At 44.1% G+C, this 1153433-nt stretch overlaps 1 protein-coding gene across 4 annotated transcripts; it reads right to left on the reverse strand.

The window, feature by feature from the left end:
• Positions 1-148345: 148345 nt before the first annotated feature.
• SLIT2 (slit guidance ligand 2) lies at positions 148346-887466 on the reverse strand. 4 transcript variants are annotated; one of them, XM_078678409.1, is made up of 38 exons: positions 887040-887440; positions 881318-881389; positions 879330-879401; positions 837775-837846; positions 487977-488048; positions 454799-454870; positions 430690-430761; positions 428990-429153; positions 401866-402004; positions 389334-389405; positions 387889-387960; positions 380354-380425; positions 377000-377143; positions 376640-376803; positions 375874-375897; positions 369713-369863; positions 366389-366463; positions 364188-364331; positions 354887-355030; positions 339171-339337; positions 338444-338576; positions 303978-304046; positions 303225-303296; positions 302760-302831; positions 301920-301991; positions 301667-301830; positions 289101-289225; positions 260492-260589; positions 238867-239006; positions 235644-235670; positions 208090-208183; positions 199493-199630; positions 192293-192533; positions 189322-189452; positions 184211-184365; positions 171363-171651; positions 152954-153165; positions 148346-150296 (listed from the first exon to the last, which is right to left on the reverse strand). In XM_078678409.1, exons 1-38 carry the CDS (start codon positions 887243-887245, stop codon positions 150055-150057), a joined length of 4644 nt encoding a protein of 1547 aa, XP_078534535.1. In that variant the 5' UTR covers positions 887246-887440; the 3' UTR covers positions 148346-150054. The 4 variants fall into 4 exon arrangements, with proteins under 4 accessions (XP_078534535.1, XP_078534536.1, XP_078534537.1 ...); XM_078678410.1 differs by lacking the exon at positions 375874-375897 and having other exon boundaries at positions 887040-887466; XM_078678411.1 differs by lacking the exon at positions 235644-235670.
• Positions 887467-1153433: the final 265967 nt, after the last annotated feature.

Consider the following 1153433-nt stretch of genomic DNA (forward strand, 5'->3'; position numbering starts at 1 on the left):
ACCTGGGCACATGGGTATCAGAGAGGGCCACTGCATTCAAACATCTGAAGACGCTTAAACCTAAAATTTATAAAATAATTACATCTCTAAGACGTCTAAGCCATGGCCTGGTCAGTCCCTCTGCAGACCCGATGCTGACAGTACTTAGGGCTAAATTGATCCCCGCTATCACGTACGGCCATATAGCCTATCCAGGGGCTTTTGAGAAAGTGGTCCAAGCAGGTGAAAGCTTATAAGATGGTGCTACGAGCCCCCAAACAGGTGCGGAACAACAGGGTGAGACTGGAAATAGGCCTGAAACATCCTGAACTGGTACTACTGGGGGAACTGCTAAAATACTATATCAGAGTTCTGAAGTCGCCCGAAAACACCTTGAAGCACTCGCTAAAACCATCTTTGGGGAAGAGGGCTCCCCATGGCAAGCCAAGGTGGAAACTAGCCATTGATCTTCTGAAGATCGAGGGGCGGAATCTGTACTTACACGAAATCCCATATTCCGCCTGGGCAAAAGCCGTCAAGCGCCAAGTCCAGTCTATTTCCTTTGAGCTAGACCTTTCCTCGCTCCGGCCCAACCCGCTAACGTTGGTCTTGGACAATTCCTACATTCCTGGTAAACCTCAACCATACTTACAATACTCACTAACAATCGAAGCAAGACAAAAAATTCTGTTTATGCGCCTCTTGGCCCTCAGGATAATGGACTTTAACCCACGTTAGGCACGCTCGGACGGAGCCACTGCTTGCCGACTTTGCAAATATCGCAGAGAATCCTGGCTACACTTGTTATGTTGCTGCCCTAAGCTGGCCAGTGACCGACAGCGACTGCTTCATCTGGCATTACGTATCTTGGGTCTCAGAACTTGCAGAGAGGCCTCGGATTGGTGTTTCTCTGAAACCACAACATGTTTATTAGCCAGGATAGGCAAGTTCATCCATCAAGTTAAAATGGCACTCGAAAACCAACTAAAGGACACCATCCCGAAGAGCCCTGTGACCCGCCGCCCTAAAGTTGGTAATTCACAGATAACACAGGGAGTCGCCGAAAAGCTGGGGCCGACTCAGGGGCCGATAAAGCCCATGGTGCAACTGAGGATGTCGAACTTTTTCACGCCTTTCAGACTCTAGTAGGCGAGGTCTCATGATGACTCTAAAAACTTTAATTCTTTTTAATATTAATAATGTATAGTACCAGTGAACACAGTCAGTATCGAGACCACATAGCTGCACCAATGGTCCCTGACCGGTGTAGGTCGAGCAGGGGGGGGGGGCGTACTTTACTGTATTTTATTGTATTTTATTTTAACCAAACTGCATTTTTATACACTGTAATGATTTTAAGTAATCGCACAGTTTATCAATAAAAAAAAAGATTTGAAATTTTGAAGCACCAAAAAATGGAAGTTATGCAGCACATAAATGGTAGCTTTGTGGCATTATTGTGGCACTTTATTTTACTCGTAATCATTCCTTTTCTACCTTAATTCAATGGAAACAGTGTTAGCAGAGAATTCAACTTTGAAATAGGCATGTTTAAAGTGTCTGAGAATGTTTGTTTTCTCTATTCTCCTTTGTGGTAACATTACAGAGCATAAGTTAAGCCAAGCACAATAGCACAGGGCTGCTAGTCATCCTGTTTTCTGTGGCATTGTGCTGACTTGGGGCTAGCGGTTTCAAGTCCCAGAGCCATCTGCTGTAGGACACCATGTTTTGAAATGTAACCTTATTGGTTGAGGAAAATTGCAATTGCTTAGCAAAACAGTCTTGGAATGGGGACTGGTGTAAGCCCTTTCACAATCCAGCTCCCATCTCAAGGTGAATTACAAGTGCTGTGTGTGCAGCCTACATCCCAAATATGAGACTATTCCCACCACAGCCCCAATGCTAGTAACCCCTCTACCTAGGCTGTTCATAACGGTAAAATCCCTTAGCAATATGGTACAAGAATGTCATTACCTAAATATCTCAGACTGAAAAATTCTGTCCTAAATTTTGTTTACAAATATATCATCTCATTAGAGTTCATAATAGAGAATGTATGCCCTTTGGGACAATATTTCTGCAAATAATATGTAGGACACTATAATTCCATCAGGCAATATGTTTGAAAACAGTATTTTAACACACAACCGTCCTAAGCATGTTGGTTACATACCTTATATAATCAGTGGACATTCATTTCATATTGTGGGCATTGCTTCATGCATTCTTACCGCATTCCTTTGCCCCCTCCATCCCCCCCCCGATCTCTATTCCTGTACACCCTTCCATTCTGTTGCACATCTGGCTTCCTTCATGCTCACTTTTCCCGGCTGCATCTCTGTTTCCCCCTTCTGCTTTTATCTCCTCTTTCTCTATTTGACTCATTGTAACCTCTCTCTCTTTCCTGTCTCTATTCTACTCTAACCTTTCTTTTCCTTTCACTACTCCCCATCACAACTGTCTCCTCCCTTCCTCTTTCCCTTTTACATTACAAGGTGCAATTGTCCAGAGCTCCTAATTAGTTTCTAATCAGTGGTATACCAACTTTTATAAGTGAGAACACATGACATATACTGAACACATTTTACTCTGAAGCCAAGACCAAAGTACCTACCAAATGGCTGACTTCGATTGCATGATAACTTACTTTTTTATTCAACCCTTACATGTTTATTGCCTGGACTGGAGTTGCTGGACAGGGGACCCATTGGAAAAACAGATTTGAAGCACAAAGGTTTGCATGAAAAGCTCGGTCATTAAAGCTTTAAATGACATGACGTATAGTCGAGAGTCGTAGCCTCTAGCAACTAAAGAGAAACTTGTGCTAAGAACTGACACAGTATGGTATTCGGCTGACCAACTTCAAAACAACTCTCTTGAAAAACACAACTATGCCCTTCAAAGAGAACAAAGTTTAAGAAACAGAACAGACCGGTCTGGGTGTCAGTAGCACTAGGCTTTGGAAGCAGGCCTTAAATCCCGGCTTCCCCTCTGGGCCGCAGTGGATGACAGTAGGAAGGTAAACTTTCCTCCCTGTGCCTCAGATCTCTATTTTGATCAACATTGTGTGAGACAAGAAGCAACTATGTTTGCAATATGGTACGCATACAATTTCAGTCATCTTCAGGGCTAAATGAAGCATGAAATTTACAATAGGCCAATATTTGTTTTTTCACGATCATTGCTCTGAGGCTCCTTACCTTTTGCAAATTATATTATTGTTGTTGGACACAAGAAATTGAACTTTCCACTAGCAAAACACACAAACTGTCATACTGAGCAGGAAATTCCATCCAAATGTGCTGCTGAATTATATTGTTGTCAATACTGCATTTTTCAGAAATCCCCCCTCTAAGAACTATAAGGGCCCGATGTAGGTCGGTCGGTAACGGCCGAAAATCGGTATTTTCGGCCGTTACCGATCGGTATCGAGCCATCGGGATGTAGCAGTCCGAAAACCGCCCAAATCGGTGATAATACCGAATCGGAAAAGTTACCGATTCGGTAGAATACCGAATCGGAAAATAACCAGATTCGGTAAGTATACCGAATCGTTAACGAACCGAATCGGTAAAAATAGGTATTCGGAAAAATCACCGATTCGGTAGAATACCGAATCGGAAAAACCACAGAATCGGAAAAAAATACCAATTCGTTAACAAACCGATTCGTTAAAAATACCGATTCGGTAAAGCTGAAGATTGAGATGTAGAAAGCTCTGAAATACCGAATTAGCTTCAAATTCGGTATTTAAGAGTCGGTAGTTACCATAGATTGGAATCAGGTGGTAACCAGGTGCAACCTATAAAAATGGACCCAAAATGCATTTCTTCTTGCACCATGGCTGCATTTTATGTCATAGCAAGACGGCTACGGCTACAGCAGGAAGGAGAGAGGGAATGGCAGAGACAGGAGCAGGTGTATAGACAGCGGATCACCCTGTCCATGCTGACAGATGCAGAGATCCTACAGAGGTACAGGCTGGACCCAGAGACCATCTTAGAGCTCATTAGGGACCTCCAACCCCTGTTGCAGCACACCACCCCAAGGGCACACGCAATCCCAGTGCACGTGCAGGTGCTATGCAGCCTACACCTGCTTGCGTCTGGCAGCTATCAAAGTGTAGTTGCTGTGGCAGGAGGAGTGACCCAGAGCTGCCTGTCAAGGTTCTTCCACAAGTTCCTTGACGCCATGATACAAAGGATGGACCAATACATTTCCTTCCCTGCAACCCATGCAGAACTGGTACAGACAAAAGCAGACTTCTACCAGATGGCAGGATTCCCCCACATCATTGGCTGCATAGATGGCACACACATTCCGATTTGCCCCCCTGCTGACACGGAATACGTATACCGCAATCGGAAGTCACGGCACACCATAAATGTGCAGGTGATTTGTAATGCGAAGTGTGTCATCACTGACGTGGTAGCAAAATTTCCAGGGCGTACCCACGACTCCTACATTTTCCAAAATAGCGGAATTTATGCACGGCTGACGGCAGGGGAATTCGGTGAAGGATACCTCCTAGGTAAGACACAGTGTCAGACCCCCATAACCTAAATAGCAGTGTGAAGTACATGTATGCATGTGAGTAATGTTACCCCTTTTCCTTCTAGGCGACAGTGCATATGCCCTCCGCTCATTCATTCTCACCCCCTACCTCAACCCCTCAACACCCAGCCAAAGGAGGTATAACCGTGCGCACAAAAGCACAAGAAATGTAGTAGAACGGACCTTCGGCATCTGGAAAAGCAGGTTCAGATGCTTGCACAAGAGCGGAGGTGCAAGGCAATATACCCTCATCACCTGCTGCAAGATAATTGCTGTCTGTGCAATGTTGCACAACCTTGCGGTCAAGAAGGGCACAGAGGTAGAGTTGTCTGACTACGAGGACCCTGACGATGACATTGCTGTGCCACAAACACAACCTGCTGGAGTGTCTACACCAAGTGATGGCAGGGTCAGATGTGAGGAGATAACAGACAACTATTTCTGAGTGAGTACAGATGCACAGACACGTTATGGATATGAAGAAATGAAACTTTTTTAATTGTGGTACAACGTCACAGCACTGATGTGCAACAAATGAAATGATTAACTACAATGTGGGGACAGGAAATGGGCCGGGTTGCCTCACCCACACTGGCAGTGTCATTTCCTGCTGCGCTTTGCAGACCCACTGGGATGCGGCTCCCCCCCTTCTGCATGTCCGGCTGCCTCTGCGGAGCGCCTGGAGCTCCGGCGCGGCTCGGACACTGCGCTGGCCGGACTGCTGCGGCTGCTGCTGTCCCCAGGCTCGGCCACGTCCAGGGCAGGATTCACCACTGCGTTGGAAATGATGAGTGTCTCCATGGCACTGGTGATGCGGGCCATGCCCCTGGTCACCTCCGCAGTGTTTTGAGTGAGGCACTCCCCCATATTTGCCCCTCGGCGGCATAACAGGGCTGTTGCTGCGGCAAGCCGGGTAATTGCCCGGTTTTGTACTCGTGCATCCCTGCGCCTTATGTGCTCATGCTGGTCCATCTTGGCACACAGCTGTGTTATGGCAGTTGTAATGCACCCCATTCCTGTAGCAATTTCCCGGTTACTTGCCACAAACTCAGTAAATCCCTTTGTCATTTGCACCATCTGCAGGTTATGCTCACGCAATTGCCGGTGGCAAGCGAGGATGGACTTGGCCTGCATCCGCTGGATTCGGACCATGCTCCCCTCAAGCCCTTGGAAGACGGTGCCCTCCCGTGATGGATTTGCACTGCTGGAAGTGCGTGGGTGGCGGCGATTGGTGCTGGTCTGCTGGGTGTCCGGCTGTGCCACAGGTGTCACAGGTGTGGGTGCTGGTGCCTGACCCGCAGCTCCCTCCATGATGGACAATGGGGCCACAATACTCCTCCTGGCTGGAGCAGTGGCAGGTGCTGGCTGGGACCGTGTGGGTGAGTTCTCTGGTGAGAACTGGAATGGTGGGGATTGTGACAATTGGGGGGAGTGGGGAGATAAGAGGGCATGTCCTGAGTCATCCTCATTGGCCATGGCACTGCTGTCCTCCACCTCCTGCGAGGAATCCATGCTGCTTGGCCCTGCCACCGCACTGTCTGCTGTTGCTGGAGCTGAGACTTGTGCAGCTGCTGCTCCACTACCTGATGGCACCCCTAGGAATAAAGTAGCATTTGTCAACTGAGCGGAAATGTCTTACTGTCACTATAATAAATGCATTGCACATGTCATTTTCATTACTCTGCTTCTTTCTTAAAGTGCATTGCAGTTAAATGTGCACTGTAAATTGTTCCTACATTTGCTGTCTACATTTTCCGTCATGCATTGCTCATGTATTTTGCTAGCAGTGCTGGACTGGGGTTTGGCTGTACATTGGGGCCAATGGGGAGGTGTCTGGTAGGGTGTGTCATGCTGTGCATGTTTCTTACCTTTTGCTTTGGCTCTGGCTGAGCTGTCCATGTCCCCAACTCCAACCACACTCGCAGTCTCTATCGTTGTGGACACCAGTTCCTCCAGTTCAGTGAGGGGGGGCGCGGGGTTCCTGCCTCCACCGGTCAGTCCTACCTGCTTGTGCAGCTCCGCCAATTTCCTCTTGGTGAGGCTCCGGATATCATAAAACCTCTTCTTGAGGTCATCCATGCTCCTGGGGGTCACACCAACAGCATTGACCCTCTCACTGATGGCACTCCACAGTTTCCTCTTTGTTGACTCAGGGACTGTGAGGGACAGCCTCCCATACAGCTGCCTGTGGACCCTTACCACCTCCTCCACCAATACTTGCAGCTCCATGCTGCTGAACTTCACCTTGCGCTTTCTCTCAGCCTTCTGGCTCTCAGAGCTACTTGCCATTTCCACTGTGTTCACAGTTCTCCAAACACTCGCTCTGCTGCTCACTCTCACTGCTCAGCTCTGGCTGCCTCTCCAGAAGGTTCTGATGAGTTGCACCTGCCTGGGTTGCCACTCCCTGCTAGGGTGGGGGAGGGTGCTTTCACCTCATTGGCTGATTTCATTAGTTTCACTTTCTTGCTTGCCGATTCCGTTTTTGCCGATTCGGTATTTACCGAATCTGTATTTATACCGAATCGGTATTGACCGATTCGGTAAATACCGATTCGGTTTTGCCAATGCATTCCTATGGGACTTTTGGTCCATACGGTTGTATTGCCATTACCGAATCGGTATCTACCGAATCGGTCAATACCGATTCGGTAAGTCTCGAAACACGATACCGAATATTACCGATTCGGTATTCCAGCACATCTGGAATACCTACATATCCACCCCTTAGATTTACCCATTCGGTAAAATTCTGTATTTTTCGGTAATTAAGAATCGGTAAATCGATTCTACCTACATCGGGCCCTAAATGCCTTAATTTGATTTTAAACTCGTACTTGTATTCACGGTTAAAAGTAAAATAAACAATACAATACTTTCCACGCTACCTGTATCCATCTATCTAGTTTTGAACTTGTGCTGCAGTTTTCTGTCAAGGAACTTTACTGTAAACAGTTCTTTCAACTAGTAATGGCTCTGTTTTCTTTGATCTCCACAGTGTGTGCCCAACATTAGTCTGAGCATAGGGCAATCTGGGACTCTAAGGCATGTCCACAGCACAATTTCACAAGTGGCAGGCACATAATGGACAGACCACCTTGCTTGAAAGCAGATATGTGCAGGCGATTGCTTGACTCTGTGTCCCAAGCAGCGGTCGAAAGTATGGAAAGCAACGGGCCCAGATTTTGTGGTCACTTTTTTACAAAGTGTGGGCTTTTTACAAAACAGCTGATTTCACTATTTTTTTTGCAAATCACAAAATCCTGGATAGTCTAATTATGGGGCACCAAGTTAGGCTTCTAATTGCTTCAATATCTTGGTCAGACCCCTCTTTTTTAGTCCACCATGAGACCTATACCTAGAGTGTGTAATGTAAAGTCCTGCCTGATGAGCAATTCTGTTGAGCCTAGATTAGCTTCAAGAAACAAATTGATTCTGTCTCTCAAAGTGCTCTTGAAACCTGCACAACCTCCTCAGCTCTGTCTTGCTGTAGCTCTCAATGTTGTTGAAATCCAACATCATGTGTGTCAGGCCCCTGGTATATACACTGCACCCTCCCCTCAGCTCAGGGTTTTCATCCTCTGTTGTTGCCTTCAGCCTCCTGACTTCCTCATAGGCTCTGAGGGATATCTGCAGGTATGCTGTGGAAGCTTTCCTGCCCACATTCAGCCTCCTCACCTTGCAGAACTCCCTCAGCTCACTCCCAGTGCAGTCTTCTAGGCAGTTGAGCTCCATGGACATCCTGCAAAGGCACCATAAGTGCAACAATGAAGGTTCCCAAATTGGTGAAGGTGAAACTGAAGTACATTTAGTAAAATGACCAATTGAGAGAACAGGAGAAAAATGATAAATTCCTAATGATCTTTGTATAGAGTTGTAAGAAACACTAAAATACTATATGGTATTGCACAAACACAAGTCTTATCCTCACCACTGATCACCAATGTTAGAAATGGGTTATCTGGTTGGCAGAGGTATGCACCCACGTCAAGCAGAACCCACCACTTTAGTCAAAGTAAACTCGATACACTACTGAGATGTCCTGTCCTTAGCCTCTGGTTGCTTGGCGCAGAGCAGGCAGGCTTATCAAAAGAATCAATGTGTAAAGTATTTGTGCAACTCACACAGTAACACAATGAATATTCCACAGAAAACCTCCACACAGGTTTATAATAATAGCTTAGTATTTTATGAACACATTATGGCGAAAGCTACAATGTATACTTTTCAGCATATGCATTTTTTAACAATAGTACTATTTGCACTGAAGAAAGCAAGATTCCAAAAATAACAATCAAATCAGTGGTTCTCAAGTTAGGCACACTCACCTTGTGCAGACAATACCAGTGTTGGGAGAACCCTGGTATTCACTCCAGTGATAGTGGTCAGGCCAGACAAAGTTATTCTGGCCCAGATCCCAGCAGGGGATCAAGGGTTGAACAGCATTGAGCCAGAGAGTCACCTCTGTGTGAGGTTGGAGCTAGTCACTAGGGACCGCTCTGTTCGAGCCACCCACAATGCCATGGATGGCACTGCACGGGCCTTGATAGTCCTGGGGAGAAGCACAGCACCTTGTCTGTGGACCGTGTTGCTTTGTCGGAGCCTACCTCGTAGGGCAGATGGTGGGGTGAAAAGCCATTAGTTGGACGGGCAAGTCAATTGAGGAGTTCCGCAATAGACTCTCTTCGTCAGAAGCACTGAGTCATGTTAGGCTTCTTTTTTGGGGGCCTGTGGATGTCGCAGCAGTTTGGCGGGGCACAGAGTAGTCTGGCACGGCGATCAGGAAAATAGCTGTTCCCCCATTTTACAGCGAAGAAAGGAACGCACCACTTCCTGGTGCTGTGAGTCTCAGAGTGCTAGGATCCCTGGCCACTCGGTCAGTTCCGGCCTCTGTAGTGAAGCTTTCAAGATTATGGGAGTAAGAGCACTCGCACCTTTTGTCAAGTAGAGGTCTCTGTGTTACTGCTCAGCTCCCGGACTCAGGAGTCTCGGAGACCCATGGCAGCAGTCATAAAGTGAAGTCTTTGATAGCCATGAGACTTAAGGAACAGGGGGCAAGCCAATAAGTTCTTGGAGAGCACTTTTGAAGGTAGCAAAGCAACAAGGTAACAGGCCAGCACTGCAATACAGGTCGGAAAGTGTCAGTCCCTCCTGTAGCTCACCAAATAGCAGGCCAGCAGAGCAGAGTAGTTAGCAGAGTGGCAGTCCCTCATGGCAGCAAGCAGTTCCTGCTTCACACCAACAAACAAAGGAAAGAGAGGTCTATACATTCCCTAGTCCTCCCTAATATTATATTTACCCACACAAAAAAGAGAAAGTATGTAATATGTGCTACTTGTAATTCTTCAATAGAAGCCACAAGTTGAAAGCCATAAGGGTTTTTAGTACTGCCCTCACCCACTAAATAGTGGCTTGCTTCATCATAGGGCTGCTGACTCACCCTGATGCAGACAAACATACAGGGTAGCACATACTTATTTTTTGATAATGCTAGGGATCTACTTTGCAAAAGAGAAAGGTAAATCTATCTTGGAGGGTACCTTCAGAATTTTATTACTGGTCCTCCTGACAGGATTAAAAATCCTAGGGGTGTTCTCAGGCATTTAAGTCCCTGTCACCCTCTATGCTTTTATCGACATGTTTCAGCCAATAGATTTGCCCACCAAGGGTCACTGACCTTCCTCAGGATATATATCCCCTATAAGTACCTCCCAATACTTATTTAAATGGTGGTTATAAGTTACTATACTTGCCAGTTGTAGTAACACATCAGGGAGTTCATGAGTTTCATAATTTCTGCTCTTCACTAGGGGTCAGAGTGGGACGTCGTCCTATTGTCACACTTTCATCAAGGTACAAGCGTCTCACAATCAGTCCACTTCTCACCCTCCAGCAGTTCCTTCTGGTAATGTGCAGATGTAGAGCCAGCGGTTTCTGGTTACAGGTCCTAAAGGTGTCTGATTTTATGGGGTCAGGTGCCCAGTACTTATTCTCAAAAGTGCCGTTGATGTAGGAGGTGACTTCAAAGCAGCTCTCTGAAGTGCACAAGGACCCTTTCAACACAGTCCTGACTTCCAGGCTAACCTTCAGAGGTTAATCAGTGCTTTGTGTGTGGTCATGATACTACCTTATGAAGTGTAAATGGCAGTTCTTCCCATTCCACACTGCCCAAGAAGACCCATCAGACTGCTAATGGGTGCTCAGAATGTAGATAAGTTGCACCGTCCTGTGTTTGTGGCTGTCTAGAGAGAATTAACAAAGTTTAGCTGTTACCCAAACCATATGTGTATCGGAGACCGGCTATCAAGTAAAAAGAGCAGTAAGTACAGAGAAATGCGCGCTTTCTAAAAGTGAAGAAAGTTGTGGAATGCACTCTTGGTTGATACTTGATTTAAACAGTGTGGACAAATCTTCAATGATGCATTTTTTTGCGTGCAAGCCAGAAGTGTTCTATGTCCCAATAGCACATGAATATATCACAACTGTGGTGCGTTGTCACACACCAGCTTCATGTTGCACTGCCATTTTGTTCCAGTCTGCAGGAGGAGAAGAAACTTGAAACCAGTATTCATCCAGATAATCCCTATTAATTAAAAATGTTTCCAAAATCATTTATATCCATTTTGAAAAGAGAGGCACAGTGAATCTGAGCTTCAAATGCCTGAGAAATGCCCATCCATGCCTTTATCCCACAGCACAACAGAAATCACTTTTCATCCTGGGCGACTATGAGGTCACTAAAACCCAATGCATTTTGGGCTGATAGCCCTTCCTCAGGGGTAACTGTAACATAAAAACAACCCATAAAACATGTAGGGAATCTAATCCATGAAAGGACAAGCCTACAACATCCATCATGCACTGTGCCAGATAACAAAAGTAAGAAACGTACTTAATAGGAAAAACGTGCTTAATGAAAAAAAACATGCTTGCAGAAAAAAAAGATGTGCGCTGTATGTAAATGAAATACGATATCAAAGGAACACAAAATCATGTGTCCCATACCAAAGTAAACCATGTGCACATCTTCAAATTCACTACAATCATTGTGCAATATATCTAACCCCCCATGCTGTGCTTTATAAAAGAAAACTCCTACCAGCGGACCAAACAAGAGAAAGATCTCAGAATAAAGTGTCATATAATACGAGCAAGCCTGAACTAAAAAAGTGCTAAACTGACTTAAATACATACACTTAATAAAGAACTCATGTGGTCCCCAACGTAACACTTCAAAACACAGTAGCCCAATGCTGTGCTCCACCACATTATCTACGTGAAGACAACAAAATCGTATGTGAAGTGGCATTGTTAAATCCAACTTCCCCAGAAAGAAGGAGTTATCATTACCATTCAATATCAAACATGAAAAAGCTACTCCTCTCTGATAAGGAATTACAGCTCTAAAGTATATCCTGGACTTTCCAATGCTAGCCTATGAGAGGGGTAGGCCTCACTGTAGTAAAAAACAAAACAGGCTGCTTGTTGCTAAAAGGACATGCAAAACATAAAGGTACATGTACTACCTTTTACTTACAAAGCACCCTTCCCTTAGGGTTACTTAGGGCCTATCTTAGCGGTGACTTATATATAATAAAAGGGGAGTTTAAGGATTGACAAGGAGTTTTAAATGGCAAGTTGAAGTGGCAGTAAACTGCACACACAGGCACTGCAGTAGCAGGCCTGAGACAGGTTTTAAAGGCTACTTATGTGGGTGGCACTATGAGTGCTGAAGCACACTAGTATCATTTGAAGTTGAAGCCCTGGGTATATATTTGTATTTATTTTAAAGGTTTTATATAGCGCTGGCTAGACCCGGAGGTATCAGAGCGCTTTACATGAGTATAGCAATAGTTGCAGGTTACATTGTTACAAAGATTACACAGTTATTAGACAGAGAATGGAGGAGGGAAAGAGGAGAGGAGGGTTAGAGACACAGCATGGAAAAAGGAGGGGGAGGGTGGTGGGGACACAAACCGGTAGACGAGTCAAAGCTGCATCCAAAGTCCAGTAAGCTGTGATCCCAGGGGAAGTGGTATCCTTTCCCCATCTATGTTGTGAGAGGCTCCCTAAGCGCAGTGGACTCTCTCAGCGGATTCTCTGAGACTCCAAGGCCTACATACTGGATCCTTCCCCAAAAAGGGGAGAGGAAGTGCTTTGGCAAGGGGTGGCATACCATACCTCAACTGGGAATGGCTCCCTTGGCGCTGTGGACTCTCTCAGTGGGTATGCTGAGACTCCAGAGTATATATATTGGATCTTTCCCCAACAAGTGGAGAAGGAGTGCTTCGTCAAAGGGCAGAAAAGGACAGGGGGCTAGGCAGTGTAGCGGGCAAGGGGAAAGATTCAGGTGAGAGGGGATAGGAGCAAAGGAAGTAGACACAGAACGAAAGCGCGCTAAATGGGAACAGATAGATAGATAGGAGACAAGAAAAAAGCAGAGTTACAGAAATACGATGGGGGGGTGGATGAGACAGGGAGACGGGAAGAAAAAATGTGCCCAAAGTCCGGCTGGGTAGGTGACGTGCCACTTTACAAGGGACTTACCAGTACAACAAATATACCAATCAGGTATACACCAATGACATCATGTTTAGGGGAGAACACATGCACTTTAGCGCTGGTATGCAGTGGAAAGTGCTAAGTACTAAGGCCAACAAAAACGAGGTCAGAAAAATAAGAAAGGGAAGGTAAAAGGTTTGGGGTGACCCTTCAAGAGGGCCACTTTCCAACACTATTGCCCACCAGACCATTTTGCTTTGGTCACCGCATATACAAGCACAATTTATCATCTGAGCTCTTGATAGTATAAACTTAAGAGAATGATACAACAATGCCTATGTCCCATATTGACACTCAAAAAAATATAAAAATTCACCACCTCTTGTCAAGAGATGATCTGTCCTGGTGCATGATTCAATTATGGGCCACTAGGAATGAGTATTTCCTTATTTGTTCAGGTGCACATTCCTTGCTATCTAATTCTGAAAGTCCTGCATATATCCTGTAAACATCTGGTGGGCACTGAGTTTAATTTGGGCTTGTCTTAGAATATGAGCAACATCCTGTTAGGAGGGCAATTTAAACTGCTACCTCAATCTGGCAGGCTGTCTTTCTCCAGCTGATTTCCAGATCAGCTGTGAACTATCTGTATTGGATCTATTCCTATTCACTAGACTAGCAAGATGATTTATTGTAGTACAATTCACGATCACCCACCTCTTCTGGATTTTGGTTCATTGTCGAGAAACCCTCATTGGAGCATTTCTGCCCAGTAAAAACACACATACTCATGTAGTTGGATGAGAAACATACTTTGCCCCCCCCCCCCCGCCACGTCTGTCTAGTTTAAGATGTATAGGTCTGATAAGATGCACTCTTCCAAAATGGGTTGCTCTGCGTTCTTTTGTTTTGAGAATAAATACCAAGCAATTATGAAATACAATATAATTGTTTGGTATTCCTACCTTATTATGAACCTACTAGGGGTTAAAAGCCCACATGCCAACGTTTGTTCCTAGGATTTATGCATGGTTTGCCTAAGTTGAGGCCTATTTCTCCTCACAAATCCTCTGTAAAGAGAATACGACCCTGCAATCAAGATTTACATCTCTAATGCATGAAATCTACACAATGGAAGTCCACCCTCTGCAGTTTTCTGAGACAACTCGGTAACTAACACCGTACCAATCATACAACTTCCAACAAGGGTAACCAAGCTCTCTAACGCCATTTAGGATTGAAAACTTGGCTAATACACGACCACTCTTATTTGCAGTTGATAAATAAACTTCATTTTGGAGATCACGTTTACTGAACCGTATTTCAACTTGCCAATGAAGTGTATTATGCTTTTTATTTGACAAGAGTGAGGAAGAGGGAGGAATAACACAAAACCCTTAGTCATTCTTGCATGACTGCACCTTTGCATCTTTTTACAGAGAACTCCTTCCATGTAGTGATGCCAAAATCCTGACCCTCTGAAACATTGGAGTCACTCTGAGGGACAGTTTGTGCTTTGTCTGGTCATAGAAGTCATATTTACTGTTCTTCTGACTTAAACCATGACTTTTCAGATTTCAACTGTGGTGGATTCAGGTTTTTCTGCATTCCCTGTCTTGTTTTAAGAATATAAATACTTGTGTGATTAAGAATTATTTTCCCATTTCAATTATTGGTGAGATGATTGTAGTCCTCAGAGAAGTTAGTATTTTTGTGACACAACACTTGATTATAGCTCATTATCTGGCCAAATAGGTTTCTAAGTAGATATGTTTATCAGTAATGTGGCATGACCTTTATTATATGTTTATGCATTGGTTTCACACAGCACAGCTGTGAGAAATTGGGTTGCTGGTGGAGGGGGGGTTTAGCCCTTCTTAAGCAACTGCAACAATCCATCAGGGTGAACCACAAAAGTCTCTAAATGAACCTGGTAGCTTCGCATTAAAGGAGTCAGGCATAACTTAGAGGCAATGTGTAAAGTATTTATACTGCTCTTAAAAAGGAATAAAGTGAAAACAAAACACATGAAAAATCTCACACCACTTAAATAATTTATTACATTTGTCTCTATTTTTTTTATTTGATTTGATTTGATTTGTTAACTTGTGGAGCGCGCGAATGCCCATGGGCGTCTTGGCGCTATGGTGAATCCTTCCATCCCTTGAGTGGTGTCTAAAGTTATGCAGAGAATAGCCATGTTTTTACTTCCTTTCTAAAGGATTCCAAAGATGGACAGATTTTTATGGCAAGAGGCAGCTGATTCCAGGTACGTGCTGCATGCACAAGGAAACTTCTACCGCCCCAGCTAGCTCGTCTAAATCTGGGAACGGTAATTAGTTTCAATTGGCCGGATCTCAGAGGTCTCGTTGGTTCATATTGTTTCAAATGATACCTCAAAAATTGTGATCCTTTTCCCTGAAATGCCTTGTAGGTCAGGCAGAGTGATTTAAATTTCACCCTTTTTGCAATTTGCAGCCAGTGCAGAGTTTTTAGTTTGTGACTGATTGGCTCAAACCTAGGTATGCCCAGAACCAGTCTGGCTGCTGCATTTTGCAGATGTTGTAATTTGTCTATAATTTTTGTCCTAGCTCTGGCATATAGACCATTTCCGTAATCCAGTCTCGCCAAGGCTAGTGCTGTTACTACTGTTTTGCGTGAATCCTGTGGTAGATAGGGAAGTAGCTTTTTTATCATTTTTAGAATATACCAGAGTGTTGATGACAGCTTGCTGGCTTGGGCTTCAAATGATAATTCATGTCAAGAGTGAAGCCCAGATTCTTCACTTTTTCTGATGATCCTGGGCATCTACCCAAATCCTTGGGCCACCAGGCGTTTTTAACACCAAAACTATAACAGTCCAATCAGTGAACCGAATATATCCAATCTTAAATATTTTATTAAGAATAGTACCTAAAAGCACAAAGCACCACTCACAGCTATCTGCGAGTGTGACACTGAATGAAAGTTGCAAGTTCAGGCTGACTGCGATGGAGCATGTGCTCCATACAGGGCCCAGGTGAGTCCCTCTGAAAATGTAACCTTCTAAAGTCCAGTTCGTAGAGTTCCATTTGTGGTGGGGGAGGCCGCAAAGAGCAGGGAGAGTGATGGAGCGAGGCTGTATACCCCTCGTGAAGTCATTTTCTCATAACTATAATATGTCAATCAATCAATCAATCATAACATTTATATAGCGCACTACTCACCCGGAGGGTCTCAAGGCGCTTGGGGAGGGGGGGGTCCGCTACTGCTCGAACAGCCAGGTCTTGAGCTGCTTCCTGAAGGCGAGGTGGTCTTGGGTCAGGCGGAGGTGGGTCGCGAGAGAGTTCCAAGTCTTGGCGGCCAGGTGGGAGAAGGATCTTCCTCCTGTTGTGGCTCTTCGGATGCGGGGGACGGCGGCGAGGGCGTGGCTGGTCGATCGAAGGTGGCGTGTGGGAGCGTAGAAGTTGAGGCGGCTGTTGAGGTAACTCGGGCCTTGGTTGTGCAGGGCTTTTTGTGCGTGGGTGAGGAGGCGGAAGGTGATTCTCTTGTTGACCGGGAGCCAGTGCAGGTCTCTCAGGTGTCTGGAGATGTGGCTTCGTCTGGGGATGTCGAGGATGAGTCTTGCTGAGGCGTTCTGGATTCGCTGGAGTCTCTTCTGGAGCTTGGCGGTGGTTCCGGCGTAGAGGGCGTTGCCGTAGTCCAGACGGCTGGTGACGAGGGCCTGGGTGACCGTCTTCCTGGTCTCAGTGGGGATCCACCGGAAGATCTTACGTAGCATGCGCAGGATGTTGAAACAAGACGATGAGACGGCGTTGACTTGTCTGGTCATGGAGAGGGAGGAGTCCAGGATGAAGCCCAGGTTGCGTGCGTGGTCTGTTGGTTTGGGTGCGGAGCCCAGGGCGGGTGGCCACCAGGAGTCGTCCCAGGCGGAGGGCGAGGAGCCCAGGATGAGAACTTCCGTCTTGTCTGAGTTCAGTTTCAGGCGGCTAGTCATCATCCATTCGGCTACGTGTTTCATCCCTTCGTGTAGGTCGGCTCTGGCGGTGGTGGGGTCGTTGGTCAGGGAGAGGATCAGCTGTGTGTCGTCGGCGTAGGAGATGAAGTTGAGGTTGTGTTGGCGTGCGATGGCTGCAAGGGGGCTCATGTAGACATTGAAGAGGGTGGGGCTGAGCGAGGAGCCTTGAGGAACGCCGCAGATGACTTCGGTGGCCTCTGACCTGAACGGGGGTAGGCGGACTCTCTGTGTTCTTCCAGCGAGGAAGGAGATGATCCATTCCAGTGCCTTCTCCTGGATTCCGACGTTCCTGAGGCGTTGCACTAGGGTGCGGTGGCAGACAGTGTCGAATGCCGCGGAGAGGTCTAGGAGGATGAGGGCCGCTGGTTCTCCGTTGTCAAGCAGGGCATGGATGTCATCGGTGGCAGCGATGAGGGCGGTCTCGGTGCTGTGGTTGGCCCTGAAGCCCGACTCTGAGGGGTCGAGGGATCCATTTGTCTCGAGGAAGGCGGCCAGCTGCTTGTTGACTGTCTTCTCAATGACTTTGGCTGGAAACGGGAGGAGCGAGATGGGGCGGTAGTTCTTGAGTTCGGTGGGGTCTGCTGTTGGTTTCTTTAGTAGAGCGCTGAGTTCGGCGTGCTTCCAGCTCTCAGGGAAGGTTGCGGTGTCGAAGGAGGCGTTGATGATGTCCCGTAGCTGGGGTGCGATGGCGGCGTCGGCTTTGTTGAAGACGTGGTGAGGGCAGGGGTCGGTTGGAGATCCGGAGTGGATGGAGTTCATTGTGCGGATGGTGTCTTCGGTGTTGATAGGGGTCCAGGCGCTGAGGGTGGTGGTGGGGGGCGTTGGTGCGGTCGTGGGGAGCGTTGGTTGTGTGCTGAAGCTGTTGTGTATGTCAGCGATCTTGTTGTGGAAGTAGGAGGCGAGGGAGTTGCAGAGGTCTTGTGATGGGGTGATGTCGTTGATTCCGGCGTTGGGGTTGGAGAGCTCTTTCACGATGTTGAAGAGTTCCTTGCTGTTGTGTGCGTTGTTGTCCAGTCTTTCCTTAAATGCTGTTTTCTTGGTGGCGCGAATCAGTTGATGGTGTTTTCGAGGGGCGAGCTTGAGGGTGGTCATGTTGTCCGGTGTTGGGTCTCTTCTCCATGCTTTCTCGAGAGCTCGGCAGTTCTTCTTGGAGCTCTTGAGTTCGTCGGTGAACCAGGATGCTTTCTTGCTGCCGGGTCTGCTGGGCGGGGTCCTCAGTGGGGCGAGGTCGTCTGCGCAGTTGCTGATCCACTTCGTGAGGTTGTCGGCGGCCTGGCTGGGGTTCGCGGAGCTGGCGGGAGGGTGATGGTTCAGGGCTGCGGTGAGCTGGTCGGCCGTGATCTTGTTCCAGCTTCTTCGTGCAACCTGTTGCTGGTGGATCGTGGTCCTTCTGAAGCTGAAGTGGACACAGCTGTGGTCCGTCCAGTGGAGTCCGGTGGCGTGGCTGAAGGCGATGTCTTTGCTGGATGAGAAGACGGCATCGAGTGTGTGTCCGGCGAGGTGGGTGGGGGTGGTCACCAGCTGCTTGAGTCCGAATATGTGCTAATCGAGTGAAGTTAACTAATCAACAGAAAGAAAAAACACACATAGAAAAGTACACGCGGGATACTAATTTGCTTGCGTTGCAGTTCGTAATACATTAATCCTGTGAATTTGTCGTACTAATATAATGCAATAATGCTCTTAATTAACCAAGCTATGCATGTAGGCTTATTGTAAGTATTAATTGTGGGAAAAACGAAGGAGAAATGGTAAGAAACAACGCCTATGTATAGCTTAAAAGCTAGGTTATTACTAACAGTTTAGACTTAGAATGGGGGAGGTAAACAGAAGGGCTTTACTTTGAAATCTAACGTTTAATTGTGTTTGTTTGTCTAATAGTTCCCGTTATGGCCTATGCGGCCTAAATTAAAATGGAAGTTTTGCGAGACTCCAAGAAAGTATATTCCTATGCACGCGCCACTGCACTCGAGAGATGTATGAGCAGCTTGTGCCTGGGCTTCTGATGTCAAGGCCAGTGTGACCTGAAAGCAGAATTGTGCGAAAATGGAATGTCCGAGTTGTGAGCCTGGGAAAGTTGACCAAGGTGTCGATATAAGGACAAAAATGAAATTTTTCAACATGGACAGCTATGACCTTATGAGAACTATGGAAGTGACTTTGCAAAAAAATTGGACAATGAGGAGATGAGGTGATCTTCATCCACCCCTCGAATGGACCAATGAGAATTGAGTGTGGACCCCAAAGTTTAAAAATGTAGTTAGATAGTTAAGGGAAAAGGGTATAAAAGAGGCTGTTTGGAAGAGAGAAAAAACGCTTGATATGAATTTCTTTCGCACCACGAAATGCTGTCCGACTGATTGATTTTCTGGGTGCAAAGACTTTGAAATTTTGCCTGAGTTTAACTTTTGATGGGGACGGAGTCTTGATGGGAGGTGAACATCGAGGAAGATAGAGAGGCTGTCTTTGGGAACTCTGCTGTTTAATCCTGTTTCCTTTTAACTAAGAAGACGGGTAATATGTCTTTGAATGTTATAATTTCTGAGCTATTCTGCTAATAAATGTAAACTAATTGAATTATTGTTATCCTTGAAGTGATTTAGAAATGCTTAAATAGATTTTTCTGAATAAAGATTAAAACTCCAAGCATAAGGTCATTCTAGAAGACTTAAAAGAGAAATAACAAATAAATACATGGAGAATTAAGCTGGTCTTGTTGTCCATCAACTAACTTTTACTAGCTGATCCATTGGCCAAACAGTGGGGTGCCTTAAAAATGTTGTTTTATGAAATCTAAATACCATGGTGACATTAATAAAATGCATATGTATAAAATGTATAGAATTTAACTTTTAAATGAATTAGGGTACTCTGCTATCCAGCAGCTCGTCCTCTGATTTTCACAGATCTCAGGAGCAGTGTGATTTGTGTGAATGAGTGACTCGCGGTGCTATGGTCCCCGACGAGTGAAGTGTGATAGCTCTTGAATATTCCGTGATGGTTTGAGGGTTGTTTTTAGAGCAGCGCTGGATCAAGAGTATGATCGTTGATGGTCGTTGCTTGAAGCACCAAGAGCAGGCTAGGCATTATGTCAGCCATTACTGAAGTGCAAAGATCCTGTCGGGCATCGCAGTCTGTCATTTCTGGAGATGTGCATTGGCAGTCACTGTGAGCTGTCGATACTCCAAAGGGAAGTGCAGATCTTGCGTTGTCGATCGGCACTGGCAGTGGCTGTAGTGCAAAGGTTCTGGCTCACTGGAGTTTTGCATTAGCAGTCAGTGCACAATGATGTCATAGAAGATGTAAGGACTGATGCACTATGGGTGGTAACTAGCAGTGCATGGTGAGTGCGCGAGTTACAGTTACCTTAGGGCAGGAGTTATTTATTTCTTGAGATAACTGTATCTATAACTGCTGAATTCCGAATGGTTTTATGAGTGTAAAATCTGAACCTAACTATAATGTCCCTTTAACCTTTCTTTTTTTAGTAAAATTCTAATTAAAAAAAAAAATTCTATTTCCTCACTATAATGTCCCTGTAACCTAATGTTTTTCCCAAGGAATTTTTGTGGTTTTTAATGCTATTTTCTGATTATAATGTCCCTGTAAAGACCTACACCCCATTTCTACCATGCCTTCATACTCTATACACTGCCTCCAACTTTTTTTAGACAGGGCAAGGTACAAACAACACCCTTTCAATCGTACACACAAAGGGCACCAAGGAACCCAATGAAAATCAGAAACAAAGCATGACCTCATTAGGCTACGAAGTGCTACCTAAATAAAATAGTAGCTACAGTAGCTACTTACACAGTAATCCAGAAATCACGTAAGACCTTTTTGCCTGCGCAAAAATGTTTAAGAAATTTCTAAATAATTAATGCAAAAAGAGAACGAAAATGTTTGCAGGTATTGCTCAGTGGATTTCTTTCTTCTAACAAGTGCATATTGTTCATAGAAACATACTTGAAAAGAGGCACCCATGTAAATTGCATATATGTGTTCATGCACCTGCAATTTACAACGACGTCTAAATGGACATAAAAAGGTGTCATGAATCAGAGTTATACATGCTTAAAGTCTCTTTAGTGTTTCGATTGGAAGCCACTTTTTATGGGATTCTCATTTACAGAATCCTATTTCTTCTTATGAAGCGATGTTAGCTTTTGGCCACAGCCCTTACATGTCACTCCTGTGACTACTTCACTTACGTAAACACCACCAGTACCAAAGCACCTCTTCTCAAATAAGATTTGTACGAATTTCGTTTATGTTTTTGATCTAAGGCATACACTTTGTGCAAACAGCAATTTGTGCAAATGTCTGTGCCAATCTTTTTGTGTACATTGTAATATTTGTTTGACTTTATGTGTGCCCTGTAAGTGCTTAGGCAAAACAAGAGCAACTGTATAGTTCCTTGCCCTTAATTGGTGCACGTGCTAAAACAAATAGATGCCACTGAATTTCTCATTTTCTACAACTAAGCATGTGCCAGGGATGTCAACTAAACATGGGATATCTGGCAACTAGGCCAATACCATGACCTTCAAAAGCTGGGATCTTCACCCAACAGCAGTAAGAATGTTCAAATGGGTAGACTCCCAGTTATAAAACAAAAGTGAAACAATAAAACTCAGCATGATTAGGGTGGTTGGGTGGAAAAACAAGACTGGCTGATAGTCACGCCGTGACGAGGGGCTAGTTGGCAGCTAAATAGTGGAGTAAAATTCACAAGTTTCACCCACTTATTTTGAGTTCCGCATCTTATGATGGCACTAGTTGTATCGCAGGGGAACTTATTGTTCACCTGGCTTATAGTACCCTACTTTTACTTGGTAAACTCCAGGGAATATAGGCCTGCTGGTTGTAAAATGACTACTGGTTGTCACGTTTAGCCATACTCAGTGACCCCTCTGGACCTTCCCTAATCTCATGACGCCTTTCACTAGTACAAGAGATTTATCCAGTGCAGGCTGGGATTTACAAGTCTGCTGTACCTGTATTGTATGTGGCATTCCCAACCATTTTCGGGGCACCAAAATGCTATGCAGTGGTAATGAGCTAACAGAAAGGGCAGATCCTAAAACTGAGGGGCAGTTGGTTGACAAAAATTCCAGGAATGGTGGGGCCAGTTGGTAGATTTGCTGATTTGGGTATGCATACCTGGTAAGCTCGCATTTCCATAAAAGTCCTGAAATCTCACACTTTGTACATAACTCCAGGCGACAGAGGGGTGATTTTGCCCAGCTAGTCATGGTTCCTCACAAACAAAACTAGCAATCAGGAGGAGGTGTGCATCTTTACTATTAGAGAAACAAGCATTTGCAATCCAATAGGTCTCGCATTCAAGGGAGTTTGAGCTATAGGTATTGTAAATGACAATGCCTTTTATTTATATTTTGGGTTTTAAAACATAAATAAACGGCATTGTAATTTATAATATTGAGAGCTTAAACTCTCAAAAATGCAAGACCTATTGCATTGCAATAAAGGGCCTTCTCGACCACTTGTTAGATTGTAAATATCAGAGGAAGAGACCGGCCTGTGACATCTTTAAAGTAGTGATAAATAGTGCAGTGAAGAAGTGTAAGTGTTGTAAATTACACCGACACAAAGTGTGAAGGGAGAGTTACATATGATCCCAGCTATAAACACTAACAAAGTGCTCCAACACCTTTTGATCTGTGAATACACTGTTGCGGCTCAGGAGGAAGAGCGATAGAGGGGGGCTATTTACTGTCCTCTCCATGATTTGAGTGTGCAGTGTGGCATTGTGTAATGCCATTGCTATCTTTGGCCTAATAAAAAACACTCCAGCTGTAGTAGGGCACTGGCTTCACCTCCTGGTGCAGGGCGGGCTGTGCTTTATGGCAGGCATGGAGGAAGGTAGGGTCTTGGCTGCAGCTCCGGCTTCATACAGTGCCCCTGCTATTACTAGTGAGCGAAGGGCAATAAGGTTGTGGTATTGGTATTGCTGGTGGTGGTATTGGTACTGGTGTTATTGGTGGTAGTAGTGTTGGTGGAATTGGTGGTGCTGGTATTGGTGGTGGTGGTATTGGTGGATTTGGTTAAGCATGGGCTTAAAATCCATTCCGCTCGCGGATTTTCGACAAATTCGCGATCCGCGAATTCTCGCGAACTTGCCTAAAAATTTGCAAATTCGCACGCAGTGGATTTTTTTGCTTGGTCGCGCTTGACAAATACAATATTGCGGCGCGCAGCGTTCACTTACCGCCATTCAGCGTTTGAAGAGTTGTTTTTCTCCATGTTTGCGTGTGCTGCGCCATTTTGGATCTTGCTGCGTGATCCCGCGGGAGTTTGTCGACCGCGATTACGTCATCGCGCCCGCCACCTTGCACAGCGAGAGTTTGTCAACGCGAGTACGTCATAAAGGCTCGTGATCACGCATCGCGGGAGTAAACAATTGCGAACACGTAGATGCGGCGGGCAGCAACAATCTCGCACTCGCGAAATTGCAAAATTTGCAATTCCGCACAAGAAATCCACCAGCAAGCTGCATAAACCTTCTGAAAATGATGGTTTTTATCAGAATAACTCCTAAGGTTGACATTTGCCTGCACTTTTTTTTGCAAGGAGTCCATTTTTGGGGGGGGAGGAAGGAAGTGCCCCACAGTCTCCAACTTCCTGTTCCTGTCCAGCAGGTTCCTCCCAGTGCTTTCTTCATGTGCTGGTCACTTTCATTTGGATCTTGACCTGGAAGGATTACTTTTTGTGGATGCTGCTGGATATTTGGATTTGAGGCCTTTTTGACTTTCTTTGGATCACTTTTGGATTAGAAATCAACTTTCTCAAGTAAGTTTGTTTGGGGCATTACAGTTGCTGCAACTACAATTTTGGAACTTTTTCAGAACATTAAATAAAATATATTGTGGGTAGCCACAGTATCCAGTAGGACCAGGGTTAGTTATGGGTGCATGATACAACTGTTTTGTTGAATTTAAACATCATTGAGGGCATGGATGGCATGGGATTGTGCTGATTTGTGTGTGTTTTTCGATTTTTGGGGCTGCTGTTGGGGCCTTTTGCCCAGGGGTAGTGAGTGGTGCATGGACTGAGTCTGTCTGTGGGGTCTCTTTAATGTAAACATCATGGAAGGCATGGATGGCATTGGATTGTGGTGATTTTTGTGTGTTTTTCGTTTTTATGGGGTGTACTGTTGATGGGGACTGGCCATGTGGGTGGGGGCCATTTTGAGTGCTGGTACAGGCAGGCCCTGGCCATGTGCTTGGGGTGCAAGGGGCCATTTTTAAGGCAGGCAGTGTTCTCAGGCCTGCACCCATTTTGCCTAGCTTTCATCCATTATGCCCAGGTATAGTGAGTGGTGCATGGGCCTGGTCTTTCTGTGGGGTGTCTTGAATTTAAACATCATTGAGGGCATGGATGGCATGGGATTGTGCTGATTTTTTATGTGTTTTTCGACTTTTTGGGGTGTATAACTGATGTTCCTCTGTCTTCCATTGCTTTTAGGTGCACAAGAGAACCACCAGTGCCAGGAAGAAGTCCTGCAGCGGTGTGTGTGCAGCATAACGTCACGCGACGTCACGTGTGGCCACAGACAAGACAACTCTGCAACTCGTGCAACTGCGGCCTGCTGTTCTGACCTCTGAAGAAGATGGCCCCCAAAAAAGTTCCCTGTAGCTCCTATAGCAAGAAAGTTGCCAGTAAGGAGCAGAAGAAGCAAGTGGCGCCACTTACCTACCGCCACATTTTTGGGGAAAAAAATAAGTACGCCTGCAGCAGCAGCGGGGTCTGCTGGGGACCAAGCTGCCGGGAGCAGCACCCCCGCTCCATTGGGCTCAGTGCCACCACCACCACGCCAACTTAGGTCCAAGCCCTTGAGTGCTTTAGAGGCCGCCAGTATAGTTGTTCAATCACCATCGACCAGTGATGTTGGCTCATCGCAAGAAAGTAGCAGCAATGTCCCTCAATCAACACAGGTTGTTGTAACTCATCTGACGAGTGTTCAACAACCACAGCCGCAACAACAACCACATGTGCATGTACAAGCCCAAGTACATGTGGAAGGAGAGGCAGCGCAAGGAGATGCGCAAGCAGAGGTGCATGGAGCGGCACAAGTGCCCACAATAGTTGTTCCTCCCGAAGTAGGGGCACATCAGTAAATCGACATTCAAGCCGAGGTATCATTTGAGGAAGCCACTCCTCCTGATCATTCATTGTCTTCCACATCCCTAGCAAGGAAAAGATCAAGGATGGTGTCTACATCTTCTTCAAGCCCCCTGCCTTCTGATGATATGGATCCAACTTTGGAACCACCACTGCCGTCTGAGAGTGAGGCACACCATGATCTGACAAAGGTAGATAAGCATAAAAGGAAGGTCCCCGAAACTCTCGTACTTATGGAGTGTGGTGCTGAAGAAGAAGTGGCGTATACTACTCCTGCTGATGAAGACTCTCACGACGACGACGCAGTCATCATGCACGTCACTCCAGCCTCAGCGGGCATGCAGCAAACAGACATTTTGACCCTAGCCCGAAAAGCTGCTGAGCGTCATGTTGTCAATGAGGAGGCAATGGGAACACCATCATTGGAGTTAACTAGTACACCACCACCTACCGCTTCTATATTTTTTTCTCGCCAGAAGGGACCTCCATCCACCTCCACCTCAATTAGTGTGGTGCAAGTGCACAACGTAGTAAAGTTCGGCAACACACATCCTCCACTTCATCTGCCATTAGCAGCATGACCAGCAGTATCGCCTCCTCCGCCCCCCACAGACATTTGAAGTCCGCAGTTTGGGACTTCTTTAGTGTTTGCAAAAAAAGGGAAAACATAGCCATTTGTAGCATTTGTAAGCTTGCAGTTAGTTGTGGTAAGCTTGGTACCAACTATGGTACCGGAGGCCAGAGAGGTCATCTTAAGAGACAACACACTGTCCAATGACTTGCACACCTAAAGGAGATCAAGGAAGCCCGAATTGCAAGGCAACAAACTGTATCCGTTGATGTTTCATCTGATGATGAGGAGGAGGAAGAAGCATCAAACATTTCTTCACCTACACCCAGTACCCCTGTCAGCAGCACACCCCCTGTGCGCCACACTAAGAGTGTGGGAGAGAGTGAGACACCAATGCGAAAAAGTTCATCATCACCGAGCGTAACTGGGTCGAAGAAGTCATCATCTTCCCATAAAAAAATGGTCCAGCCCACCATTAGAAGCATGTTTTTTCAGATGCGCCATTTGAACGCAACCACCTAATGGTGCGTCTGTATAACACTAAGCTGGCTAAAATGCTAGCGCTGGACCTTCTCCCTTTTTCTTTTGTGGAAGGGGTTGGTTTTCTTGAATTAGTGGCAACGCTCTGCCCTAAATGGAAGGTTCCTAGCCGGTTCTATTTTGCCAGAGTTGCGGTTCCAGCACTACATGCAGATGTGCTGGAGGCGATTGGGGCAGCTTTGAAGAAGAGTGCTGTTCACACTATACATCTGACAACCGACATGTGGACCAGTGGCGCAGGCACTGATTACATGTGCATCACTGCACACTGGGTCTCTTTTTCAGTAGCTACAGCAAAGCTAAGGGCAGGTGTTGACACGGACAACGTTTTTTAAGTTGCTCGGAAACATGCAACACTAGCCATGTTTGGCATGGAGTCAAGTCATACAGCAGAAAACATTTTGCAGGAGTTTAACACAAAGGTCTTTCAATGGCTGTCCCCCAAAAGACGCATGATTGGTTATGTTTCCACGGATAATGGCGCCAATGTAGTTAAGGCCATGGATAAGGGTAACTATTTCGGAGTGCCGTGTTTGGCGCACTGTATAAACCTGGTTGTTAAAAAATTCTTGAGTGAAGAAAGTCCAGCATGCGAGTTACTGACCACCTGCCGAAGAATGTGCACACATTTCAGCCATTATTTTAAGGCCCGGAAACATCTGGGGGGCCTGCTACATGAACGTCGACTGCCAGTGAAAGCACTCATCCAGGAGGTGGCAACACGTTGGAACTCAACCTTCTACATGCTTGAGCGTCTGTATGAGCAGTTTACGGTACTCGATCAGTATTTCCTTACACTGGGTACAGCTGTGAAGGACCTGAGGTTACATGCGGAGCAATGGGAGCTAGTTAAAAGCCTGACAGACATGCTTCGTCCTTTTGAGGTCTTCACGCGTGCAGTCAGCAGGGAGGACTGTAGTTTGGGAAAAGCTATCCCATTGTTGCGCATGCTAGAGCACCAACTGTAGGCGGTGTCTTCTACGTTTCAAAAAGATGTAGAAAAGCAAGAAGATTTTGATTTGGCGGAGAAATTATTACAGCACCTACTTTGCGATGAACGTCTTCAAAAGATCCACACAGAACAGCATTACATTTGTGCTACTATTCTGTATCCACGCTACAAAAAGGCACTGGCAGGCAGAGCATTGTTTGCTTTTGGTGACGCAGAAGTTTCAAAGTACAAACGTTGGCTAGCTCTGTCAGCCATGAGGTTTGAAAGAGAACGGCAGGAAATTGAAGGAAAAGGCAGTACATCAGCATCAGCAGGCCATCCGGAGTCCAAAGAATCCACTTCTGCACCTGTGGCTGTGACAGAAGTGACCTCTCAGCCGTTAAAGACACCAGCAACCAGATCATCTGCACCAGACACAACAGTAACATTGTGTGTAGAAGACGATTGGCTAACTCAGCTTGGGTTTGCTTCTGAAAAGGTCCCAGCAAAAAGTAAGCAAAGTGGAGGAACCCTGCAGAACCTTCAGTCGATGGTGCAGGACTATCTGAATGACTCAACAGAGGTCTATATTCATGATGACCCATTGGTGTATTGGCATGGGAAAAGAGAATTGTGGCCAGAGATCACCAACCTGGCTATAAATTACTTGTCTTGCCCACTCGCAAGGGTGTCTTCTGAACGTGTTTTCAGTGCTGCTGGTGGGATTGTAACTTGCAAAAGGACCCGCGTCTCGCCCAAAAATGTGGAGAGGTTAACAATGATCAATATGAATCAGCACCTCATACCACCTGATTACAAAGTATGAGAATACACGCCAGAAGAAGACGAGGAGGACACCAACTTAGATGAGGGAATTTCTTCTCTGTTAGGTGACCTACATCCGCCTGAATTCGCAGAGTATGAGGACGAACCCTGCTTCCCTGACACCGAGCCCTGAAAATGAGCCAATGAATCAATAACTTTCTTTTTCGTCCTTATTCACTTTTATTCCTGTGTGTATGTCTTTCTTTGTTTTGCAAAGTCAATATAAATAAAAAATGTAATCACCTAATCACAAAAACAAGCCCATCAGCAGAACTGTCTTCACTTATTTGCTTATTGATTTGAAGGTGCCGCAGTCTGCATTCCTCAGGTTCACAAGTTCACAAGAACATGCTCCTCTATCCTCCTCCTCCAGACTCCTATTTCCCTCAAAGCAGAGGGCTGGATTACGCCCAATGAAGAAAGACTCTGCACTTGTGGGGGAGTTCTTCTTCTTTGCGGGTGAGTTGACGGCTCTGGGGCCATTGCTGGGAAGGTCTAATACCGGATAAAAGTGGTTTGGACAAAATCGGAGGCGAAATTTTATTTGCGTTTTTGCTGACTTGCTTGTCTTTGAGGTGCTGTTGGGGGGTTCTGGGTGTTTGTGGGTGGGTTTTGGGGTCTGGGAGCACTGCTGGCACAGTCTAATTTTGATTGCATTTGTTTTTCAGGAAATCCATGGTGGAAAACGGGAGTTATGGCCTAGCTGCACAGCACGTTTGGACAGAATTGAAAGAAGGCCGAAAAATATTGTAAGTATGAGATTTTCCATTTTTGCTTTTTGCCTGTTTGGGGGTGTTGTGCTTTTTTGCGGGTGGTTTGGCGGGTCTTGGGGCATTGCTGGGAAGGTCTAATATCGGATAAAAGTGGTTTGGACAAAACCCATGCTGAAAAGTCTTTTAGCATTTTTTGTAACTTAGGGTTCGTTAGGGTTAGCACTAGCAACAGTATTCCATGTGTTTTGGGGTGTTCTAGATTATTGCAACTGGGTTCTGGGGTCTTAAAGCACTCGTGGGAATGTGTAATCTTGGTTTCAAGTTGTTTGAAGAAAATCCATGGTGGCATTTTTTGTAACTTAGGGTTTGTTAGGGTTAGCACTAGCAGCAGTATTCCATGTGTTTGCGGGTGTTCTAGATTTTTGTAACTGGGTTCTGGGGTCTTACAGCACTCGTGGGAATGTGTAATGTTGGTTGCAACTAGTGGTTTGAAGAAAATCCATGGTGGGAAAGGGTGGATTTTGCCTAGTTAAAGAAAGCGTTTGCCACTATTCTTAACTTAGGGCTCGTTAGGGTTAGCAGTATTGTATTGCATGTGTTTGGGCGGGGGTTATAGATTTTTACGACTGGGTGGGGTCTTGGAAAACTTGTTGTAATGTCTAATTTTGATTGCAAGTCGTTTGAACATAATCCATGGTGGGAAAGGGGGGTTTTGGGCATACTTTCTGAGTGCGTTTTGACACTATTTGAAATTAGGCCTCTGTGAGGTAGCAGCAGTATTCTGCACGTTTTTGGGAGGGTAATGTGGGGTGTTCTAGATTTTGGGGATGGTCATCTCTGAAAGTGACAGTATAATTTTTGCACTACACAGCATGCCTTACATATTTTTTTCTCCGAGGTGTCTTTAACACTTACTGTTGTATTTTTCCATCATCAATTACAGGCAGGCTTTTACCCTGTGCCATCGATGTACTACTCAGGCGTACAATTAGCGATCCGCAAATCCGCATCACGCAGGCAGTGGGCAGTGGGTCTGGTCACCAAGATTGATCAACGGAGCATCCGATGGAATGAAGGAGTACCGCGAGTAAGAGGAATGGCTGGATGCATCGACTTCACAAATTCAACGGGACAACTACAAAAAACAGTAACAGTATCCAAAATTCACCTTATCTTTTCAATGATATTCTTGTGAACTTGAACTTACTTCTATGAGTGTGACTCTGTGCGTTTATTTGATCTCTGCTTCAAATTCATCCCTCCAGCTATTTGATACGTCTTTGCTATGTTTAACACTAATTTAATGTTCTAAGTGTTTATTGTCTGAGGGCAGAGAGGCAAGTGAAATTGCGTAATGACTGCAGCCCTGTACTGCCAAGTTTGCCAACTTGTTCCTTCGTAGTTACTAGTAAGTTGCTGTAAGTAGTAGTACTACTTTTCAGTAAGCTAACCATCCATTTACCAAACAACTTCTCGCATGCAGTAGTGCACTTTCTTTATGTCCCTTTAAAGGTTTATCGATATCTTCAAATCCAAAGATTTGTTTCTCTTCATTTGTTGTTTTACTGACCATGTTGTGTTTTTTTTCCTCTCTACCAAAACTTTTCCCAAAAAAAACCCCATTCTCATCCAATTTTCAAACCCTAACCCCGGGCTGTGTGGTATTTCATTGATGTGTGACTGACAACAACAATAAATTCCACACACTTGCTGGGGAGGATAAGGTCAAAGCAACCAGAAGTTCATGTGCGCCATCGTGGATTAATAATAAGAACATCCTCCTCCTACACGACGTGAACAATCTAATGCTTAATGCTTACCTTACGTTGGCACTGCTTAGGCTACAATTTAGGGCACTGTTCTGTACCGTACTATCTATTGTACTGTTTCTAATGCTACGCTCAGGCCACTCAATGTTTAATTTCCTCTTTTTTTCATATGGTGATACTGCCAGTGTGTACCACTACTGCTACCAGCACAACAATGATATTGCATACGTCGAGGATTCAAGTCAACAACCAACCTTATTCACCAACCGTGATTCGCAAATCACAGGTAAGATAAGCATATTGGGGAGGTAGTAGCATAATGGGCTAGGACTAAGTTTGGAGGAGAGCAGAGACTAACAGTACTACTAGTAAAGTACAGTAGTAGGGCTACTGAATTGACTAACTCGGTTACTTCCATTTTGGTACATTTAGGACAAGATGTTTCATTCATGCTGGTAAGTTTGAAAAGCCAAACGTCCAGTAACCACCGCCAACCCCCACACAAAATAATATGAGCACGTATACTGTGTTTTTGAATGAAAAATATAATTATTGAGAAATATAAATTATGGATGTTTTTGTCGTCACAAAAAAAGAATTACCCCAACTCACCCCCCTCCCTAACCAAACCAATGTCCAAAAATCAAAAATTACCCTTTCCCAAAAACCCAATTCCCACCCCCCCAACAGTCTTTAAAAAAGGGACAAGGGACAGTCACTTCCTCCGGTGGCGTTTAGAGAGCTGGTGCTGCACGTCCCGCAGCTCTTTGCGGAGGTCCCGGACCTGGCGCTCCAGGTAATCCACTCGCTTTGGGAGGCGGCGCTGGCGTGCCATCCAGGCTCTGGGGGGGCAGCTGTTGTTTTTGCTGCTGTGCGGCAGCGGCGGGAGGCTGTCGGGCCACGGCTCCGTTTGGCTGGAGGCTTGTGGCTGGTGGACCCGGGGGCAGTGGAGGAGGATGTGGAGGTTGTTGTAGTTTCCTCCTCATGCTCCCGAGCCCACAACCGTCGATACTCGACACAAATAGCCTCCAGCTTACGGGCCCTGGCCCGGACAGCCATCTCCTTACGGGTGAGCTTTTTGGGAGTAGCATCTATGAAAAAAGAAAGAAAAATACTGTAGCCAATAGTCTTTAACCTAAAGTCAAAATAATTCAACAGAAAGTTGACACTTAGTAACACCAGCATCAGTAACACCAGCAAGTAGCAAACACAGTATAACATTTTTAAGATAACGGACCAGGTTTTTTTTGATTGTCGATCCACAACTGGCGCCTCCCGTATGAGACGTTATTTATAATTTCTAACCACTATTTTGAAGGGTGCCCCAGATAGGAGGAAGAACCTAAACCTCCAATTAGGACCAAGATCCAAACATAATTGATACAGCAGGTATCTGTGCACACGTCGCCTTTTACAGAGTAAATGCTGTTGGTAATCAAACAACACAACCAGACAAACAATGTGGAAGTAGTCTTGATAGAAGTTTTTCTTCAATTCAGATTTTATCCACCACGCCCAGTCAACACGTGTTTCGTCAGGGCTAGTACTGTCCGGGTACTGTCGAGGTTCTAGCTGATTAGTCTCAGCCGTCCGTGTGATGGTTAATACCAAAGATGCGACACACCATAGGAGTATCCGTGTGAGCGGCAGGTTAAGACGTACTGTTTTCCAGTGTCTCCGCGTGTAAATGCGGAAATCATTTACAGTTTACACGCGGAGACGCTGTAAAGCTGAGACGGCTGAGACCAATCAGCGAGAACCTCCACAGTACCCGGTAGCCGGGTCGGAATTGGAAGCGGTTGAGAGCACCTAGCCATTGTGGCAATAGCTTTGGAACCGCTGCCCGCGGGAGTCCTGATGAAGTCGCGGGCTACTAGCCCTGACGAAACACCTGTTGGCTGGGCGTGGTGGATAAAATCTGAAATGAAGAAAAACTTCTATCAAGACTACTTCCACATTGTCCGTGCGTGTGATGGTTAATACCAAAGATGCGACACACCATAGGAGTATCCGTGTGAGCGGCAGGTTAAGACGTACTGTTTTCCAGTGTCTCCGCGTGTAAATGCGGAAATCATTTACAGTTTACACGCGGAGACGCTGTAAAGCTGAGACGGCTGAGACCAATCAGCGAGAACCTCCACAGTACCCGGTAGCCGGGTCGGAATTGGAAGCGGTTGAGAGCACCTAGCCATTGTAGCAATAGCTTTGGAACCGCTGCCCGCGGGAGCCCTGATGAAGTCGCGGGCTACTAGCCCTGACGAAACACCTGTTGGCTGGGTGTGGTGGATAAAATCTGAATTGAAGACAAACTTCTATCAAGACTACTTCCACATTGTTTGTCTATTGGTTGTGTTGTTTGATTACCTACAGCATTTACTCTGTAAAAGGCGACGTGTGCACAGATACCTGTTGTAAGAGTATAACATTTTGGCATGTATCTTTCCGCCGTCTTTGTAAGCTTGTGACATTACTGGGAGTTTCAGGAATTCCACTAGCAGCATTATGGGTGGACTCACTACTACATACATAGTCAGAGAGTACTAAAAAAAGGCCTTTTTTTCTCTTGGGTTGCAAAAGAAATCACTGGTACGTGAACTTGTGCTCACCGCCATAATGGCAGCTCACTCTGCTTTCACCCAAGAAATACAGACACAGGCCATGATGATGCAGACTCACAGTACTTTAAGCAGTACATGCAAGTGGGGATCTGAATGTCTTTCTTTTCTATAGGGGTTGCACTGCCACTGGCCATACTTCTTCCACTCAGCGTCTGCTCTACTACATCATACACCTCTGCTATCGATGAGGAGGATAAAGAAGATAACATCCAGTCTTCGAAAGTACGTCTATGATTCTTCTTGATGTCTCAAATGGACCAAAATTTATTTTTGTCAAAAACCAACTAACACCCTTTTCATTATATTTTGGAAAGCGCTGTCTTCTTATGTTGAATTGCATTCAACAAAACCATTCTTTACAGTCAAAAAATATTAAGACTCGCTCGTCCTCCGTTTTACCCTTCTTTAACTTTTCGTTCTTCACATCCCTAAAATTCATCTGATATGACTTGCCAGCTGAGTTGAAGTGAAATAGATGGGGCCATTGGTTACCAGGGAAGTACCGCAGCTAATGCTATTAAAAGTCAAGGTTGAATGTCTTCTACGTGATAGTCCAAAAAGTAGTTCTAAATTAGTAAATGTTCTTGACAGTACAGTGTACTTATACTAGTGTACTGTGTACTACTGTATCATACACTCCTTTGCGAGGCTACTCAAAAAAAATTCAATAAGTAAGGAGTATATTAACTTACCACCGTCCGCCGCCACTGAGTCTTCCCCCCCAGCTCCTCCTGTTGGCGCCGCCCCATCCTGAGTGGACCCCTCCGCACTGCTGGCCCCGGCACTGGTTGTCATCTGTGCCGCGTCAGATGTTGTGACGTCTAGGAAAAACATGTCATATTTTCAGATGCCATACACAACCCCCTATTTAGTCTCGTAACGGAATAAAATGTTACATAACACATTTTTTTTATTACTGGGATTGAAAAAAAGTAACTGTTTTGGGGAGGGTGTTAACCTTTTATATGCTTATTTCATTAAATGCTACACTTGTTCTTATGACAACTGATGAATGCTTGCTTAACGGGCACCATTTTTCTCATTACAGAAAGAAGATTCCATTGCCCTACTGCCAGACAATTCTCCAACTACTAGTAAGTCATCACCAGCAGTACTGTGTTTTCGTTTCTTAATTGAAAATAAAACTTTAAAACTAACAAACACTGTGTGGTTTTTATTTACGAGTGAGTGAGCGGAAAGGGTTGAACTACTGCACTTGGCAGTCATGTGTCAGTGACTCAGATAGGCCGGGACTCGGAGGTAGTCTTCTTCTGTTCTTCTGGGTCGTAAAAATCATTGGTCAGACATTCTAGATAGTCGGTCAGGGGATTGGGGGTTCAACTTCTGTTCGGACTGAGGTATGTCGACAGACGAACTGCACCTATCATCTTGTCCATACTTCTTTGTGTGCAGAATAGTCCCTGAAACACTAGCGGTATGGGATGTGCTCCTCTCAAATCAAAAAGGACACTGCTACCTTTTACTTGGTGTAAACAATTACATTTTGTTGTTGCAAATTGTCAAAGCACTTACATTAAGAAGACTGGAATAGACAGCAGGGGCAACCCAAAGGACTACACTCAGTGCCTAGAGCTATTGCTGTATCAGAGTTTTGTTTCACACCGCTTGCCGAATGGGCAAGCTTAGCTACCTACACAGACCGACTCATAATTGTAAATAGTAGTAGCACAGAGAGTGATGGTAGAGGCAGGATAAGAATGTAGAAAGTAGTCTACATTAGAAGAAGATCCAAGACTATTTTGTAAAACATAGAATTATTAGGAACCAGTTTATAATAAATAGGGGCTGTAAAAGTTAGGGAAGTATAAGTATTAAGATAACAATAAGACAACTTACTGGGGCCAGCAGAAGAGCCTGGAAGGGACTGCTCCTGTCCAACTTCTGCCACCGGAGTCTCTGTCGCCGCCGTCGCCTTGCCCCTGGGAGTTGCTGCTGGTGATCATGAAATAAAGAAACACAACATGGATGATTGTTTTTTGGGAAATATTTGGTTTCTTTGTACTCAATCTAAAATTATGTCAGGGAAACAAATTAACATCAATTGCATCTGATCTGGTCAACTAAGAGGATAGTAGTACAGTATTGCAGGATTCGCAGACCGTCTAATAGGAAGGTGGGTCAAGCAGGTGGTGGCAGCTCCTGTTCCTCACTGGGGGCATTGTAACAGCGAGAGGGTGCAGTGATTATAACTGTACTTTTAACTGGATAACAAGCGGTGTCCCTGCATGATTTAGTTGCAGGCGCCGATATTTTATTTTAAATCATTGTAATTGGGCTCATTTAAAGCTGTGTTTTTAAAAACACATATTGTGCATTTCTCACCTCTCGGGTGGCCTCCTCAGCCCCGGTCCATCACGGCTGCTCGTGCCGATTGTGTGGAGGGCGGGCGCCATTTTGGGTGTAGCCTGAAGGCTGCTTAGACCACAGTTAGCGGTCCAGCTGCTCGGGGGTGCACGCTATATAGCGGCAGGTCTCTCAGGGCTCGCTGTGGGTCAAGCAGGTGGTGGCAGCTCCTGTTCCTCACTGAGGGCATTGTAACAGCGAGAGGCTGCAGTGATTATAACTGTACTTTTAACTGGATAACAAGCTGTGTCCCTGCATGATTTAGATGCAGGCGCCGATATTTTATTTTAAATCATTGTAATTGGGCTCATTTAAAGCTGTGTTTTTAAAAACATATATTGTGCATTTCTCACCTCTCGGGTGGCCTCCCCAGCCCCGGTCCATCACGGCTGCTCGTGCCGATTGTGTGGAGGGCGGGCGCCATTTTGGGTGTAGCCTGAAGGCTGCTTAGACCACAGTTAGCGGTCCAGCTGCTCGGGGGTGCACGCTATATAGCGGCAGGTCTCTCAGGGCTCGCTGTGGGTCAAGCAGGTGGTGGCAGCTCCTGTTCCTCACTGGGGGCATTGTAACAGCGAGAGGCTGCAGTGATTATAACTGTACTTTTAACTGGATAACAAGCGGTGTCCCTGCATGATTTAGATGCAGGCGCCGATATTTTATTTTAAATCATTGTAATTGGGCTCATTTAAAGCTGTGTTTTTAAAAACATATATTGTGCCTTTCTCACCTCTCGGGTGGCCTCCCCAGCCCCGGTCCATCACGGCTGCTCGTGCCGATTGTGTGGAGGGCGGGCGCCATTTTGGGTGTAGCCTGAAGGCTGCTTAGACCACAGTTAGCGGTCAGGCTGCTCGGGGGTGCACGCTATATAGCGGCAGGTCTCTCAGGGCCCGCTGTGGGTCAAGCAGGTGGTGGCAGCTCCTGTTCCTCACTGGGGGCATTGTAACAGCGAGAGGCTGCAGTGATTATAACTGTACTTTTAACTGGATAACAAGCGGTGTCCCTGCATGATTTAGATGCAGGCGCCGATATTTTTTTTAAATCATTGTAATTGGGCTCATTTAAAGCTGTGTTTTTAAAAACATATATTGTGCATTTCTCACCTCTCGGGTGGCCTCCCCAGCCCCGGTCCATCACGGCTGCTCGTGTCGATTGTGTGGAGGGCGGGCGCCATTTTGGGTGTAGCCTGAAGGCTGCTTAGACCACAGTTAGCGGTCCAGCTGCTCGGGGGTGCACGCTATATAACGCGATGTGTCCTCGTGCGCGCAGCGGACGAGCGCAGCTGGCGCAACGAATGCGCGCCGAAGTCGCGCCTAAGTCCAGCCCGTCTGCGCCCGTCCGCGGCTGGTTGGGGCTACGGGCTCGGCCCCATGCCCTTTCCATCCCTTATTCCTCTAAGGCCTTAAAAACAATGCAAGGCAACTGGCCCCTGCCCGCCTCCACTATTCGTTGTATCTCCTTGCTTGGACTTGCTCCTTCAGTCCCTCAGTCTTCTCCCTCATTGCCGACACCCTTGAAGCAACCTTCCTCGCGCACCGGTCCCTCCTCTCCCCATCCTCCTTTATCTATTATTCTGCTCAACACCAGGTCAGCGGTCAAACACCATCAGGAACTGTTTGTCCTACTTGACTCCCACAGGCCTGACATACTGTTCCTAACCGAAACCTGGTTCTGTGAGTCGTCCTTACCTTCCCTTTGGCTGTTCTTCCCCCTTCTTATGTTGCCCTTCGGGCTGACCGCCCGGCGAGTAAGATAGGGGGTGGCGTGGTGCTTATTGCCCGTTCTGATTTTGATTTTCAACTTCTCCCTTCCCCTCCCATTGCCCCCACCGAGTATCTGGTGGTTCGTTGATCTATTTTTTCACCTCCGCTCACCTGCATGCTAATGTACCGCCCGCCTCAGCCTTCCCCCCTATTTATACAAGCATTTCAGGATCTTTTGGCTACATTGGCGGTCAACTACGCCTCAGTCCTAGTGCTAGGCGATTTTAATTATTGACCCATGGACCCCCTTGAATGCACCTCCTCTAAACAATTTACAGAGTCACTCCAATCTCTGAATTTCGTTCCCCACATTCAAGTTCCGACACATACACATGGACACATGCTAGACCAAGTTTGGTCCCTTAACAGCGCTGTCTCGTCCATGTCTGTGTCCCCATGCCCATGGTCTGACCATGCCCTTATTTCTTTTTCCCTCCACCTCAACCCTGTAATTAAGGCCCCGCTTGAAAAAAATACCTGGGCGCGGAACTGGAACCGTGTTGATCTCCCTTCGTTTTCCTCTTCTCTCCTTGACTCCTCACCCAACTTGGCGGGTCTATCCTCTTCACTGCAAGCCACTGCCATTGACACCTGGCTTGCCGGAGGCTGCGACCATGTAGCCCCCCTGCGCAGGATTTCTATTAGAAGACCTAAGGAGTCAAACCGGTAGTTCAGTGATGACCTGAAGGAGAAAAAGTTGACCCTCCGGCGAGCTGAGAGGCAATGGAGAAGGGACTATTGCCCCTTATTGAAAACCCATTATCTTACACTATTAAGTGACTACAAAAAAACTATTATTGAAGCCAAAACCGCCTACTTTTCAGCTAAAATTCTGGTGGCAGAGAACAAAGCAAGGGAGATTTTCACAATTGTTCATGATTTAGCTTTTTCCGAGCGGGCTATACCTAAACCCCTCCCCACCCAGTCCTTATGTGATTCATTGAATTATTATTTTCTGGACAAAATTATTAAAATCAAGACCAATATCCCACTCCCCCCTCCTACTTATGTTGCCCCTCTCCCCCCACGGTTCAGTGCTGTCTTTTTTCAATCCCCCCTCTTACTGAAGAAGTATTTTTGGAAACACTTCCTAAAGTAAAGTCAGGTTCTCCGGCAGACATTTGCCCGGCCCGCATTCTTCAACAGATTTATTCTGTTTGCACCCAGCCCCCGATCACTCTTCTCAATAGTTCCCTTGCGCAGGGGGTTGTGATCTCAGCTTTCAAAACTGCTACAATAGTGCCTATCCTAAAGAAACCTGGAGCAGATCCTTCCGCCCCAGTCAATTATTGCCCCATCTCCCTGCTGCCCTTTTTGGCCAAGGTGCTTGAGCGCCATGTTACATCGGCGCTCAGTGCCCACGTAGAAGCAACTGGGGGCCTGGCGTCTCGTCAGGCGGGTTTTCGACCCAGGCACTCTACTGAGTCTGTCGTGGTGTCGGTCCTGGATAACCTCAGGGAGGGCATGGACCAAAACAAACATCAGGCCCTGGTGCTCCTCGATCTCTCCGCCGCTTTTGATACGGTGGACCATTCCATCTTGCTTTCACGTATCAGAGCGGCGGGAATCGGGGGCTCAGCCTTGGTCTGGCTGTCGTCCTTCCTGAGGGACCGCACCCAGGCTGTCCGGCTGGGGGATTTCACGACAAGTCCACTCAACATCACTTGTGGTGTCCCTCAAGGCTCTTCCCTTTCCCCTCTTTTGTTTAATCTCTACATCTATCCTTTAATTTTTGTTCTTCAGCAGATGGAGGTCACCGTATATAATTATGCGGATGACCTCTAGCTCATCCTTGACCTTTCTCCTTTGTCCCAGTCTCTCTCTAATTTTCAGTCTATTATGATTTTTATCCGGGACTGGATGAGCCACAACCATTTGAAACTGAACCCCGATAAAACCGAGTTGGTTCTCACTGGTGGCTCTTCCAGTCCCTGGAATTCTTTATTCTGGCCCTCGTCTTTAGGTCTCCCTCCCACCCCCTCTCCTATAGTTAAGACTTTAGGCATTAAAATGAATAATCACCTTACCCTTCACTCACAAATTAGTTATGTCGTCTCTTCTTGTTTTCTCATTCTTCGTACTATTCGCACTGTCTCCCGATTTTTTTCCCCCCATGCACTCAAACTGATTATGTCTGCTCTAGTGATCTCCCGGCTGGACTATGCCAACGCCCTGTATAACGGCAACCCCAGCCTACAGTTTAAGAAAGCTCCAACTGGTGCAAAATCAGGCGGCCCGGCTTGTGTACGGCCTGTCCCGATCCCATCACTCCACCCCGTTAATGAAGGCGCTCCACTGGCTGCCTGTCAGGGAACGTTTCCTCTTTAAAACCGGTTGCATGGTTTTCCAGGCCCGTCAGGGCTCAGCTCCGGCTTTTATTGTTTCCCTGATAAAGGAATACGCCCCTGCCAGAGAGCTCCGGTCTTCCTCTCAGTCCCTGCTGCAGGTTCCCCGTTACAAGCGGAAAAAATGGGGAGGGGCCAATTTTTCTTTCTTGGCACCCACCTTTTGGAACTCCCTTCCCGCCCACCTGCGGTCGGCCAAACACTACTCGCTTTTCCGCAAAGGCCTAAAAACCTTCTTGTTCAATCAGGCATTTCCGCAGTAATATATCCTCTGTTCCCCTTCTGTTTACTTTGCTTCCACAGCGCCAAGAAACCGTCTAGGTGAACGCTGCGCTTTATAAGTATTTTACATTCAAATTCAAATTCAAAGTTATGTAATTCACTAACTACATCAACAACAAAAAGGTTCTACTACGACTGCCATCACTCAGCAGCACGAGACGTCGCGTGACAGACACAGTCCGTCATCATGATTGCAGACCACTAACAAATGTCCTAGAACAAGTAATAAATAGTATACTCAACGTATCAATCCACCACTATCTCTTCAAAGTGGCAGCAGCAGGAGTACAAAGAAGGACTAGTCTTGAGTCTACTGTCTCTAGCATTACGTAGTAATGCTCTCAAATGACTAAAAAGTTGCAAACAAGTAAGCATAGTAGCAACGCCAATAACCAGGCGAGCACCTGCAATAACAGAAGCTATTTAAACATTAATTTACATGCAATGTAATCTAATCAGCAGCATTCGTACTCTTCAGGAAAAAAATAGATTAGCAATATAACAGAGCAGAAGGAAAAAAAGTAGTTATTAAATAGCTACTTACCAAGCCCAGGGATCTCCACACCAAGCAGGTCGAGCATGTCATGCTCCCGGTCCAAGATGTCACTCCACCGGTGCGTCACTTGGTGGTAGGTGCGCCGGACCCCAGACTCCTTATGCATGCGCCGGCACACCTTGTCCCACAGCTGGCGATGCTCCCGGAGGCCGTAACCGGAAGCAATCCGCCCACCTGCTGCCACGGTCTTAGGGAGGTGGACCTGGACAAAAACCAGCAAGGCGGCCACCTCCACCGCAGAAAAGATCTCCCTGGGCTGCAATTCCACCCCCCTCCAACGCCCGCAAGGGAGCCGGGTACGTGGGGCTGGGCCCTTCCCCTTGCCCTTGTCGCCTCCCTTAGCCATGGTCCTGGGCACAAGAAGAAGGAAAGAAGAATAGGTGTGAAAAAAAATAAGAGAGAGAGCAAAAGAAATAAAGTAGGTAATAAAGTAACAAAAAGTTTTTAAAAAACACAAAATATAGATGTAGGAAATTGAAGAGAGAGATAATAAGCAAAAAAAAAAAAAAGAAAAAGTTCAGAAAAACATAGGATTGCAAAGATGTAAGGTGGATAGAAAGGTAGCATGCCCAAAACCATAGCAGTGAATGAAAAACAAGATGGCCGCGCCCATAGAGGACCGCGTGGGTAAGTTTGCGTGATATTTCCCCCGCGAGCACGCAAAAACGCCCACGAATACGTAATCGCACGCCGCATACGACGAAAACTTGCAACGAGCGGCCGGAAACGGAAACACGTCACGCAAACAAGATGGCCACGCCCGTACATGACCTCATGGGCAACCTCGGAGTCGGTGCGCTGCAAGCGGCCCGCGAAAAAGCAAAAAAACGCCCGAACACCCAAAAAAAAAAGAAAAACCGCCCGAACATGCAAAAAAAAGAGAAATCAGCAAATTCGCACGAATCTGCGGATTGCAGGTTCGATTTCGTGTCCCGCAAATCTCGCGAAATGGAAGAAAAACTAATTTTGGAAAACTGAAAGCACTTAGCAGGTGCAAAAGTTCAAACTAATTTGTAACCATTCCCTGTAGTGCTTCCTGAGGGGCCCCTCCAGAGTTCAGTTGCCTACTTTCAACTATTCTCTGACCCTGCTCTGACCCTCAAAGGAGGGTCAGAGAATAGTTACAAGTATGGCACATTGCTCCTGTAAAAAAAATAACTGCAACAGGAAGGTCTTACAGCTAAGGAAGCAGGTGCCAGACTTGAAGCACAAATTCAGTGACACATTAACCAGTCCCAAATTAATTCATCTCAGTTGAGGCTGGGAAGGTGTGCTTTGCTTTCCTCCCATAATCTACAGTGGTGAACAAGAGGGTGGCAGTGGTGAACCAGAGGGTGCTGTGATAAACCAGAGGGGGACAGTGATGATCCAGAGGGTGGCATTGGAGAACCAGTGGGTGGCAGTGATGAACCGGAGGGTGGCCGTGATGAACCACAGGGTCGCTAACAGGCTGGACACGTAGAAACAACATGGTCGCGACCGTTGCGACCACACAAGTAAGTTCGCATTCCCGAACTTGTACAAAACCCTCGCGAACTGGCAAAAACAGCAAATTCGCAAATTTGCACGAATTCGCAAATTTTACGAATCGAGAGTTCGCAAATCCGCAAATTCGAGAAACCCCGAATTCGCAAAATTCACCCATGCTTAGATTTGGAGGTGGTGGTATTGGTGGTGATAGTGGTATTAGTGGTGATATTGGTGGTATGGTTGGTATATTTGGAATTGGTGGTATTGGTAGTTGTATTGGTGGTAGTGGTGATATTGGTGGTGGTGATATTGGTGGGGGTGGTGATATTGGTGGTGGTATTGGTGGAGGTATTGGTGGAGGTATTGGTATTGCTGGTGGTGGTATTGATGGTGGTATTGGTGGTGGTATTGATATTGGTGGTGGTATTGGTGGTGGGGTATTGGTGTTGGGTGATATTGATGCCATTGGTGGTGGTATTGGTGGTGATGGTTGTATTGCTCATGGTGGTGTTATTGGTGGTGTTTGTGGTGGTATTGGTGGTGGTGGTACTGGTGGTGGTGGTATTGGTGGTGCTAGTGGTATTGGTGGTGGTATTGGTGGTGGTATTGGAGGTGGTGGTATTAGTGGTGGCATTGGTGGTTGTGGTATTGGTGGTGATGGTGGCATTGGTGGTGGTATTAGTGATGGTATTGGTGGTGGTATTGCTGGTGGTGGTATTGGTGGTGATATTGTTATTAGTGGTATTGGTGGTGGTAGTATTTGTATTGGTGGTAGTGGTAATGGTATTGGATTGGTGGTGGTGGTCTTGGGGTGGTGGTATTGGTGGTGGTGGTATTGGTGGTGTTGGTTTTGGTGGTATTGGTGGTGGTGATGGTTTTGGTGGTGGTATTGGTGGTGGTGGAGGTGGTGGTATTGATGGTGTTGGTGGTATTAGTGGTGGTGGTATTGGTGATGGTGGTATTGGTGGTGGAGTTGTTGTTAATAAAACAGGCTTTTGAAAACAACCTGCCAGGTGGCTTAGTGCAGATGACATGTAACACAGATGTGCTGTTGTCAACTTCAGCCCATTAGCACATGATTATGTGCTACCTGGAATTCACATGACGTAATTCGCGAATCATTTCTATAATCATTTCACTTGGGGAGAGGGGTTTGAAACAGACACGAGATAATGTCGGGTTAAAGTGTTTGAAAGCAGGCCCCGTGTTACGGGGCGGCCCTGCTGCTTAAAAAAACACAAGCAGTTTCAGCTGAAGCAGCGCATGTCCGGTCTGCAGTAAGAGAAACTCAATAAAGTAAATAGTGCTTACAGACTAAATCCGAAGTAAAGGTTTAGTCATATATTTGACATATTTTATGTATGGCCCGTTGTTCTAAGTGTTCTATTTGAAATGTGTATCTGGTATATGTCAGCAGTGTTTTCCCTTTTGTAAGCCTTTTGTATGGGCATACATCTATATTATTTAATTTGTAAAAAATAATTTTTGCATTGTATGTAGAGATTTAATTTGAGAGTTTATTAACTGTTAGATTCCATGTATTAACTTCTTTTCGGATTATAATTTTGTTAATAATAGTCAACAGAGTGCCTCAAGGTCTTTGTATGCTTTCCAATGTTTTTGGAAGTTGGTGATGGAATCCAAGACAGGAAGAGCATAAAAACAGTATGTTGAGCTAATATTGTTTTAAATTATTTTAAAATAATTCATTAAGATTCTGTTTTCCTTAATGTTATTTCTTAAGTACACTTATGTGTGTTTTGTACATCAGTTTAATTATTGAGCTAGCAAATTGTGGGTGTCCTTTACTTCGAAATATGTCTTTTGAAATGAAAAGTGTGTTACCTGTTCTCATTGTATAGGTTCTGGTTATTATTTGCTTTTTTATTTTTAATTGTTAGTTGTGTGGTGCTTGTTCAGTAAATTTTTTATTTTACTGATGTAAATTTTGTAGACAATTCTTTTGAAGGTTTCTGTAATGGTGCCTATTTTTAGGTCTCGGACTAGGCAACGCATGCGCTGTCTCGTCAGAGAGATGCTGTATACAGTATAGTGGGGGAAGCTCCGCCCACTTTCCAGGCTTATTTGTGATTGGCTTGCATCATCTTTTCTGCATTGTGATTGGTGCTTGGCTTGGTAATCCCGCCTCCTGACGGGCATGTCGTCATTTTTTCCCTTCCTCGGCTATCAGCCTTTTTACTTCCTAAACAGTTTGGCTCCCCTGCCTCTCCCCGTTCCCTCTCATACTCCGTGACTTCTTCCACCAACAACACCTTCCCATTCCCTCCTGTTCGTTCTTTGTTTTACATCTGCACTTTTGTTAAAAATGCAATCGGACTCCCGGAAATACGCGTCCTATTGCATTTTCATTGCTTGTTTGCTTTTTGATTGGTGTGGGCATTCACACTATTTGTCTCGCATTGCACGCGATGCTGTACATCATACGCATGCACAACAAAACACCACACATTGCCGTAGACCCGGGAGTATTATTAGCATTGGAAGAAGGAGGCACTTTTCGCTGTATGCGGAGCTTGTTTTATTAGTTTGCTCGCTGTTTTAGGCAATCTGTAGAGCGATGTTCCCCACAGCATCGAGTGGTTCGTGTATTTAGAAGTTTGATGTCAAATGAAACAACGCGTTCAGCCGGAAGTGTTATTGTCTTCACCTGTGACGCGTTCCTTCGCAACTTGACTCTCTGTGGGGCTGATACGTGGACATGTATAAACATCAGAGCTGAATGGGAGTTTCTCGGCGGAGTCAGGTGGGTCTGTTGAATTATATAAAGTGTGGTTTAGAGGGTTGTACAGGTGATTAGGTCAAGCGGCAAGGGACTGTAAATGTGCTTTAGTTCAGCACGGCAGCTGTAGAAGTGTTTTGGTTGTGCAAGTGAAGTTCTGGAGTGCTTGTTTTAAAATGCTCAAATTTACATTAGCGCGGCGCCGATTTTAAAAGCCCCGTGCTTTAATTTTATTTGTAGCTTCATCTGCTCCCCCTCCAGCCACCAAAAACAGGCTGCCCATTTGACGCTCCTCCCACGTCTTCACCAGCAGCAAAAACCTCTTCCAGCCATAATGATCAGCCGCTGTGCCAAGCTCCGACCTGCCCTCCTCCCCTCCTTTTAAAATGTGCACGCAGCTTGTTAGTAAAAGAAAGAACATGTTTTGTGTCATGAAGTGTGTACTGTGAGAGTAGTTTCTATTGTTTCCTGTAATGTTTGTAAATATGAAAATGGTGGTGTGAACAAACGCGCATGCACCTAAAGTTGTGCTGCTGGTGACTTTAGCACTTTTTTCGTAACAGTGGTAAAAATAGTGAGAACTCTGTAAGTGCCACACAGCAGGGTGATAAAAGCAAAAAGAACAGCTGTTTCTTGTTTACGAATGAGGTTACTTAACCAACAGTGCCATTGTGTAGTTAATGTAGAGAGTTTGTTTCTAGTTAAAATAAATATGGGTGATTTTGTGCAACATATAACCCAGTTGCGTATACTTTAAAATGTTTACGTTGTTAAGTGTGAAGGTGTGGCGTAATGCGAAAGCTGGTGCTTTTGGAGCAGAAAAGGTAGGTTGGAGCTTAACTGGGCTCAACATCATGTTATTGTGTAATTTAGTAAAGCGCTTGAAGTTTGCACACTATAACATTTGTTTGTTTTTACTGGTGTCTGAAAAACAAAGTAATTGACCCTGGAGAAATAGTTAACAAATCATGGCAGTCAATGTTTCAAACTTGAGAAAAAAAAGGTGGCAAATGCTATGCAAATGAAAACAAAAGGGGAGAGAACATATTATTTTTCTTTATGTAAGGTGGATACTCCTTGTCCCCTTGATCAATGATAAACAACAAATGGAGGAGTACCCCCAGGAGGCGTCTCAGTGCCTCCGTCTAGGAAATATAGAGGTGCACACGATGCCATAAAGGACAAACTTAATCCTTTATTAGAAGACCCCTCACTCACCACTACAGAGTGATCAGATCAATGTCCTCCTATTATTTTGCCTTTTTATTGTGCCCCCGCTACACGTGAGAACGTGTGGCCTTTATTGTCATCTTTCATGAAGCAAAGCATAAAGCTTTATTGATACCTTTAAGGGTAGACATCACATCTCCTTGATGACGGAAATGCGGTTACTTCTCGTGCCATTACCCCTGACCTCACGTTGGTCACATGAGTTGGTGCAGCCACGCCCCCGCAAAACGAGGAAGTGCGGCTTCCTTTTTAAACCTTGTCGGAAAACGCATTTCATATCCACCGGGCTCTGAGGAGGTTGCACTTTAGGCGAAGCTGCCGTTTGAAGAATCCCCACAAGTAAGTCGTTCACCATTCATCTCATGATAGTGGCCATTCCCCACGTAGACTACATTTGCAGTCCTAACCCTTTCCTCTCTTTCTGTTCCAGATTGTGGCAGGATCTAATCTCAGCAACCCGGACGCCCATGAAGTTTGCCTATTAAGCGCTTCGAGTAAGCGCCTCACTTTCCTCACTGTTTGTATAATTGTGTTTGGCTGGTAGCGCGTTGGATGTTTTGTCTGCCAGAATACCAGTTTGCGAATTTTTTATCACGCACGTCTGCTAGTTGGCCAACTTGCGTTTCTAATTATGCTTGCTTTTTCTGTGAGCATTTGACACCCAGTAGCGAATTAATGCTTTGTGTGAATCTGGGAGCGATCGACTTCCCTATTAATTGCACTCTATCTTCACTCACGTTCCAATCCTGTAAGTGTGCTATGAGTGCACAAACACACTATATCTAGTGGGTTGTAAAATACATTCACAGGCTCATTTAAAAGCCTAACAGTGCCAATCTTATATTTATAGCACCTTGATATGACTAATGAATGAGTCATTCAGCATCATCAACTTTATTTCATCAATACGTTGGATGTCACGTATGAGGAGCACCTCAAGCACACTTTGTGTTTAATGTCTCTGTATTGTGTGTTTGTCTATCTTTTCCCCACAGGTTTCTATTTCTAGGAGTACAGGAGAAGAACAACTGCTTTTTAAACCACTACGAATTTTTAGTGGTTTTGCACGTAGTCAAGGGCAGGGTACACCTTGGCGAGTGTACACCACCCGGGCTACCATCACTGGTCCCGACGAAAACCCTACATTAGCATCAGTGGTTGAAACATGTAGACCATTCTTAATTCACAACACGACTCGTGACACCAATAGCCCACCTAACCAGGCAAATGTGTCCCATTAATAATTTTTTATCTGTTGCCCAATCACTCCAGAATAAAGTCCTACTAGTGAGTTTTTTATTGGACAACTTTTAATAATCACTTTCAACCTTTCACTTTCACATATAAAAATTCAAAAAACAAAACCCGCTCCACTGTAGTCAGGTGTCACAGCACACCCGGATGGCACTCGGCTATCCGGGTGGGACCCCGATGATGAAGCATGTCACCAACTAGGTTGGTGAGTGAGGGGTCTTCTAACAAAGGATAAAATGTGTCCTTTTTGGCTTCGTGTGTACCTCTATATTTCCCAGACGGAGGCACTGAGCCGCCTCCTGGGGGTACTCCTCCAAATGCTATGGAAAGCCACGTTTTTACAAGTCTAAATCTAATCACAGAATAAGCACTAAACCCCCCAAAATAGCCATCAATATTGAGGGTACGATAAGGTTTGGCACGTTCTGTAACCTGACGCTGTGGTGCCGAGCAGAGAAAAAGTGCATGGTCTGCAGACCCCAGGGCAGGTGGCGGTGTGGTTTAAAACCACGGCAACAAACGCTGCTAATAATGCAACTAAAACTCTAAAGAGAACTGCATTGATGTGTGAAAGCAGAATAACAACATATCCCAGCCATGCCCTATTCCCCACGTGATGCCCAATGACGGTGATACTTGTGTGAAGATCTCCAGATGGCCCTTAGCACTGGGCACAGGAGGGCACAGTGTGAAAGAAGGACAAAGAGGCTGGCACACAAGAGCTTTACAAATAAAGAAAGCCATGAGATGTGCAGTAATCAGGCCCTCACATATTACTCCACTTGGCATCGTGTGTCTATTCATTCAACAGTTTGCAGAATTACTCTGTTGAACGGAATGTGCAAACAGTACCATTGCAGAAACATTGGAAGGCCCAGTGGGTTTTACCTTAAAATATCCCCGATCCATCATTTCCTTCAGCCATGCACAATTACAAAATGCTACAGAGGGAAACTGTTAAAATTATCTGACTCCAATATTTTTAACTTTGTCATTCAAACTTTAAGAAATAGTATTGTTTTACAGTAATATGTCTCCCACCTATTCCTGTAACTGGAATACAGTCTGCTAGGCACACACCATTTTATTGCAATCTCCCTCCCAGCGCTGCCATCAATGGTACCAACAGAACTACTAATCAGCACACTCCTGTAAGTGTGACATTTCAGACTATTCCAGGCACCCAAAGCTTCAAGAATGGCTTGAGCGGTAGGCATTAATCGTTTTTATTCTTAATAAACAGCTGATGTTCCCATCTCTAAATTATACAGACAGCATCACCATATGGCAGTCTGTCATCAGTGCCAGTGTTTGAGGTCACAATTAAGTGCCAGGGCCGAGACCCGGAAACCACTGGCTCAAATTAAGCCCTACCTATAAACAACGTTTGTGTAGGACTCACATTTGTAATCATCATCTTCATTAAATCATCGCTGTACAGGAGGACCCCACTTTATTGCCGGTGGACTTGCCTATAAGTGGCATCCCATACCCTGCGGTACCTATTACTGCTCACAGTGAAGAAATTCACAGGCCTCATTTTCATTGTGCGCTTCTCTTTTACAATACAAACACATCATTGCACCCTTGCTGCTAGGCTTGGTGTTAAAGCCGCACCCAAGTACTTGACAGGTCTTCTTCACATTGTGTGTCATAGAATCACAGGAATGCATTTAGGTTGTTTTGGAGACTCCTATTTATGGTTAGGACATATGTAGATAGGTTTAGTTATATAATACAGGCCTAGTGAGGAATCATTAGAGGTCAAGTGTAATGTGGTGATACTGCTGGTGTAGTTATGTTTATTTTAAATTCAGTCCACCTCAGAAAGGCTGGTGGTCAGAAAGAAGAGCAGATACGGCACCAGTGGGTAGGTGTTTACTGAGACCTAATAACTTCCTTTCAGGCTTCCTATACAATACCAATGAGACAGCCTGATCATGATCAGGATCTTTATTCATCTTTCCGTAACTGGATTCAGGTAAGTGTGTGCAATTCTACAGTGATGTTTGTATTGCAATTCTGACTAGTTGGGCTTGGTAGAATAATGTTACTAGTCTGTGAACAGCCATACAAGCTTTTTTTGTGAATCCTAGGGAGGTCTGATAGGCACTAAGGTTAAATATATGGTATTTGTTTCTTTTTGCATTATGCTAGGAGAAGTCAAATATGTCTTTAGTGTTGACAGATTAATATATTTAGCCTCCCTTTTTATCTGCCGATTAGAAATAATTTCCATTTTTTGGTCTTTTTTTGAGATTGAACAACAAGTAGTAGGGTCCAAAAAAAGGCGATGTAGCCCAATCGCTTTCAATGTGGACTCAACATAGGTTAACCAAGTGATGTTACCCACCCCATCTAATCTCAGAACATCCTTTATAATGTCTCTTGTTTAAACAAGGGTCTCTTTTCGCTATACTGAATGCCACATAAGAATCGGCGCCACTGCAATGGTGTCAGTAATGTAAGGTGCTCCCAGTTCCATATGGCACTTATAGTTGACACATGAGTTTGGTAAAGATAGAACCCTTTTAAAGAAATTATCTTCAATTATCTGCAGTTTTACACAATCCCTTATTCTCCAAAGAGATCTTTATTCATCTTTCCGTACCTGGATTCAGATAAGTGTGTGGAATTGCATAGTGATGTTTGTGCTGAAATTACTACTAGTTGGGCATGGTAGAAGAATGTTACTAGTCGGTGAGAAGCCACAAAAGCTATTATTCAACTGTTTTCTTATTAGTTGTTCTACTGCTGTAGCATTTGGTTTAGTGATATATTTGACATATTTCATGTATGGGCTGTTGTTCTAAGTGTTCTGTTTGAAAGATGGGCATCTTTTATATGTCAGCAGTGGTTTTCCCTTCTATGAGCCTTTTGTACGGGCATAAATCTATAATATTTGATTTGTAAAAAATATTTTTTTACATTGTATGTAGAGATTTAATGTGAGAGTTTACTAACTGTTAAATTCCATTTATTAACGTCTTTTTGGATTATAATTTTGTTAATTATAGCCAACAGAGTGTTTTTTCCCACAAGGTCTTTGTATGCTTTCCAATATTTTTGGAAGTTGGTGACGGAATCCAAGACAGGAAGAGCATAAAAACAGTATGTTGAGCTATTATTGTTTTACATTATTTTAAAATCATTTATTAAGATACTACATTCTGTTTTTCTTAATATTATTTTTTAAGTACACTTGTGTGTGTTTTGCACATCAGTTTAATTGTTGAGGTAGCAAATTGTGTGTCCTTTATTTCGAAATATGTCTTTTGGAATGAAAAGAGTATGTCCTGGTCTCACTGTATAGGTCCTGGTTATTATTTGCTTTTTTATTTTTAATTGTGAGTTGTGTGGTGTTTGTTAAGTTAAAAATTTTGTTTACTGATTTATACTATTGTAGGCAATTCTTTTGAAGGTTTTTTATTTTTAATTGTTAGTTGTGTGGTGTTTGTTAAGTTAAATATTTTGTTTACTGATTTATACTATTGTAGGCAATTCTTTTGAAGGTTTTTTTATTTTTTATTTTTATTTATTTTATTTATTTGCTTATAAAGCACCTGATTCAATTCCCGAAGGGATATCTCTGCGCTTTTTGCTTCCTCTGTATAGTCACTATTAACTTTCAGCTGTAAGTAAGGAGGTTAGTTTAGTGCAGTGTGAAGAGATATGTTTTGAGTTTTTTCCTGAAAGATTCAAGGCTGGGGATCAATTTCAGTACAGTAGGGAAGGAATTCCAAAGGATAGGTCCTTTGTATGATAGAGCTTGACCACCTTGTCTAGCTCTTCTAATTTTTGGGACCTGTAGCAGTTGATGGTTGCTGGAGCGCAGTGTGCGTCCGGGGGTATATGGAACAAATATTTTCTTAAGATATTTGGGGCCTGTACCGAATAAACATCTATGTATCATGCAGCATATTTTAAATTTGATACGCTGCTTTACTGGCAGCCAATGAAGTTGGTGTAAAAGGGGACGGGAGAGAGTTCTGGGGGGAGCATTGAGAGCCAGTCTTGCTGCCGTGTTTTGGACTACTTGTAATTTGTCCAGTTGTTCCTCATTTGCCGATATATATAGGCCATTACAATAGTCCATTCTGCTTATTATTAGGGTCTGAATGAGTGTTTTCCTGTGGTTGTCCGGCAGGAAAGGGAAGACGCGTCGAAGCAACCCCACCACATGGAAGCAGGAACCTGTCACTTGGGTAGTGTGTTCCTTAAGTAGGAGTGCCTGATCTAATTTAATGCCAAGGTTTTTTACTGTCAGTTTAGGGCTTGGGACCGGACCCAGCTCCAGGGGCCACCAATCTGGGGACCACAAAAGAGTTGCCCCCCCAAATAGCATGACTTCGGTTTTAGTCACGTTACATTGGAGGGGGGAACAACCTATACAACGCAACTTTTACAACGCACTACCATTACAACGAAACTTTTACAACGCAAAAACTTTTACAACGCATACCATTACAACGCATGTTTTTACAACGCAAGTACTTTTACAACGCATGCCATTACAACGTAAGTATTGGTAAGTATATAATTATATTTAATATTTTATATGTTTTTTTTTTTAAGTTTTCAGTTTTTGGGTAAAGGGGTATTTTTAGGGTTCAGGGTCAGTTTTCAGTTTTTGGGTAAAGGGGTATTTTTAGGGTTCAGGGTCCGTTTTCAGTTTTTGGGTAAAGGGGTATTTTTAGGGTTCAGGGTCAGTTTTCAGTTTTTGGGTAAAGGGGTATTTTTAGGGTTCAGGGTCAGTTTTCAGTTTTTGGGTAAAGGGGTATTTTTAGGGTTCAGGGTCAATTTTGGGTTTTTGGGGTACAGGGGTATTTTTAGGGTTCAGGGACAGTTTTGGGTTTTTGGGGTACAGGGGTATTTTTAGGGTTCAGGGACAGTTTTGGGTTTTTGGGGTACAGGGGTATTTTTAGGGTTCTGGGTTAATTTGGTTTTTTTTTGGGGTACAGGGTAAAAAAAAATTAAATTAATTAAATTTAATTAAATTAAATTATATTAATTACAATTAATTTAAAATAAAAAAATATTATATACTTACCAATACTTACGTTGTAATGGTATGCGTTGTAAAGGTATTTGCGTTGTAAAAACATGCGTTGTAATGGTATGCGTTGTAAAAGTTTTTGCGTTGTAAAAAATTCGTTGTAATGGTATGCGTTGTAAAAGTATGCGTTGTAACGTCATACATCCCATTGGAGGTAGTTCTGTGCCATCCAATGTGCCACTGCTCTTATTCCTTCCGCAAAAGTTGTTTGAATTGCGGGTGTGAGGGTTTGGAAAGGGAACAGAAGTTGGATGTCATCGGCGTATGACACCGGGGTCAATCCATAAGATCTTATAATGTTTGCTAGGGGGGCCACATACACGTTAAAAAGCGTGGGGCTTAGGCATGAGCCCTGTGGCACTCCCTTAGTGAGCTCCCTTGAGATTGAAGAATGGGAGCCCAGTTTAACACCTTGTGCACGGCCCGAGAGAAAGCTTTGCAACCATGACAAAGCCGTTCCTTCTACACCCACATCGCTCAGTCTGTCGAGAAGAAGTTCATGTGACACCGTGTCGAAGGCAGCGGACAGATCTAACAGCACCAGAATCGCTGAGCCCCCTCTATCCAGTGACATCCTGATGTTATCGGTCACTGAGAGGAGGGCTGATTCGGTGCTGTGATCGGGCCTGAACCCAGATTGAGAAAGGTCCAGGCCTTCCGCTGCCTCGATGTATTTCGACAAATGAGTGTTCACATGCTTCTCGTGAGTTTACTGAGATAGGGTAGAAGGGAAATGGGTCTTAGGTTGGAAAGGTCCGTCCAAGGAAGAGTAGCGTTTTTTCGAATGGGATTGACCACTGCTTGTTTCCATTCTACCGGTACATGTCCTTCTCTGAGGGAGTGATTTATTATTGTTTGGATGTAGGGACCTAAAAGGGAGCATAGGGGGGGGTCATCATTTTGGCTGGTACGAGATCATTAGGGGAGCCTGATTTAATGTGGCTAATAAGGATGGGAAGATCTGTGTCCGTGACTGGTGGAAAGGTTAATAAGGACGCCTTCTTTTGTTTAGGTGTGATGGGGATAGGAGTACCACGGTTGGAGCTTGTAGCTTTCAAGATTTTCTCATAGATTGTATTTATTTTGCTCTCAAAAAATAGTGATATCTCATTACATAAAGGCAGTGAGAAGTCATTTGAGCTAACACAGGCTGTGGGTTTGACAAATGCTTCCAGTATTTTGTATAACTCCTTCGAGGAGTTTCCTGCCTCTACCAGTTGCTGGGCCAGACTATTCTTGCGGGCCTTTCTGATATTTTTATAATATTTTGATTGTGCTTCAAGGTATGCTTTTCTATCCTCTTCTAAATGTGTCTTCCTCCATTTTTTCTCTAACCTTCTACATCCTTGCTTCTCAGTTCTCAATGCCTCTGTGTACCATTTCTCCTGTTTGTTTATGGGGAATTGTTTATGCAGTTTAAGTGGAGCCAGCTTGTCTATTGCCTCGATAAGGGAATTATTGAATTTGCTTAATGTGTCTTCCACATCATCTGTTTCCAAAAATTTGGGATTTTCCCAAACCCTCTGCAGCTCTTCTACTGTAATTCTGTGCCACTGACGGCGCCATATTGGGGGGAGGATTTTTTTGTGGGGATGCTTATTAATAATAGGTAAGTGGAATTCTACCAGATAGTGGTCTGTCCAATCCAGCTGGATGGCAGTGTTGCAAGGATTTGTAATGCAATTTGAGAAGAGCAAATCTAGGAAGTGTCCACCTTCATGAGTGGGTCCACTGTTCTGTAATTCTAGACCTAAGGTGGACAAATCTGCATGCAGAGATTTTGTTTCAGCAAGTTCTGGAATATCTGCATGTATATTGAAGTCGCCCAAGAGAACAAAGTCTTCTTTGGCTTTAATATAGGGGGCTAGCAGTTCCATGAGGGAGAGAGAAAACCCTGAACATGGTCCTGGTGGGCGATAGATAAGTGCTCCTTTCTTGGATATTTTGGTAGATAAGTTAATTCTGAAAATTATAATTTCTAGTGTAGAGCTGCATTTTTTCTCCAGTATGGTAACTTTCATGTGTTCTTTATAAACTATGGCCAGACCGCCTCCTATTTTAATGGGTCGATCTATATTTAGGAACTTATATCCTGTGCGAACCCCTAATGTAATAGCGGGGGTTGTATGGGGCTTAAGCCACGTTTCTGTGAGGAAACATAGATCGGGCTGTAATGTGTGGAGTAGATCCCATATTTGTACTTGATGTTTGGGCATAGAGCGTACATTCAATAGTATGCATTTTAGTCCTTCTTTTGGTTTACCTGCGCCTGTGACCGATGGTTCTGAGGAATTTAGGTAGGTAGCTTGAAAATGGCAGGTGTTACAAGAGAATGGACCCTCTGGATATGGCCATTTGTCATTAATACAGTTAGGCAAGGTGGCGGGTTTCAGGGACAACAGTTCTTGAGCGGAATACCTGGATGTTCTCTGTGGGGTGTTTGCGCAGAGCATGACCCCTGGCTCCTGGCCCTGTCCTGGCACGGACGGGCGCAGACGGGCAGCTCTTTTGCGGGTCTTCGGCGGGTATTCAACTGCGCGCGATCGCTGCGCGCTCCTGAGGGGGCGAGGGCTAAATAGCCCCTGAAATTAACCACTAGAGCGCTACCCGCTCCAGTGAATACAGGAAGTGCCTGAAGTGTATGGCTCTCACCTGTCCGCCCTCCGCACAACGGTACTAATTACCCTGTCGGAACGAGGCGGACAGGAAGTAGAGTTGAACCACCACTACTCGCTGTCTCCTGGATGTGTAACTGGCTGAGGCTGCTTCCCTACTATTCAATCAGGTGAGGGAGAGTCGGTGCGATGACTTCTAGCGCATAGTAATCAGCACATGAAATACAGGTTTAAGTAAAAGATTAAGGTGCGCGTTCGTATTCAACACACACGCTAATTACACATTTAAAATTGCACAAATGTGCGCAAATCTATAGTGAGGTTAAAAATCCTGTTTGTTTTCCAGCATAAGTCGCTAGTAGCGCTGTACCAGTAACAGCAAAGCGGGTCGGAGACACTGCCACAGTCTCCTACCGCGGACGCGCTGTGTCTGGTGCTCAGCCTACATAGCCCCTGAAATTAACCACTAGAGCGCTACCCGCTCCAGTGAATACAGGAAGTGCCTGAAGTGTATGGCTCTCACCTGTCCGCCCTCCGCACAACGGTACTAATTACCCTGTCGGAACGAGGCGGACAGGAAGTAGAGTTGAACCACCACTACTCGCTGTCTCCTGGATGTGTAACTGGTTGAGGCTGCTTCCCTACTATTCAATCAGGTGAGGGAGAGTCGGCGCGATGACTTCTAGTGCATAGTAATCAGCACATGAAATACAGGTTTAAGTAAAAGATTAAGGTGCGCGTTCGTATTCAACACACACGCTAATTACACATTTAAAATTGCACAAATGTGCGCAAAGCTATAGTGAGGTTAAAAATCCTGTTTGTTTTCCAGCATAAGTCGCTAGTAGCGCTGTACCAGTATCAGCAAAGCGGGTCGGAGACACTGCCACCGTCTCCTACCGCAGACGCGCTGTGTCTGGTGCTCAGCCTAAATAGCCCCTGAAATTAACCACTAGAGCGCTACCCGCTCCAGTGAATACAGGAAGTACCTGAAGTGTATGGCTCTCACCTGTCCGCCCTCCGCACAACGGTACTAATTACCCTGTCGGAACGAGGCGGACAGGAAGTAGAGTTGAACCACCACTACTCGCTGTCTCCTGGATGTGTAACTGGCTGAGGCTGCTTCCCTACTATTCAATCAGGTGAGGGAGAGTCGGCGCAATGACTTCTAGCGCATAGTAATCAGCACATGAAATACAGGTTTAAGTAAAAGATTAAGGTGCGCGTTCGTATTCAACACACACGCTAATTACACATTTAAAATTGCACAAATGTGCGCAAAGCTATAGTGAGGTTAAAAATCCTGTTTCTTTTCCAGCATAAGTCGCTAGTAGCGCTGTACCAGTATCAGCAAATTAGGTCGGAGACACTGCCACCGTCTCCTACCGGTTAAATATTTTGTTTACTGATTTATACTTTTGTAGACAATTCTTTTGAAGGTTTCTGTAATGGTGACTTTTTTATTTGTTTGTATATATTTGTTTGAGGGATGGTATCTTAGTTAGTACAGTCGTGAAAGAAGATATTGTTATGTAGGACAGAACGTTTTTAAAGTTATGTAACCATTTTGTGAATGATATATTGGTTTAATATTTTACTTTAGATATGACTTAAAAAAAGAATGTACTCAATGCTTTGGTTACAAAGCAATACTATGACTACATTGTGATTTTCAATATTGTGTCAGAATCAAGAGAATGCACTTAGGTTGTATTGGACGCTCCCATTTATGGGTAGGGTGTATGTACATAGGTTTAGTTATATAGTACAGGCCTAGTGAGGAATCATCAGAGGCCAAGTGCAATGTGGTGGTACAGCTAGGGTAGTTATGTTTATTTTCATTTCAGTCCACCTCAGAAAGGCTGGTGGTCAGAAAGAAGAGCAGATAGGGCACCAGTGGTAGATCTTTATTGAGACCTAATAACTTCTTTCCAATCTTCCTATACAATACCAACGAGACAGCCTTATCATGAGCAGGATCATTATTCATCTTTCCGTAACTGGATTCAGGTAAGTGTGTGCAATTCTACAGTGATGTTTCTGCTGCAATTCCGACTACTTGAGCTTGGTAGAATAATGTTACTAGTCTGTGAACAGCCATACAAGCTTTTTTTGTGAATCCTAGGGAGGTCTGATAGGCACTAAGTGACTGAGAAGTAACCTGTACCCTGGTTGTTTTTATTATTGAAGCTTATAATTTAACCTATTCCTCCTGCAAGCCCCATTATGAATGTCTTGCCATAGTCTCTCTGACATTGTTATGTTATGTTATGCTATGTTATGTTAAGCACATTTATATAGCGCATGGCTGCCCCAGCAAAGGTGCGTCCCAGCGCTAGCAGACAGGTGACCAGAGAAAAAAGGGCTAAATGGAAGAAAAAAGCCAGGTTCTAATCAATTTCCTAAATGCCCAATGACCTTGTCTGCTCCGGGCAGCAAGTGGAACGGAGTTCCATAGGGCAGGGACCAGAGCTTTGAAGGAGCACCCCCCTGCCTACACCTGCGCACATGAAGAGTGCAAACCAGATGCAAGTCACTGGAGAGCAGAACTCTCAATGGAACATTTGAAGTGCAGTGCCCCTGCAGAATTAGGGGACTCTGGCCATGTAAGATCTTATGTGCGGTGCAGAGAGTTTTATACTGGACTCTCTGTTCAATTGGTAGCCAAAGAAGATGGCAGAGAATATTGGAGGTGTGACGGTACTTTGGTAGAGCAAAAAGGATGCGTGCCGCCGCATTCTGTGCCCGCTGGAGTCTTTTAATGACAGTTTTTTCACGCCAAGTAGGAGCCAATTACAGTAGTATAGGCGCGCCAGAACTACAGATTGAACTTTCATTTGTTGGATAGATGCATCAAAGCCCAGACTGGGTATCAGACCGTGTGAGAGGCCAAAACATATACCTGCCACTTTTGTAGCGTGAAGCTCAAATGAGAGGGCATTATTAATCAGGACCCCTAAGTTCTTGATTGCAATTTTCGGTTGGGGAGGGGTACCCGGAGCCTTGGGCCACCATTGGTAGTCCCATTTATGGGTGTTGCGGCCTACCATGAGCGCCTCAGTCTTGGAGGAGTTAAATTGTAAATAGTTGTCCGCCATCACATCCGAAATGGGCAGGACATCTTCACGGAATTTCAGTTGGTCTTGACCAGGATTGCTGGAAAAGGTAAATACCAGCTGGGTATCATCAGCGTAAGATACCATATTAATGTTCCGTGCTTTGGCCAGGAGGCTCAGTGGACGGACATACACATTGAACAGCGTGGGGCTCAAGGCAGAGCCCTAGGGGACATCACAGCTGAGGGGGTAGATGTTGGACAAGTAGGGAGGGGCATAGACCTGAAAGGAGCACTTGGATAGTAAAGCGCAAACCAGTCCAGGGCCTTGCCTTTGACCCCGATCTCCCTTAGCCGTTGAAGCAGAAACTTATGGAAGACCGTGTCAAAGGCCGCACTGAGATCAAGTAAAATTAGTGCGAAGTGTTTCCCTCGTCCAGCGTGGCCCGCAGCTGCTCTGAGACCTCCAAAAAAGCAGATTCCATACTATGTCTGGGCCGGAAACCATATTGTGATCTGTCTAAAATATCATTAGCTTCTAAATATTTGGTCAGAGTAATGTTAACATGGGACTCCATAATCTCAGCCAAATATGGGAGCAGAGAGATTGGCCGAAAATTCTCCGGCAGGGACGTATCTAATGTGGGCTTTTTCAGCAATGGAATGACCTTAGCATACTTTCATGATTTAGGGATCTCTACCGCCAGGAGTGATCTATTAATCAATTTCCTGCCCTCAATCCTAAAACAGTCATGACATTTACTAAAGATGTCTGGTTTTATAGGATCGTCAGGAGTACCTGATTTGACCTTAGCAGCCAGGACATCCAAGTCTTATAGAGACATGGGTGGCAGATCTTGTAGAGAGTGAGGGAGTACTGTTGAAGCAGAGATCGCTAAAGATTTAGAGGCTCCCGGCCTCGTGTTGAGTGCACTGTAGATGCATTCTACCCTATTGATGAAATGCCTTGCCCATTATTCGCATTGCGTGTTAGTGGATATGGTATTGTTAGTACCTGCTGGGGATTTTATAATACCTTTCATAGGAGAAAAGATAGTTTTACAGGGGTTGAGGCTCGACAAGAACAAGTTGGCTTAGAACAAGGCTTCAGTCTTTTGAACTAGTTTGTGGTTGGCTTTAATTGCATTCCTATAGGTATTTTTTGCAGTGGTGTCATAAGTATGCCTCCAAGCTCGTTCCAGAATTTTACAGTTTTTCTTTTCCGACATCAAGGTCTCGTTGTACCAAGCGTGAGTTTGCGTGCGCTTTGCACCAACCAGTTTCTTCGGAATACAATGGTCAAGCGTGTTGTTAATCCAGCGCCTGAAGGCTCTGTCAGTTGCCTCCAAATCAGTGGGCCATTCTGGGTGGGACAAGTTTAAGGTAGATGCAAAGGTTGACGCGTCCAATGTGTGCCAAGGACGCTTCATGGAGGACTGGCAGGGGGTCTGCATGGGAGAGTCTACAATACCGAGGTGCATGGAAATAAGAAAGAGATCCGCCCAGGTCAGAGGGAGGGGCCTTTTAACTTTCAGAGACTGGAGATTCGAGAATATTGGTTCAAGTAAGTGGCCTGCAAGGTGTGATGGTCCCTCCACTAACTGAGTTAGTTGGTAGGCATCCATGTCTCCCAGGAAGTTGGAAATCTCCTGGGAGTCAGGGAGTTCTAGGTGTAGATTAAGGTCGCCTATAATGTTCAGATTGGCTGCCTCTAGGACAAGAACAGATATGTTAAATGTTTTGCTGTCTGTCAGCCAATGAAAAAACCCTTACAATGAATACAAGGGACCATGGACCAGCCTACTTTAGTCATTGCTCTGATCCAGCGGGCTATAGAAAATATATCATAAACTACGCTACCCAACTTCATAACCTATAAACAAAATTCTATACTAAATATGGACCCATTTATGAACCTGATATATTTTAGGCCTACTGAATCAGGTGGTCAGAATAAATCTATATACACATTATCTACACACTATATACATATTTATACATTTGCAGAAAGAATATTGTCATTAGAATAAAACCCAACCATTTAAACGACCACCATAGGCGACGTGATCTAGCTAAAGGTAACCTATACTTCTAAATAACCAAGACCAGCTTGTTTGTCAAAAGTAAGATTTTATTTTCTAATTTATGGTATATATGTTGTAAGTTTTATAAATGAATTTTATTAGCAATAAAGCAAGCATGATAGTAAGAAATATGGAAAAACACAATTTAAGTAATTGAATAAAATTTAAAGAAATTATATAAAGTTTAGCATTTCTAAAACCTATTTCCCTAACTGAGCTAAATAAACAGAAATTAAAGTAAAGATCATTGAGGATTCTTACGTGCTCCACGCAAAGTCCAACAGCACATCACCCTCATCGGAAAGTCAGAAAGCAGCAGCCAGCCCAACCCTAAGGGCATGACTTTTTATACCTTTCTACGCTAACTAAACTAGCAAAGGAAAGTTTTCAGAAATACTCGACGTCCCATTGGCTGAGAGTGACAAGTGACATGTCACCCGATTCTTAAAAAGTTCCACAAAATCATGTCTTACAAAGACCATTGTCTCTTCCACGTGAAGCCAGAGGCTTCCTGCGATTGCAACTTTGTAATAAGTCATCCTCGCAGCTTCCATAGTCTTTCAGGCAACTTCCGCGGATGCCAAGTTAAGGACTGACAAAAAGTTCACTTTCGACCTTGGCCATGTCCGACAGAATGATGTCAGCTCATCAGTTTTTGCTTTGTGAATGCAGCTTCAATAAACGTTTTAATTCAGAATGGGCGTCTCATGACTTTCTGTAGAAATATGGATCAGCTCTTTTTCTGCGGCTCAAATAGCTAGGCCTCAAAAGCAGGCAACTTATGATTTCTAGTATAAATCAAACACAAGAAAAGTATTAATGTAAGAAATAAAGTATATTCTGTATCCACCCCATGATTTACTAATTAATTAACCCACCCTATTAATCAAAATGTTACCTAGCTAATGCAAACAAATAAAGCAGCGTTTATATTTACCAGTCTCCGTTTTTCTATGAGACCCATATGCACCTAGAATAGTAGAAATGACATCACACAGACAAGGAAAAGCAAAACAAGCACATGCTTATTTAAGTTTGCAGCAGTTAGTAATGACAAAAACGAAAACAATAAATTATTTTATTATTTAGCACGAACAAAAAGATGCAACAATTATGCACGTTTATGAGCACACATGTTAGTCCCCCCACGTGTAAAGTTTAATCTAAGTTGTATTAGCACGACATATCACAAATCATTAATAATTTTATTCATGTTATGGAAATGTGACTTTGCGAGTTTAAACAAAATTTTGTTTTCTATCTCGCTCCATCAACTCCCTCATCTGGTGATTAACAAATCACCACACCAGCACTCAAAATTTTGGTAAACTAAATTTATAAGAAATCGATTCAAATTCAATTGTATTAGTAAACCTAAAAGTCTGTTTCAGCATAATCTTTACAATTAACATGACGCTCTCTATGTAACTCCTGCAACTCAATCTCCCTTTCCTCTTCTTTTCTGAGTTTATAGATTCTCTTCTTTTCCTTCAAATGTTTCTTTCTTTTATGTAACAAACAACCTACTTTAGTCAAAATAAAAATGAATATTATTATAATCAAAGGTGCCAGAATCTTGCCAAGAATTGAACTTCCGATATTGTGAAACCAGTTTTTAATTGCTTGAAACCTTTTTGAAAGTTTCCCAGTAAAATCTTCTTCTTCTAAAGGAATTATCTCTGAATGCATTTGTGTGATATTCTTAATATACATTTCAATATTCTTACTTTCATCCGGTATATATGTACAGCAATGTTGGACATGTAAAATGCCACAGACTCCTCCCTCCTTTGCTAGGAGTATGTCTAAAGCAAGGCGATCTTGAATTACCATGGATCTAATTGCAATAACTTCAACATTCACTAATTGAAATCCATCAGCAGTGTCAGTTGATAATCTATCAACTATAGTGGACAATTTTCTGATTCTCCCTGCATTTAGGGTTATACCAACAAAAGGTATTACAGCTTGAAAAATATCTCCCAGAACTTCAGTAAAAGTTTCTCTTTTAGCTCTATTTACATAATTATGAATTTTAAATAATCCTTCCGAATCTCTGTCAACATGAAACACTTTAGGAAAAACAATTCCCACATAACAAGTTCCATACCAATGGTCTGGAAGGTTGTAGTAGGCTTTGTCACCACAAACAAAATAAATTCCAGGAAAGATAGGATCTTTTCCACCTTTAAATCCCCAACCTCCCATTATCAGATAAGTATCTTCACAGTTGCTTGCACCTACAAAATAATTATCAAAAAGTGTGTTATCTCTTCTAATGCAAAGCTTTCCACTAATAGGCTTGTCTATGTGAATTGCAATATTTTCAAGCATTTTGCCATTTAATTTCTCATCCTCTTTTTGCCAGAAGGATGACTTAGTCTGCTTGACTAATTCATTTCTCTTATAAATTGCTCTTCTCTCCTCAACCATATTCAAAAATTTCTTTCCTTCAGCACTTAATTTACATGTTAGATTATTCTTATAAGCATACTCATAAGTGAGTTCGTTAGTAACAAGGAAATACTCTCTCAATTGTTTAGCTTTCTTATGCTTATTTAAAACATTATCAATCTTGACATTAGCAAAAATCTCATCATAATTTGAATAGTAATATTCCAAACGACCAGTTTGATAAAATAAACTAGTTAATACACTACATGTAACAGCATAAGTGAGAGGAAGCATATTATATGTTACTCCCTCAGAAACAGAAGCGGGTAACTTAACACATACATAACAATCCTTTGCATCCATTACCTTTACATATTCACTCAAAAGCTTTGTGAATGTATTGCTTGAAAAATCACCTATTGATTTATCTTGATGAATGTTAGGCTGATGATCAATTACTTTTGCAGATGCACTATGTTTAGTTTGGCTAACCAGAGCTTTGCTTGTTATGTTAACTTTGTGTAATTCTCTATCCATTTCTAAAGGTATAATCACAGCTAGTACCAACCAGAGCAGAACTAAAATGAGCAGACATACCAGAGTCATCTTACAGCATCTTTTAAAAACAGAACATTTTGAAGTGCTCTCCTTAACGTAAGGCATTTTTAGGTTAGTTTTAGCCTCAAAAATAAAAATAAATTTTAAAATTTATATACACCCCCCTTTTAAAATATATTTTTCTTTTATAACCCTAAACAAGATTTCTTCGACCTTATGTCATACATAAGTTTTCTTCTACTAAACAGTTTTTCTTCGACCTTGTGTCAACTAACAGGATTTCTTCAGCCTTTTGCCAATTTAATAATTCTGTACTTTAATCATTGTCACTAATTTCTTGGATTTCGTTTTCTTCTTCACTACTATCATATATGTCAATAACAGGTGGAATTACCAAGTAAGTCCACTCAGGAGACTTGTATTTCTGGTTTGGTTTAATTATTCTCTTCCCTTTTCTCGATATTACTTCTATTTTTCTTCCAACTCCGATTTCTTTTCCAGGACTCTTTTGACTACTTATTTCTTCAACTTGTTCTATTGGCTTTTTGATCAATCTGACTCTCAATCTTCCACCAGGCCAGAAGTCTGCTTTTCTCACGTACTTTTTCTTTGGTTCAGAATTATTTGATTCTGACTTCCAAGTCCTTTTCTTTCCGTTTTCACTTCCACCTTCCTCTTCACTTTCTTCAGTTTCGTAGTCTGAAATTTCAATTGACTCAGGAATTTCTCTATTCGGCAATTTCACTCCTTCAGGAACTTCACTTTGTCTTCCATCACTGGTACTCGGTAATTCGTTCTCCTCCTCTTCTTCGATTACCTCTAGCTTCCCAGATTTCGGATTTTTGTTCCTTACTTCAGAGCTTGTTCTCTGCCTTTCGATACTCTCCTGGTTTGAAACTTCTTTTGGTTCAGCTTCTTTGTCTTCAATATAGACAACCGAATCCTCAGTTATCTTTCCTTTTAACAGATTCTCTTCACCCTCAGAATCTATTTCAATTATTTCTAAGTCGTTTCTTGTCAGATTTCCATTTACTGGCACAGTTTCCAGATGTCGACTTTCTTGTCGATCTTCAGAATCTGGAATTATTTCACTTTCTGTACTGTCTTCTGCTTCAGAATCAGAGTCATCTGTGGTATCACTTTCAACATCAGAATTCTCAGGTGTTGGTATTGGAATAGTATGACTTGGATGAATCCAACGCTTCAATCCTCTGCACTTTACAGCATTAGTAGTGACCAAGATTACCTGCCTAGGTTTCTGCCATCTAGGAGATAGACAATTCCTCCTCCGATGTACTTTCGTTCTGACCCAGTCTCCAGGTCTCAGATCATGTGTCAAAACTTTGTCATTTGATTGAGCTTCAGTTCCCACCTGATTAGACACAGAAGTTACCATATCAGATAACCTTTTACAGTAATCCAAAATTGCACTGTCATTTATGCTCAACAGTTTACCTACAGGTATAAAAGCTTGCCTCATAACTCTTCCCATTAAAATTTCATGAGGACTCAGACCTGTCTTTTTATCTGGTGTACTTCTCAATGACATTAAAACAAGTGGAAGAGCATCGGTCCACTTAACTCCTGTCTCTAGACACATTTTTCCAATTCTGTTTTTGATAGTTCCATTTATTTGTTCAACTGCACCTGATGCCTCTGGTCTGTATGCACAGTGTATTTTCTGCTCAATGCTCATAGCTTCACAAATTAACTTCAACAGTTTGTTATCAAAATGGCTTCCTCCATCACTCTCAATAGTGACTGGAAAACCGTACCTTGGGATGATTTCTCTGAGCATTAGTTTTGCTACTGTAATTGAATCACAATGTCGTGTAGGGAAAGCCTCTACCCATCTTGAGAATAAGCATACAATTACAAGTACATATTTCAAACAGTTGTGTAAGGGCATTTCAATGAAATCTATTTGTAACCTGGTAAAGGGACCACCCTCTCGACCAATTATTCCTGTCCCCACCACTGATTTTCTGTTTGGATTCATTTGTTGGCATGACAAACACCTTTGACAAAAAGATTCTGCAATGGTTCTGAATTTGGTATTGAACCATGTTTCTCTAAAAAGTCTGACCATTGAATCTCTCCCTAAATGTGCAGGACCATGATATAATCTGGCCATGTCAGAAATCATGCAATTTGGTAAAACTATTCTGCCATCTTTGTAAACCCACACTCCATCTTCATCACGTGGTCTACAATCTGATCTTAACCATAGGTCTTTTTCTTCATCTTCTGCTTCGTTTTGTAAATCTCTAATCTCATTCCAAGTTTCTACAACAGTTGTTAGCATTAATGAATTTGAATCAGTTTCTGTACTTCTATTCCGATTGTAAGAATAATTTTTCCTTGCGCAGTACTTTGCTGTTTCGTCTGCGAAGGCATTTCCTTTGGAAATATAATCAGTTCCTCTAGTGTGTGCTGCACACTTGACTATAGCAATTTCTTTTGGCAATTGTATTGCTTCAATTAATCTTCTAATGAAAACTGCATTTTTAATTGGGGATCCTGTTGATGTCATGTATCCTCTCTGTGACCAGAGTTGTCCATAATCATGCACAACTCCGTACCCATACTGACTATCAGTAATGATGGTAACTCTAATATCTTTTGATATTTCACATGCACGAATTAAAGCAATCAATTCAGCCACTTGTGCTGAACGAACTCCTTCAAGACATGATGCTTCTTCAACATCTTCGACTGTACAAACTGAGTATGAAGCTTTCAAGACACCTCCTTCGGATCTTAAGCATGAGCCATCTACAAAGTAGACAAAATCCGATTCAGGCAAAGGTCTGTCTTTGATGTCTTTTCTGGGTTTAGTGCAGAATTCCATGACATCTAAACATTCATGTTCTGTCTCGATGTCATCAACAATTTCAGAATCAGGCAGTAATGTAGAAGGATTCAGATTCAAACATCTTGAAATCGAAACATTATCTGCTCCAAGTATGATTTTCTCATACTTTGTCAATCTGCTACTTGTTAAATGTTGAGTCTTACCTCTTGTCAGTAATATTTCAACCGAATGAGGCACAAAAACTTTCACAGGAAATCCCATAATGATTCCTTCACTTTGTTCAAGGCTGATACTTGTAGCTGCGACTGCTTTCAAACAACCTGGTAATGCTTTTGCAATTGGATCAAGAACTGCAGAGAAGTAGGCAATAGGTTTCTTTAAATTTCCATGTCTCTGAATTAACACAGATAATGCACATCCTTCTCTCTCACTGCAATACAGTTCAAAATCTTTCTCATAATTTGGCATACCCAAAGCAGGAGCTTGGCATAAGCTCTTTTTCAGGTTCTCAAAAGATTCCATCTCAATATCATTGAGAATAATTGGATCCTTTATATCTGATTTGGTCAGTCTTTGTAGTGGTTTTGCAATTACTGAAAATCCACTTATCCATTGTCGACAGTAACCTACCATTCCTAGGAACATTCTGACTTGTCTTTGTGTTCTTGGCGGTAACATTGCTTGAATCATTTTTATTCTCTCTATTGTTACTTGTCTTTTTCCCTTTGCAATTCTGTGACCAAGATATTTTACTTCTTGTTTGCAAAACTGTAGTTTTGCTGGGGACACTTTATGTCCTTCTTCTGCAAGGCGATTTAACAGAATTATTGTGTCTGTTACACAATTTTCTCTTGTCTTTGCAGCTATTAACAAATCATCAATATACTGCACCAGTGTAGACCTACCTGGTAAGTCTAAATCTTCTAATGATCTTTTTAACAGTTCGTTAAAGATTGAAGGACTTTCTGTATAGCCCTGAGGGATTCTTGTCCATCCAAGGGTTTTACCTTGGAATCTGAAAGCAAAGATTTCATAACTGTCTGGGTGTAAAGGAACAGTAAAGAATGCATTGCAAAGGTCAATGACTGTGTACCATTCAGCATCATATGGAATCTGAAATAGAATTACTGCTGGATTTGGAACCACAGGACAACATGGAATGACAATTTGATTAACCTTTCTCAAATCTTGTACGATCCTAAATGTTCCGTTAGCCTTTTTAACTCCCATAATTGGTGAATTACAAGAACTACTCTTCATTTCCTTTAATACACCTTGCTTTATTAATTTTTCAATTACAGGTGTAATACCTTCAATTGTCTCTGTCTTCATTTTATACTGTGGAGTGTTTGGAAATTCTATTCCCTGCTTCAATGCAATTTTAACAGGATCTACGTTTTTCATCAGACCCATCTCGTTCCCAGTAAAATCCCATATTTCAGATTTCACTGTTTCCTTTAGCTCTTCAGGTAAATCCTTTTCTTCAAATGCAGGAAACAATTTTGTTTCTTCTGCTTCCATCATCATCATTGTCATTCTGTACAAACCATCTTCCTCCATTGTTTGTAACTCAACTCCTTCAGGAGAACAATATATTCTACAATTCATTTTACATAGGATGTCTCTGCCTAATAGATTTACTGGACTACTGTTACAAACCACAAATCTGTGTTTGTCTCTGTAATTTCCAATTTCAACTGGTACTGGATCAGTTAAGTCTGTTTTAATTTGCTGATTACTTACTCCCACGACTTGGATGGTATCCCCAGAGAGAGGTAGGTTTTCAATTTCCACTGATCTAACAGTAGAACGGGTAGCACCAGTGTCCACTAGAAAAGTGATGTCTACATCATTAACTTTCCCGTTTACATAAGGACCGGACTGGTCAACCTCAAGAGTGGCTCCAACAACACACTCTTCCTCCTCTCTCGGGCACCGTCAGCAATAATCATCAGAATCACCGTCTTGGCTTTCTGCTAATAAAAATTGTTGTGAAGCATTTTGCATTTGAACCCTTTGCTGCTTTTGCTGTTTTTGTGGTTTTATTACCTGTTCACATCCCTGAAATCCCACGTTTGGATTATATTTTTGAACTCCCCCACAATTCGGAAAAGGTGGTTGTGGCAATTGGTCTTGACGATTATTCACCTGCTGTTGTTGCTGTTGTTGTAACTGTCGCTGAATATTAAATTCATTTAACCCCTGTTGCATCTGTTGCTGTTGCTGCAGGTTAACACCATTCTGCATCTGTGGATTCAATAAGGGATTCTTTAAGTTTCTAGGAGGATGAGGACACTCGTCCCTCCAATGTCCAATTTCGCCACAATTAAAACAAGGTAATCTTTGTTTCAGCTCTTCTATCTTTGGGCTAAATTTCTTTTGGAAATTATTACCTTTAAACTTTCCTTGTATCTGGTTCGTATTTCCAGTTTGAACAAAATTAGTGTTCTTATTTCCCATGCTGGCATTCTGTTGCTCAGCTACCTTTACCTGTGCCCACATGGCTTTCTCCTTCAGCTTCTTCTGTTTTACTTCTAATTCATCGCTACAATATTTTGCTTTTCTCAGAATATCATCTATAGATAGTGCTTGCCATCCGACAATACTAGTTCTGATCATTTCTCCAATTTCAGGTTTTAATCCATAAACAAATCTATAGATAAAATGACTCATGTCTTTTTCATCTAATTTTTCATAACCACTGTATTGTTTAAAGATTAACAGTAGTCTTTCATAAAAAGAATGAACTGATTCTTTTGTTTCCTGCTCTGTTCTTTCTATTTTAACCCAATCAACTTCTTTGGGTGGAATTTTGTTTTTCATCCAAACAATTACTTTCTCGTAAAAATCCATTACAAGTGGATTTGGGGCACCTGTTTCTTTGATTCGTTCAGGTTCTGTTTTTGGCCAACTAATAGATATTTTGCATTCTGTCCAAAGATCAGATGGAACAACAATGTCAAAAAATCCATCTAAATCAATCCACAAAACTTTTGACACTTTGATAAATCTATCGACTTGCCTGTACCACTCAACAGGTTTCTCTCTTAATTTAGGAAAATCATTTGTGAATAACAGAATGTCTTGTCTTGACCATGGGACATGAACATATCCTCCACCTGCAACTTCCCTCATTGGAAATTGTTTTGACAATTTTTCTAATCTTTCATCTTCCTTTCTTTTGGTCCATTTCACTCTCCATTTGTTCAGTTCTCCTAGCTTTTTGATATAGACAATCAAATCTTTAATGTGAACTATTCTTCCCATCGAGTTCAAACTCTCAATGTCACTTTCTGAAAAATCTAATCTGTAATGCTTTGCAAAATTCTTTTGTTTACTTACATCGATTTCAAGTTCTGCAGCTAAATCCTCTAATTGATCATATTTATTTTTCGTTTTCCACTGAATACTTTTGCAAATGAATAATAATTCATCATCCCGATAGTAATTTAAACTATCTGGGCCAATTGTTCCAATTATTAATTCTTCTATATTCGCTTTTAATTTGGCCACATCAAGTTTTGGTGTGGTTACTCTAACTTCAGGACTTCCTACATCTGACATAGCACCCATTGGTGTTTTTGTAGATAAATCCTCATTAAAGGTTAAATCAGGCATTCTCGATCTAGAAGTGTTTAATTCAGTCAAGTCTGAATAAAATTTTTCAGCAGTCTTTTGAATTTCTGTATTTAAAGGAATAGTTAATCCAGTTTTGTTTGTATTTCTTTGATCAAATACAGGCTGAACAGGACCTATTGTTACTGGAACTGTGACAGCTTCCATGCTTTTTGTCATTCTTTTAATTAATTCTTCTTTAGACCTTAAATATTCATTATAATCATCATCCTCAACATTTCTTGTCTCTCTTGCATAATCTTTTGGAGGTTCCCTTGCTCTTGGTGTCATTGAAAAATGTCTACCCTCATTTCGAGCATTCTCGAATTCTGGTCTTCTAGGAGTTTCAGTGATTTCACAATTATTTGGATAAAGTTTAGGAGCTTCACTAATTGGAGGTGCACTCGGTGAAGTTTCAGTAGAAACCACCGGAGTAGACCATGATCTAGGAGGTCTTAAAGGCTGATTAGGCTGTTTATTTCTAGCAGTTGTATATATTTCTTCCATAATTGCATCTTCAGATTCACTTTCCATAGATTTTCCTGTAGGAGAACCCATTACCATTTCATGAATTAAATACAATCCTTCACTCATGTTTCCCTGTCTCCACATTCGCAATCTATCTTCATGAGTTTCTCTTTTCCATGATGGATTTTTAGAAGGTCTTTTAATTCCACTAGCTTCTCTTTGTAACTGATACATCTCATCTTCCCACTCAACTAAAGCTTCAAATTGAGTTGGTCTCGGTTTTGGAACAAGAGCATTCATTTTCTCTCGTAAGTTTCTTAAAACTCTTACATTAAATGAACCATCATCAGGCCAAGCCAAAACACCATCGTTTTTAGTATAGCGTTTCCAACTGTCGAACCATAAGACAGTATGATATCCGTATTCACCTTCCATGTACGCTGCAGGTGTTTTATACTTATGAAGTAATTTACCACCTCGCGTTTCGATTTTCTTGTCGGGTGAAAATAAATTCTTAAATTTCTGAAATAATGTTGTCTTTTTCTCAACATGTTTAAAATGATAACTCATTTTTAAGAGTTAAATTTAATTCACAAATTTGTTCGTAAAATATTTCCGGGATGTTCCGCAAAACAACCAATCCGTGCGCGAAACACACCAACAAGCCAATGGCAGTTGAGCTGCGTCACTTTTCAGCTCGACCAATAAGTTTGGAGAATTTTCCGAAGGACCAATCAGCTCACAGGTCGTCAGAGACTCAGGAGCCAATCAGAATACAGCTTGTGACGTAGGTCACCCAATCCCAGCGCGGCTCTGTGACGTACACAGCAGCTGCGGTTTCTCGCTTCTCACTCCTGGCGCTTACCCCTCCTTCACAAAATCTTTTCACAGCGCCATTTTAAGAACACTTTTCAGTGTAAATTAATTCTTAACAATGACTTATAAAGACAACATCTGTTCGTTTCACTATTTAGGATAGTTTACATACATTCAAGTATCCACACTTCGGAATAGACGGCGCTATTCACACTAAGGATAATATTCAATTGTCAGTAGAGTAACCTTACCCCACCCTTCTAACACGTATAATTATGAACTCGCTTTGCTCTGAACCCACCGCGAAGTGAAAGTTCTAAGAGTTCCACTTGAACATAAAATACAATTCAAACTCGCACTTTTACACGGAAAATTCCCTAAATTCAAACACACATGAAATCCGTACAGGACTCTCACCTGTTTATAGAATTCATGCACCGTTAGCAAAATAACGACGTTATCCGTACAGGGCTCTCACCTGTTTATAGATATGAAACATGTACCCGTACAGGACTCTAACCTGTTTATAGATAATCATGTACCGACGTTAATTTTACCCTTCACTCAAGCTCGGATATAACTAATACTCTCATCACAGTGAGTTTTATGGAAGGCGCTTTGTCCCTATTCTCATGCTGCTTTGATTTCTTAGAAAATCCTCACTATACAAGATTCAGACCTAGCCCTAAAACTGTGCTGCTCGGCGACAACACTATGGTACACGGCGATACCTCTTGTGATACTCGGCGATATCACTACAAACTGAACAGATGGCTTGCGTGACTAATTTCTCGCCACACAATCTATACCGGTATAGCTTACAGATAGGCACGAAAAACGAACTTAACAAGTGTTAAAACATCGATCCTATTTCCATACCATGACGCAACCCTTAGCAACCAACATGTTACCTTGGTTACCCCTTAGCAACCATCAATTTCTGCTACCAGATAATTGATCCAGCGGGCTATAGAAAATATATCATAAACTACGCTACCCAACTTCATAACCTATAAACAAAATTCTATACTAAATATGGACCCATTTATGAACCTGATATATTTTAGGCCTACTGAATCAGGTGGTCAGAATAAATCTATATACACATTATCTACACACTATATACATATTTATACATTTGCAGAAAGAATATTGTCATTAGAATAAAACCCAACCATTTAAACGACCACCATAGGCGACGTGATCTAGCTAAAGGTAACCTATACTTCTAAATAACCAAGACCAGCTTGTTTGTCAAAAGTAAGATTTTATTTTCTAATTTATGGTATATATGTTGTAAGTTTTATAAATGAATTTTATTAGCAATAAAGCAAGCATGATAGTAAGAAATATGGAAAAACACAATTTAAGTAATTGAATAAAATTTAAAGAAATTATATAAAGTTTAGCATTTCTAAAACCTATTTCCCTAACTGAGCTAAATAAACAGAAATTAAAGTAAAGATCATTGAGGATTCTTACGTGCTCCACGCAAAGTCCAACAGCACATCACCCTCATCGGAAAGTCAGAAAGCAGCAGCCAGCCCAACCCTAAGGGCATGACTTTTTATACCTTTCTACGCTAACTAAACTAGCAAAGGAAAGTTTTCAGAAATACTCGACGTCCCATTGGCTGAGAGTGACAAGTGACATGTCACCCGATTCTTAAAAAGTTCCACAAAATCATGTCTTACAAAGACCATTGTCTCTTCCACGTGAAGCCAGAGGCTTCCTGCGATTGCAACTTTGTAATAAGTCATCCTCGCAGCTTCCATAGTCTTTCAGGCAACTTCCGCGGATGCCAAGTTAAGGACTGACAAAAAGTTCACTTTCGACCTTGGCCATGTCCGACAGAATGATGTCAGCTCATCAGTTTTTGCTTTGTGAATGCAGCTTCAATAAACGTTTTAATTCAGAATGGGCGTCTCATGACTTTCTGTAGAAATATGGATCAGCTCTTTTTCTGCGGCTCAAATAGCTAGGCCTCAAAAGCAGGCAACTTATGATTTCTAGTATAAATCAAACACAAGAAAAGTATTAATGTAAGAAATAAAGTATATTCTGTATCCACCCCATGATTTACTAATTAATTAACCCACCCTATTAATCAAAATGTTACCTAGCTAATGCAAACAAATAAAGCAGCGTTTATATTTACCAGTCTCCGTTTTTCTATGAGACCCATATGCACCTAGAATAGTAGAAATGACATCACACAGACAAGGAAAAGCAAAACAAGCACATGCTTATTTAAGTTTGCAGCAGTTAGTAATGACAAAAACGAAAACAATAAATTATTTTATTATTTAGCACGAACAAAAAGATGCAACAATTATGCACGTTTATGAGCACACATGTTAGTCCCCCCACGTGTAAAGTTTAATCTAAGTTGTATTAGCACGACATATCACAAATCATTAATAATTTTATTCATGTTATGGAAATGTGACTTTGCGAGTTTAAACAAAATTTTGTTTTCTATCTCGCTCCATCAGCTCTCTTGAAGTGTCATTCATATATTGGATAAGCCACTAGATATGTCAACAGGACAGTATACAGAATGGGGAAAGTGGTTAGCCCTTTTCAGCCAGCAGAGTTTGCATTGGAGAGCCATTCAGATTTGATTTCCACCCAAAGGACAATGATTGGGTAACTGGAACCCAATTGTGTTGAATGAAGTCATTTTACTTGTTTACTGTTGCAGTAAACATCCGGAATTAGTAGAGCCCCAAAGACAAAAAGAAGTCACTGTGGGGGACTGATGTGGGGCCAGTCACCATAAAGTCTCCTGCTGCTGTTACTTCCCTCACCCCAGGCATCATTGCATTTGACCTTCAAAACAGGAGGAGCAGCACAGCTCAGCAACCACCAGGGAAATTGGTATATTTGCTCTTACCATCTCATGGCCTCCTTCCTTTCCTCTGCTGGCAAATGATGTGATGGCCACAACAGTCTCTTTGAAGTCACAGCACTGGAAGTAGCCCATCCCCTGCATTGCAGCCGGAATGTCTCTTGTCTACAGTCTCCAGTCACAGATGTGGCTTCTCAAGAGGGGTTTCTGCACTGTGCTATCCCACCTGCTTCTACTGCTTGTGGTTTTGCTCTAGTTGATGCCGCTGAACTGAGGAGCTACTTGCTCTGCAGCAAGTGTAGCACAGCAAGGCACCGGAAGAATAAACATTCTGCACAGCTTTGAAAAGGGCCTGCCAATGTACCTCAATGGGTTAAAATAGGAAGCCTCTCATCTAAAATGACTACAATTGTGACATTCCCATCCATTGTTATTGTCTTCAATGGCTGAGTGTTAGCTTAAAAGTGCTTGTTTAGTTGATTTTTTTAAATGATGTACAGTTTTGTAGACAGTTGTTTTGCAACTTGTGTGCGATGATGCGTTTTTTACATTTATTTATATGTATTTCTTGGCACGGTTTCTTAATTAATATAGCTGTGAAAGAAGGATTTTGTTGTTCAGTTTATGAATACCCACATATCATCAGTCCACAAAGTTGGAGGGCAGAATGAGCCATGGCATCTTCAACTGCCAGGAATCACAGATGCCGCTCTTGCCTTCTCTATTATGGCTCTGTGGAATACCCATGACCAGTACTTAATTTGAGACGGTGGTTGCGGGTGGAGGCAACCAGTACTCATTCTTGGGGAACTGCACAAAGAGAGAGAGCAGGAACGTGCAAGAGTGGACTAAAGGAGCAGGGAATGTCGGTAGTGAATTAAAAAGGCATGAGGTGGTTTTAAGACTATGCAGCTTTGGCATCTGGTGCACTGACATTTAGTAGTGCCAGCCGTGGCCTTCTGAGCAGAGCTTTGGGCAGGGCACTCATGCTTTCACAAATTAAGCACTCCCCAAAATCCTTTGTGTACTAGCTGCAATCTAGCTTTACATTGTGTATACATACCCACAAGCCTCAGCATAAGAATACGTTTGCATTTTACTATACATAATATGCAATAGATTTACTCTTTGAAATTGTAACTAATTAGCAAAACGTATTTTTCTTTTTAGTGTTGCATTTTGTTTCACTATTGTGGAAGGATTCTTATATTGGAGCTACTAAGTAATATTTTGAAGGAGTTTTATTTTATATCAGAAATAATATTTAACCTCAATGATGTGCCAGGTAAAAAAATGAGAAAAATCTGCCTTAATAACTACAATGCCTGAGGAAGTCATATTTTCAGTTACACTGTGATTAGATAGTTTGTGATGTTATTCTGAAATCTTTTCAAGGAAACTGTAAAATGTGAGTCCATGTGGAATTTTCATCTCCAGTCCACACCTACTTAAGGTTTGATTGTAGAGTAGAATAAAAATATGAATCTGCTTGTCGGCACACAGAATGCACGCGAAAAGGCATGCTTGCTAGTGGTGAAGTAAATAGAAACAAATTGCAAAAATTAATTCGTTAAAACAATATTTAATTTTTCTGACACAAGAAAAAATGTGATTCTGATGCAGTTTCAAATTTGTAGTTCCAAAGATTTCCAAATAAAAAGACCTTGCATCAGTATAAGCAGAGGGAGCAGGGTCGTAGCACAGGCCCCTGAAGCCCCTTCCGGGCAGGGGCGATGAGCACCCTTCAGAGAGCTCATTCTCCACAAAACACCATTTGAATGTGCTCAACATTGGAATCTTGGGCCCCTTCGCCACTGTCTGCAGGGCAGGAGGCCTCCATTGTGGGTTAGCCACTGAGAGTCAGCTTGTAGGCTGGGGCCTGTCCGAGCTCACTGTCCCAGAGTGTGTTGGAGTCTCAGAGTGATGAATTGGCAGTAAAACGAGGTATTTCAGACAAGTCCTGGGATGTAAACAGTGAAGCAGGGAAGGTCAGCGCCACCTGTTGTGGGAGAGAGCATTTGTCACTACTTAACCTCTAATTTCCCGAGGTTAGAGATTGTATTTTATTTGGAACTGGAGGGTGATGAAATGAATGATTGAGTGTGGATTGCCAGAGCGACCTTCAACCTCGGAGCCCCAAATGGACTGCATGGAGGGAAATCTTTAGTGGAAACAGCAAGAAAAACATTTCCAAGAGGACTTCTGCATTTATAAGCTGGACAGAAAATATGGTGCCTTGTGTAGCTCGCTGAGTTCAATAAAATGAAAGGGGTGTTTCCTGTACAACAGAAACAGATAAATCACATTTCATTTCGGCAGAAGGTCTAAATGCGTGAAGCTTGCTGCATTCCATGTTTGGGCACTGCTGAACTTGAGCACAGACACTGAGGGGCACATGTACAAGGGGATGCCCTGCTCCATAATTACAAAGTGGTGTTAAGCCACTTTTTGTGGCTTAACACTGCTTTGTAAATATGGTACCTTTTCAGCAGGTATCTGCATGAAAGGGGAGTGCAATGGGTGTTGCTCTGGGCTTTCCACCGCAACAACCATTGTTTTTTTATACTGCCCCAGATTTACAAGGATCTGTAAATCTGAGGCAGCACCAAAAACTAACACCATACAAAAGCAGGCGTTAGATTGATGCAAAGAGGAGAAATACTTTTATTTCTCCTTGTTTGTGCTTTTTTATGCGTGCTGCATTCTACAGCACACCTAGAAAAAGCAAAACACCATTAGTAATTGTTTTTGTGCATGAATATGTCCCTTCATGCACAAAAACTATTATTAAATAATGCCATTATTGAAGGGAACCTTCTTGCACATAAACATTCATCCCTGCAAAGCAAGCACCCTTGCACTACAGCAAAAGCGTGTCCGAGGTGTAGCTATGCAACTATTTTAGCACCAGCACTAGGCAAAATACAAGGGTGCCCAGTTTTCTTCTAAATACAACACATCCCTGCATTTTGGAAGTGGCGCAGCACAGCACTGCAAAATTTGCTGCAGTGCCATTCTGCGCCATCCTTGTATATATGCCCCCAAAAGCTGAAAGCTAGAGGGACATTTTAAGTTGGAAGTTTTTCATATTCGTAGGCTGTTTAGAGCTTGGGCAAAACACACACAGGCCCAAAAGCGATGTTGCCTACAAAATGGCAATATTGCCATGGTGGCAGCCAGGCATTTCTGTCTTATTTTGCAGGCAGCTAGTGTTATTTGAGTATAACAGATAGTAACATTGGAACTGAAGTTAATTTCCACTTCCTCACTAAGGTGGCAAAATGTTCCTCAGTAACACTTACAACAAGCATTGGTGAAACCACTAGGTCTCACCAATGCAAGAGCTACTGGCTTTGCCAATATGTTTTAGCAATGTTGAATACCAGAGTACCTGATGTTCAGCATGGCTATAAGTCAGTAGGGCAAAGGAGAGTGGTATGGAGTGCCGTAAAGTGGAGTAGAATGGAGTGTTATGAGGTGTTGTGCAGTAGAGTTGAGTGGCATGGAGAGGAGTGGAGTGAAGTGGAGTGTCATGAGTAGCGTACTGTGTTGTGGAGGAAGTAGAGTGTCATAGAGTGGAAGGGCCTAGAGTTGAGTGGCATGGAGTGGAGCATATTATCAGAGTTGAGTAGAGTCTCGTAGAGCAGAGGCATAGAGTGCCAGTGAGTGGTGTAGAGTGGAGCGACATATAGGCTGTTGCGTAGAGTGCAGTAGAGTGTTGAAGAGTATAGTGGCGTATAGCAGAGTAGATTGTCAGTGTGGAGTGGAGTAGAGTGAGTAGAATGTCATAGAATAGAGTGGAGTAAAGTGGCATATAGGGAATTGTGCAGAGCGCATTGAGTGGAGTAGCATCGTAGAATGACATAGAGCGGAGTAGAGTGCTATACAGTGGAGTAGCATAGAGTTGTGTAGAGTGTCAGTGGAGTAAAGTTTAATGGAGTACAGCATCATAGAGTGGAGTATCATGGATTGGAGTGTCGTAGAGTGTAGTGTAGTAGAGTGGAGTGGCCTATAGTGAAATGGTGTAAAGAAGAGTGATGCAGAGAAGATTGATGTAGAGATGGTTTTGAGTAAAGTGTTGTAAAGTGTTTTGGCATTGAGTGCAGTGACATAAAGTAGCATAAAGAGCAGTGACATAGAGTCGAGCGGTGCACAGTAGATTGCAGTGGCGTAGAGTGCAATGGCGTGGAGTAGAGTGGCATAGACTGAAGTGGCATAGAGGGGAGTGGTGCAGGGCTGAGTGCAGAGGTGTAGAGTAGAGTAGTGTAGACTCGTTGCATAGAGTGGAATGGTTTAGAGTGTAGTGGCATGGTGTGCAGTGGTATATAATGCAGTCAGGCAGAGTAGAGTGCAAGAGTGCAGGGTCATACAGTGCAGGGTCGTAGCATGCAGTGTAATAGGGTATTGCAGTGTAGAGTAAAGTGGTTTATAGTGAAGTGGTGCAGGGTTGATTGGAGTGGTATAGAAGAGTCAGTAGAATGCAGTGTCCTAGAGTGCAGAGGTGCACAGTAGATTAGAGTGGAATGGAGTGCAATGGAGTAAAGTGCAGTAGAGTGGCATAGAGTAGTTCAGAGTAGAGTGCAGTGTCATAGAATAACGTGGCACACAGTAGAGTGGCACATAGTTCAGTGACAGAGAATGCAGTGCTGTAGAGTAGAGTGTCATAGAGTGAAGTGTTGTAGAGCAGAGTGGCGTAGAGTGCATTAGTGTAGAGTGCAGTGGTGCAGACTAAAGTGACAGAGTGCAATGGTGTAGAGTGGCGTAGACTGCAGTGTTGTTGAGTATAGTGGCAAACAGTGTAGTGGACACTGATTTGGAGTCAATTACGCCAGTCCCTTTCATCATGGCCCTAGCGAGAATTGCCATGAAAGAGAATTTCTTTAAGTATGAGAACACCATTTACTTGCAGGTATCAGGGACCAGCATGGGAAGCATTTTCGCTCCCATCTTGGCGAATCTCTATGTTCACACGTTTGAACAGGAACATGTTCTTACCATCACAAACCCGTTCTATCCACACATACAATGGTGGAAGCGGTATATAGATGATATCCTTGTGGTGTGGCGAGGGGACATGGAATCTATTGTATCGTTTCACCAGTGGCTGAACACTCGCAACTAGTTCTTGAGATTCACCTTAGAGAGCAGTAAAGAGAGAATATCCTTTCTGGACCTATCTATTTATGTGACTCCGACAGGGCTGCAAACAGAGCTATATAAAAAACCGATGGCCAGAAACTTACTCCTGCTATACGAGAGTCAGCACCCTAAAGCCCTGAGGGATAACCTGCCATACGGGCAGTTTTTACGAGTACGGCGGAATTGTTCCACACTTGAAACCTTTGACAAACATGCTGAGAATCTCTCTAGCCAATTACAAGCCAGGCATTATCCTAAACGACTGATTAACCGCTCTTGGAAGAGAGCAGCTAACAATCATCGTGAGGCACTTTTGGAGGTGGCCAGTGCACAGGCCCCCCTTGAACGCCTAACTTTCGTAAGCACGTTCAATACTAAATCAAACCAAGTCCCGCGCATTGTACATTATCACTGGCGAGTTCTAAACTGTGGGAATGATAAAATTGAACAACCACTGTTGGCTTTCAAAAGATCCAGTAGTCTGAGGGACCGTTTAATACATACCCGACCGAGAGAAACCCCCAAAAGAGCTGTAGGGACTTTATGGGATTTAGCGGCAGTGACCGGACACCATCCGTGTGGTAATGCTCCGTTTGTCCCCAGACATCAAAGGTTACCCAGATCGACATAGGAACGGATCGCCCATGGGTTTTGAAAGAGTTCTCAAACTGCAACAGTTCTAATGTAATTTATTTACTCACATGTCCTTGCCTAGAGAAATACATAGGCATGACCACCAGAAAGGTACAAACCAGGATGCTAGAGCACAAAAGTGTGTTCAGATGTAAGAGAAGTGTTTCTAAGCTCACCAAACACTTCCTGGAACGGAACCACAGCGCAACTGACTTCAAATGGACGGTTTTAGAAAAACCCTATATACCGTCTTACATTGGTGATGTATCTAAGGACCTTTTTGTAAAGGAACAGAAATGGATATATAAATTATCCACAGACACTCGTGGCCTGAACGACGAAATTCCCTGGACCACGCTCTGAGGGGGTTATCTTTCAACAGCCAGGGAGGTTCCAATTAACTATGCATAATAATACAGTGAAACATTCCTGGCCAAGAGAATAGATTGTGGCTTGTTTGTATTTCCATAGACATTCTACAAGTGGGGAGGAGTCCTAGAGTATCAAGATTCTTCTTCTTTTCTTCTTGTTTCCAACAAGAAGTTACATTTCATACTTCACACCTAGATTCATTGTTAACCGATAGTCCCCAGAACCACAGTTTTGTCAGATATGATGTCATTCTGTAGTTCTGATCATCTCGCGGGTTGTTAAGCTAGTCCCAGATCACAATGCTAGATGACGCGATGTTTCACAGTTTTATTATGTTGCAGCTAGCACTTTCCGGTGATACGTGAGAGAACTATACTTAGCATGCATCCACTTTTCATTAAAAAGCTATGATGGTAAAATGATGGACACAAACAGACTAGTTCGACAGCACAGAACTACAATTCCAACCATAATGATGTCATCCTGTAGTTCTTAACGTCTCGCTGAACCATCGCGAGAGGACGCGAGGTGGCCACATTTCCCAATGATGCAGGGAGCGTCTTTTTCCCTTACTACTATGAAGATACTACATTTGGAAGCGAGTAATCCTTATGACGATTCGAACCCCTGGATACACTAGGGGTTCGAGATTGAACTCAGTAAAATGCTCGGTTAATCGAACTACGAGCGTCCGATAGTACAGAACTACAATTTCAACTAGGATGATGTCATCCTGTAGTTCTTAACGTCTCGCTGACCCATCGCGAGAGGACGCTAGGTGGTCACATTTCCCAATGATGCAGGTAGCGTCTTTTTTTTTTTTTCTTTTCCTTTGCTATTATGAGGATACAACATTTGGAAGTGAGTAATCCCTATGACGATTCAAACCCCGGATACGCTAGGGGTTCGAGATTGAACTCAGTAACATGCTCGGATTAATCGAACTACGAGCGTCTGGATTGGAGGACACCATCAGGTGTCTGTGAGGGTTGCGCTGATAGGAGTAACAACCCTTTAGTTTCTTCGTTAAATGAGACCCACCTCCTCTGCCGCGTTGCCTCCCCCTCACTCAGGTTTAGTCTGAGGCAATGACGGAGAGGTAAGGAGCAGTTGGGTCTTATACACACTGACAGTTGGGAGGCAAAAGAGGGAGGAAGGTAGCTTTTTCTACTTGCTCTCTCTTTTTACTTGGTTTTATTAAAAGTACTGCAATAAGTGTACGCTTAGTCAGTTGGCTTGTGGGTGAGCCAGTTAGTGAGCTGTATAACGGGAGAGGTGGGAGTTAAGCAAATAGAAGGGTGATTTATTGGGGTGGAAAGGAGTAGAATCTTTAATCCTTCCCCTTTACTAAGCACCCTACCTTATTTCCACAGTGCATGGCCTCCTTCAACTTGAGACAGGTCCAGGCGAGGTGATGTTATGTCCCCTGTCACTATGGGTGAGTAAGGAACTGTGGATGTCCACTGAAAATTCTATTTTTTTTTTTTTTGATTAATGGAATATCCAATGCATTTATACCATCTTGTATTTTGTTTATTGTAGGTGAGCAATACACCATATGAAATGGAGGAATAATAACGTATATCCTTTATGGTTTGATTTATTCACGTTTTATATATGGATTATTGTTTAGTAGCACGCACATGCAGTGGCAAAAATTTATTAGAACAGAGGCCCTGAAGAAAGCCTTGGGAGGTTGCCCCCCCGTTTTTGGCAGAAACATGTCGGCCCATAGGCAGCTATTTGATGAAACTGCTTTTTTGCGCTGTTCTTGCTTTTAATCAGAAAGAGACCTACAGCCATTAAAGTAGCTTCGCTGTTTGTCTTCTATTCTACTTTTAATCACAGTCACGAAATTCACCTCACTTTTTGCACTGCACATATTCCCAATTAGTGGTCACACGCATGGTCTATGAGTAACTGTGGGTTGTAACCCAGTCTTTCACGGTGGGAATGGAAAAGTCTCGATGATCTAGAGATGGCCCATCCCAACCTATCGATGACCAGATGATACAATTAGATCACTAACAAGACTTTGATGGGAATCCATCTCTGGACATTGGGTCTCACCTACTTTTTATGGTGGTTATATGCGTTGGGTTACCAATCTTTTTGTTAAGACTCCAAGGTCTCTTACCTCGCACCTAGTGTGGCTCCGAGTCTTAGTGTTTTAAAGTACCTCCGGACCCCCAGGTTTAATTAGTTGTGCATACAGTGTAGTGGTGCAGTGGCGACTGGTATAAATTGGAGTGGCGAAGAGCGTATTGGTTTTGTGTAAAGTGGTGTAGAGAACATTGGTGTAGAGTGCAGTGGCATGGAGTGTAGAAGTATAAAAGTATAAAAGTATAAAAGTATAAAAGTGAGTGGCCTAGTGCAAGGTGGCATAGAGTGGATTGGCGCAGAGTTGAATAGAGTGGCATAGACTGTAGTCGCTTAGAGAAGATTGTCTCAGAGTAAAGTGAAGTGGCTTAGAGTGCAGTGGTATAGAGTAGAGTGTTGTACAATGCAGTAGTGCAAAGTAGATTAGAGTGGATTGGCACAGAGTACTGTGGTGTGGAGTGCGTAGTGCAGAGTGCAGTGGCGCAGGGTGGCACAGTGTAGAGTACAGTGGCGTAGAGTGGAGTGGTGCTGAGTGGCGTAGAGTGCAGTGGCATAGAGTAAATTGTTTCAAAGTAGAGCTAAATGGAGTGGAATGTTGAAGGGGAGAAAGGTAGATTGCAGTGGCATAGAGTAGTGGAGAAGATGCAGTGGCGTAGACACAGTGGCATACAGTAGATTGGTGTCGAGCAGAGTGGTGCAGCATTCATTGCAGTGGTACAGAGTGGAGTGGCGCAGAATGGAGTGAAGTGGTGTAAAGCGCAGTGGCATAGAGTGCAGTGGCGTAGAGTAGATGTTTTCAGAGTAGAATGAAGTAGAGGGGAGTGGTGCATGGTAAAGTGGGGTGGTATAGAGTAGTGCAGTAGAGTGCAGTGTTGCAAATTAGTGTGGCGTGGAGTGGTGTAGAGTGCAGTGGTGAAGATTGCAGTGGTGCATAGTAGGTGGGGAAGAGTGCACTGGCATAGAGTGGAGTGGTACAGGGTTGAGTAGAGAGACGTTGAGTTAAGTGGTATAGAGTGCATTGGTGCACAGTAGATTAGAGTGGCATAGACTGCATTGGTGTAGAGTGCAGAAGAGTGGCATAGAGTGGTGCATAGTAGAGTGCAGTGGCGCAGAGTAGAATGGTGCAGAGTAGAGTGGCACAGAGTAGAGTGGCATAGAGTTCAGTAGCAGAGAGTGCAGTACTGCAGAGTAGAGTGGCATAGAGTGCAGTGGCATAGAGTGGAGTATAGTGATGTAGAGTGCAGTGGTGCAGAGAAGATTGCCATAGAATGGAGTGGCCTAGAGTTCATTGGTTTTGAGTGAAGTGGCACAGAGTGCAGTGGTGTGGTGTGAGGTGGCAAGGTGTGTAGTGGCTTTCAATGCAATAGAGTGGCATAGATTGCAGTGGCAAAGTAGATTGTTTCAGATTAGACTAAAGTGGCGTAGAATGCAGTGGTATGAAGCAGAGTGTCGTAGAGTGCTGCGATGTAGAGTCGAGAAGAGTGGCGTAGAATTCAGTGGCATGGAGTTTAGTGGCGTAGATTTCAGTGGCATGGAGGTTAGTGTCATAGTGTGGCATAAAGCAGAGTGCCAGAGAGTATAATGTTGCAGAATACACTGTCGTAGAGTGCAGTGGTGTATAGTACAGTGGTGTGGAGTGCTTTGATTAGAGTACAGTGGCACAGAGTAGAGTGACGTAGAGTTCAGTGGCATAGAGTGGAGTGGCTTAGAGAGCAGTGGCATAAAGTACGGTGGTGCAAAGTAGAATGGAGTAGTGTAGAGTGCAGTGATGCAGAGTAGAATAGGGTTCTGTGTTATTCATCATTACATCACTGTAATTCATTGGAGAGCGCCGTATCTTCATTCAATATCTCCACAGTGCATTTCTGTCAACTAATGCTCTTTGTGGATAAAAAACAGTGACTTGTATTTTCGATCATCCTATGTCATCTGTCGAGAGTGATTAAATGATGAATAGAAACTTTAAACACTATTCATTTTAAGTATCGTGCACCATTAATGTATGGATTGCGTATTTATTGCTGAAATAACATGGGTGATATGTGTGGACGAAAGTGTGTATGTTGTGATAAATACAGGATGAATATGCATCTTTAACCATATTTTTATATTAATGACTGATGCACAGTAGTAAAATGATGACACTTGATTTGTATGTTTTTATAAATGTTGGTTGTTGATTAAAATTTGCATTCACCCTAGACTCACATTCTCATGAGCGCATAATTTAGATAGGAAACCAGTTAGAAAGTTATTAGTTGCCGGTTTTGTTGTACTTTATTGCAATTATAGTTATATTCTGGTGTGCAATAGTTGGAGGTGCTTCAGCTGTACTTTACTTGTTTCTTAAAGTGGAATGTGGTATGGCCTTTGAAGATTTCAGAAATCACTGGTTATGTCTCATGATATACACCTCTTTTTAGGTTTGGCTTCATAAATGTTTCCTACATCACTCATGTAGCCAAAGATTTTGGGTACTTAGCAAGAGTAAGTGACTCTTGAATTTCAGGATTTGCAATTAACTCAACTAGTTAGCAATGCAATCGTCATGCTCCAGGAATGACCTTTAGCATCTCTACATAAAAATTTCGCCTAACAATTGTGCAGCACTTATTCAATGAAAAAGAACTGCAAGAGAGAATATATATAACAAGATGCAATCCTATGCCTAAATTAAGCACTGTACAATTTAGTGCCGTGAGCCTGGGATGTGCAGAGGGGACTGGCGAGCAGATAATGCAAAAGAGCAAAGACAACAGAGTATAAGTGAGTGCCAGTAACGAAAAGGATAGTGAGACAGAACAGGAGAGAGAAGAATAGTACTTTAATTATCATAATGTATTCAAAAGTAAATTACATCTGTCGCCTGAAGCGGGTAGATGAGATAGAAAACAGAACCCTGAGGCCCCTCTTTCTGTGGAGTGAAAAGGAGGGAGGGACCATTCTTTGAGAAACAACAGTCAAGGGCTCGCCCCATTAGTCCAATGCCTCCAAGAAGGTCTATCAAGATGGAATGGTCTACCATACTGTTAGAGATTGGGTTACTTGTTAACTGGGGAGTGAGCCACCAACAACCACAATCCCAGTCAGGGTAAGGCACCAGCAAACCCAAAATTAACCTGTGGTCATGCCCTGGTAGCTTGGCACAGAGCAGTGAGGCTTAACTTAGAGGCAACATGTAAAGTATTTGTGTAACACTTAAAACAGTAAAACACTGAAAACATCACAAACAATTACCACACTAGGTTAGAAAACTAGAGCAAAATGTAATAAATAACACAAGACCAAAAACTATAAAAATCCAATCAGTAGAACTGGAGTTATACATTTTTAAAGAATAAACTGCAATATAGTGCCTAAAAGCATAAAGTGCCACCCGGGGATATCTGGTCATGCTGGACCAAATCAAGTTCAAACGTTCAAGCTGATCACGATGGAGTGTGAGTTGAATACAGTACCTGATTAGTCCTGCTGAAGGGTTAACATCTCAAGTTTTGTGCCAAGAGTCCAGTTCGCTTAGAAGAAGATCGCCAGCAGCAAGGGAAACGTAACTGGCAGTGGTTGCTGTGGCATGAGGAGCAGGTTGGCTGTTGAAACGGACGGGCTGGAGCTTCACATTGGTGGTCCACCCAGGCGATCGATGCTTGCTGTGCGGAGAGATGAACTTGGGGCCACTCGTGCTGATTTAGTCAGGGCCCGCCTCGCAGGATTCGGCTGATGAATATATGGCTCCACCTCCAGATGTTACCAACACCCCGAATATAAACACAGGGTGTTCGAACCATCAGGTGAGGGAAAAAATGGAAAAGAAAAGACCGAGGAAGGGGAAGGGTCAGCAGGGACAAGGGACCTGAAATGACAAAGCACAGAACATGTATAAATACTAGGCAATCCAACGCTACACTCAATGTTTCTCGCTAGAACTCCAATACCTTATCAAGCTGTAATCACTCGTCCAGCAATAATAAGAAAGTCCTAGTCCAGCCTCCTGTAATCAAACACACTGGTTAGCATCACATTTAAGATTCTGTATACAACACCCAAAGACCATGACCCTTGTATCTACACACCATATTATGTGGAAGTGAACTTCGTAACGACCCTTTGTAATGACTTCGATTTTTGATCAGACCCCTGAATGTTCGCTCCCCCATATGAACACAAAACCTTGGTAGAGTTAGAGAGAATAGTCTCTTGAAGCACTCCAATTAGGTACCATAAACTATACAATCCCAGACTGAAAAGGAATCGATTTCATAACGTGTAAAGGCAACTTGAAGTTGCGACCACCTCTAAGCTCCTTATATCGTGGTTTCCTTTTAAATATCATAAACGGTAACATGTGGTTGTGACCACCACTATGCTCCGCTTCTCCATGTAGAAAAAGAGTTAATGAACAAACAATCCGGCAGCGGGAAGTTTCGACCACCACTCCGCTCCAGACTTACAATCACCGCTAGCACACGGTAACGTGTAGAACCCCACTACGCTCCGCTGCTGAGGAATCTCAGAAAACTCTTTCTCAAAGCAAACACCATTCACGGCAGCGCTCAGCAGTTAGCCACAACGTTCCGCGGACAGATCAAAGACTAGTCTCGTTAACAGAACCGGCACGCATCAGCCGATGCACCACCTCCGGTTAGATTAAAGCAACAAACGAGCAGGAATAAACGCGAGCAACGGCTCCCAGCGTTTACATGAAACAGTACCTTTAGATGAACACTGGCTCCGCAACCGCAACGCTCTGAACCAAGAGCAGCCGCTCCTGATGCAAACGACGGCTGGAAGCTCTCCAACACAACTGACAACGGACTCAGAATTACGCGCACCGTCCCCCGGTAGCCTCCAGCAATTATACTTCCTGTAGCAAAGGCTCTTGGAAGTTGTAGTTTTAACAGTTTAGGCAGGCGCGGTAAGGTGAAACCTGACAGATTTTCCATGCGAGCGATGCGGTTCCGGTGTGAACTGGCCTGTTTGCTGTCCTGAAGAGCCGCAAATATTGAATGTAAGAGATCGAGAGCCACGCCAAGGGCCCAGGACCTGAGAGGCTTCTCTTGAGGGTCAGGAATTCGCTGAAGATGAGTGCAGGAGCTGTTGGGGAGCCTCTTATGTGCCCGAGGCTCAGATCAGGAGGCCAGCAGACTAGCCCTTTGAGTCACTCTGGGGTCCTAGGTTCAAGATGGAGTTGCAGGTCCAGTTCTTCTTCCCTGGGCAAGGGGGCAGCAGGTCAGCACAGCATGGCAGCAGTTCCTGTAGAACAGCAGTCCAGTAGAACGGCAGTGCTAATAGCAGTACAGCAGTTCTTCTTCCTGGTAGAGTATATACAGGTCCAGAATCGTACTTTAGTGTTGGTATCTGAGGTTCTTCTTTTATATACAGTTGTGCCTTTGAAGTGGGGAGAAACTTTTAGAGGCATGCCCTTGAAGAGCACATGAGCTCTGCCTTCCTTGCCCTGCCCTGGCTCCAAGCTGACTGAGGTGACAATGCTGGTTTGTTAAGCCGTTTGTGTGGAGACAGGACACAGTCTGTTCAGGTTTAAGTGAGGCTGGGCCCAGCTCCTCCTTCCCATCTTGCCAGTGATGGCCCATCTAGAAACACCTAAGCTCCCATTGTGTCTGGCTGTCTAGGTAGAATACACAAAGCCCAACTACCTGCTACATCCAGTCATGTAACCAGAGACAGGCGGCAGGCACCAAATGGCTAAAGCATGGAAATGCCAACTTTCTAACTTTCAAGCTAGTCTGGCTGATGAGGGGTGAAATCCCAAAACCGGTTCCAGGATGCTTGCTTCCAGTCCAGGGAGGACCTGGCCTGGTAGTTTGGGCTGGATTGTTCCCATGGGGAGCAGGGTAAAGAGTGATATGCATATGGCTGGGTTTAAACTGGAACGGTATGGTCAGCAAAAAAATGATGGTATTAGGGCCAGATCGCTGTACTTGGGTGAATGTTTGACATTTTTCAACATTCTGTCCATCAATTCTATTTTTTGCATTTGTCACCCCAAGTGGGATGGGTGTACCCAGATGTGGGCCCCATGCTCTCCATGCCACTAGAGTCAAACTAGCCTGGCTGATGAGGGTTGATACGCTGAAACCAGTCCCAGGATGCTTGTTTCCAGTCCAGTTCGGGCTGGACTGTTCCCATAGGGAGCAGGGTTGAGACTGATTTGTATATGGCTAGGTTTAACTAGAATGGCATTGGGAGCAAAACAATTCAATTCTTATTTTTTAAACTTTCTAAAAGTGGCATTTTCAGAATTGTAATTTAAAATCCGACTTCACCCAAGTTAGGATTTAAAATTAGAATTCTAGAGACACCAAACATTTAAGGGGATATCTCTACCCATTTGGAGTTACCTATGAGAGAGAGAGGCTTTGCAATAGTGAAAAACTAATTTTATGGTTTTTCACAACCAGGACATGTAAAACTAAAAAATACATGTCCAACTTATTTAATACAATGAAGCCTGCCCTTGGGGCTATCCAGGCCCTGCCTTAGGGGTGACTTATGTGTATTAAAATAGGAAGGTTTGGGCCTTGAAAATGTTTTTTGTTTGTCAGATTGACATGGCAGGTTAAAACTGCAGACTCGGGCCCTGCATTGGAGGTCCTGAGACACGTTTGAAGGGCTACTTAAGTGGGTGGCACAATCAGTGCTGCAGACCCACTAGTAGCATTTAATCTACAGCCCCAATGCAGATATAGTGCCATTTTACTAGGGACTTACAGCTTAATTAAATGAACCATTTGGGTATAAGTCAATGGTACCATGTTTTAAGGAGAAAGCACATGCACTTAGCACTTCTTAGTAGTGGTAAGGTTCCCAGAGTCCTAAGGCTAGCAAAAACGAAGTCAGCTAAAACAGGAGGTCTAAAGGCAAACAGTTAGAGGGAAGCCATGGCAAGGATGGCAGGTTTAACACATTCCAAGTGATGTAGGTATGTCCAGCAGTAGGAGGCCTGATTTGGTGTGTAATGGTGGGGCTAAGCTGGGCATGCAGGCCCCGAGGCGCGGTTATATAACAGAGACACATAAACTCTTTACTCATTACGGGCCTAAGACCCTGAGATGTCTTGGGCCCTTTTATTTATACCCGTCTCCGAGGATTGCGTGCGCACTTTTATCAGTGTCAGGGTTTCAGCTGTATGGCCCAAGTGGCTCACTATATCCCCCTTTACTGGTTAAGTCACAGTGGAGGCCAACCACAGCCATGCATACAAAGCCCTTCAACCACTGGCTGGATGTAGGGTTTATCTCAGGTTCTACTGCTGAGGTCTGACTCGACTGCAGCGTACCTCGGGTTCAGTTGGGGCCGCTGGATCATTCCTGCCTGCTGGGCACCTTCTGTCCCCTAGGCCACATTTCTTCTGTATGTCATTGTGGTTGGGCATCCAAGTTCACTTGTCATGGGTGTATCGGCCTCCAGTTCGTTGTCCTCTTCACTGGGCTCTGTCGCAGCATTATGGTTAACTTGCTTAAACCAGCAAATGTTCCTCATCCGAATCTCTCCACTTTAACAAGCTGTTACTATGGTCCTGTGGACTTCTGCCACTATCCACACACCCAGATTGTAAGGTGAGCGGAACTTCCACCCTGGCCAATGATCGCATGCAAGTACCTGATCCCCTGGCTGTATGCAGTGATTATCGGCCCTCCACCTACAGCTTGCTTTTACATTGTTTTGCCTTCTCCGTCTTTGTGCACTGTTGGCGTGAGTGGAGATAAGTTCGGGCTGGACTCTTCCCATAGGGAGCAGGGTTGAGACTGATTTGTATATGGCTGGGATCTCTATGGCCCGTTCAAGTCTGGGGCAAAACACATTCTCCAAGAGGTGGTGTTTTGCCTTTGCGGTACCTTGAGGGTCCCTTTTGGCCAGCTCGGAAATCCGATGAGTCAGGGCAGCTGGTACTTTTAGCCGCAGTCCTCTCAGCACCAGGCCATCATGCATAGTACTTAGCTCATGGCGGACACTTCACAGTTGTGATAGCCTCTCTCTCTCAGGGCCGGACTACTGATTGGCATTCTTCAGGAACACCTTCCAAGTGGTTGGTGGTCAGTGATGACGCAGAATGGTAGTCCACACAGGTACAAACAGAAGTGATCACAGCCCCATTTGATGGTGAGGGCTCCCTACTCAATTTGAGAGTATCTTGCCTCTGGTGGGGTGCGGGCTCGGTTGGTGATTGCGTGGTGTGCCCACTTCTTGAACTCAGTTTCTTGGGTCAATAAAGCACCTAGCCCCAGGGGACTGGTACCTACAATTAGCTCTGTCACTTTTTTGGGGACCAGATAGGACATTGTGGTGTTGTCTAGTAGCGTGGTCTTGACTCTTTCAAAAGAATCTGCTTCCTTGGGGCCCCAGGTCCAATTTGTGTCCACCTTGGTCAGCATGCAGAAGGGTGCAGCAATTGTCGCTAAGTTTGGAATGAAAGGGTCTCAATAGGTTGCCATTCATAGGAATCTGTGCACCTTTGTGGAATTTGTTGGAGCAGGAGCTTTTTGGATCACCTGAGACTTGAAATGGTGAACTTGGATGCCATCCTTCTTGAACATGTATCAAAAGAATTCAAATCGTATTTTGAAGAATTAACACTTTTCGCAGTGAAGGGTCAGCCCATAGTTGCTAAGATATTTCAGTGTTGTCCTGAGCTGAAGATGATGTTCTTCTATGGTCGTGGAGTAGATGAGGATGTCATTGCTTATGTTCATTACTCCTTGTAAACCAGACAGAGTTTGTAATATGGTGCTCGGGAACAAGTTGGCCATGGAGGAAATCCAAAAGTTCAAATGCTTGTACCAACCTCAGGCCGAAGTGAGCGAAAAATATGGTGATTTACCTGCTGTCTTCAGCTAGGTGTAGTTGGTGGTACCTTGCATTTAGGTCGAGTTTGGAGGACTATCGTGCTCCGTTGAGGTCCATTATATCGTCCATTGTGCACATGATATGCCTCTCCCTCCTGATGCCTTATTGGGCAAGAGCTTGTCTATGCACAGTTGGATCTTGTCTGGTTGCTTTGTTTTTTTGGGCAATGACCATCAGGAATACCAACAGGGTGGGTCCTCACACCTTCTCAATGACATTGAGTCACTCCAGCTTGTTCACTTCTGCCTCAACCAGAGGTCGTAGGTGAAATGGTATTCTCTGATGATGTAGTTCCACTGTTGTGCCAATATGTAGCTGTACAGGGCCTCTTTAAGGCTACAAAACCCTGAAATAGATGGGAGAACCCATGCAGTATGTAATCCACTTGATATGCTTCGACGTTTCTGGCGAAAAACATACATTCAAGAACTTCAACTGAGTGACATCCCACAAGGGTTCCTGCTTCCCCTTGAATAAATTGGAATACTGCTGATGTCTCTTTTTTGTAGCTTTTCAGTGGCACGTTAATGGTGCCTAGTAGTGGGAGCAGGGCCTGGCCTCCATAAGCATATATCTTTGTGGATGAGGGCAACAGAGTTGACTTGGATCACAGGAGGGCATATTAGTGGCTGCTTGTCACATTTACAGACGCTCCTGTGTCATTGATGGTCCTTAACCACTGTTCCTGCCACTGTTATTTCACAGTTTGGCTGTGGTGTGCAGCTCTTCTTCATGTGCTCTGTGAGGGACAACAGGAAAATGTCCCTGTCACCATCGGACTAAGGGGCATATTTACAAGCCTCATTACTTTTCACGACGTTGTGGTGATGATAGGGGCTTTGCCTTATTTACAAGGCAGCATTTAGCCACTTAACGTGGCTTAACTCTGCCTTGTAAATAAGGCACCCATTCCCATTATACTTAGAGTGAAAGGGAAGGGCAATGGGTGTTGTGGTGGGCGTTCCACTGCAACTCCCATTGATTTTGGTGCTGCCCCATATTTCCAAGGGTGGCATAAATATGGGCCAGCGCCAAAATAAAGACCAGGGAAAACCTGGTCTTACCCTGGTGCAACGAGGAGAAATATTTAATTTCTCCTTGTTTTTGCTTCATTGTGCAGCACACATAGAAACAGCAAAACACCATTGATTGTTTACGTTCAGAATGGTGTCCCTTCCTGCACATAAACAATCATTAAAAAAAATGACGTTTTGCAACTTCTATGTGTGTTGCATTCAGCAGCACACAAGTTACAAAACGCCATTTAAAGATTGCTTATGTGTAGGAAGGTACAGCTCCTACACATAAACAATCTTTCCCTGCAATGCAGATACCCTTGTACTATAGTGCTAGAGTGCCTGCATTGGCGCTAGGCAGCAAAATTTAGTGCCAGTGCAGGGGGAAATGCAGTGTTGCACCATATTGTTGTAAATATGGTGCAGCCCTGTGTTTCAGAAGTGGTGGAGCACAGGGTTAAACCAAGAAGACTAACACCATGCTCCATCACTTCTATTGTAAATATGCCTACATTTTTCTTCTTGGTGGCTCATTGCCAATTACTGCCATGAGGTTTGGTTCTGCTGTTGGGTCTCATCCAGCGTGAGGCACATGACTGCTTTCGTGGGTGGTGTTCTTCCCCTGGTCCCACAGTTCTGTGACCCACTCCTACAGACCTTGGCAAAGTGGTTGGGATTTCCACAAGTGGAGCTCATGCTTCCACAGTTACAGCAGAGGGTGCTGGATGTCTGGTCAGCTGGTCAGTCTCCCACTTTTCCGCCATGTCTTAATGTCATCCACTGTTCCTGTTTGTATGGTCCCCGGTGGTAGAGTTTTGGGCTGCTGTCGGTGTAGGAAAGTTTCAAGTCTATTTTGGCTGCTCGTGCTGCAGGGAGTTCATGAGAGCGGGCAAGGTTGAGAATGTACTCCAAGCTGGTACCTGCCTGTAGGATCAGGCCTCTGTGCTTCTTCAATTGGCACCCCTAGATGAGCTGCATGCGTGCTTCCTTTGATTGATTCTCAGCAGAAGTGCTGACCAACTTGTGGAGGCGTGCATAGAAGTTCATGAAGGACTCTGGCTCCTGTTGACTTGATTGCCATAGCTTTAATCATCCAAAGTCAGGCTTAAGATGGGGCTGAAAATGGGCGTTAAAAGCTATCACTGCCAGTTCGAAATCGTCGTTGCTGGAAGGTAGTCAAGCAATTTATAAATTTCCTCCCACTCATATTGGAGCAACAGGGATCTCTACACTGTCTCACAAATGGCCCTGAAATAGTGATTCAGGCGGGCCACCCATGTTTTCTGTCAGGGTGCTGTTACATGGCTAGGTTAGGCCCGGGAAAAACACTGCCATTTTACATGTTCAAATTTCTTAAGTTGCCTTCATTTCTACACAATGACATTTGATACACATTTGCTTGCATGACAGTGCAGGATTAGTTTTTCTGAAACCACATTGCTTACAATTCCACTTTGTAAGTATACTATCACAACACCTTGAACATCTAGTGCAAGGCCTGAACATACATTGTGAAAATGTTGTTGTTTGTTATTCGTCCATGAGGCGACAGTGCTGGGTCAAAGGCAATAAACAATGTTGGCCCAGCTGAAGCCTCAAGACAGAAGCATGGATTATGTTATTATAAATCCACAGTCATATCCATGCTCAAATTGGAGGAGCACTTTGCTGTCTTTGCGAGTTCATCGCTGTGTCAGAGTCTCATTCCAACTGATTTCTGTTTACCCTCTGCGAGGAGGGATGTCAAACTGTGACCAAGATGGAGACATACATACTTTATATTAATAAAAAGAGAGAGGAACCCTTGGTTACCCAAAGGACTCGGGTTCAAACAAGAACTATTTCAAAATGGCATCCTCTGGGAGATCTCTAATCAATAATCTCAATTACTAATTACACTTCCACTCTCAGTGCTTCTTCTGTATACTTATTCACACAAATCCCAAACGACATATATACTTTGCCTTTACGTAAAGGGGAGTTAGATCATCCAGTAGGGGCATCTTGGCAGAAAACGATCCCAAGACAACTAGGTTAGAGAACGCATAATAGGAGTACACTATACCTGGTACTTATATGCCAGCATATATACACTGTTTTAGTACCATTAATAGAGCGCGCAGGTCACCCGACAATAATTCTACCATATACGTATTGGGCCCATACATTTTCAATACACCGGGGTAACCTTGCACTCTTCTATCAGTAATCCCTGATTCCTTCCTATTTTATTTCCAGTGTACCCGACTTACCAATCCACCGCTACGGGTACCTATGACCACAATGGATCAGGGAGCTAGCTGTAAAAGAAAGGCAGATACCAAAATACCATATACTTTTTATATTTGCACTTATATAATAACCACAAACTCGAGAAGTTTTGAAAACCTTTATCTAAAGTTAGTCAGTTTCATCAAGCATTAGATTTACAACCAATAAGCTGTCAATAACTAAAATGATAAAGAGCACGTATCCATATAGGAAATAAATCAGCCTAACCATTTAGATTTCTAAAGGAAGGTAAGAACAGGGAACATGCTATTAAAACTTGTCAGGAATTTGAACTAGTCATGGAGTGACTAAAGGATGGGGAAGATAAGGAACATACTAGAATAAACGCCTTCAAAAAAAGATGAGCACAGTACGAAAAATGTGTCAGTCTATGTAGACTTGGAAATAACACGTGACTATAGGGAAGGTGAAAAAGTGGAACACGCTAATATTTCGAAGCAAACCTTGCATTTAACTAAGGGAAGGTAAAGAAAAAGGAGCAACTATGTTTCATAAACTGAAAACAGAAATGTATTTAAAGGATGGGTAAAAATGGAACATGCTAATATAACAACTATAAGGTATGACTTTTTCATTTGTCGTTGCAAAGAAAGCATGGAAAATCAATATGCAAGAGTACGTCTTTATTAAAGCAAGGGAAAGAATGAAGAATGCAGAGTAGATTTCCCAGCACTATATTTACCTAGAACGGTGTGAAGACCAACCCTGGCCACGGGTCAGTTAAGGACAGGAGAAACCCCAAGGATAGGACAGTCGCCAGTAGGCCAGCAGGTGCGGTATGGACACCTCAGGACAGGACAGGAAAACCAGATTAGGATCAGGACAGGACCTCCAAGGAAAGACCAGCACCCGCAGTTCGGTAGCAACGCCTGCGCTACACCCTCTCTGCAGCTATCAGTCAGAACCCCGATTGGGTTATTGAATTTTCCAGCAAAGTGCTCCGCCAGCACTTAAGGTTCTCAAAATTCCCCGCTTGGGTCTGGGGATATTACGGACAGAGTGCTCCGCAGCCCTCTGTATCAGTCACCTATTGAGTGCGTTTGGTCAGTGACAGGTCAACTATTCAGACAAGTCGGACAATTTCTCTAGCTAAACCTAGGCTAGTTATACTGTTTTCGGGTCAGTGTACCAACCCCCAAATGTTGCAAGTGTAAGAATCCCCAATTTCGATTGGTCCTCAAGTAGGACAGGTCAACACACCAACCAGATTCCACTTCCACAAGTCCTAATTTACATCTTTTTGGGACCGCCTATTAAATTTGGGGTTCCCATGACTTAAGCCTCAATATTACAATAGCGCATCTATGAATTATGATACATTTAGTACATGTCAGCTTCTTCTGCTAGGCGAAGGTGCATCTTCCCAGGCACATCTTGGCTGGGACCTCGGGTTGGCAAGGGTTCAATGTCATAGAATTCATCCACTGGCAGAAGACTGTCATTCGCAGAAGGGCTGTTCAATATGGAATATTTCCCATCCCTCATGCCCACGGATTTCGATACATGAAAAGTAAGCGAAAACAAATTATAACACAAAAAATAAATGAATACACTGTATACCAGGAATCCCTATGTGACTCCCCTTACTTTATACTAACTTATAGCATTAATATTAGTGCAAACGAACAAGATTTGCAGAAAGCGACAGTGCAAGCTTCAGCATGTGAGAACACAAAGCGGCCATCTTAAGTCAAGTGCGCACGCGCAAAGATTCCCACCAGAACTGCGAGTACGTCACGTCACGTGATTGTGACCAACGCATGCGCAGAAGAAAACCCCGCCAAGCAGCGGCCATTTTAGTGGCAAATGTATTACGGTTAATAAACACATAGGCAAGCATCACTAGGATACCCAAAATGTCAGAATAAAATGGAAATTAGTAAGACAAACATGTTGGTTATATTCTATTAGGGTTATGCGAGGTTCTTGAATACGAGCAAGACGCTTTACGTGCAAATTCTTGCTCCATCACCATGATGGAATATTTTATCCTTTTCACTGTCCTTATATTGCTAATCGCTTTTATTTGCTTCTATTAATCATTGCAGCGCATATATTTTATACAAGAATCACAATGGTTCAATAAATATTGAAAACACATCTTCGAGTATTTTTTGTGTACCTCTCAGAGAGAACACGAGTGACTGAGTAAAAAGGTACTAGATCTGTTACCACAATTCCCTGGGGAGTCAAGGTTGTCATGTTCTTTGTTTGCCCAATATCTTTTCAGTTTTAGGGGTACTTATGGTGGTACTGTGAGCTAGCAGGCCTACAGGCCATCATATCCTGTGGGGGTGTATAGAATCAGTCTGGCAGGCACCATCCCAATGTGTATGTTGTCCAACAAACAAACAGTTCCTACTGAGAAAGTGGAACCCATGCGGCAGTAGCAGAGTCAGCAAGCTCAACAAATGGTTGCAGAGCTGTGACTGGGGCATGAGGGTGGGCCTTAGGCTCCTGGGTCAATGGTGGGTGCAGCACACTGTGCCTGGTTGGCATCATCAGCCATGGTGGATGTGTGTAGAAATACTCAAAGATGGGTCCAGAGGAGTGTAGTATTCAATGCCCAGAGGGGAGGCAATGCAAGGTGTGGTTGGTTCGAAGTGCAGCACAGCAGGTGCTGAAGTGCCCCAAATGACAAGAGGAGTTTTGGGCTGTCCACTCTTATTTGAGGTGAGGCCGTTCCAGATGTGAGGCTCTCTCAGAGAATGGTTGGGCTATGACTCTGGGGGCCAGCCTGAGCAAGGTGCTGGTAGCTGAAGCCTGGAGAAACATCACCCGCAGCCCCGGTGTGTTAGACTGGATTGCCAGTTGGAGATTGAGGGTGCTGCAGGCATGGAGGTCGTAGTCATTCACTGGGTGAGTTGGGCTGTTGCGTAGGGCCACTGAGGCAGTGTAAGCCAGAGCAGGAACCGTCCATGGTTAGGGGTCCGATCTACGGTCTGTGCTGAGTGGGGGTCACACAGTGGGTCGCCACCTTCGTCACCAGTGTAGCGCTGGGGCTTAGCGGGGTGTGTAGGCCATGTGGTGCGAGTAAATGAGGAGACGCATATACTCTTTACTCGTTACTGACCGAAGACCCCGAGTGGTCTTGTGCTCCTTTATTTACACCCTTGGGCCGCACCTGGCTCCAAGGGTTGTGTGCACACTCTTGACTGAGTCAGATTTTCAGGCGTAGGGGCTGGGTGACTCACTATAGGGAGGTTAAGGTCTATGACAAATGTGAAGCTTTTGGAAATACAACTATTTATGAGTTTGATTGTGTGTTTCTGTTGAGTGAGGTTGGTTTCAGATATGCCTAATCATCATACTATACTGCCACATACATTTTGCAAAAATGTTATGCATGTTTGTGTATTTTGTTACCTGACATTCCGCTTGACCCCATATTTTTATTTTGCCAATATTACAAACAAATAGAATTTCGTGCGGAAATGATCATATTGTAACATTGTGAATATCTTTCCAGATGTACCATAGCCCACCTACGACTTACATATGCAAATAGGGAGTTACACTGCAGGGCTTCACATGTGCAATACTTACACACGTAGCTTTTCTACATTTGTGAAAGCCAAAAAATGCATGTTTTTCTGATGTCTTAAACCTCTGCATCTATATATCTCTTATTTATGTAAATGTGGAGCAATTTGTTAGAAATCAACTGCGTAATATGTCGTGAATAACGGGGATTTATTTTTAAAAAATCTTACATTTAGGCATGTATAATCCTTTGAGAAACATAATGCAAGCTTGTTTTATTTGAAACAAGGGCATTCTAAAACATGTACTGGGCCAGACTATGAATTATAATTGTTCGTGAAAAATATGAATTTAGCCAGGTGTTATTTGCTAAAAGGGTTACTGGTTTAAATAATTGCTTAATAATTTCAGTAATGAACGTTTATGCAGATATAACGAGTCCCCAGTGAGGTGTGAGGTTGTGGTGTTATTTCAGCATTTCATAAAACTTTGAGTAAGGCAGTTGAGAGTTATGGAACTACACTAGCAACGAAAAACAAAGCGTCAAACGATTTTACACAAGGACTGGGCAATCACTCTTTTAGGTCTGTGTACATTAAAGAATGTCCTGCTAAAGCGGATTGACATTTTTGCTGCTTTACAGATCACCAAGCAATTTTAACTGCTTAGATATGAACGAGGAATCAAATAAACTGAGAAACCTTTTAGATGGTAAACTATACGTTTTCCAAAGCAATTTTTGCACAAGGGCATAGAGGTTACCTTGAAATACGGACGAATTAATAAGTAATAAATGTTCACATCCTACATTGCTTTAAGAATGAACGCGTTTGGTATATTGGAAGTGGGTTGTGAGTAGAGGGCACGAGGCCCACTACGGGATACGTCGATGTTAGTTTGAACAATCGAAACTTTACATGTCTCATGATGTTTTCAAAGAGGAGGTTAAGATTTATACTGTGGTGCCTCTGCTGGAAGGTCAACAGATGTCCCAGTAAAAGACCCTTGAGGGTTTTAAATATGTGGTAACTGAGAACTTTGGAATGTCGGTTTTCGTATGTGCAGGTAAATATCCATTATGGACTATATCACAAAAAAACTTGCACAGTGATAGAGAACCTGTGTATACGCCTGTTATGTTTGCTACATATGGGTAGTAAGTAGTGCAAACTTGGGGGCATATTATCAAGACAGGCGATAAAATTATTGCCGCTCTAACATGGGCTTCAATTGGAATTCAATAGAGCATATTATCAAGCCCATTATCTCCGTTTTAGCGGCAGTTTTCTGCCGCTAAAGCGGCGATAATTTTATCGCCTGTCTTGATAATATGCCCCATAGACTCTACATCCTAACCACATAAACTTCGAAGAAGCCTTCACTAATGTGCTTCTTTGTATTGTAAATAGGCACTATGCAATATATACACATTTTCCGATCTAAACCTGTGCATTTCTGGAAGAGGTCAATGGTAGAGCTGGGGGTCCTTAAGAGACGCATGGAGAAATGAAGTAAAGTTATGCGCTGTGGGACAAACTTATCAACACTTTGCTCCCAGTTCATCAACATAAACTCTTGATTTTAGGGTTTATTTTCCAGCAGAAAACATATATTGCACTGGAAAGTAGTCCAAACTAGCACAAAATAAAGCTTTCTGCTACTTCCGTCAAGAGGTATTCCATGGGTGGTACGTGGATGTTTCTACGTAGCCCCCATTCAGTTTTGATGCAAATCCTTATCTACTAACATTGGTAGACACAAACGTGCACCAAACATGTATACCACTCAAGGCAAATGTATCTTTAGAGTAAGGTTTTATTTCCTCCAAAAAATTCTACATTTGCATGTGTGCTGTAATGAACAGCACACACCCAAAGTTATAAAAGTACTAAAGTGTGTCAAATCATGGAATTGTATTTTGGAAGCGTTGCCTTCCAATACAAAATGTATGCTTGACATCAAGTGCACACCATTCCATTATGGTGCAAGGGTGTGTGCATTGGCCTAAAGCAGTCCACAGTGCTCCAGCACTGGAAGAAAGAGAAAGAGACATATATCTTAGTAGAAATGGCGCTATTCTGCTCTTCCTCCTTTCACACAGGGCATGGCTTCAATGTTGCCTGCGGCCTTGAGTGAATTATTTTCAAATGTGCCCCTCTTGTGTACCTAGATTTCCCCCTTTCTAATACTCAACCAAATCTCATTATGGTTTTGCGGAGGAAATGTGCTCTGCTTTGAAGGACTGTTCGATTGCATAGTGGAATCTCCGAAAATGCCACCCAGGAATAAGACTTTGCAGCTCCAACAATCCAGTGTGCTTTACCCAAGTAAACATCAATACATTGAGATGTGGTGCAGTAAATTTGCCAGTGCAACAAAAGTTTGAGTTGCTTCATTTAGTTAAAATGGAACAAGGAAACCCTAAAAGTCTGAGGGAACCAAGGGTGGACGTATGCTAAAGCGAACAGTGGTCCCACACAAGTTAAATAAGTACAATATCACAATTTAGTAATCAAAAATTGGAATTACAATTTTATCAATGCAAAATACGGTTTTAATTAACAGATGAGTTCAACGCAAGGATAATATACAAAAAAGGTGAGTGAGCAGGGCGTGACAGGGTAAAGGAAATCAGCTGATTTCCTTACCACAGGCAAGTGACTTAAAATTTGACTTTTCAATTTGTGAAAATGTAGGTAAGCAGAAAGCCACAGTCAGAGTTACATCTCATACTCCACAGTAGGATGCAACTAGAGTATAGAGTTGAAGATGTATGTGTCGACAATGTTTCAATTCCAATTAAGGTGTCATATAGATAGGCTTTACCTTCACACTGTGTTAAGTTAGCGCAGTTTATTAGAAGGTTAAACGCCATTTTTCCTTTCTGCTGCTTCTGCACACTGCACATATTGTTATTAAAGCTTTGAGCCAGTAGAATATTTTGCTTCACACAAGAATAATATGTTTTCCTATTGTATCAGCTTTGCTTGGTAAGCTATGTCTGAACAGTGAGTGCCGAGGCCTTCAAGGTTATTTCAACACAGTGGTTGTTGTGAGGTCTGATCAGCGCCCGTCCTAGACATAACACATATGCAGCTGTGGCCAATTCTGGCTTTTGCCGCGTTTAATAATGCACTGCGCAGAGAATGCACACACACTTAATGAATATTTGCATGCAGAGAGCTGGTGGAAGATGATGTGATCCCTTTCCACTAAGATCAAAGGTATGGGGCCGCCCTTCTAAAACCCAAAGAGACCTTCTTTAGATATTATATAATATACTAGCAAGGGAGGGTAAGACTTAGATGCCATTTAGCCTTCTTCCCTTTAGCATTTTAACATGCTTTCTCCCTTTGTATTTTATGGACTAGTAACTTTGCTGATAACCTTATTGCTTCTAATATGTTTGCTTGTATTAGCTAAGATACTGCGCTTGAGAACACGGCATTAGAAATAACCATTTCAAACTTGCACCTGTCTTCATTTACTCCTCGTTTTGGATTGGTATGTTAGTATAACAAAAGAGTGTTCATGTGTTCCACGTTACCTGAGGTGTTCTAAGTCCATGTTCTGGGTTGTCTAATCATTGGGGGTATGGAAGAACCAATGAGACACTGATTGCTAGTCAGGTAGGGGATTTTGGATACTGAGGTGAGTTTTGGTATACCCTAATTCACTAAGGTTCTAAGTCTCTATGCACAGTTCTGTGTAGGAGCAGAATCCCTGCGACAAAGCTATAGAAATTTCATCAGGACTAAGCGGTAAAAGAAGTGCCTGGGAAGTTGCTGGTAAGCGTCAAGGGCCTTGGTAACCCTGAATGATAATAGTGGGCAGCGGTAGGGCGGGCAACCGGAGATAATTAATTCCAATTCCACAGTGGGTGAGGAATATGGGACGTTCCCAGCTGGGAATAACCGCAATGGAGCAATAGCGAGTGCGGGCCTTATGTATGTATGTATGTATGTCTTGTACACTTATATAGCGGGGCTGCCACCCATAGAGTATCCTGGCGCTTTGACATTACTGAACCAGCTACATAGACACGTTATTATGTTGTTCTAGGGAAAAGATAGGTTTTTAGATTTTTCTTGAAGGATGGCAGGTCCTTCAAGCTCCTCAAAGACAGGGGGAGGGAGTTCCACAGCTTAGCGTGTGTCCGAAGGACCGACCCCCCATCCGTAGCCTATGAATCCTCTGGACCACCACAAGATATGCTGAGGAGGAACGCAAAGGTCTCACTGCGTGGTACCAAGAGAAGAGGTTATGAAGCATGACTGGGTCTTGGTCATGTAGAGCTTTAAAGACCAGGCAGGATGATTTAAAAAGGATACGCTGCTGGACTGGCAGCCAATGGAGGTCTTTAAGTGCAAGGGAGGAGGCAGCAGCGCGCGGCCTGGAGAGAGCTAGCTTCGCAGCCATATTTTGAATGCGCTGCAGCTTGTAGATCAGAGTGCCAGGTGCCCCTAAAAGCAGTGCATTGCAATAATCTATCCTACTAAGGATAATGCCACGCACCACCTCTGGCCTAGCCTGGATCGGGAGCAGGGGGAGGATTTTCCGCAAAGTACGGAGTAGCAGCATACATGTGGAGATAGTTTTATTAACGAAGCCGTCCGACTGAAGGTTAGAGTCAAACATGACTCCGAGGTTACGGACAGAATCCACCGCCACCACATTCCCCAAGGAGGAAGAAGGCCAAAGGTCAGTCGGTAAAGGACGCGGAACGCGGTCCGAGGAACAGTAGAGTACCTCAGTCTTGGAGCTGTTAAACTGGAGGGAGTTGTTTTTCAACCAGTCGGCAGTGGCAGTCATACAGCGATGAAAAGTCTCTGTAGACACCGCATCTTCTCCTTCAAGGGAGAAAATGAGCTGGGTGTCATCGGCATAGTTAACCACTGAAATGCCGAAAGATTTGATCAAACTGATCAAGGGGCAAAGATACAGGTTGAACAAAATGGGACTGATCACAGACCCCTGGGGTACACCCTGTCCCACTCTCCTAATACCAGATCGAAAGAGAGGTAAAGCCACCACCTGGTGTCTATTCTGAAGGTAGGACATCAGCCAATCTCGTGCCAATCCTGATACCCCGGCCTCCTCCAGCCTGTTGACAAGAATTGAGTGGCTGACCGTGTAGAACGTGGCCGACATGTCGAGCAGCACTAGGAAGGCTGCTCGACCCTTGTCGACCCGTGATCGAAGTGTGTCCAACACGACCACCAGTGCCGACTCCGTACCGTGAGCCGGCCGGAATCCGAACTGGGCCACATCCAGGCAGATGTTACTTTCCAGGAAGCTGGATAGAGACCGGGTCACAAGCTTTTCCATGATTTTAAATGGGAAGGGAAGTAACGAGATTGGCCGGTAGTTAGACAGACAGGTGGGTAGAGAGTGGATTTTTTTAGGAGAGGGGAGACCACTGCTAACTTCCAGCAATCTGGGAACGTGGCAGTGCTAAAGGACTGGTGGCATATGGAATATAAAGGCTGGAAGAGTTCCTCATGAAAGGATTTCCAGAATTTATGGGGAAGAGGATCAAGAGGGGAGCCAGAAGACACCCCATTTGCTAATGAGCAGAACTCCTCGAACGAGGGGAGAGTAAAACTCTCCAGCCGCCGATGAACTGCCTGTTCTCCTGACTCAACCAGCGTAGAGGAAAATACAGGGACAGCCTAGAGTAGAAAGACCACTCAAGATATTAGCAATTTTGTCCTCAAATGCTTTTGCTAGGGAGTCACAAAGAAATTGTGAGGCCGGGATGTTATTAGCCGCACAGGCCGGTCTAGAGAGATCGTTCACTATTTTGAACAGAGTCTGCGATTTGTTACTTGCCTGCGTTAGCGTGTCCTCAAAATACTTAGCTTTGGCGCATCTAATCTGGGTTTTATAGTCCAACAGTGCTAGTCTGTATAGTGATTTAGCAGCCTCAGAGTAGGACTTCCTCCAAACCCTCTCTGCCTGTTTACACCGGTGTTTCAGTTGGAGGAGATTGTACGAGTACCATGGCATGGCAGGCCTACGCCTGGCGCTAGATTTTGGTAGAGGGACCAGAGTGTCCAGCGAGTTAGTAATTTGCTGGTACAGGCTAGAATAGCTCGCCTCGACACTCTCCTTCAAATTGAAACCTCCGGGAAGCAAAGAAGGAAGATCAGGGTTGTTCAAAAGTTTAGACCACTGCCTATTAACTTTGGTGGAATCCAGTCTATTCCCTCTAAGAGATTCGGCGGGAAGATAGAGCGAAAAATGGATTAATGCATGGTCTGTCCAACATTGAAAGGTAATTTCCCTGATCACCACCTGGGAGGCTTCGGCGAAAACCAAGTCCAGGACATGACCCTTCGTATGGGTCTGAGATAAAACCAGCTGTTGCAACTGAAGGTTGCTACAGGCCTGGCACAGTTCTCTAAAGGCTGTATCTGTAGGCCCATTAGGCCACAGATTAAAGTCCCCCAGGATAAGTAGTCTGGAGTGTGAATTTGAGAGATCGTAAATTAAATCCACCAGATCTGATACCTTGGATATAGCACAGCCCGGAGGTCTATAGCAGAGCAGTCCGGATTGCAAGACACCTTTGTGTCCTTTGAGCGAAAAACCCATCAGTTCGAATCCTTGGACCGCTTTGACCTTAAATTGGGAGAAGGCCAAGGAATCTCTAAAAAAAAGTCCTATACCTCCACCTCTATTCCCAAGCCTCGGGCAATGCATGATTTTATAGCACTGTGTTAAGAAAGGGAGGCAGCAAGCCGGGTAATCAAGGTTGTAGCGCTGCAGTAGAGGAACGAGTAATGCCTGCAATCAAAGCACCTCTGAGGTGCTGGCTGGGAACGTCCCTTATTCCTCAACCAATGTGGAATTGGAATTAATTATCTCTGGTTGCCCGCCCTACCCCTGCCCACTATTATCATTCGGGGTTACCAAGGCTTTGGTAAGGTCTCAGTAAAGGATGAGCAGGGGGTTCACTGTTGTCTGTCAAGGATCTAATGGTGGGGGCATCAGACAGTGTTCTGTGCCAAACGCATTATCTCTCTAGCCATATGGGACAGCACCCCAAGGTGCGATAACCATTTACAAATAGTTGATTGAGTCTTCTCTCCGAACGACATTAGTAGGCTGAAAATCTTGCTCACTACGTTTGTGAAATGGAAGAGTCCTCTCCACCCAAATCCAAATCCCTCCTCTTGTTTATAGAAACAACTCCCCGTTTCATGTTTCATCCTTGCAGGCTGTACACTTACCTTGTAAAATTACAAGTGTATTTAACAACTTGAAGAGACAATTGTGAATTGGTAACTGATGCACTAAAGACATAGTACATTTGCCTCTAGATGGAAGAAGTACCCTCATCCACGCTGCAGCATTTTTGTGTTGGTGGTAACTGAATGCAAACACATTTCTTTGGATGCGATCAACCTACCCTGATCACCTTAACTTCAGATCAAAGCAAGAGTTAAATTTATATTCTGCTATATCATATATAGTTTATTTAGAGAAATATTGTTACTTATAACATGATAGAGGGTCGAACACATCTCTTAACTTCTGATCAATCTGCAGCGTCTTCTACTGTCCACTTTCACATTTCTAGTTATACAAATATACTGTCTGTAGAGGACATCAAACAAAATGGTTGTATGTCACATATGGGCCACAACAATATAGGTCTGCACAAACATCTACTGCGCAATATAAGCTACCATTATATCTTCAAGGAGACATATATAGGAAAGTCCAGATTTACTAGCCTAACTCCACATCTACTCACGTTGACACAATAGTGAATGTCGCTACTGTCGCAAGTTGATATTAAACATCAGTCAGAAAGCAGAATTGCGCTTTAACGGCCATAGATAGAAAAATGGTTTTAAAATCCCCTAGATTCAATTCTTTTGTATTTGCCAGCGTCCAAGATATGGCTTCAGGGGTACAAAAATGCAAGGCTAGGCGTGTACATTAGAAAAAACACCAAATAATTAAGCTAAAAATGCCAGATAAAAGCCTAATTCTTTGCTCGGGCTTAGAAAAAGAAACCATTTTGATAATAAAGTTATCCATAATACAAATTAGAAAAATTTAGGATGGAATTCAATCAATACGAAAAGTATCAGGAACATTAATAAGTGCTGATTTGCAACTTCTAGAAAATGTAACGTGGTAGGTTTCCGAATACCAAGGTTGCCTGGTCCTTATTCCATCTACTTCCTCTTTAATTGACCACCCTACCCTTCCTGTCTCACTTACTTTTGCCGGTTTCATTTCATCCCTCTCTTTGACACTGTTCAACAAGTTATTTACCTTTATTGATGCTCTCTTTGGTGGATACTCTCTAAGGCCAATACTCTTCATCTTTTGAACATCCTGTATTTGCCAGACTGGATCTGAATTTGTAAACAGAAACTGCTCACCATCTATAGGTGGTGGCTTTGGACTCCATGTTGGTCTCGCATCACCTAAGAATCTGGGTATAGGCGTGACCTCTCCGCAATGATGTCAGTTTTGTCTTTCACTTTTCCATGCCCTCAGACACAAATCAATCCTGGCAGATTGCAAATGACCATTAATCTAACTTGGGTCCTTTTTAACAGATACCTTTCACTCCACAGAATGGGGGTGAGCAATGTCAGGTAAAATAAAGTAGCCACCAGAAAGAGCATTTGGAAAGGTAAGCAACTTCTGATGAATATGTCTAACTGCATATTCTTCACCATGTGAAAAGATACCCAATCCATACCACCCAAAAGGTGGGGGGTCTGCAGAGTGGACTCGCACAGAGCACTGCAGAATGGAGAAGGTAAAATTGCCATCTCTGAGGACCGGATTCTCAAGGCAGTAGTGTTTGGTGAACCTAGAGGAACAGGAATTGCCAATATTGACAAAGCTTTATCTGTAATGGAAATTGTTTACCTCTTGGACTCCTTGTTGGCGGGCCTAGCATGTCTTTATGACAATCCACTTAGTGTGCCTATTTTTGCACCGCTTTTCCCATCTTACCACTGACAAAATCTATGAAAAGCTGGTTACAAACTTTGTATTTTTTGTGCATTTGATGTAGAAGCTCAGGGATATTTTTTAATCAAGCAGGTGAAGCCTCTCCCCCTGTTGCCAGGGGTGTAACCAAGAGAAAAAAGTAAGAAAATGACTGAACTGGCACACATTGAAGGGAGATACAACATTTGACAGAAAAGAAGCTAGTAATTTGTCAGGAATTAAAGTGCTTACAGAGGTTGCAATGACAATATCTGCTGCTCATCAGAATAGTGAGTTGTAGTGACTGCAGTAAGAAAATGCCTAATTTTGGCATAATTCCCCACATTACTTGGACTGATGCTACTGTATTTATGACCCTGTGCACTGGCCCTCTGCTAATCAGGCCTCAGTGCTGGTGCTCTGACCTCAAACTTTAAACTGGCTATACTCCAAATTGGTGTATTTAATGTACCTATAAATGCCTTTGATATGATACAAAGTGTGCCCCGGCGGGACTGTAGCACATATTGTGCCACCACTTAAGTAACAATACTAAAAATTACTGCTGTCCTGACACTAGCCGCCTGGCTTTGAAAGTTTAAATGAAAATTCAACCCGTCAAAATAACCCCTTTTGACAGCATTAACCCTCCTTTTATTAAATATTAAAAAGTCATCCCTAAGTTAGCCTTAAGTGTCTATAAAGCAGTGTGCATGGTATTTAAGAGTAGGACATGAGAAAGTTTAAAGTAAAATATGTTCTTACATAGAAAAGGTTTAAAAGGCTATTTTAGTGTAGCAGGTTTACCAGTTCCATAAAAACGCACTGGGATTTGAAGTTAAAATTAAATAATGTTATCTACCATGGGAACCACATAAAAAGTAACTTTTTACACTTTTTAAAATATGTATTACAAATCCAATTCATTGGTAAAGTCGGATTTCTATCAAGTACTTTATAAACACGACTTTGAAAAAGCTAACTTTTGCCTACCCAAATCCTCTAGAAGCCTATTTGCATGAGCTTCCAACTGTCACCCATAAGCTGAATCTCTTCTTGGTGAAAAGTGAATTGGCTACTAGACCTGAAACAATGGCCTTCGGTGTCGGGAGAGGTGCTATCAAGAAGATATAAACTTGTCCTGGTCGTCCTTAAAACAGGAGGCACAAGAGGCAGCGGTGAAAAGACATACAGGATTCCTGCGCCCCACCTGAGGTGGAATTCATCCCCAGGTAATCCTACTGACGGATACTCCAGTGTACAGTAGTCATGGCACTGCACATGCTTGCTGCTGGGGAGAAGGACCAGCTCAGGCATGCACCACTGGGCAAAGATGTCCTGAGCCACCCTGGGTTGACGACATTCATGGTCTGCCAGTTGACACCTGCTAAGCTTGTCCGCCCTGGTGTTGAGCTAGATGATTAACAACCAGGCATATGTAAATGTGTAAATGTGGGTGTACTTGTAAAGCGCACTACGACTCCAAGGAGTATCTAGGCGCTGAAGACCGCAGGGGAACCCGTCCTGGTTTTCCCTGTGAGATGGTCCCTTTCTGGGTGTCTCCAAGGTGAAACCAGGCATCCCCGGCGTCTGTGGGGGGCCGTTGTAGAGATGAGGCAAGCTTAATGCCCAGAGTTGCCGAGTGGGTTCCCTGGTTAGAGTAGGCACCGAGGCAAGAATTATCGAGTCAGTTTTTGACCCTGGTCTACGACCCTGCCGCGTCGGGAATTGAACCCTGGTCCCGGGCTATTCTCTGCCTACGGGTCTGCTGCCTCTAACCAGTGAGCTACACCACTCCACTTGATGGCCCTTGATGGCTCACCCTTCTCCAAAGGTGAAGTGCCTCATTACACAAGATCCGGACCTCACCCAGCCCTGGGTATTGCATACCACATGGCTGTTGTGTTGTATCACCGGCCCTGGTCACCAGCCTCACTGGAGAAAGGCATTCAGAGCTTGCTGAATGGCAGGAATCTCCGGATTGATGAGGAGCTTTTGTTCCAGTGGAAACCAAGGACCCCTGATCTCTACCTCTCAAAAGTGACTGCCCTAACCCAGAAACAATGCATCATTTACTACTGAACGCTCTTTTAGGGTAAAGAGAATGGGCTGTCACATGACAAGTTGGTATCCCCCTGCCACCACTGAAAGTCCAGGGCTGTTTCCCTTGAGTTGCAGATGTTGCCCATTAGAGACTGAGGTTCCACTGTAAGGCCCATATGGGCTAGTGTGAGCACATGATCAGACAAATGCTCAAAGTCAGGAGTCCAAGAAGCCTCAGAGCTATCTTTACTATGATCCAGGATTGAGTCTGAAACATTGGGATCACACACTGAATGTCCCAGACTAATTTCTGGGCATAAAAGATGTTGAATGCCACCGTGAACCAGATGTCTCCGTCCCTATGAAGGGACTCATTTGTGCAGGCATCAACTGTAACTTCGGCTCACTGCTGGACAATTCCTGGAATGAAGCAAGTGTGACTATCATCCAGACGTGATCTGCAACGTACTGTGATGAACCCACCTTGAGCAGCCACTCTTCGAGGTACTGGAAAAGGTATGCATGTACCCCCAACCTGTAAGGTTAGGTCACAACCACAGACTTAAATTTCTTGACTAACAGAGGAGCCAAGGTGAGGTTGAAGGGAAGAACAAAAACTTGGAAATTCTTTGATCCAACAACAAACCAAAGCCTGAATCAGTGGGACAGCAGGCCTGGGACATGAAAGTATGTGTCCTGCAAGCCCAAGAGTATAACACAATTCTCATGATCTAAGAGGGAAAGAATCTAACCTATGGTGATAATCTTTAATTTGTCCTTCTCCAGGAAGGTATTCAGGTGGTAAAAGTTAAAGTCAGTCTGAGCTCTTTATCTTTCTTGGGAACAAAGAAGTAGCAGGAATAACACCCCTTGCCAATCTCTGTTTTTGGAACCATATCTATGTCCTCTTTGTCCAAGAGTAATTGGACTTCCTGCAGAAGGAAGGTGGCAGGATCTGATGAAAACTGTATAAGGAAACATTTAAACATGTTCCCTACCAGCTGCTCGTATTCCTGGAAGTGGAAGTCAAAGTGCCTTGGAAGTCATCGCAGCAGGTCGAGAAGAGGTTGAAGACTGCAGTTCTTGGTAGTGTCTCTAACCTTGGCCACCACCACAGCATCTGGAGCTTTATTAACTTTTATTAAGTTTTTAGAAAGTGATTGGATAGTATATAGAGATACGGGAGGGTAGTGTATTGATTTTTGGGATAGTGTTTCTGGGTACAGGGTGTACTGGTAGGTTTTTGAGGGTGTTTTTTTTTTAGTTTATTAACTTCCTGGTTTTTTGGGGATGAATTTTAGGGTTTGTAGCAGAAATGGCTGGGCAGTGTTTTTATTTTTGGGATCGTTTTTTGGGGTGGGGTTAGGGTAAATAAAATATTAAAGGTTGTTTGATGTACTTTTACAACATGTCAATTCTAAAATAGTTAATACAACATTAGTACAAAATAATGTGATCGACTTGTTTATACAATACTTGCTATATTAGTTTTTGAAAATGCTAGTTGTATAAATAAAATACCTTTACTAGTTTTATAAATTGATGAACTAAAATAATATGTTTATTCTTTTATTTAAAAACAATAACATTCAATTTGAAAGTGTGCATAGACATTTATTTATCCTGTCATACAAAATAAATAAGGAAAACAACAAATGTAGCTGTTTTTTTAGCACTATCATACCTGTTGGAATCACGTTGTAGTTTCCAGTTGAAATTTCACTGTGGGGATGGGAGCGGGAAGGAAAGTGTTGTTTTTTTTAAAAACTATTCCAGAACCAATAATTATTTTATACTCACCATTAACATTTAATGGTATGTTTAAAGTAATACAGATTTCAATATAAAGAAGTAACATATTGTTTTAAAAAAAAAATTAAGTTTGACTTTTTTTTAGTTTTAAAACATGTTTACAATACTTTAATGTTCTTTTACAAGCGTTTTTATTTCCATTATTCAGCCATTTTATTAGTATCAAGTAAGCATACTGAAGCTTTAGCATTAGGTATCTTGGCTGTTGAAGAGGATGAACCTGCTGAAGTCAGCTCTGGTGAGTATAATTCTCTGGTAAGTATAATTTTATTTCCTTTTTAACTATACTTAAATTAACAATGTATATTTTTGGAGCGATATAAATTTAAGCCCTTGATTTTAAAGATGGCACCACGGCTAGTCTTCATTGTTGTAGACTTTCCATTTATTTTACACTTCCCCTTGGCAGTTCTTTTTTATATCACTTTTTTGAGCTTTTTTTTAAAATAACGGTATTGCCAATGGATTTCATGTGGTTAATCCTCTATATTGTTTTCAAAATAATGCATTCTCAGGTTTGTATGGGCTTTCTAGCAGTTTTTTACTTTATTTTGGAAGGCATTTTTAATGGATTCTAGATTATTGAAAAACAATTGCAACTTTGGATCTGTGACTGATCAGGATAAATAAGAAGGCACCAGCCAAAAATAGTAAACATAATATTACAATGTAGTGTGTTTTAGTATTCTAAAGTGAATACTATGTGTTATAATGAAAAGATAGCCTCTTGGTAAGCAGGAGAGAGGTAGCCAGTTCACATAGGATGACGAGGTTTATTGAAGACGTTATAGGTTAGGTTACATAGTAATACCCCACCAGGAGCAGCATTGTAACTGCTCAGCCCACTCTCTCTGAAGCTCTTCCAGGCACTCATCATAATTCCATGAAATCACACACTGGCCGTGCAGCAAGGAACAGATAAACTAGGGAGAGAATGTACTACAACTAAACAGCAGGTTATAAAAGATCTCTTTCCCCAATAAAAAATACAGCAGAACGTAAGATAGAAAATAATACAATAGATAAGTCCTATAAATTATTCAAAACCTATAAATTTTAGAGATAGGGACAATAGTAAAACCTTCCTCATTATTCCCCCTGCCGTGCCCAATCACCGGACCAGTAACATACAGTTAACACACCTTCAACTGCACACTTTCGCATATTGGCAGGACTAGCTAAATACATGGGTGGACCAGGGCAATACACAAGCCCTCTACTACATACACCTTTTGGAAACATACTATACACTCCCCTCTGCTGCATGCTCTTGCAGGACCAGAGACTAGCACTACACATTCACCCCCTACTGCATACTCTTGCAGGACCAGGGAACTCAACATTCACCTTATACTACATACTCTTGCAGGTTTAGGGACTAGCACTAGATGTTCACCCAATTCCTGCATACTCTTGCAGGACCAGGGAACTCAGCACTCACCTTCTACTGCATACTCTTGCAGGACAAGGGATAACTACACTATAATGTGCCTTCTCTGCGACCCCTTGCAGAATCAAGGTCACTTTTCATACACTTACCCTCTACTGTATACACTTGCAGGACCAGGGATACTTACACTACATTGCGCCTGCTACTACACCCCCCGCAAGGCCAAGGTCACATTTCATACACTCGCCCTCTACTGCGTAATCATCCACAGAACTCGGGACACAAAATTACAAGAGCACAAATGCAAAACGAACAAAATACTTTTGACGACTGACAATAATCAGTAAAAGGTCAGCATTACATTGCACAAAATTGTCACAATACGACAAGATATCACCATTATCCATTCAGCATTACATTGCATACAACCCATATTTCAAGCATTCTAATGACAACTTCACTCATACTGGACCAAAAGAAAACATATACTGTGGTAGCAAAATCAACATGACATTTAGAAAAAAAAGGCAAGCCCAAAGTGCTCCATTACGTTGAGCGACATTTCACCCGAATATGCCACACAGAATCCATGTCAGTACATGTGGCAGCAAACCAAGCATGACAATAAAAAACAAAACAAGACATGTAACCAAACGTCCCCCACTATGGTGAGCGATATCTCACTCGATTATGCTACACAGAGCCCATGACAGTACATGTGGTAGCTCACTCAACATGGCAAAAAAAAACAATAACCATGGCAGGTAACAAAGTTTTCCACCCCAGTGTGCGACCTCTAATCCGAGTTTACACAAAGAGCTCTGATACTTAGAGAAACTTCACAGTTCTACTATATACACCACAAATAAATGCAAAAACATGCTAAAATCAGTGAGACCCTGATGAACAAGTTACTTACCTTCGGTAACGCTTTTTCTGGTAGATACAATATCTGCCTGTGGATTCCTCACCGAATGTTGCTGACGCAAGGGGGATATTCACAAGGTGAGGAATCCACACGGCAGATGTATCCATCAGAAGCATATATACAATTGAACTCATCTTGATACTGATGCTGCATCCTTATTCAATGTGACAGTGTTGTCTGACTTAAAATAGCAACGTTGTGAACTGCTTTGACAGGTTTCCAAAAACAGTGATGCTGACGCCACTGATTCCTGCATCACGTTGACTCGCGGTTGATATGCAGTCTAGTTTTTAGCTGCCATTGCTTTGACATGTTCCCTGGCAAAAGAGATTACAACGTGGGCTTGCTCAGGATTCTGTTGCCTCATGCCTAGGAGCTCGTGCTTGAAATCTCAAGCCTCCATTATGAGAACATGAGGAAATTCTTGCTTCCTAGCTGAGCATGCACCCCTGATGACACACACTGCTTTCAACAGATGGCACGTGCTGATCTCTCTCTATTCCTATGAGTGAGCACTCCCCTTCCCATGGCAACGTATTAAATTAGGCATTTAGGGGCATATTATCAAGAACGGCATAAAAATTATCGCCAGTTTAGCAGCAGAAAACTGCCGCTAAAGCGGCGATAATGGGCTTAATAATATGCCCTGGAGAATTCCAATAAAAGCCCAGGAACATGGACTTCTATTGGAATTCTCAAGGGAATATTATCAAGCCCATTATCGCCGCTTTAGCTGCAGTTTTCTGCCACTAAACCAGCGACAATTTTTAACGCTGTTCTTGATAATATGCCCCTTCATGAGGAAACGGTCTGTGCATCATAATAATGGTAAATCAAGTCACCCGTGCGCCGGGACTCACAGTAAATGAATTATACACCTTCAGTCTTGGTTCTAACGACAACACGTTGCATGGGCCAGCCTCCCAAATTAGCTGCCACACACTGCCCTCCTCAGTTATACTGATAAACTCACTGCCAGTACACTCACCACCAAGAATGCAGATTGCAAAGTTCACCAGGACACTTCTTCGGTATTCATAGTCCATTTAACAGCAGGTCTGGCTCGAAACAACACTTACTGCTTGACAGAATCTTTGTTCATCTGTTTACCATTAATTTGACCACCCTCTCAGTCTGCAAACTGATGGGGAAGACCCTGTTGGGGTTTGGGGCATATACTTGTCCTTTTCTTGCATCTCTATTCCTCTCCTCCTCCTTCAGTGCTCCTTCACTTATTTTGTTTCATGAGTTTCCTTACGTGTAGGTTAATTTCCTTTGGTACTGGTGTGAAGGTGTGGCCCAGTTCGACCCAGAAGTAGGCCCATCAAGGTCAATTTGCCTTGGGAATGGCCCACCATCAGAAGTGCAATGTTAGCCCTTATTGCTCTAGAGGGCCCGAAGGTACTGCAGAGAAAGCCAGAATCACTTTGAAAATGACAGCATGGCCTCTTTAAAGGCATCTGTCCCCTGAAGGTTTGACAATTGCCTGGAAGAACTTGGGGCAGGCCCAGATCAGGCTCAGAATATGCTTGAATTCGGCATATACCAGTGGAGTCATGCCCTTTCCATGTTGACTGTATAGCTTCTCCCCTGCATTGGAATGGCAAAAGGGAGACAAATACTGCTTATTTTTTATGTTTATTGTTTGATTTGGATGTGCACTAATTCCAGGACTTAGAGCAAGACCACACTTGTCATTGAAACAGCACTATGATTAGGAGTGAGTGTGGCACTGCAACTTGGAACAGGACTGTGGTTTCAATGGTGACCGTTCCTTGTGTTCTTCGATGTACAGTTTTACTTCTTGATCATCTTTGGGTCGTTAGGGAGAATTTGCTACACAACTTTGACTCTTGCACAAGCCGTGCTACCACAGGCAAATATTGAGTGGGTTTCTGCATCATTTTGATGCAGTCATGGCACTGTTTAAAGCCAATTGTGTTGGGGGGGAAACATTTCTCTTGGTACACTAGCAAATTCTTTGGAAATCCAACCAACAAAGTTCTTAGTGTAGCACCAAATCAAAGGCCGCAGAAAAAAAAAACCTGACATTAGACAGGGGAGGTGTGACTCCGGATCACCGACCGACCCCTGCCCACACCACGTCTTCAACAAGGCCGACTCCACCATCGCACCCCAACTCCGGAACATCATCAACGCCTCCTTCAACACCGCCACCTTCCCGGAGAGCTGGAAGCACGCCGAGGTCAGCGCCCTTCTGAAGAAACCTACAGCGGACCCCACCGATCTCAAAAACTTCCGCCCCATCTCGCTCCTCCCTTTTCCTGCTAAAGTCCTCGAGAAGATCGTCAACAGACAGCTGACCGCCTTCCTCGAGACGAACGGATACCTCGACCCCTCGCAGTCCGGCTTCAGAGCCAACCACATCACCGACACCGCCCTCATCACAGCCACCGACGATATCCGGACCCTGCTCGACAAGGGGAAAACAGTGGCCCTCATCCTCCTGGACCTCTCCGCTGCGTTCGACACGGTCTGCCACCGCACCCTAGTCCAGCGCCTCAGCAACATCGGTATCCAAGAGAAGGCACTGGAGTGGATCATCTCGTTCCTCGCCAGAAGAACACAAAGAGTCCGCCTCCCCCCGTTTCGCTCCGAGGCCACCGAAGTCATCTGCGGCGTCCCGCAAGGATCTTCACTCAGCCCCACCCTCTTCAACATCTACATGAAACCTCTCGCAGCCATCGCATGCCAGCACAACCTCAACATCATCTCTTACGCCGACGACACCCAGCTGATCCTCTCCCTCACCAGAGACCCCGACACCGCCAGAACCTGCCTACACGAAGGGATGAAAGACGTCGCCGAGTGGATGAAGGACAGCCGCCTGAAACTGAACTCGGACAAGACGGAAGTCCTCTTCCTGGGATCTTCGCCCTCCGCCTGGGACAACTCCTGGTGGCCCCCAGCCCTGGGCACCGCACCCAAGCCAACCGACCACGCACGCAACCTGGGCTTCATCCTGGACCCCTCCCTCTCGATGACCAGACAAGTCAACGCCGTCTCCTCATCGTGCTTCAACACCCTGCGTATGCTTCGCAAGATCTTCCGCTGGATCCCGGCCGAGACCAGGAAGACTGTCACCCAGGCACTCGTCACCAGCCGACTGGACTACGGAAACGCCCTCTACACCGGAACCACAGCCAAGCTACAGAAAAGACTCCAGCGCATCCAGAACGCCTCCGCCGGACTCATCCTGGATGTTCCCCGACGCAGCCACATCTCCAGCCACCTGAGGAACCTGCACTGGCTCCCCGTCGACAAGAGGATCGCGTTCCGGCTCCTCACCCACGCACACAAGTCTCTCCACGACCTGGGCCCCAAGTACCTCAACGACCGCCTGACCTTCTACACGCCCACCCGCCAGCTACTGTCCACCAGCCTCGCCCTCGCAGCCGTACCACGCATCCGAAGAGCCACCGCTGGAGGAAGATCCTTCTCTTACCTGGCTGCCAAGACTTGGAACTCCCTCCCCATCCACCTTCGGCTGACCCAAGACCATCTCGCCTTCAGGAAACAACTCAAGACCTGGCTGTTCGAGCAGTAGCATACCCCTCCCCCCAAGCGCCTTGAGACCCTCCCGGGTGAGTAGTGCGCTATACAAATGGCATGATTGATTGATTGATTGATTGAATCCATCACAAAGTCCAGTGGTGCCACAAGCAGGTGTGTGGGAGCAAATGTTGTAGTCTGGCACCTGGGGGATATTCAAAGGGTGCAATTTCTTCCTTTCTCTTTTTGATCTAAGCCAAAGTCTGAGATGAAATAATTTATGGATCCGAATAATGAGTGCTGGTGCCTGATAGGTATAACCTTCTTAGGCAATTAAGCAATGAGCAGGACTAAAGCCTGTGGTCATCTGACACAAACCAGTACTGAGTTGAATGGCTGCACAAATATTTAGACAATGGTGGAAATGAAAAACAACTGATTGAAAGAATGTTCTGAATCAGGCTATTAATGGGCTAATACCAGTACAGTCTAGGAGAAATTTGTTGTTGTGATGGTATATTTTTCATAGCAGGTGATTAGGTGTTGATAGCCTGTGGGTCTTTTAAACTTGGGATATTTACAAGGTAGAGGCGTTAGCCTTCCTGGCCTAATGCCTCTGTCCACCGCTTCTGAAACGCACGGCTGCACCATATTTACAATGATATAGTGCAACCTTGCATTTCCCCCTGCGATCGTGAACGCAGGCACCCTTGCACCATAGTGCAAGTGTGTCTGCTTGCAGGGGAGGATTGTTTATGTATAGGAAGGTGTCCATTCCTGCACATAAGCAGTCCTGACATGCCATTTTGTCACTTGCATGTGTGCTGCTTAATGCAGCACACATGAAAGTCACAAAATGGTATTCTTTTTTAAGATTATTTATGTACAGGAAGGGGGACCTTCCTGCACATAAACAATCCATGGTATTTTGCTTTTTTCATGTGTGCTGCTTGTGGAAAAAGCAAAAACGTGGAGAAATAATGCATTTCACATTGTTTTGCCAACTTGAGACCAGGTTTTCCCTGGTCTTAATTTTGGTGCTGCCTCCTATGTACGCCACCCTTGTTCATGGGGGGCAGCGTCAAAAACAATGAGTGTTGCGGTGGAACTCCCACCGTAACACCCACTGCCCATCCCTTTCACGCTAACCATCAGAATTGCCATATTTGTTATTTAATGCTCTCCTACATGAAAAGCACACATGCCGGTATTCCTCACAAGGCCCTGTCTAAGCTTCAGTGTGCTCTTATCAACGCACGCTCGCTTGTCAAACATAAGTTTGAATTTGTGAACTTTGTTGAAGAGCAGAACCTCGACATTTTGCTTATCGTAGAAACCTGGGCAGATGAGACTTCAGTGCCCGACCTGGTGGTGGCCATCCCGCCAGGCTTCTCCATTACTAGGAAAGATTGCAGAGGAAAAAAAGGGAGTAAGCTAGCGATTGTTTATAGGAACCATATGAAAAGCCTCCTTCAATGAGATTTACACCAGAGCTAACTGTGAAGTGCTTTCCTTTCAAATAGCTATCAATCATACATACTACTTTAATGTACTGTTGATCTATCGTCCCCCTGGACCCAGGGTTAACTTTCTTCAAACCCTGGGGCAGTTACTCGAACACAAAGTCAGTTTCCAGGACTATGCCATTCCCTGGGACTTTAACTTTCATTTAGATAACCAACAGGATAAAGACTTGATTGCCCTTAAGGACCTTCTAACCAGTGTAGGTTTGGCACAGCTGATTGAAGGTCTCACCAATTGAGCTGGACACCTACTGGTGCCGTTTTTTTCAGACTGTCCGTTCCTGAAATTTAACGGTACCCTGCAATTACTGTGGTCAGACCATACAGCAGTTATGCTAACTCTCACACTGCCTCCTACTGTTGATAATAGGCCGCAAATTATTAGAAGCCACCGGCGCTACCTATGACATCGCCTGGACAAAATTGAGTTTAATACTCAACTTAGCCTGAGCAGACCACTCTTACCCCTAGATCTAGAGAGAGAGGCCTTAGAATAACAAAATTGGATTGGGTCATCAGTTCTATCAGCAATTCCTCAAAAAGCTGGGAAAATCACTTGGTAGTCACGCACTGAACCCTGTTTTTTAGAAGAGCTTATACTTCTTAAAAGGCATTGTCGCAGGCAAGAAAGGCGCTGGAGACATAAGTATGATATAAAGGAAAAAGAGTGCTACAGGGAATTAACTAACCCAGTATAAAGGAACGATCCACACTGCAAAAATTAAGTACTTTACAGAAAAAATGAAAAAGCTAAGAATAATTCTAAAGAACTGTTTGTTACAGTACAAAAACTCATCCACGTGCAAGTTCACAAAGATAATACCTTAATAATCACACATGAGAATGGACACTTGTTTCTACAATAACCAATGGTTATTTCTTGACAACCCTCATAGACGCTGTGATTTTATTGTTGCGTGTATCTTTTATCCGCCCCTTCTCTAGCGTCATGGCATAGTCATTGGGTTGTCAAGTAACGTGCTATATGCCTGCCTCACCCGAGGCAACCTCTGGTAAGTGTAGAAGTGTCCAGAGATACTTAGGACTGGTCCAGAGGGATTAATGTACAGTGCCAGATGAGTGGGTATAAAAACTGTGTTGCATCAAAAACCAAAATTTATTATAAGAAGATGCACACTGTAATTTAAAACAAGGGGGAATAGTGATATATTCGGTAATCGAGTTACAGGATTACCATATAACTCTATCAGTAGGTCAACATGTTTCAGCTCTATTGGGCCCGCAGGGGTCTGTAGAGCTTTCGTCAGGACAAAAACAGAAACTTGATACTCACACACTTAGTGTTGTTTTCAATGGGAGGTATGAGATTCTCATACCAAGATTCCTGTGTGTTGGAAACAAAATACAGTTAGCATTAGAATTTAAAATGTCACATTGATTAGCAGCATATAGCATATACACAGAAAATCTCTGTGGTTAGATCCAGAAATAAATGAATATGTTGTCATTTATTCATATAAGCTTATCCTCAATACTGCCTTGTACCAAGACCTGAACAACCGCTTGGTACTTTGGCTCATTTTTACAAACAGTCTAACTAGCCATTCTTTTGTTCTCCTACTCTCCCTCCTCTTAGCTCTTATTTCGTTTCAGTGCCCAGAGTGTGGTGCACATAATATAGATATAAATAAATGACAACATATTCATTTATTTCTGGACACAGGAATCTTAGTATGAGAATCTCATACCCCCCATTGAAAACTACACTAAGTGTGTGAGTATCAAGTTTCTGTTTTTGTCCTGACGAAAGCTCTACAGACCCCTGCGGGCACAATAGAGCTGAAACATGTTAACCTACTGATAGAGTTATATGGTAATCCAGTAACTCGATTACCGAATATATCACTATTCCCCCTTGTTTTAAATTACAGTGTGCATCTTCTTATAATAAATTTTGGTTTTTGATGCAACACTGTTTTTATACCCACTCATCTGGCACTGTACATTAATCCCTCTGGACCAGTCCTAAGTATCTCTGGACACTTCTACACTTACCAGAGGTTGCCTCGGGTGAGGCAGGCATATAGCACGTTACTTGACAACCCAATGACTATGCCATGACGCTAGAGAAGGGGCGGATAAAAGATACAGCGCAACAATAAAATCACAGCGTCTATGAGGGTTGTCAAGAAATAACCATTGGTTATTGTAGAAACAAGTGTCCATTCTCATGTGTGATTATTAAGGTACCTATTCAGGGGAACTGAATGGATGTGAATTCCTCTTCCCTCCTATGATAAGAGCACAAAGATAATACACCTGGTCAAGCCTTCTGCGATACCTTGGCAGTAAGGTTCGTTTTATTTATTAGAAGTTTACAGCGCAATCTGGAGCTGATAATATCACACAGTCTACACTCTGTGATGTGGGCATAGGAGAGGTACAGGACGCTAGTGTTTCTTCTATCTCTCACCCTCTGATTCCAACTTCTGATGCAGAAAGTTTTGATCTCTTTGTTCCCAATACCTCCAGCAACCCTGACTCCACCTATAATGCACGAGCAGATCAGCACACCTCTTTCTGCTGCCAAATCCAGCTCACCATTGGACCCATGCCCTCCTAAGATAATACTCTCTGTGATTGAGCCAGTAGCCTGCCATCTTAGAGACATATTTAATCTTGTTCTTAAAACCAGTATTTTCCCAACAATATGGAAAAAGACCTCAATTCTACCACTTTAAAAAAAAAACTTGGATAAAACAGACCCAGGCAACTATTGTCCTATTGCTCTTGATATTAACCCTGGGCTTAGTAGGCGTAGTGGGGCTACGCGAAGCTACGGGAAGTGGGCAAGAAACTACGTCCACCTATGCACTTCGCGTAGCCCCACTACGCGCCACCCGCCTCCCTCCCGCCCTCCCTAAATACTACCCGCCTCCCTCCCGCCCTCCCTAAATACTTAAATAACCCTTTTAAAAAGAATAAAAACCACTTACCTTGTCCGCTGCGTCTCCAGGGCTCCCTCTCGTAATCGCGCCGCCAACTTGGATACTAATGCGCATGCGCGGCCGCCCGCGCATGCGCAATTCTCGTGAGAAATGCGCATGCACGGGCGGCCGCGCATGCGCATTAGTGTCCGAGACGGCAGCGCGATTACGAGAGGGAGCCCCGGGGACGCAGCCGACAAGGTAAGTGGTCTTTATTCTTTTTAAAAAGGTTATTTAAGTATTTAGGGAGGGCGGGAGGGAGGCGGGCAACTTCGCTATGCCCACGGAGTGGGCGTAGTGTTGCCTGCTACGCCTACTTTGCAAATGGCGAAGTAGGCAAAACTACGCCCAATCCGTGGGCGTAGCAAAGTACTACGCCCAGGGTTAGAAAATATATAAACCAAGAATTTACTTCATTTATTTAATCATAGCAATGACAATCTGGATTTATCTCAATATGGTTTCTGAAATGGACATAGCACCGAGTTTGCACTGAACACGGCGTCAGAAGAAATCAGGCACTCTGTAGATAAGGGAGGCATGGCGGCACTAATCCTACTGGATCTTTTGGCAGCATTCTATATGGTGGATCATAGCCTCCTAATTCATCGGCTCCAAGAAATAGGCATTGCTGATGCTGCCTTATCGCTGTTGAAATCTCTTGGAACCGGAACAATTTGTGGAAATGGATGGCCTTAGCTCCCGGAGTTGTAATCTTCCGTGTGGGGTTCCACAGGACTCGTCCCTGAGCCCCACTCTTTTTAATCTGTATGGGTTCCCCCTGGCCAGGATTATCAAATTATATGGATTTGCTATGGTGTCATATGCTGATGACACCCAGATTATAGTGTCCATTTCAGATGAGTCCCGAAACACAGTACATAACTTTCACGCCTGTATGGACAGGTGAGTAGATGGATGTCAGAGAATTGTCTTAAGTTGAACTCGAATAAGTCAGAGGTTCAACGTTTTGGCAAAGATGTTTGGACTGGTGACCTACAGAATTACGCCCTCTCGCCATTCCAGTCTCCAAGGCAAAACATCTGGGGGTCATCTTTGACACCACCCTGTCCTTCTCCCCCCACGTGAATGCGATTACCTCAGCTACCTGCTATTCTCTGAAGGTCCTGAGGAAAGTTTTTAGGGCGAGCAAAGCGAAAAGCCCTTTTACTAGAGTTTCAAAAATGGACCTGGAAATTCCACACAGCTCGTGCGTGTGATTTCCTAGGTCCATTTTGATTGGGCTTTGAGTGCGTCCTGTTTTTTAACAGAACACGCAATAGGCCATAGGGGGTCGCGTAGCTCCGCCTATGGCCTATTGGTGTCTGTTAGGCGCACTACATCCCATATATATTCGACTGCCGCGATAATTGAAGACACATGCTCGCAGTGGCGCGCTCACCACTCTCAAGCTTTTTTTTTTGGGATCCATTTCACGGCAAAGCTTTCCCTTTCGTCGCCTCTTCTGTGTCTCCGCTTTCTCTGCCCGTCTTGTTTATTTTTACTTTTGGGCAACTGTTATATTGGAGGCAGGTATGATTGTCCGTGCACCACTTACGCTTAAAAAAGCCTGGAAAAAACACATACATTCTTATCTGCTAATTTATTTAAAAACACACAAATGTATATCTTGAGCAATTTTTTGCCAATACTAAATGTCTGTTTTTGTTTTGCTTGCATTTTTTAAATGGGATGCTGTGGGCGTGGAGAACATCCAGCCAGAGTTGGAAATGCTAGTTCTCAGACATAATGTGTTCAAGTTCTGAATCCAGAATTTAAACCAGACATTTTGGATATGTCTCATCAGACACAACTCGCCCCAAGAACAACTGAAGTTTTACGCCCTCCTTGCTTGACACTAAAACCACAGGCCGGGCTGTCAAGAGTTGTGAACAAGCCTGGGGACAGGAACTATTTCTGTAATAATATTTTCATTGAATGCAGAAAAAGTTTATTTAGCAGGGTTGGCAGGACTCCAGGACGGTCTCCTCCCCTCCCGCCTTTCTGTGTTTCCCTTTATGATTGAACAGTACATCAAGGCTGTTTTGGATTATCCTAAAATAATTTGAAGTCTATTCCATCCCTCCTGCGCCTTGTGTGATTTTAGCTAAATGGATCGTGAAATGCTTTTGGACACAAATGATTACTTGCTCGTCCCCCACTACTCTAGACTATTCTCTACGCAGCTACCTTCTCTGTAGTTGATTTTCACTCCCCTCATATGCCCATTTCAAGCTGCCTTTGCCAAAAAAGGCTTTTTGCTTATACCTTTAAATGAATCGTATAAATGTTTTTTTAAGGGAAATGCACTTGCTCTCATTCTTCACTTTCTGTTTGGTATTTCGGACAATAACTCATGTTCTCAGTGCTCTGGAAACGGTTAGTGGGTGATATTTGTATTTTGCAAACGGTGCTGAAAGGCAGTGCACCCATGAACGACAAGTCACCAAAAGGCCAGGATTAGCGGAAGTGACATGACACGCCGTTAGACCTGTATGTTCACTCGCACACGCTTACACATACACAGTCAATCACACATGCACACACTCACATAAACACGCTGTCATCTGCACACAGCATATCTTTTAAACCATTTTGTATCTACCTATGCTTCCAGTGAGGGTCCATATTCCAGCTAATTGTACTCCATTTTTTATTACACTAATAGTGATCAATATATTGCTATTCACAATTAGTGTAATGATACAAATGTCACAAAACAAGGCGTTTGCAGCCCCAACTGATGTCCAAAAGGATGAGCTGCCCTTGAGTTTGCTCCCTCTGAGTCGAGGAGTCGCAAGGGACAAGCCAGGGGTTACAGCTGCGACCTCTAAATGACGTGCATGTGCGGACCCTGTACAGGGTCATGCACAAGTGCTTACACGTCCAAGTACATATCAGCGTCCTTCAGATCGTACTGCAGGACAGAGTCTGCAATCACCCCATCAAGCCCTGTATCTGGTGCTTCTTGAACTATCAGCAGTCTTGGACAGCATGGGCCAACACCTACTAAAATATCCTGTATGGGGCTTGCTGACGCCCTACTACACTGTTTCACCACCTCCAGCTCCAAACAGCAACAGCACTTCCTAATGAATACCTCCAGGGCCCATCAGATCACCCTTAGACACCCTCACTCGCCCTCACACGCTCACCCACCCTCACTCACTGTCACTCACCCTCACTCACCCACACACCCTCACCTTCACCCCCTCACCCTCACAACCCTCTCACCCTCACCCCCTCTCACCCTCACACACCCTCACTCACCCTCATACCCTCACCCACCCTCACACACCCTCACACACCCTCACTTACCCTCACTCACCCTCACCCCCACAACCCTCCCACCCTCACTCACCCTCACCCCCTCACACCCCCACACCCTCACACACACCCTTTCACCCTCACACACTCTCTCCCTCACACACACTCTCACCCACCCTCACCCTCACACCCCCTCACCCTCACACCCCTCACACCCTCAGAACCCACACACCCTCACACCCTCACACACCCTCACTCTCACACCTCCTCACCCTCATACCCCCTGACCCTCACACTCCCACACCCTCACTCACCCTCTCAACCTCACACACCCTCTCACCCTCACACCACCACACCTTCAACCTCACACCCCCACACACTCACCCTCACACCCCCTGACCCTCACACTCCCACACCCTCACTCACCCTCTCAACCTCACACCTCCACACCCTCAACCTCACACCCCCACACACTCCCCCTCACACCCCCCCACACACATCCTCACTCACCCTCACACACCCTCACTCACCCTCACACACCCTCACTCACCCTCACTCACCCACCCTCTCACCCTCACACCCTCAAACCCCCTCGCCCTCTCACCCTCACACCTTCTCACACTGCTGCACGCCACACACTGCTGCACGCCACACGCTGCTGCACACTGCTGCATTACTCATACTACTGCATGCTGCACACTGCTGCACGCCCACACTGCTGCATGCTGCACACTACCACACTGCTGCACGCCTCACACTGCTGCACGCCACACACTGCTGCATGCCTCACACTGCTGCATGCCCCACACTGCTGCACGCCAGACACTGATGCACGCCAGACACTGCTGCACACCAGACACTGCTGCACGCCACACACTGCTGCACGCCAAACACTGCTGCACGCTAAACACTGCTGCACGCTAAACACTGCTGCATTACGCATACTACTGCATGCTGCACACTGCCACACGCCTCACACTGCTGCCCGCCTCACACTGCTGCACGCCTCACACTGCTGCACGCCTAACACTGTTGCACGCCTAACACTGCTGCACACCTCACACTGCTGCACGACACACTGCTGCATGCCACACACTGCTGCACGCCACACACTGCTGCACGCCACACAGTGCTGCATGCCACACACTACTGCATGCCTCACACTGCTTCATTACTCACACTGCTGCATGCTGCACACTGCTGCCTGCTGCACACTGCTGCACACCTCACACTGTTGCACGCCTCACACTGCTGCACGCTGCTGCATTACTCACACTGCTGCACACCACACACTGCTGCACGCCACACACTGCTGCACACCAGACACTGCTGCATGCCTCACACTGCTGCACGCCACACACTGCTGCACGCCACACACTGCTGCAGACCTCACACTGTTGCACGCCGCACACTGTTGCATGCCGCACAATGCTGCATGCTGCACACTGCTGCACGCTTCACACTGCTGTATGCTCCACACTGCTGCATGCCTCACACTGCTGCATGCCACACACTGCTGCACGCCTCACACTGCTGCACGCCTCACGCTGCTGCACGCCTCACACTGCTGCACGCCTCACACTGCTTAATTACTCACACTGCTGCATGCTGTACACTGCTGCATACTGCTGCACACCTCACACTGCTGCACGCCTCACACTGCTGCACGCTGCTGGATGACTCACACTGCTGCACGCCACACACTGCTGCATGCAACACACTGCTGCACACCACACACTGCTGCATGCCACACACTGCTGAACGCCACACACTGCTGCACGCCACACACTGCTGCACGCCTCACACTGCTGCACGCCTCACACTGCTGCACACCACACACTGCTGCACGACACACACTGCTGCATGCCACACACTGCTGCACGCCTCACACTGCTGCACACCTCACACTGTTGCACGCCGCACACTGTTGCACGCCGCACACTGCTGCATGTTGCACACTGCTGCACACCTTACACTGCTGCATGCTGCACACTGCTGCACGCACCACACTGCTGCACGCCTCACACTGCATCACGCCTCACACTGCTGCACGCCTCACACTGCTGCACGCCTCACACTGCTGCATGCCTCACACATCTGCATGCTGCACACTGCTGCATGCCGCACACTGCTGCACGCCTCACACTGCTGCACGCCTCACACTGCTGCACGCCTCACACTGCTGCACGCCTCACACTGCTGCACGTCTCTCACAGCTGCACACCTCACAACACCACCACATCACTCAGGGACACCACCATATCACTCAGGGACACCACCACATACACCACCACATCACTCTGGGACACCACCACATCACTCTGGCACACCACCACATCACTCAGGGACACCACCACATCACTCAGGGACACCACCACATACACCACCACATCACTCTGGGACACCACCACATCACTCTGGCACACCACCACATCACTCTGGGACACCACCACATCACTCAGGGACACCATCACATCACTCAGGAACACCACCACATCACTCTGGGACACCTCCACATCACTCTGGGACACTACCACATCACTCAGGGACACCACCAAATCACTCTGGGACACCACCACATCACTCTGGGACACCACCACATCACTCTGGGACACCACCACATCACTCTGGGACACCACCACATCACTCAGGGGCACCACCACATCACTCAGTGGCATCATTCAGGGGCACCACCACATCACTCACAGACACCACCACATCACTCTGGGACACAACCACATCACTCTGGGACACCACCACATCGATTTGGGACTCCACCACATCATTCTGGGACACCACCACATCACTCTGGGACACCACCACATCACTCTGGGACACCACCACATCACTCTAATACACCACCACATCACTCAGCCCAACCACATCATCACTCAGCACCACAACAGCATCACTCAGCACCACAACAGCACTGTCCTTGCTTGCTACCAACAAGCATTGCCATAGCCAATAGGACTCACATTAGGAAAGTGTAAGCTATTGGCTTTGTAAATAACAATGCTATTAATTTATATATTTTCACAGCCAACACATCATCATTTACAATACCAATAGCTCACACTTTCCTAATGCGAGACCTATTGCATTGCAAATGCTTGTTCTTTCATACAACAGGACCTGCATAAAACAGTGGCTTCAGCACTAGTCCTATTGAGGTTGGACTACTGCCACGGCCTTCTGATTGGAATTAACAAAGCTCTTCTTGTCAAACTGCAGGTTATAATGAAGTCGGCCGCCCATTTGCTCTTTAGATTACCAAAATACTCTTACGCAAAGGCGACCCTCAATGCTTTACATTGGCTTCCAGTGGAAAAACAGATCAATTTTAAGGCACTTTGCATTGCCTTTAGGGCACTGCACAACCAGGGCCCGGCATATCTAGTTGACTACTTTTGTTGGTACACACCAACCAGAATGCTGCTGTCCTCTTCACATTTGTTGGTGGAGGTCCCCAAATCACGACTTTCTAACTGGAGTGGCAAAAGTTTTTTAAACATCATGCCAGACTGTGTAATCAGGGTATTAGCTACGCTATACAAATAAAGAAAGAAAGAAAATAACCAGAGTGTGAAAGGGGTTCTTATTTGCAAGACAGCGTTAAGCCACTCTAAGTGGCTTAACGCTGCCTTGTAAATAAGGCTCAGCCCCTATCTCCACCACAAAGTCGCTAAAAGTGACATTATTGTGGCGATAGGGGCTTGTACATATGCCCCTTGGTTGCTTCTCCCTTCAAGACCCTCCAAGTTTGGAAACTTTGGGCTAAGACTTTTCAGACATTCAATTGTGTACTGAGATACCAAAACCCGAATTTTCCCTATGGGCGATAATTTGTGCATGATCTTGTCAGATATTGCGGACAGTCCTGTAAATCCTGCCACCGACTATACAGTTTTCCACAACCTGTCATCTCAAATGCTGCCACATAATGATTTAGGTTTGGAACTAAACCCTGGCATTTCTTGTTTCAGCAGACCACAGCATGAGCTCGGTGACAAGTTACCAGCCCAATCCATCCAGAATGGAACAGTATTTGACTTGTCACTCGAAGTCACAATTGATTTATCCCACTACTAAATCACCTGATAGGGGAGCCAATTAGTGATGTAGGATGGGCCTCATAAATGTTTACTAGGTTGTGTAGGGAATAAAGACAAGGACCAAAGGTTCTAAATACCTCAATTTGCAATCTATGGCCATTAAGCCCTACGTAGGGTCAGCGGGCAGTAGATGATGACTGATACTTTAGGTCTGAAGAAGCTGTATAGTAAACTTAAATATTCCAAATGGGTCTGTCCAGGGATAGACCCACTCTTTCATGGAAAGCACCAGAAAGAAGTGACAAAGTCTTCTGCAGTCTTCATGACTGTTAAACTCTTATACAGAGATGGGGTTGCCTGTCAAATCCTCCAGTAAGTTCAATTTGTCCTTCCCAGCGCAAACATTGCATGGAAATTCTTTATGTTGGTTGATGCATAACTCGGGTCTCCTTAAGATACTATCAAGAATATTTGTGCAATGAACCATATAACCTAACAGAGTCAGAAAAGGGGTTCTTACTCAGAAAGAGCTTCCCAGGACATTTCCCAGCTTCAATATCTCATTCCAACCCGAACAAAAAGGATTCATTTTAAAATACAAGGTCATTAATCTGAACCAGCGCAATTTTATGAACAACTGAAGCAAAAAAGACAGTGTGTATTATTTACTTTGGACCAAAATGTGGTAGTATTTACCACTTTAATTCAAAGCTCCTCACAGTCTTGTGCAGCTCAGCCCTACAGTGTGAAAGAGAAGTCTTTCTCATAGAGAGACAGAGACATAAGGGATATCGAGTCTTCGAAAGTGCCTGTTGACTGGAATTTGGAGAGGATCTCACTTAAGCATTCTGAAGCCAAACAATTCCTTGATAAGAAAGGTCATCGAGTCGCACGAACGCATACATCAAGTTGGCTGCCTCCTGCTCATGCTCTAAATATACCTATTTGCCAACGACGTATTTAAGACGACGAGGACATTTTTTACTTAGCTATTGTCCAGAATTCTGCTTGCTCACCACAGTGCTTCCCTTTGGCAGTTTGGGAAGACTTTTCCAACAGGTTTGGTGCATTTTCCTCGTCTGCTGTTTCCACCAGCTCCTCTGCTCCTGCTCTGCTGAGATTTCCTGTCAGGAGGTGTAGCGTCGTCCCGCCTGACTTCCTGTCTGGGACGGGACAGGCGAGCAGGAAGAGGAAGTGAGGACACAGGAAACGCTTAGTCTGTAAGCCAGTGTGAGGCTGGCAGGGAATAAAGTAAGACGTGCAATCCTTACCCCTGTGTCGGTGTATCTTTGTGATGGGCGCCAGCGCTGCGACAATGGCGACGAGGGTGGGATGCTTATAAAACCCACAAGCAGCATTGCCCAGCCACCCAACGTGGCCGACCACCGAACCCTGCAGCGGAGAAAACCGCCGAAGCCAAGAACACCTGACTGCTGCCGGCGCGAGGCGCTACTGCCCAGGGAAGAGAGGTGCGAAAGAACCAGAGCGCGGGTGCGCGAACGACACCCCAAGCACCCGACTGCTGCACCGGGAGGTAGGCGCGTATGCCAGAGCGCGGCCCCCACGTGTCCAGAAGAAGCAGCCGAGTGTGCAGCGCCGGAAACCAGCACCCGACCCCAGGCGCGAGCAAGGAGAGAAGAGCCAGAACAGAATACAGCGCGAGGAGCAAGGGTGAGTCCAAACCCTGCCGCTTCCCTCACGCGCGCTGTCTAACTGGTCCCAGAGACAGAGACACGAGGCATACTGTCCCGCGCGGCGGCCATTTTGAAGTCAGGCGCCCGCCCTCAAACAAACCTGCACTCTCTCCATGGCGGCCATCTTAAAGTCAGGCGCCACTCGCTAAATAAGGACATTGCCAGTATAAAAAGTCAACCAAGATACACGAAGGCTCAAGGAGCTGAATGTTGACAAATAAACACTGTATGCTGCCAATAATACGCAAATAAGCACTAGATAACGCTCTATACAGCTTTTCAGAGCCAGCTAAGTGCAGATGTCCAATCCGGGCCCTGATAGCTCCTCAGGCACTGCCACCACAGCGTCAAGTGCATCAAGCACAGCGAGTTCAGGAAGCCCAGCTCCTAGTACAGGAAGCCCAGCTCCCAGCACAAGAGGCCCTGCTCCTCCAGCCACCGTACCTGCAATGGCGAACAACCCAGTTGGAGCCTCATTCATGCGCCAACCTCAGCCTTTACCACTGACGCCGCACAACAGCATGGGCCCATCGTGGAAAACATGGAGTGAAGATTTCGAGGACTACATGGTCGGATCCCTGGTACAAGATAACAAGCAAAAACTTGTGGCCTTGAGAAACCTGATTGGTCCAGACATTGCACAAATCATCAAAGAATTACCTAACGCTGCAACAGCCACCTATGATGAAACCAAAGCTGCACTTGACAGACGCTTTCTCCACAAACGCAACGTAGATTATGAGCGCCATACGTTCAACCTTGCCACGCAGGAGAAAGATGAATGCATGAGTGACTTCATCATGCGCATACGTAGACTTGCACGATACTGCGACTTCGACAACTTCAAAACGGAAGACGCCCTGAGACTCCGCATCATTGACGGCTGCTCATCTGAAACCTTGCGCCGGAGACTTCTAAAAAAAACATACACACTAGACGAAATTGAGGAACTGACAAGAATTAATGACCAGGCGGAGGACTACGCGAAGCGGATGGGGACACAGAAATCATCGGATCACAAAGACCATGCTTTGCACATTCAGGCACACAGGTCCTCCAAGACTACCAAGTCCACCTCCAAATCCCACAGGTCTCAACCATCACGTCGAAGCTCGCGACACACAAGGTCCGCAAAAGCCACGCCCACCTGTTATAGATGCGGGCAGGACTACCCACACTCAGGACAGTGCCCAGCCATCGGGCAACGATGCCACCGCTGTGGAAGAGACAATCACTTTGAGATTGCATGTCAAGCCAAGCAACCAAGTCACAGATCATCGACCAAAGGGCATGAGTCACGCCACCACGCCCGAGCCATAAAAGACAAGGGAAGCAGGTCCTCCAGCTCGTCCAACTCCAGCGTTCAGTCAGCCTACTCGCATCAGTCAAGAGGTCGCTCCGGAAGTGGCCATCGCTCAAGGCGTCATGTGACGGACTCCTATCGGTCACGCAGAGACACATCCAGTGAGTCACCATCGCGCACCCCCACATCACAAGACAGTGATGAATACATATGCATGGTAACAACCCCGGATCGTGATGAGTACATATGCATGGTTGCTGACCCGGATCGACTGAAGCGATATCCAAAACTCGACATCCTGATAGGCGACCACCCAGCTAAATTTGTTCTGGACTCTGGAGCATCCTTGAACTATATCTGTGCTTTAGAACATCAAAACATGAAACACAAGCCCAAACTGGAACCAGCTGCTGTCCGTGTGTTCACGTGGATGTCACGCAAGCCACTGCCTTGTTTAGGCCGCTTCCGCACCACTCTCACGTTCAAGGACCGGACAATTGATGCCTACATCCATGTAGTGGAGGGACCAGATCTGGCAGACTGTCTCCTCAGTCTCCCCACAGCAGAAAGACTCAAACTCGTAGAACTCCTCTACATGACGGAGGACACTCCTGACATTGTTGCGAAATTTCCCAACTTATTCAAAGGACTCGGGAAGCTCAACCACTTCAAAGTGAAACTTCACATCAATGAAAATGTGACACCAGTTGCCCAACATCACAGGAAGGTGCCATTCCATCTACAAAAAGCCGTTGATGACGAGCTCCAAGATCTCCTTCGAACAGACATCATAGAACGCACGACGGGTCCCACCCCGTGGGTATCACCAGTCGTGGTAGTTCCGAAAAGAGGGGAGGACAACAAAGTCAGGCTATGTGTTGACATGCGCGCGCCCAACACCGCCATCGAGCGGGAACGCCAACCTGGGCCGCATATCAGTGACATGATTACCAAATTAAATGGCGCCACAGTATTCTCCAAGCTTGACCTTAATAAAGGTTACCACCAACTGGAGCTCCACGACAAATCGAGATACATCACGACTTTTACCACGCACCAAGGCCTCTTCTGCTACAAACGCCTGAACTTTGGCATATCCTCGGCTGCCGAGATCTTCCAGGAGGCCATCAGGCGAGTCATCCAAGGCATCCCAAATGCCTTCAACTACAGTGACGATCTGCTGGTATTTGGGAAGGACCGAACAGAACACGACACAGCCCTGGACAGGGTCTGTCATGCACTGATGACGGCAAACCTAACACTTAATGCCAGCAAGTGTGAATTCCACAAAGACACCTTAAAATTTTATGGACACATCTTCTCGAAGGAGGGCATGAGACCGGACCCTGAGAAGGTAGAAGCCCTGGCCGACACTCAGAAACCCCGAGATGTCACTGACCTACGTTCCTTCCTTGGCATGGCAAGCTATTGCGCGAGGTACATCCGCGACTACGCCACAATCAGCTACCCACTGCGGGAACTTACTCGCCAAGGTCAGCCATTCGAATGGACGGAAGCGTGCCAACATGCGTTCTCCGTCATCAAACATGCCGTGGGGTCGGCTATCAATTTGGCGTACTTCGACACGAAGAAGAAAACTGAAATCACAGTGGACGCCAGTCCAGTGGGCCTGGGTGCCATTCTGGCCCAATACCGCGAAGACTCAGACCAGCGACACATCATTGCCTACGCAAGCCGCAGTCTGACGGATACGGAAAAAGCATACTCCCAGCCGGAGAAGGAAAGCCTAGCTGTGGTGTGGGCGTGCGAACACTTTCACCTGTTTGTTTATGGCAAAAATTTTACGATCATTACAGATCATCAGGCGCTCATTACAATTTTTGGCAACCCCAATGCGAAAATGCCACCACGCATTGAGCGGTGGGGTTTGCGCCTCCAAGACTACGTCTTTTCCATCATCCACAAACCTGGGAAAGCTGAAAACCCAGCTGATTTCATGTCACGACACCCGCTGGCAGGTGCCCGTTCTGCACTCTCTGTGGCTGACGAATATCTCCATTTCGTTGTCGACGCTGCGTGTCCTCCCACTGTTCCTGTCGAGGCCATCCAGGAGGCGTCCGCACTTGACCCCCTCGTCCAAGCAGTAATGACCCGCATTCGCTCCAACTCCTGGAGGGACGTGAAGCAGTCCTCCTCCGAGTCAGCTCAACTTCGACAAGACCTAGCCGCGTTCCAACGAGTGCGTGAAGAACTCTCTATCAGTGACAATGGTCTCCTTTTAAGAGGGGGGAGAATTGTGATTCCTCTCAAACTGCGCCAAGGGGTCATCAACCTGGCACATGAAGGACACAGAGGCATCAATGCAACCAAGAAAGCTCTGAGAGAACGAGTCTGGTTCCCCACCCTTGACTACATGGTCGAGACAACTCTGAAAGACTGCATCACATGCCAAGTAGTCAGCCGGGAAGAACCACCAGCACCGTTACAAATGTCAGAACTGCCGGACGGAGTATGGCAACAGATTGCGGTCGACTTCTTCGGCCCACTACAATCAGGACAGTATATCATTGTAGCTATGGACGAATACTCCCGCTTTCCATTCGCACAACTGATATCATCGACTCGAGCAACGACCGTGATCCCAGTGCTTGATGAGATATTTGCAGCCTGGGGCATCCCGCTGCGAGTAAAGACAGACAATGGACCTCCCTTCAACGGTCATGAGTTCACAAACTTTGCAACCCATCTAAACTTCAAACACCAGAAAATCACTCCGCTGTGGCCACAGGCAAATGGCATGGTGGAGCGATTTATGGGGACACTAAAGAGGGCAATCCAGCAAGCCGAACTGACTCACCGAGATGTCCAGCAGACATTAAATGAAGTACTCAGGGCGTATCGGAATACGCCGCACAACACCACCGATCAGTGCCCAGCAACTGTAATGCTAGGAAGGACACCTAGGACAAGACTGCCCATGCTAAATGAAAATCCCCGACAACGGAAAGTCACAGTTGATCACAACACCCTCGTGGAAATTGATCACACCAAGAAGCATGGAATGAAGACATATGCTGATCAACGCAGACATGCCAAAGACTCCAACATACACGAAGGAGACTGGGTGATAGTGCGAAGTGATCGGCGATCCAAAGCAGACAGTCGATACCTCGACATTCCCATGCAAGTCACCAAGAGGAAAGGAACCATGGTCACAGCCAAAGCTGACCACAAACAAATAACAAGAAACATCTCACACTTCAGAAAATGCAACCGGCGCGGCTGCCACGAGACCGTGTCAAACTTACCCTCAAGTGACTCTTCCAATCAGAGTGACAACAGTGACCCAAGCCACCATAGCCCCACGCGAATGGTGGATATCACAAGTCACCACAGTCCAGTGCTAAGACACAGAGAACGGCCACAACGTCAGAGAAGAAAACCTCGACGTCTGGTCGAAGAGATATAGAGGAAGTGAGACTTTGCAAAACAGGGGAGATGTAGCGTCGTCCCGCCTGACTTCCTGTCTGGGACGGGACAGGCGAGCAGGAAGAGGAAGTGAGGACACAGGAAACGCTTAGTCTGTAAGCCAGTGTGAGGCTGGCAGGGAATAAAGTAAGACGTGCAATCCCTGTGTCGGTGTATCTTTGCGATGGGCGCCAGCGCTGCGACAGGAGGGTGGAGTTCTACTTCATTAAAGGGAGAGGCTGAGGCCTGGATCCACTCCCATAGACAGTTTTAACTGCTCCACTCTGCATTCCTTGGTGAATATCTCTTAGTTTTGATTCTATATTTCAACATTTGGTGAAAATTATCTTTTACATATTTAATTATTCTAATTCAGTAAAAGGGAAGGAAAAAACATCTCCACAGAGAATAACAAACGTAAACAAACTATTACTCCACCAACTTTAAAATCTAAGATTATGGACTCAAACGAACCTTCTCTGTCCACTTTGTTGGAAGAATTGAAATCTGTACGGTTAAATACTGTGTCTATTACATCAGAAATCAAAAATATTCATAAAGACATGGCTAGTCTTGCGATGAAAGTTTTGGCTAACTCAATTAAAATCCAAGATAATAAAGCTAAAATTGATAGCTTCACACCTTCATTAGCAAAACATTCATCAATGAGTCAGTTACTGTTGGATTTAGAAAATCTTAACCGTCAATACAATTTACATATTTTTAATCTACCAGAAGACGTGGAGGGAAATGATTGTAGGCAGTACTTAGAAAAATTGCTGCAGAGTATATAAAAGCTACAATTTTCGGACAAATTCAAAATAGACAAAAGTGCATAGAATTCCTTCTCACCAAAACCCTCATCAGAGCAAACCACGACAAACGAGATTTAAAGTTCAATGCCATAATCATTTAGTGATGATCAGGAATGCAGATAGAGAAATTCCATGTTTAATGGTAAATGGAAATAAAATCTACATACACCGAGACTTTGCCAAAGAAACTGTTCAACTACGTAAAGAATGTACTGTGCTGAGACCACAACTACGCTCCTCTGGTTTCAAATATGGTCTCTGTGATCTTCCTACTATGAGAATTTGGAAAGATGGCATCTCAAAATCCTTTCAGCTACCAGAATAACTATGTACGTTCTTGGGTCTTCAATGTCCATGTAAACAAATGCGATGAATACTTGACTTTGTTTATTTATTCATTTTTATGGGTCATTTTTCTAGGTCATGCTTTTCAATTTAACTTGCCCTTTTTTCAGATTAGCTATATGGGCAATTTTTTGGAGTGGATTATTCTTGGTCATGTGTTTACATGATTCTACAATTGTATTTGTTTTTATGTTGTCTTATGTACATTTGTCCTTGTCTTTCTTTTTCTCCCTATTTATCTTATCTAGAGCTACTTTTAATATGTTATATTTATTTGTTCTGTCCTTTTCTTGTGACATTCCTATTACCATATGGCTAATTTCAATAATATTAAAATTGTTTCTTTGAATGGTAAACTTGAAGACACTTGAACATTTAAATTTGTAAAAATTTTAGAAAATTTTGCAAGTCACAAAACTGATATTTGTTTTTTACTGGAGACACATAATTGACGATAAAATGTTATCATATATGCAGAAAAATGGGTTTGTACTATAGTTTCTTCGCCTGCAGTTAATAAGAAAAATGGAGCGGCTACTCTTTCTGCAAAAAAATTACCTTTTCAAATACTAAGTACATTTTCAGATACAGAAGGTCGGTGAATTATTGTTACTAAAATTCAGTTGGGTACTATGCCTATTTCTTTAATTAATGTTTATAGGCCAACAAATGATGATCTCAAATGTTGGTCCTTATTTACGACAGAGGTGCTAAAACTAGGTAATGTTCCACTCATTATTGGAGGAGATTTTGATTTACTAGGTGATCCTATGTTAGATAGATCGTCACAATCTAAATGTTGTCCACCTAGAGCTTTTTTGAGCTTATAATCTGTTTTTAAAACAACTAAATTGGTTCATATTCGGCGATTATACTACCCAGCTGAATTTCTTTTTACTCAAATCCTCATAATTCTCATTAACAACTTGATTATTTGTTAGTATCCCAACAATTAATTCAGTCAATTTCTACTCCATTCATGTATATTATAGAGATGTCTGATCATGCTCTTATTTCAGCTATTTTTCAATTCACCCCTACTCTCTCTACTCAATTCGGATGGCGTATGAACACGTATACTGTTCCCAATGAAGATAATACACCAAAAAATGTATCTGTACTTCAGGATTATTTTACTTTTAATCCTGAAGATTCTGTGTCCTTGCTAGCACAATGTGACACATTTAAGGCATATATAAGAGGTGTAACCATTTCCATTATGACTCATGAAAACAAATTTTAATACTAAAATTAAAGATTTGGACAAACAAATTGCAATATTGGAGAGACTATTAATCTCATCTAATGACCTTAAATATCAAGTGCAACTACAAAAACTCAGTTATGAATTGAACTCCATATTTAGTAGACTGCGGGTATACAGCTTTCCAATAATAAGGCCACATTTTCTTTTATTTCTAATAGATCAGGTAGATTTTTTGTAAATTACTTGCATATAAAAAAGATAAGACTCATATCATGTTGCCTTATCCCATAAAGAGATTGTTAATACATTTTTAACTAATTACAAAAGTTTACATAATTAAATGTTAATACATTTTTAACGAATTACAAAGTTTACATAATAAAACCTTCCTCTGTTGATTCTTCATTGATTGACAATGTTTTGCGCAATTGTGGTTTACCGAAAATATCACAATCAGCCAAATATAATTTAGTCACCAATTACTTTAGAAGAGACTGATATGACTATTAAATCGCTTAAACTTAATAATTCACCTGGATCTGATGGAATTCCAGCTGAGTTTTACAGGGTTTTTGCCCCACATGTCCTACCTTACCTGCTTTAGCTTTTCTCCTCTTTCAGCGCATTAGGAACAACTTCTGGTTCCTTTACTGAAGAATTAATTGTCGCTCTTCCAAAACCCACAAAAGATTCCACTATTGTTTCTAATTATTGGCCAATGTCCTTAATAAATCAAGACTATACACTTTATTCCAAAATACGTGCAACTAGATTTACCTCTGTGCTTGATTCCATCATACATCCGGATCAATCTGGTTTTTATTAAATTTAGATATTCTGAAAATAATACCAGATTGTTGGTTCATGCTATTGAGCATGGACCTAAATTATCAGCACCTTCTGGAGTTTTGGCATTAGATGCTGAAAAAGCTTTTAATGAAGTTCATTGGCAATTTTTATTTCATTCACTTGCTGTGTTTAATTTTGGTGATTCATTTATTCGCATGATGTCTGCTCTTTATACTATGCCTTCTGCTAGACTTCTTATAAATAGTCATATTTCTAATCATTTTCTGTTTAGGAGTACAAGACAAGGCTGTCCTTTGTCTCCTTTACTTTTTTTCTAGTTGTAGAATCTCTACTTACCGCTATTAGAAAATGTACAGAAATTACTGGTGTTAATATTAATGATATTATAAAAACATTAGCTCTTGCGGATTATGTTCTTTTGTTTATTAGTAATCCTGAGTCATCCCTTCCTACCTTATTTAACGTAATATTGTTGTATTCTCAAATTTCTGGATATAAGTTAAATGCAAACAAAACAGATTTTTTTTTCTTTAAATGTGTATTGCACTCCTAATATGCTACCTATTCAAGATATAATTTGGCAAAGGAAGACATTTAAATATCTTGTTATTTTGTCCCATAATATTAAAACATTAATCGCATTAAACTGTGATGACATTATGAATTATATCAAAGAAACATTGTCCAAAAGGTCTTCTTTACATCTCTCATGGTGGGGGAAAATAGATTCAATTAAAATGATAATTGCTCCCAAAATATTTTCTTTTCTTGCTATGTTTCCGACAAAATTCCCTAGGTCATTTTATAAAACTATTGATAACTTTTTTTCTAAATTCATTTGGAACAATAGAAATCCTCGTATCAGTTATAATAAATTGAAAATTGTAAAATGTAATGGGGGGTTTGGGTTACCTGATATTTTTAATTATCACAAAGCTTTTATATTAAAGTAAAGTTATCTTTGGTTTGCTCATTCTCTCCTCACCTTACTAATACTTTCAAATGACTTCTTATAGAAAAAGGGTTGGTAGTACCCTTCCCTTTGCCTGCTTTAATAACTATGTGTAATAAATCAACATTACTTAATAAATCTGTTATTTTAAAATCCACTAAACTGATCTTACCCGATTTAGATTTGTTATTTCAATATCCTGTCTCCAATACCTTGAAAATATTGAAAGGTATAATCCACAGTTAAAACTTTCCAGAACTGTACAATTTTGGTAGGCTTGGATAATGAATGGTATTTTCTTTCATATACCCATAATAATGCCTTTTTCCCATTCAAAGAATTGGAACAAAAGTTTGGTATACCTTCTAGTTTTTTCAAATATGAGCTCTTATGTAATTCTATTTTAGATTCCTTTTCTAGTAATATTCCCTCAAATAATACTTCTGATTTAGAAGTTTATATTCAAACAGTGACTACCTCACCTCATGCTCTATCTTTAATTTATAAGATGTTTAATTGTCAAGGGAGAAATATTGGCATGATTTCTAACTTCTAGAATAAAGAATTATCTTTATATCAAGATATTTGGCAGAAAATGCGGGTTGAGGGGTTGGGGTTTGAGGATGGCTTCCTGTGTCCTTATATCAAACTTGCCTGCTCCTATTTCCTGGCACTGTAAATTTCATACAGGTTTGTTAAAACATATGCTTTATGAATGTTATATTGTCTTTCAATTTTGGAAGGAGGTTTGGGATGTTATCAAACGTATAGTACATTTTTCTGAACCAATTTCATATATTCCTTTGATTTGTAAATCTGCTGTTCTGTCTACGAATATGTCAGATCTAGAATCTAAACTTTTTGGTTTAACATTTTTAGCAGCCTTAAAATCTATTACGGCTAGTTGGAAAGATTCTCCCTCATTATCAGTGCACACATGGTGGTCATGGATAGTTTTTACTAGAAGAGGAGCTAGCCTATCTTTATCTGTTGTTATTCATAATAGTTCTGTATATCATATATTTTGAAAACCAATTGATCACTATATAACTATCCATTTTTAATTTGTTCCTTTTTACTGCTTTATTTATTTCCATATTTATAAGGTTTTTTATGGTTATTAATAGTAGCTCTGTTCTCAGTTTTTACAATGATGATAATCGATATTCCTTCCTTTTTTTAATTTTTCAGTACAATTTTTGTTTCCTATATACTACAGACATTTTAAATCTTTGTATATAGGTACTGTTATTCCATTGTTACTATTATTAATAATCTGGTATAAGTGCCTAGTTCCGTGCTATTTTTTTGTGTTGTCGATCTCCTATTACAATAAACTATTTTGAACAGATAAGAAAGGTCATCAAGTGTTTCCGAAACTTACAGTTGTGACCTCTTAAAAATGGGTCCAGGTCATTCCAGCAGCATGGACCCAAAGCCTTAAGGGGTCTTCCTCTGTATTTTAATAATATGAAATACTTTGGGAAAAGAGTGAGATTTCCTGAACCTTGGTTTCTCATGAATAGTAGTCAGAGGCTAGATTATGCCTCATGTGTGGGCCTCTCTTCCAAAAGGGTGTGAAAATATCAGAATTCTTTGCTGTACTGAAAGTCAGTAGTGGGATTTCAGAGCACGCCTAGCAAGGTAATACTTTTTGAGGTTCACTACATTCTAGTAATGGATTCTTTGCAATTTTTAGTGATTTTGGTTGACCAGCATTGTGTTGCCGCATTAGCCCAGCCTTAAAAAGATCTAGGGGTCTATTATGATGGTGGGCGGACTTTGTCCACCTGCCATCACCCCGGGAAATGGGACCGCCCGCTAAGGGTGCGGCGGTCCCGCATGGGCAATTAGGATGCGCCTGCAACACTTGCCAGAGCATACCAAATTTTTTGCATTGCGACGTGCGGAGCTGTCAACAGCACCCACCTCAATACAAAAAAGGCATGTGCACATTTGCATGCACAACGTGGCAGGCACCGCGCAGTGCCTGCCACGTCGTCCATGCACATGCAGGGGGGTATCATAGGTACCCCCCATGTGCACCCTCCACCACCCCCAACATCCTGGGGTCCAGCAATGGGCCCCCAACTGAGGAAACCGCATGCCTTTACGTGGCGGCAATGCCGCCATGGAAAGGCTGCTTCCCGCTGCCATCATAATATGGATGGCGGTGTCTAGCAGACACCGCCACCATGTCAGGCCCCTTTTCCGCCTGGTCACCTGTGTGACTGGCGCAAACCGGCGGATGGTCTTTCCGTCCGCCGGGGTCCCCCCGCCATACTAATATGGCGGGGGAAATGGCATGCGGGCTGAAGTGAATGGCGGTGGCGTATCACCACCGGCATGCAGGTGGTTGCGACACGCCTGACATTCTAATAGACCCCCAAGGCTCTTTTTAATTTAAGAAGATGGTTGGGCTGCAGAATAGGGCTAAGAGTATGCAAGACCTATAAACCATACTCCACACGAATGGCAAAAGGTCATTATGTATAATCACAAATGAAAGGACATGCAATTAATAGTTATTCAGATGATTAATACAACATTATTAATAGCTGTCACTGCAGACGTCACCAAACAAAGATACGTATGTATTCAAAGGACACATTTTCACGAAGAGTGAGGGCGTATGCTCTTGAAGATCCAAAAGGAATTATCTGATCAAAAGGATGGCTTAAAATTCTGAAAATAATGAGTTCTGTAGGAGAAGCTACTGATATGCTGTTGAACTAGCAATGTGAAGAACTTGATCATAATTTCAAATTTGGATACAGAAAATGGGAACACTGTCGAATTTGTATTGCACAAAACTCTGGAGGCAATTCCCCAAATTTCAAAAATCTCAGGAAATGTCAAAAAGTTTCAAAATCAACAAAAAAGCTGCGCCAGATTTGCCTTGTCTTTACCAATGAGTTCCTTACAACACTAAGGGTCTCAGACTTGTGGGTAGATTGCTAAGTAAGCAGTGGGTCAGAAGAAGCACCTCAATAACATCAGCAGGCATTGTGCCCTATTCTCTTTTTCAAACATTGGGGGTAGGCTTTTCCCCATCAATATATTCAGAGTGACCTAGCAGGGAAAAAATAGTGGGGTGTGCTGCTACTTGCTCACTACTTCGACTATGTCCTGCACAACCTATCCCCTGTGCTGCACATCTTATGATTAGTCCTATGCCTTCAACAGCACATGTTGGCACACGTTTTTGCCCCATTACTTCACACAATGAATATGAACCAAGTATGCCACCTCTCATTTGCAGCTTCTCAGTCTGATATCTATAGGAGTACTAAAATGTAGAGACACATTACCATTGCAATGCCTTTCAAATTAGTTTGCCATAGGCCATATTACAGAAAGTGCCCAGAGGGTGCAATGGACATGTGGGCCTGCTTTGTGACCTCCAATCACTTTTTTTACTACAGGAGGGGCTGCAGACCCTTTGTATCCCCATCTGTGATACTGAGGGGGCTGGTGCATATGTAGCACCATGCAAATAATGGAATTAATTTCTCTGCAAAAAGATGGCTGTCAGTGAGCTGCACCTGTCTCCAAGGGGATCTCTCACCCCTCTTCATAGAGCTGGTGGGTTGCCGCCTGCAAAGTCAAACGCAGGAAGGATTTGAGGCAGCCGCTCCACATTTCACTGAATGAGTCTGCAACCTATAATGTAGAATGTTCTGCTCTCTAGTCACTGTCCCTGTTTGCTCTCGGCGCAACGTTTAAAGGTTCACATGTTTAAACGCACGTGTGTATGTTCCAAATTAATGTATTCCCATTGTGCTATCTTAAATAAACATTTGGCCCAGGTGTCTCCAATTGAAATTGACCTATGGAGGTAACTGTATTATAATTGTTTAATTCAATTCTTGGGCTTATTTCCTTTCCTGTTTCTGCCATACATTCCTGTTAGAATACTCAGTTGAGTGGCCGCTATTAGAACCTTGCATTTGTTAACTAACAAAGATGTGTCAAGTAAGCCATTGCGGAATATATCTGCAGCGTGCCTGTGGGTTGCTTCTCTGTTACACCTTTTACCATGGTTGTCAGTATGAAATGCATGTATGGGGATTACCTTCTCTTGACTTTGTGTGGTCTCAAAATAGCATTTGCTGTGGCATGCCCGTAGATTACTTCTATGAAACGTCTGAGTGGGCTACATACATAATCTGCAATAGCTGCCTGTATCCAGTACATGCATGTGGGTTGCTCATCTGTCGGGCCCGAGTTGTCACGTCATATAATTTGCCACAACTGCTTGAATCAATATCTTGCTTGTGGGTTACTCTATTGTCACTCCTGAAATGAATCCTCAGATCAACTACCATGGCTTGTTACCCACTGCATGCCTAAGGACTGCTCACTTCTCGCTGTGTAGATCATCTGTAATGGCTAGTTGCATCCAGTTCATGTCTATGTGCTGATTCTCTAATAGTCCTGAGTGTAGATCATTTGCTAGGACTGTTAGTATTCAGTGTATTCTTGTTGGTTGCTCCTCTGTCACTTCTTGATGGACTCACACGGTCATTCACCAAGACTGCCTGTAATCTAGTGCCATCCTAAGGTTTGCTTCTCTGCATTTCAAATCCAACCACCTTTCCCCAGCTTAGGTGATAGGCAAATCCACATACCTGTGTGTCTTAAATGCTGTTTTGTTTCCCTTTTTTCATATGTGCAGCTACAAGACTGCGGTAACACCAGGAGGAAATTCCATTCCCTCTACATTCCAATTAATGTGAATAATGTAAATCTCATGTATTCAATCACTCACTCATCATCCCTCCAAAACATGTTTATGCACTGGGACCTATGAATAAGAGCAACACATCATTTACGTACAACAAAATGGTTTGGCATGGGTCACACTGCAATTCAACCAAGCATTCTACCATCAGCTACTGAATTATGGGACCTATTAGAAGAAAGAAGAGCTACATATCCAGAGAAATGGAGCTATCTACATGTTACCACAGTACAATACAGTATTAATTACACCAGTGTTCACAGGGTTTCATGTTAAGGGCATAATATAGAAGCTAATGTAAACTGGTGATTCTCTTACTGCTAAACTGATCACCCTTCTCTCCCTTTGATTTAAGTTCTTGAAAGTGCCAGCCTTTTATTGTGATCTGCTAAGTCAGTGGCTATGCTAGTTGAGAATATCTGTCATGAAACCATTGTTTTGCCTCTTTTTCATCCAAGGGCATGCACATTTCATGTTATCACCAAGTATCTTACTTTGTCATGTTTACAACAGTCTTGGACATGACACTTGGATGGTCTTATCTTCAGAGACTTGGGGGCCTTATTTATCAATGCAACACAGCAAGCCACCTTGCTGTGCTGTGCTGTTTGAAAGGGTAGGAATGCGCTGTATTTGCCTCACTTTTGGCAGTCTAGCATCAACACAGGCACCCTTGCATCAACCTGCAGGCATGATTGTTTTTGTGCAAAGACACCTTCCTTCACAAAAACATTTCTCATAGGCATAATCCTCAGAGACATTTTCCTCTTTCTAAGTTTGCTACAGATGGCTGCACTCTTAGAAAGAGGAAACAACTAGCAGAAATAAAGATATTTCTCCTCGTTGCACCTCTGGTAGGGAGGCATACAATTCTGACGCATTCCCAGGTCTGCCAATGTTAGTAAATGTGAGAATATGTCAGAATCCATTGGTGGATGTGTGGGAACACCCACGCTCCACCCATGGTACTACTCCCTGCCGCAGAGTACATTGCAAGGTATCGATTTGCTCTGCCTTGCATTACTCTAGACCTATCATGCCACTCAGGGCCACAAAAGGTGGCCTTGTGTGGCTAGATAAATCTCAATTGATGCTTTGCGTTGGCCTTGCATGGTGCAAGGGCGATTCAAAACCTTGATAAGCATGCCCCTTAGTCTGCCTTCTATTAGCCAAGGTCCACTGATAGCAAGTAGCATCTAGCAGGTAGTGCCTTTCAGTAGGAGCTCCAGGGAGGAAAACGCCAACAGGCAAAAACACCTCTAGGGGATGGCCTGCAAGGGCTCTAGAAAAGTTGGTGCAGGAGGAGTGTGAGACCTTGAAGCAGAGGCAAACCAGGAAGTAGAAGAAGACTAGAACCACCTTAAAGGTGGGTGGCTCAACCAGTAACCGGAGTGGATCTGAGGAAGTTGCCTAGAGCGAAGAACCTAACGAAAGAATTTCCTTAAGTATTGTGACGCAAGGAAGAATAGAAGTACTCTATCTTCTGTAGGAAAGAAACAGGAAGTAATCCCAACATTCACAGACTTCTATCTTAGATAGGGAAAATTCCTTGGAAAACTACAAAAGTACAGTCATCTTGGATTGGGATACATAACTCTTTCTCATGTAACTCCTTCTCAGAGGCACTTCCTGTGGCACCCTGGGAAGAAGGCTGACCGGACTTGAGATGCAGGGGCTTTGACAAGGAGAGATTCCCCCCACCCCCAGGTGGAAGAAGACCAGGCGGGACCCCACACTAGCAGGCCAGCAGTCAGCTTGTAAGTGGCATTCTCATGTGTGCAGCTCGCTCAGCCAATGCTGCTGTGTTTCTCTGCTGCGGCCTGCTACACAGGATGACATAAGCATCCTTGTTGGACTCCATACAAGATGGCGGATGGGACAAAAGTGGCAGTCATAGGAGATACCGCTGTATTATTATTTTGCAAGTTTACAACTACGCCTATACTATTAGCAAAGCATCTTCTTTTTATTGTTCCTTCAGCCTTTCACCTGCCTCCCATACTCCTATACATATTGGTCTTACCCCATGTCTTCTACTATACAGTGCGTTATAAGACATTTCACCTGTTGTTTCCTACAACATTACCAACATTCAGTAGTCTTGGCAACCAACTAAATAATCTAGAGACAAAGGTAATACTAGAGTAGCTATCATACTTTCTACTCATCTTGGTTCCTTTTATGCACTGAGGTGCACCAACATAAATCTTTGAGTTTTAAACATATCCCAAATGTGGAACTACATTTTGACAGTGACCCCAGATTTTTAATATGTTCTGGGAATTTACTGATCCCCTACTACCTTCACTCTTTAGTTTTACAGATTTTAGACCTAGATATAACATTATAAACCCCTCCTTAGACGTTTTGTGTGATTAGTAACAATAGGTTGAATTGACATTTCTTCTCAGTTTTTCGTTATAATGACCAAGTGTGCTGCCACTAAATCTACCCCTTCTTCATTAGGAGTATAGTATGCATCAAAGGTCTTATTATAATGTCAGTCATTTCAACATTTGTCTTTGCCCCTTCTGGAATTATAATAAAATGGATAGTAATTTTGATCTAATTCAATGGTTTCCTTTCTGGTAGGAAATTGTCCTCTTCAATTACTCTTGTTCCAACTGCACTGTTGATAATTCTAGTTTATTAGTTCACCAACTTTAAATCTCCTTTTTGGTAGTGTATATATTCTCCATCCACATATTTAACATAAGCAACATACTCTTATCTAGGATAAATGTATGTTCAAAAGTGGAAATTTGACCGGGTCAACGCAATCTGCAAATTTGCTAATACCATAACAAAACATAGGTGCACGTGCTTTGCATCTGCTAGGCCTTTCTTTGCAAGAGGAGGAAGCTTCTCAAACCTACCTACTGTGAACACAATATAAGGTCTTGTCAGTACACCATATCTCACTGCTTGCAGGGAACCGACTGCAGGCTAACAGTCAGATTTGTCAAATATATGTCCAAAGTACACAACACCTTGACCAACTTGTAGGACAACCAAACTGTGGCCAATATAGACTTATTTTTCACATAACTTCATGGGGTAACAGGGTTACCTAAAGAGAGTATTACATCACCCATTATATCAGATGCTTGTAATGTCTACAAGTGTCAGTTAATTATAGGCGAAGGCTATGATGTATTAACCCCATTGACATGGTATGATCAATGACGACTTTACTTTAAAGACACTGGTATTACTAATTTTGTCACCTTCGACATGTCACTAACCAATTTTAATCATAGACTGGCACACCTATCAAGACCTTAAGAACAATGTTGTATATATGGTTCTGGTGCTTTTTATGATATATTGATCGATTTTATTACTGTATTATATTTCTAGTAATATTTGTTTCTAAGATTGCTATATGTACTTGATCACTTAATTTGGAATTATTTTAATTAACTACTGTACAATTTATCTAATTTTCTTTGTAATCCAAGCGGTCTTCTCTAATCTTGAGCAAACTAAACATTTGATGAAAGAAGAAAGGATCTGGATTTCCTGAGCTAAAAAATATTATATTCCCTCACTTTTTCTAATGAGAAATAGTTTTACCAACTACAGAAGAAGCAACAAATAATTGGTTTTACGTTGAGAAACAAGCAATGAAGAAAGTACTGTTTAGATAATAAATGCAAACTGCAAATTCTGTGACTGAATTATAGATTTTGTTTAATATGAATCTAGGAAATGCAAAATCAGATCCAATCGTGTCTTCTAAAGTGACATTACTTTGTCAGTCAAGGGGCAACAAATAAATGCACTTTCAAGGACGTATTCTGGTGATGAAAAGAATGATTCTCTAAAACTAAAATGTCTTACAAACGATACAGGGCTAATTAGAATGGCAAAATTTGCACAAATTAGGGAAGGATCATATAATTATTAACCATTACATTCCTGTATGAGAATTATAGATCTAAATTGGTTTTTAAGTCTTACCTATACCTCTACTTAGATGTTAAGACTCTCATTATGATGTGGGGCGAACCGCCATCCACTGGCCGTCTGTAGCAGTCCACCCGAGATACAAGGCATTGGTCTGACTGCCGCATTACGATGCAAGTGGTAAGAGCGATAATGTTGGTGGGAAAGACCGCAGCCTCCTACAGGATCCAAGATCCCGTCAAGATTTCAGTCAGACTTCTATTCCAACAATGGAGGCTGTACCTGTGCGGGCACCGCTGTAGGGATTAGGATGTCTCTTTCTGACAGTCTTTTCATTGCAGTCCCACCACAATAAAAAGGCAGACGGAAACGGACTTTGGGGGCCCCAAGCAGGGCCTCCGTGGGCCACTGCTAAGTGGCCTGGGGGGCATATGTAGTCCCCCCCCCCACCACATCCATGCACCATGTGCCGGGCACATCATGGGCCTTGCACACAGTGCATGGATGTTTACAAAGTGCCTTTTTCTACTGGGGCTTGTGCTGCTGCCTTTTTTCTGGGGCACAGCACAAGCCGCAGTAGAAAAAAGCATGTTATGACCTCCTGCATGGTGGTCATATCCTAATAGGGCAGGCAGGTGCGCTGACTCATTGTCAGACGGTTCCTGCTCGAAACAGTGGCGGTTGGCAGTCTGACCGACTGCCGTCGTATTAAGGCCCTAAGTTCAGTTTATTAGACAACTTCTAAATTGATTAAAATGTTCCTATATTATTATTCATTTGATTATTCAGTCTTCTTTGTCATTTGTGCAACTTTCTTTTTTGTATGATTGGAGGCGGAATGTGATACGACTAGATTTGATTACTGTCAACCTCACAAACATCCAAAGTAACCCAAGACTTTGCTTATTATTGTGCAGATGGGCTGACAGAGTGTGCCGTACACTTGAAGAAACTATTAAAAGAAAGAGGTCTTTCCAGTTGTGAGGGAGCCTTATTTGGCACAGGAGGGTTAATGGGATATGCCAGGCCCTCCTGAATTTCTTGATGGAACTCGGCTGTTACGGGACCTGTCTGTTTTTTGTGATGTCAAGATATATGAAGCGCTGCGAGGCCTCAGGGCAGTTATGCGCTATACAAATGCAATTTTTCATTTCATTTAATTTCATTTCATATCAAATAAACAATTCTGCTGATTGAATTTCTTTACTTGTATTGAGTCTCAATTTTTGTTTGTACCCATCGTAACATCTATTTCCAAATTAGTTAACATTTGGACACAAATATTGAACAACATACAACAAACACATTTTCTAAAGGAGAAAATGTCTTGAGAATGTTTTCTTTAATACTGTGGACATATCTGCCAAACATGTAATCACAACAGATTTAACTTTACATCTCAATGAATTATAATAGAATCGCCTAAAAAGAGAAATTCAGAAAGGAGTATGAAGTCAATACCTGTTTAATTTACAAACATCAGTAGCATCACTGACATCAGTCCAAATAAGACAAAGCACATTGCAATATACATGTACATCTATATTTTTCTGTAAAAAACGCTGATCAAAACATCTGTACTTCTTTATGGGGTGTCCTGGATTTAGAGAACAGAAGAGTACAGTCTACTACAAATCCTTACCAAATCTACACTGTAATTTAGCAGCAACATCTCACCATAGGGACTAAAAGGGTCATAGAAAACTTTTATAAGTCACTGTTCTTGACAGGATAGTCTTCTCTAAAAAAGGTAAAGGGCCTCAAGTGGAATATTAATTTGCAAAATGCCTACTCTTCTAGTGTAATTTTCTACACACCATTAAAATTTCTGCAAATATATATTTGTATTATATATAGTAGGGGAAAATACTTCTATACAATTATCAAACAAAGGACCTTTTTGTGTGCCCTTCACAAACTCTTGGGTTGCATCCTTAATGTTTGTGAACTCGGCGACTGCTTCAAACTTCAGAAACTGGCAGATGCCATTGCTCACAACTGAAGGAAATACAACAAAATTAAAAAATATTTACTCCAAGACAGCAGGCTATGTTAGTTCTATTGCCAAACAAATCCTGATCTGTACTCCTTACTTCTTAAACAAAAATACAAAAATATCAGGACAAATATAAATTAATATATATTAAAGCATTGAAAACAGTAAGAGGGAGATCTAGAAATGTTAAGTACAGTGTACTTTGATACAATAAATATTTCTCAATGAAAGTGAATACTGTATAGAGCTGAGCAGGACTCTGCCAAATACAAGTCCATATTATGGCCAATTTAACCATCAAAGTTCTGCCTTCTTGTTCATTCTCAGCAGCCCTTTAAGTGTTTATATGGCAAACTATTAATACTGGAATCTTGTAATCTTCTTTGCTAACATGCTGCATTTACCCTATGCTACATCTGAAGAATGAATTTAAAGGTATCTTCTATGCCTACAGTCTTTCCGTAGAGTAAATCATGCCCAATTTCCACAAATAGCCGTTTGCCAGAGTTCTCCAAGAAGGATGACGGACAAGATCCACAGCATAAGCCAGTAAAGTCAGATTTCACTTTTTTTGCCAAGAGTTCCTTGTACATTTGCCATGCACTTTAAGTCAGTCAGGTCCAAAGGAAATATGGACTGATATGCAGGGGATAGTTAAGAGCAGACCTCATGATAGAGTCAAAGTTTCAGTGGTGATTTGCTGGTTGAAAGTTTAGCGACCATCAGTTTTTCCAGAGTTTCACATATCAACAAAAATAGTCCATGATAAAAGCATTCTTTTTGCTTCCACTGCGGTAATAGTTTCGAGGAATTTTTATGTTCCTTTAAGCTCCTCTTGGTTTAGAGGGGCTTTCAGTCTCAGCTCAACCCTTCATTCTTTTTGTGAATGAAGAAAAAGTCTTTTTTCTGATAATAAAAATAAGTTGGTTCTGTATTTTACAATATATTTCAAATATTTTCACTATGGAGCATTAATTAGTCCAACAACAGGATCATTCAGTATACAACATTTTCAAGAGACGTGTAACAGGAACAAGTTTAGGAGGGGCACAATGTACAGCCACACTTGACTACTTTTTCAACCTCGTCCACAAACGAAGATCCATCGGTGCATTCAAAGGAGTATTTCCGCCGTTTGCTCCGCAGGGGTCCACAGCATTGGTCATTTGAACATCCTCCTTTGCATTCTAGTCGCGATACCTTCTTGGTCGTCTGGCAAGCAGCATAACCTTGCTGCTTTTGGTAATAATCTCTGATCCATTCCCCTCGACAAGAGATTTCTGCAAGAAAACAAGATGCATTTACTTTCACTATGCACATCTATATAATTAACATTATTTGCAAGAGAATTATGACTCAAGTTTGGAAACTGTTGCTACACTAGGGTACGAGAAAGACTTTTTTTTGCATACTACTACAAATTACCTCTGCGGGCTGCATATAGTTACTGCTGGTAGAGCAATGAATGGCTCCTAATAAGCCATGGGTATTGAAAATGCGCCTGTTAGTTTTCAGTGTCCCCTCTCCATTGGTGGTGCATACTGAGGTGGTAAGCTCACTGATTTGGAGCAAGCATCATGAAAGTGTGGTCTGTGTTGGCTACTCTGAGATTAAGACCTTCTGCTGGGTCTCTCATATTGTAAATGGAGGCTGGGCAGTTAACTGGTCTTATTTTGGAGCTGCCAGAGGAAGCCACAGACTGCTTGCCACCTGACGTTCTGCACACGTTACCATGCCATATGTCTGCCACTGGACGCTTGTAGTACTAAAGGCACCACAGGGGATTCTCCCCTTGTGGGTCTCGCAACCAATGAAGGAAGAGGAGACCTCTGGAAATAGATCACATTGACTTTGGATTCTTAATAGAATATTGAGGATCAGCAAAGTTTCTATGCCAATTCCAAAGTTGCTATGCAGTATTCGAAACGGGATTCAGTGTTTAGAAGGTACTGGGATTAAGTGAACAATCGTATAGACAACCTGGAGTCATGATCTATACAAGGGGTCAGTATATACGTCCTAGTAAATGTAGGCAGCTGCTCCATTCAACAGTCTGGTAGTGTCATTCATGACACACAGTTATAAAGATGCCCCTCTTTCTTACAGACTGACCGTGCTTAATTCGTAAATGAAATGGTGCTGGGGCTCAAAGCTCTGCTCTGAAATACCACATTCGTCTTTATTTCAGTTGTGCATGTCCCTGCTTTTCTCCCTGTGCGACAGTGTTTATGTCTTTCTCTTCCTCTGTCTTTTCGCTGTTTAAATGTTTTACTCTATTGCTCTCGGTAAACGTCTAATGCAGATAAATAAGGGCCGGCCCCCAAAAATAAGTGCTGGTGCCCCCCACCAGAAATCACTGGCACAAATTAAGCACTGGAAACGGATAAGGTGCTACCTCACTCATACACTAGGCCTATTCCGGTGCATGAACTAGATCATTTCTAGGGTCAGATGAGCTGCTTCAAATGCAGGACAATGTCAGCGTCTTTGCCTTTACTTAATATCACAGGTACAATACTGAGGAGGTCTTTCTTTGAATGGGTTGAATCACATTCTTGCAATAAGTATATTTTCATATAGTACGTTGAGCCTCAGTGCTGCAGTATTGTAGCGCTGTATATAAAATGAATTTTCATTCCCATCTATCAGGCATACAAACAAAGGCATTTTGGATTACATACATTAGTACACCTGCAAAGCTTTTTTTTCAATAACTTTGTACACAGTTCCCAAAATGTATAAAATGGAAATTTTCAGGGATCATTCACATACACTTACACAGTACAAATAGAAAAGAGCATGCTCTGCACTTTTTTGAAGTTTTGGGGTGGATTCAAAAAGGCATGTAAAAGTACTTCTTCCTGTACTCATAAATGGTTTTGTAAAACTGTTTCAGTGTGCTGAATTACAACACTGAATTCAACGCACTTGTTTGGGGGCAGTGTGATTGGATGGGCAGCTACGATATAGGTAACTGGGAATTGATTTTGGAAAATTTGACAGGTATTGTCAATCAAACGCTAAGAAGAAAGCTAAAAATCAATTCCATAAATCCTCAGATTCACTTCTTGATGCTGCTTATTTTTAGGAGAGCCTGCCCTGTAGACACATCATAAATAAATAGCTATTACGGTGACAGGAAAATTGGATGCTTAAATCTTTTCCTTTGTTCCAAAAATACTGATCTTCTGTCCATGAGCTGCTAGCAGCTGGTTCTGTTTACCATAGGGAATCCTTTTCGAGAGCATGCAATTTAATTTATAAGAGTTCCAACTCCATATTATAAAACTTGTTGCCCAATACAAGTTACAGTCCACTAACTTCATAAATTACTAGAGTATTAAACAGCAAAAACGGAGTCATATGTTAATGGCTTTGAAGGCCTGTATTTATTCCAGTCACATTTACAAAAAAAAGTAAATAAATGTCAGCGAGGGAGGAAAAAAAGGATGGTGGATTTAATGGAGATGATAGGGTAAAAAACTAAAAAATGTGTATAAAAATATATATAAAAATAGGGTATTTCTTTATTTTTAATCTCACCTGCGTAAATCGCTGGGATAAATCATTGGAAGCTGAGGGGTCAAAAGGAGAGATTGTGATAAAGCTAAGTAGAGATTCACATCAACTGGCTGTTCAAGATTTAAAAGGAAGAGAAACAAGTAAAGTAGAATAGTACTTCAAGCAGTTGACTAAAAGCTATTTTTGCACATGTCTTGCAAGCTAAAGAAAAAAAAGACTTTTTGCACAAAGCAATACAAGCTGATATGATAAAAAGGGGTCTTCGAGATTGGGTTTATATGGACTGGAAATCATTTGAATGGTGGCCAGTGGTGGTTCTGTAAATTGTTTTTTGTCTTACATACATCTCTGTTAATATTCCCGCCCCTTATCTGCAAGTTGTTCTCATCCTTGCTCCCAGATGAGGCAGTTTTACCTTTATCACAGTTGTCCCCGGTGTATCCGCTGCTGCACTCACAATATGCTTTTCCTAACCCGGAAAGCCTACATTTGCCATGTTTGCACTTGATGGTTTGGCACGGGTTCAGCACACCTTCCTCTTCATCGCACAGGACTCCACTGAAACCCTGCGTACACCTGCAGCTGTACGAGAAGGCATTGATTGGCAGACAAGTGCCATGGATGCACCTGAAAGGTAAAACCACACTGTGTCAGCTGAGAACCAATAAGACCTTGAAGCAAAAACAATCCGTGCTGTTTAACTCCCTAGCCTGCAAAAAAATATTTACTTCGAATTCAGCAAGAACTTGCAGACAGCTTCAAAAGAAAAATAAAATACATATTTTTGTTCGGAGAGCTCCCCATGATTTGCTCGTAAGAACTCCAATCTGCCAAGTATTATACCTATACTTTTGCATTCTGGATTTTTGACATCTGCAGGGGTTTAAGTCCTGCTGAACAGAAATCTGCTTCAAAATGTTCACTTTTAAATTGTATTTCCTTCACTGTCCATGTAGCAACTTTTACAGCCAACACTAAATTAACCTCTGCTCAACCCTCTGGTTAAAGGCAATGTGTAAAGTATTTGTGCAACACTTCAAACAGTAATAAGATGAAACAAAATCACACAAAAATGATACCACACCAAATTAGAAATATAGATTTTTCTTCAATAAATAAAATAGACTAAAACAATAAAAAATCCAATCAGTAGAATTGGTGCTGTGCAATTTATAGATTTTAATTAAAATAGCACTGAAAAGCACAAAGTGGCAAATATGGATACCTGTATGCGCTGGACCGGTACAAAGCCACAAGTTAAGGGTGACTGCAATGGAGTGCAGGCTGGCTACAGGGACCCATGTATGCTTCCTGAACAAAGGACCTTAAATTCTTGTTTCAGGAATGTTGCGAAGATCCGCATCGAAGATGTGTTGTGCAGCTGAAGCGGTTCATCTGTTCAGAAATGCGGCAAAGCTACGGTGCGAGGTACTGTGTTGTCGTCAAGGATCCCTTCAAGGAGGGATTAGGATGCAAAGGTCGGCATCAAGGATGTGTCATGCATTCGAGGTGATGCATCGGTTCTGAGGAGCTGTGAGGCTGTGATGTGGAATCCAGAGTCATTGTCTAGACTGCCATTGACGAGGGATGCAAGGGTCTGTGCCAGGATTCGTCGTGCAGTGGTGGTTCTGACGAGACTCCGATGCAATGTGGGTCTTTGCAACAGTGTGATCCGCACAGCTGGCTCTGCTCAGGGTTGAGTCGCACAGCAGATGAGTTGTATTGGTTCCGCTGGATCCATATAGCACCTTAGGCCCACTTCCAAGGGTTTAGCATTAGGGTGGCACACCTAGGCAGGGTAGAGTGCCATATGGCAAGGTCCAGGTGCAGGTACAGGTACAAGCTTTTTGGAACCATGTTAGGTCCCTGAAGCTTCAGATCAGCAGGCCAGCCAATTAGCATTTAGAGTGAGTCTGGGGTTCTTAGTTCAAGAGATGCAGGTCCAGTCTTTCTCACCCAGGCAAGTGGGCAGCAGGACAGCAGTTCTTTGTGGGCAGCAGGACAGCAGTTCTTTCAGGGCAGCAGTCCATCAGAGTGGCAGTCCTTTCATCAGCACATCAGTCTATCTTCCTGGTAGAGTATCCACAGGTCTAGAAGCGTACTGAAGAGTTAGTGTCTGGGATTTAGTATTTATACCCAGTTGTGCCTATGAACTGGGGAGAAGCTTCTAGAGCCAGGCCTTTGAAATGCAAAGGTGCCCTGCCTTCCTTGCCCTAGCTGTGGGGTAACTACAGGGTTATGCAGACCTTTGTGTGGAGGCAGAACACAGCCTATTCAAGTATAAGTGGGGCTGTGCCCTGCTCTTTCCTCCTACCCTGCAAGTGATGGCCCATCCAGGCACACCAAAGCTCCCTATTGTGAGTGGCAGCCAAGGAGTAATACACAAAGCCTAACTGTCAACTACACACAGTCATGTGACCTAGAGACTAGCTGCAGGCACTAAATGGCTAAGTCAGGAAAATGCTAACTTTAGCATTATCAAAAGTGTACTTTAAATCTGACTTTATCATAAGACAGACAATTTCATTACAATTCCAAAGACACCAAACATGAACTAGTTGCCTGCTCCCATTTGGAAATTACAGCTTATTAAATGTAATAAGGTAACTCCAATGTCATCCTATAAGAGAGGTATGTCTGCAGTAGTAAAAAATGAATGTAAGAGTTTTTCACTGCCAGGACATGTGAACCTCAAAAGTACAAGTCCCATTTTCTAAATACATTACACCCTGCCTTCTGGGCTGTACAGGTCCTACCCCATGGGCAGGGCCACTGGAATTATTAATTTGTGCGACGATTTTTCCTTAACTATAGATTTGCTGCATTTGCCACATAATCCATCATCTGCAGATTGTAACAAAAAAGTTTAGTTTCTGGCTCAAAGGCTTAAAAGTTACTAAAAATGCAGCATTATGTGTTACTGCGCAGTGGAAGGCGCTTTGCCTAGCTGAACTGGTCACTTTTTTGTTATTTATTGCTATATTTGAATGTTAAACTGGTACTAATGAGGGGCAACCAATGCCCATACAGTGTTACAAAGTTTAAAAATAACGAAACAATGAAGTAATAGTAGTACAAAATGTGCCGCATTATGCTGCATAATTTGCCTTTTCTTGCTGCATTATTTACTCAACTCTGCCACATAATTCCAGTGGCCCTGCCTAGGGGTAATTTATATGTATTAAAAAGGAAGGTGTGGGCTTGGCAAAAGGTTTAATTTGCCTTTTGAAATGGCAGTTTAGAACTACACGCACAGGCTGCAATGGCAGGCCTGAACCCTGTTTAAAGGGCGAATAAGGTGGACAGCACAATCAGTGTTGTAGGCCCACTAGTAGCATTTAGGCTACAGGCCTTTGGCAGAGCTAGTACATGGGAGGTACAAGTAATTTAAATATGCCAACTCAGTATAAACCAATCTTACCATGTTTTAAGGAAAGAGTACAAAGACTTTAGCACTGGTTAGCTGTAGTAAAGAATGCCGAGTCCGAAGCAGCAAAACAGAAGGTTTGAAGGCAAAATGTTAGGAGGAAATTCACATCAAGGATGCCAGGTCTTACACGTGTGTTTCCCAGCTAAAAGTGGGGAGAACTACCCAACCCCTTGGGAGTTCTCTTCAATAAGGCAGAAAAACCTGGAGAGGCCATCACCATTGGAGTTGTCTGTGCCAAGACGGTTATCCACCATAAAGCCCACTCTCTGTAGGGTGACAGGCCACTTCAACACTTTGGGTATAAACTATTTTACAGTGACAGGTAAATTGGATGCTTGTCTGTTGTCGGAGAGGTCTTTTGTCTGCCTGAACCCGTAAGTGCGCACAAAACAGGCATGGTGTCAAGTTATTTAGTGCACAGACCACTGCAAAGGCTTCCCTTTCTATTGAACTTCACCTCCATTCCTGGGGAAGTAACCTCCTACTGATAAAGGCTATAGGTTGATCTAGGCCTCTTAATTCAGTTGTGTGAGCACAGGCCCTATGCCATGTTCTGAGGCGTCCATCTGGTGAATGAGTTCTTTGAAGAAATCAGGGACCTTGAGCACGGGTGCTCTGCACATGGCCTCTTTCAGAGTATCAAAAGCATTCTGACATGCCTCTGTCCAGATCACCTGTCTGGGCTGCTTCTTGGAAGTCAGCTCTGTCAAGGGTGCAACAATGGTGCCACGTCCCATGACAAATCTCCTGTAATAACCATTGAGGCCTAAGAAGGCTCTCACCTTGGTCTGGGTCTTGGGAGAGATTTCCATGCCGGAATGGTCTCAATCTTGTCCTGCAGGGGCTGCACCTTGCCTCCTTCCTACTTGGTGTCCAAAGTAGACCACCGAACCCTACCTTATCTGGCACTTACTGGCCTTGATAGTCTGGCCTGCTCTCTGCAGAACCTGACACACTTCCCCAAAGCGGCACAGGTGGTCCTCCTAGCTAGAACTGAAGACCACAATGACGTCTAGATAGGTGGCGCTGAAGTTCTTCAATAAAGCCAGGACCTAGCTGACCAACCTCTGGAAGGTGGCAGGAGTGTTCTTCAATCGAAAGGGAGTCACCAGGAACTGCCTTTCTGTGGTAGGGAATGTGGACCTCTCTTTGCCCCCTTGGTTAAGGCAATCTGCAAGTACCTAGATGTTAAGTCAAACATGCTAAGGAACTTGGCAGCTCCCAACTGATCTATTAGCTCATCACTCTGGGGATGGGGTGTGCATCAGTATTGATGATTGCATTGAGCCCCAAGTAATTCACACAGAACCTAAGTTCTGGGGTGGTAGCTGGAGGAGCAGCCTTGGAGACTAGCACCACTAGGCTGGACCTATGGCTGTCTGAGGGCTCGATAAACCCTAACTCCGGCATCTTGGAAACCACCTCCTTAATTCTGGCTCTCCCCTTTTCATACAACCTATAGATTTAATGCTTTATACAGATACTGTCTCTAGTATCAATATCATGGGTGCACCATGTAGTGAGTCCTGCAGTAAGGGAGAAGAGAGATGCAAACTGCCCCAACAACTAATGACAGTCTCTCTGCTGTTCTAGGGATAGTGTAGGGGAGAGGCGGACACACTCCACTAACCCATCCTGTTCCTTGGAAGGACGAACATCAAGGAGAGGTTCACTCTCCTTCTCCACCCAATCATCCATGACCAGGAGCATGGTTACCTATGAACTTTTGAAGTGATTGATGTGCAAAACCCTTAAACGGTTCCTGGGAGTCTTGAGGCTACCAGATAGGTAACCTCGCTCATGATCTGTTTGACCTTATACCAGTGAACTTGCAGGGCCCTGGGCTCCACAGGCTTTATTACCCACACTTTTTAGCCAGGATGGCACTGGACCAGAGTGGCCTTAAGAACATACCAGCATTCCATGACCTGGCTGCCTTCTAGATTCTCTTGAGCTTTTCTTCCAAAAGAGATTCATCTGGGTATGGAGTGCCAGAATGTAGCTGACCACATCCTGGGCAGCTTTCACCACACTGAGAGGTCCTCTCACAAAGTGCCCATATAGAGGTTTAATGGGGATGAAGCCAGCCCCCGTCTGCAGTAATCCCTGTGGCAAATAAAAAGAATGGCACGAGGGCGTTCCCACTTCTGCCTCAAGGGCTCTGACAGGCCCATTATCATGCCTTTTAGGGTCTGGTTGAATCTCTCACCAAACTTATTAGTTTGGGGGTGGTAGGGATAGGAGAACTTGTAAGTTACCCCACACTCCTTCCACATGGACTTCATAAATGCTGACATGAAGTTGGTAGCATGGTCAGATACCAACTACTTAAGGAACGCCATGCAGGTAGAGATCCCCATCAGTGCCTTGGCCTCTGGGTACAAAGTGACATGGTTTACCAATACCAGGATGCACTTGTTGCCAAGGGCTGTCTTGGGGTCCAGAGGCCCAACAATGTAAATGCATATCCATTCAAAGGGAGTGCCAATGACAGGGAATGGCTGGAGAGGAGCCTTGCGCTTCCCTCCTGACTTGGCACTGCTCTGGCAGGTAGGATATGACTTGCAGAACACATCTGAGGTCGTCCTCATCCGGAGTTCGTAAAAGTGTGTGACAAGCCTTTAAAAATCCTTCTCCTGCCCTAGACGACCTGTCAGGGGTACATCATGAGCCAGCTCCTGTAGGAAAGCCCTATAGCACCAGGAGACCACCAACACACAGATTGCACCAGGTTCAGGAACCTTAGGCTCACTATACAGAAGACCATTCTCCCAGTAAATGAAGGTGATCACTAAAGATATGTTGCCAGCTGCCTGGGCATTAGCCTGCAGCCATGAGCCCTCAGGAGTATGGCATTCCATATGTGCCTCGCAGTACCCCTCACTGGTGGGACCCCCTTGCTTCTGCCAACTGGTCAGCTCAGGTAGGTTCCAGAGGGCAACAACATCCTCCCCTGTAGACTCCAGGGCATACCCCCCAGGGTCAGCCTCCTCCTGGACCGTGGGAGTTTCAGGAACAGGTTTACTGCACCCCTTGCCCTTCCTGTTTTTGGCAGGCAACTGGGCCACTCTTCCAGGTCCTCCTGATTACCCTCTCAGACGGCAATTGACTGTGTGGTCAGGCACACACACTCAAGCACTCCTAACATCTCTGAGTTCAACCTAAACTCCACCTCGTTCCAGATGGTGTGCTCTAGGTCATTGCGAAGCAGACAATTTACTTGTGCAGATGGACTCACTGCTACCCTCAAGGAACCTGAGTTCTCAAAAGGAACCAGAGACACTGAGTAGGGACTCACATGGTTGTCGACTGCAATAACCTGGTATAATGCATTAGGGACTACCTGCTCTGAGATCACAAGGTGACATCTGATAGTTGTCATGCTAGCTCCAGTGTCTTTAAGAGCCTCCACCCTCTGCCCATTTATGGTGACCCACTACCTGTAATACCTAGTGTCACTAGGCATGTGAGTTCTCCGCACCATCTCTCCGTCACCCAGAGACACTATGGTAACCTCTATGCTATCCCCTACACTATCGGGGGCAATCTCATCCCAAAGCGCTACACTAACCAACCCTGGTGTCTACCCACCAGTGGGGGCTGTGCCCACTTGGGACACTTGGCATCCCCCTTGTAATGCTCAACCTGTTGGCACTCAGCATTTAGGGAGTACCTTTCCTAATTCTACAACCCCCGATAATCCTTTACTTCACTGTCCTTCATCCAACCAACCAGTACTATGCAAAAGGGGCGCACACAATCCACCCAGGACTGCTGGGGCAGCTTCTGTCTGTCCCTAAATGTCTACCTGTATTTCTCAGATGTAAGACCATACTTCTCCAGTATTAGGGGTGTCTTTCATAGATTCACATGCTTGAATATTCCCCGTCGTCGAAGTGGGAGTCCCACGGTATATAAAAAATAGCAATAATGCTAATATAACATAAATGATAATATCATATAATAATAAAATAGAGATAATACACTGTAAAAACCTCTACAATGGTAACTTCCATAGGAAGACAGTATAAGAGAAAAAACTCATTTGTAACATATCAGTGTCATTATGTTGGTCCAAACTGCAGCCAATCAGGCTCACGCACCCTCTAGAACCTTCTCCTCAGAAGCTCAAGCCCTCAGATTTTCTACCGCACGTCGTGTGAAGGGAGTCTCCCTGAGCTCTGCTCAGTTTTCTTCAAAGTTTGTCTCTTCAACTTATTTTTCCAAGAATGTCAAGTAAGAAGTCCTTGTTTAGAGCTTGCTCTTCATGTGGGAAACTACGTTTGTTTGAGAAGGACCCCCACCAAAAGTGTATTTACTGCCTGTACCCTGACCACAAGGTGGATGAATGTAAAATCTGTAGAGCTCTTCCTTCTAAGACTCTCAGAGACAGGGAAGGTCGCCTTCTTATATGGTTGAAGCGCCTCCAAGATAAAGAAGATGTTCTGTCAGACGCAGTAAGTCTTCAGTCAGGCTGTTCCACTGTTCCTTCCAAGCGTGGGAGTGTTCAAGACTTGCCTTCGCCTTTTCTTCAGAAAAAGAAAAAGCTGGCCTTGCCTGTGGCACAATCTTCACATTCTATGCCTTCAGTGTCAACGCCCACGAGACCTGGCTCTCAGGCGTCTTGCCCAGGCTCTATCAGTATTCTGACAGTCCTGACACCCAGGTCGTCGACGGGCTCGTCGACGACCGTTCCGTCCACAAGATTGGCTTTGCTGTCTTCGTCGACGACCTCTGTGACGACGACGTCTGCTTCCTCGTCGTCGACGACGGTGATGTCGACATCCTCGACGTCGACGAGAACTACGATCCCGTCGACGATCCCTATTGTCTCGTCGGCGACGAAGTTGCCGTCGACGAAGAAAACCTCTTCGACGTCGAAGAATTCATCGTCGACGAAGGTCCCGTCGACGTCGGCCTCTCCGTCGACCACCTCGTCGACGTCGGCATCGTCGGCGAAGAAGGCAACGATGGTTCCGACGACGAGAGCCCCGTCGACGTCGAGTGCTCCGTCGACCAGCTCCATGACGACGGCGTCGTCGTCGAAAAAGGCGACGCCGGTTCCGTCGACGAAGGTACCGTCGACGACGATACCGTCGACGAAAGTATCGTCGACGAAGATACCGTCGACGAAGACACCGTCGACGAGGCTTCCGTCTCCTCAGATTCCAGCAAAGACGGCTCCGTCGACGCACGTTCCGTCGACGACGATACCGTCGACGACGAATCCCTCAGTGGGCCCTATCTCGTCGACGATGGCGATTTCTTCAGCGGCATGTTCAGGATCCTCGTCAGGATCGGGTTCTTTTGCCACCATGCCTCTGGTACCACTGCCTTCCTTGACCTCTGGCAGGGATTCTTCTATGCAGCTGCCGCCTCCTGATCTTCAATTACCCTCGCCTTTGATGGCAACTGATCACGAGACTGGATCTATGGGGGAAGATGATGACGATGAAGCTCACAGTCCATCAGAATTGATTATAAAATGTCAAGACTCCAGTTCTGACCAGGAGGACGTGGAGGAAGTGGTCCAACCGGATGACCAAATTGTCCAGTTGCCTATGGCATCTTTTCCAGTTTCTTTGTTTTCAAACCTCCAGCATATGCTGGATGACTACAACAGAAGGTTTCCGCCTACCCCTCAGGGTACTCCAAGCCACGCTCCGGCGGAGGACTCCGGCCCTGCCACCCATCCACAGTCTTTGGAGCAGCCTGTTTTGACAGAGCTTCCCCGCCCTCACCCCCCTCTTCTTCCGCAACCTGGTGCGCACGGGGTGGATGAGTCGGACAGTGAAGAAGGGGAATTACACCAGGATACTGACGATGATCAGGATCCAGATATGGCGGATTACGACGACTATCGGATACAGACACCTTCTCCGCAACAGCCAGAGGCGGGTGATGCGCCTACCATTGATACAGCAAGCTTCCATGTGCTAATGAATAAAGCGGCAGACCGTTTTAAATTGCCGAGAGAACAACGGCAAGAAGATTGCTTTCTCTACGATTTCAAAAACAAACCATACAAACAAATTCACACCATACCAATCATAGAATTTGTATGGAAAGAAGGGATAAGAATTATGCATTCTCCTAACTCCTTGCCGGCACAAGTCCCTCGCCTGGAAAAGAAGTACAAGGCTCCTGCGGGTTCACCTGCTTGTTTGCTGTCGCATCCCAAACCGGACTCGGTTGTCACACAGGCGGCACAGCGACGATCCCGTAATCCGGCGACTCCTCTCACTACTCCACCTGATAGAGAGGGTCGACGTTTGGACGCCATTGGGAAGAAATTTTCCACCATGTCCTCTACATCGGTACGCGCTGCAAATGCGTTGGCCATTCTAGGTCGCTTCGACAGGCAAATGTGGTCGGACATTTCCGCATTCGTTTCTCTAATTCCAGAAGCGTCCAGAGCGGAAGCCCAGCAAGTTCTCCAGGATGGCATGAGGGCGTCAGAGGAAATGATTGACTGCGCGATTGATGTGGCGAGTACGGGATTTCGCATCCTCGCCAGTGCTGCGGCTCTCCGCCGCCAGGGCTGGCTTAAATCCACTTCTTTCCGGCAAGAAGTCCAGTCGAAGATACTCGACATGCCCTATGACGGTGAATCTCTTTTTGGCGCTCACATTGACGAGGCGCTTGAGTCAATTAAAAAGGACACCGATACAGCAAAATCGCTAGTCTCCTTACAATTTAAGAAGCAGCCCTTTCGTGGCGCCCGTGGAAGAGGTTCATCTTCCACGAATTTTCGAGGAGGACACACTCAGTACCGCCAATTCAACCAAGGCAATCAACGTTACTCCTCTCAACAGTCTAATCGCCAAAATCAGTCACGACCCTATAAAGGAAAACCTACTTATAGGGGTGCCAACAACAAACGCCAGTGACTCTCATGTCACGCAAGGAGTTGGAGGGAGAATCTCGCAGTTTTATTCCCAATGGTCTCTGATAACATCGGACCAATGGGTATTGGACATTGTTCGCAAGGGTCATGCCTTGGAGTTCACAGAGATTCCTCCTCATTCTCCGCCATCAGGCCCGCCACCTCCCCATTTTCTAGAATTGCAACATCAAGTTCGTCTTCTCATTCTAAAAGGTGCAGTCGAAGTGGTTCCTATATCACAACAAGGGACAGGTTTCTACTCACGTTTTTTCCTCATTGCCAAGAAGACGGGAGAGTGGCGGCCTATACTGGATTTGAGGGCGCTCAATTTCTTTCTGAAACAGCAGTCTTTCCGCATGCTCACATTGTCAGAAGTCTTGCGGCTTCTCTGCAGCGGAGATTTCCTGTCCACGATAGATCTGCAAGACGCCTATTTTCATGTGCCGATTCTGCAACAACATCGCCAATTTCTGAGGTTCAAGGTGGGCACTGTCCATTACCAATTCAAGGTGCTGCCTTTCGGCCTGCGTTCGGCACCTCGTGTTTTCACGAAGGTCCTGGCCCCAGTCATGGCTTATCTACGTCTTCAAGGAGTGCAGATTTTTCCTTATCTGGACGATTGCCTTCTGAAATCTCCGTCTCCTCTTCAGCTGGCTCACGACACAAGTCTCTGCCTGCGGACTTTCGAGTCACTGGGGTTGACCATCAACGTGGACAAGTCACACTTAACACCATCACAAAGAAGGAACTTCCTGGGTGCCATTCTCGACACGGAATTATCAAAAGCCTTCGTTTCCCAAGAACGACAGGTGAAGATAGTACGTCTGGTCACCCTCATCCGTTCAAAACAGTCAGTTTCTGTGCGCATGTTGAAGTCCTTTCTGGGGATGGCGTCGTCCTGCATCGCTCTGCTTCCGAACTGCAGGCTCCGCACTCGCCCTATTCAGGAGGACCTAGACCTGCAATGGCGCCAAGTATCAGGATCCTTCAACGATCTAGTGAGAGTCTCGTCTCGCATGAAAGACAGTCTCCTTTGGTGGAGAGAACCATCCAACCTAAACGAAGGAGTTTCCTTTCTGGCCCTTCCTCCGGATCTGACGCTGACCACAGATGCATCCATGGAGGGTTGGGGAGCTCATCTCCTAGACCTTTCAATCAAAGGGAAGTGGACACCGTCACAACGAACATGGCATATCAACAGATTGGAGCTGCTGGCGATCTTCCTTGCTCTCAGATCTTTTCTGCCAGTAGTGCAAGGAGAGTCCGTGCTGGTTCAAACGGACAACACAACCAGCATGCACTACATGAACAAACAGGGCGGCACAAGATCTCAGCCCTTGTCTCGGCTAGCTCAGAAGATCTGGAACTGGGCTCTTCATCATCGAATCTCCCTGACGGCGGTCCATCTGCCGGGGGTTTCAAACATCCTAGCGGATTCGTTGAGCAGGTCCACATCGTCTACCCACGAGTGGGAGCTTCATCAACAAACTCTGGACATGGTGTTCCGCCGTTGGGGTCGTCCCCTGATGGACCTTTTTGCCACTCCACTGAATCGGAAGTGCCCCGCCTTTGCGAGCTGGCATCCTCATCCGGGGTCCAGCGGCAACGCCCTTCTCATGGACTGGAGCGGCCTGTTCGCCTATGCGTTTCCTCCCATACCATTGGTGCCGAGGACGTTGTGGAAGATGCGCAGGCAACCCTGCCACTTGATACTGATCGCACCTCGTTGGCCCAGACAGGCTTGGTTCTCAGAACTTCTTCTGTTGTCCCAATGCACGCCCATTCGTCTGCATCCACGTCCAGATCTTCTGTCCATGGACGAGGGCCAAGTCTGCCATCCAGACCCGACCACTCTTCAGTTATGGGCATGGAACCTGAATTCCTCGAATTCGCGAATTTAGAGATGCCCCAGGAATGCAGAGAGATTCTGGCTTCTGCTAGAGCTTCCTCAACGGTTCAAACGTACAAACTAAAGTGGAAACGGTTTTGCCATTGGTGCGCAGAAGCAAATGTCCACCCACTCACTTCTGCCCCAGAACAGCTGTTGCCCTTCTTTCTAAGCCTTGCTCAGTCTGGCCTCTCTCATGCCACCTTGAGGGTCTTTCTGGCAGCTATTTCACGTTTCAGGCATGATGGCTCAACCTCTCTCTGCTCATCCAGAATTATCAGACAATTCTTTAAAGGTCTCTTCAGGAAGTTTCCTCCTATCAGACGCCCGCCTCCGGCATGGCAGCTCAACGTGGTATTGTCACAGCTCATGAAGCCTCCTTTTGAGCCAATCCACAGAGCAGACAACAAGTTTCTTACCTGGAAGGTCGTTTTGCTTTTGGCCCTAACGTCTTCTCGCCGTGTCAGCGATCTTCATGCTTTCACAATCAAGCCTCCTTATTTGCAATTCAAGCCAGATGGGGTGTCTCTTCGGACCAATCCCTCTTTTTTGCCAAAAGTGCCTACAGATTTCCATCTGAACGAACCTGTCTTCTTGAAGACTTTCTTTCCGAATCCACAGTCTCCGGCAGAACAACGCCTTCATTCCTTAGACATCAGCCGTTGTCTAAAGTTTTACATTTCAAGAACTGCCCCCTTCCGCAAATCAGATCAGCTTTTTGTAGCATATGGAAGAATGCGAAGGGGACATTCAGTGACAAAACAGACACTTGCAAGATGGCTCTCAGCAGCCATATCCTACTGTCACCAACAAGCTGGCAAGCCTTTACAGGGTCCTGTGAAGGCACATTCGACGAGAGCGATGGCGTCCTCCACCGCCTTGTTTGCCGGAGTGCCTCTGCACCAGATTTGCCGGGCGGCAACGTGGTCGAATAGGCACACCTTTACCAGACATTACTGTTTGGATTCCATCAACGAGGCGGATACCGCAGTGGGGCAAGCAGTGCTTCGCCATCTCTTTAAATAAGGTGAGCCTCTGTTCCCTCCTCCTTTCTCTTCTGTGATTGCTATATGCTTTTAAGCTATGTGTTTACTTCTTGTGAAGATGCTTGCAATCCCAGTGCTAAGGAGTTACTGCTATCTATTCTATTCAAGCATGTGAATCTATGAAAGACACCCCTAATACTGGAGAAGAACTATTGTTACTTACCTGTAAACAGGTGGTTCTCCAGTATTGGTGTCTTTCATAGATTCACATGCGACCCACCCTTCCTCCCCTCAGAGGCTCTCTTCTCCTCATACGCTATTGTTACTAGTGCTACGAAAATCTGAGGGCTTGAGCTTCTGAGGAGAAGGTTCTAGAGGGTGCGTGAGCCTGATTGGCTGCAGTTTGGACCAACATAATGACACTGATATGTTACAAATGAGTTTTTTCTCTTATACTGTCTTCCTATGGAAGTTACCATTGTAGAGGTTTTTACAGTGTATTATCTCTATTTTATTATTATATGATATTATCATTTATGTTATATTAGCATTATTGCTATTTTTTATATACCGTGGGACTCCCACTTCGACGACGGGGAATATTCAAGCATGTGAATCTATGAAAGACACCAATACTGGAGAACCACCTGTTTACAGGTAAGTAACAATAGTTCTTTCTGACTAGGGTTTCCTTCATGGAAAGATACTTTGTCCTGTCTCTTATCTAGGGCCAGCAGGGCATCCCTCCCCTTGCTAGGGATATGCTTCCAGGGGATAGCCCCTCCCCCCAATCCTCAGGGATCCTGTGGCTCTGCAAAGCCAACTTATATGCTTAAAACCACTTATCTGTTGTTCCCCACAACAAAGTCATGCACCAGACCTTTAGGAATATGGACCCTCTTGTTTCCAGAGGGCACTGTAGGATTGCTGCCACCATCACTGCTGGACCCTGCCTGGCCTTGAGGTCTAGCTCCTTCAGACTAATGGCCTGATTTAAATCTTGCGACAATAGTGGCGGATATCCCGTCTGCCGAAATATAAATCCCATTATATCCTACGAGATTTATATTTAGGCAAACGCAATATCTGTCACCATTGTAATGGAGTAACCCACCCACCGAGATCTAAATCAAGCCATAAGTTCTTGAGACAACAAGATTTTTCTCTCATCCGACAACACGATTTTGCTCTCCTCCAAGGGTCCCTCAGCCTAAGCCTTTTTCTGTTCTGCCTCCATGGCCAGTTTCTTCTTCTCTATGCTAAGTTTGGCCATCTCCAGCTGAGCTCCCTTTCCTCCTTCCTGTCTGCAGCTCCTCTGGGGACAGACTTTAGGAAGATACTCTGCTTTTTGCTCTGGAAGGGATTTCCAACTCAGGAGGCAGGTCCTCCCTCTCAGAAAACTGCTGCCTCTCAGAACTGGCATCCTGATCCTCTCCTTGCAATTCCAAATCATCCTCTCCTTCTGTGGCTATACCCAGTGACTGGTGGACTTCCAGCTAGGACCTTAGCACCTTTTGGAGCTCCACCTTCCTGTTTTGGTATTTGCTGGCAGTCCCCTCTCTTTACAGATCTCCTTCAGCTGGTCCACAGTGTAGGCCCCATGTTAGCCAGCTCAAACTCCATACTTGTAGAGGTTGGTAGAGGCACAAAAGACAATAGAATGAGAGGGAATTTAGAAAAACAAAAAGGCTAATCAAAGGGAATTTTAACTTGAATTGGTCTTAGATATCGGATGGTATTGAACACAAAATCACGGTATGGCACTGCACAAACAAGTCATAATCCTCACCGCTGATCACCAGTGTAAAGAAATTGGGCTGTTGGTTGACCTGGGTGTGAGCCCTGGTTAAGCAGCAACCACATTCCTGGTCTGGGTGAGGCACAAGCCAACCCTAAATGTGTACCTGTGCTCAACCTTCTAGTAGCTTGGCACGCAGCAGTTAGGCTTAACTTAAAGACAATGTGTAAAGTATTTGTGCAAGACTTTAAACAGTAACAATGTGAAAACAGCGCACAAAAAGGATCCCACACCAGATTAGGAGAATAGAGGTTTCTTTAATAAATAATATAAGACCAAAATGACAAAAATCCAATCAGTAGAACAGGAGATATGCAATTTAATTTTTTGTGTGAAAATAGCATCAAAAAGGACCAACAGTGGATATCTGGTTGGGGCGGACCGAGACAAAATCACAATTTAATGCTGAGCACTATGGAGCATGGGCCAGCTACAGGGATCCAGTTCGCCTGCTGAACAAAGTCCCTTAAATCCGGGTTTGCGGAGAGTTGCAAGGATCTCCGTCAAAGATGCGATATGCAGCCAAAGCAGTTCATCAGTTCCGGGGACGCCTTTGAAGAATGTGACGGCCTGTGCCAAGGATGTGTCGTGCATCAGAGGAGGTGCCGATGAGACTGCGATGAGATGTGGGTCTTTGCGACAGGGTGATCCATTGAGCAGCGGCAGGTCTCTGCTCTAGCTGGCACAGAGCAGCAGATGAGAGGCTTCAGTTCCGACTGGATCTACAGAGGCTAGCAGAGCACCTTAGGCCTACTTCCAAGGGTCCAGGACTTGGGTGGCGCCACTTGGCAGGGTGACTCACAGATGGCAGAGTCCATGTGCAGAGTTGTTGGAAGCCTGTTATGTCTGTAAGGATTCTGATAAGGAGGCCAGCCATCTTGCCCTTGGAGTCACTCTGGGGTTCTTGGTTTAAGAGATGTGGGTCTAGTCCTTCTCAAAAAGGCAGGAGGGCAGCAGGCCAGTACAACAGGGCAGCAGTTCCTTCAGTCCAGCAGAGTAGCTGTCCTTTCAGCAGCACAACAGTCCTTCTTCCTGGCAGAGTATCTATAGGTCCAGAAGTGTACTGAAGAGTTGGTGTCTGAGGTCCAGTGTACCTTTGAAACGGGGATAAGGTTCTAGAGGCATAATATACACAAAACAGAAGCAGAGCTGCACCACATACATAATGAAGAGACAATGTGTTACAATAGAATATCAAACAGTTTGACAAAATCAACTTCTGGCTAGATCCAGTTGTAGTTCTTCACTTTATTGTAGATTCATAAAAACATCAGCCAATTCGTTTCGTCCAGTAAAAACTTGGACTTCTTCAGGGTGCGGTAATTAGATGCATTAATGGTCGATGACATTAAAGCACCAGGCAAATAGTCCTTGGAAAAGTTACTTCAAGGATCATATCTGTATGTAAATAACAAGGGTCGTAAATAATTTCACAATGACCAGGTCGGCGGAAGCCTCTAATATTTCAAAGATATATGAGTCCCTGCAGATAATATGGTCCTATGGGATGCGCAAGTCGTGTTCCATAACCTTTCTTCTCAGTTTGCTCCTTCTACCCTAAACCATTAAGTGGGGTATTGACAAGAGCTTGATTGAAAGCTTGTCACGTTTTTGGTTCATTTCATTTCGGGCCGTGCCCTCTGCTTTGTGCACCAGAATTTTCCTCTTTTTTATGAACCACAGTATCGCTTCATCCCTGGAGGACACTTTGTCCAACATAGATTTGACTATTCAACTACGAGGAATCTATCTATCTTCTGTTCCATATCCAGCAAGATTTTCCACAAGGTTTTATTCTAATACACATGGCTTCCTGATGAAGGCACCCAGCCGAAACGTGCGTAGGACACAGATTCCCATTAGCCATGTTGAATTATGACAGCCATTTGTATTTATAACATGATCATTTTATCTTTTGATAATTTGAATCTTTTGAACATAATGATGCCAAATAGCAGCAATGTGATTGTCAGAACCAATGACTGATATCAAAAGATGTAATTGTTTTATTCAACTGTTTTGTATTTACTGTTTTCAATATATATTTATGAATCTAAAACAAATAATAACAATATTTTTGATATTACTGTACTGGATTGCATGTAAAAGGTTTTTCTTACCAGGTCAAATGGCAGTTTAAAACTGCACACACAGGCTGCAATGGCAGGCCTGAGACAAGTTCAAAAGGGTTACTTAAGTGGGTGGCACAGTGCTGCATGCCCAGTAGTGGTATTTAATTTACTGGCCTTGGGAATATGCAGTGCCATCTTACAAGAGACTTATAAGTAAATGAAATATGGTATTTGGTTATAACCCAATTTACCATGTTTTAAGGAAAGAGCACAAGCACTTTAGCAATAGTTAGCAGTGGTAAAGTGTGCAGAGTCCTAAGGCCAGCAAAAACAAAGTCAGCAAAACCGAAGTTCTGAAGGTAAAATGTTAGGTGGAAACCCATGCCAAGGATGCCAGGTCAAACAGTGGTGTTGTGCTAACCTAGTCAGGTCAGCTTTCCAGACTAATTTCAATTTTTAAAATCCAATGATTGGCGGTATGTAGTATGATTACATTCAAAAGCATTACAGATTTGGCCCTTAAACTCACAAACAAGCAAACCTGGATCATCTTCTTTCAAATTAGTTATGAGAAGATAATGTTGTACACTTTCACGAGCCCATTGGTCATTAAAGTGCATTACCAATGAGGCATAAGGAGAAACTTAATTAAAGAATACAAATGTATTCCTTGGAAGCGAATTGTTTGCCTACCTCTAAAAGAATTCGGGAGAAAGACAGGTGATGAGAAGTGGAGAGTCTGAGCACGTGGCAGGACATTCGAAGAAGATGTTAAGTGCCTACTCATACCTCTCCAATTGTCCACTGAGCTCATTCCCACACGCTGACTTCAAGTTCCGTCTAATTCCTTCCAAGTTGTTTTCTAGTGGGTTAGAAATATTGTCCTGTGAGTCGTCTGAGATTTCACAGATGAAACCTTGATTCTCACAGGCTCTGAACTATGCTATGGCTGTAGGAAAAAATGGATTGAGACATTGGTACAAGGTTATCCTACAGTGACGTCCTACACAATATTCTTTATAATATCCTTTATATCATATAGAACCTAATCACACATCTAAAAGCTTGGATCAGAGAAGTGATTAAAATTGGCACTAAAAGTGGTTTGTTTGTATTTTGTGTGCAAATGTCTGTTTATGGCAAATCACAAGTAAAAAACACGTCTTGTGTGATACTGGCAGGAGTCTGTCTGAAGCAGAAAATAGCTCTCAGCAAGACATTTCCTGCTCATATCTTCTTACGTGTAGACCTATAAGGGGGCCTTTGAGTTGCTGGGTTTGCGTAGCTAGAACTGGCCAGGACAGTTTTGCATAAAGAGCTCCACCCTTTGCCTCAAGCACGAGACATCACAAGGTGGAAGGATGGTGTTGTACATTGAAGAATGACATATGGGATTATCCTATAAAGTGTTACACTGGGACTTCTAAATGAAGGCAATATAATTTGGCATCTATAACACCCAAAAGTTCCTGAATATAAAAAGTTACTCATTGACCAATAATTCAGAACCATTATCTCATTATAAAAGAGGGGTATGACATTTTTGTGCTCTACACCTAAAACAACAGGATTTGCTTTCTAAAATACATCAATGGGTATCAATAAAGTCAGCTACAATACATTGGAAACTAAATGAACAAGAAAATTAGGTAAAAAGGTAAAACAATGCGGCCACTGATAAAAAAAAGTAGTGTGCAAATGTAATATAGCAATGGTTCAACAGACCCAAAAGAACAGTAAAGTAAATAAAATGGTCAGACATACTTATTTCCAAGACAAGGATCGTTGGTTTGCTGATCACACAGGGGTCCTGTCCAGCCTCCTTCACATTCACAGGAGAAGCCTGACTGGCTTGTGGCGTGACACGAACCATGCACACAAACCCTTTTGTGGCATGGCTCACATCCTGGAATAATGCCTGCTTGAAGGGACAATCTCCTGAAGTCCTGAAGCTCAGTGTTAATGTAGAGGTTGCGGATGCAGCCATGAAAGCTGGTGCCATTCTGGCCTGGAGACTGACGCAGAGCTGCAACGTTATTCTTAACAGGCATGCCTGGAAGAAAGGTATGTTTCTTAGATTGTGTTTACAAGTGAAGAGAACAGCACAGGGCTACAACACTTGCAATAAGGTAGTACAACAGACTCGAGAGCTACTGCTGCTGATGAACAGGTCATGTGTTGCCACTCAATCGCTTGCGGAGAGTGGCCCTACGGTAGCCCAGAAGGGTCTTGTAAGGCATCCTTGAACTGAAAAGGCTGGAAACAAATTAGGCACTAAACCCCGCTTTGTGCTGAAATCCTAGTGTTTTTATGGAATATATGACGAAATTCCGCAAACTTTTATCCCGCACACCATGACTCCGCATTTATTACAACGCATGAGTCATTAGTCCGCAGTACCATCACTCCGCAATCTATTACCCCGCATATAACTTTACCACGCATGCCTTTACAACGCAAAAGCATGTGTGGTGAAGTTATAAACTTAGTAAATGTACTTACCATATATATATATATATATATATATATATATATATATACACACTTAATAATGCATATTTATATAAATATATATATATATCTTTTAAATTTAAATTTGTTTATACATATTTTTATATATATATATATATATATATATATATATATATATATATATATATATATATAATATATTAATTTAGATAACTTTTTTCACCCTAAAATCTAATCCCACCCAAGTCCCTTAAAACACCACAGCACCCCAAAATACAAAGCCACCCTTACTCCTTAAAATACCCCAGCACCCTTAAACACTAACCCATCCTGACCCTAGAAATACCCCTGTACCCCAAACCTATCCCTGAACCCTAAATTACCCCTGTACCCTAAAAATACCTCTGTACCCCAAAACCTAAACCTACCCCTGAACCCTAAAATACCCCTGTACCCCAAAACCCAAACCTACCCCTGAACCCTAAAATACCCCTGTACCCCAAAACCCAAACCTCTCCCTCAACCATAAAAATACCCTTGTACCCCAAAACTCAAACCTATCCCTCAACCCTAAAAATACCCCTGTACCCCAAAACCCAAACCTACCCCTGAACCCTAAAATACCCCTGTACCCCAAAACCCAAACCTACCCCTGAACCCTAAAATACCCCTGTACCCCAAAACCCAAACCTACCCCTCAACCCTAAAAATACCCCTGTACCCCAAAACCAAACCTACCCCTGACCCCTAAAATACCCCTGTACCCCAAAACCCAAACCTACCCCTCAACCCTAAAAATACCCCTGTACCCCAAAACCCAAACCTACCCCTGAACCCTAAAATACCCCTGTACCCCAAAACCCAAACCTACCCCTGAACCCTAAAATACCCCTGTACCCCAAAACCCAAACCTACCCCTGAACCCTAAAATACCCCTGTACCCCAAATCCCATACCTACCCCTGAACCCTAAAATACCCCTGTACCCCATAACCCAAAACCCACCCTGAACCCTAATAAAACCCCCTACATCCCAAAACCTAAACCTACCCCCTTAACCCTAAAAATAACCAAGCACCCCAAAACCAACCTTATAATCTAAAAATACCATACTCTAAAAATACAATGTGCACCCCATAAACCAAAACCACCCTTACAATACCCCTGAACCCCTAAAACATATACCCTGAACCCCTAAAACATATACCCCAACACCCCCAAACTAAAACCATGTACTTACCTTAAACTTAAATATTAAAAACATATACTTTTACCATTCATGCTTTTACAACGAATTTCGTTGTAAAAGCATGCTTGATAAAAGCATATTAGATATAATGGTATGCGTTTTAAAAGTATTGCGGAGTAATGGTACTATCGTTGTGATGGTATGCGGAGTGAAGGTATGCGGAAAGAAAGTTTCGTTGTAAAGGTGTTTTACCGTCTTTATGCAGTGTTGTTGCTGGAAATTTGCTTTTCTTTGTTCTCTAATGGAGAACGTTTTCTCACGTGCTCAATTTTTGTAGGATCTGTATCCCAAAGCATTGCTGGTTTCAGTGTCACATCCAGATGAGGGCATCTACTCACACCTGAGGCACGAACAGAACACTTGGAGGAAAACAACTTTCAATTTGTCAGACCCATTAATGGATGGCAGGATTACTGGTGGCATGCAAATCTACAATAGACTCTTGCAAAAATCATACAAGTCTTTGGCTGAATATAATTGTCTGTCTTTTGGTTGATTTAAGCACATGGTGAAATCCTTATAACTTATACCTCCCAGCTCTTGCACATAACATGTATACAAATTACTTTGCCAGCCTAAAACTCAATAATTAAAACCTAGCCACATTGTCCTTTCTGCTTCTCCTAAAAGATGATGCCAGTGTTTCCATTACACCCAGGATTGCTTTCGTGCAACAACAATCCGCTAAGGATTTTTCCTCTTTATATGTGTGCTACAGCAGACGCAGAGCAACGCAAGGCAGCGACCTGCGCTGCATTGCTTTACTCCAGATTTACCATGAACCGCAGGACCACACAAGGTGGCCTTGTGTTACTTGGTACATTTCAGTATAGGTTTTGCATTGCACTGTGAAGATTACAGTAAGTAATTGGGCCATAATCACCTTATTTTTCTTCCTTGTCATGGTCCTTACTACATGAGGATATCTCAAGCAGTAGCAGAATCTTTAAACAATGTGAGACATCACTTAGTTTAATGGCATAATGTGGACTGTCAGCAAAGCAATTAAATCAACGCAAAAACTGCAGGAACAATCCACCTGGTAATATAGTACTTAGAGAGCTAATGGAAATGTCTGAAAAACCACTGCGTTAAAGATGTGCCCTGTAAGTAGCTATACCATGAGTTGCAGGGCTCTGCGTTGGATCCAACAAAAATACCACTTAAGAAAAAACATAAGCAGCTAATATGCTTTATAAATACCCAGCTTCAAATGAACATGGTGAAAAAGGACTGATTAAAAAGCGACATCTTTTTTACTGCGTGTTCACAGACCCTTAAAGCTGCCACTTGAAATAGCTTTACTCAAGAAATCAAGAATGGGACATGAAATACAGTCCAATACATTATTTGGATTGTACTGCCAGGAGAATTTAGAGGTCCCTATAGCTGTCACTGAACTAAAAACACATATTCACCTACTGTTAGTCACAGGAACTAGGGTTAGATCCATATGAAGTACCAGACAAAAAAGTTACCAAATATCTATGATTCACCATTATTATGATTGCATCATTCCCTTTTAAAATACAAATGGACATTTTCTTTGAACACAGACCAGCATCAAGGGCAAATAAAAGACTACAAAATAATACTCCAGGAGGAAATAACAAATTCTCCAAAGCTCACTGTGGCCGCCAGCATGATAGGTATCTTTTTCTAAACCATTAGCAGAAACTTACAGGGAACAGCAATGGTAGTGTAAGAAATGCGTTACTTACCTGTAACTGCAGTTATGCAGTATTAGTGTCTTTCATAGATTCACATGCCTGAATCATTCCCCGTCGTCGAGACGGGAGCCTCCGGTATATAAAAAAGTAATGTCCTAGAGACATACATAGAAAAAAATAGGCCTAAGGATCCCACCTTAGTGCCCTATCCGTGTCCTTTTGTAAAAAAGGACGTAAATAGAGTAGGCCCAAGGGTCCCACCTTAGTGGCCTATCTGTGTCCTTTTGTGAAAAGGACCAAAGTAAAGAAGCCAACCAATCAGCTACCACCTCCTTCTAGAACCTTCCTGTCAGGAGCCCAAGTCTCTCAGATTTTCTACCGCACGTTGTGCTAGGGAGTCTCCACCTGAGTTCTCCTCAGGATTTCTACTTCTTTCTCTTTAAAAACAAATTTTCAAACTTTATTAGATTTTCGTACGCACCAAGCTAGGTAGGCGTAAACTTGTTAGAGAGATAGGCGAGTCCTTCCAGGGGAGGCGGGAGGGTGCATGTGAATCTATGAAAGACACTAATACTGGATAACTACAGTTACAGGTAAGTAACGCATTTCTTATCCAGTATTTGGGTGTCTTTCATAGATTCACATGCCTGAATCAGAGTAGCAAGCAATATATTATGCACATTTTTGATGGAACATCATATATGAGTCTGTAGATAATACATATCATGCGACTGTAAACCACCAAAATGCATTGTCATGTAAATACAGTAAAAGAATGTGCATACCAGTAAAGGATGGAGGGATGTGGGAAGGCTCACCTCACTGGAATAGATGGCGAAGCACTGCTCGGCCCACTGCTGCATCCTTCATCAGCTCAGTATCCAGGCAGTAGTGCCCGGTGAAGGTATGCGGGGACTTCCAGGTCGCCGCTCTGCAGATGTCCAATACCGGCACTCCAGCAAACAGTGCCGCAGACGTGGACATGGCTCTTGTCGAATGAGCTTTGACTCTTGAGTCCAAGGGCCGTCCGGCCATGTCATGCCAAAAGGTGATCGCAGAGGAAATCCACCTTGAAATGCTTTGTTTTGATAAGGGCATGCCTTTCCATGGTCTACTAAAGGCAATAAAGAGTTGAGATGATTTTCGGAAGTGTTTTGTCTTGTCAATGTAGAACTTAAGACATCTCTTTAGATCCAAGGAATGTAGAGTTTTCTCGGCTACAGTGGTAGGATTTGGAAAAAATGACCTGAGTACCACTGGCTCGTTGAGGTGAAAGTCCGAGGGGACTTTCGGAATAAACCGAGGATTAGTTCGTAAAATGACTCTGTCCTCCCTGAACTGCATAAAAGGATCTTGAATTGGGAGAGCCTGCAGCTCACTGACCCTTCTGGCAGAAGTCAAAGCCAGGAGGAGGACCGTTTTCCATGAGAGAAATTTGATGTCCGCCCTATGGATGGGTTCAAAGGGGTGCTTCATTAATTGGTGAAGGACCACGTTGAGGTGCCACGACGGAGGGATCGGTCTTGGACGTGGGAAGGACCTGAAGAGACCTTTAAGGAACTGTTTTATAAGTCTGTTTGCCCACAAGGATGGTCCTGTAGAAGTCCTGGTGAGTGTCGAGATCGCCGCCAGATGCACTTTGACTGATGCGTGGGCAAGGCCAGATTGCGCCAGATGTAATAAGTATGGTAGCAGCTGCTGTGGAGTGATGTGGAAGGGATGTAAGCCTTCGGACGCACACCAAGAGCAAAACCGTTTCCATTTTAGTGAGTACGTTTTATTAGTGCTCTCCGCTCTAGCCTTTGCAAGGACATCTCTGCACTCCTGAGTGATGTTTAGGTGTCTGAATTCCCGGTATTCAGGAGCCAAGCTGACAATTTTAGAGAGTTCAGATTCGGGTGATGTACCTGTCCTTGAGACATTGTGAGCAGAGCTGGATGTTGGCGCAGGCGAATAGGTGGCTGGGCAGAGAGGCGGTGAAGGTCCGTGAACCAGTGCTGCCTCGGCCAGAATGGAGCGATCAGAATCAGAGTGCAGGGCTCCGACTTCATCTTCCTGAGAACCCTGGGTATTAGTGGAAATGGCGGAAAGGCGTACGCAAAGACGTTGCGCCATGCGATGGAAAATGCATTTCCGAGGGTTCCTGAGTGGTGATGCCTGCTTGCGAAGCTTGGGCATTTGGCGTTCTGTCTCGTGGCAAAAAGGTCGTTTTGCGGCGTCCCCCATTCCGCGAAGATGTGTTCCAGCACTTCCGTATCTAGCTCCCATTCGTGGGATGGAGACCCCTCTCTGCTCAGAGCGTCCGCCAAGACATTGTCCTTGCCCGGGACGTATTCCGCTTTCAGCGTTATCCCATGTTGCAGCAGCCAGTTCCAGACTCTTTGTGATTCTCGAGATAGTGAGAGCGATCGCGTCCCCCCCTGCTTGTTCAGGTAGTGCATCGTTGTGGTGTTGTCTGTCCGGACGAGCACTGGGGAGTTTCGAATGCGTGGTAGGAAAGCTTGTAGAGCTAGGAAGACCGCTCTTAACTCCAATAGGTTGATGTGGAGTTGGGTTTCCTGTTTTGTCCCCTTGCCATTGATCTGGAGTTCTTGGAGGACCGCTCCCCAGCCTGCTAGGGATGCGTCCGTTGTTATTACATGTGGCTCTGCGGGAAGCAGAAACGGTAGTCCCTGTACAGGTGTTTGAGCGATCTCCACCACTGTAAATGGTTGACCATAGTTCGAGAGACTCGAATGTGGTCCTCGAATGATCCTGTACTTTGTGTCCACTGGTTCGTTAGTTCCTCCTGGAGTGGGCGCATCTTGAGGCGGCAGTGGGGAATGAGCATGATACATGAGGACATCATGCCGAGGAGGGACTTGAAGGTGCGGACCGGTAAAGTCTTCCTTGAAGCCACTGATGTGGCCAGGGAGATGAGTTTTACTTTCCTTTCCTGAGAGGGGAAAGCCTTGACGCGTTCCGTATCTAGAGTTGCCCCAAGAAACGTAATGACTTTGTTGGGTTTCAGTGTCGACTTCTCGTGGTTGAGGGTCAAACCTAGACGTTGGAAAATATCCAGACAGGCGCTGGAGGATTTGGCTGCGTCGGTCGCAGATGGTGCCTTTACCAGCCAGTCGTCCAGGTATGGGAAGACCTGGTGTCCTTGTTGATGAAGGAAGGCTGCCACAGGGGAGAGGCATTTGGTAAATATCCGTGGAGCAGATTTGAGGCCAAACGGGAGAACACAGAATTGGTAGTGCTGCCCCGCTACAGCAAACCTGAGGTATTTCCTGTGACCTTTGAGGATAGGAATATGGTAGTAGGCGTCCTGCAGGTCCAGGGACGTCATGTAGTCCCCTTCCTCCAACAGTCCCAGGATCTCCTGGAGTGTCACCATACGAAACAATTGTTTCTTTAGGAACACGTTGAGTGCCCTTAGATCCAGGATTGGCCTCCACTTTTTCCCTTTTTTGTGGATCAGGAAGAAGTGGGAGTAAAAACCTTTCCCCTTGTGGGCAGGTGGAACCTTCTCTATCGCTCCCTTCCGCATCATGGAAGCGATTTCCTGAAGAACCAATCGTAGGTGCCTGTGGGACCTACTGGGAGGTGGCGTTGTCGGGGGAATTGTGACAAATTCCAGAGAATGTCCGAAATGAATGAGCTGTAACACCCACCGATCTGATGTTATCAATCTCCAATTTCAAGGAAGTGCGTGAGTTTTCCTCCAATTTTGAATAAGTTCGATGGTGGATGGATGGGCCATTGACACAAGTCATTGGCGGCCGCCAGCTGGTTTTTTCTGGTTCTTCCCTCTATAGTTAGACTTGCCGTAGGAAGTCTGACGTCCTTGTTGTTGTTGTCGCTGTTGGTATTGCGTTCTGTTCTGACTGTATGAATAGGAGGACCTGTTCTGATATGTGCCCCTATAAGAAGATTGTCCTCTGTTTTTGTTTCCACGAAAGGACTGGTTCCGGAATTGGAGTGTTCCAAGGGCTTTGGCAGTGTCCGTGTCCTTCTTGATAGTATTTAAGGCCTCATCTATCTTCTCCCCGAAGAGATGTTGGCCATCGTACGGCATATCAATAATTTTCGTCTGGACCTCCTGGCGAAAAGAGGTGGCCTTGAGCCAGCCTTGTCTTCTGAGTACAGCGGCACCTGCCAGTTGCCTGAACCCGGTTAGTGCGACATCCATTGCGCAGTCAATGAGTTCAGAGGCAGACGTCTGGCCTTCAAAGAGGAGTGATTGGGCTTCCTCTTTTACATCTCCTGGCAGGTGAGATAGGTAGGGCGCAATATCTGCCCAAAGCTGTCGGTTGTAGCGGCCCAGGAGCGCGCTGGAATTTGCCACCTTTACCGTCATGGCCGACGTAGTGGAAAAACGCTTGCCAATCGTGTCCAGTTTTCTTCCTTCCTTGTCAGGTGGTGCTAACAAAGGTGATGCTGGGTTACGAGAATTTTTCTGCGCCGTCTGGGTTACCACAGAATCTGCCTTGGGGTGACCTGTGAGGCATGCAGGCGCTGATGAGGTCGCCTTGTATTTCTTTTCAAGCCTGGGAACCACTACTGGGATTGAGGCTGGTGTTGGCATCAATAATTTTCCCTGCTTCCATATAAAGTCAATGATGGGAATTGACTTGGTTGTCTTTTTGGCTGGTTCCTTGAAGTCGTACAGGAAGCACTCAGTTTCCTGAGTTTCCATAGACATATGGAATCGCTTGGCTGCACGCTCTACAAGATTATGGAATCCACCAATGTCTGCGGGTGGTGATTCCGAAGACTGTGGTTCTGGGGAGGCCGGGGAAGAAGCGATATAGTCTTGATCTGCATCTGAGTCAGACTCATCTCCACGGACCTCGCCCTCTTCCTGGTCCCCTTCTTCGTCAGCAGACGAGTAAATTTCCTGCACTGGCTCTTGTTCTCTACTGAGCGCCAGTGGTGGCGGCTTGCGTCAGGCCAAAGGAGCGGGTGCTTGTACAGTAGTAGCAGGTAAAGGCGTAGATGACTGTTCCGGGAACCGCTGCTTATAATCTTGGATCAGAAATTGTAGGTCTGATACAATAGCTGCTGGTAAGCACACCATCGGTGTAACCTCTGTGCGGCCTTGAGTGTGAACTGAATGTTCCACATGTTCCACCTCCTCTATTTCTTCATCAGTGCTTTGGCACTTAACCACCAGGTCTGATGGACTTGTGGCTTGTGTGTACAGCTCCTCCTCCGACTCCTCGCCTTGTAATAGACAGGTTGGAGGCAGCTCTTGCACCTTACTGGGTGACGTCAGGTCTGGCGTAATTGGTTTCTTCGTAACCTGAATGATGACACGGGATGTCTGTGGCGGCAGGGTATCCATGGCATGAGAGAGTAACGCAGACTCTTTCCATTTTCCTGCAGTCGTTGTCGGAAGCGGCGCCGATGACGACGATGCTTTTCCAGAAACGTCGTCGACGGTGTCGTCGTCGAGATCACCTTCGTCGACGGCATTTTCCCCGTCGTCGACGTGTTCTTCGTCGACGGGACCATCGTCGTCGGCTTTGACTTCGACGTCGTCTTCTCCGTCGACGTCGACGATAAGATCTTCGTCGTCGATGGAGTAAATGGAATGGTCGACGACACTGGCATATTCGCCGTCGATGAAGACGTCGTCTTCGTCGTCGAGGAAGAGGTCGACGATGCTGTCGTCGTCGACACTGTCGTCGTCGACGTTGACGCAGTTTTTTGCGCTGAGGAGATACTCGACGTTGTCGTCATCAAGATCAGCGGCTGCTTCCTGACGATAGGAAGATCCTTGCCAGACACTGAGGTTTTGCCCTCTGAGGACTTCTTGAGAGTCTTCTTAGGAGGGGTGTCTGAGGGGCTAGGGGAAGTAACCCTTGGCCTCTTCAAGGAAAATTGTGAGGTACCAGACACACTCTCACCGTCTTCTGATACCAAGTCGTCTGTTCTGTCCTTCAGTCTGTTCAGCCACAGTAGCAGGCGTCCTTCTCTGTCTTTGAGGGTCTTGTTTGAGAAGGTCCTACATATTTTGCAGTCCTTGGCTAGATGGTGAGGGTAGAGGCAATACAGGCAGGTTTCATGTTTGTCCTCCACATGGAGCCTTTTCTTTCCACACGAGGAACAGGCTCTGAAGAGACCCTTTTTCTGGGTATCAGCCATAATGTAATAAAGTTTGAACATTTGTTTTCAAAGAGAAAGAAGTAGAAATCCTGAGGAGAACTCAGGTGGAGACTCCCTAGCACAACGTGTGGTAGAAAGTCTGAGAGACTTGGGCTCCTAACAGGAAGGTTCTAGAAGGAGGTGGTAGCTGATTGGTTGGCTTCTTTACTTTGGTCCTTTTCACAAAAGGACACAGATAGGCCACTAAGGTGGGACCCTTGGGCCTACTCTATTTAGGTCCTTTTTTACAAAAGGACGTGGATAGGACACTAAGGTGGGATCCTTAGGCCTATTTTTTTCTATGTATGTCTCTAGGACATTACTTTTTTATATACCGGAGGCTCCCGTCTCGACGACGGGGAATGATTCAGGCATGTGAATCTATGAAAGACACCCAAATACTGGATAAGTTGAACCTATTGAACAACACTTAAGGACCTCAGTCTTTCTAGATAATGTTAAAGTACAATCTAGTTCAGAAGATGACCTTAACAAATGATCAATTTGCCAAAATACAAAATTATAGAAGCTAATGACCAGTCAGAGGCCAGTGCTGTAAGTTGGTAGGTCAGTTTTTACCAGAGCACGGAAATACACGTGTCCTGGCAGCATGAGGATGTGCATACAAAAAACCTGGAGTTCATGTTCTACAAGAATGCCTACCAAATGGCAAGTGATCTGGTGACTGGTAGAATTACTCTCTTGACAACTGATATAGGACCACTGTGTCTAAATCACAAAACCCATGCCTGCAATGGTAAACCATCGACAGTCTACATATTACTAACAGGATGTGCCTCAGAGCAAATATGATCACGCAAAGAGTCAACCATACCCAAAATTTCTGCAAAAAACACAGGAGATTGGGCAACCAGCCATAGAGGCTGACCAAACCTCGATTTTGGCAGACAATCAATTGCAGTCACGGATGTGCTAAGGACCAAAAGCTGGATATTGGTACAACCTATTGTTCTATCAGGGATCATAAGGAGACACCCCATCGCAGAGAATCTAATGCTCAATTTCTAATCACTTTTCCATAACTCAAAAGGAGGAGGAGGGAAACGATTTGGAACCTGGATTCAGGAATAAAAGACACCTGATGAAGATTTGTCAATAAAAGAATTGCCTTCATCGAAATGGTTACACTGTCTGATACAGGATAGGACATTACTCTGATGCCCAGGTAGCATTACACACCTTACCCCCCTCTGTTGAAATACTGACAACCTGTTTTTGTTAAAATATATGTTGCTTACTGAAAACAGAACAACTTCTGGTCATTACAAAATGCAAGCCAACCCCCCTGCAACCATCCACTGACCCCCACAACCACAACTACAGTTGTATGTTATCACCAAGGCACAGTCTTAGGCTAGCAGAAGGCCACAGGAAAAAACATTTGGCAGCAAATGTCAGCAACAAGCCCAAATCTAAAGTGCAACCAGGGACCCGAAAACTGGGACACTGCCACATAGTCCATTGCACATGTTAATAAAAATGAAATTGATTTGCTGCTGTGTCATCTGAAACAGAAATGCGTGCGTATTTTCATTTTCTTTTTTAAAAAGAAACAATCTATTACAAATGCCTGCTAGCAAAGATCTTCCTTCGATGGGGAATTCTATCAGATGCAAAACCTTAATTCGTACCATCCACTTGGCTCTCAGTGGCCACATGATGGAGGTCATGAACAATTCAGCCAGGAGCTTGTAGGGGCTTTAAGTCAATTGCTGTATGGTATTGGAAACTCTGTGGGACACAGGGGCTGGGCTGAGAATATGGCTTGCAGAACTACACACCCTTGTGAAAAACCAAGGAAGTGGAAGGTTCTCTGACGTCTGGAGGCTGTGCCTGACAGAGAGGTCATTGACAGCATTGTTGCCCTGGTCTTAGGCAATAGCATAATCAAGTGCACTATGATGCAAAGAACATCTCATGAAAAAGGAGGCTGATATGGTACTAAAAGGGCATGGCAAGACTCGACCTGTTCTTAGGAAGACACCAGCTGGGATAACTACGTACAGCAGTTAATTACTGACTTGTACCACATCTGGCAAGAGCAGGAATGTTGCTTGAACCCGTTTAGCTGCTGTCAAATGTATACTCTTGAGCTAGGTAATGATTGCACCCATTACTTTAGCAATAAAGAACAATTTAGTTAAGCACTAAGCCCCTGAGGCAATGTGAATGACACACATCGTCCTTTGGAATATTTGCATCCCTCCCTGTGGTCTCCATTTTTTGTCTTCTGCTGGTAGAGTTTATTACTAATGGGAAGCTGTGGTGTTCTCAGTAGGGATTTCCACCTTTGCATGTCTGTCTTATAACAGCTTACAGCACTCGGTATAATAAAAGTACCTTTGTTGTCTTTTCTGTATCTCCCAGGCACAAAACACTGCGCCATTTAAACAACTGGCACACATGCAAAAGTAAAACATGTAAAACATGCACAAATGCTTGATAACATAACCACTATTAGATTTAACATTTCTGTTACAAGAATCATACACACCCCAATGTTATCAAGTCATAGCATTGCTCTACATTCAACCTGGTGGACCTGCAAACATTATTCCATACAATTATATCAAATGGCAATTCACTGATAGAGCAAACATGAGAATTAAAGAAAGGGCTCGCTGACATTGGGAAATACTCTTTTTACCTTGGTTGGATGGTATATACTTACATATTACACGCATGCCCAAGGGTGCAGAGTGCTTGGGATAATGCACAAAAATTGTAGGGCGACAACAATGCAATTGAAGGGGAAAGCCTTTTTATCATACTGAAGATAAACCCTGTTTTTAGTCATGAAGAAATAACAGGTTCTTCAGCTTCTTTACACTTAGGACTGATTTTGATCATTGGAGTTCACATCCTACTTGAAAAATGCTCTCTTCCTTAACAGCTCCTGCTACATGAAAGAGGAATTCCTGCATGGTGATCTGCCTTGAGCTTTACTTTGTGTCCGCTGACCCAAACACTGCCCACTTACTACTTGCATCCTTGCGTAGACCTTCCAGACCATTCACAGCCAGAAAGAGAAAATCAAGAAGGCATGCTTTGATAGCAAAGATTTCTTACCCCCTATGTAGAGTGGTGAATCCACATTCAGCGTAGACTGCTTTGACAAGTTAGAGATTGTTTTGAGGCTCCCTCCATCAACCGACAGCGAAAGAGTCTGATCCAAGCTTAATAGCTCAACTATGTGGAAATTTCCATCATTTATGGTCTCAACACTGCAACATAGAAGAGCAAGAATTTTCATCTTTAGTCTCTGGAAAGTGGTTACGCAAGATTTTGCCTTAAACATGGTATTGAGACGTAATCACCCCAAATTATTTATTGCTCAAAAAACACCCTTTTTACAGCACCTGCACCTGAATGAACAAGGTACCTTGTTCTGCAGGCTGCTGCAGAAACTGGAGTGCAAAGAGGAAAAACAAATGTGCTTCGGCAGCAATGGAGGCGACTGTGTGCCACTTCTCATACAAGTAATGCACAGAGGATTACAGGACTACAACCCCACCCATGCATTATGGCAGGAGAGACTAGTATGCTGGGGGAGCGGGGTGTATGGGGGGATGGGCACTAGGGGTCGCAGGGAGGATAAAAAAATAAAAAACAAATAAAACCTTACCTGCAGCCGTCCCCGTCGCACTTTTCTGCTCCTCTTCAGGACGGCAGAGGCTCCCAGAATGCCCTGCAGCCAATCCTGAAGCTGCTCTCGTGCATGAGATCAGCTTCAGGATTGGCCTGAGTGTCGTCAATTCATGCTCCAGGACAGACTGTGAGTCTGTGCCTGCTCTGTCAAACCCAGCTGCGTTGCTGGATTGGAGAGAGCTTTCACTGCGCATGATGGTTTGATCAGCCAGAGACGCCCAGACAAACCATCATGCACAGTGATGGAAATGCAAAACCACTCCCCTCAGTGCCTGTCACTAGCAGACCCGAGCCCCAAGACTTGGCAGGAAAGGAAAAATAAAACAAGTGTCATTTTTTTCCTTTTCTGACAGTTTTGGGGGGCGACACCCCACCACAGCGGAGGAGCCACACATGCATTATGGTAAGGAATGTGTTTCCTTACATTCTCTCATGTGCCACATAGGTTCAGTGTTGTGATGTCATAAGTACCCCTATGTGACTTATGGTAGCTGATGCTCATTAAATTACGTGCATACGTCCACTGCTCGATGACAGGTCAGCCTAAATAAATAATAATAAATAAATAGAAGTGGAGAAGCTAAGCTGATGGCTTGGCCCTTTCCCCAAGAGATGAGGAAGTGGAATTCCTCGGCAAGGAAAATGCAGAACCACATTTGCAAAGAGGGATTGTCCCTCAAATAATCATCATAATTACTTGAATTTTTATAGCTCTTCATACCACACAGCTGTCATTTCCGAGCCTGAAAAATAACGTGCTACTATTACCCAATACAATGGTACTTGAATTACTAATCTAGGAAGGACGGAAGGTTTATTTGGGGGTTGTGGAATCCAACTTGCCGATTGGATCAGTGGTCACCAGCCGCGGCCCGTGGAGGGAGTTCCGTGGGGCAGGCAGGCAGGGCGGGGAGGGGCAGAGTGGGGGTTGGTAAACACCCGAATATGGATGATTGCAGGTAAGTAAACAATTAAATTAAAAAAACGAATTTTGTTGCGCGCCCTGCATCGCAAAATGCGATGCACGGCGCGCTACGAAATTCGTTTTATCCATATTCCGGTGTTTACCACCCCCCACCCTGCCCCTCCCCCGCCTACCTGCCCCACGGAACTCTCTCCACGGGCCGCGGCTGGTGGTCACATCACATAAAGTGAGAAGGGAAGTGCTTTCTTTTTTACAGCATGTTCTACGACATGCGTTCAGATTAACTATTATCCTATAAGGTGGAAGAGCTATAGTTCCCATAGCAAACTTTTAAAACAACACAGCAATGCAGCAGCACACAGTGCACCACAAAATGCACAACAATGCACCAGCACGCTAAAATACAACACATCACAATTTGCACACTCCACAAGACAACGAAATGGAACAATATTAAAACCTCTAGACAATACCACGAAACAACAATGCAACTAAACTACAATCAGATTCAAGTACCTCTTGCACAAAGTTCAGTTAGGACATTTGGTAGGAAATGTTGTCAAGAGTTCTGGTTCCATGGTTATATGACAGGAACAGTATCATATCACCTGGCCTTGTGGATTAAGCTCACACAACCCTTCGGATAATCAAGAACTTGGCGCTGGACTTGAGCCATCGTGTGCCATAGCTGACCACAGGGAGGAGCGTGGGCTCGCAGTATACCTTTACTGTTTAAGGGTTTAAGACTGAAATGCCCATACTGGTCTGAATCACTGAGGTCAGTCAGCATAGAGGATTCTTTCCTGACTCACTGAGAGTTTCATGAATTAAAAAACCAGGCTCACAGCAATCTGAATACCGCACTCTTTGCAATAAAGGGGATGATCAGGATTGATCAGTGCCATACAAGGGCAAGGTGGGAGAGCTACCTCAGTACTTATAGAGCGTATCATGGCAACCACCTTCTTGAGCTACAGATAAACTGGGGTGCCCAAAGCATAGTGCATCTCGTCCTCTGACAGAAATGAGGGGTTCCAGTCACAACACACTACATTAGGCAACGTCCTTAAAGTGGGGTGCAGGTAGAAAGACCTGTACCCCACAACTATATAATCAGCTTCCAACAACCACACCATCTCCTGCTCAGGGGACAGGTATCCACCATGTTAGGAGCATCACATTATTGAACTCTTTCTCTAACAATGTCAAACACTCTGCTTTTGAGACACTCACTAGACCATGCAGAGCATTTGCTTGTATGGGGACTCAGGAGGGAAGGCTGCTCTTCGTGAAACATACCTATCTCAGCAATGATTAAATTAGAACCAGGGTATAAGCGTGCCACTGCACGGTGGACGTTTTTTGCGATAAATGCATTTTACAGTGCAGTCATAATCTGAGGTTGGGATCCATCCATTTTGAGGAAACATCTCGGTACAGTCATGCATGAAAATATTCTATGTTTCCTGCATTCAACACCATCCATACGTAAATTATGAAAGTTGAGGGGAGAAGAACAGGGAGTGATACCTTTTAAGAGCTTAAAGACTATTTGAAGGAGGTGGCCACTGATGTGCACATCCCTCATATGACTAGTGACACAGCTGTGTTTATTTCAGATAACAATATAGCATGGTCCTCAAAACTTTGCCATTTACAACCCTCCTCTTTCCTTAAAGGAACATTATTCACAATCAGCTCACACAAATTAATAACGATAAATACCATCTTATATTGCTGTTCTAGAGAGTCAAAGATTTCTGATTTTGCAGGTTACAATATTCTAAATGATGTGTTGTGACTGTAAATTAAGGCTGTGTAATAGTGGTCTGAACGCAGCCCATCACTATACCCGTCCTCATAGCTCTGGCAGGGAAGGGCTGCTAAAGGGCAGGAACTGCATTTCATCGAGATCTGAAGTCATCAGGCTTTCTATACCAAAGTAAATACTCATGATGGTTGTCTAAATACTAAATCTGGAGCTTGTTCCCTGGTGCGGGGAAGGCAAATAGTTCTAAAACTGTTTTTCTTTTTTAATCTTGGTGCTCTAGATACAAAAGTCAAAGCTGTAGCCAGGATGGAGAACCTATAGCAGACAAGTAAACATAGTGGCAACGAGTTCATCTACGATACAACTTTTGTGCTACAGCTTATTTAAATATTTATGTGCCAACCATCGACAAAAGATGGTAAGGCACAAGGTGTATGCAACCACGGCAAATTATATAATATTACTAGATCTTCCTCTATGAGCTCTCATCAACCTATCTCTTTCCTACATTACTCGCACGGGGCAGCACATATGCTCATCAAAAACAGTTCCCCATCTGCTACATATAGGTTAGTAATTTTTATGTTAACACAAGGTGTATCCCTCCAAATCTACTGTTCATTTCCTCCGTTCCATAAATATTTCATGGTCATTGACCAAACTCTTCACCCATTCCTCCATGACTGGGTCCTAACAAAGGCAAGAGGAAGCCAGGCTAGAGGTGTATGTAAAAAGTATTATGTGCTTCTATATATGTTACCTCTTAGAGCACTAAACTGAAAGGAACTGCTCTCCTTGTTACATTGAGAAAGATGTAAAGAGTGACCCAGGAAATGGCTTTAGAGTAAGCATGCCTACAACAGACACAAGAGCCTTTTCCAGTAAAAAAAAAGACAAAGTAATAAAAGCAACCAACAAGTACTCTTTTAACATGTATTTAAAGGAAAAATATTGGAACAATGTTAATAAAAAACTAAATTTAACACAAAAGGTTATTAAAAGTATTATTTATGACTTTTGGCTATCATGGCTACTAGACTTACACTGCTTTCAAAGATGCTGTTATTGAGAACTTCATGAGAGTCGATCTCGCTAAAAATTGAGAAGAGACACTAAAACACTTATTTCATTACATTCAAGTGTTCTGAAGCTTATTACCCCATCAGTTCCTTGATCAGTAGCAAATTTGTGCTTTTTGTGGATGTGCTGAAGTTTACACATTTCAGTGTAAAACATTTACGAATTATCTCGTAACAATGAACTCAGACAGCGAATACCCTTTATTACCATTAAGGTTAATGTTGTAGGTTAATGTTGGGGTAGAGGATTAAAAAGTTTAAGAATGTGGGTGGGTTTAGGAAATTTTTAAAGGTTAATATTAGGTTTAGCATTGATGTACGGGTCATGGAAATGGATGGAAAGGTTGATGAATAGGGGCTAGGAAAAAAGAGAAAATATGGGTTACGGAGAGGTACAAGGTAACAAGCAAGAAAGGGGAAGGGTCAAGAGCTAGTGGCTTGGAAACCCATTACAATAGGAGTTGAGGTTAGGTTAAGGATTTGTTTTCATGTGAGTTAGGAAGAGGATGACAAAACACCATTTTTGTTGCAGAGGAGGTCGTCGGCGATGTCTTATATTTCATATTGGATATCATCAATTATGCTATTTAAACATTCAAATTCGACATATTTCTCTGTGAATTTAATTTGTAATTGTGCAGGGACTTATAGATGTATAGCCTATAAATGGGAGCTGATAGTGCTAGCTAAACAGCAATTCATTTCATATTCTTTTATTGGAATGAAAACAAGTCAATACAGCTTTTAAGGTCCTCACCTGTAAATGGCAGATGCTGGATACACTCCAGTGTCATAGCTGACACGCACACGCCCACGATACAGCTCAACTGCGATGTGATCCTTGTCCCCTTTGTAAAGAAGAACTCCACTATCTTCATCAGTGGCAACCTAAAGAGAAGAAAATCACAATAGAGAATGGTAGCAAATGAAGCAATCCCAAAATTATTAAATTTATAAAATACCAAGCAACTTGAAGGACCCAGGCAGCACATTGCATGAAATGGAACTACATGTTGACACAGCCAATGTCTGACTAAGGCCTTGTAAGTGGCACCGTTGTACCTGAAATGTAGATCCAGTTAATATATCACAGCATGAAAGCTTGGCTTATCGTGGTAGAAATTATAGCTAGATCTAAGAGAAGTTGTTCACTAGGGACTTGTTCCAAAATTAATTTTAAGGCATCACATGTTGCACACAAAAAGCTAATGTTTGGCCATAAATAATGGTAGAAGCCTCTCAATCATCACAGTTTTTTAAAATAAGGCTTTATATTGCGCACGTACAATGACAGACACATGCTCATATAAAACAAATAATAATAACAATGACTAAAAATATGTATATACAAAGAGACAAACAACCAAACACAAAACAATGAGAGTTGGGTATCACTTGAAATCTGTGCCCACAGCATCTTGGTAATTTAATCTAAAAGGGTCTCAGTCTGTTTGCTGCGGTGTTGATAACATTTCCAACTTGTGTACAAGTTTAAGGTCATCATCTGGACTGGTATAATGATAGGATAACTAGTATTGAAAAGTTAGTATTTGAATAAAAAACTCTGGGGCTACTACCAAAGGCTTGCTTTGAGTACACGTATGATAGGACGAGAATTGCCCCTCAAATTATAAACCCTATCAAAAAGTTGAAAGTGGTACAAAGGTGCCATACACCTGTGTAAGCAGACAGGCTACACACTATTTCACTTGAGGAGTAAGCCAAGTCGTAAAAGGATTAAGCTGGCTTATTAATGTTTTTCCATGGAAGTGCAAATTGTAAACCTTAGTGAGAAAAATACGGAGATATTACTTATAGTAATACCTATCAAATAGGTAGTTTCATGGTTAGAGCTATATCATGGACAGACGTATTAAAGTTGGTAGACACTCTTGTGTTAAAAATATTTTTTGGTGTGCACAAGAGGGAGTGAAAGCACCTAACTGCTCAATGTTATATGATAAAAGGATTTCGTTTTAAAAACCTATTGCTGCTTGAGATGCTAGTACCACTATTTATGACCAGAAAGTGACTTATGTGATATCTTGAAAGTGATTATGAATTTTGAAGTAAGTCCCTAGTGAGCAACTATTCTTAATTACTGTATTTACCCAGGTTCGTCCTGGGCATATTGAGTAGCTCCTGTACTGTTTATATCATTTTCCTGAATATCTGAAGCTTAAAGTGGCTTGGAATAAAGTTCATGTGTCTAACTCCTTGAGGTTTTCAAATACTTGAGTGAGAGGAGTTATCTCCCCGAACTATATTGAATTTTTGGTAGGCCATATCCATAAGTGATAGTTAATTGGAATACAGTGAGGTGGTTGTCATTCAACATGTGCTTGTTTCTTGGAAGGATTGGAAGACTTACATATGGACCTTGTTTTGAGGATGTTAAACAGCTTTCAATCTTAATGGCCTCTTCTGTGTAATTGTTTTTCTTTTGTGCTGATACTACATTCTAGTATACTTCAAAGTGAGCACCAATGATGGGATTGTCTTCAATGTTTCCAGAATTACTCCAGCATGCTGGTAGTGAGCAGACTCGTTCTTAGCAATGCCAATTTAGGTGGAACCACTTGCAGCCTACATGTTTATTGGGTAACAGTGTGCCAATCAACAGGGTTTTTAAATCTAAGGTAGACTTTATGATAAGCGCTCAATTATATATCAGCTGAGTTAGAAGCTGGAGGTTTGGCTACTTCCTACTCATTATTCCCAAAATGTATGTAGTCTAACGTCTTGAAATTATGTAACCGTTAGGTGCTTAATGTTTAAGATGGTGTAGGGCATATACACAGATGTATCAAATGAGTTGGTGGACACGTCCATGTATGATAAATGGTTATGAGAGGATTCTATGGTATGTTATGATAGAAAACTGCATTGGATATTTATTCCTTGCTACGCATTGGTGCAGGATTGATCAGAGAAATCCAAGAAGGCCATAACAACCAAGAATAACTTCTGTGTGAGGGGTTCTTACATGAAGAGGTTGACATGCCATATGAGGATGTTTTTGTTTTATGCAAACCAAATTTCAATGGATTTCCAGGAGAAAGAAAATAATGAACATCCCTGATGCACAATGGGCTTAATGTGGTTTTTGTAGAGTGAAAACAGATATATATATATATTCCATTGCTACTAATGCATAAGTGTTAGACAATGCTGGTGGGAACTGAATACATATCACAAAGGTGATATTTTTGGTTTGAGTACTAGACTTAGTAGCCATGAGGAACGACTCCAACAGGGCCGGGCTGAGAATGCAAACGAGCCCTGGCAATTAAGTAGGACTGGCAGGGAGGAGGGTCTGGTGGTAAACACTGCTTCTGCTTTTGTTACAGGGGGCCAATATTGCAGCACTGCTGCAAAACCGACCTCGCAGAAACGAAAATGTCCCCCACCATTCCAAAATCCGCCCCGCCCTTCCGGCCCACCGGGCAAAAAACACGGTGCCCGTTATGGCAAACAGGACTCCACGCAGGTGAGCCGAACAAAGCTGAGAACCCAAATAGACGGGAATATTACACATGGGCGGAGGGGGTGTTAGTTCTTCACTACTATTTCTTACCAACTGTATACAAATGTTTCATGCATGGGTCGAATCAAAGAATCTTTTGTGTGACTAGTCCATGACCCAAGTCCCCAAGAATTAAATCAGACTCTTCCTATCGCTAGGACTAGACATGAAAACATGACGATTTTTAAATGCAAGTCATTACCTGGAGGGTGATATTTGTCTGAGGCCGTAGCTTGGCGGAAGGAATTTGCAAATACGATTCTTTGTTCACAAAATTCACACTGACGAGTTTTTCACATTTTCCTCCCTGGAAGCCCGATAAGCACTGGCAAACGGGCTCATTTCCTTTCACAATACACTGGGCTCCATTCTGGCATTCATAATTGTCACAGGGGCTGGTACGTGGAAGGACCATTGGTGGAGATAACTCACAAAACAGTCCGCTATAAGAAAACAAAAGAGAAAACATTTAATTAAAAAAATATACCCAGAAAATAAGTTTAATTGGGAGAAAAAGATATTGCCAGGTAATGGGCTGCAATTGTTTGGAAAGGGTCAAAACATAAATGCAACACTTAAGCAATAGTAAGAATTGTAGTATTGCCTGAAATCTGGAGAATAAGTTTTCTAACTGCTCGTTTTTGTTTTATTTATTACAATATGTAAGTAACCTGCCTGAATTATCAAATACACAGTTTTCTTCAAATAACTCCTTTATCTGCAGACTTCTGAATTCTTGAGATAATTATAAATTGCACCTGCGGATTTCAAAGTAAACATTCACATATGAACAACCAGACAATGGGGACCCAATTTACAAAGGTAAACTTAGACTTTAGTGTAAATTTGCTATTTTTGCAATTCCCAAAGGAATTTTACAAATAGTGTCTTTACGACTGCCTGTCTTTTTATGTGCGAAGTCTCCTCAAAAGTAAAAAGATACTACTCGTAAAACATTTGTGAATTGCAAAAAATTGTTAACTTACACGAAAGTGTACGTTTAACTTTGCGAATCAGGCCGTAGGGTTGAAAATGATCTCAAAATATATAGTCTGCAAACATTTTACAGGCTATACTTATATCACCTAATGAGGAAGAAGTAGTACAGTCTTCTAATGCCTTCTTGCTGATTTTGGTGGCACTTATGAACAAATCAGCTGCTGCTACCTTTATTACATCATCATAATCCCTTTTTGGCATTACATGACTGTCATATACCAGAAAGTGAAGTGTAGAGCCATTTTTAGGGTCGAGCCTGTGACAGCATGTGCTCTGTTGGACTGCAAATGTGTCTAGCCGACTCCTTCTAGCATTGTGCGAGTTAAGTTAGCATTTGCGGTGCCATTTTATCTTTAGCCACCATATTGTACTATGACAGAAAATAAGCTTCTGTTTCATTATCTGTCTGCCTCGGCAAAAAGATGTTGCCCAGTTACTTCTTCTTATCGTATTCAAGGTTGAATCTTAATGCACTAATGAATAGCTTATTCTGTCTTCGCATGCCTTTCCTCTCTCTGAGCCTTACTACCACACTAGAGAGCGTTGAGCTTGAACAAGATAACCTTGAAAATGTGATGCCATGTACCCGATCTGCAGGTGGTAGCTCCTCCTTCTGTGCCTTGTTTGTTCATCAGTGCCCGAGCTAGAAAATTCCAGTCTGGATGGGTCTTTAGGGGTGTTGGAAATGCATATTATGTTTTACCAAGTATTCTGAAGTCGGTCCCCTCTGTATCATCTACGGAGGCTAGTCTGACTGGACTCCGCTCGAGAGCACTTACTAATAAATAACTTGGTTTGTATTCTCTACTGTTTCGCCAACTCTTCATTTCTTGTGGAAGGCTGAGAGGTGGTCGCGAGTGACCCGGGTGGCCCAATTTGGGTCACTTCTTTCAGTTTGGTTGCGAGCACTGTTGTTTTCAGTGAAGGGTTTGAAGCCTGCTCGTTGCTTTCCATTTGTTGGATTCAATTTCACTCTTCTTTGCTGTCTCATAACTGGCCAGCCCGGGTCAAACGTCACTTCCATTTGTCTTTGTAGAGCAGGGACCAAGCACAGATTAATTCAATCTAATCAGTGCATGTCTGCTGCTCCAACGGGATTGTGGTACTTTTTCTTCCTACACTGTTCAAGCCCCCTGCCCTGTCTGACAGTGGGTGGGAACTTTCGCCTCCAAGTCAATGGACAGGATCCACCAGTCAATGCGTAGCACCTCTGGGCATCCGCCGCATTTTCAGCTCAGTAGGTTGGTGATTTTGCCTGCGTCAGCAGAGGCCAGAACTGCCAAGTCAAACAGCAGAAGATTGGTGGCACCCAAGCTTGCCAGCACCCGCGTCCCTCACCAGCTCCAGTTGCAAAGGTCACCTCAGCCCAACTAATGGCCTTTGTTTATGACTGCAAAATATCCAGCCTTTCTAATAGATATTTAATTTTATTAATCTGCCACGTGCTTTTGATGAGATGTCTGACCCAGTGAAGTGAAAGGGCCACTGCCATAATCCCTCCTTTCTCCCCCACGCCTCCCTCTTGAAATTTCCCCTACACCTCCCTCCTCCCGCTGTCCATAATTGTTTCGCTTTTTTTACCTGTCAGCGCTCAAGTGCAACATTACCTGGTTGGCTTTTTTTTACTAAAAATGCTAGGCTCTTTGCAAAGGTTAACTGGTCACTTTTCAGTTTCTGATTGCCCAATTTATTTAAACAGATACTAAAGGGATTAAGCCTTATATTAGCAAAGCCAGTAGCTCGCGCATATACGAGACCCTTTGGCTTTGCCAATGCTCGTGTTCAGATCGAAGCAGGGTAACACGCAGGTCTGCTTAGTCGTTCTATGGATTTCACTTAAAAGTGTATTTTAAGCTCTACTTTAAAACGAACTGTGACTCGCACCCGTTGAAGTGGTTATTTGGTTTTATGGCTACTGAACAAGCTGCATGCAGCCAATCCGATATGTAATGCAGCGATGTACAGATTGCTCAGCCATACTTCAGTTGTACACGCAAAATTGAACATCAACTTCTTCTTGATACAGTAATTTAGATCCATAAAATAAGCCTTCATTTCAGTGCTTAATTTGTAAAAACCGTAGTGCCAGGGCCCTCGTTAGGAGGCCAAAGCTGCTTCCATTGCCCATTTACCCCTGCCAGGACTGCTAATGACTGCGCCAGCACAAGAACTAACCATCTCACTCCTGAAAGTATGACAGTACAAACTATTCCAGGCCAGTAAAAGCTACAGGAATGGGTCAGGCAGCAAGTATTTGTCATTTTTAATACATATTTAATAACTGTTGTAGTGCTCCTTTCAAAAGTATCAAACAACGCCCCAAGTGGCCAACTGCCAAAAAGAGCAGGTGTTGAATATTAAGTGCCGGTGTTCAGCACCGGAAACCACCTGCACAAATTAAGAACTGCTTCATTTTGGTCTATCTACATGGTCCTCGAATGAGACGTGCAGCTGCGCTATTAGTTTTGAACACATTTCACAGTACCACAACATCTCATAATATGCAATTTGTGAGCTTTCCCTGAGTACTGAACAGGAAATGTCACCACGATGTTATTAGCAGGTGAATCGCCTCACAGAAAAATTTCCCCGCAGAGTATTATGGAGGTCGTCAACCCGGATTCTTATGTAAATATGTTGAGGAGTATATATGATATATATAATTATGATCTGGTTTTTAATAATGGTTTTCTTCAGTAACTCAGTGTCGCCCTGACACCATCCATCTGTCCTGGCTTCACTTTCCTAAACTTGTGTGATCAGTTACTTCTGCCCCGCTCTTTCACCAGAGGCTGTGGTAGTATGGTTGCAGAAATCAAAACCATCTTTGCCACGGGGAGGTGGTGAGGTGTCACGCTACCAATCCTTGAATGCATAAAGATAACTGAAGCCCAGTAGTAGAGCAATGTAGGTCCCTTGGCATGGACCAACTGGTTGCTCAACTGTATGTTGGTTTGTTACCACCCTCATCTACTCATCTATAGGCGCTGGTGTCAGTGTGTCCCCATCGTAAAAGACAAACAAGAAAACAAGCACTGGCAAAGCTAATAGATCGCACCAATGTTAGATCTATTGACTTTGTCAATTGTTGTTTTGTCACAGGGAGATTACAGGATTTGTCCAGAATCACACGATGTTGAGCTAATGCCAAGACGTGAACCAGGTTCCCCAGTCCAAAGTCGGCACCCTACATAAAATGATAAAATGGAAAGCCATGTCAGGGAGTCTTTTTATGAGTGTTCGCCCAGTGAAGTTTCCCATATGCAGGGTCGAACCTGACAGTAAACAATGGCGTTGGCCTGCTCTGGAAGGGCTGTTAATCGTGTTTTCTTTTCCAAATGACATGTCAGGTCACTTACCTACAATGTTCAGGGTCTCTAGCCCACTTTGAATACATATATAATAAGGAATGTGCAACGTGTTATCTGTCGCCCTGGAATAAGGGAAACTCTTGCAACGTGTAATTTTAGGACCTCTTCCATTCCTAGGTTCTTTTGATCTTGTGTTTAGCTCTTTACAAACGCTCTAATCCTGTTCCATCATTCTGGCACTTTGTTTGCCACTCTTGCCAGTCTCGGGGAATGGCAGTTTGTCCAGCAAAGACAGCATTGTTTTGCTCCTTCCAAGTTATTTATTGGACCTTGGCGGCACTGTCAGCTACAATACACAATTCGTAATTGGCAGATGATCACAGCTGTGTCAAGAACCCAACTCAAAAGCTGTCAAGAAGGGTATGAATATAGGGGTGTAACACAAGCCCGTGTGGTAGCAGTGGGGGGGCCCACCCCTTCAGGGGACCCACGGCCTTCCCAAGTTTCCCCAGGTCCATGCGTAATCTGCTGCGCCAGTCCAGTACATTTCTTTGAATTCTAGGAATTGACTTTTGTTTATTCCATTATAAAACAGGTCTACAAGTCCCAGAATTCAAAGATTAAAACCTGGACTGGAGCAGCACATCACCCATGTAGCGGGCAGCTATGCCTTCATTCAGGCCAAGGCCGATGAATATCCACGAGATACGGGTGATTCAGGTGGAGAGTCCCCCTCATCACATTCTGCAGGGGGGGGGGGCTCATCATTTAATGTCCACCATTGTCTGAATCTGCAGGTTGGCATACAGCACACACCCCTCCACTGGCTTGGGAGCGGCGAGTGAGGCAAGATATACTCCTCTATAACTGTGTCTAAAATCTTTCTTGATACTTCGATAATACACAAGATCGTTTTTGTGATATCCCTACCACAAGAGGCAGTTCAGAATCACTTCAACAATGACACAGACATTTCCAGTTCTTAGGGCTGGTGCTAGATGAGACCTTTTTTGATTTTGCTGAAATTATTTGTATAATTAACTTACAGGGGCTTTTAGTCAGCCTACATCATTCATTGTTCTATTATTGAGTCATTCACATGTTTACGTCTTGCCTGAGGAAGCGCGCATGCACTGTCTCTTTGAGATCTAGCGTATCTTAAACCTGAAAATTACTTGGGATCCACCCATGCCTGTCATTTTTTAGCGTCATCACTCTCACTTCTTTTTGTATGCATTGCACAGCGGCAGCTGGGATGGTTTCAATTTGCCTGCTGCTCTTGCTTCAGACAGCCTTGGAAGGATTGCGGTCTCACTTATATTACACACACACACACACACACTTGCACTCACACTTTCTCACACATTCTGTCTCTCTCTCTCTCATTTTAGTAGGTCTCGCCTGCATGAGCATGTGCTCTCATTTGTGAGACTATTGTGTTCTATACAGGGCTTGGAACCAGCCCATTGCTTACCATTCGTGTGCAGCATTGCCCCTTTTCTTTGCTGCCTTCTAATTGGGCAGTGCTACCTTTTCTTTCAGCGGTGCTCAGATTAATATCTATCTATCTATCTATCTATATATGACGCAGTCAATGCTGGCTGCTTTATAGTGCTTTCTTTTTACATGCCCCACCTGTTTCTTTAACATCCGGTGTCTTCTATTCCCGACCCATTGCATCCATTTCTTCCTTTCCCAGCCCATTCTATTTCTTCTACCCTCTGCCCCATCCTTTCTTCGCCACCAGCCCACCCCATCCTGCTTTTTCCCCATGCCCCATCCAGCTTCTTCTCCCCCTACCCGCCCCATTCTGTTTCATCTCCCCCTCCCCAGCCTGTTCATTCTCCTCTTGCCAGACCCATCCTGTTTCTTCTCCCACCCCACTCTGTTTCTTCTCATCCCGCCCACTTCATCTTGTTTCTCATCCCTCACCTGCCCCATCCTGTTTCTTCTCTCCCACCCGCCTCTTTGTTTTCTTCTCCCCTCGCCTGCCCCATGCTGTTTCTTCTCCCCTAACCCACCCCATCCTGTTTCGTCTCCCCCACCTGCCCCATCCTGTTTCTTCCCCCACCTGCCCCATCCTGTTTCTTCCCCCCTAACCCCACCATTCTGTTTCTTCACGCCAAGCCACTCAACTCTGTGCCACTCCACCTTATGCCACACTGTTCCACTCTATGCCACTTTACTCCACACCACTTTATGCCATGTCACCTGTGTTCCTCCACTGTATGCGACTCTACATCACTCCACACTACACCAATCCATGATACTCCACTCCATGACACTCAACTTTAATCCTCGACACTCCACTTTGCAGCACTCTATGCCACTCTACAACACTGCACTCCACTCTCAGCCATTCTGCTCCATCACACTCTAAGTCACTCCATTCTACACCACTCCACTCTATGCCACACACCTCGCCACTCTCCTCTATGCTACAAACTTTTAGCCATACTGAAAATCAGCCACACTGGTGTACAACATGGCTTAAAGATATTGACAAAGCCAAATGCTCCTGCATAGGCGAGACCTTTTGGCTTTGCCAATGCTTGTTACTTTATGTGACCAATGACTCACAAAAGGAAGACTTTGGTGGTGACATGGAGTTCTAAGTTTCACTTGCACGTGCTGCATATTTTAGCACTCAAGTATATATTGTGGTTCAACTACATATCGTGAAATATAGCATATACCAAACCTCTCCTCTTAGCTCCGACAATGTTCTTTAGGAACTAAAAATAGCAAAGATTTATCAAAGGCCAGCAAGCAAAGTTAAATACATATCGTGAAGCGAAATCTACTACCACAATGACACTTGGAAGACTGACAGTGGAACGTGCAAATGAGTGTTAGGGGAAAGATCCTTGTACACAAGCATTTCACGAAGAAGCCTCAATGTTGGTACAGTAAAAAACAGAAGGAAAAATGCAAGCACTTGCAATGGCTTTTCTGAAGCATCAGTACCAAGTGCTTGTCTAACGGGAATGACTCTAAGAGGCTGTAGAACGTCCCGGCCAGGATACACGGTGCAAGGCCTCGAGGGTCCCTTAGGATGCCACATGGCACTTTGTTGGTGGGATGACTCTTACCTGTATCCTTCAGGACATGTGCACGTGTAACCGTTCACGGCATCAGTGCACTGAGCGCCGTTCCTGCACTTGTTGTCCTGGCAGTCGTCGTAGTCTATGTCGCAGTGCTCGCCGACGTACCCGGGCGTGCAGTCACATCTGTGGAGCACAAAAGCACACTGTTAATCTTCACAACACATGACCGATTCGAGCGTGCACTCACTTTTACTTATTTCTAATAGAGCCCCAGAGTCTGTCAACAAACATCTCGAAAAAACTTTTACTAGCATTTAAAAATATATATAAATAGCACACTATTTGTCAGAGATGTAATCACCAAGTAAAGACTGAAGAAAGCATCACTAAGGAGGGTGGATATTCCTTTCCATTTTGTGGCAATGAAATCTGCACTTATACTCAGGTCTTTTTAACTAAGATATATGACATTTTATTTCAGACCACAAAAAAGCTGGTAAAAAGTATTCATCAGCGCTACCCTCACACCAACAACAATTTACCAGTGTGGTAAAATAAAGCTCTCTTGCTCCACATTTCAGAGTGCAGCATTTCGCTGCCCATGTTCCATCGGCTCATTATTCAGGGTATCATGCTGAGGAGACAGTTCCTTTTGTACAATATCGTGGCTAGATTATAATGCGTATTCTTTGAAGGAAGAGAAGAAAAATGACTGCAGACACCCAGGCACGGCCGTCGGGGCATATTTACAGATGGAAGCCTGTCGGTTTAATTAATTCAATCATTTATTCTTCATTTGTGGCTGCTGATTGTTTGACATCACATCAAATATCTGCGGAGGGAGCCTTGATAGTCCTCATTAGTCACTCAGACACGTCTCATTTGTATTTTACCAGCAATGCGGGCATCACAAAATAAGCAATGAAAGCAGTTTACACCCCTAGGCAAAAGGGTCCAGAAATAGCAGGCTTATGAGGATATTTATAGGAATGAAAAACCCGAGTGGCAGTTCATTAACAAAACATTCAAGTCACCGTCTACACGTCACTGATCATTCATTTCGACTGATTAGATTAAACACATATTTAATCGACACATGGAAATAGTTCAGAAAATTGTTCCTTTAAAGAAAAAATAAATGAAAGTTCAAATCTGTAATGACCTGCCGAGGTTGTGAATGCACAAAGACTCTGCTGCAGGCAGCATTGACCCACACCTTCATGTGACAGTGTCACCTGTCCTCTGTACAGGTGAGTGTGGCATGGGTGTGATCATGAGGGAGGGTGCAGTTCCACACTGCTTCAGTTCTCGTGTCAGCTCTACAGAGCTGCTGGGCATACAGGCTGGCGGAGGCCATATGACTAGTGCCTAGCTCTGCATCAGCGACCCACTGGCATGACTCAGGGGACCCTCATCCTACAAGTAGGCAGGATCCCATAGGAATCTAGTATCTCTTCGTGGTCCATCAAAGGAAAATGTATGCAAAACGTAGTGCAGCTTTTGTCGTTCTAAGTTTCCAACATCCATTGATTGGAGGCTTGGAATGGCTAACGTGGGAATATGAAGTGGGCCAAGTGTGAACAAACACCTTTTTGTGAAGGGGACACCAAGAAAACGAGGTTGTGTATTCATCGTTATAGAAGGGGCATTAAGGTCCTACAGAAGGGTCATCAAAGACCCTTCTGTAGTAATACAAAGGGGCCCTTACCATGCAAACTAAATTATTGAGGTTTTTGCAGGTGCCACATTGTAAATCCCAAGACCTTCTGCTGTCTGGGACCTGTAAACAAATGACTTGCATCGCTGCATGGAAACAAGTACGTTGCTGTTGTTGCCGATTCTCACTCTTTGTCTAGGCCCTCTGACCATCTGGTTTGTTGATGAGATTAAATTAGCCGGACACCTTCTGTCTAAAAACCATGGAAGACATCTTGAGCTCTCCACTAAAGAGCAGAGGTCAGAAGTCAAAATATATTTCTTTATCTTCCTCAGGAGGTAGACCTTGTATTGACCATATTTATTGCCATGTGGTCCTGGTCGCTCTTCTTTGGTGGAATGCATTGAGCTTTATGAACCTTCTTGTGCAATACAGTGACTTTGCGCATCAAGATAGGCAATGTGATCTCATTCGTATCTGAGAAAGATCTGATTTTCTTCAAATTTGTGACTTTCTTTTTGAATTTCTTCCCTATCAAGTGACGTGATTAGGACATTATATCTCAATTGTTGATTGGCTAGTTACAACACATAGATTTCTCTGAGGAAGTCCTTCTTGCTTGTGCCGAGCTCCCAAGGGTGCACCAAGAATGCCTCGGAGAAACCAATGTACCGTTACATGTTGGATTGTGTAAGTCTTACAGGAGCTCGTATAGTCTAACAGTCTGATTTGATACAATGTCATACGTTGCTATACTACTGTTATCTCCTCAACACTTTCATGATCTCCACCAAGACCTTTAGTGTAGGCACTCATTTCTGAAAGTAAGGGAAGATAATGCACGATAACCTAAGGTTAATAAATATATTTTCAATAATGTTTCTTGTGAATCTGCAGTAAGCATGATGTGTTTTGGAGCACACTCATGGTACCTGACCATACAACTTTTGAGATAAATTAAAAACACATAATCATATTTTGAACTGCAGCTCCAACTGGAGCCTGCCAGTGGAGCTTCATAGGGCATCAATAGCATTTTCGCCACCGCTGTCATCCAGCTGCGGTAAACTGTAACTGGCTATGTGTGCCACTTTTTAGAGGCCTCATTTGAAGTGTGCCACAGCAGTAGGCCTGTCCTGCGAGCACAAGCAGCATACAAAAGGTATATTCCACGTTTGCATGCCCGTGTCTTAGCCATTCATAGCATGGTGGCGCTGAAAGTACCTCATAATTCACAACATAATAAAAAGAAACAGAGGAAACAGAGAAGTAAGAGCGAATTGACTTAAAGAGATAAAATCGTATAACAATGAAATCAACGATGAAAACGGAAAACACTCACAACATGCATTCCATAAATACTAAACCTTATTTGTAGAGCCCGAGCAACTTTGTGTATTATAACAGAAATGAATACAAATAGATTGCTATTTTTGGACCCTAACTCTAAGAGAATAAACTGGCGCATCATCCCAAGTTGACAATTATGAATCATTTTAAGAATGTAGACTAATTAATGCCACCAGAGGTGATCGTCAATGAAATATTAGTCTTGCTTGAGAGGCATCTGCAGATATTTTTTATGTGTTTCTCTGGCAAGAAGTCGTATAATTAAGAAGCCATAAAAGAAAAGTCCCATGAGATACCCACAACATGGCATGTCTTGCTTACAAAGGAACCTCAGAGGACTGGCCCTCCTGTTCAATCCTCACACACTAGAATAATATGCCTACCACAGTTAGATGCTATAAACATTCAGGGGCGTAATGGAAAATGTTGGCCCCCTGCATAATGCGATGAGGGGCCAATCAGTCGGCCATATTTCGCAGATATTCATTGGCTTTGGGTTCAATGTGGGCCCGTTAAAGGGTTCGGGTCGATTTGAGCCGCAAGGGCTGCAGGGACCTTTGTTATGGCCCTGTGTACATTAGGAAACGCCATATTGTGTCAGCAATAAAACATCAGTAGGCATTCCAGAGTGTTTTACTCACAAGTGAACTTTGCGATTTGGGACGAAGGGACAATGACTTTTTGTTAGATTTGTATAATAAGGTATAATATTCTTACCTCCAGGTTACGTGATAACAATACTTTGTATCCTGTGGGGCCAGCACAGGTAAGAGCAGTGGGGTAGGGGTGGGGAGGGGGAAGTCGATAGACGACGGGATAGGTAAAGCTATATATATAATAAAAAAACACCTTGCGCTTGCCCCATCGCCGACTCGGCGTGGGAAAGGTAAGCAGTATTATTTAATTTTACATATCACATCGTCTGTCGATTCCCCCATCCCATACCATCTCGCCTCACCGCTAGCCGCCACTGATGGTATCAAGTTACTTTTGCACCTTAAACAAATCATGTCCCTTTGCACTTGAATTGAATCGACAAATTACTTTCATGCAAAATTCATCGATAATATTTCCTGAATGTGTTGCTTATTAGGGCCATTATATCAATTTTCTTTTCAATGTGGGGAACAATTTAAATAAAAGAGATTTCCCCCTGAGATAAGAAAATGAGGCAGATCCCATTTATTGCTTTAATCTTCGCTAGGCATTGTGGTCCGTTGCATTCCTACTTCCCTTCTAGCAAACTGACTGTCCTGGTGAGGCACCCACATGACGCCTCCAAATCCCATATGAATCAGTGTCATGCCTGCCCTGGATCCTCTGGTACCCGAGGATAGGCCAGTTGGAGGGGCACAGTAGGAAAATCAATAGAATGCAGAGGAACGTTGAAGCCTAAACACCTACTGCAGTTCTATCGTTTCCTATATACTTTCCCATAAAGAGGCGCATCCTTCTCCTCTTCTTCTTCCTCCTAAGACATCTTTGCACCTGTTGCTTGTCATGCCCTGATCGTTAACAGGAACCGGGTGGGTCACTGTCAAAGGGATTGGCAGGAGGCAAACCTGGATTGTTAATGACCGGTTACTCACTGGTAATATTCATTACTCCGAGTCGTAGCCCTCCCCGTCCCAGTCCTAACTGATGAGCATAACTCCTCCCACCAGACACTCCCAAGCAACTAAAAACCCATTCCTTCCCTCCAGGCCACACCCACACCCGGAGGCATATAACCCTGAGACACGCCCATCCACATCCTGTACCACCAAGCACAAGAAGCCGAACAGGGAGGGAGGGATGGGAACCTGGACTTGGACGGGGAGGGCTACGACTCGGAGTAATGAATATTACCAGTGAGTAATCGGTCATTACCTCCTCGTCAGCCCTCCCCGTCCCAGTCCTACTAATGAGCAGATACCAAAGTAAGAATCGGCTTCACTCAGTATCAAAACAGACTTAAGCAGCACAAGCAGAAAGTCACACAACCCGAGCAGAACGCAACACTGCGTCCCCAACCCAGGAGACACAGTCCCACACATCACCCAACGGCCACGGGACAGAAAAAGCGTGTGGAAAACACCAAGCAGCATCCACGCAGAACACGGCCAGGGAAGCCACCCGGAAGAAAGACCATTACGCAGCCACCCGTGAAGGACAAATCTGCCAAGAAACGCAACTGCAGCCCCAAGTCGGAGAGATCCACATCCAGCAAACCTGCACAAACATAACCGGACAGTCCCATGAAGCGACCAAACACGAAAGCCGTGGCAAGACGCAGCCCGGACTGCAAGACCAGAGGCAGCTAAAGCCCGCCTCAAGGCCCCCAATCCCGCATGACCACTGGAGAAGAAAGAACCGCAACCACGGACACCACCAGGCACCGAGATGCTACACCAGCCAGCAGGGAACCACCACCACCACAACCAGGATACCCCAGCGAACTACTGTAAAGGAAACCCCACCGCCAGAAACCGGGGCACAGAGATTTAGGAAAAGGGAGGCCTACCAGCCCCAACAACCGGCGAATGGTGAAAAAGCCTACCCACCAAGGGCCCATGGAACCCAAAAGTGTCCCGAACACGGAGCCGAACACCATGAAGGGCGGCCTCCTGGTCTCAACTGAAACCAAGACCGGATCCCTGTGGTGGTTTAAATTAAATACACTGTTTGAAAATGTACCACCTGGGGATACTTTTACAGCCTTGGCAGGATTCGAACCCTGGACTGTGAGGGCAGGTACCACCAAAGGTACAAGACTAACCTTTGAGCCATAGCTCATAGGTCAGAGGCATCCCACCCATGCACTAGGGAAGGAGCAGCGGAAGACCCAGCGACCACCACCTCCCATTTACAGCGGAGCCCACTCACGCCCAAACCACCCATCTTCATGAGGTGAACAGAGCAGAGAAATCAGCGCCCAGACCAAGCAATGCAAGATCCACAAGGGCCAATCAGGGAAAGCCAAACCCCAATAGGTCAGGTTTTAAAGAAAGAGTGCCTACTAATGACAGTGATGCACCAGAAACCGAACCTATAAACTGTGGAGGAAGAGTCAGGGACCACAACCACAAGGCCCCAGAGACACAACGCCCAGGAGGGACACATCAGCGAAACGAATCCAAAGACCGGAAAAAACCCCAGCCAGGGCACCACCAATCGCAAGGACAAACGGAACGCTCCTTCGAAAGAACAGGCAGTCCCCAATATGAGATAAATAGAGAGCAGTCTTAGTATAAGAACATGCCACTATACTGAGACGGGGACACGAACTCCCGGACTTTCCATTGGTAGGAGACATGCACAGTAACTCGTGCTACCACCACGGGCCACTGCTAAAGACAAAAACAATGCCCCTTAAAGGGGCAGGGAGTGACCCGTGGCAGGAAAAAGAGGCCAGAGGAAAAACCAAGGCCACGCAGCCTCGGCCTACAGAGTCCGATCCCCCCAAAACACCGGCACCAGGAATGTGTCACGAGGCGCAGCCCAACACTTTCAGAAGGCCAAAGAAACCACAAGACATGAAAGCATGAACAAAACTAAAAGGGAAACACGGGTCCGAGACGAGCACCAAGCCTCCAAACACCCCCCCAAGGAGGAGCCAAACTGCCTCGCCCTCGGCGCGCAGAGAAGCCAGCCGCGCCCAACACACCTCCCCTCCCTCCCCGGGTGTTCCAGGTAGGGCAGGGAACATAACCGGAAGACGTGAGGCCGCAGCAGGGAGTCACCACCCCACACCAGGCAGTCTGGACCCCTTAACCCCACGGTCCCGCTAAAGCAGGGACTCAAACACACATGTAACTACAGGTACTTCAGGGGATTAAACGGCCGCCTAGCAGACCGTTTCACACTCACCCGAAAGGAGGCACAGCACCCCCCAGGACGAAGTTGCTAGGAATGATTTCCACAGAAAAAACAAACAGGATGTGGATGGGCGTGTCGCAGGGTTATATGCCTCCGGGTGTGGGTGTGGCCTGGAGGGAAGGTATGGGTTTTTAGTTGCTTGGGAGTGTCTGGTGGGAGGAGCTATGCTCATTAGTTAGGACTGGGACGGGGAGGGCTGACGAGGAGGTAATGATAAGAGGGCTGGGGTTGAACAGAAGTGTAAATCTGTTGGGGTAACCTTTTTTTCTTGCTATAAATCAACGGACAACTAACACTTGCTGCCACTCTACTATCCCTCCTTCCAAGATCCTTTGTAGTTCTCGCATGCCCTCCTCTGTTCTATCCTGATCGAAGTGTCAAAGAATGTTCAACACATTCTTCCAGAGGGCAGACCGAGGTACGTACATATGTAAGCCCCTAAATAAAATGTATTTAAAGTTTTGACCTCATACCGATGAGGTATCATCTAAAAAGCAAATAGTTATACCAAGCGGACTGAGATCAGTAACTTCATGCAAAGGATGAAGAAGACGGATAAACCATCAGTTGTAATTAATGTTCCTCTGGGACTGAGGAGCAGAGAAGTTGTTTCATACAATTTTAAGAGGGAACAGGAGGTAACATATCTAACCTGACTGCAGACTCGAAAACGTGGTGGAGTTTAAGAGAATTGAAGAGCTGTGGTGTTAAGGCTGTCAAGACTGAGTGGGCAACATTCTTCTAAAGAACAAAGAAAAAACTGTCACTGAACAGTCCTTCCCCTGTTTCTTCCACGGAGAGGCATTTCTGTGCAGATGGTAAGCCTCTCGTAGCGTTCAGGCAGGAAAGAAAAGGCACTGCTATTCTACCGCAAACATCACAACAATGATTGAAGGTGGGATGAAAGGGATTCGAAACAGATGTGTACCAATGTAGAGCTGGCATCACCCGAAGCACAATGGAATGTAATCCACTGCTCAAACATTATCAGACTATAAAATGATCGAAAATAGTATTATTGATATTTGGTTGATGTTAGACAATATGGTGTATGTTTTTACAGGATTGACTTATCTGAGTGAAAAGGCAAAGGAGTGGGAAGAGATTAGATCAAGCTGTGCGAGTAGTGAAATGGTAGAGCCACAAACTGCATACAGTTGTGGTTTCTAAACTCATGAAGAAGTGCATTGATAACACTGCTAAAAATCTACGACTTGACGAATCTGGAGATAGTCTGTTCTGAAAGGTCCTCGATGTGGCACCCTTTGGCTTTGGGTCAGTATTCTGTGTCCAGAATCTAGATCCATAAGGGCCAGCACTAGGCTTCTAATTTACTATCTAGAAATTACTGAGACGTGTCGCAGTTCAACAATTACCTCACTCAACAATAAGCATCAGAACGAGCAGAGATCTTAATTACCCTAGCATGGCGGACATACTGGAGAAGAAAGGAGTATAGGTAGGAATCATTTTGGTGGGGAGGAGAATTAATTAAAGCACAACTGATCTATCATGGATGCATCCACCCTTTAGAGAAGACACACGAGCATATGACATGTTATCTAAATCAAATATCCCTGCTTTCAGTAAGTGCAGAAAACCGCTCTTACGTCCCTCATTAAACTGCACGAGACAAGTACCTCGCCTCGGACAACACTGCAAGAAGTGAGTGAAGCTGACACAGCCCTTACCCTAGTTCTGTGGCAGTGTCTACATCCAAAAAGAAAGAAATAAACACATGACAAATGTTTTGAGCTTTTTCTTTCGTTAGTCTTACTTGTATCCTTTGGGTGTTACAATGCATTTCGAGTCATGCTGGCAAGTGTTTAGTTCCTGTGCACAAAAATCTAGTTTCTCTTCACACAGCTCACCTGAAACACAAGAGAATACATTTACTTGGAGGTGGATAGACAAAGGAAAGAAAGATGGCACACAAGATCATTTAATTTCATAGTCCACATAGATTGCCCCCAGCATTGAATACCATCATTCCAGATAAAGTGGAATTTGGGGTTTAAATATATACAACAATTATTTATATTGTCACCTTTTAAGCCATTTACAATTTCAAGTGCCTAAGATGAATTATCTGTGGAACAGATGCAGGCCACATCCAAACAATCATTTTTTGTTACACGCGTCTTCATCAGTTTGTAATAGACACAGCACACTAAATAGGTTGCACAACATACCAAGACAAACAATTCAAGATACCCTGTTCTTCGGCCTCTACCACTACACGTATGAAGATATTCAGTGCAAGGTCGAAAAATGATCCTAAAGCTGAGGTACTTCCAACCAATAACTTCTTCAGAGACAAACTACTGAGTGACAAAGCAAGTGGCAATCCGAAGATTGAAAACCGAGGTATTCTTAACATCGGCAGTCATCAAAAAGATTTACTATAAATTATGTATCTGTGCCTGTAAGAAATCTGGCTATTGGTTGGCGGTAATTAGGGGGGTGGAAGCCCCACTTAGACAACAACCACAATCCTGGTCAGAGTGAACTACAAAAGTCACTAATTAACTTGTGCTTAACCCTCTGCAGATCCCTCAGACAGTAAGAAAGTTAAAACATAACACAGGAAAAATCCCACACCAATTTAGGAAAATGGAGTAACTTTTAATAAATAGAATGAGACCAAACTGACAAAAGTCCAATCAGTAGAACCGGAGAGTTTGAATTTCAAGGTTTTCAGAACATATAGAGCCTGAAAGCAAAAAGCGCCCCTCTTGGTCATTTGGTCATGGTAGACCAGGGAAGTCACATGTTCAGGCCAACCACGATGGAGTACAGGCCTGATACAGGGACCATGCTAGTTCCTTTGAAAAAGTTACCTTTTCAAAGTCTGGCTTGATAAGTCCAGACCTGGTTGCATGGATGGTCATTGCTGTTGCGCAAAGATACGCCACCCATCGCAGACGGTTGTTGCTGGAGCTTCGACTTGACGATCACTCGGGGTGTTGTTGCTGTAGAGCGAAGTGCAGATTTCGCATTGCTGATCATCGCTGGCAGTCACTGTAGCTCAAAGAGTCAGGTTCACTGGAGCTTCGCATTGGCAGTCATTGCAAGTGGCAGAGTCTCAGCGCGAACGGGCTAATTCATGATCACAAAGAACCCAAAACTTTCGGATTGCCACTTTTCTTGAAGAGGAGTGCACTCTGATGTCAGGCAATGGTCCAGGACCTGGGGAGGCATCTCAAGGATAAGGGACTAACAGCCTGATTCATCATTCTCCCGTTTTGCGAGCCCCTAATAGCGATTCATAACGAATCGCTATTAAGGACTTGCAAAACGGGATTCATGTAGGAATTGCAATAAATATTGCGATTCCTACATGTTCCTTATTTGCGAGTAGAAAATTGCTAATCGCAAATAAGGAATACTCCCCATTCATTCCTATGGGCCAAAAGGCCCATAGGAATGAATGGGGAGTATTCCTTATTTGCGATTAGCAATTAGCTAATCGCAAATAAGATAGCGATTTAAAGGGTGCCAGGGGTGTCCAAAGGACACCCTGTAGCACCCCTTAAATGCAAATTGAAACAGGTGTCGCGCACACACATGTCCAAAGGACATGTGTGTGTGCAACATGCAACATGCAACTTAGAAAAATGCTTTTAAAAGCATTTTTCTAAGTTTTTGCTATTTACCACTAGGTTTGACCTCGCGGTAAATAGCGGGCCGAAATTGCGAATTCGCAATTTTTAAATGGATGATGAATTGCATTTAAGGAATCTCAAATAGAGATTCCTTAAATGTAATTCCTCGCAAAATAGCGAAATCGCTATTACCGATTTTTGCATTTGGGATGATGAATCCCAAATGCAAAAATAGCGCTCGCAAAGGGCCAGATTCTCAGAATCTGGCCCTTTGCGAGCCGATTTCGGCTTGATGAATCAGGCTGATTGCTCTTCCCACAATTACGTGGGAAAAGATTAGATCAAGCTCTATAAATAGTGTAATGGTAGAACCACAAACTACTTATAGAGGTGGTTTCTTGGCTCAAGAAGTAGTACAGGGCTCAGACAGGCCCAGTTGCAGGTACAGGCAGGTCTATTGCAGCAGGTCAGCTGGGCTTGCTGGGAGGCTTCTGGAGCTTGTTGTGTACCTGTAGCTCAGACTAGGAGGTCACTCAGGTTAGCCTGAGATGAAGAGAGCAGGCCCAGTCATCCTTCTCAGAGACCAATGACGGCCTCAAGCAGCAGGGCAGTCCTCTGGAGAACAAGACAGGCCTCAAGCAACAGGGCAGTCCTCTGAGGAACAAGACAGGCCTCAAGCAGCAGGTCAGTTCTCTGGCAGCAGCGTGTCAGTCCTCTGGTGAACAAGGCAGGCCTCAAGCAGCAGGCCATTACTCTAGGGAACAGTGCAGTTCACTTGTAGTATCCACAGGTCCAGAAGGGTACTGAAGTCATTTTCTGAGGGTCCAATATGTATACGTGGTGCCCTGTTTTGAACTATGGTGGACAGCCTGGGATACCCCCTCATCTGGTTCAGGAAAGTCCCTGAAAAGGCTCCATGATGTCTGGAATGACAAAAGGCTAGTGTCAGGTTCCTTTGTGTGTGCTGGAGGCAAGCCCTTTGAAGTGTAAATGGGTCAGGAAACAGGTCCGTCCAACCAGTTCCCTTTGTCTCACTGCCTGGAAGGAATACACACACCCCAACAGCAGAGCACTTCACAGTCATGTAACACAGGACACTGGAAGCAGGCACCAAATAGATAGGGCAAGAAAATGCCATGTTTTTAAAAAGTAGCATTTTCAGAATTGTGGATTAAAATCTGACTTTACCATTAACGAGGATATTAAATTACAATTCATATGAGTGCAAACATGATATTCCTATAAGCTCCCAATCAAAAGTTAGCACTTATCAAATCTTATAAGGTTATCCAATGGGAGGGTACGCCTTACAGTAGTGAAAATGTGTTTAGGAGTTTTTCACTACCAGGACATGTAACACTTAAACCCACATGTCCTACTTTTACATGAAATGCACCCTGCCCTATGAGTTCTCAAGGCCTAACTTTGGGGTGACATATGTATTAAAAAACACAGTTTAGGCTTAGCAGAAGCTTTATTTTAAAACTGCATTAAAAGCTGCAGTGGCAGACATGAATCACTTTCTAAAGTGCTACTGTAGCGAGTGGCATAATCAGGGCTGCACACCCACTAGTTACATTTAATTAACAGGCTCTGAGTTCTATAAAGTACTGTATACTAGGGACTTAAAAGTAAATCAAATGTGCCACTCAGGTGAGGCCAATTTTACCATGTTTTAAGAAGAGCGCACAAGTACTTTGATACTTGTTGGCAGTGGTAAAGTGCATAGTCTTAATACCAATAAAAACAAAGACAGGAGGGATGAGGACAAAATGGAAACCTGGTTATCATGCCTGACATCCCTTATTACGGTGGCCCATTTTATCTTTATTTAACCATTTGACAAATATTAACTTTACCATCATTCATCTGCCCAGCAAGCCTTCTTACAGTCTAAGTAAGCATTACTTTGAATCTAGGTTCAGGTCCCATTCCAATGTGTTTTTCAGGTGTGGTATTCCATAAATCTTAAATCAGAGTCTCAGGCACAAAGGAGTGTAGACCTGACACAAGTTTTTAACTTGTCTATTTCAAGCATACCCTTATCAACACCATTTTGTTCAACCAGAAAACTAGATTTCCCATCATTCTCTTACATCCAAGCATTCTATAGCTCCATACTCTTTCTGCCACTACCCCGACTACCTTTTCTTGTTACAGATTTCTCATGTTGTGAGGTCTACCAGAGAATCTCAGCCATACCTTCCTAATTATGATTGGAGTGGCTGTGCATTTGAGGAAGCCTAAAGTTACCTTTTTATACCAAGTTGGAACAGATGTCCTTTGTTTACTATATCCTATACACTGATTCCCCGGCACTCCAACGTCCCATTAGTGGCATCATGAAACAAGATGTATACAGTCATGTCTGTAGGACTTGATGTCCAATCCTGCCACCATGCTCTGTGGGACTTGGTGTACAATACTGCTGCCATGTTCTTCCTCAATGTGACCTACCACCATTAAGATAGATCATAACAGCACAAAAGCATAACAAAATACTGGGAACCATCTTAGAGCATGGGCATCATTCTCACTCTAACCATTACCCTCCTTAGTGCCGAGTTGAGCACTAGGAGATAAACTGGCTGTTGAGGGTTCTGGCATGAACCTGTTTGACCTACCTAAAGGTTTAAGGAATGCTTTTTTGGGATGAAAATGTGGTGGTAGGTTCTCTAAAAAGTGCATGGTCAAAGAAGCATAACTTGGGAGTCTTCCCGGAAATGTATGGCTGTTGTAATTAAAGGTGTGGCTTAAAATCGGTGAGCTAGAATCTAGTGAATCATACAGAGTGCCACCCAGTGCGGGATCGCCGCAGGAGTGCTGCGGGTGGGGTGGGGGAGGCGCAGGGTCAGGGTGGGGGGTAGTGTAATCCGACATACAACGGACAGGAGTAAGGTAAGTAAATAAATAAATAAAACAATTTACCTTGCACACGCTGCATCGCCAACTCGGCGATGCAGCGCACGTAAGAGAAATTGTTTTATGCATTTAATTACTTACATTATTCCTGTCCGTCTGTTTGTCGAACTCCACAACCCCCCCACCCTGGCCCTTCCCCGCCCCACTGCCCCACAGCACTCCCACGGCGAGCCACCACTGGTGCCACCTGAACAGTGTTTGGGAGTGTCTCAGTTGGTCTATCGATACACCTACAGCAAGCTAGATGTATTGGCTGTGCAAATGCTTGTGACCGCTATCAAATAAATGAGTAATAGCAATGGCATTGTTCTGAACAGTTAGAATTGAAAACGGTTCAGCCAATTCTGAAAATAGAAGGCTGAGAATTAATATAACAAAGGGGTAGCGGTTGGTTGGAGTCTCTCAATCACTTCTATTCTCCCATTCACACCACTTCCCTCTACAATCTCTCCGTCAGTTAGAAACATGCGCCCTTTTTCTACCTATGCGAAATACTTCATCTACATATCTTGCACGTCATTTCCTTCCTTGCCATCACTGCCTGTTCACTGTCCATATATTAACAAATGTATACCTCTTTCACATACTTTAACTTAAATTGGCAATTACAGTGGCCACATAGGTTACCCCTGCTCTGTGCATTCTGCAAAGAGGCCAACGACTGGATAAGCATGTAGGGGCAGATTTACAAGCCCCATGCGCCGCCGGTGCATCAGGTTGCGTGACGCACCGGTGGCGCAGCCTGCTAAGGGATATTTACAAGCAAAGGTAAAGTCACTCTGCTTGACTTAACCTGTGCTTGTAAATATCGCCCCTGTTCACGCAACTCTTTGCGTGTTAGGGGCGGGACATGGGTGTTGCTGTGGGTGTTCCCACGCAACACCCATGTCTACTGATGCATTTCCAGATTTACAAGAAATCATAAACCTGGAAATGTGTCAGTATGCTGCGCCACCATAGGGGTGGCGTAGCCAAAAGAAACGAGGAGAAATGTTTTAATTTCTCCTCCTTTTTTCCTCTTTCAATGCGTGCTGCATTCTACAGCATGCATTGAAAGAGGAAAATGCCTGCAGTGATTGCTTTTGTGCAGGAAGGGGCCCCTTCCTTCACAAAAGCAATCTCCCCATGGCGCAGGCATCCTTGCACCATGGTGCAAGGGTGCCTGCGCCGGCTCATGGCAGCTGTTTCTGCGCCAGCGCAGTGGAGAGCACAGGAATGCGACATATCATTGTAGATATGTCGCATTCCTGTGCTCTGAAAGTGCCGCAGCGTGGCGCAGCCAAAGGGCTTGTGGTGCCGCGCTGCAGCACTTTCTTGTAGATCTGCCCCGTAGTCTTTATGACCCACTTAAATGCACTCTGAGAAACTTGCACTGTCTTCAGCCTCAACTCCAGAGCTCTTGATCACGCCACGCCATTGGGGGCCGGTCTCTGATAAAGTGCCAGTTAAACAGTTTTTAAGCACTGCCTGCTTTGGGCATTAGGAAGACCCACCCCACTTAAAGCTCTGTATGGAAGATCACCATAGCCTTACGGATGCTGCAAGGGCTCTCCTGTTGGGTGGAGTTTGGAATGCTCTATGTGGTAAAGGGAATGTTTAACAACAAAGGACTGTTTTGTGTTTGTGTTTCCTGTCAGACACATTTGGGGATCCTTACTGCCAGAACTCACCGGCAGGGGTCACAGGACAGTACATCAAACACAGTTCATGGTTGTTACTGTTCGGGAGTGCTGACCTGAGGCCTTCAGTGGCTGTAACTAAAGGCTTCTGTGCCATCAGGCTGAAGACCTGTCATTTGCAGGAATTGTGCAGATGCCCCAGGGCTTCTGGACCTGAGCAATGATGTAGCCTCTGAAGAGTCCATGCACCCTAGTAAAAGCATCCTATCCCGGAACAAAATGGATTGTGCACAAGCCTTGCGGCTACATAGCAAACAACCACAACACAAACATGACATTCAAAATGACCTTGAGTTATACATATTTTGTTAAACAATTAAATGTAGGTTCTATACCGTGGATTCAGAGTGCTGGAGAGCTCCGAAACGAAAAAAAGGAGGTCAGACTCAAAATATACAAATGCGTTGTATGATTATGAATTTTCTATATTAAAACATGTGTCCATGGTGGTTAAAGTAGGAATTGTGTATATCAAGGGTACTGTTGGGTGAATGGGGATTTGGGGGGGCAGCCGACCACCGGGAGGCTTGCCCACCCGGGGAAATTTGGGGCAGCAGGGGGGGGGGGGGACAGGAGCGCTGTGGGGCTTCCATAGTTGGGCTGGCTTTGGGAGGTTTTGGGCTGGTTGGGCGCCTTGGGCTTCTTTTGGGCGCCTTGGGCTTGTCTGGTTTAAAACCGGACATTTTGTGTGACTAAGCACCATTTGAGGTGCAGTGACACGGCAGCCGGGGGTCCAGTGAATTTTTGTGAATTAGGCCTGGGAGTGCGTGATAGGGGCGTCGACGGTTGGTGTCTGGCGGTGTGGTCGGCGGCTGTGGCAGGGCGTGGTGCGGCGGTACCGTGTGTGCAGGGAGACGGCGCTGATCGACATGGCGGCGATACACAACCCCAGGGTGGCCGAAGCGCTGCGGCTACTGGAGGAGGCGGGCCGCATAGACATCGTCCGGCCCGACTTGACGGAGCTGTTTGCGAGGCGCTCGGGTGAGCAGCTTGCGGCTCCACACCACCGAGAGGATGTCCCGGCTCTGTCTGGTGCGGGCGGCCGAGCTCCAGCGAGGGACCTGGCAAATGAGCGCGGCAACTGGCGGCGGGAGTCCTCCCCGCCGCCCCCCCCCCCCGAAGGGTTGTCACGGCCGCCGGGGGCAGGGGAATGAGGATGGATGCACATGATTCAGAGTTTGATGCAGGTGTGACTGAACGGCGTGGGAGTGTGGATTTGGGTGACTTGATGCGGGTGTGTCGGGAGAGAGCGGGTTTGAGCCGGCTGGACCCCCCAGGGGGGTCCGGGAAGGTGTGGAGGTGGCGGATGGTGAGTCCACAGAGGAAGGGGAGATTCGGGAGGAAGGGGGGGCGAGTAATGTTGTTGGCAGTATATTACAGGTGCCGGCGAGGCGGGAAGTGCCCAGAGTGACGGCCCCCTCAGCTCCACTGGTTAGGCGGCGGGATCCGGCAAGGACGCCGACCTTGACGCCAGGTAAGGCGGGAGACGGAGCGGGGAGTGGCAAGCGGCGCTGCGTGCAGGTCTCAGTGGGGACTGGGGGCGAGGGGGAGGATGGCTGGCGGCTGGTGCGGGGGCGGTACGTGCTGGATGCGGGGGTAGGCACGGACAGCGCGAGTGAAGGCGGGGTAGGCGCGGGGAGCGGGTCAGCGGCGGTCGCAGGCACGGACACGGCCGGTGGGGGGAAGGAGAGCTGCATGGTGCCGGTGCGTAAGTTGCCGTACATGGGGCTAACGAAGCCGCTAGGGGCACACCTGTCGTTGGCGACAAAAGAAAAGATATGGAAGGGGGAGTACATTGACATCTTGAAGCTTCTCCACAGGGAGTTGACGTCGAAGGAAGGGTCAAAGGAGGAAGAGCAGGAGTTGGCCAGGCGCCCGAAGGTGCCGCTGACGTTGGACAATTGGTCGGCGGCTTTCCTCATATACGCGAGCGTATATTGCGAGAAGTTTCCGGACCGTTCAGTGGCGCTTTTCAAATACATGGATGTGGTGCGGAGAGCGCAGGTGACATACGGCGGTTTCGCGTGGTTGCACTATGACGAGGAGTTCCGGGCGCGCATGGCGGCTGACCCGGAGGCGCTATGGGGGAGCTGGACGCGGACTTATATCAGCAGACGATGGGCGGGGCCAAGTTCGGCCGCACCATCTACACGGCCAGCAGTTTGCCGCTTGGGCCGCCCCCCTTTGCCGCGTGCCCCACCCGGGGAGGGGTGGGGCGGGGAGAGACCAGCGGCCAGGCCACGGTCAGGGCCTGTTGGGACTTCAACAGAGGAGTGTGCGGGCGGGCGGCATGCCGTTTTAGGCATGAGTGCTCGACATGCAGAAGGCGGCACCCAGCGCTGCGGTGCTGGGGGATCGGGGGCCCACCGGGCCAGCAGCCCGTGCAAGGAGGCCCCCAAAGCAGGGGGGCAGGGTGGTGGGAGGGGTGGGGTCAGAGGGGGAGGAGCCGGAGCTTTGGGCAAAGGCTCGTACGCCGGTTAGGATAGAGCAGATGGAGCCCTGGTTGGCGGCGTATCCGCGGGCGGAGGATGCTGCGGTGCTGCGTCGAGGTTTTCGGGAGGGGTTTTGGCTGGGCTACGAGGGCCCCCGGATTGCCCGCTAGGCGGACAATCTGAAGTCGGTGAACGCGCACAAAGGTATAGTGCGGGAGAAGTTGTTCAAGGAGGTCAGAGAAGGGAGAATGGCGGGCTCATTCACGGAGCCGCCGATGCCTGGCTTGATCATCTCCCCTATTGGGGTGGTGCCCAAGAAGGAGGAGGGGCAGTTCCGTTTGATACAGCATCTGTCGTGGTCAGAAGGGGAGTCCGTTAATGCCTACATCTCGGCGGATCTGGCGTCTGTGACATACTCGTCGGTGGACGTGGCGCGGAGGCTTGTTACGGCGGCGGGGAGGGGCGCACTGATGGCGAAATGCGATGTCAAGTCGGCGTTCCGGCTCCTTCCGGTCCACCCGGCGGATCACCAGCTGCTGGGGATTCAGTTCGAGGGCCTCATATTCGTGGATAAGGCGCTGCCGATGGGGTGTTCCATCTCGTGCTCACTGTTTGAGCATTTCAGTTCATTCCTGCAGTGGGTTTTTTCCAGGCGCACAGGCTCGGAGTCAGTGACGCACTACCTGGATGACTTTTTCCTGGTGGGACGGCCCGCGACGGCGGACTGCCAGCGGCAGCTGGACGGTTTGGCCGGGTTGATGGGGGAATTTGGGGTTCCCCTGGCGCCAGAGAAGACATACAGTCCCAGTACGGTGTTGTCCTTTCTCGGTATTGAGCTCGACTCGGTCGCCATGGAAGCACGCCTACCGGACGACAGAAGTCGGCGATGCTGGCGCTGGTGGATGGAATGCTGGCGAAACGGAAGGTGATGGTGCGGGAGGTACAAGTGCTGTTGGGGCACTTGAACTTTGCATGTCGCGTGGTGCGGGCGGGTCGAACTTTCTGCCGGCGTTTGGGGTTGGCATTGTCCGGGTTGTCTTTGCCTCATCACCATGTGCGATTGTCGGTGGGAATGAAGGAGGATCTGTGCATGTGGCGGGCGTTCTTGGAACGGTTCAACGGAGTGCCTATGGCGCTGGCGGAGGATTGGGAGTGGGACGTCACCATGTATTCTGATGCGGCGGGCGGCGGCGGCTTCGGTCTGTACTGGGATGGAAGGTGGTGCGCGGAGCAGTGGCCGGAGCATTGGCAGGCAGGGGGGCGGAGCATTGCGTTTTTGGAATTGTTCCCGTTGGTGGTGGCGGTCACGGTTTGGGCCGGGGAGCTGGCGCACAAGCGGGTGTTGTTTCGGGTGGACAACATGGCGGTCGTGCAGGTGGTAAACAGGCAGTCGGCCAGAGATCCGCAGGTGTTGAAGTTGATGAGGATTTTTGTGCTGCGCTGCTTAGAGAATGACATCCTGTTTCAGGCGCGCCACGTTCCAGGTGTGGACAATGACATTGCGGATGCTTTGTCTCGTTCACAGTGGGAGAGGTTCCATGGGCTAGCCACGGCGGCGGCGGAAGTCAAGACGCCGGTTCCGGGAGAGATGTGGTCAGTGGGCGAGCCCGGGTCCTTCAGCTGGTGAAGACATCGGTAGCGGTGTCCACGTGGAAATCGTACGAGCAGGCCTGGGAGGAATTCATGCTGTCTGGCGCGGTAACGCGGGGGGACCGGTGGCAACGCGAGGAGCAGGTGGTGCGCTTTATGTTGGCACTCATGGACAAGGGGTTGTCGCGGGTGACGATCGCGGGCAAGTTGTCGGCAGTGGCGTTCATGGGGAAGTTGTGGTGGGGTTACTCCCCGTCGGCGGGGGAGCTGGGGTCCTGGCTGCTGGAGGGGTGGGGGAGAGAGCGGGGCTCTGCGGTGCGGTTGCGGCGTCCCATCACGGTGGTTGTGTTGGAAGGCATCATCGGCGCGCTGCCAGCGGTGTGCAGGGATGGGGGCGAGGCGGTGCGGTTTTCGGCCCTGATGTCTTGGCTGTTTTATGGTGCGTTCCGGGTGTCGGAGCTGCTGGGCACGAAGGGGGTGCCAGGGGTGGTGTGGGAGGATGTGGATTTGCGAGCACAGGAAGTGGCGGTGCGGCTGCGTCGCTCGAAAACTGACCAGAGGGGGGTCGGGATGTGGGTGGTCCTGGGCCCGAGTGTGAGGGAGGGGGTGTGTCCTGCGACGTGGGGTAGAAGGCTGATGGTGGCCCGGCGCGAGGAGGCGGCGGAGGTGTTTGGCCGGGGTGGGGGTGCCGGAGTAACGGCGGCACAGGCGTTGTGGGTTCTGCGGCGCGCCCTGCGGTGCATGGGGGAGGACCCTCTAGCTTTCGGGACGCATTCCTTCCGGATCGGGGTGGCAACGGAGGCAGCGCGGAGAGGGTGGGGGAAGGAGGAGATACAGAGGCTGGGAAGGTGGAAGTCGGATTGCTACCGGACGTACGTGAGGCTGCGGGAGGTGGATGGGGTGTCGTTACTTTGAGTCCGAATTCTGATATGTGTTTCTTTGCAGGTGCTGTGGCGGGGCCTGAGGTGGCGTTGTTGAATGTGTATATGGTGGGACACTCATTTGGAAAGGCATTGTGCACTCAATTTGGGATTGGATACAGGATTATATCGTTGTCACTGGAGGGGCAAAGGGGGTATGCGTTGGCATGAACTGTTGCCTTTGTTGAATACGGTGGTCAGGGGGGTGTGTGCCCGGATGTAGTGGTGATTCACCTGGGTGAAAACGACTTGGTGCAGTGCAAGGGCCTGGCATTGGTCAAGCAAATGAAGAGGGATCTGAGAGAAATCAAACGGCAATGGGCGGGCTGTCACGTGATCTGGTCTGAGTTTATCCCCAGGCGGGTGTGGAGGGGGGCGGAGCGCCCAGGAGCTATAGACAGGGCCCGGAGGAAGATTAACCGGGAGATGAGGGATTTCTGTGCCAGAGAAGGGGTAGGGAGAATGGAACATCCGGAATTGTGCTATGGGGCGGTGTATTTTTTCAGGGAGGATGGGGTACACCTCTCAAGGTATGGCATGGAACTGTACATAGTGCAGTTGAAGGAGGCGCTGTATGGAGCTTTGGGGGCGCTCAGGTATCCCAGGAGGCAGGAGTCCTAGTGGGGGGTCGTAAGTCGTTAGCGGCTTCCGAGTGGCGTTTTCCTAAGAGAAAAGGGGGGTATTCGCAGGAGGCCTGGGGCTGTATGGGCAGAGGGGGAGCGGAGGTCAGGAAGGTCAATGAGGTCATGACAGCGGGGTAGGTTGCTGAACGGATGTGGATACTTTGTTGCATTGTTAGGAACGGATGTGGATAGGTTGTTGCATTGTTGGGGATACATTTAGGGGTGGGGGTGGGGGGGTTGTCAGGCAGTTGCTATTTAGCGAGCATTAGTTTTGCTCAGCACAGGCCAGGTGGGTGTTGTGTAGGTGCACCTGATTCCAATAAAGCGGCCTTTATCACACTAGTTTGGTGTCTGTGTCAGTGCTTCCCCCCCCACCCACTGGTGTGCCCCAAAGTGCGCCTTCGGCAATTTAGACACACTTGAGCGAAGGTGAAATACGCAGAACGGAAATATGTTTTCCAGTTTTGCTCCGTACCTCAGCGCAGCTCCGTTTAGGCACTTTTATCACGCCTTTGGTATGTCATACAAGCAAGGCCGGAGCTGATCAGTCATTTCAGATTTTTGTTATGCACCTTCTGCTCGCTTGGGGCTTGTACTGCACACAAAGCGTGTCCCCTAGCTCCTTTTATCCAAGTGTTATATGCCTGATAAATCCGCAGCCGCCTCGTAAAACACAGCTCTGATGTGACGAGCAATGCTGAATAAATCTCTAACTGAGCAGCTACACAGCAAGAGGTTAGCAAGCTGGTGCTGAGCTGAGAAACATAAGCAGTAAAAACAGAGCAGTGGCGAGCCGGAAAACACCAATCTCATTAAAATGCATTTAACAAGGAAATCATCTGGCACAGGAACTAAGTATGCAAACTGTAAGGAAATCTAGATTTGTGTTTGCTGTACGCTTGACTGTGAGCTTTCAGCTGCATTTTCCAAATGGATATAAACTTTTTAAGTAACAAAGATGTAATGTTGACAGCAGTGAAAAATAAGGGTGGTGCAAATGTCTAGCTTTGCCATCAGTTCGTTGTAAACAAACGGCCTTCTGTTATACCTGCTGCTCAGCCAGTATGATTGGGTTTGTGGAATGTTGGTGTGGTGATGCTGTGGAATGTTCATTAGTTACATTTGAGCAGACGCTCCTGGAATGCAAAACTGTTTAGTTCCACCAAAGTGGGCCTTTACAACGGTACCTAAATCAATGCTATCTTTTACATTAAGGTGCGAAGCATGAGCACCCGCGCAAACCTTTAGTAAACAAGGGCCAAAATGGCTGTAGCCGCCAACCTGTGAATTCACCCTTCTCCCTTTTGCTCACTTCTCCACACATGATAAGTGTGATATCTTAATATCAAGTTATCCACGTAGCCCTTTGGGTTTTTTGGCTATTTGGGCCAGTCAGCATATTTGTTCCTTTTTATGGGGGGGGGTTTGGAGGGGAGTGGTGGGGAGAGGGGGAAGGGTGGAGGAGGGCTATGCCATGATTATATGCGATGCATTACCTCATTGAAGGGTAAATGTATGGGATAAGTAGCCTTCGGCATGATATAAGGTTAATGTAAGTCCCCCCATTTTTTCTCTATTATTTTAGTCAAAGACAGTCTCAACGCGGGGATTAAGTAATAAAGAGCCTCTGAGTAAAGTGCAGTGTGTTGGAAAGGCATGGGAAAAATAATGAGTTTGGCACAGAAAGTTAGGAAACGAAACAAATCAAGTAATTGTGGTGCCCATGTGTTTGCTCAGAAGGTGGCCTTTCAAAGAACTCTTGAAAGGAGGCAGAGATGGCGTTGTCTGGGTAATCCTTATTTTAGGGTCAGTTCCTGAGAAAGCTCTGGTATTATTTTTCGATTTTTTTTCCAGAACTACGGGATGTGATTGCCTGCAGTGTGCTTTGCTTGAGTGTTTCCGTGCACGGCCAGAGGTCTTTCGTTCTTCCTAAGGCATGGACATGAGTTGAAGTGGACTGTCCTGTTTGGCAGGCATGCTTTTTTGGACGACACTTCCAGCTTCCCATGATATCCATTTGAGAGAAGTAAACAGAGTAGTAATATGGTCAAGTTTATGCTTTTGGTGACTATACATTCTGCAAGTTGTCGATCTACTGTCTGTGCCCCAGTCACTTTTTGAAGCGGCCAGTTATGGTCCATATGTGAGAATACAAAGGATTGGAATGTGTTCTTAATGTCATCATTGGCAACTAGTGGCTTAAACTGACTGGTTAGTGTTCCTAAGTAACACGCTTTTTGATACGTTTTTTTACCTGGGATATCAGGTTAAGATTCTACATTATATAAAGATGAAGGATTTGCCTAAATGAACTGCTTTGGAATTCATCTATAGCACCAACAAGAAGGTCATGGGGAAACCAGAGATCCTTTACTCCAAGATGACATGAAAAATCTTGTTTACATACAGCAGACAAAGTGGTAAACAGCGGCGGTCCGGGCAGATAAATGCGGCAAGCGGGAGGGTGTTAGTCTACAGAAGAGGGAATATGGAAAATAAAGTAAATAAATAGTTCCTATTCCGTCATCTGTCGACATAGTTAAGCAAATATGACAAACGTCATCAGATTACATAAATAAGCGTAAGGCCCTTAGCTTAGGCAGAGCAAAATGTTGATCGTTTTCTCTATAGAGGTAATGTATAGTAGACACCATGTGGCGGGAAATTTCTTCTCGGTGTAGTTCAACTCATGAGATCATTTTACAGGCATTTTCTTTATAAAATTTCAAAGCACCACGTTGCAGTAGTGGGCATCATGGCCAATGTCTAACATAACTACACTTTGCTGCTCTATGTTGCCTTCTTGGAATACAAGATGGAAATACTGCACTACAGTACAAAACACAGTAGCATGGTGTGCATTCGAACAAAAAATGGGGGTACGATCTGCAAAGGCTGCCTGAACGGGCCATAATCTAATGCACAAAAAACGTCTTTGCCTAACGTATGAATGGTTAGCCAGCACTGCCCTTTACCTTTTTTACTAACTCAAGTAAACATTTTAAATGAGCCGCCCTTATTATGAATAAACCTGGCCTCTAGAGGAAGAGTAGATCCCTGCGAGCCCCATCTCCATCACTAAAATACATTTGCTCTTCCTGTTCAGTAAATATAGGACTAAAACATCTATGATAACTCGAACATGGATCATTTTCAAGTTATGTGTATGGGGGAATCCAATGTTAGCTGTTTGGAAATTATGATTCTAATTTAGTGGCAGCACAGGTGTGTGAGTTTAAAACCAACATAAATACACTCATTTATGAGATATAGAATACATCTGACAGCTAGGTGTTATTTTCAATCGTCTATACCTCTTGTCATACCTGCACCTGTCACCCACCCCAGGGAACCCATGCTTCGTAGTTTATTTTTATGTTGATGCATATATGGCCAACATCATTGCCAGATTTATTTGTGCTGGTCAGTTATTCTTTCCCCTTGAGGGACACATATGTTATTGGCACATTCATCTCAGCTATAAGAGGTGCAAGCCTACAAAGTGTCATCATTTAGAAACAATACAGGTTCTCTTTCCAAATACTAAACCTTCATTTCATACATGCAGCCACCCTGCATGAATTGTAAATTCAATGACGACCAGAGATGCTGAACTCTGGTGTCTCTCTGGTGATTATGGTCAAAAACATACTCTGCTATCCACACTCATTGTTTCTGATGAAAGACTGCTCTCGAATACCATGAGACCAAGCTTTCTTGTCATTAAGAGACGCTAAATGGGTTTTCGTGTTAGTCTCGACAGTGAAATAACTCAACACATACATCAAAGTCTTGTACATCTACCTCGTTCTGACCTCTCCAACCTGCGAGGCCCTTTCAGGAGGCTCAGATAATTGGCTAATGTACCATTTGTAATGTTTAAATGAGTAATTAAATACACAGTTCTTATAATTGCCACGCATTTCCAATATTTTCCGTCTGGGACAGGCGTTTTGTCATTAGCCGGGTCAGTCTGCCAAGTTCCAAATTTAAAAATGATCATTTTGAATTAATGATTGTGTTCTAGTTTGACATTGGCGCGTTCGTATCCCCGGGGGCCATGCAGTGACTTACAACGAAAACTACATTTTAAGACCTCTATTATTGTAGCACAGACTCTGCAGTGACTAAAATGGTGGATTCTCACCGTCAGCAGTGCTTAAAAACGTATATGTTTTTCACTAGTGTGAGCGCACGCCCTCTGATGTGATTACAGCAGATTCGCATATTACAATTTTCAGAGGTTAGTGCACATTTTATAACGCTGTTTCGAAATGAAAATATGGTTAAAAAAACTAATTCGGCACTAATTTAAAGCACTGCTTTTCAATCAAATAAAATCATGAATGTTGTAGTGCTCTGAAATATTTTACCACCACCGTAGTGTTTGACGTATTCAAAATTAGCCAGAATGGAGAAGTTCATAATTTGACCACTGAAAAGCACTCCGTTCAATTAGTGCAAAGCCTGTTTTGCTACTTTTTTTATATTTACGAACAACTTAATAAAACATATGCTAACTGACAAAAAAAAATTACAATGTGTATCTGCACTAATCACAACAGACCTTAAGAGCACAAACTGATGACACACCTTTACACAAAGGCAAATTTACAGCCACCCTATAGTAACTTTACAATTTTTTGCTATTGACCATTTCAGAGTCGTAACTTTATTTTGTATTTGTTTTTGCTATTCACCAGTACGAAGCTGTTACTCGTAACTTTTCACAGATAGGCGGAGATCCCCGCCACCGGTGTGTAGATCAGCCAAGGTAACGTTTAGGGATACTTAATAAAGTATAATAAGTATTATGAAATATTAAAAATACTTTAATGTAAAATACACAAGAAATTTATTAAAAATCATTATTCTTAAACTAAAAGCAAAATATAAAAATGTTACACCACATTAACTAAAATCAAACATTTCAAAAATTAAAAAATATATTAGTTTCATTTATAATGAGCATTTAAACCTTTTTTTTAAATTCACACTCCATATCATTTTGATATGAAAATATTACGGTGTAAAATGTATTAAAGCATATTCAATTAATTTTATAATAAATTAATTAGTTTTTTGTTAATAAAATTATTTATTTTAAGACAAATTAATCAAATCGAATAGGACTTTAATCTCAGAATATATATATATATATATATATGTATGTGCGTGTATATATATATATATATATATATTACCTACTGGCGGTCGCCAGTAGGTAGTTATAGTTAGGATTGGCTACCATAGGAAATCCGCAACATTCTATTGGGAATAACTCTGGCGCCGATTGAGGAATGTGTGTGTAATTTTCGAAAATTTTGGCCAGCTCCGCTGCGCTCCTTCCCTGAAAGTTTCGGGGGGATTCGTGAAGTGGGGGCTGAGAAAAAAGGGGGGTCCCAAAACGTGTTTTCCCCATGTTAATTTCCATAGGACGGTCTGACAAGTCTACAGCCCGAACCGCTGAACGGAATTACGCCAAACTTGGCAAAATTGTAGGGACTGGTACACAGATGTGCCTTTGCTATATCTGCTGAAAATTGCTCCAGTGTTTTTTTTGAAAATTAACTTCAAAAACACATATATATCTATAGGCGCGCTCCGAGCGCTCTCCGGTACGCGTACCGGGGAGCGCACCCGGCGTGCTACGGGAGTGCGCGAGCGGAAAGGTGATTGGCTGTCGGGTGTCTGTCAACATTCTAAACAGTCCGGAGAGTCCGCCATCTTGTGTCTCGGTAGAATCGAGACACAAGAGGTGAAAAAGAAAGGGGGAAATAATTAAAAGGGGGCAGAGTAGACACCCCCTGACCCCCTAGGTTTTCTGAGGGGGGCCTAGAAGGATTCTTAAGGGCAAAAAAACGTTTTTTTTAAAAAAAATATTCGTGGGGTAAGCGCTGGGTGCGCTCCCAGGTGCGCTCTCCGGTACGCGCACCCTGAGCGCACCACGGGGAAAAACAGTGTAAAAAAACAAAGTAAAAAAATAATTTCCAGCAATGCATCCTTTCACATGGGGCAAGCCCCATGTGAAAGGGCCTGCGTCAGTCTCACGCCTGCTGTGAGGCAGGCGCAAGATTTTGATGCAACGGTGTCCTAAAAGTGACGCAGTGAAATCTCATAGATTTCACTGCGTCACTTATACGACCCTTCCTTGCGTCAATACGCCCCCTTTGCATACATTACACCTGGCGCAGGTATAATGTGGCACAGGGGTTTACAAAGTGACGCATCTACCTAGATGCGTTACTTTGTAAATATGACTCAACAAGGTGCAATTTTTACACCACTGATGCGTCACAAAAAGTGACGCACCGGCGGCGTAAAAGTGACGCATGGCCTCATAAATGAGGCCCTGAAGCGCACCACAGGGAAAAACAGTGTAAAAAATTGTAGTAAAAAAATATTTCCAGCAATGCATCCTTTCACATGGGGCTAGCCCCATGTAAAAGGGCCTGCGTCAGTCTTACGCCTGCTGTGAGACAGGCGCAAGATTTTGATGCAATGGTGTCCTAAAAGTGACGCAGTGAAATCTCATAGATTTCACTGCGTCACTTCTACGACCCTTCCTTGCGTCAATACGCCCCCTTTGCATACATTACACCTGGCGCAGGTATAATGTGGCACAGGGGTTTACAAAGTGACGCATCTACCTAGATGCGTTACTTTGTAAATATGACTCAACAAGGTGCAATTTTTACACCACTGGTGCGTCACAAAAAGTGACGCACCTGCGGCGTAAAAGTGACGCATGGCCTCATAAATGAGGCCCTCAAGCGCATCACAGGGCAAAACAGTGTAAAAAATTATAGTAAAAAAATAATTTCCAGCAAAGCATTCTTTCACATGGGGCAAGCCCCATGTAAAAGGGCCTGCGTCAGTCTTGCGCAAGATTTTGACGCAACGGCATCCTAAAAGTGGCGCAGTGAAATCTCATAGATTTCACTGCGTCACTTCTACGACTCTTCCTTGCGTCAATACGCCCCTTTTGCATACATTATACCTGGCGCAGGTATAATATGGCGCAGGGATTTAAAAAGTGACACATCTACCTAGATGCGTCACTTTGTAAATATGGCTCAACAAGGCCCTTTTTTAACACCACTGGTGCGTCACAAAAAGTGACGCACCGGTGGCGTAAAAGTGACGCATGGCCTCATAAATGAAGCCCTCAGTCTTCTACTCTCACTTTTTCTTTCACTTTCTCTGTCTCTTTACTCCCTTACTCACCTTGTCTCACACTCACTTGCCTTTATCCAGTCTGTATCTCCACTCTTTCCTAAACATCACTGCTCTTTTCTTACCCTTCCACACCCCCGTTCCTTTACTACATTTTCTTCACTTATCCTCATTCCCCATGTTCACTCTCCTTCTCCTCACTCACCTCCCACACTCACCTTCTTTCAGTCCCCCTACTTCACTTCCCTTCCCCTCTCGTCCCTTTCTTTGCTTTCTCACTTATTTCCCTCTCCTCTCTCACTGCACTCCACTTCAGTTACTCTTTTTCATTTTTTTTAAGAACACAGCTCTTTTTTGAGAATTGGAGGTAGTTCTAAAAAGAACTTTTTTTTTTCTTCTTTTTTTTCAACAAAAACAAAAATAGGGAATGGCAAACTGCTTAACAGGAGCAAAAAAAATAATCAAAATTAGGGCTGGGGACGTCAGCGGTGGTTCTCCAATGCTCGAGCAATGATCAAAATACTTTGTTCCCCGTAACAAATTACGGCATCACAATGTTTGCATTTATTTATTTATTTATTTATTTTGAAAGTTTTATATAGCGCGAACAAGATCTTTGCAGATATCAGAGCGCTTTACAAGGGCATGGGGATAAAAATACAAAGTAATAAAGCGTATATACAAAGTAATATATGAGGTAGTTAGGTACAAGGTGCTAGTTACATAGGTAGGTCAAAGGACATGAGGTAGGTCACAGGTGAGGTAGTGTCGGTACACTGTGTATAGACAAACAATTGCGTCAATAGTATAAAGTACAATAATAAGGAGCATATACTTGCTTAAGCGTGTTTAGAATATTTAGAGTTTAAAGGTGGGCATTTGATGGATGCCTCATTAAAAATAGGTTGAATGTTTGGGATCAGCTCCTGTGGTCGCCCCCTCACCGATGCAGTTGCTCCTCCGGTTGAAGTAGAGACACCATCTCTTGGAGCCTCTCGTGCCAGAGCCCTGACACTCTCCCGGGCATAGTTCTGGGGATGCCTTCTCTGTACGTGGCGAATCATGGTAGAATTACCAAAACTGTACTTCCTTCGGGGGTCTCCTCTGGAAAGTACAGTATGGCAGATCTTACATTCCATCTTTGCAGCATTTACTTTTTTAAATCCCTCAGGAACATCAAAAAATTTCCAGATGAAATGTTCTTTGACCTTCGGCTGAGGAGGCTCTTCATCTATGAATCCATCAGAGTCATCACTGCTGCTGGATGCTCTGGCAGCCATTGTATCCACAGATTATAAGCAGAGAAAAAAAGATTCTTGCTCTCACCAAAGTGAAAGAAGAAGTGAAGGAAAAGGGTGGGGTTTTCATTCTTTGGAAAAAAAATCTGTTAGCAACCAATGAAAATTGTTATTTTAAGTTCACATGACTTGACGCGCTTACCTAAGCGCACCGGAGCGCTTCCGGGGGCGCTCACGCGGCGCGAACGTAGGTGCTTCCGGGGGTGCTTAAGCGGCGCGCCTGAGTGACGTTTTGGTAGCTTTACGGAAATGCAAAATAATTTTCATTCGGAAAATCAAAAATACTGCTTTATAAGTATGGTACAGAATGTCTTGCATTATTATTTAGTTTTCATACGTATTTTTTTTTACGGACGCAGAAATAGCGCTCTCTCTGCGCTCTGGGGCGAGCTTACCAGTGCACGCACCCTGAGCGCTCCAAGTCAAAATGATACGGGTAAACTTACCGGTGCGCGCACCCTGAGCGCACCAGGAAAAAATGATAAAAAAAAATATATATACATTGAACAAATAATTTTTTTTTTTTAATATAATTATTATTTGTAAAAAACAGTTAATAAAAAAAAAAGAAGCGTAGGTTAAAAAGTCGATATACAAAGGAATTAGCTTTTTAAAAAACTATGAAATTCACTGAAAAAACCATAGGTTGCACAAACGGTATAGTTAGGAATTAGCATTTAAAAAACCTTTGAAATTCACTGAAAAAACCATAGGTTTAACACTCATTATAGTTAGGAATTAGCATTTAAAAAACCTTTGAAATTCACTGAAAAAACCATAGGTTTCACACTCGTTATAGTTAGAAATTAGCATTTAAAAAACCTTTGAAATTCATTGAAAAAAACAGGTTTCACACCAGTTATAGTTAGCTGAACATTTTACTCATACAAAACCATTGAAATTCCCACGTTATAGTTAGTTGGACTCACTATAACTCGCGCGCTCGCAATCCACTGCTGATGATGTCACATATTACATCATTCATGACATGGTCAGTGACATCACTGATGACATCACTGATGACATCTCAAATGACATCACTGATGACATCACTGATGACATCTCAAATGACATCACTGATGACATCATCCAGTGAATGTGTGTTTCTGAAAAATAAAAATATGTTTTCTATATTGAAGAATGAGTGGAACTATGAGTGTCTGGATGAAGGATTTAGTAGGTGCGTGACTGACTGTATGAGTGAGTGATTAAATGTGTCTTACTGAATGCATTGGTTAGTGACTAAACTGTCTGAATGTCTGCATTAGTATGTCTGTTGTTGTGTAAGCTGCTGCATGTGTTGATCAGTAGCTATATGAGTGGTTATATGGGTTATTGATTGGTTGCCCAAATATTTGTATGTGAGGGTGAGTGTGTGTGTGGGTGGCTGGGAGGTGTGTGACTCTGTGCATATATGTGTGAGCAGTTGATTCACTTGGTATATGGGTTCAAGAGTGCATGTGGAAAGAGCTGTATGGGTGGTTGACTGTGTGCATGGGTGTGTTGGTGAGTAAATGGCTATCTCAGTGCTCAATGTCCAAGTAAGTACATATGTAAAACACAGTGTATGTGAGAGTTGGCATATATAAATGACTATACATGAGAGCCTGTGATTGCGTAAGTGACTGTATGGATCAATGTGTACTTGTATCAGTGATTGTAAAAGAGAGTAAGTATGTGTTAGTATATGTTTGATTAAGTAAGGTCTAGTGAGTAAAACTGTGTAGTTGAGGAAATGGGAGTGTGATTGATTCTTTACATAACTGACTAGGTGTGTGAGTAACTCTGTGGATGAGTGTAAGCGTGTGAGTGTCTGTATACGTGTATGAGTGGATATGATAGTGTTCTATTAAAGAGTGACTGTATGTATGAGTGATTGTATGGGTGAATGAGTGGATGTGTGTGTAGACCTAGAAATCAGTGAGTGTGTATGTAGTTACTGGTATTGGTGTGTCAATAATTTCAGGAATGGTAGTTTGTATTTAACACTGGGTGTATCAAAGGATAGATTAGAGTGAGGAGGTGTATCGTATTATCACATGGATGATGTCATCAATGATGTCATCAGTGATGTCATTTGAGATGTCATCAGTGATGTCATCAGTGATGTCATTTGAGATGTCATCATTGATGTCATCAGTGATGTCACTGACCATGTCATGAATGATGTAATATGTGACATCAGCAGTGGATTGCGGGCGCGCGAGTTATAGTGAGTCCAACTAACTATAACGTGGGAATTTCAATGGTTTTGTATGAGTAAAATGTTCAGCTAACTATAACTGGTGTGAAACCTATGTTTTTTTCAGTGAATTTCAAAGGTTTTTTAAATGCTAATTCCTAACTATAATGAGTGTAAAACCTATGGTTTTTTCAGTGAATTTCAAAGGTTTTTTAAATGCTAATTCCTAACTATAACGAGTGTTAAACCTATGGTTTTTTCAGTGAATATATATATATATATATATATATATATATATATATATATATATATATATATTATATATATATATATATATATATATATATATATATATATATATATATATATATATATATCATGCTCCAAACTGCCCCTCTGGCAGAAACGCACACGGACACTGAGCTGGAACAAGTCCTTTTATTAGGTCAAATGCCACCCATATGCAGAAAGCTTCTGCAGCTTCGTCGATACCTCCTGATGCGTTTCGAAGCAATGGTGCTTCTTTCTCAAAGGCTCGACGTCATCGTGTTTACACAGGCACACCCCCTTTAAGGATTCGAAAATAGTGTCACGCCCTCTGATGGACAAGGAATTCTGGATCTCGTAGTGTGTCAATATTCACCCTGAATGGGTGCATTCTGTTCTTGCTGCTTCTGCACATTTAAAGCCCTCAAATGGGCCTCCACACATCGGTACATTAAGATCCATAGTCAGTGTCTCACAAAAGAAGCCGGGTAGGATACCGCGCACCGTGACACCCAGTCTTCTCGGGTTGGTGCGTTTCTCGCGGCAAGGGCTGCCGCGTATACATCATGCTCCAAACTGCCCCTCTGGCAGAAACGCACACGGACACTGAGCTGGAACAAGTCCTTTTATTAGGTCAAATGCCACCCATATGCAGAAAGCTTCCGCAGCTTCGTCGATAACTCCTGACGCGTTTCGAAGCAATGGTGCTTCTTTCTCAAAGGCTCGACGTCATCGTGTTTACACAGGCACACCCCCTTTAAGGATTTGAGAATAGTGTCACGCCCTCTGATGGACAGGGAATTCTGGATCTCGTAGTGTGTCAATATTCACCCTGAATGGGTGCATTTTGTTCTTGCTGCTTCTGCACATTTAAACCGCAATCATGGACCAACAGCTTTGAGGATATTAGACAGAACGGCATCAGGAGGCCCATCTGAGGGCTTGGAAGTTTACACGCAGAACATTGATGTGCATCCATTGGGAGTTTCATGCATGACACACGGACTACAATGCCCAGAAATCTAAACGGCCCATCTAAGGGTGGGTAATTGAACAATATAAAATAAAGGGGTGTGTCATAACGTGCACAAGAACATTGTTGAGCCTCTGAGGAAAGCGCGCTTAGCGCTGAAACGCGTCAGGTTATATCGACTTTGGGACTGCTAAATGGATTGTGATGCCTGTTTCTGTCTTTACCAATTAAAGGAACTGGTTGCCAGCTGTTGTCGGAGTGCGTTCTTGTCGAGGGGCAAATCTGGAGCTTTTATGTTTACACGGTGGTCCCAGCCGTGAAGGACGCACCTCCTGGTAATGTGTGGACCATGTGGTTTGAATCTGCAAAACCGCAATCATGGACCAACAGCTTTGAGGATATTAGACAGAATGGCATCACGAGGCCCATCTGAGGGCTTGGAAGCTTACACGCAGAACATTGATGTGCATCCATTGGGAGTTTCATGAATGACACACAGACTACAATGCCCAGAAATCTAAGCAGCCCATCTAAGGGCGGGTAATTGAACAATATAAAATAAAGGGGTGTGTCATAACATGCACAAGAACATTGTTGAGCCTCTGAGGAAAGCGCACTTAGCGCTGAAACGCGCCAGGCTATATCGACTTTGGGACTGCAAAATGGATTGTGATGCCTGTTTCTGTCTTTACCAATTAAAGGTACTGGTTGCCAGCTGTTGTCGGAGTGTGTTCTTGTCGAGGGGCAAATCTGGAGCTTTTATATATAAATAAATATATATATATATATATATATATATATATATATATATATATATTATATATACATATATACTCACTCAAAAAACTATAAGTTTTAGTGGTGTTATAGTTAGCTGGACATTTTACTCATACAAAACCATTGAAATTGCTCCTATATAGTTAGTTGTACTAACTATATTTCGCGCACCCGTAATCCACTGCTGATGATGTCACATATTAGATCATTCATGACATGGTCAGTGACATCACTGATGACATCTCAAATGACATCACTGGTGTGAAACTCGCAAAGGGGCCAGAGTAGAAGCACCCTGACCTCCTAGGCCTGCTCAGGGGGTCCCACAAGGACCCCAAACGCAAAAAAAAAATGTATTTTTTAAAAAAAAAGTCGGGGTACGCGTACCGTGCGCGTACGGTACGCGTACCCCGCTACTTTAAAAAAAAATACATATATTAGCGATGTAATATGTGACGTCATCAGCAGTGCATTGCAGACGTGCAAGTTATAGTAAGTCCAACTAACTATAACGTGGGAATTTCAATGGTTTTATGCGAGGAAAATTTTGCAGCTAACTATAACTGGTGTGAAACCTATGGTTTTTTCAGTGAATTTCAAAGGTTTTTTAAATGCTAATTCCTAACTATAACTGGTGTGTAACCTATGGTTTTTTCAGTGAATATATATATATATATATATATATATAAAATTTCTATGGCAAAATGAAACCGCTCATTTTGTTCCTTTTCAAATTAAATGTATTAAGTGTTACCACTTTATTCCAATCAAGATGACTTCAGGTGTGCCATACGTTTGTCATAAGTAAGACTGTTAGCGTTCTAGTTGTTCTTTAGAACACTCTGGGACATTCTGTCATTGGGCTATAGTTGGGCTACATCTGGCTGATATTTGGGCTACATTTGGGCTCTTTTGTCTCTGGTGGCCATCTTGGGAGACTGCATATCAGAATTGTTTTCATGAAATATAAGAGGATTTGAGAAGTCACTCAAAATGTGCCCTCATTTTTCTTTCTTCAGCACTAATCATAATTTCTATGGCAAAATGAACCCCCTAATTTTGTTCCTTTGCAAATTAAATGTTTTAAGTGTTAACACTTTATTCCAATCAAGATGACTTCAGGTGTGCCATACTTTTGTCATAAGTAAGACTGTAAGCGCTCTATTTGTTCTTTAGAACACTCTGGGACATTCTGTCATTGGGCTATAGTTGGGCTACATCTGGCTGATATTTGGGCTACATTTGTTTTTTTTGTCTCTGGTGGCCATCTTTGGGCTACATTGGGCTACATTGGGCTACATTGGGCTACATTTGGGCTCTAACATATATATAGCCCAATGTAGCCCAATATATATTTTTTCAAAGTTAATTTTCGTAAAAACCACTGGAGCATATATCTTGAGACATAGCAAAGGCACATCGGGGTACCAGTTCCTACAATTTTGCCAAGTTTGGTGGAAATCCATTCAGCCGTTCGGGCTAAAAGTGAGTCCAACCGCCCTATGGAAATTAACATGGGGAAAACACGTTTTGGGACCCCCCTTTTATCTCGGCCCCCGCTTGACGGATCCCCCCAAAACTTTCAGGGAAGGAGCGGAGCGCAGCGAGGCAAAGTTAAGAAAAATTACAGGCAGATCCCTCATTCGGCGCCAAAGTTATTCCCAATAGAATGTTGGATTATTGCTGTCAAACGTCAAGGTAAAATGTTCCTTATTTAAATTAAATCAAACTTCCATTGTTTGTTCCTACTAGACAAGTGTCAGAGTTGAATGCACCAGTCATTTACCCATGTCAAATAAAACTTCAAAGATTTACAGGCAAGTTCCCATTTGATCAAAGCATCTTAATTCACCTCCCACAACTATCTACGGCAAGTGCCTTATAGTGTCGGTTGCTGTTCTAACCCCTGGAAGCGGGCCATTTTTACAAGGAGTCAGTCTTAATTTCATCTTGGATTCAACACAATTAATACAATTAATTAATGCTTGTGGACTACAACAATTAACATACCAAAGAACTTGAATTAAAGACATGAATAAAATTCTTCATCATAGTTAAGCCCATAAGGTGTTCTACTGTCGAGCGTGAGGATATACTTCTTTTCAAGCTCAAGCAATTTTTAACTAGATCACCACCACTCTTGTTGGCCGGGACTGCGTCTATCACAAAGTATTTAACTTGTGTGGGATCTTTCTGGTGTGTGGTTTTGCAGTGTCGGGCTACAGGGTATGATCTGTCAGCGTTGGTGATCGCCCTCATGTGCTGCAGGATTATTTTATGTACTTGCAGTGTGCAATACTGCAAATTACAGGTGCAAGTTAGGACGTATACTGAAAAGTCAGTCTTGCAGTTATTGGCCCCCTGATCGTCACCTCCCTACCACCAAAGGGGGTATAGTAAACTGAGGTATTCTTGCCTATACTGCACGCTCTGCACCTGCTACATTTCTGAAAGCCAGGAGCAGGCCTTAGCCATCCTGGATCATGTTCCATTATGGGGCTTGCTTTAACAACAGCATCTCTCAAAGATGGAGCTCTACGATATGTGAGGGGAGGGGGCTGCTTAGGCAGCATCTTCCCAATGACTGGATCAGTTTTAAGAATATGCCAATTTTTATTGACCAGATCCCTGAATTCCTTATTTTGGGGGTTGAATGTGGTGAGAAAACGCATCTGAGGTTCTATTTTCTCCTTTCTAGATTCCTTTTTGGAAAATAAGATCACCTCAATTTTCTTCCTATTCACTGCAAACCTTGCTGCCTCAACCGTTGCTCCACTGAAACCTCTATCACGCAATCTCTGGATGAAAATGGAAAGCTACACAACCTTCCAAGAAATAACAGATAAAAAGACTTAAGAAAAAAAGAAAAGAATAGACAGCTACTGACCTTTTTCCACCTCATTTTGATTAGCAGCTTGTAGAGACAAAGACAGAAGAGACAGACTTTTTGACATTGCTTCATCAATAAAGAGAACATTCAGCCAATACGAAGCAAGAATGACAGGAGGTATACTACATTCATTGATGTCAGAAAAGTGAATATAATTTAATGATGAATGGTATATGGGTGCATTATTCTACACTGTGCTTAGACTGCATATAGCCCACAACCGTAATTTTGCTTCAGTGTATTTTTCTAATTTGTAGCACCCACTGAGCCTGGAACGACCTACACCGCACATCAGAGCTGCCATTTTAGTGCCACAATTCCACAGAATATTGAAAACCTAGCTATTCTAATTGGCCCAGTCATGGCAGCACATACCCTCTCAGGTGACATGTACACCATACAAATACACATAACTTAACACAACATGTTAAACAAAATGTAATGTTTTTTGTATAATATTATGCTTTCTTTTATTTTATTGCGTTAGTAAATTCTCTTCTATAGACTATTTCTGATTACGTTTCCTTGTGTAATGTGCCGCATTATAACCTGTATCCTGACCCCACTGCTTTTAATAAATAAATTATCTAATATTAAGTATGAGGATAAGCGCTATGTCATCAGCAAACATCTAATGCCAGGAAATAACCTAAATAATAACTCACTATATACAGCCTGATGATTCTTAAAACTTTGAGGTAAGAAGGATGTGCAGTTTCTTAAGGGAAGACAACAAGAAAGGGGTAATTGATTGAGCTCGCTCACCCAATTAAAAAGATGGGCGCTTTCAATTAGGTGAGCAAGCTCAATCATTAAATAGTCTGGCTGATTATCTCTTAACCTATTTTAATCCACTTGTTCACCGCTCTACACACACCACTCGAGCCCACTCACCCTCACTTCATCAAACAGCTAAGGGAAATATCTCTGTGAAAGAACCCCATAGTGGGTGCCCGTCGTGTATTGCAACGTCGGCCTGACGAGGAGCTAGCCCAATGATAAAGCATGACACCCAACGGGGTATGTGAGGGCCCTTGCTCCAACTGGAGCTCACCCCTTCCTCTGGAACTTTAACCCCTTTTTTTGTTGTCTCCCCTTAAGGAACTGCACACCCTTCTTACCTCACTGATTACTGTCACATGGCACGGCTGCACAAAATAAGGGATGTGCGCCCAAAGTTGATTGAGCACATGAGCATTGTCACAAGCCAGGCTCTGAGTCCAACCCATTCTGCACATGGTCACATTAAAAAAAACTACTAGGATTATGCATAAATTGGACCAAATTATGCATTAATGTTATCTAAATTATACAGACTTAAATTCAAAGTATGGAGAACAATCTGTGGCAATATTAATTTCATCCTTCTGATATTGAAACAATTTTTTTGTGCAGTCTGCAAGTTATGTGGCAAAGTTGGTAAACTCCTTAGTATGCAATAAATGCCACTGCCACAAAATCAAACAAATCCACTGGCCCTCACTCACCATTGCCCATCGTTTATCAAAAAAATATTTATGAAAGGTAAGAAAAGATAAAACTAAATATGTTCGAATTTGAGTCAGTGGAGATCATTATGTGCACTTTGAAGAAAACAACTTTTTCAAACTAACTACCCCAAAATAAAAATGTAATATAAAACTACATATTGGGTAATGATTCATATGGTGCTATATTGACACCTCATGGTTACGGTGATATTTACACACACACTATCTGAGGTAGGAACATCTGAAGCAAAGAAAGATAAATATTTTAATCGAGGAGCTGTTCATACTTAATGATAAAATAAATTTTTCCAGAAAGTTGGTGATTAACTCACATCTGTTGCGAGTTGTAGGCTAACTTGACCTCAAAGGTGCCTGGGTGAGTGTGACAGCTCAGCGCAGGCCGCAGGTGATGGATGCACCAGGGCAATATAAAACTGTGTAAAATGTTAAAGGTGTGAGAGGGAGGCAGCGCCTCTTTTCACTCTGCACTGCTTGATTGGGTTCGTGTGTCAGGGGATTCCTAAGAGAAGGTCAATCGTGCAGTTAATGTCACACTAATGTTTTCCTAGATGCCATGTAAGCGGAAGAGTAAGAAAAAGTGCTTCTGAGGACGGCAAATTGAGAAATATTACATTGGGGAAAATTAATACTAGTTATTTATTGTGTTGAGAAACTGCATGGGCGGTTTAAGGAATTTTTTTCAAAAAGTTATAATTTATTAAATATTTATGGAAACACCTCCATTACAACAATTGGGGTAGAGAAACGGGGTGCCTGTTTGCAGCAGGTAGTTGACCAGGCAGCATCCCAAAGGGGAACCACGATGTCTACAAACTCTTCTTTCTTTAAGCATGTAATAAATAAGCCGGGAACATCCATTTTGAAAAGACACATATCAGACATCACATTCGGAGAAAAGGTTGTGCAATCAAAAACAGTGTAGCAATATTCAAAAGTTTCAGATAAAAAAACTGACAGACTGGAAGAAACTTTTGGGCAACTCATTCATGGAACACGCTTGTTTTTAAGGGATCCATTCTATATATATATTGGCATTTAGAGTATATATGCACATGTAAAAATGCAAAACAAATATTAAGTGATGATAACTGTAGAGCCACCCAGACATATTAGAACATCCAAATGTGAATAAAAAGACAAGCTCGAGTAGACCTCGCGCGTTTATGACAACAATGATTCTGTTTCATTGGTTCTAAAGTTTGTTAGTGATATTGGATGTATCACATACTTCGGTTTATATCTGCACCAGGGGGATTTGTGCCATTAACATCTATCAGAAGTACTGGAATTTGCACAGTGCGTGACACTGCATGTTAAACTGCATTTTTAAATTGTTAAAGTGGTATTTTAATAAATTACATTTTACAAAGCAATTTGAATTACCGCCACCACTTAACCGCAACAAATACAGGTACCCTGGACACAGATATATTAACATGATGCAGTGAGTACTGCTAGCAAATTTTAAGAATACAGACACAAGACATTTTGTTTGATGCTCGGTATGGGAGTACCGCATTTTTGGGTCGGAGCCAAGGGCCCCTAGCAAAATACCCATTTTCAAGGCATTATCCATATATTTAGACCGATGGTAGAGAAGAGGCTGAATCTACATATCCTACTCAAACATATGGTTATTGGGACTCAGCTGAAATTATCCTCATGTGGGAGCCATGCTGAAATAACTCTGACCTTTGGTGCATGCGTACCTGTGTATTCAGGTGGACATAGACAGGTGTAGTTGTTGATTCCATCTACACAGGTAGAATTGTTTTCACAGTCGTTGTCTTCGCAGTCGTCGACATTCACTTCACAGTGTTCGCCTTCGAATCCATCTGCACACGTGCACCTTTGAAGAGAAAATACAACCGTAGTCACCTTGAATCACAGTCAAGAAACACTTCTTCTCCAGCATTAGGAAATACACCACAGTGCAGAGCTTATCCCTGATGAGAAGTCGTTTGCGTAGGAGTCGTTTATTACCATGTATCCTTGCAACAAGACTTTCAGTGCATAAAGTCTGAGTGAATATTGCAACCAAATGAAAGCCATCAAAGAAGAAACTGCCAAACATCTGTCTAAACAGTATCTAAGAGCTCGTGGTATTAGATTTGAAAATTGACAACACCACCTCAGCACTGGGCAAACTGCACAATCATCTTGAATTTCTTGCACAAAGAGTTTTGTCTTTGAGTTCGTTGAAGAAGCACTTTATGTCTGGGGTTAGATACTAAGAAAGTATTTGTTGAATTTTGAATTCCGAGATAAGCAAGAAGTAAATGATGAAGGGCCACCTAAGTGCTGGCCTTGGATGCTGGATACCTGAGGTCTACTCCTGCCTTTGACCAAAAAGTATGTGTGATTCTGGGAAAATTGTTACCACTACTTTTGACAAAAATGTAAATGTATGCACTGTACAAATGTGCACTTCAAACAGGAAAAACAAGCAGTTTAGTGAGTTGTCTAGTACTGTCCCCATTACAAATCCCATCTTTGCTATACTTCCTATTTATTTAATCTGGTCATAGAGCTCTAAGCCCTCAAACCTCGGTGTCTACCAAAGCTAACTGTGAGGTCCTATCTGACATGTTGCAAGCTGCAGGTTTGAACCTAAGTGAACTGGTCACCTTGAACAGGAACTAGAAACCATGAAATTACTGGAGGTTTTTCTTACTGAATCAATGTTTTCAAGTTGAAAACCTTTATTTATCGACCTATTCTGTATTATTTATAAGTGATGAGCTACCTGCAAGCATGCATAGAAAAATCTGTCTTTATCTTCAGTGTACCACAAGTAATGGAGGACTCTTGCAGGTTGTGACGACTTCCGTTTTTAAAAGATAGACAAGAAGCCCACTGTAGTTTATTTGTCGTTTATAACATAATACTACATTGTGAGCAATAATCCATGACTTTATTGTTTTTGAGGCAATTCTGTCAAAGGAAAGTCTTCAATCACATATAATTCTAGTGCCTCGGAAAGTCTATCATGCAAACTTATGTAGCTGCAGGCTTAACATAGTAGAAAGACTGGAGACAGAATGTTGATCAATTACTGCAAAATGTAAAAGGAAAAAGCTTCACAACCAACTTGAAGAGATTTGGGCTCATGCAAAAAAAAACATGAACGAGAACTTGAAATCTGGATGAGAAGGGATAAGGTATGGATCGCCTGCAGGAGTAATACTGTTAAGTGTCAGCTCTAACAAGCTTGACGAGTAGATTAGCATTCTGGTGTGAAATTATTAGAGTCGTTTAATAAAGAACTCCATTACATAATTCATGGAGTACATCTGGGGTAATTGTAGTGTGTGATTAAATAACTCCAGATTAAAAACGCTCACAGCGTGTTTATCTACTGCTGCGGTGGTTCGGAAATTAATCTTTAATTTTCTTTTTCTCTGGGAGGTACATCTCCTAATTTATGCGCCTTCTGTGAAAGTATTACACAGCCGAACAGCTGAATGAGTGGCTCGCTCAACAGGGGGTAATTCGCTATTAATTACCATAATGCAGCCAGCAGTGTGATGTCTTACCCTGCTTTGTATAATCATAATATGTTGTTTTAATAACCCTGAAAGGACAGGGAGCTGGAGTGCGAACTCTCTGAAAGGCGTTCATTCTTCTCTTCTACTCACAAACACAGAGGGCTAATCCTTCGGCTCTTTTCACTCCTCTCTAAGCAACCGCAATCCTTTTTGTGTTTGTTAAATATCACTCCCTTGCTTCCATCAGGTCATGCAGGCAGCTGAGCAGCTCTCCCAGGCTCAAAGCAAAAAGGTTCTGAGGTAAAGCATCACGACATTACTTGTTTAAATTCAAGTTTTCATCACTGCCACCTTTTCAGTTTGCACGAGGGACATTTCTGTGTTTGTAGTGTGCTGGTGTGACATTTTCATGACACCTGGAGTGACACTTTCTCTTGAGCTGAATAAATTACATTTGCCTGTGTAGTGTGGTCAGTTTAAGAAATAACCATCCGTTTTACAACGTAGGGGTACGATTTTGCTCCATCACGATTGTCGAGAAGTTACACCTAGGTGTGAAAAAGCAGCAGTCCATATCTTGATGCACAACTCTAAGAACTCACCAACATGAACCACATCCTGTAAGGCTATCAATCTGGCCTCAGATCACGCTGCAGCAGGTAGCCTGCAACTTTTCCCCAAGCTTACATTTTTTGCCTTATCATCTTCAACCTCTACATGGAACCCGTGGGACTCTACTCACAGGTAATAATGCTCGTCATTATTATTAACTCCCAAAAAATGTTTGGAAGGTAATCTTTAACTGATTCATTTAATTTGTCCTTGGTAAAAATACTAAATTTGGAAGTAATAAATGAATTTCTTTCACAACATAGCCAGAGATCGAAATATAGTCTACTTTTGCATAATAACAAGTCTCCTTTCTACAGACATCCAACAACTCAAAAGCTGCACACAACACATACAGACGTAGCTGTCCAGTACATAACAAAAGCTTAACCTGAGCAAAGCAGAACTCCTGATGTTCATCAAGAACAACAAGCAACAACTAGTCCAAAGTCTGCTCGACAATATAAATTTGGACGGATTTTAACCCCAACTGTCACCAAATGACAAGTACCCTAGATTCAATGTAAACACCAATCTCACCCGCAAGGACATATTGTCAAGTAACCGGCTCTTTCGACTGAAGAAAGTGAAACCCTTCCTCCCGGAAAGTGACTTAAGAACGGCTGTTCAAGCCCTTGTACTCTTGTCTTGATCCAAAGTCTTCCAGGCTCTACACCTGCCCCCAAAAGGGTATCCTACATGCAGGAGCACACTTCATCAGGGCATGAAAAAATAAGACCACTTTACCCGCACCCTGAGGTAACTTCACTGGCTGCTCATCAGCATTAAGTATCTTCAAAACCAGCAGCATCACCTACACTTACATCAAGACCAGCATCCCTGCCTATCTGTCTGACAGGCTCACCACCTCTAATGGCTCTTAGAACACCCGCATCTAGGACATGATCACACTGGAAAAAAGAAAAGCCAGAAACAAAAACAAAGCAACTGGCCTTCTCCCATTTATGCACTGAGCATTTGGAATGAAATCCCCACATCCACGAGGACTGCTCCAATTTAGGAAAGAGCGGAACAGACAACTGTTTAAAGAGCACTACAACCAGGTGCAGTAAAAGTTGTCCTTCATTCTTAGAAAACAGCTACCTTTCCAGTCACCCACTGATTGTGTCTTTTACATGGACCCTGTAGAGTGCTCCACTACTTTCCACTAGGTCCAATCTATATGTACCACATACATACATGCACACAGAATACAGGTATAGTTTCACTTTCACAAAGAGACATTTTCATTAGTTTGACATTGGAATTGTACACATCAGAGGGTTGCTGCAAAATGAACTTGAGTCTTCGATTTTTAGGGTGTTCACGATCAATCAACAGACGGCCTCCTATCATAGAAAGGGAAACAAATATACTCATGGTAGCAACATCTAGTAGTGAGGTTTTGGGAAAGGGTTTCTCTACAGGAATAACTATTTAACCTTATGAGGAAAACAAGAGTCCATCGTGTAAATGCACATTTTGGCATATACTTGCAAACATATGGGGATTGAGAATAGGGAACTTTGTAGATTACCTTGTAGTGACACTGAGGATATGGTGTACGCAAAATCCTTCTATGAGTGGCTTGCAAAGAAGGGGTTTTTATTAAATATGTGATGATGTTGAGAAGTACAATCAATGAGTTCAGCACTTGGGGGCAGAAAACCAGACCCATTTGTTATTTAAGGTGTATAGACTTTCAAGTTCTATGTAGCTAAGCTACTACCTGTTGACTCACTCTTGGTTCACATAGTAGCCTCAGGATCACTATTTCCACTACAAAATCTGATCTTTAAATATAACTTTGACGGTGAAGCACAAAGGCATTATCATCTGCATGTGAATACCTTGTATATAGGGGCTTTTGCTGGACCAGTTTCTGAATGAAACATATTTGTGATGGAGCAGAAAGAAACAAGCACTGTTTGGCTTGAAAGGAAAGAGTTTCCTGATTTGATGGATCACATTTGAGCCCATAGCTAATGGTAAAAAAAGTAAAATCAAGAAATCCTTGAAATACAGCTATGAATTTCATCTCACCACAATCTTATAATCTGAGTATTTGTCTGAGTGAAGGGTGATCAATTTGTGAAAGAGGTCCTGGTGAATGGAAGCTTGAGACGGTGATGCTGAAGAACATGGAGGTATATGCATTATCTGGTTCTCCACAGCGCAGGAAGGAGGAGACTCATGTGAAAGAAGGTGATGGCTTATAAGGCAGTCTTTACCTAAATGAATCGTGGAGGAAAATGTTAACTCCTCCATGTTCATCTTCTAGATTCTCTGTGAAAATGGGGAATATTATATGCTCTCCTGAGGTAAGCTCCCATAGTTTCACTGAGCAAACATCATTCCAAAAACCGAAATCATGAAAAAAGATATACATACATTGATGGTTTACTTTTTTAGGAAGTAGAATTAAAAAAACGTAGAAATTCAATAAAAAAAAACCTAAGGCTATATAAGTACGTTATAGCGAAGTTCAGATTTTACACACACAAAACCATAGAAATGTGGCTGTTATAGTTATCTCAAGTAACTATAACACAAGTCCTAACTCTCACCCTCACCATGCACTAATTATCCCACATATTACATCACTAATGACATCTTCTATGACATCATTGATATCACTGCAAGCAGGCGCGAGTTATAGTTACTTGAGATAAATATAACCATAACTGCCGAATTTCTATGGTTTTGTGTGTGTTAAATCTGAATCTAACTATAATGTACCCGTAACCTTTGATTTTTTAGTGAAAAAAATAAATAAATATATATATATATATATATATATATATATATATATATATATATATATATATATATATTACCTACTGGCGGTCGCCAGTAGGTATATATAGTTAGGATTTTTTCTCTATGGGTTTTTTGAAAATTCTATGTCTAATAACTTTGGCGTTTGTGGACGGAATTGGCTGAAATTTTCAGGAAAATGGCACATTTTGTTTCTGAGCAGCCCTTGAAAATTTGGGGGGGTTCGTCCAGTGGGGGCCGAGAAAAAAGGGGGGTCCCAAAACGTGTTTTTAACATTGAGTTTTCCATAGGGCGGTTGGCCTCACTTTTAGCCCGAACGGCTGAATGGATTTGCACGAAACTTGGCAAAATTGTAGGGACTGGTAGCCCGATGTGCCTTTTGTAGGTCTCAATATATGTGCTCCAGTGGATTTTGAGAAATTAACGTTTAAAAAAAGATATATATCTGTAACAGCGGACCGGGCAGCGGCCCAGGACGCGTACTTTTCGCGCAACGGAGCTTTGTGAAGCGAAGCTGATTGGTTCTCTGGCGTCTGTCAACATTCCAAACAGTCCGTAGCGGCCGCCATCTTGTCTCTCGGTAGGATCGAGAGACAAGAGGAGGCCAAAGCGAAGGGGCAAATGACCATAAGGGGGAATAGTAGATCCTCGCTGACCCCCTAGGTTTGATGTGGAGGTTTTAAAAGGGCCCCGCGGGGCAAAAAAAAAAAATAATAATAATAATCGAACGGCTGAATGGATTTGCACGAAACTTGGCAAAATTGTAGGGACTGGTAGCCCGATGTGCCTTTGCTAGGTCTCAATATATGTGCTCCAGTGGATTTTGAGAAATTAACGTTCAAAAAAAGATATATATCTGTAACAGCGCTCCGCTTCGCGTAACGGAGGTTTGCGAAGCTGATTGGTCATTCTGTCACTGGGCTATAGTTGGGCTACATCTGGCTGATATTTGGGCTACATTTGTTTTTTTGTGTGTCTGGCGGCCATCTTTGGGCTACATTGGGCTACATTGGGCTTCATTGGGCTACATTCGGCTAATTAGCAAATAGCTCATCGCAAACTAGGAATGGTAAAGAATCGCTATTTATTCCTTAAAGTTCGCTATTTAGGAAATGCAAAAAACTTTGATGATATATATGGCGGTTCATCTCTAACAAGATAAGAAGCATAGGGATACATTTATGATGACTGGCGCATCACCAGGGATGTGTTAGTCATTCTGTGCCGCTGTTCCGTCACCTATGGTGTGCTGCATTTACAATGCGGCGCATCATGGGGCAAAAACAGCACAGATGCGTGATGTATCTGTGCCGTAAAGGTGGCGCATTGCTGGAGTTGTATCGCAAGTGTGATGAAGCTCCAGCAAGGGTCGGGGGTGCCCCTGTCGCAGGGTTTCTGTTCTCACACAGAACTGTGGACAGAGGATTGGAACCTCGGCGAATGCATTGCTGGAGTTGTATCGCAAGTGTGATGAAGCTCCAGCAAGGGTCGGGGGTGCCCCTGTCGCAGGGTTTCTGTTCTCACACAGAACTGTGGACAGAGGATTGGAACCTCGGCGAATTAGGGTGTCCCAAAACTCACGTTAGTAATCAAAAACTCCTTAGCAAGCTAGGTACAGTGTCACATTGGATATAACAAACTCTCAATGTTTAGACAATCCAGAATATGAACTTATAGTACCTCAGGATACGTGGAACTCATGAACAGTCGGTCGTTATAGATTTCTTAGAAACCAGAAAATGGAGTTAAGAAGAACAGATGTGTATTTGAAATGTTTATTTACTAATGCCGTCTTCTCAGGCGTAGTACCTTAGATAATAAAAGTACACATATTATCAGTAGCAAAATTACCAGCATAGTTACTAGTACATAAAAAGTGAATGGTGATAGTATGTTAACATGCTGTAAATGAATAAGAGTTAGCAACACTTATAAGCAGCCGCGGGCCGTGGAGGGAGTTACGGTGAGGCAGGGAGGCGGGGAGGGGGAGAAGCAGGGTGGAGAATACAAGTACACATATTATCAGTAGCAAAATTACCAGCATAGTTACTAGTACATAAAAAGCGAATGGTGACAGTATGTTAACATGCTGTAAATGAATAAGAGTTAGCAACACTTATAAGCAGCCGCGGGCCGTGGAGGGAGTTACGGTGGGGCAGGGAGGCGGGGAGGGGGAGGGGCAAGGTAGAGAGGGCTCCACCCTGCTTCTCCCCCTCCCCGCCTCCCTGCCTCACCGTAACTCCCTCCACGGCCCGCGGCTGCTTATATCTCACCCTCCCTAATACACATATTATATTATTTGCTAAGAAGGTCTCTTTGTGTTGGTTTAGGGCGTGCCCATACTTTAGTGTCTTAGATTTGAAGGAATCACATCAGCATACACCAGCTCTCTCTTCATGTGAACCGCATCAACTGTTGTGTATGTGTGTTCGGCAAAGCAATATAAAACCCGCCTCATGCCCAGAATTGGCAGAAGTTGCACTTATGTTATGAGTATGAAGTCGTGGAGATCAGACCTCATAACAATTCTGTATCGTGTTGTTCTTGAAACTTTAGCACTCGCTGTACAGATATAGTTTAACAAGTAAAGCAGATAGTAGACCAATAACATATTATTCTCATGTAAACCACGATGAACTACTAGGTGGAAAGCTAAAGCAACAACTAAGTGTCGTGTGCAGAAGTTGCAAAAAAGGAAAAATGGCGTTTAAACCGGTAATGAGCCCATGCTAACTTAACACGGTGTAAAGATATCCAGGACCTAGATGACACCTCCTCATGATCCGGAAACGAACTGAATAAGATAATAGAAGTGCCATCTCATGAGAGCAGATTGCAAGTTTATATGTGGACGGTCCGCAAGGTAAAGCATTAAAAACTAGGAAAATTTAATGCTAAAGAAAAATAAAACAGCCAAGTACTTTATCGAGTCTTAAGCCAATAGGCAAGGTAAATAATAAAAACTTGACAAATAAGTTAATGAATTGTCAATGAAATGCTAGTACTCAGCATATCAAACATGAAAAAGGTCTATGACATAACTGTGTATGCAAAATAAGCTGCAACAGCCTCCAATAGGAAGTCACCGTCTTCATCCGAAAACAGTTCAGCCATCCAATTTAAAAGCGGAAAAGAACATACGTGCTCTCCCAGCACCGGATCCTCTATCACCATCAGAGGACAGCTCGGTGGGTTTTCAAGAAAGCTCTGTTCCAAGAAAGACTGTGCTGCCGCCAGTAAATTCCAGGGACCAAGTAGTCCATGCATCAATGCCACAGCCATAATCCTTTCGCCAGGACAAACCAACTCGTGAGTAATGATAGGAGTCATCAGCTGATTAAAGTCGACGTCAGGAGAAACCGGTCCGCAGAGACACAAATCAATGGCCCAATCGAAATCACAGGTCAGGCAGTGAAATACAGGCTGGATACAGGTGAAGTAGGAGAACCGAAAAGATAATCCATATGCCGTGCTTAATATCGCCAACGGCATTGTGCCATAATATTCTAGCATGCGATTGCGGAACAGTGTCAGCAGCTGCAGGGTCGGAGGTTGCATAGGAGGGACATCCATATTTAAAAATGTAAAAAAGCACAAGAGCGTCCGCTGGTAATGCAAGTAAAAATGCCAATCCACGAACCAGAGTGCAGAAAATACAATGAAAGGAAGCAGGGATGACTCCAAAGATTTTCTCAAATGAAGTCACGAGGCCACTGGTAACAACTTTAAAAAAGTGTGTCAGGGACTTTGTGGAGGATGCGTTAAAGATAGTCGGAAACATGTTGCTGAAATTGAAAGGCAAATCTTAATTGAAAAGGGTGTGCACCTCTGTACGGGTGTTCGCTATGTGAAGTACGAAAGTTTCACGGGCCGAACTCAAGGCCACCTCTCTCTGAGACAAAAGAGCTCTTATTCTTGCCATGCCGTTGAAACGTGTCCCAAGGTTGGTATTTGTGGCCAGATTGAAAACTCCCTATGTTCATGTGTGGGAGGAAATAGAACATTTCTGCAGCAAATAACCCGTTCACTTACTGTTACGATAAAAGGAATACTTTTAATTAACTCAGAACAATCTTCATTATTGAGCATCAAATAACTACCATTTTCCAACAACTTGAACGTGGGGATGATAGCAGGAACTGGCGTGCCTTGCAACACGCAAGCCATATTTGGTCGGTGTTTGTTGCATGAACCGTGTAACTGTATGTGCCTACACATTAGTGAATGATCTGGCGTCTCAGTGCATTCCTCTCCATTCAGATAAACTTCTTGATCATCTTTGAAACATCTGTATGTGTATGGAAGCGACCAGACCTCATGAAGAAAAGCACTACCTAAAGGTTCATAACGACCTATTGGTATATATTTCATACAATTTGAAAACTTATATAAAGCAAAAGGCAGCGTTATTAAACCGTGGATAAGGCATGTTGTCAAAAAACCCGCAATCCTCTGCTGATGATGTCACTGAGCATGTCATGAATGATGTAATATGTGACATCATCAGCAGTGGATTACGGGTAATAGTATCTCTAGTTTACTCCCCTATAGCTGTCTTTATTTTAACATAAGTGTGTGTTTCCCTCCCTTATACTTACTGTTTTTGGTTCGCTTCCAGTTCGCGTACCGGCGAGCGAACTAGGAAGCGAACTAAGAGAAATAGAGGTTGGCACAGTTCCAAATATTGTACCAATTTTTTAATAACGGGGAGGTAGTTCTGAAAAGAACTTTTATTTTTATTTTTCTGAACATTTTTTTACTGTTTTTGAATTTTTCGGAACAGTTTTATATTTTTTTGGGTTTTTCTTGGAGGGGGCAATGAAAACGATTCATTGTAAAGGGCTCAACAGGAGCAACAAAACAAAAAAAAGAAGTATTTATTATTTTGGGCGTTTCGGACAAACTTGCATATGATAGTCAATAGCTCTGTTGATCAGAGTGATGCTTCTTTCTCCGTAGGAAATGAATCCATCGCAAAATACGCAGGTGTGTTTTACTTCACCAAATCTCATTTGTATATTTGGCACCATCTCCCTGCCCTCTGGTCCCGTTACTTCCGGTACAACAGATCTTCTGGCCATAATAGGGAGATTATCTAGGTCGTTCCGAAACTGTGCAGCACTGTAGTTGTTAGGATGCCACCTAGTCATATGGCGATGCATTGTGTAGTTTCCGAAACTGTATTTTTTGTCGGTCCCTCTGGACAGTCTATCTTGACATATAAGGCAAGTTACGTATCTTGCATTTACTTTTTTCTGACCTTTGGGAATTTTTAAAAATTGCCAAATGAAGTTTTCTTTCCGGTGAGACATCCTGGGCTGCTCAGGCAAAAACTGCCTCTCTTCGTGCTCGTCCTCCTGTTCCTCTTCTTCTTCTTCTTGTTGAATTATAACTTGAGCAGGTGGTCCACTCTTCCTTGGATGTGGTGGAGGTGGTGGGGAAGCACCAGCTGAAGCTACTAAAGAAGCCATTGCTCAGTGATCACAAAGGGTCTTTCTCTCACAATGATGAAAGTCAGAGTGAGGAAAGAAGGAGGGATTTTCATCATTTGGGAAAAACAAGAGTTCTCAACCAATCAAAAGTGTTCATTTTAGATTATATGACCTAGTCTTACATCATTAGGAAACCAAAAGTGAAATGAACCAATGAAAAGTGTTATTACCAAGTCACATGACTTGCTGTGTTTACGTTAAGCGCTTTGCAGGGCCTCCCGGTTTGCTTCCAGAAACCTGCGCTTTGCGACTCGCTTCGCGTACCAGTTCGCTAACGTAGTACGTCATATGACGTATCACGCGACAACGTGAAACGTCATGCGGACGGGAGGCGTCACGATGTTGTTTTGTAACGCGGCACTTGCGGTAAAGAAACGTTTACCGGCTCGCGGTCTATTTCGCGGCATCAAGGTCAGCTAACGGGAAGCTTCCCGATTTGCGAAGCGGGAACGAAGAAAAAAAAATATTTAAAAAAAAAATTATTCATAAACATATAAAATATATTTTTGGATTTAAAGAAGAATACATTTTACAGCTACAGATATTAGCTGTTAAAAAACCAATGAAATTCACAGAAAAAACCATAGGTTATGGACCATATATAGTTAGGAATTAGCATTTACAAAACCTTGAAAATTCACTGAAAAAACCATAGGTTATAGACCATATATAGTTAGGAATTAGCATTTACAAAACCTTGAAAATTCACTGAAAAAACCATAGGTTATAGACCATATATAGTTAGGAATTAGCATTTAAAAAACCTTATTTTACTCACACAAAACCATTGAAATTCCATATATAGTTAGTTGCACTAACTATATATCGTGCACCCGCAATCCACTGCTGATCATGTCACATATTACATCATTCATGACATGGTCAGTGACATCACTGATGACATCACTGATGACATCTCAAATGACATCACTGATGACATCACTGATGACATCTCATTTGACATCATTCTTGTGCTAATACGATAAACCTCTTCAGACTCTAATATAACCTTAGATACACTCAGTGTATACAGACACTCACACACTGCCACTCATCCATGGAGTTACTCACACACCCAGTCAGTCATGCAAAGAAACAATCTCACCTCCATTTCTTCAACTATACAGTTAAACACACCTTACTTATTGAAACATATACTAACACATATTTACTCTCTTATACAATCCCTGATACAAGTTCACAATGATCGATACAACCACTCACTCATTCAGTGGCTCTCATGCACAGTTATTTATATATGCCAACTCTCACATGTACTGTGTTTTACATATGTACTTACTATGACATGTAGCATTGAGATATCCATTCACTCATCAATACACTCATGCACACAGTCAACTGCCCATGTAGCTGTTTCCACATGCACTCTTGAACTCATACACCTAGTGAATAAACTGCTCACACATCTATGCATAGAGTCTCACACCTTCCAGCCACCCCCACACAAACTCAATCTCCCATAGAAATACTTGGGCAACCAATTAATAACACATATAGCCTCTCGTATAGCTAATGATCAACACATGCAGCAGTTTACAGAACAACAGACATAATGATGCACAAATTAAGACAGTTTAGTCACTAACCCATGCATTCAGTGAGACACATTTAATCACTCACTCATACAGTCAGTCATGCACCTACTAAATCCTTCATCCAGACACTTATACATCCACTCAAGACATATTTTAACTTTACAGAAAAATACAGTCACTGGATGTTGTCATCAGTGATGTCATTTGAGATGTCATCAGTGATGTCACTGACCATGTCATGAATGATGTAATATGTGACATGATCAGCAGTGGATTGCGGGTGCACGATATATAGTTAGTGCAACTAACTATATATGGAATTTCAATGGTTTTGTGTGAGTAAAATAAGGTTTTTTAAATGCTAATTCCTAACTATATATGGTCTATAACCTATGGTTTTTTCAGTGAATATATATATATATATATATATATATATATATATATATATATATATATCCGGTAAACATCCCTCCAAAAAGAAAAGATCAGTGGCCGACAGGGGGAAACAGTGCAGGAATCCTTTATTTCAGACCTCTCAGCAGCGGCAGATGCATTTCGGCACACTTGCCTTCTTCAGTGCCTTATGCTGTTAGGAAACACCCCCATAGTACTTGTCCTGTGTAAAATACCCGCTGGTCACTGTGTCCCCTCCCCCTAATGACATCATCACACCAATAGGAGTTCGTCTTAAGTATATATATATTCACTGAAAAAACCATAGGTTATAGACCATATATAGTTAGGAATTAGCATTTAAAAAACCTTATTTTACTCACACAAAACCATTGAAATTCCATATATAGTTAGTTGCACTAACTATATATCGCGCACCCGCAATCCACTGCTGATCATGTCACATATTACATCATTCATGACATGGTCAGTGACATCACTGATGACATCACTGATGACATCTCAAATGACATCACTGATGACATCACTGATGACAACATCCAGTGACTGTATGTTTCTGTAAAGTTAAAATATGTCTTACATATTGAAGAATGAGTGGATGTATAAGTGTCTGGATGAAGGATTTAGTAGGTGCGTGACTGACTGTATGAGTGAGTGATTAAATGTGTCTCACTGAATGCATGGGTTAGTGACTAAACTGTCTTAATTTGTGCATCATTATGTCTGTTGTTCTGTAAACTGCTGCATGTGTTGATCATTAGCTATACGAGAGGCTATATGTGTTATTAATTGGTTGCCCAAGTATTTATATGGGAGATTGAGTTTGTGTGGGGGTGGCTGGAAGGTGTGTGACTCTATGCATAGATGTGTGAGCAGTTTATTCACTAGGTGTATGAGTTCAAGAGTGCATGTGGAAACAGCTACATAGGCAGTTGACTGTGCATGAGTGAATGGATATCTCAATGCTACATGTCATAGTAAGTACATATGTAAAACACAGTACATGTGAGAGTTGGCATATATAAATAACTGTGCATGAGAGCCACTGAATGAGTGAGTGGTTGTATCGATCATTGTGAACTTGTATCAGGGATTGTATAAGAGAGTAAATATGTGTTAGTATATGTTTCAATAAGTAAGGTGTGTTTAACTGTATAGTTGAAGAAATGGAGGTGAGGTTGTTTCTTTGCATGACTGACTGGGTGTGTGAGTAACTCCATGGATGAGTGGCAGTGTGTGAGTGTCTGTATACACTGAGTGTATCTAAGGTTATATTAGAGTCTGAAGAGGTTTATCGTATTAGCACAAGAATGATGTCATTTGAGATGTCATCAGTGATGTCACTGACCATGTCATGAATGATGTAATATGTGACATGATCAGCAGTGGATTGCGGGTGCGCGATATATAGTTAGTGCAACTAACTATATATGGAATTTCAATGGTTTTGTGTGAGTAAAATAAGGTTTTTTAAATGCTAATTCCTAACTATATATGGTCTATAACCTATGGTTTTTTCAGTGAATTTTCAAGGTTTTGTAAATGCTAATTCCTAACTATATATGGTCTATAACCTATGGTTTTTTCAGTGAATTTCAATGGTTTTTTAATAGCAAATATCATAAGCTGTCGAATGTCAAGTACGTGGTAAGTGAAAACATTTTCGCGTTTATGCACACTGATCTGCTTTGAATGGTGCCCCCCCCCCTCATTTCTATTAGGAGTACTCTCTCTTTGCAGATAGTGAAAGGTAGTTAACGCAGGCCTTTGCCCCCGTTGTAATCCGTCGTGCCTGCTTCTCTCTCCATTTGATTGATTGTTATCCAAGTATTTACTGTTTTAGAATTAGTTCTCTTTGGTTCATTCTCTATTTACAAACAAACACATAGTCGCAATACTCTGTTTAGTCTTTGCAGATAACGAAAAATCGTGTAAAAAAAAAGAAAAGGAATCGAGCAAAATCAGTAGGCCACTAATGGGATCTCTTTTTGACCTCGCTAAAATAGAAACATTAGGAACAACCCCTCATGACAAATACAAAACTAGTGAGATGAACTGAACTCCACACAATGATGGCTGCAAAACAGCTCGGCTCCGCCACCCACCCCGCCCAAAATAACGATAAAGAACGGCTGCCATGATTGGTTGCGGAATGACCACGACGGAGCTACAAAATGGTGCTGCTCTCATGCTAACCCCAGCTTCAGTCTGAAACATCCAGAAACACTGTAGACTACCAATTCGATCAGTTCCGGTAGCGCCCCAATGTAACCCGGTAGAGAAGAACTAGCCCTCCCCTCTTTGACTGATGGTTCTTGTTGCCTGTCCCTTCTGTTGTCATTTAACAGAACTATTTAGCCTGCTGAAAGGGGTTGTGTTCCGACCGCTGGTTGGTGGAGACATTTTGACTATATTCTGTACCTGCGTTGTCGCGTAATGCGTCATATGACGCGCCGCGTTAGCGCATCCGGAAGTCATCCGGGGCGCGCAGCGCGTAACGTAAGCATAACAAGTCATGTGACTTGTTAATAAAACTTTTCATTGGTTCATTTTACTTTTCTTATTGTAATGATGAAAGGCTTGGTCATATGACCTAAAAATTACGCTTTTCATTACTTCCGAACATTATTTTTTCTTAAATATATGTTATAATGTTCCAGGCTAATGTACTTTCCCGGAAATTTTACAACTGTCCTGCAAGTAAAATATATTCTTTTTTCGAGAAAAAGAGCGTTTCTTCGTCCCATGACGGAGCCGTTGAGCAAAAGAGGGTCGACCTGCTGTCTTAGTCGCCGATACGCCTGAATATGAGATTCTTATCGATCACTTTATGTTGCAGGAATAGAAAACACAACAGCCCTTGACCATTTATCTTTACTGCGTTCCTTCGTATTATACCTTTTACCCTTCATGTAATTGGTCTGCTTTATTTCACTTGCCTTTTAATGATTCTAAAACAGTCACTATTATTAAAAACTTTACCAATGTATATACTACTACCATGTTTTCTTTTAAAAACCTTTATTGTGAAAATTTCATTATACAAATACTTGCCTATAACCACGTGGGCCTGCCACAGAGCAAACTGTAATCGTATATGATGAATAGACATTTACACTGTAGAGGAACGTAACGGGCGGGCCATTAGGTTGCAAGAACTAAGGTGTCTAACAGTTACGGAATCGGTGGACTTACATTTTATAATTAAAATACGACAGGGCCAGTTACAATAAAATTATCTAGATATACATTTGCGGGCAAGTACCATGGGTGACGTTAATTCGAACTTTCAACAGTACAGTAATCAATAACACATCAGAACTTAATATCAATAGGGATGTCGAAATATTCAATCAATTCTCGTCCCCGCCCGCCATGTGCTTCAAAACTGCATACGTATCTCGTGATTTCAAGGTTCTGCAACCAGTACACAACAAGGAGTTACGAGTCCCATTTATTCCGGCGCCATTTTGGGCGAGGACGGGCAGGTCCAGGATATAGTCAAAATGTCTCTACCAACCATCGACTATGATGATGTTCATATGCTGTATTTATTAGAGTAACACTCATCTGTCCACATGAAATTAATTTGCCACAATCTAAACATGTCATTTTAATCTTTCCAAAGTTCTTCTAAATATTTGGGACTGTTTCCCTTGCCTCTGAAGCTCTCAGTGCCACTTCTTTGATGAATGTACTAGCAGGTCAGGGGTTCTCCTCCAAACCTCTCTTTTATGCAGCACTATAATTAATTGGTGCCACCTCTCCATATGACGATGCATGTTATAGTTACCACAACTATATTTTTTTTCGGTTCCTCTGGAGAGTTCATCGTGGCAGATGAAGCGTGTAACGTACCGGGCATTTACCTTTTTTTGCATGTACAGGAAAGGAAAAAAAAATCGAGCGTCCGAGTTCTAAGGTGTCCCAGGGCCATTTTAGTGGACCAGGCCCAAATCCACAGAACAGGCCGCCATTTTGAGAGTCCTCTTGCAGCCGCCTGTCGCTGTAGCATCAAGAGCAGCCAAAACTCAGCTGAATGGCAACTGAAACGGTAAAGGGGCGCCCCACTACAGCAGACGAGCCTCCACCTAGGAAGGCCCATTCACGCCGGCTCCCCCCCCCTTCGGGCACCCCACGCCGTTATTCGGAGCAGTATTGTAGGATGGCCACACCAGTGCGGCAACTTGCTAGACATCACCTCGGTGGTAACCGAATCTCAACGCCTTGTGGTGTCTTCTATTCAGAAAACATTGTTATGCTGCCTTCGACCTATTCTCCGCAAGTGCGCACACAACTCAACTGCATAGCTTGCTAGACACCACCTCGGTGCCATCCGGATCTTGGAATGTCAGCACCTTTTGGTGTCTTCTCTTCAGAAAATATTGTTGCGCTGCCTTTGGCCCCATTCGCACATCAGTCCGCTACTGACGCCATCTCACAGGCTAATGGGGCGCCCCACGCCGACTTTCAGCATTGTAGAATGACCACACCAGTACAGCAACTTGCTAGACATCACCTCGGTGCCATCCGGATCTCGGCGCCCCACTGCAGATGAAGTGCCTCTCAACTATGAAACCACCACGGTGACATCCGGATCTTGGCGCGTTGTGCTGCCTTCGGCCTATTCGCACATCGGTCCGCTACTGACGCCATCTCACAGGCTAATGGGGCGACCCACGCCGAGTTTCAGCATTGTAGGATGACCACACCAGTACAGCAACTTGCTAGACATCACCTCGGTGCCATCCGAATCTTGGCATCTCAACGCCTAGTGGTATCTTCCATACAAAAAATATTGTTACGCTGCCTTTGGCCCCATTCGCACATCAGTCCGCAACTTAGACATCACCTCGGTGCCATCCGGATCTTGGCATCTCAGCGCCTTGTGGTGTCTTCTACTCCGAAAATATTGTAGAAAATATTGTTGCGCTGCCTTTGGCCCCATTCGCACATCAGTCCGCTACTGACACCATCTCACAGGCCAACAGGGCGCCCCACGCCGACTTTTACCATTGTAGGATGGCCACACCAGTGCCACAACTTGCTAGACACCACCTCGGTGCCATCCGGATCTTGGCATCTCAGCGCCTTGTGGTGTCAGTCAGAAAATATTGTTGCGCTGCCTTTGGCCCCATTCGCACATCGGTCCGCTACTGACGCCATCTCACAGGCCAACGGGGCGCCCCACGCCGACTTTCAACATTGTAGGATGGCCACACCAGTGCGGCAACTTACTAGACACCACCTCGGTGCCATCCGGATCTTGGCGCGTTGTGCTGCCTTCGGCCTATTCGCACATCGGTCCGCTACTGACGCAAACTCACAGGCCAACGGGGCGCCCCACGCCGACTTTCAGCATTGTAGGATGGCCACACCAGTGCTGCAACTTGCTGGACACCACCTCGGTGCCATCCGGATCTTGACGCGTTGTATTGCCTTCGGCCTATTCGCACATCGGTCCGCTACTGACGCCGCCTGACGTGCCAACGTATTTTCTCCGCATTTTATACCCTATGCCGCATAACAGGTCATGTGACTTGTTTATAAAACTTTTCATTGGTTCATTTTACTTTTGGTTTCCTAATGATGGAAGGCTTGATCATATGACCTAAAAACAACACTTTTCATTGGATGAAAACTTTTTTTTTTCCATAAACGATGAAAGCCCCACCTTGTTTCTGGATGTTTCAGACTAAACTGGCGTCAGCATGAGAGCACCACCATCTCGTAGCTCCGTCGTGGTCATTCCGCGAGCAATCATGGCAGCCGCTCCCCACCAGAAGCCTGCAGGAGTCGGGGCCCCAAAACTTTTGATGAATTCTCAAGGCGGAGGGGACGCTTTCGAGAATGGGGTCCAAGACCTAGCAGACAAGCGTCCGATTTCCAAGGTGTCCCAGGGCCATTTCAGTGCACCAGGCCCAAAAAGGAAAGAGCCTGCCGCCATTTTGAGAGTCCTGTGACAGCCGCCTATCGCTGCACCGCAAGAGTGGGCGCAACTCAGCTGAATTGCGGCTTTTGACACAGTGGACCAAAAACGGACGGAATGGCAACTGAAACGGTAAAGGGGCGCCCCACTACAACAGATGAGACTCCACCTGGAGAGGCCCGTTCACGCCGCCTCCCCCGGGGCGCCCCACGCCGTTATTCGGAGCAGCATTGTAGGATACCAAAACCAGTGCGGCAACTTACTGGACATCACCTTGGTGCCATCGTTCTGCTGCCTTGGAACTATTCGCACAACAGTTTGCTACTGATGACCCACCCCCCGCGACGCCCCACGCCGTTATTTGCTGGGTGGCAACTTACTAGACATCACTTTCGTGTCATCTAGATTTCGGCGCGTTCTGCTGCCTTGGAACTATTCGCACAACAGTTTGCTACTGATGACCCACCCCCCGCGACGCCCCACGCCGGAAATCTGGACGTTGTGCTGCGTTGGGACTATTCGCACAGCCGACCGCTACTTCGTTGTTTTTCCCTAAAAATGTTTATATGTTATTACTATTTTTGTTTTCTTGTATATATTTATAAATTATTAAAGTTTTATAATCTTACTACTTTGTCGGAGTGCTATATATTTTTAATGTGACACATAATTGTAAAAACTTTGATGTACAAAGAGCCATCCCTGGAATCTTCCGCTTCACGCTCGGTCCCCTCCCCAATCACAATACAGGATGGTTTTCAGATAATAGCAACGCTTCTGCTGTGACGGATCTCATCGAGTGTGGACCTTGATCTACTATAACTCCTTTGAAGAGGGGTGATTCTTTACAGCTGTGGCCATAAACTACATCTGCAGGGCTAGCTGATAGCCTAGGACCGGCCTGGACAATCGGACACAGAGGAAAAGGAGTGTCAGAGGGTGCGGTAGTGAATAGGGCGAAAAGGGAGGTGTCGGGCGGGCACAGGGTGTGATTCTCAGGGAAGAGCAGCGCAGATGGGGGGAGGTTTATTACCCATGCATAACACAGACAGCGGGGGTGACCACTGCCTGGGTGAGATGCTTGCGAGGGTGGGGAGCCATGCTAAGGATCGACAGCGTGCACAGAGTGGGTCTGGTCAAGGCATCTAAAATGGCTGCCGTGCACGACAAAAGTGTGGCATTTGAAAAAAGACAAGATGGCGCAGACAATGTTTTTCAACACTTCCTGATTTCCTTCGAATCGAACGTTAACAGACGTTGGGGCATATTACCAAAGTTAAACGATATTTATCCCTAACGATGCATTGCAAAGATTTTTTTACCGTCAGAAATTATCGCAGATAAACCTTGCTATTATCAAGGTTTATCGCAAATACGATAAAAAACGACCGCAATGCATTAATATCGCTGAAAACTCCGCGATATTCATGCATTACCGAGCTAATGCTCTTAGCCATGTTATCCACCTCCCATTGGATAACATGGCTAAGAACTGCTCAGGGCAGCTGTTACTTTTTGAGATATTCGCGCTTATCTCGAATATTTCCAAAAGTTGATAATAGGAGATAGCGATGTTAGCGACTGTTTCCAGTCGCTAACATCTTGGCATGCCCACTTTGCATGTCATTAGTGATAAACATCACTCACATGCAAAGTGGGGCCCAAGATGGTCGCTATCTCCTACTAGCCGTCGCTAACTGGTGTTAGCAACAGCTAGGTAATACAGATATAATTTTATCTCCGCGAAGCGGAGCGCTGTTACAGATATATATCTTGTTTTTGAACGTTAATTTCTCAAAATGCACTGAAGCACATATATTGAGACCTAGCAAAGGCACATCGGGCTACCAGTCCCTAATATTTTACCAAGTTTCGTGCAAATCCATTCAGCCGTTCGATTATTATTATTATTTTTTTTTTTGCCCCGCGGGGCCCTTTTAAAACCTCCACATCAAACTTAGGAGGTCAGCCAGGATCTACTATGCTCCCTTATGGTCATTTGCCCCTTCGCTTTGGCCTCCTCTTGTCTCTCGATCCTACCGAGAGACAAGATGGCGGCCGCTACGTACTGTTTGGAATGTTTACAGACACCGGAGAGCCAATCAGCTTTGCTTCGCAAAGCTCCGTAACGCGAAAAGTACGCGAAGCGGTGCGCTGTTACAGATAAATATCTTTTTTTGAACGTTAATTTCTCAAAATCCACTGAAGCACATATATTGAGACCTAGCAAAGGCACATCGGGCTACCAGTCCCTACAATTTTGCCAAGTTTCGTGCAAATCCATTCAGCCGTTCGATTATTATTATTATATTTTTTTTTTGCCCCGCGGGGCACTTTTAAAACCTCCACATCAAACCTACGGGGTCAGCGAGGATCTACTATTCCCCCTTATGGTCATTTGCCCCTTCGCTTTGGCCTCCTCTTGTCTCTCGATCCTACCGAGAGACAAGATGGCGGCCGCTACGGACTGTTTGGAATGTTGACAGACGCCGGAGAACCAATCAGCTTCGCTTCACAAAGCTCCGTTGCGCGAAAAGTACGCGTCCTGGAGCGCTGCCCGGTCCGCTGTTACAGATATATATCTTTTTTTAAACGTTAATTTCTCAAAATCCACTGTAGCACATATATTGAGACCTACAAAAGGCACATCGGGCTACCAGTCCCTACAATTTTGCCAAGTTTCATGCAAATCCATTCAGCCATTCGGGCTAAAAGTGAGGCCAACCGCCCTATGGAAAACTCAATGTTAAAAACACGTTTTGGGACCCCCCTTTTTTCTCAGCCCCCCCTTGACGAACACCCCCCAAATTTTCAAGGGCTGCTCAGAAACAAAATGTTCCATTTTCCTGAAAATTTCAGCCAATTCCGTCCACAAACGCCAAAGTTATTAGACATAGAATTTTCAAAAATCCCATAGAGAAAAAATCCTAACTATATATACCTACTGGCGACCGCCAGAAGGTAATATATATATATATATATATATATATATATATATATATATAAAAATCCCCAATTATTAAGTCATTAAGCCATATTAGTGTTTGCTGATTATGAAATTTGCATACCAGAAACCATCTTTCTCTCCTTCTTTCAAGTGACAAGTTCCACCGTGTTCACACGGATTGCTGATGCAGGCATGAATTGGGATATCACAATCTTGGCCCTGCCAAGAAAATGGAGAAATATTTGATTCAATGCATGTATAATCTATTGGCACCAAAGAAAGCATTAGGCAATTCTAAACAAGGAAATGTAAAAACATCAACCTTTCAGCTAGAAATTAAAATAAATCTAGAAACATTAGAAGAATTATACACAAACACAGTTTCGATAGCACACCATTTATTTAGGGAGTGGGCACTTCAGTGTTGGACACCATACTTTGGTAGGAACATAATTTTCGAGCCTACGAATAAGCCTATTGTTAATCACTTACTATTTGAAAGCTTCATCTGTATTGGTTTTTTGTTCACTTTCGAAATACAAGTTAGAACTTGCAGATCCGATCCTACATTAGACTTAAAATCGGAAATCTGGTTTCTCATGAAAAGAACAATAGTTACTTACCTGTAATCTGTGGTTCTCCAGTATTGGTGTCTTTCATAGATTCACATGCCTGAATCATTCCCCGTCGTCGGAGTGGGAGTCCCACGGTACATAAAAAAGCAATAAAATGCCATAATAACATAGGAAAAAACCAGTAATTCCCAACCAGGAAGTAAAGTAGCCAAAGCTGCAGGAGAAAAAAACTTCCACACTCATGACTATCCTAGTCATTTTGTATAGTCCAATCAGGCGACAGCACCCACCAGAATGTTCTCCCCAGAGGCTCAGGCTCTCAAATGGTGATGGTAAACCAATGTAGCCCAAGAGCCTCTGAGGGGAGGGGAGCGGGTTGCATGTGAATCTATGAAAGACACCAATACTGGAGAACCACAGATTACAGGTAAGTAACTATTGTTCTTCTCCAGTATTAGGGGTGTCTTTCATAGATTCACATGCCTGAATCAGAGTAGATAGCAGTACATATTTGTGCTTGTCAGACGCTACAGGTAGCTTAAGCTTGTCAACATTAACAGCACATAGCAATTCAAAATGTAAATAAACATATCATTAAAAAGCATACGCAATACAGAGACATAATAAGCGTCTGATAGCAGTAATAGGAGGTGGGAAACAGAGGCTCACCTTATTTGAAAAGAATTCGTAGAACTGCTCGACCCACTGAAGCATTGGCTTCGCTGGCTGCATCCAAACAATAGTGTTTGGTGAAAGTATGGCGACTGGCCCAGGTTGCCGCTCTGCAGATGTGCTGAAGAGGAACTCCAGCAAATGATGGTGTGGACACTGCTCTTGTAGAATGCGCTCTAGGAGCTGCTTGCAACGGTCTTCCTGCTTGAGCGTGACAGAATGCAATAGCTGCAGATATCCATCTTGCAATTGTTTGTTTAGAAACTGCTTGTCCCTTACGAATTGTCCCATAAGTGACAAATAGTTGATCAGACCTGCGCAATGTAGATGTTCTTTGCAAATAGAATTTTAGACATCTTTTAATGTCCAGAGTATGCAATGCCTTTTGCGCAGGTGTCGGAGGATTAGGAAAAAATGTTTTTAAAACCACCGGTTCATTCAGATGGAAATCCGAAGGTACTTTTGGAATGAATTTAGGATTGGTTCACAGAGTCATTTGTGAACTGTAAGAAAGGATGAAGAACAGTAAAAACCTGGATATCGCTGACTCTCCTAGAGGAGGTTAGGGCCAGTAGAAGTGACACCTTCCACGTACGAAATGTCAGATCTGCTCTGTGGATAGGTTCGAATGGGTGTCGCATGAGTTGTGCCAACACTACATTGAGATGCCACGATGGAGGTGGACGACGTCCCGGAGGAAACATTCTAAAAAGGCCTTTAAAGAATTGATGTATAATTCTCCCAGAGTAAAGAGAATTAGTCCCATCTTGTCGATACCATGAAATCGCTGCCAGGAAAACTGTTAGGGTAGCATGAGATAATCCTGAGCGAGCCAGATGAAGGAATAAAGGCAGAATCTCCTCTGGTTTAGCTGAAAAGGGGTGAATTCCAGCTGAACGACACCAGACAGAAAAACGTTTCCATTTAAGACTGTACGCCTTTATGGTAGCAGGTGCCCTTGCCTTGGCCAGAACTTCCTTGCAATCCGCAGGGATGTTTAGATGGGCAAACTCACGGTACTCAGGCGCCAGGCCGCTAATTTCAGCGATGTTGGGTCCGGATGGTAAATCTGGCCGTCTTGAATGGAGAGTAAGTCCGGGATTGGACTCAGTTGAATCGGCTTGCACTCCGATAGGAGAAGGAGCTCTGTGAACCAGTATTGGCGAGGCCATCTGGGAGCAATTAGAATCAGATGACATGGCTCCTTCTTCATCTTCCGCAGGACTTTGGGAATTAGCGGAATTGGTGGAAAAGCGTACGCATATGTCAGAGACCAGTCGATCTAAAACGCATTCCCCTGAGAGTCTTTGTGGGGATGCCAGCTTGCAAAGAATCGGCATTTGCTGTTGGTCTTGGTTGCGAAGAGGTCTAGGTCTGGATGACCCCATAGCTGAAAGATCCGATCCACGGTCTGCTGATGAAGTTCCCACTCGTGAGTGGATACGGTTGTCCTGCTGAGTGCGTCTGCCAGGACTTTCTCCGTACCAGGAACATGCACCGCTTGAAGATTGAGATTGTGTTGTAATGACCATGTCCATATCCTTTGAGTTTCCTGAGAAAGGAGAAGTGATCTTGTTCCTCCCTGCTTGTTTACATAGTGCATGCTCATTGTGTTGTCTGTGCGTACCAACACATTGGCATCCTGGATGATTGCCCGAAATGCTTTGAGCGCCAGGAAAATGGCTCTCAGTTCCAGCCGGTTGATGTGCCAACGCCTTTGTTGAGGGTTCCACTTGCCGCTGATAGTTAGACCCTGAAGATGAGCTCCCCAGCTGTCGAGGGATGCATCCGTGGTTATCGTGAAACTTGGCGGATCCTGGAGGAAAGCGCAACCTTGCTGTAGATGTTTTCTCTGCTTCCACCAGAGGAGAGACCTCCGCATGAGAGGTGTGATCTGAATTAGATCCTCGAAAGAGCCGGAAACCTGTAGCCATTGTAAGCTCAGTTCTTCCTGTAGAGGCCTCATCCTGAGTCGGCAATTTGGTATTAACGGAATGCAAGACAATACCATCCCCAGAAAAGACTTGTACAGTCAAACTGAAACTGACCCATTTGAAAGTAGATTTGTGGCCATCTTTTGTATTTTGACTTGTCTCTCGTCCGAGACGAAGGCTTGGAGCAACTGGGTGTCCAAGGTTGCTCCCAGGAAAGCCCGTCTTTGTGATGGTATCAGCTGGGATTTGTCGAAGTTGATGGAGAGACCCAGGAACCGGAAAAGGTCCAGACACCGTTGGAGATGGTTGTCTGCTTCCTCGTAAGAACTGGCCTTGATAAGGCAGTAGTCCAAATATGGAAATATTTGAATCCCCTCCAGCCGGAGGTGAGCAGCCACTGGGGCTAAGACCTTTGTAAATACCCTTGGCGCCGAACGTAGACCGAAGGGAAGTACTTTGAATTGGTAATCCCTACCAGCCACTCTGAATCGCAGGAATTTTCTGTGGCGAGGTAATATGGGGATATGGAAATATGCATCTTGGAGATCCAAGGTGGTCATGTAGTCTTCCGCTGCTAGAAGATGCAGTATTTCTTGAAGTGATAACATCCTGAAAGTTAACTTTTTCAAATATTTGTTTAGGGCACGGAGGTCCAGAATCGGACGCCATTCTCCGGACTTTTTCTTTATTAGGAAAAATCTGGAGTAAAATCCCATTCCCCTCATATGTTGAGGTACTCTCTCGATTGCTCCTTTCCGTAGCATCAAATTGATCTGGGCAAACAGCTCCTCCAGGTGAGCTGGAGGTGGGCCTTTTGGGGGGACATTCGGAGGAAAATGGTCGAATTCTAAGGCATGGCCCTTGGCTACAATATCCAGGACCCACCTGTCTGATGTGATCGATAGCCAATTTGAGTAAAACTTTGATATCTGTCCTCCAACCTTTTTTCGAGAATGGGGTAGCAGTGGTGGCAGGTGATGGTTCTCATTGTCGCTTATCCTTTCTGCGGTAGGTAGTTTTTCCCCTGTTCTGGGAATAATTTGTTCCCCTCTGGCCATAAGTTTGATAGCGCTGGGTCTGGTAGCGCTGATTTCCTTGCCTATAGGAAGATTGTTGTGTGTATCCACCTCTGTTTGAGAACGATCCACGTCCTCTCGCTCCTCGAAAGGGCGGCTTGCGAAATTGAAGTGTACCCAAGGATTTTGCTGTTTCCGTATCCTTCTTTATTGTTTGTAGAGCTTCTTCAACTTGTGGGCCAAACAGAAATTCACCATCATAAGGCATATGCAATACCTTAGACTGTACCTCCGGACGGAAGAAGTAGATCGTAGCCACCCCTGCCTACGCAAAACGACAGCACCAGCTAGCTGCCGGAACCCAGTTGAGGCGACGTCAATCGCCGAATCAATAATCTCCTCTGAGATTCTTTGTCCTTCCTGCAAGATCTTGATCGCTTCAGATTTAGAAGGCTCAGGAAGGAGGTCTATGTACGGAGCTATGTCCGACAACTTCTGCCAGTCATACCTGCCCAGGATGGCCAAGGAATTAGCAGCCCGGACTGTGGTAGCTGCCATCTTTGAAACGCGTTTCCCAATGGCATCCAAGCGCCTGCCATCTCTGTCCGGTGGGGCTGCAACTGTAGATGAAGGATTTCTAGCTCTCTTTTGCGCTGCCTGGATGAGGACTGAGTCCAGTTTCGGCTGTCCTATAAGGCACGCAGGCGACTTTGCCGGTGCCTTGTACTTCTTCTCGATGCGTGGCAAAACCGGAGGAATGGATGCTGGAGTGGACATTACTTTTATACCCTTCTTCCAGATAAAGTCAATGATCGGTATGGATTTGACTTGTTTTCTAGGCTGGTCTTTAAAGTCATAAAGAAAACATTCTTGCTCCGTTTGCTCCATATCAATATGGAAACGCTTAGTAGCCCGTTCCATCAAGAGGTGGAAACCACCCACATCTACTGGTGGTGAGTCCGAGGTAGCCTGCGGTGATGGAGAGGGAGTTGGCACCTGATATTCATCCCACTCCGACATATCATCCACTTCGCCTTCTTCTCTCTGGTCTTCTTCATCTGAAAGCTGTTGATCCTCAGACTGAGTGGACGGCCGAGGCGGAGGAGACCTTATTGGTTGAAAGTCTGGTATAGGTGCTTCCGTAGCAGGTGTAGGAGGCACCGAGCCTGTAGATTCTGACGGTGGGAACCTCTTGTAGTAGTCATCCAACATGTATTGGAGGTTGGTGAGCAATGCGATCGGCACCTGCGTGGCAGGGACATCAGTAACAGGGGAGAGCATATGTTCAGGTGACTGCTGATCATCCTGTTCGTCCTCTTGATATTTGATATTTAACTCGGACGGACTAGTAGCTGCGCCAAAGGTTTCCCCAACGTCTGATTCTTCTTCACTGTGTTCAGAATCCAAATTTTTTTCGGGCACCTGTAGGGGTTTCCTTTGTGGAGAAATATGCAGGGGTGAGAGCTCCACGGTCGACCCACGTCTCTGAAGCAAAGATTGTTTGGGCGTCTGTAGAAGGTGACCAGACCTGTTTGGTGGTACAAGAGGATAGTTGCGGCGTCGACGTTAGTTCCACTGAAGTATTCGTTGCAGTGGATTTAGCTTTAGACGAGGTTGTCGTCGACGTGGACAATGAAGGATCCGTCGACTGTGTTGGTGTTGTCGGCGACATAGACCTCGTCGACGGAACAGACTTCGTCGACGGAACAGACTTGGTCGACGGAACAGACTTCGTCGACGGAACAGACTTAGTCGACGGGACGGCCTTCGTCGACGGGATGGACTTCGTCGACGGAATTATTTTCGTCGACGATGGAATCGTTGTAGACGGAGTGGAACTCGGCGACGAACCCGCCATCGGCAGTTTCTTCGTCGACGGAAGAGAAGGCGCCAACGAAGATGTCGTCGATACTCTCGTCGACAACGATGCGCCGACGGCGGCGGATGAAAGCTGCGCCGTCGACGAGAGAGGTCTGACAGAAACATAGACCATAGTAGGCGAAGAAGCCGCCGTCGACATGATCATATTAGGCTAAGGAGATGAAAATGTTACCGTCGACGTAGATGTAGCGTTGATGGAGATCCTCGTCGACGAAGGAGTTGAAGATGGCGCCGTCGACGACAGTGGTGGTATCTGAGGCAAATTCTTCTCAGAAGTCAGAGGCAATTTCGTGGAGGATTTTTTAGGGGCTGCAGATGATCCCTCCTTCTCCTTGACTGGGGGAGTAGCCTTGAGAGTAGAAGGCTTGTCAGACCCCTTAGATGGCAGACGTTTCCTAGCCACCTTAGCCTCAGGAGATGTTAACACCTCAGTCGCAGGCCTCTTCCTAGAGGATGAAGTAGAACCAGAGGCAATACTGCCTACCTCAGACACAGGATTATCAGAATCCTTGAGCTTTTGTAGCCACAAAAGCAGGCGACCTTCTCTGTCCCTGAGGGTCTTTTGAGGGAAGGTTCTACAAATTTTACAGTCCTTGACCTGGTGATCAGGATAAAGGCAATAGATGCACCTTTTGTGGGGATCCTCCTTAAAAAGACGGAGCTTACCACAAGAGTCACATGCTCTAAATAAAGATTTCTTAGAAGACATACTTGAAAAGTAGTAATCCAACTGGAATAAGAGAAGAAAACTGAGCAGAGCTCAGGGAGACTCCCTTTCACACGACGTGCGGTAGAAAATCTGAGAGCCTGAGCTTCTGGGGTGAACATTCTGGTGGGTGCTGTCGCCTGATTGGCTGTAGTTTGGACTATACAAAATGACTAGGATAGTCATGAGTGTGGAAGATTTTTCTCCTGTAGCTTTGGCTACTTTACTTCCTGGTTGGGAATTACTGTTTTTTTCCTATGTTATTATGTCATTTTATTGCTTTTTTATGTACCGTGGGACTCCCACTCCGACGACGGGGAATGATTCAAGCATGTGAATCTATGAAAGACACCCCTAATACTGGAGAACTGTTTCTCCAGGTTATAAAGTAATTCACAGTGACATACCTCTGATAAGGGAAGATATAAAGATATCTAGCTATGATTTTTAAAGAAACCTTGAATGTTGTCATTTTTTAAAATTGATAGCTTACTGCTAATGCAGATTCTGGGATTTAAGATCTAGCTCATTTTACTTATATTGGCATACTTTTTCAAGTTCAAGTTCAAATTCAAAAAGCTTTATTCGGTTTGCATAGTACAACCATATAAGCAAATTAAAATAATACATCAACATCATTATTTTTGTCAGTCCTTGTTAAATGCATCAATACTCCTTATCTACACAATCAATTTATACATGCCTTCGGTATGTAATCTCAAACTAACTTAGATCTAAGCTACATGATATGCAACTATCACTGTTTTATTCATTTATCATACAAATTTCAAAGTGGCTAGTGCTCTAAAATATACAATATGTGCAAATGTTCGCAATAAAGTGCCCTATGCAATCTAGATTAAATAATGTGCAATATCGCAGTTTAGCATCTACAGTACATAGTTTGCATTTATTACAGATTGCATGTGGTAACAAATGATCTAAAGGGAACTGTGCAAATTTAGCAGTAACGTGTTGTATGCCAACAAATTTATAATTCATATAAAATTTATGAGAAGAAAGTGTCAAGTGCATTTAAATATTTATAGGGAATAACATTCCAGACCTAATAAATACAGTCACCTTATATAATGCAATGAAGAAAACTCATAAAGTGCTATCGTGCTATAAAGGAACCAGCAAAGGAAAAGTTCATAGTATTATAGATTTCCTGGCGGCTATGCACTTTAGTATATATATTGCTACATGGAAGCAAATATCTGGGCTTTCCAATGAACATAATAACTTCATGGCATTTGTAGTGGATCGGCATACTTTTTATTTCAGCTTGCAGACCAATTTAGAACTCACATTTCTTCCTTCCGTACTCTAGTGATTGCTGTGTATAAATATAATATAATTTTAGGGAGATTTTAATATATCGGCCGGCGACCATTTTCTTACAAACGCTTCCAGCTTTTTGTACCCATGCTCCGTGTTAGGTCTCTGTTCATTTTTTTCAGGCTCCATTCATGTAGCAGGCCATAACCTATATGTTGTCTTGTTTGCAAAACATCAAATGTCAAAACATTATCCAGTGTCCCTGGTGCGCCCATTTTATCCATCTGAATAAATTGTCTTTAATAAGTCCTCACCGATGCCAGGTATGACTACGTATGGTGCATCATCACATCAGAATCTTGTTTTAATGTTCTAAACTCAGATCACCGCCCTTCAGGCAACATGCTAAATTGTTGTACTACAATCCCATCTTTCTCAATGTTCCACCCCAGGTCACCAGGGTGTTCTAAGTCTCAGAAGAAGGCCAAACACTACTGAAACCTGAGAGTATGGACAAAGAAAAAAATAAAGCCCAGAAGACTAAATACAAAAATTGGTTCATGAAGCTAGTGGATTATGCTTGAACTCGGAAAGATCATAGGAGGTAATTATTTCTCTAAAGAGATTCTAAACATTGTGAAATCTCTTTCCAGCCCGCCCCTCATGTTGTAACATATCACTATAGTAAGACTGAGTTGTGTGACACGTCAGCACTTTTATTCAGGAAAGAAGAAAACAAGTTACATACCTATAACTGTGGTTCCCCAGTATTGGTAACTTTCATAGATTCCCATGCTTTTGTATCCTTCCCCATCGTTGGAATGGGAGTCTCGGTAACAAAATAACATAGCAGTAGGTACAAAAGAGAAAGAAAAAGGCCTAGGCCTCATTCCCTTTTGTAGCATATCCGCCTCTTTTTGTAAAAGAGACCAAACTTAGGCATCATACAATCAGAAGAGCCTCACCCAATAGAACCCTCCTGAAGGAACCTCAGAGCCTCAGATTTTCGTAGCCGTTGTGTAACAGTCACCATATCTGCTGAAGACTGGGCTTTCCTCGGGGAGGTGGGTGGGCGCATGGGAATCTATGAAAGTTACCAATACTGGGGAACCACAGTTACAGGTAAGTAACTTGTTTTTTTGCCCCAGTATTGGAACTTTATAAGATTCCCATGCTTTTGTATCAGAGTAGCAAGCAGTCAGCCATAAGCACATTTTGTGGTATAAATAAACATTGCAATACCCATTATCACATGAAAACCAAAATGTGCAGAATAAAAGGAAGGTGGGATAGAAAGGAAAGCTCACCAATTAGTGGAAGAGGTTCCTCAGTACCGCTTGGCCTACAGCCGTATCTTCCTGTTGCAAGGAATCCAAGCAGTAGTGCTTTGTAAAGGTATGCACGCTGCTCCAAGTCTCAGCTCTGCAAATGTCCTTGATGTGCACTCCCGCAAAGAGTGCTGTTGAAGAAGCCACCGATCTTGTGAAATGTGCTCTAACCCTGCCTGTCAGCGGCTTTCCAGCAGAATTATGGCAATGTAGAATGGCACTCATAATCCACCTTGCAATCCCTTGTTTGGAAAGAGGGAGGCCCTTCTGAGGACCACCAAAAGCAATAAATAATTGTGAGGATTTACGGAATCCTTTGGTGCGATCCAGGTTAAATTTTAAGCACCTTTGTACATCCAGAGAATGTAGCGACCTCTCCGCTGGTGAAGTAGGTTGCGGAAAGAAAGCTTTCAGAATAACAGGTTCATTTAAGTGGAAGTCCGAGGGCACCTTGGGTATGAACTTTGGATTAGTCCGTAAAATCACAGTGTTTCTTTTGAATTGGAGAAAAGGCTCTTGGATCGTGAGCGCTGCAATTCTCGTCATGCTGATGTGAGGGCAAGAAGGAGAGCCAACTTCCATGAAGGACTATTCGCATAGCCATACGAGTCCTGTTCATCATCTTCTGACTCATCGTCATCCTCCTCTAAAAGCAGAGCTGGAGGCAAGGGGGTAACTCTCCTAGGAGATGTCATGTCCGGTGTGATCCTTGTCATAGAGATTGTAATCCTCTTTTCCGACGACAAAATCGTCGACGATCCCGCAGATAATGGAGTTGTCAATATTGCCGTAACCGGCGGCGTCGACGGAATAAACGTCATAAACGAACGAACACTCGACGACGAGATGGGCGTCGTCGATGCCGTCGACGACGAGACCGCCGACGCTCCTGCCGTCGTCGTCAATGTTGTCGTCGTCGAAGCCCTCGACGACGACAAGGTCGTGGTCACCACCAACGACGAACCCTTCGTCGTCACTGCCGTCGTCGACATCCTCGTCGACGTTAGTTCATTTAGATGAGAGGCAACATATATAAAACAGAACAAGACGTTAGTCTTCAATGACTCCACAGAATCGGTAGTCTTGTTTTTTCGTCTTTTATTTTCAGGTATGCAAACATATGCAGATGACGCTACCAGCCGACGCGTTTCGCCCAAACATGGGCTTCTTCAAGGCACGAAAAAAATCTTTTAGTAATGGTAAGATAGTCCGTCTTATAGTGGCAGCAAAATCAGTACGTTTTTCTGAGGTCAAAAACCGCAATAATCTTTCGAGTAAGAGAGCGATTATTCATTAAAAGGTCCCGAGTATCATGATGGACGCAGCGAGTAGGAGCCGTGTCCGGTAGCCTCCGTCCGATGAATGAGGTCCTCATTCATGGGAAGAAACTCTACCGGATGTGGTCGCCTGATGGGCGCATTAGCTGCAGGGACTAGCAGTCCATTGGCTAGGTATGAACCTGCACCAAAGAATGCAAAAGAAGAGACCTGTGTCTGCGACAACAGAACTTGCACAAAGCAAAAGAGGGATACTCTGTACCTGTAGCAATGCTCCTGGAGTTGCCTGACTGAGATTCGTCCTAGGCTAACTCACGGACCCCCCAGGAAGAGGGACCCCTGTAGAAGCCTGAAGCGCACCCAGATTCCCTTGGACTAGTGGCACTAGTCCCCGGCAAACTGCAGGTAAAAAAAGCTCTGGATCTGGAGAATCGCCGGCAATCAGGCCCTCCGTGGGATTGTCCAAATCCAGATGGTCTAGTGCATTTTGTGAACTGTAGTCCTGCCTTTTACGAAGTTAAGAGGCAGCTACCATGTTGCCTGGGACCACTGGACGTCCAAAGTACTTTTTTCAAGGATTACCTGTGCCAAAGCTTGTTGGTCGCCAGTCTGACAACCAACACCTTCACTCAACACTGCACCTACAAGAAACTCCATTCGACCGTGGACCGATGTTAGCAACCACTCCCCTGTTGTGTTTTGCATCTTGTTCCCCCGCAGGACCGTGTAAGCGGTAAAAGCAGCTCTCCTGTGGCTTGCATTAAGCACCAGGGACAGCCAGGACAACTCTGCACCCAGGCTCAATGGTAAAATTAAACTGACTGTTGTGGCCTGGTCATGGGACCCGCATCACCGTTACCCTGCAAGGGTGCCACACAATTCACCCTAGAAGTCACAGATTGTCACTAGTGGTTTTCCCCATTGACAGAAATGTTACATTTTCACTGTATTATTTTGCACTTATTTGATATTGCTTCTAAAATGTATAACTTCGATTAAATGTATGCTATTCAATTCATTATGGTGTCTAAATTAAGATAGAAATAAACTCAACTTTTATAAATTGGTGTCAGATTTCTCTTGAGTCGTGTCAATTACTTATCATGCATGTTCGGTACTCTGAAATGCTTAACACATGTTCCTCTAGTAAAGCCTGACTGCTCTTTGCCACACTACCACAACTAAGCTAAGGATTTATTATTGTGAATCCAAGGACCATCTTTGGGGTTTGTGACAGTATTGCATGCCAAAGCCTAACCAGCATCACTGCATAATACTCCACCTTACTACATTGTTTCAATAAGATGCCCTTTAAATTCATAAGAATGTCCCACAACCCCAAATAGACTCCTGTTTATACCGGTCAGCCTTATAGTGATCTTTCCCCACATTTGTTGCCTTCCTCCTACATTTTAGCTGACTATTTTTTTGCTGGCCTTAGGACTCTGTGCACTTTACCAGCGCTAAGGTCCATGTGCTGACTCCTTAAAAAATGGCAACATTGGCTTATACCCAATTGGCATAATTAATCCACTTATATTTCCCTAGTAAAGTGGTACTAAATGTACACAAGGCCTGTAAATGAAATGCTGCCAGTGCGCCTGCAGCACTTATTGTGCCACCTACTTAACCCCTTCCACGCTGATGACGAGCTGGGCTCGTCATGAGGTAGCCTCCTGCTACGCTGATGACGAGCCCAGCTCGTCACGTAAAATGCGGTTTCGGAAAACTCCGCGTACGAGCGGAATTCCGACCACACGCATGCGGTTAAGTAGCTCTGTAAAACAAGTCTCTGGTCTGCCATAGCAGCCTGTTTGTGCAATTTTGAACTGCCATTTGCACTTGGCAAAATAAACCTTTTGGCAAGGTCCTAAACTTCCTTTTTAAAACATATGATTCACACCCAGTGTAGGCCTTAAACTGCCACAGAACAGGGTGCAATGGAAAAAGTAGGACATGTAGTTTTAGGTTTTACATGTCCTGGTAGCAAAAACTCTTACATTCGTTTTTCACTACTGCAAGGCCTACCACTCCCACAGGATAGCATTTGAGATACCTTATTACATTTAATAAGCTGTAATTTCCAAATGGGAGCAGATGGCCAGTTTAAGTTTGGTGCCTTTGGAACTGTAATGTCAAATCCATTCTCATCGCAAAGTCGTATTTTAAATTACAATTTTTAAAATACCACATTTAGAATGTGGTCATTTTCTTGTCTTAGTCCTTTAGTGCCTGTAGCCCGTTCCTGGGTAACATGACTGGGTGTAGCTGAGAGTTGGGCTTTGCTTATTTTTCCTAGACATCCACATCCAACAGGAATTGTAGGTGTGCCTAGATGGGCCCTCACTGGCAGGATGGTAGGGTGGAGCTGGGCACAGCTCTACTTACTCTTAAATAGGCAGTGTTCTGCCTTTACACAAAAGATGCATTACCCCTGTAGTTAGTCTGGAACCAGGGCAGGAAAGGCAGGAAGGCAGTGGACTTCAAAGGTAAACCTCTAAAGCTTCTCCTATTTCAAAGGCAGAACTGGGTATAAATACTGGACCTCAGAAACCAACTCTCCAGTACACCTTTGAACCTGTGGAAGAGTATGCCAGGAGGAAGGACTGCTGTACTGCTGAAAGAACTGCTGACTGCCTTGCTGACCTACTGCCCTCTTGCCTATGTGACAAGGACTAGTCTTGCAACATGAACCGAGGACCACCAGTGCTACTCCAAGGGGCAGTCTCTTGTAACCAGCACCTGGACTCTGCAACTGTGAGTTCTACACTACCAAGTGGTGCCACCCCAGTCATGGACCTTTGGAAGTGGGCCTGAAGGTGCTCTGCCGGCCCATCTGTGGACTCAGCAGAACCGACGCATCTCCTCTGCTGTGTAGCACAATCCCCAGCAGAACCGACACATCACCTCTGCTGCATGGATTCTCCCAGCAGAAGGACTTCGCATTAAACTCACAGCCTGCATCAGAACCACCTGTGTGAAACTTTCCCAAAACAGACCCTCGCATCACAAATCTCTTGTCGTTTAGCAGCCTTGATGACGATGCAGGTTTTCACATCAGAGCCTCCAAGCTCTGCGGAACTAACGTATCTCCTAGACTGCGCAACACATCCCCGACACCAGATTTTGCATTGCAAATCCTAGTAAACTGGACTATCGACGATGACGCAAGACCTTGAATCGCAGTTTCAAAGCTCCTCGAAACTACTGCATCTTTTCAGCTGCTTGGCACATCCTCAGCACAGAACCTCACAATGCTCCGCAAAGAGCATGTTACTTACAATCAGTAATGCCTTATATGGTAGAGACTATCTAGCCGCAGACTTCTTACCTTAGAATTATCCCCAGGTGTCAGACTGGATCTGGACATTTTTTGTGAGCTGTACCCCTGCGTGCTAGTGGGTGGCATCGTTCGGCTCCTTGTGGCGTCGTTGGCGTCATCTGCGCCATAAATGACGTTTGCAGTGCCCATATATGTGCCACCCAGACGTGCTGACGTCAGTTAGTTTTCGCAACTTTTCACGCCAGAAACGCTGAGCCACGGAGTATACTGACCACTAATGTGGAAAACTAGGGCCCTGAAAGGGGAAAGCCGTGTCCCTACAGATCCGATCACAAAGCAGGGAGGATCGGCGGGTCAGTTAGGAATCTGTGGCTCTCTCTACCAGCCTAAGGCATTACCGAAGGTAAGTAACTTGTTCATCTGATAGACTTCTAGTTCAGATTTCTTACCTTTGAATAGATAACCAATCAATATCTCCTCAGACGCGAGTCTGCAGACCAATTTTACACGAGGAAGTAGGCAAAGTGCCCATCCCTGTGGACCAGACTGTCCAGACAGTAGTGTTTGGTAAAAGTGCGCAAGGAAGCCCACGTTGCTGCATGGCAGATGTCCAGGACCTGAACTCCGAAAGCTAACACAGTGGTTGCATCTTGAGCTCTGGTGGAAGGACCATTCAATCTCTTGAGCCTGTTGCTTCTTAGCCAATGCATAGCAGATTTTAATGCAGAGTAAGATCCATCGAGAGATGGTCCTCTTGTGCACCGACCATCATTTCATCGCTCCAACATACCCCATGAAGAGTTGGTCATCCACCCAGAACTCTTTTGTTTGGTCAAGGTAGAACAACAATGCTCTTTTTTGGGTCCAGATGGTGAAGTTGCTCCTCCTCCTTAAAGGGATGAGCAGGAGCGTAAAAAGTAGGCAGAGTGATGGTTTGGCCTACGTGCAAATGGAGTGACCACTTCCAGAAGAAAGGAAGCATTCGTACAAATCACCAATCTGAGTAGATGTTAAGATAAGGAGGCTTGGGTGACAAGGCCTGAAGCTCACTGACCCTCCAGGCAGATGTTATTACCATGAGAAATGCCATATTGATGGTAAGGAGCCAGAGTAGACAATTGTGCAGAGGCTCGAAGGAAGCGCACATAAAGAAAGTGAGGACGAGATTGAGGTCCCACTGGTGCATAACGAAAGGAATGGAAGGAAACATATGTTGCAAACCTTTCAAAAACCTATATACAATTGGGTATCGGAAATGGGAAGGTTGGCCCAGCAACCAAAGAAAAACTGAAATTGCAGAAAGGTATCCTACATCCTTCTTGGGCACCAGAAAGTAGTGGGAATGGCAACCATGACCTACTTTCGGCATCAGTACACTCTCTGTGGCTTCTTTAGCCAAAAGAGCCATCACTTCCTTGCAGAGAAGAGATACGCTGTCATAAGTAGGTGGCATGAAGTGAGGGGTAGTCTCAATGGGGAGGGAGTAGCCCCTCCAGACAATCTGCAAAACCCTCTTGTCTGATGTTATGGACTGCCAAAGGGTCAGGTGATGGCAAATCCTGACACCCACTGGGTGCCCATGGTGGTAAACGGGCAGAAGAGGAGGGCTTGGAGGTTGTGGCAGCTGAGGGGGGTTGCTAGACTGACCAGCCCATTGGCCACCCAACCCACGGGCCGGAATGAACCGCGGCCACGGCCATATAGAGGCTGGAAAGCTTGTGCGACACGGTGACTGGGTGGGTAAAGATGCAGTTGTAAGCCCCTTCCGTTGTGACAAAAAGAGTGAAATGCGGATTGAGGGTGACAATGGGTCATAGAAAGGCCCAAGAAAGTTGTCTGGAGCCCTGCTGTCCTCCAGCACAGAGTGCGCCTGGTCTCCGTAGAGATGGAAGCCATCAAAGGGCCTGAGCATGAGTGAGGACTGGTTATCCCCAGAAAAGGCGTGGGGTCGCAGGGCCCCTGTCAATGAAACCGATCAGCCTAGTGAGTCAGTGGTGTCTAATCCACAGCAGAGAGTGAACTTAGCTGCATCCCTCCCATGGGCAACAGCCTGGAGAGCACAACCCGAGGTATTAGTCTTGACTGCCAATGAAAGCAAACTAAGGTACAACACCTCAGCTGCCCTCCGCACCAAAATTGCAAAGGAAGCTCCCTCCTCCATAGCCACGTTATGGAAAGAAAGCATACCAGTATCTGGAGAGGTATCTAGTCCACTAGCTTTACCCAGATCCTCACACCAGTCCATTTGTTCTTCATAAAGCTGGTATTTCTCAAGGGCCAGCGACCTCTCCCATTCCTCCCAGGGTCCTAGTTCATAAGAAGAGGGCTCAAGCTCTTGCCTGGAAGGCATGACTCCAGCCAGCGTTGGCATCAAACAACGCCCCTCCGGCTTCGTGTCGCAGATGAGGATGGGGATCGTCATCCCCTGGATTGATGCCCGGGTAGTTGAGGTAGCACGACCGGCACCGAACTGGTGCCAGATCCAGAGGCCTAGATCTAGTAGGAGCCCCTACTGAACCTGCAGAGCCCAAAGGAACTCCGGACAGAAAGGACCGCCCAAATATGAGGTGCTTGGGCAGGGTTGATCCGGCTACCGGAAAGTCGAGGAGGTTGGGGCCCAACCCAGGCACTGGCTCAACCGCTAAGCCAGGCCTCGAGTGGCAAAGCTCCCTCATCTTGATGTTTGACAGATGAGGTGAAGTCGAAGCACAGTTTGACTTCTTCATCTTGTGGGACTTCGAATCATCTGAATGGCTCAACAACATGGAATGCGACAACAACCTTTGGCTCTGTGACCGCTGCCAGGATTTCTTCTTGACTGGTACCTCTATCGTCATATGGTCACAGGTCCAGCGACCAAAGCTTGAGGGATCAATCCCTCAAGGCCTTGAGGGATTACCACAACATCTAGTAACTGTGTGCTCAGAGTAATTGTCCACCTATTTAAAAAAAAAAAAAAACTTATGTTTATTATCGTTTCTTGATTTGCGCCGCAAAGCTTATATTTTTAATCATGTGTCACTAAAGTGAAGCCCTTTCTCACTGTGTTAAGAAACTGCCTTACCTTGCTTGCCTAAGACCCCGGTCCGTCACGGCTTGTGCTGTTTGAGCGGAGGGTCGTTGTAGGCAAATACTCACTTCCGGTGGGACACTCGGAAGAGACTGCAGTGCTATAGTTTCCGGCCCCCTACCCCTACATAGCTGGGAGGAAGGCATGGACGCGCGCAGCGGCGCGCCAAAGGCAAGCCCGTCTGCGCCCGTCCGCGCCAGAACGCCACCAGCCGCCATACCACTATCGCCTCCAGTGGGTGTCCTTTCCCTGCGTACTCCATCCTGCATGAAAATGACCGGCGCCACCACACCATTCTTTAGGTATACTAGGAAAGAGCTTTTATATTTGAACACACCTTGTGCCCCGGTGTCGGAGGCACTATTAGCAGCCATGCGGGAGGCCCCTTGCTCCCTCAGTGTAGATTTGATTGTGGATAGGCGGAGCATTAGGGCTGATTCTAATGCCAATTTAACCACTACAGCCCCGAGGAAACTGACGGCTATCTATTTCAATGCCAGATCAATTCCCAGGCACGCACTCGAAATATGGAGTCTCCTCGATGCTGAAACCCCAGACCTATGCTTTATATCAGAGACTTGGCTGCATGAGCATGCCACCCCAGACCTTCATGTAGCTTTCCCCCAAAAATATATATTAGTTAGGTCAGATAGGAGGGACGCTAGAGGCGGGGGATTACTGATTGCAGCAAAGGAGACTATGAATGTTTGCGTGATAGAAAGCGAGGTTATTGATCAGACAGAAATTATAGTATTTAAAAAGAGTGGCCCCCTAAAGGAGGTTTGGAAAGGGGCTCTTCTCTATCGACCTCCTGGGACTAAAGGAGAGTTTCCTAACACCCTATTAGAAACCATTGCCCCCCATGCACTGACTGCGGACAGGTTTCTGTTATTGGGCGATTTTAACTACCATGCAGATGACCAGTCAGACGCCGAAACAGAAAAACTAATTTCCACCATGAGCACTCTTAATCTTAGTCAAAGGATCAAGGCTCCAACCCACCGTGCTGGACACACATTGGACCTCTTATTTACCAACTCCCCCAATATCTGGACAGACTCCCCTATTCCACTAGAGTGGACCGACCATTATCTGGTGAAATTCACCATAAACGGCTGTGTGTCAGGACTGCCCAGTAAGGCCAATTCAAAAATGTGTAGAACCCTGAAAAAGATCACTCTTGCTTCCTTCTCGAATAAATTTCAGAAAAACCCTATAGACCTGACAGCAAATGTCAATCTAGCAGCACTACACCTAGAGTCAACCATTGGTAAGGCACTGGATAATATCGCCCCCCTACGCATGGTCAAGTGCAGGGAGAAGCCATCACCCTGGTTCACGGAACAGTTAAAAGAAACCAAGTCCATCACAAGAACCGCTGAGAATAAATGGCGGAAAAGTAAAGACGCAACCGATTGTAAGACCTATCAAACTCTGCATACCAACTACATGAGGGAAATAAGATCAGCTAAGAGGGTGTATTTAGCAGAGCGTATAATTAAAGCCGAAAACTCCTCGAAAGAGCTTCACCACATCTTAAAAGAATTCACTTCTCTTAAAAGTCCATTGCCTAATCCTGACACTGTAGAATGGACCGAAGCACTCTCTAAATTCCTGGAGGATAAAATTACAACCATATGCGAATCCTTCAGTCCAGACTCTCACACAGCCCCAAGATCATGACCCCACTACGAACAATAGTTACTTACCTGTAAACAGGTGGTTCTCCAGTATTGGTGTCTTTCATAGATTCACATGCCTGAATCATTCCCCGTCGTCGGAGTAGGAGTCCCACGGTATATAAAAAGCAATAATATGCCATAAAATATATAGCAAATATCAGAAATACCAAACCAGGAAGTAAAGTAGCACCAGTTACAGTAGAAAAAACTTCCACACTCGTGATTATCTTAGTCATTATGTGTTAGTCCAAACTGCAGCCAATCAGGCGACAGCACCCACCAGAATGTTCTCCCCAGAGGCTCAGGCTCTCAGATTTTCTCGCACAGGAGTGAAACCCCATAATGCCTGAGTGAGTCTCTGGGGGGAGGTGGGCGGGTTGCATGTGAATCTATGAAAGACACCAATACTGGAGAACCACCTGTTTACAGGTAAGTAACTATTGTTCTTCTCCAGTATTAGGGGTGTCTTTCATAGATTCACATGCCTGAATCAGAATAGTAAGCAATACTCCCAGCATAACGCTCGTAGACGTCATAGTATCATATATATATATATATATATATATACAGTATACATGTATAACAAAAATCATAAACATCTGACAAAACTTCTAAAAGAGCGTAAATGAGGAGGTGGAAACAGAGGCTCACCTTATTTGAAAAGATTGCGCAGCACTGCTCTTCCAACCGAAGCATCTGCGTCGTCTGCTGAATCTAGACAGTAATGTCTAGTAAAGGTGTGCCTGCTAGACCACGTAGCAGCTCTGCAGATCTGTCGAAGAGGCACACCAGCAAAAAGGGCAGTGGAAGAGCTAACCGCCCTTGTAGAATGTGCTCTTGGCAGGGCCTGTAAGGGCCTACCGGCCTGCTGATGACAAAGTCCAATTGTGGAGGAGACCCATCTAGCAATGGTCTGTTTTGAAACTGCACAGCCCTGGCGCTGCCGCCCATAAGCCACGAACAGCTGGTCTGTCTTGCGGATGGTAGATGTTCTTGATAAGTAAAATTTGAGGCATCTCCTAATATCCAACGAATGCAGTGCTCGTTCAGCCGGAGACTGCGGGGGTTGGAAAAAATGTCTTGAGGACAACCGGCTCATTTAAATGAAAATCCAAAGGCACTTTTGGCATGTACGTTGGATTAGTACGTAGTACTACCGAGTCAGTGGTAAATTGGATGAAAGGCGATCTAGATGTGAATGCCTGAATATCGCTAACCCTTCTAGCAGATGTTAAAGCTAGTAACAATGACACTTTCCATGTTACAAATTTCAGGTCCACCTTATGGATCGGCTCGAAAGGGTGACGCATGAGCTGAGTTAGTACGACATTCAGATGCCATGTAGGAGGAGGTTTCCGCACAGGCGGAAACATACGAAACAATCCATTGAAAAATTGTTGTATAATCCGTACAGAAAACAAAGAATTGGATCCATCCTGACGAAATCTGGAAATGGCAGCCAGGAAGACCCTAAGAGTAGAATGTGCCAGACCCAATCTGGCCAAGTGCAAAAAGAAGGGTAGAATTTGCTCTGGCTTGGCATGAATGGGATGAAGACCATTAGACTGACACCATGCACAGAAACGCCTCCACTTAAGTTTGTAGGTTTTGATCGTAGATGGAGCGCTGGCCTTCGCCAGTACCTCTTGGCAATCCTGCGGAATGTTTAAGTGTGCAAATTCCATGTGCTGAGGAGCCAAGCCGACAATTTCAGCGAGTTCGGGTCCGGATGATACACCTTGCCCTTGTGGGTAGAGAGAAGATTCGGAATGCGAGGAAGTTGGATCGGGTTGCATTCCGAGAGAAGGAGCAGCTCGGTGAACCAGTATTGCCGGGGCCATCGTGGAGCAATCAGGATCAACCGGCATGGTTGCTTCTTCATCTTCTTGATGACTTTCGGGATCAGCGGTATCGGTGGAAAAGCGTAAGCGAATATTTGATACCAACTCATCGAAAGGGCATCCCCGCATGAGTCCTTGTGGGGAACCCAGCTTGCAAAGTATGGGCATTTCCGGTTCTGATGCGTCGCAAACAAGTCCAGATCCGGATGCCCCCATGTCTGAAAGATGCGGTCTAGAGATAGTTGATGTAGTTCCCACTCGTGAGTGCAACCTGAGGATCTGCTGAGAGAGTCCGCTAACACATTCGCGATTCCCGGGACATGGACAGCTGACAGATGGATATTGTGAGTCAGGGCCCAACTCCAAATCTCTTGTGCCTGATGCGACAGCCGGGCTGATCTTGTGCCCCCCTGCTTGTTTAGATAATGCATGCAGGTGGTGTTGTCTGTCCGGATCAAGACTGTGGCACCTTCTAGGGTCGCCTGAAAGGACTTCAGGGCTAGAAAGATGGCGTGCAATTCGATCCTGTTTATGTGCCATTTCATTTGGATTTCGTCCCATTTCCCGCTGACCGTCATGCCTTGGAGGTGTGCACCCCAGCCTGTCATTGAAGCGGCTGTCGTCACTATGAACCTGGGCACTTCCGTGAGGAAAGAGCATCCCACTTGTATGTTGCAACCTTGACTCCACCATTGGATCGCTTCTTGCATTCGTGGTGTTATGTTTATGATGTCCTCGAAGGACCCTGACACCTGTATCCACTGGCGACTGAGCTCCTCCTGCAGGGGCCTCATCCGAAGACGACAGTTGGGGGTGAGAAGAATACAGGAAGAAATCATCCCTATGAAGGACTTGAACATGCGTACTGAAACGCAGCTTTTTAACAACAGTGCAGCAGCCAGCCGTTGTATCTTTTCCTGTCTCTCCTTTGAGATAAATACTTGTGCGAGCTTGGTGTCTAGTGTCGCTCCCAAGAAAGTTGTTCTCCTTGCTGGCATTAGGTGTGATTTCTGGAAGTTCACTGTGAAAACCAGGCCTTGCATCAGTGACAGAGTCTTTTGAATTTGAGTTTTTACCATGTTGAAAGAACTGGCCTTGATAAGGCAATCGTCTAGATATGGATATATCTGTATTGACTGCAATCGAAGGTGGGCTGCCACCGGGGCCAGCATCTTTGTGAACACTCTGGGGGCTGAGCGCAGTCCAAAGGGAAGAACCTTGAACTGGAAGTCCCTGCCAGCCACTCTGAACCTTAGAATCTTCCGGTGCCTGGGAAAAATTGGAACATGGAAGTATGCATCCTGAAGGTCGAGTGTTGCCATATACTCTCCCGCCGAAAGAAAATGGAGGATTTCTTGAAGTGTCAGCATCCTGAATGACAGTTTTTTGAGAAATTTGTTGAGGGCACGCAGGTCGAGGATGGGTCGCCATTCCCCCGACTTCTTGCGAATAAGGAAAAATCTTGAGTAAAAACCTTTTCCTTTTTGATGATGAGGTACCCTCTCTATTGCTCCTTTTCTAATCATAATGTTGATCTGGGCAAACAGCTCTTTGAGATGTGCTGGAGGTGGCCCTCTTGGGGGGAAATTTGGAGGAGTTTTTACGAAGTCCAAAATGTGACCTCTGGCCACCACATCCAAAACCCATTTGTCCGTGGTAATCTTGGACCAATTTAAGTAATTTTGGGATATTTTTTCTCCAATTTGGTTTGGGTTGGGGCAAAGTGGCGGCAGGATGCGTTTCTCACTTTTTATTGTCTCTTCCGCGATAGTTGGATTTTCCTCGAGACTGAGAAAAATTTCCCCTTTTTTGTCCGTAAGTCTGTTGACGATATGGCTGGTATCTTTGGTTTCCCTGGGCGGAAGTATAGGAGCGCTGTTGGTTATAGCCTCCTCTATTAGAGAAATTCCCTCTTCCTCTTGCTCCACGAAAGGAAGACTTCCTGTATTGTAAAGTGCCCAGCGAACGTGCTGTCTCAGTATCCTTCTTGATGGCTTCCAGCGCATCGTCTACATGCTTTCCAAATAAATACTCTCCATCATAAGCCATATTTATAATCTTTGTTTGGACCTCTTGTCTAAAAGATGTTGCCCTCAACCATCCTTGCCTCCTGAGGACAGCTGCACCTGCTAGCTGCCGAAAACCTGTGGCAGCAACGTCCACTGCAGCATCAATCATCTCAGATGAGACGCACTCTCCTTCTTGAAGGATCTTCTTCGCTTCCGCTCTATCTGGCTCGGGAACTTTGTCCACATACGGCAAGATGTCTGACCACATCTGTCTCTCATAGCTCCCTAATATGGCCAGAGAGTTAGCGACTTTAATAGTTGTAGCCGCAATTGTAGAAACCTTTTTCCCGATTGAATCTAGACGTCTCCCGTCTTTGTCTGGCGGAACAGAGACCTGAGCTGATGGGTTAGTCGATCTCTTTTGCGCTGCCTGTGCTACCACAGAGTCTGCTTTCGCTTGCCCAATGAGGCACGCTGGAGATGAATTTGGCGCCCTATATTTTTTATCCACTCTCGGGAGCACTGCTGGCAAAGAATTTGGTTTGGACATGATCTTCAGTCCTTCCTTCCATATGAACTCTATGATTGGAATGGTCCAACTCTGTTTCTGTTGCGAAGAATTGAAGTCATACAAGAAGCAATCTTCTTGTTTCGACTCCATAGTTATCAGGAATCTCTTTGTTGCCCTATCCATGATCTTGTGGAATTAGGCAATGTCCACAGGAGGTGACTCTGACGATGTAGGCTCTGCCGGAGAGGGTGTGTTTGCATTGTAATCCTCATACTCTGACGAGTCCGACTTATTGTCCAATTCTCCTTCTTCCTGCTCCTCATTATCTGAGTACTCATCATCCCCTGTTTGAGGAGCTATGACTTCTGACGCAGGCAATGTTGTACGTCCTTCCTTCAGTGGCACAGAACCAACTGGTTGTGCCTGCTTTGAAAGCGGCGTCGCTGTTTTAGGTCTTGGCGTAGATACCCGAGAGTCACCTGACTCTGAAGGCGGAAAACGCCTATAGTAGTCGTTGAGCATGTATCGCAAATTGTGAAATAATTCCTCAGGCATTTGCATGCCGGAAACAGGCCTGTTCTCCTGTGACAAGGGCTCCGTTTCTTGTATATCTTTTTCCGTATCACCGTCCTGAATCTTAATCCGGAGGTCAGACGGACTTCTGGCCACTCCAAAGTTCTCATCCTCGTAGGATCCCTCCTCATCAGAATCCAAAAGTTTCTCTGGCACTACTAGTGTAGAAGGAATCACCTCATTAGTAGCCCGTTTCTTTAACAGCGTAGCTGTAGTTGCAGGTGAGGGCAACGGTATTCCAGATGGCTGTGCTGACCAGACTTGTAAGGCAGTGCAGCTTGACAGTGGTGGCGTCGACGGGTTCACCTCCGTCGCCGACGAGCCTGCTTTTTGATGCTGAATCTTTTGCTTCGTCGACTGCACCATCGTCGACGGTTGATCTATCTTCGTCGTCGACGACTGTTTGGATGATATCTTCGTTGACGAGGTCGTCGACGATAACTTCGTCGACGGTAGCTTCGTCGACGCGGATTTCGCCGTCGACGAGGATTTCATCGTCGACGGTAACGTCGTAGACGAGAACTTCGTCGACGAGAGCATCGTCGACGGCACAATTTTCATCGTCGACGGGGAGCCACCCGTCGACATCAGATTCGTAGACGAGGAGCTCGTCGACGGTACTTTAGCCATCGTCGACGGGACTACCTTCGACGACGAGATAGGCCTGATCTGTACATGGACCAGCGTAGGAGAAGAAGCCGAAGACATCACTAGAGCTGGTTTAGGTGAGGAGAAAGTCATCGTGCAGGTGGTAGACGTGGTCACATGAGAGGAAACACACTCCTTTTTTGACGTTGACATTGTCAAAGGTGGCAACTGAGGAGGCACAGACTGAAGATTTCTTGGGAACTGTAGATTTCCCAGACTTCTTAGAGGACGCACTATCCATCTTAACAGGTGGAAGAGGCTTTTTTGAAACACTAGGCCCAGAAGAATCCAAAGAAGATTGGGCCTCTTTTGCCACCTTCGCCCTGGGAGATGAAACATCAGTTTCAGCCTTCCTCTTAATGGAAACACGAGAAGAACTAGAGGCAATGCTTACTACCTCAGACAAAGGGTCGTCCTTGTCCTTGAGTCTGTTAAGCCACAACAGCAGTCGTCCTTCTCTGTCCCTGATAGACTTAGGGGGGAAGGTCCGGCAGATCGTGCACTCCTTTGCCTTATGGTCAGGATAAAGGCAATATAAACATTTTTTGTGGGGATCTTCTTTGAATAGCCTAAGCTTCCCACAAGAATCACAGGCCCTGAACAGGGATTTAGAAGTAGACATTTGAAAAATCTTGAAGAAACTAACTAATCTTGAAGAAAAACTGAGCAGAGCTCAGGGAGACTCCCTTCACACGTCGTGCGGTAGAAAATCTGAGAGCCTGAGCCTCTGGGGAGAACATTCTGGTGGGTGCTGTCGCCTGATTGGCTGCAGTTTGGACTAACACATAATGACTAAGATAGTCACGAGTGTGGAAGTTTTTTCTACTGTAGCTGGTGCTACTTTACTTCCTGGTTTGGTATTTCTGATATTTGCTATATATTTTATGGCATATTATTGCTTTTTATATACCGTGGGACTCCTACTCCGACGACGGGGAATGATTCAGGCATGTGAATCTATGAAAGACACCCCTAATACTGGAGATGGACTACCTTCGAAATGTTTGACAAGGATAAGACCATTATAGTAGGGCAAAAGATCAAATCAGGTTCCCCGAATGATCAACTATCCCTGAAACTATTTACCTTACTTGCCCCGGCTTTAGTGGACTGTCTCACTAGCCTCCTTAAGCTGGAAGCAGATGTCCCAGAAATCTGGAAGGCGGCAAGAGTAAGGCCAATATTGAAAAAACCAGGAGCAGATGCTAACATTCTTGTAAACTACCGACCCATCTCCCTGCTGCCATATTTTGGAAAAATATTGGAAGCATCTGTCAATGGACAGTTGGTAAAATATCTTGAAATGAATGACTTACTTGACCCCTCACAGTCGGGCTTCCGTGCTGCCCACAGTACGGAGACAGCACTGGTCGAGGTCGCAGACAACATAATGCTTGCTCTGGACAAACATCAATCTTCCATCCTTGTCCTTTTAGACCTGTCTGCGCTGTCTGCGGCCTTAGACACCATCTCCCATCGCATTCTGATTCAGAGACTATGGGAGATTGGTGTCAGAGGGCAGGTATTGGAATGGTTCAAGAGTTACCTATCTAACCGGACGACCACAGTATAAATAGGCAGGATCCTGGCTAGTACTCGGCCTGTCAAAAGGGGGGTGCCGCAGGGCTCCATCTTGAGCCCCACGCTTTTTAATGTTTATATGGCTCCCCTGGCCAAAGTAATCAGAGCGTTTAGTTTTGATGTTCTATCCTACGCCGACGACACTCAAATCCTGACCACTCTTGGCCCTGATGTTAACGAGCCCAAAGGCCGTTTCAAGAACTGTCTGATGGAGGTAAAAAACTGGATGGGCCGAAATCACCTGCAGCTGAACGGCAGCAAGTCAGAGGTCATGTTGTTCGGCAAAGCCATTGAACATTGGACCCAGGACTGGTGGCCTACACAACTGGGCGAATGCCCAGCCCCCAAGGAATCGGTTCGCAATCTGGGTCTACACATGGATAATAAGCTCTCCATGAAAGCCCAAGTAAACCATATTGTTGGTACCTGTTTTGGCATCATGCTCAGCTTGCGCAGGGTTTTTAAGTGGATACCAGCTGAAGCCCGTAAGCCCTTGGTACAGGGCCTTATCATAAACAGGCTTGATTATGGTAATTCGCTACTACTTGCCACAAACGAATGCCACCTCAGGAAGCTGCAGGTTCTGCAGAATACGGCAGCACGCCTTGTCTTGGACTTACCTTGAAGATCTCCCTCTGTGCCGTGCCTAAAAACCCTACACTGGCTTCCTGTTAAAAAACGGATCACGTTTAAAACATTATGTATGGTACACCAACATAGGTATGGAAGGGGCCCAAAATATTGGACCCAGAAACTCACATGGTACATGCCAAGGAGGAAGCTGAGATCAAGCACAGAGTCACTACTAACTCCATTGAGAATTCAAACTGCCAGGAATGAAGGTCACGCTTTCGCCTTTTTGGCACCATCCCTTTGGAATAAAATGCCTCTCAGTCTGTGCACAACCTCTGAACACACTAGTTTTCGAAAGAAACTTAAGACATGGCTTTTCTGCTAATTTTAGCTGCTTACCTTTCTGTCAGAACCGTCTGCATGCACCATGAGACTCTTTGGACGTGATATGTGCGCAATACAAATATCCTGACTTGACTTGACTTGATGCTGCAGTTGGCAGGCCTTGGGGTCATTATCCTGATAGAGGAACCAGAGGTGTACAAGGTGCAGGGCTATCACCAACATCTGTTGGTGACAGGCACCACAATGCTTGAGACCAGCCTTCTTTGATGACATTTTCTGTCACACCAGGAGGTTAACCTCAAAAAAGACTTTGTCAGAATGTTGAACAAAACCTTGTCAAAAGTGACTAAGTGGTAGCTCTACCCGTATCTGCCCTGGCTGGCACAGAAAAGTCAGCTAGCTTGGGTGGCACCTATATAGGTACTGCGAACGTCATTTCCAGCGCAGATGACGCTACGTGGAGCCGAACGATGCCACCTACCGGGACACTGGGGTAGTGCTCATGAAAAATAAACGGATCCAGCCTGATGACTGAGGAGAATTCTATCTATCAGATCCAGGATTTAAGGTACTCTCATTCAGCTGACCAAACTGGGTACCTGTAGCCAGCCTCCATCCCTTTCCACCTGAACTTATGACTTTGTCCTTGGCCAGCGCGACCAGATATCCATAGTTGGCGCTTTGTGCTTTTTTGGCGCTATTTTCACTGATATCTTTACACCTTCATATCTCCAGTTCCATTGATTGGATTTTTGTCATTTTGGTCTTGTTTTATTTATTAAAAATTACTCTATTTTTCTGAACTAGTGTGGGGCCCTTATGTGGTGTGTTTCCACTTTGATACTGTTTGAAGTGTTGCACAAATACTTTACACATTGCCTCTGATTTGAGTCTGACTGCTCTTTGCCAAGCTACCTGTGGGTTGAGCACAGATTAATTTAGGGTTTGCTAGTGACTTCAACCTGACAAGGATTGCGATTCCTGCTTGAGTAGAGTTTCACAACCACCCCTCCCCCCCAACCAGTAACCTGATCTCATTCGCTGATCAATGGAATATTTTAGGGGTTTGGGGATGAATCCATGCAGTTGCTAATATTTTGCAGTCTGGCTGTCATGGTACAACAGGACTAAAATATCCGATAGGAAATTTTTATGCACAAAACTCTGCATATAGAGTCTCAGATAAAATAAAATGCATCATTAGGTAACCTCACTTGATCGCTGTAAGTTTTTGAATGCATGCCACCACAGCACTGAATTTGGTAAATGGCAGGTGGTATCACTGTCAGGATTGGTGGCCCCAACTCTGCCAGTGCCAGGTGGGTCTTTCCAAGTGTCCATCTGTAGAGCTTAACTTAGAGGAATAAGCAGGTATTAAAAATGTGATAACTACTCACTCCATGCTCCTCGCCTCCTAAAGGTGGTGGTTAATATTTAGACAATAACTATTGTGGAGCGGATCCCAACTAGCTTAGGCAGTCAGACTGAAACAAGTAACACCAGGCTTAAGATGTAAAATCAACATGGATGTTTGCCTGGTTCTGCCAAGGAGGTGGTCCCAATGTATACCTTAACACCAGATCACTAGTGAATAGTCACAACAGAAATAAAATGTTAGGCCATCCATAAAGACGTTGGGTACCGTGCATGTAAATTCACTTTTTTGTTTAAAGCCTTGAGACCCTTACAGGTGAGTAGTGCGCTTTATAAACCCAATTGATTGATTGATTGAACATTTTAGTGGTTTATATCAACATACATTAACATTTTCAATATTACATAAAGTCCGGCTATTTGGCTCTTAGAACTGGGTTGCTGTTTATGCCATACATGACAGGTCATAATATGTAAATAACTTAAGTAGATTGTTTCCTTTAATCTCATTCTACTTTAACAGAGACCAAGAAAAAAAATAGCAGATGTTTATTGGTCTGATGATCATACCTTGAAGCCATATGGGCAGGTGCACCTATAAAAGTCCACTGGGTCGTTGTTACATGTCCCGTCGTTTTTACAGGGGTTGGATAAGCAGGGGTTACACTTGGCAAGGATGTTAACGTCCACAGGACCTGGAAAAGAAAAGGAGAAGTCCATGGTGGTTCAGGACATCTGCAACAGTGACATACATGTTACACCCTGATTGCCACAGGTGCCGGGTGGTGTATTTACCCTCTAGAGCAGTGGTTTTCAAACTTTTTAATGCCGTGGCCCCCCACTCCCCGGTGACAAAGATAATAATAATCTGGAACAACCTCAAACATTTTTAACAATTATTCTATTCAATTGGCAGTTTTTAAAGAGGACTAACCTTATTTAAACATTGCAGTTAACTTCTAATACCACTTTAAAACAGAATCAAATACATAATTGCCAAACATACTGTTCTGGTCAGGCAGGCCTTACTAACGTGTAAAATGTATCCACAGTGTATTTATTAGAAATGGGGGTAGGGGATTTGGAGTCTCTTCACTTTTGACACCTTCCTCCAACCAGGATATAAATGACAAAAGATGTTCATGATGGCCATTTACAGAGCAGCATACTTGCATTTTTGTTTAGCTGAAAACAAGGCAGTTATCAGCATAATGCTTCTTTTGGCCAGAGCCTGGTGACCCACTTGGGATCACTTGAGGCCCCCCTAGGGTGGCCCACCCCCCAGTTTGCAGACCCCTGCTCTACAGTATTATATGCTACCTAAAAACATGATTTCTTTTTAAACAATTACTAAGAAAAAATACATAACTGGTTTCGGTATTGAAGACTCATTTAACACAAAAACCCACTGAAGTAGCAGAAGACTCTGGGTACATCTGAAACAAGCTATGTCCCCCCTTATACCACACTACTAAAAAGTGTTTGGCAATAGTTCAGCGGTGTAGCACAAAATGATGAGACTCCCCTGCAGAAAATTAAGAGGGGCCCCATTCTCCAATGTCTCAGACATTCGTTGGTCTTGAACTGAATTGGGTTAGGGGTCGAAGGATTTAGAGGGGGCAATGTGCAGCAGGGGCTGCAAGGGCCTGAATTACACCCCTGCAATAACTGTAACAGAATTACGACCAAACGTGTTGCATAGATCTGGGATTGTAACCAGACAACCGCCCTGCCAGACTAAACAACACATCTGTGGAGTAACAAGGATGCCATGGGCCCTAATGCAATAAATGATAATTGGCCGCATTGCACTAACTGGGCAGTAAAAGACAACAATAACTGAGCTGCAGTGGGCCTCTCCCGCACCTGAGCTTGGGTGCCAATGCACCTACCGCTTTACTGGAAACTACACCGCTGTCAAATATGCTGCACAGCCACCTGCTACCAGCAGGACCGCCATGTATGTATGAATGACACTCCAAGACTGAGGACAACAGGCATACAGGCACTTTATACACCACATTAGAAAACGAATTGTTAATAACTACAACAACAATTACAATTATATACATAATGTTTTTTTGTTTTTTAAAAATATTTATTTATTCAGTTTTAAACAACAACTGAGCAGTTGTGCATAGTTTTAAACATATTTTACTCCAGTTATTTCCATATAATTATAACAATAATGTTAAAGCCACTATTGAAGTTAATTGATTTCACTTGAACTGGCTCCGTTCATTTTTATATTCATGGGGGGATTGAACTAAATTTCCGGCATTAATGACCTTCAGTTCTTAATCACTTTCTTTACTGGTCTACCCTTTTTTAATTGTTTTTGATACGAAGAATCAAAACGTGTTTTTATTAATGTCCATACTGCTTATATTATGTCCATTTTACAGAGAAATGTGCTAGTTGCAAAGGAGGAAGGCCAGATTCCCAAGACCTGACCAACTTTGCCGGAGCGAGGTTTATGTGGGAGAGAACTGGCCTCTAGAAGCAAAACGTGTGGTTAGATCAAAGGAGCTTTAGTTAAGTTCTACAATAAATATGACTGACCATTTATCACAACCCTCTGTTGTAATTTTATGCTAGTTTACCTCTTCGGAAATACGAAGCAAATAAAACTACAAAACAGGTGCAGCCCGGGCACTGTGCTTAGCGGTTGGTGTTATTTACAGTCCGGGATGTTTAGTCTTTCTTGTGCTCTTTGCCATCAGGCCGTGGCATCATCACTTTAGAGACTTGGCCCACTCCAGTGAAGTGTTTCGAGCTTCGTTTCTAGCGGTAGCATAAATTACATTTAATTAGTGAGAAGGCTATTGGCTGGTTAATCTTCTAAGTGCCAATGCAATATTTTTCTGCATGTCTCTTCCAACTGTTTTTTTCTGCTGGACTGCGAACAAATCTAAGAGTGCTTCTAACATATCTCCAAAATGTGGCTAATAAAGAGCCATCTGACGTCAAACGAATCTAGTGAGGACAGCAGCAAGGCTTGGAAACACGGGGAGGGGCCGGGAGAGGCGTGCAGAGACGCAGAAGCTACAGGGTGTGCAAGTGATGACAGGAGCACTTTTTCAACATCTGTGTACGTCATACATATTTTTCAAGTGCATAGTGCAGCTGTCAAACCCAATAGCAGTTAGCTGGAAGTAATACATTCCATATTACCATAGACCTTCGTCTCACTAGCATGGAAACTTTAAACGCACTTGTGTAGTATCAGAACAATATCTCCTTGAACAACGAAAATGTAAAGAAAACACGGGCTAGAGAGCTGTCATTCTACACAAACACGTTTACTATGGAAAGCTGCAAGTATAGCTCTGGCAAGGATGGTGAGCCATGGAATGAAAACACGTGAGTGCGCCTATCACAACGTCAACGAGAACACATTCTGATAGGGCCTGAATAATAAACAAGTAATAAATATGTTCTCGCAAAAGTACTCCCACGATCGAGTGCAGGTTTACCACTTTTTGCAATTTAAATATATTCCCAGTAGTTGGTCTAGAGAGCGGCGGCTGTCTCGGGTTTCTAGGCGTGATACTGACAGTGCGAGGGTAATGTCACATTTTAGGATGTTGCCATTTCTCCCTTGCAGAAATGTACCCAGAGTACAATTCCCCACCAGGCAAAGGAAGCCCATGCTTTGTAATTGCACTTTTTACTCCACAGGAAAACTTTTTTTTTTTCATGGAGAAATCCCTTCCTGTACATCCCACGGAGTCTGGTGCTCCATTTCTCTTCCTATCCTGGAAAGATATTTAACAGAGCGTTGGCTAAAGCAAATCTCGTACCATTTCTAGGGTGAGAAAGGGTCAGACAGGAGTTCATCAATTACACGTTTGTCAGCATTCACAAATGCGTAAGTAAAAGCACGCAATGGTCTTCTCACTTCTTAACCCTTGTGCAGAAGGCACTTGTGCAATTGTATGCAGTCATACAACTGCACAGATCATCAGTAAGGTCTGTCATTTAGTGTTCGGCGTGGACTTTGCAAGCTGTTTTTCTTTGAAGCAGAGATTTCAGGTTTGAAGTGACTCGTGATACCTCTTGCACGACTCACAATGCACCAGGTTTAAATTCTTCTTAAAAAGGTGTTTTTCACATATGGGTGGGAGGTGTAGAGTCGAGATCCGAATAGGGAAAGTCTTGGTTTACTGGTGTATGTATGTACCCAGGTATTTAAAAATAATATTATTTAAAAAGGTAATTCCACGTTCTTGCTTCCAGGGAGGAGAGAATGAGCTTGTGAATCTACAGCACCACAAACAGGTATGTAAGGTCATGTGCTGCTGTAGATCACATGCTCTGCATGGACTGGAAAGCCCTAATGCGGTGCCTCTTGTAAGACATGAATGTCCGTACAGTAATACTTTGTGAAAGTATTGATCCTGGACCATACTGGGAGGCCCGATTTGGAAATTGATTTTCCAACAGAGGCCTGGCCAAAAGTTGCTTAGTCTTGCTAACGAATTTGGCAAGGTCAGTGTCACACATAAGGTCATGTAACATCAAGAGCGAGTTGGGCCCTTTACACAACCAACTGAGATTAGGGGACACTTAGCAAATCAATAGCTTGACTGAAAAGGAAAGAAGAGACAGCTTAAGGTAGAAATCTAGTATGTATTAAAGATAACATAACATATACTAGTAAAGTGCACGTTTCCCCAGAAGGGTATCTTGGCGATGAATAACAGATGTTCATTGTAACCCAACCCAATGGTATGTCTTTTATCGACCTCAGAAGGATGAAAGGTTGAGCAGATCTGCTGGGATTTGAACCTGTGACCATAAGGTCAAACACAGGCTCCTGCAGTGGATGTATTAGTGCACTAAGCGACCAGACCCGTCTTAGATGACCTAATCTTTGAATAAATGGCTCCTATACCGTTCGAGCTTGCAGTTCACCAAATCTACAGATAATAGTGAATTCAATAAGGAAGGCCACTTTCCATGAAAGGTACTCTGGTGGGTAAGAGTGTAGTGGCACAAATGGTGGTCTAAAGAGCTGTGTAAGAATCATGTTGAGGTCCCATGAAGGAACTGGTGGCGCTCCACAAGAGATCGCCCTTTTAGATGCTTACATAAAAGCTCAAACCACAGGGATCTTGAAGAGTGACTGGTGTTCCCTATTTTACAGGTGAGCTGCTACATTGGCAATATGTATCCTTATAAAAGAGTAGGCTAGTCCTGCCCTTTGAAGGTGCAGTAGGTAACCAATGAGGTCTTGCACCTAGACCTGTAAGATCTGTTAACAGAGATTGTTACAACAGTGGACAAAAACCCTTTTCTCTATGGCCGCAGAGGAAACCTTTCAGGATTCCTTTGGAATCTGCATTTACTTATCTCGAAACTAATTGCACCCAAATTCTAAAACTTCAGATGCCAAATCAAAGGATTCAGCACCGTGAGGTTGGGATGTTTCAGATGTTCTTTTTATTATGTGAGGAAGTCTGGACAACATTTTGTGGGGGTGTGTAAACATTTCGAGAAAAAGGAAGCACTATGGCTGCCTTACCAGATCTGTCTCAATGGTGTTTGCCACATTTTCCTCACTACCCTAGGAATGGCCATTAGTGGAGGAAAAGCATATACACATATCCTTGACCAACCCCTGCATAGAGCACTGTCCATGGATTATGTGTGTACCTGAGATAAAGCTTGGCATTATGTGTTCTCACTTGTGGCAAACAGATCTAAAACTGGGGTCCCCAAGTGGTGGAAGTATTGGTGGTTTAATAGGACAATTAATTCCAATTCATGTGCTTGCTGATGCATTCTGCTGACTTATCCACAAAGACGTTGTCCACTCCTGGGAGGAGAAGAACCTAAAAATGAATTCCACAGTGACAGATTGTATTTACTAGCTTGGACAATCGTGGTGACTGTGCCCCCCCCTGGTTTTGTAGGTAGTACACAGTAGTCATGTTGTCAATGTAAATGACGTATGTTTTGTTGCAAATCTATTTGTAAAACACTCAGTGTGCTAGCTGAACTACCATCAGTTTGAGTATAATAACCCCTCCCATGCTCATATGAGCCACGGTGGCCGTGTGCTCATGACGAGCTGAGCTCGTCATAACGGCCGCAACGCTTGCACGCGGGGCTAATTCCCTTGCTCTGCTGAATGTTCTACAGAAACGGGTGTGGCCGTGACGAGCTCAGCTCGTCTTGAGTACACGGCCACCGTGGCTCATGACGAGCTGAGCTCGTCATGAGCACCAGGGCGCTGTGCGTGCCCCCCCTACCCCCAGGACAGCGGGGGAATTAGCCAGTTTGTGCTGATCCCTGGGCTCCACCAACACTACATCCTTTCACTGACCAGAGGGTGCATTTTCAGCCACACTTTTGAGTATATCACAACGAAGATGCTGAGGCAGGCTTTATCTGTCACTGCACTGAGTTTGGTTGCCAAGAGCTGTTGTGTTTGTTGGGGGCAAATATGAGATTTTGGGCATTTATGGTGAACATCAAAGAATGGAATAGTGAAATGGCTTGTTGAGTGTGAGTGAGGCATTGGGCTTGGCTGTTGCTATTTAGCATCCAAGTACTGAAAGACATAAATTGTATTGCGAAATAAATGTGCTAACACCACTGCCGAGCACTTTGAACTGATAATGCATTCCACGTACCAGAAATCTGGTGGTGCACTGTATGAATGAGAATGAGTTAGTAGGTGTGCTTCAGATACAGGGTGACCATGTAGACCTTGAGGCAGGGCAGTGGAAAGACATCTTGGAAAGTTGTTATCTAAAAGTGTTCTGATGTCATGTGTTGATTGAGGATTTGAGGTCTATTATTGGCTGCAACATCTCAGAAACTACAGGGAATAAACTTCCTATCCCTGGTAGTTTGGTGGGACAGATTTCAGTGCTCCCTTTTGAAATGACACTTGCAGTTCTTCTTACAACAACCTTTGCTGATCCTGTCTGACATTGTGCTGGCATGGAATATTGGGTGGTGTGGTATGGAACTCTTAGCAACAGCCATGGATGACAATGAATAGTACCCTCCTGTGCACGGTTAACTCTTCTACTGTGGAAGGTATAACCTCTGGCGTCCCATAATTTGTTTTGAGTGGTTGGGAACATTTGTGGAAGATCACGCCTATTGCTTTTCTGCAGCTGCTGCCCCAGATGCTTCACCTAGAGTACTGGCTTAGATGACTGATTCTTCTGAGAGACTTCTTATGACTGGAATGGTGGGCAATGCGGGGTGACCATGGGTTTGGCTCCAGCTCCTACTTGTTGTCTACAAAACCCAGACTTTGTGGACTGTGCTCATAAGCTTTTGACTTGTCCATATCTTTTTTTATTTTTTCAACATAGGGTATACTTGAGGGCTGGGAAGGTGTTCCTCATCAAAAGGCACACTGCGAATATGCTGTTGTACACCAGATGAAAACCAGATACTTGCTGCCAAACATGCCATTGGAGAATGTTGGTGTTCCTTTATCTGGAGACAATGTGAGCTGCATCAAAGGTACACCCAATGTTGGAGATGATTTCCCTTCTTGAATAAGGTCTTTGCCACCTTTTGTAAGCAACCGAATGTGCTTCCTTAACTCCTCCATCTTCCCACAGTGGTATCTGTCATACCTTAACAGCAAGCCAACAGAGCCATTGTGCCATTGTGTGCCATCATTCGAAGCTACCTGCAAGCCTGCAGTATCAATTCACTTGCTTTCTTAGTTTGGTGGCAGGGTATGCCCTATACTTTTTTTGAAAACCCTTTTGTGTGATCTATACACTGCAAGTGAATCTGATGGGGGACTTATGGTGCCACTGTACACTTCATCTCAACTCTAGGTGTGACAACAGTGGTGTTGATGGGGTCTTTGAAATTTTCTGTAGAGCATTTGAGCATGCAATTTAACATCTGCAGAAACTGAGCAGATCGCTCTGCCTTTGACAGAGTCTCAAAAAGGATGTCATCCTCCTCCTCTACTACATGATGCTTGAGTATGTAATGGTCCACTGTATGGTATTCAGAGGTATTGCCAGGTAAGGACGGTTTAACGGGATATTGCTCCAAAGACAGGTCATCTGGGAAGTCAAGATTATAATCTTGCCACTGGTAGCCTCCATCATCTTTGGATTTAGATCCTTATAGATGTCTGGTTGATCTGCAGTGAGATTCTGATTGTAGTTTGTATGAACTGACTGTGCTGGGGATGGGGACTGTGTAGATGACAGTGCAGGTGTAGGTGGAGGTGGGGGCTACCTGAGATATGTTTTCTTTTAGAATGGGGTATGCCATGAAAGTTATGAGACTGCCTCCTCCAATGTAAAGTGGCATTTTTGGTGTGAGACTGACCAATTGGAGGTGGATGTGCCAGATTATATCCGGAGATTGGGTCTAACTGTAGTCTCCTTTTTCTTAACATCAGTCTACTCACCTTCGTCTTCTGCTGGTGGTGGTTCACCCTGCACCAAGGCCATGGTTGGTCTTGAAGTCACCTGCAAGCTTGATGTTAGTCAATAACTAGTTCCGAGGTGGGCAGTGTAGAAACTTGGGGCTGAGGCTGGTTGTCTTAGGAACTTGATGCTTTCTCTGAGCCTAGATGGCTCAGGAGCACTGGTTGGCAGACTGCTGACTCCTCTGTGGAGGCAGTTTGGTGCTTAAGGTAGGGCTCTTGAAGCTGTTCCTTTCCCTGGAGCAGAGACTCAATTAGAGGTCGAACCGGCGAGGGTAGGGTCTCTAAGTGTGGTGACTGAAAAACCTGAGGTAAAGTCTTTGTCCTGGGCCCTGGTTTAGTTAAAGGACACGGAGCAGAATGCTCTCTGAAGTCCCAGTCACTGGGTGAGACAATTTCGAGACTCCACTTCCTTTGGGCCCCAGGACTACCGGAAGGCCCACCCTTTTCACAATCCGAGTAAGTTCCCTCAACTTCTTTGAACTCGAGTGCAGTTGGTACTGAATTCTATAATGCACCCACTGCCTATCTGTTCGATGCATACTGGCCTTTTACCCCATGTTGGTCCAACCACAGTAACTTTGCAATATTTAAAGGGTGTAATCTCTATAACCATGCTCCCACGAGACGTTCTCATATGACCTGGCACCAAGGACGTGGTTACAATTTGGTTCTGTAGTGGTTGCACTGTGTCTTCGTCTGTTTATTCCACATTCTTGAGGTCGAAAATGTATATTTAGTAGGCTATGGTGCCAGCGCTCTCACAGATAAATTCAAACCAAATGGAGAAAAAAACAGTCTAAGGTGGAATCTATGTCCTGTTACATTGTGGGTTTGGGGGAGGTATGACAAATCACCTAGAAATCTGAACGTCTACTTCACAGAAAACCAACGTGCAACATCTGTGCCCAACACTGGAGGCAAGGAGCGTGCAGAACGTGGCATATTCAGCAGCACATGCTGCAAACGTATTTACGGCTCCTAAGTTTTCTTTTCTGGATACCTGACAAGCACGACTAGAGCCATTTTCTTATATCAATATATGATTATGGCTGAAAATGGTTTTGTGAATCTGGCCACATACTATTACTAAACTCCCCTCTGGCATCACCGAATAGCATCAAACAATAAGATCACGCAAATGTCCAGAATAACTCTATCGTTATCCCAAACAATGTCTAGGAGGCAGATGCTTTTCTCAAGTTGTTTCCCCAGTGAATACTCTTGACTAATTCAATTGTTAAATTCAGATCAAATTACATATTTCAAAAAATATTTTCCAAAAGTGGTCATGAACTGGCACAATTCTTATGTATATGCCGAAATATTTTGATCTACCTTCCTATTCCTGTCAACTGCATCACTTTAAAACAGCACGTCATAAATGGCTATTGATGATAAAGTAGCTTTGCAAAAGGAACATGGCACAAAAATACATTAGAAGAGTACTATTTGATGTGTAGTACTAAAATGTCTATAAGAACTAGTGACTGCAAATTAAAAGTAAAACTGTGGGTTTAGCTGTTCAAAGATTGAAGAACAATATTGCACAGCAATTACAAAAACCGTGCCTCTTAATGAAAATTAAGTTGGAGTGCTACATACAAGAACTACTAGCTAGAGCTAGTCATGTTGGTACTGCTGGAAGAGGGGATTTGAAAAAGGAACTTTTACTTGGCGCAATTATAATTTTGATGTCATTTTCAAAAGCGTGTACTTCAACTAGGACCATGCTACTTTGTGTAAATCGATCTGGTTTGACTTCTTCCCATTACTAATTTCAATTCATCTTCAGTCCTCCCACTAACTTCCCACCACTAATTTCCTTGCATCTATCCTAATTCTAAATAGTTTATCTCAGTAACTAAGTGAGCATGCCAAAAAACCCATGAAAATACTTTATTACTCTTCTAGAGGAAGACTGTATTAAAAGCCCATCTCTTTGCTTCTTTTTAAATCAAACCCCACCTATAATAAGAAATGTGTTGTGGCCTTAGACGTGTTGAGGTTCTTTTCTTTTTTGAATAAGCAGCGCTTGCAAGGAATGTGGGCAGCCTCTGGGTAGGACATTTCTACTGGGTGCCAGTGGAGACCGGGAGCTGAGCTGGCCTGCTGACAATGTTGACGGTGCTGTGTGTATGTAATACATTATCTTGTGAAATCTTTCCGCCTCCACAACTCAAAGCAATTCTTACTTATACTTCAATACAAGTGAGAAGGGTTTGTCACAATACAAGCCCACAAGTCCCCTACTGTTGCTGATCACAGGCACAAATATGGTGACAATCACATAGAGATGCTGCAACATGCACCTCCAGACAACTAATGGCATCAGATTTCACGCTAAACATACAGACCAGGTCAGCCTTGCAGTGGAACAGCCACAACCATCACACTAAGAGGACACCTCCCCTCTCCCTGTTGAGATATCACAGTATGACAGGAGGGGCTGGGAATGAATGCTAGATAGAGCTTGCAAGCCGTGGCAATCAGGAACGCACCACTGCACCCACCTCCTTTCTACTATCCAAAATGAAACAGAGCTTAGAGCATGATGAGAGCAGGCCCGGGGAGTGCCTTCTCCTCAATCACCTCCTTCTCTTCCCCACCCAATAGTCACAGCGGTGCAGGGAGAGATGGAGTGGCTACTGGATATAGTAGACTGCTTGCAGTGGGAAGGCTGCCACAACATGCTCCTTATCTCTTTCTCTCGGCTTCATAGCAGACAGTTGACAATACCAATCTGAGAAGAAAAATAACTTGTAGTATTCTGAACCCAACTCTAGACGTCTGGAGAGTGCATAGCATGTTATCCAGCGGCGGCTCTTCCAATAAAGCAGAAGAGCGCCGCCCCACTGCATCGAGCAATGTAAAAAGGAAAAATAAAATGATAATAACACTATGTTATTATCATTTTATTTTTCCGTACTGACACAGTTTTACCGGGCGGACCTGAGCTGTCATCACAGCCAGCAGGGGGAGGAGTGTTTGGTGTACTTAAGTGCACATTGTGATTTGGCCAGCCATCTTGGGTCGGTCAAACAGACATGCACACTTAGCATGTTCTCCACCTGGCTGTATTGCGCAGCCTCGGTGGAGAACATGCACAGGCTTCCACTCCCTATCTGAGTGCCGAACCAGGCCCCTCAGACCAATCACGACACTGCTGTCATGCTGGTGACAACAGCGTTGATTGGCTTGAAAGCCTGTGTGCATCCCTGCTTCAACTGAAGAACAGAAGAGGACAGAAGAGAGGTGGAGGCTGGCAGCCAGGTAAGAGGAAATTTTTTTTTCTACCCCACTCGTACTATTCCGTGGAAGCTGCACTGATGTTATCTACAACACGTGCCACAAACCACAAATGTACAAAGTATATGAATGGCTTTATGCCACATGTGACAAATTAACAAATCCTGACATGGAACACACCACCACACTGCCTTCTGGGACTTGTAGCTATTGATTGGAAATAATTACTTAGCACCTCCCCACACCAGAATGTTGAATTATGTTCCCTAAAGGCCAGGGCTGGTTGAACATGTCTCACTAATCACGGAATCCCTAATCAGTCGTATATGCAATTCAATAAATAAAATATGCCAAATGGCACATTAAAGGATATTGTAAGCCACTTTGCTGTACTGGGACTTTTAAAAGCACCAGTTCTAGTCTCATGCCTCGATATAGTCTTGCTGTTCCCTAGTGACTTGTGATATCCTTACAACGTTCCCTTGGATGCGCTTTAGTCCACAAATATTGTCTGGCACCTCCAGATTTTTTGTTTGTATGTGACCATTTACCAGAGCACTCTGAGGTCAAAATAAAGTGATGTGCAACCCTATAAAAATTTTATTTAATTCTAACCTCACGTGGAGTAACGACGCGCTGTACATCAAAGTTGACCCTGGTAACAAGTCAAGATTGTGTACTTCAAGAGACGATGGGCAGGCAAATAGAGACATTTTTGTGTGACTGGTTGGATTGTGGAAGCAGGTAGGCCTCTTATCTATGATGGATGTGGTGCAACCCCTAACATTTGGTTATTATCCATCCAGCGCATAGAAGGAATTCAGTTACACAATTAGACAGGGTGCACTATTAAAAGGTTTCAATAAATATGACAAACAGTCGGCCTGCAGTCTTGGCAAACTGCATGATTGCCCACGCAGGCTTTGTGGACCAAGGGTACCAAAAAACTGGATAGCCTATGACATAGGAACGCAGGGTGAGAACAAGGTACAAGCGTGCATGCCAAAGGTCAAAGGTCTCGAGGTACAAAAAAGGAAAGTCAGAAGGTGTCGTCTTCACTGGGCACTTAAGTCAAGAGGTTATTCACAACCTTACCTGGGATCAGAAAACCACAAGCCCCCGGAACCTCTAGGAGCAGGGCACGGGGATTTAAAAGCCAAAAGTAAAAGATTGAAAAGGTTTGTTAGAAACAACACATGAAAAACTGGACAAAGACAAACAGAGTGGAAATGTTTTGTAGGCTTGAATGTAAGACCGAAGTAACTTTCCCCTTTTCTACAGGCTTTATGAAAAAAATGTGCCTCCATTATAAATACCAATGGGGCATGTATATTTAAAACCACAGTAAAGGCCTGCTTTGCACATTCTACATGGAACTCTTGATTTCACAGTTAAGGCACAGGTGATGATGCGTCTGTCATATTTGTTGACTGTCGATAAGAGAAAGCATTGAGGACGTTACCTTGGCACGTGAATTTCTTGGATGGAGTTGTAAGAAGTAACTTATCAGCCATCTCCCCGGGTCCAGCGCATCGGGCAATGCCCGGCTCTTTGTACTCAGACTTTACCCAGTCCGACAACCACTGCAAGTTACAGTCGCAGTACAGAGGATTGGCACCTATAGCACTGAGAAAAATGCAATACTAAATGATCTTAAAAAAAATGTTTTCTTTACTATTCAATCGATGCCACTTGAAAATACTATTGAAACTTACAGATGGGAGAGGGAGGAAAGATCACTGAAAGCTCCCTCAGGCACTGCAGAAATATCATTTCCATGTAAAGACCTAAGGAAAAGGAACGTAAGGTGAGTGGGAGGAACAAACATTTGCTGAACATGTCTGCATAATCCTGGCAAGAAGGCTTCGTTTTTTAGCAAAGGCAGGTGGAAGGGTAACTAGGTAGACATTCTTGAGAAAATTGGGATTGAGTCCAAATATTCTTATTAATGGTTTAACCATGGCTTTCCTTGACAGTCTAGACTTGAGGCAAGAGAGTTATTCATAAAACGCAGCTATATATATATATATATATGTAGGGTGGCCCCATTCTTCCACACAGGGACATGTAGGCACCACCTAAGTTTAAACCCAGGAAGTGGACTGCCAGAAAGTCAGTGTAGGCTATCATTCAGTCAAGGCAGAGCCGGTGTCTTCTTGTCTATGACGATTTGACTGAATAACAGTTACAGAAGAGTGACCTGGGTCTTTCCTCATGATAACTCTTACCATAAATACTGGGGAATGTCACCCAACTAAGATATGTCTCAATTAACCATTCCTTCTCCAGGTACTGTTCTGTGACTGCATCTCAGATAAAGCTGCTGGCACGTGAGTGAGGGGATAAGATGCTGGGAGCAGCAAGGAACGTTATCCCGAATTGACTCAGTATAGTAGGCTTTTTGTAAGAGAATGTTGTCTTAAAAGGGCAGAAATGTTTAAACAGCACTAATAAACATAATTGTGATCATTAATGTGGTTGATCTCTGTCAGCCAATTAATACTTCTTTGGCCAGATCACACAAAAAGTAATCTTAAAGCTAACGATTTACTCACAGCAATCGAAGGGACTTTAAGCCATCAAACGTCCGAGCAGGAAGGCACCTGAGACGGTTGTAGCTGAGAATCCTGAAAAAACACATTTTAAAAATCTTCTTTATTGTCAATAGATTTAATGAGGTTTTCACGAAAACAGGAACAGTTATCCATATCCATTTCTGATCCCAATCAGCCCAGTCCCTCTGTAATTTTATGTTCCACTTCAAACATCACCCACACACAAGCCCTCTAGTAGCCCACTTAAGTCAAACTTGTCTAATCGTTATAGCAGCATTGGCTAGTGATGTTTGTTTGGAGGTCTTCAGTATGTTACCCCCTGGGTGTCAGAAGTACAAGTGAGAAGCATGGCACCACTACAATAGTACAGCATCCTCTCTCGGGTTCACGCTCCGGCAAGAACCCAGAGACCCAATCAGTAGGGACTTCTGAGTGCATTTTAAATAAAAACTGTTGCACACTTACAAGGTGAGCAGCTGGGTCATGTTGCTGAAGCTCTGGTTAGAAAGGGTGCTGATTCTATTATTGCTCAAATCGCTGCAAAAATAAAATTAAAGCATATTACTAAACTGTAAAAATTCAGAAGTAGGAATTCCAAAATGTATACTCGATGCTTGATTTACCATTGTCTGCAGTTACAAACAAATACGTCATAGTAACACTTTATTAACCCTATCAGTGCTGCCGTTGGCCGCTGAATGTTCGGAGCACTACCTGGCTGGTGCTGCGAACGTTCAACGGCCGACGCGGCCCCGCCCAGTCTCTAAAATACCCGCATTGCGCCAAAATAATAGCCGCAGTAAACGGGTTAAATATCAACTAGTATTTCGAGACAAAGCCCTCTAGTTCAACAACTCTGCAGCCGCGGCCGGTAGTGGGAGTACCTGCCGGGCGGTGATGTGGGGATGGGGAGGGGCAGGGTGGGGGGTAGTAATGTATGGATTTCGGACCTTAACAGGTAAGTAAACATAGAAATAAATAAAACGAATTTCTTTGTGTGCGCTGCATCACCAAATGCGATGCAGTGCACGCAACGAAATTCGTTTTATTTATTTATTTATAAGTGTACTTACCTGTTAAGGTCCGTAATCCATACATTACTACCCCCCACCCTGCCCCTCCCCCTCCCCACGTCACCGCCCGGGAGGTACTCCCACTATATATCATACATTATGCAAAAATCAAGTATCGCATATGGCATGCTCATAAGGTACTTACATGAGCGTTAAATGCTTAAAGTTGAAAAGGTCCTTAGGAATAAGGGTGAACTGGTTTCCATCCAGGTAGCTGAAAAGGTACAAAGCACCATAGTTGGAAACAAGGCACATGGCACTGGGTATTGATGATTAAAAACTGACCTTTGTGTCTAAATACAATTTTCTCACTTGCACAGTAGTGGGTAATTTGCACATTCATGTCCAACAGGTCCTACTAGCACTCTATTACAAAGTCCCGGATTTCGTATTACAAGGAAGTGAAGTCTGTGGCAGGTGAGCTGGGCAGGACAGTGGGTCGGGGTAGGGCAGCAGGCGCAGGCATGAAACTATGTTGAATAGGAAAAATAAGACAGCAGGGTGAGTTATTGGAGCAGGGCAGTGTTATGGGAATGTTCAGGGGCAAGGCTAAGAGTAACAGCAGTAGGGCCACAATCGAAGAATTCAGGGCAGGAGAGTCTGGCAGGACAGTGAGAGGGGTAGCGCAAAACTGAGAAGAATAGTGAATGGGTGAGACACGTACAAAATGGCTTGGAAAAGCCCATGTTTGCATCCTGATTGCAATCTTTGGTACGAAAGGCATTGCTATGGCTAAAAGTCTGACTTCCTTGCGCCACGTGCCATGGAGACAGGAAAGTCAGGAAACAGTTGGGAGTAATTCCATTCGCTGGAGCAGATGACATACGTAGATTTAGCACAACTCCCCATGTGTCCTGCTTAACACAAATGGGCCTTGACAGCAGAAGACAAGTAGGGTAGAGGATGTAGCCTTACGGCTAGAGCGGTCGACGTCTAAGCTGGGGAACTGGCTTCGAGTCTGGGCTCACCATTCTGTGATTCTGAGCAAATCACGTAATCTCCCCGTGCCTAACAAAAATGAACGTGTCCTTGTGGAACGAAACTGGTGCTATGTAAAGCGCTCTGATACCCAATATCTTCGGGTCTGGTTTGCGCAATATAAAACTTTAAAAATAAAATATGCTAAACTAGCTGATGGCCGATTGAGGAAATTTTGTTTTATAGGAAAAGTTGCATGTCATTTTCTACACAAGCATTTGTTTTCAGAAAACGGATTTACTCACATGAGCGGACAATATTTTCTGAATCTGATTTCAAAAGTTGAATTAATTCAAGTCACAGTATATTCGAACATCATACACACACGCAATAAACCCCACCCACTATCATGCAGTAGAAAATAATCATTCACTGTGATGATCTACACACTATCTAAGGCATCACCCACACCACGCTGTAACCCTTACAGCCCTTTATCAAAGATTTTTGCCATAAACTGAACCTCCCACCTGTTAGCTTAAATATTGCCAAACAAAAGCTCTGAATAATGTCAGAAGCAAAATACATTTTTATTTAAATTGTGAAGGTATCATCTAACTACAAATGATAGTTTGTAAAATAAATAAATAATTTGGCTTTAAGGTATAAACGAAATATTTTATTCCAGCCACTGCTACCGCCTTTGGTTCTAGTGTCTCTCTGACTGCAAGCAGATTGACCTTGAGCAAAGTGGCCCAGGGTCAAGGAGTGTAGGGGTGTATTAGCTTTGAATATTTAGGTTTCAAACTATTCTGCCACTATTTCACACAACAAATTTCAAGATTACAAACATATGTGACAAAAATGCTGAATACAGTCAATAGGTTCCTTTCCGCCTAATACAACATCGCGGTACACTGTCCAATGAGGTTAATGTTATCCTCAGTAGGGGCGGGCAGAACTCGCAGAGTTTTACTCTGCAGAATTCCGCAGTTACTTAAAAACTCAGCGAGATTACGCTGAGCTTTGCGAGAGGCGGAATTCCGGTCCTTCGTGCTGCTTGTGCTTATTTTTAGCGCCGGGAGCTTGCCCTGCGCTGTTAAATCAGTGCGAATGGCACCACTTGGCGCACCAGAAGGCGCTACTTCTTTGTGCCGCCTGAGTAGCTTTTCTACTCGAGAGGCAGCTTTCACAACACAAGCAGCAACTTCCTCAACATGAGTTGTAGAGACCTCGACAACTGTGCGCATTGAAAAATCTCGCCAGGAAGCAGTATAGCGCTTGTTTTTTCACGCTCACCAACTTAACGCTGGAGAGCCGCGCACGAGAAAAACTCTGCCACGTGGCAGTTGGCAGAGATTTGCTGAACTCAATGCTTCAAGTGTCGCACAGAGAGGGCAAAACTCTGCAAACTCTGCTAGCGGAGCAGCGTTTACCGCCCACCTCTAATCCTTAGTAGTTGCCTATCAAGCCACTTGTCCAACTGCATGACATTTTGTTAGAAATGTTTTGCCACTCGTATAAAGGAGTAAATAAATATTAAATGAAAAGAAGGGTCGGCCAATTGTAGTATGCCTTTAAATCAACCTGTAATTAAACTGTCCGGGGATGTTGCACACTTCTGAAACTGTAATAGCCAGTCAATGGAAATCCTGGCCTGTGTTTTATGCAATGCTTTGTGTTTGACACCTTCTAGGCAACAATTTAAATATGTTACCAAAAAAAAGTGATTTGTGTTTACATTTGCAGATAGTCACTATGTTTACTGTATGAATACGTTTTTGAGGATGTACATTATTGGTTCTTTCTTAGTGACATCTATTAATCATATGGATTTGATATTGTAAAAGTCATTTGTAAGACTTTTCAAAACAATCTTGACTTTGACAGATTTGGCTCTCTGCCTGCTTCCTGACACATTACCCCCAGGTCCCTCCGTCCTCGACACCTACAACACTAATGAGATGGATCCATCTCCTGACAGAAAAAAAGAAAAGAAGGAATGCTGGACCTACCCCCACCCTTCCCCCCCTCCCGCCGGGAGTACAAAAGGGTACAGGTCCCAGCATTCCCTCTGTTCTTTTTTTCTGTCATTCTGACAGTTGGATTGGAAGCGCGAGGAGCTTGACGACGCTCCCGCGCTGGACTTACCTTTTGGTTTCTGTTATCTGGATTCCTGGTCCTCTCCCCCCCTGCCTGGCTTGGGGGGAGTGGCGGGGGGCTGCTCGCGCTTCTGGTGGCCGCGCGTGGTGTCCTGGTCCCGCGTGGGCTCGGCGCTCGCCCGATGGCCGCCCCTCCTGGTCTGCCGGGCTTACTGGGGGGCGTGGCCTCCTGTGTGCGACCGGATTGGCTGATCTGGGTGATGCCTTCCGGTTTCCGCTGCCTGACTTCCGTCCTGAGGGGGTCAGGCGCTGCTGTCCCGGCGGTTTTCTCGAGGGTTTAAAACTCGGGGCAGTGGTGAGTACCGCATAGCGGTTTTTGGTTCTTTCTGCTACTGTGTGCATTTTCATTCGTGCTGTGGGTGTTTTTGCACTTTGGAGGATGGGCAAATGTTCGAGGAAGAGGCACCATAGGGAGAGGTCTTCCTCTTCTTCCTCCAGTTCCTCGCGCTCTCCTTCTCCTGCCAGGTCCCGGCGTCGTGGTGGGGGTGATGATGCGCGCTTGAAGCGCTTGATTCGTGAAACCATCACGGAGATGGGTGCTGGCAGGGCTCGTGGCAAGGGGGCGGCCTCTGCTCCTGTGTCGTCTGATTCCTCTGCTGATGAGTCGGCGATGGCTGGGGATGCTGATCTCAAGGGGAAGTATGTTGACAAGGACGCTCTGTCTGAAATTCTGCAGCATGTCAAGGAGAACTTGGGTTTCACGGATGTGGCGACTCCCAGTACGTCTGGTGGTTCTTTGCTGCGCCAGTTCCAGAGTTCTGCCACGGTGGATGTCCCGGTGCTCCCCTTTATTAAGGATGTTCTGAAGCGAGAGTGGGCTGATCCGGATCGTATTCTGGTTCCCCGATTTATGGCCCGCCTCTACCCCCTGCAGGATATGGCTACGGAGCTCCCGGACTCGATCCCCATTGACTCCTTTGTGGCTAGTTTGGTGGGTCGCACTTCCTTGTCGGAGGACGCTGTGCTGAAGGACCCTGTGGACAAGAAAGCCGACGGTGCTCTCCGGAAGGTGTATGCTGGCTCCCATCTGGCCTTGAGGGCTGGTGTTTATGGCACTTATGTGGCGCAATCTCTGATTTCTGACCTTAAGTCCCTCTATCTCTCGATGGATGATGCCACGGACTGTTCTACTCTTCTTGGCCAGATTGAGCGCCAGGTGGAGCTTCTTTCTGACGTCTCTTTTGACGTAGTGCGGGCGGCTGCCCTCTCTGGTGGTGCTTGTGTGGCTGCTCGCCGCAGTCCTGTTCTAAAAGACTGGAAGACTGACTCTGCGCAGAAGGCTTGTGCTTTCCGTTTGCCCTTCCAGGGTTCTATGCTGTTTGGGGGGGAGTTGGAGGACAAGTTGCACAAACTCTTTAAGGAAAAGAAGCACTCTTCTTCTTTTAAGGCTTCTCCTGCTGCTCCTGCTCCCTTTAAGCCTTTCTTCCGCCCTTCCTCTCGTAGGCAGTTTCGGAAGGGCCAGGGGAGGTTTGCTTCTGGTCGGGGTCGGGATTGTAAGGCTAGGTCCCCTCCTCCTGCTAAGCCTCGTTGCTGACTCTTTGGCTGTGGTTCCTGGGTTGTTGGTAGGAGGGCGGCTGCACTTCTTCCTGGATGCCTGGGTTCAGTCCTGTTCAGACGCTTGGGTGTTGGACGTCCTCCGCGAGGGTTATGTGGTGGAGTTCTCTGTTCCCCCTCCAGACTCCGGTGTACGCCCCACTCCCTTGCCTGCTTGCCGGTCCAAAAGGAGACATCTCTCTCAAGGGGTGGAGGCTCTTCTTCTAAAGGGGGCCATTCAGGAGGTCCCTCCGGTGGAGGTGGGGTGGGGATTTTATTCCCTGATCTTTCTTGTACCCAAGGTTACGGGGGGTTACCGCCTGGTACTGGATTTGAGAGTTATGAACCGGTGGGTTCTGAAGTTTCTCTTTCGCATGGAGACTCTGCAGCGGGTGATTCCTTTGGTGCTTCCATGTCACTTCATGTGTACTCTGGATTTGCAGGATGCCTACTACCACGTGCCGGTGCATCCTCGGTCCCGTCGCTTCCTGCGGTTTTGTGTTCAGGGGCGTCACTTCCAGTTCCGGGTGTTGCCCTTCGGTCTGAGGTCAGCCCGAGGGTCTTTACGAAGGTGGTGGCTCCTTTGGTCGCTTGGCTTCATCTCCAGGGGGTGATGGTGTATCCCTACTTGGACGATTGGTTAATCCATGCTCCGTCCCGGGACCTGTTGGTGGAGGCCAGGGAGATGGTTTGCTCTGCATTGAGTCTGCACGGGTTTTTGATCAACTTCCCGAAGTGTCAGTTGTCCCCGTCTCAGGACTTGGTGTTCATTGGGGCCCGGTTTCGTACGAACCTCAACCGTGTGTTCCTGCCTGTCCCTCGTATCCGGACCCTGGTGTCTCTGGCCCGGCTGTTTCGGGCGGGGGGTTGTTTTCCGGTGCGCCTCTGGTTGCGGCTTATGGGTCTGATGGCGGCGACTGTTTTTACGGTGGCTTGGGCTCGGTTCCATCTGCGCCCTCTGTGGGGGTATCTTCTGTCCCACTGGAATCCTGTGTCTGGGAATCTGGAGTTCCTGCTGTCGGTTTCTCCTGTGGTTCTCCCGACTCTCCTTTGGTGGTCCACGCGGTTGCATCTGTCCCGGGGTCTTCCTCTGCAGCCTTCCCCTTCTCTGGTCTTGACGACGGATGCCAGCTCTCTGGGTTGGGGGGCGACTTTGGGGTCTCGGTCCCTTCAGGGTCGCTGGTCTGTTCTGGAGTGTCGTCGTTCCTCCAATTGGCGGGAGCTGTCAGCTGTTTGTCGAGCTGTGCTGGGGTTTCGGTCCCTGCTTCTGGGTCGCAACGTTTTGGTTCGGTCGGACAATGCGGTGACCGTGGCGTATCTGAACCATCAAGGTGGGGTCCGTTCGGCCTCCCTGAATGCTGTGGTGGTTCCCCTGTTCTGTTGGGCGGAGGGTCACCTTCTGTCTCTGACGGTGGTTCACATTCGGGGAGTGGACAACTTTGTGGCGGATGCCCTGAGTCGCTGCTTTCCGGGGTCGTTGGAGTTGTCTCTCTCTCTGCGTTTCGGCTTGTGTGGGTGAGGTTTGGGCGTCCCTTTCTGGACCTCTTTGCCTCCCGGCAGAATGCTCTGCTTCCTCGCTTCTGCTCCCGGTTTCGGCAGGAGGGTTGTTGGGGGGTGGATGCCCTGTCGATCCCTTGGCCATCTCGCCTGCTTTATGCCTTTCCTCCCCTGGCGCTGATTCCTCGGTTTCTGGCGCGCCTGTGCCTGGAGTCTCGGGAGGTGATTGTGGTCCTGCCCTTTTGGCCTCGGAGGTCTTGGTTTCCGACGGTTCGTCTGCTGGCGGTCCAGGGCCCTTGGTTTCTCCCCCTGTCCCCTTCTCCCCTGCGTTCGTCTCCGTCCCTGTCTCTTCTCCGGTTGCGGCTGTCGGTGTGGAGGTTGAGAGGCAGGGGTGGCGGTGACGTGGCTTCCCTGAACATTTAGCTGTGGCTCTTCAGGGTTCCCGTAGGCCTTCTACCCTGCGGTCTTATGATCGTCATTGGGGTAATTTCTCTCGTTGGTGTGCGGGGCTGGGCCTTTCCCCTTTGTTATGTCCCTTGCAGGCTGTGCTTCAGTTTTTGTGGGATGGTTGCGAGAAGGGCTGGGCGGTGTCCACTTTGCGTGCGCAGTGGGCGGCTGTGCGGGCGTTCCGTTCCCCTTGGGGTACGCTGTCAGATGATGAGGACTTGGTTTCTCGTCTCCTGCGTGGGTTTTCCCTTTCTCGTCCTGTGTCCAGGCCTTCGTTTCCTTTGTGGGATTTGCCTTTGGTCCTTCGGGTTTTACTTGATCCTCCTTTTGAGCCCTTGTCGGACGTGGCCTTGAAGTTTGTCACCTTGAAGGTTGTGTTCCTGGTGGCCATAACCTCTGCTCGGCGCCTTGGGGAGTTGGGGGCCTTGATGGCTCGTGAGCCCTTCTTGTCCTTTTCGGAGGGTGGTGTGGTTCTTCGCCTTGACTCCTCCTTCGTTCCGAAGGTCGCGTCTCAGTTTCATCGGTCCCAGGAGTTGGTCTTGCCTGCTTTGGGCCCTGGTTTTGATTCCCCGGGGGGTACTTGTTGGTCCTTGCTGGATGTGTGCCTGGCTCTTCGGGTGTATTTGGAGCGCACGGCTGCTTTTCGGGTTTCTGATTCCCTGTTTGTCTCCTTTGGGGCTGCTTCCCGGGGGCGTAGGGCTTCCTCTGTCTCGATTGGTCGCTGGCTGAAGCAGGTCATTTCTTTGGCCTACTCCCTTTCTGGTTCCCCTCCTCCGGTAGGTGTTCAGGGTCGTTCCACTCGGGGGGTGGCTGCTTCTTGGGCTGAGGTTCGGGGTGTTCCTCTGTCTGACATTTGTAGAGCGGCCACTTGGGCTTCTCCCAATACTTTCATCCGGCATTATCGCCTTCCCAATTTGCTGGGTGAGGAGGGTGGTTTTGCTTTGGGGGTGTTGGGTTGTGTTCGCCCTTGATTTCTTTGTCTCCAATAAATCTCTGGTTCTGTGTTGTCCTGGTGGTTTGTTGTGCTTTTTTCTTTGTGATGTAGGCCGGGTTGCGGCTTTGGTATGTCTCATTAGTGTTGAAGGTGTCGAGGACGGAGGGACCTGGGGGTAATGTCTTATTACGTATGGTAATCCTCATTACTCCGGGTCCCGAAGTCCTCGACACCTTCATGACTTCCCTCCCTCCCTCCCTTTGTGCCGGCCTACATCTTCGGGCTTGGTATTTCAGAGGGAATGCTGGGACCTGTACCCTTTTGTACTCCCGGCGGGAGGGGGGGAAGGGTGGGGGTAGGTCCAGCATTCCTTCTTTTCTTTTTTTCTGTCAGGAGATGGATCCATCTCATTAGTGTTGAAGGTGTCGAGGACTACGGGACCCGGAGTAATGAGGATTACCATACGTAATAAGACATTCCTTTACCTAAGAGGTGGCATCTTCGGTGAACCAGGATCGACTGCTGCTCCATGTTCCTTTCAGCTTAGTCCCATAATTGGGGTAAGAGGCAGGCACGGCGTCTCCGTATTGGCAGAGAAGTATTGACCCACTGCTCATAGCCAGCAGATGATAAATAAAATGATAATAAAACAATGTGATCACCTGAGATGCTTGCAGTCAGGCCACCTGTACTTGGTGGGGCAGTGGTCCATGTTATCACTGTGGTGGTCTGTGACCCACAGAGTCAGATGGAATCAAGCATGGTGGCGTGTTGCCAGACCATAATTTGCAAATGTCAGTTATGTTGCTTGCCTGCCCCTTCCCTGTTTTCTGTCTTAAAGGCCCATGGGCACTGGGGCAGGAAGCTGGAGATGAGGTAGTCTGGTGGCACTGTATAAGAACGAGTGTGGTGCTCAGACGTAAAGGCAAGGGAGGGGAGACAGAGTGCACCAGGTAAACACATGAATGATACTAATGAGAGGCTGCAAGGGTAGTTGTGATGTTTTAGAATCGTGGTTAGGCAAAAATATCACAGGCAAACTGGATCATTTTCATGATACACACAGTGAGTGACAGGTCTCAAGCGGGCCTCTGGTGGCCCAAAGTAGAACCAATACTGAAATTAAATAAATGAGTATGTTGTTAGTGTTACAACTGTAAGTGAAACCTACAGCAGCAAAAAAGTTTTTGGGGTCCATGTAAGGAAGTGCCAAAGGCACAAATTGAGTGCTGCACATCTATAAGTGTTAATCGCAGGTGTGGCTTGTTCTAGATGGGAATCTGTACAACGTAACTAAGACGTTTAGCCGAAAAACCCAAACATCGATATAAAAGTATCAAACTGATAGCATATTTACCATGTATCAGAAAATAGTCCATCCCTGGACCATAAAACCACCCACTGGTCGACTGAAATAATGCATTTTTTTGTACATCAGGCATGGCTGGAAATACATCCGTGCTTGCTACATAAAGCTTCACAAGTTATTTTCCATCTTTGTACTGCTGTGGTATTCTTGTTTGTAAAAGAATAGTTGAACTTAAATCCCATGCCTAGAATGTAGTGCAAATTAGATCTTTTTTTCTCATCACCTGCATCGATAGCCAAACAATGCGAAAGCAAGAACCTTTTTCCATTGTGCGCTAGATTTCACTCTTAAGAGTAGTGCACTTATATCCCAGACAGCAACAGAAGGTGCATTAAAGAGACGTTCTATGCGCCGGAAAGAGTCGCTAACAGCTCCTTTCTGTCGAGGTGTAGTGCCTGTCGCGCCAAAACGCTGATGAATATTATTCAGGCAGGCAGGCAGACCGTTCTAAAAATCTTGCTAACCTGCTTACAGTGGACATGCTTGAAACCCTTCTGAAGAGTGTTCTTGCATCAATGATTGATCACGTTAAACCGCGTCGCCTTCTGCTACCTAACGTCCTGCTGTGCACTTAAATATTAATTGTAGCTATTTGCAGCAGTGGGACATGATTAAAGTTTAAAAGCTATCATCATGTCTGCGGTGGTGTCGACGGGCAGAGGAAGCACACAAGGGACGGGTGGGGGGGGGGGGGGGATTTGGGGGGCCAGGCGCAAGCTTCCTTTACCTTTGTCTGTAAAATATAGGCTAGTGCCACTGGGATGGTCTTTGAAGGAAACACATGCTCTCTAGAAAGCACACAACAGTGTTTTTCAAATTAAATGGAAAAATATAAATAACATCATTCCCTCCATTAGTTCAACTAGGTAAAGATTTGAGCGTGTTTACAATTTTGGACAGAACAGGGGAGAGTTGTCTGTATGTGGGGTTTATACTTTTAGCAGCAAATATAGAATCATTTGCTTTGTTCGTGGTGTAAACTAAATATCTTCAGCCATCTCTGGATATAAATTGATACCTTATGTCAATTCTTGTAACCCCAGTGGTGGCGGCCGGCATGGCTTGTGGGTGGTTGATCGACGTGGGGGGGTGGGAGGGCACAATGTAAAGAGAATAAACTCCAGAATATTCTGGTCCTATATTCTGCCTGAGCTTAATTTGCAAATTAATAAGTGCCGGGACCAAAAGGTTATTTCAGAAGCAATCTGCCCGCACTATCAGAGGTTGAGGTGCACAATACCAAGGCTGCAAAATTCCACCTCATGCCTCTTTAATCTACCCCAGGCAGTTCCTGCTTCTTTATCTCACTCTTGTCGGTTTTATTTCCATTGCTGCTTCCTCCCTCTGCTACTATTTTCTGTCTTTTTCTTCCTCCTCTTTCTCACCTTTTGTGCGTTTCTCTCTTGTTTGCATCAAAATCTGTTAAGGTAAAAGAAGTGCGGGTCCCAAAAATGAATGCTGGTGGGCCCAACCTACAACCACCGGCTCAAATTAAGCACTAAATTCCTCCCTAAGGAGCGTCTCATCAAACACCGCCAGGAGTCTCCCTGTTCATGGCTTTCCTGGGCCAAGGTTTCTCCGAACCATACAGACAGTACCCGATGACCCGCAGCCACACATACATTTTTTTTGCAGATTTATGTAGAGCGAACTCGACCCAAAGGTATTGGAGCGCTTTACATCAGCACCGGTTACGTTACACAAGGACACAAAGAGGGGCACCCCTTTACCCATTCCACAGCATGAAGTCTAAGGATTGTTTTACAAGGAACATTTTTTAAAACAAAATGGAAATTAACAAGATTTATTAAAAAATATGTATGTCCCTCCTAATTGCGAGGCGTTGCTTTTCTGAACATGTAACTTACCAAATATATTTCAAATGACTCTGAAAATTACACACAGGAAGTGCCTGGGGGCTGCGGGTTAATCGCAATACAAAAAGAAACGAACAATAGACCATCTCTTTTTTTTTTTTATTTCTGAAATTCTTTATTGTATATAAAAAAATATATATTTACATACATGGACACGGCTTATACATGAGTGGAAGAAGAAAGCAGGCGAAGGAGGAAAAAAGAAAAAAGAAAAAGGAGGAAGGAAGAGGGGGAGGGAGCGGGGGGGGTGGGTGATAGTCCGTATTCTTGAGGTTGTTCGATAGTTCGTTATTCCATAGTTCGCATTCCATCGTATATGATGTCCACGCGGCATTTTGTCACACCTCTGTGATCGCCCGTATTTTGCCCCTCGCCCCGGGCCCGAAGGGAACAGTAGAGAGATATAGTAGGAGATAAGCGGTGTGCAGGGCTTTTTGTTAATGCATAGGTCTCAGCCTGCGCCCTCAGGTATTTCTTGTTCAAACGTCTATGGCGGCTTGTGTGATGATAGGTAGAGGTCTAAGGACCCCCACATTGTTGACTGCTTGTGCGTTTTTGGTGAGTGTTTCGCTGTGATGTTATCTGCCCCCCTTAGGAACGTGACCCAGTTGAGCCATGCTTGGGGTGCCGCTTTCGATGTGTCCTTCCAGTTAGTTAGGACTATTTTAACTGCGGCCGTCAGCAGAAGGTCAATGAGGTCACGATCCTCTGTCGTTGTGATGGCCTGGGATGTGAAGCCTAGGGCCAGGCTCGCAAAGTCTATTTGTATGTCTATGACTGTGATCTCGTGGATAAGTATTCTGATTTTTCCCCAAAAGTCCTTTATTTTTGGGCATTTTAGCAGGAGGTGTTCTAAGTCTCCCCTCTCTTTGTCGCAGTTCCAGCATACATCGCTGTCTCTAATACCCAGGGTGGCTAGTCGGGCCGGTGTCCAGTATGCCTTGTGTGCTAGCCAAAATTTCGTCTGATTAAGTGTAGCCGTTATCTTTTTCCTAGTTGTGGATCTCCATAGCTCGGCTTTCTCGCCCTCATTTAGTTCTTTCCCTGCTGCCTCCCCCCAGAAGTTTGTGACCTTGTCATTAAGTTTGGTGTTTTTGGGACGGAGGACCTTGTATAGATGTGCTACCTGATGTCCTAGTGTGTTCAGGCTGGCAGCGAGCTGTATTATCGATGGTGTCTGGCTGTTGAGGTTTGCCTTTCTTATTGCGACTTTTATCTTCAGGAAGTTGTATAGTTCTATGCTGCGTAGGTTGTGTTTCCCCTTTAAGGTGTCAAACGTTATGTCCTCGCCCTTGTTCTTGAAGTCCTTGGCTATGGATATCCCTTGGCTGTACCAATCGTGCATGTCTAGAACCTTGCCCCTATATTTAAGGGTGGGGTTGTGCCAGATGGATTCAAAAGCCCCCCCTCTGATGCTCGTGTTTAATAGTTTGTCTACCTTCAGCAGGGCTCGTTTTGTGTTTCTAAGGACAGGGTTGTCTTTAATCGCTGGATGTCTGGTGGCTGTGAGGAGGGTGATGGGCTTCATGCCCTTTAGCAGCCCTTGTTCAAGTGATAGCCACGCTGGGGTGTAGTCCTGTCTTGGGTCTAGCCAGTGCAGTCCCTGTCTGGCTATGCACGCTTTGTGGAAGCGTTTGAAGTTTGTCATGTTTAGACCCCCCTGTTCTTTTGATAGTCTGAGCTTGTGCAGGCTTATTCTGGGCTTCTTCCCTCTCCATAAGAAGTTGTTTAGTATCTTGTCTACCTTTTTGTGGAAGTCTTCTGTGTTGGTTAGTGGTAGCATGGTTAGCATGTAGTTCACCATTGGTGTGAGCATCATTTTTATTGTTTCTACCCTTCCCCACCATGTTGTGAATTTGGGGGACCACCCGTCTACTTTGTCCTTGATCTTCTGGATTGTTGCTTGCTCATTATGTTCGAGTGTTGTTCTCAGGTCTCTCTCAAAGAGGATGCCTAGATACTTAATAGGTTTCTGCTGCCACGTTAGGCCTGACGTTCCTATTACTGTGCTTGTTGTGTGGATGTTTAGAGGTTTGCACTCTGATTTGTCCTTGTTGAGTTTGTATCCTGAAACCTGGGCGTACCTCTCGATGGTGTCTGTCAGTGCTTTGATGGATCTTTCTGGGTCTTCTGTCATTATTAAAACATCATCCGCATATGCTGCTAGCTTGAAATTTCCCCCCCCTATCGGGACCCCTGCTATGTCATCGTTCGTTCTTATCATCGTTAGGAGCGGTTCTATTGCTAGTAGGAAGAGGCCAGGTGAGAGTGGGCAGCCTTGTCTTGTACCTCTGCCTAGGTTTAGTATGTTTGAGGTGCCGCCGTTTACTACCACCCTCGCTTTGGGACTGTTGTATAGCGCCATCACCATCCTCCTGTAGTTAGGTCCTAGCCCGAACTTCCCCATGCAGCGATCTAAAAAGGGCCATGAGACTCTATCGAAAGCTTTTTCGGCGTCCAGGGCTATCATCACAGCCGCTTTGCTACTTCCGGCTGAGTGGTTGATTATATGGCATAGTAGTCTGGTGTTATCGTGGGACATGCGGTTCTTGAGATATCCTACCTGGGAGTTGTGTATGAGCTTGGGTAGATATGCATTGAGTCTATTGGCCAGTATTTTCGTGTATATCTTGCAGTCTACATTTATTAGTGAGATCGGCCTAAAGTTCCTCGCCTCTGTCGTGTCCTTCCCTTCCTTTGGTATAACTATTATGTTTGCCTCAGCCATTGAGGGGGTCATGCGTCCTTTGTGGATGCATTCCTCAAATACCTGTTTCATTGTGGGTTGGAGCGTGTTTAGGTATTGCTTGTAAAAACCTGCTGTGAATCCGTCTGGTCCAGGTGCTTTGTTTTCCTTGAGACCGGCCGTGGCTTTCCTTATCTCTTCTTCCGTTACAGTTAGCTCTAAAGTGTCTCGTTCTCGGTCTGTTAGTGTGGGTGTGGATATGTCTCTTAGAAGTTCATCGCCCCCGTCCTCTTTTAGCGCTTCATCTCTTGTGTATAGGCCCTCATAGAAGTCCCTGAAGACCTCCAGGATGTCCTTGTTAGCAGTTTGGGCCTTGTTGTGTTTGTCTTTGATTGCCCCTATTGTGTGCTGTTTTTGTTTTCCCCTTAGATAGGTTGCTAGGTTTTTCCCCGCTTTGTTCGCAGTGCATAGGTTTACTGATTTGTGTTTGTTGATCCATGTCCCTGCTCTCTCGCTCAGTATTCTGTTGAGCTCATACTTCCGTCTAGTCAGGTTTGTGAGTGTATTGTTGTCTTCTAGTCTAGCAATGTGGCTGTTCTCTAGTGTTTTAATCTCTTTCTCAAGGTCGGCTATTCTCTTGTTCCTTGTTTTGTTCATTTTGCCCTTGATTGACATGACTGTGCCCCGTATGGTGGCTTTTAGAGCATCCCATAGTATCTCCCTGGGTGTCTCTGGTGTGTCGTTGATTGACAGGTATTCTTTAATCGCTGTCTCTATCTCTGCCTTCGCTGATGTGTGTTGGAGAAGGCCGTCGTCGAATCGCCACCTACGGGTTGGCTTTTCGTTGTGTCTGCCCGATAGGGATAGACTTATGTGTGCGTGATCTGATATTGTTCTGGGTCCTATTTCTGTGTGGTCTATGAGGTGGGTGTGTGTTTCTGACATTAGTATATAGTCTATTCGGCTGTAGGAGTTGTGAGGGTTGGAGTAGAAAGTATACTCTCTGGCGTCTGGGTTACTTAGGCGCCATGGGTCCTTCATTCTCAGTTTGGAGCATAGATTTTTAAGGATGTTAGGGCTAGCTGTTGAGTGGCGTTTACTGGGGTGTTTGTCAATCGCTGGGTCGAGAACTTGATTCATGTCTCCGGCGATGATCAGCAGATCGTCCAGTGGCAGGGTGTGTAACTGGGCTCCTACCCCCTCCCAAAATTGTTTATCCTCACTGTTAGGGCCGTATATGTTCGCGACATGGTAGGTCTCTCCTGCTCTCCTGAGGCTGGTCACCAGTGTTCTGCCTTGGGTGTCTGCTTGGTAATTAACAACTGCTAGGTTCGAGTTTTTGCTGATTATTGTTACTACCCCATTCTTTTTGTTCTGGGCTGGAGATCCCACCACCTCACCTATCCAGTTGGCTCTCAATCTTGGGATGTCTGCCTCTTCTAGTCTCGTTTCTTGGAGCACATATATGTCGCTTTTGAGTTTCTTGAGATGTTCGAGCACTTTCCGCCTTTTCACCGGGCTGTTGAGCCCCTTGACATTTAGGGAAACTATTTTGATGTCCGACGCTATGCTATTCTGGCTATTGTACGTCATTAATGCTGCTCTGCGTTCGCTGTGCCAGTGGCCCTTCTCTAGGTGTTTTTGTTCCTAGTGTTGTGTGCGTTTTCATGTCTTTGTGCGTGCCTTTGCTCCTACCAGATGTGAGTGCGATGAGAGAGAAGTAAAAGATGAAGAGAAGAAGATAGTCAGTAAGCCCATGTATAGAACCTCCCCCCCCCTTGCCCCCCCCGCCCTGCTCCCCCCCTCCCTCCTTCCCGCCCCCCTCCCTCCCTTACTTGCTAAGTGGGTGTGCGACGACAAAGTTCCTCTGCTCGCATCATCCCTGAGGTAGAGTTTGTTTTTCCTCTTTTTCTTTGGCTGTTGGTCCGCCTTTCTGCATGGGTCTCCTGCTCGACCTCCAGTCTCTTTCTTGCAGGGGCTCTTCCTTTAATCTAAGCATTGTGTGTTGAGGTAGATGTGCTGTTCTGTGTTCCCTTGTTGGAGTTCTACGTGCGTCTATTACTCCGATTGCTCACTCAGTCCTGGTGATGCGCTCCTCTTTGCTGCTCCTGGACTTTTGTTTTCCTCCATGTCCTCCACCGGTGGTCCTTGCAAATACCGTTTTAGATCTCCTGGGCATTCAAAAAACATCGTCTTCCATTTGTCTGTTACTTTGAACTTGGTTGGGCTGACGAAGCTGAAAGTGGCTCCCCTTCTACGCAGAGTGTCTCTTTGCGCCAAGAAGCCTTTCCTTAACTCAACTGTCGGCTTTGAGTAGTCCTGGGTCAGTACTATCTTGTTTCCGGCCCACGTCAGATTCTGATTTTTTCTGGCGAAGGAGAAGATGGCTTCCGTCTGGTTTAATCTCAGTGGGTTGCAGATTATTGCTCTCGGGCCTCTGCCTGTGGTTGGTTTTCCTGCTGGTACCCTGTATGCCTTTTGTACCTCAAAACCTCTCTGGAAAGTGATGCCTGTGAGTTGTGGGATCATCTCCTCCAGCATGGCGGCACAGGAGCCTGCCTTATCCTCTGCCCCTTCTGGCACACCTAGTATCCTTACATTGCCCCTTCTTGCCCTATCGTCTTTCTCCGCTAGCTGCCTTTGTATGGCATTTGTGGCTGTTCTCAGCTCTGTTATGGCCTTGGTGTGCTTACTTGTTTCGTCTTCCACTGAGCTTATTCGGCTTTCTGCGGCCTCTATTCTTGTGTTTGTTTTGTGGAGGTCCGCTCTTATAGCCGCCATCTCAAGTTGCATGTTCTCTAGCTTGAGTTTCGTCTCTCTCCCCACCTCATTGCCTTCGTTTACTTTCCGCAGGATGGTCTCCAGAGTGACGGGTTCGCCTCTTGCTTTGGACGGGGACCCTTGGTTGTCTATTTTTGGCTTCTTCTGCTGCTCGCCTGCCGGCTTCCCATCGCTGCCTGCCATTGTTCGGATGCCCCTTCTTGATAGGATATTGACCAGCCTCCCACCTGCTTGTGCCACCTTTGGTGCGTTTGTCGCCTTTGGGGCAAGTGGTTGGGTAACTTGCCTATATCTGCTCGGCTCTCTGATATGTCTTGTTCTTGTTTTTGCCTTAGGTCCTGCCAGCGTGTGATTTGTCCTGTTCGTGGCTTGCGAGCCACTGGCTCTTTAATCTCTTCTGGCCTCCGGTAAGAGATATATGGGGTTGTGCACGAGAGCTGTTTGGTGTTCGCTCTTCTCTGCGCGGTCTCTGGGTTGCTTGCTTGCCTGCAGGTGTGAGTGTTAATGGCCGCCTGGGCTTGGGGTACTTCGTACCTCTCTGTCTCCGCTGTCTGTTGTCCCGTTTGCTCCCCCCCTTCGGGGGTGGCGCGTCTGCGTTGCCTTCAGATCAGCACCCCGCACCTCTGCACTGGGTGCTGTATGGCAGTTTGGCCCCCCCTCTCAGATGTCCCGCCGTGCTCTTTTGCTTGGGGCGTCAGAGCCACACAGACGTTGCGCCCGCTGCCCTCTCCGCTCTCTCTCTGTTCAAAGTCAGCGGTCTGCACGCCAGCCCCGGGTGCTCTATGTTAGTTTTAGCCTCTGTTTTATTCTCTGCGTTTTTTATTCTCAGCCCTGCTTGCTCCTTTGCTTGGGGATTGGAGTGCCTCGCTGCGCCTCGCCCGCTTCCAGCGTGTGTCGGTCGCTTGCTGCTCTCTCCTCCCCTCTCTCCTGCCTCTCTGTTAGGCGTTGCTGGTGATCGCGTTTCTCCGTCTTCCTGTCTGCTCCCCTTCTGGCTGTCGTCTTTCCGCTTCCGGGTCACTTGCCTGCACACCTTCCGCCCGAAATCGGGGAAGACTTCCGGCAATGGCGCCCTTGCAGCCCTCTTACTTCCGGTTCGCTCGCCACCGGCCCTCGGCGCATGGAATGACTCGGCTTCTGGGCAGGTTTGGATCGCTTTTCTCCTCTTCTTCTGTGCGACGATCCCTCTTTCTTTTGTCCCCCTTTTTGGTTCAGGGCCGCCATCAGCTCTGGGCTCTTCTGTTGTGCCTGAAATCGCAGCTGGTTTCTAGACTGCGCTGGCGGGGGGGGGTCTCTGGACACCGCTGTCGAAGTGCTTCAGAAGTGAGTGCGCCTTCCTGCTCCGTCGCTCTCCCCTACCGATGGCTCCTTCTCGCCTCATGCCGCCATCTTGTTCACGTGCTGTTGTTTGCCCCCGGCGGGCTGAAGAGCTCGTTTCTCATTTCTGTGGATGCGCTTCTTCACCTCTCGTTGTCGATTGGATGCGCAGACCTTTCCCCCGCTTTGTTTTGTCCTTTTTGTTTGGTTTTGGTCGGTGTGGCTAGTTGTTTACCCCTCAGGGATGTGGAGCCGACGGACCTAGACGACCGTCTCCATTGCCGTCCAAGCCACGCCCCACAATAGACCATCTCTGACGCCAGCACTGGTGCAGTCACTGGGTGCTGCGAAGGGTTGATGTTATTTTCAGAATTCAAAAGAGCGCGAGTGTAATCCCTTGATGCTGTGCGTGGCGCGTTATCACCTTTCACAGCCCATTTGCTGGCAGGTGGCAGGCCCCCCTCTGTCCTGTCACCTTCTGCACACACCACAGGGGGCTGGTGACCAGGCGCAGCTTGTGGAAGAGTCCAAATGGGAAGGTGGCAGGGGTCAAAAAAGGGATTTAATTAACAGCTCAGCATGGATCTGAGTCCGCGCTGCTGCAACCGGCGGTGTTTGCTCACATTCTTTAAAAACAAAAAAACAAAAAAAACACAAGTACGGTGTGTGCAAGGTCCGCGGGCCACCAAGGAAGGCTTAAATGGCCGCTGGCGGCCCGCGGGCCGTACTATGAGTACCCGTGCTGTAGGCCATAGGTTATAGTGTCACTTTAACCGCTTCGCTGAGACCGGATTTCCCCCGCGATGAGGAAGAATTTAACGCGTGCGCGGTTCGGACTGCCCCCTGCCGTCCTCCACACACGCCCACCGTGACGTCAGACGGCCAGGGGCCGTCCGACGCACGGAAAAGGATAAAGTTATGGTTGTAGCATATAAATACCTTATATCAGACCTCAGGTCCAAAACCCAGCCCACCAAGACAACACTACTTGTATTTCCTCCAAATTACTACCCGAAAGAGAGGAGAAAATAAAGAAAAGGAGAGGAGACACGGGTATGGAGACAGGGTACCAGTCTAAATGGGTTTCCAGCTATAAACAGGACCATGAGCAATGGAAAGACTGTTTTTACACCTTATTCAACTACTGTTTAGACTCAGTGGGTCAATACTTCACTCAATTTACAAAAAAGACCCTTACTCATGTCGAGACAGCTATCACCTGATTTCCTTTGTGGACACGGATTCTAAATATTTTTCCAGCCTAATATTACCAGACTTGGAGGAATGGGCTATTAAAGAAAAAATGTATACCATTCAACCAGCGTGGGTTTAAAGCTACATAAAGCACAACAGATAGACTGCCAGCCTTTTGATGATAATTGGGGAAAAACCAACTGTTCTACACCTGTTTCATAGACTTTACAAAGGTCTTTGACCATTTCAATAGGACCAGTCTCTAGCAAAAACAAGTCTTTAGGAGCATCCCTCCAAATCGGTTATGTGCCATCCAACTGTTATACACTGACACATGCATGCAAAACAAACTAGGAGAAAATCAGGTGCTCTCCCCAAAGGTGCCCACACAGAAGGGTTTCAAGCAAGGGTGAGGTCTCGTACCAACATTCTTCAATCTTTGTTTATCTCAGATATGAACACTCATTTAGGTTCAGTAAACTCTCACCATCCAAGACTCATGTGCCGTCTAATAACCTCATTACAATACATTGATGATGTTGGACTCCCAAGTGTAGGTGGGACAGGTTTACAGAGGCTATTAAAACATTGAATACATACTGGAATGAAAACAAGATGGCTGTTAACTTTGGCAAACCAAATGTAGTGGTCTTTTGCAAAAAGGTATGGCTGGAGGATCGGGCTGTTCATCTCAATGCTTTAAAACCAAAGGCTGCACTCTTTAGTAGTGTTGAAAATAGCAATGTATATGCACATAAGCGGCGTTCATTTGTGTTCGCTGTACCTCTTGTCGTAAGCAGAATGGATATTGCAAAACACTGACTGTTATCCCGCCAGCATAGACCCATGCACACATATATACAACAGCCATTTTAGGTACCATGGTCTCTCTGTTTGCGATCGATCATTAGCCCCTTCCCTGACCCTGCAAGCATCCCCCATGCACCCTGACCGCCCCCGCTCTCACATGCACAAGTCGTGAACCCTCCCCTCCCGCATGACTCTGTCTCTGGGAATCACACCCCGCGCCTGACCAACACCTCCTTTTCTTCCATGAATACCCCTCCTTTTATGACCCCTTCCTCTGAGCCTGATTGTCTGCACGGACCGCTGGTCATCCCTCAGCCTGAGGATACAGTTTATTGCCCACTACTGTATGCACTCGCCCCTCTTCAAAGGGGGCTACTATTGATCATGACCTCCCCACCCCCTGAGATTCGATCAGGCGCACACATTCCAAAGGAATCAGCAGAACACTCAGCTGCGTGACAGCCCCCTCCTATTGTATGGAGGATAAGGGCCCCTACTGTAGCCACGTGTTGGAATATCTTCATACTTCACAATGTCTTGATTGTAATGAAGGATGTCTGTGTGCCATAAACCTGTGTATAAAAGACGAAGCCTCAGAGAAACTTGTTAGAGCACCTCCTGAAGACACTATGCAAGTGTCCGAAATGACAGGCTCTCCTCATGAGAAAAAAAACTCTGTTCTTGTTTTCCTGCTTCCAGTGCCTGTCTCTTTATTTGGTAATTATTTACGATGGGAACTAAGAGGCGCCTTGCGCCAGCAGCCTGGGCATCCGGTGCGTTATGGGCTGACTTTTCCACAATTGGCGTCCCAACGCGGGGTCCATCAGCGACATAAGGTCCGGTAAGAGAGGTCCAGACGATGGGGTGAACATCTAAACGATTGGAGTATACCTGCCTTGAGAGGGCCCTCGTCCGGCTGCCGATTGAATGAACTTCACCGATTCCGAACGGACCTCTCTCAAGTGACCTACTGTCCTGACTGGAATCCCACAGGAATGCTGCGGTAAAAACATGGAGAAAAGAGAACGATCGGGCGCTGGAGAAAGGAAGACGAAGAACTGTCCACACGGTCCGGTCCGGGTAAGGTTAAGTAGGACGTCTTTACGTCTGATTGGTAGGATGGCTTTATCCATCTGATTGATTGATTGTTGATATTGGAAACGGTATTTAGATACTGGTATTGTTCATTGATTGGTTCATTTAGCCTTGGGTGCTACTTGAAGTATTGGTTCTCTTGGAGACATTCTCTGTTTGCAAACAGCGACAGATAGGAACGTCTCTCTCTCTTTGCAAATAGTGAAGGATAGGTAATGCGGACTTTTGTCCCCCATTGTAATCCGTCATGCCTATTTTTCTCCCCATTGATTGATTGTTTGATCGAGCATTGAATTGTTCGAAGTTGGTTCTCTTAAGGATCTTCTCTGCCTACAAACGGGGAAGAATAGGAATATTCTCTCTCCCTTTGCAGATAGTGAAGGTTAGGTAACGCAGGCTTTTGCCCCCGTTGTAACCCGTTGTGCCTATTTCATTCCTCATTGATTGATTGTTTGTCCGAACATTGATTGTTTGGAATTGGTTCTCTTTGGAGGTATTCTCTGTTTGCAAATAACGTGGAATACAAATATTCCGTCTAGTCTTTGCAAATAGTGAAGGGTAGGTAATATGGACCTTTTGTCCCCCGTTGTAATCTTTCATGCCTATCTACTCCCCACTGATTGGTAAACTAGTTCCACCCGGACCATTTATTAGAGGTAGGTCATCCGGCTCAGCCCGGAGGACACCCCTAATAAAAAGGACAAATATAAAGAAAAATGCGGATTAGCCGCTGTATCATGCTAGCAGATAAAAAAAATATATATAAAAATCGTTAGGGAAAACAAAAGGAATCAAGTAAAGTCAGTAGGCCACTGATGAGTTTTTGATTTTCGCAACAAATAAGAAAACGTTAGAAATAGCTCACGATAAAATACATGATTTCGCTAGAAATGAGAAACGTTAGGAATAAGCCCGTAATAAGAAACATGAAAATGGTGAGAGAAGCCAAGCTTGACATCACGACGGCCACGAGGCAATTAGGCTTCGCCACCCCTCACTGCTCCAAACATGCCTGTCCCACCACCCGCCACGCCCCAATAACGGTAACATGAGATAGATACAAGTCAACAGATACCTACCCCCATTCTGAAAACTCCCGAAGTGCAACTGGTTCGCGGCTACGCCCATCCGGAAGACGAGATTTTCAACACGTGTAGGGCGGGTCCTGCTGCCAGCCGTCGGCCGGAGGTCATCGAGTAAGGTGGGCCCGAAGAAGAGCCGAGGCCGACGGGGTCCGGCCGTCCCCACTTCTTCTATAATGGCTGCGACAACACTGGGGGGGATGTCTTGCGCATGCCTCCGACCCCCCCCCTCTCTCATCGCCTGGTCCGGCCATCATGTATATTAGCGCCGAGGAAAACGGCGTGGGGTGCGCTGAGAGGGAGAGACGGCGCGAACGGGCCTCTCCCACCTCCCCAGGCGGAGGCCCCCAGCGGCACCCCCAACGCTCCACTCACCCGACATGGGTTCGCCCGCTCGTAAAATGGCGGACGATCCTGCTGGAGCGGGCCCGGGGTGAAGAGATGGCCCGCCTGCTTGTTGATTAAGAAACGAGTCCCACCATCATAAAAGTTCTCCTCGACCTTGAAGATTCTATAGGAGCCGCGGGAGTCCCCGACCCCCGCAGACACCCCCGATGGGGAATGACTGCCATGATTGCCCACGGAACGATGAAAATGTAGCCGCGAGACGTCGGCGCTCCCATGCCGGCGCCAGCCTCAGTTTGAATGACTAGAATCCTGCAGACTACAGTTCGGATCAGTTCCGGTGAAAACCCAGTATGACCCGGTAAGAAAATTGTTGCCTCCCTCCCCCTTTGACTGATGGTTCAGACCACCGATCCTTTCTTTTGCCCTTTTAACGGAACTTTTGGACTACCGAAAGAGACTCTGGGCCAACCACGAGTTAGCAGAGATTTAGACTATGCCTGGATCTGCCTGACTGCACCCAAAATGGCGCCGATGCAAATGAACCTTTCAACTCCTTGTTGTACCCCGATTGTTCAGCCCTGGTGTCATGAGATATGTATGCAGTTTTGTTAAAAAAAAACACATGGATTGATATAGGACGTGTACTGATTATATGTTCGGACAGTAAATTGATATGGGATGTGTACTGTCAATTCGGACAATGAATTGATATGGGATGGGTACCGGTTATATGTTCGGACAATGAATTGATATAGGATGGGTACTGATTATGTGTTCAGACAGTGAATTGACATCAGATGGGTACTGATTGAACATTCGGACAATGAATTGTTGTTAAGTTTTGGCGCCTCATGATTATTGCAAGTTCGAATTTCAACACTTATGATACTCGCTCACACTGAATTCTCGACATGATTTTATTGCACTTGTCGCACTTTTTATTATAAAATAAACAAACTCCCGACTCCATTAGGTTTTCCACTACTAAGTATCCCCACATGTACAGTTCCAGCCTGCTCCGTGGCCGGCCCACGGGGTTGTAGGCCCGTATTTGTGCACCGACATTCTTATTAAAGATTTTTGGAAAAAGCAAACGTAGTTGTCACGCGTAGATTGGTAAGTTTCAAATAAATGATCACTATTTCCGATATAACTAAAATGCAGGTGAAATGACTCAGCTCGATTAGTTAAGGGTTAAAAGGTATAATATATAGAGATATTGCAGATATGAGGGGTCCAAGTTTTAGTTGTGTATTTTTCCTTTTTGTACAGCCAAAAGCAACCGCTAAAGATCCTGGTATTTAGCCTATACTTTATATGCTACCTGTATAAGAAAAGTCACACTAACGGTCCACCTGGGCTTGAACGCCCAGTTGGCAGGGACTGCATCCCGTGGAGATAGGCCGAGTATGCAGTAAGTAAAAGCCTTTCTGGGTTTATGCACGCTAATGTGTCTATCAATGTAGCCCCTGCCCCCCTTCTTTTTCCTTCTTTCTGCAGGTCACATCGGAACGTCGAGTAAAAAGTAAAAAAAAAAAAAAATAGTGGTCTAGTGGACGAAGAGATGGGAAAAAGGGATTTGATTATGGTGCCTACACAGGACATGCAAACAATGACTATTTCTCTCCCTGAACTTAGCGCCTGGGAGGACAGCCTGAAGGGGAAACCACAAAATATAACTTCGCTTGGCACCCCGAATAGTACAACTAAAATGACGTGCACTAATGAATGAGCATCCTACAATTAACTAAATAGGGAAAGTTTAAGGAATATTTTGAGGTGAGGTTTACATTTAAAATCTACTACATCCTTCTTCGCACCTTCATAGACATGAAACTCAAAGCTACCCCATTGTTCTCCCAACTGACACCCACTGTTGCCTCAGGCTGGAAACACCTTAGCCCGATCAGGTTAGTTCTTGACCAATTGCCAAAGGCGTAAGTGTGTACAATCAAAGCCACCAGTGAAGGCAGCCGACGAATAAAAGAGAAGAAAAAGGTAAAAAGAGCTTAGGATGCTAAGGATGCACAGCATACAGGAAAAGATAATTTTGGCCAATAACTGTATATGTTTTGTCTTGGATTTTTGTATATAATGCATATACTGTCTCCCCCGTCTGAGTTTGTGTGTACGTGATGTATGGATCTACGTCATCCCTCTGCCTGTGTTTCCGTATTACTTAACCCCTGCTGTTCTGTGTTGTGTGCACACTGAATGGACCATTATTGTACATGTTTCTCTCTCTCTCTCTCCCTCCCTCTCTCTCTCTCTCTCTCTCGCTCTCTCTCTCCACGTCATACGTGTACCAAATGGTTCGTTTAGAGTGCGGGCGACTCTCTCTCTCTCTGAGGGTCCCCCTGTTCCCTCCTCCCTTGTGGTAACGTTGTGCCCCACCGGCACGAACCTAATTGAGTCTCTTCGAACACAAAGCTGTTCGGCAAAATTGACAGGAACTAAAACGATTGTAACTTGCCATATTACTACCTCTCCTTTCTGCAAAACGATAGAACCCGAGTTGGTAATGAAGGAAAGGACAGGTCAGACGACTGATGTCCCCTAATCTGGCCTTTTTATAGGGGGACTATAACGTCAATGGTCTTCGGTTTGTCAGTTCGTCAGAAATACGATCCCCAATGCCCAGATTGTCCCACCCCTCTGCACTTAAGTGCGGATGTCCAAAGCGTCCTCTCTTCTCCCGATTGACCCCGGCTCAATATCAGCTATCCCCGAAGCACAATTAATAACCTTGATTAACCGTCACTCTCCAAGAAAAGCATGTTTGGTCTTTGCCCCCCACATGACGATAACACCGCCTGCTTGCGAGAGTTAGCCGACCCCTAAGGGAGATGTAAGATCGTTAGTACTTGGCTTAAGGACTCGATTTTGAGTTTTGATAGAATACACTGTTGATGGGAATCCGACTTCTCTCCGCGTACGTCATGTATGAACGCCAGATAGAAAGTACGAATTCAGTGGAAATGTCCTCCTACATACTCCATAAGTGGTGACTACTGACTGTAACCGATGAACTTATTCCCTACCTACTTAGGGTTGGGGACGGAATTGAGATGTATAAATGTCTTCTCCTGCCAGTTTTTCTAAAAACTTGTTTTGTACCCATTCAAAGATACAATCACCGGAGGAGAGGAGCTGGACGTGACGCACAGCCTGGCCACAGATCATGAAGCACATGTGACCGCAACCAAAGGTGGTGCCGCAGAGCAACGAGACGCGGGACGAGGCACAACTCTCAAACTCGGCAGATGAAGGGATGAAGGGCTGCCTTGAAGCCCTCGACTTGCTGACCCACTCGTGCCTGAAGTCCCCGTCCCCTTTTTGAGTCCGACTGATGGGCCTGCCTGCTCGTTGTCCTTTGCTCCCTTGGTCCCTTGGTATGTTCAAAGATCTGGCCCCACTCCGCCCTCTCTTCCCTCGATTATTCAACAAACTCACCCTTTTTTTCACATAAGTTTTGACTATAGAATAAGGTTTTGCCACGGAAGAAGAAAGACACGCAGGTGCCCAGCACAAGGCACCCCTAAGAAGATCAGTTAGGAAACAGGACTGTGATCTAACAGCAGAGGACTGATCGCACCCTGCAACGCATAAGGATGATTCCGAGCTGGACTTATAGCTCCACCGCCGGTGCTCAAAAAAGCCAACGAAAAGAAAACGGACTACTAGAGTCTACCAGTGGTGGCTCATCGTTGAAAAGACATTTTCACTAAGACCCCCCCTTCCTGAACTTTCTACCCACCCCTTGACTAGTTGCTTACATCGAACTGAATTCCTCCCTCAAACTAATTTTTTATTGCTTGCAAAAATGTTTCATCGGTCACTCAAGTCCAAAAGTCTCATATAGCACTTTTTACTGTATGTTGATGTCACTGGAGAGAAAATAAGAACTTAATTTTATAATGTGTCGGAACATTTTTCCTTGACTGACCCCGACTAAAGTATTATGCCGATCTCTAGACTTGCATGAATAACCCAACAAATGTAAATTCATACGTACCACATTTCGCCAATCGTTGTGACTACATATGGTTATACTCAATCTGCTAGCATTTACGAACGTTATTTCATTGGCCACACATGGCTATATGTACACTCCGTCAGTTAGGGTAAACAAAAAAGAACTAGCTTACGTTAAAAAGCGGCGACTGTTGAAAATAGCAATGTATATGCACATAAGCGGCGTTCATTTGTGTTCGCTGTACCTCTTGTCGTAAGCAGAATGGATATTGCAAAACACTGACTGTGTTATCCCGCCAGCATAGACCCATGCACACATATATACAACAGCCATTTTAGGTACCATGGTCTCTCTGTTTGCGATCGATCATCAGCCGCTTCCCTGACCCTGCAAGCATCCCCCATGCACCCTGACCGCCCCCGCTCTCACATGCACAAGTCGTGAACCCTCCCCTCCCGCATGACTGTCTCTGGGAATCACACCCCGCGCCTGACCAACACCTCCTTTTCTTCCATGAATACCCCTCCTTTTATGACCCCTTCCTCTGAGCCTGATTGTCTGCACGGACCGCTGGTCATCCCTCAGCCTGAGGATACAGTTTATTGCCCACTACTGTATGCACTCGCCCCTCTTCAAAGGGGGCTACTATTGATCATGACCTCCCCACCCCCTGAGATTCGATCAGGCGCACACATTCCAAAGGAATCAGCAGAACACTCAGCTGCGTGACAGCCCCCTCCTATTGTATGGAGGATAAGGGCCCCTACTGTAGCCACGTGTTGGAATATCTTCATACTTCACAATGTCTTGATTGTAATGAAGGATGTCTGTGTGCCATAAACCTGTGTATAAAAGACGAAGCCTCAGAGAAACTTGTTAGAGCACCTCCTGAAGACACTATGCGAGTGTCCGAAATGACAGGCTCTCCTCATGAGAAATAAAACTCTGTTCTTGTTTTCCTGCTTCCAGTGCCCGTCTCTTTATTTGGTAATTATTTACGATGGGAACTAAGAGGCGCCTTGCGCCAGCAGCCTGGGCATCCGGTGCGTTATGGGCTGACTTTTCCACAGTAGCTGAAGTACTTTCACGCTAAACATCATCTCTAATATTTGCTCAGCTATTGAAAGTAATAATGGTAAAGCTTATAACTGCAATGCACTTGGCACAGAAGCCTTCCCAGACAGGTTGGGCACATTCCTCACTATCTCACAATGCAAAGTATACCGAATTTTTTCACCTTCCATACACGGCTTCGCAGGCCCAGATTAGATTTGAATTTGGTTAGATGGAACAAGAAGTGGCTCGGAAAACTTAATTTCTCAAATATATGTTCTTAATAAGGCAAGTAGGTCCAGACGTGACGATTTTACATTTGGAAAGAGATGCAATCTGGGGAAACCACAAACTCAAACGCTTGTGTAATATCACTAGCTACAGTTCTGAAATGTTTAAAGGCTGAATCTTTATCAGAACAGGCCCCACTTTGTTATGTATCTACAAATGTATGGAACAAACGAGCACAATGCTCCTTGCTGGCTGGTTAGAAATACAAATTTAGAGGTAGAAGCCATGTCTGTCTATCAATCAACTCTTAGAAATGACTATTGCCAAAGGACATTCTGGCTGAAGCATATAAGCACTATTACAAAATAAAGCTTTTACAATTAAGATTTAGTGTATTCCCTTTGTACAACTGCTTGCCAAAGGGTGAGACTGCTAGACTTCAGGAATCTGCAAACTGTGCCACCAGCGAAAGGAAAGCATGATTCACATGCTGTGCACCTGCACTTCATGCTAACTGACTGTGGGGCCTGCTTCGGAACATTTGTATATGTTATGGAGTCGGAACTTGCCAACAAGCGATATTTTTTTGCATGAGAGGAGAATTTGCCCGTGTGTCCGCGCATTTTTTCAAATTTATGAACATAACAGAGAGACTGCTGATTGCTAAATCTGCCAATGGCGAATCTGAAACTAACACATAAGAGGAAATGGCATACGGCAACTACAATGTGTGCCCTTTGCGAGGAAAGAAACAGCAACACTAAGAGGGTCATTCTGATGGCAGCCGGACTGCATCCGATGGCTCATCAGATGCGGTTCGACCGCCAACTGCTGCTGCAGTCTGACCGATGAATTACAATGCATGCGGTTGGAGGCAGCAGGCGGAGGGACAGTCGACACTTTGTGACAGGGCTCAAGGAACTCGTTGGAGGATCAGTAACCCGTGCAATAGGGGTGGTGCCTTCTCAGGCACCGCCATAGGGATAGAATGTCCCTTTCTGGCTTCCCTTTCATGGTGGTTTGCCCACCATGAAAACGCAGGCGAAAAGTGACTTTGGGGGCCCTTAGCAGGGCCTCTTTGCCCCCGCTAAGGGCCCCCTACACATTTCTACACCCCTTTCTTCTAGCCAGGATAAGGGGACTACACAACCAAGACAACCCCTGCTCACCCCCTGAGTAGCTTCGTACGAGCAGTCATGCCTATCTCAGAGGCAATGTGTAAAGTATTTGTACACAACACACACAGTAGCACAGTGAAAACACTACACATGGATACCACATTTGTTTAGAAAAAAGTATCTTTATCTAAAGCAAACAAGACCAAAATAACAAATATCCAACATACACAACTCAAAATATGACTTTCAAAAGGATTCAAGCAATTCTGTCAATAGAACTGTGGTCTATGGATACAGTGATTTTACACCATGTACCTCAAATGCATCAAAATCCACAAGGCAAAACAGCTGCAGAGGAGGGAAGCGTTGGAAAACACAGTGATGCGTCAGTTCCTGAGTCCTGGGGATGCTGCACACAGGAGAAATGTTGCATGGAATCCGGACTGTAAGGGGAACCGATGAGTTGAAATCCAAGGTGGTTTTGGTCTGCGGGCGATACGTTGGGAAACTTGGCACACAGGTTGCAATGTGTGGAAATCTGGACACTCTGAAGGTCGATGTGGTAGCGGCAAACAGGTGCTGCGTCAATTTCTTCAGCCGCGGAACGACGATGCGCTGATCTTTTCAGCCGCACAGCATGGCCTGTGATGGGGTTAGTGTGGGGGTCCAAGACTTCATAGACCCAGTGCGCTGAACTTGGGCTGTGGTGGTTTCTTCGGGCACGGGCAAGTGCTGTGTTGATTTCTTCAGCCACACATGGAAATTTCCTCTGCACAGCATTGCTGCATCAGAAAAAAGAGGCGCTGGAAGGGTGATGCATTTATTTTGATGGTTTCCAGCAGCAAAACTATTTCTAAGGGCCCATAACTAGAAGTGGCACAACAAGGTAGGTCAGAACTCCAAGCAGTGATGTTCAGGGAAGCTAAAGATGTAGTCTATGAAGGCCCTGAGACTTCTTAACAGGAAGCAAGCACACACAAGCCCTTGGGAAAACGCCATAAGCAGGATACACGGCAAAGCCCAGTCCTTTCCCTCTCCAAAGCAGAAGCATCAAACTGCAGGACAACCCAGCAAAGCAACACACAGCAAAGGGGCAGTACTCCTCCTCACATCTCTTCAGCTCTTCTCCTTGGCAGACATTCCTCTTGATCCAGACGTGTTCTAAAATTCTGGGTTTTTTAGGTCCAATACTTATACCCCTTTTGTCCTTTGAAGTAGGCATTCTTTAAAGTTCTTGCCCTACCTGGTCTTGGCAGACACACTCCAGGGGGTGGAGACAGCATTGTAAGATGCCAGGAACAGCCCTATTCAGGTACAGCTCCTCTCCCACTATAGAATAGGAAGGCCCATCAGCCTGGTTATAGGCCATCAGGATATGCAGGGCGCAATTAAACTCCCTCTGTGTGGCTATCTAGAGTGACTGCACAAACAGGACCCTGTCAATTTAAACCAGATATTGATTCCACAGGCAGGGAAGAAAATGTCCACTTTCTAAAAATGGCATTTTCAAACACAGAACTTGTTAGAAATGGGGGTATCTAGTTGGCAGAGGTAGGTACCTTTGTCCAAGTAGGGACCCTTCTTCCTAGTCAGGGTAAGGGGGATACACATCTAAAATAACCCCTGCTCACTCCCTTGGTAGCTTGGTATGAGCAGACAGGCTTATTTCAGAAGCAGTGTCTAAAGCATTTGGGAACATATACACAGTGAAAACACTACAAATGGATGCCACACCAGTTTAGAAAAATAAGTAATCTTGATCTACACCAAATAAGACCAAAACAAAAAAATCCACAACACATTAGTAAACATATGCCTTTGAAATGGTAGAAATAGTTTTCTTCAAAGCAATTTGCAGATGCAACAATTTTCACACAAAGTACCTTGGATGCTTTGCGCACACAAAAAAAAAGGGTCGCAGGGATTGTGATACATTGTTTGCTTACATGCAGGGAAGGTGATACGTCGGTTCCGTGCTTCGGGAGAGATGATGCATCGGTTTCTTACTGCATGGGGAGGTGATGCGTCTGTTTCTTACTGCGTCCCCCAATGATGCGACAGACCTGGTGCCTCGATGCAATGCGTGACAATCCGGGATAAAGCATGGGTTTTTACCGCCACACAGCAGGGCTTGCATCGGAATCGGTGCAGTGATCTTGAACTTCGGAGGTCGGTGCACACAAAGTGGAGTGTGGCGATTTCTCAAGCCATGGGCAGGCGCTGTATCGGTTTCTTCAGCGATGCGTCGGAAACAGGTACGGATGCATCGTGCTTCTCATCATTGCATTACTTTTCCAGCTCCCAACAGCCAGAACAACGTCCAGAGGCTCCGAACAGCTACAGGCACCAGGAAGTTCAGGAGAGCTGGGGGTGTGAAGCCTTTGTGTCCCTGAGACTTCAGAACAGGAGGCAAGCTCTTCTTCAAGCCCATGGAGATCTTCCTCCAGCAGGGGACACAGCACACAGCAAAGTCCTTTCCCTTGCCTTGCCTGAAAGTAGCCACTGCAGGCCAACCCCAGACAGCAAGCAGCACAGGGGCACTATTCCTCCTCTTCCAGCTCTTCTCCTTGGCAAAGGTTCCTCTTGATTCCCAGAAGTGATCTAAAAGGCTGTGGTCCGCCCCCCTCTTTTTCTAACACAAACTCATTTGCTCTCTGTGGCAGAGAAGGTCTTTGCCCAGCCAAAACAAGTTCTGACCTCTCTGGTGCAGCTTCATGGCAGGAGATGGAGACAGCATTGTGTAAGGCAGACCAGGCCTATTCAGCCCAGCCCTGACTCACCTTGGAAAGGAAGGACATACCTAACCCGCCCCCGAGTGGCTGTCTGAACTGAATGCACATCCCCAGCCCCTGTCACTCCAAAGCCAGACAGTCAATACACAACCTAGCAGAGGCACACTGGATGGTTAGGCAAAAAAGTACCCACTTTCTAAAAGTGGTATTTCAAACCCAGAATGTAAAAATCACCCTCACTAAAAGAAGCATCTTAACATTCTGAGTTCAGACATATTAAACATTATTTTCCAATTTTGGTCCCATGGGCAGTAATGCTCATAAGATGTTATGGCCAAACTCCCCATTCTATCCTATGGGACAGATAGCCTTACAATAGTGAAAAACTAAATTGGCAGCATTTCACTATCAGGACATGCCACACACATCAGGGCGTGTCCTACCTTTCACATACACTGCACCCCGCCAACAGGGGTACCTTGGGCCTACCTTAGGGGTGACTAACATGTAAGAAACCGGAAGGTTAGGGCCTGGCAAGTCGGTGCACTTGCCAGGTCGACTTGGGAGTATTAGACTGCACACAGGCACTGCAATGACAGGCCTAATACCTGGTTGCAAGGCTGCTTGTGTAGGTGGCAAAATCGGTGCCTCAAGCCAACTAGAAGCATTTGGTTTACAGGCCATGGTCACACACAGTGCACTGTACTAGGGACTTGACAGTAAACCAAATAGAGCAATCCTGGAAACACCAATCCACAACAACAATTTACAAAGGGAGCACCAGCCCTTTGGCACTAAACAGCAGTGGTAAAGTGCCCAAAGCATCTAGACCAGCTAAATGAAGTCCAATACACAGCAAAAACAAAGGAGGTAAAAGCAAAAATACAGCGGAAACCAAAGCCAATGATGATCAAACACAACTTGAAAAACACCTTTACAAAAAGATGTGTTTTTAAATTCTGAGCTCTGAGATCCCAAACTCCAAATCTCTAGCTGTTTCCAATTGCAAGCTACACTTGTAAAATGTTACAAGGCACCTCCAATAATAGTCTATGAGAGAGCTGGTCCTAGCAATAGTAAAACACTAAATTGACAGTATTTAACTATTCGAACATGTAAAACACACCAGTACATGTCCTACCTTTCACATACACTGCACCCTGCCCATGGAGTACCATGGGCCTTCCTTAGGGGTGCCTTGCATGTAGTAAGAGGGAAGGTTAGGGCCTGGCAAGTGCCCTGTCGACTGGCACTTGCCAGGTCGACGTGGCAATTTAAAACCGCACACAGAGACACTGCAATGGCACTCCTGGGACAGGTTTATAGGGCTACTCCTGGGTTTGGCAAAACCAATGCTGCAGACCCACTAGTAGCATTTGATTTACAGGCCCTGGGCACACAGTGCCCTTTACTATGGACTTAACAGTAAATCAAATATGCCAATCATGGAGAACCTATCAAAATTACAATTTACACAGGGAGCACTTGCACTTTAGCAGTGATCAATAGTGGTAAAGTGCCCAGAGTACATAAACTAGAAAAAACAAAGTCCAGCAAAACATCAAAAATACAGGAGGAAGAGGCAAAATGACAATGGAAACAACGCCAAGGATGCCAGGTCTAACAACCAGGATCTGGTAATCTCTTTCTTGAGCTTATACTTCCACCAGCTACAAACTGCAGGGCATCTACAGGGCACACAGAGCATTCACTCATACCACATTCTTAGCTTGCAGGATTATTAATCAGAAACAAAACCAGGATATTACAATCCTCCACCCTCACACAAACATAAGTACACACGTGAAAAAGCAGCCTTTTAAAAGTCAGATGACAGGTGCAACAGTGTGACTGGAAATCTGCATGTGTAACTTTTCACACATTCTACTACAATTGTTTTATGAATCTTGAAAAAGTGTAAAGGGCCCTCAATTATTAAGCTGATTGATGATTAAGCACCAACACCACTGAGATGTTGACTATCTTTTTCATTATTCTGGGCTGTCTGACAGGGTAACCAGATGAATCCAAGGGCTCGATTAAAAATGGGAACCGTATATGTTCACCTGTACTCCAGTATACAGATGCTGTAGTGGCTGCTACGGGTCAGTAGCAATAGGGCGGGGAGGGGGATTACAAAAAAAAGGAAGAAAATGGTGCGAAGAAAATGTAACTTACCTTCTTGGTGGCGGCCTCTCCTCCGTCCTTCTGTCCATGACACAGGAAACAGGAAGCACCCAGGCTCCCAGACTTCCCTAGCCAATCAAGAAGCTGCTGTCACCAGCATGACAGCAGCATTGTGATTGGTCTGTGAGCCCTAGTTTGGCTCTCAAACGGGGCTGGGAGGCTGTGCATGTTCTCCACCCAGGCTGTGCAATACAACCGGATGGAGAACATGCTTAGTGCGCATGACTGTTTGGCCGGCCCAAGACGGCCGACCAAACCATCATGCACACTTGGAAAGTGCCCACCACTCCTCCCCCTGCTCTGTGAGCAGCCCACCCCCACCCACATCTACAGAGCCACTAGGGAAAAATAAAATGATAATAACATGGTGTTGTTATAATTTTATTTTTACTTCGGGGCGATGCTCTTCCTCCTTAGCAGAGGAGCTGCTGCTGTACGGATGCTGATTTATGACTTTTTACCAATTCACAGACATTCCCAGTAGTGCATCTAGAAGTGACTTTTTCTACACTTGCCCTAATGCAGCAGAATTGTACATAGAGCACTATTCTGCATTGGAAAAGGTAGCCCAACTGTGCGATTATAAATGTTTCCACTTCGTGGGCTAAACAGTTTTCTCTGTAGAGAATCTCCTTTCCTTTTCATCGTTTCCCGTGTAGGACAGAATATGATGGCAGTTTGTGAATGCTCAGAAGGTTTTAGGATGCTCACAAACTCACAAAACAGGTAATGCCTAAGTATGCTCACTATCCATCCTTTCCGTGCGAGCTATTCCTGCACAATTGCATTCAGGTGTGGTGTACAATTAAGAAGTAAATGGATTTACACTTCAGTGATATTCTTTGGTGAATACTTAGCAGACGTTAATCCAGTCATTCTCGACTCTAAACATTTATTTACGGCCTGAAATGCCTTTGTGACTCGCGTGCCCTGATTCTAGGGCACGCTAGTTCTCTTTAGTAACATCATGCCATTAGCATCGGTTGCTTACATTCAGTATGTTCAGTTGAAAGAAACCAGGACAACACTACCAGAATGCATTACTTCATATTATGAAATCTCATGATTCGAAAAATAGGGAGTCGTCTATCATCGTAGTGTGGTGTTTGAGAACGTCATGTGGTTTGTGGTTACTGTGGTGTGGGTTAACTGTTAGCGTAAGGTGAATTACTTTAAAAGTTTGTACACTGGCTGATGTTCATGGAGACAGTGCCAATCTAGCCTGTATTCCTCCCACTCTGTGGCATCATTGAGCTTTGCTACTCACAGCTCGGTCACATCTTTGGGGATTCCTTTGGGCATGGCCTTGAGACCTTTGTTGCTGCAGCGGACAACAGTGTCCAGGCAGGTACACTCCACAGGGCAGCGCGACAGCGGAGAGCAGCTGTTGTCATCATTTCCTGGTTTGTGGAACAAAAACAGACAGAAAAATACGTTTTTCTCAGCTGAAAACAAAATATTAGCAGTGGTGGTATATAAAACGTTATATTTCCTTCGGAACCATACTCCCATTCATCGCCATAAAAAACTAAGAATGTATTAGCTCCAACTCCCATCTCTGTGACAGATCTAATTAGACCAGTCTGTACTGGGGTAGGAACTGCCATTACATGTATTAAACTAATTTAGCCAACAGTATTTGTTCTTCATTTTGAACGATCCCTTAATTCACCAGAAGCGGTTGAATCCTTCTGGCTTGAAATGACACCCTATTTTGAGGTCGCACACTACAACATGCAGTGAAAATACAATGGATCCCAGTTCAATGCACACGTGGAAACTTTTTTAATGACTAGAAATTCTTGGAATAAACACACAAGTCCCCCGTGGACTTTTTCCTTCCAATTCTAATCAGTGGTGGACTGTACATCAGCACCGCTGCTGTCCCTCCTCGCAGAAACATCAACCATGGTGAAGTTCATATTTGGCCTCAAAGGGCCCTGACAGGGCTTTGTCCGCCATGTTAGGGCAGATCAGATGCTGGGCGGGCTCACCGTCATCGCACGTGAAGTCCTGGACGGCCACATCCTGGATGGGGATCTCCTTCAGGAAGTAGGGCTTTTGGCAGCGGGGGTTTCCAGTGACGATCCGTTTCTTCCTAAGCCAATCTCCTAGCCAAGCCAGGTGGCAGTTGCAGTTAAAAGGATTGGCCAAGAGGTTCCTGAGAAAACACAAGCAGGCAAGGCATAATTGACCCCAAATTTTATGCAGGAGTTTGCAGGAGAAAGTAAGAAATGGCGGTGCAAACAGAGGACATTCCCTATATAAGAGAAGCCTTTATCACATGCAAACATGTCATTGGGCAAGGGTCACCTTAATACCAAAAAGTAACTAGAACCTCTCAAAAATGACCATTATAAAAAAGGGTGTTTCCTTAAGAAAGCCTTGTCTTATACATTTTTATTTCGGATTTTTTCACCCATCTGTAAATCAAAACAATTATCCTTCAAGTTACAAAAAGCACAACATAACTGCATTCTTAAATGGGCAAATAAACGACAAAAAAAAGAATGTGCAATCTTTTTTCTTAATGACCTCATTGAAAGGTGATTTTATTTTGTCAGAGATCCGACTTGCTGTCAAACCATCAAACATTGGCAATGCAATGTTTAATATAGAGATGAGGCGGTTAACTTCATATTATTAGATTTTAATCAGACAATGACAATTTCGTAAACTACTCTCACTATCTGCATATCGTTTTTAGGAATAGGTTTTTCTTCTGGGCAGGCAGCCTAATCCATAACATGCCAATTATGATAAGGAATTGACTTTCAAGTCTCAGTATTTTGCCGCGTCTGCACTCCAGCATACATTTGTTCAGTCCTCGTATGTGTAAACATGCTGCCTCTTTGAACATTCCCAAATTAGTAAATTGCTGAAAATATCATATTTTACGTGGGATAATGGTTGTGTTTTCCACTTGTTGCTCCCCTCAAATACTTTCCACAAAAAAGACCTAGACCAAAAAGGCACCTAACAATTTATTATTTTCATAGTGTATCTTGTGTTGGAAAGCCATTCCAACTAACTCCCCTATTTTGATTAATGGGGTAGGAGATACACCTATATTGTGCCACATAAAAAATATATAATATAGCCCAGTCCCTTTCAAAAAGACGTTGTGAGACAAACTTCACACACCCATGTGTAAACTAAACTCAAGAAAAAAGTGTGTGAGAGCGAGATGGCACCTCACGGGCGAACCACCAACGGGAACCTGGCCGGTACTCACCAGGATTGCCCTCAAATACAACAAGCATGGTGGTTGGACTTACAGTGGTCCTTGAAATGGTACCAAATGAAAAACAAATTATCAACATCTATAAAATGTAAAGATATTCTGAAAGGTGTGAACTGCACATCTCAAAGGAACCTTAATAAGTTCACTTTTAAGATGAAAATATATAGGTCTCAATTCATAAATTGTATTGCACATCTAAGTAGGCTTTAGCGGTGCTAATAGAGGCATTTCCAATCGTAAATTCCAAACGTACAAAATTTTATAATGATAAACAGATATTAAGATGCTGGCGAGTCTGCCCATACGGTGGACTTTCTACCACTTAAAGTTTAGGGGCTAGGAGCCTTGCAAGGGAGCTACAAAATGTAGTGATCACCCAGAAGCCTATATTTACCGGTATCAGCAAATATTTCGCAGATAGCTTCCTCCTCTAGAAACATGTGAAAGGAAAAATTGGAAAAGGAAGGAGGGGGTGTTTTTACAAGATAGAAAAGAGTAGGGAGAACCAGCCTTTCCAACTCACCCTTCTTCCTTCACCAACAACTCCTCCTCTCCTTCCCAGTTCTATAGAATTATTCCTCATCCTGCTCGACTCAGAGAAAGTCTCACTATCCCAACTAACCATTCTACCTAATGCAATCCCTTTGTTTCCTTCAAAGGCAACTGAACTCTCCAGTAGGCTCTTCAATGCAAGATCTCTAAAGAAGAAGCATTCTAATGTCTACAGTATGCTCTCAGACTCGAAAATTAACCTAATCCTCATCACTGACACTTGGCTAAACGATGACGCAGAACCAATGCTACATCATGCAATAACTGCTAGCCACTAAATCCTCATGAGAAATAGACCCACAAAGAAAGTGGGGGAGTCAAATTAATTGTCCACAAAAACTCTCCACCTACAAATTCCATTGTAAAATATGCTACTCTAGAATGTAAATCGCTGCTTGGCAAATGTCCTCCTACACCATTCTTTACATCCTTTTTAGGTCTCACCTACGCAGCGCACATGCGCTGCATTGGCAAAAAGACCTTTTGAAATCGCTTTGGCTTTTCAGCCAAAAACGTACACGCGTTCCATTGCCTTCAACTGCAACGTGTGCACGTGCGGCGATCCACTTGCGGGAGCGAGCGCCACCACATGGTAGCAATTATTGCTCCCATTGCTCCAGCAAGCCCCCCTGCTGCTGCGCGAGCGCTTGTTAAGCTACCGACCGTAAAAAGCCGGCGAGTTATGCGCTGGCATCATGCGTGACCTGCTTGTCATGAGCAACAATTACAACGGGGACAATGCTGCCTTTCATTCTTCATAGGTCAGTCTGCTGAGTACTGTCACGTTAATTACAGGGCTGCCCAACAAACACTTTGAACGTGAGTGCGAACTAAAAAATATTTAGTTACTCATTTAGTAACACCAATTATGTGCCACTTGGAAAGCCAGGTTAAAAACGGTTTACTTAACGTCTGTTTCGCTAAGTTCAATACTTTAAATATTACAAAATGTACTTGGTTGTTTTTGTGTCATTCTCGTTATGTGGGCTCGGCTTACGTCAACATTTTTTTCCAGGCCTTGTCCTTGTATTCAACACACCACCCGCCCTAATTAACAAGCAAAACAAAGCCTTCAGGTATGACTTTTTCTAGTCCTATCACACGTATACATGGAGGCTCACAAATAACACCGACAGACACTCATTCTCAAAAACATAAACCACAGGTTCAAACCAGCATTTTGTGATATCTTAAATGTAGCGCTAGGCCCGTCATTCTTGTCCAACAGCACTTCGTAATTCTTTGGGCTCTTTGGTTCTTATTTCAAAACTATAAGTCCCAAAATGCTTAGCGTTATTGGCAAAAAAGCAACAACTGGCTGCCACACACGGCATGGAGGTACTTGTTATGCACACAGGTGTGCAATTAATATGGACGCACCCGAGTAGTGCAGTCAGAAATGTTTGCAGTGTCTATCCTACCACCAGCACGAAGAGTTGGTACACTGAAAACAAACTTTTCAAGTGTTCATTGGTTACCCTGGTACTTGGGCTGGGGAATCCGAAGGAAGGGCACGCAGAGAGTGGACTGATTAAAATTAGATTATGGGGTGAACAAACTGTCCGGCAGGGAAAAGGGAAGGGGACCTGTGGAGAACTTTCTTTGCATCATTTTCTTGCCCGAGAGTTACTTACCGCCACAGCGCGGGTTACTGACCCGGTGAATTGCCAGTGCCCACTGGGTAGAACGAATATCCTTATGACAGTGGTGAATTCAGTTGCCTTCCCGTTTTTTTCTGTTTCCAATAAACTGAAGCGAAAACTTAGGAGCATCAGCCTTACTCATCAATCTTCACGCTTTCCTGCTTTAGCGAACTGAATCGGTAAGTGTGCAGTTGAGTGGTCTGAGTAAGCAAAAGAGGACATATGCTTTGTTGGCTCAGAGCGTCTATCTCTATTTGAGTCCAAGTTATGCGGCATCTTAAAACGGTATCATGAGTAGTAGAGATGGCCGGAAGCATACAAAGTTCATATCATTGTGCTTCTAAAATTATTTTTGGGAATTTAATGTTCTTTAATGGTCAGAAGAGAAGAGCCTGTTTTACGCTAGTTGGGAGTATCTGCGGAGCTATAGCACAAAAAAGGCGTTGAAAAAGGACGTCTAGCTATTACATTCTAGAGGGAACACGGACAGCTTTGGAGAAAGCCGAACCATGGGTTGCTGTTTATGTATAGCCCATATTGTTATTGACCAGTACCACTGACTTGAGTGCGAAGCCCTTATTTTGGATGGTTTGGAGAGTTTTCAATTAAACCTTATTAACTTTTTCTCCACGAAAAGCCATGCCAAATGTGCACACGTTTCTCCCAATATCTTTGGAATTGTAAAGATAACCAGTGTTCGTAAATTAGCCTGGAACAGGGAAACTAGCAAAAATACAGCCAAATGTAGGTTTTTTGGGGGGAGGGGGGAGAAAGTGCTTTGCATTGTGTGTTTTTTTTGTTCAACAAAAGGTTTGCTGTGCTAGGATCTCCATCCTCCCAGTTTTCATGCAGATGCAGACTTGTATCAGAAAAGCAATAGGTCTCGCTTTTTGGACCCTATAAGTATTTAGTTATGCAGCAGAACATCCTTGGTGCAACAACACCAACTGATGCATGGCTAAACACTTATAAGGTCCCAAATGCGAGACCTATTGGCTATGCCAATGCTTGTTCTTTATGTTTAGACCGCCACTCAACAATCCTGCATTTCATAACCTCTTTGTAGATAGGCAAATATAGGCACATTTGGAGACTTCAATACTTGGTATGTTAAACATGATTTGCCCATAATCAAAAGCCTATTTTAAAACATATGATCATTGAATATAGTTCAAATGGTCTCTGGTCCACCCACACAGCAGGGGATATCAAGTAGACAATTGTTGCCCTTCAGAACCTCCTCACAGGTACCAGCATATCAAGTGTCATGGACTGATCACGCTATAATCTAGATTAACCTCCACATGTCTTCCCCTCCAGCAAATGCTACAACAGCTACTCCCAAAATAACAGCCAGAGAGGACCAGGTCACCGTTATGATCAACCGGTCTCTTCCATGCCTAACAACCCAAAAATCACAGTTCAACAGTTCCATCACAAATATTATTACATCCTCTCATCAAAGCCAGGAAGCTAGTTAGAGGAGAAAAGGAAAAGGCTCAATATAGGATGGAGGCAGATATAGAAGGAGGAATCTCTTAATGAGGAAGGAAGCAATCTAGTGAAGGGCAGTGCTTTGTATACCACAGAACAGAGTACTCAAAGCAAACTAGGAAGATAAACCATTTCAAAAGGGACAGAATGATTCACTAGAGGTGCACTAACTACTGCATTTCAGTCCCCGGCAACTGGCTAAAGTTACAATAGGGGACAATTCTTTGTTCCGACCTGGGTGGAATCCCTGTTTGAATTTCAGAAAGAAGATTAGTTTCTTATACGTAGGCTAATAGTTGTAACGAGGTAGCTTGTTCAACCAATTTGATTAATAAATGATCATTACAGATTAGGAAAAAATATTAGGGTGCACTGAGGCAGTGCAGGTTTTTTCAGAATTGGTTTGATGTAGACAGTTGTGAGGTAATCTAAGAATATTTAAATGTTAGGGAGCGGTCGATGATACCTTTAGTTTGAAAGGAAGTTGAGCTGTTAACGAGGATTTCATTGGTTATATGAGTGGGACAATGGCACACCGGTGATTCTGATGTGCAGCAGTTGTTTGCCAGGGTACAATGTCTTCAGTAGATCAAGGGTTGACAGAGAGCAGTAACCCTTAAAGAAATTTGATTAGAGCTCAAGAAGATGTGTGGATTGAGTTCTAGGTCCTCTTTGGTATTAAAGTTAAGATATATATCTGTGTCTTTGTCTTTAGAGAGGAAGTGGTCAGCAATGGAAAAACAGCTTTTGTGTGAAGTTGATTTTTAATGTAGAACATTTTGGGTTCAGAAATGTGGAGATTATCTAGTAAAGTTCTGTTTTTGGCTATCTAGCTACCTCTAGGCTTTATAGATCCTAGAGTGGTATTGGAGTGTAAAATTTCCTGGGGTTTGTTTATTTTCCCTATGTATTTCCTACATTATTTTGTTATATCTAAGATATTTCACCTCTGGCTATTGATAGAAATAGAGCACAGGTTTCACTCTGAGGGCAATAAAGCAACTCAGTATAACTCAAGTTTACTGCATTACACTCATTTCCCACCCATTGAAGGATATGAAGCACACCTCCCAGTCTAGGTGACCAAGATGAAAAGTGGTTGAGAAAACTTCCATCGGCTTGAAGAAAGGTGCTGTTAATGGTCAGTTGCTATTACATTTGCACTCTTCATCCCTCTTCTGTGTACATGGATGCTAAAAGAATTGTCAGAAGGGAGAGGAGACAAACCCTCTAACAGACGTATTGGCAGTCTGCTTAGCGGGCTCTTTGACACTATGCTTCATGTGAAGGTGTTCTTTGTTGCCAACATTTTGGCTAAAGCACAGTGACAAATGGATGACAAATGAAGTACCTCTGTGGTTTATTTCTGACAATGTTTTCAAAACAATATTTCCTCATGAGGACAGTTTTTCGGGTCTAGTATTTCAAACACAGGGGATTTTATAGGCTGAATCGCTCTTGCATTCTATTAAAAAAAAGATATTGCCATAAATGCATGATTTACGGCATGTTCTAGGGATTCGAAGTCACAATACTGTGGTAAATAATATTGTTGAGAAAAATAGTGTGTCAAAAATATTGTTTACCACAATATTGTCTCTCTATACTTAGAATGGAAATGTCAAAAATATCGGAAAAAATATTATTGACTGTATTATCATAAAAAAGACTAATACATAGTTTTTAGTGTAAATGCAGCTTAAAGTAGAAATTGTAACTATAATATATCAAATTAATATCATGTAAAGTAAAAACATGTCACTAAGCATTTAATGCTAGATGTATTTTTATATCAATAGAAACATATATATGTATAGTATGGCAAATAACGAAAAAAAGAATTTAGATTATTCATTATATTAATTTAGGTTTTAAATGTTTATAAAAATATTTATTTAGTACTTTAGAAAGCATATATAATAATGTATACAAATATACATACTATGCAAAATAAAAACAATAAAAAACCAACCAAACTCATGTCTATAACAAAATGTATTAATTTTACCAATGTATAAAATTTAAAAATTTTAAAACTACAAAAAACATAAAAAATATAAACATTAAAACAGAAACAGAAACAATATTAAATATATTAAATAAACATATTAAAATAAAGAATCTTTTGCCAATATTAAGAAAAACTTTTGACTCCAGAAATATTAGATATAAAATTCCCACTTCATTTTAAATAAATCACTATAAACTATTTAGAACTAGTTACTTACCTGTACACTATGGTTCTCCAGTATTATCTTTCATAGATTCACATGCTTGTATCTTCCCCGTCGTCATGGTGAGAGTCTCCCGGTAAATGATAACCATAGCAGTAGAAGAAAAAACTGCCTGGAAGCCATAGAGCAGTGAAACCACTAGGCCACCTCTTCTCCTCATTATGTGGCCCAAACTACAGCCAATCAGCTGCCTGCACCAGCCTACACCATTCCCAGCAGAGCCACCATACCTCAGATTTCCAACAGCCCAAGAGTGAGCTATGCAGGAAACCAGAGATAAAAAAGGTGGTCTACCTAATAGAAACGGGGAGGCGGGCGGGCGCATGTGAATCTATGAGAGATAATACTGGAGAACCATAGTGTACAGGTAAGTAACTAGTTCTTTCTCCAGTATTCAATCTTTCATAGATTCACATGCTTGTATCAGAGTAGATAGCAGTCCTTGTAGTTAGAGCGTTTCTAGGCTAGACCCCTTTCTTTTCTCGGGGCTGTGTGCCATAAATTCCTTTCAGAAAAAAGAACTTATTACGAATTAAAAGGTAGTAACAACCAAACATAGCTATTCCAGATATTAGCATAAAGGGAAAAAACCACATTATATATACAAAACAGTAGCATAAAATTCATAAACATGTACCTAATTTAAAGAGATGTCGCAGAACTGCCTGTCCCACTGCCACATCTGCTTTCCATTCCGTGTCCAGACAGTAATGTTTGGTGAATGTATGAACATTCGACCAGGTTGCTGCTCTGCATATGTCTGGAAGGGGTACTCCTGCTAGCAATGCAGAAGACGTCGCCATCTTCCGTGTATCATGGGCACGGACTTTCATGTCGAGAGGCCTTCCTGCTTTCTCTTGACAAAAGACAATGGCGGATGCAATCCATCTGGAGATGGAAGAACGTGAAAGGGCCAGACCTTTTCTGGGCCCCGAGTAAGAGACAAACAGTTGGTTTGATTTGCGAAAGCTTTTAGTATTCTCAATGTAGAACTTTAGGCATCTGCCAATGTCTAAAGTATGTAAAGCTTTTTCAGCCGCTGTAGAAGGATTTTTAAAATATGTAGGTAGGATCACCGGTTCATTTAGATGAAAATACGAAGGTATTTTAGGCACAAATTTCGGATTAGTCCTTAGCATCACCTTATCTGTCCTGAATTGTATGAAGGGATCCTGTATAGAAAAAGCTTGGATCTCGCTGACCCTCCTGGCTGATGTGAGTGTCAGCAGTAATGCTACTTTCCATGACAGGAATTGCAGCTCAGATTTGTGGATCCGCTCGAACGGAGCTTTCATAAGTTGTGATAAGACTGTGTTAAGCTGCCATGGGGGTGGAGGACGCTTAATTGGAGGAAACCTTCTGAATAGGCCTTTCAAGAACTCCTTGATTAATCTGTTAGACCACAGAGATGGGCATCCTGGAGATCTTCTGTATCTAGATATTGCTGCTAAATGGACTTTAATAGATGAGTGCGCAAGCCCTGATCTGGCTAAATGCAGCAAATAAGGAAGAATTTGCTCAGGAGAAGACGTCAAAGGATGCACTGTATGAGCAAGGCACCAATTACAGAATCGTTTCCATTTTGCAGTATATGTCTTGTTGGTAGACAGCGCTGCGGAACGTTGCAATATTTCACGACATTCCGGAGTGATATCTAATGACTGGAATTCGTGCTCAAAAGGTTCCAAGCCGACAATTTTATAGAGTTCAATTGCGGATGAAGTACTTGGCCTCTGTTCATGGAAATCAAATCCATGGTTATTGGGAGCTGTATTCTTGGCTCCACCGACAATTGAAGAAGCTCTGTATACCAAAACTGCCTCGGCCAGGCTGGGACTATTAGTATTATTTGGCAAGGTTCTGATCTCATTTTCCTCAGTAATCTGGGAATCAGGGGAAAGGGAGGGAAGGCATAAGCAAACATCCCTGTCCATCGGAGGTGAAGAGCATTCCCTCTCGAACCCTGTTGAGGGAACCTGCTGGCATAATGTCTGCACTTTTTGTTGCTCTGAGTTGCAAACAGGTCCAGACTTGGCTTGCCCCACACATTGAAAATCCGATTCAGCTGGATTTGACATAGTTCCCACTCGTGGAAAATGTCGGATGACCTGCTTAACAGATCCGCTTTTGTGTTGTCTACCCCTGGAACATGTTCCACTTGCAGCGTTATGTTCTGACACAATAGCCATTTCCAGATCCTTTGTGCCTGAATCGACAGGGGTTTTGATCTCGTGCCACCCTGCTTGCGCAGGTAAAACATTGTTGTTGTGCTGTCTGTTCGCACTAAGACCGATGAACCTTGGATCCTGGGAAGGAAGGCCTGAAGGCCCAGGAAGACGGCTTTCAATTCCAAGAGATTGATGTGAAGTTTTGTCTCTTGAAGAGACCAAAGGCCTTGAATCTCCAGGTCTTGCAGATGTGCTCCCCAACCTCGTAATAAAGCATCTGATGTCATGACGTAGCTTGGTGATTGAGGTTCGAATACCAGGCCCTTTGTTAGGTTGCTCCTGATACCCCACCATGACATTGCACATTTGATCTGACAGGTTATGACCAGCTTGTCGTCGAAGGAACCCAGGGCTTGGACCCATTGTTTGTCCAGGGCTTCTTGCAGCGGTCTCATCTGTAAACGGCAGTTGGGAATCAATGGGATACAAGAGGACATCATTCCCAGTAATGACTTGAATATTCTGATGGAAGTGAACTTTTTTGTTGCCATAGATGCAGTCAGATTCAAGATTTTTGTTACCCGTTCTTCTGATGGGTAAGCTTTCATTTCCTGTGTTTTCAAGGTTGCTCCTAGGAATTGTAGAGTACAAGTCAGAAGAAAAAATGATTTTTCTTTGTTTATCCGAAGGCCTAATCTTTGGAAGAGATCCGTGCACATCCGTAGAGATCTCTGTGTTGCCTGGAACAATGGTCCTTTTATTAACCAGTTGTCCAGGTATGGAAAAACCTGGAGACCTTGCTGCCTTAAATGCACCGCTATTGGAGCCATGCATTTTGTGAATACTCTGGGGGCAGACTTCAGGCCGAAAGGCAAAACTCTGAACTGGTAATGGCGCCCCGCTACCATGAATCGCAGATACTTCTTGTGTTTTTTGTGTATCGGAATGTGGAAGTATGCATCCAACAGGTCTAGAGAGACCATGTAGTCTCCCTTGCGGAGTGTTAGAAGAATTTCCTGTAAGGAAAGCATACGGAAAGAATTTTTCTTTATATATGTGTTCAGATCTCTGAGGTCCAGTACCTGCCTCCATTTTGATGATTGCTTTTTCCTTATAAGGAAGAAGTGTGAATAAAAACCTGTTCCCCGCTGGTCTGATGGGACTTCCTCTATCGCTCCTTTCAGTATGAGTGACAAGATCTCTGCTTTGAGAGCTGCTATATGTTGATGAACTCTGCAGAGAGGTGGACGATTTGGAGGCCTTTGTGAGAATTCCAGGGTGTGACCCTGTGTAATGATGTCTAATACCCATCTGTCCGATGTTATGGACTGCCAATGCGGGAGAAACTGAGAGAGGTAGTGGAACTGGTCGATCTGAAGCGGTATTGGAGGCGCCTGAGGAACATCACTGTCTGCGACCAGAGTCTTGCTTCCCTCTGGCGGCGGACTTTCTTCTTCCTTGTTGTTGGAAGGAAGTGTTCGAGGACCGATATTGTTGGTTGGAGGAGTACTGACGGTATCCCTGTTGGTTGTAAGGTTGGTACCGATTAGATTGGTAAGAGGAACGTTGCTGTTGAAAGTGTCCTCTGGATCCTCGGCCACGAAAGGACTGATAACGGCCTTGCTGTAATGATCCCAAGGATCTAGCAGTATCAGTATCTGCTTTTATCCCCTGCAATGCCTCATCGATCTGTTTACCAAAGAGGCTTTCGCCATCAAATGGCATGTCCAAGATTTTAGACTGGACCTCCGGTCGAGAGGATGTAGCTTTGAGCCATTCTTGCCTCCGTAGGGTTACCGCCCCAGCCATCTGGCGGAAAGCTATAGACGCTATGTCCATTGCCACATCTATGGACTCCGACGCTGCTCTGGCTCCATCCTGTAGGATGGTAGTCGCCTCCTCTTTCTTGTCCTCCGGAAGGTGCGACAGGAGTGGTGCGATGTCAGACCACATCTGTCTATTGAACCGGCTCAGAAGGGCCATTGCATTGGTTGCTTTGATGGAAGCTGCTGCCATGACTGCAAAACATTTACCTATGCCGTCCATCTTCTTGCCCTCCTTATCAGGGGGGGGGCCACACATGTTGCCATTGGGTTCTTGGAGCGCTTCTGCGCTGCTTGAGTCACAACCGAGTCCGGTCGAGGATGACAAATAAGACATGCTGGAGCCGTCTCTATAGCACGATACTTTTTGTCCAGCTTGGGTATGGATGCTGGGACTGAGGCTGGATTCTTCATCAGTTTGAGTCCTTCATCCCAGATATGGTCAATAATTGGAATGGCTCTTACTGACTTCCTGGAGGACTCCTTGAAGTCGTAAAGGAAACATTCGCTTTCCTTGATTGGCATAGTAAGCTTGAATCTTTTAGCCGCTTTTTCCATCAAATGGTGAAAACTGGCTATGTCCTCTGGTGGAGAGCTTAATTGAGGCAAAGGTGACACCGGGGACGTTGGAGCAATATATTGGTCCCATTCATCTCCAACCCCCTCATCCTGAGGAAGTTCCCCTCCTGATGTTTAATATGGAGCTGCGAAGGACTGTAAGCAACACCATAGGATCCTTCCTCCTCTGATTCCTGCAATCCAGAATGGTAGAGGGCAGTAGAGGTGAAATCTTCGGGGTGGAAAACTCCCCTTTTTTGCTCGTCAACGCTCCCATCGACGGAGCAATCCTCTTTATGGAAATATAAGTTGAAGTTATCTTTGTTGGAGATGGCATCGTCGACGATTTTTTCGTCGTCGACGGGGCCGTCGACGGAACAATCATCCGCATCGTCGACGGGATACTGGTCGACGAAGATCTTGCCGTCGCCGAAGGTCTGGCACTCACCGTCGACGGAGTCGTCGTCGTCGTCGACGAAGCTGTCGTCGTCGAGATTGTCGTCGTCGTTGACGAGATGGTCGTCGTCGAGGTCGTCGACGGCCTCGTCGGCGATCTGACTGGAATTTCGGTAGATTTCGTCGACGGAAGCGACGACGGAGCCATCTTTTCTGAGGAAGGCTTGAGAGGAGTTGGAGGGAGTTAAGTAAAAGGTTCACCTTCCTTAGTTTTTCCTGCTTTTTGTTTCCTCACATCTCCCTTTTCCTCAGAGGACCCACTTTTATGTTTCTTAGAGGTGTGTCCCTTGGCTTCTCCCTCAGACTCAGAGTCTTGAGTTTTCCTTTTCTGAAGCCATAATAAGAGGCGCGCTTCTCTATCCTTCAGTGTTTTGGCAGAGAAGGTCCGGCAATACTTGCAGTCCTTAGGAATATGCTTAGGGTACAAACAGTACAAGCACTCCTTGTGAGGATCTTCAGAAAACAGCCTGCCCTAGCCACAGGACCTGCAAGCTCTGAAAAGGCTCTTCTTGGAGCTTTCAGACATTTTGAATGAAATGATGCTTGATAATAAAAGAACAGTACCTGTCTTCCAACTGTGAAAGGTCAAAAGTTCAGTGAAGAGAGAATAAACTGAGCAGAGCTCAGGGAGACTCCTTCTCACACGAAGGCAGTTGGAAATCTGAGGTATGGTGGCTCTGCTGGGAATGGTGTAGGCTGGTGCAGGCAGCTGATTGGCTGTAGTTTGGGCCACATAATGAGGAGGAGAGGTTGCCTAGTGGTTTCACTGCTCTATGGCTTCCAGGCAGTTTTTTCTTCTACTGCTATGGTTATCATTTACCGGGAGACTCCCACCATGACGGCGGGGAAGATACAAGCATCTGAATCTATGAAAGATTGAATACTGGAGAAAAATAGTAAACAATCAATTATATAATTTTCAATTATTTATAAATTAACTTCCCACTATACTGAACTATACCCCTAAAAACTCAACAAACCGATACTAAAATATAACCTACTATCACTAATAACAAAACTAAAACAAACATTCAAATTTTAAATTTAAAATATAACAATTCTGGGGCCGAATACGATGCAGCCCATAAAGGCTCCAACCAGGGCTACATTGTAATGCGCCGCTCGGTTCATTTTCCGACCGCCTCATTATGAAAGAGGTATTCAGAAAGTATACTGGCTGGTCATTCTGGCTGGCTTCCAACGGGCTCAGAGAGCCTAACCGCCAGTCTTAATCTGCCCAGTAATCTCAAGGGCAGGCCTTTCCACCGTTGAGCTTACATGGTTGCCGGCCTGTCGGACATGGCAACCATGTCGGAAAGCGTGTTTGGGGGTCCCCAGCGAGGCCTCCTTTGATGCACGGCCTTCAGTTGGAAGCTGAGGTGGTACCTATGGTGTCCCCTTGTTGATCCCTGCTTCTTGTGGCAGGTATGAACTGCACCTCAGTTTCCTCAATTGGAGCTTGTGTTATGCCTGGTTTATGGCTGTAACATGAGCTCCCATTGAGGACAGGAATAATGCGACTGAACAGTGTTTGGTCGCATTGAAATGAGTCACTCAGGACCACCGACAGGGTGTCGGTCGATCCCATGACCGAGTCGGTGTTGGGTGGTAGTAATTCCATCCGACATCAAAATAAGCCCCTAAATATAGAAATCACTATATAAAGCACTACAAATTACTGATAATATTTGAAAAAATAACACAAACACTTAAAATTACAAACTATATTTTATAAAAATCAATAACTATTACACCAACAGTACTAAGACCTAAACTTAATATATCAACAAAAACAAATTAAAATAATTAAAAGCAATATTGTTTACAACTATATTACTGAAAACTATATTAAAAACGATATTGAAAACAATAATATTTATTTTAAAAAATGATATTCTTGACAATGATTTCTATATCATGATAATTTTGAATCACAATATTTTTTGGGACAATATTTTCCTCTCAAATATTTTTTTCTTGATATTTTGTCCAAACACCATTCTAGGGAGTCTAGGTCCCAGTTTCAGACCTGCAGGAAACGTGCAACAACTTCACACAAAATACAAGCCGAGAATGGCTGCAAGACACTCACACATGGGAAGCACACCTTGACAAGCTGGGTGGCAGGGGCTGAGGTTCGACCTAGATTGAATTCATTGGAATTACTTGTCTGAAATGAAAGTGTAAATCTTTGTGCCAGTCAGCATCTTTATCATGAACTGTTGCTCTTTGTATCCAGCTGAGGCAGCGCTGAAGGAACCACGTGTCAACCAGGCTGAGATTAGAGGGATTACCTCAGGATAACTGTTGTCGTTCCACAGTAACAACATGGGAAACTTAAAGGGAAGTTATTCTGCAGTCAAGGGTTTAAATGCAGTGAACCAGAAGTATTTACAGTGCGTAGGAATGGCAAAAAGGAAGGATAAAGTGGTATGCAAAAATCAACTAATTATTATCAATGATTCATCCTTGGTATGACTCTCAGGTTTCTGCCTCAGGTTTTACTACAAGTTAAAAATAATTCTGGCAACCTCCACCTGTGGTAGAATATAGGGTGTGCATTCCCTGGTTTGTGCATAAATACATTTGCACAAAAACAGTGCATTACCTACAGAGATGCATACACCCAAAGACTATGCTCCTACGAATAGAAGATGTTATATTCTGTTTTCACGTGATGATGGTACAAACACTACTAATTCCTTAGGCTGTCTCAAATATGTCTTTATCGTTCTCTAGATGTGTAACGAAAATAGTTTTCACAATGATGACCAGTTTGGTAATAAACTTTTCTTTTCCTGAGAGTTACCTAATGTCCTGTGGACTCACAAAATGTCTACAGGTCTTGTCACACAAACCTTTCACTCTGATTCATTAGCAAATATAACCTCAATACCTATCAATTTTGTGACCACCAGGACTGCTTGATCATTGCCCACACACCCTTAGGTTCACTGATCCAAATGCACAGCTAACCACTGGCTTCACTCAGTCATGACCATTACCTTTTCCATCTCCATCAGTTAGGGCTTGCCTTATTGTTTGGTGAAAGACCTCATGCTAGCCCTACACAAGAGGCACAGCTTCCACTGCCCTGTACAATGGCATTCGTTGATAAAAGCATGTCTGCTTCTCAGCCCTAGGCCTCATTTTGATGTACCCACTTGTCGTGAATGCAATTATGGGACATTTTCAGAAGTAATATGTGTAGCATACATCTACTGTCAAGCAAAATATAGCGCTGTCCTCGCTTACAGTAACTTAGCATCAAAACAAAAAGAAGAACAATTAAACTACTTCTGGTCATCATCAATTTGCATTTCATTTGTGTCTTGAAGATTTTAACACAAATCTTGGGTACATCCAAACAAAAGACACAATCCAGTGATGCATTCCCAAATATGAACGAAAGGGTGTGAACGTTCCTTAACGTTGTAACAATGGCAATGGCTTTTATACGAATACACATAATCACCCAAGTATGAAAGGAAGGAGATGGCTATTGTCCTCGGGGCAGGCCCTATAACATGGTACTTACAGCGTGGACAGCGAATGGAGCGTGTCGAAGGCACCAGGCGCTACTGTAGTGATCTGGTTGTCGTACAAGGAGAGCAAGCGCACAGAACTCAGCCCCGTGAAGCTGTCATTGCTGACGCAGCTAATGCGATTGCTTCTTAGCATCCTGGGAAGAGACAAAATGATCATTGGTTGTTAATGAGATCAACATTAGTCAGAAGCATAAACACAATAAACAAACTCATGCTGGCAGGTCACAGTGTCGCTAGGCAGGGTATAACAACAAAGGCTACAAAGAGACTACACATACAGTAAATAGAATTTCCACGTGCTTTCTTTTTTGATTACATTTCTTCAGAGACAGATGTTAATCACTTACAAAAGAAATTTACCAACGTTGCTGAACATGCTAATTAAATGGCACATCAAAAGGCTTGCATTTTTGACACATATAACTCTTTCCTACCTATTTTGCAAACCATAATGCCTGATTCCCTACGTTATTTCTTGATACAAAGTGTGTGATTTGCAAAATCACAGGCTCTCTAAACCACAAGTCACAATGGCCCACATGCATCAATATCGGCTTTTGCGAGTTCTAAATTGCGAAAAATAACGATTCGCAATTTAGAATTCGCAAAAGCCTATGCATGAATTTTTTCTTATTTTTTTTGCAAATCGGTAAATATTGCTATTTTTACCGAAATGCATAAAAAATGCGAATTTTAAATTGCGAATTCACAATTCCCATTCATTCCTATGGGCCAAAATGCCCATAGGAATGAATGGGAATTGCGAATTCGCAATGTGCAATTGCAATTCATCAATGCATTTCAAGGGTGGAGAGGGGGGTCAAAATGACCCCCCCCTGCACCCATGAAATGTACTTTTCAGCATAAGTTACATACACACATGTCCTAAGGACATGTGTGTGTGTAACTTTACAGTTTAAAAAATGCATTTTTGTGCATTTTTAATCAATTTCGCAATTTACCACGAAGTTGAACTTCGTGGTAATTTGCACTTCCAATTTTAAAAAACGCATATTTTTCTGTAATGATGCATAGCATTTAAGAAATCGCACAATTGCGATTTCTTAAATGCTAAAGCAATTTTAGAAATCGTAAAAAAGATGCGACTTCTAAAATGGCATGATGCATCCCAACAAGCACTTTTGCATTCGCAAACGGCCGATTTTGAGGAATCGCACCGTTTGCGACTACAAAAATGCTTGATGCATGTGGGCCAATGTACTCAAATCGCATTTTGAGGCAGGGAAGTGTGTCCAACTCGCAGTGCAAACTTTGCAACTCGCTGCGATTCCGAAGTAGGAGCCGGCATGAACGTGCGGTTCTCCTTCCTCCTTCAAAATCGTAATGTTATGTATAAATGGTTTTCAACTTCAACTGCATGTGCAAACCACTGACTGGATACAGAGAGAGCTTTATATCCATTTGAAAGGTGGATGCCATCCCTGAGGGACAGTTTCCACTCTGTAAATGTGGGTTGTTGGCACTGAGGGATGAAGACAGTGTTCTGCATGTTCCTCAATGCCATTCACAAGTTAGCATTCTGGGCTTGCAAATGCACAGAGTTTATATGCCTGAAGGACATAGTAACAAATATGGTTTGACATAAATACGGTTACTTAAGTATCAATTACACCAATATTGTCCCACTAGGTGGAATTATTTAAAATTACCTCAACGAGGTGATATTTCTTTACACAGTATTTAGGACACAATAAATATGTTAGTCAAGTATTCTGAGGCCTCCATTTCATGCATGCACAGCCTCATCCGATGGAGTCACATACACACTTCTGCCTTACTGATATTAATGGGGCAGGATTCTGCAAATCAAACTTAATAGCCATTTTTCAATGAGAAGGAATAGTGCATCTGCAATTGCGCAAAATGAAAGCCAGTCATTGTTAACCATGAAATTTAGTGGCTAACAGCCTTATTCATCAACGGGCCGTTTTGCGAGCCCCTAATAGCGAATCATAGCGAATCGCTATTAAGGACTCGCAAAACGGTATTCATGTAGGAATTGCTAAATAAATAGCGATTCCTACACATTCCTTATTTGCGAGTAGCAAATTGCTAATCGCAAATAAGGAATAACTCCCCATTCATTCCTATGGGCCAAAAGGCCCATAGGAATGAATGGGGAGTATTCCTTATTTGCGAGTAGCAATTTGCTACTCGCAAATAAGATAGCGATTGAAAGGGTGCCAGGGGTGTCCAAAGGACACCCTGTAGCACCCCTGAAATGCAAATTGAAACAGGTGTTGCGCACACACATGTCCAAGGGACATGTGTGTGTGCAACATGCAACTTAGAAAAATGCTTTTAAAAGCATTTTTCTAAGTTTTTGCTATTTACCAAGAAGTCTGACCTCTCGGTAAATAGCGGCCCAAAATTGCATTTTCGCAATTTTAAAATGCTTCATGAATTGCATTTAAGGAATCTCAAATAGAGATTCCTTAAATGTAATTCCTCGCAATTTAGCGAATTAGCAATTACCGATTTTTGCATTTGGGATGATGAATCCCATATGCAAAAATCGCACTCGCAAAGGGCCAGATTCTCAGAATCTGGCCCTTTGCGAGCGCAATTGCGCTTCATGAATCAGGCTGTAACAGCCTTATTCATCAACGGGCCGTTTTGCGAGCCCCTAATAGCGAATCATAGCGAATCGCTATTAAGGACTCGCAAAACGGTATTCATGTAGGAATTGCTAAATAAATAGCGATTCCTACACATTCCTTATTTGCGAGTAGCAAATTGCTAATCGCAAATAAGGAATAACTCCCCATTCATTCCTATGGGCCCAAAGGCCCATAGGAATGAATGGGGAGTATTCCTTATTTGCGAGTAGCAATTTGCTACTCGCAAATAAGATAGCGATTGAAAGGGTGCCAGGGGTGTCCAAAGGACACCCTGTAGCACCCCTGAAATGCAAATTGAAACAGGTGTTGCGCACACACATGTCCAAGGGACATGTGTGTGTGCAACATGCAACTTAGAAAAATGCTTTTAAAAGCATTTTTCTAAGTTTTTGCTATTTACCGAGAGGTCTGACCTCTCGGTAAATAGCGGCCCAAAATTGCATTTTCGCAATTTTAAAATGCTTCATGAATTGCATTTAAGGAATCTCAAATAAAGATTCCTTAAATGTAATTCCTCGCAATTTAGCGAATTAGCAATTACCGATTTTTGCATTTGGGATGATGAATCCCATATGCAAAAATCGCACTCGCAAAGGGCCAGATTCTCAGAATCTGGCCCTTTGCGAGCGCAATTGCGCTTCATGAATCAGGCTGTAAGACACTCATTTCTTTGGATAGAACTCAATGAGTAAAACATTTTCTTTATAGAGACAAACTGATTTAAAGTGCCATCGTTATGAGAATTGTGGGAAAATATGAGTGCTACCTTAGTTGGCATTCATTTTCCCCTTACGTGGACTTAACGCTATGCTCTCATTTCTGCATCACATTTTGGGGGGAAAACGTGATACTTCACCAGCAACAGCACTGAGCGGGTGAAAGCCAAACACAAATACACGTGGAGATACATGAAGTAACATTGTCACTGCAGGTTATCCTTCTTACATTTGTGATAAAGTCTAAACTCCTCAATGAAAATGTACAGGCTTGCTCCAGAATGGAAAGAAGCGTTGGCAAAGCCAATTATTCGGGCTTGCACTTTTAGTTATAAGTCAGATATACTGTTTTTGCCCCAGTCTCCAGGCAAGCTTACCCTTTGGAGTCCTTGGAAAAGCATGTTTTTTTACATAAAGTGAACATCTCTGTTTTGCAATAAAAACAAATAACAGAAAATTGCTGTAATTTTTTTACAACATAGGTATAAGATCAAGAATTGAATGGGAAAAAAACTGTGACGATTGGGTGTACTTTTCAGATGTAAAATAGTTATCCATGCCTCACAATGGAACCAGTTCATTGGAGGTGGAATGATACGCCACATAGCTAATAGTATTAGATGAGAAATGTATAGCCTTGAGCTGATCTAATATTTGTGTCTCGAAATCTCAAAGCTGTTGTTGAAGAGGGTAGACTTAAAAGCTTAGTTTATATATATATATTGTAAACAATAGGTATGAGGCAGCTGCCCCGTGAAGCCAGACCTAAAAAATGTCCAGTAATCAGGCTCCCGATAAATTATCTCCGAGAGAATTTTAAATATGTCTGGTGATTACTGGAAGCTGATCTGGCTACACAGATGGAAATCCCAGGGATTATGCACTCCTTGAGAAAATTATTAGAGGTGACCATTTCACCGGAAGGAAATTTGGAGAAATGACTGCCATAAAAGTGTTTGTGCCTCACAATGTATGGACACGTTTACAATATTGCAAGAATGGCTGACGGTGATAATATCACTGGATCTGGTAGTCTTACACTATTTTCTGACATATTTGACAATGTGGCCAATACAGGAGATAAGGTATTTCCATCATATTTAGCCGCGCCTTCCCAAAAAGACCGAATGGGGAGATTAATCATATATACTATTCTTTTTAGAACATTATTTTACCTGTGTCTTAAGTTGGAATGTTATTAGAAACAGTATTTTTTTTATTATTGTTTGGTGCCCGTAGCATCTTTTTGCTACCAGAGTAGGCTGTGCTGAAATGGCCATTGGAGACATCACTTCTGAGTACTGAAAGCTGTGTAAAGTGAAAAGGATAAAGGCGTGTAAAATATCTCACGCTTAAAAGAAAAGGATATCTACCCAACACCTTCATAAAAATACTAAAAGAAACAGCCCAAAAAAGACCTGCTTAGGCCCACCTGACTCCTTAACAGCGAGACACTAGAAACAGCGAGTGAAATCTCACGAAGGCATTGAGAGGGTAATACACGTTATTACCATGCAGGCTCATACTCGGAGCCCTGGAGAGCCTGTGATGCGAACTAGTGCATGAAAAGGAGTGGTGGTAAACAAATAAAGCCCACTGCTCCACCCCTATCTTCCTTTCCAACATTCTAGCTGCCAGTCTGAGGAGAGCTGAATAAAACAAAGTTCAAGTGTACGATTGGACAGCAGTGCTGCCTCCCCCCAAGGTGGAATTGTTCTGCGTGCGCCGATCTGTCTTAGGAAACCGCGAAGTCCAAAGATGTCACAACATTGCCAGTGGTCCCCTTGGTAACCCGCGACTCCCAAGGGTACATTTCTAAGGGCGCTGATTTGTTATTTTTGCGAGTGAGATCTATGAGTCGAGTGTGGAAGAAACAAGACCATGCAATAGGGTACCTGGCCTGGGGGGAGCAGCCAGGAAATGTGAAGTTAAAGCATCCCACTGTGCCTGCAGGTGTAAGATGAATGTGTACAGGTGAAACACAGTCTTATGCTTCTGTAGGCCATGGGGAGCTTTGATATTTGTAAAGATAGTGTAGGATCACCCGGTGCTCTGCCAGGATACCAAGTAGGGCTCTTATGGATTGATCAGAGAAGAGGAATGCAGATACTGTAATTGAAGAGAAGAACAGAACAACATCCCATTTTAAACAGCATTAGGGAAGAAACCTGGCTTTAGTTGTCTGGAGAGATGGGTGAGGGGTTGAGGTTGCCGGTGAAGCCCAGCTGTCATTGTATGAATTGTTTATGCTTAACCAAAATATTAATTTATGGTTCATGCAAGGCCTGGTTCATTCATGCTCAGACTCTAGAAGGACCACAGCCACGTGTGCTTGCTTGGTTTACAATAGGCCTCCAATGGGCAGCAGATTACTGCTCTGCAGCGACAGGAGACAGCGCCCTGCACTACCTACAGCTCTTTAGGAAATGGTGGTGGCGAGTGGAGCGCGTCTGTCATGTTCAACCCACTGCCAGGACTCACTGCTCAGCTCTCGGAGGCCTAGACTGACTCTACATTGTGCTTTACGCCATAAAAATACAGTCCAGTTCTTCCACTGGAAGCACAGTATACCACGGTGTAAACGAGGCGATTCTTGTGATGGCTGTTTGCATTTTGAAATGAAGTTTTATAAGCAAGTAATGTGATTTATAAACTGCCATTTATAAAATACCAAATTATTAGTTCGAAATATATGTATTTATTGTTGTAGGGATCATGTCTAAGCAGTGTGCATAAAGCAAGTAATCAGTAATTATGCCAAAACAGAAAGAACTCGATAATCACCCAGTTAAAGTGATAAGGTACAAAAATGATGGTGAGTGAAAGGTAGATGACAATCCACTAGTAGGAGGAGTGAAGGACGAATGGGTTAAGGGTGAAAAATAGATGAAGCTGTGAGAGTAGTCGACATGAAGCGATTAAAGGAAGCCACAACAGCAGGTGAAGACAATCCAGACACAACCTTACACGATACAGGCCTTCAACCAGCTCAATCTGGAAGTGACTCTAAAATGTTACTTCCTCCATATTTACGAAACGATGGTGTTTGCGCAATATCTGGGGAGCTACCTGCGAGAAGTGACCTAGACGATGAGGTGACATCCCTTGAGAGTGGTCTGGGGGTTGTATGGCGACAATATTCCCATGCAGATCTGTATGGTTGTCTCTGCTATTTTATGTAAATCCCACTTCTCGTAAATGACCATTGGGTGATTGGTAACCCAAGCACGTGCGTTTTGTGTGTGACCTTCAAGAATTAACAAAGTTACAAAAATTACCTCCGACCTGCTCTGCTGGTTTCTAAGGAGTTCTGCCCGGACGTCGCTTAAGAGATATTGCCCTGGCTAAACCCTGAAGCTACTCTTTTCTCATTGCCAGGGGAAAGCTGTACTTAGCGATTAAAGCCTTCGTTGCCATCCCTTCTCCTCCCCGGCGCTCGCAGTGACATTTATGTAGTTCACTTTTAATGCTCTGTACTTTATTTACAGCACAATTACAAATAGATGCTCCTCACTCATTAAACATTTAAAGCCAAGGACTAGGAACAACTTACCATCCTGCGACGTGAGAAGGTCTTTCACAACAAACCTTCCACAGTAGAAATATGTTACACTATTTTTGGTAACGTGGGTCTCTCCCGGGCGCGCACCTTGTCCAAGGTGTGGCAATAGGCTCTGCCCGCCTTTAATACTCTATGGGGCCCAATGTAGACAACTGAATAAATTCTCAACAGAGGAAAGTACTCAGTACATTTGTACAAGTGGCACTGAAGAAAGAAGGAAGCTGTGATGTATGCTGTTTACTATGCCAAAACAACAGCACAAATAGTGTACGACCTATATATTGGCAAAAATAGTGTATGGCCCATATTTATAGTGACAGAATCGCAGTCCGCATAAGGATGTACATGTATGTTCCTATGAAAGCCATTTGAGATTCAAGCCACTAGTACATGGCTGAAACATGTAGATCTGTAGATGATGAAGTTTATTAAATACTCCAAGTGCATCGACCTTTGTTTTTCATTTTGCCAAAGGACCCATTAATTAATTCCAAAATAAAAGGGACACCTTTAAGCAATTTTGTTCTCCTACCACAAAACAATCAGTGCTCCCTCGACTAACATCGACTAACATTGTTGAGCTCGTCCAGATACAGGAGGTATCTAGGTGAGGACACAATGACGAATCATACCAATGGATGATACACTCTGTCACAATGTGACACCTCATTACAAGTGCATTATGTCTCCTATGGCACTTGTAATAAGGCAGACGGGATATCCATAATGTTTGTGAAGCAGGAAGGCTAATGATCCCACTCCACAGAACTTTCTCCTGAGGCCTATCAATGAACAGTCATGCACACAGTGGACCAAAATAGATGACAAAGTTCGATTGTGTACACACACTAACACAATTAATATACTACAAAGATCCTTTAAAGGATCAGACACAGCAATGTGTTGAAACTGACTTAGGACCTTTTAAACAGACACCGGAGTTCATTTTTTAGAAAGAGGAGGAGAGACAGCAGTAAGGAATCTGCGATTAGACAGAGTAGCCGCCAGAAAGAGCATAACCAATGTTAAGTAACTTGCTCCACTGACACATACCTTTACAACAGATTTCTTGCTTTTAGAATCGACACCCATGCAGTACCCTTCAAAAAGGAGGAGGGCCTGAGGAGTGAACTTGTATCAAGAAGTGCTGCAGAACCAAGTGAGCAACAATGCCTTCTCTGCAGAGTTGACTGATGAGGCAGCAATTGTTGGTGAATGTATGCACGGATGCCAATATCAGATCTTGACAGCTGTCTATTACAAGAGCACCCCTTGCCAACACCCTCGAGGCAGCTTTAGCTAGGGTGGAGCAAGCACATAGGCCCTCAGGGGGGTTCCTACTTGGCCAAAGCACAGCATTTCTTTATATTCGGGATGATCAAGCTGGAAAGGGTCAATGTCTGCAATTCTTCCTTTCTTGGTAACAGTAAAGTCCCCTAAGAGCAGGTCATCTACATGACATTTCGTCATTTGTGCAATATAAAAACTGATGCCAGCACATAAGGTTGGCTCCTATATATGGCTCTCCACCACTAATAAGCAAGCTGTGGCATTTGTTGGCAACTGAGAGCAATTGTGGTTTCAGAAATCCAGATCCAGTGTGGCGCCTGGGGTCATTCTACAGGAGAGGTATCTGCTGTTAGAAGTATCCATTAGAAAATAGTAGCAAAGCCCAAGACTGAGTTTCAAAAATAAATTCGACTACATGTTTTGGTTAAAGTCAGATATGTTTTTATCGTGTACCAGATGCAGTACTACTCTACCAAATTATCTTTTAAAGAGAAAAAGGTAATGGTAATTGGAACATGCATTAGAAACACTATCTCAACACATTACTAATTAATGGCTTTAATTTGTGACCCATGCATGTCTGATCAAGAAAGCATCAGTACATAACTCCTCTGAGTCACCCAATCAGTGCTTAAACATACGTTATGTGGCAATTGGCCAGTTGAAATCAACATTATATTGAAGAACATATCTAGGGCACTGATCTAAGAAGGAAAGAGAGGAGTCCAGTCTTTGCAATACAGGAGACCATGCTTGTCAGTCAAGACTGCTTTAAGATGAAGCCAAACATCTCATATATTCCTATCATTAGGAAAGCACAGCTATTGTTGTCTGCATTACATTGCTGCTCAGTGATAAGTGTGCCTGCAATGTGGCAATGACGGGATCTTGACTTTCGGATATTTAACTAAGCTGTTTAAGACAATATGAAACTTACACAAATGTTGAAGTGGGCTAATGTTCATTTTACAATCATTTAAATAGTTTGTTACTGTACAATGGCATTAACAATAACTCATATTTGAGAACTACTTTCCTAAAGAACCAGAGGAAGGAGCGGGCAAGTAGAAATTATACTTACAAGGTTTTCAACCCCTCAAGCCCCTTGAACATCTTGTGGTGGACATTTTCCAACCGGTTACTGGTCAAGAGCAGCTCATTCACACCGCTGGATCCTTCAAATGCTCCTTCTTCAATGTCTGTTATCTTGTTGTTGCTCAGGTTTCTAATTGAACCAAAATAAAAATCAATATCAAAACCAAGTTTTTCTTACTGTGGAGAAGCGTGGCTCAGTGGTTAGAGGCGGCAGACCCGGAAGCTGAGATCGGCCGTGGACCAGGGTTCCATTCCCCGCTTCGGCGGGACTCGGGCTAAAAAATTCCACGGACTCGACAATTCTCGCTCCGGTGCCTACTCGACTCACGGGGTCACACTCTGCGACTCTGGGCAATAGATTGCTTAATCTCCACTACGGCCCCTCGCGGCGGGATGCCTGGCTTTCACCTTGTGGATACCCTGCCGGGGTATCTCACAGGGGAATACCAGGACGGGTTCCCTAAGCAAGCGCCTTGATGCCTTCGGGTGATACGTGCGCTATATAAGTCGCAATACATTTACATTTACTTATTTCAGTGTTTTAGTTATCGAGGGCAGTGGTTCTTAACCTTTTGACTTCAGTGCAAACCCCCACTGATTCACGACCGGACGTCAGAACCTCCACCTAAGCAATTTCTATGATTTGAACCTCAAAACAATACTCAAAAACACAGAACTAAGTATACATAAAAAACTACACAACTAATAAAGTATGTTATTTAATACACAAACAACAATATGCACAAATCTTTTATTTTATTTTAATGGGAATATTGGAGCCTTTTAAAAATGTAGGGCCTGAGTTATACTTTGGAGGGCGGCTCACCCTCTATCAAGGTGATGGAATTCACTTAATCTGCCACCGTGGCTGGACTACTGCTTACAACTACTTGGAAGTGTATTTTATACACGGGAGTAGAACATGATATATTGGACACTAATAAGGAGTATTACTTAAGGATATCTGTAGTATTGACAAAGGGAAACATTTTTTTTTATCTACTAATACAATTTTTTGGAAGCTTCTATGGTTTGTATTATTTGGTATTATATATCAGGAAAATACGCAGAACAATACACTCTATTTATAATATTTATCAAAAGCAGTATGCAAACAAACTAGTTAATGGGTATGACGTTTTCTAAACTTCAAAACAAGGATCTCAGACTTAGAAACTTCTCTTTAAACTCCACCTTCTCTCACAGGCCTTCTTCAGCCTTTGAAACAAAATCTCCATATAGAACATTCTATCTAATGTCTCTGGTAGCCCCAATATGTTGTGTACATGCCAACATTTTTTGGCAATTATGAAAGAGCATTTTTTATTTTCATTTAGAAAACTCTTACCAGATGAAGATAGAAGTTGTTTAAAAAATGAGAATTTGCAAAGAAATTTAAACAAAAAAATGAGACTTTGCTTTTCCCAGTGATGCAGCTGTAAGTCTGTTCTAAAAAGCAAACTGACCCATGACGTAGGTTTAATGTGAGCGTAGTTCCCACTTGCCTTTTCCAGATTGCTACATTACCATTTCAACTGAATGAAAATTGTGTGTTGTGACTATACTGATGTTCTTTTCACTTAGGAATTAGATCATCAAAATGGATATGCTTCTGCATCACTGTACAGATACCTGCTGCTTGATTTCTTGTGAAATTAGAAGTGTGACTGCAGACCTTTCACGCTCAGTGCCGCTTAAATAGTGTGTCCTGCTCAATGTGAATTTTGCACCTGAGCTAACAAGTCTGTTTTACAGTCATTCTTCGAAAGTTTAATGAAGCGAGAACCTAAAGGCATATGTTGAATGCACGAATAGAGGCAGAACAGCAGAGTTTTGGGAGTCGTTAGGGAAGCTGGAATCATTCCTGAATTGGCAGGGGCTGCCAAGAACCCCACTGTGGCAGTTCAACAGGCCAGCTGTCTAAAGGCTAAATTGATGTGGCAGAGGCATGCAAGTGCAGGGCGAGGGAAGACGCTTGACTGACAGTGGCCACCCCTGTTGAAAAGAGATATCCCAACTAAGGTGCACCCCACTGATCAGGCAAAAACTCATGCTGCAGTCCACTTGCTTGGCTTCACTCCCAAACCCATTGCATCCAGCACTGACTGGAATTAATGAAGCTGTGGAATTACAAAGGGGGGCTGACATGTCACTTCAATAGCAGTTGATCAAGGAGCACACACTAACATTTTACGCAGCTGCGGGAGCTTCTTGAAGATTCCAGTCGCTTCCAGTACTGTGAACTCATTGTTGTTAAGTCGGCTGCAAGGAAAAGAAATGAAAAAGTTTCTCAACAAAAACTTCTATCAAAAAGTCGTGCTTCTGCAGACAGATAACCAGAATCTCATTTGTACTTAGACAATATGTGTAACAATACCCCCTTTGGAATGATTCCAGAATATTGACAGCAAGCTTATAAATATATCTGTATATTTCCAAGATTTATACGCTACACACATATGTATATATGTGTATAAATACATGTAGAATAAACAAATGCATGCATAGCAGCTCAGGTGGGAGCAATCAGTGCTCTTATTAACCCGGGTTTCTAAAAAAAGGTGCGGATTAGCAAAACCTAAACACTGTCACATTTTTAAAAAATCCAAAGTTCATGAACTTTAAAAAAAAAACTGAATTCAAACTGAGATGAAAAATGCCAGATGCACTAGGGTGTATAATAATGACTGAAGAAGTCAAACAAATCTAAAAGTAGCAAAGATTGTCAGAGCTCACTGTTGAGAAATAAAACAATTTAGCAATCTCAATGTTTTTTTATTCAACCACAGGTCTAATGTAGGTCACCTTCATACACCTATGAAGAGAAAGCTGTTGCCACCAATCGAAAGGCATAAAAAGGTGCAATTTCTATAATTCTAGGTTGACTTTTCCTTGTAAGTGCAAACTATCTCTAACAAACAAGTTATTGGGGGTGGCATGTTAGAATTCATTTTGGTAAACCAATCCTTGAAATAATGTACACTTGTAGTCCTTGCTAAACATATTTTTCTGATCCGAATTTCAAAAATATATAATACCAAACCTCTCTACAACAATGCCAACAACATAAGGACAATCCCACACCTTACAAACTTCGCTCACCAATGTCAACAATGTCAGAAACAAAAGCATCCACAGTCTGGCATTCATTCTGATAGCAGTAATTAACCAGGTTTCCTTAAAGTCAGGATGCTTCCCACAAAGCATCTAACTTCTGAGACCTAAAACATACTTCCATGACTGCCAGATGCCTCCATTGACCCTGACCACTCTTTTACTCCTACACTCATGACATTTAACTCTACACGCACATTAATAACTATCAATCGGAGAACTTATGACACAGCATGTCCACAAAGGTCAACAACAAATTTCCTTCATCTTAGTGGTACCAAAGCAGAATTATTGATCCTCAGAATAAATTGTTCTTGAACCACCCATGAAATTCTTCTACCTATTCTATGTCAATCATTACCACCAACAAGGTGAAATGAGAAGGAATTGCACCAGACTCTCACAGCCCAGCGCATTTCTATGTCCAATGCTTCTCACCACTAGCCTCCTTTTCATTTCCAAGACAGTTGCGCAGTTATAGTTAAAGCTATCATCAATTCCAAACCCAACTACTTCAGCTCACTCCACATAGACTAGCGTAATACGATTGCTGCCTCCAAAAGTTTCATAACAATGCAGCTAGAGTCATAAACTAACTAGAATAATTTCCTACGGCCCCTCTTACTCACACTGGAACCACTCCACTATAATCTTATTAACGCCTGGGCCACATTCAAAGCCTTATACCTGAGAGCCAATAACAAATGCATCTGCTTGAATACTTGAAACCACAAAATACACATAGTAACACAAAACTACTGTTCCCTAGATGGGCACTGCTCTAATTGCAAATGTCTGCTATATGCTACAAACAAACTACAGCTCAAATGCAACACACTCCCTATGAAATCCTTGCCATTATCTTTATGTGCAAACATTCTTCCATCGTTAAGTGACATTACAAAATGAAGATGTCTTGAGTAGAAAGCTATTGCCCACAACCCAAGTACCCTCCCAGACAAAATCTATAAGAAGCAAACCCTGACCTTTCTCATGGTTTTAAGAATTCTAAATGGAAGAGGTTCATTTCATAATATATTTGAATTAAACATACAAGGATGTGCTATTTATTGCACTCTCATTTTTTGTGTTTATGAAATTTACATTCAGTATTAGCATTTCAGTTGTTCATAGCTCAAATATGTTGAGATTTATTAAAAATCACAGATTCTAGACATAATCATTAGGCTAGATGTGAATTTAAAGTTTAAAACAAATGACTAAGTATTTTTCATTTAAATAGTGAAAGCTTTGTCTACATAAATTTGACTTTGGCTTTGTAAACCAATGTATTCACCACCCAATCACATTGTTACAAATGTGGCATTAACGGAATCTATAAGACATCTATCCTTTTCAAACTGTTTCATAAACAGATTATTTCCTAACTGTGTAGGTCACATTTCTAGGTTCCAACATGCAATGTAACAAGCTGACTCGTTAAGAGTTTGGAGTACAGAATTTTAAATACTTAATGTTATGGAAAGCTGTAGACTGTACCCCAGTTTGTGTTATATTGGACTATAATAATGGCACGCCATACTCATTTTAAATTCACATTAAAGGGCATTGCGGGGGGGTGGACAACAGGGGACTGCCATTGGTGGAAGTATATGAATATTACCGGAAGTGTGGCTTCGTTAGTAAAAGGGCAGCAGGAGTTCTGAAAACATGTAGCTAAATTAATACGGATAAGGACGTACAAGAACTATTAAAGGCTTTTGATTTGTTTTGAGTATATTCATTATTGGGGCTGCAGGTCTATTGCTAAATGAGTATGAGTACTTATAAGTTGTTGAGTACTGACGAATTAATACATATATGTGAGAAGATAAATAATAGTTGCGGAATGTACACTGAAAGTAAAACATGATTACTGGCCTATTTTTGACCTATTCATCTACATTTGATTGAGACTGTTACTGTTATAGACCACTTTTAATTTCATAATAGTCTAAATGTGTGCATATAAATTTCTATATATAGCCTAACTTGGGAGCACAGTTCATATAGTATTTCACTTAAATATTGCCAGGTTCTTGCATACATATTAAGCCCACTTTAGTGTGGTCTGTGCTAATACAGCAATGTATGTACTGCAGACACTGCCCGGTATTCACATTCCTTTTCTCATCCCAAAAGACTATATCTCATCAACATAAAACGATTTCTATCTTCAAGTCTTGGTGTCTTTGCTAAATCTGACACTTTAAAGAAACATTTTTAGAATTTAGAAATGGGGTGTTGTTTTAATTGTTCTCTTTCTTAACTTGTTTCATTGACAAATCGTAACCATAGTTGTTATTGGAAGCTTGCTGGTTTGTGTGCATTTCTCAAAGATACTATTATTGATGTAAGCTAAAGGGTGACTTGAGCGTTAAAAGTTGATCATCTTACAGTTCTGCAGTGTACTGAGGGATGTGATCAGGAATTTTCGTTAATTTTTGATTGGAGCAATCTACAGTTGTCCCTTCACAGCGACATTTTTCAGGACAGGCCAGATCTGCAAAGCAGTCTCCACTCAGCTTAGATCTGTAATCCTCAGTGCCTGTGGAAAATTAAAACAGAAACAGACAAAGCTTTGAGTATGTAATGTGAGATGTTATTACCTAGGCAGGAAAAAGAGGACACATTTAATAATAATGACAGCAATAAGGGTGAGAACTTCAGAGGTTTGGTTTAAAAAAAAGAACTGACATAACAAAACATAGTTTTAAACAAACAGGGTTAAACAACAGAGGCAAAGTACTGGCTGGAAAATGTTGACCAAATGATGCTATATCATAAGCTTTTCACAGCTACACTGTCTGCTGATTCTGTGGAACCAATGGGAAAATCTTAGAATGGCTACTGATTGCTATGCCATATATTAGATTTCGTTGTGCAAGAAAATAATGCAAGTCTAACTTTTATTGTAATTACTGAAAATCCTCACACATACACTTTTCTATTCAACTTTGATTCTAACAATTTTTTTTAAAACAATTGAAACATCAGTTTTCTGAGTTTTTAAACGTCTCTTTGCTCAGAAGCAGGTTCACATTTGTCTACATTTTTAGAAGTGTGTGACCAGATTAAAAGCCTTGTCTCGTCTCTAAAATTCTAATGTGTGCTAAATGGCAGCAGTTTAATAAGCTGTAGAAAGCTGCGTGACGTTCCATGGTGCTTGACAGAACCATGTTTTTCTCATACCTCACAATCACATGGTTAGATCAAGCACAAGAGAAAATCTCGCTAGGTAGCTCAAAAGCATCCATAGGCCAAGGGTATGACCAAAAGGAACAGAGGAAGGAAGAAGTGAGAGTTGAAGGGTTTCTTCAAGTTTAGTACCTGTGATGTATAGTCTGCGATGCCACAGGGATATATGTGTGACTGTCACTTCCCCCAATGGTGCCAACATGAAGGACATTGTAAACAAATCATGGGTGACACACTGCTCAAGGAATGGACAGAGGGTTGCAAAGTAACAGATGAAAACACGGTTGACTACTGGCTTCATCTGATACACAGGAAAAAGGGCCAGGATTAGTAGACATTACAGTGGGACAGGAAGAACACAATATTTTGTTTCAGTCATTGGACATTACTTACATCCCAAGTGGTGAACTCCTAGAAAGTAAAGATAGCCAAGAAAGAAAAGAAGACACAGCATTTCCCATTAAGACAAAACAAACTGCATACAAAGCTGCAATAAGTCAGCAGAACACATGTACCGTAAGTATGATCAGTACAGATTAGACCCAGCCACCTTGTGAGGACAAAATAATTTAGCAATTTGATAAGTGAAAAGAAAGTCAATTAAAAACAGCATATCATATGCGATTATAGTATGCCTTCTGGTGACTTCCTTCTCCTATTGGGGTATTTATTATATTTGACTGTGTCTCTTATACTATGACTGAGACTAAAGTAAATGTCAGTACTTCTCCTGTTCTAAGCCTAACAACGGGATATCAAATATGAAGTCAATGAACGCTATTCTTAAGTTTTCATGTCAGGGCAAAGCACTAGTACAATAAATGCACCCTTTTTAAAAAAAATAAGAAGAGAGGAGGTTCGGATCCTCAATTATTAGTTCAGCAAAATACAACATAGCACATTTGGACTACAATCTCTGATGCTTAGCAGAGCAGAGGAAGGCATATACTAACTTTCTAATTATTTGCACTACATAAACCCATGAAAGAAATTCGCAGCAGAGGTTATAATGGTATAATTTAAATTATTAAGGCATACACAAATATGAACAAATATTTTGTAGATATATTAGCACAAAAAGGGTGTGTTGAATCCAGCCACTTGACTTAGGCATTGTATTTACTTTTCATCCTTCAACTAAGTAATTTCCAAAAAGTCTCCAATAGTTGCAAAATCCACCATAAGCTTAACACATATCCTAGCATTTACAGTAAAGTGAGCTCACTGCAATCAATGTGCTATACAGTGTGAGTGCTGCAGAGCAGATAGCAATGTAGGGTTAGAATGAAGTGGAACAACTGTACCAGCTATCAATACAGAGATTTGCTCAGCTGCAGAACTGATCTATCTTCTGCTACCAAATTGCAGACAAGAATTATGATGGAACATCAGTTGACGGAAAGATTTCTGACCAAGGGAAGAATATGTTACAATTGCCACCTAGGTAAGATTATGTCAAATCGATTTGTACATAACCACTTCAGGCATATACTAGAAGTAATTTAAGAGCCCAAATATGTGGCAAATTCCATATAAAAACACAGTAAATCCATCAGATTTTACACATAGTTCGCATCTAGCCATATGCTAGTAGAAAATATCAACCCTATCCGTGGGATGTGCCATGGCACTGAAAATAAAAGTAGCCCAATAAAACATGTTATTTAGAGCAGTTGTACTAATAAACACATATTAACACATTTATTATTACAGTGTGAGGCTCAAATTCCAGTTTATTAGCCCAGAACAGCAAAAGTGACTTTAGAAAAACAGTGTTTTCTGCCTCACAAGTTGCATATAATCATTACTTTACACAAGGAATCAACTATCCTAACAGTCAAAATGTCTCTTCAATATGATTAAACATTATGGTATGAACGTAAGCCATTGCATCTTGACTAACTAGCTGACAATAAACATGAAAAAATGACATAGCAGATGCAGACTTTGTGCCGGTGCTTCTTGACAATGGCACATATTTATCATGATCCACCACAAGTTGGCCCTGTATATTATAATCAGCTCAAGACGATTTTTCATTGAAAAATTCAAAAGCAATAACAATACCAGCACCTCCAAGCCATTCTTACAGTTGTGGATAGGCAGAAATAGAGCATATTGTTGCATTTCAAAGAATATGATGGTAAGTAGGTAGCACCGTACTTGCATATGGCAGGGAGAGTTGTGGTGAAAACTGAAGTCGCCTCCTAAGAAATATCTTTTGGCCTGGCACTTATTTTTCCACAAATTAAGCATTGGTGTAGAGTACTATATGTTGTTTGTTACAGTCCTTGACAAAGAGGTGGGGCGTCATGACCCACTCCAGGCTTCACCTATTCTGAACTGTGAGGAAAGCTTGAGATTCATGAAAGGCGAAGTCTCCAGTGAGGCATGGTGCCTTTCCCCACCTTCAACAATGGTAATAAATAAATAGCATATTGGATTATGCCTCCGCATTTTATGTGTGTGTTTTAACGATTGTATTTAACCAAAACCAGGCGGCAAGGGGTTAACTGTGTCCAGCAAGGGAAAATCACACTCAAGAGATATCTGACTATTAGGAGAATTGTTTCCATGTGTAAAATAATTGTTCAATGCAATCTGTGAAGCAGTGAAAAGTATGTTTCTCAGGTCATGTTCCCTGTACTTTAGTAATAAACTCGCATTTTATTTTTGAAATGTAGTAATAAATTGTGAATGTGAGTTTCATTAGTATAAATGCTATAATTAACTTGTTATCGGGCCACATTTATTTAGCAGAAATATATATTATACACAATAGCTAGTATGTAGTTAAGTTTAAGCCAGAGATTCCATTGTAAAGTTGTAATTCGCGTGGTTCAACGAATCTGACCAAACCTTTGCACAAATGCTATTTGCCATAGCACGTTTGGTGCCGATCCATCAAATCTGGACTTACATTCTGGTATTCCTCTCAATTTCAATGAGGGAGAGCAAAGTTGGAAGCTCAGCCTATGCAGAAATGCCTCCAGCCTTTAAAGCATACATATACACCGGCCTGCCTACTGGAAGTCAGACAAAGCTGATTCTTGCATGGCACTGGAGTACATGACAAAGTTGTTTGTTCAATGGCTCTCTGCATTGATCTTGTCGGGTCTGACAATGCAAGGAAGATCCAAGTATATGGCTAATAATGTCTGCAAGTCAGTCAGTTCTCTAAACACTCTACTTGTCAGCAGGGTTCACCGCAAGAAGGTGTCCACATTTTTAAGTGATGCTGTTTTGTGGGTCTGGGGAAGCAAAACAGTAATCTTAGACAGTCTGGGTGATGGTTCAGTGAAGTACTTTCTTGATTCTCTAAAATTCCAGGGGAGGCCCCTCTAAGTTTTTAGCGGGCTCCAGAATCCCTGTTCACATCTTGTGCAGAGATGGGTTTTCCAATGAAACTATTCGATAGATTCCTAAGAGGAAATGACAAAGCAGGGTGCACAAATTGTTACTTTCTTTGAGGTCCAAAGGGTATCAATTAGAAATATTTTTTTTTAGAAAGAGCGTAACATCTCCTAGGGAGAGGCAATACAAGCCAATCCCCTCAGAATTCTCATATTTGCCTTCCCTCCCAAACAAAGTGAGGTGGGCCTAGAAGGAGGGAAGGGAATGACAGGCAGGAGGGAAGAGCTCTAGTTTAGAGGCGTCACCCACAGTCAAACATACACCCCTCTGAGCAGTGAACCTGAAGATGAGGAATTAATAGTATGTATGGTGCCCAGAGGAATAGATGACATAAACCATATAAACCTTACTGTAGGCTATTACATGTAGCAGAGGCTGCCTGAGCTACCTTGATAGCACAGTACTGAAGGACCACTATGCAAAGGGGTAGAGTGTCTACACCTCTTTCTATAAGGGAGAAGGGACCCCTGAAAGTCAAAACCTTCCGGCAAAAGAAAACAAGTGCTAATACAGGTACAGAGGAGACCTATCTCTCACACTCAGAAACCACCATTGTTAGGATTTACAAGAAATGCAATTGGCAACTAGAGTAAGATTACATCGATTCTTATCAAACGGAAAGCGATTTTTAAATCATAATCAGAGGAAAGCAGGCTATAACTTATCCAGAAAGGCAGTCTGAACACTGGCAGAATAATGCTGTCTTAGCTGGGGTTCCAGCTTTGGGGCATTTCAGTCGATACAAGTAAGGCGGTTTGCACTATTTCAACAAAACTAATTACATACTGATATGTGACAATGAGACAACAGCACATTATAGCATAAGTAGAGTGTGGCGAGAGCCCACAAAAACATCCCTAATGTTATCACAATATAGAGTCACCCAAGATGCAGATATCAGTCATTGTGTAGACTGGTGGTTACTGTGTGTAGACTGGTGGTTACTGAGCCAGGATCTCATCCGTGGTTTCCATACCTAGGCACAGTATATATATAGTGGTCTCAACGTGAAGGGTGCATAAGGGCAGCGGTGCAGCTTTGCTGCTACAGCAAACCTGCAGCAAACCTGCAGATGGGTGCAAACCTGCAGATCCAGGCAGATCGTTAGACCTCTGCAAGCCAAAAGTCTGATCCATTTTCTATTTAAAGAAATCCACTTCTGTCTCTTTTTTTCTGGGCAAAGGAAAATAATTTTACAAATAAAAAAAAAGCTTAATCATGAATGGTAGCCATCTGATCCTTAAAGAGAGGGGTCAATGACACAAGCTTTGATCCTTAGCCTTCTCTTCTTTCCCATTAGCTGTAGTGTACCCCAGGCTCTGTTCTGTCATCCATTTTCTTTGACTTTTACCTCCTATCAATTAATTTCAACTTAATTCATGGTGCGGCGCTACAATTTCAGACTTATACTGGCGACATACAACTCTGCATTCAGGTCGCTGGACCAACTAATAAGCTCCAATTTAGTGAGCATTTAATTTATGTTCATGTAGTGGCAGAATACACATCAATATGTTTCTAATATTGCTACTCTAAATGTTACCTGTGAGCAACATTTTGACATTGCAGGCAGAATGGAGTTACAAGAGCATTATGTAGATTTTCATAAGGGAGTACAAGACCACAAAGAAGGCGATGTTTACCTTTTGAAGCACATTTTATAGGCAAAAGGGACCAGAAGGAACAGTTGGATAAGAACGGGTCGTTTTGTCTTAGCACTATCAGACATATACAACAAAACATCTAAAAAGGGAAGAGGGCTGCATGCAGTGTCTCAGAGGTTCAGAAAACAAGGCTGCTATTAGCCTACAGAGGACACTGGGAGGTCGCCACAAACATGGCTGTTGTGTGCTTCAAAACGACATGCAGCGCCTCTTCTAGACACTATAACAACACAATGGTTTCCTTCTCAGGGTTAGCCAGTCCAACTGTAGAGCCAAACCTACCTGGAATGAAATACTGTTCTTTTGCTATAGCAACAAGAAGAGAGAGAAAAACACAGAAAAGATGGGCCGAATGTCAGGAAGCAGAGAATGAGCTTAATTACATTAAGAAAGGAATGAAGTTAATAACAGACAATCTAGTGCACAAAATATGGAATCAAAGCAGGAGCTGGTGAAACACAAAGTAAGCATTTGGTGGCGCAGGCACCTGAAACATGAACAAAAAGAAATATTTGGACTCAACCATGAAACAGCAAAAGACTACAAAAAGAAGCCCATGGGACAGGTGGACACCATATCAAGGGTAGGCCTTTTAGGGTTGGGAACCAAGTGAGGAGAGGCACCAGATTTCAAGATGTAAACAGTTAATTTCACATTGAGGTTCTTTGGTTAACAAACAAAACAGGGATCAAGAAGTAGCCGAAAACAGTGAGGATTTTGCAGTAATTCAAACACTACTTAAAATTTTAATATTTTTGGAACAAAAGAAAGAATGTGGTTCCTTACAAAAGAGAGGGTGTGCAATATGCCACGACGCAGCACTGCCAGCTTCACTGCTGAATGTAGACCCCTTCTGTGCCAACACAACCCACAGCGAAAGCTGCAGGATCAACACCGCCCTCCCCTCAACGTTTCTCTTTAGTCAACAACAAAGCCGGGTTCAAGAGCGCCCAATAATTCAGAAGAAGCCAGCTGCCTTTGCCAGTACTTCTATAACTACTGTTTTTAGCAACAAAAGAAAAAATAGCAGCTGAACTAAGCAAATTACCTGAGCAGCGGAATTTCTTGCTTTTGATCTGGCCGATCCTTTTGTTAGCCAGTCTGCGGGGGCTGGTACAGCGGGCACCGCTGGTCTCAATGGGGTTTGTGTGAAGATAATCCGCCAACCACTTCAGATGGCAGTCACAGATAAATGGGTTCTGAGCCAAATGCCTTTCAGGGATGAATGGAAATAATTTTACACATTATTTTCAAGTGACCGGTCACTTTTTAAAGTATTAGTCTGCTCTAGAGCGGGAATGCACACAGAATGAAATTACCATTGTGACAGCACTAACTAAGCCATTTCCCCCCCGTTAGCAATCTCTCCTAGTGACCACTAAGCAGAAGTGACAGGAAAAATACATACAGTGTCTGAACAGCACGCAGCGGCGAAAATGTGCCTTTCGCAATAGTCTGAAGCTTGTTGTCATATAAGGAGAGAAGGTTGAGGTTGTGAAGATCCTGGAAAGCATCCACTCGTAAGCAGTTTAACTTGTTGGCATTCAGCAACCTGTTCCAACACAGAAAATACACAGCGGAAGGTCAGCATGACAACATCTGCAAACACCACCTGTACAACCTGCCCCTGCAATAACTTAATGCTTTACTGGCCCCTAGGCGGAGATTAGTGAGATTAAAAGGAAGCAGCTAATGTGGCTGAGAAGTGCCATGCATTGTGATATTTTATGCATTGGCTCTGCAATCACCAGGTATGGTAGCACCGGCAGCACTCCTGACATAAGTTGTATAAGTGTAATCTATTGGTCATTTCAGAATGTTAGTGTTCCACACAACACACAATGGACCTCAGTACATTAATAACAATATGCACGGACAGGTGGGACACACTGCCTGTTGCACAAAGGCCTGTGTCGATGAGCAAGAGACGTTGCTCATCTGCACGGGCGCGTGTCTCAACAAGACACATCTCATTTGCATGAAAGCAAGTTCCATGCATAATAGTTTCGCTCTCTTCTACCGCGCGGTACCTTCCACAAAGTACAGGATTTACGGAGAAGTGTGGCTCAATGATTAGAGCGGCAGACCCTGATGCAAAGGTCTGGCCCGGGACCAGGGTTCAATTCCCGCCCCGGCGGGTCTTGGGCGCAATAATTCCCTCGGACCTGATATTTCTCTCGCCTCGGTCCCTATTCTAATCATGGGTCCCACTCTGCAACTCTGGGCAATAGCTTGCTTAATCTCCACAACGGCCCCAACAGCGCTAGGATGCCTGGCTTCACCCTGGGGGTGGCCAGGAGTGGACACTTCACAGGGAGAAGCCAGGAAGGGTTCCACAGCGGTATGCGTACAAGCGCCTTGATGCCCTTGCTGTGATACGTGCGCTATACAAGTACTACATTTACATTTTTATTTTTACTACTATCGAGCACTGGGGAGGAACGGGCTAGTCAATGGGACATGGTTTGCTTCCTGTAACCCCTTTCCACCCAGGCATTAAAAAAAACTGATGGTAAACATAACTGCCAGCTTAAGAATGTTGGAAAGTTTTTGTAATTAGGCCAAGTATCTTTACTGGGCACATAACCGTTACAATTGTTGCACTTCTTTCATGCACTCTTTGTGAATGTTAAGCACATTCTCATGCTTGCTCATTTGGAGAATTCTGATACACCCTCTGTGAAGGCATGGAGCTGGAGAATCTTCAATAAAACACATCAGTTATTTATTTTTACCAGAGTGCTTTTGAATTTATTTTACAACTACTAACTCACAATTACTTCACACTTTCTCTATATAAGGATTTCAAAGATTCCTTTCCTGGAAGAGTTTTGACCTGCGGAGTAGGAACGACAAAGAATAGTCTCTCTCCAGACATTGTGTCACTAAAGAAGAAGATCAGGAGCTGAAACTTAGTAAAGGTAACATCCTCTTTCAAGTCTCAAGGACCACAACATACGGTGGGCACCATTTATTTTACTAAATAATCAAGTTGGTGACACTGCCCTTTCATGGTGCACTCTACTTCTTAGCTCGGTTAGTGATTGTTAGACCAAGGTGTGCAAAATGTTTGCTCTAACACGCCACTGATTGGTCTTGTGCATACCATACAGAGACTGTGGGGAAAAGTGGAGACCCATGAGAAGCCTCAGTAAAAAGATAGGCAAGCAGTAAAATGTGATAGACCCAGAAGTTCTTTTGGCCATTAATGTAACTTTCAGTCCGGTCTGTTAAGGGTGTAGGACCCAGCCATGCTGTTCCATTACTACACTTTTGTCTGCATTCAACAGTGAGTGCTGGTTGAGATGGTGCATGTTTTGTCAAGGCTCCTGTTTACCATCTAGTTCTGGAAGTGATCCTAATTCTTTGAAACATAAGTCTAAAAGAAAAAGATCTGTGCAAGGGCAATCCACTATGTATGTTCCCAGCGTGGAGAAGAGAGGTAACAAAACTTAAGATAAAACATGGAGGCACAAAAGAAGTAAGGTCCATAGACTTTGTGCAAGCATACAGAAGGACCTATTTATAAACTGCACTTTTCAGAATGTTTTGTAGAACGACAGTAGTACTAAAAATGCACTACAAAATACTATCCACAAAATACATGCCGAGGCCTACGCCTCCGCCTCACCTATATCTTTCAGTGTAGAAATCGCGTCCTACTGCAGAGATTCCACCCACATTGGTATACGTTCTAGTAGTAAATGTGGAGGGACAGAATAACAGGCCGGAAAATTGGGAACTTTTATGACTAAAGGGAAGGGGTTTAGTAGGAGTAAGGAGCAGTTACGCAAAGGGTGGGAATGGAATATGGAGGTACCTGCACTCACCCACAAACTGCACTTCTACACTTAGTGCTGCTAAAAAGGGCACACAATGTTGTAAATGTACTGCAGCTCAAAGCGCGAGTCCAGCACCACCCATGGACACTGACTGATACTGTAAAAAACTCCCCCAGAAAATAATGGCGGTATGGACTTGAAATAAACCCCATAGGAAATAATATTACATTAAATTAAATTATGTAAAATAGTTACAAACATAAATGTTAATTTATTGTAAATATATATCTAACAATGATATTTTTTTTATTTTAACATTTGTTAATTACTTTTTTTAATTTACAAAGGAGGGTAATATTCATTTTTATTATATTATCAAATTACTTTTCATTAATTCTATTAATCATTTGTAATAATTATTATTACATAATACAATTTTATATTTTTACTAAATATATCCAGAATATTTACATTTCAATTTAAAGTAAAAGTGTTGCATTTTAAAAAACGTTCTACATATAAATATAGAAAATATTTTACATTAATATTTAGCATAAAATAGTTGCAACCATTATTCCCAAGTTTAATAAGCTTTATATTCTTTCTCTTAAAATTAAGTCAAACACCTCAACCAACGGGATAAATGCACACCTTTGGCAATGCCCAGCCCTGATCGCATGGCCTTCTGGTTCTACCGACATATGTGCTTTAGTCTCATAATCCTAGCTCCAGGAAACAATCTACAGAGTTTAATGGAAATCCACTTCAGTGCACATGGGCCCACAAATGATGCCAGCACAGTTAGCGAATTAGATCCGAAATGGTAACATAAATATGAAGCTTCTGTAATTGTTTGTCAGCCCATGAAAACTAATGTAGACGGTCATGCTTAATTCCCACAATTCCTTGCCTGCCCTTACAACGACGGCTGAGACAATATGTGCATGCAACCATACAGGAGAAAGTTATTAAACACTTACAACAACTGCAAAGAGAAAAGGCCCTCGAACAGACTTTTTGGAAGTTCTGTAATTTTGTTTCCATAGAGAACGCTGCAGAAAAAAAGAGAAAAACAATTAACAAGACCATCATCCAAATATTAATATCAGCGTTTGTCTTATTAAGGTACCTCAAATCTAAATGTCATCCAAATGAGTCAAGGCTACACAGTGCAAGCAATCAAAGACAACTAGGAAACAAGCATTTACAATGCAATGGTATCGGCATTATTAAATGTAGAGCTATTGGCATTGCCCATGACTTTTTTTTAAATCATAAATAAATGGCATTGTCATTTACATTGCCAATAGTTTAATCGTTAAATAAATGGCATTTTCATTTACAATGCCAATAGCTTAATAGCTCGCAAATGCATGACCTATAGCATTTACGCCCACACAGAGCCACACACACAAAGCCACCCACACACAGACTACACACACAGACTACACACACACACACACAGACTACACACGCACACAGAGACTACACACGCACACACAGACTACACACGCACACACAGACTACACGCACACACAGACTACACAGCCCACACAGCTCTCACAGCCCACACAGCTCTCACAGCCCACACCACACAGCTCTCACAGCCCACACCACACAGCTCTCACAGCCCACACAGCTCTCACAGCCCACACAGCTCTCACAGCTCTCACAGCCCACACAGCTCTCACAGCCCACACAGCTCTCACAGCCCACACAGCTCTCACAGCCCACACAGCTCGGAAATCCCTAGAAAACCAGAAGTGTTTTCTCAGAAGGTACCCCTCGAAAAGAAAGAGAGTACGATATGATATAATAAGGAATGTGCAAAAAAATGAAACGGTTTGCTGAAGGCACACAAGTGATAAAATTAAGTTCTCAACGGAGCGACAACTGACAAGAGAGGGCTGCGACTCCTGGAAGAAGCCCAGCGAGCACAAATAGAATATCGCTAGGGGTATCTGATTAGTGCCATCTTTTCCGTTATCATATGAATATTTACTTTGGTTGCGGAGTCGCCGGCGTTGGCTTAGCGTGACCGCCAAGAAGTTCATTTTAGGCAGAGGTTGACAGGGCTGTGGAGCATTAAATATGTTGTACTAATCAGCTCCTTCAGAAAAATACTGTTTTACTCCGACTCATAATCAAATTAAATCATGCTGCAAGGTTTTCTCCGTTCACATTCTCCTTTGAAATTCCATCGGAGCTTATCACCCCTGGGTTCTAGCTGCTGGAAGCCTGCCTCCCTCCATTGCACCAAGCTTAGTGATATATTCTCTTAACAGTAGCATGTCCTGAAGAGTAGCAAAGGCAAGCATAAGGGGCAACCCGTGATCCATCCTTTTGAAAAGGCAAAACAGTATTCCCCCGCGAGCCCAGAGGGGCATTATACTCCCGTCTCAGACATGCCCAATGATCTTGAATTTGGAGAGAAATAAAAAATCACACCAAGTGGGGTCATAGACTAGGCGCATCGCTCACATTCGCACAGTACCTGCTACTCAGGTAAGCCACCGTTACACAGCCAGACTGTTGTACAACAACCTTCTTTCTTTTCCTTGTTCCACGCAGAGCCAAATCTGTTTATGGCGGAAGTGACGTAGACCGGGTGTAAGGACTAGAGGCGTGGAGAGGACCTAGCGAGGGAGGGACCACAACTGAGAGGACATGCCCGTCTCCCTCACTTCCGAGACTCCAATCTGTCACGGAGCTCAAAGTTTATTAGTTAGCGGTCTAGAATGTTCCAGTAAACGTGTCTGACAAAAAGGGGAGTCAAATTCATGGATAAAACATTTTTTTTAATACACCAATTACTACATAAACAAGGCGTACCACGTGCTGTGGCGTCAGAAAAAATGTCAATGGTCCTAATCCACACCGGGGCTAACAAACGGAATGGTAACTCCATCCCCGATACAAGTAGATTACGATTCAAGAAAGTAGTCTACAAAATAATTACGTAACAAGGAATGGTGGATGGGCTGGCAATGTGTCACTCTATAAGCCAGCCCAGTATGCTGATTCTATTGGCCTCAGAAGTATGAATGGCTGAATCCAGCAAGACACAGGACAGCTTGTCTCAGCTGTGTCTGGTGAAGATAACAAAGAACAGGAGTATTCAGAGAGAGAGGGGAAGGAAGAGAAATACAGTAAAGTAGAAGGAAGGGAGAGAAAGAAGGGGAGAGGGAAGGAAGAGGGGGACAAGTAGGAACGGAACGAAAAGAGATAGAGGGAGGAAATGCAAGAAGCGGGCAGAAGATGAAACATGGGAGAATGAAGAAAAGAGGTAGCTAAGGAGAGAATGAGGAAAAGGAGAAGTAGGGGCAGATGGAAGGACTGCTGGGCAGAGAAGAGAGCAGTATTAGCGAAAGCTGGGTGCCGCCTCGCCTCATATAGCGCTAGAGGTGCCAGAGGAGATAGATCCGCTCAGGGTCCCGCAGACACCCCGGAGATGAACCTCTCTGGGCCCGTCACTAGCGTTGGAGTCCCTCCCGGGGGACTCGAAATGACAATTGGGCCCCTGAGCCTCTCTGGGCTCCTCCAACAACCAAATGCTGCCTCTTCGATGGAGCTCCCTCCTGGGGACTCGAAGCAGCTATGGCCCCCAAGAGCCTCTGGGCTCGAACAGAATGCAGCCTGAGCCTCCCCCTGCCCGAGCACACTCACCGGACTCTCAGGCGGAGGCTCCTCGGTGCAGGCGGCGTCCTCCTATTCCCCCGGTCCTGCTTCTGGGACCGGGTGCTGGCAATGGCGGCGGGTGGGGCTCTCTTCCTCGGGGGAGCCCTGCGGGGGAACCAACACGCTCCCTTTCCCTCTCCAGGCGAGGGCACCGGGCGCAGGGTAGGATCCTGCTTGCTCCAGTGCTTAAACCGGCCGCGAGTCTTCGGTGGGAGGCGGGGTAGGCTCCCGCCCTCCTACTTCCGGTTGCGGTTGTCCTGCCCCGGCCTGCCTGACTTCCTGGTCGCGGGCCGGCGGCGATAAGGGAATTCTCGCCGGGTGGGCACCGGCTTCCCAAAATAAAGCGCTCTGTGCGCTATCAACATAATTAAAAAAAGTATTTAAACAAGACTCGCGCAGGGGGTCAAGACTCGCGCAGGGGGACGGGACACGCGGGGGGGGACGGGACACGCGGGGGGGGGGGGGGACAGGCGCAGGGGGTTAAAAAATACATTTTCAAAAAAAAGAAAACTTACCTGACTGCCCTTGTCCGCGTCAGAGCAGAGGAAGCGGCTCTAGTGTGGGTGGAAAGCGGCAGCATCACCTTACTCGGCGGGCACCGGCTGGGCAACAATGGCTGCCTCAAAGCTTCTGAAATTTTTCGGATTTGGGGGCGTGTTTTGCTGTCCTGAGTGACAGACGACGTCACGAGCTAAAGAACAGCAAAACTTACGCCCCCAAATCCGAAAAAGACGGGGCTTGTTTGGAGTGACTCACTTCTCTTCCAATGGCTGGCCTCTGTTTAGGAAGCCAGCCAATGGAAGCGAACGGAGCTGAGAGGCGGGTCTAAACTGCCCTACTAACTGACATTAATTCTCCGGACAGGGAAGCTGCTTCGCAGCTTATAGGTCCCGAGACCTAAAACGCACTCTCCATCTGTCCCTGGAGAATCCATTTCATTTTGTCGGGTGGCTTTCTCTCACTTTAAAAAAGAGAAATGTTACACTTCTCAAGTACTTCTGCCTTCAATTCTTTTTCTACATTTTCCAAACATTTGCACGTGAAAGTGAAATAGAATGCTGGCAGGCACAGAGGTGAGATTTTAGGTTGACTAAGCTAACTTTCACACAGTCATATGTGTTCCACCTCAGTAATACTGGGGACTTCCATATGCTGTCTGGCAGCCAATTACATCCCAGTGCTCAGTTTTCTGGATCTCTTTGCAGACTTCGGTCCTTATTTATCACTTAGTGGATGGGAGACTTCATCACAAACATTGTAGACATCCTGCCCACTCTATTACAAATGCATCATTGCCTATGACACTTTTAATACGGTCAGTCACTTGTGTGAGTACATATCCCGCTCACCAAACTCTTAATAAGGCTCACCAACTGCATTATCCACTTTCTTGTCTTTCTCTTTTTAGGTTTCGGCTACAGACTGGCAGACTGATCAATTCCAACGCTTACATACATTTAGCGTGGACTTTGGGTCAGCCCCTCGCTCATGAAAGGGAGGCTTTGTTGTCAATCTAACTTGTCTGCATTTTATTCAATGGCTTTCCAATCTATTGTTGCGTTTCTTCCACCCAGGATCAATACTATCTCACAGTGATTTGATTGGATGAGTTCTAGCCATCTAATCATGGCTTGAAGGAGGTATATAGTTTTCTTATTTTACAGTGAACACTCTCTGAAAGTGTGGGTATCTCCTCTCTCCATTTCCTGTCACTTCACTTCTCCATCTGATTTCCAGACGCCAACTCTAGTTCCAAATGGCCCCGGTTCTATTCCCTGTGGAAAATATTTAATTTTAACATTTTTCTTGAAGGCCTGTCATCTGCAAATTTTGCAAAGCTGCAAATAACATTCTAATATGACTGTCTGCAAGACAGGCATAGTGTTAGAACAGTAAATAAAAATTACCACCATGCATCACAATGCACCTGTAATGGAGCACATATGTGCAAAAGACATTATGCATGGATCCGCATTGGTGGCCATCTTAGATGGGGCTTCTTTAATTGAAAACCCTTTACAAAATTGGCAGGAGTGGGCCGGTATGCATATTTAGGCATGCACATACACGTAATTGCCAAAAAGCATAATCAAAGCAAATAGCTCGACCTTTTAGAGAAGAGACATTCTGGTTTTGCCATGATTGTTTTATACAGTTGCAAATGACAAGTGGGTCCAGTAATAGTGAATTTGCTGCTGCATAGAAAGTGAATAACATAACATAAAATACAGTAACAGAACTAATAATGTATTCAGAGTGATTTGCTAGCCTATTCCTAAATTTGACCTACAATTTAATAGCAAAGAACCGCCAGTGCAGCTGGGCATCAAAACTTTGTTGCCAGAATGTGTTCTGATATATATGCTGTCTCCTGAATATAATTACAAGAAATATCGCCTCACTTGAGTTAATAATAGAAAATCAATATCATTCCAATGGGACAATATTTTTGTAAACCATATTTAGGACAATATGTCAGACGATATATCTGTAGATGATATTGTGACATACAGGAGTGTCTTTGCAAATCTCACTTAAAACTCAGACATTTAGTACATCAAAGTAAATGTGAAGTTGACACCTTGATAACAAGCAAACGTTTACAGCAAGACTCATCGGAGACGCATGTGAACACATAACCAGCATACTTGGTATGTGTTTCTTATTAAAGATACCTGTATCAAGATGGTCGCTATACATCATGTCAAGATGTACATGTGGGCATGTATCATGACTCGTGGACATGGGTGCCTTGTGACATATGCACGCATGTATTACGATTGTTGCAAGCGCATGCATCATGAAGTGCCTGCAATTTATTTTTAAATGTACCACTCTAATATGACAAAAAAGAAGCACCTCATCAGCAAATTGCAGCTTCAGAGCCCCTCTTACCTTAATAACAACATATGCCCTGGGCAACGGGGACCTGCAAAGGCATGGGGAGGGGGGCTGCATGCCTCCTTACCTTTTTGACAAATCGGCCCTAAGGGATTGGGTCTGCCTCAGTGCGGCCGAACCCTGTGACTAGCCCCATGCTCTAGATTGGCTGCCCATGGGGGTTTGGACACAGGCCAAGGCCAGGCCCTATAGCCCACTCAGGCCATAACCAGCGGAAGGTTGCGCTTGTCAGTGGGGAATGGGTTGCCTTTACGAATGGTAATAAAACTCGAGCCCTCACCATGCACTGCTAATTACCACACACATTAAATCAGTCGTGACTTGAACTATGACATCATCAATAATATCATTGCAACATTTGCAATGACATCAATGATGACAACACTGAATGAGGGGGCTACGGGTTGTAGTAACCTCAGGGCAAGAGTTATGCTTACTAAACATAACTATAACGCGAATTTCTGGTTTTTTTAGTTTAAAATGCTGCCCATGAAATTTTCACCCAAGTATAACGTCACTTTAACCTTTGTTTTTTTTCTGTGAATATATCTATATATTTATAGATATATAATTTAAAAGTACTAATGAGACAGGAAAGGTTGGATAAGAGCGGGGTAGGAGAAAGTAAACCCCAAGAGTGGATTTGGGTGTGGGGGTGTATGATCTTGAAGAAGAGGTAATATGAGGAAGGAAGCAGCGCATGTGGAAGAGAGAACGAAAACCCATGCACTCTACTGATGTGTTGCAAGTAAAATAAAAAAAAGTCTTCTCAGCAAAGCAGCGGAAGGATACAACTCATCCAATCAGAACAATGTAAGTCCAAAATGCTCATGGGTAGGACAATCACTAGAATAGGGAGGAAAACCAACTCTGATGCACGGAAGTGAGACAAAGTTCAAGCCCTTCAATTATGCAATAGGCTGACAAAAAGCCACCTCTACGCATATTGGAAACAATAGTTCAGACCAAGAGACAGCTAAATGTATTTGCACCCACCTGTGCTGGATACAGAAAAGGTTGCCTTGGAATGCCAGCAAATACACAGAATTAAAAGTCACATTTAATAGTAAACAGCACCAATTAGTATTTTGAGCTGGAACTAGCAATGGAAATTAGAGTTAACCCCAGTATAAAGGTTGTAAACCCTGTGTACAATGCAAATAATGCATCCTGATATTGACTACACAGGAAGGAACCAACTGGAGAATTATTTCAGCAACACCATGGAGAGGTTGTGTATGATAATGGCTTGAATTTATTTAATCAACACATTGCATAGTGACTGGCACCTATTACAGTGGGCAGTATGTGTAAAGCAGAATGTGCAATAAAGGGATGGCGAATGGAATTCTCAAACTCTAGGCCTTTTCTCTCCAACCACGTTCTGCATCTGGTGACTAGCACGCAAACCTGTAAAATGAAAAGGCTTGCTTTTTAAAGTAATAATTTACTTAATCCTTTCGCCTAAACTGAAATATGGAAAGAATGTATTACTTATTAATCTTATTTTACAAATATTTACAACCACGAACCATTTTAATGTTGTAATATGGTACTAGATTTATTTCAGAATGACCAATTTCCACAGATGCAAGCGCAAAACCATCAGTTACATGTTGAGGACACACTACAAATGTCTGAAAGTGTAGTTTGATTACAGAAGCCAAATGATTTATACCTGTTGATGACATAGTATGAGTTTCCACAAGTATAGATTGATTACGGAAATCTAATGGCTTATGCAAGAAATGTGAGTTTTGTGTACAGAGACAAGGTGGCTTGAAAGTTTGACATTACAAGTTCTACGTTCCAGCACTTGGAAGTAAAGCAGATGTAGATAAATGGGTTTTATACCTGCAGCCAAACATGCCAGGGATTCCTGGAGAATGAGCATGCAAGGCACTCCCCTTTTCACTAAGGTGAGGTGCATACTTACAGCGAGTTGAGGGAACGCAGGCCTTGGAACGCATCAGGAGCCAGCTCTGAGATCTGATTGTTGCTCAAGTCGCTGAAATTAGAAATGGCGGTAAGCACAATTAATGTGATCCTGTTTCCTGAATAAAAGAAATTACTTAAATTGCACATAAATGTAACTTGACGTAATAAAGAGTTACTAGGTTGAGAAACCATGAGTTCAACACCCTTCATCTGAAGAAGCAACACAAACAACTTTTTTGTAAGAACAGATTTTATTAGAATATGATTTCGTGCATTTCCAATTATCTGAAACCACCAGTGCTGGAAACAGAAAAGGGTTATCTAGCAATCCACAAACAGTAGAGGTCGCAGGAGAAATGGAGCAGAGGCCCCAATGCATGCATTTTTACAAACTCTATCCATAAGAAACCTAAATCAATGAATAATAAAATAGTAAAGCCAGGCATATTTTTCTCCCCTGATTAATAAAGCAAGCACTTAATGTTTAAGTAGTCATTTATTCCTGCTATTAAGTTCCAAAAAGCAATTCAGCGTTGTATATTATACCAAGAGCATATTTGTGTAACTGCATAGACAGACCTACATACCTCAGTTACCTACAGAGGTATAAAGTAAAGCACTTTCATAACTCAGGTCATCTCTTTGCAACCGCATAAAGGGATGGCAGCCATTGTTTCCTCGCATGGGCTTCAGCATCTGCACAGAGGCATAGCAGTGTCATGTAGAGCTGCCTTCGACTCCAGAAACCTGCTCCCACCAAGGTCCTGAATATTTCAAAGACATTAGGAGCTAGGCTCTGGTCGGAGAAAGAGGCTCAAATCTGCCTTACACTGCCACAAACATACCGCAGACCGCTGCCCCGCATGTCACAACACACGCGGAGTGCGCACTGACACCGCTGCATGCATCCTGTTGTGGCACTCTCAACCGGGCACAGCGGAGCTGATTCACCTGGGTAAAGGCGAAACCCAGTTCTAGAATACAACAAGTGCCATAAGGAACACACCAGACTATAGTCCATTAAAAAGTGTGGCAATTAACCTGGTTTGGAAAATGTGATCTAACCCCAATGGTGGTCGTACTATACTGTCCAACTCTGGTTCAGTTCAAGGTTTATGTGTGATACACTGCAAAGTATAAGACATAACCAACCCGGAAATACGGAAGACCAACTACCTGAGGAGAGCCCTATGCTAAGGATACCAGGGCCTGCTGGGAATGCCATGCTACTGTGATGAAAGCCTACGCTGGGAGCTTTTTCTGCCACTGCCCCCTGAATATTAAATAATACTGTCATTCATCCAGAAAAAACATAATGGTGTCCACTTCTGATTAGTGGAACAGATGGAAAAACAGTCACGAACTAAGTGCTCCTTCTTCTAATCATACATCTAATGACAAGAAACAGAAAAAGGGGGAAAAAACACCATACAGCCCACTCACATTCTTCGCAATTTCTTGTATGGTGAGAAGGCGCCAGGAGGGATGACCTTGATTGAATTTTGCTCTAACCGCCTGCAAAAGAAAAGTTTTTATAGTAATGAATAACACGCATTAGCAAAGTCAACTGAGTTTCTCTTTCAGCCCTGGCTAAATAACAAAAAAAGGATTGCTTTCTCTATTAGTAATTTTAATATATGATGACGCTGTATGCTTTTGAGTTGTTAAACAGTATATTATGCATTGCAGTTCAAAGCACTCCATAAGTTGCAGAATGATACCTCAAACAGGCAATAACATTTGGAGAGAGAGAAATACTCCTCTAGGCCAAGCCAAAGCCCACTCTATGTATATTGAAAAGAAGAGGCATCAAAAGGTCCTGCAGACACCTGCAATCTCAAACCAGACCTTTCAAAGCGAATAGAAAACTCTACAATGTAGCACCTAAATGGCTCAATTTACTGTACGTTATTTGCATCAGGGTTATCTTTCAAGCAATGCGTTTTTTGCTGTTGAACTAGTTAGGAAGGACTGTTGGAAAGAATGCGGAAGAAAACTGCGAGGGCAACAGACTCAATTCAGTAGCAATGTACAGCATTACAGGCAAAATATCAAGGTATGAACCCCACTAGCCAGCTCGCTCTGCAGATACAGGTTTGCTTATGCTGGGAACATCGAACATTATATTATATTCTAATAGCATTTATGTAGCGTTTTACTACCCCTTCCAAGGTCAAAAGCACTGTAAAGTGCCTTTAGTCGACTCATATACCCTACAAAAGGAGGGCAAGTGAAGAATCCGATAATGCACAAAGCGAGGAGCATAACACCAACTCTTAGGTGCCCACTTTGTTCAGAAAGACAGTATATTGAATTTCTGCTTGCAGGCCCAGTTATCACCCGATCATCGGCTTTATCGACACAGAATCATATTCATTTCAAAGAGTACAAATTCAAGCCCAACATTCCGTTCAAAATCTAAATAGATGCATCCCAGGATCACAGAAAGCAGATGAAAAACAACACATTAGAAACATCTGCAAGCCTCAATTGAAACGCAAAAGAATTAAAAGAGTCTTCATCCCCAGAAATGTAAAAATCAAAGTAACACTTCTTTACTGTGCCAATTGGGTAAAGTAATTATTTTTATACCCAGGCAGAGAGGATACCCACACCTTCAGGATGAACACTCTTACACTGGAAGTAAGTGTTCATTATTAGGCACAGTTGGTAGGTATTCCAAGAGAGATTAGATGAGGGTGAGAGATACTCAAAACTGCCTCTTGTAAAATGATACGGCATCCCCAGTCCCAAACACTAAGAGGTGCCTTTTGACCATTATGTTACACCTTATAGTATCAAGTGACTTTAAGTACAAGGGCAAAATCACTTTTCTAAATCGGAAAACTGTGGTTTTGCAGTCGCTAATGATTTTACTCACACTGGTTTCCATATTGAGTACATTTGTGGGTCATGAGCTCGCAAGCCAATGTTGGTGAGCATGCAGATACTATTTTCAAAGCTCTTTTCAGCCTAGAAATTGTTAGATTTACTCCTGTTAAAGGTAGGGTTAAATCCATTTATAGGTGAAGGGGAAAGGAATACCCAACATAATGGTGCTGGTTTACAGGAATGAGCATCCCTCCAAGAAAGATTAGAAAAGTTAGCAAGTGCACTTGAATGTGCTTGTTTTACCTCCATGCCACTCCTTCTCAGGCTGATACCTGGTGAGCTGTGTCTGGCATAGGCTTCCATGTCTGACCTGAAGAGTTTTGAGATAATGTGAAATTCATTAATCTACACTCACAAAAGGTGAGTGCTATTTACTCGATGCAATTTACTAATTTCTTTTAGAGTGGGATCCGATGAATCCCTACATCTTTTGGCGGCCATAAAGGCACATTATGCTCAACTGAATAGCAATCTTCAAAACAAGTTTCAGCCCAGAACCCATGCCTATGCAGTTTTAAAGGAAGCATTAAACTTCTTTTTTAATCTTGCGGATGAGGAAGTGAAAATAAACCTTTATTAACCCACTATAAACCCAATACTGCTGAAAATCTAGTGACAATGGTCTATTACTTCTCGGTGGCCACTAGGATTATTCGCAGTTTAGTGCAGGTATGCTGGCATAAAGGCGGCGATACTAGTGCTCAAAGTGGCAATAAATCGATCCCTCAAGGATCTATTCTATCTCCCTTATTACTCAATTTCTAAATGATCTGTTTAGCCAACCTGAACTGGTCCTTTAGTTCTGGCATAGCTTTCTTTACATGCTTGTCAAACTTCAGACCAATTTCATTGCTTCCCATTCTATCAAAGATCCTGGAAAGGCATATTAACACACAACTAACCCATCTTGTGGAGAGCTCGGGATTTTTACATCTGTCCCAGTCAGGCTTTAGAGCGCATCATTCGACCAAAACCACACTCCTAGGAGTTACCGAGAGTCTGCGACACAGTGTCGATCGCGGAGAGACATCCGCTCTTATTCTTCTTGATCTGAGCGCGGCGTTCGACACTGTCTTATTCCATCCTCCTTGCGACTCTTCGGTCCCTGGGTGTGGAGGGTGCTGCTCTAGCCTGGCTAGCCTCTTTTTCAAGAGACCGCACTTTTCAGGTTTTTTCTGCTTCTGCTTCCTCTATAATTTGTCCATCGGCGTACGGCGTTCCCCAAGGGTCTATACTCAGTCCTTTATTATTTATTATTTATGTAAGACCCCTGGCCACTATCGTGGAGGAAACCGGTCTCACTTTATACTCCTACGCCGACGATACACAAATCATTTTTTCTCTCTACAATAAAGAGTGCAACGATACCTCTGCTTTGAAAGAAGGTCTGACTCGAGTCTCTGAGTGGATGAAGAGCAATTTCTTGAAACTTAACGGTGACAAGACTGATGTTGTGATACAAGGCAAGGGTAAGGATCTCTGGGGCCCCCACCATTGGCCCAAGGATATGGGACCTACCCCTCAGCCTGCAACAGTAGTACGCAATCTCGGGTTCCTCATCGATGAGAATCTCACAATGAGACAGCAGGCTGTGAAGGTGGCCTCTATTTGTTTCGCCACCTTGAGATGGCTTCAAAAAATCCTGTGGATGTTGCCCCCCTCCACACAAAGAACGGTAGTCCAGGCGTTGGTTGTTTCCCGCCTGGACTGTGGCGACGTTCTTTATCTTGGAGCCGACCTGACAACCTTAAAAAACTCCAGGTTGTTCAGAATGCAGCTGCTCGGCTACTCCGCAACGTTCCCAGGAGAACATCTGCCTCTCTAGCACTTCGTGACCTTCACTGGCTCAAAATCCCGAATAGAATTAAATTCAAAGCCCTTTGTCACGTTTTTAAAATCAAACAAGGCTCAGCTCCTAAATACCTTCAGGGCCTTATCCAGGCCTATAAGCCAAGTCGAACCCTGAGATCCTCAGGGAATGGTGATTTTTCCGTTCCAAGATTTAGGCTAGCAAAAATGGGAGGCCGTTCTTTTGCCCATCTGGGTCCTAAATTTTGGAATACTCTTCCTGTGACCCTAAAGGCAGAAAACAATCTTTTTCGTTTCCGCAAGGGACTTAAAACTTGGCTCTTTCAGCAGTAATCAGAAGCTTCCTTTCAGCAAAATCGGCATGCAAGTTCTTCTTCTTTAGCCTGTCCCTGAGCGCCGGGAAACCCACTGCGGGTAGCTGTGCGCTTTATAAGTTTAAATAAATAAATAAATGCTGACAACACTCAGGCTGTGTTGACGAAACAGCAGATATATACGAGACAGAATCTGCATTCTGCAATTGTCTATCAGACATGAAGGATGGATGAGTGCTCATCATCTCATACTGAATGGGGACAAGATGGAAATATTTTATTCAGCTCTCATCCCTCGACATTCTACAACCTCAGTTTCTGGCAACCACCTTCCTTTAGTCTGAAGTCAGTATGGCTCACCTGTGTAAAATATTTGGGCACAAAAATATACTCAGCTTTCTTTCCGGTGGACCAAGTCAATGCAGTGAGAGAGGGCTGCCATTTTCAATGATGTTCTTTGATGCATAATTTATATCTGTTTGCATTATGTCCAAGGTGCAGATTACCAATGCCTTTGTTTAATTGTCTTCATCACTGTATTTCGATCTACCTTAGTTTCCCAGAGTACTTAGTTCATAAGGTTTAACTCATTCAAAATAATATGGCTAGATTGGTACTTATAAAGAAGATGTGAGACCATATAACTCCACTGCCGGCCTTTTTACATCGGTTGCCTGTTAAAGCTTGCATCCTCTTTAAATATATGTGTCTAGTGCACAAAAAATATCCTCTTTATCTGCCTCTGTTTTCAGGTTTTGGCTTAGTCTTCATCCGACTGTGAGATCATTAAGGTCGCAGAACAAACTCCTCCTTGCGGTTCCTAAACACTGCCACCAAAATTCCGGGGTTATGCTTTTTCTATTTCAGGAGCTAAGGAGCAAAATTCTTTGCCCTTAAATTTTAGACAAATTGCAGACCTTTAGTTTAGGAAGGTGTGGAATACATGACATGGTTGTTGAGATGTCATTTCTAGCTGGTCGTTCATGGTTTCTTCTTGGTTGTAATTTATTTGGTGGTCTGAGCTAGTTTCTTAGCGCTATGATATCCCTTTGTAACTAGCACCAATATAGCCCTTGTGGTGAATACAGTGCTTTACAAAACACCTAAGATGAACTAAATAAATAAGGCCACTAAGAAATTGTTAAATCACTACTACATTTGTACTAACCACCTTGACTAAAAGTGATCCTACCCCAAGAAACCTTCAGTTGATGATGAGCAACGGGCTGATTCCCACACTCCACTTCCACCAACAAGGATCGTGGATTTCCTGCAAAAAGTGCTTACCCTACAGGACACGGGCAGTGCAATAAGAAATGTTTGCAAAATAACCTTATCTTGAAAGCTAAACACGAATGCGACTACTACAATCTAGCTCAAAATCTAAGCTTTATGAACTTATCCAAGCAAATAATGAATGTTGCTCTTTTTTAAAAAGACATACATATAAGCAAATACATATCTGCATTCATTTGCTTTTATTTAATACGTGCAACATATGGCTGAAAACAAGGAGCAGGCCAATTGGGAAGAGGGAGAGAGGCAATATTGGGGTTGTAGGACAACAGCAAGTGAGAAACTACTTACAGGAAGAAGACGATTTAAAAAAAGGTTAAGGGGCATATGAGGCATCCAGAGAAAGTCTCTGTTTATGTTGCACTGTAGATCTAAAGCTCTTTAGAGTCAGAGTGTTTTTGCTTGAGGGAGGGAGATCATCCCATAATTCTGTATCTGCTGGGTTAGGGCGTTTCACACCAAGACGTTTCTTTAACATTTAGTGGAACTGGGCTTAATGTTTTTATTGGTGCGAAACTATCTTTCAGTCAATACAAATAGGTTAATTGTTTAGGGCTTTCTTGTATGCTGACTTCCTGGAGGCCCAGAGGTTGCTTAAGATAATTTGTTGTTTATTGGATATCCAACATAGTTTCTAATAATACCAATTGACAAAATGATAAGACAAACATATTTGCCAGGAATCGTTCCCCTTACAACCAGTAAAGTGAAATCACTTATATTCACCACAGTTGATATGAGACTGGCTAACATGTATGGCTTTAGAATAGCTTGAAATGTGCAGTATAGGTTCAAAAGTACAGAAACCAGACTACTGTGGTTGATAAGGACTGCCAGGTTCTTGTTGACTAATTTAACTGGTTACACTATCGTTTCTATTTACATAATGAGCTCTCTGTCTACCAAAATTTGCAAAAAATAAACACAGGGGGCTGTAGTAAATTGAGAGAAATTGACCAATTAGACCAACATTCACCATTTCGTTTAAAGAATGATTATAAACATTTTGATTTGAATAAGACAAAGGCAAGGACAGCGTAAGATTCTGAGCCTCAAATGGACACCCCCCTGCCTACCCCCCCCCCCCCCCGACCGTAATCCTGATTTGGGTGCAAATGAGAGTATGCACCTGAATCTGTAATACAACTCAGAAGAAAATGTTATTGTTTTTCCGGGTAAATATGTGAAGTGAAACATCCCTTTATGTGAGTTTCCCAAAAAAGCAGCGTTGTCTCATCATTCCCCATTGCAACAGGCAGGACTCGGATTGGAGGTGACACAGTATTGGAAAAATACCATAACCCAGGCTGTATTACTGCCCTTCAATACTGACGCACTCAGAAGGAGGCATGAAGAGGGTAAAGCTACATTGTGTGTTTTACATAATTATCTGCCTTGCCGGTGAGGGGACAAAATACACAAGAGATAGGTTGATTTAAAGTCACATTAATTAAGTAGCCGACGCTAATGCAGTCTCCCAATGTTTTGCACAACGCATGGCTGGCCTCCTCTTTTGGGTGTGTCTGAAGTACTAACCGTTCACAATGGTTGGAAAACGTATACATGTTAATAAACTTTGATTGCCAGCATGGAAAATTCTGCCCACCATCACTGCCTAAAACTTAAGACAAAGAAGCTCAAGAAAAAGTCATGTCTGTAACGTTGCATTCAGTGTCTGTTGTTTGTCTCTTGTGGGGCCGAAGCAGTACAACTTTCAAAGGACGACATTTTGTAATCCTGAACTGGAAACAAAACACATAAAACTGTGATAAGGCGCAGAAGTGATTGGCTTAAATGTTGTAACTTCCTGCAGACAAAAGCTCCTGGCGGGAAATGTCTCGGGGATTCTAGGAGCGCGGAGGCGCGCCGATCTTGTGATGTGCTGCCTGGAACACATTGCCCAGATGCGAATACTCTCACGTGCTAATAAAACTGAACGCTCCTCCTGCACTGGTCCCATCTGCTATTAAAGTTAATGGGGGAAAGGCAGCTGTTAAAAGGACTGACCATATATTTTAGTTCAGCAGTTCATCACGGCTCCTGAATCAGCATCTCCATCACTGGTGGCATCGAAGAACCTTTTGGTCGAGGGGAAAGCATCGTTGCTGGAAGTAGGGGTGCTGTGGCACACCGGAAATAAACATACTGGAGTTCAGGAGAACACGTAATAAAGATGCCTTTCAATTTTGCCTTTATCTGGTCATCTCTCTGCGCTTTCAAAGACAGTGGCCCAATGCCAAGCTGCCGTTTATTCCTTTCACATGGAAATTGGGGTTTCATTTTCATATTCTGACTAATTGTGAAAAGTGAACTGTGCAAAGATCTTGCTGCGATACAGACGGTGTGAAAGGAAAGGCTGTAGGATGTTATGTTCAAATTATAATTATGCACTGAAACCCGATTTCCCCACACTGTCGTTTTATCAGTAAAACTGCAGTTCTGTGAACATTCCGTGGCTATTTCAATTGTGCTGTTTGTAAATGACAGTGCACTACCACACTATGCTTGATTATTATATTTGTGACAGTGTGCTCCATGTGCACCACTAGTTACAAACCACATCTATACCACTAGGGCCAGCTTTAGTGGCGTCTGGTGCAACAGTCTTTTTTGACACCCCTCAATGACCTCCTTCTCCATTAATTCCCTCACCACTGCCCTCCAACAGTGCCCCTCATCTCTCCAAAGTCTCTCACTGACATGCATTTCATTTTTTAATAGCACTACTCATCGTTTACTCACACTCAGCGCTGTGATCTGTATGGTAAACATTCTTTACAGCAGGCACATTAACCCTATACGCCACTTTATGTTGTTAGGACAAAACTCCAATCTCTCACCAACAGGAACATTTATCACCAAGTTATGTTGACATCTTTATTGTTGAAAACTGCTGAACATACAAGAAACTCTGCAGCTTGTGCTATTAACCCATAAGTTATTTTTAAACACAGCCCACCCCCACCCTAAATCAGGCCCTGTACACCACACTCCTGTGGAATGGGCGTGTCTCATTTGCTACACTTGTTCTCTGTATGATGCTTGGATTTTTCGTAATCACTATGACTTGGGTGCTGTGACACTGATGGCAGCGCCCTCACTCTGAAAATTGTTACAGCCCCCCTAGGGTAAACTGCAATGATCTATGCGACAGGCAGCCATTGGGCTAGCTGAGTGACCACTTGTTCCATCTAAAACTGGTGAGGGGTGTTTTTGCCTTTTAGCGGTGAGTCTAGATTACTCAGCAAAGAAATAGTTTTGGACTCCAAAAAGAAAAAAGTGATAAGACCCATTCAGAAAACTACATCAGGTCTATCAATAAGGTGCCAAATTGCCATTGACTCAGGGCTATGGGGAATCTGTAATATTTGAGGAATTTGCGATACAAAGAAATGTAATCTTTTTTATATGAACCTATCCCCTTAAAAATACTACCTGTGATTGAATCTGTATTTAGTGGGTGCATGTGCTTATGCTTTTATTTAATGTTTGAAACTTATAATAACAATAGGTAGGGGTGGTTTGAAATGGGGCTTGCTCGACTGTGCTATCGGAATCCCTTTGCCTGACCGATTTGTTCTCCTTTACTCACATTGAAAAGCCCCCCCTCCACCCCACAAGGCTAACCAGAAACTTGTCCTTCACAACCCTCCCAAGTGGGCACTCACGGATACAGCCTGACCAGGCAGTGCAAGTAGGCACACTGCCAGGCAGGTTCCAAAGTATCTATTGCCAGAGTTAAACTAAACACACAGGGAGCTGTTCTGGCCATCAATAAGAGGCCACAACCAAAGAATGCTCCGAGCTGAAACTAAAGCAATCCCAGTATAATGTTCATAAAAACATTAGCACCCTCATTAAACACAGGAACGCCACCTCGCTTTAATAAAGGAAAATACCAGAGTTTGCATTGAGCTGAGCAAAGGAGTCTGGGTGTTGCTCTGTGTTGCATCAAATATTGTCTGCCGCACTTGGGCAGCTCCACAACTCAATTCAGACAATAGATTAGAACCAAAGACCTCACAATACAGTCTGGCTTCATGATAGTTCTTACGCGTGAAATGGCAGATGCTGTGATACTGGGAAGCAGGCACTAGAAAGTATGCTTCTTTGTTTAGAACAATGCACAGGTGGAGCTGAAACACCCCCCACACCCCCTCACATTATATACACACATGCTGAGAGTGCAGGCAGGAGCCTGTGAATGTGTGAAGAGCTCTGAGCGACGGTGGAGGGGGGAGGACACCACTCCTCATGGAAACCCCATTTTATAGGGCCCAATGTGCCAGAAGGCTCCATCTATCCACTCTTAGGCGCATTTCCACCTCCCAGGAGCTGCAGCAGTTTCTGCGCCTCTGCCAGCCAGCATGTGGAGCCTGAAGACAGCAAGAACCCTTTCCCAATGAGAAACACATTGTGGGCTAAGCGGTCAGCCCTGCCAGAGTTTTAACGAGAGTGCAGGGAGACTGTGTAACTGCTCAGAACGACAGGAAGCTCCACTAACTTCCAGATGGGGGGAGTTTCCCCGGGCTTTAAACAGTGCCACCTGCAGATGGAAAGTCAAAGTCACTTGCCTTGCAGATACGACTGGAATCCCAATGAGTTTATCACTCAGCGATTCATAATCAGTCACTATGAATTTTAGGCCTTTGGCAGCATCCCATGCGAGCATTCTGAAACCTTATTAACAAAAGAAACCAGACTATCAACTGCTGCGCATAAAATCTTCAAAGCAAGTGCATGTCAAATCTGCCAAATATTGCTCTTTCAACCCCGAGCCCAGCATGTGCATCATGTAAATGACAACCTTTGACTAAACAACACTGCCTAATGGTAGGAACCTGGCAGCACCCGACAACACACTGTCAATGCTACTCAACATGGACTTGCGCAGGTAATTTCCTTGATTTTTTTCAAGGGTTAAGGCAGCTATGCCTGTGGGTCTCTAACTACCCTTCACCCAACACTTCCAAGCTTTTATTTTTCATGACTGAAGATGCCTTTATTAAAAACGCACTTTGGATTGCCAAGTTATGGAGCTAACTCAACTCTGACTGACTGACACCGGGTTTCAAGATTCATAACCCCAGATCCCTCCCGAAAAGCAACCATTCCAAGTTATTTCATGCTTAAATGTGGCTCAGTTGTTTGTGCAGCACAGTGGGTGAGAAATCTGACTGTAAAGGCACGTCTCTCCCCTCCTTGCTAGGATGGATGCAGTGCTAGCTTCTCTGTGGCTCTAACCTCACACCTGGACTCTTGAGGCTAGCCACTATGGGTCTCTCACCTTTCACGGTATATGTGGAGCCCCAACTTTACTGCACTCTACACAGCACTTTTATGTGCACTTTAGGCTTCCAGCTACAACGCTAACCTGGTGCATAAATATACCTTTCAGTTGCATGCAAGCCAAGGTGCTGCTCCTGACTTCATGGAATGGAGCGAGGGCTTGGAAAGCTACTGTTCATGGTAATAATCAGTGGCATTCTTGCATTCAAGTGGGATTGCCCCAGATCTTAATGGAGCAGTCCCTAATTGTGTTTGAGCAGATTTATACTACGGAAGAAAACACAAACCGGAAGCATTCACACACTCGCGCAGTCTCCAGAAGATGTCCTGACCAAACCGGATGCATGCACACACTCGTGCAGTCTTTGGAAGATGTCCTGACCAAACCGGATGCATGCACACACTCAGGCAGTCTCCGAAAGATGTCCTGGCCAGACCGGATGCATGCACACACTCACGCAGTCTCCGAAAGATGTCCTGGCCAAACCGGATGCATGCACACACTCAGGCAGTCTCCGAAAGATGTCCTGGCCAGACCGGATGCATGCACACACTCACGCAGTCTCCGAAAGATGTCCTGGCCAAACCGGATGCATGCACACACTCATGCAGTCTCCGGAAGATGCCCTGACCAAACCGGAAGCATGCACACACTCATGCAGTCTCCAGAAGATGTCCTGACCAAACCGGAAGCATGCACACACTCATGCAGTCTTTGGAAGATGTCCTGACCAAACCGAAAGCATGCACACACTCACACAGTCTCCAGAAGATGTCCTGGCCAAACCGGATGCATGCACACACTCACACAGTCTCCAGAAGATGTCCTGGCCAAACCGGATGCATGCACACACTCACGCAGTCTCCAGAAGATGTCCTGATCAAGCACTACCAACAATATTAGGGGCAGTTGGTATGTCTCGGTGGTGGGGTGGGGGAGGTAGCAGATGGGCAGTCAGGGGTTGTAGGGAAGCAGTATGAGTTCCAAAGACTCTGCCCCATCAGTGGTGCATTTATCGACTGTGGTGGACATAGTCCTCTTCGAAAGAGTGGGTGAGGGGCACTATTGCACGCAATCTGCCACTTTGGCAGTGACCGCACTAACATGATCTGAATACGAGCACCTCAGGACACGAACAGGATTTCAACAGGTACACACCAGCATCTGTGTGGGTCTGAGGGCCGCAACACGGCTAAAAGCAACTGCACCCACTGCTCCAAGGTCACATAATACAGCAGAACACCTGGGCACAGTACACCCGCTGCTCTGGCATGGAATGCTGCGTGCCTGCTTGTTCACACAGGACGAATCTGTTGATGCACAGGACAGGACAACTTTAATGCAGCACAACGCGACCACGTGTCCGTGGGCACCCAGGCCAGTCTGTGTAGGTGCGCACACTCACAATCTGTAATGCTGTTTTGATTTATTTGACCTACCAGCACTGCCACCGTCCGTGATTGTGTGACATGCAGACAACTATGAAAAGTAAAAAGGCTGCACCTTTCTGTAAGCTATGAAGTCATACCATTTTGCAGTTCGGTTCCACCTTCTATATTTGTGTTGCACCCAGCAATCCAAGATTGACACTCACGTCGGAATAACACGCGGTCGTTATTACTTTAAAATGAGGCAAATTGAACTTGTATAAAATGAAAAATGGGCTTACCTGTAATATATTTATTAAATATTATGTTGACACAGATTTCAGGTGAGGTAATAATTTACATTATTTTTTTTCATTATTTGCTGTAAATAAGAAAGTGTTAAGTGGACTTTTTTTGCTTATATTTTGTTCAAAGAAAACGTCCGAATTTCATTACAAAAAAAAAACCTCAAAATGTTGTGCAGCACTTTTTTAAAGGGTTGCAGTGACACACCAGGAGACGAAGGAAGTAAAGTGGATAAACCCCAACTCTTTATGGGCTTAGAGGTATTAAGTGACTTTGTTAGATGTGGATAGAATTAGCAGAGCCCGGGGGATGAGTAATGTGAGATACCTTTTAGTGATTTGAAAAAGTTAAGCCTTACAGTATTAGGCATACTTTCCAGTGAAATACACTTGTTCATGCGACCGCACTTTTAGAGGGCTATTAAAATCCATATGCAAGGCACGATAATCTTGTATTTGCGAACTCATATTTTTTTACCATCAGACAATGAAGTTGTCTTTACGTTCCTTCCATAAACCGGTACCCCAGACAGTCAATCAACATTTAAGTAAAATTGCAAGCATGCTAAGACAGGCCTGAGCCTTGAACGTGTCGTTGTATAATGGTTATGCGGCATGTAGGACTTATTTTTTGTTTGAAAAACAGAAAAAATATGGATCACCACCATTAGCTTTAGCAGACAGTCGAATCATCTTACGTACATTTCAGTAATTGTCTCCGGTAGATTGGTTGGTATGTCTGTTAAACCTTTCCCACGGCAATCCACAATGTTATTACTGCAGGTACAAGCCACAGGGCAGTGCAAGACACTGCAGGAAGGAGCCATGAAAGACTGGTGACCTGCAACACAAAATAAGGTATAGTCATTCAGCCTTCTGGCCTTGTGTTGGAAAGGACCATTAGCGTTGGAATATAGAAATAAATACACGAATGTTGTCTCTGGCATTTACATTCAGAAACACCATTTTCTAAGCAAAGCAGCGGGGCGTGGAATTGATCAAAGTAATTTTAAATATCAAATGAAACAGTTGAAAAGTGAAATATTAAACCTTTTAAATAAGTAGAGTGGTGAAATGTGAACAGTAGTAAGGAGAGAGAGAGGGAGTGTGTGCGCGCCACCCCAGACAATCTTTAGTAAAAAAAAAACCTTGTGATCTTTGAGGTAGGGGCAGCGTGGAGAACCTGGCAGGTTTGACCAGAGAACGTTGGTGTAAATTTAAGTTAAATGGTACCATTCGAAGCCTAAAAGGTCAGTAAAGTTGGCCAAAACTGTGTAGCAAGAACACTTTATGAGTGTTTCGGGTATATCTTCAAGGCTTGTGGAGGCAAATTGTGCATTTGCAAGCACATCAACCTAGTGGACTTCAATGCCTAAACAAATAAGTGGCACATTGGGGTGGCCAGAACAAAATGGTCGAAAATAGTGCAGTATGTCCTAAAACCTTGTCTGAATGAAAGGGTCGGACAAATTAGTAGCTAAGAGGACAACCACAGTAAAATTCATATGGCAGCCCCTATCGATGGTAAAATTCATACATAGCAAGTTGACATAATCTACTACATACATGGGTAGCAGTGGAAGCTATTAACTGCACTATGTAGCACAAGTCTGTGGCAGTATGCTTTGTAAGTTTGCTACTATTAATCTGGAGTATGGATACTGTTGAAGTAAGTGACGCACGAAGAGTCAAAAATCTGAAGATTTCGTTAAATGGTGTACGGCTCTTTAAGAATAGTAGAGCCTGGTAAACGTTGGTCCCAGTCCAATGTCTGGCACGGGAACGACTCACTCACAGCTTTACCCGTGTTTTCACAGACACAAGCTTAACAGTTTGCGGAAACATTGGCATGGCTTTAGCAGTGCTTAATTTGCGCAAGTAGTTTCCGGTGCTGAGCATTGGCAATTTATTGTGAGCACCGGCTCTAGTGACAGTCCACCACATGGTGGCACTGTCTTGTTAATTTCGAGATGAGCACAACAATCATGTTTATTAAATCAATATGTATAGAAAATTATTAACATCAGACTCTCATGACATTATTATAGCTTTGTGTGGCCTGAAATAGTCTGAATTGTCACACTTGTAGAAGTGCAATGTTTAAGTGTTATGTTGGTACTGTCATTGGCAATGCTGGCAGGGTATGGGTGGTGCAGGCTGCAGTGGCCATCCGAGAAGGGCCCGGCACTTAGTTTTTTACAAATTAAGCACTGTCCCTTAGGCAGAATTATGGACCCAAGTCCCTTATATAATTTCCACAAATTCAAAGCAGCTTCTTCATGTTTGACCAATAGTGGGTAACATACATCTCTGATGGGAAACATTAGCTCCCATGTCATAAACATTCCCTTAAACCCCCTACCCATCGAAATCTCTGGTGGAAGTTCAAGATGGTTAGCTATAAATGGGCACTACTGGATCTAGCTACTATTGCATATTCATTTTTGACAAGTGATGAATTTATGGGAAAAATTCCATTTATTGCTGTCAAATTTTGGAACTGGTTATTATTTTTTGAAAAGTGACTATATGTTGTTTGAAAAGCGATTATCATTCTTTGTTCATGTTTTTCAAACACAGAGTAGGGTCAGTGGTCAGATCAGTGAGAAGGGAGAGCTTGCTCCTCTTAGTACAGCACATTCCCATGGACTTAGGAGTATGCCCGCGCAAAATATTTCTTAAGTTGATAAAGTTTTCAAATTTCACTCTATGTAGACTTAACTGCACCGTTTCTGCCCAGAAGGATAACTCTGCCACATGAAATGAATGAAGCGTGCGCTCAGGATTGCAGTGACAGCCATCTAACTGTTCTGCCATCACCCGCGTAGCTAGGGGGGGGCGAGGGGGGCGGTCCGCCCCAGGCGGCACTGTTTTGGGGGCGGCCATGGCCGCCCTACTGTTGTATTTGACTATTGCGGCCGCGGGAGTAAAAATAAGTGTGTCCCGGCGTTGCGCGCGTCAGAAATATGACTAAAGGGGAATCGTGTGAGGCGGCAGCCTATCACCCTTAGTCTGCACTTCTCGCGTGCGCAACGTCAGGACGTAGTGACACAATTCCTTTTACACCCGTCCCGCGGCTGCCATCCAATAGCCCTTAAAGGGTGATAGGCTGCTGCCTCACGCTGTAACAGACTTACTCAGTGTCAGCAGTAGTATTGCCTTGATGCGTGTCACCCGCCCTTGAGACTCGGTCTCACAATCCTCAATGGCGCGGCACCATCATGAGAGGCCTGGCTGCCTGGCTGCATCGGGCACTGCGTACAGTGCGGAGGAGACAGCACACAGAGCCGATTCTGCAGCTACAGTCACTGACGCTTCGCAGTGAAAGGTACTGTGACCTATTCTCGTATTTATTTCAATATTTTTTCATTTATGCATTTTTATGTAGCGCGGACTTTCCCGAAGGTGTCAGAGCGCTTCACAATAGAAACAGTAATGATACATGAGGAGACAATTACAAGTGAACAAATTACAAAAACAAACATTAAATTACATGAGGCAAAAGTGACAATTTTGAACAAACAAAATACATGAGGTTTGCAAACGGTGCATTACAGGAGGAAAAAGTGAAATGTGTGCAGCTTACAAGAGAAAACAAAGTACAATTAGAGGTATGATACTGCAATAACTGGGAGACACTCAGGCACAAGAACAAACATTAAATAGGCATTGGTGGCACTTGTGCAAGTACCAAAAGCAAAAAAGCTTTCCTCATGAATGTATTAAGAGAACAGCGCCCACATCATACTGAAAGGGGCACTGGCTGCAGCCCCAACGCAGATCTGGTGGGTCTCGTTTTCTGTTTTGATTGCTAGATGAGTCCAGGCGGAAACGGGCAGCTTGATTATTTTTACCAAATTACCCTGGCCTAGGCATGTCAGTTGCACAGTGGAAATTCTAGGGGCAGAAAAACCACAAATATAAGAGAAAATTGGAATTCCTTATTTGTGCAGAGCCTGGGTAGTCTTCATAATCAGTGCAATGCAGCCGTAATATTTAGTGTAGGGTGACAGTAATAATAATAAAAACAAAGTAGGAACAGACTGGGCTATATGGTCATTGCCTTGTGGCCATTGAAATCAGTGCAGAGTGATTTGGGGTCAAGGGGGAGCAAAGAAGGATGTGTGGATTGGAACTGCAGGCATGAGAGTGAAGGGAAATGTAGGGGGGCATGTTGTGGCACTGCCGTACAGTAGGGTGAGGTGGACACACCAGGCAATGCGGCTTAGGGGGGACAAGGTTGATGTGTTCCGTACTGCTGCATGCCCTGGGTGTAGGGAGAGCAAGATGGATGTGTTCTGACACCCCCTAAAGTGAAGGGCGGGGAGATGTGTTCTCGTGCTGACACGGCAACGGCATCACCCTTGTCAAGGGTGTTAAGGGAGACGTGCTCTGCCCGCATCGTGTCATTGGGGCGTGTTCTTATTTGGCATACACCGCTATATTTTCCATTTCCGTGTTTGATTTCAGGTGCCTTTTCCGCTACGGCTCTGCATCCTGATGGGTGCTGGTATGACAAGTTGGCAGGGCCTGGGATTCTCAAGGAATGAGAACACATCCGTTAAGAAGCCGGCACTGTTGATAGGCCTGGATGCTTTGGTGGATGGTGATGCTGTAACCCTGCAGGGTCGAACTTTGTTGTTGCTATAGTGGCTTGCTGCTGTGGTGGGCCACTAGTGCAACTCTCAATTAATGCAGGCTGATACTAGGTTGGTGACAAGATACTCAGAAATTAGAAATCTCCCTTGACTTGAATTGAACTTAGCTGTTGCACACACTCCAACTTAGATCAGCACCAAGCAGTAGGCACTAGGAGTTTGGCAGAAAGTCTCTGGCTGCAATGGCGTGGGTCTGACTGGTGTGAATCTGTTCTAAGGCCAGGCTATATGTGTACCACCCTGCCCCCACCTCCCCTCAGTAGTTCATGCTGTTCTGAGTTCGTCATTGCATTATTGTACCTCAAGTCAGAGCACATCACGTTTGTGCATGTCCCCACTGCTTTAATGGGGGGACCATGATGTTTGGTCATTTAATGTCAGCTGTAGATGATGGATCCCCGAACAGTGTGATGTATGTGTATGTTTGCATTGTGCTAAGGGGATTACCAGGTAATCGTTCATGCATCTCTCTGATGGATGTTACATGCGTTTTTTCTGAGTCCCCAGTTCGATTATGCAGTCTGTGTGTTCTCCTTTGTCCCGGTCACCAGTGTATTCAACTGTGTAGCCTTGGACCGTGTCATGTATGTAACTTGCATGATTGATCGAGGTAACTATTAGCAGCGATACTACATGTCTCTCGGGCCTCTTTCAATTGCTCGCCGTACCTATTCCCCAGCACCCCTTCCCCCAACCACCAGGGGCGGCAACCTGTGGGATAGCCCCGGGCGCCACAAGCTCTAGCTACGCCCCTGTCTGCCATCCTTCGTCAGCGTGAGGGCATGTTATACACAGAATAGCACTGGAGTATCCATACACATATCAGAACTGGGAAGCGAGCTTCTCTTCCCTTCACTTGCAAACTTTACATCCAGCTTTCTCAAGACAGAGAAGAGAAGGTACAGAGATCCACATAGGCAGAATCTGCAAGGCTGAGAAGCAGGGAGCTGCCACTTACAGTGAGGGCACGCCTTGAAGTTAATCATAGGAGACAAGAAAATTACAACCACAGTTTTAAAAGGAGGAGAAATGCAGCACAGCAAATAAACCCATGACACAAAAAAAAAACATGACACAAAAAAAACGGAGAAAGACCCCTGAGGAGTTGACCTAGATGATATTGGGAGCACACTGCAGCTCAGATTTCAATCTAGCAGGAAAAAGGAAGGCACAGGGGTGTGCATTAAGTGACTCTGAAAGATCCTTTGCTGAGGTTAGAGATGGGTGGACTTCTCATGCTGTTCTTTTTAGGTTAAACTGTATTTTTATTGTTTCCAATCTTGGCGCATACCAACACCTACAACCATCCGACGGGAGAGGATTTCTAAAAAGTATTTAAAAAAGAAACATAACTTTTAACAAGTTCTCCTCCCATTCTTGTTCGCCCTCCCTTTCCCAAGTCATGCTGTACGTTTTAGACACAAGTAGTTTCAGTTTGGAGTGCACTCAGCAGGCCTGGTGAACTCCTATGTACTTGGGAGGTGAATGTGTCAAATGCGGCTTCAGAGAGCAGGGAGTTAACCAGTTCATGCCGCTGGGTTTCATGAATGTAAACACAGCATGTTCGTGCTTTGGATACGATATTGATTATTCTTTACATGAAATACACACTAGATTTCACACTGAAATCACAACATGTACCTTACACACGGTGACGAAAAACATCACAGAAACAGAGACAACTTTGAATATCAGCATCGTAAAAGCGTGCTTGATTAGCTGGATAAAGTAGGATTAATCACACAATAATAACAAGATGTTATGAAGACTAATGAGAAATTTTGCTTTTCTATTGATTTCGTTTGCAGAGTGTTTTTCACAAACTCGACATTGACGCAAATCAATGTTGATAAGGGTTGCATGCTTCAAACTTACGGTATAAGTACGTAACATCAGAAAAAAATAAAAATGAATTTAAACGATTTTGTTAATACTTTTTAGAAGTAGTTTTCATGTTGCTACTTATGAAAATCGTATGAGTAGGCCATATTTAGGATTGTTCATTCTTATATAATAATTACAGAAAACTATTATTTCTTAATATGAAACATTTGATTTAGTTTATTATATTTTGCATCATAATTACTGAGTTGAGTCACTAAAATATGATGTTTTTAATGCACTGAAATTCTCTCGTTTAGGCTGCATTATTTCTTGGCCTGGTAAAATTAACTTTGACATGTCTCTTTCAAATGTAGCTTCAACTCTTCTTGTCTAATGTAACAGTGTGACTATGAATGAAGTCTTATTCCATGTGTGTGAATAGGTAGGAATCGATCCTTGGACTGTATGCTTGAAAGAGCTACCAATATATTTTTCTTTTTGTAACTAACCTGTGAGGATGGCAAAGCCTGTGGTTTCTCATGACTAGCTTGGGAAAGGTTGGAATAGCAAATGATACCTGACAAAAGGAAGATGACCACTCAATGGACATACGAACAAACAAGAAAAGGCTAGGTATACTTGGTGCACTCTACCACTTATTAAGAAAAAACTATACAGCATAAAATGTTTTATCCGCAAAATTGTCCAACTGGTGCTTCAGGAGGAGAGGAAGCCAACCATCCCTCTCAATATGGACCAAGTCCCACGATAATCCGACAATTGCTCCAAGCACAACAAATCTTCAAAGCAGAGGTCACGGTTTCAGAAGCCTTTTATTCCACTGTCTTTACAGATGCCTACAATGGATATACCACTGTTCTTCTATCACTGATGTCACAGCTATCATCTACACTGTAAAGACGAACTCCTCATGGGAGGGGCAGAGATGCAGACTGAAGGGCTCTCTTACTTTTGGCGCTTTTCGATCGACAACCTGGGATGCTATTGCAGCTGCTGCTGTAATTGCGGATTGAATTGGACTCCTTTCCTTGCCGGCAACCTGAACTCAATGCTTTGATTTTTCCTTCCAATGAACTTGCTCACTGAAATGTTGCTTGTATGCATTGACTTTGGATCATTAATATAATAACTACATTTCCTAAATTGCCTGAGTCTGTTATTGTTTTCTGATGTACTTTCTTTGAACTGTGCTGTTAGTTGGATTCTAAATGCGTAATAGAGATAGTCATAGATTGTTTTCAGAATATTAAATCACGTTGCTTTTATTTTGCGTAGAAACAGCTGAACTATTGGTTTGTATTATTTTGGTCAGACTAAACTTCTTCAGGAGGTTGGGTCTTCCAACTCAATACTTTATCTTTACAGTATGGTTCTGAGAATAGTTTATTTAGATTTCAAACTTATGAGTTGGCCACTAACTAATGGTACTCATTGGGTGGCTAACTGTGGTTCGGACATCCCCTGAAGTCTCACCCCTCACAACAAATGAAAAAGCTGCATCAGAGGACCAGTTACTTAGTCGGGATAGTCTAAAATATGTGTTGAGTAGAAATTCACGTGAAAGATAGATTGATGGGCCCAGTGCGGTTTCTGAAGTACAGGAAACATTTCTGCTGCAACAGTATTATGAACAATAATATAGCTCCATACTAAACCAGTCAGCCAAACGCAAAACTGAACTTTTTTTATTCTCTTCTCCGCTCGGCCACAGCCAGAGTTTACCACTTCTGAGGCCGGGCACACACCTACTTAAAGCACACTTAAGTAAGAGCCAATAAAGCAGCTTTTCAGGAATAGGTGTTGTGCCACTATCAGGAAAAGCCAAAACCAGAGTGAGAGATTGTTAAATATAGAAATAAGAGTTCTAGGAAATGGTGGGCACTTATACAAAGAAACTGGCAGGGCCACATTTAGGTGGTTTATAAATGGTGCATTTAAAATTGGTACACTCTCAACAAAAGTATGATGTGGTCAGAAAGAGGAGGAGGAATGTCCAAGTGACATCAATACCATGGGTGTTTTGTGACCCCGAATATACTGGATGGAGCAGACACTGCCACTCAATGACAAGCTTTCTAGGGATAGATCCGACCCAATGGATCGGTTGGGGATAGTCTTCCAGAAGCTCCATGGATTACTTTCCTTTTTATACGTTGCTCTGTTGTACCATGCTCTTCCCTCTGTTACTGTGTTACCTTTCCAGTGTTAGCAAGAGGCACTCCTCGGCCTGGGTTGCTGGAGGTCCCTTACGAGGGAGACTCTGCTGTGGTGTGGTGCATGGATGTCACAGGCATCACCTTTAGAGGGGTTCTAATCTTGGGAACTCAATGGCCTGTCCAAATGGGGGAAATCTGGAGGCGACGTGAATTAAAACTTTCCAGCAGATTTCGAATGAATATGATCTTTCGAGCTCCCAGTTTTATTGCTTTTAAGAGAACCACCACACTTTGGGTGCTTAGAGAACAACTAGACCAGTTACCTAATCTCAATCCATTCGAGTCTAAACTCACAATGGAACCCGGAGGTAAGAAAGGAATATAGAAAATTTGCAGATTGTTAATCGTCAACATTATGGGCATATTTAGTAGTGAGAGAGCGCAATTTAAGAAAAAAATGTAGAAGTGCACCATATTTACAAGCACGTTGCATCAGCCTAGTAGAAATTATGTAAGAGTGTGAAAATATATAGAGTGGCAATATATATGAGTGTTTAATTAGAGTAATAATACATATACCAGTGTGAAAAGCTAATATAGAATTGTGTAGTGATGATAGAATGATGTTGAAATCCCAGGTTATGTGGCTGTTGTAAGGAAAAATTTAATTCTGCTAAGCGTAGAAATGTGTAGGCCACATGGCAGTTCACAGAGAATACAAGAAACTGATGCATTTCCACACAATATGGATCTAATGTTGTTGTAATGCAAAGTATTATTGATCATAGAACTGAAATATATGTTTTATAGAAGTGTTTCATTTAATCAATGTGTTATAGTTAGAATACTGTTTAAACTAAAGAAATTGAAATGTTTGCAGAGTGCAGAGGCCTGTTTCATGTAATTCTAGTAGGCCAGAATAGATAAAGTCATTTCGTTTGATCTGCATGGGTTCGTTAGAAGAGAGGTCAAGCAAAGCACAAGACACAGAGCCTGTTACATGGTTTACGACTTAGGAGATATGGTGGAGGCCGGAATTTGGGGCCCACAGAGAAAGTGTCTGTTTGCAGGTGCGAGGGGGTTTAATCAGGGAAGTGATGAATGGGCTTTTGTTCAGAGAAGCCTGGCACAGACCTGTAGGAGGCTTCAGGAATTTCCTGGGGGGTACCGTCCAGCAGGAGAAGAGCCTGGGAAGCAAGGTCAACGCTAACGATAGACCCAGAGGAGTACCAGCATGGAAATTGCCGCCAGAACCAACACCACGTGAGGGGCGTCTCTAAGGGCGTTTCTATTGGAAATGTGATTTTGTATTAGGGACAGCACCCCAGGGTGGAGTTAGAGCAGATGGTCTGAGGAGCCTAAGAGAACGGATGGGTAGGCAGATAGGTTAACTGCAAGAGATCGATTCGACTTAGAAGACTAAGAGAAGTGTGTGATCTTCTTTGGAAGTCACCACGGCTGACACCATTTTAGGTAAAGATCTTGTTAAGTAGGGATGTCACTTAGTCTAGTGTAGGGACAGTCTAATCTGAACTTTCCTTTCTGTAAATGACGCATAAGCTACAGCTTGTGTCTATGTTGGCAACTTTAATGCTTTTTGAATTTGTTTTAGTGATATCATTCTGCCGACTAAGAGCATTTAGAGAATTCTTGTTTGTATTGATTCCCGTATATCTTTTGAATCTTATTCTGAGATGTTTGTATCTCCAGATAACTTTGGCTTTATAATAAACTTTTAAAACTTATTTGTAGTAAGTGGTTATTCAGAGTGGAGTAAGTCCTTATTTGATTGACATAGTAGTGGATTGCCTTTTACTCAATGACATGTACCAACGATTTAGTCGACCTGAATTGGGATCTGGAATAATAACGACAGACCAGAAATCCCGCGTTAACAGTTGGTAGCAGAGTGAGGATGGTTATCTTCTTGAGGAAGGTGATCTAGACTAGGTTAGATTATCCCAAGGCCCCTAGAGATCAAGAGATGAGCAGCGGAAGAATCGCGTGCCGAAGAAGGTGCTGACGGTGCGAGAGAAGCAGCAGAATCGGACGAGAGTGAGTATAACAAGGGTCATGCGTGGACAGATTGCGGTGTTTTGTGTTGTACCTGTATTGTAATGTCATGCGGAGTTGAATGCCTGTAGTGTGAATGAGAGAAGGTTGTGAGCGCGCGCAACCTGGTAAACTGGTAACCTGGTAAACGGGTGGACTGGTAAAATCTTAAGTTCGAGGTAGAGCTTAAGTGGTTTGGGTGTATCGAACATCCAGAGTAGTTGTCGACCAGAGTAAGGAGGTCATGAGGTACCGTTGACCGCCGCAGGACCGAGATAGGGGGAATGCAAGAGTGAGAGTGTGGGTAACGGACGCAGGTCGAAAGTTACCGTGTGCAAGTAACCTATCAGAGAAGGCGATTGTCTGGACGTACACGGAAAGACATTTCGTCGGTTAAGGTGACAATTACAGTTAGACTGTGGACGTACAGTCAAGGAAAGTGATCGCTTGGACGGAAGTAATCACTTTTCGAAGTATGAATGGGATGCATGTATGACCGCGGAGATGAGCGGAGAAAGGAGGGGAACTGCTGCGAACGGGGGAGAGTGACGTCGACAAGAGCCGCGCTGTGATAGGGCGGTTGGTGAGACGTCAGCTAGAGCCGCGCTGGGATAGGGCGGTTGGTGTGACGTCAGTGAGAAGCCGCGCTCTGATAGGCCAGTTAGCGGAAACCGCGCTGAGATTGGTGGATTGTCATCAGGCAGTCAGCGAACGCGGAGAAAATAGAAATTTTGTAGGTTTTGAACATGAAGTGTTTTAAATGTTTGAGGGGGATTTTTAAGAGAAAAAGAAGAAATTCTTATTATGGGGAAGAGGCACCGCCAGAGGGTACACCAGCTTACTATATGGCAACGAACGTTGGTTTGCATACTATACTTTGGATTGGTGATTGGAGCAAGATTACGGAAGGGAATGAGGAATTGATTTTTCCGAAATACGGAACGTTTAGGTTAGAAGTATTACATCAGCTGAAAGCAGTTATGTCCTCATTGAGACCTCTGCCTAGACCGACACAGTTTGAGGCCCTTAACGCATGGATTAGGGCGGCGCACGACAGGAATCTGAATCGGCGCCAAGAAAGGGTGAGGCGATCAGTAAGGGCAGTGCGAGATGCCCAATGGGATGCGGACGCCAAGAGATGGAGGGTACAGGCAATTGAGGTGGATAAGTTGTACACAGTGAGAGAGGTTGCAGGAGAAAAGAGGCTCATGGAAGAGGATGAGGAGAGCGAGTCGGAAGACAACGTAATAAATAGGTTGTTGATGGATAGACCACCTCCGGACAATAGGGAGACGGAAGGCACGGAGCTCCCAAGGGAAGACAGGGTTGGCATAGAAGGGTATAGGCCACTCCCTTTAGCGGATTGGGTACCTACCAAAGATGAAGGGTCACCCCAACATAGTACCATACAGAGTGTAGTCGGAAGGGTTGTGGTACAGAAGACGCCAGCAACAGAGAGAGTTGAGTCTTATGAATTGCCAGATGCTCTTCAAGTACCCGTTACCATAGGACCTATACGGTCGATTTATCACCCAGAGAAGGGGAAAGAGGGAGAACAGGTACAGTTAGACAGGGAAAGAGTCGAGATGGAAAGGAGGAATAACACGACCAATGCCTGGAGGCAATTGCCAGGACCGATAACGTGGAGCACCCCATTAGATTCAGCAGTGGGTCCCGTAACAGAGCAGGGGGGTCAGAGAGGACCGATGGACCTGAGGGGACCACGGCCGAAATCCTATAAAGAGTTGAGGGTTGACTTGAGAGAATGGGATGGGTCCACAGAAGCACCGAACAACAGGTCAAGAGAGGAAGCAGAATGGGGAAATCGAGGAAAAGAGACATTGTCTCACTGCGGGGCTAGCGCAAGCAGTCAGGAGAGTAGAGGAGTTATACGATACAGTGATGGAGGAAATGGGCAGGAGCGAAGAGAGAGAAGTACCGGATGTGGAGAGATGTCTCGTCTCATGCAAAGTGAGGGAGACCAAAGGACACGAGAGTACAGAGACAGGTTTAGGTGCACTCACCACGCACCTGATGAAAACGTACAGCACTGGAATCATGGGAACACAGGGAACAGCGAGGGATCTTGCCATGAGTCGAGGGATCAGAGGTCACCGGCATATTGTGAAAGAATGGGGAATAATGAAATGTCTCGCCATGCACCTAGGGGAACCAGGCAGGATGGACACTCTGGGACTATGGGAAATAGAAAAGTGTTTCACCATACACCCAGAGAGGATGGAACTGCATGGGACCTAGAGAGGTGGGAGCAAGGGAGGACTCCCCATAACACGCCTGAGCCCAGACGTAGGACTCAGAGCTGTGATGGGAGAGATGTAAATGGACCCTCTAGAGATAGCGTACTGAAAGCTGTGGTGAAAGCTAAAAGACTCGATGTGTCCAGCTTAAGATCTGATCTGGAAGATATAATAGATGGTACGTTGCAAATAGAAAGGATTGAGACGTACGAGCAAGATGAGCTACTGTTTATGGCAAAGGACATCACTCGAAAGGCAAGAGCAGCTCATGAGAAACTGTCTGAACTAGCAGAAAAATATATGGTAGATTTGTCCAGAACAAAGACACTGCAGGGTAACCATAGGTTGCAGTATTCAGACCAGGACTTGGATGAGAAGAGAACTACAGGATTAAAAACACACATAAGGGAACTGATCACAGGAATACGAACATGGAGAGATCTGGACAAATGGGAAGAGAGATGGTCCAAAAAGGGAACTGTTAGACGGAGCGTGAATGCGATGTCTCCAGAGGGAAGGCTAATGAAGATGGAGGCATTCCCTTTGCGAGAAATAGCAAATGGGAATTATGTACATGTGCCCTGGAGTAGAGGGGATCTAGCCGCATTTACCAACTCATTTCCAAAGTTGAGGGAGAACCCTGTAGAGTGGTACAAGCAGGTAGAGAGGTTTGTCAAGATTTCAAAGGTATTGTGGATTGATTTGAACACTTTGTTTGACATTGTGGTTCCAGGGGACTTGTGGACAACATGCAAGACTAGTGTCGAATGGCCCACTGCAGAACCAGAGAGGGATGCTCTTACTAATGGACCGTCAGAAAGTGTAATGTTAAAATATGAAAGGGTGATGACATGGCTGAAAGAGAAGGTGCCACCACAAGATATAGATTGGGTAAAGATAGACCGAACAAGGCAGGAACCCAAGGAGACAGTTCATGAGTATTATGAGCGATTGCTGAAAGCATTCAAACAATACAGTGGGTTAGATGTAATGGATCCCAAGGATATAGGACAGTTTGCATCAAAGTTCGTTTTGGGGTTGAGACCTGATATTTGTTTGATGATTCAGCAACATTTAATTTGTTGGCAAAACAAACCATTGGATGAGATTTTGAGGTACGCAAGGTATTGCAGTGATGAAATAGATTCTAAAGCAAAGAAATTAAAGGAAAAGCTGATGATGGTGCAGATGCAGTCAGCTGGAAAGGGTGGACAGCAGCAGGGAACGGGGACAATGGGACGGAAATCGAATAATCAGAATAAAGACAGCGAGGAAAACTCGAGACCTAGAATAGACTTTGCTACGTTGAAGAAAACGACAAAGTGCCACCAGTGTCACCAGGTGGGACATTGGAGACGCGAGTGTCCCTATAACCCTGAAAACGGAGAACTAGAGGTAGAGGAGGAAGTTCAAGAGGTTCCAGTTCAAAGGGTGACAGTGACCAGAAGTAATGTGGCCAAAGGGGGGACTTCGGCTCCACGAGCTCAGTTCCCGCAGCCACCAAAGATTGCGACAGGAGGAAAAGTCTATAGACAAATGCCTCTTTTTATAGATGAAGAAAAATGTTATTACATTGATCCATTGACAGGACAACGTGTAAGCAGAGAAGAGGACTGTACCCTCGGGGCAGTTCTAGAGGTGGATCAAAGAGGTCCGTTTGTTGAGGCTGAAGTGGCAGGGTGTCCTACAACATTCTTAGTGGATACTGGAGCTACTCGATCAACTCTGAGATCAGCAGTGGTTCCAGATCTACCGATGTTGGGGGAAACAATTCAAGTGGTAGGAGTCGCAAACAGAAGAATGACTAGCCCCTTGACGGAACCAGTGTCAGTAAAAATAGGAAACTACACCAATGAACATCAGTTTGTGGTATGTGATTCTAGTCCTGTGTGTCTGTTAGGAAGGGACTTAATGTGCAAACTGAACTGCACAATATACTGCACACCTCAGGGAGTGGAGGTACAGACTACTGACGATGATGCTACCTTTAAAGTTACAAATTCAAGAACATGCATAGAACTGTATCCCACTCTGACTGTGGAGGACCTTCCTTGGGACTTACGTGATGCAGTATCTTCAGAGGTATGGGATTTTACTGGAGAAGAGATAGGATTGATCAAAGGTGTAGAACCAGTGAAGATCATGGTGAAACCAAATGTCGATTATCCAAGAACGCCTCAATACAAGTTGTCCCAGGAGACGATAGCAGGAATAAAACCTGTGATTGACTCTATGATTCAACAGGGAATATTGAAGGAAATCGTGGGTAGTCCATGTAACTCCCCGATTATGGGTTTGCAGAAGCCTAGTGGGAAATTTAGAATAGTACAGGATCTTCGGAAGATTAACAGCATAGTTGTTTCATGTTGTCCAGTGGTACCGAATCCATCAGTGATATAGTTTCAAATACCATTCCAAGCTGAGTGGTTCACAGTGATAGATCTTTGTCAGGCTTTCTTTTCAAGTCCATTAGATGAAGAGAGCCAGTATCTTTTCGCTTTTAGAATGGAAAATCGCGTCTTAACATGGTGTCGTATTCCACAAGGGTTTACAGATAGCCCATCAATTTTTAATCAGATATTGAAGAAAAATCTTGAAAGTCTAGTACTGCCACAGAACTCGGTTCTGGTCCAGTACATAGACGACCTACTTGTTGCGTCAGGAACAGAAGAAGCTTGTAAGACAGATACCATGGCCTTGTTGAACCATTTAGCTGAAAATGGACACAAGGTATCTCCAAACAAATTACAGTACTGTCTGACCGAAGTACAGTACTTGGGTCATCGGATAGAAAAGGGAAAGCGCAAAGTGTCACCAGACAGGATAGAGGCGATAATGAAAATGAACGCGCCTACAACACAGAGAGAAGTCAGGATGTTCCTAGGAATGGTTGGTTATTGCCGACAGTGGATAGCTAACTTTTCACTGAAAGCAAAATCCTTACAGAAACTGACGCACAAGGAGGTGAGTGATCCGGTACCATGGGACAGAGAGTGTTTGATGTTGTTCCTACAGCTGAGAGAGGACCTGTGTCGTGCTCCAGCCTTGGGGATGCCAGACTATGAGAAACCATTTTCACTGTACTGCTGCGAAAGGGAAGGTTGTGCTTTGTCAGTTTTAGTACAAACTCTTGGAAATGCCCGTAGACCAGTTGCATATTTCTCGGCTACTTTAGATCCGGTAGCCGCAGCGTTGCCCGGATGTCTCAAATCCGTTGCTGCAACAGGTGTCAGCATTGAACGTTGTGAGAATATAGTGATGGGACACCAGTTAGTGGTGTATGTACCGCATTCTGTGGAATTGTTAATGACCAGGACCAAGACACAGCACATGACCAACAGTAGGCTCACGCGTTACGAGCAAGTTATTCTTGCTGCGGAAAACGTGACCCTTAAGAGGTGCTCTGTTTTGAATCCTGCTACACTGATGCCACTTCCTAATGATATAGAAGGCGAAGACTGTGAAGATCACGATTGCCTTGATGTGACTGAACTATGCACGAAGCCCAGACCAGATATTGTGGATGAGCCGTTGATTGACCCCGATGAAATTTTCTTTGTTGATGGCTCATGTTTAAGGGACGATACTGGTCGGTTGAGAGCAGCTTATGCTGTTTGCACCATTACTGGAGTTGTGGAAGCCGCTTGCCTGGAAGGAGTACACTCCGCACAGGTGGCAGAAATCCTTGCATTGACCCGTGCCTGCATAGCGGGTAGGAAAATTAGAGTCACCATTTATACCGATAGCCAATATGGTTTCGGTGTAGTTCATGATTTCGGGCAATTGTGGTCTCAGAGGGGTTACATGACCTCCTCTGGTTCGCCTATTCGAAATGGAGAATTTGTGCGACTGCTGTTAGAAGCATTACAAGGTCCGGATGCAATAGCAATAGTTAAATGTATAGCCCACACCAAAAATAAAGATTTTGTGTCGCAAGGTAACAGATATGCAGACGAAGGTGCCCGTTACTGTGCGGAGCACGGATATTCTTTCACGGAGGTGGAAGTAGGTGGGATTCAGGAAAAGACAGAATTAAACATGATGTTAGAAACAGTGGATACTTGGGAGGATTTGAAGGTAATGCAAGACAATGCACCTGATTTTGAGAAAAAGGCATGGGAAACAGCAGGTTGTGTGAAAGGTGAAATTGACTTTTGGGTTTCAGCAGATGGAAGGGCAGTGTTACCTGAGGAATTAGTGAGTCCAATGGCAAGACAGATACATGGTCCAGTACACTTAGGAAGGGATGCCATGCTGAGGGTGTTTAGGCAAACTTGGTATTGTCCTAAGTTTAGGATTGCAGCAGAAGCAGTCTGTAGGAGATGCGTTACATGTCAGCAACTGAACGTAGGGAAAAGAACACCAGTTACGATGAGTCACATTGGGAGGTCTGGGGGGCCTTTCAATAGAATGCAATTAGATTTTATCGAGATGCCAAAGGTCAACCGCCTTAGGTATGTTCTGGTGGTTGTATGCATATTTTCCAGATGGGTCGAAGCATACCCTACACGCAGGTGCGATACACTCACAGTAGCAAAATTGTTACTTAGAGAGTTGATCCCGCGCTACGGGGTGCCAAACTCCCTGGAATCAGATCGAGGAACTCATTTTAACAGTGAAGTTGTGAAGATGCTCTGCTCTGCATTGAACATTGATCAGAAGTTGCACTGTAGCTATCGACCAGAGGCTTCAGGTATCGTGGAGCAGATAAACGGGACTTTGAAATGCAGAATTGCCAAAGTATATTCATCGACTTCCTTAAGTTGGCCTGATGCTTTGCCCTTGGTGCTTATGAGTATGCGTAGCACACCCGACAGGAGGACAGGTCTCTCTCCACACGAGGTGCTAATGGGGAGGGCAATGAGACTTCCAACCGTCCCAACCACTGCTTTGTTGAATATTACAGATGATCTGATCCTGGATTACTGCAAAGGTTTGTCTGACGCCATTCATTCTGTGTCTCTTCAGGTGCAGGCTGCTGAAGTCCCATCTTCCAGAGATCTATGTCACGACTTGTGTCCAGGTGACTGGATCCTCGTCAAAAAGCACATCCGGAAGAATTGTCTAGATGTGCGTTGGAAGGGGCCCTATCAGATTATATTGACAACGAACACTGCAGTGAAGTGTGGAGGTCTGCCAAATTGGATCCACGCTTCCCATACTCGAAGAGTTCCAGCACCCCTGGAAGAAACAGCTCCTCTCGCAGATGAAAATCCAGCTGTGGACGAAGAACCACTAGAGGGGATCAGTCAAGCTGTGGGGGAGTCAGAAGAAGTTGGGAGTGTTACAGATCCAGAAGAAGAAAGGCAGGACAGCAGTGAAACTGAAGTTGCCACTGAAGGAGAAAGTTGCTGTGAATACGGCTCAGACACAGATCAGTACCAGAGTGATCAAGAACAGAGTGTGGGGACGAGAAATAGGAGAACAAGGCGTGGAGAAGTTAGTTGGCCCAAAAGAAAACAGAGGCCGAACTTAAAGCCAACTCCAGAGAGAACCCTTGCTCCTATATCCGAAGACTCAGATCCAGACAAAGGTGCACAAGGACAGGAACAGGAAGGTCCGAGAAGATCAAGGAGGGTGCGAGTGCCTTGCAGAAGATACGCTACTCCTGAGTGGACCTACCTCGCTGCAGATGTCCGAAGCACGCAGAACGGGGAGGGTGAGGGAAGTGACCCTGACCAGTACTGACCCCATTATAATAGTGGAAATAAAGTTGCTGATACCAGGAGTGGAGGTCGAAGGGTTGTTGACACTCAATATCGTTTATCCTCCTTACCTGAGCGGAATAAGAGACTTGGTTCTAAACAAAGTGGAATTTCCGGCTTGTTGTTCAAGGTGTCCAATACTTGAGGAACTCCTTCTTCGTTTGGAAATATTAGAGTGCGTGATGAGAGTTGTTGGAACACGTATAATTCCGGATTGCTAAAGACTTTGAAAGACTTTGTAAATAAACAGATTGAGAGATAACCTAGCGCCAAGTGGAAGAAGAAGAAGAAACTAGGGACTTCCATTTTAGCGGATGGAGAAGGGCTAGGGTTGTCTATTGCTATAGAACTCATAGACTGATTTTGCAGAGGGGATTATCAGTTTCCAGGTGTGGTTCAAAAAGGCTGAAGAAGCAAAGAAAAGAGACTTTGTGCTGTGACAGAAAAGGCAGAGATACACTGTTTTGAGATCATGGAGGCTGGCAACCCGAACCGCAGGACAAAATGCATAATAGGCACACTTTTAGTGGGAGTGATTTCTCTTATAGTGTTAGTGGTCACTATATCATACATAGTGGGACATGAAAATGATGTGAAAGCAACAAAGGAAGCAAAAAGTGTATCAACACAGAAAGCTACTACTGCTGGTAAACAGGGGGACAATACAGAGAAAGAGAAAGCTTTGCTAGCAGCTGAGACTCGTAGGTTACAGTAGATGAATCGCAGGGAAATTTTAAATCAAATGCATATGCTAAATTGCTTTATGAATATGTGGATGCTATGGAGGCTAAACATTGTTACGTCTGCATGAAATTGCCAGCATCTGTAGACGAGGGCATTAGGTACCATCATCTTCCATTAACTTATGGAATCACATGTAGTTTGTTGCTGAGCATATTTTATGAGCGTGATGGTTTCGAGTACTACTTCTCGAACTTTGACTCCGTGTTGCCAGAGGTGCCAAATTACAAGCACCTCAATAAATGGGATTATTACAAGAGTGAAGACAGGTTACAGAAGTTTTTCCTTCCATGGAAAACTTTAGATACTTCACATGCTCGAAGAAATAATTTGACTTGTACAGTGTCAGAAATTGAGAAAAATTTTGTGGGACAGGTGGATGCTCGATATAGGAGGCAGAAGATTTTAAAATCTTCAGGTCAATGGAAAACAGATTGGACCGAGGAAGAAAGGTCACACCAAAGAAAGGGTAGTAATGGTCCAATAGCTTTAGATCGAGAGAAAAGGGGGAAACTGTGTATACATAGGGGTGAAACCTATTACGAAAATGTGTTTGTGGGAGAAGTAAGTTGTGAACATGCTTTTCAGCTAGAGTATTACTCCAAGGATTTCTTGAAGGAAATGCAGGTGATCCCAAATGTATATTTTGTTTGTGGGAGGAATGCATATGTGAAACTACCAGATAATTGGTATGGATCGTGCTATTTAGCGATTGTCTTCCCCAAAATATACCATGCTAAGGATTTAGAGATCATAGAGGGAGGAACTCAAGCTAGAGGAAGAAGAGATGTCAGCACTGAGGAGGTAGTTGGAGATGTATTTGGTGCTGCATTTCCTCTTTTGGGAATCATACTGAATGACATCAAGATTAGAAGATTGGCAACAGTCGTAGATAGGTTGTCCGCCAGTACTGCTAGATCATTAATGCTGGTGGAGGGAGAGATGCAATCGATAAGGGCAATGGTTCTTCAGAACCGACTTGCTCTAGATGTTCTGTTAGCCAAAGAGGGAGGCGTCTGTAAGGCTTTGAAGGTCCAGGAATGTTGCACTTACATTCCAGTCAATTCAAAACCTCTAGAGAAATATATACGGAATATTACTGAAATACATCATGAGATTGAGGATTTGGCGAAGGTAAATGTGTGGGAGAAAGTAGGTCAAGGAATGGGTAAAGTTGGAGGTTGGTTTGCCAACCTAGGAAAGGGAATCGTTTGGTACATATTGAAACCTATCATCATAATAGTGATTTGTGTACTCACTTTGTGGGGATTGGTGCGGCTGTACCAATGGTATAGATCAAACAGGTTGCAGAGATCAATGCGGGAGCAGGGAAGGAGATTAGCTGCGATGCAGGAGAATCAGCACAGGAGTCTGAGGGCTCTAGAGATGATGAAACGAGGGAATATTGCAACGACTTCAGTTTGAAAATTCACATCTTAGGGATGGTGTTGTGATTGTGATGACTACTAAAAGTCATCAAAGGGAGGCATGAGAGAGCGCAATTTAAGAAAAAAATGTAGAAGTGCACCATATTTACAAGCACGTTGCATCAGCCTAGTAGAAATTATGTAAGAGTGTGAAAATATATAGAGTGGCAATATATATGAGTGTTTAATTAGAGTAATAATACATATACCAGTGTGAAAAGCTAATATAGAATTGTGTAGTGATGATAGAATGATGTTGAAATCCCAGGTTATGTGGTTGTAAGGGAAAATGTAATTCTGCTAAGCGTAGAAATGTGTAGGCCACATGGCAGTTCACAGAGAATACAAGAAACTGATGCATTTCCACACAATATGGATCTAATGTTGTTGTAATGCAAAGTATTATTGATCATAGAACTGAAATATATGTTTTATAGAAGTGTTTCATTTAATCAATGTGTTATAGTTAGAATACTGTTTAAACTAAAGAAATTGAAATGTTTGCAGAGTGCAGAGGCCTGTTTCATGTAATTCTAGTAGGCCTGAATAGATAAAGTCATTTCGTTTGATCTGCATGGGTTCGTTAGAAGAGAGGTCAAGCAAAGCACAAGACACAGAGCCTGTTACATGGTTTACGACTTAGGAGATATGGTGGAGGCCGGAATTTGGGGCCCACAGAGAAAGTGTCTGTTTGCAGGTGCGAGGGGGTTTAATCAGGGAAGTGATGAATGGGCTTTTGTTCAGAGAAACCTGGCACAGACCTGTAGGAGGCTTCAGGAATTTCCTGGGGGGTACCGTCCAGCAGGAGAAGAGCCTGGGAAGCAAGGTCAACGCTAACGATGGACCCAGAGGAGTACCAGCATGGAAATTGCCGCCAGAACTAACACCACGTGAGGGGCGTCTCTAAGGGCGTTTCTATTGGAAATGTGATTTTGTATTAGGGACAGCACCCCAGGGTGGAGTTAGAGCAGATGGTCTGAGGAGCCTAAGAGAACGGATGGGTAGGCAGATAGGTTAGCTGCAAGAGATCGATTCGACTTAGAAGACTAAGAGAAGTGTGTGATCTTCTTTGGAAGTCACCACGGCTGACACCTTTTTAGGTAAAGATCTTGTTAAGTGGGGATGTCACTTAGTCTAGTGTAGGGACAGTCTAATCTGAACTTTCCTTTCTGTAAATGACGCATAAGCTACAACTTGTGTCTATGTTGGCAACTTTAATGCTTTTTGAATTTGTTTTAGTGATATCATTCTGCCGACTAAGAGCATTTAGAGAATTCTTGTTTGTATTGATTCCCGTATATCTTTTGAATCTTATTCTGAGATGTTTGTATCTCCAGATAACTTTGGCTTTATAATAAACTTTTAAAACTTATTTGTAGTAAGTGGTTATTCAGAGTGGAGTAAGTCCTTATTTGATTGACCTAGTAGTGGATTGCCTTTTACTCAATGACAGGTACCAACGATTTAGTCGACCTGAATTGGGATCTGGAATAATAACGACAGACCAGAAATCCCGCGTTAACAGTAGGCTTTGTTTGAGCTGGAAGTAGGATATGGGAAGTTGGGAAATGAAATCTTGATGTGGGCACAGATGACCCTGTACTCTGTAGATTTCGTCCAAACTCTGTCTCATCCAGTTTAATTGGCTTCATAGTGTTTACTACCACCCTGCATGACTTTGTAAGATAAGGACAGCCCTAAACGAGGCATGCCTCAGATGGGGTCTGCTAGAGGCCACTCTTATCCACAATATGGGAGTGTCTTATGATAGCTAGGTACTGGGACATGATACATCGTCTTCTGGGAAAAGTGGTTGGCCAGAAGGCTCTCTAGACCCCACGCTTGCCCTTCTTGGCATCATGGAGGATTGGGACAGTTAAATCACATCATGAACGTTGCTGGGGCAACTTGTGGCCAAGAGGAACATAGCCGGAAGATAGGAGATAGAATTCCCCTCTAGGGTGAAATGATTCCACGGTATGGATTAGTGTTCCTCAATAGAAGACTCTGTTTATAGGCCCCAGGGCTGTGCCAACAAGTTGGATGATAATAGCCGACACACACTGCCTGGGGTCAGGGAGAAAACCACCTGCTTCGAGACATTTTCGGGTTTTTGATTGCAAAATGTAGTGTATATTATTGTACTTGTCTATCAAAACCAATGTCAGTATGTGTTTTACTGCTCTTTTATTTGGAAACGGCAATATGTTAATAAAAAGAAAATCGGCCAAATAACAAACCAGTTGAATGTAAACGTGCAGAGTTCTTAGGCCACTAGCAGCCACATGTGAGTCCAGGGCAAGAGGAGTGGCCAAGTGATTGTAAGTTAAGCAGTGTAATTGCAGGGTACCCTGTGTGAGTGCAGGGCAAGTAGTTGTTAACTGCAGTTTAAGGGGTGTTCCTGTGTCAGTGTAGATTAAGATGCATGGTGAGGGGAGTGTCTTCTCACTGAAAGGTGAGCAGTTTATATTGTGAGTGCATGGCCTGTGTGTACCTGTGTGAGATCAAAGTGAGGCGAGTGCCTTTGTGAGTCTAATGTGAGCAATGTTACTGTGTGAGCGCAGGTGAGAAAAACGCAGTATGCATGCAGAACATTAAAGTTGGACATATTTAGGTTTTGCCAATGCTTGTTTTGAGTAAGCAGACACACGCGAGACACGTGTGCTTCTTACAATCTATTTACACACCTTAAGAGTGTTCCTTACTTAACTTTCACGTTAAATAACTTCAGTGATGGGCTCAAAAACTGCACTTACTAGCTTCTTTGATCTGCCACCTGGCATCACCAGCAGAAGGGACAGTTCCCACCATAGCAATGGGTTGTGCCATTTTAATGAACAGCGTTTTAATATTTCTTCAGGATGAACAGAATGATCCAAAAATAACCTTTAGAAAATATACCCTAATTTGTTCATCCTCTGATGAAGCAAGCATTTGTTCTGCCAAATGTTTCTTCTGCTTTGTGAAGGTTAATGATCATATGGGAAAGGTGAGTCTATGTGGACATCTGCATTAAATTTAAACTCGAATTATACTATTTGAGGTGCGTTTAACTGCAGTACATATGTGCCTTCTGTTCCTTATTTTATAGAGTACCAAGTGAACCTAGAGAATACTAATGCAAGTGTCCTATTGCAGTACAAAAGTACTCCCTGTTCCTTTTTTATTTTTATTTATAACCAATAACACCTCGGGGATCGACCTGAGTGCATCTCATTCTGTCTTCTGTAAACACATGATAATTCAGGATGAATCTGACGGTTGAACTTTGGAAAACTATTTGTCTCACCCGGCCATAATTGTTATGCGCTAAGTGATATGCTATATTGCACGCTATTACAAGGGTCCATTGCTGAAATGGGGCTTCATTAGTGCCTTACTGCTATCAAAATGAACTCATGGCACTGCACCTGAAGAAACATTAACACTAGCTTTATGAACATTGGTTCACAGGAACGCATTTATGACCCTGCAATGTACGGCCTGTGCCTGGATATGCAAACCCTGATCCATATATGTGGATGAACAGGGGATTGGCGTATGGGAATAGACCGCGGTCACTCCACCCATACGGCCACTGTGCTTTCTTCTTCAGCTGAAGTAGGACAGCAGCCCTTTCACTGGTTGCCCACTATGCACAGGACCGTTTATGATTAAGGATGTAGCCTTACGGCTAGAGCGGTCAACCTCGAAGCTGGGAAACCGGGTTCAAGTCTCAGCAACGACGCTCAACATCCTGTGTTTCTGGGCAAAACACTTAATCTCCCTGTGCCTAACAAAAATGAATGTGTCCTCATGTAACGAAACTGGTGCTCATGCAAAGCGCTCTGATACCCAATGTCTCGAGTCTAGTTCGCGCTACACAAACCTCTAAAAACATTTTTATTTTAAATAAAAAGGATACATATGCAGAGAAAACATACTGCCACATTTGCATGAAGCAACATGCTCCCTGCAAGTGTGAAAACGCATTTTTGAGAATATGATTTGCTACTGTCAAGCTGTTTTTACCATAACTGGAAAAAAGGTGTAACTGTTTGTTCGTAATATTTTCTAAGATATGCATTTTTACATGACCTTACTTGGTCCTGCTGTGAAGTAAAAATCTGTTTTAATTGGTGTGCCCAATTTTTACCGACAATAAAACATGCACACTTTTTATAGGTGTCCTTTTAGTTAGGTAAGCTCTTTTTACATGATTCCCTCGCTAAAGCATCTCAAATTATATTGGCAATATTTTAAAAGTAAAATGTGCTTGCTGTAAGCTCAAGATACTATCACACATTCAGACATTGCAATATCAAACCATCTGCAGCTGACGTTTTTTCTATCTAAAGTAAAAGGAATAAAAACTTGCCTTCTTCCTCGTCTAGTAGGCATCAATGAAGGAAAAAAATTGAGAAAGCGGGTTAGTACGGAGGGGTTAGTCATTCCGTTAGAAACACACAACAAACACATACTATAGTATGCAGACATTATTCTGAAGGAGAAAGTAGTGTTCTGAGGATGTGAACCATGCAGTGTGAAAGTTTCGGTCCTGATTACGAGTGGACCACAGTTGTCCAACCCATGCTCAAACCCCTACTTACGTATGGGTCAGAACTCTGAGTTACACAGAGTTTACTGGGTGCAATTATGGCCTTACCTACTGTTAAATTTCGATATATCAAACTTGCTGGAATCTAGCAGGGGAAGAGTATGGTATTTATTGTGATATGCAGATTTTGGGTTTTGCTAAGCACCAACATCTGCATGTTGTTCCCCAAAAACTCAGAATAGCTTCAATTTATCACACTTTATACATTCTGAAACCTGGGGACTCACATTTTATCTGATGCAATAAATAGCACTCGTAATCGGGGCCTTAGACACATTTAATGTTTCATTTTAAAAGTTGAACCACTTATCTGCGCTTCATATGTTCTGACATTTATCAATTTAGTCTGTACAGTTCATTTTGAATAATAAATATGTCAAATAAAAACAGTTTTACAGACATTTCTGTTTACATGAAATGTGTAGCTACAAATTAATACCCGCAAATATATATACCAAAGTGCCTCAAATCAAACAAAATTACACATCTACAAAATTAATGTAATGTCCTTCAGATACAGCCCTGCAGGACTTTTGTGCCAATAGTCTGCAGACCTACACCAGAGAGAAGATCAAAAGCAACTTTTGTCACTAAGAAATGTTTTATATGGTATAACTACGCATAGGTTTTGTTTGCAATGACAAGCAGATCAGACAGAATAAATGAGAAAAAGCACAAAACTCTTATAGAGACCACAGTGGAAATTTGTTTTGCAAACTGAACGCATCAGGGAAATTTGGTTTATGTACATAAACAGCGCAGAAAAAAAGTAAATGTTTTTCACATGCTATCAAGAGCTATGACCTACAATTTCTCAGCCCACTAGTTAATTCACATTTACAAGACTGTGAGATTGCTTAGCAGTCAAGTTCTTACTCAAGAGATCAAGAAGCTGTTGGTTTCAATCCCCAATGGACAATCTCAGCCTTTTATTCTTCCCAAGATGTTAAAATGTGTTATATGGAGCTAGGTAATAATAAAGTTTAATATTTACATATCCAGAAAAAAATACTTTTTCATATATGATAATCAATTTGTCGTTAATATTATGGACTACAGAGCATTTGCAGCAAATTGTTATCAAAGTGTTCTGAAAACAGACTTCTTTTTATTGCTGGCTCTATAAATCTCATTGTTACACTTTACTTTCTGATAATTTCTCCTTTAATGTACACAATCTAATATTGTCTACCATTGTCCTCCTGATACAATGCTCTGTTAGATTTTGCTTATAAGATACTAATATCCATATTTGTATATACACATAATACCTACTTGTAGTTACATTTTCAATCAATGATGCACAAAACATATTCAGGTGAAAAATTACTAACCAGAATTACACCAAATTCAAACTGTCCTAATGTTAAAAAAAGCTCCCTGGGCTAATCAGAACACTCCATTTTTGAATTGGCAATCCCGCAAGAGTCTCGTGAGACTCTTGTGGGTCTAACAAATATTTTAATTTCTAAAAAAACTACTGAATGGATTTACACCAATTCACTAAAAGCACAATCTGCACACCAAAATCCAGCTTCCAGCCACATTTGGTGTAATTCTGTTCAGCAGTTTTTGCGGTAGTCCTTCTTAAAGAATCTATGAAAACTGCATGGGAATTTTGAGTTTAGGACTCCCCTTTTTTCTCAGCCCTCACTTGATGGATGTCTCCAACACTTTCCATGGGAAAACTAGGCAAACAAGAGTCCTCTTTTGGAAGGTTTTGTGGAAATGATTGGCAAACGGTGCCAAAGTCATAAGCAACACAACAACGCATTTCCTATAGAAAAACTGACCTAACTGTGGCAATATGTTGCAAAATAGGCTATACTGTAAAAGGAATATTTCTTTTTTTTCATGTAAATAGGCAATCTAATACAATAACTTTAAAAAAAGGGTGAGTAAAAGCTTAGGTAAGGAGAAGTTGGCCTGTTCCCCTCCTCTAAAGGAAACTTGGTACATTAGTCATTAGTCATTCTTCATAATTATCGATATTGTACTAAAATAGTTTAAGATACTCGAAAATAGTTCAAGAAACCATAAGCATATCCTGACATTCCCCATTCTTTTTCCAATCATGCATTGTTTTCTAAATTTAGCTAGAATCCAAGATAAAATATCTGTATACAGAAGCCAGGTACTTAATGAAAACAGCGTCCTAATATGAACATAGGTCATGCAATGACCCTTTTTAGCACACATCTCATCACAAATTATTATTTATGTGATAAATCATCCTATATATATGCAACTGGACATTTGTAATCGGACCTAAAAGAGTGTTAAACACTATATTTTGCTTGGGGCAACGAGATATTCTGAAATGACGGTAAAGACACATTTTATGCAATAAGTTTGCACTCACAATAGTGTACTCCATTATTACGTACCACTGCACACGAACTCTCGCTTTTGAACTTCAGCCACATTGTGTCCCCTCATGTGGGTAGGTCCCATACATTGGGTGTAGAGGCCGACTCGTGGCCGTTGCCGCAGCCAATCAGATAACCAGGCGAGGTGGCAGTCGCAGTACAGGTTGTTGGAATGAAGCCGGCTACATGAAAGGATACACAGTCAATAGGTCTAGATTAGGGAGGGCAAAGAACAGCTTTTCAGATCTGGTGGATAACAAGGATCTTATTGTCAATTGGCATCATGTAAGTATACATTTTGGATCTTCTCTGAAGGCTTTTTCTCCATGCATGTATTTAGACTTAGTATGCACATACATTTTAGCTCTGCCTGATTACTGTGATGAGAAAACCGGCGTTTGCTAACATAAAATTAAGTCTTTGTAATTCCTGCCCGCTTACTCCATTGTGAGCAAAACTAACATACACGAGTCCTTGAAAAGCCATAGAATTCTTTTGCTGTGGTCTGTACAAAGGGGAGGAAAAGACTCAAGGGTTTGAAGCAAATCGCCCCTTAGGGGTAACAGGCTGACAGCAAGAAGAAGAAATAAATGTTAATAAAAGATCTGGCTCCCAATTAGAAATATCAGTAAGTCTCGTCTTTATGAGGCTCTATAGAAACTGCTACTAAATCCTTTTAGCAGGTCACTTTCGTTTTCTGCTGAACAAGGCCGAATAATAATTCGATATAAAACACTCCTTTCACATCCCGTTTCAGCTTCCTTCTCTTTTTGTTTAATCACAGAAAAGAGGATTAGCTTCTTGTGGCCCCTCGGGAACCATCCTCACTGCAAAGCCTGAAATTAAAAGACACAAATGGCAGCTAGGGAAAGAGTTAAGCCAGCCACCTCCCTGTCGGCGGGGAGTAGCCAGGGATCATGGCTCTACTCCAAGAGGTAAAAAGCACTTTGCCATCAATAAAATATAAGACAAATGTACCCACTAAATTAGGTAAATTACCCTGGACGGGCTCTCGTGATTTTCCAAACTACAGAGAAGGACGTATGTCTCTATAAATCACAATATTGCTCCCAGAATCCTCTATAAAATGCAATACCTTTTAATCCACATCACTCAATCCTAACCAAATAACAGTAATGGATATTAAAACAGGAAGCTCAGTCCAGAAAGCTAATTTCATTTTACTAAGGTTGCAGGAGACTGAATTTTGTTTAATTGGGTCTGCTGGCTGTAGGGAAGTAAAGCTTAAAGATTCCACATTTATCTGATCCGACAGTTAGTTTAAGGGTCATCCCTGCTCAGAAGGAACAACTATAGGTTCTCACTGCATAGGAAAACTTCAGTGTTTCTTAAAAGAAGCCCTTCAGGGAAAAGAAAAGGACAGTTATCTTTACATAGTCATCCATTCCTAACAGCCATCAACAACATTATTCCAGAATGTTCCTTTGCTTGCTTTGGTTTTGAGACCTACTGTGACATCTTTCCAAGGATGGCCCCATTAAGTAATATTTTCATCATTCAATGAGGACTTTATATCGGTTTTATCAGCTCAGAATGCACAAACAAACCTCCTCAAGGGACGCACGTGTTCTTGAACCCGCCCCCTCTAAGTAACAGCAGCAATGTAGGGAAATGCTGGACCCAGGTGTCTAGAAATCATTGTTCGGCTAGGCTGGACAAATAGAGGGGTCAATAGATTAGCCATGACTTGTACTCACAAGGTTCGGAGTTTAGGCATGTGGTTGAAGCTCGCCACCGATAGTCGGGTGATGTTGTTATTGTTGAGCGTGCTGTAAGACAAGAAAGGCACCAGGTCATTACAATCGAGGGTGTCAGTCCCACGTAGAAGATAGTTGTAGCGTTTAGTCAGTAAACAAGGAAATATGCCAGCTGAAGAAGTTAGAAACAAATAAGACAGCTAGCCAGTGGCTATGGCTGCATTCAGTGTGATTCCTCTCTCTCTAGCACCCTACATGCAGTATAAATTGCCCACCAGGGGAAGGGTGTTTGTACTCCTTAGAAGTTTTTACCTTTTTAACACGCAGGAATTCCATATTTATATATATAACACCAGCCTTGCCTAAAGGAAGCGGACACCCATTCCGCTATTAATCATAGGTCAAACCTAACTCACTATAATGAAGGTGGGGAGGCTGAAAATAAAGGACACAGTTCTATCAGGTTCTCCTCAGTCTGTCACCAGAAGACGTCTGTGCTTGGTATTTATGAAACAAACAGGATCATCACATCCAGTTATCTAAAGGCAAGAATGTGGTGTTTAGACAGATTGAACAATGAGGGCTGTGTGAGGGAACCATGTATGCGTTTACCACGCATGCCGTAGCCGTATCCACGCCGTCTCAACAATGCAAGTCTTAACCAGGAATATGTCTTTACCATGCATGCCTTTACAGCGAATTATGTGTTGTTAAGGCATGTATGGTAACGGCATATCCGTGGTTACGACTGGACAGGTAAGTTTTAACCCCCAACCCCTGCCCCTGCCCTGGCGCCAAAAACGACCCCACCCGCCTGAAAACCAACCCCCTACCACCCTCCCCCCATTTCCCAAAAATGTCCTTGCCCCCAGTCCTAAAGACTACTGCACCCTCCCCAGGTCCTAAAACCTACCCCGACCTTTAGAAACTACCCTGCACTCCCCAAAGCCCTAAAAACTACATCGAGCCCTAAAAACAACCCGGCCCTCATATATTTTACCATCCTTACCCCCAAGCCATGAGCCCAAAAACGGTGCCCCAAACCCCCGACCTGACATCTAAAACTAACCCTCCCTCCTAAAAAAAACCCTTCCCCTAGCTCTGAAATCTACCCCACCCCCCTCCCCTAGCCCTGACTCCCCTGCCCTGACTCCCCTGCACTGAATACTACCCTGACTCCCCCGCCCCGATAACTACCCTGGGTCCCTCAAAACCTTAAAAAATCAACCCCATATCCCCCGCCCTGAAAACTACCCCGAGTCCCCCTGCCCTGAAAACTGCCCAGAATCCCCTACCCTGAAAGCTACCTGGAATTCCCCAGGCCCTGAAAACTACCCTGACCCCCATCCCTGAAAACTAACCCCCTCTAAAACCCGGTCCCATCCCTACTTACCTCACTGAGTAGCATCCTCTCCCGATCCTTCCTGCTTCTGCCAGCCAGCAACTAGACAGCGCACTGCCTTAACCACCCATATGCATGGTTAAGGCATATGCAAGGTTACGGCAAGCATATTACAGCTTGAGAAGTTGGAACACTTGTGGCTCTGTCCACATTGTTCCAACTGTTTCCCAACAATTATGAGCTTGGATACCTCCTGGAAAATCTCATGCACAACATTGACCTCTTTCAGAAAAAACAGACGTTCAGCGATCCCTGGGGCAGGCCAGTTAATAAATGTTGGTTACCTAATCTCTGGGATATGCTGCAACCAATGCCATAATTTGGTCTATACGTTTGTTCAGTGACCAGGAAAGTCATCTTAGCTATTTCCTGTAACGTGGGTAGACATCTTCAAGGAAAAATATAATTTTCTGTTCCAGCTACCTACTATTGCTGACTCAAAGCAATCAGTGCTCGAGTCAATGGCCTCTGGTATTTCAGAAAATATTTTCAGTACAATCCACCTCCGGGTCTCAATGGAATACTATGTCTTACACATAAAGAAAGTAAACCCTTATTGCTAATTGCAGGAGGAGAGAGAGCATGAAAGAAGAAGACTCTAGAAGCCACGTAGTAACCTTCTCTTCACTTTTAGAACCCAGTAATCTGTTGTTTTCTTGCACCTTCTTTCGGGTAATAGAAATCTATAAGCATATTACAGTGGCTACATATGTAATGTTTAATGCCCTAAAATATGCCAATGTCTGTACTTCACTTTATTTCTAGAACCTATTGTAAAACACTTCATTGTGAAGATTTTGTAAGATTCGCTTAAGGGATATTTTTAAGAGACCCACATTTTGGGGAACTTTTGTAATATAATAATTATGTAGAGCATTTTTGCTACGGTGCTTATATATCCAGTGCTCTTTATTATGGTGCTATTATAGAAGGACTCTTGTTTGTGCAATACCTGGGGGTAATGTTAATACAATGTATGTGATATTTAGTTAAGTATTATATTGTCTGGGAGGTGTTCTACTGTATTCTAAAACATTAGATATATTTTCCAAAGAGTTGCAACGTTTGTAACTATTATTCAAATATTTGGAATAAATTCTTACGCTATATTTTAGCATACAATCGAAGGACAAAGCAATAATGTATGTTTTTCATGATTGTTACACCATATGGCATGAAGCCACTGTCCTTGACAGGAGTGGAGTGGTGACTGCTCAGACAAAACCTGCAGCAGGAGATATGGAGTCCCAGGTTCCTAGCTGAAATTGATCAGAGGTTTTAGCACAAACCCCCCTTTACTATGCAGACAGAGGGCAAGGGTGAAAAACATTTTTATGTACTTCCTTTTGGGATGGTTTGTTTGGCACCTGTACAGGGTGTGGACGGAGAAACATACTGCAGTGTAATTAATCCCATCTGAGTTATATAGACTGCAGAATTAATCCATTGATGAGTAAAAAATGAGACAAAGAAATGAAAGCGTATTCCTTCATACCTACCTACATGAGTTGATCATGACTGAATATTTTGGAAAACATTTGATGGTCCTGGATGGGAAACTGCTGCATGAGATAGTCAGTGATGGTGTATAAGGAGGGTTTCATAATGAAGGAATTACCTGAATGCATCTATGCACTACCAACCGAAGAAAATAAAGGATTAATAACAAAAGAGGCACCAAAACGTATGAGCCCTTTCAGGCAGTAAACACCTTTACGGAGCAGGCAACAGCAAATACTAAGAGACACGTCCAAGAACATGGGAGCTGTGCCTCACTTGATAGTTCTATTGCTGAACATAATGAGACAAAAGGGCAACAGGACACATGGAGATATGACATATAAGAAGGCATCTAGAGCAGGGAATTGTAATGCTAGAGGGCGGAAGAGTTGAAAACAGAAAGCTATGAATACATGTTGATCAACAACAGTCCAACACACTCATGGGATAAGAAAAAGGTTTCTGCCTGGTTTTAAGGTGCTTTACGACTGCCCATGCCTCAGGTTTTGAATTAACTCTACAGCTTATGTTTAGATCCTGTGCCAAATGGAGATTTTGGTGATCCTCCTTAATATCCTTCTACCACTCTTCCCTCTTTAAAGTCTTGTAGAGGAGCATGGAGAGTAACCACTTGAATGCACTACAAGAAATATAAGAAAGCCCAGCACTAGGGTTTCTATGGACATAGTTTTATGGATGAAGTTTAAGAATAAAATGAGTAGGTGCGTGTAGAGAGGCATTTGTGTTTGACTCAACCTAATCTCTTACCATGAATAAAACACTTGAAAAACTGTAAGAAACTCACACTTTGATCTAACTAGTCAATGTATTCCAATATCGGAGGGCCTACTTTTGATGTAATTACAACGGGAAAGCATTATTTATTAAACTATTTAATGTAAACTTTAAACTGAAGAGTAGTTCATGGCAAGAAAATCATATAGGTTTGTTGGAATCAAACCAGTGAAGTTAGTAGCATAATTTAAAATCAACTTTGAACCCATTCCTGGTAAATACACAGCACAAATATCATCATGGTGGCATAATGAATAATTTCACCAAAAACAACACCCATCGCTTCATTGCTAGCATCACATATAGAAACAATGACATCCTCAATGTCATGAGATCCTCATTGATGCTGTTGCTGAGGTTGTACACTGCTCTGCCCCAATCCCATGTGTTAAATAACATTTGTTTTGTAATCCAAGAATATCTCTTGAAACCTGTGTCAGATACTATATGTTTTAGTGTTCTTTGTAGTGCTTTAAACAGCACTGCATTGCACCCAACCCCCCACTGTACACATGTATCCATTTGCATTATAATACTTGCATATACTTTGTTCCCAGTATTTGCTACTAGAGGCACTGTACAAACTTTTTTTGGTTGGAGGACTCACTGCTCCCTGTAACTAGTTTCAATAAAATAAAAACAATTGTGGATGCTTGGTAACGCTTACTTTATCAAATAATATAGATTTTGTATGTCCTTGAACTTGGACAGAAAAAGCTTTAAAAATGTATACATACATCATGGTGTGCGAGCGGGAATCTCATAAAAAAATTATAAACAGCTTCACCTTGAAACGTATTAAGTGAATTTCCAATGCCCATGCCAATTTCTTGTGCAGGTGATGATTCTTTGTCACTGTGTTACATTTCCAAAACAATCATCAACTTACATTATTTTAATGTTCAAACAATAATGAGAGGTTTGATAAAGTTTTACTTTCTCATTAAGCGATTAGTCTGTATTTTCGTCTTTTATTCAAGTCAGTCAGACAACTTTGTTTACAGAATTATAACAAAAAATTGGCTTGAGACAGAATGTCCATAAAGATACCAGTCCCTATCCTAATTTAAATGACCTAACCTATCCTAGCATAAAACCCATGAAGAGGTCCTTTTGGAAAACAGCAAAGGTTTGGAGCATCAAGCTAATAGTTGCAAAAAAGCAAACTCCTCATGGAGAGCAGTTCTGGAAACTCAGCTGAGTTCCATGACAGTTGCTGGAGCATCCCTCAATCCATGTTAAAAGGAAATGAATCCCAGGCGTAGCTATGATTCAGCATACAAATAGAAAGCATCCTCACAAAGGGTAAGGAAAACAAGGCAATTAAATTTAGCAGTAGCTTACAAGTAATTCGGGCTAGCACAACAACGTGTTAAGGGGCATGGAGGATAGGGGGCATTGAATACATTGAATGCAATGTAATGACTCTCTTACTAGGCAAACAGCGTTTACAACACTGTCAATACATTGCAAGACTATTACAATGCGGTTGTTTCAACAACCGTGTTGTTAGTAAGCGATGCATTTACACCGCAAGTCATTACAGCAACTTGCTGTAGGGGGCGCTGAGGTATTGGAAATTAATTCCAACACCTTCCCTACTGTTGCGCAAACTGGAGTAGTAATGGTAAATTATACAATTCCTAAGTCCAGGGTGCCCCCTACAGCAAGTCATTCTAATGACTCGCAATGTAAATGCATCGCGTACTAGCAACTTGGTCGTTGTAACGACCACGTAAAAGCAAAAAATGTAATACATCGCGTTGTAATGTACTGTATTCCTCTAACTAGGAACACGTACTATATAGAAAAGCACAGAACATGTAGTAAACTATAAATGTTGAATCATCTCTACCCAATAGGAAAGAATCTTCAGATGGTCTACTGTCTTCTTTCTCGATTCCCACGGTAATCATCCATGTCAACATGATGTTATTTGAATGTGGCTACAGCTTATTACAAAAAGATACATCTAGGAAGGTTCTCATGATAACCTTTGTGAACCTACTCTGTTAGCTGTTCAGTGTCCCATGTGTAACAATGGACTGCTCTATGAAAGGAAACATTAATATCTAGCATGTCCTGGTTAGATCATAAAATTCAAATTTATAAGCATGTGGCAGAGCAAACTATCTAAAATACGATGAAGTCATATGGTGTGAGGAAAGAAAGAAATACATTTTGCAGCAAACTGCACATTTCACGGAGATGTTTTAATTCTGCAGTTCAATTATAACATTAAATCAGCATTTACAAAAAAGCATTTCTTTTATTCAAGGGAAAGGAAAGAATAGATAAAAATATTGAGGTCTAGCAGTGAAAGAACAACAGAAATGGGAGCTTTCTGCAGAAATAAGCAGAATCTTTCTTTGTGCACGTTTAATAAAGGCACATATTCTTTAACCACTATATTGACACATTTTCTATGTTAACGTTAAGGCACATTTCTACATTGTTATGGGGTAAATTCATGTAACAATGTTCAACTTCCACAATGGTTAATGACCTACACCTACTGCTAAATACAGTATTCTGCTGTTCTTTGGGGTTAAGGGTACATTCTTTGAATATGTCTGAAAACATGTTCAAGGGGTTGATATCTTCTTTTCTGTATGTATTACCCATTGGATGAAGCTACTTGCTGTGTAAAATGCATTGAGCTAATTTATTGAAATAATTTCATAGGAGAAAATTGTGCTTGTCTGATCTGATAAATCAAATAGGAGCAACATGGTGAAAATCATCAATGACCAAATATTTATAACGATGGAAAATACTTGACAATAATTGTGATTGCAAAACTTATTATTAAATATACAACCTATTTTCATGTCAGTCTGATTTACAGTGCGACCCTAATTCCACAGGGATTTTACCAGCAAAGAGGTCATAAACTCTGTGTGTAGCTAATACTCAATGCTAGTGGGTGGGGCTGCACATTGGTCTGTCCCCTCCCCCCGCAGCACATCAAGTTAAATGCAGCTAAAGGCAATCTGTATCTTATAATCTTCTTTTGGTCTCTTGCGTGTTGAAGTGCATCTACAGCTGTTAGCTCTTGACACCAATGTTTCATTCTTCTGAATTGTTCAGAAGGGCAATGAGTCCTGGGGGGATAACATAACCGACTGCTTAATTTCTGTGGATAAAGAGCAAAAACCTAAAAAGTGCAGACTCTTGTTATGAAAACTGAACATGAGCTCCCCCAAGGGCAGGGGCTTGTGTATACACTGCTAGCGGGTAGAGTTGCGTACTGGTCACATATTTTGCCCAGTCCTTCCTAGAGCATCACGGTACTCAATTTCTGTGTGTCATGCAAGAGAGGGCAACAATAAAGTTGGCTCTGTGTGCCTATGTGTGTGTTGCTCATGAGGAAAATGCTCAAAAAGCGGTCATATGCTAGTGTTATTTATTTTTATGTTTTTTACCAATTTTGTATTTATAGAGCACAGCTTCACTCAAATGGGCAGCTAAACAGGATAGAGCAGTCTCTGAAGAATCACACATAATAATGATTTCAAATCTTTTCTAAATGACAGCTGTTTTTTGATGCTGCTTAACTTTAAATTGTAGTCTACCATACTTTGGGCACTAAAGTAATGATAGAGTTGACTCCAGTAGGTGCGGATGACTTGGGGTAACTAAGCCAGGTGCAGGGTCAGACCACAGAGACTTACCATATTTGTGTGTGTTAAATCTTTCACAAAAGCAAGATGTATCCTTTTCATACCAGATTCTGTTTACAAGAGAGGCAGTGCCATTAATGGTCTGGATTACATGATCAATCTTCTTAAACCACGGGTCTTTCCAAATAGAACATTTGCAAAAAATTTAATGATCAGGTAAAGCAATATAACGACTATTACAATAGTCAACTTTTGAGAGTATGGAGGCAGAGGTGATTCTGGAACGAGTGTCTTTGGAATTTTATATAACTTTTTTTAGATCAGATCAAAGAGATTTTCTTAGATTTATGTGTGCACATATTTAACAGGGGACAACCACCAAGGTCATGGTCAAAAGCCAAAATAGTTATATTCTTGAAGAAAGATAAACCGCCTGATCAGATGGGCTCTTATCGCCCAATCACCTTAATCAATGTGGATTCTAAAATATATTCTAAGCTAATAGCGAATCGAATGGCACCATTAATCCACAAACTTGTGTCAAATACCCAGCACGGGTTTGTACCAGGAAGAGAAACTACAGATCACATTCATAGAGTGATCACCCTTTTTGACAGTACAGAGGTGACAGGAGACCCTATGGCGCTTATCCTATTAGACGCTGAAAAAGCCTTTGACCGGGTCTCCTGGTCATTTCTGTGGATGGCAATGGGGCATCTGGGCTTTAAACAAGGTTTCATTCAGGCGGTACAAAAACTATACATTGACCCTAAAGCTATAGTGATGGTAAATGGCAATCCCTCTAAAGAATTAATAATATCAAGGGGAACACGACAGGGATGCCCATGCTCCCCATTGTTGTTTGCCATCTACATTGATCCCTTTATTCACAGTCTGGAATCTAATGCGGGTATTATCCCTATACTGACACAAGGCTATATGACAAAAACGCTTGCCTATGCCGACGACATCGCCATAGTAACATCAAATCCGGCACTAGCCTTACCTATAATTGAAACTGAGGCTAAAAACTTTGGTAAATTTGCCGGCTATGCTCTTAACCAGAGTAAAACCCAAGTAGTTCTAAACGATACATGTACAATGGTAGATCCTCGAGTGACTACAAAGGCGACCTACTTAGGGGTATGTATCACCTCCAAACTCGATAAGGTTTTTGAATTAAACCTCAGCCTCATGCTAGGTAAAATGCAGAAAGATCTTCACTGTCTTAACAATCTACATTTATCCTTGATTGGTCGCGTAAATACACTAAAAATGGTTTACTTCCCTAAACTGCTCTATATGTTTAGAGCAATCAATCTGGAAATTTCTGATTATTGGTTTAAACTGATGGAGCGTACTTTCTCTAGTTTTATTTGGTCCTATTCACAACCTCGAAGAGCCTACAAGTTTTTGACTCTTCCTAAAGAAAAAGGAGGCCTAGCCCTCCCTAACCTTAAGCTATATTATTGGGCGTGCATGCTTTCATACAACCATGAACTTTTTTTTCTATTAGAAGACAATGAGTATCTTCAGGGGAAGACCAACCATCAATTCATCAGCTGGTATTAAGCAATAAGAGTAAAGGCTATCTGTGGCGATTTCTCTATGATAGCTACCACAAAATAATCCGCCTAAAGACCTTACTGGGGGGGTTTAAAGCGTGGAAAGCTGTAAGGAAACTACTGGGTATAGGACGAGTCTCGCTTTACTCCCCTCTAAGCAACAATCCGGTCCTCCCTGAAATCTTCTGAGGAGCCTGTATTGATAGATGGACTACAGCAGGAATTACACATTTTGGATGTCTTTTTGCAAATGGAGGGTTATACTCGTTTGAAACTTTGAGGGAAATATATCACTTGGAGTGGAGGGATTTCTTTAAATATCTACAAATCAGAGACTTTCTAACACGAAGGAATAGGGAAAATAACTCATTTGAAAAAATCCCGATAGCAGAAACCCTAATAAAAAACAAAAAATTCACAATTGGCGAGATATACTCTCACCTCTTATCCACCCATCCAAACAATCTTGAGAAAATGGCACAGAAGTGGCAGGGAAAATTACCAATCAGTATGGAAGAATTTAACTATGCTTATGATTTATCCCAAACTGTTCTTATGTCAACTAGATTGCAAACACAGTTTTATAAAACCTGCTTCTTTATGTATTATACCCCTGATAGAATTGCTAAATGGGGGAGTGGGAGGGGTATAGGTTGTTTTAGGTGTACATTATCTAAGGCAGACAGCATACATATATTTTCCTCCTGTGTCAACTTATCATCCCTAAAACTGAGTATTGAACGGTTTCTAACTGATGTGCTAAAAACCAGAATATCCCTATCTAATGAAATGATTCTGCTCGGGATTACTAACCTCGCAGAACCATCCCCTGGAAATGATCTAATATTTATCGCCATGGCGGTCTTAAGAATCTGTATTGCCTCCGTCTGGTCAGATCCCAATCCACCATCTTTTCAACAGTGGTTCTCTAGATTGTTAGCTATATATAACTTGGAAATGGCCATATATAAAAGAAAAGGCAGAAAGCGGAGGGCCAGGGGATTGAAAATCTGGAATCCCTTAATTGAGTGGTCGCAATCCCAAGGTAATTCTCTGTAACAAAAGGCCATACATAACTAGTTTGATGTAAAACTGCTAACATCTAATCTGCTATGGTTGTTAATTGTATGAAATCTATAATCACTTAGTGACTGGTGTATCTCCCAAAATAGAATGAAATGTTTTTGTTGGTTGATTAACCTATTTATCCATCAATGTATGATTTGTAAACTTATCTAATATTGTTTTTCTACTTCTCTGTGTTTATATGTGGTAAACATTTTCTTTGCTGAACCTGTCTGACTAGGGGAGGGGAGGGATGGTGTTTTTTTTTTTTTTTTTGTAATTGGAAAAACCTTATAAAGACATTTAAAACAAAAAAAAAGGAAACGTAAGGGCGCGATTTTCCTATCTGGTGTAAAGCATGAAATTTGCATGAGGTGTCCTTATTTTTCTTACAAAGGAAGGACAGACTCTGATCAATATGGGTAAACAGAGACTGATCATTTACAGCGTGGGTAGGTGGAATGCCCTTAGACGAAGGCCAGATGGAGTCTTGCCAGTGATTGTTTTGGGAAAAGGAGTAGCTCTATTTAGGTCTACTGAGTCAGAGAAAATTACTGCTCATCTAATGTTGGACAGCACAGAGACTGAGTAGAAAGTTGGACAAAGAATGAAGTGCAATCTGGTTTAAGCGGAAAAGCAAATAAATATTGTCAGCATAAGAATGTACCAACATTTATCATTAGTATCTTGCCCACGTCTAATTTTGTATTGTATACCATGCTAAACTGAAATGTACACAAGTGCAACCTGTAATGAGATCTTGCCCATAAACAACCTAGTGACTTGGATCTTGCCAGTGGGAAACTGGAATTACGTCATCTAGCCTATACATTAATTGAGCAAGAAATATGCAATTTATTTTTGAACCTCTACACATTATGAGCAATCATCATTTGTAAATGAACCACAGAATTAGCAACGAAGAGAACTCTACACCTTGGTGCTGGCAAAACTATGAACCTGGTACATTTCTACAATTCTGTTTTCTTTGTTTAAAGGATCCTAAAGTGGGGTTTTGCCAACAAAAATATCCTTATTATCGCTAGTGCATATTTTCTGTACCACCTTCACAAAACAAATTTGTTCATACACTATCTGTGTTTTTACCCACAAATGCTGCTGCCTTAAAGGTAGAAAAATGTGTTGCATCCCTTATTTTTTCGGAGAAGCATAAAAGTATCCCTGGTGACCTAGCTATTCCCTACGTACGTTCAGCTTGATATAGTAAATTGTCCAATACATAGGAGAGAAATTACATCTGACAGCATTGAACACCCCTGCACTCCAATGTGTACATCTCAAAGGGACATGGAGTTCTGTATTACATTTCTAACCATACGATAGCGGGAGAAATGTAATTCAAAGCAAGGGCTCCACAAGGCCCATACATGGCAATGCTGCTTCCATAGTCTCATCAAAAATGTGTCCCGCTTAGTTACTTTAAATGTACATGCGCAGAGACATGCATATAAGCATCATGAATCTTTCCTTCTTGAGCCCGCCCAGTAAATGTTTGGACTGAAAAGTCTCATTTTTTTTCCATACAACATTTTGCTCCCACAGAATTCTTGCCCTGTTAACTCTTTATTTTTTTTAGAATATTCATAATCTTACTTCTTTTATCTAGGGCAGTACGTTATTATGTGATCGTGTTAGATTATGCTTGTCATCAATACATTTAGCTTTATGAATTTCTATTATTTATTTTTTATTTTGCCATCAATCTTGTGATCACTTTCCATGTTAATTACTTAGATAATATTTATTTTCCATTACCAGCTGTGACAACAGAGTTTAATCCATGCGTTTGGTCAACGACAAGCGTAATAAGCCATGATATCTTGAAACACTCACTGTCATCTAAAACATAAAGCATGCAATATGGTGTGAGAAGTTTATGTGACACTGCTATTTTTCCTTGTTTCGATGTGTCTCTTTTAGTAGAAATGCAGCAGTGCTAAATAATAGGCAAACATCTATAGAATGTAGGTAAAAATACAACCTTAATCACTGCAAACCTTACCACCTGTATAGATTAATGATCAAATAACAAATGGAGGTTAAGAAAGGGTTGTACCTTGAACACAATGGAATGTACTGCACAACTTTAACGACTATTCTTATCATTCAAAAGCAGACAAATCAATGTGAAATGTGTTTGATGTCTGTGGTACTTGTTTCTAGTGATACATTTACTGCATTTTTTCATGAAATCATTTGCATTAGGTTTCATGCGTGCCAGTACATATCATGTAAATATGACATAACGTCCAGGAAAGTATTACACATCAGTTGATATTGATCAGTGCCATATAATGGTAGCCGTGAAGATTTAGGAGCTAAATTCCATGACGATGCATAGTGACAAATCAGAACCATATGTGATAACATGGTAAATATAATTCCATCATAATGGCGGTATAGTCATGATCAGTGATGTATGATGATAGTATCAGAACCTGGACTGGATCCTAATGTAAACATAGAACTGGTGACAGGGATAGAGGGAACTGGTAGGCTGGGTGAAGGCAAGGGATCAGTTAAATACTAGAGGTGGGTCAGGTCTAGACCCTGGAGCATGGCCACAGGGACCTCGAGGTCAAAATGATTGCATATGCTATATTGGACTAAGGAAGCACCCCAAGTGTGAGGGAGCCAAAAGAGGGACACCGATAAGGAAGACTAGATACCGGACTGTGTATGCTGAATGACGAGAGAGGGCCCAATGCATTCAAGGCGGTAGAGCAGGGTTTCCCAAACTGGGGTCCGCGGACCCCCAGGGGTCTGTGACACATTCCCAGGGGGTCCACGGGCAGCCGTTTTAAAAGCACTGCAAAGTTCCTTCTATAATTAGCAGTTTTCGAGCAACAATAAAAGTGTCAAGATAATGGCAGTAATTAATGTACCTGCTGGAGGGAGATGAGAGTTTTGTTCAGTGGCAGCTTTGACTTAACTAATGTAGCACAGAGGGTTAATATGCCTACTGCAAAGAACGTGTAACATGCATTTTAAAAAGCAGTAATTTATGTGCATAGGTCCGTGGTTACTGCTTTTGTCACAGAGATTCTTTTGTTACTGTGCACTTCATAAGTGACAATCGTAATCTAGCAGAGGGACCTATAAACTGTCATCAAAGAGCTGCTTTCAATCTGATTGGTACCAGTTAGTTACTTATGTTTTTTCCCAGTCATTCATTATCCTGATGCTGCTAAAAAGCCTCTTACAGCGAAATAAAAAAAACAATTTAAAAAGTTAGTCACGGAAATGCAGCACCAACCTTCCCATTAAATGTTTTACTTTTTTGCTAATTCCTTCAATATAAAATACTAAGGGCTAGATGTACGACCCGTTTTTATATGCGCAAAAGTGTTTGTGAACCCATCTGCGCATGCATATACCTATGGGGGCATGTACATAACCTATTTCGCGAGTCTCAATTTTTTTGTGACTCACTAAATAGGTTTGGTGACTTGCTATTTGGAATGGGCATTCCTTTTCAAATAGCGAGTCTCAAAACCATGTACAAGTGTTTTGCGACCGCAATTGCGGTCACAAAATACTCGCAATTACCACCTACTTCAATTACATGGTAATGCATTCGCAAATGAGAAGGGGTCTTCAGGGGACCCCTTCCCCTTTGCAAATAAATGCAAAATTATTTTTTAAGGGAAGGTAGTGGTCCCAGGACCCCCGCCTGCACTTAAAAAATAATACGCAAATGTTTCATTTTCTTTTTTTTTAAATGCATGGAAAATGGTCTGCATTAAAAAAACTGCTTTATTTAAAAGCAGTCTCAGACATGGTGGTCTCCTGAGCCCGGCAGGCCACCATCCCTGGGAGGGCAGCATTCCCAATGGGCTTGCGAATTGTGAGAGGCTCATTAATATTAATAAGCCTCGCAATTTGCGATCCCATTGGTTAAACACACTGCTGCACATTTCATTTAGTGACTCGCAATTTGCTGCTCGCAATGTGACGCCAATTGCGAGGCACTAAATGAAATGGTCGTACATATGGCCCCAAAATCCTTAGTAATTTGAGCATTTTTTTGTGTGCATACATGTGTTTTTTCGAATTACTGTTTTAATATTTGAAATTTAAATCATAAAAATCGCTAGGGGGTCTCTGGCTTCCAGTGGTGACTCAATGGTGGTCCTCAGGAGTCAAAAGTTTGGGAACCACTGCGGTAGAGCATTGTCTGTAGGAGGTACAGCCAGGGGCATCCAGTTATCATCTCATGCTTCGGCGACTGGGTGTCTATGAAATGCCATGAACCGCTGTACTCTCAGCCTTCGCCCAATACAGGAGAAACTGGCTACATTTATTGAATGATGGACGTGGGCCAACTTCCACTTGCCAGAAGTGATGGTGAGTTTGACAAGAAGGAATGCCAAGCCTGCAAAGCGCTGAGCTGCTCTGGCTTTCTCTGGCTGTTTAAATATGCCTATGTTGGGTCTCAGGCCAAAAAGGTATAGACTGACTGTCCTGATTTGAAAAGCAACAGTGTTTTTGCTACGCCAACAGCATATTAGCTTAATTCATTTCTTTAAGCATTTTTCAATTATGTAGCATATCAAGGCAATGACACATTACGTAATAGGAATTCATTCATTTTAAGAAACTAAGATTGTGCATTTTTCCAAGGCATGTTTTCTTTCTGGACAGACACATTGTCAGCCGCGGTCGGTAGTGGGAGTACCTGCAGGGCGGTGACGTGGGGAGGGGGAGGGGCAGGGTGGGACGGGGAGTAGTAATGCATGAATTACAGAGCTATACAGGTAAGTAAACATATAAATAAATAAAAAGAATTTCGTTGCACGCACTGCATCGCATTTGGGGATGCAGTGCACGCAACGAAATTCGTTTTATTTATTTATATGTTTACTTACCTGCAAAGCTCCGTAATCCATCCATTACTACCGCCCACTCTGCTCCTCTCCACGTCACCACCCTGCAGGTACTCCCTCTACTGACCGTGGCTGGACATTGTGATGAACGGTTATAGCATGCATCCCTTTGCTTTAGGTTCGAAGTAACTTTTGATTTTTAAGCAATAATGTGTATTTTCCTGCATAATATTATTGTCTGACGACTGAAATACTCAATTTATTTTTATTTTCAACTAACAATTTTTGCATGAAATGACATTGCTATTTTTATTAAAAATATATTCAAACACTGCATAAATTCACAGGCTGACTCACATATAAATTTTTCGGATACTAATTAGTTCTAAATGACTTTTCCACTTTGTAAATATTTTTAAAAATTGTGTTTTCGACTAACAATTTGTGTTAGACATGACAATGCTATTTTTATTAAAATGATATTCAAACACTGCGCATAAATTAACATGCTGTCACTTTATATGCACTCTTCAAAGACTAAATGGCTTCTAAATTCCTTTAAAAAAACCTTTGTGAATATTTCTGAAAATAAATAAAAATAATCATTCTAGAAACATCGAAGTTCATTGTCTTCATTCAATTTTATTTCCCTATATAGGCTGAAAAGAATGGAAACTCAAAAAGTTACTCATATAAGAGCAGAGTTTGTGAAATCCGCCCTGCTTCCTTAATTACAATAAATATTGTTTCTAAGTTAAAAATAAGAAATGTGTTTTGAGTACTAGACATCAGGGGCAAAGGGTCTTGTTGACTCCGATGAGAGTCTTTTATGAAGCGATCTTGGCAGTTTGAGTGTACTGCAACCCTAGTAGTATTCAATTTGTAACCTGAACTGTTTGGCATATGAGCCAGGAAATTATTTGTGGACCGTCTTTCCATTATTTGCTCACTTTGGCCCAGTCGCAAACAACAGTGCACAGATGTGCTCCTTTTTCCAAACAACTCGTGCAATTTCGTGCTGCTTTCATCCAGATCTCGATAATATTCTACACTGATACATCGTATTTTATGCTAGGGATTTATTTCTTAATATTTTGACAGTTGTGTCCAGATCAAAAGTCAAAATAATTTTTAGCTGCTGCCATTTTCCATGGACTGTAGCTTTATCTCCACTTCACACTAAAAGCCGCACTGCAAAACTCAAGCAGACTTGATTCAATTCTGATGGGTTAGAGTAAATTGGAAAAACTGGGCGTTTCTACAGAAATAACTGCCATCTGCCTATTAGTAAAAAGCTTACACATTTGATGATATTAAGACAGATGTAGGGATTGAAATCATCTCAATTCAAACATTGAGGTTTGATGCAGGATGTAAGACACCAGAGTATTTTGGCTTAAATATCATCTGACAAATACATGGTCTTTTAAACATTGTTTGCAAAAATATAGTCCAGGTAGAGTTAATAATCAATAAACTACTACCAATGGAGGTATATTTTTGTGAACAATATTTCAGCAATGATATTCAAGGAGGATTTTTCGTAATTGATATTCTCACATTCAAACAAGCATCATAATTTCAGCCCCAAAACCTGTAAAGGAAGCTCATTCGAGCTCATAGTGTATTCAATATTAACTGCTCAAATAATACAAAGGATTTGAAAAGGGGCATATTATTTTTTCACTCTGAAATGAAAGGAAATAAATATTGGAGCCATTAATATATTGGTTAAAAAAAGGCGGCCCTTAAAAACTCTCCAGTGCTTATTTTTTTACACAATAAAGTTTATATTTATTTACTTTAAATTGGAACTACACAAATAAGTGCCTGCCTATTGATGACAATCATATCACATATGCTTAATGATTAGGTACACATTGAGTTTTACATATATTGGTACTGGTTCCAAAATAATCATCTGTGTGATGTGTAATGTTTTCATAGATTTTGGTCACAAAGACATGCTACTTAGAATAAAACATATTTTTGAACAGACAGACACATTTGCTCATTTGCCAAAGCAATATTTTGGGTTTTGTCTCATGCAAATGTGCAAAATGCAGACACATACAACCTTCAAGTGAATTCAAATCCAAAACTAGGAACTATAGCTCAGAAATGGGCAATATATTACAACTATTTGTGGTTTATTTAGACTAATTGATATATTGTATTCTGTTTCCCAGATGTAATCTACAAGAGATATACTTTTAAAAGGTAGGGGAATAAGTAATTTCCCAGAAAAACATTGTAATATTTTTATTTCAGGTACACTACACTTGTTTGTTAAACCTAAATATACTGCAAATTTACAAAATTTGGGCACAAGGCTGTATGGTATATTGCAAAATTATGGCTGCATTGACAACATCATACATCATAACCAAACCCCTCACAGCATCACTTATATTTAAGGTTTTTCATTGATTTGTCTGCTTTCATTTATATTTGCATTCATGCAATAACGTTATAGTAACTGAAGGTTCTTCTAATGATTACTATTCTTTTATTCTGGCATTTTATTGAGAACACAGTGAAAATAACTAAATCTATGCGGTCTTTTCGCCATGCAAGTTGAATGTCTCTCCAAAAGTGTATATTCTAACTCAGACCAATTTCCATCTCAAGAGGGTACAGGCACAATTTCATCATTTTTTTGCAAATCAAGTAACTTACCCAGAAGATAATAAAACCTTTCACCTGAAAGGTATTTCAAAAAAGAGCTTTTAAACATGCAAGTCTAAGGACTGTTGATCTAACAGCCTCATAGTTTCAAGGTTTCAAAAGAGTTATATCAGGGCTGTAGAAAGGCTTTGATTGATAGATTGAGTGATGATAGTAGCCCATTTTTTGCTCAAATAAATAGGTCCTGATTCAAAACAAAATCATAACCACCGCATGCACAGACATACACTGCTCTAATGTAGACACTGGCAACTGTTTACATTATTTCTAGGGAGTTTCAGAATTTAAGGATATAAAAATCTGGAATTCACAAAAATTTCTGTCTGGAAACTATTTTGCCCGAAATATCTACATTAAGGGAAAATCTGCAGCTATTTGATTAGAAAATTATTGATATGTCGGAGAAAGCTTTTGATAGGGTCTCGTGGGGGTTTCTCTGGTCAGCATTGGAAAGAGCAAATATCGGTAGGGGGTGCTTAAGTTAAGAGCGCTTCAGGTCCTATATAAGAACCCTAGGATACGTGTTCGGTTGATGGGAGGACAAAGTGATAGTTTAGATGTTAAATGAGGCACTATGCAGGGGTGCCCGTGTTCACCTCTCCTTTTTGCTTTTTACATCGACCCGTTTAAAAGGAAAATAGCAGCAAATAGACTCATTGCTCCAATACGATTTAATGGGTTTGAAACGAAGATCTTGGGATACGCGGATGACCTGGCCATTATGACCCCCCACCCCGCAGAGGCTCTGATCGAAATTGAACAGGAGACAGATCGCTTTGCGGCAGTCTCTGGCTATAACCTCAATAGGGGGAAGACCCAGATTGTTATTAATGAACACACCAGCCTGGCAGATTCACGTGTGACTGAATCAACCACATACTTGGGGTAGTCATTGCTTCCGATCTAACAAAGATCGTTGAAACAAACCTCTCTCCTATAATCCAGAAGTCAAGGAGTGATTTAGATAGGATGAATAATCTGCATTTAACAATCGTGGGAAGATGTAATATTATCAAAATGCTGTTTCTTCCTAAGGTATTATATCTCTTCAGAACGATACCCCTAAAGTTTGATAATAGATGGTTTCAAGAAATGGAGAGAATGATTTAAAGATTCATATGGGCCCATGGGAAAACCAGAAGAGCTTTTAAGGTTATGACTCTCCCAAGGGAGAGAGGGGGCTGGGCAGTTCCAGATTTAAAACTATATTATTGGACAGCAGTTCTACAGTATACACGCGGGCTGCTGGGGGGAATTGTGACCGATAATTGAAGAGAGGATGCAACAGTATCTGAAGTACATGGGCTTGTCTTAAAACGTGAAGCACGCAACTGGCTACTTGGGTTTCATGAAGCCAGCTATTACAAGAAAGTGAAATTCAAGACTCTAGGAGCGGCAGCATCAGTTTGTTCTTCTGTTAGGAGAATGTTGGGATTGGACAGAATTAATTACTATACGCCCCTGTTTGGAAATCCAGCACTTCCAGAGGTATTTCACGTCAATATAATGAAACGGTGGGATGAGATGGGGGTTAAAATAATTGGTGATATTATGGACCCGGACGGTATAATTACATTTGAAATGGAACAAAGTCGGTTTAATTTGGATCAGATACGATCGGCCTTAAATAAAAAAAAAGGGGGGGGGCAAAGGGCTTCGATAAAGATGTAGTCATGGACAGGCTGCAAAATCCTGAAGGCTGCTCCATCTCCCAGGTATACTGCGAGATAAACCAAAAGCAAAAGGATGATATTATTAAACATACTGGGAAATGGCGGGAGAAGCTGGGTATTGAAGGTAACAAACTGGTAACATCGTAAAAGATGGGTTGTACGGTTCTAAAAGTAGCGATTCTACAAGCCCAACATTTTAAAACGATCTATAACCTTTACTACGCTTCGGCGAAACTAGCCCAGTGGGGAGGACAAACAGAAATTTGCTGCCCACGGTGTGGCAGCACGGAGGCTGACGTGGCACACATGTTTGCAGCCTGCCCAAAACTAGATCAATGGAAAAGGGCAATAGAGATTTTCATAGCTCAATCCCTGAAGATTGTAGTAAACTTATCTAATGAATTAGTGATCTTAGGCACCTGTGGGGAGGGAGTCGCAATATCACACAGGGAGTTCTTAATCATTGCTATGGCTGTTGCTAGGATCTGTGTCGCTGCTGCATGGAAAGATGCTAAGCCCCCACATTCCAACAATGGGTTTCAAGGCTTTTAGCCACTTATAATTTGGAAAAAGGACTGTATGAGAAAAAAGGGTGGAAATCTATGAAATTGGGAAAGCGCATCTGGGCTCCAATAGCTGACTGGAAGGCTAGGATGGTATAATCCCGATCGTGGTCTTTACTAATGATGTATGATGATTAAGGAATGCTTACGATATGTAATTATGTGGCTTTTTGCGCTCTCTGCCTTTTTTTGTGTATGTCTTGCCTTGCTTAACCGTGTATATTTAATATATGTTTTTTTTCTTCTACTTGCATTTTTTTCTTTTGTGAAAACTTGATGGAATACTGATGGTGAAAATAATTGTTTTTTTTTTTAAAAAAAGGAAATTATTGATGTCAAATTAAAAGTAAATGAAAAATCTATTCCTCATGTTCAAAACCTTTACAGTTGAGCTACTCACTTCTCTCACACCTGTGTGAAAATAGGAGATTTTCATACACTTCCCATAGTTTGACTTCCTGAAACCTGGGTCATTTAACTTAAAGTTTAAAAGTGCATTTAATGCTGGGCCACTGAAATTATGCACTTTGGCGGCTACTGCATTTTCCACCTAATAATGGATCTGCTGTATAATCCGCAGATTTTAACAAAAAAGTTGTTTTTAGTTCAACCAGATAAAAAGTTACAAAAACCGTGACCAAACATGTTGCAGAGGGGTGGAAGGCCCTTCACAAAGGTTGTTGAAAAGAAAGGTTCTCAGTGGTAAAGATCTCCGGAGAGATTGACATCTCTTAAAATGGGGACAACTTGTCCTGGCAAAAAGCTGGTAACAGGAAAGCTATCAAGTTAGTGTCTTCCAGGAATGGGTTGATCCTTAAAAAACATATGAGCATATCCTGACACCAGAACATGTGTTAAACGTGGTTACAAAAAAAACATATTTTATTCTCCTGCTCAATCTGCCAATAAATAATTCTGAACTACATAGAATGCATAGTATTCATTTTTTCGACAATTTGGTCTCTTTGGTCTTTCTGTTTCATCGGTTTCTAACTATGGGGCCGATTATGATGGCGGACGGACCTGCGTCCGTCCGCCACCCCAGAGTAGGAGGGACCGTCCGCAAGGTGCAGCGGCGGTCCCTCCATCCAAATTAGGATGTGACCGCCACCCTGGCGGTCACATCCTGTGTTTATAACATTGCGGCGGGTGCTGCTTGAAGCAGCTCCCGCCGCAATGTTAAAAATGTAATCAGTGCATTTGCATGCACAAAGCGTCAGGCACCGCACGGTGCCTGCCGTTTTGTGCACACAAAGGCAGGGGGGTACCATAGGTACCCCCCATGTGCACCCCCAACCCCCCTTCACCCCTGGGGGCCCGCAACGGGCCCCCAAACAAAAGTCAGTATGCCTTTCCACGGCAGAAATGCCGACGTGGAAAGGCATAGTACTCCAGACGTTCTAATATGCCTGGCGGTGTCTGATAGACACCGCCAGCCATGTTAGAGCTTTTCCGCCACGGTCGGAAGGCGACCGCGGCTGAAAAGCTGCGGACGGTCTTCCTGACCCCCCAGCCATCCTAATCTGGTGGGGGGTCTTTGAAGGCTCCGCAGCGTTTTTTCAGCATCCTCCGGGCCGGCGGACACTTCCGCCGGCCCGGGGGATGCGGAAAAACCGCTATCATAATCGGCCCCTAAGTCTTACTTTCCACCGTAATTGCGCTGAGCTATACTTGACAGAACTACTTAAATTGCCAAGAGAGGTAGTCAGGATAAGACCTTAGGGCTTCTGGCAGCGCAGCTAAACAATACAACCTTATACGCGTTGGATCATGGTTGATTTTTATGATCAATAATTTTCAATAAAGAAGATGATGAACTGACACTGGCAATATCGACTCTATTTCTGGTGCACCTTCCTCTTGGCATATATCTGTTTATCTGGTTTCCAGAGGCAGTAAACGGAAGCAAGTGTTGGATGTTGATGCACCAGACCGTTTACTTTAATTTATGTGAAGGGGAGTGTGGTGCAGAACCTATGGTCAGCTGCTGTTAGTTTTTGTGTCACAAACAATACATCCTTCTTAAACCAAGTACCAGAAACAAAGTGAATATTATAACTTAGGGGGTTTTGCTTGCGCCCAGAGTATGCAGAACCCCTCACACCAAATATGTGAGTACGAGATCCAAATCCTTGGTAAGATACGCCATGTATGCAGCAATTTCTGTTCGATAACGGGACTTAAAAAATCTCTGGGCGCTTATGGAAGGATAATTGCTCCTCCGTTCTTTCTTTATAAGAATACTTGTTACATTCCTTACTTGACCGGTGCTCTACGGAAGGTTATCTGATCCAGTATTACCTTGTTCTATTTCTGGTGACGTTATTAAAATTAAAGCCCTGAAGAAGTTCCGTCTAGGAACGAAATTAGTTGGAGGAAGGCCAGTTTTAAGATTTTGATACACAATAAAGAAGAATTGTTTGGACTCTTTTGGATATTTTGGACTTTTATTCTGGTGCACTTTCCTTTTCAAAAAAACTCTCTTCCTGTTGACTCTACCATGTTGTGCGTTTCGGTCCAAGAACCCACGCCACAATCATCTGATGTCTTTCAACCACTGGACATTAGAAAAGAAGGACTCTGTCCATGGCTTTAAGTGGGATGAAAAAACTGGAGGGTCTCTCAAAGGGGCGTGGCCAATGTAATCAGGGCGTGGCTTAAAAACACTTAAGGTCTAAATATGTGCTCAGAATAGTGTGCCACCCGACTTGTATTTTGCTGTTTCTGTCATTGCATCCAGATATATGATAAAACAAGTAACATCATACCAACAAGAAGTCAGGACTATTGGCTTTGTCAATGTTTGTTAGTTGTATAAGATAAATAAGCAGCAACTATGGCTTGTATATATATATATATATATATATATATATATATATATATATATATATATATATATATATATATATATATATATATTTGAAAAAGCTTCCAATTAAAGCCCTGGTGACAACACGACAATGTTGCTGTCCCTGAGTTTCAGAAAGAGAAGGGAAATCCAGCGAGAAAATGACTCTCTTTAAAGGATTTCCCTTCCCCCTCAAAGCTCACCTGGCATGACATCATGCCATTACGTCTCCACTTGTGAGATGCGAGCAGTGTGAGCAGCGCACATCGATGTCTGCAGTCTGGAAAAAAACCGACCGCCTGTGCCAGGGCACAAAACAGAGCCGATAGAGACCCGTTTCGAGGCCCCCTTTAAAAAACTGCCGGTGCTCAGACCTAGTGACACCCGGCCCACTTAAAGCCCTGACTGTCCATATTTTCAATTTCTCTTGCATTTTACCCTGCCTGCTCATGTGTTGTGTTTGCAAAATCTCGCCACCTTTAAGCGGTTGAGGTGTGTGCATGGAAGACGGTCGCCAGAACTTCTCCTTTTGCCCCACTTGATCATTTCACACTGTCTTTTGCGCTAAGGAACACCAACAGGAAACACTTACTTATCGCTCTCCGCCTCCCGCCACTGTCCCCCCTTGCCATGATCAATGGGTATGAAAGACTGCGACTTTCAGCAACAGAGAGAACAGAGCATTTGCGCCCAGCACCGGATTCTTTCTCGTAGCAGCGTTTTTCTCTCATTACATTTAGAGGTCAAAGGTCATTGATGATTATTTAATACCTATCACCTCCTTCAATAGCTTGGAAATAAGGCAATTCTGCTGCGACACAGTCTGAATAGCACTTGCCTGGACGCATGCACTACCACAACACCAGGCAATTGCAAATACGACGTGTCCACTTGATCTAAGCATTACTGTGCTCTGAAAAATGAAAGAACATCTTAAACGTAAGTAGCATTGTATCTATGTAGCGTGGAAGGGGGGGGGGAGTATTCGGCGCTGTTAAATAATGCAATAGTTCTAACATACTTCCTCACTTAAAGATGCACGCATCTCAACTAGATAAACGTGGTCTGTAGACTGTAAATACATACAATAAATAAAGACATATTTAATTAGCAATCCCTTTCTCGTCATTTCTTTTTCATAAGTACCGGGCGCTTGTAATGCTCCCCTTCGGAAACCTTATTGATATTAATGTGTGTTTTTGAATCTTTAGAGGACTTGCCTAGGAAAACTGAGCACCACTCCTTGTTGGGATGGCGCCCAGGCGCTCAGTGTTGGGATGGCGCCCAGGCGCTATGCCCGGGCAATCCCAACACGGAGTGGTGTTCAGCTTTCGTAGGCAAGTACTCTAAAAATTTAAAAACACACGATATTAAAAAACAAACAAAGAAAACAACTTCTGCAGCAAAAGGTACAGTACGAAAAAAAAATAACGTCTGCATGAGAAACTACAGTACCCTTTCACCAGTAGCCCTCTCACCATGAGACCCCCTCGAGACCATAAAAGTAAACATACAGAGAGCATGCAGAGAGGGTACTCACAGGACTTCCAGGTCGCGGAGTGCTCGGAACGCCCCGTCTTCAATGCAGCTGATCTGGTTGTAATCCAGTTGCCTGTGAAACAGAGCAGTGGGGTCAGCATAAAGGTGGCAAACAAAGGCGGCGTTGCGCGAGCTGCGCTGTCCCGGCTGGTCGGCGGTACAAGGCCGCAGAGGCTCCACGTCAGCGCTCCGGCCAAAGCGCCGCGCGCCGGCCTCGGGGAGTCCCGCGCCATTCTGGCCCTGATGCCGCGCGCCACGGAGATCTCTCTGCTCCAACCTCCCTGCTCGGAGCCGCAGCGCACAGGAAGCCCCAGTAAATAATAACTGCACCTTATATTAAACGCCAAAGGAACTCAATTTCATTACATCAAGAAAAGCTATCCATTAGAAGCTCTCAGCGTCATCTCGCGAAACAATTTCATTAAGGTAAAGGACTGTAAATCACTTAATGTCACATGCATCCCCTCGGTGACCTAACAGAATCCATTTATCAGAGGAGCCCAGCTGCATGTTAATTCCACCATCCTTGGCAAGAAGCTTTACCCTCAGCAAAAAAAAAAAAAATCGGTTTCGTTTTTATAATTACAGAATCTAAAATAAAAACAGACAAAGAAACGCGGGTTAGCCTTCTGTGAACTCTTATTAGTACTCGCTCTGGTCTCTGGCAGCAACTACAGCCGGCGAGAACAACACTCTCGTCGCACACTATACACGGTTTGCAAATAGTGACAGTATGCTATGGAGCGCGCGCTGAACCCTGCTGTAAAGCCCCGCCTGCCAAGCCGTACATACATTATTCATCTTTGTGTATTAAGGACATAAAACATGTATGCACGCCTAGTTGCAGATGTTTTGCTTTTTTGATTTCAACGAAATCAGCTGGGCTTTAAAGACAGAAAAAATAATTCAGATAATGAACCTTGCCGGTGCCAGTAAGGCATTTCAGCCTTGTCATTCTGATATTGCACGGGCAAAAATGGGTTTACATAGCGGACATCGCTACGGCAAACAAAAATCTATGGGGTGCTCAGTTTTTAATATCTAGTCAAAAACATGCGGGTGTTTGTGCCAGGTTAGGTGTAAGTGAACCAATCAGAATCAGGGCCTAAAGATGTAGAGAACTTTTTCAAGAAAATGTCCCACAATAAACCATTTTGTTTGGGTAACCTTTATAACGGAACTTAGCTTCGATAGCGACGTAGCACTATTTAAGAGGTTGAGAGGTTACATGGGAACAATTTATGACTAAAATACAAAGATAGAATGTGGCTTATGGGCGTTATTTCAAAAGGTATTGTGTTTGGATGGGCTGGCGGACAGCGACTGCTGAGGCTACTGTGCATAATTGACAAAGGGAATATTCCTTGAAGAGGTGGCTCCAGACCACCTTTGGGAATTGCAAGAGAGACAAGACATTTCTGGTGGAGAGGAAAGGCATGTATGATGTTACAACGCAAACTACTACAACGCATACTTTTACAACGCAACTTCCATTACAATACATGCTATTACAACGCAAGTACCATTACAAGGTAAATTACTATTCTAACACCGCCGGGTGCTTACCTCAGGGAAAGTGCTGCTCAGACAGGCATATGTGGTGTAATGGCATGTGTTGTAATAGCATGCGTTGTAGTGGAACTTTTGTTGTATTGGCTGCGTTGTAAAGGCATTGCATTGGAATGCCTGCATGGGAATGGATCTTTCCCAGAGGAAGGATATTGTTAGATTGCCTTAAAGTCTAGGTCATGAAAGCTAGAATCAGTTTTTTTTCTCTTTTCCTTTTAGTTTTGAAGTCTTGGTACTCCTTGGTTTCTTGTGATGTAGAGACCGTCAAGATGGCCAGTTCATCTACATGGTACGTTTATGAGTTTGTGGTCACTCATTTTCAGTGATGCAACAGTTCTTGGAGAAAATGCATACTGGCAGGGGCAGCCAATGTAATGGGATTGAGGTTCAACATTACTCATTAATGGGGTGGGTGGCTGTATGTAGGATGCTCATCCATATGTCAGACTGTTTGCTGCGATACCAGGTAGAAGAGTGACACAGTTTGGATGTGAGGAGAAGATATGAGGCTGTTGTGTGGATACCTCAATTCAGCAGCTAGGGGTTTACTTTCCACAGGAGAGAAGAGAAAGATAATACCATGCCATCTGTTGTGATGCTGTCCTCTTTGAGGACATTATACAGTTATTGAAAATCCCTGTCATTTAGAAAATGATTTGCTGAGCATGCTGCTTAGGTAGCATGTGAATCAATGTCAGACTTCAATACTCACTCAAGAGAAGAAGATGCCAATATGGGCCTTGCAAACAGCAGTGCCGAAGACTGCTGAAAGGCTTAGTGGTACCAAGATGGAGGGATATTTCCAGTAGCTCGAAGAATCACTGATAGCATTGTGGTTGTTGACATGGACCTATACATTAATGTAGAATGTATTTTCAAAGATATTCTCCAGTAAACTTACAACTGCTCAAGTCATTTGACTGTTTTTAGGCGTGGGAGGTTATGACCAGCTATGAGGGTTGTGGGGAAGGTTAAATTGTGTGAGGAAGGCTTTAATATAGCCCTAGTGACCGACATAGCAGGCTCTACTGGCCATTAAATGCCCAAGCCAGAGGCAAGGGTTTTCAACAAGGGAGCTGGCCTTTAATGAACGGTAGAGCCTGCTACGGAGGGCTCTAAGGCTATTAGAACACTAGGGCCGGAATGTTCTAATTTGTAAAAACAAAGGCCTCTCAGAGCTCGAGAGCGTCTAAATCCCCTCGGACTCCAAGAGGTCTTTGTTCACAGCAACAGCTGTAAATTGAAAAAAACATTGAAATGTTGCCGTCCGGGCTTCTACCGGCCATTAGAAGCCCGGAGCACTCCACTGTGTTCAATGGAGTGCTCAACATTCCAATGTTTTAATAATATTGAAAAGGGGAGATTGCACCACATAGAGTTTCCAGAATGCAGTGGAGGAGGATTTTGCCTTTGAAGGTGACCTAATACAGTCAAACTGGAGGGGACATATATGAAGGGTTTCAAGAATGCCCATGTGTGTATGCTTCATAGGGCATAAGTGTAATGGTTGTGCTGTGTGTGTTACATTCAATGTTGAATGTTGTTAATGTTCACCTTGAAGATTTTATTGATTGTCGTGGTGATTTTGGAAGAATGGAGAACTCATGGTCTGAATATGTGTCTAACACACATATTGATACGCTCCCTTAATAGAGCTCTGCACTTTATGTTGGCATCTGCTACTTGGTCAGCAGTCGTTTGATCATGTGTCCTTTGCTAAATCATAGGTTCACAGTCCGTTTTGACTGGGGGGATAGGTACACAGATATCGTGACCCCAGAGGGCTCCATTTGAAGATAATTCTGCACCTTTAAAGTTGTTTTTGAGACTTTGATCCTTCACGACTAAGCAATATCTGTCTGTATGCCTGAACCCACAGTCTGTCCATGATTTTTTTTCGCTTGCCAAAATCACCTATTTGCCTGATCATGAAAAACTGTTGTATATTCTTTCAGGTCAGTGCATACATTTCACTAAACTGGAGCAATTTTCCATCACCAAGCATCCATTTTTTGTATTGGTTAATTGAACTTAGCAAGGAAAAAAGATCTAAGTGTTTGGGGATTTTTGTTTTTACAAGCCACATACACACGTATTGGGTGTACGCATGTATTTGTAAAGTGTGCTAGTTCATGAACGCTCCTTTACTGCTCTATTAACTATCAACATATTACCTTATTCAATTATTACATCCGGACTTGTGTGTTTTAAAGTTGCTCTGTTTAAAACAAATCTTGTGGCTGATCACTTCATTTGCTAAAATGTTTTCCTGCTTGGTGACATGATGGCAATTTACTATCTTGATGATTGGGGTGTAATAATACCAGTGAAAATTGTACTAGCTCAATCATATGAAATTGGTAAATACATTTAACGCAATGTGGAGTAGAACATATATGTTATTTTCACATCTTCTGTAGGAATCGCCTTTCATTGGCTCACAGCCATTGTAATGTGACACTTCCATTATATTATGACAATCCGCTGAGCTTTTTCCCGAAAATTAAAACATTGATAATTCTCATCTACTCTTCTTGCAAGGTGCAATTTTTCGAAATAGGCGGGCCACATTTAATGTGGTAATATTTATTTGTAACAGACTTGGTTGGGGCGAGTAGTTTTCGTTTCTAAATGCTGCCCAGTATTAGTGTATAACATATGTTGTCCTCACAATCTCTGAAATGTATAGTATTTTACAAGATTAATATTCCTCAAGGATTAAGTTAACAGCTTCTCTTTTATTTGAAAGCTTTACTCTATAATCACAGCATCCAGCTGTAACCCCTTACAACAATTTATCAGAGCGCTTAAATTAGCACAATGGCCTGATATGTTACCCTTAATGCCACACAAAAGAGAAATCGTTTTCAGACAAATTGGCAAAATGTATTAATGTCATCAAATTTGCCTAATGCAGTCAGCAGGTTAATCTGTATGGGTTGAGCTGCCCGTTTTGCCCATACCTCGTTATCCTTGGCTGTCAATGTATAAATCACACCTGACACAGCGTCTGCTAAATCACCAGGACCAAACACAAAAGAAGGGCCAGCAGGGAAGCAAGTGCTCTAAGATGGGAGGCAGAGGCAGGCCCTTACAGCAGCCTGAACTGCATCAGCGCAGTGATGGTGAAACGAAGGAGCTATCCTTTTTAAAGGACCTACATTCTCGTTTCATATGTGAAGGACTATGTCATACGTTGATTGTCAGATCTGAAAATGGCATTATGACTTGTTTGGTCTTATAAACATATAGTAGTTATTTTTATCCCAAAATTAAGCTAGACTCCTTGTTTTAAATCAGAAATCAAAGACTGGCCTAGGCCTCTAATGCCAGTCGGAGGGTGGTTTACCAGCTGTCAGCAAGCTGTAGAGCAAGGCCCAGGAGTGCTTTGAGGCACTATACACATAGCAATGCCACAACTAAGAAGCATCAAGACAATCAGGTTGATCACAACAAGCATCACAAATCAAGGGAAGGGGCTTGACCTGGGAGGTGATATTCTCCCTTTGTTGGTATCTGAAATATGTAATCCATGAGCCATTCATTCAAAAGTATTAGTGATTATCAGATTCCTGCAAGACCTTCGTTTTTGCTTACCTTTGCTAAGCTGATAGCATGTAGGGCTGGTACCAGTAGGCAATAGTGGCCCGTGGTGGAAGTGCTGCCGGGCACTGACGTGGGGTGGGGGAGGGGCAGGGTGGGGGTAGTAAACTGCGGAGTACAGACGCACAGAGGTTTACTACCCCCCACCCTGCCCCTCCCCATGTCAGCGCCCGGCAGCACTCCCACCACAGGCCGCTACTGCCAGTAGGCTAAAATGAGTTACTGAGTAAAGAAGCGAGTGACTAAATGACTGAGTACATTAGTGTTCGGGGATGATTATGGTACTGAACTTCAGGCAAAATAAGGCATAACCGCGGCGGCTGCTTGTATTTGAAAATGGTGAGGCGATTGGGTGACTATTTCTATCCAATTTCAGGCACTATTAGAAACTGGGAATGTCCGTAGGCGCAACTCCAAAGCTCTCAATCGTGGTCTGTTATAACAGTGTTCATAACGGCTCTTGATTGAGAGCTCTGGATTTCAGGCTGAAGGCAGTGCAAGTTTTTCTTACTGCCAGACAGAGGGCAAAAAACTCCACAATTTTATATTAAAAAAAAAGTACTCTCCTAACTCGCCTAACCAATCCAGACGCTACTGTCATGCTATTACCCAGCATGAGAGAAGTGCCAGGATTGGTTGGAAAGGGCCGGCTCAGCCTCCTAAAGGTACTGAGGTCCTGTACCTGCTCTCCACCCAGCTGTCTAAGATAGCTCAGGTTGGAGAGGTGTAAGACAGCTGGCCAAAGTGGCCCTTTAAACGGAAGTGCGTACAATTCCTCTGCTCCTGCTGCCAGCCAGCAGGAATGGCCCCACCCTGCCCTTCCCTGGCACTTGGCTTGGGCTGGTTGCGCTGAAATATGAAATGGTAATAAAATCATTATATTTCCATTTTATTTTTCATGTTTACTATGCTGGAAGCAGGGTGGGCAACGCTCCTCCGCGCTAATGAAGGAACAACTTCTGCATGTTAGCATACTTTGCAAAAAACACAGTTGATGGACAGAATGTAGAACAATGTCATACATTCACCCCAGTACAAGGATCTGGGCCTAAATCCATCATTTTCTTGCACTCCACCTCACCCTGGGTTAGACACTGGCTATATGCAAATCAGCTCTGACCCTGTGCCTCATGGGAACAGTCCAGTCCGAACTACCAAGCCATGTCTTTCCCAGACCGGAGTGCAAAAAAACGATGGATTTAGGCCCAGATCCTTGTACTGGGGTGAATGTATGACATTGTTCTACATTCTGTCCATCAACTGTGTTTTTTGCATGTTAGCATACAGCATAAAGCAGTTAAGTAAAATTGATTGGTATTTGTGAAGCAATATTCCATCCCTGATCCTGGCAACACCGTGCTCCACTTATCATTGTCAAATGGGCTTTTTGTTGACTACTCTGTCATATATGAAGATCACTGTCATCACCCAAGACTTTTATTCAGTAGCAGATATTTCGCTGGTCATCCCAATATGCACCCTAGAATGGAGACAAACATTTTAATGTGCTTTTTTGCCTATTTAACTTTGCAGCCTCCTTTGTGATTAATTTTTTATATTGGTGATTTAAGTAGCTTTCATTCTTAAATCTATTCTTTAATGTAAGTTTAATCAGTGAGAGAGAAATATGTATTACCCACCGGTGGTCGCCAGTAGGTAGTTATAGTAAGGACCTAGTTTCCATAGGAAAAGTGTTTTTTGATTTGCCAACATCGGCATTTGACGAATCTTAACAAAATTTTCAAAACTAATGGGGTGCTCTGGTCAGCTCCTGTCTTGAAAGTTTTGGGGTGATTCGTCAAGCGGGGGCTGAGAAAAAAGTGGTGTCCCAAAACGCATTTTCTCAATGTTAATTTCCATAGGAAACTTTTGTCGCGGCTACAGCCCAAACAGCTGAATGGAGTTACACCAAATTTGACAGAGAGGTAGCTCTTGGTCCAGAGTGCTCTCTTTGCTTTAAATGGTGTAAATCCATTCAGTAGTTCCTGAGAAATTAATTCCTAAAATAAAAATTAACGATATCTGGTGACCGCGGTGGATCTACGAACCCTCCTGAGCATGAGCTTGATTCTGATTGGCTGCCAACATATCAAACCAGGAAGTGTTGGCCGCCATCTTGTGACTGGGTTGAACCGATTCACAAGAAAAAAGGTGAAAAAAAAGAAAGGGGGTCCCAGAGGAACTCCCAGGGCCAAAAAAAGCATTTTTTTAAAAATACAATTTGGTGGGATTCGCGAATCCTGCAGGAAAAACACCAAAGTGCGGACTCCTACGATCGTTTTAATGAGACCGAGTGGACGAGGTCCCGGGGGCAATGCGCATAATATATGCGGGGGGGCCCCGCAGCCCAAGGCACCGCCACCACACTGGGGCTTTATTAATAATGTGCGGGGCACTCGGTCCCGCTGCAGCCACCACCTCCCCGGGGTGATAATCATTAAATGGAGGGGTCCGTTGCGGACCCCCAGCCCGGGGATCCACCACCTACCTGGGGCTATGTTTACGTTAGGTGGGGGCCTCGTGGCTCCCCTCCTGGAGCCCTTGATGGCCCTGGGGACCGCCACCCCCAGAGCCTGCTCCAGCAATGTCCCGGGGTGCCCACCCCTGGGACATTCCAGTTTGCAATGACAGGGTGGGAGAACTGCTCCCGCCCTGTCAATGCAAGCACTGCTTTCCTTTGTGGAAGCGAGAGTAGAAAATCTGTTCTCGCTTCCATGAAGCAAAGCAGATTGCTTTTGGACAAGGGGAGCTGCATGTCAGCAGCTCCCCTTGTCCAAAACTAATGCCGGCTCCTGCAGGAGGCGGGGAGCCATCAGGTACCACGGGGGCATTGGGGCTCGCCCCGCGGTCCCCAAAGCGATGGCCGGCCTCGGGGGATCGGGTCCCTGGGGCCAAAAGTGGCCCGGGAGGGGGTCACTCAGACCCCTCCCTTTTAATTAAATTTTTTTTTTTAAAGGAAGGCCGGCGCCGGGGGAGGAGGTCCCCGGGGCCAAAAGTAGCCCAGGAAAGGGGGGATACGTGGGCCCCTCCTGTATAAATAATAAAAAAAAAACATTTTTAAACGAGTCCATGCCCTGGAGGATGGGGTCCCCGGGGCCAAAATTGGCCTTGGGAGGGGAACCGTGCAGCCCCCTTCAGTTTTATTTTAATTTTAATTTTAAAAAATGGGCCAGGCCCTGGGGTATGGGGTCCCCAGGCCCCACAAAATATTAAGAGTAGGGGGGCCACACAGCCCCCTTCCAACAAAAAAAAAAGACAAGCCAGCATCTCGCCAAAGGCACCTACCCCTCCCTGCACCACTCTGCAAACGTGCCTTCTGGCGCATATAAGTTGGGGGATTTAGTTCCCTAGAATCCTGAGGGTCCATGGGGGCCAACTAGCCACCAGGTGCCTCCAGTAAGCTACACAGTGGGATTGCTGAGAGGTGGTCTCCACTCCACTCTGAAAACGCGCCTCTTGGTGCATTGCTTGTGGGGTGAAGAGGTCCTCCTGTGTTCTAAGGACCTCAGGACTAAAGTGGAATTCATCCCCCGGGCAGCAGTAGGCGCATTTGCAGAGTGGTGTAAAAAGGGGGTATGGCCTCAAACCACTCTCAGCAATCCAGCTGTGTGGGGCTTACTGGAGGTGCCTGGTGGGCTGGTTGGCCCCCAGGGACCCTCAGGATTGAAGGGGACTTAATCCCCCAACCCAGAACGCACCAGGCTGCGCGTTTGCAGAGTGGTGGAGAAAGGGGGCGTGGCCTGTGTCAAACTGTCAGCAATACCACTATCTGGGACATACTGGAGGTATCAGGTAGGCTAGTTGGCCCCTAATGACCCCCAGCAGCGAAGGGGACTTTAATCCCCATCCAAGAATGCGCCAGGAAGTGCGTTTGCAGAGTGGTGGGAAAGGGGGCGTAGCCTGCTATGAGAAATTAGCAATCCTGCTGTGTGGGACTTACTGTAGGTAATAGGAGGGATAGTTGACCTCCAAGGTTGACCCTGGGGGCCAACTACCCCTCCTGTTACCTCCAGTAAGTTCCACACAGTGGGATTGCTAAGAGGTTTTCGGAAGCCACGCTCACCTTTCTCCACCACTCTGCAAACGTGCCTCCTGGCACACTACTGGTTGGGAGATCACGTCCACTTTACTCGTGAGGGACTTTGGCGGCCAAGTAGCCCTCCTGGTGCCTCCTGTAAGTCCTATGCAGCGGAATTTCTGAGCACTGGTCAGAGGCCCAAGCCCCTTTCTTCACCACTCTGCAAATGTGACTACTACCTTATAGTTAGAAATTAGCATTTAAAATTTTTTAGAAATTCACTGAAAAAAACAGGTTTTCAAGGACATTATAGTTAGAAATTAGCATTTAAAAAACCTTAGAAATTAACTGAAAAAAACCACAGGTTTCAGGGACGTTATAGTTAGAAATCAGCATTTAAAAAACCTTTGATATTCACTGAAAAAACACAGGTTTCAGGGACGTTATCGTTAGTTAGACAATTCACTCATACAAAACCAGAGAAAGTCGGCCGTTATAGTTAGTTGAGCTAACTATAACTCGCGCCCCTGCAATGCACTGCTGATGGCGTCACATATTACATCACTCATGACCCGGACATGGATCCCAAATCACTACACTGCGACTCACGCTAATAAGATACTCCTTGAAGACCATTGGAAGCAATTGGCCTTGTACATACTGACACAGTCTGGTATCTCTACATTAAGGATACACAGGTGGTTCCTTTTGGCTCTAGGCCTCTTACCCTGGCATTACGTCCTTAAGTTGGACGCTTGATACCAACCACGCATCACCAGACTGAATCCTGTTGGCACACGTATTACGCCATTATATTTTTGCCCTGAAGAAGCCGTTTTTAGGGCGCAATGCGTTGGCTGTTTCTAAAAAATGTACACCAAGTGTGTATGAAATAAAGACATCCATCGACATCAACAAACGACTATTGATTGTTTATCTACTTGTACGCTTGCGATTTGCAACGTACTGCTCAAGTGTATTACCTCTCATCTATCTTTCTTTAAACATTTATTTGTGGTCACATGGCAGCTGACTATTTGAGGAGGGCATAATAAAAACCTAATATACCACACGACTGGCCTGGGTAGTGCAGTTATCTATAACCCGGCTGCCCCTCTGTATGTTGATCTTTTGTGATTCAGTGTTAACCCATTCAGTAGTTTTTGAGATATTAAGGGAGATAAATATTTGCATATCTGGACGGTTGGGTTGTCCCTCAAACCGAAATTTAGAAAAAGAAAGCATTCTGATTTGCCGTGGGGACTTTTATTCTCTTGGCCAATTTGCACCCACGGGAGATATGCTCCTGCAGGAGCAAGCGCTCTGATTGGATGCCTGCAACTTGTTGAAAAATGTTACAGGCAGCCAATACGAAACTCAAGGATATAGTCCTAGAACTTAAATAAAAAAAATAATATAAGGCCCTAAGTGGGGTTCCCAGAGGGAGCCCACGGCCCAAATATATATATGTTATTGAAAAAGCTGGGATACCTCAGCCAGGGGCCACAGTACATTTCCAACTGGAGGGGGGCAAGTAGCCCCCGGGCCTCTTTGAGGCCTGGGGGATCCCATTCCCTGTGGTCAAAGTATAAACAAATTAAAGGAGGGCATGGGTCCTCCTCATCAGGCCCATTAGGTCTCCGGGGAACACCATCCCTCGGGCCACTTCCTTATTAAAAAGAGGAGGGAGCCCGTAGCCCCTAACCGAGCCGGTACAGGCCCCAGGGACATCCATGTCCAGGGCCAAAAAGAGGATTAAGGAATGGGGGGGGGGGGGTCTGCAGACCCCCTTCCTGGGCCACAAAAGGGCTCCAGGAGATTTAAAGCGGGCATGGATGGCACTATGCTAATCCTTTGCTTAAAAACTCTGCTACAAAAACAAACATGCGAGATGAGCAATTTTAGAGTGTTGGTTGTGTTGTAGTGTTTTAAATATATAACAAAAGAGCCCTCGGCTCTCCAGAATGCAATTTACATCTGTTATGTAATCCATCGTCTGGCATGTTTCGACTTTACAGTCTTTCTCAAAGCCACGTATCTAAGTGAACTGTGCCCAATCGTCTTTAAACATAATTACGTTCCACACTAGCAACAAAAAACTGTGAAAAGACTTGGGCAGTGCTTAATGCTTAGAGAGAAAAAAAGGAGAGCTGCATGTTCCATTACAAGTGTATGAAAATTAAATAGCAGTTGAAATACTAAAGGGCAATTTTTAGTGCAAATCCTGTAAAAGCACAGCATAATATATCCAGGAATGTAATGCAACTATAACATGATTTGCAGGGCACAGTGAGTTGGTATAATTTATGGCAAACATATAAATATGATTATTGTACGTATTTTGCATTTCAGTTAAACGCTAGTGCTACATGTGCAAACTTGCGATCCCCTATGAAACAGAATAATCCGGATTTGCGCACAATAGAGTACAATGAAAAGAAAAGAGAAAGTAAATATATAAATCATACGCTTGCCAAGATGCAGAAAACAGCAGAGGCAGGTAGAATTTAACGATATTCTTTCGAAGCTCCATTGATAATAGCATATATAGGGTCAATTAAATAATTATTTACACGCAGCCAATCAATTCTACAAAATAATATGTAAGCAACCAATGCCACAACACACATACCAAAAAACAATTGTGTCCACGTGAAACTTAAATTAACAAATGTTAAAAATCAAAAGCAATTCACTAGAACACAAATACATTTCTCGATCCAGCCTCAGTTAGAAATACAAATATACTCTTGTAGAGACAGTCAAAAAAGGGAAATCAGAGTAGGCTGCTGCCATATCCAAAAGAGATGCTCCTATAGTGAACTGAAATCTGAGGAAGGGTAAAGATGCCCCACAGGTGTACCAATCATTAGCAACATCAGACCCACTCAGATACTTACACACCCACTCACAGATCCACTCAGACACTCATGCACACACTCACAGACCCCACTCAGAGACTGATACACCCACTCACAGACCCATTAAGATACAAACGCACCCACTCACAGACTAACTCAGAGTGTCTGAGTGGCTCCATGCCATTTAATGGGGCTGTGTGGCCCCCATTACTGGGTTGCTTTTGACTCCTGGTAACCCTTCCCCGGCCTTAAACAAATGGGGGCGGCCTGGACCGATCTCAGGCCGGGCGCACCATCACCAGGGCCCAGCCTTAAACAAATAGGGGCCGCAAGGCTCCCGTTTCAGGACTAATATCTTTTAGGCCCAGACATCTTTACTGGGTGCCCCCAGGGCATCCAGTGTGCAATGGGACTGCGGCCGGAGCCGCAAGGACCCTTCGTACCTGCCGGCTCCCTGCCTCCTGCAGTAGCCAGCATTGGTGCTGCATGGAGAGAGCTGCTGAAAGGCAGCTCCCTCCATGCAGGAGCAATCCTTTAATCTGTTTCCCTGCCCACTTGACTGTGTGAAGGGAAATAGATGAAACCTCTGCTTCCAGCAAGCAAGAGCATTTTTTTCAGCTCTTGTTTGCTGGAAGTGGAATGTTTGTTCTGACATGGTGGGAGTTGTCAAAGCTCCAGCCAAGTCACAGCAAATAGCTATGTCCTAGGGTGGGCACCCCGGGACAAAGCAGGAGCCGGCCCTGGGGGGTGGTGGTTCTCAGGGCCATTATTGGCTCCAGGAGGGGAACTGCATGACCCCCTCCTTCTGTGAGCATGGGCCGGCCCCAGGGAGAGGGTGGACCCCAGTGCCGTATATCGCCCAGGAGTGGGGCCGCATGGTTCCCCTTCCTGTTTTAATTACATTTTAGGCAAGTGTCCTTATGTTTACAAATTTGTTCTGATTGGCCAAGGTATCTTCATTTTCCTTGGGTGCTCTCGCTCCCATGGGAGTCAGACTCCTGCAATAGCGAGCACTCTGAATGATTGCCAGCAACATGAGAAAAATGTTGCTGGCAGCCATTACAGGACTCGGGGACTTAGATCCTGTCATCCGTAATGTCATCAATTATGCTATTTGAGATGTCATAAATGATGTCATAGAACAAGTTATGAGTGATGCAATATGTGAGGTCATAAGCTGTGCATTGCGGGGAGCAGATTATAGTTCGTGCTGCTAACTATAACTGGTGAATATTTGTGTTTTGTTTTAGTTCAAACCATTAATGTTGTCATTGACAAGTTAGCCTAACTGTAGCAAAACCTTAATCTGATAATGAATATGCTACTTACCAGTATGCATCTGTCCTTGGCATGTAGGGCTGCTGACATTCATATCTATAGCATAGATCGCCGCCTAGTGTTGGGTCCGGATGATTGCACATTGTTGTCCTGGAAGAGTCTTCGAAGTATCATGAGATAGGTGGCTCCTCCCCTGGACTACAGTGCGCATGGGCATCAACTCCATCCCCAGATTGTTTTTAGCCATTGTGGCAAAGATGGAGTGTAATAGTGTAAGCGATGGCCATGCTAAGAGTAAGTGTTAAAAAGTCTGCAGCCGCTACAGGCGCCGGGGAGGAGGGCGGGCGTTATGAATGTCAGCAGCCCTACATGCCAAGAACAGATGCATACTGGTAAGTAGCATATTCAGTTCGAGGCATGTGGGCTGCTGAATTCATATCTATAGCATAGAATACATAGCAGTCCCTCCATTAACGGCGGCCGCCTGTGCCAGCTGCAGAAGTCTGAAAAAGCGTTTTAAAAACAGCCTGCCCTACAGCTGCCTGCTGTTTGGAGTGCACATCTACACAGTAATGTTTAGTAAATGTGTGTGGTGTAGACCATGTGGCTGCTCTACAAATATCTTCCAAAGGGATATTACCAAGGAAAGCCATAGAGGCCCCCAACTTACAGGTGGAGTGGGCTCTTGGAGGGACCGTTAAAGTGCGCTTAGCCTTGTGATAGCAAATCTGAATGCACTTAACGATCCACCTGGCTATACCTGCTTTGGAAATGGGGTTGCCTTTGTGCGGGGCTGAGAAGGCAACAAAGAGTTGTTGTGTTTTCCTAAAGTCTTTGGTCCTATCGATGTAGTACATCAAGGCGCGTTTGACATCAAGAGTGTGGAGCATTCTATCGACAACTGTTTCTGGGTTTTGAAAGAATGCGGGCAGTTCAATGGTCTGATTGACATGGAACTGCGAAACCACTTTAGGAAGAAATTTAGGGTTAGTGCGCAGCACCACCCTGTTGGAGTGAATTTGAATGAATGGCTCTTGTACAGTGAGCGCCTGTAGCTCACTAACACGTCGTAGAGACGTAATGGCAATGAGAAAAGCTACTTTCCATGTTAAGAACTGAATCTCACAGGAATGTAGAGGCTCAAAAGGTGGGCCCATCAACCTGGTGAGGACCACATTGAGGTTCTATACAGGAGCTGGTGGGGTCCTGGGAGGGATGACCCGCTTCAGGCCTTCCAGGAAGGCTTTAATGGCAGGCACTCTGAAAACGGAGAAATGCTGCCTGTTTTGGAGATAAGCCGCTATGGCGGATAAGTGTATCCTGATGGAAGCGTATGCTAGATTGCATTTGTAAAGATGTAACAAATAGCAGATGATGTTGGGAGTGGATGCATCTAGCGGGTTGATGTTGTGTGTAGCACATAAATGACAAACCGCTTCCATTTTGCTGCATAGCAGGCTCTGGTGGTGGGTTTTCTTGCCTCCCGTATGATATCCATGCATTCAGGAGGCAAGTCAAGGTAGCCAAACTCTAAGACTTCAGGAGCCAGATCGCCAGGTTGAGCTGTTGTGCATCTGGATGCTGAATGTCGCCATGGCTCTGCGTCAAAAGCTTGGGCGTGAGGTGTAGCCTTTGATGCGGTACCACGGAGAGTTCTAGAAACGTGGTGTACCATGGCTGGCGTGCCCACGTTGGAGCAACCAGGATGAGAGTCATCGAGTGTTGCTTTAGCTTTCTTGCCACCAGCGGTATGAGAGGTGCTGGGGGAAAAGCGTACGCAAATCTGCCTGACCAGTTCATCCATATCGCATTGCCTTGCGACTGTGGGTGAGGGAACCTGCCGGCAAAGCTTTGGCATTTTGCGTTTTCCCTTGTGGCGAACAGGTCTATCTGTGGATGACCCCACTGCTGGAAGTACGGGCGGAGTACTGATGGATGTATCTCCCACTCGTGCATCTGGTGGCTGTACCTGCTGAGCAGGTCCGCCATCTGATTGTCCGTGCCTGGGAGGTGTTCCGCCATGAGGAAGATGTTCCTCTGAATGGCCCACTTCCACATGCTCTGAGCCAGATGAGACAACTGTGGAGAGTGCGTACCTCCCTGCTTCTGGATGTAGTACATGGCCGTCATGTTGTCCGTCCGGATCAACACGACCTTGTTGCACAGATGTACTTTGAATGCTTTTAGTGCCATGAAGATTGCCATCAGTTCTAGGTAGTTGATGTGCATCTTCTTTTGCTGTATTGTCCATAGTCCCTGCACTGTGTAGTGGAGTACATGAGCTCCCCATCCCTGGAGAGACGCGTCCTCCGTCAGGATGATCTGTGGGACAGGCTCTTGGAACGGTCGGCCCTTGCAAAGGTTGTGTGGATTCCACCAATGCAGAGAGTTGTATGCCGGACCGGTGACCAACACTACGTCTTTCAACTGTCCCTGAGCCTGATTCCACTGATGCGCTAAGCATTCCTGGAGCGGACGCATATGTAACCTCGCGTGCAGGACTATGAAAATGCAGGAGGCCATCATGCCTATCAACTGCATGAACACTCTCGCAGGAAGCGAGTGTTGCGGTTGGAACTGTTGGATTAGCGACTGGATGTTGTTGATCCGCGCTGAAGTTGGCTGAGCCGTGGCTGCCAGAGTATGGATTGTTGCACCTAGATATTGCCGCACATGGGCCGGCTGAAGGTGCGACTTTGGATAGTTCAGGGAGAAGCCCAGACTGTGAAGAAGTTGAATGGTGTGGGACATGTCGGCGGCGCACTGCTGGGCCGACTTTGCCTGAACCAGCTAGTCGTCCAGATAAGGGTAGACATGGATGTGTTGTCTCCTGAGGTGCGCCGCCACTGTCGCTAGACATTTGGTGAACACTCTGGGGGCCGTGGTCACTCCGAAAGGAAGGACCTTGAATTGATAATGCCGATTTTGAATGGTGAACCTGAGGTATTTTTTGTGTGATGGATGGCTGGAATGTGGAAGTAAGCATCCTTGAGGTCCAAGGTTGCGAGGAAGTCCCCCTGAGTGAGTAACGGAAGAACTTGCTGCAGCGTTAACATGTGGAAGTGTTCCGAGAGAATGTATTGGTTTAGGGGCTGGAGGTCGAGAATAGGCCTGAGGGACCCGTCCTTCTTTGGGATTAAGAAGTACAGGGAGTACACCCCTGTGCCTTCCTCCTCCACTGGCACGAGCTCTATAGCGCCCTTTTGCAGCATGTCAGGAACCTCCTGCTGCAATAAGTGCAAATGCTCGGTGGACATAGGACGGTGTTTTGGTGGTATGTTGGGTGGAGTGGATGTGAGCTCCAAACAATAACCGAACTGGATAAGTTTCCTGACCCACCTGTCTGTGGTGATGGATTTCCAGACTGGCAGGAACTGCTGGAGTCTCCCCCGACAGGTGTGGAATGGTCGGGGGGCAGTGACAGGGCGTCACTGTTTGTTGGAGGCGGAGGAACGGGAGTTGTTGTTGCCCTTGCCTCTGCCCTTGGCGTTGTTGCCCCGATAACCTCCTCTATTTTGTTTGGGGTAAGAGGATTGCGCCCCACCTTTATTGAATTGTGTTTGCTGGGACATTTGGCCTCTGGAAACACCCCTATTGCCTGAGCGACGAAAAGTGCTCCCCCGAAACTGTTGGGATTGGAGAGCTCCCATGGACTTGGCAGTCTCGGTATCCTTTTTTATTTTTTCCAAGGTGGTATCCACCTCAGGACCAAATAATCTGTCATGGTTAACTGGCTGGTTGAGGATGGTAGTTTGGATCTCAGGCTTAAATCCAGAGATTCTGAGCCATGCTTGTCGTCTTAACATCATACTGGTGTTAATTGCCCTGGCTGCAGTATCCGCAACGTCTAGTGCACACTTAATTGAAGCGTTGGAGATGAGCTTCCCTTCCTGGATAAGCATCTCCGCAGCCTCCTTATATTGGTCTGGGAGATGTTGCAACAGGGTCTCTAGTGTGTCGTAGTGTGCCCTGTCGTACCGTGCCAAGAGCGCCTGCGTGTTAGAGATACGCCAGATATTGGCCGCCTGAGCTGCTACTCTCTTTCCCGATGCTTCTAGCACTTTGGACTCTTTGTCTGGGGGAGGAGCTTCACCAGTGGTTTGTAAATTCGCCCTCTTGCGGGCATTAGAAACGACCAGGGAGTCCAATGGCAACTGGCCCTTGATGTAGGTGGGATCGCCAGGTGCCGGTCGGTATTTTTTCTCAATTCTAGGGTTGACCACCCTTGCCCGTGTGGGCTCTTTGAAAATGTCCGCAGCATGTTTGAGGACCCCTTTCAGCATTGGGAGGGTTTTCACAGTCTTTTCAGCTGTTGAAAAAGTGTCAAAGAGGAAGTCCACCTCCACAGGGTCAGCATGGAGTTCAACGTCGTGGTTCTTAGCCGCCCTTTCAATCAAGGCATTGAATGCCGCAGAATCCTCAGTGGGAGACGTTTTGATATTGTATATCTGAGGGTCGAGGGCGGGTTGCTGATCCCCCTGGTCACCTGTGTCCACCCATGCGTCCTGTTGTGCATCAGGATCTGTGTGGGTCGGGAAGCTGTATTCCTCGGTATACACCTGTTACAACGCATTTTTTACTCCGCACTACCATTACAACGCGACCATTACTCCGCATACCATTACAACGCATTGCGCTGGGGGGCGCTCTAGGATAGGTAATAAGTATAATTTACTATCCAACACCTTCCCTAGGGTCCACGGGGACTGGAGTTAGAATAGTAAATTATACTTACCACTATCCAGCGCCCCAAGGCGCTATGCGTTGTAACGGTATGCGGAGTAAAAGTCGCGTTGTAATGGTCTGCGGAGTAAAAGTATGCGTTGTAACGTCATACATCCGTATTCCTCATCTTGATCCCCAGCATCCTCGGCATCGGAATAAGTTGGTGAGGGCGTGGCAACTCTTTGAGTCCGAGGAGTCAGTGGTTCGACCAAGACCGGTGAATCAGAAGCAGGCCTTTTGCGCTTCAAAGGAATGGTATACGACTCCAAAGGCGTCGTCGCCGTAATTTTCCGCTTGTAAAGCGTAAGCTTCCCAGTGTCGGCATCGATGAAACGTTCTGACTGTTCCTCCATTAATGGTGGTCGATGCGTCAAGCCCCCAGCCGGGAGAGTAGGCGTCGACCCCACAGCACTTTGCGTTTTCGCTTCGGGCGCCGCCCGTGGTGCGAAGGCCTTCGGTGCCACCTTCGGCGGCAACGTGAAGAGGAGTGGCGGCGATGACTTGGAGGTGGGGACCGACTGCTTCGGTGCGGAAGGCGTTTTGGGGTCTTCTGCCGAAGCCTTGTCCCTGATACGCTGGAGGGAGTCCGAGACCTGCTTTGTGAAGGAAGCGGACGGCTTCGCCGATATGACAGACGACCTCGGTCCAGCAACGTGTGAACACTCGAGCGTCGATGACTTGGGCTGTTCGGTCCGAGGCTTGACCGTGTTGGCGTCCTGGGCAACCGCTTTAGGGGCACCAATCTTTGGCTCGATGCCCTTGCTGGTCTTCGGCTCAACGCCCTTTGCGGCCCTCGGCTCCGCGCCCTTGCTTGGCTCCGGCTCGACGCCCGACCCGGACTTCGGCTCGACGCCCTTGCTCGACTGAGTCTGGACGGCCTTCTTGGGCTTCTGCTCGACGCCTTTGGTCTGCTTCGGCTGGACGGATTTCACCGACTTTGCCGGGTCGACAGGCTTCTTCGGCCTGGGCTGTCCCGACACCTCGGAAGACGAGGGTGTCGACGGTGGAGCAGAAGGTTTCGGTTTCGAAGGCGCCTGAACCACTTTAGGTAGTGTGGACACCGAAGGTTTCACTTTCGGTTTCGTTTTCGGTAATGGCGGCTCCGTCGAAGTGTCCGTAGCCGTGCCGGGAGGCGGGGCCGTGGATTTTGGTAGAAGGTCTTGGTTAAGGCCGATAGGTGATCCCTCGACCTGAGCCTTCGTAAGTGTTCGAACGGGGCATAGCTCGTCCTCTGAGCTATCTTCCATGGCCCCATAGGCCTCATCGTCGTCTCCTACCTCGTCGACGACTTCTTGTACGGGTAGGCCTTCGACATCCACTTGATAGTCGTAGTCGACTTCTTCCGCTGGAGGTGAAATCTGCAGCTGAACGTCGTGTTCGTCTGCTTCCTCGCTGTCGAAGATGTCCACCGGTGCCGGGGCCGACTGCCGGGCCTCCATGCGCACCACACGCCAAAGCCGAATCGTTTTCTTCGAACAAAATCGGGAACAAGCCATACAGTTGGCTTCATCGTGGTCCGGTGATAGGCACTTGTTGCACACCGGGTGGACGTCGATGTGTGGGTACTTCGATCCGCACACGGGACACTTCTTGAAGGGCTCCGTTCCATGTCACGTCGCCGAGGGTCTTGCTGCGCTGACTGGGCCTCGAGCACCAAAGAGTCACGCGACTCCCTGGATGTCGAACTCGGGAGGTGAGTCCGAACAGAACCGGGCACCGAACGCAAACAATACCGACGATAAGAGAAAAAGGCCTTTTGGTCTCGAGAATATTGTCGATTACGAACTGGAGAGAACGAAAGTACATCCGAACCCAATGGCGGAAAAAACAATCTGGGGGTGGAGTCGATGCCCATGCGCACTGTAGTCCAGGGGAGGAGCCACCTATCTCGTGATACTTCGAAGACTCTTCCAGGACAACAATGTGCAATCATCCGGACCCAACACTAGGCGGCGATCTATGCTATAGATATGAATTCAGCATCTCACATGCCTCGAACACAACGTTTACCCCGAATCTTTTTCCCCGCAGGGAATCACAACGCGGCCGTTACAACGACGGCGTTGTGATTCCGCATACCAGTACTCCGCAAGTCGGAACAACGACTTGAGGAGGGGGGGGAAGGTGTTGGATTTAAAATCCAACACCTTCACTATTGTCTGCACAGACTGGAGTTGGAATAGTAAATTATACTATTCCCACATCCAGCGCCCCGCTCCGCAAGCCGTTATTCCGACTTACAGAGTAATGGTATGCGGAATGACAAAGCGGTCATTGTAGCAACCGTGTTGTGATTCCCTGGAGGGAAAAAGACTGCGGGATCACAACGTACATTCCCCTAATCTTTGATTTTTTCAGTTTATATATATATATATATATATATATATATACACACACACACACACACACACACACACACAGGGATATTATCTACAGGTAGTCACCAGTAGTAAAATGTTAACCTAACTATAATACCCCTGTTACCTTTTGTTTTTTAGTGAATTTCAAAGGTTTCTATTATTCTGTTTCCCAACTATAACATCCCAGCATCAGAGTCCAATGTTTATTTTTGGAAAATAATTGTATTCTTTTTTTTCCAAATATCAGCAAAGTGCAAGTGCAAGTTGAAAAGGAAGACCAACGCGTTTCGGCCTGAGGCCTTCTTCGGGGTCATAGTGTTGTGCTGTACAGAGTGTCGATAAGTAGAGGCTGATATGGTCCATCCCACATCCATTAAGAACCTATACACTTAATTCATTTATGTTGACTTGGTGTTTTAAAATCCACACAATATACATTGAACATGCCATTAGACTGTTAATGTGAGCAAAGAGGCAATCCATATTCTATCACAGTGTAAGGTAAAGTACCCATATATGCTCTTCATAATATATGATATTCATCTATATAATATAAGATGTATAGCATGAGGAACAATTCGTTGAATCTGGCTTGCAAATTTATCATGTTAAAGTATCACATAATTCAAAAAGGCTTTATTATGTTCTATTCAAGACAAAACGAAATTGGAATTCATTACTCTCCGTATTTCCTTTTCTAATTAGATTGAGCCCAAATTAAGAGTGTCAACCCAATGTATTCACAGAAAATCAACAATTATCACTCAATATTTATCAATATTTAAAAATATTTAAAACATATTCAAAAATATTTAAAAGTATCTAAATATTTGAAAATATCTAAAAATACTGTCAAACAAAATGCAATAAAGTGCTCAGCCTTGGGCTTGAATATAACAGTGCAAGAGATCTTGGTATTGATGGTATGCTTTCACTTTAGAAAAAAATGGTCAATCTCTACGTCTAATTTAATCAAATATGACTAGTGTTCATACTAAAATGCAAAGTGCTTAGTTTACTATCACATTTTGGGATCAGTATATAAGGCCATCTATCAAATTAACAGTTCATGCAATCTCCAACACTATCAAGAGGTGCTAGGGAGGAAACCTTGTGGTCAATCTTCTACTTCATATTCAATTGAGGAAGTCCACAGAAATAACCAACAATCACTATTATCATTAAGTCAAGTCCAAAATTTCGGGATTGTATAGGAATAGGTCAGATATACAGTACTTAATTATTAAGTGGCCAAAAGCAGAGCATTTCTATCATCAAATCACATTGGATCTCCATGATTACGGGCTGGAAACACAGAGAAAGTTGTGTAATTCTGCGTCCATGTTGAGTCCCCGTGGTATTTTGTTCCCACTGATATGATCCTTTTGGATTCTGCTTTTCTTAGTAAGAGTTCACGATCTCCTCCTCATGTTCCAAGGCACATATTCGATACCATAAAACGATAGTTTGTTCAGATCTTCTTCATGATCCCTCTAGATATGTTTCGCTATAGCATACGTAAAATCTTTGTTGTTCATCGCTCTCATGTGTTGGAGGATTCTCAGCTTCAACGTGTTTATGGTGCTGCCAATGTATTTCTTTCCCCATTGGCATTCGAGGACGTAGACTACATGTGTTGTTTCACAAGAGACTCTTTCTTTGATTTTTCTTTTCTCTCCTGTGAGGGTCGATACGTCCTGATGATTGTATCCATATTTACAGGCCTAACACTTGTAACATTTGTAGAAGCCAATTGGTTTCAACAAATTTACAGCAGCATTTTTTGGGGGGGTGTTTCGGTTTCTCAAAGTAGCTGTGTGTTAGCATGTCACCTAAAGATGGAGCTTTCCTGTATGTGATGCTGAGAAAGTCTTTAGTACAGGACCATAGTTTTTTATCTTGCTTGAGTGCTTTCCAATGTTTTTGTAAGGTGTTCCTAAATGTACCACTCAAGGTGTTGAATTGTGTTATAAATCTCAAGTCCTCTTCTTTCTCATCTTTGCTAGTTGATTGTTTGGGATATAGTAGGTCCTCTTTTTGTATTCATTACTCATATTTTAGCATTTTCTCGGACCGCTGTAGGATACCCTCTGCTGAAAAACCTGGCAGACATTGTATTTAGTTGTAACACAAATTAATCCTCTTCAGAACAGTTTCGTCGAGCATGTAAAAATTCACCATAGGGTACTCTCCATTTCAAAGATCTGGAATGGGTGCTGTTCGCTACAGAATGAAAGTACATGATGTTCGCTTACGATACAACGTGGTAGTTGTTGTTTTATTATATAAATTTGTGTGTCTAAAAACTCAATTGCTTCTCGACTTTTGGTGTAAGTGAATTTCAAATAAAAAGCATTCTCATTGAATGATTTTTTTTAAATATCCAATTCTTCCTCCGCTCCTTTCCAAATTAGAAAAAGGTTGTCTATGTAACGAACCCATAGCACCACTATGTCAGTCACTGCTCTGTTTTTTCACACCAGACATATTCAGCTTCCCAGAAGCCCGTGGTCAAGTTTGCGTACGTGGGTGCAAAGGATGTACCCATAGCCATCCCTCTCTTTTGCCTGTAAAATTTATTGTTGAATATGAACTCATTCTTGTGTAGGCAGAAATTAGTCATCTCAGAAATCTTTCGTGTTTGCTCAGGAAGATTCAATGAGGGTGATCTTAAGAAAAATCCCCTTGCTTTAATACCATTGTCAAGGTTGATTGATGTATATAAGGAGACCACGTCAACAGTAGCCATGATGTAGTTCTCCTTCCATGGTATTCCTCCAATACGTTGGAGGAAATCCATTGTATCCTGAACTTAAGACGGAAGGGTTTCTACATAAGGAAAAAGAAAGATAGCTATAAATCGTGATGTGTTTTCCAAGAGGGAGCCACATGAGCTGACGATAGGGCATCCAGGTGGATTTTTCAAACTCTTATGTACTTTGGGTAAGATGTATAGTGTAGGGATAGTAGGTTGTGTTAGAAGGAGATATTGAAACTCTTCATCAAATAGACTGCGCATCTGCCAATCTACAAGCATGTTGTGATAGTTCTCATTATCTGTTGTGTTGGGTCTTCTCTCAATTTTTCATAACTGGTAATTTTAGTCAGTTGTCTTTATACCTCCAAATAGTGTTATTGGCAAGCCATAACTACAACATTTCCTTCCTTATCAGAAGGCCTAATTACGATGTTTTCATGCTTTTGTAGATCGTTTAATACCCAATAGTCATCCTTGGTCATTTTCTGCCCCCAATGTTGCACGTCTTTTTTGTCCTTAATATATATGGAGTGTAGTTCTTCAGTCATTAGTTCTTGAAAAATATCCACTCTATTACTGGGTGGTAATTGGGGACAGAATCTTGAACATGTCCTGAAATTGCTGCTGATAGATAGATTATTGTCAATGGATATTTGTTCACATATTTCTGCATCGGAGTTCTCTTCCAAGGCAACAGTGGTGGAATGTTGGATGCCTTCTCTTTCTAAACGATTAAGAATTTTCAATGATGTAATATCACTCATATTCAAACGTGTCAGATCTTGTTCCACTGCTTTTGGTGGTGGGTTATTCATGAAATGTTTTCTTGATTTCAATTACGGCAGAATTTATACAGATTGACCCTTGTTGTTGCCTGGTCTAAATCTGATGCAGGGCAGAATGTTTGTTCTCTATTTATTAACTTCAGATGTTTTGGATTCAAAACCTTGGAAGATAAATTAATGGCCAGATTGTTATTGGCTAAAATACTGAGGTGATCGTTAGTTCATTTCTTATATTTGCTTTTTTTGCCTCTGCCTTTTGCGGCTCCTTCTTGTTCTTTTTGTTGACGCACGCCTTTCTGTTCTTTCTTCTGTTGTGTACCTCTGCCCTTTCCCCGCGTAGTCATTCGAAGAAGATGCATTTCCCCCGAAAAATCCATCATCTGGTGGCTATTAACTGGTTCCTCATCCCCAGAGCTGATTACTGAGCCATCTGCACTTGACACCATTATTTGTTCCTGTGCATGGACCCGATCCATGGATTGCTTGTTATAGTTGGCATCGAAACTGCGGGCAAAAGTGTAGACTTGCCCTGTGGCGTATTCAATCTTGTCACACTGGAATTTTCTGATCTTTTAGTTCTGTACTTCCTTTCCATGTTTATCCAAACTTTTTTCAAGTTCCTCAAATAACTAGATGCCCTCAGTGAATTTTCTGAATTTCTCCAACGCTTGTCCTAAAAATTTAGTTTTCTCCATTGCTTTCACCAGTCGCGGCATGTATTATTAGTGTATTAATAAGCTTCATAGAGCATTCCGTTGTATCAGTCTGCCATTGAGAGAGGAGGTCCAGGTGTAAATCACTCAAGATAGGGAGAACGAAAATCCTCAGACCCCTTGGAATGTGTTTTAAGGTCAATTATGGCCCTGGGACCACCAACCCCCAGGGACCAGTTGAATTTGAGAATGGGTGGCATGTAGTCGCCCCTCACGGTCCCAATTCGGCCCGAGGTACTCCATCCCCCAGGGGCCCACCTAATATGCTTAATGGGGAAGGGACCATCTGTCCCACCCCCTGGGCCAATTTCGGAGCTGGGGATCTCATTCCCCAGGGCCCAGCCATTAAAATAAATTGGGAAGGAGGACGCATAGCTCCCCTCTCTGGGCCATGCTCGGTCCTGGTGACCCTGTCCCATGAGGCCCAGCTGTGCACCCCGGGACATAGCGGTTTCCCTGCCAGCACAAGTGAGAGCAGGGAAACCTCTGTTTGCTCTTATTTGGTTGGAGCAATTCAAAGCTCCTGCCAAGCGAGTTTGTTCCTTGCAAGCAGGAGCAGGAAAAATGCTATCGCCCGCTGGGATTGGAGTTGTCATCTGTTTCCCTACCTGCTGCTGAGCAGTGGGCAGGAAAAGACACGGAAAAATTGCTCCCACAAGCAGGGAGCAGCATTTTTTGCTGCTTCCTGCATGCGAAAACAATACCGGCTTCTGCTGCAGGCAGGGAGTTATAGTTACCTTAGAGCACGAGTTATAGTTTTTTGAGATTAGCATAACTAGAACTGCTAAATTTCTCTGGTTTTGCGCCAGTAAATTCTTAACCTAACTATAACACCACTGTTACCTTTGGTTTTCTAGTAAATATAATATAATTCTATGTCCTAACCATAACGTCCCTGTAACCTTTGTTTTTTTCAGGATCCAGTCAGAGTAGTGGGCGGGTGTGTCCGTCTTACGTGTAGTCCTATGTCCGTGGTAGCAGAAGAATGTGTGATGGATCCGTCTCGCTTTCCGCCCGCTTACTCTGACTGGATCCTGAAAAAAGGGTGGTGACTTACCTGTCCTCCCCTTCGCATCACCCACCACGTTCAATTCACCATTACTGTCCTCACGACACCCGATTAGACTGGGTTGGAATTATCACCGGTTCAGCAATATCGCACGTTTAGAAATCTTTTCCATACAGCCCAGAAAAGTCATGAGATCATTCCAGGGTGACAAAACACGTGTCCGCTGGTTGTTTTTCTTCTACCTATTCTCAGAATTACAAAAATTCAACATAAAGAACCTACTGGTGTCGACCACAGCTTACTTTACCTCAGGAAGAATCATAACATTATATTTATCCTCTGAACGTGTGCCCGGGACTTTGTTTCACTATTTCAAACATACCGAACATGGCAACGCTTCTCCTTTCAGATCTGAAATTACCACTTACAAACATATAAGGGGATTCCCAATGCTAACCTATGAGAGGTGCAGCATTCACTGTAGGGCTAAAAAAAGGAATCGTGTGTTTGGCACGACAAGGCATGCAACACAATAAAGCAGGGTATTTCACCTTTTACCTACATTGTACCCTTTCCATAGGGCTACCTAGGGGTAACCTTTAAAGTTACTTGCCAAGCCTGAAACTCCCCTTTTACTACATAAATAATGTTAATGTGACAGTAAACTGTGCACGCAAGCTCTACAGTGGCTGCCCTGAGCCAGGTTTGAAAGGCTACATCTGTGGGTGGTGCAAGCAGCGATGCAGGCCCACTAGTAGCATTAAATTTACAGGCCCCAAGTATAAGGAATACCACCGTACAAGGTACTTACAAGCAAATTAAATATGCCAAACAGGTTTAGACCAATCATACCATGTTTAAAGAAGAGAGAACATGCCCTTTAGCACTAATTATGAGAGGTAAATTGCCCAGAGTCCTAAAGCCAACAAAAAAAGGTACGAAAAAATACAGGAGGAAGGCAAAACGTTTGTAGATAACCCTGCAAAAAGGGCCAGTTCCAACATATATGAGTACACATACACACACACACACACACACACACACTTAAGAGTCACTAATGGTGACTCTGCATACTGCATTCATGATGCACAGGTGGGACTGAATGTAAGGTTTTTGGTCAGGCTCGGACCTGCGCCCTTTTGTGGGCCCACACTCTATTCCAAAAGATTAAATTGGCTTTTAAATCTGCACCACTTCCCTCCAGTCTAGGTGCATGCCTAAAGCATATTTTGCATTCTTATAACAGCAATCATTTTTAATTTCATAACTACTTGACCTTTAGTGTAGAACTTGCTTATATTAAAATTGTGTTGCTTAGAGATGCTGTGCTATTTATATTTGTTTTTGTTGTAATAAGGTTACATTGCCCTGCCCATTCATGCTGATAGCACCGAAGGTGAGGTAATCTGTGTTCTCACCAGGGATTGTAGTGATGGTGTGATTTCTGATGTCATCTTTGACATGTGAGGCCTTCAGCAGTGATAGGCAGGCAAACTATACCAGGTGAATGTAAGTTTTTTAGTAAAAAGAAATGTCTCTTGAGCTGAAACATTTGAGGTTTTTTGCATGCTGTGGTCTTCTGAGTAACTTTACTTTAATACTCTTTTCAGCTAATAAAAACACACACATTTGCACTCACTTTTGAAGCCTTTTATAATAATATCTCACTATCTACAACAAGTGGGTAGAGTACCATCAAAGGGATCCAATACAGATGCTGCCTTGCCATGCATTGTAGCCCAGGCCTTCGCCTCGTCTACAGGCATGCCGGAATGCCAACCCTAGGCTTAAAGAACTATTGCAAAAGATCTACTAAAGACGATCCACAACTTGATATTTTATGCCTTCCTGAATAGTTGAAAATAATTTCTTCAAAGATGACGTCGGATTTCAGTCCTTTTAAGTTCTTTTGGAAAACCTTTACTACAAACGTACAGAAGAAGCATCTCAAAACAAATAACATTTGGAGTCATGTGTAGGAGAGTAGGGTCTGCTTTCCGATGGTCACCCCATTTTTTTGCTTTTTGCTTCACTGGGTTTCGACTTAATGTGGCTGTGGACCTGCTAATCAGATCCACAGCCCTGCTGTTCTCTCTCTAAATTCACACCATGTACTTTAGGTACATCACCAATTGGGATATGGGTCACTCTTATGAGTCCCTGTACAGTGTACTATAGGTACCCAGTGCATAGGTGCACCCAAGGCCTACCAAGGGCTGCAGCATATATTTTGGCTATCCAAACTGACACAACTGGCTGATCACTCAGCTGGGGCAAGGTCGTGTAATCACCCCTTGCTTAGATATAGTATTCCTATGTCTAACCTTATATCTGGACACATATACACCTATAAGTCACTCCTATGGCAGAGTGCTTGGTTTTATGTGAGATGGTGCTCTAGCATGAGCTGAGCCGGTCTGCAGCTTTCGGAACCATGTCCTTATAGCTGTTCTAGGATAATGCCATACCATATACTCTTAAGTGCATTATGAACCTCGGAGTTAAATGCTATCTTTGGTTTGGCTTTATCAAAACATGTCGTGTAAGGTGTCATACGCTTTGGAATACTACTTCCTCGCCAGTTCTGGCGACGGGGGTGGAATTCCACCCTTCTAGAGGGAGAAGACATGTTACTTCCATTAATCCCGGTTAAAGTTAACCAGAGCCTCAGCATCACAAAATGGATGCTGCTGCCACAGACACAAGTCTGACCTCCTGCTGCTGGGAGTCCTTCCAGCGAGGGAGGCTTGGACAATAGGATTCCTGTCACAGGGAGGTGTTAGCACCACCCCAGACAGGCTATAGTGTATTGGGGCAGGGAGGGCTGAATGAAAGGAGACACTGCCTGGGGCACACAAGGTGTCCCATGCGTAGTCCAGTTCAAACCGGTGCTGGGGCACTCCAGCCCCAGCTCTGGCACGAAACTGGACAAAGGGAAAGGGGTGTAACCACCCCCTTCCTGGGTCCCACCCATAGGAGGGACCTAGCAGGTAATCCAGCCCCTAGATTTGGTATATAGGTAGGAGCTGTGTCCTTAGACTTTAGATATATCCTGACTGAAACTCTGATACGAAACTCTGGACCTTCGACTTCTTACTCAATGTGGAAGACTGAAGAATCTCCCTTGTGGTCAAGGAGTGACCACCCTGTGCAAGCAGGCACCATCAAGCGCTCTACGGTTTGCTTTGTCGTTGCTCCCGGCGGAACTCGAACACAGAGCCTGACAAGACCCAACTTCCAGACATCAAACAGCCCGATCCACAGCCACAGCAAATCTGACACTCATGGAGGCGATGAGAGACGTGGGACCGGCCATCTTGGAAAGCCAGCTAATTGCTTTCCATGCAACTTCTGAGGCACCCTCGAAGTTGTGCATTGGGGATTGAGAAGCCCCAGCCCCGAGCACCAACTGCACCGAAGATCACCTCTCCACACTCATCGAGTGCTGCGTGGGGCCCTTTTGCATTTTCCTGCTTGACGCGTCTGTCCGGTCACTTGCCCGTTGGCTAGTGGCCTCTGTGACGATGAAACCCGAAAGCTACACTGCTAGTCTGGTTGCTCCTGACTAGCCCTTGCTTCCCTGTGAAGGAGAAGCCCCTCAGTCCCTGCTGGCCTGAGTAAGAAGCAATCTTCGATTCCTGCGTGGGTTGCATTTGCCAAGGCCTGTTTACTTTGAATCGAGCACCAACACCGCCAACAGTGAGAGCCTTTGTGGGACAGTCTGTATCCAGCTCCTGGTCATCGTCGATGACTCCTGGTCCACGTGGATGCAGAGACAAGCTTCATGACATCACCGGATTGCTTCCCGACATCGCCTGGTTCCTTCCTGGTCACTGGCTAGTGACCCAGACTCTGTCCCCTCTGCTTTCAGGTACTCTTCATCCTCAATCCAGCCTTGGATCCAACCGGACTCTTCTCTCCTGGTCGCCTGCAGCATCTTTTCTCCAAGGCTCCATAGAACTCCACGACGAAACCCGACACACTTTGGGACCTATGCACCCGCTTCCTGTGGGTGAGGTAACGCGAGTACTGCGTTGCTCCTGTGAAGATTAACTCTCCTAGTGTCCTAGTTTCAAGTGGTTAGCTTCTAGTCCAGACGGAAGACTCCTAGTTCTTTAACTTTGTAACTTTACGCACCCATTGACTTCTATGTGTGCACACATGCGCAATTAGACACTGCACACGCATCCCGTGGGCCTCCTGCTCCCTAACAACTGTTAGTCCAGTGTAGGCCCAGCGATTCCCAAGGCCCTAGGCCTTTACATTGTTCGTGACGTGGTTCTTATACCACTATTTTAGTATATGGTTTAGCAGGTCACCAGGGCCTATCCATATTTGTGCAACTTATTGTATGTTATATTAAGTTTCTTGTTATGCGCTTGTGCCTCTGCCCTCATAAAGAGTACAGAGGTTTGATTTAGAAATAAACACATATATATTTTGAATATATAACCTGTGTGGTGTCCTTTCATTTGGTATTAAAGTAAAGTCCACATTTGTAAAGCGCACAATCACCCGTAAGGGTCTCTAGGCGCTGGGGGCCATCGGGAAGATTAAGCGAGCTATTGCCCAGAGTCACATGGTGCTGGGCTAACCTGCCGCCGGAGCCGGGGATCGAACCGTGGTCCCCAGATTCCAGCGTCAGTCGCCCTGGCCGCGGCGCCACACCTCTTCCCAAAGGGATTGCATATGGTAAAACAGCTGGCTTCACATGCCCTCTTGAGTTAAGCCTAAGACGGCTTTTGTCCATGATACCACTAGGATAGCTGGTCTATAAGGTTGACTTTACAACCATCACCATAAGGGTTGTTCGGACTGGTGCAAGGTGCTCACTAGAATAGTGAACATCATGTACCAGGCCAACTTCTCACATCATGTGCTTCCACACTTACAATTAGTAATGACAAGATGATGGTTGTGAGCTCTATGGGGGCCACCACAAACAAAAGGGTGGTGGGGCGGGTGGAGGTAGCCCGGAAGGTGAGCGCGGGCTGGTGTTAACAATAATTAAAAAATATATAATAAGAACTTACCTTACACTGCGGCGGCCTTCCGTATCGCATTGTGCCTCCTGTGCTCTTCCTGCTCCCAGCAGACACTGGGACAGACTTCCTGTGCCATTCCTGCGCTTCTCTCATTATATGAGAGCAGTGCAAGGTTTGGCCTGAGCATGCTGAAAAGAAGCTCCACTCAGAACCGGGAGTCTGTGCAGTTTCTCCAGCCCGGCTGCATAATACCACGGGTTGGAGAAACCTAAGTATGCATGTGTGTTTGGCCGCCCTCAGACGGCTGGCCAAACACACATGTGCACTTAGAAGTGCACAATTTACTCCAATTTATTCCAGTGAGGAGGCTGTCTCAAAGCAGCACTGCAGCATGGAGGAGTTCACCTTTTTGAATGAAGGTTACTTCAGTTCATCAGCTTTGGGATAACATCTACATCTTGGCTGAACAGACACCCAAGGCTCTTATTACTAATAAGTTGCACTTTCCCTGTTTGCGCCATTGTGCGCATTTAGACAGGTGCACCAGGCTCAAACAGGAAACATGCACCCTATTATAATGAATGTCTTGCCTATAGGGCAGCTGTGAACTTGTGTTGTAATGGGTGCAGCACATTTAGTGAAATACTGGGCGGCTGTTTCGAAGCTGCTTTGTGTTTCACAATGCAGGTGACAACCCACCTGCACTTTGAAGAGGAGAGAGATCCCTTTGCAGGCAGGTGCAGTTAGTGACTGCAGCTTCCTGCAGGTGAATGTCTGGGGGTCCATGGGACACCCTCTAAACACATGAAGAGGGTTGTTATCAGGGAGGACACTGAAAGTGCACCATTTTTTATGTCACACTATCAGTGTGCCCCCTAAGTGCATTGCCTCAGTGCCCATGTTGGTAATATGGCCAGGGCACAAATGAAAAGTGATTCACTCAGTTGCATAGGACCACACCTCATGCAAATTAGGAAACGCCCTCTCTGGATACCGCTGGTGTTACATGTAAGCCAGCACTGTGCACCGGGAGTGCAAAAAGCAGTGCACACGCCTGTTGTGTCCTAGGGCACTATATATAATACTGCCCCGGGTAGCCTCTGGCAAGTGAAGCTTCGTCCTTGTATGAATGGTGTGTTGTGTTTGACGCAATCAGATAAATATACAAATGTTTGGTTCATTGAGGGTTTTTTTCTTTAGAACATTGCAAATTGTATTCTATCAAAATTATAGCTAAGATAATGAACTATTACAACTCAGCCAAATGTGGTTTAAGGTGATTAATCTAATTCTCTCACACTACTAGTCACAGTGCACTCCACCTGGCGCCTTCATTCAATTTGTGTAGTACCACATGAAATGATTCTTTTTAGAGTGTTGTGGTAGTGCCCTGCAGATATCATTTGATATATTTTCCCATATCAATTTGCCCCAAATTACATGGTTCCGGTCGAATGGGGGTAATTTGAATAGGGATAATGCCACAGTGAGGCACTTGAGCAATTAGGGGTCTCCCCATGAGCATAGGCAATTTGCTCAGTGGGTCTAATTCGCAAAGAAATTGTATAAAACCATGTTTACATTTGCCTCACAATCGCAATTTTTTTGGTGTCGGGCTATACAAAACCGTGCATATGATCGGCTTTATTTTTCATTTTTACCGAAAGAAAACATTTGGAGGTTAAAACTTCCCATTTCCAATCCAAGAGAGTTTACAAAATGGAAAAATACTTGCAATACTTTTATGGGCCCTAAACATTTCTGAATTTGTGGGAGGCCCTATAAGTTCTGGCATGGCAAAACCGTCTCACTAATTCCCATGACACCTCTTTCCTCCCTTTTTCCTATCACTCTACAAAACGTACTCCAGGGGGAGACCAAATGGGTAGAATGACTTTTGATCGTAAGTAAATGAATTTCCATTCAGAAATCCAGATTCTGAGATTCATAAATTACTATTTAGAAGCAGAGATGCACTGTCTTGGGCGATAGGCTCACCCCTTTCAAATTCAAGGAAAGGCAGCAGCATTAGAGTGTCACATTTTTATAAAAAGCTTTAACAGTTTCTTTTGGTTGGTGGATGTGGGCTCTTTAGAGGTATTTTTGTTTAATTTTGCAGGGAGCCAGCAAGCTCAACACACCATTCCACTTACTTGAAATCTATGCGCATTAAAAAAGCATTGTGAATTATGCATTACTGCAAAGACCTTTTGTGCTCCACTAAAAAGTATCATGCATGTGTGAAAAAAGAGATTATTTCCCATCTTTGCCATGGCAACGCAGCCACATCTTTCCAGTGGGGGACATCCACCCAGAGCAGATTTCCGAGTCTCTCTAAAAAGTCTAGAGTTTGTTTGTGGCCACAATTCAAATGAGGTCAACATGCAATATTCTACATCCTTAACTCAAAAGGAGTTATCGACGTCTGAAACTATGTCTACAATCACTGCTGGCAGCGTGCACTGTACGTAAAACCAACAGAAGCAAGCATTAAAAGGCAACTCAGAAGACTTACAGGTTCTTGATGTCCACAGCCCCACGAAAAGCCTTCCTTGGAATGGCCTGCATCAGATTTTCACTGAGGTCACTATATATAGAAGAAAGAGATTACAAGGGTGAGCACTGTATAGAAACAAAACAATATTTCAATTCTTCTTGAATCACTTTAGCTGAATCACAGAAAAGAACACAGAGCAAGCCCAGGTTCCAATCACTAAAATGAAGAAAAAAAATGGCGGAAAAAAATGAACAATTCAGAGCAAATTCAGTTTACGGCCACTTTAAGTAATTGGCAAATGGACTTCAGCGGCACTGCACTGACAATAAATCCACTGAACGAGATGCTAACCTTCAGCCTGTCTTACCGACACTGGATTTAATTGTGCTCTTTATGAAATTGCATTATGGTAATATGACAGGAGACTCGCCTCTTAGTTGAAAAATGGCGGCAGTGAAAAAAAGTGTAACATAATATTGTGACACCATCTGGGTACCAAAAATACTGAGAGTATTGTTTAAAAGCATGCCGTCTGAATGCACTAATTTGAGTACTTTAAAACCTTCAACATTTTATGCAAAAGGTCGATTTCTACACAACATATTCGGACATAAAAAGTCCGACAGGCATCACCCTTGGTGTTTGGAATGCAAATGATGATTAAGGTGGTCCGCTTATAGAGCTCTGAGCTATCATATGCCGGAAGACAGCGCTTTACAAAAAAAAAAAAAAAAAAAAAAAAAAAACATAGGGCAGTTCTGTGTAATACTTCTCAAAGATGCTAGTAGATGCAGGTATCCTCAAATGAATTCTACCGCAGACCATAACGCAGACAAGATTAATGCAAGGTTTTTCTTTTAGAAAGTTCTAAAATGTTCAGAACAATCGGCCGTGTTCTTTTTGTCAGAATTAGTGAAGTGAGGTGAACCACCAGAGTGAGATTATATAGCTGTGTCTTCCCTGACCCATAATCTCCCCTCATTTAGCACTGACAATATGTCAAATGGTATCATTATGCCATACTCCAAAGTTAAAAAAGCGAAAACTGTGTAGCACTATGCCGGTTCTGACTAGGGCATAGGGGAGTCTACTCACAAAGGCATTTTGATCACTGGAATTATGCGACAAATGTGTCACATTTTATAACAGTATTGCTTCATTATTCCATAATTTTTAAACTTGGTACCACTGTCTAAGCATTGGTTGCATCTATTTGCACCATTTTAATACCCAAATATAGCAACAAGCAACAAAAAGGTGACCAGTCCAGCTTTGCAAATGGCCTTTCGCTGCGCAGCAACACGTCGGTGCAGTTAAAATCTGCAGATTATGCGCCAGATGTTGGATTATGTGGCAAATGCAGCAAATCTATAATTATGCAAAAATCACCGCGGCCGCATAATCACATATTACCAGTGGCCCTGACTTTTATATGCTCTTGTGAAGTAGCCCCACACATATAAAATGGGAATATTTAATAACTATCATATACTATTAGTTGCATTGTTTTGTGTAAGAAAATGGTTATTAGTTGTGCAGGATGTGAGTCCTGTGCAAGTAATAGGCCCACAATTGTGTCCTACTGGGAACTAAGTACCTAATTGCAGCACTTGATGCTATTAGGCTAGCAGAGCAGTCAAAGGCCTACTCAGGGAGGGTGGTGTGGGTAGTAATCTCCATTTGCTGGCATGTAATAACACTGAATAAATGATTGCCCAGTCAGTGCTTTTTCTTTAAAAAAGGAAAAGCACACTAATTACACACACTACTAAATACTACACAATTAGTTTACAAATATATACATCAGGCAGATTGAGAAATTACTTTGCTGACACCATTATTACACATTTGACCCCTAAAGGGTCATGACCTCCATAGTCACAATATCTCCCATCTATACCAGATAGAACATCACAATATAAGGGGGTTTGATTATCTACAAATCAGGCCTATTTGCTTTGTCAAGGGGTAATCAAATTGAAATATAACATGTGCCTACTGGCTTTGTCAAGAGGTCATCACAGTGATATAGAAGGCAAGCCTGTTGGTTCTGTCAAAGGATCACCACGTTATAGAAACAATCCTCATCATATCCCTCGCATCAGTAAACACAATCATTATTGATGCTAAAAGCATTGAATGATTATCATAGATCATGGTCAGCAATATATTTTAAATAAAGCATTGAAAATCAATATAACATGTCCAAGTCTTTCTTTTACCACTTCAGGCCACACAGAATGCAGCCATAAGACCAACCACAAGGGGTTCATGTGATTCTAAGGCGGTGCAAAAGCCCCATCTTTGGAGTGCTTTATAAACAATTGAAAAGTCTCCTGGAGCCATTCATTCAATGACAATGAGACTTATGGCTAGTTTTCAAATCACTTCTAGGGGGCCTGCTCCATTCTCTGAAGCCCCGCAACAGTGGAAAATAGCATTGGTTGTGCCTCTGCCTCTCTTTGGGGCACCACAGGAGAAAGGAATATGAAAACAAACCCTTGCAGGGCATTATAAGGACCTCCTAGTCCCGAAACAGTAAATATTATAAAAGTGGGTTCTACCACTGTGCGGCTTTGCCACACATGTTTTCATTTGTTTTGCCTTTTTTAGAAGTAGGGGTTTCCTGGTCCCATCTGGGACACCCTGCATCTAAGTGGATAATAAGGGGTTGCAGGAGTACCCCAAGGCCTCAGCCAACCTGAAGGCTTCCAGTGCACTGCCCTCCAGCGCTCAGGAGCTGGCATTTGGTTTCTGCTTCCACCATGCCAGAGCAGCTGAGCATGTCAGTTCTGGGCTATGGTCATCTTATGAGTCCCAGGGGAGGGTTCTTGGGACCTTGTCCCACAATTTCTGGGCTTGCCACCATTTGACTCACAATTCTTTTGTGTCAGTCCCTGGGGGATGGGGTCCCCGGGGCTAAATTTGCATCCTGTGAGGGTGCCCAATACATGCCCCTCTCCACAATAATTAAATAAAATGGCACCAAGCCCCGGGGGCTTGGCCCTCTCTGGTAGAAATTTTAGGATTTTCCAGAGAGCGCCATGCACTCCGTTTCTTCACAAAGCTCAAAATCTTTCATACTGCATTACTAGGGTCCTTTGGGCCATTTGTGTAGTTTCCACTTCCCAGTAGGAACTGTACATTTGTTGTGCAACATAAACATTGTGATTGTGCCAGGCAGATTCCGAGCACCCCCGTAGGATATATTGTCCTCTAGGCCAACTAGCTCACAATGCCACCATGAGCAACTCTAAACCTAGATAGGTAGCAAATGGTTTGTTATGGCAATTACCGAACATGACAACACTGACTTCTAGGAATGGTGGTAACAGATCTAGAACCCGTTTGCTCAGTAAGTAATACACAGAGTGGCTTTTTCAATATTTATTGAACCATCGTGATTCTTGTATAGAATATATGTGCCTCAGTGATCAATAGACAGAAGCAGATAAAAGTCATTAGCACTATAATGATAGTGAACAAAATAAACAGTTTCACCGTCTTCCTAAAGCAATGTATATATGCAGGGATATAACACAGTGTGTAAATATATATATATATATATATATATATATATATATATATATATATATATATATATATATATATATATATTCCCCTTCGATGGCCCTTCTCCACGGGCCGTAATGAGGTGCACACAGAGGGATTATATTATTCTTGATTTATTCAAGCCACAAACAAAAAAAAAACACCTGACAGACGCGTTTCGGCTACACGCCTTCGTCAATGTCGGTAGGGTAAACATTATTCTTCCTTTTTTAAATCAAATCATAAACATAGAAAGGGGAAGCAGTTCATTCAGGTTGTGTGTAAAAAGCAACAAGGGGTTAATGTGAGTCGTAGCAGATCCTAGGTTTTGACAGCGGCCATCTTGAGATGTCTTACAAACCATACAATTCATTGACTCAATCATGGTACATGCTATTCATTATTTACAAATGTATTATGGACATTCCTTCTGTACAGCCTATATACAGCTATTTACATCCTGTACAACTGATTTTTTAATACAGCCCTGAATGGGCAATGGGTGTTGTGTATTTTGTTAAACTCATATTTTTTGTTGGCAAATATGTAGATAGAAGTTTTACTCTTCTATGTATCATGCCCTGTATGGGCTATTTCCACAAATATTTCAGTGTACCGTTAATTGTGCAGTGGCTTTAAATTTGATTCATGTCCACAAACATTTCTCAATGAATACCCCTTCATATGTACAAGTGTGATTTAAGTGCAGATTACTTCCTTTTCTTCAATAACATTTTACATATTTACAAAAATTCCCTTGGGTATTTTCATGGAATGTGTATCCATAGCTCTTCCTCATTGTTCAAGCCCGACGGACTTTTAGTTTGCAATTCAATTATGTATTTCGATTCTACCCTCCTGAGTTTCCTTTCTCTGTCCCCACCCCTTCCATTTTTGGGTATCTGATTGATACAGAAAAACTTCAAGAGGTTCTGACTGGATTTGTGATGTTCTTGAAAGTGGTGTGCCACTGGATACATAGCATCCCGGTTCTTTATGGGATGCATGTGCTCAAGAACCCGCTTTTTAGTCAGATAGATGGTGCTCCCCACATAACTCAACTCAAATGGGTAGGTCAGGCAATATACTGCAAAATCAGTCTTGCATTTCATTAGTTTGTTCATTCTCCTTTTGGTTATTCTGCCCGGGATGGTAAATTCCTTAACCTTTTTGCAATTTTTGCACGCCTTGCAATTCATGCACGGATAGAACCCTATTACGGTGTCCTTCCTTTTGGGATTTTTCGAAAAGTGACTCCTCAGTAGTTAATCTTTCAGAGCCGAACCTCTCCTGTAGGTTATCAGGGGGTTCTTCAGTATATGTGGTCCTATGAAAAAAAAAAAATATATATATATATACACATATACACATATACATATATATTGCACTCCTATTACGCGCTGCCTAACTTAGGGTGTGATGTGTTCTACCAAGAATCCCCTATTGGACGATCGAACCCCCGTTACCTGTAGGCAAAGTATGTAGGTCCCCGACTTGGTCACAGGTTGGACATCCCTCCTCGTAGAGGGATCAGCAAGCAGCTGGGCTGAGGATTCAGCATGCAGTGACCTTGCAATCACAGCAAGTGCTCCTCTACCCCAACCCGGAAATGCTTGTTTATTTATAACAAAAAATAAATTGCTCCGAGCCAAGACCTTAGTCAGGCTCCATTGTTTATGATCTATTGATAGCTGCACCACCTGATGGAAGAATACCAATCACATTTGCACAATGTATGTTTGAACCTTGTACGACATGTTCAAGGTGTTGCGATAGTGTTCTTACGAAGTGGAATGTGTAAGCAAATGTAGTTCATAGAAACTAATCCTGCACTGTCACGGAAGCAAATGTGTGTCAAATGCCTTTATGTGAACAAGAAGGTTACAATGGCAGCATGTCTCCCCGGCCTAACTGAGCCACATGAAACTTAGGCTCCTTTCTCTCATGGTGGTGAGCTCTAGCCACCAGGAGCATTTCCAGTAGGCCTCATGTACTCAAAAGGGGCTTATTTCACTGTCTCCCTCAACCAGATTTCTTCTTTGCCTGGCTTCCTGTGCACTTCTCCTGCTGGGGCTCAGAGGTCCAGGTCTTTCGCCAACTGGTCCACAGAGTATGTAAGGGGGCCAGCATCACTGGTCTTGAACAGACCCATCTAGTCATGTGGGTCAATTGAAAGTCTTTAGTCCATCAGGGCACAAAGTGACTTGTCCCTTCAGCTGTTTATGGTTTTGCACCCATTGCCATCCTGGTCAAGAGACTGGCTCACTTACAGGTTCTGGGGATGCTACTTTTATGCCCAGTGCCAACCTGTGAGAGGGGCACACCTTTGCCTACCAAAACTGGTTCTGGTAAGTTCCTCCCGTTTCACTGTGTTTGGCTCCAGCCTGGATAGTGAACCAAAGTTGGGGCAGACCTGGTGTCAGGTTCCTTCATGTGTGCATAGAAGTGTGAGCACAGCTCCTCCTCAGCTTTCCTGTCAGGAAGACCCACTCCCCTCTACACCCAGGACCCTGGCCCCAATACACATTTCCCAGTGGAAGAGCCGTCACCAGCCTAGGCAATTGGCCACTCACAGAAAGGCCCAAGAATCTTTAGTCAGGGAGATGACAACTTTCTAAAAGTGGCATTTCCAGAATATTAATATAAAAGCTGAATTTTCCATTGAAGAAGATTTTAAATTACAAGTAAAATTAATAAAAAAAGTATTTCTCCTGCTTCTACCAATACAAATTCAGCATTTAATAAAATGTGCCAATGTTGTTCAGTGATTCCCTTTTGAAGCAACTAGCATTGCTACAGTGAAAACCCACTTTTTGGAGATATTTCACTGCAAGGACATGTTCAAAATACATTTCTTCATGTGCTACTTTTAAATACCATGCACTCTGCTTTTAAGGGCAATAAGGCCTACTTTCGGGTGATTTATTAGTATCTATTAGCAAGGTTTAGACCTGTCAGAAGGGATTACTTTGACGTCAAAATTGCAGTTTAAAGCTGCCATGTAAAATATAAAATGACAAATATGAACATTGCCGGCGCCATCTTGCTTAGCGAAGGCCTCCGCGAGCGCGTAAGCAGCAACCATTTTAAATATCGCCGCCATTTCATTCACTGCTAGTCACCTATGATTCAGCTTGACCTCACAATCATCCCCAGCACCCTGACTAAGCATGACCAAACATACTGGGGTTATAAAACCTTGTCCTTGTGACAAAGCCCCGGAGCCACTTCCCGCCCTAAACTCATTTGTCCTTTCATCCTCTGCACATGAGCAAGGCCTCCTGATAACCTCCCTGACCGCACCTGGCTGCTCAATCCGGTCTCAGGCACTAACCGAAGACATGGTTTGTTGCCCCCACACGGCAGGACTTGTAGCACTAATAAAGAAGTCTGATTTAATCAATTGCACAAACCCTCAGATCTGACCGATTCCACACACTTTTAGATCCTGTCGGAATGTCCAGATGCAAGATAGCAATCATCTGTTAGATTTGGGAGGGGGACGACAGCTGCTGGGTCTGTGTGGGAACCTGCTGGAGGCAGGAATTCCAAGGATGTTTGACCACCAATAAACTGACTGAAATGTGTATAAAAGACTGAGCAGTGGAGAAGTTGTTAGAACACCTCCCAAAGACATTCTGCGTGTCCGAGTTGATGTGTTCTCCTCTGGAGTAATAAACCTGTTCTTCGCCTTCCAATTACCAGCGCCTGCCTCGTTATTTGATCGCTAAATCTTAAGGTGAATTAGAGGTGGTTTGCACCAAGCGGCATCGAAAGTCTTGGGAGTCTTGCTGCTTTTCATCAATTGGCGCACCAACGTCGGGCCCATCAGCGACACGTGGGTCCGGTGAGAGAGGTCCTAACGACGGAGTGAACATCTAAACGATTGGAGTGCACCTGCCTGAAAGAGACTCTCGTCTGGCTGCCGATCAACTGAACTTCACCGGTTCCGAACTGACCTCTCTCGAGTGACCTGTGGTCCTGACTGGGACCTTACAGGAACGTCGCATTTTTTTTGAGTGAGAGGACAAACGGGCGCTGGAAGGGGCCGACGAATAAACTGTCCATAACGGTCCGGGTAAGGTCGTGATATACGTCAAAACTGATTGTCTGATTGTATTGAAAGTGTTTGCTCGAATACTAGTATTCCGTTCTTTAAAGTTATTGGTAGTAATAGAGGTATTCCCTGCTTGCAAACAAGCGTAGAATAGGAATATTCCCTCTTTGCAGGCAGTGAAGGACAGGTAGTGCGGACCTTTGTCCACAACCTATTGAGATATTTATTTTAACCGTTTGTACGTCATGCCTGTCTTCTCAAAATTGTTTGATTGTTTTGGACCGGACCGTTTGTTAGAGGTCAGTCATCCAGCACCGCCGGAAGGCACCCCTAACAAGGACATGTATGTCAAATATGGAGTAGCCATCGTTGCTTACAGCAAACTATGGCACAAATATACTAGAAAGGACCGGGTACATCAGTGGCCACTGACGGGATCTTTCGATCTCGCTAAAATAGAAATCTTAGAAATAGCGCTCTTTAAAAAGAAAACTACGCCAGCCATGCTCGACAACTTCGGCCTCTGGCGAAAAGAAGCAATACAAAGAAAGAAAAGAGATGAAGCCAGAAAGGATAAGGAAACACGAAAGTCTGCTTACCAGAACTGTAAAAAGTTAGAAGATGATATCAAAGAAAGAGAGAACGATAAAAGTGAACAAGAAGCGAAAATATCAGGCCAGTGCCCTGTTAGAACGCCTTCAACTCTGTACCCAGAGTTACCGGCTAAGCAAAGAATAAACGATGACCTCTTATTGGGTCCCCCGATTATTTACATGCCACCTCCTTATGCCCCTAATCATTCCGTAGTACAGCAACAAGAACAACAAGGTACCAGCGGAGACGCCATGATCGTTTCCACTCCAATCGAGTCACTTGCACCAAGTGCCTCATCAACGAACACATTAGTGGTAACAGGACCAATAGAAAAAGGGTTACCCAGGGTTCCACGACTAAGTACGCACAAGCGGGCAAACATTGACAAGATAGTCAAAACCCTTGTGAATAGGAGCGAAACAGAAGAGTATGTGACAGACATATGCAATTCCTATGACGCAAGCCACAAGCGATTCTTCATTGTGCGCTTCTGCTACTACGCACTTACTGCCTATGAAGAGAAATACTAGGATGCAGGACCAGGGAGGCTAATGGCTCTTTATAGAAAAGTGGACATAGGAGACGAGAACGACAGCGAGGTAGAAGAACTCTTCTTCTCCACGTTAGAAGTATTCCGCCACCTCATAGAACAAGGGTGGATAGATGCAGACAGAGCATCGAAGCCAGTAACTCCCCCAATAGAGAAGCCAAATAGCATGATGCCGATAAAGGAGGCTGCCCCGTATTGGGTCCCCCCTAGAGGACAAGGGACTCATGATGACATAAATCACCAGGACGCTAAAGGGAGGGTGGTGTACAATTGGATGTATCAGCCATGGGACAGGCAGGACATCTTGACATTCCGTAAATCTCATCCAGATTTACGGAAGAATCCCACTGCCTTTGACACTGAACTAAGTACCGCTTTGGGGTCCACGATAATGACACTTGCCGACATTGACTTGTTCTTCGGGTTACATTTGCCGGCCGATGTGTGGAAGCAGATCAGGAAGATAAATCACACAGAATTGTTCGGTCATACCTGGGAACAACTCGACACATTAGACAAGCAGTAGAATCCTGGACAAAAACCAGTTAAAGCTATATTGGACCTCCCCGATAAAATAGTGCAGAAAGTAAAAACATTGATACCTGAGAAAAAGATAGACTGATCCATAGTGACAGCGTGCCGCCAGAAACCACAAGAGAATGTTATTGAGTATTTCTCAAGATTCGAGACAGTGTGCTCCGACTACAGTGGACAGGACATGTCCACTGCGACCGGACACCACTTATTCGTGCAGAATTACGTTAACGGATTACTACCGGAGGTATCCCAGAAATTACAGACTAGCGAAAGTAGTTGGGCAGCCTCTAAGCCAGCGGCTATTCTCCAAATGGCCCAGTATTATAAGCATTAGAAGAACGAGAATGACAGAGCCACAGAAAAGAAAAAGAAAGACTTAAAGGAAAGAGTAATGATAGCCAACTCCAAGGGGTGAATACAGGATGGGAACCATACAAAGGAGGATACCAACAGAATGTCCCTAGAGTACAACCGCCTAGAAATGACTCAGTGACACCATATGTATGATGCCAGGACTTAGGACAAGACCAATGTGCATTCTGCAAGGAATACGGACACTGGAAATCTCAGTGTCCAGCCTTATTAGGGGCGAGTAGAGGCAGAGGGATGAAAGAAATACCACATGAACAGGGAGGAAGAGGACGTGGAAGAGGGTATGCGAACGAAGTTAGCGAAGGAAGGCCACGAAGAGTAAACGTGTGTGACCGCCCTAGACAGAACCAGTGCCAACAGACAGATTCCGACAATATGTATGACTTTGCATAGGATAGCCAGGGGCAAGGGTCGAGCTCTATGTTGACCAGCAAGGCCCTTATGTCACCGCAAAGGTCGTGGGCACAGAGTCGCCATGTTTGGTAGACACAGGAGCAACACGTAGTGCGCTATCCAAACGACTGATTCCAAGGGCACCCTTGTCTGGCTCACACATCACCTCAATAGGATTTGACGGTACGCCCTCCACCAATCCTTTGTCCAGACCGATCCCCTTCAAACTTGAGAACGATGTTATCAACACGACGTTCCTTCTCTCCTCCAAAACTCCAGACGCCATTATGGGTCTCGATCTACTGAAGCATTTCCGTGTGACTATCTGATGTTCGCCAGACGGAGTACGAGTCATCTTATATGACAATCACCAACACCCGAGAGATAATCCATCCCAACACATGTATCCCATTTCTGAGACAGACATATCCCTACTAGACACGTTGCCCTCGCATCTGTGTGCTAGGGCTGATTCTGACATAGGACGAATGATGATTGACCCAGTACATGTGACAATACGGCCAGACGCAACCTTACAGAAAATACCCCAGTATAAGATATCGCCAGAGGGCGAGAAAGCCTTGACCGAATTCATACAGTCACTTGTAGAGGCAGGAGTGGTAGAAGAGGTAGTGAGCAACGTTTGTAATAGTCCTATTTTACCGATCATAAAGAGACAGGGAGAGGGAGATGGAAAAGCCTACCGCTTCATCATCGACCTGCGGGAGATTAACAAAATAGTTGTACCACAGTACCCAGTAGTTTCTGACAACACCACCATCCTGACCCTAATTCCGTCAACTGCTACCACTTTCACCGTTATCGATCTAAAAAATGCCTTCTTCTCCATACCCATTCACCCAGATAGTCGCTATCTTTTCGAATTCACTCTAAGATCCCGCTCATATAGATTTTGTCGAGCACCCCAGGGGTACACAGAGAGCCCGAGCATCTATAGCCAGGCACTCAAGAGACAGTTAGATGCCGTTCAATTACCAGACGGAGTGGCGTTGATACAGTATGTAGACGATATCCTCCTAGCAGCAGACACCACTCCACTAGCCGTCACAGCCACCATCCAACTCCTACACTTCCTTGCAGAGAATGGCCACAAAGTTTCTCGAAAGAAATGGCAGTTCTGCAAACCACAGGTAACATATTTAGGTCACCTCTTATCGAAAGAAGGGAGGAAGCTCGCACCCGTCAGGATCCAGGCAATTCTAGACACTCCCGTTCCCAAGAATCCAAACCCCTTCTCTCCCTCCTAGCCAAAGTCCCCCCTTACCTTTCCCCTGGACACCCGAATGCCAGTCAGCATTCAAAGAATTGCGAGATGCCCTTTGTTCAGTACCTTTTCTAGGAACCCCGGACTACTCCAACCCATTCTTCCTCTACATGCATGAAAGGGAGGGATGTGCATTGTCTGTCTTAGTGCAATCAATTGGTCACAAACATCACCCTTGTGCATACTTCTCTGCCACCCTCGAACCAGTAGCTAGAGCGTTGCCTGCGTGCTTGCGCGCTGTGGCAGCTGCAGCAGTATCCATACGCCAGAGCGAAGGAATAGTGCTCTCCAACCTAATCACCTTGTTAGTACCCCATGCAGTCGACACACTACTGAACCAGACCAAGACCCAACATTTGACTAGCGCACGACTAACAGGTTACGAGTTGACCCTGCTTGCACCACACATCACCCTGAAGCGATGTACCACTCTCAATCCAGCCACATTGTTACCTCTACCCGAAAATGACCCTGGTGTGACTCCACTGCACGATTGCGTGACCCTCACTGATGAACAGACAAAGAGTAGAGTAGATCTCCGAGACACTGCCTTTCCAGAGCCAGATGGGGAACTATGGGTAGACGGCTCGTGCCTAAAACTTCCAGATGGCACCACCTCAGCAGCATATGCCGTAACCACAGCCCAAACCATCCTAGAGACAGCCCGCATTGCTCAACGATACGCACAATCAGCAGAGATCATTGCCCTTACACGAGCGTGTATTTTAGCGGCTGGCACGACAGTCAACATATACACTGATAGCCAGTATGCCTTTGGGGTGGTTCATCATTTTGGGCTCCTTTGGAGGGAAAGAGGGTTCCTAACCTCACACGGCACACCCATCCTACATGGTGGTCTAGTCTAAGCATTAACAGAAGCAGTCCTCCTCCCTAAGCAGTTGGCAGTAGTTAAGTGCCAGGCTCAAAAGAAAGTGACCGATCTCATTGGCCAGGGAAACGCACTAGCTGACATTACTGCCCGAACCACAGCCCAGGACAGAAACACAACACGAATGTATGTGACCAGGTCACAAGCAGAACAATGGACTGATGCTAGAACGACTGTAAGGGACAGACAAACGACAGGCACACAGGACGAACTGACTGAATGGGCTCGGTGGGACTAAAAGACGAGCAAGGCTGCTGAAGGACAAAAGACGGGGACAAATGGCTGCTACCAAATGCCTATCTGATCCCTATATTGACCATGGCACATTTACCTGCACACATAGGATCTGCCCCCATGACCGAACTGATCACCAGAGTATGACATAACAGTAAGATAGCAGAATCAGCAAAACGACTAGTACAGCAATGCATAGTATGCCTGCAACACAACCCAGGGAAAGGGACCGTAGTGCCACGGGGAGGGTTGGAGTCCCCGACCATCCCTTTGAAGTCCTCCAAATGGACTACATCCAGCTAGAAAGGTGCCGCGGTCTTAAATACGTACTGGTGATCGTGTGCGCTTTTAGTAAATGGGTGGAGGCTTACCCCACCAGCGACAACACCGCCTTAGCCACAGCGAAGGTGTTACTAAAAGAATTCTTCCCTCGATATGGCCTTTGTAGAATTTTACGGAGCGACAATGGCCCCCACTTCGTAGCAGAAGTTATACAAAACATATTGAAGGGGTTGGGGGTGAAGCAAAAGTTCCACGGCGTTTTCCACCCCCAATCAGCGGGCCTGGTAGAGAGACACAACGCTACACTAAAACTGAAGCTAGCAAAAATAGTCGCCACAACTGGGTTGAAATGGCCAGACGCTCTCCCACTGGCATTGCTATCAATGCGCTCCACCCCAACAAAACAACGACTGACCCCCTATGAAGTGGTCTTTGGCAGACCCATGAACATTTGGGCGGCACCAAACCCAACTTCCATCCACGATGTCCCGGACATACTAATGTCTGATTACCTGTACAAATTAATGAGCGAACTAACTCTTATACACCAACAGGTGCTGCATGCCATTCCAGACCTATCCAGGGGCCCAGGACATGATATCCAGCCTGGGGACTTTGTGCTGATTCGAAACTTCCAGAGGTCGAAGAGTCTAGAACCCAGGTGGACGGGCCCCTGGCAAGTCCTAATTACCACCCGAACTGCCCTTCGAGTGGAAGGAAAGAAGAACTGGGTGCATGCGCACCACTGCAAGAAGATACCTCCAAAACTAACGGCCCCGGAGAAGTGAACAGCCAAGAAGAGCTTCTGACCAAAGACTTACCAGCCCTGAGTTGCTATCCACAAACAGAGACACTTGAATTGGCAGAGTCTCCCGACCCCACAGTACCATCCCTTCACCCTTCTCTGTTCATGGATCCTGCCTTGCCTGGTTAATGCTCCTGCAAGAGAGCTACAAAGACAATGCCATGTCCGATGGGACCATCAAACAGTTTTACAATGAGCTCTGGTTGAATAAAACAGGGAGAACCTCTGCTCCCTTCTGCCCTCTGACTTCGAATGCAACCTTTGCTATGAACATTCCCGCCAAAGAAAGAATTGAAATGCAGGTGTAGCACAACCCAGCCAGACCTACCTTTTCCTATCTGAAGAAACGAACTGCCGCAACACTGACAGTGGCCCTATCTGTGGTGAACGTCTCAGGCCTTGTCTGCATCGAAGGCCACGGGACTAAGATCATAGGTCACAGCTCTTGCCAGATAACGAAGACTCTGAACACTGCTGACCCCCCTTCATTTGTTGCATCTCCCAACATGTACTTTATCTGTGGTACCAAAGCCTACACCTAGCTCCCAAAAGGCTGGGGGTGCACTTGCTACATTGCCTTTGTTCTGCCGCCAACCTACACAGCATCTGCAACCCATCATAGAGAAAGGCGGTCCAAATATACAGAACAAGCAGACTCCGCCGCATCACAGTTCCTTGATGCAGCAAAAGGACTCATCCCCCTCTGGGGCCCGATGGCAAACAGCCGAGCCACCCGACACCTATCACTAGCAGTAGAAACAGCTTTGAACGTTACAGCTGGCATCCTCACCAACAACACAGCTGAGCTTCAGGCGGTCCGCTTGGTAGCTTTGCAGAACCGTCTTGTTCTAGACGTGGTACTGGCAGACCGTGGAGGAGCATGCCGCATCATCGGTGCCAGCTGCTGCACTTTCGTCCCTGACAGCTCGCCTTCAGTCTACAAAGCAATTGAACATCTCCACAGGCTGGCATCCGAGATCCACCAAGAACCAGAGACTTGGACACTGGGAACCTGGTTTTGGGGCACATTAAAGGAATGGGGTTGGAAGTTATTGATGTTCCTCTTGGTTCCGATCTTAGTAATATGTGGCTGCTGTTTGGGGATACACTGTATACCACCCTTGTGCTCTCTTTGTTTGAACTCTTTACGCCCCAAGACTTTGGACACTCGATTCGAAAACATGAAAGCAATGTATGACAGAGAGGTACAGGACATTATGGACATTGACGTGAACTGACAAGCTGGCTAGGATATGTTCAAAGAGGCGACTGTAAAATATAAAACGACAAATATGAACATTGCCGGCGCCATCTTGCTTAGTGAAGGCCTCCGCGAGCGCGTAAGCAGCAACCATTTTAGATATCGCAGCCATTTCATTCACTGCTAGTCACCTATGATTCACCCTGACCTCGCAGTCATCCCCAGCACCCTGACTAAGCATGACCAAACATACTGGGGTTATAAAACCTTGTCCTCATAACAAAGCCCCGGAGCCACTTCCCGCCCAAAACCCATTTGTCCTTTCATCCTCTGCACATGAGCAAGGCCTCCTGATAACCTCCCTGACCGCACCTGGCTGCTCAATCCGGTCTCAGGCACTAACCGACCCCTGCAGACATGGTTTATTGCCCCTACACGGCAGGACTTGTGGCACTAACAAAAAAATCTGATTTAATCAATAGCACGAACCCTCAGATCTGACCGATCCCACACACTTTTAGATCCTGTCGGAAAGTCCAGCTGCAAGATAGCAATCATCTGTTAGATTTGGGAGGGGGACGACAGCTGCTGGGTCTGTGTGGGAACCTGCTGGCGGCAGGAATTACAAGGATGTTTGACCACCAATAAACTGACTGAAATGTGTATAAAAGACTGAGCAGCGGAGAAGTTGTTAGAACACCTCCCAAAGACATTCTGCGTGTCCGAGTTGATGTGTTCTCCTCTGGAGTAATAAACCTGTTCTTCGCCTTCCAATTACCAGCGCCTGCCTCGTTATTTGATCGCTAAATCTTAAGGTGAATTAGAAGTGGTATGAAACCAAGCGGCATCGAAAGTCTTGGGAGTCTCGCTGCTTTTCATCAGCCACAGGGAGGTTACCTGTGTGCAGCTACCATTCTGCGCACAACTGCAGCCTCTCAGGTGCATCCAGTCCAGTGCCCCTTACCCTAGTTGCATAGCAGCAGCCCTTTCTTAAAAGGCAGATACTGGTGGTACACATGCACATTCTAATTACCAGACAATTACAGGTAGTGAGACTCAGATAGGAAAACCCTCAGTAAAGCGTTTGGATACCTTCGAGGGCGGTTAGCAGGGCTTTATAAATCCCGATTGATTGAAAGGTCCAAAAACCAGGTGATCAAAAGCAGAATAATCCTGGTGTACTAAATGGGTGGAACCCATTTACAACAAATTGAATTGCTACATTTATATAGCCCTTACTACCCCTATGTGGGAGCATTGCTGTGTCCTCTTGCACTCTTTAATAGTAGGGAGTTGGATGTTTTGGGTCAATTCATTAAGGCATGTAGGAGTATGTAAACGAGTGCTACTCTAGTACTACTTCCATACTCAAATGATTTTTTAATGAGCTTATTCAAATTTTTTAAAATACATTTACGTGCAGTGAAATATGTCTGAGTAGATTTTAACACGTACATATTTTAAACACATTTGTATCATTAACATCAACCTTGTGCCAGGGAGTAAAAAGAGATTATGCATGGCATTGTACATTGAACTTGCAGTTATCTTCTTTGTTTTGTGTTCCTAGGGAAAAACCAGACCTCCTTTTTGCTGGCGATAGCGCTCAATAATATATAGTCACACCTATCTATGGTCTAGTGTTTATAGTGTTATACTGTCTTACAGTCCCTCATGATGGAGGTTCATCTGGGGGGAATATAAGGGCCTTGGTTAATTCTTATCATAACGCCCATTCTTCTGGTAACTTCTCATCAGTCCTCATCACTAATTTAATTCTGAAATCTTTGGCCACACACCGTTCTCCTGTATCTTCTAGCCAACAGCCAACATCTGGCATGTTAGGCCTAAACCAGTGTATTGCTACTCGTCTTCTAGCTAGTAACAGTGCACAACTACAAACTTACTTCATGGAATTTTTTGGCCAGCAGGACCCTATGCCCAACAGATATGTCGGGGAACAAGCCTGAATTGTCATGTGCAGACGCTGGCTGTATATTTTCGCCACTTTGATAACGTTACCTCATGTTGTGTGCACTGAGGACACAGTGAGCTTTTTGCATGATCCAAATTATGACACATTGTAGGTCTGACCAGTGCTTTAAATGGGCCAGTACTGTTCGATACGGCGTTCCAGCAATTTTTTATTTTGGGAGGGAGAGTACCGTCACTTCTCAAGAGAAATGCTATACTTTTAATTGGAGAGTACCAGCACTTCTCAAGAGAAATGCTATACTTTTAGTTGGAGAGTACCGGCACTCCTCAGAAACAAGCAGGTACTCTGCTACAGAGTACCTGCACTTCTATTTTTCCATTTCAAGCACTGGGTGGGACATATGTTCTTTGTACATAACTGATTGGTATTATTCAGAATTGTGTGCTACTAGATGCCTGGCTAATGAGAGTGAGCGCTTCCTCCCACTGTTTGCCTTGCAGGGACTCACCACCTTCTACTTCTCACTTGAGTCTAGCGGTCAGCAGCGGGTGAGTATGTCTTCACGTAGTGCCTGGTATGTGGGTGTAAATACTCCCGTACCTTTGTCCATTTGCAGAATGTACTCTCGCATATTAGAGCTCCGAAGCTGTTCCCGGTTACTCGACCTCACCACTCTCCCTTCGCCTCCCCCGCCTGACTCCATTCCCATCACCCACTCCTATTTGTCTGTCTTTTACACTGTTTCGATCTGCTCCTCCCACTGGAATGTCCACACAGTAATGTTTTGTGAACATGTGCATTGAAGACCATGTTGTTGCTAGGCAAATGTCTTGAATTGAAGTATTTGCTAGAAATGCAACTGTTGCTCCTCTCTTCCTTGTTGAGTGACCCCTTGGGGCTCCTTGTAATGTTTGTCCTGCTTGTTTGTGGCATAACTGTATAGCTTGTGCAATCCAACTTGCAATTGTGTTTTTCGTTACTGGTATTCCTAGAAAGCTGTTAGCAAAAGATACAAAGAATTGCTTTGTTTTCCTGTATTCTTTGTTTTTTTCAGTTTAATACATAACAGCTCTTCTTGCATCAAGATTGTGTAATGCTTTCTCTGCTTGTGTCTTTGGTTTTTGAAGGAAACTTGGTATTTGTATAGTTTGGTTTATGTGGAATTTTCGCCACAAAAATGTAAGTGAATAGAAGCTTTTGAGGGAACAAGTGTATTTATGTCAGTTATATGTACTTTAGAAACCTATTCCTAAATGCAGATGCATTTCAGAAAATCTAAGTTTTGCTCGTAAAACAAAAGAATAGTTTTCCTTTCATTGAGGAAGGTAATTGTATGCAGGTGTGTACATTAAAATAAAAAGTAATAAGAAGAAATACTGAAAATAAAAAATTAAAAGATGCCGAAGCATTACCACAGAAATGCAAGGAATGAAAAAAAAAGACTAAAATAACAGGTGCGGACTGGGAACCATTAAGGTAATGTTAAAAGAATGCAAACTATACTACTTCCTAAGAAACATAGAGTTTGGGGCATCACAAGCTTCTTAGAAAATGGTAAACATAGTATCTCCCTCTCCCCAATGGAATGTCATGGGCCTTATTCACAAGACCTTTTGTTGCTGTTAATAAAAGAACAGCCCCAATGGTCATCATGATGCACAAACATCCCTAATTAATATTATACCCGTATAGTGTGCCTAAGAAACTAAAGTAAGCGTGCAAATTTGAAGAATCCTCAAACGTTCACACGCTTTCAGATGGTACGGAAAAAGCGATTTCTCCAATTAAAAAAATATTGCATGCACATTATTAGTCAGGTAAAGTAAAACAAAAGATAAACCAATGACGGCGCATTAAGCCCTCATCTATCAGTTGCTGACCGGTTATGCATATATACATAAATCTATGACTTGTGTGGATTTTCTAGCTGTGGAATTTTCAGAAGACCAACATTGTGAAACTCATACCTCTTGTAAAGCTACCCCTTTTTTGTGAATGAGGCATCATGCTATCAAATGAGACAATTCATAATTTGTGCACAAACATATTAGATGTAAAGCCTGAGTATGTGCGGCAGTACTGGAGGATATGCAGTTTCAGATCAAATGTAGTACCAAATGTTTGTATTACATTCGCCAAATAGTATACGGTCACTTACACTCACGTTAGAAAGTGAACACATTCCCCTTGCATGGCATTTCTAGAAAGATGTCTGCTAGTCTTGCTAGTTCCTCGATATAAAATTAATTCAAACAATTACAGACTGGATCCGATATAAGTAATTAATTTATTTTAGCTAATCTGCCTATGGCCATCCCAGACTCATCACCTTTTTCTAGACCCTACTTTTGCTGTTTTTAGGACTCTATGACCATCACATTTAAAATATGCGCTGTATATTGGAACTCCCTCCTTGGCCCATTTAGTTTTTCTATTAGTCCATTGCAAATAGGGCCTTAAGTGCACCTAAGGCATTTACATCAATCGTATATATGACAAAATCTATGTCTGCCAGGATCACTTTTGTGTTCTGACTGGGCTGCAGCTGAAATGTATAGTGGTGACACATAGGAGGAAAAATGCCATTGATATGTAGGAAAAGCATATTTTTACATATTCTCGAGTCACCCTTAAAAATGTGCCTTGTAACCTCACAGGGCTGGGTGCTAATATATAAAAATAGCACAGACTGCATACTGATGTTAGTGTGGCTGTACAGTGAAATAAAAGCCAAAAGCTATTTCACCATGAAGGCCAGGCTAAACTTTTTAGGCCTAGATGGTGTTAAAATCTTTATTTTCCACCTCCACTTAGGAAAGGGATAGACAAATGCTTCAAAGTTATTTGATGCTAAGTTTTTTTTAACCAACTTAATGTTGAAGTCAGATTTCGGATAACTCCAGCAGTAAAGTAATTTTGTAAAAATGTATTTTAGCCTGTCTGAATCAGAGCTGGTTTAAAACCAGTTCTGCCCCTCATTACGCCGCCAGAGCTGGAATACACACCCTTGGCTGGGATAGTTCACACCTCTGGCTCAGGTTGAAGGCTTATCTTTGGGTGCAGGAAAGGCCAATGGGTGTTACCTGCTGACCACTCACCAGAGATTAGCTATCTGGGAAGGGACTTGAACAGCTAGCAGAACAAAGGGCAGCTTTAGTACTACATCTTTTGACTTATAGATGCCAGGGATGACTTCTCCTATTCATTTCCACAATCATCCTAGACAGTTAGACTCGAGCCTCAGTGGGAAGGAAACCCTGTTTTGACCATGTACAGCAGGGGAGTGGCCCAAAAGATGTCTTGTGAAAGCTGGTTCCTGTCATCTGAAACAGGCACTCCTGGATAACTTACAGAAAGGCAGAGGAAATGCTGCAAAAGGAGGTCCGGAGACTGCGAGAAAATTACTAGAATTGGGTAGAAAAATTCCTCCGATCTGTGGGAAGTGCACAGACAATGGTGGTTGCCAAAAGGGACAATGCAGCCTCTGGAAGCTCCCTGATCCTGTGATCAGGAAGACGTGTACCTGTTGTAAGAAGTTACATTTGTTTAATGTATTTAAAATTAAACCCCTCACACGACTCTCTCCCCGCGGAACCCAACCCCCTCCCCCCAACCAACCCCCCACCCCCCGCGAGTCATGCCGGCCCTGACTGCATGAATCAATTGTTGAAAGGACGAGAGGGACACATGGGTCCAGTCATGTTTCTGTGTTTATCACCGTCAGCGGTGGGAAGGGCAGAAGACACAGGGGTCCAGTCATTTGCCTGTGTACACCAGCGGTTAGAAGGACACGAGGGACACAGGGGTCCAATCTTTTGCCTGTAACCACCAGCATCAGCGGCGATAAAGATACAAGTCATACAGTGTGCAACTATTTGTCACTGTTCACCAGCATCAGTGGTGGCAAAGGCAGGAGACACACGGGTCCAGTCATTTGCCTCTGTACACTAGCATCAGCGGTGGGAAGGACGAGAGGGACACACGGGTCCAGTTGTTTGCCTCTGTTCACCAGCATCAGCGGTGGGAAGGACGAGAGGGACACACGGGTCCAGTTGTTTGCCTCTGTACACCAGCATCAGCGGTGGGAAGGACGAGAGGGACACACGGGTCCAGTTGTTTGCCTCTGTACACCAGCATCAGCGGTGGGAAGGATGAGAAGGACAGAGTGGTTCAACCATTTGCCATTGTTTTGCACGTGGTCAGATCATGAAGCAGAGACCGTTTGCCTCTTGTCAGACTGATAAGTGAACGAGAGGCCCTTTCACGAGTGGCATGGCCCTGGGCAGCGGGGTACAATAATATACTCCAGATCCCTCTGGGTGGATCACAAATGATAATCCAAACGGCCAGGAATCTGGTGGGAGGAAACACACTGGTTAGACAAAGAAGCAGGTGTTGTATGGGGATTCTGTGAGTTCACTATGCCAACTTTACTAAAGGGTTAATCGTCCTGCCTCTGGATAATGCTTCGTGTTAGCTCACAACTTGGCAGCGTCTGATTGAGAGGCCTTTAAAAGAATGGTCATGTCTTAAGTGTGCACGTCCTGATCTGTAGGAAAAGACGACAGCCGGACCTTTAGGCATATAGCTGCGCTGGTGACATTTCTTGCTTGCACTCGTAGGCGGTGAACACAACATGCACACACACACACACACACCTACTCCAGAAGGGAACAAACAGGATGCCATCGCTGAATAGAGTGTTTAGCCAAGGGGTGGCTGTGAGGCACGGCAAACAACATGCACAACATATGGGAAAGAAAACGTGTTTGCACAACCCTGGCTCGGAGTGCGGTGCCTTGCTTCCTGCCAGTGGGAGATATGTTTACGTTCTGGCACACAGTTTGAAATGACCATATGCTGGATTTTTCTCTAAACAATAATCACACCCACCGTTGACACACACAACACCCCTCGCATATGGTGTCTTCAAAAAAGCGTTATCGCTGTATCAGGAATCTTTGTTTATTTTGTATTTATTTTTTACGAATATGCTTATGTTTCAGTAATACGAGCGTGGCAGTGTAAGAGCGGAAATGGAAATCAAATCATTCCTTCTGTTAAACCATAGCGTAGTGACAGTCCATGACCCCATGCTGACCCTCACTCCTTTTCCTCTGTAGTGGGTGTCAGTGTGAATACTTGTTTCAGTGGAATACACCAAGATCCCTGGACCCAATACACTACAACCAGACGAGTAATGAGACCCAAGTACCCAATATCCTACAGCCAGGTGAGAGGCAGGGTCCCTGAGCCCAATATCCCCCAGCCAGGTGAGAGGCAGGGTCCCTGAGCCCAATATCCCACAGCCAGGTGAGAGGCAGGGTCCCTGAGCCCAATATCCCACAGCCAGGTGAGAGGCAGGGTTCCTGAGCCCAATATCCCACAGCCAGGTGAGAGGCACGGTCCCTGTACCCAATATCCCACAGCCAGGTGAGAGGTAGGGTCCCTGAGCCCAATATCCCACAGCCAGGTGGGAGGCAGGGTCCCTGTACCCAATATCCCACAGCCAGGTGGGAGGCAGGGTTCCTTTACCCAATATCCTACAGCCAGGTGAGAGGCAGGGTCCCTGTACCCAATATCCCACAGCCAGGTGGGAGGCAGGGTTCCTTTACTCAATATCCTACAGCCAGGTGAGAGGCAGGGTCCCTGAGCCCAATATCCCACAGCCAGGTGAGAGGCAGGGTCCCTGAGCCCAATATCCCACAGCCAGGTGAGAGGCAGGGTCCCTGAGCCCAATATCCCACAGCCAGGTGAGAGGCAGGGTCCCTGAGCCCAATATCCCACAGCCAGGTGAGAGGCAGGGTCCCTGAGCCCAATATCCCACAGCCAGGTGGGAGGCAGGGTCCCTTTACCCAATATCCCCCAGCCAGGTGAGAGGTAGGGTCCCTGAGCCCAATATCCCACAGCCAGGTGGGAGGCAGGGTCCCTTTACCCAATATCCCACAGCCAGGTGAGAGGCAGGGTCCCTGTACCCAATATCCCACAGCCAGGTGGGAGGCAGGGTTCCTTTACCCAATATCCTACAGCCAGGTGAGAGGCAGGGTCCCTGAGCCCAATATCCTACAGCCAGCTGCGAACTGCAAGTGACCTGGTGGAACGCTGAGTGGTCAGTGCAGCCTTTTATCCTTCTAAGAAGGATACGTGAGTGCCATTACATTGATTAAAAGTAACCGCTGCTTCTGGTAGCCCTATAGAAATGGCAAAACAGTGGCAGCCAGCAATACATAAAAAGTGAAGTCATTTGTAAAAATAGCTGCAGACACTGTGCATTCGAGGGCATTTTCGGAAGCTTTGAACAGCCACATATCCCCGAGCGGTTACATAGGAGGACTCGGCTAAGGGGTGACATACAAGAGTACCTCATCCAACATGCTTTGAAAGATGGCCTGAGTGAAGTACTCAGTTAAGGGAACATTATTGTCCCGAGAAAGCGGCTGAAATTAAATCACGAAGCTTTTTAAATGCCCCGAAGGTAACATGTTGCGTGTTGTTATGGCAGACACGTCATGAGCTATTGTGGGTCCTGGGACAACCAACTGAAGCGGGGCCTTGAAGGCGAGGACCTGCTTCACAGTGGACACACTGTTCTGCATGGACAGTAAAAGCAGAGCCCGTGTCTGGCGCCATCTAGCGGTTTTAGATATGATGGCTGTCTCGGTAGATAAATGCTCCAGGCGAGCGCGGGGCTTTAGAAGGCAGGCCCTGGGCAACAATGAACCCCTAAGTCCCCACCTGCGTCTGACAAGCCTGTTAAAGGCACCGACTTTGCAGTTACGTTTTTCTGTTGTTGTGTCGCACTGCCTCGCTCTGGATGTTGGGTGTTTCTACAACAAAAGCACGCCAAAATGGCAATTTCGCAAGGAAGTTTTGCACATATGGTTTGGACCTGGAAATAGCAAATTGTAACCATGAATTGTACACGATGTTGTAACAAGTATTACTTTTTGGAATAGTATTTGTTTAGTATAATGTTCAATGTTGTCGTATCGTTGCGTCACATTATACACTGGGGGGCAGATTTACAACTTCTGGTGCATCTCTGCAAATCAGCAGGGATGCGCCAGACAGATGTGTCACATAATCCCCCCTTGCGCCAACACGGATGCGTCGCATTTACAATGCGGCACACCATGGTGCAAGGAGGGGCAGATGCATGACGCATCTTGTGCTGTAGAGGCGGTGCATTGCTGGAGTCAAGTCGCAATGCAACTCCTGCAATGCACAGGGGCCGCCCATATTTAACGTGGTGCGCCACTCCTTATGCCTGTTGAAGCAGGCGTAAGGAGGATTTGACCTAGCAGCATAGTAAAACTGACTCCGTGAAATCTTGTAGATTTCACTGCATCAGTTTTATGGGGTTTTCCTGCAAGGAAACGCCCACCCTGCGACAGAACGCCCACATGAAACCTGACGCATTTTTCATGTGACGCAGGACTTTACAACGTGACGCATCTGCCTAGATGATGCGTCACGTTGTAAATAAGTCGCAACGTGGTGCATGGTTTACGCCGCAAAAGTGTTGCAAGAGGCTTGTTAATCTGCCCCTGGGTATTTCACAAAACGTTGTGAACCCTCTCAGTAAAGAGTTGCAACTCTGAACAAGATCCATAAGTGCGCGGACAGGAGACGCACCCTACATAGAACTGCGGATGTCCTAAATCTTAAGAGGGTGATGTCTATAAAATATGCATACTGTGAGGTGAGCCCCCTTACCAAGCTCGCCTCTAAGCACCGGCTCGCTAATGAAGCCGTAGTTCTCTCTTCCTCCGTCCGGGCTGCGTGACAGCACCGCTCACATTCCAGTGGCTCTTACACAGGCTCACAACAGCCAACATCTGCAGGGAAGGTCACATCCATTGATTTAAAGGGTGCAACACAAGCATATCCAATCGTGCTTCTGCAGAGGGCCGTATATCTGTGTTGGGAGAGGGGCATCTGGCGCGCACATGGACCGGTGACAGCACCGCCCTGCCACGCACACATGGAGCAAGGTTCCGCCCAATCAGGGAGCTCGCCCTACCAGCACTCGCACGCGCGAGGCCTCCGCGTGGAACTCGAGCGATTCCTAGGTCTCGCAGGCGCGTTTCCTCCATCACATTTAGACATTTTAGAGTCGAGACAAAGACATTCTATAGTCGTACAGGCGCAAGACGACATTTTACGCAGGAAGGTTCCGGTGCGCCGCTTTCTGCAGCAAGGCATGATGGTTATTTTTTTTAAAGTAATTGCTCTTCTGGCAGGCCTGCCGAAAATTAAATTAGTTGAAGTTTTTCATTAAACGTCTTCGGCAAAATAAATGTATTAGACGAAGTGCATTTGGCAATTAAAAGTGACAGGTGCATTGACTGCGCGGTGCCTTTAAATCACATCGATAAGCTTCATTCGTCAAAAGATTTAGCGGAATGCATTTTTTAAACCCCATCCATTATGATAAACTTCACAGAGAGGAACATGTTACGGTATTACTTAAAATACGGCTCCATCCTGGAGGCAATCGATTTCTTAAACAGCTGCTGCATCAACTCCTGCGACCTTCTCTTGAGAAAATGAGCCAAACGGAGAAACACTGGGGCGGGGGTGGATTCACAGAGCATCAAGAGGCATGCGCAAATCCACGGACCATGGACTCAAACTCTAAGCAGGGCGCAGCTTTCCATGTGAACACCTAACCCTACATCGATAGACTTTCCGCAGGCATTAAATCTACCTACTGGTTCATTGTTAAAAAGGCATCGTAACTTTTTTTATGTTCTTTTTTTGTACACATGGAAAACGCAATTAAAGAAACCCTTTTACCTTGTTTTTAGTTGTTTTACAAAACCTATTTTACTTTTAAACACAACGTTTCGAAATTGCATAAATTGTGTATTAAAACCACTGGAATGATGAAAGATTACTGACAGAATTATTTTTTTATGGGTATTCACTGCTTTCGCAATTGTCACCCTCCTATTTCTCCAAATGGAAACCGATGTTCCCATCACCAACTCTAATTTTACAAAAGAAGGAATCCAGGATGTAACCGCTGCAGCTGGAAAAACCTTAATTTTGCCGCGCTCAGGCTGTAGTGCTCGATGTTCATTCATTCAACAGAGCGGTTGAGGCAGTTTGTGATGTGATAGGACTCAGAGCTCCTGTCCAGGTGAAGATACACCTTGTTGTCACCGATGGACTTACTGAACTAAGGCCCAGAATTAGCCCCTAGCAGACAGAGTACCATACGTCACGGTGGCAGAGGATGGCTGGTTAGTTACCGGTAATATTCATTACTCCGAGTCGTAGCCCTCCCCGTCCCAGTCCTTACTACATGAGCATAGCTCCTCCCACCAGAAACTCCCAAGCCACTCAAAACCCATCCCTTCCCTCCTGGCCACACCTACACTCTGAGGCATATAGCCAGTTGACCCACCTGCCCACATCCTGTACCACCAAGCACAAGAAGCCGAACGGGGAGGGAGTGAGGGATGGGAACCTGGACTGGGGCAGGGAGGGCTATGACTCGGAGTAATGAATATTACCGTTAAGTAACCGGCCATTACCTTCTCGTCAGCCCTCCCCGTCCCAGTCCTAACTACATTCGTTCCTGGAAAATTTTAATACAAAAATATGTGAAAATTATTGAAATGCTGACCACCACAATACTGGGGATGACACTTCTTGCTTCACATTATTAGGTCGCCGCCTACTAGACAGCGCAGCTGTCCTATATGCTAAAGACGTTTTGAGGAGTTTCAGAAAGTTGACCTGGGAATGCATTCCACCCGAGGCTTGCTATTGGCTTTGTGGTTTATAACAAACTTTTTCCAGCTTTCAATTTGCTGGCTTTATTTGCTTTAGGCTGTGCAGCTTGAGTTCATATCTCTACATGCTAAAGCCATATTTACAGTAATTCTTCTACAAATTCGTTTTCTGTAATAAACAGGCATTTAAACCTTGTTCCTATCTCGTGACATTTGCTGGGCATTCAAAGACCAAGGTCAAATGTCAAGCTGTGTTTTCATTGGAGCCTAGAGTTTATTTTGCTTTCTGCTGATTTCAAAGTTAGAACATTTATAGGAAAGAAGAATACATCGTACTATCTCCATGGAGCCTGCTTCTGCCCTTTTTTTAACATTTTTATTTTAGACATAGCTAACTCAAAGGCTATCTCGTTCTTCATCTGTACAAAACATTTTCACGTTTTTGGCAAAATTCCTCTTCTTTGGTGAGTCCATTTAATTTGTGAAACTGCCTCCAAAGCATTGGGTCAAGGTATTTCGCTAGAGGTGACATTGAGTCCTACCCTGTTTAACATCTATATCCAACTACAACAACATTGGTAATGTCCATCAGTCTCACCAGCATGACAAGTAGGGCCCTTTTCCACTCCATTGGGATCCAATCATTACCTAATAAAGCATTTTATAGCTCCAACAAAGGTCGGGCAAGTGCACATAACATTTGTACCTTAGATACAAGTTTGCAGCCTAGGTCTCATACCTACTATTAAACAGTGACTAATTGCATGAATTATGTATTTTGTACAAATTATTCAATGCTGTAAACTCAGTGAAAACACTATGTTGTTTTTCATGGCATTAACTTAACAACTTCACTCATTACATGACATTGTTCACTTAAAAAACAAATATTGTGGTGCATAATGCTAAAAAGATTAATTAGGACATGAGTTGCAGAATTTGTGAATAAGAATGTGACACAGCAGTCATTAATTAAGGTTTAAAAATCACCTACATATATATCAGCTGTGCCAAAATACACCCACTAGTAGACAGTTGGTCTCCAAGGAAACAGTGAAGCTGGACCATATTTTTAGTGATGTGAGATGTCGGACATCATCACACATGACTTCAGCAAGCATCACCGTGAAAGACCAAATTTAATTGGCGACATTCCGTGTCACTAGCCTGGTATATCCATTATCAAAATGAAGGGTTGTAGAAAAGTTAAGTCCCATGTGGGAAAGATTCCCACATTTGCACACTGCACCTTTCATCATCTCCTGGCTGCCTGTCATTTCTCATGAAGTGTGAGACTGACACAAAAAATGTACCCACCTCCCCCACACAAATAAGAGGAGCAGAGTTTCAAAGTCCTAGTGCACAAGCTGGCAGTGATTACATGTACTTTATATTAACATTTTTGTCCCATTTCTCATCAGTTATTTTCACAACTTCTGCATTATCACTTAACCACTTATGACCTTGCAAACTCTCAAGCTAGCACATCCTGCGTTTCAGAGAAAAATATCCTACTCCATATAGAGGAAATATAAACAACTTTTCGTTTTAGTCAAAATAAGCACATATTGATTTAAAATCATCAAATACTTTGTTTTGGCTTAAATGCATCCTGGTGGCCCAAACCTGGAGGAGGTTCATGGAAAATATCTGGCCTGGGTGGGGTCATAACCTACCCAAGCCTACAAGAATGCAACAATGTCTCTTCCTACTTCTACCTTGCCCTCAATTTCCAAACATCTGCTGCTGTAAATATTTACAAACTGTTTATTTATGCATTGTCTAGCTATTGTCATTGCCTATCATCCATCATACCTGCCACTTTCTTGTTCCTCACTCAAGCCTATTGGCCTAGCCCTATTGTATAATTTATTTTGTTACTAAGTAACAGTGTGTGTCGATATGCAGCTGGGGCTTAATACATAAAAAGCAATCACTTATTGCCCCTCTCGTCACAGCATTTGCCGTATCCCACAGAAGGAGCAACGGCTTCTGCTATACCACCAGTCACGCCGGTCACAGCAGACAATCTGCCAATGAAACATCATTCCTGCCCAAACACAGGATTCAGTCACGCCGCTGGATTCAGGGCAGTGCAAACCGCTGAACTCCACTATGACATCTAGCAAGCCATACACTGTTCGCATGAAAACGATTTTGATTGACTAATAATATGAATTCTTTCAACTGTGTTGATGATTTACTACACTGCACTTTTATCTGCAAATCTTGTAAAAGGCGAGTGTGGACAATACAACAAGGTATTGGCAAAGCCATGAGGTCTGTCCTGGACTTTTAATAGAAGTTGGCCCAAAGAAAAGGTACAATTGGTTTTCAACTAAAGTTACTTGAAGATACAAATGAAACACTGAGGAATGCCTGAAAATATAAAAAAGGATAAATAATGTAAAAAGAAAAGTATTAGTATTCGCCTTTTGTGAGCCATGGTCTCGTTCCACAATGAATAAAAAACAGTATATTACACTACGTGCATTTTGAAATTTATTAGAAAAAATGCAAAGAGGGAACAACCATTTCTATTTTTTTTAATGTATAGCAATGTGACCCAAATGTTCCAATTTTATTGACACTATAGATGCTTTGGGGATGATTCAAAAGCATATAAGAGTACCTAAGAGTAGTACAGGAGTGCTCTTGTACATACTCTTACAAGCCTTAGGAACTGCACCACTGTGTTTCTAATGTCTTCATGTATACATAAGACAAACTACAAACACAAGGATTCAGTTACAACTACATATCAAGGCCTCCTGAATAAGGTATGTTTGGCAAGGTATATACATATTATTATAATATAGTCTACCTGTACCCACATCCATGTGTGCTAATGTATTTCGAAGTTTGCATGATTCATGGCCTGCCTAAATGCATGCGTGTTTTTGAGAGCTATCTACTAAAGATTGTCTCACATACAAGTGGTCACCCCTCTTACATTGAATTTTCTTGATTTAAAGTGCTCTCACTTTGTGGCAGGGATAGTTATCGTTTATGCAAACTAAATAACTGATATGTTAGTATGGCTGTCATATTGAGCCTCTATCGTTTATTTCAGTTTCCGGAAGTCATAACTCCTTGCTATGACATCACAAAAGATGATAACAAAACTGGTTATCAAATATTGTGACATCATAAAGGCCTTCAAGGCCAGGTGACAGGGATCTCCCAGAGCCTGTCAGTGCAGCTCTGCTAGTCTGCTTTTACAGAAAGCACAGCTGCAAGATGGGGAGGAAGTCAGAGAAGATGGTGGGCTTTGGTTAAGGATAGCAAGTACGATATTTATTTTTCACATTTGCGTCAGGGAGGAGAGGACATGTTATGTATCGCTTTCTCATTATTCTCTGCCCCTATGCAGTAGTTCATGCTTCCATCATCCCAGCGAAGAAGGATGGGAACCAAACAATTACTGCACGCGATACAATGGTCATTGGCTGAACACATTCAATCTGAACTGGTTCATCTATGACGACCAACACACAGATCTAAAGTAAGAAATTTCAATCACTACTTCTGCGGAAGAGTGGCAGATGCAGGTCCTGTACAGATTCCAAAGTTTTGCACACCAAGTATAGCTGGTACCCTTCTCAACCTGCCAAATGTTAAGCACAACTATTCAAATAAACTTATGATCCGTAAGGAAACTACCAGTAACACCCCCTACTTTGGGAAAAAGTGTCTGTCACCTTGTATTAGTACACGTCATCATCTCCCACCATGTCTACCACAAGTATTAATTTACCAACATAAGGTTTGGGACTCTACTTGAACCTGATGTTTTCCATGTATCCCACCCCTATTCCTGCACATGGTGAAAAAAGTATTTTGCGACCATGATGCAGGTTACTGATAATGAAGACATTCAGAGAAATGAGCAGAATAAATGGGTCTGGTGGTCCCAAAATCTTAACTCCATGCTTCTCTTAACAGGGATCGTAAAACACATCCTACAAGACTGGTGAACAGACAAGATATCGAGTTACGTCCCTCAGATCTCAATTGTTTTTCAAACAAAAGTATATGATACAGTTTCCCTTTCAAGAGATTAGTACGGGAGCCTTATGACCCATAAATGGGTTGCAAGTTCTTTCCAGGCTTTCATTTCAGGCAGTGCCTTACTCCTGAACCATGGCAATCGCTCTTTGACTTCATTTTCGAGGGTTCACGCTTTCCAGGCCTCCCTCTTTCATCTTTGTGGTGGTTGTCGGATGTGGAGAAATTCTAAAAACACTGAAAAGTATAATCTTCCAAAGCGAATCAGAAAGAATGGTTTGGTTTAGCCTCTAAAGGGTATCACCTGCTCCCCCTGAGGGCACATCAGGGCACGTGTCGGGATGGCATCCAATTGCAGTGAGACCTCTTTCTTCAAGGGTACCAACAGGAATTATCACAGTAATCGGTGGCATGCATTGATTGAATTGGCTGGTCTTTTTCTTCCTGTTCCTGAGACCTCACATGAGGGCTGGGGCTGCCCCTGGCTACAGGATGTGAGTGTTGGTCCAAGCACAGCCAGCCCCAGCCGGTCTCCTCAAGCGGCTGCAAATTGTTAGCTCCTTTTTCCCTGTAGCTTTCCTCGCCATTTACCATTCGTTATACTAACAGTTTTAGTGAACCCATATGTCCGAGGTCTTGCTCCAATCACTTCATCAAGATGTCTTCATATTTACGAACAAATAGAGCTGTTTTAGGATATTTAAGGGAAAAGCCAAGAGAGTTTTGTGGTAAAAGAAGAATGACTGGCACTCTTTCCAGTATCAGGTCGGGTCATACGTACAGTATGTAACATGACTGGCAAAATTACAACATTATAATCACATTAAGAAATGTTCACATTTAGAACGATTTCCCATGTGTAGGATCACGAAACAGGTGAGTTAGAGGACACAGCCTACCCAGAAAGACAAGCCAACCTCACAATTAGGCAGTAGTTCGAATTCCTTACACTTAAAATGACACAAGACGTGTATCAAATCTATCATAAATAAGTGTGAAAAAGATTGTCAACGCTGTGATGCTCGTGACCCTGTGACTTAACTCTCCAGCTGTGACATAACACAAAATGATAGGGCCTCCCTGCAGAATGAGGGGAGTGGCCCCTGAGACTCACTTCGCACAGATATTCAAAAGCCTCTGGCTGAAAGGGGGTCCGCCTCTAAAGCCCCCCCCCCCCCTCCCGCCACAGGGGTTGCAGGGGTCTGCACTGTACCCCTCTCTTGGCGCATTGTGAGGCTTAAGTTAAATCCCAACTCTTGATATGTACACATTACATGCAGAACATACACAAAATGAATGACATGTATTTATCACTAAAGTATATACTACAAAAGTGAAGGTGTTGTGTAGCGAGGCAGCTAAAGGTTGATCCGGGGTACACTGATTTTGCGAGGGATTATTTGATGGGGGTTAAGTAGATGCATACATACACATGCTACATACACATGCAACCATTAGACAGCGTAGGGCAGGTCCGAGGGCACAGCCACTGTCCAGTGACAAGAATTCAGGGGAGGTCCCATGAATAGAATCAAGATGGGGGCATTGCAAGTGTCTAGACAGGGTCACCAAAGTCAGTCCTGGAGAGCCGGACCCATGCCAGATTTGGGATGGTAACTACGCTTATCTAAATGGGAATATGCTAAAAATCTGGCATGGATCCGGCCCTCCAGAAACAACTTTGGCGAACCCTGGTCTAACAGGTAATTACAAGGTTGGGAAATGATTGCCGAATTGTGCCTTTTGCTCGTGCTTTTTAGTCCTGTGTAAAACTATATTAGCATATGCTGATGATAGTGCTAATGCTTGACTTTTCAGGGTGATACAGAGTATCATTAAGGTGACTGACTCGTGCAGGGAGTCAGGGAATCATAGGTAGGGAGGGAGTGATTGAATGATGGCTTCTTAAGCCTGAAGGGGTGTCCTGGTGCAGCGTTCTGCATGCCGAGAGAACATTGAGGAGTGCCTGATGCTCAGCATTTTCAAATCTGTTCTCAAGTCAATTACAGTAAGGAGGAGGGGGCTGCCCCTCCACAACCTTTTGTTGCAACACGATCTGAAGACTAATCAATAGCACCACAGGGAGGGATTAGATTAGACCTTTTCTTGGAATTGGATATTTTTTCTATGATTTTAAATATGAATGGGAGGTGAAAGGTAGGCTGAGGTTAACTAGGTCTTCACTGTCTACGTAATTTTTCCTTTAGGAGTATCAGCATTTGTGCAGTTTTTAGAGGCCGGCAGGATGTTTTGTGTCAGGGAGTTTTTGGATTATATTGAAAAGCGGTAAAAGTATTTCATTGGTTGGAAATTTCATTATGGTTTGAAGAATGGGATATTCTTTGTAATCGATTCTTGTGAGAATAGTGGATAGACCCATGATGTATTTAACTTAACGTTATTACAAGTTGGTCCATTTGGGTGCAAGGCATGATGGGTGGCAACATTCCGATTTGGTCTGGTGTTGATGCATGGAATCATTTTATTGATTAGTTCTATGAACTGATAATTGGCTGTGCTGTATTTCTCTGGTATATGGTACTGATATGTTCTGCAGATATTTAAAGCAGCGTTGGGCTTTGCTCCTACTGGATGGTTGTGGGATACTTGATGTGTGAAAGCCACTTTTGGATGCTGCAATGCTGTTTCAACCTGCTAGTTCTGTACGATGGCCAGGACACTGCCTTTTGAACCATTTAGTCTCTCGCTTCTTAACAGAGCATTTGCTATCAGGGAGTAATAAGGTGTTGCAGTAAGTGGGTGTGTTACTTTTATGCTTCATAGATTCACTTAACATAGATTTTATTTATGTGCTTAAATATGCGGGTGCTGATTGGAGGCTGCCTCAAAAGGTTTTGGGGGGTCGGGGGTAACCGGTGAACAGGGCTCCACCTTTGAAACAACAGAGATGTTAAAATTATATTAGGCTCACCTCGTCAAGGGGCCAAAGACATGCCACAACAGAGTTATATTTAAGATTTTCCTAAAGTCTCACAAAGTCTAATTGAAGGCAGCGGGGTAGAGGCAGTGGTGCTGACATTGGCTTGGAAGGTATTATTTAGAATCAGGTAGTATATTTACCTTTGCTGTGGGCTGAATGGTGGTGGAGAGGGGGAGTAATCTGGTATGAGTGAGATGATGATGAAACCATTCAAGAGTTGAAGCTGCTGTTTTGCCGGTTTTGGTTAGTCACTATATATAATGGGTGTGGAATGGAAAGAGACTGGAACGGCATGAGTCTGTCTACTCTTATTGTTCTGGGAGGAGTCAGGTGACCAATGCCACAGAAGTGGTAAGGAGGTTGTGAGTCTTGCCTTAGATGTGTGTGCATACCGGGACCTGCTGGTTGAGTTCAAGTGTTCTTATGAAGTCGGTGAGGCTGTTATTACCTTCTTGGTGGTGGTCTATCCCTGTCACTTAAAATCCCAGGTCACACTTTCTCACACTTTCTTGGTGTGTTTGATGGATATATTATTGCAGAAGATAGTGTTTTTACCTTGTGATGGTGTCACTGTTGATCAGGGTGAAAGTGGTTAATTGTAAGGGAGTGATGTGGTAGTGTCAGAAGAAGCATTCCATGGCAGTGAGGTTAGACCTACCAAAGGGTCAATGGCCACAGTGTTTTATAGATGTGAGTGTTTTTCCCTGTTGATGATTTCAATCGAGGTGCTAAAAACTTAACCACTGTGGATGAGGCTGTCCAGGATGCAGATGGAGGTGAGAGTGAGCCATGTTTCACTGGTGAAGAGCGGTTTTATGTTGTGATTTCTGCTGTGTCTGTTATATTCAGAATGAGGGTTGGCTAAATGTGTTTAGGGATGAGTGGAAGTTGACACATTTGCTGGGGCGAGTGAATGGGAGGGATTTACATAAGAATGAGCATGTGAATTTAGTGCACTGTTAAATAACTGATGTACAAGAGACGTCACGTCCTCCCTAGGCTGCAAACAAGATTCAACATAAGTAACCTGGTCTTTCATCACCTTCAGCTCTGTCTACCATGATAAGAATGCTGTGCGAATGCAGTTGAAATATAATGGAAGATGGTAACTTCTTTCTCTGACCTTAATGGCTGGCGGTGGGAGGGAGGAAGGGTTAAGTCCTGTGATCTGCTTCCACATCGAATGACAACACAACATTTAGTTACAGCTGTTCTGGAAAACTTTGTAAAGTAGCACATTCACCATATTCCAGGAATTTTAAACTGTTTAGAAATAGAGTTCAACAAGTTTTAAATCAGTAAAGCTTTATGACAAAGGGCTAAACCATTGAAGCTTGTGCATTTAGAACTGAACGCCCAATTAAATGTGGTAATAATAAGGCCTCGCTCAGACTCCAACCAAGAAGACCCACTTTATCCACTTGGGAACTTGTGGAGCCTGAGCATCAATCTTGATGCTGCAGATAAAAAAGAATTATTTTCCATTGGTAAGTTTGAGCATGGATGATCAAATTGTGTTTGTTCCCTATGGTTCTCACATGTGCAACAAAGGGTATTATTTTTTGCAATTATATCAATTCATGCTTTAGACACCTGCAACAAATCTGCCTTTTCGGCTTATTCACCCCAGATTTTATTGGGTTTTTCTGGACCATACATTTGCTGTTTTGTTTAACTCTGTACACTTTACCCCTGCTGATTTTTAAAACTACTAAAAATAAGTGTTTAATACTTTTCTAGATGTTCTCATTCCTAAGATGCAGTATTCACATTTTTCATCTGTGCTCTGATTTTCGGCATAGGATAAATATAAATGTCATGGTACTTATAGAGCGCACTGTCACCAGACGGTCACTTTGCGGTGTCGCCTATTCGGCTTCCTGACGCTGATACTCATACCGCTGTGGAACCCCTCCTGGCTTTCCCTGTGAAGTGTCCACTCCTGGGCACCCCCAGGGTGAAGCCAGGCGTCCTTAGCGCTGTTGGGGCCGGTGTGGAGGCTAAGCAAGCTATTGCCCAGAGTTGCAGCGTGGGGCCCGTGATTAGAATAGGCACGAAGGCGAGAATTAACAGGTCGAGGAAATTGAGCCCGAGACCCCGCCGAGGCAGGAATCGAACCCTGGTCCCTGGCCAGAACTCTGCATCAGGGTCTGCCGCTCTAACCATTGAGCCACACTCCTCCTCGAAGGATGGCTAGGTCTGCCACAGTAAAAATAACTTTTAGGGCCTAGTACCTGTAGGAACATGGTAACAGTTGTTGTATCCATGTCCCACTTGTAAATACCATGCACTCTACCTTGGGGGCTACAAGGCCTACATTGGGGAGACTTTGTAATATCTAAGAGGAAGGCTTTTATCTATCTAAAAGGGTTATTTCAACAGGTCACACTGCAGATTTGAAATGCAACAGTCAGGCTACAATGGCAGGCCTGAAGACATGTTTTCCCCGTCACATTAGTGGATGTAGAAATAAGTGCCGCACTCCACAAGTGGCCTTTACATTTCCACGCCATGGGTGCACTTTCTACACCATATTCTATGGCTTTAGAAGAGAGTTACACATGTCAATCAAGGATTAATCAATTTCTACATGTTTTAGAAATCAGAGCACATACGTTGGGCACTGGGCAGCAGTGCCCCAGTGTACAGAGTCTACAAACCAGGTATAAAATTCAGCAAAAGATTGGGGTGACCATGCAAAAAGGGATATTGCACATCTACCTTTCCTGCTTCCTACTCATGCTGCTAGTGATGTTCCAAACTTACAACAGTGGGAATACACCAGAGTGCCATGTGGAGGCGACTCTAGAGTAAATTAAAAGCTAGAAATGGTGCCTCGGTGAAGAGAATAAAAACATGAGGAATAGGTGAGTAAATAATACCCCTCTTTTTTTCATTGCAATAAAACTGTGTTCATTTTATTGACTTCATAAACCAGACTGGGCACATGCATAAGTTTGAAGAACAGCCAACTGCGCCTATGCATAATTATTATTGAAGGAGTCCTTTATCCTTAACACTGAATTTCCATGCGCATGCTTTGTTACAGGGATTAACCTCGACTCACCTTTCAACCTGGGGCATGCAGAAGAAAGTCTTTGGCTATTAAGCCGCCAGCAAGTTCGTTAGAGCGGTCCCTGCTGTTTCTTCTTTCCAAAAATCAAGGCAAAGGTGGTATAGGAAAGGCTCGGGCAAAGAGGTCAAGACATTTCCTGACAACCGAAACTGCTTTGATCGGACTGGAGGGCCGTCCAACACCGGGAGACAAGCATTGGGGAAGGAAATGTGAAGGGCTCCCTGCTGCTCTGGGGAAGTTATACCTCGCTGGGTCACACTGACAAGTCACACAAAGACGTATTCGGGTCTTTAGAAGAATAACATCTAGTCACAGCAGATGGAACGCCCACCTACAACATGCTGCTGGCGTTGCATATGCCAAGGCCCATTCACGCAGCCATCTGCTCGTACAAGTTCAAAACGCACGTGCAAATTGCCTTTGAACTTCAAAAAATGTAGATTTAGCTTGTAAAATGATGTAATCATATCTACTTGTCACTTGATTAAATCTTTTTCTAGGGGCTGTTAATGCTCGGGGAAGTTTGGGCACATCACCAACAAATGTACTTTGTTGTTGTAGATATTCACAAAACTTTCTACTGCTCAAGCCCACCATGAAAATGGTTGGAAAAGTTACTGCTGGCAAGGGTAGGTAGAAATAAATTTCCATAACAGGAAGAGGAATCAAACACCCACGAAATTGGTGGGGGTGTAGAGGAGAGTGTCCCCACGCCACAAAAGAAAAAAAGGTTATCAGTATACAGAGAAAAAATATTTAGAAGTGGTGCTTTTGCACACACATAAATACTCACAATGTACGTATGCACACACAAGAATGCCTTTGCATTGCCGTAAAAGGAAATTCTCAGAAGTAGCCCAGAGGACTGAAACAATAATATTTGAGTGAAATTATGATTTTTTTATATGACTATAAAAAAAACATATGTATGAAACATGGGTGAAGGAAGGCATCTTGTTGGTGAATGACTGTGGATGTCATTTCATTAAATTGTAGTGGGTGTTGGAATGGTCATTGTGCAGCAGCTGATATCTTGACCCGTTGTCCAGCCATTAACCCCTCAACCGCCTCTTATTTCCTGCAAAGAGTCGAGTGGATGAGCAAGGAGTAAAGAAATGTTTGTAGCTTGCATATCCCATAATTTAAGTAGAACTATTTAAACATGCCACTCCACCTTGAGTTGTGCATGAATCTTTGTACCAAATCTAGTGACAGCAACAGATGTTGATAGTCACAACAACCTACTATAGCCTTAGTGCCTGCCGTAGCAGGCTCTACCGGCCATGGAAGGCCAGCTCCAACATTAAAGCTAGGGCCTTTAACAAGAGAGCTGGCTTTTAATGGTGGGTAGAGCCTGCTAAGGAGGACTCTAAGGCTATTAGAACATTCCGCCCCAGAGGGCAGAATTCTAATTTGTAATACAAAGGCCTCACGGAGCCCGAGGGGATTGAAATACCCGCCAAGCTCCGTGAGGCCATAACATTGAACTGTCGGAGCTCCGGGATTCTACCATCCATCAAAAGCCCTGAGCACTCCATTGCTTTCAATGGAGCTCCCAATATTCCAATGTTCTTATACTAGTTCAATCCCACTCTTCAAACACCACCACACTGCTCCCGGAACCGCAGCTGCAGTTAAAATACTGGGGGAATTATGAGGCACTCAAACCATGATTCCAGCATCTGATGGTGCGGGATAATTTATTATTTTCAGGAATGCCAGGGACGTTGTATAATCATTGTCATTTCATGGAACATTTGACTGACTTGCAACATGATCGATAGTGCAATTGGTGCCTGGAACAGACATCTATGCGTGTGTTATCCAAAGGATTTATTCCTGAAACTTGGTTTTAATTCCAGGGAACATTTATGTAAATAACAGCCTTTGGTCTGTGCAGCGCCTTTGCCCATTCAAAAAAAAAAAAAATGTTTGAAGTTGCAAATTAAAACCATCAGGTACATGTAGCTTGTGGACTTTTGTTTTTAGTTGGAATGTCCCAAATCAATTCCCCACAATTCCTGATCCGTTTTGCCTGTCTTTTCTCAGAAATATGTTGCCGATTGCATTGTGGGCCGCGCAGTAAACTAATTATCATGTACAAATCCTTTTGTAATGCCTCTAATCCGATTAGTGGCAACAATGAAGGAAAACCAATTGTGCAGCTTTGAAAAAAATGCCTTGGAATGATCTGGGAGTGGCGTCTAGGCAGACTCTCTGAGCAGCCTTTCCAAGGCCCCTCGCCCAGAGGAGCCAGTGAATAGGGCCCCACTGGAGGCGATGGGGACATGGGTTAGCTTCTTGACGACAGCCCTCCGTTCCCTTTCATTCCACCCCGCACTTCCACCCGGGCCTAAGAGAGCCCTAAACACTTAACTCACAGCCAAGCCCGACGACCCTTGACCCCACTGAACGGCTGAAATTCTGCCTTGCAGGGTCTGTAATGAGCATTTTAATGAAGCGGGTGACAATATTACAACGTGTCAAGCGAGCCATACCAAGTGCAGGAAATGAACCAATGTTCGCGCGGGCAGACCTCTAAAACACCCGGGATGTTTGATCGTGAACCTTCAGGAGTTTAAGACACTTTCTCACCCGCTCTACGTCTGCGAAAGACACCAGGACAGCTGCCCCCTGAGGACTATCGCTAAGGGACGTGTAATAATGTCTCTTGCTTTGTTCCCACTGGAGATGAGCCAGACAGCATTGAAAAGATGGCAATCCACGCTGGAGAGCATGAAATTTATCTGACTTCCTTAAAAGACTAGTTCTGTCCTTCCATTCCTACTTTGGCCAGAGAAGTTGCCCAGGGGACAGCCATTCTCTTCGGAAAAACAAATATTTACCCTTTTCATGGATGGGGGATGCCTTTGAAAAGCATCTTTTCTCTTGCTGCATTTCAGATTGGCCACAGGTTTTTCTGTTGTTTTTGTTGCCAGCACAGAGTGGGTGCAGCTTTGGGAAAAGTTATCCAACTTTGCTGTTTGCTCACGTGCTCAGGGTCCAGGAGAGCAAATAGTTACTGTTGTACAAGAGCAATAAGCTTGGGAGGACAGGTTTCCATAGAATCATAGTCATTGGAATTTTCACAGCCAGTATGCTGAACTGGTGCCTCTTTTTCAGATGTGTCACAAAAGAGAGACAAGGAAAATAAAAGCATTATTGGGGAAATAACCGTTTGACCTGTTGAGTGTTCACATGGTACTTCGATGACTTCTTGCATCAAACATTATATTCTTATGTATTGGTTTGTAATTACAAAAAACACATATAGTTTTGCAATTGCTTGTTTTTCTTCTGCCTAAAAATCTACACTTCTCGTTTGGTAGGCTAATTAATAGTCAAATCAAAGTTCACTAATAAAAGGCACTTGTATGTGACTCGTTTTTTCTGAACAATACCCTGGCATTTGCCACTTCCTTCACAACTGTAGTCTTCGACGAATCCCAGGAATTCTTGGTTGACATGGAGCAAATATGCTGGAGGCAATATTTAATCAATTTGCATGTAGTTCAACATTAAAGTTCCTAGCTCCACTGCAATGCAGTGGGAAATTGTATGCATCTGGTCTTCATCGCAGGGCCATGGAAATCTGTGTCAAAGCAGAGGAAATCCTAAAATGTCACAGTTGCTAATCAAACGACGGCTGACAGCAGTGCAATCTAAGCAAATAACTATGTTCCACAAGCAGTGTCCCGCTATGTGCTTTGGAGTGGGAAGTGGAGGCTGTTCCCACCAACAGCTCTGCAAGCCCTACCCAGATCCAACCTCTAATTGAAGCTGACAACTGCACATCAATAAATAACTGGAGTCACGTGGGGGGAGTGACAGTCACAGACAATGTGTAAGAAATTCATGATTTCTAAGAGTTCTACACAAATTCCTTTCTACGGAGGCTCTCATTCAAGTGCAATGCAGCCTGGGTGAACACACACACACACAAGTTAAGGGTACTTAGGCGGGTATGCACTTGCTGCTCCATTCCTGGAGTTTAACAAATGGGGTATCCAGCGCCTAGAGACCCTTACGGGTGATTGTGCGCTTTACAAATGTGGACTTTATTTAAAGCAGCACCTAACTGTAGTGCATAGTGCTATTAAATGAAAAAACTGCAATGACAAGTCGCACACAAAAAAGGCCACTCTTAGTTTTGAGAGTGGATGGCACGTGTTTTATTTCCAGTGTGTGAGAGGAGTCATATGTTGTGAGTATTTTCATCATGAATGAGCTACCACACATTTTTCATTATTTCAAGTATTGCATGATATTTCCAGTGTATGGTGTCATATTGTATATTTCCAATGTGAGCGTGAAGACACATGATGTATTTCCAATGTGAGTGTGGTGCCACAAGTTGTGAGCATTGCAGTGTGACTGTGCGAGTCTAGTGTAAACAACCGAGTGTTCCCTGAGGGAGGGATGCGCCACGTGTTCTATTTCTTGTGTGAGTGCGGTGCCACTTATTCTATTTCCAGTGTGATTATGGTCTCACGTGTTACTTTCATATATGAATTCAGTGGTAAGTCATATGGGTATTTCCACTATGACTGGGAAAGCACCAGTACTGTGTGATTCCAGTGCCCAACTGGATGTTTTAAATGTGATTGAGGTGTCATATGTAGGGCACAATTCCAGTGTGCATTTAGTGCTACATGTTGTATTTCCAATGAGATTGTGGTGGCCAATATTGTGACAGTTTCTAATATGAAGGTATCTTGCACGTTGTCCTTCCTGTGCCAGGGCAGTGCTGCATGTTATATGTCCAGTGTGAGTGTGGTTTAAGATATCGCATATGATGTGATTGTGCTGTCTCATGTGTCACGTGGTTTGCTTCCAGGGTCAGTGTGGTCTCATTTTAACTATGTTAATGTAGCATCAAGTGTTGTTGGTATCCTCAGTGCGCACGTGGTGCCACCTGTTTGGAGTGTTTCCACTGTGAGTAAGGCACCCCATAGTGTGAGTCTCCCTAGTGTGAATGAGATATTCCATTTTGCATTTCATGTGTGTGTATAGTGCCACACTTTAAGAGTGTTTCCAGTGTGTGTGGACTCACACCTTCTATTTTCTATGTCATAGTATTATCAAGGGTTGGGAGTATCTGCGGTGAGGGTGCTGTCTCATTTTGTGAGTGTTTACCATGTGAGTGTTTACACCTGGCATTCGTCCCAGCAATCCTCTCGACATACTCTTCTTAAACGTGACAGTCAATACATCACCCAATCATGTTCCATGTGTAGTAAACTGACCAACAAAATGTGTTTACCTTCATCAGTCATATTCAAACAGTCTATGCCAAGAACCCAACACTACTATTACCCACCACTGAGCTCGCAAACGTTATCACGGCCTGTTAAAACGAATGAATGAGTGTAGAACTACTCTTACATGATGCATCCCGGGGTGTGAAGACGCATGGACGAGAAAGACTGGCTAGTTCACGCCGCACTGACTGCGATCCATCGACGTCCTACTGTATTTTTAACTCTGGCCACTTAGGGGCACTCATGGCCCTTCTAATGATGCTCAGGCAGCCAGCGTCAACGGCTAGCGCACAGCACACGCGCACACTTAGCTCGCGCGCAACTTCGCTAGCTCACAAGTGACAGCAGAAGGCTATTGGTCAAACCAACTGCTTCCCCGCGTCACATAGGGCGCGCGTGGCGTTGTGCAGCTGCTGTTCGAAGCGCGCGAATCCCTCAGAACCACACGGTAGCAGGCTTGTTAATGGACTTAACATGAATCTGAAACCTTCATAATTTATTCCTAATGTGTTTTTAATACTCTAAACCGATTAGAGCCTGAAAGCTGCTGCTCCATGTGATATGTACATGAAGGGGTTTAGGGCCGAACTCAGAAATCTAACAGGGCAGATTTAAATGGCTCAAACACGTGGGAAGTTCTTTCATCAGCCCTTCTGCCAGCCCTGCAGCAGATTTGAAACCACCCCTTCGAGAAGCAAGCAACAAGTGGCTATACAATTTCAGTTACGCGTCTTGAATTTTGATTTTAACATAAAAAGGTACATATATCAAATACAGTGTCGGACATCAAGTTTCAATAAAGCCCTGCACAAATCACATTTATAGGGCTTTCGAATCACCACACTTTGTGGGTCTCACCAAGACCTACTGTGGACAGCATGTTAACTTACAGAGGGTTTTGGGCCACTCCATTGCTTATTCGATGGCTTGCCTTCATTTTCTTGCTTTTCTCCTACCCTGGAGCATAATGTCTTTATTATACTTTTGACTGGTTGACGTGTATACTTCCACTGCTCATGTTCCGCGCTCCAACTTATTTTCTTTTGCCTTTAGGACTTTATAGGAATGCATGTGTTAATCCCTTGGTCCCTGTGTTCTGCTTCCCTTCCACCTCACCCCATGCTCTCTGTAGCCCTCCCTGCACACAAGCTCGTCCATTGTTTCTTCCCCTACCCGCTCAGCTTATTTGAAATGTTTCTTACAATAAACTCTCCTCCTGCTTTGCTCCCCCACCTTCTGCTGGCATTTAATGCATTAATTCTCCCCAACTTCATGACACCTATTGCTCCCACACCCTTCTCCATCTTAAAAAAAAAAAGTTATTTCCTATATCGGTAATCAAAAGTAAAGTAGAACATTATTCTTTATCATGCAATTGCCTATTTCCAGGTATAATGAGCTTTAAAAATGGCTTTGTGAATTTTGAAAGGATAGATCTATGTTTTGATAGACTTTTAATTACATTTTATTAGGGGGGAAAATAGTTGTAAGGCATCTCAAAACACCTTTCTGTGGCCTTGTTGTGCTCTTGGGTATTGGTACATATGAGGGTGGGACTGGAGAGTTAAGTTCAATGCATTTTCAAGAATCTGGTGGAGTAGAACCCTTTGATCCTCTCGCATGGATGGAGTGTGCAGGTCCCTAACATGATGACAAAGCCCTGAAGAAGAGCAGGAGTCGAAACAGCTTGAGTGACGATGTCGCAAGTGGTTAGGCATCTGATTGGGGGCTATCTGGCTATTTATTTAAGAAGCTCAAATTTGCTAACTTTGCAAGCAATGAAATGTACACCATCAACTTTTATCTCAGTGGCATGTATGCACTGTGAATCACTGGCACCCACTTGCCCAAAAGTCGGCTTACAGACTGCAGCTCTTCATTGGCCAATCATGTTCAACGTTAGCGATGCCAAAGTTCACGTTCAGATTATTCTCACTTACTGCCATGAAGGGAGCACATCTTTTTCCGAATACGGCCTCAATCAACTAGCAGAAAACAGACCTGCTGCACTCCCTCATGGCCAACTTCACTTGTTCAAAGGCTTTTGAAAGCTTGGAACATTTCAGGGATGTAGTTTTTAGGCGAACTTTGACCTTTAGCTGTTATTAACTACAGATGGGCACACGGACCTCCATTGACAGGCCCTCCTGTACAGACGAGGAAACCGAAACACTAACAGATGCTTGCAACTCAGTTTACCCAGGACAGCTCCTTAATACGTCTGTCTAGTATGCAGACACACAAACACAGACATACTCCTGAGGGAATGTCTTAATACAACTGTAATACCTTTTCATACAACTTTCAGAATCCAACATATTACTATATCATGCCTTGTCCATTTTACTTGCCAGTGCTATGTGTGGTCAGGGCTTTACTTCCCAGTACATTATTAAAGCAACAACGGATCCGTGCATAACACATATCATAGGAGCATTAGTATGCCGGATCAATCTAATTTAATGAGGCAGAAAATTCTCCCTTGTTCTTACTAATGAAAAAAATCAAAAGAAATTGGAAAAACAAAAGTGTTAGTAAGGAGGAGTTAATTTATGCAGTAAACTTAATATATTGTCTTAGAACTCCATGCTTATAAAGCAGTTAGCTGTGTGACATCTTCTCACACTTCGAGAAAATATGGACACCCACTACTTAGCTTCCGAAGGACGCGGACATTCTGATGTCACCAGTCACTTGTAATAACCTATTATAAATGAATACCAATCTAATTTTCTAAATATGTATATTAAGTACATGTAGGGGTTTGCATAAAAGTACTTTAATGCTATTTCGATATAATTAACTTACACCCTAGCTAACTATGTTTTTAATAGCACCTTAAACCTGGGTGTTAAAGCCAATGCCTCACACAAAGGCATTGGTGTGCTTAACAACAAAGAAAGAACAGTTGGTTAAAGAGATAAATGCAAATACCAAGTTAAGTAGATATGAAAATGAAGCAAAGACAATAAAAAGCTATGAGAGCAAGCATACTGAGCAGCGAATCCTTCAAAGCGCACTTGTTAAGCGATGATCAGGGATTGGAAAATGTTGGCCGAAAAGTTTATGGGAAATAGTGAGGTTATGATTGCATAGGAAGTAGGTTTTAGCAGATGTCTGAGTAGAGCAATCTACCACTATTGTCAATGGCAGTCAAACTTCCTGCTATAAACAATATCTTGTGCCTCAGTACATGTTGAGAAAAATACCTGTACACTAACACCGCCAATCAGTTATTGAGGCAGAGAATGCACTCATGATAACGAAAGTGCATTTATATATACTTTATCAAACTGTTATTATTATTTAATTTTCTAAGCATTCGCGGACCCCCTTAGTAGGCTTCCCGGGCCCTCAGGGGTCTCCGCACCACAGATTAAGAACCTCTGCCCTACAGTAGCTAACAACTGACAAAGCAAACTATAAATTCGGCTTTACTGAAAAATGAATGATGCAAGTTCAACTTAGGTGTGACAAAATCTCAAAAGAAGGGTCACCTATAGCAGTCCCCGATCAAAAAAAACAGCAGCATCCTCTGACATATATTTACTATTATAGGAAACCTACAGGGACTGTAGGCTTTCCACATTAGGAAGTTTAGGTTTAGCAGTGGGAACACGGAAGGGGCCAGTAGATGGATATTGGCAAGGTAGAGAACGTGCAAATACTCCGTAAGACATATGTATTCTCTAACCTTTAAAATGCTTTCTCACTTCAAGAACACATATAAATATGCTCTTAAACATTAAGTGGACAACTGAGATAGAAAAGTTCTCCCAAAAAAGGATTTCCCATCACGAAAAATATTTTGTTATAGCAGCAAAAAAAAGTGAAAACAAAACATTATGGGCCCGATGTAGGTAATTCTTATTTACCACTTCTTAAATACCGAATTTTACCGATTCGGTATTTAAGAAGTGGTAAATTAGAAGGGGGGAGATGTAGGTATTTCCAGATGTGTAAATACAGAATATTTAAGATTTGGTATTTACCGAATCTGGAAATACCGAATCGGTATTTCCTATTGATTCCTATGGGCTGTGAAGCCCATAGGAATCAATGGGCAATACCGATTCTGTAATTACAGAGGGCCATATGTAGGTAAATTGCATTTACCGAATCGTAAATACCGAATTTTACCGATTCGGTATTTACAATTCGGTAAATGCAATGTAGGTAATTATTCCTTAACAATTACCGAATCGGTAATTACCGATTCGGTAATTAAAGAATCGGTATTTGCCATTGATTCCTATGGGCCTTGAAGCCCATAGGATTCAATAGCAAATACCGAATCGGTAATTACCGAATCGGTAAAATTACCGATTTTACAAGGGGACAGGGTGTCACTTTGACACCCTGTTGCACCCCTGTTTCTGGCTTTTATGCCATGTGACACACAGACATGCCCTTAGGGCATGTCTGTGTGCCACATGGCACAGGTGTACATGCACAGATGTGCATGTACACAGGAATTCGTTATTTACCATGCCATAATATTTCATGCTAAATAACGAACTCCTAAGGGCCTGTGGCACTGTTTCCAGTGCCACCTACATCCCATATTACCGATTCTGTACATTTACCGAATCGGTAATTTACAGATTCGGTAAATTTACCGATTCGGTAAATATACAGAATCGGTAATATTTTGGCCACCTACATCAGAAAATCAAAATACCGGTCGGTAACGGCCGAAATCGGCCGTTACCGACCGGTATTTGGCCACCTACATATGGCCCAGAATCGGTAAATACCGATTTTAGCAAGGGTGCAGGGGGTGTCACTTTGACACCCTCTGGCACCCCAAAAATAGGCATGTGCGCCATGTGGCACACAGACATGCCCTAAGGGCATGTTTGTCTGTCACATGGCTAGGTGTGCATGCACACAGGAGCATGCACACCTGAATTCGGTATCTTAACACCCAATTGGATTGGGTGTTAAAATACCGAATTTGTAGGGCCTTTGGGACTCTGAAGAGTCCAACCTACATCTGAAATTTACCGAATCGGTAAAAATACCGATTCGGTATTTTACAGAATCGGTAAATTTACCGAATAGGTAATTTTACAGATTCTGTAAAATTGTGCTCCTACATGCCAAATCTGTAATACCGGTCGGTAACGGCCGAAAATACCGATTTTCGGCCGTTACCGACCGACCTACATCGGGCCCTATATGTGCTAATATATATTTATGCCACACTTATGCATGCACATTTTACATTATGTGGACAAGCTTTCAGCAGTAAAACCGGGGCAGCAGATATTATTCTTAAATACCTACTCGTGGCATAGAGTTCCATGTCCAGTCCTAGTAAACTTTGCAAAGCCTCAAAAATGTCGGAAATCTGTTCAGATTGTAGGTTGAACCAATTTCTGACTTTTAATACCAATTTAGGCATTTACCCGATTATTTATCCACTTAGACACCTAGAAACATATCAAATATCATAGCATCTTTTCCCTCAAAACATTCTTCCCTGCAGCTGTAAAAGGGACGTACTTAGGGGCTCATTACGATGGCATAACGATCACCACAGCCGAGCCGGCGGTGGCGACCGCTATGCCATCATAACGAGAAATACCCCCGCCATATTATGATGATGGTGGGTATCGCGGCGGACGCAAAGTTCGTCCGCCCCTTTTTCGTCAGTCGGCAATCGTTACGATTGCCGGCCGAGCAGAGTTGGGCCAGTATTATGGCTGGCAGTGCCTAGCAGGCACCACCAGCCATATTACAATGTGGGTGGTTTCAAGGCCTTTCTGCCATGGGAAGGCTGGCGGGCATTGGATTTGAGGCCTGTTGCGAGCCTCTGGTGGTGTGAGGGGGGTGCACTTGGGGGGTACCATGCAGTTCCCTGCACCAGGTGGCAGACCGCATGGTGCCGGCCACATGGTGCAGGGAAATGCTGTGCATGTCCTTTTACCATTGCGGGCAGTGCTGCAGCCAGCAGCACCGTCTGCCATGGTAAAAGGGCAGGATGTGCCCGATGGGACTGCCGCACGTCTGGCGGTTGGTCCCATCCCAGTTATGATGGCGGGTGGACGATGCCCGTCCGCTATCATAATGAGCCCTATGTCAGCTGACTAGTTAGAAAATAACTGATGCTTTACTGTCACCCCCAGCATGTCACATAATGGTAACAGCTAACCAGGGCATATATGCAAATAAATGTGGTAGCTAACAGTTCCACTTTTTGTACTACAATGGGACAAAGCATATCTCTCGAGATCTCTCGAGATCAAACGAGGTGACCAGTGGCGGCCACTATTTACCAGGGGTGGCAGGGCGGGGAAGAAGGGACGGGGGTTGTAAATAAAAAAAAAAAAAAAAATGTACCTTCAGGCCGCCCACACGGCCGGCCGCCTCCTTTCGCCCCTCAGAAGCAGGAATCACCCGGGTCTTCCCAAGCCAATCACAACGCTGCAGCGCAGTGTTGTGATTGGTCTGAGTGCTGTGGTTCGGCTCTCAGACAGGGAATGGGGTCTGGGCATGTTCTGCACCCAGGCTGTAATGAAGACTGGGTGCAGAACATGTAAACTACGCATGAATTATGGTCGACCCGAGAGGGCCGGCCTAACAGATATGCACACTTTAGAGTAGGACAACCACTCCGCCCCACACCAGGAAACACAAAACGTAAATGATAACGCTGGTTATTATCATTTGTTTTCTTTTAACTACTGCTCGCAGAGCAGTGGGGCGACTGCCGCCACTGGAGGTGACAGACTCACCACGTCCCTTTTTGTGCTAATTTACCAAGATAACACACCAGTGTCACAATAACAAAGATTTCTCTTACTTTACCTACATTTGATATACCAATCTTCTGTCTTGACACCAGTTAATGAGGTAAACAACAGCACTGGGCAATAAAGCAGTTAATGACTGGCTAATTAGTATCCAGTTTTTTGGTTTTTTTGGTCAAATATTTTTATTAGCATTTGCATATTTTAACATATCAAACATTGATATACACTGCTTGAGTTTGTTATATACTTTCATGTATACTCCTTATACATCTTTTATAAATACAGTCGCATGACTAGAATGGTGCCTACATTATACTCGATATAACTGAGCATATAATTACATGATAATGCATCTCCTTCCCATGGGTTGCCGGTTTGGTAACTACTGGCATCATTTAACTGGGGGATTTAACTGGGACAGCTTTCATGAAATTGAAGGATTTTGTTCAGGCGGGGTATTATGAATATATGGTATTATGTCACTAGGTGTGGTCCGACCCCCAGCATTCAGGGCGTTTATGTCTATCTTAGCATTTCCTACTATCTGGCTTATTGTATGGGTGAACTGCTGTGAGGTATTACATGATTGGGGCACCTCGGGGATTACTGTTTGTGTCTATAACCGAGGTCAGTGTCAGTGGGATTGGGGGTTTTGAGATGGAGAAATCTGGTCGTCTCGGGTTGTCTGTTTAGTAACCACTGGTTGAGTTTAAGAAACACTATTGTGCTGACCTTTCCTAGTAATCTGGATCTTTAAAGTCGCCCCACTAACCAGTGATCCACGGACATTGTATGACTCAGACCAAGGGCAACTTGAACCTAGATGAAACTGCACATAGAGACGTTCATAATTCTCCCATGAATTCCTGGAAGAATAAAGGATTTGCGATGTGGGATCTTATTAAAAGGGCTATAAGTGTATTTGGAGTCAGCAACAACACATACATGGAGCAAGGCCTGGTAGTGTTACTAGGCCACACAGTTGGTACGGCGACTGAGTATAGAAACTAGGGGGTCGACTATGATTGCAGTGAATCCGCATCCTCTGGGCCGGCGGAAGCCCCCGCCGGCCCGGAGGATGCGGATTCACCGCTGCGGTGTGTGTGCAGACCCCCCGCCAGATTAGGATGGCTGGTGGGTCATCGGCAGACGGGGAGACCGTCCGCCGCTTTTCCGCCATGAAACCGCAGCGTAAAAGCTCTAATATGGTGGCGGTGTCTATCAGACACCACCAGCCATATGCGCGCGGTGCCGGCCGCTTTGTGCATGCAAATGCACTGCGTGCAGTTTTAACATTGCCGCGGGTGCTGCTTCAAGCAGCACCCGCCGCAATGTTAAAAATACAGGATGTGACCGCTTGGTGGCGGTCACATCCTAATTCGCACGGAGGGACCGTCGCTGCCCCTGCGGACGGTCCCTCCACCTCTGGGGTGGCGGACGGACGTAGGTCCGTCCGCCATCCTAATAGGCCCCTCGGTTACCATGCAAGAATTCCAAGAGTCACATTGCAGTGCAACATACAGGCAACTCTCACAGACATGAATCAGACACTGTTCAACTATCCGGGAGGGGCTCGCAAACAATGCAATTTAAGTCTCAGTTAATACAACTCAAAATATATTATTACATTTGCTAACCCCAAAACTCCATCCCAAATAAATGCCATCATGTAAAATCTCTTCCAAAAGTAATTTTAAAGTTCTCAGAAAACAATGACGATGTATTCATTAATGCATTTTGCAAGTGACTCTTTTTAACTCGTCCTCATCCAAATGTCAAACAGTTATGAAAACAAATTGTACAATATAAAAATAAAATGCTATTTTTTAAAAAGTCACAACACTCTACATTGCAAAATAAAAAGCACACTAGCGATTAGAGGTCATATTTTTATAATGTTTTTAGTAGGCAGTAACAAAGCAAAAGGAAGTACAGTGAATCCAATTTTACATTTCCATTCCTTTTAGCTTGGAGGACGATTGCTTTAAAAAATAGAATTTAACTACCCTTGCATAACTTTTATTGCCCATATCCTCTGAGCCCCTCACTATAATTGTCGGTTTGCCATTATCGAATGGGTCATAAGTTTATATGTCTTTGCCACAGCAGACTGTATTAATTACCTAAGAGTTCTTACTTTTTATTCGTGTAATAAATAGACTTTAATACTATGCCCTGCACGGTAATTTCCGATTCCAATGGATTTTTTTTTCTTCAATATACCTTTTCTGTAGTATTTTATATTTACAAATAAATGCATACATGTTATTTTTTTTAAAGTAAATTTAGTACAGATTTTACCACGGCGAAGTTCGAAAGTTTAAATTACTATTTTTCAAAAGTTTATGTTTTGTAATTGCTGTTTGCCAAGGCGGCATTTGAGTGCTATTTTTCGCCATCAAAACTAACTTTGTATATGAGATGCAAAAGGAAAGATTGATTTTGGAAAATGTCTGGCACCCCTGTCTGACCACTAAGAGTCATTCATATGTAGTAGGGTTGAATTTCCTTGGTGAGAAAGTATCCTCAATAAGGCAACTTTGAGAAGAATTAAAACACCAGTGGGTAGACCGTCTATTTTTGGAGATCTTTTGGGGTTAGGAAGGAACGCTTAACATTTGAGCTGTTCCTTATTGTGGGTAAACATGTATATGGATGTAAGTCGCCATATTAACTAGAAAGACAGGCGCCCAACCTAATTGTATCTGCTGATTCCCGTCATTTAGGCCAGACTGCTATATTGCTATACGTTTTGTGCTGGTGTGTTCTCATATTTTTGGTTATAACCATGAATATATTTACCGAATCTCTCTAAACAAGCTCTTTGAAATTAACAACACATGTTATGCTGCCTGCAAGGTTTGCATTTGACAACATTAAGGCCAGCAAGGTCAGTCAGAACCGCATACGACAACTTCTTATGAATCCATGTAATGACTGAAAATCAAATCATTCAAAGTTAAGTATTTTAAGAGTTATACTTGAACTTCCTATCTGTCACTCCAGGAATTAAGAATTTACATACAAATGTGCATGTGGTAAATTCTCATGCAAGCCTTTTTAAATTAAGCAAGTTCTTTAAAGGCAGAAGCAAAATTATTTGTCATGCTTTAAACAAAAGACTTGGCATTTCGTTGTGAGACCTTGAAAAGGTATGCTTGTACTAGCAGGACACATCAAACGATAAATAAAGGCAACACCTTTAAGGGAGGTCACCATTGGATACAAGAAATTCACTGGCTTTGCATCCCTCAGAAGTTCAAATAAAGGTCTAAAACTTGATACAATAGGATGGCATTGTTTTACGGTCTCTGCAAATGCACTTGACCTCTGCAGTAAAATAAGGAGATATGAGTTGAAGTTATGAACAGGAGAATCTTTCCCATCTGTTTAAGTATTTATCTTTGTATTTAGAGTATCTAAGGCTGGAATATGTATGCATAGGTGCCTAAGAGGGAGAAGCAGAAAAAACGACCATCGGCCTACAGGTGCCAATTTCACAACAATGGGTAAAAGTTAATTTGAATCCACCAGCAATAAGGTTAGGAAATGGCAGACATCACACATTTGCATACAGAAACTGGAAGATACCAATGTGATTTCAGTTGGTAAGCAAACACAGAGAAGCATAGCACTGGCTTTGATTCAGTCTCATTCTGAAAACCCACCATATGTAGCCAATCTGTGACCACTAAGAGAACTGGTGGCTAATGATTTAATCTGAACTGGAACATCTACTTTTCTCAAGGCAAGTCCTGACTGGGGTACTCTTACTCTTTCTGCCACCTAGAAAAGCGAAATGGAACTTAACCCCTTCGCTGCGGGGGTAATTCCCCCACAGTGCGGGGTGAGGGTGGGGCTGTGGCACCGCGGTGCTCGTGACGATTAATTCGCCCGCACAGGTGGGGAATCAATCGCACGTGGGCGGACCGCGGCAGTTATGACGAGCCCAGCTCGTCATGAGCACTGCTCCACTGTGACTCATGACGAGCTGGGCTCGTCATGAGCACGGAAGAGGTTAACGATAACCTTAGTAGTCGGTCCTAGATCCACTGACTGAAGCGATAGGCCACGTCTAGCATGAAAACCTATATGCTGCATGCAGAGCCATCAACAGAGCTGTGTCAGATTATTGTGCCCAAATACTAGTGCTACAGCTTGGGTGTAAGTGACTGTAGATGCCCACAAGCTAACAAAGATCCTGGAAGTGAAACGTTCCAGAGGCAGGGAACAAATGAATGCTCACATCCTTTTGGGTGCACAACCGATCCATGCCTGTAATTGAGAGATGTAACACAAGGTTCTCGGACAACACTGCGTGTTGTATGTGATGATTGTGTTCACATTCGGGAAACATCACGAGTGATGAGAAATGGAGTGTGAAGCGACAGTGCATGAGTACTAAAGTAGCTACAGGAACCTGAAATTCTGTAAATAAGTAGTGGCAAAGCCAATAGGTTTGACACAAGTTCAAACGCCAGCAAAAGCAGTACAAATGTTTGTTATAATCATAATCACTTTCAAAAATAATTTCTCTATGCATAAAATACATGGCTGTGATAAAGAAATAAATATGTGATGACAAAGCGTGCTATTCAGATATAATAGTGCCCCCATCCCACCGTATTCTAGTTGAACCAGAAGGCTACATTCAAACGTCAACAGAAAGAAGTTGAGACTAAAATATTCCTGCGGGCTGATCGAATATGTGGCGTCATGGAAAATACTGGACATTTTCCCCTTGTTAAGCTTGAGCAGGTTCTCCTGAAATCCAATGAAAGGTGCAAATATTATCACTCTTGGGATGCATTATACATTGTGCCCGAGGGCGCGATGGGTATGTGCACCTGCTTTGGGCGCCCTTGGGGCACAATGTTATTACAGAAGGGACGGCAGATGCTTGTACGTCCTCTTCTGTAATATGGATAGCGGTGGAGCACATGTAGGGTGAGCGCTTTCATGAGAGAGCGTTCCTTCATTTGCATGTGGGTGTGACTCCATGCAAATGAAGCAATTTGAGCTTGCAATGTATTATGGGCATGGGCACAGAAGCAGACATGCCCTTAGGAGGTGCACTGAAAGTGCGCCAGAAAAAGGTGGCGCACTTTCAGTGTGCCTCCTAAAGTCAGCCTGCTGCAGAGGACAGAGGGGGTCATATGGACCCCCCCAGACATACCTCTGAAGGCGGTGCAGTCACTCACTGCACCCTCCTGCAAGAGGATCTCTCTCCCCCTCTTCAAAGTGCAAGTGGCACGCCGCCTGCACTGTGAAACATGGAACGGTTTTGAAGCAGCTGATCCACATTTCACTTGAATGTGCTTCCCCGATTCTTTGTAATAAGTGCACTGTCCCTGTTTGCAACCAGGCACACCTTTTGAAAGGCGCACCATGGCGCAAACAGGGAAAGTAATTACCTGGTGCAATGAATACCATAGTTGTGATGGGATCTCAGTTTAACAGCAAACCTGTAACCAAGCCTTAGTGAAAACAACAAAGGTTAATTGGTCAAGCCACTGAAATTCAAGGTAGGATCCAGATGCCACCTTCTACCTACAATGGAGGCATTCTCAAAACAAAGAATCTAAACTAGAAAAGATTCTTATAATTTGTCTTTGTTCTCATTATTTGTAACCCTGGGCGTAGTTCGCGTAGTATCGCTACGCGTAACTACGCGAAGTGCACTTCGCACTACGCGAACTGCATAGTGCACTGTGCAAAATGCTGTTCGCACTGATTGCACAGTGCCGGATGCTTGTCCGCACTGTGCAATCAGTGCAAAATGCATCTTGCACAGTGCAAGTGGTCATTTTCTGCCGCTCGAGTAGATTTCTATTCGAGCGGCAGCTTTATCAACGTGGACTGGTAGTTTCTCATTGCGAGCGGTCGCGAGCATACGCAATGACTCGCAATGAGAAATCTGACCTCCCCGTGTTGAGAATCTCGCCGGGAGGTTTATTTTCCACGCTGCGATCGGCAACTTGATGTTGATGATCGTGAACGAGGAAAAAGTGTCGCCGGGATGTCATTTTGCTCGCTCGCTGTCACTAACTTGATGTTGAGGACCGCGAGCAAGCAAAAAATGACTGCTGCGCTACGCGTGTTTGCACTGTGCTATGTGCAATTCGCGTAGTGCGAAGTAGCGGCAAACTTCGCAAACTACGCAAGCGTAGTAATTCGCCCAGGGTTAATTATTTGCATGTTAAATGGCATAGTTGATGTATAAGGTATAGATGGCCTGTAACATGTGTGTGATCACCTGCGACCGTAATACAGACGCATGTGTAATACACGTTGGATCAAACAATTTTGCCTCACCTTGCTATTGGAAAGAATTTGCTTGAGGCCGAACGAGCTAAGTGGAACCACTGCTACACATACAAAACAAATGTGTTTGTTTATAAATCATTTTACTTGTGTATTAGAGGAATAAGCAATGATATCCTTGCCCATGTGTGTGTATGTGTAGAAGCCTAAAGGAAACAGCAGTGGTGTTTGCAATATTTTTGCTACTTATGTAGTAATATTGGAATTAACTGATGCTGCCTCCAAGATAGTCAAATCCAGACATTAGAGAAAATACATTTTTCTATTTCTAATTAAATTAACATTATATAAATAGTGTGAAATGTGCTTAGTACATATTTTGCTCTTATGCACATACTAATTGCCCCATTCACTAATACACAAGGAGGAATTCTTGATACAATAGGATGGCATTGTTTTACGGTCTCTGCAAATGCACTTGACCTCTGCAGTAAAATATGGAGAAATGATTTGAAGTTATGTACAGGAGAACCTTTTGCATCTGTTCAAGTATTTATGGTTGGCTTTAGAGTATCTAAGGCTGGAATATGTATGCATAGGTGCATAAGAAGAAGAAGCACAAAAACGACCATCAGCCTACAGGTGCCAATTTCACAGCATTGGGTAAAAGTTAATTTGAATCTACCGGCAATAAGGTTAGGAACTGGCAGACATCACACATTTGCATACAGAAACCTGGAAGATACCAATGTGATTTCAGTTGGTAAGCAAACACAGAGAAGCATAACACTGGCTTTGATTCAGTTAGTCTCATTCTGAAAACCCACCATATGTAGCCAATCTATGCCCACTTTGAGAACTGGTGGCCAATGATTTAACCTGAACTGAAACAACTACTTTTCTCAAGGCAAGTCTTGCCTCAAGTACTCTTACTCTTTCTGTCACCAAGACCAGCTACTTGGAACTTAACAAATGCCTTAGTATTCAGACCTAGATCCACTGACTGGTGCGATGGTCCACGTCCAGCGTAAAAACCTTTGTGCTGCACGTGGAGCCATCAACAGAGCTGTGCCAGATTAGTATGCCCAGAGAGTAGTGCTACAGCTTGGGTGCAAGTGACTGTAGATGCCCACAAGCTAACAAAGATCCTGGAAGTGCCAAGTTCCAGAGGCAGGGAACAAATAAATGCTCACATCCTTTTGTGTGCACAACCGATCCATGCCTGTAATTTCTCAATGTATGAAATACATGGCTGTGATAAAGTTTTGTTCTGTTATTCTATTTTTGAATCAGTTCAGAGTGACTGTAATATGACCCTGCGCTTTATTTTCTTATGCCAGGCTACTTTTGATGTCACTGATTCATTGTTTCTTTAATGTTGAATAGGAGAAATAGCCTGGGAGTCCTTATTATGTTTAAGGTGTGATGTCACAAAATCTGCTGCCAAAGAAGGCACTGGAAATTAAAAGAATCGCTTCGAATACAAAGCAGCTGCTACTTAAACCCTCCATGAATTGCGGAGCTTTCCCTTTCGAGTAGTAGTCTGTGAAGTTCCCATTGCAGTTATTTAGATAAGGATCTTTTAAAAAAAAAAACATTTGCTTTGTTTTGTTTGAGCACTGCTTCTGGCAGCAGGACAGAGAACAGCTCCTCCCTCCCATGAAGCTTGGTCTGAAAATGCCACGCATCAGGGCGTATTATCACAATGTGAGGTAAAGCACTCTAAAATTACACGAAAAGGGCTGAAATAAACCATTTAAATTGAACCCTACGTAGGTGCTCCAATTGTAAAATTATATTTACCTTTAGTTCTGATCATGTTTGCACTTTTCCTCCATACAATTGATGTACCAGTTTGTAAATTTTATGCACGAAGCGTCTAAATTAGATTGGTGCATTTAGCTTGTAGTGCTTTTCAGCAACATGAAGTAAAACTAAAAAACGTCTAAGTAAGATTCATTTAATATTTGCATTTTCAACCAGTTATTCATATTCTACTGCTATAGCAGGATTTCGCATTCGTATTTGGAAAATGTTCTCCATCACAGGGAGCATGGGGCTAAAAACTAAAATATTTATTTATTTATTTATTTATAAAGTTTTGTTATAGCGTGAACAAGACCCCGAGGGATAACAGAGCGATTTACAGTATGATGGGAGGAAGGACAAAACAATATCTGAAAGCAATATCCAAAAGAGTAAGGGAGAGAAAGAAAATACATTACAAAATACAACTAGGATGGTAATACAATAAAACAAGTGTAGGCGGGTAACACGGGTGAAACACAATGTTCAAGGGGGAGCTGTATCAAAAGTAAGAACAAAGTCAGCAGGTGCACTGTCAACTGGCCTGTGAGACTTACCCTATTAGGGTATGAATGTGTTCATTAGGAATCTTTTGGCTTCCACTTGGAACGCTGTCAAGTAGGAGATTCTGCGAACTTCCGGTGGGAGAGAGTTCCAAATCTTAGGGGCAGCTCCGGAGAAAGCTCAGTGGCAACTTCTCTTTTTTTTTTAAGGATGTGTGGTTTCAGGAGGAGGTAAGAGGCACTTCTTGAGGCTCTTACTCCACAGGATAAGGTACGTTTTTTGTATTTAGGTGAAGGGCTTTGTGTGTGAGAACAGCAATCGTTAATTGAATTTGTGCTTCGAAGGGCAGCCAATTGAGGGATTTTAGGACGGGTGATATATGATCTTTTCGCTTCAAATCTGTAACCAGTCTTGCAGCCGAGTTAAGTGCAGCCCTTAGTGGAGCCACAGCGTATTTGGGAAGGCCACAGAGGGTAGCAATGCCGTAGTCTAACCTCGGCAAGACAAGCGCTTCAACCACTTGCTTGAAATCATTTGGGGGGAGGAAAGGTTTGATATGCACAGTTTACTGCAACCTGAACATTTTGAGACTTCGTAAAGAAACTTTGCCTTACGGCACATTCTTCTAGGTGGTCACGGAACTCCTTTGTAATTTGTGAAATCCATTTAACAGATAATTTGTGGACCTTTATTACATATATAATCCATCACTGTGACAAGTTCTCATAGGATGCCTCTCCTCCAATGGTATTCAAGGAGTTGTATATGCACACCACGCCTATGGTACATTTTAGTGGTGTGTTTTAGTACTGGGGGGGCAAGACAAGTAAGGATAGATCCAAATGTCTGACTAGGGCTCCACCAATAGGTTCTGGCTCCAAAACAGAGGGAGAAAAAGCAGGGAAAGCTGAGAAGGTATAAAAAATGGCAGTTTTTTGCTTGAACTAAAAGAAGCACATGTAAATGAATACTTACTAGAAGCCAGCTGCACTTCACATGTGTCTTATGAACTCCTCTAACCAACAGACTCCAGGGAGAGATCTCCAAAACCGCCTTGTTTTGCTAATCTAGTGAATTGCCATCACGAACACTAACCCGTGATATTAACATGTCCGTCTTTACTTTTTGTTTACTGTACTTTCTTTAGAGAGATGTTTCACAGATATTTCTTTTATTGAATATGGTTTATTATTTTAGCTCATGAAGGAACTAGACATTTGTTGCTAAGAAGGAGACTGTCAGTGCGAGGCTGAAATGCACAATGCGCGCCAAGAAACCGGAGCATAAATCCCAGCTTCCTCTCTTGTCCAAACTCTATGAGCCTAGGAACATCTTTTTACTTCGAGTGTCTCATTTTCCTTGAGTGACCAATTTGAGAGCATCATGAAGTCATTCAGTACAAGATGTGCATCAAACAAAAAGAAATCACTCGAGCATGGTCTCAAAGATGAAAATGATGCATCTTGTGTCCCAAAAATATTGGTCGTTTGTACAGTGCACACAATAAACGAATCTTTCTGGGCTGAGCCATGGCAACATCCTCAAGGCATAGATGTATTATTGAATGTTTCTAAGTTTATATTTAGAAATATTTGTATTCTGTAAGTATTACTAAATGCACTCAAAGAAACTTATTTATTAAACTGAAACACTTACAAATATGAAACTAATAACCTGTTTTAGAATTTTAAAGGTATTTTGTCATATTTTACCTGATATTTGAAGTGAAATTTACACAGCAAATCTTGCAATGGTTTGATTTGTGCTTTGACTCTTTATTCAAAATCAGACTTTTTAGAAGTATGCTTTCATGCCCATCTCTATGTATTAGTTTTCGGACTACTGGAGTAGAACCCTAAATTAGTCAGATAAATTCTCCCCTTAAACTCTTTTTTTACAGATAATGCCAAGAAATCTATTGTGCTTTTCTCTAAGCCTGCGTTAAGACAGGTTCCCTTTCCTTGTTCACTAATTTTCAATATGATGAAGCAATATATCAGAATATGTTGTCTTTCTTCGTTCAAATTCATCGTACCAAAAACCATCACTAAGTTACCCATTCACATAATTATAAACGGTTTATAAAATCATAACAGCAATAAGATGCAGAAATATTCAAAAACATTAAATATTTTTCTTTATGTGTGTCTGTCTTTTCCTCTATGCAGTACTGGGTAGAATTTCCAGCTACCCACTAGCATATGATGTTTTGCTGTCTAATGGTCTACTATGGAGAACATTTTAGCTGCATGCCGTTGCATCATAGTAAGTGTTCGTAAGTGTCTTATCATGCTGATGGTTTTAGATGGTATTCTTTTTAAACAAGCTAATTTTGTATTTTCACTGGACCATGTCCAAATGCCTATAATCACAACTGTACCTAGTAGATACGATGTTCACCTTCCCTATTAATTTTAAAAAACTAGGGAAAAATTCCCTTCCCCCAAAAAATCAATCAAGTGATCCCCAAATCATTGCTGCACGCATCACTTCAAATGACATATTTCAGTAGGTCTGGTGGCAATGTTACAGCCACAGTCATGCATAAATTGTGGCCACACTGACTTTTAACTGACTGCATACTGCTACTTATTTAAACTAGTGTACTTTTTATATGCATTTTCACTATTGTATATCTCGCATTTATTACAAAACGTTTCACCTATGAGTATTGCCTATAAAGACAAAACTGACTGAGGCACACAGCCGGGCAGGTGCAATTAGGGTTTCCCTGCCTGCAAGAGCACGGGCAAGGAAACAGAAGTGTGCTTCCACCCGACGAGTGCATTTTCAAAGCTTCCGCTGGGTGGGAGCACACTCCTTCCCTGCCCAAGCTTCTGCCTTCTAGTTACTGATTGGGTCCCCAGGGCACATCTGGGCTCAGAGAGGGGGCCGCACACCCCCTTTCCCACAAAATAACATATTTGGCCCCAGGGAATGGGGTCCCCAGGGAAGCTACTGAGCAGAGGAGGGGGAGAAGGGGCATTAGTCCCACCTCCCCTATTACAATTTATTTCAGCCCTGGGGAGAAGGTTCTAGTTTTTAGGTCTCGGCTAGCGTAGGCTGTGCACATGGGCAGTCTCGCTGGCGAGATTTAATGACTTGGAGTAGCGAGGTTAAGCCCCGCCCCTCTTCTCCATTGGCTGGCCTCCTAAACGGTGGTCCTTTTCGGATTGGCTGGCACAGTCAAAAACACGCCCCCAGTCTGAAAAGGACGGGGCTTAGACACATATGGCGAGCGCTTGTTACAGGAGTGAGGCCTGCCTGCCTGTCTCTTATCTGAAGAGCAAGCACCTTCGCCCTCAGTGAAACCCGTCCTTTGACCCTCCAGCCATGACCCAAATGTATAAACAGCTGTTTGTTGCCATTGCATGCTCCGCGTGCCTCCCCGTGTGCCTGCCGCCGTTGAGCACATACCGGGCTCTGGCTGACGGCAGCGTTCAAAGAGCTCAGGGGTTATATTTTTTGCAGATGCTTCTAGAGGGATAACAACACTTTGATGAGGAGTGGGAAAGCCACGGACAACTGGGTGTGTGTCTTCACGATAACATGTGCCTGAGCCCTGTGGGGGTGCGCGCTGCCGGGCTTGCGGGCATCCTGAGCGCACCCAGACAGGCTCCCGCCCAGTAAATCAGGCCAAGGAATGCCGCACGGGATAGCTACGCAACGCAACGTGTTTGCACAACACGTTGTCACGAGAAAAGGCTCATTCTCTGCAGTGGATAAGCAAGCCCACGCTGTTGCGGAGATGTAGTTTGCGTTTGTTTCTCTGAAGTGGTTGAACCCGAAAGGTTTCACTAAAATCCTACAAAATGTTGTCAGTCACATAATTATATTTAGTTCTTGGATTAACTCTGCCCCAGCATGTATACACCCAGCCCTATTTAATGTAATCTTTCCAGTTGATTAACCGTGCCTCCTTGCGTTGGTCCTTTGTTTACTCCTGGGCGGCACGGATTAGGATTTACCCCCTGATTGTTTTACAGTGCCGCCGCGGATTGTGCCCAGTGGTTTCAAGAGGAACCCGGCACAGTGTTTGTACCCTGATTATTTAACAGTGACTCCAGGGGTTGTGCTTCCATTTGTGTGGCTCTGTGTGTGTGTGGCTCTGTGTGTGTGGCTCTGTTAGTGTGTGTGTGTGTGGCTGTGTGGCTCTGTGTGTGTGTGTGTGGCTCTGTGTGTGTGTGTGGCTCTGTGTGTGTGTGTGTGGCTCTGTGTGTGTGTGTGTGTGTGTGTGTGTGGCTCTGTGTGTGGCTCTGTGTGTGTGTGTGGCTCTGTGTGTGTGTGGCTCTGTTTGTGTGTGTGGGTGCAAATGCAATAGGTCTCGTATTTGCAAAAGATTAAGCTATTGGCATTGTAAATGACAATGCCATTTATTTATCTGTTTTCAAAACCAAAACATAAATAAAAATGTCATTTACAATGCCTATAGCTAACTTTTGCAAAGGCGAGACCGTTGCATTGTAAATGCTTGTTAAAATTGGTTTCAAGGTTTTCTCTCGAACTCCACTCTGGAGATTTACAAATATTTCTGGAGCTAAATAGCTCCAAAACTATTGAAAGGATTTACACTAAATTACAAAAAGCACACTTACTGGACCAAAATCCAGCTTCCTGCGAATTGATGTAATTCCATCCAGCAGTTTTTGCTACGGAAAATGCTTGGGGATTTTGCATTTTGGGACCTACCGTTTGTTCTCAGTCCCAGCTTGAGGGATCACCCTGAAACTTTCCATGCACAAACTAGACAAAAAGTAGCACTTTGTTGGGAAGTTTCATGAAGATTCGCCAAATGGCGCCAGAGTTATTAGCACAACAAAAAAGGCATTTCCTATGGAAATGCTGACCTAATTATAGCTACCCAGTGGCCATCGCAATTAGGTAATAATCTTAGTCTATACATACAAACATACAATTTATCCTACATTATAAATTAATGCTATTCCAGCACTCTCCTTATTTTCTTACTACACAATTAGACAACCTCGCTTTCATTGACTGACTTGTCCCATTTTAGAAACAAATTGCTGCAGCCTGTTGTCAAATGAAAGCAGCATAACAGAAGGCAGCTGCCGGAGGTGTGAGCAGAACAGGGCGGTCCTCTTTAGAATGACGGGAAAGAGGCTGGAAGGAGCCTTTAATCTGAAACATAAATACCACAAACACCAATGGATACAAACTACCCGGGGCTTTTTGACACAAAATGGAGACCATGTGTAAATAGAGATTAGAGCTGTCAGAATAAAGTTAATTGTCAGTGTAAACTGCTTTGCTCCACGGCTCAGTCTATTGAAAAGCAATTGCTTTGTGCACACACAATCAGCCGCGCGGGGGCAACAGCTATTAGAAGAGCGCACATTGCATTTAACATGGGCATAATGTCAGTAATAGAAGCATCAGCTGCAATTCATTAATGACATTTGGGTTACCAAAATGATCCCATAATGCCCATCCACTGCTTCTTTGGCCTACTGGTAAAAACAGTTTTGTACAACATTGTTTTGATAACATAAATATGAGAAATGGAATTTGCTTACTTCTTTTTCATAGCAAATGAGATCTTACAATAAGGATTTCCCATGATAAACAAGAAACGTTTGTTCCAGTGTCTAAGTAAGATCTATGGCCACAAGCACTGAATGCACTGATAGTAAAAAATCTTGCTTCATTTTGTTGTTTTCTTTGTAATAAAATAAATACAAAAGTAAATACAAAAGTGTAAAAACAACCAAAATATGTTCCTTAAACGCCAACGCTAAAATGGCATATGTTTGAGGATATGTCTGATTCAAAGTACGAAAGGTATGGGAGGGGTACAAGAATCCGTACCCCCGCTGCTGCCAACCAGAGACGGACTGGCCTATAAGGCAATCAGAGAGTGGGCGAAGGGCTGGTCTGACAGGCCAGTGTGTTGACCAGCTTGTGACTGTTTGGGGGCCTCTTTGTGGTCTAGTGGGCCTGTTTTTACTGATATTACCAAAACATTGCCTGCAGCAAGCTGAATTGCATTCCTTGCAAAAACACGTCCACAGCATAGCTTTACAAGTTCAAAACTGGACCAATTTACAAACATGAGCCACATTTTTAGCTATCTGATTCACTACTAGGGGGCTGCTTTTTAATGCCCGGCCTATTTTCTGACACTATACATGACCTGTTGCTCCTCATTCACGTATTTTATTTAAAAACTATGGTAACGCAAAGTTTGGGGTGGACGGTTTGCTGTTGCACTGTCATGGGAACCAGGCCTACGATAGGCCGACCAGGTCTCAGTGAAACAGCTCTCCAACAGCTTCTTTCTAGGTCCTCCCATTCAGAGAGATAGACTCAAACCCCGCTTATAATGCTAAATGTCATTTGCAAAAAAGAGTTGTAGGCGGGCCTGGGGCCAGGCAATGGAAGCACACATGCACCTGCTCTCTCTCCCAACACTGAAAATGGCTAAATGTCTGGTACACCTATAGGCAAATGAATTATACGATTGTGCGGTAGGCTGCCAGTGGTGCACCAGTACAGGCTGTTCTCCTTAGATTAAAAAATGACCACGAAAGTAGCTTATTTCAAACAGTGTAAAATAAAGTAAGTTATCTTTGAGAAATGTCGGTCTTCTGACAGAGTTTTAAAGAAAATCTAACACATAGGGGCATGGTGGCAGGGTATATTTTGCTGCACCAACTATCAGTGTTTTTTCAAAATCAATCACAGTAAGTTCAATGATACTTCGTATAGTTCCTAACAAAAAATGCCCACCTCTCGAAACCAGCCACCCACTATGGTGTCAAATACAACATAAGAACACAAAAGATGAGAGGCATTATTGTAAAAACAACATTGATAGGCTTTATCCCAGAGGAAAAAGGAAGGAGATGACAGAAATACTTATTCTTTCACTAGATGGTTTTGTAGATCCTTTTATTCATTATTTCATACACAACAGCCAACACGTTTCACCCTTGCGGGCTTCTTCAGGGCAAGTAAATGGTCCACAACACCAAACAAAAGGATTCCACAGGGTATTAGCCCAAATCGGTCGGCGATTTCGTAAATTTATTTCTGATCACGGTATCTGAGAAAGGATGTTTTATAAAAATCCGTAGGCACTGTCCCAGTCGAAAACTTGATGTGACAGGAGTTTCTTCAATGGCCGCTTAAACAGGCCTGTGATTGAGCGCACAATACACCATACATCATCTAGAGAAAGAATGATTATTTCTGTCATCGCTTTCCTTTTTCCTCTGTGGGATTAAGCCCTATGAATGTTGTTTTTAAAGCAAATCTGCCTTTAGAATCTGACCATTCTACATCTAAAGGTAAAAAGTAGACGTTCAACGTTGAAAAGCCATACACCCAATCGTCTGCTTGTCCACTGAATCTGGGTTACATATTACGAAAATGAGCTGCTACTTTAAGGAGAGCCAAATATAAAGAAACACTCTTCGTCAAATACTAATATTTGATTTACCATTGTGCACTCCCAGCTCTCTAGACAGTTTTTTTTAGTTAACAAACAAATGACCAGACAGACAGAAGTCTGTTGCAACCTGCAAATGGACTGAGTATGATAGACTGCCTGAGCTTTCAGAACATGCTCTCATGACAGTGAGAATCATATTACAACCCAGGTAAGTACACACATTGTGCTCGACATTCACTGAAAAGTTTGCCAAGGGCATTTGCTGCTGCTTTTCTAAAAGACGAGGGTGTCAAAAAAGAGTGATGGTTCAAACAGGAAGTGTTAAACAGCGACAGATACATGTGGACGAGAGCTGGCCCATGGGCGGCTGTGGTGTCTGACAGTGCAGGTTGAGTCAACACCAGACAGGTTATTCAAAGAAACGACATGCTCCAGGCTTCTGGGTCTTTCAGAATATAGTTTATAAGCACAGTAGTGCTTGTCTCTGGATAGGGATGTGGCAGGGCGGATATTTCTTTCTTTTGCTTACATTTTGCAAAGGGATGTTCGAATCCCGTGTATGCGCTTACTTTTCTTGTAATTTTTATATAGTGCCTGGAAGTGAAGATTTAATTTACATAGAACTACAAATAACTGGTCTATTATTTACTCCCCGCAAATATACTTACTTTATGGACAACTGTGGGATGACAAGCTGAATGAGCAAGGTCGTGGTTTGACAACAACAGCTTGCACAATCACCTGGACACAGATCCCAGCTCCAAGTGGTTAGCTCACTGAGCTATCTTCCCTGTAATGAGCATTGGTTGCACTGTTAATCACAGTATTACTGAAGTCAATGTAAAAGAGTATACTTCTGCAAACTCAGATAGCCATAGTATAGAAGTGTGCTTGTGAATGAGTTTCGAAGTAAAATATCACTGCATCATAGGCAAGACATGTTTTAGAAACATGAAAACCCGAAACGTATATTACTGGCAAAGCTGAGACAAGTCCACCTAATTTTCCTGAATAACGCCTTAAAATAATTATTTAAATGTGTACTACACTTGTAATAAAATATCACGTCTAAGCACTCTTGAAGCAAGCTAGAGGCTGTTGGGTGTAATTCAGTAAGACAGCTATAAAGCATTTTATCTAGCTACTGTCAAACCTTTTGTTTTTTTTCTACACCTCAGTTTTGACTCGACTGAAACCCTAGACCTGAATACGAGCCTCATCCATCAGGTGCTCTGTGAAAAGAACCAGCCCCTTCCCTCAGGGTCTGAGAACACTGAAAAACAGGGTGAGGTCTAAAACAGGCCACGCCCACAAAGTTGTAGACGAGTCTTCTGTTCTTAGAACAGGCATACACAGTAAAACATGACTGGTGGGTCTAAGCTGTCACGGCTTGCATAGTACTGTGATACCTCTAAAGTGTTGTCTGGAGAAAGATGGATTTCTCAATATTTTCTTTTACTATTATGCTGGGTACTGCCAGGATAAGGCCACATCTGTCTTTAGACAGGTGTGCCTGCAAACCTCCAGAATACAATGGAGCAAAATCATTGTTCTATAGCAAACAGAACGATAGGAACAGCAAGGAAAAGTTATATGTATCTTTTGATGAAGCTACTCATTCTAACATTAATTTGAGATGAACTCGCTTAGTCTCCGTTCTCCCGGCTTTCCACGGCTTCCATGCCACACTGCTTTCCAGGAGCTATAGATCTAACTGCAACAGCGGGCGAGGAATCAAGCAGTATGCAAACCCCCCTGTTTGTCATAGCTGTGGAAGGCATGATCAGTCCAAAGTGGTCAACAAGGGTTCCCCTAGTCTAGATTTAGAAATCAGGAAGGTCCTTAAAATCCAGAACTGCTGCAAAATCAGTGGGTCCTGGTAAGCCACAATGTAGAGAAAAATTGTATTCTTGTTGGTGCAGTTTTTAAGAATCAAATAGTCCAATGATGATGCCTTACACACCCACATTTAGACGGTGACGTTAACAAACACAGAGCTGGTTTATGTCACTCACAACATCACAGCCAAATTCCGTGAATACCTCAAGGTGGCAGAGCTCTCTAACCTCTACCACGCCCCTTTGCCTTCAGTGTGAAACCTGCTCAAAAGCAGACCAGAAGCAAGTGTCAACCTCTGGTCTAGAGGCCAATTGTTTTCTTCCTCCTCTAACCACGTGAGAACACTCTGGCAGCATCCAAGCAAGTTGAATTAAAGTGTACTCACTTCATGCATGCTTTTCTCTTTGAGGTTATCTTATGTCAGCAGAGATTTGTATAGTTCCGTAGTGTCATTATTGTGACCTCGCATTTCTGTAGGTAACAGCACAAGAAAAGCTATTGTGCATTGAACTGGAGTAGGCTTAAATATACAGCAATTTATAACCACTTTAAAAAGCAGAGTAGAAAGGTGTAGCATAGAATGCAGTGGCGTAGTGTTGGGATGGTACTTAGTAGAGTACATTGGATAGTGGATAGTGCTGCAGATAGTGTGGAGTGGCCTAGAGTAGAGTGGAAGGATGCAGAGTGGAGTGGCCACCACTCCACTCTACGCCACTGCACTCTAATCTACTCTGCACCACTCTTCTCTACGCCACTGTACTGTACAGTACTGCACACTACACTGTACCACTCGACTCTATGCCACTTCACTCTACTCTAAAACCATCCATTCTATGCAACAGCACTCTGCTCCACTCTGTGCACTGCACTCCACACTCGACATCCCTGAATTATACCCTAAACCCCTGCACTCTATGCCAATGCACTTTACACCAATCTATTCAAAACCAATGCACTCGATGCCGCTGCACTATACGCCACCCTACTCTACACCATTGTACTTTACATGACTGCACTCTGTGCCATTCTATTCTACTCTGCACCCTTCTACACTACACCAGTGCACTCTAGTCTGCAACACCTCACTCCCTGCCACTGAACTCTGAACCACTGCACTCTATGCCAATGCACTCTACTCGATACCACTCCATACCACTCTATGCCAATGATCTCTATGCCACTCTACTATGCATCACTCTATGCCACTGCGCTCTTCAACACCCCACTCTATGCCATTGCACTCTACTCTGCACCACTGCACCACACCAATCTACTGTACGCCACTCTACGACACTGAACTATATATGTCATAGACATTCTACTCTACACCACACTACTCTGCTCCATTACACTTAATGCCACTGCACTCTAGGCCCCTCTAGTCTACTGTGCAGCACTCTAATCTATGCCACTGCATTCTACAACACTTCACTTTACAACACTCTATGCCACCTTATGCCACTCGACACTACTCCATGCCAATCTCCTCTGAGCCACAAATGTTTAGCTGTACTGAACAGCAGCCATGCTAAAACACATTGACAAAGCCAATAAATCTTGCATAGGCGAGGCATATTGGCTTTGCCAATGCTTGTTATATTAGTTTCTGGCTCAGATTGAATAGTTTTCTGTAAATGTAATGTTGGAAAACAGTATTTTTAATTACTTATATAAGTATATAGCATATATTACTGAGGCAATAGAAGCGTTTGACCTTATAAAAAAATCTAGGTTGTTATAGAAAGAGTAACTTTAAGGAAACAAGTAATTCTCTACCACTACGTTTTATCACGTCATCAGTTGAAAATGTAAAAAATGTAAATGTAAATCCAGTACTTGTATACACGAATCACCCCCGAAGGGGTATCTCGGCGCTGGGGGCCGTTGGGAAGATTAAGCGAGCTATTGCCCAGAGTCGCATTGGTCCATTGTCATTGGACAATGAGTACCAAAATACATGGGAGCCCTCAGACTCTGAACATGCTTCAGCACAATACAGACAACAGAAGTGTATTATGCAAATGCTGCCAACATCATCACAACAGCTTTGGCAGATGGTATGCGCATGCAGTTTATGCATTTATATCCACATGGTCTTACAGTTCAGATTTGCTACAGTGCATTTGAACCTCTTCTCTGAAAGGCAGTCTTTTTCCTAGAGGGCTAAAACAGACTCCCATTTTGCTTCAATTGCGATAGTAGAAGATTAACTTCTTCCATCGTGTGAGTTTTTGTACATTTATTTAAATTTTTAGTAGACAATGAATGTTGTATGACGAAAAGTTCCACTTATTTTTAGACCCGCTCTTTCTTACATGTTAATTAAAGAGCTTGGATCTGGCCACAGGACCCTTCTATCAATAACCTTGAGCCCAGGCTTGGTTTTGTCTGAGCACTGATTAACAAGAGGGAGAGGAGCACCATGTTGCCCCGCACAACATATTCCAGGAGAGCATCCCTGCAATTGTTTCTCTGGGGGCGGGCTGTAATCATGGTCTCCCTCACAGCGAGAAATCCCATGCCTAGTGAAGTTGTGCCCACTGCTAATTAAGGTGGCACTGAAAAAGTCATACATGCAGTAATGGTGACCAATAACAAAATATGCACCTGATGCTCTAGTAGACCTGTAAAACCATAGGCAGTGCAGAAAGGTCAACCGCTTCATTCTGCCAATGAAACTGCTGTCCTGGAAATAGGCCCCAAACAACAGAGAGTCTGAAGACTACTGAAGGAGCATAGATGAAAAGAAGGCTCTTACCTTTAAAAGGAGAATTACAGGATTTCAGGAAAAATCCACACCAGCGACTCCTACTTTTGAAAAGAATCTCATGATTTTATAGAACTAAGAATATTTTTATTCTGTGTCCTCAATAATATTGAGCAAGATCATTAGTGTGCAAATAAATAATAAAATAATAAACAGAAACATTATTAAACATTGCAATTGAAAGTTCAGATATTCTTTTGTTCTGATCCTGCAGAGCACCGGTATTTCCAAAAATAAGTAAATGTTTTTATTTTAGTAACATAACAAGTTAAGCTACGAGGAACGGTTAAAAAAAGAATGGTTGATCATTTCATGCTATAAAATAATAAAGATATGCTAGAATATAATAAGTAATTCTTACTAGCAAGAACATGTCTGTGATGATCTTTTCTAAGGGTTTGAAGTATATTTTCCTTATAAAGCATGCCGTATACAATTGTTACCTATAGTACACATCGAAAGCTGTGTGAAATGTAGGTAACCTATATCCAGATGGGCTTGATAGAGCACAGCAGTGTCCTCGGAGACAAAGTCAGATGGTATGTCAATATAAGAGCTTTGTCTTGTTGGTCCATATGAAATCTATGTCTGCGGTATAAAATGCCCAGACATTTCTTGGTTCAGTGAACCACAATCAAATCTTGTTCGAGAAATCAAACTTTGCCCTGAACAGAAAGCAAATTAATGTTGCCTAAAAAACGACAGATTGTAGGCATCCTAAGTTTGTGATGGAGTGGTATCTAAGTGGACAATTAAAAGAGTGGAGAGGTCTCCAGTCTGCAAACACTGCTTCTCGTGATGACTTCTGTGAGAGGACCATTGACCGATTAACAAAAAAATATTTACATATGTGAAGCCTAGCTTGTAAAACTGTAAGTGGGCAACATCTTTTAACTGACATTTTCACCTAATTATAACGCCACTTTTACCATATGTACAGCGAACCCCTGCCACGTGGCGGGGGTTGCCCACATAGCCTTGCCTGTGGCCAGGCCCTGTATCCAACACCCCGCCTGGAAGAAGGCCAGGCCCTTAAGTCAACCCCTGGTGGTCAGCCAACCCCACAGCACACAGCCTTCAGCCGTGCGCAGCAGTGTTTTGGCTGCCAGGCCTGACCAACCACCTTCAGGCACCCAGGCCCCTGTGTGTGGTATGGCCTCTAAGCAGCCAACCCTGCATCCCGCATGGCCTTCTGCAACACCAAAATATAAAAATTTAGCCTATTGGCTTTATCAAAGGGTAAGCATACCATCTTTCTCAAATGTGTATTTCAACAATTCACACAATGTAATGTTTATTGCTATTAATTACTAAAAAAAAATTCATAAAATGTTATTAAAAACATCTGTGCTGTCTTCTTTTTACACGGTTTTTACTTTTATATTTTGAGTCCTTCTTTTAACATTTTCAGCTCACATAATGCAATCATAAAAACAACCACAAGAGGGCCTTGCTTTTTAAAAAAAATAAATCATCAGGCCACATAAAATGCAGCCATAGAACCAGCCCCTAGAGGGCGCTGCACTCCCAGCTCTTGAGCAAAAGCTCAAGCCTGGGAAGGGCTTTAAAAATATATGGTAAGTTCTCCTTGTGTCAAGAAGCAGTGGATAATATATGAGTGGCACCTGTTGCTCATGTATTATTGGCTTTGGTGACCTGGTACCAATCCAGGTCACACTTTAAAAATACATAAAAAAATTGGGGAGGAAGGCGCCTTTACGGCCCGGGGAACCCATCTCCTGGGCCCTTTCTTTTCATTTAGGGAAAATGGGGCACATCAGCCCCACCTTGAGCCTCCTTGGGACCTAGGGGCTCTATCCCCTGGAGTCTGTATCTTTAAAAAAGGGGAGGAGGATGTGCGACTACCAACCCTGTGCCTCCTTGGTCCCGGGGATGCCATCCCATTCTCTTTTTTAGGGGGAGGAGGGCATGTGGCCCCCTCACAGAGCTTCCTTGGCCCTGGGGACCGCATTCCACAGCAACATTATCTTTAAATAATGAATGGCGCACACGTCACCCAGGGCCTCCTTGGCCCCAGGACCCTATACCCCAGGGCCTCTGGTGGATGCCCCAGTGACCACCTGGGGCACCCAAAAACCAGTATGCTGGGGGCCTCTGGGAAAGCCCCAGGGCCCCAGCACACTCCCCACAAGCTGAGTAAGCCGCCATTGCTCCCACCAGAGGTAGTCGCTACTTTTGCTTGCTTCCTTCGGTCGGGAGCAATGTGCGTTTCCCTGCCCACAAAAAGAATTGTTGCCCACTGCAGAGGGAGAGAACAATGGTGAACATTCTTTTCCAGACCCAGTCAACAACTCTAATTTTCCAATCTCAAACTTATAGGCCAGAACCAAAGGCACGGGTGCATAATGAGAGAGATATTAAGTAAGAGCAGCTGAAGTTGAAAGAATGAGGGCATTAACATTATTAGCGTTCAACCTCTCCCGCCCCACTATTGCAGCCAACACATCAAAGTAAACTGACCCTTCTCTGCCTTCTTCTTGCCCCTTCCACGGAAACTATAATGCAGGATGTAAGAAATTAAGAGCATTAGTTGAGCGGGTGCTACAAAAACAAAAAGGGAAAAAAGAAATATATACCATATGCCGAAGACTTGTGATAAAAATGTTGATTTTAAAACAAATCATTCACTGATATGGCTGTTTCACTAGTGACATTTTTGGAACAACAAGCTTTTCAGTTATGACCCACATTTTATTATTATTTTATTTGTGAGGGAGGCAAGAATAGATTATCACCTAATCAATTACTCAAATCGCAGACAGATACGCTATTACAATATGACTTAAAAACTTTTTCAACCTAAACTTTAAAAAGGAGGGCAGGTAAAACAAATAGCGGCTCTTTAAAGATAATATAAGAAAAGAAAAAGCATACTATGAACCAGTTTCCCAACTAAAGAAAAATGAACTGTTTTGAGGCCGGTGTGTACAATGTGCATACGCTTTGTGCAGTCACTCAAAGCAAAGGGAGCTAATGAATAAAGTGGGCTGACCCACTGCCCCATGCTGTGGTGGGCAGAAGCAAACTGTGAGTGACAATTTAACAGCTCAAAGGTTAAAGCCCTCGGACCAAAAAACCCACTATGATGTATATTGTTTGTTTTTTGCCAAAACAATAGCCTAGTGAAAACAGCTAAAGCTGTCTCGAAGGCCTGGCCTATAAATGTCTGAAGTCTTCTGTTAACAGCAAAACGTGCGAGCCTAAACTCTAGGAACAAAACCATAGCACAAATTGAGCCTTTGTGCTTTTCATGAAAGAAAGAGAAGCCGAAAGATTGGGAATTATTATTTCAATTAAAATGTTATCACTATATTCCAACATTCTGGTAAAAATATACAGTACGTTGAGTATGTCATGAACATGCCTTTTAAGGCATATATAGGATGCAATGCCGTGCTGGGAACAAAAAGTGGTGACAATGTACGAACTGACTAGCTTAACTATTGTACAGCGTTAACTAAAATCATACAAGGTTACCAATTACTATATGTTCTATTGGCCTGTTCTCCTGCTGTGAGCTCCACTAAACGGGGTAAGGTGAGATTTGGCTACAATCCTGTAGCGCTTTTTCTTGATCATCTGAGATTGCGAGTAAACAACTCCACAGCCAGCTAACCCACTTCCAATTTTTTGTCAGGTCTCATTACAAACGTGAAGTTAATGCTTAGCAACCGGTGCAACAGCATCTTGTGAAAACAGCAGGGGACACAGAGCTCCAAACCAGACACTGTAGACAAGTTGCCACTTGCAGGCTTGAGCTCCTTCCACACCCCAACTGCCATTGACTTTTTGCTCAGCATACACTCTATGGGCATCTATTTGTTATGCCATCCTTTACACCAGATTTTAAAGCTGGTTACTCACTGCTATGACCTAGCAAAAGTTGATAACATTAAGAATTATAGATAGGTAACAGTGAATCACTGGGGTGTTTTTCACTGAAGGGTTCTGAATGACATCAAATTGACAACAAGAGGGGATCTTGTGTTGTCTATGATGCCAAAACCTTACCTGCAATCCCTAACCAACCCTGACCATCCTCCTTACCTTTCTCCCCCCTCCTGCAACTGTGCTTCTGCTTTCATTAAAAGCGGACAAGCCATGTCCACCTGGCCTGGTAGGCCTTTATGACATAGCAACAGTTGGTAACAAGATTAGTTATCAACTATTGCTACGTCATAGCAGTGAGTTATGACACTTAGAAACATCAGAGCAATGACTTATGACATTTAGAAACTTAAATAAATGATGTAGGCTCTCTATGAGAGCCATACATAACAGGACTCTTACCCACTTCTGCTATGTCAAATGACTTCCTGGCCAAGGTGATAGGACTTCCTGAGAGTTTGTCAGGGCAGCACTGCTTGTCTACTTTGATTGACAGCAGAAAGCCCAGCTGCAGGAGGGGGAAGGAAGACAGGGAAGGTGGTGGGGACTGGTTAAAGATGGCAGATATGGTACTATTTTTCCAATCTGAGCCCCCGATTAGTCTTTTGCCCCTGTGTAGTTGTTGAACGCAATGGCAGATTACTTTGGGGGCCATACACAACATAAACTGATAGATGGGTAAAAAGTGAATTACAGGGATGTTTTACACCTCGGGTTCTGAGTGACATCAGAGACAAATTGAGCTTCATTCTTGCTGTCTATTGGATGTCCCTAACAATCTCTCAGTGAAAAACATCCTATAATTCAATATTACCCATTTATAATGCTATATGTTTTATATATTGCTAACAGATCCCAAAGAGTGGCAAAGCACTTTACAAGTAGTTTATAAAGAGGATATAAACTTGCACAGCATCGCCAGGTGAAACATGTGAACAGATATAATACAGAAACTACTTAGGCAGATGAAATCAATAAATATGTGTCGCCTGCATCAATACCCTATCGCGGCATTTAAAAGATAAATGCATTTGAAGCCGGCAGCAATAGTATATTTGAAGAGAGCAGCAGTACAATTACCGAGAAACTGTACAAGATTAAACAATATTAAAGAAAAATTTAAGAAAAGATAATTTTTTAAAGAAATTGAGTATCCTTTCTAAAACTCTGATTTGGGCAGACTATGTTGCAAGATTTACTTATGCTGGTCTTTAATACAACTGAGTTTGCACCGAAATGTGGATGTTCATAGTATCACTTCATGATTTAGAGACCTCACACAAATAAATCAGGAATAACTTTACGTAACAAGGACATGGCACAATCTTAGACACTGAAAGGGCGAGATTTTGATCGATACCTTATATCTATTGATCTAAACCTCGATCTGGTCGACTGAACCTTTGTTGCCTGTCTTGGAGGAAAACAGTACACCCATCTGCAAGTTAGTTCACCCAATAAAGGACTCTGCTCCCAAAGATCACAAACAACTACTAGCTTTCAAAGGTTTATTGTAAAGATATGATAAGCTGCAAATACAGGCATCTCAGAATGAGATTCACGAGATACACAGGTCCAATTACATACATGTGCTCTCGGAAAGCCCTCAGACGAGCAACAGAAATCACTAACACAAGTTCTAAGAATAATAAAGCTATCAGCATTGACGCATATCTCTCCTTCATTTAGGTTGGAGGAAAACGCAAAGGTTAGGCTGTCCCTACCCTGCTCTGGATGGTATCCCTACTTAACCAAATCCCAACCTAACAAAGGTGTCAGCAGTGAATGACCCCCAAGGGAAGTCACCCACTCTAAGTCTCTTGGTGAAAACCTATAGTTCTCCAGTCATGACCCCTCTCTGCCTACCCATCCGCTCTCTAAAGGGTCCTCAGGTATCTGCTCTAACTCCACCCAGGGGTGCTGTCCCTAATACAAAACAGTCAACAACATTTGAGACGCCCCTTGCGAGACGCCCCTCACGTGGTGTAGCTCCTGGCTTTTTCCATGATGCTTTGTATTGGGCCTCATGCGTTAGAGTTGACCTTGCTTCTCAGACTCTTCTCCGGCCCGCTGATACCCCTCAAACATTCCGGAACCCTCCTCCATGTCTGGGCCGTCTACTGAACAGACCTCTATTCATTCATTTATAATTGGATCCCCCCTTTCCTCTTGCAGACAGATATCTGCAGCCAAGAACCCAACTCTCATAGACTTCTAAAAAGGCTTGCAACATTTCTCAGCCCAGACATGTACGTGTAAATCAATGTTAAAACATTTCAGGCCTACAATATTTCTCATTATGATTATAGCATTCAACTTCTTCATTTAATTAAAGCATGTTAATACTCTTATTCTATTATTCAGTAAACATTTTATAAATCATGGCCCATTTAATGCGATGACCAAAACATTAATACAATCTGTGTCGTGAAAAGAAACACCTTCCCTTTTAGCTCCAGCTCTGGCCCTGAGGCCTACCACATTCTGCGTTTAACCACCTACCATCTTACATGTTAACAGCTACACGACATAGATTCAAGAATAATCACGTCTAATAAAATCATATAGTGTCACACATTTCTGTATTAGTTCCACTTCTACTTAAATCTCTATATTAGCTATACATTTAGAATATATTTGCAGATACTATTAGCACTCATGGCATTTCTCCTCATGATTTGTGCTTACTACAGATAAGTGTGATGTACTCATACATTTAAATCAGTTTGCGCTCTCTCAGTTCCCCCCTTTGATGACCTCTCGGGGTCATCACTAACATTTAAACTGAAGTTATTGCTGGCATTCTCTGCGCTTCCAGAGTTCTCAGGCTCCTGTACTGATTATCTTGTATGGCAGCCAATCTCTGCAACTGCTCTCTTTGGGCCCTTTCTGACCTTCTTGCTCTGTACCATTGGAATACCCTCACCAATCCCCACAATATAATCCCACAGATCAATATTATGATGATAGGCTTTAGAATATACCAAACAAAGCTTTTGCCTAAGGTGGAAAACCACCCTCCAACTGTACTCATTCCGTGGCCCACCTTTTCCCAGACATTTTCTCTACTCAAGTCTTCGATCTCCTTGTGAATACTAGTTATGTTCCTAATAACCTTCTCAAGGGGCTTCGAATTGTCTGGAATGTAAGTGCAACATTCCTGGACCTTCAAAGCCTTACAGACTCCGCCCTCCTTTGCTAGTAGGACATCTAATGCAAGACGGTTCTGAAGAACCATAGCCCTTATCGATTGCATCTCTCCTTCTACCAGCATTAAGGACTGAGCAGTGCTGGCAGACAACCTGTCGACAACTGTTGCCAGTCGTCTAATTTTAACATCATTAAGGATTATTCCCAAAAGAGGGAACATAGCTCCAAAGACATCTCCAACCATTTCTGCATCGCCTACATCTCTCCTTCCTCTCGATGATGTCTTGCCCTCAATGATCACTAAGTCTTGTGCATGATATATTTTGGGGAAGACAATTGCTAAGTAACATGATCCATACCAGTTGTCAGGTAGTCTCACGTAAGCATTTCTTCCACATACAAAATACACATTTGGAATCACTTGCATTCCCTTCAGAAAATCCTTAGTGTAGTACTCTAAATTAAAAGCATGTTCACAGTCAACTTCTCCAACGTATACATTTTCATAATACGTTTTGGCTCTGTGAAGACATAGCTTTCCTCTCTGCGCTTTATCTAAAGCTATTGGACCACTACTACCCTTTCTCTGGTGTGACTTCTCTTCCTCGGTCCAATCTGTTTTCCCTTGTCCTGATTTTTTCAAAATCTTTTGTCTCCTGTAACGATCATCCACCTGCCCTATGAACTTCTTCTCGACTTCTGACACCTTGCATGTCAGGTTATTTCTACGGGCATGTGAAGTATCTAAGGTAATCCAAGGAATGAAGAACTTGGCCAATCTGTCTTCACTCTTCCAGTAATCCCATTTGTTCATCTGCTTATAATTTGGGACTTCTGGCAACACTGAATCATAATTAGAGAAATAGTATTCAAAACTATCTCTCTCATAAAATATACTAAGCAATAAGCTACATGTAATGCCATATGTCAGCGGGAGGTGATGATATCGAATTCCTTCATCTACAGATGCCGGCAACTGCATGCAGACGTAGCAATCCTTAACCTCCATGGCATCCACGTATTCATATAAAAGTTTAGCATAAGCATTTGACCTAAAGTCTCCTTGGGACTCGTCTACGTGTAACCTGCGGGCTTCTGCAGCTAATAACGCTTTCTCTTGCGTGTTTTCCCTTTTCTCACCAGCAACAGTGGGTGTAAGCGTTTCTACAGATTTCACATCAGTTACCTTTGCCTCTTCCTCATGTCCCTTTACATAAGAAATTGTTACCACTAAAGCTATTAATATTATCACTCCTACTATTAGTGTACCTATTATACATTTAGCTCTGCGGTTCGGGGTGCCGGCCTCCATTTCGTCAGACAATATGGCTCTCTCTTATCTTAGCAAAAAGTTCTTTTCTTCTCGTTCCTTTACAGTCTCTTTTTAATCCTTTTGTCTTTAGAATCCACACAACTGGAGGCTGACAACCTTCTTCGCAAAATGTCCTTTCACAGTTCAAAAAGACAACCCTAGCCCTTCTCCATCCACTCAAGGGAAGTTCCCTAATATTCTCTGCTTCCTGGGCGCTAGGTAATCTTCTTTTTCTGCTTGCTTTATTTACAAAGTCCTTAACAGTCTACTATCAGATTTGTGGTTGCAGCTTCAATAGCATAGTTCAGTATTTCCAAACGAAGATTGTGCTCTTCATGTGCTGTTATCGTTGTACCAAAGTCGGGGAATTGCAATTCTGTAAGAAACATGTGTTTTAACTTGCTGAGGCGGGGAGGTCTGGGGAGCATGAATGTTAGTGACCCTTCTTGTTCGACACCGGGTACCAACAGTCGTATTTCCACGGTGATAATGGGCTCAGAACTGGACACCACCACCGCTCGGATCCTCCCTGTCTCCGGTTTCACAGACATTTGTCGCCAGATATGTCCACTCAGGTGTGGAGTATCTTCTGTTAGGCACACGCACTCTTCTTGACCTTCTTCGGTCCGGTGCTTCAGCGCCCTGAGCACCTTCTTCGGGGTCTGAGTCTTCTGATATCGGAGGAAGGGTTGCTTCTGGAGTTGACCTCAGGCTAGAGCTCCTTCTTTGCGGCCAATTAGCTTCTCCACGTGCCCTTCTACTCCTTCTCCTTCTTGTCTGTTCTCGCTCTCTCTCAGACCTGTCAGGGTCTGACTCGTACTCCCAGCTACTTTCTCCTTCTGTAGCGTCTTCCGTTTCACTGTTGTACTGACCGTCCTCAGCTTGGTCAGACTCGTACCCTGCTTCCGCTGGCACCTCTACAGCTTGGCTAGCCCCCTCTATGGCTTCTCGGTCCTCTGCTGGACGTCTATCCGAGAGAGGAGCTGTTTCTTCCAGAGGTGCTGGAACCCTTCGCGTATGTGACGCGTGGATCCAATTGGGCAGGCCTCCCACCTTCACAGCTGTGTTCGTGATCAGGATGACCTGGAAGGGCCCACGCCAACGAATATCCAAGCAGCTTCTTCTCACATGTTTCTTCACCAGGACCCAGTCCCCAGGGTACAGGTCATGGCACGGGCCCTGGCACGCTGGAACCTCGGCAGCCTGCACCTGAAGGGACACAGAACGCATGGCGTCAGACAGCCCCTTACAATAGTCCAGGATCATATCATCTGTGATATTTAACAGTGCAGTAGCTGGGATAGATGGCAGCCTCATTGCTCTTCCCATTAACACCTCATGTGGTGACAACCCTGTTCTTCTGTCTGGGGTACTACGAAGGCTCATGAGAACCAATGGCAGGGCATCAGGCCAACTCAGGGTCGTTGAGGAGCACACTTTTGCTATCCTGCTCTTGATCGTGCCATTGATCTGCTCCACAATCCCTGAGGCTTCTGGTCGGTAACTGCAATGCAACTTTTGGTCGATATTTAGCGCAACACAAATCATCTTCACAAGCTCGCTGTTAAAATGTGTTCCCCTATCTGATTCTAAAAAGGCCGGCACCCCGAAGCGAGGAATGAGTTCCCTGAGCAGTAACTTGGCCACTGTGAGGGTGTCGCACCTACGTGTAGGGTATGCCTCAACCCATCTGGAGAACACACAAACCACCACCAGGACATAGCGGAGGCGGTTGCACCTTGGCATTTCAATGAAATCTATCTGCATTCGATTGAATGGACCTCCAGACCTTCCTATGTGACTTAATGCAACTGGTGTTCTTTTTCCTACGTTCAGCTGCTGGCAGGTCACACAACGCTGGCACACTGCTTCTGCTGCTATTCTAAACTTAGGATTGTACCAAGTCTGTCTAAACACTCTCAGCATAGCATCTCTCCCTAAGTGTACGGGACCATGTATGAGTCTAGCCATTGGACTCACCATCTCATTGGGCAACACTGCTCTGCCGTCTGCTGAGACCCAAAAATGGGTCTCACCCATTACACATCCTGCCTTTTCCCATGTTTCTTTTTCAGAATCAGGAGCATTTTCTTGCATGGTTGACAGTTCATCCCAAGTATCAACAGTTTCCAGTATCATGGCTAATTCAGTTCTTACATTTATTCCACCCACATCCACCTCTGTGAAAGAGTAACCTTGTTCCGCGCAATACCGCGCAACTTCATCAGCATATCTATTGCCTTTCGAAACAAAGTCCTCATTTCTGGTATGTGCGGTGCACTTTACAACTGCGATACTTGCTGGGCATTGCAATGCCTCTAACAACAGGCGCACAAACTCTCCATTGCGAATGGGAGAGCCGGAAGAGGTCATGAACCCTCTTTGAGACCATAACTGCCCGTAATCATGAACTACCCCATAGCCATATTGGCTGTCGGTGTATATGGTGACTCGAATTTGATTGCTTGCCAAGCAAGCACGTGTCAGGGCAATAATCTCGGCTACCTGAGCGGAGTGTACTCCTTCCAGGCACCCAGCTTCCACAACTCCAGTAATTGTACAAACAGCATAAGCTGCTCTCAACTGCCCAACTTCGTCTCTTACACATGAGCCATCGACAAAGAAAATTTCATCTGGGTCAGTCAGTGGCTCATCTACGATGTCGGGTCTGGGTTTGGTGCATAGTTCAGTCACATCAAGGCAGTCATGGTCTGTATATTCATCTTCATCATCGATATCATTTGGAAGTGGCATCAAGGTAGCAGGGTTCAAAACAGAGCATCTCTTGAGGGTCACATTCTCTGCAGCAAGAATAACTTGCTCATAGCGCGTGAGCCTGCTGTTGGTCAGATGCTGTGTTTTGGTCCTGGTCATCAACAGTTCAACAGAATGTGGCACGCACACCTCTAACGGGTGCCCCATGACGATATTTTCACATCTCTCAATGCTGACACCCGTTGCAGCAACGGATTTGAGACATCCGGGCAACGCTGCGGCTACTGGGTCTAAAGTAGCCGAGAAATAAGCAACTGGTCTACGGGCATTCCCATGGATTTGGACCAACACAGACAACGCACAACCTTCTCTCTCACAACAGTAAAGAAAAAATTGTTTATTGTAATCAGGCATTCCCAATGCCGGAGCACGACACAGGTCCTCTCGCAGCTGTAAGAATGCCATCAAACAGTCTTTGTCCCATGGTACCGGATCACTCACCTCTTTGTGCGTCAGTTTTTGCAAGGGCTTTGCTTTCAGTGAAAAGTTCACGATCCACTGTCGGCAATAACCCACCATCCCTAGGAACATCCTGACCTCTCTCTGTGTCTTAGGCGCATTCATTTTCATGATCGCCTCTATCCTGTCTGGTGACACTTTTCGTTTGCCTTTCTCTATTCTGTGTCCCAAGTACTGCACCTCTGTCAGGCAGTACTGCAATTTTCCCGGGGACACCTTGTGCCCATTGGCAGCTAGGTGATTTAACAAAGCAATGGAGTCCTCCCTGCAAGCTTCTTCTGTTTCTGACGCCACAAGGAGGTCGTCTATGTACTGGACCAGAACTGACTTCTGGGGCAGCACTAGACTTTCAAGATTTTTCTTCAAAAGCTGGTTAAAGATCGATGGGCTCTCTGTATACCCTTGAGGGATACGACACCATGTTAGGACGCGATTTTCCAGCTTAAATGCGAAAAGAAAATGGCTTTCCTCGTCCAGAGGGATCGAAAAGAAAGCCTGACAAAGATCGATCACAGTGAACCACTCAGCTTGGAATGGAATCTGAAACAGTATCACTGATGGATTCGGTACCACTGGACAACACGAAACGACTATGTTATTAATCTTTCGAAGGTCCTGCACTATCCGAAATTTCCCATTTGGTTTCTGCAGACCCATAATCGGGGAGTTGCATGGACTACCCACGATTTCTTTCAGTATTCCCTGTTTAATCATGGACTCGATCACGGGTTTTATGCCTGCAATCGTTTCTGGAGTCAGTTTATATTGGGGTGTTCTTGGGAACTCAGCATGCGGTTTCACTACAATTTTCACTGGGTCCACCCCTTTGACCAATCCAATCTCTTCCCCAGTGAAATCCCATACTTCTGATGCCACTGTCTCTCTCAAGTCCCAGGGGAGCTCATCTACTGTCAAAGTAGGGTACAGCTCCACGCATATTCTGGAGTTTGCAACTTTGAAATCTGCGTCATCATCATTGGTCAATACCTCCACTCCCTGAGGTGTACAATATATAGTACAATTCAATTTACACAACAGGTCTCTTCCTAGCAGACACACAGGGCTTGAATCGCAAACCACAAATTGGTGCTCATCGCTGTACTTCCCTATCTTCACCTGTACCGGTTCTGTCAATTGGCTGGTTATTCTCCTATTTGCGACCCCTACCACTTGTATGGTCTCTCCAGACATGGGCAGGTCTGGAACTGCAGCTGATCTGATCGTGGATCTAGTGGCTCCTGTGTCCACCAGAAATGTCGTAGGGCACCCTGCTACTTCTGCTTCAACATAGGGTCCCCTCTGGTCCACCTCCAAGGCTGCCCCGAGGGTGCAGTCTTCTCTTTCCACTCTCTGTCCGGTTAATGGGTCCACATAATAGCACTCTTCTCCTTCTACAAACAGGGGCATTTGTCTATAGGTCTTACCCATACTCCCTACTCGAGGAGGTTGCGGGAACTGGGCTCGGGGAGGAGCCCCCCCCCCTTTGAGCACCTTTCCTTGGTATGGCGTCACCCCTCTTGTAGGTGCGCTCTGGACCTCTTCCTCCTCTATCTCTTGTTCTCCTATCTCTACATTGTAGGGGCACTCGCGTTTCCAATGCCCCAGCTCGTTACACTGGTGGCACCTAGTCGTTTTCTTCAAGGTAGCTATGTCTATTCTGGGTCTAAAGGTGGAACTCTCCTCATTGCCCTTGTTCTGACTGTACTGCTTCTTTCCTCCTGTACCTGTTCCTTGCTGCTGTTGCTGTTGTCCCCCCTTCCCTGCTGCCTGCATCTGTACCACCATCAACTTTTCTTTTAGTTTCTTAGCCTTGGAGTCTATCTCATCACAGCAGTACCTGGCATATCTCAGTATTTCATCTAGAGGTTTAGTTTGCCAACAAATCGAGTGTTGCTGAATCATTAAACTAATATCCGGTCTCAGTCCCAGGACGAACTTGGACACGAATTGCCCTATGTCTTTTGGATCCATTACATCCAAGCCGCTATACTGTTTAAACGCCTTCAGCAATCTCTCGTAATATTCGTGAACTGTCTCTTTGGGTTCCTGTCTTGTTCGGTCTATTCTGACCCAATCTATGTCTTGCATTGGCACTTTCTCTTTCAGCCAAGTCATCACTCTCTCGAATTTTGCCATCACAATCTCGGACGGCCCATTAGTCTTGGCATCTCTCTCTGGCTCCGTTGTGGGCCACTCAGCGCTAACCTTACATGCTGTCCACAGATCGCCTGGTACTACAATGTCAAACAGCGTGTTCAAATCTATCCATAAGACCTTTGAGATTTTTACAAATCTCTCCACTTGCTTGTACCACTCCACTGGGTTTTCCCGCGATTTGGGGAAAGAGGTGGTAAAAGCAGCTAAATCTCCCCTACTCCAAGGGACATGTACATAGTTCCCATTTGCAACTTCACGCAAAGGGTAAGCTTCTATTCCCTGCAGTCCTGGTGTCATACCAAGCGTGCTTCTCCTGCCGGTCCCTTTCTTGGACCACCTCTCTTCCCACTTATCTAGTGCCCTCCATGTCCTTATTCCAGCGATCAGTTCCCTTATGTGCGTTTTCAGCCCAATCGTTCTCCTCTCATCTAGGTCTCGATCTGTGTAATGTAGCCTGTGGTTACCCTGTAATGCTTTGGTTCTTGACAGATCCACCATATATTTGCCTGCTAGTTCGACTAACTTCTCATGGACTGCTCTCGCCTTTCGAGTGATGTCCTTTGCCATATACAGTATTTCATCCTGTTCATACATTTCCATTCTTTCTAAAGGCAGGGTACCATCTACCATGTCATCCAGGTCTGACCTTAAGCTGGAGACATCAAGTCTCTTGGCTTTTATCTCAGCTCGCAATATGTCTTTTGAAGGGGGCTCACTGGTCTCCCTACCATCCCAACTTCGAGCTCTGCGTTTGGGCTCGGGAGAGTTAATGGGTGCCCTTCCTTGCTCCCATCTCTCCAGGTCCCATGCTCGGCCATCTGATCTTGGAAGGTGATGGAACACGGGCCTGTTACCCCTACTCTCTTCTTCTTCTCTCCTCTCACCGCACACCTCTCTGTTATTTTCCCTCTGGTCGCTACTCTCCCTTTGCCTCGTATCGCTCAGTATCCGATACGATCCTCCCTGGTTCCCCATATTCCCTGGGCTGCGCTCATTTCCGTCATCACAGGGTCTATGGTGCGACCTCTCACAACTCCCATTCTGTTCTCTGGTGCCGGGCACACAGTGTGGACACTTAAAGCTGTTTCTGTACTCTCGCGCTCTCCTCTCCCCTTCACTGAGTATTGGGCGCGCCACCCCTCCACTCCCGGGACCCCCGTTTTCCAGGTCTGTTCTATCTCCTCTCCGGGCCCAATGGGTGACTCCCCTACTCTCTCTCTCTCTACAGTCCCACTCCGGGCTGCTCTCCCCAGCCCCGCAGTGAGTCCGAGCTCGGCTGTCCTGACTTTCCCTCTCAGCTTCCGCAGCTATGATGCACTTTTGAGCCTTCACTGCCTCATCCCACTGCTTCATGTACTCATTTAGCTCTTGAAAGGATTTTCGTCCAGATCCCCTCAGATCCATTGGCCATCTAGGGCCCCCGGGATCTCCTCCTGGGTCCCCTGCTGTGTGCATCGGGGTGCTCCACTCTCTGGGTATCGGCATCTGACTTGGGGAATTAGTGGTATCGTTCCTCCTTGCCTTCTCTGCTCTTTCTCTGTCCTTCTGTTTCCGTTCTTCCCCTCTTGCTCTCTCTTGGTCATATATCGATATTATAGGACCTATGGTAACAGGTACCTGTAGTGCATCTGGTAATGGGTAGGATGTGGCGCTCTCCGTTTCCGGCGCTCTTTGGACCACAAACCTACCGACTACCTGTTGCACCTGACTAGGCTGGGACAGCTCTTTCTTTGGCTCAGGATCCCACTCTGAACTGGGAAGCGGTCTATGCTCTCCTGCATTGCCCCCCTTTTCTCCTTCACTATTCTCGACCTCTCCCCCTGCTCGATTATACGGGGGTGGCCTGTCTGTCAATAATCTGTTTATCAAGCTATCCTCTGTTTCGCTCTCATCATCTTCTTCCAGGGGACTTTTATTCACTGGCGCCTCTAACACTGGGTACAGTTTATTTACTTCCATGTTATGCACTCTCCATCTTTTAGCATCCGCATCCCACCTGGCATCCTGCACTGCCCTTACCGATCGTTTCACCCTTTCTTGTCGTCTGTTCATATTCTTTTCATGCGCTGCCCTAATCCATGCATCAAGAGCTTCAAACTGGGTCGGTCTAGGCAAGGGTCTCATTGAGGTCATGACTGATTTTAATCGATGTAACACCTCTAATCTGAACGTCCCGTACTTCGGGAACGTCAGTTCCTCATTTCCTTCAGTAATCTTACTCCACTCTGATATCCAAAGGATCGTATGCAACCCAACATTCACTGCCATGTAACGAGCTGGCGTACCCTCCGGCGGGGCTTCCTCCCCTTCATACGATCCCCGCTTCTCTTTTTTAAACACCGCTTTCAGCCACTTAAAACACTTCATAATTATGCGCACAAAATCCAGCCTCGCTACTCTGTTTACTTCCTGATGACAATCCACCAATCCTGTCGCGGCTTTGCTAGCTTGGCCTATCGCAGCGCGGTCTTTCTCCGGTCGGCCAATCACGTCGCGACCCTGTCTGACGTCTTTGCTAGCTGGCCTATCACAGCGCGGTCTTTCTCCGGTCGGCCAATCACTGCGCGACACTTTCTGACGTCACTTTTCTCCGCTTCGCAGCAGCACCCCTCCTTTCTCAACTCGTCTCCCGGTTATGCATGCGTCCCATTCATACACCGAAAAATGACTACTTCCGACCAAGCGGTCACTTCTCTCGACTGTACGTCCACAGTCTATCTGTAATTGTCAACACAACTGACGAAATGTCTATCGTCACTCTGATAGGTTGCTTACACACACAGTAACTTCCGACCAGCGTCCGTTACTCACGCACTCACTCTTACGTTCCCCCTATCTCGGTCTTTCGGGTGATCAATGGTACCTCATGACCCCCTTCACACTAGTTGACAATTACTCTGGGTGTCCGATACACCCGAACCACTTAAGCTCTCCTTGAACTTAAGATTTCCACCGGTTGCGCGCGCTCACAACCTGTTCCACAGTCACTCTACAGACATTCAACTCCGCCAGACATTACAACATAGATACAATACAAAACACCGCAATCTAACACGCATAACCCTTTATACTCACTCTCGACCGATACTGCTGCTTTTTCTGTCTCACGTCATCCGGATCTTCTTCAGCGGGCTGTTCTTCCGATCATCGATTTCTAGGGGCCTTGGGGTAAGCTAACCTGGCCTAGGTCACCGTCCTCAAGAAGGCAACCATCCTCTATAGCTACCAACTGAAAGGGCGAGATTTTGATCGATACCTTATATCTATTGATCTAAACCTCGATCTGGTCGACTGAACCTTTGTTGCCTGTCTTGGAGGAAAACAGTACACCCATCTGCAAGTTAGTTCACCCAATAAAGGACTCTGCTCCCAAAGATCACAAACAACTACTAGCTTTCAAAGGTTTATTGTAAAGATATGATAAGCTGCAAATACAGGCATCTCAGAATGAGATTCACGAGATACACAGGTCCAATTACATACATGTGCTCTCGGAAAGCCCTCAGACGAGCAACAGAAATCACTAACACAAGTTCTAAGAATAATAAAGCTATCAGCATTGACGCATATCTCTCCTTCATTTAGGTTGGAGGAAAACGCAAAGGTTAGGCTGTCCCTACCCTGCTCTGGATGGTATCCCTACTTAACCAAATCCCAACCTAACAAAGGTGTCAGCAGTGAATGACCCCCAAGGGAAGTCACCCACTCTAAGTCTCTTGGTGAAAACCTATAGTTCTCCAGTCATGACCCCTCTCTGCCTACCCATCCGCTCTCTAAAGGGTCCTCAGGTATCTGCTCTAACTCCACCCAGGGGTGCTGTCCCTAATACAAAACAGTCAACAACATTTGAGACGCCCCTTGCGAGACGCCCCTCACGTGGTGTAGCTCCTGGCTTTTTCCATGATGCTTTGTATTGGGCCTCATGCGTTAGAGTTGACCTTGCTTCTCAGACTCTTCTCCGGCCCGCTGATACCCCTCAAACATTCCGGAACCCTCCTCCATGTCTGGGCCGTCTACTGAACAGACCTCTATTCATTCATTTATAATTGGATCCCCCCTTTCCTCTTGCAGACAGATATCTGCAGCCAAGAACCCAACTCTCATAGACTTCTAAAAAGGCTTGCAACATTTCTCAGCCCAGACATGTACGTGTAAATCAATGTTAAAACATTTCAGGCCTACAATATTTCTCATTATGATTATAGCATTCAACTTCTTCATTTAATTAAAGCATGTTAATACTCTTATTCTATTATTCAGTAAACATTTTATAAATCATGGCCCATTTAATGCGATGACCAAAACATTAATACAATCTGTGTCGTGAAAAGAAACACCTTCCCTTTTAGCTCCAGCTCTGGCCCTGAGGCCTACCACATTCTGCGTTTAACCACCTACCATCTTACATGTTAACAGCTACACGACATAGATTCAAGAATAATCACGTCTAATAAAATCATATAGTGTCACACATTTCTGTATTAGTTCCACTTCTACTTAAATCTCTATATTAGCTATACATTTAGAATATATTTGCAGATACTATTAGCACTCATGGCATTTCTCCTCATGATTTGTGCTTACTACAGATAAGTGTGATGTACTCATACATTTAAATCAGTTTGCGCTCTCTCAACACTATATTACTACAAGACTTATAGTGTCACACACTTTGTGATGTTAATGCGCACTCCTGCATCATTCTTGGGCAGTGTCAATGGTATAAAAGTGCATGTATCCATTTACAGCGTTTTTTCGTCTCAGGCCAAACATATTCTATCAAATCTGGATGTGTGTTGTTTGTTTAGTGTTGTAGTGTTGTATGATGATTTTAAAGTGGTATTTACATTTTTTTTCCTGAAAGCACCTACCTTTAATTTGATATATATACATACAGATAATGCAGACTATTGTTTTTGAATTAATTTACAGGCTGATTCACTTGTTTTTTACATATCACAAACTAGGCAGCAAAGGACTTCAGAGAGCTAGACAAATCCAAACAAAAGGTAAACCTACTGGGAAATGCTAAACAACGCTGTTAACCGAAAGCATGAAGAATTTGTTTTTAGCCCGATAACTGAATGGTTCCACTTACACACACACCATACGCTTAGCTGCATTACCGAAATGTAATCCCCCACTGGGGGATATGTCTTGTGTTACTGCTGCCCTTGTACTTACGCTGCCCGGGATACAAGGTCTAGTACTGATTAAATCAGCAGGACTTCTGCCTTCACTGGTGGTGCCAGGGCTCCAAGATGCCCTCAAAAACAAAATGTGGAGCACCTTCAAAAGACTCCACACTAGGTGCCCACGAGAAGGCCTGCAAAAAGCAGGTCTTGTTTTTTGCAGTCACGTGCCTTCCCTTAGCATATGTGTGATTTGGTGTTGTGCTGAACAGCAAAGGAGGTGGGTGAGACTGAGAATGTATATGGAGCACACCCCCTGCAAATCAGTTGTTGTCCACTGGCAGAGTGAATACTGCTGCAGCACCAGAGCTCTATCTTTCCACCTGTTTATCTGCAATGGTGGGTGCAGCGGCTTTGGTCTGTGCAGCATCCTGGGTCTGCGCGTGATTGAAACCGCACTGGCACTGAATCTCGGACAGGGGCAAGGAGGGGTGGTGGGGGTGCAGTACCTTCTGCCCTCCCTTCCATTTTCATTCACTGCCCTGAAAAACTTTAATCACTATCGTTGGGCCCAGACAGAATTTCAAGTGGAATTTGTAGGTCAGTCAGTGGAATGCCCCATGGAATGAAAAATACATTTTCACCAGAAGCTATGATCACCTTTGATCTTTCCTGGACATCTACTGCCATCAATCACCACCACCTGCGTTCCTGACCCTAACCCCCATGCTTGCCACATGGAGAGCTGACAATGGGTAGGGGGTCCCCATAACAAGTAAGAACTTGTGTTTCTCTTGTTTTCGCTATCATTATAAATAGACACCTTCTTCAGCACAAATAATGTTTTGTTAATATGTTAAAAATCGCATGTTCAAAGTTGAAATAGTTACTCTTGGGAAACCTCGTCGAAAAAGAAGAACAACTTGTCCTCGAAGAAATAGACTAATATAAAAATAAAAAGTTGCAGTAACACCAGGAACAAATATGAATAAAAAAACCTAGGAGCATATCATGCGTTGAGTGCAAAGAATCTGTAGTGTCGTGAGAGATGCCCTCGGTGTCTGGTGAGAATGTGCGGGTGAGGCCAGAGGTTAGTGCATGCCACAGATTTATTACTGGAAGTTGATATGGGTGCACTTGGCAACTTGCTTGGTGGTCTGGGTTCCAGTCTGTTGTATCTGCTCTCTGCACTCCTCACACACTAGGTCTATTGTTCAGGTCACACTCGCTCCATTCATCAGAACTGGTAGGAAACGCAGCAACTGAGGCTCATCTCTGTGGCACTGAACTTTACACAAGGGCTCTGCGATTTACCAACAGGGTGAATGCTTCTCCTACCGCCCATGCCCACATGATGAAGCTGCAGCTCTGCGACTCAAACCTTGACGAGGCCGGGTGTCAAGCATGAAGGCCAGGGCCACTACCGCTGGTCACTCTCCATCCCAAATGTTGCAAGATCTCATCAAAAGTGACGTATGATCTGCTACTGATTTACACCGTAATGATAAATGATAAACCCTGATCTACTACCTTACTCTCTGTTATAATGTAAATGTAAATGTCATTTGTACTTGTATAGCGCACTAATACCCATGGGTGTCCTGGCGCTGTAACGCATACCGCTGTGGAACCCTTCCTGGCTTTTCCCTGTGAAATGTCCACTCCTGGGCACCCCCAAGGTGAAGCCAGGCATCCCAGCACTGTTGGGGCCGTTGTGGAGATTAAGCAAGCTATTGCCCAGAGTTGCAGAGTGGGACCCATGATTAGAATAGGCACCGAGGCGAGAATTATCAGGTCCGAGGAAAATTGAGCCCAAGACCCGCCGAGGCAGGAATTGAACCCTGGTCCCGGGCTAGACCTCTGCATCAGGGTCTGCCGCTCTAACCATTGAGCCACAATTCTCCACACAACAGTTATGACAAATGTTATCCGGTAACTGCTTGCAAAAGTGATTCTACAGTGCACAGAATTGCTCATTAGGAAGTCACAGTATTAGCACTAAGCTCACTGAACAAAAACCCATAGGTTTTTGGAATATAGGCCAGAATCTTGATTCAACATCAAACCTTGTTCATTGTTGATTCCAATGCAGGGACAAAACACTTACCATAATCTTATTAGTATTTCCCATTGCCTTACAGATGGTGCCTGCCCGGATCCCCAATGTCATTACATCACTACCTGGCAGGAGCGCTTACCCAGACTAGAGTGTTGGGTGAATGCACTGCACACCGCTCACCACTGCAAGCTTTGGCACCTAAAGTCATATAAGACACAGTATAAAAATTGCATCTGAACAGAAATAACAGGCAGTATCACCTGCTGCCACAGAATTTTTATAGACCCCCACTGTTCAAAGGGTCTTAATGAGATTAGAACAAGTTTTGCGCTTGAGTCTTTATAAGGCAGCAGATTGTCTCCAATGATACCTGGCCTGCAAAATTCTGTCGGCCTGACTCACAAAAGGTAAATTTACATTTATAAGCAAGTTTGCATTTGTTTTGGGATTCACAAACTGTGAATCAATAGTAAGTTTACAACTGTAGAAACTCTGTTGTCAGGGCGCAGAACTCTGCACATAAAAAGCTAGGCATGTTGTATCTTTTAATGTGCGGATTCTGGCATCGACGGCGGATTCTCTGCACTCGTAAACGTACTATTAGATCAAAGATTGTGAATTCCAAATCTTACACAAAAGTGTAAGCTTACCTTTGTGAATCAGGCCCTCTATGTTAAAAGTATACTAGCCCTCGGACAGAAATTAAGACAAGTCACACATGTGAAAATCCGGACACGATTGTAGAAAGTTAGCTAATAAATATCAGGTCAATGTTAGGGTGCTTAATATCTTTCAGTTTAGCCTAAGCTTGCATTTCTCACAAACCCAAGGATAGATGCAGACAAGAGCCAGCAGAAGAGAGGCGGGGGATTCAATTTCAAAAGTACGAAATGGAATCCAGAGGGAGCGCCAAGAGGTGTTAAGTGGGCAGCTTCAGAGCTCTCACTCAACTGGAGCACGAACAAGCATCATCTCAAAGAGCTGAAACGTATCTGCGTGAGTGAACGGTGGGCCGCGGGACAACAGCGTGGACATGAGGGTGTGAAATCGAGTTGCCATTGTGTTCCGAGGAATGCTGGGCATGCCAGCAGGAACACCACGAGGCCTCAGCTGACCTAATGACCCCTTCAAGTGCATGCCGGTTATTAGTTCTGCATCACTGGTGACCCCCACAAAGGGCTGCTGACCTGTGAATGCTGACAGACCGGTAGCACCGCCTCTCCTGTGTTTTAACAAAATAAACAGAATTCACTAATACATCATCACTCTAGATCCTACGCTTTTAAGTGTCTCAAGGCGATATCATTATTTTACTTTGCTACAGGTAACTTATCTGAACTGCTTAATTTGATTAAATACTATTCCTACTAATACCATACACTGTTTCCAATATCAGCAACAATACTACAGTGTGCAGCAGACCTTGCTACGTTCAATAGCATGGTATCAGAACAAGCAGTACCATTCAGACAAAGGCAGCCTGGAGAATGTGTGTCCACCTGCAATGATTTCGGATTCCTCGTTAGTCTGTCTCGGAAGAATTTGAAATGAGGACTTGTGCAGGCAATGGCTCTGGCCTCCTTGGACTTGCACCCCAAATGCAATGCTCATAGCCTCCCCCTTAATGAAAGAGATGCAAATACAAATGTACATCTGCTCACAGATGAGATTATATACAAAACTACCCTTACCACTTTGCAAAAAATGTGATTGTGTGTTAATTACATTTTGAGTTTAGGTGTTATGTATTGGTATAAATATTGTGAGGACATAAGCAGTGCATTTGGTGTGTGATTTAATTGTTTGCATAGTTGTTGTGCATCTTAGCAATTGTCCTCCTAATCATAACTTATGAACTTCCGTGGTTTTGCGCTTTTCGTTTGCAGTCGTAACAGCACTTTACCTGAGTCTTTTAGGTGACTCCATGAGGATTTAACTATAGGTTGAGGTGTTTTAAGCAATGCTAACAATAACTACACTGTACCCTTGTGTCATTGAATGTATTTTTTTTCTCATATATCACAAGAGTACCATGCACCAAACCCTGCCCCTGCAACCACCCCAGCAGAGATGGCCTTCAGCTGCTAACAGCAGGGCTGCGTCTCAAGCCAAACTCTGTACTTAACCCTGCATGAGTGGCCATCCCTATCTATATGTAGCCTTTTGCAGTACTGTATTATTTCTTTTTTTCCTCATTTTTTACAGAATTGATGAATCATTTGCTGGATTTCTAAATCGCGATACCAGAGAGGGTCCGCAGGACTATGGGAGAATCCAGGATTCACTAATTCTAGAAAGCATTTGCATATCCCAAAATAAAAATAATTTTTAATAGTTATTTTATTCCTGGGGGTGGTCTCTACAGCATGTCACTTTATGCTCTTTTTATTTATATATTACCCCAACACAGTGCTCAGTGAACTGTGCTGGGTAATGGAAGCCAACAGAAACTAATGTGCGACAGCCAGTCAATCACAGTACGGAGGAATAATGGATACACAAGCAGATTTGAGGCTCCACAATGAGCGACAGGAAACAAAGCTTTCTCGTCAAATGGTGTACATACATTTTTTGTATTAGATTTATGAACGTAGTGCAGGTTAATCTGACAATTGATGGCTGAATGTCTCTAAAATGTAACCTCTTCATACCAAGACTGGAACACCTTTTAAACACTAATTTCTAGAAAAGTACTGAATGAATTTACAGCAAAGTAAAGCCACATCCTTGAGTAAAGTTCTATTTACATCTAAGTTTGGTGTAATTCTGTGAATCTGTTTATATGGTGTGAAGCAAAGAACATTAGGAAGTTAAAATTGGGAATGTCATTTTTGGGACTGCACCTATTTGTAGGCTGTCTTTTCATAGGTATGTACAAAATCCTCCATCAAGAACCCAAAGTGATTGTCTGTTTTGTGCAGATTTTTCGAATGAGGCCAAAGTCACTTAGAAAAAAAAGTGCCTTTCCAATGGAAAGTTTGGTTTAACCATAAATACAGAGGCACTATCGCGACCTAAAAATGCCTTTTCAAATATATATATTCTCATCAATATTTCCATTTCAGAAAAGCTCTCCTTATGAAATGGGCACACACCCAGGGCAAACTGGCCCCCATTTACAATTTAACTCTTTATTTTGTATGGCTGAAAGGAAAATGACATGAACATGCACAGCGGTTTTCAGCCAAAGTGGGCGTGATGCTTTTAGTCTTATGTCTGCTATGTTGTACTATTTTATGTTCTGCAGATTTGTAGAGCACACTGTCACCAGGGAGGGTATCCTGGTACTGAGCAAGTATGAGTCTAGCAAACCTACGGCCATGTGGGACCACTGAGACCTTCAGCTTCTTGTGGAATTCAATAAGTGAGGAGGAAGCTATTATGTGTAGCAGCAGATCGTTCAATGCTCCAGAAGTGATGTAGAAGAAAGCTCGACTTCAGATCTGTTTTTCTGTATGTGTGGGATTTCTGCAAGTAGGAGTCCAGCCAAGTGGGGATGTTTGGAGGGTTTGTGAAAGCAAATTTGATTGTTGAGGTATGCTGAGCCAGCGCTATGTAATGCCTTGAAGTTTGAGTGAGGAGTTTGAATTTTACTTTGCATTGATCACAACATACAGGGTATTCCTGTAGTCCAGCTTGCTTGTGACAAGGGCATGCATGGCAGTTTTTTGGTTGCCAAGTACGGAGCCATTTGGAAATCTTTTTCAGCATTTTCAGGGTATGGAAGCATGAAGCGGTGACAACTTGGGGGGTAATGCTGAGTTTGTTGTCAAACCCGAGGTTCTTGGTGTAGGTGTTGGCGTTAGGTGTCGGTCCTAGTACTGCTGGTCATCGGGTGAAGTCATACATTGAAGTGCTCTTCGCAAAGATCACAATTTCGGTCTTGTTGGTCTTTAGCTTGAGACACGGCAGGGTCTTTTTCAAGACAAATGATAACGGTCGTTTTGAGAAAGACACTGGCCGTTATGCAGAGTCCCATATGAATCATTTAAACTATTAATAATTTGTATTATATTCTACCAATAGTGGATAAATGAACTGGTCTCCCTTCACAAGCTGTAAGGAAACAATTTATTAAGGAGTTTCCATTAATAGTTCTTCTCCTTTTGTGTATCTCATATGGGCAACCACCCAATTGTTCATGAAATCTCTAGTGAATACGATTTATGAAGTCCTTACCACCTGTCGGAGCCTCAATTAGATCTTTTATTGCCCCACATTTTAGGATCCAAGCAAAAGCATCTAGCAATCATTTGAGTACCATTCCTTTGGTTTCACTACAGGTGTTTTCACTATTCTTCTGTATTCATCCCATTGAATATTTTCACAGGAGGATAAGTCATGCATATCAACCTTAATAGTCTCAGTATCTTTAACTGGTTTCCGACTCTTTTGCCCAATTTCACTTTATGGTTTCCAAACAATTGTACTAAAAAGGTGCAATTCATTAGGGACATTCCTAGAATTTTTTTCCAGATTGGTATTTTGGGTATTTACTGCAGATAGCCCTCTGATGTCCCAAATTAATTTTCTTTAATGCACATTTGGTAATACCAACATAATGCTTTTCAACTTTCTTCGCATGTAGTACTCAATAAAATTTCCTACTGGAGCTGTATTGGCAAGATTTTCATTTGGTCTAGAAACCAAGTTCTTCTTTCATCCAAGTGGTATGGCTTCTCAGTTTTAAAATAGCAGTTTCCCATAGGAAATGCTCCACTTCAAGGCTAGCACATCATTGCTCCTTTGATGTAAAATCCTATTAGAGGCTGTTGTTTTTCTGTAATGTGTTGTTTGCAATCCTCCTTCTTTAACAAACACTCTCAGATCTTCAAATTTTACACTTTGTCTGCCGATCCATTTCATGAATTTTAAATTTGGAGTTCAATTTGTTCATGAACTTTCTAGCTTTGATTTAATTGCTCTTCCATACTAGGAATAGGTTGACAAATAATGTTGAAATAAATATATTCGTATATATGCATGTATATATTTCTATTACCTCCAAATGCTCTGCAAAGCAAGAAAGGGCTGGCACTCTGCCACACTGCCAATAAAAATGTTTATTCGTAACAGTCACAGCAGAGAACTCTATGAATTATTACCCTATAGGGTAGCTACTTTCTCAAGACAAAATGATAAAGGTTGTCTTAAAAAAGACATGGTAATAATGTAACCATGTATGCATGAACCATTGTTGTGCTCCCAAAATGCTTGATCTGGAATATACCCCCCCCCCCCTAAAAAAATCATACAAACACACACACACACACACACAGAACTGTGTAGTGTACAATATGCTATTTACCACTGCTGACTGAGGACTGATGCATGACTCACAAGAGGCCAAGCCTCAAGTGGGTCATTATGCTCTCCCATTCCTCAACAATGGTAATAAATAGCATATTATATCCTGCATAAATACATATTTCATTTATGCCATGGTATTTTTCACATCATTTTTTAACAACAGTTAATTAGTCAAAACTGTAATGCTGAGGGTTACATTTGGGGAGTAAGGTAAAATCATCTTGATTACCTTTTTGCCCCGGTACAGGTAGGAACACCTCAACATGATTTTGGAAACAGCCTCTCCTAGACCTGGCCTTCCTATTGGATACACCAGTTCCATGCATTTATATCGAGGAAGATTGTCTTTTTAAATATTCTTTGTATATTTTAATATTGCTCACAACCCAAGACAGTCAGAGATATGCTTTTCAGATGAACAAAGCTCCTTAAAGAAAGTTTTGTGGGAACACAGAAAAATGCCACTTACATTCTAACTTCAAATTTGTAAGCAAACCCCAGAATCCCTCTCATAAAGTGCTCTTTTATGCAGTAGATTGGCTTGAGGCCAAATCTATTAAACTGATGCTGCACCATTCTAGGAGTAGGTTTCTGTTACAGCTCTTAGAGCACTTAAATAAACTACATCTTGTGGGCAGGAAAAGGCACAATGGCAATGACAAAGGAAAATTATGGAACTTCACTGACTTCTGTGAAAGCAAGCTGCATCTGCCACTCTAAGTTGAGGGCACATTTTATTTGCCACTGTTCTAATAAGTCATTCAGTTATGTTATTCATGAATAGAACATCCAGAAAAATAGAGACAAGTGCTCCAAGCCAATGCTACATAAACAGCTGAAGTTTAAGGATATGTATGTCCGCCCATGCGTGTAGCTATAATATTACATATATATTACATAAATAGGGATAGTGACTGTGTAGTTATGGTTAGGCCAGACTTTCCATTTAAAAGCTATTATTTTTAGGTTGTGCCTATCAAACACTGTAACTTGCCTGTTTGTGAAAAGAACTTCTGTCAGCTCAGACACTTAGGCTTAGAGATTGGCAATTGCTTAACACTGGTTGGCTTTATTGCCTCTCTCATTTGCTTTAGGCACTGCTTTTTTCTTTTTGATTAAGTACACAATAAAAATGTAAAGGGTTCCCCAGCTCTCCACCTCATGTTCTTCTCTTTTCCCTTCCTTGACCTATGTGTTGCTCTCTCACCCACGTGCTTCTCCCCGAACCCCCTCCATGTTGCACATGCCCTCATTTGCTTCTCCCTATTGCTTTCCCGCCTGTGTGCTGTTACCCCTTCCATTTCCCCTGCGCTTTACTTTGTACTCTCGTGCTAGTATGTGGCTACATTCCCACCTGCACTCTCATGTTTGACCCCCCCAGCTGATCATCTTGGATTAATGTAATAAAAAAAGGAAACAGAATCACGTGAATCATTTTGTAGGCGCGCATGTGCATGGTGCATCCATCTACAATTGACATGACTACAGCCTTATAAAGCCTTTTTCAATTGGGTTCTGCTTTAGCCACACTGCACCCATTGGTTATTTGTACAGCATCGCTAAAAACCATTGGCAAAGCCAATAGGTCCCAATGCTTGATTGTTTTGCTAATAACTTTGGCACTGGTAATCATGTCTACATGAATATTTCCAAATAAAAATGTGTCTGCTTTGGGTTCTTCGTGGCGGAAGTCGCGGAATCTTTCGGCGCCCAGATCGTGTCCTATGCCGATGACACCCAACTCCTGTTCACATGTGATAGGGGTGGGTCATTTGATGGCATAAAGATCAGGGATTGCCTGGGTGCGGTGTTTGAGTGGTTCAGATGTCATGGCTTAAAATGCAACTCTGATAAGTCAGAGTTGCTCTTTTTCGGTTGCGCACCGGAACACGACTGGAAATCTTGGTGGCCACAGGATATGTTTCCCCCTGACAAGGTTGCTGTTAAGGCCAAGAACTTGGGAGTGATAGTAGATTGTGATTTATCTTTTGGACCTCACATCCTGTCTCTTGTTGGGAAATGCTTTGGCATTCTACGGATGCTGAGGAAATTTCTTCCTCTACTATCACTCAACCACAGGAAAACAGTCGTTCAGGCACTGATCGGGTCGCGACTGGATTACGCAAATGCTCTTTTTGTGGGTCTACCGAAATATCTTATGACCCGTTTGCAAGTTGTCCAGAATTCGGCAGCCCGTTCTATCTTTGGACTCCCGAGGAGAGCTGGTGCCACTGTCTTATTGAACACCCTTCATTGGCTACCTATCTCCAAGAGAATCCTTTTTAAATGCCTGACTGTGGCCTTTAAGGCCTTACATGGCATTGGCCCCAAATATATTGGGAAACGTCTTTCCCGGTATGCGCCAAGCAGGACTCTTAGGTCATCTGGTCTGTCTCTGCTTACTGTCCCTGCAATTCGCCGTGCACGATTGGGAGGTCGATCTTTTCGCTACTTGACACCCAAGGCATGGAACGAATTACCACTGTTCCTGAGATCGGCTCTCTGTCTTCTTACTTTTAGAAAGGATTTGAAAACATGGCTTTTCAGGAAATAGTCTTTTCATTTCTGCCCTTTTCTGTTGTGTGGTTGCCTTTTATGCTGTTATTCTTTGCCAAAGCGCCGGGATGCTCCTCTGGAGTCGCCGTGCGCTATAAAAGAAATAAAGTAACATAACATAACATAACATAACAAGTATTGTGAACATCTATCAAGGAGGGGCCAAAAAAAGTGGGTGTCACATTTTCCATTGTAACTTCAAGAGGATTCTTTCCTCCTCAATACAGGATAAAATGACTGAATATAATTACACCAAACTTGGCATGGAAGTATAATTTTACTCAAGAAAGTGCCTTTACTTAGTCTGGTGTAAATCCATTCAGCAGTTTTAAAGAAATTAGTCGTAAAATGTGGTCTGCTCCAAGCATAAAGAAGCTACATTTTTGAGATTTCTTTACATACATAGATTGCTCGTGGATTTGCAAATCCATAGAGGATTTGTGAATTCAATGAAGAAAATAAAGACACACCATTAAACCTTGGAGAATTTTTCTCCCATTGTCCAATTCAGATTTGCAAATTCAGCCACTGGCTGGTTGATAACAGAAACATTTATTTTGCGGCTGCCAAGATCCAAAATGGTGCACGGAGTACGTTGTTAGGAAAAATTTAGAGAAAAAAATAAGATGAATCTACTCTTACAACCAGGTGAATGTAGGATGGCCAAAAGAGACTCCCCAGCATTAAAACTGATATCCGTTCTAGATTCTATGGATCTTCTTTTAGTCTAGGGATTCGCAAATTCGACACACAATATGGGATTTCTGCTTGTTTCTAATCCCCTCTGCACCTTGCCTTCATCTGTGTGCAGAGGCGGTTGGCCGCCCACGGTGGGTTGTGTGAACGGACAGGTTGAAGGGAAGTCCCTACGGACATCCCCTTAAAAACACTTGCCCATAGGCTGTGTGCAGTGAGGCGGCTGCCCATGGCAGGATGGATGGAGGATCTAGCATATGCCATGCCACTGCAGACAATCTCCACTGCACACAGTCAAATGTTGTGCTCAGTGGGAGTCCACCACCCATGGTGGGATGGCTGCAGAGCCTGTGGCGCTCATACGAAGTTGTTGTGCAGATGGGGTTGGCCAACCACAAGGGACTGGGTGCAGAGCCTGGACAAATGCCAGGATATGCAACACACTCTCATAATGTACAGCTGAAGGTCGTGCACTGTTGGTATTGGCCATAAATAAAAGGCACAAGGAACAGTTAAATGTGGTATGTAATTACAAAAAAACAAAATCTCTGGGTAAAAAAAACAAAGGTTAAAGAGAAGTTATGGTTTATGGTTTTATGACCTTAACATGCATTTAAAACGTAGTAACTCACTGATAAAACAATTAAAGTGCAGTTATTCTCCTAAATCCCCTATCAACCACTGATATTCACCAGGCATGTTTAGGTAAACTAAGCATAACTTGTCCCGTCATACACTGCTTATCATCTTACCCATGACATTACTCACAAAATGTTAAATTAATCGTTGATGACACCACCTATGATAGCTGTGTAGTTGTAGTTGGGATTGGGTGTCAACAATGTATTGGGTGCAGGGTCTGGATGTAGACACGGTACTGTGGCTAACCCCCTCTGTGGAGAGCTGAAAGCTCTGTGCAGCAGGCGGGTTAGCCGCTCACAAATGTTTCGATGCAAATCTTGGCTGAAGCCCATGCTCTGCAGCCTACCATGGCTGCAGAGTCAAAGGTTGAGCGCAGTGGGGACTTTAACCCCCTTGGACAGTTGGGTGCATGTCCTTCGACTAAAATCTGCTGTGCACCTCTGAATGCTATGCGAAGTGGAGACTTTTCGCCTAAGGAGTGTTGGCTGTAGGGCCTAACTGAAGACCAGGCCCTGCGACAACCCCCTGCTGCGCGCAGTCAAAGGTATTGTGACGCAGCACTTGTGATTTTGTTTTTTCCACTTCAAATTCTGCAGTTTTTACATTGTGGATGCGCCGTAGAGCTGTGGATGCTTGACCTGGGATAAGAGCACCTTCGTGGCTCATGAGTTGCATCTATTTGTTAGTGACAATGGAACGGTGTGATGTTGCTTCTCCAACAACGAGAACTCTGCAGTGCTGTTTCAGGAGTTTGCACTCGGTAAGGGTCGTTAAACAGGCATGTGAAAAAGGCATTATCCCCACTAGCCCAACCCTTGGATGTATACAAGAGCTATGTTCTTGAGAATCAATGTCCCTTTATTCCCATCTCAACCGTAGGATAGAAACACGATGTGCTTTATTTACACAAAAATCCAAACTTAGAAACACCATTTTTATATTATCTTTATTTATGAGGAAACCGCTCCAGTTTTCTCATTTCATTGTAGTTTTATGACTTGAAAATGACTTCTAAAGGAAACAAAGACAATCTACAGTCAACGCGACACTCGATAGTCTCACTGTGTGACTAGACTACCTCAAGACGTGATTGCCATGACGTAAAATATATTTTACCTGATCTATGCTATTTTAGGACTTGGTGACAAATTATCAATCTATTTAAGTACCAGCATCTTCCTGCGGTGTCCAATAGTGGTGCCCTTTCTCTATACTCTTTCCAGTAAGATATAAAGTAATAAAAGTTAAACAAACCAATAAAAAAAAATTAGAACAACAAAAATAATGAATCATCGCATGGCACGTCATATACTTTCAGTAAATATGTGGTTTGGGTGCCATTAAATGCTGTAAATTAGAGCAAGCTGGCAGGTTCTGAGAGGCTGCCCATATATTAATCATGAAATAAAATCAATATGTACTTGGTATATGCATAATGGGCTGCATTAGTCTCATAGCTCTCAGCGTCCCAGCCAAATGGTATTATCCCAGAAAAATGTCACAACTAATCAAAGTTCTACGGCCCTCATGGAAAGACAGCACAACTGGCAGTACAGTTGCAACCAGAGCTCTTCTTTCCATGTCTAGCACAGCAGGTCCCAACCAGTAGGCCGGACAGTTAAATGGGTAGCTTTACTGTACACTCATAAAAGTACTTATGTGTAAGGGAAGTAGTACTTCACGAGTACTCAATTGCATACTGTTACATGTCTTTGTCAATCAGACCCGAAACATCCAACTCCCTATGATTAAAAGTACAAAGAAGGCACAATCCTTTTAAATTGCACTAACTGCATAAGAATATTCTCATTTTTCAACCCTTTCAGATGTTCTGGGGCTGAGTCACAAAGGCATGTAACAGTATATAAAATAGTACTTCATATTTACTACTTTAAGTACTCAGAAATGTTTGTGAATGGGCCCCAGTGTGCTCCATCACAGAGACAGACCTAAAAATGAAATAGCTATAAATACCATTCTTCCACAGCTAAAGATTTTTTTTTCTGTGGAGAAACCCCTCCTCCCTCCACCCAATGTGTTTAAGGTGCCACTCAATCAGCAGAGTGCTTGTGAATGTCTACCAACTAACCTGATGGGAAGCATTATATTTAGCAGGTCACCCACAATCTCGCCCAGTACTTGCACACAATACCATCGAAAAACAACATTTATAGTTGTAAATTGCAGCTTCTATGCAAATGAGGAAAACGTAGGTGTACCATGCATTAGTTAAACTTACTAACTATGGGACCAGTGCATAAAGGATATGTTCAATAAGCAGTCACTCCTTTTGCACTCATTATATTGCGCTGCATTGCGCTGCATCAGATGTAGCAATGTGTTACAGACCAAACAAAAAGTTGCATTTATTTACAGAAATCCTGCTTTATGTATATTAAAGAGCCAGAATTCTCTCTGTCAGTCATTGGGAATAGCAGTGCATGTAAAGGGACACAGGGCCAACGCATGGCCACTTTATACACTCCCCAGTGCCATATTCATCAGGTGGAAGCAATCCCGAACAGTCAGCATCCACTCTGCTAATGGATACCACTCCCTTCCAGAGTCAGTATTCAATCAGGTATTGATACATATCCTTGTAAGTTTCAAGGAAGGCGAGGATCCCCCTTTCCCATTGCATAACAAATCTAATGAGCCTGAAACACACTGTGAAAAACTGCATTGTGCTTCGGGTTTTTACACTTGCAAAGACTGCAGTGTTGCACAACTTAGCACTTATAAGCGCCAAATACCTTTGCTGCAGCTGGCACTAGGGGCTTTTGCCCTGCCTCAAACTAAGCACCATTAAATGTAACACAACATCATATAAACAACAGAATGAGGCACTAAACACCCTGGATGCCCATGCACTTTCATCATCAAAGAAATCAGTCACCTATGGCAAGACCTTTAACACATAATGGAGCCTATTTGGGAATCAGGCTTTACAACGAGGTTTTTACCGCATTGTGACTTTACCAATCATTTTTAGCACGCATGTTTTTACCATGCATGTTTTTACGTTTCTAGGTGTTTGACCGCCCTAGGCGAGAATTGAAAAATGCCCCCCCCTCCCTTTTTCTATGCGCCACACCTCACTCAGACACACTGCCCGCCACCTCACCCCTCACAGTGCTGCTACCCTGTAACCCAGCTCTCACTCAGTGTTTTTCGCCAGTCCGGCTGTGACCGTGAGGACGAGCTCGGAGTCTCGGAGATAATGATTCACTGACTCACAGGCCGCCGCCTCATTTTCACTTAACATTAGCAGGCCTCTGAGGCCTGAGTGAACAACATAGATTGCATCTGATATATATATATATTTATATTTATTTTCGAAGCCAGCGGCCTTTGCTGACTGCGCTGACTCACCGGTGCACTGATCAAGTCACGTACGTCCCCACGACCACCACGGTTGTGCTGTTTGCACTTTGCAGGCTCGTGGTGCTGTGCTGGAGTCGGACTGTTGGGGAGACAGTAAGAAGAGGGCCGGGAGTCGGGACCGGACGGGACAACAAGACTGTGTGGCAGCTGCAGTATTAGTAATAAATTATTGACCAAATTCAGGTTAATTGACGGCCATCACACTGTTCACACAGGGGCCAGCCATGGGGCACAGGCACCAGAGCAGCGCGCCAGCCGACTGTGCCGACACACACAGTCTGTCCCCCGCGCGTGCCGAGAGAGATCACAACAGATGGTGGCACTGGTGCGCCGTGCGAGTCACGCGTCACCGTCATTGGGCTGCCCTCCCTGGCTGAAGCACTGCTCACGGATTGGCCAAAAATGTTGCCCAGGGCTGTCATTGGTAGTGCTATCCAGCGCTACAAGATTAACAGCCCTGGGAACCCACACTTAGCACTAGTGTGTCCGTCCCGCTCCACACACGCCACTAATCTAGGGTGCGCGCCGCCCCCACCACTAATCTAGGGTGTGCGCTCGCCTCTAAAGTTTAAACTGTGCAACATGATGTCACAAGCAGCAGGTGCGCTTGCACAGTGCACTCCACTGCATGATTTTTTTTGCCACAACATAATGCCGCCCTCACCATTTTGCCGCTCTAGGTGGCTGCCCAGTCCTGCCTAATGGCAGAAACGGCCCTGCAATGCATGCCTTTACCACACATGTAAGGTAAGTTCGGGGGTGTCGGTGTCGCCCCCACAAAAACAATATTTTTATTTATATAAACAATACGTGGTAATGGGATACATTGTAAAAGCATAAGCGTTGTAAAAAAAGGTGAGGTAAAAAAATGTGTTGTTAAGGCATGCAATGTATTTCCAAGAGTTGTTCCGTCGTACAACCTTCCTATTCAGAAATACGTTTTTGCATCTGAGTGATATACATATGTGCACTACTAATAACACTCATGTTCACACCAGAGTAACAAACTCTTAATTTTACTTAAAAGTTTGCCATTGTAAGTGGAATTTTCCATATGAGTAAGTCGCTTCACATGGTTGGGTGGACCCCTTCCAGTGCCGGAATACTTGCACAGTAGGTGAACACCCACAAACCTGCGAGTGTCGGTATCACAAATGTTTGGCAGGCACATTCCCACTCTGGATATCGTCAGCTATTTACTCCTACAAGAGAGGGAAGAAGCCGTATATGTGGTAGAAATGAGCTTGATCACACCCAAAATAAAATCTAATAAGCTTTTGGAAAAATATGTTTCCCCCATGAAGACATTAATTAATAAAGTTAGAAAGTGGAAATGCAATTTTATCTTTCATTTACAACCGTGGATGTAGTGTGCACTGTGTTTCTTACAGCCTGATTCATCAAGGGGCCGTTTTGCGTGGCCCTAATAGCGAATCATAGCGACTCGCTATTGAGGACACGCAAAACGGTATTCATGTAGGAATTGCTAAATAAATAGCGATTCCTACATGTTCTCTATTTGCGAGTAGCAATTTGCTACACGCAAAAAAAGGAATAACTCCCCATTCATTCCTATGGGCCAAAAGGCCCATAGGAATGAATGGGGAGTATCCCTTATTTGCGAGTAGCAATTTGCTACTCGCAAATCAGATAGCGATTTTAAGGGTGCCAGGGGTGTCCAAAGGACACCCTGTAGCACCCCTAAAATGCACATTTGAACAGGTGTTGCGCACACACAGTGTGTGTAACATGCAAAAGAAAAAAATGCACTAAAGTGCTTTTTACACTATTTACGCAATTTACCACCAAGTCAGACCTGGTGGTAAATTGAGACCAAATATTGCGATTTCGCTATTTCTATTTGGTTGATGAATTGCATTTAAGGAATCTCTATTAGAGATTCCTTAAATCCAATTCCTCGCAAATATGCGAATTCTTAAATAGCGATTTTTGCATTTGGGATGATGAATCCCAAATGCAAAAATTGCACTCGCAAAAGGCAAGATTCTGAGAATCTTGCCCTTTGCGAGTGCAATTTAGCTTGATGAATCAGGCTGTTAATGTTTAAATGCTTCCAAATGTTTATATTGATGGGGTGTGTGTCAATCGCAGACTCAAACGAGTATTCCTGGAATTCGTTGTGAATTTCACGACAGCCGGAAATGTCCATAAATTGTAGCAGTATACTTAGTATTGGACTGGGTCAGAAAATAGGCCTGGGCACCAAAATAAAAATGAATCCATTAACAAACCAGGCAGGTAAAAAAACAGTGTCCCACATTTGTAAATTAAGCCAGGTTCAGACTTGGAAAGACAAGCTTTATGGGAATTTTGCAAGGAATAGCAGACTGCATGCATGCATCTGTGTTTTCTGCAGGCAATATTTAAGTCATATTAGGAAAATCAAAAGTAAAAGCCGGACCACCAGGTCTTAAAACAGGCCCACAAACTGCTCCAAACTGGCCCACACACTGATCTGTCACATCAGCCCATTGGGCCCTGCCTGATTGCCCTATAGGCCCGTCCAACCCAGAGTATGCCTCTGAGTGTAAAATTCAAACTGTCCAGCCGGAGTTGATGAGCTGGGCCAAAAGGGAGCAGACACAAGTTATGTTATGGGGGGATTTTACAGAGCGTACTAATACCAAAAAGGCATCTTTGCGCTAGCATCTTTACATCCTTGAGTCACTGGATCAGCATTGAAGAGATGAGATATTGCGGTAAGCCACAAACACATGATTAAACAGTGGATTAAGATCGTTAAAATATACAATTAGAGAGTAGATTTAAACAGCCAAGTTTTTAGATCTTTCCTGAATTTCAATAGGTTATCTTGGATTCTCAGGTGGTCTGGAAGCAGGTTCCACCATTTGGAGGATGAGTGGGAGAACCTTCTCCCTCCCCAATGAACTTTTTTAATTCTCTTAGCAGTGCTAGAGCATAAGGTTTTCAGTGGGTGTACCACTTAGAAGGCCCATCCTTTCTGCAGGACATATTTTTGTGTAGCCCTTTGTGGACCCAGCAGAGTGCTTTAAGTTGAATGCGTGCTCGGTAAGGCGGCCAATGTAACTATTTTGTAGACTTAGTGACCAAGCACAATTTTTGAGTTTGGAAGAACTCTGGCTGCTGCATTTTGGAGCAGCAGAAGTTTTAGTTGGCACACAGAGGTTACAAACATCATTTGTACCAAATGTGTACCAGCAGAGTTTGCTCTTGGGTTCGCCTATTCTAAACTAGGATGAAAGAAGACTTCTTTAACCGTTGGCTGGTGTCTAGCAGCTACAGGACCTTCATGGGGTAAGAATCACGAACACACTCCATGTCATTACTGACATTTTTTCATTTCTGAGCTTTTCGCCTGTAAATCATTGCTATTGGTGTATTAGTAGAAGTAGCTCAAAGTAAGCAATCCAAATCCACAATGGCCAGAATTAATTTCGTTGACTAATAAAAGCCTAGGACTGGGCAAGGAGATCCCCTAAAGGGATCAAGCTGGAAGACCATGATTAAACAGGTAGCATGTGTACTGTGCAGAAGTTCACAAGCAAATTTTAGGTTTGTTAGCTTGTCACTATCAATGTATCACAAATGTACACTGCTCAGATTCAGGATCGAAAATAGTTATTGCCATATACGTAACTATAGTTAAGTTATAAAGCAGCCAGAGCCCGAGAAGCAGACCGTCTGTATTATGGAATATTCTGCTCCATACTTTGGAACGGGTGTTGCACAAGCAGGTCAGTTTATACCAAACAATACACATATAAGTAAGGCAAATGATTGTAGTGTTCTCGGATTTCACACAGACCCTGCACCATTAAATGTTGCAAACAGTGGTGTCATTAAGAGACCTACCATCAGCTTCCTTTCCTTAGGGATGACTTACACTCCTCTTGAGCCCCGATGAAGGCTTGCCAAGGCAGACGGAGCACAATTTTGGAAATCTGAGACAGTTGTAGCAGAATTCTCATCCAGAGCACCTAGGGGTATCCCAAATAAGTGAACACGTGCATCCTGCATTCAACACACATTACAAACCACCATGAAAGCCACAGGTATCTGTGAACTTTGCCACCCAAGCGAGGAACATCTCGAGGCCTCTCTGTCTTGGTAAATAACTCACCTTGTTGCTCACGGAAAGGCCACCTCCCAAAAAGCAGAAAAGTAAACACTGCACTTAGAAAAGCGTGGAGCGTGAGAAGAAACAAGGAGGGTGGGCTATCGGGAGGGATTTGAGGATGACTTTGAGCGCGGAAAAAATAAACATGTGGTGGACTGTTGCCCGGGGAATTAAAGGAAACAAAGGCAACCATCAAGAGAAGAAAAACTGCGAAATCCAACTCTGGCGCACATTACCGTAGTCACGTGCGGACAGCACAATCTACAGAAAGCGCATTCATTCGCAGTCCGAGGATTGGTCGTTGTTAAGCACCAGAGGACAGGTTCTTCGACTCTAATATTTACTATTCATTCTGGATGAAGAAGTGCTTTGCAGAGAGCAGTGTAACAGCGATCACTGCACCCCTGCTGCCATGGCAGTTTCTGAAGGATGTTTCGGCAAGTGCGTTCAAGCTAGAGTCAGTCAAAATACTCTTTATTCGATTTTTGTTAAAATCATAAAAGACATAAAACAAACACAAATACAATTACTATTATAACATTACACAATCATAGTAAAAAACAGATTTCTACATATTGATTACATTTCCTCAGGTTATTTCTCCCTAATACAAATATATTTACAAATTTTAAAAAGTATCCTTTAAGAACAATTTTAAGTTTAAAAATGGTCTATCCGGGGTAATCTTTTTTTCCTCGATCTAAATGCAGCAGTTAAAAAACTCGCAACACTAAACATAGTGTAAGTATCCGCTAGCATTTGGAGAAAGATTAACGCTGGCCTAACTTGAGAAAAGCCCGCCGCTTTCAACACAGGGAATAGATATTTTTTCCTTTCACTACTAAAAAAGTCACAAAAAAATAAAAAATGGAGGGTGTCTTGGACTGAAAATTGATCACATCCGCATGGTGGGCCATCATCAGGTTTTGACCACACCGGAAAGTTTCCTAGGGAGTACGGAATTAAGTTCATCCTAAATTTAGTTAAGAGAAGTCTATGGAGAGGATTAGTCACAATTTTTAAATAGGGTTCCATGGTGGACGAAATAGTTAGGGCAATGTGTGCCCTCACCATGGGTTTCCTCAATTCCAATTCTTCTCTATCCATACAAGCCCTTTCCAGAAACATCTGCTTAATCAAACTGACATCCTCCCTCCTAATACTAGTTGGGTCATTAAAAAGTTCCGGCCTCCCCAGCATAAATAATGTAGATTTAATATATTTTAGCCAGGGGATTCTCATGGCGTTATCCCTTGCGATGACGTCCTTAAGGATGGCGTGGTTTAAAGTTAGCTCGGGGTTCAACCATGTTTTGACCCAAAAAAGGAGGGGGGCTAATTTTAATTTGTCAGAGATATATGGTAAGCCTATTTCCTCATGAATAGAAAAAATGGGTGTGGAGTCAGGGACAAATAAGATGTTCCTAATGATGCCATTTTCTATCCTTTGTAACTTAGCCGTCTCTACATAGCCCCAAATAGCAGATCCATACATAGCAATTGGGACGCACTTACTATTATATATTTTGATTAGCGCCTCCAATGGTTTGGCTCCCAGTCTTTTTGCAAAAGCCAACACAGCTGATGTGGATCGTGCTAGACTAAGACTTTTTGCTTTAATCTGGGGGGCCCAAGACCCTCTTTGGTCAAAAAGGACTCCCAGATAAGGAAAGACTGGAACCCTAGAAAGAATCTCCCCTTTGCAAATAAAAGATTTTTTCTGGCACATATTCACTTTGCGACCAATAATCATAGTATGGGACTTGGAGACGTTAATTTTCAAATCTAGGTTCTCCATGAAAGAACCAAAACGGTCCAGAAGGATCTGTAAACTAATCCCTGTGCGGGCTATCAGGACGGCATCGTCCGCGTATAGGAGGGCTGGGATCTGCACTCCTCCTACACGTGGGACATCCGCCGATCCTGTTTCTAAGTGTTTCTCCAGGCCATTTATATAAATAGTAAAAAGAAAGGGGGCCAAGATACAGCCCTGGCGCACCCCTTTTTCAGATTTAAAACTTTCCGTGCACCTTCCATCCCTGGTGACTCTTATTTTTGCCTCAAGATCTTGGTGTAGCCTTGCCATAAATGCCACCAAGGACTCCTCTATACCTAGCTCCAAGAGAATAGACCATAACTTACTCCTATTCACCAGATCGAAGGCCGAGGAAAGGTCCATAAATGCCAGGTAAACTGACCCCTCCCCGGCCACCGTGTACCTGGAGACTAGAAGATGGAGATTGGAGCATTGTTCCAATGTCCCTCTATTCTCACGAAAGCCGTATTGAATATTCGAGAGTCCCCCATTCAGATCTAAATTTTCCCTTAGTTGAACCAATAGGACTCTACCTAAGATTTTAAAAGTAGAGTCAATAAGGGAAATTGGGCGATAACACCCAGGGTCCTCTCGGTTTCCCTTCTTAAAGATGGGAACTATTATGGATGTTGCCCATGTTTGAGGTAGGAATCCTTCGGCTGCTGCTCTAAACACTCTGGACAGGACTTTACTCCAGATTACTGGGCAGAATTTAAAAAAGTCTGCCGGAACACCGTCAGGGCCAGGGGCCTTATTTTTTGTGGTATCCATAATGGCCTTTAGGACACGCTCTTCCGTAAATGCCACCCTGATTGCACCATGGGCAGTTTCACTAGCAGTTAGGCAAGTTGAAGGTTCACCCCCATAAATATTGCTAAAATGCTGTACCCATCTCTCATCAGGGATGACACAGTCTGTATTCAGATTGTTCTCCCCTGTAAAAAAAGGATGATTAATAATTTCCCAGAAATGTTTACTATCTTTTAAAACATCAACGTTGAGTAAATCATTCCAAGCATTATTCTTAATCTCATCTTTCCTTGCCCTCACGTTGGCTTTATAAGCCCGTCTCAGATGAGAGATTAGCTCTTTGTCCCTTTCTTTAGCCTTAAGAGCCAATTTCAATTCTCTGTATGACCTTGAGCATTTGTTATCGAACCATTTGTGGGGCATTGTAGGGTACTTTGGTTTAGGTTTTAAAAGGTCCTTGACGGTTTGAGCACAGATACTATTAAAAGCTGTAATAACCTGAAGATTCGAAGCAGTCTGATCAAGACAAGTTTCTATCGGCTGCTCAATTTTAGGGAGTAGGGTTTCCATAAACCGTTCCTCCATAGCCCTACCCCATCTAAGCCGTCTGCCCTGATCACTGGGCACCGCCATGGCACAAACCCGGGGCTGATCCACCTGTCTGCGCCATAAGTCACTCCAGTGAACTACAGTTGACAGAGGGTTGTGATCACTATGGGGTGAGACAGTAGCCTTATATTCACTTGTCTTGGCGATTAATCCTATGGACATAAATATGTAATCAATAATCGTCCCCTTAGTCGTTCCTTTAAAAGTGGGGACCTTCTCATTAGAAACAGTTTTATACGGTTCATATATATTAAAATTAGCACACAGTAAATCAAGAGACTCCCCCATTTTAGTGTGTTCGAAGTGGGGGATGCAGGCTCCAGCCGGGGTATCTGCATCTATTGAATGACATAACAAATCACATTTGTGGCTATTAAAATCGCCCATTAAGAAAATTTCGAATGGAGTATTTGAATTTTGACTGTATTTATTTACCAGGTTCTCCAAGCGGTGAACATGTTCCAATTCATTTAGTCCACCCCAGGCATTGTAAAAATTAATTACTAATATAATGCAGCTAGGTGAGACTAACCATTCTATCGCTAAAATATTTGGAGAACCTGAGTTTAATAAATTAAAAGAACCTACTAAATCTAAAGAAAAAAGTGTGATAAGCCCCCCTTTTGCTCTCCCCGCATTACTACTGCTAGCGGGTACTGTGAAACTTAGGAAACCATCTAAGGGAAAAGAAAGTGAGGTGTCCCATGTTTCTTGCAGACCTATCACCTTATGTTTTGAGATATATTTTATCCAAGTAGGGTCCGACTTTTTGGTTCTTATTCCTGCAACATTCCAAGTCATGAATAAACATGATAAAGGGATTACCATCTCTGGTATAGTTATTGTAGGTGCTGTTGGGAGAATAGGTAGTCAACCGTTAGTGTTCAGATCACATAAAGGATTAAATCGGTTAACCAAATCCATAATGGGACCTGAGTTATAGTGCGTTAGTATATTTTGAGGATATCCCTGTCTCAAGTGCCCTACGCCACCATTAGGATCATAAACCTGATTATAACCATCGTGTGGGTGCAAAAATGGAGCATGGAAAGAGCTAACCTCCAGCCGCGGGGGCAAAATAGATCTCAAAGGCTCAAACCCCCCTTGGTGATATGACTGAGTTCTTGGGTAAAAAAAGGTCAAGTCCACCACGCCAATCCCACCAAAGCTAATATTCCATCCAGGTTTTGTAATTATCCCTACTACCCTTGGGTCCTGAAAATTAATTATAATACACTCACCCCCCTGCTTTTTAAAAGTGTTCCCAATCCAATTGACCCTTCTAGCCCCAATGATCAATCCATCCACATCTCCTGGCAGGGGTCTATTTACCCGCAGCCAATGCATGGCTTTATTTTTTAACATATCATAAGTCTCCCTTTGGCCATCTGGTAGGGGAGGAACATTGGTAAGAATGGCCACATATGGGTAAGAGTCGGGGGTAAGTTGAACTGGGGGAGTCCGGGTTGGAAGTCTATTAGCATAAGGTTTTGGTGGACAATGCTCTGGCACAACAACACTCACAGGAGCTCTATTTCCCATAGCCATACTAGCGTTATTTCCACCGCTTTTATGATTACCATTTCCTACACAATCACCCTTATTTTCTGCTTGGGGGGCAGGCGGCCCTTTTAAACCATCAACAATTGTAGTGAAGTTTTTATCTATATCTATCAGTGTCCCCTGGGCGCACACCATAGCAGGGGGTAAGGGTGGGCTCTTTTTCTGTACCACAGGAGCACAGTTTTTCGTACTATCCTTAATACTATTTACTATTATGCTAGTACAATTGGTGTTAGAACACTCAGGACCACTATTTTTAGCCAGTGGTTGGGGTACTGGAAGATTTCTTTTATTATTATTATTCAGACCCTGTTTCTGCTGGGTAGAAACCCCACTTACTTTAGTGGAAGACAACTCGGCCCCTGTTGCGCCCAAGATTTGCTCAACTGGATTATTATGGCGCCCATTCTCAACCGATTTATTCTGAGCCTTAATTAGTGATTTTACTGAGAAAAAGTTATCCAAACTGGTTTGTTCTAAGTGGTCAAGTTGTTTTGCTAACTTCTCCAGTTTGGTCTCAAACGGACTTAAGAGGGAACGTATAAGTTTTTCCAGGTCCAAAAGCTGATCCGGATAACTCCTCATTTTCCCTGGAGATGCTGTAGTAGGGGGGATTATTTCTGTTATAGGTAATGCTGGAATCTTAGGATTTTCTAAATCTATTACAATAGCCGATTCCTCCCCCCTTATAACCCCACTCAGTTGTTCAGCTCGGACATCGGTTAAGGGCGCTTTAATTGCCAATTTCCTAACCTTCCTTGCTGGATTAGGGACTATAGATTTTTTTAGAGTAGTAACCCTTTTCCTCTTTGGGCATGCTTTGGGTCTAACAGTCTGTGGTTGTACAATTGCTTGTGTTATCACATTGTGTCCCATACACGCAGTGGTAGGGCCCTTAAAATGCTCTGAAGAAGGGACAGTAACCACTGTGTCTATAGGAGAGGCACCCAACAGCTCGTTACATACAGATATATCATACAGTGTTTCTTGTGTTGATGGCAATACTGTAGACGATAACGGGGTGACTAATGCAGGGAAACTTTGTCCTAAGTGTTTTTCTAGGGGATTTTTCATCAATTCAATTGATAACCTTCGACCAGCGCGTCTTTCTGCCAAGGCAATTTCCCTGTCAATATCTTGGGGCAGACGCTTAAAATACGAGTCTAGAGGCCCCATCACCGCAGTTTCAGTGTCCCCCGCGGAAGTCAGTAAAGTAGAGGTATTTGGGGTATTCGCCATAGTTGTTACCACCCTTATAACCTCAAGTAACTAACTAAACCTGGAAGACAACTATCAACTAGATAGTAATAATAGAACACAAGCCTGTAAATGGAAAAAGGGTGGCCCAGCCCGGCCTCCTTCGGCCCCGGACGGCCACAGACGGTCCCGCCCTTGTCCCGGGCTTCTCCCGGCGCCCTCCCGCGCGCTCCCGCGCAGCGGTGATACTATCGTTCTTTTCAATAAGTGTAATTGGTGAAGGGGCGGGGCTTGCAGGGAGAGCGGCCCAGGTGTTTGCTGATGGGCTGTCAGGGACTCCTGGGATAGCGAGTCCCTGACTACACTGCTCGCAGCCCTGCAAGACTTACAGCGCCTTTACCTCCTGCACAGTCTGTCCACAAAGCGCCTGGTCCAAACAGCGAAGCGGGACCCGCGGAGCGGGTCCGGCAAGAAGTTGAGGTAATCCGCAGGAAGAAGAGAAGGCTGCCACACCACAGCGGGGAGCAACGAACAGCAGGTGAAGCACTAGAGGGTCCCACAGAGGCAATGAAACGAAGGGCTTTTCACTCGTGAGTGAGGGGGCGGGGCTTGCAGGGAGAGCGGCCCAGGTGTTTGCTGATGGGCTGTCAGGGACTCCTGGGATAGCGAGTCCCTGACTACACTGCTCGCAGCCCTGCAAGACTTACAGCGCCTTTACCTCCTGCACAGTCTGTCCACAAAGCGCCTGGTCCAAACAGCGAAGCGGGACCCGCGGAGCGGGTCTGGCAAGAAGTTGAGGTAATCCGCAGGAAGAAGAGAAGGCTGCCACACCACAGCGGGGAGCAACGAACAGCAGGTGAAGCACTAGAGTTCAAGCTAGAGGAAATACAGGGGAAACAGGAGCACCTTGCACCTTCAGCACAGGAAAGGTTATACAATGATGGCAGTTTTCCCCCTCAAATCTATGCTGAATTCTACATCCAAGTCAAAGCAATTATTATCAATGGAAATGTACCTTTTTTCATTGGTCCTCCCCTCGTAAATTCTTCAGCGCTTAAAGTCCAATGGGTTTGCAGCTTTAGTACTGAATGATACTACTACTGCTTCTACTACTACCCACTACTACTAATAACAGCATTGATATTATTAAGGAGAATAACCGCAGGTCAGGAAATTGGGCTAGCTACAAATCCATAGCTGGACTGATATATGTTGCCAAGAGGCTGGAAATTGTTGTCTTCCACCAACTCTCACACCCCCTTGAAGACAGTGGCCTCTTTAGTGACTCCTGGTCAGGGTTCAGACCCGTAGAGTTATTAAAATCATGTTAAGAAATATCAGAAAAAAGTTTCTCTGCTCTGTGGAAAATGGCTCTCCTTGTTCCTTAATACACCTGAACTTGCAGGTGGCACTTAGCACCATTGATCACTGTATTCTTCTCAGAGATTAAACGTGGTGCAGGCATTGGTGGAACTGACCTCCAAGCGGGGGACTTGGTTCAGGTCCCGGCAGGGACGCTCAACATCCTGTGATTCTGGGCAAATCACTGGATCTCCCTGTGCCTAACAAAATGGATGTGTCCATCTGTAATGCAACTGGTGCTTATGTAAAGCGCTCTGAAACCTTCAGGTACAGTTTGCACTATATAAAACTAAAAGGGAAAAAAAAAATCCCAAGAAGTCATCCAGTCACTCCCAGGCCGGTAAACTGGGTCCTTTCCTTTCACATCCGTCAATCAATCAGCATCATGTGCAGTGTCACTCAAGTCTGCTTTTCAATATCTACATGTAGCCTCCCTCCCAGATTCTCAACATATATGACAGTGGTGATCACTTGCACATGAACAACACACAACTTCCACATCGAGCTTGGTGGGAACACCTCTGGCAATCAATCCACAGAATTTTGTGGCCTCTCCATTTCCATCTCTAGATGTTGAAAGGTAGGCTTTCCTTGAATGGGGACAAAGCTTGTATTCTCCTCAAGGGGTTGGCCAATCCTCACCAAATGCCCTTCACTTGACCAGTCACTAGGTTTTACTCCACAACCGGTGCCCAAAGACCACAGCTTGAGAGTTCTGTTTGACAGCAAGCTCTCTTTCATACCACAGATAAAAGTGCTCTCTAAATTAGCCGTTTAGAAATGTCATCTGATGTGTAGTGTCCTTTCCCTTCTACTTCTTCAGGAAGGTGACATTATCTTGACCATTTGACTTCTCACCTAAACAACTGCATTGGCCTGCACAACAAATCAGTCCCCAACCTCTAAAAAGGTTCAAAAAGATGCTACCCAACTATTATTTGGCCTAAATCACAATGTCCATATCGCACCAGGCTCCCTAACCCCCATCCCAACCGGCCAAATCCTGATACAGGCCAGATCTGATTCTAATGCAGTCAGAAAGCTCCAAATAGACTTATGCAAGGGGTGAGTCTCCTATCATCCAGCTAGAAGTCTGATCTATAAATGAAAAGTTACTCTTGAACCCCTTATTTCGCCTTAAGGCATTTGGTGAAAGGTGCATTACAATGGACTAACTTTAATTTGCTTCTTAGACTGGACAAGAGCTTTTTGAAATTCAGAAAGCTTTTAAAACGCATCTTTTCTGGAAGGAGGGCTGAGCAACCTGCACACTTAGGACAGTAAAATCTCCCAGCTCTGCATTGATATTGAATTAATTAAAGCGCTTTCGCCCCACAATGTAAAAACATAGCTGCCTTTCGCATGAACATTATTAAAAATAAATAAATTAAAATTTTACAAATACACTAAAATCACAATTTCGCATCTGATGCACTAACAAATAGTACATTAAAAGAAAATCCTATTTAAAACCTCTGGCTCTAATGTAATATAGTACCAGAAACTTGCAGAAAATCCTATTTCCTGCTGGACCTGTTAAACAACCTCAAGTTTCACAAGGGTGCCCCAGCTTTTTCTCAAATATAGGTTAGTTGGTTTTCTTGTGTGGCCTGTTCTTTGCGTAAGATCTTGGCTATTGAATATACCTAGTCTTGTGAAAGTTGCAAAACAGCATACAATACTCCATATCCTCTCTTTCGCAGTGCAGAAATTTGCCTGAAACTGTGGGGTTTCTTCTGTTCTTAGTGGCATATAGTAGTAAGCAGCCACCACTTTACAATGCAGTCTTCTTTCTCTTTGGCTTGACCATTCCTTAGCTTGTTGTAAAGATAACGAGTGGGCTGCCCAAAAGGCAGAACTAGGTGTCAGGGAGATAGTTTACAGGCACAACCATGCTTCAGTTTGCATGTCTCTTTCTGTCTGCTCACTTACTAACATTCACCCAGAGATCAGGGAATGTGCTTGGCTAGACTGTCACTACTAACCCATAGGTCTTCTCGCTCACTATCACTCTCCGCTCTGTCAGCCTCTTACAAGAACGACCAGGAAACGCCTTCCCTACATCTCAATATTAGAACATTGGAATGTTGGGGGCTCCATTGAAAACAATAGAGTGCTCCGGGCTTCCAACGGCTGGTAGAAGCCTGAATCTCCAACATTCCAATGCTTGTACACAGCTGTTACTGTGAACAAAGGGCCTCATGGAGCCTGAGGCGATTTTAATCCCCTTGGACTCCATGAGGCCTTTGTTTTGCAAATTAGAACAGTCTGCCCTTTAGGAGCGGAATGTTCTAATAGCCCTAGAGCCCTCAGTCGTGGGCTCTACCAGCCATTTAAGACCCACTCCCTTGTTCAACACCCTCACCTTACATTTAATGGCCGGTAGAGCCAGCTACTTCGGGTTCTAAGGCTACATTAGACACTGGACCCGTTCTCACTACTCACTGTCATTCTGTAGTGTAGCTCCTATTTTCCCAATAGGCTCTGCGCATTGGAATAGTGCCTACAGCAGTAAAGGCCTAGGCCAGACGTTAACTAGGTCTACTACTGTCGATACTAGACTTAATTTTTGGGTTTGCCAGCTAAGCTCAGAGTTCGCTAGAAACTTTCTCGAATGTTCAAGGAAGGATTAACTCCCCTGATTAGACAAGAAGGGATTTAGTTTCTAACAACCATAGAACATGACAACTTTGCTCTCCCCTAATCAAGAGTCAATCTCGAGAGTCGTGTGAGCACAAGGCAATTATTTTACTCAGTCAGTACGTGCATTCTTAGTCTCATCAGAATGTAGAGAAAAGGAAGAGACGGGCGTGTTCAATAAAAGATGTTATTTATTGATCAGTCTCTTTTCTCGTACAAGAGAAATGGATCGATATTATTGCAATACTTATAGTTAAGTAAAGTGCATACATTAGAAGCAATAGTATAAAATAATACTGTAAAAACATTGATATGGTTTCTGAGCCATATGATGTTTAAAATGAATAAAATATATTTACATACACATATACATTTGACTAAACGTACTCAACTGGTGTTTCTAAATACGCCTACCCCGTGTACCTGACCTAAGTCTAATGCGTGGGCGGGAATAGAAAGTTACAGTTTAGTTTAAGTTTGTTTTTGCCAAGTGAATAACTAAAGAATTCTCTAGGAGGGGTTATTCAGTTCTGTACCTGGAATTTAGGATGAATGAGGAATGGTATCTCTTTCTCTGCTCTCGATATTCCAGGCTGCCTGCGAGGGCTGCCCAGAAGCGCCGGTGCTGGGTCTCTCGGCTTGAGATAGCAGCGCGTCTCTCAGCGCGTCAGGAAGGCGGGGCTGCTGCCTGCGGGGTCTGCTTCTGCTCTCGGCTTCGGCAAGTATGGCTGCTCCGTCTTGTCACCACGCGTGTGTTTGCATAGGGCAAGGTCGGCAATATTTATACCTTAAAGGTGCCGGGATTGACGTAAGGATGGACATAGGTACGTCAATAAAGATGTCATACGACTTGCTCGTTAGCACATTCTTTACTAAAGTTCTCTGTGAAATCAAAACAATGGCCGCACGGATTATCCAGGTTGTCATAGGTTTGATTTGTTATGAGAACGTCGTATGCCTTATCAGGGGCTGGAGGAATATCGCTTGTCTAATTAGATCTCAAGCGTTATGACCTAATCAGATAACACGTTCCTGTGCCGTAGTGTGACTGCGTCAGATAACGGTATCTGCATCATGGGGGATTTCTTGCCTCATGGGCTGACTGTTAGTTAACTAGCTAGGTAGCTTAACCAGAATAGGGTCAGGAATAGGGGGATCGATTCAGAACCTATAGAAATACACGACACCCACTCCACGCTAACTATGGTCATATCTACTAATCTATGCATAGTATAACATAGTACAACATACTATAGAGTATAGTGTATACCTTACCACCCCAAAATACATAAATGCATTTCGAAATTTTCAAATATACTGAAAAAATTGCAGTCATATATATTGTATGCACTTAAGCTATGAATTAAATGCAAAAGTAAACACGCATTGTTATGCATTATTGCTTGTTGGTATATGAGAAATACACATGAAATGGCTCTTAATATGGCTATACAGAAAAAAGTCGAAACCATTTCATCACATAAAATCTATTGCGAACATACCAGCGGGCAGCTAAAGTCTATAAAGTCTATAAAGTATCTAAAATAGAAATCTTAGTTCTCTAGGAATAGTCTCTTACTTTAAGCAGAAAATCAGTGTCCCGGGAAAAAATATATAGAAAAATATTTTAGGGGCTTGCTGAAAAAAGTTGCCGTCCGTGAACTGGATTGTAATTGTTCATGTGACTTTATTTTTAAAGTTGAAGGCCGAATTCAGGGAACGCCGTGTGCGAGTTTACTCAAAAGTCTCTATTTCTGTTCCGGAGAGAACATCATATCATTCAGGCTTTCGAAAAAACTGTCAACAGCTTCATGGGAAAGTTCCTCTAAGTCGGAAATAGGGGTAACCATGCATTCATGCGCATGATTGTCTCCATTGACATTCTGATTTGCATTGCTGACAGAAGGTCGTACCTGTTCGATGCTGCTTTCATCTTGAACTTCACTACTCTTCAATCGCAGTGGTGAAGATTCCAGGAATGCCGTCATCAGAATTGGCAGCCTTTGAGGGCAGCACAGTGCGTGAACCTTGGTAGGAACCAACAGTGTATCTGCATCCACCGGCGCATCCGATTGTAGCGTCAGACAGGTGTCTAACACGCATTCTTCTCCGCATAGCAGACACCTTAGTACAGGTAAAACACACCTTTGCCACATTGGTCGAAATGATAGAAACCAAGTCATGTTTAGGTCTCTAAGCCGGGATAGTCCCAGGATTTTTGATATCCGGTCCCGGTATCCAATGGCTAGGATCGTATCTTCCATTGTCGCGAGAGTTTGATCTGTGACATGGGTTGCCATAACGAAAAATAAGGACTAGGAATAGGATTCCTGCAATTAGTCCTAGGATCAGGGGAAGTCCGCCAAAAATCGAATGGACGAAGTCTGGAAAAATACCCAGTATGGCTTTGAATGGTGTTAATGCCATCGAAAATACTGTCTTAAATACCTTTGAGACCCCTGTGGTATCAGAAATATTTAAGATTTCGCTCAGGATTTCCGCGAAATGTACGGGGGAATTAGTTGATAATAATGTATGTATCTCTGCAGTCGTCCTTGCGACTTGTAGATCATACGTTTCTTTAGATGACGTGAGCCTTGTAGGCGTCTGAAGAAGCACTGTTTTCATTCTGCTTAAAGTGTCTATTCGAATAGAAGTAATTTTCAAACCGGGCCATGCCCTTGCCTCTCTGTCTGGAAAGGAGCTGGGAAACAAAGAACGTCCACAGCACTTGACCTTCGCCGTCGTAGTGACGAGATAAGGAGTCCCGGGCATAAGACTACAGCATCTGCGGTCTACAATAAGAATGTAACTCCCATTATAGAGTCTTTGAAAGAATGGTTCTATTTCAGTTGCAGGTGCGCCTTGCTGGTGACATGAAAGGTTGTATGAATTCCCTTCACAGGCTCCGTGCAAACTGATACCGTTACACAGAAGCGTGCCGCTTAGTGACATAGCACAATTGTTGCCACTAAGAAACACTTTCTGTCCTTTGTTACTGACACATGCATGTGAATAGGGCAGGTTCCATGTTGTTTTAAGGTACCCCTTTCCCAATTTCTCGTACATGCCAGCCTGTATATATTTTTGGCAGTATTGAAACCTGAAGGTTGAGATTGGAATATTTATGATTCCGTGGATTATCCATTCACTGACAGGTCGTTCTGACATTGTCAACGGTAATCTTTCTAGTTTTTCAATGCTCAAGATTGTATAATCAGCACCCTTCTGAGCCATACCGATTTGTCTATCAGTAAGGTTAAAGATTTGGAATAGTGACGTTGTGTTGATTAAACGCCAAGGCACATAGCCTGAACGCAGATTTTGTAACGTCCAGCCAAGCTGTACAATAGAACGCAATTGTGACTGACCATGTTGTAATAACAGTAAGTCTTGCGATAATATATCGATTGCTGAAGACACAATGCTGTCCAATGAAAAAATTCTGGAGGACAGAGTCATTAACCCATTGTCCACTACAGAAAGTGATTTTTCCAAATTAATACGGTCAATTTCCCGTATTCTTTCTGCTGTCTCAATTTGAGTAACCTTCCAGGCCTCATTGTATGCTGCATATACAGAGGCTGCTATGAAACGCTTTTGACGCTGTTTGCGTGGTCCCATTATGAAATCACGCAAGTCAGCACCATCAGTAAGTAAAGTTAGGTGTTGCTTAATTTCAGGCAGTGTGGAAGTTTGTAGCCATTGAAGGCATAATTTGCCCACACTGTAGGTTGTTATTATCCCTGGGTGATGTCTTTGGGGATATCTAGGGTCTGGCCTGGTCATTTTGAAACCCTGTGTTTTATTCAGGAATCTATCTTGAAAAGTTATTTGTATCTGTGGGCCAGATCAACCATTGTTTCCAATCAGGATGTGTTCTGTTTTGGTTAAGTATATGGTTTATGTCTATTTCTTCATCTGTTTCAGAGTTATTGCTAAACATTGTTGGCTTTGGAATAGACAGGTTATTTAAATCTTTGATTTTTGCTAAGCCAAGACAGGTGGTTTGTTGAACGGTGTCATTTAAAAATATCATTTGTTCTGGGATCATGCAGGCTCTAAACAAAGCTTCTATACCCTGTACTTGCCATTCTTTTGTACCCCAAACACTTTTCAAATCAACATGTTTGTCCCAATAATCAAATCCAAAAGTATTCATTTTTCAAAGAAAGAATCTGAATATATCAATTTTGTGTTGGTTATCATGGTTTTCATCCCTGTCTTGTTTGACAATTTGTAATAAAATGTTTCAGCATTAGTTATGTTAAAACCTGAAAAATATGAATATTTGCCATACACGGTTCTAGAGCTCCCTCTTGGAGGTGTAGCACAATGTTCCCATTGATTAAAATTTAAAACATTTCTAGGTTGTGCAGATTTATGCAAGAAATGGTTACCATAATGGTTATAGCAGTACATGCTGTCATAATTTGTAGAACCCTGCAAATAATCATGTTTTGTAAATTTAGCAGACATTACTAAGTCAGACATCATATTGTTTATACTTTCAGAGTCCCAATCATCAGCAAATGAGTTTGGTTTTGCAAAGTCACTCAAGGAGATCTTGATTTGGTGTGGATATTTCAGGATCTCGACCGGACCATAAATTTCATAGTCAGTGTTGTCCCAGGCTACCCCACCAGATATTGGAATTGCTGTGAAGTTGGCTGAAGAAAGTTCTGAAGAAAGTTCTCTTTTCTCGACGTGTGAAGATGTGTGTGGTTTGAGGACCAAGTTGATGTTCTGACTTGCTGTGTCCATTTTAGCATATTTTCCCTCAATGAAGCGTCCCAAGGTAAATACCATGATGAGCCAAAGTATGAGGATAAATGCACCAAAACCCACTCAAAATTCAATCCATGGAGAAACTAGATATGTTTCTTTCAGTTGTTTCAAAAGTTCCTTAGCTTTGTCTTTAAAGGATTTTGATGATGGCTGTGTCTTTTGTTCGCTGAAGCCGTCAGAGGAATCATCGAAGTTGATGAAGTAACCGGATGCAGTTCTGTCAATTGTTCCAATTGGTTCAGGATTTTTGTTTCTTGCATTTTCACTTGGTACTTCTGTATAGATTGGTGTGTCTCTGCTAAATGTCTTTATTTGGGTTTTTAGAGGTCTTAGTTCTATTGCATTGTTGCATAGTCCTTGTTGTTCTTCTGTAGGCGTTTCGAATGTGATGAGCCTCTTTGATAGGACCTCTGTACTGGTAGCAAACCTTGGTGTTCTGCTACTTATTGGGAGTCCACTCGGCCTACTGTTGGTTATCGGCCACATGTTGTGGTTTTACCAGGTCGATGGATACAACTCGGTTCTCCTTTTTTCCAGCAAGTGGCGGTAGTACAACTGATCTTGTCCCGTTGACAGACAAGACAGGAACTGCTTTTCTGTAAGAAGGCCCAAATTCCTTCTTTACCGCGATCTTCTCCCTGACTAGATCCCCGACTTTTGGAATCCAGACAGGTCTTGCTGGGACAGGTGGTGATTCTTCAGTGGTCGTTGGCTGTTGTTTCAACTGTATGTTGCTCAGGTCTTTTCTTGTTTTGTTTAAGTCCTGCAAAATAGCCAAACGGTCTTTGACATCAAAGCTTTTTTCTGTTACCACTGAAGTCTGACTATCAAGGTCAGAGATCAACATCCTAGTTCCGAATAATAATTCGTACGGACTGAATCCCTTCAGAGAATTTCTTGGCAAGTTATTTAGACTACGTTGGACACTTATTAGATGTTTGACCCACCCAGCTCCCGAACCTAATATCCTTTCTATTATAGATTGCTTTCTGTCTTGGTTTTTTCTTTACACCATCCCATACCCTCAGGAAGGAAGTGAGAAGATTCCCGCTGGGCTGTGCTCATTTGGCCATTCTTTCCCCCCCCAGGCTGGATTGCCTGAGAAAAGTAAAAAAAAAATGGTCGAACATAGCATGCTCTTAGCGTATATGCCATTTAGACTCGCAAATCTTGTATAACAGTCCGGACGTCAGCCGAGTGTTGTGGATCTACATTATAAGTGGGAACTAGCCTGTATATGTTAATCGCAAGCCATTCTTTTTAGTGGTGATGTTATCTGCCTTGATACGACGAGGTATTAAACTGCTTCTCTCCCCACTGCGATCTCTGTTGCAGTTTGGGCAGTTTTTTACAAACATGGTGTAGTGCAGGCTCATGCCTGGCCACCAGTACCGTGATTGTAATTCTTCCAGAGAATCCTTTAATTTAAGGTGTCTGAGACCCTCGCCCATGTGTGCGTCTGCGATTAACAAGTTTCTCCTGTCCATGTTTGGAATCACTCTATCCCCCACTCCAGGGATTCGAGCAAAAGGAATGGAGTTTGCATCTATGATGTATGTGTAATTGAGTGGATAGTTGATCGGTAACGCCGAGCAGTCGCCTTTTGATGACGTTTTTACTGCCAGCAATGTTTCGCCGTCAATGTATTTTAATGTACGCTTTTTTCGATCTACGGGAGCCGGTTTACTGGCTGCCGCTGCGGCTGTTTCAGCCAATGAATTCCCTACAACGTGAACGCCATCACGCTGGTGACTCAGTGAGTGTGTCACGTGAGTCTTTGGTAGTTCTTTTTTCAAAAGAGCTACTTGTTCCCAGAGAAGTCTCTGCTTTATTGGTGCATCCGTGTCATCTTTGTAATCGTTCTGAATCCAGGTCTGCAAATCCTTGTTATATGCTTTGACGCAGAAATATGAATCTGACACTATAAGTGTCGGGAATTCGCGATCCGCATTATCTAGCGCCATTTTCAAAGCTAATATTTCAGTTTGTAGTTCTGAATTAGTTTCTACTGAGTGTGATTTTGTTAATAGAGGTCTTAGTTTACCTCCGTGCCACACTTCTTTTGTAATCTCACATGTGGGATTGTATGCATGTTCTCCCCAAACGGAGGGTTGAGCATGTCCGTCTGTATAGATTACACAGGCGTAATGTCGTAGAGGCAGAATGTCGATTGGCAGAGGATACGTTTTTTCATATTTTAGATTTTTTAATTCTTCTAGTTCTGGATCAAAGAAGTAATATACTTTGTCCGTTGTGATTGAATTTACCCATTGTAACCATTCTGGATCCAATGTTGTTGTTGGTAAATTACACGGTGTTGTTAATGCCTCAAAAGCTGATTCTGCTGTTCTGACTGTGATATGTCTACCGTCAGCTATGTCTTTTTCTCTAGCTATTGCGGTTTGAACTGCTTGAACAATTTTTCCTTTGTTGTTGAATCTCTGTTCAGCTTTTGTGTACAAATGTGATTTGAATGCAATTGGTACCTTATCTCCCTCATTAGAGGTTAGGTATGTGAATCCGTATCTCCCTGGGATGACTCGGATCACAAGGTTGCGTGTATTATCACGGGTTTCTAATTTTGTTTTAATTAGCATGTCTGTTTGTAAGGATCTCAAAATTTCTGTGTGTGCTTGAGTCCAACTGGATCTTTTAAAATCTGGTTTAATTAGATCGTAAAGGGGTTTGACCCTTTCTGCGTAACTTGCAATATATGTTCTTCCGAAATTTAGGAAGCCTAGAATTGACTGTAGGTTTTTTAGTGTTTTAGGAGCTTGGATTACGGCACATTTCTCTAGGAAATTGTCTGCCAGGCTTTTGCCTTCACTTGATAACTCATATCCTAAGAATAGGACCGTCAGATGGGCAATTCTGGACTTTTTGAAGTTGAATTTGTAACCCTCTGCAGCGAAACCAAGTATTATGGTGTTCACTCTTTTCAAGTGAGTCTCCAAGTCATCATCTGTTAAGTAAATGTCATCGACATAAGATAATGCTTCATCATCATATAGTTGTAGTAATTCTGTTACTCTTGCTGAGAATACCCCCGGGCTGTTCTTGTACCCCTGGGCTAACCGACAGAATTGTTTTTGAGTGCCATTTACTGAAAATGCAGTTAAATATCTGCTCTCTGGTGCTATGTTTTGACAAAAGAATCCGTTGGAGATGTCCAAGGTTGTTTTGTATTTTTTGCGCACTATGTTATTCATTAGTGCAGCACTGTGTGAGTTTTGCACTGCAAAAGTTTTGCAACATGTGTTAAGGTGTCGGTAATCCAAAACTAGACGGTACGAATTGTCTGGTTTGGAGACCGGAAACAAAGGATTGTTCATTTGTGAGGTGCAAGTTTCAATCACCCCTTGGTATTCTAGCTGATCTAGTATTTCATTTACTTGTTTTTTAGCTTCTTGCTTAATTGGGTACTGCCTTTGTGCAGTAGGTTGTGATTTTAACTGGACTTTGTGAGGAGGAGAATCCTCATCCCATCCTACATGATTTTTATATAAAGCAGGTGCTAAGGCCACTGCCCACTTTCTAGCAAGTGTATATTTTTTATGAATCGGTATTTGATTCGAGAAGGCAGGCATAATTACTTCTTCGCCATGAGGGCACTCCCTGACAAACTCTGGTGGCCAGTCTTTTTCAGCTAGAAGGATGTCATAGCCCTTGGATAGGTTATCCCAAAATAGTCCCCTTATTTTCCTAGTCTTATCTCCCTCTATACGTAATGTTATCTCGTATATTTTGTGGGGCTTGCTAACTCTGGTATCTGCAGTTTCCACTTGAAGGTATTCATTCGTGTCCACTGTCTCCAGATGATTCATAAGGACTTTGCGAGCTATGCTCACCTCTGCTGCGCTGTCTAGCATTGTCTGAGCCCATTCTCCGTTTTTCAGTTGTGTCCTCAGTATTCTCGGCATTGTTAACTACCTTGATACTGGCTACCTTCTTTTTTGGAAATTGTGATTTCTTTTTCAGTTGAGCAGGTTCCTTGTCTTTGGACTTGGCGTGCTCTTCTGATCGTCCTCTTCTTTCCGATTTCTGCGAGGAATTCTGAAAAGATTGAGAGGGACGTGTATCAATGTCTTGATATCTATCAGGTTTTTTAATATTATCCCTATTTCTAAGGTTATATCTATTCCCAGAGGGTTCACTCTGAGGTGACCTTTGTCTCGGGTTTGGAGATTTCTCTCTTCGCCTAGGAGACCTTCCTCTGGACTGGAATTTCTTTTCTTTAGGATTGGATTGTTTATTTCCATCCCAGTTCTTTTTTGGTGAATTATTATTAAAAAATATTTTTTCTGGACTTGTAGTCAGTTGCGGTTTTACTGGTATTCCACCTAGACTATCTCTGCCTAGTTCTTCATAGGATTTTTCTATGATTCTGGCAATTTCAGCTGGTTGGTCTGCTATATCTGTCTCTTTTAACCTCTGGCGGATCGCCACGTTTGCTGCTTCACCCTTTATGTTGGCTAGTAATATAGCCGAGACCTGCTTGAAGTCTTTCAGTAATTTCATACCAAGAGTTAAAGCAGGTTCTGGACCGTATTCATCTTGAATTTGTTTTAGCACATCTGGTATCACCGAAATGGATGGGACACCGTGCGTTTTTGTGTAGATGGAAGCAAAGACTGTACCCCAAGTGTCACAGTCCTCAATGTGTGGTGCGATTCCCATTGGGAGACATATAGTCAGAATCCTGTGTTTTTCTAATGGGGTGGTGTCAGGAAACACCGCCTCTATTTGGGTAATTTTCTGTGCCAACCAGAATGGTATTTGTTCCCGTTTAGCTGGAACTTTACCTAGGCAGGATTGGATGTTCTGTGGTGTGATTTTATTTGTGTTCCCCTGGTGAGGGGTCAGCTGTGGAATTTTAATCGCTGGCTGAATTGTTGAAGTCCGCATTACATACTGAACTAATTGTCTATGAATTTTTAGTAGTTGTTTTAGCTGTATTAATAGCTCTGCTGCAGGCATTCTTTCGATGTCTGGATGTGGTGTGTATCCAGCTAGGACCGGCCACGTTGCTCCTGGTCTTCCTAAAGGACCGAGCCTTGTAATGTGATTGTTATGTATTAGGGCGCCATCAAATAAGAGCAAATGCTCTTGGAATTTGAGTGGTACTTCCACCTCCTCGAAAGGAGTGTACGTTTCAGGAGGTTCCTCTACTTTGTAATAGTGGAAGTACTTTGTTACAGCATTTGCTGCTGGAAAATGTATCCATGTATAGTATACCTCTGTCTGCCGATATTCGTGTGCCTCAATTACGAATATGACTGTGCCACCTCTAGGTGTCAGTCCATTTTCTATAAGTTTTAAGGTTATAGATCTCCTTTTAATGACCGGAATAAGTATTATATCCGCGTCTGCTGCTTGCATGGTAGCATCAGCATCTGATATTTCAGTAGCTAATCTAATTGCCTCTCTTTCTCCATCGCTGTCTCCCATTTTACTGACAGGATGGTATTATTTTTGTTTGCAGATCAGGTTTCTTTATGGAAACAGAGATTAGGTGCACAATATTTTGGAACTGTTTTATCCTTCAACGTTGACTAGACCAAGAACCATACATAGGAGTTCCCTCCTGCGAGGTTTTGGAGGATATTATAACCTTTCACCCACTCCAGACGTCTTTGGAGTATTTGGGAAAAGGGGTCTGAGTGAGAAAAAATGACTGAGTTACTCTAAATGTCTTACGTTAGTTTTATCGCCCTTTCCAAACGCGTTGGGCGCCATGTAGTGTAGCTCCTATTTTCCCAATAGGCTCTGCGCATTGGAATAGTGCCTACAGCAGTAAAGGCCTAGGCCAGACGTTAACTAGGTCTACTACTGTCGATACTAGACTTAATTTTTGGGTTTGCCAGCTAAGCTCAGAGTTCGCTAGAAACTTTCTCGAATGTTCAAGGAAGGATTAACTCCCCTGATTAGACAAGAAGGGATTTAGTTTCTGACAACCATAGAACATGACAACTTTGCTCTCCCCTAATCAAGAGTCAATCTCGAGAGTCGTGTGAGCACAAGGCAATTATTTTACTCAGTCAGTACGTGCATTCTTAGTCTCATCAGAATGTAGAGAAAAGGAAGAGACGGGCGTGTTCAATAAAAGATGTTATTTATTGATCAGTCTCTTTTCTCGTACAAGAGAAATGGATCGATATTATTGCAATACTTATAGTTAAGTAAAGTGCATACATTAGAAGCAATAGTATAAAATAATACTGTAAAAACATTGATATGGTTTCTGAGCCATATGATGTTTAAAATGAATAAAATATATTTACATACACATATACATTTGACTAAACGTACTCAACTGGTGTTTCTAAATACGCCTACCCCGTGTACCTGACCTAAGTCTAATGCGTGGGCGGGAATAGAAAGTTACAGTTTAGTTTAAGTTTGTTTTTGCCAAGTGAATAACTAAAGAATTCTCTAGGAGGGGTTATTCAGTTCTGTACCTGGAATTTAGGATGAATGAGGAATGGTATCTCTTTCTCTGCTCTCGATATTCCAGGCTGCCTGCGAGGGCTGCCCAGAAGCGCCGGTGCTGGGTCTCTCAGCGCGTCAGGAAGGCGGGGCTGCTGCCTGCGGGGTCTGCTTCTGCTCTCGGCTTCGGCAAGTATGGCTGCTCCGTCTTGTCACCACGCGTGTGTTTGCATAGGGCAAGGTCGGCAATATTTATACCTTAAAGGTGCCGGGATTGACGTAAGGATGGACATAGGTACGTCAATAAAGATGTCATACGACTTGCTCGTTAGCACATTCTTTACTAAAGTTCTCTGTGAAATCAAAACAATGGCCGCACGGATTATCCAGGTTGTCATAGGTTTGATTTGTTATGAGAACGTCGTATGCCTTATCAGGGGCTGGAGGAATATCGCTTGTCTAATTAGATCTCAAGCGTTATGACCTAATCAGATAACACGTTCCTGTGCCGTAGTGTGACTGCGTCAGATAACGGTATCTGCATCATGGGGGATTTCTTGCCTCATGGGCTGACTGTTAGTTAACTAGCTAGGTAGCTTAACCAGAATAGGGTCAGGAATAGGGGGATCGATTCAGAACCTATAGAAATACACGACAATTCTCTAGTCGTCTTTCTTTTTCACCCTTGTATCCAGAAGTCTTCCTTCTCTCTGTCAGGCCATAGGTCTTCTGTGACTGCTCTCATGAGTCTTTCACCTACTCCGTAAGGTCAGGCCCCTCCGTAAGGTCAGGCTAGTACAGCCCTCAACCTGAAGCCCCGATACTGTCCCTCCTACAACACAGAGTCCCAGAGTAGACAGCCACCCATTTCAAACCTCTGGCTACAGCTTTGCAGAGATTAAGGAGGCCTGGCTTAAAATGTGGAAGGCAATGGTTCCGGCAGTAACTACATTACCACTGTCTTAAAATGTCATCATTTAATTAGGGTGTGAAACAGCACGCGATACGCATACAAAGTTTGGCATGAAGGAGTTGCTAACACCACATAAAAGAGTAGCAAAGATACAGATGAACACAAAACCGATGTTACAGATTTAGAGCTCCCTGTAGCACTGCACCGATAATGTAACTCACAGAAATCCCACAACCACTACTTCCGGTGCTGTAACCCAACAGCAAGCCTTCGGGAGCTGTTGTAACTCCTTGCAATGCGTAGGTGCAAGCCAGTCTATCAGAAAACAAAAACGTTCCAAAGATCCTGCTATCAGAAAATAGGAGGCTATGTAGAGCTAGGTAGGTGTCATGCATAGGTAGAAACAGCCAGGTTGAATTTCATATGCAGACTTTTTCTGGGTCTGGGAAGTCGTATTTTGCAACATTACATAGGTAAAGCCCAAATACGTTCATGCACATACCGTCATGTATGCGCATTTTAAATGAAGCAGAGATCCTCCACAACTGTAAACAGTATGGCTTGTTTTGAATGGCAGCTCTGTGTCGGTGGAGTTGAACTCCACCTACGGGGCTCTGTGTAGGTGGAGTTTAACCCCGCCCAAGCAAGAGATGGCCCGCGAACCAGATTACAGATGCAGCGCAGGAGTTCAAATGCATTTTCACAGTGTGACGTTTGCTGCAGTGCCGCTTCATGGAAAGAACTGAGATTATAGCAAAGGTAAAACTTGAGGAATTCAAAGAGATATGACTTATTTTTAAAGAGCTGAAGAATAGGATAACATTTTATAGAGTAAGCAGCTACCAATCCCTTAAAACTGGCCTTTAACCTACACTCCCACACTTAGGGGCACATTAGTATGGCAGGCGGACTTTGTCCGCCCGCCATACTAGTGGGGAATGGGACTGCCCGCAATGTTAGCGGCGCTCCCGCACATCCCTTTATGATGCACCTGCCACACTGGCGGGCCCATCCCGTATTTTTGCTAAAAATACATGTTGTGCTTTTCAAAGCACAACGTGAAAGGCAACGCGCGGTGCCTGTCACGTTGGTCTTTGAAAGGCAGGGGGGTACCATAGGTACCCCCCATGTGCACCCCCCCTCCCCCCGGAGTCCAAGGGGGCCCGCAATGGGCCCCCCAAGCAGATTCTGCATGCCTTTCCAAGGCATTCACAAATGCAAATTCTAGACACCGCCACCATATTGAACCCTTTTTCGCCCGGCCGACATGTCGACCGGGCGGAAACGCGGCAGATGCTCTTTCCGTCCGCCGCAGACCCCCCAGCCATTATAATATGGCGGGGGTCTTTTCTACAGGGATGGAGGGCGGATTGCCCCCGCACCGCCGGCCCGGCGGGGGCAATCCGTCCGCCATCCTAATGGGGCCCTTAGGTCAGCATGTTAAGACCATACATTACAAAATAAAAACATAAAAAAGAAACATGGGAATTGTGAACAAAACAATATTTATCTATTTTTTACCAAAGCGTTATCAGTTTTCTTTTAATAACCGTCCCTCCAATTATAAACTTTAACTTTGCCCCCATGGTTCTTCCAAAAACTGGAAAATTACATTTTCCTTTCAAATGATGGAGAGATCACTGGCTGAAAGCATTTATATTTCACATATTAACAGCTTTAATTGAGGGATTCTTCAAGTAGTACAGCCGCCAGGATGGGTCACTGACACAACTTTTAATTTTGGCATAGTCAACTCAGGCTTTTATCCTCCCAAAGTAAGCAAACAATGATATTCAGTAATAAATTACTAGCAGTGCCTAGACGCAGCAAACGCATAGAATGAACAACAATATCTAAACAAGAATTGTCAAAGGAATAAGATCTGGCCTTTCTAATGAGTGTGTCAAGCTGTTTGCTTTGCCAATGTTTATCTGTAAAGAATAGTTTAAAAAGTAAAAGAAAAAAATATTTCAAAATATTTGAGGTAAATAAAACACATATCTTATGGTGTTTCAAAACTACACTGAATTCAATGTTTTCAATCTTTATAAATAGCATGATTATTTTTCCAATACTTTTCTCTAAGGAAACTCTGAACAGAATTAAAAAAGAATAAGAAAGTGTCAGCATTTAAAGGAGAGTATTTACTAAGGCCTATCTTTCTGCAGAATTCAGCTATTCGGTCCTTGATAGTAGCCCTGGGAGCAGATTTAGGAGTCTCAAGAAGAAGTGTCATGTCAAGTACATCTCCTGACTCAGACGCCAACTGAGAGAGTGTAGCAGATGGCCCTTCCCCGCGCCATGAAAGCTTTTGTGTACCAAAGATTTTGATTTCATGTAATGTGTGTAATGCAGTGGAGTGAGACTAGTCAGCCAATCAAAAGGCTCATAATGAGGCAATTCTACAGGGCAGGGACAAACACAGGAAGAGGAAGACAAGCCATTGAGAGTGACCGTAAAGTCAGTCAATGGTAAATAATGGGCATGTTGTAAGTCCATTGTAAGTCCAAAATAGACCTTTCTCAACCGGATGGCTTGCACTGTTTAGTAGGTGAGACTTAAACAAACTATACATACTTAATAACCAGCAAGATGATGCGACAAATGAGATGCTCCCTCCTGGCATCCTGTGCATGACTTGTGGATCAGAAATTCAAGTATCAGCAGTATACACTCAGTCATTAATCCTCCTAAGATCAACAAGTACCATTATTGGGTTACAGTCACACTTGTTTTTTACAGAAACCCTCTGTTACAAAGCTGTATAGCAGGTATTATACGTATAATGTTAGCTATTGAAATGTCTGCTAAACAAAAACATTCATTATTTCAGTGGACAAATACTGCCTTGCAAAACACTGACCATTTTGCACTGACTCCAGATTGGGACACATTTTTCAAAGTACATTTTCAGACAGAAAGCTCTTCTCCTGAGTCTTACTCAAGCAGAACATTCAGGTCGAGTCAATGTTGCTAGAAGAAAAGTATGCTCTTGTAAATCATATTTCTCAAATGTTCTGTTTAAATTATCCACTTTTTCAACGTCGTCAATTGAAAGCTTTCAGCTGTCAACATTTCTATACATCCGATGCAGAGACCCAAGAAAAGATATCTGTTCTGACAAATCTGAATGGCTTTGAAAATTATAGCAAAATTACATGTTTTCACGTATTTTAGAATCTTTAAATTGCCCCCGCAACTACCAGGGAAGTTTCCTCATTTTAGAATTGTGGAAATTGTAACTGCACAAGAAACCTTCCCTACAGACTCCAATTTTACGGTACAATGAAAATATTCAAAATAAAAACGCTCTGGAACACTCACAAAAAAAATTATCAGCCGTTTTCAATTCAATTCCGTATTTTTTGTTCAATTTCGATTCAATATGTTTTGTACTCAAACACTATAAAATAACAATTTGAGTTCAGCACTGTGGCAGGAGAGAGGATGGGGTTTTTAAGTCAACAGATCTTGAAACAGCAGAAATACATAAAGGAAAGTAACAGCACCACTGAAGAAAACTGAGGAGGAAATGACGGTCCACATATGAGGGGACAGACACTTTATGAAAAGGAATAAAGGAGAAAGAAATTAAAATCAGACTCCCACTCCAAGACATAAGTACTTGAATGGTCTAGTATGCACCATTTAATTTTTATTTCTTATCTGATAAGACTTTCATGCTCAAGTTCCCTGAGATTTAACCACCAATATTTCCTCAGTGGCCAGTTGGTTTTGTGCTAGCACTGAGTGGGTGTTGAAATGTGGAGTATTAAAATACGGAATGCGTTCTAGTTAGGGCTATGCAAGTATGTTAGGGAGAGTAGTTGGGGTCACTTTCTGGTGTGGAGTTGGTGAATAATCTAAAATTAAAAAATACTTGTCATTTGTCTGAAGCGGGCCACACCTCTATGGCCGGAGATAATTTTTGCAGATGAAGCATGACGAAACAAACAGTACCAGTCACTCGTCAGTAAACTAGCAAGAACGCTCAGCGAGTTAAGCAACTGTTGCGGAGATCTGTCTGCCATCTGCAAGTGAATCTGAACAAACTTACTCAGCTTTTTGTTGTGCAATGCAATATAAAAACTAACATATAGGATGGGCAAGTACTACACCTGTATCTTACAGCCATCTAATTCTTCAAAACCATTGCCACAAAAGACAAAAGTGTCACATTAGAACTACCTCCTAATACAGGACAGAGGTTTGCATGTCATTTTAGCTTTTGCATGAAGTAACAACTGAACACTTTGCTGAGTAAAATGAGGACTGTGCCTGGAGTTGAAGAAAGATACGCTTGCTCTTGATCAGCTGAAAAGGTAGGCTTTAGAACTTAGACTTTTTTCATTTTTTTTAAAAAAGAGGATTAAACTCAGTCTAGATTACATGAGAGTTGCTTGCAAGCCAAAGACCACAAGAGCGGGAAACAATTGCCACTCCTGTGGGCGCCCGACTCTTACTATGCTATATCATGTGATGCTGGCTGGAGGTTCTAAGATCTCAGGCCAGAGCATGCCAGTGTATTCTGTTACAGAGGTAAGAGACAGCTGTTCCATTAACAGCTTTTGCAGGAGACTGAATGTCTTAAAAGCTATTTCGTCAGTAGTAGGGAGCCAGCACAATCCTCTGACATTATCAGACCCATTCCAACCTTCTGCATTACATTGCTGAAATACGGTACCGACCAGTCTATGGGGCAACTGTCCACATCCAATGCCTCCACAGGATAAAAGAAACATATGATTTGACCCAGGGACACTGAGTTCCAAAGAAGGAGAGTAATGTGTGGGACCAAACCTCACCTCCGAACAACACCCTTTTACTCCAAACTGCCCTCCTACTTGGTAGAGAGCAGGAGACAAGGGAATCCCCACTCACTAGGAACCAGGGTAAGCAGTATATAAACAGAAACAGTGGTTCCTGTGGGCTAGTACAGTTAATACTGGTAATTATAAGCACAATCACGATAGAAAAGTGTTTGTTCGATATCCAAAGGAGAAGAAACTATATACCACTCAATGTTTGGTAATAGCAGTTGTTACTTTTATATACAACAATTAAATTCTACAAAAAATATATATATATATATGTATATAGTGCAAAGTGTCCCCAGTGAACATGGACCCTTCAGAAATAGTGACATATTGTGACATAAACAAATGGTTTCCAAAATAGAAGTAAAGTCGACCATCAAAAATGATAAATAATAGAAGCAGCCTCCTTATACAATAATAGGGGCTTTTGAATGGTTTGCCTTTAATTACTGTCAATAGCATTTCAACCTCTATAACAGTAAGGGGTCTCTTCAGGACCTATTGATGTAGGGACATCTGAGAAGAGGAATGTCTGTCATCGTGACAAAGTGCCCCACAAGGGGGTGATAAGGTAGGAAGGGTACTGACACGGGACCAAGCCGGGTGCCCAGTGAAAGGGAAAGTGACAGGAGGGCAGCCGGGTGCCCAGCGAGGGGAAAGTGACAGGGGGGTTCATGGCAGCAATCCGCAAATTGGATGATGAAGTGTGCGGAATTGCTAGAGGACACACAACAATGTGTGTCATTACATGAGTATCAGGGTAAAAGCAATTAGTGCTTATTGTGCTGATGTAAACCACTCCGACCTGCGGGGGTAAACATCCGAATATGTCTGTGTGGCAGAGACACGTCGATCCGTGTGTACCATTTCCTGGAATCGATGTTCCTGATAGCAGGAAAGTCAACGCGTGGTCCGCTACGCATGAAAGTAGAGCGCACGAGTCCGCCTACCGTCAATTGAATAAGAGTCAATTTACTCTTGTGCCAGGTTAGGGCATTACTAATTGTCGGGCTAAGAAAGAAAAGGAAAACATGAAACTACAGCAATGGAGACTAATAAACAATCTATGGAATATGGTATAAGGAAGCTTTCCTGCCTTCAAGAAAAGACATAACAAATGATCCGAATACCTAACTCAATGCTATTCAACTTATCAGTTTGGAAAGCATAAAAAGCCAACAAATACTTAAACCTGCAGCAGTGGGCACTGAACTCGCTGAGTTATTTAACCAGGTTACCACCATTGGCTACAAGCGAGCACAGAACCCTAGAAATATATTCATTCCTTTTGAATAATCTCTTTTTATGATTACTATTTTCACCCTGGTGAAAAGTGAAGGTATTTGTATATCACCTTCTAGGGAAAAAAATCGTTTCCAGGTGCTTGATTAAATTATTCAAGATTGAAGCTTAGTCAATTTGATAACAATATGCCCGATTTTAATTTAATTTTGAATACAGCCCATTCATTTTTTGGAGAAGGAAGATTCCATTTTCACAGTTGAAAGATAAGATTAATTGCTTGGCAATTTATAAAGAAATGCCCGAAGGCATCCAGGCGCTAAAGATAGTTAGAAAGAAGACAACAGAAATACTAAAGGAGTGCCTTTGTAGGATTTGTTGTGAAATTCACGAATCAAACACAGCAATCGTCCCTATGTGTGAGAAGTTGGCCTGGTAGGGGATGTTTCCAATTCTGGAACCACCTACTACCTGACCAAACAATCCCTTATGGTGTCTGGTTGTAAGTCAACCTTATTAGACAAGCTATCCTAGGGGTAGCATGGACTAAGCAGCCTAAAGGCTTAACTTAAGAGGTCGTGTTAAGCGAGCTGTTTTACCACATACAATCCTGTAATACCAAATGAAAGGACACCACACAAGTATATATTATAAAAATATATGTGTTTATTACTAAAAACAATCCCCAGTATTCTTTATGAATAAAGGGGCACAAGCGTTAAATCAAAAGCACTGTTTAAACATACAAGTTGCACAATTATGGATGAGGGCGGGTGGCCACTCAAACCATATACTAAACAAGTGGTATAAGAGAGGCCACTCGAACAGTGGTTAGGCCTAGGGCCTAGGGAATCGCTGGGAGCAGTCAGGACAAGCAATGCTGAAGTCGGGAATGGCCCTCGGGATTCGGGAGATGTGCGGAAAGCGCACGCATGCACCAATGTTAACCAATGGTGCGTAAAAGTCAAAGAGTTAAAGTTTAAGGACACTTCCGCTGAACCTAGAGGAACAAAACTTAACACACAGACCCTAGAGGTGTGCACCAGTGTGGGAACACCGGCGGAGCAAAGTTACCTCACCCACAGGAAGTGGGTGCACAGGGTCGGAGTGGCGTCGGGTTTTGACACGCAGGCTCTTGGTGCTTGGAGCTGAAAGGGCTGCAGGCGGGTTAAAGATGAAGTGTCCGGGGGAGTCCAAGGGTGGACTCAAGTTGTAGAGTACCTGAAAGCAGAGGGGACAGAGTCTGGGTCACTCAGCAGTGACCAGGGTGGAACCAGGATGGAACCAGGCAATGTCGGGCGCAATCAGGTGGTCGTCGAGGAGCTTCTCTCCGCTGTCACGTGGGCTCTGGGGCATCTGCGACGTCCAGGAGCAGGTCACGATCTGTCCCACGCAGGCTCTCACCGTCGGTGCAGTCGGCTTCAAGTTTGGAGCAAACAAGCCTTGGTAAGAGCAATCCACGCAGGATCGGAAGATTGCTTCTCACTCGGACCAGGAAGGTCAGAGTCGGGGCTCCTTTTCAGGGGAGCTGGTGTGGATCTGGAGCAACCAGAAACACAAGTCTTTTTAGGTAGGTCGTCGGCACAGGGACCACAAGCCAGCTGGCAAGTGACCGGGCCAACGCGTTGAGCCAAATCGTGCCAAAGGGCCCCACGCAGCACTCGTCGAGTGTGGAGGGCTGAACTTCGGCTCAGGAGTAGCTCAGGGTGGGGGCTTCTCAAACCCCGGTGTACAGCTTCGAGGGTCACTCGTGGGCTGCACGGTCAGCGTCTCGTGGTCACTTCAAGATGGCGTGCCCCACGCTTCCGGTCGCGTCCACGGGTCTCAGCTTTGCAGGGACTGTGGATCGGGCTGTTAGAAGCTGGGCAGGCTTGATCTCGTCGATCTCAGTCGCTCGAGTTCCGGCGGGAACTGCAACTAAGTAGACATTGAGGGCTGGATGGTGCCTGCTGCTGCAGGGTGGTCACTCCTTGACCACAAGGGAGATTCTTCGGGCTTCCACGTTGAGATGGAGGGCGAAGGGTCCAGAATATCGTTTCAAATGTTTCTTCCAGGAAATCTGATGTGCATTGGCACTGCTCCCACTCTTATTCGAATCTGGTGGGCGTGATTACCTGCTAGGTCCCCTCCTATGGGTGGGACCCAGGAAGTGGGTGGATACACCCCCTTCCTTTGATCCAGGCCGCCCTGGCACGAGGGCTGGAGTGCCCCAGAACCGGTTTGGCCGGATTATGCAAGGGGCAGCCTTGTGCGCCCCAGGCAGTGTCTGGTTTCTTTCAAACCTCCCTGCTACAATACACTATCTCCTGTCTGGAGGGCGGTGACACCCTCCTGTGACAGGAAACCCTTTGTCCAGGACCCCCTTGACTGAGTTTCGGTCAGCTCCAGGGGTCCAGACATTTGTCTGTGGCAGAGGCATCCATTTTGTGGATCTTAAGGCCTTTGGAGAAATCAACCGCATTAAAGTGAAGTAACATGTCTTACCCCTCTAGAGGGGTGGAATGCCATCCCCGTCGCCAGAACTGGCGAGGGGATGGTATTCCAAAGCGTATGACACCTTACACGACATGTTTTAATAAAGCCAAACCAAAGTTGCTAAATAACCGCGAGGATTATAAGGCACTTAATAGTATATGGTATGGCATTATCCTGAAACAGCTTAGGGATTTGTTCCCGACGGCTGCAGACAGGCTCAGCTCATGCTAGAGCTCCATCTCACATAAAACCATGCACCCAGCCTCCAGGATTGGTGAGGCCTGACTATAGGAGTGGCTCACAGGTTTACATGTGTCCAGATATAGGTTTAGACATAGGTATACTATATCTAAGCAAGGGGTGTGTACACCACCTTACCCCAGCTGAGTGATCAGCCAGTTGTGTCAATTTAAGAACCAGCCAGGGGTGGCAAAAGATATGCTGCAGCCCCTGGTAGGCCTTAGTGGCTCCTGTGCCCTGTGCACCTATAGTGCATTCTACAGGGGCTGACAAGGAGTCCATTTCCAATTGGTATGTGCCTATAGCACATGTGTCATTAATTTAGTGAGAGAACAGCAGGCTGGGGGTCTGATCAGCAGGCCCACAGCCTCAGTAGTCGAAAACCAGTGAAGCAAAAAGCAAAAATTTGGGGTGACCATAGGATAGCAGACCCTACTCTCCTACACAACCCCCCCCCAAACGCAGGGACATTAAACTAACCTTGACCAGATAAGTCTTCATGTTCTAAGTGGAAGTACCTGGAGAGACCATCTGCATTACCATGGTCAGTCCCTGGGCGGTGCTCCACTGTAAAGTCCATCCCCTGTAGGGAAATGGACCACCTGAGCAGTTTGGGATTTTCACCCTTCATCTGATTAAGCCATAAGAGGGGCTTATGGTCTGTTTGCACCAGGAAGTGAGTTCCAAACAAGTAGGACCTCAACTTCTTTAATGCCCAAACCACAGCAAAGGCCTCCCTCTCAATGGCTGACCAACGTTTTTCTCTTGGGGTTAGCCTCCTGCTAATGAAAGCAATTGGCTGGTCTTGACCATCTTGATTAAGTTGTGAGAGTACAGCTCCCACCCCCAACTCAGAAGCATCTGTCTGAACAATGAACTGTTTGGAGTAGTCAGGACTCTTTAGGATAGGTGCAGAGCACATGGCCTTCTTCAGGTCTTCAAATGCCTTCTGACAGCTAACTGTCCACTGAACCTTTTTTGGCATCTTCTTGGATGTCAAGTCATTTAATGGTGTCACTATAGACCCATAGTTTTTCACAAACTTTCTGTAATACCCAGTCAGGCCCAAGAAGGCTCTGACTTGTGTCTGGGTAACTGGAGGAGCCCAGTCCTGTATGGCCTGGATTTTGCTTTCCAGTGGCTGAACCTGGCCTCCACCTACTAGGTGGCCCAGGTATACAACCTTACTCTGCCCTATCTGGCACTTTGTGGCCTTGATAGTTAGGCCTGCCTTTTGCAGGGCCTCCAAAACTTTCTTCAGGTGGATCAGGTGATCCTCCCAGGTGGAGCTAAAGACAGCAATATCATCTAGATAAGCTGCACAAAAGTCATCCAACCCAGTAAGGACTTGGTTCACCAACCTTTGGAAAGTGGCAGGTGCATTCTTCAAACCAAAGGGCATTACCACAAACTGATAATGTCCACTAGGGGTAGAGAATGCTGTTTTGGCTTTTGACTCCTCAGCTAGTCTGATTTGCCAGTAGCCAGCTGTCAGATCAAATGTGCTCAGAAACTTGGCAGAAGCCAATCTGTCAATGAGCTCATCTGCTCTTGGAATGGGGTGAGCATCTGTCCTAGTGACAGCATTGAGACCCCTGTAATCCACGCAAAACCTCATTTCTCTCTTACCATCTTGGGTATGAGGTTTTGGCACCAGGACTACTGGGCTGGCCCATGGGCTCTCTGATGGCTCAATCACTCCAAGCTCCAACATCTTTTGCACCTCAGCCTTGATGCAATCCCTGACATGATCAGGTTGCCTGTAGATCTTATTCTTGACAGGCAGACTGTCACCAGTGTCCACAACATGGGTACACCAGTCAGTTTGGCTGGGTGTGAGTGAAAACATTTGCCTGTGAGCCTGCAAAACTTGTCTGCAGTCCCTCTGTTGCTGGTCAGTGAGGCTGCCTGCCAAGGCTACTCCATCAACTGAACCATCATCAGGGTTCTGAGAAAGCAGGTCTGGGAGAGGGTCACTCTCTTCCTCCTGTTCCCCATCTGTGGCCATGAGCAAGCTCATGTCCTCCCTGTCCACAAATGCTTTCAAGCGATTCACATGGATTACCCTGTGAGGGCTCCTGGGTGTTCCAAAGTCTACCAAGTAGGTGACTTCCCCTTTCTTCTCAATAATAGGATAGGGTCCACTCCATTTGTCTTGGAGTGCTGCTGGAGCCACTGGCTCCAGTACCCATACCTTCTGTCCTGGTTGGAACTCTACCAGTACAGCCTTTTGGTCATGCCAAGCTTTCTGCAATTCTTGGCTGGCCTCCAGGTTTTTGGATGCTCTTTCCATGTACTCAGCCATCCTGGAGCGGAGACCAAGTACATAGTCCACTATGTCTAGTTTGGGCTTTTTGAGAGGTAACTCCCATCCTTCCTTCACCAAACACAATGGACCTCTCACAGGGTGGCCAAACAAAAGTTCAAAAGGGCTGTAGCCAACCCCCTTCTGTGGGACCTCTCTGTAAGCAAAGAGCAGGCAGGGTAAAAGAATGTCCCATTTCCGCCTGAGCTTCTCTGGTAATCCTTTTATCATGCCTTTAAGGGTCTTGTTAAATCTCTCCACAAGCCCATTGCATTGTGGATGATATGGGGTGGTAAACTTATAGTTTACTCCACATTCCTTCCACATTGCTTTTAGATAGCTGGACATAAAATTTGTCCCTCTATCTGATAGTACCTCCTTAGGAAAGCCCACTCTTGAGAAAACTGCAATGAGGGCTTTTGCCACCACAGGTGCTGTGGTGGTCCTTAGGGGAATAGCCTCTGGGTACCTGGTGGCATGATCCACTACCACCAGTATGAATCTGTTCCCAGATGCTGTTTGGGGGTCCATTGGACCCACAATATCAATTCCAACTCTCTCAAAGGGGACCCCCACCACAGGTAGTGGTATTAGGGGGGCCTTTGTTGTGCCACCTGACTTACCACTGGCTTGGCAAGTGACACAGGAGCGACAAAACTCCTTGACATCCTCTGACATGTGAGGCCAGTGAAAGTGTGGAACAAGCCTGTCCCACGTCTTGTTCTGGCCTAAGTGACCTGCAAGGGGAATATCATGGGCCAAGGTAAGAAGGAACCCCCTAAACTGCAGAGGTATGACCAACCTCCTGGTCATGCCAGGCTTGGGGTCTCTAGCCTCTGAGTAAAGGAGTCCCTCATCCCAATACACAGTATGGGTACCTTTAGCATCCCCAGCAGCCTCAGCAGCAGCCTGCTGTCTGAGGGGTTCAAGGGAAGGGCAATCTAATTGAGCCTGCCTCAGGTCTGCCCTTGAGGGTCCCCCTGTCCCCAGAAACTCAACCTGGTCAGGTTCAAGTTCCTCTGAGACAGTCTCCTCTTGGACTGCAGAATCAGTTTCCTCTGAAACTTGATCCTCAACCTGGGGCAAGGTGGAAGGCTGGGCCTTTCCTCTCTTGCTCCTTCTCTTGGGTTGTGGCTGGTCTATTGTCTCAAGATCCACCACTGGTTCAGGAAGGCACTTCTTAGCCTGAGCCCTTGTCATGGCAAGGACATGCTCTGAAATCCCTAGCATTTCTGCATGAGTCCTGTACTCCACTTCTGACCATGCTGAGCTTTCAAGGTCATTGCCTAACAGACAGTCTACTGGTAGGTCTGCACTCACCACAACTTTCTTTAGGCCATCAACCCCTCCCCAGGAGAAGTTCACAACTGCCACACTATGGGAGGTAGTGGAGTTGCTGGTGTTGGTTACTAGGTAGCTCTCTCCTAGTACAATCTGTCCAGGGTCCACAAAGTCAGGTGTCACCATGGTGACACTGGCACATGTGTCCCTGTATGCTTGAGCCAGTTTCTCATTAATTAAGGGAGTCTGCCTGTATTTGCCCAGGTTAGTGGGGCTTACTGCAGTGGGCAACTCAATGTCCACATCATACAGGAGAACTGCCTGTGTAGGGACTCTGACTAGGCCAGATCCTACTTCAATACCCAGGGTCAACCCAGCTACACCCTTGGACTGTGTTCCACCACTGCTTACTGTACTTGGGGTTGCAGTTGCTTTAGGAGCTGTAGTGGTGGGAACTGGATTTGCCTTGGTGCACTCACTGCCCCAGTGTGAAACTGATTTGCAGGTATTACACCAAGGTGTCTTTGGACCTTTGTTCTTCTTCTTCTTGTTACCAGGTTGGGAACCACCCTCCTTACTATTAGTTTGGGGGCCTGAAGACTTCTGGTCTTTTTCTTTATCTTTCTGATTCTGATTACCACCCTTCTGGTCTGTTTTCTTCTGGTCACCACCTTGGTTCTGGGGTTTCTGCTTAATCCTTGTTCTGACCCATTTGTCTGCCTTCTTTCCCAATTCTTGGGGAGAGGTCAGATCAGAGTCAATAAGGTATTGATGCAACAGCTGGTTTGTACAGTTATTAAGGATCTGTTCTCTCATCATAAGATTGTACAATCCTGTATAGTCTGAAACTTTACTTCCCTGCAACCAACCCTCCAAAGCCTTAGTGGCACACTCCACAAAATCAGTCCAGTCTTGAGTCTGTGCTTTCTGGGTGTCTCTGAACAACAACCTGTATTGCTCAGTGGTTAGGCCATACCCTTCAATGAGAGCACTCTTCAAAACAGAGTAGTTTTTGGCATCCTCAGGTCTAACTGTGAGGAGCCTGTCCCTCCCTTTCTCAGAAAAGGAGTACCACAAAATTGCAGCCCACTGATTCTCAGGAACCTGCTGTACCATGCAGGCTCTCTCAAGAGCAGTCATCCATTTGTGGATGTCATCCCCTTCTTTAAAGGGGGGCACAATCTTGGTCAGGTTTCTATTATCATAGGCCCTGTCTTTTTCTCTTGGAAAATTGCTGCCACCAGTGACATCTAAGCCACTTAATTTCTGCTCTCTTGCCAAGGCAAGTTTAGCTTGAGCTAAGGTAAGCTTAGCTTGACTCAGGGCTACCTCCTCTCTCTCTATCTGGAGTCTGACAGCCCTCATTCTAGCCCTATGCTCAGCTTTCTGAGAAGCACTCATGCCTCTCTCTGATTCTCTGGAGGCACTAGAAAGATGAGAGTCCCCTGAGGGAGATCTCACTCTTCTGTTGCCTGGGAGAATCACATGTTGGGTTCTGGGGAGGTGCTGGCCCTCTCCATTCCCCAGTAGGTCCAAGTTGGCCTGGCTAAGCCTACCAACTGGAACCTGGCTACCCTGATCCTGTACTTCTAAGTCCTCAACATCTGAGTCCTCATCCAAGTCATCATCATCCTCCTCTTCAGGGGGATCAACTACAGGGGGGTTCTCTCCATTTCCTGTGTCTAGGGAAGCTGCTTTAGCCTTCTCTAAGTCATCCTGTTCTAGGATTTCTACCAGGATTAGGCAGGTGGGGCTTCTGCCCCTTTTTAACCCTCTTGCTTTGCACAAGGCAATCAAGTCTCTGCGGGTTAGTTTGTCATATCCAAAAGTTGCCTGGGTAGGGTCAACTGTCACAGGAGCAGACCCTGAGGCTTTTCCTGTGTCAGACATGGTTACTAGTGAGGTGTAAGTGGTGCACTTACCTACACTAAGTGTTTTCCTACTGTACCTTGCTAGTTAGTTGTAGTCAGGGTGTGCTAATCCCTTCAACCTACAACTACTAAGTTCAGTAGAACTTAATATGCTAAGCTTTTGATTTTATATGTACCTAGAGGTACTTGATGTGATCTTTCAATTTGATATAAAGATTGCAATGGTAAAACAACAGCAAGCTCAAATCCGCACCGCTGCTCACCAATGTGAGAAGTTGGCCTGGTAGGGGATGTTTCCAATTCTGGAACCACCTACTACCTGACCAAACAATCCCTTATGGTGTCTGGTTGTAAGTCAACCTTATTAGACAAGCTATCCTAGGGGTAGCATGGACTAAGCAGCCTAAAGGCTTAACTTAAGAGGTCGTGTTAAGCGAGCTGTTTTACCACATACAATCCTGTAATACCAAATGAAAGGACACCACACAAGTATATATTATAAAAATATATGTGTTTATTACTAAAAACAATCCCCAGTATTCTTTATGAATAAAGGGGCACAAGCGTTAAATCAAAAGCACTGTTTAAACATACAAGTTGCACAATTATGGATGAGGGCGGGTGGCCACTCAAACCATATACTAAACAAGTGGTATAAGAGAGGCCACTCGAACAGTGGTTAGGCCTAGGGCCTAGGGAATCGCTGGGAGCAGTCAGGACAAGCAATGCTGAAGTCGGGAATGGCCCTCGGGATTCGGGAGATGTGCGGAAAGCGCACGCATGCACCAATGTTAACCAATGGTGCGTAAAAGTCAAAGAGTTAAAGTTTAAGGACACTTCCGCTGAACCTAGAGGAACAAAACTTAACACACAGACCCTAGAGGTGTGCACCAGTGTGGGAACACCGGCGGAGCAAAGTTACCTCACCCACAGGAAGTGGGTGCACAGGGTCGGAGTGGCGTCGGGTTTTGACACGCAGGCTCTTGGTGCTTGGAGCTGAAAGGGCTGCAGGCGGGTTAAAGATGAAGTGTCCGGGGGAGTCCAAGGGTGGACTCAAGTTGTAGAGTACCTGAAAGCAGAGGGGACAGAGTCTGGGTCACTCAGCAGTGACCAGGGTGGAACCAGGATGGAACCAGGCAATGTCGGGCGCAATCAGGTGGTCGTCGAGGAGCTTCTCTCCGCTGTCACGTGGGCTCTGGGGCATCTGCGACGTCCAGGAGCAGGTCACGATCTGTCCCACGCAGGCTCTCACCGTCGGTGCAGTCGGCTTCAAGTTTGGAGCAAACAAGCCTTGGTAAGAGCAATCCACGCAGGATCGGAAGATTGCTTCTCACTCGGACCAGGAAGGTCAGAGTCGGGGCTCCTTTTCAGGGGAGCTGGTGTGGATCTGGAGCAACCAGAATCACAAGTCTTTGTAGGTAGGTCGTCGGCACAGGGACCACAAGCCAGCTGGCAAGTGACCGGGCCAATGCGTTGAGCCAAATCGTGCCAAAGGGCCCCACGCAGCACTCGTCGAGTGTGGAGGGCTGAACTTCGGCTCAGGAGTAGCTCAGGGTGGGGGCTTCTCAAACCCCGGTGTACAGCTTCGAGGGTCACTCGTGGGCTGCACGGTCAGCGTCTCGTGGTCACTTCAAGATGGCGTGCCCCACGCTTCCGGTCGCCTCCACGGGTCTCAGCTTTGCAGGGACTGTGGATCGGGCTGTTAGAAGCTGGGCAGGCTTGATCTCGTCGATCTCAGTCGCTCGAGTTCCGGCGGGAACTGCAACTAAGTAGACGTCGAGGGCTGGATGGTGCCTGCTGCTGCAGGGTGGTCACTCCTTGACCACAAGGGAGATTCTTCGGGCTTCCACGTTGAGATGGAGGGCGAAGGGTCCAGAATATCGTTTCAAATGTTTCTTCCAGGAAATCTGATGTGCATTGGCACTGCTCCCACTCTTATTCGAATCTGGTGGGCGTGATTACCTGCTAGGTCCCCTCCTATGGGTGGGACCCAGGAAGTGGGTGGATACACCCCCTTCCTTTGATCCAGGCCGCCCTGGCACGAGGGCTGGAGTGCCCCAGAACCGGTTTGGCCGGATTATGCAAGGGGCAGCCTTGTGCGCCCCAGGCAGTGTCTGGTTTCTTTCAAACCTCCCTGCTACAATACACTATCTCCTGTCTGGAGGGCGGTGACACCCTCCTGTGACAGGAAACCCTTTGTCCAGGACCCCCTTGACTGAGTTTCGGTCAGCTCCAGGGGTCCAGACATTTGTCTGTGGCAGAGGCATCCATTTTGTGGATCTTAAGGCCTTTGGAGAAATCAACCGCATTAAAGTGAAGTAACATGTCTTACCCCTCTAGAGGGGTGGAATGCCATCCCCGTCGCCAGAACTGGCGAGGGGATGGTATTCCAAAGCGTATGACACCTTACACGACATGTTTTGATAAAGCCAAACCAAAGTTGCTAAATAACCGCGAGGATTATAAGGCACTTAATAGTATATGGTATGGCATTATCCTGAAACAGCTTAGGGATTTGTTCCCGACGGCTGCAGACAGGCTCAGCTCATGCTAGAGCTCCATCTCACATAAAACCATGCACCCAGCCTCCAGGATTGGTGAGGCCTGACTATAGGAGTGGCTCACAGGTTTACATGTGTCCAGATATAGGTTTAGACATAGGTATACTATATCTAAGCAAGGGGTGTGTACACCACCTTACCCCAGCTGAGTGATCAGCCAGTTGTGTCAATTTAAGAACCAGCCAGGGGTGGCAAAAGATATGCTGCAGCCCCTGGTAGGCCTTAGTGGCTCCTGTGCCCTGTGCACCTATAGTGCATTCTACAGGGGCTGACAAGGAGTCCATTTCCAATTGGTATGTGCCTATAGCACATGTGTCATTAATTTAGTGAGAGAACAGCAGGCTGGGGGTCTGATCAGCAGGCCCACAGCCTCAGTAGTCGAAAACCAGTGAAGCAAAAAGCAAAAATTTGGGGTGACCATAGGATAGCAGACCCTACTCTCCTACACAATGCATCCAACTTGGCCTGCTCATCAGATTGTTTACATCAATGTGCAATCATGTTTCTTGGTTGGGGTTACAGGAATGGCAGTCCAACCGTTCTCTGTATCTATGTGCTCGGCTCCAGTTGTGGTCTGGTGTTGACAAGCAGAAATGCTCTCTTGAAAAAAAAAACAGCCAATCATGAAGACATCTCATAGAGTCTGAAAAAAGATAATTGCTCTATGATTAGAGGATCCAGAATAGGGCAAACTAATATTTGAAAATATTAATTACAGTTTGCAGTTTGACTGAGTGCACTATTGACTGCTGGCAGCTCTCCCACATTCCATAAACCCACCAAACAAAACCAGCTGAAGGACAGATGGATTCCTAACACACAGGTGGTTGGTCAGTTTAACGGCAGATGTGATTAAAATATCCATGGAAGTACAGTTAGCCATTGATATTGGCAAAAACATAACATATTTTATGCTCGCTTTATTTGGAGGCGGTTTGTTCTCCCTGATAAAACTTCTAATCTCCCAAGAAAATATTTTGAAAAATTGTTCCAACTATTGCATTTTAAGATACATTTGGCTGTTAGTATGGATAAGAAATTAATGGGATTTTTTTTAAAAATAAACACACTTTCGAGGTCTTCTCCAGAAAACGTTTAGGAAATTGTAAATTGTTCACTACAAAGCAAAGTAGTACTGCAACTTTAGTTAAAATGTGATAGAAGTTAAAGATTAATTTACATCAGTTATTGGGGACTTTACACATTTCCCAAGAAGCTGCTTTTGCTTCTTGACACGTAACCAGGAGCATTTAAAATGCTCAGTTTCTGGCCACAGGTAAGGGTAGCATCTACAGGCCCCACTACAGTAAATGCAAATGGAGAGCGCCACATAGTCAGAAACAAGCAATGGCAATTTGTAAGAGCCTGGCAACAGGTACTTCTAGCCTCTGCGTGGTAAGTAAGATTCATTATTCCCTGCATGTCAGACTAAAGGTATGGACATCCTCCTCATGCCCAGCAATATGTGTAACCTGCCCATATGTTGCCTGTATCCTGAATGCCAGCCTCTGCAATCCCAGCAGCAGGTACAGCCAGGCTCTGCATGCCTAGCGACAGCTAAAATCAATCTCCACAGACAATGTTAGACAGCATATGACTGGCAAAACGTACTACAAGACTTTCCATGCTCGGCATAAGGTCATACTAGTTTCCACAGTCGTACCAGCCAATATGGACTAAGAGAACTGTCTCCACATTCTCAGTCAAATGGTCGGCCAAGCAACATACACCAAGCAACAGGCTACACCAGTCTCCAACTGCCTAAAAACAACGATGGCAAGTTCCAAGGAACCTGTATCTGCAGCTCCCTAATATTCTTTCGCCAGTGCCTCCCCCTGCAACTCAAGTCTTAGCTCCCATGCCACACTACAGGAGACTTCCAAGAGCACTGCTGAACTGAGGTCAATGTGTTATTGCAAATCTAGGAAGTTGCAAGCGCATTTTACGTGTTTTGTGTGGACTTTGCAGCATCAACGTATTAGTTAAATGTTGTTCTGAAAAGTGACTTAAGCTGCAATATAAAGAGGCAGCAAAAGGTTCCAACTGCATTTCTGAACTGAAACACTATAGGATATGTCTATTCTATAATCAGTAGCCCCCAGGTGTGTGATTTCACTTTAAAAAAGTTAGAATTAAATTACTTCAATGATTGTCCTATGAAATGCATTTTACTGGTTTAGCTACACCTGGCACTAAACTACCTACTATTTAATTGTAGACACCTCTTGAGAAGGGGAATGTAATCTGAGACCATAAACTATCCCATAAAATCAAGGCACTCCCTAGATGAAAACAGAATGAGAAAAATAAAGAGAGCACTGCACTTGCTCATTTCAGACAGTCTCTGCCACAGTTTTGGACCGACGGTGTTTTTAAGTGGCTGAAAGCAGTGGTATTTTACTATCTTAGATTGGGGTAAATGGTTGCTTCTCACACGAACGTTAAAATTGCTACTTTTGTCTTTTGTTTACTTTTATCACAAGTAAACAACAGAACATAGCACAATAACATACAGAAAGCAACATTACAACGGAATTATAACAGCGCACAACACGATAATCTACTACATAACATTACAACAAAACAATGCTACAGTGCAGCACAAAAAAAGCAAATCAACACCAAAAACTACACATCAACATCACAACATAAAGCCACACAACAATTACGGACAAAAAGTTTTGTTTCACATTACCACCTCCAGAAACCAGTTTTCATAAAACAGCGGTAAACGGCCATTAAACAGTGCCAGTCAGTAAGGGTGTTTATATAGGGATAGTGCATAATGAGGGCATCCCTAATATTTAACAATCTGAGAGAGATGCTTCACTATGAGGTCTAATAGAAGGTTCATCCATGTCTTAGGATACAGGCTAAAGCCTTTGTCCACCCATGAGGATTAGGGATAAACCAGTCCTAACCTGGTCGCTCCAGCATCATTTAAGCTGTTCACTAGTGGGGAAAGATGACTCGGGTCCCATAAAGAGTCCATCTTTGAAACCACCTACCTAATTCTCTAGGTTGCATAGCAAATTCTCTGAGGTTTAAGAATGTTTAAGTATTGCAGTATCTATATAGCACTTCATACCCCTAGTACGGCTCCTCTACATTTTCTATATAATCTAGAAAGTGGCTACTCAGTTTGCTTTGTGTGGCTAGTGAAGTGTGTGTGTGTTACATGGCTGTTAAAGTGCAGAATCTTGGGTGTGTTTGAGGTTTTGAGGAGTTGCAGATGGAATGTAACAGTTCTTAAGTTCAAAACATACTTTTGAACCCTCAGTCAACGGTTCCTTGTACTTGAAAAAGTCAAAGCTATATACCGGGCTACAATTACTATAAGACAACTTAATAAAATCATTCCACTGGATCAGTGGCGACAACTTTGTCTGCAGAGCAGTTTAAGTGCAGTGGCGTAGCAAGGTCAGGTGGTACCCGGTGCAGAAAATGTCTTGTCACCCCGGCTTGACAAAATGGCCAAAATATGTGTTTAAAACACATATTTTTGCCATTTTGTCACCCCCCTCAGTGATGGCACCCAGAGCGGCCCACACGCACCGCACCCCCCTTCCAACGCCACTGTTAAGGTGTCAGACTCAGGAACATACTTCAACATCCTCGAGAGAACATCTAAATGATCCATTCTTGAAGAACCATTGGAACTCCGAAAGCAGCCGTAGAACGGAAGCCTACGGTGTTGAGTGGCTGCAACAAAATAACACGCAACAGGCAAACCCTAACTGCATCCAACCATGAACACTGTCTGCCATCAAGCCCGGAACCTCAATCACCACTATTCATTACTAAACATCCTCACAAAGCTTTAAGTAGAATGTCTTATTTAGGTCAGTATCAAGATGATATTTAGCGCATTTGCAACAAACTGCTGTCAAGTGAATAATAGGCGACATGGTGCCAGCTGCAGTTTTTCCACAAGGGCAGGGGAGCATTGCCCCCCTCTCCACCCGCTGCGAGCTGCGCTTGAAAAAATAAAATAAAATGGCAATGAAATAATTTCATTACCATTTTATTTTTTAGCAATGTGCACACCACAGCGCCCCGGAGCCGAGCGACATGTGTGGTGTGTCCTCTGCTGCCGATTGGCAAGCTTGGAGGACTGGAGCAGGGTCTGGCCGTATGCTCCAAAGTGTGCATGTCAGTTTGGCTCGTTGTCTTGCAATGGCCATTCTGACCTGCCCACTTTGAAGCTCTCCATCCCGAACTGTCTTCGACAGCTGGGTGGACTGCAAGCACAGGCTTCCAGTGCCTGTATGAGCATGCAGCCAACTTGCTCCATCCATTCCTGGCCCTTCTCTCATGCTAGTTTATAGCATGAGAGCAGTGTCTGGATTGATATGGGGAGCTCCTCAGCAGACTGCAGTTTCCAAACACAGAGGAGGACAGGCAGCAGTGGGTAAGTACCATTTATTTTAACTTTATTTATTTTAAATGTTAGTGTAGTTTTATTCTGGGCTTTTGGAGGGAGGGTTTGTTTTATTTTGGGCTTTTGGAGGGATGGGTTGTTTTATTACGTGCATATGGAGGGAAGGAGTGTAATGTCTATTTTTTTGTTAGTGGTGGGGAACTTCGCTCAGCCCACCACTTTCAAAGTTTACCAGCCACCCCTGCCTGGTGCACTGTAATGATAAGGGCACAGTGGATGGGAGGGACCTGGCCTTTCTTCACGGGGCGTTTAGGGTAGGGAAAGAAAACAGGCAAGTGACTGCTCGACTGTCGATGCTGTAGAATATCACGCAGAGGGAAATTACATTTCCTTGTGCACAGTAACCAAAGCTACCAGCCTGGTACAATGAAGGTGACACTGTTGACAGCAGGCTGGCTAAGGATTGTAAGGTTGTTGCCGCTGCAAGTTATTGTTAAGGGTGCTCAGAACAGCTGAATTGGCACATTTCAAAACAAAAACAATGTTAGAGCAGAGAAAATATTAATGGTGAACTGGGAGGTAGTCCAGGCCCGAAGGGCAGGCAGGGACAAGAAAGTCAGGACTGCGTTTATATTATTTAGGTCAATGTAGGCAGTAAGCCCAACCCCTAAATTGAGCAGTCAATTTGAAGATTGATGGGGGGCGGGGGGTTTGGGCGAGTGCTGGGAGCCTCAGGGGAAGAAAATGTTGAGGAAGATTGATGGGACAGTTATTCATAATGGAAAGATTGACAGCACACGGATAGTTTGGGCGGCTAAGCCAAAGGATGATGTTTGGCGAACTCAACTTGGAATCAAATAAAACTGCTTTTGAACAAAGACAAACGTGTCCATGGTTGTCCCCCCAAAAAAATCTACACTAACAAATTGAATCCAAATAGTGCACTGCTCACATTCAGGGTGGATACATGTATTTTCTTTTGCAGATTTATAAAGAGCAAACTCGACCCAAAGGTATCAGAGCGCTTTATATGAGCACCAGTTACATTCCACAAGGGCACCTTCATTTTGGGAAGGCACGGAGAGGTTAAGTGATTTGCCCAGAATCACAGGATGCTGAGCCCACACTGAGGCTTGAAACTGGTTCCCCAGCTCCAAAGTCGGCAGCTCTGGCCTAGGCCACATCCTCTGACTCATTTCTTTATAAGCCTTTTCTCTCGGCCATTGAATGATATTAGCACCGGTCCGCAGGATTGGGCCAAGTACCACTCCACACGTACAATACGAGCAGGCTTTCGGCTGAGCCTTCATTGAGGAGTAGGCGGCGTCCCCCAAGTGTGCCCTTGAGTGAACCAGCACGCATTGAAGCGGACATCTTCCCAGCATCCCCGCAGTGCTATCCGCCATCTCCTGGCACACCGCTGTCGGCTTTAGAGCCGTCTCAGACAGCTTCTCACTCCACTTTCCCCCTCTGATAACTTTGGTTCTTCATGCTTCAAAAACAAGCAGTAGAAAGCAAGTAGCGGCCTTTGCTACCCTTGTTAAAATACCTTGCATTCCTTTGCTCACTCCCTCCCGCTGAGGTCCTGGTGCATGTTGGTAGAGATTTAGAGTCTGTAGGCCCCAAGTAACCTTATACCCCTTCATTAAGGAATTCCCTGCTGCCAATATATTGATCATTAACTTTGTTTCCAAACCTAGCAAATATGAGCCTTTAAAATGTGCTTTGGTCCTAACACACTCCACATGTAAAGATAACTCGGACTTTGCATGGCGCAGCATAGTACTATATTGCGTTTCTAATAGCTGCACAAGCTACCAGCTGTTATTACGTAATGTAATGAAGCACAGGTAATCAATAACGCAGGGATGAAAAGCAGGTTCGGTCTGGTCTGAAGATAACACCAATTGTCCTACCTCGACTGTATTACTGCATGAGCCATCTAGTGCCTTATGCATGACCACTTCTAGAAAATGGAACATAATATTTACTGAGGTTGGATTTAATAGTGAAGACGAAGGTGAGAGGTCCCTAGTTGTGAGGGGCAGCGGGAGAGAGAATTCCGATGGTCTTAAGTTCGACACTGGTCTTAAAGTTTGCGAAGATTTCCTTTTTTTAACAGTAGCGCTTGAATAATGTAAAGATTACACTGTTTGCAGTGCTATACGGCTACTGTCTCACTAGGATTGAAGCCTGTGGCATACAAGTTACACACAGACCATTGCTGCAAGAGAATCTCTGCCGCTGGTATATTAACCCCTAGAACTATCTAACACGGATTGGAACCAGTGACCTCCAGACTATACATAGAACCGAGCAATAGGCACATGAATTGAAAATGGTTTCTCACTGGCATCTTGATTTGCTGCACAAAATGTTGGTGTTTTTGCTGTTTTTCTTAATATTTTCATTGTTTCCCCTTTTTTCTGAAATATTTCCTTTCATAGCATTTTAAGTTTTACATTCCTAATCTCCTTTTATGTACCCTGTGGTTATTCCGACTTACTTTTATGGTTTTTGAGTATTTTCTGCAATTTATTTCGTATCGTGTTGACCCATCTACCCGTTGCTCTCCTGTCCTGCTTTCTACTCTGGTTCTATTTTAGCAGTGCCTTTTATTTTATTTTCATTCTGTTTCTCTACCATTGTTTGTTAGTTTGCTTCCCTACTTCTCTCATTCCTTACTATTTCTCTTTGTATATTTTTTACTCCCCTACCCCTCTACAAGCATACTTCCTAACCATATGCAAACTCTAACCCTTCCGATCCCTCTCCCACTAACCCTACATTTACCACTAACCTTAAACTGCTGCCTGAACCTAACCCTCTGCAATGACCCAAACAATTACCTTCACCCTTACCTTAAAAACACACTCAGCCAACCCTTATGCTGTCCCGCACTCTACCGCCTTTGCGCACTATGCTGTGTTTTTTTGTTTTTTTGTGTTTCGTAATTCTTTAATGAAAGTTGAAGGTAAACATATCCATACAAGTAATGTGGTTTTAAAGTCAACGAAACTAGTCATCTGTTTCCCCCCCCCAATCATTTAGAGGACATCATATCAATCTTCTAATACACCTGTCTAATGGAGCATTTGTCTGTGAGAGAGTTAATATATTCAATAGAGTACCAAGACTGAAGTGGGACACATTTAAAGGATGGAAAATAGGCCACCCTGCATTATGGTTGGGTAGGAAAATGCTGCTAGAATGCAGTGGAGAACACAAACTACTGGGTGCCACTGCACCTGCTGAACTATTACGTTCCAGCATACAGGCACAGAATTATCTACACAAAAATATCATCAATGAATCTGAGACATAATAAAACATTATTCTCAATTGGTGCTAGCATTTCCGGACAACTGACTTCATTCTCAAATGTACCAATAAAAAGGGATGCAGATGGTGTGAAACGTGAAGCTATCATGGTTACACGGGTTTGGTGATATTCGGAATTCTCATAATAGAAATTATACTCAAAGAACAGGGACAAACAAAAATGATCCAGTACAGCGTCTTGTGAAATAGAGCACAAGAAAAAATATATCAAAAAACATCTTACAATGAAGAAACAGGAATTTAAAATCTAAAAAACATTTCATTATGAAAATGGACAATGAGAAAAAGAAACTACCTGTGGTTGTAGGTGCTCAAACCATTTGAAATTGTATTTTTGCACCAGCAATATTTCCCAAAGTCACCGCTTTTCACCATTTGCCATTGTTTTTTTGCCCATTAAGTATTTTCCAGCACAACAAAAATAATTTTACCATTTAGCATCTAATTGAAGCCAGCCAAGCCAAACTTTCGCAGAGCTCTTTTGCAGACACTAAAATTGCAGACAAGAAACTCTTTAGCTTAAAGTATATAACAAGCAGAATCATTTTGTTAATGTTAAATAAGGATATTTCTGGATAAAAAGATTTGAAAAGTCACAGTTTTCGCACTGCTGTGGTGAAGCAAAAAACGTTGCAAACTTCACCAAGTTATGAACTTTTCCATACGCCTTTACAGAGGTTGCAGAAAACCATCTTCACACCTTTGTACACCCGAGTTGCACCAGGGTGTTTTTTAAATGTGCCATGACCTAAGCACATAGAAAACTAGAACATTGGATAGGGGAAGGAAGAGACAAAGTGAAGATTAACCTGAACAGAGAGTGGAAAAAATAACCTGGTAGGAAAGATAGAAAATGAAAAAGACCACAATATAGTGCAAGAATTGGCAGAGTGGAGGAGAATGCTACATATGGAAGAGTAATCTAAGCCGAAGGGGCACAGATAAATAAAATGGATGAACTAATGGGAAGAAGATGGGGAGTGGGGCAAAGAGGAAGGGAAGAGTCAGTGAACAGATCAGAGAAGGAAGGGCCACAGGATGTATAAGTGCACTAAAATCAGAACTACATTCAGAGCAAATGGGTATTCACCAAGTTGGTTTAATGAACCTTTATGATGCGTTAGTCAACGCTGTGGAGAATATTTATCACCCATATTTAAGTTACAGCTTCCATTCTTATCACGAAACAGATGCTGCCCCCTTACACTGACAGCATGTACTCTATGGTACCGCACATTTTGTGATCTAAACTTTGCTCCCTATCCCACTGCTTTTTACTCCCACTTATTCAGCAAACCCCAAGTTTAATTTATGCAATTTTCAGCTCTCTAAAACCATATGAAGTCTGTGCCCATGCACTTAAATGCTCTGTGAACACTCTATACTTTGTGTTTTGTATCCTCTTTTACTTAGTAACCCTGTAAGTGCTTTCTATACATTGACTGCTTTGCGATGATGTACATTCTTTACACCCCGCAAAACATTAACACGCAGGTAAGTACCACTCAAGACCTTTTCTGGTACCTTACCATATGGTAAATAACAACTCTCAAGGTGGCTGGATGTAGGTGTCGGGCACACACAAACAATTCTTAAATTAAGTAGTTTAAATCTGTTTGTACCCTGGTGCTCTAAAAGGAAAGGTGACCACCAGACAATCTTCAAGAACCCTACATGTTCAAGTATTCAAAATTGAGTTTGAGCATACAAATTTAAAAGTCAACAGTAATTGTATCAATAGTGCATCCTTTAATTTGATCTCTGAACTTCGAGTCTCTAGCTAACATGTGTTTTGTCGAAATGGCGTGTCGTCTAAGACTTCATCAGAGCTATGAGTAAACAAACCATAACTTTTTATGAATAATATTTACAACCATCTAACTGTATTCCATTCTTTACAACTCAACACCTTATATTACAATCCATATATAATAGTGGTGTGAATGGACCGCATGTGGATTCCATTCCCTAGATTTTTCTCATTTCCCCCATCTGCTCTCTACCCTATTGTATGCCACCTTCGATGTTATTGATGCCCGGGCCCTGCTCACATTCTTACTGGCCTGCACAGCGTTTGACTGGTTTACAACTTACCTAGCAGGCAGACATCTGTTCATCCAGGCAGAGTCCTCGGCATCCCCAGCCGGGACACCGAGGGACCCGCAACAGGTATTCCCTCAGAGAACACAGCATCACCAAAATCGGCAGCGGCTGTGCCTCTCCCCCGCGCCCCATATACTGGCTTAGCATGTTGTAGCGATGATTTTTTTCGCTACCGATAAGTGCCCGTGAGTACATGGACGCTTCTATTTTATCTTTTCACCCTTTTTTCCACACACCTTAGCGAGTGTGTAGGGATAACACCACACGTGGCACCACATTTTGCCACTCACTTCACCTTTATTGGTCCTGAAGAAAGTCCCGTGTAATACTTAGAAGGGACTGAAACATGTAGACTGCCACACTTAAGCCAACTCATAGAAAAACTTTCCATTTGTAGTTGCACTTCAAATAATTTTTACCCAATACCCTGGGCCGCCAAGAATAAAACATTAGGTAAGGATTCCCAGAGGTATTTTTTAATTCACCTTCACTCACATCACACTGTTGCACGACACCCGCTTCGCTGTAGTCAGGCGTCGAAGCACAACCAGGTGGCACTCGCCTGCCTGGTTGGGACCCCCGATGATGAAGCATGACACCAACCAGGTTGGTGTGTGAGGAGTCTTTTAACAACACCCAATGGGTCTAGTCTCATGGCCACTACCATAAGTGACTAAGAATATTAGAATATATACATACACATAGTGGGCTAGTCCACATTGTTTCTACAGAGTTCTATACAACCCATCTTTCCATCTCATGTTGAACTCCCATGTGAATATCTTTACCATTAACCTCCAATCTAAATATGTAACACATGCAGATCTTACCAGTCATTATTCGCCAATTCACTACTGATACACAACTATTTCGAAGTGCTGCAGAAGGCAATATGCAATACACTTTAATCCTCCCTTTCCCTACCAGACTTGATGTTGGCCAAATTTCACTAGTTCAACCACAGACAAAAGGGACCTTGTACTTATCAACAAAGTGGCTCCCAAATATGGTCTTCAAATGATTCTGCCCATCTTTGCACCCTTTGCAACCCCCCTTAGCTGTCCTTATACCAATAGCCTGATATTTCCAAAAGTCTCAGAGCTCATGGTACCAGATCAGCATTCCTCTTCAACGTTAAACCGCACTTATCTCCTCCCATTTTCAGGCTGCACCAAAGCCACACCTTCTCACAAAAATGACAGAGCAATGCCCTAATAACCTGTCACTTAACTGGCACACTTCCATACAGCACTCAGCTAGTAAAAAAACAACAGAAATGCTATCATACACTATTTATAGATTAGTACATCTACTCTGCAAATGCCTGTTTTTGGCAGCGTGTTTACAATCAGTCCAATACATTGACCATCATTGAGTTAGGTAACAACAAAGTTCTTATCAGTGCCAAGAAACAACTTCTGTGATGAGCATGCCATTTACAAATGAACTAGTATATCACAAACATAGACACTCTCGATCCCAGAGCAAGCTGGCATAAGCCAAAACAAACTTAGCAAAGGACAGGATATTTAGAACTTCAAATCACAAAACAGAAGGAAGCAAGCCTCCTCAGCACAAAGCCAGAATATGGAGCACACCCCCTTACAGTCACTCTCACTGCCTCTCCATTCAGTTCAGAAATAAGGACCTCTCGATCCAGTTCAGAACAGAGGTGAAGCTCAGTAACACGAAAGCCCAACTCCCTACCCACGACGGAGGCCAAAATTCTCAACACCCTCAAACAAGCGAGTGCAAATTTCAGATCAATATCTTCTCCTGACACGCAACCAACCATCAGAACTGAGTTCTTTCTGATCTGTTAACACCATCACTAATTCCCTTTTTGCTTACTGGTAATAAATCTGGGCTATAGAAAAAACAAAAACCTTGAATACATTTAAAAACAAATTAGCCTTATGACGTGAACTGAAAATCCTTGGTATTTGGCATAAATATAGTTGTGTGAAATGAAAAACAAGCATTTCTATGTAACACGACAATAATGGGCAAGCTGGAGGAAAGCCAGTACCTTGAACTAAACAGGAGCACAGTCCTATACATGACAAGAAGTGCCAGGCCAAATGAACAATGCAACAAATCATTTTTCAGTAATGACTATAATAAAGTTTTTTTTTTAAATCCTCTGAAAAGTGCACGTGCCCATTATAATTATGATGCAGCGGAGGAGCAAATTATGCAGCAGTGTTGACAAAATTGTGAGGTAAGAAAGGGATATTATGAGGCATAACAAAGCATAACCTGAAGCTTTGTTATTTTGTGATTTTTACATTTTAACAACTATTAATACCTCCTTAGTAACAGATTAACAGCAAAATACAGCTATCAGCAGCTGAAAGATGATCAGTTAACTTTTGCACAAGATCTGCATCTGTGTGGAACTTTGTGTAGAGCTTTTTGTTTAGCAACTTTTGATCCGACAAACATACAAACAATTTGTTTGTAAAATCCGTAAACTATGCAGCAGATGCTCGAATATGGTGTAAATGTACAAACTAACAAACACAAAATGATGCAGAAAACACTACAATCGCAGAATCGAATAATTCCCATTTGCCATACCTGCACTGCCAGCTACCACAAGGGCATCTGGAAAACTGTGGCATGGCATCTCTGCCCTAAAAGTAAAACTAAAAGTTCTCAATGCTAAGCAGAGCCGTGGAACAGTGATCCACTGCTGTCCATACCTTCTGAAGAGGCTGATGAAGTACCTGGGTGCTAAAGAGGCAGAAGGCCCCACAGGCGCAAAGACTCGCCCTGCAATCTGTTGTAGTCTGTCTTTCAAACGCTGACATGTAGACAGATGGGGTAGCCTAAATATAATGAGAACCAGACTCTGTTAGCACCTGCATTGCTCATCACCTACTTTCAGCGCCACCGTTTATATGACATAAAAGGTATAGCGGAGAACAGCTAGCATGCAAATTATGTACTTGATGGTTAAGTGCCGCTGTTGGGTGATGTATGTCAAGGCAACTTATAACAAGCTAATGGAGAAGGATAGGGGTGATGCAGGCAGGGGGTTATAGACTACAAGGCTTTCAGAAAAGCCACTAGTTTACCTGCGGACCCCAGTCTTATCCAGGGAAAGAGCCCACCGGTGGCCCTGCAGGGACAAGGCATCAGCTTTCCTTTTACAAATCAGTATTCAAACAACATTACCACAGAAACCTTTTCGGGATTGCTTCATTTTTTTTGCATAATACCAATAATGATACAAATACTAAATATTTTATACTAAATAATCCTTATAAATATCATTAGTCCAATTGGAAATATATTTTGAATGCTTATTTTTTGCATACGCCCAGCATGAAGTGGTCAGTGCCATCGAGATATACCCAGGAATGATCCCAAGGGTGTAACGGAGAATGAATCAGCAACGCACATCAGGCCCTCTTGTTCTTCTCCGGGTATCATAACTATGGCCAAATGGACCAAATCACTCATTTAGTACAGACTGCTAAAGCATGATGGTTCCATGGAGAGGAGCTCATCAAGGGCAGGTCTTCTTTCTGTGCCTTCTGCTACCTGTAGTCCTGTTTACTACTTGCTCAGAATGAGAGAAGGTTGAACCCAAACTACCTCTAGAATCTAACACTCTCTTGCATGATTTTAATACGATAACTACAGAGACCTGCAAATATCTACTTGGATAAATTACATATTTATAAAGCATGTTCATTCTCAATTATTTTTTGTGTTTCCATGCTTAACAAGCAATGCAGATTTGAGTAAAGTAAATAAATCCATTGTTGTTAAGCAAAACCATCTTAGCACATCAAAAAATGTTTCATCATCCTCAATGTCGCAGTATGTCAAACGGACCAACAGTTTACGGTCTGTCTCCTACAATGCAAAACGCTGTGCTATTTAGAACCAACAAACAAGCAAACTGAAACATGTCAATATAACAAAGCAGACGGATTGCTATCTAAGGACATCAATCCTTGTCCGTCTTACGTGGGTCTGACATCACTGTGCCATGTGAACAAAAGATGTACATCACCAATGAGGCCCAACCAGGCTGAAACAAATCTGAGATGTTTTTGTTACATTTTAGAGGGGACATGATCTGGTAGTTTGGAATGGACAGTCCCTCTTGGGGCAGAGCTAAGAAGAGTTTCACACGGTTGGTACCTGTCTGTAATGGCAGAGAAAATCTCAAACTTATGTGAGGAAATACGCCCAGATCAATAGTTAAGCGTAGCTTAAACATTCCCATCTTTTATATCATCTTTCCTCAAATTTGCATATTGCCTTAAACTGATCAAACATTCCTGACTGACCATAATGTTTTACTCTTGACTACAGACCATTGAGCCTATTCGCTATGAAAATTCCTCATAAATATTGAAATATGGCATTTTTCAAATTAACCCGTTCCGTGCTCCCGTCGGCCAACGGGAGCACTACCTGGCTGGTGCTGCGAACGACCGTTGGCCGACGCAGCCCCACCCGTTTCTTCGAACGTTCCACACTGGCGCGGAACGTTCAAAGCAGTTATGGAGTTAAATCTATTTCTAATTTATCCCTTTTCGCCTCTGCTCTTTTATGTGGCTCGTCATTGACATTTGCTTTCCTCTTATTGGTGTTATCGCAATTAAGTACACGACTGAACGATGAAAGGTGTCATACAGATGTTTTACAATAGTCTCACTCCATGTCCTCACTAGCACTGTTACTGTGTAATCATACTAAGTGTAATAATCCCCCTGATTTATCATGCTGTGCTATGTTCATCTAACGAGGGCATGAGTTAAACACTCCCCTTTCACTAAGTCACTTGCCCTCATTGGCTCATTTTCATTGAAAAATGCACATTTTAATGTGGGCGAGGCCCTGCAGCAACAATTCCTCGAGGAGCCGCCAGGTAAGTCATAGGCACCATACTAAGACATTTTTACTGCAGCTGGCCAAAAAGAGATAATGTATGTATGATCAACCCTCTTGTGAAATTACAAAAAACGCACCTTATGAAAATAAAAAAATACAAATGCACAATAAGGTAGAAAAAATACAGCTGGAGTTGTAACATTGAAGGATCGATGCGTTTCCTGTTAACTGAAGACCTCAATCAAGGTACAAGAATTAAGTGTTAGAGATGTTTGCCTTAAAGCACACTACCGCTGACGTTTTGTGCCATACAAGTCTCATTATAAAACAAGGACAGGGCAGTGGAACCACCTCCTCAGGGCAGAGAGCTATCAACAAGAAGAAAGGGCAGAGAGAGGACAGGTTAAATATGTATTGTAGTTTAGCCTTGCGTTAGAACCCTTAGGGTCTACTTACGGGTCTGACGGTCAGAGGACTGCCAGACTCGTGTTGGTGAGACGATGGTGGTCTTGCGAATACGACATTACCACCCTAGTGGTCGTGCGGGCCTGGGACCGCCGACTCTGCCAGGGAACCACCGGCTGCACGGCGGTCAAGAAACATATGCTTGGTGAGATCGCCACGGACCCCCAAGCATACTCATTTCATGTAGAAATTTCCTCTATGAAAACAGTTGCAGAGATGAAAGAAAGGGGGCCGCCTACAGTGCCCCCTTCCTTGTGCCTCACGCATTGTGGATGCACACAGGGGGACACAATACGTGCCGCCCCTGTGTGCATGCACAGAAGTTCCTGCACGGCATGGAGTTTCGAGTACATGCCGGGCTGTAACTTCCTTTAATGTCCCCATGGGAACAGCAAAGGAATCGCCCACCAATGACAAAAACAGTCATTATTTGGCAGGCAGATCTCATGCGGGTTTGGTGATGGGGTTCCTTTAGGGCCGATTACGAGTTTAACGGTGCGGCTGTGAAACTGCCCCGCCGCCGCACCTGTCTTACCCGTGTGATAACCCGCGTCAAATAATGACTTTTTTGCCAGACTCGTAATTAGGCCCTAAGTGTGTGTCAGTGACAAAAATGGTAAAAAGGATTGACAAAGCGAGCAGGCCTGGATTTAATGTGTCAAGCATACAGCCGTAGCACATTACAGCATGACAGAACTGAGGAAGCCATCAGAGAGGTCTGAAAAGGCTTCAGTTGTAAAGTATTCCCACCGTAGATCAAAACAAGCACTCCACTGGCGGTGCAAGGATACACTTAAATAGCCAGTACCATTAGGTGAAACATGAATACTCCACTGACCTGAACCAAGACATAATTGACAAAGTCTCAAGCCAGTGCCTGAAAGAGGGCTGTTGATGAAAGCCAATGGTTGAGCTCAACAGATTTAAGATCCACTGTATGTATATTGTTTGCAATAAATCTGTATGACAGATTCACTGTCTGAACCCAAATGACAGTCAGGCAGCTTCATAAAACTTACATAAATTGATAACGGTGACATACTCCTGGAAAAACAGGAGTTAGTAACATTAATTCACAAAAATATCTTCGAGAACTGGGCCCCTTCCCTATGTCAACAATGGCTGGTGAAGATGCCACCAAAGACAGCTGGGTTACCGGCTAATCTCAAACAATAAAATTCATACCATCGATCTACAATGGGGAAGTGATAACTTGGGAGAATGCTGAACAGTTATCAGCTGAAATATGCAAAACCACTCATTAGCTTCTCTCAAAGCGATTCCATCTATCAAGTTGTACTCCCTTTTCCTGTCAGGGCTCTCAAGTCACAGAAAAGAAACGCACAGAGCTTTATTAAACCCCTAATACATAATTCAATTCAATTCAATTCAATATTTATTAAAGATTTGGAACTCCAATGAGGTCCACAGTAAAATACATACAAAGTATTACATAAAAAAATAAAACGTAAGGAAAACTAGATTCTCGGACAATCATACATTTTTATAAGCCTAGGTAGCACGTCTAGATTTTACCCTTACATAACATTAGTAGATACCAACATTTGCCCTAGTAGGCGAGAAAACTAAAGTTTTCAACAGTAGTACAATTTAGCTCATAGGCGAGAACTGAGGCCCGAGAGACCTAAAACCAAAACAAGTGATGCAAAGTTAAGATCATACTAGAAAAATAGCAGTTTCATGTAAATATAAAATAATATGCATCACGTCAGTACTAAAGATTTTTCAAGCATTTAGGTGGCAACACATGCCCGCTTTGGCAAAAAAAATAGGGTTTTGGGATTAACAGCAGAAGGATTAAAATACCAAAACATATCCCTAAGTGTTCAAAAATCAATAAATAGCAGCCGGTTCATATGCAAAGTATAATCCAATATCCAGCTTCGACAGAGAGTTCAGTTTGAAATTAGCAGCAAGGAAAAAGGGCATATCCTATTCTGTACATAAATATTTTCATTAATGTATTCAGTCAGCAATTAGTTAAAAGACGTGTCATTAACATATGAACTTTAAAAATCATATCGCATTCTGTTTTATAAAAAGTTACATCACGAAAAAATAAGTAATTTCCTGTTTGTACTGTCCAGTAAAATGCGGAACTAACGCACCATATGGTGCCTGAAAAACATCCAGCTACATTTTCACATTTATCACCCAAGGAGAGCTCCTAAGTATGACGTCAGCAAGCCTGGCCACCATGCCCTGTACAATCCTACTCCGGGTGACCTGCCATTTGACAGTGACAGCTCTTTTTGCAGTAGTTTTGCCGGCGATAGAATCCTCTCAGGGCTCTGATTACAGGAAGTACGGGTCAGACGGCGAACTCTGAGCAGGCTGAAAGATGTTACTTGGAGCTAAGTTTAACCAGCCCAGAAGGGTACACAGTGCCACGAGAAATGCCTTACGCACCGAACCATGAAACGGAGAAAGAGGAGCGCACACCATATGGGGGAGAGGATGTGGCGTAAGGGCCAGAGCTGCCCAATTTGGAATTTGGGAACCAGGTTCGAGCTCGGCGTCGGCTCAACGCACTTTGATTCTTGGCAAAACACTTAGGGCCTCATTTATGAGGCTGTGTGTCACTTTTACGCCGCTGGTGCATAATTTTTTGTGACGCACCAGTGGCGTAAAAATGTGCCTTGTTGCGCCATATTTACAAAGTGATGCATCTAGGTAGATGCATCACCTTGTAAACCCCTGTGCTACATTATACCTGCGCCAGGCATAATGTATGCAAGGGGGGGCGTATTGACGCAAGAAGGAATCGTAGTAGTGACACAGTGAAATCTGTAAGATTTCACTACGCCACTTCTAGGATGCAAATGCGTCAATATCTTACGCCTGCCTCACAGCAGGCGTAAGACTGATGCAGGCCCCATGTGAAAGGACACATTGCTGGGGTTGCGTCACTTTTGTGACACACTCCAGCAATTTATCACTTTTGCGCCATACAGATACATCAGAAATACGGACGTATCTGTAACTCCTTGCGCAATGATGCGTCATACTGTAAATATGACGCATCATTGGTGTCGCAAGTAGGGCGCAATGAAAAGTGACGCATTGCTGTTTTCACGCAACGATGCGTCACTTTTCATAAATGAGGCCCTTAATCTGTGAATGTGCCTTGTGTAGTGTAACCGGTGCTCATGTTAAGTGCTCCAATACCTTCGACCAGCTTCCCGATATATAAAACTGCAACAAAAAAAAAACTAACATGCTACCCCTGTCCAAGTGACCTCCATAAGAACAGCGGTCGCTGTGAAAAACCAAAAACTGAAAGGCAAGGGTGGCTGAATTTAGAAAGTCACTCATTCGATTTCGAAGGCTACCTAGCATGAGTTGCTACTAAAACAGGGTTACCCTTCGAAGCTCTTTAATTCCACCAGGGCCGATGCGCCAAGCACTTGTGAATTGCCTTGATGCAGAACCAACAAACAGGCATCCTGCCAAAAACAAGCCTTGCATAAAAACCTGTGAATTGTAGAACTGCAGCTCATTTCATTTTAATAGGTAGGTGCAAAGGGGTCCTGGAGAATGGATGTGGCGTGTCGAAATCTTTACGAGCTGCAGCCCTGGTAGAAAGAAACAATATGGCTTTTGGCACGTCTAATTGCTAACCTTGTCAAAAAATGTAATCAGCTATGTTCCACTAGAGTGAACTTTCAGGCAAGATGAAAAAGAGCCTTTTAACCACTCACCACCGTGTTGCTGATAACTGTGTAAATGACGGAAACCCTAAGCATCCCAGGGCATTCCCTGAACTGCAATTACATGAAACATAGAAATCAATGAAACCTGGCCTAGAACAACAGGCTAAAGAACAACAGGAGAAGCCCTCAGGCACCCACGGCACGCCAAGCAGAATGTTAATATTAATATGAACGTACACACGCGATAAAGCACACCCTGCTGCAGGCTTAAGGAAACTGCAAGCAACCAACACATTCATTAGCACATTATTCTATGTAACTCGTGACCACACTGTCACCATTTCTCCGGTGGTGGTGATCTCCACATTGTAGGTATAGATTTCAGAAGTAAATGTGGGAGGTGTAAGGGGGAATGGTTGGAAATTGGAAATAATTACTTCGAAATAAAAGGGTTTTAGGGAAATTTAAGGAGGGTGTTAGAGCTGTACATGCTTACACAAAACACATCCGTATAAAAGTAAGATAACTGCAATTAAAAAGACGCACATTCTACTTCAGCCCTAATATTTTAAACATTACATTTTTTAAATGCAAGTAATTCTTTTTATAGTTAACAATACATTTCAAATTAAATTATATTTTTACCTCAGTTTAAAAACGATTACGTTTAATTATAACCCAAAACCAAGTCTGTGACAAATTAAATACATTTTTTGGTGAAGATGGATGATTTTAATTTTAAAATATTGTTCAAAAATATTTTTAAAAATTCATTAATGTGTGTGAAATAAATTTACAATTGCATACAAAGTTAATTTATGGTTGTTGTGTGTTGTATCTTTTTTAAATAGCCCTATGTTAAAATTATTTGTTTTATTTTACACTAAAACAAGTTTATGTATTTTTTTAATAATAATATGTATTGCATGTCCCTATTTTTTCCTACACGAAGATCTTCACAAACTGGTGGAAAGTCACTAATTGTAACTTTACACTTGTAAATTCAGTGGCAAGGCTATCTGCCCCCTCATTTGAGGGGGTGGAGACTCTTACGTCTATACCTAGCTGTAAACTTTCGCTTCAAAATAGTGAATAACAAAAAAGTGGAGATTTACACATCGGTGTCAGAGTAGATTCACATGTGAGCATATCAATATATTCAAACTTACCTTTTTTCGATAGGCCTTAAAAATGAAATGCAGTACCAAAAAGCAGCTTCTAATGTGTTGGAACCATAACGGTTATGCAATTTTCGATACTGAGTTTGAGATTTATGTGTGTTAAATAAAAGGTAAATTCCAAAGCTAATTTAATAAAAACAGCAAGTGCATTAATCAAAAAGGGTACAATAAACAACTACTTATGAGATATGACTGTGAACTGTCATAGAAAAAAAGCTTTGAAGAAAAGAATCCGAAGATATAATAATTCCATTATTTAAGGGTTTAAGCCACAGTTGTTATCCTGCTCAAAGGCTTACTTGTGGAAGACTCTGTTGGGTCAATTCACAAAATAATTTACCAGTATGAGAACTATTAAGGAGTACTCTTTTATGTTCTCTTAAAGTTCTTTGTGAATTGTTCACAATATGTTACCTACTTGTTAAAGTGCAAAGAGGGCAAAGTCATTTCTATTCATACAAATTGTATATGAATATTCCCTAAATACTATTTTATTCCCTTTGAAGTTGTTTTAGTTCTAATTCACAAAGGCATTTCTAAGTACGTAAAAGATTACTGCAGGAGTGCTGTTTTACATACCTTTACATGCCTTTGTGACTAGGCCCTTGAGACTTCAAAACATAAGAAAATAAATTTGACACATTACAGAAATGTTGTCATATTTTTATAAATAAGGTGATGGGATTCTAAAGTAATAATGTGCAGTCTTTTATATGGGCATTGTTGGCATATATAGTTTATAAACTATGTACAAGTACTTCCTTTAATTAATGTTCACGTCATAGTTCATGAGTTTCTGCAATCAGTAATGATGATATTACACAAGTATCTTTAAATTGGGAATAACTGTTTTTCTCACATCTAAAGCTGAAATATCCAGCATGTTCCTGGTGCTTACGGTAAGATCTTTTCACATGTTCTCAGTTAATTATTATTACCACAATTTTAGTGCAGGTAGTATTTTTTTTGCAAAATAAAATCATGTAAAGTATGCACAAATCCACTTACCTCGTCTTATATTTGATTTTCTCCATTTTCCTTCGTTCTCTAAATGATGCCCATGAATAGATATGTTTTAAGGCATGGGCAAAGTGGGCATTTCCTCAAGGACCTCCCCTTCCAAGGGGTCACTGGAGAAAGTAAATGTTCTCTCTCTCTCTCTCTCTAGCTCACCTCTATTTCAACATATTACCAATATCTCTTTGCCTACCTCTACCTCTGTCTCTCTTTGCGTAGTTTCATCTTAAGAATTTGTGGGATCCTCAGAAAGACATTTCAACTGTTTCTGTTTATGAAATAAGTTTTAAAAAATGTGTTTGCGATCATGTGGGCTACAAATAGCACAAAAGTGGACAATACAATTCAAAGTTGTTACAAACAGAGGCCCTAAAACATTTCTGGCCTGGGGCCGAATATATATCCTTAAGACAACACTGACTATGGTCACTACACTCCTCCTGCTCTAGCTGCGCTGGAAATTCGTATGTAAAAATACATTTACTTGATCTTGTATTTAAAAATGTTTTTAACAGTCTTGTGTTTCTGATACTTTCCTATCTGTATAGTCACTGTAGTTTATAATACTGGAACATTTTATTTTCAATGCAGAATAAACGTCATCATGTTCTAGAAAGATAGACTCATAAAATTCAGAGCTTGAATCTGAAGGTGACGTTCACTGATGTGTGATAAATTAATTCTCCAAAGTTGAACACTGTTGCATTTGTAGTTAATGCAGGCACGCATTCCCTAGCATAGGTTTTGAAGTCATGCTCAGAATTACCGTCTATGTATTCTAATACGATACTGAAAAGCTACCATCGAAGGCTGACCTTGCTTTTTCTGCAGACACACTCTTCACAGTTTCAATTACGTGGCAGAGACTTAATGTATATGTATATTATGTGAAGTGCGCTTGTGGATAATGAGGAGCCCCAACCTGCTATAAGTGATCTCGAGGAGAAAACGCAAGCAAACTATACTTTGACCTGCTTCTATTTTTTGGTTTTGTGAATAAAGAAGCATAACTTGCCTTTATCAACTTTCTTTCTGTGTCAATGAAAAATATATTCACCACAATATACCATATTATTTCAAATAAGAATACTAATGGACGCAGAAAGAGACATATGCAGGCAAAATTCAAAGTTCTCACCATAATATAGCAAAACTAACTTGAATAGTCACTGCAGAATGCCGCACGGATTCCACGTTCCACATCATAGAATAAAACAACTGCGCCAGTCCCACTCCTTGTGCTTTGGTTAAATAACTTTCTTTATAACTATCACGTGTGCAAAAGACAGCATGGTGTCTACTATACTTGCAAATGGTAAAGAGTAGTATGCTTTTCAGTACCACTATTAAGGGAGCTGCGGGACATCTTGGCCTACTGTAGGTTTGACAACGTGTGAGTCATTGCTACTTTCACACTCAAAAATGTAATAAATAACTTAATGTTATTTGCACATCTGTATACAGATGATAATGACCTCAACACTAATGTAGCTTCCAAGTTATTCTCCATCTAATGGCTTTACAAAAGCAGGATACAACAAAAAGACTAGTTAAAGAAGAGCTAGATGGCAACGACTAATGGGAAAACCACACTACAAATCAGCACAGTTCATACGTTAAAAGTTAGAAAACAGCTAACAGCTGGGAACAACGTGGACACTGTGTTGCCAGTAGAAAGGCCACCGAAGGGCAAAGCATAAACTTAACACCTGCTACTAGCAATCCCCAAAGCCCTCAGGTTTTGTGAGAAAGTGCATGGCGAGATCAACCTAACAAATTATTGCCAATCTTCAGGCAAAATATTTATATTTTTTGTAACACCACCAAATAGTGGTTTATCCACACATGCTGGGGGGCTACAACCACAGGACAATGTTGTGGGAACGGTTGTACGTTTGGTTTTTAAAGTTTGCTTTCCAAATAGAGCCATAAAAAATACATTCAGTGAACACAAATTCGAAATATAACTAGGTTCCTTCCAAAGAAATACCTGGACTGTGCTGTGAGAAAGCAATATTCATGTACAAACTCAAAAATGCAAAATTTGAAATTCTTTAGAAAATATATTTCCTGTTGTAAATAAAAGACTTTTCACTTATTGATAAACTGTGCAGAAAAAAGGAGGTATTTGCAGAGTTATGGAACTGGTTTTAGGATCATGTTTTCGAACAGAATAAAAAAATCAGCCTAATTCTTCTTAAATTTACATTGAGCATTATGAATCATTGTCACAGAGACCTGTCTAAAAACCTTATGCAGAAGTCTGAGCAAAGCTAGAAAGATTTTCAAGAGTTCAAAGATCTATACTGAGAAATCTTGGCATGCCTGTCTTCTATGGGGTTTTCTCTCCACGAGTATCACTTTTCCCATATCCACAATAAATATTATTTTAGTAGCTATCTATGCTTCCTAACACACTACCCTGATCAAGTCCTGAGTCTTATAACAAAGTATGGCTCCACAGTCCATTTTCAAATGCCAACACACAGAAGGGAATTTCAAAAGGGTAGGTGAGGGTCATATCTTTGAGTTACTATTAAAGGAAGTTACAGGAATCTACATTCTCCGACATGATTATTGAGCATATTCACAATCCTGAAAATAAACCCAAGTAAAATAAGAATGTAGAAAAGGATCTCATTGGGCAAAGTGCTTCTGCAACATAGTATGATAACACCGTGCATTAATACTGCAATTTGTGTCCACACAATGTTAAAAAAAATACATATCACAACCCTGCAGAGTTTTATAGGGAGAATACTCAAAAATGCCACGGCATATGCCTTTTCCCAAAACAAAAAAACTCCTATTAGACAGTAAGAGGCCTAAGTAACTACCATATTGTGGTATTTCCAAATGGTGCGACACAGTCTGTGCATGCAATAGTTATCAGAAGCCTTTGAATTGAAACATGGTCACACAGGTTTCGAACTGTTAAGCCATGTTTAAGTCTTCAGTGCACAATATAAGAGAACACTCTGACTTACAGCTTTAGAAAATCACTCTCTGCTGGGGATGTGTCAGGCAAAGGCACATAAATATTTAAAACCAGTTCCAAGTTGCAAAACATGCAGTTTCTGAACAGAAATATTGCACAAAAATAGTGTCTTAACATATTAGGCCTGGGTGAAATTTCTGTGGCGTTGCGTTAATCTCGCTTAATTTTAATAATTTTATAATATGCTTGTTATGAAAAATTCCCGAAACTATGCTATGTTACTTAATTATGTGCCGTTTGTAGCCAATATTTAGCACACAGGAATGATGAAGCCGAACAGAAAGCGAGTGGCTGCTGCTTGCAGCTCGTGGTTTCTTTTGCCATTATATAAAGCACAACAGCTGGCAGTGCTTCCGAAATGGACATAAGGATGCATTTGGAGCTAAAATACCGCCAAGTTTCATTTTTCCTCTTTGTGTAGTTTTTTAAAAATTGTGCACAATTACGCAAAGCAAACTATGCAAACTTTTCTTACCTCTACTAACAACCGTTTTGAGCAATTAAGCCAAATAATGAAAGGCAATATTTAGTCAAGTGGATTTGTTGGCCCTGACATCCTTGGGAGTGGTTTTCCCCCATCCTTTTCGCTTCTAGCCTCCTATTTTTGCTGACTTCTTTCTGCTGGCTTTAGAACTCTACGCACTTTACCACTACTAGCAAGTGCTGAGGTGCTTTGCTCTCTCCAGTAAACATGATAACATTAAATGAGTTGGTGTAGGAAGGTAGATCCCTGACTATGGTTGCCCCCAACTTTTTGCCTGGTGTTTTGCTGGTTTTCTGACTTAGTTGACCTGGGACCCTGCTATTCAGGGCCCCAGGCCTACTGCTCTCTCTGTAAAATGGATTCCATGTACCTTAGGTGCATATCTAAATTGGATACTGAGTCACCTTATCAGTCCCTGTACAGTGTACCTTAGGTACCCAGGGCATAGGTGTACCCAGGGCCTACCAGGGGCTGCAGCATGTATTATGCCACCCCTGGCTGGCCATCCAAATCTGACACAACTGGCTGCTTGACAGCTGGGGCAAGGTGGTGTAATCACCCTTTGCTTTAGATATAGTATATCTATATCTAACCCTAAAATGGACACACAGATCTCCTATCAGTCACTCCTATGGCAGGCCTTAACAATCCTGAAGGCAGAGTGCTTGGAATCGTGTGAGATGGTGCTCTGGCATGAGCTGAGCCTGTCTGCGGCTTTCGGGATCCATCCCTTAGCCGTTTCCATGATATCGCATACCATATACTCTTAAGTGCATTATAATCCTCGCGGTTATATGCCAACTCTGGTATCGCTTTATCAAAACATGTCGAGTAAGGTGTCATACGAATTGGAATACTAACCCCTCGCCAATTCTGGCGACGGGGTTAGCATTCCACCCTTCTAGAGGGACACGACATGTATGTAACCCCTAACCCCGGTTAAAGTCAAACAGAGCCTCAGCTCCACAAAATGGATGCTGCCACCGAGACACAAGTCTGCCCTCCTGCTGCTGGGAGTCCTCCCAGAGCAGGAGATAATGACAAAGGGTTTCCTGCCAGGGGCGGTGCCAGCACCGTCCCAGACAGAGTTTTGTGTATTGTAGGTAGGCAGGGCTTTAGAGGAAGGTGACTGCACGTGGCACCCCGGTGCTCACTGTGCATAGGCTGGCTGGAACCAGTTCCAGGGTCACTCCAGACCCTGTGCTGGGGAAAAGCCCGCCAAGGAAGTGGGTGTAACCACCCCCCTCCTAGTCCCACCCCTAGGGCAGGACTTAGTCGCGTGCCAGCCCCTTTTTACAGGATAAAGGTAGGAACTGGCCCCCTTCCAAATCAGATCATCTTTGAATCCTGAAACTACTTTCCACGAAAGGAACTCAAGACTTCTTCCTAAGATTTCTCCCTTGTGACTAAGGAGTAGTCACCCTGCATCCGCAGGCACCATCTTAAGAACACTGCGGTCTGCTGCAAGTCTCTCCTCCGGATCAAGACTGCCCAGCTCGACGAGAACCGGCTTCCCTGGCACCTCTGACCTCTACCTGCATCATCAGTCACGCTGAGATTCGTGGGTGTGACGAGACCTCGAGGGACCGGCCATCTTCAAGACTGCACGACTTCTTTCCAGCAAGCCCGCCGAGTAATTTCCTGGTGAGTGCTTTGGGGTCCGAGAAGCCCCGACCCTGAGCAGCTCCAGCACCGAAGTGCAGCCTCCCAGCATCTCCACGATCTGCGTGGGGCCCTTCTGCTTTTTGCTGCTCACCGCGTTGTTTGGCTACTAGCCCGCTGGCTTGTGGCCTTCTGAACGACGCCCGACGACATCACTGCTGCTGGTCTGGTTGCTCCAGGCTGGCCCTTGCTCCCTTCCAAAAGAGGAGCACCCCGGACCCTCCTGGTCCACTCAAGACGCCATTTTGAGTCCACCGCGTGGGCTTGAATTAGCCAAGGCTTGTTGCCCAATCCTGGGTAACTTCGACGCCGACAGCTTCATCCATCGTGGGACAGCTCGCCTCTCCATCCTGGTCGCCGACAACGCCTCCTGGTCCGTGAGATCTGCAGAGCCAGCGTCGCCCACTCACCTAGTCGAGGTGACTTCGCCCGGTGCCATCCTGGTGCCCACTTAATCACTGGCTAGTGATTCAAGAACTTGGTCCCCTCTGCTTTCAGGTTTCTTCTTCCTTGATCCAGGCTTGGATCCATCGAACTTTTCTTCACTGGTCGCCTGCCAGCAACTTCCTTCTTCCAGGCTCCTGGTCCGGCAACGAGATCCCCGACGTCTTTTCAGACCTATGCAGCTGCAGCCCCTGGGCTAGGTAACTTCGGCACTTCGGTGTCCCAGCATAGCCTCACTATCCTAGGGTCAGGATCCACTGTCGTTTTCTTCCTACCAGGTCGGGTTCGCCCGTGAACACTAACTTTGCCTTTACTAGCTCCCATAGACTTTGTCCCGCATCCCGCGTGAGAGTGCACACTCTGCACCCGAGTCCCCTAGGTCTCCTAGAAGTAATCTAACGATTCTATAGTCAAGTCCTAGCGAGTCCAAAGCCTATTAGTACTGTACTTACCTGCTAGTAATTTCGCATTCCACTTTTAAAGTATATGGTTTTTCGTGCCCCTCGGGCATTTGTGTATAACGTGCTAACTTAAGTATTTTCGTAAGAGTTTTGTTGTGTGCCTAGCACTCTGTCCTCATAAAGAGTACAGGGTTGTTGTGATTCTAATAAATACACTGTTTATTTTCATAACACTTGTGTGGTGTCCTTTCACTGGGTGTTCAAGGGGTAATGTGATGGTAAAACAGCTGGCTTAACACGCCCTCTAGAGTCTTAGCCTTAGACTGCTCGTATCCATGCTACTAGGATAGCTGGTCTATAAGGTTGACTTACAACCAATCATCAATAAGGGTTGTTTGGACTGATATATAGTGATCACTAGAATAGTGAACACTGCACATCAGGCCAACTTCTCACATTGGTGAGCAGCGGTTGGGATTTGAGCTTGCTGTTGTTTTACCACACATGCCCTAAGAATATCTTGTGAAAGATCACATAAGTACTAAAGGTACATATAACTTAGCTTAGAATACTCTGAGTTCTACTGAACCAGCTGTTGTAGCTCCTAGGGCTTAGCACACCCTAAACAACAACTCTAGCAAGGGATCAGTAGGCAAACATATAGTGTAGGTAAGTGCACCACTTACACCTCACTAGAAAAGCATGTCTACCCAGGGAGATTCTACTGAGACTCCCCTGGTCAGTGTTGACCCTCCACAGGTCACTTCAAGATATGCAGCTCTCAGTTTCCAGGAGATGAACAATTGTTACTTACCTGTAAACAGGTGGTTCTCCAGTATTGGTGTCTTTCATAGATTCACATGCTTGAATATTCCCCGTCGTCGAAGTGGGAGTCCCACGGTAAATAAAATAGCAATAATGCTAATAAATATATATATATATATATACATATAGTATCATATAAGTAATAAAACAGATAAAATATGTACTGAAAAACCTTTACAAAGGTTACTACATAGAAATGCATTAGAGAGAAAAAACTCATTTGTAACATATCAGTGTCATTATGTTAGTCCAAACTGCAGCCAATCAGGCTCAAGCACCCTCTAGAACCTTCTCCTCAGAAGCTCAAGCCCTCAGATTTTCGTAGCACTAGTAATAATAGCGCATGAGGAGAACAGAGCCTCCGAGGGGAGGATGGGTGGGTCGCATGTGAATCTATGAAAGACACCAATACTGGAGAACCACCTGTTTACAGGTAAGTAACAATTGTTCTTCTCCAGTATTAGGGGTGTCTTTCATAGATTCACATGCTTGAATAGAATAGATAGCAGTAACCTCCTAGAGCTGAGATTGCAATATTTCCAAGCATTGAAGAAACAATATATAGCATAAAAGCAAGGCAATCTCAAGAATGGAGGAGGGAAAGAGGCTCACCTTATTTGAAAAGATGACGAAGCACTGCTTGCCCCACTGCGGTATCCGCTTCGTTGACAGCTTCCAAACAATAATGTCTGGTAAAGGTGTGCCTGCTGGACCATGTCGCAGCACGACAAATCTGGTGTAGAGGCACTCCGGCAAACAATGCGATGGACGACGCCATCGCTCTCGTAGAATGTGCCCTCACTGGAGTAGGTAAAGGCCTGCCAGCCTGCTGATGGCAAAATGATATGGCTGAAGAGAGCCATCGTGTTATTGTTTGTTTAGTCACTGAGTGTCCTTTGCGCAGTAGTCCATATGCTATAAATAGCTGATTGGATTTACGGAAAGGGGCTGTTCTTGAAATGTAGAATTTTAGACAATGTTTGATGTCTAAAGAATGTAGTCGCTGTTCCGCAGGGGATTTAGGATCCGGGAAAAAAGTCTTTAAGAACACTGGCTCGTTCAAATGGAAGTCAGTAGGTACTTTTGGAAGAAAAGAAGGATTGGTACGAAGTGATACTCCATCTGGTTTGAACTGTAAATATGGAGGTTTGATTGTGAAAGCGTGCAAGTCACTTACGCGACGAGACGAAGTCAAAGCCAAAAGCAAAGCCACTTTCCAGGTCAGAAACTTGAGGTGTGAGCGATGAATTGGCTCAAATGGAGGTTTCATAAGTTTGGATAACACCACGTTGAGGTGCCACGCCGGAGGAGGGCGCCTTAACGGAGGGAACTTTCGGAAAAGTCCTTTAAAGAACTGTCGGATGATTCTGGATGAACAGAGAGACGTAGATCCATCATGACGGTAGCGTGAGATAGCCGCCAAAAAGACTCTCAATGTGGCATGTGAAAGACCAGACTGAGCAAGACTTAAAAAGAACGGTAACAGTTGGTCTGGAGTGGAACTGATAGGGTGCACGTTGGATGCTGCGCACCAATGACAGAAACGTTTCCACTTTAACCTATATGTCTTGATGGTGGATGGAGCTCTAGCCGACGCTAGAATGTCTCTACAGTCTTGAGGTATATTTAAAGAGGCAAATTCAATGAATTCAGGTTCCATGCCCACAATTGAAGCGTTGATGGGTCTGGGTGACAAACTTGTCCATTGTCCATTGTCAGAAGATCCGGACGTGGATGGAGACGAATGGGTTTGCATTGGGACATTAGAAGGAGTTCTGAAAACCACGCCTGTCTGGGCCAACGTGGGGCGATTAAAATCAAGCGGCATGGTTGTCTGCGCATCTTCCACAACGTTCTTGGCACCAATGGGAGTGGTGGAAACGCATAAGCAAATAGGCCGGTCCAATCCATGAGTAAGGCATTGCCGCTGGATTCCGGATGTGGATGCCAACTGGCGAAAGTCTGGCACTTCCGATTCACTGGAGTTGCAAAGAGGTCCATCTTGGGATGACCCCATTGGTGGAACACGAGGTCCAGAGTCGGCTGGTGTAACTCCCATTCGTGAGTGGATGACGCAGACCTGCTTAGGGAATCTGCCAGTATGTTTGACGCTCCCGGCAGATGGACTGCTGTCAAACAAATGTGATGACGAAGTGCCCATTCCCAAATCTTTTGGGCAAGACGAGACAGGGGCTGAGATTTTGTGCCTCCCTGTTTGTTCATGTAGTGCATGCTGGTGGTGTTGTCTGTTTGCACCAGCACTGATTCTCCGCGCACCACTGGTAAGAAAGCCTTTAGCGCTAGGAAGATTGCCAGTAATTCTAGCCTGTTGATATGCCAGGTCTTCTGAGTCGCTGTCCATTTGCCTTTTATGGAAAGTTCCATGAGATGGGCTCCCCATCCGTCCATGGACGCATCCGTGGTCAATGTTAGATCTGGAGGCTGGGCAAGGAAGGAGACCCCTTGGATCAGATTGGTTCGTTGCTCCCACCAGAGCAGACTGGTCTTCATGCAAGATGTGACTGTCACTTGGTCGTTGAACGACCCCGACACCTGTCGCCATTGTAGGTCCAATTCCTCCTGAATGGGACGGGTACGTAACCTGCAATTCGGGATCAGTGCGATACAGGATGATGCCATTCCCAGAAATGATTTTAACATTCGCACTGAAACTGACTTTTTTGATCTGATGGTGGAGACCAGATGAAGTATCCTCTGTCTCCGCTCGGCGGAGATGAACGCTTTTGACACGTCCGTGTCTATAACAGCTCCGAGGAATGTCCTGTTTCGCAGAGGTGTGAAATGTGACTTCTTTACATTGATGGTCAACCCTAGAGAATTGAATAGGGTGAGGCACAGACGTGTGTCGTGATGCAGCTGGTTTGCGGATTGGGACTTTAAAAGACAATCGTCCAGGTAAGGAAATATTTGGACTCCTTGAAGACGCAGATAAGCCATGACCGGGGCCAGAACCTTCGTGAACACACGAGGAGCTGATCTGAGGCCAAAAGGAAGGACTTTGAACTGATAGTGATTGTGTCCCACTGTGAACCTCAAGTATTTCCGATGCTGAGGAATAATTGGTACATGGAAATAGGCGTCTTGCAGGTCTATTGTCGTTAAAAAATCGCCGCTGCAGAGAAGCCGCAAGACTTCTGACAACGTTAACATCCGGAAGGACTGTTGTTTCAGGAATAGATTGAGATACCTCAAATCCATAATGGGACGCCACTCCCCCGTCTTCTTTAGAATGAGGAAGAACCTCGAATAAAAGCCTTTCCCCCGCTGAGATACAGGAACCACTTCGACTGCACCCTTTGTTAATAAAAGTAGAACTTGATGATGCAGTTCTTCCAGGTGGGGAGGTGGCGGACCCGAAGGTGGAAATGGAGGAGGAAACTCTGTGAATTCCAAGGCGTGACCCTTGCGCACAATGTCCAACACCCATTGGTCCGATGTTATTTGAGACCACTGAGAGTAAAATTGCGAGATCCGACCTCCAACATCCTGCTGAACTGGCAAGTCATTGCCGTTTGTTGGCGTTGTTGGCACCTCTATAATTGGACTTTCCTCTATAGGGTCTGGATTGTTGTTGACGAGAAGACTGCTGATTTGAGTACCGTTGGTTTCCCTGATTGTACTGGCGGTACTGTGACTGTCCTCCTCGGGAAAAAGTGGACGAGGTGCCCCGTCCCCGTGCTGCACGAAAGGGCTGTTTCTTAAATTGTAAGGATCCAAGCGATTTTGCCGTGTCGGTATCCTTCTTTATGGCTTCCAAAGACGCATCGATTTGGGAACCGAACAAAGATTGGCCATCATACGGCATGTCAATGATCTTTGACTGAACCTCTTGCCTGAAAGATGTAGATTTTAACCATCCCTGGCGTCGGAGCGCCGCAGCACTGGCAAGGATACGGAATGCAGTATTTGCAATATCCACAGCACAGTCTATAATCTCCTCCGAAGCTCTTTGTCCATCCTGAAGGACCTGGAGCGCTTCTGCTTTGGATGACTCTGGAAGCTGTGCAAGGAAGATGGACATGTCTGACCACATTTGTCGGTCGAAACGACCCAAAATTGCGAGAGCATTCGCAGCACGAGCTGAGGTTGATGCCATGGACGAAAACTTCTTTCCGATTGCATCCAATCGTCGACCCTCTCTATCGGGAGGGGAAGTGACAGGCGCTGCAGGATTGCGCGCACGACGTTGTGCTGCCTGAGTCACCACAGAGTCTGGCTTTGGATGAGATAGCAGACAAACAGGCGAGCCTGTTGGAGCCTTGTACTTCTTCTCCAACCTAGGTATTTGGGCAGGCAAAGAGTTAGGAGCCTTCATAATCTTTTGCCCTTCCTTCCAAATAAATTCTATAATTGGTATGGTATGTACCTGCTTATAAGGCTGATTCTTAAAATCATACAGGAAACATTCTTCGTCTCGCTGGACCCTTGTCAACTTGAAGCGGTCCGCCGCTTTGTCCATAAGCTTATGAAAACTAGCGATGTCCACAGGAGGTGAATCACCTGAAGTGCCCTGTTGTGGCGAGGGTGTTTGAACTCGATAATCATCGAATTCCGCCATATAAGGATCTTGCTCACCATCCGTATCTGGATAAACCTCGCCTTCCTCTCTCTCTGGTTCTGAGTCAGTGTCCATCTGTGGATTAGGAGATTGAGGAGCGCTCAAATGTATCGACGGTCTAGGTGGTGATTGTAGAGGTTGATGCGAAACTGGTACCTCAGCAGATTCATGAACCGGAGTACCCTGGGGGGTAGGTGGAAAGCGTCTATTGTAATCGTCCAACATGTGTTGGAGGTTAGAGAAAAGCGTCATTGGAATAGACGTCATCGGAATTTGCACGCATTGGTCCTCGTGCTGATCTACCTGCTCATCTTCTTGTTCTTCCTCCGAAGTAGTGTCTTGGCATTTAATGATCAAATCTGATGGACTCCGGGCGTCCCCATACCCAGTGTCATCCGGAACAGACTCAGTCTCATGGTCTGAGACAAACAACTGAAGTGGTGGTTGTGGAGCAGGGGATTGTAGATGGAAAGCAGAATCTTCCTCCATATTGAATGAGGACTGTACAGCAGAAACTGAAGTGTCCAAGGGCACTAAAGGCACGTTGGCGTAGGATGAAGAACCAGAAGTTTCTGTCAACGCAGATCCCTGCGTAGACGATGACGAATTGGAAGCAGTCGTCGTAGACGATGAGTCTGTAGGCGTCACCGTAGACCTAGAAAGCTTAGGCACTACTGTAGCTGATGTGCTCGTCGACGAGCTCGTCAACGATGTTTTCGTCGACGATGTAGTTGACAGCATTTTAGACGTCGACGGCGCCTTCGTCGACGGAATCTTCGTCGACGGAATCTTCGTCGACGGAATCTTCGCCGACGGAATCTTCGTCGACGATGTAGTTGCCCTCATTTTAGACGTCGACGGCGCCTTCGTCGACGGCGCCTGCGTCGACGGAATCTTCGTCGACGGAATCTTCGTCGACGGAATCTTCGTCGTCGTTGTCGACGGTAGCTGTGTCGTCGACGGGAGCTTCGTCGACGAAGGTAATGACGACGATGGTTTCTTCGTCGACGGTGGCTTCTTCGTCGACGATAAAATGGGGATCGTCGACGGGATTGAAGAGACAGAGGCGTTCGTCGACGTGCAAGACGTCGTCGAGACTCTCGTCGACGATGATGACGCCGACGTCGTCGTGACTGTGGTCGTAGACGAAGCCACAGCAGCCAATCTCGTCGTTGGAGTGGTCGTCGACGAGCCCGTCGACGACCGCGCGGTTAAAAGTGTAACCACCTTAATAGAAGCTGGAAAAGGCGCCTGAGAGCCAGGTCTCGTGGGCGTAGTCATAACAGGCACAGAAGTAGTAGGTGGCACTGCAGCCACAGTTAAAGCCAGCTTTCTTTTCTTCAGGAAAGGAGATGGTAACTCCTGAACACTGCCACGCTTAGAAGCCATAGAAGAAGGAACTGACTGAAGGCTTTCTGCATCAGAAACAACGTCCTCCTTATCTTGAAGGCGCTTAAGCCAAAGTAGAAGGCGACCCTCCCTGTCCTTAAGGGTTTTAGGATTGAAAGTTCTACAGAACCTACAATCAACCGCTTTGTGAGCAGGATACAGGCAGTAAATACATTTGTCATGAGGGTCCTTCTCAAATAAACGCAATTTCCCACAGGAGGAACAAGGTCTAAATAAAGACTTCTTACTTGACATCTTGTGTAAAACAAAAACCTGTGAAGAGTAGAAATGTAGAAAAGAACTGAGCAGAGCTCAGGGAGACTCCCTTCACACGACGTGCGGTAGAAAATCTGAGGGCTTGAGCTTCTGAGGAGAAGGTTCTAGAGGGTGCTTGAGCCTGATTGGCTGCAGTTTGGACTAACATAATGACACTGATATGTTACAAATGAGTTTTTTCTCTCTAATGCATTTCTATGTAGTAACCTTTGTAAAGGTTTTTCAGTACATATTTTATCTGTTTTATTACTTATATGATACTATATGTATATATATATATATATATTTATTAGCATTATTGCTATTTTATTTACCGTGGGACTCCCACTTCGACGACGGGGAATATTCAAGCATGTGAATCTATGAAAGACACCCCTAATACTGGAGAAGAGACAGATCTGTGTCTCCAGAAAACTGAAGCAGGGGTCTAACCCCACCATTCCCTTTCTGATAGGTCTCTTAGAGACATATGATGCCAGAAAGCTTTCTCAGTTACATGAGAACATGCCAGCCTTAGAGGGAACCTCTGGGGATCCAGATCTCCCCAACATTGCTACTGCAGTTGAGGAGGAGGATCAAGAGGAACTCTCTGGGGATGAGGTAGACAAAGGTCTTGAGGTAGTCAGAAGGCTAACCAGGGCCAACTTAGACTTACTTGGGCTAGGATCTGGGGGACCCCCAGTACTAACCCGAAGTGGGCCTAACCTTGGAGTTAGGAGAGATAGATCTCTTTCTAGGGACTCCAATAGATCTCTGCACTCTAATGCCTCTTCTCAGGGGAGAAGGAATCCTCCACAGAGGAGATTTACTTCCCCTCAGAGAAAAGAGCATGAAGCTAGAATGAGACAAGCTGAACTGAGGATTGAAAGGGAAGAACTTGCCCTGGCCAAAGAGAAGCTTGCCTTTGCTAGAGAGCAGCAGATGAGTGGGCTAGCTCCCACTGGTGGCAGCAATCTCCCAAGAGATAGAGAGAAGGGTTTAGATACTAAACACCTGACAAAGATAGTGCCCCCCTTTAAGCAAGGGGATGACATCCAGAAATGGATGGCTGCTCTGGAGAGGGCCTGCACTGTGCAGTGCATTCCCCAGAGTCAGTGGGCAGCTATACTGTGGCTCTCCTTTGATGGCAAAGGTAGAGATAAGCTCCTCACTACTAGAGTTGAGGATGCTAACAATTACCAGGTCCTGAAAAATGCACTGGTTGATGGGTTTGGCTTAACCACTGAGCAGTACAGGTTGCTGTTCAGAGACAGCCAGAAAACTCAGTCTCAGGACTGGTCTGACTTTGTTGATTGTGCCACTAAGGCTTTGGAAGGCTGGCTACTGGGTAGTAAGGTTACTGATTTCAAAGGATTGTATAATCTAATTATGAGAGAGCAAGTCTTAAATAATTGTCAGAACCAGTTATTACACCAGCACCTGGTAGACTCTGATCTGACCTCTCCACAAGAATTGGGTAAGAGGGCAGACAAATGGGTCAGAACCAGGATTAGGCCCAAGAACCAAGGTGGTGACCAGAAAAAGGAATCAACCAAGCCTCAAGAGAAGGGTGGGAATAAATCTTCAGATCAAACCACATCAGGGCCCCAAAAATCCTCTGAGGGGGGTGGGTCCCAGAATCCTTCCAACAACCAGAAGAAACCTTATTGTTATCCCTGTAAACAGGTGGGTCATTTAAAAACTGACAGCAGTTGCCCAAAGAATAACAATAAGGAAAACATACCCCCAAGTAACATTCCCAAACCTCCTGTTACTACTAGTAGTAATCCCCCAGGTGGTGGGAGTGCCCCCAAGAATTTGGGTGCATTTACTTTGGGAGTTCCTGGGGACTCTGGCCTAACCAGGTCCCCTGACTTAGATACTCTTGTCTGTGAGACTGGCATGGGGTTTGCCAACTTCACAACTTGTCCCAACACTTTGGGCAAGTACAGACAGGAGCCCCTCATCAATGGTATAAAAGTTGAGGCCTATAGAGACACAGGGGCTAGCATCACTATGGTGACTGAGAGCCTAGTCCCCTCAAGGCAACTTTTACCTGGTGCCACATACCAGGTGACCAATATTGATGGAGTACAGAGAGATCATCCCATGGCAGTGGTCAATCTCAGCTGGGGAGGTGTCACTGGCCACAAGAGAGTGGCAGTGTCACCAAACGTGCCTGTAGATTGCCTACTGGGGAATGATTTAGAGCTCTCAGCCTGGGCTGAAGTTGAGCAAGAAACCCATTCTAAAATGGTAAACACCCATGGTAAGGTTAGTGGGGCAGTGATAGCCACAGCCCCAGTCCAAGATGTCCTCCCTGAACAGGTCAGGAGGGTTGTGCCAGTCACAACCCTATCTCAGACAACTTCCTTCCCAGAACAGGTTGTCAAGGCTGTCATGGTAACAGCCCACACCAAAACTGAGCCCCCTCCTGAAAAGGTTGGGAGAGTTGTGATGGCCACAGCTCAAACTCAGACAGATGACAGTGTTGTGAAGCCTGAAACTATGGATCACTCCACTCAGACAGAGAGTATTGAGGAGGAAGAGAAATCTCCCTCCCACCAGACTTTAGGAAAGGATCAGCCTCCTCAGGGAACTGATCTGACCCCTTGTGAAGAAACTGCCACAGAGGTAGTCAGGCCTAGCCTGGCAGAACCCCTGATGTCAGTGGACCCTTCCAAGGTGGGACCCAGTCTGGAGCAGGTAACCTGCCCCTCTCTACCCTGCCTCAGTCAGCCCAGGGCTGTAGAGGTCAGGGAGGCCAGTGTTGGACCCCAAGGGGCCCCCTGTCCAAAAGACTTTCCCAATCAGCAGATTAAGGGCACTGAAGCTAGTAGTCCTAGCCAAGTGAAAATAAAACAGACTCCTGAGGGATCCCCCTTAAATTTAGTTAGGGACCTCCCACAGATGGACACTGTTGGGCACAGCCAAACCTGGGACCTGAGGGCCCCAAACCTGACCTGTCCCTCCAGTAAGCCAAACAGAGGGACCCAACCTCCAGCTGTAGGTAGCCAGAGGTTGACCCTGAGAGCCCAAAACAACTCAGTCTTGGAAAGAAAGGCCTCTATGGTGGAAAATGATTGGAGGAAGCTGAGCCCAAAATTAGTGGGGCCTCACTTCAGTACTCCATTTCAGCACCAGCCTTTGACTTTGCCAAAACACACCACAGGTAGAGATTCCCTATGGTGGAGAACCTCAGACACCCTTAGGGTGAGGGATTGCTTAGTGGACCATGAGATAGGGGGTAACCATGCCAGTGCTGGTACTTCCTTATATGGCCACTCAGGCAATATAGGCTTACCTGGCAAGGCTAGCCTTATCTCCTTTCGTTTGGGGGGGGGTTATGTAGGAAGGTAGATCCCTGACTATGGTTGCCCCCAACTTTTTGCCTGGTGTTTTGCTGGTTTTCTGACTTAGTTGACCTGGGACCCTGCTATTCAGGGCCCCAGGCCTACTGCTCTCTCTGTAAAATGGATTCCATGTACCTTAGGTGCATATCTAAATTGGATACTGAGTCACCTTATCAGTCCCTGTACAGTGTACCTTAGGTACCCAGGGCATAGGTGTACCCAGGGCCTACCAGGGGCTGCAGCATGTATTATGCCACCCCTGGCTGGCCATCCAAATCTGACACAACTGGCTGCTTGACAGCTGGGGCAAGGTGGTGTAATCACCCTTTGCTTTAGATATAGTATATCTATATCTAACCCTAAAATGGACACACAGATCTCCTATCAGTCACTCCTATGGCAGGCCTTAACAATCCTGAAGGCAGAGTGCTTGGAATCGTGTGAGATGGTGCTCTGGCATGAGCTGAGCCTGTCTGCGGCTTTCGGGATCCATCCCTTAGCCGTTTCCATGATATCGCATACCATATACTCTTAAGTGCATTATAATCCTCGCGGTTATATGCCAACTCTGGTATCGCTTTATCAAAACATGTCGAGTAAGGTGTCATACGAATTGGAATACTAACCCCTCGCCAATTCTGGCGACGGGGTTAGCATTCCACCCTTCTAGAGGGACACGACATGTATGTAACCCCTAACCCCGGTTAAAGTCAAACAGAGCCTCAGCTCCACAAAATGGATGCTGCCACCGAGACACAAGTCTGCCCTCCTGCTGCTGGGAGTCCTCCCAGAGCAGGAGATAAGGACAAAGGGTTTCCTGCCAGGGGCGGTGCCAGCACCGTCCCAGACAGGGTTTTGTGTATTGTAGGTAGGCAGGGCTTTAGAGGAAGGTGACTGCACGTGGCACCCCGGTGCTCACTGTGCATAGGCTGGCTGGAACCAGTTCCAGGGTCACTCCAGACCCTGTGCTGGGGAAAAGCCCGCCAAGGAAGTGGGTGTAACCACCCCCCTCCTAGTCCCACCCCTAGGGCAGGACTTAGTCGCGTGCCAGCCCCTTTTTACAGGATAAAGGTAGGAACTGGCCCCCTTCCAAATCAGATCATCTTTGAATCCTGAAACTACTTTCCACGAAAGGAACTCAAGACTTCTTCCTAAGATTTCTCCCTTGTGACTAAGGAGTAGTCACCCTGCATCCGCAGGCACCATCTTAAGAACACTGCGGTCTGCTGCAAGTCTCTCCTCCGGATCAAGACTGCCCAGCTCGACGAGAACCGGCTTCCCTGGCACCTCTGACCTCTACCTGCATCATCAGTCACGCTGAGATTCGTGGGTGTGACGAGACCTCGAGGGACCGGCCATCTTCAAGACTGCACGACTTCTTTCCAGCAAGCCCGCCGAGTAATTTCCTGGTGAGTGCTTTGGGGTCCGAGAAGCCCCGACCCTGAGCAGCTCCAGCACCGAAGTGCAGCCTCCCAGCATCTCCACGATCTGTGTGGGGCCCTTCTGCTTTTTGCTGCTCACCGCGTTGTTTGGCTACTAGCCCGCTGGCTTGTGGCCTTCTGAACGACGCCCGACGACATCACTGCTGCTGGTCTGGTTGCTCCAGGCTGGCCCTTGCTCCCTTCCAAAAGAGGAGCACCCCGGACCCTCCTGGTCCACTCAAGACGCCATTTTGAGTCCACCGCGTGGGCTTGAATTAGCCAAGGCTTGTTGCCCAATCCTGGGTAACTTCGACGCCGACAGCTTCATCCATCGTGGGACAGCTCGCCTCTCCATCCTGGTCGCCGACAACGCCTCCTGGTCCGTGAGATCTGCAGAGCCAGCGTCGCCCACTCACCTAGTCGAGGTGACTTCGCCCGGTGCCATCCTGGTGCCCACTTAATCACTGGCTAGTGATTCAAGAACTTGGTCCCCTCTGCTTTCAGGTTTCTTCTTCCTTGATCCAGGCTTGGATCCATCGAACTTTTCTTCACTGGTCGCCTGCCAGCAACTTCCTTCTTCCAGGCTCCTGGTCCGGCAACGAGATCCCCGACGTCTTTTCAGACCTATGCAGCTGCAGCCCCTGGGCTAGGTAACTTCGGCACTTCGGTGTCCCAGCATAGCCTCACTATCCTAGGGTCAGGATCCACTGTCGTTTTCTTCCTACCAGGTCGGGTTCGCCCGTGAACACTAACTTTGCCTTTACTAGCTCCCATAGACTTTGTCCCGCATCCCGCGTGAGAGTGCACACTCTGCACCCGAGTCCCCTAGGTCTCCTAGAAGTAATCTAACGATTCTATAGTCAAGTCCTAGCGAGTCCAAAGCCTATTAGTACTGTACTTACCTGCTAGTAATTTCGCATTCCACTTTTAAAGTATATGGTTTTTCGTGCCCCTCGGGCATTTGTGTATAACGTGCTAACTTAAGTATTTTCGTAAGAGTTTTGTTGTGTGCCTAGCACCCTGTCCTCATAAAGAGTACAGGGTTGTTGTGATTCTAATAAATACACTGTTTATTTTCATAACACTTGTGTGGTGTCCTTTCACTGGGTGTTCAAGGGGTAATGTGATGGTAAAACAGCTGGCTTAACACGCCCTCTAGAGTCTTAGCCTTAGACTGCTCGTATCCATGCTACTAGGATAGCTGGTCTATAAGGTTGACTTACAACCAATCATCAATAAGGGTTGTTTGGACTGATATATAGTGATCACTAGAATAGTGAACACTGCACATCAGGCCAACTTCTCACAGTTGGCCTGCAGCACGGATTGTGCCATCCACTTAAGTAGCCCTTTAAACATGTCTCAGGCCTGCCATTGCAGCCTCTGTGTGCAGTTTTAAAGATAAACCTCATGCCAAGCCCAAACCTTCCTTGTTATTACATGTAAGTCACCCGTAGTATAGGCCCTAAACAGCCCAGAGGGCAGAGTGCAGTGTATTTAAAAAGTTGGACATGTACTTTTAAGTTTTACATTTCCAGGTACTGAAAAATCCCTAAATTCGTTTTTCACTACTGTAAGGCCTACCTCTCCCACATGATAACAGTGGGTTAACTTATTACATTTAATAACTGATGTTAATATTGATGTTGATGTGTGCAATTATATGTACAAAAAAGAAATCAAATCATTGTTGTTGAAATCTCCCGATATGACTTCTCCATCAACCATGAGTCAGAAATACATGTTCAGGTAGGCCAGCACCCTAGGCCTGAGGCTACAGATTGACAGATCACAGGTGGGGTGGCACATAACCAGCAGGACAAACTTGTGAATAATCAGCGACACCACAATGGTCCTAGGAGGTTGGCCCCAATAAAACGCACATGTCCAGAGAGACGCACATTCCCTAAACACAATAAAATTAGATGTCACATGAAGTTAGGAACACTCAGCCAATCAGGACATAGCACACACTACACACACAGTGATCATGTGCTCCCCATGCCGGAAATCTGGACATGTTACCCACTGGCCCTCATTGTGTCCAAGCAAGGTCGAGATCCACCTGCATTTATCATCAGATGGGAGTAATTAATGGCTTCATGACAAGACCCACATTCCATTCTCGAAACAGGATCTATGAATTGTTTTATGATGCTACAAGAAATGTATAAAAAGTAATTCAAAACGATTGTACTTTGATTCATTCCTCAGACCCGTTTCTGTATACTGCACTCCCGACCGTAGCGTTTGATTAAACCAACTGTTCCTGATTTGCAAACGCCTCTAGTCTGTTTTTTCAAGGTAAATTCATATTCGACCAACAATAACTTTGAATTGGGAGCAGGTCGGATTATTGAGTTTGGTGGCTAAAGAATTTTAATTTAAAGCCCTCTTAAATAGTAAAGTTGGGTTTTTAAGTCACAATTCTGAAAATGCCACTTTTAGACATTCAAGGATAAACAGCTGGTATGCACTCAATTTGAACAAGTTGACTGAAAATTTAAACAATAGTATCAACACTATTCAATTCGGTGTGCACCTGAAGAGGAGGTACAGCCCACCTCCTATTTAAAAAGTGACGCACTTTTGTCTACGTAAATGCATTCTTCTCCAGATCTTGCACTTATTTGCACTTCTTCTTATGCTGTTGTTATACATATCTCCGATATGTCTTTGATTGCGTTTCAGATTGTTTCACAGGGACAACAATTTACTAATTGCTTACTTAGGTTCATGTATGTATTCTTTAATGTTATTGAACGTTTGTTCGATTGAACATTCACTGGGTCAGCAATTCACTAGAACGGTTCTTATTTTTATTGCCATGCTGTTTTTTTCCTGTTCAACTAATAATTACGCTTTGTGCAACCATGCATGTACTATGATTAACTGGATGTTAGCCAGCAATGTATATTTAAACTGTTGTCATGCAGTCCTTTATGGACTAGAATCATCCTGATTGTGAGCAGTCAGTCAGGATTCATAGTGAAACCAATGTCAGCCAGCAACTCATTTTTAACCTGTTGCTGTGATGTAATTTATGCATTTGATTAATCTTTGTTAGTGAGTTATCCGTACTCAACTTTGTGTCATATATGTGGCTGTACTTTCTATTCAATCATTCTGGTCTCTTTGTAATTTGGGTCAACCGACAAGTGACCATCTTCATGTTCACCATGTTCACTCTATACTTTGATTGCATATTCTTTTTAAAAAAACTTGCCAGTCACGCTGTGTCTCGCAGAATATTTTCGACGATATTAGTTGTGCTGTATTCACATGTATAAGTCGAAATATGACAATTAACTGATTAACTGCCTCTTCCGCTCTACTTGTGATACTCTAAATTGGATTTTATCATCCTGGGCACGTAACTCTATTATGCCTTTTGTTTCTACTGTTTCTTTCTCTCTACTCTCTAAAGTCTAAATCGGACTTCACTACCACTTTTTCTTTTGCACGTAACTGTATTCAGTTATATGGCTTCACGCGCAGCATGGCAGACGCACTGCGCCTTCAAAGACTGTTGCTATGCAAACAAATGGACGGAATGCTGAATAAATCATACATTCACCCCCAGTCAAGAGATCTTGGTTAAATCCATTGTTCTTTTGCTCACTATGCCACCCCAGTTTAGGCCTAGCCATAAGCAAATCAGTCTTGACCCTGTGCCTGATGGGAACAGTCCAGACCGAACTGCCAAGCCAGGTCCTCCTTGGACTGGAAACAAGCATCCTGGGACCGGTTTTTGGGTATTACCTTTCATCAGCCAGGCTAGCTTGAATCCAGTGGCACAGTGAGCAAGGGACCCACGAAGGGCATGGTGAGCAAAAAAAACCCAATGGATTTAGGCCCAGATCTCTGTACTGGCGTGAATGTATGACATTGTTCTGCATTCTGTCCATCAAGTGTTCTTTTTGCATTTGTCACCCCGAGTGGACGGATTTACCCATACGTGGGTCCCCTGCTCTCCATGCCACTGGAGACAAGCTATCCTGGCTGATGAGGGCTGAAAGCCTGAAACCGGTCCTAGGATGCTTGTTTCCAGTCTTGGGAGAACCTGGCTTGACAGTTTAGGCTGGATTGTTCCCATTAGGTGCTGGGTCAAGACTGATTTGCATATGACTGGGTCCAAACTGGAATGGTATGGTGAGAAAAAAAACGATGGATTTAGGCCCAGATCTCTGTACTGGGGTGAATGTATGACATTGTTCTACATTCTGTCCATCAATTGTTCTTTTTGCATTAGTCATTCTGAGTGGGACAGGTATGCCCCGACATGGGTCCTGTGCTCTCCATACCACTGGAGTCAAACTATCCTGGCTGATAAGGGCTGAAAGCCCGAAACCGGTCCTAGGATGCTTGTTTCCAGTCCATGGAGGACCTGGCTTGGCAGTTCGGGCTGGGCTGTTCCCCTTGGGCGCAGGGTCAAGACTGATTTGCATATGGCTGGGCCCAAACTGGAATGAAATGGTGAGCAAAAAAACAATGGATTCAGGCCCAGATCTCTGTACTGGGGTGAATGTATGACATTGTTCTGCATTCTGTCCATCAACTGTTCTTTTTGCATTTAAAGACTGTTGAGCATTTAACTTCCGGGTAGCGCGTTCATGTTTAGAATCACTCGGTGCACGATATAACAACAAACGCGGCTAGTTAAAGCGTTATGCTTTGGTTTCTCTGAATCTGGTTTGAGTGACGGCGTGGTCTGGGGCCATGTATCGGTAAGTTATTATGTGACTATTTTTTTGTTTATGTGAACATTGTTGGCACGCCATCAGAGTCGAGTCAGGGTCAAGTATGTTGATATGTAGTATTCTTCACATTTCGGTTGTTTAGACAGGTTTGTCATCAAGTTTGCCAGCGTTATTCATTTAGAGACATTGGGTCTCGTGAATTAATTTTTGGGTGAATTTTTCTAGTACTGCAGCGCATTCACCTGCTTTTTACCGGCAATATATGCACGATTCATGACTTTGGGTTCTTTTTTTCAGTGGGAAACTAACACACTTTGTGGACTTGTTTAGGTTGTGTTGCTCTGTCGCCTCCATGTAATGCTTGCCGCTCAATAGGTGTGTTCATTGTGTGGTGCATGCCATTTGAGAGCAGGAGTATTGTGCGCTGCATGACTTTTGATAGTAGACACATGTGGTGAGGCACACAGTATTCTTGAGCACTTTTTAATTTTGTTCACTAGCCTTAGTGTTTTTTAGCACAGTAGCCAGCTCACAATGTAGGGCCTTTGTTGCTCACACCATTTCAAGACATTTTAATTTGCTTTGGTTCAGTTCGGTGCACTTGGTGTTGGATTCTTGTTCTTTTTCTCTATTCATTATTTCAATCAGCTGTACTCATCTCACTCTATGTTACCTCAAGATCGTGGAGTTTTTTTCTCTTCATCTGGTTACAATTACTAATACTTTTTCTACTTTAGCTCTTGTGCTTTCAAAATGTCCGTACTGTTCTGCATTTATAGTAATGTAAATACCAATATATTATGTTTATTTACTTGTAGATTCCCCTGAAGGGCAGTTGTTTATGCCCGAAATGCATTGGGACTTATTTACAATCTGCGAGATGTATGCAACCGTCATTCTTCGTAAAAGATCAAAGTTCCCTTCGGGAGACACATTAAGGGCCTCATTAGGATGGCGGTGAATCCGCATCCTCCGGGCCGGCGAAAGCCACCGCCGGCCCGGATGATGCGGATTCACCGCCGCGGCCACATTAAACACCCACCGCCAGATTAAGATGGCAGTGGGACTGTGGTGGGACCAGCGGCAGACGGCAGGTCCGTCCGCCGCTGATCCGCGGGTTTTGCCGGGCCATTTGGTGGCGGTATCTGCAAGACACCGTCAGCCAAATTAGGAAGCATGAGTAAACATGCTTTTCCGCGGCGGTTTTTCCGCCGTGGAAAAGCATGTGGACCTTTGCTTCTAGGGGGTCCTTGCGGGCCCCCAGGGTAAAGGGGGGTGGGGGTGCACATGGGGGGTACCTATGGTACCCCCGTGCATTTGCATGCACAAAGCGGCAGGCACCGCACGGTGCCTGCCGCTTTGTGCATGTAAATGTGAAACATGCTTTTTTAACCTTGCGGCGGGTGCTGCTTCAAGCAGCACCCGCCGCAAGGTTAAAGATCCAGATGTGACCGCCAGGGTGGCGGTCACATCCTAATTTGCATGGAGGGACCGCCGCTGCCCATGCGGATGGTCTCTCTTCCACGGGGGTGGCGGACGGACGCAGGTCCGTCCGCCATCCTAATGAGGCCCTAAGTTTGCTCAAAAAAAGAAGAATTCTTTGAGCCACCATCAGCAGTTTTTGTATTATCTTGTGGTTCACTTTTGTTTGTGATACTTTGGTTTCTAATTTGTTTCTTTGTACAAACACTTACCTGTGATATCTGGTTACCTGTAGAGTAATATGTGATACACTCCATTGGAGTGTTTTAGAGTAGTGCACTTGAAGTCTATGACCATTGCCTTAGTTTTTTTCACTTTTAGAAAGTCAGTATTTTCTAGTCCTTACCATTTGGTGCCCACAGCTTGTTTACTGGGTCACATGACTAGGTGCAGCTGGCATTTGGACTTTGTGTATTGCTCCCAGACAGTAAAACAACGGGTCATAAGTATTGGCAGAATGGACAATTTCTGACTTGATGAGGGAGAGAAGCTGTTACCCACCACACTTGTACATCATACAGGAAATGCCTGAGGACACTCACAAAAGGTTTGACACTGGTCTATTGTGACCCAAGACAATCTGGGTCCAAGGCAGGGAGGCAGGAAATCCTGAGTACCTTTGGAGTGGAATACTCAAAAACTACCCCCTACTTCAAAGTGAGCTCCAGGTATAAATATTAGATATTCAGACTCAGCTCTGCAGTACACATCTGGTCTTGTGGAGGACTCGGAAGAAGAACTGTTGTGCTGCAAGAGGACTGCCACTCAGCTGCCCTGCTCTCCTGCCTGAGTGAGAAGGACTGGACCTGCATTTTGAACCCAGGACCACCAGAGAGACTCCAAGGGCAAATTAGCCGGCCTCCTGATCAGAGCCTCAGGGACAAAACAGGCTACAACCACCTTGCATCCAGGACCAGGACTCAGCCAGCTGTGAGTCTACCCTACCAAGTGGTGCCACCCCAGTCCTTGACCCTTGGTAGTGGGCCTGAAGGTGCTCTTTCAGGCCAACTGTGATCCTAGCAGACCCGACAAAGCAGGGCGTGTCGCCTCTTAGAACTCCACATCAGAACCACTGCGTGACGCATCCTTAATGCAAGCATTTGAATCACAGCCCGCAGCCTCCCACTACATGACACATCCTCGACGTAAGTCTTTGCATCGCATGCATCTCGTCAACGGCATACTCAACAACGATGCAGGACCATGCATCACAAACCCCACCCCACAACTTTTTCAAAACCAGCCAGTGCACAACGCATCTTTGCAGCAGAACTTTGCATCGCAAGTCCTTCATTGACCGCATCCTTGGCGATAACACAGGATCTCGCATCACTCCCTTATTGTCTCGGCTGTGCGACATACCCTCGATGCAAGAGCTCACAACCCTCCACAACCAGGATTAACATACTCTTTTTCAGTGGGCCTAACTCGGCCCCTGTAGCTGGCCTGCGCTCCATCACAGTCTTCCTGAGCTTGTGACTCTGTCGCGGTCTGACACGACCAGATAACTACAGCTTGCGCTATGTGCATTTTGGCGTACTTTTCACTTACATCTTTAAAACTTCATATCTCTGCTCCTACTGATTAGATCTTTGTCCATTTGGTGTTAAAAAATGTATTACATTTTACTCTATTTTTCTAAATTGTTGTGGGATTTTTCTTGGGTTGTGTTTCACTTTATTGTTGTTTGACTTCCTGCACAAATACTTTATACATTGTCTCTAAGTTAAGCCTAACTGCCCTGTGCTAAGGTACCAGAGGGTTGAGCACAGGTACATTTTGGCTTTGCTTGTAACTTCACTCGGACAAGGATTGTAGTTAATGTTTGAGCAAGGTTTCACCCCATCAACTAGTGACTCAATTTCTTACAGGAGTCTTGCAATCTTAAACACATTCTAAGTGCAAAGTAAGGGTGAGACAAATCATCTTTTATAAGCACACAAAGCAGAGTAAGACACATGTTAATTTGATATTCAATCAACAATCGAAGCACCTTAAGCCAGCAGAACACAGTGTTTTCTTCAAACAGAAAGCTTTTTCTATGTTGCCCTATACAGTATTCTAGTTGAAAACTGCAAAGCAGAATTGTCTATGCCTTTGTCAAATTGATGCAGGTTGAGATGTTTTAGACAAGCCCTGCAAAGAACAAGCTCTAAACTCAGTGGCATAAGTTTGGTCTTCTCTGATCCAAGAGCAGATTAATCTTCGGAGAGCTTGGTGTTGATAAGAAGATGTACATACTGTAAATTTAAAAGATTAAAATGCATGCACCCCCATGCCCGGTTCTGCTTATAACGTGTAAAATCTTAATTAGATTATTTTATTAGATCTTAGCATGGCTTTTGATACTGTGTCCCACTCCATTTTGGTGGAAAGATTAATGTCACTTGGCCTTGCAGTTTCAGCTCTGGCTTGGCTAGCATCTTTTTTTACAAGAGCGCTAGTTCCAAGTCTTTTAATCTGGTACCAGATCTGACCTGCAAGCTTTACCCTCAAGAGTTCCTCAAGGCTCAATTTTGAGCCTTAGGCTGTTCAACATGTCTGTCCGCCTGTTGGCAGATGTATTCGAGAGTTGTGGGTTGACCCTTATTTCCTACGCAGCTGACGCGCAGATCATCTTTACCTTATCATCTTCACAGAATCATGGACCTTCTTTCTGCTCTGAACCTGGGCTTGAGTTCTATCTCCTCATGGATGTATATTAATTCGCTCAAGCTCAATAGCGACTGATTTTGGGCAAATACTCCTCTCTTTGGGGCCCACAACATTCACTGGAATTCCTAGGGGCAATGCCTACTCCCTCTCTGAAGGTGAAGAATTTGGGACTTCTTTGGATGACATGCTGTACATGAAGACTCAGGTGGCCAAGGTAACTGCCACTTGATTTGCAAAGTTCAAGTGGCTAAAAAAGATTATCTGGATGATCCCTGCTTCAGTCCAAAGGACTGTGATCCAGGCCTTAATCCTATTCAGATTAGATTCCGGTAATGTGTTACACTTGAATACCAACGAGACAGCAATTCGTCAGCTGCAGGTAGTACAGAATGCAGCCGGCTTCCAAAATTTGCTTTGGTCTCTCATCTCCTTCTCGAGCTGCCTTAGGCTACATGTTTAAAGCCAACACTAAATTAGGACCAAGCTACATTCAGGATATGGTGGTGCCCTATCAGCATACGCAATCTTTGAGATCACTGAACTGAGCCTTGTTTACAGTGCCTCATATTTTGCTCGTATGAAAGGGTGCTCCTTCGCCTACTTAGGCCAGAAACTATGGAACACCCTTCCAGAGTCTTTGACAAATTGTACGTCACTAATTGCTTTCTGTAAGGGTCTGAAGACCTGGCTTATTAAATCTGGTGCACCTAGCTTGTCGTCCTGTGCGATAAACTCTTTTGGGTAGCTGTGTGCACTATAAATCTGTAAGGAAAGAAATGATATGCAGCTAGAGTACTGGAAACGGCCCATTACACAGAATTCCTAGTTAACTTGTTAACGCTTAATGCTAGAGGCAGCATAGCATGTTGGGCCCGGATCGGGCCCAGGACGATGATTAGATTCAACAGAAAATGGGTAGAAGGAACCCTGCCTTTTCAATGTCCTTTCATCACCGTCCCACCCGGTCTTAACATTTTAATAAAATCTATGCTTTTATTTAGATTACAATTCTATTGGAGTTAGTGTGCAATGCCTGTTAGGGTAACATTAAAATCCATGATTAACTACTGCAACTTTATAAATGCAGGCACCCTCACTTATTATTCTGCCTACTTTCGGTGGGTAGAGAACCAAGCACTGTGGGAGATCTGTTGCTCTAGGCTTGGAAAAATAATATTCTGGAACTGCCCTGCCATTACTGGCTCTCAGTGGTGGCACGGGTAAACTGGATGACTCTTTCGGGCTAAATACTAGTATAAGACAGCCGTAAACAGTACACAGGCAGCAGATGAGGTAACCCTTTAGCAAATGTACTCATTATTTTGTAGCCAATACCCATAATATTCTCCTGCATTAAGCTATTTGATGTCACGCAGATTTTCACAGTGAGAACCATACCTGTCATTTGTAGTTAGCCCTCTATAACTCTGAATACGTTCCATATACCAATTACCTACTAATATTGGCCACATACAACTGACTTCTAATAGCAAAAGAAAAGAGGTGCATAAAAGACTCGCAGATTGCCCTTGTAAAGTTAATACACACTATCTATAAACACCAGGCCATAAAACCGATGCCTGAAGAGTAAGCAAAACTAAAGGATTAGAATTAGCAAGTGAACGAAGGGGTAAGCCATCTCTGGGCACTGTGTTCGACTCAAATGCTGAATGTCAAACACTGCACCTTTTTATTTATTTACCTTTGCTGGCTCCAAAATAAAATCAGGAAATTGGAGGAGACGAATAATGTACATGTTTTAGTGAAACCTACTGAACACAAATAGGTCAGATAATGAATACAACACAATTACGAAACAGGCTGCAAAAAAGTATTTAATAGGGACTGTTACCGGAGCGTTGCAAGATTATTTACGAGCAAAACCAGGTCCGAAAGATGGCAAAACATGATTATCATTAATATTTTTTTTAAAACTACGCTGGAGAGGTAAAAGAAACATAACGGCGAGCCTGTTTTTTTCTGTACATCTGCAGTGACTCAAAACATCAAACAACTTAGAGCAAATAATTGTAGGACAAAGTAAATTGAAACCGTTGAAGAAAATTCCAGATGCCGGCTGCGCTAAAAAAAATAAACATATGAAATAATTAAATAAGCAGCCCTTCTCTCCCTTGTCAAGCCCACGTCATGCTACAGATTTCAATTCTGCTGGATTTTTTTTTTTTAACGAAACTCCTGTCCCAACGCAAATGTACAGTGCTCCACTTTTGCTAACAGGTGGTGTAGTCTCTTATTTTGAATTAGGGTACAATACAGTGAGGCGTTTTCCTTGTAGAAGCAATGGTCACAATTTAAAAGGCAGTGGACTTGACTGGCCCGAACTTGAGGTAAGTTCTATGGCATGCCGCATGCCGTTCATTTATCGTGCAAACCAGCAGGCCTTTCCATTAACACCTGCACAGCAGTTTATTTTCTCTGACGCTTCGTCGCAGCAGGTGTTAGACGTCGATTACCCGGGCCTAAAAAAAAATATCCAGATTTATCGTGCGTTTGGGGGTTTCCCTGCTGTGTTTTTTTGGTGGCGGTGCAAATAGCTGACACATGCTAGAAGAAAGGCCCTGTCACGTCTTTATCAAGGGTAAACTGTGTTTCTTCTGTCATGGGGAAGGACCGAAAACACGCTGTATTTACAGGGGCGATGGTGGGCAATATAAACAAACGCGGTTTAACATGGCGTCGTGCAGTGGCGCGCCCTGGGCCAGCTCGGGGTTATCACCCATGGGCAGGACCCGTCCGCTGTGTTAGAGCATTATGGAAACTTCAATGGGTTTCCCAGATTTCAGCGTTGAACTTCCGGATGGTTAATTGAAACCAAAAACAATATAGCTAAATAAGCACTTTTTGCTCAGCGCGACATTAAGGGAGCGCGCCCCTAGGACCCGGCACCTCCGGTTCACGCCCCCTCCTGCAGCAGGCATGGGGCGGGAGGATCGCCGTGAGGCCTCCGACCACCCGAGTCCTTCCGGGTCGCGAGTGACGCACTTCCGGTCGGGGGAGAGGGGGGCGGAGATTGTGGCCTATTTAGGGGCCCGGGTCAGTGACCTCGGTCTCTTTGTCCCCCTTCTCCCCACATCGGACGGCTGTGCTCGCCTGGGATCGGCGCCTCCCCCCTCTGTCCTTAGTTAAATTTAAAGTTTAAACTAGTTTTGGCCCGTCATCTGGTGACCCGGATCGTGTGAGGAGGCGCGGTCGGCAGTGGAGGCGAGCCGGCGACGGTCGTGGAGCACGGAGACAAAGGCGACGGGCGTCCTTCCATCGGTGACCCGGCAGGTCAGGTAGGGGGGGCGTGTGGCTGGGAGGGCTCGTTCGGAGCGGCAGGGAGCGGGAGCAGTGGGTCGACTCAAGCGCTTTAATTTAAGCGGCCCCGATCCCTTGTGGTTGCGGGCGGGGGCCTCCTAGTGCACATTGTTCTCTTGCCGGCTGTGTTGGGCGCTGGGGGAAGGTCAGCGGGCGGGGGCGCGAGCACAGCGCATTGTTTGGGCGGGAGTTGGTTGCGGGCAACACAGGGAGTTAGAATGCCGCCCAAAAGATTGAGCCACAAGATAAAGGATGGCGAACCGGAAATCGCCCAAATGTTGAAATTGATTTTGGCAAAGCTGGGCAACAATCAGGAAAGTAGCGATGAAGATGAGACGGTCCTAGAGCAACCAGCGCCAGAGGGCGTAGAGCACCCACGTAGGGAAGGGGTGCCACGGAGGGCCGCTTTTCTCCCATTAATTAAGAAACCTAGGGTACTTAAGAAAGCGAAGAAAGGGGGCAAGGCCAACAGAGACAGGGCATGCAACAGTAGCAGGCCAGCAGCAGGGGGCGAGAGTTCAGTAGGGCCCGCCCTCTCGATCACCGCAAGCGTAGTACCTTCTCCTCCATTAGACCCAGTGGGTAATGTGGCGGTTCCCCTAGGGGACCCAGTAGGGTCAGCGCTAGCGGAAATTAGAGAGGCGTTAAAGGTATTGGCCCCAGTCCAGACTCCGGCGCAGCCACCAAAGATAGCATCACCTAATCAAGGGGCGGCTCCGGACCCCACAGCAGAGATTCTGGCTACGGTGGCCACCCTGGTTAATCAGCTAGCAGCTCCCATGACTCAGCCCATAGCGGGTATTGCAGCAGTAGCTCCTTGGGTACCCCCGAGATCGGCAGAGCAGGACGCGCTGGGGAATATTCAAAGACAGTTAACCCTTCTGGTTGAAGCGCGAGGCAAGGCCACGGTGGTGTCAGAACCTATTCTTCCAGCGGTAGCAGTCCCCATAGGACCCCTAGGAGGTAAGACAGGAGGCGAGTCAAGCAAACCTCTGGAGAGTACTAGTGGTGTGAGTGGTGTGCAGGGCAATGTGTTGTCTCAGCCTGGGGCACTAGCCACTCATATAAATAGCGACATGAAAGCGAAAATTTGGAAGGGCGAATATGTAGATATTTTTGCGCTCATTCGACCAAAGAGGCGGGAGGTGGAGTATAAAGAGAGAGAAGGAAAGGAAGGGTCTTTTCGTGATAGGAAACCAAGGGTCGAAGAGTCTTTCACTAATTGGCTGAGTGGCTTTCATGTATATACGACTGTTATGTTGGAAAGGAAACCGGAGCTGGCAATTTCCCTGGTAATTTATACAAATAAGATCCTGACGGCACACGCCACCCTGGTGCGGGACAGCTTGGTTAGATTACGATAGGGATTTCAGGTGGGCGAAGGCGGCTAACCCGAGCATAGGGTGGGACCAAGTAGAAGTGAATGTTTGGTTGGAGAGCGTCAACAACAGAGAGCATCACTCCAAACAGCCTTTTCGGACATCTCAGGGAGGCCCGGGGGAGAAGAAGGGAACGTGCTGGGCGTTCAATAAAAAGATGTGCACCTGGCCCACCGGGCAATGTAGATTTAGGCATGCCTGTTCCTTCTGTGGTCACCCCTCTCATCCAGAGTTTAAGTGTGTCAAGAAAACAAATCAACGAGGTGGGGGTGGAGGCAAAGATATCAAACCCCCACAGCCGTAAGCTGCCTACACCAGTGGACATTGGGAGACTGTTTTTTTGGCTTAACCAGTATCCGGACAGGACAGCAGCCAAAGTTCTTTTCTTAGGTTTTTCTGAAGGTTTTCGCATACCAGCACAAGGTGTAGCTCCAGTGGGGCACTGTAACAATTTGCTTTCAGCGCGCAGGCATCCCGTGGTAGTGGCACAGAAAGTGGAAAAGGAGCGGGCCTTGGGTCGGGTGGCTGGTCCCTTTCCTTCTCCCCCTCTGGAGGGGTTTGTGTGCTCCCCACTGGGAGTAGTCCCAAAAAAGGAGCAGGGACAGTTTAGGATACATAACCTCTCTGCTCCTCGGGGTGAGTCGGTAAATGTCGCAATTGATCCCGCCCTGTGTTCGGTGACATACTCTTCCTTCGATGCAGCCCTACAGAAAGTGATAAGCGTGGGACCGGGGGCAATGTTGGCCAAGACAGATATTGAGTCAGCCTTCCGCCTGTTACCTGTGCACCCGAGTGATTATCATCTACTGGGGTTTCAACTGAATCATCAATTCTATTACGATAGGTGCATGCCAATGGGGTGTGCCATTTCATGTAGATACTTTGAAACTTTCAGCTCCATGCTTCAGTGGGTATTTACATTGAGATCGGCTATGAGGAGGTGGTCCACTACTTAGATGATTTCATGGTCATGGGACCGGCCGCCTCTGAGGCCTGCGCCAGGACCCTGGGGAAGCTAGTGGCTTTCTTCCAAGAGTTCGGGGTCCCCTTGGCACCGGGAAAGACAGTGGGCCCCGACACATGTATGACCTTCTTGGGCTTAGAGATTGACACTGTGGCAGGCGAGTGCAGGCTCCCCCTCGACAAAGTACAGGCATTCTTCCGTTCCATTGAGGCAGCGCTGTCAGGACCAAAAGTGACCTTGCATCAGTTACAGGTACTGGTAGGGCAGCTCAATTTTGCGCTGAGAATTATTCCCATGGGGCGTCCTTTCTCTAGGTCCATTGCCAGAGCAATGAGCGGGCTGTCACACAAGCATCACCACGTTCGCTTGAGGGCTGAAGTGAGGGAGGATCTCAAGGTGTGGCGCGAATTTCTGAGGGACTTCAATGGAAGGGTAGTGTGGCCCGCGCCGCAGGTAACTAGTGCAGCACTGGGCTTGTTCACAGACTCGGCAGGCAGCTGTGGATTTGGGGCCATACTGTGACCCTCATGGTGCGGTGCACAGTGGCCTTCAGAGTTGCATGAGCTCGGTTTCACTAAAAACATAGCATTCCTGGAACTGTTTCCAATTGTGGTGGCGGTAGCCATTTGGGCGGACCGATTTAGGAACAGGTCAGTGGTTTTTTGGTCAGATAACATGGCAGTGGTGGAAGCCATCAACAGACAGGGGGCCTCATGCAAACACGTTTTGAGACTGTTAAAGCATCTAGTGTTGGAATGTTTGAAATTAAACGTGAACTTTAAGGCTACTCACATACATGGGGTGGATAATCACGCCACTGACGCTTTGTCTCGTTCCAAGTTGCAGGACTTCCGGAGATTTCACCCGCAAGCAGAGGAGCGGATGACAGTGTTCCCTTCGTCACTGTGGTCGATTGGAGCCCCGCGTTAGCGGGGCTGGTAGGTGCCTCATTGAGCGATAGCACTAAGAGAGCTTACGAACAGCATTTCAATTCATACCGGTTGTTCGTAATGCAAGCAGGCATCACAAACTTGTTCTCGCAGGAGGCAGTATATGGCTTCCTTCAGCTCTTAAGGGATCAGGGCAGGGCGGTGTCCTATGTGAGGGCGTATCTTTCAGCGGTGGGTTTCTTCGCTAAACTGGCGGGGCGGAGTGACCCGAGTTCCTCTTTTGTGGTGAGGAAGGCTATGCCGGGATGGGCCAGGTTGGAGGGGCCCAGGCGAGATCACCGGAGGCCCCTAGACGTAGAAACCTTATCTAACATCTTGATAGCCCTGCCTAAAGTCTGTAGTTCCCACTTTGAGTGTGCTCTATTCAGGGCCGCCTTCTCTTTGGCATTTTATGGTGCCTTCAGACTGAGCGAACTGGTGGGGTCCACTAGGTTGGACCAAGGGAGGGGCATACAACTATTGGACACCTCTTTCTCCCCGGGGGGCCTGGAAATCATCCTGAGGAGGTCCAAAACTGATCAGGGTGGGAAGGGGTCTATTGTCAAATTGAATGCGGCCCCGGGAGTGGCAGCTTGTCCCGTGACCCAGTTGCGGGCATATTTGGCATTGCGCCCCTCTAATGGGGGGGCGGGCATTGTTTATACATGAACAGGGCCACTGTCTGTCCCAGTACCAATTTAGGGCTGTCCTGGGTCTAGCCTTAAGGGAGTTAGGACTGGAGGGAGCGGGGTACTCCTCTCACTCCTTCAGGATTGGGGCGGCCACCTTGGCTGCGGGGGCAGGCCTTTCAGCTAGCACTGTGAAACGGGTGGGGCGCTGGGCATCTAATTGCTTCACGAGGTACATCAGACCAGAGCTGTTGTGACTAACAGTGTTTATGTTTTTGAAGCTGGTTGTTAACTTTTCCATTTCCACCCTATACAGTAAAATGCCTGCGAAAGTGGTATGGGTTCTGGGGCACTCGTTCGTGCGGCGCGCCACGGTGCGGTTGCAGCAGAGGCGAGTCGTGAAGCCGGCGGGCTTAAACGGGACAGAATTCCTGTGGAGGGGCGTCGGGGCTTGCGAATTCGGCACCTAAGACGTCTGGTGGAGGAGCTCAGAGAACAGGAGGGGCAGAAGACCCCGGATTTGGTAATCATCCACCTGGGAGGAAACGACATGGTCAACCGGGGCCGCCTGGCAGTTAAGGAGGCATTACTGACTGAGTTTGCATGGTTAGGGCGGATCTTTCCTTTGGCAAGAATTGCATGGTCTTGCATGATTACACGCAGGACCTGGGGCCCTGGAGTACGGGCTAGATCATTGAACGTTTCAGTTAGGAGACTCAACGGGGAGTTGGCCAAATTGTGCTCAGTGAAGGGCCGCTTGTGTCTGATTCCCCACAGGATGATCTCTGGAGAGGCAATGTACCATCAGGATGGGGTGCATCTGTCGGAATTGTGCACCGATGCCTGGATCAATGGATTATGGTCGTTTGTACTGAACGCAGACCTAAGGCCCTTGGTCACCCTTGTGACGGTAAAGAGACCTGCGAACACTGACATTTACTCACACGATGGATGGGGGTCCGCCCTGTGTACTCCCCAGGCCAGCACTGAGGGGGGAAAACGGTAAGCTCTCCGCTTGGAGAAAGGTGACCACCGGCTGGGGAGGCTAGGGTGACAGGTTTCGAGCCTCCTGGGTCCCTGGGCACCCTGGTGGATGGGGGGTGGGCCCCGGATTGGCGGACAAGGATCGGAGGTGGGGCCCACCACTCTAGGGCGCAGGTGGGTTTGCCCTGGTGCAGGATGCCCCCCGTTGTGCTGGTGGTTTGGTACAAATTTAAAATGTCAGATTTTAAAATATCAATTTTGAAAGTGTTATCATGTTTGCTAATTATGCAATGTTACTTCTTGTCATGTTTATGTGGTATGTTGATTAAACATGGCCTTTTTAAACCCACGCAAATCTCAGTCTTCGATGTGCATGTGGGTTAATTATTGAGGGGTAGGGGCGGGGACATGCTGGGGGGTCCGGGTCCTATGCTCAGCGCGACATTAAGGGAGCGCGCCCCTAGCACCCGGCCCCTCCGGTTCATGCCCACTCCTGCAGCAGGCATGGGGCGGGAGGATCGCCGCGAGGCCTCCGACCACCCGAGTCCTTCCGGGTCGCGAGTGACACACTTCCGGTCGGGGGAGAGTGGGGCGGAGATTGTGGCCTATTTAGGGGCCCGGGTCAGTGACCTCGGTCTCTTTGTCCCCCTTCTCCCCACATTGGACGGCTGTGCTCGCCTGGGATCGGCGCCTCCCCCTCTGTCCTTAGTTAAATTTAAACTCCCACCCACCCGTCCCTGTGCTTAGTGGTTCGAGGGTGGAGTTGCGGTAAAGAGACCTGCGAACACTGACATTTACTCACACGATGGATGGGGGTCCGCCCTGTGTACTCCCCAGGCCAGCACTGAGGGGGGGGGGAGACGGTAAGCTCTACACTTGGAGAAAGGTGACCACTGGCTGGGGAGGCTAGGGTGACAGGTTTCGAGCCTCCTGGGTACCTGGGCAGCCTGGTGGTCGGGGGTGGGCCCCGGATTGGCGGACAAGGATCGGAGATGGGGCCCACCACTCTAGGGCGCAGGTGGGTTGCACCTGGTGCAGGATGCCCCCCCGTTGTGCTGGTGGTTTGGTACAAATTTAAAATGTCAGATTTTAAAATGTCAATTTTGAAAGTGTTATCATATTTGCTAATTATGCAATGTTACTTCTTGTCATGTTTATGTGGTATGTTGATTAAACATGGCCTTTTTAAACCCACGCAAATCTCAGTCTTCGAAGTGCATGTGGGTTAAGTATTGAGGGGTAGGGGCGGGGACATGCTGGGGGGTCCGGGTCCTATTGTAACTTTTTCCTCATAAAAAACTCTTTTTTGCAAAGTGGGCACACAATGATTTAAATAATCCAGGGCTAGATGTAGGTAATTTAAATTTACCGATTCGAAAATACCGAATTATACCGATTCGGTATTTTCGAATCGGTAAATGCTATGCGGGTAAAAAAACTGTAAAAAATACCGAATCATTAAGATTCGGTATTTACCGAATCGGTAATTACTGATTTGGTATTTGCCATTCATTCCTATAGGAATGAATGTCATTCATTCCTATAGGAATGAATGTCAATTACCGAATCGGTAATTACCGATTTGGTATTTGCCATTCAATCCTATAGGAATGAATGTCAATTACCGAATCGGTAATTACCGATTCGGTAAAATTGGGAAAAAGTCAAGGGTGGCAGGGTGTCACTTTGACACCCTGTTGCACCCCTGATTAGTGCTAGTGTGCACATGTGGCACACATACATGCTTAGGGCATGTATGTGTCACATGGCACATGTGTAAATGCACAGATTTGCATTTACATAGGAATTCGTTATTTACCATCAACTAATAGTTGGTGGTAAATAACGAATCCTTAATGCCCAGAAGCACTCTTTGAAGTGCTTCCTACATTTCATTTACCGATTCGGTAAATACAGAATCGGTAAATGATGATTCGGTGAATACCGAATCGGTAAATGCCAATTCGTTATTTACCGAATCTATAAATGTGCCTCCTACATAGGAAAAGTTAATTACCGGCCCAATTCACAAAGGGCCTCGCACTCGTGGGGTAACCACTGCAATCAGAAACTGCATATGAATTTTTTTGGGGGGGTGGGAGTGGGGGGGAGGGCTCAGGGCTTTAAGTGGGCCGGGTCTCACAGGGTCTAAACAACTGCAGTTTTTTAAAGGAGGGCTCTGTTTGTGCCCTGGCACATGCGGTCCGTTTTTTTCCGGGCTGTAGTGACAGCAGGTACAAGGATGTACGTGTGCTCTCACTGATCACTTCTCGCTAGAGGAGTTGTTACGGCATGACCTCATGCCAGAGGAGCGTTGTAGGGGAAGGGAAATCCTTTAAATAGAATCATTTTCTCTCTGAATTTCCCTTCTCTTTTTGAAACCCAGGAGCAGCAACATTGTTGTGGTGTCAACAGGGCGTTAAGAGAAAGCTTTCTAAATATTCTATATAACAAGTCATAGTTGCTGCTTATTTATCTTATGCAACTAACAACCATTGACAAAGCCAATGGGCCTGACTTCTTGTAGGTATGATGTTACTTGTTCTATCATATATGTGGTTGCAATGACAGAAACCACAAAATATAAGTCGGCGGCACACTATGCTAAGCACAGATTTTTTGCTTACCTGTTTTTAAGCCACACCCTTAATGACATTGGCCACGCCCCTTTGAGAGACCCCCCAGTTTTTTTTATTGAAGTGATTTGACTTGAACTCTGTTTATCTACTATCACCAGCGTAACACCTGACTGATATTTCGATCGGCTTGTACTCTACTACTGATGTAATATTTGGCGTACTGAGAGTTTATATACCCTACCGGGTTGGAATTATCACCTGCTTTGGGTTATTCCAATTTTGGATTCAGCCACTGAGCCCTGAAGAGTTGGAGAATATTGTTTCTCCGACAAAACATGTGTCGACTGGCTGTGTGTAACTTGGGACTGATGACCAATTAAAGAAAAACAAAGATTCCAACGTTGGATTGGTCCCATTACTCTCAACATTCCTCTACATGATGTATTATCCTGTATGAGTGCGCAGGACGATTGCAAACAATAGTTTGTTCTTTAATACAATTTCACTCACAAGAAAATGTCTGGGTGTGACAAAGTGAAAGGTCTACAGTTATGCATAGTTGACCCTAATGTACGGTGACCAGTTTTGGAAAACACAAAAAATTGCAACATTTGACAAACAGAAGTGAGACTAAAATTTTACATCAACCCAAGGACACAGAAAAACTTAAAATACAGCGATCACCAAGAAAGAAAATGCAGACAATTAGGCACTACGGGGAATGAATACATTAAATGCAATATTTATGCAAAGTATCATCCGTTTTAATTAAATAGATTTTTGAAAATGCTGGTAACTATTCCTTCATGGAAACAATGATAAGCTTGCCTCCCTTCTGGGATAAGCTGAATTTAGTGACATCTGTAGCAACAGATGATGAAAAACTAGGACTGTCATGGCAAATCCAGGACGTCTTGTCATCCAACCACAATGCAGCATTGTTTATTTAAAGATTATTCATTACCACAGAGATAAATCAATCAGCAATAGCTCTGCCTACTATTTTCTGTGCGACCAGAAATAAGACCATCAACAGACAAGGGCAAATAGCCTCGTTCCAGCAAGATCAGGCATTTTTAAAATCACCATCTTTCCTGGTCCCGCTAAAAGCCTCATATCTGGTAACCAAACTCCAGCCTAGCCTCTCAGCTTCCCTTAACCATAAATCTAGGAGGGCAATTATGTACATGCAATTGTTGGCCCTAATAATATGGGATTTCAACCAGGCCTGGGCTAACAAAAAAACTGGAGGAGCCTGCAGTCTATGTGACTACAAGGAAGAATCATGGCTGCACCTCTTGTGTTGCTGTCCCGCTATAGCCTATGAAAGGAGAATCTTACTCAGGAATTTATTTCTGAGATAAAGAGCAAGCACCTGCCTAGAGACCTCAGCAATACGTCTCTCACAAAAGGAACTCTCCATCATGGCCCGCTGTGGAAGATTCATACAAATTCTTAGGGACGCTCTCCAGCCGATTCCCGGACACTCTCAACGCCCACACAAAGCCCAAAAGCGGATATCGGATTCATTTTTAAAAAAAAACAGGAGATAGACATTCCATCCGGCAGAAATAAAATCACAAGGTTATGTTTCTACATCATCAAAGATAAGGTAGCAGAAGGAGTCTTTAGTATTTCCCACAAAGACAACAATCATCTTTGAATTACGAACTTCAGCGATTGGAAACTACAAACTCCTTTAATCATTTGCTTTAGGCTCCACGACTTCACAAAGGACATGCACTTTATCATAGAGTCAGGACTACGGGCAAAACATGTGCTGTCAAAGGAATAGGGAGGAAGAACTGGAAAACGGACGGGACACAAAACAGGTAACATGCTTACTGGGGATGAACCGATGAGTAATGGACAGCTAACAGCATGAAACTCATGTTTCGGACTTCATTATTGCACAAAGCACATGCACTTTATTAGAGTCGCAACCAAGGGTAAAAATGATGCTGCTAAAGGGACAAGGTTGCAGAGATGGAGAACTAAAGGGATAGAAATTGGGGACATGTTTACTGGGTACGGTCTGACGAACAATGTTTTTTTTTCACAAAACCTTAAGTAACATCGCCATTTACAAACCACAACGTAAGGGCCAGTTGTACTGCCCTACACAAAAAATTCCAAAATAAACCTTTGTTTTAATTGGATCCCAGAGTAATTGACACCTTTTTAAATGTAAACAAAGACTCTACCTAGCGCATATTTTTATGTTTTATTATTATGGTTCCTATTTCACAATGCTATTTTACTGTAATGCAATGGTTTTAATTAACGTATGCAAATACATTTCCTTCATTCATTTTTCATGTATTCATTAATCTGAGCAAAAATACAAAAACTTACAAAGTTGTGGTGAAGACAAAACTATTTTGCTGCCCATATATAAAAATGTCCTACTGACTAATCATCCATGGAAGGCAAGCAAAAATGTATATCTTATAAGTCAAATGAGCACACACCTAATCTAAGGCATCTCTCTCTATATATTTTAGAGAACTGTATGCATAGTAGTGATACATACAAAGAGTGGCTAACAATATCCTGGAACATTTTTAAGTACAAAATAATCCATTCAATTAATAACTGACCTGTGCAGTGCATACTGAATACACTTCTGTGTATAATCACCGTGAAATCTGCTCCCACTCAAAACAGATGGGAGATGAGCCACCTACCCATACCAGCTGTCCTTAATTCACAATGAATGTCTCTGTTCTGACTTTTATTAAGTGTTCCCTGTAAACTGGCTGCCTTGTTAATTTATTTACAGTAAATGTGAATTGCACCCTTAAGGGTTTGACGAGCCACCATACACACAATCAATTGAGCAATTTGCCAGGCTGAAATAAATGAATCCTAAAAGAATCATCAAGTGAAGAGAAAGTAACTGTTGGACTTGGCCCTTTTTGCAGGGTTATCCCCAAACGTGTTGCTTCTTCCTCCTACTTTTTTCTGACCTGTTGTTGTTGGTTTTGTTTTAGGACTCTGGGCACTCTACCACTGCTGATCAGTGCTAAAGTGCATATGCTCTCTTTCTATATTGTTATTATGATTGGTTCCCCCAGATTGACATATTTGATTTACTGGCCAGCCCCTAGTAAAGTGCACTGAGTGTGCCCGGGCTGGTAAATCAAATACTACTAATGGGCCTGCAGCACTGATTGTGCCACCCACATGAGTAGATCGGAAATGGTAATTCAGACCTGTCACTGCAGTGTCTGTGTGCATTTCTTAACTGTAATGTCGACTTGGCAAGTGCACCCACTTGCCAGGACATAACCTTCCATTTTCTTACAGATCAGTCACCCCTAAGGTAGGCCTAAGGTACCCCTGTGGGCAGGGTGCAGTGTATGTGAAAGGTAGGACATGTACTGGTGTGTGTGACACGTCCTGATAGTGAAAAACAGCCAATTTCTTTTTTCACTATTGAAAGGCTATTTTGCTCCATAGGACAAAATGGCGAATGCTTTGTAGCATTTTAGATTTAAAGAAGAACAATTGGACCCAATTAGATAGGCAAGGACCTTGGATTACAGTTTTTTTAAGAGGACAGTGGTCCTTGTTGAAAGAAAATTAGAGCAAAACAATGAATATAGAAAAGAATCAGCTCTATATAGTTTCTATCCAGCCGGAGAGTCGGATTTAATCAAGCTTATTAATAGGTATCACAGAAAACAAACAATATACAGTGGGATACAGTCCTGTATCCAATGGCTTAAAAGTGAAACAAGTAGTGACAATGTGTCAGAGTACAAAAAACAAAACACAAAGTCAGGCAAAACAAGGGAGTGCTTGTTGTACAATAAGAACAATGAAACAAGCGTGATAACTGACACAGCCATTACACATGGTATATAAATAGTTTGTGTGCACGGTGTTAAGAGCGGTCGACGACGTTTCGATCCCATTTATATAAATACAGAGATCATCATCAGGACGAAAAATGCTAATTTTTCGTTGTAGTTACGGTGCCGGGTGGCACGGGATCCTGAGGCTGTGGATATTCCACCGCCTCAGGACCCCATGCCACCCGGCTTCGCAACCACAACGAAAAATTAAGTGATATTCCATTGCCGTTCCTCTTAAAAAATTGTAACATTTTTGCTGAAAATGCAAAAATCCCAGACGTGGGTCCCTTGCTCACTGGGCACAGAGTCAAGACTGATTTGCAGATGGCTGGGTCCAAACTGGGGTGGCGTAGTGGGCAAAAGAAAGATAGAGTTAACCCAGATCTTTTGACTGGGAGAGAATGTTTGCATTGTCAGCATTCCGTCCATCATTTGTTTACTGTAACAATTTTCGCCCTAAATGGGATGGGTATGCCCAGACATGGGTACCTTGCTCACTGTGCCACTGGATTCAAGCTAGTCTCTTTGAAGAAGGGTGACATACCCTGAAACCGGTCCCAGGATGCTTGTTTCCAGTCCTGGGAGGACCTGGCCTGGCATTTCGGTCTGGACTGTTCCAATGAGGCACAGGGTCAAGACTGATTTGCATATGCTGGGTCCAAACTGGGGTGGCGTAGTGGACAAAAGAACGATGGATTTAAACCAGATCTTTTGACTGGGGGAGAATGTTTGCATTGTCAGCATTCCGTCCATCATTTGTTTGCTGTAACACTTTTAGAAATTAGGCATTTTCTTGTTTAACCATTCTGTGTGCCTCTGTCTGTTTGTATATTGACTGTCTGGTTTTGGAGTGACAGGGGCTGGGTAGGTGCATTCTCTCAGACATCCACCGGGTGGGTTGATGTGTGTCCAGCCTTTCCTGAATGAGTCACCATTAGGTTGAATAGGCCTGATCTGCATTTGGAGCGGTGGGGGGAGTAGATCCTGAACCTGAATAGGGCTGTGTCTGCCTTCCACAATGCTCGCTCCGCCCCCCTGTGGTGTGTCTAGAGCCAAGGCTCACATTGACAATGGATATTGTTGTGCACTTGCAGAGTTCCCCCCAGTAATGGCGTGAACTGGGCTCAGAGACCCTTGCACAAAGAAAACAAAGACAGTTTGGGGTATAAGTATTAGACCTAAAACCCCTGAACTTTAGACTATTTCTGGAATCAAGAGAAACCTTTGCCAAGGAGAAGAGCTGGAGAAACTGAGGAGAAGTACTACCCTTGCTGTGTGTCTGAGGTTGGCCTGCAGAGGCTGTTTCTGCAAAGGAAAGGAGAAGGACTGTGTGCTGTGTTACCTGCTTGAGGAAAGTCTGCAAGGGCTTGAGTAGAGCTTGCCTACTGTTTTGATGTCTCAGGATCACAAAGACCCCAGCTCCCCTGAACTACCTAGCTGGGAGTTCTGACCTGCCGGGAGAGCCTGTGGCTGTGTGTGGCCTCTCGAGGTTGTTTCTGCTACTGGGTACTGGAAAGCAACGCAACAACAAGAAAGTCGATACATCCCTCTTCTTGTGGCACTTTTTCTGATGCAACGCCATGGTGTGAGACTAAATCTCCCCACACCACACCGCCGTTGCTGAAACCGACGCAGCGCCTGTCGCCGCTGCAAGAATCAATGCATCGAGGGATCGCGGCTGAAGAAACGGACACAGCGCCGCTCCACGACACTGCGTCATTCGCCGACGCATCCCGGATTTCCACACATCGTCCCTGTGCAGCAAGTTTCCCTGACGCATGACCCGCAGATTGGAGTATGCAGGATTTTTGTCGTTTTGGTCTTGTTAAAGTTTAGAAAAAAGATTCTTTCCTTTTCTAACCCGGTGTGGTGTCCATTTGTGGTGTTATCACTGTGTTACTGTGAGTGTTGGTACAAATACTTTACACATTGCCTTTGGGATAAGCCTGTCTGCTCGTGCCAGGCTACCAAGGGGGTGAGCAGGGGTTATCTAAAGTGCGTATCCCCCTTACCCTGACGAGAAGCAAGGGTCCTCATTTGGACAAAGGTACTTACCTCTGCCAACTAGAGACCCCCATTTCTAACTGTAACAGTCATTCATCACTAACAATAGACATTCTAGAATGTTCCATTGTTAAGTGATGTCTACTTGGGATTTGAAAGTGAATGTAACATTATTCACCACATAGCCCCTGAAGAGGAATCTCAAACAGAAATGCTCCTCTTATCATTATAGCTACAGATAACAGCAATATTTTTACTCTCCAGTTTCTCCTCAAAGTCCATAAACTTCTCCCCTGAACTAACAATTCGGGTCACTTACTGGGATTTTAGTCAAAACCTCTCAATAATACTTGGAAATTAGGTTTGTCATTGGTATCTGCACAAAACAAGCATTGCCAAAGCCCGTAGGTCTTCCCAATGCAAGAGCTATTTGCCAATGAGTTTTAACCATGTTGTACACAAGTGTGACTGCTGTTCAGCTTGGCTAAAAGTGATGTACAGGAGAGTGACATGGAGTGTCTTATAGTGAAATGACGAAGGGTGGAGAAGAGTGTCAGAGTGTTGTGTATTGGAGTGGCATACAGTGGGGTCGCCTAGTGTGGTCTACAGTGGAGTGGTGCAGAGTGCATTGGCATAGAGTGTTGCAGAGTAATATGGTGCAGAGTGCATTGGCGTTGAGTACAGCTACATAGTATTCAGCAGTGAACAATGAAGCATCGTGAAATAGAGTGATATCGCTTAGAGTATTGCATAGTAGAGTGCAGTGGCATAGAGTGCAGTGGTGCAGAGTAGAGTGCCATAGAGTGCAGTGGGGGAGAGTGATGCAGAGTAGAGAGGCACAGAGTGGTGCAGAACAGTGTATAGTGCCATAAAGCGCAGTGGCACACAGTACAGTGGCGTAGAGTGGAGTACTGCAGAGTGAAGTGGCATAGATTGGAGTGAAGCAGAGTAGAGTGGCGCAGAGTGCTGTAACATAGAGTGCAGTAGTGCAGAGTAGAGTGTTATAGTATGTAGTGGTATAGCATGGCATGGAGTACAGTGGTGTCGAGTAGACTGGAGCAGAGTAGAGGGAAATGTCATAGTGAGTAATAGCGGAGTGGAGTTGCATAGAGTAGAGTTGAGTGGCGTAGACTAGAGTAGACTGGTGTAGAGTACAATGGCTTAGAGTGTTGCACAGTATAGTACTGTAGAGTTCAGCAGTATGTATAGCCATAGAATGCAGTGGCGTATATTTGAGTGTTGCATAGTAGAGTGCAATGGCGTACAGTGCAGTAGTGCACAGTAGAGTGGTGTAGAATGGCGCAGAGTAGGGTGGCATAGAGTGGTGCAGAGTAGAGCATAGTCCATAAATTGCAGTGGCATACAGTTTGGTGCCATAGAGTGGAGTACTGCAGTGTGAAGTAGAGTGAAGCAGAGTAGAGTAGAGTGGTACAGAGTGCAGAGGCATAGAGTGCTGTAGTATAGAGTAAAGTGGCGCAAAGTGAAATGTTACAGAGTAGAGTGTTATAGTGTGCAGTGGTGTAGAGTGCAGTGGCGTAGAGTGGTGCAGAGTAAAGTGCAATGGCATAGTGGGTAACAGTAGAGTTGAGTGGCGTAGAGTGGAATGGTTTAGCGTGCATTGTCATAGAGTGGTGTAGAGTGCAGCAGTATAGACTTCAGCAGCGTACAATGCAGAGTCATAGAATACAAAGGCACATACTAGAGTGGTACATAGTAAAGTGCATTGGCATAGAGTGCAGTGGTACAGAGTAGAGTGGAGTAGAGTATATTGGAGTGGAGTGGTGTAAATCGCAGTGGCCTACAGTGGAGTGCTGCGGAATGCAGTGACATAGAGTGCAGAAGTATAGAGTAAGTGGTGGAGAGGGCAGTGTTTCAGAGTAGAGTGCTGTAGAGTGCAGTGTTGCAGAGTAAGGAATTGTAGAGTGCAGTGGCATAGAGTGGTTTAGAGTAGAATGGTGTAGAGAGCAGTGACATGGACTATATTGATGCAAAGTAGAGTGAAGTGGCGTAGAGTGCGGTGGTGCAGATTGGAGGTGTACTAAATGGAGTGAGGTGGAGTGAGGTGGCGTAGAGTGGAGTGAGGTGGTGTAGAGTAGAGTGGGGCAAGGTAGAACGCAGTGGTGTACAGTGCAGTGCCATAGAGTAATGGTGTAAAGTGGGGTACAGTGTAGTTGGCTTTTATAGGTGGGCCTATTATAGGCGTCGGTGACGTCAGCGGAGTCGCGAGCGGTGCCGTGCCTCTGTGACGTCCGGATCCACGTCGGCGCGAAGCTAGAAAAAGAATTTCCGAATGTTGCTGACGCAAGGGGATATTCACAAGGTGAGGAATCCACACGGCAGATGTATCTATCAGAAGATTAGAGTGGTATACAGTGGATTGGCATAGAGTGCAGGGAGTGGAGTGGAACAGAGTGGACTGCAGTGGCATAGAGTGAAGTGTTACAGAGTGGCGTAGAGTAGAATGACGGAGAAGGGAGTTATGCATATTAGAGTGGAGTGGCTGACACAGGAGTGAAGAAGAGTAGAGTGGCAAAGAATAAAGTGGCAAAGAGTAGAGTGGCATGTAGCATGGCGAAGAGTAGAGTAGCGAAGAGTGAAGTAGTGAAAAGTGGAGTAAAGCGCATAGTGTTCTGATCATGCCTACACTAAGTGACCTTGATGATGATTTTTTCAAAGACTGGCTAATGGATAACTCTGAGTGTTCTTTCAAATAAATGAAAACATTGATTAAACTTGCTGAGAGAAAGATCATAAAGCTGTGGAAACAATGAAGGAGATTGAGAGTGAGTTAGATAAACACAAAACTTCAGGAGAGATAGTCAATGTCCTGGATTTCATAGAAAATACATTGGACAAACATGAATCCGATATTCAAGCAAGAAAACAAGGAAGTTCAATCAAGGCTGATTGAAGTGTGCAAATGGAAGTATATATACATTTGCCAGAAAATTTGATTTAATAAGAAGCAGGGATTTTATGGACAAAACCTTAGAAAAGGAAGAACTGTCCATGGCTACAGACCCTTCTGAGGATAGTTATGCAGATGAAGGAATGTCAGCTACAGCCCCAAGTTGGATTTTTTTTTTAGGGGAAATTAAACTTTATCAGATTTGCACAGGTCAAAGAGGGAGCAGAAGCGCAAACAAAGCGGGCAGAGGGGCAACAAAACCAGGGAAGCAACATAAGAAGAAGGAAAAGAAAACAAGGAAGAGGAAGGAGAAAGTGAGAAAAATGATGATAGAGGGTAATTTAGTACTAAATATATCCTCCAAGGTATTAAGTGATTAACATCTAAGAGTACTCAAAGGATTGACCTTCTGCCCGGACACAAATCTAAATCTAGTGAATGTGAGAACTGACCTATATAAGTTTCACCATGAAGTAAAAATAACTACTTCACAACAATAAAGTTGAAAAAGCAAAACCATAAATGACATCCCTGGAAAAATGAATCACCAAGAAGGAGTTGATGAATTAACAGAATCAGAGTTTTGTGAGGCAGTGAGTAAAACAACAGGAGAATCATTATGCAGTGTTTGCAAACCAAAGTCCTCTTTCTATTTTCAATTACAGAATACCCTCGCTAGTGATAGTGCGCTTTACAAATACACATAACATAACGTAATCTCTGCAAATAAAACTGAGCTCTTCCAAGAACTACTGATGGAGGACAAAAATACATTTGTGAAAAGGAAGAACAAATAAGATTGTTCTAACATGACTAATGAGGAATGAGTAGCTGTATGGGATCTCCAAAATGACCGAAACATAATAATCACTTCCTCTGATAAGGGTGGTAATATTGTGATTTTGGTTTCCTGCAAATACATTTTGGAGGCTGAAATGCAATTGAGTATACAATAATATTATACAAAATTAGATAAACATGAGCAAGCAAATATGCAGAGATTTACCACTATAAACTGAGGATCTGGAAAGAGAGTTAATTTGTGACAATGAACATGAATATTTGAAAACAGAGCATCCGGTTACACCATTGATTTTTTCTTTTTTTACCAAATGTCGAAAAGAATATTGAGAATCTACTAGGCCATCCAACTGTAAGCTCCATTTGCTAATTTCTGGAGACCACATCCAGATTTATTGACACCTTTCTAATTCAATTTGTCCTTAGATTACCATCATACTTGAGGGACTTAACCGACTTTTAAAATAAAAGTAATGAGATTCCTTGGAGCTCGAATTATCTAATGACAACCATCAATGTAGTTTCCTTACATACGTTTCTTCAGCTCAGTTTCTTGAGATCAAGATCAGTAAGCCTCGTCAAACATTCTGCTATGTTGAATGAAATGGTTGAATTTTGTTTGAATCATAGTAACTTTATCTCCAATGGTTGTCAATTTTTACAAGAACAATGGACTGCCACGGCTACCTCTTTTGCTCCAACATACCCAAATAGGATGAAGGGAAGCAAAAGTGGTTTGGACTGAGCAGAATTTTAAAAATGCTCGATCATGTGAAACTTTGGACTCATTTTATCAATAATCTTTGTGATTTGGGAGGAGGATAGGACTGGTTTGGAATCCTTTATTGCATCATTAAAAAATAGTGACCTCAACCTGAGATCATTGAGAGGGCAATCAGTTTTTTTAATATTGAAATCTGCATTAGGGATTGAAAAGTGTGCACCAAGATTAATAGAATAGCCAACAGCATACGCCAAGTGAATAGTGGACATCCCAGAGCATTGCAATGAAGTGTGTCGTAAGGGAAGCTTTTCAGAGCTAGGTGTAATTACTCTGAAGAAGAGGATTTTGAACTTCGGGCTGGAGAAATGATCAAGCAGAAAGGGGGTAGTGTTGGGATAAGCTTTACAAAGAGCTCCTAAAAGAAGCAGAGGAAGACTTTTGGCAGGCTAAGTAAAAGACAGACTTCTAGAAATGTTCAAAATGGAAGGCATTTTAGTTTGAGGTTAACAAGCTTTTTTACAAACTCAATTAATGGACAAATAAGAAAGGTTCAGGAGCACAACACTTTTGACACTATGCATGTGGTATATGTACTGGAATGTACTTGTGGGAAAAGTATTGTAGGGAGAACTATCAAGAAGGTGAAACCTAGGATTCTGCAGCCCATCTGTGCAATCAAGAGTAAGAATTTTTCCTATGCCACTGCAAAATCCTTTTGGGAAGAAAATGATGGCAATATAAAAGAACTAATATTATTGAATTCATCAGATCACCACAATTGCGAGAGGAAGAGATCAGAAGAAAGCATTAAGGAGAGCAGTATCCATGTAGAGAATAGTCATGTGAACATTGGTCCCCTTGGGACATAGTCTGGTTGCAGAATTCCATGTTAACTTACAAGGAGCATTGTGACGTGAGTATGTTAAACACATTTGAGCTCATCAGAGAGGTATTGCTTTGTTGTGACACATGGTAATACCCACTAAAAGTCACACCAATAACCTTTTGGGCTTAGAGTGCCGCATAAATTATGCAAAAACATTAAGCAGGGAAGTCTGGGTAGCTCCCAAAGTTTAGGTAGAGAGCAGCTCAGTTACATGGAGCACCCTACAACACCACCGACACTCTAAATTTGCTCACCCCTACTGTCTGTTTCGCTAACAAAATTTTTAAGCATAATATTAGCATAGTGCCATCCATGCCGAGCTACAGAATGCTATCTTATGAGCTCTAACTACAGTGAAACACATGTGTCAAGGGTTTATTTTATTCATTCCAGATTGGCTTTGATTAAATTTTACCAACCCAAAGCTGTAACATTGTGCCTGGAGTGGTAAAAGGCTGGAGCCATTTTTCAGCTCAGCATGGATAAAACTTGCTAATCCTATACTTAAAAACTTTGCTATAAAATGGCAAAAGGCTTTGTCACTCTCTAGCTCGGCCAGTGTATTTATGTGATTTTGTGGCTGTGCTTACCACATAATTATGGATTTACTGCATTTGCTAAACAATGTATATAACCTACACATTTCACAAAAACAATATGGGACGAGGACAGCCATCTAATAAGAAGCAAGCAAATAACAGTGACAATAAAGCCAACCAATAGTAAGCATTGGGCCAACAGTAAACCCACCAACTATTCTAGTAATCTCCCTTAAGTAACCAAAAAAGCAAACATGTTATTACAAAGAAGCTGATTCTTGTGTGTTAAACAGGACTCAGAATGAAAGTTGCGACCGAAATACCAGCAATTCCTAACCAGAAGAAAAGTACCCTACAAGCAATCCTTCTTAGTAACTGATCAAAGTCTGTGGAGCTAACTCCCAACACACATCCAAACTACTAAACACCTACACCATCCAACTAGCTGCAAACCAACAACTCTGCAGACCAACGAAAAGGACACAATTTGAAGCTTCAAGTTCCTGCCCTCCTGACCCACTGTCTATACTTATGTAACATGGCCGAATTACTAAGTAAAGTACTAAACGTTCAAACTTTGTTACTTGTTATGGTTGATATGGACTTGTTTATTTTGCTCATCGCTCTAGTGCCTTTAAGCTAGGTCTGCACTATACAAAATACCACTTACATACATACATACATACATACTGGTCAGCTGACATCACAGGCAGATAATTGTGAGAAACACAAAGAAAATACATTAATACATCTTCAACACTATACTTCTATGATTAAGTTTATATAACATTTTGCTTCAATTCTCAGTTTTGTACACTTATGATTACTTCAAGTTCTGAAACAAATTGTGACAGATCATTTACTAAGGAAGTAAGAAAAACTGCACACCTAATGTAAGGCTTTTAGTGATACATAAAGACGTGGTGAACAAAACTACTTTCCTCATATCCTAGGCTGACAAATTACGAAATCTCTGTTAACATTCTTCTGCGGACTTTTCAAGAAATATGTATATATATATACATATAATATTTATCCCGTGGGTACACGATTTGCAAGTTTTGCACTTAAAAAAACCACTATTGGTTTGCAACCAAGATGTCTTTTCAAGTACTTCAGGGCTCGTATCTACTAGTCTATTCCTCATAGAGGGCGCTCGGCTGAATGTGATAGATGCTTTATTCGGGAGAGTGTTGCCAATGACAGGATCTTTAAGAATGACAGGCCAATTACTGTTGATGATCTTGCGTACCTCTTTGTGCTGTTTATTGTAGCCGACTATAATTCTGAAAGGATCAATAGGTTTTGCACCCTGTGTAATTGTCTCAGGTATGTCGGTTACAGTTTGGTTGCCTATCGCATCTGCGGTGTCATATTTACTCAATAATTGAATTCGGCTTACAAGCATGGATTTGGATCTGGCTTTTTCAATGATCTTACTAGAGTACCCTCTTTCCAGGGACCTAGTTCTGCTGGCTACCTGAGCCTGGTGTAAGTCGGTGTCATTACTGCACAACCTCCTCAGGCGAAGCATTTCGCCGTATGGTAGGCTCATAATTAGATGAGCCGGATGTGCACTGCCGGCATGGAGGAAAGTATTGCCAGCGGTGGTCTTCCTAAATAACATTCCTCTGCAGACTTTTCAAGAAAAAAAAAATATATATATATATATATATATATATATATATCAATCACACAGGCAACTTCACCAAATCTTCGAAGTACCAACCACACCAATTCAGTTTACTGAAATATTTTATTCACGGGCAAAAAACACAGACGAGTTTCGAGCTATCCAGCTCTTGGTCACATTACCACAGTTCCGGCTCACATGATTAAATGCTTTTTTTCCTCTTACAAAAATAAAGTAAAGACTCAGGATTTCACCACCATCCAGAGACAAAGAAGTTTCAAAAAATAAATTTTCATTTTGTATCATTAATAATCAGTGCACATTAAAAAAAATGGACTTAGTCAAAATTGATCAAATACTGTGTTTCGAATGTGGGGACATTTAAACACTAAGGGGCCCATTATGATGACTAAGTCCGCCCGCCATCATACCGGGACCCGGGACCGCCCGCCATAAGGGCGGGGGTTCCGATCAGGGCATTAGGATGCGCCCACCACACAGGCGGGCGCATCCTGTATATGTACCATTGCGGCGGGCGGAGCAGAAATCTCCGCCCGCCGCAATGGTAAAAGTGCAAGTTGTGCTTTTCTAAGCGCGACATGACAGGCACCGCGCGGTGCCTGCCATGTTGCACTTAGAAATGCGGGGGGGTACCATAGGTACCCCCCATGTGCACCCCCCAAGCCACGGACTCCCAGGGGGCCCGCAAGGGGCCCCCGCAGGGAGTCTCAGCATGCCTTTCCGTGGCGGCATGCCGCCACTGAAAAGCATCAGCAAAAGCCCATTGTAATATGGCGGGCGGTGTCTAACAGACACCGCCTCCATAGTAATCATTTTCCGCCCCGGACGCAAGGCGACCGGGGCGGAAAACAGGCGGGCGGTGTTTCACACTGCCATGGTCCCCTCCGCCATCCTAATATGGCGGGGGGGAATTGGGCAATAGATGTCGGAAGGATTTCCTCCGCCAGGCTGGCGGTGGCCACCGCCAGCCTGGCGGAGGAAATCTGCCCGACATCGTAATGGACCCCTAAGTAAATGAAAGATTCTGGGTGCAGTACCCTAGATTGCAATGGATTGTTTCTATTTACAAACAAAATACCCATGGGAGCTAAGAATGCAATAATGGTAGTCATCAAGCACTGAGCTGCTGTTCACTTGCAGAGCAGATACATTCAGAAATCTGTGAAACAAACAGGCATACTTTATTTACACGTTAACTAAAGTAGCAGTAAATAAGAAAAAAGAAGGTGTCCTAGACAACTTATCTTTAGTAACATCTTTAGTTTTGAAGACCTCTTGCACTCAACATGTAAAACCTGATAAACTCTCTGTAAACTACAAAAAAGTATGCTTTATTAACATGCATGAGCGTTTTACCTCAGTAGATCAGACGATACCACTACCCTGAGAGGTATTTATTAGCAGTGATAATTTCCAAACATTCATGTCACCCTAATTCTGAAAACAATGCAACTAGTGACCCAAGAGGCAATTCATCTGGGAGGTGCACCTTGTGTGCAGCCTTGGTTGTTATACAATTGAAATAAAATTATTGTTTATTAAATAAAACACAAGTGAAGGCTTTCTACAGAAAACATCCTGAACTCGTATTTTTTAAGGGTCTCTCATATGTGGAAATGAAGAAATAGGAGGCAAAGTGAAATTAACTGCCTAGAATTTTGTAAAGTGGGGAAGCCAGGACTGGTACCATGTTCTCTGGTTTCACAATTTGCAATGCAACCACTAGATGAGTATCTTTTTCCCTCTCATGTTTTACATTAGAGGTTAATGCTTTGACTTTAATTCTTGGTGCATGAGAATAGAGATTTGGTGGCAGACAGAAGTGACGTGAAGGCTCGGTTCGTTGTCTACACCATGCATCTGCTTCGCATTCCCTTGGTCCACCTTTCATCACCCGAACCCTCGCATTGCTGACACGAGTGCGGCCCTTGGGCATGCCACAGACAATACTGTGCGGCCCCCGTGGAAATATTTGCAAGCACCCATGACCTAGCTAGAGCATATCCATCATAGCTGTTGTCGCTTCAAGTGTAGGGGGAAAGGCTCCAGTGTGGGTTTTCGGTGCCAGATTTCTTTCCATTTTTTGTGCCTGGTCTAATGCCAGGCTTTGGCACACAATTCCTTTGTGGTTGCTGAAGAGGATTACCGAGCCTATAGAAGGCAAAGGCTGTCGATTGTTTAAAATCTGAATTACCAAAATGTACTACATTGCTTCTACAAGAGACTCAACAACTTAAGCCTACAGTGAGCCTTCATCGCACAAACAAAGCGTTCATTTGAATCCTTTAGATGCAAGTTTAAAACAGACAAAATATAAAAATTCTTCTGATGAAGGAAACAACATTCCTTTCTTCAAAAGTCAATTTTTCAGAATTGTACAGTACGCACCGTACTGGCGAAACCATACCCCCCCCTCCACCCCATTGCACAAAGATGGCCATCGCAAAGAGGCGAGATCAGTGGATGTGGAGAATGGGAGATATTGACACATAATGGGTGGGGGGGAGGTTACTTAAGTGCATCAAAGAAAAAGCTTTTCTGTTCCCGCTCACTCTGGACTCTTTCTGCTTCAAGCACGGAAAGTGCATTCTTCATGATATAAGAATGCTCGCTTTTGTGATGCTTCCTTTTCTAGCCCAAATTCCCTTCGGCAGTGGATTACACAACAAAGCAGAAGAGGCGTGAAATCAGCAGATTTCTTGCAACAAGTCTAAATTAAATCAAAGTTTAACTTAAAGAGACGTTTTTGTCCTGGAGCCTACAAGAAAGTGCATTCTGAGAAAAATGTACTTTAAAAAGTGATTTTAAGACGTATTTTCAGGCGGGAGCTGTTGAAGTTGTTATGTGGATTTATAGTTTAATGGGTGCTGCTAGTTTCTTTTAACGAAACTTTAGAAGTACACTTAAATTTGCGTTCCTCAGAGTACCTTTAAACAAGTTACTTGTTATTCTGAAATCAAATTACAGATCAAATCTCTGACAACAAAATTCATTATCGATAGAACTAACGAACCTGTGCATATTTTCTTCTGCTGAGGATTAATGTGTGAAAATGGATGAAACAGAACCCGAAAATTGATCATGACTGGGCCCGGCTTCAATGCAAGTTTGTGGTAATTAGTGCTAGAAGTTGTCTACTCAAGAATGGTCGCATTCTGGCGCCCCTCTGAAGTGCTTTCTAATTGCTAATAGGATAGGCTACAAGTGATTATCCGGCTGTGGGAAGGATTATCCTGTATAAAGTTGATAATATAAGCCTTTCATGTTGAACAGGTGAACAGCTGAGTGACAAAAGAAAATTCCATATGCAGTATTTTTGAGACCAGCCTAGAATGAGGCGGGCAGCCCAGTAAACATTTTCCAAATTCATGGCCGTGGTTGGAGCCATTAGTGTGGGCAAAGGCCGCTGTATTAATTCAGCGGCCTTTGTTTCGCTGGCACCGCTGTGTAATATAGTACGCGAAGAGCAGAGCTAAGCGACTGTGGACTAAGCCATGCGTGAAATTGCGGTTGAAGTTCAAGTAAGAGCCTGTGTGCAATATGTTAGGGTGTACATTTTTCGTCTTCAATTGACCAACAAAAGAATGCTCAACTCTTTCAAAAAGTGTTTTGGTTCCAATCGAGATAGCTTAATGCGGCGACTTAAACTATTAAGTATGCGTGGACTGCAAAGCTTATTGGCATATTGATGTCTGGGATCAACACAGCAGAGCACTTCTTTACAACGAGAACGAAATATCAGGATTTCAATCGCATTTCAATACCAGTGCAAGGCCATTTTGCACGAGGTTTTTTTTTCCATGAAATTGCACAAATGTTGCACCAGTCTATATTACTGATAGATTTGTGCACTAGGGAAAAAGTGATGAAATGCATTACAAAAACAGTTTATAACAGCTTATAAATCAATGTACCTGTCACAGAGATCGTAAACAGAAGTTGGGTGGTAAAATGTTTCTTTACAGAAAGAGCAAACTCGCTTCACACTGTTTTTGCTGCATACGTATTCAAAAATGAAAACATCAATGTTTCCTCAACAGTTTCATCTTTGACAATTTAGTAGTATTTTTCTTTATCCTCATGAAATAACTATGGCACAAAAGTCTACATTTCTTTTTCTGCTACACTTGCACCAATGTATATGTAAATGTTGTTTGCTTCTTTTCAAATCATACAAGCAATAAATGGTGCAGATGTGCTTGGCCTTTTGTTTTTTTATTTTGCACCGGCCTAAAGTTTCAGTAATACAGCATCGAATGCTCATAGAGGTTTATTCAAAGCACAGACTGGTCTCTTACAAGGCACTGTCAGAGAGCCATGATATCTTTCCTATATGTACAATGAGGCCAATTTAGCAATTTAGCATAAAGCCGTGCAGAAAAATGCGGCAGACACACTGTTTGAGGGTTGCTATTAATAACAATAACAATAGTCTCAGTGCTTCAGTTTTAGCAGGCATTTCAATAATTTTAGGTGGTGTGAAGTCATTATGAAAACTATTCCAAATTAACTGATAGACATCCCATGAAGATTATGATACTGAAATGGATTTATTCAATCATAACAAAATCATTGGTAAACAAGCACTGGCAAAGCCAATAGGCCCTTACCAATATTTAGAAATAAATTGGCTTAAGGTAAAAAATAGCTTTTGGTTTCAAAATGCACACATTACAATAGTAGTCCATGCCACTGAAAAGAAACTACTCTTTCTAAATGCTGTTTCTCACAGTGAAATTAGCAAATGGCTAATGTGAGCTCACCCATCACCCAGTAGTGGGCTCCTCGAGAGAGTGCTGCAAGGCGGTGAGGCAGGGAGAGGCACGGTGGGGGGTAGTAAACTCCGGTATATGGCCGATCGGAGTTAGGTAAATAAACAAAATTAATTAAATTACGCGCGCTGCAACGTATTTGGCGTTGCAGCGCGTGCAATTTAATTAGTTTTATTTATGTATTTCTTTACCTAACTCTGATCGGCCGTATGCCGGAGTTTACTACCCCCTTCCCTGCCCCTACCCCGCCCCGCCTCACTGCCCCGCAGCACTCCCTCCAGGAGCCACTACTGCCACCACCCCAATGCTTTATGCTGTAGGTGGCAGAAGCAAATTATGAATGACACAACAGACCAAAGGGTGAAGAGGGCTGGCTGAAGCCACTTTAAGTATATAATGTATATCATTTTAGTAACAAACACATCTATGCACAAAAGAATTGAAGACAAATAAGAAATAGTCATTTTCACAAAACTTTAATTTGGCTAGTGCAAACTGTTCGTTTCCTGTTTCAGCTTATGAGCATAATATCAAGTGACTTTGAAGACTACATCTGTTCTTTAAGAGGTTTGAATTTTTTGAGTCTAAGAGATTGGATATCCAGAGCCCTCCCTTCACCCCTGTCTCTCCTTCAGTGAGCAAGGATTGTTGCTATTAGGGGGTCCTTCTGTAACTGAAGGTGAGCCAGGGATACAAAATGAGAATTGTTAACAGGAAAAAAGCCATATGAAAAAGGAGAAACCTGTTAACAGTAAGTAACTTTTTTCAACCTCACATAAGATTGATGTTGAAATTTCATATCCAGGCCATTGCCAATTTTGTAAATTACCTATTAATTTTGCTTCTTATGCTACAACAACTATTACGGTTAGCTTTGGTTCAGGCTTGATGGAAGCTACAATGGCGAGGTTGTGTGGAGGTGGAAAGTTCTAAGTTGGGAAAATCACTGGTAAAGACCAGCGAGGTCAAGGCCTTCATGGAACAGTACATAAGTTTTGTCCTAGTTTTAGGATGGGTCAGCAGAAAAGTTATGTCAGTAGTAAGGCCTCACCACTGGATATGTTGAGCCCACTTTTGATACTACTCACTGGAATCCTACATTCAGTACCTTGAATCTAACACAGAAGGCATGACTTTTGATGCTGGTCTCCCTATGACTAAGCACCATCAGGGTCCTTCACCAAAGTGTGGATCACTGACAGAATATCAAAATCAAGTGTATCGTCTAACACAAATATCGTGTTAAAATATAGTTTACAAGAATATGGTTATTATGGTGTCTCTAGCCGTAAGTTCAAAAATATCAAGAAACATATAACTTCACACTAATATTGATAAAAATCATACAAAGGTATTGTTTCTGTCTCTCTCTCTCTCGTGGTTGGTATCTATCTGGTCATGCGGTGTTAAACCCTCCACTTGTATTTCCACCAGATACTGTATCTGAATGTTGGAATATGTGCCTGTAATTAGCTTATCCTTTCTTTATGTGCATTTGTTCATGTGGAGGGTCATTCATTCCTAGCGCTGAGTGCCCTCTACACCACAATATGGCCATACGATATTCATGAGGATGTGTACAGATACATAAAAATCAATTGGCAGTTGAACACCCCAAAAATAGACATATCAATATTGCATTTTTGTTCAATAGTTCTTGGAATCCTATATTATGGAAGTTGCATGGATGTGGATGACCAGATAGATACCAACCACATGAGGAGAGTGAAAGGATAAAGTTTTTTTTTAAAGGTACATACACATAAAACCATAATAAAATTAGTCACATACATACGTTTATTAGACCCGTAACATCACAAAGGATAATCTACGGATAAGAGGTGATAGGGCACTTAGCCCACACAACGCATTCTTTCGCATAGCGATAAACACTAACTTGACGAAAACGCATCTCCTAAAACTAAATAGGCAGATAGCACACATACGGATTAAAACTGACACGACATCTCAATCACAGGATGCACAAAATGACTGTCCTGTGAACACACACCTGGGATTCCCGATATGTATAATTGTCAACAAATTGGGTACACATAAAGTTGGATGTAGCGAAAAATAAAACCACATATCCCACAACACACTGCACGGGTCAATAGTATAAAGAAAGAAAGAGATGAGGGACAAACTGTAAAAAACTGTCGTGAACAAGAACTTTGGTTCGAAACGCGTAGGCGATCACAGTTTTGAATAAAGAACCTTGAACAACTACCGAACGGAGTGCCATCACTGTTTTATTTGTGGTAAAAAAATATATATATATGTATATATGTATATATATATTGTTATAAATTGAAAGCAGGCTGTACACCGAGGTTTCTTGGGTTTAGTGCTTTAATAAGAGGAGACGTAGAAAACCCAACCAGCAAGACCGGGACCAAACCTCCACCATGCCCATAAAAGATCTCAATTTATCTTTGTCATCAGGTTCAGACACATTACATATTGCACTAACAAGATCTTGTTTTGGTTGTATCCCACGCCCAGATATATGGTATCCCAAATAATCTACTTCCTCAACAGCAAATACACATTTCTCTCTTCGCAAAGTCAAACCAGCTCTTGAGAGAGTGGTTGGGACTTTATCCAAAATCATATCATGATCATTAGTGTCCAAACCATAAATTAAAATATCGTCTTGGAAGAAGACAACCCTTTCAATGTCTTTGAGAATATCACTAATGATTCTCTGAAATGCACTTGCTGCTGAACACAGACCAAAAGGAAGTCTCTTGAACTGGTAAGTTCCTTCCGGGGTGATGAATGATGTGTATTGTTGGAGTCTGGATGAAGTCTTATCTGGTGATATGCGCTTCGAAGGTCCAACTTAGAAAAGATCTTTCCTCCACCCAAACTTAAAACAATTTCGTTTATATTAGGAAGTGGAAAATTATCCATTATCACAGCTTTATTCAGACTTCGCATGTCCACACAGAAGCGCAAAGATTTGTCCGGTTTCTGAGTGATCACTACTGGACTCAACCACTGTGTGGCCTCTACAGGTTCAATTATGTTATCATCCAATAGCTGTTTAATTATCTTTCTCACCTCATCCCTAGCAGACAAAGGTATTTTCCTCGCAGTGTGCTTTACAGGTGCAACACTTTTCTTGGTTTTTATAATATGTTGGTAACCAATGGCCTCTCCCAATTTCTCACTAAAGATATTCTCATGTCTTTTAAGGATAGTTTCCCAATCCCCTTGGATGTTATTGCATTCACGCTCAACTCGTGAATAGAATGACATGTCACAAGCTCAGCGCGAGACACATGCTGAGGCAAATGAAGACATAGTGTAAATATAACATATAACATATAACATATATATATATATATATATATATATATATATATATATATATATATATATATATATATATATAAATAATATATATATATATATATATATATATATATATATATATTACCTACTGGCGATAGCCAGTAGGTATATAAAGTTAGGATTGTTTTCCATAGGGAAATTGCAACCAACATTCTATTGGGAATAACTTTGGCGCCAGTTGAGGAATCTTCCTGAAATTATCCTTAACTTTGCCTCGCGGCGCTCCGCTCCTTCCCTGAAAGTTTGGGGGGATTCGTCAAGCGGGGGCCGAGATAAAAGGGGGGTCCCAAAACGTGTTTTCCCCATGTTAATTTCCATAGGGCGGTTGGACTCACTTTTAGCCCGAACGGCTGAATGGTTTTCCACCAAACTTGGCAAAATTGTAGGGACTGGTAGCCCGATGTGCCTTTGCTATGTGTCAAGATATGTGCTCCAGTGGTTTTTACAAAAATTAACTTTGAAACAATATATATTGGGCTACATTGGGCTATATATATGTTAGAGCCCAAATGTAGCCCAATGTAGCCCAATGTAGCCCAATGTAGCCCAATGTAGTCCAAAGATGGCCACCAGAGACAAAAAAAACAAATGTAGCCCAAATATCAGCCAGATGTAGCCCAACTATAGCCAAATGACAGAATGTCCCAGAGTGTTCTAAAGAACAACTAGAACGCTAACAGTCTTACTTATGACAAAAGTATGGCACACCTGAAGTCATCTTGATTGGAATAAAGTGGTAACATTTAATTTGAAAAGGAACAAAATGAGGGGTTTCATTTTGCCATAGAAATTGTATATATATATATATATATATATATATATATATATATATATATATATATATATATATATATATATTCACTGAAAAAACCATAGGTTACACACCAGTTATAGTTAGGAATTAGCATTTAAAAAACCTTTGAAATTCACTGAAAAAACCATAGGTTTCACACCAGTTATAGTTAGCTGGAAATTTTACTCTCATAAAACCATTGAAATTCCCACGTTATAGTTAGTTGGACTCACTATAACTTGCACGTCTGCAATGCACTGCTGATGACGTCACATATTACATCACTCATGCATATATTTAAATATTTAAACATTACTCGCTAATATATGTATTCACTAAGATACACTTAATAAGCCAGTTAACCAATCAATTTTTCTTTAAAAAAAACACTGAAAAAACCATAGGTTTCAGGCCATATATAGTTAGGAATTAGCATTTAAAAAACCTTTGAAATTCACTGAAAAAACCATAGGTTTCAGGCCTTATATAGTTAGGAATCAGCATTTAAAAAACCTTTGAAATTCACTGAAAAAACCATAGGTTTCAGGCCTTATATAGTTAGGAATTAGCATTTAAAAAAACCTTTGAAATTCACTGAAAAAACCATAGGTTTCAGGAGTTATATAGTTAGGAATTAGTTTTTAAAAAACCTTTGAAATTCACTCAAAAAACTATAAGTTTTAGTGGTGTTATAGTTAGCTGGACATTTTACTCATACAAAACCAATGAAATTGCTCCTATATAGTTAGTTGTACTAACTATATTTCGCGCACCCGCAATCCACTGCTGATGATGTCACTGACATCAGTGATGACATCTCAAATGACATCACTGATGACATCACTGATGACATCGTCCACGTGACAATCACATACACCTTTTCATACACTATTACAATTTTTCATCACTGTTTGTAAAATACAGAGTATCATATTTAAATCCATTGTCACAGCAATACAAGTATCTAAAAATCCACTCAGTGATTCATAGATGTATACACACATCTAGTCACTTACCTATGGATTCACTCATACATGCTGTCAATGAACAATAGAACACTATCAGTGTTGTCATTTGAGATGTCATCAGTGATGTCACTGACCATGTCATGAATGATCTAATATGTGACATCATCAGCAGTGGATTGCGGGTGCGCGAAATATAGTTAGTACAACTAACTATATAGGAGCAATTTCATTGGTTTTGTATGAGCAAAATGTCCAGCTAACTATAACACCACTAAAACTTATAGTTTTTTGAGTGAATTTCAAAGGTTTTTTAAAAACGAATTCCTAACTATATAACTCCTGAAACCTATGGTTTTTTCAGTGAATATATATATATATATATATATATATATATATATATATATATATATATATTTTATATACACACAGACAAACACAGCATGTAATTCAATTAATAAAAAAACATTTTACATCATATTCATTTCATTTGTTTTAATTTACTACAAAGCACATTATATATTTTTTATGTAAAACATAAAAATATTAACAATTAAATTCCAAAGCATTACTTAAATTAGCAGGCAAATAATATATATATATATATATATATTTAAAGCAGCATTTACAAAAATTATTACAAAAATTAAAACACATAAAATATAAACACATATAAAATTAGAAATATTAACAAATATCAGTGATAAATATATATTTCACCAATATTAGGAATGTATTGGAGTCTGGGAATAGGATATACTATTCCCACTCTAGTGTATGCAACAGTAGAGAAAGTGTAGGAATTCAGAGAGGTTACATTTATTATTCCCATTCCCAACAGCTCAACAGTAGGAAAAGTATTGGATTTTTGACGGATTAGATTTACTACTCCCACTGTGACCAGGGCAACAGTAGAGAAAGTGTTGAATGTTGGAGGGTTCAATTACTAACCCCACTCCAAACACCACAACAGTATGGAAAGTGTTGGACTTCGTAGCTGTACAATTTACTATTCCCACTCCAATCTGTCCAACAGTAAGGAAAGCGTTGGACTTCGGAGGCGCAAGATTTTCTATTCCCACTCAAGTCTGTGTAACAGTAGGGAAAGCATTGGAATTCGGAAGGGGTTACATTTACTATTAAACGCTAATCTGTCTAACATTAGGGAAAGCGTGGAGTTTAGAGGGGTTACATTTACTATTCCCATTCCAGTTTAAGCAACAGTAGATAAATTACTTCACTTCAAACATATTACATATTTGAAAAACTCCATTAGTTTCGAAAAAAGACAAAACTCTTAAAGTAAACATTGTCACATAACATAATAAAGCTTAGAAAATTAAATTAACTTCCCACTCTCTAACCCAAAAAACCTAACAACCTACACCTAAAATACAACAAAAATATATGATTACATCATTTACATGATTAATAATCAGTTAAATATTTTATTATACATTATTATTACTTAAGTAATGTCCCACCCTATAACCCTACAAACCTAGCAACCCGTAACTAACATATAACTCAAATAAACCAGAATTACATAATGTACATAATTAATAATCAATTCAATAATTAATAATAAATGAATTGTTAATTGATTAACTCCCCACCCTATACCCCTGCCAAACCCAGCAGTCCGCACCTAAAATATAACAAAAATATAGGATTACACAATTTATATAATTAAAATAAATTGGTAAATAATTACTTAATTAACTTCCCATTCTTTAGCCCTACAAACGTAGCAACCCACACTTAAAATATAGGAAAAATAAATCAGTATTTAAAAATGTACATAACATCAATCACAGTTAAAAATGATTAATTATTACTGAATTATCTTCCATCCCTATTCCCCTACAAAACAACCTGCTATGACACTTTAAATTACTATTAGTTATTATATAAAAAAAATCAAAATCAGTTCAAATTAGTATATGAACTAAAAAACATTAAGATAATTACATTTTTGCTATATTATTGCAAACGATAGCAACCAAAAAACAATAGTCTTGACAATGATATTTCTGCATCACAGTATTTTTGTATCACAATATTTGTTCTACTATATTTCTGTCTCCTATTTACAGCTCGAAATTTTGTCCAAAGACCCAGTGTACACCAATCTATCTCTCACTAGTACTGTACCAAGCTGCTGTAGGCTTTCAACAGCCGGGCCTTGATGTTCAAGAAAAGACATCTGAAATGTTTATGGCTGATGATTTTTCCAATGCTCTACCTCTCCCAGGAGCTCCGATGTCTTGCCATTTGAGGCTACAACAATATATCAGCAAGAATCAAGTTGTTTGTCACTTTGTTGCCAGACAGAAAAACAACTTCTCCAGCAGTGATAGACATACAAAGTCCAGAAGGAACATGATGCAAGTGAAACTGCATGAGCAATCTCTAATTGCCCGAACACACTGCAGCTCCATGATATGATGGCCACTGAAATGGTTGGAGTTTAAAATCCAGGCAATTGTATTCAGAAGTGTGGATTTTGTTCATTTACACAGACACCCGAAGGCTGAGGCAGAAACAAAGTCATTAGTCCTCATTGGTGGTCAATTGCGAAGGCATGAACAGAAAAAGACTGAGGTGGATGGAGCTTTTGGACAGATGTCTTTCAAATTAATCTATTAATGATTTTAGCTCTGTACTGTCATATCTTTCTTCACTCTACAGAAGATGTTTTAGTGCAGGCTCATCACTAAGGCACTACTGCAGATGTTTTAGTGCAGGATGTTCACCAATGCACTGAGAACTTTGCTGTAGTAAAAACTGAGGTCCATAAAAGTTCAAGTAGAAAAAGTGAACTGGACACTAACAATAAAGTTACCTCAACACAAAAAGTGGTGGCTCAGTAAGAGAGAAAAACATAATTTTTTTTAAGGGTAGGTAAAAATGTTGAATTGTTGACACTACACTTCTCTCTACACATAGAACTGAAGTTATATAATATCCATATACACCTCTAACACATAGAAAATGAATTAAACTGAGTTCAAATCAAGAGCATTGAGACATACTGTGCAAATTAAACTAAATAGTACAAATGGATGAGGAGTTATATCCACTAAAAATGGTGTTTTAATGGAAAGCAGCCGGAGGGGGCAGTTGTGCAGAGGTTCGAATGAAGCGCACATCAGGAAGGTGAGAACCAAATTAAGGTCCAACTGAGGTATAATGAATGGGGTAGGTGGGAACTTATGTACACGTCCCTCAAGAAATCTATTCACAATAGGGGATTTAAATAAAGAGAGTTGATCTGGCAGCCTCAAGAATGCGGACAAGGCCGAAATGTACCCTTTAAGAGTGCCCAGAGCAGGTAGGTAGGAATTTATGTACACGTCCCTCAAGAAATCTATTCACAATAGGGGATTTAAATAAAGAGGGTTGATCTGGCAGCCTCAAGAATGCGGACAAGGCCGAAATGTACCCTTTAAGAGTGCCCGGGGCAGAGCCCTGCTGAGCAAGGAGCAAAATAAAGAGAAGGACGTGAGAGAGGGAAGCAGAAAGAGGGTCAAAAACCTTTCTGTGCAATATTTTATACATTTTGCCACCAGCAGGTCTGCACAGTCTTGGAAGAGGGATGCCTGGCTGCTAAAATCACTTCACAGACTTCGGGAGGAAGGTCGAATGCTGTCAACTGCCGCCACTCAATCTCCACGGAAGAAAGGCATAGAGTTGAGAGGTTCGGGTAGAGGACTCTCCCTTGCTGCAATGACAAAAATTCCTCCCGAAGGGGCAGCCTGATCGTAGGATTCATGCTCAGTTGGAGCAGCTCGGGATACCAGACTCTCCATGCCCAGTCCATGGCAACAAGAATTGCTTGGGCCCGGTCACACCTGATCTTCTTGAACACTTTGGACGGGAGTAGTATTGGCGCAAAGGCATACAAGAGGCCTGAGCTCCCCTTAAGGCGAAAAGCATCGCTGAGCGAATGCCGCCTTGGAAACCTCAGCACTCAAAATTGCTTACATTGATTGTTCTCAGTGGAGGCAAACAAATTTAAGAAAGGCTCTCCCCACTTCTGAAAGAGACCATGCACCACCTCCAGATGGAGATACCATTCGTTATCCACTAGGAATTTACTGATAAGTTTGTCCGCCATGGCTTTCAGAGGGGAACAACCATGGATCGGCCCTGTTGTTACAGCCATGCCCAGAGGCACAGGGCCTCCTGATAAAGAGTTCAGGACCCCACCCTGCCCTATTTGGTACTGTACCACACGGCAGTGGTGTTGTCTCTGAACACTTAAACCAGCTTTCCATTGATGGAAGGGAGAAAAGCTTTCAATGCCAAGTAAATCACTCGGAGCTCTAGCAAGTTGATGTGTAGTCCAGATTCCGCTGGAGATCAGAGTCCTCTGATCTCCACCTCTCCCCATCCTAGGAGTGCCACATCTGTCCCTACTGTGTGATCTGGTTGGAGAAGGGAGAGGGACCAGCCTCTGACAAAGTCACAGTTGGTCAGCCACCACTGAAGATCCTGTGCAGCCCCCTCCTAGAACTGGAAAATGTCAGAGAAATTTCCCTGATGCTGCGCCCACTTGAACTTCAGGTCCCACTGCAGGGCCCGCATATGCCATCTGGCATGTGTCCCTAGCAGGATACAGGATGCCATGAGGCCCAGCAGCTTCAGAGTCATTCTCACCAAAATCCAAGAGAGAGGGTGAAACATTTGTATCATAGTCTGAATAGCCTAATCTCGCAGCTCAGGAGGATAGGCCTGAAACTGCACTGTGTCCAGAACAGCTCCGTCTGAGAGGGAGTCAGGATTGACTTTGGCATTTTGATGGTGAAACCCAACGAAAGCAGGACATTTGCTGTGGTCTGGAGGTGGGAAAAGACAGTCTTGTGTGAGTTTGTCTTCAACAACCAGTCGTTGAGATAGGGGAAGACTGGCCCCCCTGATTTGCGCAGATGAGCTGCGACTACTGCCAACACCTCGGTGAACACCAGAGGGGTGCTGGTAAGGCCACAGGGGAGAACTTGGAACTGAAAGTGCTTGTGGCCTACTGTGAACCACAGACCACACCGATGGGCAGGCAGGAGGTGAATGGGAAAATAGGTGTCCTGACAGTCCAATGCCACAATCTAGTTTTCAGGGTCTAGGGCAGGCAAGACCTGAGTCAGAGTGAACATTTTGAACTTCTGCTTTTTGAGGAAGTTGTTGAGGGCTCGCAGATCTGATCTGCAGGGTCAAAAGGAGCCACGGCCATGCAGGAGTTGGGGAACTTGCGGTCTTGTGTGTGTAATTTGGCTGGCGCAGCTGAAAGCCCCTTTCATGGCCACGAAAGGGACAAAAAGCAGATTGGGGATGGGTGAGCACTGAAAGGCCCAAAGTCTTGTCTCAAGCCTGCGAGTACTTAAAGCGCTCCAGAGCCATGTCTACATGGTCTCAGGAGAGAAGGGTGCCATCAAAGGGCATATCCAGGAGGGAAGCCTGGACATCCCCAGAAAAGCCAGAAGTTCTGACCAAGGCATGGCATCAGATGGCCACCGTTGATGACATTATTCTGCCCAGCATGTCGGTGGTGCCAAGCCCACAATAAATAGTCAACTTTGCCACATCTCTGCCATATGATACCGCTTGTGAGAGAATTGCCCAGGCCTCCTGCGGGACCTGTGGCAGCATCTGTGCAACCGTTTCCCACAAGGAGTGAGCGTTTTGGCCCAATAGCCATGCAATGTTTATTGACCATAATGTAAGGCTGGTGGTAGAAAACATCTTCTTGCCTCATCTATCCAGTCTCTTGGATTCCCCGTCCATGGGTGCAGAGGGCAACACACCCTGTGAGGTAGCGGCTTGGACCACCAAACTCTCGGGGATAGGGTGGTAGGGTAAGGAATTTCGGGTCACCTGGAGCGGGTGCTGATGGCTGGCAACTGTCCTATTCCCAGGAGCCCCCATGCTGGTCATGGACCACGTTCCCAGAGGGACCACATTCAAAACTCAATTGAAAAGCAGGAGGGATTCCGAGGAGGAGACACCCGGCTGCAAGACCTCTGTCAAGACATTTGCCTTAACTTACCCCTAAGGGAGCTGAAGGTTCAAGACATCGACTGCCATTCTCACCACCTTAGCATATGAAGCTCCCTACTCATTCTCACCACCGTAGCATATGAAGCTCCCTACTCATTAGCCACGTTAGGAGGAGAAAGCATGCACAATGGCCTCACCCAATTCCTCATAAAAGTCTCCCAATCATCCTCCATTTCTAGCCCCTCAAAAGAAGGCTGAAGATTCGACCTAGGATCTAAGAGTGTCTTCAGTGGCAGAATCTGCATCGATAGACGCTGATCCAGCTCTGAGTCATAGGAGATGAGAATGGGGCTTGGCACAGCAGCCGGCACTGGGGAAGGTCACAGGGGAGTGCCCGGTGCCAGCTTGGATCTACCGCTGATCCATTGGGGGAGCACTGGCGCTGGAGTGTAACCTGGTGGAGCCCCTCCTGAGCATCCAGGGCCCGAAGGCATGCAGGGAGGATCAGGTCACCCAAATATGAAGCACATGCAATCATAAAAGTCTATTAACTGTGCGGGCGTCACTCCGGTCCCTGGAAAAGCAGGGAAGCATGGAGCCAGCCCAGGCGAGAGTCGGCAGAACGAAGACTAGGCGTGAGGCTCCTCCGTCACATCGGCTAACAGACGGGGAGATGTTGAAGTACGCTTTGACTTCTTGTGCTTCTTACCTGCCAGACTCGACGATTTTGAGTGGGAGGATGAACAGCACTGGGAATGAGACCTCCAAGGCGAAGAGCCTGGGATCGAACGCTGGGCCGCAAGTAGCTCTAGGGACCACCCCCTCAAAGTCTTTGGAGGCATAGTCTGGTAGTCGGTGCATGACTGAGTCGTGGTCACTCTCTAAGCACCAGAGACAAACTAAGTGTGGATCTGTCACTGACATGGTGCGGTGGAAGACGCAGCACACTTTGAATCCAGAAGTCTTCTTCGACATTGAGGAAAAAAACTATACACCAAAACGTTGACAAAATGTTGAAAAAAAGCCTTTAAAAAAGTGACAGAGGGTAGCTCTCTTCATGGATCTTCACTAGCTGGCGCGGAAAGGAAAGAACAGATATCAGCATGCCGAGGTGGCACCTATAGAGGTGACGCCATGCAAAGCAGACTGGCGCCACTTGCCGGTGCGGAAGGGTATTGCTCAAGCAAAAGTCTTCTGGATCAAGCCTGACACTTGGGATATTCTAAGGTAAGAACTCTGCAATAAATGTCTCTATCAAATGGCAAGGGTACTAGCAAATCCCTTTCTCGGTAGGTTCTAAGGAATGCAGTTATGTGGAATTCAACTTCTTGACAAAATCTCCTAAAAGTGTTGAGGAAAAGGCTGGTGGAAAGCACCAGCTCAGCCAATGGCAGACTCCCATAAAGCCATTTAACCTCACATCTACTGAACTATCAAAAATCAAATAATTTTGTTCAGAATATCAGGCAACGAAAAACAAAGGAAAGAAGTAATGCCCGATGTGTCTCTCCTCCTGACTTTTCCTAATCAATTTCATCAAAAGAACTCAGAGGAATACTAAGGAACACATTAAGATCCAACACCACGGGAAACTATCCTCAACACAATATTGCAACTTTGTGTGCCCCTGTGGAGGTTGTACGTTTAAGGACAGAAAAAAACAAAGAAAAGAGTCTCAGCAATACAGAAACGTGCCATAGGACCAAACCTAAAACTATGCCAGAAATAAGTACATTTGGAAACCCCAAATGTATTAATTCTACGCACATTCAGCAATCAGTGACAGACAGCATGATAAGCTACTTTCCTAAGACCATTTTGCATTTCTCCCCGCCCCAGCCTCTTATATTTCTTCATCAATCACAAGGACTGAAAAAATAAACACCACATAATTTAAAGAAACTGCCTATATATGGCCCACCTTCAAGTTAAGGTTTATATCACCATAGTGTCATATTGTAATTGTAATGAACCAATATGTTACACTTGTAGGTAGATCAAGAGTGGTGAAATAAAAATAAGAAAGAGAGTGAATGGAAAAGATTGTGTACACGCACACTTGACCTGTAAAAATGAATTGAATTTTTAATTAAGTGCTATGATTTTTTAACTGTATTAGCAAGTACATTTTGGTCAAAATAATCACACAACACCCTTATGGAATAAAGAATCATTTATAGTTTTAACTAAGCTGTATTTTTCCAGGCTTTTGTAATTTTTGCTCCCAGGATATTTACAATTTGAGACGGCCAATTACAAATAATATACATGTTTTCACTGGCATTAATAAAAACAAAAATGTTGGCATGTTTTTCATTTTCTCAGGAAATGGTTTGAAATAAAACCACAACTCTTGGGCAGCATTAGGCTCCTAATTATAGGTGAAAAATAAACAAATAGGCGCATTACATTTTTTGCCTGAGATTTGACTGAGTGCAAGCAGAAAGTCCCTTGGAGTTAAGAAGCCGATGGATAACAAATGGGTTCATGTTTTGACTTTTTAATGGTATTAGAATAAATGTGCCACATTGGGTACATGTTCCTTTTTATGTGCAACTGCTTTATTTAATTCCACAATAAAATCCAGGGCTAAATAATTCTTTATTTGCACTATGTCCCATGTTAGGCTGAGAGGTATCGATGACGGGAGTATTAACAACAAAAACTTAACAGTGTTCACATGTGAAAACTGCAGACACAGTAATATCAGGGGTCGAAACAATATTCTGCACAAAAAAACACGAGCAGGCTTGAAGAGCGCATTGATCAACTAGAGAGCTCGTCTGAAATGTAGGGAATAAAACTGAATTGGATTCTGCTGAGGCTTGCAGAAAACAAAATGGTTCCAGTCTATTTCCCTCGTTCAATCTCTCTTCAGGGAACAAAGGCGTGGGTGAGCACTGAGTTTAATACTTTTGTTTATTTGTGCCATGCTATGGGAAAAAAGAAAATTAGGGACATTTTGAAAGGACATAGCCCAATTGCCATTTTTCACGCATGCTGCTGTGATAAGTAAGGGAAATTGATGTGAGCCGAGAGGACCACTACCGTGAAGAGGCAAGTTTTAATCTCAGTACCATCATGCATGAATGTTTGACAGTATTAAAATTGCGCATGTGGATCACACATATTTATGACTTGAATTGTGTTTTATAAAATTCTGGATATTAACGGGACAGTCAGGAGACTTAACATAGATACCTCTATTCAGACTGGCTGGCATGCTCAAGTTCGTAAAACTGCAAACCATTATTGACAAGGTATTCGTTATGAGCTTACAACTAACACTGCAATAATATCCTGTATTCCAAGAATTACTGGCTAAGAAGCAGTGCGCGATTAGTGGAAGCACTACTGGGTAATTTGCAAAGTAGAAATGGGCACTCGTGTTTAATATCTGTGATGTAAGCAGCATTAGCCCAAAGGCAGCCTAGCAAACATTCTTAAGAGCTTTCTAGATAGTGACCCCTTGAGAATCTGACCCTGACCCCTCAGGGCCCTGGCCAGCTACATTTTAAGGAAGAAACCTAGCAGTCCTAGATACGCTTTGAGCCATTTTCCTGAACAGTCTTTTGCACAATATATTTTCATGACTTCCTTCTCTGGCCACAGCTCCTCAAATCAAAGAAAATGATCCACTAAAACTCATCAGGAAACAGTGTTACACACACCATGACCTGTGTTGCAAAACGTGTGCTAACTCTAACCTGTGCTGACTTTGTGTACTGTTCAGCGCACACTGGTTATTTGTGAGCCTGCACTCTTGAACAGTAGCACACCTTTAGGCAGTGTGTGCTGGAGAATCTTAAGCTTTAGCGGGAGCAACTAGGTCTAAGACTTCTCCACCCTTATGGAATCTCTGCTCTGGAACTTATGCCGATTGCACCAATACAGCACAACGAGCTGGGCTCGGTCTTGATCATTCACATCAGATGCTCCATGACCAGTGGCCCACGATCACCAACCAAATTTTAGTAATCAAGTAGTCAATCATATTGTTGGTAGAAACTTTTAAATTTCTCACGCAAATAGTGCTTTAGAATAATGATATACAGGAGAGAAACTTGAGCCAGTAATAATTGTATGCATTCGGGGACTGAGAATTACTAAGCTTATTTATTGCATCATTTCTGGAATCAGGCGATTTAGGAATTCTGATTTCTGGAGCAACCAGCAGCAAAGTTGTCTTAGAATTGGTCAGTAAAACAATTGCCAAACTTCTGCTTTTGAAGGGTAATCAGGCAGATGGGCGCCTTGGGCATGATTCTAAGTAGTGACACACAACTTAACTTATATGTGACTAGAATTTTGCTCACTGTGACTAACGTTCTGATGGGGTACAGATCAGCACTGAAGTGGACTACAATATGACAAATCCAGGGGACTCCTTCTTGTGGGGAAAGCCTCTTGTGCATCATATCAAAAATGTATAGAGGGCTTTCGGGTCTGCCTAATGCTTACCACTGGTTGGCTTTCATTTGCTTGCTTTTCTTTTCAATATCTTTTCTTCCTTTTTTGTGTACACCCTTCTCTGGAGGAATCAATACATTTTTCTGGGCTGTGACTAAAGAGCAATCTTTAACGGTTGTTTTTGTTTTATCTCATGCATTTTGCATAGGGCTTGAATTGCCAGAGCTTGACATACAAATGGATTTACGGCGCTGGGGAGTGGTGCACTCACTCGGCTCGTATCTGAAGCAAAAGGTGTACTTAGCATGATTGAAAATGAGAAGTGTCTTCTCTGGGAAGCCTATAACCCTGCTTCATGGACCAGTGCATAAGACCAAATGTCAGGGGCATGTTTCAGTTCCAAGTTCAGTGGAAAGTAAATTAGGTATTTGGGAGAAATATTCTTTTAAATTCTTACACTTTCTTTTTCTTTTCAAATTAAGTTAAGTATTTGAAAAATAAAAACAGGCAATTTTCAAAGACTGTAAATACGGAGTCCAATGTATTCTTTTAAAGTACCTTAAGATATGTGTTTTGCTTTTCATCCATTACTTTAAATTTCTTTTCTTCTACTTAAAAAAAAATGCTTTACAAACAAGCATTGGCAACACCAATAGCTGGGCACTGGCTCTATAAAGCCGACCCCCATTAACTATGCCAGTGCCGGTTAATGTTGTAAATTTACAAAACATACATGAGTAAACTAGAGAAACAACATCCTTTGTGGCGTCTAAGAAGTAAGCCTGTCAGTCCCGTTACCCAAATCAACTGCACAGTTTACACCCACTGTAAGTGGAAATTTATTAGTACAGCCATTGCTGGTGGAAAGAGCATTGCAAATATTTGAGAAAACCCATTAGGTGGCACACCTCTGACACTCCATCAAACAGGTGGATTACTTCACTACATTAAATGCAGCCTGATCAGTCCTAAACCACAGATGCATTCGTGTGAATCGGGATCTGTGATTTGCAATCACAGATGACACTTTTTGTGGACCTAGTTTTAAATGGAACTGTTAAAAGTTTTAAAAATCAATGCATACATTTTGAGATACATTTTCAACACATTAGAAATTTGATATTGGATTTGTTAACATCTCAAAACTGACTCAGACTAATGTAAGGTGCTCCACTACCATGCTAAAGCAAATGTGTTCTAATTAACAATAATTAGAGTACTACATCTAAGGTTATAATGCTTATGCGTAAATCATACCACTGCTTTATCCCCCCCCTCCAAAAAAGATCAGAAAAATATATTGTGTAGTACACATACATGTATAAGGCCACTATAATAATCAACCCCCATCCTCCAGAGCTCGAACTCCATCAGTATTCCCATTGGATACGAGGAATGTACAAGTCACAAAAACCATAGAAAACAAAAAGGGAAGCAAATGCATATTTTGCTATTGGACAAATATAATATTGTTCTTGGCAATATGTTGCTGCTTGCCAGCATTAGACAAGCTGCAGAACATGACACTCATAGCTGAAATGGACAGCTGTGTTTCACCGTAATTATAGGGTCAATAATTCTGCAATAATGTAAGACCTGTTATTATGGTTGTTATCTAATTGTATGTTATAACGGTGTAATCTCTGTACAATACCAGTGGTAATATACCATAACTTTCAACAGACCAACATAAAAAAGTAACCCTGCCCCTTCTAAGTCAGGCATTTTCAGAAGAGCTATGATTTATCACAATATTTGTGCTATATATTTTCTGGTAGTGCCATTAAAATCTGATATTTCATGGATGAGAGGAGGAGACAGGAAAATATGAATTAATCTATATTCTAATTTCAAGAACTCAGGACCTAAAACTCAAACATTCTGCATTATGTCAGAATCTACAATTCACAGGTTTCTTTCCAAGACATACATAGCTTTTGGACAAAATTCTTAGGGCTACACATGAAAAGTTCCAGAAATCATCTATTGCCAAGCCTACTGTTTCCCTGTGCACTTTCTCCAGAGGACAGTCTATAAGTCTGACAAGTGGAAAACAGCCGCAGCAAGCGCAGGTAAAAGCTGGGGGGGGTGGAGCCCGGTGGAGGGGGGTGGTTGGGGACTTCAACATGTGATGACGAGGGGAAATTAAATAATTCATTTCCTTTTTAATCGGCCGTCAAACCCCCCTCCTCCCTCCCCCCCGGCCCCACCGCTCTTACCTGTGCAGGCCGCGGCTCGTGGAAAAATGCATTAGCACATCACAAGTTTTTTCCTTTTTTTCCTCAATTGGGGTAACCATTTTTCACAAGGAAGAAAACCTTCTGTTGCATCCCCTGTCTCCACTAAATAAATCAGTCTCTTTGAAACGTTCCTATATTAATTACTCATGTGCTCCAACCATATCTGGAGTAAGTTTCAATGCCTCAATGAGGTGGGAAATATCTTTAAAAAGAGCTATGAAATTCCACAAAGTAAAAGCTTAGGAGTCTTAAAAGCTTTTACATTGGCTACTTTTTGGCAAAGCCAATTTCCCTCCAAACAATAAACGTAATATTGAAGAAACCAACCAAACAGATGGAACTTTCATAATACTAAGTTCAGTCTGTATAGAAAGCTTTTCCCACATCCTCATTAGGGGAATCGTGATCTATGAATTTACTTCCACCAATTGTGTTTGCTCGTACTTGGATTGGGCATAGCTGCTAAAAACAAAGATTCGGTGCACTAGTGACTGCACCACAACATCTTCAGTAAAGTTGCTACTAACTAAAGTCAGTGTAGGTTCTCACTCTCTCTGCTGAATTAAGTAAAGCATTACATTCTCAGCTGGTGAACAAACAAATCTGTAAGCAACAAACACTCTAAGCTAGATGTAACCCTACTATTCAGGCATAAAGAAAGTGAGTGCACTTCTAAAAAGCAAAGCATTTCTACCAGGCTATCGCCAAGTGTTTTTATTATCTATTTAGCTTCAGTCCTAACTTCCTCTACAGAAGCACTTTATTCCAGGACTGTTTAGCTGAGGGGAATAGATCATACTCTGAAATGAATGTTGTGCTATGATATGATTGGACATGCAAAACGATTCAATTGCAAAAACCAAGACTCATGTGAAATCCCACATCTGTCTGCGCCGGCCCTTTCCCAATCCAGCCAGTTCTAGAAGGCTTAAGTTACATTAGGTTATAACGGCATATGCAAGAGAAAATGTACATATGTGCATCCACACTCTCCCCAGGGCTGTGTCTGTGTTGTTAGCATTCTAGGTTTCTTACTGAAGCACCAGAAAATAGTTTATCTTAAACTTAGCCACAGCTAATTCCCGTTTTATTACAAGTGTTTTTATCAAAATTGAAGTTTTTTTCCTAGAGCAATGTGGTCCAGTTGTATGAATTGCCCTTTCAGAAATGAAAACGAGGCTGGTACAAAACCCTTTCTACCGGGTCTGTTTTATAGTCCTAAGGAATTCTGTGTTTTTGTGCTTGGAAATGGTTCGAATACATGTGTAATTTCCTTAGTCTTCATCAGAGATCATATTAATTATTTTTTATTAAAAAAGAAACTTGTCAAACAATCTGTGTACACCGTCTAAATGCCAGGCAAGATGTGAAACTTTTCCCTGGGGTGCTGTTACTGAGGAAATGGAGGACCTGGCGCTTGCTAAATTTATATTTATAGCCACTGTTATTGTTTATTCTAAGTCAGGTATGGTTTACTAAAATTGCTCGTGTTGCTATTTAAACACAGTTAAAAAAATAGCTAAATTAGTAGCCGACCTGTGTTTAAGAAACATTCTGGGCATGAAGCCAAACAGTTCCAGAAATGTGAAGAATTTCAATAAAACTGTAAGGAACAACAATTGCATGGAACATATGATAATTAGGTCAATTATTCAATTATAACAGTTTCAAAAACTATCGTTTTGTTAGATTATTTCAGTGAGGCGTACTGTTGATGCTGTCTATAGTTCTGATACATTTATATTCCAGAAATACATCATATTCTAGAGTCCTGCAGAGGACATCTTGCAGTTGGTTTAAAGAAACTGTGAAATGTGTTTCTGAAAATAAAAATAAATTCGCATTTTTCGAATATTGTGTGATAAAATTATGATCAATGCTGCAGGACTTTTAAATGTTTGGGAGCGCAAATACATGTATTTATGAACATTTCACGATTCACCCTTGACCTCAGTGAATTAATACTGAATTATTAGCTCTCACCAACCAGATTGTACACTTTTTTCAACTCCAATAACGACATTATACCAAGGGTGGCTCTTCAAAGAAAATACCGGGTACAGCATCGTAGGATGTATATATTAAAAGATCTGGTGAAACAAGAAAACCAACACTGGTTTAAAACCCTACTTCTGTTTTAGTAAAATGTGTTTTATTGAGTTTACAGTGGTGAACTCACAATGCCAAATTCACAAATTGTTTTTATTGTTGCCATTCAAGATCATTATTATTATTGAGTAGGTTATTATTATTATTCTTATTATTTCTTTCTGTCTATCTTTCTTTCTTTAGCTCTCTATTTTTGTTTGATGTTCTTTCGACTGACTTTGTACATCCCATGATTTGACAGCTATGTAACTTCGCGAACACATTTTTGCAACCTAAGTTTTGCATTATTACTGTGTCATTACTTTTTGTTCTTTTCTTGAAATGTAATAAAATGATTTGAAATTTAAAAAAAAGAATAAGAATAAAGTGATAATGAGAAGGTACAAAAGTATTACCAGCCATGAGCCCACTAGAAATGGTGCCACACCCTCTGCACACAGTCACAAATAGGGGTAAAATATAAGGAGGAGTTCGGGGCCTCCAGCCCGCCATGGACAAACCAAATACCGCAATGTCTGTGCACTGCCCATATAGTGAAGAAAGGCGTTACAGCAGAGGAGGATCAGCAAGTTATCATATTACAGGAAGTCGAAGAAAGATGGTAACTGTGAGGAACAGAGTTGAAACATATCCACTGCCTGAAAGAATACACAACCCCAGATATCCACCCGGGCACTAGCAATGGGAAGATCACCGCACCCTGAATGGAGATTCCTGCCCCATGCACTGTCACACACCCAACCTCTGGGGGGCGGAGGGAGGAATGCCATAAAGGCCAGGAACCAGTTCACAACAAGCATTTGCAATGCAATAGGTCTTGCATCAATTATGTTTGAGCTATTGGCATTGCTAAATATTGCAACACCAATTGCAACAAAAGTCTATAAATTGTAGGACAAAAAAATTTGTATTTTTTGTAACAATGGTGGCATGATGCCCTTTAGATGACTATATTTTAAAGTAAAGTGCGTCATACTGCGATGGCTACAATAGTTAATTGTGGATGCGTTAACAATTGATGTGTGCACTGATGGCTGGTGGTGTGTGTGCGCCTGTAGAAATTGTGCACTGATGGCTAGTGGTGTGTGTGCCTGGTGGAAGAGTGCACTGCCGGCTGGTGGTGTGTGTGCCTGGTGGAAGTGTGCACTGATGGCTGGTGGTGTGTGTGCCTGGTGGAAGCATGCACGGACGGCTGGTGGTGTGTGCCTGGTGAAAGCGTGCACTGATGGCTGGTGTTGAGTGTGTGCCTGGTGAAAGTGTGCACTGACGACTGGTGGTGTGTGTGTGCCTGGTGGAAGCGTGCACTGACGGCTGGTGGTGTTTGTGCAAGGTGAAAGCGTGCACTGATGACTGATGATGCCTGTGCATGGTGAAAGTGTGCACTGCCGCTGTGGTTGTGTGTGTGTGGTTGTATGTGTGGCTGTGTGTGTGGTTGTGTGTGTGTGTGGTTGTGTGTATGGTTGTGTCTGTGTGTGGTTGTGTGTGGTTGTGTGTATGGGTGTGGTTAGGTGTGTGTGGTTTTGTGTATGGGTGTGGTTAGGTGTGTGTGGTTGTGTGTGTGTGTGTGTGTGGTTGTGTGTATGGGTGTGGTTAGGTGTGTGTGGTTGTGTGTGTGTGGTTGTGTGTGTGTGGTTGTGTGTGTGGTTGCATGTGTGTGGTTACGTGTGTGTGGTTGCGTGTGTGTGGTTGAGTGTGTGGTTGTGTGTGTGGTTGTGTGTGGTTGTGTGTGTGTGGTTGTGTGTGTGGTTGCGTGTGTGTGGTTATGTGTGTGTGGTTGCGTGTGTGTGGTTGAGTGTGTGGGTGTGTGTGGTTGTGTGTGGGTTGTGTGTGTGTGTGTGGGTGTGTGTGTATGGTTGTGGGAGCGGGTGTGTGTGGTTGTGTTTGTGTGGTTGTGTGTGTGGGGTTTTGTGTGTGGGGTTGTGTGTGGGGCTGTGTGTGGGGCTGTGTGTGGGGCTGTGTGTGGGGTTGTTGTGTGTGTGTGGCTGTGGCTGTGTGGTTGTGTGTATGTGTGTGTGTGGTTGTATGTGTGGTTGTATATGTAGTTGTATGTGTGGTTGTGTGTGTGTGGTTGTATGTGTGTTTGTGTGTGTGGTTGTGTGTGTGGATGTATGTGTGGTTGTATGTGTGTGTGGATGTATGTGTGGTTGTATGTGTGTGGATGTATGTGTGGTTGTGTGTGTGGTTGTGTATGGGTGTGGTTGTATGTGTGGTTGTGTGTGTGGTTGTGTGTGTGGCTGTGTGTGTGGCTGTGTGTGTGGCTGTGTGTGTGGCTGTGTGTGTGTGGCTGTGTGTATGGTTATGTGTATGTGTGGTTGTGGGTGTGGTTGTGTGTGTGGTTGTGGTTGTGTGTGCGGTTGTGTGTGTGGTTGTGTGGTTGTTGTGTGTGTGTGTGTGTGTGGCTGTGGCTGAGTGTGTGTGGTTGTGTGTATGTGTGTGTGGTTGTATGTGTGGTTGCATGTGTGGTTGTGTATGTGTGGTTGTGTGTATGTGTGGTTGTGTGTATGTGTGGTTGTACGTGTGTGTGGTTGTATGTGTGGTTGTCGTTGTGTGTGTGGTTGTGTGTGTGGTTGTTTGTGTGTGGTTGTGTGTGTGTGGTTGTGTGTGTGGTTGTGGCTGTGTGGTTGTGTGTGGTTGTGTGTGTATGTGGTTGTGTGTGTGTGTGTGGTTGTGGTTGTGTGTGTGTGTGGATGTGTGTGTGGTTGTGTGTGTGGTTGTGGGTGTGGTTGTGTGTGTGAGTGTGGTTGTGTGTGTGTGCTTGTGTGTGGGTATGGTGTGGATCAAACAGCACATGCGCTGCTCTAGGCTCGACCTAAAAAGGGGAGCTTACTCATCCACACAGGTTAGCTTAGAGAATGGCTCTGAATTTCTGATAATCAGACCAACTTGTAAATCATATTATAATTATAGGACCATGAGTAAAACCAACAAGACCTATTGGCTATGACAATGCATGTTTTAAATTGCTGACCCTCTGTACATGCATGTGTACATGCACGCCCCATGCAAGCAGTGACTGCTTCCTGGGACTTAAACATACTTCTTTTACTCCTCGCCTCGCCCCTCATTCCTTCTACAGTGTCCTGAAGTCCGGACGGCAGAAGGCTGTGCGCTAGAAAAAATATATATAAATAAACATGCCCCAGCACAGAGGGGTGCAGACAAACATGGTTTTTTTTCTTCGCTTTGAAGCCCTTGAACCCAGAGCAGTTACCCAGATATCAGCCCAGAGCAAGGTACCACCGCGAAGCATAAAAATTCCAGCGCCTTTGGGAATGTTAGCAGAGGACGTCACAGACCCGTGCCTTTAGCCACAGTGTATTCTGCACATATGTCTATGCACCACTAAAAAGTGAAAGTTGTAGACTTGTGTAAGTCAATGAATAAGTGTGAGCGCCTAAACACACGTGGTGTTTAAGAGCTCTTTAGCATCCTCGAAAGCTTCCATTGTTTAAGTGGGTCGCTCCCTCAGCACACTTAAGTTACAGGAGGTGCAGTCTTAACTCGGAAGAAGCCCCGATTTTATCATTCCCAGGGATGGAGGGTCAGAGGAGTCTTTCTATGTGATAACAAATGGCCAGGATGGGGGCAGGCCTACAGCGCACGTCACTACCCCAACGTACCAGCTGATGTTCATTGCACACTGCTCCATGATAATTGAGACAAGCATTGGCTGCGCGTGCGTGTGCGGCTGCGATATGCGGTGGGGGAGGGCATACTACATAAAAAGAACAAGCCAGACGATGAGGAGGTAAATGCCTTGCTGCTTGTTAGTAATCTTCATTACTTATCAGAACTCCTCATTCCCTTACAGTTGTACAAGTATAGCCTTAGATTGCATTACCATGGTTAGTACTGTGTGTTCTAAAGTTGAGACCTGAAGATTACTTTACTGCTGGTGAATTATAAAGAAAGCAGCGTTTGTCAGTAAAGCTGATCCCAAATGAACATGTTTTTCTCAGGTTATGGTTGTGCAGGATGGTTGCACTACCTGAGCGCCTCAGTGCTGCATAAGCCTCCTGCTGGGTGCTGGGGTTGTAATGGGGGGCACGGGGGTAGTGGTCGCGGGAAAGGAGCTCTTCCACATTGGGAGTGTTCGGAGGCGGTGAAAGGCTGAGAGGTGCGCTCTGCAGCGCTGTGTCCTTAAAGGCTTGGCGCGGGGAGAGGGGCCACTGAATGAAGGTGCGGACTGTAAAAGCGCGTCTTATAGAAACGTGGAAGGAAAATATGGAATTTCTAAATGTGCGTGCCTGCCGGGACAGTCGCAGTGGGTAGAAGTGGAGAGCATGTGAGGTCACAGGTCACAGCATCTGCTATGACGGAAAAACAAGCAGACTCCAAGGGGCTGCAGGTGGGCTCTGTCCATGATTGTGGGGAACACCTGTTCAGAGTGCAGGCGGAAAAAGCACATCTCTGAGTAGGGGAAGAGGTGGGCACTAAGCCCTTAGGGATGTTGAGGCAGACATCTGTTCTGACACTGAAAGAGACGGGACCCATGCTGGGGACAGTACCACGAGACACGCGACGTAGACACAGGCGCAGAACGAAGGGTGGAACAGCAGTGTCCAGCCAGGTACAGGTGGAAAGGATTGACACATCTCGCATGGGGGCACACGATGGAATAACGGACACATGTCCTTCCGAAGATAAGCGAAATCAGGCGGCATAGAGTGAAGTAACATGAAACAGACACTTCTCCCAGGCATTTGTTTGTGATCACTTTCGCGGCCGCTTTGATGTTCTCAGTGGCAGCGCGGCTCACTGAGAACATCAAAGCGGCCGCAAAAGTGATCAGCAGGCTGACAAATGATGCGGCACCCGGCGCACATGCACTGTACCCGATCCGCCTGCTTTGGGAGCACTTTTAAAAGCCCTTACTTAATATCTAGCAAAGTATCGCTTACGCGATAGCTTAGGCGAGACCTAAAAAAGGGGGAGAGATGACAAGCTCTAATGCAATGGGCACCTCAGCCTCATAAAATAAATGTACATCTTCTAGTAAAAATATAGCACCTTCGATTGCAAAGTAATGTGGGACACCTTATTTCGCTTGATACATGGCAGGTAAAAGTGTGTTACGCAGATGTGCCTATGTGATGATTGAATGATTACGTTTGATGACCTGTACTATAATCTTTCTACATGTCTTGATGAAGGGTTATAGCATATACTGCCTGTCTGTGGTACCCAAGTAAATCCAATAAAGTATTTATTAACAAAAAAACGGTAACTCCACCAGATAGGATGCCAAAACTAATTTTGCTAAGTTAGCTATATTTGTCTAGGCATCAGTGGGAGTCTAGCATACTAAAAGCAGGTCCACCGTTGGAGGCGCTTTAAGAACAAAACAAAATCATGCAGATTTTGCACATTTTATGGGCTTTGCTCGGATTAACACAAATCCACAACAGAGTTATAAAATTCAGAGTTATAAATCGAAAAAACACAGAGAAACACAAAAGGTTTTCTGACGTGTATTCTACATTTTATGAGAAATTATTTTAATTAATGGAGAACAAAGCCATCCTAATTGGATAAACATCGGATTATGAGATAAATTACACCACCTTTGATAACAAGAACCAACAACCCAGGCATAAATTCCCATCCATTAAAAATGCCCAATGAAAGTTTCAAGTCAGTCATATAAAGCAACATATTTTCTACAATTCCTAGAAAGGGAGTTTGAAAGACTGGTTAATTGGCATTGCTCTGCAAAGAATGAACAAGTCAGACCTATATTAAACAGGGGTGCAATGTACAGTGTTTCAAGCGACCTTCATTGAGGTACAGTCGCTGCCTCTGAAATCAGACACAAACATTTACAAAGAGTACGATGAGCACTAGTTAAAACGAAGTCATGGCTACCTCTATTACTCTGCTATTTGGTTATAAATGCAAAAACGCACATTCAATGACCACTCGTTAAAAACTGTGTGTCATTTGGATTTCAAAACTGTACAGAAACTCTGGAATCAGTAGATAAAACACAAATACCAAATAAATTATCAAGGCATTTATTTTTTCACTTGTATTTCGAGACAAGTCGAATGGCGAGGAATTCATTCATTCAATACGTGGAATAAGTGGGCTTTTTGTAAAATAAATACAGTATCAGTTGCTGCTAGTCAAGGGTTAATGGAAAGAATATCCCTAGACTATTCCATTCAGTCCTGAGGGTTGGTTAGTAGATTTCTTGTACTAACTTCCATCACATAACAAATATAGTTTGAAAAACAGGGTCATGTTATTAAGTGACCTACAAGTAATACCAATGCCTCCCTCACTTGCTGGAAAGTACAAATAAACTATTAAGTACGCCTAATATCTTCTCACGCATTGTCAGATACTGGAGTCCTGTGAAAAGGAGATCCCAGGAAAAGAGGCAAAGTGCCCCCAGATGGAAACCAAAGTATACAGCCAGCACACTGCTGGTCCTTTGAAGAAGAGGGCCATACGGCATATGTCATTATGCCTTACCACCTCCAGATATTAGTGGTGTGCTCCAGTATATGCTGTGCCTGGTGCTTTTGCACCATTTCACTCTCAATGCAGGAGAGCGTCAAGGCACTTACTCGACACGCTTCTTATTCAAGAACCTTGTACAGTTCAGCCAGGCAGATCCTAAAGGTCCCTACACATGGTGTGGATGTGGTCAGGCACAGCTCATCGACTCAGTACTGTCCTTTGATGGCTGAAATGAAGGGTGGCCGTGCTAGATGCCGGCTTCCAGTGAGCAGGAAGGAAGCGTGAGGCCAAGGTCTTTGTTCGCTCCATGCTTTTCTGAATCGCTTATCTTGTCATTTTGCTATTCTTGGCACTCTTCTCTGATGTAGTTTGTCAGTGTCTTCTTCGCTGACAGCTCTTTGCACCCCATCAAACATAATCACTATATCATTTATGTAGTGTGTTGTTTTCGCAACTGCATGCTCTCAAAGGCTGTGGTTCATATTTCACCTGGATTGATGTCTGCTGGTTTCACATCTCTCCTCACAAGTCATTCGCATTGTTTTCCTCCTATTATTTTGATCTCTTGACACAGAGAGCCGTGTTCCCCTTTGCCTCCTGCTGATTTCGGTACTGGGTTTTATTCTGAGCATCGTATTTTTAGGAGTGTCTCATTTTAAGCATTACTTTCATAAATAGTACTCCCCTTTTATCCAGATTTGGTTTACAGCCAGTGTATTAAACTCACCATATAATACGCATGCAGACTGCTTTAAACTAGTAATTTAAACATGTGTCAATCTAATCCAAAATGTCTTACTGATTTATTTTCCTACATGGGTTTCAAACTACACTTCACTTCCTATCTGGCTGAAATAATCTTTCATGTCCCTAAAATTCGGAAAGCGATTTCCCCAGCAGCAGCCTTATAAGTAAAAACACAATCATCCATGCATTCAAACTGTAATGTTCCCAGTGTGCTTCTGATTTCATGTACTTTAATACGGTTAGTCTTCCCTGGTTGTGGTTTAAGGGGATTGTTCTTAAGTGACCTTCTGTTAGGCGACACCTGCACACCTTAAAGAATGTCGGCTCTCTGTGCTGCTGTGGAAAACGTATGCATTTTTATTCAAATCCCCCCCTTCTTGTAAAATTGTGGAACAGATGTTTCCCACAGAACTCATCATACCAATACCAAATGTCCAAAACATCTGGCAAGACAGATTTAAAGTTTATTAGCCCACATGTCTCGTAGAGATCAAAGAATTAATCGAGGAGATCCCAGCAGCACTAAAAGGAGCGCAGTCCTTGTGTGACCACTGAGGACCTTGCATTTGTAACGCTCCATCCGTATCACTAAACCCAGGCCAGTCCATGAGTGAACATTGAGAACCTCCCATCTGTGATGTTCTCCCAGCAGCACTAAACGCAGGCCAACCCTTGCGTGCCCACTGAGAACTTCCCATCTGTAACGTTCTCCCAGTAGCACTAAGCGCAGGCCAATCCTTGCGTGCCCACTGAGAACTTCCCATCTGTAATTTCCTCCCAGTAGCACTAAGCACAGGCCAGTCCTGTGTGATCACTGAAAACCTACCATCTGTAATGTCCTCCAACTAGGACTAAGCAGAAGACAGTCATTTTGTGATCACAGTTGAGGTGCGTTTTGAGGTTTTCATTGTTCAGGGTTTGGATTTTCGCACCGGTTGAAAACCCTTACTTTTATGTCAAAGCATGCTAGGTCAATGCTCTGATACAAGCTGCTGTGTTTAACTTTGAGATGGTGAGAACATGACTTGAAGGCCTGTAACTTCCAGGTTTGTAGAAAATGTAGACTTTTTTCTGGCTGCAAGCGTGGGGTTTACAACCATAACTGCAACAATTTTGAGAAAGTTGAGCACGACTACAACCACCTGATCAACCCACATGCACAAAGTGAGCGAGAGGACGTGGGGCTACATGAACTGTCCATGGTTAAGATATAAAACAGACAATCTGCATGGAGTTTCCCATACTTCCGTTGCGGTATTACCATCTCTCTTCCCGGGGTGCCTTTTGAGGGATACACAGGTTGGCTGTGGTGTTGGCTTGAAAGCAATGGTGAAGGTTAACCTCATTCAAGACGCAGCTCAGGCCAGCTTAGTGTTCAGCATTCAATGGAACATCAGTTCCACTTGGTGGCTACTGCCATGAGCCCATCAAAAGGGTTTATCCAGGATCAATCCCGGTTTATTCAGGAATAAAATGAATGGCGCTTCCTCAAAGTATAATTCAGATGTGGATATACACAGTGCTTTAAATGGGCTGGTACTGTCCGGTACGGAGTACCCACACTTTTTTATTTTGAGAGGGAGAGTATCTGCACTTCTTGAGAGAAATGTAATACTTTTAATTGGAGAGTACCGGAACTTCTCAGTAACAAGCAGGTACTCTAGTAGAGAGTACCTGCACTTCTATTTTTCCATTTCAAGCACTGGATATACACTTAGTTTGGCAACAGACTTCTTTTCAACCATTAATAACTTTTACTCTGTCCCTCGGACAGAACTGGGTGTGCTGATCCTCAGCTTTCGTTGAAGTTTGGGATGTTTTGTCCAAATTAATCAATATATTTATTTAACAAAACTTAGAAAGTGGATGCCTAGGTGGAAAGCAGTGCAGCACTGAACACTGAGAAAGTTCTTGCAATAAGTCTGTGCAACGAAGTAAGTGGGATCTGACGTTCATGCTGACCTTACAGCTGAAATACTGGAACGTGGGCACATGAAATATATGTAGTCTTTCTTCTTCTTGTGTCTAGTCTCAGGTTCATAATATATGCCTCATTTACATGCATTAACCGCAGATTCAAAAACAGAAAGTTTCCATGTAGTTACGCGTGGCATCCTGCAGCCATGGAGTTATACAGATAATTAGAGCTGAGTGGTTTTGTCATACCCAAGGAATTTGTCAAGCTTGCTATTTAAGGAACCTAAAGAGTTCCAAGTGTTTCTTTTATAAGATAAATACAACATTTATTGGCTTTCAATATTTATAACACATGAAATGGATTGCTTTCGCTGGCTGCGTCCTCGGTACATAGACCATGAAAGGATAAGATATTAGCCTGAGTGGGAACAGTTCAGATGTAAGGTCCCTGCTCTCTGCATCTACAGAGGGGGCCCACTGCACTACAGCATTCTGTGGTCGCACAAATCACAGAGTTTAGGACTGGAAAATAACGTTTTAGTGTTTGCTAAACGCCTTTTGCGATTGATAAACAGCTTTCTGATTCGCAGAAGGTTTTTTACAATTAATTCAGAATTGCAATTAGGAAAGGAAGGAAAGCGGTGTCTCCTTTTAACTATAATCGGCGTGAGCTCTATCAACTGTTTACAGCCACAATTGCAGTCCCAAACTGTTGAGTTACCGACTCCTCAAAAGTGGTGGGAACATATTTGCAAAGGGGAAGCTGCGCCCAATGTGCACCTTCCGCTTTGCAAATGGTGTCAGGTGGCCTTGTAGTTGACACAAATTCCATTGTGTCATATCAGACACCTTCATACAGACCTCGTTTTATAGCCAGCATCACCATTCTACAACATGCAGTTTCACTTTTCATAAGTGTGTCAAATGATCCATATTTTTCCTTAAAACCTATGGCTATGTTAAGTTGCATCCCCTCACATGGGTCCACCTGGTTTTAATGCTCAGAGCCTCGCCATTGGGGGTGCGTGGGGTGAACGGGGGGTGCGTGGGGTGAACGTACAATCCAAAGCACCACATTAATAAAAACCTGTGTCCCACAAAATTGTTCCGACCTCAGCAAAAGGCATTCAACCCACTTAGTCATCCTACAGACCTCTAACAGAAGCATGCCCTCGAATTGCCTGTATGTTGGGGGAAGCCTGGTGTGCATTGCAACATGGCTTCTGCACAAAGCAGATCCCTTTTCAATCCGAATCCCGCCTTTCTACTGTGAGGTCTATCTATGTCGACTTCTGCAAAATGTAGCTGCTTGGGCTACTCCAAAAACATTGTGGGCTCTCCTGACTGCATTCGTGTCCTTCTCGATAAAGAAAGACTAGAGCTGGGCCTGTACCAATACAAAGTCAACTTGCATTTGGTAAGACACTAAAATCCCACCTACTTATTTTATGAAACATTCTCGTTTCCGACTTGGTCTGCTTTATAAAGGTGAAATAAGGAGTCTGTTCTCTTCAGGGAAGCCAACAATACACAAATGGAAGGTGTTATAAATGATACTCTTTCATCAATGCTAAAAAAAACACTGTAGTCTGTTCAAGGTATTCAGATTTAACTCCTATAAAAACTGCATGATTACAAGTATATCATAACATCCAAACATTAGATGTACTATGTACAATCAGCTCTTAGATACAATTCTCATTTTAGGCTGAAATGTATCTTAGCACCACAAAAATGTTGCAACGTTTGGGGGCAGGGGGTTCCTTCAATCATCATGTTACGGATTCAGTTCTCTCTATAAACCTTCAGGTCATTTAAAGATTGCGGCTGGCTCCCTAAATGATTTCATCATCATCAATAAATGACGGATAGGTGCGTATGGAACATGGGGCTACATTATACAACATCCAGTGCACAGAATACTTGTTTCTACGCACCCCACGTACATTCATGTTACAGGAGGCCTGTGGGCTGTTATAACAAATAAGGATGAAGAACTGAAGCAGTTATGTGAGGCATTACCTAATCTGCAAAGGCATTCTGCATGCAAATTAGGGAACGCTTGTTACATAATTCACATTTTCTAGAAGGAGAAAGGCTGAACATCTCTTCCAGGAAGAACGTTTTATAGACCATGCAGGGCTAGCCTATGAAATGAGTACCTCATGTTGAACATAAGGGCAGAATTGAATGGTGGCTACTTTAGGCTGGCACACTCTTGCGGGTGTACTCGCAATCTACACTGCTGTGCCTAATTTGAGCTGGGGGTTTCCAGTGCTCAGCACCGTAACTTAATTGTGGGCATCTATGGCAGTCTGCCATATGGTGGCACTGTTTATCTTATTTAGAGTTGAGCACAACAACAGTTGTTTATAAATTCAAACAATTACTAATATCCGCCACCCAAGCCATTCTAATAGCTTTGGAGGCCAGGAATAGTCTGAATTCTCACATTTTTCTCACGTAGAGGAGTGTGATGGTTAGTAGATGTGTTTGTAATGTCTTCCGCAGCGCGGGCAGGAGCAATGGGTGTGCGACCTGAAGTGGCTTATTTTTACTTATTTTTTTTTTACAAATTAAGCACTGCTGCACCCCCTTTAGGATTCCCATTAAATTCTGCCAGAAGTGACCCAAATTACAAACACAGCAGCAAATCTGAGGAATGGTATGCAAGCACCACCAGCTCCTGTTGAGGACTTGAGTATTGTTCACTATGTGTACATGAAGGCAATTGTGAACCTACACGCCAAAAGAATGTGTGTGTCTCATTGGCCTCCTGGCACAGTATATATCATTTATAGTGCTTATGACACAAATCATGTGTAGTGTTTGGCAAACTGACAAACACTAGTCCATGTTATGTAATTTGGCACTTGTGTTTAAGTGGAAATTGGGAGTCTGGATTTCACAATAGACGTTTTGGATCAAGAGTCTGTGTGATGTCAGAAAAACCTTTTCTAAATTGTTGAAAACCCCATAGGATTAACCAGTCTTAACATAGCAACTCGTCTGACTTTTATTGCTTTTTAGCCGATGAAACTTTAGGTAACCGTATATGATTCCAAAGTGGCATGAACTCTGTATTTTTATATTCCTTGTTCAATACTTAAAACACCAATTAACTTTAAATATTGCACAGATGTTTTACTTCTAAGTAAGCTCCCTTTCCTGCTTAATGTCCTCTGGAGTTCTCATTCAACAACCCTTTTTACAACAGCAAATACATTGTACTAAAATAAAATGATGAAAATATAACATAAACTTTGCTCCAAATGTCTCAGGTTACTAGATTGCATAATAGTAAAAAAAAAAAAAAAAAAAATGCTAAGATAGGAGTTCAAATTGATTCCTTTCTTAACATTTTCAGTCATACATTATAAGAGAGTCCTTATACTTCGTCCAAGTTCAAGCAGCTCTGGAGGTTGAGCAGCCATGCACTTTTTAGGTCTCGCCTAGCGTAGCAGTGCGCAAGCGCTGCTCGCTCTGCGAGGTATCTTGTAATCGAGGAGATTTCAGAAGTGGAGTTTAAGCGCCGCCCATCATTCTTATTGGCTGGTGTCATCGTTTATGGTAAACGCTGGCCTACAATTGAAAATGAGGCTTCTTTGTTACCGCCCTGCCTTCTTTTTGGACGGCCCATCTGGACTCGATCGTTTACTTGCGGCGTTGCACAGAGGGCTTTATCTGGTGGCTGAGCACTATTCTTAAAATGGACACTTATGGGGACAATGGTGGCTGCAGCGCAATGTGCTTAAAATTGCAAATGCTTGTTTTGGGGTTGCACAAGTATTCTCACACCGCACTGCATCTGCCTTCCCCTTTGAAATTGTACAAAGGTAGCAATAAATAGCAGGCTTTCCCTATCATTTTTACTAAACTTCGACCTGTCTGCATTTTATTTTGGGAAGGCACAGAGAGCTCATGCCAGGACTCGAACCGTGATCCCCAGTTCCAAAATCAAATATAAAAGCGGCTGAATCTTTATTTCAATATTGGAAACGGGGCTTCTGTAAAAACTAATTTAAAACGCAACACCTTTTCAAACGAGACATTATTAACACATGGAACTGAACTGCAGCAGGTGAGCTCAGTGCTGGGAGTCTGTATCTAGAGAGCAGCTCCCCCAGGTCAGAGACATGGGTCTTCCAGCGACTCCGGGGGCTGGACATCTGAGAGACAGCTGTGCTCAGCTCCGGCCGGAGCTGCGGAGGTAGAACGGCCCTGCGCCCCTCTGAGGTGGGTATTTCTGCTCTGAGGTTACTGCTTCAAGGGGGTGTCCCTGTCTTTAGATGGACTCAGTGTGAGTGTTTCTGACACTGCACAGCACTCAGTGCTTTAAATGGCTGCCAGGTCTTCCATGCGCAGTGCAGTGTACCACTGAGCACTATGACTTCAAGTCGCGCTTCGCAGGAATGTGGTATGTGTTCTTCAAAGCAGGAAATATATACAGTAGCAGCATGGCTTGACAAACTTTGATAGTATGAATTGTGTTAGAAACCAGTGCTCCATTTGCACTGCGTTTTACAAACACCCAATACTCTTAACAATAGCTAGCACTGCTTTGTGAACAGTATGCTTGTGCTCAGCCGGCATTCACTGTGGGGCTCACTGCGTGGTGCTGAGCACTTCTTTTGTGCTTCGTTTCCCAGCGCTTCACGACCAACTTGTGGCATTAGTATGCAGTTAGCAACGAGTTCACACTGTGGCTTTGTGGCCGTGATAGAGGCTACGTTGCACTGACTGTGCAGCACCGAGCATGCCCGGAGAGTTGCATTGTGACATATATGGACTGCGGTAAAACTTCACGTACTAGTACAATGTCCAAACAACCGTATCGTTTCCTATGGGAAGGCTCTCTGTTGTGACAGGTGCTCATTTTAGGAGATGGCGCCACAGAGCCAAGTACGCAGGAAGCAAAATGTATGCACGAAGTCGATGGTTGGAAATTTTTGTACAACCCCTTCAAACCAGACATGTGGCGCAACGGTCAGAACTGCAGACTTTGAAACCGAGGAGGTAAGTTCGAGTCTTGGCATCTACTCAACACCCTGTGATTCTGGGCAAATAACCTACTCCCCCCGTCCCTACCATAATTGTGTTTTATTGTACGAAACTTGAAATTGATTGCACAGCACCGAGCACATTACATCAGACTCGTGAAAGCCTAGCCCAAATAAGTCTCTATTTCATGATTACTAATCAGTAAATACTTCGTGTTACATTTCGACTGTCACCTTTTTAGGTCTCGCAGACCTAGCGTTGCATATGGCACGTGGGCCTCCATCACGAGTGGCCCATTAGAGCTTCATGATCTTTCATCCGAGATTTCACCTGCTAGAATTAGTCACGATATATGGGTTTAATGCCTGGGAAAATATGCCGAAATCGACACAATAAGTCCGACTTCCACATAATATTTTCCCAAAACGTGTAAATTCAGAAATATAAATGCAATTATCGGGAACTCTGATAGCGGTAATTCTGGAGTGGAGAAGTAATGTACCCTCTCTGGTCTGCAGTAGTTCAAGGGCTCCTAATATGAGGTGAATTGAACAATAATGCTCTGCATCTGTTTTACTTTGTTTGATAGCATGGCACAGTATTTCTACGGTTGTACTTTGAATTTTACATGCTCTGCCATATCTCTAGTATTTCTGTGGTGCCCTTATGCTAGTGCTCTGGTACATAATGGCCCAAGTCTGGTACAGTATTTCCGATGGTAGTGACCTGAACTGTGTCACTGTGGCCTGATGTTACTATACCAATCATATGAAAACTCTTCAGATGTTGCAACTATTTTCCAAGACGTTGTATTTCTGTGGTATTCTGTTGGTAATCCTCTGGATGAGGCACACAGCGGCTCACAATGCGGTATTTGTGTGGTATTTCTACCGTAATGCTGGGAATGTGGTACATGAGGGTTATAATATTTGTGTTGTATACATATGGTAATGCAGTGGCATACAATAATTAAAATTAAGACACTGGCTTGGTACACACTTAATGTAAAGTAGTTAAAAGTATGTAAATGACAATGGCTTTTATTTATCTGTTTTGAAAGACAAAACATCAGTAAAAGGCATTGTCATTTACAATGCCAATAGCTCAAACTCTCGCAAATGCAAGACCTGTTGCATTGCAAATGCTTGTTATATCTTAGGTCTCACCTACCAGACAGTGCAAGCTGTCTGGTAACCAAAACCTTTTTCTGGACTTACAGCACACCCATTGCTTACAATTGGTTGGCTTTATTGTCACTCATTTGCTTGCGACTTATTCAATGGCCTTCCTTGTCCGAGCGTACTCTGCTTGTGTTTGTACCTCCCCGGGAACACAGCTTCTTTACCATCTCCCGGATTGGCTGGCTTCTATCTATTCACTTCTCACTTTTATGTTGTTTTTTTCTTTTTGGTTAAGCATCCATTAGAGACCATCTGTGTTCCAGTATCTCCATCTTGTGCTTTATTTTACCCTCACACTCCAAGTTGCTCTCTCTCCCTCGCATGTGTGCTTCTCCCTAACCCACATGCTCTATGTAGTGCTCTCTCTTGTCTGCTTCTCCCTTTGTAAATTTAAAATATAAATGTAAATGTCATGGTACTTATAGAGCGCACTGTCACCAGACGGTCACCTTGCAGTGTCGCCTATTCGGCTTCCTGGCGTTGATACTCATACCACTGTGGAACCACTCCTGGCTTTCCCTGTGAAGTGTCCACTCCTGGGCACCCCCAGAGGGAAGCCAGGCATCCTTAGCGCTGTTGGGGCCGGTGTGGAGGCTAAGCAAGCTATTGCACAGAGTTGCAACGTGGGGCCCGTGATTAGAATAGGCACTGAGGCGAGAATTAACAGGTCCGAGGAAATTGAGCCCGAGACCCCGCCGAGGCGGGAATCGAACCTTGGTTCCTGGCCAGAACTCTGCATTGGGGTCTGCCGCTCTAACCATTGAGCCACACTCCTCCACATCATGCGTTTGCTCTTCATCATGCGTTTCTCCTCCACCCTACATGTTGCTCCCTTTCTCCTGTGCTGTTTTCCCCCTCATCCCCCACGTTTTTCTTTAACCCCCGAGTTGGTGCTCCGTTGCCCCCCCTGACCCATGTGTTTCCAAATTGCAGCTCAGGGCTCGAGTCGGGGTACCAAGCAGGTGGACGGTGTCCCCCCACTTATTTTACCGGGGGGACGCTATCCCCCCTGCCAAACTGCTGGACTTCACTCTTTGGCCTCTCTGGGACGAGAAGCTCGGCACCTTTCATGACATCACTTCCGGCCGTGACGTCACTTCCGGTGACAGCATCCCCTCACTTTTTTTTTACTACTTGTGCCCTGTTGCAGCTGTCCCCTCCGTAAAAAAAAAACGGTGTTGTATTACTTTCTCTTAATTATTGTAATTTACTTATCCATCTCAGTTTCAAAGAAAAAAAATTGCCACCTATTTCATGTCATGAGTGCATGTATGCCTGGTGAGGCATGCACGTGCCTACAAAATGACGAGGCATCTGGCGGCCACATCATCACACTTTCTTTTTAGGTCTCATGACCTACAATGCGCGCAAGCGCATTGAGGGATCGAGAATTCAAGTGCTCAAAATCCTCATGAAACCACTAGCTTTTTGCTGCGGTTTTCATGAAGTTCACATGGCCACAGGCCCGCGCTTTTGGGCCATAAACTTGCATTTCTCCTCCCCCTCCCCAGCCAGCTTCCCCCAGGCCGTAGCAGCACTCCTCCCACACCAGCACCTCCCCTCTCTCTCCCCGCAAACACAGCCTCTACTTTCATTTCTCCTCCCCCTCCCCAGCCAGCTTCCCCCAGGCCGTAGCAGCACTCCTCCCACACCAGCACCTCCCCTCTCTCTCCCCGCAAACACAGCCTTTACTTCTCCTCCCCTAACTTTGCCGTCAGAACTTAGTTTCTTGTACTGTGATGTATTCATGCCCGGCGTCCGTAATGACAGCTTCGTTAGTGATAATAATACGAGCCAAGGCTCCGTTAACCCGCGGTGCGCAGCCAATTATTTTATGTAAAGTTGTTGCCTCGACGCATCGCCAGTTCACTTTAACTCGCGATTATACTTTATAGTTCCCTTTCAGGCTAATGGTGTATTATTTTGCACTTGTAACACTGTAAATGCCTTAGAGCTTGTCGTTGTAACTACAGCGCTTTATTTCCTGTCCTTCTGGGAGCTGGTAATTGAGCTGACAGTCAGCCCCGTCTCCTCACCCACCCCCGCTGCGTCACTAGGTCGAGGCTTTAACTAAACAAAAAAAAACACAGCTTAAATCCCCCGCTGGCCAAAAGAGCACACCAACCTCTTCATCTCCATTCAGACAATTAGCTTCTGAATTGAGGGTGGGTCTTAAACAAACACACACTTAGCCCCCAAGAATGCGGATTGTTCTCTCGCATTCATGGACTCTCGGAGAGGGCCTTGCCCAGTAAACCTTTTTAGGGTTTACCAAATGTCAACAGCCATTTAGTCTTTTATGTTGCAGCAGCTGCATTCATGCCCAGCACATGGCTTTAAAAGAGCAGCGGCCATTTGCTGTGTCGAGCCGCCTGAGCAGCACTCGTCTGCGGATCGGCGTCGTGTGAGGCATTCGGCAGCCACCAATGTTAAGTGAACACACAACTCCAGGAAGTTACGTGTAACCTACTATGGACTCTAGACGATCGTGTGCGTACAGGGACCTACCTACCTGTGTCGGGATTCTATTTTTAAATCTGAATTTAGCCATGACAATAGTATTTTACTAAAATTAGCGATTTTGGCTCTCTTAGCCAACACTCTTCATTCAGTGGTTTGTTGTGCTATTCACGTTTTTTCTTCCGCCCACCACAGAGTACAGGCAAAGGGTGAGCTCACTTCAGCCAGTGGCAAACTTAACTGTGAGTGAAGATATTATGCTCTTTCAGAAGAAACACATCTGTGCACAGTTAGTTCCCTTCAGTGCCTGGGCCTACCGTGGCAATGTGTATTTTATAATACCCGAACACATTTTTGCTTTTAGCCGACACAGAAGACCAAAGATATCTTAATGTTTAGTAAATTATGCAGCACAGCTGGGCGTGATTCCGACATATAAAGTAATTGCAAACATGTGACACATTTACAAATCCAGTGGGTCTGTCAGCCTTTGCTCTTACTTTATATGTTGGAGGCACAAACAGCTATGCTGCATAAGAAAGGTACCTTTAGTATCCACTACCTTTGCACCAGCATTCGAGTAGGCTATTATTCCCTTCAATGCACCTTCTGCTGTCAAAGTGGCTTATTGTCTTTTGCCAGTCCTTTCCTTGCATCAGTGATGCGCAAAGCCTGTAGCAGCATTTGATAGGTGCAGCTAGCTGGTGTATCCCTGAAGTCCACAGAAGGTAAGCTTATGTTCCCCATTCAATGACACCCACATTGTTCAAAGAGAGCAGTATTGTCAAAAACATATGCGTTAACCACATGGTGATATACTAAAAGCAAAACAACCTTCTCATGTATACGAGCTGCTGTCTATGCTTGACCACCAACAATCTTCTTAAAACTGTTCCCTATGGCCATCCACGTACCAAACCATCAAAATTCTTCTGGTGAGTGAGCTTTCCCTGTCTTGCATCCCAATGATTAAACTTGCTCTCCTCTCAGCTACATTCAATGGTAAATCTGATCCAGTTGGAAAAAACAAAAGCTGGTACTATTCTAGCGGTCGCCGCCCATCTCCTTCCTGCCCACTTGCTGAACTGGACCAATCACAATCCCCAGTCTCCTCTGTAGTTCATCCAATGGCAATATACTCCCATTTTATTTACAGTGCTATTAGCTAATGTTGTGTTTAGAACTATGAACTGGATTTTATTGCCATAGTCGACTCATTTACATACCTCAATATTTGAAACCATTCTAATATAGATTACTAAAGTTTAGGACGGTTCTATCACGTTTGCTAAGCCATGAAATATTATTATTCAATAATACCAGGCGTTCTATCTGCAGTCCCGTTCCACAATACAAACGTTCTCAATTTACACTCGGAGAGCATGGTTAGAAAGAAGACTACTGGGTCATAGCGCGCTCTCCTGCCGTCGTTGTGAATATCTATTGTTTGATGCCTTTCGCTGGCAGGCCTTTTGAACCCCATTATTCACCCTTAAAGACCCACAGGCAGCTTCTATGAATCATTCTCAAAGAAGATATACGTCGTGCCACGTGCAAGATCTCACACATGATTTACCTTCAAAGTTCAGCTCACGTGTATGTCAGCCTGTCCTCGCCCCTCCGTTCATCAGCCACGCCCACAAACCCTCATAAATGTAATCACCCCAAACAGTGTTGTTCATATGCACAATATTATGTGCTACGTACTGATAGATTAACATCATTCCAAGGAGCTTGCACAGTATACTCACTGCTTCTTCTTCGAACAGTACCACTTTTATTACAACTTGGCACATTAAAAACTCTTACACACCACAATAGAGAAACCCGTGCAAAATCAGACACACCACAGACAATGTAACACTCCAAGCACGTGATAACCGGAAGCACCGGAAACGAAAAAGGAAACAAAGAGTAAATGAAACATATCCAGACTGACAGAATGTAAGTATTATTTGTGCAACAGTTTATTCCATGGAAAGAGCTGGACTAAGAGAATAGTATTAAAATGCAAATAACATGTTCAAAGCCCAGTCGAAAACTAGTATTACAAGCACTGGCGTTGCCAATAGGTCTCGCAGTAGGAAAGTTGGAGCTATTGGTTTTGTAAATGACAAAGCCCTTTATGTTTTTAAAATGAAAACAAAAAAAAAGGCATTGTTATTTGCAATTGTAATAGCTCCAACTTACCTATTACGAGACCTATTGGCAACGCCAGTGCTTGTTTCTTCTTTTGGCCATTCTGCATTTGGAAGAAATGCTTTTTGCCAATGCTGCACTACATTGCCAAGTCAATAGGTCTCAAAGGCAGGAGCTACTATCTTTGCTTGTGCCAAGCTACAGTATTTAGAGAAACTTTCCAGTAATGAGCTATTCATTTTCACGTAGGAATTTGTAAAGAGGTAAGGGGTGATTTAGCTCCACAGTGATACGCATTATGATTTTGAGTCCTCCGGCCTTTTATTAATTCAACTCTTCGGGATGGACTGCAAGAAGGGGTGTTTCAATCCAGGCTGGCCTGTCCATGTACATGTTTTTTCCACCTGCAGAAACCAAATGGTCTACAGCCTGGTAAACCTCACGTTTGACAAAAACAGATGTTATTACATTAAGTAAGACCCACAACATGAAAATATCAATCCTCTGACACAGAGGGGCGCACCCAGCCTCAAGTTAAGCTTTCTGTAATGGCCTGGGCCTACTCGGAAAACGTATCTTTTATAAACCTGGTAAACTATGTTCTCCATAAAACTGATGAATCAAAAAAAGCCAAACTAATTCGATTTGCAAAGAGAACATATCACCAAGAGATGATTAGCCAGTCCTTAGCACCCACCCCAACCCATGCTTTGTTCTGTTCAGATGCGTATGTTGTATCTTATACTCATTTCCGAGAGAGCGATGACCTGATTAGCCAGATATATGTTATGTTATGTTATGTTATGTTATGTGCATACTCTTTTATAGCGCACGGCTACCCAAACGGGTGTCCCGGCGCTTTTGCAAAGAGATCAGAGACCGGTGTATCCATTCAGCAACTCAGGTAGTCGGGACGATCACGCAGAAAAGAGCCACGTCTTTAGCTCCTTTCTAAAGGTAAAGAGACTATTGGCTTTCCGCAAAGAGATCGGAAGCCCATTACAATGGAGGGCCGCTAAATAGCGGAAGGACCGACCACCCATCCGGACACGTTTGATGGACGGGACCACAATCGTGGCTGATGAAGCCGATCGCAGCATCCTCCTTGGAGCATAAAAGGCCAATCTCTTTTTGATGTACGCAGGGCCTACAGAATGCAGGGCCTTGAAGGCTAAAGTCAGAGTTTTAAAAATAACTCTTTTAGAAAATAGGGAGCCAATGTAACTCCTTAAGCAAACTAGAAGCTCTGGCTCTGCGTGGGAGGCCAAAGATTGCCCTTGCAGCAGAGTTCTGGACTATCTGCAATCTTGCCAGCAGGTATTTCGGCAGACCTACATACAGGACATTAGCATAATCAAAACGTGATCCAACTAATGCCTGCACTACAATTCTCTTATATTGCAGTGATAACATGGGTAAAAAATTTCTGAGCATTCTCAGGATGCTGAAGCATTTCCCTGATAATGCATTGATCTGAGATCTAAAGGACAGATCTACATCGCAGACCACACCAAGATTTTTGGCCTGCATTGATGCCGAGCCGGGAGGAAACATGTCCTGAGGCCACCAGGATTTCCAGCATGGGTCCGGAGCACAGCCAAAAAAAAGCAACTCAGACTTGTCTGAGTTGCATTTTAGGCTATGCCGTTGGAACCACGCAAAAACGGAACCAAGGCAGTCCCTGATTTTTGCCCCATCAAACGCCTCTCCCTTCCTGCACGTGAACAGGAGCTGGGTGTCGTCAGCGTAGGATATGACCTGGGCACCAAAAGCCTCCGCCACCGCCGCCAGAGGGGCCATATAGATATTAAAAAGGATGGGGCTCAGAATGGATCCTTGAGGAACCCCCACCCCTAGCGGCGGCATTTCAGCGGAGAACGGTGGTGCCCAGATCACCTGTCGGCGGTCCGACAAAAAAGATCTAAACCAGTCCAACACCGTCCCACGAAACCCGATCTCCTGGAGTCTTAAAAGGAGACCGTCATGTGGGACGGTGTCGAAAGCCGCCGACAGATCCAGCATGACTAATACAGCCTTACCCCCTAGATCAAGCGTCTCCCTGATAGCTTCCGTGACCTCCAGAAGGGCTGTTTCCGTGCTATAGTTAGCACGAAACCCCGACTGTGTGTCGTGAAGGATGTTGTTTATGTTTATATTTATATTCTAAGTTAGTCATGCTGCTCATGGGCTGCATATCAGACTTGCTACATGGGGAAATGCCTGTTTAGTGACCGATGGTCTCATGACTCCTTTGTTTTTCCCTGTTTCCCTATCCTGTCTCCGTCCCATGAGCCTATCCGTATTCTCTTCCTAACTAACTCTCCACTTTCACCTTTTTTCTAAGGTCTTTCTTTTCTTTCCTTCTTCTGGAGGCTGATATGAATGTATTAGTTTGTTTCTTCACAGAAGTTAACGTGCACAATATTCGCCCACCTACCCTCCCCCTCCCTCGCCAACCAGGCAGGAATCCCTGCTTACCTATTTGCTAAACGAAAATTACTAAATAAACAATGCAAAGAACATAACAATAAGAGATTATTAAGCCGAAGGAGTATAATTTTCATTGGATAAAATTAATAAGATCACTTTTATGATTTTTTTCATTCATATTACAAAAACTAATGGCAATAAATCACTTACAAATATGTTTTAAGTGGAATTACACCGTTTCGTAGATGCAACTACCAGGGAGGCCTAATCTTGTATTTGTACATCCACACAGTACTGGAATTGGAAAAAGATTACTCAGGGAACCCCTAAATTGGGGTGTCAAGGTGTGACAGAGAAAAGAGGTTGGAGTCCCGAGGGCCATAGCTTGTCTGTCTGTGAACTTGTATATTTATTTTTATTTAAAAATCTACTGCAAATAATATAGCAAGAATGACGCATGACAGTAAATCTTATCAACCTTACTTAATTGTTCACAAAGAGGATGCATTTGAAATAATATCTTACAAAGGTAATGCACCTGCTGTAGAGATCTTTATGTGCATAGCAACTTTGAGGAGATTATAATTAAGGTAATATAACTAATGGTTAACACAGTTCTGTGTTTTGAGTCATAGTTTTGACACATAAAGTAGAATAAAAGGTTAATGTGCCTGCTGCAAAGCACTTCATGTAACATGAAGATCACCAATTTGTATGTTATTTCGATAGATAAGTGGGCTACTGCGTTTGACACCGAGATCATTTTATTACTTCCAGTTCATAAGTTGCTAGCCTTTTATTTTGGCACAGTGAACTATTTACCGGCACCAAGGAGTTGCAAGCAAACTGTAAAACAAGGGTTTAGATCCTTGTTGTTTTTATTCTCAATCAGTGGTGGTGGGGCAGAGTCGTCCCTAGTGGGTACCCGCTACTTTCCAGCAATGCATCCACAGCAGTCGGTCATCTCCAGCACACTTTCAGAAATACTGGGGACATAGTAAAGCTGTTCGGAAGACGTCCTAAATAGTGAGCTTCAAATTAAATTAGAAAATGTACATTTTTTTTCTCTTTTTTAAAGTGTTTGAATGTACTTGTAGACCAAAACAGAGTAATGTTTTTCTAAAATATTTAACAGTCAAAAAGACTAGCACGAGGGCCATAATAGTATTCTATTATGTATAACACTGAGGAAATAGTAGTAACTTATAAGTAAAATCAACGCAGCACAAATCAACACAACAGCAGAGGAAGGAACATACTAATTATCTAATTAACAAAAACATACAGAACTTACTGAAGTTTATAGCCAAGTGATAAACCTAGTTGAAAAGTTTTTAAACTGATTATGTGTGACGATTCCATGTTTTTAGTGTACCCATGTATGACATTTCAATTTCTTTAAGGTGAAACACTGAAAGACATTAGTTCTATGTCTGACTAAGCAGCTATGTCCAAATAATGAGATAAAATCATACAAATGATGCAATGCCCATGCAGTGCTTATGCTGAAGTTTAAACACATATTACTTAATTTTTGTACTGCATTAAAAGGAGCTGGCATTACTTAATTTCAAGGCAGGAGGACCCTGATGAGATTCTCAGAAGCCAACCCTGCTCCACCTCTTAAAGCTTGAACACAATGTCAGTGTTATGACCCCTTGGAGTCCACTTATTTTGTCTTGGACACAAGAGGGAGAGCAGGTTCCGTGTTTTAGCGCCCTAGACAGGTGTCAGACAGTGACTTCAGTACTCATCTCATCTTCCACAGGCCCAGGTGTATTTTGAAGTGGGTGCCTGGAGATGCCACATTTATGCCTAGCACGAGCTAGTTGGGTGGGAATGACCCCCGAGGATGATTTAACCTATGGGTAAAAGTTCTAGGCACTAATCCTACCCACTTTGGGTATTTTCAAGATGGTCTTCACCCACACAAAGTTTGGGCTCGGAGTGTCTGTGAAGTGTACTTAGTGTCCACCCAAATCTAATACTAACATCCAGTTTGAGGCAGGCACTGTGCCCTCAATAAACCCAGAGACAGAAGTCTGGTAGAACAAAAGTAGGGATTTCAGCAACCAGGCAGTGGATACATAAGAACTATTTTGGCGTCCTGTTTGCCTCGTGTGCCCTGGGTGGTATATTTAAACCTAGCAGACCGGTCAAGCAGGCTCTGACGTGCAAATGTCAAAAAAAGGGCCCACCATTATTGGAGCCTGCCTGGCTGGGGGGACAAAGTAATGGCCCTGCCCAGGTATCAGCTAACATTTACCTGTGACAGGTGAAAACTCTAACTTTCTAAAAGTTTTTTTCCAGTAATATTTAGTAGAGATGTGACTTCACCATTTAATTGGCTTTTGAATAGCTGTTAAATATAGTTTTTTGATTCTTTTTCTAGTTACTCTTATTCCCAATATACAGTATTTAGTATTTCATCCCAGTGTTTTTTTGCTATACAATAGCCAGCCTTCCTACAGTGGTAATAGCTTTCAGGGTCTTTTTACTGTAAGGACGTGTGTAACTTTCACCTTTTGCATGCCTTACTTTTAAATATCATGTACCCTGCCTTATGGGCAATAAGGCCTTCTTAGTAGTGACAAATATATAAGAGGAAAGTTTAGGCCTAAAAAAAGGGTATTTTGACAGGTCAGATTTGCAGTTTAAACTACACAGCTAGGCTACAGATGGTAGGCCTGCAGTGATGTTTATAAAGTTATTATAGTGGATGGCATAATTGGTGCCGCAGTCCACTTGTGACATTTAACTTAAAGAGGCCCTGGTTAGATTTTGTGCCATATGCTCCGGACTTATAATCAAGATGTAGTGTATTTTGTAAAGAGCACAGCTGCCCCAACGGGGCGAACCGGCGCTGTATAACGCTGTGGAACCCTTCCTGGCTCTCCCTGTGAGAAGCCCCTCCTGGGCAACCCTAAGGTGAAGCCAGGCATCCCAGTGTTGTAGGGGCCGTTGTGGAGATTAAGCAAGCTATTGCCCAGAGTTGCAGCGTGGGACCCATGATTAGAGTAGGCGCCGAGGCGAGAATTATCGAGTCCGCGGACATTGAGCTCAAGACCCTGCCGGGTCGGGACTTGAACCCTGGTCCCGGGCCTGATCTCTGCTTCAGAGTCTGCCGCTCTAACCAGTGAGCCACACTTCTCCAGATATATAAGCCAAATGGGAGTATTCCAATGTTACCATGTCAAAAGGAGGAGAATGAGCACTTTCATCACTGGTTAGCAGGGGTAAAGGGCACAGCGTTCTACAGCCAGCAAAAATATAAGGTCTAGCAAAAGGCGAAAAATCGAGAGTAACCACACAGTAAAGTCGGGTTTCCTATTATGTACTTGTACATGAGCTAAATTCTTATTATAGATGGAGCAAAGTTCTAGTCTATTAAATCAAACCTACGAGGTTTGATTTCAGCATGCACGCTGATTTGATATTGAAAAAGTGCTCTAACGTGATAATGAAGAAATAGTGAAATAAAATATTTTCCTAGAAACCTACAATTTGGGTAAGCAGAAAATCTGTGACTGATCTCAGATTTTGTGATTGTGCAAGTCAGACTCTAGACAAACCCCTTATCTATGCTGTGGTATCTCAAGGCAACATCTTAAGGTAACCAGTGCTTTCCCAGGACAGTGCTAAATAAATGATGTGACTCGTGTGTGACAGGAGGTACGTCAACAGCAAAGAGGAAGCAGTGTCATGTTAAAACAGTACTTCTCTGCCGTGGCCCCGCGGGCACTGCAGCCAATCTAATCCCGGCTTCTCCACTTCACCAAATAGTTTTATCCTGAGCAAATAGCACATCCTGTGTCACAAATCCCATCACAGCCAAATTCAGGGTGTGCAAAAAGACCAACTGCAGCCACATTCGAATGGAAGAAACTACGCCACGGACTCTCCTGGACTTCTTAACTTTTTCTTTTGTCCTGGCCGCCATTTTGCTGCTGATCTCGGCCGCTTTTCTCTGGACTCTGACCCGGCATCTAGTCCATTCCCTCGTCCTTTAACCCTTTTCCACTTGACGATCCTTAAATGTTTCTTCCCTTTGCTGATCGGCGTTTTCTCCATACCCTTGTGTCCCTCCCACCGTCCCTTGGGGCTGTGACTGCATCCCCCCTCCGACCCGACTTAATGGAACTCTGCCTTTCTGTATATAGATATAACTCTAATCACTAGTATATGCAGTAGACCTTTGTAGTCTCTACCATTCCTATGTGACTCTTAGAGTATTTCCATTCATATCTCTTCTTTCTAATTGTATCTCTTCCTTGGGTGACTCTACATCTTGTACATTTGGAATTTTTTCTGTATGTATCTTTTATGTAACATATGTAATCCTTAGTCCTTATGTTTTACAACTGGTTCTTATGTAAAGCGCTCTGACACCTTCGGGTAAAGTTTGCGCTATATAAAATCGCATTAAATAAATAACAAAATTTAAAAAATACGGTTGGGTTTTCCAAGCTGCAGTCAAGCTCCCAAGCACTGCCCATTCGGAGGATGAATGGTGGCCAGGACTCCTTGACGAATGCAGCAGCCCCGGGCTTGTTCTGCTAAACACAGGTCGTTCCTTTATTAAGAATGGAAGCTCCGTAATTAAAGCCCTGGCAGTCGCTAAAACAGATCAAACAAGCACACGGGCTGGGACGCATACGTACGTGTAAATAAATGCATGGAGGTAACGCGCGCGCCATGTCGCACCGACCGAGCACGTTAACTTTAACGACGTGCACAGAGAAGCCACGATAAACGCACGTGGAGCCTATAAAACACATTATTTTACAATATAGTCATTGTTCCGCGTGACTGTGTTGAGATGACCAAGCGTTCTGAACGAAGAAACTCCATTCGTGTTTATTAAAGCAGAGCAGGGTGAAAATAGCGTCATTTATCCACCGTCGCACAGAAAGGACTTTCATGTGAGCGCATTATAAAAGTGCAATGCATTGATGGAAGCCTTCGAGGAGACGTGCGCTATATTTTAGATATGGCCTTCATGGTGCATTTAAAACCTCTGTTCGTTCATGCGTGTACTTAAAGATTCCTGTCAGCCTTCAAAGCGCTTTCACTTCATGGGAAAATATAACGATGTTACATTTTTAAACAAAATAAGACAAAAAGAACCTGTCGGGCGGTTTTGGTGAGCATGTATCAGCAAAATAAAAATCTAAAGTTAGAAATTAATTACATATAGCGGAAGGCGAGAGATGTGGAAAGCACTGGGACACACAGCTGATATTATCTGTTCGCATAAAAACGCCAAATACTGCATCCATTCATTTTAACGCGTTGTATCCGAACTGGACTCGGACAGAAATCTCGAGCATCTCGTCGCCCCCCCCCCCCGATCACCCCCTCCCGCTGTGGTGGAAGGGCGAGATTTTGATCGATACCTCATCACTATTGATCCAAACCTCGATCTGGTCGACTGAACCTTTGTTGCCTGTCTTGGAGGAAGAAAGTGCCCCTGTTACCAAACCAGTTCACCCAATAAAGGACTCTGCTCCCAAAGATCACAAACAACTTCTAGCTTTCAAAAGTTTATTGTAAAGATATGATAAGCTGTAAATACAGGCATCTCAGAATGAGATTCACGAGATACACAGGTCCAATTACATACATGTGCTCTCGGAAAGCCCTCAGACGAGCAACGGAAATCACTAACACAAGTTCTAAGAATAATAAAGCTATCAGCATTGACGCATATCTCTCCTTCATTTAAGTTGGAGGAAAACGCACAGGTTAGGCTGTCCCTACCCTGCTCTAGATGGTATCCCTACTTAACCAAGTCCCAACCTAACAAAGGTGTCAGCAGTGAATAACCCCCAAGGGAAGTCACTCACTCTAAGTCTCTTGGTGAAAACCTATAGTTCTCCAGTCATGACCCCTCTCTGCCTACCCATCCGCTCTCTAAAGGGTCCTCAGGTATCTGCTCTAACCCCCACCCAGGGGTGCTGTCCCTAATACAAAACAGTCAACAACATTTGAGACGCCCCTTGCGAGACGCCCCTCACGTGGTGTAGCTTCTGGCTTTTTCCATGATGCTTTGTATTGGGCCTCATACGTTAGAGTTGACCTTGCTTCTCAGACTCTTCTCCGGCCCGCTGATACCCCTTAAACATTCCGGAACCCTCCTCCATGTCTGGGCCGTCTACTGAACAGACCTCTATTCATTCATTTATAATTGGATCCCCCCTTTCCTTGCAGACAGACATCTGCAGCCAAGAACCCAACTCTCATAGTCTTCCAAAAAGGCTTGCAACATTTCTTGGCCCAGACATGTACGTGTAAATCAATGTTAAAACATTTCAGGCCTACAATATTTCTCATCATGATTATAGCATTCAACTTCTTCATTAATTAAAGCATGTTAATACTCTTATTCTATTATTCAGTAAACATCTCTAAAAATCATGGCCCATTTAATGCAATGACCAAACATTAATACAATCTATGTCGTGAAAAGAAACACCTTCCCTTTTAGCTCTGGCCCTGAGGCCTACCACATTCTGCGTTTAACCACATACCATCTTACATTTTAACAGCTACACGACATGAATTCAGAAATAATCACATCTACTAAAATCATATAGTGTCACACATTTCTGTATTAGTTCCACTTCTACTTAAATCTCTACATTAGCTATACATTCAGAATATAATTACAGATACTATTAGCACTCATGGCATTTCTCCTCATGATTTGTGCTTACTACAGGTAAGTGTGATGTACTCATACATTTAGGTCAGTTTGCGCTCTCTCAGTTCCCCCCTTTGATGACCTCTCGGGGTCATCACTAACATTTAAACTGCAGTTATTGCTGGCATGATTTGTCTCTGCGCTTCCAGAGCCCTCAGGCTCCTGTACTGATTATCTTGTATGGCAGCCAATCTCTGCAGCTGTTCTCTTTGGGCCCTTTCTGACCTTCTTGCTCTGTACCATTTGAATACCCTCACCAATCCCCACAATATAATCCCACAGATCAATATTATGATGATTGGTTTTAGTATATACCACACAAAGCTTTTGCCTAAGGTGGAAATCCACCCTCCAACTGCACTCATTCCGTGGCCCACCTTTTCCCAGACATTTTCTCTACTCAAGTCTTCGATCTCCTTGTGAATATTAGTTATGTTCCTAATAACTTTCTCAAGGGGCTTCGAATTGTCTGGAATGTAAGTACAACATTCCTGGACCTTCAAAGCCTTACAGACTCCGCCCTCTTTTGCTAGTAGGACATCTAATGCAAGACGGTTCTGAAGAACCATAGCCCTTATCGATTGCATCTCTCCTTCTACCAGCATTAAGGACTGAGCAGTGCTGGCAGACAACCTGTCGACAACTGTTGCCAGTCGTCTAATTTTAACATCATTAAGGATTACTCCCAAAAGAGGGAACATAGCTCCAAAGACATCTCCAACCATTTCTGCATCTCCTACATCTCTCCTTCCCCTCGAAGATGTCTTGCCCTCAATGATCACTAAGTCTTGTGCATGATATATTTTGGGGAAGACAATTGCTAAGTAACATGATCCATACCAGTTGTCAGGTAGTCTCACGTAGGCATTTCTTCCACATACAAAATACACATTTGGAATCACTTGCATTCCCTTCAGGAAATCTTTAGTATAGTACTCTATATTGAAAGCATGTTCACAGTCGACTTCTCCCACGTATACATTTTCATAATACGTTTTGGCTCGGTGAAGACATAGCTTTCCTCTCTGCGTTTTATCTAAAGCTATTGGACCACTACTACCCTTTCTCTTGTGTGCCTTCTCTTCCTCGGTCCAATCTGTTTTCCATTGTCCTGATTTTTTCAAAATCTTTTGTCTCCTGTAACGATCATCCACCTGCCCTATGAACTTCTTCTCGACTTCTGACACCTTGCATGTCAGGTTATTTCTACGGGCATGTGAAGTATCTAAGGTAATCCAAGGAATGAAGAACTTGGCCAATCTGTCTTCACTCTTCCAGTAGTCCCATTTGTTCATCTGCTTATAATTTGGGACTTCTGGCAACACTGAATCATAATTGGAGAAATAGTATTCGAAACTATCTCTCTCATAAAATATACTAAGCAATAAGCTACATGTAATGCCATATGTCAGCGGGAGGTGATGGTATCTAATGCCTTCATCTACAGACGCCGGCAACTGCATGCAGACGTAACAATCCTTAACCTCCATGGCATCCACGTATTCATATAAAAGTTTAGCATAAGCATTTGACCTAAAGTCTCCTTGGGACTCATCTACGTGTAACCTGCGGGCTTCTGCAGCTAATAACGCTTTCTCTTGAGTGTTTTCCCTTTTCTCACCAGCAACAGTAGGTGTAAGCGTTTCTACAGAATTCACATCAGTTACCTTTGCCTCTTCCTCATGTCCCTTTACATAAGAAATTGTTACCACTAAAGCTATTAATATTATCACTCCTACTATTAGTGTACCTATTATACATTTTGCTCTGCGGTTCTGGGTGCCGGCCTCCATTTCGTCAGACAATATGGCTCTCTCTTATCTTAGCAAAAAGTTCTTTTCCTCTCGTTCCTTTACAGTCTCTTTTTAATCCTTTTGTCTTTAGAATCCACACAACTGGAAGCTGACAACCTTCTTCGCAAAAGTCCTTTAACAGTTCAATAAAGACAACCCTAGCCCTTCTCCATCAACTCAAGGGACGTTCCCTAAAATTCTCTGCTTCCTGGGCGCTAGGTAATCTTCTTTTTCTGTTCACTTTATTTACAAAGTCCTTTAACAGTCTACTATCAAGCCTGTTCCTGCAGCTTCGATAGCAAAGTTCAGTATTTCCAAACGAAGATTGTGCTCTTCATGTGCTGTTATCGTTGTACCAAAGTCGGGGAATTGCAATTCTGAAAGAAACATGTGTTTTAACTTGCTGAGGCGGGGAGGTCTGGGGAGCATGAATGTTAGTGACCCTTCTTGTTCGACTCCGGGTACCAACAGTCGTATTTCCACGGTGACAATGGGCTCAGAACTGGACACCACCACCGCTCGGATCCTCCCTGTCTCCGGTTTCACAGACATTTGTCGCCAGATATGTCCACTCAGGTGTGGAGTATCTTCTGTTAGGCACACGCACTCTTCTTGACCTTCTTCGGTCGGGTGCTTCAGCGCCCTGAGCACCTTCTTCCGGGTCTGAGTCTTCTGATATCGGAGGAAGGGTTACCTCTGGAGTTGACCTCAGGCTAGAGCTCCTTCTTTGCGGCCAATTAGCTTCTCCACGTGCCCTTCTACTCCTTCTCCTTCTTGTCTGTTCTCGCTCTCTGTCAGACCTGTCAGTGTCTGACTCGTACTCCCAGCTACTTTCTCCTTCTGTAGCGTCTTCCGTTTCGCTGTTGTACTGACCGTCCTCAGCTTGGTCAGACTCGTTCCCTGCTTCCGCTGGCACCTCTACAGCTTGGCTAGCCCCCTCTATGGCTTCTCGGTCCTCTTCTGGACGTCTATCCGAGAGAGGAGCTGTTTCTTCCCGAGGTGCTGGAACCCTTCGCGTATGTGACGCGTGGATCCAATTGGGCAGGCCTCCCACCTTCACAGCTGTGTTCGTGATCAGGATGATCTGGAAGGGCCCACGCCAACGAATATCCAAGCAGCTTCTTCTCACATGTTTTTTCACCAGGACCCAGTCCCCAGGGTACAGGTCATGGCACGGGCCCTGGCACGATGGAACCTCGGCAGCCTGCACCTGAAGGGACACAGAACGAATGGCGTCAGACAGCCCCTTACAATAGTCCAGGATCATATCATCTGTGATATTTAACAGTGCAGTAGTTGGGACAGATGGCAGCCTCATTGCTCTCCCCATTAACACCTCATGTGGTGATAACCCCGTTCTTCTGTCTGGGGTACTACGAAGGCTCATGAGAACCAATGGCAGGGCGTCAGGCCAACTCAGGGTCGTTGAGGAACAAACTTTGGCTATTCTGGCCTTGATCGTGCCATTGATCTGCTCCACAATTCCTGAGGCTTCTGGTCGGTAACTGCAATGCAACTTCTGATCGATATTCAGAGCTGCACAAATCATTTTCACAAGCTCGCTGTTAAAATGTGTTCCCCTATCTGATTCCAAAAAGGCCGGCACCCCGAAGCGCGGAATGAGTTCCCTAAGCAGTAACTTGGCCACTGTGAGGGTGTCGCACCTACGTGTAGGGTATGCCTCAACCCATCTGGAGAACACACAAACAACCACCAGGACATAGCGGAGGCGGTTGCACCTTGGCATTTCAATGAAATCTATCTGCATTCTATTGAATGGACCTCCAGACCTTCCTATGTGGCTCAGTGCAACTGGTGTTCTTTTTCCTACGTTCAGCTGCTGGCAGGTCACACAACGCTGGCACACTGCTTCTGCTGCTATTCTAAACTTAGGATTGTACCAAGTCTGTCTAAACACTCTCAGCATAGCATCTCTCCCTAAGTGTACGGGACCATGTATGAGTCTAGCCATTGGACTCACCATCTCATTGGGCAACACTGCTCTGCCGTCTGCTGAGACCCAAAAATGGGACTCACCCATTACACATCCTGCCTTTTCCCATGTTTCTTTTTCAATATCAGGAGCATTTTCTTGCATGTTTGACAGTTCATCCCAAGTATCAACAGTTTCCAGTATCATGGCTAATTCAGTCCTTACATTTATTCCACCCACTTCCACCTCTGTGAAAGAGTACCCTTGTTCCGCGCAATACCGCGCAACTTCATCAGCATATCTATTGCCTTTCGAAACGAAGTCCTCATTTCTGGTATGTGCGGTGCACTTTACAACTGCGATACCTGCTGGGCATTGCAACGCCTCTAACAACAGGCGCACAAACTCTCCATTGCGAATGGGAGAGCCTGAAGAGGTCATGAAGCCTCTTTGAGACCATAACTGCCCATAATCATGAACTACCCCATAACCATATTGGCTGTCGGTGTATATGGTGACTCGAATTTGATTGCTTGCCAAGCAAGCACGTGTCAAGGCAACAATCTCGGCTACCTGAGCGGAGTGTACTCCTTCCAGGCACCCAGCTTCCACAACTCCAGCAATTGTACAAACAGCATAAGCTGCTCTCAACTGCCCAACTTCGTCTCTTACACATGAGCCATCGACAAAGAAAATTTCGTCTGGGTCGGTCAGTGGCTCATCTACGATGTCGGGTCTGGGTTTGGTGCATAGTTCAGTCACATCGAGGCAGTCATGGTCTGTACATTCATCATCATCCTCGATATCATTTGGGAGTGGCATCAAGGTAGCAGGGTTCAAAACAGAGCATCTCTTGAGGGTCACATTCTCTGCAGCAAGAATAACTTGCTCATATCGCGTGAGCCTGCTGTTGGTCAGATGCTGTGTTTTGGTCCTGGTCATCAACAGTTCAACAGAATGGGGCACGCACACCTCTAACGGGTGCCCCATGACGATATTTTCACATCTCTCAATGCTGACACCCGTTGCAGCAACGGATTTGAGACATCCGGGCAACGCTGCGGCTACTGGGTCTAAAGTAGCCGAGAAATAAGCAACTGGTCTACGGGCATTCCCATGGATTTGGACTAACACAGACAACGCGCAACCTTCTCTCTCACAACAGTAAAGAAAAAATGGTTTATTGTAATCAGGCATTCCCAATGCCGGAGCACGACACAGGTCCTCTCGCAGCTGTAGGAATGCCATCAAACAGTCTTTGTCCCATGGTACCGGATCGCTCACCTCCTTGTGCGTCAGTTTTTGCAAGGGCTTTGCTTTCAGTGAAAAGTTCACGATCCACTGTCGGCAATAACCCACCATCCCTAGGAACATCCTGACCTCTCTCTGTGTCTTAGGCGCATTCATTTTCATGATCGCCTCTATCCTGTCTGGTGACACCTTTCGTTTGCCTTTCTCTATTCTGTGTCCCAAGTACTGCACCTCTGTCAGGCAGTACTGCAATTTTCCCGGGGACACCTTGTGCCCATTGGCAGCTAGGTGATTTAACAAAGCAATGGAGTCCTCCCTGCAAGCTTCTTCTGTTTCTGACGCCACGAGGAGGTCGTCTATGTATTGGACCAGAACTGACTTCTGGGGCAGCACTAGACTTTCAAGATTTTTCTTCAAAAGCTGGTTAAAGATCGATGGGCTCTCTGTATACCCCTGAGGGATACGACACCATGTTAGGACGCGATTTTCCAGCTTAAATGCGAAAAGAAAATGGCTTTCTTCGTCCAGAGGGATCGAAAAGAAAGCCTGACAAAGATCGATCACAGTGAACCACTCAGCTTGGAATGGAATCTGAAACAGTATCACTGATGGATTCGGTACCACTGGACAACACGAAACGACTATGTTATTAATCTTTCGAAGGTCCTGTACTATCCGAAATTTCCCATTTGGTTTCTGCAGACCCATAATCGGGGAGTTGCATGGACTACCCACGATTTCTTTCAGTATTCCCTGTTTAATCATGGACTCGATCACGGGTTTTATGCCTGCAATCGTTTCTGGAGTCAATTTATATTGGGGTGTTCTTGGGAACTCAGCATGCGGTTTCACTACAATTTTCACTGGGTCCACCCCTTTGACCAATCCTATCTCTTCCCCAGTGAAATCCCATACTTCTGGTGCCACTGTCTCTTTCAAGTCCCAGGGGAGCTCATCTACTGTTAAAGTAGGATACAGCTCCACGCATATTCTTGAGTTTGCAACTTTGAAGTCTGCATCATCATCATTGGTCAATACCTCCACTCCCTGAGGTGTACAATATATAGTACAATTCAATTTACACAACAGGTCTCTTCCTAGCAGACACACAGGACTTGAATCGCAAACCACAAACTGGTGCTCATCGCTGTACTTCCCTATTTTCACCTGTACCGGTTCTGTCAATTGGCTGGTTATTCTCCTGTTTGCGACCCCCACCACCTGTATGGTCTCTCCAGACATGGGCAGGTCTGGAACTGCAGCTGATCTGATCGTGGATCTAGTGGCTCCTGTGTCCACCAGAAATGTCGTAGGGCACCCTGCTACTTCTGCTTCCACATAGGGTCCCCTCTGGTCCACCTCCAAGGCTGCCCCGAGGGTGCAGTCTTCTCTTTCCACTCTCTGTCCGGTTAATGGGTCCACATAATAGCACTCTTCCCCTTCTACAAACAGGGGCATTTGTCTATAGGTCTTACCCATAGTCCCTACTCGAGGAGGTTGCGGGAACTGGGCTCGGGGAGGAGCCCCCCCCCCTTTGAGCACCTTTCCTTGGTATGGCGTCACCCCTCTTGTAGGCGCGCTCTGGACCTCTTCCTCCTCTATCTCTTGCTCTCCTATCTCTACATTGTAGGGGCACTCGCGTTTCCAATGCCCCACCTCGTTACACTGGTGGCACCTAGTCGTTTTCTTCAAGGCAGCTATGTCTGTTCTGGGTCTAAAGGTGGAACTCTCCTCATTACCCTTGTTCTGACTGTACTGCTTCTTTCCTCCTGTACCTGTCCCTTGCTGCTGTTGCTGCTGTCCCCCCTTTCCTGCTGCCTGCATCTGTACCACCATCAACTTTTCTTTTAGTTTCTTAGCCTTGGAGTCTATCTCATCACAGCAGTACCTGGCATATCTCAGTATTTCGTCTAGGGGTTTACTTTGCCAACAAATCGAGTGTTGCTGAATCATTAAACTAATATCCGGCCTCAGTCCCAGGACGAACTTGGACACGAATTGCCCTATGTCTTTTGGATCCATTACATCCAAGCCGCTATACTGTTTAAACGCCTTCAGCAATCTCTCGTAATATTCGTGGACTGTCTCTTTGGGTTCCTGTCTTGTTCGGTCTATTCTGACCCAATCTATGTCTTGCATTGGCACTTTCTCTTTCAGCCAAGTCATCACTCTCTCGAATTTTGCCATCACAATCTCGGACGGCCCATTAGTCTTAGCATCTCTCTCTGGCTCCGTTGTGGGCCACTCAGCGCTAACCTTGCATGCTGTCCACAGATCTCCTGGTACTACAATGTCAAACAGCGTGTTCAGATCTATCCATAGGACCTTTGAGATTTTTACAAATCTCTCCACTTGCTTGTACCACTCCACTGGGTTTTCCCGTAATTTGGGGAAGGAGGTGGTAAAAGCAGCTAAATCTCCCCTACTCCAAGGGACATGTACATAGTTCCCATTTGCGACTTCACGCAAAGGGTAAGCTTCTATTCCCTGCTGTCCTCCTGGTGTCATACCAAGCGTGCTTCTCCTGCCGGTCCCTTTCTTGGACCACCTCTCTTCCCACTTATCTAGTGCCCTCCATGTCCTTATTCCAGCGATCAGTTCCCTTATGTGCGTTTTCAGCCCAATCGTTCTCCTCTCATCTAGGTCTCGATCTGTATAATGTAGCCTGTGGTTACCCTGTAATGCTTTGGTTCTTGACAAGTCCACCATATATTTGCCTGCTAGTTCGACTAACTTCTCATGGACTGCTCTCGCTTTTCGAGTAATGTCCTTTGCCATATACAGTATTTCATCCTGTTCATACATTTCCATTCTTTCTAAAGGCAGGGTACCATCTACCATGTCATCCAGGTCTGACCTTAAACTGGCGACATCGAGTCTCTTGGCTTTTATCTCAGCTCGCAATATGTCTTTCGAAGGGGGCTCACTGGTCTCCCTACCATCCCAACTTCGAGCTCTACGTTTGGGCTCGGGAGAGTTAATGGGTGCCCTCCCTTGCTCCCATCTCTCCAGGTCCCATGCTCGGCCATCCGATCTTGGAAGGTGATGGAACACGGGCCTGTTACCCCTACTCTTGCTCTGCCCACTCTCTTCTTCTTCTCTCCTCTCACCGCACACCTCTCTGTTATTTTCCCTCTGGTCTCTACTCTCTCTTTGCCTAGTATCGCTCAGTATCTGATACGATCCTTCCTGGTTCCCCATATTCCCTGGGCTGCGCTCATTTCCGTCATCACAGGGACTATGGTGCGACCTCTCACAACTCCCATTCAGTTCTCTGGTGCCGGGCACACAGTGTGGACACTTAAAGCTGTTTCTGTACTCTTGCGCTCTCCTCTCCCCTTCACTGAGTATTGGGCACGCCACCCCTCCACTCCCGGGGCCCCCGTTTTCCAAATCTATTCTATTCCCACTCCGGGCCCAATGGGTGACTCCCCTACTATCTCTCTCTCTACAGTCCCACTCCGGGCTGCTCTCCCCAGCCCCGCAGTGAGTCCGAGCTCGGCTGTCCTGACTTTCCCTTTCAGCTTCCGCAGCTATGATGCTCTTTTGAGCCTTCACTGCCTCATCCCACTGCTTCATGTACTCATTTAGCTCTTGAAAGGATTTTCGTCCAGATCCCCTCAGATCCACTGGCCATCTAGGGCCCCCAGGATCTCCTCCTGGGTCCCCTGCTGTGTGCATCGGGGTGCTCCACTCTCTCGGTATCGGCATCTGACTTGGGGAATTGATCGTATCGTTCCTTCTTGCCTTCTCTGCTCTTTCTCTGTCCTTCCGTACCCGTTCTTCCCCTCTTGCTCTCTCTTGGTCATATATCGATATTATAGGACCTATGGTAACAGGTACCTGTAGTGCATCTGGTAATGCGTAGGATGTGGCGCTTTCCGTTTCCGGCGCTCTTTGTACCACAAACCTCCCGACTACCTGTTGCACCTGACTAGGCTGGGACAGCTCTTTCTTTGCCTCAGGATCCCACTCTGAACTGGGAAGCGGTCTATGCTCTCCTGCATTGCCCCCCTTTTCTCCTTCTGTATGCTCGACCTCTCCCCCTGCTCTATTATACGGGGGTGGCCTGTCTGTCAATAATCTGTTTATCAGGCTGTCCTCTGTTTCGCTCTCATCATCTTCTTCTAGGGGGCTTTTATTTACGGGCACCTCTAACACTGGATACAGTTTATTTACTTCCATGTTATGCACTCTCCATCTTTTAGCATCCGCATCCCACCTGGCATCCTGTACTGCCCTTACCGATCGTTTCACCCTTTCTTGTCGTCTGTTCATATTCTTTTCATGCGCTGCCCTAATCCATGCATCAAGAGCTTCAAACTGGGTCGGTCTAGGCAAGGGTCTCATTGAGGTCATGACTGATTTTAATCGATGTAACACCTCTAATCTGAACGTCCCGTACTTCGGGAACGTCAGTTCCTCATTTCCTTCAGTAATCTTACTCCACTCTGATATCCAAAGGATCGTATGCAGCCCAACATTCACTGCCATGTAACGAGCTGGCGTACCCTCCGGCGGGGCTTCTTCCCCTTCATACGATCCCCGCTTCTCTTTTTTAAACACCGCTCTCAGCCATTTAAAACACTTCATAATTATGCGCACAATATCCAGCCTCGCTACTCTGTTTACTTCCTGATGACAATCCACCAATCCTGTCGCGGCTTTGCTAGCTTGGCCTATCGCAGCGCGGTCTATCTCCGGTCGGCCAATCACGTCGCGACCCTGTCTGACGTCTTTGCTAGCTGGCCTATCACAGCGCGGTCTTTCTCCGGTCGGCCAATCACGTCGCGACACTTTCTGACGTCACCTTTCTCCGCTTCGCAGCAGCACCCCTCCTTTCTCAACTCGTCTCCCGGTTATGCATGTGTCCCATTCATACACCGAAAAATGACTACTTCCGACCAAGCGGTCACTTCTCTCGACTGTACGTCCACAGTCTATATGTAATTGTCAACACAACTGACGAAATGTCTATCGTCTCTCTGATAGGTTGCTTACACACACAGTAACTTCCGACCAGCGTCCGTTACTCACGCACTCACTCTTACGGTCCCCCTATCTCGGTCTTTCGGGTGATCAATGGTACCTCATGACCCCCTTCACACTAGTTAACAATTACTCTGGGTGTCCGATACCCCCGAACCACTTAAGCTCTCCTTGAACTTAAGATTTCCACCGGTTGCGCGCGCTCACAACCTGTTCCACAGTCACTCTACAGACATTCAACTCCGCCAGACATTACAACATAGATACAATACAAAACACCGCAATCTAACACGCATAACCCTTTATACTCACTCTCGACCGATACTGCTGCCTTTTCTGTCTCACGTCATCCGGATCTTCTTCAGCGGGCTGTTCTTCCGATCATCGATCTCTAGGGGCCTTGGGGTAAGCTAACCTGGCCTAGGTCACCGTCCTCAAGAAGGCAACCATCCTCTATAGCTACCAACTGGAAGGGCGAGATTTTGATCGATACCTCATCACTATTGATCCAAACCTCGATCTGGTCGACTGAACCTTTGTTGCCTGTCTTGGAGGAAGAAAGTGCCCCTGTTACCAAACCAGTTCACCCAATAAAGGACTCTGCTCCCAAAGATCACAAACAACTTCTAGCTTTCAAAAGTTTATTGTAAAGATATGATAAGCTGTAAATACAGGCATCTCAGAATGAGATTCACGAGATACACAGGTCCAATTACATACATGTGCTCTCGGAAAGCCCTCAGACGAGCAACGGAAATCACTAACACAAGTTCTAAGAATAATAAAGCTATCAGCATTGACGCATATCTCTCCTTCATTTAAGTTGGAGGAAAACGCACAGGTTAGGCTGTCCCTACCCTGCTCTAGATGGTATCCCTACTTAACCAAGTCCCAACCTAACAAAGGTGTCAGCAGTGAATAACCCCCAAGGGAAGTCACTCACTCTAAGTCTCTTGGTGAAAACCTATAGTTCTCCAGTCATGACCCCTCTCTGCCTACCCATCCGCTCTCTAAAGGGTCCTCAGGTATCTGCTCTAACCCCCACCCAGGGGTGCTGTCCCTAATACAAAACAGTCAACAACATTTGAGACGCCCCTTGCGAGACGCCCCTCACGTGGTGTAGCTTCTGGCTTTTTCCATGATGCTTTGTATTGGGCCTCATACGTTAGAGTTGACCTTGCTTCTCAGACTCTTCTCCGGCCCGCTGATACCCCTTAAACATTCCGGAACCCTCCTCCATGTCTGGGCCGTCTACTGAACAGACCTCTATTCATTCATTTATAATTGGATCCGCCCTTTCCTTGCAGACAGACATCTGCAGCCAAGAACCCAACTCTCATAGTCTTCCAAAAAGGCTTGCAACATTTCTTGGCCCAGACATGTACGTGTAAATCAATGTTAAAACATTTCAGGCCTACAATATTTCTCATCATGATTATAGCATTCAACTTCTTCATTAATTAAAGCATGTTAATACTCTTATTCTATTATTCAGTAAACATCTCTAAAAATCATGGCCCATTTAATGCAATGACCAAACATTAATACAATCTATGTCGTGAAAAGAAACACCTTCCCTTTTAGCTCTGGCCCTGAGGCCTACCACATTCTGCGTTTAACCACATACCATCTTACATTTTAACAGCTACACGACATGAATTCAGAAATAATCACATCTACTAAAATCATATAGTGTCACACATTTCTGTATTAGTTCCACTTCTACTTAAATCTCTACATTAGCTATACATTCAGAATATAATTACAGATACTATTAGCACTCATGGCATTTCTCCTCATGATTTGTGCTTACTACAGGTAAGTGTGATGTACTCATACATTTAGGTCAGTTTGCGCTCTCTCAGTGGCGTCGCTAAGCCTCTGCTCCAGTTTCCATTCACGCCTCCGTCCCACCTGCAGTCGCCCGGCCGGCACGCAGATTGGCAAGTGGCTGCCGGGTCCTTCCGGGCATTCCTGCGACGACACTCCATCACTTTTTTCCTTTTCAAAATTGAATGCACTGTCGGAGGCTTTACAAAGGGCAAAAGGCCCGGGGCACCGCCCATGTCTGAAGTATTTTTCAGTTTAGTTTTTGAAGGTGCTCTGCCTCTGAGGGCTGGACCCGGCAGGAGTTAGTGCTCAGCTGCGCGCCCTTTCTCCACGCTGCAGGCAGAGCGCGGGGGAAGTCCGCGTGCCGATAGCGCGCGCCACTGCGGACAACCGTTAGAAGGCAGCAGGCAGGCCACAATCAGGAAACAATTGCAGGTGTACTTAATTTTGTAGTCACCGACAACATGATGTGCTCCTTTTCCTCTATGTAAAAGACCAACTTTGACTAAATTTTTGCAACCTGTTCCGCTGGTGCGAATGATTGTAGTGGTATTTTGAGGCAGCTTCCAAACAGGCCTTAAAGTAGGCCTAGCCCTTTAACAAAGGTTGCAGAAAAGAGATTGAATAATTTTGGTGCACTAGATGAAGCGCAAGTCCAACAAAAAAATAAATATGTGGAGTTATAAAGTTCTACAAAGTTCTGGAACTTTTCTGGGCCTCAGGCGAATAATGCAGTGCGAACAGCTGTTCCCACACAGGCCGGCGTTCACCGCACTGGGGTGAAATCGCAATGCTTAGCGATTCTTCCAATCAATCGACACACCGGGCCTGGTACAATACAAGCGGAGTATAGTCGAGCGCCAGGGATAAAGTAGACGCACTTTAACATCCTGCAGTTCCAGTCACCACATTCGGAAGTAAAGAGGAATCCAGTGAAATGGGGGGAGTTAGCAGCCGCCCACAGCAAAGCCTCTGGTAGTTGAAAATGTGGGATTCTGGTCCTTTCTTCGCATAAAATAGTGACAGCACACAGCAGTTTTGAAACCTGTAGCAACGGAGTGCAGAGATTAACTTAAACTTTCGCTGAACCGCCAGCTGCGCTCACTTTCAGTGTATATTTTGCCTGTTAATAGCAAACTTCAACATACATAAAACTGGGACGATGAAAGATTAACAGGACCGTCGGCAGAAACACTTCCCCACACCTTAATCCAGTGCACACTGAACTGTGCGTTTACCCTGGTCAAGTGCATGCAACTGCACAAGGCTTGATGAACAATTCAACCCAACTCACGGACTTTGCAAAATACCTCAAACCTCTACCACAAGGTGCATGGCCCAGTCACTAGAGAGTGAGCGCACGCTCAAAAGAACAGCATTCACTACACATTCCACGGTGATGATGTCATGTAACTGTGAACACAAAACTTTTCAGAGCCTACACTCACTCCCCTTGATCCAGTGGGTTATTTACTCCTGACAAGGCAGGAGTAAAGTTCTATCAATTGTAGGAATGGTTGTGTGAGCACAGTGTGGCAGCCTATTTGCGGTCCAATGATATTGTATTTTATTTGATTGCTAATGTATTTTGAGGCTCTTCCATGAATGCATGTGTGGGAGATGCAGAGAACTTAATGAACGAGTGTTGACGGACAGTCAGTCAGGCGATTAAAAGTGTGGGCGATGATGTCCAAGGACTAGCAGGATACTGGCAAGGCATTTTGTGGCTGGGTTCTGTCAGTGCTTGCACTAGCAGTAATTAAAAATCGACTTTGAAACACTTCCCTATATTCATGCCCTTAACTGTAAATGCAAAATCACTGTTTGAGTTCTCAACAATGACTCTGAAAACCCCTTAAGGTAGTTAATCATGCCAGCGATACAGTCCCTAGTTGCATTTTACAGGCTTTCCTTCATAGCCATTCCCTAAGATTATTTGCTTTTTCCATATGTTGTGTTTCTGTAGTTTTGTTTTTCATGTAACATATGACTCTTGTATAGAACTTACTATAAACTAAGTCTCCTCTTGGTGTCTGGGTGAGTACAGGTTGTCAGTGATTTTTTTGACAGGGCACAATTGAGAGGCTCGTAAGGCAGTACCAGTTTCTCACAGCGCTCATCAGTGGGTGATAAGGTGTCCAGGCTACATGCCCATTTAATCCCTGACCTCTCTGGAGAGCACACAAAGTAATGGTCACATAAGTATAAACCGAAAGTGTGTGTGTGTGTGCATGGTGAAGGGTAAGTGCTATGTGAAAGTACTCGTGGAAAGGCACAGTGAAAAATCAGTGATGAAGAAGAAGGAGATGAATTGTAAGACATGCGGATGGAGGGATTTCAGAAAGATGTGGGAAGAAAAGTCCACAGTGAAAGATTGCAGAGGAAAGAGCTGTGATTTGGACAACACGAGAGACAGTGAGAAAAGCATCCTCCCTTCCACAGACCTTTCTGATGTTTAATTCACAATCCCATAATTCCAAAACTCATTTTCAATTCAAATGAGTCACAACAATACCATTATTGTTATTTATTTACCTTACAATGAATCAAAATCAGTGCTGACGAGCATTGGAAAAGTCAATAGATTTGTCTTATTTTAGGTGTTTGTTTTGCGATATGCCTAGATGCACTAACAAAAAAACTTAAAGAGGCACCCATACTGGTCAGGTGGAATGCGTTGTCAAACACAGGATTCTATTTCAAATGTTTTAGGCCAAGTCCTTAATTACACAGGCCACTCCCCTTCAAAAGTATTCCTAGTTAAGCTTCTGAGGCTGTTACCCGTTAAGAGACCTCCTCACCTTTATCATCACACTTAAAGCACCTGATGCTGGTATGGCTGCTACAGAGTTGTGGATGGTTGAAAGGTGCGCTATGACATTTTTGCAGTAAGGAGTAGAGGGAGACAGATGCCTATAGTGGAAGTGCATGAAAACTACACATGCTGAAGGTTGAGCTCACAGGAAGTGGGGTCAAAACACACTTGTGAAGACATGGGCTACAGTTGGATATGCGGACTACAGGTCGCATCTGGACATTGAGTATAATTTTTTTGAATCAAGGAAGGTGGCTCATGTATTGACTTTGCTGATGAAGGTGAACATAATTTGGGTGCAGAACGTTTGGTCAGTGAGGACAGAGCACTATGCTCACATTGTGGAAGGCAGCCTATATTTAGGCCCTTGCGACCGGATCACAGGTGTTCCATTGGGCCTGGAGACACAGCCAAAGTGCTAATAAGTCCCGACCCTCCGGCGGAAGTCCAGGGAGTTTTGTCCTCGGTAGACAGGAGTACAAAGTGAGAGGAAATACCTCTTACATATATCAGCACCTTAGCGAGTGCTTCACATACAGGGCACTGATAATCACATAGATCCCTGTAATACCCCCACAGATAGGTCCTGAAGAAAGCCAGTTTAATAAAAAGGCCTGGTTGAAACTAGTCGACCACACTGGACGTGGGAGACCATAAGTCAACCCCTACACGTCCCAAGCCTTTGTTTTTAACCTCTGCCTGGGGCCCACCAATAAAGTAACCGTTAGGGACCCCAAGGACAGAATTTTAAAATCTCACGCAACACACCTGCACAGCACACTCACCTTCCAAAAAACCCACTCCGCAGTAATCTGGCGTCGCAGCACACCTGAGGCGCACTCGGTGCCTCGGGTGGGGCCCGATGATGAAGCATGCCACCAACTAGGTTGGTGGGTGAGGGCCTTCATACTAAACCAAATGGTTTCCCATGCAGACACATAGCATACAGACATATCAAGTTCTCTTTTATTAACCAGCCTATATTTATTACATGTTTTTTTACAACAATAATTTGAAGGCAGCCATTACGATTTTTAGCATGTGGCATAAAGCACTACACATTACACTTAGGAATATGTCTATAAGCAATTAGAAGCCACATAAACCCTCAAATTGTGGTCAGAATCTTGACATGAGAGCTGCTTTTGTCAGAATGCCAAGATAAAATGCATATGCAAACAAGGCTCACATAAACACACACTATTTCTGGCAACAGTCCATAGAAACATACATAGGTGATCAAAGTAAGAGTACACCTGATAAATGTCACTGAAAAAATCTTAATTAGTTTCACACTGGCACATGACTCAGAATGATCAGGAAAATACCGGTAAAGAGGACTACCTGAGGGTTGGGAGATAAGAAGCAGAAAATAATCCCAAGCCTCTGACTGCAAACATAGCACCTATTCATCCCTATCAATACACCAAAGGCAGAGTTGAAACGCTTTCAAAACACAGAATCCATGATGACTTAATTTAGTCAAAAGTTATAGTTGGCAATAAATAGTGTAACTTTAAGAGCCTTGGTCAAGGAACACCTAGACTACTGTAAATAAACTCAGTGGATGGCTCATAAGGTTACAAAACCAAGCAGCTTGTACCACTGTAAACATGACCACGTAAAATCAGCCATGAAAGCAATGTCATGATTCCTGGTGAATACAAGGGTCAGGTTCATGGACCTCTACATTGATCACAAAGCTTCCAGTGAGGGTAGCCCAAAATACTTGTGAACACTACCACTCCACTAAACAGCAATCAAAAAGCCACGCTGAGTGACCCACAATTAAGTAATGGAAGTTCAAATGGCTAAAACAGAGCAGAAGATACATTGGAGTTCAGGGGTCTAGACTACAGAACGCCCATAACTAAAACCTGGAGCAGGGTCAAACCACACCACATGCCGTTCGAGAAACATTTGAAAACCAAACTTGCTTATATCTAAGTAACTCCATACAGATAAATGGTCACAACTGAAGAGCATTGAACCATACCAATCAAACTCCAGCAACCCACATGCTTGCTCGAACTAGACTTTTCCGACATGCTCTTTAGCACTTTCAGATACCCAATAGGCACATGCAGCACATCCTAATATTCCTAACCCAAGTAATACACTTGCTAATCATACCAAACTGTTGGACAGCAGTAGGTGGATGTAAGATAAACATTAGATGTAAATAGCAAAATACCATAGCTGACAAAGCAAAACATCAAGAAACTCAGGGAGCCAGGATAAGCTAGAGTAGAATTTCATGCAACAGAACCATGAGGCATGTGAGAAGTTTAGAGATAGACATGAAGAGTCCAACCCAAGAGAATAATCAAGGTTCAAATTTAACAAACATGCACGTTCAAGCACGCAAATGAGCGTGCACATACACATACATGCACAGACACACACAAACACCTGTTTTATGTACAACACATGATGTTGTAATACATTTTTCTGTAGAACGTGTTCCATTGTTTTGTGGAGCTCAGTTTGTGCTATATTAAAAACCTATATTAGATACAAAATAAAATTAAATAGTAAGCATTTTACTTGGCTATAGCTATATGCCATGCAGTTATCATTAGCATACACCATAGATAAGTATGACTTACTTGCAAGAAGAACATTTTGAAAAGCCTACTGTAGCATATTTTAGAAATGTTACTAATACTAAGAAATCCTCTCAGACGTAGGTCTGAAAAATGTCAGTGTAACTAGAGTGCTCATGATAGTATTGCTAGGCTGCAACAATATCAGTGGTATCAGCAACTACAGAAAGGTATACCTTTCTTGTTCAGCACATCTGGCACTTTAGAACATTTAACTGGTAACAAAAGAGCGCTGGCAGCAGACAACCACAACTACTGTCCATTAATACCATGGATGACTCAAAGTATGTGTAATAGATGTAAATGTGAAATTCAGATTTTCCACAGTAGGGATGGGTAGCAAATCCTAATTTTATTAAAAACACAGAGGCTGATTTTATGAATATCCTCTTTATTGCCAGCTCAGAGCAGCAACTTGAACAAACATTTAGAACTTAGAATAAGAATCGTTATAACATTCCAATCTATCATATATTCCATCTTCCTTCTTTTTTGCTGCGAAATGGAAGAACACCGTTCCATTTTCAAATCTGAAGTATCCACGAATCGGAGATAAAAAAATTTTCCCAAACTCTTCTGATCTTATTTACTTCCTAACGTCACTCCCTTCTAGAACACAAAAAAAATATGAAAGGGCGGGCGGAACAGGGGGATAATATCAGCCTCTGTGTCCTTAATACAATCATGAATTTCTACATATCCCTGCTGTGGAAAATCTGAATTTTATGGCAAGGCTTGGAGTCCAATATTGTGCATGTTTAAAGCCACGCCATAATATTCCCCAGAGCACATTCTATTGGTTTAAAATAAAATGTCTGAAACACAGAATCTGATGACCAATCTGCTGCAGCTAAGATACTGCTCAAACCGCCGCCTGTCACCAAAGCCTTAGAAGCCATTGCCCCTCTTTCAGTATGAGCTCCAAACCTTACAACATCAATTCATGCCTTCTTCATGACCTCTTTAATGTACCTAGCCAGCGTTGCAATAGAGACAGGTATTAACTGCGTTTCTCCTTTTCTCCTTAAATTCTCAGTTCTCCTCTCATATTCACGCAAACACTTAACCACACCCAACTTCCTGTTCTCCTCCAAAGCTGGACAAGCAATTGTCTGATACATACTCTTAGTCCTTTTCCTAATATTGAAACAAACTCCCTTTGGGAAATATCTTTGTGATGTTACCGCCAAGGACTTTACATCATTCCCTTAATAGTAGATCTATGTCCCACAAAGAATAGTACTTTGGACCCAGAGGTATTCTGAATTGCACACTCAACAACATTTTCACCACATCATGCTGTCACATAGGTAAACTATTCACCAACTCGTGTCCTGCTGAAATTGCTGACCTACTAATATTGACATTACTGTGTAAGTTCCCTTTTAAAAAACCTCTGTCAAAAAGTTAACCACATCTCCCACAGGTGCTGAAAAGGGATCTAAATTAGTGAAAAACACCAACAAACCCCTCTCTTCCATGCCAAATTTGTATGTCTTAGTTGTTCCAGGAGCCCAGGACGCCTTGATGAGTCTCAAAGCTTCTAACAATAAGCCAGACACTTGCCAAGCTTGCCAAAATCAACCATCCCATCAATCTCAATTGCCCCTGTAAAACCAGATTGTGTCGCTACCCCATCACATCCATTAACAGATCCAAAACTTTTGGCAGAAGAACAAGATCATCTATCAATTACTCCTTGACATCTGGATGTCACACTCAGGATAACCAAAACAGAGTTACTAATATCATTTCTGCACAGTCTCTTCTCACTTTCAACATCAACCTCTGTATCAATGCAAACGGTGGGAATGCATAACTGCGAGCAATTCCCCAATGCTGCAGAAACGCATGCACTGCTTCCACCTCTCGATCTGGCTACCAGCAGTAATATCTGCATATTTGAGCATATACCCTGGTCGCAAACAACTCCACCATTAACGGACCCCATCTGTTGTCTAACGCCCTGAACACTTTCCTGTACCACATCCAATCACTGAAATCCCTTAATTTCCTGGAATTCCAACATGCCACCATGCTGCTTACGCCCAGTATGTACTGAGCCTGAACCATAATATCCTTGTTTAGACAAAAATGCCAAAACTCCTTTGCTAAGTCAGCTAAAGCATTTGATTTGAGGCCCTTCTAACTTGTTGACACACCTCACTGCAGACACATTGCCCATCTTTAATAATACACAACATTTCATCTGATTCATGACAAACGTCTTTATCTCAAAAGAACCCGCCAACTACTCCAGATAGTTGATATGCATTTCCTTCTCCTGTAAGGTCCAATTTCCCCAGTTATAAGAGAATCACACCTTGCTCCCAAATCTGAAGGCTGGCATCCGATTCTATTACTATATTCAGAACCTTTCCAAAAATGGCCCTTCAATTCCAGACTTCATCATTTTCTAGCCTCCACTCCAGCTCCCCTGTCGTCTCTACATCCATCTGCACCCTCTGGGAATACCTCATCTCTTGGTGTAGAAACTGGCCTTCAACCTCTGTAAAGCTCGGTAACGTAGAAGGGCTGGAAAATTTGCCTGCATTGATGCTGAAATTAACCCTAGCAGTCTAGCTATTTTACACAAAGTTATTCATTCACACAACATCCTTCTTATCTCCTTGCGAATCTTCGTCCCTATTTCCAGTGGTAATGTCAACACACATTCCGATGTGCGAATCTGAAATCCACGAAGCAACATCTCCTGGGCTGGCTCCAGACAAGACTTCTTCTTGTTCACTTCGAACCTAAGATCTTCTAACACTCGCATAACTAGCTCTGTATGCTCCTGTGCTAACTCCTTCTTCTCTGTCATTATCAAATTATACAATTAGCCAGACACCTCTTGTCCGAAGGTAAGTCACAATAGGTCTCATCACCTTGGTGAAACACCAGCGAGCTGAAATTAGACCAAACAGAAGACTTTTGAACCTCCACATCACCACTTGACATTGGAATCTCAGAAAACCCCAATTATGGCCACCAACCCCAATTCTGTTCTAACCCCAATTATGACCACCCTAAGCGCATAGGAAAACACAAAGACTCTCCCTGTTCAAAATTGCCACCGGCTTCCAAACGCGAGTACGGCAGCCACTCAAGTCCAGGTACATATAAGCTTGTAATGCTTTTAATGCTTCTGATCTTTAAAAATACACAAAGGCTCGCTCCCTCTCTGCATGCGAGAGCATGCATAAATGAATCTGACTCCAAGCCGAATCCTTACTTCACTGACGCCGCACGAGACTGTCAGTCAAACGGAACAGTCCACGTGTGCGTCCTAAAAACTGCCTTTTACACCACACATGAACCGCTAATGCCTATCAGCGTCCAACAAATCCAATATTATATCATAAACCCAAATTGTAAGTCTCCACACCTATAGGAAAATGGTTCCGCAATACAGAGTCGTCCTAACCGCCTGCATGCACCCGTGACTCTAACCCAATCAGGGAGGCACAACTGTTGCGGGGAACATCCTTTACAACGCGGGTATTACCACGCACTACCATTACAACGCTGCTATTACAACACAAGTCGTTACAACGCTGTTGGATAGGGAATAGTTTAATTTTCTATTCCAACACCTTCCCTACTGTAACGTGGGCTGGAGTTGGAATAGAAAATGAAACTATTCCACTATCCAGCGCTTACAGCGCAAGTCGTTGTAACGACTTGCGTTGTAATGGCATGCGTGGTAAAAGCCCGCGTTGTAATGCCATACAACCAACTGTTGCATGCCCAACAAAAGTATGGCGTTTCTCTGTTTACCTGTTTCATTTACAATGTCTTCATTACTGCAGTCAAACTGAATAGGCCACTAAACTTGGTCTACCGCCCTCAAGCTTACTCCCCAGGCACCAGTCATCCTAAACCTGGACTCCACACAAGCTGATGATGTAAACAGGCACATGTCAATTAGCCCATTCTCCATGAAACTCTTAACATAATATGCATACTGCTTACACCCTTGAGAGTGAGCAGGAACAAAGAAGGAAGATGGCTACCCGTCATAGGAGTATATAATGGATTTCAATGTTATAAGGATTCTTATTCTAAGTTCTAAATGTTTGTTCTAGTGCTGCTGTGACTTGGCAATAAACAGAATATGCATCATATTGGCCTCTGTGTCTAGCTATAAAATCCTTACACATCTGCTCTTTCTATCCATACTCGTGGGAGGGCAGGGAGAGCAACCCATTAAGGAACCACCACAGTGTTCAAAGCTGGGTTCAATTACATTATCAATAGCGGAGAAAAGCAACCCTTCCTAAAGCAGCATGTAAATGAAAGATGCAATTGGATTGGTGAAATTTGGGCTACACCCTCACACGTCCTAAATACACAATACATATGTACACTTAGCACTGCATACATGTGTGTCCTAACATTATTAATCTAAAGGGTTGCACTTAAATTCAATATTGAAGTGGACTCACAGTCGAATTTGAAATTCATATACATTGTGTACGTTAACTTTATTAAAATGAAACATAGACTTTAGAGATATGACAAACCATCCTCACACTATTAAAATAGATTTGCATTAGAAATGAGAGAGATTTATGTAAATGTGTGCACTAATGTGTTCACATTGGTATTCATAATGCATTTCTAAATCAAACTTATATTTTTACATTAAAAGTAACTTTACATTTACTTGTAATGTAAAATGAATTCAATGTTGAACTTATGTACTTATATGTGTCACTCATTTGTAGTTGTATGTTTATAAGCAACACGTATTATTGTGCACCATTGAAAAAGACGCTTAACGTGACTCAACTAGGCCTGTATTTCATTCTGCATAAATACTGTTTTCCACTCTAGCTTGTGTGTCTTTTCCTTGCAGGTACATTCACATGAGTTTGTTAGTTTGAGAATCAATGTAACTTTGCACTAGCAATAGAAGAAGAATACCTTGACAAAGAACATGAAGAGCCAGAGCGTTAACTGCAGTAATGTATCGCTGGCGACCAAGGACAATGAAGTTCTCAGGAGTGGCCTAGGAGAATCTGCTAATGTTGCAATTCACAAAATGAGAAATGAAAGAACAATAGAACTCCTGCTGGTGTGATCAATGTGCGTTATCCAAATGATTATTGCGGTATTAACTAGTGTTCCCACAGGTTCGTTTTGGCCACTTTTGCCTTGGACTTTGAGAGGTGCAGACCTCTATATTTACACATTAGATTCTTTGCTGAGTGTGACTTAGGCTAACGTGATCCTTATCTCTGAAAGACTATTAACAGAGCTTCTGAAATGCTAACACCTTCCCACATACTTTTTAAAGTTTTCTCTTTTCACAGTTCCCGGACTATTTGAGAATCCTTTAGAATAATCATCCTTAATAATTTCAGTTTCTAAACTAGATGATTTTAGATATTAGTCATGTTTAGGAGAGAAGATCGAAGGCTCTTCTCTGAGCATCAGATTCTGCTGTTAATTCTTTGTATTGCTGTGACTGAACTTTTTTCCAGTGGTTTGGCTATCCAGTTGTTATTCTGTAACATTACAGTATGTTATTAAGATTATTCACATTAACCTGACTACTAACTTGTATGAAACATTTAGACCTTATTTACTGATTACTGGTCCTTACTGTGTAGCAAAATGGGTTACACTGTTAATTATATATGCTTGACCAAATGCTAAATCCCATCATTTCTTATTCGCATAAAAAGATCCATTGAATAACCAATGGTAAGAGGTTGGCCCGGTGCTGGATCACATTTAAATGTACATTTCACCAACATCGTGCAGGTAGGAATATCAGTGGAATAGTGACTTGCACCATGAGCTCATAAAATTCTTTAACCTCCAAAACGGAGAATGCCATCATTGTAATTGGCCAAAAGGGTAGGACAGGAGAAAGCCCACATGAGCAGTTTTTGGCATGACAGAGTTAAAAGAAACTGTTTAAAAGAGGATACCGAACTTTGTATCTTAGCTTCCATCACTGCCTAGAATCCAACACACTTGACTGCAGTGTTCCGCAGGTCTCAAAAACTGGGCAGGTAATTTCTTCGCAGAATTAGCTTTTGTGAAACTGACTACACCTTCCATTGCTTCACTACAACTACACCTATCAAGAAACAATCAAGGATAGGGGGCAACAGTTAACACATATACTTGAATATATGCTCATAAAATATCCTTTCCTTGCTTCTTATCTACCATTACATTACCGATGTGTATGCTACATACTATATCAGAAGCCATATTTGTCTCTTTGTTTACCAATTTTAACCCAAATTCTATTTCTTGAGGCCAAACGTATCTGCATGATTTCTGGAAAAAAACACACATTTATTGGACTGTGATGAGGCCATCATCACTACTTTCATAAATCTCCCTAACACTGAGGATCTAGTACCATCGAGCTCATTGATGAATAGGTTGTGTTTCTCCCACAGAAAGGTAATCTTAATTTTGACATCCTGACCAATGATGATAGCACTGCCTGGTATTGCAATATGTCTCGAAAAGTAGCAGGAGTGCAGCTCCAAACCCTTCTAGATTCTACCACGGGTATATTGACTTCAGGTCTCGGTTTCAACCCCAGCAAGGAATCCAGACAGCTTTTATTAACTTTTTGAATGATGTCCTTTGGACAGAGGATGAGGGTCAGTCTACGCTGGAATTCAAGCAAAAACTCCCTGCTGCCTTTCACTGCATGGACTATGATATTCTTTTGAAAGTAAAGCCATAGTGTCTTCATCACCTGACTTTCAGGATGTTGCAAAAAGTGACAGTTGTTTTTTCCTAACAGTGTCAACAAATCATGTGGTGTCCCACTAGGCCCTTCCATCTCTCCAACAATCTTCAATCTATATTTTGTTCCCTTGCTTCAGATCCGATTAAGTACCTGTCATATGTTAGCTACATCAGGATATATGTTTAGGTTTCACTAACCTCCCATGACAAATATTTTACAACAATGGGTAAGCTAAGTAAAACACTACTCCAGTAAATGTGGTGAATTTTACTTTGGCCTAAGAAATATGAAGTTCTGTAACTTAATTCAGGGTGAAGTCTCGCTTTATATGTCCCTTTCCATGCAGCTGGATGTGCCACCCAACATACACATCACATCAGAGTGCACAGTATTGTGATTCCAGCCGGTCACTCAGGGTGCCTCTCCCCGAGTGGTAGCACAGAAAACACCATAGTCAACACTCTGCTAAAATCGTAATTTCTTGTCCCAATGCCAGACTCCCATCATGAGAATTCCAGCGGCAAGGAATTAAGTGGAACACTGTGTTGCTCGTACAATGGTAAGTGGTTGCGGATGTGCACACTTCTAACACTGCACAGCAGCAGGAACTTTCCTGCTGCATTGCAGAGCCACTTTTTTGACACAATAGTTTTTATGATTAACTTGGTTTACAGCAGCTCAAGGAGCTGGTAAAGGTTAACAAAGTGGCTACAGTATTTTGTTTTATCAAATGCTCAACCAGAAGGTGATTTCAAATTTTGAGTTTGTTAGTGGACATCCAAGAAGTTTAGGAATGCTGGCTTATATTGTACACAGCGTTGTAAATGGACGAGACCCAGCTTAAACTTGAACCTTCCCTTTCGAAGGAAAGAAGGAAGCAAATCGGGTCTGCTTTGTATGAGACCCTTACAATGTAAGTTAGTGGTCTGCAAGGAAGCTACAAACAAAAGAGAAAATGCTTTTTTCTTTCAACCTGTTTCATGTAGATATGTAGCTTCCTTACCCGGTCTTGAAAATGGTGTTCGCAGGAGGAAATGCTAATATGTAACACACACATCTCAGTAATTTCACAAAGAAACTGATACAATGGTGGAAGACAAGCCCTCTGTGGATAAGTAGAAAGGATTACTTTCTTCTCTCTGAGGATCAATGTGGCAATCTGACAGCCTGATATACACAATGATTCAAAATGTGCTCTAAAAATGACCCTTACTCTCTTATCTTGCTGCATCCAATATATGACCTAATTGCACATTTTTTTTTTCAATTTAGGTTTCTAAAACAATAAGAAAAACACCCTGTAATGAAAATGCACATTTTTCCAGAAAGAGAGAATTTTTTGGATCTGCTTATAGTCTAATGGTCTGCTGTTTTGTGTCTGGGCTTCTCATGGGCGTGATCACGAAGAACTGGCACTTTTCAAAGTAAAGAAAACTAAGGAACTATTAAAATATGGATAATTCCTCCATAAAAACATCAGCCAACTTTACATTTTTTATTATTGAATAATCATCAAGGGAATGCTAGCTTCATCCCAACCTCCCAACCTCCCCTGTACACAAATATCTAACTTTGTGGAAGTGGACTGACTCTGGAAAAGAAACTTATCCTGAGAACTTACAAGATGTTAGAACATCAAAGGGAATTCCTCACCTGTAATGTACAAGACTCACGAAGCTCAGATGAGGCATAGTTGAAGATTTTCTGGGCAGAAGTTAAACCGCTCCTTGAAGCAGGAACCAGTAGACAATCTCTTAAGGAGCTGTGGTATGCTTGCATAATGAAAAGTAACAGATGTGTGCTTTGTTGGTAGCCAAGGCTTCCCAAGTGTTGCTGATGGCTTGGAGGAATGATCACTGAATGGGTGTCTGCAGGTCTAGATCTGTGTATTGAATACTGGTTAAGCAGATAATCTGCAGTTTGTTTGCCAAATGGCCATCGCCAACTATTAAGCTAGCTGGTGAAACTGCCAGGTGAGGAGGTAGTGTCTGTTCAGCTGACAGAGGAATTGCATACGTTCCATTACTGGTTTAACAAAGCAGCATTCGGCACGGCGGATGTGACTGACATTGCAATGAAGCTGAGAAATTTACGTAAATATGTTTCTTTCTCATGCAAGATCCATATAATAAGAAAATTATATTGGTAATAAGACGTTCACACAAATTAAGACAAAATTGCATATTTTTGAGGCAGTTCACATATAATTCTATATCATCTGTTTCAAAAACTCCGACCACTACCATATATGAGTTTTTTATTCTGGAATTAGTTACAATCCTATCTGCACCCCTAACATTCTGGGTGAATTGGTGTTGGAAATAATATTGCTAGAATCATTTCGATATCGTTGGCGCATGCGCTCATGGTATTTTCAGAATTCTAATTTAAAGTAGTCCTATTTGCAGTCCCTCCTTCGGTTGCTTGAGGCTTTAATATTTCATGTGTGAGAAGTTTTAGCAGAACACAAGGGTGCCCTGCTGCCTACAGTCAGATGGCAGATGGTAGTTTTTTACACACTGTAACAAAAGTGGGAAAAGACGGTTGGAATGTCTGGTGCAGAACAGTGGAAAGTGTAGATGGCCAGAACACTGTATTTTTTGTTTTCCAGTAAGAGCACAGTGATTTATGCTTCTGACATGTTCACGACCATACACCATGAAACTCAGTAAAGCGTGCTCTCCTGAAAGGAGGGCTCACATACGCTTGTATGGCTTTCTTTTCATTTCTCAGGGATGCACCTTCAGGCCTGGCCGGGGGCTGGGTTCATTCCCCGGTGTTTACTACCACAGCCTTCTGACGTTTTTATCCGCCCCGCCTTCGCATTCCAGGACGCTCTTATTTTAGACCCTCTGACCTCCACCCCCGTTCAGGCATCCTTCACAGAGCACGCCAAGCATTTACCACCGACACAGACTTCTCTGTCCTGAATCAACATGCCTCCAGGAGGCAAACGCGCCAACTGTAGGTCACAGCCAGTGTATGACCGGGACTATATCTGGCGTGATTTATTGATTTCATGCGGTATTTTGCACAAGCTCGCGGAAATACTCCTTGGGAAAACGTAAGCACATACATAATATTAATAAAAAACTGCCTTATAAACTCGAGTACCCTATATGATATCGTGATAAAATGAGACCTGAAAAGAACGGAGAATCAATACAGGATCTATTGCAAACAGATTAATTTGCAAACATAAGGTATCCACGTTTAAAAAAACAGACCAGTGAGACAACAAGGACCGTCTGCCACAAAAATGCGAACTTTAAAGTTGTCTATAAATATAGACTGGTGGCTGGAATGTGGGGAGTCACCTGTGGGGAGTCACCTGCTGCCTCCGTCATCGGACTTCCTACTCCCAGATGACTTTGCGAGCAGAAGGCTTGTCGTCATTCCGACAGACTTCAATCAAAGCTTAGTCCATGGAAGAGACGACCACAACTCAGCTTAATGAGCAACAGTTGCTCGGTAACTCTGACGGGTCCTGCAGTGGAAAAAGCAGGGTGGACATTTTTTCAGAAAGCAGAAGTCTATGCATTTTTGGAATTGTTGGATGGATCACGTTGGACAAAATAGTCCATCGTCCATCAGTGTAGTCAAACCATGTGACCACCGTGAAAAGCCTGAGAGAGGCCAGACTGTCTGAATCCATTTAAAGAGTTGACTTCCACATTCATTGCGACGGGCATTCCCCTAATACCAATGAGGCTTAATAGCCCAACAACACAAAGAACTGAAACCATATCACTGTTGAATATGCGAATGCAACACTCACTGACCTCATTGATAACGTCACAGTATGCTAGTATTAGAGACGCCATCATTGGTGATGTCACAAAGTATCAATTTGGGTGGCTTCTGCAAAGCTTTGTGGGGAGTTAAGGTTTAGTGTTTCTGTTTGTAAATCCTGATGAACCAAACTGTGAGATATATTTATCTTGCATCAGACCAAGCAAAGTGGCACATTTGTGAGACTGCTGTATGACACCATCTGCAGCACAAGTGCTTTACTGCATCGGAGAGACAATCACATGACAAGATTAACTACACCAAACTAGTAAGAATTACATGTAATTACGACTCTGTCTCAGAATGGAAGCATGCCTATTCACCAATTCACATTCATGGTTCAGATAAAAGAGGGGTATACACTTTCAGAGTACTAGAACTCCACCTGTAAGGAATTCAGGACCCAAGGGGGCGGCAGGGGCAGAGGGGGAGGGGGCGGGGAGGGGGTTATGCCCCTTCTAATCTGCTTCTGCAGTTTATCCATCTTTATGCCACTGAACTCCACCTTCATACTTTGCTATCAGGGATTGAGTGTGCAGTGCTGACTGTATACATTTACACCGCTCCCTCGTTGTCAATGATTCATTGCTTACATTTCTAATTTCCTTTGCTAACCTGGAGGGATAACAGTTTTTGTTCTCCCATTGTTCTGGTTTTTTACATCAGGGGTGGATCATACTTCTTGGATGCCCAACTTTCGATAAGCTCTCCATTTATTTTTTCTGAGCAAAGACAGTATTGAATTCCCATGATATTGATAGTGGTGTAGTGTGGCTCACTGGTTAGAGGCGGCAGGCCTGAGAGCAGAAGTCAGCCTGGGACCAGGGTTCAATTCCCGACGCGGCAGGGTCGTGGACCTTGGTCAGCGGACTCGATAATTCTCGCTTCGGTGCTTACTCTAATCAGGGGTTCCACTTGGCAACTCTGGGCATTAGCTTGCCTAATCTCCACAACGGCCCCACCAATTCCGGGGATGCCTGGCTCCACCTTGGGGACTCCCAGCAAGGGACCATCCCACAGGGAAAGCCAGGACGGGTTCCCCAGAGTTATACAGCGCCGGGACGCCCTGTTGCTGTGGCAGCTGTGCGCTTTACAAGTATACTACATTTACATTTACATATGTACCTGTCGCATATGGCCTTAATTACTGCCTTTTATCTATCTAGATATAGATGTCGGCTATGCCTATATTTTTAATTTATACTCTTGGCATTATATAATCTTTATTTGAAAGTACTTTTCTAAAATATGAACACACTTGTACACCTGTTAAATTGGCACTTATTCGGACCCACCTTAACATCCTTTATGGCTAACACATTCCTTCTGGAAACTCAAGACTCTTGTATATATTCTAACAAAATATATAGGTGCTGTGGTCCTAGATTGCAATTATAAATTAATAACACATACTTACAAGGCAAATGTGATATGTGCTTGATGACGGGATTGGATTTTTCACTGCACTGTTTTGTGATGAGATGTTATTTTAAATTTGAGGTGATGGGTACTGAAATGTAGTTTAGAATCGGAAAGATGGGGTGGACTGGAGTTGATTTGTTTTCCGGGTTTGGGGAGCCATACCAATCGAGGGCTGAGAATCTCAAAGTATTTGAACTTTGAGATTGGACACAGGTATTTTGGTATTGTAAGCAAGTGGAGGGTGACAGGTTGACTGAGCACAAAGAACTGAGGTGGGTGAATATTTGGACAGGTTTTATAGCTTATATGTGGTAAAAAGAATGTTTATGTCCAATTAAAACATTGGAATGTTGAGCACTCCATTGAAAACAATGGAGTGCTCCTGGCTTCTAATGGCTGGTAGAAGTCCAAAGCATCAACATTCCAATGTTTGTCCACAGCAACAGCTGAGAGCAAATGTCTCATCGATCCCGAGGGGATTTCGGCTCGGGCCTTCAATGATGGAGCAGGCCTTTAATGGCCAGTAGAGTCCGCTACAGCGGGCTCTAAGGCTACATTAAGAAAGGTATATTGAGGACAGTCCCTTGAGAAATTAGCTCCAATAACACAGCTTACACACCACACTGAATCTGAACATAACATTTCCGTGGCCAGTGCTTAGATTGTTAACTCGAAATGGAAGGTGCTGGTGAATCTTTAAGATGTCTCACAGTTGCTACAGGTTATGGGCCGCAATGCAAGCGTAAGACTAAACACATGGCTATTTCCCCTAGATACTAGTGTAGTCGTGAATCTCGGTTCTGGTAAGTAGATAGACATACAGCATTATATCTCTTTAGCTGGTTACTCTCTCACAGTGCTGGGACGTGCCGTTAGGCACAACCAAGGGCTTTACAAATAGCCTTAATATTATTAAAACAGGCTACCTGCCAAAGGTTTATTATTAGAATAAAGCCATAACTGGGATATAATGGACACCTGACACGGTGCCATCCTACCTGTAGGGAAGGGTTTCAAGGTGTCCTCAGAAACACTGATTGGGGTGGAGAAATAAATAGTGACTGGTGATGCAAAAAGTAAACTATTTCAGTCTTATAAGAATTCAGCATCAAGTAGCAAAGGATAATCCAGTTTTACCATCGATACAATTACATTTCTGGGTGGATGATAGATTGAAATGGAAAACAGAAAGATACAAGAATGTTATCAGCATGAAGGTGTAATGAGAAGCTGGAGGAGGAGCTGGTGTTGCTAAAGGAGGCTGTGCACAAGTACATCAATTGCCATGGGTGTTTGTGCTGAGCTATACGAAAATCAATTGTAGTGGTCGAATATTGTGAACAGATGATGTAAATTGATAATGCAGGACATATTAATAGTAAATATCGTTCCTATGGAATCCAATTGTCATAAACCACTCTCTACTGGGTTACATATGGTCAAAGAGGAGTTGTAGTAACTATATCAGTTATTTTTACAAAAGGGGGTGGTGATGGACGGAGCATCTGAATCAATCAAACACTCACACCCAGTCAAAAGATCTGGGTTTAATCCATCACCGTTCTTTAGCCCACTCTACCACCCTAGTTCAGACATGGCTATATGCAAATCAGTCTGACCCTGTGCCTCATGGGAACAGTCCAGCCCGAACTGCCAAGCCATGTCTTCCCTGGACCGGAAACAAGCTTCCGAGGACCGGTTTCTGGCATTTCAGCCGTCTTCAGCCCGGCTTGCTTGAATCCAGTGGCAAAGTGAGCAAGGGACTCACGTCTGAGCATACCCTGCCACACTTATGGCGGCCAAAAGCGTAACAAAAGGGGGTGGTGATGGACGGAGCATCTGAATCAATCAAACACTCACACCCAGTCAAAAGATCTGGGTTTAATCCATCGCCGTTCTTTAGCCCACTCTACCACCCCAGTTCAGACATGGCTATATGCAAATCAGTCTGACCCTGTGCCTCATGGGAACAGTCCAGCCCGAACTGCCAAGCCATGTCTTCCCTGGACCGGAAACAAGCTTCCGAGGACCGGTTTCTGGCATTTCAGCCGTCTTCAGCCCGGCTTGCTTGAATCCAGTGGCAAAGTGAGCAAGGGACTCACGTCTGAGCATACCCTGCCACACTTATGGCGGCCAAAAGCGTTACAAAAGGGGGTGGTGATGGACGGAGCATCTGAATCAATTAAACACACACACCCAGTCAAAAGATCTGGGTTTAATCCATCACCGTTCTTTAGCCCACTCTGCCACCCCAGTTCAGACATGGCTATATGCAAATCAGTCTGACCCTGTGCCTCATGGGAACAGTCCAGCCCGAACTGCCAAGCCATGTCTTCCCTGGACCGGAAACAAGCTTCCGAGGACCGGTTTCTGGCATTTCAGCCGTCTTAAGTGTGGCAGGGTATGCTCAGACGTGAGTCCCTTGCTCACTTTGCCACTGGATTCAAGCAAGCCGGGCTGAAGACAGCTGGAATGCCAGAAACCGGTCCTCGGAAGCTTGTTTCCGGTCCAGGGAAGACATGGCTTGGCAGTTCGGGCTGGACTGTTCCCATGAGGCACAGGGTCAGACTGATTTGCATATAGCCATGTCTGAACTGGGGTGGTAGAGTGGGCTAAAGAATGGTGATGGATTAAACCCAGATCTTTTGACTGGATGTGTGTGTTTGATTGATTCAGATGCTCCTTCCATCACCACCCCCTTTTCTACCGCTATATCAGTTATTTGGCACCCTCTCAAAGAGTCGGAGAAAAAAAGCTATTTGTCTTGATGGCAGTGGTTAGATAGAGAGAATGGGTGGAGTCTGTATATTTTATGTTAAGTAGGACAGCTTACTATTTAATGCAATCTGTGTAGGAAGCCTGAAAGGAGTGACCAATTAAAGTGGGTGGAGACAGTTCAAAGCACTAGATGATAGAGCCAAAGAATTTGTTTGAGTGTGAAGAAGTAACATTGAGTGCATATTGGCTGGTGTTAAGTATAAGGTGGTTAGCTCTTCAGGAGCAGCGAGGGAGAAAATGTCAAGTTGGGTGGAGCGAGTGGAACGGAGTATCAGAGAGTGATGAGAGTGTAGGGAGAGTAAGAAGGATGCTTAGTGTGCATCTTATGGTGGAGATATTTGTGTAAATAAAACACTAATCGCCACATGTACGATCGCTACATTTTACGAGTTCCTAATTGTGACTTTTTGAGACTCGCAATTAGAAAGTCGCACAATATGATGTACAACAGTATGTTTGGCACTGTTTGCGATTCTCAGTGGGCCGAAAATGGACCTGCCTCATCAATATTATTTGAAAGAAAAACAGGATGCATTTAAAAAAGAAACGTTTAATTTAAAAATTTTTAAGAGAAAGCAGTGGTCTTTGGGAGCTCTGCCTGCTGTTAAAATCTTTTTCGCAACCATTCACAAAGGGGAAGGAGTCCCCTGGGGGGCTCTTCCCATTTCTGACTGACAAACTACCTACTTGAAGTAAGCAGTAAACTGCGAATGTTTTGCCACTGCATTCTACTCTCAAAACATTCATACATCCCCCTGTGACACGCTATTAGCAACTGACGCCGTTGACACGCCCCTTTCTAATACTGACTCGCAAACCCTATCTTGCGAGTCAGTAATAGGTTACCGACTCGCAAAATAGGGTTAGTACATGTTAAAAGGCTATTTAGCATTCACATACAGTCCGATTTTCCATTTGAGGAAAATGATAAGTATGGTTCTGGTGGTATGGTTTAGTAGAGGAGATGGAACTAATATAGTCCATTGAATAGTCTTAATGAAAAACTATAGTCCCTATGCTGATTGCCTGTTTGTATATGTTGGGGTACCCCTTTTACTCCTTCCTAGGTGAGTGTGTGTTTGTGTTGTGAAGGCCTAAATCATTGGAGTGATCCAGCACAGAGTACAAGGAACTAGAAGTTAAAGGTTATGATGGCATAACATCATAACAAAAAGTAAGGGTTGCCAGAAGTGTATTTAAAGAGGTATTGTCTAAGAGTGAGGCCAGGTCATGATATATCTGCAGAAATATTCAGCGAGTGTGTCTGGAGTGACTTTATGCTAGGGATGGGCACCAGGCAGTCGGGAGGAGAGACGTGTGGAATTTTGATGCATATGTGTATTACGGAGTGGTTAGCAGGAGGCACAGATGAGGAGTGTGAGGTGGAATATAAGGTCAGATAGTTAGTCATTTGAATGGGTTGGAAGCTTGTGCATGCTTTAAAAGAATAGTCAAAGACTGAATAGAAAACGTATTAATAGGGACAAGTGGACAATACAGTCCAATAAAGCGAGTGACCTTTGAGCAGGAATCGATTTGAGACAAAGGAGATGGTGGAATAATATTGCCAAGTGTCAAAATATAGTATTAACAAATTGACACGTCTTGAGTACAAAGGAATTTCAAGTGCTGATGCTGAGTTGCTAACTGCCTTTAATTGGAATTTCAAATTCAGACAGCTACGGGGAAACAGAGAAGAATGCCTTGGCCCGTATACGAGTAAAACACGTGAAGGCGAGGAGGAGAATCTAGGTTTTTCTAGAAATCGAGCATAGTACACTTCATATTCAGTACCAATCTTTCCACAGCCATGTGTGCCAATGTGACGTAACAAGGAAAAATAGGGCAAGGTTAGCTGAGAGCCTGTCATTGGCATAAATAATGTAGTTTTTCTGATGCAAATTTATTTCACATCGCAATATAATGCAAACTGTAAACAGTATAGAATCTTGGGGAAAAAATATGACAAGCTGCCCTGTAGAAAAAATACCAATATTAAGTTGTAAGATTTTATATCAAGAAAAGGTCTATTCTGAAAGCTATTGAAATGAGCCAAACTCAACTAACAGAATACTTAAACAAATTATACATCTTTTTTAATGCGTTACATAATTACCTCATGAAACTGACCTACACTCTAATTCTATTCCCATTTGGTAAGCAGCAACAGTGTCATAAACTTTAGAATTCATGCTTTGGAAATTCTAAAATTACCTTTTGATTCATGACAGAGGCACATTTTGTCCTCTGGTTACACATAATGTCTGCACTCACTGGTGGTTGAAAGTGCTTAATAAAAATTGGATTGTGGTTACTTCCTGAGGCTTAGACGGTATCCGCAGCTCAGCATCACAGCAAGAAGTATCAGAACAGAGTGAGACTGTTTGGCCTGTCAATCACTTATCAGCGGGCACAGTCCTCGACAAACAGCCCGTTGTACTTGGGCCCCCCTTCACCACTTGCAGTAATTGCAAAACCTAACACAATGATAGGTGCATTTTTCAAGGCTTCAAAATAAAATCCACTTAGAGCCACAAAGAAAAATCAATGACTTGTTCGCTTTGCTCAGCAGAAAAAAAATAACAATTGTGAAAATGTTACACATTCAGTATAATTGAAATGCAAATGTCTTTCAATGATCTCGTGCGGTTTAAATGGAACCATAGCTGGCTCAGGGTTAGTCTTTTTCTCTTCTTTGGATATAGAAGTCTATCAATATTAGAGAACAAGTGAGACTGTGTTTAAAATCTTAACAAACATGTTTTCTTCTGTTATATTCTGCAGGTACAATTATTTTACTTGAAGTTAAAACTATAAGCAACAGCTCACTTATACAAACCTGTGACTACAAAAAGCTAATGAATATCAATAAACAAAATATTAGGGAGCTAATGTCAAACAATTATTCATCCATTTTATTAATCAAACCATGGACAAACAGTGGTTGCAAATAAGCTACCAGGATCAGAACTATGAAACTTGCGGCCCAAGACCCTCTTTAAAGTTTGGTGGATTCAGGAAAGTAAACAAAAAACTGGAAGGTGTCCTGACAGTCCTAATTAGAGTATATAAGGCCTCTATGAACTATGATAGGGTTAAAGGGACATTGCCACTTTTTGGTAGATATTTTGACTCCACCCTTCTCTCAATGAGGGCCACAATCAGTGAATCTAGGTTGCACCTTTAATACTCCTCTTCCTTGGTATATATCTTGAATATATTTTCCTCCAATGGTAGAGGCTGGAACCTCATAAAAACTGTACATAAAAGGAATGGGAGCTACTTTGCCTTTAGAGTAGCATGCACTCAGACAGGGCAGGCGTGGGTTACAGATTTCTGTACCAAAATGTGTAATATTCAACCATCAACCTCAAGAAACTTTGCTGGGTTATAAGCTTGAATGAAGAAAGGTACTGATTGAGAGAGCCAACACTGCTGGGAAAGCAGCTAAACGCCCACTATTACAAGCTAAGGAAAAAACATTACTGAAAGGAATGGCAAATGGTACCCAAGCAAAGATGGAGAAGCTCATGCAAAATCTTTGTGTCCGAAAGTTGCTGCAGTGAGTTTTGATCCGACAATCATTCATGCAGTGCTTTAGGATAAAGCGGACAGGGATCCAGAATTGTCACAGTTGGGAAGATTTCCACACAATGTACAAACACAGACTATCCAGATAAAGGCTGTATAGTAAAATAAGTGTGGCCCAAAAGCACGTTATCAGAACAAGTGCATTAATAAATGCACATTCACAAATGTATTATGATGATAGTGCAAAGGTCAAATTCCATACTATTACCACAGTACAGAGAAAACAACAGGAGAAAACACTGTTTACTGCCTCACAGATTACGTTACAAACAAGGCTGAATCTGCGATCTATTCTTCAACCTACGGCGTCCCCCAAGGGTCTATATTAAGCCCATTGCTGTTTAATATTTACATTCGACCTCTTGCTTCCATCGTAGAGGATGCCGGTCTGTCCATATACTCATATGCTGACGACACGCAGATTGTGTTTTCTCTTTCCAGCAGCAGGGTTCAGGAAGCTTCCGTCCTTAAAGTTGGCCTATCTCGCGTCACAGCTTGGATGCAAGACCATCTGCTGAAGCTAAACGGCGAGAAAACGGAGGTTATTATATTAGGCAAGCACAAAGATCTATGGGGCTCTAGACATTGGCCATGTGACATGGGTCCTCTGCCTACCCCCGTGCCTGTCGCTCGTAACCTCGGAGTCCTGCTTGACGACAAACTTTCGATGAGGCAGCAGGTGACTAAGGTCGCTGCAGTCTGTTTTAACACCTTACGATGGCTGCAGAAGATCTTATGGATGCTGCCCGAATCCACCCGAAGAACAGTCGTACAGGCTCTTGTGATGTCACGGATCGACTATGGCAATGTGCTTTATCTTGGAGCGGATAAAGCAACAATCCACAAACTACAAGTGGTACAGAATTCAGCTGCTCGCCTCCTGCGTAATGTTCCACGGAGAACGTCCGCAATGCAAGCCTTACGCGATCTACACTGGTTGAGAATTTCTGAACGTGTGACCTTCAAAACACTGTGTTTTCTGTTTAAGATCCGTCAGGGTTCTGCCCCTACATACCTGCACAATCTTGTTCAGCCTTATTTACCTGGCCGTTCCTTAAGGTCTTCAAATAATGGCGATTTCTTGATTCCAAGAATTCGACTGGCAAAAATGGGAGGCCGCTCATTTGCATATCTTGGACCAAAGATGTGGAATGCCCTCCCGTTGGCATTAAAAACAGAAACAAATCTTCTGGCCTTCCGAAAAAAGTTGAAGACTTTTTTGTTTTAACTTTTCTTCCCTTTTTGATTCCTTTTAGTGCTACCTGATTTCTCTCTCTAGTCTATCCCTGGCGCCGGGAAACCCACTGCGGGTAGCTGTGCGCAATATAAATTCAATAAAATAAAAAATAAATAAATAAATACTTTACACAGAAGAACAAATCAACTACTAATCACAAGGCCACTTCAGTATGATTTTATCTCTGCATAATTTTAACACATTGTACTCTGGTATGAATGCACATGGAAAGAGCACGCCCAGAACCTTAAATGCAAACCTGCATCAGGGAAAATGCTACTTATTCTTGAGGGAGGGAGGAGGCAGCATGACCGTTTTATGAGTCATGCCCCCCTCCAAACTCACTAATGGTTTTGGAATATAATCGAGTATAGTGTTCCGTTATACCTATCCAGGTCATCTATTAGAGACCGGAGAGAAGGTAGGTCTCATTGGGAGTGGCCTCACTGGTGCATAATTCCAGTGGCCCTGAGTTTACTCCATTATAAGTTGTACTAAGAGAGAGGAGATTGTATACTGGACCTAAAGTCTCCTCGTCCTCCTAAATTAACGAGATTAGGGAATATTTCAGTCCGCACATCTGTATATAGGGTTTATGTCATGGCATTTGTCATGTGTAGTTGTTTTAGCAAAAGGTAACTATCCAAAAGCCAGGATGCTAGGGGTTAAATATGTGCAGTATGGTGAACTCACATTGAAGTGATCAAGAAAAAAAGTTGAAGTTATCGCCACACTTACGGTTTACCATGTCCTCAAGAAACACCACTATGCAAGCTGGAAATGCAACAGATGCCGGCAAAAGCAGGCAATGCTTTCACCACTGAACCCGGCAGCATGGCAACCATCTAGTTTCCAATGTTTCTACAGGATACGGTATCTGATAAATTTAAATAAAGGCAGAGCTCTAATCGACAATGGTCCAATTTCCTTTCCTCTGGAGCAGGCAGGCCATTATTTGTCTTATTTCCACTCGAGAAGTGTTTATCTTGAAGGAAGGGGTGGGGGGCGTCCTACTGCTGGGCTTGGAAGGGAGGTCCGCGACCCCTGATTGCGCACCGACAGCAGACACCAGCGGTTCGGTGAGCGCCCCTCACCAGACCAGACCAATAACAGCAGACGGGCATCATCATTAAGTTATTATCACTCTCCCTCTGTGGTTCCGCGCTGCAGTCTCTCAGACAATCCCCCTGTGGCCCAACGCTGCTCCTGCCTTGTTTAGTGGTATCAATTATGCATGAACCATTAGAGCAAATGTATGTTTGTCGGTGCCGCTGGGCAGCGCCAATGAACACAGGCCCGCTCTGCCTCAGAAGAGCCTGCCGCGGTATTTGAATAGCGTCCATCATTTAGCAACATGAATGTCAAGCAGTCACCGCCCATTGCAGGGTGTGTAGGGTCTTGCTATACAGTATGGGCGGCGACACATTTACCAAGCGGAGTCGTAGTTTTATGGGTTGTTGATGGGGTCAGTTTACACCGCACGCTCAGATTCTCAAGTCCAGCTGCCAAACGCATAAATCATTTCCAACAGATAGGTGTCGCTGCACCAGGTACGACGCACCAGCAACACGCACCAACGTGAATATTTCATGCATTGCAGATCTTTATGTTTTCGCATCGGCGGAAGCAGATTAAGAATAAAAGTAAACATGCAACACATGCCAATCGTTTTTGGCTTTTGCACAGTGAACATATTGTCTCAAGCCACACAGTGAATATCAACCTGTTTTGCAAAGTTCCGTGGCACGCGAACACAACAGGTACATTACAGCAACGCAGAGCGCGCGCCTGGAATGTGGAGCAGTGGACTTGAGGGCGCACGTGCCTGGGGGCGGACCACTCTTTCACTGAGCTGCAGGTAACTCACAATCTGGGAGGGCAATTCTCTTCCAGGTGGGCTGGTGGCAGTGACGTCACTTTGTGTGTGTGGGCTGCCGGCTCCTCTCTGTAATGCACAGGAAGGCCTTGCACTTCTGGATGGCAAGAGGGAATATAAAGGCCCCAGACAGAGAGGGAAAGTCCTCTTTGTGTTGCTGGCACCCTGGGACTCACACCTCTTTGGAGCAATGCCCCTCCCAACCCGGTGCCCTTTTTTAGGTCTCGCCTGTCAATGCGCATGCGCATTGAGCAGAGCGAGACTATGGGGGCTTAAACAAAGCTTACCTACACTGGCGATTCACTGGCGATTTGATGAAGTGCATGTGCACTTTTAACTCAATGCGCAAGCGCAATTAGTTAAAATGCGCGTGCACAGCATCAAATCGTCAGCTTAGTGCCTCCAGCAGCTCTTCCCGCTCCGCCCCCTGCTGCATCAAAGGCTTGGCGCTGTGCCTCAGCCCAGCCATTCTCCTCCCCTAATTACCCCCTGTGGCATCAAAGGCTTTTTCACGGCCGGCCGGCCGTGCTTTCAGTTCACGGCCGGCCGGCCGTGTCTCCTTTTCTTTTTTTTTTTTTCATTAATTGAATGTCTTCCAGCAAGCTCTCCTCATCCGTAGCTTTAGGAGTGATGACAGCATTTCCTTATAAGATTACTGCTCTCTTGGGAATGTATGAGGGCAGGAAGCCTTCTGAATTCGGCTGATCATTATCAGAGAGTGTTTTGGTGAAAATACAGGACTTTTCTTATGCGTGCTGCTACAAAAAGAGCTCAGCTCTCCTTAGCTACGGGAAAGCTGTTTGGCTTACTTGTGCTCGCTCAGCCAGCAATTGTGCCATGTGGTGTGTTTTTAGCTTTACTAGCTCATTGGTGTGTACTGGCTTGCCACTTTGCTGGAATAAAGTACCGGCCATAACGCTGAATACGACTTTCTTTTAATTAGTTCACCAGTTTGCTGCCAAGTGAATTTGAGAGTAATAGTGGCAATCATGTTTGAAACTGCATAACGTGAGCGGAATAAGCTTGCAAGCCGCAATCACCCCACATCCACCACATCCACCACCACATCCACCACCACCTCCACATCCACCACCACCGCATCCACCACCACATCCACCACCACATCCACCCTCACCCTCACCCTCACTCACCCTCAACCCCTCACCCTCAACCCCTCACTCACCCTCACTCTCACTCAACCTCACTCACCCTCAACCACTCACCCTCTCCCTCACTCACCCTCACTCACCCTCACCCTCACTCACCCTCAACCCCTCACCCTCACTCACCCTCAACCCCTCACCCTCACCCTCACTCACCCTCACCCTCACCCTCACTCACCCTCAACCCCTCACCCTCACCCTCACTCACCCTCACCCTCTCCCTCACTCACCCTCACCCTCACTCACCCTCACCCTCACCCTCACTCACCCTCACTCACCCTCACCCTCACTCACCCTCACCCTCACCCTCACCCTCACTCACCCTCACTCACCCTCACCCTCACTCACCCTCACTCACCCTCACCCTCACTCACCCTCACTCACCCTCACTCACCCTCACCCTCACTCACCCTCACTCACCCTCACCCTCACTCACCCTCACCCTCACTCACCCTCACTCACCCTCAACCCCTCACTCACCCTCACTCACCCTCACCCACCCTCACCCTCACCCTCACCCACCCTCAACCTCACCCTCACCCTCACTCACCCTCAACCCCTCACCCTCAACCCCTCACTCACCCTCACTCTCACTCAACCTCACTCACCCTCAACCACTCACCCTCACCCTCACTCACCCTCACTCACCCTCACCCTCACTCACCCTCAACCCCTCACCCTCACTCACCCTCACCCTCACTCACCCTCAACCCCTCACCCTCACTCACCCTCACCCTCACCCTCACTCACCCTCAACCCCTCACCCTCACTCACCCTCAACCCCTCACCCTCACCCTCACTCACCCTCACCCTCACCCTCACCCTCACTCACCCTCACCCTCACTCACCCTCACCCTCACCCTCACCCTCACTCACCCTCACTCACCCTCACCCTTACTCACCCTCACCCTCACCCTCACCCTCACCCTCACTCTCCCTCACTTACCCTCACCCTCACTCACCCTCACCCTCACTCACCCTCACTCACCCTCACCCTCACTCACCCTCACCCTCACTCACCCTCACCCTCACTCACCCTCACCCTCACTCACCCTCAACCCCTCACCCTCACTCACCCTCACTCACCCTCACCCACCCTCACCCTCACCCTCACCCACCCTCACCCTCACCCTCACCCTCACTCACCCTCAACCCCTCACCCTCACTCACCCTCAACCCCTCACCCTCACCCTCACTCACCCTCAACCCCTCACCCTCAACCCCTCACTCACCCTCACTCACCCTCAACCCCTCACCCTCACTCACCCTCACCCTCACCCTCACTCACCCTCAACCCCTCACCCTCACTCACCCTCAACCCCTCACCCTCACTCACCCTCAACCCCTCACCCTCAACCCCTCACCCTCACTCACCCTCACCCTCACCCTCACTCACCCTCAACCCCTCACCCTCACTCACCCTCAACCCCTCACCCTCACTCACCCTCACCCTCACTCACCCTCACCCTCACTCACCCTCAACCCCCTCACCCTCACTCACCCTCACCCTCATCCTCACTCACCCTCACTCACCCTCACCCTCACTCACCCTCACTCACCCTCACCCTCACTCACCCTCACCCTCACTCACCCTCACTCACCCTCACCCTCACCCTCACTCACCCTCAACCCCTCACCCTCACTCACCCTCACCCTCACTCACCCTCACCCTCACTCACCCTCAACCCCTCACCCTCACCCACCCTCACCCTCACTCACCCTCAACCCCTCACCCTCACCCTCACTCACCCTCACCCTCACTCACCCTCAACCCCTCACCCTCACTCACCCTCACCCCTCACCCTCACCCTCACTCATCCTCACCCTCACCCTCACTCACCCTCACTCACCCTCTCACCCTCACTCACCCTCAACCCCTCACCCTCACTCACCCTCAACCCCTCACCCTCACTCACCCTCAACCCCTCACCCTCACGCACCCTCAACCCCTCACCCTCAACCCCTCACTCACCCTCACTCTCACTCAACCTCACTCACCCTCAACCACTCACCCTCTCCCTCACTCACCCTCACTCACCCTCACCCTCACTCACCCTCAACCCCTCACCCCACTCCCCCTCAACCCCTCACCCTCACCCTCACTCACCCTCACCCTCACCCTCACTCACCCTCAACCCCTCACCCTCACTCACCCTCAACCCCTCACCCTCACCCTCACTCACCCTCACCCTCACCCTCACTCACCCTCACCCTCACTCACCCTCACCCTCACCCTCACTCACCCTCACTCACCCTCACTCACCCTCACCCTCACCCTCACCCTCACTCACCCTCACTCACCCTCACCCTCACTCACCCTCACTCACCCTCACCCACCCTCACTCACCCTCACTCACCCTCACCCTCACTCACCCTCACCCTCACCCTCACTCACCCTCACTCACCCTCACTCACCCTCACTCACCCTCACTCACCCTCACCCACCCTCACCCTCACCCTCACCCACCCTCAACCTCACCCTCACCCTCACTCACCCTCAACCCCTCACCCTCAACCCCTCACTCACCCTCACTCTCACTCAACCTCACTCACCCTCAACCACTCACCCTCACCCTCACTCACCCTCACTCACCCTCACCCTCACTCACCCTCAACCCCTCACCCTCACTCACCCTCACCCTCACTCACCCTCAACCCCTCACCCTCACTCACCCTCACCCTCACCCTCACTCACCCTCAACCCCTCACCCTCACTCACCCTCAACCCCTCACCCTCACCCTCACTCACCCTCACCCTCACCCTCACTCACCCTCACCCTCACTCACCCTCACCCTCACCCACCCTCACTCACCCTCACCCTTACTCACCCTCACCCTCACCCTCACTCACCCTCACTCACCCTCACCCTCACTCACCCTCACCCTCACTCACCCTCACCCTCACTCACCCTCACTCACCCTCACCCTCACTCACCCTCACTCACCCTCAACCCCTCACCCTCACTCACCCTCACTCACCCTCACCCACCCTCACCCTCACCCTCACCCACCCTCACCCTCACCCTCACTCACCCTCAACCCCTCACCCTCACTCACCCTCAACCCCTCACCCTCACGCACCCTCAACCCCTCACCCTCAACCCCTCACTCACCCTCACTCTCACTCACCCTCACTCACCCTCAACCCCTCACCCTCACTCACCCTCACCCTCACCCTCACTCACCCTCAACCCCTCACCCTCACTCACCCTCAACCCCTCACCCTCACTCACCCTCAACCCCTCACCCTCAACCCCTCACCCTCACTCACCCTCACCCTCACCCTCACTCACCCTCAACCCCTCACCCTCACTCACCCTCAACCCCTCACCCTCACTCACCCTCACCCTCACCCTCACTTACCCTCACCCTCACTCACCCTCAACCCCTCACCCTCACTCACCCTCACCCTCACTCACCCTCACCCTCACTCACCCTCACTCACCCTCACCCTCACCCTCACTCACCCTCAACCCCTCACCCTCACTCACCCTCACCCTCACTCACCCTCACCCTCACCCTCAACCCCTCACCCTCACCCACCCTCACCCTCACCCTCACTCACCCTCAACCCCTCACCCTCACCCTCACTCACCCTCACCCTCACTCACCCTCAACCCCTCACCCTCACTCACCCTCAACCCCTCACCCTCACCCTCACTCACCCTCACCCTCACCCTCACTCACCCTCACTCACCCTCTCACCCTCACTCACCCTCAACCCCTCACCCTCACTCACCCTCAACCCCTCACCCTCACTCACCCTCAACCCCTCACCCTCACTCACCCTCAACCCCTCACCCTCAACCCCTCACCCTCACCCTCACTCACCCTCACAACACATATTGTGTTACAATAGGTGTCACATTTGCGAAAGATAAAACTATTGGCATTGTAAATAACAAAGCTATTAATTTCGCTATTTTCAAAACAAGCACATAAATAAAAAATGTGTCCTTTACAATACCAATAGCTCAAACTTTCCTAATGCGAGACCTATTGCATTGCTGTGCTTCTCTCCCCTGCTGCACTCTCCTGCTCTCTAGAGATGTGGCCTAACGACCAGAGCTGCCATCTAAGTCACGTAAATACAAAACATGTTGCATTCCAAATGCTATAGGTGTCACATTCGCGAAAGTTATAACTATTGGCATTGTAAATGACAAAGCCATCAATTTAGCAATTTTAAAAACCAACAAATAAATAAAATATGTCATTTACAAGACCAATAACTCCAACTTTTCTAATGCGAGACCTATTGCATTTGCAATGCTTGTTTTTTAATGTGTTCACTTCACGTGATTTCGAGATTTTTGTCTCAGAACCGGTGTTACTTTCATTATTTTATATGAATGTACAATGTTAGCACAGTTAGGACTTTTCAGACCAGTAAGTTACATGTAACCTTTTCTGTCTTTCTAGGTTCTTAGGATTTAGCCTGACGGTTGGAGCTAGGGGATTAGTCTGCCACTAAAACTCAGGTGCCATTGGCACTCACCATTGGCTCTGTGGGTGGGGAGGGCCGTTCTGAGGGGGGAGGACAGGTTCTTTGAGGGCCTAGGACCACTCCTCAGTGGGTGCTGATGGCACAGTGGGTTAAGAGGGCCTTGAAGAGGAAGCCATTTGAAACATATTATTTTTCTACATGGTCTTGCAACATTTTAAGCATGCAACAATGTGATTGTATATGATATGAATTGATACATTTAACTTAATTATAAAATAAATGAGGCCCTGAGTTTTTCAAAATGCATAATGACTGACTGTATTAGTTATGTGGGGGAGTCATGCTCTGCACCTTGTCAGCCTATAAAGACAGGGCCAAACAGAAATCCCCAGAACAAGTATAAAGCAGGCAGCAGTAATGTAAGATGTCCACGTACATACAAATACAAACAAAAGGGGACCCACACAAACACATATACAGATAGAACTGGTATTTTCAAGGCAGTTCCAGTGCAGGCTTCCCTCACATACAGGAACCCCAAACAGTTACAGCAAAAACAGAAGCAGCGCAGTGGTGGGCAGTTCCTTTCAGCAGGCGATATCTGCATGTTCCCCTTGGAGCACTCAGAGAAGCCGCAAAAGGTGGTGCATACATGGAGTAGAAGCTGCAGCAGAGGTGGAGTTCACTTAGGAGCCACATACTTCCATTGTGCAAGGAGGGAACACCACAGGGCTTGGGCCCTGATCATGAGGTTAAAACATCGCAAGCAGAGGGTAGGAACTATAGAGCATGCCGAAAGAGGCACGGTACTTATGATGAAAGTACAGCCAGAGTGGCACTCAGTAGCAGACAGCAGCACAGGTAGTGCTTCGAGCAGACGAAAAATCATATTTGTATTGTGAAATATACACAGCTTGTTTCTGTCTCTCCTTATGTTAGAGAAGTATTATAGTTATGTGTTTTATTAATGTTGAGTTGCACTAGGAATTTACATTGTGTATTATTTCCCTGCCTAGAGGAACTTCCTCTTAGTAGCAGGGTGCCCTTTCTTATTTACGCTCAGTACTTCGAGCAGCTTCCAGGCTCATGGAAATCACCCTGTGGAAATGTGAATTCACTTGCAAGGGGTGTATTGATTTTTATGTCAATGCCTCCCAGACAGCCCAGCTGTCTGCTTTGCGAACATCTCGGGGACATTCGGAAAGCTTCACTGGAAATACATTTCACCCATTGCTTACCATTGGCTTTGTAGTTTGTGACTCACATTTGCTTGCTTTCTGTTTTCTGGCTCTATGTGGTTTAGGCTGTCCAGCTTGAGCTCTTCTCTTCCCTTGCACAGGGGCGTAACACAGGCCCCCGCATCCCCCACGGTGCGGGGGCCCCCCAGGTTCAGGGGAGCCCCTCAGCACAGTAGTCAGGCCTCAGAGCTCTGGATTCAAGGAGCGGGGGCCCATCCAAGTACCTTGCAGGGGGGCCCCCCTCAAATTTCGTTACGCCAGTGCTCTTGCACAAACCCTTACTGTATTCTCCCAACAATACTGAATTTCTGTAAAGAGGCCTTTCAATCTTGTTTCTACCTTGACATATTTGCTGTGCATTTAAAGACAGGTCAAATGTCAGGCTCTGTCTTCCAGTGAGGTTGGAGTATACTTTTATTATTGACTTCTAAGTGAAAGGATTTATGTAACAATTATGTTGGCTACACAGGGTGTGCTGTATGGTGTTATTTTTTTTCCCACCACAAAACAAATTGAAATGTCTGTAAATTAACTGTGCAGTTATTTAAGAATATGGAAAGCACAAATGAAGCACATTGCTTGGTAATGCTAAAGTGTGGTGGAAACAAATATTTTAATACGATCAAAACAAATCAATACACCAAGTGATGACATTTCCACACATTATCGCTTGGGCACTGTATACATTTTTCAGTAAAACTGTATGTCTGTGCAAATGTAATGGTCATTAAAATTGAAGATGTGCTGTCTAATGGCAATACGCTACCGCACCATGCATAGTCCACCTTACCACACTTCACTCTACATTGACCACTCCACTGCACTCTACTCTGCACCCTTCCAGGCCACTCTACACTGCTTCATGCACCACTCCACTCTATGCCACATCACTCAACACCTCTCTACTGTGCATACATTACTCTATGTCAATCTAGACTACCCATAACTACTCTACTATGCACCACAGCACTCTACTCTGAAACAATCTACTCTATGCCACTACACTCTATGCCACTCTATTTCACTCTGCGCCATGCCACTCTACCCAGCTCCACTCTACGCTACTGCAATCTAAACAGCGCCACTCCACTCTAGCCCACTGCACTCTATACCACTCTATGCTATGCCACAGCACTCTACTCCATTCTATGCCATTCCACTCTCCTACACTACTCCACTTTATGCCACTCTACTCTACGACAATCTACTCCACTCTATATCACTCTACTCTACAACACTCTACTCCACTCTACGCAACACCCTCTATGCCACTCCACGACACTCTCTGCCACTCCACTCTACAACACTTTACTCTACTCTGACACGCTACTCTACTCTGACACGCTACTCAACTCTGACACTCTACTCCATTCTACCCCACTCAACTCTAATCCACTCTACACCCTTACAGTCTATGGCACTCTACTCCCTCCATGAAACTCCACAACACTCTACACCACTCCACCCCATGCCACGACACTCCACTACACTCCAGGCCCCTTCGTTCTACTCTACACCACTCTACGACTCACCACACCATTCCATATTACTCAACTCTACTACATTTTATGATTCTGCCCGCTCCTTTACCCCACTGACATTTAACCATGCTGAACCACAGCCAAGCTGGTGTACAACATGGCTAAAACATTGGCAAAGTCAACAGCTCTTGCATAGGCGAGACCTATTGGATTTGCCAATGATTGTTGTAACTAGTAGCTGGGCATCGTCTCACTTACACAGAAATGTTGAAGCATGCACCAAGTCACTGGAGTCAACCAATAACAGGAGGCAGCGACAGGCAGCAGTAAAGGACAATACCAGACCAGTAAACATGCACTTTCACTGCTTCACAAGCAATGACAAACCGGTAAGAGCTACACCAACCAATTTGTAAAAAGTTCCCATCACTAATAGAATGTGTCAATATGCTATAATCGAGTGCACCTCCTTACCACAGCCTGTCCAACGTAACCAGAATTAGGCGATACAAGACAACCATTACAGCAATAATAATAATGGATAATGCATTTCAGTCAAACATTAAAAAAAAGATCTACGGACATTTTGAACAGGCTACTGCCATGGGCATTTGACTCTAGGAGCATCAACGCCCCATTCTTCCAGTGAACCCTGGAATTACATTTAATATGACTTGTCTGCCTTGCTTTCAGCAGTGAGCACTATGGAGCACTCTTTAGAAAAAATAAGAATATAAGATGCATCCAGTTCTTCCTGCCATGAAGCCCGTTTCTTGAAAATGAATTGCAATGCTGTTTCACTTGCGGACTTGATAGTTCGGTAAACCTGTATATTGATGTTTTCATTTCAGCACACAGTGTGAAATACAAGGCATGCTTCTGTTGACTGTATCAACATAGATTCTGAGGGTGGCTTACATCACAAGCTAAAGTTATCACAATACCATTGGGTGATAGAAGGCCCTTGAAGAAGGCTCATTTAGGTCTAGAAGCAATGACGCTGTGCAGTGGAAGCCCATTAAACTAACAGTGACGAGAACACATGAAAGTATACCACCCGATTACTATTTACAAAAACCTTGTAATTCATAATTAGGGTATCTATGGACAAAATAGAGAAATCGAACAATTTACTTACCATCAGAAATGCCTTATCTGGTAGAGACTAAATCTAGCCGTAGATTCCTTACCTTAGAATTTCCCCAGGTGTCAAACTGGAATCTGAAGATTTTTTGTGAGCAGCACCATGCGGGCTGGTAGGTGGTGTCCATCAGCTACACATCTGTTGTGCATGCATGAAGACATTACCGAAGGCAACTTGTTCATCTGATAAAGACTTCTAGCCACAGATTCCCTACCTTAAAATAGATACTCAAGCAATACCATCCCCATAGGTGAGTCTGCTAATCAATTTCAATCAAGAGAGACCTGGAGGACCGAAAGGGCAAAGTGCCCATTCCTCTGGACATGACTGTCCATACAATAATGTCTGGTGGACATGTGTAGGGGTTCTATGTTGCTGCCTGACAGATATCCAGGACCGAACTCCACATGCTAACGCAGTAGGTGTTGCCTTAGCTATTGTGGAATGAGCCCACAAACCTTCAGAAGGTTGCTTCGTGGCCAGTGCTTAGCAGATTTTGATGCACAGCATGACCCATCTAGAGATGGTCCACTTCTTCACAGCACAACCTTTCTTTGCGCCAACATATCCCATGAAGAGTTGGTCATCCACCTGGAACTCTGTTGTGAGGTTAAGTTAGTACAACAACGCTTTTTATGGGTCCAGACGGCGGAGTTGCGCATCTTCTTTAGAGGGATGTGGAGTAGCAATAAAGGTAGGCAAGGTGATAGATTGGCCTACATGAAAAGGGGTAACCACTTTTGATAGAGAAGATCCCTTTTACGAAGTACCACTTTGTCAGGGTAGAATGAGAGATAATGCGGCTTAGATGATAAGGCCTGCACGTCACTTACTCTGTTGGCAGATGTAATCACTGCAAGGAAAGCTATTTTCAAGGTGAGAAGTCTGAGCAGACATTTGTGTTGAGGTTCGAAAGGAGCGGACATTAAAAAAAAATCAAAGCCAAATTAAGGTCCCACTGAGGCATAAGGAATGGTAAAAGAGAGAAGAGATGAGTAAGACCCTTGAGGAACCTATGTACAATAAGAGCGTGAACAAAGAGGGTTGATCAGGCAACCAGTTGAAAGCAGAAATGGCAGACAGATAGCCCTTAAGAGTGCACAGGACAGAGCCGTGCGGGGCAAGAGAAAGAATGAAAAGCAGAACCTCGGAAAGAGGTGCAGAAAGGGGATCAACAGATTTATCTGCAAACCATGCCACACATTTTTTCCAATGGCAGGCATACACCGTCTTGGTAGAGAGATGCCTAGCTGCCAAGATGACATTACAGACTTCGGGAGGAAGGTTGAAGGCTGCCAACTGCAGATGCTCAAACTCCATGCAAGACCGCGGAGAGAGGACAGCTTCAGGTGGAGAACCCTCCCCTGTTGAATACTACAGGTCATAATTGAGATCTCAGAAGACAAGTAATCTGAGCTGACAGCATTCATAATGATAGGACCGTCAACACATTAGATAATATGCGACAACGCACTTGTGGGAGAAAGAGGACACATTGTGTAGTAGGAGCACTCATACTAGGGACAAACTGTATCCTTAATTTTGACTTAAACATTTAGCATAACATTTAAAGTTCCAAAGATATGAACTGATCAGACAATTTTGCTATTTATTTCAAAATTACATTTCACGATTTGGATGTAAGATTAGGGTAAAGTAGTCGAAATGTCATAAGGACCTGAGAAATGGAAGTACAGACAAAAGGTTTTGTATACAAGAGTGTAGAGAAAAATACTATCCTTATGCAGATAATTTAACAGAAGCACCGGGAGGATTAGTCCCATTAAAACAGGTCAAGGTAGGAAATGACTCACAAAAGATTGTGTATGGAATTGCATGTCCTTAAAATACAGATTATAACAAAGAACGCCAATAGTATTGATATGTTGAACACAAAGCCAAGAACACTCACAGAATAGCACTTTCAACATAAAAAAACATCAGACACTTCACTGATCACGTTTCCATGGTTACAGAGAAATTCACAGTAACCACTGACCTCCAAGTGTATGCAGCTTCAGTACAATTAGAAATAAGAAAAAAACCCAGATTAAACACATTTAATTGACGCCATTAACTAAGGTCTTGGATAGGTTTCACCTATTGTCAGATAATGATTTGAGTTAAACATTATTGAGTCAGACCTTCTGGTGTACTAAAGGCGTCATGTCCTACTGGACTGCTGAAACTCTAACTATGGGAGGGTGTAAATGCCTCGTTCTCAGTGCAGCTAGTCCACGAGGAGCTGAAACATGAAGTACTGCTCCACTGTTGAAGAAGGTTACCTTGAATAGTAATTAATCAACCACAGCAAACTGTGAATGGAAATGACATGCTGAATGATCCCGAGGTAGGGTTATGTCACAATACAGGTATGGAATCTTAGCCAGCCTATGTATGGTGGCAGATGGAGGGGGCGCATTCAGAACTTGGTAGCTGACCACATCTTGCAGAACAGCCAGAATCAGATAGGAATCATTGTTGAGGTATCATCTGAATAGGTTCAATACAAGCATTTAGGTAGATTACTGCCCATAAAATTGCCGCTCTTTGAATCTAGACCGAAAGATCTGACTTGTGGAATTCCCTAGAAGTGACCCTAACCCCATGCTATTCAATAAAAAATAGTAATTGGCTGTTGACTGTTTTCGGGTTTTTTCATATGCAGATGAAACACAGATGTTCTTGCAATTTGAAAGAGACCTAGTCAAAACTGATGCTCAATTGCAAGCTTGTTTGGCAGAAACTGCAAGATGGATGGAATAAAACAGGATAAAACGGAACCCTCCCTTTCTCCCTTCATTAACCGTCATTTAACACGTGGTTATTGATGTGCTGGTGTCACAGTGGTCCCATGCCTAGTGCAAGTTAAGCAAGTTCCTAATCTTTGAGATGAACTTTTACCCAGAGATAAAGGAAGCCCTAAAAAGCCCCTGTGTGTGTGTGTGTGTGGAGAGCTGGAGGGTGCCTTATATTTCTGTCCTCGTGGAGTTTGTTAGGATTACCCATGTACAAACTGTGCTGTAGCAATTAAGTGTATCAAGTGAGATAGCTCAGCAAGTTAAACACTAATTGTAGAAATTTGTTGTGTGATGTGTAGGTTCGAATACCTTCCATCCCTCTGAGGCCAGTAAAATGAGTGCCCAATTAAAATTGTGAAATAAAAACGGTATATTAACATGTTATATATAATGTGCACTGAATAAACATAATATATGAGTAACAGGTTAGTTTTCAGAACAAAAACTTAAACAATGCACACCATCTCTCAGCCTGTTCTATCTCTACTTTGATTGCTGATTTCTAACCGGTTCGACACTACACTTTCGGCACAGAGCACACTTTACAACTGATGCATAATTCCTAGAGCAAAACCTAGCTCAACCAGATCCCAGACACTTTCATCACTGCTGGATGGTGACATCTTGTTTCAAACCTGCACCCTTGAAGATAACGTGTGTTGCTTTCCACCCAGCAGCTTTGGACTCACTCTAAAGATGGGTAGTATTTTTTAGGTTGTGAAATGAAGGGGCATATTATCAAGGAGGGCGATAGGCAATTATCGCCGCTTTAGCGGCCGTTTTTGGCCGCTAAGCGGCGATAATTCTATTGCCCTATTAGCAAGCTGTCGCTAACTGATGTTAGCGACAGCTTTTAGGCGATAGCGAGCGGTTTGAGCGGTTTGGGGCCCGCTTTGCATGTCAGCGATGTTTATCGCTAATGACATGCAAAGTGGGCGTACCCAACCAGTTAATGACTGAAAGCAGTCGCCAACGCCGCTATCGCCTATTAGCAAGGCAGGCGTAGCGATGGAAATATTCGCGCTAAGCGCAAATATCTCCAAATACTAACACCTGCCCAGACCAGTTCTTAGCCATGTTATCCAATGGGAGGTGGATAACATGGCTAAGAGCATTTTGTCGCTAATGCGTGAATATCGCTGTATTCTCAGCGATATTCACGCATTTCGCCGCTATCGCAGGATATTTTAGCACAATGGAGAAAAACTTTGCTAATAGCATGTTTTCTCCGCTAACATATCCAGCGATAGGCAGCAATAAAAAAATCGTCGCTAAGCCTATTTAGCGATAATTATCGCTACTTGTTGGTAATATGCCCCGTAGTTTTTAATGTCATTTGCATCAATTAACATATGTGTTATTGTACACCTGTGTTTTGACAGAATATTAGTTTGATGCTTCGAAATGCTCCATATCAAGTCACCAAAATTTACCAGATGAATGACTGTGATAGAAAAAAATCAAAATCAATCAATTATATGTACGGATTTGGGATGTTGAACTGCCTTAGGATTTGCAGTTTTTCAGCAGTCAAATGATGTGAAGATAATGCCTATTTTGGCCCTGTGGCTATCCACATGTCACCTTCTGTTAATGCATCACCTTCATTGCTTTCTCCTGCAGGTCAAAAAGAGCCCTGAACCAGCACTTTGAACTCCTTAAATACCAAAGAAGAAAAAAAATGTTACATCTAGTGGGTGGAAAAACACAGGCATTTAAGGCAAAGGCCGAGGCCGCTCCATCACGGGTCTGGATGGAAAGTTCAGCTTTCCGCAGGCTGAATCACGCAGGCCTCGAGTAGTCCGGGAGTAGAACAGCTGCCCTTCTTTGTAGCCCTAAGTGCATTTCATCCCGCCTCAGTGCTATGAGGTAAGGCGCTGCTCAAGATGCTTTGTGTCTCAGCACTTTGGCAGACATTATTAAAAGGCTGGAGCGGATTAAAGCTTTCTTATTCTGTTTTTTTTTTTTTAAAGCTTTCCCGTGGCCTTGAACTCTTCCTCCAGGAAGGGCCGCTCTTGTACCAATTCAAAGGGCCATACATTCTTGCGTTAATGCCATTTTCCGTCCTTTTCTGGAACGTATGCTGTTTTGAAGCACACGCTGCACTATACAGATAGTACCAACAGTAAAAAAACAGATTATGGTGGCTTTTAAACTGATGCTGAAGTGCCTTCTTCCTAATGGTACGTCTGCTCTCAGTTTGTTCCCTACTCTCTTTAAAATATGTTCTATTTGGAAACCTTAATTATGAGGAAACCAAATATGTATGTGGCCACCCCAGCACTCAGTTGAACTTATGCGTCAAGTTTTGACCACTTTTGTCGGTGTTCCAATCCCACGTGAAAATATTCATTTTGATTCTCATTCAACTGGCAAAGTGTATTTTATGCAGTAAGAGCACACTTGTTCAACTATTTGATGTTAGTAAGTGACCATGGTGTTTTCGAGAACAACAATTTTGAACAATAATTCTCATGAGTAATTTTAATAGGTTTGAATTTTTGTTCATCGAATCTACTAAGAACTTGAGGTTTAAGTGTAAGATACAAAGGTTTAATAAGTTGCCACAATAACATTATATGTATATTATGCCCTTTGACATTTACAATAACGCAGTGACCACATTTCAGCAATCGCTTTCAGGGGGATTTCTCAACAATAATTTGTTCTTGTGAATTCATAAACCCTAGGAAGTGAGGTTGTGCATTTAACTTCATACTCATTTCATCATACAGAATTACCAAACGCTCCACCTTCTAGCTTTAACCTTCAACATGGTTTCTGCCACAGTAATCAAAAACGTTTAGGCTTATAGATGAACACAAAATGAATCGAGACCACCACATCAAAAATACAGCCAACTTCCAGCGATGAATTTAGTGGACATAATAGATTTTCGAGAATTAATTGAAATATATCACAACAAAATGAGCACACTCTTCGACAGCCCACGTGACTTCAGGAATCGACCATGACCGTGCCCATGCCACCCTCAGTCCTTAATTCCATCTCCTGACTCCCACTGAAGAGCCACGCGTCCTCAAGGCAGTTTGTCTGACCTACAACGTGATAAAAGAGCCACAGCCCAGCAGAGTGAAATGATTGAAAATAATGCACCCTGAAAGATGGTTTTTTAAATAAATGTGTTGCAAAATATCAGAACCTGTTTATTTCCCGGAAATTCATAAGAGGTCAATACAAATGCATAATGCAATCCTTCCTTGTGATACTTAAAACTCATACTTTTGTTCAGAATGTAGGCTCTCTAACATGCAGTGAAAAGGTGACCAGTATTTCACAACTACTGTTTGGAAATGTGAGGCATGAGCAGCACACCCAAAGCATGCCGAGCGAGCGTTACAATGAAGACCAAGCGCGTTTTTGTACAATGCCATCACTTTCATTTGGTCGTGTGATCTGTACTACCTTCTGCCAATTTTAGAAATGTGCATTATACAGCTGGTGTTTTCGATCCCATCCTCAGCATTTTGCCAGTACAGATCCTAGAATGCAAAGTGCTTTTATAGAAAAATACCCAGGACTGGCTGAAGGTACCCCACGAGGGATGTGTTGCCCAGCAGAAATAAATATCTCCATGTGTGTCTGTATGTATGATGCGTGCGCCTGGATGTGTGCTCTTGGGGGTAATTTGTGTTCATTGGTGCATGTATGTATGTTGCATGTGTGCATAGATGTCTTTACGCGAACATTTAAGCCTGCACCTGTCTTGTTTGCTCTGTCTAAATGCATGTATATATGTTCATGCTTCTCTGTGCATGAGGGCTATACAAAAAAAAACTTTGGTTTGGTCAATGCTGGTTTATCGACCACTAAAAGTACTGCTTTAAATAAACGAAATACAACCCTTTAACTTTTCATTTATATAATTTTCCTTATTCATAAACCCCAATATTTATCTTCAAAGATAAAAGTTCCTCAGCTGCCATGCACTCCTCAGATACACTATTCGGCCTATGTAACACGAGGGACACATTAAAAACTGGATTGGATGAAGAATTGGAAACAATGAACAATCAACATCTATGCCACGTTCGTTTATTGTTTTCTTGCCAAACATTTGGGAACTTGCAATGTCACATTTATTTATTAACTGTTCGATTAATTAAAACCATTACAGTAAAATGTGCTATGTGTGCTCTATTGGGCCTTGGAGCAGGAATGTTCCCCTGGCCTGCGTATCATGGCCGGACTGAGAACCAAAACCGGCCCTCGCAAAGTGCTCGGCCGGCCCCCTGGGGGTGCGACCGAACTCTTTGCAGGGGTCGGTTTTCGGACGATTTTGTTACAGGGCCGATATGCTGCAAAAACGGCCCTGTAACAAAAACGCCCCCCAGGGCCCAAAACCGGCCCCCACCCTTGCGGCGCACCGGGGAATTGTCCGGTGCCCGCAACGGCCAGTTTGGGGTTGTTGCGATGATCTTAAGTGAAAGCTACAGGGCTGATTCTCGCTGATGACTCTCCTCCTGCACAGTTGGTTGTGTATCCTAAAGTAAAGCACATCTTTTCCTGTTGAGCCTATACTGTGCTACCCTAGACTCTAGCTCTTCCTGAGGACTTGTGGTTGAACCAGGAGATTAAGGCCGAGATTGAAAACACAGGTGGACAGCGAGACCCTTGCAGTCCAGGTCGTCCGCACCTGGTAGGGGTCTGCTGTGCAAATACGTTAAAAAGGATAAGGTGCAGGAAATGCTGATTTAAAGTGCTATGTGTGTGCTTTCCCTTCTTAGCCCATTGATTATTCTGTTGCAGCATAGTAAATACAGACCGGTAGGTGTTAGTAAGTTGTTAGTCGAGAGTCAGTAAACTGGACAAATGATTTATTGAGTGGTGGCCCATGTTATGCTCCTCCTTCTAACCTGTCAGGTTGCTGCCCCCTTGGAGGGATAAACTGCACTGTGCTAAAAAATGTGCAATCATTAGCCTGCCATGGGAGTGGCGTTAGTCTGTGACGACTAGTTAAAAGCAATTCTAATTATATCCGTGAACTTCCCCAGCCTGGCTAAGTTGCATGCCATGGTTTCAGTAAAGCCCAGATCCGAAGCCTCCTTGCAAGTCCTAACTACCTTAGCAGGTGACGACGATCGTCAGCCAGTTTCAGGCAGCAACACAGAAGATGCACCCAAGATTCTTTGCGGTAAAAGCGTAGTCTGTATGATATGACTTCCCCCTTACGTGTCCAGGCTAGTTTAAAATCTGTGACCCAAAGCGCTGTAAGTCTCATGTGGAGTATCTTTATCCGGGCCTGTGATGTCAATGCATCGCAAAAATAGGGTTGTGCTAGCCCCCAGGATATATGTCATTTCCAACTTGCACTGTAGTTTTAATATGCATTTAAAAGGGATAAATGAATAAATAATATGCATTTGAAAGGGATAAATGAATTAAAAAGGATGTTCATCTTTCAGATTTTATTTGCAACCAAGCGGCACTTTGAGCTTGTTTTTTTAATCAGATTTTCTCCTCACTATTTTTTTTCTGTTATTCTAAGGGGATCCCAAGGTCTTGAGAACATCTTTGACTCACAATAATCAAAATCAGCTGCTGGGAATGTAAAGAACAATGCACATATGTGCTATTTAGCTGGTAATGGTAGAGCATTGCTTGTGACTTACATGCATACATTTTAGTATAGTCCTCTAAAAGGGTTTTTGAGATCCTAATTATTTTGAAAACCTGATAGTTGGGAGATCTGCAATACCATTAGATAAAGCCAGTGTTATGCTGGGCATTAAGCAAAGTAAATGTTCAGATGTCTATGATGGTATGAAAGCTACTTCCACAGGCAAAAACAGCAACACACATGTTTTTGCATTTTAGAGTGCAGCACTAAGAAACATGCTCTCAGCAGTGGTTGTGCTTTTTATTGCACCAAGAAGCCCTGGGTGAACATGTCATTTAGCAAATTCAGTACCATTTGACTTGACTCTTGCAGCGATCTGTTGAAAACTAGAAGGAGATGTAGGATTTTTCTCGGGGCATGCATTTTCTTTTCATTGACTGGATACATCTGCATCCGTACAACTGCTTTAAAGCCTCTGGCACATTTGTGGCTAACGCACTTCCATCTAAGCCTTAAAGTTTGAAAACAAGCATGCGTGCCATATTTAGCAGTGAATGCAAAGACAGTGACTGGTTGGCGTGATTTGATGACCTCCACCCACAAATACTGATCTGTGTACTTATTTCTCTAGTGATGTGTGGTTAGTAATTGCAGTCAGAAGAAACTGTTTTTAAATTAAAATATTTGATTCCCAACGGTTTTAAAGTACAAAAACACATAGCAAGCACTCTTTGATCACATTTACTTTTTCATAAGGCATGTATGCCAAAACATAAGAGAAATATTTCATAGGGTAAACTCAATTCAATGGAATGTTACCTTCAATAACTGGTTCATTTAAATCCCCCAAACCTTATGACGATTACAGAAAATCCAATGTCATCCATTTATAGGTAGAGCTCGGACAACTAGAGAAAGTCAAGATAAGACTCTAGACTGCATGCAACAGCAGGATTTAATAGAACTAAATGGTTAACTAGCACATGGTTTAATTCCTGTCTACTTGCTGAGGATCTTCAAGGTGTGAATTCAGCTGGGCATTCAGAATTTTCTACAATTAGTATTCAAGAGATACATTTACATACTGTGGAAGTAAAATGAGTCAATTTGCAGATTCATTGTCTATAATGACAACGTAATATGGGGCTACTCTGTAGGCCATCAGTGAGTAGTCACAGTTAAATAGTGAACTTTCTTCTACATTTGCATTACTAATTCATGAAAAAAGAAATCGGACATTCTTTAACAACCCGATCAGATGCTTAAGACCTGCCTATTTTCTATCTGGTTATTTTCTGACAAGAACGTAACATGATAAAATATTGTCCTTCCTCTTCAAGGGTTTTTCAACTACTTTATCATTTCATACTTTACAATATGTCCACACGAAGACGACAGTCTCACGTCTAGCCAACCTAGTGGAAGGACAATGTCTGAAGCCATCTGTATTGGTCGAGTGTCCTCATACCTTTCCATATATTCAATCCTCACGTTGGCATGACGAGCCAGCTGGAAAGCGGAACAAAGCCATACCAAAAAATAAATCCATTGAATTGATTAGCCAGCACCGATACTCCCTCCAGGCATCCAAAAGCAAAGCATGTCATGGTTTACGTACTGTAAAGTATACATAAATCTAAAAGAACAAAACATATTTAGTTTCCATCTGCAATATACCGTGCCTTGCTCCAGAAGCACAGAAGCTTCATCTTGGTCCAAGATTTGGTCTGAAAACCAAACTGAGAAGTAGCCACAGAGATATTTTTCTAATGAAGAAGCTGTCACACATCAATGCTCAAGTTATCAATTTCACTGATGAACAACTACAAAACATAGAAATATATCCTAAACCTAATCAAACATAATCCAGTGCGATGGGTCAGTAATAGAAAGATCTCACAAGGCATAACTATCAGACAGTGTAGAAGGAGTGACATTTTAGCCTCCGCCTTGTATATGGTGTCCCACATAATTATTATGCTACTGACCAGCAAACATATGAAGTTAGGCGTACAAAACGCGATCAATGACATATTCTTGCCACCAATCAATGACGACCCAGAGGGCAGTGATGGATCGGACAGGACAAGTGATGCAGCTGATATGCTGCATCATTTGTGAAATAACACACACACATACACAGAGAAGCACATGCACACATTTGTAGGTCTTGTTTTGGTCTGTTGAGATTCACATTGGGTGCTCCAACAAGGCCATTTTTTCAGGTACACTCTGTTATTTCAGAGACTTCCTAAGCCACGTGGTTTAATACTTTAGTTTAGACATATTTGGACCTTCATATTAAAGGTAAAGGAATCAAAAAAGTGTTTAACTATTTTTATTTCATGAAATATGCCACAATGGTTTTCAACTCTGTGCTTCACAAACATTACCACAAGGAGGTATTAAGCTTCCAAGGAAACCAACAAAAGAAGCCTCTGAGAATTTCACTACTCCCCCCTTTAGGTGTTAATTAAATGATCATTTACCACCGAAATGTAAACAAAACTATTTCATCAACTGACAGCCCAGCCTATTATGAACCCGCCGCAATAAACGTCCTGGTGCTAATACTCTCAGCCGCGTTCCCATAACACTCCGCGGTGCCTCTGCTCCCCGTGTCTAGGGTTAAGCATCTCAACACAAAGCAAAGGCTGCGCCCACTCAACTTCCAGTTAGATTTTCCCATCGTCCAGTGACCTAGGTAACACTTTGAGCAATAAAGAATACATTTAATTTCTGCAGCATTTTGTGAGGATTAGGAACAATTGTTGGCCTCCAGTGACTTCTTACCCCTATCATTTGTTTTCCTTTCCATAGCATTCCTTATGCTCGCAAAGAAATCCTGATGGTTTTAGACAAGGAACAAACAGAACATCAAATTAGAGGGTTTCAATCAAGTGGAACAGTTGGATGGGGAGCAAACAACCTTTCTTGTCGGCTTTTCTCAGCTATTCAGGCCTTCTGTGCTTTCATCTTTTACCAGTCCCAGACACCGGCCATACTGGAGGGGTGAAGTACCACCTTTTCTAGCTTCTTTGCTGCCCTTTTCCGGGAGCTTATTCATTTCTTTATATGTCCCAGTCTCAAATGACCAAGAGGCAACTTTAACAAAGGTTATTCTCTTTGTGGTACACGTTTATGAGTTTTGCTCCGTCGACTGATTTGTCTATAGTAAACCATTTCAAGTTGGTTCCTTCCCACCATGAGCTTTCATTTCCCACATATCGCCTTGAGAATGTATGGAATGTTTTAAACTCTCTGCAACCTTCATGACCAGAGAAGATGTAGTCTAGTGGGTAAATTGCCCACTCTGGAGCTTGGGGACTTGGATTCTGATCTGGTCTCTGGCTCTTTACTAAACTCTGCGTGAATCGGGACGAAGAGCTTAACCTTCCTGTGTTGTAAAACTGTAAGTATAGGTAATGTGTTTAGGAAATGTAAATGTGTAAATTCCCAACTGATGTAGTGTTACATCAATTCATACAAATACTATTGAGTAAAGATTGGGAAAAATTAAATGTGGGCTCAATATTTCACAATGTGATTTTTAGCATAGCCAGTTAGACATTTATAAGAAATATGTTTTGAAAGTCTTCATGTTGACCAACACTGAACGACTTGTTAGTAGGTAGGAGTGAACCAATCGGTGACCCTTTTGAAGTTGACCCTGGTTCTTGACTCTAGTAAGTCTTTTGCCTTTCACAGAACATCTTTCAGGATGTCCAGCACAACCTGTCAGATAAGAGCAATGGTGAACTCACAGTTAAAAGCAGCCAATGATGCCAACTCCTTGAGATTTTCAAGGAGGTGTCATATCAAGGAAATCCCTCTTAATGTAGGGCAGCACAAGTAAGTTCAAGGTGGTACCGTCGCACCTTGGATTAGATGGATACAGCGAGGGTTTTTAACTGGCTGTAAAACTAAGGTTGACTCTGGTAACCATTCTTACACTCTTTCAATAATTTTGGTCAGATTTTTCTAGTACTTTGTTAGTTCGGTGCTGATGTACAGTACTTTATCAAAGTCTGTTTTTGGAAAGTGTGGACTAGGACCTATTTCAATGGTACAGTGGTTATTGATATTTTTTTCATTCACCATTTATTACGCAGGGAGGAAGTGTATGGTTAATGAAATTCTGTGGGCTATTTAGGATGAACTACGTTGAAATGCAGTACAAATATATGTTTAAAGTCTTGTTTATTATTCCCAAAATGAGTGCTTCTTTAAATGGAAACAGTGTAAATAACAACCTTTTCTAGGTTTAAAAAATACCCACCACTGACCACAGTTGGCATTATTAGGTCTGACTGCTCATTTTACTACAAAGACAAGACCATCACAAACCTTAGTGATACTAGAGTGTTTCAAAGTTGTAATGCAGGACTGGTGTCTTTAAGTTGGGTTTACTGATTAATTCTTGATGAGGGCTGCAACTCTTCACGATTCTAAAAATCAGTAGATAAAAACCTGCACTGGAGGCAGAAATATGAAAAAGTGATAGTGGTGGACGGGGTGTTACGGAGTGGTGAGTGTAAGCATTACAATGATTCATTGGAAGGTCAGTAGAAGGCCATATACCTATTAATAATGGTGTTTGATCATTGTAATGCTTTCTAAAGTCAATTCGCTTCTCCAGCAGGAACTATTTACTCTAAAGAGACATTCAAATGGTGTCTGGGAAGGCAATCCAGTAGAGAAATAGCAGTATGGAATATATAATGGATCTGAAGGTGGCGCTAGATGTTTTTGGGATGTTGATATATATTTTTTTCAACTAAGAGCATAAAGGTTGGCCTACTGTGGAGAAAAGCATGTTTTCAGTAACGCAGGTGGAAGAAGATGATGCCGCCATGGACCGATTTGAAAACAAGGGTAAATTTGTGCTGGGTCATGCTTTCTACTGGCGTGGAAGTGTAGCTGCATCTTAGGAAGTTAAATGGAGTACAGGTAGCAAAGAGGAGGGCTGGTAGCAGTCAAGATGATGAAGGGAGGCAAAAGTAATATCACAAAGGGACAAAATAGTCAAAGCTTAAGCAATAGGTTTCAGTGAATGGTCGAAAATAGATGCTTTCTCTATGGGCTATTTTCAGCCTTCTGTAACTGAGGGACACTGATGCGGAATACTGTGACTTGTTCTCCTACATCGGGCCACCAAAGAGGTAGTATCAGAACCATAAAGGGGACAGGTTATGAGCAAGAGAGGTAGCGAGACAAAGGTAGTGCTCTAGTAGAGAGCACAAGCACAGGCGGTAGGGTGAGTATGGAGTTAATGTATCTCTTAGACATTGTTGTGTTTTTCATGCTAGAAGATTTACCAGAAATGCCTGTGATGCCAACGGCAGGCATGGTAGGCAAGTGTGCTGAACTGCCATCAAGAGGAGGAGTTTGGAGCAGTGATGATGCTGGTGGAACCTTTTGGAAAGAGAGTTAAGTGTGCAAATGCAACGTGCGCAAGCCCAACTCTGGGAGTTGCAGGAATTATGGTTGTAGAGGAAGTGGAAGAATGTTTTCAAGAATAGCCTCTTAATGTTGTGCATGTCAATATTCGCTGGATACTTTTTTCCATCTCAATTTAGTACACATCAAGCAATTATGTTAATATATTTATATATTGGGATGTTCCGCGCGTGCACAGCTATCCACTTAGTTCATTTGCCTCAGACCAGTGAAAAGTAGGATGAATAACCGTGCTCATGAAAGTTTGCACAGAGCTGAAGTTTCTAAGAACGCAGTCCTGTCTATAAGAAGGGAACCCCACTTAGGGCAGATTTTGGAAGATGGCTTCTGGGAAGTGGATACAGACCCTCCGGCGACATTTTTTTGTGCTAGGAGTCCTGTGTTTTGTTAAAGAGTTTCATCCTCTTATTTACAGAGCTGCAATACCCACCTGACTACACTAAGTACAACACAGTTCCAATTATTGAGACTCTCCCTTTATAGGTTTAGACATACTGCCACCCCCGGCGGACCCTAACTTTGCCACCTGGTGTAGGTAAGTGTAGGGGGGGGGCAGCTGACGGACAACTTGTTCCTTGGGGAGGGGTATGCGGTGGCTGGCAGCCGACGGACAACTTATTCGTGGGGGGATGGTGGTAGTCAAAAGACACAACTTGCTCACCTCCGCAGCCCTCAAAAACAGAGCTGCCACTGTGGACCCCCTAACTACACCACTGGTTTTTAATAAACCCTTCCCATAAACTCTTGGTTTGTGTCTTTCTATTTGAAATATAAAAGCTGTCTGTCCATTGGTGCTGAGGGCCACGCCCCTCCACCTTTCGCCCTCATGAACAGGTCAGCCTGACAGACACTGTTCACTTTCAGTTCAAGCAGCCAGGAGCCAGACATGCGCATTTAGCGCAAGCTCCAGGCTGCCTGAGCTTAACTTTGCTGGGCTGAGGAAGTCACAGCTCCTATGGGCGTGACCTCCTCAGCTCAGCAGAGATCCCTGAGGCCCGCCCCTCAGTGACGAGGGGTAGCGTCACTGATTGCCTCGCACCTGGACGCTTCAGTTTTAAGCTGTGAAGCTCTCAGATTTGAGTGTCAACCAGTGACACTTCATTACAGAGTGGGGTGGGGTCAGCAGTCTCACTCTGTGATGACATTGGGACTTCTTAGGTCAGCCAATGAGGAAAGGCAACAGTCCCAAGCCTCCCAGAACCTCTAAGGCAGAGCTAGCTGCAGGTAAGTGCTTGTTTTTATTTTAAACTGTTTGGTGCGTTGTGCCTGTATGTATGAATGTTTGGTGAAGAGTACTGTGAATGGATGCGTCTCTGTGGGTGCGTGGGTGCGTGTGTGTGAATACATTGCTTTGAGTGTTATGTGTATGTCTGCGTGAGAGTGTGTGCCGTCCGTCCCCCTCCCTCCAAAACTTAGCAGCCACCACTGAATTAAAGAAATAAAACAAATCAACTAGAAATATGACCGTAACTTTTTCCTGCACATATTCATATATTATTCAAAGTGTTCTTATTCTTCTTAATAGTAACATCATTAGCACAGGGCTAAAATAGCCTCGAATGTCGAAATGCTTCCAGAAACGACTAGACTTGTAAAACTAGCAGTCCAAACCGAATCACTTTAATGCCCTTGCGGACACATTAAGTCATACACAGGTGCACGAATGGCAGCAATAGACGAGTGTTAAAAGGAATGGCACAGGAGCAGCAAACAGCAACTAAAGATACAAAACGGCAAGGGGTGGATGTGCAACAGAGGGACCTCGGGGAAACATAGGGCAAACTTCAAGTAAAGAACTCATGGCGTCTCTTTTGTAGAGAGGGAAAAGTAGCGTTCAGAGTTTAGGGGTGCAGTAGGGACCATTTCAAGAAAGCGTGGAATTGAAGGTTATAAAGGCACTCCCGAACGACAGGAGGGACGGATCTGCTTTTTAGTGTGGGTGTGTGTTTTACGTAGCTCATCCAGATGTTTTGACTACAAGATGAGCAGTTTGTCATAGGACAGGGCTCAAGCACCGTAGAAGTCTTTGAAATTGGTGAGAATGATCCTATAGGCACCTGGTGGTCGATAACACAGGATAGGCATGGTTGTGAAGGGGCGAAAGAACAGGGTATCAGAAATAGTTTATATCTCAAAGGCAGAAATAGTTGTAGGGAGAGTGGTTATGGACCAGGAATTGTGGTAGATAAAGGCTATATTATTGTAAGAGTTATTGGTTCTATAGGGATACAAGAGTTAGCAGGCGCTCTTTGGTGTATAAACAGTCCTGCTTGTGTAGGGCGACAGGTTTGTAATGAGTTTATAAATGAAGAGGGTATGAAGCACTGCTGAGAAGTTATTTAGCAGGTGCAGTGGATGTCTTTGGAGCTCCACTTGTAACAATTAAGATGGACTGTGTATACCAATGTTCTTTGTATTGTGGTTGCTGGGAGAAATACAGCAATGTTTACTGTTGAACTCTTGGGTGATATGAAATGGAGATAAGGTATTGTGGGAAGCTGGGAAGGCAGGGGCAATCATATAAGTGTGTGAGAAGCAAAGGGAGCCATTGGCAGTTAGGAAAGAAGAGGAAAAGATTCAGGCTGTGGCATGAGACTAACTTGTGTTTGCTGCGTGGTGCCTGGCCTGAAGGCTGCGGAAAGCCGGATGTGAAGATTCTCCAACTGGGAAGGGATCTTGCTGGCTGGAGAATATGACCAGAAGACAGCACCTGACAAAGTCTGAGCAACCCAAGATAGCCTCCCTCCTGGAGGGGTTGGGCCTGGCTTGGGAGTTGGAGAACAGAGCAGACACTCAATCCCCTTACTTTGTTGCTTGCCTCTACTGTGGAGAGCTCTTCTACAGTGCACGGTCTTAAAAAATCATCCTCCAAGTAGGATGGGGTAGATAAAGTACTGTATTTAAGTATTTCATTCATCATTTATTTTCTATGACAGTGCATATAAAAAGCCCTGTTGCAATGTCACCTGCTGTGTACAGCGCTATGAACCTATAAAGTGTGTAACAGCTAGCGCTATATTAAGACCTGTTATATTAATTGTATTACGAATATATCAGTCAACTTTTAATAGTGCTGTGAATTATGTCTATACATATATCAAATTGCAATACACAGCAGCATTGTTCAAACAAAGCATACTGTTCCAAAACTAGCATTAACCGCACATCATCGTCCCAAGTCAGTCGAGTTAGAGTGTAGTTAGACTTCTCCATCCTAAAAAATTTCCCTGGTAATATCCGAGCGGCTAAATAAATGCATGGTGGCTCTCCTCTCTCAGTAATGATAAAACGGGACACGACAACCATTGAAGAACTTTCACCTGCTCTGTGAGTGAGGAGTTGGAAGTCTCTGGCAGGGTAGCCAGCGCTAGCTATCGTGGTAACTCGGAGGATGAGTCATGATGTAGATCTGACCAGACAACAGTCGCCATAGCAACCGTAACCTCCAATCCCCGCATAACTGTAGCTGGATTTATTGTGTCAGGGGCCAACCGGGCCAAGAGTAAAGTGAAGCAGCGAGCTTTGCTCTCCGACGAGCGCCCTCACTTGTAATCAGGGATCAGGCGCGGAGTTCTCGCCTCTGCCTGTGTGTGCGTGTGTGCGTGGTTCATCGCACCCCACAAAGACCACAGAGCCGTAAAGTGTCACGAGGTGAGCGATTCGGTGGAGTTCGATGGCTGAGACATGCCTTTCATGAAGTAACTAAGCAGCAAACTCGTACTTAAGGGACAAAACGCACAGGCTGTGCACCCCAGCTTCCGCTTAGCGCCTCTCACGCGACGGATTCAACATTCAAGTGCCCCCCGGAAGCAGCCAATGTCACATTCCATGCAAGCAAGACACAGCCACATTATGGAGCAAACGGGCCACCCAAGCCTGCAGCTTATTTTAGACATTATTGTTAGCGGCACATTCAGTTAGTCCACCTGCTCTCGCGCGTGCCCTCTCCCCCGGAGTGAACACTGCCACCCGACACCCCGGGCGGGGCACACAACCTGCTGCCCAGGAACAATCGTGCCCGGCGCATTTCTCAAGGGCCGTCAGCCGAGCACTCCACAGCCCGCAACAAAGCAAAGCAGAAAACGGCGATCGATGAACTGTGCACTAACAAGTCAAATTTATACGTCAAATCCAATTTGTCTCCAATGAGCGCCCATGGGGCCATGGTGGGGGCTCGCGGGCCAGAGCCAGCACGAGAGCTGGGGCGGGGACAAGGCAGTGCACACGGGCATGTAGGTCACTGCAAACAATGTCCGTGGCACCCGCAACATGGGATGCGTGGTGGACATGGCGCATCGAACAAGGTAAACCACCAATGACAGATAAATGTCGAAGCTTCACCGCGTTGCAGCGCAAGGGCGAGGCCAGAAGGCTGGCCGGGTGTACCTGCTCTGGGGCCAGCTCCACAGAGGGTCAAACGGGCCCACAGGTTAAAATCCTGGCTGTTTTTGGCGATACGTCGACTCGTTTTGCACATGATTTTTTTTTATTTCAAAGGGAACATGGGCGTTAGTGACATCAGGAATCGTGTAGGGTAGACACAACTGAAGTATGACTAGAAGTGAGTACATGTCCCGAAGATGTAAGGACGGGCTTTTGATCATCAAGTGAGGCAATGGACTGGACTGATAGAAAACAGCATAATACAGGAGCATGTGTGGTGCAATTTTACTGTCCCTCCTGGGGAGCCTTCATACACTATATCATACACCATCCTCTACCGGGAGACGGTCTGACGGGAATACCGACCGTAGGCCGCTCAGATTGAGGCATCCTGCCTCTAACACCTCACATTCTCACTCCCAGAGAGCGCTCGCCACCCTATTACCCTTCTGCTTCTATTGCTGCACGGCTCCGTTACCAGTTAGGCCTGATTGTCACATTTGTCAATGAACATGACTTAGCCGAGAAGCAGCCAAGACAATACAGTTTCCTTGTTAGATGTTAAAGATGTTTGACCCGGTGATGGCAATAATTTGGGCTAGGTGTCCTGGGAGTAAGCTAGTCTAAAGAAGGAGAGAGAGTATAGTCAAGAACTGAACAGAGGCATTAACACTCACAGACTCCATCTTCACAGCCAAGCAGCACTTGCATAAATAACCGGACCCTTCTTCAGCTCACGGAAAGTGCTGCTCCATTCCAGCACTTAAACAACATATACGGTTGCATAAAATGGGACAGAAGAGTAACCATATCCACCTTGTGTGTCCATTTCAGGTGAGAAATGGGGAATGGCTGGCTAAAGTGAATCCCCTCCTTCCAATGCCCCCTATCCTCTAGCAGAACCTCAGACGCTAGCAGCTCCAGTGCTGGTGCTGCAGGTATGTGCTGTTACACCTGTATCTTCTTCCATCTGCTTATGCCACTTCCGTGTGGCACAGCAGGGCAGGAAAGACTGATTATGGGATGTAGGACAATCTGCTGATGTGCTCTCAGCAGAGGTACCACTGCCTGCCCATTCTAGACCTCTGTCGTCTCTCAGCGTTCACCCATTCTCCAGCTGTGTGGCAAAAGCCAGTGACCAGAATTTACATTAGGAGAAACACGAGCCTTGCAACTCAGAGGGCCAATGTGAAACCTTTCTTGTTCTGTTCCCAATGATTTTTAGCTTCAACAGTAAAAAAGCAGCTTCTGAAACTTGCCTTTGACTGATCCAAGGTGCAGAATGTTTGAAACTGAAGATGTTTGTTAAACGTTTCAATGCAACCACGACTGACCGCCAATGTCCTGCTCCATGCCCCGCACAGAATCCTTTCGCCACACCCAACAGCGCTCTGAAGTGACCATAATGTGACAAGAGGTGTTTAATAAATCTCCTAAATAAACACATGAAAAACAACCTCCAGGAAACAACTTCCATGCATCAGCAGAGGTGTGTGGTGTGTGTGTGTGTCTTTCCTTTGAAAACGCTCTACACCATCAGTGAACTAGTGCACCTCATGCAGGAACAGGCCTTCTTCCTGCACTTACTCGCACATCCTTTACCCACACACTTCCATTCCAGGTCACAGGCACGCTCCACTGAAGTCTTCAATGTGTTGCTTTATTATTCCCAGTAGTAGTCACCTTAGCCTCTACGTGTTTTGACTCCTGGTGTTTGAGACCCCAAAATTGGTCCACACCATAGTTCAGTGTGGTCCAGATTGCGGTCAGTCCCCATTGCTCATCACGGTTGGGCCCCTACGTGTCGATCTACTGACTCAAGAGTTTCTCCAAACCCAATGTCTGAGACAGCTACACTTTAAGGGACCGATGTTACATAACACTAAAAAATGAGTTTGTTTTTTTGTTCCAGACTCTGTAACTCAGTGAGTTCGAGATACTCTTGTCCGCTTTGCAGACTGTGTTTAAACAGCGTCGATGTTGGTTCACTGCTGGTGCTGGTGTTGTTACGGTTTTATGCATATGAGGGAACCTTGAACTGACACTACCTGACCTGTAATTGTTCTTTGTGTTGAGAGTATCTAGCATTGCTACACCCAGTGCTGTACCAATATTATGTAGTAGTGACACTTAATAAACAAGCATTCGCTAATCCCATGTGTTTGTCTGTTTCCCAGCCCTTTGGCATGGTCGTTGCCGCCAACCTAAAAAATTATTGGCTCAAGCAAAAATATTTGTTGAGTCTCAAAAAGCACATATTGCCAAAGCAGTCCCTGGCACTGAGAGGAACTACGGATTGTGTGCTTTTGTGTTAATTTGGAAAGGGTATAATGCCATCACTCACAGTGAAGTTAGCTAATGGGTGAAGTGTCTGGAGTGTTTAAGCCATGCTGTATGCTATGATGGGCGGAAGGAACATGTGAATGAGACATCAACAAACCAAAAAATTAAAAGTGCTGGCTGAAAGCTCCTGTAATTTTAGTATCATTTACAGGGCTTGGCTAACACGACCTAAAAATGCTTTCACTATACAATTACCAGAACACCTAGTACTACGACCTAGCACTACGATTGGTTGTTTGGTTTGTTCTGTGTTCTCGTGTGTGCTGCCTGGATTTACAAACACCAAGTATGGTATAATTAAAACGTAACGATGCTCTTACCAAATTAACTTGGAGGAGAAGGGTACAATATTGAATAGATCAATGTGATACTAGCTATGGTGGTTGGCCACGGGGCACACAATCATGTTAAAGTTTTGGCTTGATCATTTAATATTATAGCACTTTTTTGTGCAGGCAGAAGCTTTGTCAGCCTTATGTGCAATTTGAAATATAAGTGCAGTTAAGAACAGCATAATAGATTTATTTTTTATTTTTTAAGTTTCATCTTGCATGGAAATGATGCCCCGTCTGTTTTAGCCTCCGACATTCTCACTTCTCTGCCACTTATACCACCCCATCTGTCAACGAGTGCTTGTAATTTTATTACACTGTCCTGTAGTTTATGTAGAGTTGGTATTTCCTTACAGAGTCCGTTAATGGACTGGATAAACGCTAATGCTGTTTAAACTAGGCTCCCGCTCTCTCAAACACAGCTGCAGCCAGACTACTATTTCTGTGCAGCCAGCGTGACCCAGGCCGCAGCGCTCACCCAGCCCGTCCAGGGAGAAACCGGAGCAGGCAGCAGAGGGGGAAGCCAGGCCGGGCCACTGAACCAGGATCAGTTGGCTCCCATACATAAGTATTATGTCTTGTCTTATATTTTTATGCATCCTCATGTCCTGCGATGTTATGCAATTTTGCCTTTCCTTTGTGTATGTAAAGCGCTCTGATACCCACGGGTCTAGCTAGCGCTATATAAAACTTTATAAATAAATAAATACATTCATACCCAGCTCACCCCTATTGCTATTAGGCTGCACAAATAGCCTGCAGGTTTTGTCATCTGGTATCTGATTTACAAGTAGTCACAAGGGGACTGGTGCTCTGGTTGTGGCCTGTGGCGCAGTGCATCAGGACCGGCTAGACTGGGCGATAACACCAGATTTAAAAAACCTTTGTAATAGCTGTCTAATAATATTGCACCAAATGAGCTAGTCTGGATCTCTGAATGGGAGTTGACCTAGAAAATATTTTTTAAACCAGGCCCAAGTCTAATTTTCCAGCAAAACTTTCCAGATATACTGGTGAAGAATCATAGGTTCAACACACTACCCAGAAAAATAACTTGTGAAATATTCCAGTGCACGAAGGTCTGAAACAATGCCCATGATACTCACTTATTCCGCTCCCCCACCCAGGGCTGGGTCAGGCAATTCAGTGCTAGCAGTCCCCACCTTCCACTTTTTTGGGGGTTGTTAATATGTCCTCTATGCCCAAGCTAGTGCAGCATCAGGGAACCTTTTCACGCAACAATCAGTTCAGAAATGCCAAGTGAAACTGAATTTTATTAAACTTTCTGAAGTTTTGGTTACAGGGGTTTCAACCACATCACAGTAAACACGTTTTTGTGCATCTAATTAACAAAAGAAGAGAACAGTTTAACATTCAGTATACCGAAACTTAAATATCATATCTCATCTGTATTATATTACAATACACCATCTAGGGGGTTCACATGCTTTGAATAAAAAGTGATATAGCAGTACAGAAATCACACACCTGCACAAATACTCAGTGCACCTGAAGCCCAGCTCACGTGACTGTTTCTGGGATACAAAGGAACTATTTGTTTTTCACAGCTGTGTTTTAATGGAATCTCTAAATAAAATGGTATGTACGCAAAAGGCACAAAGCTATCAAACAAAATGTTGTTTACTGCGCTGACACAAAAAACAATCAACATTGACACAGTTAACCAAGGCAAGGCTTGGGGATGAGATTTAAATGGAGCAGGGAGAAGAGAGACATAGAACAGTATACAGAACCTCACAAGGTGCTAGGTTCTTATGGATCACGTGATTGGTACTCCCTGGCTGAGAAAAAAACCTTTTTAAACTCAAGGTGGCAGTGAACATGGCGCAGTCACAAAATGCCAGAGAGAGTGGATCATGCACACATTGACTTCCAATGTCACCACAGACTCACCTTTTGTTCCACCCTTAGCCCTAAAAAATCCTCATATTTGGTGCTCAGGGCTTGCTGGTAAGGAGTAGGAAATACAGAAAGTAAAATGTCACAATCAATTTCAGCAGTAACTAGCACTGACCAGAAAATATTAGTAGTTTCTGGGTACAAAAATAATTTAAAGGCATAAATGTATTAAAAGCAGGAACTTCTGCAGGCCATGGGTGGACCAATAATAGGAAGGCAGGCTTTGACCACATAAAAATACTTTGCATAGCCACAGTGAAGGAGGGTGATGTCTGGAACTACGGATCGCAAGGGACACAACCATCTAAGGACACAGGACTTGAGCTCACCCGTGGCTCAGCACTTCCAGTGGCTAGTTAACTATCTGGCAACGCTATGTAACACATTTCCAAACAGCTAATGCACTTGTCAAGGCACACAAGAGCACCAAGCAGACACTTTCATGGTCTAATCCACACTAACCTGAGGGCAGAAGAAATGTAATACCACAGATCTGTCCCTCCCGCCTCCTCCTCACACACCACCCGCTTTAATGTGCTGTCTTCTGACCCAGTGCAGGGCATTATGAAATTTCACACACAAGTCTGTTACGCCTGATGTCAGAGCACTGAAAACCAATTACTCAGGGCCAATTTCAAACCGAACCAAATTTACCTCAAACCCAGTCACCCTGTCCTGCATCATTTCTCTCACTCTTAGGGCCGAGAAGGAGGTATACAACGGAAGGATCACAATAGCAAGGGAGAGAGAGAAATGACGGGAAAAAAGGTCTGTTGCCGCGCATACAATTCAAAAGGGACAATGCTCTATGATCATCATTTCTATGTGAGTCTTATGGCTGACCTTCATGTATTGTGTGATTGATCAATAGAAAAGCGTGACAGATGCTGAAACTCGAAGCCCTTAAAAATATATTTTTAGTCGACTCATTGAAACAGACTGTGGATAACAATTCATGGTGGCCTTAACACCTGACATGCACTTTGTATTTGAACATATATCACAAGTTTGGCCTATCCACTGATGGAGAGAAAATGGCTTAGTTCAGCATGTCACACTCACAAGAGCAGAACACTATATATCAGTAGGTTCAGCAATATGAGATGCTGCAATAATTGTAAATTCCAAGTATTCACTTGCAGTACCCCAATGATGTATATTTAGCGGCATGAATATTGCCATCTGTAACACAGTGATGCACGTGAATTAATGAAAGGACGAAAAATGAGAAACTACATTGCAGGCAACCAAATCATGGAAAACAAATGTATGGAAAGACAACTTTAAGGATATACAAAAAAAAGCAAAAATGAAAGGAAAGATTTTAAAGGAAAGCTGATTTTAAGGAAAAATCCAAAAGTACATTAAAATTGGGTGGAGTGTACGGGTAATGAGGTTTTTTTGGGCTCAGTGATGGATGATGTTTTGGGAGGTGAAGTGTTGGAAGGGTTCACAAATGAGTGAATTTTAGGAATGGTGAGGAGTTTTTATGGTTCAGGGATGGGTGGAGTGTGGGTGTGTTTAGGGTTAAAAAATGGAAGGAGTTTAGAACTAGTGTGGAGTTTGAAGTTTCAGTGATGGATAGAGTTTCGGGTGAGGAAGGATTTTTAGGTCTCAGCAATGGGTGGGATTTAGGGTGGGGAGGGGTTTTAACGCCTCAGGGATAGTTGGAGTTTAGGGGTAGAAAGGGCTTTTAGGGATCAGGGAAGAGTGAAGTTTAGGAACCTGGGATGGGTGGTGTTTATGGGCGGTGAAGGTTTTTAGGAAACTGTGATAGGTGTTTAGGGGTGATGAGGGACTTTTAAGTGTCAGGGACGGGTGGTGTTTGTGGGTGATGAGGGATGTTTTAGAGTGCAGGGATGGTGGAGAGGTGGGGGTTTTAAAGGTTCTGGGATTGGTGTAGAAAGGGGTTTTTAGGGTTCAATAATAGATGGAGTTTAGGGGTACTGTATTCTTTAAGGTTCAGCGAGGTGTGGAGTTTAAGAGGCAGGGACGGTTGTAGTTTACACGTGGTGAGGAGTTAGAGTCGATGGGTGTGTACAGTTAATTCCTAGAAAGTACTTTAACGGCCTGGTTACTAGTTTGGCAAACGGGTAATTCCATGACAAACATGCCGGATATCCCGTCCGCCGTATTACAAGTTGCGTTATATCCAATGGAACACAATGGAACTCGCAATCTGTGGACAAGATATCCATCATGTTTGTGATGGAGTAACCTGTCCGCCAAACTCATAATCAGGCCTTAAGAGTTGAGGGATGGATGGAGCTTAGAGGTCAGGGATGGTAGTAGTTTAGGTTTGGTGACTGTTTTTTAGTGGACAGCGATGAATGGTGTTTAGGGATTGTGAGGGGGTATGGCATGGATGATGTTCAAGGGTGTTGAGTGGTCAGTGAATTAAAAACACTGAAAGTAATGTTTGGGGAAGCTTGTGCTTAAACCTTCATAACTTTCTTTCCACAAAAAGTATTCATACCACATTTGCCTCCTTAATTTCTAGTATCCTGGGGATTCAAAATACACCCAGGGTTTGTAGCTTCCCATGGAGGAAGTGGGGTACAATTTTTATCTGAATAATTGTGGGAATGCTTGGCAGTTAGGAATTTTATGGAACCGCGGAGCTTCTACAACTTTCTCTCACAGAAATGTGAGGAAAATGAGCATTTAGTCACATTTGTAGGTTTGCTAGGGCTTATGAGTAAGAAACATTGTGAGATTCACGCGAGTCACACCACCTTGGACTCCCCTGAGTGTCTACTTTTCAGAAAAGTCTGGGTTTGGCAGGTTTCACTGGGTGGAGGCATGTCTGTTGGGCAAGTTATGGACTGCAGTCCTAACCCTAACTTGTGAATTTCAGTATTCTTTTATTTTTATTTGCAACCATAACTTTACTTTAACTGAGGTTTTTCAGTGCGTTCTGAAGGTTTTTTTCAAACGCATCTTAATGTGTTACACCCAAAACTACCCATATCTCCACTTTAATCTACTTTTGTCAGTTATTTTGATTTTTTATCATACATTTACATGTAACAGCTTCCTATGCCCAACCAATCATGGGCATCCAGCCCCGCCGCACACAATCTGTGGTCTTTCATAGTGGGGTTGGCCAAATGGATTGTCCTGTGGCCATGTTTTGCATTCAACCTTCTGCAGTTCATCAATACCCCCTGCACATGGCCTTTGGCTTTGCATAGTGGGGGTGGGCAGCAAAACTTGGCATTTGGCCATACCGAGTGCACAATACGCAAATTAACAGCCTGGATAGCTCTAAAATGTAACCTCTTTATGCCAGGCTAGAACGTTTTAAATGCTAATTTCTCGAAAACTGCTGAACAGATTTACACCAAATTAATCAAAGGCATTTCCTTGAGTAAAGTTCTATTTGCATGGCAAGTTTGGTGGAATGTGGTTCTGCTGTTTTTTCAAGTGGCACAGAATCTTTTGGGAGTGAAAATGTGAAATATCACTTTTGGGAATACACAATTTTTTTGCCCCCTTTTTGATGAATGTGCACAAAATTTTCCCTTAAGTACTCAAAGTGAATGTACATTTTTTTGGGAATGTCTTGTGTAGATTACTGGAACGGTACCAAAGTTAATAAGAATAAAAAAATGAAAAAATGCTTTTCAATGGAAACTGACCGAATTATATATATTTGGAATCAACCCACTCTCCATCTCCAACTAGTGCCATGCGCCCTACAGGGGTGGAGCGTCGGCACTGGAGGAGCTTCCCTGTGTGATTAAGATACCAAACTCCAAACCGACTTCCAAAGGAAGGATGCTCACTTAGGGCATTTCTGGTGCAGTAGAATACATAAATACATTTATTACAAAATAACATGGGGATCTGTCTTTCCAAAGAGGAGTTTAGAATCGATATATATATATATATATATATATATATATATATATATATATATATATATAATATGTTTATTTTTTTCACTGAAAAAAACAATGGTTACAGGAACATTACAGTTAGGCTCAGATTTCACTCGTGCAAAACCATTGAAATTTAGCAGTTATAGTTACCTGAGCTAACTATAACGTATTCCCCTGCAATGCACAGTTTATGACCTCACATATTATATCATTCATGACATGGTCAGTGACATCAATGATGACAACACTAATGACATCTCAAAATACACCATCAAGTGATTGTTAGTGCTTTCTAAAAGATTTTATGTGTGGAGAAGTGTGGCTCAATGGTTAGAACGGCTGACCCTGATGCAGAAGTCTGGCCCGGACCAGGGTTCAATTCCCGCCTCGGTGGGTCTTGGGCTCAATTTCTCCGGACCTGTTAATTCTCGCCTCGGGGCCTATTCTAAGCATGGGTCCCACTCTGCAACTCTGGGCAATAGCTTGCTTAATCTCCACAACGGCCCCAACAGCGCCAGGATGCCTGGCTTCACCTTGGGGGTGCCCAGGAGTTTGCACTTCACAGGGAAAGGCCAGGAAGGGTTCCACAGTGGTATGTGTACAGCGCCTTAAGACCCCTTCGGGGGTGATTTGTGCGCTATATAAGCACTACATTTAAACATATTTGTAAAGTACCTCAAAAGTTACATTAGTATACATTGTGTCTTGCTAATGAGTGATTTATTTTTTAATATAGTTTATGACTCGCTGTGTGACTGTGTGTATCTGTGTGTGAGTGGGTGTCTGTGTGTGAGGGGGTGCCTGAGCGACTGTACAGCTGTGTGAATGGCTGTATGGGTGTATAAGTGGGTGTCTGAGTGGCTGTGTGGGTGACAGTGTCGGTGTGAGAGGCTGTATTTTTATGTGAGTGGCTGTATGGGTGGGTAACTGATTGGATGTGTGAGTTGTAGTAAGGGTGGGTGAGTGGGAGTGTCAGTGACTGCAAAGGTGAATGAGTGGGTGCCTGAATAGCTGTATGGATGAGTGACTGGGTGTGTAAGTGGCTGTATGGGTGAGTGAGTGAGTGGCTGTTTGAGTGAGTGTTTTGTTAAGTGAGTTGGTGTGTGAGTGGCTGAATGTAAGAGCGAGTGTCTGGGATTGGCTGTATGAGTGAGTGAAAGGTTGTGTGAATAGTTGTATGGGTGTGTGAATAGGTATGTAAGTGGTTGTGTGGGTGTTTGCATGAGTGAGTGGTTGTATGGGTGAGTGAGTGACTCTGCTGAGAGGCTAAATGGATGAGTGAGTGTGTGAGTGAATGAATAGGTGAATAACTGGGTGTGTCAGTGTCTCTATGGGTAAGTGTGTGGCTGTGTGTGTGGCTGTATGAGTGACTGACTGTTTGTATGATCATAGTCTATGAGTAAGTGAGTGGGTAAGTGATTGGCTCAAAGTATAAGTGAGTGGTTGTGTAAGTACTAGTATGTGTCTGTGAATGGGTATGTAAGTGGGCATATGAGGTTGTATGCTGTGTGAGCGGGTATGGGAGTGGTTCTGTTGAAAGATGTCCTCATTGCTGTCATCAGTGATGTCACTGACCATGTCATGAGTAATGTAATATGTGAGGTCATAAGCAGTGCATTGCGGGGGCATAAGTTATAGTTAGCTCAGGTAACTATAACTGGTGAATTTCAATGGTTTTGTATGAGTGAAACCTGAGCCTAACTATAACGTCTCTGTAACCTTTGCTTTTTCAGTGAATTTCTAAGTTTAAAAAAAATTCTATTTCATAACTATAACTTCCCTGTAACCTTTGTTTTTTCAGTGAATTTCAAAGGTTGAGTAAATTCTATTTCATAACTATAACTTCCCTTTAACCTTTGGTTTTTAAGTGAATTTCTAAGGTCTTTTAAAATTGTATTTCATAACTGTAACCTGTAATCTTTTAGAGTGAGTGTGTTACTAAGTTCATGAGTGTCTCAGTGAATGTGTGAGTAAGTATGTGAGTTTCTCAATGTGTGTGAGTGTCTGAGTAGTCACCGCAGCATGTCACATAAGTGCTGTGTGCATCTAGCTTGTGGTTCAGTCTGCCACCACTTTTGGTCTCCATATTCTTTGCTCAAGAGAAAGGGCTCCCATGCATAAAGACTACAAAACAAACTACTTAGGCTGCGCCTACCTGAAACTCAGTAAACAAAATAATTGACGTGAAAGAGAGACACCAAGAACAAGAGCCAAACTTAATTTCAGAAAATGATAAAACACATGATGGCCAATTCAGAGGTTTGAGCGCTCACTTGTGCAAATACCTTAGTGCACGGGGTCGGTCAAAGCCACATTAGTGGTTTACTAAATCGGATTTGGCAATTCCAACTGGATTACCTCACCCCTAAATGTACACCAGTTTGGAGTAAATTTAAGTGTTAGTAAATCTTCTCACAGGACAAGGTTGTGTGCATTTCAGATGCCAGGATGGCAACATCTGTAAAGGAGGCAGCCAAAACAAACTTGTGAGTTGGTCGGTATTTGCAAATGTGAAAGCAGACACATGTTTACACCTACCATGGCTGGGACTAATCTGTTTTCATGGTGGGAAAAGTAAGCAAACACCCGCAAAATTGGTGTCGGTGTTGTGGATTGTGTTTCTCCACTTAGAAAATATTTTCACAAACTAACAAAAAAGCTATTGATTTACAAATGCAAAACTACACACTTGCTACATTTCCAAATGTGTGAATGATTACACCTGTGAGTACTCCTCGGGAGCTGTGACAGTCACAGCTTCCCAGCAGTACTCTGGAATTAATGACTTCTCAAATGTATTCCTTCAAATTTGTACTCTTAATTTGTCACTTATTTGTCTCTTTACTGCTTTTTATCACAAAGAATCCCCCCATTTTTTCTAAAAAAACATTTATTTTTGCCATTTTTTTTGCTCCTTCCTTTTTAGCCTTGGAGAACATTTATTTTGCTTTTCCCATCCTTGTTTTCTCTTTCATACTTTTCCCTTTATCCTTTTATTCATTTTTGGACTCGCTCCCCCCCCCCCCACGCTATTTTTCATTTCATTTCTTTCTTTTTCACTGCAATTTTGTGTTTCCGGATCCCTTCCTTCTCTATTTTCAATTAGAGTAGTTAGTACATTTTCAAGAAGTAAACTTTAATCCGAGAGGTTATAATGTCATGGTGTCACGGGAATACCATTTGCCATCAGTTTCCCGTAGTTAATAAGTACCGTTCATGACGAGACAAAGTATTATGGAATATCAGTAGAGGCAATCGGACAAAATCCGATTTTTAAAGTAACCATATACAAAGTACAAATTGTGTAGATTCAACAGGGGTTGTATTGAAAATATTTTTTATCACATATACACATATTATTTATTCCCTCATACAACCATCAAACCTCTGAAAATAAGCTAAGACAGACAATAAGCAGAGCAAAAAATAATACTGCCCAATTTTCCATCACAACGTCCTTTAAGTCTATTGATCGCCCGCACTGTACAAAAAAATAACTTCTCCTGCAGGCTACTTTCGAGGTGTGAAAAGCCACTCTGCTTCACAGCTGGCGACCAAACTCTGAATTAACCTACTAGTGCTGGTAACATTTAACGAGGACATGGCGAAAAAGGGAGTCACTTTATATCACACGTCTGTGTGTTTGTTCACGAGCTAGAAGTTCACATGCGCACGGATACAACAAGTACACGAGAAGAACACGAATGCTGCTGGTAACAGAATGCCACCCTGAAATGCACACACTGCCAGACAAGAAGGTATTTGCAGCTCAGGTTCTCGCGAGTAAACATCACAACATAGTCGGCCAGCGTTACTGAGCACCGTGTGTGCATCGCGCAAACCGCTTCGACAGAGTTTAAAGAGGGCGGATTCAAAATGCTCAAACATTTCACTGGGTTCACTTACAGTCGGTACAGTTTTGGAGTCCCCAGAAACAGCAGCTCGGGCAGTACTTGAAGATTGTTTTTGTTTAAACGCCTGAAAAATAAAGAAAAGCAGACATTACAAAATGGAAAATGCATAGAGAAACACAAAACACAGTTAAAATACATCTGTTTACACACTTGACACCGGTGATCTCAAATGATTAGTATGGTACATAGGCAAAGCAGTGTTTGTTCTAAATAATGTGGAAATGATATTGCAATACTATCTGGAGTCTATGTCCTCAAGTGAGTGAGAGGGTACAATGTGCGGAAACCCATTACAGGAATAGGAAAGAGAAGCACTATTTAATATAGATGGAACAATATGGTTCAAAGCATTTCTCTAGTAAAACAAGCCTCATTACATAAAGAAAACAATCTTAATGGTCTCAATAAAGTTATAGATTGAAATGTACCCTTTGAGGGCGTAGCATTTGACGTCAGTGAGGGTTCATTTATTTTTTGCCAAAGGAATGGCCGAGAACGTTTGAGCGAACAGTGATTTAGGGGCATATGTAGGAAGGCGTTTGCGATTCGCAAACGCCGGAATTCGCAGAATTCCAGCGTTTGCGAATCGCAAACGGCATTTTGGTATGTAGGTGCCACTTAGCAAAATAAGGAATCGCAAAAATTGCGATTCCTTATTTTGCTCAAGCATTTAAGGAATCGCAATTTTGCGATTCCTTAAATGCTATGCCGGGGTGCCTTTAAAATTGTGATTTTGGCTTAAGGAATCGCAAAATACCACCTACTTTAAGTAGATGGTATTTTGCGATTTCCTGTCAAAATGCATTTTTTAAAAAAATTCAAAGTGCCTTGTGGCGCACAGACATGCCCTTAGGGCATGTATGTACACCACATTTTCTTACAGGCACATTCTAAGGGTGCAACAGGTGTCCTTTGGACACCCTGGCACCCTTGGAATTGCGATTCTCAAATTGCGATTTTCTCATAGAAAATCGCAATTTGAGAATGAATCCCCATTCATTCCTATGGGCCTCTTGGACCATAGGAAGGAATGGGACACTCATTCCTTGATTGTGATTCGCAATTTGCTAATCGCAATTAAGGAATGTTAGAGATTCGCAAAAAAATTGCGAATTATTACCTACATTCCATTTTGCAATTCTCAAATAGCGATTCCTTAAAATTCGCTATTTGAGAATCGCAAAATGGAAATTACCTACATGTGCCCCTTAGTCACCTCAAAACGCAGATCCAGACGGGGAGGAGTCGAAGAGTGTGCTTGAAGGGTATGGCTTTTCCCCATGCTGGGACCATCTTAAAGACATCAGAGATCCACAGAGTGCACATCTAGGGCCTGATTACGAGTTTGATGAACAGGTTACTCCATCGCAAACGTGATGGATATCCTGTCCGTCATTTTCCGAGTTTCATTATATCCAATGGAACATAGTGGAACTCGTAATAGGGCAACGGGATATCCGTCACATATGTGATGGAGTAACCCATCCACCAAACTCGTAATCAAGCCCCATGTGGAGAGTGAGTGCAAGTGAGGCAGCACGTACTACCTAAAGCTGTGGTATACACAAGGTGTGGAAGAAAACAGCAAGAAGCGAGGCCCCGTTCTAATCTTGGTAAGACCCATTGTGGCGGGTGCGACGAAGAGGACTTCAGTGGCACCGTGCTGCTGCTGCTGGTAGACAGGTCAACATCAATGTGGCCCACTGATATGAAACGGAGTGAACAGATGTACCCAGGCTCTGCTGCAAGAAGAGAAACTCTGAGCTTTCAATGGCAGTTCTGAACTAGGGGTGCTGTTTGATAGCTGTTAGCCAACTATTCAGCCTTAATATAGCGAAACAATGCAAAAGAGCTGAACTTGACTTTTTGCCAAAGAATCAAGAAGGAGGAAGGGATCTGAGGTGGAAGACACCGGAGAAGTACTCACAAGCAAGCTCCTTAAGGGATAGGGATAAATGATGCATGCACTGGACATCATCTTGAAGAAACTGGCGGGTGTCGAAAAAGCTATGGTGGAAATTGAGTCCAGAGTGGAAGAGGTGGAGGGATGGATATCTGGGATAGTGCATTCCGCGCCTTTTGTTTTGGACAATATGTCCAGTCAATTGAAGGAGATTCGACTTCTGCATCCTTCAGGTGATTGTGTACTCATATTGACAACAATCTATCAAAGCTATGTTGTAGTTTGAAAAGAAAAAAAAGTTCTGGACAATGCGAGGAGGGTGTCCAATATTCTAGTACTATATTTTCCTGCCTTGGCACCAGATGTGGATGCGACAGAAGTTTTGCAGGCCTGCCCCAAGATCTAACACATTTAGTTCCCCTTCAAGTACAGCAATCAGTATGGCACTAGTGGATTTGGCATGGCAACAAGCCAACCTGAACATGGCTGCAATACTGAAACAAAACCTCAGCTACAATAATAACAGGATTCTCCTTATTCTTGATGTAAGTGCTCTAACTTGGGAGGGATAGCGCAAGCTTCCTGAAACACGTACGAAACTCTCGAAACTAAAGTTACAAAGTGCAGACAAATTGTTTTTGTTCATTGATCCAATGGTGGTAAATTCCTTCCTGGAGAGACTGAAGGGTTCGCTTTGATGGAAAACTCAAGGTCCACAGATCTATAGATGGGTAGAAAGCCAGTATGGCCCTGTAGCTGGAATGGAACGTGTTTGCACATGAGGTGCATATTGCACATTGACATGAACATTCATTTCTTTTTGGTGTAAGTTGCTATTTAATGTCACTTTAAGTAATAAGTGCTGTCTTTGTGGATATTATTCCCCTATGATTCCCTTATGATCCCACGTACATTACGAGAGCTGCTATTGGGGGAAGTATTCAGTAGTTGAAGGTTCGCCTTTTCACGCTGGTATATGTACAAGCGTACAAGCGCAAAGGTTGCAGCCAGTTGCTATGGGATCCTAAGAATGATAAGGAAAATCCTCCCTTTGCTACCTTTTGCAGCTAGAAGATTGCTGGTGCAAGCATTGATTTTCTCCAGGCTTGACTATGCCAACGCCCTCTACTTAATAGCTCCATGCTGTACCACAAAAAATGTACAGATAGTGCAAAACTGCGCTGCACGTCTGTTATGGAACATTTCCAATCGGTTGTCAGCTAAGCCTGCCTTGCGGCTCTCCACTGGCTTCCTATCCATGATAGGATCCAATTCAAGGCATTATGCATGGCTCACAAAGCACTTTCAGGGAAGGGATCCTCCTTCATCCGATCCAGTATTCGGCCCTATCGTGCTAATTGGGCCTTAAGGTCGGACTACAGAACTCTGGTAGTAGTACCACAAATAAAAAGATCAAGGAGAGGAGGACGTCTTTTTCATATAACGTTACCAATCTGTGGAATAGCCTCCCCCTTCAGATCCGGCTTGAACCAAATTATTTGACCTTTTGGAAACAAATTAAAACTTTTCTCTTCCCCTAAATATTGCTCGGAGCCTCTGATCACATAGCCTCAACGCTGGGATGCCCTTCAAGTTCAAGTTTAATCATTTGTATAGCGCACTACTCACCCAGAGGGTCTCAAGGCGCTTGAGGGAGGGGGTACTTTACTTATCGAATAACCAAGTTTTTAGTTGTTTTCTGAAGGAGAGGTGGTTCTGTGTAAGGCGGAGGTGGGTGGGGAGAGAATTCCAGGTCTTGGCTGCTAAGTAGGAGAAGGATCTTCCCCCCATGGTGGATCTTTGGATGCGTGGAATTGCAGCGAGGGCTTGATTGGCCGATCGTAGTTGGCGGGTGGAGGTGCAAAAGGACAGGCACGTGTTGAGGAATTCTGGTCCTAGGTCATAGAGGGCTTTGTGTGCGTGGGTGAGGAGGCGGAATGTTATTCTCTTGTTAACGAGGAGCCAGTGGAGGTCTTTCAGGTGACCGGAAATGTGAGCTTGGCGGGGGATGTCTAGGATGAGTCTGGCCGAGGCGTTTTGGATGCGTTGGAGTTTTTTCTGCAGTTTGGCTGTGGTTCCGGCGTAAAGGGTGTTTCCGTAGTCCAGTCGGCTTGTGACCAGTGCATGGGTGACCGTCTTCCTTGTTTCGATGGGGATCCAACGGAAGATTTTTTTGAGCATACGTAGGATGTTGAAGCAAGATGATGAGATGGCGTTGACTTGTCTGGTCATTGAGAGGGAGGAGTCCAGGATGAAGCCAAGGTTACGTGCGTGGTCTGTCGGTATGGGTGCGGTTCCCAGGGCCGGTGGCCACCATGAGTCGTCCCAGGCGGAGGTGGATGATCCTAAGATGAGGACTTCCGTTTTGTCCGAGTTCAGTTTCAAACGGCTGTTCTCCATCCATTCGGCTACTTCTTTCATCCCTTCGTGTAGGTTGGTTTTGGCGGTGTTTGGATCTTTGGTGAGGGAGAGGATCAACTGGGTGTCGTCTGCGTAGGAGATGATGTTGAGGTTGTGTTGGCGCGCGATGGATGCGAGGGGACTCATGTATACGTTGAAGAGGGTGGGACTCAGTGATGATCCTTGTGGTACGCCGCAGGTGACTTCGGTGGCCTCTGATCTAAAAGGGGGAGGCGGACTCTCTGCGTTCTTCCGGCGAGGAACGAGATGATCCAGTCCAGTGCTTTTCCTTGTATTCCGACGTTGCTGAGGCGTTGTATAAGGGTGCTATGATAGACTGTGTCGAAGGCTGTGGAGAGGTCAAGTAGGATGAGGGCAGCTGTTTCTCCGTTGTCCAGTAGAGTTCGAATGTCGTCAGTTGCTGCGATGAGGGCGGTCTCGGTGCTGTGTTTGGCTCTGAAGCCGGACTGAGAAGGGTCGAGGGCTTTGTTGGATTCGAGGAAGGCGGCGAGCTGATTGTGGACGGCTTTTTCGATGACTTTTGCAGGGAATGGGAGGAGCGAAATGGGGCCATAGTTCTTAAGTTCAGTGGGGTCTGCTGTGGGTTTCTTCAGGAGGGCGCTGAGTTCGGCATGTTTCCAGCTTTCCGGGTAGGTAGCGGAGTTGAGGGAGCAGTTGATGACGTCTCGGAGATGGGGTGCGATAATGGAGTCTGCTTTGTTGAAAATGTGGTGGGGGCATGGGTCGGTTGGCGATCCTGAGTGGATGGTGTTCATTAGGCGGATGGTGTCTTCAGTGGTGATTGGTTTCCAGGCGCAAAGGTTGTTGGAGGAGGATTTTAGTTCGGAGGTGGGTGGGGTGGACTGGTCTCCAAAGCTGTTATGTATGTCAGCGATTTTGTTGTGGAAGAACGAGGCTAGAGAGTCGCAGAGGTCTTGGGAGGGAGTGATGTCGTTGGTGCCGGCGGTGGGGTTGGTAAACTCTTTGATGATGTTGAATAGTTCTTTGCTGTTGTGGGTGTTGTTGTTGAGTCGATCCTTTGAATGCTGATTTCTTGGTGGATCGGATCAGTTGGTGGTGTTTTCGGGTGGCGTTCTTGAGGGTGACTAGGTTGTCAGTGGTTGGGTTTTTTCGCCAGGCTTTCTCTAGGGTGCGACAGATCTTCTTGGATTTCTTAAGGTCAGCATTGAACCAGGGGGCTTTTTTGCTACCTTGTTTGGTTTGATTGTTTTTCAAGGGTGCTAATTCGTCAGCGCTGTGGGAGATCCATTGTGTAAGGTTGGTGGCTGCTTGGTTTGGGTCCGATGAATTGGCAGGAGGGTTTTGGTGGAGCGATGTGAAGAGCTGGTCGGTGGTGATTTTGTTCCATTTTCTGCGGGGAATTGGTTGTGGGTGGTTGTAGGTCATATTCTTTTTGTAGTTGAAGTGAACGCAGCTGTGGTCCGTCCAATGGAGAGCTGTGGTGTGATTGAAGGAGATGTGCTTGCTGGAGGTGAAGATTGGGTCGAGCGTGTGCCTGGCATAGTGGGTGGGGGTGTCAACAAGTTGTTTGAGTCCGAGATTGGCGAGGTTGTCCAGAAGGGTGGTGGTGTTGCTGTCGTTGTTCTTTTCCAGGTGGAAGTTGAGGTCTCCCAGTAGAATGTAGTCCTCGGAGGGGAGGGCGTGTGGGCTGATGAAGTCCGTGATGTCTTCGCTGAAATGTGTGCGGGGTCCTGGTTGTCTGTAGATGAGGGTGCCTCTGAGTGTTGTCTTGGGGTCGGTGTGGATCTGGAAGTGAAGGTGTTTGGCGGCTGCGAGGTTATCGTCGGAACTGGTCGTGAGGCGGATGGTGTTCTTGTGGACGATGGCGATGCCTCCTCCTGTTTGGTTGGTGCGGTCTTTTCGGATGATCTTGAAGCCGTCCGGGATGGCTATGGCGATGTCGGGCACTGATGAGGCGTTCATCCAGGTTTCTGTAAGAAAGGCGACGTCCGGCGATGTGGTGTCGAGTAGGTTCCAAAGTTCAATGGCGTGTCTGTGGACCGAGCGGGTGTTGAGCAGGATGCAATTCAGGTGGTTGTTGTCGGCGTTCTGTTTGGAGTTTGTGGATTTGGTGTGGGTTCTGATGCAGTCGAACTTGCAGGAGTGGCAGGTGAAGGGTCCATGGGTGAGTCCTGGGGCAGCTTGGTAGCAGTTAGGGAGTCGGCCGGGGTTGAGTGCTGAGAGGGTAGCGGCGTCGTACGTTATGCGGGTGGAGTGGGTTTTGCGGGGGCCAGGGGATCTTGCGCTGGGCGCGGTCCAGGCGCGGATGGGCGTAGACGGGCTTACCTTTGGCGCGCCTTCGGCGCGCATAGGGCGCGTCCGCTGCGCGTATATTGCCTTGACATAAGTAGATAGTGGAGGGGGCGGAGCGAAGGAGGAGCAGCTGGCAGGCGGGAGCAGGGTGGAGAGACGGGCTACGAGGCACAACAACAACAAAATGGCAGCAAAAGTAAAACCGAAACAGATTGGAGCACAAAGTTGAATATCGCTATGGGCAGTGGCACCGGCACAATCAGGCAGCAACGATCTATTTAAATTAGGCAATGCGAGCGTCACGATACTAATCAGGCACAGTTGAAAATGCGAGCAATGCATAAACTGGCACAAATAGAAATGCAAGCAAAGTACAGACCAATACTTGGCAGCAGTGAGCAATAGCAGGCACCAATTCCTTCAAAGCAATGCAGGCAAAGCACTACGATACCCAGGCCAGGGAGCGTGAGGAGCGACCGCTTCTGCGAGAGTCAGGACCGTCACAGCGCTTCTTTCGACGGGACGGGCTTTAGCTATCAGTGGGAGGGAGGAGCAGCTGGGAGGCGGGAGCGGGGTGGAGAGACGGGCTACGAGGCACAACAACAACAAAATGGCAGCAAAAGTAAAACCAAAACAGATTGGAGCACAAAGTTGAATATCGCTATGGGCAGTGGCACCGGCACAATTAGGCAGCAACGATCTATTTAAATTAGGCAATGCGAGCGTCACGATACTAATCAGCCACAGTTGAAAATGTGAGCAATGCATAAACTGGCACAAATAGAAATGCAAGCAAAGTACAGATCAATACTTGGCAGCAGTGAGCAATAGCAGGCACCAATTCCTTCAAAGCAATGCAGGCAAAGCACTACGATACCCAGGCCAGGGAGCGTGGGGAGCGACCGCTTCTGCGAGAGTCAGGACGGTCACCACCCTTGGGTAACCATGCGCTCTAGAAATGCTGCTTCAATTCAATACCAGTTATCACTTAGTAGATTCTTGAGGACAGACACCCATTGTAGGCATCCATCAACCTTGGGCAGCAGCACTTCAAGAGTTTGTCTGCCTGGAAGCCCTGCGGTTTCCAGGGAAGTCATGAACACTGTAAGAAATGAAGCTAGAGGGCCACTCTTAATTCTGTGAGCCCTCTAACGCTGTACCCGCTGTCTCTGATGGGAGAGCTGGCAACAACTGCACTATTAGGAATAGTCCTAGCCCAGAAGTCTAAATGAGGAAATTGAACGCAGAGGTGAGAGGTCAGGAAATTCGCCAATATTTGGGAGATGGCATTATCACCTGCCTCTAAATGAGGCCCACAGTAGTGTAAAAGTAAAGCCAGACTGAAATACACACTGTAGATGGTAGTGAAGATTTGTTGCATCACTGTCCCCAATCTGAGAACGAAACATGCATTTTAAGGCATAATGTGCTTATTATTAAACCCAGCTAGTGAAAGAACAATTATTTAAAGTATGATAGTTATGTATTGGATCCCAAAAAGTTCTCACAATGAGGATGGGAGATTAACCGGGGCCATATTCTACTTCTCACCATCTTGGTGTGGTGTTCCAAGCAGAAAGCTATTGCAAGAATTTTCCATCAGAAAGAGCGTTTCAGATTATATTTGTAGATCAACAGTATACAGAGTCCAGGAACTCAGACACGTAATTGCATATATTTACTCATTTTAGCAAACTTGAAAATGTATGGTTTTGTAAGATATGAAACACTCCCTTAAACATGCAATACAATAGTGATATCACGGATTAGCTCTCTCAAATTAGTGCAATGTGATATTGTGCACAGATGCCACACATTGCAAAGAAATACATACCAAATGCCTCAGCTATTACATGCCATACTGTTGCTATCATTGAATTGTGATCTTAAGTATTGATCTTGCACTTTCATAAATGCAATGTCAGTGCATTAGCCAAGGGCTCTGCACCTTCTGTAAAAACGGTGTTACTGATATGGTTGATTATGTACATCAAAGAACGGTAACAGGATATCATAGACAGATGTAATTCATCTTTAGAATACAGTGGGTCAAGGTTACTTCTGAAATTACCACATCAGTGTGTGGACACCGCCAGGATTGCAAAGAGGAGCACTTCAGTATTGTGAACACCAATGTTGTTCTTGTGCTGTCACAAATATGATGTTGTTCGAAAGCTGATTGACATCCCCTGGTGACTGTCTCCTCTCAATTTTCTTAGAAACCAAAGAAGGTGGGCCAGATATCTTCCATGTTCTGTTGCTTCTCTTATTTCTATTGTATATTGTATTATACATGATCTAAACTTTGGAATTTCTTCAGGTGTCCCCTACTGCACAATAATTAGATACGTCCTGTTCCAGGCGTTTCTGGTTCATATTTATGTTAAGTGTGCACAGACTGTGGTTAAATGTTCATGTGTGGTTCGCTAAAGCCCCTATGTGGAATGTCCCTTCCATTCTGTCCCTTCCTTTCCCTTCCTTCCCTCCCCATACACATCACTGATACGTCTCTGCTCAGCTCTATCATATTGTTTTCATTTTTGGAATGAGTACCCTAACGACTGTGCGCATTGTGAGTGCTACTTTATAAATAAATAAATAAATAAATACATATGTAATATGGTTTGTGGCTTCTCTTCCAATAAATAGTTGTTAAATGAAAGAAAGCTGGCTATCAACTTCCATAAACAGACGTGTCACAAAAAAAAATTACACCTGCCCACCACCGATTTAGAAAGTAGCTAGTTTTTCTCTGTTAAAGTAGCCATGATCACACGTTTTATTACATTATTGAATGCATAAAACGAATGGAAACCCCCCAGCAATCAGAGCTTGTAAGGTCCTTGTTACACACACAATGTAAAACTGTAAAGGAAGTTAGTGTAGCAATAGCCAAGCACACCAGGACTTTATTACAAACAGTGAACAGAGTGCCAACGCTTACTCCTGGGAAAAGGCGAGAACATTGAAATCTTACGACTACGCTCGTTGGTAAATCAAATTAAAATAGCCAAGTCTTCCAATCTTTGCAACTTCATGAAGCTGACCTGTTTGGAATCTTCACAAAACTTTGTCAGCATGTCAACCTTATTCCAAAAGGATTCTTAAGTTGTTTTTAAGTGGTAGTGATTTCACCCTTTGTTTTAAACACCTGTACCAGTTTTTTGAAGTTAGTAAAAGTGTCAAAGTTTAAAAAATGATTTCCATGAAATTAAGAAAAAGCCAATTTCGCTCTCCCCCTTGGCATTACATGCTCAGCAAAATACTTAAAGTTTACAGAGGGTAAATACCGCTAGTGATAGTGTGAATCACGCACAGAAACAAGAGTGTCCTTTAGAGTCTGGTGGAAAGGGTAGACTGCTGTAAATTGGTCGTCTCTGTTTAAATTAAATTTTATATAGTGCTTACTTCCCCTGACGAGACCTCGGATAAAAAACTCCAGATTACTACAGTGGAACATTACTTGGCGCCATTGGCAATAACCTTTGACCCGAGGGCCCATTCACCACACAGTTGTCAAGCCAGAATTATGCTTATTCTTCTTTATTCCGAGTGGGACAATCATGAATCATTTTTTCTGAGTGGCATCACAATTCCACAATCATAACTCCTAAAGTTAAGGCTATCATTCTGCCGAACTGGCTATAGTGTATATATATGTTTCACCGGGCAGTATGTAAACTGCATTTGCTATTGTGTTAAAACCTATGGCATAAGGTATGGAATGGTTGAGCTTATCTCTAAAAAAGTCATAATGTATGGCTGAATTGCTGACTCATAAGACGTCTATGCCCAGATATGCTCAGATAGCACTAAGGGCCAGATGTATCAAAGGGTTTTACCCATTCTGTGTCTATGGGAAAATGTGTTCATACCTAAGGCCCTAAAACCCCAAAGTCTTCCAAATGTTGATGTTTTGCTTCTTTACCTTTTAACACTTCATTAGGGAAGTCTCTACACAGCATTATTTCTAGTGCACTTACTTTCACACCAGAATACCTAGAAATGTCCTTTATATTGATATGGCCTAATAGCCAAGTTGGACATTTTGTCTATGTCAAGGTACGACTTGCTAAGGCCTATGTGTGTCAAAAATGAAAATTACCCAATGTTTTAGTTGCCTTTGATTTGATGTCATATATTATTTTCTTACATCCATTAGGGCAATGTTTTTCGTTTTTTCTGCATCTCATGACCATAGCCAAATACTTCTTACACACAATGTACGTAGAGTGGGCACTGAGTCATCCCCCATGGACCATGACTTTCAGTCAGACCTCTTCAGCTATTGCTTGTATAAAGTGGGGTCTGCTGCATTTGGATCAGCCACACGATGATTGAGCAGTTATACATTTTGCAGACATGATTGACCACAGAAAAGAGCCTCGAGCATAGCAAAGTACTTTCCACCCTTTTATCATCAAGTTTCTCTCAGTGCTGTGAAACCTTGGATATCCACTTATTTTACTAAGTATAATTCAAAATAATTAAACTCTTTCTTCCTTGCTTTATCCACCTTCTCCTAGTTTCCTCATTCCAAAACAACTACTATTCTCTACTGCTGCTCGCAATCTTGGATTTGAATTTGAGAAATGACTTCACATCCTTCCTCAATTCACCTGTTTCCAAACCTTGCCATTTGCATCTTTACAATATTTATACAATCAAACTTATTTTTTCTTTGAAACTTTTATCACAAACTTTTTGCTCTGTCCCATCTTCATTACTGTTGTTCTCTTTATAATCAGCTTCCTAAGCATGCCAATGTTTCAGAATTTTTCTTTATTCACTGTCCTTTATCATGTCTCACCATATGCTGCACCATAATTTATTAGCTTCTGATTCTTCTTCAGCTTCGGTATAATTGTGTGTGCCTTGTTTTAAAATGTTTTTACTTACTTGCTACAGGTTACATGTTACATGTTCTGTATTTTTCTTTACTATTATTACACAAACTCTATATTCTGCTTCCTAGTTTCTGCTAAGTGTACTGAGGCCTCCCTGTGCTTCTTTACATTGCACTTATTAGTTTTGCTTCCACCAAAATTGTGAAATAAACTTCCAGTTCATACAGGAACTCAACTACTTTTTCTTAAAAAAAAAGCTTTATATTTTGAATATTTCACACATACAATAGGAAAGGTGTTACAGTGTCAACCCTGACAAATCCAATAGAACGGGTTTTAGTACCTATGTTTGTTTTGGGGTCTGGCCACATTAAATGCTTGGTGTCTCCATAAGGAGAGTTACTGCGCATACCAAGGTATATTTTTGGTCTGCCTAAATTGTTTGATGGGTCTAATGCCAAGAGGTTGGACTTATTGATTATTATGTGTAGTGACAAAGGCAATAGGTCTCTCGTTTTAAATAGTGAACAACTTGGCAAGGCATGCAGACTTAACCGTTTAATTGTGAAAAGCCTTATGCTTTCCAGTAGGCCCATGACCAACCATTGCTAGTGTTTATTATTAGAGGTTATTGATGCATACATTGTCAGATGGAACATCACGGATTACAGCAGCGGACTAGCTTCACCCTGTGATATTTATTTAATGTGCATGCTTTTTACTCTGGTTAATATGAAAAGTCCCTGTTGGAGGAACTCCAGTTTGTTATTGCAGCACCTGCAATCTTGTAAATATTTGTCATTTTGAAATAGTATTTAGTTATGTGTGCATTAATGTCATTTTCACTGTAAAGGAAAAACATCTACATTTTGAATTCCTTGCCAAACACCATAGGAAGGACATTTATTGTGTGGACTCAGTGGCAAATACACTAGGAAGGGGTTATATATTTTGAACTCTCTAGCTAATGCAATAAAATGAGTCTTGTCATTCGCTATCAATCAGGATTCCCACATCCTCTGATAGACAACTGTCAGCTTGACCATATGACTAATATCCACCATTCAAATTACTTTCATATTTCACTATACTAATTCAACACTAATCCTTTATGGGTTCTGGAGTAGCGTGCTACTCGCCAAGAAGCGCTTCAACACCCCATCAGGGGTAACAAGCGCTATATAAATGCAAACCTTTAACCATCTGCTATCCCTCCACTATCCTTCTCAATCCTAATAACTGACTTTATCCACCACTCAAATTACTTTCATATTTCACTATACTTATTCACCACTAATCCTTTATGGGTTCCGGAGTAGCATGCTACTTGCCAAAAAAGCACTTTAACACCCCATCAGGGGTAACAGGCGATACATAAATGCAACCCCTTTTCCCACTTCTATCCCTCCGCTATCCTTCTGAATCCAAATAACTGACTAACATATCCATCACTCAAATTACTTTAATTTTAATATACTAATTCAACACTAATCCTTTATGGATTCTGGGGTGGCGTGCTACTCGCCGAAAAAGCACTTTGATGCCTCGTCAGGGTAGTAAGTGCTATATAAATGTAATTACAATACAATGACAATATGTCGGGTGCCCTCCTGTGCACATCACCCGGTACCACCTTCTTATATTCGGGATAGGTACAATGCTGTGCAATGCACCAAGGTCAGACAGTGTGAACCGAGGACAGAGGATACTGTACACACAGTACCACCTACCAAACCAACACCAGTGAACAATCAAATGCATTGCTTCACATACTGCCAGCAGTAACACCATATACTCAGGCAAAGCACTATTATGCACTACATGTGCTACATACAGCAATGTTAACTAACACCTACTTTCTTTCAGAGGTTTGTTGACTGTTGTTCCATACTAAAATTGTAACCCAATCATTGCACTTGGCTCATGTCACCCCAGATTTGTGACTTCCCTTGCTGAACCCATTTCTTTAACTTTCAGGACTCTCTGCACTTTACACCTGCTAACCAGTGGTAACCCATGCTTGTGCTCTCCCTTAAAAAGATGGTAAAATTGTCCTATATCTGATTAGTACATTTAATTTACTTGTGAGTCCCTCATATTTTGTACTCCATATACTCAGGACCTGTAACTTAAAAGTTACTAGTGGGCAGCAGTACTCATTGTCCCACCCACTAACGTAGCTTATAAGACACAACTCAGGCTTGCCACTGCAGCCTGTAGAGCAGTTTTAAACTGCCATTTCGACCTGGCAAAATAAACCTTTAGTCAGGCCTAAACCTTCCGGGATCCTAGATCTCTGGTCTATGATCCACTCTCTCCCCAGCAGCTCCGCTGTCCATGAAGCCGCCACTGACCCCGTCTCACCCCCTCCTCGGAGGTGTTCGAGGCTGCTCCTGCCCAGGTCCATTATTGTGCTCCTTCTGCTGTTTCAGGTTCTGCTTCTTGTATTAGTATGGTATTTACTGTGGTTACTGTGCTGTACTTTGTGCCTGATTCTGTTTTTTGCTTTCTGAGTTATTGTTTTGTTGCCTGCTTTCATTGCTGCGCCATTTTTCTCCCACTGCTAACGCCCCTCCTGCCCCTCCCCCCTGTTGGTTCCTGCTCCCGCCTCCCAGCTGCACGTCCCTCCCCTTTCCCTACTTCATGGCGGCCGCTGCGGGGGAGCACGAGCTGGACCTCTGACCTCTGGTCTAGGATCCGCTCTCTCCCCAGCAGTTCCGCTGTCCCCGACACCGCTGCTGACCCCGTCTCACCCCCTCCTGAGAGGTGTTTGGGGCCGCTGCTGCCCAGGTCCGTTATTGTGCCCTTTCTGCTGTTTCAGGTTCTGCTTCTTGTATTAGTATTGTATTTACTGTGGTTACTGTGCTGTACTTTGTGCCTGATTCTGTTTTTTGCTTTCTGAGTTACTGCTATTGTTTTATTGCCTGTTTTCATTGTTGTGCCATTTTTCTCCCGCTGCTGATGCCCCTACGGTACCTCCCCCCTGCCGTTTCCTGCTACCGCCTCCCAGCTGCACGTCCCTCCCCCCTTCCCTATTTCATGGCGGCCCCTGAGGGGGATCGCGAGCTGGACCTCAGACCTCTTGTCTAGGATCCGCTCTTTCCCCAGCAGCTCTGCTGTCCCTGATGCCGCCGCTGCCTCAGTCTCACCCCCTCCTGCTGCCCAGGTCCGTGATTGTGCCACTTCTGCTGTTTCAGGTTCTGCTTCTTGTATTAGTATTATATTTAATATGGTTACTGTGCTGTACTTTGTGCCTGATTCCGTTTTTTGCTCCTGTGGCCCCTCCCCCCCTGCTGGTTCCCACTCCTGCCTCCCAGCTGCATATCCTTCTCCCTTCCCAATTTCATGGTGGCCGCTGTGCAATGGTGTATTGGTCGTGCTGCTAGCGCGCTGAAGTCACGCCAAAGACTAGCCAGTCTGTGCCTGTCCGCGATCCGACCGCGACCAATGGTAGGGACCTTGGATCACGGACCATCCACCGCTACGACTCAGCTGCCCTCCACGCACTCAACTCCGGAAGAAACAACAACTGCCAGAAGTCCACGCCAAACACAACCCATGTCCAGTTCTCCTGCCGCCAGACCTTCACCACCGCCCGCGCCCTTAGGTGCATCCTCCTCAACTTGCGCTCCATGCACAAACACACCGTTGAGATCTGGAACCTCCTCGACACCCTCTCATCAGATGCCGCACTCTTTACAGACACCTGGACCGACATCGCCATCGCCATACCGGATGAATGCAAGATCCAAAGGAAGGCCAGCCCCAACCATCCAGGAGGAGGACTTACCATCGCACACAAAAACTCCCTCTGCCTCTCCACCTCAAGTGACGCCTTCTCCATCGCCGAACACCTGCACTTCCAGGTACAGACCAGCCCATCTCCACACTCTGCGGCACCATGGCCTACAGCCCCCCCAACCCCCTGTGCCCTCTTCACCTCCACCATCACTGACCTCATCGCACCCCACGACATCGCCTCCATGGACTACATACTCATCGGAGGCCTGAACTTTCACCTCGACCACCCCAGTGACCACAACTCCCCAACTCTCCTGGACACCCTCACCAACATCGGACTGAAACAACTCATCACCAAGCCCACCCACAGGCAGGACACACTCTGGACCCCATCTTCACAGAAGGAAACAGAATGCACTTCAGCCACACCACGCAACCCAGTGGACTGACCACCACTGCGTACACTTCCTTGTCAACAAACCCAAGCTGCCCAAACCTGCTCCATGCCCTCAGCGAAGGAACTGGAGCAGAGTCACCGAGGAGCAGCTCAACTCCACCCTCAACCGTGGAACCCCCACCGCTGCAACTAACACCAACCTCGCAGCCAGGGAACTTCACACTTGGATCTCCAACTGCGCAGACAAGCTTGCCCGCTATGCAGCGCCCCAGGAAAGCCACCTGGTTCACCGTTGACCTTCAAGAAACCAGACGCAGTTGCAGACACCTCTTGAAGAACGTGAGAAACAACAAGTTGCCTGAAAACCACACCACCTACAAGAACGTCATGAAGAAATACCACCAAAAGAACCTTCATCCACAACAAAATCCTTGCCAACTCCAGCAACCCCAAGGAACCCTTCAGCATCATCCAGGAATTCACCAAACCCCCCAGCGAAACCACAGTCATCACCACTTCCCAGGACCTCTGCAACAAGCTTGGATCTTACTTCCATCTGAAAAACAAGACCCTCTACGACAACTTCAATGACCAAACACCTGACTCAGCAACCGCCACGCCCTCCAGCAATGCCAGCCAGCCCACCATTTCATCCTGGACACCGGTCACAACTGAAGAGACCTCAGCGACCACGAAATACATCCACTCGGGGTCCCCCAGAGACCTCTACACATCTACCACAGAGCCCCCATCACACCAGAATTACGACGCACCATGAATGTCAGCTTCAAGACCGGAACCTTCCCCAACAACTGGAAATGCGCAGAAGTCAGACAACTGATTAAGAAGCCTTCAGCAGATCCCACAGACCTCAAGAACTACCGGGCCATCTCTCTACTCCCCTTCACAGCAAAAGTCACTGAGAAGACCATCATCGCACCGCTAACAAGGTTCATCGAAGACAACTCCATCTTCGACCCCTCTCAATCCGAATTCCATAGCAACCACAGCACTGAGACCACACTACTCGCAGCCACAGATGACATCCACATCCTTCTAGACCAAAGCCACAATGCAGCCCTGATCCTACTCGACCTGTCAGCAGTATTCAACACCGTCTCCCACCGCACACTCGCCGCCAGACTACACGACACCGGCATACAAGGATCTGCCCTGGACTGGATCTACTTGTTCCTCACCGGCAGAAGCCAAAGAATCAGACTGACACCCTTCCTCTCCAAACCCACAGAAATCAACTGCGCAGTACCCCAGGGATCATTGCTCGGCACAGCTCTCTTCAACATCTACATGGCCTCCCTCGCTACCATCGTCAGACAGCACGTCCTCAGCATAGTATCCAACGCCGATTACATCCAGCTCATACTCTCCCTCACCTAGGACCCCACCACCACCAGACTGAACTTCCAGGAAGGAATGCAGGATGTCACATCCTGGATGTGCAACAGCTGCCTGAAGTTCAACTCAGAGAAGAAAGAAGTCCTCGTCCTCGGAGCTACCCAGTCAGCATGGAACAACACCTGGTAGCCCACCTCCCTCGGCAGCCCTCCAACCCCCATGGACCACGCCAGAAACCTCAGCATCGTACTAGATTCCTCCCTCTCCATGAACAGGCAGGTCAACGCCATCGTCTCCAGCTTCTTCAACACCCTCAGCATCCTCCGTAAGACCTTCATATGGATCCCCCCGAGTCACGGAAGACAGTCACCCATGTACTCTTAACCAGCAGACTGGACGATACAGAACACTGCAGCCAGACTCGTCCTCGGCATCCCCTGACATGAGCACATCAGCCAACACCTACGGAACCTCCACTGGCTCCCCATCGAGAAGAGTGTCACCTTCAAGATACTTACCCACGCCTACAAATGCCACTACAACACAGGACCCCAATACCTCAACGAGAGAATCGCCTTCCACATACCCGAAAGAAACCTCTGATCCACCACCCTTGCTGAAACCCTGCACGTCCGCAGAGCCAGAACAGGGGGAAGAGCCGCTCCCTTTTGTACTATGCAGTAAATTATTCTGTGTTTGTATTTCTATTTTCCCTACATCTGTGTCTCTGTTCTGGTTTTCCCGTATCACACCGACCTACCATTAGGCCTTAGGGGGTACATAGAATGAGGTGTGGTTTTAATAATTGCAAAGGCGTGATGGATTTTTAAGGCGCACCAGTGAAGGTCTCTGTGCTTGGCTTTGAGATTTTTGTCTCCTATGTTCACGACTCCTTGTAGTCTTTCTGTATGCAGCTCTGCAGTTTGTGAGCCACAGTCTAGTGGTTTCATCCACCCTCCTGGACTTCCAGTTTCCTTCTGTTGAGCCGACAAACGCAGTCCCACGTTGGGTTTGTGTTAGTACCACGATCCTGTGTTCCCGGTGGTTATCTGTTTACACCAAATTGCCCAATCCTTTTTCCCTACATTACAATGGACGGTGAACTACAGTTGTCACTTCTTTCACTCTTCTTTTTCTCTCTTCTTTTCCCCCATTTTGAAGTTTTTGCATCTGGCTGGACAGCATTCTCTTTGGGAGAGGAACGCGTTCTGGGGATCCAGTCTCTCACCTTGTTTTTGGAGTTTCTCCATTGTGTAACCCCTGAAAAGCTTCTTTGAAAAGGTCAGTTCACTGATGAAAAGACCTTGAACTTCTGGGACCTCTAAAGTGGCTATCCTCTATTTCCCTTTTTGTTATAAGGAGTGGTTTTTGGTTACTGACGCCATTTTTTGAACTATTGGAAGAGTTAGTTTGATTGCAATCGTATTCTGCACTCAAAGTCTCACCTGGTGGGGGCGAATGAGGTTAATTTGTTTCCCTATGACACCTACAAGACTTGTTATATGGTAGATTTACTTTTGTGGGGTCTAGCACAGAGACATAGTTGTGTGAATGCTCTGAATGGTCCCTTTGTATTTGGAGTACGAATGGGTGTTGTTTTTTCTTTCAGAAACTACTTCCATAATACAAAGGGAGATTTACTAGATAACTTGGGTGCAATCTGATTGTAACAATGTCTTGTTCATCCGTTGGGCTACCCCTGCCTTACATCCTCCTCCTTTCTCCATGAGAGTGGTTACCAGACTCTAGTGGTTTAATTTATAGTGTGTTGGAGCAGGTTCTGAAGAAGACTGTTTGGGCCATCTTCTCTCCTGCAGATTTGAAACCTCAGGTCAGTGGAAACTTGACAACTACACTTAAGTGATAACTTCAATTTGGGACCAGTTAGAGAAATGCTGTTTACACTGAAAATAAATTGCAATATAAAATTGAATGGCAATATCAAAATTTTAAGTTACTATTCTGAAAATACCACTTTTAGAATGTTGGCATTTTTCTGTGCAAACCAAATGTTCCTTTCTGCCAGTGCCCAGGGTCATATAACTGCATGATTCTCCTGTGGTGTTTTCTGTATTCCTTACAGACATGGGGACAAAAGAGGCCTAGGTTTGGAGGGAGAGGGTCTTCCTGACAGGATGGTTGAAGAGGAGTTCTGCCTTGCCTTCATTATACTTCAAAGGACCCTGCCTGCAGCACACACAAAGGAACCTGACCCCATGCCTGCCCTTGCCCGTGTCACCCTAGACAGTTTGAAGCCAAACCCAGGGAAATTGGAAGAACTGACCAGAATGAGTTTGTGGGGTAGGCCAGGGAATTCCACCACACAAAGGCTGGCACCGGGTATAAAAGTGACATCTTCAGAACATCTCTTCAGAACACTCTTGGTCCTGTGGTAGTTTCAGAAGAAGGACTGCTCTGCTGTCTGGAGAAGAAAGATTAGATCTACGTGCCTTGAACCCAAGCTTCCCAGAAGTGACTCCAAGGGCCAGCTGGCTGAACTCCTGTTTGAGCTACAGGGACAAAACAAGTTTATATAAGCCTCCCTGCAACTGCCCACCACCAACTAGACCTGCCCGAGTCCTTATGCAGGTCCTGATCCTCAAGAGGTGCACCCCAGGTCCTGGACCCTTGGCTTGCATCAGAGTGTACTCTTCTTGAACTCAAGGTGAACCTTCAGACGTTTTGGGAACCTCGCAACTACAAAGTTAGCTCTTTGCACAGGGAAAGGACCAACCACTACCACCAACGCTAAGCACCAGCAGGATCTGCTCTTCATGCCAACAGCAACCTTCCGTGATGACCGCCAAAGTGAAGCTCCAGTGAGACTTGTGCTTCACTCCAACAGTAGTAGCCCGCATCGATTGCCAACATGATGCTCCAGTGACGGCCAGCTCTTTACGCTACAACAGTGACTGTCTGCAATGGTGAGCCTGCTCCTCGCAGCCCAGCCAATGCGAATGACAGCTCCTCACATGGACTTGAGAAGGTAACTCTTAAGGGGGATGAACCTAGTCCCTGTATCTGACTTGTGGTCCATTGTGGTCAGCCTGAACTTGTGATTTTCCTCTGGGTCAGCGCGACCAGATAAGCAAGAGAGGAGCCCTGTGCTTCTTAGCACTATTTTTACCTAAAACCTTAATAGCTCAGCCATAACTCTGGTGTTACTGATTGGATTTGTGTTGTTTTGGTGTCATTTTCTTTATTACATGTTACTCTATTTGTCTACATTGGTTTTGACTTTTTCTTCTGTTGTGTTTTAGACCTGTAATTCTTAGGGTGGTCTTACCCCAACTTTTTGCTGTATCTCTTTTGTTGGCCTGTGGACTCTGAGCACTTTGCCACTTCTGACCAGTACTAAAGTGCATGTGCTTCTCCCTCAAAACATGGTGAAATTGGTATATATATGATTGGCATATTTATCTTACTTATAAGTCCCTTGTACAGTGGTACCCCATATGCCCAGGGTCTATAATCTAAAGGCTACTAGTGGGCCTGCAGCACTGGTTGTGCCTTTCACACTTGTCTCAGGCCTGCCATTTCAAGGTCTGTGTGTGCAGTTTACTGCCACTTTGAAGTGGCATTTAAAACCACTTGCCAAGCCTTGAACTCCCTTTATATTACACATAGGTCAACCCTAAGGTAGGCCCTATGTTGCCCATAGGACAGGGTGCTGTGTAACTTAAAGGTAGGACATGTACTTTTACGTTTTACATGCCCTGTATGACAAACAGCTAAATTCATTTTTCACTACTGTGAGGCCTACTCCTCTTATATGCTAGCATTGGAAATTCCTGAAAAGAATTTAAAGCTATAATTCCTGGTTAGAAGGGAGTTGATAAAACATCTTTAATATCTTTGGAATGGTAATGATAAATCTTATTCAGTGGTAAAGTTGGATTTGACATTACTATTTTAGAAATTCCACTTTTAGAAAGTGGACATTTCTGTGCTTTTAACTTTGCTCTGTGTGCCTGCAGCCCGTCTCTAATACGCGCCTGGGCTGGATGACAGCTACACTTTGTGCACTCCCTTGAGACAGCCACAAACACAGGCGGATGGGTGTGACAGAGGACTCATCTGCATTCTGATATTCGTATGTGGCAGGAGAGGGAGCTCACACTTACATCTGAATAGGCTGCGTTCTGTCCCCACACAAAGGACTGATTACCCCCCACAGATAGCCTCGCGGACAGGGCTGGGATGAAACAGGTGCATTTCAATGAGCTGCTTTGAATTCACCCACAACTTCACAGGCACATTTGAGTATAAGTACTAGGGCTCTGACCCTATCAAATCAGTATACTAATGGACCTCGGAAGCACTCTGCATAAGTAAAGACTGCTGTTCTGTAAGGATTGCCACTTTGCCTTGACTGACTGTTCTTAGGAACTGCTTCTCTGCTTTGCTGAGCTGCCCTGCTGATCTCTGCCCTGAGAGGGCAAGAATTGGACCCATCTCACTCAAACCCAGAGTGAGTCCAAGGGACATAAAAGACTTCCTACAATCCTGCTGGTGCTGCTGGGCTCTGCCATCTGCGAGTTCTACCCTCATCTGAGGTTCTCCCTCCAGTCCTGGTCCTCAGATGTGGATTCTGAAGCTGATTTTCCACAAAACTGATGCACTGTCACCACTGCGCTGGTCGGAACTGAGGCATCTGCCTGTGAGTCAGAGGCTGTTCGACGATAGCGGTTTTACAGCTGTGCGACTTGACGGCGACTATCTGCACAGTATGACAGCGACGCACTGCCTGTACTTCAACAGAGCTCGACAACAACGCAGTAACCCAACTGCATGGAAAAAATCAATGCATCGTGCCGTCAGCTACAACGTTTTGCTCCATCCAAGGTACTCTTTCAGCGGGACCTTCGTAAGTCTTGTAGCTGGCCTACCATCCATCGCAGTCAGCCTGAACTTTGGATTTACCCCGGTTCCTCGCCATCTCAAGTATCCTTTTAGCGCTATTGACCTCTAAGCACTGTTTTATCATTTGTTCTTTGAAAATTAATACCTTGACTTTTGCTGATTGGATTTTTGTCGTTTTGGTCTTGATTTACTCAGATAAATATTCTCTACTTTCCTAAACCTGTGCACAAACAATTCGGACTCTACAAGGCTTCCATACGGAACTGCTAAGGTGTTTCACTTGCACCTGAAGTCAAACCAAACTGATACTGTTGCAGGGCACTCTCTGGTGCTACTAGAAGCCTTTATTCTGATTACTACAATGGAAGGATGTGGAACCTTGTCCTCTTTGAGTTCAGTGGGATGCAGATCCAAAGTAGAAATGTTCAAACATGGCCTCCAAAACTTCAACAGAGAACTTCAGCTTACAACAATGTAATTTCCGCCTCTTTCCGGAAAGGAAAATCAATTTCAAAAGTGCAAAAGACCGACAAGAATTCTACACTCTTTCACATTCAAAGGAATGAAAAAGAAGCTGGGTTTTCCTGTTGAAGCAGACAGTGGCTGCAACATATTTGCAATGTAAATAAAATGAAGAGCAATCATTTTCTGTTCCTTTTGTACAAGCCTAGATGATTTCTTTAACACTTTGAAACAGTGCAAACGAAACTACTCGTTTGGGAGAATAGCATCCAGCAGCAAACATTTGCCACAAAGAGTGCGCAAAAACAGATGTGGGAAAAATAAACAGCCTTCCTCGGTGGACTCAGTAAAAAAGGCTGAAGAGCAAACACACGGTTTTCCTCCAAGAGACACATAAAGAACCCCACAAGAAGCCCGTCCTATTGATAAAGAAAGTACAAGGCTGAAAGTTGCTTTCGGGTTCAGAAAGCCTTTAGGGTATGCTCGGCACAAAAGTGAAGTGTTCCAAGGGCTTCTAGATGATTTTTTTTTGTTTAAGTCTTTTTTTTCTTGTAAGAGTCATTCTGTAGTTGCTGATTTTACCTTGATGTGGCTGCCTGTTCGCTTTAGACGTATTTAATAAAGTCATAAAAACAGTTTCCATGCTTTAATTTGGATCAAATTCATACACCACCAGCTCAAATGGGCCCTTTTAACATAGAGCTGACCCTGGTAACTACAGTAAACTTAAAATATAATGGGTAAAATAGACGCAGAATGGTATAGTAATTTTCGTTGAGGTTTGTATCAATATCTGGAAAAAAATGAATGTATCTAGGCAATACATTTCAAGAGCAAATAGCTTAGACTCGGTAGCACGTGCGTTGTTTAAGCTTATTTTAAAACAGAAATTACAAGTTTGTTTAGTTCTATTAGCCTTTAGAATTTTCAAATTGTTTGCAACTAGGAAGCAGGCAAAAAGCTTTATTTCCCTTCTGTTCAGCCAACTACCAGAACCTGTTTAATTTAAAAAATCTGGGGCCAGATGTATGAAGCTCAAATGGGTTCGCAAATGCCGAAATTCACTTTGTTTGCGAACTCATTTGAGCAAAATGGTATGTATGTAGCAAATTTCAGTGCAAAATAAGGAATCGCAAATTTGCGATTCCTTATTTTGCGATTGCATTTAAGGAATCGCAAAATTTGGGATTCCTAAAATGCTATGTATGAAACAAAAAAAATGTGCTAATTGTCCCTAAGGAATCGCAAATTACCACCAATTTCAAGTTGGTGGTAATTTGCGAATTTCTTGAAAAATGCCCATTTTTGCATTTTTCAAAGTGCCATGTGATGCACATACATGCCCTTAGGGCATGTATGTGCACCACATGTGCACCCATGCTTATTTCAGGGGTGCAACAGGGTGTGCTTTGGACACCCCTGCACCCTTGAAATTATTCTCAATTTGCGATTCGCAAATTGCGAATTGCAAATTGAGAATAATTTCACATTCATTCCTATGGGCCTCCTGGCCCATAGAAATGAATGGGAAATTATTCCTTAATTGCAATTAGCAATTTGCTAATCGCAATTAAGGAATTTTAAGAAATCGCTAAAAAATAGCGAATTTCTACATACATACCATTTTGCAATTCTCAAATACCGATTCCTTAAAAATCGCTATTTGAGAATCGCAAAAGTGTATCTTGATACATCTGGCCCCAAATGAAGTCCTGCGTAACCACCGAGGGAGGGTTTTTTGAGAAGCTTCAACCACTTCTCACTTCAATACTGAATTTTATTGCAGCCCATCAGCTGGGGATCTGTAGAGCTCTAAGTGTATGAAGCACATCACTGTATTCTAAGACTGATGTTAAACACAATGCAAACAATGACTCCTCAGGATAGTTTAGTGGGCACTTCTGAGGACACTGAGCTAATATGACACATTAAAGACTTTAAACTGTGGCAGAACGCCCTCTCCTACACAGTAAGACATCAACCTTCTCCAACTCGTCCTCCGCAACTCAGAATTGAGATTCTATTCACAGAGTTATTTTTTATAGCCAGCCCTTCCACAAACGCCTGATGGCCTGTTTATGATCCTTATTCATCCTTATTTACTTCATCTCCCTAAACTTTAAACACCTCATTCCACCAATCCTTGCACCTTCCCCTCACAATATAGTAAAGCAATCTTCCAGAAATGTTGTGCTCCTGTAAGATATTCCTCCTTATACAAATGCACCTGCACCCCATTTAATCATGGGAGATGGCGTGGCATCTATGCCTTTGCTCATGAACTCAGCCTTCGGTCGTTTATGGTCACCAAATGTATTATGCACCAAACACCAGACCTGAGTAGAAGGCTTTAATGAGAGCTTCCACGTAGGCATCTAACTGCAAATCAACAGCCAGGCACCATGATTCTGACACAGGACAGTGAGATTTGCATGTCTTAAGATTCTATAGGGAATAGAACCGATGAGCACAAGATGGAAGCATAGTGCTCGAAAACAGTAACAATGCAGGCTGTAGCACCAGGCCAGCAGCACCTGCATAGCAAGGCATAGATCAGGATAGGAATGTACTCTTCAAGTATGACTCCAATAAAATAGCGCTTCCGCTGTTCTAAAGGGGCTTCTAGCAGCTGCCGGTTATTCACGTAATTGGCAAACCCTATTTAAAAATGGAAAAAATGAGACATGGGAAAAACAAATTTACCAGTTCTAAAGACATGGCTCTGAATCCCGAAGTGAAAGGAGATTTGTAGGATGACGTATGACAAAGTGCCTCTCCAGATGGACCTGGCAGTTGTGAACAGAAAGACACTTCTAAGCTTTCCTCACAAATATGGATATTTGCTCTTAGCAAACTGACTGGCAATCTCCATATGTGTCTAGGATTTAATTTAAAAGTAACACCTCCTCTTCACACTGCCTTCTTCTTTTGTCCACTTTATTCATCTCTTCTACTTTCTTAGCACTTAGTGTGTTTCTGTATGACGTAGACACAAACAACCCACTAACAGCTACATTACAGTGGCGACTGTGATGATGTCAGAGTTTTTCATAGATATATGTCTTTATTTTAATAATGGGTTTTGGGCTAAAAGTTCAGGCGCACGCAAAAATGGCAACATTAGAGGATCTAGCCCATGGGCATTTACCAACAGAAATGGAAACTCGACCTGTGTATATATGTTAAGGGTATGCTGAGAATGCCTTTTGGTCAGTAATCACTATACCTTTGACTCATTCTAGAACCCTTGCAGGTAAAGAAAGGCAAAGAGGAGAAAGAAGGCATTCCCCTGCTTGGCTTTTAGGCTGTCGAATGTCTGCCTCTGGACCAGATACAAAAATACCACCATCAACTGGCAGCTCAAGTCCTTCAAAATCCACCAACAACGAAACCACTCCGCAAATTATCCCTTACAGCAAACTGCCACAGGAACAGCCATTTGAGTTTCAAGAAGACCGTCTCACCATACACAACAGGTTATATGTAGTTACTTTTTATGAGAGCGAGTTACTTCTTATGAGAGCGAGTTATGGATTACTTATGTATGTATCAGTACATGAAAATTTGTATGGCTCGCATAGCATACACAGCCTAATTAATCCTTGTCCTATCATGTGCGATTATACTATTTTACAGGACTTTTCAATCAACGGTATCCTGACCAACTTTTAGTAAATATCTTGTCTAGTTTTTAAAGGGTCTTGTCGGTAAGTTGAGAAGCTCATAGTGCACAACTACACAGTCCACATGTATTTTATTAACAAAATAGATCATCTGAAGTGGAAAAAATGTATGATTTGCTACATCAGCACCTTTGGGACCATCAAACAGATTGAGATTAGCAACCCTCATTCAGTTTTCTGCTCTTTTACGTCTTGAGTCTGACTTGTGGTGTTTCTGCTACCCACTGTGTTCTCGCTTTTCAATCTCTACTCTCTCTGAAGGCCCCTATCCAACGTTTTGTATTTGGATTCTCAAATCTAGCTCTACCCGCAATGCCATTCCTTTGAATAATTTAGCAAGTAGGGTGATTAATGGACTATTGTTCTTATCAATCCTGTAACTTACCCATAATTCTCGACTTGAAGGCAAAAGTACATGTGAATTAGAATCACATACATAAATGTACCATAGTTCAATTAAAAGATTTGTGTAAGACTGGGCATTAAATGCTATTTTAGTCCATTCTATCTTGATGGCCCGCTAGCTAGTCCTCTTTCTAACGCTGCTAGCCTGCTCTTCAGGATTCACAGATATGCTACGCACTACCACATAGACCCTACTCAACAGAATTCCTGAAACAATGAAATCACAACAGACAGCTTGCATTGTACCCACTCTACTCCAATAGATCAGCCTACATGTGGCCAGCTCCTCACAAGCAAGGCTCTCTGCTCCCACAGGTAGGGAGGAGTCTATTCCATCTTCTCTACCCCCTACTCACATGTGGGGGAACATCTCTCCCTTAGCCCCGCCTCAAACATCACTGATTAAGCTATAATGAGACGAGCCACAAAGCTATAATGGTTTCCATTACCAGCTGAATTAGGAGTTGCAATACAATGAGCATCAACCACAATTTAAAGTGTTTCCAAAATATACCAGTAAACACTTGCTCTATAGGGCAATCCTCATATCCTGACCATAAGCATGGGTGTTCACAATGCCAACTCCACAAGACTCTACAATACTACACCTGTGTAGGAAAGGAGGCCAGGCTATTTATGAGACAAACAGGTGGTCTCCTCAATGGCAGCGATCTTATTTGCAAATTGATCAATGCTAACCCTCAATTCCTGCCTTTAGATAAAGCAACAACCCACCACCCCACACCATTTGAAATTAAATTAATGCAACAGGATTCATATAGAGAAAAACTGACTATTCATATTTTTTTATTACTATCCACATTCACAGTTCTGACACCTCAACATATGTTTTATCTTAGATGTAACTGTATTGTTATTGCAGGCTACAAAGACATCAGCTAATTTATTGCAGCAATACATTTGTAATGGAAATGAGAGATTGCTAGTTTATATTTGGACAGTTATTTAGTTATTATTAATATGAAAAACACAACAATAGTCCTGTTGATAATAATCAATACATTAATTTACCATGTTATGTGCTCAGATGAACTCAGCCAATACCTAGAGGTTTAACCATGGCTTACAGGTTAAGATCATAATGTAATGAGAACTTGATTTAGGTCATTTCAAAAGGAAAGAAAACACATTCTGTTAAAGGTAATTACTGGATGATTGATTAAACGGCAATGGCTGGAGTACATGTTAGCTTTCTATACAGATGTTCAATAAAGGGCACTGTTGAGATGTGGCTTTGTTTAATTATTGATAACTACATGTCGAGTCAAAGAGTGATCAATAGGCGTTTACCAGAAATAACACAAGTTTCGGAAAAAGATTCCTGGTATGGAGACAGAATCTTTAAGGAGAAACATAGCAATGACAATAATGTCTAGAAATCGCAGTAATTAATGAACTAGTCCAGGTGTGAACAGAACACCAATATCCTGGTATTTAAATGCTGTACAGGCTCACTGTTCTTTGTTGTGCGAAATGACTCAGGAAGTCCCCTGCTTCCATAACTTACTGTTCATGCAGACAAGCAATGCATAAAAAACGTGAAAGGAGTGTTTTCAACGTACATAACAGAAGTGAAAGTATATGTAAATAACATCTTTACAGGGATTTGGGGTGTGGTCCCAGATGAAGTCTAAAATACACTAAGTTCCCTAACTACCTATAGCAAATCTGGAGGAAGCATCCTCAAAAAGCTACATTCAAATTAGATGCATCCCAAAAGCAAAATACTGAGGCATATGAACCACATAACACCCAAGAATTTTAACGCTACCATATGTGATGGCCCGATCCTCAACACCCAAGGGCCTCTTTGATCAAAGACATTTTCACTGTACCATGCTACGGGTGGTGTTGAGGGGTGAGGTGTGGTGGGAGGTGGTGTGGTCTGTAATACCATTGTTAATTAAGTCGCAGGATTTTACAGTGCCCAGTTGTGTTTTAGTATGTTTCTGTATTGCCAATAAATAGATTTGTAAAAAAATTCAAAAAATGCATTTTAACACTGAGGTATAGACAACGAGTGAGCAATATAAACAGAAGTGTGTGGGCACAAGGGTCTGAGACATATCTTGGGATGGTCTCATATTAAGAAAGGTACAAACACAACAGAAAATTAATAAGCTGGAAAAAAGCACAGGAGAGTACATAGGGCTGCATGCTTACTAAGGGACAGTACCATCCATATGATCATATATAGTCAATGTGTAAATATCAGCTACTAAATTAAAAGCATGGGCTTTCCTTAAGGAAAAATATAGACCGCTGTAAAGCACTTCTAGCATTTGGAACCTGAATTACATGTTCTACATTGTATCTACATTGGAAAAACATTAGATGATGCAAAGTTTCAATGCTAAATAATTAAAAAATAAAACGTACATGTTCTGGAAATAATCTTTCATTAACAGAGTGATCGTATAAAGTAGGCAGAAACAAATGTACCAACCAAACTGTATGGCCAGTAGTGTTAATTAAGGAAGAAAATGTATGGTCTCTGGATGGGCATGTCAGGCCATCCCTGCTACCACATTACTCTTCACATTATTCTTTACACAGAGGTGAATCCAAAACTTTGACATACCAAATGCAGTTATAAACCATCCTCCTTCAGTATTCACTGGGTGACACATTAACTGAGATACAAACAGTTGTGATTGTTGCTCCCAGACATTGTGCATTCAATCAAGCACTGGAAATGTAGTGTACAGCCAGATTCTAGGAATCAGATCCAAACAACTTATTTTCCAGTAATTAAAGTTCACCCCATACGCAGCATAATAGAGGGATCAAAGTTAGTGAACGAATGCACCAATTCAACAGAGTTGCTCTTTAAAAAAACAGATAACACAGCACCTCAGTTTCAGTATGTCCTACTATATAAACATGGACAAGAAGTTAGTACAGCTTTTGTTAGTAGAGAGTACTGCCCCATATAATTTCTGGCTTCTTATCTCTTCTCTCCCATAAAATGTTATTCTCGAATGAAAATTAAACATATGGCTTGGCAGAAAGGTACCACCACACTCCTTTTCAACATTGACCTTCCCAGGAATCCTTTGGTGCCATAAAGCTGCTATTGCTCTGCTTCTTAGAACAGAGAAATCCACTTGGTATTCTAAAACAGGGGATCTATCACATGTTTCTGCAACCAGTGCATATATCCCTGAAGGTGCAACAGAGAACATTAATATATATTCTCATGGATGGTCAATATGACACTCTAAGAGACACTTGTCAAACAGGGGGAATTATCCTTTGCACTGTTTCACGGTGGCATCAACATGAGAAATGTGAGAAGGCAGCTAAAATTGCAATGGGGAATCTCCTATGTAGCCCATTTAAAGTAAAATGGGAGGGTACAGAAAAAGAACATTTCCAACCAGAACCATGAAATATTTGCTCTTATAGTTATAAGCAGTCTCGTGAAAATATGGATTATTAAAGTCTAATGAGCTCCACATATTGTGACTTGAACTTTATGAATGGATGCTAAGATACCCGTCTTTTTACTGTCTTCCCGTCCCAAAATGTATGGATAATTATGTTCTTAGAGTGTACTTCAAAATGTCAGAAAACTAGTTCATTGCAAACTGGGAATACTGTAATACCGAGTATTATTTACATATACTCTAGTAGTAAACAATGTTAAACCTCATTAAGTCTGTCAAATCAGCCAAATATTACCAGTTTAGCAAGTCATCCATTGCCTTCTCCTGCTCCAAATTTGTAACCATGTTTTGTAGGCAGAAATTCTCTTTGAACTAGATTATGTAATCAAACTCTTTCTATAAATTACAACTGATTATTATTTGAAATCGCTGAATTGAAGTTACCTTTGGTATGTTTTACTAATAAGCAACTAGAAGAACAGTTGAGCACACCTTTGATGATCCTGACTCTGGACATGTACATGATACACTTATTGGACCTTGGAGGGACTAAAAAGCCATTATGTTGCTCAACATATGCTACACATTGAGCTTGGGTAAGTAACCATTTATAAAGTGACACCATATTAAGAACATCGAAGGTATACTTTTAACAACACCCAACTCCCAACACCCAAGATGGCCGCGGGTAGGAGCTCTCGGTAAGAGCTCCGGTGCTGGGGATCCCATTATTTGGCTTTTATCCCCGTTAGCGCCGAGCTGCACCCCGCAAAGCCACACAAAAGTAACTGGAACGAGTAACTGGATTTTTGTACCTGAAGGATCGAAGACTGCGGAAGACTACCGACCTGCTTGGAGGCTGAGACCGACAGGAGAGGACAGAGCCGTTCCCGCCTCCTCTTTGGACCAGGGGCTCCCCGCTGACCAGCTTGCGGAACATGATAAGGATGCCTGCTAGCTAGAGCCCGCTGTGGATGTCTGGTGGTTCGAGCAGTGTCAGTGTTTTGCCGGCTGGACATCGCGGGAGCGGACCAGGATCAGGATCGCTGCAGGCGCCTGAAGCATAACGGCGACCCCCACTGCAAGACCCCCGGTGTCCCGCTCTTACTGGGAGCTGTGCACCTCGCCCCGCCAGCTGAGATCTGGACATCGTCATACTCTCGCTGCAGGCGTCTTAAGCACAACGGAGACCCCACTGTGGAACGGTCCGTGCAGGCGCCCAGCGGGAGTGGAGACAGAGGAGGGGAGAGGCATGGCGGACTAGTCGAGTTCGAGCGTCCCCACCCACTGGGCTCTACGCCTGACTGCTCACTGTGAGCTGAGCCCTGCGCCTCACAGCGACGCCGGAGGAGGCGGACAGTGCTGGTGACGGGTGGAATCGACCCTGCACTTCATCGTCTCTTTTGCTGTTCTGCAGATCGGGGCACTAGCGGAGATCAGCTCTGGCCAGCCCTCCCTCCCCAAGCCTGAGGTTTGTCACTCTATGCCCGGAGTTTTCTTCTGCAGGGAGAGCGTTTTCCCTCCCTCCCTCCCTCCCTCCCGCCCGCCCTGCAGCAGAGGAGTCCTGGCGGTGTGGAGGGCTGAGAGGGGCCGCGGGTTGATGCACCTGGAGCCCTACGGACCTAGCGGAGGTCACGGGAGGCTGTGGACGCCCCACCCGCCACTCAGGGGTGACACAGTTTCTTGCAGCGGACCTGAGTGAGCTAAGCACCGCCTGGACGAGGAGTAGAGAAAAGGTACTTTGTTTATGTGCTTATGCCGACAGTCCTATTAAAAAACCCATTGTTTAAAATGGCGGGGGTCCAAGTTTCAAGAAGCTAAGGCAATAAATCACCGCCTGTGGACACGAGGCTCCTCAAGATAAGGCTCCCTCGAGCAGGAAAGTGAAACTGCCCTCCCGGCTCACAAAGTAACCACAATAAACAGAGGACTAAGGTTTCTTCCCCCCTCTATGTGGCGGCCATTTTGACGAATCTCTTCCTCTCGGTCCGCCATCTTGGACTAGTCAGTATCGCTGGGCTATTAACTGATTCACTTCACTTTATAAACTGACACTAAGAACTTACCACTTCAGACTAAGCCCAACTACTTTACTCTGACGCACACCTATCTGTGTCTTGTAACCGACTGGCTGCATGTGTATTCTGCTGTTTATTTTTATATTTGTATATTTTATCTATAGATTTGTATTTTATCAGAACTATTCCTCCAATTGTACTCTGCACTACTCTACACTACTGCTACCTCATATAGTGTAGGTTTATATTTTTATCAAAACTACTTCTCCAAGTATACCCTGCTCTACTTTACACAATGCTGCAACCTGCACCCATTGGTGGTCTATAGTGTCCCGGAACTATTCCTCCAATTGTACTCTGCACTACCACTTTACACAACTCTGCAACCGCACTGCATTACCTGTACTCACCTGTATTCACTTTACCTATCCTTCATGTAATGCATCGACTGCACATATGCCTGTCGTCTCACTAGTGTATCTTCTGCCCGCTAGTGCCGTGCCATCCCTGATCCTGATAACCGGCGGTGTTTGCATGTGCATCTTGCTCCGGCATATCACTAGGGCTCACCAACCCCTGCGCTACACTGCCACCATACCAACATGGAGCTCAGCGGCAAACACACATATAAAATAAACTACCCTCCCGTGCTCACCAAAAAAGCTACTAAACGCTTTAAACACGACTTCCTTAGGTCTCACCCAGAAACGCCCTTTGCCGACACCTACTTCTCATCGGTCAATGGACCCTTGAACACCGACATCATTTTCCACACCACACGCAGAGCGCAATGGAAAAAAGTGTTCCTCACCCTATTCACCGTCTCCACCTCCCGGAAATACGCACATGGCGTAACACTCTCCATCACATCGTCCCAACTCCTCCCAGGCAGAAACACCGTCACTATATACAACAACGGGATTGTCTTAATTCAAGCGACAGACAGGAACCTGGAACTACTTGACAACATGTTCCCCTCTCTCAAAGAGCACCTTTCCAATCCTCGGACTTACACGCATATCACCCCCTGTCCTACCTCTCCTAACGTCACAGCTCCCACCCTTAACTCTCCTAACCCAGTTCAGCAGCAAGAAGACACGCACCTCACCCTCACACCCTGCTCCACAATCAATCACCTGCCCGTCTCAGCTACCCCTCCCCGCCCCTCATACACAGACATAGACCTGGTCCCTCCACACACCACTCGCTTTCCCAGCCCCCCTACTAACCTCCCTACCTCCGCTCATCCTCCTGTCTCCCCCCCCACACTCTGCACTCCCGTACCTTCCCCCGCACATTTTTTATCAGAGCACCCCTCCTCCCCCAATGGCACCCCACACATCATGACTCTCTCTCCGACTTCCGCCCCCCCCACACTTAGCACTCCCGCCACGCCTAGCCTGTATCCCTCCCTCAACCTCCCACCCCCCTCGCTCACTCCTCAATATTCCACCTCCTCCCCCACAACAGCCAGCCTTCACATCGCCCCCTTATTCCCTTCCCCCCCTAGCACGGATGCGCTTCCCAATAACACCTATCCTCTCGCTAACGCCCCCAACACCCACATCAGCTCCGCCTCTCCACCCGGACTGCCCCCGTCAACGTATTCGCCGGTTCAGCGCCAGTACCCTCCCCCCAACACCGCGCCCATCATCACCTTGGACATTATTATGTCCACCCTCCTCCAACTGAAAGAAGAGTTTCACTCCATTAAAGAGTTGCTCATCACACACCCCATCAGACACCCCCCCCATCACCACCCTTACCACACCTAACACCACGTCCCCCTCACCGCCTACTCGCCCTACCACACAACTCTCCACACACCGGACTTCTATCCCCCCTCGCAACACCAACAATCGCAATAACAATTGCAATCTCATTACTACCAAGCGCAATATTCCTCCTTCCTCTACACCTAACAACACTTCCTCCACACCTCCTTCTCGCCTCATCACACATCTTTCCCCACATTGGACTTCTACCCCTTCTTGCAATACCACCAATCGCCCCAGACACACCACCAACACGATCTCTGACCTTGACGTACACACCCTTCTCCACTCTTACGACCCGGCTCCCCAAAAGCCACTAGCTACCAACAACATGTCCATCCCAACGATTATATCTAACCACCTCAGGCACCAAAAGGATAACAACAGAGGCGCTGTCCCCAACAACCTCACTAATGTACCCCTCGTTTTGGAATCATCCTCCACCCTTTGCACCCCTAGCCTTAAATGCATACTTCTCAACTGCAGATCGGCCCAAAGACATTCCACGGAGGTCGCCGAACTCATCATGTCCCTGGAACTGGACCTAGCCATTCTGACTGAAACATGGCTGTCTGACTCCTCCACACCTATACTGGATATCCTAGTCCCCCCCAATTACTGTATCATTAGACTTGACAGGGACAAAAAGATAGGCGGTGGAATTGCCTGCATCTACAGAAGCAACCTCTCAGTCTCCAAAGTGACCGTCTCCTCTCTTACTTCCTGTGAATACCTCTGCCTTGATATCATCAGCGAAAGCAAACCGGTATGTTCACTACACATTATATACCACCCTCCTGGGGACAATCTCTCCTTCGTCCAACAACTCATGGACACAATTACAGCCAACTCAGGACGACAGCACACCCAAATTTTCCTTGGCGACTTCAATCTCCACTGGAATGACAACAGTGACACAGTGGTAAACAGCCTCAAAAGCTTTCTCAACGCACTTGATCTCAACCAAATATGCAACAGCCCGACCCATAAGAGAGGTTCTACCCTTGACCTTATCATCTCCAAAGAGGGCGCTATTCAACTGGAGTCAATCCAACCTTGTGACTGGTCAGATCACCATATTGTCTCCTTCATCATCAAGGAAAAAAACCAGACTTAATTCAGTTCAACCCCCTAAGCACAAAGTGTGGAAAAGAGACTTGAAGAAACTCAACCCAAACTCCCTACCACCTAACAGCTGCAATCGGCTACTTCCCCCTCCCGGCGATACAGACGTTCAACTTCTGACTGACTACTATCTCAATACTATGTCCACAATAATCGATGAGGTGGCGCCCATGCAACTGAAAAGAGTCTCGTCCAAGAAGACTTCCAACCCATGGTATGACGGAAGCCTCAATGAGGATAGACGGGCGATGCGAATGGCAGAGCGCACCTGGAGGTCAGCCCCTTCTGCAGTGCACCTAAAAAGTCTAAAGAAACAGAGAAACGCCTACTTCAGGAAAATAAAACGCTCAAAAAGAGACTTCTTCAGCCTCCAGCTCGCCCAAGCTAAAAATCGTCCAAGAAAACTGTTTGAGTTAGTCAGAACACAATCCAAAGAGCATCCCCAGACAATCAGCTCCATGGACGTTACTCCTTCCTGCGAAGACTTCTCTGCCTTCTTTATCCAAAAAACTGAGAGAATAAGAAGCGATCTCCTCAATGACGCTATCCTGTACTCCAACCCCCGACACTCAGCAATACCTCAACCAAAGAACAATGCTACTTGGTCATCCTTTGACACTTACTCCGTAGAAGAAATTGGCAGACTGCTCAGCGCCTTGAAACCTTCCAATCACCTCTCGGACCCCCTTCCTGCTAACGCTGTAAAAGACTTTTCCCCTTGGCTTCTCCCACTCTGGTCTAAGATTATCAATAGCTCTCTTCAACAAGGATCCATCCCCAACGCCCTCAAAGTAGGCCAAGTCACACCGCTACTAAAAAACCAACAGCAGACCCCACTGATCTAAACAATTACCGCCCTATTACTGTTGGAAAAATGCGTTCAACTACAACTGACACATAGATAAGTTTGATCTCCTAAACGCTCATCAGTCAGGCTTCCGAGCAGGGCACAGCACCGAAACTGCCATGACTCACATAGTGGACGATGCCCTCCAAATCCTAGACCAAAACGATACCTGTCTCCTCATCCTTCTGGATCTCTCCTCAGCATTCGATACAGTTAAACATGAGAACTTACTCGAACTGTTAAACACAAGAATGGGCATATCTGGGACTGTGCTAAAGTGGTTCACCTCATTTCTACACAACCGGACACAAAGAATCAAAAGCAACAACCTGCTGTCCTCTCCGGTACCGGTATCGCTAGGCGTCCCTCAAGGATCCTCCCTCTCCCCAACACTGTTCAACCTAGTTATGGAACCTCTCACCACGTTGCTACAGGCTTCTAATGTGCACTTTCACATGTACGCCGACGACACCCAACTTTATCTCAAAATACAATCTCCCAAGGACATCATGCTGCTGAACACCACGATCAGTAACACCCAATCCTGGCTTGCAGAGAATCACCTCAAACTCAATGCTCTGAAGACCGAGTTCCTCCTGATCTCACCTCCCTCTAAAATATCCACGGCTCAAACATGGCTTAAGCAATTAACGGCTCTAAATGTACAGCCCATCGTAGTAGACTCAGCAAAATCTTTAGGCATAACACTTGACACCAATCTCAACATGCAGCAGCACCTCAGCAAGGCAACCAAAGGAGCGAACTTCCAAATCAATACCCTGAGAAAACTTAAACCCTTCCTTCCTGCCAAAGACTTCCAAACTGCAGTACAATCTATAGTCATCCCGCACATAGAATACGGTAGCACCGCCCTCTGCGGGCTCCCCCTAACTACTACGGCACCCCTAAGAGCGTCCCTTAACGCCGCAGCGAGACTCGTCACAGGCTCAAAAAAACACTCGCATATCTCCCCGGACTTTAAATCACTGAACTGGCTACCTTTTGAAGCCAGAATCCAGCTGAAAATCGCATGCATGACACACAAGGCTGTGCATCTGAATTCACCCGCCTACCTCACTCAAAAGTTGACAATTTCGGGTGGCTCCCGAACTACTAGGAGCACAAGCAATCTTTTGCTGAAACCCCGAAGATTTCGGAAGGAAAAAACGTATAAACGCTCCTTTTCAGGAATGGCACCCAGGATCTGGAACTCACTCCCCCCTGAAACAAGGCTCATCTCCTCCAACACTATCTTTAAGAATGAAGTTAAAGCGATCCTCATGGCAAAATACACATGACCTATTTCTACGTATCACTCATGAATCTGCGCTGTAAGTCCTGCCCGTCCATGGCCTATTGTACCCTGTATTATCGAATTACGTAATTGTATACGCTCACTCTTTGTATTTTGTTATAATGTTTGATGCACCTGGTTGATTATGTATATTGTTATATTGTTGACGCACCTGGTTGACTTTGCACACTTTACCCTCTCCACCTCAACGATCCTTACTTCCCTTCTACTGTCGCACCTGTGCGACGATACATCCTGCACACACCCACCTCAACTAGGCCCACCTTTAAACTCTAAATACTCTAAACACGCTTAAGCAAGTATATGCTCCTTGCTATTGCACTTTATGCTATTGACACAATTGTTTGTCTATACTCAGTGTACCTACACTACCACACCTGTTACCTACCTCATGTCCTTTGACATACCTATGTAACTAGCACCTTGTACCTAACTACCTCATATATTACTTTGTATATTCGCTTCTTTACTTTGTATTTTTACTTTGTATATTTTACTTTGTATTTTTTACTTGTAAAGCGCTCTGATATCTGCAAAGATCTTGTTCGCGCTGTATAAAACTCTCTAAATAAATAAATAAACAAATGATTAGCATCCCAGTATAAAGGAGAGATGCTGATTTTTTGTAGGTGCCATTTATCTCCTCAAAACCTAGTAACCACTCCTTTTTCATTTGTGTTCCAATTCAGTAAATCAAGGAAATGTTTGCACCCCAATCACAATTTCTACAGATAAACTGCATGGAATGTAGTCAGTCACTATTATTTCTGACAGTTAGTTTAGGATGCTTTCTTACTTTATTTCAGTGTAAACTTTCAGGTTGCATATACCCGTCCCTTTACAAGTTAATTTGGTTAAGATAATGTTTGCTGAGTCACTCTTTAATCAATGTTACCAGGATTAAATCTTTTCATGCATCTGTGGTGTTTCTATGTGTTTCTGGTTTGCAGCGTTCTATGGTTTGGTATCTGTGACCAATCCACTGCTTGAACGAAGATCACATTATTTTACCAAAACAAAGTGACACATCTGGAAACGTGGCCTTCTCAAATCTGGTGACTTACGTGGCCATTGGTTAGGAAATCATTTGCTGGTTTCCCAACCAATTTAGTTTGATATTTGGTAGACTTTAAAAACCATTTGGGAGAACTGAGCTTTTGTGAACATAACTGTCATGTGTTCCTAGATTTCACAGGGTATCTTTCATTTAGGAATATGTGGTATTTTTAGATTTCTTCAGGTGAAGGTTGATCTGAGATAGAACGTGTGTGCATGCCTAGTGCCTAGGTGGACCACCTGCTTGAGATGGCTTCTCTCAGTTTCCTTCACACATTCATATTCATTTCTGCAAGAGGGAAATCCTGAATTTTGTTTCGTTCCTAATTACAATTATTTTTTAACATGGATTTATATGACTGCATGATAAAACAGGCATTCCGAGCAAAACACTATAGCTACTATGATATTAGGCATAGGAAATATTTGAATCCTCTGTCGTAACTTCAGAATTATAGGTTTACCAACTTATATGCCCATGATATTTAACATTTGCTACTGTATTAGAGAATGTATTTATCCCACATCGTGCAGAATGCTAAGTGAGACAATATCTCATGAGTATCTTTGCTGTTTTTAATCTTAACCTGGATAACCATCAGGAATAAAAATTCTTTGGTTAGCCATAGTTCATTTTAATTATCCCAATCCACCATTCATTTATTTGCTCTCAAAGATAATGGCAAATGTTGGCGGCCTGACTGGCACAAGACACTAAGAGAATAATCTCCAGCAAAATAGCCCTTCAAGAGTATTGCACCACCCACAAAGCGACGAGCATGAGTCGATGATGAAGAATGCCACTTGGAGGATGAGGTTCTGTGCATCCTGAAAAAAATACCGCTAGAGACCTGACATGGTCCACTGACCGGATTATAATCAGCTAAACCCCACTGCCACAGGACTGCACATGTTTATGATTCAGTGAGTGAGATGAACACCTGGAACTGAAATATGTTGTGATCATAAAAAGTCATTTCTCTTCATGCAAAGGATTTTCCATGTGGTAACCCCCTCGTGGAATATAGTTCAATTACCTCTGCAGGGCAATAGTAACAACAATGGCAAACTGGCGTTGCTATAACTATGGAGATCAAATGTAGCACTGCACCTTTTCCAGTCCTGACACTTAAACACATTCCGCCAGCCCCTTATTCACATGGTCAGTTGCAAGTCTCTGGTCCTCTGCTATTCATTGACAAGGAGTCTGAATGCACAAAGGTGAAATACGAGTAATTTAAACATAAGGAAGGCCTGGCTATGCCCAGTAACATCAGCAGTTCCTCTGTAGCAGTCCTGCCAGAACAAAATAAAATAGGACCCAGAGAATATAAAATCAATACACGCTTATTTCATACAGTATAGTTAGGCAGCCCTGTATGTCCAATTACTTTTGAAGAACAAAAATAAATGTATTATCATATAAAAATGCCCACATGTTTATGTCTCTTAGTAGTTTACTATCATTTGAAGTAAACTGTTCATGGGTTTACTGAGACTAATGCGTCGGATGGAAGCTACTGGAGACTGACACTAGAGAGGTGAATGTTTTCTAGTAAGATGCTGAGGGCTTTATAGAATTTCATTTGAATTGGCTGCTGAATCTCATGCTAAAGCAAGTGTAGACCATAGTGCCACATGAATCCAACCACAGCAAGCAATGCTAGGGATCATGGGCTACTGAGCGTTGGAGCACTGTGCGGAGGCCCTCCACACATGAAAAGGAATGCTCTGGGTATGCTAGTGTGCTTCTAAGTCAGGAGAATGGATTGTTGAGACCGAGATTGCGATGCAATGAGGAGTAGGGCCCGGGAAGCAGTTGGGAGGGTCAACACCAGTTTTGGGCTTCTCCACCTGGTGACGACAGAGGTTGTTAACCCTAATGCCTTAGGTACTAATCAAAGTATATTTATGGGTTGGGCTAAGTTTGTTTCTTTGATAGATGTTACTTTTGTTAGGCTTTTTGACAGAAAGGATCCTCAGAATCCACCAGCTGTGAGAACATGACCTGATCTGTCTCTGTGGATCCAGTCAGTGCTATAATTTTGGAGGAAGCACTTTGTGGAAGATGCACCTGATTTTTTGTTGCAGGGTGCGTTTCTTATGAATAGAAATTATTTAACTATTATCAATATGCCAGCATTAAATATTTCAAGACAAACGTTTTAAACAATACCATGTGAATCAATTATTACTAATGCCTTAAAAATGGAAAATAAAACCAAGATGATAACAGCTTAAACACATCATCTCAGAGACAGGGCGAGGATGTAACAAATAAATCACATTATGAAAATATTGCAAGAAACATGAATGGTGCAAGTACACCTCCTCCCTTACTTGTAGCTTCTCTCATAGTGCATCCGAAACAAAAACTCATGCAACCACACATGATATCACAGCAGTTGTGCCTCCACATGTCACATACATTTGTATGTCTTCCATGAGCATTCTACACAAAAACAGAGATTCTTTGCAGGAGGCAGAATACTTTCGCTCCCAACAGAGAGACTTAAAAGCAGGCAGCATTCCCACACACCCATCTCATTATTTCAACAGTGATGGTATGACATCATCAAACACCGTGTTTCTTGAGGAACATCATGTGGCAAGGCTATTTTTATCATCTTATTGGACACAAAAAAACTTTCCAAAATTGCCTTTTCACCAGCAACCCTTGCCAGTGGAAAGGTAATTTTTGGAAAGTATGTTCTGTAAAACATCTCGAAGTGCAAGAAACACTACAACAGACTTCCTTTTTGTACATTTTGACTTTGAAAGAGATTTTCTCGTATTCCTCAATATTCGATTCTGCACAAGTACAGCTATTCCTTTTTATGACACCACAACTTATACTTCTTAAATGTTTAAATTAAAAAGAGCAAGATGCTTAAGCCCAAATAAAAACAAACACCACAAAGTAGAACATGTGTTATAGTGCACAACGTAGACCCCCAAATCTGCTGAAATCTCCTATACAGAGCACGGTGTCCTAAATTTCTGCAAAATGCCTAAACTTTTTTTCGAAAAAATCAATAGTTTGAGGTGTATGAACCCAAGATCTGAGGGGTTGATGTTAATGGACACCCCCCAAACTCTTTAGTTCAACTGGAGAGTCCTAAAAACAAAGCAAAATAAGACAGACTCTAAAAGCAACAAATAGGGCTGTGATGTAAAATATATGGTCAACCGCAACTAGAGATAAAGAAACATAGAAGTGCCTAGTTGTGTGCATGATCGTGCCCCTTGTAACAATAGAAACAAAGGTATCTTTTTTTCATCGTTTAAGTCCACACATAGGATGTGGTTTTGCTTTGCAAAGCAAAGATGGGGAATCAAGATAAGACTAGGCCTTAATTTCTAACTGGCATCTCAGTCGAGTGAGAAAAGAGAAAGGGGAAGGTAGATTAAATCAATTTGAGTGGCACAATATAATTAAGAGGATGCTTTGCACGAAATCTACAATTTTTGCTCCCTTTCTACGATTGGCTCAGCTCATTACAATTCATCAAATAACTTGTTGTTATGACAATCTCTCAGTCACAACAAAAGTTCAATGTGTAATGCAAATAGCCAATTTTTCCAAAATAAAATAAAATAATAGCATAAAATAGAGCAAAATTCATATACAACTCAGTGTTCCCATATTTTTGGAATGAAATGTACTTACAGTCTTTCCAGCTCCTTCAGGTCCTGGAATGCACCCCTTTCGATAGTAGTAATCTTGTTTTCCATAAGTTGACTGAAACAAAGAGCATACAGGACGCATTTTAATGTGAGCAACAATAAGGCTGCCCTCAACACCTGTCAACGCTCAACACAAAGAACTGATCTCTCGCAACCACCTCACCTATTCTTCAGTAAATTTGAACACCGGTCTGACATTTCACATCCAATTTAATGCATTTGGTGCCCGTGTCACCTGACACCCCTCTGGGGTCCGTGTGCTGAAGCGAAAACAAAAAAGCCAGTCACCGCACCATGAAAAATCAAAGAAGCAAATCTTCCAAATCTGCTCAGGAACTTGTTTCTGGGTCACTGGCGACTGTTTTGAAAATAAGGCTGAGGTCCCTTGATGTGGGACACTGCCAGGCAATGATTTGATCACGTTTGACATAATTGACCATGAACAATTGTTATTACTTGACAGCTAGTGAGCTAACTTTTTTTTGTTCAAAGTCTAAATGTAATGGATGGTTTTGCGATCACACGTTTGGCTAAGTAATTTTGTTAAATAAAAGATTTCCAGACAATTTTGTGCATGGTGCAGTGGAGCACACAGGGAAATTTCATGGTAGAAATTGAGAATTTTAAACACCGTCCAAGTGAGTAAAGTGCATGATAAATGTATACGTATCATTGAAAAAGCACACTTTTAGAAGTAGGAAACGTAATGCGAATAACTCAGAAAGATGTGTTCTCTAAAACTGGAAATAAGTGTACTAAATTCATACCAAGCTCTGATATAGCATTGTTTTATTTGAACTAAGAAATTATTCAAAACGAGCCAAAACAAAGCAGAGACTCTTTCATAACTAAACCTAGACAGATTGAAGGGAGAAGCTAATTTTTCAAAAACGTTAATTTCATTTTTGCAGTCCCAGAGAAAGCTATGCTCTTCTTTGGCCCTTTCTCACACAACTATGGCTGTCTACAGCGTAGCAGAACTCAAAAGAAAAAACAACTTTGAAACAACTTTGGACAGAAATGTTAGCTATGACACTTAGTCAACAAACCAACTCAACACTTAACCTTACACAACAGTAGTGTAGACACTTTTTAATAAACAGCCATATTGCTGTAGTTACTAAGGAATGTTTTTCAATGCAGAACATTATGGCTGAAAGTAATAAAGGGCCCGATTTGGAGCTTGGCAGGCAGATACGCCATCACAAATGTGACAGATATTCTGTTCACTTTTTTACAGGTGCCACGGTATATGATGCACTTGTAACAAGGCGGACGGGATAGACGTCACATTTGTGACAGAGCAATCTGTCTTCCAAATTGAAAATCAGACTCAAATGTTTCTGGCTATAAGCGTTCTCACTAAACTTTGTTTTGCAATTATATAAATTAATGCATATAAGGAACTACAATGAGCTTTGTAGAAAAAAATTACTTTCCCTTCACAATGGCCTACACAAACCACTTTTAACCTGATCATTAAATACATTTTCCACAATCCTTACAGAACCAAGAAAGAAACAAATAACAGACAACTAACTGTCTGATTGTATTCCCAGGTCTGTACGAAAGAATCCCCAAATTGAAAATTCACTTTGTTGCCACAAATATGCTGCTAAGCGCTCCATAAAAGTTAAAACATAAGTTGTATGTGCGTTTATAAGAGTAAACTATTTCGCCCAGACAAGGGAGAAAATCAAGTGATATACTGTATCTGTGCCATAGAGTATCATTAAATCATAGTAACTGCTAACACTGTTACATTACATCTTTAAGAGGCAACCATCATTTGGAACTCAGAGATACTATAAACAGAAAGTGGGTTAATATTTTAGAGTTATGGTCTACAATGTGTACGACAAAAGTGCAAAGGTCATGCGCACAGCATGTACGTCCAGTTCTTTTCGTTGTAAAACATAAAACTTCAAATCAACAAGTGCAACATACAGGAAAACAAAATGGCTGACTTACAGCACTCGCAGATGTTTCAATCCAGCAAAGTCTGTCTTGGTGACTCTTGTGATGTTGTTGCCATTGAGATCCCTAGGAGAAAAAAAAGTAGGAATCTGCATTCAAATGACTCATACTATCCATTTCGGTTTTGCTCAAGCTCATATTTCTGGGATTAAAAGTTGGACAAAGCTTAAGCATTTCATTACGCAATTGTGATTGAGAGGGTGGGGTATGTAAACCGGTAACATTACCATATCCTCAAAACTTTACTTCCAATTGCCTCCTTGTGCAAACCTGAAGTGCATACTCTGAGTTAGCTACATAGACAATGTTGATAAATAATGTTTTATCTTTTATTTGATTAAATGTGAAACAATTATAGATATGTATATGGACCTCACTTATGGGATCAACCTTAACTGTTTTCATGTCCAATGTCTACTTCTCCTTCGGCCTCAACCCCTCGGCATCCTTGTCTTCTTTACCACGTTCACCTCCTTTATTTTTATTTTTTAAATCGGTAATTCAGATGTTCTTGATTAGGACGTACAAGCAAATTAAGGAATGTGTAAAACGAGCTGTTGGATGATAGGTCCCATTCAAAGTATTGGGGTACATTATTATATTCAACATCTGTTCCTTATTATGCCTGTGCATACATAATAACTTAAAAAATAAAGTAAAAAAAGAGTTGGAGGAAGCAGTGTTTCCACAAGCCATCGAACCCATTAAACTATGTAACCGAAAAGGAATGAAGTTCACTTCTCGAAGCTACAGTGAGCGCCGAGGACTTTGACTGAATTGTTCCAATTGGTAACAAGAAAAATGTTATTGACTCATTTTAAATAGGAAGACAGTAAAAAAAAACACCTGATAAATGTTATGGCACAAAATACTACATCTGAATATACTATTAGTACCCATTTTCAAAGCTCTTTGGGGCTGAGGGTAATTAGTGTTTTAAATGTGAATCAAGTTTTGATTTTCCATTTGCAGGGCACTGGCCTGAATTGATATTTGAAGAGGGTCACAGCAGAGAGGCGAATATTTCCTCCAAATATGTATGCAGGTTGAGAGCACAGAATGTGAATTCAAGAACAGAAAATCTGCAATCGTAAGTGTCTGTCAAATGTTGAACTGCCCCTCTGGCGCGTTCATGGGCAGTGTAGGGGACCTTAACATTCAAACGTACAGGTTTATGACCTCGTAAGGGCGAAGATTTACGTCTTTTGGGAATTCACAAACGTTTCGAGAAGTGAGACTGCAAACCTGTGACAGACGAATGTTCCCACCCATACTTCTGTAAACTTTCCTGATTTCAATTTTCAGATTAGCAATATACCCATGGATAGTTGCTTGTTTGTATTTTTCCCACCATGGGAAAACATGTTTCCTGTGGTGAAACCTCACTAAAATTGCGTGTGTTAGTTTCCTCATTTAAGAAATAAACAATTCCAGCTCTTCTTAAGTGTACATTTCTGACATTTCCAAGGAGGCAATGGGTCATGGAAGAGTTTGTAAATACTTACAGATACATACGTTTGTCGGTGTATACTAAGTCACAGAGCACGGGACGCCCACTCCCTGCCCTCTGAATAGATTTACTCAAAAAGAAATTGTATAAGTAAACTATTTTATGAATGTCAAACAACTTTTTTGTGGATTCAAATAATGGTTTTTGGCTTCGGGTAGAGACTGTTTAATGCCTATATGCATGCCATACTTTCACAGACACACGCACACAGAAATAGCTTCGCTAAGTGTCCCCACAAAGGGAGCTGTATATAAAACGTAGACAGCCTCGTGCCACAGCGCATTCTCAATATCTTCATGAATATTCAAAAGGTGAGGGCTAGCAGCCGTGTCAAAACCTACTTAGGGGCTCGTTAACACGAGTGACAGGCAGCCCCTGAAAGACTGTGCGTGCGCACATTAATTTTACTTTGGGGTGAGAAAAGCGGCACCCTCGTTAAAGACCCCTGCTGCCCCGCGGTGCCTGTAAACTTTCAGCTGCATTCAGGGTACAGTCAGGAGACCTTGCTGCACTGTCGGTATTGCATAGATCGTTTCTTTCATTAATGTGTTATTTTTTATAACTGGCCCGAGTGATCGCGCCCCACTCCCGGTAAAGCCACGCTCGGTGTCAGAGCTACAGTAGGGGCACAGAAAAGAGTACAAGTTGACTCAAGCGACCCCGACCTGTGTCTATAGGCGCTGGGAAAATTGTGCGCGTTGGTGTGAGTGATTTATACAAGCGCATGTGGCAGGAAACTGTAAAGTGCCTACTGTTTGTTTACAAGGCGCGGGCTGATTGGAGCCCCGCAGCCATTTCGAGTCTCCGGAACGAGGCCATGCGGGGAACTTGTGCGGTTCTCGAAACTTGTCAGCGCTTGAGAGGGGGTTCCAAAAATAACACACAGGTCACCTGTCCAGGAATGTGGGGCGTCTGAGTGCACTTGGAGTTTCAGCGCCCCTAATATCTTGACAGTCTTTCGTGGCACCACAGTGTATGCGATCCCTGCCGTGGTGCGACGAGCAAACGAGTCACCTTGCACCGAGCACACGGAACGGATAAAGCCCCACAGAGCAGCTCTGCGGGCTCAGGGTCCCCGCTGACCCCGCGAACCTGCGGGCCATGGTCGCAAACTTTAAATCCATTCAGGGCTTGAACGTATTCTGCCCGCATCCCAGAGGCTCTTCTGCACACCGAGCCACCTGACCTGACGGCGTGGAAGGCCTGTCCTTACACGGCCTGCAATAGACTGCAATTAAAACCGATGACTGTTATGACACGAATCGAGCCATTAATGAGGCTTGAATTGTGCCAACTACCAATGTCTTCGCGAAAGTTCCAACCCTCGGCTATTCGGAGCACTTTTTCTGGTATTTATTAGTTATTTAAAGTTAGTTTGGGATCGATGTAGGATGCGTACTAATAGGTTCGTATTGCTGGTAACTTATTATAATTTCAGTTCACTACAAATGGCCAAAAAGAACCACACTCTAAGCCTTCGCCCCTGCCCCAGCGCATAGAAAAGTACTTAAAAAAAGTTTCTATCCGTTAACTCAGCAAGTGCTTAATTCTAAGGCAATTCAAAGTTAAAAACTCACAATAAATCGATCAACTGTGGCTACTCCGTTTCACTCGCGTTTTCATGTATTTACTCCTTCGTTCAGAAAATATTACTCTCCCTGGGAAGTGTTTATTGATAAAGTGTATGTGACCTTGGAAAACATGTACATTTTAAAAGGAGATAGGCAGGAGTAGACACTAAAAACGTAAATAATAATTCATCGCACCATTGAGTGAATGCATTATTAATTGCAATGCAAATATTGTAAGTAATTCCATTTATTACGGATTCGCACTTTACATGTTTGACGGCGTGCACACGTCAGTAGCACTGATAAATGAAATATTTGTAAGGAATCACACTTGACCGTGTTGTCAAAACGCTCTTTCACGCTGTCCGTGTGAATGGAGCGGGCTGTGAGTGCAGACGGTGCCATCTGCTTCTCTATCTTAGCTGGGGGTGCCTCAGAGTCAGACATGTAGATCCCAGCGCGCCCCAAAAGTAGGACCCGGGGCGCCCCACCGCAGCGTGCACCTCTTCACATTATCGGGTGGAATGTCTCCCACCCCAGTAAAATGTACACCCCGCCTTCTTGGGATCTGGCCCCCTCTGATTGTCGCATGGCACTATCTCCCCAAAACGATAGCACCCCCGCTCGCCGTAGCATCGCCGCCTCAACAGTCAAGTCATGGACACTCCGACTGCACTTCGCCAACACCTGAAGGGTCAGAACACCAGGGCGGGCAGGGGTGCGGTGCCAGTTTTGCGGGCATGAGTAAAGTATGGGTTCGGACAGGCACCTTACAATCTAGATTCTGCCTTGCCATTAATTATACTGCCCCACAGTATGTTCCACCCATCCGGAAAAGGCCTTAACAGTGTGGGTCAGCCGCGCTCCCTGGCTCCACGGAGGCGGACAGTCACCGGGTATTAATCGATACCAGATATGATAAACCCCTTCCATGGGGCTGTGACGTCGAGCCCTGCAGGGTGAAGCCCTTTGGGAGTTCTGGCTGGAATCACACGGAGTGTCTGCAGAGCGCGCCGGGTGTCGTCTGCACGGCGCTGTGTAATCTTATCTCCGGTGCAGCCCGGGGCACAGACTGCATTCCCACAGGTGTGCGCTGCTCAGGTTATGTTTTCTGTGCAGATGAGGTATTTTTTACCACGAGTCTCTGACTGTGGCATAGTTGCCGTGTCCGTGTGTTTTCGAGGCTCTCTTGAGTTTCCCCGTGGCTCTCAGCACGCATTAAAGCCGCTTCTTTCTCCGACCAAACATGGGACCAACAAACAAAGCTCATTTGAAAGTTATCCCTGACTATATCTGACCCAGTAGCTATTTTTTTGCACTCTCTTCCCGTGCCCAAGCCCACGTGCGCTCTTTTTTATTCTACAGGTGTCTAAAACGAAGTTCCTTTCAAGAGTCTGTCGTGTCTATTCCATCTGTGTCTATGCAGACTGGTCACACATGTCTCAAATTTAGAGTCGTTCCCATGTCTCAAAAACATGTCTCTTTGCTGCAGTCAGCCCCTGCGCCAGATGTCACCTGTTCATGTTTAGAAGCCGGTTTTTCTGCCTGATCGCCACATGCCCCTTTGCTTGAAGGCTGCCCCTTACTCCGATCTCACGTGCCTCGCTTCTGGAGGCTGGCGCGTGCCTGATCTCGTATGCTAGCGCTTCGAAGGCTGGCCTCGAGTCTGTCTCACAGCTCGCTATCTTCGCTGCTGGCTGTCCCTAGGTCAAACCCCGCGTCTCTCTTTCGCAGGCTGTCCTGGTCACTGCGCCTGATGTCACTTTCTTATTTTGGAGACTGGCCCGTGTCTCATCTCACGTGTACTCCCCCAGAGGCAACACAGGATGTCTCATCTTAACGTGCACTCTTTCAGAGGCAACCCAGTGTCCGAGCCGCCGAGTACTCTCTCAGAGACTTCCCCTGTGTAGCATGTTCAGAGTCTCAGTTTACGTGCAGTCTCTCATAGGCACCACACGTGTCTCATCTCACGTGTACTCCCCCAGAGGCAACACAGGATGTCTCATCTTAACGTGCACTCTTTCAGAGGCAACCCAGTGTCCGAGCCCACGAGGACTCTCTCAGAGACTTCCCCTATGTAGCATGTTCAGAGTCTCAGTTTACGTGCAGTCTCTCATAGGCACCACACGTGTCTCATCTCACGTGTACCCCCCCAGAGGCAACACCTGTGTGTCTCATCTCACGTGTACTCCCCCAGAGGCAACACCTGTGTGTCTCATCTTACGTGTGGTACTCTCTCGGAAACAACCCCCGGTGTCCGAGCTCACGTGTACTCCCTCAGAGGCTTCCCCGCTATGTACCAAGAACTCTTCCAGAGTGCCAGTTTACGTGCAGTCTCTCAGAGGCACCCCGTGTGTCTGATCTCACGTGCTTTCTCTCAGAGGCAGCCCGTGTCTCATCTCAAAATGCACCTGTTGAGAAGCACTCCTTGTCCGATCTCACATGTTCCTTTTGGGATGCTGGCAGAGACTGATTTCACAGGTAGTGTCTCACCTCGTGTCCCCCCTTTGCCAGCACCCCTGTGTCTGGAATTATGCGTCCGTCTTTTAAGAACGCCCTACGTCCATCCCCACGTGCCCACTTCGCACTCCCGACAGACACGGCCACCCCCTGGGTATAAACGCGGGGTACTCACAGGCGCTCGGTGTTGCGCGGGATGTTGCGCGGGACGGCGCGCAGGGCCAGCCCGTGGCAGTCGACGGTGCTGCCGGTGCAGGAGCACTGCGCGGGGCAGGACTGCGGGGCCACCTCGCTGAGGATCACCAGCACCAGCGCCGCCGACAGCGGCAGCTTCCAGAAACCAAAGCCGCACATCTTCTTCTTCACCAGCTCCAGCAGCATGGGTCCGACAGGCGGCAGGGCTGCGGGGCTCCGGGAGCGGGCGCAGTCCGCGCAGCTATCCCAGTCCAGGGTCCGCAAGCAGGCGGCGGCGGCGGCAGCAGCAAGTTCAGCCGGCGAGTCTGGCGTGTGCGGTCTGCGGGGGAGGGTCCGCGCGGTGCCCGTGCGCTCTATTTCTCTGCATCCCCTTCATGTTCTGCATCTCCTGCAGCTCGGGCATCTCCGGAGCCCCGCCCACCGGGAGCTCCTCCCCCGAACTGGAGAGACAGCAGAAGGGCTAGGACCGCCCCGCCCCCACAGAGCAAGCAGCGCATCCCACCCTTCCAGGCGCGCCCCACCCACTCTTTGTGCGTCCCTACCTACCCCCGAACACGGGTGTTGAAAGGGTGCGCGCCCGTGACACCCGTCGCATGCACGTGTGGCTGTGAGAAGGGACCGGCTGGGAGGTGAGAAGGAGTGACAGCGGGCGGCAAATTACATTAGGTGTCTACGAAGAGCAAGCGTAGCGGTTTTAACATCATGTGACCAACTGCACCTAGAGTAAGCACGCTACAACTGCGGAGTGTAAGTCAAGTGCCAACGCGAAGAACAGTTTGACATTGCCATGCTTCCTCTGAAGTTCAGACATTCAGAGGGGTGTCTGGGTATGCCATCCCCTTCGAGGGCTAGAAGCCCCAGCTGGTGGAAGGACACCTGCAGCGCGCAGCTAGTCTAGTGAAGTTTAAGAGTATGCCCTGCACGGCTCGAGTTGGGGTACCACGTGGGTGGACGGCGTCCTCCCACTTATTTTACCGGGTGGACACCGTCCCCCCTGCCAAACAGCTGGACTTCACTCTTTGGCCTCTCTGGGACAAGGAGCTCGGAGCTCCCAGCACGCTGCTCACGCGCTGACTTCTCAGATGCAATCGCATCTAAGGGGTGAGCGAAGGGAGGCAATAACCCAGATAGTGCAAGCCACCTTTCGGGATGCCACTTCCTGTCGTGAAGTCACTTCCGGTGACAGCGTCCCTCCACTTCTTTTTTTCGGGCTTGTTCCCGGCCTGTCCATCTCCCAGGTTCTCACACTGCTGGTCATTAACCACTTGTCGACTAAGCCCTTTCTTTACCCCTACCCCTCTGCCAACCTCTGGCCGGAGCCTTATTCTGATGTTTGGGGCAGTTTTCGCTTAAGCCTCATAACCTTTTGTTCTCGTGAAATTTGCACCCATTTCTCCTACATTTTGGGGTTTCTAAAGTTACGCAGGGTTGCCAGGTAAGCTGAGTGATTAAACATTTGGCAGCCAACTTTTACGGCTGGACAGGCAACTCGAAGAGGTAGTAGGTGGAGAAGATCGTGGCATGGAAATAAAATGATGGGACCTAGAGGTGTGATGTGGCCGTTGGGAGAAGGAATTATTTCTAGTCATCATGCAAACAACCAGGACTTTATGTGGGATGAAAGAACTGGGGAAGGGGGTATCTCATAGGGGCGTGGTCACTCTAATTGAGGCTTGAAACGCTTAAGTTAAAATTCTGTGCTTAGCATAGTGTGCTGCCCCACTGGTATTTTGTTGCTTGTGTCCATTCACCCAGATGTATAACACAACAAGTAACATTACACCTACAACAAGCCAGGACTATTGGCTTTGTCAATGGTTGTAAGTTGCACAAGATAAATAAGCAACAACTATCACTTCGTTGTATATAGTATTGAAAATGCTACTCACTCTTGTGGGCGACGTTGTGGCGTAAAGATAGAGCAGCTGACCTTTGAGCTGAGAAAACAAGTTTGAGCCTGACGTCCTGTGATTAAAAAAATAAATATATGCCCCTGTGAATTGTAACTGGTGCTCATGTAAAGCGCTCCAAGTTTGCGATACATCAAACTGAACAAGCATTGGCATAGCCAATAGGTCTCGCTTTTGGGACCTTATGTGTTTATCTTGAAGTTTTGGCTATGTTGTTGAGTATTGTGGCTGATGTGCATTATGTTGGAAAGGTATAATTAAAAGTGATATATATATATATATCTATATATATATATATATATATAAAATCCACAGGTTGCCCCAGTGAGGATGTCACACGAGAAGGGGTGTTCGCACACAACCGCCGGCAGCAGAAATATCAGCCAGTCCTCAATGCCCCACAGCGTGAATGCCAAACGCGTTTCGAGCAAGTAATGCTCTTGATCACTGGCTCATTTCAACAAAACAGGGGAAGCGGATTGGTGCGGAAAACAACCTTTTTATTGAAGTAAATAGTCCAGCGTCAGCGAAACCAGGCATCTTGGTCTTTATAGTTAAAGCCTATTGTAGCTTGGACTCAGTTCCATATAAACCCGTTTGGGTACCGTACCCCAGTTGAAAAGTTCACAAATGTCTTACCCCAGTGGGTATGGAGAAATAAAGGGCTGCATCCATTCCTGCCAGTAAGATCCCGGCAGCTAGGCCCCCTTCACTCCTGTCGGCACTCGACATGTCCGAGCGCCAAGGATCCGCCCGGAAGCGGCGGGACATCCTCAGGGCCAGGCTAGCCGCTAAAACACAAAATCCATAGGTTGCCCCAGTGAGATTGTCACACAAGAAGGGGTGTTCGCACACAACCGCCGGCAGCAGAAATATCAGCCAGTCCTCAATGCCCCACAGCGTGAATGCCAAACGCGTTTCGAGCAAGTAATGCTCTTGATCACTGGCTCATTTCAACAAAACAGGGGAAGCGGATTGGTGCGGAAAATAACCTTTTTATTGAAGTAAATAGTCCCACCCATATGGGCGTCAGCGAAACCAGGCATCTTGGTCTTTGTAGTTAAAGCCTAATGTAGCTTGGACTCAGTTCCATATAAACCCGTTTGGGTACCGTACCCCAGTTGAAAAGTTCACAAATGTCTCACCCCAGTGGGCATGGAGAAATAAAGGGCTGCATCCATTCCTGCCAGTAAGATCCCGGCAGCTAGGCCCCCTTCACTCCTGTCGGCACTCGACATGTCCGAGCGCCAAGGATCCGCCCGGAAGCGGCGGGACATCCTCGCGGCCAGGCTAGCCGCTAAAACACAAAATCCACAGGTTGCCCCAGTGAGGATGTCACCCGAGAATGGGTGTTCACACACAACCGCCGGCAGCAGAAATGGTACACAGTCAAAATATGGAGTTAATTATGTCGATTTGCACCAATATCGAGTTTTCAACATCGAAGGTAAGAAATGTCAATGTAGTAAATATCGTTGTGAAAAATATCGAATTGTATGTATAGTAAATAATATCGAGATAAGTAATGTCGACAATAGAAATATCGATATATATAATATCGAAATGTCAAAATATCGACATGTAAAAATATATGTGTTTAATATATTTTTAATAATAAATGTTAAATAAATTTGTAATAATATTTAATTGTAATATAAAATATTTATATATGTATTATATATTTTAGGAGCGGGATGTTGGGTTTATAGGGGATAAGGGTGGGGAGTGTTTTAAAATATATATAGAGAATGTAATCATTTTTAAAAGAATAAAATAGAAATAGGAAATAGAAATAAGAAAACAGAAAAAAAATATTAATTTTAGGAGCGGGATGTTGGGTTTATAGGGGATAAGGGTGGGGAGTGTATTAAAAATATAAATATAAAATATAATAATTTGTAATTTTTTTTCATTGAAAACAGAATTCGAAATTAAAAATTTGAAAAATGAAATTAGAATTTTGAAATTATCTAAAAATTTTAGGAGCGGGATGTTGGGTTTATAGGGCATAAGGGTGGGGAGTGTATTAAAAATATAAATATAAAATATAATAATTTGTATAAAAATTTCATTGAATTCAGAATTCGAAATTTAAAATTTGAAAAATGAAATTAGAATTTCGAAACTATATAAAATTTTTAGGAGCGGGATATTGGGTTCATAGGGGATAAGGGTGGGGAGTGTATTAAAAATATAAATATGAAAATTAATAATTTGTAAAAAACTTTTCATAGAAATTAGAATTCGAAATTAAAAATTTGAAAAATGAAATTAGAAATTAGAAATTATATAAAATTTTTAGGAGCGGGATTTTGGGTTTATAGGGGATAAGGGTCGGGAGTGTATTAAAAATATAAATATAAAATATAATAATTGCTAACATTTTTTCATTGAAATCAGAATTCGAAATTAATAATTTGAAAAAGTGAAATTAGAAATTTGAAAATATTTAAAATTTGTTGGAGCGGGATGTTGGGTTCATAGGGGATAAGGGTGGAGAGTGAATATAACATATATCAATATATATATCCTTTTGGAAACATAAAATAATTGATATAGGATTTAGAAATAACAATTTAGAATTAGAAATTTCAAATTTCAAATTTCAAATTACAAAAATTATTAACATTTCACAGTGGGATGTTGTGTTAAATGGGATAAGGGTGGGGAGTGTTCACAATATATATATAGAGATGTTAATTTTAGTCAAATAATACTATAGAAATATCAATATACATTTAAAATGTAGAATTTGGAATTTGAAAATTGAAATTAGAACTACAAATAAATGTTCAGGAGTGGAATGTTGCTTTTATAGGGGATAAGGGTGGGGAGTTTTTAACAAAAATCTACATAGTTAGAGTGCCCAGCACCTACCCTAATTAAATATAGATTGGATTTGGAATAGTAAATTAAATAGGTTCTTTGTCCAGCATCTATCTTAATTAAATGTAGATTGGAGTGGGAATAGTAAATTAAATAGGTTTATTGTCCAGCACCTACCCTAATTAAATGTAGCTTGGAGTGGGAATAGTAAATTAAATAGGTTCAGTGTCCAGCATCTATCTTAATTAAATGTAGATTGGAGTGGGAATAGTAAATTAAATAGGTTCAGTGTCCAGCATCTACCCTAATTAAATGTAGATTGGAGTTGGAATAGTAAATTAAATAGGTTCAGTGTCCAGCACCTACCATAATTAAATGTTGATTGGAGTTGGAATAGTAGATTAAATAGGTTCAGTGTTTAGCACCTATCCCAAATAAATGTAGATTAGAGTTGGAATAGTAAATTAAATAGGTTCAGTGTCCAGCACCTACCCTAATTAAATGTAGATTGGAGTTGGAATAGTAAATTAAATAGGTTCAGTGTCCAGCACCTACCTCAATTAAATGTAGATTGGAGTTGGAATAGTATATTAAATAGGTTTAGTGTCCAGCACCTACCCTAATTAAATGTAGATTGGAGTTGGAATAGTAAATTAAATAGATTCAGTGTCCAGCACCTACCCTATGTAAATGTAGATTGGAGTTGGAATAATAGTAAATTAAATAGGTTCAGTGTCCAGCACCTACCCCAATTAAATGTAGATTGGAGTTGGAATAGTAAATTAAATAGGTTCAGTGTCCAGCATCTACCATAATTAAATGTAGATTGGAGTTGGAATAGTACATTAAATAGGTTCAGTGTCCAACACCTACTTCAATTAAATGTAGATTGGAGTTGGAATAGTAAATTAAATAGGTTTAGTGTCCAGCAGCTACCCTAATTAAATGTAGATTAGAGTTGGAATAGTAGATTAAATAGGTTCAGTGTCTAGCACCTACCCAAATTAAATGTAGATTGTAGTTGGAATAGTAAATTAAATAGGTTCAGTGTCCAGTGTCTACCCTATGTATATGTAGATTGGAGTTGGAATAATAAATTAAATAGGTTCAGTGTCCAGCATCTACCCTAATTAAATGTAGATTGGAGTTGGAATAGTAAATTAAATAGGTTCAGTGTCCAGCACCTACCCTAATTAAATGTAGATTGGAGTTGGAATAGTAAATTAAATAGGTTCAGTGTCCAGCACCTACCCTAATAAAATGTAGATTGGAGTTGGAATAGTAAATTAAATAGGTTAAGTGTCCAGCACCTACCCTAATTAAATGTAGATTGGAGTTGGAATAGTAATTTAAATAGGTTTAGTGTCCAGCACCTACCCTAATTAAATGTAGATTGGTGTGGGAATATTAAATTAAAAAGGTTCAGTGTCCAGCACCTACCCTAATTAAATGTAGATTGGAGTTGGAATAGTAAATTAAATAGGTTCAGTGTCCAGCATCTACCTCAATTAAATGTAGATTGGAGTTGGAATAGAAAATTAAATAGGTTCAGTGTCCAGCACCTACTCTAATTAAATGTAGATTGGAGTTGGAATAGTATATTAAATAGGTTCAGTGTTTAGCACCTACTCCAATTAAATGTAGATTGGAGTTGGAATAGTAAATTAAATAGGTTCAGTGTCCAGCACCTACCTCAATTAAATGTAGATTGGAGTTGGAATAGTAAATTAAATAGGTTCAGTGTCCACCACCTACCCTAATTAAATGTAGATTGGAGTTGGAATAGTAAATTAAATAGGTTCAGTGTCCAGCACCTACCCTATTTAAATGTAGATTGGAGTTGGAATAGTAAATTAAATAGGTTCACTGTCCAGCAGCTACCCCAATTAAATGTAGATTGGAGTTTGAATAGTTAATTAAATAGGTTAAGTGTTTAGTATTAGTTAACATTGTCTTTATATTGGATTTGGATATTTGGAATAGTAAATGTAATATGTTCAGTGTCCAGCATCTACTTAAATAAAATGTAGATTTATGTGTGAATAGTAAATTGATAACAATAGTTTATTATATATGTAAACATTTTTATTATCTCTCTATATATATAGTTAAAAATAATTTATTTTTAGGTCTCGTGACCTTAAATGCGCGCAAGCGCATTGAGGAACGAGAATTCAAGTGCTCAAAATGCTCATGAAACCACCAGCTTTTTGCTGGCGTTTTCATGCAGTTCATGTGAACCACGTGTTCAAACATGAACGCGCATCAGCCTCCCTCCATTTGCCGCACAGCACATCAAAGGGCTTCGCCCAGCGTGCGCTCTGCGGCTTCTCGGCTTCTCCTCCCCTAACTTCCTTGCATTTCTCCTCCCCCTCCCCAGCCAGCTTCGCCCAGGCCGTGTTCCCTCATCCCTCACACCCCCTCCTCCTTCAGCTTATCACATTCTTCAAACTAAAAATGCGTCCCCGCTTGTAGCATGCAGGGGCCTAAAGTGATTGCATTAACCAAACTAGTTTTCCTACCCAATTTTTTTTCCCCGACAGATAAAGGTAAGTTGCATTTATATTTTCCATTTAAGGTATGTGCGTTGTATTGTGTATGTCTGTACGTAAACATCTACCAAAATCCCCCAGGATCAGAGTTCACTTACTTTTATTTATGCACTTTGACTGCTGCCCAGATCAGTGATGAGTGCTTGGCAAAGAATAAATAGTAATAATAAAATACATTTTCATGCAGATTTTAATAATGCTAATCAGTAAGTGGCCACATCAAAGGCTCTGTGCCACTTTCACCCACACAGCAACACTTACAGACACGCAACGCCACTCACACCCACGCAAGCCCGCTATCATCCACGCAACACCACACTCACCCACGCAACGCCACTCACCCAAACAACACCACTCACACACGCAACGCAACTCATCCACGCAACCCCACTCATCCACGCAACCCCACTCATCGACACAACGCCACTCATCCACGCAACGCCACTCACACACGCAACGCCACTCACACACGCAATGCCACTCACACACGCAACGCCACTCACACACGCAACGCCACTCACACACGCAACGCCACTCACACATGCAACGCCACTCACACAGGCAACGCCACTCACACACGCAACGCCACTCACACACGCAACGCCACTCACACACGCAACGCCACTCACACACGCAACGCCACTCACACACGCAACGCCACTCACACACGCAACGCCACTCACACACGCAATGCCACTCACACAAGCAACGCCACTCACACACTCAACACCACTCACACACTCAACGCCACTCACACACTCAACGCCACTCACACACTCAAGGCCACTCACACACACGCAGTGCCACTTTCACCCACACTGTGCAGTGCACAATAGGTCTCGCAGTAGGAAAGTTGGAGCTATTGGTTTTGTAAATGACAAAGCCCTTTATGTTTTTAAAATGAAAACAAAAATAAAAGGCATTGTTATTTGCAATTGTAATAGCTCCAACTTTCCTACTGCGAGACCTATTGGCAACGCCAGTGCTTGATAGATGAGCGTCAGCTTTTTTCTTAGTCTTCAATAAATTCGAAATAAATTAACGTGTGAAATACACTCAGGTTATTTACACTTTGTGTGCGAGCTAGTCATACGCACCAGCTTTAGCTTTACAATAAATTGTGCAAACAAATCCAGTGTCCATATAAAAGCCAAGAGGAACAAGCATTGGCATGGCAAATAGGTCTCGCATTTGGGACCTTATAAGTATTTAGTTATGCAGCACAATATCCCTGGCGCAACAACATCAACTGTTGCGTTGCTAAACACTTATAAGGTCCCAGACACGAGACCTATTGGCTATGCTAATGCTTGTTATATATTGGTAGTCATGATTTAATAATAGGTAGTAGACCATAATTACACAGTTTTAAACAAACATTTTCTTTATTTGTTCATATAGTACATAAAGCAAATAATACATGTTTCATTAAGGATTTTATACAATTTAAACAAATAAATATAAGTAAATTGTCAAAATATTTTTTGATTTTGGATACTTTTCCAGTAAAGTACATTTTTGGTATATGTAAATAATATAGTAAATGAGAAAACATTGAACAATATAATATATAGAGTATATACATTTTAAGAGAAATCAGTTCAGTTCAGTTCATTTAGTCTTTATTTCGAATAAAATTCATAAAAGACAACAATATAAAAAACATTATCAACATTTCAGCGTTTTTACATTTTTACATTTTGCAATGGAACCCCAGGTATTAGGAAGAATTGCCATCAGAATATATACAGGCATTAAAAATAGTCGAGTTAATAAAAAAGGGGTTACAAGTTCTTTACACGAATCAGCCACATCCACCCCAAGAATTTGGAAACACAGATCACAGATTTTTCAGTACGCATCTCACGTAATCTCAACAGGGCTGTGCGATTCCCCTCACAATTTAAGGTTTTGCAAATTGGTTTCAACCATTTATGACGAGGCAGTCGATATGCTGGGCATGCAAAAAACAGATGGCCAACACTTTCAACCTGGTCAGGACAAAAAGGGCATTTTGTACTTGTACTCTTTGCCCACTTTGCGGTAAAGGAATTGATCGGCAAAGTGCCCACCCGAAACTGATGATACAGCTTACGGTCAAGTGTTTTGCATATCAAATCCCAATAGGGCTCAAGGGACGGTATAATCTTGTGTGTTAAAAACAGTCCCGTTAGGCTATTTTCTGATGAAAGGGAGACCAGTGCAGATTTCTTTGCAGCCCAAAATAACTCTTTAAATTCCACTTTAGAAGGAAACCTAGAACATTCGGGATGTAACCATAGTTCAGGGAGGCCCATAGAGTGCAAGATTTGTTTGACCTCCCGCAACCATGGAATTTTCTGGGCACCCCACAGTGATCTAATCTCGCCCAATTCATGAGCGAAAAGACTAAGCTCTTCGGTCGTCCAAAGGCGACGCCAAAGAGCGACAAGGCGATACTGTGCCATCTCTTCCAGTGGTCTACAGCCTAAGTCTAAAAGCAATGGTTTTATGGCTGTCGATTGAGGAAGCCCCACTAGATTCCGAAAAAACCTGTTCTGTGCAATAGTTAGTGCTGACAAGCCTTGTAGCCCCATATGTCCGCACCATACAGGGTAGCTGCATTAACCTTGGCCTCATAAATTTTTAACGCTGGTGTAATGCGTTTGGTGAAGGTTTTTTTGTGTTCTTTCAGCAAGCATCCTGTAAGGCGAACGAATTTAAGAATTAATACCTCCAACTGTGGGTTCCACGTAAGTTGATGGTAAGAGAAATAAAAATAAATCAAAACTGTTATTAAATGACATAGTAATACATTTTTAACATATACATGTGAAGTTCAATATATGTTATATATGTAGATATATTTTCAAATAACAACATAGATATTAATTATTGTTAATATCATACAATATATTTTTTTACACATTATTCAAATGATAATATCTGTTATATATTTTTAATTTATTAATATTAATTTTATAATATTAATAATAATACATTAAAAATATTAGTAACATTTTTTAAATAAATAAAGAAAAAAACAACATTTATTTTCACAAATTTTAACAATATGTTTTTCTTTATTATAACATTAAATATTAAACTATATTAATAATTAATGTTATTATAAAAAAATTAATAGAATAATATTGTTATAGAAAAAATAATAATACATAGTATACATGTACAAAAATTATTTATACAGTTTTAACAACTTTCTACTAGTAAAACAAATTTATTTGACATTTATTTCACTATTACTTTGGTAATACTATCATTTGGGTCTTTTATTTTGTAACCGCTCTTAGTCTTTTTGGGTCATTTTAGAAGATTCAAGCTCGCGGTTGGAAGCTACTTCACGTCTGAGAAGGTAAGAGTGCTATTTCTTATATTTTAACTAATTTAAGTAAATTTTGAAGGTAATAGTTTGTTATTTATGGTTTGTGGACTACTATGTTAGGGTTAACTTCGTATGTAGTTGGTTATTTACGTTTTTATGTTTTCTTAGCGTTTTCTCAGTAACGGCCTTGGAGTTATTGTGTTTGTGGCTTTTTATTTAGTTTTGGTTTGAAATATGTATGTTCTAGTTATTATTAATGTATTATTCTAAGTTTTATGTGGGTGGGAATGTTTATTTTTCTCTTGTAGGTTTTTGGAAAGAGCCTTTTCCGTTTCCGAGCTGTTACATTTTTTTTTTAAGAAGTGTATTTTAGTTGTTGTAACTGATATGTGTTTTACACTTCTATTATTTTTCGGGTTTCCTGGAGCGTTTATTTAAATTTTGTACCATTTTCGGGTTTTTGATGGATTCAGAATTATCGAATTATTTGGATTTAGGATGTATTTTGCACAGTTGTATTTTTGCATTTTATTGGGCCCATTTTTTTATGCTGTGGATTTATTACTATATGGATTGTTATGGATCATTGGATTTGCTAATTACGTTGCTGTGAAAGGTAAATGCATTATATTATTATTTTTGTGGGTTGGGAATTGTTCTATTTTTAAACTGTTTTTGTTTAGTTAGATATTTATTTTGTCTACAAATTTAAAAATATTTATAATTATTAGACAAAATAAATATCTTATAATTTGTGAAGGAGATGTATTTGGTTACATTTAAGGTATTTTTTTGATGTCGAGAATTTTATAGGGTTAGTATTTTCAGTTTATTGTTTTGGCTATCATTTTTAAGTATTCTAGTCCTCTTGTTGTGGGGTAAAGTTGTACTTGTTGTTGTAAATATTGGTACATTTGGGCAGTTTGTCTTGATAGTTTGGGCTTTAATTGTAAGACAGATTGCTCCATTCTTAATTCTTGGAAACTTTGTTCTTTTTGTATTGCTGTTAGGAGTTTGTGTAGTGTAGGAGTTGTTCGGCCAGTTGAAGATAAAAAGGCATTATGCCAACCCTCCACTGCGTTGTTTGTCTTGGCTTCTTGGTTTAGGGTTGGTAGATATACATTCCAACAAGGAATTAGGAATTTAGGTTGTCGTCTGTTGCCTGACCTGTGTAGTCTCCCCACCCAGGTGTCCTCAAAATAATCCAAAAGTGGAGCCAATTTTTGTTCATTTTGTGTATAGAAAGGACTTTCTATTAAAAGGTTATAGTGTTCAGCCACATCAGTGATTGGCACGTATGCTAGGGCAATGAGGTGTTTTATTTGGTATGCAAATGTAATATTGGTTGCATATTCAACACTAAGGGGCCGATTCTGATCCTGGATTTATATTTTCCATACAAATAGCATTTGTATTTTTTTCCATACAAATTGTAAAAGTCCCTTCCAACTCGTGTAGTACGATTCGTACGAGAAAAATACATACAGATCGGCCCGATCCTTACAAATCGGATCGGGAAAAGCTGTACGACCCGGACTTGTAAAAAAGACCATACAATTTGTAAAAAGGCTGTCCAACCCGTCAAGTACGATTCGTCCCGGGTTTTCAGCATACGATTTGTATGGAAAATGGCTTGTATACGGGGAATGACTTGTACCGGGCAACGAAGCGAACCCCTATACGCCTTGTACCCTGGTATGACTCATTCTGGGGGTACGACTCATACCGGGGTACGGGTCGTATAGGGGTATGAGGTGTACAGGGGTCCCACCACATGCGAGGCGTGTGTATGGTGCGTACCCCAACATCGCGCATGTACGCAAAGTACGTACGTGATTTTGGGGTACTGGTCGTGTACGCACCGTACAAGCACCGTACCCCAAAATCGCGTATGTATGCACCGCACCCCAAAATCACGTTTTTGGGATACGGTGCGTACGTACGCGATTTTGGGGTACACTGCATACGTACGCGATTTTGGGGTACGGTGCGTACATACGTGATTTTGGGGTACGGTGCATACATACGCGATTTTGGGGTACGGTGCTTGTACGGTGCGTATACGACCAGTACCCCTTCATCGCGTATGTACGCACCGTACCCCACTTTCCGTGCCATCCGTACGCACCGTACATACGCACCGTACCCCTGTATTCATGGGGTGTACAACGCGTACATGAGGGGGTCTGTCTCGTACTGTTTTCGGGGCGCACAAGGTTTTTCCGGCACTTTTTGGCTTTTGTAAAAAAAGAGCTGTATGGAGTGCCGGGTTGTAAACTGCTGCCGGGAATACATGGGAACGTTGTGTACAGAGCAATCCGAATCGGAATTGCTTGTATATACGAGTTGTATGGTCTTTTTTACAATTTGTATGGAGTGCGTCTATTTGTACGGATCGTACTTCCTAGGTTGTAGAGTCCTCCTTACAAGTACGAGTTGTATGGGGAAAACGCTCCATACCACGATTTGTACAGCGTTTTTCCAGGATCGGAATCGGCCCCTTAGTGTTAATTTTTGCAAATGTCTCCATAGACATTGGTTAAAATGGAAGTAACATCCTTGTATGGATGTGTGCGGATATGTTTTAAGGATTGAATTTATCATTGCTTGTTCAAAGTCTATTAGAATTTTTAGGGGAAAGAAGTCTCTTGTTTCTTCTTTTATTTGGTTTAATATTTCAGTGTATGTAGAAGTTTGTTTGTTTGGTAACAAACAATAGATGAATGGTATGCAGGTATTATGGAATTGCCCATGTATAGTATATAATTGATAGAATGGTTTAGGGCATATGCTAAAAGTGCCATCCATCATCCATGTTTGACTACCTTTTAATTTTTTCAGGTTGTTGTTTGTATCAAACATTATTATCCTTTTATCTTTGTTGTTGTTGTCGTAGAAGATAAAAGGTTCATCATTATGAGTTATGGTAAGCTCAGGTGGAATTATGACCTCTTCAAAAGTTTTAGGTGTTGCTATTGTTGGTCTACTGGATTTTTTGGTCCTAGCTATGGTTCTTTTTATAGCAGCTATAGTTGGTAACTGACCTTTTGCCTCTCTAGGTACTCTAGGTAGTAATTCCTTAAGTATTACACTTGTTGGTAGGTCAGAGGTGCTGCTTAGTTCCTTAATATTTTCAAGAGTAGATCCAACCTCTATTTCTGAGATATTAGGTGGATGGTTATGTTCAGTGGTATTAATTACACTAGTTTCTCTGGTTGTTGCACGGCCATAGCATTTGTTAGAGTAATACTTTGTACATTTCCAGTTAACTTTAAGGTCTTTTTGTTTTTCTTGAGTATAAGTATACCCCATATAGCATCACAAAAATGTTCCTTTCTGAGATGTTATAAATCTTGCATCTTCTGTCATTGTTGGTTTCTTAAATCTAGAAAAGGTGTGTTAAATAATATTAGAAACAGTCTTTTTATTAAAAGAGTAATTAATTAAGTATGTAACATTTGTGGGTACTTACCTATTGTAAAGTTGTAGAATTTCAAAGTAGATGTATTTGTTGCTTGATGCTTTAACAGATTTTAGTGGTCTGTGGAAAGAAAATGAAGCATATTTTAGTGAATGTTTATATGTGTCTTTTTATAACACATTTGGTAGGGTACTATGTTTTATTATTAAAACGTTTAGTACATTTAATCAGATGTAGATATCAGTTTAAAAAAATACCTGTTTTAAATTTAAATAAAGTCAAGTACTAACATTGTGAGTTTTTAAAAGACAAATAATAGTACTTGTGCATGTGTTCTATGCTTACCAAGTTTTAATTTTTAGTTGATGGTAGATTCTTTGTTGATATGTTGCTGCTTTTATTTTTAAAGGTATCTGTTGAAATAAATAATGGTATGATTAATAATTAGTTTAGTATTAATAATAGAAGTAGGTTTTTTCAAAACAAACATTTCACATTTTCTGTATATAAAACATGTGTTTAATCAAAAAATAAGTTAGAAATTTAAGCAGGAGTTTATGAGATAGTTATAACATTTTAGCTATTGAATTAGCATTTCCTTAGTGTTTAAAGAGGACATTTAATAGACCTACTTTTTAACTTTGTTGTTGTAGTTTTGTAGAAAATGTTCATCTGTTTTTTAAAGTTGATTCTGTTTAGGAAATATGTAGAGATAGATAGAAAAGCAGTTTTAGATTTTTACAATGAACAGTAGGTTGCATTTAATGTAACATTTTATTCAGAAACATAAGATTACTTACTTTTTGTTGATTTGTAGTATTTTCGTATAAGAAGAATCTTTAGGGTAGTAGAAATATGTGCAGTTTTCCTTGAAGCTGAATAATTTCTGCTGGTTTTAGAGTGTAGGGGGTCCATTATGATGTCGGGCGGATTTCCACCGCCAGGCTGGCGGTGGCTACCGCCAGCTTGGCGGAGGAAATCCGCCCGACATCATCAGCACAATTCCCCTCCGCCATATGAGGATGGCGGAGGGGACCGTGGCGGCGCGAAACAGCGCCCGCCTGTTTTCCACCCCGGTCGCCTAGCAGCCGGGGCGGAAAACCTGTAACATGGTGGCGGTGTCTTGTAGACACCGCCCGCCATATTACAATGTGCTTTTCACTATGCATTTCCGTGGCGAAAGGCATGCGGAGACTCCCTGCGGGGGCCCGTTGCGGGGCCCCTGGGAGTCCGTGGCTTGGGGGGTTGCACATGGGGGGTACCTATGGAACCCCCCGCATTTCAAAGTGCAACATGGCAGGCACCGCGCGGTGCCTGTCATGTTGCACTTTGAAAAGCAAAACGTGCACTTTTCACATAGCAGCGGGCGGAGATTTCTGCTCCGCCCGCCGCAATTGCAACCATACAGGATGCGCCCGCCTGTGTGGCGGGCGCATCCTAATGCCCTGATCGGGACCCATGCCCTTATGGCGGGCGGTCCCGGGTCCCGATGTGATAGCGGGCGGACTAAGTCCGCCCGTCATCATAATGGACCCCTATATTTTACCTCTTTATATAGGGTATGTTTAATTAGTGTTTGTTTGTGATTGGTAAGAAACCTAGAAAAGTGTTTCTATTGGTTAGTTTGAATTTTTTTAATTTAAATAATCAAGTTTGCTGTATGTGAAATGTTTACCCAGAGAATTAGTGTATTAGTAAGTATTTTATAAATTATAGAATAAAATAGTATAGCTTTAAAAAATGTATAATATTAAATTAAATATGTGTATATATTAAAAGTGTTTGTATTAATTGTTTGTATTGATTTAGTTATTTATTATAATTATTTTAGAGATATATATTTATTTAATAGTGTTTAGTATGTATATACATAGTTATATGGGTATAATGTTAATTGTTTTAATGTGTATTATGTTTCAAAAAATTGTTTGAATAATTTTGAGAAGTCGATATTTAGATAATGTCGATATTTTTGATGTCTATTTTTTGGTAATCGATGTTTTTGTAATGTGGTATATATAATAACGACTGTCGATATTATTTGTTTCGATATAAGTGTGTTCTAAATTTGTGCTGTCAAGATTTATGTATATCGATATAGTTAGATCGATGTTTTAGTAATTTTATAAATAAGTATAGGGTGTCGATGTAATTGTAATCTATATTTAAGACACGATATTTGTGTAGATCGATTTTTGTGAAATCGAAATTTTGTCAGTGATTCAGCAGAAATATCAGCCAGTCCTCAATGCCCCACAGCGTGAATGCCAAACGCGTTTAAAGCAAGTAATGCTCTTGATCACTGGCTCATTTCAACAAAACAAGGGAAGCGGATTGGTGCGGAAAACAACCTTTTTATTGAAGTAAATAGTCACGCCCATATGGGCGTCAGCGAAACCAGGCATCTTGGTCTTTGTAGTTAAAGCCTATTGTAGCTTGGACTCAGTTCCATATAAACCCGTTTGGGTATCGTACCCCAGTTGAAAAGTTCACAAATGTCTTACCCCAGTGGGCATGGAGAATTAAAGGGCTGCATCCATTCCTGCCAGTAAGATCCCGGCAGCTAGGCCCCCTTCACTCCTGTCGGCACTCGACATGTCCGAGCGCCAAGGATCCGCCCGGAAGCGGCGGGACATCCTCGCGGCTAGGCTAGCCGCTAAAACACAAAATCCACAGGTTGCCCCAGTGAGGATGTCACACGAGAAGGGGTGTTCCACCTGAAACTGCTTTTCCATTACATTTGTGGGGGAGAGCCAGTGAACAAGAGCTTTACATGCTTGAAACGCGTTTGGCGATCACGCAGCATGAGATGGATGGCTGGCTGATATATATATATATATATATATATATATATATATATATATATATATATATATATATATATATATATATATATATATATATATATATATATATATATATAACTGACTTGTCAGGAGCCTGTAGAATGCTGCCTGGGCCACTCCATGTATTTCTCACACTCCCAGTGTTCCTGTGCAGGGCTGCTCCAAACAACACATTGCTGATAGCCCATTGGTGTGAGAACTCAAATGACGTTAAGGGGATAAAAATGCGAAAATAATATTTAAATTGTAAAGGAACCACACATTTCTTCAAATAATTGATAATCAAAAAACTAAACCGGAAAAAAAGAAACAGTTTTTAGGTGGGTTACATATTTTGTAAAGTTTGCTTGGCTGAAAGCAAGTTTTGGTCCAGAAGCAGGGCCAGGTCGTTGTCTGTGCTGAGGGGTGGCAGTGATTTGCTATATCTGTGTTATGGTTTTTAGTGTTTATTAGTCGTAGTATACCTATTTATGAAAGGGTACCTGCCGTACTTGCCAAGGGCCCTTAAGACATGTTTTGGGGGCTCATCTTATATGGCTCTGAAAGGACCCACCTAGTTCGTCCCGAGCCGTGGATAGCGTTCGAAGATACAACAATCCACCCGAAAAGCTCACAGTTCGGCAAACACATTTATTAAAACCTTGCAGCCTGCGGCCCCTCCTGGCTCTGCAGGGCCAGAGGTGTGGGATAGAGAGCGGATTCCAGGATATATTCTATCCACCGTAGCACATAGCCCGTCCCCCTTTGTGCCCTCGCACTGTCTCTCTATGGTAATTATTCCGCAATCGGCTTTGTTCGCCCCTTCCCGACGAATCCAAGGAAATCATTGAGTTCTGAATTAAAGCTCGCCCTTCCCAAGTGCAGAGGCGTTCTTCCAAATACACACATTTACTACCACCGACACTCAACCCCAAACTTAAGCCGCACTTTATGGCCCATAACCAAATTGTTTACTTCCCGACAACATATGTTGTGGCGTCTGTGAACCGAATGGCAGGTTGGTTTCAGAATTGGGGGTTACTTGAGGGGTTTGGGGAGTGGTAGACAGTCTAATGCTGCATTCTGTTATTTTTCTAACATTTTATCCCCATTAGCCTATCGATATCACCTTATAAAAAACTCTCCTACTCACTCCACCTTTCCATTAAAAATCCTATTTCCTGTGCACTCACTAATCAATGCAAATTTTCCCTGCGACTGATTGCATCGGAGCCCCTCTGACGCTGGGATGTGACTCGCGTTAATGCTATTACACCGACATTCCCCTGAAAACAACCCAAAAAAATAATAATAATTTAAAAAATGACCATTCACCTAGCCAGTACGGAGCGTGAAAAAAGCAAATGAGTGGTAGGGCTATAACACAACAAAGTATTGATTTCTAAAGGCATTTCATTCTTGTGAGAAAAAAAAAGTATTACTGCTTCCAGGGAGCGTGCGGCGTGGCATCAAATTAGAAGGCAACTGACATGGCCTTCCAGACACACAGCGTTTCCCTTGCGGGGGTAGTTACTAAAAGATGTTGTCAACGCTCGCTCCCGCAATGGAAACACCAAACGTGCACGTGTTGCAATAGAAAGCAATGGAAACGTGCAGGTTTTGGCCAAAAAAGCTGATTGATTCCAAGAGGTCCCCTCCTATGCAGCGAATGCGTGCTGCATAGGCGAGACCTAAAATGAGTCTCTTTGAATCTACATCAAATGCAGTGACGGGTTGCACTATTGCAACGTTACAGTTCTTTTTCACCCTGAGGGTAAAAATGGATTCTCCGATAGGGATCCGTCTCGGCTCCTGCTTCTAAAAACTGCCAGTGCTGAGCACCGGCAAGACCCAGCCCACTTAAAGCCCCGAAAACAACATAACTTAGAAATCCTTCCATGCCGAACGAGGGTACATAGCAAGAGGCATTCTCTTCAAATTTGCCATTCCTCCTGGATTCTCTTAAAATGTTCTTGTTGCACTGATTTTTAGACATATAGATGGACAAGACAGAGGTTTTGCATCTTTCTGACTAAGGGTAAGTGTAATCCATGGCGGGTGGGCGGTGCTGCAGCAGTCTCACGGTGGTGGTCTGTTAGGCTCATATGAGACTAAGAAAATCAAAAAGGGGGGAGTGAAGAGGTGGTGCCGATGGGCACCGAGGTGGGCACGTCCTCCTCTTATCTGGGATACTGTTAATCAAAAAGGGTCCACCTCACATTGGGTGGGTGTATATCCAGATGTCAATGGAATACACCTTCTTTGTTAAAATACCCCTCACACACCAAAAGGGCCCTTGGTGTCATGCTTCATCATCGGGGTCTTCCCGTTCCGCTGCGGGGCGGGGCAGTGCTGCGACAAGCGACTACGCTGGAGCACCTTTAGATGGGGGTGCTATGTGTTGGGAGTGAGTGTCAGTGGGGTCAGGAGTGATATAAGGTGTGAGTTGTTAAAAAATACCTGGCCTAGTGGAAAAAAGATTTTATTAAACACTGGCTGGTATTATTAAAAAGAAAGAAAAGTGAAGCGGAGAGATAGAGCTAATTAATGTTGACCCACACAGGAGAGTGAGCCCATTAATTAGCTCTATCTCTCCGCTTCACTTTTCTTTCTTTTTAATAATACCAGCCAGTGTTTAATAAAATCTTTTTTCCACTAGGCCAGGTATTTGTTAACAACTCACACCTTATATCACTCCTGACCCCACTGACACTCACTCCCAACACATAGCACCCCCATCTAAAGGTGCTCCAGCGTAGTCGCTTGTCGCAGCACTGCCCCGCCCCGCAGCGGGACGGGAAGACCCCGATGATGAAGCATGACACCAAGGGCCCTTTTGGTGTGTGAGGGGTATTTTAACAAAGAAGGTGTATTCCATTGACATCTGGATATACACCCACCCAATGTGAGGTGGACCCTTTTTGATTAACAGGCTCATATGAGAGCCTTAACAACAGACCGCCGCTGTGACAGCGTCTGCAGCACATTCCTGCACAGTGTGGCATGCACCATGTCATGCATTTCATACCGTGCAGGAACTAGGGTGCAATTCGAGAAGTTGCAGGGGGCCTGTTAGGGCTTTCTTACTTCCATGTCTGCCACTGTTTTCATGGCGGGCTCACCGCCATGAAAAAGGCGTTGAAAATGAAAGTCAGAGTATGATTGTCATATTGCTGCCCATTTCCAGACCTCTGGGGCTGTGCGATCCTTGATCCTGGTGGTCTCTTGGTGGTCCTACCGCCACACTCTTAATACGCGAACAGACCACCTGTGTGGCAGTGGTGGGACCGCCACCATTAGTATGGCAGTCATGTGGACCGCCGTATTCGAAATAAGGCCCTAAGTCTTGTCGTCAGGATCAGGTCATGGTGAAGAGCAAACAACAAAACGCAGGCCATTGTTGAGGTTCGCATGAAAGACAGCCAATAGACAGCCAATAGAGGTTATCTTGTGGGTTTTGCACCTTTGTTGACTCAGTCTCATGGTCAGGATCAGGTCACGTTGAAGAGCTAACAACGATCCAGGGTGTGTTCAAGATTTGAGCAAGAAGCAGCTAGTGGAGGTCCGTCACAGAGTCACGTTGTTTCGGACTGGAGGTCCAGGACTTCACTCTCATAAGACAAGAGGTGTGCACAGGGCATCAGAGGTTGTGAGAAGGATTAGGATGAAGGACAGTTTCAGGTGGACCCAAGCAAGAGGAACTCATCCTTCATGCTGTGATACCATGCACGTGCCAGTCCCTCAGCATGCATCGGACAGAGCAGACAGAGAATGCTGCAGATTAGTGACACAGAGATAGGAGCATCAAAATATAGAACTCTGACCATGGGTTGTGTTTGTGATTGCTGGGTGTTCCAGGGCTTCTTGGTCCGGGCTTGATTTGTTAGTTCGCAGTTTGCTGTTTGGAGTAGCAGTGGGTAGCCAAGGGGTCAAAATGGGGCAAGGGCATCTGTGACTTTGACTCAGAAATGTAGAGACTTTTTTCTACAGGAGGCATAAAAACCCATGTGTACAGGCTCCAGCTGAGGCTCATCACCACTGTGTCTGCCTATCTAAGGATGTGTAAAGTGTTGGTAGTCTGTGTCCTAACCACCCCCCTGGCATACAGGCGCCAAGCAGCATTTAAGATGAGATCTACAAAAGTTTTCCCAAAGCTTGGTGACTTGTTTACATTTGTTAAATCAATCTGAAATTATTTAAGGTTGGAGATGGGAGCGGTGGCAGACTTTCTTTGAGGGTGGAGGTAAGTAGTTTAATCGTATGGGTCAAGCGCCAAGTTCACTTGTGTAACTGTAAGATTTCCACTTTAGTAGATGAAAAATGAAACATAAAGGCAGGAAGAGGATAGTAAAATCCAGGTTTAATCCATAAGATAAGGAGCCCATCCAAGCTTCAGCCAGAACAGGTGAATCTAACAGTGGTTTTCAAACATATACATTCCAATAACAAGTCAACTAGAATGTAGAATATCCAGATACAATTCTAGGTAACTAAGGTAATAGAAATAGAGGCAAGACATGAAATGCAGAGAATATCACAGTAAACTTGATGTATGAAGGATTAATTTGACAGATTATTAAAGATTAATAAGGAATTACATAAGTAGTAACACTTTGTGGCCGTAGATTAATGATGGCAAGCCCTCGTGATTTAAACTCTGAATGCTAATGGAACTGCAGAAGGTATGATTGATGTTCTCTAACTGCCAGACTTAGAAAAAGGCCACAGACTGCCTTCCTCTCACTGTCCCTTCATCCTCCAGCTAACAATTTAGAAGTTCTGTATCATGATTAGGTCTCCCGGTTTTATGGTATTTATTTTTGTGACATTTCATCTGTATTTAGCCATATTTTATTTTTTGGCTTTCTTATTGGTATTGATCCATATTTATTTTGTATTTAGAGAATAAATACAGTCATAAAATGGTATATTTCCACATTTATTTAACTGATAAACAGGTGTTCATACTTTGATGCTTGTTGCATTTTAGCAAACTAAGCAGCCAAATATAGCAAAACACTACACCCACAGGTAAATATCAGCATTATACTACAAATATCTATTAATGTATGCCTGTATTTAGGGAAATCTCAACCCTGTTTTTTAACTCCCCATGCTGTCAGTCTGCTCACCTGCTGTCCTGGAAATCACGAAAGACAGCATGGACAGTCAGTCACAAGAAGCACAATTTTCAGTATTTTTCCACTTCTAAAAATAAATACAGACAGGAAACATATTGGTTTCTCTCTGTATTTATCTGTAAAAATCAGTAAAAATGGAAAACTGGAAGCCTTAATCATGATCAAAGTGCTAATTAATCAATTCAGGATTCAACTTTGTTTCCAGCAGCAGCTTCCTCCTTCAGTAAATTTTGACCAGAACCAGGAGTAGACCCCGCCCCATTGTACACTTCTATTAATATACATTTTATAACATTCACATCATTATTAGCTATTGTATTGTTAATGCAAACAACTTTGCAAGAAAATTTAGAAGCCTTGGTAGTGGTCAACTCAAATCTACAGAATCAAACCTGTCGTCTAAAACAGAGAGTCTTAACCTTTTGGCTTTTGTGGACCTCACTTATTCATTACTGGAATCCGGGGACCCCTAATTAATCATTATTGGAATCCGGGGAACCCACTGAGTCATTACTGGAAGCCGGGGGCTCCAGCCTAAGAAATTTCAATGATTTGAACTTTAAAACAATACACAAAAATGCAGAAACAAGCATTTATCAAACTAAAATGATGAAATATTTAATTTAATTCACAAATACATACTTCAAAAAGAAACATTTTAATTTTAATATGAAGTTTGGAGCATTCCTAAATTCAATTGAGGCCACATATCGTCCGTACTATATTCTGTTTGGTGCATTTATGCTACTCCCACGGATCAATCTGAGAATGGCAACTTAATTTTTAGCCTCTAATTTCAAACGAATTTACTTTTACAGTATGTTTTAACTTTTTCAGTTTTACATATTGCTTCTTTATAATAATTAATCTGCTAACAATATGCAATTTTCTAAGTAGTTGCGTACCCTCTTCACAGACAACCAGGGGTCCATGGGCCCAAGTTAAGATCCGCTGTTATAAATAAAATTACGAATTGCATAAAGGTAATATATGTCTTCCAACACTAATAAGTTGACATGTTTTAGTCAGTTTGTCAAATCAGGAAAATGATGCTCCTGGCAGTCTAATACAAGGCCCTTCGACAGGGCCTATATGCATAACTAGTACCATCATCTAATGTTAATTAATAAAAGATGTCAAACATATGGTTGCTTGAAATTCTCGGATATAATCAATATAGAATGAATCACTTGTGCTGTGTCTTACCAGGGTCAGGGTTCCACATTGTCTTAAAAAACCCTCATACACGGATTTACCATTTGTGCGGTATATCTTGATTCTCAGCAGCAGTGGTCATGTAAAAAGCATCTTCATTGGGTCTTAGTTATGCTGTCCTCCACCTGGAGGAGGACCAACTGGTATTGACAGTAGTGATTGGAGAAAGTGACGGTGAAGTGCAGTGAAGCTAAAATTGCCTACATCTATCCACCTAGTGTTTATTCTGTCGTAGATGTGGCAAAGGTTAAAAATAACATGGTGGTGCGATGCTAGAAGAGTTACTGTTCTAGCACGCCTATATGTGAGTGGTCGTCATGTTTCAGCCCGTCTTTGCCCAGTTGGGTCTGTGGGATTTCTTCAGGACAGAGAAATGAACGTTGAATTGACATTACATGCTGTGGTAAGAAGTACACTTACCCTTCTTCTTAAGTGAAAATATTCAGACACTTACGCGTTGTAGATGTGACTGTGTCTATAACTGGAAAGAAAAAAGCATTAAGACAAAACAAAGGTACAAAACAGTCTCATTGGGCTATTGTGCGCGCAATTATTTGTCATAAGTGATCCTTAGTGTTCGAATTGAACATTCTGATTTCCACTGGGAAGGTCAAATGCGGGGTTGGCTGCTTTGCTGTAATTGATACTTTAGTCGTGCTACAAAATAATACCTCCTATGATGAGGTGTAAAGTATTACTGATAGTTCAGGCTGTGGTTTTTATATGTGGTAGACTTACTTGGTGAGAGTAATCTGCGTGATTTGTTAAACGCGCAGTAGTTCCCAGCTTCATTGGCGCGTGGGGCAGAGTAACCTAATTCCATGCTACTTATGCATCCACCTTGATGGTTATCAGCGCTCTACTGCACCCTGAATGGTAATTGAGATGTTGTAAACATGCGCTGCTCTTTGGATTAATTCAATCAGTTAAGATTGGAGAGTAACTCAGTGCAAGCTATTTCAACTGGTAAGAAGTCAATGTTTGGGGTAGATTTGAGGTATAATTACTGTGTATTCCTCCTGTGTCACGTGATGGCCACTGTTGGTGCGCACGTTACATTAATCGCGTTCTTGTGTACGCGCTTGCGGTAAGGATTATGCGCTATGCAGATATGCGGTTTTTAGGCTTCAGAGCAAAGGATACTATGAGAGCTATCATAGGAGGCTGTGCTATAAAAAAGCATCAACGCTCATATCGATAATAATCCCCACAGTGTCTAAGTCCTAGATGTATTATATGCAGGCATTGACTCGTGGTTTACCTTAAAATGGGGGGAAGTCACCTCCATCGGGGGACGAGCAGCTTGACTTACTGTAGGGCAGAGAAGGCCCCCGATCATTATCTGGTGTTCTAGCCCGTGGCCATGCTTTTCTGAGCCGTGCGGCATTGCATACCTTTTTTGAGTTTCAGGAACAACTTGTTCTGATGCCGTCTGCCGTGCCCCGGTGGCGGGGGCCGGTAGAGGAGCGTGTTATATGGTAATGAGATACAATGAGAATAGCTGAAAGACTTCCATATCGTGTTGTAGTTAGGAGAAGGATGATGACAAGGTATTGCTCCTTTGACTGTGACTTATGGGCAAAAAGGAGTATCTCGATAATTTACTTGCCAGTATGTATTAGTGTTGTTAACAATAGGGTTGTGATTTCTTATTTTTGCTGAATTTAGTGGGTACTTGTATGCCGGTAATTTTTACTTTCAGAATTCATTGTGCAGATGTTGACACAGATGTTATCTCTGAGTTACTATAGCGAAACAGGTCAAACTACCAGAGACACAGCCAGATTTCGGTCGTTGTGGACGGTCTGAGCTTGCTGGTCAATTAACGTTGTTGCTCCAAGTGAAATTTCTATCTTGTCAGTTACAGTTCTAAGGGTGGGATTGTTTTGGCATGTAGATGTTCTGGATTAATGTGACATAGACAATCACAATATATTGCCATGCAGACTTTCTTTGTAAGTTTTGTGTTTGTGGGTGATATAGTGGGTACTCATTTTGGTCATTGTTTTTTTACACTTAATATTGCTTCTGTGCTTGCAAATTCTTTGTTTCACTTCCCTGCATGTCATCCTTATGTATTTCAGGTTGCATGGGCATGTAATCATTTATATTGCGTGAGTTGTATTGCAGTTTGTGTGGTTTCGCAAGGTCCATTTCAAATCCTGATCTTGGTGGTTTTGGTAAGTTTACAGACTGAGCAAGAACCACACAGGTAGTGTCCCATTATCAGTGTTAGGTTCCAGGTGTTCGTTATTGATTCCATTCATAGCTTGGGCGGAGGGGGTCTCGTATGAACAAGGAGATCCTGGATATTCCTAGTTCGTTGATTGGCGAATTGTTGTTTTTATCCAAATGAGGTTTTCCAGATGTCAGAATCCGCCAGTTTTTGTTGACAATTTTCTTTATTGTGTTTGATGCAGTGTTATATGTTGTAACACATGTTATTGTACCTTTATCTTGTTCTTTGACTGAGGTCTCAAGGAGGTTATCTCTGTGCTGATTTCTAGTTCTCTTCTGGCATTTCCGTATGATGTTGTGCGGGTAGTTCCTTGCTTGTAATTTTTGGCTCAGGTCTTGTGCTTGTACCTTATAATCCTGTAATTTATTGCAATTGCGTCTGGGCCTTAGGAACTGGCTGTATTGCAAGTTTTCTCTGAGGGAGCGTGGGTAGAAGCTGTTGAAGGAAAGGAGACTGTTCTTGCCCGTGGGTTTAAAAAAGGCCATAGTGTTGATCTCATTATTCTCAATGTAAATTGTTATATCTAAGAAATCTAGTTTTCGATTGTACGCATTGTAGGTGAACTTCAGGAATTCATCCCTGGTATTGAGCCACCTGTGGAAGTCTGGCAGGGTTTATGGTGTGTCATCCCAGATCATTATCACATTGTCTATGTAGCGTTTCCAAAAGATTATCTTCGGTTTGTAAGGGTAAGTGTCAGTTAAGATGTTTTTATTCTCGAAATGTCACACATGGAGTCCTGCTAAGCTTGTGGCAAATGTGCTGCCCATTGATGTTCAGTGGGTTTGTAAGAACATGGTGCCATTGTTTTCAAAGTACTTCTCCGTGAGTGCTAGGCAACAGCATTCTAATACAAAGTGTCTGGGGGTGTTATGCTCCCATTGTTCTACAAACAGAATGTCTTCTAGTGTCAGCAGGGTTGCTTGTTGCGGTAGGCTCGTGTAGAGACTCTCAACACCGAGACCTACAAGACACAACGATCCTTTATGTAAAGGAAATACTTGCAATTGGTGAGTAGATCCAGTGTGTCTTTAAGATAAGTAGCGTTTTTTTGGACAAGTCGAAGAAGGTAGTGGTCTGCAAATTTTGATAGTGGTTCAAGGTGGTGTGTCTTTGGTAGTGAGTAGCAGTTGGGGGTTCTGGGGGATTTGGTTCTTAAGAAATCAGTCTCGTTCTTTGAAATCCATTGGTTGATTTCTGCTTCTTCTACCATCAATTCTATTGTTCTGTTGTTCTGTCCAAGTTACTCCTTTTCGTCTCCTGTGGCGGTTGTTGTAGCCTCTCCCTAAAAAAGGTGGCCTATCTCCTGGTGGTTGTCCCATTGGTGGTGGCCCCTGCATGTATGGACTCATCCATCCCGGAAAGGTGGGTGCATACGTTTGGTATATTAGGGGTAGATGTTCACCGAATTGGGGTATAGTCCATGGGTCCTGTCAACGTCTGTTGGGACGTCTATTTTGTCCTCTATTTCGGTGTTGGTGCGGTCGTTCATCTCCACTGTAGTCGGAGTCGAATCCTGGCAGGGGGAACGGGGTGTCACTTTGGCACCCTGTAGCACCCCAAATGTAGGCTTGTGTGCCATGTGGCACACAGACATGCCCTAAGGGCATGTCTGTGTGTCACATGGCATAGGTGTTCATGCACAGATGTGCATGTACACTGGAATTCGGTATTTTACCACCCAATAGCATTGGGTGGTAAAATAAGAAATCCTAAGAGCCTGTGGCATTGCAAACTGTGCCACCTACATATGGATTTACAGAATCGGTATATTTACAGATTCGGAAAAATACCGAAGTGGTAAATTTACCGAATCGGTAAATACACCGATTCTGTAAATTCCGAACCACCTACATCTCAAAAGCCAAATACCGGTCGGTAACGGCCGAAATCGGCCGTTACCAACCGGTATTTGGCTACCTACATCTGGCCCTAGATTTCTTAGACATAACAATTTACATTGAGAATAGTGAGATCAATACTAGGACCTTTTTTAAACCCATGAGCAAGAACAGTCTCCTTTCCTTCAACAGCTTCCACCCATGCTCCCTCAGAGAAAACTTGCAATACAGCCAGTTCGTAAGGCCCAGACACTATTGTAATAAATTACAGGATTATAAAACACAAGCACAAGACCTGAGCCAAAAATTACAAGCTAGGAACTACCCGCACAACATCATACGGAAATGCCAGAAGAGAGCTAAAAATAATCACAAATGTAAGGCCTGCCCTTATGGCCTTACAACATTTAGATACAGTATCAATCGCCAAATGTATAGCTATGTTTCTTAAGAGCTGCCTGAAAAGCGATCCACACATGGATAACTACAGTGACTGAAAATTGAACTACCTTGGGTAGCCATGTCTGATTTTATATCATTAGCAGACAGAATCCAAACTTTTTATATGAATAATTGTAGGAATGTAAGGCTTTATTATGTAAATGTATATATAATGTTTAATACTACTTTTAATGTAATTCCATGACTGTATATGTAAATGTATAACATGATTGTTGCTTTTATGATTTTATCCTGTTCTAAAATCGAATAAAGCTTTTCTACTACTACTACAATAAGGAATCAACCCTGCGGTTAACAACACTAATACACACTGGCAAATAAATTATCGAGATACTCCATTTCTCCAATAAGTCACGGTCAAAGTGAAATACCTTCTCATTACCCTTCTCCTAACTACAACACGATACAGAAGTCTTTCATTTCTTCTCATTGTAGCTCATTACCATATAACACACTCCTCTATCGGGCCCTCGCCATCGGGGCATGGCAGATGGCGACAGAACAAGTTGTTCCTGAAATTCAAAGAAGGTATGCAATATGCAATGCCGCGCGGCTAAAAAAAAAGCATGGCCACCGGCTAGAACATCAGATAATGATCATGGGGGGGCCTTCTCTCTCCTACAGTGAGTCAAGTCACTTGTCCCCCGATTGAGGCATATTTCCCCCATTTTAAGGTAAACCATGAGTCCATGTGCACATGTAATACATCTAGGACTTAGGCACCTTGCGGATTACCAACGATACGCATGCTACAGGCCCATCTCCCTCCTGGATTCTCTTGGTAAAGTTGCAGGTCGCTTGATCCTGGAGAGATTGCGGATCTGGTCTGAGGATAACAACATCATGACAGACCTGCAATATGGTTTCCGGGAGGGACTGGGTACCGTGGAGCAGGCTCTGAATCTCTCCCTTCTAATTGGCAAGTATGTCCAGGCGAAGAAAGGCAACCTCCACCTGGTCTACGTGGATTTGACCGCAACTTTTGACTGTGTTTCACATTCTAGGCTGTGGTCAATCCTAACTGAAATGGGAGTAGACCCTCCAATAATATCCTTTTTACGTGAGCTGTATTCGGGAGCATCGGCAAGGGTGAGATTTGGGGTGAACGGGGAGCTTACTCCCCCTTTCGCAGTGACTAAGGGAGTTAGACAAGGGTGTGTCCTGGCTCCCTTTTTATTTAACCTGTATACAAATGGTCTCGAGAAGGCCATGTTAGAAGGGAGTCAGGACTTGCCAGCAATCGCCCGTCGTCCAATTCCTGCATTACTTTACGCGGACGACGCGGTGATTATGGCGCGAACCCCAGTACAACTTCAGATCCAGTTAAACTCATACTGTAAATTCATGGCTTCATTGGATTTAAAGGTTAATATTAAAAAAACCTTAGTTATGCATTTTGGCAAAAAGATATCTAAGAAAAAATTGATACGTATTGAAGAAGCTAAGTTGGACTGCACTAGGATATATCCTTACTTAGGTATCTTATTTGATAATACCTCTTCTTGGAAATCGGCCATCGATAGTAGACATCTTTTATTTTTAAGAGCTACTTCTGCCCTAATTGCTTTTGCCCGTAAAATAGGGAAGCTTCCCCCAAAAGAACTCATGCAAATATACTACGCTAAGTGCCATAGCGTAGCTATATATGGTGCTGGGGTGTGGGGCTACGTACCTGTGGTCACCTTGCAGAGGGTAGAGAATAATTTTATTCGTTATCTTTTGGCAGTCCCACAGTGTTCTCCGACTTTTGCTTGTCATATCGAATTGGGCATGGGTTACATTGCTGACTATAAACAAAAAAAACAGCCAATTTTACTGTGGCATCGCATTTGGTCAACGGAACAGTGTAGCTTAACTCGTGCATTAATTGCAGATTGCTTGGCTCTAGACAATTGGTCAGATGTTCCGTGGCTGTCCTTTGTACATAACTTCCTTAATGACTTGGGTCTTTCTAAATATTTTAAAGAACCTGCAATTTTAACTACTGTTACAAGAAAGGCCCTGAGACTGCTTTGTCTATCTCATTTGGGGGAACTACGTATGGCTCAAGAAATCAATAAAGCTTCCAATCGCCATATTTTAACTATTCAATGTACTCCGGGCATCCAGCCGTATCTCACCTTTTGCCTGACCAGCTATGAAAAATATCTGCTGATGCGGTTTAGGCTTAATCTGTTTTTCCGTCTGGTTACATTTCCAAGGAGACAGGATTGGTCAACTTCTATCATCCGGTGTCCTTGCGATGGTATCTCAGAACAGTCCAATATTCACGTATTTCTGTTCTGTAAATTTTACGATCTACCACGCAAACGCTGGATTACTCCAATCCTGTTATCCCAAGGACTGAGAAGATGCCGCCCTGCCCTTATGGCCTTACAACATTTAGATACAGTGTCAATCGCCAAAGCTATGTTTCTTAAGAGCTGCCTGAAAATCCGATCCACACATGGATAACTACAGTGACTGAAAATTGAACTACCTTGGGTAGCCATGTCTGATTTTATATCATTAGCAGACAGAATCCAAACTTTTTATATGAATAATTGTAGGAATGTAAGGCCTTATTATGTGAATGTATATATAATGTTTAATACTACTTTTAATGTAATTCCATGACTGTATATGTAAATGTATAACATGATCGTTGCTTTTATGATTTTATCCTGTTTTAAAATCGAATAAAGCTTTTCTACTACTACTACAATAAGGAATCAACCCTGCTGTTAACAACACTAATACACACTGGCAAATAAATTATCGAGATACTCCATTTCTCCAATAAGTCACGGTCAAAGTGAAATACCTTCTCATTACCCTTCTCCTAACTACAACACGATACATTTCATTGCTGGACTCTCTGGGCAAAGTAGTCGGCAGAGTTGTGCTCGAGCGGCTCCAGCAATGGGCGGAAGATAGGAACATTCTTTCCGATTTACAATTCGGATTTAGGGAAGGTCTCGGAACCGTAGAGCAGGCCCTTAATCTAAGTATGATCGTGTCCAAATATATTCACGCAAAGCAGGGGACAATGTATATGGTATACGTAGACCTGTCCGCTGCGTTCGATTGCGTATCTCATGCAAAGCTATGGTCTGTCTTGAGAACCATGGGGGTGGATCCCCCCCTCTTGGATTTCCTGAGAGAATTATATTCTGAGGCTTCTGCAAGAGTGCGCTTCGGCGTAAAAGGGGAGCTTTCCGCGTCATTTGGAGTGGAGCGAGGAGTCAGGCAGGGGTGCGTTCTGCCCCCCTTTCTCTTCTCGCTGTACACCAATGAATTGGAGGGGGAGATGCTGAGAGGGGGGCAGGACCTCCCCAGATTAAACCAACGCCTGATTCCCGCTCTACTCTAAGCGGATGACGCGGTCATCCTGGCCCGCACACCGACTGAACTACAGAAGTCCCTGACTAAGTATGCTGATTTCATGAGCACTTTAGACCTACATATAAACGTCAAAAAAACATTTGTCATGGTGGCGGGTGGAGGAAAAAAACGAATAAAGAATACTTACTTGAACGAACAGAAACTTGAGAGGACCCCCCAGTATCCTTATCTAGGTATAATGATCGATGAAAAACTAAACTGGAAGGCAGCCATAGAGGCCAGGAGGCATCTCTTTAAGAGAGCAATCGTGGCATTGATGAATTTCTCCCAACGATTGGGAAGGAGACCCCCGGTTGAGCTGTGTTAAAAATCTACGCCGCGAAATGCCAAGCAATCGCGCTGTATGGGGCCGGAGTATGGGGGCATGCAGACGTTAGCTCACTTCAGATAGCGGAGAATTCTTTTATGAGATTCCTCCTATCTGCGCCAAAATGCTCCTCGATCTATGCATGCCATGTGGAATTAGGAATTCCTTATTTAGAAGACCTGATAAAGGTCCAACCACTGCTACTTTGGAGGCGCATTTGGGTCTCGGACAAAAATGCGCTGTCCAAACAAATCTTAGAGGATTCCATGGTGCTGGACCACGCGCACAAAATGGCATGGCAAATAGCCCTGAACCATCTAGAAACTCTTAGGCTCACTCTGGTCTCAACCAAACCATCTGTTTTACATGCAAACATGGTACAGCTCACCCTGCAAATACAGCCTTACCTGGCATTAGAGATCAGTACCTATGAAAGGATGCTTCTGACAAGGTTCAGACTTGATCTTTTCCACAGGTCTGTAGCCTTTCCAGTAAAGAACATATGGGAACCAATTTCAGCATATTGCCCTTGTGACTATACGTCGCCACAGTCCTGTATGCACACAATACTGTTCTGTAAATATTATTATACCCACAGAAATATTTGGCTATTCCCCCTGTTAAAACGCTGGGGTTTTAGACAATGCCGTCCCGCGATGTTATGTTTACAACTGTTAGATTCTGAAGGTACCTGCTATCATGTGTTAAACTTTTTAAAATGTATTGTCAGGCATAGGAAAAATCTTTAAATGCCGGAACCTACCAATTACTGTATTTTTATGGAACCCAACTTTTCTAACAATTTAGACTCTTGTTAAATCAGTTTTTATGACACATTGATATTTAATTTTTTTTTTAATGTAATTGTTTATTCCATGTTGCTGCTTTTATGGTTTTGCAATGTCTAAAGCCGAATAAAGTCTGTTTTACTATATAAAGTTAGTGCATATTGAATTTAATAGTGCGCTGTCTTCTATATCATCAGGCCAAATCCTTCTGTTTGATACAATGACCAAGACATTGCACCATTTAAATCGGTCTAAGTTGCTTTCTCTGTTTAAACAAATCCCTACACTTACTACGTTTGTTTAGGGTATCTTGCCCATGTGGGTGTTCATATAGGTGAGGAGGGTAGAGATAACAAAAGTAACTTTTGTCTCCCTTGTTTGCAGATACTGGTCATAGAGCTGAAGAAGCTATTATGGACCTGGGTGTAAAATTCCTACCAAAGCAGAGGTACAAGAGGATCGTGTAATTCATATTCTAGCTTGTCATGACCTATTGACACTAAAACAGAGGGATCATATATCTCATTTTACTCAACTAATAAAACCACCCCCACTCATTATCCTCAATCATATCGCCCCCAAGGGTCAACTAATAAATACAAATGTGAAGATTGAGCTATTTAATGAAGCAAACCCAGATCACCTAAGGCCAACTTCCAGATATGATGAAAATAACCTTTTTTGCCACTCTGATGAGGTACCAGGATGATCAGGAAAGGACCAGATTGACGGATGAATAATAGAATATAGAGTTCTCTTGTAACCTAAAATAACTAAGCTAGAAAAGTCATGGATACAACAGAATTAATAGGGAAGGTCACTTAGGTAAAATAATAAACAATAACAATAATGTGTTCTTGCAAGAAAGCTGGTATCAAAAGAAAATCAAATGGCTTTGCTGCTATTTGGCTAAATGGCTTTGTTGCTCTTAATATTTCACAGGTCAAAAGAGGTAGAGGCTGATTATCCACATGCCTGCTCTCATTAATCTCCATTAAAATAATCAATAGGGTTGTTGAAGTGGTTATGGACTCAGTGCCAAGATAACGTTCCCTATACAAATACATATAACATAAGTTGAGTGGAATGCAAATTACAATCGTGGAGATCTAGATATATAATGAAATCAAAGTGTTTATATTGGGGCATGGCTAAGCCACCCCACAAGATGGCTGCCTGACGTCAGTGCTCCAGAGAGTGAAGAAACAACATTCCAGATATTTTATGAAGATACCTCCTGTTGTGTGATTTTAAGGCATGGTCTCTGGCATTGTTTGAGCACTTCCCATTGCATTTGAAGGTACTATGCTCCTTTCCCACAGACAGGGCGGGACAGTGGCCATTTTAAAGCTCTTCTGCGTTCCCTCCCTTTTCTCTTCTATGCTCAGAGGGATTTACTCCAGCTTGCATTTGAACTGCCATCATTTATTTTAATGAGCTTTGCTGCAATTCTTGTTTTGATGCATGGGAAATCTTTTAGTTTACCTTAACAACATTGTTTCTTTAAAGTATTTGTCTGAGGCACACAACACATTCTCTTGGATGCTGTAAAGTTATTGGAGCTTTACCTCTTTAATATTTGGCCAGTCCTTGGTTTTTATTTCTTCAGTAAACTTTTACATTGTTGCATTATTACATGGGGAAATGGAGAAACCTCAAACTGCATGCTATTACTGTTCCCTCATCTAATACCTTTGACATTCTTTCAATATTGCAACTACCTACTACCATGTCTAACATATCAGCTTCTACGCCATCCGTTATGCCATTAGCTGTCCCTAAGCCGGGTTCTTCTGTTAAATCCTATAATCCTATCCCTGCCACTAAATGTTTAAAACACGACTGTCCTTCACCTGATAAAGCTCCCTCTCCTATTTTATTGAGACTTTACTTGATGAAATTCGTGCTCTCCGCCCTCACATGTAAGAGGTTAATAAGAAGCTTTACATTTTAGATGATAAACGGGCCTTTCTCAACAAATGGATTTCAGATGCGGAGAAACACATTAGTGATCTGCAGGACTCCACAGCTAGAAATGACTCTATGCAACAAGAACTATCTAAGTTAAAAAAAGATGGCAGAGTAATTGGAAAACAGGAATAGAAGAAACAAGTTAAGGATTTATGGTCTAGCAGAATAATGTGAAGGTGTGGGCTACTTTTCATTCTTTGACTAATTTCTTCCGAAATTGCTGGATTTGTAATCCTCTACAAAACTCAACATTTACTGAGCACATAGATTTGGTTCTAGTAGAGGGTCCTATCTTCTAAACCAAGGGGAGTTATTCTTTTTTTCCTTGAATATCTTGATATCCTTGAGGTCCTCAATGCTGCAAGATCAAAGAAACACTTATCTTGGATGGGTCACAATATTTCTTGTCCAAAATGTGTCAATGGAAATTGCATCTAGACATAAGGCTTTTTTGCTCTCCAACCCTCTCTCCATTTGATGAAGGCCAGGGCCGGCTTTAGGGCGGTGCGGCTGGTGCCACCGCACCGGGTGCCAAGCTCAGGTTGGGCGCTTAAAGCACACACTTTTTGGAGCTAGCAAGGTGCATGCCTGCTTGCTCATATTTCTGACCTTGAGCTTAGAGGCTGTGTGTGAGCGTGCGTGCCACTCCTCACACCAGGAGAAAGATTAAGTAAGCAGTTTGTTATTTGAAAAGACGAGCGCTTGCTTTTCTTTTTCTTGGTACGCAGCATGGCATGCAAATTCTGTGCGGAAGATGGCCAAAGGTGTAATAGTCCTGTCATGGGAGCAGGGGGCTCTGTGGCTGCACCATTACCATGGGGGATTTTTTTTGCCTCGAGAGAAACGATCAGGAGAGCCACAGCTGTTAAGAAAATAACTTTCAAAGAAGTCTATTCTCAGCAATAGGTTCAAGTCATTCATTTTGCTCCCTAAAACACCGATCTGTTTCTCAATATTGTAATAACTCTAAAAGTAGTCCCTGGAAGCGGGGCAGTTCCTGTTTAGGGTTTAGTTTTCTTCATCTTCTAAAATGTTTGCATTTTATAGATGTGTGTTTATGTCGTTTTTTCATGTACCAAATGACTCATATTGTGCATAAGCTGAATTGAGCCATTTTTAGGTGTCTGGGTGATTTCAGGGTACGACTTGAAGGAGGTACGAGTTACTTCACAGTGCGTGTCAGTAGATCAGAGCAATGTTTACTTGTGTGCTGATAGTAATAACTAATTTATGTGAAAGTGGGTGATGGAGGTGCCAATTGTGGGGATTAGGACTGGGCCATAAGGAAAAGAAAATTCTGTATTTTTAGATGAGGGACACAAAGAGACAGTGAGAGGAAGAGAGAGTGTGTGTGTATGTGTGTGTACACACACGTACAAGGGTATGGTGAAGAGTAGGCGACACAAGGAATTAAATGCGAAAGGTCTGAGTAAAAAGGGTGCTGAAGGACATTTGAGAGAGGATTTCAGTAAGATGCAGGGAGTAAGAGGGTCTAAGTGTAGAGGAGGATGAAAGAAGGCAGAGGAAAATGGTGCTGAAGGACATTTGAGAGAGGATTTCAGTAAGATGCAGGGAGTAAGAGGGTCTAAGTGTAGAGGAGAATGAGAGAAGGCAGAGGAAAATGGTACAGAATTAAGAACTAGAGTAAATGAATCACTTCAAAAGAATTCCTTCCAAAGAACTTGGAAATGTTTAATTCACAGTCTTGATGGATTTTCAATTATAATTATTCACACAGTGTTATTTATTTATGTGATACGGTTAATATGCACTGGCAAAGCCAATAGGCCTGGTTTGTTTTAGGCACATGTTTGTTGCTCTGTGATCTATCTGCATACATTTAAGAAAACTCAGTGAGGCACACAATAATTTACAGGCGGCACTCTATCAAAAGAACAGGATTCTACTTCAAATGTTTAAAGTGACAAAATTAATTGAACAGACCTCACCTTTGTGGAACAGATTTCTTTGGCCATGGTCCATTTGGAGACCCCCCTACAATCCTGTTTCATCCCACTCAAACACTGAAAGGGGGAGGGAGAAGGGGCCCACTGGAGTCATAGGCCTGTATCTTGAAAAGAAGCATTTGCTTTTGAATTTCTGACTGTGCTGTGTGCAGGGAAGGGCCCTGCTAAAGGTAAGCACAGACAGTAAATACAGCCTGCCATTGAAATGTCATTCTGTGCTGTCTAATATTGAAGTCTTTAACTTTACAAATAAAAAACTCTGATCTGGTTCTCGGCAAAGACTGTAAGAACCCTTGATGTAATTCAAGATAGCCACACAGTTCTGTTTTAAATTTCACTCATTTTAGAGCATGCTGCATGGTATGCTCTTCTAACATGTAGGAGTATTTATTTTTCTCTTGTGAGTTTCTGTAGTTTTGGTTTTCATGCAACGATCCTTGTTTAATGCGATTTAAAATTGTGAATAGATGTTTAGGATGGGACATGATTTAGAGCTCTGGAGTTGAGATTGAAACCAGTGTATGTCGCTGTAAGTGCCTGTCACTAGATCAGAAAAGTATCAAATTACATGTTAATCTATTCCTTGGCCTCTTTGCAAGTAGAGGGAGGTGGAAGTGGTTACCTATGGGCCAGTTGGTCGCTCCTTTCCCGCAAGTTTTGCCCTCATCCCACACCCCATCATCAATCCCATGTCCACTGCCCTCCCTGTTAGGGAGTTCAGTTGGAGTACTTGCCAACTGCACATTGCAGACCGCTCTGGAGACAGAATAATGTTTACATATGGGCCAACTAAAATTATGATTCTATGGAAAATTATGCGGGTACACAGCCGTGAAATTACAGACTACACCAAAGAATAAAATGCATATTTTGATGTATGGTGAGAGGGGGCGCCAACATAGATTGTTGCACAGGGCGCAACCATCTCTAAAGCCGGCCCTGATGAATTCCCTGTATAGTTTGATCCATCCATGGCTTTTTTAAAGTAACTTTTAAAGATAAGACAACCACATATGAGGATCCGGAGCAGCTTTAGAAATGTATTGCTGACCACAGGGGAGAAGCCATCTACTTCTTGACGATGCTCTTCTAATTATCTTCTTTGAAAATGTTGCCAAGGCTCTCCTTTCTAAGGCTCTCCTTTGGGAGCACTGCAGCACTGATCGCCCGCCAGGATTAAACTCGTAATCTGGCAGGTGGTCTGACTTCGGGTTTGGTGGACTTCCTGCAGGGCTCTAGCATGGTGGCTCGCTGGAAGACTGCCAAACTTGCAATCAGGCCATAAATATTTAGGTCTTTTGTTTGCTAAATCAATTAAAGAAACTGTTAATATCATTTTTAAAGAAGGTTTTACAAAATTAGAACCTTCTACTATCACCTGGATGCACTTGTTTCTCTCCTGGTAGGGTGGGATCGGATCTATTAAAATGATGCTTTCTCCTTTCATTTTGTACCTTACCTCTAAGCTGCCAGTTATGATTCCTTCCTCTTATTTAAAAAAAATGGACTCTAGTCTCTCAATTTATGGAATAATAAGAAACCCAGACTTGCTTTGGCAAAACTTAAAAGAGGCCATTCTCTAGGTAGAATTACAGTTCCAGATTTCCCTCTATATAATAAAGTTTTCACTTTAAAACAAGCTTCATTTTGGCTGAAGTCTGCTAGCACGTTTTCTTTTTACCTTTTGGGTCGATATTTAAAAAATCCTTTAGTCTCCCTTTTACGTTTAAAGAACAGTTAACTTTTTCAGTCAGGTAGCCTCGCTTTTCTACTTTTATTTTTAAATTTGCTTGCAAACCTCTTGAACCATATTTGAAGTTTGGCAAATCCCCCAAATACTTCTTTCTTCATTCATCCTCTTGGTATAAAAAACAGCCATAAATCAATTCAGTTACATTCCTGGAGGAATAGAGAAGTGTTGTGGGTCCATCAGTGTTTTCAGAACTCTACTATTATGCCCTTTATTGCCCACTGTTATATAACTCAACCTCAAGCAACCCTCAGGAGAAAAATCTTTCACCAATATTATTATGTAATCCTAAAGCCTCATTTATTTATAAATGTGTTTTGAATAGATCGTCTACTAGAAATAAATCTGATATAGAACTACCCTGGGAAAGTGATCTCAAATTCTCCTGGTCTGTTACTGTATGGGATAAAATATGCTCCAAATTGCAAAAAAACATCAAGAACAGCAAATACTACCAAAACATTATACTTTATAGATAACCATTTACTTACTTATTACTTCAACATCCATTGCAAAAATGTATTAAACCAATGCCTCCCTTTGCTGGCCATGTATTGGTTCTGACCTCATGCACGTGTTATTTTGTGCCCAAATATTTTATTATTTTGGAAGCAAGCTTTGTCCCAAATTGCTAGCATTTTTCATGTCAATTTTCACTTCAATATTGTTCATGTATTTTTAGGACATTTATCTGATATATGGTTACACTCTTCCTTTGATATTAAGATAATGGGCTTGCTCTTAGCAATTGCATTTAAAGTTATAACTACTAACGGGAAGAACTCTTCTAATGTTTCTTTCAAAATGTTGTGGTATTTGCTGTGTTATAATCACAGACTAGATACTTTGTTTAAATACTTCCTTAATTCTAGAAAGTTGCTTGGGCTACATATTACAGATTTATTTGGATACTTCTAGAATCTCTTCAAAGAGTTAAAAATGATAATTATAAAATTATAAACCTCCATAATTGTATACCCTCTCTGTATCTTTACCTATTTCTATATTTCTCAAACCTTTCCCCACATTATTCTTACTTCATATCACTTTAGGTCTATTGTTTCTCTTTACTTTTTAACTTCTCCGCTTCAACATATTTTCTGCTTCTCTTCCATCCTTCTTTTTTTCTTTTCCTTTTCTTCATTCTCTTTCCTTTATTTCCTTTAAGGTTTATTCTGCTTTTAATATCTATTACATTGAATTCTGCTCTTATCTTAAATGAGATTGTTCTCACTCTCTTTTATTGGTTACACTTAATACTGCTTAACATGACTTTTTGGTCTTATAGTACTGATTTTAAAGCTTTATTGTTGTATTCTTGTATCTTTTATACTGTTTTACAAATGTTAAATAAAGCCTTTTAACCTGGAAAGTGGTTATATTGATTATTATGTATTCTTGTGTCTTGTGTACTGTTGTATGCATGTTGAATAAAGCCTTTTAAACTGGAAAGTGTTTATATTGATTATATGTATATTCATAAAGAATACATTTTGGGATTAGGCAAATGGACGGACGGTTTTGAATATGTGATGAATAATGCCTTACTTAAATGTCTAATGCTATTCTGATTATGCATGTGATTATAATGCAAGCCATTTCCCTGTGTGCACTAATGCATTGCTTCAGGATTTATTGGTGCACTATGATGCACCAGCGTCCGTTTGACCAACAGGTTCCATGTCCGGGTTTTGAGCAGACGACTGGCTAAAATGATTTAATATGTTTCAACGGTTGTTTATACACTGATATTCCAGCTTAGTCATCATTGCTATTCTATTGATTACATTTATTTATTGGCATAGCAATTTGTCATATTTATAATGTTTTAAGATTTGGATTGCAAGGGAAGCAACCACTGGGCTATCGTGACAAGTTTAAGTTGTGGGGAGTTCCTGCACTGGAGAAAGTTCCACCTCTTGCTATACGTTTCACTTAGAGACTTACCACATGACTTGATCCCCTTTACCTGCAACATTTGATTTCTTTTCAAATGTCTGCATTGAAAATATCTATGTGTCATATAAGGATAACTTGACTCTGGTATAGTGACCTGAGGGAAAATGTGCTGGCTTGTATTCAAACCAATATAAACCAGTATTTAACAACATTTAAGCATGCAGTGAGAGCTCCCTCACAGCTGTTGTTTGATTCATGAAGTAAAAAATTATAAAAGATTTGAGAGAGTGCAAAAAAAAATCCTTATCCAATATCACTAAAGAAGAAGTCAGATAGCTAACATATGATTACAAGTTGAATATCAGGGGAAAAAATAGTTTTTTTACAACTGTTGGGACAAAATGATAGTGGTTATCCAAACAGGTGAGCAATAGAAATGTTGAAAAATAGTAAATGACATCATTAATTGCTACCCAATGGCCTTACTGTGTATGATTGCAGCCGATACATGGATAGCTTATTAATAGCTTGTATGGGCTGTCTGTTAGGCAAGCTAATCCTGCATAGCAGTGATGATAGCAATTTAAACAGTTTTGTGGTGAAAGAAATTCAATCCACAATAGCATCTTGGAAACTGAGTAGAGCTCCAGGCCCAGATAATATCCTGGCCGGCCGTATTTGCCAAAACTAATAACGGCTATTGGGCAAGCATATTTGCACTTGTTTAAATGTATAGTTAAGATCAGTGTTTTGTTTCCGGATACGTGGGAGGGCACTGTGGTACAACCCGCTCTTAAAAAGGTGATGGAAGCCTGCCATCAAACAACAGACTAATACATGTGCTAGTTGTTTTAAAGAAAGTTTTTGTAAACATTTTATTGAATCACCTTGTGGAATACCCCAGTTACTTACTACTAATTTTCATTACTCCAAGGCCTGGTCTTCCAGAATGCAGTCTTTATGCATGAGATACTTCTCCTTTCTGGCAGAACCAGTTCCCTAGCTGAACCCCCAACAATGTCCCCTAAGATGGCCCCCGTTAACCAGGAGCCACCACAAAAGGGAGGAACTAATGAAGCACTTCCTATAACATATCATGCCAAAAAGACAAAAGGAAAACATAAAATAGTCAACCACCATTCCCGGACAGGACGGTGAGAATCAAGACTGTATCCAGGAAGACCAAGACTCAGAGTAATGAAGATTACTGTAAAGTAACCAGGCCATTACCTTGTCTGTCTTACTGGATGCAGTCCATATGCGTGAGACAATACACAAGCAAGGTCGAAATCACACACCAGTGAAGCACCAAGTGGGCTGAAATAAAACAGATTTATTACAACATACAAAAGAAACTGCAATTCAAGATACAGAATGAGCTGCAGACAGGACATGAGCCCCAATGGAGGAAGAAAAATACCCACCCAAATGTAAATGATATTGGGACAGAAAAGTGTGATGGAAACTCCAAGTAGCTGCAAAGAGACACCATGAAAGACCACCCAAGAGGTAGCAACCCCCTAGTTTAACGACCTTGCACCTGCAGGGACAAAGAAGACCCAGACACCTGGTAAGCCCTCATGATGGCAGACTTAATCTGGTGAGAAATGAAAGCAGTAGAAGGATGTGAACCCTTATTGGGAAGACCAAATGTAAAAAAGAAGTGAATCAGCCCACCTAAAGGAAAAATAACTTTCCAAATAAATGGACAAAGCCCTAAAAAGAGCCAGGGAATATAATTGAACTTCTTCAGCCGAAGAAGGGTCAGACAAGAAACTACTACAAGGACAATGTCCTTCAAAAAATGAAACCAAGAAGGGACCTCAGGAAGAAAAGCCTGGCCTGGCAAAAGAACAACTTTATCCAGAAAGAAACGGATAAATGGAGAAACTGGCATTAATGCACCAAGTTCTCCCACCCATCTCTCAGAACACACAGCAACAAAAAATACCACCTTCTGCATCAGAAAATTGAAGAAAACCATATCCAGATACTCAAAAGGAGAACCAGTCAGTACATGGAGCACCAAAAGCAACTTCCAGGGAGGCACGGGGAAAATGGGATACCAGCCTTTGCAGAAAGTAACCCTGAGGTAGCCGAGTGGCCAAAGGCAAAATATCAGAGAGATCATGCCCTCGAAAAGCTTGAAGAGACCTAAGGGTAGAAACAGCAAAACCAAAGGTGAAGCCATCCTTAAAGAAATCCAAAATCTGTTTACGGAAGACAAGAGAAGGAAACCAACCCCTCAGAATCACACCACTTAGCACAGTGCCCCCAATGGCAACCATACAACCTGCAAGTGGAGGGTTTGCGAGATAACTGGATGGAGGTGGCCACATCCTCAGAACAACCCAGATTCATTTGATTCAACTGCTCAACAGCCAGACCCCCAGATTGGGATGCTTCATGGAGGAGAAGGAGAAAGAGGAAATGCCCGGGGATGGTAGCTGAAGAAGCAGAGGGAACCAAGGCCTCCTCTACCACCTCGTAGCCACCAGAAGAACCTGCGCACGGTCAGAAATCACTTTCTGCAGCACACTGGGAATTAAGGGGATTGGCGGAAAACATTACAGGAGACCCCTTGGCCACAGAATTGAAAGGACATCTGTGGCCCAGGCCCTCCGAGAGGGAATCAAGGAGCAGAAGAGGGGAAGAATGGCATTGCACTTTGCGCCAAACAGGTCCAGCCAGGTGTGCCTGAACCTCAGACATATCTCCTGAAAGACCCTGGGGAGAGATACAATGAGACAGATGATAGGAACCTCAGACTGAGATGGCCGGCAGGCCCATTCTCCCTCCCTGAAAGATAGACTGCTGTCAGATAAAGAAGATTCTGCCCTGTCCTCGAGCCCCACCTCCCTTGGCAAGACAAAGAGGGAGGAAATCATCCCTTCTAGATGACAAACATAAGAACTTGTGACCTGATTATCCACCCGGATACAAACTCGCCGACCCCTGATGGAAGGGAGGAAATGTAACAGGGCTGCCGGAACCGAATGGAAAAGATCCACCTTGCTCCACAACCCCTGTGTGGGAAGACTCCCCCCGACTGCTGGTGGAGATGTTCACAGGAGGAACACTCAACTGATGACCCTTGTTGAGGTTGTCTGGGTTCAACCACCACTTCAGTAGAAGAGGAGACACACAAACTGAGGCATTTGTATCAATATAGTCCACAGTGTGTAATAAATGTTGTTATGCATCTTGATTACTCTGCTAATGCTAAAGTGGTATTGGACAAAATATCGATTTAAAAATATCGGGAGACAGAAACATCAGATGTTAAATATTGTGACACACAAATATCGTGATGCACAAATATCGCTTGACAAGAATATCCTTTTTGAGGTAAGCAATATCATTTTAAATTAATCATTTTCAATAATATAGTGATAAAAAAAATGTAAAAAAATATTTTAATGTTTTTTAATTGATATACTTATTTGATGTGTTACTATTGTTTATATAAATGTTATTCGTTTTTTAAGTATAGCTTGTTAATTTTAAGCGACTTCGATTTTTTTTTAATTTCTATCGGAAATTTATGTAATTGTAGCGGGTTGTTGGCTTTATTATGTAATCAGGTGGGAAGTTAATTCTTCTATAATTAATTATGAATTATTTAATACATTTGAATAATTATTTGATTGATATTTATTATGTAAATTAGGCAATAAGGATTTATGTTCGAAAATATGTTATTTGAGGGCTTTTATGTTTTCAGTGGTATAAGGAGGGAAGTTAAGTAACAATAATTAAGTATTCATTTTTATCATTTTATTGATTTTTAATTATGTAATTTGTGGAATACTAATTTATCCTACATATATATTAGTTGCATACTGCTAGGTTTGTAGAGGTGTAGGTTGGGAAGGTAATTAATAATTAATTAATAATTTACTATTATTTATTTAATACATTTTTAAATATGTAAAATATTGAATACTGATTCATTTTGCTTATAGTTTAGATGTGGGATGCTAGGCCTGTAGGGGTATAGGGTGGACAGATAACTAAGTAATAATTAACTATTTATTATTTGTAAAGTCATTTAATTGAATTTTAAATATGTAAATTATGGAATACTTATTTATTTTAATTATATTTTAGTTGTGGGCTGCTACGGTTGTAAAGGTCTAGGCTGGAAAGTTAATTAGGTAAGAATTAGAAATTAATTATTTGTTGATTGATTCTAAATATGTAAATTATGGAGTACATATGTCTTTTAGTAATATTTTGAGTGCGGGCTGCTAGGTTTGTTGGGTATAGGGTGGGAAGTTAATTGAATAACAATTATTTATCAGTTGATAAGGATTTCATTGATATTAATTATGTAAATTGATTAAATGTTTTAGTTGCTTTTATGATATATAAATATATATATATATTCACTGAAAAAACCATAGGTTATAGACCATATATAGTTAGGAATTAGCATTTACAAAACCTTGAAAATTCACTGAAAAAACCATAGGTTATACACCATATATAGTTAGGAATTAGCATTTAAAAAACCTTATTTTACTCACACAAAACCATTGAAATTCCATATATAGTTAGTTGCACTAACTATATATCGCGCACCCGCAATCCACTGCTGATCATGTCACATATTACATCATTCATGACATGATCAGTGACATCACTGATGACATCACTGATGACATCTCAAATGACATCACTGATGAGATCACTGATGACATCTCATTTGACATCAATGACCACATCACTGATGATATCATTCATGTGACAATACAATGCATCTCCTCACGTTTTAATATAACCTCTGTTTCACCCAGTGTTAAATACAGAGTATAATTTTTGAAACCATTGACACACCAATACTAGTTACTACATACGTACTCACTGATTCCTACGTCTACACACACATTCACTCATTCACCCATACAATCATTCATACATACAATCACTCATCTTTACAACACTATCATATGCACTCATACACCTATACAGACACTTACACTCTGCCACTCATCCATGGAGTTACTCACACACCTAGTCAGTCCTGTAAAGAATCAATCACACTTCCATTTTCTTGTCTATACAGTTAAACATAGAGCACCTTACATTTTCAAACATATACTAACACATACTTACTTTCTTATACAATCATTGATACAAGTACACATTGATCTGCACAGAGTCACACACCTCCCAGCCAGCCACACACACACTCAGTCTCCTATACAAATACTTGGACAATCAATCAATAACCCATATAGTTAATCATATAGCTACTGATCAACACATGCAGCAGTTTACAGAACAACAGACATAATGATGCACAAATTAAGACAGTTTAGTCACTAACCCATGCACTCAGTGAGACACATTTAATCACTCACTCATACATTCAGTCATGCACCTACTAAATCCTTCGTCCAGACACTTATACATCTACTCATTCTTCAATATGTAAAACATATTTAAACTTTACAGAAACACACAGTCACTGGATGATGTCATCAGTGATCTCATCAGTGATGTCATTTGAGATGTCATCAGTGATGTCATCAGTGATGTCACTGACCATGTCATGAATGATGTAATATGTGACATGATCAGCAGTGGATTGCGGGTGCGCGATATATAGTTAGTGCAACTAACTATATATGGAATTTCAATGGTTTTGTGTGAGTAAAATAAGGTTTTTTAAATGCTAATTCCTAACTATATATGGTGTATAACCTATGGTTTTTTCAGTGAATTTTCAAGGTTTTGTAAATGCTAATTCCTAACTATATATGGTCTATAACCTATGGTTTTTTCAGTGAATTTCAATGGTTTTTTAATAGCAAATATCATAAGCTGTCGAATGTCAAGTACGTGGTAAGTAAAAACATTTTCGTGTTTATGCACACTGATCTGCTTTGAATGCTGCCCCCCACCCCTCATTTCTATTAGGAGTACTCTCTCTTTGCAGATAGTGAAGGGTAGTTAACGCAGCCCTTTGCCCCCTTTGTAATCCATCGTGCCTGCTTCTCTCTCCATTTGATTGATTGTTCTCTTTGGTTCATTCTCTATTTACAAACAAGCACAGAGTCGCAATACTCTGTTTAGTCTTTGCAGATAGCGAAAAATCGTGTAAAAAAACAAAAGGAATCGAGCAAAATCAGTAGGCCACTAATGGGATCTCTTTTTGACCTCGCTAAAATAGAAACATTAGGAACAACCTGTTGAAAATAGCAATGCGTATGTACATAAGCGGCGTTCATTTGTGTTCACAGTACCCCTTGTTGATTGTTTCAATCGAGCATTGAATTGTTCGAAGTTGATTCTCTTAAGGATCTTCTCTACCTGCAAACGAGGAAGAATAGGAATATTCTCTCTCCCTTTGCAGATAGTGAAGGGTAGGTAACGCAAGCCTTTAACACGTCGTACCTATTTCATTCCTCATTGATTGATTGATTGTCCGAACATTGACTGTTTGGGAATTAGTTCTTTTTGGAGGTATTCCCTGTTTGCAAATAAACGTAGGAAAATCTTTGCAAGTAGTGAAAGGGTACGTAATGCGGACCTTTCTCCCCCGTTGTAATCTGTCATGCCTATCTACTCCCCACTGATTGATGCACCTTTTTCACCTGGACCATTTACTAGAGATACGTCATCTGGCCCGACCAGAGAGCACCCCTAGTGAAAAGGACATATGCAATAATAACGAAGTGATCACTGTATCCTGTTAACAGAAACTTTACCATGAAACAACCTGGAAAGAAAAAAATAGGAAAACGAAAATCAGTAGGCCACTGATGAACATGAACTTTTATTAAACAACGAACAAAGAAACGATAACATAACGTAATGATAAAACCTATTAATGTCCTAGAAACAAGAAAACGTTAAAATATGCCAGTGGTGAGAGACCAGAAAAACAGTAAGAGAAACCAAATCACCCCTCGCTGTCCCACCGCCTGCCACGCCAAAAAAATCGATAGACTAGGGAAAATGCAAGTCAGTAGAACATCCGCCCCCACTCTGGAAACTTCCAAGGTGGGGCAGGGTTCCGGCTACGCCCAGCCGGGAGCAGCCCATATAAGGCAGGTCCTGCTGCCACGCCTCGGCCAGGAGATCCTAACGTAGGGTGTAGCCGGAGGAGAGGCCGAGGCCAGCGGGACCCGGCCAGGGGATTGCCTTTACAACGCTGAACAGTTGCAGGGGGGGGGGAATGTCTCCTCGACCCTCCCCTCTCTCTCCCAGTCCGGCCGCGGTGGCCCTTGAGAGTTGCAGGTAGTCCCGCCACATGCTCTTCCGGTCCGGCCACCAACGGTCGGGGGGCCGAGGCCGACGGGATCCGGCTGCAGCCGATAAACCAAGAAACCCGTTCATGGGGCCAGAGCCAGGGGCGTCCGGCCGACATCCACCGGAAGCCCGGCCCGAAGACGGACGGGACACTTCTTTCTTTTATAATGGCTGCGACAACACTGGGGGGGGGTGTCTTGCACATGCCTCCGACCCCCCCCCCTCGTCCTCATCGCCTGGTCCGGCCATAACAAATCTCAAGCGAGACGCCGTGGGGTGCACTGGGAGGGAGAGACGGTGCGAACAGGCCTCTCCCGCCTCCCCAGGTGGAGGCTTCCCAGCTGCACCCTCAGCGCTCCAGGCGCCCGGAAAAGGGTTCTTCCACTGTGGCCATGCTGCAACGTCTCGCCCGGCAGGGTGGAGCCCGTCCGCTCATGTGACCCCGCAATCGCCGGTAGCTGCCGAACTCTCAAAATGGCGGTCGACCTGGCAAGAGCGGGCCCAGCATAAAGAAATGGCCCGGTCACTGGTTGACTCCACCACCGTAGTCCTCCACGACCTTGAAGATTCTAGAGGAGCCGCGGGAGTCTCCGACCCCCGATGGGGAATGACTGCCATGATCGCCCGTGGAGTGACGAAACTGTATCCGCGGGACGTCGGCGCTCCCATGCTGGCGCCAGCCTCACTTTGAATTACTAGAATCCTGCAGACCTCACTTCCGGTGAAAGCACAGTGTGACCCGGTAGGAAAAATTATTGCACCCCCTCCCCTTTTTGACTGATAGTTCAAACCACCGATCCTTTCCTTTGCCCTTTTAACGGAACTTTGGACTGCCTCCCCCTCTTTTACATTTTCTAGAGAAAACAAAACATTAACCACTACATTAGCATAGCAGTTGACACCAGAACTGTTTTCAAATTGAAAACCAACAACATCTTCAACAGAATCCTTTTTGTTTCTGCTGTGACCCTGCTACAGCACAGGCATTGTCCCCAGCAGTAATTCTGCAATGCCGGTAAGAATAGCTGTGGTGCCTACTGGACTCACTCACCCCCGCGGCGCCCCACGCCGTTTTTTGCTGGGCGGCAACTTACTAGACATCACTTTCTTGCCATCTAGATTTCAGCGCGTTCTGCTGCCTTGGAACTATTCGCACAACAGACCGCTACTGACAAGAATATTTCATTATTGGTGCTGTCAATTTCAATAAATCTATTGGATAATTCAAAAGAAATTGCCACGGTCTCTTCGTTGTTTAAATGTTTTTACTGTTTTTGTTTTCTTGTATATATTTATATGTTATTAAAGTTTTATATTCCTACTACTTTGTTGGAGTGCTATATATTTTTAATGTGACACATAATTGTAAAAACTTTGATGTACAAAGAGTCATTCCTGGAATCTTCCGCTTCAGGCTCGGTCCCCTCCCCAATCACAATACAGGATGGTTTTCAGATAGTAGGAACACGTGTGGTGTGACGGATCTCATCGGGTGTGGGCCTTGATCTACTATAACTCCTTTGAAGAGGGGTGATTCTTTACAGCTGGGGCCATAAACTACATCTGCAGGGCTAGCTGATAGCCTGGACAATCGGACACAGAGAAAGAGGCGTGTCAGAGGGTGCGGTAGTGAATAGGGCGAAAGGGAGGTGTCGGGCGGGCACAGAGTGTGATTCTCAGGGAAGAGCAGCGCAGATGGGGGGAGGTTTATTGCCCATGCATAAGACAGAGAGCGGTGGTGACCAGTGCCTAGGGAAGATGCTTGCGTGGGTGAGGAGCCATGCTACGAATCGACAGCGTGCAGAGAGTGGGTCTGGTCAAGACATCTAAAATGGCTGCCGTGCACGACAAAAGTGTGGCATTTCAAAAAAGGCAAGATGGCGCAGACAATGTTTTTCAACACTTCCTCATTTCCTTCGAATCGAACGTTAACAGACGTTGGGGCATATTACCAAAGTTAAGCGATATTTATCGCTAACGATGCTTACCAACCAATTTTTTACCACTAAGCATCGTCAGAAATTATCGAAGATAAACCTTGCTATTATCAAGGTTTATCGCAAATGCGATAATAAACGGCCGCAATGCATGAATATCGCTAAAAACTCAGCGATATTCATGCATTACCGAGCTAATGCTCTTAGCCATGTTATCCACCTCCCATTGGATAACATGGCTAAGAACTGCTCAGGGCAGGTGTTACTTTTTGGAGATATTCGCGCTTAGCGCGAATATCTCCAAAAGTTGGTAATAGGAGATAGATATCTTGCATGTTGTAATGCAAGTTATTGTGGTATATGGAACTCATACCATAATCTCTCAGGAAAGCAGAAACTGATCCTTTTGGGACCGCCTAAAAAGGCCTAGGGGGTGAGGAGTACTCTACTTTGCCCCCTTTTCACGTTCCGAACTATTTTATTTTACTCTCTTCTGTAATTACACAAAATAGCAGCGATAAGATGCATCGGAGACACACAGTGAGAGAAAGGAGGCCGGAGATGAAGAAGAGATGTCAAATACACATTGGAGATAATATAGTGGCAGAAGGGAAGTAAATATGAGTAAACTTACCATGTAACATAAAAATGTTGCACTCTATACTATAAGTCTCATTTTATACTACAATCACTTCGCTACAACCTCATAAATTAAAAATAAAAATGAATAATGTCTCAAACAATTTTTGATTTCTAAATATAAATTTATTCTTCAGAATTTTCTAAATTTGAAAGAACTAGTAACATGTCCTCATCAGCAATGTCCTCATTAAAAGTCTCCAATGATGATTCTTGTAACTCTATGGTCTCCAAACACTCGATAAATTCGCCATCAAGAGATTGATCAAAAAAATCATTCAAGTCATCTCCTCCTTGTGACAATATTTCATTATTGGTGCTGTCAATTTCAATCAATGTAGTGGAATCATTCAAGTCATCTCCTCGTGACAATATTTCATTATTGGTGCTCTCAATTTCAATCAATGTAGTGGAATCATTCAAGTCATCTCCTCCTTGTGACAATATTTCATTATTGGTGCTGTCCATTTCAATCAATCTAATGGAATCATACAAGTCATCTCCTCCTTGTGACAATATTTCATTATTGGTGCTCTCAATTTCAATCAATGTAGTGGAATCATTCAAGTCATCTCCTTGTGACAATATTTCATTCTTGGTGCTGTCCATTTCAATCAATCTAATGGAATTATACAAGTCATGTCCTCCTTGTGACAATATTTCATTATTGGTGCTCTCAATTTCAATCAATGTAGTGGACAATTCAAAAGAAATTGCCACGGTCTCTTCATTGTGAGCCATTTTATTTTGAAATTACTTGCTGTAAATTGCAGAAAAAAATAATCACTTTCATTTATCGTTTTTAGTAATACATAATATAAAACTAACTTTATCAAGTATTTAGTATAACAGAAGGACTGCAAATAAATAACAGAAAACATTTTTCAAATTATCTTCAAGTGTACAACATAGTTCCCCTTACAAATTAACAACTCACCTTTTTAAAAGTAGCAGAAGTGTTAGTACTGTGTAAATCAAACACCAGAAATTCACCACCAAAAATTCCTCACAAATGTACCTCAGGCAGTAGTATCACAAAATGGCTGTGGTTTCCTCTCATTTGACATATATACATAACCAATTAACTTTCATCACACACAAATACAAAACCAAAGTAACATTTTAATTGGTTCTAAATTTCAACACTTTCAAATGTGTTTTCCCCATGCAATTTTCCATAGGACATTTACATACGTCTACAGCCTGAATGGCTGAACGGAATTACACCAAACTTGACAAAATGGTACATCAAACCTAAGAGGTCAGGAAGGATCTACTATGCCCCCTTATGGTCATTTCCCCCTTCGCTTTGGCCTCCTCTTGTCTCTCAATCCTACCGAGAGACAAGATGGCGGCCGCTACGGACTGTTTGGAATGTTGACAGACGCCGGAGAACCAATCAGCTTCGCAAAGCTCCGTAACGCGAAAAGTACGCGAAGCGGAGCGCTGTTACAGATATATATCTTTTTTTGAACGTTAATTTCTCAAAATCCACTGGAGCACATATATTGAGACCTAGCAAAGGCACATCGGGCTACCAGTCCCTAATATTTTGCCAAGTTTCGTGCAAATCCATTCAGCCGTTCGATTATTATTATTTTGGTTTTTTTTTGCCCCGCGGAGCCCTTTTAAAACCTCCACATCAAACGTAGGGGGTCAGCGAGGATCTACTATTCCCCCTTATGGTCATTTGCCCCTTCGCTTTGGCCTCCTCTTGTCTCTCGATCCTACCAAGAGACAAGATGGCGGCCGCTACGGACTGTTTGGAATGTTGACAGACGCCGGAGAACCAATCAGCTTCGCTTCACAAAGCTCCGTTGCGCGAAAAGTACGCGTCCTGGAGCGCTGCCCGGTCCGCTGTTACAGATATATATCTTTTTTTAAACGTTAATTTCTCAAAATCCACTGGAGCACATATATTGAGACCTACAAAAGGCACATCGGGCTACCAGTCCCTACAATTTTGCCAAGTTTCGTGCAAATCCATTCAGCCGTTCGGGCTAAAAGTGAGGCCAACCGCCCTATGGAAAACTCAATGTTAAAAACACGTTTTGGGACCCCCCTTTTTTCTCGGCTCCCCCTTGACGAACCCCCCCCAAATTTTCAGGGGCTGCTCAGAAACAAAATGTTCCATTTTCCTGAAACTTTCAGCCTATTCCGTCCACAAACGCCAAAGTTATTAGACATAGAATTTTCAAAAATCCCATAGAGAAAAAATCCTAACTATATATACCTACTGGCGACCGCCAGTAGGTAATATATATATATATATATATATATATATATATATATATATATATATATATATATATATATATATATTACCTACTGGCGGTCGCCAGTAGGTAGTTATAGTTAGGATCGTTTTCCATAGGAAATCCGCAACATTCTATTGGGAATAACTTTAGCGCCGAATGAGGGATCTGCCTGTAATTTTCCTTAACTTTGCTTTGCTGCGCTCCGCTCCTTCCCTGAAAGTTTCGGGGGGATCCGTCAAGCAGGGGCCGAGATAAAAGGGGGGTCCCAAAACGTGTTTTCCCCATGTTAATTTCCATAGGGCGGTTGGACTCACTTTTAGCCCGAACGGCTGAATGGATTTCCACCAAACTTGGCAAAATTGTAGGGACTGGTACCCCGATGTGCCTTTGCTATGTCTCAAGATATATGCTCCAGTGGTTTTTACGAAAATTAACTTTGAAAAAATATATATTGGGCTACATTGGGCTATATATATGTTAGAGCCAAATGTAGCCCAATGTAGCCCAATGTAGCCCAATGTAGCCCAAAGATGGCCACCTGAGACAAAAAAACAAATGTAGCCCAAATATCAGTCAGATGTAGCCCAATGACAGAATGCCCCAGAGTGTTCTAAAGAACAACTAGAGCGCTAACAGTCTTACTTATGACAAAAGTGTGGCACACCTGAAGTCATCTTGATTGGAATAAAGTGTTAACACTTAAAACATTTAATTTGCAATGGAACAAAATGAGGGGGTTCATTTTGCCATTGAAATTATGATTAGTGCTGAAGAAAGAAAAATTAGGGCACATTTTGAGTGACTTCTCAAATCCTCTTATATTTCATTAAAAACATTATTCTGATATGCAGTCTCCCAAGATGGCCACCAGAGACAAAGGAGCCCAAATGTAGCCCAAATATCAGCCAGATGTAGCCCAACTATAGCCCAATGACAGAATGTCCCAGAGTGTTCTAAAGAACAACTAGAACGCTAACAGTCTTACTTATGACAAAAGTATGTACAAAAGGGGGTGGAGATGGACGGAGCATCAGAACCAATCAAACACTCACACCCAGTCAAAAGATCTGGGTTTGATCCATCACCATTCTTTAGCCCACTCTGCCACCCCAGTTCAGACATGGCTATATGCAAATCAGTCTGACCCTGTGCCTCATGGGAACAGTCCAGCCCGAACTGCCAAGCCATGCCTTCCCTGGATCGGAAACAAGCTTCCGAGGACCGGTTTCTGGCATTCCAGCCGTCGTCAGCCCGGCTTGCTTGAATCCAGTGGCAAAGTGAGCAAGGGAATCACATCTGAGCATACCCTGCCACACTTATGGCGGCCAAAGCGGTACAAAAGGGGGTGGAGATGGACGGAGCATCAGAACCAATCAAACACTCACACCCAGTCAAAAGATCTGGGTTTGATCCATCACCGTTCTTTAGCCCACTCTCCCACCCCAGTTCAGACATGGCTATATGCAAATCAGTCTGACCCTGTGCCTCATGGGAACAGTCCAGCCCGAACTGCCAAGCCATGCCTTCCCTGGACCGGAAACAAGCTTCCGAGGACCGGTTTCTGTCATTCCAGCCGTCTTCGGCCCGGCTTGCTTGAATCCAGTGGCAAAGTGAGCAAGGGACTCACGTCTGAGCATACCTTGCCACACTTATGGCGGCCAAAGTGGTACAAAAGGGGGTGGAGATGGACGGAGCATCAGAACCAATCAAACACTCACACCCAGTCAAAAGATCTGAGTTTGATCCATCACCGTTCTTTAGCCCACTCTGCCACCCCAGTTCAGACATGGCTATATGCAAATCAGTCTGACCCTGTGCCTCATGGGAACAGTCCAGCCCGAACTGCCAAGCCATGCCTTCCCTGGACCGGAAACAAGCTTCCGAGGACCGGTTTCTGTCATTCCAGCCGTCTTCGGCCCGGCTTGCTTGAATCCAGTGGCAAAGTGAGCAAGGGACTCACGTCTGAGCATACCTTGCCACACTTATGGCGGCCAAAGTGGTACAAAAGGGGGTGGAGATGGACGGAGCATCAGAACCAATCAAACACTCACACCCAGTCAAAAGATCTGAGTTTGATCCATCACCGTTCTTTAGCCCACTCTGCCACCCCAGTTCAGACATGGCTATATGCAAATCAGTCTGACCCTGTGCCTCATGGGAACAGTCCAGCCCGAACTGCCAAGTCATGCCTTCCCTGGACCGGAAACAAGCTTCCGAGGACCGGTTTCTGGCATTCCAGCCATCTTTAGCCCGGCTTGCTTGAATCCAGTGGCAAAGTGAGCAAGGGACTCACGTCTGAGCATACCCTGCCACACTTATGGCGGCCAAAGCGGTACAAAAGGGGGTGGAGATGGACGGAGCATCAGAACCAATCAAACACTCACACCCAGTCAAAAGATCTGGGTTTGATCCATCACCGTTCTTTAGCCCACTCTGCCACCCCAGTTCAGACATGGCTATATGCAAATCAGTCTGACCCTGTGCCTCATGGGAACAGTCCAGCCCGAACTGCCAAGCCATGCCTTCCCTGGACCGGAAACAAGCTTCCGAGGACCGGTTTCTGGCATTCCAGCCGTCTTCAGCCCGGCTTGCTTGAATCCAGTGGCAAAGTGAGCAAGGGACTCACGTCTGAGCATACCCTGCCACACTTATGGCGGCCAAAGCGGTACAAAAGGGGTTGGAGATGGACGGAGCATCAGAACCAATCAAACACTCACACCCAGTCAAAAGATCTGGGTTTGATCCATCACCGTTCTTTAGCCCACTCTGCCACCCCAGTTCAGACATGGCTATATGCAAATCAGTCTGACGCTGTGCCTCATGGGAACAGTCCAGCCCGAACTGCCAAGCCATGCCTTCCCTGGACCGGAAACAAGCTTCCGAGGACCGGTTTCTGGCATTCCAGCCGTCTTCAGCCCGGCTTGCTTGAATCCAGTGGCAAAGTGAGCAAGGGACTCACGTCTGAGCATACCCTGCCACACTTATGGCGGCCAAAGCGGTACAAAAGGGGGTGGAGATGGACGCAGCATCAGAACCAATCAAACACTCACACCCAGTCAAAAGATCTGGGTTTGATCCATCACCGTTCTTTAGCCCACTCTGCCACCCCAGTTCAGACATGGCTATATGCAAATCAGTCTGACCCTGTGCCTCATGGGAACAGTATGCTCAGACGTGAGTCCCTTGTTCACTTGGCCACTGGATTCAAGATAGCCTGGCTGATGAGGATTATGAATCCGAAACCGGTCCCAGGATACTTGTTTCCGGTCCAGGGAAGACATGGCTTGGCAGTTTGGGCTGGACTGTCCCCATGAGGCACAGGGTCAGACTGATTTGCATATAGCCATGTCTGAACTGGGGTGGCTGAGTGAACTAAAGAATGGTGATGGATTAAACCCAGATCAGTTGACTGGGGGTGAGTGTTTGATTTGTTCAAGCGCTCCGTCCATCATCCCCTTTTGTATCGCTTTGTTCGCCCTAAGTGTGGCAGGGTATGCTCAGACGTGAGTCCCTTGTTCAGTTGGCCACTGGATTCAAGATAGCCTGGCTGATGAGGATTATGAATCCGAAACCGGTCCCAGGATGCTTGTTTCCGGTCCAGGGAAGACATGGCTTGGCAGTTCGGGCTGGACTGTTCCCATGAGGCACAGGGTCAGACTGATTTGCATATAGCCATGTCTGAACTGGGGTGGCTGAGTGAACTAAAGAATGGTGATGGATTAAACCCAGATCAGTTGACTGGAGGTGAGTGTTTGATTTGTTCAAGCGCTCCGTCCATCATCCCCTTTTGTATCGCTTTGTTCACCCTAAGTGTGGCAGGGTATGCTCAGACGTGAGTCCCTTGTTCACTTGGCCACTGGATTCAAGATAGCCTGACTGATGAGGATTATGAATCCGAAACCGGTTCCAGGATGTTTGTTTCCGGTCCAGGGAAGACATGGCTTGGCAGTTCGGGCTGGACTGTTCCCATGAGGCACAGGGTCAGACTGATTTGCATATAGCCATGTCTGAACTGGGGTGGCTGAGTGAACTAAAGAATGGTGATGGATTAAACCCAGATCAGTTGACTGGGGGTGAGTGTTTGATTTGTTCAAGCGCTCCGTCCATCATCCCCTTTTGTATCGCTTTATGACAAAAGTATGGCACACCTGAAGTCATCTTGATTGGAATAAAGTGGTAACACTTAATACATTTAATTTGAAAAGGAACAAAATGAGGGGTTTCATTTTGCCATAGAAATTTTATATAAATATATATATATATATATATATATATATATATATATATATATATATATATATATATTCACTGAAAAAACCATAGGTTTCACACCAGTTATAGTTAGGAAATAGCATTTAAAAAACCTATTAAATTCACTGAAAAAACCATAGGTTTCACACCAGTTATAGTTAGGTGGAAATTTTACTCACATAAAACCATTGAAATTCCCACGTTATAGTTAGTTGGACTCACTATAACTTGCGCGTGCAATGCACTGCTGATGACGGCACATATTACATCACTCATGACATGGTCAGTGACATCACTCATGACATCACTGATGACATCTCAACTGACATCACTGATGACATCATCCAGTGAATGTGTATCTTTCTGAAAAATAAATATTTTTTATATATGTATATCTAAAGGTTGATGGAAGAATAAATGGGTAAATAAATGTCTAAATGGATTTTTTTTGTGTAAAATTGATTGGTTAACTGACTTATTAAATGTATCTTAGTGAATACATATATTAGCGAGTAATGTTTAAATATTTAAATATCTGTATCTGTGTCTCACTTTGTGTATAAGTGGCTGCATGGGTTGGTGAGTAGCTACATGAGTGTGTATATGGGTTATTAGTTGTTTTTTTGAGTATCAGTATCAGTGTCTGTATGTTTCGGTGGGGGATATTACTTAGAGCACAGATGCATGAATGAGTGACTCACTATTTGTATGTATTTTGAAGACAGCATGTGTGCAAGACTGTATGGGTGGATGATTGTGTGTATGGGTGGGTTAGTGAGGATGTGCTTTTATAATTGATTGTTTAAGAGAGTAAATATGTTTCTGTTTCTGTAGAAGTATGTGTAGTGGTGTGTATATAGCAGTATAATCAAGTAAATGTTTTTTTGATAGTTTATTTACATGTGTGAATTTGTGTGTGAGTAACTATATGGATGAGTATTAGTGTGTAACAGGATGTATAGGTGTATGAGTACATATGATGAGTAAGTACATGCATGAGTGACTATATAGAACTGTTGGTGACTGAGTGGATGTGTATGTAGATGTTGGAATTACCTAATAAATTGTTGTAATTGGTATTGGTTTCTCCTTTTTTAAGAAAATGTTAGTTTCTATTTTTGAATGTGTGTGTCAAAGGTTATTTTATGCTGATAGGAGGTCTGCCACTTTGTCACAAGGATGTTGTCATCAGTGATGTCATTTGAGATGTCATCAGTGATGTCATGAGTGATGTCACTGACCATGTCATGAGTGATGTAATATGTGATGTCATCAGCAGTGCATTGCACGCGCAAGTTATAGTGAGTCTAACTAACTACAACGTGGGAATTTCAATGGTTTTATGCGAGTAAAATTTCCACCTAACTATAACTGGTGTGAAACCTATGTTTTTTTCAGTGAGTATATATATATATATATATATATATATATATATATATATATATATATATATATATATATATATATATATATATATATATATATATATATATATATATATATATATATATATATATATATATATACCTACTGGCGGTCGCCAGTAGGTAGTTATAGTTAGGACCTATTTTTCATTGGAAATCTGTAACATTCTATTTGGAATAACTTTGGCTCCGGTTGATGAATCTTCGCGAAATTCTCCAAATTAATTATCAGCTCTGGTCCGCTCCTATCCTGAAAGTTTCGGGATGATTTGTCCAGCGGGGGCCGAGAAAAAAGGGGGTCCCAAAATGTGTTTTCTCCATGCAATTTTTCCATAGAACCTTTTGACGTAGCTACATCCCCAACGGATTTACACCAAATTTGGCAAAGAGGTAGTCCTCAGTTCAGACTCGTGCCTTTTGCTTAAATGGTGTCAATCTTTTCAGTAGTTCCTGAGAAAATGACAGTTAAAATCATTTATAGATCTATGGCCGCGCCGGATCCGCGCACCCTGAGCGCACCATGAGCGCACCAAACGCGCACCCTTCCGATCACACGCTGAATGCTAATTGGCTGTCAAGTGGTTGTCAACATTCGAAACCAGGAACTGTTGCCAGCCATTTTGTGCCTCTGTAGAAGCGAGGCTGAAGAAGTCAGTGGAACAAGTATGCAAAACGTACAAAAGGGGCAGGGTAGAAATATCCTGATCCTCTAGTCCTGTTTAGGAGACCCCAAGGGCTCAAAATGTAAGTAAAAAAAAACGGCAGGTGCGCGCAGGGTGCGCGGATCCTGTCTTTAAAAAAAATATATATAACGGGGCTTCTTTTATAATTATTGTATGGGGGCCCAGAGGGGCACCCTAGCCCCGGTGACCGCCATCCCCTGGGGCTATGATATAAATGGTTAGGGGGGCTCAAAGGCCCCCAGCAAAATTAGTGGTGACAATTGTAGCCGGGAGGCTCCCACCCTCTCATAGCAAACAGCAGTGTCCCGGGGGTAGGCACCCCGGGACACTGCAGGAGCTGGCCCTGGGGGGTGGTGGTCCCCAGGGCCCTCGAGGGTTCCAGGAGGGGGGCCACGCAGCCACCTCCCACAATAAAGAAAGCCCCGGGGGTGGTGGTCCCCGGGGCTTTGGGGGGTGGTGGTCCCCGGGGCTTTGGGGGGTTGTTGAGGCCCCCCATTGCCAATTTTGCAGGAGGGGCCTTGGAGCCCCCCAACCATTTATTTTATAGCCCGGGGGGTGGCTCTCACTCGTGCATCGCAAACAGCAATGCTGAAAAAATCTTCCGGTAAGATAACAAAGGATTTTGAAGTCCATTTTCGCCATTTTTGTTGTAGTTTACTGCTGTTAAAGCTGCGACAATTTTAACTCCGTCTTTGTAAATATGCCCCTAAGTTTTGAAATGTTGACAATCCCGTCTCCCATTTAAATAGGCACGAAGTATTTATTGAAGTGTATGGTGAATCGTGAAGCACACTGTCTAATTGTGATCGATAAAGAATTCAAAGAGTTGTGTACTTATTTTGCTCGTAATGTGCATAGGGGCAGATTCACAAGTTCATTGTGTTACTATTGCATCACTTTTAAGATGGGAAAAGTGACGTGAAAGTGGTGCAAGGGGCTTGTAAATCTGCTACACAGTGTTCTGTCTTACTTTGCTTTCCTTTCTGTCCTGTAGAGGATTCTGGGTAAATATAACGCTTTCTGTACAGCCAGTACCTTTCAACTCTACCCCCAAACTGCTTACTGCCTGTTACCATAGTAACAGTTCATGGAACACTTAAGTGAGCACACAGGTTAGAAGTTCACCACACAATGTTGCTAATCGAAACAGTTACTGTGCTGGAGTTTTAAAAATGTTCCATAGGAGCCGTTAGTCATAGCTATAGACTCTGGTAATGAGCTGGTAAAGAGTTAGCCTCAGTATTATACTTCTAGTTATAAATATAATTTCTATTTTTAAATGTTTTCTAAGTATATCATTATCACACTAAATAATAGTGAAATGTTATCAGAAAAAGAAGACATATATACTTTTTTTTAATTAAATTTTATTAAAATAGCAATAAATAACTAGAAGAACAAGTTACTTACCTTCGGTAGCGCTTTTTCTGGTAGATACAATATCTGCCTGTGGATTCCTCACCTTGTGAATATCCCCTTGCGCCAGCAACATTCGGAAATTCTTTTCGTAGCTTCGCGCCGACGTGGACGTAGAGGCACGGCGCCGCTCGCGACTCCGCTGACGTCACTGACGCCTATAATAGGCCCACGCCGGCGTGATGACATCAGTTCCGCCCTTTTTTTCGTGCCTTCGAGGCACACGGACGGACCAATGACAGTAGACATATACCCAGTATACACAGTACAAATATCAAGGTAACACACACAGTGTGAAGCAAATGCAACAAAACATTTGAAATAAACAACCCCTTGAAAATAAAACAAATACATAATAGAAACTCTGGCATAGAAGAGTGGACAACGGGGAGGCGGGTGGGTCAGTGAGGAATCCACAGGCAGATATTGTATCTACCAGAAAAAGCGTTACCGAAGGTAAGTAACTTGTTCTTCTGATAGATACATCTGCCGTGTGGATTCCTCACCTTGTGAATAGAGTCCCACAGCAGTTCCCACTCCCGGGGGAGGGTGTCCACTCTTCTAGACCAGGACATCCTGAAGGACAGAGCGTGCAAAATGACCGTCCCTCCTCACTTCGGAATCCAAGCAGTACTGCTTCGCGAATGTGTGGAGGGAAGACCAAGTTGCCGCTCTACAAATATCCTCTACAGGCACACCTCTAGCCAATACTGAGGTCGAAGACTTAGCTCTAGTAGAATGAGCCCTTATACCCTCTGGTGGTTCCTTGCCGGCCAAAGAGTAGCAGATCTTAATACAGAGGACGATCCATCTTGATAAAGTCCTCTTATGGACCGCTCTTCCTCTCTTGCAGCCAGCAAAGCCAATGAAGAGCTGGTCATCCAACAGACAGTCTTTAGTTCTGTCCAGGTAAAAAGACACCGCCCTCTTGGGGTCCAGACGGTGAAATCTCTCCTCATCCTTGGAAGGGTGTGGGGGAGGATAAAAGGTAGGAAGGGTAATGGATTGACCAAGGTGGAAAGGAGTCACCACCTTAGGCAGAAAAGCAGCCCTGGTCCTGAGAACCATTCGATTAGCATGAATGGTCAAGAAAGGGGGCTTGTAACTAAGAGCTTGAAGCTCACTTACCCTCCTTGCCGAGGTTATTGCAACGAGGAAAACTGTCTTAAGAGTCAAAAGCCTCATAGGACATTTGTGAAGAGGCTCAAAGGGAGCACCCATCAGAAAGATCAAAACAAGATTTAAGTCCCACTGAGGCACAATAAAAGGAGTTGGAGGGAACTTATTTATGAGGCCCTTCAAAAACCTTAAGACTACAGGAGATTTAAAAAGAGAGGGCTGGTCAGGCAAACAGATAAAAGCCGACAGCGCTGAAAGATAGCCCTTCACTGTGGCAACAGCAAGCCCCTGCTGTGCCAGAGAAAGGGCAAACTGGAGAACATCAGATAAATGGGCCTTCAAAGGGTCTATAGACCTCTCCCTGCACCAAGTAACAAATTTTGACCACCTATAAGAATAGATGGACTTAGTGGAGTCACGCCTGGCTGACAAGATGACATCCACTACATCAGGCGGGAGAGAAAAAGAACTCAGGTTGCCCCGTTCAATCTCCAGGCATGAAGGTGTAAGGTCTGGAGGTGGGGGTGTAGAACCTGCCCCTCCATCTGGGAGAGGAGATCTGCCCTGTGAGGGAGACGGAGCGGCGAGCACGAGGAGAGGTGGAGAAGATCTATGTATCACACCCTTCTTGGCCAATCCGGGGTGATCAATATAACTTGGGCCCGGTCTTGGCGAATCTTCCTCAGAACCGAGGAATCAAGGGTATGGGAGGAAACACGTAAAGGAGTCGTGAGCCCCAACTCAACTGAAATGCGTCCCCCAAGGCTCCTTGCATCGGATACTGGAGACTGCAGAATAACGGGCAGAGAGCATTCTCTTGAGTGGCAAAAAGGTCCACCTGAGGAGTCCCCCACGTCCGAAAGACGTGGTGAACTACCTCCGGATGAAGCCTCCACTCGTGGTCGGCAGAGAACTGCTGACTGAGACTGTCTGCACGAACGTTCTGAACTCCGGCCAGATGATTTGCCATCAGACAAATCCGATGGTCCTGAACCCAGGACCAGAGGCTCAGAGCCTCTCTGCAGAGACACTGTGACCCCACTCCTCCCTGTTTGTTGATGTACCACATCGCGGTCGTGTTCTCCGTCAGGACCTGGACCGAACGACCGCGAAGGGAAGGGAGGAAGGCCTTGAGCGCCAGACGTATCGCCCGCAACTCTAGAAGGTTGATATGAAGCAACCTTTCCTCCGGAGACCAAAGACCCTTGACCTCCAGGTCCCCCAGATGAGCACCTCACCCTAGAGTGGATGCATCCGTTATTACTGTGGCCACCGATGGAGGCAGTTGGAAAGGCTTTTCTTGTGACAGATTGCCTTCCACGCTCCACCAAGACAGATCCGCCGCAGTTTCTCTGGAGATCCTCACTGACTCCCTGAGATCTCCGCTGTGCTGATACCACTGCCTGCGGAGGCACCACTGGAGTGCCCTCATGTGCCAGCGTGCATGGTTGACCAACAGAATGCAAGAAGCCATCAGACCGAGCAGGCGAAGGACCTTCAGGATTGGAACAACCGCTCCATTGAAAAATAAAGGAATCATTGCCTATATGTCGCGAATCCTTTGAGGAGGAGGGAATGCACGGCATACAGTTGTATCCAGTATCGCACCTATGAACAGGTTGCGCTGGGAGGGCACCAGGTGAGACTTGGGTACATTTATTGAAAAACCCAACCTGTGCAACAACTGAGTTGTCTCCTGCAGATGATGGAGCACCTTCTCGGACGACTCTGCCTTGATCAGCCAGTCGTCCAAATACGGGGATACAGGAATCCCCAACCTTCTGAGATGTGCTGCCACCACTGCCATCACCTTGGTGAAGACTCGAGGCGCTGTAGTAAGACCAAACGGAAGGACCGCAAACTGGTAGTGTTGCGACCCAACCGTAAAACGGAGATACTTTCTGTGAGACTTCAAGATGGGAATATGAAAATACGCATCCTGTAAGTCGAGCGACACCATCCAGTCTTATTCCAGCAGCGCTTGAAGAACCTGTGCAAGAGTGAGCATCTTGAACTTTTCCTGTTTCAGGTAAAGGTTCAAGATCCTGAGATCTAGGATTGGCCGAAGTCTGCCATCCTTCTTGGGGATCAGAAAATACCGGGAGTAGCATCCCTGACCCCTCTCCTGCACCGGAACCACCTCTATCGCACCCTTTCTGAGCAGTGCCAGGACTTCTTCCTGCAGGAGAAGCAGGTGGTCCTCCGAACAAAAACCCTGGCAAGGAGGGTAATTTGGGTGAAACTCCCGAAAGGGAAGAGCATACCCATTCCCCACGAGATTGAGAACCCAAAGATCTGATGTTATCAATTCCCAATCTCGTAGGAAATGGGTAAGCCGGCCCCCACTGGGACCACATGATCCGGAATGGCGGATCTAGGGCTGCTTTGCTGCGTTGGCAGGGGGCTGGGAAGGGGAAGAAGAGGAGGAGGAGGAGGAAGCTTGACGGCCTCTAGGACGGGCTCTTTGCCTGCCCCTGTATGATCTGTACAGCGTATTTTGCTGTTGCTGTGGCTGCTGCTGAGATGGTCTGTAAGAACGAAAGGAAGATCTGCCAAATCCTCTGAAGCGCCTTCCAGTAGTACTCCTGGACTGAAGGCCCAAAGATTTCGCAGTGGCCCTACTGTCTTTAAAACGTTCCAAGGCCACATCAGCCTTCTTGCCAAACAATCCTGAGCCATCAAAAGGCAAGTCCATCAAAACAGACTGAACATCTGTAGAGAACTCCGACGTTTTAAGCCATGCGGCTCTCCTAGTGGCCACGGAAGAGCCCATGACCCTCGCCACCGAATCAGCAGTGTCCAACCCACTCTGAATCACCTGCCTCCAGCAGCCTGAGTGTCCGATATCTCCTCCTGAAAATCCTTTCTATCTTCCGCAGGGATTTTCGGAACCAGCTGCTTAAGAGAATCCATCAAGGCACGGACATACCGCCCCATAAGACAAGTTGCGTTGGTTGACTTTAACGCCATACTGGCTGAGGAGAAGACCTTCTTGGCAGCCTGATCCTGCTTTCTGGACTCCTTATACTCAGGAACCTGCGGAAAAGCACCAGCAGACAGCCTGCACAACCAAACTCTCAGGCAGGGGGTGTGTTGACAAAAAATCAGGGTCACCAGGCGCAACCCTGTACCTCCTCGCCACTGCCCTGGAAACCGCAGGAGTAGACAAAGGCTTCTTCCAAACCTCATAGATGGGTTCAGCTAACGCATCATTAAAGGGCAGCATTGGCTCAATAGAAGAGGAGGGTGAGTGAAGAACTTCAGTTCGAAGATTTGACTTATACTCAGCAGTGGGCAGAGTAATGTTCAACAAATTTGCCGCCTTTTTGATAACAGTGTGATAAGGCACCACATCCTTTGAAGGCACATTCGACACCGAAGTCAAATCCCACTCAGGAGACAGTTCAAGCCCACTGGCCTCTCCCAGGTCCTCAAAAGGATCTTCAGACTTCTGCAACTCTCCTTCTTCCATATCAGCATACCGATATTGTTCTTCTTCCAGAAGTCTCTGGGCTTCTCTCTGTGACCTTTCCTTCACCATAGAAGTCGAAGGATCCGGAACTGACTCCGACGGGGCCGGGGCCGGCGTCGAACCCGAAGTCGGATGAGGTAGTTTCACACGAGGTCGAACAGAATCCTGCCTCGGAGTCGTAGGCACCGGCGTCGATGGAACCGGCGTCGACGGAGTCGGCGTCGTACGCTTCGGCGTCGACGACACAGGCGGTGTCGGAAAATGCAAATGCGGTGGTAGAGCCGGCATAAAAGGCATGAAGGGCGCAGGAGCATAAGCTTGGGGTACACCCAAGTTAAAAGACATAGGACCCGTGGGACCAACAGGTGCACCAGACGGGTACATCGCCCTGGAATAAAGACCAAACATGGCGTTCAGGAATTGGGATGGATCCTGACCTGGAGCCGGAAAATCTGGATACGGTCCTCCGGGCTGTTCCCGAGGAGGCGGAGTCGACACGAAGTCGACCTCTTCCCCGAGCCCCGGAACCGGGGTCGACGAACCCGCAGGCACCGAAACCTCGGCCTCACCAACCTTCTGCACCTCACCTTCATCCTCCTGACCAGAAGGATTGGACGGATCTGGAGAAGGGATAGCCAACTGCTTCGGCGACTCGGGGAAATCCGGATGCGAAGCTTCACCAACAGAGTCCTGAGCCTCCGACGCCGAAACCTCCGCTTCTTTATTAAGAAGTTTGACCTGCAACTTCGGCCTCGAACCAAAGTCCTTCCCTGAGTGATGACGTGACTCATGGCTCCTCTTCTTATGCTTATTCCTTGAGAATCTTGAAACATGAGCTGAAGACGATTCGGAGCGCGACTTCGATCGAGACCTCGACCTCGAACGCCGAGATCGAGACTTCGAAGTCTTTTTAACCTTCTTACTCTTCAGCCTTGCCACGAGGAGTTTCGTCTCCCTTTCCCGCAGGGCCTTTGGGGTCATCTTCTTACAACAAGGGCAATCCTCGACGTCATGGTCGGAACTCAGGCACCAGACGCAGCACTCATGCGGGTCAGTAATAGACATTGTCTTGCCACATTCTCCGCAAGCCTTAAAGCCAGTCTTCTTCGACGACATCTCGAAGAAAACAGAAACAGCAATAATAGAACAAGAGTAACAAAGTTACCAGGAAGCTACAGTACGATCCCAGAAAACCGCTAGCGTCGACTATGCGGAAAAAAGGGAACTGATGTCATCACGCCGGCGTGGGCCTATTATAGGCGTCGGTGACGTCAGCGGAGTCGTGAGCAGTGCAGTGCCTCTATGACGTCCAAGTCCACGTCGGCGCGAAGCTACGAAAAGAATTTCCGAATGTTGCTGGCACAAGGGGATATTCACATGGTGAGGAATCCACACGGCAGATGTATCTAAGCGCTTAGAGACCGGCGGTGATAGGCGCTATAAAAATATTCTATAACATAACATAACATAACATCTATCAGAAACATAACTTTAAGATAACAATATAATAAATAACTAGAAACATAACTTTAACAAAACAATATAATAAACAAAATGTGATATGGACTCCAATAGAAGTAGGGTAGGTAACCTGCAATACAAAAATGAAAATAAGTGTTTAAAATTAGATCGATATGACTGAAGGAGGCCAAAGATTACAAGTTAAGGTAATACTTGGCAATATTTGTTAATTTGCACGTCTGCAGTGTGCCTGATGCATTCCACCTCTCTTATAGCCCTGCATTAAAGACGTGTCTGTACGGAAGTGCCGACTGCGTCAGATTTACAGTATGGACCAACAGGTCTTTAAAATTATTCAGAGATGAGATGAGATAGAATTAGGTGAGAGAACAAGTCATTATGCAGGACAATATTCTTTGGGGCTTATTTACAAGCCCCTTGCGCCACTTTTGCCATGTTAAAAGTGACACAAAACTGGCACAAGGGGCTTGTAAATAAGCCCTTTTATTTCTAACGCATTTAATCAAAGGCATTGTCTATCTAGGCTGCTCTGCTTACCTTCTGTAAACACTGTGGCGAACAGAGTTCGCAATTTGAACTCAGCTTTGATTGTACACTGCAGACTGTATTACATTCAGCCTTAATTCTTTTTATCGGCAGAGTGGACAGCAGCGTCAATAACTTTAAAAGAGAAAGAGAAACGATGTGAGAGAGAGTGAGAGAGAGAAAGAGAGAAAACACGACATTAAATCTGTGAGAGAGAGAAAGATATAGATGGGGCAGGTAATACTGGAGAAAATCTTCGTAGCTCACCTTTTTGCCTCCGTTGTGTGTCCTAGCACGTGCCGGTTCATAGTGCACTCTCTAATTTAGTGATCTGAAAGATAGTATAGAGTTAGTAATAGCAGAGTATATACAACTGCACAAGTATATTTTTACTTTATGTCTTTGTAAAGTAAGGATACTGTATTTCATCAACTTCCATTGTAAGGAGGTGCCTTTGCGCTGTTTTTCTTCCAAAGTACTATATCCCATGCACTCCCACTGCATAGCGGTGAGTTCTCATTACTGCGTACCCAGACTGTTGCACCCTGTTAGACCTGACACCTTTTGGCGTGGTTCTTCCCCCATCTTTTTGCCTCTGACTCATGTATTTTTGATGCTGTGCTGGATTTCGTTTTTGCTGGTTTAGATGCTTTGGACACTCTGCCACTGCTGATCAGTGTCAGAGTGAAAGTGCTCCCTCTGTAAATTGCCATATTAATTGAATATACCTGATTGGCATATTTGTATCACCCTGGAGTCCCTAGTAAAGTGCACTGTGTGTGCCAGGGCTGGTGATGACAGATGCTACTAGTGGGCCTGCAGCGCAGATTGCGCCACCCACATGAGTAGCCCTAATAAGGTGACTCAGGCCTGCCAGCGCAGGGCCTGTGTGCAGTCAGTGGACTGCCCTGTCCCCCTGGCCAGTGTCCCCACTGGCTGGGCCTAACCTTTCCCTGTCTGTGCACCTCATTCACCCCTATGGAAGGCTCAAGGTACCCCCCCTGGGCAGGGTGCAGTGTATGGATAAGGTAGAGCATGTACTAGTGCAGGTCACATGCTCTGGTAGTGGGCAGCAGCCATTTTATGTGCTCACTGCTGTAAGGCTCTCTTGCTCCATAGAGTAACATGGAGGAGGCTGGCCCCATGTGATACCAGCCTATCTCCCCATAGGAACAAGATGGGACATGAGTGAAAGATATCCCTGAACTCAGAATTTGATGACACATCTTTTAGTGAAGGGTGTTTTTAAATCCTGTGTTGGAGAATAGCACTTTTAGAAAGTGGCTGTTCTTTTGTCTAAACCTTTCTGTGTGCCTGGGTTTGTGGAATGCCTGTCTGGCCTGGGTGTGACAGGGGGGCTGCAGAGCCCCCGGAGGAGAGGGTCGGAGCCAGCCTGGGGATGAAAGGGCACATCTGCTGCCAGGGAGGTGGGAGGAAGAAGCGCCTGGGAGTGCCGGGCTGTGCCTGCCTGCCCACCCTGCTGGCTCTCTCTCCTGCCGGACAACTGCCACCTCTGACCCTGGAGCTGACAGGAAGAAGAAAACCAGAAACACCTCAGTGCTTCAGCAACCCCCAGAACTGGTTTAGACTGGAGTCAGGGCCGCTTGCACAAAGACTTCAAAGGACTTCAAAGACTTTGAGGGGTATATGGAAAGGACCCCTGACTACGGAAGATTAGATTCTGAAATTCTACAATCAAGGAGGAACCTCTGCTGGAAGAAGGACTGCTGGGGAACTAAAGGAAGACTGCCTTGCTGTGTGCTCTAAGTGCTGACCTGTTCTGCTGTCTAACTGGAAGCTGAGGAGGAGAAAGGGACTTTGCTGTGTGCTGTGCCCCTACCTACTTGAAACTGCCAAGACTCTGCTGTGTGCTGTGTCTACAACTGAATCTCCAAGGGCCTGAGAAGAGCTGGCCTCCTGTTGGGAACCCAGGGTTAAAGGTTCCTAAAGCTTTGCCAGAAAACAGCTGCAAAATCGTGCTGTTGTGACCCGAGGCGTGTGGTGCTGACTGCGGAGCGTGAGGAAGGGAGCGGTGTGTTTATCGACACATTCCCGACGAGGGTAGGAGGCCTGTGGTGTCTCCCCTCGTGGAATCTGCTCCAACGTGGTGGTGAGGCTGAGAGGGCGGTCGATTCGTGACCGGCGCCCTCGAAAACCCTTTTCCGCCTGTTCACCGCCGCTGCCTGGGGCCAGGATCATCGTTCCAAGCAGCCGCTCGTGACCGGGAGCTACAGCGGCGAAGATCGGAGCCGCCGCGCTCCTATTGGCTGCTGGAATCGAGCCCCCTCACTGATGCCGCAACGGGATTGGCCCGTGCGGCGTAGCGTCATCAGCGAGGCCGTACTGTCATTGGTTGACGGCCCCGCATCATCAGAGCCGAGTCCCGGGAGCCGCACTGCCATTGGCTGACTCCCGGATACTGAAGGGGCTCGACCGAAGGGCCGCGACCTGATTGGCCCGCAGCCTGAAGCAGCCTACAAGCCGTCGAAGAAGCCGTGATCTTGTCACCCCAGTGAGGAGCCGACAGCCGGAGCAGCTGCCTGACCCGTCCTCGCCGAGGGAGTCCACGTGTGTTCCTCGCCCCTGGCCTATCGTCCCCCCGAGGTGTGCTGCATCCCCCGCCGCTCGTTGGATTGTCGAGAGCGGGCGGGAGAGCAGAGGGGACCGGCCGGGGCAAGGAGCAAGTGTGCTCTGCTAGGCGCGAGGCGCCGGAGGCCAATAACAACGTAGGCAGTGCCGGTGAGAAAACAAAGAGTCCCCAGGGACACTGGTGAGGCACGCTTTCAGCGTTAGGAGCCCATTGCTTTGCGGGCTCGAGATTAACAGAGGAGAATCAGTGGCATAGCTAGTTGGCTCATTTTTAGAGAGCTACATTTTAGATAACTACCAAGTGTTATTCTTAATTACTGATTAAAGAGACTTGAGACATTTTTCATAAGAACTTCCTAACCATTTAACTGCAACCATTAAGAAGAAGTGCAACCTTTTTATAATGAAGTAATTATCGTGCAACTGCTTGATTTACCTTGCTGAAACTAGATAAAGATAAAGTTATATATTTTTATAAAATATACTTACCTGTGTGGTCTCAGTTTGTGGTGGATTGGGGATTATTGTTGTGTTAAGTGCAAATGTTATCCACATTGCCTCTGTTTAGCCTAGACTGCTCGCGCCATGCTACCTAGAGGGTGAGCAGGGGTTATCTCAGAGGGTTATTCCTTCACCCTGACTAGAAGCAAGGGTCCCTACTTGGTCTAAGGTTCTTACCTCTGCCAACTAGAGACCCCCGGTTCTAACATTGTTGGACAGCGGTGTGGATTTTGAACTAATAATTGCACTTGACCTGCAGTGATTTCTTGTACATCACTAGTCTAGTTTAGCAGAACAGGTTGCGCAAGATTTTTTTTTCTTTTTTGGTGAAACCTTTTTAGTTGAAAAGGTTAGGAAGCATCATGTCTCGGAAAGCGCCAAGCGTGAATGGAGAAGTGGAAGTGGAATTTAAAATCCAGGAGTTGGTCACCTATAACAAGGAGCAACTGAGAAACTTCTGCAAACGGCTTGAATGCCCAGTAAGGGGCGGCGCAAACAAGGAAGAGCTACGGAAAGCTCTGAGGGCCTGGTGGGAGGCCAAACATGGTGTTCTAGAAGCTACTATTGGAGAGGGAGGCACACAGGAGAATGTTTTTTTGTCCAGTGAATTGCCAGTGGGGAAGCCAGCGTCTAGGCCCGGCAGCAACCACTCCGGTAGGGTTATTTCTCCAGAGGAAGTGGAGGAGAATCAGAGAGCTAGGGCCCATGAGATTGAGCTTTTTAAGCTCAAAGCGCAAGCAGAGGCGGAGGAGAGAAGAACCGCTCTCGCTTTGGAGGAGAGGAAACTCCAATTGGCTCATGAGTTGAGCATGAAGGAGTTGGACATCAAATTTAAAAAGGTGGTATCCAGTTCTAATGGTGGCAGCGCACAACCGGTACAGGCGGGTAAGGTGTACATACCAAAGGATCTGGTACAGAATTATCAGAGGGGTGAGGATATTTATGCATGGTTCAGAGCGTATGAACTTGCCTTAAAGATGAATGAAGTGCCTGAGAAGAATTGGGGGGCAGGATTGTGGAAGCATTTTGAGGCCTCTGGGAGGGATGTTTTGGCACCCTTAGAAGCAGAGGATGCTTTATCCTACCACGCAATGAAGGAGGCTTTGTGCCTCAGGTATGGGCTCACTGCAGAACAGTACCGCTAGAAGTTTAGGAACTTCAAGAAGCTTGATTCAAGTACTTGGGTGGAGTGTGTGAGTATGTACACGCGTGCACTGGAAGGTTGGATAAAGGGCAGCAAAGTTACTGATTATGTGGGGTTGTGTCACTTGATTAGTAGGGAGCACTTAAGTGTCGAAAGTTGGACTGAGACCGTCAACATTATCGGTGCCCTCTTGCTCTCCTTAACCTTTTTGTGCGTAAAACGGCCGCCATTTTGAACACCATGGCTTCCCTGCTCCCGCCGAGAGCCAGCGCGCCTCTCTCCCACTCCTAGCTTCGCCGGCATCCCCCGCATATTGACAACCCCCCTGCCTGCACCTGCCGCGAATCGTAAAACCCCTCTTCAGCGCTGCTCTGCGCCAGGCCCTCGTCCTGTTCCCAGCGCGACACCTCCCTTCTTCCCATTTATGATCCCCGGCCCTTTGATGCAAACCCCTTTTCCCCGTGTGCCCGTTTGTCTTCCTCGTTCCCAGGCCGACACCCAGCTCTGCCGATACTGTTCCTTGCCCCTCCCCGTGCAATAGAAAGTTTCCCCCCAGCAAGGGATCCCCGGGTTGATCAAAGCCCCCCGCCCTACGAGATCCGATCAAACCCCACACACTCCGTGAATCGGCGGAATATCCAGCTGCGCGATGATCATCACCTGTTGTGAACGGGGCGGGGACTCCCACTGTAACCTTGCGTGGGAACGGGCTGGGAAGGGGGGATTCGGAGGATGTCTTTCCGTACATCAAAGTATCGACGAGAATGTGTTACATGCAATAAAAAGATAAACTTGTGTATAAGAGGCCAGGCCTCAGGGATGCAGTTAGAGCACCTCAGAACGATACCTTCTGCCCGTTTTGTTGTGTTCTCCTCCGGAGAGAATAAAAACCTTGTTTCCTGCCTTCCAGTCTCCAGCGCCTGCCTCTTCAATAGCTTAACTTCTTTGTGGGTTCAAGAGGCGACACCGCCGGGCAAATACTTAAGGATCTTATATTCTGGTTGGTAGTGCCCCCCAATTATTTTCTACAATTGGCGTCCCAAGCGTGGGGCCCATCAGCGACCCATGGATCCAGTGGGAGAGGTCCTGACGACAAAGTGAACGACTGCAACGATCGGGAACGCGTCTGTCCGATAGACCCTCGTCTGACAGCCGATCATCCGAACTTCACTGGTTCCGAACAGACCTCTCTCGAGTGATCTACGGTCCTGACTGGGAACCATCAGGAGTGCCGCGAGGATAACGGAGAAGAGAGGACGATCGGGCGCTGGATTCGGAAGACAGGAAACTGTCCATGCGGTCCGGGTAAGGTCGTGTAACCACGACAAGTCGCGAAATAATTGCTTGATTGCTTGTTTGTTTAAAAATACTAGTATTGCTCTTTTTATTTATTTGGAGATTCACTGTCTGCAAACGGAGAAACAACGGGCTCTCTCTTTGCAAGCAGTGGAGGATAGGTAGGGCAACAGCCGTGCTTATTTTTTCTCCCCCACTCAATAATCACTTGAAACTGAACTGTTGTTCGCAAAACTATTGTTTCCTGGAGATTCCCTGTCTGCAAACAGGGAAGAGACCACCCTTTTTGCAGATAGTGAAAAGGGTAGGTAACGCAGATCTTTGCGGACCTGCTCATTCTCCCCATTGTTATTTATTGGTCTTTTGTTATTTTGATCCATGAGGTATTCACTGCCTGCAAACAACGTAGAATAGAAATATTCTGTCCAGTCTTTGCACCTAGTGATAAGATAGGCAGTGCTGACTTTTTAGTCCCTCGTTACGAGCCGTCATGTCTGTCTTCTCCCCACTGATTAGTAGCCTGTTTAGCCCGGACCGCCTATTAGAGATGGACCATCCAGCCCCACTGGAAGGCACCCCTAATAAGGACATGTTCATGAAGCATGGATTGACCGCTATAGCCTATAGTAAACTATGGCATAAATATACAAAAAAGGGTCAAGAAAGTCAATGGCCCCTGATAGGATCCTTCGATGATGATAAAATAAAAACGCTAGAAACTGCCCTGGGTAAAAACAAGACAACACCTACTATGCTTGACAGCTTCGGCATGTGGCGAAAAGAAACTGAACAACGTAAAAAGAAAACTGAGAGTAGGTTGGAAAAAGAGCTGCGAAAAGCAGCCCACCTAGCTGCTCAGAAACTAGAAAAAGAGATAAAAGAAAGAGAGAAAGCTAAACAGAAACTAGAAATGGAAACGCCAAGCCAGTGTCCGGTTAGAACCCCCTCCATGCTCTACCCTGATTTACCCTCGAAACGACAAGCCAATGAGGACCTGCTGTTAGGTCCTCCTATCATCTACATGCCCCCTCCATATGCCCCTTCTCAACCCGTGGCGCAGCACGCGCCACCCCCAGGTACAAACGAAGGTACCGCCACAGCGTCGGCCCCAATGGCCTCTGTGCCAGCCGAACCCCTTGTATTAAAACCCACATCAACAACAACGTTAGACGACCATGAGACTCGAGGGGCTGGCCCTGCAAGAACAAACAGACTAGACAAAGATGAGCGAGCGGGGATCGACAAAATAGCAAGGACACTGGTAGAAAGGAAGGATGATGAAGAGTACATCACAGATATGTTCAGCTCGTATACAGGGAGTCACAGACGACATTTTACCGTACGACTGTGTTATCATGTCTTGAATGCATACGAGGACCGATATCGGGACAAAGGTCCTGAGAGCCTAAGGACTCTGTACCGGAAGGTCGATATCGGGGATGAGGGCGAGTGTGATGTGTCGGACCTCCTTACGCGTACGCTTGAGGTTTTCCGCCACCTCACTGAACGAAAGCCGGGAGCTAAACCCGCAGCCCCCGTAGTGACCGAACCACCAACCGAGCAATCTAACACCATGATGCCGATACGTGAGGCTGCCCCTTACTGGGTTCCTCCTCGGGGTACAGGGACTCACGATGATGCAAACAACCAAGATGCGAAGGGAAGGGTAGTATACAACTGGGTCTACCAGCCATGGGACCGGCAAGAGATACTGACATTCCGGAAATCTCTACCCGACCTACGTAAAAACCCCACTGCCTTCTATACTGAATTGGGTACAGCCCTGGGTTCAACGATCATGACCCTGGCTGACATCGACTTGTTCTTCGGGTTATGTCTACCAGCTGATGTGTGGAAGCAAATCCGGAAAGTCGACCACCTTGAGCTGTTTGGACATACCTGGTCACAACTCGATGACCTGGACAAACAACGGGGACCAGGACAAAAGCCGTTGAAATCCATTCTAGACCTCCCAGATAAAATCGTAGAGAAATTAAAAACCCTAATCCCAGAAAAGAAAGTGGACTGGTCGATAGTAACAGCCTGTCGCCAAAAACCCCAGGAGGATGTATCGGAATACTTCTCCCGGTTTGAAACGGTGTTCTCTGATTACAGCGGCCAGGACATGACCACTGCAACCGGACACCATCTGTTTGTCCAGAATTATGTTAAGGGCCTATCATCGGAAATCTCCCAGAAACTACAGGCCAGCGAGAGTAGTTGGGCAGCCTCCAAACCTACAGCGATTCTCCAAATGGCCCAATATTATGAGCATCAGAAAAATGAAAACGATAGGGCGACAGAGAAAAAGAAGAAGGACTTAAAAGAGAGGGTGATGATTGCCAAACTGCAAGGGGTGACTATAGGACGAGACCAATACCGGGGAAACTACCAGACAAACGTCCCTAAGACTACATTTCCCCAGGACCGCACTGTGACTTCCTACAGTGGACGCACAGACCTTAGAGAAGACCAGTGCGCTTTCTGCAAAGGGACTGGCCATTGGAAATCCCAGTGCCCAGTTCTTCTGGAAATGATCAGAAACAAAGACCCCAGGGATGTAGCAAACGGACCGAGACCTAAGGGACAACAACGAGGGCCCCCAAATGACGCAACTAATGACAGATCAAACAGACCAAATACGTTCGACCGACCCAGGCAGAACCAATATCAACAATCTGACTATGATGACACTCACACCTTCGCATAGGACAGCCAAGGGCGAGGGAGGGATCCAGTCGAGCTCTATGTTGACCAGCAGGGCCCTTACGTCACTGCTAAGGTCCTGGGTACCAAGTCTCCATTTCTGGTAGACACTGGCGCAACACGTAGTGCGTTATCTAAACGACTGATTCCAAGGGCACCCTTGTCTGGCTCACTCATAACATCGACAGGTTTCGATGGAACGCCCTCCACCAACCCTTTGTCTGCCCCGATTCTCTTTGACGTAGAAAACAACACCACCGACACCACGTTCTTGCTTTCCTCCAATAGCCCTGACGCCATTATGGGACTTGACTTACTGAAACACTTCCGAGCGACGATTAGGTGTTCTCAAGATGGAGTTCGAGTGTTTCTTTACGACAACCCCGTTCTGCTTAGACATTGTTCCCCCCGACACATGTTTTCCATCACCGACGTTGACGCGTCCCTGCTTGACACTCTACCTCCGTATCTGTGGGCCAAAGCGGATTCGGACGTAGGGCGTATGTTAATTGACCCAGTGCACATTACTGTCCGACCAGACGCAACACTCCCAAAACTCCCACAATATCGGATATCGCCAGAGGGCGAGAAGGCATTGGTAATGATTATCCAGTCACTGATAGACGCAGGAGTGGTAGAGGAAGTGGTTAGCAACGTTTGCAACAGCCCTATCTTGCCCATTATCAAGAAGCAGGGAGAGGGAGATGAGAAAGCATACCGTTTCATCATCGACCTCCGAGAGATCAACAAAGTGGTGGTACCCCAGTACCCTGTGGTCTCAGACATCACCACCATCCTGACCTTGATTCCATCCACTGCCACCACCTTTTCCGTCATCGACCTCAAGAACGCATTCTTCTCCATCCCCATCCACCCAGACAGCCGATATCTCTTCGGCTTTACCCTAAAAGCCCGCTCATATAGGTTTTGCCGAGCGCCTCAAGGCTACACGGAAAGCCCTAGCATCTACAGCCAGGCCCTCAAAAGACAACTAGACCAAGTCCAGTTACCCGACGGGGTGGTGTTGGTACAATATGTCGATGACATCCTTTTGGCAGCCGACACCACCCCTCTAGCGGTTACCGCCACCATTCAACTCTTGCACTTCCTTGCGGAAAATGGCCACAAGGTCTCCAAGAAGAAGTTGCAATTCTGCCTACCCCAGGTCACTTACCTAGGCCACCTTTTGTCCAAAGATGGAAGAAAACTCACCCCTGATCGAATCCGAACCATTCTAGATACCCCTGTCCCTAAAACCCAGAAGCAGGTTCGCTCCCTATTAGGCCTCACCTCCTTCTGCCGACAATGGTTACCAAACTTCAGCCTCGTTGTAAAACCACTGCTTTCTCTGCTAAACAAAGACGTCCCTTTCCCACTCCCTTGGACTCCCGAGTGTCAAACTTCCTTCACAGAACTGCGAGATGCCCTTTGCTCAGCCCCTGTCCTGGGTACCCCTGATTACAAAAAGCCCTTCTCCCTTTACACTCACGAAAGGGAGGGGTGCGCTTTATCTGTCCTGACCCAGGCCATCGGCCCTAAGCAACGACCGTGCGCTTACTTCTCTGCCACTCTTGACCCTGTCGCCAGAGCCTTGCCTGCCTGCCTTCGAGCTGTAGCTGCTGCTGCAATCTCTATCCGACAGAGTGAGGGGATTGTACTCTCGAATTCCCTCACGGTACTGGTACCCCATGCAGTCGACACCCTCCTGAACCAAACCAAGACGCAACATCTGACGAGTGCACGACTGACTGGATACGAACTGACCTTGCTTGCCCCCCATATCACCCTGAAAAGATGCACCACACTGAACCCAGCAACTCTGTTACCCTTGCCAGAGAACGATCCCAATGTGCACCCCGTACATGACTGCGTGACTCTTACGGACGAACAGACCAGGAGTAGGGTCGATCTCAGGGACACGGCTTTCCCTGACCCCGACGGGGAGCTGTGGGTGGACGGTTCTTGCATCAAACTCCCCGATGGTACCACTTCCGCTGCCTATGCAGTCACCACGGCTCGAACTGTAGTAGAAACAGCCCGCATCGCCCAGCGATCTGCCCAGGCAGCGGAACTGATTGCTTTGACGCGAGCCTGCATCCTGGCAACAGGAACCACAGCGAACATTTACACCGACAGCCAGTATGCCTTCGGGGTGGTTCACCATTTTGGGCTCCTCTGGAGGGAGAGAGGATTCTTGACCTCACACGGCACACCCATTTTGCACGGGGATCTAGTCTCCGCCTTAATTGAAGCTGTCCTCCTCCCCAGCAAACTTGCCGTTATCAAATGCCAGGCACACAAGAAAGTGACAGACATTATTGGACAGGGAAATGCACTAGCCGACATCACCGCCCGAACGACAGCTGAAAATAGAACGACAACACATATGTACGTGACCAGGTCACAAGCAGAAAACTGGACTGACGCCAAGGACACAATTAGAGACATACAAACGGCTAGCACACAACACGAATTGACTGAATGGACACGGGTGGGATTGAAAGACGATGAAGGCTGCTGGCGGACAAAAGACACGAACAGATGGTTGCTACCTGATTCGTACTTGATTCCCATATTAACCATGGCACACTCCCCTGCCCACATAGGATCAGCCCCCATGATCGAACTTGTCTCCAGGGTTTGGCACAATGACAAGATCCCAGATTCCGCCAAACGCCTGGTCCAACAATGCTTAATATGCCTACAACACAACCCCGGGAAAGGAACTGTAGTACCCCGGGGGGGATTCGGGGTCCCAAACCACCCATTTGAAGTCCTCCAGATGGACTACATCCAGCTAGACAGATGCCAAGGCCTGAAATATGTACTCGTCGTGGTGTGCGCATTTAGCAAGTGGGTGGAAGCATATCCAACCCGTGACAACACCGCTATGGCCACTGCAAAGGTTCTGTTAAAGGAGTTTTTCCCCCGTTATGGCCTCTGTCGTGTTTTATGGAGTGATAATGGCCCCCACTTTGTAGCCAAAGTTATCCAGCTCATCCTAAATGGGCTGGGTATTAAACAGAAATTCCACGCAGTCTTCCACCCTCAATCTGCTGGGCTTGTCGAACGACACAACGCCACACTAAAGCTTAAACTGGCCAAAATAGTGGCTACGACGGGCCTGAAATGGCCAGACGCCCTCCCATTGGCATTGCTATCGATGCGCTCTACCCCCACCCGACATCACTTAACCCCTTATGAAGTTGTCTTCGGTCGACCCATGAGCGTCTGGTCTGCCCCGAAACCAACTTCCATTCATGACGTTCCGGATGTCCTAATGTCTGATTATCTGTACAAATTGACTGAAACTTTGTCTGTCCTTCATCAGCAGGTGCAGCAGGCCATCCCCGATGCTTCCAGGGGTCCGGGTTACGCCATCCAGCCGGGGGACTTCGTGCTGATCCGAAATTTTCAGCGATCAAAGAGTTTGGAACCCCGGTGGACGGGCCCCTGGCAAGTGCTGATCACCACTCGGACCGCACTTCGAGTGGAGGGGAAGAAACACTGGCTGCACGCTCATCACTGCAAAAAGGTCTCTCCAGCCCTGGCCACGACAGACACCGTCAACACCCAAGAAGAGCTCCTGAACCAGGACCGACCATCGTTGAACTGCTACCCTGATACTGAGACACTTGAACTTTCAAAACATCCTGACCCCACTGTGCCATCTCGAGAAGGGTATTTCCTGCGTCGAAAGGAGGGAGCTTCGGCTAAGTAGGCCACGGACTAGGTTAAAGGATCTCAGAACGGTGACCCAAACTACCAAGGGTTACCTGGAGAGAAGCTAAAACTAAGTCTGTGGTCCTGCCCACTACCGAGCACCTTGAAGACGAAGATGATGGAAGCGCCAGATAAGAAGATGATGGAAGCGCCAAATAAGAAGCCGACGGAGACAGCAGGAAATACCCACTACAGAAATCCGAGAATAGACAGACTCCATAGCTCAAAGACAATTGCACTCTTCATCGTAATCCTCCTCTGTTTTCTCCTCATGACTACGCTCTGGATTATGGAAGAACACGCACCTGCTCACGAAACATTCCTAACCACTGCTCAGCCTACCACCATGAAGGAACATTATCTAATTTCGCTCTCTCCTCAACTAAGAGAGAGGCGAAAGGAGTTTTGGAACAACTCTTTCGTGCAGCTACTTCACCAGCACAATCTTGCCACCAATACCACCAACTGCTGGATCTGTGGGTTGCTACCCTATGCCACTGGACATTCAATACCATTCATCCCTTCACCCTTCTCTGTCCACGGCTCCTGCCTTGCCTGGCTGATCCTCCTGCAAGAGAGCTATACGGGCAATGCCACCTCCAGCAGAACTGCAGCACATTCTTCTCATGGGGCCGGGCGAAACAAGACAAAGACACACTTCTGCCCGCTGACCCCCAGCGACTCGATCCAAATGGACATCCCGGCTAAAGAACGAATCGAAATGCAGGTGTTCAACAATCCAACCAGACCCACCTTCTCCTATCTGCGGAAACGAACGGCTGCCACTCTGACTGTGGCCCTGACGGTCATCAACGTCACAGGCCACATGTGTGTAGAAGGACTTGGGACACAGCTGGTGGGTCGCAGCGCTTGCCGCTTTACCAGAACTCTGGATTCCACGGATCCACCTTCCTTTGTGTCATCCCCAAACATGTATTTCATCTGCGGCACGAGGGCCTACACCTGGCTCCCCAAAGGCTGGGGGGGCACTTGCTACATCTCCTTCGTCCTTCCTCCAACTTATGTGGCCCCAGCGAATCACCACAGGCAAAAACGAGCCAAAGACGTTGAGCAAGCCGACTCAACAGGGGCGCAGTTCCTCGATGCTATGAAAGGACTCGTCCCCCTCTGGGGCCCGATGGCAAACAGCCGTGCCATCCGACATTTGACTCAGGCAGTCGAGACAACCATGAACATCACAGCGGGCATCTTTGCCAATAACACTGCCGAACTCCAAGCGGTCCGTTTGGTGGCTCTCCAGAACCGCCTCGTTCTAGATGTGGTTCTGGCGGACCGTGGAGGAGCATGCCGCATTATTGGGTCCAGCTGTTGTACATACATACCGGACAACTCACCCTCAGTGTACAAAGCCATCGAACATCTTCACAGACTCTCTTCGGAAGTTCACCAAGAGCAAGAAGAATGGTCGCTTGGTGGTTGGTTCTGGGACATCGTCAAAAGCTGGGGCTGGAGACTACTCACCATTATCATGATTCCCGTAGTTGTAATATGTGGCCTATGCTTAGGAATTCAATGTCTGCCACCTATGTGTTCTCTATGTGCGAGTTGCATTTTTCCCAAAACTGTGGACATTGGAAGCGAACATATGAGAGCATTGTATGATACCGAAGTTAGAAATTTGATGAAAATTGACATTGAGTAAAGCAAGGTGGCTAGATATGTTGAAAAGGGGGGACTGTCGAAAGTTGGACTGAGACCGTCAACATTATCGGCGCCCTCTTGCTCTCCTTAACCTTTTTGTGCGTAAAACGGCCGCCATTTTGAACACCATGGCTTCCCTGCTCCCGCCGAGAGCCAGCGCGCCTCTCTCCCACTCCTAGCTTCGCCGGCATCCCCCGCATATTGACAACCCCCCTGCCTGCACCTGCTGCGAATCGTAAAACCCCTCTTCAGCGCTGCTCTGCGCCAGGCCCTCGTCCTGTTCCCAGCGCGACACCTCCCTTCTTCCCATTTATGATCCCCGGCCCTTTGTTGCAAACCCCTTTTCCCCGTGTGCCCGTTTGTCTTCCTCGTTCCCAGGCCGACACCCAGCTCTGCCGATACTGTTCCTTGCCCCTCCCCGTGCAATAGAAAGTTTCCCCCCAGCAAGGGATCCCCGGGTTGATCAAAGCCCCCCGCCCTACGAGATCCGATCAAACCCCACACACTCCGTGAATCGGCGGAATATCCAGCTGCGCGATGATCATCACCTGTTGTGAACGGGGCGGGGACTCCCACTGTAACCTTGCGTGGGAACGGGCTGGGAAGGGGGGATTCGGAGGATGTCTTTCCGTACATCAAAGTATCGACGAGAATGTGTTACATGCAATAAAAAGATAAACTTGTGTATAAGAGGCCAGGCCTCAGGGATGCAGTTAGAGCACCTCAGAACGATACCTTCTGCCCGTTTTGTTGTGTTCTCCTCCGGAGAGAATAAAAACCTTGTTTCCTGCCTTCCAGTCTCCAGCGCCTGCCTCTTCAATAGCTTAACTTCTTTGTGGGTTCAAGAGGCGACACCGCCGGGCAAATACTTAAGGATCTTATATTCTGGTTGGTAGTGCCCCCCAATTATTTTCTACATAAGTAGCTTATGTGTTCCAGAGCTGCGCCAGCATCTTTTGGATAGCAAGTTAACTGATCCCAGTGAGCTTGCTAAAGAGGCGGACCGCTGGACTAGCACCAGGGTCCACAAGGGGGTGGTAAGTACCCCAGCCAAAGGTGGACAGGGTCCCCAGCAGAAGAGTGGGGGGGACATGGGTAATCACAAGGAGTCTTCTAAAGGGCCCCAAAATGGTTCCCAGAAGAAGGTGTCTCAACCCCCCCAGCCTAAGAAGTCCTGGCCCCCTAAGGGCACGCAGGACAGAAGGGCCCCATTTACTTGCTATTCATGTAGGGAGGTGGGGCACATTGGCCCCCCGTGGAGAAGTGTGGCTCACTGGTTAGAGGAGGCAGACCTGGAAGCAGAGGTCAGCCCGGGACCAGGGTTCAATTCCCGGCTCGGCGGGGTCTTGAGTCCTAAAATGTCCATGGACTCGACAATTCTCGCTCTGGTGCCTACTCGATTCACGGGTTCACACTCTGCGACTCTGGGCAATAGCTTGCTTAATCTCCACAACGGCCCCTCGCGGCGGGATGCCTGGCTTTCACCTTGCGGATACCCTGCCGGGGTTATCTCACAGGGGAATACCAGGACGGGTTCCCTAAGCAAGCGCTTAGAAACCGCTCGGTGATTTGCGCTATATAAATTCCATTACATTTACATGTCCAAAGAAGAAATCAGCACCCACTGGTGCTCCAGCTCCAGCTCCGGCGTTAGCCAGTGTAGCTTTGGGAGGGGATTTGATTTCTAGTGGGGAGAAGGGGTTAGCATTGATGACCCTTGTCTCTCTAGGAGACCAAGAGATGGCCCCGGAAACCTTGCTGCCCCAAAACACTAAGAAATACGGGCAGAAGGTGACCATCAATGGACAGGAGGTGGAGGCTCTGAGAGACACAGGGGCCAGCGTGACATCTGTCAGGTGTCGGTGGGTGACTGAAGAGCAAATTGTTCCCAAGGTACTCCGGCCTGTGGTGTCATCTGACAGTTCAGTGCGCTACTGAAAGTTGGCAAAGGTTCCATTTGAATGGGGAGGAGTCTCCAGTATTTTGGAAATTGTTGTAAGTGATGCCTTGCCTGTAGATTGTCTATTAGGTAATGACCTGGAGAGCTCCCCATGGAAAGAGGTGGAGCACCAGACTCACTTGGAGATGTTGGGTTTGCCGGCGTGGATCTGTGTGTCCACCCGTGCAATGACAGCCAGAGAAGGCGGTCTAGCAGAACTGGAGCCTGGAACAATGGCCCAGGAGCCTGCCAAGAGAAGAAGGGGTAGAGGGCGCGGGAAACTGGCCCCCACTGTTCCCACGGTCCAGGAGGAGGCAGACCCAGAGGGGGATGCCCTGGAACCTACAGGGGAGCAGGTGGCCGAACTAGGGGAATTGCCTGAGCTGTCCCAGTGGCAGCAAGAGGGTGGTCCCTCCAGGGAGGAATTCTGCGAGGCTCAGAAGGAGTGCCCTTCTCTCATTGGTGTGCGGCAGCAGGCTCTAGACCAGGCCGCAGGCCTGGGGTCCAAGGAGCATTTGATCTACTGGGAGGATGACTTACTGTATAGTGAGCCTAAGTTCGCTGAGCCCGGTGCAGCCCGTGTGCTGGTAGTACCGGAGCGCTTCAGGAACTTCCTACTGGGTCTGGCTCATGACGTGCCTCTCGCAGGACACCTGGGGCAAGACAAGACCTATCACAGGCTTGTCACCCATTTCTACTGGCCCCAGATGAAGAAGCACGTCGCTGCCTTTTGTAAGTCTGGTTAGACTTGCGAAGCCAGTGGCAAGAGCGGAGGGAAGTGCGTGGCACCCCTCCAACCCTTTCCTGTGGTGAGCACCCCTTTTGAGCGGGTGGGCATTGACATCGTGGGGCCCCTGGATCCCAAGACAGCCCTAGGCAACAGGTTTATCCTGGTCTTGGTGGACCATGCCACTCGGTACCCAGAAGCCATCCCGCTCAGGACGGTCACAGCCCCAGTGGTGGGCCGTGCCCTGATGGGAATATTTTCCCGGGTGGGATTTCCCAGGGAGGTGGTCTCAGACAGAGGGACAAACTTCATTTCTAGGTATATGAAGTCCCTGTGGAGTGAGTGTGGGGTGACATACAAATTCACCACTCCTTACCACCATCAAGGAAATGGGCTGGTTGAGAGATTCAACCGCACATTGAAGGGCATGATTATGGGCCTGGAAGAGCCCATGAGGCGGAAATGGGATTTCTTGTTACCATGCCTGTTGTTTGCCTACAGGGAGGTGCCTCAGAAATCCTTAGGGTTCAGTCCCTTTGAGTTGCTGTATGGCCACCCTGTCAGAGGGCCTCTTACTCTGGTGAAGGAGGGGTGGGAGAAATCCCGTGGGAAAACCCCTCAGGATGTGTTCAGCTATGTGCTGGCCATTCGCAACCAGACCAAGCGCTTCAGGAAGCTCGCTCAAGAGAACCTGGAGGCTAGCCAGGAGGAAATGAAGAGGTGGTATGACCAGAACACTTCTCTGGTTGAGTTCCACCCTGGTCAGAAAGTGTGGGTGATGGCGCCAGTGGAGCCTTGTGCGCTCCGTGACAAGTGGTCTGGACCATATGAGGTGGTGGAGCGCAAGAGCGAGGTTACCTATTTGGTTAACCTGAAGACTCCCAGGCAGCCCCTGAGAGTGCTACATGTGAACCGCCTCAAACCCCACTTTGAGAGGACTGAGGTGACTATGCTTATGGCTACAGATGCTGGAGGGGAGGAGGATAGTGATCCTCTCCCTGACCTCCTGGCAGTCAAGGAGCGAGATGGGTCAGTGGATGGTGTGGTCCTCTCCCCCACCCTGACCCCAGAGCAGCAGGATGACTGTCGCCAAGTCTTGGGTCAGTTGGCCCCCCTATTCTTCCTGACCCCAGGTGTCACCAAGTGGTGTGTCCACGATGTGGACACTGGAGACAGTCTGCCTGTGAAACAGAAGTTTTACAGAGTGCTGACAAGGTCAGAGCCAGCATCAAGGAAGAAGTTTCCAAGATGTTGACGCTAGGGGTTATTGAGCCCTCCAGCAGCCCCTGGGCTAGCCCAGTGGTCTTAGTGCCTAAGAAAGCTGCTACCCCCGGTGGCATCCCAGAACTTCGGTTCTGCGTGGACTACCGTGGGCTTACTGCGGTCACCAAGACTGACGCGCACCCCATCCCCAGAGCTAATAATAATAATAATAAACCATTTATTGAGCGCATGGTTACACATAAAACAGTGTGTCCCCGCGCTAATTGCTGCTACGATTTCCAGAGACAGATTGATGGTAGAGCCATAAAAGGGGAGAGTTACGCACTGGGAAACAGGAATGTCTTAAGTTTACCTCGGAATCTCGTTTCCGAAGGTTCCATGCGAAGATTTAGCGGGAGTTCATTCCACTGTTTAGGGGCCAAATATCTGAATGAGCGGCCGCCCATCCTGGCCCTCTTGATTCGGGGAAGTTTGAACAGCATCGTGCCGGAAGATCTTAAATTCCGGGTGGGACGGTGTATACTAAGAAGATTCTTAAGATAATCTGGGCCTGTGCCTTGTGCGATGCGATGTACAAAACAGAGTACTTTATATTTGATCCGTTCCCTGACTGGGAGCCAATGAAGCTTTACCAGTGCGTTCTTCCCAGAGGCTCTTCGAGGAAGCCCAAGCACAAGACGTGCGGCGGCATTCTGGACACACTGAAGTTGGTGGAGGCCTTTCACACTCAGGCCTACTAGCAGGGCATTTCCATAATCAAGGTGGGGGGTCACCAAGGCATGGACAATAGTTTTTCTGGCACCTATTGGAAGGAGATCTAAAACCTTACGAAGGACCTTTAGCACGCTGAGACACCTCCCTGTCACCTTGTTGACGTGTGACTTGGAAGAAAGGTCCGAATCAAGCATAACGCCGAGATTTCTTACCGAATCCACAGGAGTGGGCGGGCTGCCCAGCTCTGTAGGCCACCACCTATGAGACCAGGCAGATACTGTTTTGCCCACCACTAATAGTTCTGTTTTTTCGCCATTAAGGTGCAGGCAGTTGTTGTTCATCCATGATGTTACTGATAACAGACAGTTGGAAAAATTAGTGGCATCCTCACTGTGGTCGGGCGTGAGCTTGAGTATTAGTTGGGTGTCATCAGCGTAACTGAAAATGTCCACCCCAAAAGCCTCCACCACATGGGCCAGGGGTTCCATATAGATGTTAAACAAAGTAGGGCTCAAACTTGAGCCCTGAGGAACCCCATGGCTCACCTTTCTAATGGATGACCTGAAAGGTGGGCAGTGAATTTGGAAACTTCTATTTGCCAGAAAGGATCGTAACCACTCCAGTGCTGATCCTTCCACCCCCATGTCAGATAGTCGGGACAGCAGCGTTGTGTGCAGCACGGTGTCAAACGCTGCACTTAGATCTAATAACACCAACGCTGCTGTCTCCCCCTCATCTACTAGCTTTCTGAGGCACTCGGTGGAATAGAGAACGGCCGATTCCGTGGAGTAGCCAGATCTAAATCCTGATTGAGAGGGGTGGAGGAGGACTTCCTCCTCAAGATATGCCATAAGTTGCTTATTCACAACCCTCTCTACAACTTTGGAGCAGAAAGGGAGGAGGGAGATGGGGCGGAGATTTTGGAGTTGGGAAATATGGATGTTTGGTTTCTTTTTAAGAGGAATCACCTGAGCCGTTTTCCACGCTTCAGGTACACAACATTCCTGAAAGGACAGTGTCACCATCTGGCTAATGTGGTCAATTAGCATACTTTCCATAACCTCTTTGCAACGTGCCGGAGGGCAAACGTCGATGGGAGAGCCGGATTGTATGTTATTGATGACATCTAATAGGACATGTCTTTCTGGAGTTGTGAAGCATGTGAGATGGGATTTCTTGATGGAGCTAGAACTGTCTCTCGTGCCTCTTTGGTGGCCTAGAGCTGATGAGCTGGTGGATCGGTTGGGAGCTGCCCAGTACCTGAGTACTTTTGATTTGACTTCAGGGTACTGGCAGATTGCCCTAACTGACGGGGCAAAGGAGAGGTCAGCATTTTCCACACCAGAGGGGCACTGCCAGTTCCGTGTCATGCCTTTTGGGTTGAAAAATGCACCTGCCACATTTCAGAGATTGGTCAACCAGGTACTGGCGGGGCTGGAGCAATTCAGTGCAGCCTACCTGGATGACATTGCTGTGTTCAGCTCCACTTGGGAGGAACACCTGCAACACCTCACTGAAGTGTTGAAGGCTCTGCAGAAGGCAGGCCTCACTATCTAGGCCAGTAAATGCCAGATAGGGCAGGGATCGGTGGTGTACTTGGGACACCAGGTGGGGAGCGGCCAGGTGGCGCCCCTACAGGCGAAGATTGATACCATTCTGGCTTGGGAGCCCCCCAAGACCCAGACTGAGGTGAGAGCCTTTCTAGGTCTCACCGGGTATTACAGACGGTTTGTCAAAGGTTATGGCACCATTGTGGCCCCTTTGACAGAGCAGACATCTAGGAATCAGCCCAGAAAAGTGAATTGGACTGAGGCCTGTCAAACTGCTTTTGACACCCTCAAAGCTGCCATGTGCACAGCACCGGTGCTTAAGGCACCTGACTTTTCCAGTGAGTTCATTGTGCAAACTGACGCTTCAGAGCAAGGCGTGGGAGCAGTACTCTCACAGATCAACGAGGAGGGAGGAGATCAACCAGTGGCTTTCATTAGCCGGAGGCTAATCCCCAGGGAACAGAAATGGAGTGCCATTGAAAGAGAAGCTTTCGCTGTGGTCTGGGCTCTGAAGAAGCTGAGGCCCTACCTGTTTGGGACTCACTTCCGTGTTTAGACCGACCACAGGCCCCTCAGATGGTTAATGCAGATGAGGGGTGAGAATCTAAAATTGTTGAGGTGGTCCATTTCCCTACAGGGGATGGACTTTACGGTGGAGCACAGCCCTGGTACAGAACACGCCAATGCTGACGGTCTGTCCAGATTCTTCCGCCTTAGTGATGAGGACTCCCAAGAAGTTGGGTAGTTCTCCCCACTTTCAGCTGGAGGGGACACGTGTTAGACCTGACACCTTTTGGCGTGGTTCTTCCCCCATCTTTTTGCCTCTGACTCATGTATTTTTGATGCTGTGCTGGATTTCGTTTTTGCTGGTTTAGATGCTTTGGACACTCTGCCACTGCTGATCAGTGTCAGAGTGAAAGTGCTCCCTCTGTAAATTGCCATATTAATTGAATATACCTGATTGGCATATTTGTATCACCCTGGAGTCCCTAGTAAAGTGCACTGTGTGTGCCAGGGCTGGTGATGACAGATGCTACTAGAGGGCCTGCAGCGCAGATTGCGCCACCCACATGAGTAGCCCTAAAAAGGTGACTCAGGCCTGCCAGCGCAGGGCCTGTGTGCAGTCAGTGGACTGCCCTGTCCCCCTGGCCAGTGTCTCCACTGGCTGGGCCTAACCCTTCCCTGTCTGTGCACCTCAGTCACCCCTATGGAAGGCTCAAGGTACCCCCCCTGGGCAGGGTGCAGTGTATGGATAAGGTAGAGCATGTACTAGTGCAGGTCACATGCTCTGGTAGTGTGCAGCAGCCATTTTATGTGCTCACTGCTGTAAGGCTCTCTTGCTCCATAGAGTAACATGGAGGAGGCTGGCCCCATGTGATACCAGCCTATCTCCCCATAGGAACAAGATGGGACATGAGTGAAAGATATCCCTGAACTCAGAATTTGATGACACATCTTTTAGTGAAGGGTGTTTTTAAATCCTGTGTTGGAGAATAGCACTTTTAGAAAGTGGCTGTTCTTTTGTCTAAACCTTTCTGTGTGCCTGGGTTTGTGGAATGCCTGTCTGGCCTGGGTGTGACAGGGGGGCTGCAGAGCCCCCGGAGGAGAGGGTCGGAGCCAGCCTGGGGATGAAAGGGCACATCTGCTGCCAGGGAGGTGGGAGGAAGAAGCGCCTGGGAGTGCCGGGCTGTGCCTGCCTGCCCACCCTGCTGGCTCTCTCTCCTGCCGGACAACTGCCACCTCTGACCCTGGAGCTGACAGGAAGAAGAAAACCAGAAACACCTCAGTGCTTCAGCAACCCCCAGAACTGGTTTAGACTGGAGTCAGGGCCGCTTGCACAAAGACTTCAAAGGACTTCAAAGACTTTGAGGGGTATAAGGAAAGGACCACTGACTACGGAAGATTAGATTCTGAAATTCTACACTCAAGGAGGAACCTCTGCTGGAAGAAGGACTGCTGGGGAACTAAAGGAAGACTGCCTTGCTGTGTGCTCTAAGGGCTGACCTGTTCTGCTGTCTAACTGGAAGCTGAGGAGGAGAAAGGGACTTTGCTGTGTGCTGTGCCCCTACCTACTTGAAACTGCCAAAACTCTGCTGTGTGCTGTGTCTACAACTGAATCTCCAAGGACCTGAGAAGAGCTGGCCTCCTGTTGGGAACCCAGGGTTAAAGGTTCCTAAAGCTTTGCCAGAAAACAGCTGCAAAATCGTGCTGTTGTGACCCGAGGCGTGTGGTGCTGACTGCGGAGCGTGAGGAAGGGAGCGGTGTGTTTATCGACACATTCCCGACGAGGGTAGGAGGCCTCTGGTGTCTCCCCTCGTTGAATCTGCTCCAACGTGGTGGTGAGGCTGAGAGGGCGGTCGATTCGTGACCGGCGCCCTCGAAAACCCTTTTCCGCCTGTTCACCGCCTCTGCCTCGGGCCAGGATCATCGTTTCAAGCAGCCGCTCGTGACCGGGAGCTGCAGCGGCGAAGATCGGAGCCGCCGCGCTCCCATTGGCTGCTGGAATCGAGCCCCCTCACTGACGCCGCGACGGGATTGGCCCGTGCAGCGTAGCGTCATCAGCGAGGCTGTACTGTCATTGGTTGACGGCCCCGCATCATCAGAGCCGAGTCCCGGGAGCCGCACTGCCATTGGCTGACTCCCGGGTACTGAAGGGGCTCGACCGAAGGGCCGCAACCTGATTGGCCCGCAGCCTGAAGCAGCCTACAAGCCGCCGAAGAAGCCGTGATCTTGTCACCCCAGGGAGGAGCCGACAGCCGGAGCAGCTGCCTGACCCGTCCTCGCCGAGGGAGTCTGCGTGTGTTCCTCGCCCCTGGCCTGTCGTCCCCCCGAGGTGTGCTGCATCCCCCGCCGCTCGTTGGATTGTCGAGAGCGGGCGGGAGAGCAGAGGGGACCGGCCGGGGCAAGGAGCAAGTGTGCTCTGCTAGGCGCGAGGCGCCGGAGGCCAATAACGACGTAGGCAGTGCCGGTGAGAAAACAAAGAGTCCCCAGGGACGCTGGTGAGGCGCGCTTTCAGCGTTAGGAGCCCATTGCTTTGCGGGCTCGAGATTAACAGAGGAGAATCAGTGGCATAGCTAGTTGGCTCATTTTTAGAGAGCTAAATTTTAGATAACTACCAAGTGTTATTCTTAATTACTGATTAAAGAGACTTGAGACATTTTTCATAAGTACTTCCTAACCATTTAACTGCAACCATTAAGAAGAAGTGCAACCTTTTTATAATGAAGTAATTATCGTGCAACTGCTTGATTTACCTTGCTGAAACTAGATAAAGATAAAGTTATATATTTTTATAAAATATACTTAACTCTGTGGTCTCAGTTTGTGGTGGATTGGGGATTATTGTTGTGTTAAGTGCAAATGTTATCCACATTGCCTCTGTTTAGCCTAGACTGCTCGCGTCATGCTACCTAGAGGGTGAGCAGGTGTTATCTCAGAGGGTTATTCCTTCACCCTGACTAGAAGCAAGGGTCCCTACTTGGTCTAAGGTTCTTACCTCTGCCAACTAGAGACCCCCGGTTCTAACACACCCCATTGACTCCCAGAGTCCGGAGGTGAGTGCTTTTTCGTGCGCACTCAGGGGCAGATTTACAAGCTCCTTACGCCACTTTTCCCATGTTAAAAGTGACACAAAAATGGCGCAAAGGGGCTTGTAAATCTGCCCCTCAGACTGTTGTAACCTATCTATTCTCACTGCTTGGAGGTATTTGTACATTCCTACACAGTGAAGCTGCTGCGCACTACCCACTCTCTCCGTCCACAGATGACTTGTCTTTGTTTCGGAAACAAGCTTCTTTGCTCACCTTGTGCCATTGGTGTGACTTAAAGAGGGTGCGAAACAACGGAGTCTGGTCCTGGGTCTAAAGGGCAGCTGGACCTAATATAACTAGTAAACAAAGAAATGGCTGGCCCTTACAATGATTTTTCTCTCAAATTGGTGAGAATACAAACAATGAAAAATCTTCTGTTTGTTGGGGTTACTTTCTTTAAACCCATTTTAAATTTTGAATCATTTTTATATATTTTTTCATGAGCGAGAAAAACACTTTACACAAAAACATTTACAATATATACAACTATCATACAACTCACATATATACAAATATACAAATAAATCCACATTTATATACAAACTTCTTTTACATGAAAACAATGGCAATTGTATATCCACAAATAATTATTCTTTGTGAAAAAACTCAAACCACTGTAGTGCCCAAAAAGGTCAAAAAACAAGCAAGGCAACAGAAAATTGGATTATACTCTTTCCGATTAGTTTAAAGTGATTATTAATCAACTCAAGGACTAATGAATTATGGTGCCTATTTGCCGTCTGCCGACGCGTTTCGAATCTGGAAAAAATTCACAGATTCTCCTCAGGGCTCTGTCAATGTGGTGATCTATGAAAAATAAAGGAAGTTCGTTTTAATGGCTAAAAATTATACTTTGGGATCCCCTCTATATACTGGAAGTCACTATCTAGATTACCTTCACAATTGTATGGCAAGGTCCCGCCGTTCGAGAAGTTCAGGTGGAGGTGGGGGCCATGGACTTTTGATTTTTGCAGAAAGTTCTGTGTTTGGAAAGATGCGTGATGGTTATTTGACCATACACTACAGTACAGTTAAAGTGTCTCTATAACTAAGGCTCACATGTCATACCTTTGAACGTTGTGGCAACAACGCTACCGGTGTTTGCCCCCTGAAATTATCCTGCTCGTGGAGCGATGTCGATGAATCTGTAACGCACAAATGTGAATTGTGCTTACTAATAATTGGATACAGATATTACGTTAGAGTTTTTAACATTTAGGTTTTAACTTCTTACGTAATGCGGGACATACCTGTGGAGGGAGCGAAGTTTTATTCACTGGTCACATTGTCGTTAATTAGAATCCCAACACTGCTGTGGTCTTTACTGAAAGCGGGGAGCAGGCTGTGGGCTCTTCAGCGGCGTGTGGAGGTGCGTATTTTAGTCGCGCTGGATTCAAAGGGTGAAATTACGAGGAATTATTAAATTACGAAGAATAATTTAATTAGGGCGACATGCGCGGCATATTGTTTGCCATTAGCTCAAGCCTTCGTTTCACTCACCTCACTCTCGGATGGGTGGACCAGGAAATGCGAACTCATTGGTGGAGAAGCTACCATGTGAGCTCCTACTTCACAGTGAACGTACCGCTCGGCATTGTGGTTGTTGTAGTTATTTCATTGTGGGGCGCTTTTGGATTTTAAAGGCGAGAAATCTTAGATAAAGAATTCAACCCCGTTTGGGTGCTATTGAATTTTAATATCAAGTAGGCCTCTTTCCTTAGTAATATTTGTTCAGTATTTACACCAGATTTGGATTGATTGAACAAAACAGTCCATTGGAACTCATTCTCTCCATGTTTATTGTCAATAAAATGTTGGACCAAGGGCGCAGTAAGGACTTTGTTTTTAATGCGTGACCTATGTTGTGTCATGCGTATGTTCACTTGTTGATTCGTCTTGCCTATATAAATTTTTTGACAAGGACAAATTATAGCGTAAACCACATTCTTTGTTCTGCAATTGGTAAAGCCTAAGTGGGTCCACGTCATGTTGGTATGTTGAAGGATTTTACCCTCAATGGTTGTGTCACATGCGATACAGTTACCACACCTGTGGTGTCCCTCTATCGGTTTGAGGTGCCATTGGGACAATAAATCATTTTTGGGTTTAGTGGTTCGGATATCTGCACGAACTAGTTGCTGACCAATATTTAGATTTTTCTTTAATGCAAATATTGGGCGGGGAAATGGTATTTCCAACTACTCTAGCAAATGCCAGTGTTTCAGCACCATTTGTTTTATTTTGTGGGTCTCTGCACAAAATGTCGTGACGCAGACCAGGCTCTGAAGTTCACGTTTCATTTTTGTTTCAAAGAGACATTCTCTAGGTGTATATCGAGCTCTCTTAAAAGAATGTTTCAATAATTTTTTTGGGTAACCACGTTGAACCAATTCGTCACAAAAGTTTTGCCCATGCTGTTCAAACTGTCCAATCTCTGAACAGTTCCTCCGAATCCGGAGAAGTTGCCCATATGGCAAGTTCGCCCTCAGGTTTCTAGGGTGCGAACTATCGTAATGAAGGATGGTGTTTTTGTCCGTTGCCTTCTTGAATAACGACGAATTTAGGCTTCCACCTGCGTTTCTTATTTCCACATCAAGGAAGGTCATTTTTTCATTACTTGAATCCAGTGAAAAATGTATATCCTGGTGTCTTGTATTTAGCCACTGGTGAAAGTCACTCAACTCGGAGTGGCTCCCCTGCCACAGGAGCCACACGTCGTCGATATAACGATACCAGTGTACTATATGTTGTTTGAAAGGGTTGTTTTCCTCAACAAATCTTTTCTCATATTCGGCCATATATAATACGGCCATCTCAGGAGCATACGGGCATCCCATCGCGGTGCCCTTAATTTGCATAAAGTAGTCCTCATTGAAACGGAAATAATTCTTTTTCAGCGTGATTTCAGCCAGTCTCAGTATAAAGGATGTAGGCACTCTATGGGGTCTTTCCCTAGAGTCAAGATAGAGTTCAATCACTTCTAACGCCTCGTCCTGTGGGATCTGCGTATATAATGACGTCACATCCATAGTGACCATTAATTGTGATGTTTCGTCAAATAAAACCCCCTCAACTTTCGTTAAAAAATCTGTGGTGTCCCGTAAGTAAGCTTTTACTTTTGACACAAAGGGTTTTAAGAAAAAATCCACGTATTTGGACAGTGGCTCGAGACACGAATCACACCCCGAGACGATTGGTCGCCCCGGGGGTTTAGACACATTTTTATGGATCTTTGGCAAAAAATATGCCACCGGAGTTCTGGGGAATTTTTTAATCAAAAAGTCACTTTCTTTGGGACCCAAAAAGCCACTGTCTGTGTCAGTCTGCACAATCTCTGAAATTAGAGACTGTATTTGTTGTAAAGGGTCTGTTGTCAATTTTCGATACCACTCCTGATTATTTACCTGGGAGAACCCTTCTGCTAGATATTTATCTCTTGGCCAGATAACGACGGCACCGCCCTTATCGGCCTGCTTAATCACCAATGAGGGATCTTCCTTTAGATTTATTAGTGCTGTTCGTTGTCCCTTGGTGATGTTTGGTTTAACAAATTTCTGCTGACGTTCTAGTTTATTAATTGATGACAACAGGATTTGTTCAAATGCATATATTTGTTTGGGAATGTTTTGAGTTGGTACAAAAGTAGACTTATTTCTAAGACCCGTGGTCTCCATATTACTGATCAACGGTTGGTTGGCAAAGAAGGCTTTCAATCTGATCTTACGACAAAATTCTATTGCTTCCAACTTGATCTTGGTGAAATCTGTCTTTCTCGAGGGAACAAATTTGAGTCCCAAATTGAGGACTGACTCTTCGTCCTTTGTCAATGTCCGAGCGGATAGGTTGACTATGGTGGAGGGGCTTTTTACGATTTGTAAAAGTTTCTCCTGGTTCGCATTTCCCATGGTGCTTTGAATTTTACTTTTGACTGTTGGCCTTTCTCTAAAAAAGAAGTTTGTTTTTTGTTATTACCTCCTCTTGAATCAGAACCTGATGACTCAAAAGACGAGGTCTCAGAGAAAGTTTTAAACCTGTTTCTCGATCTACCTTGAAAATTTGAGAGTGCTCCTCGAGATTCCGGTTGAGAGTAAAAATCGTCTTTAAGGAATGGGTAAGCCCTTTCTAATGTGAAGGATTTAGAGTCCCTTTCGTACTGGGCTGTCTTGTTGTTAATAGTATTGTCTTTAAAAGATTGTATCTCTTTGTCTATTTTCTCTAACAAAGCCTTAGAATCGAGAACCACCTGGCTATCCCTGATAGCCGTAGTAAGTTCCTCAATTTCTTGTAACTCTTTAGCTCATATTCTCTGAGCTGTTTCTATCGTATGGACCATTAAGTCCCTGCTGCACTTTGTATTTATGCAGCTAAAGCCCTTTTTATAGTCCGCATCATCAGTAAAGATCACAGGGACATTCTTCACCTGAAGACCCCATGGGATGGTCCCACCCCTTAGGTGCCTCAGGAGAAAATGGCCGTGTAATTCTGTGCGAATCTGTTTCTTGCGAAGTCTAGTTAGTTTATCAGTTTCGTTTTGCTGTTGAGCTGAGGAGCTCAAGGTGACTTCAGCAAAGGGGGATGTAGCCAATAAGTTTTGAATATGGCTCTCAGAAAAAGAAAGAGTGTCCTTCTCGCCCATTACTTTGTCCCTCCAAAGTAATGGGCGAGAAGGACACTCTTTCTTTTTCTGAGAGCCATATTCAAAACTTATTGGCTACATCCCCCTTTGCTGAAGTCACCTTGAGCTCCTCAGCTCAACAGCAAAACGAAACTGATAAACTAACTAGACTTCGCAAGAAACAGATTCGCACAGAATTACACGGCCATTTTCTCCTGAGGCACCTAAGGGGTGGGACCATCCCATGGGGTCTTCAGGTGAAGAATGTCCCTGTGATCTTTACTGATGATGCGGACTATAAAAAGGGCTTTAGCTGCATAAATACAAAGTGCAGCAGGGACTTAATGGTCCATACGATAGAAACAGCTCAGAGAATATGTGCTAAAGAGTTACATGAAATTGAGGAACTTACTACGGCTATCAGGGATAGCCAGGTGGTTCTCGATTCTAAGGCTTTGTTAGAGAAAATAGACAAAGAGATACAATCTTTTAAAGACAATACTATTAACAACAAGACAGCCCAGTACGAAAGGGACTCTAAATCCTTCACATTAGAAAGGGCTTACCCCTTCCTTAAAGACGATTTTTACTCTCAACCGGAATCTCGAGGAGCACTCTCAAATTTTCAAGGTAGATCGAGAAACAGGTTTAAAACTTTCTCTGAGACCTCGTCTTCTGAGTCATCAGGTTCTGATTCAAGAGGAGGTAATAACAAAAAACAAACTTCTTTTTTAGAGAAAGGCCAACAGTCAAAAGTAAAATTCAAAGCACCATGGGAAATGCGAACCAGGAGAAACTTTTACAAATCGTAAAAAGCCCCCCCACCATAGTCAACCTATCCGCTCGGACATTGACAAAGGACGAAGAGTCAGTCCTCAATTTGGGATTCAAATTTGTTCCCTCGAGAAAGACAGATTTCACCAAGATCAAGTTGGAAGCAATAGAATTTTGGCGTAAGATCAGATTGAAAGCCTTCTTTGCCAACCAACCGTTGATCAGTAATATGGAGACCACGGGTCTTAGAAATAAGTCTACTTTTGTACCAACTCAAAACATTCCCAAACAAATATATGCATTTGAACAAATCCTGTTGTCATCAATTAATAAACTAGAACGTCAGCAGAAATTTGTTAAACCAAACATCACCAAGGGACAACAAACAGCACTAATAAATCTAAAGGAAGATCCCTCATTGGTGATTAAGCAGGCCGATAAGGGCGGTGCCATCGTTATCTGGCCAAGAGATAAATATCTAGCAGAAGGGTTCTCCCAGGTAAATAATCAGGAGTGGTATCGAAAATTGACAACAGACCCTTTACAACAAATACAGTCTCTAATTTCAGAGATTGTGCAGACTGGCACAGACAGTGGCTTTTTGGGTCCCAAAGAAAGTGACTTTTTGATTAAAAAATTCCCCAGAACTCCGGTGGCATATTTTTTGCCAAAGATCCATAAAAATGTGTCTAAACCCCCGGGGCGACCAATCGTCTCGGGGTGTGATTCGTGTCTCGAGCCACTGTCCAAATACGTGGATTTTTTCTTAAAACCCTTTGTGTCAAAAGTAAAAGCTTACTTACGGGACACCACTGATTTTTTAACGAAAGTTGAGGGGGTTTTATTTGACGAAACATCACAATTAATGGTCACTATGGATGTGACGTCATTATATACGCAGATCCCACAGGACGAGGCGTTAGAAGTGATGGAACTCTATCTTGACTCTAGGGAAAGACCCCATAGAGTGCCTACATCCTTTATACTGAGACTGGCTGAAATCACGCTGAAAAAGAATTATTTCCGTTTCAATGAGGACTACTTTATGCAAATTAAGGGCACCACGATGGGATGCCCTTATGCTCCTGAGATGGCCGTATTATATATGGCCGAATATGAGAAAAGATTTGTTGAGGAAAACAACCCTTTCAAACAACATATAGTACACTGGTATCGTTATATCGACGACGTGTGGCTCCTGTGGCAGGGGAGCCACTCCGAGTTGAGTGACTTTCACCAGTGGCTAAATACAAGACACCAGGATATACATTTTTCACTGGATTCAAGTAATGAAAAAATTACCTTCCTTGATGTGGAAATAAGAAACGCAGGTGGAAGCCTAAATTCGTCGTTATTCAAGAAGGCAACGGACAAAAACACCATCCTTCATTACGATAGTTCGCACCCTAGAAACCTGAGGGCGAACTTGCCATATGGGCAACTTTTCCGGATTCGGAGGAACTGTTCAGAGATTGGACAGTTTGAACAGCATGGGCAAAACTTTTGTGACGAATTGGTTCAACGTGGTTACCCAAAAAAATTATTGAAACATTCTTTTAAGAGAGCTCGATATACACCTAGAGAATGTCTCTTTGAAACAAAAATGAAACGTGAACTTCAGAGCCTGGTCTGCGTCACGACATTTTGTGCAGAGACCCACAAAATAAAACAAATGGTGCTGAAACACTGGCATTTGCTAGAGGAGTTGGAAATACCATTTCCCCGCCCGATATTTGCATTAAAGAAAAATCAAAATATTGGTCAGCAACTAGTTTGTGCAGATATCCGAACCACTAAACCCAAAAATGATTTATTGTCCCAATGGCACCTCAAACCGATAGAGGGACACCACAGGTGTGGGAACTGTATCGCATGTGACACAACCATTGAGGGTAAAATCCTTCAACATACCAACATGACGTGGACCCACTTAGGCTTTACCAATTGCAGAACAAAGAATGTGGTTTACGCTATAATTTGTCCTTGTCAAAAAATTTATATAGGCAAGACGAATCAACAAGTGAACATACGCATGACACAACATAGGTCACACATTAAAAACAAAGTCCTTACTGCGCCCTTGGTCCAACATTTTATTGACAATAAACATGGAGATAATGAGTTCCAATGGACTGTTTTGTTCAATCAATCCAAATCTGGTGTAAATACTGAACAAATATTACTAAGGAAAGAGGCCTACTTGATATTAAAATTCAATAGCACCCAAACGGGGTTGAATTCTTTATCTGAGATTTCTCGCCTTTAAAATCCAAAAGCGCCCCACAATGAAATAACTACAACAACCACAATGCCGAGCGGTACGTTCACTGTGAAGTAGGAGCTCACATGGTAGCTTCTCCACCAATGAGTTCGCATTTCCTGGTCCACCCATCCGAGAGTGAGGTGAGTGAAACGAAGGCTTGAGCTAATGGCAACAATATGCCGCGCATGTCGCCCTAATTAAATTATTCTTCGTAATTTAATAATTCCTCGTAATTTCACCCTTTGAATCCAGCGCGACTAAAATACGCACCTCCACACGCCGCTGAAGAGCCCACAGCCTGCTCCCCGCTTTCAGTAAAGACCACGGCAGTGTTGGGATTCTAATTAACGACAATGTGACCAGTGAATAAAACTTCGCTCCCTCCACAGGTATGTCCCGCATTACGTAAGAAGTTAAAACCTAAATGTTAAAAACTCTAACGTAATAGCTGTATCCAATTATTAGTAAGCACAATTCACATTTGTGCGTTACAGATTCATCGACATCGCTCCACGAGCAGGATAATTTCAGGGTGCAAACACCGGTAGCGTTGTTGCCACAACGTTCAAAGGTATGACATGTGAGCCTTAGTTATAGAGACACTTTAACTGTACTGTAGTGGATGGTCTAATAACCATCACGCATCTTTCCAAACACAGAACTTTCTGCAAAAATCAAAAGTCCATGGCCCCCACCTCCACCTGAACTTCTCGAACGGCGGGACCTTGCCATACAATTGTGAAGGTAATCTAGATAGTGACTTCCAGTATATACAGGGGATCCCAAAGTATAATTTTTAGCCATTAAAACGAACTTCCTTTATTTTTCATAGATCACCACATTGACAGAGCCCTGAGGAGAATCTGTGAATTTTTTCCAGATTCGAAACGCGTCGGCAGACGGCAAATAGGCACCATAATTCATTAGTCCTTGAGTTGATTAATAATCACTTTAAACTAATCGGAAAGAGTATAATCCAATTTTCTGTTGCCTTGCTTGTTTTTTGACCTTTTTGGGCACTACAGTGGTTTGAGTTTTTTCACAAAGAATAATTATTTGTGGATATACAATTGCCATTGTTTTCATGTAAAAGAAGTTTGTATATAAATGTGGATTTATTTGTATATTTGTATATATGTGAGTTGTATGATAGTTGTATATATTGTAAATGTTTTTGTGTAAAGTGTTTTTCTCGCTCATGAAAAAATATATAAAAATGATTCAAAATTTAAAATGGGTTTAAATAAAGTAACCCTAACAAACAGAAGATTTTTCATTGTTTGTATTCTCACCAATTTGAGAGAAAAATCATTGTAAGGGCCAGCCATTTCTTTGTTTACTAGTTAAAGAGGGTGCAGCACGTGTCAAAGCAGCCTTCTCAGACGTTGTTACGATGGCCGCGCATCATCGCAGAATGCACGAATGTTGAGCATTGGAGGTGTTTTGGGGGCGCAAATTTGTGAAACACAATCTGTAAGATAAAAAGGAAGTTAACATTGTGTGTCATTTCTTTATCAAAGGAGAGAGGAAGTGAGAGAGTAACTGAAAAGAATATTCGCAGCTCACCTTTCTGTCACCGGTGTGTTTTTCACCACATGCCGGGACATAATGCACCCTGAAGCTCTACATCTAAAAGATAGTAAAAGAAAGATGTTATGATTGGTAATTGTTACTATCTTAATATGGAGCAGAATTACATCGTCCTTTCACACACCTTCCCTCCCACATTTAAAAACAACTATTTGTACAGTTCCAACTTGTTTAATAGGCTCCAATTTTTGAAAAATTACTATAGTAGTAATATTTTTTATCCGGTTGTGTAAGCAAGTGGTGCAAAGTTATACACGTGGTTTCGATCATCACGAGCGTCGGACATTTGACCGATTATAAAAACATTCCTGCTATTGGAAAAAATATATACATGCAATAAGATACGGTATATATTACTGCGTACCCCTAAATCGCTGCCTCGCCTTTTTGTATCCAGTCTGCTGCACCCCATCGACTCCCTCTGATGTGCACCCAGGCCTCATAGCTCACCTTTTCATGGACAGGACACCTTCTACTTCATGCAGTCCCGCTCTGCCACCAAGAAGTCTCACATATGGTGCCGAGTCTTGATATCGCTATGGGAAAGAACATACTTGTGCACCTATCTTCATCACAGGTTGCTAACCCGCTCAGTCCTTGCGGTACCACTAACCCAGTGACTGTTAAGACACGGATCAACGCTTCAAACCTAACAGCGCTGCTCCCGCCGTGTCCGAACTACAAACCCCACACTCACTCCGGTGGGAACTACATCTCCCGTCATGCTGCGCGTTGCGCATGCGCAAGACAGACACACGGAAGAAACTGCTTAAATCGGACCGGGAGGAAGAGGAGGCTGTCGGATATTTCGCGTCCACCGAGGAGTCCGCGACTTCGTTCCAGGTGAGCGGTCCCTCAGGAGAGGTAACTCTCACCTCTTGTACCACGCGCTTGAAGCGCCAGCACGCCCCAGTCCCCGCTCGAGGGTTCGAGCAGACTTGAAAGCGCATTGAAGCACCAGCACGCCCCAGTCCCCGCTCGAGGGTTCGAGCAGACTTGAAAACGCGTTGAAGCGCCAGCACGCCCCAGTCCCCGCTCGAGGGTTTGAGCAGACTTGAAAGCGCATTGAAGCGCCAGCACGCCCCAGTCCCCGCTCGAGGGTTCGAGCAGACTTGAAAGCGTGTTGAAGCGCCAGCACACCCCAGTCCCCGCTCGAGGGTTCGAGCAGACTTGAAAGCGCATTGTAGCGCCAGCCCGCCTCAGTCCCCGCTCGAGGGTTCGAGCAGACTTAAAGGCGCATTGAAGCGTCGGCACGCCCCAGTCCCCGCTCGGGGGTTCGAGCTGAACGTAAAGCGCATTGAAGCGCCAGCACGCCCCAGTCCCCGCTTGAGGGTACGAGTGGTGAAGAACGCTTTACAGCGCCTAAACACTCAATCCCCTTCACTGACCTTTCGAGTGCCAGTAACTCGAATATGCAGAGCGGCAAACCCAGTTTGAGGGTTATCGAACTGTGGGGCTCTGCCTTATTGTTTTCCTTTCATCCTTCTTTTGCCCTCTGTTGGGAGGTGTCGGGACCGACATCTATGCAGAGGACGAAATAGAGAGTGCTCATTCCCAACACCCCTACTCCTCAGTTCGAGTGGCATTGTCGGCCATTTCTTAGCACGGTGTCCTCTGTTGGGTGACTGTCGGGACCAGCAGTCGTGCAGAGGACGGTTGGACGCCCCTATCATTGGCTACTCCCCGCGTCTTTGGCCCTTCGGCTTTGTGGTGCTCGTGTATTCTTTGGTGCTATTAAAACTACCGAGTATCAACTCCTTTGAGTTGTTGCTGTTTTCTCAACCCCGGGGTACTCAGGGGGTTACAGAATATCCGACCTTGATTCACCTTAATCCACCTCCTGGTTGAGGAAGGAGAATGGCAGCCATGGACGACGTATTGGCCGCCTTACTTGATGTACAAACCGAGCTAGTTGCATCGCGGCAGGAGACAGCGGATCTAAAGGCTAGGATGGACCTGGTACAACGGAACCCCTTTAACGCAGGGGCTCATGGAGGAGGCCCGCAAGCAGCGGTGGTGGTGGAAATGCCGGTAGCCCGGCAACAGTGCAGGTGTTCATCACACAGGTGGCCCTGCACTTCTCCTGTAAGCCCAAATCGTTTCCTACGAATCAGGCGAGGGTGGCTTTTATGATATTGTATCTGGCAGGAAACGTGGCTCAATGGGCTGTTCCTTTGGTGAGCAGAGACGATCCGTTGTTATACGACTGGGAGGCCTTTCAGGAGGAGTTTGTCAAGGTCTTCGACAGAAGAGCTGATTCCTATACAGCCGACCGTGAATTGCTCCAGCTGAAACAGGGCTCCACGGGCCTCGTTCAGTATCTGAACGCGTTCAGGCGTCTCATTGCGGTGACCAAATGGCCACCGGCCAAACAGACAGCACTATTCCACCAGGGTCTGAGTGAGGAGCTGAAGGACGTAATCGCACAAATCGACCCCCAACCTGCGCATTGTGAAGACCTGATTAGTCTAGCGCTCCGCCTGGAGCATCGACTAAGCGAACGCCGTGGTGTGGGGCCTTGTAAGGACAAGACTACCTCCGCCGCAGGTCACACAGGCGCCAACGAACCACTGACAACTCCAAAAAACGAACCTATGGATATCGGGGCTGTCAGAGCCAGTCTAACGGCCGTAGAGAAAGAATCCCGCAGGAAACAGGGCCTTTGTTTATACTGCGGAAAAAAGGGGCACTACGTCCGTGAATGTCCGGTAAAACCCAGAACAGGATCCTCGCGTTCCAGCTGGCTGTCCACCACATCGGTGGAGAAGAAGGCGGAAAACTAACGGGCTCCCGGAACAAAGAAGGGGATTCCTGGAGTCATGGATACATCCCTTCCATACAACGGCGCGGAGTGAATGGCTCCAAGAATCTGTTCATCCCTCTACGGGTCAAGGTACAGGAGAAATGGGTAGCTGTTTCCGCCATGGTGGATTCAGGGGCCACAGGGCTGTTCATGGACAAGAAGGAGGCTGAACGCATAGGGGTATCACTTCTATCCTGTGCGATCCCAGAGGATGTGTATGCAGTGGATGGGCGCCAGTTGGTTTCTGGGCCCATCAGTCAACACACGGGGAATGTGGAGGCAAGCTACGGACCACAACATCTGGAAGTCCTGGATTTCAATATTATCTGTGCCCCGCAGTATGGAGTCATCTTGGGGTTGCCATGGCTGAAGAGACATAACCCTTCTATAGATTGGGAGTCCCTCACAGTACAGATGAATTCACCGTTCTGTTCCCGTTTCTGCAGGTCCACAGGGGGCTCCGTCACGGAGGATTCACAAGGGTACGAGGTGGCCACGGCAGCCGAAAAAGAAGTTGCGCTCCCCCCGGAGTATCTCTCTTACCAGGACGTGTTCGACGATAGACAGGCGGAAACCCTACCTCCACACCGCACATACGACTGTCAAATCGATCTAGTACCAGGTGCTACTGTTCCCAGCGGAAGACTGTATGCGCTTTCGGAACCCGAGAACGTACACCTCCGGTCCTATTTGGATAGCATGTTAAGGATGGGGTTCATCAGGCCTTCCAAGTCCCCAGCGGCTTCTCCTCTTTTCTTTATTCCGAAAGCCAACGGAGAATTGCGCGCATGCGTGGACTTCAGGGCGTTGAACGCCATAACCGTAAAAAACAGCTACCCCCTGCCACTCATCAACGTGCTATTGGAGCAGGTCAGGAGCGTGAAGGTGTACACCAAATTAGATCTGAAAGGGGCATATCACCTCGTACGGATGCGGGGAGGCGACGAGTGGAAAACAGCCTTCAAAACCAGATACGGCCTCTTTGAATACCGCGTAATGCCCTTTGGGCTGTGTAACGCCCCCGCTGCATTCCAATTCTTCCTGAATGACGTACTCCGTGACATTCTGGACGTCTACGTAGTAGTCTACATAGACGACATATTGGTGTATTCAGATAACACGGAAGACCATGTGAAACATGTGTCATCAGTCCTACAGATACTCAGAGAAAACTCCTTATTTTGCAAACTCAGCAAATGTGATTTTCACGTCACCACCGTGGAGTTCTTGGGGGTGATGTTAAGCCCCAACGGCCAGACGATGGCAGAAAGGAAAGTTAAAGCTGTTGTTGCATGGCCATCTCCCACGAACGTCAAGGAAGTGCAGAGCTTCCTTGGCTTTACCAACTTCTACAGGAGGTTTATCGAGGGGTTTTCTGGAATGGTGGCTCCCATCACCCATCTGCTGAGGAAAGCTACGCCTTTTCTGTGGTACGCCGGAGCTCAGCGAGCCTTCGAGGAGTTGAAAAAAGCCTTCATCACAGCGCCTGTGTTGGCTCACCCCGATCCTGAACTACCGTACGTGGTGGAAGCGGACGCCTCAGATCTGGCAGTGGGGGCCATCCTCTCGCAGAGGAACGGTATAGGAGTACTCCATCCGGTGGCTTTCATGTCCAGGAAGCTTAACAACGCCGAGAGGAACTACCACGTGGCCGAGAAGGAATTGTTGGCCATCAGGGAAGCCTTCATGGAATGGAGACACTTGCTGATGGGGGCCCGACATGTGGTGAAGGTATTCACAGACCACCGGAACCTTCAGTTCATGACAGCGGCCAGACAGCTGTCACCGCGTCAACTAAGGTGGATGCAGTTCTTCTCTGGCTTTCACTTCACCATCACGTACCGGCCTGGCTCGGAAAACAAGAAAGCTGACGCTTTATCGAGGCAGTCCAACGGTGGGGAGCGCCCCTCGCCAGTCATCAGGCCCATCATCCCTCCCAGCATCGTGGTAGGAGCCATTCAACCGGGGACCTTCCTCAGCGGGATCCAGAGAGGGATCCGCACCTTCGAGTGGAAGGCTTGGCTTCAAAGACACGAGGAATGGAGGGTAAAGGACGGGATACCGGTGAAGGGCACTTGCATCCTTGTCCCCACGTCCACCCTAAGGAAGCAGGTCTTTGAGTGGTGTCACGAGTCACCCAGCGCGGGACACTTTGGGTTGGAGAAGACGCTGGACTACGTGCTGCGTCAGTTTTGGTGGCCCTCAGTAAGAGCGGATGTTCGAGGGTGGGTTGCTGGATGCCCGGTATGCGCAACCATGAAATCTGACCACAGGCAGCCCCAGGGGCTCTTGCGTCCTCTACCAACTCCGGTCCGACCCTGGGAACGCATATCTTTGGACTTCATAGTAGGGTTGCCCAAGGAAAAAGGGTGCACAGCCATTCTCGTGGTGGTGGATTACCTCACGAAGATGGGACGGTTTATCGCCTGTAAAGGGGTACCCACAGCGGGACAACTGGCAAGCATCCTACTGAAGGAGGTGGTGCGGGTACACGGCCTGCCCAGTGTGATAGTTTCGGACCGCGGATCTCAGTTCACGGCCCGGTTCTGGAAAACGTGGTGTTCAGCTCTCCATGTGACAATGGCCCTATCCACCAGCTATCACCCACAGACGGATGGCCAGACGGAACGCCTTAACCAGACCCTAAAACAGTATCTCCGCTGTTTTATCGACCAGGGCAAGGAGGAGTGGGTGGATCTGCTGTGGCTAGCGGAAATCGCGTACAACAACGCCGCTCACAGCTCCACGAAGGTGTCGCCCTTCTACTGCTCCTATGGACACCACCCGAGGTTCCTTCCGTTGTCCCATCCAGAGGCCACAGCTGGGATGCCTGAAACCAACAAGAGGGTGGCCCACATCAAGGAAACGATCAGGAGGGCCCGACAATGTCTGGTGACAGCCAAGGAGGCTTACAAGAAGTGCGCAGACAGGAGAAGGAGGCCGGGGCCACTGTACAGGCAGGGCGATTACGTATGGGTGTCCTCAAAAAACCTGCGTTTCCGCAAGCATAGCGTGTTCCACCCTCGATTCATTGGACCGTACAGAATCAAGACCTGTCTCAGCCCTGTGACGATGAGGTTGGAGCTTCCGAACACCATGAGGATCCATCCGGTGTTTCATGTGTCGCTGCTCAAGCCGGCCCTCAAGGCCGTAAGGCCTGTCCCTGCTACGAACGTGGTGGAAGCCGACACGGAGTACGAGGTGGAGGGCATCCGGGATTCCAAATGGAGCAGAGGCAAGCTGTGGTATCTGGTGGCATGGAAAGGGTTCGGTCCGGAGGATCAAACGTGGGAACCAGTGGCGGGCTTACACGCTCCGCGTTTGGTGTCGGCCTTCCACCGGTAGCATCCAGGCAAGCCGGGCCCTGGTTAGGGGTGGTTGGTTGGAGGAGGATGTACTGTTAAGACACGGATCAACGCTTCAAACCTAACAGCGCTGCTCCCGCCGTGTCCGAACTACAAACCCCACACTCACTCCGGTGGGAACTACATCTCCCGTCATGCTGCGCGTTGCGCATGCGCAAGACAGACACACGGAAGAAACTGCTTAAATCGGACTGGGAGGAAGAGGAGGCTGTCGGATATTTCGCGTCCACCGAGGAGTCCGCGACTTCGTTCCAGGTGAGCGGTCCCTCAGGAGAGGTAACTCTCACCTCTTGTACCACGCGCTTGAAGCGCCAGCACGCCCCAGTCCCCGCTCGAGGGTTCGAGCAGACTTGAAAGTGCATTGAAGCGCCAGCACGCCCCAGTCCCCGCTCGAGGGTTCGAGCAGACTTGAAAGTGCGTTGAAGCGCCAGCACGCCCCAGTCCCCGCTCGAGGGTTCGAGCAGACTTGAAAGCGCATTGAAGCGCTAGCACGCCCCAGTCCCCGCTCGAGGGTTCGAGCAGACTTGAAAGCGCGTTGAAGCGCCAGCACGCCCCAGTCCCCGCTCGAGGGTTCGAGCAGACTTGAAAGCGCATTGTAGCGCCAGCCCGCCCCAGTCCCCGCTCGAGGGTTCGAGCAGACTTAAAGGCGCATTGAAGCGTCGGCACGCCCCAGTCCCCGCTCGAGGGTTCGAGCTGAACTTAAAGCGCATTGAAGCGCCAGCACGCCCCAGTCCCCGCTTGAGGGTACGAGTGGTGAAGAACGCTTTACAGCGCCTAAACACTCAATCCCCTTCACTGACCTTTCGAATACGCAGAGCGGCAAACCCAGTTCGAGGGTTATCGAACTGTGGGGCTCTGCCTTATTGTTTTCGTTTCATCCTTCTTTTGCCATCTGTTGGGAGGTGTCGGGACCGGCATCTATGCAGAGGACGAAATAGAGAGTGCTCATTCCCAACACCCCTACTCCTCAGTTCGAGTGGCATTGTCGGCCATTTCTTAGCACGGTGTCCTCTGTTGGGTGACTGTCGGGACCGGCAGTCGTGCAGAGGACGGTTGGACGCCCCTATCATTGGCTACTCCCCGCGTCTTTGGCCCTTCGGCTTTGTGGTGCTCGTGTATTCTTTGGTGCTATTAAAACTACCGAGTATCAACTCCTTTGCGTTGTTGCTGTTTTCTCAACCCCGGGGTACTCAGGGGGTTACAGTGACCAAGGAAGTCACGCACATAGTGGTGAGCCCTTGTACTCCGTGGTTCAGGCCTACATGAGGCATCCGAACCACTAGGACGGGCCATCACAGCGCTTGCGATGGGAGCAACCCTAAAATGGCGTAGAGCACGTGCGCCCCGTCTTTTTTCTTGGTAGGGTCATGTGTGTAGTGACGCATGTGCTAGATGGGTGTGGTGTGGGTTTATACCAGGCATGAGGGAGTCTGTGTGCGCCGTTCTGACAACTAGACGTGGAACTAAGAAATCAGTACAATGGAAATCTGGGCAATGTTCCATTTTTGTTTTTTTCTGGAAGCGTAAGCGGAGTTGGCTGGCCTGACGTATGCCAGTGCTGTGCGAGGCTCTGAACCATGATTCCGGAGCTATGGGCGTGGTTCCATCGTGAGCTATATGAGAAATCAAGTGATTTGGGTGTCCATCTTGTAGTGCTAACGTCACCCGTGTCTTAATTGCAAATGTGTCATTATATCTGTAAAGTTCCACAATATGGCCAAAATGGAAGGTACGGGGTATCACTGACTCTATATTCACCCATAGTTGCATACATAAAAGATGGTGGACATGACGCATTTCTGCAATTATGAATGTTTGTTGTACATTCAGTGGAGTGTTGTAGCGGTAGTAATACAGGGCTGTGGAAGGTTTAAGTTGCAGTTTTTGGCACATGAAAGGCAGATAATATATACGCATGTGGTCATTCAGGTGTACTGTTGAACTTGGTGCTGGAAATCAGTGTTCGAGGCTCGGAGTTGCGTCCACATTCTGTTATTGTAGAGTAATGACGTAATCTAGGCGTGCCTGAAACAGTACTGTAAATACGGTGCTCATGTAAATTGCTGATATAGTTTTGGGTTGATTTTGCGCTATATAAATATGCTAAAAAAAAGGAGGAATATCCCACACTTACTGTCAGAGGTAAGATGGTTGTTTATGCTATTTATATCACAATATAATGCGGTAGGGGGCAGGAGCAGCATTTTATAAGCATAATAAATATACAGACACAAATAGATTGTTGAAGTGTTTATGGGCACGTGTGCTCGACTCCATTTTATTACGTTGCTGTTGGTAACAAGTAGAATAGTAATCATGATATCATACATAGATATTCAATCGTAAATGGTTTATGACTTCTGCTGTACAAAGGTACGAGCACTACATGTGAAATAATACAGAGAAGATTCTATCGTAAAGGGTTCATGAGATGTGGTGCACTAAGGTAGGGTTGGTTTGTGTGGAGGCTGAGATGATGTGTGGTTCAGGCAGACCGCACTGGTAAGAATGTTTGTTGGCTACTGAATTTTAGTCTGGTAGTCAGCGTGTTGCCTACTGGACTGCATAATCTGTAATCACGATTGAAATAAAAGATGAAACATGTATGGAATGCATTGTCGAAATATGTATGTTTTAGAGACATTATAGTTCCAGTTGTGACCTGTGCTGTCCGAAGTGCAGACTACCATTGAGTGTGCCTTTGCATTCGCAGCATGAATTTTGTTTTTCAGCTAAACCTAGAACTGATATAAAAGAAGTTTTTAAATGAAAGCTACTAAAGGGATATTGTGTAAGTTTGAGGGATGTTATACTTTGTTTGGTACTGCACTCTATAAATAATGAATGAAGAATCAGTTGAATTCTGCCTGAATATGGGCATGTGGCGATGAATTATGGTGCACTGAGTTAGTAGTACCTTTGGGACTGCGCGTGTACATAATGTGTGATCATGCGTGGTCCAGGCAGGCCGCACTGGGGATAATGGGGCATATTAGCAAGAACTTTGTAAAAATTATCGCAGTTTTAGCGACAGGAAACTGCCGCTAAAATGGCGATAATGAGCTTGATAATATGCATTATAGAATTCCAATAGAAGTCCAGGTTAGATGTGCAGGACATCTAACCTGGACTTCTATTGGAATTCTATAACACATATTAGCAAGCCCATTATCGCCGTTTTAGTGACAGTTTCCTGCCGCCTAAACAGCGATAATTTTAACGAGGTTCTTGCTAATATGCCCCAATGTTTTTGACTACTTAATTTTGCCTTAATAAATCCTTGTGGTGATTATTTATGGTGTACTGAGTTAGTGGTACATCACCCTGCGATGATGCGTGGCCTGAACGGGCTGTACTCAAAGTATTGATTGTTGCATACTGGACTGCATGTACTTTGAGAGAAAAAAAAAGTACCATGGATGGTTATCAATTCTTCAGCAACAAAATGATCAGCATCAGATGATTCTTCCAGTGGTGTAGCCATTTTTGTCTCCTAAAAAGAAATTCAGGTTTCCAATGAAGAAAAAGTGAGGTTCAAATTGTGATCTATGCTGTCTACAGTGTAGACTGTCATTAAGTGTGCCTTTGCACTTGCAGCGTGAATTTTATTATTCAACTACATCTATAAGTGATATAAAAGAAGTTCTTAAAGGAAGCATACTAAAGGGATATTGTATAGGGTTTGATAAATGTTATACTTAGTTTGGTATTGTATTCTGCAAATAATGAATTAACCGTCTAATTAATTGTGAGCTCTGATGACCGCAGTGTAGGCAGGAGGCAGCGGTTAGCAAGAGCCCACAGCCACGAGTAGAGCTGCACAGTATTGGTAATTTAGTGTGTGTGCAGCCAGCGATGATAAGTGGTGCACAGAGTTAGTGGCACCTTAAGGTTCTGTGGAGCCTGCGATGATGCGTGGCCCGAGCAGGACGCACTAGTAGCAAACTCTTTAAAATCAAGTTTTCTTATAAATACTGGTTGTCCTTTTACGGGAGTAAGTAGCAGTAGATCTCCAAAAACTATGATATGTTTTATTCAAAATAAGACATCTAGCTCAATACAGTCACGTGGCAATGAATTATGGTGCACTGAGTTAGTAGTAGCTTTGGCACTGAGCATGTACGTAACTGGCGATGATGCGTGGTCCAAGCAGGCCGCACTAGGAGCAATGTTTTTTGCTTAGTGAATTCTGCCTTAATAAGGCCACCGGGAGATGACTTGTGGTGCAGTGAGTTAGTGGTACCTGAAGAACTCAGCGTGTGCGCACACTGCGATGATTCGTGGTTTGGGCAGGTCGCACTGGTACAATGTCTCTCACCTACTGGAATGCGCAATCGCCATTCCACTTGAATCGTGAGCCCTCACAATGTAAATCGAAGGCAGTAGTCATCACAAATGTCAAGAAATTCTTTTTTTCATATCCTTTAACAAAATCTGAGAACATAAAGTACAATTATCTCTAACTTAAATAAATCAAGGCTAAATTTCATGCTGTCCGTAGTATAGATTCAAAGCTGAATTGAAGTTGTGAACCCTGCTGTCCGCACTGTAGATCGAAGGCAGTACTGAGCACAGATATGGACGAATGATTTTTGTCTATTATTTTAACAAAAGCTGAACACATACAGTACAATTGTCTCTGCATTAAATAAATCAAGGGTGAATTCCCTACTGTCCGTAGTGTAGATGCAAAGTTGAATTCAAGTTGTGAATCCTGCTGTCCGCAGTGTAGATCGAAGGCAGTACTCAACACAAACATCGGTGAATGCTTTTTTGTCACAGTTAACAAAATCTGAGGACACAGTACAATTGTCTCTGCCTTAAATAAATTGAGAATGAATTTAATGTTGTTTGTAGTGCTGATGCACTTCTGGTATCAAGTAGTGAACTCTGTTGATCGAAGTGTACACTTGAAGGCAGTACTCAGTACAGACATTGAGGAATGTTTTTTGTTGCATCATTTAACAAAATTGTCTCTGCCTTACATAAATTAAGGCTAACTTCAATGCTGTCTGTAGTGTAGATGCAAAGCTGAATTCAAGTTGTGAGCCCTGCCGTCCGCAGTGTAGATCGAAGGCAGTAGTTGACACAGACATCGAGGAATGCTTTTTAGTCACATACTTTAATAAAATCTGAGGACATAGTATAATTGTCTGGTCCTTATGTCGTAATTTAGCAGCGATTAGATTAAGCATTAGCAGAAGACATCCTGTATTTAGAGACTATCTTGTCTTTTTATGGAATCCATTTTGTATTTGGCAGCCATTTTAGATGGCCATGTGCTCACCATGTACTCAGTCCTATCTTGCTGTTCTCTGCTCGGTATATTTAGCCTCTTCCTCCTACTTTGCACATGCTCAGTTGTGCTTGCAGCTGCTAATATTCTGTAACTGTCAGGATGTGCTTGCTAGCATTGGCAAAACTGTTAGCTCCTCCTACTTGTCGACTGTGCATTTTCTGTATGACCATCTATGTGTGTAACTCTTCTTATGTGCACTTGTACTGCCCTTTTTAGCCCCTGTGAGGGTATATAAGAGATACTGTGGCCTTCAGTCCTCAGACCATCTCATACAGAGTGCTGCGGCTTCTGTGTGACATGGCCTCACTTGTTGTAATTTAATAAATATGTTTCTCTTGATTACAGATTCTGTGCCAACTTTTTCATGCTGCTTTAAAGGATCAGGTGTTAGTGCAAACCCCTGAGATGGGATTTTTGATTTCCCTCACTTAAATAAATCAAGACTGAATTCAATGTTGTCTGTAGTGCTTAATCGCAACTGGAATCAAGTTGTAAACTCTACTGACCACACTGTAGATCGGAGGTAGTAGTCAGCACAGATATCGACAAAGAATTTTTGTCACTTATTTTAACAAAGTCTGGGGACATAGAGTACAATTGTCTCTGCCTTACATAAATCAAGGCTAACTTCAATGCTGTCCATAGTGTAGATCCAAAGCTGAATTTAAGTTGTGAACCCTGTTGTCCGCACTGTAGATCGAAGGCAGCAGTCAATACAAACATAAGTCTGCGGTGGTGTGGCGCTGAGTTCGCACTGGGCCTGTATCGAGCAGGCATGTGGTCATGGCGACAGCCACGTGGCAGGGTGAGGATCTTCGCTGTGGTGGAGTCTCTTCTCTTTGCAGAAGTGAACCACGCCCAAGGCGCAGCCTAATTATTTATAGTCTTACGCTGACGTTGTGTATGTTGGACCAGCCCACTCCACTTCTGCTTCAAAGGGGGGGAGGAACACAGCTACATGACCGAAATATTCCCCAGTGTCTGAGATAATATGGTTGCGTCCACTGTACAGTACACTACACGTATCAATGATATATCTACACATGGAAAAGTTTTTGGTTTGTATAGTGAATTGTTTATAGCATTTCACCGGTGATCTTGGCATTGTGTACATTATTGTTGATGTGCGAGTTCTTTCCCTTATACATAGTTGGTTGCCACATCTCTGAACATTGAGCTAGTGTGCTGTTGAGGGGATATATTATTTAGGGAAGGTTTTTTGTTCTGTTTTGCGCTGCCTGTGAAGTAGTAGAGGGGTAGGGGTTAGGAGGAGTGGTTGTAGTGGTGATGGCGCTTGGTATTGTGATTTTGTTTGGTGTCAGAAGTGTATAATTAGAACCTCTATCACATATTGCTCTTTAAATATGGGTGTGAGTTGGATTTAATTCACGCAGTACATAGTCGACGTCCTTACATTAGTTAAATGTTGATGTTAATTTGTTAGTGGTAAGTGGAGCTATTGCCTGTTTTTTTAGGTAGCATTGCAGATTTGGTTTCTTGTTGAAAATATGGGGAAGTGGTCAACATTATAATAAGAATTGTCATTTAAAAAACCTTTGAAATTCACTGAAAAAACCATAGGTGATATCTTTTGAGATGTCATTTGAGATGTCATCAGTGATGTCATCAGTGATATCACTGACCATGTCATGAATGATGTAATATGTGACATCATCACCAGTGTATTGCGGGCGCAAGAGTTACAGTTAGTACAACTAACTATAACAGAGGAATTTCAATGTTTTTTATGAGTAAAATGTCCAGCTAACTATAACACCCCTTAACTGATAATTCCTAACAATAACCTGCCTGAAACCTACAGTTTTTTCAGTGAATTTCAAAGGTTTCTTAAAAGATAATTTCTAACTATAACCTGCCTGAAACCTATAGTTTTTTCAGTGAATATATATATATATTCACAGAAAAAACCATAGGTTAGAGACCATATATAGTTAGCTGGACATTTTATTGACATAAAACCAATGAAATTCCATATATAGTTAGTTGCACTAACTATATATCGTGCACCCGCAATCCACTGCTGATGATGTCACATATTACATCATTCATGACATGGTCAGTGACATCACTGATGACATCACTGACGACATCTCAAATGACATCACTGATGACATCACTGATGACATCTGAAATGACATCACTGATGACATCATCTAGTGTCTGTGTGTTTTTGTAAAGTTTAAATATGTTTTACATATTGAAGAATGAGTGGATGTATGGAAGACTGAGTGTGTGTGTGGCTGGCTGGGAGGTGTGTGACTCTGTGCATATCAATGTGTACTTGTATCAGTGATTGTATAAGAGAGTAAGTATGTGTTAGTATATGTGTGAAAAGTATGGTGTTCTGTGTTTAACTGTATAGATGAGGAAATCGAAGTGTGATTGATTCTTCACAGGACTGACTAGGTGTATGAGTGCATATGATAGTGTTGTAATAATGAGTGACTGTATGTATAAGTGATTGTATGGGTGAATGAGTGAATGTGTGTGTAGACGTAGGAATCAGTGAGTGCGTATGTAGTAACTGGTATTGGTGTGTCATGATGTCATCAGTGATGTCATTTGAGATGTCATCAGTGATGTCATTTGAGATGTCATCAGTGATGTCATCAGTGATGTCACTGAAGTATGGTGTTCTGTGTTTAACTGTATAGATGAGGAAATGGAAGTGTGATTGATTCTTTACAGGACTGACTAGGTGTGTGAGTAACTCCATGGATGAGTGGCAGTGTGTGAGTGTCTGCATAGGTGTATGAGTGCATATGATAGTGTTGTAATAATGAGTGACTGTATGTATGAGTGATTGTATGGGTGAATGAGTGAATGAGTGTATAGGCGTAGGAATCAGTGAGTGCGTATGTAGTAACTGGTATTGGTGTGTCATGATGTCATCAGTGATGTCATTTGAGATGTCATCAGTGATGTCATTTGAGATGTCATCAGTGATGTCATCAGTGATGTCACTGACCATTTCATGAATGATGTAATATGTGACATCATCAGCAGTGGATTGCGGGTGCGCGATATATAGTTAGTGCAACTAACTATATATGGAATTTCATTGGTTTTATGTCAATAAAATGTCCAGCTAACTATATATGGTCTCTAACCTATGGTTTTTTCAGTGAATTTTCAAGGTTTTGTAAATGCAAATTCCTAACTATATATGGTCTATAACCTATGGTTTTTTCAGTGAATTTCATTGGTTTTTTAAAAGCTAATATCTATAGCTGTAAAATATATTCTTTATTACGTGACGTATCACGTAGCCACGTGAGACGCCTCATGACGCGTCGCATAACCGTGACGTATCGGCTCTGCAGCGCAAACAAAACCCGTAACGTAAGCGTGCCGGAGCACGCTTACAGATATATATATTTTTTTTAACCTTAATTAGACAAAATCCACACGTGCACATATCTTGAGGCCTTGCAAAGGCACATCAAACAAACAGTCCCTACAATTTTGCCATGTTTGCTGGAAATCTATTCCCTTAATTTTTTTTTTACTGTTTCTCTTGGTTTTCCCCTTGTTACGCTTACCGGGACGCTACCCGGTACGCGAACCGGACGCTCCAAACACACAAGATGGCGGACTCCCGTTACGCTGCCGGTTAGCTGCCCGGTTCGCGTACCGGGAAGCGCCTCTACCGCGAAAAATCGCGGGGGACTTTAATATCCCCCTCATCAATCCTAGGGGGTCAGGAGGGGTTTACCTTGCCCCCTTTCCTTCATTTCCCCCTTCTTTTTTCACCACATCTTGTCTCTCGAACCTACCGAGAGACAAGATGGCGGCCGCTCCGGACTGTTTACAATGTTGACAGCTACGCTGCCGGTTAGCTGCCCGGTGAGCTGCCCGGTGAGCTGCCCGATTCACGTACCGGGACGCGCCTCTACGGGGTAAAATCGCAAAAAACATTTTTTTTTTTTTTTTGCCCCGCGGGGCACTTTAATATCCCCCTCATCAATCCTAGGGGGTTAGGAGTGGTCTACCTTGCCCCCTTTCCTTCATTTCCCCCTTCGTTTCTCACCACATCTTGTCTCTCGATCGTACCGAGAGACAAGATGGCGGCCGCTCCGGACTGTTTAGAATGTTGACAGACACCGGAGAGCCAATCAGCTTCGCGAAGTTCCGTTACGCGTCAGGTACGCGAACCGGGGCGCTAACCGGAGCGCTGTCACAGATATATATATTTTTTTAAACGTTAATTTCTCAAAATCCACTGGAGCACATATATTGAGACATAGCAAAGGCACGTCGGGCAAACCATATCTACAATTTTGCCAAGTTTCATGTAAATCTATTCAGCCGTTCGAGCTAAAAGTGAGTCCAACCGCCCTATGGAAAAATGAATGGGAAAAACGCGTTTTGGGACCCCCCTTTTTTCTCGGCCCCCCCTTGACGAAACCCCCCCAAAATTTGAGGGGCTGCTCAGAAACAAAATGTGCCATTTTCCTGAAAATTTCAGCCAATTCCGTCCACAAACGATAAAGTTATTAGACATAGAATTTTCAGAAATCCCATAGAGAAAAAATCCTAACTATATATACCCACTGGCTATCACCAGTAGGTAATATACATATATAAACATATATAATCTGCATATCTATATAAATATAAATGCATGCATACATATACATATATGCATACACATGCATGTTATTTACATGAAAGTTTTAAAAACACTAATAAAAGCAGAGCTAAAAAGCCACCTCATTACAAACAGAATGGCTTTAACTTAAACGAGGGCGAGATCTATTGCATTTTCAATGCTTGTTTACTTTGGTTCTATCAAGAAGGCATTCAGATGTGTCACACATTTGCCATAAATTCTGAATGTTAGCACTCTAGTTGCTCATTAGATCACTGTAGTAAAGCTAGTGCTCACCAGGGAAGTCTGCTGCTAATCATGGTTTGCAGCCATTTTCCTGCATTTTTTATCCCGCAGACTTTCAGTCCGCATACCATTATCCCGCAAGGTCATTGACCTCGCATACCATTATCCCGCATTTTTTCAAAACGCATGTGCATTTATCGTGCATGCCTTTACAAAGAATTACGTTTTAAAGGCATGTATGGTAAATGCATTTGCGTTGTGAAAACCACGATGACGAGAGAGGTAAGTGGGTTTGTGTTAATTTTTTCGTGGGTTAGTGATTGTGTAGTGTAGTGTAGTGTTGTGTACTGTAGTGTTGCGTTAGTGTAGTGTAGAGTTGTGGTGGTTGTTTAGTGTAGGGTCATGCTGGGGGTAGTGTTTTAGGGTTTAGGGTTGTGTTGTAGTGTTTGCGTAGTGTAGGGTCATGCTGGGGGTAGTGTTTTAGGGTTTAGGGTAGTGTTGTAGTGTTTGCGTAGTGTAGGGTCATGCTGGGGGTAGTGTTTTAGGGTTTAGGGTAGTGTTGTAGTGTTTGCGTAGTGTAGGGTCATGCTGGGCGTAGTGTTTTAGGGTTTAGGGTAGTGTTGTAGTGTTTGCGTAGTGTAGGGTCATGCTGGGCGTAGTGTTTTAGGGTTTTGGGTAGTGTTGTAGTGTTTGCGTAGTGTAGGGTCATGCTGGGGGTAGTGTTTTAGGGTTTTGGGTAGTGTTGTAGTGTTTGCGTAGTGTAGGGTCATGCTGGGGTGTAGTGTTTTAGGGTTTAGGGTAGTGTTGTAGTGTTTGCGTAGTGTAGGGTCATGCTGGGGGTAGTGTTTTAGGGTTTTGGGTAGTGTTGTAGTGTTTGCGTAGTGTAGGGTCATGCTGGGGGTAGTGTTTTAGGGTTTTGGGTAGTGTTGTAGTGTTTGCGTAGTGTAGGGTCATGCTGGGGTGTAGTGTTTTAGGGTTTTGGGTAGTGTTGTAGTGTTTGCGTAGTGCAGGGTCATGCTGGAGTGTAGTGTTTTAGGGTTTTGGGTAGTGTTGTAGTGTTTGCGTAGTGTAGGGTCATGCTGGGGGTAGTGTTTTAGGGTTTTGGGTAGTGTTGTAGTGTTTGCGTAGTGTAGGGTCATGCTGGGGGTAGTGTTTTAGGGTTTTGGGTAGTGTTGTAGTGTTTGCGTAGTGTAGGGTCATGCTGGGGGTAGAGTTTTAGGGTTTTGGGTAGTGTTGTAGTGTTTGCGTAGTGTAGGGTCATGCTGGGGGTAGTGTTTTAGGGTTTAGGGTAGTGTTGTAGTGTTTGCGTAGTGTAGGGTCATGCTGGGGGTAGTGTTTTAGGGTTTATGGTAGTGTTGTAGTGTTTGCGTAGTGTAGGGTCATGCTGGGGGTAGTGTTTTAGGGTTTAGGGTAGTGTTGTAGTGTTTGCGTAGTGTAGGGTCATGCTGGGGGTAGTGTTTTAGGGTTTAGGGTAGTGTTGTAGTGTTTGCGTAGTGTAGGGTCATGCTGGGGGTAGTGTTTTAGGGTTTAGGGTAGTGTTGTAGTGTTTGCGTAGTGTAGGGTCATGCTGGGGTGTAGTGTTTTAGGGTTTTGGGTAGTGTTGTAGTGTTTGCGTAGTGTAGGGTCATGCTGGGGGTAGTGTTTTAGGGTTTAGGGTAGTGTTGTAGTGTTTGCGTAGTGTAGGGTCATGCTGGGGTGTAGTGTTTTAGGGTTTTGGGTAGTGTTGTAGTGTTTGCGTAGTGTAGGGTCATGCTGGGGGTAGTGTTTTAGGGTTTAGGGTAGTGTTGTAGTGTTTGCGTAGTGTAGGGTCATGCTGGGGGTAGTGTTTTAGGGTTTAGGGTTGTGTTGTAGTGTTTGCGTAGTGTAGGGTCATGCTGGGGGTAGTGTTTTAGGGTTTAGGGTTGTGTTGTAGTGTTTGTGTAGTGTAGGGTCATGCTGGGGGTCGTGTTTTAGGGTTCAGGGTAGTGTTGTAGTGTTTGCGTAGTGTAGGGTCATGCTGGGGTGTAGTGTTTTAGGGTTTTGGGTAGTGTTGTAGTGTTTGCGTAGTGTAGGGTCATGCTGGGGGTAGTGTTTTAGGGTTTAGGGTAGTGTTGTAGTGTTTGTGTAGTGTAGGGTCATGCTGGGGGTAGTGTTTTAGGGTTTAGGGTAGTGTTGTACTGTTTGTGTAGTGTAGGGTCATGCTGGGGGTAGTGTTTTAGGGTTTAGGGTAGTTTAGTTGTTTAGTGTATGCTAAAGGCATATTCGTTCTAAAAGTTTTCGTTATTTTAATTTGTGGCCTAATAGTACATGCGGGATTTTTTTTGCGGACTGATGGTATGCGGGATTTCGTCATATATTCGCTAATCATACTTTCTATGGCAAAATGAACCCCCTCATTTTGTTCCTTTTTAAATTAAATGTTTTAAGAGTTACCACTTTATTCCAATCAAGATGGCTTCAGGTGTGCCATACCTTTGTAATAAGTAGGACTGTTAGCACTCTAGTTGTTCTTTAGAACACTCTGGGACATTCTGTCATTGGGCTATAGTTGGGCTACATCTGGCTGATATTTGGGCTACATTTGTTTTTTTTGTCTCTGGTGGCCATCTTTGGGCTACATTGGGCTACATTGGGCTACATTGGGCTACATTTGGGCTCCAACATATATATAGCCCAATGTAGCCCAATATATATTTTTCAAAGTTAATTTTCGTAAAAACCACTGGAGCCTATATCTTGAGACATAGCAAAGGCACATCGGGCTACCAGTCCCTACAATTTTGCCAAGTTTGGTTTAAATCCATTCAGCCGTTCAGGCTAAAAGTGAGGCAAACCGCCCTATGGAAAATTGCATGGGAAAAACACGTTTTGGGACCCCCCTTTTTTCTCGGCCCCCCCTTGACGAAACCCCCCCAAATTTTCAGGGGCTGCTCAGAAACAAAATGTTCCATTTTCCTGAAGATTTCAGCCAATTCTGTCCTCAAACGCCAAAGTTATTCGACATAGAATTTTCAAAAATCCCATAGGAAAAAAATCCTAACTATATATACCTACTGGCTATCGCCAGTAGGTAATATATAAATGTATATGCTTTAGAGTTCCCTCTCCAACGGAAAGCAGGAATAACGACGCTGTGTCTTGCATAAATAACACGTTTATTCGTCAGTTGCTGGACGCGTTTCGCCTGTCCTGCAGCATTGCACCACCACTATGAATACATTTTAAATTCATGAGGGTTTATCAGGTTTTATCAGAAGCACCATCATGAGTATGTTGCAAATACTGCTAGATGTTTGGAGAGATAAGCAGTTATTACATACTGCCTTTCTCCTCAAGGATAACAGAGTATTCAGGTATTTCAAGGATATGCATGTAGCGCATCCAACCACAGAAAAGCTCTGGGTAGTATGGGGACAAGCTTTGCAAATGGTTGAAGATGAACTTTAAAGACTAGGAAAACCTCTGTTCTAGAGGGGCGCTCCATCTAGTAATCTACACAACTCGTAGCAAAAGTATCAGGCCAAAGTTTAAGTAAAACAAGAAAGCGGCGGTGTAACAGCAGTTGCCCTTACCTACTCCGTCGTTACCCCGGACTGGATCCTGAGAGTCTCTAGTGGTGATGTCCAGCCGGGACGAGGACTTAAATACAGATATCGGGTGTAACTAACTGCCCGCACCTGTGAGGGATAAAGAGAAATAAAAATGCCGGGACCAGGGAAACAAGACCACGTGACACACGTCGCGGTTGAATGACGCATGACGCGGTCATCAAGAACTACTCCAAAATTAAGGAAAACTGGGAATTGTAGTTTCCGCTGTGCAATGTTGGTCCAGGACCACATGCAAATGCAAAGATCTTAAAAAAAGATTAAAAGGTATAGTATTCCCAAATTCAGTGTCAAATCTGTATACAAAACTAAACTAGACTAGTAAGGCTGTTCATGTGATGCAGTGAGGACCTGAGAAAGACATCACATCCAAACAAGCGATTCCTGAATTGGAAAAAACCGACATCGATATGGCACATTCACCCATCATAGCCCAGATGTACATAGAGACTCCACAGCTAGATCGTATGATTGTTGGGGAGTTTAGTAAGGGCCCCATGATATTATTATTATTATTATTAATTATTAAAAAAGATTTGGTACCGCGCACATACACCAATTGGTTTCTTGGCGCTCAAGACCAGGTGGGAGAAGAGCAAAAGGTACAGAACAGCTAGCCGTGAGCAAGGCGAAACAGGTGAGTTTTCAAAAGATTGCGGAAACAGAGATAGTCGGTAGACAGTCGGATAAAGAGAGGAAGAGAATTCCAGGTCGAAGGAGCAAGAAAGGAGAAACAGGCACCCCCGTGTTTCTTGCGGTTGAACCTGGGAGTGGTCAAAAGATTGTGAGCAGAGGATCTGAGGTGGCGGGAGGGGACATAGGCGTGCAAACAAGAAGAGATAAAAGCAGGGGCACAAATAAACAGAGATTTAAAGACGATGCAGGCCATTTTGAAGACACACCGTTGTGCAACTGGGAGCCAGTGTAAAGTCTTCAGCAGTGGAGTGACATGCTGGTGTTTAGGCTGCTGGAAGATTAATCTGGCTGCCTGGTTTTGAACCAGTTGAAGTCGAGACAGATGGCAGGCAGGGACCCCCACGTATAGACAGTTGGCATAGTCTAGACGTGAGGTGATGAGGGCCAGAATAACAAGAATAAGGGCCTCTTGAGATAGAAACCTGCGAATCTTCCAGATTCGGCGGAGATGATAAAAACAGGCCGAAGTAACGGTGTTGATATGTGGCCGCATCGAAAGGTCGCTAGAGATGGTAACCCCTAAGCTCTTCACAGTATTCACTGGGCAAGGAGGGGAGCCAAGAGCGGTAGGCCAAAAGTTGGGAGACCAGGGAGTGTGAAGGCCGCCAGTCAAGACCAGCTCCGTTTTACTAGGATTAAGCTTTAACTGGCTAAGATTCATCCACTCGTAAATAAAAAGCATGGTGTTTTGAAAATTGGAACAAGAGGAGGGAGAGGAGTCGATAGGAAAAATAAGCTGCAGATCGTCTGCATAATTAAAAGCAGTAACTGAAAACTGACGAAGAGAAGTAAGAAGGGGCTGCATATGAAGATTGAATAAAAGCGGGGACAGCGCGGAACCCTGGGGAACACCACAAGAAAGTGAGAGTGAAGGGGCAGAAAAGGGAGAAAGACGAACAGATTGAGAGCGGGATTCGAGAAAAGAAGCCACCCATGACAGGGCCAGACCAGAGATGCCGGCGTTTCTGACACGGTCGACCAGGATTCCATGGTCGACCGTGTCAAAAGCGGCTGAGAGATCTAAGAGTACAAGGGCCTGGGCTAAGTTCTTGTCAGCCCCCTGTTTCAGCGTGTCCATGACTGCCACCGCCACTGCCTCGGTGGAATGAGCAGGTCTAAAGCCAGCCTGCCGATCGTCGAGGAAGTGTGTTTCCTCGATAAATGCACTAAGGCAGCGGGTGACATAAATCTCCAAAACCTTTCCCAGGTAAGGGAGGAGGGAGATGGGTCGATAGTTGGCCAACGTGGTAGGGTCAGACCCAGGTTTTTTTAAAATAGGGACCACCACGGCGCTTTTGAAAGCATTGGGGACAGAACCTGACAAAAGTGAGTGGTTTAATAGATCAAGAGGCAGACCGGGGCAGGCCGTAAAGGCATCTCTTAGAATAGATGGAGGACAGCAGTCATTAGGAGAGCCAGAACTCACAACCTGAAGTAGTGAAAGAAAAGTATCCAGAGAAATAGGGGGAAATTCAAACAAGGAGTGAGGGTTGGGGGGAGGAAGAACAGAGTCGTGAGACAGAGTACTAAGGGGAATATTGTTTTTGATCTTGGAGATCTTATCAGAAAAAAAAGAATTAAGGGAGTTACATAGGGCTTGTGAGGGTAGAGGCTGGGGGGTGACCCGATCAGGAAGGGAGAGTTCGGCGACGATGGAAAAAATTTCTTTAGTCTTGGATGCCGAAGTCAAAACCTTCTGGGAGAAGTAAGAGAGTTTGGCCGAAATAATTGACTTTTTATAAGTGTTTAATAGATCAGTATAAATAGACTTAGATAAAGAGTCGTAATTACGCCGCCAACGGCGCTCAGCCTGTCTGAGACGAAGTTTGTCAGCCTTCAATGTAGAGGTAAACCATCGCTGAGCGTCGTGGGGGCGTTTGGACTTAACAATTTTAATAGGGGCGACGGCATCACAGGCTGAAGACAGCCACTGATCAAGGGAGGTTGCCTGTAAGTTCAGGTCGGGATGGTTAGGGGGGAGTGTGGAAGCAAGGCTCGAGTGAAGACGAGAAATGTCGGCGTGCTTCCAATTGCGGGCCTTGAAGTAGTGAGAGACCGGATGGCAAGTAGGCAGAAAGAGGTGTAGGGAAAATGAAATAAAGAAATGATCGGACCAGGAACAAGGAGAAACCAGAGGAGGGGAAATATCAAAGTTAATAGTCCAAATCTGGTCTACGGTGTGACCTTTGTTGTGTGTGGCCACAGAGATATGTTGGGATAGATTCAAGCCAAGTAATGAGACGGTGAAATCACGAGAAAGAGATGATTCTTGGGGGTCTGATGGCCAATAATTAAAGTCGCCTACAATCAGAACCCTGGCTGAATTGATGGCTATTTGCGAAACCAAATTACTGAATAGGGATGGGAAAAGAGGCATATTGACGGGGGGACGGTAAACTAAAATACAGATGAAGGAGGAATTAGGAGAGGTGAATTTCAACGTGAGAATGTCCGAGTTAGCTATGGATGGGGTGGAAAGGGTGGTGAATTGTAAGTGAGAACGGATGATGGCGGCGACTCCACCGCCAGACCTGCCAGAGTTTCTATTAGAGTGGAGGATATAGTAACCCACTGGAATGGCGGCCAAGATATCCGGATATGAGTCCGCATTTAGCCAAGTTTCTGTTAAAAGCAAGATGTCAATGGAGCCCCCTTCTAGAAGTTGGAATATTTCTAGTTGGTGTTTCGGAAGGGAACGGGTTTGAGATAGAGTAATGAAAGAGGATCCCGGCCCCGAGGGCTGGACTGAGTCAACAGAGGGGCTACGGGGGGGGGGGGGGGGAATGGGAGGGGAAGGGGCCAGAGGAATAGTGGACAGGGGAGAAGGTAAAATATTGTTTTCCAGTATAGTGGCTATAGCATGAGGGGCAGGGGGGACGTGATGGGATAAGGCACGGAGTGCATGTGAGGAATAGACAAGACGTTGCACAGCATGCATGGCCCCGGGCCTCGATCGGCCGCGGACGGGCGCAGACGGGCTTGACTTGTGCGCGACTTCGGCGCGAAGTCGGCGCTCCCGCTGCGCTCGTCCGCTGCGCTTACTCCAGATGGCCATTTATGCTGGCCAACGTGAGACACTAGACCGCTCACCTGCGCGGTCTGGAGGCAGGGCGGAAGTGCAGCAAACCGGAAATGGCGCTCTTGCAGGGACCCTCCGCTACAAACGGCACACAGCCGGGGCGGACCGGGGTCAGGAGCGGGTAAGTGTTAAGTAAAAAATGAGCGTCAGAGCATGAGTACTAGCGCTGTTAACTATAGCGCAGAGCAACAGTACAAAGATTAATACACGTGCACTGAAGCTCGTAGCCAGCTTCAGTGCACCCAAAACATTAAAATCCTAAAAGTTACAGCTCCAAGTCAGCTGAGGGAATTTAAGAACACTTGTAGGTCGCGCTGGTGCACGCTAGTGGTCTTCAGGCCACCAAGTCAGCCTGCGGGGCCAGCAGAGCGCGATATAAGCCCTAGGTTCAGCAAACACTAGACCGCTCACCTGCGCGGTCTGGAGGCAGGGCGGAAGTGCAGCAAACCGGAAATGGCGCTCTTACAGGGACCCTCCGCTACAAACGGCACACAGCCTGGGCGGACCGGGGTCAGGAGCGGGTAAGTGTTAAGTAAAAAATGAGCGTCAGAGCATGAGTGCTAGCGCTGTTAACTATAGCGCAGAGCAACAGTACAAAGATTAATACACGTGCACTGAAGCTCGTAGTCAGCTTCAGTGCACCCAAAACATTAAAATCCTAAAAGTTACAGCTCCAAGTCAGCTGAGGGAATTTAAGAACACTTGTAGGTCGCGCTGGTGCACGCTAGTGGTCTTCAGGCCACCAAGTCAGCCTGCGGGGCCAGCAGAGCGCGATATAAGCCCTAGGTTCAGCAAACACTAGACCGCTCACCTGCGCGGTCTGGAGGCAGGGCGGAAGTGCAGCAAACCGGAAATGGCGCTCTTGCAGGGACCCTCTGCTACAAACGGCACACAGCCGGGGCGGACCGGGGTCAGGAGCGGGTAAGTGTTAAGTAAAAAATGAGCGTCAGAGCATGAGTGCTAGCGTTGTTAACTATAGCGCAGAGCAACAGTACAAAGATTAATACACGTGCACTGAAGCTCGTAGTCAGCTTCAGTGCACCCAAAACATTAAAATCCTAAAAGTTACAGCTCCAAGTCAGCTGAGGGAATTTAAGAACACTTGTAGGTCGCGCTGGTGCACGCTAGTGGTCTTCAGGTGATAATGACACTCAGGCTGCTATATCTGTACTGTATTGAATAACACCCCCTTCCAAGTGGAACCAAGTAAGAAAACAACACGATCTGCCCACTGGGAGTGCAGTTAATGTCTTTGAACTTTGGGGTTGCTGAACTATATTAGGGTCCTGGGGATTTCGTCATTTAACCCCTCCTTATCACTGCAGAACTTAAACACCCAGCGTTGTTCTTTCCTGAATAGGATGTCAAGAATGGTCCAAATCATGTCCTCAGGTCTATGATTTTGTTCAAGAAAATGGCTGGTTAGTCGTCTGGATAGTTTTTTGCACCGAATGGTTCTCTTATGCTCCATTATCCTTTGCTTAATCTTGCTTGTCGTCATACCAAAGTATTTCTTAGAGCAACGGCATGTTATTAAATAAATAACTCTCTCGCTGTTACAATTGGTATGCTTAGTTTGCCTCCATGGTCTCTGAGTTCCAATGTCCACTTCAGTTGTATGCCTAGTTTGTGGATATACTGTGATTGTCTCGCGGAAATCCTACGGCGAGTAGGAATGACCTGAAGTACACTTGACTCACAACAGTGCTGTGTAGTTAATCCAATATAATTAGAGAATTTTTGTACATTCCAGTTTTGAGTTTGTTTAAATCGTTTATTTGTTGATCATCATATTTCATTCATATAATTCAACATTGTAATCTTCTGCTTTCTTTTCATTATTGAATCTCAAACGGCGTGTTAATGATCCACATGAATTATTAAATGCCCCAATGCATTTCGCACAAAAGTGCGCTTCCTCAGGGGGTCTGTAATTAAAATAAAAATGACAAGAATAGGTATACTGGTATATTTCCAGGAGGCGGTACAGTGCAACTGAATATACGTGATTAGAAATACTAAGTGGAGTCAACCCAAAAGTGACTAACTCAAAAAAATGATGAATAGCGAGGGGTGTACACCAGAGCCCGACCGAAAATCATGCTTGTGCTCAGAAACGCTGTCCTCTGAGTTTGAAACGCCGGAATAGAACTACAACAACCAATGAGGGTCAAAAAGTGAAGGTGACTGTTTGTGGATTTAGAAAGTAACACGAGTCTGTGGCTGAAAAGGTGACCGAAGTGAAGAAGCCATGAAATATAGTGACTATTAAAGCAATACGGTGTGCTGCCCCATGCATTAGAGTCAAGTCGTCAAAGTATCGGAGACGCTTGCGTACTGATATACACATCGGAATAACATATTTAGTGGTGGCTTACCCGATTGGTGAAAAGTTCAAAAGAACCACATGTAGTAACGAGAATCCGGCTCCATGCGATGCAGGAACCCGGAAGACGCCACGCATGCGCAGTAGCGCATTGAAAAAGGATGTCGGACGGTAAACAAGGAAAAAAGACCGTGGCGGCTTACAGATAGTCCGATGGGTTTAAAAAAAGAAGAAGAAAGTAGCGTGCATCGATCTTAGCTAAAATGTAGACATCCCATGATACACCAAGCAAGGTGAAATGTGTAAAAATAAAAATAAATATAGGGTGTGGAATAAAGAGATAGACACCGAAAAAATGGTGACAAGAGTACTAAATTAGCAGTACAGTCAAAAGTACTATGTACGAAAATCAGTCTGCACAAAACCTGAGAGTAAGGCAATATAACGCTGAGAAAATGAAACGGTAAGTGCACATAATACACATATCTGTGGGTATATCCCTAAATTGGGCATGATATTTAGATGCAGCTATTTACAAATTATCTACATTTCACAGCCAATGGAGGTCAATAAATACAGTACATTCAAATGATAGGATTGAATACTTAATCATAAATGGCACCCAAATTCAAGACGCTCATTAAGTCCTTTAGGCTGAATTGCATGCAGTCTATATATCCAGTGTAGTTCTCGCTGTAGTAATTTTTTATTGTTGTCGATGTGTGGTTGTTTATCTACTATTTCCAAAATCAAGAAGCGTATTTGGCTTGGGTTGTGGGATTGTTGAGTGAAGTGTGCCGCAATATTAGATTTTGTATTTTTTGTGCGGATGTTACTCCGGTGTTCATTTAGCCTGATTTTTATTTTTCGTTCCGTTTTGCCCACATATGGGAGACCACATGGGCATTTTATCATGTAGATAACGTTGGTCGTATCACATGTGGCATTCACTCGGAGATTAATGACAGTACCTTGGGTAGGATGCATCATGGTAGATCCAAGAATTACACTGTTGCAATGACTGCAATTGTGACATGGGATGGTTCCTTTGAAAGTGGTTTGTTTTGTCACTGTGGGTTGTTTGATGAGTTGTTGAATGGTCTTGGTGCGTTGGTAGGCAAAAATTGGAGGTGTTTCAAAAATATGATTAAATTCAGTTTCTGATTGTAGTAAAGGCCAGTGTTTGCGAATAACCTCTTTGATTTGTCTCGATTTTGTGGAATATTTAGATACAAAGACATTACGGGTCACTTGTTGTTGGGCTTTCGCTTTCGGTTTCAGTAATTCATCTCGGTTCTTAAGCTTTACTCTATCTTCAGCGGCCGCTGTGATATGCTCTGGATATCCACGTTGGTGGAATTTTTGGACAATTCTTGAACTGTTGGTGTTGTATAGGTCCTCAGTAGAAGCAATGCGCTTAGCTCTTAGTAGTTGAGAATACGGAAGGTGTTTTTTCAAACTTGGTTGATGAAAACTTTTATGGTGCAAGTAGTTGTTGCGGTCTGTAGCTTTAGTATAAATGGAAGTGATAAATTGGTCGCCACACAATTTCACAAGTACATCAAGGAAAGCAATTTCAGTATTGTTTAGAGTGTGGGTAAATTGAATCCTGTCGTTAATAGTGTTGAGGTGGTTAATTGCGGCAAGAAATTGGGCCTCTGTGCCTTGCCAAACAAGAAAAATATCGTCAATATATCTGTAGTATGCACACATATATGGTTGCCAAAGTGCATTGTGTAGAATGTGTTGCTGTTCAAATGAATACATAAAGAGGTTAGCATATGCTGGAGCAGCACAGTTGCCCATTGCTACTCCAGATAGTTGCAAGTAGTAATGATTGTCGCGTGTTCTGAAATAACTGTGATGTAAAGTGAATTGCATTAATTCCATTAGGAATACTTGAAGACCCAGTGGTTTGTCAGTTTGTACTAGAGCAGTCTCAAGAGCCTCCAAACCCAAATTATGGGGGATTGAGGTATATAATGCGTTGACATCAATCGTACATAGGACAATTGGTTGATCCTTAGGTATTACAATCTGTTGTAGTTTGTTTAAGAAATCAGTCGTGTCCTGGATGAATGTGCTCATACCTTTAACACTCGCTTGTAAGTGTTTGTCAATGTAAATGCCCGTTGGGGCATGTATGGAGTTAGTGGTGCTCACAATTGGTCTGAATGGTGGTTGACTGCAGTTCTTATGAATTTTAGGTACTGTGATTGTGCCACATGGATAGTGTCCCTGGACTGCTGGTATATTCCAGAGTGTGTTAGGTCCTAGTGCAGGGGCACCTCTCGGTCGTGTATGAACAAGACAGTCACATAGGTTCCTACTTATTTTGAAAGAAAAAAGAGATAGAGGTATCTTATCCTGCCCAACATTGAGAATGCACCAGTGTCTGCGCACAATTTTTTGAATGTGATTAGATTGAGTACTGAAAGTATTTACGCAAGTGAGTCTTTTTAGTGGGGGTTTAGGCACCGTAGGTTCTATGAGTGCTTCACGATTGTTGTTTGAAGCTCTCTTATAAGATTGTGGTATCAACCTCTTGCTATTTTCTAGCTCGGAGGTTGTAAGAGAGCACTGTGGCATGTTTCCTAAAATCCTCAGTGGTGGAACAATTCCTTCGAAGCCGGAGGAACTGGCTAAATGGTAACCCTTCGCGGAAGGATTTAGGATGGAAACTGTTGAATGTTGGCAATGAGTTCCGGCCATAGGCTTTGTATAAAGTTCACTTTCTAGGCCCCTTGATGATGGAAAGATACGTAAGTCAAGAAACGGCAAACTCGTCTTGCTCACGTCTATTGTAAAATTCAGGTAGTTGTTCTGTGCGTTCACCCAGACATGAAAAGAATTAAGTGTAACCATGTCCCCCTCCATATGACGAGTATGTAATCTATATAGCACTTCCACTCAATAATGTGGCTGCAAAAGGGGTTCTCCTCCATAAGTACACAGTTTTGTTCAAATAAATGAATGAGTATACCGAGGAGGAGGTCTACGGGAAGTTTTTAGTCCTTAAAAGATTCAATCCCCCTTACCATAATACTCAAAACAAATAGAATCTTCAGGACTGGAGTTGTAAATATTGACACTTATATCTACAGATATAGAGGTTATCACTACTCTCTATAATATGTGATGTATAATGAGAAGTAACAGAGGAAACTGCATAAAGACAAACACACTGAATTGTTCCAGGATAATTGGTATCCCATCAATACACAATCACAATCAATGATTGTGTATTGATGGGATACCAATTATCCTGGGACAATTAGGTGTGTTTGTCTTTCTGCAGTTTCCTCTGTTATTTCTCATTATACATCACAGATTATAGAGAGTAGTGATAACCTCTATATCTGTGGATATAAGTGTCAATATTTACTACTACAGTCCTTAAGATTCTATTTGTTTCAAATAAATGAATGTACAAGTTCACTAGACTGGGGACGAAAACACTGCCCATCGATGTACCCGATGTTTGGGGGTAGACCTAATCTTCAAATCTGAAAAAAATGTCAGTCATTGCCAGCCTGGTGCATTCCATGATGAAAGGAACTGGTGTACTTGTAGTCCCTGGTCTCTGATTAAGGAGTACCCTGACCGCATCTAGTGTCTCTACCTGGGGGATGCAAGTGTAGAGGGATTCCATGTCAAAACTAACAAGTAAATCCATCTCAATGTTAAAATCAATCCCTGGCAGTAGTTGTAAGACATCCTTAGTGTCTTGGAGGTAGGTAGGCATCGCTTTAACTAAAGGACGTAAAAAATGATCCACAAGGTGGAAAGGGGATCAAGAAGCGAGGCTATATCCGAAATAATGGGTCTACCAGGTGGAGGACCCTGAGGCTTGTGCACCTTAGGTAGCACATAAAAATAGGGCATCACAGGGTGAGTGGTTACAAGAAAATTAGCCTCATGAGTTGACACCCATCTCTCTTTTCTGGCTTCCTCAACTAACTCACTGATCTCATTCGTGAGTCTAGCTGTCAGGTCTGTAGTCAACAAGCGATAGGTCCTGACTTCCGTTAGGTGCCTCAGGAATTCGTTCTGATAGTCAGTGGTATCCAAAATAACAATAGCCCCGCCCTTGTCGGCGGGCTTTATAGTGATTAAAGGATCTCTGCAAAGGGAATCAAGCGCTTGTTTTCCTAACGCAGGGAGTTTCTGGTAATGATTCTTAGATGTCGTACTGAGGTTAGAAACATCATAAGTAACAGCTTTCTCAAAGGTTAAAACCTGATCTGGTACTGCATGGCTGGGGGGGGGCTGAAAGTGGATTTAGATCTCAAGCCACTACCTGTGACCTCACATGGAGGCTGGGTGTCGTCTTCTGTCTGATCCTTAAAGAAAAAGTGAAGTCTAATCTTGCGAAAGAACCTCGCTAATTCACATTGGATAAGGAAAGGATCCCCAGTATCAATAGGAACGAATCCCAAACCTCTGTTGAGGACTGTTTCCTCCATTTCTGTCAATGTGTGTTTACTCAAGTTAACCTCTAGTCACTGCTGGGTCCCGCCACTGATTGACCTTTCTTCATACTGCGTAAGCTCCACAGGGACTTTGGAGGGCTCTAATGCACCTGAGCTTGCTGTCCCCTTCTCCTTCCTCAGGAGCGGCCCCGGCCCTGTCCTAAACAAGACTGGTTTGGGAAGTACAGAGGAGGTGGATTGAAAGGTATCATTTGGGGATGAAAAGGTGCATTTGGGTAATGCCAGGGTGTCGCGGCCACCATTGAGCCTGCTGTTGGCCTCTCCACTGTCTCCTATTGTTCCCACCCCTTCCTCTGGTACATGGTGCAGCCTGTTCTGAGGAATCGGAATCGCTTGACTAAGCCTCTGACGATGAATAGTTAGAGCCATATCTCCTGCCTCTTTTGTTGAACTCTGGTGGTTCATAGCTTTCATGGGTGTAAGGATATACCTTTTTTAATGAAAAGCGGGCCAAATTCTTTTTGAACTTTTCAATCTTAGTGAGGAGAATGCTATCTTTAAATTCCTTGTTTGATTTATTAGTTTCCTCAAGATTTTTTTTGAAAGGTACATTAGATATTGTAGTTTTGGTCTGACCCTCAAGTACCAGAATTTCAATGAGAATGGCTTTAGCGATGCGTTTCGTGGTGCTGATAATAAGAGTCAGCTCATCACGAGTGCATCGCCATGATATTAGTGACCAATATTTAAGAAATTGTCACAATAAGGCCCGTGGGGGCGCAATTGCCAAGTAGATACTCTGTCATAATTGCGCCGTGAATGCTTGTCCGAGTGTGTGATTTCTTGAGGATCAAAAGTGTAGCCCAATAATCCCTGACATTAACCCTTATAGTTGCAACAGAGTCAATGATACTGGGAGTAGTGGTCAAAATGGCTCTCGCCATATCGTCATCAAATGCCAGACCTGCAAATTCTGCCATGGTGCAAACTCAAGATAAACCCACAGTGATTAAAAAAGAAAACTAATAGCACAATACACTAGAGCGTAAATAGGCCCCACAGTGATGCTGTGTACCGTAGACAAAAACCCCGCAGCTGCAGCTGCTCAAGAACAATATATTACCAGGTAAGAAAAAGGGTCCAAGGGAAATGTATAGACCTGCGCGGATAAGTCCCCTATTCATGTATGACAACAACAAAAAATCTGCGGGTCTCAAAGAAGAATATCTATACAGACGTTTAGGCAGTGCACTCCTAAGGAGAGCACAAACAAAAAGGAGTCTCAATTAAGAGGACAGATTCCCATCACCCACCGAAGTGGCATGCTTCATCATTTGGGATCTCCTCTTGGCTGCACACTAGTGCAACCAAGAAGCCACAACTCCTTGCTAGTGTAAAGGAGGAGCTCGCGGATGTTTTTTATGTAATCCAGAAATAGATCACCTAAGATCGATGAAACAACACTCGTGAAGCACTCATAGAACCTACGATGCCTAAACCCCCACTAACAAGACTCACTTGCGTAAATACTTTCAGTATTCAATCTAATCAGATTCATAAAATTGTGCGCAGACACTGCGCATTCCCAATGTTGGGCAGGATAAGATACCTCTACCTCTTTTTTCTTTCAAAAGGAGTAGGAACCTACGTGACTGTCTTGTCCATACATGACCGAGAGGTGCCCCTGCACTAGGACCTAACTCACTCTGGAATATGCCAGCAGTCCAGGGACACTATCCATGTGGCACATGCACAGTATGTCCATAAACTAGGCATACAACTGAAGTGAACATTGGAACTCAGAGACCATGGAGGCAAACTAAGCATACCAATTATAACAGCGAGAGAATTATTTATTTAATAACATGCCCTTGCTCTAAGAAGTACGTTGGTATGACGACATGCAAGATTAAGCAAAGGATAATGGAGCATAAGAGAACCATTTGGTGCAAAAAACTATCCACGCGACTGACCAGCCATTTTCTTGAACAAAATCATAGACCTGAGGACATGATTTGGACCTCTTTTGAACAGCCATACATACCAAGACAGATCACTGATGTAACTACATTCCTATTCAGGAAAGAACAGCACTGGGTGTTTAAGTTATGCAGTGATAGGGAGGGGTTAAATGACAAAATCCCCTGGACCCTAATCTAGTTCCGCAACCCCCACGTTCAAAGACACTAACTGCATTCCCAGTGGGCAGATCGTGTTGTCTTCTTACTTGTTTCCACTTGGAAGGGGGTGTTATTCAATACAGTACAGATATAGCAGCCTGAGTGTCTTTATCATGGGGCCCTTACTAAACTCCCCAGCAATCATACGATGTAGCTGTGGAGTCTTTATGTACATCTGGGCTATGACGGGTGAATGTGCCACATCTATGTCGTTTTTTTCCAATTCAGGAATCGCTTGTTTGGATGTGATGTCTTTCTCACATCCTCAGAGCACCACATGAACGGCCTTACAAGTCTAGTTTAGTTTTGTATACAGATTTGACACTGAATTTGGCGATCTTTGCCTTTACATGGGGTCTTGGACCGACATTGCACTGCCCTCGAGTATTAACATACATTTGATGGTATTTCATTGAATTGAGAGGCAATATATCTTGGCTCTTCTATTGATTTATAGTCCTATTTTCTAACTACACATCAATCTTAGTGCTCTACCCGATGCCAGACTTCACCAAGGCTACTCGCTGAGCTGACACTATATTTCCCAGTTTTTCTAAACTTTGATGTTATTTCATTGAATTGAGTCGCATTATAACTTGACTCGACTCTGACACTGATTTACAGTTCTATGTTTTAACTACACATCAATTGTGGCGCTCTAGCCGATGCTAGACTTCACTAAGGCTACAGGCTGAGCTGACACTACAGTTCCCAGTTTTTCAAATTTTTGAGTAGTTATCTATTACCGCGTCATTTGTCATTTAATTGCGACGCTTGACGAGTGGTCTTTCCACTGTATCTATCATAGGGCTGTAGCTGATGCAGATATTTATAAACGCTAGATGCACAGCTGAAAACTACAATTCCCAGTTATCCCTAATTTTGGAGTAGTTCTTGATGAACGCGTCATACGTCATTCAACCGCGACATGTGTCACGTGGTCTTGTATCCCTGGTCCCGGCATTTTTACTTCACTTGCCATCACCCCGGCTGGGCGTCACCGCTAGCAACTCTCAGGATCCAGTCCGGGGTAACGACGGAGTAGGTAAGGGCAACTGCTGTTACACCGCCGCTTTCTCGTTTTGCTTAAACTTTGACCTGATACTTTGGCTTACATTGCTATGAGTTGTGTAGATTACTAGACAGAACGCACCTCTAGAACAGAGGCGTTCCTAGTCTTTAAAGTTTATCTTTAACCATTTGAAAAGCTTGCCCTCTTATTACCCAGAGCTTTTCTGTGGTTGGATGCGCTACATGCATATCCTTGAACTACCTGGATTCTCTGTTATTCTTGAGGAGAAAGGCAGTGTGTAACTAACTGCTTATCTCTCAAAATATCTAGCAGTATTTGCAACATATTCATGATGGTGCTTCTGAGACCCGTGGATTTTTTGTTGTTGTCATATATGAATAGGGGACTTATCCGCGAAGGTCTATGAATTTCCCTTGGACCCTTTTTCTTACCTGGTAATATAGTGAGAAGTATCACCACCACATTGAGGCTTGGTGTAGTTAGGAATCATAAGACAGTGTAGCTTGTGAAGAAGATTGGAGACCAAAGCCAATTTTTTTAAGCTGGCAGAGTAACCTTGCAGCTGCAGTCTGCACTATTTGCAGCTGACGGGTTGTTGCTTAATTAGCTCCCAAATACAGCACATTGCTGTAATCCACTCTGGATTTGATTAAAGCCTGAATCACAGTCCTTTGAGCGGAAACAGGGATCATCTAAATGATCATTTTTAGCTATTTAAGTACTACAAAACAAGTGGCAGTCACCTTAGCCACTTCAGGCTTCATAAAAAGTTTATCTTCCAGAAGGAAGCCCAGATGTTTAACTTTCTGAGATGGCCTGGGCAGAGCCCCTAGGGAGTCAGGTCAGTGGTGTGGGCCTTAGAGATATGACTCTTTTTCCTAGAGTCATGACCTCAGTTTTGGCGCCATTGAGCCTGAGATAGTTTTTTTTTATCCACAGGGAGATGCAACTCAGGCCCAGGTTAAGGTCCATGGTTTTGTGCAGATGACAAGGTAAAGATGGTCTGTGTGTCATCTGCATGAGAGAAAAGGGTCAGACAACACATCTCAACTTCATCTGCCAAAAGGCGGACGAGGATGTCAAACAGCAAAGGGCTCAGCACGGAACCTTGGGGGACTTCTGACATTAAAGCTTGTATCTCGGATTGGGTGCTAGAATAAAAGACTCTAAATGTGTGGTCTTTTAGAAATTATTTGAGCCACGCCAAGGCTGAGCCCTCAAGGCCCAGTGCTATCAGTCTCCCCTCCAAGATGGAATGAGACACAGTATCAAAAGCCGCACTAAGGTCTAACCAAATAAGCGCAGCTTTTCTGCCCTCATTAAGGCGCTGCCTCAAAAGCTCGGTAAAGCCCAAGAGGACAGATTCAGTACTATGTTCAGCCCTAACTCCAGACTGAGATTGGTGAAGAAGATTCTAAGCCTCCACAAACGAGGTGAGCTGAGCATTGATGTGTTTTTCCAGAACATTGGAAAAATAGGAAGCAGGGAGATTGGGCAAAAATTGGACATATTGGCCAGGTCCAGTTTGGCTTTTGCAGGAGTGGAAGGACCAAAGCATGTTTCCATTTCTGAAGAACTAACCTGTCGCTTAGAGAGGTATTGAAAAGATCCCTTATCCTGGATAACAAGTTAGAATCCAGTTGCCTAATCACTTTAGGGGATAAGGGATCCAGCGGGGAGCCAAAATTAATAGATTGCAGGATGCTATTGAAAGTCGCGGTGGCCAACAAGGACAATGTCCAGACAATATATGCCCTGCAACATGACCTAATCCATTGAGCTGCAGCCATGCCACCCTCCCCTTATGTAGAAGCCACTTGACAAAAGCATGAGCTCTCCCTCTTCCTCCTTCATCCCACCTTAATTGGGCCTGGGGGAAGATGACCCTCCTATCGGTTACTAACTAGGTATTGCACCCCCCACCCATGAAAGCTAGATGCATTTGATCCTGTTACCAAGGTATAATTCTCCTGAGGACAATATATGTAATGTATGCTCTGATTGTTTCCCCCCTCTACCCCCCCATTCCCCCTTCCCTCCTCTGGTATTATGTACTGCATCAATGTACTGCTTCTATGGGTTTTTTAGTTTCTGCAATAAAGAATTACAACAACAAAAAAAAACAAAGACCATTTCCTTACTTTTGGTGTCAAGTTGACATTAGTTGTAGCACCCTGAGAGCCTACATGAGTAGATTTCTGAATATCAGAGTCAGTCACAGGGTCACTTAGATGGGCTCCATGTGTGTAATCTAAGGCGAATTGAAAAATAATCTTCCTACTTTTTTTATATAAAAAAGAGCTAACTCTTTGCATTGAGTTTTAGAAAGCGTGGGCACGGGAGGCAGAATACAGGGGTACGATAGTTCCTTGACTACCTTAAACAGTGTCTTGGAGCAGTTTTGTGTGCTTTAGATTTTCTCTGCATAGATGGACCAGTGCAAAGATTCCTGGACCTCCACCCCGCCAACGCTACGACCCAGCACTCCACGCACTCAACCCAGGCTGAAACAACAACTGCAAAGTAGCTTCGCCGGGCGACATACACAGACCCTTCAGCTGTCACCACTGCCGCCAAACCTACAGCACCGCCAGGATCACAAACCCAGCACAACCCAACCGCAAGAACACACTCAAACTGGAGACCCTGCAATGCATCCTCCTCAATGTCCAATCGCTCCACAAACACACCACAGAAATTTGGGACCTCCTCGACAGCAGCACCCCGGACTTAGCATTCTTCACCGAAACCTGGACCAACACCACCTCGGGACCGGACATAGCCATCGCCATTCCCAAAGGGTATAATATCTCCAGGAAGGACCGCCACACCCGCCCCAGAAGAGGAATCGCCATCGTCCACAAATCCACCCTTCACCTGAGCACACTCCCCGACGAGCCGACAGACATGATGGAACATCGACACTTCAAGATACAGACCAACCCCACCACCACCCTTCGAGGGACCCTCATCTACAGACCCCCTGGACCACGCGGACCGTTCACCAACTCCATCACAGACATCATCTCCCCACATGCCATCGCTTCCACCAACTACACCCTGCTGGGAGATCTCAACTTCCACATCGATAAGCAACTGGACCCCAACACCACATCCCTCCTGGACAACCTCCACAACATTGGACTCCGTCAAATCATGACCAAACCCACGCACTCAGCAGGACACACCCTCAACCCCCTCTTCATAACTGGAAACTCCATCACCTTCAGCCACACCATCGAACTCCCATGGACCGACCACGGATGCATCCACGTCACCTTCAGAACACCCACCATCCACAGACACCAGCACCTGCTCCCATGAAGAAACTGGACCAGAATCACAGGTGACAAGCTCACCTCCTCACTCAGCAACTCCACCCCAACCATCGCGGAAAACGAGGACCCCAACACAGCAGCCCAAACCCTGCACAGATGCATCTCCGACAGCACCAACACCATAGCCCCCCTCAAGAAAAACAACAACACCCTCGCCAAAAAAGCCAGATGGTTCACCACCGAACTTCTGCGAGTCCAGGAGCACCTGCCGCTGCCTCAAAAAAACCTGGAGGAACACCATATTCACAGAATCTCACAACAACTTCAGAGCCGCTATCAACGCCCACCACCAACTCATCAGAAAAGCATAGAAAAAAAGCGATTGAAGACATAATCTCTGCACATGCACACAACAGCACAGAACTCTTCAATATCATCAAGGAGTTCGGCCAACCCACCAGCGAGTCGACTGACATCACTACCTCACAAGACCTCTGCGACAAACTCAGCACCTTCTTTCACCCCAAAATCAAGAACATATACGACAACTTCAACATAGACAACCAACACACGGAACCCCCACCAACCACCCCGACACCCCGAAGTCAACGCTTGACAGATGGACAGCCCTCACCACCGAAGACACACTGAAGACAATGAAGTCAATCCACTCCAGGGCCCCCATGGACCCCTGCCCCGACCACATCTTCAACAGAGCCGCCGACACCATCGCACCCATGCTCCGCCACACCATCAACCGCTCCCTGGCGACCCCCTCGTTCCGCGATGACTGGAAACACGCCAAAGTCAACCCCTTGCTGAAGAAACCCTCAGCAGACCCCACCGACCTAAAAAACTGCAGACCCATCTCCCTGCTCCCATTCCCTGCGAAAGCCATTGAGAAAGCCACCAACAGCCAACTCGCCACATTCATTGAAGAGCACAACATAATTGACTCCTCACAATCTGGCTTCAGGAAATACGGAAACCGCCCTCCTCGCTGCAACAGACGACATCCGCACCCTACTGGACAAAGGAGAAACAGTAACTCTCATCCTCCTCGACCTCTCAGTGGCAGTCGACACAGTCTCCCACCGCACCCTAAGATGCAGATTTCACAACGCAGGTATCAAGGACAAGGCCCTCGACTGAATCAGTTGCTTTCTCTCCGGCAGAGCACAGCTGGTCAGACTCCCCCATTTCCTCTCGGACCCTACACCAACCACCTGCGGAGTCCCTCAGGGGTCCTCCCTCAGCCCGACTCTCTTCAACGTCTACATGGGTCCGCTCGCCCCCATCGTCGAAACCTACAGACTCAACATTGTGTCATATGCAGGCGACACCCAACTCATCCTCTCCCTATCCAACAAATCCAACACTGCCAGACAAAACTTTCAAGAAGGTATGGAAGCTGTCGCCAAATGGATGAAAACAGCTGCCTACAACTAAACACCAACAAGACGGAAGTACTCATTATGTGCCCAAACCCCGATGCCTGGAACGACACCTGGTGGCCCCCTGCCCTCGGAAACCCGACCCCCCACGGACGACACACTCAACCTGGGAATCATCCGGGACTCCGAGCTCAAAATTGACCGCCAGATCAACCCCGTCTCGCGGTCCTGCTTCCACACCCTCCACCTCCTACGTAAGACCTTCAAATGGATCCCCCTTGAACACAGAAAGACTGTCACTCACGCTCTGATCACCAGCAGACTCGACTACGGTAACGAACTCTTCACCGGAATAAACAAAAACCTCACCCTCAAGCTACAGAACATCTAGAACGCTGCCGCAAGACTGATCCTCACCCTGCCAAACCACTGCCACATCTCCCAGCACCTGTGCACACCCAAACACACAAGGCCCTCCACAACACCTGACCAGCAAACATGAACAGCTGACTCAAATTCCATGCACCCCAAAAGACCCTGCAATCAGCCCAGCTCTCCTACGCTGTGGTCCCATGCACCAGAAAAACCAGATCGGGAGGATGCTCCTTCTCCTTCCTCGCGGCCAAGGCCTGGAACACCCTTCTGCTCCACCTCAGACAGACAACATTGCTCCCCATCTTCATAAGAGACCTCAAGTCCTGGCTCTTCGACGGACCAACTCCTTGATGGACTGGATTCTGCACCCCCCTCACCCCAGCGATTTGAGACCCTTACGGGTGAGTAGTTGTGCTTAACAAACGCTTGATTGATTGATTGATTGATGGATGCTCTAGCAGATTTACAGAGGCAATTATACTTTTTAGAGCTACTCTGTATCATCTTTTAGCCTTCTCTGTATAGGACTTTCTCCATAGTCTTTCCGAAGCCTTACAGTTGTTTCTCATGTTTCAACATTTCATTAAACCAGGGGGCCGGTGTCAGAACCTGACCTGAGTGTTTGACAGTGGCTGGTAGAATTTCCTCCACAGCCTCCGTAAGCCAGCTATGAACCAGATCCTGATCCATGACCAACACAAGTCAGGCCTGGTACGATGGAGAAGCTTATTAAAACCTAAGATATTAATGTTCGCCCAATTCCTTGAATTGGCCAAGTGGTTAGAACGTGATGCCAGGGGGCAAGGCGGAATTATAACATTAAAAGGCATAGCAAAGTGGTTGAACCACAATAATGGCAAAGGGGGAGCTGTAACCAGGTCTGCGATATTGGAAATACTGAATCCACCAGATGACCGGCCACTTAATTGGGAGCAGTGTTACAAAAATTCAAGGTAAGGATCCTCTATGAGATTAGAACTCTGTATACATATAGGGTCTTCTAGATAGAGATTTTTGTCACCAAGTAGGGCAAAATTGGCCACTTTTAATATGTGTGGAGCTACTGTTGAAAATGGCAATGTATGTGTACATAAGCGGCGTTCATTTGTGTTCACTGTACCCCTTGTTGTAAGCAGAACGAATAATTACGAAACACTGACTGTGTTATCCCGCCAACATAAGCCCCATGCACATATGTACACGACAGCTATTTTAGGCACCATGGCCTCTCTGACCGTTTGCTAAACCCCCGACACCCCTCCCCGCGCGCACTGCTCATGCAACGGCCACAAGACCCTCTCCCTCTGTGTGACCCTGCTCTAGAAGTAGCACTCCTGCTTGACCCACACCCCCCCATTTCCTCCCAGGAACACCCTTCCCCTCAGCTGACAACCCCCCCCGGCTGCACTTGACCTCTCGACCCGGTCCCAAGTCCTAAGACCAAGCCTCATGGATGTACATCCCCCTTTTCCCTGCCCAGCATAACAAAACCGTGATACACCAACCGAAGTGTCCGACCTTATCACCTGACCAACCTTTGACCTGATCATCCCCTCCTGCCCTCGTGCCCTGTAGGAATGTCCAGCTGAGAGGTCACAATCTCTTGTTACATTCAGGAGGGGAGGATGACATCTGAGCGACTGGTATGGGAATAGGCCTGAAGCTGGGATTCCAAGCATGCCTTTTCCCACTTCAAAGCGTCTTTATTGTAATAAGGAATGTTTGTGCATCATAAACATGTGTATAAAAGACGAAGCCTCAGAGAACTTGTTAGAGCACCTCCTGAAGACACTATGCGAGTGTCCGAAATGACAGGCTCTCCTCATGAGAAATAAAACTCTATTCTTGTCTTCCTGCTTCCAGCGCCCGTCTCTTTATTTGGTAATTGTTCAAGATGGGAACTAAGAGGCGTCCTGCGCCAGCAGCCTGGGCATCAGGTGTGTTATGGGCTGACTTTTCCTCAATTGGCGCCCCAACGCGGGGTCCATCAGCGACATAAGGTCCGGTAAGAGAGGTCCAGACGATGGGGTGAACATCTAAACGATTGGAGTATACCTGCCTTGAGAGGGCCCTCGTCCGGCTGCCGATTGAATGAACTTCACCGATTCTGAACGGACCTCTCTCAAGTGACCTACTGTCCTGACTGGAATCCCACAGGAATGCTGCGGTAAAAACATGGAGAAAGAGAACGATGGGGCGCTGGAGAAAGGAAGGCGAAGAATTGCCCACATGGTCCGGTCCGGGTAAGGTTAAGTAGGACGTCTTTACGTCCGATTGGTAGGATGACTTTATCCATCTGATTGATTGATTGATTGATTGTTTTGAAATCAGTATTTAAAATACTGGTATTGTTCATTGATTGGTTCAATTAGCCTCGGTTGCTACTTGAAGTATTGGTTCTCTTGGAGACATTCTCCGTTTGCAAACAGCGACGAATAGGAACGTTCCTCTCTCTTTGCAAATAGTGAAGGATAGGTAATGCGGACTTTTGTCCCCCGTTGTAATCCGTCATGCCTATTTTTCTCCCCACTGATTGATTGGTTGCTCTGTTGCTCTTTGAGACATTCGCTGTCTACAAACGGGGAAGAATAGGAATATTCTGTCTCCCTTTGCAGATAGTGAAGGGTAGGTAATGCGGACTTTTGTCCCCCGTTGTAATCCGTCATGCCTATCTTTCTCCCCATTGATTGTTTGTTATCGGTTTTTATCGATTATTGCTCTTTGAGTTATTCCCTGTCTACAAACGGGGAAGAATAGGAATATTCTGCCCCCCTTTGCAGATAGTGAAGGATAGGTAATGCAGACTTTTGTCCCCGTTGTAATCCGTCATGCCTGTTTTTCTCCCCACTGATTGATTGATTGTCTGAACATTTATTGTTCAAGGAATAGTTCTTTTGAGGCATTCTCTGTTTGCAAATAACGTGGAATAGAAATGTTCTGTCTAGTCTTTGCAAGTAAGGAAGGGTAGGTAATGCGGACCTTTGTCCCCCGTTGTAATCTGTCATGCCTATCTACTCCCCACTGATTGGTAAACCAGTTCCACCTGGACCATTTATTGGAGGTAGGTCATCTGGCTCGGCCAGGAGGGTACCCCTAATACAAAAGGACAAATATAAAAATGTGGATTAGCCGCTGTATCGTGCTAGCAAATAAAAGAGAAAAATATATATATAAAAATCGTTAGGGAAAAGAAAAGGAATAGAGTGAAATCAGTAGGCCGCTGATGAGATCTCTTTTCAACCTCGCTGAAATGGAAACATAGGGAACAACCCCTCAGGAAATATGAAACTGGTGAGGAAAGCCGAACTTAACGCTATGACTTCGAGACAGCTTGGCTCCACCACCCACCCCGCCCAATTAACGACAAAACGTAGGCGAATAATAGAAAAATATATAACACTCTAGCGAAGTAACAGGTGAACACGTTTTATTTAAAAAAAAAAAAAAAAAAAAAAAGCAACTATTTACATGACAAACTGCTGCAACGACAAACGAAACCCACAATGCATTTCGCCGTCTGCCTGACGCCGTTCCAGCCCTTCCTTCCCCAAAGTAGCAATGTTGGGCTACTTTGGGCTACTTTCTAGTAGTTTTTGGGTGTTTTAAAGTCTACAAAAACCGTCAGGGGCGGTGGGGTGGAAGGACCACTACGCGAATAGCCCGAAGGCGGCGCCACACGCCAAGGCCTGTCCCCCAGATGAACCAAGGGACCCGTTCCTGGGGCCAGGGCGAAGAAGCGTCCGGCCGCCATCGGCTGTGGGCCCGGCCCGAAACGTGCCAGGCGTCCCCACTTCTTTCATAATGGCTGCGACAACACTGGGGGGGGGATGTCTTGCACATGCCTCCGACCTCCCCCTCGTCCTCATCGCCTGGTCCGGCCATAACAAATGTCAAGCAAGACGCCGTGGGGTGCACCGGGAGGGAGAGGCGGCGCGAACGAGCCTCTCCCACCTCCCCAGGTGAAGGCTCCCCAGCTGCACCCCCAACGCTCCTCGCACCCGGCAAAGGGTTCGTCCACTCTTACGGTGCAGCGACGCTCCACGCACCCGGCAAAGGGTTCGTCCACTGTGGCGATGCTGCGACGCCTCGCCCGACAGGTTGGAGCCCGTCTGCTCATTTGACCCCGCGATTGCCGGTAGCTGCCGAACTCTCAAAATGGCGGTCGACCTTGCAAGAGCGGGCCCAGCATGAAGGAATGGCCCGGTTGCTTGTTGACTCCACCATCATAAAAGTTCTCCTCGACCTTGAAGATTCTATAGGAGCTGCGGGAGTCCCCGACCCCCGCAGATACCCCCGATGGGGAATGACTGCCATAACTGCCCGCGGAATGATGAAAATGTAGCCGCGGGACGTCGGCGCTCCCATGCTGACGCCAGCCTCAATTTGAATGACTAAAATCCTGCAGACTACAGTTCGGATCAGTTCCGGTGAAAACGCAGTATGACCCAGTAGAAAAATGTTGCTTCCCTCCCCCCTTTTGACTGATGGTTCATACTGCCGATCCCTTTCTGTTGCCCTTTAACGGAACTTTTTGGACTGCCGAAAGAGGTTCTGGGCCAACCACGAGTTGGTGGAGGTTTTGACTATGCCTGGATCTGCCTGGCCGCACCCAAAATGGCGCTGGTACAAATGAAACTTTCAACTCCTTGTTGTACCCCGATTGCTCAGCCTTGGTGTCATGAAATATGCATACAGTTTTAAAAAAAAACAATGAATTGATATGGGATGGGTACTGATTATGTGTTCGGACAATGAATTGAAGTGAGATGGGTGCTGGTTGAACATTCGGACAATGAATTGTTGTTAAGTTTGGCGCATCATGACTATTGAAAGTTCGAATTTCAACACTTATGATACTCGCTCACACTGAAGTTTCGATATGATTTTATTGCACTTGTCGCACTTTTTTCAATGACCACCGACTCCATTAGGTTTTGCACTAATAAGTACCCCCACATGTACAGTTTTGGCCGGCCCACAGGGTTGTAGGCCCATATTTATGCACCGACATTTTTTATTAAAGATTTTTGGAGAAAAACGTACGTAGTTGTCACGTGTGAATTGGTAAGTCTCGAATAACTGACCACTGTTTCCGATATAACTGAATTACAGGTGAAATGGCTCAGCTCGATTAGTTAAGGGTTAAAAAGTATAGTACGCAGAAATATTGCAAATATGAATGGTCCAGGTTTTTGTTGTATGTACTTTGCACTTTTTTGTACAGCCTAAAGCAACCGCTAAAAGACCCGGGAATTCAGTCTATACTTTATATGCTACCTGTATCAGGAAAATTGTGCTAAAATGCCCCTAAGTCGCCCCGAAGGAGTGCCACCTGGCCTCCCTACATACGGTCCGTAATACCACACTTGGGTGACCTATGCTATCCACCGGCTTCCGATAATCATCTCTCCCACACTAAAAGGTTCATCTGGGCTTAAATGCCGAGTTGGCAAGAACTGCGTTCCGTGGAGATAGACCGAGTATGTAGTAAGTAAAAGCCTTTTCGGGTTTATGCGCGCTGATGTGTTTTTAAATGCTGCCCCCGCCCCCTTCTTTTTCCCTCTTTCTGCAGGTCACTTTGGAACATCGATTAAAAATACGAAAAAGAAAATGGTGATCTAACGGACGAAGAGACGGGAAAAAGGCGTTCGATTATGGTGCCTACGCACCCCGAATAATACAACCAAAAATAATGTGCACTCATGATTAAGCACTCTACACTTAACTAAATAGGGAAAGGTTTAAAGAATATTCTGAGGTGAGGTTTAAACTCTAGTACCCTCCGTTTGGAGGACTAGGAATGTTGTCAGTGTTTAGAAATTACTACATCCTTTCCACACCCTCATGAACCGGAAACTCAGAGCTGCCCTATTGTTCTCCCAACTGACACCCACTGTTGCCTCCGCCTGGAAACGCATTTAGCCCGACCAGGTTAGTTCTTGACCGGTTGCCAAAGGCGTAAGTGTGTAAAACAACAAAGACCAGTAAAGGCAGCCGACAATAAAAGGAAAGAATAGGGTAAAAAGAGCTTAGGATGCTAAGGATACGCAGCATACAGGAAGAGATCATTATGGCCAATAACGGTTATATGTCTTGTCTTGGATTTTTGTATATAATACATGTACTGTCTCCCTCACCTGAGTATGTGTGTACGTAATGTATGGAGCTACGTCATCCCTCTGCCTGTGTTTCCGTATTACTTAACCCCTGTGGTTCTGTGTTGTGCGCGCACTGAATGATCCATTATTGTACACGTCTCTCTCTCTCTCCCTCTCTCTCTTTCTCTCTCCATGTCATACGTGTACCGAATGGACCATTTAGAGTGCGGTCTCTCTCTCTCTCTCTCTCTCTCTCTCTCTCTCTCTCTCTCTCTCTCTCTCTCTCTCTCTCTCTCTCTCTCTCTCTCTCTCTCTCTCTCTCTAAAAGCCCCCCTGGTCCCTCCTCCCTTGTATGGTAGCGTTGTGCCCCCCCGGCACCAACGTAATTGGGTCTCCTCGAACACAAAGGTGTTCGGCAAAATTGACAGGAACTAAAACGATTGTGACTTGCCATATTACTACCTCTCCTTCCTGCAAAACGATAGAACCCGAGTTGGTAATGAAGGAAAGGACAGGTAAGACGACTGATGTCCCCTAATCTGGCTTTTTATAGGGGGACTATAACGTCAATGGCCTTCTGTTTTTCAGTTCGCTAGAAATACAAATTCCCAATGCACAGATTACCTCACCCCTCTGCACTTAAGTGCGGATGTCCAAAGCGCCCCCGCTTCTCCCGATTGACCCCAGCTCCCTGTCCAAAGCGTCCCCGTTTCCCCCGATTAACCCCAGCTTCATGTCAGCTACCCTCGAAGCGTAATTGATGACCTTGATTAACGGTCGCTCCCCAAGAAAAGCATGTTTAACATCTGCCCCCTCCCCCTTCTTCATGACGATAACGCCCCTGCTTACAAGAGTTAGCCGACCCCGAAGGGAAATGTAAGATTGTCGATACTTGGGTTAAAGGGAAGGGCGAGTCTCTACATAAGGACTCGATTTTGAGTTTGATATAATACACTGTGTATAAAGGTCCAATTTCTCTCCACATACGTCACGAATGAACGCCAAACAGGTTTATGAATTCAATGGTAATGCCCTCCTACATACTCCATAAGTGATGACTTCTGACTGTGACCGATGAACTTATCTCCCACCTACATAGGATTGGGGACGGAATTGAGATGTATAAATGTCTTCTCCTGCCAGTTTTTCTAAAACTTATTTTTTACCCATTCAAAGATACAATCACCGGAGGAGAGGAGCTGGACGTGACGCACAGCCTGGCCACAGATCATGAAGCACGTGTGACCGCGACCAAAGGTGGAGCCACCGAGCAACGAGACGCGGGACGAGGCACCACTCTCAAACTCGGCAGATGAAGGAATAAAGGGCCGCCTTGAAGCCCTCGATTTGCTGACCCACTCGTGCCTGAAGTCCCCGTCCCTTTTTGAGCCCGACTGATGGGCCTGCCTGCTCGTCATCTTTTGCTCCTTTTGGTCCCTTGATGTGCTCAAAGATCTGATCCCACTCCGCCCTCTCTTCCCTTGATTATTCAACAACATCACACTTTTCGCATAACTTTTGACTATAGAATGAGGTTTTGCCACGGAAAAAGAAAGACACGCAGGTGCCCAGCATGAGGCACCCTTAAGAAAATCAGTTAAGAAACAGGACTGTGATCTAACAGCAGAGGACTGATCGCACCCTGCAACGTGTAAGGATGAATCCGAGCTGGACCTATAGCTCCACCGCCGGTGCTCAACAGCGCCAACAAAAGAAGACGGACTCTGTTAAAAAGGACATTGTGACGAAAACCCCCCTTCCTGAACTTTCTACTCACCCCCTTGACCAAATTGCTTGTATCAACTTGAACTCCTCCCTCAGCCATTTTGTATTGCTTTCTAAAATGTTTCATCGATCACTCATGCATTTAGTTTTCCAAAAGTCTCTTATAGCACTGACAAGACCCGAAGGTATCAGAGCTCTTTCTACTGTATTTTGATGTCAGCGGAGAGAAAGTCAGAACATGATTCTATAATGTGTCTGAACGTTTTTCTTGATTAACCCCGACTAAAGTATAATATCGATCTCTAGACTTGTATGAAGAACCCAACAAATGTAAATTAACATGTATTGCATTCTGCCTATCGTATCGACTATATAGAATTGAACTTGCTTATGTAAAAAAGCGGCGACTGTTGAAAATGGCAATGTATGTGTACATAAGCGGCATTCATTTGTGTTCACTGTACCCCTTGATGTAAGCAGAACGAATAATTACGAAACACTGACTGTGTTATCCCGCCAGCATAAGACCCATGCACATATGTACACGACAGCTATTTTAGGCACCATGGCCTCTCTGACCGTTTGCTAAACCCCCGACACCCCTCCCCGCGCGCACTGCTCATGCAACGGCCACAAGACCCTCTCCCTCTGCGTGACCCTGCTCTAGAAGTAGCACTCCTGCTTGACCCACACCCCCCCATTTCCTCCCAGGAACACCCTTCCCCTCAGCTGACAACCCCCCCCGGCTGCACTTGACCTCTCGACCCGGTCCCAAGTCCTAAGACCAAGCCTCGTGGATGTACATCCCCCTTTTCCCTGCCCAGCATAACAAAACCGTGATACACCAACCGAAGTGTCCGACCTTATCACCTGACCAACCTTTGACCTGATCATCCCCTCCTGCCCTCGTGCCCTGTAGGAATGTCCAGCTGAGAGGTCACAATCTCTTGTTACATTCAGGAGGGGAGGATGACATCTGAGCGACTGGTATGGGAATAGGCCTGAAGCTGGGATTCCAAGCATGCCTTTTCCCACTTCAAAGCGTCTTTATTGTAATAAGGAATGTTTGTGCATCATAAACATGTGTATAAAAGACGAAGCCTCAGAGAACTTGTTAGAGCACCTCCTGAAGACACTATGTGAGTGTCCGAAATGACAGGCTCTCCTCATGAGAAATAAAACTCTATTCTTGTCTTCCTGCTTCCAGCGCCCGTCTCTTTATTTGGTAATTGTTCAAGATGGGAACTAAGAGGCGTCCTGCGCCAGCAGCCTGGGCATCAGGTGTGTTATGGGCTGACTTTTCCTCACTACTAATGCTGAAAAAGAAGAACACCTTTTTCCTGCTATCCCGGGGGTGATAAAGCAAGGAACCTGTGAACATTTATGTCTCAGCGAGAGTACAAAAAGCAAAGCTTCACAACAAGGAACAGGAAATTCTTTGATAAAGGGCCTCCCAGAGGTGTACTCCGACCTAAAAGAAGTCTTTGATAAGCAAAAGGCCAACTGTCTACTCTCCCATCATGCCTTTAACTGCCAGATAGACTTTGTTCCGGTGGCAAAACTCCCCTGTAGTCAGATTTATTCTCATACTAAGAAAGAAAACTTCCATTCGTAAGACTACCTCGATGAAAATATATAAAATGATGCATCTGTCACTCCAAGTTCCCTGTTTCTTCTCCCCATCTATTTTTTGTGCCAAAGAAAGGGGGAGAGATTTGGCCATGCATAGACTACCGTGGACATTACTGTGAAAAACTGGAACCATCTACAATTGAAAAATAATCTCTTTGATCAGGTGAAGGACGAGGTTGTTTACACCAAATTAGATTTAAAAGGGGCCTACCACCTAGTCAGAGTCCATGAGAGAGAGGAATGGAAGACCTAATTTCAAATTAAATTTGATCTTTTTGAATATCAGGTGAGGGCCTTTGGACTCTTTAATGCCCCTGCTGCGTTTCAGTTCTTGCATGAGTTCATTGATGTGTGCAGTATTGTATATATTAATGACACTCTCATTTATTTACATTCAATGTTGGAGCATGAACAACAGTACAACAGGTACGCATCCTTCTTCAGCAACTGCATAAAAATAATCTCTACATGAAACTAGAGAAAAGTGAGTTTCACACTATCAAAGTTGAGATATTGGGCTATATCCTCAGTCCAGAGGGTATAAGCATAGCTAACAAGAAAGTGAATGCAGTACTCGTTTGGGCATCTCCCACTTCAGTCAGCCAAATCCAGAGCTTTTTGGACTTCACCAATTTGTGCCAGCATTTTATCCATAATATCTCTAACACCATTGCTCCTCTAACTTGATTACTGAAAAAAGGGTTAGATTTTAGTGGGATGCTGAGGCTGAGCTTGCTTTTTAATCACTAAAAGGTTATTCACAGAAGCAATAATCCCAGCCCATCCGGATCCCGAAGCCCCTTTTATTGTTGCAGTAGATGCTTCACAAACTGCTCTAGTGGGTGTTCTGGCTCAACGGAACAAGCTCACAGGACAGTTGCACTCTATAGCAATAGCGGATTGTGAATTATGGACCATTAAAGCAGTACTAGAGGAATGGTGCCACTACCTGTTAGGGGCTAAACATTCTGTAACATTTTACACAGACCATAGAAACCTTCAGTTTCTCTGCTCTGTCTGTGCTGTCACACCACACCAGCCACAACAGATGTTGTTCTTCAGCTATTACAATTTTGTTATTATGTACCGGCCTCGCAAAGAGAATGCCAAAGATGATGCTGTGTCACAGATAGTCGACACAAGTTACTCTGAACAAAAGGAAGACCCGAAACCAATGCTATCGCCTAATGCTTTGTTGGAGCAGTGATAAGGGCTGAATTTCTAACAGACCTACTAGAGATTATAAAGAGCAAAACTAAAGAACAACGGTAATCTGAATGTCCTGATTTAGTTGCACAGGATGGACTGTTATTCAAAGATGATTGTTGTTATGTGCCATCCATGATCACTAAATACAAGCCATGGGCCTTTGTCATGATTCCCTATTGACCAATTATTCAGGATCTCATAAAACATTGAATTTGTTACAGATACACTTCTGGTGACCATCTATGTCCAAAGATGCACACAAGTACATTAGCACTTGTTCCATTTGTGCTCGGAGCAAAGGAACTCCTACTACTCCTGTTGGGGTATTGCGTCCCATCCTCATGCCTCCAAAGCCTTGGCAGACAGTATCAATGGATTTCATAGTTGAACTACCTAAAACCACAACGGGGGATACTACCATCCTTACTGTTGTTGACCATTTATCCAAATTGGCTCATTTTATATTCCTAGAAAAGCTTCCCACAGCTTTGGGGTTAGCACCCGTTTTTATGTTTCATGTTGTAATATTACATGGGTACATTCCGTGGCTAGAATACAGTCACACAGCCTGCTATTTTAACCGTGACTGTGTTCTAGCAATTACTTTGTCTCAAGAATGGTCAGCACACATCGCCAAATCTGAGCAAGATACTGCAACACAACAAAACCTGATTTACCTGATTTTGGGATACTTCTCCTTGCACAACAGAGCAACACAACTCATAATCTATCCTGTAAAGCATTGGATTCAGGTATTGTGCAAGCGAACACATGCATGTTAAAGGCTGCTGCGACTATAGAAAGCAAGCATCAAAATTCTACCAGAGTCAGTAAAGCAAGTACTGAGTATTTTGGTGCTTCAAGTATTACTATTGCAAAGGACTAAAGTAAGAATCTGCAAGAGTGAGAAAAAGTGGCTGGGGGTGCCTTGTCATGGGTTAAAGACTACCAGCCGTGTCTACGTTTTATTGCACCAGCCGCTGGCCTCTGAGCAGAGCTTCAGGTACTGGCACTCTTTCTTCCACAAATTAAGTATTGAGTGGCCCTCATTAAAAAAGTGGCCCTGTACTGAAGTAAAAGTTGCCCTCACTCCCAAACCATAGCAGCGTGTAACTGTGTGAAATATCTTCTTGGCAGTCTTTGAGGGGTGTGGGAGCACACTTTTCAGGTTGTTGCTGGCATCGTTTGTAATATTAGGGAAATAATTAAAATCCAATTCAGAGAGAAATTACCATGCATAAGGCACCTACCTCATTCCCTTAGGCTTGTCTCCTTTCAATGTCTCGCTCCTGATCCCATATTTAAAATTCACCTTTCCATATCAGCGTTTTGAGGTGACCTAAAATCCAAGTCAATAATCAGCTGTTTACTTCTTGTTGTACCCCTGTACATAAGTGCATTTTATCAATAGACTCATTCAGTATGCAGACAGTAAAAATAAAGTGAACGAATAGTGACAATCACTTTCGTGAAATGGAAAGCTGCCCCTGGCTAACAGGCAGCAGCTAGAAATTCTTTCCAAGAGGAGTAGCCTATGTAATTGAGAATGTGGCTTAAAATATGTGAATTAAAAGCTGATGCTCCTATTAGCATTATACCTGAACAGTATTTTGGTGCCTCACTTCAAGACTTCTTTTAATGCATCCAGACATGTCACACAACAGCGTACACGTGCCTAAAACATTTGGCTATGACAATGCTTGTTAGTACCAGATAAATGAGTAATAATATTTGTAAATAAAACAGAGTGAGAGACAAACAACAAATTAGCATTGGAAGAGAGTAGGGTTCTGTCCAACTTTATGGTTAAAGATTTTGATATCCTAGAGCATTACTATAGACTCTTCTCTCCTTGTGCTGTACTTTGGAAGACACCAACGCAGACACCCTATCTTTGTCTCAAATGATAACAACCTGTCACGAGTGAATTTGACCTTTTAGAAGGCTTGTGGCGTAAGGAAGGGAAATAAGTAAAGCCATACAAATGATGTTCGCTTTAAGGGTGCCTCCGAGCTGAGGGTAAAGGGAGGGCACATTTAGAAATATCTTATGGGTTTAAAATCATCTGCTGCAAAGATCCTTCTGTGCCCAGCAATTTTCAGGCAATAATAAAAATGTCAAGATAACTCTGCTGATCTGAGTTTTGCCTAGTGGAAGTTTTGACTCATCATAAAATAGCACATAAAGTTAAAATATTACTTGGATATGAATTTACCTTAAAAAATTAAAAGATAAGAGGAATTTGGCAAAACAGGAACAAGTTGGTTTAATTAAACGCAGCGGCCGGGTGAGCGTCTGAAGAAAGTCTCTCATTGTACAGAAGTTTTGAACGGACATTTATACTGTCCACGATGTTCAGTTAACCGATCTGGTATTCTTGACCTAGGCATAAACAACAAGTACATCCATCTGATAAGGGGGACACATGTGGCTTTCAACCTCAGAGAGAGCTAGTGTGGGCCAGTGTGTATGTGTCCAGGTGTCCAGATGTCCAGCGGGGGAAGTGCATGATCATTACATGTGGCTTGTATGCTGTGTCCTGATTGGCTGAGTTTTCTTAACTTTATGTGCCATCTATCTTTGTGGTATTTTGGGCCAAACATGTTTTGTTGAGGCCAATTTCCTCGGACCTATTTGTGGTGTAGCTGCCTATCTGTGGGATGATCAGGGTTTTCCCTGGGTGCATATTTGTTTTTGGGCTAAGTGTAACCCATCTGCGACCTGTCAATCTGTAGGCTTGGATTTTGGTTGCAGGGCATGTATGAAATGAAATGAAATTTGATTTATAAAGCGCATGGCTGCCCGGGAGGGTCCCAGCGCTATAGAACAGAGGACAACTGAGAAAGGGCCTAGGTCTTACACATCCTGAGGAAAGAGAAACGTTTTAAGGAGCTTTCGGAATTTCAAGTAACTTGGTTCGGTTCGCAGCCTAACCGGGAGGGCATTCCACAGGGTCGCCGAGAATCGATGCCCTCCAGTCCGAACCTTCTTGACTCTTTGAACTATGGTCAAATTTCCATGGTCCGAACGCAAGGCCCTGATAGCCTTATACGGATGGACCAAGCTCCCTAGAATAGGGGGCCCCTTGTTCTGAAGAGTTTTATGGGCAATGCACAGGGACTTGAATTTAATCCTTTCCCGTATTGGCAGCCAGTGGAGGACTTTGAGTGCAGGTTTGGCCAATACTCTACGAGATGTGCCAGTAAGTAGCCTAGCCGCCGAGTTCTGAACCCGTTGGAGGGTGTTAATGGTCGATGATTCTGGGGCGGCCAAAAACAGGGCATTGCTATAGGCTAATCTAGACAGAATTAGCCCTTGAATAAGCAACTTCCTAGAATGAGCTGGTAATAAAGGGAGGATCTTACGGGCTGACCGGAACAGGCCCACGCAAATACCAGCTGTCTTTTTAGCTTGTGTCCTAAAAGAAAGGTCTTGCTCAAGCCATACTCCCAAGCTTTTAAGTTCGTTCTTAGGAGTGGGGGGAGCCCCCAAACATGAGGGCCAAATTGAATCCGGAAGAGATGTTACCTGATGGCCTAGAAGCATAAGCTCTATTTTTGCGCCATTCAATTTAAGGCGCGAGCTGCTCATCCATGAATGAATTTCTGAAAGACAGCCATACAAGTTTTCTGTGCAGACTTTCTCTTGGGAAAGCAAGACGACAAGTCGGGTGTCATCTGCGTAAGTAATAACTTTAAACCCCAAGAGGGTGACCACATCCTCCAGTGGGGCCATGTACACATTAAACAAGGTAGGGCTCAAAGACGAGCCCTGTGGGACTCCACACTGGAGGGGGATTAATTTGGAGCGTGCACAGCCTTCCCAGACTTGAAAAGTTCTATTCCTCAGGAAGGAAGTGAACCACATCAGCGCTGTACCAGCTACTCCTAGATTAGACAGGCGTTGGATTAAGATCTTATGGTCCACAGTGTCAAAGGCTGCACTTAGATCCAGGAGGATCACCACCACTGATCCTCCTGAATCCAAGATGCACCTTGCCTCCTCGACCACTGCTATTGTGACCTTGTATCTCTGATTCAGGGTTGATGGGGATGTTGCCTTGAGTGAATCTGACAGTAAATATATGGGTTTGTTTAAATATGTACAATTAAAATGGCAGTCATTAATATAATTTTTACCGACATCCTTAGGATTGTGTGTACAGTTGTCATAGCGTACATCGATATTTTCTTTACTGATATTGTCATTGTTATGCATGCATAGATTATGGCATACATTTAAATTTTTTCTATTGGAATCAACATTGTTATGTGTGCATGGACTATGGCATACATTGACATTGTTTCTACTGGCACCGACATTGTTATGCAAACACATTTTATGGCATGCGTCGAAATTGCATTTATTGGTATTGCTGTGGTTGGGTCTGCACATATCTTTGCGTGTAATGACATTGTATTTACTAATATTATCAAATGTGTTTGCTGCAAAGTGTAGGAGAGTAGGGTCTTCTTCCTATAATCACCTCCACTTTTTGCTGTGATTTTCTGGTTTTTCGACTTTAGTGTGGCTGTGGGCCTGCTAATCAGACCCACAGCCCAGTTGTTCTCTCTGTAAATTGAAACCATGTACTTTAGGTACATACCAGATTGGTTACTGGGTCACCCTTGTGAGCCCCTGTATAGTGTACCATAAGTACCCAGGGCATAGGTGCACCTTAGGACTACCAGGGGCTGCAGCATGTATTGTGCCACCCCTGGTTTGCCTTCCAAACTGACACCACAGGTCTGTTCACACAGGCTGGGTAAGGTGGTGTAATCACCCCCTTCTTAGATATAGTATACCTATATCTACCCTTATATATAGACATACATACACCTATAAGCCACTCCTATGGTAGGCCTCGACAATCCTGGAGGCAGAGTGCTTGGTTTTATGTGAGAGGGTGCCTAGCATGAGCTGAGCCCCTCTGCAGCTTTCAGAACCATCTCCTTATAGCAGTTCTATGATATAGCCATACCATATACTCTTAAGTGCATTATAATCCTAGCAGTTAATGCTAACTTTGGTTTGGCTTTATCAAAACATGTCATGTAACAGAGCCACAGCATCACAAAATGGATGCTGCTGCCACAGACACGAGTCTGACCTCCTGTGACTGGACGAAACTCCGGCAGGGGAGGCCTGGACAATAGGTTTCCTGTCCAGTGAGGTGCTGGCATGGCACCTCCCCAGACAGGGGTTTTGTGTATTGGGGCAGGGAGGGCTGCATTCAGTGAATGCATCTAGACACTGCCTGGGGCACACAAGGTGCTCCATGCTTAACCCGGTTCAAACCAGTTGCTGGGGCACTCCAGCCACAGCTCTGGTGCAAAACTGGACAAAGGGAAAGGGGTGTAACCACCCCCTTCTCAGGTCCACCCATAGGAGGGACCTAGTCAGGTAATCCAGCCCCTTTCTTAGTATAAGTATAGGAGCTGTGTCTGCAGGACTTTAGATTATCCTGGACGAATCTTTGAAAGACATATCTTGGACCTTCGACATTCCATTCTGACTGGAAGACGGAAGACATCTCCCTTGTGTGTGGTAAATAAATAAATAATACCCTATTTTTGACTAGGCATATATCATAACAGATAGCTCAATAAATAAGAGTCAAGATTCGAGGTAGTAGGAGTTTCTGCAGGTTTATTACAGCATAAGGACAGGATCAGGACAACCTGCATAGGAACAGAATGGCAGGGCTAGAGTGGCCCGGCAGCTGCCGGGGCTAGGTCTGGGGTGAGCGCGCTAACTTTTGATAACAATACACGAGCATATATACATAGCGCAAACACATAGCATTACATTGCAGTAGGCGTAGCAGTGGGTGGAGCAGAAGGTGTGACGCGTAGCAGTCGCGAAAGATAACAGTAAAAGTAGGTGTAACTGGGCGTATACATAGACATGTGGTGCAGACGTAACAGAATATGTCATAAATGGGGCGGAAACATAGGAGGGGGCTACCTAAGGAGCCGGGACCTCTAACCTGGTGGTGCGCGTAAACTGGCAATGACGTATCACTAGGAGAAGCTGGGGGCTATGAACTCTGTGCTAGGAGCAGAGACTAAAGTCTGGAGGGTCGGAGCGACATGTACCTAAACCCTATCTAGTATCTGATGTTTAGGGAACATGTTGATATAAACTAGAAGTCATGAGGGGAAAAGCTAACTTGACTCTAAGACTGGACCATGCATTATTCTACATGTAGTGCGTGATGAAGAATATTAAATGACCAGTAAATGCAGTATTTCTCTAACGTGGAGACGAGAAGGCTAGACAATGACGGAAACTATTGATGCAGTTCAGTAGCTTAGGAATGCAGAGAAGGAGGACTGAACTGATAGCTGGAACTATAACATACTCTTGGCAGACTCAGAGGCAGAGCCGAGCTGCACCGGGCACTGCGAGGCAGGAAGTAAGTGAAGGGTCGAGGATACAGGTGGGGGCTGAATCGCTCCTTAGCGAGGCTTCAGGAGACAGGAGCTGAATCTAGGGTCCGGGCCCTGTTGAGGCCTGGAAACGGGGACTTTACAATGGAATAATGTGCACACTGAGAAACGTGGCAACATTACTTTACATAGGCCTGATAATCGTATTATTCACGAGGACTGGAAACTGACATACTAGAGGTGGACACAACTGTAATTGCGTCATTAATCGGACATGGGGAATAACATATGCATATTGGTCATGCACACATAACATATGATGGATGAGGCGTAGGGACACAGAACATGGCAAAATTTACTTTTCCACATTCCCTCCTTGTCACTACGTTTCCATCAGGAAACATCAATATTCATGATACCATCTATCATTTCATACAGTACCATTTGTTCGTCTCGAATTGTCTTGGAACGGGATTTAGAACGGGGCTTGGGACTAGGAATACAAGAGGTAGCACAAATGCCGCAAATCGCAGGGCCACATTGTATACAGAGGCAGCAGCTTAATATGATCGCTACTGCAATACCTAGAAAGGACAGGACTTTCCATCCCCAGGCGGAAATTATATTCCAGAACCAACCGGACCATGTCCAGGTGCCTGGATCTTGGTGTAACAGATGAGCAATTTTATGAAGTCTGGTTATAGCTGAATAAACAGACGGCGCGTTATTAGGAATGAAAATGCAGCAACTAGATCCGAGAACTCTACAGGCCCCGCCCCTATCGGCCAGTATGACGTCAAGGACGAGACGATTCTGTAAAACGACAATTCTCATAAAGGATTGCTCTTCGGTTAAGTTACCTAGAGCGGAGGCAGTCTCATCTACTACTGCTTCAAGGGTTCTTGTTAACCTACGGATTAGCTTACTGTTTACAACTGTACCTAAATAAGGGAACACACCTTTATCTATATCAATGAATTGCTCTGCGGCAGTTTCAGTATAATCGACAATCGGGAGGTTTCTCTTGTGTCTAGTGTGTACTAGATGTGTGTTTCTATGATAGTCAGGTGGGGCTAGAAAAACTGGTGGCAGTAGGAAGGCAATGTAACAGGTTCCCTCCCAATCGAGGGGCAGACGAACATATGCGGTCTGACCACAAACAAAATAAGAATGACGTGAAGCTTTAAAAATAGATTTCCCACTGTCACTATACTGGATAATAGTAGTACAATCACTATGTCCTACGTGCACAGAACCATGACTACGGACACATAATTCGCCTTTGACTGGTAGTACTGAAATAGCAGGTGAGTCTGGAGTAGTATCAGACTGAACATTCAGGACCATGAAATTCGACGAATAATTACCTAAATTATACACTTCATTTTCTAGATCTAAACCTGTTCTGTGGGGGAAACCTTGCTTGTCTGGGAAACATGTACTGTTAAGAAAAGACATATCTGTTGAGGATGACGTTAACGTGGACCATGCTCCACACGAACCATTATGTGAGAATGGATAAGGAAAAAGTGGCAGAACTCCCTTCGGGGTCTGGAAAGGGGGGAGTCGACCACACACCCAACAATTAGTGGCATTGCTGGTCTGGTGTGAGTAATGTAACATACGGATAAATGAATTGTTACGCATAGCGAGGCGGTAAGCATATTCGTGAGGAGGTAGATCACTAAACGTGTGCTCTACTGTATCATTAGCAGACTTATTTACATGAGGAATTGAAAAATACAGGAAAAGTGCGTAACTGGTGCAGGAAATCATTATGCTGATGAATAATATGAAGCTTAGAAAAACGATACATTGAATTGAGCTTTGACTGACTCTCTCACTATGGGGGTCTATTTTATACATGTCAGAAACAGTCTAACCGTTTCACCTAGGGGAGGACTTATACAATCAAACTGACTGACTTATTTTACTAGACCTTAGTTTTAACTTATACTCCTGTTGCGGAGTTTTCTCTAACAGGGAAGGGGTTGTGTCAATGTCTTTTGCGGGACAGTCCTTTAAAACAATGTCTTGGCAGTCTTTAAAATCCTGGGACTCCTTGGAAATGTTTTTAGAAACGGGTTTCAATCCATTGAAAAGTTTTACATGAGAAAGGTGGACCCACCCCTTCCTGCCTTCCAGCTTGACGGCAGTACGGGTGGTCAAGAGGACCTGACGTGGCTCCTTCCAACGAGGTTCCAGCGGACTTGATCTGTCAAAATTTCGGATCATCACCAGCGAACCTGGAACGATTTCATGCGGTGCCACCTCGGTATTGTCTGGAAATGCGGCGGCAACCTGTGAACGACATGAGTTGAGGGCAGACATCAAGGAAGCTAGGTAATCTGTCAGCATATTACATGAAACATCGGTAATACTTCGGGGTCTAGGAGTACCCCACATGTTAGGGGGACGGCCGAATACGACCTCATACGGGGACAGACCTGATCTAGAATGTGCGACCATACGCATATAAAATAAAGCGACTGGCAGAGCTACTAGCCAGTCCACACCCTTTTCTTTACATACTTTGGCGATACGGATTTTCAGAGTTTGATTATGTCTCTCGACTAGACCGGCTGCTTCAGGATGGCGTACACAATGGAACTTCCACTGGTACCCTAACAACAGGGAAACGTGCTTCATGAGTTCAGATGAGAATGGCTGACCGTTATCAGAATATACGACTCTAGGGAGTCCATATCTAGGGAAGAATTCACGAACCAACTGCTTGGCAGTGGTCGCGGCTGTGTAATCTGGGACTGGATATGCTTCTGTCCATCTGGACAAAGCGCATACAACTACAAGGACATACTTGAAACCTCGACATCGCTCCATCTGAATATAATCCATCTGGAGGACCTCAAAAGGGTGGTCAGGAGGCTGGAAACCACCTTGTTCCACCGGGACACTTTTACCTGGATTAAACTGACAACATATCATACAGGTACGGACTTTCTGCTTGGCTGCAGCTCGTAAATGCTTGTTGAACCAAATGTTCTGGATACTGTCTAACATAGCTTTTTCTCCTAAATGTGCTGGACTATGTGCGGTATTAATGATGACTTGAACCATAGAGTCGGGGAGAAACCATGTGGCTCTACCCTTCGTTAACCATCCTTGATCTGTCTGGACCCCTCCTTGTTCGGACCATTTCTTGATTTCATCGGGAGTAGCATGTAACTGGATATCTATGACATCTTGTGTAGGGTCCTTAACTGTCATACATGTAGTCGGATCTGGAGTATGTGTCTGTGTCGGATTAGCTTGAATGTCTGGAGTCTGAGCTGTAAGCTTGGCTGTGCGATCTGCTAGATCATTACCTTGGGAAATAATGTCAGTAACTTTCGTATGTGCTTTGCATTTCATGATAGCGATAGATGTCGGTAAATGTATGGCATCTAACAGAGCTTGAATAAGGAAACCATGCTGAATTTTGGTTCCATGAGAAGTCATGAAACCTCTCTCTTGCCAGAGCACTCCGAAGTCGTGTACAACTCCGAATGCGTAACGTGAATCTGTGTAAACATTAACTTTCTGGTTCTTGGCGTGTATACAGGCTTGTGTCAGAGCAACTAGCTCTGCTGCTTGAGCGGACAGGGTATCAATACGGTGTGTTTCAATAACTTCAGTGTCAGTAGTCACTGCATACGCGGCGACTAGTTCTCCTGTACTAGTTCTCATACATGAACCATCCACATAAAGTGTCAGGTCAGGATCTGGTAACGGAATGTCTGTCAGGTCTTGTCTTGGCTTTGTCGTAATGTTAACTACTTCCACACAGTCATGTGTGGCTGGATTTGAACTAACTGATGGTAACAGTGTAGCAGGATTCAGGATGTTGCAGCGTCTGATTTCTATGTGTGGCTGGAACAGTGTCAATTCATAACCTGTTAAACGTGCAATTGTCAAGTGCTGAGTTTGTGTTCGGTTCAAAAGAACTTCTACTGAATGTGGGACTTGTACTGTCAGGGAGTGTCCTAAAACTATGGAATCACTTTGTCTGATAGCTAGTGCTGTGGCTGCAACTGACTTGAGGCACGCAGGCAACGCCTGGGCGACTGGATCTAGTGTGCTCGAAAAATAAGCACAGGGCTTGTATTGACCTGCTTGATCTTGTGTGAGAACAGATAATGCTGTACCTTCACGTTCTGTGACGAAAAGTGTAAAAGGCTTACTGTAGTTTGGTGTTGCTAGAACTGGAGCTTGGCATAGGGCTTTCTTTAACTCGTTGAAACTAAGTGTATGTTCAGATGTCCAAGGGAGGACAGTCGGTACGGCTGCCTCCTGTGTCGTTAACTGTATCAGTGGCTTGGCTAAAAATGCATACTGGGGGATCCATTGTCTACAATAAGAAGTAAGGCCAATAAAGGCACGTACCTCCTTCTGGGTTCTGGGCTGGGGAAGACTCGCTATTAACTGGATACGGTCTGGTGTCAACTGCCTACCCCTCTTGGACAGCAAGTGTCCTAAGTATACCACTTGCTGGACACAGAATTGAAGCTTCGAAGGGGACACCTTGTGCCCCATCTCGGCTAGGAAATACAGAACTGTCAGTGATGCACGCTCGCAATCACGTTCAGAACGGGCTGTGATCAGTAGATCATCGACATACTGGAGCAGGGCAGTGTCAGTTGGCATGTGAATATTGTCTAGTTGTCTCTTAAGTGCTTGACTGTAAATACTAGGGCTTTCTGTGAAACCTTGAGGAGCGCGTGTGAACATATAGCTCCTTCCATTTAAACAAAATCCGAAAAGAAACTGGCTGTCTGGATGAATCGGAACACTAAAAAATGCGTTCTTGAGGTCTATGACAGTGAAGAACGTGGCTTCGGAATCAATAGCTGTCAATAGGGAAGAGATGTCTGGGACAACTGGATACTGCGGAATAATACATTTGTTAAGTTCTCGTAAATCAATCACTAATCGATATACTGGAGGTGCATTTGGATCAGTACGTTTCATGACTGGAATGATCGGAGAATTACATACATTGGAGTCAGTTTCTACAACTACTCCTTGAGCCATGAGCTCGTCAATAATCTTGGATAAGGCTGCTACAGCCTCAGGTGGCAATCTGTACTGTCTGATTCGTGGTAACACTACACCTGGTTTGAGAGTCACACGATAGGGTGTGATTTGCATATAACCTACATCAGTTGGACCTTGCGCCCATAAATGCTGCGGAACTTTAGACAGTCTTGAATCAAAATCTCGTAACACATAGTGACCCTTAAAGTCACGTAGGAACAATCGTATTCCCTCTGGGGAACAGCAAATAACTGCACCTAATTCTTTCAGTGTCTTAATGCCTAATAGATTTTCTGGACATGACTTAGTAAGTAACAGATCAGTAGTGCGGGACAATGGACCTACTTCTAGAGTAACTGGCTTTGAAATCTCATTAACTATCGGTTTTCCTGAAAATCCAAGGGAAACATTTCTTGAGCCTGAGAGCGGAGCCCCTGGAACTTCGGCGTGACTAATTGTGGTCCTACTTGCCCCTGTATCAATCAAAAACTTTCTGTCTTTCCCTAATACTTGACTGTGAACATAGGGACCTTCTTGATCTACAGGTATCTCGATGAGAGGCAAGCCTACCTCCCTCTCTAGGCTGTTTCATGAATATGGCTGGTACTCTGGATACTCAGACTGTGCATACTGGTACATCTGCGATGTAACGTGCTGTGTTGCAGCAATAGGCTGCGGTGCTGTAACTGTCTGTTGTGCATTCTGTGACTGAGGAATCTGTGAAACTGGTTCTTGACTAGGCGGACGTGGTCTTTCTTTAGTCTTACCAGTAGCTATGTTATGTTTCAGAACTGCACACTCGTTTATAAAATGACCTGGCTGTTTACAATAATTGCAGTTCCCTTTAACGGGAGCTGCAGGATGACTGGCTTGATTCGGACCCCTCTTCTGACTGTCTTGAGGAACAGATTGTGCAACTAGCACTTTCATTTTCGTATCTTTCATACGTTTTCTCTCGTGTTCTTGCTCTTCCCTGATTCTATTCTGGTGATACTGAAGCATCTGGAGCATCTGGGACGGAGTATTAGCTTGCCAAGTGCTTTCGACTTTCAAAACTCGATTTTTAATTTGTGGACTTGAATTCTCGACTAATTTGGTAACGAAAAGGTGAGGGTATGACTCACTACTTGTCTTGAGACCACTGTTAATACTGAAACATTTTTCAAACCTCGAATAAAAATCACTAATATCTTCATCTTGTTTCTGTTTACAGGCTGAGATTGCATCCCAGTCTTCTTTTCTCGTTGTCAATAATCTGGGTAAAACTTGAATCAATAATTCTGGTAACTCTTTACATTTATCTCCAAGACCGGTACCTGGTACTCGTGCCTTGTCTTCAGCTTCTAGAACTGCCCAATCGATCTTTTTCTCTCCCACCTCCCATTCTTTTTCCTTTAGCTTTTCATATACCCCTGCGGGCAACAGGACCTTTAACATTTTAATGATATCTGGGTAAGTATATTCTCCCATACGGAGCATGTCTTTTAATTCTCTATGGAACCCTGCTGGATCTTTGTCATGACAGGGAATTAATTTCTTCATTTCAAGAAGTTCCATCTTTGATATTGGAGTGTATACAAACACTCGTTGCATTTCGCCACCCGTTCCTCTAACCGGGTGGACTTCCCGTAACGGATTCTGTCTGTCTATATAGAATGGTTTACTTTCTGGGGGTGAGACATGAACAAAATGCGGGTTCAAGAACGTTCTATATTTGTGACGCTGCTCTAGAATGATACTAATTAAATCGGTACCTAGACCTTTCCATCTATACTGGAGTAACTCGTTCAGGACATCATGTAACGGGCCTGGATCAGAGTGCTGACCCTCATACAGAATAATGAGGTGCTGAATCATATACATACCCACCAGTCGCTGCTCGGCTGGGGGCATTTTCAGAAACATTTGTGCCACTATTTCGTCTGGAAAAGTGGTAGAATCAGTAATCCATCGGACTGCTGATCGGGCTAGTTCTTGTTCATGCATAGTACTTAATTCACTGTAACCGATTCGTGATTTCAGAATGTGATCGGTAGCTTGAAATACTTGTTCTAGAGAACCTTGTTCTGGTGCTGGATGACGGAAAATAGACTTGTGTTCTAGACGTAAATGGCGATCTGGAAATCTAGATTTTCCTACATACGCTATTCTGGCGGGATTCTCGTCTTCCTCTTCAGGATCAGAGATACTTTCTTTCTCGCTTACTTGTGCTGCTTTACGCTGTTCGTGTATCTTTATTATTTCTTTACGGATTTTCTTGTACATACTTTCCATGGCACCGACGGTCTTGTGTTTACCCTCGGCTATATTATCACTCCACCTTGTCAGGATTTTCATTTCGGCGGAATCTTTAGACGGGTAATCTTGTTCTCTTATCAGACAATTGATCAGGAATTTTAATATCATGAGCTGGATCTCGGCTTTCCTTTGAGACATGGCCTCGCCAATACTTTCTGGATCATCCCCTGTACGGATGAAACGATATATTCTGTCTAGATCTTCTTTCATATTCGGTAAGGTGACTAGATACTCGGTCACCTTTCTTACGCGGAATGAATATAAAACCATATTATCCTCGCCTGGGACTGGATCATAGACACATTCGGCAAGGGATTTTCTTATTTCTGCTACCGTCTGATGTCTAGGCGTACGCTGTGACGCTTGTGCATGTAATTCGGCTAACGTTAAACGCTTGTGTGGCGGCGGGGTTTGAGGAGGACCTCCTCCTGCGGCCCCTAAACTAGAATCATCGACGGACATTCTTCGTGGCGGAGCGGGAAGTTGAAATGCTGGCTGGACCGGGGGTACCGTAGCAGGTACTCCGGTGTCTGGAAGAGCGGGAAGTGCCTGATTTACAGGGACTGGCGGAGCGCGAACAGGATTTGCATATTCCGGGACTGTGTCGTCCAAATAGGACGAAATAAAAATATCAGCTGCGGTCGGTTTGTGACGTAGCTTGGTCGGAACTAATGGTGGCGGGAAATTACTGGATGCCTCTGGGGTCGCTTTTGGCAAACCCTCGGCAAGAAGAGGATACATACCCCTAATGAGGGCATGCCTCTGTCTGTCTGACTGTTCGGCTTTGACTTGTTCACCTATCTCGATTAATTCTCTTTCTTGGGCTCGTTCCTGGGATTCTCTACTTAACTCTGACTTTCTGACTTCCTTTTCGGTTCTTCTATGAGCTTCCTTGCGCCATAACTCGATGGCATCTTTCTGTGACTGTCTGGCTTTCTTTTTCCATAATGCTTCCTCTACTCGCATGATACATTCGGCATCCCATGTACCCGATACGGGCCATCTATACTTTTCTTCTAACTGTTTGGTATACTCTACCCATAAATCTAAATACAATATGGCACTTATGCCATGTTTCTGATACATAAAATGACCTGGACTGTCCCTCGGCGGAACAGGAACTGCTGCTTCCAGCAGACCCTTTCTAGTTTTTAACTGACGTAACTTGGAAAATATAGGCATGACTGAACTGTAATCTGGACACAATACAATACACAATAAACACGAAATCACATCACACTCATACCACAACATTAAAATACATGAAGAACATTATAAATACAGTTCGAACAGAATATTACCTGGAATACTGAGAACAGAAATACAAGAATTTTCTCGAGAACGGAACAGACTAGAGTTACTGGATGCACTGCTGTAACAGTACGGAACATACCGGTCCCATAAAGGGACGCATCAAGACCCGTATCCACCTAGGTGAACACTTCGTTTGTGAGTCTGGGCACCACCAACCCACGGACCAGGAGTCAATTTAGACTGACCCTGTCTAGATACTACCCCAGCAATGGTACTCACCGGGCAGCACGGAACGGAAGGCCTCGGACGGGACTGGACTGCTACGACGACGAACTTCGGACTTCGGACTTCAGTTACGGGTGGGCCTCCGGATACCTCGGACCTTGAACTCTCGGCTTGGGCTCTGGTCGGGACTCACCGCGTTCCTCCACCGTCTCGTTCGGATGCTGGACCGCCTCCTCCGTCTCCTCCGTGGGCCTGAGGGATACTTGGAGCAGAAATATCTGCCAGTGCACGGTATGGTTCCGTCACGGCTGCAGAGGGTCAGGGGGTCGGCGTGGCTTCACCGACGCGTGGGGAAAGGGCAAGTCCCTATTCGGGCGCCATTATGTGGTAAATAAATAAATAATACCCTATTTTTGACTAGGCATATATCATAACAGATAGCTCAATAAATAAGAGTCAAGATTCGAGGTAGTAGGAGTTTCTGCAGGTTTATTACAGCATAAGGACAGGATCAGGACAACCTGCATAGGAACAGAATGGCAGGGCTAGAGTGGCCCGGCAGCTGCCGGGGCTAGGTCTGGGGTGAGCGCGCTAACTTTTGATAACAATACACGAGCATATATACATAGCGCAAACACATAGCATTACATTGCAGTAGGCGTAGCAGTGGGTGGAGCAGAAGGTGTGACGCGTAGCAGTCGCGAAAGATAACAGTAAAAGTAGGTGTAACTGGGCGTATACATAGACATGTGGTGCAGACGTAACAGAATATGTCATAAATGGGGCGGAAACATAGGAGGGGGCTACCTAAGGAGCCGGGACCTCTAACCTGGTGGTGCGCGTAAACTGGCAATGACGTATCACTAGGAGAAGCTGGGGGCTATGAACTCTGTGCTAGGAGCAGAGACTAAAGTCTGGAGGGTCGGAGCGACATGTACCTAAACCCTATCTAGTATCTGATGTTTAGGGAACATGTTGATATAAACTAGAAGTCATGAGGGGAAAAGCTAACTTGACTCTAAGACTGGACCATGCATTATTCTACATGTAGTGCGTGATGAAGAATATTAAATGACCAGTAAATGCAGTATTTCTCTAACGTGGAGACGAGAAGGCTAGACAATGACGGAAACTATTGATGCAGTTCAGTAGCTTAGGAATGCAGAGAAGGAGGACTGAACTGATAGCTGGAACTATAACATACTCTTGGCAGACTCAGAGGCAGAGCCGAGCTGCACCGGGCACTGCGAGGCAGGAAGTAAGTGAAGGGTCGAGGATACAGGTGGGGGCTGAATCGCTCCTTAGCGAGGCTTCAGGAGACAGGAGCTGAATCTAGGGTCCGGGCCCTGTTGAGGCCTGGAAACGGGGACTTTACAATGGAATAATGTGCACACTGAGAAACGTGGCAACATTACTTTACATAGGCCTGATAATCGTATTATTCACGAGGACTGGAAACTGACATACTAGAGGTGGACACAACTGTAATTGCGTCATTAATCGGACATGGGGAATAACATATGCATATTGGTCATGCACACATAACATATGATGGATGAGGCGTAGGGACACAGAACATGGCAAAATTTACTTTTCCACATGTGGTCAAGGAGTGACCACCCTGTGCAAACAGGCACCAACAGCAACGTTGCTGGTCTGCAGTTTCAAAGCTCCCGTCGGCACCCGAAGACTCTGCAACTCAAGAACTAGACTTCCAGACTTTTCTGACCCCGACCCACATTCACAGCAAAGCTGAGACCCGTGGCGGACACGAGAGACGTGGGACCGGACATCTTGGACATCCTGCATTTTGCTACCAGCACTCCTTTCCTGAAGCCTCAGTAAGTTGTGCATTGGGGTACAAGAAGGTCCAGCCCCGAGCACCATGTGCACCGAAGTCCAGGCCCCCACATTCCACGAGTGTCCCGTGGGCCCCGCCTTTGCATTTGAGCTTGATGCGTCTTCCCAGTTCCTTGCCCATTAGATAGGTAGCCCCCTGAAGATGCCATCTTGAATTTACTTTGCTATCCTATTTGCTCCAGGCTTGCTCCAGTTTCCCTCAAAAGGAGAAGCACCACAGACCTTGCTGATCTGCAACAGAGCCAGTCTTGACATCCTGCGTGGGTTGCGGTTGCCAAGGCTTGTTGGGTCCAATCCGGATACCGACACCGTAGTCATCTAGATCCATTGTGGGACAGCTCAAATTCAGCACCTGGTCATCGTCAATGCCTCCTGGACCTCGTGGCTGAAGAGACAAACTCACCTTCTTCACCTTCAAGCACCCAACATCGCCTGGTTCCTTCCTGGTACCTTCCTGGTCACTGACTAGTGACCCAGTCTCTGTCCCCTCTGCTTTCAGGTTCTTCACATCACCGATCCACCCTTGGATCCACCCGGACACTTTTCCTCTGGTCGCCAGCAGCACTTCTTTGCAGCTCTCCATAGAAAACGACGACAAAACCCGGCACGAGAAGACACCTATGCACCCAGCTTCCCTGGGTGAGGTAACACAAGTACTCCGGTGCTCCCGTGGGTCTTGGCTCTTGAAGTGTCCTAGTCTAAAAGGGTTCCATCCTAGTCCATCCAGAAGTGTCCTTAAATTGCATATTTGTAACTTCTTTGTTTCCCATAGAAAGTCAATGGTAACCCGCGTCTGTGTTTAGACACTGCACGCATCTCCCATGGGCCTCCTACTTCCTAACCTTTGGCTGTCTAGTGTAGCCCCAGTGATTCCACAGGCCCCAGGCCTGCTTTCTAACTCTCCCGTGGTACTTATACCACTTTCTTAGTATATGGTTTGTGAGGCCCCTAGTGCATAACGTATACTGTGCAACTTATCGTATATTAACTGTGTGACTTGTATTGTAATTTTATCTCGGACCTCATAAAGAGTGCAGAGGGGTTGTGTTTAGATTAAATGCATATATATTTGAAATATACCTTGTGTGGTGTCCTTTCATTTGGTATTCAAGGGATTATATATGGTAAAACAACTTGCTTAACTCGCCTACTGAAGTCTTAGCCTGAAGACTGTTGGTTCATGCTACCACTAGGATAGCTTTCTATAAGGTTGACTTTACAACCACCATCAATAAGAGTCGATTAGACTGGTGCAAGGTGCCCACTAGAACTAGTGGACATCATATGCCAGGCTAACTTCTCACACAAAGCATGTACTACATGCAGTTCATACGGTAGTATTTTATGTACCTAGCTCAGTTGTCACAGATATCCTTTTGTTACTTCCAGTTCCAAAGTTACAATCCTTCAAAACATAGTACAGTGAGCTAAGAAATGGCATCAAAGAGCAGCATGCAAACTTCAAGGCATATGTTTAGAAAATTTTTCCACCCACTCTTTCGCTTTCTAAGTTTGCTTGATAGGGTTTGCTTGCGCAGAAATACATTCTTATTAGTAAATCCAACTCCAACCACTATTTTGCATTTTAAATCCTGAGTTTGTACTTCTCCAGACCAAGCACTCTCAAAATATAATGCCTACCAGTATGCACAACATGGGCCTCCTACACCTTGTAGACCTCATTGTCTTTTGTAAAATTGTGTGTACACTGATTTGTACACTTTTATGATTCGTCCTCTCTGTGTAATGTGTGTGTAATGTAAAGTGCTTTGACACTCTGCATCATTATGAGTAGCGCTCTAAAGAATTTAAATTAATGAGAGAATGGCTATGGAGAGGTGAGGGGCACTCTGGATTGGTGGCAGGGAGGGATTCCGTGGAGAAGGAGGTCAGTTGGGGGGCCATCAAAAAAGTTGTCCTGGGCGATACCAACACTAAAACCGGCCCTACGTTCAAAACCTCATGATATTAGTTAACATACAAAATATTTTTTCTTACAATTTCATCTGCAATATGAATTGAGGTTCAATAATTGGGATTTATTTATTTTGCCGGTCATAACCGAGTGAGTGTGCAACCATTTCAATCCATGGCGTATTTCTGTAATTTTCCGCAGAATTATCTGGAGCCTGGAGTAATGAAAGAATTTTTAGTGAAAATGGAGGTGGACCACTGCACCACTGATTTTATATCCCAGGTGTGTGCGCGTCACAATCCATGAAAGTGGTGCGGGGTGACCAAGGGGCATCGCCCGAAATAAACAGGCCCAGACATTTGTTTCCAATAGCAAAAAAGGCCACATTTATTTTAGATCAGGTAAACTCAAATTCAGGCAATTCATCAACAATTTAGTAAAATTGGGCCAAAACCTTCAAAATTCTCATACGTTTAAAATATTAGTATTTCTGACCGAAACCATCAACCATATGTGGTAACCATTCCTTCAAACCATGTGTTTCATATCCCTTCATTTGATACCGTTAACATTTTCCCCTTTCTTTTTCCCAACTGGAGGATGGGTAAGCCAGCTCCAGACTTACCCACCCTAAAAACACAGCACCTGCGCTATAAAACACGCCTGAGAGCAACCTGTCTAACAGCGTGTAATGAAGAATGCTAATGGTAGATATTTATCAGGTTTATTAAAGTAATATTAGGAAAACAGGTGAGTGCCAGGGAGCAGCTACAAAACAGCCTTCCTTCTCTGCAACCGCTGAGCTCCTGCCGAGATGTACATTCTACATTCTGAAAACCTCACAGCATTCCTACTATGAGGCAATGTATCTTAAAGGTATATAACAGAGTACAACATAACACATCCCCCTCCCTTCAACAATAAAAAAAAACAAAATAAAAACAATAGAAAAGAAAGTAATGAGCAAAGAAAACATATGTGTGAACAATTACGATCAAGTCATGACAAAGTCTTTGAATCTACAAGGTAATGTAGAAATTCTTTTACCATTACCACACTCAACAAAACTGGGAACATTAGAATTACCTGCGGAATTATTGGAACCACCACAATTACTTTGACCGGTAACACTTCCCCCCTCTTCACCAGAAGGTCGACTCACAACCAGTGAGCCACGCATGGTTGCATCAGTATTCCCCTTAGAATCAGCAAAATGTGCTTGCAGACAACTGTTCTCAAAATGATCTACCATCCAATCATACATATTTTGATTTTCTGTGATTCCTCCATCACGCTCCTCAGATTTATCTTGACTAAAAGCAATACTTTTCATATTCCATACTTTCCCATCACTCAATCTAACAGCATTTCTCAAAACTTCAATGACTTGTTTCTGTGGATCAAAACGACTTTCACCTTTTGGTACTTTAAAAGGTTTCTTTACTCGTACCCAATCACCTACTTTAACATTCACATTTTTAGTGCCATAGTGTCTATCATAAAACTCTTTACTTTTAGAATTAAGTAACTCCAAGTCATTCTTTACTTCTGTAGGAGACCACTGCTTAACATTACCTCCCAACAACCAACTAGGATTGAATTTGCTTCTTGGTAACCTCCCTCTCATCATAACAAAAGGTGACAAACCTGTACCTGTTTGTGCTGTAATCCTGTAAGACCAAATTGCCTTTTGTACTTGGACTTTCCAATCTAAATTTTTGTTTACCGCCGCTTGAATAACTCCTTTAATCACCCTATTGAATCTCTCAACAGTGCCATTACCACTGGGATTGTACAATGCAGTTGTTTTGTGTTTAACACCACATTTCTGAAAATAATCACTAGCCATGTGTGACAAAAACTGTACTCAGTTATCTGTAAGGATACAAACTGGTAAACCTTCCATAATAAAAACCTTGTCTAAAAATTTCAACACACTACATGTATCTGCCTTTTCCACAAATCTCACAATAGGCCACTTTGTAAATAAATCAATAGCCACCAATCCAAACTCTTTCATCTCACCAATAGGCCCAATGATGTCCACAGCAATGGTTTCCCATGGAAGTTCTGGAATAAGTCCTTCACTCATGCAGGGTTTTAAGGTTCTAAGGGTCTTGTCCGCAGAACTACACACCTCCCAATTCCTGACAAACAATTCTGTGTCCTTATCCACACCTGGCCACCAGAACATACTTTTCACTACCATTTTACTTCTCCCAATACCAAAATGTCCCTCATGACATAGTTCTAAAACTTTCCTTCTTAAGGAAACCGGAGGAATCACTCTGTCGCCTCTGAAAAGTATATCTCTTTCCAAGGATAATTCCATCCTTACCTCCCAAAAAGCTCTAAATTTCCCTTCTATAAAACATTGTTTTGGCCATCATTTGCAGATATACTTCCTAACCTCTTTAAGTTCTAAGTCCTTGTCTTGTTCCTCCAACCACTCTTTATTACTAATAGCAGGAACACCTGAATCATGGATTAAAGCAATATTGATATTACCCCAGGGATCATCCACACATTCTTCAAGTGGAGATGGCAACCTAGATAAGCAATCTGCAACTACATTGTCCCTTCCTGGCAAATAAACCATCTCATAAATGAATTCTTTCATGCGCATAGACAATCTCGCCATCCTAGCTGAAGCTCCAGAAATGCCATCCGACGACAAAATCTTTACTAACGGGCGATGGTCAGTGGTTTGCCCCACACAAAGGCTCTAAAATGTTCCAGCGCCCACGCGCATGCCAACGCCTCCCTTTTAATAATAGGGTACCTGACTTCAGCTGGGGAAAGAGCCCTAGAAGCAAAAAGAATTATTACTTCTTTTCCCTTAGAATCTTTTTGGGATAAAAGAGCACCTATGCCCTTGTCGCTCGCATCTGTTGTCAATAAACATTCCACATTGGGGTCAAAACTCGCCAAAGCATTAACATTCTATAAATCCACTTTAATTTTGTCAAATTCCTCCTGGCACTCTTTCGTCCAAACAAACTTCACATTCTTCTTAAGCAAACTCCGAATATTAAACACTTTTGATGCAAAATTCTTTACGAATTTTGCCCAATACTCTGCCATTCCTAGGAACGCTCTTACCTCCTCTTTAGTGCTTGGTGCTCCTGAATTCACAATGTTCTCAATTAATGCCGGTTTGGGTTTCACTCCTTCCTCACTTATAATGTGCCCTAAATAAGATACACTTTGTTTGCGGAACTTACATTTTGATAACTCTATTGTCATTCCTGCCTTTTCTAGAATACTCAAAACCTGTGTTAATTTAGAGTCATATTCCTCTTTGTCTTTGGCTGCCACTAAAATATCATCTTGGAAAAATGCAATCATTTCCATGTTCCCCAATAATCTATACATTAATCTCTGAAATACCGCCGCTGCCGACGCTAATTCAAATGGCATTCGTTTAAATTGATAACACCCGAAGGGTGTGATAAAACCTGTCAGATATCTAGACTCGCTTTCTAACTCTATCTGATGCTATGCAGCAGACAAGTCTATGGTTGAAAACCATGTTGCACCCTTAAACGATGATACTATCTCGTTGATCTTAGGTAAAGGAAATTTTTCTATTACAATGTTGTTGTTGAGATGGCGTAAATCTATGCACAAACGGATCTTTCCATTTGATTTCCTTGCGACGACAATTGGACTGATCCATTCAGAGGCCTCTATTTCCTCAATAATCCCTTTGTTCAAAAGTCCTTGTAATTCTCCCTTTACTTCTTCTCTAATTAACATTGGCACGGGTCTAACTTTGTGTACTTTTGGTTGTGCATTGGCTTTGAGTCCTATTTTGTGTTCAAAACCCTTCAACTACCCCAATACAGTACTGAACACCCCGGGAAATTCTTTGTACAAAACATCACTCAATTTGCTTTCTTCATCCATGACTAACACTTTCTCTTCACTGTTGGGATCTAATATAATACTTAAATTCTTTTGATCCCACCATCCTAAAACTGATGGTCCCACTTTGGATACATATAACTTCCCCCTTGTGTCCCTTCCTTTAAATAAAAACGTGAGCCATCTGTAACCCAACATTTCAATTTTTTTCCTGTGTACCCAACTGGACAGATATCTGAAGCACTCAATTGATCTCCGATTTTTCCTACAAATATTTTTTTCCAAACCTCCTCATTTACAATAGTATAGGGAGATCCAGAATCTGCATATACTTCCACCACTACACCACCAAAAGACACCCTACATAAAGGTTTCCCCTCTAGCGCCTCATCAGATATGTTGATGACACAATTACCTCTTACATTCTTTACCCATTCCAAACCTACTTCATCCTCTTCAACAACCACCTCTTCATCATCCCAAACATACTTTACATTGCTGCGTTTGCGGCACATTTTTGAAAAATGTCCAACCAACCCACAAATTCCACATTTCTTATTTATTGCAGGGCAGGTCCTGCTAAAAGCTAAGTGTTCTTTGCTATCACAACGATAACATCTTCTTTCTTCTCCTCCAGTATCTTTCTTATGAAACCTCGCTGGTTGGCTATTCCATCTTCCCTGTGAACTCTGACGATAACCTGTTAGTCCCCTTGGACTCTGTTGATACCTTGTCTGGGTCTTGTTCTGTTGTAAGATTTTGCAAACCGCACCTGTTTTTTTTTCCTGTTCTGTCTCTTTAATTACTGTAGAACATCTACCCGACATCTCTACTTTCCTCATGATGGCTAAAACATCGTCTAGTGACGCGTCACCATTCACCCATAGTCTATCCTGCAAAGTCGTATTATTATTATGCATAACAAGCTGATCCCGAATCAACTCATCATTGATAGCGCCAAATTTACAATCAATTGCTAACTTCTTCAGGTCATCAATCCACTCATCAACTGTTTCTGTCTTACTCTGTTTCCTTTGAAAGAATTTGTGTTTGGTCACCCCATGCACACTTTAGGTGCGAAATATTTATCCATGTTATTTATGCAGTTTTCAAAAACATTAAGATTAGCGTCTTCCACTTTACTCATACGAGAATGAGTCTTTAAACCAATTGCTCCCAAGGAATGTAACAATATTCTCTTTTTCTGTTCTGGTTTCATTTTTTTCTCCTCATCAACAGCCTCTATGTAATTTATAAAGTATTCTCTCCATCAATCCATTTTATTTCTGGTTGAGTACCAGTAGCCCAAAATGGTTGAGGAGCACTACTGCTGAAGTTTTGTTGTGCCATTCTTCTTTCTGTATGTACTGTAATAATATCTGTATCACTACTCCCACTCGAGTCTCCTTTTTCCATAAACTTTTTTTTTTTTTTTTTTTTAGACTATTTACTTCTTCTTTTTTTTTATTTCAGTAAATTTTTATTGAAAATTATATTTACATGGTGCAGAGGATATACAGGATATACATGGGAGATAACTGAAGACAAAGGAAAAAGGAACCCGGGGGGGGGGGTTAAGTAATCATTTGCAGCCGTTTGTCCCTTTTCTTCTTGCTTCTTCTTCCGTTTCTTTGGCGTTCCCCCTTCCCCCTTGCTGATTGTCCAAATGTCTTTTCGTTCCCCTGGTGGCGTGGAGAGAGAGGTATAGAGAAAGAGAGTAAAGAGAGTAGAGAGGCTCAGCTAGTTAACAAGGTAGGCGAGCTTAGTAGTCTATTCAGTGGTCTCTCATCTTGCTTGGGGCTTATTTCCCGGTTGTCTCTCTAGCATTCAGGGTGGCTTGTGTGAGGACAGGTAGTTGTCTAGCGAGAGCCACATTTCGCTTTTCTTCCCTGCGTTCGGTAGGCTGTTGGTTGTTATGTTGTCAGCCCCCCGAAAACCAGGCTGTGAAGGTGGCTTTCGCTGTGTCTTTCCAGTTGGTCAATACCGTCTTGACCGCGGCTGTGAGCAGGAGGTCAATCAGGTCTCTATCTGTTTCGGATCTTATGGAAGGATCGGTGTACCCCAGTGCTAGATGGTGGAAGTCAAGTACTAGGGCGGCCCCTGTGACTTCGTTTATTAGTGTGTTTACCGAGTTCCATAATTTCCTAACCTTGGTGCAGTGGAAGAGGAGGTGTGCCAGGTCTCCTTTCTGATTGTTGCAGTTCCAGCAGGAATCGTTTTCTCTAATACCCATGGATGCTAGTCTGGCTGGGGTCCAGTAGGCCCTGTGTATCAGCCAGAATTTTGTCTGATCTAGTGTTGTTGTCACCTTCCTTCTTGATGTGGAGGACCAGAGGTCGGCGCTCTCCTTGTCAGTAAGTTCCCTCCCTGCCACTGTTCCCCAATGGGCTGTGATTCTGTTGTTAAGTTTAGAGGTCTTGGGGCACAGGGCTTTGTACATATGTGCTACTTGGTGTCCTATTGTGTTTAGGCTCGTGGCGTATTGTAGTATTGAGGGTGTGAGCTTGTTTATGTTTGCTTTCGTGATTGCAACTCTTATCTTTAGGAAGTTGTAGAGCTCCGCGCTGTCTAACTTATGTTGTTCCTTGAGTGTGTCGAAAGTGGCTTGAGTTCCCTTATGCTGTAGCTGGCTTACTGTGGTTATACCATGTCTGTACCATGTGTGCATGTCTAGTGTGTTGTTCCTGTATTTTATTTTAGGGTTGTGCCAAATGGATTCTAGCTGGGTTTGTTTGATGCTGGTGTCTAGTAGCTTATCTATTCTTAGTAGGGCTAGTCTTGTGTTCTTTAGTATTGGGTTTTCTTTTATCGCGGGGTGTTTCGTTGCCGTGAGCAGGGCCACGGGTTCCATCCCGCCTAACATTCTCCTTTCCAGAGAGAGCCAGGCCGGGGTGTAGTCACTCTTCGGAGTTAGCCAGTACAGGCCTTGTTTTGCTATGCAGGCTGTTTGGAATAGTTGGAAATTTGTCAAGTTAAGGCCTCCTAGTGTCTTGGGCAGTCTGAGCTTTTGAAGGCTAATTCTGGGTTTCTTCCCTCCCCAGAGGAATGCGTTGATTAGCTTGTCTAGCTTTTTGAGGAAGTCTGCTGTATTGGTTAGTGGTAGCATGTTGAGCAAGTAGTTAACCATTGGGGTGACCATCATTTTGATGGTTTCTATCCTCCCCCACCATGTAGTGAATTTTGGAGACCATCCCTCGAGCTCCTCCTTAATTTTGTTTAGGATAGCTTGTTCGTTCTGGTCTAATGTGGTGTGCAGGTCTCTCTCGAAAAGGAGGCCCAGGTATTTGATGGCTTTCCTTTGCCAGGTCAGTCCAGAGGACCCCAGCATCGTCTTGTTGGTGTGAATATTTAGTGGTTTGCACTCCGATTGTTCTCTGTTCAATTTATATCCTGATACCTGGGCGTATTGATCTATGGTGTCCATTAGGGCTGCAATGGATCTTTCTGGGTCTTCTGTTACAATGAGGACGTCGTCAGCGTATGCTGCTAACTTGAAGGTCTCTCCCTCTATGGGTATCCCTTTTATATCTGGGTTTGCTCGTATCATGCTTAGAAGGGGCTCTATGGCCAGTAGGAAGAGGGCTGGTGATAGCGGGCATCCCTGCCTGGTTCCTCGTTTAAGGTCTAGTAGCTCTGACGTGCCTCCGTTCACTGCTATGCGTGGTTTGGGCTTGTTATATAGGGCCATTACCATCTTCCTAAAGTTGTGGCCTAAGCCGAATTTTTGCATGCATTGATCTAGGTACGGCCATGATACCCTGTCAAAGGCCTTTTCTGCTTCAAGGGCGATCATGACTGCCGCATTGTTGCTTTTGGCTGCGTGGTTAATTATGTGGCAGAGTAGTCTTGTGTTATCGTGCGACATCCTGTTCTTCAGGTATCCCACTTGAGCGCAGTGTATGTGGGAGGGTAGGTACGAGTTGAGTCTGGTTGCTAGGATCTTGGCGTATATCTTACAGTCCACATTTATGAGTGAGATTGGTCTTTAATTTTTGGGGTGTTGCGTGTCTTTGCCTTCCTTAGGGATTACAATGATGTTGGCCTCTGCCATCGATTGGGTCATACGCCCCTTGCATACACAGCTTGTGAATACCGATGTCATCGTTGGCCTGAGTGTGGCGATAAAGTGTTTGTAGAACTTGGCTGTGAACCCGTCTGGACCTGGAGCCTTGTTATCCTTTAAGCTTTTGGCCGCTCTTTCTATCTCCTCACTTGTTATTTCTGTGTCTAGCCTCTCTCTTTGGGTTTCCGTCAGTTCTGGTGTCGTGATGCGTTCTAGCAGGTCTTTGCCCCCATCTACACTTAGTGTTTCGTCTTCCTTGTACAGCTGCGCGTAGAAGTCTTTGAAGGTGTCAAGTATCCCTTTGTTCGTCGTATGTGATTTGTTTGCCCTGTCTCTGACAGCTGCTATTGTGTGTTGTCTCTGTTTACCTTTGAGGTATGACGCCAGAGCCTTCCCTGCTCTATTGGCTGTGCATAAGTTTATTGCTTTGTATTTGTTGACCCAGGTCCCTGCCCTCTCGCTAAGGATCTTGTTCAGTTCGTATTTTTTCTTTGTTAGGGTTGTAAGGGTGTTCCTGTCCTCTAGATTAGCTATGTGTCCTGATTCGAGTATCTTGATTTCTCTCTCCAGGTCAGTTATCTTTCTGCCTCTTTCCCTGTTTTGTCTTCCTTTGATGCTTATTATCGTACCCCGCACCTTGGCTTTTAGCGCGTCCCACAGGGTCTCCCTATCTATGTCTGGGCTGTCGTTGTTTGAGAGGTATTCCTTTATGGCTAGTTCTATTTCAGTACTGTTGTTCGTATTTTTAAGTAAGTCATCATCAAATCTCCATCTTCGTGTAGGGCGTTCGTTGTGTTTGCCTGTCATTGTTAGACAGATGTGGGAATGGTCTGAGATGGTCCTTGGGCCTATCTCCGTCTGGTCTATGAGGTGCGTGTGCGTGTCTGAAATGAGGATGTAGTCAATTCTACTGTAGGAGTTGTGTGGTGTTGAGTAGAAGGTGTACTCTCTCTGGTCTGGGTTTTGCAGTCTCCATGGGTCCCCGAGCCTTAGTTTTGTGCATAGGTTCCGCAGTGTGTTGCCTTTCTGTGTACTCTGGCTGTGTCTTTGTGGGTGTCTGTCTATGGCTGGGTCTAGGACCTGGTTCATGTCACCAGCTACTATCAGCAGCTCTCCTAGTGGCAGTGTCTCCAACTCCTTGCTAGTCTGTTCCCAGAATGCCTTGTCCTCAGTGTTTGGGCCGTAGATGTTTGCCACGTGTATGGGCTCCTCCCCTCTGAGCAGGCTCGTGACTAGTAATCTCCCCTCTGTGTCCCCTTTTGACTTAGCTAGTGTAAGTTTCGACCTTTTGCTGATTATTCTTATCACCCCGTTTTTTTTGTTCTTTGCAGGTGACCCTATTACCTGACCTATCCAGCTGGCCTTTAGGCGGTCTATGTCCCCCTCCTCTAGTCTTGTCTCCTGCAGGACGTAGATGTCGCTCTTGAGCTTGGCCAGGTGGTCCAGGACCTTCCTTCTCTTTACTGGGTGTTTAAGCCCCTTAACGTTCATCGACACTATCTTGATGTCAGTCGTGAGATTGTGGTCTGAGTTGGGTGTCATCTCTCGTTTTGTCTAGGCTGGCTGTTAGTCTGGTTAGCGTCTGATCGTCTACCTGTTTTGGTACTGTGTTTAGTCTTTCATTGTGCGCTCTCTAGGGATAGGTGATAGGTGTGATAAGATAGAAAGAGAGAAAAGAGTAGTGTCAGCCCATGTGTGCTCTCCTCGCACCCCCCTCCCCCCTCCATGCCCCCCTCCTCCTCCTCCCCCCTCCCCCCCTTACTTGCATAGTGAGTGTGCGACAACAAAGTTCCTTTGCTCCGCATCTTCCTGAGGTAGGTTGCTGATTCCTTATTCCTTCAGCGATCAGCGTTCGCTTGTTCTTTAGTCTCTGAGTCTCTTAGTCTCTAAAGCTTGTGCAAATTCTTGTGGTTGGCGTCGGTTGTTGGGATGTGGGTCTTGGGGTTTCTGAGGTAGTTGGTGATGTATTTCTACATTGTCTATTGATGGTACGTCCCACTTCCCTTAGTTCTATGCCTGTTCTTCAGGCCGGTTCCGCAGAGTTCCTTTGCTGGTGCTGTGAGGTAGGTGTAGGTTTAGCGTTGTTTCCCTTGGTCTCTTAGCTTTTTAAGCAGGCAGTCTTGTGGTGGGTCAGGGTTCTTGGTTGTGAGGTAGATTCTTAGAGTCTGATTTCCGTCTATAGTGTTTTTCAGTCTGATTTGCCCTCATTGCTTGGTGAGGCACTTCTATTTGGGGCGGTTTGGCCCTGGCCCTGGCCTCTCACCTCCATCTCCTCGGTCGGTGGCCCTCTCATGTAGCGTCTGAGTTCCTCTGGGTCCTCGAAGACAATTGACCTCCAGTTGTCCGTGACTTTAAAGCGGGCCGGACCAGTGAAAGAGTAGTAGAGGTTTCTTTTCTGCAGTGCTTCTCGCATGGCTAGGAAGCCTTTCCTTGCTTCTACCGTCAATTTCGAGTAGTCTTGTGTGAGCACAATCTTGCAACTCGCCCATGTAAGTTTCTGGTTTTTCCTGGCAAAAGCGAAGATCTCGTCAGTGTGGTCTGCTCTTAGCGGGGAGCAGATTATCGCTCTCGGCGGTTTCCCCGTGGCCGGTTTCCCCGCCGGCACTCTGTATGCTTTGTTGACCTCAAACTGCCTCTCAAAGGTCAGGCCAGTGAGTTTGGGGATCATGTCTTCGAGCATTGCTGCGCAGGACTTCTCTTTGTCCTCCAAGCCTTCTGGGACCCCCAGGATTCTGATGTTGCCCCTCCTGGCTCGGTCGTCCTGCTCAGCCAGCTGCTTTTGTAAAGTCTTGGCTATCTTTGCGTGCTCCTCAGTGATCTTGATATTCTTGCTTGTTGCGTCTTCAACCTCACTTATTCTACTCTCTGCCGTTTCCAGTCTGGTGTTTGTGCTGTGTTGGTCAGCTCAGATTGCGGCCAGTTCTAGCTGCATGTTATCTATTGTCTTTTTTGTCTCTCTTGCCACATCCTTGACTTCGTTGATTCTTTTTAACACTGTTTCTATTGTTGCTGTCTCCGTTTTAAGCTTTGCCGGGGACTCCAGATTGTCTTTCCTCAGTTTCTTGAGGTCGTTTGCGTTTTTCCCGTCCGTCATCTTCTGTGGCTGTGATCTTCCCAGACCCCGCGATCCGCCTTCTGCTCTTGTGGTTGCTAGCCGTCTGGTTTGCGCCTGTTCTTTGGCTTGCACTCCACAACTGTAGCGGAAACTGCTTGGTACCTTGATTGACCGGATCTTTGTTTTTGTCCTTGCTCCCTCCAGCTCGTGCTTTGTCTCGTTCGCCTTTGCTTTTACTCCACAGGCTTGCCGTTGCTTATCTGAGCTGCCTGAGACCGCCTGTTGCCTGTTGCCTGTGTGACAGCTTAGTTCCCACAATAGTTGTCAGCCTGCTTCTTGGTTCGCTGCTGTGCTCGCACTCTAGTTGCAGTGTTTGGGGAGTTGGCAGCTTTCTGCACTTCTACGAGCACTCTGCGCCCCTTACTTGTTGGGCGATGTTAAGCGGCTCCTCTGCACTTAGGGTTAGCATTGGCTGCTGCGTTTGTGCTCGCGTCTCTACTGCGTGTTTGGTGCCTGCCGCGGGAGGGTTGCGCAATTCCTTTATTTCTTACTGTCGCGTTGGTCCCTTTCTCCGGTGCCAGTCTGGGTCCTTCGATTTCCTCCCTTTGATCGTGGATGGGGAGTTTGTGGCTCTCAGCACCGATCGTGGTCGGGTTCGTCCTTCTCGTCCTTCTGTTTCCGCTTCCCCTCCCTTAGGCTCCTTTTGGGCTCCGCCCTTCCGCTTCCACCTTCCCCGGTTCCGCCCGCAGTAATGGCTGCCTCCAGCCGGTGCTTTCAGTTTCAGTTTCCAAATCTGTTTAGACAGAAGTGTGCAGGGCGCGCTTTTCACAGGTATAGCCACCTGGTTGGTCTGCTGGTTCCGACCTCCCTTATTTGCGCTTACCGCGTTCCTTGTTCGCGCTTCTTGGCGTCTCTTCTCTTGCTTCCGCTCTTTTTCTCCGTTTCCGCTGATTACGCTAGTTCCCTTCCCCAGCCTTCTGTTGCTTGGAGTCAGCGGCAGCTATCTGGTTGTCGCTGGTGTTGGTGTAGCCTCTCGCATGACCCGCCTCGCTTCTATCTTGGACCGATCGCCATCTTGCTCCTCTCTTCCTCTCTTCTTTGCCGTGGCCTCCGCGTCCGTTTTAAACTGTTTCCAGCGCCTTTTAGGACCTCCAGTTCTTATCTCCTTTTAGCCTCCGTCTTCATCGATCGTTGGTTGCTTTTCCAAGGTTAACCTCTCGTGTTTGGCTGGTTAAAATCGCCTTAGTTCCTCAGGTTTTGCGGAGCTAACGGACCTAGATGACCATCTTCTTTGTCATCCAAGCCACGCCCCCCTATTTACTTCTTCTTTAATTACCACTCCCCGACAGCCTCACCTGTATATTCACCGCATACATTGAAAGTTCCTTTCAGAAATTAATTTTCGGACTGATTCTTCCACTGTGTACCGACTTATTGCTTCAGTCGTGTACACGAACTTGCTTTTGCTTCAAATCCGTGACTCGCTTAACAAAAATGGCTGCCACGTAAGGTTACGGAGCGTGACCTTGCGCCACGACGTCCTCAACAGTGATGCAGCACGGCTTTGTTCGCACGCCTCCCTCTCGCGCACTCCTCGCCCGGAATCCCACCGTCTGTTCAAAAGACGCAGCACTAGGGATTCAATGGGCAACACGCTCAGGGCATATAATTGCTTTAAAATTAAAGGTACGTCGCTCCGATTTTCTTTTTCAGTTTCCGCTTACCGCAATATCGATGTAATTAGTTGCAGTCCGGTATGTGAAATTAGTTGGCAATTTCATAAGTCTTGACCTGATCTCTCACCAATTGGTTTTAAAATTTCCTGGGTCCACCTTCTTAACGTCCCATCGTCGCCAATTGTAATGAAGAATGCTAATGGTAGATATTTATCAGGTTTATTAAAGTAATATTAGGAAAACAGGTGAGTGCCAGGGAGCAGCTACAAAACAGCCTTCCTTCTCTGCAACCGCTGAGCTCCTGCCGAGATGTACATTCTACATTCTGAAAACCTCACAGCATTCCTACTATGAGGTAATGTATCTTAAAGGTATATAACAGAGTACAACATAACACAGCGGCAAAATGGATACATCAGTAAACAACAGAATTATTATTTTTTTGGGGGGAGGGGATGGGAGGGTGGGACTTTCAAAAGAAGCGCCCCTCCCGCCACCCGGCTACCACCCTCAAAATGCCGTTAAGCTTTATGCTTAATTAACACCTGTGCGCGCTTGCGCCTTCACCGCCCTCCTAACCAATCCCATGGGAGAACGCTCGCGCTCTGCTCCCCCCGAGGCCCCCAAGGGCCCTGCACACACAGGGGCAGATTTATGTTAACTGGCACATCCCCAGGGATGCGCCAGTTAATGTGCGCCACAGTGCGCCACAGCTCCGCCACCCATGGTGCGCCGCATTTACAATGCGGTGCACCATGGGGCAAAAACGGCACAGATGCGTGACGCATCTGTGCCGTAAAGGCGGCGCATTGCTGGAGTTGCGTCGCAATCGCGACACAGCTCCAGCAAGGCTCGGGGGTGCCCTATCTGACCAATGCTGCATCAAGACCTACGCCTGCTTCAAGCAGGCGCAGGCTTTTGAGGCAGCATTGGCCTGAAAGTGACTGAGTGAAATTTTATAGATTTCACTCAGCCACTTTTGCTAGGCTCACCTGCCCCGGAACGCCCACCCTGCGCCGGAACGCCCACAAGCGGCGCAGGGCTTAAAAACGTGACGCATCTGCCTAGATGCGTCACGTTGTAAATCGTTCGTAGAGATGCGCCACGTTTACGCCGCCTTGCGTGGCGCAACAGCGGCGTAAACGTGGCGCAAGGGCCTCATAAATCTGCCCCACAGTGCTTACCGAAATCCACGCTTTCCTACACAACACCCTCACAGACCACACTCCCATCAGCCAGATCCGTAAACAGGTGTTTTGAAAAAGGAACGCAAACAAGAGTGGTGAGGCGCGCGTGGCAGTGTTTATGGCGGCTCGAGTGCCCTCATGAGCAGTGAACGGTAGCCGGACTGCGGGGCTGCGTCAGACTTCTGAAACAGCTGGACACAGAAGCTGGTTCTGAGGTACGAGCGGGTCTCTGCGGGATCGAATGGAATGTTAAAAGTATTTACATTTTACAAGCAATTGAGCTGCGTGTGAGACACTGACCTTTTTTTTTTAGATTAGAAGGGTGATTTATAATGCGTGACCCTTCTTAGTGAAAACACAGTCCCTCCACAGGACCTGGGATCAATTAGTACACTCGTTAAACGTTATCTTTGGGAAAGGAAAGTAATGCGCACCAGAGATAGACGGCCCAATTCACAAAGCCATTTGTGTCGCGAGATTTGAACTTCTGAAAATGGTAGCTAGGATTAACCCGTGATGGAGGCCTGAGTCAAAGCAGACATTGGCATTGTTTCTACTGGAATCGACATTGTTATGCAAGCACATTTTATGGCGTGCATCCAGTGGCGGCACGCACCTACACAGTCATTCAGCCATCCTATAATTCGGATATCTGTAAATGTAAATTGAGTACATTAGGTTGTGCAATAGTAACACGTGGCATATATAACCCTCAGAATGTCAGAAGGGTTATAAGGTAAAATACAATTTTTATCAATGTCCTACCAGCATGTGACATAATGGACTCCTTTGTGGCGCACTATTAGTCGTGTATGGGTGTGCCCAAAAGTGCCTGTACCAGACTGGAGCTACATATGCAGGATGATTTCTCGATCAATACCCTTTTTTGTGCCAATATCCAGCTAGATTTGTTGGAGTGGCATTCAGAAAGGCATTCGCTGCTCTAATGGCACTTACTTTAAACAATGATTAAATGACCCAAGTCAAAGTAAAGTTTGAACTCACACCATTTGCTTTGGACTTTGTGTGAATTGTCGCCATGACCAATCTTTGATTTCCCCCTAAATTCGCCATGACGCCATTAAGGCGCTGGTAATGAGGATTGGGCTGCCTTTTCTCTTTTCATGGGAGCGAAATTACAGCTGTCCGAACAGCGAGCAGCTGGAAGTCCATTACCCATGCGGCTCCCTGCTGGCAGGGGTGGAAAGGACACAGCATGGGGGCGTGGTCTACAGGCTGGGAGGTGATTGGATGCGGCGAGTTGTCGTTTTATCAATGAATAAGTTAGAACGCAGCTCCAGAAGGGACTCTAGTGAGTTGGCCGTGGAAACAGCCACGCTGGAATGTAGATGTGATGAGAAAAGCATTGAAGGTTTTGCTTTCTTCTAAAGGTGGCGTTAACATCCAGCCGCATTTCGCTCAGTGTAGGCAGCAAGCGAAATCCCAGAAATGTCAAATATGATAACAGAAAAGCATTTCAAATCCCCCTGCTCCGACAGCCTTCCACGTGCTTCATGGTGGTAGCTGGCTGTGATACTGTTCTAAATGAGGGTGAAAGGGCGAGGAAACACGTGATGAAACGAGCTCATAACTGGAAAAGAAAGGTAAGGGTAAGCAATTTGAACTAGTTTTGACAAAGCCAATAGTCTGTCCTTGGCAAGCTGATGTTACATTGTGTTTATTTTGTACCGTAAACACATGGCAATATAAAAGGAAGAAAAAGCACACGGCTCCCCCTAAATGTTGCACCCATAACCTTTCCAATAAAACATGCAAATTAAAAAAATAAGCATTATACACAATTTTAATATAACCGTTCAGGTGCTTCCTATCCCGGAGGTTTACATAGAAAAAGTATAGAAGCACTTTCTAATTTTAAGGCACTTGGCAGGAAATTATTAATTTTACTGGCGCAAACAAAAGGTACTTTTGGCTTTGAATTAGTGTAAACTGACATAGTTTAAACACACAAAGAAACATGGTAAAATACATTGACAAAGCAAAGTATTGGCCCACCAGCACTAGTTTTTAGTTGGATATGTACATATGATCAAGCAAATGCCATTACTCACAATCCAAGACAACCATGACTGAAGTTGGCTGACCCATAGCTGCATCCTGAATGCAACCTGTAACCAGACCAACAGTTGTAGAGGGCTGACCTAAAGCCTCTCTATGAATATATACATATATATATATTGATGTGATCAAGGCTGTTGTTATACGGCCGAAACGCGTCATGCTGATGGAGAGGAGAGAATAAAAGCACTTTATTTCACTGAATTTTGGTGTTGAGAGATCTGTACCTGGAGGAGGAGAACGCGTGGTGAGCCAATCTCACAGGACTTTGTTTATATATATATATATATATATATATATTCACTGAAAAAACCATAGGTTATAGACCATATATAGTTAGGAATTAGCATTTACAAAACCTTGAAAATTCACTGAAAAAACCATAGGTTATAGACCATATATAGTTAGGAATTAGCATTTAAAAAACCTTATTTTACTCACACAAAACCATTGACATTCCATATATAGTTAGTTGCACTAACTATATATCGCGCACCCGCAATCCACTGCTGATGATGTCACATATTACATCATTCATGACATGGTCAGTGACATCACTGATGACATCACTGATGACATCTCAAATGACATCACTGATGACATCTCACTTGACATCAATGATCACATCACTGATGATATCATTCATGTGATAATACAATGCATCTCCTCACACTCTAATATAACCTCCGTTACACCCAGTGTTAAATAGAGAGTATCATTTTTGAAACCATTGACACACCAATACTAGTTACTACATACGCACTCACTGATTCCTATGTCTACACACACATTCACTCATACAATCATTCATACATACAATCACTCATCTTTACAACACTATCATATGCACTCATACACCTATACAGACACTCACACTCAGCCACTCATCCATGGAGTTACTCACACACCTAGTCAGTCCTGAAAAGAATCAATCACACTTCCATTTTCTCATCTATACAGTTAAACACAGAACACCTTACATTTTTGAAACATATACTAACACATAGTTACTCTCTTATAGAATCACTGATACAAGTACACATTGATCTGCACAGAGTCACACACCTCCCAGCCAGCCATACACACACTCAGTCTCCCATACAAATACTTGTGCAACCAATCAATAACCCATATAGCTACTTATATAGCTACTGATCAACACATGCAGCAGCTTGCACAACAACAGACATACTGATGCACACTTTTAGACAGTTTAGTCACTAACCCGTGCATTCAGTAAGACGCATTTAATCACTCACTCATACAGTCAATCACGCACCTACTAAAACCTTCATTCAGACACTTATACATCCACTCATTCTTCAATATGTAAAACATATTTAAACTTTACAGAAACACATAATCACTGGATGTTGTCATCAGTGATGTCATCAGTGATGTCACTGACCATGTCATGAATGATGTAATATGTGACATCATCAGCAGTGGATTGCGGGTGCGCGATATATAGTTAGTGCAACTAACTATATATGGAATTTCAATGGTTTTGTGTGAGTAAAATAAGGTTTTTTAAATGCTAATTCCTAACTATATATGGTCTATAACCTATGGTTTTTTCAGTGAATTTTCAAGGTTTTGTAAATGCTAATTCCTAATATGGTCTATAACCTATGGTTTTTTCAGTGAATTTCATTGGTTTTTTAACAGCTAATATCTGTAGCTGTAAAATGTATTCTTCTTTAAATCCAAAAATATATTTTATATGTTTATTAATAACTTTTTTTTAAATATTTTTTTTTCTTCGTTCCCGCTTCGCGAATCGGGAAGCTTCCCGTTAGCTGACCTTGATGCCGCGAAATAGACCGCGAGCCGATAAACGTTTCTTTACCGCAACTGCCGCGTTAGAAAACAACATCGTGACGCCTCCCGTCCGCATGACGTTTCGCGTTGTCGCGTGATACGTCATATGACGTGCTACGTTAGCGAACTCGTACGCTTACCGAGTCGCAAAGCACAGGTTTCTGGAAGCAAACCGGGAGGCCCTGCAAAGCGCGTAACGTAAACACAGCAGGTCATGTGACTTGGTAATAACACTTTTCATTGGTTCATTTCACTTTCGGTTTCCTAATGATGTAAGACTAGGTCATATGATCTAAAATGAACACTTTTCATTGGTTGAGAACTATTTTTTTTCCCAAATGGTGAAAATCCCTCCTTCTTTCCTCACTCTGACTTTCATCATTGTGAGAGAAAGACCCTTTGTTACCAGTGAGCAATGGCTTCTTTACTAGCTTCAGCTGGTGCTTCCCCACCACCTCCACCACATCCAAGGAAGAGTGGACCACCTGCTAAAGTTATAATTCAGCAAGAAGAGGAAGAAGAGGAACAGGACGACCTAGATAATCTCCCTATTATGGCCAGAAGATCTGTTGTACCGGAAGTAACGGGACCAGAGGGCAGGGAGATGGTGCCAAATATACAAACGAGATTTCGTGAAGTAAAACAAGTCTGCGTACATTGCAGTGGATTCATTTGCTACGGAGAAAGTAGCATCACTCTGATCAACAGAGCTATTGACAATCATGCTCATGTTTGTCCGAAACTCCCCAAACAATAAATTCTTTTTTTTTGTTTTCTTGCTCCTGTTGAGCCCTTTACAATGAATCGTTTTCATTGCCCCCTCCAAGAAAAACCCAAAAAAATATAAAACTGTTCAGAAAAATTCAAAAAAAGTAAAAAAATGTTCCGAAAAATAATAAAAAAAATATAAAACAACAAAAACAATAAAAAAAAAAGTTCTTTTCAGAACTACCTCCCCGTTATTAAAAAATTGGTACAATATTTGCAACTGTGCCAACCTCTATTTCTCTTAGTTCGCTTCCCAGTTCGCTCCCCGGTACGCGAACCGGAAGCAAACCAAATTTTTTTTTTTTTTAAAAAGAACAGTAAGTATAAGGGAAGGAAACAGACAGTTATGTTAAAAGAAAGACAGCTATAGGGGAGTAAACTAGAGATACTATTACCCGTAATCCACTGCTGATGATGTCACATATTACATCATTCATGACATGCTCAGTGACATCATCAGCAGAGGATTGCGGGTAACAGTATCCCTAGTTTATTCCCTATAGCTGTGTTTCTTTTAACATAACTGTCTGTTTCCTTCCCTTATACTTACTGTTCTTTTTAAAAAAAATTTTTTAGATCAGTCAGAAACAGTGAAAGTAATGAAATATAAAAGACTACGTAGAATATGAGCACTGTATGCAACAACTTTGACACTTACAGAAGCCTCACCTTCTCCATGCCTCCTACACAGTTCTACATATACATCATAAATGCAAACAGAACAGAATTAATTATACATGTTAAATGGTTTATTTCTGCTGTTCTCAGAATGTATCAAATTTCACTAAAACAGTGACTTGAAGGTATTCATCATATAACAGCGGGGAAAAAAAAACACAATCAAAATGATTGTGTTTAAAAAACCCATACAACATTACAAATCAGAATTCAGAACTCCTTAAAGTTAACTTACTTTCCATGACGGCCAAGGATGTCCTATGAACAGCTTACACTCTGTTGTGCTGTTATTACTTTCAACCCGCCACTTTCTGAAAGAAAACCTCCATCGTTTTCAAAAACATGTTACATACAATAAATGACTTCTTGCTCTCTACCACAAGATTCCACAAGGCCAAATCTTGTCAGAGCCATGTATAACTCTTGGATTTCTTGTTAGCCAATCCCGTCTTTTCGCATTTCCGCAACTTTCAGAATTAAAATGTTGAAGATCATTTACACAATCCTGGACTAGTAATATCTTCCCCTTCTTGCTCAATCATGTTCTACATTTCCTATCACACTGATACTGCTTACTATGAAGCAGACTTACACTACCTTTATGACTAGTACAATTATTTAATTCTCTACATCACTTTTAATCACAAAGCAATGTAAAACAGTAGACAGCATTGCAGACTTACATTCCCTCTACTCCATGTTTTGATTCGCTGCTTCAATTAGCTTATAAAAAGAAATCGTTTTTCTGAACTCATTCAAAGTGCACGTATTTCTCAATAACGTCCAGTGTTATGGTAAAAAGTTATGTCTCTGTACTACACTTATCTTCAAGGCCAAATAGTGTAGGAGCCATGAGAACTTCTTGAAATTCCTCAGAGCACATCCCGAGATTCTTTCCCTAAAATTTTGGTTTTAAAAACACCAGGTAAGAGTTTTTAAGGTCATATGGCAATTTTTTTTTGAAAATTAAAACAGAATCATTGCAGAATGACCAGCCATTTCTACACTTTAAATAAGCTGTATAATGTCCTGATGTTATTGAAGAACCATCATGATATATAATTGCTACAGTTACAAAAGTCCTTCCTGATATTGACAACTGTGAAGCCACAACATTTTTAATTAAAGTTGTCAATTTTGTTCCATCAGGCCTACATCGTTGGAACATTAAAATGACATACTGGCCATATGTTCGTATAAATAATGTGGACATCATTTCAGATTTACATTGCCTACACTCCATATTGTGATCAGCTGCTTTTACTAGCTTATTAAAAGAGACTGATTTACTGTCTGGTAAAGTTAAATATATAAATCTTTCTGAGTCTACACTAGTACTACTTGATACCCTACAGTTCTCGCAGTCATGCTGCCATTGATAAGAAAGCCCAAACAGATGATCTACATCTACACCTTCAGCATACAATACATCAAGCATATACATTAAAAACTCCTGACAATCTTGCTGACTATTTTGAGAGAATTGTGTTTGGCCTGAACATCTGTCTAACAGATTTCGAATTTCAGACACACTTTCTATGTTTGTTCTATCAGTGCTACATTTCTCTAACACAGAATTTAACAAACTGCAAAATCTTTGATCAGAATTGACCACAATCTCTTCTTTTACATTTTGTAGAGAAAACAAAACATTAACCACTACATTAGCATAGCAGTTGACACCAGAACTGTTTTCAAATTGAAAACCAACAACATCTTCAACAGAATCCTTTTTGTTTCTGCTTATAATTTCAGGTTCATCGACTTTTCGTCTTTTTGCTACAACCTCCCCAGTATTGGTCACATTTCTTCGTTTCCGGCCTACCACACGTTTCTCAAACAAAGGATACTGAGGCAAATGTGGCGCATACTCTCTTCTCAACCTATTGTATTCCTTAACACAATCTAGATCCGCACAAATGTTTGTGACATCACACTCAATCAAGTACAATCCCGATAAAGTCCTAACTCGTGACAATGCCACATATGCCATACCCTCCTTGAACACAGAACTGCCAATATTCACCAATGCACAGTCTACACTTAAACCTTGCGATTTATGGATTGTCACCGCATATGCCAAGCAAACAGGAAACTGCTTACGACGAACATATAAGTCTTTTACAAGCAAAAATCTAGCAGAACAACGAGCAATTAGCTGTACTTCCTCAATGCCATCAAATTTAATTTTTAAAAATTCAATTCCATCTCTATTTCTGTATTTCACAAAATCAACAACATTACCCATTGATCCATTTACCAGACCTCTTTCAACATGTAAATTCCTTCTTAAAATTATACGGCAGTTCAAGCACACATTCAGAGTCTTTTCAAAACCCGCAGTTTTAGATATACTCTTCTCTAATGAATCCAATTTTGTTTTCAGATTCTCAGACAAAATAATTGTTGATCCCATATGCTCTACTCTGTCAATAGCTTCCAATTTCACAATCTCTTGCTTTTCTAAATGCAACATTTTGTTGTTGAATTTGGCACATTCTGCAAGAGTTGGCATCAAACATATTCCAGATTTTTTCTCAGTAACTTTCTGAAAAATATTCTCAGGCACAACATCTTCGTCTGGATATAAATTTGTCAGTAATCGTGCATGTAAAGCTTCTTTCCCATGCTCGGTCACTTTTCCAATTCTAACATCTTGTAGAATAGTCTTGTAAACTTCATCCTTTGCCTGACGCATATTTTCATGCAGTTCAGCATAATTGAAGTTTAACCATATATTGACGTTGCCAATACTCCCTAAGCACTTCCTGGTATCTTCATGCGTGAGCATTTTGAACACAGGTTGCCCTTTCACTGGTGTCAGCTGCAGAAGATCTCCGAAAACAATGATGTGTTTGCCACCAAATAACACATCATACTCTGTTTTGAGAACTTCTTGCATTCTCAAATGCACAAAGGCAAGCATGACATTGGAAACCATGCTTACTTCGTCAATGATAAGAAGTTTCATTTTCCTCAAGACTCTTGAAACTTCAAAACAAGCATCTCCAGATAGCTTGTGATATTCTAATTTGTTGTCATGCTCCACTGGCAGCATCAGTAAACGATGTAAAGTAATCCCTTTAATGTTATGTGCTGCCAGTCCAGTTGGAGCGGTGACAACACAAGACAGCGATGACTCTGTCCTTTCCTGCAAATAACATGAAATTGCTTTAATAAGGAAACTTTTTCCAGTTCCCACTTCTCCACTCACGTACAGTCGGACAGGCTTCAAAGACGTACATGAGCACTCTTTCTTGTCATGACTTAATCCATGATCAATTTGCATGGTAAGTTCGTCATATATTTTCCTCTGCTCAACGTTGAGTTGTCTTTCCAACTCTTCTAAGTTAACCACATCCTCCTGAGCATGTGCCATGGCTCTTTCCACTTCATTCATAGCAGTGGCAGCTTCATTTTCGATAAGAGGTCTTCCTAGTGGATCCTGACTCAATGAAGCAGAACTCTGACTGTCCTGAGAACTGTCTCTGGCAATCTCGGCTGCAATCGTTGCTTCCTGCTCAATTTCCACATTCAACATTTCTACATATTTGGGAAAAGCAGGACATTCTATGGTCTCCTTGGCAGCATTGAATGAGTCTTCGTAACAAAGGAAATCTCCAAGCAGTTCCTCTTCTGCACGCCAAGGCTTAAAAAGTTGCAAAAGTGCTAAATAGAAAAACTCCTTTTTTTCAGGAGATTCGCCACTCAATTTTCGATGGTTTATCAAGTGGCATTTTCTTTGCTTGACCAGACATCCCTCACTTCCTATTACAGCATACACTCCTTTCTCAGTATCTTCTTTGATGTTCCTCTTGAATATGTAATTTTGCAGAACCTCATACAGACAAACATTCTCGAGGTGACTGCTTCGATTTGGATAATATGTATCCAACATGTTGCTCTTCAAAATGTCGGTACTGTTTGGCTCCTTTTCCGCCAAATACTCAATTTCCCGCACAGGTTTCAGAACTCGATTACGCGTTGCAGCAAGACCAACACTCGCCCAAACGATACTCCTGGACTTGGCATAGAGACTTGCTGAAGACAACCGGTCAGAACATTCGTAAGCTCCGATTTCTCGATGCGACAACATCTTCAGACTGAAACTGTACAACTTCTTGCTGAGGCTCTTTTCATGGGAAATGTCCTCCCACATATCCTTCAATTCTGTCTTCTCTTTTTTGGTGATGTAAGATGTCACATACCGAGCCACAGCCATACAGTTATCAGCCACAAACTGTATATCCATGTTAGCATTCCACATGGACAAAATCACCGGGTTGTAGTCGTTGATGTACTTAGACTCTTCGTTCCTCTTCAAATTGTATGTGTTTTTAGGTGATTTCTTCATCACATTATGTCGCAGCGAAGACATCAAACTGTTCACTCTTCCTTTAGAAATCACCGATCGTGGAAAGCCGAAACGACATTTGGTGTAGAACTTGTCTTTGTTCCGGAATTTACGACGACAGTACTTTCCACATCGATGGCTTTGGAAACGTAGAACTTTTTCTCTTAGGCTTTTTTTCTCCTTTGCGTTTGGAACAGCACACGTAGAATACTGTTCTATGAAACTCATCACTGAGTCGTCTGCATCCGTTCCAAATTTAGGTGCATCCTTGATCCACAGCAACATATGTATATGAGGAGCACCTCTTGCTTGGTACTCCTTCCTCCAGAAGAAATCCAACACCTCTCCAAGAGGTGGATTCTTCTTATTCATGATGAAAGACATCATACCTTCAAATCTATGATTGAAGTACCTACATACATTGACTGGATCCAAAGAGCACAGTTCTCCGGGTGTCTTGAATTCGATGTTTTCTACGTTAGCATTTGCCTCTCGTAGAAATTCAAGTAAGTCTTCCCAGCCATACTCAGCACAGCTCAAAGTGAGGAACCATGTGGGAGTTCCTAAGTTCCTCAGCATACATTTTAAATCACCATGACGACGGTACCAGAACTCATTAGTACCACGCTGACACGCCATGAGATTAATCAGGTGAGAATCCAAAATACTGTCTTGGACATTGACTTTATCCATAAAGTCACTTGCCGAGATGTTTTGCATGTGTATACCACTTTTCAAGATGTGGTTCACTGCATATGACAGTCCAGACAGATCGCTTTCAAACAGGAGATGAAACAAATAAGGAATGCATTGTCGAAACCTAGGATCTCCTGCATACAATCGCAAAGTCCGGTATTCAGAAGCAGGAATTTGATGAGGTCGCTCATCATATCTTCCTCCCTGACCTGTTGGAAAAAGCTGTGGGAAACACCGAGCTTCCAAACTTTCCTCCCAAACACTAATGGGACTCCCTTTCGCTTGTTTCATTTGAAACAACTCAATAGCATTCCCCATGACTTCCTTGGAATGCAAAGGATGAACACTATAATGTTCATATATTTCTTCACTAGTACAGGGTTCTACTTTCTCAATTTGACCAGCACACAAATCGCTATCCTCTTCCTCACTTACTTCCTCTTCTGCAACATATACATTTTTATAGTATTTATTATATTTTTTCAAATACAATGTTGCCCTTTTGACTTTCCTAACATCTACGAAATCTTGCCATATTTTCTTATTCTTTGTCGGAACCCCATTAACTAAGATAACAAGAGGTTCCTCTTCCACTTTTTCTACTCCAATTGTGTTAATGTTTTTCTTCAAATCTAGAGGCAAATAAACAACTCTTCCCTTTAATCCTCTCTGTAAATCTGATGGAGGCAATTTCCCTGTCTTTGGCTCCATTCTTACAATAGCCTGAAAGGGATGGATACTTTGAATCAAAATAGATTCATAAGTATTTAAATCCTTCAATTCAGAAGGAATCTCAACCAATTCCAGATTATTATGAACTGCTCTAGCAGGCATCTGGTTTTGATTTAATTTGTTACAACAATAAGTACACACACGTTGATCCAATCCCAAATCAAAACAATTTTCTACCATCAAGTATGTTGTAAAATCCTTCCATTCACTATTATTTTCCCTTTCACTTTTTCCATATAAATCCACTAACTTAGTCTGATTCTTATAATAAGTGCGTCGACAACACACACAAGTGAAATTTGGCCTCTCACTTGATTTCACCTCAAACGTCGCAATTTCCCTCTGGAAATTATCTGTACTGGAAACCTGTACACTATCTTCCACATTACTCTCTTCTTCTTGGTCAATTTCAACATTCTCCTCTTTACTTCCAAAGTAACAAAACTCAATTTCTTCACATATATTCTTCACATCTATTTCAGAACCATGCAAAAGAGCAGCGCATAATTGTTTAAGCATAATTGCTGGACTCTTAGCATAATACAACATTCTAACTAATTTCCTCACTTTATTATGATGCACTGCTAGCATCCTGAAATGATGAAAAACACTCTGGCATACTCTCCTGGAAAGACAAGCCAGTGAATGACCATGCAAACCTATCACTTCTCTCACTCTGCAAGGATCTAATTCTTGCAACAACTTCATTTTCTGCTTCAAACTTTTCTTACTAAATGACCGTATAAAATCACAAAGCAAATTGATGGAATCCTGTCCTACACTGCAAATACTACTACACTTCCAGGTGTACACAGGACCCTTAGCACGTCTCCCTAAAACCTCATTACCTAACACCTCTTCTATCTCTGTTCTCACAAGTTTTTCTTTTTCAACTGGACAACCATCTTTCACTTCATAAGCTCGACCACTGGTGTCAACTGCATGCACCAAATCATTATCCTGGAAATAACTCTCCTCATTAAAAAATGCCTCAGAGCTTGAACTATGCATCCATTCTCCAGAAAAAACTTCACAAAAATTACTACGATTAACTATTCTCTTCCATCTACTATTTCTTTTGAAATCATAAATTACCTTGTTTAGCTTCCTAATTCTATTGATTGTCAAAATAAATAACTTACGTTTAATTTCAAATGCCTGATCAATAACTTTCTCAACTATTTTTTTTCTCTTATAAAAAACCACTTTCTGCTGACCTTTCTTAATATTTTTTAACAAATTCCCAATTATCCTGTTGCGGAACATTCGTTTACGAATATCCCTAAACTGTTGTTTCCTTCTACTTTCATGCATAGAGTTATCTCTTACTCTAGCAGTAACATTTCTCATTGGCCTTTCCTTACCATTTGAATTCTTTCTCCTTTTCTGGACTGAAACATTTTCTGTAGTAATATTTTTTTTACTACACATATTTCTTATGACTGTTTTTCGACTCTTACCCGGTGCTTTCTTGGTGACTTGACAAATCTTTTTGTTAGAGGACTGCTGCATTATTCCATGGTCCTGCTGTCTTTGACGTTTTGCAGCCTTTCTTACTCTTTCTTTGCTAGGCATCCTAAAATCTTGAAATAATCTGCAGTTGAATCTGTGGTAAAATATAATAAAAAATGTTATTAACCACTATTACCCAACAGTAAATTAATAACAGTCATCAAAAACTTAACACACTACTTAAGTATATAATATACTGAAGCCTATCTCCAATTTTTCACTGAACAGGACTCATCTCTTCTTAACCTTGGATAAACCTCACCTACTCTGTGTACCCTGCACATAATTAAATGTAAAGGGGCAGATTTATATTAACTAGCACATCCCCAGGGATGCACCAGTTAACGTGCACCGCTGCTCTGCCACCCACGGTGTGCCGCATTTACAATCAGATAGGACAAAGCTACATCAAAACCCTGCGCCTGCTTGAAGCAGGCATAGATCTTGACGCAGGTAGGCTGAAAGCTAAAGCAACAACTAAGTGTCGTGTGCAGAAGTTACAAAAAAGGAAAAATGGCGTTTAAACCAGTAATGAGACCATGCTAACGTAATACAGAGTAAAAATATCCAGGATCTACATCAGTTTGGGGTTCATGAACCTGGCAGGTACAAGGCACTGAGGCTTTCCACCGTGCATGTCTCATCCCAAAACATATGTGGTTTGTGAATGAAACAATTTCCCAGACCAAATGCTTTGGATTGGCTACTTCTAAAAAATTAAACACCCCTACTATCCCGGAGTTAGAGGAATATGATGGTTGGAGTAATTTTACTCGTTGTCTATTAAAGATTTACAGGCCCTACTCCGTAATTCTTCCTTTAACATTTCCAGTATAAATCCAAAAGGTTGACTACTTTGGCAACGTGCCTTATCCACGGTTTAATAACGCTGCCTTTTGCTTTATATAAGTTTTCAAATTGTATGAAATATATACCAATAGGTCGTTATTAACCTTTAGGTAGTGGTTTTCTTCATGAAGTCTGGTCGCTTCCATACACATACAGATTTTCAAAGATGATCAAGAACTTTATCTGAATGGAGAGGAATGCACTGAGACGCCAGATCATTCACTAATGTGTAGGCACATACAGTTACACGGTTCATGCAACAAACACCGACCAAATATGGCTTGCGTGTTGCAAGGCACACCAGTTCCTGCTATCATCCCCACGTTCAAGTTCTTGGAAAATGGTAGTTATTTGATGCTCAATAATGAAGATTGTTCTGGGTTAATTAAAAGTATTCATTTTATCGTAACAGTAAATGAACGGGTTATTTGCTGCAGAAATGTTCTATTTCCTCCCACACATGAACATAGGGAGTTTTCAATCTGGCCACAAATACCAACCTTGGCAGCACATTTCAACGGCATGGCAAGAATAAGAGCTATTTTGTCTCAGAGAGAGGTGGCCTTGAGTTCGGCCCGTGAAACTTTCGTGCTTCACACAGCGAACACCCGTACAGAGGTGCAGACCCTTTTAAATACAGATTCGCCTTTCCATTTCAGCAAGATGGCTCGGACTATCTCTAACGCATCCTCCACAAAGGGCCTGGCGCACTTTTTTAAAATTGTTACCAGTGGTCTCGTGACTTCATTTGAGAAAATCTTTGGAGTCATCCCTGCTTTCTTACATTCTATTTTTTCGACTCTGCTTCGTGGATTCCCATTTTTACTTCCATTCCCAGCGGACGCTCTTGTGCTTTTTTACATTTTTAAATATGGATGTCCCTCCTGTGCAAGCTCCCGCCCTGCAGCTGCTGACACTGTTCCGCAATCGCATGCTAGAATATTATGGCACAATGCCGTTGGCGATATTAAGCACGGCATATGGATTATCTTTTCTATGCTGATGTGATTCCTTCAAATCTAAGACACTAAAGTATCGGCACGCCCTAAACCAACACAAAGAGACCTTCTTAGCAAATAATATATTATGTGTATTAGGGAGGGTGAGATATAAGCAGCCGCGGGCCGTGGAGGGAGTTACGGCGGGGCAGGGATGCGGGGAGGGGGAGGGGCAGGGTGGAGCCCTCTCCACCCTGCCCCTCCCCCTCCCCGCCTCCCTGCCCACCGTAACTCCCTCCACGGCCCGCGGCTGCTTATAAGTGTTGCTAACTCTTATTCATTTACAGCATGTTAACATACTGTCACCATTCGCTTTTTATGTACTATTGACTATGCTGGTAATTTGCTACTGATAATATGTGTACTTGTATAATCTAAGATACTACGCCTGAGAAGACGGCATTAGTAAATAAACATTTCAAATACACATGTGTTCTTCTTAACTCCATGTTCTCGTTTCTAAGAAATATATAACGACCGACTGTTCATGAGTTCCACGTATCCTGAGGTACTATAAGTTCATATTCTGGATTGTCTAAACATTGAGAGTTTGTTATATCCAATGTGACACTGTACCTAGCTTGCTAAGGGGTTTTGATTACTAAGGTGAGTTTTGGGACACCCTAATTCGCCGAGGTTCCAATCCTCTGTCCACAGTTCTGTGTCAGAACAGAAACCCTGCGACAGGGGCACCCCTCAACCTTACTGGAGCTTCATCACACTTGCGATACAACTCCAGCAATGCGCCAACTTTACGGCACAAATACGTCACGCATCTGTGCTGTTTTTGCCCCATGATGCGCCGCATTGTAAATGCAGCACACCATAGGTGACGGAACAGCGGCACAGAATGACTAACACATCCCTGGTGATGCGCCAGTCATCATAAATCTATCCCTATGCTTCTTATCTTGTTAGAGATAAACCGCCATATGTATCATCAAAGTTTTTTGCATTTCCTAAATAGCGAACTTTAAGGAATAAATAGCGATTCTTTACCATTCCTAGTTTGCGATGACCTATTTGCTAATTACAAATTACCCATTCATTTCCATGCAGCAGGAGGCCCATAGGAATGAAGGTGCAATTTGCGATTAGCAATTACCTCATCGCAAATTACGAATTTTTCCGACGGTGCAGGGGTGTCTCAAGAACACCCTGCTGCACCCCTGAAAAAGAAATTTGGGGTCATATGGCGCACATAAATTTTGAAAACATTCCTTTACCTCAAAAACGATTTTCAACTCATAATTTGAAAACACTGCACATGGGGAAATGACTTAAAATGTCCTTAAGACACATAAAAGCATTTTTTGATTGCCTTTGCAGCATGTTTCAGTCACCTTTAACATGCCTATGTAACGGAAACATTCAAAATCTAAATTTGCCATGCACAGGTGGGAGCATATTTACAAGCAATTTGCTCCACAGACAAACTTCTTACATTGAAATGGGAAAAATAACATCAGAGACTCTCAATTACCTTATAAAGAAGCAGACACCATTATGTCCTTCTCATCAATATTAAAACCATTGCTTTTTCTCAAAAACGATTTACAAGTCATAATTTGAAAACACTCCACAGCTCCTATGCACATAAAAGCCCTGTCAGTACTAATACTTCACATTTTCTCCAATTACAATTTCTCAAAGAAACAAAATCTATTTGTGAAACACTTGAGACAAAGCAACATTTGAAAAACACAACTTTCTTCATAATTTTCTCCTTAAAGCACACTATTTTCTATCTAAATTAAAGAAATCTTTTCTCACCTTAGCAAATACTTTGAGTTTCAAAACAGTCTCAGAAACACACCAATTTGTCTTCAGCAGAGCAAAAGGTATGCACTCCAGAGTCTGCAGCTATCAAAAGCACAGAAATGCTGTAATTCCTCACACATATCTCTCATGTCACCCAATCAAAACCCTTCCCTCACTTTTTTTCAAAGCAAAACCCTTCCCCCCTCTGCCCCCTCTCTGCTTTTTCTGCATAGCAACCACCTCTTGCAAGACCTCTCACACAACAATGTTGCAATTGAACTCTGAACTCTCAGTGCACCTGCATATCCAGAGCATTCTTTCATTTAATGATTTTTTCTTCGCCACTCAAAATACATCTTTCAACGAACTCATCCATGCACACTAACTTTCTGTTTTCAGCAATCAAAATCCACCAATCACTCTTACTGCTTCATTAACACAGAAACTCCTCAGTTTTTTTCATTTTACACTCTCATTTTTTCAACTGCCATTTCATTGCCACACTTCATCTGACTGCAGCAGAACCTTCTCTCACCATGTTTTCTGTCTGGATTGTTGGACATAGTTACATATATTGGGCTCAAAGGTACGCTGAAAACAGGAATTTACCTAACCTCAATTTACAAGATGTGGAAATTAAGTGGTTTGGCCACAGAGGATTAAAATGTCACCAATTGATACCATTGGTGAAAACCTTTATGCATTTGCCAAAACCTGACCTGTTAATTGTGCACTGTGGAGGTAATGATTTGGGCACTTTGACTGGGGTAGGTCTGGAAATGCTTTTAAAGGACACCTTTGAGCAATTGATGGCACTTTTTCCTCAGACTGCCTTGGTATATTCAAATATATGCCAAAGACAGAAATGGAGGTGGTCGAACCAATTTTGTCCACAAATTGAGAAGTCGAGGAAGCATGTAAACAAATCTGTTTCAGCTTACATGAGAGACCATGGAATGGGCTCCCTGTACAACAATAACTTGCGTTACTACATGCAAGATATCTACAGAGGAGATGGAGTTCACTTCTCAGATGAGGGCAACAGAGTTTTCACTCTGAATTTAAGAATGTGCATTGGTACCTACTTATAAGTACCTAAATGTACCATAAACCCAAAAGCTCTTCTCAGAGCTACCCTACATCTGATCACTCACAATTATTATTTTACTCTAACTTTTTTCACTAATTTTCAAGAAAGTACGCTCCCCAGAACGCTTCCCGGTTCGCGAACCGGGCGCACTCCACGCAAAAAAACTAAAAAAACGGTATATTTTTTTTTGCCCTGCGAGACCCCTTCAAAGCCTCCACATCAAACCTAGGGGGTCAGGGACGATCTACTATGCCCCCTTATGGTCATTTGCCCCTTCGCTTTGGCCTCCTCTTGTCTCTCGATCCTACCGAGAGACAAGATGGCGGCCGCTACGGACTGTTTAGAATGTTTACAGACGCCGAAAAACCAATCAGCTTCGCAAACCTCCGTAACGCGAAAAGTACGCGAAGCGGAGCGCTGTTACAGATATATATCTTTTTTTGAACGTTAATTTCCCAAAATCCACTGGAGCACATATATTGAGACCTAGCAAAGGCACATCGGGCTACCAGTCCCTACAATTTTGCCAAGTTTCGTGCAAATCCATTCAGCCGTTCGATTATTATTATTTTATTTTTTTTTGCCCCGCGGGGCCCTTTTAAAACCTCCACATCAAACCTAGGGGGTCAGCGAGGATCTACTATTCCCCCTTATGGTCATTTGCCCCTTCGCTTTGGCCTCCTCTTGTCTCTCGATCCTACCGAGAGACAAGATGGCGGCCGCTACGGACTGTTTGGAATGTTGACAGACGCCGGAGAACCAATCAGCTTCGCTTCACAAAGCTCCGTTGCGCGAAAAGTACGCGTCCTAGGACGCTGCCCGGTCCGCTGTTACAGATATATATCTTTTTTTAAACGTTAATTTCTCAAAATCCACTGGAGCACATATATTGAGACCTACAAAAGGCACATCGGGCTACCAGTCCCTACAATTTTGCCAAGTTTCGTGCAAATCCATTCAGCCGTTCGGGCTAAAAGTGAGGCCAACCGCCCTATGGAAATTAACATGGGAAAAATGCGTTTTGGGACCGCCCTTTTTTCTCGGCCCCCCCTTGACGAACCCCCCCAAAATTTTCAGGGGCTGCTCAGAAACAAAATGTGCCATTTTCCTGAAAATTTCAGCCAATTCCGTCCACAAACGCCAAAGTTATTAGACATAGAATTTTCAAAAATCCCATAGAGAAAAAATCCTAACTATATATACCTACTGGCGACCGCCAGTAGGTAATATATATATATATATATATATATATTCACTGAAAAAACCATAGGTTTCAGGCCTTATATAGTTAGGAATTAGCATTTAAAAAACCTTTAAAATTCACTCAAAAAACTATAAGTTTTAGGGGTGTTATAGTTAGCTGGACATTTCACTCATACAAAACCATTGAAATTGCTCCTATATAGTTAGTTGTACTAACTATATTTCGCGCACCCGCAATCCACTGCTGATGATGTCACATATTACATCATTCATGACATGGTCAGTGACATCACTGATGACATCTCAAATGACATCACTGATGACATCACTGATGACATCATCCAGTGAATGTGGTTTGCTTCGTTATTTAAATATGTATTATAAATATAGCAATTTGCATTGAAGAATGAGTGGATATATAAAAATAAATATTTGGATGGAGGATTTAGTAGCAGTGTAATTGACTGTTTACTTGACCAATTTATAGTGTCTCACTAAATATAGTGGATAGTGACTAAACTGTTTGAATATCTGTATCACTTTGTCAGTTGTTGTGTAAACTGGTTCTTCAGGTGGTTACTAGCTATGTGAAAGTCTGTATTAGTTATTGATTAGTTAACTGAGTATATGATTGGGAGAGTGAATGTGTGTGTGGTTCGGTGGGGGGTGTGTGATTGCCCAAAGATGTGTGAATAGTTGATTCACTATATAAATGAAGTTAAAACTACATGTTCTAACAGTTGTTTGGGTGAGTGAATATCTTTATGGGTGTGGTGATGAGCAAATATATTTCTCAATGGTACATGTCCAACAAACTAGAAAAATGAAAGGCAGTGTATGTGTCAGTTGTTGTATATTAATAAGTATACATAAGACTCAATGATTGTGTGAGTGACTGTATGGATAACTTTATACTTGTAATAATGATTTTATAATTCACTAAGTATGACTTACTATCTAAATGAATAGATGAAGTTGTGTTTGTATAAGTGTGTAGATAAGTAAATATGTAAGTATGATCCATTGTTTGCATAAGTGAGTAGGATGACTTCATATGTGAATAGGATGTGTGCTGGTGTGTAATGTCGATTTAGGTGTATAAGTATTTTTGATAGTGTTCTATTGTTCATTGACAGCATGTATGAGTGAATCCACAGGTAAGTGATTAGATGTGTGTATACATCTAAAATCACTGAGTGGGTTTTTAGATACTTGTATTGCTGTAACAATGGATTCAAATATGATACTCTTTATTTTACAAAGAGTGATGAAAGATTTTACTAGTGTATGAAAAGGTGTATGTGATTGTCACGTGGATGATGTCATCAGTGATGTCATCAGTGATGTCATTTGAGATGTCATCAGTGATGTCACTGACCATGTCATGAATGATGTAATATGTGACATCATCAGCAGTGGATTGCGGGTGCGCGAAATATAGTTAGTACAACTAACTATATAGGAGCAATTTCAAGTGGTTTTGTATGAGTGAAATGTCCAGCTAACTATAACACTCCTAAAACTTATAGTTTTTTGAGTGAATTTTAAAGGTTTTTTAAATGCTAATTCCTAACTATATAAGGCCTGAAACCTATGGTTTTTTTCAGTGAATGTCAAAGGTTTTTTAAATGCTAATTCCTAACTATATAAGGCCTGAAACCTATGGTTTTTTCAGTGAATTTGCAAGGTTTTTTAAATGCTAATTCCTAACTATATAAGGCCTGAAACCTATGTTTTTTTCAGTTAATTTCAAAGTTTTTTGTAATGCTAATTCCTAACTATATAAGACCTGAAAGCCCACCAGGAATCTCCAGTATGCGCCAGGGGACTGCATTGCAGAGAGATGTAATGAAGCCACGCCCCTTTTTACACCTCTCTGCAACGCAGCCCCGTGCATGTTTGAAGAGGGGGAACTAATTCCCCTTGCATACTGGGGGCCCCTGGGGGCCAACTAGCCCACCTTAAACCTCCAGTATGCGCCAGGGGGCGGCATTGCAGAGGTGTAATGAGGCTATGCCCCTTGTTACACCTCTCTGCAACGCAGCCTCCTGGCGCGTTTGCAGAGGGGGAACCAATTCCCCTTGCATACTGGGGGTCCATGGGGGCCAACTAGCCCACCAGGAGCCTCCAGTATGCGCCAGGGGGCTGCATTGCAGAGAGGTGTAATGAGGACACACCCTTTTTTACACCTCTCAGCAACGCAGCCCCCGTGCATGTTTGAAGAGGGGGAACTAATTCCCCTTGCATACTGGGGCTCCCTGGGGGCCAACTAGCCCACCTGGAACCTCCAGTATGCGCCAGTGGCTGCATTGCACAGAGGTGTAATGAGGCTATGCCTCTTTTTACACCTCTCTGCAACGCAGGCCACTGGCGCGTTTGCAGAGAGGGGACTAATTCCCCTTGCATACTGGGGGTCCCTGGGTCATATTAGCCCAAACGCCGAAATTCCGAACGATTGAAAATGACTTTTCTTGAGAAACATTTGGATTATCATGTCCTATACTTTGGAATTTTTGAAAGACTGACTTTGATGATGCTATAAATTACTCAAGTCTGCCCGAATTGTGTGGGTAAAATTGATACCTAGTCACTTTGAATAAGAATGTACTTACGTCTCGTCTAACATTTGGAAGAAATATCTAGTTATATGACAACAGGATACCGACATAACTTGAAGGAAATAAGAACGCCCTGAAGAAGTTCTGTTGTACAGAACGAAACGCGTCAGCTGGCTGTGGTACATAAACTTAAGGAAAATAAAAGCATTTGAATATACACCAAGATTCAGCGCTTCAATAAGGACTCTAAGTGATATGATTTGATTGGACTTATTGTGCAAGTGGTGCTGTGCCAAACTTTGGAATATTCTCCACTACTCTCTACTACTTACTCTCTACTACTCCACTACTCTCTAATACTCACTCTCTAATACTCATTCTCTACTACTCTACTACTCTCTACTACTCTCTCTCTACTACTCACTCCCTACTACTCATTGTCTACTACTCTCTACTACTCACTCTCTACTTCTCACTCTCTACTACTCTCTACTACTCACTCTCTACTACTCTCTCTCTACTACTCTCTACTACTCACTCTCTACTACTCACTCTCTACTACTCTCTCTCTACTACTCTCTACAACTCACTCTACTACTCACTCTCTACTACTCTCTACTATTCTCTCTCTCTGCTACTCACTCTCTACTACTCTCTACTACTCACTCTTTACTACTCTCTACTACTCACTCTCTACTGTTCTCTACTACTTACTCTCTACTACTCTCTACTACTCACTCTCTACTACTCACTCTCCACTACTCTCTACTACTCACTCTACTATTCACTCTACTACTCTCTACTACCCACTCTCTGCTACTCTCTCTACTGCTGTCTACTACTCTCTACTACTCACTCTCTACTCTATTACTCACTCTCTTCTCTCTACCTCTCTCTACTTCTCTCTCTACTAGTCTCTACCTCTCTACCTCTACCTCTCTACCTCTACACCTCTACCTCTCTACCTCTCTCTACACGCACACATATACACATATATATATGCATATATATGCATATGTTTATACCATGCATTTATGTATGTGTATATATATATACATACATATATAAACATATATAATCTGCATATCTATATAAATACAAATATAAATGCATGCATACATATACATATATGCATACATATGCATGTTATTTACATGAAAGTTTTAAAAACACTAATAAAAGCAAAGCTAAAAAGCCACCTCATTACAAACAGAATGGCTTTAACTTAATCGAGGGCGAGATCTATTGCATTTTCAATGCTTGTTTACTTTGGTTCCATCAAGAAGGCATTCAGATGTGTCACACATTTGCCATAAATTCTGAATGTTAGCACTCTAGTTGCTCATTAGATCACTGTAGTAAAGCTACTGCTCACCAGGGAAGTCTGCTGCTAATCATACTTTCTATGGCAAAATTAAACCCCTCATTTTGTTCCTTTATAAATTAAATGTTTTCAGAGTTACCACTTCATTCCAATCAAGATGGCTTCTGGTGTGCCATAATTTTGTCATAAGTAAGACTGTTAGCGCTCTAGTTGTTCTTTAGAACACTCTGGGACATTCTGTCATTGGGCTATACTTGGGCTACATCTGGGTGATATTTGGGCTACATTTGGGCTCTTTTGTCTCTGGTGGCCATCTTGGGAGACTGCATGTCAGAATTTTTTAATGAAATAGAAGAGGATTTGGGAAGTCACTCAAAATGTGCCCTAATTTTTCTTTCTGCAGCACTAATCATACTTTCTATGGCAAAATATACCCCCTCATTTTGTTCCTTTTTAAATTAAATGTTTTAAGAGTTACCACTTTATTCCAATCAAGATGGCTTCAGGTGTGCCATACCTTTGTAATAAGTAGGACTGTTAGCGCTCTAGTTGTTCTTTAGAACACTCTAGGAGGCTGCAGTAGAACACAAAGGAATCAACTGACAGTCTCTGTCCTTGTTGGATGTACATGTTTTACTGAGAATGTCAGACTTCATGCTCACATTACTGAGAAAGATAATGTGAATTTACAGAAAATATGCTTTCAGTTTAGCTTATAGATCCCCTTCCAAACCACTGTGGGAAAAGCATGAGATAATAGTTTTCTTTCAAACATGATTCATGATATCCCAGCAGAAGGCTTTTTCACATGGTAAAATAACCTTAGAACACACCACAATTCCTAAAATGAGTATGGTACCATCAACAAATGATTTATAATGTAACTAAAGTCTTAAAACCCTTTTTTCTCTACAATGCTTTTTAATGAGGTGCTATCATGTATAGTGGTCCCAAGATGGCTGCCAACACTTCTTGGATGAAGTGCTGACAGCCAATCAGATCTCACGATGAGATGTGTGGTTAGGCTCCGCCCAGATATATATGTGTTTTTGAAGTTAATTTTCATAAAAACCACTGGAGCAATTTTCACCAAATATAGCAAAGGCACTTCTGCGTACCAGTCCCTACAATTTTGCCAAGTTTGGTGTAATTCCGTTCAGCGGTTCGGGCTGTAGCCTTGTCAGAACGTCCTGTGGAAATTAACATGGGGAAAACACGTTTTGGGACCCCCCTTTTGTCTCAGCCCCCACTTCAAGAATCCCACCGAAACTTTCAGGGAAGGAGCGCAGCGGAGCTGGCCAAAATTGTGGAAAATTACACGCAAATTCCTCAACCGGCGCCAAAGTTATTCCCAATAGAATGTTGCGGATTTCCTATGGTAGCTAGGTCCTAATTATATATACCTACTGGCTATCGCCAGTAGGTAATATATATATATATATATATATATATTACCTACTGGCGGTCGCCAGTAGGTATATATAGTTAGGATTTTTTCTCTATGGGATTTTTGAAAATTCTATGTCTAATAACTTTGGCGTTTGTGGACGGAATTGGCTGAAATTTTCAGGAAAATGGCACATTTTGTTTCTGAGTAGCCCTTGAAAATTTGGGGGGGGTTCGTCAAGGGGGGGCCGAGAAAAAAGGGGGGTCCCAAAACGTGTTTTTAACATTGAGTTTTCCATAGGGCGGTTGGCCTCACTTTTAGCCCGAACGGCTGAATGGATTTGCACGAAACTTGGCAAAATTGTAGGGACTGGTAGCCCGATGTGCCTTTTGTAGGTCTCAATATATGTGCTACAGTGGATTTTGAGAAATTAACGTTTAAAAAAAGATATATATCTGTAACAGCGGACCGGGCAGCGCTCCGCTACGCGTACTTTTCGCGCAACGGAGCTTTGTGAAGCGAAGCTGATTGGTTCTCCGGCGTCTGTCAACATTCCAAACAGTCCGTAGCGGCCGCCATCTTGTCTCTCGGTAGGATCGAGAGACAAGAGGAGGCCAAAGCGAAGGGGCAAATGACCATAAGGGGGCATAGTACATTGTCGCTCACCCCCTAGGTTTGATGTGGAGGTTTTAAAAGGGCCCCGCGGGGCAAAAAAAAATAAAAATAATAATAATCGAACAGCTGAATGGATTTGCACGAAACTTGGCAAAATTGTAGGGACTGGTAGCCCGATGTGCCTTTGCTAGATCTCAATATATGTGCTCCAGTGGATTTTGAGAAATTAACGTTCAAAAAAAGGTATATATCTGTAACAGCGCACCGCTTCGCGTACTTTTCGCGTTACGGAGCTTTGCGAAGCGAAGCTGATTGGCTCTCCGGTGTCTGTAAACATTCCAAACAGTCCGTAGCGGCCGCCATCTTGTCTCTCGGTAGGATCGAACAGCTGAATGGATTTGCACGAAACTTGGCAAAATTGTAGGGACTGGTAGCCCGATGTGCCTTTGCTAGGTCTCAATATATGTGCTTCAGTGCATTTTGAGAAATTAACGTTCAGAAACAAGATATATATCTGTAACAGCGCTCCGCTTCGCGGAGATAAAATTATATGTGTATTACCTAGCTGTTGCTAACACCAGTTAGCGACGGCTAGTAGAAGATAGCGACCATCTTGGGCCCCACTTTGCATGTGAGTGATATTTATCACTAATGACATGCAAAGTGGGCATGCCAAGATGTTAGCGACTGGAAACAGTCGCTAACATCGCTATCTCCTATTATCAACTTTTGGAAATATTCGAGATAAGGGCGAATATCTCCAAAAGCTACCACCTGCCCTGAGCAGTTCTTAGCCATGTTATCCAATGGGAGGTGGATAACATGGCTAAGAGCATTAGCTCGGTAATGCATGAATATCGCTGAGTTTTCAGCGATATTAATGCATTGCGGTCGTTTTTTATCGTATTTCCGATAAACCTTGATAATAGCAAGGTTTATCTGCGATAATTTCTGACGGTAAAAAAATCGTTGCTAAGCATCGTTAGGGATAAATATCGCTTAACTTTGGTAATATGCCCCAACGTCTGTTAACGTTCGATTCGAAGGAAATCAGGAAGTGTTGAAAAACATTGTCTGCGCCATCTTGTCTTTTTTCAAATGCCACACTTTTGTCGTGCACGGCAGCCATTTTAGATGCCTTGACCAGACCCACTCTGTGCACGCTGTCGATCCTTAGCATGGCTCCCCACCCTCGCAAGCATCTCCCCCAGGCAGTGGTCACCCCCGCTCTCTGTCTTATGCATGGGTAATAAACCTCCCCCATCTGCGCTGCTGTTCCCTGAGAATCACACCCTGTGCCCGCCCGACACCTCCCTTTCGCCCTATTCACTACCGCACCCTCTGACACTCCTTTTCCTCTGTGTCCGATTGTCCAGGCTGGTCCTAGGGTATCAGCTAGCCCTGCAGATGTAGTTTATGGCCACAGCTGTAAAGAATCACCCCTCTTCAAAGGAGTTATAGTAGATCAAGGCCCACACTCGATGAGATCCGTCACAGCAGAAGCGTTGCTATTATCTGAAAACCATCCTGTATTGTGATTGGGGAGGGGACCGAGCCTGAAGCGGAAGATTCCAGGGATGACTGTTTGTACATCAAAGTTTTTACAATTATGTGTCACATTAAAAATATATAGCACTCCGACAAAGTAGTAAGATTATAAAACTTTAATAATTTATAAATATATACAAGAAAACAAAAATAGTAATAACATATAAACATTTTTAGGGAAAAACAACGAAGTAGCGGTCGGCTGTGCGAATAGTCCCAACGCAGCACAACGTCCAGATTTCCGGCGTGGGGCGTCGCGGGGGGTGGGTCATCAGTAGCAAACTGTTGTGCGAATAGTTCCAAGGCAGCAGAACGCGCCGAAATCTAGATGACACGAAAGTGATGTCTAGTAAGTTGCCACCCAGCAAATAACGGCATGGGGCGTCGCGGGGGGTGGGTCATCAGTAGCAAACTGTTGCGCGAATAGTTCCAAGGCAGCAGAACGATGGCACCAAGGTGATGTCCAGTAAGTTGCCGCACTGGTTTTGGTATCCTACAATGCTGCTCCGAATAACGGCGTGGAGCGCCCCGGGGGAGGCGGCGTGAACGGGCCTCTCCAGGTGGAGTGTCATCTGTTGTAGTGGGGCGCCCCTTTACCGTTTCAGTTGCCATTCCGTCCGTTTTTGGTCCACTGTGTCAAAAGCCGCAATTCAGCTGAGTTGCGCCCACTCTTGCGGTGCAGCGATAGGCGGCTGTCACAGGACTCTCAAAATGGCGGCAGGCTGTTTCCTTTTTGGGCCTGGTCCACTGAAATGGCCCTGGGACACCTTGGAAATCGGACGCTTGTCTGCTAGGTCTTGGACCCCATTCTCGAAAGCGTCCCCTCCGCCTTGAGAATTCATCAAAAGTTTTGGGGGCTCCGACTCCTGCAGGCTTCTGGTGGGGAGCGGCTGCCATGATTGCTCGCGGAATGACCACGACTGAGCTACGAGATGGTGGTGCTTTCATGCTGACGCCAGCTTCAGTCTGAAACATCCAGAAACAAGGTGGGGCTTTCATCGTTTGGGAAAAAAAAAAGTTTTCATCCTATGAAAAGTGTTGTTTTTAGGTCACATGATCAAGCCTTCCATCATTAGGAAACCAAAAGTAAAATGAACCAATGAAAAGTTTTATAAACAAGTCACATGACCTGTTATGCGGCATAGGGTGTAAAATGCGGAGAAAATACGTTGGCACGTGAGGCGGCGTCAGTAGCGGACCGATGTGCGAATAGGCCGAAGGCAACACAACGCGCCAAGATCCGGATGGCACCGAGGTGGTGTCCAGCAAGTTGCAGCACTGGTGTGGCCATCTTACAATGCTGAAAGTCGGCGTGGGGCGCCCCGTTGGCCTGTGAGTTTGCGTCAGTAGCGGACCGATGTGCGAATAGGCGGAAGGCAGCACAACGCGCCAAGATCCGGATGGCACCGAGGTGGTGTCTAGTAAGTTGCCGCACTGGTGTGGCCATCCTACAATGCTGAAAGTCGGCGTGGGGCGCCCCGTTGGCCTGTGAGATGGCGTCAGTAGCGGACCGATGTGCGAATAGGCCGAAGGCAGCTCAACGCGCCAAGATCCGGATGGCACCGAGGTGGTGTCTAGTAAGTTGCCGCACTGGTGTGGCCATCCAACAATGCTGAAAGTTGGCGTGGGGCGCCCCGTTGGCCTGTGAGTTTGCGTCAGTAGCGGACCGATGTGCGAATAGGCCGAAGGCAGCACAACGCGCCAAGATCCGGATGGCACCGAGGTGGTGTCTAGTAAGTTGCCGCACTGGTGAGGCCATCCTACAATGCTGAAAGTCGGCGTGGGGCGCCCCGTTGGCCTGTGAGATGGCGTCAGTAGCGGACCGATGTGCGAATGGGGCCAAAGGCAGCGCAACAATATTTTCGGAGTAGAAGACACCACAAGGCGCTGAGATGCCAAGATCCGGATGGCACCGAGGTGATGTCTAAGTTGCGGACCGATGTGCGAATGGGGCCAAAGGTAGCGTAACAAGATTTTCTGTATGGAAGATACCACTAGGCGTTGAGATGCCAAGATTCGGATGGCACCGAGGTGATGTCTAGCAAGTTGTGCCACTGGTGTGGCCATCGTACAATGGTAAAAGTCGGCGTGGGGCGCCCTATTGGCCTGTGAGATGGTGTCAGTAGCGGACTGATGTGCGAATGGGGCCAAAGGCAGCGCAACAATATTTTCTGACTGACACCACAAGGCGCTGAGATGCCAAGATCCGGATGGCATCGAGGTGATGTCTAAGTTGCGGACTGATGTGCGAATGGGGCCAAAGGCAGCGTAACAATATTTTCTGTATGGAAGATACCACTAGGCGTTGAGATGCCAAGATTCGGATGGCACCGAGGTGATGTCTAGCAAGTTGGTGTGGTCATCCTACAATGCTGAAACTCGGCGTGGGTCACCCCATTAGCCTGTGAGATGGCGTCAGTAGCGGACCGATGTGCGAATAGGCCGAAGGCAGCACAACGCGCCAAGATCCGGATGTCACCGTGGTGGTTTCATAGTTGAGAGGCACTTCATCTGCAGTGGGGCGCCGAGATCCGGATGGCACCGAGGTGATGTCTAGCAAGTTGCTGTACTGGTGTGGTCATCCTACAATGCTGAAATGTAGTGGGGCGCCCATTTACCGTTTCAGTTGCCATTCAGCTGAGTTTCGGCTGCTCTTGATGCTACAGCGACAGGCGGCTGCAAGAGGACTCTCAAAATGGCGGCCTGTTCTTTGGATTTGGGCCTGGTCCACTAAAATTGTCCTGGAACACCTTAGAACTCGGACGCTCGATTTTTTTTTCCTTTCCTGTACATGCAAAAAAAGGTAAATGCCCGGTATGTTACACGCTTCATCTGCCACGATGAACTCTCCAGAGGAACCGAAAAAAAATATAGTTGTGGTAACTATACCATGCATCGTCATATGGAGAGGTGGCACCAATTAATTATAGTGCTGCATAAAAGAGAGATTTGGAGGAGAACCCCTGACCTGCTAGTACATTCATCAAAGAAGTGGCACTGAGAGCTTCAGAGGCAAGGGAAACGGTCCCAAATATTTAGAAGAACTTTGGAAAGATTAAAATGACATGTTTAGATTGTGGTAAATTAATTTCATGTGGGCAGATGAGTGTTACTCTAATAAATACAGCATATGAACATCATCCTAGTCGATGGTTGGTAGAGACATTTTGACTATATCCTGGACCTGCCCGTCCTCGCCCAAAATGGCGCCGGAATGAATGGGACTCGTAACTCCTTGTTGTGTACTGGTTGCAGAACCTTGAAATCACGAGATACGTATGCAGTTTTGAAGCACATGGCGGGCGGGGACGAGAATTGATTGAATATTTCGACATCCCTATTGATATTAAGTTCTGATGTGTTATTGATTACTGTACTGTTGAAAATTCGAATTAACGTCACCCATGGTACTTGCCCGCAAATGTATATCTAGATAATTTTATTGTAACTGGCCCTGTCGTATTTTAATTATAAAATGTACGTCCACCGATTCCGTAACTGTTAGACACCTTAGTTTTTGCAACCTAATGGCCCGCCCGTTACGTTCCTCTACAGTGTAAATGTCTATTCATCATATACGATTACAGTTTGCTCCGTGGCAGGCCCACGTGGTTATAGGCTCGTATTTGTATAATGAAATTTTCACAATAAAGGTTTTTAAAAGAAAACATGGTAGTAGTGTATACATTGGTAAAGTTTTTAATAATAGTCACTGTTTTAGAATCATTAAAAGGCAAGTGAAATAAAGCAGACCAATTACATGAAGGGTAAAAGGTATAATACGAAGGAACGCAGTAAAGATAAATGGTCAAGGGCTGTTGTGTTTTCTATTCCTGCAACATAAAGTGATCGATAAGAATCTCATATTCAGGCGTATCGGCGACTAAGGCAGCAGGTCGACCCTCTTTTGCTCAACGGCTCCGTCATGGGACGAAGAAACGCTCTTTTTCTCGAAAAAAGAATATATTTTACTTGCAGGACAGTTGTAAAATTTCCGGGAAAGTACATTAGCCTGGAACATTATAACATCTATTTAAGAGAAAATAATGTTCGGAAGTAATTAAAAGCGTAATTTTTAGGTCATATGACCAAGCCTTTCATCATTAGAATAAGAAAAGTAAAATGAACCAATGAAAAGTTTTATTAACAAGTCACATGACTTGTTATGCTTACGTTACGCGCTGCGCGCCCCGGATGACTTCCGGATGCGCTAACGCGGCGCGTCATAAAATGCATTACGCGACAACGCAGGTCCAGAATATAGTCAAAATGTCTCCACCAACCAGCGGTCGGAACACAACCCCTTTCAGCAGGCTAAATAGTTCTGTTAAATGACAACAGAAGGGACAGGCAACAAGAACCATCAGTCAAAGAGGGGAGGGCTAGTTCTTCTCTACCGGGTTACATTGGGGCGCTACCGGAACTGATCGAATTGGTAGTCTACAGTGTTTCTGGATGTTTCAGACCGAAGCTGGGGTTAGCATGAGAGCAGCACCATTTCGTAGCTCCGTTGTGGCCATTTCGCAACCAATCATGGCAGCCGCTCTTTATCGTTATTTTGGGCGGGGTGGGTGGCGGAGCCGAGCTGTTTTGCAGCCATCATTGTGTGGAGTTCAGTTCATCTCACTAGTTTTGTATTTGTCATGAGGGGTTGTTCCTAATGTTTCTATTTTAGCGAGGTCAAAAAGAGATCCCATTAGTGGCCTACTGATTTTGCTCGATTCTTTTTCTTTTTTTTTACACGATTTTTCGTTATCTGCAAAGACTAAACAGAGTATTGCGACTCTGTGTTTGTTTGTAAATAGAGAATGAACCAAAGAGAACTAATTCTAAAACAGTAAATACTTGGATAACAATCAATCAAATGGAGAGAGAAGCAGGCACGACGGATTACAACGGGGGCAAAGGCCTGCGTTAACTACCTTTCACTATCTGCAAAGAGAGAGTACTCCTAATAGAAATGAGGGGGGGGGCACCATTCAAAGCAGATCAGTGTGCATAAACACAAAAATGTTTTCACTTACCACGTACTTGACATTCGACAGCTTATGATATTTGGTATTAAAAAACCATTGAAATTCACTGAAAAAACCATAGGTTATAGACCATATATAGTTAGGAATTAGCATTTACAAAACCTTGAAAATTCACTGAAAAAACCATAGGTTATAGACCATATATAGTTAGGAATTAGCATTTGAAAAACCTTATTTTACTCACACAAAACCATTGAAATTCCATATATAGTTAGTTGCACTAACTATATATCGCGCACCCGCAATCCACTGCTGATCATGTCACATATTACATCATTCATGACATGGTCAGTGACATCACTGATGACATCACTGATGACATCTCAAATGACATCACTGATGACATCACTGATGACATCTCATTTGACATCAATGACCACATCACTGATGATATCATTCATGTGACAATACAATGCATCTCCTCACATTTTAATATAACCTCTGTTTCACCCAGTGTTAAATACAGAGTATAATTTTTTAAACCATTGACACACCAATACTAGTTACTACATACGTACTCACTGATTCCTACGTCTACACACACATTCACTCATTCACCCATACAATCATTCATACATACAATCACTCATCTTTACAACACTATCATATGCACTCATACACCTATACAGACACTCACACTCTGCCACTCATCCATGGAGTTACTCACACACCTAGTCAGTCCTGTAAAGAATCAATCACACTTCCATTTTCTTGTCTATACAGTTAAACATAGAGCACCTTACATTTTCAAACATATAGTAACACATACTTACTTTCTTATACAATCATTGATACAAGTACACATTGATCTGCACAGAGTCACACACCTCCCAGCCAGCCACACACACACTCAGTCTCCCATACAAATACTTGGACAATCAATCAATAACCCATATAGTTAATCATATAGCTACTGATCAACACATGCAGTAGTTTACAGAACAACAGACATAATGATGCACAAATTAAGACAGTTTAGTCACTAACCCATGCACTCAGTGAGACACATTTAATCACTCACTCATACATTCAGTCATGCACCTACTAAATCCTTCGTCCAGACAGTTTTACATCTACTCATTCTTCAATATCTAAAACATATTTAAACTTTACAGAAACACACAGTCACTGGATGATGTCATCAGTGATGTCATCAGTGATGTCATTTGAGATGTCATCAGTGATGTCATCAGTGATGTCACTGACCATGTCATGAATGATGTAATATGTGACATGATCAGCAGTGGATTGCGGGTGCGCGATATATAGTTAGTGCAACTAACTATATATGGAATTTCAATGGTTTTGTGTGAGTAAAATAAGGTTTTTCAAATGCTAATTCCTAACTATATATGGTCTATAACCTATGGTTTTTTCAGTGAATTTTCAAGGTTTTGTAAATGCTAATTCCTAACTATATATGGTCTATAACCTATGGTTTTTTCAGTGAATATATATATATATATATATATTCACTGAAAAAACCATAGGTTATAGACCATATATAGTTAGGAATTAGCATTTACAAAACCTTGAAAATTCACTGAAAAAACCATAGGTTATAGACCATATATAGTTAGGAATTAGCATTTAAAAAACCTTATTTTACTCACACAAAACCATTGAAATTCCATATATAGTTAGTTGCACTAACTATATATCGCGCACCTGCAATCCACTGCTGATGATGTCACATATTACATCATTCATGACATGGTCAGTGACATCACTGATGACATCACTGATGACATCTCAAATGACATCACTGATGACATCTCACTTGACATCAATGATCACATCACTGATGATATCATTCATGTGACAATACAATGCATCTCCTCACATTTTAATATAACCTCTGTTTCACCCAGTGTTAAAAACAGAGTATAATTTTTGAAACCATTGACACACCAATACTAGTTACTACATACGTACTCACTGATTCCTACGTCTACACACACATTCACTCATTCACCCATACAATCATTCATACATACAATCACTCATGTTTACAACACAATCATATGCACTCATACACCTATACAGACACTCACACTCTGCCACTCATCCATGGAGTTACTCACACACCTAGTCAGTCCTGTAAAGAATCAATCACACTTCCATTTTCTACTCTATACAGTTAAACATAGAGCACCTTACGTTTTCAACCATATACTAACACATACTTACTCTCTTATACAATCATTGATACAAGTACACATTGATCTGTACAGAGTCACACACCTCCCATCCAGCCACACACACACTCAGTCTCCCATGCAAATACTTGGGCAATCAATCAATAACCCATATAGTTAATCATATAGCTACTGATCAAAACATGCAGCAGTTTACAGAACAACAGACATAATGATGCACAAATTAAGACACTTTAGTCACTAACCCATGCACTCAGTGAGACACATTTAATCACTCACTCATGCATTCAGTCATGCACCTACTAAATCCTTTGTCCAGACACTTATACTTCCACTCATTCTTCAATATGTAAGACACATTTTAACTTTACAGAAACATACAGTCACTGGATGTTGTCATCAGTGATGTCATCAGTGATGTCATTTGAGATGTCATCAGTGATGTCATCAGTGATGTCACTGACCATGTCATGAATGATGTAATATGTGACATCATCAGCAGTGGATTGCAGGTGCGCGATATATAGTTAGTGCAACTAACTATATATGGAATTTCAATGGTTTTGTGTGAGTAAAATAAGGTTTTTTAAATGCTAATTCCTAACTATATATGGTCTATAACCTATGGTTTTTTCAGTGAATTTTCAAGGTTTTGTAAATGCTAATTCCTAACTATATATGGTCTATAACCTATGGTTTTTTCAGTGAATTTCAATGGTTTTTTAATAGCAAATATCATAAGCTGTCGAATGTCAAGTACGTGGTAAGTGAAAACATTTTCGTGTTTATGCACACTGATCTGCTTTGAATGGTGCCCCCCCCCCTCATTTCTATTAGGAGTACTCTCTCTTTGCAGATAGTGAAAGGTAGTTAACGCAGGTCTTTGCCCCCATTGTAATCCGTCGTGCCTGCTTCTCTCTCCATTTGATTCATTGTTATCCAAGTATTTACTGTTTTAGAATTAGTTCTCTTTGGTTCATTCTCTATTTACAAACAAACACAGAGTCGCAATACTCTGTTTAGTCTTTGCAGATAACGAAAAATCGTGTAAAAAAAAAGAAAAGGAATCGAGCAAAATCAGTAGGCCACTAATGGGATCTCTTTTTGACCTCGCTAAAATAGAAACATTAGGAACAACCCCTCATGACAAATACAAAACTAGTGAGATGAACTGAACTCCACACAATGATGGCTGCAAAACAGCTCTGCTCCGCCACCCACCCCGCCCAAAATAACGATAAAGAACGGCTGCCATGATTGGTTGCGGAATGACCACGACGGAGCTACGAAATGGTGCTGCTCTCATGCTAACCCCAGCTTCGGTCTGAAACATCCAGAAACACTGTAGACTACCAATTCGATCAGTTCCGATACCGCCCCAATGTAACCCGGTAGAGAAGAACTAGCCCTCCCCTCTTTGACTAATAGTTCTTGTTGCCTGTCCCTTCTGTTGTCATTTAACAGAACTATTTAGCCTGCTGAAAGGGGTTGTGTTCCGACCGCTGGTTGGTGGAGACATTTTGACTATATTCTGTACCTGCGTTGTCGCGTAATGCGTCATATGACGCGCCGCGTTAGCGCATCCGGAAGTCATCCGGGGCGCGCAGCGCGTAACGTAAGCATAACAAGTCATGTGACTTGTTAATAAAACTTTTCATTGGTTCATTTTACTTTTCTTATTGTAATGATGAAAGGCTTGGTCATATGACCTAAAAATTACGCTTTTCATTACTTCCGAACATTATTTTTTCTTAAATATATGTTATAATGTTCCAGGCTAATGTACTTTCCCGGAAATTTTACAACTGTCCTGCAAGTAAAATATATTCTTTTTTCGAGAAAAAGAGCGTTTCTTCGTCCCATGACGGAGCCGTTGAGCAAAAGAGGGTCGACCTGCTGTCTTAGTCGCCGATACGCCTGAATATGAGATTCTTATCGATCACTTTATGTTGCAGGAATAGAAAACACAACAGCCCTTGACCATTTATCTTTACTGCGTTCCTTCGTATTATACCTTTTACCCTTCATGTAATTGGTCTGCTTTATTTCACTTGCCTTTTAATGATTCTAAAACAGTCACTATTATTAAAAACTTTACCAATGTATATACTACTACCATGTTTTCTTTTAAAAACCTTTATTGTGAAAATTTCATTATAAAAATACGAGCCTATAACCACGTGGGCCTGCCACGGAGCAAACTGTAATCGTATATGATAAATAGACATTTACACTGTAGAGGAACATAACGGGCGGGCCATTAGGTTGCAAGAACTAAGGTGTCTAACAGTTACGGAATCGGTGGACGTACATTTTATAATTAAAATACGACAGGGCCAGTTACAATAAAATTATCTAGATATACATTTGCGGGCAAGTACCATGGGTGACGTTAATTCGAACTTTCAACAGTACAGTAATCAATAACACATCAGAACTTAATATCAATAGGGATGTCGAAATATTCAATCAATTCTCGTCCCCGCCCGCCATATGCTTCAAAACTGCATACGTATCTCGTGATTTCAAGGTTCTGCAACCAGTACACAACAAGGAGTTACGAGTCCCATTTATTCCGGCGCCATTTTGGGCGAGGACGGGCAGGTCCAGGATATAGTCAAAATGTCTCTACCAACCATCGACTATGATGATGTTCATATGCTGTATTTATTAGAGTAACACTCAGATGTCCACATGAAATAAATTTGCCACAATCTAAACATGTCATTTTAATCTTTCCAAAGTTCTTCTAAATATTTGGGACCGTTTCCCTTGCCTCTGAAGCTCTCAGTGCCACTTCTTTGATGAATGTACTAGCAGGTCAGGGGTTCTCCTCCAAATCTCTCTTTTATGCAGCACTATAATTAATTGGTGCCACCTCTCCATATGACGATGCATGGTATAGTTACCACAACTATATTTTTTTTCGGTTCCTCTAGAGAGTTCATCGTGGCAGATGAAGCGTGTAACGTACCGGGCATTTACCTTTTTTTGCATGTACAGGAAAGGAAAAAAAAATCGAGCGTCCGAGTTCTAAGGTGTCCCAGGGCCATTTTAGTGGACCAGGCCCAAATCCAAAGAACAGGCCGCCATTTTGAGAGTCCTGTTGCAGCCGCCTGTCGCTGTAGCATCAAGAGCAGCCGAAACTCAGCTGAATGGCAACTGAAACGGTAAAGGGGCGCCCCACTACAGCAGACGAGCCAGGCCCAAATCCAAAGAACTGCTATCTCACAGGCTAATGGGGCGACCCACGCCGAGTTTCAGCATTGTAGGATGACCACACAAGTACAGCAACTTGCTAGACATCACCTCGGTGCCATCCGGATCTCGGCGCCCCACTGCAGATGAAGTGCCTCTCAACTATGAAACCACCACGGTGACATCCGGATCTTGGCGCGTTGTGCTGCCTTCGGCCTATTCGCACATCGGTCCGCTACTGACGCCATCTCACAGGCTAATGGGGCGACCCACGCCGAGTTTCAGCATTGTAGGATGACCACACCAGTACAGCAACTTGCTAGACATCACCTCGGTGCCATCCGGATCTCGGCGCCCCACTGCAGATGAAGTGCCTCTCAACTATGAAACCACCACGGTGACATCCGGATCTTGGCGCGTTGTGCTGCCTTCGGCCTATTCGCACATCGGTCCGCTACTGACGCCATCTCACAGGCTAATGGGGCGACCCACGCCGAGTTTCAGCATTGTAGGATGACCACACCAGTACAGCAACTTGCTAGACATCACCTCGGTGCCATCCGGATCTCGGCGCCCCACTGCAGATGAAGTGCCTCTCAACTATGAAACCACCACGGTGACATCCGGATCTTGGCGCGTTGTGCTGCCTTCGGCCTATTCGCACATCGGTCCGCTACTGACGCCATCTCACAGGCTAATGGGGTGACCCACGCCGAGTTTCAGCATTGTAGGATGACCACACCAACTTGCTAGACATCACCTCAGTGCCATCCGAATCTTGGCATCTCAACGCCTAGTGGTATCTTGCATACAAAAAATATTGTTACGCTGCCTTTGGCCCCATTCGCACATCAGTCCGCAACTTAGACATCACCTCGGTGCCATCCGGATCTTGGCATCTCAGCGCCTTGTGGTGTCAGTCAGAAAATATTGTTGTGCTGCCTTCGGCCTATTCGCACATCGGTCCGCTACTGACGCCATCTCACAGGCCAACAGGGCGCCCCACGCCGACTTTCAGCATTGTAGGATGGCCACACCAGTACCACAACTTGCAAGACACCACCTCGGTGCCATCCGGATCTTGGCATCTCAGCGCCTTGTGGTCTCTTCTACACCGGAAATATAGTAGAAAATATTGTTGCGCTGCCTTTGGCCCCATTCACACATCAGTCCGCTACTGACACCATCTCACAGGCCAACGGGGCGCCCCACGCCGACTTTCAACATTGTAGGATGGCCACAGAAGTGCGACAACTTACTAGACACCACCTCGGTGCCATCCGGATCTTGGCGCGTTGTGCTGCCTTCGGCCTATTCGCACATCGGTCCGCTACTGACGCAAACTCACAGGCCAACGGGGCGCCCCACGCCGACTTTCAGCATTGTAGGATGGCCACACCAGTGCGGCAACTTCCTACACACCACCTCGGTGCCATCCGGATCTTGGCGCGTAGTTAAGCTGCAGCAGCTGCAAATAAGCTTCAGACAGTGTTACAACCGCTGCTCAGAACTCTCAACTATGACACCACCTCGATGCCATCCGGATCTTGGCGCGTTGTATTGCCTTCGGCCTATTCGCACATCGGTCCGCTACTGACGCCGCCTCACGTGCCAACGTATTTTCTCCGCATTTTATACCCTATGCCGCATAACAGGTCATGTGACTTGTTTATAAAACTTTTCATTGGTTCATTTTACTTTTGGTTTCCTAATGATGGAAGGCTTGATCATATGACCTAAAAACAACACTTTTCATTGGATGAAAACTTTTTTTCCCCCCCAAACGATGAAAGCCCCACCTTGTTTCTGGATGTTTCAGACTGAAGCTGGCGTCACCATGAGAGCACCACCATCTCGTAGCTCCGTCGTGGTCATTCCGCGAGCAATCATGGCAGCCGCTCCCCACCAGAAGCCTGCAGGAGTCGGGGACCCCAAAACTTTTGATGAATTCTCAAGGCGGAGGGGACGCTTTCGAGAATGGGGTCCAAGACCTAGCAGACAAGCGTCCGATTTCCAAGGTGTCCCAGGGCCATTTCAGTGGACCAGGCCCAAAAAGGAAACAGCCTGCCGCCATTTTGAGAGTCCTGTGGCAGCCGCCTATCGCTGCACCGCAAGAGTGGGCGCAACTCAGCTGAATGGCGGATTTTGACACAGTGGACCAAAAGCGGACGGAATGGCAACTGAAACGGTAAAGGGGCGCCCCACTACAACAGACGAGACTCCACCTGGAGAGGCCCGTTCACGCCGCCTCCCCCGGGGCGCTCCACGCCGTTATTCGGAGCAGCATTGTAGGATACCAAAACCAGTGCGGCAACTTACTGGACATCACCTTGGTGCCATCGTTCTGCTGCCTTGGAACTATTCGCACAACAGTTTGCTACTGATGACCCACCCCCCGCGACGCCCCACGCCGTTATTTGCTGGGTGGCAACTTACTAGACATCACTTTTGTGTCATCTTGATTTCGGCGCGTTCTGCTGCCTTGGAACTATTCGCACAACAGTTTGCTACTGATCACCCACCCCCCGCGACGCCCCACGCCGGAAATCTGGACGTTGTGCTGCGTTGGGACTATTCGCACAGCCGACCGCTACTTCGTTGTTTTTCTCTAAAAATGTTTATATGTTATTACTATTTTTGTTTTCTTGTATATATTTATAAATTATTAAAGTTTTATAATCTTACTACTTTGTCGGAGTGCTATATATTTTTAATGTGACACATAATTGTAAAAACTTTGATGTACAAAGAGTCATCCCTGGAATCTTCCGCTTCAGGCTCGGTCCCCTCCCCAATCACAATACAGGATGGTTTTCAGATAATAGCAACGCTTCTGCTGTGACGGATCTCATCGAGTGTGGGCCTTGATCTACTATAACTCCTTTGAAGAGGGGTGATTCTTTACAGCTGTGGCCATAAACTACATCTGCAGGGCTAGCTGATACCCTAGGACCAGCCTGGACAATCGGACACAGAGGAAAAGGAGTGTCAGAGGGTGCGGTAGTGAATAGGGCGAAAGGGAGGTGTCGGGCGGGCACAGGGTGTGATTCTCAGGGAAGAACAGCGCAGATGGGGGGAGGTTTATTACCCATGCATAAAACAGAGAGCGGGGGTGACCACTGCCTGGGGGAGATGCTTGCGAGGGTGGGGAGCCATGCTAAGGATCGACAGCGTTCACAGAGTGGATCTGGTCAAGGCATCTAAAATGGCTGCCGTGCACGACAAAAGTGTGGCATTTGAAAAAAGACAAGATGGCGCACACAATGTTTTTCAACAATTCCTGATTTCCTTCGAATCGAACGTTAACAGACGTTGGGGCATATTACCAAAGTTAAGCGATATTTATCCCTAACGATGCATTGCAAAGATTTTTTTACCGTCAGAAATTATCGCAGATAAACCTTGCTATTATCAAGGTTTATCGCAAATACGATAAAAAACGAGCGCAATGCATTAATGTCGCTGAAAACTCCGCGATATTCATGCATTACCGAGCTAATGCTCTTAGCCATGTTATCCACCTCCCATTGGATAACATGGCTAAGAACTGCTCAGGGCAGGTGGTAGCTTTTGGAGATATTCGCCCTTATCTCGAATATTTCCAAAAGTTGATAATAGGAGATAGCGATGTTAGCGACTGTTTCCAGTCGCTAACATCTTGGCATGCCCACTTTGCATGTCATTAGTGATAAATATCACTCACATGCAAAGTGGGACCCAAGATGGTCGCTATCTCCTACTAGCCGTCGCTAACTGGTGTTAGCAACAGCTAGGTAATACACATATAATTTTATCTCCGCGAAGCGGAGCGCTGTTACAGATATATATCTTGTTTTTGAACGTTAATTTCTCAAAATGCACTGAAGCACATATATTGAGACATAGCAAAGGCACATCGGGCTACCAGTCCCTAATATTTTGCCAAGTTTCGTGCAAATCCATTCAGCCGTTCGATTATTGACATTTAGATACGTCTACAGCCTGAATGGCTGAACGGAATTACACCAAACTTGGCAAAATGGTACATCAAACCTAAGAGGTCAGGGAGGATCTACTATGCCCCCTTATGGTCATTTGCCCCTTCGCTTTGGCCTCCTCTTGTCTCTCGATCCTACCGAGAGACAAGATGGCGGCCGCTACGTACTGTTTGGAATGTTTACAGACACCGGAGAGCCAATCAGCTTCGCTTCGCAAAGCTCCGTAACGCGAAAAGTACGCGAAGCGGTGCGCTGTTACAGATATATATCTTTTTTTGAACGTTAATTTCTCAAAATCCACTGAAGCACATATATTGAGACCTAGCAAAGGCACATCGGGCTACCAGTCCCTACAATTTTGCCAAGTTTCGTGCAAATCCATTCAGCCGTTCGATTATTATTATTATTATTTTTTTTTGCCCCGCGGGGCCCTTTTAAAACCTCCACATCAAACCTAGGGGGTCAGCGAGGATCTACTATGCCCCCTTATAGTTATTTCCCCCTTTGTTTTGACCTCCTCTTGTCTCTCGATCCTACCGAGAGACAAGATGGCGGCCGCTACGGACTGTTTGGAATGTTGACAGACGCCGGAGAACCAATCAGCTTCGCTTCACAAAGCTCCGTTGCGCGAAAAGTACGCGTAGCGGAGCGCTAACCGGTCCGCTGTTACAGATATATATCTTTTTTTAAACGTTAATTTCTCAAAATCCACTGGAGCACATATATTGAGACCTACAAAAGGCACATCGGGCTACCAGTCCCTACAATTTTGCCAAGTTTCGTGCAAATCCATTCAGCCGTTCGGGCTAAAAGTGAGGCCAACCGCCCTATGGAAAACTCAATGTTAAAAACACGTTTTGGGACCCCCCTTTTTTCTCGGCCCCCACTGGACGAACCCCCCCCAAATTTTCAAGGGCTGCTCAGAAACAAAATGTGCCATTTTCCTGAAAATTTCAGCCAATTCCGTCCACAAACGCCAAAGTTATTAGACATAGAATTTTCAAAAAACCCATAGAGAAAAAATCCTAACTATATATACCTACTGGCGACCGCCAGTAGGTAATATATATATATATATATATATATATATCTATCAACAACACTCGATCCCAATCCTCGGATCGTTTCCCAAAAAAGAGCACTCCAGCCGTATTGCGTAGTTTCTATGCCATATTTATTTACAGCATTTCTGCAGTTTATCAAAAGGAGGGTTTAACAAACGCGTTTCGGCGTCTCCGCCTTCGTCAGTGTAAACCTGCATTGCATTTCAAATGTGTTAAATAAAGTTTCATTGCAACATTCAGTCACGTGATAAAAAATAGAAATAAAAAACGGCACAACAAATACAATTCTAGTCATTGTGGCGGCCATCTTACATTGATCAATATTACATTTCATATGGTGTTTATAATAACGTCCGTCAACAGTTCATTATTCCATTGTTATAACTGATTATACTGTTATTTAATCACAGTCATCTATACAATTTCTAGCTGCAGTAGCTTCCTGGCCTGGATGTTTTGTGCCATTGTTTAACAGAGTGCCCAAAGATTATTAAGCCCTGAATGGGCTATATCTTACGATTTTGGGGTACTATGTTAGTTAATTAAAATCGGACATTTCAGGGAGAATTATGCTGGAGGCAATAAGATATATCAGGGGACGATGTCAGTTAGGTTATCTGTACCTATCCTATGTGAGCCCACATCTCCTCTTCATTATTCAAACCCCCTGGGAACTTCGTCTGGAGCATTATAATGAACCTAGATTCTAGGGTTCTGAGTTTCTTAACCCAATCTCCCCCTCTCTCTTTTCTTATCAACTGATCTAGGACAAAAAATGTTAGTAGATTTCTATTGCTCTTGTGTGATAGCTCAAAATGGCGTGCGACAGGATAGCTCTGATCTTTTGTAGTTATCGCTCTCATGTGTTCTAAAACTCTCAACTTGGTTTGTTTCGTGGTACTCCCTACATATTTTTTCCCACACGGGCACATGAGACAATATACTGTGAACTCAGAATTACAGTTGACCAGTTTGGATATCAGTGTCTTGCCTGTTTTGCCAGGAATTTCGTAATCCTTGACTTTACATGAATTCTTACAGGCTTTGCATTTCATGCAGGGGTAAAATCCTTTCACAGGAGGGTTTCTTGTCCTTTTACAGTCATAATGACTGTTCACTAGGTGATCTTTCAGAGAGTTCCCTCTCCTATAAGTTACTAATGGGTGATCGGATAGTGTTCTCCCCACGACATTGTCTGACTTAAGAATGTTCTAATTTCTTTTAAGAGCTTGGAACATATCTGGAGATTTTTCTGAGAAGTTAGTAATTAATCTCAGTTTAGAGTCCCCACCTTTCGGTTTATCAATCAGTAGCTTGTTCCTGTTCGTTGCATCACTTCTCATTTCTGCTTGGTCCAAGATTCCATCACCATATCCCCTTTGTTTAAATCTTATTCTCGACTCATTCCTAGCTTTTTTATATTCCGAGTCAGTTGAGCAGTTCCGCTTCATCTGCAAGAACTCCCCAAATGGGATATTGTTTATCACACTTCTTGGATGGCAGCTCCCTGCATGCAGGATGGTATTTCCTGCTGTGGGCTTTCGATATAGGGCTGTATGTAGGGTACTGTCTTCCACGTAGACCCTCAGGTCCAAGTAGAAGACTTCTTTCCTACTCATGGTGCTTGTGAAGCTGAGATTTAATTGATTAACATTTAAACCCTTAATGTATTCTTCAGCCTCATATTGTGAACCTCGCCACAGGATGAACAAATCATCGATGTAGCGGGTCCACAACGTGATCTTATTCAGCCATTTCTCATTATCCCCCGCCCAGGCCACTTGCTTCTCCCACCAGCCCATGAATAAATTCGCGTAGCTGGGGGCGAAGCACGTGCCCATCGCGGTACCCTGAAGCTGTAGGTAGAGTTGACCTGCAAACAGAAAGATGTTATGTTGTAAACAGAATTCCGCCCAGCAAGGGACCATCCCACAGGGAAAGCCAGGACGGGTTCCCCAGAGTTATACTGCGCCGGGACGCCCCGTTGCTGGGGCAGCTGTGCGCTTTACAAGTATACTACATTTACATTTACATTTACATAAGAACAGAGAGAGGGGGAGATTGGGTTAAGAAACTCAGAACCCTAGAATCTAGGTTCATTATAATGCTCCAGAAGAAGTTCCCAGGGGGTTTGAATAATGAAGAGGAGATGTGGGCTCACATAGGATAGGTAGAGATAACCTAACTGACATCGTCCCCTGATATATCTTATTGCCTCCAGCATAATTCTCCCTGAAATGTCCGATTTTAATTAACTAACATAGTACCCCAAAATCGTAATATATGGCCCATTCAGGGCTTAATAATCTTTGGGCACTCTGTTAAACAATGGCACAAAACATCCAGGCCAGGAAGCTACTGCAGCTAGAAAATTTATAGATGACTGTGATTAAATAACAGTATAATCAGTTATAACAATGGAATAATGAACTGTTGATGGACGTTATTATAAACACCATATGAAATGTAATATTGATCACTGTAAGATGGCCGCCACAATGACTAGAATTGTATTTGTTGTGCCGTTTTTTATTTCTATTTTTTATCACATGACTGAATGTTGCAATGAAACTTTATTTAACACATTTGAAATGCAATGCAGGTTTACACTGACGAAGGCGGAGACGCCGAAACGCGTTTGTTAAACCCTACTTTTGATAAACTGCAGCAATGCTGTAAATAAATATGGCATAGAAACTACGCAATACGGCTAGAGTGCTCTTTTTTGGGAAACGATCCGAGGATTGGGATCGAGTGTTGTTGATATTGAAACGCACTCCACCGTGCGGCAAGAGGCACCCGTGGCAAAGTGGAGCACCGGTTGGTGGAAGAGAGTAAAGGAATATATATATATATATATATATATATATCCAACCAAAGCAGACCCCCAAAGTAGAAAAGAAGCCTCACGAAGGTAATTTATGCCATCCCTCTTTATTGAAGCAACAGCCTGCCAGCAGGATTGTTCATGGAAACTTCGTGTTTCAGATTAAGAACGCCAGACGCGTTTCAGGAAATGAGTTCCTTTCTTCAGTGGCGTAAATGGCAAGTATCAGCTGCGGGCGCATTGATGAAGAGCACTCAATTTAACATCCCCTGCTCGAGTAGGCGTGGCCAAAGGCCTTCTGGGTGATGTAGTCCTCTTTAGTCTTACCACTGTGGGCGCGCCTGCATGCCAATATCAAAATAACAGCCAGTCAATGAAAGTTAACAGTGAAGCCGCCTGCTCGGCTTGGCGTGTCGTTGTTTAGGGCTAGAAGCTGGAGTTCTCTGCAAAACCCTTCGCTTACACCTTCGCTCCATGAATGGAAACATCGGTCGATGCTTCCTGGATCCGCTGGGGCGACAGGCTTCTCTTCCGCGACCGGGACGGCCTGTGCCTTGACTTGAGTGAATGAATAAATAGGTTTATTGTGTGACTACTTAAAACCATTACAGTATACAATTTAAAAACATGTAGCGCAGAATGATGGTCGAGTTTAAGATAGGGTTTAAACACTGAGACAATCTTTAAAATCATGCAGGCGAGTTGATATGTGAGCGACCAGCGCTGACTAGATGGTAAAAAAAAAAAAATCAATACTGGCTATTAGCGACGTTGAATACTCTAGGAAGGAGTAGTCCTTGGAGGGTGATGTTCATTGTGCCAAGGAACTCATTAGGCTGTTAGTATCTCTCTGCCTGTGCCATTTTATCTTTCAGTAGTAGGCGTGTTTGGTACATAAATTTGACAAAATTAGCCATGTTTTTCACTGTGTCCAAAGTGTAGAGCTGACAAACAGCGTCCTTTGCTGTGCGAGTACCCAGTTGGAGAAGTATGGGCCTGAGATGGATTCAGCGGGCTTGTCGTGAAGCCGGGCAGCATAACAATATGTGTGCCAAGGCCCCCCTTTTGTAATTGTATAAGCGCCAATCAGTGATGCCTGTAAGTGCTTCCCAAGTTAGATGTAGTCCTTTTAAAGGAAGAGGGTGTAATCTTGCAGCCAAGATCTGATTTAGTGCCGGTCACCCCACGGCCTTCATGAGGTGGGGTTTGGTTGTTTGGAGTATTTGTGGGAGACATAGAGTTTCTGAAAATCCCATGCTGCAAGGGATTCCATGTGTAGACATGAGTGAGGTCCTGGACCTGTCTAGTGATATGGAGGGGTGCACCAAACGTGCTCCTATTTGCTTGACAATGAACTATCGCCCATGTCGCGTGTTTAGCGTGAAGAGCGGCAGTGTCAGCTTACTGTATTTTGTGAACCAGTAGTTGTGACCAGACCTTTTTATATCATTCACCATTGTGCAAGCAAAGGAAATAGGCCCCATTCACTGGTTGGATATTAAAATGCAGCCACAGATTGGGTTCAATGGGTGCATAATTTCCCCGGGTCCTGGTGCTACTGCACCGGCTGCACTATAGATAGTTAAGTCCCTGGACAGAAGAAATGGAAAAGTGATACAAACACCGGCTTTGTCCACAGGGATCTCATTGCCATCAACACCAAGGCTCTCACTTGCATGGGTTGCTGTTGGCAACTGGATAGCTTGAGTTTCAAAAATAAATTAGGAATACTTTACCAACAGTTCACCCTTAGATGAACTGCGCCCTGATTAACTATGTGTTTCTCCAGTATAATGAGTATGCGCGGGACAAGCAGAGTTTAGCACTAGTCTTGTCCTTGTGTTCCGAGCATCCAATCAACAATCAATTTGCCTCGGCAATTGCACCAATCAATGGCAGTATATTAAGCATGTTGACCTCCCCTTCGGCTTGGACGTCCATCGGAGGTACCGACGGACAGGTAAGCAGCTTGCCAGTATTTTCAGCGCTATTTCTTCTTGCCACTCTCTCCAGGACTTGTCTACCAAGCTATCTTATTTCCAAAGGAAGCTAACTAGTTGGTTCTTGGAGGGCTGGGTATTTTCTTTTGAATTTTAAGTTTTCTTTCTAAAAATGTACTTTGTGAGTTTGAGATCTGTTGGTCTTTCCTGGTGTATACCAGAGTACATGCTGAATCAAAAAACTGGGGTTGTATTTGAGCATCTTATATACATCTATTATGCAGTTGGCTAAACCTTCTCATCCAACTCCCCTGTTGTTTTGGCTCTCTAGTCTACTATCAGAATCCTAGTAACAAGTAAGGTTTTAAATGTGCTGTTTGATTATCTCCGCCAAAGAGCCCCTCATGGGGAGCCCGTTGGGTATTGCAGCTCCAACCCAACGAGGAGCAGGCCCAATGATGAAGCATGACACCTAGCTTGCTGGGTGTGTGAGGGCCCTAGTTCCGAAAAGGGAATTTCCCTTAGGATCCACATTTTTGGTGTTAGGTGACGGGTACAACTGTTCTTTCGGTATGCGTTTTTCATGCACACCGTTCTATGTCCTCAGTTACTATGGCAACCCTTGAGGAACAGCATACTTTTTTGTTAACTGTATTTTGGACTCTGTATGCTGGACCGCCCCAAAAGCCCTCAGATCCCTCCTTTTGTTAATGATATTAAGCACGGGCCACCCACGTGGGATTCTACCCTAAGGTTACCAGAGACGCAAATTGCCTCTTCTGGCCCATATTTTAACTACAGGTTACCAGTGATGCAAATGGCCTCTCCTGGATTTATCTTTTTTTAACCGGTGCATTTAATATTTTCTATGCAGTACATTGTATGCACAGTGCTCCTCTTTATGGATAGATATACTCACCATCCCTTACTTATTGTCATCATATGGGGCCTCCCTTTCACTCCTTATGTTGAGTATGAATTTTTGGAACACCGTCCATTGGAACATAATACCTATGGAACAAGGATAAAACACCTGGCTTTTCACAGAATAGTAATAACTGTGACTTGCTTTCCAGTTAAGGAATTTGTTAACATACTTACGTCACCTCGACATATATTTTAACTTGGTCTTTATTGTGACACCTTGATTCACTTCCTTTAATCAGAGAAATCAGCGTTCTAGTTATGACCTTTCTATACACTAGTGACGCATTTGACGTCATTTCCGGTATGCCGGTCTCGACGGGATGGCATATCTTGAAAAGGTAGACACCTCCCGCCATAACATGGTTCCGACTGGGACGGGTAGGTTGTCAGAACACGACACCACCCATTTGGGTAAGTAGGGGCTACTTATTGAATTCCACCGGCGATTCCGCATTCATTTGCAGCAACGCTAAGAAACCTAGTGGCGGGTTCTTTCCCTTCCCCCTCCCCTTGGGCGGTAATCATCGATCTAATTTACGGTGTTTCACCCTTTAGCTGGGCAATTAGACTCACACACACCCCAGTAATATTGGGTCATTTTGTTCCTTTACTACAACTGAGTTACCGACACCCACATATTTTGACTTGCAGGTCCCTTGGCGAGTTTATTTTAGCTCGACCTGCTTAAGCACGTGATAAGCTACAAGGCAGCATTTCGTTCACGGTTGTCATTACACGCCGCCCCCTACTTCTTATATTTTAGGCAACTTGAGCTGGGGTGTTGATTTAACCTACTATCATGCCGGACAGTCGGTTGTTATTCACTTAACTTTGTGGGTTTGAGTGCTCCCCCGATTTTTTGGTGTTGTGGTTCTTTGATCCATCCAACTTATATATTTTTCAGGATGCTGAACACGCTGGTGTCTGAGCCCGCCGGATATCATTGAGGCGAGGCCTTTTTAATGTTATTGGTGAGTTTATATTCCTTAAGGAGATAATGTAAATAACTTTGTGCACAAGTTGCCCAGTTCACGATTACATTGCGCAGAACAAATTTAATGAATATATATATTGTCAAGGGGAACTTCTCCCTTCAAACTAATTAGGGTTCCCCCTTTTTTCAAGAAACCATGAACATATGAGAGCGATATTAAAATGCCAGTATACCCCGTCGTTTACGTATATGCTGTTACCCTTCTTTTTCAGAACACACGTAAGGGTATCCAACCAGCAGCAATACTTGAAGTGGTAGGTAGTTTTCATATATACCACGGTGTGTAGGTAGTTACGCAATATTTTTGGTCCTGATGAATTGCCATAGACCCAATGGGGCTGTTAGGGCAAGAAACATGTTGACCTACTGGAGCAGAGTGCCTCTTTGCTCTGACTCATTGTGTCAGACAAAGCCGCCTCTCCTGTTGTTTTTAATCAGGTAGGAATCAGAGTCTAATAAATCATATTTGGTTACCTAACCTGTTTTAACCTTCACTTTTCCCACACACCTACACTTTCTAGGCCCCTCACTCACACCGCACCAATTGGCAAGGAACAAAAGACCTCCGCCAAAGAGCCCCTCATGGGGAGCCCGTTGGGTATTGCAGCGCCAACCCAACGAGGAGCAGGCCCAATGATGAAGCATGACACCTAGCTTGCTGGGTGTGTGAGGGCCCTAGTTCCGAAAAGGGAATTTCCCTTAGGATCCACATTTTTGGTTTTAGGTGACGGGTACAACTGTTCTTTCGGTATGCGTTTTTCATGCAGACCGTTCTATCTCCTCAGTTACTATGGCAACCCTTGAGGAACAGCATACTCCTTTTTTGTTAACTGTATTTTGGGCTCTGTATGCTGGATCTCCCCAAAAGCCCTCAGATCCCTCCTTTTGTTAATGATATTAAGCACGGGCCACCCACGTGGGATTCTACCCTAAGGTTACCAGAGACGCAAATTGCCTCTTCTGGCCCATATTTTAACTACAGGTTACCAATGATGCAAATGGCCTCTCCTGGATTTATCTTTTTTTAACCGGTACATTTAATATTTTCTATGCAGTACATTGTATGCACAGTGCTCCTCTTTATGGATAGATATACTCACCATCCCTTACTTATTGTCATCATATGGGGCCTCCCTTTCACTCCTTATGGTGAGTATGAATTTTTGGAACACCGTCCATTGGAGCATAATACCTATGGAACAAGGATAAAACACCTGGCTTTTCACAGAATAGTAATAACTGTGACTTGCCTTCCAGTTAAGGAATTTGTTAACATACTTACGTCACCTCGACATATATTTTAACTTGGTCTTTATTGTGACACCTTGATTCACTTCCTTTAATCAGAGAAGTCAGCGTTCTAGTTATGACCTTTCTATACACTAGTGACGCATTTGACGTCATTTCCGGTATGCCGGTCTCGACGGGATGGCATATCTTGAGAAGGTAGACACCTCCCGCCATAACATGGTTCCGACTGGGACGGGTAGGTTGTCAGAACACGACACCGCCCATTTGGGTAAGTAGGGGCTAATTATTGAATTCCACCGGCGATTCCGCATTCATTTGCAGCAACGTTAAGAAACCTAGTGGTGGGTTCTTTCCCTTCCCCCTCCCCTTGGGCGGTAATCATCGATCTAATTTACGGTGTTTCACCCTTTAGCTGGGCAATTAGACTCACACACGCCCCAGTAATATTGGGTCATTTTGTTCCTTTACTACAACTGAGTTACCGACACCCACATATTTTGACTTGCAGGTCCCTTGGCGAGTTTATTTTAGCTCGACCTGCTTAAGCACGTGATAAGCTACAAGGCAGCATTTCGTTCACGATTGTCATTACACGCCGCCCCCTACTTCTTATATTTTAGGCAACTTGAGCTGGGGTGTTGATTTAACCTACTATCATGCCGGACAGTCGGTTGTTATTCACTTAACTTTGTGGGTTTGAGTGCTCCCCCGATTTTTTGGTGTTGTGGTTCTTTGATCCATCCAACTTATATATTTTTCAGGATGCTGAACACGCTGGTGTCTGAGCCCGCCGGATATCATTGAGGCGAGGCCTTTTTAATGTTATTGGTGAGTTTATATTCCTTAAGGAGATAATGTAAATAACTTTCTGCACAAGTTGCCCAGTTCACGATTACATTGCGCAGAACAAATTTAATGAAAATATATATTGTCAAGGGGAACTTCTCCCTTCAAACTAATTAGGGTTCCCCTTTTTTTCAAGAAACCATGAACATATGAGAGCGATATTAAAATGCCAGTATACCCCGTCGTTTACGTATATGCTGTTACCCTTCTTTTTCAGAACACACGTAAGGGTATCCAACCAGCAGCAATACTTGAAGTGGTAGGTAGTTTTTCACATATACCACGGTGTGTAGGTAGTTACGCAATATTTTTGGTCCTGATGAATTGCCATAGACCCGATGGGGCTGTTAAGGCAAGAAACATGTTGACCAACTGGAGCAGAGTGCCTCTTTGCTCTGACTCATTGTGTCAGACAAAGCCGCCTCTCCTGTTGTTTTTAATCAGGTAGGAACCAGAGTCTAATAAATCATATTTGGTTACCTAACCTGTTTTAACCTTCACTTTTCACACACACCTACACTTTCTAGGCCCCTCACTCACACCGCACCAATTGGCAAGGAACAAAAGATCTCCGCCAAAGAGCCCCTCATTGGCAGCCCGTTGGGTATTGCAGCACCAACCCAACGAGGAGCAGGCCCAATGATGTAGCATGACACCTAGCTTGCTGGGTGTGTGATGGCCCTAGTTCCTAAAAGGGAATTTCCCTTAGGATCCACATTTTTGAGGTTAGGTGACGGGTACAACTGTTCTTTCGGTATGCGTTTTTCATGCACACCGTTCTATCTCCTCAGTTACTATGGCAACCCTTGAGGAACAGCATACTCCTTTTTTGTTGACAGCCAGACCGGATCATCATCTGGATGGACTGCGCAGAAAGCGGCTCAGCAGCAGATAGGGATTCAGCCATCGACCCTGTCGGGACAAAATCCCGCTCCATAACACACGAGAGAAAAAACACCAATAGAATGAAAGCGGAGGACGCAGAGGGTCCGAACCGGCACAGTATATATAGAGTACAAGAACAGCTGAGGAACGTTAAAAAACAAACAGCAGCACCTGGAGCAAATCAAAACCCCGCCCCCAGCGGGCGGGCCGAGCCCAGACCAATCCCAGCGCGGCGGCAGTGCCGCAGGCAGAACCACTGGTAACCCCGCAGAAGGTGAGAGCGGCAACCGTCCAGCGTCAAGAAACAATGAGACATATTGCATCGGAAATACGTTTCGCCGAAAGGTAAGACACACAGAGGAGTGCCGGGTGTAGAAACACACCCCAGCGCAATGCGTGCACATGCAGGGCCAGCGGCTGACTCAAATTCATTTAAGAAAAAGAAACGGCGGCCCTATAGCACCACGAGCAAAACCATACATGCGAAACATGCGCTACATAGTGAGCAAACAAACAAAGTGCCCAAAAGAAAGCGCCGGTCCAACAGAGCCCGCAATCGGGCGAGGACCACAACAAACGGCCAGGAACAAGCCACGGGTGAAACCACCCCTTATCCCCGGCCATCCCCCCCCCTGTAGACCCATGGAATGCTGAAGCAGTACCTAACCGGCCCCAAGGACCGGGGGAAGGAAGAGGGGGGGGGGGTAATATAAAGTCCAGGTCCCAGGGTCCGCTAAAGCAGGACCTCCAACCAAAACCCAAGAACCTTCTAGAGCAGGTCTAACTTACCTGTACAGCGCCTCTGGAGAGCATCGCGCAGAACAAAAAAAACAGGCTTCAATGATCGCAGAGAAATGAACTACTGTAGCTGTGATGATGCATCTAGCATTGCAGAGTACCTGTGTTCAAGGAATACAGCCCCTTCCTAGTTCTGTTAATGTGCTCAGACTGTGATGGCAGACATAAAGAGAGATTGCAAGCTCATCAATGCAGCCTGTTATATTGGTCAATTGTCTGTCTTATAAAGGTCCAGCTCAGTGTCTTATAACTGCACCGGTGTTTGATAGAAGCATATCTGTATTTGTAATTACAGGAAACTTTCACTGAGGAAGTAAGATTGGCCAGTACAATACTCGACCGTAGTCACTTAGATTGCCAACTCTTTTTGTCCAGCAAGCCAATAGAAACCAACACCTGAACATGTGTGGGAAGTGAATGAGGGTGGTAAGTGATTTGCCCTAGGGTTGGCTCTACCTTTGCAGCTACTCTACTAGAATTTGCCTTTTGAGTCTATAACATACACCTCCTGTTCTACAAAATAGGGTACCTGCAGCCTAATTATACTTTCCCTTCGCTTCTGCTGTGCTGTCAGATTCTCATCCCATGCACCATGGCAACAAGCCTGCCATTTTGAATGCTTCTCATGCATCTTTGGAGACCGTTTTGTAGTATACAAATTATTATCAGCTGTTGCGAGTTGGTGTAATTATTCCCTAATTTATGCTGTTTGGTGACTATTCACAATAAGAGAGCAGGAAGAAGATATTAATGAAAAGACGATTTGAAAATTCTCTATATTTCGATTTGCAATTTAGATTTTGGACAATGTAAACTAAAATGAGTGATTCCATTTGCCGGTGGAAGTCTTATTATTTACAAACCACACAGCACCAAAGTTTGTTTTTTGCTTTTCATTTTCATCTGGTCGTTTTGCAATATAGGAACACAAGTCATAAAATCAACATTTTGGTTGCAGGAGCAGCAGAACACTTGGATACAAACGCACTTTTGTAGTATATCTGAAAATAACTAATGCGTTTCATGGGGAACCGAAATATTCCATATTTCACAAGCAGCAAAAGTTTGTACATATGAACTCAAAAGCACATTTCAATGGAATTTCATGGCAAGAGCAGTAGTGAAACCTCCTTCAGTCTGTTGAGGTTTCTGATCTTCGGTGTTGTTCACATGATATCCAAACCAAAGGCAGCCATGTTATCACATATTGTCTCTATTGAGTAGTTTCACAGATACATAGAAGTCCATTAGGATGTCAGGCGGTGGCACCACTGCGGTGCTGGCGTAGCGGAAAAATGCCTTTTTCCGCCCGCGAGCAGCAGGAAATACGTCGCCATATTAGTTTAGGAAAACATAGGTCAAATCCCGACAGCCGCGGAGCGACATGCACCGCCATCAAAGTGCGCCTGCCACCGCGGCGGTGGGAGCCAATGGATACTCACCGCTGTGTGGAAAGACGTCCGCCCCGCTCCACAAATTAGGATGGCCCAAACAAGCAGACGTACCACAGCTGAGACACCGCCAAACCAGAGACGGCGGAAACTTGACAGTGGAGCGCAATAGCAGAGACCCGGTCCACACCACCCGGTCAAGACCGCCATGGACCCAGCTCTACATGTGTTTCCGGTGCTGTACCTGCTACACCACTATCATCAAATGGTCCGCCGCGACCGACACCGCAGGTACGCAACTACACAAAAACAACACACAACACACAGGCTGACACAGGGTCCAATTCCACTACAGACACCCTGCTGGGGGTCACAACACATACACAAGGGCACCCACACATGACCCACCTGCCACCAAGTACACATCGACCGCGAACTTGCAGCAACGTCCCGGTCCCAGTCACGTCACTGCAGCGTTCAACACATGCGCACAATGTAGAAGGCAGGGCCACTCCAAGGCATGGGCAAGGCACAAAGAACACAACACCCCCAACCACACATCCACACACCCCATCAAGTCACAGGCCAGGTGCCCATCCTAAGCACCCCCATGCACAGCAACAAGCAACAAGCACACCAACAAGCAAGCCCAATCCACCCCCTGCACCACACAACAAAGAACCAGGGAGACAACCACTGCAGAGGTGGCTGACAAGGAACACACAACACCAGTGCCACACACACTGAAGGCTGATAATACTTGCCAGCACATACACACACAAACAAACATACACCCTGGGTGTAGCCACAAGCAGAACACACACAACATACCACAAATCACACAAGAAGTGCACCAGCACAGAACTACACTGCCACATCAAACCAACCACAGATGCACATGAAATCAAAAATGAACAAACACCACAGGACATCAGGGGATACACATCAGGCAGTGCCAAGGCCACATACACATAGCACTGTATGTACAACAAGCAGTGTGTGCACAACAAGCACAACAGTCACACACAGACATTACTGACACAACATCAACCCACACAACACAAATCAGCACAGCACAAACACAAAGGCACACCCAGGAAGTGAAGCTATACCACAGCCAACACACATACATCCAACACAGCAACAACAGATGCACCACTAAGGGAACAAGAGCACAACCATCCTGACCAGAGCACTGGGTAGCACACACAGCTGAAGTGCACATGAGCAATCCTCATTGACTAATAGCACAAAAACATCACACATAAATTATTGGGGCAATGTACAGAGTGTAACATCACTCTTGGCCCAAAAACTGCACCACAAAGCACAGTCTAACAAATGAAGTGATGTGGAGGCACACACACATGTAAACCAAGGGGACAGCTGACATCAAAGTGAACTGGCCTGCATGTCAGTAGTAGAAATGTAAGGGGTGTACCATACACAAATTGAGTGAGTGTAGACCCACAATGCGTAGGCATAAGTAGGCATAAGTGGCACACATAGGATTTGGCATTACACCACACACCCCATGCCATACAAGAGGATTAAAGGCACAATGTGCCTGCAATGCATGAGAAACACAAACACAATGGGAGTGTGGAGCAGCAGGGCTACACAGTCTACACAAACAAACCCAAGACACATTGATGATCAAACAAACACAACACTGATGTGCAAGTCACACACTTTGCACACTCATAAGTGAGTAAAACAACAAGGAGGAGTCAGACAGAGCAGCATGGACTCACCAACACACTGCACATTGCACAACAGACGCCTCACACATGTGCATACAACCACATCCACAGGGCAGGACAATCCAAACAACAGGCACACGACTCCTGGGTGACGCGTGTGTCTATCACAATCCAGGCACACACACACATCCACACCCACTACAAAGTCACACCCTTCACACTGCACACCTCTTGACTATCCAAGAGCACACATCTCATGTAGGCCATGGGACCAGGACTAAGGGCCAACACAAGATGACCATACACATACACAGCTGGGCATACATAAAGGAATAACACACATACATCATGACATTGCCCAGCCTGCATGCAAACCTGTGCACACCATCACACCCTGTGCTGGCAGTGTCCCCCAACCTGACATGGCATTAATGTAGCCAACAATAGCAAACCACTAAAAAGAGAACTGCATGACAGGCAAAAGAGCCATCACAGATAACACTACAGCACCTGACAGCGACCTGACAGCACTGAGCTCCTGAGGCGAAAAGCCGGGAGTGCCAATTTGTTTTAACTTGTATTTTAAATATTGCATTTGAGAGTCACTGTATTCCTGTGTCACTACCTACCTACTTCGCCTCCTCACTCCTGGTCACGCAGCCGATTTAGCGCTGGCGCGGCCCCTCTAAACAAACTTCTCTGCCGCCATTGCGGCGTGCCCGGAGGCCACGCCCCCTTTTGCCGAGGCCACGCCCCCGGCCGCCGCCCTTCATTTAAGACGCTGATTGCAAGCGCCCAAGACCTGACAGCACTGAGCTCCTGAGGCAAAAAGCCGGGAGTGCCAATTTGTTTTAACTTGTATTTTAAATATTGCATTTGAGAGTCACTGTATTCCTGTGTCACTACCTACCTACTTCGCCTCCTCACTCCTGGTCACGCAGCCGATTTAGCGCTGGCGCGGCCCCTCTAAACAAACTTCTCCGCCGCCATCGCGGCGTGCCCGGAGGCCACGCCCCCTTTTGCTGAGGCCACGCCCCCTTTTGCCGAGACCACGCCCCCGGCCGCCGCCCTTCATTTAAGACGCTGATTGCAAGCGCCCAAGACCTGACAGCACTGAGCTCCTGAGGCGAAAAGCCGGGAGTGCCAATTTGTTTTAACTTGTATTTTAAATATTGCATTTGAGAGTCACTGTATTCCTGTGTCACTACCTACCTACTTCGCCTCCTCACTCCTGGTCACGCAGCCGATTTAGCGCTGGCGCGGCCCCTCTAAACAAACTTCTCTGCCGCCATCGCGGCGTGCCCGGAGGCCACGCCCCCTTTTGCCGAGGCCACGCACCCCGGCCGCCCTATCTATCCATAAAACATGTGCATTTTCCGGAAGCGCAGCGGACGAGTGCAGAGGGCGCGATGTTTGCGCGCCAAAGGTAAGCTCGTCTGCGCCCGTCCGCGGCCGACCGGGCCTAGGGGCGACCCATCATGCCCAAACTATTCAATATTCACCGGCACAGCTTCACTATCTCCAGGGACCATGGCCCTTAGAGGACTCTGTGACTTTGCACATTGGTAAATTGGGTTTGATGGCTCCGTGCCCTCTCCTCTCTTTCCCGCTCATGTCCTCCCCCCCCTCTTCCCTCTGATCCTCCTTCCGCCCACCTTGCGCCCCCTGTACCCACTACCCTTTCCGTTTATTACCTCAACACCAGGTCAGCAGTCAAGCACTGCCATGAACTTTTTGTGTTATTAGACCTGCACAAACCAGACCTACTATTTCTCACTGAGACTTGGTTCGCTGACCACTCCCTCCCCTCTTTGTTAGCTACCCTTCCCGTCACATACTACGCTCTGCGCACCGACCGTCCTTCCGGCAAATCAGGAGGCGGCGTCGCACTGATTGCTCGTAGAGAGTTCTCTTTTCGGTCCTTAACCTTTTCCTCCATTGGCTCAGCCGACTTTTTAGTTGTGCGCTCAGCGTCTTTTGGAGTCCCACTTACCTGCCTGCTCATGTACCGTCCCCCCCCAGCCTTCTCAACTCTTTCTCCCCGGGTTCCAAGATCTAGTGGCCACCCTTGCGGTCAACAACTCCTCCATATTGGTGTTAGGAGACTTTAACATCTGGCCCTCCGACCCTGCAAAATGCCCTACTTCCAAAGAATTCTCAGAAACCCTTCGTTCCCTCAACTTCGACTCCCACGTTCACTCTCCCACTCATAATCAGGGTCATATCCTTGATCAGATTTGGTCCCTCAACTGCCCGATAGCCTCCCTGTCTATCTCCCCTTGCACCTGGTCTGATCACTTTCTGATATCCTTCTCCCTACACCTTAACCCAGTCACTAAGCCTCTCCTTCCCAGAAACACCTGGGCGCGCTCTTGGAGCAAGGTGGATGTGGCCGCTCTATCTGTCACACTCTACGCATCTAGCCCGGACCTAGACGGACTGTCATCTTCCGCCCAAGCCGACTCTATAAATTCCTGGCTCCTATCGGCTTGCGACTCTGTCGCTCCCCTCAGGCGGGTGTCTTCCAGACGTCCGAATGACGCTAATCGCTGGTTTAATGAAGAACTCAAAACCCTAAAACTCTCAGTACGTCATGCTGAGCGGGCCTGGAGGCGTGACTACTCCCCAAACCTTAAAACCCAGTACTCAATTCTCCTATCCCAGTATAAAAAAAGCAATTCTGGCCACTAAGACCGCCTTTTTCTCCTCAAAAATTTTAGCCGCTGAAAATCAGCCCAGGGAAATCTTTTCTATAGTACACGATCTGGCCTACTCTGACAGAACCACCCTCAAACCTTCTCCTTCCCAGGATCTTTGCGACTCCCTTAATACCTACTTTCTAGATAAAATCTCTAATATCAAAGCAAACATCCCTCCTCCCCCCCTACTTTTGTCGACCCCCAGTGTCCGTTAGGCGAGGCTCGCCTCGTATCCCTCCCCCTTTTGACAGAGGAGGCCTTTCTTACCCTCCTCTCGACGGTCACCCCTGGATCCCTGTCCCCCTCACATCCTCAGACATATCTACTCCACCTGTGTGCAGCCCCCTCTCAAACTTCTCAACAGCTCACTGTCTCAGGGCATTGTTATCCAACCCCTAAAAACAGCCACCATCTTGCCCATCCTCAAGAAACCTGGAGCCGACCCCACCGCCCTTGTCAACTACCACCCTATTTCAATATTGCCCTTCCTAGGGAAGGTACTAGAGCGCCATGTCACCCGTACGTTTAGCACCTTTGTGGAGGAGAGCGGGGTTTTAGCCCCCCGGCAGGCGGGGTTCCGCCCGCACACTCCACGGAGTCAGTGGTGCTATCGGTCCTTGACAACCTCAGAGAGGGTATGGACACCAACCATCCCCAGGCCCTGGTCCTCCTCGACCTCTCCGCCGCCTTTGACACGGTTGATCATTCCATCTTACTTTCTCGTGTCAGGGCGGCGGGGATCGGAGGTTCGGCCCTGGTCTGGCTGTCCTCCTTCCTAAGGGACCGCATCCAGGCAGTACGCCTGGGCGACTTCTCGGCGGACTTCCGGAAAGTCCCATGCGGGGTCCCCCAGGGTTCCTCCCTTTCTCCCCTTTTATTTAATTTGTACATCGCCCCTCCTATTTTTGCCCTCCACCAAATGGAAGTCACCGTTCTTAACTATGCGGATGACCTGCAGCTTATTTTCACCCTGTCCCCATCTCCAGAGTCCATGGTGAATTTTCAGTCCACCATGATCTTCATCCGGGAGTGGATGAATTACAACCACCTAAAGTTAAATCCAGATAAGACCGAGTTGATTCTGACAGGTGGTTGCTCCAGTCCCTGGACCTCTCTCTTCTGGCCCCCCTCACTAGGTCCCCCTCCATCCCCTTTCTCCTCCGTAAAAATGTTAGGGATCAAACTGAATAACCAACTCACCCTGCACTCCCAGGTCAGTTCGGTGGTGTCCTCTTCTTTCCTTTCACTTCGCACCATCCGCAAAGTTTCCCGTTTTTTTTCGTTCTCTGCCCTTAAACTCACTGTCCTAGCGATGGTGGTCTCCCGCTTGGACTATGGAAATGCTCTATATTGCGGTATGCCCGCCTATAGCATGCGACGTTTACAGCTGGTTCAAAACCAGGCGGCCCGCCTGGTCTACAACTTGGCCAAATTCCATCACGCTACGCCTCTCCTAAAGTCCCTACACTGGCTCCCTATTCGAGAACGAGTCCAGTTCAAGATGGGATGTATCACCTTTCAAGCCCAGGCTGGCACAGCTCCCGCCTTTATCTCTGCGGAAATCAAGGCATATGCCCCCGCCAGGGAACTTCGCTCATCTTCCCAACACCTGTTGGCAGTCCCACGCTTCAGACGTAAAAAGTGGGGGGGCACGAAATTCTCCACACTTGCCCCCGCCTTTTGGAATTCTCTGCCTTCCCACCTCAGATCTTCCACTCAATACTCCCACTTCCGAAAGGCCCTAAAAACCTTTCTTTTTTCACAAGCCTTCCCTTCATAATCCACCCCTCCTCATCTTCCCCGACTTCCCTACCCTCTAGGGCTCAGTACCTCATAGCGCCATGAAACCGCCAGGTGTACGCGCGCTCAATAAATGTTTTAAACTCAAACTCAACTAGTATCACTGTCTGAATGGACTGAAGACACTGTCACCCCTGTTTAAAAATGCGATGCGGGCAAAGAGCTTGGAAATGTTGAAGTGACACATAGAGCATGGTGCACAGTCAACCAAATGCACACACCAAAAGAACTTTAATCAGCAAGGAAACTGACAAAACACACAACAGGAGTAACTATCTTTATTCACATATTGCACAGATGTGACAGTAGAGCAACAGTAGACAAGAGCAAGGCACAAAAGCTGATCATATGCAAGATAATCTGCACAGGCTAACTACAAACTGGAAGGCTAGTGTCCATGGCACAGGCGAGAGCCCAACACAGCCCAACACACAGGGCCATTGTCCAGTTCAGGGTGCACATCAAGTACATGAGAGGCTGCACAGGGGAGAGTCCAACACAGCAGAGCAACAGGGCCAGTGTCCATGGCACAGGGGTGAGTCCAACACAGAAGAGCAACAGGGCCAGTGTCCATGGCACAGGGGAGAGCCTAACACAGCAGAGCAACAGGCCGGTATCCAGTTCAGGGTGCACATCACGTACATGAGAGGCTGCACAGGAGAGAGTCCAACACAGAAGAGCAACAGGGCCAGTGTCCACGGCAGGTGGCACATCAAGTACATGAGAGGCTGCACAGGCAAGGGCAGAGCAGCAGTGATCGACAAGGCCAGTTGGCATGGCAAAGTGCAGAGTCAGGACATGAGAAGCTGCACAGGCAAGGGGAGAGCAGCAGTGAACGACAAGGCCAGTGGCCAGGGAGAAGTGCAGAGTCAGGACATGAGAAGCTGCACAGTGAGTGTGTATGACTGTAATCTTCCATGGCCAGAAACACACCCAGGTGGCAAACAATGGTCAGGACTAGCACACCTGTATAAGAGACTGGTGTATGAGGGGGACTGCCACTCACATTTGGCTGTCAGGTGGACTGGGAGCTGGCTGTGTGTGGGGGACAGCAGACCCACTTGACTGGGGAGACAGAGGCCCAGGTGATGTAGGGCTATCAGTGGCTTGGCAAGCTGGAGGGCTGATAGACCAGGTGGTATAGTGGTACGTGGAGGTGGAGTCATGCAGACCTGTCACATGGTGTGTGCGGGAGAGGTTTGAGGGGTACCCTTGCACTTTTTGGGAATTCAAAATGGCTTCCCTGTACTGGGGTTAATGGGAACTGGTGATGACACAACAGGCACACACACCAACTGTCCCGCATCAGGTGCAGACACTGGCACTCCCTCTGGTGACGTGCTGGATCCTGAGGAAAGCTTTGTCTGGCTACGCCTCTGGACTACCTTCCCCTGTTTGCCAGGTGTCCCCCTACAGTGCCCTCCTTTGTCTCTTTGCCAGGGGTGACCCCTACAGTGCCCTCCTCCACCTGCTTCTCTGGGCTTGGAATTGGAATTGATGTGGCGGGGGAATGTGGCCCTGTGCCCTTCCTAGATGTACCCTTGCCATATAACACGTGCATCTTGCTCAGGATGAGTCACTGCCAATATGTGGCCCATCAGTGGTGTCATGTTGCGCCGTGCCAAACGCCCAGTGCGTGGTAGCAGCCCCAATGTCATCTCTGCCACGTTCTTTGCCAGCTGGCTTATGTCGTTCCACCTCTTGTGGCAGTGGGTGCGTTGTCGGTTGGATACCCCCAGGGCTCGCACCTTTGCTGCAATGACCCTCCACACGGCCTTACGCTGGTGTAACTTGAGCAGCAGGTAAGGGAGAAAAGAAGGGGAAATGATCAGTGACACAGTGTCATGTACCAATATCTATCAGTACAGTAGCAAGACAAAGACTCATGACCAATTGTAATCTCCATCCATCCCAAACTGGGGGACACCTCACAAGGGAACCCGGCATGGGCCAAACAGATGTGATTGCATGCATTCATGAAGGCGTACAGGGTCCCTCATGATCTCACACACATGCAGGATGACTGCACTGAACCCCTGCAGTGGCTTGAACACATCTCCTGTCCCATGCATGTCTGGCCACTACATACTTCACATATCTACCTGTGTCTTTGTGTAAAATCACTGTGTGCATGACTGGGCAGCATTCAATGAGCATGTCCTGTGAACATATGTGTTTGTAATGTACGTGGCCTCGGGGCAGATGGACTCACCAACAAAATAGCTATCTACACAAGTGTGGTCGTGTGCAATTATACAGGCCTGACATGGTGCATATCTTCATTTCGGTGTGAATGAACAAGAGGAAGGCCCCAGTAAGTGCAGTGATGGGATCTCGTCTTGGTGGGCAGGAACTGGGCAGAGTCTCTAGGTTCACACTGAGTCGGACAACAGGGACACACAGAGACAATCACCCAAGCAAGTAATGTCCTGGCACCTGCATGTCCAACATCCTGTGGCTTTGTATGGCTGGCAATGTAACACACTCCACTCAGACATACAACTGCAGGCAGGTAAAACCGTGACATTGGGACACACACACTCCCTCGCCCTGGAGACAGCATGTTTGTCAGTGTATGACACAACCCCACACCCTCAGGCATTTACTGCAGCAGCACAACTACATGTCTGCCGCCCCGCCCTACATCTCCCTTTACGATGACTTACCACTACATTGGGGCCACCATACAGCCTTGGGTATGGTGCCAGCTCTTCCCTTGTGAAAGGGCTGGCACAGATCTTTTCTGTCTTTGCCATCCCTGTTGACATGGAACACCTGTGGTTGAAGTAAGTGGTGAGGGGTCCCAGGTATCAGCCTCTTGAGGCAGCAGCAGGAGAGGGTCCCAGGCAGCAAACTCTTGAGGCAGCAGCAGGAGAGGGTCCCAGGCAGGAGTCTATTGAGGCAGCAGCAGGAGAGGGTCCCAGGCAACAGTCTCTTGAGGCAGCAGCAGGAGAGGGTCCCAGGCAGCAGTCACTTGAGGCAGCAGCAGGAGAGGGTCCCAGGCAGCAGTCTCTGTGAGCAATGGAAATGTGAGACTCACTCTCACTGATTTATAGCCACCTGGGGTCGTTTCTTGGGTGCCAGGCTGCAACAATTGGTTGTCCAGGTCTGCTGCTTTCAAAAGCATCCAATGACCGCCTCCGCGTTGGCGGAGCACGCCTTCCGCGATTTTAAAAACTGCATCATGCCACCGCAATCATCGCTCCCATTGGCTGTAGGAAATGCCCCTTGGCGGTGTCACACCGCCGTGGCCAGGCGGTAGCTACCGCGATTTGGGTGGGGGATCATGCCCACCGCCATCTACCCATGTCTCCATGCCAATGGCTATCGCACTTGTGAAGGGGGTGGTGCTGGTGTTACACCGCCGTGGACAGGTGGTAGCTACCGCGATTTGGGTGGGTGTGACAGGTACAGCAGATGAGTATCAGACAGTCATGTTCTTTTTACACACATTGGTAGATGTTACGCTACAAGGCGTGCACATGTGAAATATGGGGTTCAGTATGTGTGCATTCACATTGACCTATGTGGTGTTTGCGGCACTTGTGTATGGTAAATGGAGAGGTGTGCCCTCTGTGTGTCTCAAATATCCACCCATGGAACCGGTTGTGCCACGCATTTCTCATGACAGTCTTTGTTTTTCCATGACATCCTTAACGGGATGTGCTGTGGCCATCTCATGATGGTTGTCCTTTACATGTGTCCATTTACATCTCAACTAGGAGGAGGCCTAAGCTCATACGTCACCTGACACTGCTGGAGGACATGGAGGATGTTGCGATCATTCGCAAATTCCGCCTCGACAGACCGACACTGAAGACCCTTTGTGATCTGTTGGAGCCCCACCTGCAGCCTCGTCGCCACTACCCAACAGCATTCACACCAAAGTACAAAGTGATGGCAGCCTTCCATTTTTTTGCAACTGGTTCCTTCCAGGAGACTGTGGCCATCGCTGCCGGGATGTCGCAACCCATGTTCAGCCTGGTGCTGAGGGATGTTCTTGCAGCCATGATGATATATAAGGATAGATACATACATTTCCCCAGGGGTCCAGAATTGGACGGTGAGAAGGGTGACTTCTATCCCCTTGGTCACATCCCCCATGCTGTGGGTGCCATCGATTGCACCCATGTTGGTCTGATGCCACCAAAGGCGAGTGAGCACATTTTTAGGAATCGTAAACATTATCGCTCGATCAATGTGCAGGTGGTGTGCCTTGCACACATGACCATATCGCATGTGTGTGCAAGATTCTCAGGCTCAGCCCATGACTCGTACATCCTGAGGAACAGCATTGTGCCCCGGATGATGGCAAATCTGCTTCCATAGCGTTCTTGGATTGTGGGTGAGTATGCCTAGTGATATGGCATGCTGTGTGTGTGACCTGCTGCCCTCTGCCTGTGCAACATTGCAATGTGTGTTTGTCATTCCTAGGTGACTCTGCATATGACAGCCGACCATGGCTACTAAGCCCTCTACAGGATCCCAGGACCCCGGCTAACATCAGGTACATTGAGTTCCATGGCCGGACCCGTGGTGTCATTGAACGGACTTTTGGTCTGCTCAAGTCAAGATTCCGTTGCCTTGGCAGGACTGGAGGTGCACTGTCATACTCGCCTGGGAAGGTCTGCAAGATCATTGTGGCATGCTGTATGCTCCACAACATGGCCATTCACAAGGGGATTCCCCTGCTCCTGGACGATGATGAGGACCCAAGGCCACCGCCTGCTTGAGTCCAATGATGAGGACAGTGGAGAGGAAGAAGGAGTTGACATCTCATCACCCGCTACTTCACTTGAAGGTGGGTGACGAGGTACGACTTGTACATTGTCTGGTGTGGTTGCTGTTGTTGTGAAGGGCTATGTGCGGATGGTACAGACAGGCACATGTTGAGTTACTTGTGTGTGGAAATCTGTCAGTGACATTTCACATGTGAAGGTATACAGAACTCTGTTTGTTGACACTTGTTGCACATTGTGTTGTCTGCCTGTAGACTTATGTGGATGTTTGTTGTAGTGTTATGTCTGTGATGCCACACTAACGCCAGTAACTGTTGTTCTGTTGTGTCTCCCTAAGTGCCTCAAAATTATACAGGCCTACATACTGCACATCTTTTGTATACATCATGGACATTTTGAACACTGTAAATATTGCACTGAAGACAAAGCTGCACCAATTGAAGTTTGTAAGGTATTTTATTTACAAAGTTGACATGAGGGGTGCAGGCATATTTACATGAAGGTGGTGATGGATCAGTGAGTTGACAGTCATGGTAATTGAGATGTAAGAGGAGACACCACATCGATGTGGTGACCCAGTCCAACAGACAGGTGCCATTCACAAAGCAGTGTTGGGAAGGACAGTCCAAACAGTCAATGCAGTGGGGAAGAGGGTTGCCATCAGGGCTGGCTCCGTGACTGGCGTGTATCTGGTGCTTTGCCTCCAGAGACTCCCAGGCTCTTCTTTGGACGTCCCCTTGATCGTTTTGGTGGGGGGGGCCTGCTGCATGGCCAGCGGCGTCTGAGGACCCACCCCTCTCTGTGGCCGCAGGGGAGGATGGTGCACTGTCATCCTGTAGCACAACAGAGGGGGGCGGAGGTGTTGTTTGGGACGCAAGCCTGTCCCCCAGTAACTCCACTTGCTGGGCCATGAGGTCCACCATTTCTCCAGTGCGTGTGTCGATGGACCTCATCAGCAGGATGAGCTCACGTAATAGTTCGTCAGACCGGCCACTTTGTCCCTGGACCTGTTCATATGCCCCGATGACTCTGGTGAAGTGGTCCAGGGATGGTGTGCCAACCTCCTGGGGTCTGGGGGTGACCCTGGCCCTCCCACCTGCCCTGCTGCCACAGACCTGTTGCCTCGCCACTGTGGGACCCTGCACACTCTCCCAGCCGTCCACAGTTGTTGGTGTGGCCTGGTCATCCCCTGGGATTGGGAGGGTGCTGCAGGTGGTACTGGTGGTGGTGGTTGAGGTGGCAGCGGTGGAGGCACAGGCCGTGACTGCAGGGGTCTGCTGTGCTGTTGTTGTTGCAACAGACGTGGTGGTGGGTAGGATGGGGGCCTGGGACCTGTTGGTCCCTGGCACACCAGATGGGCCAGCCTGGAGCTTATCGTCCAAACTATCCTGGGAGTCAACATCCGAGAGTCCATGTACCGGGGGTGGAGACTGGCTCTGCTGGTCGTTGTTGTCCTCCACAGTGAGTTCTTCATCACCTGTGGATTAGATGGGGAATGGTCAATGTTGGTCACTGTGCAAGTATTCTGTTAGCTGCATGTCATCCACTGTCTGTACACTACACAACTGAGAGATCTTCACTGTTATTATTAAGTGCAATAATGTGCCTCATTAGATGGTGCAGAGGTACATCAATTAGTCGTACATGTCAGGTATCGATGCATGCAACTGGTGCTGTGTGTAGTGATGCAGGACTCCCACCCACAAACAGCCAGCCCAGGGAAGATGGCTATCTACCTGTACGTTTATTTGGTGAAGAATGCAATGGCTTCCAAGTGCTCCTGGGAGGGAGAGAGCTCTATCCTGCTGTGGTGTGGGACAGAGGGCATGGTGGGAGTAGTAGTGAAGGCCTTCCTACCACATACAAGCCTCCCAAGCAAGATGGCTACCTACCTGTAAGGTGAGGGTGGACAGTGCAATGGCTTCCAAGTGCTCCTGGGAGAGGAAGGGCTCTATCCAGCTAGGGTGTATGACAGAGGGCATGGTGGGAGTAGTAGTGCAGGCCTCCCTACCACATACAAGCCTCCCAAGCAAGATGGCTACCTACCTGTAAGGTGAGGGTGGACAGTGCAATGGCTTCCAAGTGCTCCTGGTAGAGGGAGGGCTCTATCCAGCTAGGGTGTGGGACAGAGGGCATGGTGTGAATAGTAGTGCAGGCCTCCCTACCACATACAAACCTCCCAAGCAAGATGGCTACCTACCTGTAAGTTTGTTTGGTGAAGAATGCAATGGCTTCCAGGTGGTCCTGGGAGGGAGGGAGTGCTCCATGCTGCTGGGGTGTGGGACAGGGTGCATGGTGGGAGTAGTGGTATAGGCCTCACTCCCCCAAACAGGCCTCTCAGTGAAGATGGCTACCTACCTGTGTGTTTGTTTGGTGTACTGCAATGGCTTACAGGTGCTCCTGGGAGGGAAGGAGTTCTCCATGCTGCTGGGGTGTGGGACAGCGGTGCAAAAGGGGGTGGTGATGGACGGAGCATCTGAACCAATCAAACACTCACACCCAGTCAAAAGACCTGGGTTTGATCCATCACCGTTCTTTAGCCCACTCTGCCACCCCAGTTCAGACATGGCTATATGCAAATCAGTCTGACCCTGTGCCTCATGGGAACAGTCCAGCCCGAACTGCCAAGCCATGCCTTCCCTGGACCGGAAACAAGCTTCTGAGGACCGGTTTCTGGAATTCCAGCCGTCTTCAGCCCGGCTTGCTTGAATTCAGTGGCAAAGTGAGCAAGGGACTCACGTCTGAGCATACCCTGCCACACTTATGGCGGCCAAAAGCGGTACAAAAGGGGGTGGTGATGGACGGAGCATCTGAACCAATCAAACACTTACACCCAGTCAAAAGATCTGGGTTTGATCCATCACCGTTCTTTAGCCCACTCTGCCACCCCAGTTCAGACATGGCTATATGCAAATCAGTCTGACCCTGTACCTCATGGGAACAGTCCAGCCCGAACTGCCAAGCCATACCTTCCCTGGACCGGAAACAAGCTTCCGAGGAGCGGTTTCTCGCATTCCAGCCGTCTTCAGCCCGGCTTGCTTGAATCCAGTGGCAAAGTGAGCAAGGGACTCACGTCTGAGCATACCCTGCCACACTTATGGCGGCCAAAAGCGGTACAAAAGGGGGTGGTGATGGACGGAGCATCTGAACCAATCAAACACTCACACCCAGTCAAAAGATCTGGGTTTGATCCAACACCGTTCTTTAGCCCACTCTGCCACCCCAGTTCAGACATGGCTATATGCAAATCAGTCTGACCCTGTGCCTCATGGGAACAGTCCAGCCCGAACTGCCAAGCCATGCTTTCCCTGGACCCGAAACAAGCTTCCGAGGACAGGGCACATGGTGGGAGTAGTAGTGCAGGCCTCCCTCCCACATACAAGCCTCCCAAGCAAGATGGATACCTACCTGTAAGGTGAGGGTGGACAATGCAATGGCTTCCAAGTGCTCCTCGGAGGGGGAGGGCTCTATCCTGCTGGGGTGTGGGAAAGAGGGTATGGTGGGAGTAGTAGTGCAGGCCTCCCTCCCACATACAAGCCTCCCAAGCAAGAGGGCTACCTACCTGTAAGGCGAGGGTGAACAATACAATGGCTTCCAAGTGCTCCTGGGAGGGGGAGGGCTCTATCCCGCTGGGGTGTGGGACAGAGGACATGGTGGGAGTAGTAGTAGTGCAGGCCTCCCTCTCAGATACAAGCCTCCCAAGCAAGATGGCTACCTACCTGTAAGGTGAGGGTGGACAATGCAATGGCTTCCAAGTGCTCCTGGGAGGGGAGGCTCTATCCTGCTTGAGTGTGGGACAGAGGGCATGGTGGGAGTAGTAGTGCAGGCCTCCCTACCACATACAAGCCTCCCAAGCAAGATGGTTACCTACCTGTAAGTTTGGTGAACAGTGCAATGGCTTCCAGGTGCTCCTGGGAGGGAGAGAGTGCTCCATGCTGCGGGGGTGTGGGACAGGGCGCATGGTGGGAGTAGTGGTACAGGCCTACCTCCCACTTACAGGCCTTCCAAGCAAGATGGCTACCTACCTGTAAGGTGAGGGTGGACAATGCAATGGCTTCCAAGTGCTCCTGGGAGGGGGAGGGCTCTATCCTGTTGGGATGTGGGACAGAGGGCATGGTGGGAGTAGTAGTGCAGACCTCCCTCCCACATACAGGCCTCCCAAGCAAGATTGCTACCTACCTGTAAGGTGAGGGTGGACAATGCAATGGCTTTCAACTGCTTGTGGGTGGGGGAGTGCTCTTTCCTGCTGGGGTGTGGGCCAGGGAGTATGGTGGGAGTAGTGGTACAGGCTGCTTGTGCTCATGCTCCCATGGTAATATTGGTGGCTATGTATAGGGTAAATGAGAGTGAGTGAAGGTTGGATCTGTGAGACAGGTTTTTGGTGGGTGTGTGGTGGGATTTGTCTTGGGTGGTGTGGGTTTTTGTTTGTGCAAGACAGTACATATCGGTGTGTTGGTTAACATTTGTTTGTACTTACCATCCTCCACTGCCCCGGATACTCCTGTGAGACTCTCATAATGCAGTATGGCAAGCACCCTCTCCTCCCATAGTGTGAATGTTTTCTGTGGGATGGGAGGGCCACTGCCAGTCTGGTTAGCCATCTGCCAGTTCTTGCTCCTCCTCTCTTTGACAACCCCCTTGAGATAATGCCACCGCTTCATGATCTCCTTCTTGGATTGTGGGGTGGTCCCCACTGCATTGACCCTTTGTACTATCCTTTCCCACATTTGAGTCCTTGTGGCTAATGGTGTCATTTGGACCAGGCTACCAAACAGTTGTGGTTCCACTCTAACTATCTCATTGACCATGACTGTCAACTCACTCTCTGTGAATTTGGGCATTTTCTGTGATGCCATGGTGTGTGGTGTTTGAAGGGTTTGTGGGTGCAGGGGTGTGGGTGGTGGGTGTGGTGTTTTTGTGTGAGGTGTGTTATGTGCTGGGGGACTGTTGGTGCTGGTGTGATGGTGGTGGTGATGAGTGTGCTGTGTTGTCTTGCCTCTCCTGTCAGGTCTGGTGTGTGCCCTTCTCTTCCGGAGTGTTGCAAAGGATTGTGGTCAGTGAAGGGGCTGGTTTTATACTCAGCTGTGTGGGTGTGTCCAAATGGGGTTTTGCTGTCAGGTGTGTTGTGGGAGTTGTCCTTGAAATTGTATGTTTTTGTTTGGCATGTATTTATTTTATTTGTATGTATTTTGTGTATTTGGGGGCATGGATACTCTTTATGTGCAATGTTTGCCTTTGTTGTGGTGTTTTTGCACCGTCCACCATGTTTTTTGAGGATCGTCCGCTGCTGTGGCCATGCTGATGCTTTTCCACTGGCTCTCCCATTCACTGCAGTGTGCGACCGCGGCGGTCAGTAACAGCGGATCATACCGCGGGACCATCGGGGATATACTAATTTCCCATGCGGTGTCTCCACTTTGCTTGCGTGGGTTGTAGCTTTTCCGCTGCGTTTCCGACCGCCGCGGTCGGTTGTTGGTCGTCACCGCCTGCGTAGGACGGTTTTTGTTAGCCCGCTACCACCGCCGTTGGTCTTTTTTGGCGGTTATTCCTAATTTGAACGCCGGTTTATCTGTGGTCCAGGCGGGCGGTTGTTTTCTGCCTCCATGGCGGTCGGGGTGGTTTTCCGCCCGCCATCCTAATGGGGCCCTTAGTGTTTAGTATCCATGGCAGTTCCCAATCAATGTCCTCATTCATATAGAAAAATGTGTAATTCCCTACTATCTAAGAATATCTAGATTTAGAAAAAAAGGGATGGAATGAGATCTTGCTCCCCATTGGAGGCGTAGGGCTAGAATATTTTACCAATAAACATTAGAATGATGTGAGGTGGCATTGTGTTTAGAAAGGCTTTAAAATGTAGGGCCTCATTTTGATGTCAGTAAGTCCACCACGAACAGGCCATTGGTCCCACCGACATCCAGGCATTCGGTCCGACCGACGCATTACATTGAGGATGGTTGGACCGCAGCGGTCTGGGGGACAGACAGCAGCCTCTCAACGGCTATATGAGCCCATCAGGGCAGCGGTTGGACACTAATCTGTCCATTAAGGCGGTGCCTGTGAAGGCACCACCATGGGATTAGGATGTCAATTTAGCACAGCTTTTTCGGGGCAGTCCTATTGCCATGCAAAGGCTGTCCGAAATGGACATTGGGGGTCCCAATCAAGGCTCCTGTCCCCCTTGGGCCACTGCTAAGTGGCCAGGGGGGCACATGTGGTGCCCCCCCGAAACATCCATGCACTGTGTGCCAGGCGCATGGTGCATGGATGTTTGAAACCTGCTTGTTTGTACTGCGGCTTGTGCTGCGGCCCCTTTCTTGGACCGCAGCACACGTCGCAGTACAAAAGGCACATTCTGACCGCCATACTGTCAGTCTTATTCTAATCAGGGAGGTGGGAAGCCGACTCATTGTCTGACGGACACCTGCTCGTAGCGATGGTGGTTGGACGCTCGACTGTCTGCTATCATAATGAGCGTCTATATGTCCATCTAGTCTATGTCCAGATCTAGTACCACTCTCACCACTCCTGAGGCAGAAGCCGGGAGCTGCTATTTGCACATGTTCGTAGTTTTTAATCTTGTAATTTTAAAGCCCACTTTGTTACCTCTTTGAATCTGCGCCGCATCTCGCTGCCTTCTGCCCCCACTCAGCCGAGTAGGCGCTGAGTTCACTTTGACCCACGGAGGCTGCCTGCAAGTTCAGCGGCCATCTTAGGAGGGCACGCTGGTTGGCGGACTAAGTTTTCTGGCGCGCGCTGTGACGCTATAAATCTAGACGAGCATGTCTCCACGCAGTGGACGCGAACAGCGGACGCGCCTCTCTTGCGCCGAAGGAGCACAAAGGGAAAGCCCGTCTGTGCCCGTCCGCGACAGGACGGGACCAGGGGCCGGTGCGCTGGGACCTAACAGATCCGGCAAAATTATTTATAGTGAGGAGCAGCTTTGGAGTCTGAGAAGTGACTTAACATCTTTATGTCCTCACTCTATATCTCCTGATGATATATTGACTCCTTGCACTCACCGTAAAGTTGCTACTGGGACTGTAGAAACGCCCCCTCACACTAAAGGAAGAGCTAAACCATATTCTTTAGCCCTTTTTAACTGCCTTTCTCTTCCTAAACATGCGAATGAAATTTGCATGTTGTTGGAAGATCGGGACCCCGATATTTTATTTTCAACTGAAACCTGGCTGAATGAGGCTTCGGACTCTGATGTAGTCCGAGCCCTGCCACCTAACTATTCAATAATCAGACAGGATCATCTGACGGTGCGGGGGGGAGGGGTTGCAATCATTCATAGAAGTATATTTGGATGTCGGACTTCTAGCAGTGCCTTATTAGACTGCGAGAGTTTGTCATTTGCCATCTCCTTCTCCCCCACATGCTCTTTCTCGGGGATCTTGGTATATCGCCCACCAGGAGCACATAATAATTTCTGCAACAACCTCCATGATGGGATCACAGATACTATTACTGCTGCTCCTAATTTGTCCATCCTGGGCGATTTTAACATCCACCTCGATAAGCCAGAGACTTCACAGTCGCGGGACATTATGGAAGGGCTTGATACATTACAGCTCACTCAAATCGTAGCTGGTCCTACTCACACTGCTGGCCATTTGATCGACCACTTTTTTACCAACCTCGACAATATTCGTTGGGAACAGTCGCTCTTTGTTCCTTGGTCAGATCATGCTCTGTTATCATTTCTGTGGTCACCCCCTGACCAAAATCACCCAGTCAGATTAACGACGAAGCTGAGCCGGATCTGGTCTAGACTTTCGCTGGATTACTGGGTTGCCCACCTGTCAATATCCCCGCCTCCCCCCTGTGATTGCCCTGTCACGGCCAACTCAGCTTTTAATAGTTGGTTGGCTGCCTCACTGGATCTTACTCTTCCAAATCAGAAGTCTGCCACCGCATTGGATCCAATAAAAAACCATGGTACTCTTGCGAATTAAAACAACTTAAGCAGAGTTGCAAGCTGTCTGAAAGAAGCTGGAGAAAAGATTTTTCCGGTGACAGCAAAGCTAAATACAGACTGGCAGTACGAACATATAAAAACCAAATAAAAGTTGCACAAGACTCTTATTACCAGGGTAAAATTGAGGCTGCTGTCAACTCCCCTAGGGAAATTGTTTAAATTTTTAAATCTTTGGTGACCCCCCCCAGCCCTCTTCACACATTGTCGGATCCCCAGAAACGCTGAGATGAGCTTGCAAATTTCTTTGCCTCTAAGGTGGCAACTATCTACGCCTCGTTCCATCGTAGAGAAATCAACTCTCCGGCAGAACCCCCCGCACTACCTGTTATGCTGGAGTCTTTTCCTCTGCTTGACCTAGCCACAGTCGAAGGACTTTTGGGGAACCTCAAATCCGGCTCCCCATCTGATGTCGCGCCCCCATCTGTTCTTAAGTTGGCCTCTGCAACTGTCGCACCAGTCATTAGGGATGTCATCAACTCTTCTTTGTCAGCGTGCATAGTTCCCCCTCTATGGAAGCAGGCTAAAGTCAAGGCACTCCTAAAAAAGGCCAGTTTAGACCCTGACGATTTGTCAAATTATCGGCCCATATCTTTGCTGCCTGGGCTAGCTAAGATTGCGGAGAAACATGTAAACTCTGTATTATCCTCGTTTATTGAGTCCAACAAAGTCTTGCATCCCACCTAGACGGGTTTTAGAAGTAGGCAGGGCACTGAGACCGCCTTGGTGGCCGTGGTCGAGGAAACGAGAAAGATTATTGACGCGGGAGGCTGCGCTGCAGTGGTCCTGCTGGACCTCAGCGCAGCCTTCGATATGGTCAACCATCTGCTAATGATCCAGCGCCTAAGGGAGGTAGGAGTCGCAGGGACTGTCCTTAAATGGCTCAGTTCCTTTCTTGCTGACAGAACCTTCGCCGCGTTTGAGGATGTAGCAACCTCTAGACAGATCCCCCTGCAATATGGCGTTCCCCAGGGTACGTCACTGAGTCCCACCATGTTTAATATCTACATGAGGCCTTTGGCTCACTTGCTCCTCCCCTGGGGAGTTCAATTGGTCACCTACGCCGATGATATGCAGTTGGTTGTCTCCCTCTCATGCGCTGACACAGATGAGACAGTGATAAATGATCTTTCCCCCTGTCTCTCTGAGGTTCTGGCATGGATGGACTTCTCCTTCCTGAGGCTTAATGGGGCAAAGACCGAAATTATGATGCTCGGTTACAAGGCCCCCATTAATCTGGATCCTTGGTGGCCAGAGTCCCAGGGCCCTCCTCCTCCTCCTAAGATCCAAATTAAGAGCTTGGGTGTATGGTTGGACCCTAGTTTGGGTTTTCAAGTGCAGGCACGCAAGGTTGCGGCAACATGTTATGGCCTGCTTAGATCTCTAAGGAAATTCCTGGCCTTACTTCCCCCCAAGGCTAACCACCTTTTGGTCCAGACACTCATACTGTCCCGTTTGGACTACGCGATCGCGGTCTATTTGGGTGCACCATCAGGTACTATTAAAATCTTGCAGTCTGTCCAGAACTGTGCGGCCCGCCTCCTCATGGATGTCCCTAAATATAGTTCTGCTAAGGCGGCACTGTAAGCTCTGCACTGGTTGCCGGTGCAGGAGAGGATTCACTTCAAGGCCATGTGTATGGTTCACAAGTCAACCACCGACAATGGCCCGGCCCTTCTACGCCCCACATTTCTTCACCACCAGATCTCTCAGCCTCTAAGATCGAACCACAAAAACCTTCTGATAGTCCCTAGGGTCAAGCGGACGCGTATGGGTGGCCGTCGCTTCTCACTTCACGCAGCTAAACTTTGGAATCAGCTTCCGACTGCATTCGGCTGGAATCCAACCATCTGGCCTTTAGGAAACGGCTGAAGACTTTCCTCTTTCAGTGAATGTTGTTTCATGCTCGGTCTAAAGCGCTAGGATGCCCCCGGGTAGCCATGCGCTATACAAGCATGTAATCATTCATTCATTCATTCATTCATCATGTGATAATCAGTATATATATTTTTTTTAAACCTTTTTTTATTGAATTTCCCCCCTTTTTATAGCATGTACAGGACACATAGACAGTAAAAATGTATACAAAATACATATATAGCACTAGTTATTACATAAAGAAGGATATCTACATAAAATTACATTCTTAAATTAGGTCCTACTAACTAGAAAACATAATCATCATACTATGAAAAAAACCACACAGGTGCAGAAAGAACAGTCAAGAGAGAAAACAAAAAGAGAGAAAAAAGGGAAATATAAAAGAAAAGCACCAAGTGTCTATTAACTAACATTCCCTTCTTTCCATTGTTTAATCGGATCCCATATTTGTATGCCCAGCATTCTTCCCTTCTTCCCTTTCCTAGCATATATAGCAGATTCTAACTTATAAATTGACAGTAATTTAGCTAACCACTGATGGTGGGTCGGGGGGAGGGGATCTAGCCATGCCGAAGCTATGCATAATCTTAAAACTGCCATTGCCAGAAATATAAAGCTTCCGCTCCGTATCTGCCCCTCCTCTTCGACTCCTAGTAATATTATTGATGAGGTTAATACAATTTCAATTCCTAATGCATTATTTAAAAAATTCTCTATATCTTTCTTTGTTTACTCCAAATGAGGGCAAAATGAAAAAATATGTTCTAGATCAGCCTCTGGATTATCACATCTAAAACATCTGGTACCTGATAACGCTCCCCATTGGGCAAGTTTGGCTGGTGTGTAGTACAGATGATACAAGACTTTATAATGTTGGGACTGTAATGAGGCTGAGCACAGCAGTTTCTGACCCATATCTAATGATAAATAAAACTGATCTCGACCTATATCTAAACCAGTTGCCCATTTATCCGCCCATTTCTCCAAGTCATCTTTCTTCGAGTTTAACAGTTCTGAGTAAAACCTCTTAATTGTACAGTCCATACCTGCTTGTATAACCTCCATTATTGGATTTTTTGCAAATCCTGCAGCACCACCCTTTTTTTTATTAATAAAGCTTTTGACTTGGAGATATTTAAAAAATTGTCTCGTCTCTAAGCCATAACTTGCCTGTAGCTCTGAAAATTGCATCATACCTTGTGGACTTAAAATGTCGCCCAGTTTCCGAATTCCTTGCCTCCCCCACTCATTGAAGACTGCATCATAAAAAACCTCGCTCGGGAGAGTAGGGTTACCATCAAATCTTGTATAGGTATTATACTTCCCTATACCAAACCTCTTGGCGATTGCTTTCCAAATGTTATATGCTGCTAGAATGGTCTGAAATCTTGTCCTTTTGAAATAGCTTGCATCTGTATATTTCAAAAGCAAATTTTCTGCCTCCAACCCCATAACTAATCCATAAATAGCTAGTGTACCAAATTCATCCTGCCCTTCTGCCTCTGCGCCTCCCAGCAAGCCCACCATGTATTGTAATACTGATGCCCAGTAATATAACTTTATATCTGGTAACGCCCATCCTCCCTTTTCTCGTGGAAGTGCCATGTACCTGAGCGCTCTCCTTGTTTTCCCCTTGGCCCAGATGAACCGGTTAATAATATGTTCAGAGATCTTAAACCACTTATTTTCAAAGAATAACGGAATGGCTCTAAATATGTACAAAAATTTTGGGAGAACCATCATTTTTACAATATTAGCTCGTCCCACAATTGAGAGGTGTAGATTATCAAGTCTGTCTAGTTCCTTTCTTACTTTAGTGATTATTGGAGCAATATTCTTTTCCACTAAAGTATCGAGATCAGCAGTGATAATCACTCCTAGATACACCCCTGCTTGAACCACTCGGGTATCGTTACAGTATGTATGGGGATTTTTAATTATTTGCGTCTTAGACGTATTTAGAGCATATCCAGAGATGCGTCCAAACCTCTGGGCCTCAATCTCCATCTGCCCAATAGCCTCCGTGGGGTTTGATGTGATCACTGCCACATCATCGGCATATGCAAGAATCTTGCATTGCCCCAAATGGGTAGACAGGGGCTTAATTCTGTCACACATCTCTATCCTGCGAATTAGTGGGTCCATATACATTGCAAATAGTAGCGGAGAACACGGGCACCCCTGCCGCGTGCCCCGCTTGATCCTAAATTGCCGAGTAGAGCCTGCGTTTACTCTTATAGAGGCGACTGGGTCAATGTATAAGGCCCAAAGTGATTTAATATATCCCTCTTTAACCCCTACCCTCATTAAAACATGCCACAGATAGTCCCAGGAGGCCCGATCAAAAGCCTTTTCGGCATCTAGTAACATGACCGACATCGGGTCTCCTATGACTTCGGTGGCATCGAACAGAGTGATAACCTTACGTGTGTGGTGCGTTGTGCCCCTTCCAGGGATGAACCCATGTTGGTTATTGCTTAACGGGATTTCCTATTATTGTAGCAAATCTTGTTGCCAGTGCCTTGGAGTAGATTTTAGTATCAGTGTTCATTAATGTGATCGGCCTATAAGATCCGGGCTCGGTGGCAGGCTTCCCCTTTTTTAAGATTAACACAATATCAGCCCCCCCCCATGACCCTGGGATAGATTCCCCTATTTGGGCTGTCTGTATTGTTTTAACCAAGTCAGCTCCTAGTATGTCCCAGAACATTTTATAGAATTCCATAGGAAGCTGATCAGGGCCGGCAGCTTTCCCTGAAGGGAGGTTTGATATAGCTGTTTTAATCTAAACTGAGTCCAAAGGTTCTTCTAATCCCTCTGCCTCCGCCTCTGTAAGATTTTCTTTTGGGATTCCCTGTAAATACTCAGTTATTTTCCTAGCGTCGGTAGACTGTTGATCATCATATAACACCTCATAGAATTTCCTAAATACATCTCGGATTTCCTCCGAGTCCGTATGTAATGCGCCGGTTGTATCCCTGATCTCTCTTATCATTCCTGATGCTGATATTTGTCTAGTACGTATGGCTTAGGTACGTCCTACTTTCTCACTAAATTCGTGACATCTCTCCCTTTTAATCGTAAAGTTCTTAGCTGCCTTATTTGCAATTTCTTCTTCTGCGTCATTTTTTGCTTTCATCACCTTAACAAGTGCTTGTTCCACTGCTACACCTGTAAATACAGCTTGATGCAACTCCTCTTCAGCATCTAGGGCTACTCTGTCTAGTTCACATTTCCTAAGTCGCTCCTGTTTGCGTTTAAATGTACTAAAACTAAGAGTCTCTCCGCGAACACCTGCCTTAAAGGCATCCCACACCATTCCTACAGGTGCACTTCCTCTATTATTTTCAAAAAACTCTTTCATCCACTTTGACATGTTCTGTATGTAATTATCATCCTGAAGGAGACCCCTTTCAAAAGTCCACACCCTTTCCATTCTAGTTCCGACTGTTGCTTTTAATGTTAAAATGAGGGGGTTATGATCACTAAGGATTTGTGGAAGTCTATCTATCTTTAGATTAGAAAGCAATACATTTGACACGAAAAAATAGTCCAGCCTTACACAGATTCGGTGCGGAGCTGAATAATAAGTAAATCCTTTTTTATCTGACCTAATTTTCTCCCACACATCTGTCAAAACATTATTCGCTAATAGGTTAGATAATGCCTGATGTACTCTTTTTTTCCTACCTTGATATCTCCCAAAAGAGCCTACCCCTAAACCATCAGCACGTTAATGTTGAAATCCCCGGCCATGATAATGCGCGGGGCCCAAACAGCAAGTTCCGTGTCTAAGAACTGTAGAATCTCTGGATCATCTTCTGTTGAGCCATAAACAACTCCCAGTGTTGTCCACTCCCCATCTATCATACATTCAGCCATCGCCCACCTCCCCCATTGGTCTTCCAATTTCTTTCTAACCAATACATTCTTGTTCTTTGACAATATAGCTACTCCTCTAGTTTTAGTGCCTTGCCTAAAGTATACTATTACATGGAACCCCAGCTGTTCCAGCAGGTGCACTTGCGAAGCCATAGTATGCGTTTCTTGTAAAAATATAAAAACTGCATTCATTTGTCTTAATGCGATTGAAACTCTTTGCCTCTTCTGATAATCATTCAACCCACAGACGTTCCATGTTGCAAATCTAGTGTCTATTGATTTTATTTATATTTTTTCTTTCTGTTAAATCCATACAAGTAGTTAGGAACTCTCTTTCCTCTGAGCTTTCCACCTTTATTTTAGTTTGGCATATATCACCACTATCTCTTAACCTATATACGTTCAACTGTTTTCTCGTTGTGCTATACTCTGTGCTATATTCTGTGCCCTGTGCCCTGTACATCTCCACTCCCCACCCCTCCCCACCCCTCCCCAGACATCCAAACCCCTGAATGCCCACCCCCCATTCTGGCAAATAGGTCCACCGGACCTATATCTGACGGCCGAGACCCCTGGGCCGCCGCGCCTCCCCCCTCTCCCATCTTAACCTCAACCTTTTAAATCCCCCTTTCCCAATCCCTGACCCCCAAACCATATTGTGAAAATGATAGAGATATTGTGTATCATCGAAGTTCTGACAATCTTTTTTATATGTTTTACATCAAGTTTCCAGTGCTTACCAATCGATAATATTTAGTTTTTCTACCTCTTCCGAAGCACCTCCCTCACCGCAACCACTTGTCCATTCTGTTCCCTATTCTGCTCCCTATTCTCTCTGAGGGAGGTAAGGTACTCTTGAGCCATAATCTCAGAGTAGAAAACTCTTAAATGACCATCAAGAATTACTTTAAGACGTGCAGGGAACATTAAATAGACTTCACAGCCTATATTCTGAAAAGGTGTAATCAACTGCCTCATATGCCACTGCCTCATACGCCACCTCCTCTCAACCGTACTTTGGCAGAAGTCAGGTCGTGCAAAAAAAGATATGTCTCTATATGTACGTCTAGATTGCGGGTTCGCCTTGCTCATTATCTCCTCTCGTAGCAGAAAATGTCCTACATAAACCAAAATTGCACGTGATTTACTAGACGTATTTCCCCTTTTCTGTGTCATTGGGAACCTATGGGCTCGCTGCACCTCACTTTCCCAGTCCCATCGGTTCATTTCAGGAAATGCCCCTTTCAATAGGTCAACCACAAACGCCTGTATATCTTCCCCTTCCTTTCCTTCCTCCACCCCAAGTAGTCTTATGTTATTGCGTCTCTGTCTGTTTTCAAAATCTTCTAGTTTCCAGAGCACATCCGAAGAAGTCTTATCTTGTTCCTGTTTGGTCTCCTGTAGTTTTACCACATCATCTTCAAGCTTTCCTGTTCTCTCCTCCACCTCTGCAACTCTAGTGACCACCTCTGTGTACAGCTTGTTCATCTTTCGAAGTGTACCCTGGATTTTTTTGTTAGCGTGCTTTGCCCTTCGGCTTTCAGCCCTGGCCTCATCCTGAATTTGTTTTAATGTGGAGAATAGTAGCTCAAAGTTTGAGTTAGAGTTAGAATTAGTGTTGCCACCTCCCCCCCTGCTTCTGAATTATGATGTTGTTGACTGCTAGCTCCATCCTGATATAATTGTGAGGTAGCCGAGCATTCCCAATCAAGCTTTTTGGCAATTGATAGTTGAGGAGAGCTTCGAGGATTCCTAGCACTACTGCGGATTCTAGTCTTGGTTTTAGTTTTAGTCTTATCTGGCCTCCTTGCATACCCTCTCCGTATAGTCTCTTGGTCCGTTTCAGACGGATTTGAGTCCTCATTATGACTCTCCGGAGGTGGTGAGGAGATTTCTGAATCCACATCAGAGCCTTCAGTGGTAACCGACTCTATGTCTGTGTCAGACCCCTCCTCCTCTCCCTCATCTACTTCTTCATCATCTTCATCATTACCGGTAAAGAAGCAATCATCACTAGGTGAAGCCAAAACTTGTATAGGAATATTTGCTTCTCCTGTACTGCGTACTAGAATCGGAATAGCATTCTGAGCTTGTGCCTTCCCATTACCTATAATGTTCATATCCTTGACAAATCCTTCATTATTCATTTGTAACCGCAACCCAGCGCCAGCGCCAGTCGCTATGCTCTCTTCCTGAGCTACCAGCGATATTATAGCTTCGCCCCCAGCGCCTAAGTTTTTTTCAGCAATTTGTGCTGCAGCTACTACATCATTATTGCTTGTTTTACTCCTCATGGCCATGCTTATATCACTGTTTTCACCATTATTTTTGCCAATCCCACCACCACAGAGATCATCTCTTAATTGTTGCCCGGCACTTAGCACTTCAAGTCCTGGCGTGGCTACACATACCTGTAGTTCTTTTCTCCCATCCCTTAAGGTGTCCATTCCGACTGAGTCAGCCCTTCTCAGATTTGCGCCCAGCCCATCCGCACAGGCCGGGTCCAGCCCTATGTCTGCTCCCTGCATCTCTTTCTCTCTCTCTAGAGCTGGCTCTACAGGCTGCGTTGTGGGCGGCTGCACGTCATTCGCAGTCCTGCCCTGTTGAAGCGGCTCACTTGTAAAGGCTCCGGGATCCGCTGCCTTTGTAACTACTGCATTGGTGTCTGTCGGCGAAGGTTGGGAGTTGACCTGCGTCTGTGTCTGCCCCAGCGTCTTTCCCGAGCATTCCGCGGCCAGAGTCGGAAACGGATTTGAAGCTGCAATCGGGATGGGAGAAAAGGACTCCATTATGGTGGGTTGGCGAAGAGCTGCCTCTCTCGATGATGGATCAGTTAGTTCCTTGCTGCCTTTTTTACTATTGCCTGCCTTCTTTTTTTCCAGCTCCATTTCCTTTTCTTTTAGTTTTTGAACCTTTAGCTCCCTTGCCGCTTCTCTGCGCAGCTGCGCTTTCGTCCTCATCTTTGTACTCGAGTTAGGCACCGTGGCACCGGGGTCACTCGGGGTACCGTCATCATCTTCTCTTCGCTTGTTTCGGTCGTCATGTTGCTGCCTTTGTTGCCTTGGTGATCTCTGTAATTTAGGAGCCATGACTAGCACCAACTTGCTCCAGTCGGAGCGCAGATACTTTGCAGTGCCTTCAAACAGCGAAGTGGCGTTTTGTGTCAGAGTCAGGCTTCTCTTGATATTCTTAGTTATCTGTTTCTCAGCAATTAAATGTGATGCATAAATAAGGTCTGTCCACATATACGATACTCCCAACATTACAGGGTGTTTGTTCCTCTCAGTTCCACTCCATGATCAGATTTACATGCGGGTCAGGGTTGGGACAGCAGGCATCGTCTAGGAGAGAGGGAAGGTGCGACTCTCCCCTACGGTCCACTGGCGGCCATCTTGCCTCCCGATCATTCATCATGTGATAATCAGTATATATTTTGATTGCTTTTAGGACATTGGTGCAGAAAAAAGTGTTTTGGTTTCGGATGTAAACAAAGTACCAACACTCACTAACTGACGATTGCAGGTAGCATAACATGGGATGCCATGATATGGCATGAAAGACAAATGCTGCATTCTTAGAGAGATTTACCCCTTAATAAAACGTGTTTTTTAAAATATCAAATTGCACCTGTTAATTTAATCTTAGTTTGAGTTGTAAAATATATCTTAATAATATAGATACAAATCCTAATGGCTTTGTACAGTGCTCGCGATTTTTGACTTGTAATAAAGTAGCTGGGAACTAATGTGTTGCTGTATTAAAGAATTATGATCTGTCTTTGCTAGAGTCATGTTTCAGCTGTGTCGATTTGTGCGACTTACTCCTAAGATATTTTATCCTTCAGTAGCCTTTCTTACTCTGCCTACTTTTGATATTTTCTGTAAAGAAACAAGATCATATGTCATTGTAAAACCCCCCGAAGCCTTTCCATAGTATTCAGACGTTTATTTACCGATAACAAATTAGCAAGCACAACCCCTTTGGGTACCATTAATGCATATCATGGAAGGCTCGAATTAACAGGTGGCTTATGAATATTTCCCACATGAAAGAAAATTCATATACACAGCGATGAACGTGCTGGGATCCGGTTCCTACCCCATTTATGCTTTCATCGCCCTCAAGAAAAAACTCTCAAATGTGAACAAAAAACAAATCGACGCTAGAAGAGTGTACTATTTTGAGAAGACATTGTACAACTTTCCTTCCTGTAAGACCTTTTTAGAAATAGCTATACTATTTAGGTCAAACTGAGAATGGAACTCTTTCAAGATAATAGCCACACATATGTCAAACTAGATCTGCATGTCTGTGTGACAAAGACACAGCGAGAAGGATGGGGAAGGAGAAAGGAGGAGAGATGGAGAGAAAGAGACGGACAGAGAAAGAAGAAGGGGAGAGGTGTGCCAGTTCTTTTTTTGCCAGTCCTTGCAGTTGCAATGTAAACCTAACAGTAACAGAGGTAAGAAGGCAGGTATGCCTCACTAAGCAGGACACTGAGTGGCCAATTTGAGGCAGAAAAGTAGTCTCCCAAGCATCATTGACCCTCCTCGCGGATTGTTGAGAAGCCAAGACCTACCTCAAAAGAGGTGATGTTTAGACTGGGTCAAAGTACAGCCCTATTGGAATTACAATACAGATGGAAATGTCAGACCACACTTTATGTCATTTTATACCAAAGAAGACAGCTTAAATTGCTCAAAATATATACATGTAAGTACAGTTAGTACCCGAACAATAAAAAGCGCTCAAACTGAGTATGTAAAAAAGAAAAGATAAAGAAATATAGTTGCAGTATATATAGATGCATGCCAATCTCTGTTACTAGCTCTTTGCGAATTCTGAGCTTTTCTTAAAACAAATATGTAATGAAGGAGTACGCCCTTCCACCAAAGTTCCGTAATATGTAAAGCATTGCTCATGGTTGCTAAATGATTCTGCACATCAGAAAATGTAAGAATACAAATGTGGCGAACTGTAGGGAGGGGAAAGGAGATAATAAATCAGTGGAATATTCTGCTTCAGAGTCCACAGTCTAGAGATGTGAACCTAGGTAGATATTGTTGTCTGCTGGTGTAGGGTTAATGTCTTTGGTCGCTTGAACATGGCTCACGCGTGACCCACTGACTCTGGTCAAATGCCCCACAGTCAGGCTTACAGAGCTAGGTGATGATAGATTAAGATGGCTATATGTCCTTTGGGGAAAATCAGAGTTTTGGTCCACAGACACAAATCCACACTGCAGCCATATTCAAGTAATCTTCGAGCTAACTGGATCTCTCTAGCTCTCAAATCAGCAGGCATTGTCAGGGGACCCCTGAGTGTGGCTCAGCAACATTTCTTCCAGCATTGAACCCTTTTAAGCAGATGAACAAAAGGAAAGACATAAACTTGGCAGAGAGAGAGAATGTGCTTTTCAGCCAAGTTGCCACTCATCTGCTTATGATAATTGTGCCTTCTCGGGTAGCCTTCCTCTGTTCTACAGCAACGGCTAGAATGGACTTGTACAGAACTGTGTCATCATCTCTGGAGTGATAGGACTGGCTGGGGGCTTTCACTCAGCATGGTCATCAAGCCAGCAGCTCTACAGTGGGGCATCACGCGTAGTCCATTGTGAACCAGGCAGAATGGAGTTACATATCCATGAAGCACCACAACGGGGTTCACAGGCTTGAGCCAATATAAATATTCCCTCAGCTGGAGAGGAGCTCTAACATACATTTCCAGGCCTTGGTATCTCGGCAGCAGCTAACTGCCAGTTAGTGTCAGTATATCCAACTTCACATTTCAGCCAATCGGATTGGGACAGAATTTAATTCTTTGGAGGAATGTAAGAGATTGGCAAGCCCTTTCCACATTCCAGAAAGCACTCTAATGGCAAGGCTATATGAAAAATTAGGCATTCACAATCTCAACGGACCTCGTCCACTGGGAAACTCTGAGTATTTACCCTTAATAGACCTTGCAACAGTGAAAGAAGAGAAGAAAAGAAGTGCGTGCTAAGAGTTTCTTTGTTATTTTTCTGTGGAATCATCCACCATCTTGCACTAATCTTAATAGTTGCTTGCATCAGCTAAAGGTAATCCTAAATAACGTGTACAACTATTGTGATCTTGACCAGCCTTCATTCCTCACTTGTTTAAATGTTCACTGGCATTATTACAAAGGAAATAATATTATTGATTATCAATAACAACCATAAAGTGGTATCATTTTCTTTCTCAGGTCGCTGGACTGAATTTCATGGGGAGGCCAATGGGCATCACCCAGGGATACAGCTACTACACCCGATAAGTATATCTTGCTGCTACCGGTCAGGACCCGGATAAAGTGGGCAGGTGTGGCAATTCACAGAGAGAGAAAAAACAAGGTTTCAAGATCATTCTTGCATCCCTGTCCTTTTATAATTCTTAAAAGTTGCATATATGTCTCGTTTCAGGGGACCCATCCAACGAAAGGCCAGAAATATGCCTTGCAGCATCACCTTGAAGAAATCAATTTGCCCCCCTTAGTTGTTCTTTTTCTGGCTTTGCCCAGTAATCAGTTCACATGGCTAGCCTAAAGCCTCCAAATACATGCCCACCTGGCCATTTCTTTGCTACCTGCTGCCTTCTCTGCTACACGCAAGAGAATATGCCTGCGAATATGGTCCCTCTTCTGGTTGGTGGCAGATATGCGGTGTAATGTACTGTCTGTTTTAGTTCTTGCTTTAAACCAGTGCCACTCATTTAGGCTAGTCTAAGCTCTTGAGATGTGGCAGGATACTTGGACTATGAGATGCTATTGCACTAATCTTAAAACACGATGGAAAAGGCCCTCTCCTGTGACCTTGCCTATTGCATGAGTACCAGGAATGCCAGGAGAGGAATAGCATTTTCCTGACTTTTAGGAAAAACCCAAGGCTCAAGTTGGGTAGGCCTGCTTGAAGCACGACTTAAGCATAGAGGTTGCCCATGAGCCATTGTTATATGGCTTGCATTTAGCTTCCATTTTCGCTTCTAGTTTTAACTTAGCCTAATTATCCAATGGTGGTTTGCACGTTTTCCTATTGTGAGAATGGCCCTTGCACAAGATAAAAGATAGGGCATTGTCGCCTTATAGCCTGTACATTTCTTTCCAGGTTTTCACAAATTCAGATCATAAGGCATTGTTTTATTTTCTTTGCTCGTAAAGAGAAAGTTGTTCTCCTTTAGTCTAATTAAAGTGCTGTCCAGCACCTTTGATGCAGTTTGATTAGCTTGTCATTTTATTTTTTAAACTTCGCTCATTCTGAAGAGTGAGAGGTGCACTTCCGTTGAAGTCATCATGGAACGCTGCTGTAAGATGCATTCCCA

This window comes from Lissotriton helveticus, chromosome 2_2 (genome assembly GCF_964261635.1).
Source record: "Lissotriton helveticus chromosome 2_2, aLisHel1.1, whole genome shotgun sequence".
Classification (NCBI taxonomy): domain Eukaryota; kingdom Metazoa; phylum Chordata; class Amphibia; order Caudata; family Salamandridae; genus Lissotriton; species Lissotriton helveticus.

What these genes read in the sequence shown, in the direction of transcription:
- SLIT2 (XM_078678409.1), bottom strand. Translation starts at nt 887,245, where the DNA reads ATGCTGCTGGAGCTGGTGAAGAAGAAGATGTGCGGCTTTGGTTTCTGG. An exon ending in CCGCGCAACACCGAGCGCCT is followed by an intron (nt 881,390 to 887,039) that starts GTGAGTACCCCG and finishes TTTTTCTCCTAG; the next exon opens with GGATCTCAATGGCAACAACA. An exon ending in CTTGAGGGGTTGAAAACCTT is followed by an intron (nt 355,031 to 364,187) that starts GTAAGTATAATT and finishes GTCTCTTCCCAG; the next exon opens with GATGCTAAGAAGCAATCGCA.